The 1,122,072-nt window shown below is 46.7% G+C and overlaps 1 protein-coding gene, 2 long non-coding RNA genes and 2 pseudogenes across 6 annotated transcripts; 3 read left to right on the forward strand and 2 right to left on the reverse strand.

The window, feature by feature from the left end:
• Positions 1–290,338: 290,338 nt before the first annotated feature.
• Positions 290,339–290,457, reverse strand: LOC134967253 (5S ribosomal RNA; annotated as a pseudogene).
• Positions 290,458–302,101: 11,644 nt separating this feature from the next.
• LOC134967254 (5S ribosomal RNA) lies at positions 302,102–302,220 on the forward strand (annotated as a pseudogene).
• A 114,109-nt stretch (positions 302,221–416,329) lies between these two features.
• DVL1 (dishevelled segment polarity protein 1) lies at positions 416,330–949,744 on the forward strand. 4 transcript variants are annotated; one of them, XM_063943028.1, is made up of 16 exons: positions 416,330–416,744; positions 625,877–625,946; positions 631,945–632,066; positions 650,296–650,408; positions 817,873–818,005; positions 823,406–823,499; positions 824,244–824,313; positions 840,323–840,462; positions 851,688–851,764; positions 854,212–854,279; positions 865,639–865,788; positions 905,222–905,353; positions 916,515–916,682; positions 919,365–919,571; positions 920,154–920,201; positions 947,525–947,574. In XM_063943028.1, exons 1-15 carry the CDS (start codon positions 416,575–416,577, stop codon positions 920,162–920,164), a joined length of 1,725 nt encoding a protein of 574 aa, XP_063799098.1. In that variant the 5' UTR covers positions 416,330–416,574; the 3' UTR covers positions 920,165–920,201; positions 947,525–947,574. The 4 variants fall into 4 exon arrangements, with proteins under 4 accessions (XP_063799098.1, XP_063799095.1, XP_063799097.1 ...); XM_063943025.1 differs by lacking the exon at positions 920,154–920,201 and having other exon boundaries at positions 416,331–416,744; positions 947,525–949,744; XM_063943026.1 differs by lacking the exon at positions 920,154–920,201 and having other exon boundaries at positions 416,332–416,744; positions 865,639–865,716; positions 947,525–949,744.
• A 44,137-nt stretch (positions 949,745–993,881) lies between these two features.
• On the reverse strand, positions 993,882–994,545 carry LOC134965424 (uncharacterized). The gene is made up of 4 exons (XR_010188353.1): positions 994,523–994,545; positions 994,377–994,440; positions 994,187–994,303; positions 993,882–993,960 (listed from the first exon to the last, which is right to left on the reverse strand). It is a non-coding gene; the product is annotated as an uncharacterized LOC134965424 (long non-coding RNA).
• An 8,519-nt stretch (positions 994,546–1,003,064) lies between these two features.
• Positions 1,003,065–1,003,726, forward strand: LOC134965425 (uncharacterized). The gene is made up of 4 exons (XR_010188354.1): positions 1,003,065–1,003,087; positions 1,003,170–1,003,233; positions 1,003,307–1,003,423; positions 1,003,648–1,003,726. It is a non-coding gene; the product is annotated as an uncharacterized LOC134965425 (long non-coding RNA).
• Positions 1,003,727–1,122,072: the final 118,346 nt, after the last annotated feature.

Below are 1,122,072 nucleotides of genomic sequence, written 5' to 3' on the forward strand. Positions count from 1 at the left end.
CGACCCAGAAGACTGGGGCCTAAGCCTGAAATATAGCTTACAGCTCTCCTTGAAACAAAAGAACTGCGAGCGATCTCCAGAAAAACGATCCGGGAGATTTACTTTCGGCTCCTTAACCCCTGAACTTGCCGCTGCTGCTGCGGGAGCTCCGCTAGCGGCCTGCGGGGTGTTCATTTTAATGGACATCTCATTAAATTGTCGAGTCAGGACCTGCACCTGATCGACCACCTGTTGCAAAGTATTTTGAGGGGTATGCTCCATATTCCCACAAAATTTCAACAGGAGTAGGGCTGCTGAATATGTTACGCACACCAGTGCTAACAGGAGTATACCGGTGTATGAACAGAGAGGGAAGCGAAGCAAACGAACTCACAGACAGTATAACATAACATACACAGGAGGTGATGGAATAACTAATAAACACAAAGTGAACGGAGAAGCCCAAAGGCTCAGGAATTGGGTGTCTCCCTAGTGTCAGGAATGCTCAGATGGAATAGAGCGGACAATGAAGCGAGGTGTAGTGATTTAACATGTGGAGCACCTGAAATGATGTTGCTAAGAGCAACAGAAAAAACCCCAAAGGGTTACCAACGGGTGTGGGAATAAACTCCTTGGTCAGAGATAGAAATATAGACACAAGGAGAGTATCCACAATCCTAACCCCACTTGCAGGGCACAGGTTCAGCTTACTGCCACTAAACTGACACCTGGACGCCCTGCACAGTGAGGGAGGATTAAGCAAGCAGGTCTGAGAGTACAGCCCGCAAACCTGCTGGGTTCACAGAATAGCAAAAGAACCCCAGCAGGTCAAACAACTGACTCCAGTCTTACTGCTAGGTCCGGATTGGCAGAATGAAGTACCGAATCCCAAGGCCTATTCGCAGTAAGCAACAAGTAAATACAAAGTCACACAGCACTAGCTAACTCTCTGGAACTGACTAACAAACAAAGATTCAGCAGCATTTGCCTAGCCTGAGAGGATGGTTTATATAGCAGGTGCTGTCCACGCCCCACTCAGACCTCACAGACTGTGAGCACAAAACCAGCGCCGGATTCCCTGCCGTGCACAGAGCCTGTAACCACTACACAGTAAAAACCCGGACCGGAGTATCAGCTGCGCTCAGGTTACTTCGCTAACACTTGCCTCCCGGTTGCCATGGCGACGTGGCAGCACAGAGCAGGAGATCCTAACAACCACGCACTGAAAGGGGTCAAATGTTTACACATGGGACCCCTTTACCCGACTGCCGAGACCCCCGGTGACTCCTGTCACAGAGGGTCCCTTCAGCCAATCATGGAGCGCCACGTTGTGGCACTCTCCTGATTGCCTGTGAGCTCCTGAGATGTCATTGTATCCAATGGTGGGAACTTTGCGGTCAGCGGTTGACCGCGAGTAACCTCACTGCTGACCGCAAAGTTCCCACCATTGGATACAATGTAGCGCCTATGCGCTACATTGTTTCTCTGCCGTGCGCAGCCTGACTGACAGCTCAGGAGCGCACAGGCAATCAGGAGAGTGCCACGACGTGGCGCTCCCTGATTGGCTGAAGGGACCCTCTGTGACAGGAGTCACAGGGGGGCTCGGCAGTCGGGGAAAGGGGTCCCATGTGTAAACATGGGACCCCTTTCAGTGCGTGGTTCGGGTTTTTCGGTTTGTTTTTTTGCCAAGTACGTGGATTACAAGCTCAGAAGAGGACCGATCTACACTGGATTTTGGTGAGTATAATTTTATTCACAGGTACCCCATGGATTCTACTTGGAGAAGTGGGCCGACCCTCGTGTGAACATAGGTAAGTATGTGTGAATGTAGGTGTGCATGTATGTAATAAAGTTTTACTTTCAAGGTGTGTGAGTTCTGTTTTTATTTGGGTATTTTTTTTGTAGTAGTACTACAGGTACCAGCGGGCCCGTTTCCCCCCTGCATGCTGGTACTTGTGGTTCTCCAAGTACCAGCTTGCGGGGGAGGCTTGCTGGGACTTGTAGTACTGCTACTAAAAACAATATTCTTTTTTTACACATGGCTATCAGCCCCCCATCCGCAGCCCTTGGATGGGGGGGACAGCCTCGGGCTTCACCCCTGGCCCTTGGGTGGCTGGAGGGGGGGGACCCCTTGATTTAAGGGGTCCCCACTCCTCCAGGGTACCCCGGCCAGGGGTGACTAGTTAGTGATTTAATGCCAGGGCCGCAGGGACCTATATAAAAGTGTCCCCCGGCTGTGGCATTATGTATCTGGCTAGTGGAGCCCGGTGCTGGTGTTAAAAATACGGGGGACCCCTATGCTTTTTGTCCCCCGTATTTTTGGCACCAGGACCAGGCGCAGAGCCCGGTGCTGGTTGTTCAAATATGGGGGAACCCCTGTCAATTTTCCCCCCATATTTTTGCAACCAGGACCGACTCAAAGAGCCCGAGGCTGGTTTGGCTTAGGAGGGGGGACCCCACGCAATTTTTTTTCCAAGTTTTTACAGTAAACAGATCCTTTCCCATAGATAACCATGCACAGATCTCACTGATCCGTGCATGATTATCCAAACTCGCCTGGAAAAAGCAGGTCTATTTTTTTGCTGCTTTTTTTAACGAATCGCAAAAAAATACACCCGCACTTGAGCACTCAGAGATTAACACCCAAATACGAATGAATAGTGAATTCCCGTGTTGTAGGAAATAACAGCAGCGTTTGACCGATGGTCTATTCATTCGTATTTCTGAACTTTGTCATTCAAACCATTACGAATAGTCCAAACACTGCCGAGATTTGTGCTTAGTGAATTCCCGTGTTGGGACTTAGAAAGAAAAACACAAATCGGACAAACTCGATTTTTTAGTAAATTTTGGCCTAGGTCTACTTGTTTAGAGCAATTTCTTTTAACTCGTTGGAGCCGTCCAAAGGGAATATTATCAAGCCAATTTTTGTGGTATTTGCTCTGTCTATCTATATACGAATTTGAATCAGTACTTTTTCTATAAGTTTTTGTTTCTAAATTTCCATTTTCTTTAAAAATACATAAATCTAGAAATGTAGGTACCAACCAGTCCTGCCTGAAAACAACAAACATATAAAATAAATGCAGAAAACTCTTCAGGAGCTTCCATAAGCGTGACCGGCTCCTCCGGGGCACATTTTCTAAACTGAGTCTTGTAGGAGGGGCATAGAGGGAGGATCCAGCACACACTATCAAATTCTTAAAGTGCCCATGGCTCCTAGGTGACCCATCTATACGTTATGGTACTAAATGAAACCCCAGTATCCTCTAGAACATAATGGCCCTCATTCCGAGTTGTTCGCTCGCTAGCTGCTTTTAGCAGCATTGCACACGCTAAGCCGCCGCCCACTGGGAGTGTATCTTAGCTTAGCAGAATTGCAAACGAAAGATTCGCAAAATTGCGAATAGAAATTTCTTAGCAGTTTCCGAGTAGCTCGACACTTACTCTGCCACTGCGATCAGTTCAGTCAGTTTCGTTCCTGGTTTGACGTCACAAACACACCCAGCGTTCGCCCAGGCACTCCCCCGTTTCTCCAGCCACTCCCGCGTTTTTTCCCAGAAACGGCAGCGTTTTTCACACACACCCATAAAACGGCCAGTTTCCGCCCAGAAACACCCACTTCCTGTCAATCACACTCCGATCACCAGAACGAAGAAAAATCCTCGTATTGCCGTGAGTAAAATACCTAACTTTTGAGTAAAATAACTAAGCGCATGCACTCTGCGAACATTGCGCATGCGTAGTAAGCGACTAATCGCAATATAGCGAAATTCGGCAACGAGCGAACAACTCGGAATGAGGGCCAATGTTTGGCCACCAAAAGGCCTGCTAATTGACACTTACTTGTACATAGCAAGTCTGGAGCTAGGACAATTACCATATGACTTGCTATGTACAAGTTGCTGAAGAACAATTGTCAAAGCCCTTTAGAATCAAAATAACTCATACTGTACTTTTCTCATAAGTGCCCTGTCCATGCAGTTCTATAACCGTGCCGTTCATAATTCTCCAACTATGCACACCGCAGCGATATAACATATTAAGACTAGGGATGTGCACTTGAAATTTTTCGGGTTTTGTGTTTTGGTTTTGGGTTCGGTTCCGCGGCCGTGTTTTGGGTTCGAACGCGTTTTGGCAAAACCTCACCAAATTTTTTTTGTTGGATTCGGGTGTGTTTTGGATTCGGGTGTTTTTTTCAAAAAACCCTAAAAAACAGCTTAAATCATAGAATTTGGGGGTCATTTTGATCCCAAAGTATTATTAACCTCAAAAACCATAATTTCCACTCATTTTCAGTCTATTCTGAACACCTCACACCTCACAATATTATTTTTAGTCCTAAAATTTGCACCGAGGTCGCTGGATGACTAAGCTAAGCGACCCAAGTGGCCGACACAAACACCTGGCCCATCTAGGAGTGGCACTGCAGTGTCACGCAGGATGGCCCTTCCAAAAAACACTCCCCAAACAGCACATGACGCAAAGAAAAAAAGAGGCGCAATGAGGTAGCTGTGTGACTAAGCTCAGCGACCCAAGTGGCCGACACAAACACCTGGCCCATCTAGGAGTGGCACTGCAGTGTCACGCAGGATGGCCCTTCCAAAAAACACTCCCCAAACAGCACATGATGCAAAGAAAAAAAGAGGCGCAATGAGGTAGCTGTGTGACTAAGCTCAACGACCCAAGTGGCCGACACAAACACCTGGCCCATCTAGGAGTGGCACTGCAGTGTCACGCAGGATGGCCCTTCCAAAAAACACCCCCCAAACAGCACATGACGCAAAGAAGAAAAAAAAGAGGCGCAATGAGGTAGCTGTGTGAGTAAGCTATGCGACCCTAGTGGCCGACACAAACACCTGGCCCATCTAGGAGTGGCACTGCAGTGTCACGCAGGCTGGCCCTTCAAAAAACTACTCCCCAAACAGCACATGACGCAAAGAAAAAAAGAGGCGCAATGAGGTAGCTGTGTGAGTAAGCTAAGCGACCCTAGTGGCCGACACAAACACCTGGCCCATCTAGGAGTGGCACTGCAGTGTCACGCAGGATGGCCCTTCAAAAAACACTCCCCAAACAGCACATGACGCAAAGAAGAAAAAAAAGAGGCGCAATGAGGTAGCTGTGTGAGTAAGCTAAGCGACCCTAGTGGCCGACACAAACACCTGGCCCATCTAGGAGTGGCACTGCAGTGTCACGCAGGCTGGCCCTTCAAAAAACTACTCCCCAAACAGCACATGACGCAAAGAAAAAAAGAGGCGCAATGAGGTAGCTGTGTGAGTAAGCTAAGCGACCCTAGTGGCCGACACAAACACCTGGCCCATCTAGGAGTGGCACTGCAGTGTCACGCAGGATGGCCCTTCAAAAAACACTCCCCAAACAGCACATGACGCAAAGAAGAAAAAAAAGAGGCGCAATGAGGTAGCTGTGTGAGTAAGCTAAGCGACCCTAGTGGCCGACACAAACACCTGGCCCATCTAGGAGTGGCACTGCAGTGTCACGCAGGATGGCCCTTCAAAAAAATACTCCCCAAACAGCACATGACGCAAAGAAAAATTAAAGAAAAAAGAGGTGCAAGATGGAATTGTCCTTGGGCCCTCCCACCCACCCTTATGTTGTATAAACAGGACATGCACACTTTAACCAACCCATCATTTCAGTGACAGGGTCTGCCACATGACTGTGACTGAAATGACGGGTTGGTTTGGACCCCCACCAAAAAAGAAGCAATTAATCTCTCCTTGCACAAACTGGCTCTACAGAGGCAAGATGTCCACCTCATCATCATCCTCCGATATATCACCGTGTACATCCCCCTCCTCACAGATTATCAATTCGTCCCCACTGGAATCCACCATCTCAGCTCCCTGTGTACTTTGTGGAGGCAATTGCTGCTGGTCAATGTCTCCACGGAGGAATTGATTATAATTCATTTTAATGAACATCATCTTCTCCACATTTTCTGGAAGTAACCTCGTACGCCGATTGCTGACAAGGTGAGCGGCGGCACTAAACACTCTTTCGGAGTACACACTTGTGGGAGGGCAACTTAGGTAGAATAAAGCCAGTTTGTGCAAGGGCCTCCAAATTGCCTCTTTTTCCTGCCAGTATAAGTACGGACTGTCTGACGTGCCTACTTGGATGCGGTCACTCATATAATCCTCCACCATTCTTTCAATGGGGAAAGAATCATATGCAGTGCCAGTAGACGACATGTCCGTAATCGTTGGCAGGTCCTTCAGTCCGGACCAGATGTCAGCATCAGCAGTCGCTCCAGACTGCCCTGCATCACCGCCAGCGGGTGGGCTCGGAATTCTGAGCCTTTTCCTCGCACCCCCAGTTGCGGGAGAATGTGAAGGAGAAGATGTTGACAGGTCGCGTTCCGCTTGACTTGACAATTTTCTCACCAGCAGGTCTTTGAACCCCAGCAGACTTGTGTCTGCCGGAAAGAGAGATCCAAGGTAGGTTTTAAATCTAGGATCGAGCACGGTGGCCAAAATGTAGTGCTCTGATTTCAACAGATTGACCACCCGTGAATCCTTGTTAAGCGAATTAAGGGCTCCATCCACAAGTCCCACATGCCTAGCGGAATCGCTCTGTCTTAGCTCCTCCTTCAATGTCTCCAGCTTCTTCTGCAAAAGCCTGATGAGGGGAATGACCTGACTCAGGCTGGCAGTGTCTGAACTGACTTCACATGTGGCAAGTACAAAGGGCAGCAGAACCTTGCACAACGTTGAAATCATTCTCCACTGCGCTTGAGACAGGTGCATTCCACCTCCTATATCGTGCTCAATTGTATAGGCTTGAATGGCCTTTTGCTGCTCCTCCAACCTCTGAAGCATATAGAGGGTTGAATTCCACCTCGTTACCACTTCTTGCTTCAGATGATGGCAGGGCAGGTTCAGGCATTTTTGGTGGTGCTCCAGTCTTCTGTACGTGGTGCCTGTACGCCGAAAGTGTCCCGCAATTCTTCTGGCCACCGACAGCATCTCTTGCACGCCCCTGTCGTTTTTTAAATAATTCTGCACCACCAAATTCAAGGTATGTGCAAAACATGGGACGTGCTGGAATTTGCCCAGATTTAATGCACACACAATATTGCTGGCGTTGTCCGATGCCACAAATCCACAGGAGAGTCCAATTGGGGTAAGCCATTCCGCGATGATCTTCCTCAGTTGCCGTAAGAGGTTTTCAGCTGTGTGCGTATTCTGGAAACCGGTGATACAAAGCGTAGCCTGCCTAGGAAAGAGTTGGCGTTTGCGAGATGCTGCTACTGGTGCCGCCGCTGCTGTTCTTGTGGCGGGAGTCCATACATCTACCCAGTGGGCTGTCACAGTCATATAGTCCTGACCCTGCCCTGCTCCACTTGTCCACATGTCCGTGGTTAAGTGGACATTGGGTACAGCTGCATTTTTTAGGACACTGGTGACTCTTTTTCTGAGGTCTGTGTACATTTTCGGTATCGCCTGCCTAGAGAAATGGAACCTAGATGGTATTTGGTACCGGGGACACAGTACCTCCAACAAGTCTCTAGTTGGCTCTGCAGTAATGATGGATACCGGAACCACGTTTCTCACCGCCCAGGATGCCAAGGCCTCAGTTATCCGCTTTGCAGCAGGATGACTGCTGTGATATTTCATCTTCCTCGCAAAGGACTGTTGGACAGTCAATTGCTTGGTGGAAGTAGTAAAAGTGGTCTTACGACTTCCCCTCTGGGATGACCATCGACTCCCAGCAGCAACAACAGCAGCGCCAGCAGCAGTAGGCGTTACACGCAAGGATGCATCGGAGGAATCCCAGGCAGGAGAGGACTCGTCAGAATTGCCAGTGACATGGCCTGCAGGACTATTGGCATTCCTGGGGAAGGAGGAAATTGACACTGAGGGAGTTGGTGGGGTGGTTTGCGTGAGCTTGGTTACAAGAGGAAGGGATTTACTGGTCAGTGGACTGCTTCCGCTGTCGCCCAAAGTTTTTGAACTTGTCACTGACTTATTATGAATGCGCTGCAGGTGACGTATAAGGGAGGATGTTCCGAGGTGGTTAACGTCCTTACCCCTACTTATTACAGCTTGACAAAGGCAACACACGGCTTGACAAATGTTGTCCGCATTTCTGTTGAAATACTTCCACACCGAAGAGCTGATTTTTTTGGTATTTTCACCAGGCATGTCAATGGCCATATTCCTCCCACGGACAACAGGTGTCTCCCCGGGTGCCTGACTTAAACAAACCACCTCACCATCAGAATCCTCCTTGTCAATTTCCTCCCCAGCGCCAGCAACACCCATATCCTCCTCATCCTGGTGTACTTCAACACTGACATCTTCAATCTGACTATCAGGAACTGGACTGCGGGTGCTCCTTCCAGCACTTGCAGGGGGCGTGCAAATGGTGGAAGGCGCATGCTCTTCACGTCCAGTGTTGGGAAGGTCAGGCATCGCAACCGACACAATTGGACTCTCCTTGTGGATTTGGGATTTCGAAGAACGCACAGTTCTTTGCTGTGCTTTTGCCAGCTTGAGTCTTTTCATTTTTCTAGCGAGAGGCTGAGTGCTTCCATCCTCATGTGAAGCTGAACCACTAGCCATGAACATAGGCCAGGGCCTCAGCCGTTCCTTGCCACTCCGTGTGGTAAATGGCATATTGGCAAGTTTACGCTTCTCCTCCGACAATTTTATTTTAGATTTTTGAGTCCTTTTTTTACTGATATTTGGTGTTTTGGATTTTACATGCTCTGTACTATGACATTGGGCATCGGCCTTGGCAGACGACGTTGATGGAATTTCATCGTCTCGGCCATGACTAGTGGCAGCAGCTTCAGCACGAGGTGGAAGTCGATCTTGATCTTTCCCTATTTTTGGAACCTCAACATTTTTGTTCTCCATATTTTAATAGGCACAACTAAAAGGCACCTCAGGTAAACAATGGAGATGGATGGATACTAGTATACTTATGGATGACGAGCGACTGCCGACACAGAGGTAGCTACAGCCGTGGACTACCGTACTGTGTCTGCTGCTAATATAGACTGGATGATAATGAGATAAAATTAAAATAAATATATATATATATCACACTAGTACTGCAGCCGGACAGGTATATATTATGTAATGACGGACCTGCTGGACACTGTCTGTCAGCACTGCAGACTACTAAAGTAAGCTACTAGTATCAAGAAGATAGAAAAAAAAAAAAAACACGGGTAGGTGGTATACAATTATGGATGGACGAGCGACTGCCGACACAGAGGTAGCTACAGCCGTGGACTACCGTACTGTGTCTGCTGCTAATATAGACTGGATGATAATGAGATAAAATTAAAATATATATATATATCACACTAGTACTGCAGCCGGACAGGTATATATTATGTAATGACGGACCTGCTGGACACTGTCTGTCAGCACTGCAGACTCCTAAAGTAAGCTACTAGTATCAAGAAGATAGAAAGAAAAAAAAAACCACGGGTAGGTGGTATACAATTATGGATGGACGAGCGACTGCCGACACAGAGGTAGCTACAGCCGTGGACTACCGTACTGTGTCTGCTGCTAATATAGACTGGATGATAATGAGATAAAATTAAAATATATATATATATCACACTAGTACTGCAGCCGGACAGGTATATATTATGTAATGACGGACCTGCTGGACACTGTCTGTCAGCACTGCAGACTCCTAAAGTAAGCTACTAGTATCAAGAAGATAGAAAAAAAAAACCACGGGTAGGTGGTATACAATTATGGATGGACGAGCGACTGCCGACACAGAGGTAGCTACAGCCGTGGACTACCGTACTGTGTCTGCTGCTAATATAGACTGGATGATAATGAGATAAAATTAAAATATATATATATCACACTAGTACTGCAGCCGGACAGGTATATATTATGTAATGACGGACCTGCTGGACACTGTCTGCAGAATGCGTTTATAAAAACACCACACGACGAGTGTTTAACTTTTTCAGGCAGACAATCACAATATACTGGTGGTCAGCAGACAATCACAATATACTGGTGGTCAGTGGTCACTGGTCAGTCACACTGGCAGTGGCACTCTGGCAGCAAAAGTGTGCACTGTACTTAAAATATGTACTCCTGCTATAACTGCTCCCCAGTCTCCCCCACAATTAAGCTGTGTGAGCAGTGAGCACTCAGCACAGTCAGATAATGATATACAGTATTACATATGATGCAGCACACTGGGCTGAGCACAGATATGGTATGTGACTGTGTCACACTGTGTATCGTTTTTTTTCAGGCAGAGAACGGATTAATTAAACTGGTGGTGGTCACTGGTCACTGGTCACACTATCAGCAAGTAGTACTCCGTCCTAAGCAGACAATCACAATATACTGGTGGTCAGTGTGGTCACTGGTCAGTCACACTGGCAGTGTGGCATTCTGGCAGCAAAAGTGTGCACTGTACTTAAAATATATTATTTATGTACTCCTGCTCTAACTGCTCCCCAGTCTCCCCCACAATTAAGCTGTGTGAGCAGTGAGCACTCAGCACAGTCATATATACAGTATTACATATGATGATGCAGCACACTGAGGCTGAGCACAGATATGGTATGTGACTGTGTCACACTGTGTATCGTTTTTTTTCAGGCAGAGAACGGATTAATTAAACTGGTGGTCAATGGTCACTGGTCACACTATCAGCAAGTAGTAGTACTCCAGTCCTAATATGCTCCCCAAAATTAGTAAATAGTGTCTCTAACTCTCTACTCTCTTCTCTATAAACGGAGAGGACGCCAGCCACGTCCTCTCCCTATCAATCTCAATGCACGTGTGAAAATGGCGGCAACGCGCAGCTCCTTATATAGAATCCGAGTCTCGCGATAGAATCCGAGCCTTGCGAGAATCCGACAGCGGGATGATGACGTTGGGGCGCGCTCGGGTTAACCGAGCAAGGCGGGAGGATCCGAGCCTGCTCGGCCCCGTGTAAAAAAAGCTGAAGTTCGGCGGGTTCGGATTCCGAGAAACCGAACCCGCTCATCACTAATTAAGACACATTATTAAGCATACATTTAGTCATGTACAGTGCATGGTGCCGAGAGCCAAGTGGTCCTTTTTAAAATGACACCTAGTGCCCATTTGTCCATTTAAAATGGCGCTGAGGGTTAACCCCTTCAGCGTCGCGGCTGCCATTATCCATGTGGCTGGGGGGATCTCCGGATACACTTAGCATAGTGTAATAAATAAACTGCAGCATACGTCAGATGTAAACAAGGCTGTTTGACAATTTGGAGACTGAAGGTAATGATAGAATCTGGGCTAAAGTGACAATCCCTCTGCTTCTACTATTTCTCTCTGTACTATGAAAGTAGTGAACAGGGCAATGAGAGCACAGGGGATAGTCAAGCTCAGAAAGGAAAAAGTACTGTAAGATTGGATCTGCTTTTGCAGTTATTCCAACTCCTGAAGCCCTTGGTGGTACTAACAAGTGCAGGGGAGACATAAAGTTAGAACTACATTGGGGGGTATCCAATTATCAGCGATAACACAATCCTAATCGCAGCTAATGATATCGCACCTATCTCCCGAAATATAGGGTTATCACAGCCTGCGCACTCCCATTTATCGCACCTATTCCAAATCGGTGATAATGGCAATCGCGCAATAATTCTAGCCGGCAAATGCATAGGAAAAACTAGGGAAATGTGCCTGTACCCAGGGCCGGATTTATAATGGGGCTGATGGAGCTGCAGCTCCAAGCCCAATATCAGAATAGGCCCACAGCTTCTGTACACTGCTGTGCTACTGTAGACTGGAATTTATTTTCCTTCTACAGCAGCTTGCCAGTGGCCGTGCAAACCCCGCCCCCAGCTGCAACTATAAGCCCCCCGCCCGCTAGTGGATCAAACGCTGCTGCCAGAATGGCAGTGCAGCGGAATGCCTTCCTTGTCCTCCCCAGCTCCCTGCGCCGCTTACGCACACTGAAGCGGCTCTTCCTCTGCAGTGTGTGCCGCCTGCCACCACCGCACCTGAAGCTGAACGGCACCGTCAGATCCTCCAGAGACTCCACAAGCAGGCAGCCTGGCAGTGGCAGCAGTAGGTGTCTAATCTTCATGACCTGCTGGCTACCACTGTGTATAGATATTACAGGTATGCAGCTGCAGGTCACTGGATCATTATAATTATAATCTATATAATATTTTTAAACTATACCTAATATATATATATATATATATATATATATAAATCTTTTGTGGAACATAGCAGTTCCCTCTATTGCAGAACATAGGCAGCACTCATCTACCCCTTTCACACCACACAAATAACCCGGTTTAGACCCGGTATATTGCCGGATCAACACAGGTCACTGTGCACTGTGAAAGGGGCCATGGGCGAATTCCATGGTCGCCTGACCCGTTGATTCAACCCGGTTTATAAGAAGGGTTATTCCCGGATAATTACCGGGTCAGGCGCAGGGTGAACAGGTTACCCGGGTCAATGCGACCCAGTACCCATTCACTGCATAGGGAGAGGCGGCGTGGAGATGATGTCATCTCGCAGCGCCGCCTCCGTCCCCGCTGCCAACTCCATCCCCGCCCCCAGATGGCAACCCGACCCAGCATGTTTCCGGGTCGGGATTGCGGTGTGTATGGTCCAATGACGAGTCCCACCCGGGAAGAGCCCGTTTCCAATTCCCGGGTGGGACCCGGCATTGCGATCTGAAAGCGGTTAGACTGGTTCAAGATAGAGTATTGTTCAATCAAAGCATTATGGGGTAGATGTATTATGCGGTGACACCGAAAAGGGTCACCATCCCGTCGCTGGAATCCTGACAGCCAGGATCCCGAACAAACAGCCACCAGGACGCAGGACATGTACGTTGCGGGGAACAGGTATTTACAGGTTTAGGCTTCAGGGTAGGGTTAGAGTTACGCTGCACTTGGGGGGGGGGGGGGGGGGCAGTTAGGTTTAGGCAGCCCCCAGGTAAAGTTAGAGTTAGGCTGCTGGGGTGTAGGGTTAGGTTTAGGCTGCAGGGAGGGGGAGTTAGGGATAGGCTGCTAGGGGGGTTAGGGTTAGGCTGCAGGAGGAGGAGAGTATGGTTTAGGCTGCAGGGAGGACAGGGTAGGGTTAGAGGGCCGGGGGGGGGGGGGGGGTAAGTATACTTAACTTCCCCTATCGGGATTAAGATATTCGGGATGTCGCGGTCGGTATTCTGACCGCTGGCATCCCGCCCGCTGGCAAATCAATACCAACCTGTTTCGAGGATCGCAGGACTTTTCATCAGATCATGCAATGTGGTGCAGTATGTGTGTATGTGTGTGTGTGTGTGTGTGTGTGTGTGTGTGTGTGTGTGTGTGTGTAGCGTTCCTCCGGTGACCGGAGACGAAACCTCTGGGTATGACACATAGTGCCAGAGATGTGCTACACACACACAGCCTCACCATTAAGATCTTATTATGTGTTTTTTATTATCTTATATGTGTGGGTATCTGTGTATTAGCAGCGTTGCTTGTGGATAAATCATATGTTTGTAAATGTATCTAACTGAGATCTCTGTCAGAGCCGTAACTAGGTGTGTGCCGATGGTGCCTTGCCCACAGCGCAAATGCACTGAGGGTGCACCATCGGGCACCACACCCGCACGGCCGCTAGCACCGGGTCCAAACTCTCTGCTGAAGGCGGCGCCACCTGTGTCCCACTGAAGGAGGCGCCGCCTGTGTCCCACCTAAGCCGCTCGCCCACATGTGTCCCGCTGAAGCCGCCGCCGCCCGGCCACCTGTGTCCCGCTGAAGCCGTCGCCCGCCTGTGTCTCACTGAAGCCGCCGCTGTCGCTGTAAGGTCCCGGCAGCGCTGCTGCTGAGGTGTGTGTCAGGCTGCTCTTCTCATTGGCCCAGCAGCAGCCCTGGCCTGAATGCCGGCTCGGCCCCCCTCCCCTGCAGTTCGGGAGAGACGTCACGTGATGACGTCAGACGTCTCTCCCACACTGCCCTGCGCCCTGCTGCCCCTACTGCTGCACAGCGAGGAGCTGCCGAGCTTGTGTGGTTGAGAAAGGAGAAGAGATCCAGAGCCTCTGGAAGAGCCTGTGCTGTTGACTGTGATGCTGTCTGCCGTAATATGTAAAAAGGGGGCGCTGTCTGCCATAATGTGTAAAAAGGGGAACGCTGTCTGCCGTAATGTGTAAAAAGGGGGACGCTGTCTGCTGTAATGTGTAAAAAGGGGCCGCTGTCTGCCTTAATGTGTAAAAACGGGACGCCGTCTGCCGTAATGTGTAAAAAGGGAGACGTCGTCTGCCGTAATGTGTAAAAAGGGGTCGCTGTCTGCCGTGATGTGTTAAAAAGGGGACACTGTCTTCCGTAATATGTAAAAAGGGGACGCTGTCTGCCGTAATGTGTAAAAAGGGGGACGCTGTCTGCCGTAATGTGTAAAAAAGGGGGACGCTGTTTGTCGTATTGTGTAAAAAAGGGGACTGGCTGCCGTAATATGTAAAAAGGGGACGCTGTCTGCCATAATGTGTAAAAAGGGGGACGCTGTTTGCCGTAATGTGTAAAAAGGGGGACGCTGTTTGCCGTAATGTGTAAAAAGGGGGACTGGCTGCCGTAATGTGTAAAAGGGGCTCTACCTGGTGTGTGCGGCGTAATTTAAATAATGGAGACTACTGTGCATCGTAGTATGAATTGGTATTATTTTGTGGCCACACCCCTTCCCTATGAAGCCACGCCGCAAAATTTTTGGCACTGCCCATATTTTACGTAACGGGGGGTCACCAAAGCCATTTCCTGCACACAGCGCTAAAATGCATAGTTACGGCACTGATCTCTGCATTTACTATTATATAGGATGTAAAGATTTTGGCTGGCCTATTAGACTGCTGGGGGAATTTGTTTTCTTGCCTACAGTAGGTTAATCCCTCCCTTTCACGCACCTGTGATGGGCTTTTACATTTATTTCAGCAACTACCATTTTTTGTATCTCTGTTCTGAGAAGCGTGGATGGGATTAGTAGTTGGAGGGTGTGCTGATCCTTGTAATGCCATATTGGAGGTTCTTGGAGGTCGTCACAGGTAGTTAATTATAGGAAAACTAGTAATTTTCTGTAGTGTTTGTTAAAGCAGTTTATAGATAAAAATTGTTGTATTTTATTAATAAACCATGTTTTGTGTTTTTTTTTCATTTCTTTTTTATTGATTCAAGGCAGGGGCGTCAGAACGTTTTTTGGTTGGTGGGGGGGGGCAAGATAAAATCTCAGTTGGCGCCCCTAGCTCCTGGCCACCTTAGACAGGTCTCTTGAACCTGTGTGGAACTCTATGGAACAGCTGGGAGTGGCCCCTTGTACACTTTACACCTGATAGAGCACCTTATACACATTATGCCAAGTAGAGCCCATTACACACATTATGCCAGGTAGAGCCCATTATACACATTACGCCTGGTAGAGCTGCTTGTACACATTATACCTAGTAGAGCCATTTGTACATATTACTCCTGGTAGAGCCCCTATACACATTACGCCTGGCAGAGACCATTATACACATTACGCCTGGTAGAGCCCATTACACATGTTACACATTACGCCTAGTAGAGCCCATTACACATTGCACCTGGTAGAGCCCCTATACACATTATGCCTGGTAGAGCCCATTACACATGTTACACATTACGCCTGGTAAAGCCCATTATACACATTACGCCTGGTAAAGCCCATAATACATGTTACACAATACGCCTGGTAGAGCCCATTACACATTACGCCTGGTAGAGCCCATTTCACATGTTACACATTACGCCTGGTAGAGCCCATTTCACATGTTACACATTACACCTGGTAGAGCCCATTACACATTACGCCTGGTAGAGCCCATTTCACATGTTACACATTACGCCTGGTAGAGCCCATTTCACATGTTACACATTACACCTGGTAGAGCCCATTACACATGTTACACACTACACGTTACACATTACGCCTGGTAGAGCCCATTACACATGTTACACAATATGCCTGGTAGAGCCCATTATACACATTACGCCTGGTAGAGCCCATAATATACATCTGCTAGATAGAGTGCCTCCAGCTCCTCATTGCACCTCTCCCTACTCTTTCCCCACAGCCAGCAGCTATGCTGCTGCTTACCTCTGCGGTCACGGGCAGCACGTCTTCGCAGAGCGCAGACACTGCAGGTTTATGAGGTGGGGGGAACGGAGCACACGGGAAAGCAAAGCCGGATTAAGGCCATGGGGGGCCCTGGGAACTTCAGACAGTAGGGCCCCTAATAAAGAGCAGGCAGATGAATTCTATCTATCTATCTATATATATATATATATATATCGGCAGCTGTAATACCGACACCGGAGACCCACCAGCTGCAATACCGATGCCAGAATCCCGAAGAGATCAGGATCCAGACGAAGATATCCCGACAGCCAAGGTTCCGAAGGTAAGTATGAACTGCCGGTTTAGGTTTAGTGTGCTGGAGCGGGTGTTAAGTTTAGGCACACTCCGGCGGGGAGGGGGGGGATTGGGTTTAGGCTGCGCAAAGGGGGGGTGGGGGGCGGAGGTTAGGGTTAGCCACCAGTAGGGAAGGTTAGGGTTAGGCTGTGAACATGGGTGGTTAGAGTACTCTGCGCACCCTTGTCTGCATTGCCATGATTGGGATGCCGGCGTCGGTATACTGACCGCCGGCTTTTCATACTGAACCTACATGATAGATAGATAGATAGATAGATAGATAGATAGATAGATAGATAGATATTTTTATATATATATATATATATATATATATATATGAAAAGAGTTTTTTAGGTCGGTGCGCTTAATCATACGTTCAAAATGTTACTGTAGAGCAATTGGTCGTCAGAAAGTTCTGCTATTTCTTAGGTTAGGTCAGTCGTAAACACTCCGTTAAAAGGACACCTCCCAAGCTTCTTTGGTGGCTGCACCGTTCTTCAAAAATGACTTGGGTATGTTCAGTCATGCAATTCTGTAAGGCAGGGGAAAAGAACAGGCACCATATGGTGTAGTATTTAGAAATAAATGGAGTGATATGTATATGAATATAATATAAGTACCGGATAGATTCTTGAGATTAGGCCTGTATATCAGATAATTCTTTGTGGCTGTTTCCCCACCAGATGAATTCTTGAGATTAAGCCTGTATATCTCAGATAATTCTTTGTGGCTGTTCCCCACCTAGGAAATAAAGATCATCGCCATATGGTGTAGTAACCTCAGGTATATCTTGGGGTGCCCCCCTTTCTATTTTAAGCGTACCAAATGGAAAATTCAATAAAGCATATAGGATATATATATATCCATATAGAACAAGTCGGTCCAGTGATGTGTGATAGCTGAATCAATCGTCTGCTACTGCCTTGTATATTACCAATAAAGTATTTAATCATTAAAAATAATAATACACAAATACAAAAAATAAAATAAATCATAAATCTTAGCTGATTGATATAGGCAGTAGACAGGTCAGTCTCAACGCGTTTCGCCTCCAGGGCTTCCTCAGGAGAATACATCTTATCAGAAAGTGCACATATTTATACTACTTTCAGTTTCATTTTCGACTGCACTTCCGGTTTGCGTCATTTCCGGAACCGGAAGTGCTTGGTCCGACTTATAAAAGTATGCAAAGCTTCATATATGTCATTTATTTGTTATCCTTATGTTTCATTGGTGGTACAGTGGAATAATCACGGGTGATCTCATGGCTGCAGAGCGCCACGGACACATAATACATGTGCTCCGTGAGCTCCGTGAAACCGGAAGTGTCGCGGCCGCGTCACTTCCGGTTTTGGACTGGAGAGCCCACATGCGTTCCAGCAGTAACATCCTGTTAGTGGTTAGCACAGTGGATGGCGGAAGTAACACCAGTGTAATAAAAGTCGTTTGGAAGCAGAATGGAAAGTCCATTTTCATCAATATTGCTCCGCAGCATACTTATACATGATAAATTACATAAAATACATAAATAGATAAATAAGAGATACAGAAGTGCTAGGTTAATATATATATATAGGAATACACCAAAAAATATATATAAAAAAATATAAATATATAAAAATATATGAAAATATATATAGGTAAAAAATCCATATACATATATAAACAATTAAACCATATAGAATTGCCAAGTATATTTCTTATGGGATGTAGAATAAAAACCGTGATTTGTCATGATAAAAAAGGGGTGAATAAATATATAAATGATTGATTAAATAGATAACTGATAACAGGGAAGATCAAGCACATTAATTTTGGGAAATACAAAGGGAGCTATTTCTCGGCGAGCTCATGGTCAAATATAGGAGGCTTCAGTGTGTCTCATAGGAAGGGGGCAATCTCGTAGCCTTCATTGTGGCCGCGAGGTTGGAGGGTATTTAAGGTAAAAATCCAATACATTTCCCTCTGGGATAGCTTTTTTAGGAGATCCCCTCCTCTAGGTCCTAGTGTGACATGTTCGATGGCTCTAAAAGTGAATGTATCCAGGCAGGAGTTGTGAGATTCAGTAAAATGTCTGGAGAGTGGATGACTTTCAATTTTGTTTTTGATATTACGTACATGTTCTTGGATTCGAAGTTTGAGAAGTCTTTTAGTCTTTCCCACATATTTACGATGGCATCCACACTCTATCACGTATATAACTGAAGACGTGTTGCAATTAACAAAGTCCTTCATATTAAATTCTTTAGTTTGGTCAGAATTAAAAAAGGATCGCCTATTCGGATGGACGAATTTGCACATAATGCAGTGTCCGCATTTATACATGCCCTTACATCTGGGAAGACTCGTAGTTGTGGTCCCCTTGCTTCTAATCATGCTTGGAGCCAGGATTTCCTTAAGATTCTGTGATTTTCTGAATAGGACTTGTGGGCGTTCAGGTAGGATTTCTCTCAGCACAGGATCCAATTTTAGAACATGCCAGTGTTTTGAAAAAGACTTTCTAATTCGGTTCTCTTCACAACTGTATTGTGTGATGAATGGTACTGCGTGGTTCCTGGTTGCTTCTTTCTTTTTTGGATGAATGAGGGTTTTTCTGTCCAGTGCTTCGCCCCGATCTATTGCCTCTTTAATAATCTTTTCCGGATAGCCCCTTTCTCTGAATCTATCTGCATAGATTAGGGATTGTTCTGTGAAAGTTTCGTTTGTCGTGCAGTTTCTTCGTAACCTATACATGGTTGAGAATGGAATGTTGTTTTTCCATTTAGTAGCATGACTGCTATTATAATGTAAATAGCTGTTAGTGTCGACAGTTTTTATAAAGTTCTTTGTTACTACTTGCTCTCCGTCTTGGCTTAGGATCAGGTCCAAAAATTCAATGTGGCTTTTGTTGGTTGTACTCGTAAATTTCAGGTTAAATTCATTAGTACCGATATATTCCATAAAACCTTTAAAACTCTCTAGATCGCCATCCCAGACCATGATAATGTCGTCTATGTACCTTTTGTAAAAACGTATATTCTTTTTGAATGTAGCATTGTTGTAAATGAACCTTTGTTCCCACATACCCATTAAAATATTGGCATAACTAGGGGCGAAAACTGTCCCCATCGCGGTGCCACAGACTTGTAAAAAGAATGTATCTTGAAATTTAAAATAATTGTGCGTCAAAATAAATTGGATAAGGGAACATATAAATTCGCAGTGATCCTGAGTGATCTTTGGATCGGTCTCCAATTTGTCTCGGCATGCTTCTGTTCCCTTATCATGGGTAATACTGGTATAAAGAGCTTGTACGTCGATAGTGGTCCATAGGTACGTATCTTTCCACTGGAAAGCTTCAAAGTGGTTTAGGACGCTGGTAGTGTCCTTCAGGTACGAAGGCAAATCCTGAACATGCGGTTTCAAAAAAATTTCCACGTACTCTGAGAGGTGTGACGTTAATGAGTCAATGCCGGCAATGATCGGTCTCCCTGGTGGACAGTCCAGTTGTTTATGTATTTTCGGCAGGTGATAAAAAATTGGAATAATGGGGTTGTGGTTCATGAGGTACTGGAATTCGTCTTTAGTAATTAGATGTTTACGTAATCCCTCGACGAGGATTAATCTCAGTTCCTCTATGAATCCTTCTGTAGGGTCTTTAAGTTGTTTCTTATATGATGCGGTATCATTGAGAAGTCTCTGTGCTTCCTTTAGGTAATCATCTTTGTCTTGTATGACCAGGCCTCCTCCTTTATCCGCCGGTCTGAGGATGATCTTATCTAAATCTTGTAGTTCTTTCATGGCATGTTTCTCTGAATTGCTGAGATTAAATTTCTTCACATGAGGAGTATCTCCTTCGATTAGATCCCTTTTGACCAGGTCATAGAAAGTATTAATATAGGATCCTTTGGATTCCAATGGATAAAACTTTGATGTAGGTTTTAATCCAGATTTTGATGTATTATAATTCGTCTGGATAGCTGTGTCTTGTCTGGCAAAATGTCGCTTAAGAGTGAGGTTGCGGACATATTTGTTTAGATCAATGAAAGTCTGAAATTTGTCTGGCTTTTTTGATGGTGCAAATGTTATACCCTTGCTGAGTAATGCAATCTGTGGCTGCGTTAAAACATGGGAGGATAGATTGAATATGCCTTTTTCTTTTGGGTTCATTATTTGTTGTATTTTTTTCTTGGATTTCCGTTTTCTTCCTCCTCGTTTTCCTCGTCTTGTAATCTTCGTTTTAAGGGTGAAGCGGTATGAATACTTTCCCTTATTCTTCCCTGTTGATCCTTGTCCCTGTACGGTCTCTGTTGTCTTCGCTCTAAAAAATGGTGGTTGTCCTCATTATTCATAGTGCTTGTAGAAGGCACTTCTAAGGGCAGGTAACGATTCTCTGTTCGCACGGTTTCTTGCTTGGATCTAAATCCGGGTTTATGATAGGAACCTGATCTGTTCCTGGGATTATTATCCCTAGACCAATCCCTGGAACGATGTGGAATTCTTCCCCTATTTTGTGGGGGGATTCTTGACCAATTTTTGACTTTGTTGTTTTCATAGTCCTTTTTATCTCTCATGAACTTATGTTCCTTATTTTTGATCACTTCTTCCTCTATTTTTTCCAATTTTTTGTTGAGGACCTTTTCATTAATAGTATACTCCTCACTGTCTTTAAATTTGCTTAAAATTGAGTCTTTATTCTTCAGAGTTTCTTCAATAGTAACCAGTTCTGAGCGTTTTTCTTTGACAATCAGTTTCATGAGGTTCAAGGAACACTCATGTATAATTTTATCCCATTCATTCATAAAATCCGCTCTATCTGTACCAAAAGTGGGGTTTTTATTTATTCTCAGGCCTCTCGGGACTCTGTCAACCTTGAGGTAGTGCTCCAGTCCCTTAATGTCCCACCATACCCTGATCTCCTTGACAAGGGTTTTCTCGATATCCCAAAACAGGGAGTCAATATTATCATTAGTAGGTATATTACTAGAGGTTTTTTTCTCATCAAAAACTCTTTGGCAGAGATCTGATCTTTTTTTGGTCAGGCCACATAAACGCAACATTTTTTACAAAATAATGTTAAATTGAAACAGTATTATGATATATACTTAAACACTTCAAAAATGAACAGAGACAGCAGCTCCAACCTGGAATACCAAGAAATGTGAAAAGAGTTTTTTAGGTCGGTGCGCTTAATCATACGTTCAAAATGTTACTGTAGAGCAATTGGTCGTCAGAAAGTTCTGCTATTTCTTAGGTTAGGTCAGTCGTAAACACTCCGTTAAAAGGACACCTCCCAAGCTTCTTTGGTGGCTGCACCGTTCTTCAAAAATGACTTGGGTATGTTCAGTCATGCAATTCTGTAAGGCAGGGGAAAAGAACAGGCACCATATGGTGTAGTATTTAGAAATAAATGGAGTGATATGTATATGAATATAATATAAGTACCGGATAGATTCTTGAGATTAGGCCTGTATATCAGATAATTCTTTGTGGCTGTTTCCCCACCAGATGAATTCTTGAGATTAAGCCTGTATATCTCAGATAATTCTTTGTGGCTGTTCCCCACCTAGGAAATAAAGATCATCGCCATATGGTGTAGTAACCTCAGGTATATCTTGGGGTGCCCCCCTTTCTATTTTAAGCGTACCAAATGGAAAATTCAATAAAGCATATAGGATATATATATATCCATATAGAACAAGTCGGTCCAGTGATGTGTGATAGCTGAATCAATCGTCTGCTACTGCCTTGTATATTACCAATAAAGTATTTAATCATTAAAAATAATAATACACAAATACAAAAAATAAAATAAATCATAAATCTTAGCTGATTGATATAGGCAGTAGACAGGTCAGTCTCAACGCGTTTCGCCTCCAGGGCTTCCTCAGGAGAATACATCTTATCAGAAAGTGCACATATTTATACTACTTTCAGTTTCATTTTCGACTGCACTTCCGGTTTGCGTCATTTCCGGAACCGGAAGTGCTTGGTCCGACTTATAAAAGTATGCAAAGCTTCATATATGTCATTTATTTGTTATCCTTATGTTTCATTGGTGGTACAGTGGAATAATCACGGGTGATCTCATGGCTGCAGAGCGCCACGGACACATAATACATGTGCTCCGTGAGCTCCGTGAAACCGGAAGTGTCGCGGCCGCGTCACTTCCGGTTTTGGACTGGAGAGCCCACATGCGTTCCAGCAGTAACATCCTGTTAGTGGTTGGCACAGTGGATGGCGGAAGTAACACCAGTGTAATAAAAGTCGTTTGGAAGCAGAATGGAAAGTCCATTTTCATCAATATTGCTCCGCAGCATACTTATACATGATAAATTACATAAAATACATAAATAGATAAATAAGAGATACAGAAGTGCTAGGTTAATATATATATATAGGAATACACCAAAAAATATATATAAAAAAATATAAATATATAAAAATATATGAAAATATATATAGGTAAAAAATCCATATACATATATAAACAATTAAACCATATAGAATTGCCAAGTATATTTCTTATGGGATGTAGAATAAAAACCGTGATTTGTCATGATAAAAAAGGGGTGAATAAATATATAAATGATTGATTAAATAGATAACTGATAACAGGGAAGATCAAGCACATTAATTTTGGGAAATACAAAGGGAGCTATTTCTCGGCGAGCTCATGGTCAAATATAGGAGGCTTCAGTGTGTCTCATAGGAAGGGGGCAATCTCGTAGCCTTCATTGTGGCCGCGAGGTTGGAGGGTATTTAAGGTAAAAATCCAATACATTTCCCTCTGGGATAGCTTTTTTAGGAGATCCCCTCCTCTAGGTCCTAGTGTGACATGTTCGATGGCTCTAAAAGTGAATGTATCCAGGCAGGAGTTGTGAGATTCAGTAAAATGTCTGGAGAGTGGATGACTTTCAATTTTGTTTTTGATATTACGTACATGTTCTTGGATTCGAAGTTTGAGAAGTCTTTTAGTCTTTCCCACATATTTACGATGGCATCCACACTCTATCACGTATATAACTGAAGACGTGTTGCAATTAACAAAGTCCTTCATATTAAATTCTTTAGTTTGGTCAGAATTAAAAAAGGATCGCCTATTCGGATGGACGAATTTGCACATAATGCAGTGTCCGCATTTATACATGCCCTTACATCTGGGAAGACTCGTAGTTGTGGTCCCCTTGCTTCTAATCATGCTTGGAGCCAGGATTTCCTTAAGATTCTGTGATTTTCTGAATAGGACTTGTGGGCGTTCAGGTAGGATTTCTCTCAGCACAGGATCCAATTTTAGAACATGCCAGTGTTTTGAAAAAGACTTTCTAATTCGGTTCTCTTCACAACTGTATTGTGTGATGAATGGTACTGCGTGGTTCCTGGTTGCTTCTTTCTTTTTTGGATGAATGAGGGTTTTTCTGTCCAGTGCTTCGCCCCGATCTATTGCCTCTTTAATAATCTTTTCCGGATAGCCCCTTTCTCTGAATCTATCTGCATAGATTAGGGATTGTTCTGTGAAAGTTTCGTTTGTCGTGCAGTTTCTTCGTAACCTATACATGGTTGAGAATGGAATGTTGTTTTTCCATTTAGTAGCATGACTGCTATTATAATGTAAATAGCTGTTAGTGTCGACAGTTTTTATAAAGTTCTTTGTTACTACTTGCTCTCCGTCTTGGCTTAGGATCAGGTCCAAAAATTCAATGTGGCTTTTGTTGGTTGTACTCGTAAATTTCAGGTTAAATTCATTAGTACCGATATATTCCATAAAACCTTTAAAACTCTCTAGATCGCCATCCCAGACCATGATAATGTCGTCTATGTACCTTTTGTAAAAACGTATATTCTTTTTGAATGTAGCATTGTTGTAAATGAACCTTTGTTCCCACATACCCATTAAAATATTGGCATAACTAGGGGCGAAAACTGTCCCCATCGCGGTGCCACAGACTTGTAAAAAGAATGTATCTTGAAATTTAAAATAATTGTGCGTCAAAATAAATTGGATAAGGGAACATATAAATTCGCAGTGATCCTGAGTGATCTTTGGATCGGTCTCCAATTTGTCTCGGCATGCTTCTGTTCCCTTATCATGGGTAATACTGGTATAAAGAGCTTGTACGTCGATAGTGGTCCATAGGTACGTATCTTTCCACTGGAAAGCTTCAAAGTGGTTTAGGACGCTGGTAGTGTCCTTCAGGTACGAAGGCAAATCCTGAACATGCGGTTTCAAAAAAATTTCCACGTACTCTGAGAGGTGTGACGTTAATGAGTCAATGCCGGCAATGATCGGTCTCCCTGGTGGACAGTCCAGTTGTTTATGTATTTTCGGCAGGTGATAAAAAATTGGAATAATGGGGTTGTGGTTCATGAGGTACTGGAATTCGTCTTTAGTAATTAGATGTTTACGTAATCCCTCGACGAGGATTAATCTCAGTTCCTCTATGAATCCTTCTGTAGGGTCTTTAAGTTGTTTCTTATATGATGCGGTATCATTGAGAAGTCTCTGTGCTTCCTTTAGGTAATCATCTTTGTCTTGTATGACCAGGCCTCCTCCTTTATCCGCCGGTCTGAGGATGATCTTATCTAAATCTTGTAGTTCTTTCATGGCATGTTTCTCTGAATTGCTGAGATTAAATTTCTTCACATGAGGAGTATCTCCTTCGATTAGATCCCTTTTGACCAGGTCATAGAAAGTATTAATATAGGATCCTTTGGATTCCAATGGATAAAACTTTGATGTAGGTTTTAATCCAGATTTTGATGTATTATAATTCGTCTGGATAGCTGTGTCTTGTCTGGCAAAATGTCGCTTAAGAGTGAGGTTGCGGACATATTTGTTTAGATCAATGAAAGTCTGAAATTTGTCTGGCTTTTTTGATGGTGCAAATGTTATACCCTTGCTGAGTAATGCAATCTGTGGCTGCGTTAAAACATGGGAGGATAGATTGAATATGCCTTTTTCTTTTGGGTTCATTATTTGTTGTATTTTTTTCTTGGATTTCCGTTTTCTTCCTCCTCGTTTTCCTCGTCTTGTAATCTTCGTTTTAAGGGTGAAGCGGTATGAATACTTTCCCTTATTCTTCCCTGTTGATCCTTGTCCCTGTACGGTCTCTGTTGTCTTCGCTCTAAAAAATGGTGGTTGTCCTCATTATTCATAGTGCTTGTAGAAGGCACTTCTAAGGGCAGGTAACGATTCTCTGTTCGCACGGTTTCTTGCTTGGATCTAAATCCGGGTTTATGATAGGAACCTGATCTGTTCCTGGGATTATTATCCCTAGACCAATCCCTGGAACGATGTGGAATTCTTCCCCTATTTTGTGGGGGGATTCTTGACCAATTTTTGACTTTGTTGTTTTCATAGTCCTTTTTATCTCTCATGAACTTATGTTCCTTATTTTTGATCACTTCTTCCTCTATTTTTTCCAATTTTTTGTTGAGGACCTTTTCATTAATAGTATACTCCTCACTGTCTTTAAATTTGCTTAAAATTGAGTCTTTATTCTTCAGAGTTTCTTCAATAGTAACCAGTTCTGAGCGTTTTTCTTTGACAATCAGTTTCATGAGGTTCAAGGAACACTCATGTATAATTTTATCCCATTCATTCATAAAATCCGCTCTATCTGTACCAAAAGTGGGGTTTTTATTTATTCTCAGGCCTCTCGGGACTCTGTCAACCTTGAGGTAGTGCTCCAGTCCCTTAATGTCCCACCATACCCTGATCTCCTTGACAAGGGTTTTCTCGATATCCCAAAACAGGGAGTCAATATTATCATTAGTAGGTATATTACTAGAGGTTTTTTTCTCATCAAAAACTCTTTGGCAGAGATCTGATCTTTTTTTGGTCAGGCCACATAAACGCAACATTTTTTACAAAATAATGTTAAATTGAAACAGTATTATGATATATACTTAAACACTTCAAAAATGAACAGAGACAGCAGCTCCAACCTGGAATACCAAGAAATGTGAAAAGAGTTTTTTAGGTCGGTGCGCTTAATCATACGTTCAAAATGTTACTGTAGAGCAATTGGTCGTCAGAAAGTTCTGCTATTTCTTAGGTTAGGTCAGTCGTAAACACTCCGTTAAAAGGACACCTCCCAAGCTTCTTTGGTGGCTGCACCGTTCTTCAAAAATGACTTGGGTATGTTCAGTCATGCAATTCTGTAAGGCAGGGGAAAAGAACAGGCGCCATATGGTGTAGTATTTAGAAATAAATGGAGTGATATGTATATGAATATAATATAAGTACCGGATAGATTCTTGAGATTAGGCCTGTATATCAGATAATTCTTTGTGGCTGTTTCCCCACCAGATGAATTCTTGAGATTAAGCCTGTATATCTCAGATAATTCTTTGTGGCTGTTCCCCACCTAGGAAATAAAGATCATCGCCATATGGTGTAGTAACCTCAGGTATATCTTGGGGTGCCCCCCTTTCTATTTTAAGCGTACCAAATGGAAAATTCAATAAAGCATATAGGATATATATATATCCATATAGAACAAGTCGGTCCAGTGATGTGTGATAGCTGAATCAATCGTCTGCTACTGCCATGTATATTACCAATAAAGTATTTAATCATTAAAAATAATAATACACAAATACAAAAAATAAAATAAATCATAAATCTTAGCTGATTGATATAGGCAGTAGACAGGTCAGTCTCAACGCGTTTCGCCTCCAGGGCTTCCTCAGGAGAATACATCTTATCAGAAAGTGCACATATTTATACTACTTTCAGTTTCATTTTCGACTGCACTTCCGGTTTGCGTCATTTCCGGAACCGGAAGTGCTTGGTCCGACTTATAAAAGTATGCAAAGCTTCATATATGTCATTTATTTGTTATCCTTATGTTTCATTGGTGGTACAGTGGAATAATCACGGGTGATCTCATGGCTGCAGAGCGCCACGGACACATAATACATGTGCTCCGTGAGCTCCGTGAAACCGGAAGTGTCGCGGCCGCGTCACTTCCGGTTTTGGACTGGAGAGCCCACATGCGTTCCAGCAGTAACATCCTGTGCGTCCCACATTGAATTTTTGGACCTGATCCTAAGCCAAGACGGAGAGCAAGTAGTAACAAAGAACTTTATAAAAACTGTCGACACTAACAGCTATTTACATTATAATAGCAGTCATGCTACTAAATGGAAAAACAACATTCCATTCTCAACCATGTATAGGTTACGAAGAAACTGCACGACAAACGAAACTTTCACAGAACAATCCCTAATCTATGCAGATAGATTCAGAGAAAGGGGCTATCCGGAAAAGATTATTAAAGAGGCAATAGATCGGGGCGAAGCACTGGACAGAAAAACCCTCATTCATCCAAAAAAGAAAGAAGCAACCAGGAACCACGCAGTACCATTCATCACACAATACAGTTGTGAAGAGAACCGAATTAGAAAGTCTTTTTCAAAACACTGGCATGTTCTAAAATTGGATCCTGTGCTGAGAGAAATCCTACCTGAACGCCCACAAGTCCTATTCAGAAAATCACAGAATCTTAAGGAAATCCTGGCTCCAAGCATGATTAGAAGCAAGGGGACCACAACTACGAGTCTTCCCAGATGTAAGGGCATGTATAAATGCGGACACTGCATTATGTGCAAATTCGTCCATCCGAATAGGCGATCCTTTTTTAATTCTGACCAAACTAAAGAATTTAATATGAAGGACTTTGTTAATTGCAACACGTCTTCAGTTATATACGTGATAGAGTGTGGATGCCATCGTAAATATGTGGGAAAGACTAAAAGACTTCTCAAACTTCGAATCCAAGAACATGTACGTAATATCAAAAACAAAATTGAAAGTCATCCACTCTCCAGACATTTTACTGAATCTCACAACTCCTGCCTGGATACATTCACTTTTAGAGCCATCGAACATGTCACACTAGGACCTAGAGGAGGGGATCTCCTAAAAAAGCTATCCCAGAGGGAAATGTATTGGATTTTTACCTTAAATACCCTCCAACCTCGCGGCCACAATGAAGGCTACGAGATTGCCCCCTTCCTATGAGACACACTGAAGCCTCCTATATTTGACCATGAGCTCGCCGAGAAATAGCTCCCTTTGTATTTCCCAAAATTAATGTGCTTGATCTTCCCTGTTATCAGTTATCTATTTAATCAATCATTTATATATTTATTCACCCCTTTTTTATCATGACAAATCACGGTTTTTATTCTACATCCCATAAGAAATATACTTGGCAATTCTATATGGTTTAATTGTTTATATATGTATATGGATTTTTTACCTATATATATTTTCATATATTTTTATATATTTATATTTTTTTATATATATTTTTTGGTGTATTCCTATATATATATATTAACCTAGCACTTCTGTATCTCTTATTTATCTATTTATGTATTTTATGTAATTTATCATGTATAAGTATGCTGCGGAGCAATATTGATGAAAATGGACTTTCCATTCTGCTTCCAAACGACTTTTATTACACTGGTGTTACTTCCGCCATCCACTGTGCCAACCACTAACAGGATGTTACTGCTGGAACGCATGTGGGCTCTCCAGTCCAAAACCGGAAGTGACGCGGCCGCGACACTTCCGGTTTCACGGAGCTCACGGAGCACATGTATTATGTGTCCGTGGCGCTCTGCAGCCATGAGATCACCCGTGATTATTCCACTGTACCACCAATGAAACATAAGGATAACAAATAAATGACATATATGAAGCTTTGCATACTTTTATAAGTCGGACCAAGCACTTCCGGTTCCGGAAATGACGCAAACCGGAAGTGCAGTCGAAAATGAAACTGAAAGTAGTATAAATATGTGCACTTTCTGATAAGATGTATTCTCCTGAGGAAGCCCTGGAGGCGAAACGCGTTGAGACTGACCTGTCTACTGCCTATATCAATCAGCTAAGATTTATGATTTATTTTATTTTTTGTATTTGTGTATTATTATTTTTAATGATTAAATACTTTATTGGTAATATACAAGGCAGTAGCAGACGATTGATTCAGCTATCACACATCACTGGACCGACTTGTTCTATATGGATATATATATATCCTATATGCTTTATTGAATTTTCCATTTGGTACGCTTAAAATAGAAAGGGGGGCACCCCAAGATATACCTGAGGTTACTACACCATATGGCGATGATCTTTATTTCCTAGGTGGGGAACAGCCACAAAGAATTATCTGAGATATACAGGCTTAATCTCAAGAATTCATCTGGTGGGGAAACAGCCACAAAGAATTATCTGATATACAGGCCTAATCTCAAGAATCTATCCGGTACTTATATTATATTCATATACATATCACTCCATTTATTTCTAAATACTACACCATATGGCGCCTGTTCTTTTCCCCTGCCTTACATATATATATATATATATATAGATATACACATAATGTACAGTATATATATATATATATATATATAAAAACAATACTGCCAGCCTTACTTTTTATTGCTCTCGGTCACACACCACTCAAATAACGCAGGACCCTGGCTCCGTGATCCACAAGCTGCCAGGGATCCCAGTCCTTCCCTGCAGCCTGCGCCCCCAGCAAATAGACGAGCGGCAGGATGCATGGTTCATACATTATTGGACAGTTGAGCCGTCGCTCAGCTGCCCGTCTGTGGCTTTGCTCTGATGCACCTACCTTGCCACCGCTGCAGTGGGGAGCGGGGACGGGACGTAGCGCCACACCGCAGATCGGCTCTGCGGGGAAGGCTGCTTCAGCTATGCCCGCCATGTAAAGTTATAGTAACACTTCTAATATAGCAGCGCGGGCAGCGCTGAAGCTGGACGCAGCGGCTGCACACTGGCGCGGGTGGATTGGCGCCTCTCTCATATTTTGGGGGGAGCGAGCTGCCCCCTTGCCCCCCCATTCCGACGCCCCTGATTCAAGGGTCAGTAATATAGCAGGTGGTTTATACTTCATATAAGCAAAGAGGGGGCAGTGGTGCAAGTAGGAAAAATGTCTTACAGGTACTGTGTGCGCGCGGCGAAGGCGAGCGCCAAAAAACGGGTGTGGCCAAATGCCATATGGGGCGTGGCCAATGGAAATGTGGGCGTGATACACATATGGGGGAGGGGCATATACACATATGACCCCCACAGTGCCAGATACATGTTGCCCCACAGTGCCAGATACACGTTGCCCCACAGTGCCAGATACACGTTGCCCCACAGTGCCAGATACACGAATGCCCCACAGTGCCAGATACACGAATGCCCCACAGTGCCAGATATACATTGCCCCCCACAGTGCCAGATATACATTGCCCACAACAGTGCCAGATATACATTGCCCACAACAGTGCCAGATATACATTGCCCACAACAGTGCCAGATATACATTGCCCCCCACAGTGCCAGGTATACATTGCCCCCCACAGTGCCTGGTATACATTGCCCCCCACAGTGCCAGATATACATTGCCCGCCACAGTGCCAGATATACATTGCCCCCCACAGTGCCAGGTATACATTGCCCCCCACAGTGCCAGATATACATTGCCCCCTACAGTGCCAGATATACATTGCCCCCCACAGTGCCAGGTATACATTGCCCCCTACAGTGCCAGGTATACATTGCCCCCCACAGTGCCAGGTATACATTGCCCCCCACAGTGCCAGGTATACATTGCCCCCCACAGTGCCAGGTATACATTGCCCCCCCCCCAGTGCCAGGTATTCGTGAAGCAGCAGCAGAATCTTTCCCCCCCTCCCCCCTTCCCTTCCCCTGCTCACCGCTGCTGCTGACTTGTGTGAGGGGAGGAGAGCGCAGCCTGCGCCTCTCCTTCCCCTCAGTCTCCGGCGGGTGAGTTCAATATCCAGCGCCGATCCGTGAGCCAATCAAAGCTCCGCGAGCTCTGATTGGCTCACGGGCGGCGCTGATTTGAACGAAGACACTGAGGGGCAGGAGAGGCGCAGGCTGCGCTCTCCTCCCCTCACATCAGCGGTAGCAAGCGGCGGCCCGTCGGTGTGGGTACGGCGTACCCACGGCGAAATTCTTAAGGGTACGCCGTACCCACTCGTACCCGCATACTTGCACCGCTGGGGGAGGGAGACTGTTTTGGTTGAAAGTTGGTGGTTAGCTATGTCCTACATGGTGCTAGCCACACCCCATGACAGACCACACCCCCACAGCACAGGTCACATTGCCATATCACCCCCCGCCATGCTGCTCACACCCCCTGCGGCGCCACACAATAGGCCCTTGAGAAATTTCAGCTCCAGGCCCACGAGGCCCTTAATCTGGCACTGCCTGTACCCCCAAAAATGCAAAACTAATATTGGAAAATATTATAGAAGTCTATTAGTGGCCATAATATAACTAATTGGTGTCATTAAATCGGGTCAAATGGCTGTTATATGCATTTTTTTTTTAAATGCTGAAAAAACATAGAAAGCTATTTTTTTCCTGCAAAAGAAGTGCTGTCATTAAATTTGGACTACATACAAATTGGTATAAGCATATATTTGGGTAATTTCTCCAGCAGGGTCCACACGTTATCCACAGGATAACATTGGGATATGATGAAGTGACAGCGGATTTGCACCAATCGGTCAAAGCTTTCCAGCCTCACAGCATCCAACCGGCCCATCCATATATCCCCGCCTCCTGGCTCCAGCAAATCAGTTTTTTGTTTGGTGCCGTAGGAGCTGGACCATGGTCAGAGGGCTGCTGGTTTTTAGCAGCCCTAAGCTTTCTTATTTTATTTTTATAGTCTTACTGTTTTTCTGAGCGTCTTATACGTACCTTAGAAAGAGTCGCACCAACAACTCTCCGCCGGGTCATGACAATGCTTACCCACTAGTACAGTACTGTTTCGGTGGGCATCTGTGTCGGATATACTAGCAGGTCCTGTAAACGTTACCAGGCTGTTGCCGGAGCACGGGCAGATGGTAAGTCATTGGTTCTGCTTAGAAGGTGAATACAGACACAGCCGCACTGTTTTGGGAGGAGACTACCAAACAGTCGCTGACGCGGCTGCCACCTCGGGTGCACCAGCGCTAGGCCTTAGGAATCATAGGCTCCAGGAGTAGTATGAGGCTGTGATCCCTAGGGTTGATGTCAGCAGTGGAGAGTCAGATGCTCTCCTGGTCACCCCTCCCCTCGGTTCATGACCAGTTTCCTCCGAGTCTCTCGCCATGAACTGTTTTCCGTTTCTGTCTCAGACGGTGTACACGAAGGGGACTCAGTCGCAGTATAGGCGGCTGTGTGACTTGTGCGTCTGTGTTCACTGAGCAACTGTGTTCACTATAGGTTCATGGAGCGGCAGTATACACTAGTAGAGTCTGGATCCACTCAGCGTTCGCTAACGTTTTGATCGGTCCTGGAAGCGAGGTGAGTTTCCCTGTATTCCACTCTATTGAGTACGGGTAATACAGCACCAAGTCTCTATCTACCTTTTTTAGTATGAATAGTTAGATAAGTGCCTATTGCATATGAGTCTGTATACATTTACTTTTGTTTCTTTTCGCAATGCGTCTGAATATGGTAGATCTGTTTAAACATGATTCAGTAATGGGGGGGCGTGGCTTGGATCGGCATGGAGTAGCTGCTTGCAGTGTCAGCTCTCTACAACCATCCTGTATTTCTATCCTTTTACCCTAACCTGTGGCTCCTGGGACCTGTCCGTTGGTGGCTGAGTGTGAGCTGCCCTTGCTGTTGCCGACACTGACCCTGCACGGCGTGGTGCTGCGGCTGTAGCCTCTCCAGTGTGCCGCCCCGGCTCCCTGCTGCTCGACCCGCCACTGCTACTGCTTCCGAGACGGTGCGCGGCAGCGCTTGTGAGGCTGGCAGTGGACTGATCCTCCGGCTCGAAGACGCGCTCGTTGGGGCCCTGACTTGCGGGCGGAGTGGCGGCGGTACCTGTCCCTGGGCTGCCTGAGGTACAACAGGTGGCTGAGCGCGGCCGGGAAAAAGCCCGCAAAACTGCCATCTTCTTCCCTCTGCTCCTGCTGCCCTGCCCCTCTCCCCCCCCCCCCCCCCCCCCCCGTGGTGCTGTGCAGCGGGACGGGCTGCGGCTGAAGCGGCGTCTCTCTCTCCCTCCTGGGCTTAATGGTTGTATGAAGGGAGATGCTGTGATTACAATCTCCCCCACTCCACAGTGATATTTACATGCCTGGCAGGCAATTTTAACACTGCTACACCTGCACTCATAACTCTAAGTCTGTGGCCCTCATTCCGAGTTGTTCGCTCGCAAGGCGATTTTAGCAGAGTTACACACGCTAAGCCGCCGCCTACTGGGAGTGAATCTTAGCTTCTTAAAATTGCGAACGATGTATTCGCAATATTGCGATTACAAACTACTTAGCAGTTTCAGAGTAGCTTCAGACTTACTCGGCATCTGCGATCAGTTCACTGCTTGTCGTTCCTGGTTTGACGTCATAAACACACCCAGCGTTCGCCCAGACACTCCTCCGTTTCTCCAGCCACACCCATTTCCTGTCAATCACACTACGATCGCCGGAGCGAAGAAAAAGCCGTGAGTAAAAAAACTATCTTCATAGCAAAATTACTTGGCGCAGTCGCAGTGCGAACATTGCGCATGCGTACTAAGCAGAAAAACGCTGCGATGCGAAGAAAATTACCGAGCGAACGACTCGGAATGAGGGCCTGTGTCCCATATCTCTGGCTTGCACTCCATTAACTGCAGTGTGATTTACAGTGAGCATACGGGACTGCTCTGTTATTTTATTGTTTATCCTGTTTGGCCCAATCCGAACTGTTCTGGCCCCTGTGCTGACCCTATATTATTGGGGACTTTTTTGCTGTAACAAACTTGGGGTTTGACTCCGTGTCTAGTGCTGCAATGGTGAAAGGGGGTCAAAGTGCGGCGAACGCTGCTGCGAAATTGGAGAAATTTGCCAGGTCGCAGCAGGCATCTCATTCGACACAACAGGGAGATACTAATCCATCCTCGCCTGCGGCTGAGGTCGATGCCTCTGACCCCGCTGAACAGGCGCATTCAACCCAGCAAATACTACAGGCAATTTCTGCATCCGAACAGAGGGTCACTGATAGGATTGGACAAGTGCAGGTGGATGTTTCTTTACTCAGACAAGATCTACAGAAAATCCGGGAGAGAGTGGGGGAAACCGAGCACCGGATATCAGCTTTGGAGGATACTGCTGCACCCCTACAGATGAAGGTGGATGATCTATCTACCCAGATGGTTTCTATGCAAGCCAAAATGTCGGATATAGAGGGGAGATTGCGGCGCAACAACGTTCGGTTTGTTGGACTCCCTGAGAGAGCAGAGGGCACTGCCCCGGAGGCATTTCTTGAAGATTGGCTTGTTAAACTGTTTGGTAAGGAAGCATTTACCTCTCAATTAGCGGTGGAGCGAGAGCATAGACTTCCGCCTAGACCGCCACCATTGGAGGCCCCGGCTAGGACTTTTATTGCACGCCTCCTACATTTTAAAGACCGTGATGCCATACTTCGTCTGGCCCGGACGCAGGGCCCTATCCAATTTGATGGACATAATATATCCGTTTTCCCTCATTTTGCCCTGGAGGTGCAAAAGAGTCGGTCACAGTTTCTGCAAGTCAAGCGTCAACTATGGAACAGTAATATACAGTATTCTATGCTGTTTCCAGCCAGGTTGCAGGTGGTGTTTCATAACACTACTCATTTTTTTCCCTCTCCTCGAGATGCTAGTGACTGGCTGGAGCGGCAGCCACGTCCTCCTCATTGATATGATATTGTACAGCTACAGCTGCTGGTTTATTTCTTTTTTTTCCCTCTTTCTGTCATATAAGCCTGATGTAAAGTATATTTCTGTTATTTAGATAATACTGTGGATATATATGCAACAATCTCATACGGCAATGCTTGGCAGCCTACTGCTATGTTTGTTTCAGTATTGAAGTTCGTCACCTGATATGTTTACTCAGGGTTAGGGTACTATTTCTCTTTGCATCTTGTGGAGAGTCCTTGCTGAAGACAGTGTAGGGGCTTTTACTTGGTTTTTGGTTAAGGCCCCTATCCCTTAGTTTAGTTAGTTTGGTGGGAGTTATGGGATCCAGGTATACCTTAAGTTCGCTAGGTCATACAGGGTGGGTGTGTGTGTGTGTGTGTGTGTGGGGGGGGGGGGGGGGGTTAGTTTGTTTTTTTTCTAAGCCATCATCTCTTGTTTATGTGCGTGTTCTGTTATGTGCAATTACTACTGACTGATATCCCTTTACTGCTTATTTATTGTTTGCTCAGCCTCGCTATACTAGACTGTCATATTTTGATGTCTGTCTCTATGTTCTATCCTTCCTGTTACCCTTTTTTCTTCTTATTTCTATGCCTGTAACTCCTGAGGGACTCCATCTGCTCAGTTGGAATGTCAGGGGATTGAACGAAAAGATTTAAAGATCGCTAGTCCTGACTCAGGTTAAAAAATACCGGGCAGATATAATTTGCCTTTCGGAAACACATTTGTTTGGTAGTAGGGTGTTGCCACTCAAGAAGCCCTGGGTTAGTCATATGTACCATTCCACTTTCTCCAGTAATGCTAGCGGTGTCTCCGTGCTGGTCAGGAAATCTATACAATTTCATCTAGATGCTTGTGAAACTGATCAATATGGAAGATACGTCTTTCTGCGCGCCCATATTAATCGTAAATTGTTTAATGTATTGGCTGTTTACGTTCCCCCGCCATATAATAATGAGGTTCTTCGTTGCGCTGCCCGATTTCTCGCTCAGTCCCCCGCTACCCCTATAATATGTTTGGGAGATTTTAACAATGTTATGGATCATACCCTAGACCAGGGATGGAGAACCTTCGGTCCTCCAGCTGTTGTTGAACTACACATACCAGCATGCCTTCCTACAGTTTTGCTATTTGGCCATGCTAAAACTGTTGCAAGGCATGCTGGGATGTGTAGTTCAACAGCAGCTGGAGGGCCGAAGGTTCCCCATCCCTGCCCTAGACAGATGGATGGAATCAGTTGTCTCTACTCCCCCTTCGATGTCCTCTACTCCGTTTGCACGGTTGGTGGGAAAGCTGGGGCTGCTGGATATTTGGAGAAGTCGTAATCCAGCGGCTAGTCAGTTCTCCTGTCACTTCGCTACCTATCATACTCTTTCTCGTATAGATTTGATTTTGATTTCTCCCGATTTATTCCCTGATGTACTAGCGGTGGATTATCTTCCTAGAGGTATATCGGACCACTTTCCTGTATCCTTTACGGTTAATGTTGGTTGGGAGCGGGGTGCAAAAATGTGGAAACTTAATCCCTTTTGGCTAACTTTATTAGAGGAGGGCGTGGATCTGATTGCTGCCTGGGAAGGGTTCCAGGTAGACAACTTGCCGTATGCTGATTCGTCAATTAAGCATGATGCTTTCAAGGCGTTTATGCGAGGCTCCTTTATAAAACGAATCTCTGAGGTTAAATTATTTAGTAAGAAAGAGGAGGTGCGGTTGGAGGACTCGTGTCAGCGGTTGGAGTCCCGCTATGTTGCTACACGTTTACGGTTTGATGAAATGTTATGGCGGGACGCGCAGGCGGAGTGGTCCGATTGCTTATTTGAGAAATCCAGGCGTAGACTCCTTTTTGCCGGACATGAACGATATTTTCAGGCCGAGGTAAATGGCAGTCATTTGGCTTTTCTCTCTAGGTCTGAGATTACGTGTAATGTAATTCAGTGTGTGAAGGATTCTGATAATCGATTATGTTATTCTGGCTCATAGGTGACAGAGACTTTTCGTAGTTATTATTCTTCATTATATGTCTCTCGAGCCACTTACTCCGGTGATCAATTAAGGGAATATTTGGCTCAGTTGGATTTGCCCTGTCTGTCCTGGGAGGACTCCGAGGCCTTGGATGCACCGTTTACGTTGGAGGAGGTGGAGGCTGCGGTTCTGCCTCTTCCGGCGTTTAAGGCTCCTGGTTGTGACGGATATCCTGGAGAGGTCTATAAAAAATATAGTACATTTTTCTCCCCCTATCTTTTACAATTGTTTGACTGATTGTTTGAGGGTGGGACTCTCCCACGCTCTATGGCTGAGGCCAACATAATTGTTTTGTTAAAACCGGGAGAAAGACCCCCAACTACCCGAGTCTTACCGTCCCATTTCCCTCCTAAACACTGATGTCAAGATTTTGGCGAAGATCTTGGCAACTAGATTAAATTTGGTTATCACAACAATAATTCACCCAGACCAAACAGGGTTTATGTCAGGCAAGTCCACAGCCCAAAATTTGCTTAGACTGTTTTGTCACCTGCAGAGGTGTGATTTGGTGGAGTCGGATGCGGTGGTGGTGTCTCTTGACGCGGCCAAAGCATTCGATTCAGTGGAGTGGCTGTATCTGTGGAAGGTGCTTGAGAAATTTGCTTTTGGCCCTAGTTTTATTCGGTTTCTCAAGTTGTTGTATTCCCTGCCCGTGGCTCGTATGACAGCCAATGGTTTCACGTCTGAGATCTTTGCATTGGAGAGGGGCACTCGGCAGGGATGCCCCTTATTCCCTGCGCTGTTTGCAATAGCGGTGGAGCCGTTGGCTGGCCTGCTCCGCACTAATAATAGGATTAAGGGTGTTAAGGTTGGGGGTCACATAGATGTAGTGGCCCTATATGCAGATGACATGCTCCTTTTCCTACAGGACTCCGAGGACTCCTTTCAGGCTGTGTTGCAGGTGGTAGGGAATTTTGGAGTTTTTTCTGGTTTGTTAATCAATTGGAACAAGTCGAACATTTTTCCCATTTCTGGTCTCCTCCCTGAAGATACACAGAGGGTGCACCCCTTACGGTGGACATTGAAGTTTAGGTATTTAGGTATCTGGATTACACCCACGGCACAAAGTTATGTGAATCAAAACATTGACCCCATTTTGGCAACGTTTAAAGAAAGGGCCCATAGCTGGAAAAAATTACCACTGTCTGTTTTGGGTCGGGTTAACCTATTTAAAATGGTCATGCAGCCGAAGTTCCTATATGTCCTACACAATTCTCCAGTATATCTCCCGAAAAAGATTTTTACTGTTATTGAGGGCGTTTTATCTTCATTTATATGGTGTGACAAGCCAGCGCGAGTCTCTATTAGGACGCTCTGTAGGTCGCAACTCTCAGGAGGTGTGAGTCTTCCTAATCTAAGACTGTACTATGCAGCGGCACAATTGTCTCAGTTACGTGATTGGACTGGGGAATCTCTGGACCCGACTCTGTGGGGTTTTCTGGCTGAGCGGATGGAGTGTTCTCCTGTTTTCTCCCTTTCTCTTCTTCAGTTTCTCCTTTCTGGTCATCCGACTTATGGTTTACCTCCTATGTCGCGTCAGGCATTACTAATTTGGCGCTATATAACCACACTTTATATGAGTGGTCAGGGCAGGATGCCTGTACTCCGTTATGGTTTAATGATACATGCTCTGAGTTATATAAGTTATCTTTAGACAATGGGGGTCATTCCGAGTTGTTCGCTCGTTATTTTTTTCCACTACGGAGCGATTAGTCGCAAACTGCGCATGCGCATTGTACGCAGCTCGCCTGCGCCAAGTAAATTAGCACAAAAGTTTGGTATTTTACTCACCGCGTAATGAAGTTTTTTAATCGCTCTGCTGATCGTAGTGTGATTGACAGGAAGTGGGTGTTTCTGGGCGGAAACTGGCCGTTTTATGGGAGTGTGCGGAAAAACGCAGGCGTGCTAGTTGAAGACGCAGGAGTGTCTGCAGAAACGGGGGAGTGGCTGGGCGAACGCTGGGTGTGTTTGTGACGTCAAACCAGGAACGAAAAGGACTGAGCTCGTCGCACTGGCAGAGTAAGTTTGGAGCTACTCAGAAACTGCGGGGTAATCGTTACGAGAAAATTAGCGAACCCTTCGTTAGCAAATCTGCTATGCTAAGATACACATATATATTGGTAGATGCTCAATTAGCTTAGTAATATCATTCAGGTGCTCGAAAGGGAGGGGTATTTCTGAGCAAGAAAAAAAGGCATTTGGTTTCCCCCAGCACCCTGAATGATAACCGTAACCAGATATAAATCCCACATAATAATAGAATTCAGAGATCTTCGTTACACATATTTGCGCAAATGTGTGGTTAAGCCCCAAAGCCGCATCAAGGCGTCTCTGTATATTTGGGGTCCCTAGCGCTATATCTAGGTGCAGGGTGTGGCACCCCAAAACATCAGCATAAGCCAGAAAGCCCAGCGTAGCATACCAGTGAAAAAACTATAGTGTTAATAAATTAATATTTAGGAAGCCGAAGCTATAGAGAGGGTGATACAAACATGAAATGTAATTAAAATAGAGAAATAGTGTTAAAAAATTAATAAGTGAAAAGTGTTAATAGAATGTAAAGGTATGCCACACTAAAGCCATCCAGCTCAGCCAGTCCAGAGGCACCACACCTCACACCTCAATTACCCCATTCTGAGTCTAATATTAACCAGCAAGGAGCCACATGATAATGGCTCCTTACTACAATATGTCTAAGCTAAGAGCTACCTACCTTGGAGCAACCCCATAATGCTCCATGTGGCATGTCAGGGCCTGCACCTCCTCCTAATGCAGGAACCTCTCTGCCTCTCATTATTATTACGGTTCTCATTCAGGGTACTGGGGGAAATCAAACGCCTTTTTTTCATGCTAAGATACACTCCCAGTAGGCGTAGGCTTAGCGTGTGCAATGCTGCTAAAAGCAGCTAACGAGCGAACAACTCGGAATCACCCCCAATATATGGATTACTAAGGGTGTAATATCTCTGCATCAGCTGTACCATGACGATGAGCTCAAGTCTTTCCAACAACTGAAAATTTTTATTTAATTTACCTAACACTGCTCTATTTCGGTATTTTCAGCTTCGCCACGCTGTGCAGGCACAATTTCCTCATGGCCCACCTGCAATCTTAGACTCGCCAGTTAAAGTGTTGCTCACCTCTCTTAATCAAAGGGGAAAAATATCTATCCTGTGCGCTGCTCTGAATGATAAATTTAGTCCTGATCATTTGAATAGTCTTCGTATAAAGTGGGAGGCTGATTTGGGACCTTTGTCTCATGAACAGTGGCTTCAAATTTTAGGTTCCCTTAAATATACTACGCCCTGTATAAGATAGACAAGTTTTTTTTTTATGTTTTACACAGAGTATATCGCACTCCTGTTACTATGCATAAGGCTGGTCTTAGGGATAACTCTTGCTGCCCCAGATGCCAGGCTGCTGATGCCGGATTCTGCCACCTACTATGGGCAGTGGCGCACCCAGGGGGGGGTTCTGAGCACCCAGAAACCCCCCTCCACCAAAAAAATAGCGTCCTCTGCAGCCTACTGTCTTCCTGGTGGCACTTGTAAGTGCTTAATAAAAGTTTATTTTAATTATAGTACATATATATCCATGTGCATACATATATACACACACGTATATACATACATATAAACACACACACACACATAAGATATATATACATGCATGTATACGTGTACTGTATGTATATATATATATATATGTATGCATGTTTAATATGCTATGTGCATATGTATATGTGTATATGTAGGTGTATATATATATATATATGTGTGTGTGTATATACGGTATATATATGTGTGTAGATATATATATATATATATATATACACAGACACACTAGTTAGTTTTCGGACCCAGCATATACTGGGTCACCTCAGTCCCCACCCCTGTGCTTGGCTCCACCCAGTTCTGGAACCCCCCCATGCAAATCCTGCTTTTGCCACTGATGGGTATGTCCGGTGATTTCTCTTTTTTGGAGCAAGGTGTGGCATGATATAGCTATGACTGCTCCGTCCCTCCCTGCTTTGAACCCTAGTATATGTGTGCTCGGATTGGATCTTGAGGAAACCCATTCTGTTCAGTTGTACAAATATGTTCTATGCCTCACTACGCTAGCAAAAGTTATCATTGCAAGGGTTTGGTTCTCGTCTGATATCCCTAGGGTGGAACAATGGAGGGCTTCAGTGAACGATGTGGTTAGGCATGAGAGACATATGTATAAAGTACGAGGTTCCACCTCTCGATTTACGGAGAAGTGGGATCGATGGTGTAGCTCACGGCTGAGCGGACCTATATTCAGTACTTAAATACTTTTTTTAAGTATATTCATTATTTACCCTAGACCTGTATGGATAATGACACATGCACACACAAATTGCTTTGTACTTAATTTGTTTGTTTATTGATGGTATCTGTTACAGTTAGTATTACTGTTTGTTTTTGTTTTATGTAATGTTTATTTTGTTTGAAGCAAAACCAATAAAAAAAATTACTTGATTTAAAAAAAAAACATGCTTCAGTAATATGTACTCCTGCATACTTGAAATGTAGTTGTAGTTGATTATGTGCTCATATTGCTTATTATACTAATGTATTACATGTGACTGACTGCTAGTGTGATTGCTGACTGTACTAGGGCCCTCATTCTGAGTTGTTCGCTCTGTAATTTTATTCGCAGCGCAGCGATTTTCCGCTAATTGCGCATGCGCAATGTTCGCACTGCGACTGCGCCAAGTAAATTTGCTAAGAAGTTTGGTATTTTACTCACGGCATTCCGAGGTTTTTTTCTTCGTTCTGGTGATCGTAGTGTGATTGACAGGTAGTGGGTGTTTCTGGGCGGAAACTGGCCGTTTTATGGGAGTGTGTGAAAAAACACTACAGTTTCTGGGAAAAACGCGGGAGTCGCTGGAGAAACGGAGGAGTGTCTGGGCGAACGCTGGGTGTGTTTGTGACGTCAAACCAGGAACGACAAGCACTGAACTGATCGCACTGGAAGAGTAAGTCTCAAGCTAATATTCACTCCCAGTAGGTTGCGGCTTAGCGTGTGCAATGCTGCTAAAAGCAGCTTGCGAGCGAACAACTCGGAATGAGGGCCTATATTCTGTCAGTTTTGTTCTATTCCGATCCTCAATGCTGGTGCATGGGTAGGGTCATATTGTAGGTCACTTTAAAAAGCTTAAAGTGATTACAGTCACAAATTGTGTAGTACACTGTGGAAGTGTTGATTATTTATCATGTCTAAGAGCGGCAAAGGTGAGGAAGATACACTCACAGCAACACCAACACTTATATCATGTTTGTCTTGCAAAGCTGTGTTATCCTCAGGATCTGGTTCAGGATGGTTTGTGTGCAAATTGTTTTCTCTTACGTCCTAGAGGATGCTGGGGACTCCGTAAGGACCATGGGATATAGACGGGCTCCGCAGGAGACATGGGCACTCTAAAGACTTTAGAATGGGTGTGCACTGGCTCCTCCCTCTATGCCCCTCCTCCAGACCTCAGTTAGGTCCTGTGCCCAGTGGAGACTGGGTGCACTGCAGGGGAGCTCTCCTGAGTTTCTCTGAAAAAGACTTTGTTAGGTTTATTATTTTCAGGGAGCACTGCTGGCAACAGGCTCCCTGCATCGTGGGACTGAGGGGAGAGAAGCAGACCTACTTAAATGATAGGCTCTGCTTCTTAGGCTACTGGACACCATTAGCTCCAGAGGGTCGTAACGCAGGTCTCACCCTCGCCATTCGTCCCGGAGCCGCGCCGCCGTCCTCCTCACAGAGCCGGAAGATAGAAGCCGGGTGAGTATTAAGAAGACAGAAGACTTCAAAGGCGGCAGAAGACTTCAGATCTTCACTGAGGTAACGCGCAGCGGTAACACTGCGTGCCATTGCTCCCACACATACACACACAGCGGGCACTGTAAGGGTGCAGGGCGCAGAGGGGGGGCGCCCTGGGCAGCAATATTAACCTCAAGGGACACTGGCATATAGATTAGATACTGCGGAGGTGGTATATTAAAAAAACCCTGCCAGTATAAATAATTTGAGCGGGACCGAAGCCCGCCGCTGAGGGGGCGGAGCTTGATCCTCCAACACTAACCAGCGCCATTTTCTCCACAGCACACTGCAGAGAAGCTGGCTCCCCGGACTCACCCCTGCTGAATACGGTTACAGAGGGCAAAAAAGAGGGGGGGGGGCACATTTAATTGGCGCAGTGAGTGTAATTATATATATTTATATAAAAGCGCTGTACTAACTGGGATTTTATTCCAGTGTCCGGTGGCGCTGGGTGTGTGCTGGCATACTCTCTCTCTGTCTCTCCAAAGGGCCTTACTGGGGGACTGTCTCCATATAGATATATCCCTGAGTGTGTGAGGGTGTCGGTACGTGTGTGTCGACATGTCTGAAGTGGAAGGCTCATCTAAGGAGGAGGTGGAGCAGATGATTGTGGTGTCTCCGTCGGCAACGCCGACACCTGATTGGTTGGATACGTGGAATGTTTTAAATGCAAATGTGTCTTTATTACATAAGAGATTGGACAAAGCAGAGTCCAGGGATAAAACAGGGAGTCAATCCATGGCTTTGGCTGTATCACAGGGCCCTTCAGGGTCTCAGAAAAGTCCCCTGTCCCAAGTAGCGGACACTGATACCGACACGGATTCTGACTCCAGTGTCGACTACGATGATGCGAGGTTACACCCAAGGGTGGCCAAAAGTATTCATTATATGATTATTGCAATAAAAGATGTTTTGCATATCACAGATGACCCCTCTGTCCCTGACACGAGGGTATGCATGTTTAAGGTAAAGAAACCTGAGGTAACCTTTCCCCCATCTCATGAGCTGAATGAGTTATTTGAAAAAGCTTGGGAAACTCCAGACAAGAAACTGCAGATTCCCAAGAGAATTCTTATGACGTATCCTTTCCCTGCACAGGACAGGTTACGGTGGGAATCCTCGCCCACGGTGGACAAAGCTTTAACGCGCTTGTCCAAAAAGGTGGCGCTACCGTCTCCAGACACGGCGGCCCTCAAGGATCCTGCTGATCGCAGACAGGAGACTACCTTAAAATCAATTTATACACATACGGGTGCCTTGCTCAGGCCGGCAATAGCGTCGGCTTGGGTTTGTAGCGCTGTAGCAGCTTGGGCAGATACCTTGCCAGCTGACATTGATACCCTAGATAGGGATACCATTTTATTGACCTTAGGTCACATTAAAGACGCAGTCTTATATATGAGAGACGCTCAGAGAGACGTTGGGTTGCTAGGTTCGAGAGCCAACGCCATGGCGATTTCTGCTAGGCGAGCCCTGTGGACCCGCCAATGGACGGGTGATGCTGACTCAATGAGGCATATGGAAGTTTTGCCTTACAAGGGTGAGGTTTTATTTGGGGAAGGTCTCGCGGACCTGGTTTCCACAGCTACCGCGGGTAAATCTACTTTTTTACCTTATGTTCCCCCCCAGCAAAAGAAAACACCAAGTCTGGAAGAGGTCAGGGCTCTTCCTTCCTCGCCAGAGGTAAGGGTAGAGGGAAAAGAATGCCTGCTATGGCTAGTTCCCAGGAGCAGAAGTACTCCCCGGCTTCTACTAAATCAACCGCATGACGCTGGGACTCCGTTGAGGGAGTCCGCGCCGGTGGGGGCCAGTCTTCGACTCTTCAGCCACGTCTGGGTTGAGTCAGACGTGGATCCTTGGGCAATGGAAATTGTATCCCAAGGCTACAAGCTGGAATTCGAAGACGTGCCTCCTCGCCGGTTTTTCAAATCGTCTTTACCAGCTTCTTCCCCAGAAAGGGAGATAGTTTTAGCTGCAATTCAAAAACTGTGTCAACAACAAGTGCTTGTCGAGGTTCCCCTAGTTCAACAGGGGAAGGGGTACTATTCAACCCTATTTGTGGTCCCGAAACCGGATGGCTCGGTCAGACCCATTCTAAATTTAAAATCCCTAAACCTGTACTTTAAAAAGTTCAAATTCAAGATGGAATTGCTCCGGGGGGCAGTGATCTCCAGCCTGGAAGGGGGGGATTTTATGGAGTCACTAGACATAAAGGATGCATACCTTCATGTCCCCATATATCACCCTCATCAGGCGTACCTGAGATTCGCTGTACAGGACTGTCATTACCAGTTTCAGACGTTGCCGTTTGGGCTTTCCACGGCCCCGAGGATTTTTACCAAAGTAATGGCGGAAATGATGGTGCTCCTGCACAGACAGGGAATCACAATTATCCCGTACTTGGACGATCTCCTGATAAAAGCGAGATCGAGAGATCAATTGCAGTAAAGCGTGTCGCTCTCCCTGAGAGTGCTGCAGCAGCATGGCTGTATTCTAAATCTACCAAAGTCACAGTTGATTCCAACGACTCGGCTATCTTTCTTAGGCATGATTCTGGACACGGAACTAAAGAGGGTTTTTCTCCCGATGGAAAAACCCAGGAACTCCAGAATATGGTCAGAGACCTGTTAAAACCGAAAAGAGTGTCAGTCCATCAATGCACTCGAGTACTGGGAAAAATGGTGGCGACCTACAAGGCCATCCCCTTCGGCAGGTTCCATGCGAGGACGTTTTAGTGGGACCTTCTGGACAAGTGGTCGGGGTCCCATCTACAAATACATCGGAAAATAAGCCTGTCTCCCAGGGCCAGGGTGTCTCTCCTGTGGTGGCTGCACACTTCTCGAGGGTCACAGGTTCGGCATTCAAGACTGGGTTCTGGTGACCACGGACGCGAGCCTTCGAGGATGGGGAGCAGTCACACAAGGAAGAAATTTTCAGGGACTATGGTCAAGCCAGGAATTGAGGGCCATATACAACGGCCTACGACAAGCGGAGAATATTCTTCACGACCTACCAGTTCTGATTCAATCAGACAACGTCACAGCTGTGGCTCATGTAAACCGCCAAGGCGGGACAAGGAGCAGAGTGGCAATGGCGGAAGCCACCAGGATTCTTAGCTGGGCGGAAAATCACGTAAGCGCTCTGTCAGCGGTCTTCATTCCGGGAGTGGACAACTGGGAAGCAGACTTCCTCAGCAGGCACGATCTCCATCCAGGAGAGTGGGGACTTCATCAGGAAGTTTTTGCAGAGATAACAAGTCAGTGGGGACTTCCACAAATAGACATGATGGCGTCACGCCTCAACAAGAAGCTTCGGAGGTATTGTTCCAGGTCAAGGGACCCTCAGGCAGTAGCGGTGGACGCCCTGGTGACACCATGGGTGTTTCAGTTGGTCTATGTGTTCCCTTCTCTTCCGCTTATCTCAAAAATACTGAGAATTATAAGACGAAAAAGAGTGCAGACAATACTCATTGTTCCAGATTGGCCTCGAAGGGCCTGGTATTCAGATCTTCAGGAAATGCTCACAAAAGATCCATGGCCTCTTTCTCTCAGGGAAGACCTGTTGCAGCAGGGCCCTGCGTGTTCCAAGACTTACCGTGGTTACATTTGACGGCATGGCGGTTGAACACCAAATCCTAGCGGGGAAGGGTATTCCGGAGGAAGTCATCCCTACTCTGATTAAGGCTAGGAAGGAGGTGACAGCGAAACATTATCACCGCATCTGGAGGAAGTATGTATCTTGGTGTGAAGCCAAGAATGCTCCTACTGAGGATTTCCGTCTGTGCCGTTTTCTCCACTTTCTACAGACAGGAGTGGATATGGGCCATAAGTTAGGCTCCATTAAGGTACAGATTTCGGCCCTATCAATTTTCTTTCAGAAGGAATTGGCTTCTCTCCCAGAAGTCCAGACTTTTGTAAAGGAAGTGCTGCATATCCAGCCTCCTTTTGTGCCCACAGTGGCACCATGGGACCTTAACGTGGTGTTACAGTTCCTAAAATCTCACTGGTTTGAGCCTCTTCAAACAGTTGAATTAAAATTTCTCACTTGGAAGGTGGTCATGTTGTTGGCCTTGGCTTCTGCAAGGCGGGTGTCCGAATTGGCGGCTTTGTCTCACAAGAGCCCCTATCTAATTTTCCATGTGGATAGAGCAGGATTGAGGACTCGTCCTCAATTTTTGGCAAAGGTGGTTTCATCTTTTCATATGAACCAACCTATTGTGGTGCCTGTGGCTACGGGTGACTTGGAGGATTCCAAGTCCCTTGATGTAGTCAGGGCCTTAAAAATGTATGTAGCCAGGATGGCTCGGGTTAGGAAAACAGAGGCACTGTTTGTCCTGTATGCAGCCAACAAGGTTGGCGCTCCTGCTTCTAAGCAGACTATTGCTCGCTGGATCTGTAATACGATTCAGCAGGCTCATTCTACGGCTGGATTGCCGTTACCAAATTTGGTAAAGGCCCATTCCACTAGGAAGGTGGGCTCTTCTTGGGTGGCTGCCCGAGGCGTCTCGGCATTGCAGCTTTGCCGAGCGGCGACTTGGTCGGGGTCAAATACTTTTGCTAAATTCTACAAGTTTGATACCTTGGCTGAGGAGGACCTCAGGTTTGCTCAATCGGTGCTGCAGAGTCATCCGCACTCTCCCGCCCGGTCTGGAGCTTTGGTATAATCCCCATGGTCCTTACGGAGTCCCCAGCATCCTCTAGGATGTAAGAGAAAATAATATTTTAAACCTACCGGTAAATCTTTTTCTCCTAGTCCGTAGAGGATGCTGGGCATCCGTCCCAGTGCGAACTAAGTTCTGCAAGACTTGTATATAGTTATTGCTTACATAAGCTTACATAACTGTATTGCTTACAGTTTTGTTCAGTCTCGGGCTGATGCTGGTTTGTTTCATACTGTTAACTGGTTCGTATGTTCCAAGTTGTACGGTGTGGATGATGTGGGCTGGTATGTATCTTGCCCTTGGATTAACAAAAATCCTTTCCTCATACTGTCCGTCTCCTCTGGGCACAGTTCTCTATCTGAGGTCTGGAGGAGGGGCATAGAGGGAGGAGCCAGTGCACACCCATTTTAAAGTCTTTAGAGTGCCCATGTCTCTTGCGGAGCCCGTCTATACCCCATGGACCTTACGGAGTCCCCAGCATCCTCTACGGACTAGGAGAAAAAGATTTACCGGTAGGTTTAAAATCTTATTTTAGCTTTCACCAGGGGTTCTTGAAAAATACAAGGCAGATTCAGGTGCAGGTTGATCAACCTTGGGCTATAGAATTATGGAGAAGGGCCGCGCTAATGAATCAATGAATATAACCTAGAAATTGCCGGTAGTTCTAATTAAAACAGATTAATTTCCACTAAAATAAGGTAACTGACACTAGACAGAAATCCTAATAGAATATTGGATACATGGAGACAAGTAGCAATTGTAGTTACTAGTGTAACAAAATATGTTGCAGTTCAGATTCACTATAAAACTTTGTATCACCCCTGTTTGGTAGTTGTCATGCTCAGAATAGTTGTATGAGGTTGAGGTACATATAGGTCACTGTTAATGGGAATAAAGCTTTTCCAGATAAAAATTAAATTAAAATTGATGCACATGTAATTCAAGTAAAAATTTGTCCCGTTGCAGAGCCTGCTTACGCACTCTAACCCCTTTTGTCCGGGATCCGTTTGCAGTATGAGGAGATGATTAACCCGAGCGTCCTCGGGTTTTAAATGGTGTGTGCGACTAGCACTTCAGCAGCTGGCTCCGTGATGATCGAACGGTCAGGGACTACCCAGGCATGAGTTTCTCCCTGTTACTTATCTACCAACGAGGTTTACAGGCTGCTGCTAACGGGCATTGTCTCCAGTGACGGCGGTTTATTCAGCTATACCGCTCTGCCGCTCTGACTCCAGCCGCACTAGCTGTTCACAACACGGCTGTTCACAAAATGGCAATCTAATTAATAATATTTAATTACTGATTATATTATCTTTATACGATTTTATTATCAATCCACAGTGTACACACGCTAAAAATGGTTCTTTGTATTGTGTTTTGAAGGTTTACAACCTTTGGCTATGTTTGCACGGAGTTTATCCAGTATAGCTGAAAGGATCATTCCTCCAACTCCTGTACCGGGGATAGGTTACACGAGTAACCCTTACATGCAGCTTCCCACCTGTGGTGTATCACTTACAGCAGCTGCCTTTCAAAAGGAACAGGTTGATAAGCCGGTGGTAAATCTTCATCCTCACAGGCTACACATGGTTCAGATGAGGATTCATCAGAGGAAGAAAGCTCAATTAATTCTACTTCGGCATACGAAGAAGAGGAGGAAGGTCTCAGCTCAGTGGATATAGCTGAGTTAATTAAAGCAATGAAAGCCATTCTATCCTTAGAGGATTCAGCGGAGCCTGTGTTAAAAACCAAGGCATCTGTGTTCAAAAATCCCAAAACAGTTAAGACTGAGTTTCCAGGGTCAGATCAGATGACGGAAATCATGGAAGAGGCTTGGGCTACGCCTAATAAGAAGTTTAGAATTCCTAAGAAATGGAATTTCAGTTATCCTCTTCCAGCTGGGGATTGTTTAAAAAGGGAGGTGGCTCCTAAAGTAGATACGCATGTGATTCGATTAGTGCGAAAATCTACATTACTTTGCCTTCAACATCATTAAATGATGTCACAGATAGGAGAGTGGATGGTTTTCTAAAAAAACATTTTTTCCCTGTCTTCGGCAGTCATAAGGCCAGCCATGGCTTCAGCTTGGATGGCAAAGGCAGTGGCTGCCTGGGCTGATGCATTGGAGGGGGATTTTTCAATAGCATCTAGAGAGCAAAAATCCAACATAGCACATACAAAACAGGCTGCAATGTTCTTGGAAGAAGCAGCATTGGATATGGGTACTACTGCCTCCAGGGCATCAGCTTCAACAATAGCTGCTTGTAGAGCAGTTTGGCTACGTACATGGAAAGCTGATTCAGAATCTATGAAGGTTTTGGAATCTTTGCCCTTTTCTGGAGATATTATTTTTGGTAAAGAATTGACAAATATTTTGGAGTCAGAAGCAGACTCCAAGAAGGTAACATTTTCTTCCACATACAATTTCAAACCTAAAGTTTCAGATTTTCGGCCCTTTGGGTCTCAAGGAAAAGCTAAAGGTAAAAGTGATAGCAGGCAGTCCCAATACAACAAGTCTGGTAAGACTAAAAGGCATTGGGCTACCAGAGGACCAGTTGGTAAAACAGATAAGCCATCAGCCTGATGGTGTGGGCCTCCACCTGGGGGATCCCAGTGTGGGGGGGCAGACTTCTTCAATTTGCACAGATTTGGCAACAGTCTACAACAGATGCCTGGGTGCAGGAAGCAGTATCTCTAGGTTATGAGTTTGCCTTCAAGAAGCACCCTCCTCGAAGGTTTTTTTGTACCAGCCCATCTCGGGTAGAGATGAAAGCCAGGGCTTTGCAAGAAGCAGTTCAGAAATTGCTTCAGTCAGGAGTAGTCATTCCAATTCCTCATGCACAACAAGGACAGGGGTTTTACTCCAACCTGTTTATAGTACAGAAGCCAAATGGGTCATTTCGTCCCATTCTCAATCTCAAAGTGCTGAACAAATACATTTGGGTACCTCGGTTTCACATGGAGACTTTACGTTCCATCATTTTGGCCATGGAGCCAGGGGATTATATGGTATCCCATCAGTGCTATCTCAGGTTTGCTATCCTCCAACAGCATTTTCAGTTCCAGGCCCTACCTTTTGGGGTAGCGATAGCGCCCAGAGTATTTACCAAGATTATGGTGGTAATGGCAGCTTATCTCCGCCAGCAGGGGATAAGAATTTTTCCATAAATCGACGATCTTTTAATCCGGGCACAGTTGCAGGAATTGCTTCTATGTCATCTGCAACAGACAATAACGTGTCTGCAGAAGCACGGGTGGCTCATAAATTGGGCAAAATTGTCTCTGGTTCCGTCACAGCAGATAACTCACTTGGGGGCTGTACTGGATTCAAGTATTCAGAGAGTAATGTTACCTCTGAACAAGATATCCATGGTTCAGTCAAGGATTCAGGACTTGCTACACAGTCAAAAAGTATCCATGCATGCAGCAATGCATGTGATGAGTTTGATGGTGTCAACATTCGACATGGTGGAGTATGCACAATTCCACTCGAAGCCTCTTCAGCGTCTGATTCTTGCCAAATGGAATGGGTCGCATCAGATGATAAATCACGGACTATGGTTCTTACGATAGAAGTAAGAAGGTCATTAGCCTGGTGGCTACAGACATCCCATCTGGACAAGGGGAGACCCTCCTGGATATCAGATTGGGAAATTCTGACAACAGATGCCAGTCTCCAGGGCTGGGGAGCAGTGTCAGGAAGGTTGTGTTTCCAGGGGCAATGGACCAAGGAAGAAGGCTGCCTGCCAATAAATATATTGGAACTTCGGGCCATATACATGGCACTGGTTCAGGCAAAGGGCATTCTTTGGGGAAAACCAGCCCAGATCCGCTCGGACAATGCGACGGCAGTAGCATACCTCAACCATCAGGGAGGTACTCGCAGCCGAAAAGCAATGAAGGAGGTAAGTCACATACTAAAGTGGGCAGAACTTCATCATCCAGCCTTGTCCGCAGTGTTCATTCTGGGAGTCCTAAACTGGGAAGCGGACTTTCTCAGTTGACACGCCATTCAGGCAAGTGAATGGGCTCTACACACAGAGGTCTTCCAGACTCTAGTATACAAGTGGGGGTTGCCAGACGTAGATCTCATGGCGTCCCGTCTGAACAACAAAGTTCTCGCATACGGGTGGTCAAGAACAAAGGATCCCAGAGCGATCTTTGTGGATGCCCTATCAGTGAGATGGGACTTTTAACTGTCTCATGAGTTTCCTCCAATCACCCTATTACTAGAGATGAGCGGGTTCGGTTTCTCTGAATCCGAACCCGCCAGAACTTCATGTTTTTTTTCACGGGTCCGAGCGACTCGGATCTTCCCGCCTTGCTCGGTTAACCCGAGCGCGCCCGAACGTCATCATGACGCTGTCGGATTCTCGCGAGGCTCGGATTCTATCGCGAGACTCGGATTCTATATAAGGAGCCGCGCGTCGCCGCCATTTTCACACGTGCATTGAGATTGATAGGGAGAGGACGTGGCTGGCGTCCTCTCCGTTTAGAATAGATTAGAGAGACACTTGATTTACTAATTTTGGGGAGCATTAGGAGTACTCAGTACAGTGCAGAGTTTTGCTGATAGTGACCAGTGACCACCAGTTTTATTTATAATCCGTTCTCTGCCTGAAAAAAGCGATACACAGCACACAGTGACTCAGTCACATACCATATCTGTGTGCACTGCTCAGGCTCAGGCCAGTGTGCTGCATCATCTATTATCTATATATAATATTATATATATCTGTCTGACTGCTCAGCTCACACAGCTTATAATTGTGGGGGAGACTGGGGAGCACTACTGCAGTGCCAGTTATAGGTTATAGCAGGAGCCAGGAGTACATAATATATTATATAGTGAGTGACCACCAGACACACAGTGCAGTTTATTTAATATATCCGTTCTCTGCCTGAAAAAAGCGATACACACAGTGACTCAGTCAGTCACATACCATATCTGTGTGCACTGCTCAGGCTCAGGCCAGTGTGCTGCATCATCTATATATTATATATCTGTCTGACTGCTCAGCTCACACAGCTTATAATTGTGGGGGAGACTGGGGAGCACTACTGCAGTGCCAGTTATAGGTTATAGCAGGAGCCAGGAGTACATAATATTATATTAAAATTAAACAGTGCACACTTTTGCTGCAGGAGTGCCACTGCCAGTGTGACTAGTGACCAGTGACCTGACCACCAGCATATATAATATTAGTAGTATACTATCTCTTTATCAACCAGTCTATATATTAGCAGCAGACACAGTACAGTGCGGTAGTTCACGGCTGTGGCTACCTCTGTGTCGGCACTCGGCAGCCCGTCCATAATTGTATATACCACCTAACCGTGTTTTTTTTTTCTTTCTTTATACATACATACTAGTTACGAGTATACTATCTCTTTATCAACCAGTCTATATTAGCAGCAGACACAGTACAGTGCGGTAGTTCACGGCTGTGGCTACCTCTGTGTCGGCACTCGGCAGCCCGTCCATAATTGTATATACCACCTAACCGTGGTTTTTTTTTCTTTCTTTATACATACATACTAGTTACGAGTATACTATCTCTTTATCAACCAGTCTATATATTAGCAGCAGACACAGTACAGTGCGGTAGTTCACGGCTGTGGCTACCTCTGTGTCGGCACTCGGCAGCCCGTCCATAATTGTATATACCACCTAACCGTGTTTTTTTTTTCTTTCTTTATACATACATACTAGTTACGAGTATACTATCTCTTTATCAACCAGTCTATATTAGCAGCAGACACAGTACAGTGCGGTAGTTCACGGCTGTGGCTACCTCTGTGTCGGCACTCGGCAGCCCGTCCATAATTGTATATACCACCTAACCGTGGTTTTTTTTTCTTTCTTTATACATACATACTAGTTACGAGTATACTATCTCTTTATCAACCAGTCTATATATTAGCAGCAGACACAGTACAGTGCGGTAGTTCACGGCTGTGGCTACCTCTGTGTCGGCACTCGGCAGCCCGTCCATAATTGTATATACCACCTAACCGTGGTTTTTTTTTTCTTTCTTTATACATACATACTAGTTACGAGTATACTATCTCTTTATCAACCAGTCTATATATTAGCAGCAGACACAGTACAGTGCGGTAGTTCACGGCTGTGGCTACCTCTGTGTCGGCACTCGGCAGCCCGTCCATAATTGTATATACCACCTAACCGTGGTTTTTTTTCTTTCTTTATACATACATACTAGTTACGAGTATACTATCTCTTTATCAACCAGTCTATATATTAGCAGCAGACACAGTACAGTGCGGTAGTTCACGGCTGTGGCTACCTCTGTGTCGGCACTCGGCAGCCCGTCCATAATTGTATATACCACCTAACCGTGGTTTTTTTTTCTTTCTTTATACATACATACTAGTTACGAGTATACTATCTCTTTATCAACCAGTCTATATATTAGCAGCAGACACAGTACAGTGCGGTAGTTCACGGCTGTGGCTACCTCTGTGTCGGCACTCGGCAGCCCGTCCATAATTGTATATACCACCTAACCGTGGTTTTTTTTTCTTTCTTTATACATACATACTAGTTACGAGTATACTATCTCTTTATCAACCAGTCTATATATTAGCAGCAGACACAGTACAGTGCGGTAGTTCACGGCTGTGGCTACCTCTGTGTCGGCACTCGGCAGCCCGTCCATAATTGTATATACCACCTAACCGTGGTTTTTTTTTCTTTCTTTATACATACATACTAGTTACGAGTATACTATCTCTTTATCAACCAGTCTATATATTAGCAGCAGACACAGTACAGTGCGGTAGTTCACGGCTGTGGCTACCTCTGTGTCGGCACTCGGCAGCCCGTCCATAATTGTATACTAGTATCCAATCCATCCATCTCCATTGTTTACCTGAGGTGCCTTTTAGTTGTGCCTATTAAAATATGGAGAACAAAAATGTTGAGGTTCCAAAATTAGGGAAAGATCAAGATCCACTTCCACCTCGTGCTGAAGCTGCTGCCACTAGTCATGGCCGAGACGATGAAATGCCAGCAACGTCGTCTGCCAAGGCCGATGCCCAATGTCATAGTACAGAGCATGTCAAATCCAAAACACCAAATATCAGTAAAAAGCCTCTTTTTTTCTTTGCGTCATGTGCTGTTTGGGGAGGGTTTTTTGGAAGGGACATCCTGCGTGACACTGCAGTGCCACTCCTAGATGGGCCCGGTGTTTGTGTCGGCCACTAGGGTCGCTTATCTTACTCACACAGCGACCTCGGTGCAAATTTTAGGACTAAAAATAATATTGTGAGGTGTGAGGTATTCAGAATAGACTGAAAATGAGTGTAAATTATGGTTTTTGAGGTTAATAATACTTTGGGATCAAAATGACCCCCAAATTCTATGATTTAAGCTGTTTTTTAGTGTTTTTTGAAAAAAACACCTGAATCCAAAACACACCCGAATCCGACAAAAAAAATTTGGTGAGGTTTTGCCAAAACGCGTTCGAACCCAAAACACGGCCGCGGAACCGAACCCAAAACCAAAACACAAAACCCGAAAAATTTCAGGCGCTCATCTCTACCTATTACCCAAGGCGGTGAGAAATATAAAGCAAGGTAAAGGTGCCGTGATACTAATAGCTCCGGCTTGACCCAGAAGGCATTGGTACACAGATCTGCAGAGAATGTCGATGGATGCTCCACTTCTGCTCCCTCAACGTCCAGATCTTCTGATGCAGGGTCCATGTTATCACAGACATCTGGATCGACTGTCTTTGATGGCGTGGCTCTTGAAACCTCTATCCTGAAGTCAAGAGGATTCTCACAACAGGTAATTCAAACTATGCTCAGAGCAAGGAAACCTTCCTCAGCTCGCATTTATCACCAAATATGGCAAACCTATATTCATTGGTGCAGTGAACAGAAAATGGACCCTAAGTCTTTCAGAGTTTCCAGGGTCTTAGCATTCCTCCAGGCAGTAATGGATAAAGGTTTGAAGGTGGCTTCCTTGAGAATATAAGTGTCAGCATTGACTGTATGGTTCAAAAAGAAAATTGCCAACTTACAGGATATGCATACTTTTTTCCAGGGAATGCTGCGCATTCAACCTCCTTTTGTTCCTCCTACAGTGCCTTGGGACTTAAGTCTAGTCCTCAAAGCCCTTCAAGTTGCCCCATTTGATCCACTTAATAAAGTGGATCTTAAATAGTTGATAGCTAAAGTTTTCTTTCTACTGGCTATGGCGTCAGCTAGATGAGTATCACATTTAGGGGTATTATCATGTCGTTCTCCATTTCTAACTTTTTTATCCAGATAAAGCAGTTCTCAGAACTAGATCTGGGTATCTTCCGAAGGTGTTGTCTAAATTCCACCTTAATGAAGAAATTGTAGTCCCGGCTTTCCAGGTACCAGGCCTTTCTGCGGGAGATGCATCGCTGGACGTGGTCCATGCATTAAGGATCTACATGGATCGTATCAGTGCCATCAGAAAGACAGATTCTCTTTTCATTCTCTACGGATTTCACAAGAGAGGATGGCCTGCTGATAAGCAGACACTGGCAAGATGGCTTCAGATGATGATTTCAGAAGCATATTCTCAAGCTGATCTCCCTGCTCCGGCTAATGTCTCTGCTCACTCTACTCGTAAGGTAGGTCCATCATGGGCTGCACAACGTGGTGCTTCAGCAGAACAGATATGTAAGGCAGCCACATGGTCTTCCATTAACACATTCATTAGACATTATGCCATGGATACCTTTGCCTCTCATGACACTGAATTCGGGCAAATGATTCTCCTGTCTAATCAGGTGCTTCCCCACTACTAAATTGCTTTGGGAAATCCCATTGTTATCCTGTGGATAACCTGTGGACCCTGTCGGAGAAATATACGTTATGGTAAGAACTTACCGTTAATAACGGTATTTCTCCTAAGTGCACAGGATCCACAGGGATCCCACCCTGACGCACCTGATTTGACTTTTACTCACTAACCTCTTTCTTTATGTACGGAGGGGTGTGCATGTGTGTTCTTATCACCTGATTAGGGCTATCTATGATGCTCCTGCCTTGAGCTTTGGAATACAACTGATTTGCCTGAGCCAGGAGGCGGGTACATATGGTCGGGACTGTTGCATGGAGGCCGGAAAGCTTTGACCGATTGGTGCAAATCCGCTGTCGCTTCATCATAGCCAATTGTTATCCTGTGCATCCTGTGGACTTAGGAGAAATACTGTTATCAACGGTAAGTTCTTACCATAACATATATTTTAGGGGACTTCAAAAAATAGTGGAAACGGACCGATTACTCCCACCTGCAAGTCTAAAAACATAAAAACACTTGTCCCACTCATAAAGCACCCCAAAATACCTGTCCCATACCTTGTACCCCAATTTTCATCACTTTGCATTTTTTTTACCCCAAAAATGACATGTCAATATTGGTTAATTATAAATAATTCAAAAGTTTTAAGTGCCTAATTAGTCATTCAAGGGGGTGTCTCAGGGGTTCAAAAACAAATCCTGACATTTTTAGCTTAAAATTTTGCATTGCTTATCACCAGCTCAGAGATTGGAAAGAGAAAACCACGATAAACCCTATGGAGGCTTATTGCCGATAACTTATCGCTGCTAATAGAATACCAACTTAACGCACTGCAATATCGTGGCTAATTGGATATTTATCTCTAGACTTAGACAAACATGGCATACTGTTGAATCAAGAAAATAAACTGCTTACTCACACTGGCCCTTGGAACTCCTCTTCTGGGGCCAGGAAGGCTTGGCATGCCTACAAAACGCCCCCCAGTTTTGTAGAATGGTCCCCTGGCTGCCCCCCAAATGCTGCAACATGTCAATCATGCTGAGGTTATGAGGGGGGATGAGTGTGATCATGCAGGACTCGTTGTGCACCTCAGAGGTGTACATAATCCATCAGGTTTTTGTACATCTCTGAACAAGGTTGCACAATATTAAATTATAGTTATCATACTATTATATCTGTGGCATAGTCACAATGTAAGATGCTAGTAACAGTGCATAATCATATGATCAGAGCATAATGGATACCATCCAAAGATGGAAACAAGTTGTACCATCTGGTATACAGTGACTAAAACTGTGGTAGCATGTTTCAGCCAAATTAATAGTCATAAGTAAGAGAGACTGCAATGGTTGGAGCTTCCAATAGACTAGTGTTAGTGCACAGAGGAGACAGATGTATGAGGAGTCAGTTTTACTGGCTCTAGATGAAAAATATAGAACTTCCAATATGACTCATCCAATGAATTTGGAAGATGACTCGCTACTTCACAAGTCTAGAACTTTATTCCCAAGCTCTAACTGGCACACAATGAGACACTTATAGCCAAATATTATTTGCAGGACTGATGACCCCAAGGCTGAGGAAAATTCAAGACATTAGAATAATTCATAGTCAATGAAAAGTTAATTCCAATAATGACAGACATAATGTATAATTCTATTAGAAAATGAAGTAAAAGCGGTCGATTTACTAAGCCTTTGACGAAGATAAAGTGGACGGAGATAAAGTACTGTACCAGCCAGTCAGATCCTCACTGCCATGTTACAAGCTGTGTTTGAAAAATGACTGTTAGGAAATGGCTGGCTGGACTTTATCTCTGTCCACTTTATCTCTGTCCAAAGCTTGGTAAGTAGACCCCAAAGTTCCATAATAATTTATAATGATTTGGTCCATCTCCTCGTCATGTTGCACGGAGGTGGTGCCAATTTTTCCACAGGTCACTATGGTTCATCTAACAACGCCAGGGAAAAACCAGAGCAAGAGCTTCCTACTGTTGGGAAGCAGAAGGACTAATCTGAAGCCTCATTCACATATATTACCGCTTATGATTGCTCTTTCTGCTTACACCCTCTTTCATATTACAGTGATGAAGTTTAATGTTTGGCCACTTACTGTAGGCGGCCAAAAACTCTTTCACAATTTTGATGGTCTGGTGCCCAACATATTTTATTGCCTTGCACCACCACCATGGTACAATACCTATGTCCATGTAGAGAAGTGCCCTGTGGGCACATCTGTGGTGTTGTCCCTAGCTGGGGACAGCGCTGGGGCAGCTTGTCTGTCCCCCGCGCTGGGTGCGTGGCGGCGGGTGTCTGGTGCAGGGATTACCCTTTTCCCTGCACCGGACCAGAGGCATTCGAATGTTGGCGCCCTCCGGGAGCCAATCGCGGCTCCCGGAGCGGCAGCCAATCGGAGAGGGACGCGGCGAGCCAATCGGCGCTCGCCGCGTCATAGGCCCGTTCCCGGTGTCTGACGTCAGACGCCGGGCGGGAGCCGAAGGGACGGAGCGCGCGGAAGAGCGCGAAGAAGAGGAGAGACGCCACGCGGAGGAGCCAGAAGAGGTCATCGCGGTCGGAGTTCGGGTGGCCACGGAAGAGGCCTGAAGACGTCCGGCGGCAGGAAGATGTCCAGCGGCGGCTGGACGCGGTGAGGCGACGGCGGCGCCGCTGGCCAGGACGGGCCAGCGGCCGAAGATTGAAGGAGAGCGCGAGGGTCAGGTAGGCCCTTTTCAGGTGCCCCTGTACCCGCTCCTCCCTAGACCACTGGGTGTTTGGGCAATAGGCCCGTGGGCACAGTCAGGCCCTCCCGGCCTGTGGGCATGTAGTCGGGCCCTCCCGGCCCGTGGGCATTTAGTCGGGCCTCCTGGCCCGTGGGGCATGTAGTCGGGCCCTCCAGGCCCGTGGCCAAGATAGGCAGGCACTAGGCCTGGGGGCACAGGTTGGGCACTAGGCCCATAAGGATAGCCGGGCCACCGGCCTGTGGGCAGTTAGGCGGGCGTTAGGCCCGAGGGGCACATCAGGCAATAGGCCTGTGGGGCATTAGAGGGCATTAGGCCCTAGGGTATTCTGGCCAGCTAGGGATATCTGAAGGTGACGCTGGGCGCTAGGTCCAGGTCACCCAACGGGTGACAAGTTAGGCGGGCACTAGGCCCGTGGGTGAGGTCAGGCCTCCGGCCTGTGTGTAGTCAGGGGGGGCGCTAGGCCCAGGGGGTAAGTGCCCCCGAGGTGAATAAAGGTGGCACTGGGCACTAGGCCCAGGCCACCCTGAGGTGTTAGGTAGGCAGGCCCGCTCGGCCTGAGCCCCTAAGGAGAGAGTACGGTAGGTGGGTGAGCTGTGCGGCCCCCACTACTGGGTGTTCTGAGTCGGGTAACTAAAGGGACCGTACCGTCGCTTGCATTGTGTATCGTGATGTATGTTACCGTGCGGGGCAATGTGTGAGCTCGTTAAGTGTGTTTAGTTTTGTTGCACCACACCCACAGAGCTAGTTCGAGGGCTCTGCCGTTGTAGTTAGTATAGGGTGTGACACTAGGTTAGAGTTAGGCCCTGCACGGCTGTTTGCTTGTTTGTTTACCTCCTTACAGGGACCTGTAAGAGAAGAAGACGTTCGCAGTGCGAAACTGACGGTGAGTAACATCTGTGTGCGTTTGTCCCTTGTCTGTCCCCGAGCGCCGGAATCGGGATTGCTCACGGACGTGAAAATCCTTTTCATCACACTACGTGCGAGAGCGCGAGTGTGTGAAATCTGGGTGACTGAGGCTTTGTGCCGGTGATGACCGTTCACCCAACCGGTGAAGGTCGCGGTCACCCCTGGGGTATCCCCTGTTCCAGTGGAAGAAGGGTCGATACCCCCTTTAAGGTAAATTATTCTCTCCTCAGCTTGGTCGTCGGTCAGCTCCGAGAGGGAATCGCCGTGTCCGGATCCGACTGAAGATTTCCAGGTCCGTTGGAGGTTCCGGTACCTGAAGGTGAGAGAGAGCGGCGCCTGGTGAGTACAGAGTCTACACCTGCATGGCAGCAGGCACCACCACACAGCAGCCGCACCTCTCACATCCACACAAGGGGATGGTAAAAGGGGCATTTTAAGAGAGGAATGGGCCCGTGTGCAGTCTCCTTGTGTTCCTCCCTTCTTGTCACTGCAACAGTTTCCCCACTGGGCATGCACAGGTCTCCGAAAACATGGTGTCTACACTATGATCCTGTGATTTCTCTACTGCACATCTGCAAACCTTCTGGAAAATAGTGCCTGCGCTATGTGATGCCAGAAGGATAAGTGTACTGTAATTTAAAGGTGCAGGGGCCCATGAGCATCACACAACTATGGATAAAGAGATAAATATCTGGGAAAAGAATAGAGAAATGGAAAAATAGGAGAAGAGTGATTGGAAGTGAATGTGAGTAAGAGGAGGAGAGCCAGCAGAACTCTCAGAAAACATGGATTGGCCCTCTGCCATGACAGAACAGGAGCTGAACCAGTCAGGGTAGGTGTCAGATTTGTTGTAAATATGTGTGTACAGCCCTTAGAAAGTAGGACAGTTTCTGTATACACCAGCGAATGCTTTACAACTACAATCGGGTTTGGGTCAATGAGCAGGGTGTGCCCCACTGACTGAGGGACTCTAATTAACAGACAGCTGTACATTGTTTCTGATTCACTGCTGGCTGTGAATTAAAGGCAGCTCACCCTCTGCCTCTCCCTGTCACCCACTGCAGTGTGGCATATTGTGAATTTGAGTTGGGGTGGAAGAGAGGGGCCCAAATTATATTTTTGCTCCTGGGCACACCACTCACAAGTTCCACCACTGTAGGGACAAATGTAACATTCTTATTATCACTCGTTACAAATGTAAAATGGTGTTCCAACCAATCAGCTCCTGTCATGTGTTTGTAAAATGACAGGAGCTAATTGGCTGGAGCACCATTTAACATTCATAACCGGTGATAACAAGAATAACACTTGTTGTTAAATCTGCCCCATAGTGTGTTCTTAGGTGGCTGGACTGTAATGGAATACAAAGCACCTCATATACAGTATGTATACGCAATAATACACAATAATTATTTAGTTTAAAGAATGTTGCCATTATTCTATGTGCAATGCTAATAATATACCAATGACCTGCTATATGTACTGTGGTCAGTAACTGAAACAGTACTAACGCCATAGTGATGTGCTGCCTGTTCCTTGGCTTTCTGCAGAGAAGCAGCAGGTTGGGTTGGGAAGTGGTGCAATCACCTGCAGTGACCAGGGCATGTGGTTATTCCATGAGCTGTGGCTTTCTCCCCACAAAATCCCAATCATTACTGCAATAAAGTGGGCTTGTTAGTCATCCATAAGCCCAGTGTGAACAGAATCCTCACTGAAATGAGAATATTACACATTGCCTGTGATGTGGGCTGACAGGCATGTCGTGACCTGGGCATCTCAACAGTGAATCACTTCAACCTTCTCACCCGCATAATTCTTACATTAAAATGATGTACTGTACAGGGGAAAAGAGAATTGCCTAAAGGGGCTATCAAGCCTCTCTTTTCTCAGTGTGTTGCTTGGACTCTGGTTTGGAGGATACCTGAATGCGTCCCAAAAGTCTACATGTCATTAGACTTACCATACTATCCTGGGGCGTTTCAGCAGATGAGAGGGCCCGTGTGAAGACTCCGGGTGAGCCCCCTCGTCTCCACAGCGCAGTAAAGTTCAGCATTGTGCCTGAGTCTACTCCACATGTTCCAGAAACTAATTTCAGTACTGCGCATGCGCTGCGGCCATTTTTACAGCAGCTGCAGCACCTGATCCGGGATTCTGGGAAAGGTAAGTATTAAAACATGGGTGCGGTATGGGCCTTCCCTGGACCCAGGGACCCGTGTGCACTATACACATTGTACCCATTATAGAAACGCCAGAGATACTATCCCTTGAAACCATGACATTCATGAATTACACATGTTCTCTAGCTGCTGAAAACTGGGCATGAAAGGCCCACCGGGTGGATGCTGCTGTAGGAGCCCATGCTTCAGGGTGTGGCCACACTCCACTGCGGCATGGCCAGCCACCACAGAGGTGTGGCTAATCATTACAGAGTACATGTTATATGCCCCTTGGTAAATATGTATAATAAACCATATTATTGTGAAGTATAATGTAACATAAGTATAATGCATATTTGAAGTGCACTAGGATAGAGTCTGGAACCTGATCCCTAAAGGAGGAGGAGGGCCCACAGGCAGTGGGACCTACCTGTTGTTTCCCCTGTTCCCCTGTGGGCCAGTCCAACCCTGACACAGGGTGAAATGCAGACTTGTAGTCAGCCAGCCACAGAACATGTATTATACATGAGTCGAGTGTCTCAGTTTAAAGGCATAGTATGGTAAGCCTTCATTTCATTTTATACCCCTGGTATTGCAGTTAGCAATGAGGTAGATGGAGCTACTGTATGTTGGTGAGAGCTCCTAAATGAAAGGCTGTGGTGCTTGCAATGGAAAGGTTCCAAGACCCCAGAAAATTGTGTTTGCCCGAATAGCACCATCAGGGCCGGTTCGAATGCCCTCGGCGCCCCGGGCAGGAATGGGGGCGTGGCTTACTACAGGGGGCGTGGTCAGTCACGCCCCCTGTACAGCAGAAGCGCCGCCTAAATGCTGAGCGGTGCGCGATGACGTCATCGCGCACCGCACAGCAAAAGGTCCTCTCCGCAAAGGGAAACTAGACGCGTAGTGTCTAGTTCCCTTCGCGGAGAGGACCTTTGCTGTGCGGTGCGTGATGACGTCATCGCGCACCGCTCAGTAATGGTCCTCTTTGCGAAGGGAAACTAGACGCTACGCGTCTAGTTCCCTTCACGGGACCAGAGCCGCAGGAGCCGGGGGGACACAGCGGGCAGCGGAGGGCACAGCAGTGGCGGATCTTGCCATGGTGCGGTGCCCTCCGGATGGCGCCAGCGCCCTCCGGAAGGCGGCGCCCCGGGCAAAAGTACTGCTTGCCCGTGGCAAGATCCGCTACTGAGCACCATGTGAACATTAATCATAGCTACAGTAGTATTTATTTCCGAAGGAGTTTGGTGGGTAGTGGGTAGTGTGTTGCATTGTTTTGCCCTTGCTGGTAATATTTGCTGTTACAAAACTTGCTGCTACTTCTCATTTTCACATAATACAATCATTACTTATCCCCAGGAACAGGTCAGACGACAGGTGGGGGACAAAGAGTACAGCCTTCCCGGCAGTGCCAGATTAAGGTCCACATGGGCCTGGAGCTGAAATTTACAAAGGGCCTAATTGTGTGCCGCCACATGGGGTGCGGCTAGTGATGTAGGGGGCATGATCAGTGGGGTGGGGGTGAGTCACCTTATTTGCCATCTCCACTTCACTTATATCAACAATGTAATGTGAAAGTTAACAAACAAAAGGAAATCCCCTGTAAATAGCAGTGCCGCTTATACACATAATGATGCCCACGGTAGCAATACCCCTTATACACATAATGCCCACGGTGGCAGTGCCCCTTATACACATAATAATTCCCCATGGTAGCAGTGCCTCTTATACACATAATAAATTTCTGCGGTAGCAGTGCCACTTACATACATAATAACGTCCACAGTATCAGTGCCGCTTATACCCATAATAATGCCAGCAGTATCAGTGCCGCTTATACACATAAGAATGGTCACGTTATCAGTGCCTCTTATATACATAACAATGCCCGCTGTAGCAGTGACGCTTATACCCATAATAAATGCCCATGGTAGCAGTGCTGCTTATTCCACATATAACTGATGCCCCGTTCCGACCCACTTTAACCCCTAAAAAAAAAAAAAAGGTCATAAGAATACCTAGGGGTATATGCAATTGAGGTTGAATTCCGGCTGGAATTCGACCGTTTTTGGATTCGACACAATTCGACAGGCGGAACCCTCCCGCCGGGACCCGAATTTGACATATTCAATAAATAACAAATTCGACAGTCCCGCTGTCGAAAAACGGACCAATTGACGAATAGTGGGCGGCCTGGATTCGAGTTCATGGACGGCACAAAAGTGTTCAATGAATCCTGAAAAAAAATGCGTGGGGTCCCTCCTTTTAAGCATAACCAGCCTCGGGCTCTTTGAGCCGGTCCTGGTTGTAAAAATACGGGGGGGGGGATGACAGGGGTTCCCCCGTATTTTAAAAACCAGCACCGGGCTCCCCCATATTTTAACAAATAGCACCGGGCCAAAAATACGGGGAACAAAAGACGTAGAGGTCTCCCGTATTTTTAACACCAGCAACGGGCTCCACTAGCCAGAGAGATAATGCCACAGCCGGGGGACACTTTTATATTGGTCCCTGCGGCCGTGGCATTAAATCCGCAACTAGTCACCCCTGGCCAGGGTACCTGGAGGAGTGGGGACCCCTTAAATCAAGGGGTCCCCCCCTCCAGCCACCCAAGGGCCAGGGGTGAAGCCCGAGGCTGTCCCCCCCATCCAAGGGCGGCGGATGGGGGGCTGATAGCCTTTTGTGTAAAAAAAAAAGAATATTGTTTTTTGTAGCAGAACAACAAGTCCCAGCAAGCCTCCCCTGCAAGCTGGTACTTGGAGAACCATAAGTACCAGCATGCGGGGGGGGGGGGGACGGGCCCGCTGGTACCTGTAGTTCTACTACAAAAAATACCCAAATAAAAACAATACACACACCGTGATAGTATAACTTTATTACATACATGCACACCTACATACACACATACTTACCTATGTTGACACGAAGAGTCGGTCCCCTTCTCCACATAGAATCCACGTAGATCGTGTAGATCGGTCCTCTTCTGTTTGTAATACACGTACTTGGCAAAATAAAAAAATGGAAAACACGATCCACGCACTGAAAGGGGTCCCATGTTTACACATGGAACCCCTTCCCCGACTGGCGGGGCCCCCCGTGACTGCTGTCAAAGAGGGTCCTTTCAGCCAATCAGGGAGCGTCACGTCATGGCACTCTCCTGATTGGCTGTGCGCGTCTGAGCTGTCAGTCAGGCGGCGCACTCGAGATACAATGTAGCGCATAGTCGCTCCATTATTAGAGATGTGCACCGGAAATTTTTCGGGTTTTGTGCTTTGGTTTTGGATTCGGTTCCGCGGCCGTGTTTTGGATTCGGACGCGTTTTGGCAAAACCTCCCTTAACATTTTTTGTCGGATTCGGGTGTGTTTTGGATTCGGGTGTTTTTTTTTCAAAAACCCCTCAAAAACAGCTTAAATCATAGAATTTGGGGGTCATTTTGATCCTATATTATTATTAACCTCAATAACCACAATTTCCACTCATTTCCAGTCTATTCTGAACACCTCACACTACTATTTTTAGTCCTAAAATTTGCACCGAGGTCGCTGGATGACTAAGCAAAGCGACCCAAGAGGGCGGCACAAACACCTGGCCCATCTAGGAGTGGCACTGCAGTGTCAGACAGGATGGCACTTAAAAAAATTGGCCCCAAACAGCACATGATGCAAAGAAAAGAGAGAAAAAGAGGTGCACTGTGGTCGCTGGACGGCTAAGCTAAGCGACACAAACACCTCAATATCCCAGGAATTATTTGTTCTAATCAATGGTATTATTGGTCCAAATCACTAGAAGAAAATGACAAAATTACTGGAATTATTTGTTCTAATCAATGGTATTATTGGTCCAAATCACTGGAAGAAAATGACAAAATCACTGGAATTATTAATTCTAATCAATGGTATTATTGGTCCAAATCACTGGAAGAAAATGACAAAATCACTGGAATTATTCAAACTAATCAATGGTATTATTGGTCCAAATCACTGGAAGAAAATGATAAAATCACTGGAATTATTCGTTCTAATCAATGGTATTATTGGTCCAAATCACTGGAAGAAAATGACAAAATCACTGGAATTATTCAAACTAATCAATGGTATTATTGGTCCAAATCACTTGAAGAAAATGACAAAATCACTGGAATTATTTGTTGTAATCAATGGTATTATTGGTCCAAATCACTGGAAGAAAATGTCAAAATCACTGGAATTATTCGTTCTAATCAATGGTATTATTGGTCCAAATCACTGGAAAAAAATGACAAAATCACTGGAATTATTCATTCTAATCAATGGTATTATTAGTCCAAATCACTGGAAGAAAATGACAAAATCACTGGAATTATTCGTAAACATTTGTAGAAAGTCGCTGCTTTCTGATTACAGAAATGCTCAGATATTCCTGCGAATCCACAATCCCTTCCCAAAGGAAAAAGAAATTGAGAAACTGTTGTTTGAGAACATTTGTTCTCTTTCCCTTACAAAGGAACAAACCACTTTCCAAGAAGACTGAAGTTTTTGGGATTATAGAGACATAATGTTTTTGAATATAAATCCTAAAGCAGGTGGTGTATTAGAGTAAAAGAGTGCAAGAGACCAGCCATGCAGTTTCTGAAATATTATGACAATGTTACTGTATTTAATAAGCACTCATTCCTAACTCTGCTAAGTACTGTTTGGTATACTGTATCTGGCTTCCATGAGGTAGTTGTCCATTATTTCAGCTTCCATTGACCTTTTTGAAAGCGGTAGAAGTTATCGATTCTTTTTTTTTTTTTTTTTTCCCTATTTTTAATTTTCTCCTGCATAGCCCAGTAAAATGTTGCAATGTTAAGTATTGACTTGTGCCTTCTGGGGGTCCACTTCTTCACCAAACCCAGCCAAATCTCATTCTAACCCTCTGTTCCATGTTCTCTATGTACCCCATCTGTGTCACCCATGTCTGTCTACCCCTCCCCTTTATATTGTAAGCTCTCACGAGCAGAGCCCTCTTCCCTCATGTGCTTATCCTTTGTCTTACTTTAATAATCTTCAGCTGTACCACATCCAGCAGTCTTCTGCCACCTGATACTTATTCCAGTGTCATCTGCTGATGTAACTATGTGTATTTACCCTGTACTTATCCTATACTGTCATCAACTGTAAGTTGCTGTTTTCCTGTTTGATTATTTATGTACTCTGTAATTGGGCGCTGCAGAACCCTTGTGGCACCATATAAATAAAGAATAATAATAATAATATAGGGTGTATAATCCCCAGGTGTATCTCACACATCACACAGTACAGTATATAGGGTGTATAATCCCCAGGTGTATCTCACACATCACTCAGTACAGATTACTGTATGTATAATCACCAGGTGTATAACACACGTCGCACAGTACAGTATACATACTGGTGACAACAATGCAGCAGATATTGAGCACTGATCAGGATACTAGAAGTGACACAGAGCTGCAAGATACAGCAATGGCCTAATGTACTGTACTATATATGTATACTGCTGGTCACCAAAATGCTGCACTGTCCTACTATATACTGCTCACAATAATGCAGCACAGATATGGAATGGATACTTGCAGTGACACAGAGCTGCAAGATACTACAGCAATGGCCTAATGTACTGTACAACTATATACTGTTGGTCACCAAAATGCTGCACTGTAATACTATATATACTGCTCACAAAAATGCAGCACAGATATGGAATGGATACTTGCAGTGACACAAAGCTGCAAGATACTACAGCAATGGCCTAATGTACTGTACAACTATATACTGTTGGTCACCAAAATGCTGCACTGTAATACTATATATACTGCTCACAAAAATGCAAAACAGATATGGAATGGATACTTGCAGTGACACTGAGCTGCAAGATACTACAGCAATGGCCTACTGTACACAACTATATACTGTTGGTCACCAAAATGCAGCACACTGAGCACAGATATTTGCAGCACACTGAGCACAGATATGGAGCTTTTCAGGCAGAGAACGAAGATATTTTCAGCACACTGAGCACAGATATTTGCAGCACACTGAGCACAGATATTTGCCGCACACTGAGCACAGATTACGGAGCTTTTCAGGGAGAGAACGTAGCCACGTCCTCTCCGTTCAATCTCCCATGCACTAGTGAAAATGGCGGCGACGCGCGGCTCTTTATATAGAATACGAATCTCGCGAGAATCCGACAGCGGGATGATGACGTTCGGGTGCGTTCGGGTTAACCGAGCAAGGCGGGAAGATCCGAGGCTGCTTCGGAACCATGTAAAATAGGTGAAGTTCGGGGGGATTGGGATCTCGACGAACCGAGCCCACTCATCTCTAATATATATATATATATATATATATATATATACATATATATAATAGATAGATAGATAGATAGATAGATAGATAGATAGATAGATAGATAGATAGATAGATAGATAGATAGATAGATAGATAGTACTGATGTGCACCGGACATTTTTCGGGTTTTGTGTTTTGGTTATGGATTCGGTTCCGCGGCCGTGTTTTGGATTCGGACGCGTTTTGGCAAAACCTCCCTGAAAAATTTTTGTCGGATTCGGGTGTCTTTTGGATTCGGGTGTTTTTTTACAAAAAACCCTCAAAAACAGCTTAAATCATAGAATTTGGGGGTCATTTTGATCCCATAGTATTATTAACCTCAATAACCATAATTTACACTCATTTTCAGTCTATTCTGAACACCTCACACCTCACAATATTATTTTTAGTCCTAAAATTTGCACCGAGGTCGCTGGATGACTAAGCTAAGCGACCCAAGTGGCCGACACAAACACCTGGCCCATCTAGGAGTGGCACTGCAGTGTCAGGCAGGATGGCACTTCAAAAAAATAGTCCCCAAACAGCACATGATGCAAAGAAAAAAAGAGGTGCACCAAGGTCGCTGGATGGCTAAACTAAGCGACACAAGTGGCCGACACAAACACAGCCCTGAGATGAGGAGCAGCACTGGCAGCCAGCCACACGAGGATCGGAGGTTCAGGTTAGTCAGTGCTGTGCTGCAGATAAACAAAAGGGGGTAGGGGGAGAAACTGTCCTATTAGTGTGTGCTGTGGGGAGGGGGGTCCTATTAGTGTGTGTTGGGGGGAGGGGAGTCCTATTAGTGTGTGCTGGGGGGAGGGCGTCCTATTAGTGTGTGCTGGGGGGAGGGGGTCCTATTAGTGTGTGCTGGGGGGAGGGGGTCCTATTAGTGTGTGTTGGGGAGGGGGGTCCTATTAGTGTGTGCTGGGGGGAGGGGGTCCTATTAGTGTGTGCTGGGGGGAGGGGTGTCCTATTAATATGTGCTGGGGGAAGGGGTGTCCTATTAATATGTGCTGGGGGGATGGGTGTCCTATTAATATGTGCTAGGGGGGAGAGGTGTCCTATTAATATGTGCTGGGGGGAGGGGTGTCCTATTAATATGTGCTGAGGGAGACGAATGTCCTATTAGTGTGTGCAGGTGAGGGGGTTCAAATTTTTGTGTGAGGGGAGGAGTATGCCGGGTAGCAGCGATGTAGTGTGTGGGGTGCAGGGTAGCAGTGGTAGTGTCGTGTGTGCGGGGTGGGGGATGCAGGGTAGCGGCAATGTAGTGTGTGAGGTGTAGGGTAGCAGTGGTAGTGTCGTGTGTGCAGGGTGGGGGATGCAGGGTAGCGGCGATGTAGTGTGTGGGGTGCAGGGTAGCAGTGGTAGTGTTGTGTGTGGGGGTGGGGTATGCAGGGTAGCGGTGATGTAGTGTGTGGGGTGCAGGGTAGCAGTGGTAGTGTCGTGTGTGCGGGGTGGGGGATTCAGGGTAGCGGTGATGTAGTGTGTGGGGTGCAGGGTAGCAGTGGTAGTGTCGTGTGTGCGGGGTGGGGGATGCAGGGTAGCGGTGATGTAGTGTGTGGGGTGTAGGGTAGCAGTGGTAGTGTCGTGTGTGCGGGGTGGGGGATGCAGGGTAGCGGTGATGTAGTGTGTGGGGTGCAGGGTAGCAGTGGTAGTGTCGTATGTGCGGGGTGGGGGATGCAGGGTAGCGGTGATGTAGAGTGTGGGGTGCAGGGTAGCAGTGGTAGTATCGCGTGTGCGGGGTGGGGAATGCAGGGTAATGGCGATGTAGTGTGTGAGGTGTAGGGTAGCAGTGGTAGTGTCGTGTGTGCAGGGTGGGGGATGCAGGGTAGCGGTGATGTAGAGTGTGGGGTGCAGGGTAGCAGTGGTAGTGTCATATGTGCGGGGTGGGGAATGCAGGGTAGCGGCGATGTAGTGTGTGAGGTGTAGGGTAGCAGTGGTAGTGTCGTGTGTGCGGGGTGGGGAATGCAGGGTAATGGCGATGTAGAGTGTGGGGTGCAGGGTAGCCGTGGTAGTATCGCGTGTGCGGGGTGGGGAATGCAGGGTAATGGCGATGTAGTGTGTGAGGTGTAGGGTAGCAGTGGTAGTGTCGTGTGTGCAGGGTGGGGGATGCAGGGTAGCGGTGATGTAGAGTGTGGGGTGCAGGGTAGCAGTGGTAGTGTCGTGTGTGCAGGGTGGGGGATGCAGGGTAGCGGCGATGTAGTGTGTGAGGTGCAGGGTAGCAGTGGCAGTGTCGTGTGTGCAGGGTGGGGGATGCAGGGTAGCGGCGATGTAGTGTGTGGGGTGCAGGGTAGCAGTGGTAGTGTTGTGTGTGCGGGGTGGGTGATGCAGGGTAGCGGTGATGCAGTGTGTGGGGTGCAGGGTAGCAGTGGTAGTGTCGTGTGTGCGGGGTGGGGGATGCAGGGTAGCGGTGATGTAGTGTGTGGGGTGCAGGGTAGCAGTGGTAGTGTCGTGTGTGCGGGGTGGGGGATGCAGGGTAGCTGTGATGTAGTGTGTGGGGTGTAGGGTAGCAGTGGTAGTGTCGTGTGTGCGGGGTGGGGGATGCAGGGTAGCGGTGATGTAGTGTGTGGGGTGCAGGGTAGCAGTGGTAGTGTCGTATGTGCGGGGTGGGGGATGCAGGGTAGCGGTGATGTAGAGTATGGGGTGCAGGGTAGCAGTGGTAGTATCGCGTGTGCGGGGTGGGGAATGCAGGGTAATGGCGATGTAGTGTGTGGGGAGTGTAGTTCAGGGTAGAAGCTGCAGTGTAGTATACGTGGAAGAGGGGCAGGGGTAGTATGTATCTGTCCTGTGCAAAAGAAAAGGTAATACCTCCCTGCGCTGGAAAATGTCACTGCTGCAAATAAGTATATGCTCCGGAGTTATCGACCGGAAAGGAGAACAGACATGTGATATACAAATTATATACAAAAATGCGCTATGACACTGGGTACAATAAAAGTAATTTCAAATGAAAATTCGAAAGTCCTCACAGTTTTTGTCAAATACTTCAAGGAGTTTTCTCCAGTCCAAAGGTACATAAAACGGGGAAAGAAAATGGAAAAAGAAAATTTCCAATGTGTAGTAGTTCTTTAAAACATATTGGGAGTTATACTACGGGAATGTAGGATGTAAATTTTCCCCTCCTCCGTGTCTGTATGGAATATTCTGGGGCCACCCGGAAAGTGTATCGGTCAAAGTTGAAACAAATGCTCACTTCTTGCTTACTTCGACAAATGTGTGTAGACTCCTATAAAGGTATCTTTTAAGGCTTCTAGGGATCTTGCTTCGCTCTTAGTAGAATCCTTGATATCTGTGATTGCTCTCCAGAACATGTAGAAAGAATTACACAAAAGAACAAATCCAATGTGTAGTATTTCTTAGACACCCGTTGTCATGGGTATGGTAAATGAGGGAAGGAAATAAAAACAAAAACCCTTATTGCTTAGTGTTTTTATACCATGTAGAGGGACCACCTAAACATAAAGTGATATATAGGGTGAATGCCAGATGCTCACTCTTAGGCTTACATCTAGGTAGATGAATGGACACACATAAAGGTATCTTTTTAACTTGAAATAGTAGTTGTTCAAAATATCACGCTTACACGTGTTCTTACTTGAAGAATGCGAGGTATATTCCCGTAGCGGGTTCTTTCAAAATCCTATCTGTAGTCAAATTCCACCCATAGACGTGCTCATATCAAATGAGTTTTATTCCATAAAATAAATAAAATAATTTACATTAAAAAATGTGAGAGCCTGGGTCGCCCTGCCTCGTCAGCTGTGATAGTCCCAAAAGAGGGCAAAGAACATATGAAGAAAGTCCAAATGATCTTACCCGAAATTGTTGGGAAATGCCAAAGGGCAAGGGTCACCAAGTTCTTAACAAACAAGCATGCCACCAACGCGTTTCGACTACTTTAGTCTTCCTCAGGGTGATAGTATGGGTGAGGATCCCAGAGCAATCTATTTATGCTCTGGGAGATCCCGCCCCTTTGGATGGATTCATAGATAAAATACAGATATACAATATAATAGAATCACGGGAAAGGTCCATATGTATAACCGTAATCTAACAATATTCAAAAAGATATAGCGTTTATAGAATTAACAAGTATAATATGGTTGGATTAATTAAACATCCAGAGGAAAACGGGTTGTCATGACAACCTGTATGAACAGCCAATGGTATTGTTTCCTGTCTCCATTTTAAAGCTAAGATTGAGCTGGCGTGGAACGCATGATGCGGGGCAACGTGGTGTAAACAGGAAGTTCGCGTGACGTATTTCCTTCCCCATGCGTTCCACGGGTATGCGATACCGGAAATATGCGTTCCACCTTTACAGAATTGTGGATGCGCACCATAAAAGATTTTATCTTTCCATTTATCGATAATTAATAGGATAACAGCCGCACCAAAAGTGATAACAAGTGGACTAAAATGACCTTGATCTTAAAGGTTATATAAAACCAAAACGGTAGTGATGTACAGCAAAAGAAATAATTGAATACACAAATCTAAGTTCTTCGTCCTAAGGGATTGGTGGAAGATGGCGTAGATAACTTAGATTAATACGCCTTGTCTGTGATAGTATATATTTCAATCTTGTAGCTTCATTTATAAATGTTAATACCGATTTAGTTTCCATGGCAACCTTTTAGGGATAGCCACTAGGATTTATTTTCTGGGTCCAGGATATTTACTAGGTAATAATACCCCCTTCTATAATGGTATACAACAATCTCTATATTCAGAGGAGGATGTACGTTATATTCCGAAGTTTATGGGGATATACTAAACACAGGGTGGTGGTTGGTACTATATTACCCATTAGTGTTTAGATGGTGGTGTAGTACCCTCAGATATGTGCTGGTAATAGAGACATCAAAAATAAAATAAAAATAAAATGTAAAGAAGTGTACATTCAGTAAACGATACAATATATATATGACACAACAGGCCATGAATAGTTGTGTCCAGACATACATCTATATTACGGATAAGTGGATCATTGGTGATTTAGACATCCTGCCAAACGAAAGATTTTATCTGTTTTTTATGTTGGCCTATTGCCAAAACACCCCTATAGGAACCATTTCAGTTAAAATTCTAAGTTTAGGCCTGTAGGGGACAGAGTTTGCATATCATATATATATATTTCATTTCTGTTTTAGCCAGTAGTGTGTTAGTGTCTTTTCTTCTCCAGTTTCCTTCTACTTTCTTGATCCCTATGACGAATGTGATTGAATCTAATGAACACTGATGTTCTTCCCTGAAATGGTTGGATAAATTGTGTTTGTCCAGTCCTTTTTTAATGTTCCGTGTGTGTTCACCCCATCTCTCACGGAGCTTTCGTTAAGTACGACCAACATATTGCAAGTTGCAACTACACTGGAAAAAATAAATACAATTGTTGCTATTGCAGGTTATGAATTCGTTGATCTGGTATTTCTTGCCTGTTCTTGTGGCTATGAATTCGTTCACTTTTCTGGGGGTGGTTGTGTGAGATTTGCACATAATGCAATCTCTGCATTTATGGAAACCTGTGGTTTTTATACGTCCTGTCTTCTTCTCCGGAATGGCGCTTTTGACTAGACGAGATTTTAAATTGTTTGCCTTTTTGTATACGAACTGTGGTCTGTCTGGGATGATTTCTTTTAAGAGGGGGTCACATTTCAAAATGTGCCAATGTTTTTTGACAGCCTTTTCTATTTCCCGATGTTGTGTGTTATATTGAGTGATGAAAGGTAATTTCTTCATTTGAGTGATGGGTTTTTCCTTATATTTGAGTAGAGTACTTCTCTCTGTGTTTCTTATTTTCATCACAGTATGTTCTATTTCCTCTTTGTCATAACCCTTTTCTACAAATCTGGTCGTCATTTCTGATGCTTCTGATGTGAGGACTTTCGAATTTTCATTTGAAATTACTTTTATTGTACCCAGTGTCATAGCGCATTTTTGTATATAATTTGTATATCACATGTATCTGTCCTGTGTCTGGACGTCCCTTGAAGATCTCTCTGTGACACTGGAGGAGAAAAAGAGAACCGGAGGAGATGCAACGTTGCGGAATGTGAGTAATTACAGACTAATTAAGCTAATTGGAAAATCCCAATTGCTTAATTAGTCATTAGGGGGGTGCCACAGCAGTATAGAGCAATTCTGACCAATCTTCCTAAAGATATGGATTTTAGGAAAATCTGGTCGTGATCTGGGGCTGGGAGGAAAAAATTAAAAATACCCACACCCAATGGAATAGCAAAAATTTGTGTGTACATAGGGGGGCGGGGGAGGAGCCATGGCTCCACGCTACACCTCTGTAACTACCTGCAGTTGTTCATTGCTTTGTCCCACTATACGATGCATGATATACCATTTTGATCCACTTTAGAATGTATATTGTACAATATATCTCTTAGTGAGTACCAAGCTAAGATTGTCTTCTACAAGTAGTCCTTATCATTGCCTCACTGAGGCCATGCAAGGATAGATATTCCTCTATGATTAGAGAATTTAATGCATGGTATGCTACCGCTAAGGCAGCTAGAACAGCTTCTCTCCATCCTGGATTTTCTGGCTGCCAAATATGAAGTAGGTCTAGACTCTGCCACCATCTGCTTTTATAGTGCAACTCTTGCCTTGTTTTCACCAAAGATAACTGAAGACATGTTTTTCCTGGGAAGCATTCGATATCCGGCTGTTGGGATCCCGATGTTCAGCACCGGCGTCGGGATCCCAACAACAATTGTCCCTCTTGGAGTGTCCACAACACCCCTGGAGGGAGAATAAATAGCGTGGTGCGCGTATCGCGCCACCGTGTCCGCAGCGTGGCGAGCGCAGTGAGCCCACAAGGGGCTCTTTTGCACTCGCCCTACTGCCGGAATTCCGGCGGTTGGGATCCTGGCACCGGTATGCTGGGCGCCAGGATCCCGACTGCTGGGAAATAGTAGTTTTTCCTACCCAGTGCTATTTATCCACAGTATTGTAGTACTTGGAATATAGAGCCTATTCTAACCTTGGACATAAGTTCAGAGTGTCCTTTTATTAAGGAAATTCATATTATTACTAGCTTAAACTTTAGTTGTCACAGGTGCTGAACTAACCTTAAGTTATATTACTGATTTAAAACACTCTCCTTTGAAAATTGTATAGATTAGTGTGAGACTGGACAAATCCAAGTATTTGGTTGCTCAGCTCAATTCATACAATACTTGAAACTTACTGCTCCGCTAACATGTGAATCTTCGCAGTTATTTCTTACTTGCCATAAACCGCTTTGGCTTGCCAAACCCTCTATAATTAGAGAATGAATAATTACAGCTATGAGAAGCCATGGCATTCACCATTCCCAAATTAAGGGACACTTCTTCTGGGATGCTGACACCTCTAGTGCAGCAACAAAAGGTGTGTTCCTACTTTCCATAATGCATGCCACTCATTGGTTCGCTGAGTAAATGTTTGCCAAGCATTATTGGAGACCTACCGGTCTTCCAAGCAACCAGCAGGTATGTGGTAGTCTACCCACCAGCTGTTGCTAGGTAGCAAGCCTCCTGAAGAAAAAACAGTAGTTTGACCTATCTATGTCCTGCAAACTTTCTTTGTTCAAGGGAATAGGATTGCCACCTAGCAACAGCACCCACCCTACCCACCCATTACCTTGCTAGGTCTGTTGGTTGCTCTCTCCAGAGTTGCTTCTTCCTGGGTGTTCCAGGGGAGCATGAGATGCCACAGGCGTTAAAAGCTACAGACATAAAATCATTGTCTCTGTCTTACCATTTCCTTGTCCAATCTATGATCAAGTCAACATCTGTTCTTTCTGTTTAATATCAATTGGGCCCATAGCTATGCCTAGTCTGTGGATGTTATTTTTTATCATAACTTCCTTACATTAATCCAAACTATGTTTTTGTTACCAGTTCAGTAAACATTTTAACGTGGAAAGATTCATGTCAGTGTCTTTCCTTGCATTTGAAGTGATGTACAATCCATCATTATCCAAGTCTTGATTTGGGATTGCCATCAGTAGGCCTTCAATAAAATCTACCTGAGGGCGGTTCCAAGTGGTCACATGACCTTTTGCTCAGAAAGCAGATGCTTTGTAGGATCAAGCAAAGTGATTTTTTTTTAGTTTTCACTTTACCTTGTTCCAACGATAATCGGGAGGCTTGCGCACCCACACACCAGCTGTTTCTAGGTGGCAATCCTATTCCCTAGAACAAAGAAAGTTTGCAGGTCATAGATTCCTGCAAACTACTGTATGGCCAGCATAAGGCTCATATATTGCACATAAATATGGCTTTGGTACTAGCCAGTTCCTGCTGAGCCATTTACCTCACCGCATGTCCCTTCATTAGTGGGTACCTGGCCTATTAAGCATCTGTTTGTTTACCCTACGGTACATTAACTACCACAGCCACAGCCATTCTCTAAGCATTTATGCCATAAGATTGACGGTGGTAAATGTTTTCAGTTGTGAAATTACTGAAGCAAGTCCTATGAGACAGTTCCCCCTTGTGGCTACATTTGGTATATTTCTATTACACAAAGTCTAGTGTAGGTATAGACTCATTGATAGCACAACTGCATTTTCTGTGGTGAAAGGTGATTGAATTACATGTGACCACAAAACTGAAAGTAGCTGACCACAGATAGCTTCTCTTGTCGGCTGTGCATGTGAGTCAGAGGGATTTATTATAAGATGGGATTTAGTGCTCTGTAGCTAATCACTTATTAAAGTGAAACCATGGCTTTATGAACCAACCGGCATGATTTCTTTGTCTCAAGAGATGTACACTTGTGGTCTATCAGCATTACTGCTTTACTACTTAAAGGATACGTGCTAATTTGTGGACTGACTTTTAAGTAGAGCCAAAGCAGAGTAACAATACCTTTGTGGCCTCCAGAATATAAAATTTTTAAGGGCTGTAATATATATAGAGAGTGAAAATAAATGCCTGTGCACAATGATTTGATATGGCAAGCAGGTCTGCCAAATTTCCGGAGGATCGCTGCAGCGTGCACACTCCGGGATCCCAGTGAGGTGCTAACAGCATCTCTGGGCTGCAATCAACTCTGCCTGATTGACAAGCAGAGCGGTTGCAGGGTGAGAGGGGGCATGCCAACAGCATTAGAACACCGTTTGCGGGGCACAGTCCGGACAACGCAGTCGTGCCTGGTCCATTGTGGGGGCAGGCCGCGGTGGCTGCGTGATGTCACACACAGCTGCTTTGACCCGGGACACAGCGGGTAGCCTCCTGCCAGCATGCAGGAGTTGCAAAGGCAGGGAGCTACTCGCCGGGTGCAAAAGCATTTCTGCCGTGCGATGCTTTTGCACCCTTGCAGGCAGTAGCGGATCTTGCCACGGGCAAGCAGTACTTTTGCCCGGGGCGCCGGCGCCATCCGGAGGGCGCCGCGCCAGGGCAAGATCTGCTGCTGCTGTGCCCCCCGCTGCCCGTTGCCCCCCGCTGCTGCTGGCCGCTGTGAAGGGAAACTAGAGTTTCCCTTCGTGGAGAGGTCCTTTGCTGTGCGGTGCGCGATGACGTCATCGCGCACCGCACATTAAAGGACCTCTCCACGAAGGGCTTCGCAGCGGCCAGCAGCAGCGGGGGGCACATTTCAGAGCGCTACAATAGTCTGTACAGGGGGCGTAAATGACCACGCCCCCTGTTCGAAGCCACGCCCACCATTGCCGCCCGGGGCATGCAAAGCCCCAGAACCGGCCCTGCTTGCAGGAAGGGGGCAAAGCGAGCAATGCGGGGCGATTTAGCACATCGGCGATCAGATCTGAATTACCCCCTATGGTTTGTCAAAGTCAAAAATATTACATAGAGAGACCATATAAACTGCACACATATAAGTCGCTATACTTGCAAATATGCGCAGCGAGCACAGCAATATATGGAAACACACGCATTTGCTCGGACATGGCACAGAGATGGATTCGGCACTTGTTTCATACAGTACATGGTTATAATAATGAACAGCACCAGACACCAAGGAGATTTAGAATTGGCTAATGAATTAATGTCATGGATGTGTATCATTCGAACCGAACCAGATAAACACATCATGTTTGGTATTGAAGCAAGCAGAATCAGGTGTGGGTTAGTTTGAGGCCTGTTGTGTTGTTGTGGGACATTGCAGCGGATAGATATGATTATATGTATAAAAGCTAAGATCATATTGTTAGAACAATATGATGCTCAAGACAACCTTTTACTAAGTTTTCAGGGCTGAACCTGATTAGCATATACAAAGAGAATGGTGACTCAGTACAAAGGAGAAAGAAAGACCCCTCCCCCAGGTACTGGTCAAACAGGAAGGTAGTGGTCAGGTGTGGCCTCAGAGAACAGATGTAATGTAGCTACACTCACAGACACACACACAGCTACCTGGCACCAAGCAGCATGGCGGCTGAATCCCCAGGACATCTTCCAAACTAAAGGCTAAGTATTGAACCTCACATGGCTAGATAAGGAAACAGATAGATTGCTTTCTGGTTTAAATAGGATATTGTAACTTGGTTGTGTGATTGTTGGGTGTTTGTGGATACTCTGTGAAGTCCGTGATGAATTGGAACAGTATACAATCTGTAGCATAATATTTGTGGTATTTGTTTGCCAATGGAGATTTAAAATAGATTGTGCTGGTTAGTTATAATATATATCCTGTTAATCATAAATACCACCATGCAGTTACGTTTGTGTTAATTACATTGTGATCTGGTCTTGTGATGAATATGCTCTGGTTATTGAGATACTGAAGTTGTTTGGGATGTGAAATTATGAGATGGTTCTAGGAAGTTGGATTACATTGTGAAAGGTGTTTTAGATGGTTTGGAATTGTAAAATCAGAACATATGCATTGTTTTGAGGCTTGGACATTTTGGAAGAAAATGGAGTCTTGTGTTTTCTGCTATGTGATTGTGGTTTAGTATAGAGTGCCATGTGTTTGGACCTGCACATCTAAAATGGCTGCTGCTGGATGTCTTCCCCTCCCCCTTTCAGCCATGTGGTGTGGTCTTTGGAATCAAGTGGAGGTTTCTCAAAATGGAGTCTAGCTTCCATCCCATGCTGTATTCAGCATTGACTAACTGCGCAGCGATTGTCTCTCACATGTGTAGTTTTATCTGCAACCATGTTGTCTCTTATTTAATGTTATCATGAGCCATTTCTCTCTATCTCTCTCTTCTTCTCTTCCCCTTCCATTTTCCCATAAATAGTAATTGTATTGTATTGTATTTCTTGTGTAGTTATCTGGTTAGGTAGTCTCTGTTATATTGTAGTGTATCATTTGTACTGTTATCCCCTTTTACAAGTATATTAGATATAATACAGTTAATAGGCTTTGGAACCTAAACCAGTATCTGTGTATTTTCTATAGTGTTAAGTGTTCACTTGAGCGTCGGTGACGCTCAAGCAGCTTTGTAGTTAGTCAGGTTACACAAGGTTGCATTTACACCCTGTACTCACATTAAGGTATTCAGTGTATTTCATTGGTATAAGGTTTTAACATAAAGGTATAGCGTTGTGAGCGTCTGCGCCGCTGGTGACCTCCTCGTGGTCTCGAGCGTATGCTACGCCATAGCGAATCATTCCCCTAGACATAGCCAATAACGTGTCCTGTGATCACTGGGCCGTGAGCGAACGTGACGCTTGAGCGTCTCGCCTACGGCTGAGCGATCGCTACGCCAATAGCGTACCATTACGGTACTTCTTGAGCAAACAGCGTACAGTGTTCTTAGCTTCATAAAGGGTTGTTTATACGACAAGGAATTTAGCATTGTCAATTGCGGGCTCGTCCTATACTTCTCATATCTGCACTAGGTAGATCAGCAGACATTATCCCTCCAGCAAAGGGTGGGAGGTTGTCTCACAGTGCTGACGGGATAAGCGTCTGCTTCGCTTAGATAAAGAGTGCTGAAGGAACCCGGTAACCGGAGGTAAGAACAGTACGCTATTGTCTTTGAAAATCTGGTTTTTATTTCAATTTGGTGCCAACTACACACTCAGGCCTAGAATAACTTTAGGAGTTTTGAATGATGACTTTCTTTGTGACAAGAGGCCGCATGGTCTGTCCACCATTTTGTGTGACCCTCATGGAGGTGGAAGGGGGAGGAGCAGCGGCCATTTTGGGAAGGTCAAAAAAAAAATTTTTTCTGAGCGGCTGGTTTTCAGTTGACTCAGGAAACAATCAGCCATCCACTGTCAAAAAGAAATCATCATTTAATGAGGTTTTTTTTTTTATGCATTTATTTAATCTATATCATAGTCAATCATAAGTAATAGTGATTGGTACTTATATGTAATTTCATATGCGTGTGCTTACATCAATGTATGTTATTAGATTAAATTTAGAATTGCATTTTCATCTGTGTAAGTTTCACATCTCACATTCCTGTTTGCCAATTTTATAGTTGATAGAAAGTGCTAAAAAGAGATTTGCTGTTATTTCATAGTAGAGGTGATAGTTAAAGTATAGAACAAACACACGGTTTGTCTGAGATACAAGGCAGTCAGTGTGGATTGCGGTAGATGATCAGGGATCACCTACATTGATAAATAAATATATTGTGTTACGGTGGATCCTTTGCATTGCGTACACGTGTCGCTAACAAAGACTAGCGTACGCAATCCAAAAGGCAGACGCACGCAGCGTTCATTACGCAACGTAGCGTCCGGTTACGCCCACGTAGCTCAAGTTGTGATAAAGTGAAGTAACGCAAAGGCGATAAGTAACGCACAGCGGTAGATAACGCGAAGCGGTAAATAACGCAAATCTATTTTTAGAAAATCTGAAATTTAGTTTAACAGATCCTGCTCCTAATTGGTAACACTGTTGGGCTAAAGACAAATTTCTGCGCAGAAATAGATATAGAAACAAAAGTGTACATGTGTTGAGTGAGTGTGTTTTGTATACAAAAGTTTATATAACTTTAAGGTGGAACCAAAAGGAAAGCCGGGTACTCGTCAAGGGACATACGTGTAAGTGACATATACGGTGGCCAGGGAGGCATCCCTGGTTAAATAATATTTGAGCATTAGAGTATAGCGGACCATAAGGTAACAAGACCAGGAGGTCATAAGGTAACAAGACCAGGAGGTCATAAGGTAACAAGACCAGGAGGTCATAAGGTAACAAGACCAGGAGGTCGTAAGGTAAAAGGTCCGCTATAAAAGTCCAGTGGCACAACGCCTGGGGTGTTGGTGCAGAACCCATATAGGCCATACAAGCTCTGGCTGAAGGAATCGCAGCCGGAAACATAGATTCCATTGATCTTTCAGTACATGACAAGTAGTGCTCGTATACTGAACGATTGGACCGCACGTTATTGTGTGCAGTAGTTAGTAATCTGACCTAATACCATTAGAGTAAAGTGGTCACAAACGCTATCTGTACATTCTGACGTGATTTGTGTAATTTTTTATTTTTGGAAGGGAAGTTCGCTGGTCACTCAGGAACTATCTAACAACCCCAACTTTACTGGAAAGAGTAAGTGTCCTGCGGGTAACCCTCATATGTTCCAGTAAACTAAAGGTTCACAGGGGCCCTAGGTTGGGTCCAGCAGCTCTGGCTACAGTGATTGCAGCACAGGCCAACGTGGGCGAGAAGTAAGTGGGGTACTTGATAAACCACCACCGCCGGCCTGCCCAAGGACATCTTGGTTTGTTTGTAAGGGTTCGCTGAAAGCCTTGATATTCAAGGAGGAATAGGCAACGCCTGCAGATTATGGGGGCCATTTGTTCAGGTAGGGGGCGATCAACCTCGGTTCGGGTTGATTCAGAGAACCGATCCATCGGGTCGGCACGATATGTGATGTGTAAGAAATATGGAAATCACGCTGAAGTTTTATGTGATGAATGGGAGAGAATGACTGTACAAGACAGGGACAAATTCCCAAGAATAGGTAGCTTCAGTCCAGTAGTGTTACAAAATTTAAGGAGGAGGATAAGTCTCATTGAACCAACGAAGAGACAAAATAAACATTATGAATATTTACAGTTATGGCAACAGGAAAGTGAATTACAAAAAGAGTCTATTGACTTTTCTGACTCTTATCTTGAGAGGAGAGATATGGCAGCAGGAGAGGAGTTGATTGCGGAGAGAAAAGCACAAAGGTGGAACAATAAAAACGCTCTTAGCAACTGTAATATAGATTATAAGAATAAGTGTAATAAATGTAACAATGATTATTGTAATACTGTTGAATGTACAACTATTAACCTGTGCAAGCTGCACCCCATGTCAAACCTCCCTCAGGAATACAAACAAGAAAGTGAGCCCAGAACGATGTCGGCGCCTCTTCCAGAAGCCATCCTACAAGACATCCAGGTGGACACGACCAAATTGGTAAAGGCAATAATCAAACCCCCTAACGGAGGGTCAGGTGAGGTCGTGTCCACAGGTACGTACAATGTTTTATATCACGCACAAACAAATGTACCCCATATTATAAGACCAAAACAAGGTGATGTGATTGAGTTTAGTCCTGTCAGGGTGATCACAGTCCCCAATGGGAAGACTGATGATCAGGGAACCATTCCCGTCAAGGACAGTGCAATGCGCCATCCCTGGTCCCGGACAGAATTGAGATCAATCATGTCTGATTACCCAGATCCTAGGAAAGATCTAACTGTATGATCAAAGATTCACAGAAGGTATATCAACTCCCTAGACAACGACATAATCATGGTATCCAAGGAATCAGGTAGGTACAGGGAAAGCGGTTGATGATGATGAACATCCGAGCGTTTGAGGAGGCATCAAATCAACCAAAACCCCAGGCCATTGGCACATGGAGGAACTTAAGGATTTGTGATCTGTGCAAAAGAGAAGGGCATTATGCCAGTAACTGCAACAGCCCACATAAAATCAGACCCCCTAGACATGAAAATGAGCAAAAGTTATGACACACCAAATTACAAGCAGGGATCATATAGGAAGAATTTTGGGCCACACCCATAATATATAGTTAGGAAAGGTGATTATTAGGAATGGAGGCAAGCCTGAAGTAACGGTTAATGAAGTGGGAGGTCATTCACTAAAGACACAGGAATGACCAGGTGAAAAGTTGTAAATGTATTTGTGAAAAATGTTTTTCTCTCCCTCTCTCTATCCCCATCTCTGACGATTATTGGTAAGAATTCAAACATTGCATATTCGCTTGGTCCTTGCAGAAGTCTACCAAACCCCAGCATGACCTATCCACCACAATGTATTCTGGCCAGATACAGACAGTGGAATAATGCAAGTGCTGGTGGGGAGGGACTGCTCAAGGAAACCATTAGACACGTAGATACGACAGCCAAATAGTCTGACAATGTTTTCTTAATGTTGACAATGTTTAAAAATGCTTTGTTTCTCTTCTCTTATTGATGGTTATTGTCGAGTTATGTAATGTATATATGCACATGAATTGTTCTCTATCTCTTTTGTTTTTATTTTCTCTCTCTTCTCACTCATGTTTCCATGATTTAAAGATGGTATGTCACCCCTAAGTGTTAACCAATGGTAATGCCAGATTTTGCTCCACACAGAAAGATCGCTAGTTAGGAAGAAAGATTACATCACCAGAAGGTTCATTCGGAAGACTGAAGAGACAGCACCTTTTGAGAGGACAGCAGAACAAAAAGAACAACAAAACGAGAGAACTTATTATCGTAACGAGTTCTCTCCCCCTCAAACTGATTTTCTTATACCCCCTTTACAAATTTCTTCTTTTCTCCTCCTGTAAGATGGACTTGCCCCAAGAGACTGTGATATGGATTTTTCCCGTTAACCATGATGTTGACCAGAGCAGTCTGTTTCGGTGAGAGTACCAGTGAGGTCGAGAAAGGATCCAGAAAGGTCCTGATGACTGAGACGGAGGTGTAAATTTCCAATAGCAACCCAATCACCAAGCAAAGGCGAGTACCGGGCACGATCTAACAACCATGTTATTTGTAAACAACTGTGATGGATTGTTAGCTGAAGAAAATTGTATCTGTAGGCTCTGTGATAATCTGGTTGAAGATGGATGCATAAAGAAATGCCAATCTAGTTTTAATATCCATATAGACCGGCATCCATTGAGTGACTATCACTCCTTAGTGGGTAACGTGTTAAACCAAACAGATTGTTGGGTATGCTCTCAAGTACCTCAGGGTCATAGTAAATCAGGGCTAGTACCATTTCCTTTAACGGTAGGGGAGGTACTTGAGCTAAAGGGTGGGAGACCGGTGGACCGGAGGTTTAACATCTCCAGCCCTCCTAGTTTGAAGCTCCACCAATACCATGTGGATAGGTCCCTCTTATGTTTTAACATCTCCAATCCCAGAAAACCGGGAAATTGGGAAGTGTCATGGAGCAACCTTACCATGACCTTTTCACACAGAGCAGATAGAATGCCTACAGATACAGAGCTCGTACGCCACATAGCCAGTAGAGGAAAATCTTTCCGGTATCGATATACCTTAGGAAATAGGATTACTAGAGTTGGAGAGGTATCACCAGGATACTGTGCACATATCGTACAAACTGATACGTGTATTAAGCAGATGGAAGAATTAGGGTCAGGAGATTTCACCTGGAAGGTTTGTAACATGGTCATGTCCTTCTCCGTCCCTTATGTTCTCCCCGATGACGCATATTTCATATGCGGGAGAAAGGCGTATGAGCGGCTTGCCCCAAACCCTGAAGGATTGTGTTGTATTGGAAAAGTACTACCTGAGGTAATGAGTCTAAGGAGTGAGGAAACCGTAATTAACCTGGATTTGATTTATGACCCAATGATAGAAACCAGAATGTGATGAAAATGCGATTATACGGTCCGTTTCTTTCACCTGTTTTTCTGCTTTTCTCCCAGATACAAAGACCCCCTTGGACGAGGAAGCTGACGAGACGAGATGTATACAGACAACAGACAAGCACCAAAGAAGAAGATTTGACAACTTTAAATATGGACACTTGATGAACTTTGCCATGGATCCCCAGTTTCCCTAGTATCTTTAAACTCACGCTAGCCCAACATTTTTGTAAATCTGATGGCTCAGACAAAGCTATTTGCTCATGCCTAAGGAGCAATACAGCGCAAAGAAGACGACTCTCAACAGATACCGAACACAACCTCAACGACAGATGTACATTTCCCTGACATAGAATATCATTGCATTCTCCATAAGTGTTCTTTATCTTCATCTCTACAACCCTCAGGTAATAACACACATAGTCGACAGGGAATACAGGCACAGATATCAGCAACCACATACCTCCCCCATTCATGTATCATCAACTAAAATGTGCTCCCCCATTTTGTTACAACCACAGCCGAAATGAGCTCGGTAAAGTTTGACAGCCCATCCACAGACCCTTAGTACGGGATAAGAAGGAATTCAAATGTATACTTCGCAATACCTCGAAGCTTGATGTACAACACGTACGGCACGATGATACATGACCCCCCAAACATGGATTCATACACACATGCTTCTGCTTTCTCACTAGGTCATACCCTCTTCACACCTTCTCCTCTCTCCTCCCTTACCCAACCATGGAAATGTATTAACCCCTGACATATATTTTTCTCTTTTTGAAATGTTTTAGGAAGTGGCAGTTATTGGTGACTGCCAAAGGGTGGACTGTCAAAGTCAAAAATATTACATAGAGAGACCATATAAACTGCACACATATAAGTCGCTATACTTGCAAATATGCGCAGCGAGCACAGCAATATATGGAAACACACGCATTTGCTCGGACATGGCACAGAGATGGATTCGGCACTTGTTTCATACAGTACATGGTTATAATAATGAACAGCACCAGACACCAAGGAGATTTAGAATTGGCTAATGAATTAATGTCATGGATGTGTATCATTCGAACCGAACCAGATAAACACATCATGTTTGGTATTGAAGCAAGCAGAATCAGGTGTGGGTTAGTTTGAGGCCTGTTGTGTTGTTGTGGGACATTGCAGCGGATAGATATGATTATATGTATAAAAGCTAAGATCATATTGTTAGAACAATATGATGCTCAAGACAACCTTTTACTAAGTTTTCAGGGCTGAACCTGATTAGCATATACAAAGAGAATGGTGACTCAGTACAAAGGAGAAAGAAAGACCCCTCCCCCAGGTACTGGTCAAACAGGAAGGTAGTGGTCAGGTGTGGCCTCAGAGAACAGATGTAATGTAGCTACACTCACAGACACACACACAGCTACCTGGCACCAAGCAGCATGGCGGCTGAATCCCCAGGACATCTTCCAAACTAAAGGCTAAGTATTGAACCTCACATGGCTAGATAAGGAAACAGATAGATTGCTTTCTGGTTTAAATAGGATATTGTAACTTGGTTGTGTGATTGTTGGGTGTTTGTGGATACTCTGTGAAGTCCGTGATGAATTGGAACAGTATACAATCTGTAGCATAATATTTGTGGTATTTGTTTGCCAATGGAGATTTAAAATAGATTGTGCTGGTTAGTTATAATATATATCCTGTTAATCATAAATACCACCATGCAGTTACGTTTGTGTTAATTACATTGTGATCTGGTCTTGTGATGAATATGCTCTGGTTATTGAGATACTGAAGTTGTTTGGGATGTGAAATTATGAGATGGTTCTAGGAAGTTGGATTACATTGTGAAAGGTGTTTTAGATGGTTTGGAATTGTAAAATCAGAACATATGCATTGTTTTGAGGCTTGGACATTTTGGAAGAAAATGGAGTCTTGTGTTTTCTGCTATGTGATTGTGGTTTAGTATAGAGTGCCATGTGTTTGGACCTGCAAATCTAAAATGGCTGCTGCTGGATGTCTTCCCCTCCCCCTTTCAGCCATGTGGTGTGGTCTTTGGAATCAAGTGGAGGTTTCTCAAAATGGAGTCTAGCTTCCATCCCATGCTGTATTCAGCATTGACTAACTGCGCAGCGATTGTCTCTCACATGTGTAGTTTTATCTGCAACCATGTTGTCTCTTATTTAATGTTATCATGAGCCATTTCTCTCTATCTCTCTCTTCTTCTCTTCCCCTTCCATTTTCCCATAAATAGTAATTGTATTGTATTGTATTTCTTGTGTAGTTATCTGGTTAGGTAGTCTCTGTTATATTGTAGTGTATCATTTGTACTGTTATCCCCTTTTACAAGTATATTAGATATAATACAGTTAATAGGCTTTGGAACCTAAACCAGTATCTGTGTATTTTCTATAGTGTTAAGTGTTCACTTGAGCGTCGGTGACGCTCAAGCAGCTTTGTAGTTAGTCAGGTTACACAAGGTTGCATTTACACCCTGTACTCACATTAAGGTATTCAGTGTATTTCATTGGTATAAGGTTTTAACATAAAGGTATAGCGTTGTGAGCGTCTGCGCCGCTGGTGACCTCCTCGTGGTCTCGAGCGTATGCTACGCCATAGCGAATCATTCCCCTAGACATAGCCAATAACGTGTCCTGTGATCACTGGGCCGTGAGCGAACGTGACGCTTGAGCGTCTCGCCTACGGCTGAGCGATCGCTACGCCAATAGCGTACCATTACGGTACTTCTTGAGCAAACAGCGTACAGTGTTCTTAGCTTCATAAAGGGTTGTTTATACGACAAGGAATTTAGCATTGTCAGGTTCTTATGTCTGATCAAAATGATCCGTTTTGTAACTATCAGTCTGCCTATAGTTTACCTTTGTTAGATACAGCCTCCAGAAAAGGGTATCTAACATCACCTGCAGACATAGGCGTGCGCAGGGGGGTTGCCTGGTGCGCACAGGCACTCCCTAATGTCCGGCAACCCGATCTCACATGCCTGATGCAGCGATCGCTGAGCAGGCTGATTAATGTCCCCTCTGCGTTGCACCCTGTCAGGACTGCATTACTGAACGGATGCCTGCGTTAATCAAGGGTGCCACTGCCACCGGCTTTCAAACTCCGGCTCCACCTCAATGTACAAAAACAGCGTGATGTGATGTGATGACATCATGCTGCTCGCACGCCCACCCGTCACACGCCCACCTCTCTCCTTCTATTCTATGCCAACGCCAGCCACTGATGAGGAGCAGCATGCAGCCAGCGTTCCTCTTAGTGTCAGAGAGACTGCGGTGCGTGTGGTGGTGCCTGCTGCCGTACAGGTGTAGTTTTGGTACTCACCAGGCGCCGCTCTCTCTCACCCGCAAGGTACCAGAACCTTCAACGGACCTGAAGAATCTTTCGCCGGACCCGAACACGATGACCTAGGAGGAAGGAGATTGCTGAGTCTCGTCCCCCTAACCGTGGACCGAAACGCCCTCCGGAGCCAAGGAAAATAGTGCTTTCGGGCTAGGTGAGGGTCATCCCAGGCGTCCGCCTCAGAGCCCGAATTTCACCTATTGGCACTCTCGCACCAGGTGAAAGTTCTACCTTGCACCGGTGTGCAAGGCCCACCGTTCGCCCTGAAGGAAGGGAGACAGATAGGGACACACAGAAGGAACACACAGACCGATGTTACTCACCGTCCTACGTCTTGTACTCCGATCTTCTCCACTTACAGGTCCCTGTAAGGAGGCAAAGAGAGAAACAGCCGTGCAGGGCCTAACTCTAATCTAGTGTGCGTCCGCTACACTAACTGCATAACAAAGCCCTCAAACTGGCTCAAGTGTAAGTGGTGCAACACAAACTATGCACAAACTCTATAACAACATTTTGCCCTGCACGGTAACACACATCGGAGTACAACATAAAACGGTGTTGTCCCTTTAAATCCCTACCGCTGGAAAGGGGGTGGGCGCCACACAGCCTGCCCACCTCCTGTGTGCTTCCTTCTTATAGGCTCAGGTCAAACGGACCAGTCTACCTACCACCTCAGCGTGGCCTGGGCCTAGTGCCACCTTTATTCACCCTGGAGCAATTATTCACTGGGCCTGAGGCCCGACTATACCCACGGGCCTAATGCCCGCCTAACTCGTCCCTCGTGGTGTGACCTGGGCCTGGTGCCCAGGGTCACCTTATACTCCTTAACTTGCCAAAATACTCTGGGGCCTAATGCCCTCTAATGTCTCGCAGGCCTATTGCCTGATGTACCCCCGGGCCTAGTGCCCGCCTACTGTGCTGGGAGAGGGTGGCTTGGAGCCCAACGCCCGAACCCCCTATTTGATGTGGTCGGGTCTGGGTGCTTGGGCCACGGGCCGGGGGGAACCCCGACTGCGCGTGGCCTTGGACCCAGAGAGCCCGACTCACTTGTGCCCACGGGCCGGGAGGGCCCGACTGTATGCCCACAGGCCGGAAGGGCCTGACTTTGTCCACGGGCCTAATGCCCGAACACCTGGTGGTCTAGGGAGGATGCGGCCTATAGGAGGGTGGTGCAGGCCCAAGGCCGCTTACCAGGATCGTTGGGAGAGGCTACAGAGGGGAGCTTCGTCAGCTCTTTTGCTTCCCTCTCTCTGCAGCACTCTCCGCCGATACTCTGCTGGGCCGCCGGCTCCGTCCCGTCTTCTTTCTTCTTCCTCCGTCCCGTGGCTGGTCTTCTACGCCGCCGCTTCTTCTGCCGCCGCTTCTTCTGCCGCCGCTGTTCTTCACTAGGCGTCTTCTGGAGCTCTTCTCTGCTCCGGCTCTGGCGCGCAACTAACTCCCGCCGCCGCCCAACGCCTGATATAAGCCGCTGGGAGGAGGCGGAGCCATGACGCGGCGGACTTCTATTGGTCCGCCGCGATGAGCAATGATTGGCCCGCCGCGGCGGCTCCTCATTGGGCGCCAAGCCGCGAGCAGCGATTGGCTCGCGTCCGGCGCCCATTTCAAATCCGGAGCCGCTGATTGGAGGAACTTGGATCCTCTCGGATCCTCATTCCTCCATACCCCGGCCCGATCGCCGCGCCGCCGCCCGCCTCACATTTCCCCCCCGTTTGTCCTTTGTAGTCCCGACAAAGGAAGACTGAGACCAGATATAATCCGGGTCGGCATACAGAGGACCAGGCACCCCGCGGTTGGAACGCTGCGATCGCCGAGGCAAAGGAGACACCACCGGCCTGGGGGCCCCAGCATCCAGGAGCCTATTGTCGTGAGACGGAACCACTGGGATCCACCAATCTTCGTCCAGGCCAGCCACCCTGGGCGAAGATGTCAACACGGTGTCGTCTCCAGGCGATGGAGCCGTATTCAGACCGGGGGCCCCTTCATCCTCCACGTCTTCTGGGAACCAACAAGGACGCAGCATATCCCGATGAAGGGTTCTCAACCGACCAGACCCATCTGTTGCTTCCACCTGGTAAACCGGACCCTCCTCGGTGAGGCGCCTTCGGACAATATAAGGCCGCACCTCCCACTTCTCCGCTAGTTTACCGCCCGGCCGCGTCATGCGGACCAACACCCGCTGTCCCACGTCAAAAGGCTCTGCTCCTCGAGTTCTATGGGAGACATGAGTGTGGTCGGCTATCCTCTTCCGAGTTACTTCGTGAGCCACTTTTAACCGCTGCTGATGTTCCGTGACCCAGTCTGCTGGCAACGATCCCCCTTCCTCCCGAAGCTCGGCCAAGTGCAAGTCCTGCGCTTCTCGCCCTGGACGGCCAAACATCAAAAAGAAGGGGGAGTACCCAGTGGTGCTATGAACCCGGTTGTTATAAGCCCACACCAGTTCGGCCACATGCTCGGGCCACCTCCGTCTCTTGGTGTCCTCCAGGATCCGCAGCATCTGGAGCAAAGTCCGATTGAAACGTTCGCAGGCGCCATTTCCCTGAGGATGATACGGAGTAGTACGGGACTTCTGCATCCCATAAAGTCGACAAAGCTGTTCCATCAGCCTCCCCTGGAAACAAGCCCCTTGGTCTGAATGAATCCTCTCGGGGCACCCAAACTGCCGGACAAAATGCTCGACAATGGCTTTGGTAGCGGACTCCGCCGTCTGATCTCTGGTGGGGACCACGACCGCGAACTTGGTGAAGTGATCAGTCATGACCAGGGCATATTGATGGCCACTAACAGACTCCCCAATCAGAACGTAATCGATCATCAACAACTCCAGGGGACGACTCGTCTGAACGGTATGTACCGGCGCATGCTGTTCGTTCGGTTTGACCACCCCGCATCTCCGACATTCCCTGCACACTTTCTCCACCAATGTCCATAACTGAGGGGCAAAAAACTGGCGCTGCATCCACTGAAAGGTCTTGGCTGCCCCCAAATGAGCTCCGCCATCGTGCGCTTCCGTCACCAGAGCCTGGAGGGCTGCTTCCGGCACCACAATCTGTTCCACCATCCTGAGTTCCTGGTGGAGGTACACCTGTCGACGCAGTGTTCCGCCGCGGACGAGTAATCGGTCCCAACTCCGCAGGACCTTTCGGCAGTAGGGGTTCAGCCGACTCCTCTCCCACTGGCTAGGCCAATGTTCCTTCTGTTTCCATCGCCGAACGGCGCTCAGTCCCGGGTCACTCTGTTGTAATGAAGCCCACTCCTGTTCAGTGCTCCGGAGTAGAGCAGCGCATTCAAACACTTGTGACCCTTCCAGGGTAACTGGGCAATTAATCCTGGTCAAGTCCGGGACCTCAGTGTCCTCGTCCTCGAGGTACCTCGAGGTCGGGGGCAGGGGCATAGGGTGTCGCGACAGCGCATCCACGTTCCCATTACTCTTCCCCGGCCGGTAGTGTATTTTATAGCTGAATTTTGCCAACCGGGCTACCCAACGCTGCTCCAGGGCGCCCAGTTTTGCAGTTTCCAGATAGGCCAGGGGATTGTTATCCGTGTATATTTCCACATGGGTAGCGGTCAGGTACTCGGCGAACTTCTCAGTCACGGCCCAGACTACAGCCAACAGTTCCAACTTAAAGGAACTGTAGTTGTCCGGGTTCCGCTCAGTTTCCCTCAAACTTCGACTACCATAGGCGATCACTAGTTCTCGGCCATCTTGTACTTGGGAGAGAACTGCTCCCAATCCCTGTAGGCTGCCATCAGTGTAGAGCAGAAATGGTTTCTCAAAGTCAGCATATCCCAGAACCGGAGCCTCTGTGAGCATTTCCTTCAGTCGCCGAAATGCCTTCTCCTGTGCCTCACCCCATGCCACTACCTGCGATTTTTTTGTAGTGGGCACCCCTCGAAGCAGGGCATGCAATGGTTCCGCGATTTTCGCAAAGTCCTTGATAAACCGCCGATAGTATCCAACCAACCCCAGAAATGCGCGTAGTTCAGTGGTAGCGGTGGGCGTCTCCCAGTCCTGGACTGCCGAAATCTTGCCAGGCGTCGGGCAGACTCCTTCTCTGGACACCACATGCCCCAGGTATTCCAAGCTCGATTTTAGAAGATGACACTTGCGGGGCTTGAGCTTGAGTCCATACTTCTCCAGGCGCTGCAACACCACATCCAGGCGCGTCAAATGTTCCTCTAGAGTGGGGGCAAACACTATGATATCGTCCAGGTATATCAGCAGAGCTTCGAAATTCAAGTCTCCCAAACATCTCTCCATCATCCGTTGGAATGTAGCCGGGGCATTGGTGAGCCCAAAAGGCATGCGCAGGAACTCAAACAATCCCATAGGAGTTGTGAAGGCGGTTTTCTCTTGATCCGGTGGGTTAACCGCCACTTGCCAGTACCCACTGGCCAAGTCCAGTGTGGAGAAATACCGAGCATTTCCCAGGGCCTACAAAGACTCCTCTATTCTAGGCAACGGGTAAGCATCTCTCACGGTACTGCTATTTAACCGCCGATAATCCACGCAGAATCGAATGGAACCATCCTTCTTCCGCACCAACACGATGGGCGCAGCCCATGGACTTTTGCTCTCGCGAATGACCTGGTTATCCAACATCTGCCGCAACATCTTCTTGACCTCCTGGTAGAGTTTAGGTGGGATGGGACGGTATCTCTCACGGATTGGAGGGCTCTCTCCAGTACGTATCTCATGTTTTAAATCTTCTGTATATCCGAAATCCTCTTCATGCCGGGAGAACGCCCTCCGTCGCTCCCACAGCATATGCTCCAACTTCTGTACCATACTGGGGCTACATTCGTCCAGACAGACGTCCATCTGTTCCCTGATAACCCGGCCGCACCAATCCGTACTGGGTTCCTCCTCCTTATCCAGGCTCACCGCCATGGACCATGATCCTTGTTCGTCCGCATGCAGCGAGACCTGTCGCCCCCCTGAAACTCCGTCCCGAGCGACAGCCGTTACGTTGGCAATAGTTGCTCCCGCCGGAATTTTTCTGGTCTCGTCCAGAAGATTACACAGCCGAACCAACACCTTGCCGCCCCTTACTACCGCCAGGGTTCGGGCCAGGATGATTCCCAAGTCCATTCCGAGGTACCCATTGGGTTCCACCATCACTTCTAACCCCTCCAGGCGTTGGTGAGTCCACACCTCGAGGGGAAGGACTATCTCCTGGCGGGGAGGTAACTCTATCTGTTGCCGATGACCGGGCCGAATTGCTCCCAGGGATTCTTGCCGATGCCCAGCTTCACATATTCTCCCCACCTGCTGAAATGCTTGTTGCACCGGCCGTTGAACACCCATTTCCTTCCAGTACTGCGGACCCCTTTCCTGGAACAAAAGCTGATTGAGATCTTGGAGGACGTTCATGCCCACAATCACGGGCCCGTGACTCAAACCCAAGCTTCCCATGACCAGTATTCCTTTCTTCCCCAACGCCTGTCCACAGATCGAGATCTCCATCCACACCACTCCGACAACCAGAATAGGAAGGTTGTTGGCAGCCGTAAGGGTAACCCAGCTTTCTCTGACGTCCTAGTGGATGCTGGGAACTCCGTAAGGACCATGGGGAATAGCGGCTCCGCAGGAGACTGGGCACAAAAAGAAAGCTTTAGGACTACCTGGTGTGCACTGGCTCCTCCCCCTATGACCCTCCTCCAAGCCTCAGTTAGATTTTTGTGCCTGACAGAGCAGGGTGCAATCTAGGGGGCTCTCCTGAGCTTCTTAGATAAAAGTTAGTTTTAGGTTTTTTATTTTCAGTGAGACCTGCTGGCAACAGGCTCACTGCATCGAGGGACTAAGGGGAGAAGAAGCGAACCTGCCTGCTTGCAGCCAGCTTGGGCTTCTTAGGCTACTGGACACCATTAGCTCCAGAGGGATCGAACACAGGCCCAGCCTCGGAGTCCGGTCCCAGAGCCGCGCCGCCGGCCCCCTTACAGAGCCAGAAGCAAGAAGAGGTCCGGAAAATCGGCGGCAGAAGACATCAGTCTTCATCAAGGTAGCGCACAGCACTGCAGCTGTGCGCCATTGCTCCTCATGCACACCTCACACTGCGGTCACTGATGGGTGCAGGGCGCTGGGGGGGGGGCCCTGAGCAGCAATATTAACACCTTGGCTGGCAAAAATACATCACATATAACCCCCAGGGCTATATGGATGTACATTAACCCCTGCCAGAATCCATAAAAATGCGGGAGAAAAGTCCGCGAAAAAGGGGCGGAGCTATCTCCTTCAGCACACTGGCGCCATTTTTCCCTCACAGCTCCGTTGGAGGGAAGCTCCCTGGCTCTCCCCTGCAGTTAATACACTACAGAAAGGGTTAAAAAGAGAGGGGGGGCACAATTTAGGCGCAGTATACAATATATATGCAGCTATAAGGGAAAACACTTTTTTATAGGTGCTATCCCTGTGATATATAGCGCCCTGGTGTGTGCTGGCATACTCTCCCTCTGTCTCCCCAAAGGGCTTTGTGGGGTCCTGTCCTCTATCAGAGCATTCCCTGTGTGTGTGCTGTGTGTCGGTACGGCTGTGTCGACAGGTATGTGGAGGATAATGAGGTAGAGGCGGAGCGAATGCCTGTAAATATGTTGTCACCCCCTGCGGGGTCGACACCGGTGTGGTTGAACTTATGGAAGGATTACGTGAAAGTGTCAACTCCTTACATAAAAGGTCGACGACACGGAACAGCCGGCTACTCAGCTTGTGCCTGTTCCAGCGTCTCAAATGTCATGGGGGGCTCTAAAATCGCCCGCTACCTCAGATAACAGACACAGATGTCGACACGGATAGTCGGATACTGACTCCAGTGTCGACATCGATGAGACTGGTGTACCCTCCAAATAGGTCCACCCGTTACAGGATTGAGGCAATGAAAAATGTATTACACATTTATGATTATACCCCAGGTACCACATAAAAGGGTATTGTGTTTGGTGAGAGAAAACTATTAGTAGTTTTTCCTGCATCTGAGAAATTAAATGAGGTGTGTGAGGAAGAGTGGTCTTCCCCCGGTAAGAAAATGATAATTTCTACAACGGTTATTGGCAGCGTACCCTTTCCCGCCAGAGGATAGGTCACGCGGGGAAACACCCCATAGGGTAGATACAGCGCTTACACGCTTATCAGAAAAGGTGGCACTACCGTCTCCGGATACGGCCGCCCTGAAGGAACCTGCTGATAGAAAGCAGGAGGTTACCCTATAAGATATAGTCACACACTAGGGCATTATATTGCGACCAGCCGTTGCTTCGGCATGGATGTGCAGTGCTCCCGCTGCGTGGTCAGATTCCCTGTCGGAAAATAACTATGGATAGGGACAATATTTTGCTGAAAATAGAGCATATAAAAGACGTGGTCTTATACATGCGTGATGCACAGAGGGATATTTGCCGGCTGGCATCAAAAATAAGCGCTAGGTCCATTGCCGCCAGACGGGGGTTATGGACTTGGCAATGGTCAGGCGATGCCGACTCGAATCGGCAAATGGAAGTTGCCCTATAAGGGGGTAAAACTGTTTGGGGATGGTTTTTCAGACCTCCTTTCCACAGATACTGCTGGGAAATCGATTTTTTTGCCACAGGCTACCCCACAACAAAAGAAAGCACCGTATCATCAAGTACAGTCCTTTCGGCCCCAGAAAAGCAAGAGGGCTAGAGGGTCATCCTTTCTGCCGAGAGGCAAAGGTAGAGGAAAAAGCTGCAACACACAGCTAGTTCCCAAGAGCAAAAGTCCTCCCTGCGTCCGGTAGGTCCACAGCATGGTGCTGGGGCTGCTCAGGCGGACCCGGGTACGGTGGGGGCCCGTCTCAGGAATTTCAGCACACAGTGGGCTCTCTCACATGGATCCCTGGGTCCTTCAAGTAGTATCTCAGGGGTACAGGCTGGAGTTCGAGACGTTCTTCCCCCCGCCGTTTCCTAAAATCTGCCTTACCGGCACCTCCCTCTGCCAGGGAGACGGTGTTGGTGGATATTCAACACTATAATCACAACAAGTGATTGTCAAGGTGCCCCTCCTTCAGCAAGGAAGGGGTTACTATTCCACAGTGGTTGTGGTACCGAAACGGTTCGGTGAGACCCATCTTGAAATTAAAATGCTTGAACTTTTATATCAGAAGATTCCAGTTCAAGATGGAATCGCTCAGGGCGGTTATTACGAGCCTGGACGAGGGGGATTACAGGGTCTCCCTGGACATCAAGGATGCGTACCTGCATGTCCCCATTTACCCCCCTCACCAGGAGTACCTCAGATATGTGGTACAGGACTGTCACTATCAGTTCCAGACGCGGCCGTGGGAGTTGTCCATGGCACCGAAGGTCTTTACCTAGGTAATGGCCGAAGTGATGATACTCCTTCGCAAGAAGGAAGTTTTTATTATCCCGTACTTGGACGATCTCCTGATAAAGGCGAGGTCCAAAGAACAGTTGGTAGTGGGGGTAGCACTCTATCGGGAAGTGCTACAACAGCACGACTGGATTCTCAATATTCCAAAGTCACAGCTGGTCCCGACGACACGTCTTCTGTTCCTGGGAATGTTTCTGAACGCAGACCAGAAAAGAGTGTTTCTTCCAGTGGAAAAAGCCGAGGAGTTGTCATCTCTAGTCAGAGACATCCTAAAACCAGGACAGGTGTCGGTACATCAATGCACATGAGTCCTGGGAAAAATGGTAGCTTCGTACGAAGCATAATTCCATTCGGAAGACTCCACGCAAGGACGTTCCAGTGGGACCTGTGGGACTAATGGTCCGGGTCCCATCTACAGATACAACAGCGGATAACCCTGTCGGCAAGAAACAGGGTGTCGCTGCTGTGGTGGCTGCAGAGGGCTCATCTACTAGAGGGCTGCAGATTCGGAATACAGGACTGGGTCCTGGTGACCACGGATGCCAGCCTTCGGGGCTGGGGTGCAGTCACACAGGGAAGAAATTTCCAAGGAGATTTCGCTTCACATAAATATTCTGCAGCTAAGGGCCATTTACAATGCCCTAAGCCAAGCAAGGCCCCTGCTTCAGAACCAGCCGGTACTGATCCAATCAGACGACATCACGGCGGTCGCCCATGTACACAGACAGGGCGGCACAAGAAGCAGGATGGCGATGGCAGAAGCCACAAGGATTCTCCGATGGGCGACCTACACCCAGGAGAATGGGGACTTCATCCAGAAGTTTTCCAAATGCGGGTAAACCGTTGGGAATGACCACGGGTGGACATGATGGCGTCCCGCCTCAACAAGAAGTTGAAAAGATATTGCGCCAGGTCAAGGGACCCTCAGGCGATCGCTGGGGACGCTCTAGTGACACCGTGGGTGTACCAGTCGGTTTATGTGTCTCCTCCTCTACCTCTCATACCCAAGGTACTGAGAATAATAAGAAAGCGAGGAGTGAAAACCATACTCGGGGTTCCGGATTGGCCATGAAGAGCTTGGTACCCGGAACTTCAAGAGACGCTGGCAGAGGACCCTTGTCCTCTGCCGCTCAGACAAGACCTGCGGCAGCAGGGACCCTGTCTGTTCCAAGACTTACCGCGGCTGCGTTTGACGGCATGGCGGTAGAACACCGGATCCTAAAGGAAAAGGGTATTCCGAAGGAAGTCATCCCTACCCTGATCATAGCCAGGAAGGATGTCACCGCAAAACATTATCGCCGCGTTTGGCGAAAATTTGTTGCTTGGTGGGAGGCCATGAAGGCCCCGACGGAGGAATTTCAACTATGTCGATTCCTGCACTTCCTGCAAGCAGGGGTGACGTTTGGGCCTCAAATTGGGGTCCATCAAGGTCCAGATTTCGGCTCTGTCGATTTTCTTCCAGAAAGAACTGGCTCCACTGCCTGAAGTTCAGACTTTGGTTAAAGGAGTACTACATATTCAGCCTCCTTTTGTGCCTCCTGTGGCACTTTTTTGGATCTCAACGTGGTGTTGGATTTCCTAAAGTCGCATTGGTTGAGCCACTTAAAACCATGGAGCTAAAGTATCTGTTGGCCTTGGCCTTGGCCAGGCGTGTGTCAGAATTGGCGGCTTTGTCATGTAAAAGCCCTTATCTGATTTTCTATATGGATAGGGCAGAGTTGAGGACTCGTCCTCAGTTTCTCCCGAAGGTGGTCTCAGGTTTTCACTTGAACCAACCTATTGTGGTGCCTGCGGCTACTAGGGACTTGGAGGATTCCAAGTTGCTGGACGTAGTCAGGGCCCTGAAAATTTTATTTTTCCAGGACGGCTGGAGTCAGGAAAACTGACTCGCTGTTTATCCTGATGGCACCCAACAAGCTGGTTGCTCCTGCTTCTAAGCAGTCTATTGCGCGCTGGATTTGTAGCACTATTCAGCTGACGCATTCTGCGGTAGGATTACAGCAGCCTAAACCAATAAAAGCCCATTCCACAAGGACGGTGGGCTCATCTTGGGCGGCTGCCCGAGGGGTCTCGGCTTTACAACTTTGCCGAGCAGCTACTTGGTCAGGGGCAAACACGTTTGCAAAATTCTATGAATTTGATACCCTGGCTGAGGAGGACCTGGAGTTCTCTCATTCGGTGCTGCAGAGTCATCCGCACTCTCCCGCCCGTTTGGGAGCTTTGGTATAATCCCCATGGTCCTTACGGAGTTCCCAGCATCCACTAGGACGTCAGAGAAAATAAGAATTTACTTACCGATAATTCTATTTCTCGTAGTCCGTAGTGGATGCTGGGCGCCCATCCCAAGTGCGAATTGTCTGCAATACTTGTACATAGTTATTGTTAACTAATCGGGTTCTTGTTGTGAGCCATCTATTCAGAGGCTCCTCTGTTATCATGCTGTTAACTGGGTTTCATATCACAAGTTGTACGGTGTGATTGGTGTGGCTGGTATGAGTCTTACCCGGGATTCAAAATCCTTCCTTATTGTGTACGCTCGTCCGGGCACAGTATCCTAACTGAGGCTTGGAGGAGGGTCATAGGGGGAGGAGCCAGTGCACACCAGCTAGTCCTAAAGCTTTTACTTTGTGCCCAGTCTCCTGCGGAGCCGCTATTCCCCATGGTCCTTACGGAGTTCCCAGCATCCACTACGGACTACGAGAAATAGAATTATCGGTAAGTAAATTCTTATTTTCCAACACGGAATCCTTCAAATGAGAATAATGTTCCAGGAAACAAGCCTCAGACATGGTGGTGACCTGCGAGCCAGTATCCAACAGGCATTGCTGCTCCTTTCCCCCGAGACACCCAACCACAACGGGACACTCACCCACTATATCGGCAGAATCCACTATAGTGGTTCCTCCTCTGCCCATCCCCCCCGCGGGTTGTCCCGCTACCGCGAGGGACTCTAGTTTAACGAAGGGTCTTGCCTAGGCTCACTACATTCCCGGGCAATGTGTCCAAATCTATTGCAGCGGTAGCAACGGGGACCCCTACCTTCCCTGGGACGAGCGCCCCCTACATTGGCCCGTGATTCCCTGGGCAGCCGGTGCGGCGCCCGATCTTCGGACCCACCCGGACCTCTCTGCCTATGAACCTCGTCTCGCAACTGGGAGATCTCTGCTTTCATTTCCAGAGTGACTTTGGCGAATGCCGCCTTAAGGTCTTGGACACAGGCTTCCATGGGGCTGGGTTCTCGGCTGGCCACAGCAGACACCGGTGCCAACCATTGTGGGGCCATGGCGTATGGTCCGAAATTGGCATTTCGATCCCTAGCGACCGCCTCCACTTGGACCTGACGGAAGGTCATGTTCTTATCGTTGGCAATCTTATCCAACAGAATCTGTCGGATGGGGATACTCCGTAGGCCCAGCGCAAACTGGTCCCTCAGCATCATGCTGGGGTTAACCAGGGACCCCTGACCTTCTGGGTCACGCCGCGTGAATTCGCGCAGCATGTCCTGCAGTGCATTGGCAAATTGGGGTATGGACTCGTCCTCTCTCTGGAATCGGTTGAACAATTGCTGACGCAAGGTTCCAGCAGAAGCAGTGTTGCCATAGGCACCCTCGAGGATAGTGAGTACCTCTTCCAACGTCTTCCGATCCTCTTCTGGAACAAGGATCACCGACCGCCAGGCCTCCCCATCCAGCGTATTCGAGGCCAAATGCAACTGAATTTCAGAGGGCACCCCATACAGCTGGAAGATTCCATCCAGTCTCTTCTTCCAGTCTGCCAATGGCATATTCTGCCCATCATACCGAGGGGTATGTGTCAAGGCCGGCCCAAAATTGAATTTCCTCTCCATTCCCGGAGGAGCGTCATTCTCCGCGTTCGACATCCTGCCGACTACGCCAAATGTCAGAGAGACTGCGGTGCGTGTGGTGGTGCCTGCTGCCGTACAGGTGTAGTTTTGGTACTCACCAGGCGCCACTCTCTCTCACCCGCAAGGTACCAGAACCTTCAACGGACCTGAAGAATCTTTCGCCGGACCCGGACACGATGACCTAGGAGGAAGGAGATTGCTGAGTCTCGTCCCCCTAACCGTGGACCGAAACGCCCTCCGGAGCCAAGGAAAATAGTGCTTTCGGGCTAGGTGAGGGTCATCCCAGGCGTCCGCCTCAGAGCCCGAATTTCACCTATTGGCACTCTCGCACCAGGTGAAAGTTCTACCTTGCACCGGCGTGCAAGCCCCACTGTTCGCCCTGAAGGAAGGGAGACAGATAGGGACACACAGAAGGAACACACAGACCGATGCTACTCACCGTCCTACGTCTTGTACTCCGATCTTCTCCACTTACAGGTCCCTGTAAGGAGGCAAAGAGAGAAACAGCCGTGCAGGGCCTAACTCTAATCTAGTGTGTGTCCGCTACACTAACTGCATAACAAAGCCCTCAAACTGGCTCAAGTGTAAGTGGTGCAACACAAACTATGCACAAACTCTATAACAACATTTTGCCCTGCACGGTAACACACATCGGAGTACAACATAAAACGGTGTTGTCCCTTTAAATCCCTACCGCTGGAAAGGGGGTGGGCGCCACACAGCCTGCCCACCTCCTGTGTGCTTCCTTCTTATAGGCTCAGGTCAAACGGACCAGTCTACCTACCACCTCAGCGTGGCCTGGGCCTAGTGCCACCTTTATTCACCCTGGAGCAATTATTCACTGGGCCTAACGCCCCCTATTTGCGCACGGACCTGAGGCCCGACTATACCCACGGGCCTAATGCCCGCCTAACTCGTCCCTCGTGGGGTGACCTGGGCCTGGTGCCCAGGGTCACCTTATACTCCTTAACTTGCCAAAATACTCTGGGGCCTAATGCCCTCTTATGTCTCGCAGGCCTATTGCCTGATGTACCCCCGGGCCTAGTGCCCGCCTACTGTGCTGGGAGAGGGTGGCTTGGAGCCCAACGCCCGAACCCCCTATTTGATGTGGTCGGGTCTGGGTGCTTGGGCCACGGGCCAGGGGGAACCCCGACTGCGCGTGGCCTTGGACCCAGAGAGCCCGACTCACTTGTGCCCACGGGCCGGGAGGGCCCGACTGTATGCCCACAGGCCGGAAGGGCCTGACTTTGCCCACGGGCCTAATGCCCGAACACCTGGTGGTCTAGGGAGGATGCGGCCTATAGGAGGGTGGTGCAGGCCCAAGGCCGCTTACCAGGATCGTTGGGAGAGGCTACAGAGGGGAGCTTCGTCAGCTCTTTTGCTTCCCTCTCTCTGCAGCACTCTCCGCCGATACTCTGCTGGGCCGCCGGCTCCGTCCCGTCTTCTTTCTTCTTCCTCCGTCCCGTGGCTGGTCTTCTACGCCGCCGCTTCTTCTGCCGCCGCTGTTCTTCACTAGGCGTCTTCTGGAGCTCTTCTCTGCTCCGGCGCGCAACTAACTCCCGCCGCCGCCCAGCGCCTGATATAAGCCGCTGGGAGGAGGCGGAGCCATGACGCGGCGGACTTCTATTGGTCCGCCGCGACGAGTAACGATTGGCCCGCCGCGGCGGCTCCTCATTGGGCGCCAAACCGCGAGCAGCGATTGGCTCGCGTCCGGCGCCCATTTCAAATCCGGAGCCGCTGAATGGAGGAACTTGGATCCTCTCGGATCCTCGTTCCTCCATACCCCGGCCCGATCGCCGCGCCGCCGCCCACCTCAAATTTCCCCCCCGTTTGTCCTTTGTAGTCCCGACAAAGGAAGACTGAGACCAGATATAATCCGGGTCGGCATACAGAGGACCAGGCACCCCGCGGTTGGAATGCTGCGATCGCCGAGGCAAAGGAGACACCACCGGCCTGGGGGCCCCAGCATCCAGGAGCCTATTGTCGTGAGACGGAACCACCGGGATCCACCAATCTTCGTCCAGGCCAGCCACCCTGGGCGAAGATGTCAACACGGTGTCGTCTCCAGGCGATGGAGCCGTATTCAGACCGGGGGCCCCTTCATCCTCCACGTCTTCTGGGAACCAACAAGGACGCAGCATATCCCGATGAAGGGTTCTCAACCGACCAGACCCATCTGTTGCTTCCACCTGGTAAACCGGACCCTCCTCGGTGAGGCGCCTTCGGACAATATAAGGCCGCACCTCCCACTTCTCCGCTAGATTACCGCCCGGCCGCGTCATGCGGACCAACACCCGCTGTCCCACGTCAAAAGGCTCTGCTCCTCGAGTTCTATGGGAGACATGAGTGTGGTCGGCTATCCTCTTCCGAGTTACTTCGTGAGCCACTTTTAACCGCTGCTGATGTTCCGCGACCCAGTCTGCTGGCAACGATCCCCCTTCCTCCCGAAGCTCGGCCAAGTGCAAGTCCTGCGCTTCTCGCCCTGGACGGCCAAACATCAAAAAGAAGGGGGAGTACCCAGTGGTGCTGTGAACCCGGTTGTTATAGGCCCACACCAGTTCGGCCACATGCTCGGGCCACCTCCGTCTCTTGGTGTCCTCCAGGATCCGCAGCATCTGGAGCAAAGTCCGATTGAAACGTTCGCAGGCGCCATTTCCCTGAGGATGATACGGAGTAGTACGGGACTTCTGCATCCCATAAAGTCAACAAAGCTGTTCCATCAGCCTCCCCTGGAAACAAGCCCCTTGGTCTGAATGAATCCTCTCGGGGCACCCAAACTGCCGGACAAAATGCTCGACAATGGCTTTGGTAGCGGACTCCGCCGTCTGATCTCTGGTGGGGACCACGACCGTGAACTTGGTGAAGTGATCAGTCATGACCAGGGCATATTGATGGCCACTAACAGACTCCCCAATCAGAACGTAATCGATCATCAACAACTCCAGGGGATGACTCGTCTGAACGGTATGTACCGGCGCATGCTGTTCGTTCGGTTTGACCACCCCGCATCTCCGACATTCCCTGCACACTTTCTCCACCAATGTCCATAACTGAGGGGCAAAAAACTGGCGCTGCATCCACTGAAAGGTCTTGGCTGCCCCCAAATGAGCTCCGCCATCGTGCGCTTCCGTCACCAGAGCCTGGAGGGCTGCTTCCGGCACCACAATCTGTTCCACCATCCTGAGTTCCTGGTGGAGGTACACCTGTCGACGCAGTGTTCCGCCGCGGACGAGTAATCGGTCCCAACTCCGCAGGACCTTTCGGCAGTAGGGGTTCAGCCGACTCCTCTCCCACTGGCTAGGCCAATGTTCCTTCTGTTTCCATCGCCGAACGACGCTCAGTCCCGGGTCACTCTGTTGTAATGAAGCCCACTCCTGTTCAGTGCTCCGGAGTAGAGCAGCGCATTCAAACACTTGTGACCCTTCCAGGGTAACTGGGCATTTAATCCTGGTCAAGTCCGGGACCTCAGTGTCCTCGTCCTCGAGGTACCTCGAGGTCGGGGGCAGGGGCATAGGGTGTCGCGACAGCGCATCCACGTTCCCGTTACTCTTCCCCGGCCGGTAGTGTATTTTATAGCTGAATTTTGCCAACCAGGCTACCCAACGCTGCTCCAGGGCGCCCAGTTTTGCAGTTTCCAGATAGGCCAGGGGATTGTTATCCGTGTATATTTCCACATGGGTAGCGGTCAGGTACTCGGCGAACTTCTCAGTCACGGCCCAGACTACAGCCAACAGTTCCAACTTAAAGGAACTGTAGTTGTCCGGTTTCCCTCAAACTTCGACTACCATAGGCGATCACTCGTTCTCGGCCATCTTGTACTTGGGAGAGAACTGCTCCCAATCCCTGTAGGCTGCCATCAGTGTAGAGCAGAAATGGTTTCTCAAAGTCAGCATATCCCAGAACCGGAGCCTCTGTGAGCATTTCCTTCAGTCGCCGAAATGCCTTCTCCTGTGCCTCACCCCAGGCCACTACCTGCGATTTTTTTGTAGTGGGCACCCCTCGAAGCAGGGCATGCAATGGTTCTGCGATTTTCGCAAAGTCCTTGATAAATTGCCGATAGTATCCAACCAACCCCAGAAATGCGCGTAGTTCAGTGGTAGTGGTGGGCGTCTCCCAGTCCTGGACTGCCGAAATCTTGCCAGGCGTCGGGCAGACTCCTTCTCTGGACACCACATGCCCCAGGTATTCCAAGCTCGATTTTAGAAGATGACACTTGCGGGGCTTGAGCTTGAGTCCATACTTCTCCAGGGGCTGCAACACCACATCCAGGCGCGTCAAATGTTCCTCTAGAGTGGGGGCAAACACTATGATATCGTCCAGGTATATCAGCAGAGCTTCGAAATTCAAGTCTCCCAAACATCTCTCCATCATCCGTTGGAATGTAGCCGGGGCATTGGTGAGCCCAAAAGGCATGCGCAGGAACTCAAACAATCCCATAGGAGTTGTGAAGGCGGTTTTCTCTTGATCCGGTGGGTTAACCGCCACTTGCCAGTACCCACTGGCCAAGTCCAGTGTGGAGAAATACCGAGCATTTCCCAGGGCCGCCAAAGACTCCTCTATTCTAGGCAACGGGTAAGCATCTCTCACGGTACTGCTATTTAACACCCAACGCCCGAACCCCCTATTTGATGTGGTCGGGTCTGGGTGCTTGGGCCACGGGCCGGGGGGAACCCCGCCTGCGCGTGGCCTTGGACTCAGAGAGCCCGACTCACTTGTGCCCACGGGCCGGGAGGGCCCGACTGTATGCCCACAGGCTGGAAGGGCCTGACTTTGCCCACGGGCCTAATGCCCGAACACCTGGTGGTCTAGGGAGGATGCGGCCTATAGGAGGGTGGTGCAGGTGTAAGGATGTGCCCTGTGGGCACATCTGTGTTGTCCCTAGTTGGGGACAGCGCTGGGGCAGCTTGTCTGTCCCCAGCGCTGGGTGCGTGGCGGCGGCGGGTGTCCGGTGCAGGGATTACCCTTTTCCCTGCACCGGACCCCAGGCTGGAGGGTTTGAATGTTGGCGCCCTCCGGGAGCCAATCGCGGCTCCCGGAGCGGCAGCCAATAGGAGAGAGACGCGGCGAGCCAATCGGCGCTCGCCGCGTCATAGGCCCCGCCCCCGGCGTCTGACGTCAGACGCCGGGCGGGAGCCAGAGCGGAGGACGACGGCGCTGAGGAGCGGGAAGAGGAGAAGACGTCGCGGGCGGGAGCCGAAGAGGACAGCGCGCGCGCAGAAGAGCGCGAAGAAGGAAGGGGAGCCGGACAGGAAACAAGGACTGCGTGGAGGAAGACGACGACGGCCGCAGGGAGAGGAGCTCCGGTGGCCGCTGAAGAGGCCTGAAGACTCCAGCCCTGGGAAAGAAGATGTCCAGCGGCGGCTGGACGCGGCGATGCGACGGCGGCGCCGCTGGCCAGGACGGGCCAGCGGCCGAAGAGGGCACCGGAGGCCCCCGGGTTAGGTAAGGCCTCAGTGAGGCATCCTTCCCCCCTCCCCTTTTCCTCCCTAGACCACCAGGGACGGGCATTAGGCCCGAGGGGCACGTTCAGGCACTAGGCCTGTGGGGACATTAGAGGGCGCTAGGCCCTAGTGGATTTGTGGCCAAATTAGGGATATGAAAGGTGACCCTGGGCACAAGGCCCAGGTCACCCAACGGGCGGCAAGTTAGGCGGGCGCTAGGCCCGTGGGCAAAGTCAGGCCTCCGGCCTGTGGGCAGTTAGGGGGCGCTAGGCCCAGCGAAGCAGCGTTTCCCTGAGGTGAGTAAAGGTGGTACTGGGCGCTAGGCTCAGGCCACCCTGAGAGTACGGTAGGTGGGTGAGCTGTGCGGTCCCCACTACTGGGTGTTCTGGGTCGGGTAGATAAAGGGACAGCACCGTTTTATGTTGTAACTCCGATAGTGTGTTATATGTTGTTACCGTGCAGGGCAAAGTGTATGTGTTGTGTAAGTTGTGCATAGTTGTGTTGCACCACACCCACAGAGCTAGTTTGAGGGCTCCGCTGTTGTAGATAGTATAGGGTGTGACACTAGGTCAGAGTTAGGCCCTGCACGGCTGTTTCTCTTTGCCTCCTTACAGGGACCTGTAAGTGGAGAAGATCGGAGTGCAAGACTCGTGACGGTGAGTAGCATCCGTGTACGTCTGTCCCTTGTTTGTCCCCGAGCGCCGGAGTTAGGATTGCTCACGGACGTGAGAATCCCTTTCATCACACTACGTGCGAAAGCGCGAGTGTGTGAAAGCTGGGTAGCTGAGGCTTTGTGCCGGTGATGACCATTCACCCAGCCGGTGAAGGTCGCAGCCACCCCTGGGGTATCCCCTGTTCCACCGGAAGAAGGGTCGATACCCCTTTGATGTAAACCCTTCTCTCCTCAGCTAGGTCGTCGGTCAGCTCCGAGAGGGAATCGCCGTGTCCGGATCCGAGTGAAGATTTCCAGGTCCGTTGAGGGTTCCGGTACCTGAAGGTGAGAGCGAGCGGCGCCTGGTGAGTACCGAGTCTACACCTGCACGGCAGCAGGCACCACCACACGCACGGCAGCCGCACCTCTCACACAGGCCCAAGGCCGCTTACCAGGATCGTTGGGAGAGGCTACAGAGGGGAGCTTCGTCAGCTCTTTTGCTTCCCTCTCTCTGCAGCACTCTCCGCCGATACTCTGCTGGGCCGCCGGCTCCGTCCCGTCTTCTTTCTTCTTCCTCCGTCCCGTGGCTGGTCTTCTACGCCGCCACTTCTTCTGCCGCCGCTTCTTCTGCCGCCGCTGTTCTTCACTAGGCGTCTTCTGGAGCTCTTCTCTGTTCCGGCTCCGGCGCGCAACTAACTCCCGCCGCCCAGCGCCTGATATAAGCCGCTGGGAGGAGGCGGAGCCATGACGCGGCGGACTTCTATTGGTCCGCCGCGACGAGCAACGATTGGCCCGCCGCGGCGGCTCCTCATTGGGCGCCAAGCCGCGAGCAGCGATTGGCTCACGTACGGCGCCCATTTCAAATCCGGAGCCGCTGATTGGAGGAACTTGGATCCTCTCGGATCCTCGTTCCTCCATACCCCGGCCCGATCGCCGCGCCGCCGCCCGACTCACATTAGGAAGACATATTCAATACTGGCAGGCGGTCGGCAGCAGCTTTGACACGTAACGCGTTTTTCCAGCAGCAGCAGTAACTAGTCTGCGACTGTCAGTGTCAGTGAGTGACTGCAGCTTGGTGCACACCACAACATTTGACAATGCATCTGCATTATTAGGATTGGTACAAGGGTGGATATTTTATATTGCGTTGACCGTCAATAGAGGGTGCAAGACACGCCCAAAAGGCGGTGCTAGGCACACCCCTCCAAGAGAGCACCCCCTAATAAAATGTGCTGCGCACGCCTATGCCGGCAGACTGAAGAGTAAAGCTAATGCCACCCTCTGCATACACCTCCCTGTATTCTACTATTCCATACACCATGTGAGACGATGCATCTAACCATTCACCAGAGCCCCAGTGGTTACTCGTGCAGCCTCATTTTCTAGTGGTCCGTGGTTCATATCACAGCCCTGCCTAATACATGGTGCTGTGTGATGCTCTGGTGGTTGGTGTGAGCAGGAAGACCAATCAGAAGGTGCAGTCATAGAGATCATTATTGTTATTAGTTATCCTGCTAAACCCCTCCCATCCTCAACCATTATAAAATAGCAAATTTAAAATGTTTTCTGACTCCGCCAGGGCACTGGGACTGGATGGAAATATAGCTCTACTGTTAGAAATTCCTGTCTAATATGAATGTCAGACTACTGTAGCTCACCCGTTGTGATTGTGTTTATTTAAACCTCTTTTGAACTTTGCACTTTCTTGTTGCAGCTCTGATTTATGGCAACATTTTGATTTTCTATCATCTGCTCATGCATAGAAAGTACCATGTGCAGGGATGACATCAGGGGTGTACCGGGGGTAGTCTATTAATGTACAGAAGGCCTGGGATCACAGAGGAGCCTGTAAGTGTCGAGATGATCCTGTCTGCAAACTGCTACCTATTCCCAGGCAGATTGGTGCAGGCCTGGGACCCACAGTGACCACAGGTTACTGCTGCAGAATGGGATGTAGATGGAGGCACAGGAGTTGCATGCCCCAGACCCTCTCTCTTATTGGGCATTAGAGGTAAGGATAGTTATCGATGGCTGAGATCCTATAGTTCTCCACCATCGATTGCACATAGCCTAGCCCTGCCCCACCACTCATTGACCCACTGCCCGTGAGTAATAGAACAGAGATGTATGATAGGCCCAGATGCATCATCGCTTGGAAAGTGATAAAATGGAGAGTGAAAAATTACCATCCAATCAGCTCCTGTCATTTTTCAAACACAGCCTGTGACATGGCAGTTAGGAGCTGATTGGCTGGCATGTTTTCTTTCTCCATTTTATCACTCTCCAAGCGGTGATGCATCTAGCCCTATGATACTATTGAACAGAGGTGTATGATACCATTGATGGTTCTCCTGTCAATGGTTATTTACTATGGAGGTTAACCACCAATGGTACCATCAATGGTGTCCATCGATGATTAACCCACTGCCATCTCTAGGCAGAGGTTTCAGCTTGGAGACCTCGATCTCGGCTGACTGTTGGCTCATCCTATGCCCCAACTATCCCCCTCTTTTATTCACCTCCTTCCTCTGCTTCCATTGTAGCTGCCTGCTGTGCAGGGCCGGATTAAGGGCCACATAGGACTGGGGCTGAGAATGATCAAGGTCCTATAGTGAGAGGAGCTGTGACCAATGCTGTGTGGGTGTAGAGTTCTATGGGTGCGTGTACAGCTTCCATACTATCAGCCCCAATGTCTCCCTAAATATGTAAGAGTAGGAACAATTGCACCATTTTATGAGTAAAATAGAAACACATTTGTTATACATATGATTAATGGCCATCTGTGTGGGTAGCTGGGCTGCTGGTCAGATCATGCTGCCATGGTTGAGCGCCGGAAATTTTTCGGGTTTTGTGTTTTGGTTTTGGGTTCGGTTCCGCGGCCGTGTTTTGGGTTCGACCGCGTTTTGGCAAAACCTCACCGAATTTTTTTTGTCGGATTCGGGTGTGTTTTGGATTCGGGTGTTTTTTTCCAAAAAACCTAAAAAAAACAGCTTAAATCATAGAATTTGGCGGTCATTTTGATCCCAAAGTATTATTAACCTCAAAAACCATAATTTCCACTCATTTTCAGTCTATTCTGAATACCTCACACCTCACAATATTATTTTTAGTCCTAAAATTTGCACCGAGGTCGCTGTGTGAGTAAGATAAGCGACCCTAGTGGCCGACACAAACACCGGGCCCATCTAGGAGTGGCACTGCAGTGTCACGCAGGATGGCCCTTCCAAAAAACCCTCCCCAAACAGCACATGACGCAAAGAAAAAAAGAGGCGCAATGAGGTAGCTGTGTGAGTAAGATTAGCGACCCTAGTGGCCGACACAAACACCGGGCCCATCTAGGAGTGGCACTGCAGTGTCACGCAGGATGTCCCTTCCAAAAAACCCTCCCCAAACAGCACATGACGCAAAGAAAAAAAGAGGCGCAATGAGGTAGCTGTGTGAGTAAGATAAGCGACCCTAGGGGCCGACACAAACACCGGGCCCATCTAGGAGTGTCACTGCAGTGTCACGCAGGATGTCCCTTCCAAAAAACCCTCCCCAAACAGCACATGACGCAAAGAAAAAAAGAGGCGCAATGAGGTAGCTGTGTGAGTAAGATAAGCGACCCTAGTGGCCGACACAAACACCGGGCCCATCTAGGAGTGGCACTGCAGTGTCACGCAGGATGTCCCTTCCAAAAAACCCTCCCCAAACAGCACATGACGCAAAGAAAAAGAAAAGAAAAAAGAGGTGCAAGATGGAATTGTCCTTGGGCCCTCCCACCCACCCTTATGTTGTATAAACAGGACATGCACACTTTAACCAACCCATCATTTCAGTGACAGGGTCTGCCACACGACTGTGACTGATATGACGGGTTGGTTTGGACCCCCACCAAAAAAGAAGCAATTAATCTCTCCTTGCACAAACTGGCTCTACAGAGGCAAGATGTCCACCTCATCATCATCCTCCGATATATCACCGTGTACATCCCCCTCCTCACAGATTATCAATTCGTCCCCACTGGAATCCACCATCTCAGCTCCCTGTGTACTTTGTGGAGGCAATTGCTGCTGGTCAATGTCTCCACGGAGGAATTGATTATAATTCATTTTAATGAACATCATCTTCTCCACATTTTCTGGATGTAACCTCGTACGCCGATTGCTGACAAGGTGAGCGGCGGCACTAAACACTCTTTCGGAGTACACACTTGTGGGAGGGCAACTTAGGTAGAATAAAGCCAGTTTGTGCAAGGGCCTCCAAATTGCCTCTTTTTCCTGCCAGTATAAGTACGGACTGTGTGACGTGCCTACTTGGATGCGGTCACTCATATAATCCTCCACCATTCTTTCAATGGGGAGAGAATCATATGCAGTGACAGTAGACGACATGTCCGTAATCGTTGTCAGGTCCTTCAGTCCGGACCAGATGTCAGCATCAGCAGTCGCTCCAGACTGCCCTGCATCACCGCCAGCGGGTGGGCTCGGAATTCTGAGCCTTTTCCTCGCACCCCCAGTTGCGGGAGAATGTGAAGGAGGAGATGTTGTTGACAGGTCGCGTTCCGCTTGACTTGACAATTTACTCACCAGCAGGTGTTTGAACCCCAGCAGACTTGTGTCTGCCGGAAAGAGAGATCCAAGGTAGGCTTTAAATCTAGGATCGAGCACGGTGGCCAAAATGTAGTGCTCTGATTTCAACAGATTGACCACCCGTGAATCCTTGCTAAGCGAATTAAGGGCTCCATCCACAAGTCCCACATGCCTAGCGGAATCGCTCCGTGTTAGCTCCTCCTTCAATGTCTCCAGCTTCTTCTGCAAAAGCCTGATGAGGGGAATGACCTGACTCAGGCTGGCAGTGTCTGAACTGACTTCACGTGTGGCAAGTTCAAAGGGCATCAGAACCTTGCACAACGTTGAAATCATTCTCCACTGCGCTTGAGACAGGTGCATCCCACCTCCTATATCGTGCTCAATTGTATAGGCTTGAATGGCCTTTTGCTGCTCCTCCAACCTCTGAAGCATATACAGGGTTGAATTCCACCTCGTTACCACTTCTTGCTTCAGATGATGGCAGGGCAGGTTCAGTAGTTTTTGGTGGTGCTCCAGTTTTCTGTACGTGGTGCCTGTACGCCGAAAGTGTCCCGCAATTCTTCTGGCCACCGACAGCATCTCTTGCACGCCCCTGTCGTTTTTTAAAAAATTCTGCACCACCAAATTCAAGGTATGTGCAAAACATGGGACGTGCTGGAATTGGCCCAGATTTAATGCACACACAATATTGCTGGCGTTGTCCGATGCCACAAATCCACAGGAGAGTCCAATTGGGGTAAGCCATTCCGCGATGATCTTCCTCAGTTGCCGTAAGAGGTTTTCAGCTGTGTGCGTATTCTGGAAACCGGTGATACAAAGCGTAGCCTGCCTAGGAAAGAGTTGGCGTTTGCGAGATGCTGCTACTGGTGCCGCCGCTGCTGTTCTTGCGGCGGGAGTCCATACATCTACCCAGTGGGCTGTCACAGTCATATAGTCCTGACCCTGCCCTGCTCCACTTGTCCACATGTCCGTGGTTAAGTGGACATTGGGTACAGCTGCATTTTTTAGGACACTGGTGACTCTTTTTCTGAGGTCTGTGTACATTTTCGGTATCGCCTGCCTAGAGAAATGGAACCTAGATGGTATTTGGTACCGGGGACACAGTACCTCCAACAAGTCTCTAGTTGGCTCTGCAGTAATGATGGATACCGGAACCACGTTTCTCACCACCCAGGATGTCAAGGCCTCAGTTATCCGCTTTGCAGTAGGATGACTGCTGTGATATTTCATCTTCCTCGCAAAGGACTGTTGGACAGTCAATTGCTTGGTGGAAGTAGTAAAAGTGGTCTTACGACTTCCCCTCTGGGATGACCATCGACTCCCAGCAGCAACAACAGCAGCGCCAGCAGCAGTAGGCGTTACACGCAAGGATGCATCGGAGGAATCCCAGGCAGGAGAGGACTCGTCAGAATTGCCAGTGACATGGCCTGCAGGACTATTGGCATTCCTGGGGAAGGAGGAAATTGACACTGAGGGAGTTGGTGGGGTGGTTTGCGTGAGCTTGGTTACAAGAGGAAGGGATTTACTGGTCAGTGGACTGCTTCCGCTGTCGGCCCAAGTTTTTGAACTTGTCACTGACTTATTATGAATGCGCTGCAGGTGACGTATAAGGGAGGATGTTCCGAGGTGGTTAACGTCCTTACCCCTACTTATTACAGCTTGACAAAGGGAACACACGGCTTGACACCTGTTGTCCGCATTTCTGGTGAAATACTTCCACACCGAAGAGCTGATTTTTTTGGTATTTTCACCAGGCATGTCAACGGCCATATTCCTACCACGGACAACAGGTGTCTCCCCGGGTGCCTGACTTAAACAAACCACCTCACCATCAGAATCCTCCTGGTCAATTTCCTCCCCAGCGCCAGCAACACCAATATCCTCCTCATCCTGGTGTACTTCAACACTGACATCTTCAATCTGACTATCAGGAACTGGACTGCGGGTGCTCCTTCCATCACTTGCAGGGGGCGTGCAAATGGTGGAAGGCGCATGCTCTTCACGTCCAGTGTTGGGAAGGTCAGGCATCGCAACCGACACAATTGGAGTCGGACTCTCCTTGTGGATTTGGGATTTCGAAGAACGCACAGTTCTTTGCGGTGCTACTGCTTTTGCCAGCTTTAGTCTTTTCATTTTTCTAGCGAGAGGCTGAGTGCTTCCATCCTCATGTGAAGCTGAACCACTAGCCATGAACATAGGCCAGGGCCTCAGCCGTTCCTTGCCACTCCGTGTGGTAAATGGCATATTGGCAAGTTTACGCTTCTCCTCCGACAATTTTATTTTAGGTTTTGGAGTCCTTTTTTTACTGATATTTGGTGTTTTGGATTTGACATGCTCTGTACTATGACATTGGGCATCGGCCTTGGCAGACGACGTTGCTGGCATTTCATCGTCTCGGCCATGACTAGTGGCAGCAGCTTCAGCACGAGGTGGAAGTGGATCTTGATCTTTCCCTAATTTTGGAACCTCAACATTTTTGTTCTCCATATTTTAATAGGCGCAACTAAAAGGCACCTCAGGTAAACAATGGAGATGGATGGATTGGATACTAGTATACAATTATGGACGGGCTGCCGAGTGCCGACACAGAGGTAGCCACAGCCGTGAACTACCGCACTGTACTGTGTCTGCTGCTAATATATAGACTGGTTGATAAAGAGATAGTATACTCGTAACTAGTATGTATGTATAAAGAAAGAAAAAAAAACCACGGTTAGGTGGTATATACAATTATGGACGGGCTGCCGAGTGCCGACACAGAGGTAGCCACAGCCGTGAACTACCGCACTGTACTGTGTCTGCTGCTAATATAGACTGGTTGATAAAGAGATAGTATACTCGTAACTAGTATGTATGTATAAAGAAAGAAAAAAAAACCACGGTTAGGTGGTATATACAATTATGGACGGGCTGCCGAGTGCCGACACAGAGGTAGCCACAGCCGTGAACTACCGCACTGTACTGTGTCTGCTGCTAATATATAGACTGGTTGATAAAGAGATAGTATACTCGTAACTAGTATGTATGTATAAAGAAAGAAAAAAAAACCACGGTTAGGTGGTATATACAATTATGGACGGGCTGCCGAGTGCCGACACAGAGGTAGCCACAGCCGTGAACTACCGCACTGTACTGTGTCTGCTGCTAATATATAGACTGGTTGATAAAGAGATAGTATACTCGTAACTAGTATGTATGTATAAAGAAAGAAAAAAAAACCACGGTTAGGTGGTATATACAATTATGGACGGGCTGCCGAGTGCCGACACAGAGGTAGCCACAGCCGTGAACTACCGCACTGTACTGTGTCTGCTGCTAATATATAGACTGGTTGATAAAGAGATAGTATACTCGTAACTAGTATGTATGTATAAAGAAAGAAAAAAAAACCACGGTTAGGTGGTATATACAATTATGGACGGGCTGCCGAGTGCCGACACAGAGGTAGCCACAGCCGTGAACTACCGCACTGTACTGTGTCTGCTGCTAATATAGACTGGTTGATAAAGAGATAGTATACTCGTAACTAGTATGTATGTATAAAGAAAGAAAAAAAAACCACGGTTAGGTGGTATATACAATTATGGACGGGCTGCCGAGTGCCGACACAGAGGTAGCCACAGCCGTGAACTACCGCACTGTACTGTGTCTGCTGCTAATATAGACTGGTTGATAAAGAGATAGTATACTCGTAACTAGTATGACTATAAAGAAAGAAAAAAAAACCACGGTTAGGTGGTATATACAATTATGGATGGGCTGCCGAGTGCCGACACAGAGGTAGCCACAGCCGTGAACTACCGCACTGTACTGTGTCTGCTGCTAATATATAGACTGGTTGATAAAGAGATAGTATACTCGTAACTAGTATGTATGTATAAAGAAAGAAAAAAAAACCACGGTTAGGTGGTATATACAATTATGGACGGGCTGCCGAGTGCCGACACAGAGGTAGCCACAGCCGTGAACTACCGCACTGTACTGTGTCTGCTGCTAATATATAGACTGGTTGATAAAGAGATAGTATACTCGTAACTAGTATGTATGTATAAAGAAAGAAAAAAAAAACACGGTTAGGTGGTATATACAATTATGGACGGGCTGCCGAGTGCCGACACAGAGGTAGCCACAGCCGTGAACTACCGCACTGTACTGTGTCTGCTGCTAATATATAGACTGGTTGATAAAGAGATAGTATACTCGTAACTAGTATGTATGTATAAAGAAAGAAAAAAAAACCACGGTTAGGTGGTATATACAATTATGGACGGGCTGCCGAGTGCCGACACAGAGGTAGCCACAGCCGTGAACTACCGCACTGTACTGTGTCTGCTGCTAATATATAGACTGGTTGATAAAGAGATAGTATACTCGTAACTAGTATGTATGTATAAAGAAAGAAAAAAAAACCACGGTTAGGTGGTATATACAATTATGGACGGGCTGCCGAGTGCCGACACAGAGGTAGCCACAGCCGTGAACTACCGCACTGTACTGTGTCTGCTGCTAATATAGACTGGTTGATAAAGAGATAGTATACTCGTAACTAGTATGTATGTATAAAGAAAGAAAAAAAAACCACGGTTAGGTGGTATATACAATTATGGACGGGCTGCCGAGTGCCGACACAGAGGTAGCCACAGCCGTGAACTACCGCACTGTACTGTGTCTGCTGCTAATATAGACTGGTTGATAAAGAGATAGTATACTCGTAACTAGTATGACTATAAAGAAAGAAAAAAAAACCACGGTTAGGTGGTATATACAATTATGGATGGGCTGCCGAGTGCCGACACAGAGGTAGCCACAGCCGTGAACTACCGCACTGTACTGTGTCTGCTGCTAATATATAGACTGGTTGATAAAGAGATAGTATACTCGTAACTAGTATGTATGTATAAAGAAAGAAAAAAAAACCACGGTTAGGTGGTATATACAATTATGGACGGGCTGCCGAGTGCCGACACAGAGGTAGCCACAGCCGTGAACTACCGCACTGTACTGTGTCTGCTGCTAATATATAGACTGGTTGATAAAGAGATAGTATACTCGTAACTAGTATGTATGTATAAAGAAAGAAAAAAAAACCACGGTTAGGTGGTATATACAATTATGGACGGGCTGCCGAGTGCCGACACAGAGGTAGCCACAGCCGTGAACTACCGCACTGTACTGTGTCTGCTGCTAATATATAGACTGGTTGATAAAGAGATAGTATACTCGTAACTAGTATGTATGTATAAAGAAAGAAAAAAAAAACACGGTTAGGTGGTATATACAATTATGGACGGGCTGCCGAGTGCCGACACAGAGGTAGCCACAGCCGTGAACTACCGCACTGTACTGTGTCTGCTGCTAATATAGACTGGTTGATAAAGAGATAGTATACTCGTAACTAGTATGTATGTATAAAGAAAGAAAAAAAAAACCACGGTTAGGTGGTATATACAATTATGGACGGGCTGCCGAGTGCCGACACAGAGGTAGCCACAGCCGTGAACTACCGCACTGTACTGTGTCTGCTGCTAATATAGACTGGTTGATAAAGAGATAGTATACTCGTAACTAGTATGACTATAAAGAAAGAAAAAAAAACCACGGTTAGGTGGTATATACAATTATGGACGGGCTGCCGAGTGCCGACACAGAGGTAGCCACAGCCGTGAACTACCGCACTGTACTGTGTCTGCTGCTAATATAGACTGGTTGATAAAGAGATAGTATACTACTAATATTATATATACTGGTGGTCAAGTCACTGGTCACTAGTCACACTGGCAGTGGCACTCCTGCAGCAAAAGTGTGCACTGTTTAATTTTAATATAATGTTATGTACTCCTGGCTCCTGCTATAACCTATAACTGGCACTGCAGTGCTCCCCAGTCTCCCCCACAATTATAAGCTGTGTGAGCTGAGCACAGTCAGATATATATATACATTGATGCAGCACACTGGGCTGAGCAGTGCACACAGATATGGTATGTGACTGAGTCACTGTGTGTATCGTTTTTTTCAGGCAGAGAACGGATATATTAAATAAAACAAACAACTACACTGTCTGGTGGTCACTGTGGTCGTCAGTCACTAAACTCTGCACTCTCTTCTACAGTATCACAGCCTCAGGTCAATCTCTCTCTCTCTCTCTCAACCCTAATCTAAATGGAGAGGACGCCAGCCACGTCCTCTCCCTATCAATCTCAATGCACGTGTGAAAATGGCGGCGACGCGCGGCTCCTTATATAGAATCCGAGTCTCGCGAGAATCCGACAGCGTCATGATGACGTTCGGGCGCGCTCGGGTTAACCGAGCAAGGCGGGAGGATCCGAGTCTGCTCGGACCCGTGAAAAAAACATGAAGTTCGTGCGGGTTCGGATTCAGAGAAACCGAACCCGCTCATCTCTAGGTGATAGGCCTATTTTTATATGGAGGCCTGGAGCTGTAGTCCTATAAGCCCATTGTTTTTCTGGCCCTGCTGCTGTGCACTATTACTTGTACATAGTTGATACTAGGAAATAGCCTAAAAAGGTCTGAGATTTTATAACAGGTGTGGCATCCTCCGCAGCGGCACAGTCATTGCATGCTAGCTAATTGTTCTGCAAGTGGAATGACCAGCACAGGCATAGGCGGATCCAGGAGGGGGGGGGGGGTGCACTCGGGCCCGTGCGCCCCCTGTCGTTTCTGACTTCTTCTTTTTTTCAAAAGGAGAACAGCAGCAGCACTACTGCTATTTCCGTCAGTCAGATTTGATAAAAGAGCCGGCAGGCACTAGGACCCGCCGCGGCTCTAACAGCAAGTCCGTTTGGTAACCAATGGGGATGCTGGAGCTGCACCGCAACCTACCTCCCCCACTGCCAGCTGGCCAGAGTCCAGCCCAGGTGCAGGGTTCAAATGCATTGAGTAAAACTGTTACTTATGTACTAACAGTGGTGCAGATGTATAAACCTGGAGAAGGCATAAGGAAGTGAAAAACCAGTGATATGTGCAAGGTGATAAAGGCACAAGGCAAACAGCTCCAATATGTACATTAACAGTTGTGTTTATTTTGTACTGCTGCCTTTATCACCTTGCGCATATCAGTATTTTTTCACTTCCTTATGCCTTCTCCAGGTTAATAAATCTACACCACTGTTTTTTTACTTATTTACACGTAATTGTTATGTTTACTCACCAGACAACTGAGGGAATTTTGGATCCTCACTTTGTGGACTGGCCAAAAGGGCCGACACTGCGGAGATGCGCCGTTGGGGTAGTGATGCTGGTGCTGGAGCTTCAGCCTCAAGGCGGCGTCTCTTGGGTGGCCTCGTAGCCACAGTAACCGAGCCCTGTGATGGGCGCCTTAGTGGAGGGGGATTTGCCGAAGAAGAACCTATGTGATAAGATAATCATTAACATTTTGTGTTGCTATGTGTTTGCAGAATATGTGTTTACAGATAAATCTTACCGGCATTGCCACCATCTGCATCTCTTGGCAGTGTTGGATGTGGCCTGGCTGTGCTGCTTCTCTTTCGTACTGTAGAAATATGAAGAATGTCCTTATGAACATACCAGTGCCGTAACTAGGCATTTTAGCGCTGTGTGCAAGAAACGACATTGGCGCGCCCCCCCCCCCATGCAAGATAGGGGCAGTGCGCGCCGTAGACGTGCAAAAAATATATAGGGGCGTGGCTTCATGCCGAAGGGGCGTGGCCACAAAATAATAGCAATTCATACTACGGTGCACAGTAGTCTCCATTATTCAAATTACGCTGCACAGTAGCGCCACTACACCAGGTAGAGCCCCTTTTATACATTACAGCAGACAGCGTCCCCCTTTTTACACATTACAGCAGACAGTCCCCCTTTTTACACATTGCGGCAGCCAGGACCCCTTTTTACACATTGCGGCAGCCAGGCCCCCTTTTTACACATTGCGGCAGCCAGGCCCCCTTTTTACACATTGCGGCAGCCAGTCCCCCTTTTTACACATTGCAGCAGCCAGGCCCCCTTATTACACATTGCGGCAGCCAGTCCCCCTTTTTACACATTGCGGCAGCCAGTCCCCCTTTTTACACATTGCGGCAGCCAGTCCCCCTTTTTGCACATTGCAGCAGCTAGGCCCCCTTTGCGGCAGCCAGTCCCCCTTTTTACACATTGCGGAAGCCAGGCCCCCTTTTTACACATTGCGGCAGCCAGGACCCCTTTTTACACATTATGGCAGACGGTGTCCCCCAGAGAGAGAGAGAGAGAGAAAGAGAGAGAGAGAGAGGGATATACTTACCTTCTCCCCGCTGACAGGCTCCTCGTGCTGGCATCTCCCTCTGTGCAGTGTGCAGGCATCGGACAAGGAGGAGGAGGGCGGGGGACTGGAGCCGCAGCAGCGCTATGTCATTGGTAGTAAGCGCCGCTGCAGCATCCCCCTCTCCTTCCGTATTGGTTGCCTGGCACTGCTGTGGATGCTGGGATGGAGGAACCGCATCCCAGCATCCACAGCAGCGCCGGGCAGCCTATACGGAAGGAGAGGGGGATGCTGCAGCGGCGCTTACTACCAATAAAATAGCGCTGCTGCGGCTCCAGTCCCCCTCCCTCCTCCTCCTTCTCAGCTGCCTCCGGCGCTTCTCTCTCCTCCAGCGTGGCTGCGGCGCACGGCGCGGACTTCAGAGGCGGCATGTAATGAGTCAATTTGACTCATTACATGCCGCTGGCCGTGCGCCCTCAGGGCAACTGCGCTGTGTGCCAAGCCCACTTGGCACACACGTAGTTACGGCCCTGGAACATACTATTTTGTTGATATGTTTATGCAAATTCCTTATTGTGATGTAAACATACGTGGTACCTGATGAGAAGTAAACTAAACGATGCTTATGCTTTTCTGTCTGACTTCATTGGGCGTGTATACTTTAAATTAGAAAAAAATTCGCAAAATAATCCATACACAATGACGCATAATGCAAACAATTATACTACTTAAAACCAAAATGTCGTAGCTTGACACAACCACAATATTGCACGCTAAGGTCCCAATTTTTGATGCTAAGAATAAAACACTGGCCCTCATTCCGAGTTGTTCGCTCGGTAAAAATCTTCGCATCGCAGCGATTTTCCGCTTAATGCGCATGCGCAATGTCCGCACTGCGACTGCGCCAAGTAAATTTGCTATGTAGTTAGGATTTTTACTCACGGCTTTTTCATCGTTCTGGCGATCGTAATGTGATTGACAGGAAATGGGTGTTACTGGGCGGAAACAGGCCGTTTTATGGGCGTGTGGGGAAAAACGCTACCGTTTCCGGAAAAAACGCAGGAGTGGCCGGAGAAACGGGGGAGTGTCTGGGCGAACGCTGGGTGTGTTTGTGACGTCAAACCAGGAACGACAAGCACTGAACTGATCGCAGATGCCGAGTAAGTCTGGAGCTACTCAGAAACTGCTACGAGGTGTGTAATCGCAATATTGCGAATACATCGTTCGCAATTTTAAGATGCTAAGATTCACTCCCAGTAGGCGGCGGCTTAGCATGAGCAAATCTGCTAAAATCCGCTTGCGAGCGAACAACTCAGAATGAGGGCCCCTAGCCACAAATATCTGCTAAAACTTGGAAACATCACAACCAAATATGCATGAAAAAACACATCAAGCACACAAAGGACAACCCAGAACAACACACAATAAACATAAATGCTATGAAATGTATAAAAAAAAAACCTTTGAAAAAAACATATTCATCACAATTCTTTAAAATACACCTACAAACATTTACTTTTGACATAAAACACCAGAAAAAGGCCAAGGCAACCAGAAAAAAAAACTATACAAAGGATAAAAATATACATAATTGAGAATAACACTACATCACCAACACATTAGAAGAATGAACAAACTGACAACCACAATTAGCTAGAAGACATTTCAGACAACTAAGGACAAAGCACAGATGTTTAAATAAAAAAAGTAAAAAAAAATAACTCACCATCCTGCCTTGGCCGATCCGAATCCTGGACATGAGTGGCACCAACCACTTCTGGCGGAATGAGTGCACGCACAGGCTCCTCCCAATCACGGTAAGATGCACGGAAGGGGTGTCCACCCCCGGTTTGGCGGGCTGATTTAGCCTCCTTGGCCATCTTCGCCTTGACACGGCGCTTTGGGTCGTAGAAACGCTTACGACACGTGTCCTCGGTTTGCCTCACCACACCCTCACTATTAACAGCCGCAACGACCTTCCCCCACAGAACACTCTTCCTGCGTAACGACACCTTTGCAGCATCATGGCCAAACAACTGCCGATGATGCCTCATCAGCTCCCGCACCAAAGCCATATTTTCAGCGTAGCTGAATTTTACATTGCGGCCAGTGTTTGTAGTGGTACGTGGCTGCTGAGCCACAACACCATCACTATCACTGGAGCCCGCAGCAACAACCTCCCCCTCCTCCTCACTAACCTCCTCCACCTCACTAACCTCCTCCACCTCACTCACCTCCTCCACCTCACTCACCTCCTCCCTCTCACTCACCTCCTCCACCACACTCACCTCTGACTGGGGCATAATCAGGACAAACAACAAATAACACTGAGAAAAAAAAAACAGTAAACACACTCCTCCACTACCACTACACACCACACACCAAACACACACACACTCACTCACTCACAAACAATGACAATAGACGTGAAATAAAAAACAATGACAAAAAACTAGACAGACTTTTTAATAACTACACAACAAGTATGACAAGACTACTTACACACACAGTACAGCACTCAACAATCACAAAGTACCTCCTCAAAACCGCCAAAAACTCCAAACAACTCACCAACTCCTAACACACCTTCCTCTCACCTCTCCACTAGCTAAACCCACGAGGTTCAGACGGTTTGGGGCGTTTTTATTGTAATATGCACAGACACTCCTCCATCACGAATCAAACCAATCAAGGAAGAGTGACAAAAACGAAACTTAGGAAAAACATGCGTCCGTGAACGTACAAACACTGCCGTAACCAAAATGTGATGCAGTCATAAAAAAACCTCATAACACGGCCGCAAAACCACTAAATTGGCCGCATTCTACCTTACAAAACCACGAATGACATCAACATCGGAAAACACGAAAAATACACATGCGACAGCTTAGTAAATGAGGCGTCAAATTTTCAAAAAGTTGCAAATACACACATTCAATGTCATTCGTGATGAATCTCCCTCCAAATCGGTACTAATACGAATTTTAGTAAATATACCTCACATGTTCGATTTTGACTGCAATTTCCCTTGAACTCCCCCAGAGCCCAGATAGCACAGATTGTACAGATTTTGACTATCTGTGCTTGAGATTTTGTCTATGTACGATTTTGACTGAGTGCCAATTTTGACTATACTTTGTACTAGATAGTACACTAGATAGTCAAGATTTACTTGCCTGCACAGTCTATCTAGCCTTACGATACCGACCCCACGGGAGCGCACATCGGGATCGAATCTGTATCGCAAGCTGCCGAACACCTTGAGATATGCACTAACTTTTCATAAGATTTTGACTATATAGTCAAAATCTCACAGATTTATCTTACAGTACTATGTTTTAATACGCTGCTTTTTTGTTTCCTTCTCCAAAGTTGTTGTGACAATTTAGATAAATATACTAGTCTTGGTTGAGCTTGGGGGGAGACCGCGGTTGGTTGGTTGGTTGGTTGGTTGGTTGGTTGGTTGGTTTGCTTGTTTGTTTGTTTGTTTGTTTGTTTGTCTGCTTGTTTTTTACTATTTGTACAGAGTTTCTGTACACACCAGTGGATGCCTTAGATCTACGAACAGTCCAGTTACTTAACTAGTGAAGTGTTTTCACTGACGATAAAGCAGGTACAGCCAAACACACTGTTATACTGACTGGTAGATGGAATGGAGCTTGAGCAGAGCAGGGTGTCATACAGCTCACCATCCAGTGAGTATATGTGGGTACCGGAGCAGGATGCTGGAACAGCAGTTATATTAGCAGTCAATCGCAGGTCTCATTGGAGCTAAGAGGATGACCACTGTCTCCCACTGTGGCAACTCACACAGTCTCAAGATGGTTCTGCATATGGTCAGTAGTAGCCTTAGATGCCATCTTGGTATAGGGAAGCTACCCTGAATAAGGAGCGGTAACATGTTGTCTGCACAATAGCGCACTCCACTTTCAACACCACCCCTCACTATAAGCTTCTCCATTTTACACAAACATTCAAATAAAGTGTTCTTATAGTGACTAGAAAAGGAAATAGGTCAATGGATTTTTATACGTTTAAACCTATCAAGTTACTTTGATCCATTCTCCTTGATAGACACATCAGCAAGCGTTCACTCACTGACATCATGGACAACTACAATAATCTCTTGACTCACAAACTCAGGACTGCTGTCATGCTCACAATTCTATATGTCTTCCTCACTTGTGGCCTTTAAATTTTACAAAGTACCTTTGTCCATCTTGGACTGCAACTCGCACCAATCTCACATCAATCTTGAGGTACCACAATGCAGTATTTGCAAACTCCTCATTATATAACAGATGAACTTCCATGCTGGTAGTCTCTGATTCGGATGTATCTCCAGCTACTGGCATGTCCAGTGACACATATTTGCTCTTCATGTCAAAGTCCAGCACTTCTGTCACTTTACTTCCTCTTTAACTTTCGGTGCATTAGGTGGGGTGTAACATTTCCCAGCAAGATTTAAACTCCTACAATGTTATCCCAATCCTACTTCTGCCACTAGTTACCTGCTATTGTGTGTGTTTTTTTTCTCTCTTCATTGCTCGCTTCCACCCCACCATGTGTTTTTCCTGTAATGTTTACCTCCACTGATAGCACACCTTGCCATTGTGCCCTACATGCAGGGTACATCATACTACTACATAAGCATCAGTCTTCACATATATGAACTTGGCCCTTTTATGGCTCACCTCCCACAGTGTAACCTTCAAAGTGCGCCCAACATGGCTGCCCCATATGGTACACTTGTGGATGGGATAAAATACATAGGCCTGATGGTTTTGATGGAACCCTACTCTGAACTGTAGGACTCTGAAATCACCCCCATTTTGTGTCATCTCTTCTAGGGGTGGACTATTCCACCCTGGGTAATCCTACGCTGAGCGCCCAAGATGGCTGCCGCACCTGGTACCTTGTGAGGGTGGAATACACAACCCTTGGAAGTTATTACCCAAAATGCCTACACCAATCCTGTATTATGCTTTCTGTGTGCTTAAGGTTTTCTTTTATGTCTGTGTTGCTTGTCTATTGTTGTATTACTCAAATCCTCTGTATCATGTGCATTGTTTTTGATATCTGTAAAGCGCCTTGAGTCCTGTTGGAGAAAGAGCGCTATATAAATAAAATTATTATTATTAAAAAATTATTAAATAAAATTATTATAATTATTATAAATTATTATTACAATTTAATTTAAAAAAAAATACTGCATGCAAGTTGCCGTTTCATGTAGCTGGAGTTACCAATTTGCATAGTGACGACGGTTTAGTGCAGCTAGTATTATTTTTCCACCTGGCTCACAGAAGGTTAAATACAACATCCCTTGACTTGTCAGGTTTTCATGTACCGTAATTGGATTCCACAATCTGTAGCCTTTACTTTCATGATAATAGCCTAGCACAATGCACTTTATTGAGTTTGAATCCAGTTTGCATCTTCTCTCTTTTGGTATATGCAGGGCCGGCGCCACCACTAGGCAGCTTTAGGCAGCTGCCTATGGGCGCCGGCCACTGGAGGGCGGCCCTGCACACTTCCGATGAACGCTTCCTTTATTATGCCCTTAGCTGTGTGCTCCTTCCATTCCCTGAGACGAGGAGCAAGGATGCTGCAGCCGCCCATCACTTCCCATCAGCTGGCACTAACAGTGTGAGGGCGGATTGTTCTAAGCTGGCCTGCTGCAGAATCTCCCCTCTCTGCGCTACCGTTGTCTTCTCCAACTGCTCTCCTCCCACTGGCCCGCGCTGCCCTTTGCTCCCTGTAGTTTTCTCCTCCCCCCTCGCTGTAATGAACTCACTTGTTCCGCATCCTCACTGCCGCCCCGCACCACAACAGCACAATCTCTCTCACCCTCTCTCACTCATCCCGCATATTACACCCCCTGGCCCACCGATGTATCACCCAACAGCTGACCAAAGTTTTCTTCTTCTTTTTTTTTTTTTTTGCACAAGAGTCCGGAGCTAAGCCTCAAGCAGTGACTCACTGCATGGCTGCAGCAGGCCAGCAGCTGCCTCCGTTACGTACATGCAGAGAGGCTGCATATAGGAGGAGCAGCTCCTCTCCGGCTGGTCGCTTCTCGAGTGGTGGGACTTCAGAGCTTGACTTGGTGAGGACATGGTAGCGCCGGCGCTTCCTTGTGTCTTCACTCCACACAATGACTCCCATGCAGCAGCGAACGCTGAGGGAAGTAAAGTGTCTGTAACTGTATGCTGTGGGCGGGCAGGGCGGATGGGCTCCGGTTGGGTATATAAAGGTATCGGTTATGCTCTTTGACCAGCATGAGTGCAGGGGGCGGAGCGGGGTCAGGCATTATAGAGACTGTTCTGTCTGTCTATGGAGGGAGAGGGGGGGTGCTCTGTCTGTCTATGGAGGGAGAGGGGGTTGCTGTATGTCTATGGAGGGAGGGGGGTTGCTGTATGTCTATGGAGGGAGAGGGGGTTGCTGTCTGTATGGAGGGGGGGTGCTCTGTCTGTCTATGGAGGGAGAGGGGGTTGCTGTCTATGGAGGGGGGGGTGCTCTGTCTGTCTATGGAGGGAGGGGGGGTTGCTGTCTGTCTATGGAGGGAGGGGGGTTGCTGTCTGTCTATGGAGGGAGAGGGGGTTGCTGTCTGTCTCTGGAGGGAGGGGGGGTTGCTGTATGTCTATGGAAGGAGAGGGGGTTGCTGTATGTCTATGGAGGGAGAGGGGGTTGCTGTCTGTCTATGGAGGGAGAGGGGGTTGCTGTCTGTCTGGAGGGGGGGTGCTCTGTCTGTCTATGGAGGGAGAGGGGGTTGCTGTCTGTCTATGGAGGGAGGGGGGGGTGCTCTGTCTGTCTATGGAGGGAGAGGGGGTTGCTGTCTGTCTATGGAGGGAGGGGGGTGCTCTGTCTGTCTATGGAGGGAGAGGGGGGTGCTGTCTGTCTATGGAGGGAGGAGGGGTGCTCTGTCTGTCTATGGAGGGAGAGGGGTTTTTGTATGTCTATGGAGGGAGGGGGGTTGCTGTCTGTCTATGGAGGGAGGGGGGGTGCTCTGTCTGTCTATGGAGGGAGAGGGGGTTGCTGTCTGTCTATGGAGAGAGAGGGGGGTGCTGTATGTCTATGGAGGGAGAGGGGGGTGCTGTATGTCTATGGAGGGAGAGGGGGGTGCTGTATGTCTATGGAGGGAGAGGGGGTGCTGTATGTCTATGGAGGGAGAGGGGGGTGCTGTATGTCTATGGAGGGAGAGGGGGGTGCTGTCTGTCTATGGAGGGAGGGGGGGTTGCTGTCTGTCTATGGAGGGAAGGGGGGTGCTATGTCTGTCTATGGATGGAGAGGGGGTTGCTGTATGTCTATGGAGGGAGGGGGGGTTGCTGTCTGTCTATGGAGGGAGGGGGGGTGCTCTGTCTGTCTATGGAGGGAGAGGGGGTTGCTGTCTGTCTATGGAGGGAGACAGAGGGTGTTGCTGTATGTCTACGGAGGGAGGGGGGGTGCTCTGTCTGTCTATGGAGGGAGAGGGGGTTGCTGTATGTCTATGGAGGGACGGGGAGTTGCTGTCTGTCTATGGAGGGAGGGGGGGTGCTCTGTCTGTCTATGGAGGGAGAGGGGGTTGCTGTCTGTCTATTGAGGGAGACAGAGGGGGTTGCTGTATGTCTATGGAGGGAGAGGGGGTTGCTGTCTGTCTATGGAGGGAGAGGGGGTTGCTGTCTGTCTATGGAGGGAGACAGAGGGGGTTGCTGTATGTCTATGGAGGGAGGGGGGGTTGCTGTCTGTCTATGGAGGGAGAGGGGGTTGCTGTATGTCTATGGAGGGAGAGGGGGGTGCTATCTGTCTATGGAGGGAGAGGGGGTTGCTGTCTGTCTATGGAGGGAGAGGGGGTTGCTGTATGTCTATGGAGGGAGAGGGGGGTGCTGTATGTCTATGGAGGGAGAGGGGGTTGCTGTCTGTCTATGGAGGGAGGGGGGGTTGCTGTCTGTCTATGGAGGGAGAGGGGGTTGCTGTATGTCTATGGAGGGAGGGGGGGTGCTGTCTGTCTATGGAGGGAGAGGGGGTGCTGTCTGTCTATGGAGGGAGAGGGGGTTGCTGTATGTCTATGGAGGGAGAGGGGGTGCTGTCTGTCTATGGAGGGAGAGGGGGTTGCTGTCTGTCTATGGAGGGAGAGGGGGGTGCTGTCTGTCTATGGAGGAAGAGGGGGTTGCTGTCTGTCTATGGAGGGAGACAGAGGGGGTTGCTGTATGTCTATGGAGGGAGAGGGGGGTGCTGTCTGTCTATGGAGGGAGAGGGGGTTGCTGTATGTCTTTGGAGGGAGAGGGGGGTGCTGTATGTCTATGGAGGGAGAGGGGGGTGCTGTCTGTCTATGGAGGGAGAGGGGGTTGCTGTCTATGGAGGGGGGGGTGCTCTGTCTGTCTATGGAGGGAGGGGGGGTTGCTGTCTGTCTATGGAGGGAGGGGGGTTGCTGTCTGTCTATGGAGGGAGAGGGGGTTGCTGTCTGTCTATGGAGGGAGGGGGGGTTGCTGTATGTCTATGGAAGGAGAGGGGGTTGCTGTATGTCTATGGAGGGAGAGGGGGTTGCTGTCTGTCTATGGAGGGAGAGGGGGTTGCTGTCTGTCTGGAGGGGGGGTGCGCTGTCTGTCTATGGAGGGAGAGGGGGTTGCTGTCTGTCTATGGAGGGAGGGGGGGGTGCTCTGTCTGTCTATGGAGGGAGAGGGGGTTGCTGTCTGTCTATGGAGGGAGGGGGGTGCTCTGTCTGTCTATGGAGGGAGAGGGGGGTGCTGTCTGTCTATGGAGGGAGGAGGGGTGCTCTGTCTGTCTATGGAGGGAGAGGGGTTTTTGTATGTCTATGGAGGGAGGGGGGTTGCTGTCTGTCTATGGAGGGAGGGGGGGTGCTCTGTCTGTCTATGGAGGGAGAGGGGGTTGCTGTCTGTCTATGGAGAGAGAGGGGGGTGCTGTATGTCTATGGAGGGAGAGGGGGGTGCTGTATGTCTATGGAGGGAGAGGGGGGTGCTGTATGTCTATGGAGGGAGAGGGGGTGCTGTATGTCTATGGAGGGAGAGGGGGGTGCTGTATGTCTATGGAGGGAGAGGGGGGTGCTGTCTGTCTATGGAGGGAGGGGGGGTTGCTGTCTGTCTATGGAGGGAAGGGGGGTGCTATGTCTGTCTATGGATGGAGAGGGGGTTGCTGTATGTCTATGGAGGGAGGGGGGGTTGCTGTCTGTCTATGGAGGGAGGGGGGGTGCTCTGTCTGTCTATGGAGGGAGAGGGGGTTGCTGTCTGTCTATGGAGGGAGACAGAGGGTGTTGCTGTATGTCTACGGAGGGAGGGGGGGGGGGTGCTCTGTCTGTCTATGGAGGGAGAGGGGGTTGCTGTATGTCTATGGAGGGACGGGGAGTTGCTGTCTGTCTATGGAGGGAGGGGGGGGTGCTCTGTCTGTCTATGGAGGGAGAGGGGGTTGCTGTCTGTCTATTGAGGGAGACAGAGGGGGTTGCTGTATGTCTATGGAGGGAGAGGGGGTTGCTGTCTGTCTATGGAGGGAGAGGGGGTTGCTGTCTGTCTATGGAGGGAGACAGAGGGGGTTGCTGTATGTCTATGGAGGGAGAGGGGGTTGCTGTCTGTCTATGGAGGGAGAGGGGGTTGCTGTATGTCTATGGAGGGAGAGGGGGGTGCTATCTGTCTATGGAGGGAGAGGGGGTTGCTGTCTGTCTATGGAGGGAGAGGGGGTTGCTGTATGTCTATGGAGGGAGAGGGGGGTGCTGTATGTCTATGGAGGGAGAGGGGGTTGCTGTCTGTCTATGGAGGGAGGGGGGGTTGCTGTCTGTCTATGGAGGGAGAGGGGGTTGCTGTATGTCTATGGAGGGAGGGGGGGTGCTGTCTGTCTATGGAGGGAGAGGGGGTGCTGTCTGTCTATGGAGGGAGAGGGGGTTGCTGTATGTCTATGGAGGGAGAGGGGGTGCTGTCTGTCTATGGAGGGAGAGGGGGTTGCTGTCTGTCTATGGAGGGAGAGGGGGGTGCTGTCTGTCTATGGAGGAAGAGGGGGTTGCTGTCTGTCTATGGAGGGAGACAGAGGGGGTTGCTGTATGTCTATGGAGGGAGAGGGGGGTGCTGTCTGTCTATGGAGGGAGAGGGGGTTGCTGTATGTCTTTGGAGGGAGAGGGGGGTGCTGTATGTCTATGGAGGGAGAGGGGGGTGCTGTCTGTCTATGGAGGGAGAGGGGGTTGCTGTCTGTCTATGGAGGGAGAGGGGGTTGCTGTCTGTCTATGGAGGGAGAGGGGGTTGCTGTCTGTCTATGGAGGGAGAGGGGGTTGCTGTATGTCTATGTAGGGAGACAGAGGGGGTTGCTGTATGTCTATGGAGGGAGAGGGGGGTGCTGTCTGTCTATGGAGGGAGAGGGGTTTGCTGTCTGTCTATGGAGGGAGAGGGGGTTGCTGTCTGTCTATGGAGGGAGAGGGGGTTGCTGTATGTCTATGTAGGGAGACAGAGGGGGTTGCTGTATGTCTATGGAGGGAGAGGGGGGTGCTGTATGTCTATGGAGGGAGAGGGGGGTGCTGTCTGTCTATGGAGTGAGAGGGGGTTGCTGTCTGTCTATGGAGGGAGAGGGGGTTGCTGTCTGTCTATGGAGGGAGAGGGGGTTGCTGTATGTCTTTGGAGGGAGACAGAGGGGGTTGCTGTCTGTCTATGGAGGGGAGAGGGGGGTGCTGTATGTCTATGGAGGGAGACAGAGGGGGTTGCTGTATGTCTATGGAGGGAGAGGGGGGTGCTGTCTGTCTATGGAGGGAGAGGGGGTTGCTGTCTGTCTATGGAGGGAGAGGGGGTGCTGTCTGTCTGTGGAGGGAATATATATATATATATATATATATATATATGTGTGTGTGTGTGTGTGTGGCTTGCACACACACGGAAACCCCACCTCCCAAATCCTGCCTTTGCCCCTGAGCACAGACAGAGAGGAATGTGCAGGCTCTCTCTGTCCTGTGCATGTGTCACCATCACTGCCTGTCTTTGCTGACAGCAAAGAAAAAGACAGGCTGTATTAAATGTTTTTTTCTGTTACCAACTACATTTCAATATTAGGCTCTGGGTGGGGTGGTAATGTGGTTTCACATCAATGTTATTAGTGGGGTCTCCCACAACTTGGTTGTCTTGGACCCCTACAAGCCTTAATCTAACACTGGCTGGGAGAGAAGTAGAATAATCTCCGACTCGCGCAGCTGTGTCTATAAACCCGCAGTGCTGCTTGTTCTCCCCTTCTGGCGGGACCAGTGATTGGTAGATGACCGTGTGCTACTGGCACTGTGGATGAGACATTATGACATCTCATCCCGCAAGAAGGCGACAATGAGTGGGACTCGGGAGACTGGAATCGGATTCTGAATCTGCCTGACCGAGCTGGGACCCGCAAGTCAGCACTGAGGTCATTGAGGGTGAGAAATTCATTAAATATATTTTATAGTGTGGGGGTGAGACTATTTTACCCAGTGATGTTGACCAAGGGTCAGGAGGATGTGAAAGTGTAAAAAGACAAAATATGTCAGGATATGTGTGGACTGTACAGAGAGGAGGAATTGAAGGTCAAGTGGCTGGGAGCGGAACTTATGAGAAGCTACCTCTATACTTTCACCTGACGGGCTGGGAAGAGGCGGGGGGGGGGGGGTAGCTGCCGTAGTTTTGCCTAGGGTGCCGAAAAACCTTGCACCGGCCATGGGTATATGGACATGAACAGTGACGTGCGGTGAGGTTATGGCTGGGGAGAAACACATGGGGATGGGTCTGAATGTTGGGAGCCTGTCTCCCTCCCACTGTAACTCTCCCCTCACTACACTAAGCTACAGTCCATTGAGTCTCCTACATGCATCCCTGTGTCTTCTCTTGCTGTTGCTGACTGAGCTCCGACTACAGTGCACTTCCTGGTCACATGGCACATCCAAGTGTTCATCAGTGCACAAGGCATACCCCACACTCAGAGGCATGCCTCTATTAGTTCCTTTTCTGTGCAGCTTACTGTCCATGGTTTGGCCCTGCCCTCAGCTCTGCAAAGCAATGTCTGACTGTAGAACCGAGGCAGAGCTGTTGATGCATCATCTCTCGTCTCACTGCAGCATTAGGGATCTCCACAAAGCTGGTGAGTGTTAACTATAATAAGGATTACAATAAACAAAGAAGATGTTTATGTTATAAATATCTTCTTTGTATTATTCGAATTGTTTTTATTAGTGCTGGGCAACGATTAAAATTTTTAATCGCAATTAATCGCAGGATTTCATGCGATTAATAGCGATTAATCGTATTGTTAGCCGACTAAAGTCAATAATGAATTCAAAAGTGGTGTATTGCGTACTTTTAGTACTTCTATATGAACAACAGTGCAATAACATTAAACAACACTGCAAAAACATTTGGTTTGCAGTTTTCCCTTAACACAGTAGCATTTAAAAAACGTTACAAATTAAAATTAAAAATGAAATATGTTTTCTGAGAATCTAAATCTGTTTTCTTTCCCAGATTTTTGTTCCCACCAGATTGGACAGATATATTTTAGGTGTGTAACCTATTTACTCCTCTGCACCAAGCCAGTTGCTAAGACACACAAGGTTATTTACATTTTCAGATGATAACTCTCTTCTTCTGTACAATATGACCAGCAAGAGAAAACAACCTTTCACAGGGTACTGATGTTGCAGGTGTGGCCAAGTACTTCTGTGCAATGGAGGCCAGCCTGCTGTGTGAGCCTGCATGTTTGGACCACCACTCTAATGGACAGGACTCTGTACTGATGGTGGGCTCCGCTCTGAATCGATGCACACTGTTCTCAACTAAATCTTCCTCCTGTTCAGAATCAGACTCTGATGAAGCAGCCAATAAGGCTAACTTTTTATTTGGTGGCTCTGATGTTGTTGCTTCCACAGGGTTCTCTGCAACAAACCTCTGTTCCTTTAGTAAGTTGGTGACTAAGGCCCACACCTCACCCCTCTCAGCTCTGGGTATACACTTGAGGTCCTTGAATCTAGGGTCCAATGCGGTAGCAATCTTCAGATATGCAATGTTGGCATTTTCTTTGCGTGTCTCCAGGTCTGTTCTGAATGTAGACTTAAATTTGACCACGTAGGCAGGGTCAGCTGTCACGATCCGGGTATCTGGACGCCATTACCTGCCGTTTAGGTGTCTTCTGAGACTGGCCCAGCGTTCCAAGTCCGGATCTCATCTGTGTCAACACTCTGCACATCCCTCCTGTTATTCTGAGACACTACCACAGCGGCGCCATGTTTGAATCCAACATGGCGTCTCCCGTCCTCCGCGGCCTCCGCCGTCATTACTGTGTTATTGTTGCAGGTTCTCAGAATCGTGTATCATGCCTGCCGCGGCCTCTGCTGCCCTCCAAGTGTCTCAGCATATAACTGTCATCTGGCGTCTCCTGTCCTCCGCGGCCGGCGCCGCCATTATCATTATGTTTGCACATTTCATTTCAAACCAGTTTTCCCTCCAGGTTCCAGCATGGGTGCAGCCATGTTGGATTTGATCACATGCTCCAATTCCTCCAATCCACCGTCTCTGGAATCTGTATAATTGCCCAGCCAATGCCTGCATAGCAGCAGCTATAAGTATCCTGTGTCTGGGCCAGATAGATGTCAGTGCTTTGAATGTCATACCTTGTTCCAGTCTCTCTCTCCTGTGGCTTGTTTCTCCAGGTTCCAGTTCCTGTCTCCAGCATCCACAAAGAGACCCGCACCTGCTTTCCATCCTGCAGGTGCAGCCTGACTCTACAGCCTTCCGTGGCTGTCCAGTTTCCAGCTATCTACTATCTGCTTCCAAGCAGCCAGCTTTCAACTGATTCCAGCTTCTACCAAACACCGGTGCTGATCCAGCGGATCCTATCTTACCAGCAGTATCCACTACCACCGGTAATCATCTATCAGCTATTCTGTTTCTACGCTTACTAGCATCTCACATCATTCACTCTGTGTTCATCACCTGGCTGGTTCCATCCAGCATCCATTCCGTGACTTTAGTACCTGGCTGATTCCATTCAGCATCCACCCTGTGTTTCATCACCTGGCTGATTCCACTCAGCATCCACTCCGTGTCTTACCACCTGGCTGGTTCCATCCAGCTGATACAGCAGCATACTCAAGTTACAGATTCACCTGCTACAACCACTGGCATTTTCCTCGGCTATTTCTACTACTACAACCAGGCCTGGTAAGGTGATTCCATCAAAGGACTTTTACATCTGTTCTAAACCTACCAGTGCTCTGAGAAACCTTCTATGGTTATGTGTTCCAGGAACTGTGTTATTTGCCACTGTCTTTGCTAAACCTTGAATACTGCTTGTTATCACACGGAGTCTGTTAATAAACTTTTATTTTGAATTTTAAACTGGTTGTCATGGTCACACCTTCGGGTAATCATTCTGCACTTACATGTCCAGGGGTCTGATTAAACCTCCCAGGTTTAATTTCATCTCAGCCCCTACAACTGAGGCTTCCTCCCGTCAGCCTAAACCCTCAGTTGTGACAGTAAGCACTGACCATATGAATCCAGCCGGAGACCAGGATCAAGCGGCTAGACCTATGCAAGAACTGGCAGCCAGACTCGAACATCAGGAGGCTGGATGGGATTCAGACGACCCTCCGTGGACCTATCACGTCTGATGCGTCCACCACAGTGACTCCAGCTGTAACCCCACCCACCTTACCCATTTCCATTCCACGTCTTCATCTTCCAACGCCAGCAAAATTTGACGGATCTCCAAGGTTCTGCAGGGGATTTCTCAACCAATGCGGAATCCATTTTGAGCTTCAACCTGGCAACTTCCCCAGTGACCGTACCAAAGTTGCTTATATTATTTCTCTCCTCAGTGGCTCAGCCCTTGATTGGGCATCACCATTATGGGAGAAGTCTGATCCCCTGCTGTCCTCCTATACTGACTTTGTAGCATCATTCAGGCGCATCTTCGACGAGCCAGGCCGGGTATCCTCTGCTTCATCTGAGATTCTCCGTCTACGCCAGGGAACACGTACTGTGGGACAGTATCTTATACAGTTCAAAATCCTGGCATCTGAACTGGCCTGGAACGACGAGGCCCTGTATGCTGCATTCTGGCATGGCTTGTCAGAACGCATTAAAGATGAGTTAGCTACCAGAGACTTGCCTTCTAAGTTGGATGAGCTAATTTCACTATGCACGAAGGTTGATCTGCGGTTCAGAGAGAGAGCAACCGAGCGAGGAAGATCATCCGTTCCTAAATCTTCTGCTCCTCCTCCTCGTCAACCATCTCCATCCAAGGATGAGCCTATGCAAATTGGTCGTTCCCGTCTATCTCCCGCTGAGCGCCGAAGACGCCTCTCCGAGTCTCTATGTCTCTACTGTGCAGCTCCGTCGCACACTATCAACGCCTGTCCCAAATGTTCGGGAAACTCCAGATCCTAGCTCGCCAAGGAGAGGGCCGGCTAGGAGTAATGATCTCCTCTCCATCTCCTCATGATTGTAACCTCCCAGTGTCGCTCCAAATTGCTCAACGTTACAGGAACGTCATTGCCCTCCTTGATTCCAGAGCAGCTGGGAACTTCATAACCGAAGCTTATGTTAAACGGTGGTCCCTACCCACCGAGAGACTGTCCTCGTCCATCTCTTTGACTGCCGTGGATGGCAGCAAGATTTTTGACGCAGTCATTTCCTTAAGGACTCTTCCAGTTCGTCTGAGAGTGGGAGTTCTTCATTCTGAGTATATTTCTTTTCTAGTGATTCCAAGAGCCACACATCCAGTGGTTTTACGCCTTCCATGGCTCCGTCTCCACAACCCATTGATTGACTGGACGACTACGCAAATACTGGCATGGGGTCCCTCCTGTGCTGAGACTTGTTTAGCCAAAGTTCTTCCTGTTTGTTCTTCCTTCCCCAGGTCATCTGATGTTCCACCTCCTCCATATCAAGACTTCACGGACGTGTTCAGTAATGCCTCTGCTGATATCCTTCCTCCTCATAGAGAATGGGACTGCCCAATCGACCTCATTCCAGGGAAGGTTCCACCGCGAGGCCGAACTTATCCGTTGTCTCTGCCTGAGACACACTCCATGGAAGAGTACATCAAAGAGAACCTGGCGAAGGGTTTCATCTGACCATCTTCTTCTCCAGCCGGCGCAGGCTTCTTCTTCGTTAAGAAGAAAGATGGTGGTCTGTGTCCGTGCATCGACAACAGAGGTCTGAACGACATTACCGTTAAGAACCGATACCCTTTACCCCTGATTACAGAACTCTTCGATAGAGTTAGTGGTGCAACCATTTTCACAAAGCTGGACTTGAGGGGTGCCTACAATCTCATCCGAATCCGTGAGGGTGACGAGTGGAAGACCGCCTTTAACACCCGTGACGGACATTATGAGTACCTCATCATGCCCTTCGGATTGAGCAACGCTCCAGCAGTCTTCCAGCACTTCGTGAATGAGATCTTCAGGGACATCTTATACCGCCATGTCGTGGTTTATCTAGATGACATCCTCATCTTTGCTAATAATCTAGAAGATCATCGTTTCTGGGTAAAGGAGGTTCTTTCCCGTCTCCGTGTCAATCACCTCTATTGTAAATTGGAGAAGTGTGTGTTTGAAGTTAAAACCATTCCGTTTCTAGGTTACATTGTGTCCGGTTCCGGACTAGAGATGGATCCTGAGAAACTCCAAGCAATCCAGAATTGGCCTATACCCTTAACCCTCAAAGGGGTCCAGAGGTTCTTAGGGTTCGCCAATTATTATAGAAAGTTTATACGAGACTTTTCCACCATTGTGGCGCCTATCACTGCATTAACCAAGAAAGGTGCTAATCCGTCCAAGTGGTCCGAAGAAGCTACGCAGGCCTTTCACCTTCTGAAGCAACGGTTCATCTCTGCACCAGTTCTGAAACAGCCCGACACCGACTCTCCTTTTATCTTAGAGGTAGATGACTCCTCCATTGGAGTAGGAGCGGTGTTATCCCAGAGGGCCAAAGATGGACATCTACATCCTTGCAGTTTCTTCTCCCGGAAGTTCTCCCCAGCTGAGCGCAACTATGCCATTGGCGATCAGGAGTTGCTAGCCATCAAGCTCGCTCTGGAGGAGTGGAGATACCTGTTGGAGGGAGCTTCTCATTCAATCACCATACTTACCGACCACAAAAATCTTTTATATCTCAAAGGCGCACAATGTCTGAACCCTCGTCAGGCCAGATGGGCACTTTTCTTCTCTAGGTTTGACTTTAAACTCCAGTTCTGTCCGGGTTCTCAGAATCGTAAGGCCGATGCCCTTTCCCGCTCATGGGAGCAAGAAAATGAGTCTGAGTCTGCAGACAAGCATCCTATTACTAATCCGTTGGCATTCTCCACGGTAGGGATGGACTCTACGCCCCCACCAGGGAAAAGTTTTGTTAAGCCAGTTCTAAGGAAGAAGCTCATGCATTAGGCCCATGCTTCCCGTTTTGCTGGACATACAGGCATTCAGAAAACCCTTGAATTTATTTCTAGATCCTACTGGTGGCCAACTCTGAAGAAGGACGTTATGGAATTTATTGCCTCCTGCCCAAAGTGTGCCCAACACAAAGTCTCCCGCCAGTCGCCTGCGGGGCAACTGGTTCCATTATCTGTTCCCCGTCGACCATGGACCCATTTGTCGATGGACTTTGTTACTGATCTACCTATCTGCAACAAGTTTAATACCATCTGGGTGGTAGTTGACCGGTTCACCAAGATGGCACATTTCATCCCTCTCACCGGTCTTCCGTCAGCTTCCAAGTTGGCTCAAGTGTTTATACAAGAGATCTTCCGTCTTCACGGTCTTCCTGAAGAGATCATCTCGGATCGTGGAGTACAATTTGTAGCCAAATTTTGGCGAAGTTTGTGTCAAGCCCTCCAAGTCAAGTTAAAGTTATCAACAGCTTACCATCCTCAGACCAATGGTCAAACCGAGAGGGTGAATCAGGACTTGGAGGCCTTCCTCCGTATATATGTGTCTTCCTCTCAAGATGACTGGGTTCAACTCCTTCCTTGGGCCGAGTTCAGCCACAACAATCAATACCATTCCTCATCTTCTTCGACACCATTCTTCATTAATTATGGATTCCACCCTAAAGTCCCAGAATTTCAACCGCTTCCCGCAACTTCTGTTCCAGCAGTGGATGTCACCTTGCGTCAGTTTTCAAATAACTGGAAGAACGTCCACGCAGCCCTGCTTAAAGCCTCATCCAGGTATAAGAAGTTTGCCGATAGGAAGCGTTGAGCGGTTCCTGCTCTCAAGGTGGGTGATCGTGTGTGGTTGTCCACGAAGAATTTGAGGTTGAGAGTTCCCAGTATGAAATTTGCACCTCGCTACATCGGTCCCTTCAAGATTGAACAAGTCATCAATCCTGTTGCCTACAGATTACAGTTACCACCCTTCTTGAAAATACCCAGGACATTTCATGTTTCCTTGTTGAAACCGCTGATCCTGAATCGGTTTCATTCCGCACTTCCTCCAGCTCCCAAAGTTCAGACTCAACGGGGAGTCGAGTACGAGGTGGCCAAGATTTTGGATTCACGTTTCCGTTATGGTCAGTTACAGTATCTCATTGACTGGAAGGGCTATGGTCCTGAAGAACGCTCTTGGACCAATGCCTCAGACGTCCATGCTCCTGCCTTGGTCCGAAATTTCCACTCAAAGTTTCCTTTAAAGCCTAAGAAGTGTCCTGGGGCCACTCCTAAAGGGGGGGTGCTGTCACGATCCGGGTATCTGGACGTCATTACCTGCCATTTAGGTGTCTTCTGAGACTGGCCCAGCGTTCCAAGTCCGGATCTCATCTGTGTCAACACTCTGCACATCCCTCCTGTCATTCTGAGACACTACCACAGCGGCGCCATGTTTGAATCCAACATGGCGTCTCCCGTCCTCCGCGGCCTCCGCCGCCGTTACTGTGTTATTGTTGCAGGTTCTCAGAATCGTGTATCATGCCTGCCGCGGCCTCTGCTGCCCTCCAAGTGTCTCAGTATATAACTGTCATCTGGCGTCTCCTGTCCTCCGCGGCCGGCGCCGCCATTATCATTATGTTTGCACATTTCATTTCAAACCAGTTTTCCCTCCAGGTTCCAGCATGGGCGCAGCCATGTTGGATTTGATCACATGCTCCAATTCCTCCAATCCACCGTCTCTGGAATCTGCATAATTGCCCAGCCAATGCCTGCATAGCAGCAGGTATAAGTATCCTGTGTCTGGGCCAGATAGATGTCAGTGCTTTGAATGTCATACCTTGTTCCAGTCTCTCTCTCCTGTGGCTTGTTTCTCCAGGTTCCAGTTCCTGTCTCCAGCATCCACAAAGAGACCCGCACCTGCTTTCCATCCTGCAGGTGCAGCCTGACTCTACAGCCTTCTGTGGCTGTTCAGTTTCCAGCTATCTACTATCTGCTTCCAAGCAGCCAGCTTTTAACTGATTCCAGCTTCTACCAAACACCGGTGCTGATCCAGCGGATCCTATCTTACCAGCAGTATCCACTACCACCGGTAATCATCTATCAGCTATTCTGTTTCTACGCTCACTAGCATCTCACATCATTCACTCTGTGTTCATCACCTGGCTGGTTCCATCCAGCATCCATTCCGTGACTTTAGTACCTGGCTGATTCCATTCAGCATCCACCCTGTGTTTCATCACCTGGCTGATTCCACTCAGCATCCACTCCGTGTCTTACCACCTGGCTGGTTCCATCCAGCTGATACAGCAGCATACTCAAGTTACAGATTCACCTGCTACAACTACTGGCATGTTCCTCGGCTATTTCTACTACTACAACCAGGCCTGGTAAGGTGATTCCATCAAAGGACTTTTACATCTGTTCTAAACCTACCAGTGCTCTGAGAAACCTTCTATGGTTATGTGTTCCAGGAACTGTGTTATTTGCCACTGTCTTTGCTAAACCTTGAATACTGCTTGTTATCACACGGAGTCTGTTAATAAACTTTTATTTTGAATTTTAAACTGGTTGTCATGGTCACACCTTCGGGTAATCATTCTGCACTTACATGTCCAGGGGTCTGATTAAACCTCCCAGGTTTAATTTCATCTCAGCCCCTACAACTGAGGCTTCCTCCCGTCAGCCTAAACCCTCAGTTGTGACATCATCATCTGAACTCTCCATGACCCGAGAGAGATGGCAAAAAGCAGGCAGAACCACAGAGCATGAAACATACTTTTCTCCTCCCAGAAGTTCAGTCACATACCTGCAACAGCAAAAAAAAATCAAACCCATTTCTTTGGGTACGGGAGAATGCTGGTGGTCAGAAGACCGACAGCGGCATCCTGGAATCCAGATACCCAAAAGTCCCCTAACCCTCCCTGCTCCCTACTAACCCTAACCCTCTCTGCTTCCTACCCACCACCAGTAAGTGCCTAAACCTACCTAACTACATCCCATTCATGTTAGTGGAAAAATGAAATATATGAAGTATGTAAAATATACCTGCAGAGCTCCAGTAGTGTTTCCAACCTCTGCAATTTGTCCATTTCAGCTGTAGTTGGCATGGCAATCTTGGTGTTGTGTGTGGTGAGGACATCCCTCAGTGGCTGTTCATTTCTACAGACACTTTTTATCATGTCCAGAGTCGAATTCCATCTGGTTGGAATATCTTGTATAAGCGACTCCTTATTTTGTCTATGTTGAACTTGTTGTTTTTGTAATTCTGCAGCACTTGCTGGACTGTGTTTAAAGTGGCCTACAACTTTTCTGCATTTGGCCAGGAAATTGTCAAACGCACTGTTCTGCAGAGATACTGTGACAGAACGCTGGAGACTGTGCGCAGTGCAGGGGACATGTTCAAAAGGCAGGTGTCTTGCAGCAGCAATCATATTTCTTGCACTGTCTGTGCTAAGTGTGCTGACTTTATCTGAAATGTTCCACTCCTGTGCAACATGAATAAAATGTTCAGCGCACGTTTCAGCAAAATGTCTCTCTTCTGTTTTCATTACAGTTAGTGATGAGCGGGTTCGGTTCCTCGGAATCCGAACCCCCCCGAACTTCAGCCTTTTTACACGGATCCGAGGCAGACTCGGATCTTCCCGCCTTGCTCGGCTAACCCGAGCGCGCCCGAACGTCATCATCCCGCTGTCGGATTCTCGCGAGACTCGGATTCTATATAAGGAGCCGCGCGTCGCCGCCATTTTCACACGTGCATTGAGATTCATAGGGAGAGGACGTGGCTGGCGTCCTCTCCATTTAGATTAGAAGAGAGAGAGTGAGAGTGAGACACTTGATTTACTGGAGCTTAGGAGTACTCAGAGAGTGCAGAGTTTACTAGTGACTGAACAGTGACCACCAGTGCAGTTTTATTATATTATTATTTAATATAATCCGTTCTCTGCCTGAAAAAAAACGATACACAGTGACACAGTAACAGTATACCATATCTGTGCTCAGCCTCAGTGTGCTGCATCATCTATGTATATCTGACTGTGCTGAGTGCTCAATGCTCACACAGCTTAATTGTGGGGGAGACTGGGGAGCAGTAGCAGGAGTACATATTATTTAACAGTGCACACTTTTGCTGCCAGAGTGCCACTGCCAGTGTGACTGACCAGTGACCACTGTCTGACCACCAGTATATTGTGATTGTCTGCCTGAAAAAGTTAAACACTCGTCGTGTGGTGTTTTTATTCTATAAACGCATTCTGCTGACAGTGTCCAGCAGGTCCGTCATTAATTATATAATATATACCTGTCCGGCTGCAGTAGTGATATATATATATATTTTTTGTATCATTATCATCCAGTCTATATTAGCAGCAGACGCAGTACGGTAGTCCACGGCTGTAGCTACCTCTGTGTCGGCAGTCGCTCGTCCATCCATAATTGTATACCACCTACCTGTGGTGTTTTTTTTTTTCTATCTTCTTGATACTAGTAGCTTACTTTAGGAGTCTGCAGTGCTGACAGTGTCCAGCAGGTCCGTCATTATAATATATACCTGTCCGGCTGCAGTAGTGATATATATATATTTTTTATATCATTATCATCCAGTCTATATTAGCAGCAGACGCAGTACGGTAGTCCACGGCTGTAGCTACCTCTGTGGCGGCAGTCGCTCGTCCATCCATAAGTATACTAGTATCCATCCATCTCCATTGTTTACCTGAGGTGCCTTTTAGTTGTGCCTATTAAAATATGGAGAACAAAAATGTTGAGGTTCCAAAAATAGGGAAAGATCAAGATCGACTTCCACCTCGTGCTGAAGCTGCTGCCACTAGTCATGGCCGAGACGATGAAATGCCAGCAACGTCGTCTGCCAAGGCCGATGCCCAATGTCATAGTACAGAGCATGTAAAATCCAAAACACCAAATATCAGTAAAAAAAGGACTCAAAAATCTTAAATAAACTTGCCAATATGCCATTTACCACACGGAGTGGCAAGGAACGGCTGAGGCCCTGGCCTATGTTCATGGCTAGTGGTTCAGCTTCACATGAGGATGGAAGCACTCAGCCTCTCGCTAGAAAAATGAAAAGACTCAAGCTGGCAAAAGCACAGCAAAGAACTGTGCGTTCTTCGAAATCACAAATCCACAAGGAGAGTCCAATTGTGTCGTTTGCGATGCCTGACCTTCCCAACACTGGACGTGAAGAGCATGCGCCTTCCACCATTTGCACGCCCCCTGCAAGTGCTGGAAGGAGCACCCGCAGTCCAGTTCCTGATAGTCAGATTGAAGATGTCAGTGTTGAAGTACACCAGGATGAGGAGGATATGGGTGTTGCTGGCGCTGGGGAGGAAATTGACCAGGAGGATTCTGATGGTGAGGTGGTTTGTTTAAGTCAGGCACCCGGGGAGACACCTGTTGTCCGTGGGAGGAATAGGGCCATTGACATGCCTGGTGAAAATACCCAAAAAATCAGCTCTTCGGTGTGGAAGTATTTCAACAGAAATGCGGACAACATTTGTCAAGCCGTGTGTTGCCTTTGTCAAGCTGTAATAAGTAGGGGTAAGGACGTTAACCACCTCGGAACATCCTCCCTTATACGTCACCTGCAGCGCATTCATCATAAGTCAGTGACAAGTTAAAAAACTTTGGGCGAAAGCGGAAGCAGTCCACTGACCAGTAAATCCCTTCCTCTTGTAACCAAGCTCACGCAAACCACCCCACCAACTCCCTCAGTGTCAATTTCCTCCTTCCCCAGGAATGCCAATAGTCCTGCAGGCCATGTCACTGGCAATTCTGACGAGTCCTCTCCTGCCTGGGATTCCTCCGATGCATCCTTGCGTGTAACGCCTACTGCTGCTGGCGCTGCTGTTGTTGCTGCTGGGAGTCGATGGTCATCCCAGAGGGGAAGTCGTACTCGTAAGACCACTTTTACTACTTCCACCAAGCAATTGACTGTCCAACAGTCCTTTGCGAGGAAGATGAAATATCACAGCAGTCATCCTGCTGCAAAGCGGATAACTGAGGCCTTGGCATCCTGGGCGGTGAGAAACATGGTTCCGGTATCCATCATTACTGCAGAGGCAACTAGAGACTTGTTGGAGGTACTGTGTCCCCGGTACCAAATACCATCTAGGTTCCATTTCTCTAGGCAGGCGATACCGAAAATGTACACAGACCTCAGAAAAAGACTCACCAGTGTCCTAAAAAATGCAGTTGTACCCAATGTCCACTTAACCACGGACATGTGGACAAGTGGAGCAGGGCAGGCTCAGGACTATATGACTGTGACAGCCCACTGGGTAGATGTATGGACTGCCGCCGCAAGAACAGCAGCGGCGGCACCAGTAGCAGCATCTCGCAAACGCCAACTCTTTCCTAGGCAGGCTACGCTTTGTATCACCGCTTTCCAGAATACGCACACAGCTAAAAACCTCTTACGGCAACTGAGGAAGATCATCGCAGAATGGCTTACCCCAATTGGACTCTCCTGTGGATTTGTGGCATCGGACAACGCCAGCAATATTGTGTGTGCATTAAATATGGGCAAATTCCAGCACGTCCCATGTTTTGCACATACCTTGAATTTGGTGGTGCAGAATTATTTAAAAAACGAGAGGGGCGTGCAAGAGATGCTGTCGGTGGCCAGAAGAATTGCGGGACACTTTCGGCGTACAGGCACCACGTACAGAAGACTGGAGCACCACCAAAAACGCCTGAACCTGCCCTGCCATCATCTGAAGCAAGAAGTGGTAACGAGGTGGAATTCAACCCTCTATATGCTTCAGAGGTTGGAGGAGCAGCAAAAGGCCATTCAAGTCTATACAACTGAGCACGATATAGGAGGTGGAATGCACCTGTCTCAAGCGCAGTGGAGAATGATTTCAACGTTGTGCAAGGTTCTGCAACCTTTTGAACTTGCCACACGTGAAGTCAGTTCAGACACTGCCAGCCTGAGTCAGGTCATTCCCCTCATCAGGCTTTTGCAGAAGAAGCTGGAGACATTGAAGGAGGAGCTAACACAGAGCGATTCCGCTAGGCATGTGGGACTTGTGGATGGAGCCCTTAATTCGCTTAACAAGGATTCACGGGTGGTCAATCTGTTGAAATCAGAGCACTACATTTTGGCCACCGTGCTCGATCCTAGATTTAAAACCTACCTTGGATCTCTCTTTCCGGCAGACACAAGTCTGCTGGGGTTCAAAGAACTGCTGGTGACAAAATTGTCAAGTCAAGCGGAACGCGACCTGTCAACATCTCCTCCTTCACATTCTCCCGCAACTGGGGGTGCGAGGAAAAGGCTCAGAATTCCGAGCCCACCCGCTGGCGGTGATGCAGGGCAGTCTGGAGCGACTGCTGATGCTGACATCTGGTCCGGACTGAAGGACCTGACAACGATTACGGACATGTCGTCTACTGTCACTGCATATGATTCTCTCCCCATTGAAAGAATGGTGGAGGATTATATGAGTGACCGCATCCAAGTAGGCACGTCAGACAGTCCGTACTTATACTGGCAGGAAAAAGAGGCAATTTGGAGGTCCTTGCACAAACTGGCTTTATTCTACCTAAGTTGCCCTCCCACAAGTGTGTACTCCGAAAGAGTGTTTAGTGCCGCCGCTCACCTTGTCAGCAATCGGCGTACGAGGTTACATCCAGAAAATGTGGAGAAGATGATGTTCATTAAAATGAATTATAATCAATTCCTCCGTGGAGACATTGACCAGCAGCAATTGCCTCCACAAAGTACACAGGGAGCTGAGATGGTGGATTCCAGTGGGGACGAATTGATAATCTGTGAGGAGGGGGATGTACACGGTGATATATCGGAGGATGATGATGAGGTGGACATCTTGCCTCTGTAGAGCCAGTTTGTGCAAGGAGAGATTAATTGCTTCTTTTTTGGTGGGGGTCCAAACCAACCCGTCATTTCAGTCACAGTCGTGTGGCAGAACCCTGTCACTGAAATGATGGGTTGGTTAAAGTGTGCATGTCCTGTTTATACAACATAAGGGTGGGTGGGAGGGCCCAAGGACAATTCCATCTTGCACCTCTTTTTTCTTTCATTTTTCTTTGCGTCATGTGCTGTTTGGGGGGTGTTTTTTGGAAGGGCCATCCTGCGTGACACTGCAGTGCCACTCCTAGATGGGCCAGGTGTTTGTGTCGGCCACTAGGGTCGCTTAGCTTACTCACACAGCTACCTCATTGCGCCTCTTTTTTTCTTTGCGTCATGTGCTGTTTGGGGGGTGTTTTTTGGAAGGGCCATCCTGCGTGACACTGCAGTGCCACTCCTAGATGGGCCAGGTGTTTGTGTCGGCCACTAGGGTCGCTTATCTTAGTCACACAGCTACCTCATTGCGCCTATTTTTTTTCTTCTTTGCGTAATGTGCTGCTGTTTGGGGAGTGTTTTTTGGAAGGGTCATCCTGCGTGACACTGCAGTGCCACTCCTAGATGGGCCAGGTGTTTGTGTCGGCCACTAGGGTCGCTTAGCTTACTCACACAGCTACCTCATTGCGCCTCTTTTTTTCTTTGCGTCATGTGCTGTTTGGGGAGTGTTTTTTGGAAGGGCCATCCTGCGTGACACTGCAGTGCCACTCCTAGATGGGCCAGGTGTTTGTGTCGGCCACTAGGGTCGCTTAGCTTACTCACACAGCTACCTCATTGCGCCTCTTTTTTTCTTTGCGTCATGTGCTGTTTGGGGAGTGTTTTTTGGAAGGGCCATCCTGCGTGACACTGCAGTGCCACTCCTAGATGGGCCAGGTGTTTGTGTCGGCCACTAGGGTCGCTTAGCTTACTCACACAGCTACCTCATTGCGCCTCTTTTTTTCTTTGCGTCATGTGCTGTTTGGGGAGTGTTTTTTTGGAAGGGCCATCCTGCGTGACACTGCAGTGACACTCCTAGATGGGCCAGGTGTTTGTGTCGGCCACTTGGGTCGCTTAGCTTAGCCATCCAGCGACCTCGGTGCAAATTTTAGGACTAAAAATAATATTGTGAGGTGTGAGGTGTTCAGAATAGACTGAAAATGAGTGGAAATTATGGTTATTGAGGTTAATAATACTATGGGATCAAAATGACCCCCAAATTCTATGATTTAAGCTGTTTTTTAGGGTTTTTTGAAAAAAACACCCGAATCCAAAACACACCCGAATCCGACAAAAAAAATTCGGTGAGGTTTTGCCAAAACGCGTTCGAACCCAAAACACGGCCGCGGAACCGAACACAAAACCAAAACACAAAACCCGAAAAATTTCCGGTGCTCATCACTAATTACAGTCAGAGCATGTGAATGTAGCTCCCAGTGTTCATCAATATAATGCACTGTAACTCCGAGGTAATTATGGTTACCCAGCGATGTCCAGTAATCTCCAGTGAGAGCAACATGTGGTGCACATTGTAACGCCATCGCTTTTGTAGTACTCTCATTTTCATACAAGTCATGTATTCTTCTTGTGATGGTGCGTCTTGAGGGAGGCTCATACGTGCTGTCATTCGTTGCGATCCTAAGAACGTTCCTCAGACCGACATCTTCGACAATACTAATTGGCCTGCAGTTTGTAGCTATCCACTTCGCTATGTTATTTGTTAGCTTTTCTTGCTTTTGTTTATCTATACTTCTCCCATACGCTGTATCCAATGTAGTCTGCCGAAGCTTCCCTCCACTGTATGTTTGAGTGGGTGAGTTGCTGGCATCAACGGTGTGTATTGCATTTAAGTGATACTTCAGACTCGAAGTACTCCGGTGATAAGAAAATTCAGCTTTGCAGTGTTTACAAATAACTTTGGTTTTATCAACTGTGCCATCTGGTAGAGATTTAAAATGAAAATGTCCATGTAAGATTTTGGTTCCTTTCTCCATTTTCTGTGAAAACATTTTTAAATAAATAAAATAAAATTTATAGCAGATTAGGCACCCCAGCAATAAAAGGGAGTATAATAGCTCAGCAGGGAGACCTTAATGAACGAAGGAGGCCCAAACTTCCAATCCCATCCACTAACTCTCCTGTTAATATAAGCAATATCAGCCCCAATGTACATAAACCCGTCACATCCAGTCCCACAGCGGCGTTGATAGAACCAGTGAATAGCCACCGGTGAGAAGTGCTTCCTGCACTGTCTCTGATACTTGCGCGCCGGCCAGCGCGCACGCTGCAGGACCATTCTGATCCAGTCCCACAGCGGCGCCCGCCGGAGAAGAGAAGGGCTGCCCTGCGCGCTGCATCCCACGCGACCGAGGTTTCTCCTCAGCCACGCGTAACTAAGTTACCCAGTTCAGGCCAGCGCGCGCTACGGGATCCCACTCACCCAGTCCTACCGCGGCGCAGCTCCCGCTTGTGTTCTAACTTAGAACACAAGCGGGAGCTGCGCCGCGGTGGGACTGGGTGAGTGGGATCCTGTAGCGCGCGCTGGCCGGAGCTGGGTAACTTAGTTAGAACTTCTAAGTTAATCGCTACCTATCTAACTAAAAACTAAATGCTAAAGAGCAGCTATAAGGGAATCCTATGCCTTTGCTAGGGCCCTGTATAAAAACCAGTACTCAGAGATATTGTGAAGATGTCTCAGTCTCAAAAGGTTAGGGCGGCTGGCGGCTTCCTCTTCTCCGGCGGCATCCAGTGGCTTCCTCTTCTCCATCCAGCGGCTTCTCCATCAAGGGGGTCAGATGAATTACTGCTTCCGGTGGCTTCTTCCGCTACTGCTTCCGGCGCAGCAGCGTTAACGGCGTTAACAATATTATCGCCGTTATTGCCTTATGGCGTTAACGCGTTAATAACACGTTATCTTGCCCAGCACTAGTTTTTATATAAAATCTCTTTAGTCTGACAGGGAGTATGACATGAGAGGCTCTGCCTCCACTACCTACTCTGACTGCACGTCCCTGAGACATAAGCAGTACTTCCGGATTCAGTATGATATACCGGCAGCCGGGATGCCGGCCATCAGTATACCGACAGCGGCATCCCAGCCATCAGTATGCCAGCAGCAGGGTGATTGCTAGAGAGCCCCTTACGGGCTTGCTGCGCTCACCTATGGAGGGTGAATAGCCTGTGTCTCTGGTATTCCAGTGTCGGCGTGTAGCAAGGGCCAGTGTACTCATGCGGTCACTGGCCCTGCTACTAGCAATCACGTACCTTCTCTCCTGGGAAGGCCCGGCGCCCCCCCATGGGGCCGGAGGTGGCGCTGGCTTCGGGCAGCACTGGGGACCGGGCCTGGTCCAGTCTTCCCCTGCCCGGCCGGTTGCAGAGTTCGGCAGCGGGCATGGGGGCGGCGGTGAATCTCCACCGCCGCTCCATGCGGGTGATGGCGGCGGGCCTGCATCCTCCGGGACTCAGGCCCCGCCAATCACAGCGCAGCTTTTTGAATTTGGCACCAGCCGTGAGCCAATCACGGCTCGCGAGCTGGCAGCCAATCAGGAGTGGCGGCGGCAAGCCAATCCCGGCTCGCCGCGTCATAGCCCCGCCCCCTGGCACTGGCTTGTATTAGCCAGTGCCGGGCGCGAGGGCTCAGTTCGGCGGCGGAGAAGGAGCAGAGAAGAGCTCCTGAAGATTGAAGAAGGAAGACGGCGCCGGAAGTCCCGGAGGGCGGCGGTAGTTGCAAAAGAGCTGAGACACGCCGCCGCCCGCCGGGTGAAGTACAAAGAGCCGACGCCTGTCGGTGAAGACGACGGAAGCCCTGGGACAGTGGTGTGCAACGCAAAAGAGCTTGCACTGGCCACTGCTGCCCAGGCGAAGACTCCAGGAAGCCCGAAGGTGGTGGGAGCTATTCCGCCTCCGGCGAAGACAATGCGGTGGGCGTGGCCGGACCAGGCTTGGTCCAGCCGCAGCCCTTAGGACGGGTAAGTCCAGGTGGTGCCCCCCCTCTCCCTAGACCACCAGGGATTCGGGCACTAGGCCCGTGGGCAAAACAGGCACAGGCCTGAGGCACCATAGGCGGGCACTAGGCCCGTGGGCAAAACAGGTACAGGCCTGAGGCACCATAGGCGGGCACTAGGCCCATAGGCAAAACAGGCACAGGCCTGAAGCACCATAGGTGGGCACTAGGCCCGTGGGCAAACCAGGCACAGGCATGAGGCACATTAGGCAGGCACTAGACCCGGGGGAAGGCAAGTGGGCATTAGGCCCGATAGTCTCACACCTAGGTGGGCGTTAGGCCATCAGGAACAGGGTTAGGTAGGTGGGCAGCAGCCCAATGCAAGTCCCCCAGATAGGCAGCAATAGGCAAGGGCATCCAGGGCAAGGAAGCCCAAAGCTATTGTGGGGATGGTAAGTCGGCGCTAGGCCGTGGTATCTCTTGATTCGGCGCTAGGCCGCAGGTTGCGTAAGTCGGCGCTACGTCACAGGTGTGGTAAGTCGGCGCTAGGCCGCAGGTTGCGTAAGTCGGCGCTACGTCGCAGGTGTGGTAAGTCGGCACTAATCCGCAGGTTGCGTAATTTGGCGCTAGGCCACGGGTCGCATAAGTTGGCGCTACGTTGCATGTGTGATGAGGTCTCAGTTTTCCCCACAGCCAGGCCCCCATGAAAGGTAGGCTGTCGGAAGTACGTGTTGGTGAGTACCACAAGGTCGAAACAGTATTACGGTATCGTGTGATAACCTCTGTATAAGTGTCTCTCCATCATAAAGCGTAAACAGCACCACGTCCCGTTGGCTGTGTTGTGTGTTCTCTTACAGGAGCAAAGAAGAAGGGCCAGTCGTCTGGCAGGAATCCGAGGATACAGCTGGTGAGCGGAATTGTGTTTTGTGTGTTGTCTGTGGTGTATGTTGCCCCTTCCCCTACCTCCCCTTTGGGCGTTTTCGTTCAGGGTCGCGCCCACTACGGAGCACCCAGTCAGAGGCCGCAAGTGTCAATGATGACCATTCACTGAATCCAGTGTAGGTCACCCCTAGGTCACCCCTGCGTAGTGTGTCCCCCATTCTTTTCAGGTCGCCCCAGGAAGTTCTCCGTGTGTGGACGTGTGCCAGTATCATCAGAGTTGTCTCGACGGACTGAAGGTGGAGGACAGGAGCCGAGAGGTACGTAGGCCTGGTAAGTGAGCGCGGCGTATCCTTTCTGCAGGGCCCACCCCCGTGCCTCTTACAGGCGCTTCACCGCTTTTGTGGGATTCCGGCGTCTGTATTGTGATCGCTGGTATCGGGACTGGTGGTATGCTAACTGCTTCCCATACTTATAAATGTTTTCACATGTTTCATACTTGGTATTCTCTTTAACCAGGCTTCAATAGGCATTAATGTCTTTTAGGACAACTGTTGGAGAATGTATTTTTTTATAGGTAAACTGCTGTGGACTCGGCTTCCACCCAAAACTTTTCCTCTAGGCCTGCATCCTTCATCACACATTTTGATTTCTCCTCTAGTGTATGGTTTGCTCATTCACTAGCTCCGTTTTGCTCAGGAGTATAGGCAATGGTCAATTGATGCTCGTCTATTCCATATTTTCTCAAAAATTGTTCCACCTCTCGGCTGAGATGTTCTCCACCATTATCAGTTCTCAGAGCTTTCAATCTGCGGCTTGTTTGGTTTTCTACAAGTCTGTGCAATATTGTACAACTAAAATGCTAATGCGGCACTAGGTGTCTATAAGAAAAAGATGCCTTCTGCCTGCAATCCAAGTGCTGCGTCCTAAGACACAGGATCAGATATAGGGCCTAATTCAGACCTGATCGCTGGGCTGCAAATTTGCAGAGATCTGCGATCAGATAGTCGCCGCCCAGGGAGAGTGAAAACCTGCCCCATGTAAGTGTGCAAATGCATGTGTACGCCGTGCGAAAATTCTGCAGACATCGGACAGCTGCAAATCCGTTCGCACCTCACTCACCATCGAATGATTTTTCCAGTCTATGCGTAGCCCAAGACTTACTCCTACAGTGCAATACAAACAAGCTGATCGGGGCCAAAGCTGAAGTCACACACCTTCCCAGAGGGTGTAGTACGGCTGACCGGCGGTCAGGAGACTGCCAGTCAGCTTACCGACGCTGGGATCCCGGCAGCATAACGACGCTGGGATCCCGGCGGGGAGGGGCGAGTGCAGCAAGCCCCTTGCGTGCTCGCTGCACTCGCCACGCTGCGGGCTCAGTGGCGACCTGCGGACGCCACGGGTTCTATTCTTACTCTATGGGTGTCGTGGATACCCACGAGTGGAAATAGTCCCTGTTGGTCGGCATGCCGACCATCGGGATAGTGAGTGGTCGGGATGGTGGAGGAGGTCATGTGACTGTCGGTCTCCCGACCGCCGGTCACATGAATACCACCCTTCCCAGAAAATGCTTGGGAACGCCTGCGTTTTTCCTGACACTCCATGAAAATGGGCAGTTACCACCCAGAAACGTCCTCTTTCTGTCAATCACCTTGCGAATGCCTAGCGATCGAAATGTTTGCACCATCCTGTTGCTGTTTGGCGACGCACCTGTGCATTGCGGTGCATACGCATGCACAGTCATTAGATAATCAGCCGCTGTGCGAATTCGCACAACAGCGATCAGGTCTGAATCGTGCCCATAGGCTGCATTTCTCTTTGTCACTTCTGATTTCTCTTTTATAAGTACACATCTGTCAATCTCATAAGTCATCTATAGACTTTACCAGCGCCGTAACTACCTGTGTGCCAGGTGGCACACAGCGCAGTTGCCCTCAGTACGCACGGCCAGCGGCTTGTAATGAGTCAAAATGCGGAAGGAGAGGGAGCTGCTGCAACGGCGCCTCCACCAATTACATAGCACTGCTGCGGCTCCAGTCCCCCTCCCTCCTCCTTCTCCGCTGCCCGGGACTGGTTCTGCCTGCACGAGGAGCCTGACTGCCAGCGGGGAGAGATGGTAAGTATCTCTCTCTTTCTCTCTCTCTCTCTTCTGTCTGCCACAATGTGTAAAAAGGGGGACGCTGTCTGCCGTAATGTGTAATAAGGGGACGCTGTCTGCCGTAATGTGTAATAAGGGGGACGCTGTCTGCCTTAATGTGTAATAAGGGGACGCTGTCTGCGTAATGTGTAAAAAGGGGGATGCTGTCTGCCGTAATGTATAAAATGGGAGATGCTGTCTGCCGTAATGTGTAATAAGGGGGACGCTGTCTGCCGTAATGTGTAATAAGGGGACGCTGTCTGCCGTAATGTGTAATAATGGGCACACTGTCTGCTGTAATGTGTAAAAAGGGGGACTGTCTGCCGTAATGTGTAAAAAGGGGGACGCTGTCTGCCGTAATGTGTAAAAAGGGGGACGCTGTCTGTCGTAATGTGTAAAAAGGGGACGTTGTCTGCCGTAATGTGTAAAAAGGGGACGCTGGCTGCCGTAATGTGTAAAAAGGGGATGCTGGCTGCCGTAATGTGTAAAAAGGGGACGCTGGCTGCCGTAATGTGTAAAAAGGGGACGCTGGCTGCCGTAATGTGTAAAAAGGGGCTCTACCTGGTGTAGTGGCGCTACTGTGCAGCGTAATTTGAATAATGGAGACTACTGTGCACCGTAGTATGAATTGGTATTATTTTGTGACCACGCCCCTTCCCCATGAAGCCACGCCCCTGTATATTTTTCATGCGCCTACGGCACGTACTGCCCCTGTCTTGCATAGGGGGTGGGGGCGTACCAATGCCGTTTCTTGCACACAGCGCTCAAATGCCTAGTTACGGCACTGGACTTTACTTCCACTTGTCCACAGACAGCTGAGTGGACTATCTCAAGGAGTGCTGTAGCTCTGCTTGTAGACTTTGGAAATGGTTGAATACTTTGTTTCCCAAATTATGCAGCTTTCTGTGTTAGTTTCTGACATTCCTGTGACCATTCGTTCTGTAGCTTTGGAACATTGTCATATCCAAGGTGACAAGAAGTTTGGTAACTGCTCTTATCCAATTAGTAATGTCATCCAGGTGCATGAAAGGGAGGGGTTATTCTGAAGAAGAAACACTGGTATCCCCCAGCACACTGGATGACATCAGCAAGCAGGATTTGATAACATGGTGGTAGAAATTTCAGAGATCTCAGGGTGGCCAATCCTGGGCCATTTTTTTCAATCCTGGGTATCGGGATTGAAAAATGCTCAATCCCGGGATTCCCGGGATACCCAGGATTGGCTTTCTTACTGTGTGTCCGCACGCCTCGCCTCTCCCCACCTGCCCCCAGACATACTGTAAATCAACTTACCAAACTGCTGGGGCGGGTGGGAGGGAAACTTCATCCAGATGCTAAGGGCAGCGGCCACTGTGTTGTCTGCAAGGGGAGCCAGAAGGAGGCGGTGGGTGACGGCCGCCATACCATCAGTCTCAGCGGTGGGTAACGGGCTAGTGACTGCTCAGCGTGACCTCAGAGTCAGAGGTCATGCTGCGCAGGGGGAGCCGGGAGAAGGGAGCCGGGCAGCGTTGAGCATCCTGCGGCATTAAAGGGCCATATGAGCCCTCAATCCCTGGGATTGGAGCTTCCAATCCCAGGACTGAATCCCGGCCTATTTTTGGCCTAAATCCCCGGATTTTGCCGATCCAGATCCCGGGATTGGCCACCCTGATCTCAGTTGCATACATTTGCAAAGGTATGAGAAGCCTCCAGGCCAGCTACAAGGCGTACCTAACGGCGGTCATTCCGAGTTGATCGCTAGCTGCCGTTGTTCGCAGCGCAGCGATCAGGCTAAAAATCTGCATTTCTGCACATGCGTATGCACCGCAATGCGCAGGCGCGTCGTACGGGTACAATGAGCATTGTGGGTTTGCACAGAGTCCAACGAACATTCCTGTCACACGGCCGAACGCAGGAAGATTGACATGAAGTTGGCGTTTCTGGGTGGCAACTGACCGTTTTCAGGGAGCGTTTGGCAAAATGCAGGTGTGGCTGAAAAAACGCAGGCGTGGCTGGGCGTCAAAAGCCGTCCCTCCGTTGTTAGAATCAACGCACACGAAGAGTAACTACAGGGCTGGTCTTGTTTTGCACAAAAAGATTTTGCAGGCGCTCTGCTGCACAAGCGTTCGCACTTCTGCAAAGCTAAAATACACTCCCCAGTGGGCGGCGACAATGCGTTTGCATGGCTGCTAAAAACTGCTAGCGAGCGATCAACTCTGAATGACCCTTAACATTGGTCTCCATTAGATGCTCTTTGCTTCCTCTCTGTGCTGGAGGTATACGGAGAGGGCTACGCCTTGTCCTCCAGCGTGCAGCCACTCAGCCTGGTAGCCCGGGACAATTGCTGCCGTATCTCCCCGCTGCTCTGTAGTGCTGGGGTGTCAGGAGGGCGTTCAACCCTCCCTCATGGGACTTGGTCCTGGCTACAGCGGCACCCTATACACTGTTGCAGTGTTGGACCACAGCTTGTGATGTTGGTCGCAGTGTTGGGATCGCAGCTACATGCAGGAGACATCTCACCTATTGAGTCTTCTCTTGCACGCCCATCCTAGAAATTGGAAGGAGTTCCAATGCTGCTTGCAAGCAGCATTGTATTTCTGTCCATCTCTGAATCAGGCTCTATGTGAAAACATATTTTGATACCACAATTATGCGTGTTTGTTTTATCATTCTTGTAAACCAAAAAGACAGTATAATGGGGGTAATTCCAAGATGATCGCAGCAGGAATTCTGTTAGCAACTGGGCAAAACCATGTGCACTGCAGGGGGGACAGATATAACATGTGCAGAGAGAGTTAGATTTGGGTGTGGTGTGTTCAATCTGCAATCTAATTTGCAGTGTAAAAATAAATCAGCCAGTATTTACCCTGCACAGAAACAAAATAACCCACCCAAATCTAACTCTCTCTGCAAATATTATATCTGCCCCCCCTGCAGTGCACATGGTTTTGCCCAACTGCTAAAAAAATTTCCTGCTGCGATCAACTTGGAATTACCCCCAATGTTTCCCACGTGTTAGAATATTTTTTATTTTTACTTTTTAGGATTTTTATTGGGAAACTAGTTACCAACCCGTCAAAATGACGGAACAACATATCAGTAATGTCAGCACTGGCGACTGTGCGCGCCAAAATGGAGCGCACAAAACGCTTGAATTCCGCCCATAGATGCGAGGAGCAGCATTATCCTTTTATTACATAGGATTACAGTAGGATCAAACATTATACACGATGGTACAAGTCCATTGTTCTAGTCCAACAATAATAAACTGTGCAATGTACAATTGTACCATCTGTATAACTGGGGATGATAACAGAACCTGTATCAACATGTGAAAATATATGAAATTAAAGGATGTAGACGTGTTGTGCTATGAGTTCATTGCTCCAGGCTTTGCTCTTTCTTTATAAACTCCAACTACTAGAGGCCTAAGTCACAATTGTACGTAGTGTCGCTTTAGTACGCAGTGGAGCAATTATTTTTCCACTGCGCATACCTCTATGTCGCACTGAGCATGTACCGCTATGGTCTTGCAATGGCAGTCGCAGAGAGGGTATATTCACAAAGTGATTGACAATAAGGGATCATTTGTAGGAGATAACGGGGGTGTGATGACACAATTCTGGGGCATGTTGCACCTTGCGACTGCGATCGTATATGCAGTTACAATGTGCCTGGCGTATTACTTCCTGCGGCCATACTGCATGACCATAGGACTACTCAGAATTTTGATCATTGGCGGTTCTGCATCTTTATACACAGCTGCTGCATCCCCTCTCTGGGCTACTCCTGGAGAGAAGAAATGAGGGGGTCATTCCGAGCTGATCGCACAGTAGCAGTTTTTTGCAGCCGTGCGATCAGATAGTCGCCGCCTATGGGGGAGTGTATTTTAGCATAGCAAGTGTGCAATCACTTGTGCAGGGGAGCTGTGCAAAAAGTTTTGTGCAGTTTCCGAGTAGCTCTGAACTTACTCAGCCGCTGCGATCACTTCAGCCTGTCAGGTCCCGGAATTGACGTCAGACACCCGCCCTGCAAACGCCTCGACACGCCTGCATTTTCCCACGGCACACCCAGAAAACGGTCAGTTGCCACCCTGAAACGCCTTCTTGCTGTCAATCACCTTATGATCGCCGCTGCGATCGCTGTCTTCGTAAGGTCCCACGCTGCCTGGCATTTCCTGTCGCACCGCTGCGAAAAAATGCAGCGTGCAATCAGGTTGGAATGACCCGCTGAGTACGTATTATTGTATGCTTTTATTTTGTAAGTGTATGGGAATTATATCTGTGAACGAAGGAAAAAGAAATGTTGAAACTCAGCGCCAAGAAGTAATGTACTTCTTTATTGTTATTTATCACTGTCAGCGGAATTTATCAAAGTTCATTTTATGGTCAGACCTCTGAAAATGCCATTTTATGAAAACTCAGATTTCTGCTTTCAGTTCCACCAATTTTGGGGGGGGAAATACAAATCATTTCAAAAATTAAAAATTATGTTAAAATATTTATTCATTAACAAAAACTGAACACATTCTAAAGCTTTTTCACCTAATGGCCCTCATTCCGAGTTGTTCGCTCGCTAGCCGCTTTTCGCAGCAGTGCACACGCTAAGCCGCCGCCCTCTGGGAGTGGATCTTAGCTTAGCAGAATTGCGAACGAAGTATTCGCAATATTGCGAAAAGATTTTTCTGTGCAGTTTCTGAGTAGCTCGAGACTTACTCTTCCAGTGCGATCAGTTCAGTGCTTGTCGTTCCTGGTTTGACGTCACAAACACACCCAGCGTTCGCCCAGACACTCCCCTGTTTCTTCAGCCACTCCCGCGTTTTTCCCAGAAACGGCAGCGTTTTTTCACACACTCCCATAAAACGGCCAGTTTCCGCCCAGAAACACCCACTTCCTGTCAATCACACTCCGATCACCAGAACGAAGAAAAAACCTCGTAATGCCGTGACTTGGCGCAGTCGCAGTGCGTACATTGCGCATGCGCAATTAGCGGAAAATCACTGCGATGCAAAGAAAATTACCGAGCGAACAACTCGGAATGAGGGCCAACAATACATTAGTTCCTGCACTGCTCAAATTGGACCTTTCATTTTTTTTGTTCTGTATGGCTGTGGATATAAAAAATTTTTTAAAGTGACCAATTACTTTAATCAGTTGAAACCGAGCACTCACTGGGGCTATTTATCATTATTTGCCTCATTAGTACAATATTACCTTTTTCGCTATAATCACAAGTACAAGTATAATCACTCCATGACAAAATATTTATTCAAATAAAATAGCCTTTTTTTGATCAAGCAGAATATTCCTGACGCTTGTTAAAGTAAAAGTGTGTTAGCATGGTTAGAGATATTGGGGGGTCATTCCGAGTTGTTCGCTCGTTGCCGATTTTCGCTATACTGCGATTAGTCGCTTACTGCGCATGCGCAAGGTACGCAGAGCGCATGCGCTTAGTTATTTTACTAAAAACTTAGCAGTTTTGCTGTGGCTTCTGCGGCACTTTTCAGTCGCACTGGTGTTTGGTAAATGATTGACAGGAAAGGGGCGTTTCTGGGTGGTAACTCAGTGTTTTCCCGGCGTTGGCTAAAAAACGCAGGCGTGTCAGGGAAAAACGCGGGAGTGTCTGCAGAAACGGGGGAGTGGCTGGCCGAACGCAGGGCGTGTTTGTGATGTCAAACCAGGAACGAAACGGGCTGAGCTGATCGCAGTGTAGGAGTAAGTCTCGAGCTACTCAGAAACTGCTAAGAATTTTCTATTCGCAATTCTGCTAATCTTTCGTTCGCAATTTTGCTATGCTAAGATACACTCCCAGAGGGCGGTGGCCTAGCGTGTGCAATGCTGCTAAAATCAGCTAGCGAGCGAACAACTCGGAATGACCACCCTTGAAAACTTCAAGCAACTACCATATTAGGAAAAGCGCTCATATAAGTAACAATGTTGACGTCTGAATATTTGTGACCCAGAGGGAAAAAAAAAAAAAAGTATGAATAATATGGTGACATTAAACAGCCTCAGACCTCATATGATGATAAATGTGGAAGAGTAATTCCATTTCTAAACAGTCAATGTATAGTCATTTTTGAATCCGGTAAATATTAAGCACAAATAGTTACCAATGTACAAGTCCAGATATATTGTAATGATTATTATTTTGTAATACCAACAATTACAGCAAAACGGCTTTTGATTTAACAGCTCATAGATAGATAGATAGATAGATAGATAGGTAGATAGATAGATAGATAGATAGATAGATAGATAGATAGATAGATAGATAGATAGATAGATAGATAGATAGATAGATACTTAGAGGAAAGAAACACAGCGGCACTCGGAGAACTTGAATCAGGTCACGGATGTATTAAACAAATATAACTGACGACAGCAAAGTTTCGGGGCCATACCGCCCCTTTGTCAAGGTGAACTGCCGCTAGTTCTGCCTCTGACACTGCACCCCTTTCTCAGCATCAGCACCCATCACCCATAGCAGTCCTCATTTTGGTGCTCCTACCCCCTATATTTTAAATATAAACAGTGTGCATATTCGGCACGCAGCCCAAAACATAGATAGATAGATAGATAGATAGATAGATAGATAGATAGATAGATAGATAGATAGATAGATAGATAGATAGATAGATAGATAGATAGATAGATAGATAGATAGATAGATACTTAGAGGAAAGAAACACAGCGGCACTCGGAGAACTTGAATCAGGTCACGGATGTATTAAACAAATATAACTGACGACAGCAAAGTTTCGGGGCCATACCGCCCCTTTGTCAAGGTGAACTGCCGCTAGTTCTGCCTCTGACACTGCACCCCTTTCTCAGCATCAGCACCCATCACCCATAGCAGTCCTCATTTTGGTGCTCCTACCCCCTATATTTTAAATATAAACAGTGTGCATATTCGGCACGCAGCCCAAAACAAGGCGTGTTCTTGCTGAGAAGGGGCATGGCCACACAATAGTACCCTCAATCCAAATTACGCCACACAGTAATGCCCTACATAATACCACACAGTAATGCCCCTTACACATGACACACATTATTAATGTCCTTATAAACATAATGCACCTTACAAATTATGCCAACCTTTATTAATGCCCTTATACACATAATGTCCCTTACACATGCTAAACATTATTAATGCAATTATACACATAATGACACACATAATGCCCCTTACACATGTCACACATTATGAATGCCCTTATACACATAATGAAACACATAATGCCCCTTACACATATGTTGAACACTATTGCACAACCAACCCACCCGCACACAGCACTCACACGGCTGCTAACACTGTGACCTCTATCTCTGCTTGGATACAGATATGTCCTCATACATCTTGCCTCAATACGCCATGCAGCAGGAGATGCCTGGCATTAGTCATCTGGTAGCTCTGCTAACGTTGGGCTCCTTTTCTTGCGGTAAATGCGTGTTATTTGCATTGCTATGTGACTAGTAAGCATAAGCATATTCTGCTGACTACAATGATATCCAGCATGCCTATATTCTGTGTGTGACTGTGGCTGTATCTGCATACGAAAATGCTACGTCACAGTGTATTACTGGAAATCACTGTAACATAGCATTTTGTATGCAGATACAGCCACAGTCACACACAGAATATAAGCATGCTGCATATCATTTTAATCAGCAGAAGCTCCTTGTGCCCCTAGGCATTCCAAATGAGACACAAATGGATAATGATGGTGGTGCTAGGTTCAGTTACAAATACAAGAACACTCACTTTAAAAAAAAAACACATTATATACTGTAGAACCAGCACTCACGTTTAGCAGTTTTATTGCAATGCAGAATCACATATAGTCCATAGAAAGATCAGTGGCTGGAGCCCACCCAATATATAAATATAATAAATGTCAGTCATTTATTTGCAAAATAACTCTGTGACAGTCATCATCCACCACTGTCCTCTGTAAACCATACAGTAGAAGCTAACCATTACAGATAATTGCAGTATTATAGGAATATTATTTATATAGCTCAGGCTCCCTGAACCAAACTACAAAATATACAATATTGCTTGTTAAGCTCCATATGGAACAAGAGCAAATATAGGTGAACCTGAAATAAAGAGACGTGTATGGAAGATGTCATCCTTAATCTGATCTAATAACAACTCCACTACTGTCTCATTTCTGTGCATATGGAACAGTACATCCAGAGACAGCCAGCAATGCTCACTGTATCAGTGCATATAAATGATTCAAATGCTCTGCACAACCCACTTATTATCCAGGGAAATATTTCATCTGGACAAGACAGCATAGTACTGTAAACAGAGGAACCTATTCACCAACACGCTCCTCCTTTTATTTTAATGTATCTTCTTGTCAGCTTAGAGGTAAAATGGTGACTCTCTACACAAAATGGCATTTCTCCAGCGAAATAGCTTCTAGTATTGACTGATATATGATGAGTAGAACAGCGTGTCATCATCATGCTATTCCCAGTCAGCATAACTGATTGTATTACTGCAAACAATGAAATATTTCTGTCTTATTCTTAGGCTCAGTGTATTCAGCTGATCCTTCTGCAAACAGGCTCCTCCTGTTGATTCTAGGTGCCAATTAATGCATCAAAGTCTCAGGGCACAGCGGGGGGCAGTACAATAGGATGGGAAGGGTGGAGAGATGCGCTCTTGTGATCTTGCCAATTCTCTCACATCCTCAGCTTAAACATTCTCTCTAGCTAGAAACCGATCCATTGAAGTGGTATCCACAGTGACAGTGTCACCTGCATATTGTTCATGCAGCACAAGGATGTGCCAGGTTGCTGCATCTGAAGTTCCCTATCCTCGAATCGCTGTGTTCTGCGCTATCCTTGTGTGAAAGAGCCTGCGGGTGAAGGCTTCCAAAGTTTATTTTTTCACATAATAATTCATCCCCTCAGACATGACAGGAAAACACTCATATTGTGATTAGGGACTGTACAATATGTCAGGAGTCAATTTTATGCAAAGCTGCTTTAAAATTAAAGATCAACCAAACCTAAAAAACTAGTTGATGTAATGTGAAATGGATTCTGCATCTATCACTCACACTTACATCGTCATCGTTTATTTGTAAGGCTCCATAAAACTCTGCAACATTGGACAATCAGAAACAAATGATCAATAATAGAACAGAAGAGTACAGAAGAGGTCAATGAAGGGGAAGTTTACAGTCTAGATATACAGTAGAGAACAATGAGGAAACAGTAGGGGCTATTGGGAGTAGGAATAAGACTGGGACAGGTAGAACAAGCAGAGGTTGAAGTATCAGGAGAAGGTAGGTGCAGAGGTGGATTTTGAGATACAGTAGCTTTGCAATCTGGTCAGGTAGGGAGTTATATAAATAGCAAGAAGCATCACAGGAGAAGTTTTAGGGGCTGAAGTGAGAGGTTGTTAGCAGAGAAGAGTAGATATGTAGGATAGAGACAAACAGGGCTGTATTAAGAGCCACATGGGCCTGGGGCTATAAATGTTCAAGTGCCTATACTAACAAGGGGAGGAGCTGTGACCAATGCTGTATGGGAGTGGCCAAATTCACATGGGTGTGTACACCCCCTGCACTACCAGCCCCAATGACTCTCTAGTGTAAATACAAAAAATATAAAAATGTAATAATTTTGTGAGAAAACTAGAAATACAATTTTAATACTTATGGTGGGCCTATTATTATGTGGAGGCCTGGAACTCCATCGGCCCCATTATTAATCTGGCCCTGGAGACAAATTGCAGACAGACAGAGTGAGCGTATCTCCTAAGGATGTCTGAGATTTATGTTGGGTAGGAGTTTAAGGAACTTAAGGTCAAAGATATGAAGAGAATAAATAAAGTAGTGGGACATATATACGCTCTACCTCTAGAGCGCTGTATATAATATGTATATTTAAGAATTGTTTCAATACATATATGTAGCAATGTTCAACAGTGGGGCTCTTTGAAAATGTTGCAGTCAAAAATCTGGTGTCCTGGGGAACATTCAAAGAAATACTCAGAGAACTCTGGGGAGAGTGGATAAAGTGCAGAGAGATAAAGTACCAACCAACCAGCTCCCACCCCTGGTGGTGGTGGGAGCAGGGTTAATGTGTAAAAATGTAAAATAATTTTATCCTTTACAGGCAGGGGCGTAACTAGAGAGGAGGAGGCCGGTGTGAAGGCTCTGTCTGGGTCTCCTTCTCTGTAGCCGGCAGCGCTCTAGCTCTGGGCACTAGTCTTCCTAGGGCAGGGCCGTAACTAGGGGGGGGGGCTAAGGGGGCATGCGCCCCAGGTGCAGGATTTGAGGGGGCGCCAAGGAGTTACAAAGGAGCAGGGGTTTTTTGTTTAATTTTTTTACTGGCAGTGCTGTGTTGCTCCAGTGAGACAGCAGACAGCTCCCAGGGCAATGTATCTGACTCACTTGTCTGCCCGCAGCTGGCACTGACGCTGTGCGGGTGAGCTCCAGTACTTGAGATCTCTCCCATGTTGGCTACTGTCTTAAACTCTCTTCTTTGCCATGCAATGCAGCGACTAGCATGCGGTGCACCATACAAGATACTATAGAAGCAGTATCATGTTTTGCAGTATATAGGGGCATGTAGTGCACCAATGTGGTATAGCATATAAGGGGATGTAGTGTAGTGATGTAGTGTAGCATATAGGGTATGTAGTGGAGTGCATAGGGGCATGTAAGTGTAGTGATGTAGTTCAGCGTGTAGGGGATGTAGTATAGTGATATAGTGCAGTGGATAGGGGAGTAGCGCAGTGATTAAGTGTTATGATATAGTGCAATGTATGGGGACACACAGAGGAGCATGTAGTTGAACACGCTGGCGGGGCATGTGACACATAGGGCATTTGAGGCACATAGGGGATTATTGTCCAGTAGTATCCCCTTTTTTCAAAATGTTTGATAATCTGATTATTTTAGTCTGATAGGTTTTTTATTGTGTGTGTTGGTGGGTGGGGGGGGTAGGGGGGCTCCAAATTACTGCCTTGCCCCGGGTGACGAAAATCCTTGTTTCGGCCCTGCCTAGGGGACCCTAGGGCTGTCCCAGAGTCTACAGTGCATGTGCAGATCTCCGGGAAAATGGCTTGGTGGCCATTTTCCCAGTGTTTTTCCTACTGTACATGCGCAAAATACCCAGTGATTTCTGCAGCAGCGCTCCTGCGCCGCGGGACTGAGGGGGTATTAAAAATAGTGGGTGCATGGTGTGCGGTGTGTGCCCCCCTGGACCCCAGGGGCCCCCATGCATCCCACACTATGCTATTTTGTCTTTACTACAATTAATGCAGTTTTCATTGCGTTTTAGACGCTGGCTGGTGCAGTATGTACAGGGGTCCTCTATCACATGTACAATTTATTAATGTGGTATAAAGGGGCCAGCCCTTGCCCTGTAGTGTTAATGTTGTGGACAGACTTTCTCCACGCTAATGGTTTGCAAAGCCTCTGTGGTGGCTGGTCACCACCCGTAAGCATGTGCCTATACCACTGCACACCCTTGCTGGTTTCTTCATGCCCAGTCCAGCATTCTAGTGCTGGTGATTAACCCTCTTTCCTACACTTACATTCCTTCCCTTGACCATTCCGCTTCTGAAGGCTGAAGGATGTGCTAGTAAAAAAAAAGCATAAAATGGATAAAGGGATGTGCATTTTTTATGTGTTACAAGGCTCTTTTTATATGTGTTACAGTATGTCTTTTTTATGTGTTACAGTATCTCTTTTTTTTATGTGTTACAAGGCTCATTTCTGCTCACACCACATAGAGGTGCTGAAATAACTAATTTTGGCTATTAATGTCAATTTAATGTATAAACATCATAAATTTGTTTATTTTTATTGTGTTTGTGTTTTGTATTATTCCAACATATTGTTTGTTATATACCCAAGTAGCATTCTTGAAAAATGGAAAATAGAAGATTAATGAAATAAGAAAGAGGTGATAGGAGCAGATTGGTTGAATGATTGGATGCAGTAAAAGAGAACTTTGCCAAATATGGAGATGGTAAAGGGACAGATGTATAAAGGGAGGGGCCTGGACTGCACACCATATTACTAAAGATATTGGCCCTCATTCCGAGTTGATCGCTCGCTGCCGTTTTTCGCAGCGCAGCGATCAAGTGAAAAAGCGGCAATTCTGCGCTTGTGCATGGTACGCAGCGCGCATGCGCTAAGTACTTTCACACAAAACTTTGTAGTTTTACCCAAGCTCGAGTGTTCGTAGTATGATTAACAGGAAGTGGGTGTTTTGGGGCGTTTTCAGGGAGTGTGCTAAAAAACGCAGGCGTGTCAGGCAAAAACGCAGGAATGGCTGGAGAAATGGGGGAGTGGCTGGCCGAACGCAGTGCGTGTTTGTGACGTTAAACCAGGAACTAAACAGTCTGCAGTGATCGCAATCTAGGAGTAGGTCTGGAGCTACTCAGAAACGGCTAGAGATGAGCGGGTTCGGTTTCTCTGAATCCGAACCCGCACGAACTTCATGTTTTTTTTCACGGGTCCGAGCGACTCGGATCTTCCCGCCTTGCTCGGTTAACCCGAGCGCGCCCGAACGTCATCATGACGCTGTCGGATTCTCGCGAGGCTCGGATTCTATCGCGAGACTCGGATTCTATATAAGGAGCCGCGCGTCGCCGCCATTTTCACACGTGCATTGAGATTGATAGGGAGAGGACGTGGCTGGCGTCCTCTCCGTTTAGAATTAGAATAGATTAGAGAGACACTTGATTTACTAATTTTGGGGAGCATTAGGAGTACTCAGTAGTGTACAGTGCAGAGTTTTGCTGATAGTGACCAGTGACCACCACTTTTATTTATAATCCGTTCTCTGCCTGAAAAAAGCGATACACAGCACACAGTGACTCAGTCACATACCATATCTGTGTGCACTGCTCAGGCTCAGGCCAGTGTGCTGCATCATCTATTATCTATATATAATATTATATATATCTGTCTGACTGCTCAGCTCACACAGCTTATAATTGTGGGGGAGACTGGGGAGCACTACTGCAGTGCCAGTTATAGGTTATAGCAGGAGCCAGGAGTACATAATATATTATATAGTGAGTGACCACCAGACACACAGTGCAGTTTATTTAATATATCCGTTCTCTGCCTGAAAAAAGCGATACACACAGTGACTCAGTCAGTCACATACCATATCTGTGTGCACTGCTCAGGCTCAGGCCAGTGTGCTGCATCATCTATATATATTATATATCTGTCTGACTGCTCAGCTCACACAGCTTATAATTGTGGGGGAGACTGGGGAGCACTACTGCAGTGCCAGTTATAGGTTATAGCAGGAGCCAGGAGTACATAATATTATATTAAAATTAAACAGTGCACACTTTTGCTGCAGGAGTGCCACTGCCAGTGTGACTAGTGACCAGTGACCTGACCACCAGTATATAATATTAGTAGTATACTATCTCTTTATCAACCAGTCTATATATTAGCAGCAGACACAGTACAGTGCGGTAGTTCACGGCTGTGGCTACCTCTGTGTCGGCACTCGGCAGCCCGTCCATAATTGTATATACCACCTAACCGTGGTTTTTTTTTCTTTCTTTATACATACATACTAGTTACGAGTATACTATCTCTTTATCAACCAGTCTATATATTAGCAGCAGACACAGTACAGTGCGGTAGTTCACGGCTGTGGCTACCTCTGTGTCGGCACTCGGCAGCCCGTCCATAATTGTATATACCACCTAACCGTGGTTTTTTTTTCTTTCTTTATACATACAAACTAGTTACGAGTATACTATCTCTTTATCAACCAGTCTATATATTAGCAGCAGACACAGTACAGTGCGGTAGTTCACGGCTGTGGCTACCTCTGTGTCGGCACTCGGCAGCCCGTCCATAATTGTATATACCACCTAACCGTGGTTTTTTTTTCTTTCTTTATACATACATACTAGTTACGAGTATACTATCTCTTTATCAACCAGTCTATATATTAGCAGCAGACACAGTACAGTGCGGTAGTTCACGGCTGTGGCTACCTCTGTGTCGGCACTCGGCAGCCCGTCCATAATTGTATATACCACCTAACCGTGGTTTTTTTTTCTTTCTTTATACATACATACTAGTTACGAGTATACTATCTCTTTATCAACCAGTCTATATATTAGCAGCAGACACAGTACAGTGCGGTAGTTCACGGCTGTGGCTACCTCTGTGTCGGCACTCGGCAGCCCGTCCATAATTGTATATACCACCTAACCGTGGTTTTTTTTTCTTTCTTTATACATACATACTAGTTACGAGTATACTATCTCTTTATCAACCAGTCTATATTAGCAGCAGACACAGTACAGTGCGGTAGTTCACGGCTGTGGCTACCTCTGTGTCGGCACTCGGCAGCCCGTCCATAATTGTATATACCACCTAACCGTGGTTTTTTTTTTCTTTCTTTATACATACATACTAGTTACGAGTATACTATCTCTTTATCAACCAGTCTATATATTAGCAGCAGACACAGTACAGTGCGGTAGTTCACGGCTGTGGCTACCTCTGTGTCGGCACTCGGCAGCCCGTCCATAATTGTATATACCACCTAACCGTGGTTTTTTTTTCTTTCTTTATACATACATACTAGTTACGAGTATACTATCTCTTTATCAACCAGTCTATATTAGCAGCAGACACAGTACAGTGCGGTAGTTCACGGCTGTGGCTACCTCTGTGTCGGCACTCGGCAGCCCGTCCATAATTGTATATACCACCTAACCGTGGTTTTTTTTTCTTTCTTTATACATACATACTAGTTACGAGTATACTATCTCTTTATCAACCAGTCTATATATTAGCAGCAGACACAGTACAGTGCGGTAGTTCACGGCTGTGGCTACCTCTGTGTCGGCACTCGGCAGCCCGTCCATAATTGTATATACCACCTAACCGTGGTTTTTTTTTCTTTCTTTATACATACATACTAGTTACGAGTATACTATCTCTTTATCAACCAGTCTATATATTAGCAGCAGACACAGTACAGTGCGGTAGTTCACGGCTGTGGCTACCTCTGTGTCGGCACTCGGCAGCCCGTCCATAATTGTATATACCACCTAACCGTGGTTTTTTTTTCTTTCTTTATACATACATACTAGTTACGAGTATACTATCTCTTTATCAACCAGTCTATATATTAGCAGCAGACACAGTACAGTGCGGTAGTTCACGGCTGTGGCTACCTCTGTGTCGGCACTCGGCAGCCCGTCCATAATTGTATATACCACCTAACCGTGGTTTTTTTTTCTTTCTTTATACATACATACTAGTTACGAGTATACTATCTCTTTATCAACCAGTCTATATATTAGCAGCAGACACAGTACAGTGCGGTAGTTCACGGCTGTGGCTACCTCTGTGTCGGCACTCGGCAGCCCGTCCATAATTGTATATACCACCTAACCGTGGTTTTTTTTTCTTTCTTTATACATACATACTAGTTACGAGTATACTATCTCTTTATCAACCAGTCTATATTAGCAGCAGACACAGTACAGTGCGGTAGTTCACGGCTGTGGCTACCTCTGTGTCGGCACTCGGCAGCCCGTCCATAATTGTATATACCACCTAACCGTGGTTTTTTTTTCTTTCTTTATACATACATACTAGTTACGAGTATACTATCTCTTTATCAACCAGTCTATATATTAGCAGCAGACACAGTACAGTGCGGTAGTTCACGGCTGTGGCTACCTCTGTGTCGGCACTCGGCAGCCCGTCCATAATTGTATATACCACCTAACCGTGGTTTTTTTTTCTTTCTTTATACATACATACTAGTTACGAGTATACTATCTCTTTATCAACCAGTCTATATTAGCAGCAGACACAGTACAGTGCGGTAGTTCACGGCTGTGGCTACCTCTGTGTCGGCACTCGGCAGCCCGTCCATAATTGTATACTAGTATCCAATCCATCCATCTCCATTGTTTACCTGAGGTGCCTTTTAGTTGTGCCTATTAAAATATGGAGAACAAAAATGTTGAGGTTCCAAAATTAGGGAAAGATCAAGATCCACTTCCACCTCGTGCTGAAGCTGCTGCCACTAGTCATGGCCGAGACGATGAAATGCCAGCAACGTCGTCTGCCAAGGCCGATGCCCAATGGCATAGTACAGAGCATGTCAAAACCAAAACACCAAATATCAGTAAAAAAAGGACTCCAAAACCTAAAATAAAATTGTCGGAGGAGAAGCGTAAACTTGCCAATATGCCATTTACCACACGGAGTGGCAAGGAACGGCTGAGGCCCTGGCCTATGTTCATGGCTAGTGGTTCAGCTTCACATGAGGATGGAAGCACTCAGCCTCTCGCTAGAAAACTGAAAAGACTCAAGCTGGCAAAAGCACCGCAAAGAACTGTGCGTTCTTTGAAATCCCAAATCCACAAGGAGAGTCCAATTGTGTCGGTTGCGATGCCTGACCTTCCCAACACTGGACGTGAAGAGCATGCGCCTTCCACCATTTGCACGCCCCCTGCAAGTGCTGGAAGGAGCACCCGCAGTCCAGTTCCTGATAGTCAGATTGAAGATGTCAGTGTTGAAGTACACCAGGATGAGGAGGATATGGGTGTTGCTGGCGCTGGGGAGGAAATTGACCAGGAGGATTCTGATGGTGAGGTGGTTTGATTAAGTCAGGCACCCGGGGAGACACCTGTTGTCCGTGGGAGGAATATGGCCGTTGACATGCCAGGTGAAAATACCAAAAAAATCAGCTCTTCGGTGTGGAGGTATTTCACCAGAAATGCGGACAACAGGTGTCAAGCCGTGTGTTCCCTTTGTCAAGCTGTAATAAGTAGGGGTAAGGACGTTAACCACCTCGGAACATCCTCCCTTATACGTCACCTGCAGCGCATTCATAATAAGTCAGTGACAAGTTCAAAAACTTTGGGTGACAGCGGAAGCAGTCCACTGACCAGTAAATCCCTTCCTCTTGTAACCAAGCTCACGCAAACCACCCCACCAACTCCCTCAGTGTCAATTTCCTCCTTCCCCAGGAATGCCAATAGTCCTGCAGGCCATGTCACTGGCAATTCTGACGAGTCCTCTCCTGCCTGGGATTCCTCCGATGCATCCTTGCGTGTAACGCCTACTGCTGCTGGCGCTGCTGTTGTTGCCGCTGGGAGTCGATGGTCATCCCAGAGGGGAAGTCGTAAGCCCACTTGTACTACTTCCAGTAAGCAATTGACTGTTCAACAGTCCTTTGCGAGGAAGATGAAATATCACAGCAGTCATCCTACTGCAAAGCGGATAACTAAGGCCTTGGCATTTTGGGTGGTGAGAAACGTGGTTCCGGTATCCATCATTACTGCAGAGCCAACTAGAGACTTGTTGGAGGTACTGTGTCCCCGGTACCAAATACCATCTAGGTTCCATTTCTCTAGGCAGGCGATACCGAAAATGTACACAGACCTCAGAAAAAGAGTCACCAGTGTCCTAAAAAATGCAGCTGTACCCAATATCCACTTAACCACGGACATGTGGACAAGTGGAGCAGGGCAGGGTCAGGACTATATGACTGTGACAGCCCACTGGGTAGATGTATGGACTCCCGCCGCAAGAACAGCAGCGGCGGCACCAGTAGCAGCATCTCGCAAACGCCAACTCTTTCCTAGGCAGGCTACGCTTTGTATCACCGCTTTCCAGAATACGCACACAGCTGAAAACCTCTTACGGCAACTGAGGAAGATCATCGCGGAATGGCTTACCCCAATTGGACTCTCCTGTGGATTTGTGGCATCGGACAACGCCAGCAATATTGTGTGTGCATTAAATCTGGGCCAATTCCAGCACGTCCCATGTTTTGCACATACCTTGAATTTGGTGGTGCAGAATTTTTTAAAAAACGACAGGGGCGTGCAAGAGATGCTGTCGGTGGCCAGAAGAATTGCGGGACACTTTCGGCGTACAGGCACCACGTACAGAAAACTGGAGCACCACCAAAAACTACTGAACCTGCCCTGCCATCATCTGAAGCAAGAAGTGGTAACGAGGTGGAATTCAACCCTCTATATGCTTCAGAGGTTGGAGGAGCAGCAAAAGGCCATTCAAGCCTATACAATTGAGCACGATATATTAGGTGGAATGCACCTGTCTCAAGTGCAGTGGAGAATGATTTCAACGTTGTGCAAGGTTCTGATGCCCTTTGAACTTGCCACACGTGAAGTCAGTTCAGACACTGCCAGCCTGAGTCAGGTCATTCCCCTCATCAGGCTTTTGCAGAAGAAGCTGGAGGCATTGAAGAAGGAGCTAAAAGGGAGCGATTCCGCTAGGCATGTGGGACTTGTGGATGCAGCCCTTAATTCGCTTAACAAGGATTCACGGGTGGTCAATCTGTTGAAATCAGAGCACTACATTTTGGCCACCGTGCTCGATCCTAGATTTAAAGCCTACCTTGGATCTCTCTTTCCGGCAGACACAGGTCTGCTGGGGTTGAAAGACCTGCTGGTGACAAAATTGTCAAGTCAAGCGGAACGCGACCTGTCAACATCTCCTCCTTCACATTCTCCCGCAACTGGGGGTGCGAGGAAAAGGCTCAGAATTCCGAGCCCACCCGCTGGCGGTGATGCAGGGCAGTCTGGAGCGACTGCTGATGCTGACATCTGGTCCGGACTGAAGGACCTGACAACGATTACGGACATGTCGTCTACTGTCACTGCATATGATTCTCTCAACATTGATAGAATGGTGGAGGATTATATGAGTGACCGCATCCAAGTAGGCACGTCACACAGTCCGTACTTATACTGGCAGGAAAAAGAGGCAATTTGGAGGCCCTTGCACAAACTGGCTTTATTCTACCTAAGTTGCCCTCCCACAAGTGTGTACTCCGAAAGAGTGTTTAGTGCCGCCGCTCACCTTGTCAGCAATCGGCGTACGAGGTTACATCCAGAAAATGTGGAGAAGATGATGTTCATTAAAATGAATTATAATCAATTCCTCCGCGGAGACATTGACCAGCAGCAATTGCCTCCACAAAGTACACAGGGAGCTGAGATGGTGGATTCCAGTGGGGACGAATTGATAATCTGTGAGGAGGGGGATGTACACGGTGATATATCGGAGGGTGAAGATGAGGTGGACATCTTGCCTCTGTAGAGCCAGTTTGTGCAAGGAGAGATTAATTGCTTCTTTTTTGGGGGGGGTCCAAACCAACCCGTCATATCAGTCACAGTCGTGTGGCAGACCCTGTCACTGAAATGATGGGTTGGTTAAAGTGTGCATGTCCTGTTTTGTTTATACAACATAAGGGTGGGTGGGAGGGCCCAAGGACAATTCCATCTTGCACCTCTTTTTTCTTTTCTTTTTCTTTGCATCATGTGCTGATTGGGGAGGGTTTTTTGGAAGGGACATCCTGCGTGACACTGCAGTGCCACTCCTAGATGGGCCCGGTGTTTGTGTCGGCCACTAGGGTCGCTAATCTTACTCACACAGTCAGCTACCTCATTGCGCCTCTTTTTTTCTTTGCGTCATGTGCTGTTTGGGGAGGGTTTTTTGGAAGGGACATCCTGCGTGACACTGCAGTGCCACTCCTAGATGGGCCCGGTGTTTGTGTCGGCCACTAGGGTCGCTAATCTTACTCACACAGCTACCTCATTGCGCCTCTTTTTTTCTTTGCGTCATGTGCTGTTTGGGGAGGGTTTTTTGGAAGGGACATCCTGCGTGACACTGCAGTGCCACTCCTAGATGGGCCCGGTGTTTGTGTCGGCCACTAGGGTCGCTAATCTTACTCACACAGCTACCTCATTGCGCCTCTTTTTTTCTTTGCGTCATGTGCTGTTTGGGGAGGGTTTTTTGGAAGGGCCATCCTGCGTGACACTGCAGTGCCACTCCTAGATGGGCCCGGTGTTTGTGTCGGCCACTAGGGTCGCTAATCTTACTCACACAGCTACCTCATTGCGCCTCTTTTTTTCTTTGCGTCATGTGCTGTTTGGGGAGGGTTTTTTGGAAGGGCCATCCTGCGTGACACTGCAGTGCCACTCCTAGATGGGCCCGGTGTTTGTGTCGGCCACTAGGGTCGCTAATCTTACTCACACAGCTACCTCATTGCGCCTCTTTTTTTCTTTGCGTCATGTGCTGTTTGGGGAGGGTTTTTTGGAAGGGACATCCTGCGTGACACTGCAGTGCCACTCCTAGATGGGCCCGGTGTTTGTGTCGGCCACTAGGGTCGCTTATCTTACTCACACAGCGACCTCGGTGCAAATTTTAGGACTAAAAATAATATTGTGAGGTGTGAGGTATTCAGAATAGACTGAAAATGAGTGTAAATTATGGTTTTTGAGGTTAATAATACTTTGGGATCAAAATGACCCCCAAATTCTATGATTTAAGCTGTTTTTTAGTGTTTTTTGAAAAAAACACCCGAATCCAAAACACACCCGAATCCGACAAAAAAAATTCGGTGAGGTTTTGCCAAAACGCGTTCGAACCCAAAACACGGCCGCGGAACCGAACCCAAAACCAAAACACAAAACCCGAAAAATTTCAGGCGCTCATCTCTAGAAACGGCATGACATTTTTCCTGAGCAGTTCTGCTAATCTTTCGTTCGCACTTCTGCTATGCTAAGATACACTCCCAGAGGGTGGCGGCTTAGCGTGTGCACTGCTGCTTAAAGCAGCTAGCGAGCGATCAACTCGGAATGAGGGCCATTAAGAGGTATTATCTTGCTGAGGCTTCTAATACTATGCTAGAGGAAGAGAGATGCAGATGCACACTCCTAGCACTAAGAACACTGATAGTAAGAATCATTTAAATAAACCTTCACAATTAACATGGCCAGGGCACTTAAAACGGGGGGGGGGGGGATATTAGATTGTGCATACCCAGTGCTTAAAGTAGTCACAGAGAGGCGGTGGAACTCACCCCCCCCCCCCCCCGGCGCCCATGCAATGAAGGTTTTGCGCGCACTCCCAAAAAACAGCGTGGTCTCAAAAAGAAAGGGAGTAGTAGTACCCATAATACACGTAATGCCCACAGTAGTAGCACCCCATAATACACAATGTCTACAGCAGTAGCACCCCTTATACAATGCCCACAGTAGCAGTGCTCCTTATGCAATGTCCACTGTACTGGTAGTGCCCACAGTGGTAGTGCCGCTTATATAGAGCCCATAGTAGTGGTGCTCCTTATGCAATGCCACCAGTAGTAGTGCCCCTTATGTCCCCAGGAGTGATGCCCCTTATGAAGTGCCCCCTTTACAATGTCCTCATTAGTATTGCCCCCATTGGTAATGCCCTTAATGGTAATGCCCCGTGTAGTATTGCCCCCAGTAGTAATGTTGCCTGTAGTAATGCCCCCAGTCATTTAGCCCCCTGTAGTTTAGCCCCAGTAGTTATGCCCCCAGTGGTAATGTCCCTGCAGTTATGACCCCAGTAGTTTACCCCCTCTTTAGTTTGGCCTCCCAGTTGTAATGCTCCCAGTAGTTTAGCCCCTGTAGTTTAGCCCCATGTAGTTTGCCCCCAAGTAGTAATGCCCCTAGTAGTTTAGCCTACAGTAGTAATGCCCCCTGTAGTTTAGCCTCCCTGTAGTAATGCCCCCAGTAGTTTAGCCCCTGTAGTTATGCCCCCCGTAGTTTTCCCCTAAGTAGTAATGCCCCCAGTAGTAATGCCCCTGTAGTTATGCCCCCAGTAGTAATGCCCCAGTAGTAATGCCCCCAATAGTAATGCACCCCTGTAGTTATGCCCCCAGTAGTAATGCCCATGTAATTATGCCCCCAGTAGTAATGTGCCCCTGTAGTTTGCCCCCTTGTAGTTAGCCCCCAGTAGTTAGTCCCATAGTAGTTAGCCCCCAATAGTTTTACCCCTTGTAGTTTTCCCCCTTGTAGTTAGCCCCCAGTAGATTGCCGCCTTGTAGTTAGCCCCAGTAGTTAGCCCCCTTGTAGTTTGCCCCCTTGTAGCTAGCCCCCAGTAGCTTGCCCCCAGTAGTTTGCCCCCTTATAGTTAGCCCCCCAGTAGCTTGCCCCATGTAGTTTTCTCCCTTCTAGTTTGCCCCCAATTGTTTGCCCCCTTGTAGCGTGCCCCCTTGTAGCTTTCCCCCTTGTAGCTTTCCCCCTTGAAGCTTGCTCCTAGTAGCTTGCCCCCTTGTAGCTTGCCCCCAGTAGAAGTGCCGCTAATACACACACATACAATAAAAAAACAAAAAAAAAACCCACCATACTCACCAAGCCCCGCTCCCGCGTCCGACCGCTGTGGTCCTTCCGGCGTCCACTCCTGTTCCCAGGATGCATTGCACCGCCTCCTCTATATCCCGCCTCCAGGCACTGGTGTCAGCGTCCGGGGTCTTACCGGCACGCCGGGGCCGCGAGGTCTGCTGTGCGGGCGGCTTGTGGGTAGCAGCGGAGGAGGGCTTTGCGGTGGGTAGGCGGCTGTGAGGGGTCCGCTCGTGGTGGCGGGATTCCGCTGCAGCGGATCTCACTCAGGGCGATTGCTAGGAGACCAAGGACAGGGGAGTGTCTGGCTGCCAGCAGAAAGGTCTGCCTTACAGTGAGCCGCCATGTTGGAGACCAATTGTAAAGCAATGGTGCAGGCTTCCTGTATATCCAGCCAATCCAGGGAGATCTCTCCTTTTAAAGGGGGCTGGTTTATGACAGGGGCACCAGTGCTTCAAGTTACAACCCAGTTTTAGGTGCTATAGCTCTGTGCTCCCAGGATTCTTGCCGTCTCCTGGTTACTCCCTGGCTCTGCTTTGCCGTCATTTAGTTGCTGCCGCAGCCCTGCCGTTTCTAACCTACTGCCGCCTGTGAAAGCGCTCCTGGGAACCCCGACCCAGTAAGGGCCTCTGGACACAGACGGTTCCTGTGCCTTTCAGCCTCGTCTCTCAAGCCACAGTTCACAAGGCGTGCCTTTCAGCCTTGTCTCTCAAGCCACAGTTCACAAGGTCGTACCTTTCAGCCTCGTCTCTCAAGCCACAGTTCACAAAGCCGTGCCTTTCAGCCTCGTCACTCAAGCCACAGTTCACAAGTCCGCAGTTCAGCCTTGTCATACAAACCACAGACCACAAATCCACAGTTCATCCTCATCATTCAAGCCACCAACTACTAGTCCGCAGATCTTGTCTTCAGTTTTGTTCAGCTATGAATACCTGCCTTCTAGCCCTGCCTACGTTCTCCATTTGCTCGTGTCCCATGAGAAGGAACTATATCCAGTCCTCTCGTCTTCTTTATCTGCAGACAATTACTTCCTTGGGCAAATCTCAGTTGCCGGATCCTCAAACCCAGCCAAGCGTGACGGTAAGCACTGGCCTAATGGATCCGACGGGTGATCAGGCCTCAGGAGGTGATTCCACAGCGAATATTTGGTCACGCTTGAATAAGCATTTGCCATCACCCAGTGAGTTCGATGGGAATCCAAAACAATGCCGCGGGTTTCTTAACCAGTGCGAAATTCAGTTCGAGCTACAGTCCGCCAACTTCCCATCAGCACGAACCAAGATAGCCTACATAATTTCTCTGCTTTCTGGGCAAGCGTTGGAATGGGCTTCACCATTGTGGGAGAGAACGGATCCCATCCTCTCAAACTATTGGGAGTTCGTGGCCACCTTTTGAAAAATCTTCGACGAGCCGGGCAGGACCTCTGCCGCTTAGTTGGAGATCCTGCGCCTGTGTCAGGGCACGCGTACGGCCAGTCAGTACGTAATCCAGTTCCGTACCCTCTCCTCAGAACTGAACTGGAATGAAGAAGCTCTCATTGCAGCTTTCTGGAACGGTAAGATCAAAGATGACCTAGCAACTCAGGACGTACCAGAAAAGTTGGATAAGCTAATTTCCTTGTGTAATAAATTAGACCTGAGGTACAGAGAATACTGTCTGGAGAGATTGCGGTCAGATCGTCCCAAGCCTCGAGTCATCCGGCTGCCAAGACCGCCATCCCCAACTACCAAAGAACCCATGCAGATCAATCGTTCCAGTCTCTCCAACGAAGAACGCCAGAGACGGCGACAAGGGAACTTATGCATGTATTGCGGTGCATCCGATCATTTTGTTAAATCCTGCAGTCAACGTCCGGGAAACGCCCGCTCCTAGCTTGTGCCGGAGAGGTTAAATTAGGAGAATCCCCAGAATTACTTGCCAAGAAAAAGTCTGTTTTGTTAACTCACCTGGAGCTCCCTTCTTCCTTCCTTCTCATCCCTGCACTACTCGATTCCGGAGCCGCCAAAAGCTTTATTACCTCAGCTCTGGTTAAATGATCTGGAATACAAACGGTCCGTTTGGATCATACTGTTTCTATTACTGCGATGGATGGAAGTCATATTCCTGAGGGGATTATATCCTTTCGTACTATTCCTCTCAAGATGAAGGTCGGAGTTCTTCATTCGGAAAACATCTCTTTCCTTGTAATTCCTAAAGCCTCTCACGAACTGATCCTAGGATTCCCATGGTTGATTAGACACAATCCTCACTTAGATTGGCAAACCATGGATGTGTTCTCTTGGGGGAAAAGCTGCTTCCAGAATTGTTTGCTCACAGTGAGATCCCTCTGTTCTTCCAGTCCCTCCAGCCTTCCTGTGGAATACCAAGCATTCCAAGATGTCTTCAGTAAACACGGGGCAGACACCTTACCTCCGCATCGAACTTGGGACTGTCCCATTGATCTGGTACCAGGCAAAACTCCCCCCCAGGGTCGAACTTACCCTCTCTCACTCCCTGAGACACAGGCAATGTCAGAGTATATCCGGGAGAATTTGGATAAAGGTTTCATCCGGTCCTCCACCTCGCCGGCCGGGGCAGGGATTTTTTTTTATCAAGGAGAAGGACGGGGGTCTGCGGCCTTGCATTGACTATAGAGGTCTCAACGAGATAACAATTAAGAACAGATATCCGTTGCCTCTGATTCCAGAACTATTCGACCGAGTTAAAGGGGCTACTGTATTCTCCAAATTGGACTTACGTGGGGCCTACAATCTAATACGTATTCGCCTGGGAGACGAATGGAAGACAGAGTTTAATACCCGCGATGGGCTTTACGAATACCTGGTAATGCCCTTCGGCCTCTGTAATGCCCCAGCTGTCTTTCAGGAATTCGTCAACTACATTTTCAGAGACCTCCTCTATGACTGCTTGGTGGTATATTTGGATGACATTCTCATCTTTTCTAGGGATCTGAAGACCCATCGAGAACAAGTTAAAGAGGTTCTAACCCATTTAAGAAGGAATCAGTTATTCTGCAAATTAGAGAAGTGTACCTTCGAAGTATCCACGATTCCATTCCTCGGTTACATCCTCTCGGGACAGAAGTTACAGATGGATCCCGCTAAAGTCCAGGCGATCCAAGATTGGTCACTTCCTGCTACCCTTAAGGGGGTTCAACGTTTTCTGGGATTCGCCAATTTCTACCGGAGATTCGTTAAGAATTACTCATCCGTCATAGCTCCCATTACCGCATTAACTAGAAAAGGAGCAGATCCTGCCAAGTGGTCTCCAGAGGCTTTAGAAGCCTGTTCATCTTTAAAGAAAGCCTTCATAACCGCCCCTGTCCTTCGACAACCCGATCTCAGTCGTCCATTCCTGGTTGAGGTTGATGCCTCCACTGTAGGAGTGGGAGCAGTTTTGTCCCAGCTCTTCGAGGACAAGAAAGTCCATCCCTGTGCGTTCTTTTCGCAAAGATTCTCTCCCGCTGAACAAAATGACGCTATTGGAGAACAAGAATTGCTGGCAATTAAGTTAGCCTTCGAGGAGTGGAGGTATCTGTTGGAGGGAGCTCAGCATCCAATCTCAGTAACCACGGATCACAAGAATCTACTATATTTACAATCAGCTCGATGTCTGAACCCATGCCAAGCAAGATGGGCTCTCTTCTTTACCCGTTTCAAGTTTAAACTCAGTTACCGACCAGGTTCTCTCAATAGAAAAGCAGACGCACTATCTCGTTCCCTAAGTTCTGAAGAACCCCCTGATCATTCAAAGGAACAGTTTATCTTGGAATCCACCTCTTTCTCAGCAACTCGGACGTCTCTGCTTCCTCCGCCCGGAAGAATATTCGTCGCTCCGAATATTTGCAAAAGACTTCTTACATGGGCTCACTCCTCCTTTATGGGACATGCAGGTGGTCATAAAACGTTCAAGTTCATTCAGCGTTCCTACTGGTGGCCTCATCTCAGGACTGATGTTCAAGAATTAGTAGCTGCTTGTCCGAAGTGTGCCAACATAATAGTTCCTAAAGGTCCTCCATCCGGTTTACTTCACCCATTACCTGTGCCGCAAAGACCATGGACGCATATCTCTATGGATTTTATTATCGATTTACCTGTTTCTGGCGGACGAAATACCGTGTGGGTTATAGTTGACCGGTTCTCTAAGATGACACACTTTGTTCCTTTGTCTGGTCTCCCATCAGCGTCCCAGTTGGCAAAGTTGTTTATAGCAGAGATCTTCCGACTTCATGGTCTACCACAGGACATTGTATCTGAAAGGGGTCCTCAGTTTGTGGCCAAGTTTTGGACGTCCCTATGTTCTGCCCTTGGTGTGAAGCTGAACTTCTCCTCAGGATATCATCCCCAAACAGATGGCCAAACAGAGAGAGTGAACCAGGACTTGGAGACTTTCCTACGTTTATTTATGACTTCTTCTCAGGACGACTGGCTGGACTATCTCCCATTTGCTGAATTTGCCCATAACAATCTCTACCATTCTGCTACAAAATCTTCTCCATTCTACATAAACTATGGTTATCAGCCAAGAGTTCCTGACTTTCAACTTCTACCTACGCTTGAGGTTCCTGCTGCGGAATTAGCACTTCGACAATTCACCAAAACTTGGAAACAAGTTCACGAGGCTTTGCTTAAAACATCCAAGAGGTATAAGACTATAGTATACTATATACTCGAGTATAAGTCGACCCGAATATAAGCCGAGGCACCTAATTTTACCACAAAAAACTGGGAAAACGTATTGACTCGAGTATAAGCCTAGGGTGGGAAATGCTGGGTTTAAAGCTTGTTGCTAGGGCCGTGCTCCCAGTGCCAGATATTCCCCACAGTGCCAGGTACACACATGCCCCCAGTGCCAGGTACACATATACCCCCCAGTGCCAATATGCTCCCCCAGTGCCACATATGCCCCCCCAGTGCCACATATGCCCCACCCCCAAGTGCCAAATATGCTCCCCCAGTGCCAGGTACAACTTCCCCTCCCCGCTCCCCCGTTGTTTTGTGAAGGAGGGACACGGAGTGCATAGCGCGCGCCTCTCCTGTGTCCCTCCTGCGTCTCCAGCGGCAGCGGCGCGTCTGTTAAATGAAGTGCCGGTTCGTGAGCCAATCAGAGCTCACGAACGGGTACTTCATTTAATAGACCCGCCGCTGCCACCGGAGACGCAGTAGGGACACAGGAGAGGAGCGCGCTGTGCCCTCCATGTCCCTCCTTCCCAGGCAGCAGAGATCAGTGGCGGAGCATCACTCGAGTATAAGCCGAGGGGGGGCTTTTTCAGCACAAAAAAATGTTTATACTCGAGTATATACGGTATGCAGATTTGAAGCGAAAAGCTGTACCAAACCTTAAAGTGGGAGATCGAGTTTGGGTTTCCACACATAACCTGAGGCTAAGGGTACCTACTAAGAAGTTTGCTCCCAGGTTTATTGGGCCATATCCAATCGAGAAAGTATTAAATCCAGTGGCTTATAAGGTGAAGTTACCCCCGCATCTGAGAATCCCTAATGCGTTTCACATTTCTCTTTTAAAACCGTTGGTGCTTAATCGATTCAGAGCTGCACTGCCTAAGACTCCCAAGATCCAGTCGGCGCAAGGAGACGAATTTGAGATTCATAAGATCCTCGACTCCCACAGACGGTATGGCTGCCTCCAATACCTTATTGATTGGAAGGGATATGGACCCGAGGAGAGGTCTTGGGTGGGAGCAGAAGATGTCCATGCTCCAAGACTACTTCGGGCTTTTCATACCAAGTTTCCAGCCAAACCATACAGGTGTCCGGAGTCCACCCTCAAAGGGAGGGGTACTGTCAGCGTCCGGGGTCTTACCGGCACACCGGGGCCGCGAGGTCTGCTGTGCGGGCGGCTTGTGGGCAGCGGCGGAGGAGGGCTGCTGCGGCGGGTCCGCTTGCGGCGGGTAGGCGGCGGTGGGGGGTCCGTTCGCGGCGGCGGGATGCCGCTGCAGCGGATCTCACTCAGGGCGGTTGCTAGGAGACCAAGGACAGGGGAGTGTTTGGCTGCAAGCAGAAAGGTCTGCCTTACAGGGAGCCGCCATGTTGGATACCAATTGTAAAGCAATGGTGCAGGTTTCCTGTGTATCCAGCCAATCCAGGAAGATCTCTCCTTTTAAAAGGGGGCTGGTTTATGACAGGGGCACCAGTGCTTCAAGTTACAACCCAGTTTTAGGTGCTATAGCTCTGTGCTCCCAGGATTCTTGCCGTGTCCTGTTTACTCCCTGGCTCTGCTTTGCCGTCATTTAGTTGCTGCCGCAGCCCTGCCGTTTCTAACCTACTGCCGCCTGTGAAAGCGCTCCTGGGAACCCCGACCCAGTAAGGGTCTCTGGACACAACGGTCCCCGTGCCTTTCAGCCTTGTCTCTCAAGCCACAGTTCACAAGGCCGTGCCTTTCAGCCTCGTCTCTCAAGCCACAGTTCACAAGGCCGTACCTTTCAGCCTCGTCTCTCAAGCCACAGTTCACAAAGCCATGCCTTTCAGCCTCGTCACTCAAGCCACAGTTCACAAGTCCGCAGTTCAGCCTTGTCATACAAACCACAGACCACAAATCCACAGTTCATCCTCGTCATTCAAGCCACCACCTCCTAGTCCGCAGATCCTTGTCTTCAGTTTTGTTCAGCTACGAATACCTGCCTTCTAGTTCTGTCTACGTTCTCCATTTGTCTCGTGTCCCATGAGAAGGAACTATATCAAGCCCCCTCATCTTCTTCATCTGCAGACAATTACTTCCTTGGGCAAATCTCAGTTGCCGGATCCTTAAACCCAGCCAAGCGTGACAACTGGAGCTCAGTTTGTAAGTTGGTGCCTGCAGTGCAGACAGCTAACAGGGAGGGCTGCACTAGGCAGCCCTGAAAAGAGCTTTTAGGAGGAAAGAAGACTTCAAGGGCCCCCCAGCGGCGCTGTATACTCCTGTGCCCTGGTTGCCGGGTAGTTACAGCAGAGGCGTACGGTCCCTTCAGGCACACATACCGCCGCTGCTCTCCTGGATCGCGTGGCCGCATCATCGGGAGGAGGTAAGAGGGTCCCCCAGACAGGACATGCCAAAATCGCAATCCGGCGCGGTCTATGGAGACGGACCGCGCTGCTGGCGTGGACACTGTGACCGTGCAGGGACCTCACTATATCCACCAGGGCAAGGGGCACAGGTCGGATTTACTAAAAATCCATTTAGTATAGCACTGACGTGCGGTGAGGTCACTGGTTGGGGAGGCACTGGCAGCTAACAAACCCTCCACCCCCCCCCCCCCCCCCCCCCCGAAAAAAAAAAAAGTGTGGTCCCCCAACACATCAGTAAAACCAGCACTAGGCAGAACCAGCCAGGGGGAGTAATGCCATAGCAGGGGAGACACTCAGTGTGGTGTCCCCCTGCCATAACATTGATCTGCCCCCCCCAGCCAGTCAGCCCAGGGTTGGAATTCCTCGGAAAGTGGGAACCCCAAAAAATAAAAATGGGGTCCCCACTCCCGAGCAATAACCAGCACTGGGCTGATAGCCCAGTGCTATGCCCCGCACCCCTGGTGGCGGTGGGTGCGGGGTTCATTGTGTGTTAATATTGTTCTTTACAGGTGGCCTACAGGTCCCAGCAAGCCTGCCCCAGCATGCTGGCACTTGGAGAACCACAAGTGCCAGCATGCCCGGACATAAAGGGCCTGCTGGCACCTGTAGTCCACCTGCAAATAATAGTAATATTGTTCTTTACAGGTAGCCTACAGGTCCCAGCAAGCCTGCCCCAGCATGCTGGCACTTGGAGAACCACAAGTGCCAGCATGCCCGGACATAAAGGGCCCGCTGGCACCTGTAGTCCACCTGTAAAGAAAATATTAAAATAAAACACCACACAAAAATAAGCTTTATTAAACTGGGTCTTCACCTGGGGGCGGCGGCCTTTAAGCTCTTTTGCGTGGCCGCCGCCTTCCCAGGGCTTCCGGCGTATTCACCTGGGGGGCGCCACCCCCCCCCCCAGGGCTTCCAGCGTCTTCACCTGATGGGCGGCGGCTGCTAAGCTCTTTTGCATAGCCGCCGCCCAGCCAGGACTTCCGGCGTCTTCTTTCTTCAGGAGCTCTTCACTGCTCCTCCTCCGCCGTCGGACTGGCTCTCCTCCGCCTCGCACTGACTTATATAAGTCAGCCGGAGGGGACGGGGCAATGACGCGGCGAGCCGTGATTGGCTCGCGGCGGCCATCTTGAATTTCAAAAATGACGCTGAGGCGCCATTTTTGAAACTGGAACCGCTCCGCTGCCAAACTCTGCAGATAAAGGTACATTTCCGCCGCCGCACCGCCGCCGCAACCCGCCACCCGCACCGCCGCCGCCCGCACCACCGCCGCATCCCGCACCACCTCTAATGGTGCCGCTTTCCCATATATTTTCAATGGGCTTTTACAGCCCATGGCTAGTCCCCGCCCGTGCCCGCCCCCCGCTCCCCATACTTTCCCCAGTGACAACGGGAGGCACCACGATCGGTGCCTCCCAAACACATACAGAGGGGAGTAATGTAAAGAATAATATTAAGAAGATACATATGACACAGAATATGTGTCATATGCATCTTCTTTGTATTAACTTAATCATTAATGACAGGGGAGGCACTGCCTCCCCTGCCTCCCCTGACTGCACGTCCCTGGGGTGGTGACCAGCCACCACAGAGGCTTTGCAAACCATTAGCGTGGAGAAAGTCTGTCCACAACATTAACACTACAGGGCAAGGGCTGGCCCCTTTATACCACATTAATAAATTGTACATGTGATAGAGGACCCCTGTACATACTGCACCAGCCAGCGTCTAAAACGCAATGAAAACTGCATTAATTGTAGTAAAGACAAAATAGCATAGTGTGGGATGCATGGGGGCCCCTGGGGTCCAGGGGGGCACACACCGCACACCATGCACCCACTATTTTTAATACCCCCTCAGTCCTGCGGCGCAGGAGCGCTGCTGCAGAAATCACTGGGTATTTTGCGCATGTACAGTAGGAAAAACACTGGGAAAATGGCCACCAAGCCATTTTCCCGGAGATCTGCACATGCACTGTAGACTCTGGGACAGCCCTAGGGTCCCCTAGGCAGGGCCGAAACAAGGATTTTCGTCACCCGGGGCAAGGCAGTAATTTGGAGCCCCCCTACCCCCCCCCCCCCACCCACCAACACACACACAAAAAAACCTATCAGACTAAAATAATCAGATTATCAAACATTTTGAAAAAAGGGGATACTACTGGACAATAATCCCCTATGTGCCTCAAATGCCCTATGTGTCACATGCCCCGCCAGCGTGTTCAACTACATGCTCCTCTGTGTGTCCCCATACATTGCACTATATCATAACACTTAATCACTGCGCTACTCCCCTATCCACTGCACTATATCACTATACTACATCCCCTACACGCTGAACTACATCACTACACTTACATGCCCCTATGCACTCCACTACATACCCTATATGCTACACTACATCACTACACTACATCCCCTTATATGCTATACCACATTGGTGCACTACATGCCCCTATATACTGCAAAACATGATACTGCTTCTATAGTATCTTGTATGGTGCACCGCATGCTAGTCGCTGCATTGCATGGCAAAGAAGAGAGTTTAAGACAGTAGCCAACATGGGAGAGATCTCAGGTACTGGAGCTCACCCGCACAGCGTCAGTGCCAGCTGCGGGCAGACAAGTGAGTCAGATACATTGCCCTGGGAGCTGTCTGCTGTCTCACTGGAGCAACACAGCACTGCCAGTAAAAAAATTAAACAAAAAACCCCTGCTCCTTTGTAACTCCTTGGCGCCCCCTCAAATCCTGCACCTGGGGCGCATGCCCCCTTAGCCCCCCCCCCCCCCCCCCTAGTTACGGCCCTGCCCTAGGAAGACTAGTGCCCAGAGCTACAGCGCTGCCGGCTACAGAGAAGGAGACCCAGACAGAGCCTTCACACCGGCCTCCTCCTCTCTAGTTACGCCCCTGCCTGTAAAGGATAAAATTATTTTACATTTTTACACATTAACCCTGCTCCCACCACCACCAGGGGTGGGAGCTGGTTGGTTGGTACTTTATCTCTCTGCACTTTATCCACTCTCCCCAGAGTTCTCTGAGTATTTCTTTGAATGTTCCCCAGGACACCAGATTTTTGACTGCAACATTTTCAAAGAGCCCCACTGTTGAACATTAAGTATAATTACTTATTAAGTATTAATTACTAAGTATAGGCCCCGCAGTACCCGGTGGTGATGTCCAGCAGAGGGGATAAGCCTCTGACCTGTAGCCCCTCCCTCAGCCCCAGGCGCCATTTACTGCAAATGTTCCCGCTCTGGAGCTGCATCTCTCTCTCTGCCTCACTCCCTGTCAGCGTTTGGGCACCATTACATAGAGCATTCTGGGACTGCTGGACACTGTCTCCTTTGTGAAGCCGCCTGCCTCGTCAGCGCTGTGCTTTTACAGGACACTTTAATAGTCTACATGTCGTTTAGACAGTGTTAGTTAAGAAAAAGTGCATATCTACAGGGATATTTAGTACAAGTACGCTGTGATCAGTGGCAAACGCAGGATTTGCATGGGGGGGTTTCCAGAACTGGGCGGAGCCAATCACGGGGGTGGGGACTGAGGTGACCCAGTATATGCTGGGTCCGTAAAACCAGTGTGTCTGTGTGTGTGTGTGTGTGTGTGTGTGTGTGTGTGTGTGTGTATATATATATATATATATATGTATCTACACATATATATATATATATATATCTACACACACATATATATATATATATATATATACATACACACACACATACATATACACGGGTGGTCTTCAGTATGCCGGTGGTCGGGCTCCCGGCGACCAGCATACCGGCGCCGGGAGCCTGACCGCCGGCATACCGACACTTATTCTACCTCGTGGGGGTCCACGACCCCCCTGGAGGGAGAATAGAATAGTGTGGCGCGCGTAGCGTTGCGAGCGCAGCAAGCCCGCAAGGGGCTCATTTGCGCTCGCCACACTGTTGGTAAGCCGGCGGCCGGCCTCCCGGCGCCGGTATGCTGGTCGCCGGGAGGCCGGCCGCCGGGAGATCGTAGTGAACCCATATACACATATACATAGCATATTAAACATGCATACATATATATATATATATATATATATACACACACATACAGTACACATATATATATACACATGTATATATATATATCGTGTGTGTGTGTGTGTGTGTGTGTGTGTGTGTGTGTGTGTGTGTTTGTATGTATGTATACATGTGTATATATGTAGGCACATGGATATAAATGTACTATAATTAAATTAAAGTAATCTTTTATTGCACTTGCAAGTGCCACCAGGAAGACAGCAGGCTGCAGAGGACGCTAGACAGTCATTAATAATACTCATGCAGCTTAAAAAAAAAAAAAATATATATATTTTTTTATTTAGTGGAGGGGGGTTTCTGGGTACTCGGAAACCCCCCCTGGGTGCGCCACTGGTGATATACATCCAGTATTTACTGTGCATTGTTATAGCTGTATACATACTTAGCTTTACTTAGTATTGCTAGTCCAGTGCAGTTTTATTGTTGTTTGTAATAATTTCTGCATTGTACATGTGACTGTGTGTTCCAATAGCTGCTATGTGGTTCCTATTCCGAGTATCTCACACATATTGCTATTAGAGATGAGCGGGTTCGGTTCTCCGAGAACTGAACCCCCCCGAACTCCACGTGGTTTACACGGGTCCGAGGCAGCCTCGGTTCTTCCCGCCTTACTCGGAAAACCCGAACGAGGCAAAACGTCATCAACCCGCTGTCGGATTCTCGCGAGATTCGGATTCCATATAAAGAGCCGCACGTTGCCGCCATTTTCACTCGTGCATTGTAGAGAGAGCGGAGAGGACGTGGCTACGTTCTCTCAGTGGAAAGCTCAATATCAGCTCAATATCTGTGCTCAGTATCAGTGCTGCATTGTGGTGACCAGTATACTACAGTACAATAGTCCATTGCTGCATCTTGCTGCTCCGTGTCAGTTCTAGTATTCTCATCAGTGCTCAATATCAGTGCTCAGTATCAGTTCTGCATTGTGGTGACCAGTATATAATACTACAGTACAATAGTCCATTGCTGCATCTTTCTTCTCCGTGTCAGTTCTAGTATCCTCATCAGTGCTCAATGGCCCTCATTCCGAGTTGTTCGCTCGCTAGCTGCTTTTAGCAGCATTGCACATGCTAGGCCGCCGCCCTCTGGGAGTGTATCTTAGCTTAGCAGAATAGCGAACGAAAGATTAGCAGAATTGCTACTAAATAATTCTTTGCCGTTTCTGAGTAGCTCCAGACCTACTCACAGATTGCGATCAGCTCAGTCCGTTCAGTTCCTGGTTTGACGTCACAAACACGCCCTGCGTTCGGCCAGCCACTCCCCCGTTTCTCCGGACACTCCCGCGCTTTTTCCTGACACGTCTACGTTTTTTAGCACACTCCTGGAAAACGCTCAGTTACCACCCAGAAACACCCCTTTCCTGTCAATCATTCACCGATCAGCAGTGCGACTGAAAAGCGCCGCAGGATCCACAGCAAAACTGCTAAGTTTTTAGTTAAATATCTAAGCGCATGCGCCCTGCGTGCCTTGCACATGCGCAATTTGCAACAAATCGCAGCATAGCGAAAATTGGCAACGAGCAAACTCGGAATGACCCCCCATATCAGTGCTTATTGTCTTGTGCTGCATTGTGTGGTGCTCAGTATACTACAGTACATTACTAATAGTCCAGTGTCTTGTGCTGCATCTTGCTGCTGTAGGGTGCTGTCGTAGTAGTGTCCTGTCACTGTGCAAAGGTCATCATCATTCCAGTCACAGTGGTATCTGGGGGTGACAATTCCAGAGGGCTTTTGTGCTGCTCACTAATACTAGTACAGTGTCTTGTGCTGCTCAGTGTCAGTTCTCCGTAGTGTCATCAGTGCTCAGTATAATCAGTGCTCAATATAATCAGTGCTCAGTATAATCAATCAGTGCTCAGTATAATCAGTGCTCAGTATAATCAATCAGTGCTCAGTAAAATCAGTGCTCAGTATAATCAGTGCTCAGTGTAATCAGTGCTCAGTATAATCAGTGCTCAGTGTAATCAGTGCTCAGTATAATCAGTGCTCAGTGTAATCAGTGCTCAGTGTAATCAGTGCTCAGTGTAATCAGTGCTCAGTTTAATCAGTGCTCAGTGTAATCAGTGCGCTGTTAGACGTGCACCCGTTATCCGCCATTAGTGCAGTGGGATTTAGACAATTGATGAAGTTATTGTGTCCCCGGTATCAAATCCCATCTAGATTCCACTTCACTAGGCAGGTGATAGCGAGATTTTGCCAATTAATTCCAGTGATTTGGACATAGCATTACAGTGATTTTACCAATTAATATCAGTGATTTATAATTATTAATTACAGTGATCTTGCCAAATAATTCCAGTGATTTGGACGTAGCATTACAGTGATTTTACCAATTAAGATCAGTGATTCATAATTATTACAGTGATCTTGCCAAATAAGGTGCTGTTTGGGGCCTAGTTTTTGAAAAGTGCCATCCTGTGTGACACTGCCGTATGAGTCCAGGGGTACTGCTGTATTAGTCCTGGGGTATTGCCGTATAAGTCCACCAATTGCAGATTTTTTTTAAAGTGACTGGAGCGTGCTGAAGATGCTGTCAGTGGACCGAACAATTGCGGCCAACTCTTGACATTCAGCCACTGCGTGAGACTACTGGATGGGCCAGGTGGTTGTGTCGCTTAGCTTAGGCCTAAAGCTACCTCGGTGCTCTTTTTTTCATCTTTGCATCATGTGCTGTTAGGGGCCTCTTTTTTATATCTGCCCTCCTGTCTGACACTGCAGTGCCACTCCTAGATGGGCCAGGTGTTTGTGCTGACCACTTGGGTCACTTAGCTTAGTCATCCAGTTACCTTTAGGACTAAAAATAATATTGTGAGGTGTTCAGAATAGACTGGAAATGAGTGGAAATTATGGTTATTGAGGTTAATAATACTATAGGATCAAAATTACCCCCAAATTCTATGATTTAAGCTGTTTTTGAGGGTTTTTTGGAGAAAAAAAAACCCAAAACCAAAACGCACCCGAATCCGACAAAAATTCCAAAGGGAGGTTTTGCCAAAACGCGTCCGAATCCAAAATACGACCGCGGAACCGGATCCAAAACACAAAACCCGAAAAATGCCCGCTGCACATCTCTAATTGCTATCCCTATATTCTGTACCCTAAGGGGGGCTAAGTGTGTCAGGGTCCTATATATATATACATATATATATATATATATATATATATATATATATATATTGTTTAACAGGATGTACTACCTTGGTATTTTTCGCTGTGTATTTCAGTCACCATTTACCACTTAAATCCCCTGTTTGTGCTCTGCTTTTGCAGTCACACTCAACAGGGTTTTTCTGTCAGATACTGTGTTTGGCTATATTGTACTGTTACAGGCTAAGGCTACGTTCCTACATAATGTCTGCTACACGGGGCGGGAGATCCGTGGCTGATCCTGCGTCATGCAGTGCTGACGCCGCGGATGCACCTGAGGAAAATATTCCAGCTGAGGGTCCAGGTACCGGGGGTTCAGTACCCCTCAGTCAGCCTGCTGCACCTGTGGCACACCAAGAGCCACCTTGGGCTGCTTTTTCTAAATCTGCTGACTACGCTAGTAATGAGACTTAGGCCCCCTGTGGGACCTCCTATGTCATTGCAGTCACATATCGTCCCTACAGTTAATCCGCCATGGGCAGATACTCTGTCGACTCAGTTACAGCAATTAAATCAGTCTTTGGTTAAACAAGAACCTCCTAGGACCAAAGGGTCACCTAAGCAGGCCATTACTTCCTCACAATCCACGCATGTTACAGATACTTCATCTGATGAAGATGGCGTATACACTGATCCCTCAGACACTGATGCAGATACTTATGATGGGGAATATATCTCACAGGTGGATGTTCCTGACCTCTTGGAGGCTATCAAAATGATTCTTCAGATTGATCATGAATCTGAACCTCCAGATACATCTAAGAAAACCGATAAGTTCAAACATCAGAAGGTCACTAAATTAGTTTTGCCCCATTCTGACCATTTAGTTGACATACGTCAAGACTCCTGGGAGTATCCAGGAAGGGAATTCTACCTGTCTAAGAAGATGCTAGCTCGTTATCCCCTCGCTGTGGAGTTAAGTAAAAATTGGGAAACACCGCCGTCGGTGGACTCACATGTCGCGCGTCTGCTGGTGTCCTCTACTCTGCCTGTCACTACCGTCACTTCTCTGAAGGAACCGACGGATAAGCGTGTGGAGGGTTGCTTGAAGTCTATTTACACCCTTGCAGGTGCTGTGCATATACCCACTATAGTGGCTTCTTGGGCTGCGCAGGTTATTGAAGCCTGGGTTCAAGAAGTTGAAGCGGAGCTACCTTCTAATTTTTCTGATAATGCCAGTGTCTTTCATATATTATCACAGCCTCTCATTATATTCAGGAGGCAGCCTCTGATGCCGGTGTCCTGGCGGCCAAAGCATCTACTACGTCCATTTTGGCTTGCCGGATTCTGAGGTTGCGGTCCTGGTCTGTGGATCTGAACTCTAAAAAAGAATTTGGAGGTTATCCATTTTAAGGGAGACATCCTGTTTGGGGAAGATCTGAACAAGATTGTTGCTGACTTAGCATCTGCTAAAACTGCATGTCTGCCGAGTACTAATCCTTTGGTTCAGATGGTTAAAAGTACCACCTTTCGTTCATTTCGACCTCCAAGTAAAGCAAAGGGTCAGGCGTACCCGAAACAGGCTCGCACTTCCAAAACCTCTAAGCCCAAACCTAAACGTTCCTGGGCTGCCCATCAGCCTGCTTCCAAACCAGACAAGCCTGCTGCATGACGGGGCGGGCCTCCCTCTAGGGGATCCCAAGGTGGGAGGCCAACTTCTACGGATTGCCCGGGCATGGTTACATACCACTTTAGATTGGGTAACGGAAGTCATCACGCACGGATATGCCATCTCTTTCAAGAAGCGTCCCCCTCGCCAGTTTTGCTCGACAAATATCCCTTCAGATCAGGTAAAAGCAAAAACTCTCCATTTGGTGGTACAATCCCTCCTGGACACAGGAGTGGTAGTGCCAGTAGTGCCTCTGGCTCAGAGAGGCAGGGGGTACTATTCAACGCTGTTCCTAGTTCCGAAACCGAATGGTTCCTCCCGGCCCATTCTCAACCTCAAGTCTCTGAACAAGTTTGTGAAGGTTTCCAAGTTCCGTATGGAAACTCTTCACTCTATTGTTCTGGCCTTGGAGCCCATGGACTATATGGTATCCCTGGACATACAGGGTGCTTACTTACATATACCTATTGCCATATCGCATCAGCAATACCTGCAGTTTGCTATTGGCAACCTACATGATCAATTCCAGGCCTTGCCTTTTGGACTGACCACGGCTCCGCGAATCTTCACTAAGGTCATGGCGGTTATGACGGCTCTGCTCCGCCCTCAGGGTATCAGGATTTTGCTGTATCTGGATGACTTGTTGAACCTGGGGAACTCCCCAGAGGTTCTCCTCTGTCATCTGGAACTGACGGTCCAATTCCTGCAAGCCCACGGGTGGTTCATCAACTGGAAGAAATCCTCCCTGGTCCCTGCTCAGAGCATGGTGCACCTGGGGGCATTGTTTGACATGCACAACCAACGGTTGTTCTTGTCCCAAGAGAAGGTCCTGAAGCTTCAGGACAGGATTAGATGCTTCCTTTCTCGTCCGCGAGTGTCGATACACTAGGCCTCATGGTGTCAGCTTTAGACATGGTAGAGTATGCTCAATTTCACTCTCGCCCTCTGCAGAAGCTAATCCTTGCCAAGTGGGACAGCCTGCCTCACCGGATCAGGTCTCACATGATTTCCTTAACTCCGGAAGTTCGTCTGTCACTGAGCTGGTGGCTACAGGACCAACAATTGAGCAGGGGTCGCCCCTTCTGGATCTCCAACTGGGTCCTCCTAACGACGGATGCCAGTCTGCAGGTTTGGTGTGCGGTGTTGGAGCAACACACTCTTCAGGGTCGGTGGACCAGGGAGGAATCTCTTCTCCCGATAAATATTCTGGAATTGGGGGCAGTGTTCAATGCTTTGAAACTGGCCCTGCCTCTGGTACAAAACAGGCCTGTTTAAGTACAGTCGGACGACGCCACCACAGTGGCATACATAAATCATCAAGGCGGCACTCTGAACTTTCGGCTGCCATATGTGTTCCCTCCAGTGTCACTCCTGCCCAGGGTAATAAGGAAGTTCAAGCAAGAAGGAGGAATCCTACTTCTAATCGCTCCAGCGTGGCCCAGATGGCAATGGTTCTCAGACCTACAGGGTCTCTTGATAGAGCGTCCTCTTCTACTTCCTCAACGCCCATACCTCCTCGTTCAGGGCCCCTGTGTCTACAGGATTTGGCCTGACTGGCTTTCACGGCGTGGCTCTTGAAGCTTCAATTCTGAGGGCCAAATGTTTTTCTGAGGCGGTCATTCAAACGATGTTGAAATCCCGTAAACCGGCTTCGGCTCGGATTTATTATAGGGTCTGAAATTCTTACTTCACCTGGTGTGCCGCTAAGAATTTTGATGCATACAAGTTCAGTACTGCCAAATTTCTGGCGTTTCTGCAACAGGGCCTGGACTCAGGCCTTCATCTGGCCTCCCTCAAGGTTCATGTTTCAGCCTTGTCAGTGTGGTTTTGGAGAAATATTGCGACTCTACCTGACGTTCATACCTTCACTCAGGGTGTTTTACGGATTCAACCTCCCTATGTTCCTCCTGCGGCTCTTTGGGATTTGTCGGTTGTTCTGGATGCCCTACAAGAGTTTCCGTTTGAACCTCTTGAGTCTGTGGACCTTAAATGGCTTACGCTTAAGGTCTTATTTTGCTGGCTATTGCCTCTGCTGGACGGGTTTCAGACCTGTAGGTCTCCCTTCATGATTATTCACCGTGACCGTGCGGTTCTTAGAACTCGCCCTGGTTATCTACCTAAGGTGGTGTCATCTTTCCACCTTAACCAAGAGATTGTGGTCCGGCCTTTATCTCTCCTGATTTGTCCTCCAAAAAACGGTCTTTGGATGTGGCACGGGCTCTCCGTATCTATGTGAAGAGAACCGCCTCCCTTAGGAGATCTGATTTTCTCTTTGTCCTTTTTGGTTTTCACAAACGTGGCTGGCCTGCTAATAAGCAGACCTTGGCCAGATAGATTAGAATGGTGATTGCACAAGCTTATGAACAGGCTGGACTTCCAGCTCCTGCTACTATCAAGGCCCATTCTACTCGGTCTGTTGGACCTTCTTGGGCGGCCCGCCGTGGCGCGTCCCTCGAACAATTGTGCAAGGCAGCTACTTGGTCCTCAGTGAACACGTTCATTAGGTTATATGCCTTTGATACTTCCGCCTCCCAGGATGCTTCCTTTGGATGCCGGGTTCTTGTGCCTGCTACAGTGCGTCCCCTCCCATGAGGAACTACTTTAGGACATCCCCGATGTTATTCCCTGTGGAATACCTGTGTACCCCGCTGCAGAAAAGGAGATTTGTGGTAAGAACTTACCTTTGTTAAATCTCTTTCTGCGAGGTACACTGGATTCCATAGGGCTCCCACCCTGACACACTTAGTTTCTTTGGGTTTGTATGGCATTAGCCGCTGGTATATTCTCCTGTCGTGAGAATGTGGTTCGCTGTGTCTACTAACTGTTATCGTCTCTTTTACCTGCTACTGCATTGGACTGGTTAACAAAACTGAGCTCCAGTGCCTGGAGGCGGGGATATAGAGGAGGCAGTGCAAGACATCCTAGTAACAGTCAAAGCTTTAGCCTGTTGGTGCCTCAGATCAAGATCCAACTCTACACCCTGATGTTATTCCCTGTGGAATCCAGTGTGCCTCACAGAAAGAGATTTAACAAAGGTAAGTTCTTACCATAAATCTCCTTATTTCAACACAGGTGATTGCAATAATAAATTAAGGGGAAGTCCAGGTAGAGAGCATTTTATCCCTCCTGAAATGGGTCATGTTGGGAGGTATGGATTGTGTATATTAAATTTAAACCAATGGTGTATATTAGTTTTAAACTAATAGTTTTATAATGCATGGATGCTGCTTATAGCTCCACGTAATTGACAGACAAATATTTTATAAAGATTTGTTGTGATCAGAGGCGTCGGAATGGTGGGGAAGGAGTCAGCTCGCTCGCCCCAAACATAAGAGAGGCACTGATAGTACTGGTACAGAAGAGCGGCTAGCTGAAGTACCGCTGCCACACTCAGTCAGGGCATGCCGACCATACCATGGACCCACAGGAGCACTGCGTCCTTTGCTATACTGTCACAGTATAGCAGAAGATGCAGTGTTCCCGTGGGTGCACGGTATGGTCAGCATGCCCTGACTGAGTGTGGTAGCGGCGCCTCTCATGTTTGGGCAGTGTGAGCTGCATGTGTGACTGTCGTCAGTGCAGGTATGCGGCCGGTGCTCCACCTGTACCCGGTCACATTACACTGCATCAATCCCCCCCCCCCCCCCCTCGTGCCAGAGATCTGAGCTACCCGACTCCTCAAGTGGCCCCAGCACCCTCTCTCCTTCAGCCGCACGGCTCCGCGCTCCGTCAGGGGTGAAGCAGAGGTCGGCCTTTGCATCTCATAACCGGGCACATGCTCCAGGACAGCCTTCGTCCACTCCATCATCGCTAGTTACCTCCAGCCAAGCAGCTGCGGCCTGTACCTCTGCGGTCCTCCCTCGCTGACACCCCAAGCTTGGCTAGACATGGAGCTAGACATGGAGCGGTGAGTGACCTCCTGCCCCTCCACCCCTCTGTGTGTGGCCCCCTGCACCATGCCTTATTTGTGTGTGTGCCACTCTCTACCCCCCTCAACCTGGTGTGTGGCACCCTGTGTGTGTGACACCTTGTGCCCTCCTGCCCCGCACCCCCCTGTGTGTGTGTCACTGTACCCCCTGCCTTATGTATGTATGTCATCCTCTACCCCCACTCACCATGGTGTGTGGCCCCGTGTGTGTGTGACCCCTTGTACCCTACTGCCCCCCTGTGCGTAGCCCTCTGTACCCTCCACCTTGTGTATGTGGCACCCTCTAACCCCCTCATCCTCGTGTCTGGCCACCCTTTGCCCCCATACCCGTGTGTATGACATTTTGCGCCCCCGGTGTGTGGTGCACTTTGCGTCCCCTGCTTCTTTGTTTGTGATACCCTAGGCCCCCATCCCTCCTATGTGTGGCACCCAGTGATTTTTCCAATTTACTATTTTTTGTTTCTTTTTTATTGGCTCTGGTGTATAATTAATATAATTTTAATTATCATTATTTAATATATTTTTATCCATTCTTTTTGTGCTCTCTCTCCTTGATTTTATTTATTTTTTCTGTTGTTGGGGTTGGCTATCCCTTGTTAAAATTGGGTTGTAGTACCCTGTTTATTATGTGTAAAAGGCCATTAATAATGTGTGGCATATGTGTAAGGGCCATTACTGTGTGGCAATATGTGTATAAGGGCATTACTAATGTGTTGCAATATGTCTATAAGGACATTACTTATGTGTGGTATTATGTGTATAAGGTGCACTACTGTGTTATGTAACATGTAGAAAGGGCACTACTGTGTGGTGTAATGTGAATATGGAGTAATATGGTGTGGTATGATGTGAATAAGAGGCACTACTGTGAGGAGTAACGTGCATATTGTAAAGGGGTACTTCTATGTGACATAACCTGAACACGGCACACTATCGTGTGATATAATGTAAATAAGGTATCACTACTGTGTGACATAATTTAAATTGGGGGTACTATTGTGTACCCACGCCCCTTCCCAGCAAGAACATTCCTCTTTTCAGGGTGCTCGCTGAAGGCACACGCTATTCCTATTTAAAATATATGGGGTGGGGGCACCAATGCTCTTACTGGCACAGGACACCAAAGTGAAGATTGCTATGGGTGAGGGGAGATGGTGCTGAGAAATCGGTGCAGGGTAAGAGGTGGAACTAATGACTGTACTTGGGGGCACCTGCCAAAATCTTGCCTAGGGCATCAAATTGGTTAGGGATGGCTCTGCTCCCCCCGCCCATCGACTGACTGAGACACATGGACCATGTATTTGATCTTCCGCCAGGAAGGAGGCAGCGGAGCTGTGCTGCTGACCGAGGGAAGCATGTCCTGCTACTCGGACTGGCTGTATGGAGGGGTGGACCCCATGACAGCAATGGGGGAACAGAATGCACGTCCTTCTTGCCCGCAGGGGAGCGGATCAGTGAGAGCCTGGTCCTGCTGCTCGTGTCGCTGCTTGAGATCACGCTTTTTCTGCGGAGGAATGCCAGGGGAAGCTAGGGGATAGGGACCTGCTAGCAGATGCTGCACGTTCCTACAGCCTGGGCAAGAACCTGCTACTGGTGGCGTTTGGAGCAGTGGTTAGCTTTAAATTTGCCACCAAAACTGTCATATACCTGCTGAACCCCTGTCATCCAGTCACCTAATAATACAGTAATGATACACACATATGATTAGCATGTCACTCAATGTCACAGTGTGCTGGGAAGCTAGGGGCGCCAAACTGAATTTATATCTCCCCCCCCCAACCTAAAAATGTTCTGACGCCCCTGGTAGTGATGTCAATGTGCTCCGGTCAGGGGGGTCCCTGACGGGGGGGCAGGGTACAGTATGCCCTAAGCCCCCCTTTTAATCTGGCTATGCAAGGCCCTGCTCAGAAGGTGAGGAGGCTATGATATCTAACAAGATCAGTGAGGCCAGAGTGGGTAATGGGAAATAGTTCAGTCTGCAGGGCCATAACTAGGTGTGTGCGGAGGGGGCACCGCACATAGCGCTGCAGGGTAGGGAGCGCTGTTGTTGGCACTTGTCAATTATCTGTTTTAAATACTCTCTCTTGCAGCTTCCCCCCTTTTTGAAGACCAGCATCTCCTGACCGCTGCTGTCTACTACCCTGACCCCTTCTGTCTCTAATACCTATACAATATTCATGAACTCAACTTGAAATTTCTTTGTTATTCAGTCACACTGTCCTTTATAACATTTCAAGATGCTGACATACCTGGGAATCAAACCCATTGCCTGTGGCATTGCAGTAAGACAATCTATTCATTGAGCTATCTGCCCTTGCATAGAAAGGTAGATAATTCTAAGCTATAGAATTCTAACTATTTGAAGCTCACCTTGTACTTTGTGAAAAAATGATCAGCACTGCAGCTAAGCAGATCTATGTAGTGTGTGGCTGCACGGATGTGTGGCTGCACACTACATAAATATGCAGGATCAAATAGCTTAATGAGTAGCATGTTTGATTAAAATTCAACAGGTTATAAGTTTGAATCCTGGGTATGACAATGGCCCTCATTCCGAGTTGTTCGCTCGCTAGCCGCTTTTCGCAGCAGTGCACACGCTAAGCCGCCGCCCTCTGGGAGTGGATCTTAGCTTAGCAGAATTGCGAATGAAGTATTAGCAATATTGCGAAAAGATTTTTCTTTGCAGTTTCTGAGTAGCTCGAGACTTACTCTTCCAGTGCGATCAGTTCAGTGCTTGTCATTCCTGGTTTGACGTCACAAACACACCCAGCGTTCGCCCAGACACTCCCCCGTTTCTCCAGCCACTCCCGCGTTTTTCCCAGAAACGGCAGCGTTTTTTCACACACTCCCATAAAACGGCCAGTTTCCGCCCAGAAACACCCGCTTCCTGTCAATCACACTATGATCAGCAGAACGAAGAAAAAACCTCGTAATGCCGTGAGTAAAATACCAAACTTCTTAGCAAATTTACTTGGCGCAGCCGCAGTGCGAACATTGCACATGCGCAATTAGCGGAAAATCGCACCGATGCGAAGGAAAAGAACGAGCGAACAACTCGGAATGAGGGCCAATATTTTATATATAGTTGGGACGCAGAAAAGATGGAACTTAAGCTATGCACCGTGTAGAGCAGAGGAACAGGTGTAAAATATGATGATGATAAAAATTAGGACATTTATGGAGAAATGATGGAAATGGATGGATGCTCCTGATATGTGGTCAAGAATTGGGAGGGCAATTTTATTTGTATGTAAATTGTAATTAAGAAATACATAAAACCCAATAACAGTTATATCATATACAGGTGAAAAACCTCTTTTTAAGTATATCTGCTGCTACAGAATCAAGAATATTGTCATAAGCTAGGTACACACTATTCGATGTGTACCCAGCCTGAAAGCAAAGGGACCCGGCAGGGAGTGCATACACATTTGCAGACACGGGTAACGAAGGCAGGGGCCATGCTGCATCCGGCAGCATGGCCCTCGCTAACGAATTCCCCATCAACCCTGCATATAGGGCCAATGGAGGATGACGCTGACAACCCATATCACTAGAGATATAGTGGGTACACACTAGATGATGTGTCCAATATGTCGGTCTGATCCGCTGGACCGGACGCCATATCATCTAATGTGGACCCAACTTTACTCCAAACTTGCTGTTACCCACTCTCCTACTCCTTTACAACAATGGGGGTCATTCCGAGTTGATCGCTCGCTAGCAGTTTTAAGCAGCCCTGCAAACGCTATGCAACCTCCCACTGGGAGTGTATTTTAGCTTAGCAGAAGTGTGAACGAAAGGTTCACAGAGCGGCTACAAAATAGTTTTGTGCAGTTTCAGAGTAGCTTCAGACCTACTCAGCGCTTGCGATCACTTCAGACCATTCAGTTCCGGATTTGACGTCACAAACACGCCCTGCGTTCACCCAGCCACGCCTGCGTTTTTCCTGGCACGCTTGCGTTTTTTCGAACACTCCCTGAAAACTGTCAGTTGACACCCAGAAACGCCCACTTCATGTCAATCACTCTGCGGCCAACAGTGCGACTGAAATGCTTCGCTAGACCTTGTGTGAAACTACATCGGCCGTTGTGAAAGTACGTCGCGCGTGCGCATTGCGCCGCATACGCATGCGCAGAAATGCTGGATTTTTGTCTGATCGCTACGCTGCAAACATTTTCAGCTAGCGATCAACTCAGAATGACCCCCAATGTTATAATGAATTGAACAGAAAATATCAAAAGAGGATCCAGTAACATTTTGTAGCTGTTTACAAAGAAACAATATCGACCAAAAAATTAAAAGTTAAATACAAACAAAAATATTATTCTAATTCTGTGACGCTCACACCCAGAGAGGACACACAAAAAAATGAAATTGCAGGTGAAATATAAGTCATATAAAATGTTATCCAACATGTATACTCTTCTGTGCTGGGCAAATAATGCAAAGGAAACTTAGATGGTTGCAGTCTCTTTAAATGGCAACTCTTTGGAATTGAGTTCAAGGCTTTCCTTGAAGCTGTAAAATGCCCAGACCAATTGTATTATTTATTTAGTGCTATCATCCAATAGGCTCAGGAGCATTGGGCTGTATCTCCAGAAGAGGAAGCCATTATGAGTGGTTTGAATAATATATATTTGGCTCACGAGATGCCTCATTTAGTCTTACAAGCCTTCCAGGCAATTGCTTGACATTATGATATCTGTGCTGTTAATGCAATAACAGGCAAACCTACAGCACGGGGTCCCCTGGTCACAATGTCACCAGTCCCAGCCTGTACTCCACGAGGATGTGTGCCCCTTCTCAAGGGAAAAACAGCCATGTGTTGAAAGCACCAATACCATTTCTGGTGAGTGATGGGGGAACAAATTCTTAAATGTCCCAAATCAGTATTTTTCAGTGGTACTACTAGTCTTAGCAAATCAAGGCACACAAAAACTGCTTAGGTATGTAGGTGCTCATAGAACTACAAGTGCCTGGCTACCCATGGCTGAAAAAGCATGCTGGAGCTTGAAGTAAACATCCAGGACCTGCTAGGATATGTAGTGCCACGGAAACATATTGTAGAAGAAAACAATAAACGTTATGGCAAAATATTTGATCTAAACACTTCCCAAACCCCTCTATAACCAATTTTCTGCCTATACTTACACGCCTGCAGAGAAACTGAGCAACAGCACTTGAGTGATAAACACAATTTGAATCCTGCATCCATGAAAAGGTAGAACCTACAAAGGAGTTCCTGGGATTTTAATCTCTGGTACTGTAATGTAAACCCACAATAAACCATGCAGAGTCAGACTGGCCCACAGGGGCACAGGGGAAATACCTGCCTAAGGGCCACACCCCATCATCTAATGTCAAGTTCCAGACTGTTATTATTAGAGGGTTACAGATGTGTCCCGCTACAGCTTTGCTGTGCATAGCAGCGTTCTGTAGCGGAACTGCAATGTGTATGCATCCCACCATGCCACGTGCATACATATAGACCGCCATGCTATTCTAATGTATGCATAGCGGCAGTGTGCTCCATCGCAGCCACAAACTAAAGGCCACATCTGTAGTCAGGGCAGCCATCAGGGGGGGACTGTGGGGACTAGTGTCTCGGGCCCTTACAGAAAAGGGGGCCCACTCCTTGCTCCTACTGCCAATACCTATAGAGCTGCACCAGCCTGTGAATCAGCAGGAGGCTGATGCACAGGGAGGACTTCTTAAAACAATCTTTATCAGATCTCTGTAAACCGTTCCTGTAGGTCCGCAACACTCCACCTATATGTAACGTCACAATGTATGACATCACATAGGGGTGGAGCAGTGCGGCAGAATCTTATTTTTGGAAGGGGGGGCCCTATCTATTTTGTCAGTCCCAGGGCCCACAGCTTCTGATGGCAGCCCTGTCTGTAGTTACCAGATAGAGCAGGAACATGGATAACATGTGTGCTTGGATTGTTTCTAGAGAATCTACTCTAATGGGCCCTACGCACTGGCCGATACAAGTGAAAGATATGAACGATCTCGTTCATTAATGAATGAGATACCGTTCATACCTTTCAGTGTGTAGGCACCAGCGATGAACAATGCGCGGCCCCGCGCTCGTTCAATGTTGGTGCCGGCTCGTTTAAACATGCAAGCCAATATGGACAATCTCATCCATATTAGCATGCATTGCTATGGAGCCGGGTGACGGGGGGAGTGAAGAAACCTCACTCCCCCTGTCAGCACGCCAGGTCGGCCGTATCGGCCATCGGGCACCTCGCCCGGCAATCGTGAATTGTGTAGGGCCCATACAATTAACACAAAATTATATTACCCTTTTTCTTGTGTTTACAGCAAGATTTGCCTTCCTGCCAATCAAAAGCTGTTGGGTTAACAGATCCAACGTTTTCTTGTGTAAAAATTAGAGATGTGCACCGGAAGTTTTTCGGGTTTTGTGTTTTGGTTTTGGGTTCGGTTCCGTGGCCGTGTTTTGGGTTCGAACGCGTTTTGGCAAAACCTCACCGAATTTTTTTTGTCGGATTCGGGTGTGTTTTGGATTCGGGTGTTTTTTTCAAAAAACCCTAAAAAACAGCTTAAATCATAAAATTTGGGGGTCATTTTGATCCCAAAGTATTATTAACCTCAATAACCATAATTTCCACTCATTTTCAGTCTATTCTGAACACCTCACACCTCACAATATTATTTTTAGTCCTAAAATTTGCACCGAGGTCGCTGGATGACTAAGCTCAGCGACCCAAGTGGCCGACACAAACACCTGGCCCATCTAGGAGTGGCACTGCAGTGTCACGCAGGATGGCCCTTCCAAAAAACACTCCCCAAACAGCACATGACGCAAAGAAAAAAAGAGGCGCAATGAGGTAGCTGTGTGAGTAAGCTAAGCGACCCAAGTGGCCGACACAAACACCTGGCCCATCTAGGAGTGGCACTGCAGTGTCAGGCCGGATGGCCCTTCCAAAAAATACTCCCCAAACAGCACATGATGCAAAGAAGAAAAAAAAGAGGCGCAATGAGGTAGCTGTGTGACTAAGATAAGCGACCCTAGTGGCCGACACAAACACCTGGCCCATCTAGGAGTGGCACTGCAGTGTCACGCAGGATGGCCCTTCCAAAAAACACTCCCCAAACAGCACATGACGTAAAGAAAAATGAAAGAAAAAAGAGGTGCAAGATGGAATTGTCCTTGGGCCCTCCCACCCACCCTTATGTTGTATAAACAGGACATGCACACTTTAACCAACCCATCATTTCAGTGACAGGGTCTTCCACACGACTGTGACTGAAATGACGGGTTGGTTTGGACCCCCACCAAAAAAGAAGCAATTAATCTCTCCTTGCACAAACTGGCTCTACAGAGGCAAGATGTCCACCTCATCATCATCCTCCGATTCATCACCGTGTACATCCCCCTCCTCACAGATTATCAATTCGTCCCCACTGGAATCCACCATCACAGCTCCCTGTGTACTTTGTGGAGGCAATTGCTGCTGGTGAATGTCTCCATGGAGGAATTGATTATAATTCATTTTAATGAACATCATCTTCTCCACATTTTCTGGAAGTAACCTCGTACGCCGATTGCTGACAAGGTGAGCGGCGGCACTAAACACTCTTTCGGAGTACACACTTGTGGGAGGGCAACTTATGTAGAATAAAGCCAGTTTGTGCAGGGCCGGTGCTAGAGTGTTTGGCGCCCTCCTGCAAATAATAAATTTGCGCCCTCCCATCCATAAAAAAGGGATAGCGCGCACTGCAAAAAGGGGTGTGCTCACAAAAGGAAGGGCGTGACCACAATGGTACCCACAATTCAAATTACGCAACACAGTATTACAATCTTATGCACATTAACCCAAATGTAGTGTCCCTGATTCATATTATGCCACATAATAGTGCCCCTTATTCACATTTAAAATCAATGACAGGGCCAGTTCTAGATCTCGAAGAGCTCAGGGCAATAGTTTCCTCTGGCCATGCTCAGAACAGGGACAGTGCGCGCCGAAGGCGCGTGCCAAAAATATAGGGCCACAGAATAGTACCAGTTCACATAACCCCACACAGTAGTGTCCGTTAGTCACATTACACCACACAGCAGTGTCCGTTAGTCACATTATCCTGTACAGTAGTGTCCGTCATTCACACTACACCGCACAGCAGTGTCCGTTAGTCACATTACACCGCACAGCAGTGTCCGTTAGTCACATTACACCGCACAGCAGTGTCCGTTAGTCACATTACACCGCACAGTAGTACCCTTATACACCTTACGCCATACAGGAGAGCCGCTATTACACGTTACGCCAGAGTAGAGCCCATTATACACATTATGCCAGGTACAGCCCATTATACACATTATGAAGGTCATTGAGACCCCGCTGCAATAGCGGCCCTCACCGCAGTTTGCCAGTGGCAGCAAACTGCATGCGCAGTGGGATGAGGCCACACACATTGCGGTCGCTTCCCCAATGGATGCAACCACAATGTGATTGATAGGCGACAGCGTAGCGGAGTTAAGGTGTTGCGGGGGTGACGCCGGTAAAAAAGGGGGCAGGCCAGGACGTCACACACAGCCACTCCCATAAAAAATGGCTGCTGACCAAGCTGCACTGCCAGGGGTCAACCTTAGATCAGATGTGTCCTCAATCAAATTGCGGATGCATCGGGAGGCGGCGCCACACATGCTGGGCGGCCTTGCCTTGTGCTGGGCGGCCCTCAGCATGTGCAGAGATGAATGCAGATCTGGCTGCATATACACCATCTGCGTTCATCTCTGAATGACCCCCTATGTCAGGTACAGCCGTCATTCCCACCACAATGCGGCCCAAGTACCTGCAGGAGGTCCCGGCTCAGGCGCTGCTCCTTCTCTCCCTTCTCCGCCTCCGGTTTCTTGCAGGCTCCGTTACTTCAGCGGCTGTAGGATGTCAGAAGTGATGACGAGGGGGGAGCGGGTACTAATTACCTGGGACTTATGGAGTGGCCCAGCATGGATCCTGGTCTGCTGCACTCCCACCACCATCCCTCTTTACTGGGCAGCAGCATAAGGCTTTCATCCTGGGAGCACAGCATATGCTGCTAATGCTGAGCCTCTGCCTGTTCCTGTATAGGTGGGGAGGGGGGCGGAGGGTGATCACACTGATAATGTTCCTACACTGAATTCACCCTGCCTGAGGGGCTGGCCGGGGGCTCCGGGATCATCAGGCGCCATTAAGATTTAAAAAAAAAAAAAAAGTTTTCCATGAGGGGGCGTGACCACGCCTCCCGCGATTAGGCCACGCCCCCAATACAGTTTGGGACGGCGGCGGGCGGCAGCGGAGCTGTGTGAGGGGTGAGTCTGCACAGTGCCACTGCCTGCAGTCTCACTGGGGAGGAGGAGGGGAGAGAGCCGCGCTACCCGCTGCCAGCGCTGCTACCTGTCATCCACACTGACAGGCGCAGCAGCAGGGTAGCAGAGCAGGGAGAGCGCCTCTTCACCTCAGCGCCTCCCTGCATTGCATACCCTTGCTGAGCGGGTAGCGCCGGCTCTGAGTTTGTGCAAGGGCCTCCAAATTGCCTCTTTTTCCTGCCAGTATACGTACGGACTGTCTGACGTGCCTACTTGGATGCGGTCACTCATATAATCCTCCACCATTCTTTCAATGGTGAGAGAATCATATGCAGTGACAGTAGACGACATGTCCGTAATCGTTGGCAGGTCCTTCAGTCCGGACCAGATGTCAGCATCAGCAATCGCTCCAGACTGCCCTGCATCACCGCCAGCGGGTGGGCTCGGAATTCTGAGCCTTTTCCTCGCACCCCCAGTTGCGGGAGAATGTGAAGGAGGAGATGTTGACAGTTTTCTCACCAGCAGTTCTTTGAACCCCTGCAGACTTGTGTTTGCCGGAAAGAGAGATACAACGTAGGTTTTAAATTTAGGATCGAGCACGGTGGCCAAAATGTAGTGCTCTGATTTCAACAGATTGACCACCCGTGAATCCTTGTTAAGCGAATTAAGGGCTCCATCCACAAGTCCCACATGCCTAGCGGAATCGCTCAGTGTTAGCTCCTCCTTCAATGTCTCCAGCTTCTTCTGCAAAAGCCTGATGAGGGGAATGACCTGACTCAGGCTGGCAGTGTCTGAACTGACTTCACGTGTGGCAAGTTCAAAAGGTTGCAGAACCTTGCACAACGTTGAAATCATTCTCCACTGCGCTTGAGACAGGTGCATTCCACCTCCTATATCGTGGTCAGTTGTATAGGCTTGAATGGCCTTTTGCTGCTCCTCCAACCTCTGAAGCATATAGAGGGTTAAATTCCACCTCGTTACCACTTCTTGCTTCAGATGATGGCAGGGCAGGTTCAGGCGTTTTTGGTGTTGCTCCAGTCTTCTGTACGTGGTGCCTGTACACCGAAAGTGTCCCGCAATTCTTCTGGCCACCGACAGCATCTCTTGCATGCCCCTGTCGTTTTTTAAATAATTCTGCACCACCAAATTCAAGGTATGTGCAAAACATGGGACGTGCTGGAATTTGCCCAGATTTAATGCACACACAATATTGCTGGCGTTGTCCGATGCCACAAATCCACAGGAGAGTCCAATTGGGGTAAGCCATTCTGCGATGATCTTCCTCAGTTGCCGTAAGAGGTTTTCAGCTGTGTGCGTATTCTGGAAAGCGGTGATACAAAGCGTAGCCTGCCTAGGAAAGAGTTGGCGTTTGCGAGATGCTGCTACTGGTGCCGCCGCTGCTGTTCTTGCGGCGGGAGTCAATACATCTACCCAGTGGGCTGTCACAGTCATATAGTCCTGAGTCTGCCCTGCTCCACTTGTCCACATGTCCGTGGTTAAGTGGACATTGGGTACAACTGCATTTTTTAGGACACTGGTGAGTCTTTTTCTGAGGTCTGTGTACATTTTCGGTATCGCCTGCCTAGAGAAATGGAACCTAGATGGTATTTGGTACCGGGGACACAGTACCTCAAACAAGTCTATAGTTGGCTCTGCAGTAATGATGGATACCGGAACCACGTTTCTCACCGCCCAGGATGCCAAGGCCTCAGTTATCCGCTTTGCAGCAGGATGACTGCTGTGATATTTCATCTTCCTCGCAAAGGACTGTTGGACAGTCAATTGCTTGGTGGAAGTAGTAAAAGTGGTCTTACGACTTCCCCTCTGGGATGACCATCGACTCCCAGCAGCAACAACAGCAGCGCCAGCAGCAGTAGGCGTTACACTCAAGGATGCATCGGAGGAATCCCAGGCAGGAGAGGACTCGTCAGAATTGCCAGTGACATGGCCTGCAGGACTATTGGCATTCCTGGGGAAGGAGGAAATTGACACTGAGGGAGTTGGTGGGGTGGTTTGCGTGAGCTTGGTTACAAGAGGAAGGGATTTACTGGTCAGTGGACTGCTTCCGCTGTCGCCCAAAGTTTTTGAACTTGTCACTGACTTATGATGAATGCGCTGCAGGTGACGTATAAGGGAGGATGTTCTGAGGTGGTTAACGTCCTTACCCCTACTTATTACAGCTTGACAAAGGCAACACACGGCTTGACACCTGTTGTCCGCATTTCTGTTGAAATACTTCCACACCGAAGAGCTGATTTTTTTGGTATTTTCACCAGGCATGTCAATGGCCATATTCCTCCCACGGACAACAGGTGTCTCCCCGGGTGCCTGACTTAAACAAACCACCTCACCATCAGAATCCTCCTTGTCAATTTCCTCCCCAGCGCCAGCAACACCCATATCCTCCTCATCCTGGTGTACTTCAACACTGACATCTTCAATCTGACTATCAGGAACTGGACTGCGGGTGCTCCTTCCAGCACTTGCAGGGGGCGTGCAAATGGTGGAAGGCGCATGCTCTTCACGTCCAGTGTTGGGAAGGTCAGGCATCGCAACCGACACAATTGGACTCTCCTTGTGGATTTGTGATTTCGAAGAACGCACAGTTCTTTGCTGTGCTTTTGCCAGCTTAAGTCTTTTCATTTTTCTAGCGAGAGGCTGAGTGCTTCCATCCTCATGTGAAGCTGAACCACTAGCCATGAACATAGGCCAGGGCCTCAGCCGTTCCTTGCCACTCCGTGTGGTAAATGGCATATTGGCAAGTTTACACTTCTCCTCCGACGATTTTATTTTAGATTTTTGAGTCCTTTTTTTACTGATATTTTGTGTTTTGGATTTTACATGCTCTGTACTATGACATTGGGCATCGGCCTTGGCAGACGACGTTGATGGAATTTCATCGTCTCGGCCATGACTAGTGGCAGCAGCTTCAGCACGAGGTGGAAGTGGATCTTGATCTTTCCCTATTTTTGGAACCTCAACATTTTTGTTCTCCATATTTTAATAGGCACAACTAAAAGGCACCTCAGGTAAACAATGGAGATGGATGGATACTAGTATACTTATGGATGACGAGTGACTGACGACACAGAGGTAGCTACAGCCGTGGACTACCGTACTGCGTCTGCTAGTATAGAGATGATAATGATATAAAAAATATATATATATCACTACTGCAGGTATATATAATATAATGACGGACCTGCTGGACACTGTCAGCAGACTCCTAAACTACTAGTATGAAGAAGATAGAAAAAAAAAACCCACCACAGGTAGGTATACAATTATGGACGAGCACTGACGACACAGAGGTAGCTACAGCCGTGGACTACCGTTCTGCGTCTGCTAGTATAGAGATGATAATGATATAAAAAATATATATATATCACTACTGCAGGTATATATAATATAATGACGGACCTGCTGGACACTGTCAGCAGACTCCTAAACTACTAGTATGAAGAAGATAGAAAAAAAAAACCCACCACAGGTAGGTATACAATTATGGACGAGCACTGACGACACAGAGGTAGCTACAGTCGTGGACTACCGTACTGCGTCTGCTAGTATAGAGATGATAATGATATAAAAAATATATATATATCACTACTGCAGGTATATATAATATAATGACCGACCTGCTGGACACTGTCAGCAGACTCCTAAACTACTAGTATGAAGAAGATAGAAAAAAAAACCCCACCACAGGTAGGTATACAATTATGGACGAGCACTGACGACACAGAGGTAGCTACAGCCGTGGACTACCGTACTGCGTCTGCTAGTATAGAGATGATAATGATATAAAAAAAATATATATATCACTACTGCAGGTATATATAATATAATGACGGACCTGCTGGACACTGTCAGCAGACTCCTAAACTACTAGTATGAAGAAGATAGAAAAAAAAAACCCCACCACAGGTAGGTATACAATTATGGACGAGCACTGACGACACAGAGGTAGCTACAGCCGTGGACTACCGTACTGCGTCTGCTAGTATAGAGATGATAATGATATAAAAAATATATATATATCACTACTGCAGGTATATATAATATAATGACGGACCTGCTGGACACTGTCAGCAGACTCCTAAACTACTAGTATGAAGAAGATAGAAAAAAAAACCCACCACAGGTAGGTATACAATTATGGACGAGCACTGACGACACAGAGGTAGCTACAGCCGTGATCTACCGTACTGCGTCTGCTAGTATAGAGATGATAATGATATAAAAAATATATATATATCACTACTGCAGGTATATATAATATAATGACGGACCTGCTGGACACTGTCAGCAGACTCCTAAACTACTAGTATGAAGAAGATAGAAAAAAAAACCCCACCACAGGTAGGTATACAATTATGGGCGAGCACTGACGACACAGAGGTAGCTACAGCCGTGGACTACCGTACTGCGTCTGCTAGTATAGAGATGATAATGATATAAAAAATATATATATATCACTACTGCAGGTATATATAATATAATGATGGACCTGCTGGGCACTGTCAGCAGACTCCTAAACTACTAGTATGAAGAAGATAGAAAAAAAAAACCACCACAGGTAGGTATACAATTATGGACGAGCACTGACGACACAGAGGTAGCTACAGCCGTGGACTACCATACTGCGTCTGCTAGTACAGAGATGATAATGATATAAAAAATATATATATATCACTACTGCAGGTATATATAATATAATGACGGACCTGCTGGACACTGTCAGCAGACTCCTAAACTACTAGTATGAAGAAGATAGAAAAAAAAAACCACCACAGGTAGGTATACAATTATGGACGAGCACTGATGACACAGAGGTAGCTACAGCCGTGGACTACCGTACTGCGTCTGCTAGTATAGAGATGATAATGATATAAAAAATATATATATATCACTACTGCAGGTATATATAATATAATGACGGACCTGCTGGACACTGTCAGCAGACTCCTAAACTACTAGTATGAAGAAGATAGAAAAAAAAAACCACCACAGGTAGGTATACAATTATGGACGAGCACTGACGACACAGAGGTAGCCACAGCCGTGGACTACCGTACTGCGTCTGCTAATATAGAGATGATAAAGATGATAGAGATGAACAAAAAAAATATAACACTACTGCAGGTAAATATTTATATAATATAATGAATGACGGACCTGCTGGACACTGTCAGCAGAATGCGTTTATAGAATAAATAAAAAAAACACCACAGGAGTGTTTAACTTTTTCAGGCAGACAATATCCTGGTGGTCACTGGTCACTGGTCAGTCACACTGGCAGCAAAAGTGTGCACTGTACTCCTGCTATAACTGCACCCCAGTCTCCCCCACAATTCAGCTGTGTGAGCAGTGAGCACTCAGCACAGTCAGATATACATAGATGATATTATCATGCAGCACACTGAGGCTGAGCACAGATATGGTATGTGACTGTGTATCGTTTTTTTTTCAGGCAGAGAACGGATTATATTAAATAATAAATAAAACTGGTGGTGGTCACTAGTAACTATCAGCAAAACTCTGCACTCTGAGTTCTCCTAATGCTCCCCAAAATTACTAAGTTAGTAGTAAATCAACTCAAGTGTCTCTATCTATTCTAACGGAGAGGACGCCAGCCATGTCCTCTCCCTATCAATCTCAATGCACGTGTGAAAATGGCGGCGACGCGCGGCTCCTTATATAGAATCCGAGTCTCGCGAGAATCCGACAGCGGGATGATGACGTTCGGGCGCGCTCGGGTTAACCGAGCAAGGCGGGAAGATCCGAGTCTGCCTCGGACCCGTGTAAAAAGGCTGAAGTTCGGGGGGGTTCGGATTCCGAGGAACCGAACTTGCTCATCTCTAGTAAAAATAATATTTATAATATAGCATATTGCAAACTAAGGATGCAGTTGTATAAAAATAATAGAAAAGTAACCAACACTTAAGTGGGAACAACCTCTTTTTATTCATTTTTAAACAATGGCACTAGTGTGGTATATAGGTACAGAATATCCTCCACACTCACTTAAAAAGAGCAATTGCTGGGGTGACAATCCTGGAATAAGTGAGTCCACTATAGCCAAACAAGTCAGGAGCACTCACCAGTCTTCAATTTCCTTCACTTTTATTTAGAGCAGCATTTCAGTGCAAAGTAAAGCAGCAGCAACGTTTCGGTCCTCACCAGGACCTTTGTCAAGCTAACTATGCAATGGACAAAACAGACATATATACCCCATAATCCCCCACACCAAACCAGTTAAACAATTAATCACCTTAACCCTTAATAAAACCAAGTGCTCACCAAGCATATATAAAAACAATCTGGTCATCAGTACACACTAACCAGATTACACCAGTATCCACAGTATGTGCTACACATTGTATAAATAAATAATCAAATGACCGAAGAGGCTGTAATACACCGGGTCCCAGTGGACGCGTGCCCCCCCCCCCCCTTCCCTCAGAACCACACATCCGGTAACCCGCCTACGTCACCGGAAGTATGCGGTTTCAAGGAGAAACACACCCCCGGGTTGGATTTGTTCAGCACAGTACACTGTCAGGACCTCAGAGAGGTCACATGATCGCAGCCGCAGCAAGTAAGGAACATCCTGCACCCGTAGTGCGTTCCAACTGCCTGCAGCTTGTGTTCAAGAACAGGGATATAATGTGTGATCAGGTTAGGTGGTTAGGAACCAGGGCATATCATATACACAGACATTAATGGGAACCAGACTAATTCACAAATAACCATAATTAGAACATCCACAAAAGCTTTAAAATAGCAATTAATATGAGGAGACAGATCTATAGTACCCAAGAAAAAAATCAAAAAGAAAAAAAAGAAGAAAATATAAAAATAAAAAAAAACAACAGCCATACCCATACAATGTATGTGACATTGATAGAAGTTGGAAGACATCTCATCAAATCATGCGTTTGCTAATCTCTTTATGGATGATTTTGAAACCACAAATATATTCCCGCGGTTTGGTGGTAGTATCGGTCTGTTTCGTTGGTTTATAGACTATATATTTCTGATCTGGCTAGGTTTAGAGACAGCATTGCTTAATATGGTGGATATACTGAATAACCTTGATTCACCTATAAGATTCACTTTGAATTATGATCAGCATTCTATCAATTTTTTGGATATGACCGTTTTTGCCTCTGAACATGGATATGGCTACAGACTCTTTAGGAAGGAGACAGATCGTAATACCCTTCTATCATTTGATAACCATCATCCCAAATTTTTTAAAAAGAGCTTACCGATTTCCCAATTTTTACGAGTGTTTCGCAATAACTCTGATGAGGAAATGGCATTGACACAAATTGAGGACATGAAAGACAAATTTCTTAGTAGAGGATATGATAAAAGCACTATTGACTCTTGCTTGTATAGAGCAAAAAATATATTCCTGTGTTGCAACAAGAGAAAAAATAGAATGAATGATAATTAGTTCGTGATAAGCACTACCTTCAACACGGCAGGGCCATTTGTAAGAAGAGTGGTTAATAAATTCTGGCCTGTTGTGAGGAGCGAACCAGTCTTTAAAAAGAAGTTACCTAATAAGCCTCTTATCAGCTTTAAACGTGGTAAAAATCTGAAGGACATACTAATGCAGCCCAATAGATCGCTGACGAGTGGGCCAAATACCTGGTTAAGAATGGGAAAACTGGGCTGTTGTAGATGCCCTAATTGCACCACATGTCGGAGCATGTCGATAGGTACATTTTTCCATCACCCACGTACGTGCAAGAAGATTCCGATACGACACCGAGTGGGATGTATATCTGACTTTGTACCTGCCCGTGTTCAATGGTGTATGTTGGCAAGACCATTCGACCATTTAGGGAAAGGATGGCGAACTATCGGACCTCGTTTAGGCAAGCCCTGACATAGTGTGGCTCGGATAAACCTGTAGCTCGACACTTTGTGGAGGCCAAACACTCTATATCGGCTCTAAAAAGTATGATCATTGACAGAATTGAAGTACCACGAAGAGGAGGTGACCGTGGGGAAATGCTAATAAAATGTGAAGCAGCATGGATTTACAGACTGGACACTATTTAGCCACGTGGCTTAAATGATTCCATACAATATAGTATATTTTTGGAATAGTTTGCTACTTTGATTTGAAGAGATGTCTTCCAGCTTCTATCAATGTCACATACCTTGTATGGGTATGGCTGTTTTTGTTTTGTTTGTTTTTTTGAAAAATATTTTCTTTTCTTTTTTCTTTTTTCTTGGGTACTATAGATCTGTATCCTCCTATTGATTGCTATTTTAAAGCTTTTGTGAATTAGTCTGGTTCCCATTAATGTCTGTGTATATGATATGTCCTGGTTCCTAACCACCTAACCTGATCACACATTATATCCCTGTTCTTGAACACAAGCTGCAGGCAGTTGGAACGCACTACGGTGCAGGATGTTCCTTACTTGCTGCGGCTGCCATCACGTGACCTCTCTGAGGTCCTGACTGTGTACTGTGCTGAACAAAACCAACCCGGGGGTGTGTTTCTCCTTGAGACCGCATACTTCCGGTGACATAGGCGGGTTACCGGATGTGTGGCTCTAGGGGGTGCACGCGTTCACTGGGACCCGGTGTATTACAGCCACCCTGGCATATCTATAATGGGTGCAGTGTGTGCGCCCCTCCTCTCCCGAGTTCTGTAGCCGGCAGCCGCAGCAGCACTGTTAGTGCTCTGTCTGGGCACTAGAGACTCTGGCACAGTGACAGATTCTACAGCGCATGCGCAGGTCTCCGAAAAAATGGCCACCACATCATTTTTCGGAGACCTGCGCATGCACTGTAGACTCTGGCACTCTGCCAGAGTCTCTAGCACTCAGATAGAGCGCTAAGCGCCGCTGCCGGCCACAGGACGGGAGAGGTGGGGGCCCACACCCGGAGACAGCACATGGGTCCCCTCCTCTCTAGATACGCCCCTGTATACATATATATATGTTACAGAATCCTGATAGCGGAATCCCAACAGATCCCGGTTGTAAGTACTGGAGATAGGGTTAGGCACTAAGGGGAGGGTTAGGGGGAGTGTTAGAGTTTGCACTAAAGGGAGGGTTAGAGTTAGGCTGTGGGGGCGGCTAGGGTTAGGCTGCAGGAGGGGATGGTTAGTGTTAGGCTGCGGGAGGGCACCTAGTTAGGCTGCCTAATGCACCTGGATCTGGGGGGCATCACTGAGTCTGCGTATCACAAAATTAAGGATGTCCCTGTACTTGATGCAGGTGGTGGCTGTGGAACTTGTATGATGCAATCTTTACACTTGCACTTGAAGGTATGGCAAGTGGCTATTGGTGGTGGTGTTGGAAGTGGGGGAGGGGCAGTAGGCTGAAGATTTGCCTAAGGTGCCAAGAAACCTTGCACCCACACTGTGGGAGGAGTGGGTTAGGTTCAGTGGTTTGACCACCAGGATGCTGTTGTCGGCATCCTGACCGTCAGAATAGTGACTGCCAGGATTTCATCCCCAACCCTTACATTATACTGCAGTCCCATGACAATAGTGTATTCACCACAGTGCCTAATCTGGTATATTATACTGTATGACATATCAGTATTTATTGATTTATTTATTACCAGTTATTTATATAGAGCACACATATTCCGCAATGATTTTACAGAGAATATTTGGCCATTCACATCAGTCCCTGCCCCAGTGAAGCTTACAATCTATGGCCCTCATTCCTAGTTGATTGCTCGCTAGCTGCTTTTAGCAGCAGTGCAAACGCTAGGCCGCCGCCCTCTGGGAGTGTATCTTAGCTTAGCAGAAGTGCGATCGAAAGGTTAGCAGTTCTACAACTTAAAAATTTAATGCAGTTTCAGAGTGGCTCAAGACTTACTCCTAGCTTGCGATGCCTGCAGTCTGTTTAGTTCCTGATTTGACGTCATAAACACGCCCTGCGTTCGGCCAGCCACTCCCCCGTTTCTCCAGCCACTCCTGCGTTTTTACCTGGCACATCTGCGTTTTTTAGCACACTCCCTGAAAACGCTGAGTTGCCGCCCAGAAACACCCACTTCCTGTCAATCAAACAACGAACACTCGAGCGACTGAAAAGCGTTGCTCGAGCTTGGGTAAAACTACAAAGTTTTGTGTGAAAGTACTTAGCGCATGCGCGCTGCGTACCATGCGCATGCGCATAAATGCCGTTTGTTCACCTGATCGCTGTGCTGCGAAAATCGGCAGCGGGCGATCAACTCTGAATGAGGGCCTATATTCCCTATCACATGTACACACAGACACATTGATGCTAGAGTTAATTTTTTTGTTGGGAGTCAATTAACCTACCTGTATATTTTTTGGGGATTGTGGGAAGATGTCAGGACCATGCATTGCAGTATGCATGCTGTCTGCAGGCTCTGTCCTATCTAATAATTGGCCTTGCCTCTGGGGTGGTTGGTTGTACCCTATGAGGATGGGTGTAACTATAGTGAGTGCAAGGGATGCCATTGCTATGGGTGCCCAGACACTAAGGGTGGCCTGGACCCCGATATAAAGTTGCATACCAATTTCCCAGATTTGCCTGCCAAGCAATTGGATCTGATTACCATTGCCCAGCCTGAATTGTGTGACATTGCATTGTGTAGTGGGTGTTATAATGGTAAGGGAGAACTATAACGTGGCATAATTTGAACTAGAAGCCACTGTAATGTGTCATAATCTGATCATGGGCCCTCATTCCGAGTTGTTCGCTCGCTAGCTGCTTTTAGCAGCATTGCAAACGCTAAGCCGCCGCCCTCTGGGAGTGTATCTTAGTTTAGCAGAATAGCGAACGAAAGATTAGCAGAACTGCTACTAAATAATTCCTTGCAGTTTCTGAGTAGCTCCAGACCTACTCCTAGATTGCGATCAGTTCGGTCCGTTTAGTTCCTGGTTTGACGTCACAAACACGCCCTGCGTTTGGCCACCCACTCCCCCGTTTCTCCAGCCACTCCTGCGTTTTTACCTGGCACGCCTGCGTTTTTTAGCACACTCCCTGAAAACGCAGAGTTACCACCCAGAAACACCCACTTCCTGTCAATCACACTACGATCACTCGAGCGTTGAAAAAACGTCGCTCGAGCTTGTGTAAATCTCCAAAGATTTGTGTTAAATAACTAAGTGCATGCGCGCTGCGTACCATGCGCATGCGCATTTTCCACCTAATTGCTGCGTTGCGAAAAACGGCAACGAGCGAATAACTCGGAATGACCACCATAATCTGATCTGCTTATTGTAATGTGGAGGACACTATAAAGTTACATAATAAGAACTCAGGCACTGTAATGTGCCACAATATGAAATGGAAAGCACTGTAATGTGTCAACTCATAATATGAACTTGGGCACTGTAACGTGGCATAATTTGAAGTGGAGGACACTCTAATGTGGCACAGCATGAACAGGGTGCACCGTAATGTGACATAATATGAACTGGGGACATAGGCGGATCCAGGGGGGGGGCAATCGGGCCCGTGCCCCCCCTGTCATTTCTGACTTCTTCTTTTTTTCAAAAGGAGAACAGCAGCAGCTACTGCTATTTCTCTGACGTCCTAGTGGATGCTGGGTACTCCGTAAGGACCATGGGGAATAGACGGGCTCCGCAGGAGACTGGGCACTCTTTAAAGAAAGATTAGGTACTACATCTGGTGTGCACTGGCTCCTCCCTCTATGCCCCTCCTCCAGACCTCAGTTAGAATCTGTGCCCGCCCTGAGCTGGATGCACTTAGTGGGCTCTCCTGAGTTCACTATAAAGAAAGTATTTGTTAGGTTTTTTATTTTCAGTGAGATCTGCTGGCAACAGACTCACTGCTACGAGGGACTTAGGGGAGAGAAGCAAACCTACCTGCTTGCAGCTAGCTTGTGCTTCTAAGGCTACTGGACACCATTAGCTCCAGAGGGGTCGAACACAGGGCCCGACCTCGATCGTCCGTTCCCGGAGCCGCGCCGCCGTCCCCCTTGCAGAGCCAGAAGACGGAAGATTCCGGGAGAAAATCGGCGGCTGAAGACTCCGGTCTTCAATAAGGTAGCGCACAGCACTGCAGCTGTGCGCCATTGCTCCCACAGCACACCACACGCTCCGGTCACTGGTGGGTGCAGGGCGCTGGGGGGGGCGCCCTGGGCTGCAATTTGTATACCTTTTGGCACAAGAAGCACATAATACAGTGTATAACACTGTATATGTGCAAAAACCCCGCCATTAACATTATAAAAAGCGGGAGAAGCCCGCCGCTGAAGGGGCGGGGCTATCTTCCTCAGCACAGCCAGCGCCATTTTCTCTTCACAGCTCAGCTGGAAGGACGCTCCCCAGGCTCTCCCCTGCAGTATACACTACAGAAAGGGTAAAAAAGAGAGGGGGGGCACATAAATTTAGGCGCAAATTGTGATATAAGCAGCTATAGGGGGAAAATTCACTTTGTGTATAGTGTATATCCCTCTGTTATATAGCGCTCTGGTGTGTGCTGGCATACTCTCTCTCTGTCTCCCCAAAGGACTTTGTGGGGTCCTGTCCTCAGTCAGAGCATTCCCTGTGTGTGTGTGTGCGGTGTGTCGGTACGGCTGTGTCGACATGTTTAATGAGGACGCTTACGTGGAGGCGGAGCAGGAGCCGATAAGTGTGATGTCGCCCCCTGCGGGGCCGACACCTGAGTGGATGGATATGTGGAAGGTATTAACCGACAGTGTCAACTCCTTGCATAAAAGGTTCGATGACGCAGCTTTGGGACAGCCGGCATCTCAGCCCGCGCCTGCCCAGGCGTCTCAGAGGCCATCAGGGGCTCAAAAACGCCCGCTACCTCAGATGGCAGACACAGATGTCGACACGGAGTCTGACTCCAGTGTCGACGAGGATGAGACAAATGTACAATCCACAAGGGCCATCCGATGTATGATTACGGCAATGAAAAATGTGTTGCACATTTCTGACATTAACCCGGTTACCACAAAAAAGGGTATTATGTTTGGGGAGAAAAAGCAGCCTGTGACTTTTCCCCTGTCTGATGAGTTAAATGAATTGTGTGAAGAAGCGTGGTGTTCCCCAGATAAGAAACTAGTGATTTCTAAGCGGTTATTAATGGCGTACCCTTTCCCGCCAACGGATAGGTTACGCTGGGAGACATCCCCTAGGGTGGACAAGGCGCTCACACGCTTATCAAAAAAGGTGGCACTGCCGTCTCAGGATACGGCTGCCTTAAAGGAGCCTGCAGATAGAAAGCAGGAGGCTATCCTGAAGTCTGTGTATACACACTCAGGTACTATACTGAGACCTGCTATTGCTTCAGCATGGATGTGTAGTGCTGCAGCAGCGTGGTCTGATTCCCTGTCAGATAACATTGATTCCCTTGACAGAGATACTATTTTGCTAACTATAGAGCATATTAAAGACGTAGTCTTATATATGAGAGATGCACAGAGGGACATTTGCCGGCTGGCATCTAGAATTAATGCAATGTCCATTTCTGCCAGGAGAGTATTATGGACTCGGCAGTGGACAGGTGATGCTGATTCTAAAAGGCACATGGAAGTTTTGCCTTATAAGGGTGAGGAATTGTTTGGGGACGGTCTCTCGGACCTCGTGTCCACAGCAACAGCTGGGAAGTCGACTTTTTTACCTCAGGTCCCCTCACAGCCTAAGAAAGCACCGTATTATCAAGTACAGTCCTTTCGGCCTCAGAAAGGCAAGCGGGTCAGAGGCGCATCCTTTCTGCCCAGAGGCAGGGGTAGAGGGAAAAAGCTGCACCAGACAGCCAGTTCCCAGGAACAAATATCCTCCCCTGCTTCCACTAAGTCCACCGCATGACGCTGGGGCTCCACAGGTGGAGCCAGGTGCGGTGGGGGCTCGTCTCCGGAACTTCAGCGACCAGTGGGTTCGCTCACAGGTGGATCTCTGGGCTCTACAGGTATCTCAGGGATACAAGCTGGAGTTCGAGACGTCTCCCCCTCGCCGTTACCTTAAATCAGCCTTGCCTGCTACTCCCACGGAAAGGGAGGTGGTACTGGCGGCAATTCACAAGCTGTACCTCCAGCAGGTGATAATCAAAGTTCCTCTCCTTCAACAGGGACGAGGTTACTATTCCACAATGTTTGTGATACCGAAACCAGACGGTTCGGTGAGACCCATTCTAAAATTGAAATCCTTGAACACTTATATAATGAAGTTCAAGTTCAAAATAGAATCGCTCATGGCGGTTATTGCAAGCCTGGAAGAGGGGGATATTATGGTGTCACTGGACATCATGGATGCTTACCTACATGTCCCCATTTACCCACCTCACCAGGAGTACCTCAGGGTTGTGGTACAGAACTGCCATTACCAATTCCAGACGTTGCCGTTTGGTCTGTCCACGGCACCGAGGGTGTGTTCCAATGTAATGGCCAAAATGATGAAACTCCTTCGAAAGAAGGGAGTTATAATTATCCCGTACTTGGACGATCTCCTTATAAAGGCGAGGTCCAAGGAGCAGTCGTTGATCGGAGTAGCACTATCTCAGGAAGTGCTACAACAGCACGGCTGGATTCTGAATATCCCAAAGTCGCAGCGGGTTCCTACGACGCGTCTGCTGATATTGGGCATGTTTCTGGACACAGAACAGAAGAAGGTGTTTCTCCCGGAGGAGAAGGCCAAGGAGTTGTCATCTCTGGTCAGAGACCTCCTGAAACCAAAACAGGTGTCGGTGCATCATTGCACGCGAGTCCTGGAAAAGATGGTAGCTTCTTACGAAGCAATTCCCTTCGGCAGGTTCCATGCAAGGAATTTTCAGTGGGACCTGTTAGACAAGTGAGGATCGCATCTTCAGATGCATCGGCTGATCACCCTGTCCCCGAGGGCCAGGGTGTCTCTGCTGTGGTGGCTGCAGAGTGCTCATCTTCTCGAGGGCCGCAGATTCGGCATTCAGGACTGGGTCCTGGTGACCACGGATGCAAGCCTCCGAGGTTGGGGAGCAGTCACTCAGGGAAGAAACTTCCAAGGACAATGGTCGAGTCAGGAGACTTCCCTACACATAAATATTCTGGACCTAAGGGCCATTTACAATGCCCTAAGTCAAGCAGAACCCCTGCTTCAAAACCAGCCGGTGCTGATTCAGTCAGACAACATCACGGCTGTCGCCCATGTAAACCGACAAGGCGGCACAAGAAGCAGGATGGCGTTGGCAGTTGCCACAAGGATTCTCCGATGGGCGGAGTATCACGTGCTAACACTGTCAACAGTGTTCATTCCGGGTGTGGAAAACTAGGAAGCAGACTTCCTCAGCAGGCACGACCTCCACCCGGGAGAGTGGGGACTTCATCCAGAAGTCTTCACGCAGATTGTGAACCGTTGGGAACGGCCACAGGTGGACATGATGGCGTCTCGCCTCAACAAAAAGCTAAAAAATTATTGCGCCAGGTCAAGAGACCCTCAAGCGATAGCTGTGGACGCACTAGTGACACCGTGGGTGTACCAGTCGGTTTATGTGTTCCCTCCTCTTCCTCTCATACCCAAGGTACTGAGGATAGTAAGTAAGAGAGGAGTAAGAACTATACTCGTAGTTCCGGATTGGCCAAGAAGAACTTGGTACCCAGAACTACAAGAAATGATCTCGGAGGACCCATGGCCTCTGTCTCTCAGACAGGACCTGCTACTGCTACTGCTACCGTGGAGTTGAAGTATCTCACGTGGAAAGTGGTCATGTTTTTGGCCTTGGCTTCGGCTAGGCGTGTGTCAGAATTGGCGGCTTTGTCATGTAAAAGCCCTTATCTGATCTTCCATATGGACAGGGCAGAATTGAGGATTCGTCCCCAATTTCTCCCTCAGGTGGTATCAGCGTTTCATTTGAACCAACCTATTGTGGTGCCTGCGGCTACTCGGGACTTGGAGGATTCCAAATTGCTGGACGTAGTCGGGGCCCTGTAAATCTATGTTTCCAGGACGGCTAGAGTCAGAAATACTGACTCGCTATTTATCCTGCATGCACCCAACAAGTTGGGTGCTCCTGCTTCTAAGCAGACTATTGCTCGCTGGATCTGTAGCACGATTCAACTTGCACATTCTGCGGCTGGACTGCCGCAACCTAAATCAGTAAAAGCCCATTCCACGAGGAAGGGGGCTCTTCTTGGGCGGCTGCCCAAGGGATCTCGGCTTTACAACTTTGCCGGGCTGCTACCTGGTCGGGGTCAAACACGTTTGCAAAATTCTACAAGTTTGATACCCTGGCTGAGGAGGACCTTGAGTTTGCTCATTCGGTGCTGCAGAGTCATCCGCACTCTCCCACCCGTTTGGGAGCTTTGGTATAATCCCCATGGTCCTTACGGAGTACCCAGCATCCACTAGGACGTCAGAGAAAATAAGAATTTACTCACCGGTAATTCTATTTCTCGTAGTCCGTAGTGGATGCTGGGAGCCCGTCCCAAGTGCGGACTTCTGCAATACTTGTATATAGTTATTGCTTAACTATAGGGTTATTGTTCTGAGCCATCTGTTGAATGAGGCTCAGCTATTGTTCATACTGTTAACTGGGTATAGTTATCACAAGTTGTACGGTGTGATTGGTGTGGCTGGTATGAGTCTTACCCTGGATTCCAAATCCTTTCCTAGTAATGTCAGCTCTTCCGGGCACAGTTTCCCTAACTGAGGTCTGGAGGAGGGGCATAGAGGGAGGAGCCAGTGCACACCAGATGTAGTACCTTATCTTTCTTTAAAGAGTGCCCAGTCTCCTGCGGAGCCCGTCTATTCCCCATGGTCCTTACGGACTACGAGAAATAGAATTACCGGTGAGTAAATTCTTATTTTCTAACAAGTCCATGTGGTAACCAATGGGGATGCTGGAGCAAACCTACCTCCCCCACTGCCAGCCGGCCAGAGTCCAGCCCAGGCGCGGGGTTCAAATGCCAGCATCGAGTAAGACTGTTACTTATGACGGCGCAGAAGGCTTCATTAGCCCTCACTGCACCACACAGGGGCCCTCATTCCGATTTGATCGCTCGCTAGCTGCTTTTAGCAGCAGTGCAAACGCTAAGCCACCACCCTCTGGGAGTGTATCTTAGCTTAGCAGAAGTGCGATCGAAAGATTAGCAGAATTGCTCGAAAATCTTTTCCTGCAGTTTCTGAGTAGCTCCAGACCTACTCCTAGATTGCGATCACTGCAGACTGTTTAGTTCCTGGTTTGACGTCACAAACACACCCTGCGTTCGGCCAGCCACTCCCCCTTTCTCCAGCCTCTCCTGCATTTTGGCCTGACGCGCCTGCGTTTTTTTAGCACACTCCCGGAAAACGGTCAGTTTTTGCCCAGAAACACCCACTTCCTGTCAATCACTCACCGATCAGCAGAACGACTGAAAAGCGTCGCTCGGCCCTGTGTAAAATTGCATAGTATTGTGTGAAATTACTTCGCGCGTGCGCCCTGCGGCCCATACACATGCGCAGATCAGCCGATTTTTAGCCTGACCGCTATGCTGCGAAAAAAGGCAGCGAGCGATCAACTCGGAATGAGGGCCAATAATCCCAGCACTTCCTCCTCCACTTCCTTTACCACCATGCTAGGTGAAATCAAACTCAGCCTCAGCTTTGAGAAGGCGGCCCGTGTGATTGTGACAGGGCTGTCCTGCAGAAGTCTTATGCTGCTTGTTGGAGATCCAGCTGGCTGCTTCTGCTAATCAAAAATGGGCAGTTCGTGTCCTGCAGTCTGAGTCTCAGTGCAGTGCCCAAAACAAGGTATGCTGCACCTGCCACCACCAACTAAAAACTATAATAATTATATTGTGCTGGGGTGCCTTCCTGGCTCCCATAACTAATGGAACAGGTGACCAACATTTCAAGGCCCAATCAGCCTTTTCATCAGGGTGAAACCTTGGCAATAAACCAGGATGCGCTCCTACAGCCAATCATTACCTGATGGTGTATTCTGTGAGGCCACACCCCCTGTGATACCACACCCCTTATCTGGGAGCACGCGTGCCTTAGGTGCATGTAAATATAACTATTACCGTTCCCCTATCATGGTGCCCCCCCTTTCATTTTCTTCTGAATCCGCCCATGACTGGGGACATTGAATGTCATAATGTGAATTGAAGGTACTGTGTGGCATAATGTGTACTGGCAGCCCTAGAAACTGACAAAATATGAACTAGCACACTATGAAGGTTCATAAAATAAACTAGGGCACTGCTATGGGGATTAAGATTAACTAAGGCATTACTATGGCTCAGAAAATAAACTAGGGCACTATTATGGGGCATGAAATTAATAACTGCTGCAGAGAGGTGTCTCTCAAGACTCATTGGGACAGGGACCCCTTCAATATGTTGCTCATAAAGTTCTGGTTATGCCCCTGCCTATAAGCATGTGCCTCTACCACTGGTTTTACCTGGTGAGACCTTAATGCCAGGGCCGTAACTAGCAGTGTGCCAGGGGTACACCCGCCTGGCCATGCAGCCGCCGCACTGTGGGGTCTGTCCGGCCAACTGTCCGCCATGTATCATCACCGCTCAGCTGCATTGCCCAGCTACCTTCTTCTCACATAGGTAGCCAGGCAGCACTGCAGCTTGTCTGCCCCGCCTCCCGCTCCCCCTCTTCCCCCCGTGTTCCGGGAGAGATGGCATCTCTCCCAGCCAACCTACAGTGCCCTGTGCTGCGAAAAGCCGCAGCATTAGGACAGAAAGGACAAACGTACTGTCAGCTGGTGGTAGCTGCTGCCCCGGTGCCAAACCTAAGTATAACACTCTCGCCCCCCCCCCCTTCCTTACTGCCGTAATGTGTAAAAAGGGGACTGCCTGCCGTAATGTGTAAAAAGGGGAATGCTTGATGTAATGTGTAAAAAGGAGACTCTGCCTGGTGTAATGTGTAAAAAGAGGACTCTGTCTGCAGTCAGAGGCGGGCTGGCCCAGGGGGAAGGGTGCCATGTGCCCCCCGGGCCATGCTACTGCCAAGCAGCAGACTGAGCAGAACAGCAGCGTGGCGGTGAGCAGCACTTGGGGGGGGGGCAGTTTGGGGATATGTGTATCTTACACTGGGGGCATATCTGGCACTGGGGGCATAGCCAGATTAAGGGAGGGATGCAGGGCATACTGTACACCGGGCCCTCCTTTGTCAGGGGCCCCCTGGCCAAAGCACACTGATATCATTAGCTTTCCCTCTTAATGTGAGAGCCAGAATGAGAGCAAGACAGTATGCAGTGCAGGTAGAGACACAGGAATATCATGTTTCATGAGCTACCGACAGAGCTTTCTGACCAGAGAGATAGGAGGGTGGAGAGAGCTGTAAGTAACACAGGGATCCCGGCTTCTCCTCGTCACTACCTGGTGGTCTTGAGTCCTGCGTAAACTTTTATGCAACTAAACCATTTGAGTCTAGAGATAGAGATACACACAGAGTCCTCCTGAGTCCTGTCCCAGTGTGTAAGTAGTACAGAGGCTGCTGCTATTATTGCATGTGACGAGAAAAATTATTTAATTTTTCTATGTGTATTTTAAGGTTGTTTAAGTTGTCTTTGTTCCACTACAAGAAAATTTTATAAAATAGTTGTCTTTCAATTAGGTGGAGCTATAAACAGTACCCAGGCATTAAACTATTAGTTTAAAACTAATATACACATTGGTTTAAATTTGATATATACAATCTATACCATGACCCATTCCCGGAGGGACTAAATGCTTTCTACCTGGGCTTCCCTCTTAATTTATGATTGCAAACACCTGTGTTGAAATACCTTTCTTAGCAATTAAATAGTTCAACACAGGTGACATCAATCATATATTAAGAGGAAAGTCCAGGTAGAGAGCATTTTGCCCCTCCTGAAATGGGTCATGTTGGAATGTATGCACACTCTAATATACATCCCCCACCTTCCACCGGGGCCCCCCTGTTTTAAGTGCCCCCCAAGGCTTAATCCGGCCCTGACTGGGGGACATGTGTTTCTGGCACTGGGGGGACATGTATCTGGCACTGAGGGCATATCTGGCACTGGGAGGACATGTGTTTCTGGCACTGGGGGCATATCTGGCACTGGGGGGATGTGTATCTGGCACTTGAGGTATATCTGGCACTGGGGAGACATGTAGCTGGCAGTGGGGGCATATCTGGCACTGGGGAGACATGTAGCTGACAGTGGGGGCATATTTGGCACTTGGGGCATGTCTTGCACTGGAGGGACATGTGTATCTGGCACTGGGGGGGCGTGTATCTGGAAGTGGGGACATATTTGGCACTGGGGGCATATCTGGCACTGGGGAGATGTGTAGCTTGCAGTGGGGGCATATTTGGCACTGGGGGCATATCTGGCACTGGGGGGACATGTGTATCTGGCACTGGGGGCATATCTGGCACTGGGGGGACATGTGCATCTGGCACTGGGGGTATATCTGGCACTGGGGAGACGTGTAGCTGGCACTGGGGGCATATATGGCACTGGGGAGACATGTAGCTGACAGTGAGGGCATATTTGGCACTGGGGGCATATCTGGCACTGGAAGGACATGTGTATCTGGCACTGGGGGAACATGTATCTGAAAGTGGGGGCATATTTGGCACTGGGGGCATATCTGGCACTGGGGAGACATGTAGCTAGCAGTGGGGGCATATTTGGCACTGGGGGCATATTTGGCACTGGGGGCATATTTGGCACTGGGGGCATATCTGGCACTGGGGGCATATCTGGCATGGGGGGGACATGTGTATTTTACACTGGGGGCATATCTGGCACTGGGGAGATGTGTATCTGGCAGTGGGGGCATATCTAACACTGGGGAGATGTGTATCTGGCAGTGTGGGTATATCGGGCACTATGGGGACATATATGTATCTGGCAGTGTGGGGGCATATATGTATCTGGCACTGTGGAGGAATATATGTATCTGGCACTATGGAGGAATATATGTATCTGGCACTGTGGGGACGTATATGTATCTGGCACTGTGGGGGCATATATGTATTTGGCACTATGGAGGCACCCATTTTTTGGTGTTTTTCTATGTATGTGACACTGTACAGGGGTTTTATTTGTATGTGGCACTGTACAACATGACTAAAAATGTGGTTATGACACAGGGTCAAGGTAAAAGGAGACTATGCCTGCCATAATATGTAAAAAGGGGACTCTGCCTGCCGTAATGTGTAAAAGGGGGTTCTGCCTGGTGTAATGTGTAAAAAGGGGGCTCTGCCTGGTGTAATGTGTAAAAGGGGGCTCTGCCTGGTGTAATGTGCATAAGGAGCTCTACCTGGTGTAATGTTTATAAGTGGCACTGCTGTGGGGAGTAATTTTAATAATGTAGACTACTGTGCGATGTAATATGAATTGGTATTATTTTGTGACCATTCCCCTTCCCCATCAAACCACACCCCTATATTTTTTGCATGTGCCTTCGGCGCGCACTGTCCAGATTTTAAATATGAGTGGAGGCACCAATTCTCTTTCTGTTATAGATCAGCATAATGTACACGGCTCTGCTTAATGCCCCCGATGAGAGTATACTGAAATTGGTTATAACATATTTTTATATTTGATTGAATCCTAATAGCACGTGAAGAAACAAAGAATATGGTAAAAAAAGGGGGTGTGGCCTGGCTTCCATACTGAGAGGACGTGCTCTGTGGCAGCTCCTGAGGGCACAGTATATCAACAACCTCTGCACTTGGTTACCCCCTCCCCGGGAGCCTTGGAGTGCCTCCAGCAACACATCTTGCCCTGCTGCAACTGCTGAGGGGGTGCCGCAGAATCGGGGAGCGCTTTTCAGCCCTCCCGCGGATTGCGGCCTACCCCTCGGCAAGAAGCCGGGGCCTAGAGTTGGGATCGTGGCCGGGCGCTGGATCCGGAGCTGGGCTGCGCTGCCGACCCTGTGGTGCCTTCGGTGTCCCCGGTGAGCGCCCTGCAGGCGGCTGGGCGGCTTCTCCGGCCTCCCGTCTACTGAGAATAGACCCCGGCGCACGGGACACGGGGGAGAGGATGCGACCCGCCGGGACGGAGGTTCGAGCAGCGGCCATCTTGCCTTCGGCTGAGGGGACCGCGGGACGCCGGGACGCAGACTGGGTGAGCTCCTGCCTTCCCTCCGATCACTAGCCCCTGCGCTGACACCCCGGCTGGGCTCCGGTGCCGCTCGCAGCGGCGTCCCTGGGCTCCCGCGACCACTCCGGCCGATCTTCATTTGCCCCCGGGTGCCTGACTCGGACACCCCCTGGGTGGGGGTGATCTGCCACAGCCTCCATTACCCGCTGTCAGACGCGCGGGGGACCGTTCTCCTTGAGGCTCCATGACCACATAGGCCGGAGAGCTTACCTCAGAGGCACCAGACAGTGGTCCCGCTCCCTTCCCGACCTCCCCTGGGCGCGGTTGCTTAAGATTACATCCCTGCCATTGCTGAGATACCGTGGAGCGCGGGGGCAGACATCTAACCCTGTTGCACTGCCGCTGGTCGCTGGCTGGTCCGTGGCCGGGCTGGTGTGCTCTCCCCCACCGCCTGGCTCTCAAGGGGGGCTTATCTGGAGGATACCTGTTCTGCATGACATCACAGAATCACACCGCATCTGATTACTACTTAACTTGTCCTCCTCGGTGTGAGGAACACATGATGCCTATTTTATGCTAAATCATTCTGCGGCCAGATGGTGCTAAGGGGCTCATCTTGATACAACTTATAGGGTCTAAGGGAGACGGCGACACCCTATTATACACCTGTGCCACCTATACTGCTGAGCCGATAATTACAGCTACTCCCCATCTACCTCACTCATTCCACTATGTCACAGAGGAACCGCAAAACCCCTGCTCTAGCTAAGCCCAGTATCCTCCGGGCGTGGGAAAAGGCAGGCGTTACTCCTCGCAACTCCCCCACTGTAGACCCCATGTCGGATACTGATGATGCTCCTTCGCCGAAGACAGGCCTCACGACCCAAGATGTAATAGCCATCATCACTAAGACCATTCAGATGGAAATGAGGTCGGTCCTAGCTGAATTCAGGACTGAACTCGCTGATATTGGCACCCGCACAGACTCCCTGGAACGCAAAGTGGATGAAGTCTGCCAATACCAGGTAGTAGTCGAACAGGAGCTATCGGAGATTCGCGCAGAGATGGCCCAACAGGAAGACCACTTAGAAGATATGGTATTTTTTATGGAAGATTGTTAGTGAAGGTCACTAGTGGACCTACCACTAAAAGAGGCTTAGTGTGTGGCGCACTCTTTTGAAATGATTACTTTAGATTAAAATATTTCAAACTTTTATTTCCATATTTAAAAATTAGCATCTCGAACAGGCATTCTATCCTATCTGATGGTCTGAAAATTGCAAAAAGAAGTTTTTTTATTTTATTTTATTTTATATATATATATATATATATATATATATATATATAGAATATTACAATAATGCCAATAATCAATAGATTCCTTGTTTAGGCAAAAAAGGGGAAGAAAGATGTGATTAAATAAGCATTGTGAAATATTAATAAAATTAATCAGTGCTAATTTAGCTGCTGATAAGCTCTCTTGAGAGGCTGTGTCATAGAAGTGATATCATACATTAAATAGCACGTCCTTCAAGGGAGGGATGTATATCACTATTCACATAGCCCGTACTAATTTCCCAGAGAAATGCTACTTGTATACATACCAAGGAATGAGAAAGAAAAACAGGTCCAAGTAACAATAGGAGGAACACTGTGAATTACATAAAGGTTTTGTAACATATATGCACTTTTTACATCAGTCTACTGTTCAAGACTGCAGTAACAGTGTTAATGTAATTTGATACAGTTTTACGTCCACGATTTTGCAACAGTGTATAGTTAATAAAGCTTGTACTGGAGATCAGATAATAAATACACTGTCTCAAGTATACTTCTCAGGAGAAAAAATCAGAAAGGACTTATTACTGAACAGTCAAGATTAGTCTGATACCAATCATTTCTTAACATAAGTGAAATATAAAACATTCATATTATATCCTGTTCTAATGGTTAGTTATTAATCCTTTTTCTTCAGAGAAAAGAAAAAAGGGGGGGGGGAAAGGGGGAAAAGTTACTTGCACCATAGTTTAAACTCATATGAGTGCTATGAACAATTTCTCCTTGGTATAAGAAATTTAAACAAGGTTATAATGCAAAAAGATCTTTCTCTGGGTTAAAATTAAGGCTAATTGTCGGCACATGGATTAATTAGTTCCTATTCTGAATGGTGATATAATTCGTGTTGTCTAGGCATTATCAATTGTAGGTGCTGGACTCATAAAAATATATCCGCTAGACACACTATAATCCGTTGTCATTAATATTTCCAGATAAGTCTGTAAACATTCATTTTGGATAAATACATTTATATCATTCCATTACCAAGGTACAGACACCAAAGATGAAGAAAGAGTCCCAGGTGTAGGGAAACAGATTCCCTTTCTGCTTTTGTCCCAGTCTCAGTGAGAAAATGGGCGCCGGGTCGGGTGATTGCGTGTCCGTGTCCTGCTGTTCAATGAATACTGCAGGAACCGGACGTCATTTTCTCACTGAGACTGCTAAGTGGAGAGACCTCAATTGTAGTGGCACTAGAATATTGATGACCTCACCTCTTGGTGAACGTGGCACGGGTGCTCACCACATACCGGGCGAACGCTGATCAGGTACTCAGGGCTGCCCTCTCATCCACTGCATGGTATCTTGGGCCCCCCTGCAATGCTCCTAGGTAACAGGGGAGGGGGATACTAAGCGTGGACAGTAGAAGCAGCCCGCACTGCTCTTTCCTTTCAGCCCCAGGTGGACGGCTCTTCCCTGCTCTCATTGTTCCCATTCACTGCCCAATAGGGCACATGGGACAAAAGCAGAAAGGGAATCTGTTTCCCTACACCTGGGACTCTTTCTTCATCTTTGGTGTCTGTACCTTGGTAATGGAATGATATAAATGTATTTATCCAAAATGAATGTTTACAGACTTATCTGGAAATATTAATGACAACGGATTATAGTGTGTCTAGCGGATATATTTTTATGAGTCCAGCACCTACAATTGATAATGCCTAGACAACACGAATTATATCACCATTCAGAATAGGAACTAATTAATCCATGTGCCGACAATTAGCCTTAATTTTAACCCAGAGAAAGATCTTTTTGCATTATAACCTTGTTTAAATTTCTTATACCAAGGTAGAAATTGTTCATAGCACTCATATGAGTTTAAACTATGGTGCAAGTAACTTTTCCCCTTTTTTCCCCCCCTTTTTTCTTTTCTCTGAAGAAAAAGGATTAATAACTAACCATTAGAACAGGATATAATATGAATGTTTTATATTTCACTTATGTTAAGAAATTATTGGTATCAGACTAATCTTGACTGTTCAGTAATAAGTCCTTTCTGATTTTTTCTCCTGAGAAGTATACTTGAGACAGTGTATTTATTATCTGATCTCCAGTACAAGCTTTATTAACTATACACTGTTGCAAAATCGTGGACGTAAAACTGTATCAAATTACATTAACACTGTTACTGCAGTCTTGAACAGTAGACTGATGTAAAAAGTGCATATATGTTACAAAACCTTTATGTAATTCACAGTGTTCCTCCTATTGTTACTTGGACCTGTTTTTCTTTCTCATTCCTTGGTATGTATACAAGTAGCATTTCTCTGGGAAATTAGTACGGGCTATGTGAATAGTGATATACATCCCTCCCTTGAAGGACGTGCTATTTAATGTATGATATCACTTTTATGACACAGCCTCTCAAGAGAGCTTATCAGCAGCTAAATTAGCACTGATTAATTTTATTAATATTTCACAATGCTTATTTAATCACATCTTTCTTCCCCTTTTTTGCCTAAACAAGGAATCTATTGATTATTGGCATTATTGTAATATTCTCTATATATATATATAAAATAAAATAAAATAAAAAAACTTCTTTTTGCAATTTTCAGGCCATCAGATAGGATAGAATGCCTGTTCGAGATGCTAATTTTGAAATATGGAAATAAAAGTTTGAAATATTTTAATATAAAGTAATCATTTCAAAAGAGTGCGCCACACACTAAGCCTCTTTTAGTGGTAGGTCCACTAGTGACCTTCACTAACAATCTCCCATAAAAAATACCATTATTCAGCTTAGTGGCGCACCTCCAACCCTTATTGACCCTCACAAGGACCTTTTAGTGGCCCTTATTTCAATTTTTCTCTAAATGGTTGGTTTCTATTGACACCTCCTAATTCTTTAAATTACCAGTGCAGTGTCCTTTGGACCCAATGTCCCCTCTTTAGAACACTTAGAAGATATGGACAACCGGAATCTCCGGAATAACATCCGAATCCGTAATGTACCGGAGAGCGGCTCCACAGAGGGCCTCCCCAGTTTCCTAGAAGGCTTGTTGCTGACTATGATTCCTGAAGTTTCTAAAGATTTCCTTCTTCTTGACAGAGCACATAGAGCACTGCGCCCACGCCCTCCACCCACCCAGCCCCCACGGGATGTCATCCTACGATTCCATTATTATAAAACCAAAGAGAAATTTATGATGGCAGCCCGGGAACATCAATCAGTTATCTACTCCGGAGCCCAACTGCAAATCTTTCAAGACTTAGCCCCCTCCACACTTCGAAAATGCAGAGACCTTACCGCCATTACTAAAGTCCTTCGAGACAACTCCATCAAATACAAGTGGGGCTTCCCGTTCCAGCTTCATGTTTCAAAGGATGGCACTCACCACTCGATCAAAACGCCCGCCCAAGGCTACAACCTCCTCAGGTCTCTTGGCATCTTTGAGTCCCTTCCTGATGAGATCCGGAATCATCTCACTATCGCCTCTCCCAAAAGGCCCGTGGCGCCTACTCCCGAATGGTCTACTAAATGAGAGGTTGAAAGGCCCTCTTCAGATCAGCTGCTAGAGTGGTCCTTGCGGAATGGCTCTACCCTTTTCATGTTATCCTTATAGTACATTGTTTTACATATCTAACTCTTTTGGTCTGGTGGACTGTGTGTTATCCTGGAACCCTGCATGGTGCCCCCCTGTGATCCCACCTCTGGGATGGCTGCATGCTCTGAGGTGGACCGGCTAATGGGCCGCTCCGCACCAGGGAACGACATAGTCTTCTGCTAACGATGTCAGATCCAAATGTTAGATTCTCTACATACTACCACTGGTTCCTATAGTCTACAATATATACCCGCTTACTTTTGCCTTCCCTATAGAGGAGTTAGCTAATTTTGCATGTTCTATTATTGTGTTTATTGTACCATAATAGTTTCTCCCTCTCCCTAATACATTGTTTTACATTTGTGACATTGGTGACTTGACGGTCTTTTTGTTGATTGGACCTCCTGCGCATCAGTCCTTGGTGGTCCCTCTTCTTTGTGTTGGTCTCGTGCCTTGAATTGGTAAGGCTAATCTGCCGCTCAATCCTGGGGGACTACCTTGGCCTATAATTTAGACGTGACTGTTTTGGTTACTATCGTTTCTGCCAATTACCACTGATTCACCTAGACATTGTTATGAAACCAATTGATATTCTTTAAGATGCCTTGGCTATGCTCACATTCTGATGTACTGTTCTTATTAACGTGGATGTTGTCTACAGTGCCTTCTCTAGTTTTTCTGCTTCTCTTTACTCCTTGACCTGATCCTCCCATACCCCTTACCCTGGCTCGCAGAATGTATATTCCCCCCTTTCTATCAGTATGTTTCTCTTTTTCCTTGTTATCTGCTATTATTGGCGCTACCCCCCACACCGAAGGGGCTGCCCACCTGGCATCCGCCCCTTCATTCCTAGACCCAACCCGTTCTTAGGAAAGGGTCTATCCCTTAAGTTCGTACCTACGACCCCCTCCACCTGTTTCCTCTGTCTTCTTCTTCCCTCTTTTCTGTCCCCTGGTCGGCCACGTCAAGGGTTAATCTATTTACTGAGCTATACTGTTTTTCATCCTCCATGACTCTAAAAGTGTTGTCTATTAACGTCAATGGCCTCAATTCCCCAACCAAGCGCTCCATGGCATTTCATTTTTTTGCTCGACAAAAAGCGGATATCATATTCCTGCAGGAGACTCACTTTAAGGCCCCACACCCTTCTTTAAGCTCCAAACACTATCCTCAAGCATTTTATTCCTCAATGTCAGCTAAGCGCAGAGGCACTGCCATCTTGATCCATCGCGACCTTCCCCTGGTCGTTCAAGACACGGTTCTCGATGACCACGGCAGATTTGTGATTCTCTCCGGCTCTCTTAATAAAACCCCCATCACCTTGGCGTCGGTTTACGCCCCGAACATGCAGCAGGGTTCCTTCTTGAAGACGTTTTCTGACCACCTTTCTAAATTTTCGAATCCCTGGGTTATAGTGGCCGGTGATTGCAATGCTACATTAGACCCCCATGTTGACAGATCCCGTCCATGCGTAGGGCCCTCTCCTCATACAAAACTATCTAAACTCCTTCAGACATGCATCACAGCTCACAATTTATATGATAGCTGGAGAACACTCTACCCGTCAGCTAAAGGCTACACACACTACTCTCCACAACACGATATATATACCCGTATTGACTACATTTTTGTAGATAGGGACTCCACTCAAACCCTCCTGGGTGCCCAAATAGTCCCGACCACCTGGTCTGACCACTATGCGATATTACTTGAATTCACTACTCCTCATAAACCCTCGACTTCTCGCAAGTGGCGTCTTAATGAATCCCTGCTCTTGAAATCTTCTAACGTGTCCCAAATTGAGACCGCGATTCAGCACTATCTTGTTGATAACATCTCCCCCGACATCTCACCGGCAATTCTATAGGAAGCACATAAGGTAACACTGCAAGGTCTCCTCATTAGCCTCACGTCTATCCAGAGAAAGCTTGAGTCTAAGCGGATCGCGGACTTAGAGACAGACCTGGCTTCATTGACTCTTTGCCATCAGCGCTCCCCCAAACGCAAACTATACCTAAAGATACTTGCCTTGAAAGGGCAATTGTCCCAAATCCTCACTAAGAAAACGATCAGATCACTCTTGTGGATCCGACAGAAATTTTACGAAAAATCGAATAAGGCAGATACCTTGTTAGCCCGCCGATTGCGTGAGAAACGCACGCTTAGTCGGATACTGGCTTTGAGATGCCCTGATGGATCCACAACATGTGACCCTAAACTGATGGCTGCCCATTTCCAAGACTATTATACTTCGCTCTATAACCTTCCCTCTGAGGTCTCTACCGCCCCACCCCATGTTACAGCTATTCAACAGTATCTTTCCTCTTGCCATTTACCGATACTCTCAGCAGCAGATCTTAAGACACTCAATGCTCCTATCACACACGAGGAGATCCTTACTACAATTAAGCAACTTCGTCGCTCTTCCGCCCCGGGTCCGGATGGGTACACTGCCATTTATGTTAAGAAATTCTCCCAAGCACTCCTCCCTATGTTGCATTCACTCTTCAATTCATTGATGGAAGGGAGTTCCCTCGATGCAGCCACCACCAGAGCCAATATTATAGTTATTGCCAAACCTGATCGTGATCCAATGGAAATGAAAAACTATAGGCCCATTTCATTGTTAAACACAGATCTAAAGCTCTTCGCCAAAATCCTTGCAAACCGGCTCGCCCCCTACCTCCCCGCGTTAATACATCCGGACCAAGTGGGTTTCATCCCCAACCGTCAAGCAGCAGACAACACACGGCGCCTTATTGATCTCATACACCTTTCCCATCGGGACTCACTTCCGACTTTGGTGGTGGCTCTCGATGCGGAAAAGGCCTTTGATAGAGTAGCCTGGCCCTTTATACAGCAAACCCTCCAGGCAATAGGAATACATGGTCCATTTTATAATGCCATAATCTATCTCTATTGTAACCCTTCAGCGTCTATCCTGGTTAATGGTTTATCCTCCCCTCCACTACCTATTAGAAATGGCACCCGGCAGGGATGTCCACTTTCCCCCCTACTTTTTGCTCTAGTAATGGAACCGCTAGCTGCGAAAATCCGGTTGAATTCCAACATTTCAGGTCTCATGGTAGGTAATAATGAATATAAAATTGCACTATACGCAGATGATGTCATTTTGACCCTGGCCGACCCACACACCTCCTTAAAACATCTTTTTGAGGAGATTCAAACATATAGCTCCCTCTCGAACTATAAACTTAATGCCGACAAAACAGAGGTTCAGGATCTACATATTGCCCCACGTGATCTTAGCCTTTTACGCTCCTCTCATTCTTTTAAATGGCAAAGTACTAAACTCAAATATCTAGGTATTTACCTAACCAAATCCTATTCATCGTTATACTCTGCCAACTTCCCACATTTAATATCTTCAATGAAATCTGATCTTATCGCATGGAATAAACTGTTCATTTCTTGGTTTGGCCGCATTGCGGCAGTCAAGATGAACCTATTGCCGCGTTTATTATACCTATGGCAAACCCTGCCTATTCACATCTCCATTAAGATATTGAAGAATCTTCAGCGAGATATATCTAACTTCATCTGGGCTGGGAAAAAAACGAGAGTCAAAATGCGGCTGCTCCAACAGCACCGTTCAGAGGGCGGCCTTGGTGTACCAGACCTTCTTCGCTACTATCGTGCCACGCATTTGGCCTCTTGTGTTCTTTGGCACTCACCCCCGGCACAGAGAACGTGGACTTATCTGGAGGCGCATTCTCTTCATATGTTCTCACCCTCAACACTGCTATGGTGCCCACCCCGATCCCGACCGAACTCTACTCTTCTCTTGCCGACAGCGCGCTTCTCTCTGTCGATATGGGATTTTTGTACTTGCTTCTATCAACTCCGTTCTCACAACCCTTACTTAACTCCTCTATGGAACAACACCCAATTCCCTCCAGGTAATAATCACTCTGCGTTTCACCATTGGACTGCGCACAACATTCTCTTTCTACAGGACATCGCCCCTCTCTCCTCATTTCCATCTTTTGCGGATTTACAATCCCGCTTTTCGCTCCCCCATTCAATTTTCTATAAATTTTTGCAAATCAGACATTTCTATGGAACCCTCACTAAACCCACCCATCCTATTATAGCCACCCCTCTGGAGATATGGTGTCGCGGTTCTCACTCGACGAAGGGACTGCTCTCTCGCATTTACCGAGTGTTATTGTCACACAATGTCCCCCCTAAGGAGAGTCACGAATTGGCCTGGGAGAAAGAGGTGGGAGAGACTTTAACTGTTGAGGATTGGGAGGATATTAGACAAGAAATTACCAAAAGCTCTATCTCTGTCCGAATTGCTGAAAATTCATATAAACTGTACTACCGCTGGTACCTACAGAGCCGGCCTTAGCTATAGGCAGGCTAGGCATTTGCCTAGGACATCCAAGCATGTCTAGGGGCATCCAAGCATGTCCCTGCAGCATCTCATGCTGAGAGGGACAGTCCGCAAACTAACTGTTACTTTCCAAATGTATTCAATCAGTACTTGTATACACTGCTGTTTACATTTGTCAAAAGAAAATGCACACTGTGCCTTAAACTTCCTCTGACATGCTTGAATGCCCCTGACTTGTGAGACCTCAGACAGACAGCAGAAGCCCAGTAACTGCAATTCCTGGACCTGTGACATTTTTACTGACTATGTAAGGTTATTACTGGATGGCTTCTTATGATACCACATGTGTATTTTGGAAGACTGCTTCACAGAAACCTGACATCACCTATACTGCTTGTGCACATGCGGGAGGGGGACCCTGCCATCCTGTGTGTGTCCCTTATCCCTGTGCAAACCCCAGGTGTCTGCAGGGACATAACATGGGCAGTGTTCTCCCCACACTTTATTTCCTAGTCAGTCCATACCGTAAAATTCCCCTGCCATCTAGCACTGTAACGTGGTCAGTAAGTTGCGTTGTGCTATTTCTATATGAAACATCAGTGCAGCGTGACTTTCGGGCACATCAGACTGGAGGGCAGAGCATATCACTCCCACAGTATAAAGTAAAGGGCATGCAGTAACAGACACCAGCAAACACACTGAATAGTGAAGAGAACAGACAGTTTCTACATGTTTGATACTGATCTTTTTGTATAACCAGCAAGTGTGGCAGTATCTGTGGCAGTATATGTGTATTACGGGCATTACTAATGTGGGGCATATGTGTAAGGTGCATTACTGTGTGGCATTATGTGTATTATGGGCATTACTAATGTGGGGCATATGTGTAAGGTTCCTTTACTGTGTGGAATTATATGTATTATGGTCATTACTGTGTGGCATTGTGTAGAGCTGAACTGGCCCACAGGGTAACCCCCCGGTGTGCCCCACTACCTGAGCGTTGCAGGTACAGATGCAGAACTAGCGGCGGAGCTAGGGGGCACCAGACAAAATTTTGCCTAGGGCATCAAATTGGCTAGGGCCGGCTCTGGGTACCTAGTTCCTACTAGACTACAAACTATCTATCCCACATGCTCAGATGAATGCTGGAGATTATGCGGATGCCGCGGGACCCTGCTGCATGTTTGGTGGTCTTGTCCATCGATCCGACAATATTGGAGACTAATTCATAAATTGGTTTTAGAGGTTACGCTTGTAACCGTCCCTGACTCGCCCCTTTATTCGCTACTTACCCGTCCCATTCCTGACACTTCACGCCACCAACGCGCCTTAATTAAACACATCTTGAATACGGCTAAATGTCAAATAGCGTCTAATTGGAAATCCACGACCCCCCCCCCCCCACTTTGACCGCTACTATTAATGCAATCTGGTTTACATATAAGCTAGAGCGAATTACTGCTGCACTCCGAGACTCCTCGATGTCCTTTATTAAAACATGGACACCTTGGACCCTACACTTTAATGCTGAACCGCCATTGACAACTATTTAGTTATGTAACTATTTAATACTCAATTATTTAATCTATATTATACTCATGCCATAGTCTACTTCTATACATGGCTCTGACGGACCGACCTCTCTCACTCCCTTTTCCCTGTTCTCTATAATCCTCTCCCTCCCTTGCTCTCTCTCCTTTACCCTATATCCTTCTCCACTTTATCCTTTGTTTCACTTTCTTCCCTCTTTTACTGTAATTGATATTTGTAACAGTTTATATAGCTTGTCTGTGTGGAGGCTTGTTTGATACCTCCCAATTGATCCACCTGTTAAACGCCCCCCTCCATACTGTACCATCCCATTACTTTCATATATGCCTTTTTACTGTTTGCAATTATCTACTTACTTGTTTATATGCTTATATAATCAATAAAACGTTTTCTCAAAAAAAAAAAAGAATATGGTAAAAAAAAAAAAAAAGATCTAAAATGCTTTAAAAAAATTCATAATTTAAAGGCAAATTTATCTGGAGGAAATTTTTAAACTTAAATCTTTCCCTACTTTCCAGTAAGCTAGGAACAATTGGAAACTATGTGATCTACTAAAGGAAATTCCTTCAATACTTCTCCAAGTGCATTTTAAATTAAGCTAGTTGGCAGATACAAACCTTTGACATTTTTGGCAACGTGTTATATATATATATATATATATATATATATATATATATATAAATATAAAGCACATAACACTGAATACAATGAAGTGCCTTCTACTTACATAACACAGAACCGTTGTTGTGGGTGTTAGAATTTCCTAGTTCTATTGCCATGTATGTGTCAGTGCTTGTCTGGTAGTGTTAGAAGTAGAACCACATGTATAAGGATCAGTGTGCTGCAGGCTCCATTAGAACAGCACTGCAGTTACCTTTCACAGCCAGAATCCAGGCCTCTGTGACCTTCAGACTGTTCATGGCAGGAATGTTATCTCCCAACCATCATCTACTTCCTTCCTCTCACACAGGTCATTTGCTTTCTTGTCATTTTCTGGCTGCGGTAATGCATGTAAGGGCATTTCTTACTATGCCACCTGCCTTTTCAGTGTAAAAAGAATGTAGTAATTGCTCTCCCCTTTCTGGATGGCTATGTGTTGATCCATAGAGACTGATGCAGCTGTTGCGTGATTTTACTATGTGCATGCTCTGTGAATTTACACATATGCACCTTTGCAAGCTTGCACAGTAACTGCCACTTACACCCACGTGCACCTGGGGAGGCAGGCTGAGGGAGGGGAGAAACGTTATAATGTAGGGCATACAGTAAAGGGGTGTTTAGGTATACGCATGTACGCGTTAGGTGACGTATATTCTGCACCTGATATACAGCATGTGCTTATACACTGATAATCAGGGCCGGATTAACAATGGGGCGGATGGAGCAGCAGCTCCAGGCCCCTTACTGAAAATAGGCCCACAGGATCCCTGCAGTGCAGTCAGCCAGTGTTGACAGGAGAAAAATACTTTTCTCCTGTCATCACTCATCAAGAGCAAATGCCTCCCTCCCAGCCAAAAACTCCTCCTATCGCCTCCGGACCGCCCGCAGCCATGCACACTGGTCCCCCCTTCCCTGGGGCTCAGATACCTTGATGTGATAAGCACCGCCCAGACGGCGATAATCCCCGTCCCCTGGACTGCCTGCCGTTGTGCTTTCTCAAACTGCCTGAAGCTCCGCCCCCATGCTGTCTATAGCTCTGTTCCCGGCTGCTCCACTCCTTCCACACTGAGGCTGGAGCCACCCCTTCCTTTCCCCAGGAAGCCCGAAGCCCGGCCCATATATCTGATTACCTCCGCCCCCTGTAAGTTAGCAGTGTGTCTCCTCTTCATCTGAAGCCCTGCTCATTCATCTGCTGTCAGTCCTGGTCCTCTCCTTCTCCATTGCTGCCAAACAGTGGTGTGAACTTTGTGGAGTGTTTTACAGCTGCTGTGGCTCTACAGAGAGAGGTACCTAGTGGCAATATCTAATAGTGGATACTATTGAGGCACAGTTAGAGGCAGAGGTGTAACAAGGGCAGGGGGAGCAGCCTGCGTGCCCTGGGCCCGTGGCACACCCAGCAGAGGGATGGTGGCGCCGCCGGCAAGAGCAGTGTACATCCAGGAGAGTGTGATTCTGCAGGGTGTTTGTTTACATAATGCACTTCGTAGTCCACGTCCCATTGCTCACGACCATCCAGGGTTGCCTGTGGGATATGGGTAGATGCCACTGGACCAGTGGGAGTAGGGACTTCCATAAGGAGGCGGCATGTAGCTCGCTCCTGGCCAATAGAAGCCAGGTGGGGCAGAATTCATGTAGCCAAACTTCGGAGGCAGCATATTTGGTGGGTGGGAAGACGCCAACGAAGCTGCAAACTAGTGTCTGCATAGCCGAAGTGGGCTGGTGCCAGAGCGGGGATGGATGGGTAGTGGCGTGACATGCGCCAAACTTGCAGAGTACGGTGGTGTGGGAAGGTAGCAGAGTACGGTGGTGTGGGAAGGTAGCGCAATACGGTGGTGTGGGAAGGTAGCGCAGTACGGTGGTGTGGGAAGGTAGCGCAGTAATGTGTGGGAAGGTAGCGCAGTACGGTGGTGTGGGAAAGTAGCACAGTAATGTGGTGTGGGAAGTAGCGTAGTAATGTGGTGTGGAAAAGTAGCACAGTACGGTGGTGTGGGAAAGTAGCATGATAATGCAGTGTGGGAAGGTAGCGAAGTACGGTGGTGTGGGAAAGTAGCGTAGTAATGCGGTGTGGGAAAGTAGTGCAGTACGGTGGTGTGGGAAGGTAGCGTAGTAATGTGGTGTGGGAAGGTAGCGCAATACGGTGGTGTGGGAAGGTAGAGCAGTAATGTGTGGGAAGGTAGCGCAGTAATGTGGTGTGGGAAGGTAGCATAGTAATGTGTTGTGGGAAGGTAGCGTAGTAATGTGGTATATGAAGGTAGCGCAGTATGGTGGTGTGGGAAAGTAGCACAGTACGGTGGTGTTGGAAAGTAGAATAGTACGGTGGTGTGGGAAGGTAACGTAGTAATGTGGTGTGGGAAGGTAGTGCATTACGGTGGTGTAGGAAGGTAGTGCAGTACAGAGGTGTGGGAAGGTAGCTCAATACGGTGGTGTGGGAAGGTAGTGCAATACGGTGGTGTGGGAAGGTTGTCCAGTATGGTGGTGTGGGAAGATAGCGCAGTACGGTGGTGTGGGAAGGTAGCGCAGCACGGTGGTGTGAGAAGGTAGCGCAGTACGGTGGTGTGGGAAGGGGGTGGTATTCATGTGACCGACGGTCGGGAGACCGACGGTCACATGACCTCCTGCAGCTTCCCGACACCCACTATCCCGATGGTCGGCATGCCGACCAACAGGGACTATTTCCACTCGTGGGTGTCCACGACACCCATAGAGTGGGAATAGAACCCGTGGCGACCGTAGGTCGCCACCGAGCCCGCAGCGTGGCGAGCGCAGCGTGGCGAGCGTAGCGAGCCCGCAAGGGGCTTGCTGCACTCGCCTCTCCCCGCCGGGATCCCGGCGTCAGTATGCTGCCGGGATCCCGGCGTCGGTAAGCTGACCGGCGGTCAGGAGACCGCCGGTCAGCCATACTACACCCGTGGGAAGGTATGTACGGTGGTGCGGGAAGGTAGTGTAGTAATGTGATGTGTGAAGGTAACGTAGTAATGTGGTGTGGAAAGGTAGTGCATTACGGTTGTGTAGGAAGGTAGCGCAATACGGTGGTGTGGGAAGGTAGCGCAGTACGGTGGTGTGGGAAGGTAGCGCAGTAATGTGTGGGAAGGTAGCGCAGTATGGTGGTGTGGGAAAGTAGCACAGTAATGTGGTGTGGGAAGTAGCGTAGTAATGTGGTGTGGAAAAGTAGCACAGCACGGTGGTGTGGGAAAGTAGCATAATAATGCAGTATGGGAAGGTAGCGCAGTACGGTGGTGTGGGAAAGTAGCGTAGTAATGCGGTGTGGTAAAGTAGTGCAGTACGGTGGTGTAGGAAGGTAGCGTAGTAATGTGGTGTGGGAAGGTAGCGCAATACGGTGGTGTGGAAAGGTAGAGCAGTAATGTGTGGGAAAGTAGCGCAGTAATGTGGTGTGGGAAGGTAGCATAGTAATGTGTTGTGGGAAGGTAGCGTAGTAATGTGGTATATGAAGGTAGCGCAGTATGGTGGTGTGGGAAAGTAGAGCAGTACGGTGGAGTGGGAAAGTAGAATAGTACGGTGGTGTGGGAAGGTAACGTAGTAATGTGGTGTGGGAAGGTAGTGCATTACGGTGGTGTAGGAAGGTAGTGCAGTACAGAGGTGTGGGAAGGTAGCTCAATACGATGGTGTGGGAAGGTAGCGCAATACGGTGGTGTGGGAAGGTTGTCCAGTACGGTGGTGTGGGAAGGTAGCGCAGTACGGTGGTGTGGGAAGGTAGCGCAGTACGGTGGTGTGGGAAGGTAGCGCAGTACGGTGGTGTGGGAAGGTATGTACGGTGGTGCGGGAAGGTAGTGTAGTAATGTGATGTGTGAAGGTAACGTAGTAATGTGGTGTGGGAAGGTAGTGCATTACAGTGGTGTAGGAAGGTAGTGCAGCACAGTGGTGTGAGAAGGTTGCGCAGTACGGAGGTGTGGGAAGGTATGTACGGTGGTGTGGGAAGGTAGTGTAGTAATGTGATGTGCGAAGGTAGCGTAGTAATGTAATGTGGGAAGGTAGTGTAGTAATGTGGTGTGGGAAGGTAGCACAATATGGTGGTGTGAGATGGTAGCGCAGTACTGTAGTGTGGGGAGGTAGTGCAGTAATGTGATGTGGGAAGGTAGTGCAATACGTTGGTGTGGGAAGGTAGTGCAGTACGGTGGTGTAGGAAAGGTAGTGCAGTAATGTGGTGTGGGAAGGTAGCGCAATACGGTGGTGTGGGAAGGTAGTGCAGTATTGTGTGGAAAAGTTGCGCAATATAGTGGTGTGGGAAGGTAGCACAGTATGGTGGTGTGGGAAGGTAGCGCAGTACAGTGGTGTGGGAAGGTAGCGCAGTACGGTGGTGTGGGAAGGTAGCGCAGTAATGTGTGGGAAGGTAGCGCAGTTTTGTGGTGTGTGAAAGTAGTGCAGTACGGTGGTGTGGGAAGGTAGCGCAGTAATGTGATGTGGGAAGTAGCGCAGTAATGTGGTGTGGGAAGGTAGCGTAGTAATGTGGTGTGGGAATGTAGCGTAGTATGGTGGTGTGGGAAATTAGCGTAGTAATGTGGTGTGGGAAGGTAACGTAGTAATGTGGTGTGGGAAGGTAGTGTAGTAATGTGGTGTGGGAAAGTAGTGCAGTAATGTGTGTGAAGGTAGCGCAGTACGGTGGTGTGGGAAAGTAGCGCAGTATGGTGGTGTGGGAAGGTAGCGCAGTAATGTGGTGTGGGGGGGATGCAGTCAAGATCCCGCCGGACGAGATCCCGGCGGTCGTAACACCGACACCTGGATCCCTACCGGCACAATCCCAACATATTCTCCCTCTGTGGGTGAGCGCAGCGTGGCAAGAGCAGCATGCCCACAAGGGGCTGCGTTGCGCTCGACCCCTGTCAGGATTCTGCCGGTTGGGATCCCGGTATCGGAATTACGACCGCCGGGATCTCGTCCGGCGGGATCTTGTACTGATCCCGGTGTGGGAAGGTAGCGTAGTAATGTGGTGTGGGAAGGTAGCGCAGTAGGGTGGTGTGGGAAAGTAGTGCAGTACGTTGGTGTGGGAAGGTAGCGTAGTAATGTGGTGTGGGAAGGTAGCGCAGTACGGTGGTGTGGGAAAGTAGTGCAGTACGTTGGTGTGGGAAGGTAGCGTAGTAATGTGGTGTGGGAAGGTAGCATAATAATGTGTTGTAGGAATGTAGCGTAGTAATGTGGTGTGGGAAGGTAGCGTAGTAATGTGGTGTGGGAAGGTAGCGTAGTAATGTGGTGTGGGAAGGTAATGTAGTAATGTGGTGTGGGAAGGTAGCGCAGTATGGTGGTGTGGGAAGGTAGCACAGTATGGTGGTGTGGGAAGGTAGCGCAGTATAGCGGTGTGGGAAGGTAGCGCAGTATGGTGGTGTGGGAAGGTAGCGCAGTATGGTGGTGTGGGAAGGTAGCGCAGTATAGTGGTGTGGGAAGGTAGCGCAGTATGGTGGTGTGGGAAGGTAGCGCAGTATGGTGGTGTGGGAAGGTAGCACAGTATGGTAGTGTGGGAAGGTAGTAATGTGGTGTGGGAAGGTAGGTGTAGTGTGGGAATGTAGTCCTAAGATGTAGTGCAGTGAAATAGTGTGGAGATGCAGTGTGGGAAGGTAGCATAGTGATATACTGCAGGGATGTAGTGTGAATAAGTATCAAAGTGATATAGTGTGGGTATGTAGTGTGGGGAAGTAGCACAGTTTAGTGATGTAGTGTGGGAGGTAGTGCAGTGAATGGTATGTCACCACACCACCCTACCCACTAGGGAGAACTTCTCTATGGCACTGATAACACTACCTGCGACGACACATAATAGGCACTTACTAAATCTCAGCTCCAGGCCCATATGGACCTTAATCTTGCACTGATGATAATGATGACATTTTGTGCATATGTTACTAATGCAGAGGTATATCAAGATGTGTGCAGCTATATATCATACTTGTCGACATTCTGGTTGCCCCCTCCAGGAGGAATCAGCCAGGTCAGCATAGCGGGAGGCGTGGTGGGGGAAATGGCGCGTAATGGGGGGGGGGGGGTGACTGCATGACCACGCCCCTGCCAAGATTACTGACATTGTGAGGTAGGGGGCCAAAATGACGCAATTCAGCATGAATCACATTTTCGGACCCCCGAACCTCCAACTTTGAACAGCGGAGTTGCTGACAGGTGCAGTGGGGAATGGGATGGCAGATTGGAGACTTGCCCACTCTGCCAGGCAGGTCGGGGCACAACCTGATTTTCGGGAGCCACCGGCCATTCTTGAAGAGTAGGGATACATAGGGTGAGAAAAACACTATTTTTCTGTGCTGTTTTTTTTTTGTTTTTTTTTGCTACCAACTCTGCATCAGTCCCACAGTCTTCCGTGTAACCATTGTTCTTTGATATTAATAAAGTACCAACTAATGAGGGTCCCATGAGAGCTTATGAAAATACCCTCTGGTAATTGAGATGCATTTTTTCATTCTACTGTAGTAAGAATGCTGCTGACATCACATATCAGACTCATTCAATTGTCATTTACTATGCACATTTACTAGCACTATACATATGACTGCATGCTTTACATTACACTGAAACACGGCACGCCCACAGAAGTAGAACAGATAGTGCTGGAGAAATACGCTACTGCAACATAGCAGAATCCCATGTAGAAAAGCCAATGGGTAAGGTAACACGTGGAAAGATGGTTTCTAGTATCGCATCCTTTTGTGTGTATTTTATATGAGGGGATCAGTATGAATGACCAATGGACGGGATGCCGGTGGTCAGCATACGACACTGGTATCCCATCCATCATAATCCCGACAGCCCCCCAGTAAGCCTCCTAACCCTTTCCCTTTCCTAACCCTCCCTGGTGGTGCTTAACCCTAACCCTCCCTGGTGGTGCTTAACCCTAACCCTCCCTGGTGGTGCATAACCCTAATCCTCCCTTCCACGCTGCCTAAACCTAACCCTCCCCGCTTGATGCTTAAACCTAACCTCCCCTTCTATGTGTCTAACCCTCCCTCTTCAGCCCCTAACCTTAACCTTCCCTGCACTTCCCCCTAACCCTAACTCCCCTTCTTCTGCCTAAACCTAAGCTCCCCCCTTCCCGCGGCAGGACGCCAGCGCGTCCCGCTGTCAAGACGTTTGGGATGCCGGCTGTCAGTATTGAGACACCGGCATCCCACTCGGCATCGGTATGTAGGTGGCGGGATAGCTTCCTTCTTCGGGATCTTCGGGTTCCCGATACATTGGTAAGCTAACTGCTTCCCTATATGAGGTATAAACACATGTAAGGACGTAATTCAAACTCCCATGGAAATGTTCCCTTTAACAATTGCAACAATCATAAATGGAATTTGTCACATACTTTTTGAATGATCACTTATGCTTATTATTATTATTATTAACAGTGTTTTATTATTATTATTATTATTATTATTATTATTAACAGCCGCTTATTATTATTATTATTATTATTATTATTATTAACAGCCGCTTATTATTATTATTATTATTATTATTATTAACAGCAAATTCCATTGCGCTTTACAATTGTTTAAGCACATCACTCTGTAATATAAGGGTTCAAACAGCAGTTAACAGTATTTAATGTTAATGTATGAAAAAATGTTCATGTCCCTTAAGTTTTACAAAGATTAATTACCCATAATTACTTAATACATTGTGAACACGACCATCCTGGCTTAAAGTTGCACTAACACCTAGGTCCTAAAGTATCTCCTCCTACTAGTCAGAGCTTTGTGGTTGCTGCGTATTGTAAACCAACTGTAAATGGCAATAGAGGGGCAAGGCAATTACATTAATGTGACCACACCCCCTTTCAAAACAAATTAAAACAAATAATATGCTTGGCATAGGGGCATCTTCAAAGGGGGGCAGCTCCTGGAGCACACCTTTATTGTTATTTTTTTATTTTTTTATTAACAGTTTCTCATATAGTGCAACATATTGCATTGTGCTTTATAACTGGAACAACAGTGATAACACAAAACTGGGTAATAACAGACAGACATAGAGGTAGGAAGGTCCTGCTCGAAAACTTACATTCTATAGGGAAATAGGCATTGATACACAAGAATAGGTGCTACCTATTGCATTATGGTCCAGCCAGTTTGCAGCGTTTCTTGGTGGGCTGTATGATATAGTCAGTGTCACACAACAATGTTGACCAGAGGTCAGGAAGATGTCAAATTGAAGAAAAATAGAAATACTGTATGTTATGATGTGTGGATTGTACAGAGGGGATGAAATTAGATATGAATATTTATGAATGTTATATTAGTGGTTATGGAATTTGATAAGCTTGTCTGAATAGATGAGTTTTCAGGGAACGCTTGAAGGTTTGGAGACTAGAGGAGAGTCTTATTGTGTGTAGGACATTCCATAGAGTAGGTGCAGCCCTAAGGAAGTCCTGCAATCGTGAATGGGAGTGAGTAAGGCATGTGAATGAGAGACGCAAATCTTGTGCAGACTTGAGCTGGGAACAGTTGAACGGTCGAGTGGGGATATATTTTGAGATAAGTGAAGAGATGCACATTGGTGTAGTTTGGTTAGTGGCCTTAAATGTAAGTAAAAAGGAGCTTTATGGTAAGAACTTACCCTTGTTAAATCTCTTTCGCGAGGTACACTGGATTCCACAGGGAATAACATCAGGGTGTAGAGTAGGATCTTGATCCAAGGCACCAACAGGCTAAAAGCTTTGACTGTTCCCAGGATGCATAGCACCGCCTCCTCTATATCCCCGCCTCCAGGTGCTGGAGCTCAGTTTTGTTAACCAGTCCAATGCAGTAGCAGGTAAAAGAGACGACAACAGTTAGCAGCCACAGACATCACATTCTCATGACAGGAGAAGGTATCAGCGGCTAATGCCATACCAACCCAAACAAGCTAAGTGCGTCAGGGTGGGCGCCCTGTGGAATCCAGTGTACCTCACAGAAAGAGATTTAACAAGGGTAAGTTCTTACCATAAATCTCCTTTTCTGAAGCGGGTACACTGGTATTCCACAGGGAATAACATCGGGGATGTCCTAAAGTAGTTCCTCATGGGAGGGGACGCACTGTACCAGGCACAAGAACCCGGCATCCAAAGGAAGCATCCTGGGAGGCGGAAGTATCGAAGGCATAGAACCTTATGAACGTGTTCACTGAGGACCACGTAGCCGCCTTGCACAATTGCTGAAGTGTCGCAGCACGGCGGGCCGCCCAAGAAGGTCCAACAGACCGAGTAGAATGGGCTATGATGGTAGCAGGAGCTGGAAGACCAGCCTGTAAATAAGCTTGTGCAATCACCATTCTAATCCATCTGGCCAAGGTCTGCTTATTTGCAGGCCAGCCACGTTTGTGAAAACCAAAAAGTACAAAGAGAGAATCAGACTTCCTAATGGGTTGGCGTGGCTTGGCTAGCAGGGAAGGTGGCTGTGTTTTACCACAGCTCCCTCAGTGAACAACAACCAAAGCCTTTTTACTCCCTTTACCCAATCCCCATATAGCCAGGAGGCAACTCAGCTGCACCCCTTACCTCACCACTACAACTTGGGGAGACCCGCGGAGTCGGGGAGCGCTTTTCAGCGCTTCTGCGGACTGCGGCCTTCTCCCCGGACGGAAGCCGGGGCCTGGAGTTGGAGAGGAGCCCGGATCGCTCCATCCGGAGGTGGACCTCCGCTACGTGAAGGCGCCTGGCGGTTCCTGCTACCCTACCCGGACCCACCGAGCCTAGGTTGGAAAGTGGAGGGCTGGTCCCGCATCCCGGGGTGAGTTCGCTCCACGCACGGAGCTCGAGTTGAGACTGCTAGGCCGGTCCTCGGCGGCCGCGGCTCCCGTGAACCCGCTGCTACGCGCTCGCAGCCCAGCACTGTACGTCCCGCTGCTCGGACCGCCCGACGGTCTCGCTGGCGGCTAGCCACACCCGTGCTCCCCTTCGCCCTGCAGGCGCTGGGGCTCCCCTCGGACACACCATCCCGGGAGGCCTCTCTCTGCTACTTGAGGCAGCTGCCCCAATAGGATTAATACCACTTCTATAGTGGTCTATTCCCTCTACCCCAGTGCCCACTCACACCCTATCAGTACAGGGGTATTACCTGGATCATAGGAGTTAGGTTTGCGGAGCCGGGGGGGGCCTTAAAACCCCCCTGCAGGTTGCGGCCTAGCTCCACTCCAAAAGCCGGGGACTCAATTATTCACTACGCCTGACAGGCTCTGAGACAGGCTCTTTCATAGACCCTGAGCCATTACTCACACAGAAAACTCCCCCTGGTGGCTACCTTGGGATAATTCACCAAAGAAGTGCATTTATTTTAAACCCACCCAAGGGAAACCATCTGCATGTCTCTCTACAACTTCGAGTAAATGGCGCTACCAGACATGCGCCACACCTGGTTGTCGTTGCTACTGATACCGTAATGCACTGCTGATGCCAACCCACAGGGAGCTGCTCCGCTGAAGGCATTCTTATGCGAGCTATGTAAATAAATCCAACCTCGTTGATTTGAATTCAGGGAATTTACACCCCCCGCCGCTGATTGAGTGATGACCAGGAACAAAAGACCTTCTAAAAAGACCGACACATCAACTCCACGAGGAAACATGTCACAATCGGCCATGAGATCCTTTCTACAACCCACCCCACCCGCCCTGGCTGACAGCCCTCCTGTTGCGGACTCCCCCGCACCCCCACAGATCCCTCACTCATCTCCTCCAGGTGCGGAAGCATCACGCACTTGCTCCCCAGGAAGTAGGGACCTACAAGATATCTTAGCCTATATGAAAAACCTACCCACTAAGCAAGATCTGCAAGATACAGTTAGACGTGAGCTGGCAGCCGTGAGACAAGATATCTCCCACATTTCCGACCGGGTGACGAGCCTAGAGGACCACCAGGATTCCTCCGACACATTTCTAAAGTCGTTGACAACCATCATCGATGCTCAGTCCTCGGAGATCCGCTCACTCCAAACACGACTAACAGATTTGGACAACAGAGGGAGGAGAAACAATATCCGTGTGCGGGGCTTGCCGGAAGATGTCCCTCAGACGGGTCTGATCGACGCCCTCACGAAAATTTTTAACGAGATCTTGGGCAACGACTCCAACGATATCATTACTTTCGATAGGGCCCACAGAGCTCTGAAACCAAGGGGTCTCTCTGCGGATAGACCACGTGACGTAATCTGCAGATTGCATTATTTCTCTCAAAAGGATGATATCATGCGCAAAGTCCGTCAACTCGATGGAGTTGATTTCAACGGTTCACCGATCCAGATATATCAAGATCTATCCTGGCACACACTCCAACAGCGGAAGGCCCTCAAGCCCCTAACGGATGAACTCCGTAAATGCCAATTGAAATATCGATGGGGCTTTCCCTTTAATCTCCAAGTCTCCTTGTCGGGGAGAACCCACACCCTCAACTCATTCTCGGACTTCCCGGAATTCTGTACTGCACTGGGCATTCCGAAACCTGATTTGCGTGACTGGGACTTTCACACTCCTGAGCTACCATCTTTCCAACCCCTGCGTACCGGAGCACCCTGGAAAGAGGTGCGGAAAGCTGGGAGAAGAAGCTCCAACGGACCCCCCCCAGACAGGGACTCACGTGTTACTTGATAGAAAGGTTGCGGTGGGACACAGTTTCCTGGATCACAACGTGATACCGCTTCTCATCATTGATGGACTCTCATCCGATATCTCGCTGTCGATGGGGCTACGCCCCCTCCCCCCATTAAGTCACGAGTCGTTGATTGCAAATTCCTGTTCCCTGACTATGGGATTCCTTGCAGCCAATCACCCGATGTCCTTTACACGTTAACGATGTTTACAATTTACAGTTTAAAGTTTACAAATAGCTAACACTATGCATGTTTATTGATTCTTGCTCTACTTTTGCTTATTGCCAAGTTGCCCTCGGCGGAGGCTCCCTTATCCGCCCCACACCCGCCCCTGGCTGTATTGCCTCTTGGGTTCCCAATCCTTAGTTGGATCGGTAACCTCAATGCGGGTTTTTTGAATGTTATTGTTGTTTTTTCTCCATGCTCTGTCCCTTTCTCACTCTCCCCTACTCCCCCCTCTCTCCTTTCATTGACCATTCTGGGCCCACGACCTTCCACCGCGATCTATGTCCCCCATGGCATCCCCTGGTAGAGTTAAAGTAACATCGATCAATGCGAAAGGCCTTAACGTGCCGGAGAAAAGAGCATCCCTGTTGCGGTCCCTTTGGGCTGACAGAGTGGATGTTGCGCTAGTCCAGGAGTCACATTTTAAAATTTCCGCCAAGAACCCCCCCTTGACTAACTACCGCTGTCCTCAGGCCTTTTATAACAACAACCCAGACGCCAAGTCCAAGGGGGTGGCGATAATTTTCTCTAGGACTCTCCAACTGTCTGACATATCAGTCCACAAACCGATCCCGGGTCGACTCTTGATAGTCAGCTGTAAAATATGTATGTGTCCATACACATTTGTTGTACTTTATGCCCCGAATAAGGACCAGATCCCATTTCTCCGCTCCGCCCTTACCCTAGTGGAACCACTACTGTCAGGGGTTGTGGTCCTAGGGGGAGACCTGAACTGGATAATGGATCCATCACTGGACTCCTCTTCCGGCTCTCCCCGGACATCCCAGCATCAATACCGACAGGTTAGGCGACTATTCCATGACCTTCAGCTGGCGGATTCCTGGAGAGTTCTCCATCCCTCTGATCGAGACTACTCCTTTTATTCGACCCCACACAATGCTTACTCTCGTCTCGATTATTTATTTCTGAGTCATAGACATCTCCCTTTACTAATAGATTCCTCCATAGGCTCGATAACCTGGTCTGACCACGCCCCAGTACATATGACCCTCTCAACCCCCCAGGCAGCCTTGGGCCAATGGACTTGGCGCCTCAATGAGTCACTACTACAAGACCAATATTGTAAGGGCGAATAGAAAAAGCCCTGACGGAATTTTTCTCCTTTAACGATACTGATGACGTCTCCAAGGTTACTTTGTGGGAAGCACATAAATGTACCATACGGGGTAAACTTATACAGCTGGGGACATTTATGAAGAAACAGAGGTCAGCACTAATCACTAAACTACTAGAAAGACTTCACCATCTCGAGTCCTCACACAAAACGTCCCTCTCTGAGACTGACTACCTAGAACTACTTGATGCCCGTGCCCAACTGAAAAAACCCTCACTGATAGTATTCAGCTCTCTGTCCGCAAATGCAACTCCAAATACTACCAATGGGGCAACAAACCCGGTCGCCTCCTTGCCCAAGCTCTCAGAGCTCAACGCTCATCTCTGTACATTAACAACATAAAAGATACCGGAGATGCCCTCCGATTCAAAACCCCTGAAATTGCTGCGTGCTTTAAACAATATTATTCCCTTCTATATAACCTAGAGAACCGAGCCGATGACACAGCCACTCCATATAACTTCCTACAGGCGAAAGCATATTTAGAAAAGGTGTCCTATCCTGTCCTATCACCTACAGACAGGGAGGCACTGGAACAACCCTTTACCCGGCTAGAGCTGGAAGACGCCCTGGCCCCGACACCCTCTGGTAAGAGCCCGGGGCCGGACGGCTTCACGCTTGCATATTATAAACAATTCAAAGACCTTCTCTCCCCCTATCTTCTCCAGGCCTTTAACTCCATCTCCGCAGATACCCATTTTTCACGCCAATCCCTGGAGGCCCACATCTCTGTCTTACCCAAGCCCGGCAAGGACCCCTCGGTGTGCTCCAGCTATAGGCCCATATCTCTTCTAAATGTCGATGTTAAGCTGTTTGCAAAATTAATGGCAAATAGATTAAATGCTTTCCTGCCTTCCCTAATCCACAACGACCAGGTGGGCTTTGTCCCGAACCGCGAGGCCAAAGACAATACCACCAAGGTTCTGAGCCTAATCCATATAGCATCCCAGGGGGGTTCCCCTACCGTGTTATTATCTACCGACGCCGAGAAGGCTTTCGATAGAGTCAGTTGGGGTTTTATGAGGTCGGTGTTGGGGCACATCGGACTGGGTCCCCTAGCGCTTGGCAGAATTATGGGACTCTACAGATCACCCACAGCCCGAGTCCGAGTCAACGGATCCTTATCCGACCCCTTTTGCATAAGTAATGGGACACGTCAGGGTTGCCCACTATCCCCCTTACTTTTTGTCCTCTGTATCGAAGCCTTCGCGAGAGCTATTAGGGCCAATGACTGCATCACTGGCCTGAGGGTTGGAGATTCAGATCACAAACTCTCCCTGTTTGCTGATGACCTATTGGCCACAATAACACATCCGATCTCCTCCCTTCCTCACTTCATGCAAGAGCTGTCCCATTTTGGACTACTCTCCAACTTTAAGATTAACATGTCCAAATCCTGCGCCCTGAACATATCCACACCCCCCGACACAGTGGCTAAACTTAAGCGATCCTTCCCCTTCACTTGGAACACCTCTCACCTATCCTATCTGGGAATACAGCTGCCGAGTGATTTGACCTGTTTGTTCAACTTGAACTTTGCACCCCTTCTCCGAACACTCAAAGCTGATTATAGCAGATGGTATCTTAAACCACTCTCATGGCTGGGGAAGGTAAACGTCGTGAAAATGAATACTCTCCCTAAGCTACTCTACAAATTACAAGCCCTCCCCATACGGATCCCAGACTCCTGGTTCAAGTCCATACAACTCTTGATACAACAATTTATATGGTCTCGGAGACGACCCAGAATTAGTCGATCCACTATGATTCGTTCCACCCGAAGTGGTGGTTTCCAATTACCAGATATCAGAGGCTATTATTGGGCAATATTGCTAAATAGGGTTCTGGATTGGACGAGGAGTCGTGATACCAAACAGTGGGTGGCTCTAGAAGGGCTCTATATGCAGCAATTCCCAGAGATCTTCCCTTGGCTCCCCTCCTTGCCCAGGCCTCCACCCTCCCACCCAACTATCAACGCAACCCTCTCTTTCTGGAAAAAAGCTCGCAGTTGGCCCTCCCTTTCTTCCGCTTTTGGCCCGTTGACCTCTTTTCTAGCCAACCCCGACTTCTTACCCGGCTTAACGCCCTCCCACTTTAGCGACTGGGCCCTTGCGGGTCTCTTTAGGGTAGGTCAGTTGGCGACTCCCTCAGGAGTTAAGCAGTTTTCAGAGGTACGATCAAAATGGGACATCCCACAACATGACTTCTGGAAATATCTACAGCTTAGACATTTTTTGCACTCCAAGCATAGATATCTCCGGGCTTCAAGGGAACTAACACAGTTTGAGAGGTTGTGTGTATCCAAGTGTTCCCCCCAGCATACTGTCTCTACACTCTACAAACTGTTACAAAGCACTGATGCTCAAACACCTACATCCTTCCAAGTGGCCTGGGAGAGGGACCTGGGGATTCCATTAACAGACAGGGACTGGCGGATGATATTCCTCAAATCCCATAAAAGTTCAGTGTGCATACAAGTTAGGGAAACCCAATACAAACTACTAATGAGATGGTACAGACACCCCTCTCTCCTCCACTTCATGTATCCTGGAGTGACGGACAGATGCTGGAGATGCCTTAGCGCCACCGGCTCCCTAATGCACATTTGGTGGAGCTGCCCTCTACTCCGCCCTTTCTGGGCTGATGTCATTTCCATTTCTCAAGATATACTTCATGCCTCTGTCCCTACTGACCCGGCCTTCTGGTTGCTTTCCCACTCCTCTCTCTCGCTGGCCCAGCATAGAATATTATTGCTCCGCCACCTATCTAACGCAGCACGGGCAGTTATCCCCACTCTCTGGAGGTCCCCAACCCCGCCTACAAGAAAACTATGGTTCACTAGAATTAACTACTACATGAACATGGAGAACATTCTCCTGGTCTCCAGAGACAAACTCTCAGAGTTCATGACCACGTGGCTGCCATGGGCAGAATACACATCCTCCAAAGACTACAAAGATTACATTTATGCAACCAAGTAACTTAGCATCCCAATTGATCGATTACAGAGGCGGCATTATATATATATCTCTTAGTTTACAGACCCCCCCCCCCCAGTACTGGTCACTCTTTGTTCTTTCCCTCTCCTTTTCTTTACTTCATTTCTCACTCTCCCTATAACTATCCTACTATGTTCACTCAGATACCACGATTGTATTCATTACATAGATAGAAAGCATGTGGATACCGTATTGATGCTATAGGATGATATACCAATGCCTTTACCTATACTGTCCCCCAGAGTCTGGGGTAACACACTACTCTGCTACCATAGGCTAAAGTGTACTTAATCCTAATTTTACACATTGTCGCTTTTGTATCTGAATGTGATGTAATCTTTATATTTTTCTGAATAAAAACAGATTATACAAAAAAAGACTTCCTAATGGAGGCTTTTCTCTTCACATAGATACGGAGAGCCCGTACCACATCCAAAGACCGCTCTTTGGAGGACAAATCAGGAGAGATAAGGGCCAGAACCGCAATCTCTTGTTTAAGGTGGAAAGAAGACACCACCTTAGGTAGATAACCAGGGAGAGTTCTAAGAACTGCCCGGTCACAGTGAAAAATCAGAAAGGGAGACCTACAGGATAAGGCACCCAAGTCTGAACCCATCTAGCAGAGGCAATAGCCAGTAAAAACAAGACCTTAAGCGTAAGCCATTTGAGGTCCACAGACTCAAGAGGTTCAAACGGAGACTCTTGTAGGGCATGCAGAACAACCGACAAATCCCAAGGAGCCACAGGAGGAACATATGGAGGTTGAATTCGAAGAACACCCTGAGTGAATGTGTGAACATCAGGAAGAGTCGCAATTTTTCTCTGAAACCAAACCGACAAGGCAGAAATATGAACCTTGAGGGAGGCTAGACGAAGGCCTAAGTCCAGGCCCTGTTGCAGAAAAGCTAAAAGATTGGCAGTACTGAACTTGAAAGCATCACAATTCTTTGCGGCACACCAGGTGAAGTAAGAATTCCAGACCCTATGATAAATCCGGGCAGAAGCCGGCTTACGGGCCTTCAACATAGTTTGAATGACCGCCTCAGAAAAACCTTTGGCTCTCAGAACTGAAGCTTCAAGAGCCACGTCGTCAAAGCTAGCCGGGCCAAATCCTCGTAGACACAGGGGCCCTGAACAAGGAGGTCTGGTCGTTGCGGAAGCAAAAGAGGACGCTCTAACGAGAGACCCTGTAGGTCTGAGAACCAATGCCGTCTGGGCCATGCTGGAGCGATCAGAAGTAGGATTCCTCCTTCTTGCTTGAACTTCCATATTACCCTGAGCAGGAGTGACACTGGAGAGAACACGTACGGCAGCCGAAAGTTCCATGGAATTGCCAGGTCCACCGACCCTGAAGAGAGTGTTGCTCCAACACTGCTCCCCAACCCCTCAGACTGGCATCCGTAGTCAGAAGGACCCAGTTGGAGATCCAGAAGGGACGGCCCCTGCTCAACTGCTGGTCCTGTAGCCACCACGTTAGTGACAGACGGACCTCCGGAGACAATGATATCATGTGAGACCTGATCCGGTGAGGCAGGCCATCCCACTTGGCCAGAATCAGTTTCTGGAGAGGGCGGGAATGAAAATGAGCGTACGCTACCATGTCGAAAGCCGACACCATGAGGCCTAGTACTTGCATTGCAGAGTGTATCGACACACGCGGGCGAGACAGGAAGCATCTTATTCTATCCTGAAGGTTCACGACCTTCTCCTGGAACAAGAACAACCGCTGATTGTGAGTGTCCAAGAGTGACCCCAGGTGCACCATGCTCTGAGCAGGCACCAGGGATGATTTCTTCCAGTTGATGAGCCACCCGTGGACTTGCAGAAACTGGACCATCAGATCCAAATGACAGAGGAGAACTTCTGGTGAATTGGCCAGGGTCAGCAAGTCGTCCAGATAAGCAGGATCCTGATACCCCGACGGCGGAGTAGAACCGTCATCACCGCCATGACTTTGGTGAAGAATCGCAGAGCTATTGTCAGTCCAAAAGGCAAGGCCCAGAATTGATAATGTAGGTTGCCAATTGTAAACCGCAGGTACTGATGGTGTGACATGGCAATAGGAATATGTAGGTAAGCATCCTGTATGTCCAGGGATACCATATAGTCACCGGGTTCCAAAGCCAGAACAATAGAGCGAAGAGTATCCATATGGAACTTGGATACTCGCACAAATTTGTTCAAAGACTTGAGGTTGAGAATGGGCCGTGAGGACTCATTCAATTTCAGGACTAGGAACAGCGTTGAATAGTACCCCGAGCCTCTCTGAGTCAGAGGCAGCGGCACTACTACTCCTGTGTCCAGGAGGGATCGTACCACCACCTGTAGAGCGTTTGCTTTCACTGGATCCAAAGGGAAGTTTGTTGAGCAAAACTGACGAGGGGGACGATTCTGGAAGGAGATGGCGTATCCGTGAGTGATGACTTCCCGTACCCAGGCGTCCGAAGTGGTCTGTAACCATGCCTGAGCAAACCCTAGAAGTCGGCCTCCCACCCTGGGATCCCCCAGAGGGAGGCCCGCTCCGTCATGCAGCAGGCTTGTCAGATTGGTAGCAGGCTGATGGGCGGTCCAGGCCCTTTTAGGCTTGGGCTTACTGGACTTGGAAGTGCGTGACTATTTTTGGGTACACCTGACCCTTTGCTTTACCTGGAGGTCAAAAGGAACGAAAGGAAGTACACTTAGCATTTCGGAGCTGAAGGAGCAGTACTAGGCAGACATGCAGTCTTAGCAGAGGCAAGATCAGCAACAAGTTTTTTGAGGTCTTCCCCAAAGAATATTCCCCTTAAAAGGGAGAACCTCCAGAGTTTTCTTAGAGTCCAGATCCACAGACCAGGAACATAGCCACAGGATCCGGCGAGCCAGTATGGACGTAGTAGTCGCTTTGGCCACCAGAACACCAGCATCAGAAGCCGCCTCCTGAATGTATTGAGAAGCCGTAACAATATACGATAGACATTGTTTAGCATTATCAGGAAAGTTAGACAGCAGTTCCGCTTCCACCTCCTGAACCCAAGCTGTGATGGCTTTAGCAGCCCAAGAGGCTGCAATAGTAGGTCTATGCACAGCTCCAGTGAGAGTATAAATAGACTTCAAGCAACCCTCCACACGCTTATCTGTCGGTTCTTTCAGAGAAGTGACGGTAGTGATCAGGGACGTGCGGTGAGCTATATAGCTCAGTAGGCACTGGCTAGCACCAGAGCCAGATTTAAACACAATATATCAGCCAAAACGTACATCTGGGCATTATACACAGGTGTAGCAGTATAAACTTCTGGAAATTTGGTGAGTTTTGATCTGAGAAGTGCAGAAAAGGTCAGAGTGCCTCACCTGCCATAGACTTTTTACTCCAGAGTTTTAGCTATAAAAATGATTAGAATAATGCAAAGAAGATATTTCAAACATATTCTTTGTATTTTTCATATACTTTATACAATCAAAACATTAGTATGACGGGAAAGTCTCTGCCTACCCTGCCTCACCCCACCGTACGTCACTGGCAGTGATAGGCAGAGCAGAAGAAACCACCAGCTGTGCGACTTGTGAGTCTACTGGAGGCGGTGTTTCCCAATTTTTTCTTAGCTCTGCAGCAAGAGGATAGCGAGCTAGCATCTACTTATGAGGTGTCAACTTTTTCCCAGGATACTCCCAGAATTCCTGACGTATGTCAACCAAATGGTCAGAATGAGGCAAAACAAGTTTAGCGACCTTCTGACGTTTGAACCTATCAGGTTTCTTAGAGGCCTCTTGATGTTCTGTGTCATCATCGATTTGGAGAATCAGCCTGATAGCCTCCAAGAGATCAGGAACATCTACCTGTGAAACAGATTCCCCATCAGAAGCATCTGCATCAGTGTCTGAGGGGTCAGTATACACACCCTCTTCATCAGAAGAGGTATCCGGAACATGAGTGGATTGCGAGGAATTAAGGGTCCGCTTAGAGGGCCCCTTGGCCTTAGGCGGGTGAGGGCCAGGTATCTGCTTAGCCATTGTCTGATGGAATTGCTGTAACTGAGTGGACAGAGTATCTGCCCATGACGGATTAACTGCAGGGACAAATTGTGGCTGTAAAGGCACCGGTGCTCCCATAGGGGGCGTGAATCTAGTCACAAGCATATTCAGCAATGCATAGAAAGTAGCCCAAGGTGGGTCTGAATGTGCCCCCATTGCTACAACCTGACTGGGAGGCAGTGGCGTAAGTTTGTCCCAGTTGCCCAGAGCCAAGATAAATGCTGGTGCCCCCCTCCCGCCCCAGAAGTATAATAAATATATATATATATATATGTAAAAAATAGAAGTAATCAGCGCCTAATAATGCCTAGAAAATGACGGTGGGGACATAGAATGATATTTAGTCAAAAAAATGGGACAAGCACTTATCTCAGATAGGAATCTTCGGTCCTCAGACCAATATTTTATCACAGTAATATGCAAAAGAGAAAAAGAAACAACCAATAGTGTGTACCATTTAAACCTATATGTACTTATAGCATTTTTCTACTTAGTGAGTGTTAATTGGAAATGCTCCCAGGATATCACACGCCACAATAGCGTAGTAGAAAGATAATTTTTCACATTTAATTAAGTACATAAAATATATCAACGGTTTAAAACGAGCAGGTATCGCACGTATAAGAAACAAATGATAAAGAAGCTTATCTGTCCATAAAAATAGGGTCCAGGATATCTCCCTTCACATTTACTTTAGTACATAAATTAAACCACAGTTTAAAACGAGCAGGTGTCACACGTACAAGAAACAATAGATATAAAAGCTTATCTGTCCATCAAAAGAGGGTCCAGGGTAACTTCCGACGCGTTTCGTCCCCATGCAAAGGACTTCATCAAGGGCATAATGTCCCAGAGGCATTTAGATGTATTTATATCTCTGGCACTTAAGATGGTGGAGACATGTGGAACAAACAACATGACCTCACTTCCTGTCATCAGCTGACAGGAAGTGATTAGGAATATGGAACAACATGACCTCACTTCCTGTCATCAGCTGACAGGAAGTGATTAGGAATATGGAACAAACCACATGACCTCACTTCCTGTCATCAGCTGACAGGTAGTGATTAGCAATGTGGAACAACATGACCTCACTTCCTGTCATCAGCTGACAGGAAGTGATTAGCAATGTGGAGCAAACAACATGACCTCACTTCCTGTCACCAGCTGATAGGAAGTGATTAGCAATGTGGAACAAACAACATGACCTCACTTCCTGTCATCAGCTGACAGGAAGTGATTAGCAATACATACAAAAACTCTTTAATTGTACTGGAGAGAAGAGAAAGATAGAGAACAGGGGGGTTATAGCTTAATTGCAAAATGTCAATCTAATGTTAAAAACTAGAGCAACTTTCTTAAAACGCATTTGTGATATGTAATTGACGTCACTTCCGGCCCCGGAAGCGGCGAATGTGTTAAAACCAATATAAGTGCAACAATGGAGTAACATATAAGTATATGGCTACCAGTGTCTTAACATATAAACAGGCTTTAGCTAAAAGGAAGTCAGCCAGGGATCACATTTCAGAGCGCTCCTGTGCGCTATACACTGCTGACCCGCACACCGTGCTTCCTGTCAGCTCAATGGAACGCACTTCCTGTAGGTCGTGGAACGCGGAAGTGGGGCCGTGGAGCGCAAGAGGACTTCCGGTCACGAAGAGTTAGTCGTTGTTGTGGACTCGGGATGTGTAGCAAATTAATTAAATATTATTTTGTATGCAAAGTTCATCTGTTAGGATGTCAGAAAAGTACTGGTCCAATCTTAAATAAGATTCATTGATATTATAAATCCTTTGGTGGTCCATTAATTGAGGTAGTCCTGTATAAGTGATATATAAGCAGCTGAAGTGATGATTCCAATTGATTCTGTGATCTGTGTTAATATGGAAATCTCAATGAGTATTATTTTATACATATGTGACAATCATAAAAAAGGTAAAATATATAAGAAATATATATGAATATATAGGAATATATAAAGTGACTGTGTGAGTAAAATGACATTAGTGCAAAAAGTAAAATATAAGTAAAAAAGGATAAATAAAATGCATGTAGACGGCCATTCTAATTCATAAAAGTTTTGTAGGAAATTCATAAGAAAGGTGCAATCTCAAAAGATTCATTAAAGCCCAAGGGGGAGAGGGTACCCAACTAAAAAATCCAAAACATCTCTTTTAGAAAGTTTCTTAAGGATGTCTCCTCCCCTCTCTCCTAGTTTTACTAACTCTATAGCTTTAAATGAAAAATCGTCCAGGTTGCAGTTATGGCTATCAATGAAGTGTCTATATACGGCATGTGTGGTAATTTAATTTTTGATGTTTCGCACATGCTCCTGGATGCGCAATTTGAGGGTCCTTTTGGTCTTCCCCACATATTTCATCCTACATGTGCATTCCAGTATATATATGACCATATTTGAGTTGCAGTTTCTAAAGTCTTTTATCTTATGTTCTTTAGAATAGTCGTGGTTATCAAATAGTTTCCTTTTTGCATGTACGAACTTGCAGATATTACATCCACCACATTTATAGCATCCTTGACACTTAATTGTGTTTGTGGGTTTAGTTTTTTCTCTGAATAGGCTGGGTGCTAAACTATCCTTCAGACTTTTTGTCTTCCTATATACGATCGTTGGTTGGGGTGGAAGAAGATCCTTGAGTATGGGATCCATTAAAAGAATATTCCAGTTTCTCTTTAATGAATTTCTAATAATGTCCTCCTGACAACTGAAGGTGGTGACAAAAGGAACAAATGTATTTCCTGGATTGTGTTTCTTTGTATCATCTACTTCTTTGTCTTTTTCCCACACGTCCACTTTGGCGATGGCATCACTAATAGTCTTATCCGGGTAATTCCTTTCCCTGAATCTCTCGGCATATCTTAGTATTTGCTGGTCTCCATCTTCTTTCATACTGCAATTCCTTTTGATCCTTGAGAATTGTGAAAAAGGTATATTGTTTTTCCAATGCTTGGCATGGCAACTGTTAAAGTGCAAGTAACTATTAGTGTCTACTGTCTTGATATAATTTGAGGTAGTTATATTGTTTCCTTCTCCTCTCAACACCAAGTCGAGATATTCCATCTTCTCACGGTCAATCTTGTACGTAAATTTGAAATTAAAACTGTTGTTTGAAATCAATTTCAAAAACTCCACAAAAGATGCTTCGTCACCTTCCCAAATTATTATGATGTCGTCTATATATCTCTTGTACAACTTCAGGTTTTTCCAGAATGGATTGTTGACATAAATACAATCCTCTTCCCAACTACTCATCAGCAAGTTTGCGAAACTTGGGGCGAATATCGTCCCCATAGCAGTCCCGCATATTTGTAAGAAAAAAGACTCTAAAAATTTAAAATAGTTGTGACTTAAAATAAATCTTATAAAATCACAGATTCCATTTTTATGTAAAACCGACATCTCATTATCTCTATCTAGAAATTTCCGACAAGCTTCAATGCCTTTATCATGTTCAATGCAGGTGTATAGGCTTTGGACGTCGATTGTCACCCATAAGTAAGTGTCCTTCCATTCAATCTGTGTCAAAAGTGCTAAGATACTGCTTGTGTCCATTAGGTATGAGAGTATGTTTCTCACGTACTTGCTCCAAAAAATGTGGATGTACTCAGACAAGTTGGATGTTAGCGACCCAATCCCTGCTATAATGGGTCGTCCTGGAGGTTTTGTTAAGGACTTGTGTATCTTAGGCAAAAAGTAAACACAGGGATAGTTGGAGTAGACACCATCAGGAATTGGAATTCGTCTTTACTTAGTACCTTATTGTGAAGATAATGTAGTAATAAAGTCCTTAGTTCATCAATGAATGGATTCATGGGGTCCTTTGTAGGAGGTGTCATCACTCAGGAGTCTATGGGCTTCTTCTTCATACGCTTCTCGATCCAAAATCACAACTCCTCCTCCCTTATCAGCTTGTTTGAATACTATGGGGTATATGCAATTCTGGCCAAATTGCGTCTTTTTTTCGACTGTTTGAGGATTCGACTGTACTCGACAGCCGAAACCCTCCACCCGGGACCATGAATTCGACATATTCAATACAAAACACATTCGACACTCCCCTTGTCGAATAACGGACCAATCGTCGAGTAGTGGGCGTCCTGGATTCGACTTCCCGCCGTTTGGAGCCCTTTATAGGGCTTGTTTGCTGCGTGCTCAGCAGCCATTTTGTGAACCTGCAGAGTGGAGTGGAGGTGCTGCAGAGCTAGCAAATTGGTTGTTTGCTGTGGTATCTTTGGACACCCAGCAGGCTTTAATCCAGGACGGACAGGAGGATACCTGTTACCCCGGAGGAGAGTCGTTTTTGGAGCGATTTCTACATTTGTAGGTAAGTACCACATGTGGTCTGATGTTGCATGTATGTGTTTGTGTAGTGGGGGGTTGCCATGAGGTGTACATGTGGCGTTGCTTTGGGGTGTTTGGGGTATGTATATGTGTGCAGGTATGTGTATATAGCTCCTGCGTGTATTGCTGCATGTTTTTGGGGGAGTTTTGTGTTTGGGGGTAGTTTTTCACGTTTTTTTTCCATAAAATGTTTTTTGGGTCATGCTTTTGCATTGGTGTACCTCCAGCATGTGCAGGCATGCTTTTTGGCTTGTTTGGGGTGATTTTAGACCGTGTCGGTATCCACCATGTGGTCGACTGGTGATGTCGTTTGTTTCCAAAACATGTTTTTTTGCTCCTATTTTAGCACTGGTGCATCCCTGCACATGCTGGAGGTACTTTTTGGCTTGTTTGGGGTGATTTACATCGTGTTTGTATCTGCCAGGTGGTCGACATGTGATGTCGTTTGTTTCCAAAACATGATTTTTTTGCTCCTATTTTAGCACTGGTTTACCTCCAGCATGTGCAGGGATGCTTTTTGGCTTGTTTGGGGTGATTTTAGACCGTGTCGGTATCCACCATGTGGTCGGCAGGTGATGTCGTTTGTTTCCAAAACATGTTTTTTTGCTCCTATTTTAGCACTGGTGCATCCCTGCACATGCTGGAGGTAATTTTTGGCTTGTTTGGGCTGACTTTGACTGTGTCTGTATCTGCCATGTGGCCGACATGTGGTGTAGATTGTTTCCAAAACATGTTTTTTGCTCCTACTTTAGCACTGGTTGACCTCCAACATGTGCAGGGATGCTTTTTGGCTTGTTTGGGGTGATTTTAGACCGTGTCGGTATCCACCATGTGGTCGACAGGTGATGTCGTTTGTTTCCAAAACGTGTTGTTGTTTTTTTGCTCCTATTTTAGCACTGGTGCATCCCTGCACATGCTGGAGATACTTTTTGGCTTGTTTGGGGTGATTTTCATCATGTTTGTATCTGCCATGTGGTCGACATGTGATGTTGTTTGTTTCCAAAACATGTTTTTTGCTCCTATTTTAGCACTGGTTTACCTCCAGCATGTGCAGGGATGCTTTTTGGCTTGTTTGGGGTGATTTTAGAGCGTGTCGGTATCCACCATGTGGTCGACAGGTGATGTTGTTTGTTTCCAAAACATGTTTTTTTGCTCCTATTTTAGCACTGGTGCATCCCTGCACATGCTGGAGGTAATTTTTGGCTTGTTTGGGCTGACTTTGACTGTGTCTGTATCTGCCATGTGGCCGACATGTGGTGTAGATTGTTTCCAAAACATGTTTTTTGCTCCTACTTTAGCACTGGTTGACCTCCAACATGTGCAGGGATGCTTTTTGGCTTGTTTGGGGTGATTTTAGACCGTGTCGGTATCCACCATGTGGTCGGCAGGTGATGTCGTTTGTTTCCAAAACATGTTTTTTTGCTCCTATTTTAGCACTGGTGCATCCCTGCACATGCTGGAGGTAATTTTTGGCTTGTTTGGGCTGACTTTGACTGTGTCTGTATCTGCCATGTGGCCGACATGTGGTGTAGATTGTTTCCAAAACATGTTTTTTGCTCCTACTTTAGCACTGGTTGACCTCCAACATGTGCAGGGATGCTTTTTGGCTTGTTTGGGGTGATTTTAGACCGTGTCGGTATCCACCATGTGGTCGACAGGTGATGTCGTTTGTTTCCAAAACATGTTTTTTTGCTCCTATTTTAGCACTGGTGCATCCCTGCACATGCTGGAGGTAATTTTTGGCTTGTTTGGGCTGACTTTGACTGTGTCTGTATCTGCCATGTGGCCGACATGTGGTGTAGATTGTTTCCAAAACATGTTTTTTGCTCCTACTTTAGCACTGGTTGACCTCCAACATGTGCAGGGATGCTTTTTGGCTTGTTTGGGGTGATTTTAGACCGTGTCGGTATCCACCATGTGGTCGGCAGGTGATGTCGTTTGTTTCCAAAACATGTTTTTTTGCTCCTATTTTAGCACTGGTGCATCCCTGCACATGCTGGAGGTAATTTTTGGCTTGTTTGGGCTGACTTTGACTGTGTCTGTATCTGCCATGTGGCCGACATGTGGTGTAGATTGTTTCCAAAACATGTTTTTTGCTCCTACTTTAGCACTGGTTGACCTCCAACATGTGCAGGGATGCTTTTTGGCTTGTTTGGGGTGATTTTAGACCGTGTCGGTATCCACCATGTGGTCGACAGGTGATGTCGTTTGTTTCCAAAACGTGTTTTTTTTTTTGCTCCTATTTTAGCACTGGTGCATCCCTGCACATGCTGGAGATACTTTTTGGCTTGTTTGGGGTGATTTTCATCATGTTTGTATCTGCCATGTGGTCGACATGTGATGTTGTTTGTTTCCAAAACATGTTTTTTGCTCCTATTTTAGCACTGGTTTACCTCCAGCATGTGCAGGGATGCTTTTTGGCTTGTTTGGGGTGATTTTAGAGCGTGTCGGTATCCACCATGTGGTCGACAGGTGATGTTGTTTGTTTCCAAAACATGTTTTTTTGCTCCTATTTTAGCACTGGTGCATCCCTGCACATGCTGGAGGTCATTTTTGGCTTGTTTGGGCTGACTTTGACTGTGTCGGTATCTGCCATGTGGCCGACATGTGGTGTAGATTGTTTCCAAAACATGTTATTTGCTACTACTTTAGCACTGGTTGACCTCCAGCATGTGCAGGGATGCTTTTTGGCTTGTTTGGGGTGATTTTAGAGTGTGTCGGTATATGCCATGTGGCCGACATGTGTCGTTGTTTGTTCCCAAAACATGTTTTTTTGCTCCTGTTTTAGCACTGGTGCATCCCTGCACATGCTGGAGGTACTTTTTGGCTCGTTTGGGCTGACATTCACCGTGTCGGTATCTGCCATGTGGCCGACGTGCTGTTGTTTGTTTCCAAAACATGTTTTTTTGCTCCTTTTTTAACACTGGTTGACCTCCAGCATATGCAGGGATGCTTCTACGGGGGTTTTGGCTTGTTTGGCTGAGGTTTTTTTCAATTTTTAAATTTTTTGTTGTTGTGTTTGGTCCTGCTTGAGCACTGGGGTCCCTGCAGCATGACGTGTGGTTGCATGTAATTATGTAATGTGTGTTAAATTTGTAAAAATATATTTTTTTCTTTTTACAACAGAGATGTCCAGGGACAAGCGGCCCCGATCCCCCCCTTCCCCCCACCCCTCAGAAGAATTTTCCATGCACAGCAATGAGGAGTGGGAGCCGACCCAGGAGGAGGATACGACCGAATAGGCATCCAGTGACCAGCCGCGGTGTCAAGGGACCAAAGACAGAAGCAAAAGAAAAAGAAAAGGCCTAGAAAGGTAAATACTGACAACACCTGCAGACACAATAGCATCCAACTTGACACACCCTAGTTTGCGCACTGCCATGCACACCTACAGGTATCTTTGCGCACTGCCAGGGATACTGACACACTCACAGATCCATACCGATCTTATTAAATGCATGTTGTTGTTTTTTATCCCTAAAGGCAAGAAGCCAGCCAGAGGATCAGTCGGAGGAGGAAGCCTCTGGTGAAGACGCAGGACAGAAGAAGCCGCGTGGACCCAGATACACTGAGGCGGAAAACTGTGCCCTAGTGGATGGCGTCGACAGGTCCTACGACGTTCTGTATGGACCAAGGGCACAGACCACAGCAGCTAAGACCAAGCGAAACATCTGGGATGCCATCGCGAGACAAGTCACTGCAGTATCTGGAAACCGCCAGAGCACCAGAAACTGCATGAAGCGGTACAGTGATTGCCGCAGACAGACCAAGAAGAAGATGGGGATTCAGCGCCGACATGAGACAGCTACGGGAGGTGGTACGGCTCTCAATCTGAAGTGGCTACCCTGGGAGGAAGTTATTAAAAGGCACATGAACCCTGTCATGGTCCAAGGAGTTCGCGGAGGTGTGGAGTCTAGCCGTCCTGCTGGCTTTCCCGAGGAGGTAGAACCACCCAGAAGACGGAAGACGGCGGGAGACAAGCAGTCCAAAAGGAGGCCTGATGGTAAGAATGCATTCAGATGAGCTGCACTAATCTTTTTTTTAATTTTTTTTATTTGCTAATGTGTTTGTTCTTTTTCCCCAGACACGCCTGCCCAGAGGACATCACCTGCGCGCAGGACATCGCCAGCGCGCGGACCATCACCTGCGCAGCAAGCATCAGCAGCGCGCAGATCATCACCTGCGCGCCACACATCGTCAGCACGCAGGAAGTCACCTGCGCCCCAGACATCGTCAGCGCGCAGACCATCACCTGCGCGCCAGACATCAACGCGCAGAACGTCACCTCCGCGTCAGACACCGTCGGCGACCACACCACCAGCTGGGCGCCAAACTACATCTCCTGCGCGCAGGCCATCACCAGCTCGTCATCTCTCCAGGAGCTCTGGGTTTGTGACCGAAGAGCCTCAACAAGACACTACCCTTGTGGACCCATCACCCGAACTGTTTGAGTCAACAGGGTTAACGGACGACACTTTTCTTGGGTTTGAAGACAGCCGTGCAGACGTATCCAGCCATACCCTTGAAAAGTATCCAGAATTGAGGACAAGTGAAGCTCCTGGAGCAGCGGCACCACCGGATGGAGAAGGTTTTTATTTATTTTTTGTGGGGGGGGGGGGGGTTGCCATTTTTGTATAGTTTATTAACTTTATTTTTTTTTCTTTTGCAAACAGAGGTGCCACGGACCAGCAGCGGACTTGCGTCGGGGATTGGTTCCTTCTTCAGGCCGGATCTCCTACAGGATTCTTCGGACGACGAGGTGGAAGTGCAGCATCCTGCTGTTTCTACATCCCTGTGTGAGTAATTATCAAATTGTGAGCCTTCAAACAAATGTGTGAATGTGTATACTAATTTCTAAATTTCTTTTCAGCTGCACAAATGCAATTGGTGGCAGACGTACAGTAAAGGCAGGATCCCTCAAATGTTCAGAGGGTACACACCCTGGCAGCAGAGATGACTGCCCGCCAGGATACCTACACGAATGTTGTTGAAACCAGACTGGACGCCATTGAGAAGATAATGGGGAAGATGGCAAACGAACTGGTTGAAATGCAAAAGGCTCAAGCCGACAGCACGGCAGAAACGCAAAAGACCAGATGAGAAGATCACAGGGAGACTATGGACATCCTTCACGTTCTGGCCACATCCATCAACCGGCTGGTGGAGAACACATCATGCCTGGCACACAGCGTTGACAACATGTCGGAGAGCCAACGACTTTCGGCATCGAGCAACCAGATCATCACAACCACACTGCAGATGATGTACGATAAGCTCCCAGAGCCAGCTCATCAACACGCTGGTGAACCACCACATCCGCCATCACAAGCCACACGGACGCCTCCTTCCCTTCTTCCACCACCATCCTGGTATGGACGGTCACAGCTGTACCAAGGATATACAGGGATGTACCCCACCCACCAGATGCCTCCACCACCAATACCGGCCGCATCATCTACACCCGCACAGCCACCGAGGCCAAGTCAACGCACTCCACAGCCGCCCAGGGCATCGACGCCCCATCAGGAGGAAGAAGAGGATCCGGACGGACAACCACCATAAGCCCGGTCTTATTGTTTTATTATTTACTCTTATGTTTCATGTTTCCCTTTCTCCCCCTCCCATTAGTTTTTTTTTTTTTCTTAATAATGTTTTATGTTTGTGTTGGGCTCCCCCACTCTCGACTGGATACTACCAAGGCGCTTTATGTCTAGGCATACATGCGCGGGCATGTATGCGGGCGCGTGTGGTAACTGATGAAAGCTCCTTGTGGCTACGTGTATGATGGGCCAAAGAGCTATTCTGATACCACTTTTTTTTTTTAAAACAAACTCCTTTTTGTATTGGTGTAAAATAGGCTTTCACTGTTGTGTGAATTTACTATTCACTAGTGTTTATTTTTGGCTTCTTCATAGGATTGGGTGGAAAATTGAAGTGGACGGCGTAGTTCGTGTTGTGCGTACCAAGGTGAGTAAAGCTATGCTTCAATGTATATATTCAAAACACTTTGGACCGCCTGCCCTTGGGGAACAACACAGTCCAGCAATGGGTCATGCTGGGCTGGGTGGTTCCACAAATGTTCTTGGGAAAGGAATGAACATGACATCATTAGTGTCTTTACTTAATATGGATTTTTTTTCACAGATATCTACACAAGAAAAGAATGTAAAGAAGAACAAACACTACTTTTTTTCTTTTATTACATTTTATTTTTTATTCCAAAATTAAATACAATTATATTTCTTCAATAAATTTTTAAAATGAGAAGGTTTGTGTGTTTTTCTTTAAATTATTAGTAAATAAAGGCCCTCATTCCGAGTTGATCGGACGCAAGGCGAATTTAGCAGAGTTACACATGCTAAGCCTACGCCTACTGGGAGTGTATCTTAGCTTCTTAAAATTGCGACCGATGTATTCGCAATATTGCGATTACAAACTACTTAGCAGTTTCTGAGTAACTTCAACCTTACTCTGCCTGTGCGATCAGTTCAGTGCTTGTCGTTCCTGGTTTGACGTCACAAACACACCCAGCGTTCGCTCAGACACTCCCCCGTTTCTCCAGCCACTCCTGCGTTTTTTCCGGAAACGGTAGCGTTTTCAACCACACGCCCATAAAACGCCGTGTTTCCGCCCAGTAACACCCATTTCCTGTCAATCACATTACGATCGCCGGAGCGATGAAAAAGCCGTGAGTAAAAATACTATCTTCATTGTTAAATTACTTGGCGCAGTCGCAGTGCGAATATTGCGCATGCGTACTAAGCGGATTTTCATTGCGATGCGATGAAAAATACCGACCGATCAACTCGGAATGAGGGCCAAAATGTAATATATGAGATGCAGAGGTATTGTGTTAGGTCGCCCATGGTACAGCAGGGGAACTGTCGTGTCCCTTTTCATCCTGGATGATTCAAGCAAATCGGGAAGGATACTCCGCAAGTCCTGTGGAAGAGAATAGTATGAGGTTCCAGATATTGGTAATAGTGTCACCCTTCTAGGAAAAGACAAGGGCCCTCATTCCGAGTTGTTCGCTCGCAAGCTGCTTTTAGCAGCTTTGCACACGCTAAGCCGCCGCCTACTGGGAGTGAATCTTAGCTTCTCAAAATTGCGAACGAAAGATTCGCAATATTGCGAAAAGACTTCTCTGTGCAGTTTCTGAGTAGCTCGAGACTTACTCTGCCAGTGCGATCAGTTCAGTGCTTGTCGTTCCTGGTTTGACGTCACAAACACACCCAGCGTTCGCCCAGACACTCCTCCGTTTCTCCAGCCACTCCCGCGTTTTTCCCAGAAACGGTAGCGTTTTTTCAAACACTCCCATAAAACGGCCAGTTTCCGCCCAGAAACACCCACTTCCTGTCAATCACATTACGATCACCAGAACGAAGAAAAAACCTCGTAATGCGGTGAGTAAAATACCAAACTTCATAGCAAATTTACTTGGCGCAGTCGCACTGCGGACATTGCGCATGCGCATTAGCGACTAATCGCTCCGTTGCGAAAAAAAATAACGAGCGATCAACTCGGAATGACCACCAAGGTACAAGCAACACTTTGACACAAGCAGGTTACAGCGGCCTTTGTCCCAAATGCAACCCTCCGCCACTTGAGAAACTATACATCCAAGCATGCCCTGACACCGCGCATTGGTGTTTCAGGGCATGATTGGATGTGCAGTTTTGCAAATGCAGGAGGGATGCACCTTAGACATGCGGGGTGACTTGGACAAGAGGGAGTTTTGGGCAATACATCTCACCTGAGTGGGGTTGTCTGATACATGGCGGGGGTACAGGTCCACATCACAAGTTGGTCGCCCATGGTACAGCAGGGGAACTGTCGTGTCTCTTCACATCCACGCAACTTGGGAAGGATACTCCGCAAGACCTGTGGAAGAGAATAATATGAGGTTCCAGCTATTGGTAATAGTGTCACCCTGGTATGGAAAAGACGAGGTACAAGCAACACTTTGACACAAGCAGGTTACAGCGGCCTTTGTCCCAAATGCAACCCTCCGCCACTTGAGAAACTACACATCCAAGCATGCCCTAACACAGCGTAAGCATTGGTGTTTCAGGGCATGATTGGATGTGCAGTTTTACAAATGCCGGAGGAATGCACCTTAGACATGCCGGGGTGACTTGGACAAGAGAGAGTTTTGGGCAATACATCTCACCTGAGGGGGGTTGTCTGCTACATGGCGGAGGTTCAGGTCCACATCACAAGTAGGTTGCCCATGGTAGAGTGGGATAAACGGGTCCAATATTTGCGGCAACCCAACAACAGGAAAAAACAGGGGGTAACAGGTCGTCAACAGGACGAAACTTGGAAAACAGGCCTGGGAAGGTGCGTCAACAGGACGTAAAACTCTGAAATACATAAATAAACATTTTTTTTAGAATATTACAATCTCAGTTTACACGATAATACAAATGTTATAAGTATACTCAAAGGCAGTGGAAAAAAAGCTTTGGATCAATGTCCGTCGGGAATCATCTCCTTCGTCCATACCCACCGGTAGAGCAGAAGAACGGTTCCCGCGTCGGAAAGCACTGCGACGAAGAGTCACCGGCAAACGGTTTGCGACACATATGTTGTGTAAAATACAACATGCATTTACCATGCCGCAAACCTTCGCCGGTGAGTAAAAAAAAGAGCACCACCGGAAGTGTCTGAACATCTAAACCGGCTTTTAAGTACACCGAAGGCACGCTCAGTTACTCCCCTCGATGCTTTGTGTGTCTCTTGGTAACGTTTTTCTGCTCTACCAACAGGATTAGACAATGGGGTCAAGAGCCACGATTTGTTGGGATAACACGCATCGCCTATGGAAATGAAAAAAATGGTGGGTAATATAAAAAATAAAAATAAAAAATAAAATAAAATAAAAACAATTAAAATAAATACCTAACAGCCAGCCACACGGCATGTTTCCTGTTTCGAAATTCTCAAACAGCGATGACTGGCTTAGGATGAAGGAGTCGTGAGACGATCCAGGAAATCCCACAAAAATATTCAAAAATTTCATGTTGACATCACAGACCGCCTGTATATTCATGGAATGGAAATGTTTTTGGTTCCGAAAACATTCTTCCGAATTCCGTGGCAGTCTGATCTGCACATGGGTACAGTCAATCGCGCCCAGAACATTGGGAAAATTGTGTTTGGTGAAAAAGCCTAATTTGATCTCACGACATCCGCTGTCCGTATCTGGAAATGTGATGAACTGGATCGTCAATTTGCGGAAAGCCCTAATGACCTGGGTTATACAGCGCGACAGTGTCGACTGTGAAAAACCGCATGTTTGAGACAAAGTAGGCTGTAATGTGCCTGACGCCAAAAAATGTAACGTAGCCAGCAGTTTCTGGAAACCGCTGACTGCGCGATTGGTCTGTGCCCGAGGTTCCAGGTCGGCCTCCAACAGAGCGTACAGCGAATATATGTTGCGAGTCGATAAGCGATAATTTTGAATCACCTCGAACTCGCTGAGATCCTCCAGTTCACGCCTAGTGCGATACTGGCGTGGACGTGGAAAAGAAACACGCAATACTGACTCACCCAATGCAGATATTTGCTGACTTTGATCCTGATGTTCACCAGGCCTTTCTTCCTCCATGCTTGCAGCCAGCATGAACATCACAATCTGGTCAGAAAAAGGCTCCATTATTGTAGTCAGTACAAAAATAGGATATAAATGTGTTAAAACGCAGGGATTGTCCTAAAAAAACGATTCCACAAGAGAGCTCACTGTAATGGCTCCTTCTCCCTGAAGTCTCAAACCCGGGGAGTGAGGATAGAGGAGGGGCTTTGCAGAAGTGTATCCTGGTTAAAACTGTGGAATCATGTGTACATTTTCCTCAGCAGAATGAAGAAAAAAATATTATTTTTAAAAATCAATTAAATAATACTTGTGAGTTGAAAAAAGACAAACCAAGTAGATAATCCCTTCAAATATAAATAGATATGCTATTAGCAATCCAAAAAGCAAAAAAAAAAATGTTACATTTTTTTTATTAGATCCCGCCAGCAAAGTGAGGCGGAATGAAATTTACGAAATTGCTGTCGAAAAGCACTGTTGTCGAATCGACATTTTTCAATTGATATACTTTTGTCGAAAAGCCATATTTTGACCATTGCAGACATGTCGAATTTTGAAAATGTCGATTTGCAAAAAGTCGAATCTGAAACGGCAGGTATTTTGATGAAAAGTACTGTATTGCATTGTCAAATCCAATTCGACATGTTTTTTTTGTCGAAAATGCCCCGTTTTTCGACTTTTGCGGCAATTCGACCGCAATTGCATATACCCATATATCAACATTCTGAAAACATACAATCGGAGGATAGATCAAAGGCGATAACAAAAATAAAAAATATAAGTATACGTCACTTATATGGTATGGAGTCCTTCTCAAAATTGCCACTCTTTTGATCATCTCACAAATTCCAGATATTAAACATGTAAAAAAGAGAAAATACACAAACATAGGTGGTATTGCTTAATGCAAATGTTTTAAACAGCCCGTGAATGTCCAGAAAGAGAAGCTATAAAGTGCCGGACCAATTTTGATAGAAGATGAGGATAGTATCTCGCCACCACTTCACTATATTTGTGGACGTACCGAAACTCACATAAAAATTGGCAGGAACAGGTGTGTAAAGGTATCTTTAACACTATATCCCACGTGATATAAAGCAGAAAGCAGACTGCTGCGGATAGCGTACCCCACTCACTTGTATAGGGGGGTTAGTCCCACGTATCAAGGTATCTTTAAACCAGGATGAGAAATGATGTGAAAAATAATTCAACAGGTTTATTCATAAAAAGTCCATAAAATGACAATCTGATGCTTTTCTATGACACTTCCACTCTCCAGTTTGTACATTAACATGCAGGTCAGATGAAATAGACAAAAACTGATGCAATCTGGTTTTACACCAGTACTGTCATGCGGGGCACACTTCTAAAGTGGTATCCCATGAAAAGAACAGAATGTCAAAAAAAAAGAATTTACTTACCGATAATTCTATTTCTCGTAGTCCGTAGTGGATGCTGGGGACTCCGTCAGGACCATGGGGGAATAGCGGGCTCCGCAGGAGACAGGGCACATCTAAAAAGCTTTTTAGGTCACATGGTGTGTACTGGCTCCTCCCCCCATGACCCTCCTCCAAGCCTCAGTTAGGTACTGTGCCCGGACGAGCGTACACAATAAGGAAGGATCTTGAATCCCGGGTAAGACTCATACCAGCCACACCAATCACACCGTACAACTTGTGATCTGAACCCAGTTAACAGTATGATAACAAAACGAAGTAGCCTCCGAAAAGATGGCTCACAACAATAGTAATAACCCGATTTTTGTAACAATAACTATGTACAAGCATTGCAGACAATCCGCACTTGGGATGGGCGCCCAGCATCCACTACGGACTACGAGAAATAGAATTATCGGTAAGTAAATTCTTATTTTCTCTAACGTCCTAGTGGATGCTGGGGACTCCGTCAGGACCATGGGGATTATACCAAAGCTCCCAAACGGGCGGGAGAGTGCGGATGACTCTGCAGCACCGAATGAGAGAACTCCAGGTCCTCCTTAGCCAGAGTATCAAAATTTGTAAAATTTTACAAACGTGTTCTCCCCTGACTACGTAGCTGCTCGGCAAAGTTGTAATGCCGAGACTCCTCGGGCAGCCGCCCAGGATGAGCCCACCTTCCTTGTGGAATGGGCATCTACATATTTCGTCTGTGGCAGGCCTGCCACAGAATGTGCAAGCTGAATTGTACTACAAATCCAGCGTGCAATAGACTGCTTAGAAGCATGAGCACCCAGCTTGTTGGGTGTATACAGTATAAACAGCAAGTCAGACTTTCTGACTCCAGCCGTCCTAACTATATATATATATATATATTTTTTAGGGCCCTGACCACGTCTAGTAACTTGGAGTCCTCCAAGTCCCTAGTAGCCGCAGGCACCACAAGAGGTTGTTTCAGGTGAAAACGCTGACACCCCTTTATGAAGAAACTGGAGACGAGTCCCAGTTCTGTCCTGTTCAAATGGAAAATTTTAATATGGGCTTTTGTAAGACAAAGCCGCCCATTCTGACAATCGCCTGGCCGAGGCCAGGGCTAACAACATGGTCACTTCCCATGTGAGATATTTGTCAACAGCATGGTCACTTTCCATGTGAGATATTTCAAATCCACAGATTTGAGCGGTTCAAACCAATATGATTTTAAGAAATCCCAACACTATGTTGAGATCTCACGGTGACCCTAGGGGCACAAAAAAGCTGTATATGCAATACATCCTTTACAATCTGGACTTCAGGAACTGAAGTCAATTCTTTCTGGAAGAAAATCTACAGGGCCGAAATTTAAATGTTAATGAACCCCAATTTGAGGTCCAAAACACTCCTGTTTTCAGGAAGTGTAGAAATCGACCTAGTTGAATTTCCGTCGTGGAGCCTTCCTGGCCTCACCCACGCAACATATTTTCACCACATGTGGTGATGACGTTGTGCGGTCACCTCCTTCCTGGCTTTGACCAAGGTAGGTATGACCTCTTATGGAATGCCTTTTCCCCTCAGGATCCGGCATTCAACCGCCATGCCGTCAAACGCAGCCGCGGTAAGTCTTGGAATAGACATGGTACTTGCTGAATCAAGTCCCTTCTTAGCTCCCCAGGCCCTTAGTCCTCTGTGAGCATTTCTTGAAGTTCCGGGTACCAAGTCCCTCTTGGCCAATCCGGAGCCACTAGTATAGTTCATACTCCTCTATGTCTTATAATTCTCAATACCCTGGTTATGAGAAACAGAGGAGGGAACACATACACAGACTGGTACACCCACGGTGTTACCAGAACATCCACAGCTATCGCCTGAAGGTCTCATGACCTGGCAGAATACCTGTCCCGTTTTTTGTTCGGGCGGGACGCCATCATGTCCACCTTTGGTCTTTGCCAACGGTCCACAATCATGTTGAAAAACTTCCCTATGAAGTTTCCACTCTCCCGGGTGGAGGTCATGCCTGCTGAGGAAGTCTGCTTCCCAGTCGTCCACTCCCGGAAAGAACACTGCTGACAGTGCTATCACATGATTTTCCGCCTAGCGAAAAATCCTTGCAGTTTTCACTGCCCTCCTGCTTCTTGTGCCGCCCTTCTGTTTACGTGGGCGACTGCCGTGATGTTATCCCACTGGATCAATACCGGCTGACCTTGAAGCAGAGGTCTAGCTAAGTTTAGAGCATTATAAATTTGCTCTAAGCTTATTTATGCGGAGAGAATTCTCCAGACTTAATCACACTTCCCTGGAAATTTTTTCCCTGTGTGACTGTTCCCCAGCCTCTCAGGCTGGCCTCCGTGGTCACCGGCATCCAATCCTGAATGCCGAATCTGCGGCCCTCTAGAAGATGAGCACTCTGTAATCACCACAGGAGAGACACCCTTTTCCTTGGATATAGGGTTATCCGCTGATGCATCTGAGGATGCGATCCGGACCATTTGTCCAGCAGATCCCACTGAAGAGTTCTTGCGGGAAATCTGCCGAATGGAATTGCTTCGTAATAAGCCACCATTTTTACCAGGACTCTTGTGCAATGATGCACTGACACTTTTCCTGGTTTTAGGAGGATCCCGATTAGCTCGGATAACTCCCTGGTTTTCTCCACTGGGAGAAACACGTTTTTCTGGACTGTGTCCAGAATCTTCCCTAGGAACAGTAGACGTGTCGTCGGAAAAAGCTGCGATTTTGGAATATTTAGAATCCACTCGTGCTGTCGTAGAACTACTTAAGATAGTGCTACTCCGACCTCCAACTGTTCTCTGGACCTTGCCCTTATCAGGAAAGCGTCCATGTTTCTTTTAAGAAAAATCCTCATTCCGGCCATTACCTTGGTAAAGACCCGGGGCGCCGTGGACAATCCAAACGGCAGCGTCTGAACTGATAGTGACAGTTCTGTACCAGGAACCTGAAGTACCCTTGGTGAGAAGGGCAAATTTGGACCTGTAGGTAAACGTCCCTGATATCCAGTGACATCATATCGTCCCCTTCTTCCTGGTTCGCTATCACTGCTCCGAGTGACTCCATCTTGATTTGAACGCTTGTATGTAAGTGTTCAAATATTTCAGATCTCACCGAGCCGGTTGGCTTCAGTACCACAATATAGTGTGGAATACTACCCCCTTCCTTGTTGTAAAAAGGGTACTTTGATTATCACCTGCTGGGAATACAGCCTGTGAATTGTGTGAGGGGGAGACGTCTCGAATTTCCAATGTACACCTGGGATATTACATGTAGGATCCCGGAGTTCCCTTGCGAGTGTTGCTGAAACTCTTGAGATGACCCCCTACCGCACCTGAGTCCGCTTGTACGGCCCCAGCGTTATGCTGCGGACTTGGCAGAAGCCGTGAGGAGCTTCTGTTCCTGGGAATGAGCTGCTTGCTGCAGTCTTCTTCCCTTTCCTCTCCCCCTGGGCAGATATGACTGGCCTTCGCCCGCCTGCCCGTATGGGGACGAAAGGACTGAGACTGAAAAGACTGTGTCCTTTTCTGCCAATATGTGACTCGGGGTAACAAAAGGTGGATTTTTCAGCTGTTGCCATGGCCACCAGGTCCAATGGACCGCCCCTTTATACGGCAATACTTCCATATGCCGTCTGGAATCTGCCTCACCTGACCACTGTCGTGTCTTCGTCTGGCAGATATGTACATCACATTTACTCTTGATGCCAGAATGCAAATATGCCTCTGCGCATCACACATATATAGAAATGCATCCTTAAAATGCTCTATAGACAATAAAATCCTGTCCCTGTCAAGGGTATCAAAATTTTCAGTCAGGAAATCCGACCAAGCCCCCTCAGCGCTGCACATCCAGGCTGAGGCGATTGCTGGTCGTAGTATAACACCAGTATGTGTGTATATACTGTTATGATATTTTCCAGCTTCCTATCAGCTGGCTCCTTGAGGGCGGCCGTATCTGGAAACGGTAACGCCATGTTTTTTTATAAGCGTGTGAGCGCCTTGTCCACCCTAAGGTGTGTTTTCCAACTCGCCCTTACTACTGGCGGGAAAAAGGGTATACCGCCCATAACTTTCTGTCGGAGGAACCCCACGTATCATCACACACTTCATTTAATTTATCTGATTCAGGCAAAACTACAAGTAGTTTATTCCCACCCTACAAAATACCCTTATTTGTGGTACTTGTGGTATCAGAAATACGTAACACCTCCTTCATTGCCCTTAACATGTAACTTGTGGCCCTAAAGGAAAAATACGTTTGTTTCTTCACCGTCGACACTGGGGTCAGTGTCCGTGTCAGTGTCTGTCGACCGACTGAGGTAAATGGGCGTTTTTACAAGCCCCTGACGGTGTCTGAGACGCCTGGACCGATACTAATTTGTCCGCCGGCTGTCTCATGTCGTCAACCGGCTTGCAGCGTGTTGACATTATCACGTAATTCCATAAGTAAGCCATCCATTCTGGTGTCGACTCCCTAGAGAGTGACATCACCATTACAGGCAATTTTCTCCGTCTCCTCACCAACATTTTCCTCATACATGTCGACACACACGTACCGACCTACAGCACACACATACAGGGAATGCTCTGATAGAGGACAGGACCCACTAGCCCTTTGGGGAGACAGAGGGAGAGTTTGCCAGCACACACCAAAAGCGCCATAATGTATATAACAACCCTAGAAGGTGTTGTTTCTATATATGGGCTCTTAATATATAATTATATCGCCAATTTATGCCCCCCTTCTCTTTAACCCTGTTTCTGTAGTGCAGGGGAGAGTGGGAGCCTTCCTCACCAGCGGAGCTGGTCAGGAAAATGGCGCTGAGTGCTGAGGAGAATAAGCTCCGCCCCTTTCACGGCGGGCTTTTCTCCCGGTTATTAGGAAAACTGGCCTGGGTTAAATACATACATATAGCCTTAATGGCTATATGTGATGTATTTATTTGCCAAATAGGTATTTATATTGCTGCCCAGGGCGCCCCCAGCAGCGCCCTGCACCCTCCGTGACCGTGTCAGTGAGCCGTGTAGCAACAATGGCGCACAGCTGCAGTGCTGTGTGCTACCTCTCTGAAGACTGTGAAGTCTTCTGCCGCCTGTTTCCGGACCTCCGTTCCGCCGTCTTTCTTCAGCGTCTGTAAGGGGGGTCGGCGGCGCGGCTCCGGGACGAACCCCAGGCTGACCTGTGTTCCGACTCCCTCTGGAGCTCAGTGTCCAGTAGCCTAAAACTTCAATCCTCCTGCACGCAGGTGAGTTGCAAGTCTCTCCCCTAAGTCCCTCGTTGCAGTGATCCTGTCGCCAGCAGGAATCACTGATTAGAAACCTAAAAAAAAAAACTTTACTAAACAGCTCCTTAAGAGAGCCATCCAGTTTGCACCCTTCTCGGACGGGCACAAAAACCTAACTGAGGCTTGGAGGAGGGTCATGGGGGGAGGAGCCAGTACACACCATGTGACCTAAAAAGCTTTTTAGATGTGCCCTGTCTCCTGCGGAGCCCGCTATTCCCCCATGGTCCTGACGGAGTCCCCAGCATCCACTAGGACGTTAGAGAAATGAAAGTCAAAAACTCGCTGCCTGGTATCACTAACGGCGTTTCGACCAACTTGGGTCTTTTTCAAGGTGTGGGTCCGGGCAGTGAGGATACAGATATTAATAATACTATACAGGAAATGGTGTTACACTGAAGCATGATGGGTAACGATTTTCAAAAAACTTACAAAATAGAAACAAAAACACTTGGTGCATTCTTACACCAGTGAAATTCCGCTTCCTTAATGTATGTCAAACTCATATCCAGACATGCAAGGTACCCTTTTAATTATCCAGCTGACAGCAGTCCGAATGACGAACGCCATACGTTTCATCATGCGTTCCACCTAAACGGAAGTGGAACGCCGTGCGTCCACGTTGTGTTCCACCTAAACGGAAGTGGAACGCCGTGCGTTCCACGTTGCGTTCCATTTACCGGAAGTTGATTTACGGCACTTCCTTATGCCTGTTTATGATCCACAATCCTCCTAAAACTTTTTTCAGTGATCAAAACTTAAACTCACCACAGTCTATTCTTTGTTAGTTGTTTATATATATATGTGAATCGCTTTTTGAACTTCATATACAAAGTATGGTATTCTCAAGATAGCTTGCGTTCCACATAACCGGAAGTAGAAAATATAGTGTTCTATAGGATATTCCACTATCCCAGAAGTATCCTCCCGGTGCTTGATTTATATTTTATCAACTCAATATTACCAGAAGTGCAAAAGGAGGAATCAATATTGTTCGTACCATCTTATTTTAAAGTTCATCTACAAATGGAGAAATTCAATAATTAGTACAATACCTAAAATACAATTCCTCCCGCATACATGGTTATATAATTTAAAATACCACCATATATTTATGATGGATAAGAAAATTTTAAAATTAAAAAAAATGTGAAAATTAAATTAATTTAGCTTGTCTTGATATTATCCAGAATGTTAAGGTATGTGCAGAATTATATGCATCAAAGAAAAACTGAGATGGCCTTGCTTAAATGAACCACTTAAGTTTAAAATCGGAATTCAGACCCAGAGGAATGAGGGTATTTAATTTGAATATACAATGCATCTCTGCCTTGGCCAAATTACCTTCTATATCTCTATCTCTCCAGTTAGACCTTACTTGCTGAATTCCCAAAAAAATAACTATTTTTGACGTGGAGCATTTATGTATCTTTAGAAAATGTTCTGATAATGTGTGTGTTGTCACGCCCTTTTTGATATTACGTAAGTGCTCTGCTATACGAGTTTTCAGAGCTCTGCCTGTACGTCCTACATACAGTAGACCACATCCACATTTGATCAGATAAACAACATTAGTTGTATGGCACGTTAATGAAATCTGATTTCATAATGAGTATCATTTACTGTGAATGAAATTATTTTTTATGTTTCCGATGGTATGGTTCTGCAAGGTATACATGTTCCGCACCTGTGAAAACCTTTAGTGCGTATAGGATTGAAAGAGTCAAACGGTATTGCACTTTTAACTAGATGATTTTTTAGATTGTTGCTTTTTCTGTAAATAAACCTTGGTTTATCGGGGATTATCTCCTTAAAAATCGGATCTCTTAGCAGGAGATGCCAGTGATTTTTGATAATATGTTCTTGTTTCTTATAATCAGCCCTAAAACCTGATATAAAGGCCCATTCAGTGTTACTATTGGATATTTCCGATTTGTTTCTAGTTTTTTGTAATAGTTTCTTTCGTTCTATCTTGGCTACTTCTTCTTCAGCTTTTTCGACGGTTTCTTTTTTATATCCCTTGGAAATAAATTTTCTTTTCATCACATCTTTTTATTCTTCATAATTTTGATGTTCACTGCAGTTTCTTTTGAGCCTTAAAAACTGCCCTTTGGGGATTCCCCTTAGCCAATGTGGATGATGTTGGCTAGAAAAGGGAATTAGACTATTGCAATCAGTGGGTTTGGTATAACCTTTAGTATGAATATTGTTATCCTTGATGTAAATTGTAAGATCTAAAAAATTCATCTGTTCTTGACTTATAGTGAAGTTGAGTTTAATATTTAACTCATTAGAGTTCAAGTTGGTACAGAATGTATCTAAATCTTGACGATCTCCTTTCCATATAAAAATTATATCATCGATGTATCGATGCCATGTCACCAAGTTCACGCCGGCTTGCATGTTGTTCCAAACTGCATCTTCCTCCCACCAGGACATGAAGAGGTTTGCATAGCTCGGCACGAACTTGGTGCCCATGACTGTACCAACTTTCTGGAGAAAATAATCCCCGTTAAAGAAAAAATAATTATTCTCCAAAATAAATTGGATGCTGTCCAAAATGAATTCTATCTTATCTGAAATCATGTCCGATCTCTCTAAATGCCACCTTACAGCCTTCAAACCATCTTGGTGGCTAATGATTGTATAGAGTGAGGTAACATCAGCCGTTGCCATAAAGGAACTGCTTTCCCATCTTATCTCTTCCAACCTCTGGATGGTGTCGGTGGTATCTTTTAGATGGGATTTTCCTTTTATTACAAATGGTTGAAGATGATAATCAATCATTTCTGAAAGGTTGGTAGTCAGACTTCCCGGACCTGAAATTATGAGACGTCCAGGAGGTTTTTCAGGGTCCTTGTGAATTTTCGGAAGGGTGTAAATAGTTGGAGTTTTGGGATGTTCAATATTTAAAAAATTGTACTCCTTCTTAGTTAAAATACCTTTCTCAAAATACTTAGTGATAAGTTTAGAATAATTACTTTTAATTCTTATGGATGGATCAGATTTAAGCTTTTGATAAGTACCATTGGTATTCAACTGTGTTGTTATTTCCTTGATATAGTCTTCCTTATCTTGTATCGTGATTCCCCCACCCTTATCACAGGGTTTACTTATGATATTAGTATCATCTTTCAAGGATTTGATGGCTGACCTCTCTTTCCTGGTTATTTACTGAGAATGACTGTATTGCTTATCCTTGGTAGATTTCATCTTATGCACATCTTCTAGGACTGATTTGGTGAAGCTTTCAACCATACAGCCTCTGACATGAGATGGAAAAAAAAGTGGATTTTTTCCTAAAAGGAGTTGTTTCTTCTACCTCCTCTAAATTTACACAGTTGAATACCAATGGTACTTATCAAAAGCTTAAATCTGATCCATCCATAAGAATTAAAAGTAATTATTCTAAACTTATCACTAAGTATTTTGAGTAAGGTATTTTAACTAAGAAGGAGTACAATTTTTTAAATATTGAACATCCCAAAACTCCAACTATTTACACCCTTCCAAAAATTCACAAGGACCCTGAAAAACCTCCTGGACGTCCCATAATTTCAGGTCCAGGAAGTCTGACTACCAACCTTTCAGAAATGATTGATTATCATCTACAACCATTTGTAATAAAAGGAAAATCCCATCTAAAAGATACCACCGACACCATCCAGAGGTTGGAAGAGATAAGATGGGAAAGCAGTTCCTTTATGGCAACGGCTGATGTTACCTCACTCTATACAATCATTAGCCACCAAGATGGTTTGAAGGCTGTAAGGTGGCATTTAGAGAGATCGGACATGATTTCAGATAAGATAGAATTCATTTTGGACAGCATCCAATTTATTTTGGAGAATAATTATTTTTTTTTTAACGGGGATTATTTTCTCCAGAAAGTTGGTACAGCCATGGGCACCTAGTTCGCGCCGAGCTATGCAAACCTCTTCATGTCCTGGTGGGAGGAAGATGCCGTTTGGAACAACATGCAAGCCGGCGCGAACTTAGTGACATGGCATTGATACATTGATGATATAATTTTTATATGGAAAGGAGATCGTCAAGATTTAGATACATTCTGTACCAACTTGAACTCTAATGAGTTAAATATTAAACTCAACTTCACTATAAGTCAAGAACAGATGAATTTTTTAGATCTTACAATTTACATCAAGGATAACAATATTCATACTAAAGGTTATACCAAACCCACTGATTGCAATAGTCTAATTCCCTTTTCTAACCAACATCATCCGCATTGGGTAAGGGGAATCCCCAAAGGGCAGTTTTTAAGGCTCAAAAGAAACTGCAGTGAACATCAAAATTATGAAGAACAAAAAGATGTGATGAAAAGAAAATGTATTTCCAAGGGATATAAAAAAGAAAACGTCGAAAAAGCTGAAGAAGAAGTAGCCAAGATAGAACGAAAGAAACTATTACAAAAAACTAGAAACAAATCGGAAATATCCAATAGTAACACTGAATGGGCCTTTATATCAGGTTTTGGGGCTGATTATAAGAAACAAGAACGTATTATCAAAAATCACTGGCATCTCCTGCTAAGAGATCCGATTTTGAAGGAGATAATCCCCGATAAACCAAGGTTTATTTACAGAAAAAGCAACAATCTAAAAAATAATTTCGTTAAAAGTGCAATACCGTTTGACTCTTTCAATCCTATACGCACTAAAGGTTTTCACAGGTGCGGAACATGTATACCTTGCAGAACCATACCATCAGAAACATCAAAAATCATTTCATTCACAGTAAATGATACTCATTATGAAATCAGAGATTTCATAACGTGCCATACAACTAATGTTGTTTATCTGATCAAATGTGAATGTGGTCTACTGTATGTAGGACGTACAGGCAGAGCTCTGAAAACTCATATAGCAGAGCACTTACGTAATATCAAAAAAGGCGTGACAACGCACACATTATCAGAACATTTTCTAAAGATACATAAATGCTCCACGTCAAAAATAGTTATTTTTGGGGGAATTCAGCAAGTAAGGTCTAACTGGAGAGATAGAGATATAGAAGGTAATTTGGCCAAGGCAGAGATGCATTGGATATTCAAATTAAATACCCTCATTCCTCTGGATCTGAATTCCGATTTTGAACTTAAGTGGTTCATTTAAGCAAGGCCATCTCAGTTTTTCTTTGATGCATATAATTCTGCACATACCTTAACATTCTGGGTAATATCAAGACAAGCTAAATTAATTTAATTTTCAAATTTTTTTAATTTTTACATTTTCTTATCCATCATAAATATATGGTGGTATTTTAAATTATATGTATGCGGGAGGAATTGTATTTTAGGTATTGTACTAATTATCGAATTTCTCCATTTGTAGATGAACTTTAAAATAAGATGGTACGAACAATATTGATTCCTCCTTTTGCACTTCTGGTAATATTGAGTTGATAAAATATAAATCAAGCACTGGGAGGATACTTCCGGGATAGTGGAATATCCTATAGAACACTATATTTTCTACTGCCGGTTATGTGGAACGCAAGCTATCTTGAGAATACCATACTTTGTATATGAAGTTCAAAAAGCGATTCACATATATATATAAACAACTAACAAAGAATAGACTGTGGTGAGTTTAAGTTTTGATCAGTGAAAAGACTTTTAGGAGGATTGTGGATCATAAACAGGCATAAGGAAGTGCCGTAAATCAACTTCCGGTAAATGGAACGCAACGTGGAACGCACGGCGTTCCACTTCCGTTTAGGTGGAACGCATGATGAAACGCATGGCGTTCGTCATTCGGACTGCTGTCAGCTGGATAATTAAAAGGGTACCTTGCATGTCTGGATATGAGTTTGACATACATTAAGGAAGCGGAATTTCACTGGTATAAGAATGCACCAAGTGTTTTTGTTTCTATTTTGTACGTTTTTTTGAAAATTGTTACCCATCATGCTTCAGTGTAACACCATTTCCTGTATAGTATTATAAATATCTGTATCCTCACTGCCCGGACTCACACCTTGAAAAAGACCCAAGTTGGTCGAAACGCCGTTGGTGCTACCAGGCAGTGAGTTTTTTACTTTCATTTTTGACATTCTGTTCTTTTCATGGAATACCACTTTAGAAGTGTGCCCCGCATGACAGTACTGGTGTAAAACCGGATTGCATCAGTTTTTGTCTATTTCATCTGACCTGCATGTTAATGTACAAACTGGAGAGTGGAAGTGTCATAGAAAAGCATCAGATTGTCATTTTATGGACTTTTTATGAATAAACCTGTTGAATAATTTTTTACATCATATCTGATCCTGGTTTAAAGATACCTTGATACGTGGGACTAACCCCCCTATACAAGTGAGTGGGGTACGCTATCCGCAACAGTCTCCTTTCTGCTTTATATCACGTGGGATATAGTGTTAAAGATACCTTTACACACCTGTTCCTGCCAATTTTTATGTGTTCGGTACGTCCACAAATATAGTGAAGTGGTGGCGAGATACTATCCTCATCTTCTATCAAAATTGGTCCGGCACTTTATAGCTTCTCTTTCTGGACATTCACGGGCTGTTTAAAACATTTGCATTAAGCAATACCACCTATGTTTGTGTATTTTCTCTTTTTTACATGTTTAATATCTGGAATTTGTGAGACGATCAAAAGAGTGGCAATTTTGAGAAGGACTCCATACCATATAAGTGACGTATACTTATATTTTTTATTCTTGTTATCGCCTTTGATCTATCCTCCGATTGTATGTTTTCATGATATTGTTTTGATCTGTTATTTGGGCGGATTTGTTGAAGATTTAGATTGGGCTGACAACTTTTGCGCCAGAATTTACACTACTGTTTTTTCTTCTATATCAACATTCTGTTGGAGATTTTTAAGGGCTTCCTTTTCAGCATTTTTTAGATTGGCTTTTCCAGTATGGTTCAACTCATGGTCGCAAAGGTCTTTTTTTACGAGGTCATAAACCACATTAATGTGGTTGCCTTTTGACTCTAATGGATAATAGCTGGATTTCTTCTTTAGGCCAGATTTTGGTGGTAGATCTTGGTGAACTTCAATCGTCTTTTCTTTCTTATTTAAGTGTCTCTTTAGCGTCAAGGATCTTATGAATTTATTTAAGTCGATGAATAGCTCAAACCTATTCGTGTTGTTAGAAGGGGCAAATTTGAAACCTTTTCTAAGTAGTGATGCCTCCGCCGCCGTCAGCTGATGCTTTGATAAATTGAATATTCTGGATTGAGTGAGTTCTAATTGTTCAGGAATTGTTTTTTGGAGATTGCTCCTCCCGCTGCCTCGAGTGCCTCTTCGTCTGGGTGGCTTCTTTTTTGAGGTGAAGTCTGTTTGAATCTCTCCCTGAAGAAGGATGTTCTCTGGGATTTTGCTGTCTCGATCACTAGGTCCGGCGATAAAAAATAGGAGTCGCTATTCGAATCTGCTCTTTGTAGAGCGGAAAACCTGTTTCTTGTTAAGAGCCTGTTTATTGGAGATGGATTATAAATGTCTCTTTGTGGTCTCACGTATGTAAACTTTTCTTTATGTTGACGTGGTGTTGGAATCCATCTTTTCTGTTCCCCATATCTAGTGTGTTTCACTACTGGTCTAACGTTGTTTCTACTCCAATTTAGATTATATAGGAAGACAAAAAGTCTGAAGGATATTTTAGCACCCAGCCTATTCAGACAAAAAACTAAACCCACAAACACAATTAAGTGTCACGGATGCTATAAATGTGGTGGATGTAATATCTGCAAGTTCGTACATGCAAAAAGGAAACTATTTGATAACCACGACCATTCTAAAGAATATAAGATAAAAGACTTTATAAACTGCAACTCAAATATGGTCATATATATACTGGAATGCACATGTAGGATGAAATATGTGGGGAAGACCAAAAGGACCCTCAAATTGCGCATCCAGGAGCATGTGCGAAACATTAAAAATAAAATTACCACACATGCCATATATAGACACTTCATTGAAAGCCATAACTGCAACCTGGACGATTTTTCATTTAAAGCTATAGAGTTAGTAAAACTAGGAGAGAGGGGAGGAGACATCCTTAAGAAACTTTCTAAAAGAGATGTTTTGGATTTTTGAGTTGGGTACCCTCTCCCCCTTGGGCTTTAATGAATCTTTTGAGATTGCACCTTTCTTATGAATTTCCTACAAAACTTTTATGAATTAGAATGGCCGTCTACATGCATTTTATTTATCCTTTTTTACTTATATTTTACTTTTTGCACTAATGTCACTTTACTCACACAGTCACTTTATATATTCCTATATATTCCTATATATTTCTTATATATTTTACCTTTTTTATGATTGTCACATATGTATAAAATAATACTCATTGAGATTTCCATATTAGCACAGATCACAGAATCAATTGGAATCATCACTTCAGCTGCTTATATATCACTTATACAGGACTACCTCAATTAATGGACCACCAAAGGATTTATAATATCAATGAATCTTATTTAAGATTGGACCAGTACTTTTCTGACATCCTAACAGATGAACTTTGCATACAAAATAATATTTAATTAATTTGCTACACATCCCGAGTCCACAACAACGACTAACTCTTCGTGACCGGAAGTCCTCTTGCGCTCCACGGCCCCACTTCCGCGTTCCATGACCTACAGGAAGTGCGTTCCATTGAGCTGACAGGAAGCACGGTGTGCGGGTCAGCAGTGTATAGCGCACAGGAACGCTTGGAAATGTGATCCCTGGCTGACTTCCTTTTAGCTAAAGCCTGTTTATATGTTAAGACACTAGTAGCCATATACTTATATGTTACTCCATTGTTGCACTTATATTGGTTTTAACACATTCGCCGCTTCCGGAGCCGGAAGTGACATCAATTACATATCACAAATGCGTTTTAAGAAAGTTGCTCTAGTTTTTAACATTAGATTGACATTTTGCAATTAAGCTATAACCCCCCTGTTCTCTATCTTTCTCTTCTCTCCATTACAAATTAAAGAGTTTTTGTATGTATTGCTAATCACTTCCTGTCAGCTGATGACAGGAAGTGAGGTCATTTTATTTGTTCCACATTGCTAATCACTTCCTGTCAGCTGATGACAGGAAGTGAGGTCATGTTGTTTGCTCCACATTGCTAATCACTTCCTGTCAGCTGATGACAGGAAGTGAGGTCATGTTGTTCCACATTGCTAATCACTTCCTGTCAGCTGATGACAGAAAGTGAGGTCATGGTGTTTGTTCCGTATTCCTAATCACTTCCTGTCAGCTGATGACAGGAAGTGAGGTCATGTTGTTTGTTCCACATGTCTCCACCATCTTAAGTGCCAGAGGTATAAATACATCTAAATGCCTCTGGGACATTATCCCCTTGATGAAGTCCTTTGCATTGGGACGAAACGCGTCGGGAGTTACCCTGGACCCTCTTTTGATGGACAGATAAGCTTTTATATCTATTGTTTCTTGTACGTGTGATACCTGCTCGTTTTAAACCGTGGTTTAATTTATGTACTAAAGTAAATGTGAAGGGAGATATCCTGAACCCTATTTTTATGGACAGATAAGCTTCTATATCATTTGTTTCTTGTACGTGCGATACCTGCTCATTTTAAACCGTGGATATATTTTATGTACTTTTTTTTTTTTAATTCAACAATTTTTATTAGATTTTTTATAGAAAAACAAGAACAGGGAAGACCTTCATGATATAGACAAACCAAAAAACGGAGAAAAACCGGTATAGTTACAGTGTTTCAACATAAGGTATTTTTAAGTCACATCAGTGAAATCAACAAATACATACATAGTCGGTAGCTGTAAGCTTGGGTAAGAGGCAAAAGATGGACAATCTTAATCTACATGAGGTCTAGAAAATGATGAAGACAGTACCGGTGTGCGTCTCAACATAAGAAATCATCATATACCTAAGGCCAAGCACCCAGTTCTACCTGAGGATTTACAGAACATCAATATACCCGAGAGGTCAGTAAAGAAGACAGACAGGAGGAGGGGGGGGGGGGGGAGGGGGAACAAATGGGGAAGACAATACAAGTATAATCAGCTCATGAATGAGTGGCGTCCAAAGACATCTTAAGTAAGACTAGTGAAAAGGCATTTCAGGCATGTTTAGCCACTCTAACCAAAGAGAAGGTTCAGTACCTATATGGCATCAGACTGAACATACAGCGTGGGGTATTAAAATTAATATATTTACATTTCTAGGAAAAGAACAGGAGATCTCAAAGGAACAGTATATGGGCCTAAGTTGTCAAGAGGCTCTATCGATTTGTCTATATAGGTACCACGTTGTGGTCTCAAAAAGTTTATAGATGAACGTTTGAATATCCGGGTCTAGAGTATCAATATACCTTTCCCACTTCCTGGCAAACCGCCTGACCCCTAATTCAATATCAGGAAGAGTAGCACGCCTCTCAAAATAAATAATCCGGAGGGTCATGTGTTTCACAGCCATCAAAGAAGGGGCAGACGGTTTGATCCAATTGTTAAGAATTTGTTTCTTGGCTATTGTTAGGATAACAGAGAGTACCGGAACAATGTCCCTATCTTCAGGCCCAAGAGACCACTCCCTAAAATCAAGTAACAAACACGCCTTCGGGCGTTTTATTAACCGTAAGTTAAATACTGTGTTGAGATAAGCAACCACCTTTTACCAAAACGTAGATATTTTTCGGCAAGACCACATATTGTGGTACAAGGTGGCACTCTGCACAGTACATTTGATGCAGCAGCCAGTGTCGTCTGGGACCATGTGTACCCTCTGATTAGGTGCTATATATGCCCTTTGGAGCGTCTTCAAGTGTACCTCTTGCAAAGAGGCAGAGTGTAAGAACCTAAAAGTGGGTAAAATGTTATCTAGCAATTCAGCGCTCGATCCCATATTGGGGATATCTCTGGACCACGAGGACAACGCAGGGTCCCAGAGCCGGTCCCTATATGAGACCCTAAAGGTGTTTCTGAAGTAGCTGAGATGGTAAGGACAATCTTTAGTGAGCACCATTAAGGTGCGCAGCGGGTCTGTGGTAGCCTCAGAAATCATAGGATGAGACTGGGATTGAGCAAAATGTCTAGCCTGCAGGTACATAAAAAATTCTCGGTGGGAAATACCAAATTTTGTCTGGATATCAGAGAAAGAAAGCACTACGTTGCCTCCTGGGTCGTATATGTCTCTAATAGCTGCGATCCCCTTTTCTCTCCAGCTCAAAAAATGTGTGTTATCAAGGCCAGGAAGGAAACATGGGTTACCCCAAAACGTAGTGTGAAGAGAGGTGTCAGGTTTTCTCTGTGCTTTGGTGTGTGGCCTGCCATGCTCGATATGTATGCCAAAATAAAATATTATGTTTTATCCCAGATGGGAGACGGGAGTTTGGGGTGTGTAAGAGTGCAGCAGGGGATAAAGGATGGAATATGGCCAGTTCAAGTGTCAGGTTCGTAAATACTGATCTGCCCCAAAGCCAGTCTGTGATATACCTGTACATTGCTGCTCTGCTAAATAGGACAGGATCCGGGATTCCCATACCTCCCTCTTCACGTAATAGCTGTAATCTAGCGTAGGGGACCCTTGGTCATTTTCCGGCCCATAGAAATCTAGTGAAACATTGTTTAAGGAAAAGGACATCTTTCTCAACGAGGGCAATAGGGAGCATAAGCAGAAAATAAGCAATCTTGGGAAAGATCACAGATTTAATAACTTCTGCGCGACCCATAAGAGATAGGGGCAGAGACGCCCAATCAGTAAGTATTTTAGACACTTTGGACAAAATAGGCCCAAAATTAATCGCATATAGATCCGGGAGGGAAGTAGGGATCTGAACTCCTAAATATTTAAGACTATCTCGGGTCACTGGAAATCGGGACAGGACCGGGTGTAATGGAAAGAGGGAAGAGTCTCCTGAAAGGAGAAGAAGCTCGGATTTAGATATATTAATCTTGTATCCCGCAAAGGAACCAAATTGTTCAATCAGGGAGACAATCGCAGGGATGGACGTATCCGGGTGAGAAATAAATAGAAGCATGTCGTCGGCATACAGTGATAATTTTACCGTGGTGTCCATGATTTTTATGCCTGTAAAGTCGGAAGAATTTCTCAGGGAAACAGCTAAGGGTTCTAAAGCTAAGGCAAACAATAAAGGTGACAAGGGGCAGCCCTGTCGTGTGCCACTCTGGATAAGGAAAGGGGAAGAGAGAATATTATTCCCTAAAACTTGAGTGGAGGGAGATTCATAAAGCCGGAAAATAAGAGAGACAAAGTCTTCAGGTGCACCAAAGCGATGGAGCGTTTCATACAAATGGTCCCAAGTGACCAGGTCGAACGCCTTTTCGGCATCAATGGATAATAGTACATTAGTGTCAGTGGGCTTGGAGAGCTGGAAGGCCTGCATAACATATTATATTGGGTGGGTTTTTTTGAGATCTGCACTGGACCAGATTGTACATTACTTGATAGGAAAATATATAATACCAATGAAAATTCTAATTGCAATTTAGACCAACATAGAGCTGCCAATTTCGCCTCAAAAGGCTTTTGGGGCAGAACAAAGGTTGGTGGTGCTCCCGGACATTTTTTGCAGAAAGAGCTATTAAGGGTGGTTTTGCAAAGAAGCAAAAGAAAGGGCTGTTTGATATGTCTCTCTGGGGCACACTTTATTAAATTGATTTAATGACGAGGTTATGAAACGATGGAATGTATATGAAATATTAAAACGTAACTTTTATTTTATTCTACAGACGAAAAAGTTTAATTAATTATATGAGAAAAACATTGCTGTGTAAAACAGCGAAGTAGGTTAAAACAAGTATTAAATAGCATATATAGAAGATGATATAGTAATAATATGTCACTCGCCTATTGAAAGTAGGTGACAGAAAATTTGTCTGCACACCCTCTGGATTCTAAGCGAGTATTATTGTTGTTAGACATATGTCCACTGCGAAAATGAAAATTCTTGTTATCTCTATGAATTTATGATTGAAAATACACATGTATATTTCATATAAGAGATACAAGAAAAACAAACCGGCTTTTTTATTACCGGACTCCTTTAAGAATGGTCAACTGTACTGCGTATTCTGCAATGTTAGCTGGCAAGTGAGTTCTGCTGGTCAATGAAAGGTATATACCTTAATGGGACTACAGTACCCAGTATTCCCAGAGGGTCACCCTTTCTGGTACTGACCGGGCCCAGTGCTGCTTGGCTTCCAAGATCAGACGAGATCGGGCAGATCCAGCATGGTATGACTGTAGAAGATATGGTAGATACCTCTCAGCATGGAGAATGGATGATATTTAAAGCAAAATGCGATTCCGTGAAAAAATGTTGAATTGACAATCGCCAATTAACAATGGCCAATTAATGGCCCTAAGGGAAAACTCCCGTGGTTCTCAAGGAAAAACCAAGATGTGGAGAGATTGTTCACTGATGAAATCCTCCACGTTGCAATTATAATAGAGAACACATGCAGGAATCACCTCAAACAAATTAAGTGAGGCAATTGGAACACTGGTATGACAAAAGTTAATTGATTTGATGGAATTCTAATAAACAATCATGCGAAATACCATAAGCTGAATCTTGTATCAGGATTGACATGAATTGTTGTGTGGAGCTGTCTAGGCAGCACCCTGTTTCATTGTAACAAGATGTAGTTATGTTTAAATAGTTTCCACAGAATTGCTAAATATGAAATGGATATTGCTTTGTGTAACTATGTAACAACACCCTTAAGATACACTGCTAGGGCTGCGAAGGCAGCTGACTGTTCATTCATAAAAACATTTCGACATAAGATGTAGCAAAAAGGTGTCTGGGCAGCACTGTGTCTAAATGAAGACAAATACTATTGTTTTAAACACACCACATAAGTTGCAAAAAGCAGCTGTCTTCTAACACTGCAAGATGCGAATAATTGTCACGGTAACACAATGCCGACAGATGTGTTTGTTTTTAAATAGACCACATAGGCTGCAAAAAGCAGCTGACTTCTATCAAATGATGTCACAATAATTTGTCACAATAACGGATTGCTAAGGAAACTGCAGAAATGCTGGCTCTAGTCTCAACATAAAATCTTTTGAGAACTTCAGATTTAGAACCAGCAAAAAACAATGTGAAAACAGCTGATTACAAATAAATTGCTTTAAGTAACCAATTATTTTTAACAGTAATTTGTCACAATAACCGATTGCTGAGAAAACTGCAGAGATGCTGACTCTAGTCTCAACATAAAAATTTTTGAGAAATTCAGATTTGAAACCAGCAAAAAACAATGTGAGAACAGCTGATGTTCTATTTACAAATAAATTGCATAAAGTATCCAATTATTTTAACAGAATAATCACAGTTATAATCACAGTTAGTGAGGACAGAGTATTTGTAAATAGGCACTATTCTAATAAATAAATGAGTGAAAGCTCTCCTGCCAACGGAGTGCCTGAGTTCAAGAGTAATTGCCTGGCTAAATTAGAGGAATTTAATGATCAGAGTAATATTAATAAATTGTTAAGATAATTAAACACTTAATTATAGCACCAATAGGATGATGGCTAACAATACGAATCCCTGTTTTAAATAAGTGCCATGTGCCTGTGCACCGTTTACAAAGTTTAGATATTCGCACTCAGTGACACTTATAAAGGATGGTTACCATGCGAAGGGTAAATAACCTGTATGGGTGTGAATTAGTCAGGGAAACATCAGGCAATTTAGTATTACTGGCTAAATATTGCCAGGGAGACAATCCGTGCTTTGTGCACAGGGTGGGGGCAGCTTTTTCCCTTGAGAGTGCGCTGGGCACACAGGGAGAGAGCTGACCTGGAGAGCTTTAAGTCCGCTGCATAGAGCGGTGTTATACTTGCGGCATACGCTGGAAGGAGTCCGCCCGTCGGAGCCCCGTTGCCGAGGTCCCGGAAGTCGGGTGCCGGACCGGAAGTGAAGCGCGTTTCGCTGGGAGGAGCTTGTTCACTGGATCGTCTGATCTGTGAGCCCTCCGTGTGAGTCTCTTAACGGACACTGCAACCAATTTCCTTACTCATAAACTTGATTGACTTGTTAGTGAACCTATGGATAGCCAGAATCCGAGCCACTGTTGTGGTGGCATGTTGGATTTCTAATTATTAAAGGTGCAGAGACATTGGGACTATTGAATGTAATTAGACTCAATTGCAAGGCTGGTGTGAGTTATCTTAAGCCTTAGCAATGAAATGGTTAAGTTAAGTAAGTGACCAATAAGAGAGAATGTAAGAGGAATGCTGTTACAATTATACTATGTTATAATAAAACAATATAGGTGTAAAGCTTATTTAATATGAGAATGCTTATGTGGAGCTTCCCTGTGAGGTATGGGTGATAATAATAGGGGATACATGATGCCTGATCATGATGGTAATTAGTGATGAATAATTAAAAAGATGTAAAAAATGAGAAACATTTTGAATAAAGAAATATAAAAATAAAACAGTGTAAAAAGATACATATATAAAAATATGAAAGATGAAAAAATTGTTATTATGAACGGTGTAAGAAAAAAGTAAATAAATAAATAAAAATTTTAATAAAAAAATTAATTAATAATAATAATAAAATAATAATAAATGAATGCAAATTGAATAAGAAAAATGTGAAAAATATGAAAATTGTGAGGGTTATAAAGTATTAATTGTGAATGGGTAGCTGAGGGAAGGAAAGAGGGCGAGATTGTTACTGAGCATTATTGGTGTGTGATGATGGGGATAGTGTTGGATTGATAGAAAAGAAAAAAAAACAAAAAACTTGTTATGTTTGAAGATGTGAAGATGGTGCTGTTGTGTGATGGAGAGAAGAGAGTGAATGAAATGCGGGGGGGGAGGGGGAAAGGGGGGGAGGGGAAGGGGGGAAGGAGGTGCGAGTGTGGGGGGGGGCGCAGGGGGGCAGGGTGGACAGTTTATGTAGCGTGTGGAAAGGTTGTGGATTAGAGATGGAAAAAGGTGGTGGGGGGCGACGGGGCAAGGGGGGAGGGGGAAGGAGAAAGGGAGGGGAAGAGAGGAAAGTGTGTGTGTGTGGGGGGGGAGGGGGAGGGGTTTGTTTAATAAATGGGGGAGAAGGAAAGAAGATGAAAGGTGTTGACTGAAAAATAAGAATGTGATTAGATGTTGGGTTGGTGCAAGGTGAGTGGAACCAATGTGAGTGAATGAAGGGTTAAAAAGTGTGGAATGGAGAGGAAAAGAAAACAGAGTGTGGGGTGATGGCTGAAAATTGATGTGATGTATGTTGGTGGGAATAATGTGTTGGGTGAAAAATTGGAGGTGATGTGTTATTTTACACTGGGCCGTGAATTGAAGTATTTGATAAAGGAAGTGAGGGGAAAGAGGGGGTGAGTGATGAAAACAGGATAGCAGAAAGAAATTGGGAAAACGAAGAAGCTGGATTGACAATTAATTGCAAGAATTGTTACTCAAGAAAAACACTATAGTTGATAATGTTCGTTAAGGCCATTGGGAGCTACTGTTCCGAGTTTAAATGTCCATTCGCTTTCCTTCTTTAGCAGGGTTTTAGTTATGTTGCCACCTCTAATGCCTAATTTGATTTGTTGTAGACCAAATATTTTAAGGTCCTTGGGTGAGCCTGCATGGTGTTGAAGGAAGTGTTTGGCCACTGTGGTCAGCTGTTTAAATTTTTGTGAGTCTGTTTTGGCATTTCTCACTGATCCAATGTGCTCAAGAGCCCTTTGCTTCAGCATGCGGGTAGTCATACCCACATATTTTTTGTCACAAGGACAAGTGAGACAATAGACCACATTGGAGCTTTTACAGTTGAAATAATTTGTGATTTTTATTCTGTTGTTGAATTTATCGATTATGTCTGGACTTCTGGAAATGTGAGAGCAAACTTTGCATTCTCCACAGGGATAGGTCCCCGTGATGGAGAGATTTCTTGTCGGTTGTGATGTATAGTGACTTTGAACTAGCTGATCTGACAAATTGGGCGAGCGTTTCCAGCTCATATCAACGGTGTTATTTAGTCTTGTTGCTAGGTCGCTATCAGAAAGTAGTACTGGCCAATGTCTTTGGATGATTCCTTTGATGTCTTTCCATTCTTCACAAAATGTGCCTACAAATCTAAGAACATTGTCCTCTTTAGGGGAAGGCTTCTGATGGAATACCAGGGACTCTCTCAGAATTTCTTGAAGGGATTTTTTAGATCTTTTGATGAGTCTTGAGCTGTATCCTCGTTCTTTGAGTCTGTTGGTGAGGTCTTTACATTTCTCCTGGTAAACCTCCTTACTCGAGCAATTTCTTTTGAGTCGGAGAAATTCCCCTCTGGGAATGTTTTGAACGGTGGGTGGAAAATGGGAACTTTGTTGATGTAAAAGGGAATTGGTGGCTGTCTTCTTTCTGTAGAGTTCTGTGGCAAGTATGTTGTTTCTTCCCTTGTAGATTCCCGATCTCGTCTGATCTTAGAAGCCAAGCAGCACTGGGCCCGGTCAGTACCATAAAGGGTGACCCTCTGGGAATACTGGGTACTGTAGTCCCATTAAGGTATATACCTTTCATTGACCAGCAGAACTCACTTGCCAGCTAACATTGCAGAATACGCAGTACAGTTGACCATTCTAAAAGGAGTCCGGTAATAAAAAAAGCCGGTTTGTTTTTCTTGTATCTCTTATATGAAATATACATGTGTATTTTCAATCATAAATTCATAGAGATAACAAGAATTTTCATTTTCGCAGTGGACATATGTCTAACAATAATACTCGCTTAGAATCCAGAGGGTGTGCAGACAAATTTTCTGTCACCTACTTTCAATAGGCGAGTGACATATTATTACTATATCGTCTTCTATATATGCTATTTAATACTTGTTTTAACCTACTTCGCTGTTTTACACAGCAATGTTTTTCTCATATAATTAATTAAACTTTTTCGTCTGTAGAATAAAATAAAAGTTACGTTTTAATATTTCATATACATTCCATCGTTTCATAACCTCGTCATTAAATCAATTTAATAAAGTGTGCCCCAGAGAGACATATCAAACAGCCCTTTCTTTTGCTTCTTTGCAAAACCACCCTTAATAGCTCTTTCTGCAAAAAATGTCCGGGAGCACCACCAACCTTTGTTCTGCCCCAAAAGCCTTTTGAGGCGAAATTGGCAGCTCTATGTTGGTCTAAATTGCAATTAGAATTTTCATTGGTATTATATATTTTCCTATCAAGTAATGTACAATCTGGTCCAGTGCAGATCTAAAAAAAAACCACCCAATATAGTCTGTGTCACTGAGGTCTTTCTCAGTTAATGGAATCTAGCACGGAAAGATTGTCTTTTTCACATATTCTGAAACCCTTTCGTGTGCAGTCAATTTTGGACAACTAACCAACCGGTTATAAAGACATTTAATTCAAACATACCTTGGATAACTAGCCAGCAATTTCTATAGAGATACTTTACTAATCAAAATAAACTCCTTGTCTAAAACAGTATTAGTCTGCTTTTTCATTATGAGCTTTAGCCTCAAGAACGAACTCAACACAAAACGCAGGACTGAAGACTTGGACAGTATCTTCCCTACAGAGGTGACCCCCAATGACTCAGAACGAACCTGGGAGGAGGATCTCATCAAGCTAAAATATACGTTACAGAGACAAACCAGAACCAATTGGGACTTAACGAGTCTAGAGAACTACTGCAAACAGAAAATCACACCATGAGGTCTAAGACCTAAACTATTTCCATCCTTTGAATTGCATACAGAAACTCTCAGGCAAGAATGGGAGAACAGCTTACTCAAGTGCTCACAGGAACTAATGCAGATACTTATTAAACACAATAATCTGGTTTTGGAAGGTTGCACTAGAGAAATTGAAAAGACTAGTAAGGCATTGGAAAAGTGGGAACAAGACATCAATTTCCAAACTTCTTTTGAAAAGTTGAAAAAAGAATTGGACATATATGAGAATACCATCATTGAACGGAAGAGGAATAAATTCTCCAGGGACAAAAGAGACTTCAACACAGGGAGGATATTCAAGTGGACAAGACCCGTTAGGCGTGATAATCCTTCGAATTACCAAGGGACCCGCTCTTCCTCAGAAGTTGAATTATCCAGCTCAGAGGATCTAGAAGAACCCAACATAGATCGGAGGAATCACTCATCGGCAAGAATTCCACATACTGCATCAGCTCATTTTTTAGATCAAACTGGCCGGTCTCGGGGCCGTTTGAAACAAGGAAAAGAAAAACCAGAAGAAGCAAGAAGAAGAGGAAGAGGAAGATGGGGCTCCCCCTCTCCAAACAGATACCCCGTACGGAGGAATCGGAAGCAATATTGAAATCTGATCGTCTCCAAATAATAAACCTCTCAACTCACACCCTTTCTAACACACATAAAGAAGTCTTGGAAAAAGGACTCACATTTTCTCCAACCAAGAAATTTGATAGGTTTCAATGGCAGACAGACCTCAATCTCTTTGGTCGGAAACTGTTACTCACAAAATTCTATGCCAACCAAGAACATCACAAAGAGAATGAAATCATCCCCTCCACACCGACTATTGAATCGCCTGAGGAATTGGAAGCCCTAAACAACTTGGAAGAACTCCTTGATTCAGCAACGACAAAGAGCTCTTATACTCAACGACAGATCTGTAGAAAAAAATCAACGTTTTTTCCTAATGACACCACCTGCCCAGAAGTAAGAACCTTTATTAATTTGGTAGCTAAAGATATAGACCAACTGTATATAAAGAAAAGGAGGTTCAGAACAACAGGAAATCTGTCCCCTCAAGCCAGACATGCCCTTAAAGAAATAAAATCTTGGCAAGATATAATAATCAAACAGTCTGATAAAGGGGGAAATGTGGTCCTATGGCCGAAAGATCTGTATGAAAAAGAGGCTAAAAGACAGCTTAATGATATCAACTGCTACAGTAAGAGTCTGTTTGATCCAACGCAAAATCTAACGGTGCAATATATGAGGATCATAGAGGAAGCCAGGCACCAGGGTACAATAACGCAAGCAGAATATGATTTTCTTAAAATTCAAAATCCCAGAGTACCAACTTTCTACTTGCTACCCAAGATACACAAAAATCTACTAAAACCACCAGGACGCCCCATTGTCTCGGGGAATGGAGGACTATTGGAGAAGGCCTGCACATTTTTAGAGATCCATCTGAAAGAACTTGTAATTAATTTACCCTCTTACACCCGAGACACTACAGACATACTAAGAAAAATTGAGAACATACCCTTGGAAGATACACATCTCCTGGTAAGCCTTGATGTTGAAGCTCTTTACACAAGCATCGACCATGACCTTGGTATAAAAGCAGTCAGATACTTCTTACAGATCAAAGGAATGGATGACTTCCATGAATTCCTCTTAACTCTTCTAGATTTTGCTCTACGTAAAAATAATTTTACGTTTAACAATCTCTTTTACACCCAGGAAAGAGGTACAGCTATGGGGGCGGCCTGTGCCCCCACTTATGCTAACCTCTTCCTGGGTTGGTGGGAGCAGGAAGTCATCTTTCATGAAGACCAATATCATTTTACTCAGCACATCGTCCTATGGACTCGATATATTGACGATATTCTCATGATTTGGGAGGGGTCACAAGAAGAACTGTCTCAATTTCTAATTTTTCTGAATAATAACACCCTCAACCTTAGATTCACATACGAACAAAGCAAGGAAAGCATTTCCTTCCTGGATCTTAGAATCTACAAGGGAAGAAACAACATACTTGCCACAGAACTCTACAGAAAGAAGACAGCCACCAATTCCCTTTTACATCAACAAAGTTCCCATTTTCCACCCACCATTCAAAACATTCCCAGAGGGGAATTTCTCCGACTCAAAAGAAATTGCTCGAGTAAGGAGGTTTACCAGGAGAAATGTAAAGACCTCACCAACAGACTCAAAGAACGAGGATACAGCTCAAGACTCAACAAAAGATCTAAAAAATCCCTTCAAGAAATTCCGAGAGAGTCCCTGGTATTCCATCAGAAGCCTTCCCCTAAAGAGGACAATGTTCTTAGATTTGTAGGCACATTTTGTGAAGAATGGAAAGACATCAAAGGAATCATCCAAAGACATTGGCCAGTACTACTTTCTGATAGCGACCTAGCAACAAGACTAAATAACACCGTTGATATGAGCTGGAAACGCTCGCCCAATTTGTAGGATCAGATAGTTCAAAGTCACTATACATCACAACCGACAAGAAATCCCTCCATCACGGGGACCTATCCCTGTGGAGAATGCAAAGTTTGCTCTCACATTTCCAGAAGTCCAGACATAATCGATAAATTCAACAACAGAATACAAATCACAAATTATTTCAACTGTAAAAGCACCAATGTGGTCTATTGTCTCACTTGTCCTTGTGACAAAAAATATGTGGGTATGACTACCCGCATGCTGAAGCAAAGGGCTCTTGAGCACATTGGATCAGTGAGAAATGCCAAAACAGACTCACAAAAATTTAAACAGCTGACCACAGTGGCCAAACACTTCCTTCAACACCATGCAGGCTCACCCAAGGACCTTAAAATATTTGGTCTACAACAAATCAAATTAGGCATTAGAGGTGGCAACATAACTAAAACCCTGCTAAAGAAGGAAAGCGAATGGACATTTAAACTCGGAACAGTAGCTCCCAATGGCCTTAACGAACATATTAACTATAGTGTTTTTCTTGAGTAACAATTCTTGCAATTAATTGTCAATCCAGCTTCTTCGTTTTCCCAATTTCTTTCTGCTATCCTGTTTTCATCACTCACCCCCTCTTTCCCCTCACTTCCTTTATCAAATACTTCAATTCACGGCCCAGTGTAAAATAACACATCACCTCCAATTTTTCACCCAACACATTATTCCCACCAACATACATCACATCAATTTTCAGCCATCACCCCACACTCTGTTTTCTTTTCCTCTCCATTCCACACTTTTTAACCCTTCATTCACTCACATTGGTTCCACTCACCTTGCACCAACCCAACATCTAATCACATTCTTATTTTTCAGTCAACACCTTTCATCTTCTTTCCTTCTCCCCCATTTATTAAACAAACCCCTCCCCCCTCCCCCCCCCCCACACACACACTTTCCTCTCTTCCCCTCCCTTTCTCCTTCCCCCTCCCCCCTTGCCCCGTCGCCCCCCACCACCTTTTTCCATCTCTAATCCACAACCTTTCCACACGCTACATAAACTGTCCACCCTGCCCCCCCTGCGCCCCCCCCACACTCGCGCCTCCTTCCCCCCTTCCCCTCCCACCCCCCCTTTCCCCTCCCCCCCGCATTTCATTCACTCTCTTCTCTCCATCACACAACAGCACCATCTTCACATCTTCAAACATAAGTTGTTTTTTTTTCTTTTCTATCAATCCAACACTATCCCCATCATCACACACCAATAATGCTCAGTAACAATCTCGCCCTCTTTCCTTCCCTCAGCTACCCATTCACAATTATTACTTTATAACCCTCACAATTTTCATATTTTTCACATTTTTCTTATTCAATTTGCATTCATTTATTATTATTTTATTATTATTATTAATTAATTTTTTTTATTTTTTTTTATTTTTTTATTAAAATTTTTTTTTTTTTTTTTACTTTTTTCTTACACCGTTCATAATAACAATTTTTTCATCTTTCATATTTTTATATATATATCTTTTTACACTGTTTTATTTTTATATTTCTTTATTCAAAATGTTTCTCATTTTTTACATCTTTTTAATTATTCATCACTAATTACCATCATGATCAGGCATCATGTATCCCCTATTATTATCACCCATACCTCACAGGGAAGCTCCACATAAGCATTCTCATATTAAATAAGCTTTACACCTATATTGTTTTATTATAACATAGTATAATTGTAACAGCATTCCTCTTACTTTCTCTCATTTCCCTTCTCTTATTGGTCACTTACTTAACTTAACCATTTTATTGCTAAGGCTTAAGATAACTCACACCAGCCTTGCAATTGAGTATAATTACATTCAATAGTCCCAATGTCTCTGCACCTTTAATAATTAGAAATCCAACATGCCACCACAACAGTGGCTCGGATTCTGGCTATCCATAGGTTCACCAACAAGTCAATCAAGTTTATGAGTAAGGAGATTGGTTGCAGTGTCCGTTAAGAGACACACACGGAGGGCTCACAGATCAGACGATCCAGTGAACAAGCTCCTCCCAGCGAAACGCGCGTCACTTCCGGTCCGGCACCCGACTTCCGGGACCTCGGCAACGGGGCTCCGACGGGCGGACTCCTTCCAGCGTATGCCGCAAGTATAACACCGCTCTATGCAGCGGACTTAAAGCTCTCCAGGTCAGCTCTCTCCCTGTGTGCCCAGCGCACTCTCAAGGGAAAAAGCTGCCCCCACCCTGTGCACAAAGCACGGATTGTCTCCCTGGCAATATTTAGCCAGTAATACTAAATTGCCTGATGTTTCCCTGACTAATTCACACCCATACAGGTTATTTACCCTTCGCATGGTAACCATCCTTTATAAGTGTCACTGAGTGCGAATATCTAAACTTTGTAAACGGTGCACAGGCACATGGCACTTATTTAAAACAGGGATTCGTATTGTTAGCCATCATCCTATTGGTGCTATAATTAAGTGTAAATTATCTTAACAATTTATTAATATTACTCTGATCATTAAATTCCTCTAATTTAGCCAGGCAATTACTCTTGAACTCAGGCACTCCGTTGGCAGGAGAGCTTTCACTCATTTATTTATTAGAATAGTGCCTATTTACAAATACTCTGTCCTCACTAACTGTGATTATAACTGTGATTATTCTGTTAAAATAATTGGATACTTTATGCAATTTATTTGTAAATAGAACATCAGCTGTTCTCACATTGTTTTTTGCTGGTTTCAAATCTGAATTTCTCAAAAATTTTTATGTTGAGACTAGAGTCAGCATCTCTGCAGTTTTCTCAGCAATCGGTTATTGTGACAAATTACTGTTAAAAATAATTGGTTACTTAAAGCAATTTATTTGTAATCAGCTGTTTTCACATTGTTTTTTGCTGGTTCTAAATCTGAAGTTCTCAAAAGATTTTATGTTGAGACTAGAGCCAGCATTTCTGCAGTTTCCTTAGCAATCCGTTATTGTGACAAATTATTGTGACATCATTTGATAGAAGTCAGCTGCTTTTTGCAGCCTATGTGGTCTATTTAAAAACAAACACATCTGTCGGCATTGTGTTACCGTGACAATTATTCGCATCTTGCAGTGTTAGAAGGCAGCTGCTTTGTGCAACTTATGTGGTGTGTTTAAAACAATAGTATTTGTCTTCATTTAGACACAGTGCTGCCCAGACACCTTTTTGCTACATCTTATGTCGAAATGTTTTTATGAATGAACAGTCAGCTGCCTTCGCAGCCCTAGCAGTGTATCTTAAGGGTGTTGTTACATAGTTACACAAAGCAATATCCATTTCATATTTAGCAATTCTGTGGAAACTATTTAAACATAACTACATCTTGTTACAATGAAACAGGGTGCTGCCTAGACAGCTCCACACAACAATTCATGTCAATCCTGATACAAGATTCAGCTTATGGTATTTCGCATGATTGTTTATTAGAATTCCATCAAATCAATTAACTTTTGTCATACCAGTGTTCCAATTGCCTCACTTAATTTGTTTGAGGTGATTCCTGCATGTGTTCTCTATTATAATTGCAACGTGGAGGATTTCATCAGTGAACAATCTCTCCACATCTTGGTTTTTCCTTGAGAACCACGGGAGTTTTCCCTTAGGGCCATTAATTGGCCATTGTTAATTGGCGATTGTCAATTCAACATTTTTTCACGGAATCGCATTTTGCTTTAAATATCATCCATTCTCCATGCTGAGAGGTATCTACCATATCTTCTACAGTCATACCATGCTGGATCTGCCCGATCTCGTCTGATCTTGGAAGCCAAGCAGCACTGGGCCCGGTCAGTACCAGAAAGGGTGACCCTCTGGGAATACTGGGTACTGTAGTCCCATTAAGGTATATACCTTTCATTGACCAGCAGAACTCACTTGCCAGCTAACATTGCAGAATACGCAGTACAGTTGACCATTCTAAAAGGAGTCCGGTAATAAAAAAGCCGGTTTGTTTTTCTTGTATCTCTTATATGAAATATACATGTGTATTTTCAATCATAAATTCATAGAGATAACAAGAATTTTCATTTTCGCAGTGGACATATGTCTAACAATAATACTCGCTTAGAATCCAGAGGGTGTGCAGACAAATTTTCTGTCACCTACTTTCAATAGGCGAGTGACATATTATTACTATATCGTCTTCTATATATGCTATTTAATACTTGTTTTAACCTACTTCGCTGTTTTACACAGCAATGTTTTTCTCATATAATTAATTAAACTTTTTCGTCTGTAGAATAAAATAAAAGTTACGTTTTAATATTTCATATACATTCCATCGTTTCATAACCTCGTCATTAAATCAATTTAATAAAGTGTGCCCCAGAGAGACATATCAAACAGCCCTTTCTTTTGCTTCTTTGCAAAACCACCCTTAATAGGCCTGCATAACAGTCAAGACCTTTCGGATATTGCTCACTGATTGCCGACCCCAGATAAATCCAGTCTGGTCAATATGCACTATATCAGGGACTATGAACTTGAGTCTATTAGAGAGGATTTTAGTGAATAATTTATAATCCGTGTTTAAAAGGGAGATCAGACGATAAGAACTGGGAGACTCAGGATCCCTGCCAGGCTTCGGTATAACCTTTATGACGGCTGAATTAAAATATTGGGGCAAGGAAGCACCATGCATAAAATAACTAAATAAGACAGAGAGAGGTTCGCTCAGTCTATTTGATAGAATTTTATAGTAGTCATTGGCGAAACCGTCAGGGCCCGGAGTCCTCCCAGTCTTCAGCCCAGCTATTGCTAGAGAAACTTCTTCAGTGGTGATAGGTGCAAGAAGAGAGGTACAGTGCGACTCTGACATTTGAGGCAGATCAGTAGAAGACCAAAAGCTAGACTTGTGTGTCTGGTTAATAGGAGGACGTGAATACAGTGTGTTATAAAAAGACTGTAGCACCTCAGCAATCTCGGCCGAGGTCCGCACTCTGTCCCCACCTTGGGTGATCAGAGAGTGAATGACCACTTTAGGGTGCCTGCCTTTTAACAAACGTGATAACAGTTTGCCAGACTTGTTGCCATATCTGTAAATGCTACAGTCCCTTGAAAATGAATATTTCGCTTCCATTTGAGAAAGGAGGGTATCAAACAGTGTTTTTTGTGTAAGGTATCGTTCTCTAGTAGAAGGGGAGGGGGAGGATTTAAATTCCTGGAAAGAGTGAGTAAGGGCCGCCTGGGTTTCCAAGTATTGTGAATTTAGATCTAAATCCCTTTTTTTGCTATAGGAAATAATGTGTCCTCGTATAACTGATTTTGATGCCTGCCAGAAAAGAGCAGGATCATCGCTCAGAGTTTCTCCATTGTGCGTATGATAATCCAGCCACGCTGCATCTAATGAGGAGCGGAATTTCAGAGAGCCACTTAAATGAGAAGGGAAGTGCCAGGAGCGAAAAGGGGATTTTTCTGAGAGGAGCATCAATTTCATCCAGCATAAAGCATGGTCTGAAATACAGATATCCTCGATTTTAGAGTCAGCCACTTTTGAGAAAAGGGAGTCAGATAACAGCAGATAATCAATCCTCGAACGTGTGGTGCGCAGCTGAGAGACATGTAAATTCCCTTTCTAATGGGTAGCATGCGCGCCACATATCTACTAAGGACAACTGCGAGCAGATATAGGGGATACCAATACGTGGTAACGAGGGGGAAACGCGAGGGGGAGGGGATTTATCCATGGTTGAAGAAGAATATAGATTAAAATCTCCGCCCAGGATTATGGGAATTTCAGAGTAACTTAGTAGTTTAGTGACCATGTTGGTGTAAAATTGCTTAGAGTACTGATTGGGAGCATAGATATTACAGAGTAGGAACCTGGATGTATACAATGTGACCTCTGCCAGTACATACCGACCCTGAGTGTCATCTAAAATCGCTTGGACAGAGATAGGGACCATGTGTCTTGCTAATATAGTCACTCCCCTAGCCTTAGAAGAGAAGGAGGAAGAGGCTACCACAGACCAACCCATAGTGTTCAGTTTCACCACCTCATTTGGCATAAGGTGAGATTCCTGAATGAAAACAACATCCATCCCCACCTTCCGAAGATAGAGTAAAATCTTCCTGCGTTTAGCTGGGGAGTTGATCCCTCCCACATTCAACGTGCCGACCCTTAGACTAGCCATGGATCAAATGAACTGGGAGAACCTGAAAACCTGCACAGTAACCATAATATCTACAGTCGCCGAGAAACGAATACCAATCATACCAAGGTGGACACATGAGGAGAAGAAGGGGAGGGGGAGAAGAAAAGAAGGACAAAAACCAAGAAAACACATAAAATATAACATTAACATTGTGAAAGAAAGTCCTGCTAAGGACAATCATAACTTCAGAAAACGAGAACAACCGGTTCGAGCAAGCACAGAGGCCGTCTTAGACCGCCACTGAGCCAGCCAGAATTTGATAACCTGAGGAAAAAGTGAGGGGAGGGGCGCCCTTACCCACCCTCGGCAACATAATATATGAAAATATACATAAGAAAAATAACCAGAAAATATCAGAGCACACAGAGCTTGTTACAGACAAAGAAAAGTGCAGCCTGTCACATAGGTAGAAGGGGGAAATATCTCCGCTAAGCATATATAAGCATTCTAGAAAGATTGCACATCCAGGAAAAAACAACAGATGCATAAGAAAAATCTAGAACATAAAACAAAGCAAAATGGTTCGGCCCGTTGTATAGGACCAAAGGCTCTTATGGGGGGGAAAAACACCCGCAGTGGCTTCTACAGCAATAATTAATTTGAATTAGATTGGCGGACATAGCCGGAAACAGAAAAGTCCCGGAGCAATACTCAGCCATCTCGCTCCAGGGTGTCGTCCACCTGAGAGGAGTCGTCATCTGCCTGGGAGGCCTCGGAGACATAAGCTTCTGCATCTGCATGATTTGTAAAGTCTCGAAAAGAATTTCCATCAAACAGACGTAGTCTTGCGGGGAAGAGCAGAGCGAATTTTTTATTCGCCTTTACCAAACGGGAGCAAAGGGGGGTAAATTCTCGACGTGCCTGGGAAACCTTCGCGGAGTAGTCCTGGAAAATGGCCAAACGAGCTCCCTCCCATTGTAAATTCCTATGCTTCCTGGATGCCGACCATATTGCCTCCTTATGGAGAAAGTTCAGACATTTAAATATGACCACACGTGGTCTGCTATTAGGTGCAGAACGTGGGGGAACCAGTCTGTGGGCTCTCTCAATAACTAAGCCAGTGCATTCATCCTGGGTATGCAGTAAATCAAGTAGGGACGTTTGCAAAAACAGAGTCAAATCAGGACCTTTCAATGATTCAGGGAGCCCCAGCACCCGAAGATTCGATCTCCTCGATCTATTTTCAAGATCGTCAACCTTGTTCAGCAGTTGAAAGTGAGATTTCTGGAGCTCATCATATCTGTGTTTAAGATCCCCAACATCCTGAAAAGTCTCCCCCAGCCTTTGTTCGTTTGTAAGAACAGTCTTAGATAGCTGCTTAATTTGGGATTTTAGATCTTTTACTGCTTGCTGCATTTTAGCAGCATGTGCATCCATGATAGGCTCCATGGCATCCCTAACAGCTCTTACTACATCAGCATAAGTCACTGGAGAGGCAGGGGTACAGTCAGGCTCACCTGAGAGAGAAGTGTGTTTTGCAGGAGCCTGTTTGATGCTGCCAGCAGCCTGCAGGCTCGTTTGTGAGTTAGGTGCGGCGGCCATCTTGGATTCTCCCGGCCGTTTTTCAGACCTCGATCTCTGGACTTTAGGGGGCATAGGGGAGGACAGAAATCTTCCCATCCAGCTCTCTACACCTTCCCACTGATAGTGTGCAGCAGGCGCGGAGAAAAGCCGCGGACGGGAGGCGCTGTGTGCTCCGGTTGCCGAGGGTGCAGGAGAGCTGCAGCAATCAGCTTCTCCTCACATGGGCGCCGGAACCGGAAGTCAATATTTTATGTACTTAAATGTGAAAAATGATCTTTCTACTACGCTATTGTGGAGTTAATTGGATATCCTGGGAGCATTTCCAATTAACACTCACTAAGTAGAAAAATGCTATAAGTACATATAGGTTTAAACGGTATACACTATTGGTTGTTTCTTTATCTCTTTTGCATATTACTGTGATGATATTGGTCTGAGGACCGAAGATTCCTATCTGAGATAAGTGCTTGTCCCATTTTTTTTACTAAATATCATTCTATGTCCCCACCGTCATTTTCTAGGCATTATTAGGCGCTGATTACTTCCATTTTTTACACATTCTAATCGCCATAATTTGTTATCAGCTGCCACCCACGTTTGTGAGGAATGCATGTGAAAATATTAGGTAATTCCTTATCAGTATTTACCTTCCAAATGCCTCCTGAAACTGTCCCAGCGTTCCAAACCTGGATTCCATCTGCACTGTCTGCATGCAGCACGCTGCATCTCATTGTCTCAAATCTCTTCACTGTGATTCTGGCAGCTTCATGGTTAAAACTCACATACAAGTTACAAACAGTCTTTCCCTCCAAGTTCAAACATGGGCGCAGCCATGTTTGTTTTCATCACATGTTACTTTTCAGCCTATCAGTTACACTCTGGTTTCTACCTAATTATCCAGCAGCTGCACTCTAGACTCTGCTTAATCAGCCAGCCAATCCCTGTTTCCCAGCTGGTATAAATATCCTGTTCCTGGGCTGGAAAGTTGTCAGTGCTTTAATTGTCATCCTAGTGATAGCAGTCTCTCCTGATTATGGTGATCGCCGTCTGCAAGCTCCACTAGAGACTGGCACCAATTCCTATCCTCATGGTGCAGCCTGACTCTGCAGTGTCTCATCATTGCACCCTGTGACTGGCAGTTACCCGACACCGGCTTCCAGCTTCCAGCGGTGCTCTGCCCTGCCATTAACCATCGGTGTTCCGACATCGATCCCAAGTAACCATCGGTGTTCCGCCATCGATCTCCAGTCACCATCGGTGTTCCGACATCGATCCCAAGTAACCATCGGTGTTCCGCCATCGATCTCCAGTCACCATCGGTGTTCCGCCATCGATCTCCAGTCACCATCGGTGTTCCATCATCAATCCCAAGTCACCATCGGTGTTCCGTCATCGATCTCAAGCATCTCCTGTATATGCTCTCAAGCATCACCCGTATATTCCTCGCACTCAAGCTACATTAGTGCGTTCCTGCACTATCAACTCAGCTCTACCATTGGACCAGTCTCATCTGGCACAACCCGGCAGTTCAGTCATCAGCTTCTGTTTCCCATCAGCTAACCAGTGCATCGGTGTTGGTAAGGACATATCATCTCCAAGTCCTTCAAGACTGTGCTTAATTATACCACACCTAGAGACTGCCTATATGCACTCCTGGGAACTGTGACTTATACGCTGTTCTTATTATTGCTAACTGCCGACATATGCTTGTAAGCTGAGTTTCAATAAAACCTTTGAACCTTCCTTTGTTGTCGTGGTCACGCCTTCGGGCATCTGTGGTAAAGGTTCCCTGCATGTCTAAGAACCCTGTACTGCCTCCCAGGTTCACATATACCTCAGCCCCAACAATTGAGGCTTCCCCTGGTCAGCACCAGCCCTCCGTTGTGACATATATATATATATATATATATATATATATATATTATAAGAGAGAGATGGATAAGTACATATAAACACACACAGTAACACGCAGCCTGTGCCTCAAACACACACACAGTGACACCATCCTTGTGCCCCAACCAAACCCACACACAGCACCACCCAGCTTATGCCTTACACCCAACAACACCCAGCCTGTGCCACATACACACAGTAACACCCAGCCTGTACCTTGGATTCTGGGTGTCTGTGATGGACGCTGACCGTGAGCAAGGTCTAAGGAGGGACAGGCGGCAGCAGAACACACGGAGGAGACTTAGGACCCAGAAGCCACCCTTGGAGACCCCCATCCTCCTGCACAGCAGCGGCCACTGGCCAGGACCAGGAGACTGCAGTATTTGCCGGGGGAGGGGGCGGAGTTACACAGAAGAGTGAGATAGTCTATACTGCTCAGGTATGCAGGCAGTTCTATCCCTCCATGTCTGCAGCTGCTTGCCGGGACTCCAGTCCCCCACTGATGGTGATGGTATCCCTGAGGAGTGGTGCCCCCTTCAGGCCTGGAGCCCGGTGGCAGCTGACTCCATTGCCTCCCAGAGTTCTGCCTCTGCTGGGAGGTAAAGAGCCCCCAGCACTTGAGCCCTTAGCTGCAATGTTATCCTCTAAGAGGTCCATGACGTCACCACCGCGACTGGCGGGATCAGCCACGGAACAGTTGCCCCTTGTAGCCAACATGACAAGAAGGCTAATCCAAGGGCAACGCAGTACAATAAACGCAGAAAATGTACCCAAACAAGAACCCCCTGTACAGTGTAATGAACAAACAGAGGATTCAAGTGGTAAATGGTGACTGAAAAGCACAGGGAAAAATACTATACAAGTATATCCTGTGAAACACACCTATATTAATGTAACCCTATTCAAGTTGTTACTGTTGGTTATGATATTATGTAAACTGCTTCAATAAATAAGTGCCTCCACCCAAGCTCTGGTTTAGTTTAGGCTTGCTTGGGAAAGCCTGTGAATACTATCTATTGGTACTCCTTTCTCAGATTGCAATAAAACTCATACCTTCACCGATGGTTATTCTTTTGTTGTTTCAGATCCTCCCGTGACACAGTCAACTGTAGTCCCGTCCACTGGTATCGTATCGGTAAGTATTACTACATGTATTGCTTTTAAATACCACTCAACCAATTTGTTTCTTTCTTGTTTTGTTTTACTTATCCCTCAGTAAATATTTTAAAGCAGGTATTATCCACACACTTATTACTGTAATTCTTAATAGTTACTATATAATACAACGACTATATGCATGCATTACAAAAAAAATCATAAACCGGTTGTGAAAACAAAGTTGATGCATCAAATAATACTAGCAACCTAGGTGCTCCCCCTACCGTAGTGTCATTCTGGTAATCCCTTAAAATTTTCCTCAATACTGGTCGACCTGAGTACTTTGTTGGTGCACAGTTGCAGTCCCAAGGGTGCAGTTCATGTATACTGATTACCTCGAGAATGTATCTATCTTGAGGTGTTGATGCTTATCTACCTTTATGATGGGATCTACACCGTGTTCAGGGCTGACATCATAATACTAGGCATGTCACTCACTTTGCTATAGGAGGGGATGAAATCGGCAGATCCTCCCCCAACTCCTCCTGCTGGGCGGCAATGGTTGTGCTGCTCCTATCACTACGGGGACGGATCAAACCTGAGAGTGCCTCCCCGCCTTTTTCGGCCCGCCTACCTCCTCTCTATTCAGACGGTACGGCGTACTGCGATGCCGATCTCCCTCCTATTTGATGCGGATATCCAGAATCCAGTCAGTCAGCTGTCGGTAAGGCTGCTCTCCGTTCTCACCTCGGCAGCGAGCCGAGACTCAGTCCGTCCGGGTACTGTTAAGTAGCTCCCCGTTATCCTCCTCTCATAGCGCTCCGGGGCTCCCGTCACCTTCACTCCTCTGCTGCGTCATCACAGCCATTTTTTCTCCCCCCGGTCAACTGTCCCTCTCCTCGCCCGCACGCTCCAGCTCCTCAGTCGCGAGGGACAGTCTCTAGAAACTTCTCTCCAACTGTCCCCACGTGCAATATCCCTGCAAACTGTGGGTTGATATCATGCACATGCATACATATATATAATGCATTTATCGTTACAGCTACATAGTATCACAGCAATTTACAATAACTATTACAATAATATACCCCCATTGTCTGTATTTGGTAATGGGCTACATTTTCCCCCTGGTGAGTACACATAGATCCTAGTGAACCTCACCATCTATAGGAATTTGACCTGACGAATACCCAAAATAGGGCCATGACATTACCATATTGGGATGCACAATAAGAGGAATTTCTGTGGGAATCCCTAGCTGCTCATAGGTGAGTATCCTTGGGGGTTCCCTGACCCTCTGTGGCCTAGGAGACATCATTGGTGTTTCTGCCAAATATCCCTCAGGATCATCCCTGGAAACAGTCTCTTTCCTCACTCCCCAATCACCTTCAGTCCCCCCACCATTATCACTCTCCTCATCCTCATATCCACACCGGTGGGATGAGCTAACGGTTTCGGGTTCCAACTGGTTACGATCAGGTTCTTCCCTACTATAGTCAATATCTCGATAATAATATCCAGGGGTATATTCATCGGAATTACTCTCATTCTCCTCTCTTGTGATCATCTTATTCTCTAGACTAATATCAGATGCCAGAATATCCATGTCATTAGAACTGCCAATCTCCTCCCATTCTCCAACTGCCAATCTCCTCTCCCTATCCTGGGCAATAGGGAGCAGATGCTGTCTATGGTAAGTTACCATAGGCCCCTGTCCGTCAGCTGCCATCAGTTGGTAAACCGGGATGTCCGACAACTGCTTCATTACTATATAAGGGGTGGATCTCCATCTATTCCGCAATTTCTGCTTTCTTGGCCATCCTAGAGCTCGGATTAGGACTCTGTCCCCAGGCACCAATCGATGTTCCTTGACATGTCTATCAAATTGATTCTTGTTTTTTTTTCCCCATTTTACATGCAGTCTCTGCGGCCATTTGATACGCTTCTTGAAGCTGCCGGCGCACCTGCTTAACATAATCACTGTGGGACGAGTGAGTAGCTGTGTTGATTCGGGTTCCTAAGCAAACATCTATCGGCAATCTAGCCTCCCTGCCAAACATGAGGAAGTAAGGAGTATACCCTGTGGCTTCATTCCTAGTGCAGTTATATGCATGCACTAACGGGGCCACATATTGGCGCCATTTATATTTCCGATGTGAGTCCAATGTCCCTAACATGTTTAATAAGGTTCGATTGAACCTTTCGGGCTGAGGGTCTCCTTGAGGGTGGTACGGGGTAGTGCGAGATTTCTGGATCCCACCGCTCTGACACAGTTCTTGAATCAATCGACTTTCGAATTCCCTGCCTTGATCTGAATGAATCCTAGATGGTAAACCGTAATGCACGAAAAAAAATTCCCACAGCGTCCTAGCTACAGTTAATGCCGTTTGGTTAACAGTTACATATGCCTGCGCATACCTACTAAAATGGTCAGTTACTATGAGTATATGGCAGTCTGGTTTTCCGGGACCATCAAGTGTAAAGAAATCAACACATATTAAATCCATGGGTCCTGAACTAGTTATATTGATCATTGGAGCAGCAGGAGCAGGCAGTGTTTTCCTGAGAATGCAATTTCCACAGGTACGACAGAAGTGGTCTATGTCTTGATTCATGTAAACCCAGAAAAACCTATCCGATACTAGACCTTGGGTCTTTTCATATCCCAGGTGTCCATGCTGGTTATGTAAGGATGCCAACACCAATTGTTTATATTTTTTAGGCAGTATGATCTGCATTTTGATATTTCCATCCAATTTACTAACTTGTCTGTATAACACTCCCTTCTTCACAATCAACCTCTTTATTTGTCGTAATAACGCTTTGGCCTTGGGGGACAACTGTGAACGGTAGATGCGTAAGTTAGGATCTTCCAGTTGCCGAATAAGGGAAAATATATCCGGGTCACTTCTTTGATCTTTAGCCAGCTGTTCAGTTGTTACCATCCCCAATCCTTCCATTTCAATTCGGCCTATCCAGCAATAGGATGGGGGTATAGCTAACTCTGAAGCTCCAGTAGTGATGATTGCAGCCATATCACTATATCTATCTAGGCTGATATGCTGACACAAGCCTTTCACCGCTGCCGCCGGCACTTCAACCCACTCTTCTATGGAGTCCTGTGCTTCTTCATGTGGCATTTGAGATAAGGCATCAGCATCCTGATTATTTACCCCAGGGCGGTACTTTATGGTAAATTCATAATTGGTTAATGCGGCCAGCCACCTGTGGCCAGTAGCATCCAATTTGGCCGAGGACTGTACATAAGTTAAGGGATTGTTATCCGTTTGTACCAGAAACTGAGCACCATAAAGATAATCATGAAATTTCTCGCTGACTGCCCATTTCAGTGCCAGGAACTCCAACCTATGAACCGGATAGTTTAGTTCACTAATGGATAGCCCTCTGCTGACATAGGCAATAGGCCTCAATTGTTGTTCCTGCCTTTGATATAAGACTCCTCCAAGACCTTCGAAAGAAGCGTCTATATGCACCTCATAAGGCAAATCCGGCCGAGCATAGGCCAACACAGGAGACTGGGTTAGACGTTCCTTCAAGTTGGTGAATGCTTCTTCACACTGAATGGTCCACCTATTCCCAAACGACTCCCTGGGTTTGTAGTAGACATGTGCTCCTTCTCGCAGGTTATATAGATTTGGGGTAACAGGCGGATATCCTCTGGTTAGATCGGTTAAGGGCTTAGCCACCTTGGAGTAGTGAGGTACAAATTTCCTGTAATACCCGCAGAATCCTAAAAAAATATCTTAATTCTTTTAGGTTGTCCGGTCTGGGCCAGTTCTTTACTGTGGCCACTTTATCTGGATCTGTAGATATCCCTTGTCGACTTACAATATGTCCAGGTATTTGACAGACGATCCACACAATTTGCACTTTTCTATGGACAGCTTTAGCCCTCTAGCCTGTAGTCGATCCAGCACTTTGAGTAATCTTTCATTGTGTTCCTCCAAATCTTTGCCAAATACAATAATGTCGTCCAGGTACACCAATACCTCACGGTAACACATGTCACCGACAGTTTGTTCCATAGTTCTCTGGAACGTAGCTGGGGCGCCTTTTATTCCTTGAGGCATCTTCAAGAACTCGAAGAATCCTATGGGACAAATGAAAGCTGTTTTGGCCCTATCACCTTCACTCATCGGTATCTGATAATATCCACACTGTAAATCAAGAACAGAGAACCACTTACTCCCATGGAGGCAATCCAATGCTTCGTCCACCTTTGGCACCGTGTATTGATCCGGCACAGTCCGACTATTCAGAGTGCGATAATCTATACATAGACAAATTTCTCCACTCTTCTTTCTAGCAACCACAATAGGTGAGGCATACTGGCTCTCTGAATCAGCTATGACGTTGTTTTCTAGCAAATCACGAAGATGCGCCCGCACATCCTCGAAATCAGCGGGGGCCAATCTTCGCGAACTTTCCCTAAACGGTGTATTATCAGTCAATTTAATGTGGTGTTCCACCCCAGAGGCCGTCCCTAAGTCCCAGTCACTTTTGGAAAACACCCCCTCTCTTAGAAGTAACTGCTCCATTAATATTTGTTTATTGTCATTATCGATGTCGCTTCCCTTGAAACAAGAAGAGATGTTCCCAATGGTGGATATTTGGGTGATCCCCTGAGGGAAGTCAGCAACTGCTATGTTAGAACGGCTTTCTATTCGGTGACACCGTGTTCTATCCGGATCTATAGCATTAGTGGAATCTACATGGTTCCCTCGTTCTTGTTTCTCACACCACTTTCCGAGATTTCTGAACATGTGGGTGTTGGTTCCCACAATAGCTGACAGTTGACCATTATCCCCTGGTGAGTCAGGGCATACCAAGGCGACCAGCAATACAGACTCAATTGGGATAATGAGTCCCGGTTCTAACGTGATATGTGTTACTATATAGCCCATGTAGGGATATTTCTGCTGCTTAGGCCCCAGACCGTGAGCCCACGAAAGGGTTGGATAGGTACATCCGACAAATTCGCCCGATACCAAGAGTCAAATACGATTGACACCTGAGATCCACTATCCATCAGCACCATACAATCACGGCCATTTATCAGTGCTTTTACCAGTGGTGCCTGCCCCATTAGCTGATCAGGGATGGTATCTGACCATTGGGCACTCCCCATTGCATGCACATGTATTATTGGGGAGCCTGTGAGGGGTTCACAGTACTCCCATTGGAGTTTTCCATATGGTCATGTCGTGCCTGACCAAAGGTCTGGGATCTTCCTCTCCTATCAATGGCCGTCACTGGACATTCAAATGATCGGTGTCCGGGCTGTCCACAGCTATAACATATTATTTGACCTCGACTGCCACTTCCACGACTCCTTCCTGTACCCGACTCTGAGGGCCAGGAGGGCCTAGAGGTAGATTGGCTCTGAAGAGCGATCAATTGATCTATTTTTTTTATTTTGTTCCTCTAACAATTTGAACAATCTGTCATCTATAACTGTAGGTGTCGGAGTAGGTATTATAGCTTTAATCCGCTTAATAGTTTTCTCTCTGGTCTCTATCTGCACCTCCTCTAGCGTAACTTCTTTCACTAATTCGGTCAACAAAGGGGGGGGGGCAGACGTACGGGGTACACCTAAGCCGTTGTGCCACTGGATTGTTGGTCAAAGCTCCTTTCAGTACTTGTTTAATTCGGCTCTCATCTACTGTATCCTTAGCAATACCTCCTTTTTCAACAATTTTGTATATCAACCTATCAACTCTGTAAATGTACTGCGTCAGTGTCTCCCCAGGCTCCTGATAGGTTCGATGTAGTCTGGCTAACAAATCGCCTACATCTTCCAGGGTACCGTAGGAGAAATCTAAGGCTTCAATGTAGTCTTGAAGGGTAGCCGTCGATTTACTGCATCGAGTGGCCTGGATCACCCCCATAGCAGGTCCCCAAAGACTTTCTACTATACGCTGCTTCTTGATGTGTTCCGGGCATTGCCACTCTTCCGAGTGTTGAACAGCCACTTCTCGCCAGGTATCATAGGTTTCTTCTCCAGCTGGAACCGGTGCAATCCCTGAAAAAATCCTTAATCTGCGATATCCACCCTCATAGTTCCATCTCTCTAGTTGGCTGACCATCTTATCTACCAGCGTTTCAACCCCGGTTCCAATGGATTCCGCTGTACTTTCAATGGGTGCCTTAGTGGCTATAGTCGGGTGGGAGCACTCCCTCGTGGCTGAAGCTCCATTACCCCTATCTTCCTCAGAAGTGGCTTCTTCTTCCATACTAACCGGCCATACCAAATGAATCTTGCCCCCAGGGACACCCTCCACCACCAACATACTAGGTATTAAGGTTGGATCTAAAGGTAGTATATTGCTCATCAACGGCGAAAAAAGAGTCTCCAGTCTGCCCTTTCCACCGATCTGCTATACATGGATGGCTGATGCCATATAAGTTTCCTACAGCCCGAACGGCTGTTTCATCACTGATCATAGATAGTTTTCCCACTAACCCAAAACTACATAATGGTTCTACCTCCTTCTCCCGACACCACCTATAAATATCAACACTGGTCACCACTTCCATAGCTTTTCCTTTATTGGGGTAAGTACCTGTTTTATCCTTGGTATTTATGATCTCAGCAGTGTCTCCATTAATGTAACCCTATTAAAGTTGTTACTGTTGGTTATGATATTATATAAACTGCTTCAATAAATAAGTGCCTCCACCCAAGCTCTGGTTTAGTTTAGGCTTGCTTGGGAAAGCCTGTGAATACTATCTATTGGTACCCCTTTCTCAGATTACAATAAAACTCATACCTTCACCGATGGTTATTCTTTTGTTGTTTCAGATCCTCCCGTGACACAGTCAACTGTAGTCCCGTCCACTGGTATCGTATCGGTAAGTATTACTACATGTATTGCTTTTAAATACCACTCAACCAATTTGTTTCTTTCTTGTTTTGTTTTACTTATCCCTCAGTAAATATTTTAAAGCAGGTATTATCCACACACTTATTTACTGTAATTCTTAATAGTTACTATATAATACAACGACTATATGCATGCATTACAAAAAAATCATAAACCGGTTGTGAAAACAAAGTTGATGCATCAAATAATACTAGCAACCTAGGTGCTCCCCCTACTGTAGTGTCATTCTGGTAGTCCCTTAAACTTATCCTCAATACTGGTCGACCTGAGTACTTTGTTGGTGCACAGTTGGGGCCCAAATGTAATATTTTCCAGTAACAGAGCGTGAACAGGATCACGATCAATATCTCATCTAGATCACGTTCTCAGTAGTAGTCCAAATAAACCACAGTTGGAATCACCAGTATACAATGTGGATTATCTCAAAACAGTATATGCCATCAATCTGTAATGTACGGGAGACAACGCATCGGGTGTACCTCGACCTGTCTCATCCTTTGTCCCGCAATCTCTCTCCCTTGACGATGGGGTGGTGATAGGGGGTAGCCAGCCCAGTAATACTATATTTCGTCCTTATACTATATGACTACTAGTGAGATACACTGAAGCAATAGTAGTATCTGGGCTCCAGAGAATGATGATACTAACTGTCCGGATCAAGTCACTACTACTGTCTCTCCTCACCTGGATATACTGCTGTTTATCCTTTAAACACCACTGTCCGCCTTGCTTGTACGGATGTGTAGGTTCTGTCAATAAGGTATATGCAGTGGGAAGATGACTTATGCTGACAATCCTGAGTCAACGCACAATAATGTTCAGTTTTTATTGCTGACTGGTGCATTATACTAACTGACGGTGCTACATGCAATCCAACAGTCTCTGAGTGCAGTATATACTGAGATCCACTATGCAGTTCCAAGGGTGCAGTTCATGTATACTGATTACCTCGAGAATGTATCTATCTTGAGGTGTTGATGCTTATCTACCTTTATGATGGGATCTACACCGTGTTCAGGGCTGACATAATAATACTAGGCATGTCACTCACTTTGCTATAGGAGGGGATGAAATCGGCAGATCCTCCCCCAACTCCTCCTGCTGGTCGGCAATGGTTGTGCTGCTCCTATCACTACGGGGACGGATCAAACCTGAGAGTGCCTCCCCGCCTTTTTCGGCCGCCTACCTCCTCTCTATTCAGACGGTGCGGCGTACTGCAATGCCGATCTCCCTCCTATTTGATGCGGATATCCAGAATCCAGTCAGGCAGCTGTCGGTAAGGCTGCTCTCCATTCTCACCTCGGCAGCGAGCCGAGACTCAGTCCGTCCGGGTACTGTTAAGTAGCTCCCCGTTATCCTCCTCTCATAGCGCTCCGGGGCTCCCGTCGCCTTCACTCCTCAGCTGCGTCATCACAGCCGTTTTTTCTCCCCCCGGTCAACTGTCCCTCTCCTCGCCCGCACGCTCCAGCTCCTCAGTCGCAAGGGACAGTCTCTAGAAACTTCTCTCCAACTGTCCCCACGTGCAATATCCCTGCAAACTGTAGGTTGATATCATACACATGCATACATATATATAATGCATTTATCGTTACAGCTATATAGTATCACAGCAATTTACAATAACTATTACAATAATATACCCCCATTGTCTGTATTTGGTAATGGGCTACATTAACCAAAAGCCCTGACGCACTGAGCCCCCCTCAGGGTAGAGAATATAGGGTTACAACTTATGAGATAGATACACGGAGTAGATATCACACAGCAGCTATATGCACGCACACAGTCACATAATCAATGCAGAAGTTATGACAAGCAATAATACTGCACTGGACTAGCAATACCAAGTAATACTGAGTAAAGCTATATACAGTATGTGAACGTGTATAGAGTTGGTACAATAGGGTGCGCTTAAAAGGTGAATCCCTTTGATGTGGAAATAATAAAAGTAATACTTCCCTTAATACTTCATATATGCAAAAGGTCCGTTAGATAAGTTCCATATGCAAGGAAACAGATAAAAAAGCATATAGTGTAGTATATTTATATAGGGAAGATTTAATACAATGGTCATTCAAATAAAACAAATACACATAAAACCTGAAAGTCCTTCTTCTTAAAATAATATTCACCCAAATGGAGGGTGATATGGGTGGAGGATTACCAGAAAAGAGTGTATAGTGGGCGTTTCAGATGTAACCTTAGGGTAACTGGCTCCGGAACCTGGTTCCCTCGTCCACGTCACAATCGTCTGGTCAGCCTTTCCCCTGTCCGCAGTTCAACAAGTGCTCCACTCTCCTGCTGCTACGCGTTTCGGGATTGACCCTTCATCAGGCAGTGAGAGTGGAGTGTAAAAGAATCCTATTTATACCTTCAGTACCATTCATTTCCGGGTCAGGGGTCACGCCTGAACCCAGATGGAAAATGCATACTAATTTCCAATTTTTGCATGCGCAGATTTGGCGTTTTTTTACCTGATCGTAGCGCTGCGAAAATCGGCAGCAAGCGATAAACTCGGAATGACCCCCTTTATGCATACGCTGCTACAATGTTTCAAAGTACAGGGAGGAGGAGCACACACTACATACAGCACAGTACAGGGAGGGAGCACACACAAGTAGTGAAACACAGACACAGGGGACCAGCGCAGAAGAATCTGCCCTAGTGGCCAATCTGTCCCTGATTACATACATAGCCACCATATTACATACATAGCCACCACATTATTACATGAATAGCACCACATTATACAAATAGCACTACATTACACGTACAGCACCACATTACACGTATAGCACCGCATTACATGTATAGCACTAACATGAATAGCACAACATTACAGGTATAGCACCGCACTACACGTATAGCACCGCATTATATGACTAGCACCACATTACATACATAGCCACCGCATTACATACGTAACCACAGCATTACATACGTAGGCACCGCATAAATAGGCCCATCATCATGTACAGACATTGGGCAGCTATAGGGCTGAAGGACGTTGCATTAGAGATTGTCCCAGGGCTGTCTGTGAGTGCTGCCTGGTCAGCTGGCATCCTGAGAACAAAGTACATCCTGCTCCTGTCCAGTCCCCAAACCATACACTGTTACCGGGGACACCCTAACCCTTACACTAACATGATAATGCAAACAATGTAATTAAAAATAACCTCTCTGCCAGGTCTCCTTCAGTGCTCAGTTGCCGCTCTGGCCAGTCCAGTGAGAGCAGGAGCTGGGGTGGCAGCGGGTGGCAGCGGGTGTAGTGAACCCAGCTCCGACCATCGCTGTGCTGCTGCTCCAGGACCAGGCTCATTGAAGAGACCTTTGGCCGGGACCAGGGAGAGGATGCTGCTGGGCTGGTTAACTTTCTCAAGGTCCCCCATTGGTAGAACAGCATCACCACTTTTCATGGCTAGCGGCACCTGGAAGTGCCCGCTAGCCTAACCTCCAGATTGCTTCCAGTACTTGTGGTTTATTGGAATGCAGTGTGAGCCAGCCCAGCCTGAGTGTGAATTGGCCTGGCTGAGGGGGATATGGGACCAGCCCATTTAAATCTGTCATGGTTTCCTGGTGGGCCAATCCGCCCCTGGTAGCTGCACTCCCTGCACCTATGGTAGCTACACCCTTGTATATAACACATGTAACTGTGACAGGTAAGGTGGCCCCTCTCAGCTGTAGGTCCCAAACAGTGGCGTAACTAGAAATTTTTCTCCCCCAAGCCAAAAAATTATCTGGTGCCCCCCCCCCCCCATAATTGGCACTAGTAAAGCGATGAATCTGCGTGCGCCTAAGGCACGCGCTGCAAAAAGGGGCATGGCCTCGCAGAAATGGGCATGGCTTTGCATAAAGGGGCGTGGTTTTGCAGGAAAAGACTACCTTATACCCCAGTTTTGCAACCTGCACGCCCAGACATTGGCCACCACAGGAAAAAAAATAATAATCCTGATTCATGCCCCTTACATTATTTGTAATTTTTCCTCCGTATAGTAATGCCCAGTATACATTATGCCACATACTGCAATGGCCCTTAGACATTATGTCACACACAATAATGCCCATGACACAATAAGCCACACACCATAATGCCCCCGACACATTACGCCACACACCGTAATGCCTGTGACACATTATGACAGGCATCGCAATGCCCGTTATTCATTATGCTACACACTGCAATGCCCCTGATACATTATAGCACATACAATGCCTGTGACACATTATGACACACACCGCAATGTCCGTGATACATTATGCCACACACTGCAATGTCTATATAATAAAGTAATGTCATGTATGTGTATTATTTGAATGAAACAAGATAGACCGGTCATGGTTACTATTGAAGCAACCAGACTGATGTGTAGATTCATTTGATGCTTGTTGTGAAGTTGTGGGACATTGCAGCGGATAATTATGATTAAATGTATAAAAGCTAAAATCACTCTTATTAGGACAGTGGACAGGAAACTCAGGCCAGCCCTTTGGATGTCTTCAAGGCTGAACCTGATTAGCATATACAAAGTGATATAGATAAGTGAATACACAAAATGGAAGCTGGATGTCAGTTTGTCTATTGCTTAAAAGAAACTGTTGCTTTAAATGAGATTCTTATATGTTTGCAGAAACTTTGATTTTAGTAGCAATTAAGGAAGTTAGTCTAGCTTTACAGTATTTCATAGACTGTGGTTAGCTAGTATCCTATAGAAAAGGGAAGTCGAAAGTATGTTGAAGGTAAAAGTATATTTTTAATGTAACAGTCATAATCACAAGATGCTGAGCTAATTAATTGGAAATCCCCCATAAGGGGAGTTTATAAATTATAATATATTCTGATATTTGAAATGTAATTGGTCTATGTATATGATTGGCTTGTTAATTTGATTAGATCATGTAATGCTATGATGAAAGTATATAAGATGAAATCAACGTGTCAATGGGCAGTTCATGATATTCTTTTATCGTGAGCCCTGTGAACTTCACAATGCAATAAATCTACCAAAAAGACTTCATTGTTCTTCAATTATTTTACATGACCATATCATTTTGGAGGTCCCACCGAGATCAACCCAACATTGACACACGAAGAAGGAAGGTGGGCTGGAGCCGGGACACCTGAATCAACAGTGGCCACAGGTAAGAGCTGTTATCTTACTTCTGCTCCATGTGTCCCTGCCTCGGTCTGCTGACTTTGTGTGTTATTGTTGGCTTGTAACTCCTTGAAGTCTTTTTGGAGATTGTGAGTATGGAACCAAATTGATTTTAACTGCATTTTATTACCAGATGCAGTGATTAGTATAGAGTGTTAAGATTGTAATTTCTGTCATTATCATATTTAATGATTTTATGGGATCTTTTGCCTGCCATATCTTGCTAAATTAAGCGTGAAATCTGTGAGTGATTATGAGTGTGATTGGCCGAGGCTTTACGCCGGCAGATTCTGGACAGGGCCCAGGTAGGAGAGAGGCTCCGGTTAAACTCTCCTATGCTGGATAGTATCAGGGATACTCACCCACTGTGAAAAGCACCTTGTACACTATAAGGCCAAGCTTAGCAGAGTGTGGAACACGTGTGCCTGTTCAGAGCCGTGGCACCTGACGAGGTGGTGAGGTTTCCTAAGTGGAGTAATATCTCTCTAAACAAGGGGAGCGTCCCTGTTTACCATTGTATTGGACATTGAGGCTGGACTGTAAAATAAAGATTAGCCATTACAATGGGTCAAGAGATGTCCACACCGAAGGGCTCTTCTATGTTAGAGATCCCGCACGGCAGTCCAGCGAGTGTGATGTATCAGAGACAAGGGAGTGTGGCTGTGAAATTTCTCAGGAGATGGCATGCAGAATACCTTGATAGATCATTCATAGGAACCTTTAGCATAGACAAGTGGATAGAATTAAGTAAATTAAGGGAAAAAGGCTGAAGAATGGAAGGTATATACATTATGGCTAGAAACATCTCGTTATATTCCCCCTTCTGCCTATTTAGCACAGATATCATTGTTTAGAGAGAAATGAAGACAATAAATGTGTTCCACTTAAAAAGGGAAAGGAAAAAAAAAAAAGGGTGCAAATTATGCCAACATACACCCAGATAACATGACTGCAACTGGAATTACATGAAGTAAGGTAGCACAGCAACAAACACTTTTACGTGCTCCACTAAGAGTAGTAACTACTGATGAGGGCAAGTTATGGTCAATCCATGTGCCCTGGACCCTAGAAAAATTTAACCATTATAGGAGAAAGCCAAAGTAAGTTAATCAAGCTAGTACGGCTGTATAAGACACATTCATTTACACATAGTAATATGGTACAATTGTTTACTGGTTTATTAACAACTGAAGAATTAAAGGCACTCACTAAAGAAGAAGGGTGAGAAAACATCCATTTCAAACACACAGGATACAAATAGAGTAAGAAAAGATGTTTCTCAGAGACCTACAGAGAAAACATACCAGAGATTATTGGGTAAGGTTCAAACCAGAAGTACAAAATTATGGACAAATAAAAGAGATATTTGATCACAAGAAACCTTTTACAATGTTGACCATTGCTTTTGTTGAGGGTCTTAGATCGCATATCAAAAATTGGTTGACCATTAATGATCTACTGTGGCGCACACAAGTCCCAGAGGATTTGACAACCTTAGCAGTACACCATGAAGATAACTTGGTGTTCAACAAAGTTAGAAACAAGTTAAAGTTGCTGAAGTCACTGGTAATATGGCTGGGTGGGCAACAGAAAGGTACCACCCCTAGACATAGACCGTTTCAGCGTGAAACAGGCAGGTGTCCAGTCTGATCAACTGGATACTTGCGCTGTCGAGCTGAAATTGTTTGTTAATTCTGTAGAAACCAACTGCAGATAATACGTTGTTAATTTGACCTGCAGACCGTGCTGGGCAGGACAGTTCCAGAGAAGAATAAAATATATTAGTTTTTAATTAAGGCATATAATGTAATTTCACCTCATATTGTATAGCAAACCATGCTAACAGAAATCCCTGCAAAGCAAAATAATAATAATAGCAGCTCTACTAACTTGTCAGAAAACTCGGCATGACACTGTGGCACGCTTACCAGAATGGGAACTGGTCCTCATTATTTCTACCACCATTACCCTGGTCAAATGTAATATTTTGAAGTCTGCTACTTTACAAATGGTTAATGAAACTGATGGGTTTCAGAGAGAGGAATGGGGGGAGGAAAGTGTAACCCCTCGTGCTTGCTTAACATACCCTGACTAAGCTGATAATAACTGCCAAGGTAGCAGCACGAAAATAAATTGTAATAAAAATGTTTACATGTTTACTAAAGATATATGTATACTAAATGAACAAACATTAATCAAAATGCAAAAAGCTTGTTATTTACAGGAAAGGACTAAAGAGGGAAAATGCAATGAAGGCTTGTGGCACAGCTCTGAAGGTAAAACTGTTGCCCCAAAATCACTCTTGCCAGCATTGGCACAGATGTCCCATGGACTGACCCATGCAGGTAAGATGGCCATAATTAGTCTGATTCAGACTTACTGGGATGCACCTTGTTTTGCATCAGTTGCAACCAAATACTGTGCTTCTTGCATCATCTTGCAGAGGAATGCTGGAAGAACAGTTAAGACTATACCTTCACATCTTCCTTAGACAACTGGTCCTTTCCAAGTTATACAAATTGATGTCATTCAGCTTCCAAAGGTTAGGATGTTTTAGCATATATTGGTTTGTGTAGACAGGTTCAGTGGCTAGGTAGAGCATCAAGTCCAGCACAGAAATTGGTACAGGAATTTATAGGTATACCATATGTGATATGGTATAGCATATGTGATATCATCTAACCAAGGCATACATTTTATGGGACTAGTGTTTTTTTACATGTGTGATGTGCCAACCAGCAGCAAAATTGAACATTGCAACGGGACTATTAAAAATAAGCTGGCCAAAATATGTAAAGAAACCAGCTTGCAGTGGCCAGAAACTTTGCCATTAGTGTTGCACTCGATCAGAACAACACCAAGGGGGGAGTTGAACATTTCTCCGTATGAAATACTGTTTGGAAAATTGCCCAATGTTGCTATTGCACCCGCATATGAACTCAGTAAAACAAATGATTTAACTGTGAACTATCTTATTTCATTAAGCAACCAGCTAAAGAAGATCCAAGCTACTGTGACCAGCACACAACCAATCCATGTGGAAGGTGCTTGTCATAATCTACATCCTGGTGATGAGGTGATGGTCAGAAATTTCCTGAGATCGGGCTCGCTGACAGACCGGTGGGAAGGACCTTACCAAGTCTTGTTGACAACCCCAACTGCTGTTAAGATAAAGGAGAAGACTTCGTTGATCCACTCCACCCACTGCAGAAAAGTCACGCCTCCTGAGACAGCACATGTGGAAGATATTCTCCAAGACTCCTTTGCACTTCACCAGTAAAACCAGCAAGTGAGTGGTTCGGGCATAATAATCCCTTGAGCCACTTGCTAACGCAGTATCTCTGTGGAGGGTACATAACTCCTAGAAGAGTACTGTGAAGATCAAAGGACAACAAAGACAATGCTAAACAGGATGATGCTGATAGGCCAAAGGCCAGACCGTGGACTATGGGGGTGCATTCTCTCATGGGCATGTCTGATTACAATCATACTCATTGTGCTTGAGTGTTGTATATACATTCCAGGGTCTGTTAACAATGTGACCAGTCAAACAGGTAATGTAACATCTTACAATGAAGCGTTATTCAAGACACGTGTGTGTAGGGCCTTACAAAAGAATAATTATGGAGGAGAATTTACAGGTAATTCCATGATAGCAATGCACAGTAAAATTGCAAAGGCTCTCAACACAAGCAAATGTTGAATTTGTACCCACCTACCCATCAGTGTAGATGCAGGTATACCCCTCCTGGCTCATTACATAAGCACAGCTGACATGATAGACAGAGATTGGTCCTGCCATAAGCGAAAGAATGGTAGTCGCAGTTGTGCCAATAAGACACATAAAGTACAGAATATAGTAGACTTCCCATATTTGGATATCTTAGACGCAGGCTTGCTGTATGCGCCCGCTCTGCAGGTATCTGCAGCCAAAGGGAAACCTGAATTCTGCTTAAGTGTTAATGAAAAGTCCCACCCATATGTGTACAAGGAAAAAATATTACAGGTAAAAAGCCCAAACCTAGGGTACACTAACTATACTGGAGCCACATTTGTAGTAAAGATGTCCGGTAGATGCTCCCTCAAGAATCTCAAAACCTGTTGGCATTCCATAGATGCAAATGGGGCATTAACACCTAACGATACTTTATACCAACTACAGAAAAAGGTGTACACTTGATAACAGCACATGTGGAAATGCCAATGGTAATAACACAGGGTACTTTATGATATACATAAGGCTCATTTATACCAAAACTTTTGGGATGCCTCTGCCTAAGGGTATGTATTGGGTTTGTGGAAAATGGGCAAACTCATGGATTCCCTTAGGTGCTAAAGGACAATGTGTACTCTCCTCAGTATTCCTATAGAGCATGACTTGGTGCCAAGTGACCTGACATATTTAAGACATCTCAGTAAAAGAGAAGTGAAAAAAGGATATGTATCTTTCAAATTTTCTGATGCTGAACGTACGGCTGGAACTTTGTTTCCTCTGTCCACTATCTATTTGGTGGAAAAAGTTGTGTCCCAAACCTTAACGGTACTAGATCAGATGGTAGGGGAATTGGTAGTTTCAATCAATCAGACAGTGGAAGAGCTGGCTCAAGTAAGAAAAGTGGCTTTACAAAATAGGAGCAAGGTGGGAGAGTTGCAAGAGGAAATGAGAAGGTTAGGTGCTAGTGAAGGTTGGGATCCACTTGGATGGCTAGGAGGAAGTATTGCAAAGCTTTTTTCTGGAGTATTGCAGTGCATTGTGTTTGCTGCACTGATTGTAGGAATCATATATCTTACCATCAAGTGTGAACCAGTAGTCTGTGTACAATGTGGTAAAGGATTTAAAAGGTTGAAAGTGCACCATGAAATGACCATTGTGGTGGTAGATGATGAGGTTCCACTAGAACAGGTGACTCAGGGAACAAGTCAGGGGCAGCAGGAAAGACCGGTGGTATATGCTGACATGAGCAAATCTTATGAAAGTTTACAACTCCAGGAAGCTGAGCCCATATACCAGGCTTTAGAGGAGGATCAGGCAGGTAGGGAAAGTACACAGCTTGTTAATTTTACTTATGAACTGGATAACAGGGTAGAAATTAATCAGGATGAGTATGTTAGACATGAAATACAAGCGAGTTTCACCTAACTGTGTCAACACCCTCTTAGCCAACACCAGAAGGTTCCTATAAAAAGAACAGGGATTCCCGTCCGGTGCGGTAAGCATTGGCGCCAGGCCCATCCCCGTGAACCTACCTTTTTCCTATGTTGTGCGTCTACCTAACCCTCATTAGAAATTGTGAAATTGAACCTTCTGATTTGTGTATTAGAGTGCCAAGTATATTGGCAGAGAGAGGAATGATATAGATAAGTGAATACACAAAATGGAAGCTGGATGTCAGTTTGTCTATTGCTTAAAAGAAACTGTTGCTTTAAATGAGATTCTTATATGTTTGCAGAAACTTTGATTTTAGTAGCAATTAAGGAAGTTAGTCTAGCTTTACAGTATTTCATAGACTGTGGTTAGCTAGTATCCTATAGAAAAGGGAAGTCGAAAGTATGTTGAAGGTAAAAGTATATTTTTAATGTAACAGTCATAATCACAAGATGATGAGCTAATTAATTGGAAATCCCCCATAAGGGGAGTTTATAAATTATAATATATTCTGATATTTGAAATGTAATTGGTCTATGTATATGATTGGCTTGTTAATTTGATTAGATCATGTAATGCTATGATGAAAGTATATAAGATGAAATCAACGTGTCAATGGGCAGTTCATGATATTCTTTTATCGTGAACCCTGTGAACTTCACAATGCAATAAATCTACCAAAAAGACTTCATTGTTCTTCAATTATTTTACATGACCATATCACAAAGGAACTGGTGAGTCATCGTGAATCCCTCCCCCAGAAACTAGATAACACATTGGTCACACAGGAGCTTAGTTGCTTTTTTGGTCTCTGAGGATGATGGACTTGCTGCCAGTTCAGTTCCTGTATTTATTTACAGAGAGAGAGAGAGACATAAGATGCATTGGAGGGAATGGTAATTGTATCGCTGGCCTGTAACTGAAACTGTATGTAACTGTATGTATTAACTGCTTACTGTGTGAGTGTAACCATGTAACTATAGGTATACTGTACTTTGTGATATACATTGAATCCATATCCTTTTAATAACAAATATATACATCAATGAGCTTTGGAACTCAGATAATGTGTGGGTGTATTGTTTTCTCTTATGGGATGCAGTGTTTTGCTATGTATAGCGCACATTCATGGGATATGGTAATAAGAGGTGCAGGCGTTTACAATATATATTAGAGCGGGCATTTAAAATATTTGTGAGAAAGCAATTTGGCATTCACAGATGGGGGCTGGTCCGCGATATCACGTTCTTAATGATGCACTGTACATTATAAACGCGACGCTGTGGTCGATCAGCTTGTGATGGACGCATCCTAAAGCTGAGAAAATCATATCCGTGTATATTTTTGTGTTATTAGTAAGACGCTGATATGAAATTCAAGGGACAATGCGTTTCTCATAATATTTAAGATGCTAAAATGTATTTTTATTGTTGCAAAACAAGGTTCAAATAAGTCATATTGTGTTTGATTCAGATTGGATTGCTTATCTGTTAAGTAGGGTTAAAAGTACATTTAAAAAGTTGCTGCATAGCCTTGATATAGTTTTTTTTAAAACTCAGGCCTAGAATGACTTCTGGTGCTTGTATGGTGTGTGATTTCTTTGGGACAAAGGAAGCCGCATGGTCTGTCCTCCATTTTGGACTAGCCGCATGGCCTGTCTACCATTTTGTGTAACCCTCATGGATGTGGAAGGGGGAGGAGCAGCGGCCATTTTGGGAAGGTCATTTTCTAAATGGCTGATTTTCACTGCTCAGAATAATCAGCTTTCCTTGGTCACATCAAACACCATTTATGAGTTACCAATGCATTTATTTAACCCATGCCATAGTCAATTACAAATAGTTTCAGCTGGGCCTAGTGAGAGTTAATAGATGAATACTTGATGTAAGAATATAAACAAAGTTTTTTTTCTGTTTCCTCCAGGATTTAGTTAAATCTGCTTGCTAGTTTAGGATAGCCATTGAAATGTTAATTAACCTGTCCCACTACCCTCTTGAACAGGCATATGAACCTCTGTTGATATGCAAATTAAAGACTTTGAAGGAAATGCATTCATTCAGTAGGTGTGTACTGTGTGGGGGTTCTATGAGAATCAAGTGGTATGTATGTATGTATGTATATATATATATATATATATATATATATAATATTATAATTATGTGTGTGTTTATATCAGTGTATGTTCTGCAGGATAGCTATCCAATCTGAATCATATCATTTAAATTATTGATTATTGCTAGAGTCATTATAGATCTGTGTGAAACCGGATACATTTGTTGATATATAGTTAAAACTAAAATAAATGTTTAAGGAAGTAAGTGTAAAGCACAAACGCAGTCTGGCCTGGTTGTAAAGGTTTATACAGAAAGAAACTGTGGCCCTCATTCCGAGTTGTTCGCTCTGTAAAAATCTTCGCATCGCAGCGATTTTCCGCTTAATGCGCATGCGCAATGTCCGCACTGCGACTGCGCCAAGTAAATTTGCTATGCAGTTAGGAATTTTACTCACGGCTTTTTCATCGTTCTGGCGATCGTAATGTGATTGACAGGAAATGGGTGTTACTGGGCGGAAACAGGCCGTTTTATGGGCGTGTGGGAAAAAACGCTACCGTTTCCGGAAAAAATGCAGGAGTGGCTGGAGAAACGGGGGAGTGTCTGGGCGAACGCTGGGTGTGTTTGTGACGTCAAACCAGGAACGACAAGCACTGAAATGATCGCAGATGCCGAGTAAGGTTGAAGTTACTCAGAAACTGCTACGAGGTGTGTAATCGCAATATTGCGATTACTTCGTTCGCAATTTTAAGATGCTAAGATTCACTCCCAGTAGGCGGCGGCTTAGCGTAAGCAACATTGCTAAAATCGCCTTGCGAGCGAACAACTCGGAATGACCTCCCGTGTGTTGTGTTAAGTGAGAGATTATAGTTAATATTGCTCACATTTATAGAAGTTGTGGGATTTGTTTAATTGCGGACGTACGGTTTACACGTGTCTCGGACAAAGTACAGGACTGCGCACGCAGCGTAACAGACACGCACGGTCGCGTGTTTACGCAAAGTGCATAAGAGTACGGGCGCTAAGTACAAATTACACAATAGTATCGTTTAGTTAAAAGGTGGGACAGTAGCCACACTACAATAGCACAAAACTGCCTGGTTTCTAAAGCAGATTAGTATAAAACTTTTTGTTTAAACTGTATTACCTCTGGGGGTAAAGCTGCTTATCTGAATGAATCAAAATTTTCTGTACAGAAAAGACAAAGTGTACTCGAGCGAACGTAGGAGTGAGTGGAACTGAACCCCGGAAGTCGGGTCCCGTGGTACGCCAAGTAAGCGGAGGCTTGGTGGCGTGAAGTGGCTGGTTCACGTTAATATAGATTGAAATACGCAAATTGTGAGGAGATTTGCAGAGGAGCGTAATAGGGAATTGTGTATTGTGTAGTATTGAAGTAAAAGGGGTTTTTGTTACGCTCTGGCTGAGGTTTCGCAGCTTGTGATTCGATTCCAGTGGTCGTACGGCAGATAAGTAACAAGTACCTATATGCTGTGCGATTGGACCGCGCGTTTGTGGGTGCGATATATATAGTGCAACTGGATACCCCTTTACGAGCTTTTGCGTAAAATTGCGGTATCATTAGCGCTGTATAGAGCATACGCAAGTGTGATTTGTGTATAGGTGTATAGGGAGTTTTCGCTGGTCTCTCTCAGGAAATTCTCCATCGGCAGATATTCACTGGAATAGGTAAGTCACTCCTAAACACTTTCAGTGAATAGAAACCAGTTAGGGCCTCACTGGGTACGCGGTGGTCACTATTGGAGTGAGTCGTGGTACTCAGTGGAGAAGGAGCGAGTGAAAGCGTTAAGTGTCTTTCACGTCTATCTACGGTGTGCATTGGGGATTGCGTTTATTGGAAAAAAGTCCGCGATGGGATCCAATTGCACAAGCAGTGGACGTTTAGAAACTAGGGTTCAGGTTGAGGTGCCGCGGCCCAGGGGGTCAGTGAGGTTTATTATGTGTGAAAAATATGCGTCACACACGGAGGCTTTTTGCAATGAATGGGTATGTATGACTGACAAAGATAGGGTACCATTCCCTAAAGTGGGCAGCTTTGAACCAGAGGTGTTGCAGAACTTAAGGATAAGAATATGTCTGATAAAATCCCGAAAATAAAGGGTCAGTCATACAAATTGTTTAAACCTGTGACAGCAAGAGGGGTTGATGAGTTTGATCCTAAGGTATTGCAGGTGGTATGTCTAACCAAAGTCATATAAGACAAGAATGGAAATATAAGAACTGTTTGAACTTGTAGCAACAATAAACAAGTAGAGAGAAAAAAAGAGAATGCAAGTACACCGCCTTATGTAGATGTGGAAGCAGTTACGGCCAGCATACAAACTATAGAAAATAATAAAAATATGAAAAATATGACTGTAACCTATATATGTACTAATAAATGTTGAAGTTTTATTTAGGAGGAGAAGGTGACCTGATTGTTTTCAGCCATTTCTCATGCACCCAGAGGAGTATCCAACCGGTAAAAGAAGAGCAGTAGCCTGTGGGGAAGTGGCTGAGACCAGTGGAACAGGTAAGTATGGTATCATTTGTGTACATATATAGTAAAACCCAAAAATAAAACAAAAAAAATCAAGAAAGTAACGTCAGAAATGGAGAAACAAAAACCTGTCTGCACATTAGTATTTGCCAGTAGGAAAGCGGACAGAGACAAGGTAACCCTTGGGTATTTCTTTCAGTTACCATATAAGAAGTATTCATTCCTAGTAATGCCCCTAGTAAAGATGAGCTCGGAAATGTTTGTTGGACCATGTACAGACCCTTAATACGGGATGAGAAGGATTGAATGAAATACTTTGCATGACCTAGAAGCTTGTTAAACTTTTTTTTTTTTTTGTCTCTTGCAGAAATAGAAAACTCTCCATCTGGATAAGATCACTGGTAAACACTAATTCGGCAAATGGGAGGTGGCTGTCTCTGTTCAAATGGACGGGCTCAATAAGGCATTGAGTGTCAGGGTGCAGACTTCTTTGCAAAATTGGAAAGGGGTCACAGTAGCTAATCTTAGATAGTGTGCTATTGAACATCACAAGAATAATGTTAGGCACAGAGAACAGGTGGAGAGGTTGAGGACGGTAAGTATACTGGCACATACAGGAAAGACCCATCAGTCCAAACCCCAGATCCCTAATGGTCAATAATATGTTACACTTGTAGGAAGGAAGGGCATTTTGCCAGAGATTGTAGGAGTAGTAGGACACATAGTCAATATAGATCCCCTAGACAGAAAACACAAGCCACATTATTAAACACATAGACGGGACCAAGGGACATATAGTAAGGAATCATAAGCCATATAGAAAACACAGATTCGGCTAATGGGAAGAAAAAAATAAATGCAACATTACCCTTTGACAAAACTTGAAGACTAATGTCGCATTCTACTGTTCTAGATGCATGTCTATCTGCAGCTCTCCTGCACCCTCGGTAACCGGAGCACACAGCGCCTCCCGTTCGCGGCTTTTCTCCGCACCTGGTGCACACTACGTGTGGGAAAGTGCTGGGGACTGGATGGAAAGGTTTCTGTCCTCCCCCATGCCCCCTAAAGCCCAGAGATCGAGGTCTGAAAAACGGCGGGGGGAATCCAAGATGGCCGCCGCACCTAGCTCACAAACGAGTCTGCAGGCTGCTGGTAGCATTAAACAGGCTTCTGCAAAACACATTTCTCCCTCAGGTGAGCCTGACTGTTCCCCTGCCTCTCCAGTGACTTATGCTGGTGTAGTGAGAGCTGTTAGGGATGCCATGGAGCCTATCATGGATGCACATGCTGCTAAAATGCAGCAGGCAGTAAAAGACCTAAAATCCCAAATCAAACAGTTATCTAAGACTGTTCTTACAAATGAACAAAGGCTGGGGGAGACTTTTCAGGATGTTGGGGATCTTAAGCACAGATATGATGAGCTCCAGAAATCTCACTTCCAGCTGCTGAACAAGGTTGACGATCTTGAAAATAGATCGAGGAGATCGAGTCACTGATAGGTCCTGATTTGACTCTTTTTACAAACGCCCCTCCTTGATTTGTTGCATATCCAAGATGAATGCACTGGCTTAGTTATCGAGAGAGCCCACAGACTGGGTCCCCCACGTTCTTCACCTAATAGCAGACCACGTGTGGTTATATTTAAATGTCTGAACTTTCTCCATAAGGAGGCAATATGGACGGCATCCAGGAGGCATAGGAATTTACAATGGGAGGGAGCTCGTTTGGCCATTTTCCAGGACTACTCCGCGGAGGTATCCCGGGCACGTCGGGAATTTACCCCCCTTTGCTCCCGTTTGGTAAAGGCGAATAAAAAATTTGCTCTGCTCTTCCCTGCAAGACTACGCCTGTTTGATGGAAATTCTTTCCGGGACTTTACAAATCTTGCAGATGCAGAGGCTTATGTTTCTGAGGCATCCAAGGCAGATGACGACTCCTCTCAGGCGGATGACACCCTGGATCGAGATGGCTGAGTATTGCTCCTGGACTTGTCTGTTTCCGGTTATGTCTGCCAATTTAATTATTGCTGTAGAATCTGCTGCAGGTGTTTTTTCCCCCAAAAGAGACTTTGGTCTTATACAGCGGGCTGAACCTTTTTGCCTTTTTTTTCTGTTTTAGATTTTTCTTATTCATCTGTTGTCTTTTTGTGGCTTTGTAATCTTTCTAGAATGGTTATATATGCTTAGCGGAGATATCTCCCCCTACTTCTTATGTGACAGGCTGCGTTTTTCTTTTTCTGTAACATGCTCTGTGTGCTCTGATATTTTCTTGTTCTTTTTCCTATGTATATTTTCATATATTATGTTGCCGAGGGTGTGTAAGGGCGCCCCCTCCCTCATTTTTTCCTCACGTTTTCATAATTCTGGCTGGCTCATTGGCGGTCTATGACGGCCTCTGTGCTTGCTTGAACCAGTTGTTCTCGTTTTCTGAAGTTATGATTGTCCTTAGCAGGACTTTCTTTCACAATGTTAATGTTATATTTTGTGTGTTTTCTATGTTTCTGTCCCTCTTTTTTTTCTCCCCCTCCCCTTCTCCTCCTAATGTGTCCACCCCGGTATGATTTGTATCTGTTTTTCAGCGGCTGTAGATATCATGATTACTGCGCAGGTTTTCAGGTTTTCCCAGTTCATTTGATGCATGGCTAGTTTGAGTGTCGGCACGTGGAATGTGGGAGCGATCAACTCCCCAGCTAAACGCAGAAAGATTTTGCTCTATCTTCGGAAGGTGGGGATGGATGTTGTTTTCATTCAGGAATCTCACCTTATGCCAAATGAGGTGGTAAAACTGAACACTATGGGTTGGTCTGTGGTAGCCTCTTCCTCCTTCTCTTCTAAGGCTAGGGGAGTGATTATTTTAGCACGGCACACAGTCCCTATCTCTGTCCATGCGATTTTAGATGACACTCAGATGTCACATTGTATGCATCCAGGTTCCTACTTTGTAATATCTATGCTCCCAATCAGTACTCTAAGCAATTTTATACGAACATGGTCACTAAGCTACTAAGCTACTCTGAAATTCCTATAATCTTGGGTGGAGATTTTAATTATATTCTTCTCCAACCTTGGATAAATCCCCCCCCCTCGCGCTCCCCCATCGTTACCACGTATTGGTATCCCCTATATTTGCTCGCAGTTGTCCTTCGTGGATGTGTGGCGCGCATGCTACCCATTAGAAAGGGAATTTACATGCCTCTCAGCTGCGCACCACACGTTCTCGAGGATTGATTATCTGCTGTTATCTGACTCCTTTTTCTCAAAAGTGGCTGACTCTAAAATTGAGGATATCTGTATTTCGGACCATGCTTTATGCTGGATGAAATTGATGCTCCTTTCAGAAAAATCCCCTTTTCGCTCCTGGCACTTCCCCTCTCAATTAAGTGGCTCTCTGAAATTCCGCTCCTCATTAGATGCAGCGTGGCTGGATTATCATACGCACAATGGAGAAACCCTGAGCGATGATCCTGCTCTTTTCTGGCAGGCGTCAAAATCAGTTATTCGGGGGCACATTATGTCCTACAGTAAAAAAAGGGATTTAGATTTAAACTCACAATATTTGGAAGCCCAGGCGGCTCTTACTCACTCTTTTCAGGAATTTAAATCCTCCCCCTCCCCTTCTACTAGGGAACGGTACCTTACACAAAAAACACCGTTTGATACCCTCCTTTCTCAAATGGAAGCTAAATATTCATTTTCAAGAGACTGTGGCATTTACAGATATGGCAATAAGTCTGGCAAACTGTTATCCCGTTTGTTAAAAGGCAGACACCCTAAAGTGGTCATTCACTCTCTGCTCACCCAAGGTGGGCATAGAGTACGGACCTCGGCCGAGATTGCTGAGGTGCTACAGTCTTTTTTTACCACTCTTTATGCACGTCCTGTTATTAACCAGACCCACAAGTCTAGCTTTTGGTCTTCTACTGATCTGCCTCAAATGTCAGAGTCGCACTGTACCTCTCTTCTTGCACCTATCACCACTGAGGAAGTTTCTTTAGCAATAGCTGGACTGAAGACTGGGAAGACTCCGGGCCCTGACGGTTTTGCCAATGACTACTATAAAATTCTATCTACTAGACTGTGCGAACCTCTTTCTGTCTTATTTAATTATTTTATGCAGGGTGCTTCCTTGTCCCAATATTTTAATTCCGCGGTCATAAAGGTTATCCCGAAGCCTGGCCGGGATCCTGAGTCTCCCAGTTCTTATCGTCCGATCTCCCTTCTAAACACGGATTATAAATTGTTCACTAAAATCCTCTCGAATAGACTCAAATTCATAGTCCCTGATATAGTTCATACAGACCAGACTGGATTTGTCTGGGGTCGGCAATCAGTGAGCAATATCCGAAAGGTTTTGACTGTTATGCAGGCCTTTCAGCTTTCCAAACCCACTGACACTAATGTATTATTGTCACTTGATGCCGAAAAGGCGTTCGACCTGGTCACCTGGGACCATCTGTATGAAACGCTTCACCGCTTTGGTGCACCTGAGGACTTTGTCTCTCTTATTTCTCGATTATATGAATCTCCCTCCACTCAAGTTTTGGGGAATGGTATCCTCTCATCCCCTTTTCTTATCCAGAGTGGCACACGTCAGGGCTGCCCCTTGTCACCTTTATTATTTGCCTTAGCTTTAGAACCCCTAGCTGTTTCCCTGAGAAATTCTCCCAGATTTACAGGCATAAAAATAATCGACACCATGGTAAAATTATCACTGTATGCTGACGACATGCTTCTATTTATTTCTCAGCCTGATACGTCCATCCCTGCGATTGTCTCCCTGATTGAACAATTTGGTTCCTTTGCGGGATACAAAATTAATATATCTAAATCCAAGCTTCTCCTCCTTTCAGGAGACTCTTACCTCTTTCCATTACACCCGGTCCTGTCCCGATTCCCAGTGGCTCGAGATAGTCTTAGATATTTAGGAGTTCAGATCCCTACTTCCCTCCCAGATCTATATGCGGTTAATTTTGGTCCTATTTTGTCCAAGGTGTCTAAAATCCTTACAGACTGGGCGTCTCTGCCCTTGTCTCTTATGGGTCGCGCAGTAGTTATTAAATCTGTTGTTTTTCCCAAGATTGCTTATTTTCTTCTTATGCTCCCTATTGCCCTTTTTGAGAAAGATGTCCTTTTTCTTAAACAGTGTTTCACTAGATTTCTATGGGCAGGTAAACGACCAAGAGTCCCCTACGCTAGGTTACAGCTATTACGTGAAGAGGGAGGTATGGGAATCCCGGATCCTGTTCTATTTAGTAGAGCAGCGATGTACCGCTATATCACAGACTGGCTTTGGGGCAGATCAGTATTTACAAACTTGCCACTTGAACTGGCCGTATTCCATCCTTTCTCCCCTGCTGCACTCTTACACACCCCAAACTCCCGTCTCCCATCTGAGATAAAGCATAATATTCTATTTTGGCATACATATCGAGCATGGCAGGCCACTCACACTAAAGCCCAGAGAAAACCTGACACCTCTCTTCACACTACGTTTTGGGGTAACCCATGTTTCCTTCCTGGCCTTGATAACGCACATTTCTCTGACGTCCTAGTGGATGCTGGGAACTCCGTAAGGACCATGGGGAATAGCAGCTCCGCAGGAGACTGGGCACAACTAAAAGAAAGCTTTTAGACTACCTGGTGTGCACTGGCACCTCCCACCATGACCCTCCTCCAAGCCTCAGTTAGATTTCTGTGCCCGGCCGAGCTGGATGCACACTAGGGGCTCTCCTGAGCTCCAAGAAAGAAAGATTATTTTAGGTTTTTTATTTTACAGTGAGACCTGCTGGCAACAGGCTCACTGCATCGAGGGACTAAGGGGAGAAGAAGCGAACCTACCTGCTTGCAGCTAGCTTGGGCTTCTTAGGCTACTGGACACCATTAGCTCCAGAGGGATCAACCGCATGGAACTGGCCTTGGTGTTCGTTCCCGGAGCCGCGCCGCCGTCCCCCTTACAGAGCCAGAAGCAAGAAGAGGTCCGGAAAATCGGCGGCAGAAGACATCAGTCTTCACCAAGGTAGCGCACAGCACTGCAGCTGTGTGCCATTGCTCCTCATACACACTTCACACTCCGGTCACTGAGGGTGCAGGGCGCTGGGGGGGGGGGCACCCTGAGCAGCAATAAAAACACCTTGGCTGGCAAATATATCACAATATATAGCCCCAGAGGCTATATATGTGATAAATACCCCTGCCAGAATCCATAAAAAAGCGGGAGAAAAGTCAGCAAAAAAGGGGCGGAGCTATCTCCCTCAGCACACTGGCGCCATTTTCTCTTCACAGTGCAGCTGGAAGACAGCTCCCCAGGCTCTCCCCTGTAGTTTGCAGGCTCAAAGGGTTAAAAAGAGAGGGGGGGCACTAAATTTAGGCGCAATATTGTATATACAAGCAGCTATTGGGAAAAATTCACTCAATATAGTGTTGATCCCTAAATTATATAGCGCTCTGGTGTGTGCTGGCATACTCTCTCTCTGTCTCCCCAAAGGGCTTTGTGGGGTCCTGTCCTCAGTCAGAGCATTCCCTGTGTGTGTCGGTACGGCTGTGTCGACACGTTTGATGAGGAGGCTTATGTGGTGGCAGAGCAGATGCCGATAAATGTGATGTCGCCCCCTGTGGGGCCGACACCAGAGTGGATGGATAGGTGGAAGGTATAAACCGACAGTGTCAACTCCTTACATAAAAGGCTGGATGACGTAACAGCTGTGGGACAGCCGGCTTCTCAGCCGCGCCTGCCCAGGCATCTCAAAGGCCATCAGGGGCTCAAAAACGCCCGCTCCCTCAGATGGCAGACACAGATGTCGACACAGAGTCTGACTCCAGTGTCGACGAGGTTGAGACATATACACAATCCACTAGGAACATCCGTTACATGATCCCGGCAATAAAAAATGTGTTACACATTTCTGACATTAACCCAAGTACCACTAAAAAAGGGTTTTATGTGTGGGGAGAAAAAGCAGGCAGTGTTTTGTTCCCCCATCAAATGAGTGAATGAAGTGTGAAAAAGCGTGGGTTTCCCCGATAAGAAACTGGTAATTTCTAAAAAGTTACTGATGGCGTACCCTTTCCCGCCAGAGGATAAGTTACGCTGGGAGATATCCCCTAGGGTGTATAAGGCGCTCACACGTTTGTCAAAAAAGGTGGCACTGCCATCTTAGGATACGGCCACTTTGTAGGTACCTGCTGATAAAAAGCAGGAGGCTATCCTGAAGTCTGTATTTACACACTCAGGTACTAGACTGAGACCTGCAGATAGTGCTGCTGCAGCGTGGTCTGTGACCCTGTCAAACAGGGATACTATTTTGCGAACATAAGAGCATATTAAAGACGTTGTCTTATATATGGGGTTGCACAGAGGGATATTTTGCCGGCTGGCATCCAGAATTAATGCAATGTCCATTCTGTCAGGAGGGTATTAGAGACCCGACACTGGACAGGTGATGCTGACTTTAATAGGCACATAGAGCCTTATAAGGGTGAGGAATTGTGTGGGGATGGTCTCTGGGACCTCGTATCCACAGCAACAGCTGGGAAGAAAAATTTTTACCTCAGGTTTCCTCACAGCCTAAGAAAGCACTGTATTATCAGGTACAGTCCTTTCGGCTTCAGAAAAGCAAGCGGGTCAAAGGCGCTTCCTTTCTGCACAGAGACGAGGGAAGAGGGAAAAAGCTGCACCAGTCAGCCAGTTCCCAGAATCAAAATTCTTCCCCCGCTTCCTCTGAGTCCACCGCATGACGCTGGGGCTCCACAGGCGTAGCCAGTTACGGTGGGTGGCCGCTTCAAAAAATTTCAGCGATCAGTGGGCTCGCTCACAGGTGGATCCCTGGATCCTTCAAGTAGTATCTCAGGGGTACAAGCTGGAATTCGAGGCGTCTCCCCCCCGCCGTTTCCTCAAATCTGCCTTGCCGACAACTCCCTCAGGCAGGGAGGCTGTGCTAGAGGCAATTCACAAGCTGTATTCCCAGCAGGTGATAGTCAAGGTGCCCCTACTTCAACAAGGACGGGGTTACTATTCCACACTGTTTGTGGTACCGAAACCGGACGGTTCGGTGAGACCCATGTTAAATTTGAAATCCTTGAACACATACATAAAAAAATTCAAGTTCAAGATGGAATCGCTCAGGGCGGTTATTGCAAGCCTGGAGGAGGGGGATTACATGGTATCCCTGGACATCAAGGATGCTAACCTACATGTCCCCATTTACCATCCTCACCAGGAGTACCTCAGATTTGTGGTACAGGATTGCCATTACCAATTCCAAACATTGCCGTTTGGACTGTCCACGGCACCGAGGGTCTTTACCAAGGTAATGGCAGAAATGATGATACTCCTTCGAAAAAAGGGAGTTTTAATAATCCCGTACTTGGACGATCTCCTTATAAAGGCGAGGTCCAAGGAGCAGTTGTTGGTCGGAGTAGCACTATCTCGGGAAGTGCTACAACAGCACCGATGGATTCTAAACATTCCAAAGTTCCTACCACACGCCTACTGTTCCTGGGGATGGTTCTGGACACAGAACAGAAAAAAGTATTTCTCCCGCAGGAGAAAGCCAAGGAGCTGTCATCTCTAGTCAGAGACCTCCTGAAACCAAAACAGGTATCGGTGCATCACTGCACACGAGTCCTGGGAAAAATGATAGCTTCTTACGAAGCAGAATTCCATTCGGCAGGTTCCATGCAAGAACCTTTCAGTGGGACCTCTTGGACAAGTGGTCGGGATCGCATCTTCAGATGCATCGGCTGATAACCCTGTCTCCAAGGACCAGGGTATCTCTACTGTGGTGGCTGCAGAGTGCTCATCTTCAAGTGGGCCGCAGATTCGGCATACAGGACTGGGTCCTGGTAACCACGGATGCCAGCCTTCGAGGCTGGGGGGCAGTCACACAGGGAAGAAATTTCCAAGGACTTTGGTCAAGTCAGGAGTCGTCCCTACACATAAATATTCTGGAACTGAGGGCCATTTACAATGCCCTAAGTCTGGCAAGGCCTCTGCTTCAAAACCAGCCGGTACTGATCCAATCAGACAACATCACGGCAGTCGCCCATGTAAACCGACAGGGCGGCACAAGAAGCAGGATGGCGAGGGCAGAAGCCACAAGGATTCTCCGATGGGCGGAAAATCACGTCTTAGCACTGTCAGCAGTGTTCATTCCGGGAGTGGTCAACTGGGAAGCAGACTTCCTCAGCAGACACGACCTACACCCGGGAGAGTGGGGACTTCATCCAGAAGTCTTCCAACTGTTGGTAAACTGTTGGGAAAGGCCACAGGTGGACATGATGGCGTCCCGCCTAAACATAAAACTAGATATTGCGCCAGGTCAAGGGACCCTCAGGCGATAGCGGTGGACGCTCTAGTGACACCGTGGGTGTACCAGTCGGTTTATGTATTCCCTCCTCTGCCTCTCATACCAAAGGTACTGAGAATAATAAGAAGACGAGGAGTAAGAACGATACTCGTGGTTCCGGATGGGCCAAGAAGAGCTTGGTACCCAGAACTTCAAGAAATGATATCAGAGGACCCATGGCCTCTACCGCTCAGACAGGATCTGCTACAGCAGGGGCCCTGTCTGTTCCAAGACTTACCGCGGCTGCGTTTGACGGCATGGCGGTTGAATTCCGGATCCTAAAGGAAAAGGGCATTCCGGAGGAAGTCATTCCTACGCTGATAAAAGCCAGGAAAGAAGTAACCGCAAACCATTATCACCGTATTTGGCGAAAATATGTTGCGTGGTGTGAGGCCAGGAAGGCCCCAACAGAGGAATTTCAGCTGGGTCGTTTTCTGCACTTCCTACAGCCAGGAGTGACTATGGGCCTAAACTTGGGTTCCATTAAGGTCCAGATTTCGGCTCTGTTGATTTTCTTCCAGAAAGAACTGGCTTCACTGCCTGGAGTTCAGACATTTGTAAAGGGAGTGCTACATATTCAGCCCCCTTTTGTGCCTACTGTGGCACCTTGGGATCTCAACGTGGTGTTGAGTTTCCTAAAATCACATTGGTTTAAGCCACTTAAAACTGTGGATTTGAAATATCTCACGTGGAAAGTGGTCATGTTATTGGCCTTGGCTTCGGCCAGGCATGTGTCAGAATTGGCGGCTTTGTCATGTAAAAGCCCTTATCTGATTTTCCATATGGATAGGGCAGAATTGAGGACTTGTCCCCAGTTTCTCCCTAAGGTGGTATCAGTTTTTCACTTGAACCAACCTATTGTAGTGCCTGCGGCTACTAGGGACTTGGAAGATTCCAAGTTACTGGACGTAGTCAGGGCCTTAAAAATTTATATTTCCAGGATGGCTGGAGTCAGGAAAATTGACTCGCTTTTTATCCTGTAGGCACCCAACAAAATAGGTGCTCCTGCTTCTAAGCAGACTATTGCTCGCTGAATTTGTAGCACAATTCGGCTGGAGCATTCTGCAACTGGATTGCCGCATCCTAAATCAGTAAAAGCCCATTCCACGAGGAAAGTGGGCTCATCTTGGGCGGCTGCCCGAGGTGTCTCGGCTTTACAACTTTGCCGAGCTGCAACTTGGTCAGGGGCAAACACGTTTGCAAAATTCTACAAATTTGATACGCTGGCTGAGGAGGACCTGGAGTTCTCTCATTCGGTGCTGCAGAGTCATCCGCACTCTCCCGCCCGTTTGGGAGCTTTGGTATAATCCCCATGGTCCTTACGGAGTTCCCTGCATCCACTAGGACGTCAGAGAAAATAAGATTTTACTCACCGGTAAATCTATTTCTCGTAGTCCGTAGTGGATGCTGGGCGCCCATCCCAAGTGCGGATTGTCTGCAATACTTCTATGTAGTTATTGCCTAATTAAGGGTTATTGTTGAGCAATCTGTTGAGAGGCTCAGTTATATTTCATACTGTTAACTGGGTATAGTATCACAAGTTATACGGTGTGATTGGTGTGGCTGGTATGAGTCTTACCCGGGATTCAAAATCCTCCCTTATTGTATCAGCTCTTCCGGGCACAGTATCCTAACTGAGGCTTGGAGGAGAGTCATGGTGGGAGGAGCCAGTGCACACCAGGTAGTGTAATAGCTTTCTTTTAGTTGTGCCCAGTCTCCTGCGGAGCCGCTATTCCCCATGGTCCTTACGGAGTTCCCAGCATCCACTACGGACTACGAGAAATAGATTTACCGGTGAGTAAAATCTTATTTTTTTGAGTTGGAGAGAAAAGGGGATCGCAGCTATTAGAGACATATACGACCCAGGAGGCAACGCAGTGCTTTCTTTCTCTGATATCCAGATAAAATTTGGTATTTCCCACCGGGAATTTTTTATGTACCTGCAGGCTAGACACTTTGCTCAATCCCAGTCTCACCCAATGATTTCTGAGGCTACCACAGACCCGCTGCGCACCTTAATGGTGCTTACTAAAGATTGTCCTTACCATCTTAGTTACTTCAGAAACACCTTTAGGGTCTCATATAGAGACCGGCTCTGGGATTCCGCGTTGTCTTCATGGGCCAGAGATATCCCCAATATGGGATCGTGCGCTGAATTGTTAGATAACATTTTACCTACTTTCAGGTTCTTATACTCTGCCTCTTTGCAAGAGGTTCACTTGAAGACGCTCCAAAGGGCATATATAGCGCCTAATCAGAGGGCACACATGGTCTCACCTTGTACCACAATATGTGGTCTTGCCGGAAAATATCTAAGTTTTGGTACAAGGTGGTCGCTTATCTCAACACAGTATTTAACTTACGGTTAATAAAACGCCCGAGGGCTTGTTTGCTACTTGATTTTAGGGAGTGGTCTCTTGGGCCTGAACATAGAGACATTGTTCCGGTACTCTCTGTTATCCTGACAATTGCCAAGAAACAAATTCTTAATAATTGGATCAAACCGTCTACCCCTTCTTTGATGGCTGTGAAACACATGACCCTCCGGATTATTTATTTTGAGAGGCGTGCTACTCTTCCTGATATTGAATTGGGGGTCAGGCGGTTTGCCAAGAAGTGGGAGAGGTATATTGATACTCTAGACCCGGATGTACAGTCGTTCATCTATAAACTTTTTGAGACCACAACGTGGTATCTATATAAACAAATCGATAGGGCCTCTTGACAACCTAGGCCCATGTACTGTTCCTTTGGGAGCCCCTGCTGTTTTCTTAGGAAATGCAATTATATTAATTTTAATACCCCCATGCTGTATGTTTAGTCTGATGCCATATGGGTACTGAACCTTCTCTTTGGTTAGAATGGCTAACCATGCCTGAATTACTTCTTTAATATTTTTACTTAGGACTTCTTTGGCCGCTACTCATTCATGATATGATTATACTTGTATTGTCTTCCCCATTTGTTTCTCCCCCCCCCCCCCCCCCTCCTGTCTGTCTTCTTTACTGACCTCTCGGGTATACTGATGTCCTGTAAATCCTCAGGTAGAATTGTATGCTTAGCCTTAGGTATATGGTGATTTCTTATGCTAAGACGCACGTCGGTAATGTTTTCATCATTTCCTAGACCTCATGTAGGTTAAGATTGTTTATCCTTTACCTCTTACTCAAGCCTACAAGTACCGACTATGTATCTGTGGTTTCACTGATGTGGCTTAAAAGCACCTTACGATGGATTATTGTAACTATACCGGTTTCTCTCCGGTTTTTGGTATGTCTGTATCATGAAGGTCTTCCCTGTTCTTGTATTTCTATAAAAAATCTAATAAAAATTGTTGAATTAAAAAAAAGATGCATGTCCATCACAGGTAGAGGAAATTATCTCATAGATACCAGGTTCCCTATGAATTTAGGATGGACAGGACACTGGATTGATGGCTGGGATAGTCCCAATAGCGATACGATAAACACAGAATTTTTTTTAAGGGGAGTAGACCAAGTAGAGAATCACTTCCCCGTAGTGCCCAATCCAGTTGTCAAATTTTTATAAAATCTTCCCCACCTCTACAAACTCATCTGTCACCAACCTCTATTCTGTTTCTCTACAGTTTTCCTCTTCATCTTTTGCGTTCACACAGGGTGGTACAATACATGGACCCAAGTACAGTTCAAACTCCACATGCCTAGGTCCTTCATAGTTCTGCCCGAACCCAGTATATCTCAACAGCACGATGACACCAGTATTACTGCAGTGTGCCTTGTCATGCACAAAGGGTGGAGAATGGGAATACTGGTGAAGGGAAATTTTGTATAGACACTGATATGTCTGTTGGTGAATGGCAAACCTGACATTTTCTTTTTCATTTTCTTCTTCCTTCTCTCCTCTAGAGATGTTTCTTTTTTCTTTTCTTTTTTAGTTATGCTCATGGTACTCTACATTGCAAACACACGATAGAAAATGAAAATGAAAAAAAATTGTGTTCCCTGCAGGAAGAGGCAGTCTGGAGGACAAAGGGGTATGGCCAGGAGTCCTCAGGACTGTGGGCAGGTGGACACGGTAAGTCAGTAGCCCCCAGAGCATACCTTCCAAGTCTAGCTGAGGTGGCACACGGTCTGACTCATCTAGGAAAAGAGGGTTGGTGCAGGCTGATGAGAGTCTACTGGTGTGCGCCAGGATTCTATTCTCATGCAGGTAAGAGAGCAATGACCTGTCTTACTTGCTTGAGGAAGAATATTGGTAAAGCAATACCAACAGAAGCATCCCATATCCCTCCTGCAGATGGATTTTTTCAGGAAATACAAATCGACTTCGTACAGTTAACACCCTTTAGGAATTATTGTTATGTATTGGTGTGCACTGATGTTTTCTCAAACTGGGTAGAGGCATTTCCTGTCGCCACGGATGCTGCTGTGTTTACCACAAAGAAAAATTGCACAGAAATCTGTGTGTAGATAATGGTACCCCTAGAAGTAGGAGCAAAGCTTGAAATTGTACTATTGTGATCATAGATACTGCCACTAGTATTATGTAGCTTCGGAACCACTCCCAGATCTTCCCTCAACGAATCACCCTCTTCGAAATTTGTTTTTGTTCTGGTATTTGTGTTTTTTTTTGTGTTGTTTTTGGAAGACAACCTCATGTCATGATTGATCCGCACAATGATCAGAAATACACCAATGAGGTGACAGTACAGTACCTTGTTCAGATGAGTCAGCATTTGAGAACTTGACAAAGAACTTGAAACTGTTGATTGCTGGTATGCCAAATGCTAATTATCTTGATTGTGAACCAAGAGACTGTGTGATTGTTCTTACGCTCAGGTTGCCTAATAGACAGGTGGGAAGGACCATACCAAGATTTGTTGACAGCACTAAAGGTCGCCGAAAGAGAGACTTGGGTCCACTCGTCCCACTGCAAGAAGGTCGCTGACCCGGAGAGAACTCGTGATAAAGTAGTTTATTGCTCACATTCATCGAGTTTGTGTGTTCGAAGTGAACTGTGTGTTCCAAGTGAACTGTGTGTTCAAAGAGCAAGGTGGAGAGCAAAGTGAACTGTGTGTTCCAAGTGAACTGTGTGTTCAAAGAGCAAGGCAAAGAGATCGCAAAAGTATCACCAGAGACTCTGTTCCGTGAAGACTGAGAGGCGGCACTGTTGAACACTACCTGAGCGTACTAAAGGATTGCAGAAAGACCAGTCATTGTAATTGATTTGTTATGAACAAGAGTTGTTTTGTTCTATTTCTCTTTTCTCTCTTTCCCGCTGACATTTTCTTTCAGGATATTCTATTTTTGCGAGATGTTTTTTTTTATGAGGAGTCGAGTGTGAGACTGGAACTGGTTCTGGAGGAAGGAGTGATTTCCTTATAGGATCCCAGGATTAGCCGATCAGTTTGTTAAAGTCAGAGAAAAATCAAAGTTCTAGTAGTTATGGAGTTCAGAGGTAATCAGGAACAATCAGACAATGGCTATTCACACATTGCAGATAAAGAGCTCATTAATATATGTGGAAGAAAGGTTTATGAGTGGCTCTCCCCGAACTCCGAAGGTTTATGTTATTTAGGAAGGACACTACTTATAACCCTTATTCAATGATTAAACTGACCTAGCATACGTTCCAGAAATGGAAACACAGAAAATGATAGGAATATATAGATCATGAAAATTTTATATGTCACTGTCACGATTTGTTTGTGTCTTCTTCATCTACCCAGCAGAACCTCAATTGAATCCAAACATCAGTGTACAAAGACGTACGTACATGTATGTGTGAAATGTTCGTTGCAAATCAGACATTATAGGCCAAAACACTGTCCCAGCATACTCTATAGGTTGAATGTTGTCCCACACCCAACCAGTGGTCCCGTGACCGCCGAGTGCATATAGAGGATGTCTCGTCCTCCTCCCTGTCTTCCCCAAATATAGTCAAGTGTCTGATTTGTGAAATGCATACATACTTGTGTCTAGGTCACCGATTATGGTATGAAATATTTTTTTCTTATGTTAATAATTGATGGCAGTTATTGTTTACTGCCAAAGGGTGGACTGTTGAAGTAAAAAAAAATATTACATAAAGCGAACATACAAACTACACACATTATGAGTCGCTATACTTGCAAATATGCGCAGCGAGCACAGCAATATATGGTAACACACGCATTTACACGGACATGCCACAGAGATGGATTCAACACTTATTTCATACAGTACATAACTATAATAATATCAAGCGCCAGACATCATGATGATTTTAAATTATATATAATGAAGTAATGTCATGTATGTGTATTATTTGAACGAAACAAGATAGACCGGTCATGTTTACTATTGAAGCAACCAGATTGATGTGTAGATTCATTTGATGCTTGTTGTGAAGTTGTGGGACATTGCAGCGGATAATTATGATTAAATGTATAAAAGCTAAAATCACTCTTATTAGGACAGTGGACAGGAAACTTAGGCCAGCCCTTTAGATGTCTTCAAGGCTGAACCTGATTAGCATATACAAAGGAACTGGTGACTCATCGTGAATCCCTCCCCCAGAAACTAGATAACACATTGATCACACAGGAGCTTAGTTGCTTTTTGGTCTCAGAGGATGATGGACTTGCTGCCAGTTCAGTTCCTGGATTTATTTACAGAGAGAGAGAGACATAAGATGCATTGGAGGGAATGGTAATTGTATCGCTGGCCTGTAACTGAAACTGTATGTAACTGTATGTATAAACTGCTTACTGTGTGAGTGTAACCATCTAACTATAGGTATACTGTACTTTGTAATATATATTGAATCCATATCCTTTTAATAACAAATATATACATCATTGAGCTTTGGAACTCAGATAATGTGTGGGTGTATTGTTTTATGGGATGCAGTGTTTTGCTATGTATAGCGCACATTCATGGGATATGGTAATAAGAGGTGCAGGCATTTACAATATATATTTGAGCGGGCATTTTTAATATTTGTGAGAAAGCAATTTGGCATTCACAACCCTGTATATAACACATGTAACTGTGACAGGGAAGGTGGCCCCTCTCAGCTCTGGGCCCCATAGCAGCTGCACTCCCTGCACCTATGGTAGCTACGCCCTTGGCGAGCCCACATGGGGCTCTGTTGCACTCATATCCCCACCGGCAATCTGGCGGCCAGGATCATGGCATTAGGATGCTGACCGCTGGGATCCCAACCGCCTGTTACACGATCCCAATGCATGATAGAGCATATGGTACTTGCCTATTCTCCCGCAATGTCTTGGAGACTCCAGGATAGCAGGCACCAAGGTGTAGGCATATCTTCAGTAACAAAACACAAACACATAAGGATTGAGTGAAAAAAATATTCAATTTAATATACTGGCAATCTTTAGCCTATTAAAACCAACATACATAGCTCATAAATAAAATGATTAAAATGGGTATCAACTTTAAATTGCCTCTAATAAGCAGTCCGTTCTCTTTTCTAAGAATTTTTTATCTGCATATCCAGTTCATTAAATAGGAACGGACTGCTTATTAGAGGCAATTTAAAGTTGATACCCATTTTAATCATTTTATTTATGAGCTATGTATGTTGGTTTTAATAGGCTAAAGATTGCCAGTATATTAAATTGAATATTTTTTTCACTCAATCCTTATGTGTTAGTAAGTTAATTAGCGCTGCTACTGTTTGTTTGTGTTTTGTTATAATTTGGGTGTGACTATCCCATTATAATTAGCAGCAGCATTAGAGGTGCAGCAACCTTCAGCGCCCGATCCATTACCTTTTGGTATACAATTCTTTGCATATCTTCAGTAACGCCTCAGTTCCACACGCTGATGCCCACTTCCCGTGTGAAGTGACCAGTCCAGGCGAGCTGATGACGCTATTCCTGCTGAATCCCATCATCATGGTCCCTTCCCCCGCTTTACAATGATGTAATCGTGGCTTTATATACTGTGCCTTGATGATGTGATTCTGCTGTCATGCCCCTGCACTGCCCACATGGCTGCGCCATACCCCTCCCAACTGGCAGCCAAGAACTTGGTAAGTGTGTGATATCTGGGCCCTGTAGCTCACCAGCAAAAATGTATCTATTTTTTAACCATTTCATCACCCCCACATCCACTGCATACAATGGGGTCTATGTACTAAGCCTTGGAGAGAGATAAAGTACCAGCCAATCAGCTCCTGTAATTTTTCAAACCCAGCCTGTAATATGACAGTTAGCAGCTGAGTGGCTGGTACTTATCTCCATCCACTTTATCTCTCTCCTAGGCTTAGTAAATAGACTCCAGTATTTGTGACGAGCCCCAGTGCTTTGGCCTACCAAACACCCACCACCACCACCACCACCAATTTTGCAACTAAACACTGTAAAGCAGGCTTTTTCAACCAGTGTGCCGTGGCACACTAGTGTGCCGCGACCAGTTGCAAGGTGTGCCGCGGAGTCAGAGCAGCTTCCTGTACCTTCAGGGTGAACTGTTGGCCCGGGCTCTTCTTAGAGGATCAGTCGTGCACCGATCGAGACCTATGCCTTGAAAACGGTGTGATATCATAGGTCACAGCCACCGCTTCTCACCACCCAGCCAGCCCACCCGCCTGCATACACATCTTCCACTTCCCGCCTGCATCCACAGCTTTCCTTGCCCACCCACATCCACACCTGCCCGACCGCCCACTGCTCAGTATTCGCAGCACTCCACTATGAACAACCCCCGCCACTGAGGGACACGGAGGAGGACAGCTCATAATACAATTTGTTATGTTATTTCTCCTGTGGGGAACAATAGGATTTCAATAGGATTTATGTGGGGAGAATAAGAATTTATGGGGAGAACAATGTGAATAATTCATGTGGGGAGCAATAGGATTTTATGTGGGGAGAAATGTGATTTATTTATGTGTGGAGCAATATGATTTATGTAGGGAGCAATGTGATTGTTTTTTCTGTATAGGCCAATGTATGTGTGGATTTATTTTTTTTACTGTGAGGGCCAATGTGTGTGTTTTGTTTTTTTCTGTGGGGAACTGATGGTGTACCTTGGCAATTTTAAAATATTGTTCGGTGTGCCGCGAGTAAAAAAAGGTTGAAAATCATTGTTGTAAAGCATGAGAGGACATGGGCTGTTATCCGATGTCTCCACTGTACAGCTGGCCACACGCAGGCCCACCCCGCCTCTGGAGCTGCAGCCCAGGATTAGTCATCAATTTGACCTCACACATGGATGGCCAAACCTGACATGAACGATGTCGCTCATTTTATCGCCAAGTGTGTATGGGCCTTAAGTGTATCTACTGTATAAAAGCGAAAATCTGTCCTTCTGTCTTTGTATACAAATCCACAGTTTACAAGCGACAATCGTGAAATTTTACATACCAGCGTATTAAAACACGGCGGAGGCAACTAAAACAATTAGAAATCCCTAGCACCCCTAGGGGGGCAGACAGCAGCACAGAGTATATCAGGAGACAGCATAACTCCAAAATTGCTGGAGCAATGTACTCAAAACTTGGTACACATGTGCCTTACCATCTGGGAACAAACACTGTGGGAGGAAGACACCCCTAGGGGTGAGGCAGCAGCACTGAGTATTTCAGCAGACAGCATAACTCTGGAATGACTGCAGGAATTTACAACAAACTTGGTACACATATGACTTTCACTGTGGAAACAAACACTGTGGGGGTCAGACACTTCTAGCACCCCTAGAGGTGGGACAGCAGCACAGAGTATGTCAGCAGACAGCATAACTGTGGAAGGCCTGGAGCAATTTACACCAAACTTGGTACAGAACTGATTTACAATCTGCAAACAAACTATGTGGGGGTTAGACACCCCTAGGGGTGGGACAGCAGCACAGAGTATGTAAGGAGGCAGCATAACTCCCGAATGCCTGGTCAATTTACAACAAACTTGGTTATTATATGACTTGCAAGCTGGGAACAAACACTGTGGGGGTAAGACACCCCTAGCACCCCTAGGGGTGAGGCAGCAGCACAGAGTTTTCCAGCAGTCAGCATAACTCTGGAATGCCTGGAGCAATTTACACCAGACTTGCTACACATATGACTTACACTCTGGAAACAAACACTGTGGGGGTAACACACCACTAGCACCCCTAGGGGTGGGCTAGCAGCACACACTATATCAGGACATGCATGATATATCAGTGATGACAGGGCTGCATGTGACAGGGCCACTGACATGATGTGAGGAGGGGAATGGAGGCAGCGGAAAGCCACAGACTGAGAGTTGTATAGTGGGAAGAGCAGGGTCCCTTGGGGGACCAAAAAGGGGTGTGGCCACTACACAGAGTGCATCAGGGAAGCAAGATATGCCTATATACTAGATCTCCAATCAACGTAAATTAACAAACTATCATTCTAATTTACCATCCTCATCCTGTACCAAAGCACGGGTATTCAGCTATCTACAATGTTATTTATACTGTGTGTTTAATATTTACATTTATTTTTGTAAACAGACATTCTTACAATCTGGGGCAACGCCGGGTACTCCAGCTAGTACAGGTTGAGTATCCCATATCCAAATATTCCGAAATACGGACTTTTTTGAGTGAGAGTGAGATAGTGAAATCTTTGTTTTCTGTGGCTCAATGTACTCAAACTTTGTTTAATACACAAAGTTATTAAAAATATTGTATTAAATGACCTTAAGGATGTGTGCATAAGGTGTATATGAAACATAAATGAATTGTGTGAATGTACACACACTTTGTTTAATGCACAAAGTTATTAAAAATATTGGCTAAAATTACCTTCAGGCTGTGTGTATAAGGTGTATATGAAACATAAATGCATTCTGTAGTTAGACTTGGGTCCCATCGCCATGATATCTCATTATGGTATGCAATTATTCCAAAATACGGAGAAATCCGATATCCAAAATACCTCTGGTCCCAAGTGTTTTGGATAAGGGATACTCAACCTGTATATACTAAATCATCTGTCACAGTAGCAATATTCTGAGCATATTGGAAGTCTCGCAACAGAACATTTATAGATGGAGTTTAAGATCATACATGTTAACATTCAACAATATGCTATGTCGGCATGCCCTCTTATGGAGTCTATGTAAGTCATTAGCAAAACCAAATGCTCCGTCTACATATAGGGGGTCATTCCGAGTTGATCGCTCGCTACTAGTTTTTAGCAGTCGTGCAAATGCATTGTCGCCGCCCACCAGGGAGTGTATTTTTGCTTTTCAGAAGTGCGAACGCCTGTGCAGCAGAGCGCCTGCAAAAACATTTTGTGCAAAACAAGACAAGCCCTGGACTTACTCTTTGTGTGCGTTGACTCTAACGTTGGAGGGTTGGCTTTTGACATCACACAACCGCCCAGCGTTCACCCATCCATGCCTGCGCTTTCCCTGGCACGCCTGCGTTTTTCCAAACACTCCCAGAAAACGGTCAGTTGACTACCAGAAACTCCCCCTTCCTGTCAATCTTCCTGCATTGTGCCGTGCGACTGAAAGCTTCGCTAGAACCTGTGCAAAAGCACAAAGGACTTTGTACCCGTAAGCCGCGCGGGCGCATTGCGGTGCATACGCTTGCACAGAAATGCAGATTTTTTGCCTGATCGCTGCGCTGCGAACAACGACAGCTAGCGATCAACTCAGAATGACCCCCATAGTACAGTGCAGGCACAAGGTCGTCATGCAATAAGTGATATGCCGGCCAGACTCTTATACCTAAGTTTCCTTTTGAGGCTTGATCCAAATAATGTATCACTAACAATGACATTACTATGAAGTGAAAGAGAGATGATTAGGATGGTCACCTGTAACACACATGCAATGTTTCTGTGACATGGAAAAACAATGGAAGAAATCCACAATGACCACATGTAGATCAGGATCCAACTCCATTTTATTATTATGTGTTAAAGGTGACAGTGACAGAATAAGTAACAATTAGATTTAGAACTCTTTGTTGGAATGCACAACAGAAGGAAACCTTGAAATAGGCTGGCATTGTCTCAGCATCACACAGTCTTATATAACCAGCAATAACAAATAAACAGGTGAATTGCGGGAACAGCTAAGCAAGCTGGCGCTGTCTTTATATATTGCAGTCTCATATAACCAGCCATGATGATTAAGCAGGTGAATTGCGGGAACAGGTAAGCAAACTGGCGTCTTTATATAACACAGTCTCGTATAACCAGCAATGACTATTATGCAGGTAAATTGCAGGAACAGGTAAGCAATCTGGCGTCTTTATATAACACAGTCTCATATAACCAGCAATGACTATTATGCAGGTAAATTGCAGGAACAGGTAAGCAAGCTGGCATCTTTATATAACACAGTCTCGTATAACCAGCGATGATAATTAAGCAAGTAAATTGCGGGAACAGGTAAGCAAGCTGGCGTCTTTATATAACACAGTCTCGTATAACCAGCAATGATAATTAAGCAGGTAAATTGCGGGAAGCTGGCGTTGTCTCTATAATAACGCAGTATTCTATAACCAGCAGTAACAATAGGCAGGTGAGTTGCTGGAACAGGTAAGCAAGCTTGCGTTGTCTTTAAATAGCACAGTTATTTTAGCTTGGACAGGCACTGTTGGGCGGAGCTTGCATAACACAGTCAATAATAACCCGCCTTTGTAATAGCAATAAGCACACAGGTATAATGACTTTAACATCAACAAAAGCACTAGGTCCAACTTCAATGTGCTGCATTAACACATTTCACACTTATACCACTTTCATACCAAAAACTGCGGGACTTACCCGGGAATACGGTCCCGGGATCATGCAGGGACATTCCCGGGTTAGGCGCCTTTCATACCGCAGTCAGCAGCCCAGCATATTGCCGGGTTGCTGACGTCAGCGGTGACGCGGCGGAGGTGGTGCTAGAGTTCACATGATCTCCAAGCGCCGCCCGTACATACAGAGTGAACGGGAGCTGGGTCGCATCGACCCCGCTCCCGTTCACACCGCACAGTGAGCCGGGTTGAACGTGGGTTGAAATACCCGGTCACTGGACCCGGTATTTCAACCCCGGCACCCTTTCATATACCGCACATGAACACGGGTTATGCGCATTCATGTGCCAAAAACCCGTGTTAAGAGGTGCTGGTGTGAAAGGGGTATTAAAGACACTACCACACCAGTAACTGTCAGCTCTATATTCCTAGTATAATAGCATTGACACTTCATTGATTCCGTTTACAGCACCACATTAAGCATTGAACTCAGCACATCTATCATATACAATTAATAATTAGGGATGTGCACTGGGCATTTTTCGGGTTTTGTGTTTTGGTTTTGGATTCGGTTCCGCGGTCGTGTTTTGGATTCGGACGCGTTTTGGCAAAACCTCCCTTAAGAATTTTTGTCGGATTCAGGTGTGTTTTGGATTTGGGTGGGGTTTTTTTCCAAAAAACCCTCAAAAACAGCTTAAATCATAGAATTTGGGGGTAATTTTGATCCTTGCGCTTAACCCGAAATAGGAAAGAATCAAGAGACTGAGTAGTGCAAAAGAAAAGGATTTATTTTTTAATATATTGAAAAAACATTACTGGCATTTGCCTAGATAATTGGGGAAACTATACCAAATATCTATATCCTCCGTATGTCTCCAAGGGAGGAGCTACTCTAGAAAGAATTTCTTTGGTGTATTGAATAAAGGGTCGCCTAATACTGGTACACTAAGTGGACAACACAAAGACTTACACGACATATAACATATAATGTGCAGAATGAAGCGCTGGATGTGTCTTACTCTCTCTGCAGTAGTGTATTAAACAGTCTTTATATATTCCAATGGCAGGGGTTAAATGATGAACAGTCTTTATATATCCCAATGAAAGGGCTTAGTCCGTGTGTGCACTGATCCAAAAGATTTGAAATTGTCCGTTAATGCATAGTGTACAATCAATGAAGATCCTCAACAGCAAGGTTAAATGAATGGACAAGACCCGCGGGTGCAATCCCCATGCGTTTTGAGTCTTGACCATTCCGTATGGAGTGAGGCAGGGGTCAGGTTCTTACCTCCTCCGAAGCAGGTCCCGATGGTGCAAGCCTTTTAGGCGGAGATGGAGATGTCTGCCGGCAGACTTCCTCACAGCACGCTGCAGACGTCTAGTGTTGCTGTCAACTTGTGTTATATGTTCTATGTTGTGTGTATGTTTTATGTATGTATTATATATTTATTTATTTATTCAATTATCCTCACATTAGTATATACATCATACAGGGAATGTGAACTATAGGACACAGAATTACCATTCCTAATTAGGCAGGGAGCAGTGTATTTGTGAAGAAACACCTGAGCTAAGATCGGTTTTGACAGTTGGAACGCAAAAATCCGGAAGTATCTGACAGATGGAATGCATGAACACCTTATAACGGAGAGAGGAGAGGAGGCCAGGACATCTGACATCCTGACGAAGCCTTTCAGGCGAAACGCGTCGATAACCGATTGACTGGATTCCCTGACAGCAACACTAGACGTCTGCAGCGTGCCTTGAGCAAGTCTGCCGGCAGACATCTCCATCTCCGCCTAAAAGGCTTGCACCATCGGAGGCCTTCCGGGACACTCGGGACCTGCTTCGGAGGAGGTAAGAACCTGACCCCTGCCTGCCGCAGGCTTTATTTATACAAGTCTTCCAAAAGCAATACAATGGATACTGTAATCCCTTTGTCCATTGGACACTGGGATGCACCTTTACCATACAGGAGAGGTTATAGGTTGATTTTAAAAGGTAGGCGATGTCTTTTTGTTTGTCGGTTCATATGCATTACCCAGATCTCTGATAAATTTCTGACATCTAGCTAAATCCTTCCAAGGGTCGGGGAATTCTGAAATGATTGATCGCAGCTCATCTCTGGGCCACGGGCAATACATTGCATTATTCCTGGTGAGGACTACTCCCTGACTATCGGTTCCCCCATTGGGAGTTACTGTTCCCAAGACAGGGTGTAATTCTACCATTCCGTTCCTGATTTGTTTACTGTGAGGTGTTGTTGTCTCTGTGCAATGAGCTGTCTCACACTTACCGGTAGCTGTGACCTCACCAGTTCTTTCATTGGGGAATATTGTTACTGCACTACCTGGTTGGACAGACCCCACCTGATTGTCCTGCAAAGTGATTGCTTGGAGGAGAGCTGCGATTTGGCTGGATCCTTCATCTTCCTGTGACCTATAACCTGGAAAAGACTTCAAAACAGGATACATCTTGCAAAAATTAGGGTTAATACATTGTTTTTGCATACTACTATCGTTTACGGATATATCATTGACTGTAGCCATCTCTTCCCCTTTGACCTGTGTCGACACTGGTGTGTTTGTGTTCTCATTCCCGCTAGGTTTTGAACCTGCTTTGCGAATTTGTTCTCTTTGCATATCCCCCTCCTGTTGCCATAATTTTAAACAATCATTATGTCTAATCCTTTGTTTTCTGGATTTTTGAAGACATATTTTACTGCTTACATTCTGCAGTACCTCTGGTTCAAAGCTGCCCACCTTAGGGAATGGTTCCCTATCTTTGTCAGTCACACATTCCCATTCAGACAAAAAGTCTTCAATACTTTTTCCTTTAAACTCCGCTGACCCCATGTGCTCTACAACCTGAACCCTGGTTAGACGTCCCTTACTTGAGCAACTGGCTCCCATAATTGTGGACCTTTTCCCACAAACACCAAAATACTCAATATAAGGTAACGGTGAAAGTTCTACGAGCGCTCTTCACCCGCTCACCGCCCACATTGGCCAGTACTACCATACACTGTCGATAGCGAAGGCAATGTACCCAACTTAGGGCCCTATGTGACCTATATTTACTGGAAGTTTTTAGGAATAACTTACCCTTTCCAGTAAAGTATCGGCCGTTGGAGATTTTCCTGAGAGAGACCAGCGAAACTCCCTTTGCACTTTATTATACACAAATCACGCTTGCGTATGTTCTATACAGCGCTGATGATACCGCGATTTTACGCAAAAGCTCGTAAAAAGGATATCACGTTGCACTATATATCGCACCCACAAACGCGCGGTCCAATCGCACAGCGTATAGGTACTTGTTACTTATCTGCCGTACGACCACTGGAATCGATTTTCACGCTGCGAAACCTCAGCCGGAGCGTATAAAAAAAAACTATATGGGTCACAACACTTCACAATTCCCTACCACGCTCCTGTGTAAGTCTCCTCACGACTTACGTATTAAACCTTGTATTAACGTGAGTCAGCCGCCTCACGCCACCAAGACTCCACTCACTTGATGTACCACACACCGAGATTCCAAATTGCGCGGTTCAAATTTCCACTCGCTCCTGCGTTCGCTCACTCAATTACACTTTGGTTTTTCTGTATAGAAAATTAACATTCATTCAGACAAGCAGCTTTACTCCCAGAGGCAATACAGTAAATAAGGGTTTTATACTAAACTTTGGAAGCTGGGCAATCTTGTGTTATTGTAGCGTGGCTACTGTCTCACCTTTAAACTAAACGAACTTTTGTGTAATTTGTACTTAGCGACCGTATTCTTACGCAATTTGCGTAAACACGCGACCGTGCTTACGCCGCGTGTGCAGTTCCGTACCTTGTCCGAGACACGTGTAAAAAACCGTACGTCCGCAATAGCACAAATCACACAATTTCTATAAATGTGAGCAATATTAACTATAATTGCTCACTTAACACGCCACACAGTTTCTTATCTGTATAAACCTTTATAACTAGGCCAGACTGCGTTTGTGTTGTACACTTACTTCCTTTGTTTATATTACGAATCTAGTAATCTGAATGTTATGGCAACAATGTGGGAGAGTATGCACAGAGTATGGGTGTACGCTTTTGTTGTGTACGCATTTGGCGCCAAAAATAAATTCACAGATTTTAAATAGCTTTTTTCCTGCTTACCTTACGAGTTCTTACCAGCATCCCTACAAACCATACAGAGCAGACACCATCTAAACAGCAATTAAGTAGGGTTTTCAGTGTATCCACCAACCAAGAAAAGGATACGTAGGATACCTTCTGTCCACCCTTATGCTGATAGATTATGTCTGCTTGTGACCTGTTAAGCAGTAAAAATGTGGAAAATCGGACGATGCCCCCAGTTGATAATGTTGATTATCTTTACAGGAATGAAAGCTATACCTTAAACACACCTTAAATACACTTTAAACCTTTAGCCGCTGTGGCCGCTATACTTAATTCACACCGCACCTTTTACGCTATTAGCGTAAAAGGGTTCCGTAGTGTACGGACTTTGCGTACACACGCCACGCTGACGGTACAAAGTACTCGCAGCGCATACACACCCAGAGATACACTTTAAACCTTCTACAGCAATGCTATGCAATAATAGTAATAATACACTTTAAACCTTAGCAGGGCAATGAGCACACGACACCAATTGTGAGTTTACCGCTGGGTTCCGACACCACAGTTGATTATTTCTGAAAGGGGGTTTACAATACAAATTATACACTACAATACAAGACAATATATATAACAGAATAATGGCTACAGTCAATGTACATACGTGAGAATATTTGCGTGCGCTTCCTGGTCCAGTCCTCCGTAATCAAATAGATAACGTTGTGAGTCTTGTGGCTGACCGGCCTGCAGCAGGCTTTATTTATACAAGTCTTCCAAAAGCAATACAATGGATACTGTAATCCCTTTGTCCATTGGACACAGGGATGCACCTTTACCGTACAGGAGAGGTCATAGGTTGATTTGAAAAGGTAGGCGATGTCTTTCTCAACTGCTCTTGTGGGTGGTCTCCTCTGGATTCCCGCCGCATACATAATATACAGTAAATACAGTTTATATCTATATTCTGCTTCTGCAGATAACTATCCGCAGGAACATGCGATCTTCCGCAGACCAACACCGGAATGTTTCCCTTAAAATACCCTACAGCTGGATACCAAATACCACCTTATAACCTTAGTCTGTCCCCTCTTATCCTGTAAAGGTGAATCCCTTTGTTCTGCAACCATTTAAACAGCTATAACTTTCTGATGTGGTGCGAGGAGACTATGTGTACATTGTGCACTATTTGGATTAAATATGTAATGTGTTTTGATAGCTCTCCATGCATTCACAAACTCTACTGTAAATACCCATACCACGCGCAGGACCGCGGGAGCGACCATACGCAAATTGCGAGTATGTGCACGCACGACAGAACAAGCACATGCGCAGTGGGCATGTGTGTGCAGTTTATACGTGCTGTGTGTTCTGCAATATTTTTCGACTTTGACACCACCATCACAGGTCTCTGTGTACTCTCTGGAGGCAATGGCTGGTAAATGTCTCCACGGAGGAATTGATTATAATTCATTTTGATGAACATCATCTTCTCCACATTTTCTGGAAGTAACCTCCTACGCCGATCGCTGACAAGGTTACCGGCTGCACTAAACACTCTTTCGGAGTACACACTAGAGGGGAGGCAACTTAGGTAAAATAAAGCCAGTTTGTGCAAGGGCCTCCAAATTGCCTCTTTTTCCTGCCAGTATACGTACGGACTGTCTGACATGCCTACAGTGATGTTGTCACTCATATAATCCTCCACCATTCTTTCAATGGTGACAGAATCATATGCAGTGACAATAGACGACATATCAGTAATCGTTGGCAGGTCCTTCAGTCCGGACCAGATATCGGCTATCGCTCCTGACTGCCCTGCATCACCACCAGCGGGTGGTTTTGGAAATGTTATCCTTTTTCAGGCAGCTCCAGTGGTGGTAGAAAATGAAGGAGGAGCTGTTGGCGGGTCACATTCCGCTTGACTTGACAATTGTCTCACCAGCAGGTCTTTGAACATCTGCAGACTTGTGTCTGCCGGAAAGAGAGATACAACGTAGGCTTTAAACCTAGGATCGAGCACGGTGGCCAAAATGTAGTGCTCTTATTTCAACAGATTGACCACCCTTGAATCCTGGTTAAGCGAATGAAGGGCTCCATCCACAAGTCCCCCATGCCTAACGGAATCGCTCCGTTTTAGCTCCTCCTTCAATCTCTCCTGCTGCTTCTGCAAAAGCCTGATGAGGGGAACGACCTGACTCAGGCTGGCAGTGTCTGAACTGACTTCACGTGTGGCAAGTTCAAAGGGTTGCAGAACCTTGCACAACGTTGAAATCATTCTCCACTGCGCTTGAGTCAGGTGCATTCCCCCTCCTTTGCCTATATCGTAGGCAGATGTATAGGCTTGAATGGCCTTTTGCTGCTCCTTCATCCTCTGAAGCATATAGAGGGTTGAATTCCACCCCGTGACCACCTCTTGCTTCAGCTGATGGCAGGGCATGTTCAGGAGTGTTTGCTGGTGCTCCAGTCTTCGGCACGCGGTGGCTGAATGCCGAAAGTGGCCCGCAATTCTTCGGGCCACCGACAGCATCTCTTGCACGCCCCTGTCGTTTTTTTAAAAATTCTGCACCACCAAATTCATTGTATGTGCAAACCATGGGACGTGCTGGAATTTTCCCACATGTAATGCACGCACAATATTGGTGGCGTTGTCCGATGTCACAAATCCCCAGGAGAGTCCAATTGGGGTAAGCCATTCTGCGATGATGTTCCTCAGTTTCCGTAAGAGGTTGTCAGCTGTGTGCCTCTTACGGAAAGCGGTGATACAAAGCGTAGCCTGCTTAGGAACGAGTTGGCGTTTTCGAGATGCTGCTACTGGTGCCGACGCTGCTGTTGTTGCTGCGGGAGGCAATACATCTACCCAGTGGGCTGTCACAGTCATATAGTCCTTAATCTGCCCTACTCCACTTGTCCACATGTCCGTGGTTAAGTGGACATTGGGTACAACTGCATTTTTTAGGACACTGGTGACTCTTTTTCTGACGACTGTGTACATTCTCAGTATCGCATGCCTAGAGAAGTGGAACCTAGATGGTATTTGGTACCGGGGACACACTACCTCAAGCAATTCTCTAAGTCCCTGTGAACTAACGGCGGATACCGGACGCACGTCTAACACCAACATAGTTGTCAAGGCCTGATGTAATCCGCTTTGCAACAGGATGACTGCTGTGATATTTCATCTTCCTCGCAAAGGACTGTTGGACAGTCAATTGCTTACTGGAAGTAGTACAAGTGGTCTTCCGACTTCCCCTCTGGGATGACGATCGACTCCCAGCAGCAACAACAGCAGTGTCAGCAGCAGTAGGCGTTACACTCAAGGATCCATCGGAGGAATCCCAGTTAGGAGAGGACTCGTCAGACTTGCCAGTGACATGGCCTGCAGGACTATTGGCGTTCCTGTCTAAGGAGGAAATTGACATTGAGGGAGTTGGTGGTGTGGTTTGCAGGAGCTTGGGTACAAGAGGAAGAAGGGATTTAGTTGTCAGTGGACTGCTTATGCTGTCACCCAAAGTTTTTGAACTTGTCAATGACTTCTGATGAATGCGCTCCAGGTGACGTATAAGGGAGGATGTTCCTAGGTGGTTAACGTCCTTACCCCTACTTATTACAGCTTGACAAAGGCAACACACGGCTTGACACCAGTTGTCCGCATTTCTGTTGAAATAATTCCACACCGAAGAGGTGATTTTTTTTTTTTGTATTTTGACCAGGCATGTCAATGGCCTTATTCATCCCACGGACAACAGGTGTCTCCCCGGGTGCCTGACTTAAACAAACCACCTCTCCATCAGAATCCTCCTTGTCAATTTCCTCCTCAGCGCCAGCAACACCCATATCCTCATCCTGGTGTACTTCAACAGTGACATCTTCAATTTGAATATCAGAAACTGGACTGTGGGTGCTCCTTCCAGCACTTGCAGGGGGCGTGCAAATGGTGGAAGGAGCCACCTCTTCCCGTCCAGTGTTGGGAAGGTCAGGCATCGCACCCGACACAATTGGACTCTCCTTGGGGATTTGTGATTTAGAAGAACACACAGTTCTTTGCTGTGCTTTTGCAGCTTAACTCTTTTCATTTTTCTAGCGGGAGGATGAGTGCTTCCATCCTCATGTGAAGCTGAACCACTAGCCATGAACATAGGCCAGAGCCTCAGACGTTCCTTGCCACTCCGTGTCATAAATGGCATATTGGCAAGTTTACGCTTCTCCTCAGACGCTTTTAATTTAGATTTTTGGGTCATTTTACTGAACTTTTGTTTTTTGGATTTTACATGCTCTCTACTATGACATTGGGCATCGGCCTTGGCATACGACGTTGATGGCATTTCATCATCTCTGCCATGATTAGTGGCAGCAGCTTCAGCACGAGGTGGAAGTAAATCTTGATCTTTCCCTATTTTACCCTCCACATTTTTGCTCTCCATTTTTTAATGTGTGGAATTATATGCCAGTAATATATCTGGAATTAGACGGCAGTAATGTCTGGAATTAGATACCACTAGATAGATACCAGATACCACTGTGACTGGAATGATGATGACCTATGCACAGTGACACTACCACAGCACCGTACAGCAGCAAGATGCAGCACAAGACACTGGACTTTTAGTCACCACAGTGCAGCACTGATACTGAGCACAGATATTGAGCACTGATGAGGATACTAGAACTGACACTGGGTAGCGAGAACAGCACTGGACTACTGTACTGTACTACTATATACTGGTCACCACAATTCAGCAATGATAATAATGCGCACAGATATTGAGCACTGTTCAGGATACTAGAACTGACACAGCAGCAAAATACAGCAATGGACTACTGTACTGTACTACTATATACTGGTCACCACAATGCAGCAATGATAATAATGAGCACAGATATTGAGCACTGTTCAGGATACTAGAACTGAAACGGAGCAGCAAAATACAGCAATGGACTACTGTACTGTACTACTATATACTGGTCACCACAATGCAGCAATGATAATAATGAGCACAGATATTGAGCACTGTTCAGGATACTAGAACTGACACAGAGCAGCAAAATACAGCAATGGACTACTGTACTGTACTACTATATACTGGTCACCACAATGCAGCAATGATAATAATGAGCACAGATATTGAGCACTGTTCAGGATACTAGAACTGACACGGAGCAGCAAAATACAGCAATGGACTACTGTACTGTACTACTATATACTGGTCACCATAATGCAGCACTGATACTGAGCACAGATATTGAGCACTGTTCAGGATACTAGAACTGACACTGGGCAGCGAGAACAGCAATGGGCAATTGTACTGTAGTATACTGGTCACCACAATGCAGCACTGATACTGAGCACAGATATTGAGCTGATATTTAGCTGATATTGGGCTATTCAGGCAGAGAACGTAGCCACGTCCTCTCTGCTCAATCTACAATGCACGAATGAAAATGGCGGCGACGCGCGGCTCTTTATATGGAATCCGAATCTCGCGAGAATCCGACAACGAGATGACGTTTTCCCCCGTTTGGGTTTTGCGTGTAAGGCGGGAAGAACTGAGGCTGCCTCGGACCCATGTAAACCACGTGAAGTTCTGGGGGGTTCGGATCTCGACGAACCGAACCCGCTCATCTCTATTAATAATGCATTGGTCCCTGGGGCCAGGGATCTATAACTAATTTCCTCTTTCTTTCTCCCTAAAAGGGGATTGACCCAGTGCAGCTTTTCCCAAATTAAAATGCTGATGGGGCTACGGAATTGAGGGACCCCTGCCCCTATAGCAACTATATGGGGCACTGTGGTTAGGGGAGCCTACCCCCTGATAACACATATAAATATTCCCCGATTGCAGAGTGGTGCAGTGGAAGGGGTTAATTAGGGGCACAGAGGGGTTAAGGGGAACCTACCCCCTAGAATAATTCCGATGGGGCACAAATACCCAAGGGGAGCCTACCCCTTGTATTAATGAGTGGGGCACCAAGGAGTGAGAGGAGACTAACCCCTTTTACCATGTGCTGCCAAAATTGCAGAGCATCGGCAGCGGAAGGGGCAAAAAGGTGAAGCAGGGCAATATGTTAGTGAGGGGTGCCTACCCCCTTTATCTACTATTTTCCCCAAAGCAGAGTTTATGCAGCGGAAGGGGTTTAGGGCAGAGTCTGGCAGCGGAAGGGTTAACGAGGGCTCTCACAACTAGCTGCGGCACTTCTGCCACCTACAACCAGCTCTGATCACCCACTCCTCGTCTTCAGTGCCCTGGTGCAGCAGTCGGGCTCCTTGACACTCCCTCCATTCAGTCACCGTCCGGTGTCTTTACTCCTTGCCACAGGCTCTGGTCACAGTTGTCCTCCTCTCAGCACCGTCCACCCGTTGCCGATCCGCGCTGTCTTTCTCACTGTCAGCCAGTGGTCCTCACCGAGGTCTTCTTCCCGGGGTTGTTGCTCCTGGGAGTGAGGGTGTCTTCCACGATGCCTGCGCTCTTCTGATCTCTGCCGGGTCCCGAGTCTTCTTTAAGCAGCAGCCTGGGGAGTCCTCCGGAGGGCCGATTCTCCACCCGCTCCTCTTCAGTCTGGATCCGCGCCGGACTTCTTCAGCCGTCCCTGCGATCCGCTCTAGACTGGCAGGCAGGGGCATAGATGGCTCCATTTCCTCAGGGGTCTGCACTGTCTTCTTTTCTGTAGACCAGACTTCCCAGGCTTCTCTGGCCACGATCCACCCGGCGCTGGCTGAACACTCCGATCTCCTGGCCTTCCCGGTGCAGCTCCTCACTCCTGGACGCTCTGGCCTCTACATGGCTGTGCTACTCCGGTATGTTTTTCCCATACTCCGGGGCTCCTTCTCCCACGCTGGGGACCTCCTTTTAAGGGTCTCCCTCTCTCTGGACCTCCCCTGCCCTCGGTCCTCACTGGTCCCTTAGCCCCAGCAACAGACCGCCCCAGGTGCCTTCTGCCCTGCAACCTGGGTGCCCAATCAACAGGGGACAAACTTCCTGGGCTTGGCTGTTGCTGGCCAGGGGGGGAAACATCTCTACTTTAGTGGCGCCAAACTACCCATCAGAAGCTTATAGGGTCAGCAAAAGTTCAACTAAGCAGTCTGTTATGGGCTTTGTAGTTCCTCTGTATAATCAGAGGCTAATTAAACTAAAATGAGCCCCTGTGAATTTACAAAAGTGTAAGGGGTCAATGTACACCCAGGGGGACCCTTGTATATGTGTATATTTAAAAAAAAAATGTATATGCATATGTGGTGGTATTACAAAAGTAATTAGAAGCCTTACTGTGTTGCATCATTTGTAAGGGGCATTATTGTGTGTGGGGCATAAAATGGTGTCCGGGTCATAACTGTGTGGCATAACGCATAATGGGCATTACAGTGTGTAGCATATTGCATTATGGGCTTTTACGGTGTGTGGCATAACGTGTAATAGGCATTATGGTGTGTGGCATAATAGGCATTACAGTGTGTGGCATAATGTGTAATGGGCATTATGGTGTGTTGCATAATGTGTAATGGGTATTAGTCACTGCCGTGGCCGCCCGTTCATTCCCACTGCCACATCCCGCCGAGCACCCACCAGCAAAAACATAAATTGGCACCTATGTCCGGAAGCACATACACAGTCACCTGCTCACCCCCCCTTCCCTCCACCGGCAGCACATACAGTCACCCGCAGCCCAGGAATGGTCTCAGAAGTGAAATAGATAACACCCACACATATATTATACACCCCCGTCCACACCCCAGAGCGACATCCCCCCCCTCCCCCCAAAAAACTGGTAGGGCTTGCAGTTAGCAAGTTACTAGAAATTTACTGTTTGCATCCACACCATTATAACAGTGCTGCTGTTTTTACCTTATCTGCTGCTCTCACCTCTCCTGACTCCCGTCAACACACACAGACACAGCCTGACAGCTGCACAGCCCTTCTCTCTGCACGGCCGCACATTGCACTTTCTTCCAGCTTCTCTGCACATCCAACCGCTCATGGTCGTGGTCGGTTAGGATGTTACATTATATGATGTCTGCGACCCCCAGAGCACTGAGTCCAGGTTACGGGGGAGGAGCGCCGCGCTGATGATGATCAGTGCTCTGCACGTCGGCTCCTCTAACAGGAATGACCCGGCAGGCTGTCAGCGCAGCACAGAGATTATGTTACACTCTGAAAGGACACCCTGTACTCTTGACTTTTGGGGTTTTATATAGACACCATTACCCAGATACTGGAAACAACCTGGGTGAGACCTCCTCAATTCTTCATAAATGAACCACTTCTGCACTAGCCGGCCCAGTGATGCTGAAAGGGTTAACAGCCTTTTTCCTCACTCACCTGGTGACGTCAGCAGGACTGGTGAGCAGGCAGGCAGCAGGACCAAGGGAAGCTGGGCCGCATACTCCAGAAGTGGGAAGGCTGATTGAGCGCTGATTGGCCGCCGGGGAGCGGGGAAAAAAGAGAGAAAGGGTTCGCGCTCAGTGAGGGGCGTGAGGACTGCGGAGAAGAGGTGCGCGGTGTAGAGCTAAGCCACCACGGAGGTCCCCACTGAGGAGAGCCGCGCCGGGTGTCCCGACTTGCCGAGTAAGGAGTGCTGAGGGGACTGGACAGGAAGCGGTGGCAGCGGAGAAGCCTTTTGGCACCACGATGGGAGCCGGAGTGAAGAATCCGGGAGCAGGGATCAGAGTCATCTAGGAGCCACTGAGGAGAGACTTTGCCACCGATCGTCGATGTTGACGGGAGGAGCTACCGGGGACACAGCTGAGCGTCACCCCTGCCAGACAGAGACCGGAGATCCGCGGTTGTGCAGAGGTATAGGGGAAAGGAGCCAGTGAACTGCACGCCTGTAAGTCAGCCAACTTGATTAATAGGAAAAAAAACCTACCAGTGTCACCAGTGCAGCCGGTAAGGCGATTTCACCTACACTATACCACCACCGCATCTAGAGGTAGATGGCGGGAGTAAGCATCAGACACAGGGTCCGTTCAACCCTTGCTTCCTTGCCTGTCAGACCCAGCCCCATTAGATCTAGTCAGTAGAGAGACTTTTCAGTCCGGTTATTACCCACAGCCTGTATGATAACAAGGGACACAAAGGCACTCCCAGAGCTTAATAAGAGTTAAAGAGAGACATTGTGAACAGTCTATCACCGGCCCGTAGCGTTGCCTCACCGCCATTAAATACTGAGGACCCTGTCAGAGTTCTGACCAGTGAGAATAGCCCAGTGCTTGTACACTTTCAAAGAGAGTGGTGCATCACGCGGCACTGTCCCTATCTTATCAAGGGAGAAAATTCTGATTCATGCTACAGAACAACTTGCTGACCCCATTAATAGACCTACTCAGTGGTTCTCAAACTCGGCTCTCAGGACCCCACACGGTTCACGTTTTCCATGTCACCCGGCAGCTGCACTGTGTATCACCAACTGTCACATTTTAAAAAAATCTACAGGTGACCTGCAAAACATGATCTGTGTGGGGACCTAAGGACCGAGTTTGAGAACCTGTGAACCAACTTATATGCCAGTTTATGTATGCTATGCTATTACATATTGATTGGACTAAGCACTGGTAGGAATCTGCATTGCCAGCGTTGCTTCAATTCCCTGTTCTGCATAAGACTATTTCCCTCTTGCATCTTAATTGAGCTTTTCTGCCTGCTTGCTGACGACCTTCTGTTACACATACCTGCAATATATATGCCCCTTATAGACTGTACTAAGGGGGTCATTCAGACCCGATCGCACGCTAGCTTTTTTTGCAGCGGTGCGATTGGGTCTGAACTGCGCATGCGTATGCTCCGCAATGTGCAGGCACGTTGGGTGATGGGGATCGCTGGACAGCGACGGATTTAATGAAGAAAGCGATCACACCGGCGATTGCAAGAAGATTGACAGTAACAGGCCGTTTGTGGGTGTCAACTGACCGTTTCTAGGAAATGTCCGGAAAAACGCAGGCGCGCCCAGCCGTTTGGAGGGAGGATTCATGACGTCAGCTCCTGGCCGGATCATCGCAGCGACTGAGTGAATTCTGAGCTGTGCAGAGACTGCACAACTTTTGTTTGTGCAGCTCCCTGCTCAAGTGTTCGCACCCCTGCACATCAACTACCCCCTCCCCCTGTAGGCGGCAACTACCTGATCGCAGCACTGCAAAAAAAGCCTGCATGCGATCAGGTCTGAATCAGCACCTATATTAAGAGTATGCATGCTGTTTTTCACCTTCAGCGGATCTGCTTGCTTTGAATTGTATATACTGCCTGTTATTCAGCATTCACTGAACTGTGCTAAATTTTGCTACTCCGCACTACGGAACTGTAATATTTATTATTTTGCTATTGACTGTGAGTTTTCCCACTTACCTGTTACCTTTAAGACTGTGGATTATAAAGGGTTCCCTTAAATTGACTTCTTCGCTACTTAGGGTACCTACGAACTGAGGCCCTCATTCCGAGTTGTTCGCTCGCAAGGCGATTTTAGCAGAGTTACACACGCTAAGCCGCCGCCTACTGGGAGTGAATCTTAGCTTCTTAAAATTGCGAACGATGTATTCGCAATATTGCGATTACAAACTACTTAGCAGTTTCTGAGTAGCTTCAACCTTACTCGGCATCTGCGATCAGTTCAGTGCTTGTCGTTCCTGGTTTGACGTCACAAACACACCCAGCGTTCGCCCAGACACTCCTCCGTTTCTCCAGCCACTCCCGCGTTTTTTCCGGAAACGGTAGCGTTTTTATCCACACGCCCATAAAACGCCGTGTTTCCGCCCAGTAACACCCATTTCCTGTCAATCACACTACGATCGCCGGAGCGAAGAAAAAGCCGTGAGTAAAAATACTATCTTCATAGCAAAATTACTTGGCGCAGTCGCAGTGCGAACATTGCGCATGCGTACTAAGCAGAAAAACGCTGCGATGCGAAGAAAAATACCGAGCGAACGACTCGGAATGAGGGCCTGAGTACAGGCTTTAAGTTAGACACAGATTAAAGTGATAGCTGAGGTTATACCACCACCTTGTGGAAGCATTAGGAAATTGCCAGTGATTATTAGTATGAACTTTCATCAACATTTATATTACTTCTGTATTTTATGGTTGCAAATCTACTGCTTATTTGTGTTGTTCTCCTTATTGTGAAGTGCCTTTGCCTTTAACCATTTAATTATACAGCGATGACCAGTTTTGTTCCCGAATAATAAATCATATGTCACCGTCCTAACGTGTGGTGGCTATTGTATTGGGTCCTCTGGGGTTGGGGTTCCTCGTCCATCTGCCTAGGGTTTCTAACAGTGAGATTCGGTTCAAGAAGTGATCCCGGGTGAAAAATCCAGGTACGTCTGCCGACATCTAAACCTGCAACCACATTCCCAAAGTACTTACCTGTTACAACGAGACAGCTGCGGATTCTGACTACAGTCATCACTATGCTCTTACGTAAATGCCCTCCGTGGCAGTGGGTGCCTATCCGACACTGTATGGATTGGTACAATGAAGGAGCCAGGTGCCCCCTTCAGGGCTGGGGTCTGGTGGCAACTGACTCCATTGCCTCCGGGACTTCTGGCCCCTGCCTCTATGCTGCATAGGTAAAACTATTTATCTCCAAGCTACAATAACACCCCCCAACAAAAACAACAAATTATTTCCTCCTCATTGTACAAATATACCATCCCCATAGATAACATTCAAACATTTTCACACCTCCATTGGCACTTATCTGTCCAGAGAAGGATCAGTATGGTCCCTGTGGAGCTCTAGACAGAGTGTCCTGCATCAGGGCTCTGTGACAAAAGGAATACAAGGGCAGATGTATTAACCTGGAGAAGGCATAAGGAAGTGATAAACCAGTTAAAAGTGCAAGGTGATAAATGTTTTGTTCATATGTTTGTAAATCCAGTCATCAGGACACAGAGACACGTGAGTTCACTGCTGTGCTGTCTTTATTTCATCACCAACTCCAGGCACACTGCACACTGGACCACCCACTTCCCAGCATCCTCCTGGTCCCAGGGACCACCACTGAAGATTCAGGCTTACACATATTAGTAAGGGAGTGTCTACAAATATTAAGCATTCTAATACACTAACATAACATCCTCTTTTCTTTAAAGATAAGCCCTGTACGCTTCAATGCAACAATTAACAACGTCATATTAAGAATATTCATCTAACACGTTTCAATGAGTCTCTCAGGTCTGTGTATTTCCCAAAAGGGGTCTTTCATACACAGTCTGTGTTTCATCGACCATGTTGGACCTTTCTAGAATCATGGTTTGTTCACCATTATCAGGATCATCATACATGTCAGATGAAGGGTATTCTTCAGTCATGTTGTCTTCATTATGGTTAAGTTGAGATCTTAAATCCACCCGATTTCTTCTTACTTCCGTTCCACGCTCTGTACGTATAGTATAAGACCTTGGTGCTACTTGTACTTGCACAATACCTTTCTGCACCCAAATACCTTTCTCGTGATCTCTGAGACGGACTTGGTCACCCGATTTTAGATCAGATAAGCTTTTTGCTCGCCTGTCTTGGAACAGTTTCTGTTTGGCCTGTTGACGTTCCTTACTCAGTCTGACCAACGCTGAGTTATGTGTATTAAGCAGTTCATCATGTATCGGGAGATTTGCTCTAATCCTCCTTCCCATCAGCATTTGTGCAGGAGAAAGTCCATTCTGTAAAGGTGTACTGCGGTAGATTAAAAGACTTTTGTAGAAATCTTTTTTACCTTCTTGAGCTTTTTTCATGAGACTCTTTACAGTTTTTACTGAACTTTCCACCAACCCATTTGAGCGTGGATAGTGGGGACTTGATGTAGTATGGACAAATTCCCACTCATCAGCAAATTGTCTAAATTCAGCACTGGAAAACTGAGGATCATTGTCAGTGAACACTTCCATAGCAACACCATGCCTTGCAAAGATTGACTTCATGCAATTGATTACGGCTTTACTAGTAGTTGTATGTAGTGTCTTCACCTCAGGGTAGTTAGAGTAATAATCAATCACGACAATGTACGTTTTCCCATTACAATCAAACAAATCGGTGCCAACTTTCTGGTACGGTCTCTCTGGCACTGCGTGAGGACTCAGTGGCTCGACTTGTTGTTTTGGTCTATACGTAAGACATAATTCACATGTAGCTGTAGTCTGTGCTATGTCTTGATTCATTCTTGGCCAATACATAACTTCACGCGCTCTCCGCTTACATTTTTCTTCTCCTAAGTGGCCTTCATGTATCTTGCACAGCATAGTTTTTCTTAGTCGTGCAGGTATGACAAACCTATTGCCTTTGTAAATAATACCATCGACAACTGTAAGGTCACTGCGGTACATCCAATAATCATGGATAGACAGCGGGCACGCATGTTTTTCTGCTGGCCAACCTTTCAGAATGATATCTTTCAACACTTTCATTGTGTCATCTGTCTCAGTTTCTTTCCTAATCTGTTCTTGTCTTGCAAGAGACACTGGTAGAGAAGCTACGATTAAATTAACATAGGCTTCTATCTCTTCATCCATCAGACTTTTGGAACCTTCACTTTTGTCCACAGCACGAGAAAGTGTATCAGCAATGTACATGTATTTGCCGGGACAGTACAGCAAGTGTACATCATATTTCTGTAGTCTGATAAAATTCTCATGGGACAGTCATGTAATGATTTAGTCATGATAGCTACCAATGGCTTGTGGTCAGTTTCCACTGTAAATGTTTGACCATACACAAACTGATGAAATCGCTCACATGCATATGTGATCGCTAGAAGTTCTTTTTCTATCTGAGCATACCTTGTTTCAGCACTTGTCAGTGCACTTGATGCATAGATTACTGGTTGCCATGTATCCTCATGTTCTTGTAACAGCACTGAGCCTAGGTCAAATTGCGAAGCATCTGCTGAAATTCTTATTCTTTTCGCAGGATCAAAGAATTTTAGCACTGGTTGCTCTGTAATGATCTGTTTCAAGTTTTGCCAACTTTCTTCTTGTTCATGTGACCACATCCACTCGTTATCTTTGTCCAACAACCATCTAAGAGAGGCTGTTCATTCAGAGAGTTGAGAAATAAACTTTCCTAAGTAAGTAATCATTCCTAGGAATCTTCTGATGTCGTCTTTGTTGATAGGACGTTCCATGTTCACTATGGCTGATATTTTCCTTGGGTCTGGTTTTACACCTTGATCCGAGACCACGTCGCCCATAAAGGTAAGTGTATTCATGCCAAATTCACATTTGTCCTTGTTTAGCTTTAGATTCACTTTCTTGACAAGTTCCATTACTTGTCTCAATGTAGAATCATGTTCTTCCTTTGTAGATCCCCAGACAATAATGTCATCCATCATTGTTTCAACACCTGGAATATGTTCAAAAATCATGTGTAGACTTCCGGGGACAGGGCCAGCTAGCATGGCCGCTTTTTAATGTGGCTCCTCCAAGCTCTATGTGGAATCCCTCACAATCCTTCCCTTCTGCGGGACCCACTGAAGGGAAACTTGCACCCTCTTGCAGCTGAGCTTTCCCTGACCAGAGGGATACCACTATTGTGCGGGAGACCTGTGTATTACTCCGGAGTAAAGCCATCGGATCTGATGGCCGGCATGGCCCCCAGTGTGCTAATGGCGCGAAATGGCCTCCACCTGTAATCCCCGCTGTAACCTGTGGACACTAACCGCGGCCTGCCGCTACTAATATATAGGTACCCGACCCCTGACTCCGTACCTGACCTGGTCTCTGTGCTGCCGCGGGGAACCCTCTTCAGAGCGGGACGCGTGGAGACACGGGCGCACATCCGCTCTTGTCTGTGTCCCCTGTCACGTGCTGCCGAGGCTGGGAGCGCACTGTCCTCGGCATCCAGCTGACCACCGCTCACCGCTCTCGCACCTGTCTACAAGCGGCAACGGGGCACTGTTGCCGCTCTCAGTGACGTGCCTGGAACCTGCATCCCTCGGCACTTGTGAGACGGGAGACTCGGCGCGGAGGACCCGTGAGGAGAGCGGCGCCTCTACGCTGGTGTCCGAATCTATTCTGGTGTGGTCTGGAGTCCTGCTGCTGCACGACCGCTAGCTGCGCTCCTTCTGCCGCGGTGAACCTGCTCCTGCCGGGATTGCACATTTGGCTGACCGTGCGGGGTCCCTGGAACCGTCTCCATCCTGTGGCTTCTACAACCTCCTTGGCGGCACTGACGAGGCTCCTGCTTGCCTGCACGGGATGGCGTGCTCCTTCTCCCCCAGGTACTAACATTGTGTGTCTACCCCCCTCCCTTTCTTTCACCTTTACTAACAGACCCTGGTCTCTTCTTTCCCTTCGACTTTGTTCCGTTCCCCCCTATTGTGTTTTCCAACTCCCCAGCACCATCCTTCCTAGCCCACTCCATCTTCCCCTCTGCTTTGATTTACACTCTTCCCCTGCTCATGCCCACACCCATACTTTCCTGGCACTGGGGAATAATTGTGCTCTCACCTACGATTACTACCCGGACGGGTGAGGTTGCAGTTCTACATCTAGCTGCAAGACCTCTTCCTGAACAGTTGTTGTGATTGCAGGGGACTGCTAGGTGGCTGCCATTGGGAAGAGTATAAACTGTCTTTAACCGGACCTTGCTTATTTATCCAATCCCCCCGGCACTTCCCCAAGGCGAAGAGGTCATTTGCCTTTATTGAGGTGACTTTTTGTATTTATTTACCCTGGATTTCTACTGGACTCTCTTTACTCGCATACTCTGATCTCTGTCATAACCATTATTATTTTTCGACTACCAGTTCCACTCATTTCTTATTCAAGAGTCCAGAGATTTTACTATATAAAGCTACAGTGCCACCTTGTGGTTGGATAGTATAATTTTTCTTATTGTTATATTGCAGCCTTATCTTACTTTGACATACCTATTTCTTTTACTCTTAATTGTGTGGGGTTCTGGAATTAGGGGTATATGACCTAACTGCAACCGCTCTTTAGGTTTCAAGATTTGGATTTCAGTTATTACTCAGATTATTATACCATTGTCCTTGTACGCAATCTGTGGCATTATGCTTCGGGTAATTCTCATTCTAGTATTTACTGTTTGACCTCTAGGATGTAAATTTGTTGACTCCCTGGAAAGCGGCCTCTTTTCTATTTGTTATATCACTCCCGGGTTGGAACTACCTCACCCCTTGATACTCTGACACTTGGATTATTTACCTTCTGGCCTGGTGTATGGACAAGTTTCTTAACATGTCACTGTCCTCACTCCCACCCAGAACCACTCGTACTCTGGTTAACCCCAAAAAAACACCAGTGAAGCCTGGCCCCTCCCCACCTTCACCACAAGGTGGTTCCTCCCCCGTACATTCCACTGGGGTGAGGGGGAGACCTCCTACACCGTCTCCAGACGTGGCATCGGCGTTACTCGATGTATTGATGCCGAAAATTGAGGAGAAAAATTTGAATTACTCATGCCTAGGATAGAAGAGAAACTTTAGAGTTTCCTCCCCAAATTTGAGGTTAAATTTGACCAGCTCATGCCCAATATTGACAAACGGTTAGACAAATTACAAACATCTCTAGATTCAGCCTTGACTTCATTGTCTGATCACTCTAATAGGCTGGGTACACTGGAACAATGGGTTAGTGATGTTGAAGACGACTTACATGCCATACAGTCGTCCAACACATCCACTATGGCCTCCTATCAAGCGCTTGGCGACAAAGTAGACGACTTAGAAAATTGTCACAGGCGGAATAATCTTCGCTTTGTAGGTATCCCTGAACAAGTTAGGGGGTCGGCCCTGATAGATTTTCTTAGTATACAACTGGTCGAGGCGCTCAACCTCCATAGTGACATAGACGTTCCACGTATTGAGCGAGCTCATAGGTTAGGCCCGGAACGTGAGGGTCCTGATAGGAGACCCCGCCCAGTGATTGCTAAATTCCTGGACTACCGCGACAAGGAGAAAATCTTGGCTGCTTTTAAACGGAACCGTGACTTGGTCATTGAGGATCATCCTATTCTCATTTTCCAGGACTTCTCCGTCGCGGTGGCCCAGAAACGCAAAGAGTTCTCCCCGCTCTGTAAATTCCTGGTTGATCATAACAAGCGCTTTGCATTGTTGTACCCGGCTAAATTAAAAGTCACCGAAAATGGGCAGACATTTATTTTTGATAATCCGACTGAGGCCCGGGCTCACTTACAGCCGACTCGTCAGTCTGGGGACTCCCCTACCCGGTCACATTAATGAGCCTTTACGGCTTTCTTGGAAAATGAGATTGTATGCTCTCCTGTATTTGTGTTAACTAATACACTTGGTTATATCATTTGTATGTTATTTTAGCAACTGTTATGATGTTCATTTTCTATGTTTGGTTATGCTTATGTTTATGCTTGCTACCCTACCCCCTGAAATGAACTTCAGGGGCTGGCGCCTTGTTTGTTTGGAAGGGAAAAAATTTGAAAATTTTCTTTTGAAGCTGACTATTTCATGGTTATGCCCATTGTATGCGGTCTTACTTTATGTATTGGGCCCGGATCCATGCCTATTATGCACCCTTGGGGTTCGCCCTGCTTGCTGGGACAGGGGTGACCCCGCGCTTGTTAGATATACCCACGTTTGTACGCATCCACTGACTGGTATAGGATGACAACTTATTGTCCTGGACCACGTGGCTCTCTCCAACAACTGCCCTGTTCCATTACGATCACCTCATGGAATGTGGGGGGTCTTAACACCCCAATAAAACGCAAAAAAGTGATCTCCGCCCTTATAAAACTCAAGCCTGATATTGTTTATATTCAGGAGACACATTGGAAGAGGGGGGAAGATTCCACACTACGTGATGGGTGGGTGGGTGACTGTTTCTCTGCGCCATACCGCACCAAATCACGTGGAGTAGCGATCATTTTTGCCCGACACCTTCCCTACACTATTTTGCACACGGACCTAGACCTGGAGGGCCGTTATATTCTTATGGACGTTCAAATAATTGACGCTAAGTTCACTCTGCTCAATCTGTATGCTCCCAATACTGAACTACCGGCTTTTTACCAACGTATTTCGCAACTTCTTCATAGTAGAAGCAATCACGAACTCATTATAGGCGGTGATTTCAATACAATCTCGGACCCTTCGGTTGATAAATGCCCGACTCCGATTAACCCGAATGGCCCCCCATTGGGGTCAGATTTCTCGATTACTAGCAGATCATTCCTTGGTTGATCCATGGAGGTTGTTTAATCCCACTGACAGGTGTTACTCGTTTCACTCGGCGGTCCATGGGTCCTTCTCCCGCATAGATTATATACTGCTGTCTATGCCTCTGCTCTCGCACACTACGGATGCCCGGGTGGGGGACATTGCTGTTTCTGACCACGCGCCGGTGTCAGTTACACTTAGCGCTCGCTCCATGGGCTCACGCCCTCTCTTCTGGCGATTCCCCTCATACCTTTATCACTCGGAACAGTTCAAACGGTTTCTCAAATTGAAATGGGCGGAGTTTTCGGACGATAATCTGGAACACTGGGACAACCCTGTCTTGTTTTGGGAAACGTCCAAAGCGGTGATGCGGGGGCACATTATGACATATGTAGCGAACAGAAATCGGGTAAACAAGGCGCAGCATGATGACCTGTTACACACGATGCAGTCACAATTAGCAGAATATATCACAAATCCTAACTCCCTCACACACAACGCCTATATTGACTCTCGTCGCCTGTATGACAGTTTTTTAGTGGCACAAGCTCAGCAGAAACTTGACTACACTACACAAAAATATTTTCGCTGGGGAAACAAAACGGGGACTTTGCTAGCAAACATGACCAAAAGCTTTAAGCGACGTGGCCACATTTCTATGATACGTGACAATCGCACTGATGTCTTACACACTCAAAATGCGGACATTATGCGGACTATTTTCGTCAGCTTTACACACCGACCCCACACGACCCGGCTTTGTCGGCCAAACTGCTAGACGAGGCAAATCTCCCTTGTATAACACCCCTACAGCGGGAAGATTTAGAGAGGGCGATCACAGAGGAGGAGATTGCTAAGGCCATCTCCTCTATGCACCTAAACAAGGCGCCAGGACCGGATGGTTATTCTGTTGAATATTATAAACTCTTGCATCACGATGCAATCCCGGCATTACATGCCTTATACAGACATATTCAATTAGAGTCTCCTTTATACCCCACTTTCAACCAGGCTTTTATAACCCTTATACCAAAACCTAATAAAGATCCTTCCCTGCCATCCTCTTACCGACCCATCACACTTTTGAACGTTGACTTCAAAATTTTGTCCAAGATAATGGCGGACAGACTCCAGTCCTTTTTAGCATCTATGCTCACGGACCATCAACTGGGTTTCACCAAGGGCAGACATTCGGTGAAGGGGATTCGCACCGCCATAGGTGCGGTTGTGACGGTGAGCCTCCAGAATGACACTCCGAATATGCTTCTGAGCCTAGATGCGACTTAAGCATTTGATATGGTCTCTTGGCCCTATCTCTACGACATATTAGAAAGAAGGGGCTTTGGACGGACATTCCAATCCTTAATAAAAAATTTCTATACCCAACCGTACACTTCATTATTAATTAATGGGACTAAGGGGGACAACATTGAGCTCACCAGGGGGACGAGGCAGGGTTGCCCACTTTCGCCTTTGCTTTTCAACTTAGCGTTGGATCCCATGTTGTGGGTACTCCAGAGTTCATCCCAATTCAGGGGCATCAACATTGGTGTGGCAGAGGTAAAGATATCGGCATTTGCTGACGACGTCCTCTTATTTTTGTCAGAACCAAGGAGGGCCCTGGGACCGCTGATGGAACGTATCAGAGAATTTGGGCAGGTGTCGGGTTCGAAGCCAATTTTGAAAAGTCCACGGCCCTGTATTTAAAGCCGGGCTATGCGCGCCCGGCTTGGTTTCGGGAGACCCCAGTTAGTTGGGCAACTAAAGCAATTACTTTTGGCTGACCCAGCTGGGTGACTGCAGTGACCTGGAGACTCAGTGGGGGGGTTACTTTAACGACAATGCAGGGTCTGCCCCGGGTACGATAGTTTGGGATTCATTTAAGGCGTTTTTGAGAGGTTCATATATTGGACGCATAGCGGCTCATAAAATGTCCTCAAGGGAGAGAGAACAGGCCCTTGAAAGCGACGCCAGGGAACTGGAGTCCCAATATTTGTTCGATGGTGCCCCCGCGACAAAGGCACGCTGGCTAGTGGCTCAGTCGGCTTGGTTGGCCCACCTATCTGATAAAAACTCTCGATCCCTCCTTTTTAAGGCTACTAATATTTATATGCAGGCTGATAGGACAGGGGGCCTCCTGGCCGTCTGATACATTATGATCGTCCTGGGACTACGATCACCCAAATGTCCGATGGGGATGGCTCCTTTGTTGACACCACGCCGGACATTGCGCAGTTATTCCGATCTTATTACTCTGAGGTTTATAGCTCACAATTGACATGCTCTACTCTAGATCTCTCATATTACCTGGGGGTATTCCGCTGCCCGCACTCTCCTCTGAGGCCTGTGAGCTGCTGGAGGCGCCTTTGACGCTCGGGGAGGTGACTGCGGCCATTGGTATGTCCCCTAATGGCAAGGCTCCGGGGTGTGACGGAATTCCCTCCGAGGTATACAAAAATCATATCGACTTTTTTGGGCCCAGGCTCCATGCCCTATACTTAGATATATTTGCCAATAACGAACTTCCCCCCTCTATGTCAGAGGCAGTTATAATAGTGATTCCAAAGCCCGGTAAGGACCCTGGGTCTCCAGACTCCTATAGGCCGATATCCCTGATTCCCATCGATGCTAAGGTCCTGGCAAAGATATTGGCAGTACGGCTTAACACAGTGATCGCCTCCCTCATTCACCCAGACCAGACTGGCTTCATGCCAGGGAAGTCCACGTCTATTAACCTACGTAGACTATATACCATTTTACAACTCCCACATGACTCCCCTTCTGACTCGGCTGTGGTCTCGTTAGACGCGGCCAAGGCCTTTGACAGCATTGAATGGGCTTATTTATGGGAGGTGATGGCTTGTATGGGCTTTGGACCCAACTTTATCAGATGGACTAAATTACTGTATCAACATCCGAGTGCCAGGATCTTGGTGAACGGCTATGTATCCCCCTCTTTTCAACTGTCCCGTGGTAGTAGGCAGGGCTGCCCCCTATCCCCCACACTGTTTGCCTTAGCCATCGAGCCACTGGCCTGTTTGATAAGATCGCACCCAGATATTGTGGGAATCTGTACGGGTTCACGTGAGGATAGAATAGCTCTCTACGCCCGATGATATGTTGTTGTTTTTGCAGGATTACACCAAGTCAATGCCCATTCTGCTACGTGTGATTGAGAGCTTTGGTGATCATTCGGGTTTTAGGATTAACTGGTCTAAATCATACATTATGCCAGTCATAGGCCCCCCTCCTACTGTTCCCAAAATCCCCCTGCCATTATGTTGGACGATACAATTTAAATACCTCTGAATCAAAATAACTAACGACCCTTCTGATTTTGTCCCTCTGAACCTGGACCCGACCATGCAGTGGGTCATGGGCAAATCCAAAACTTGGTGTAAGCTTCCACTGACGGTGTCTGGCAGAGTTAACCTCATTAAAATGATTATACTGCCAAAACTTTTATACATTATTCTCCAGTCCCCGGTATATATTTATCCAATATTCTTTAGGAAATTAAATAGCGTTTTATCCTCACTGATAAGGGCTAACAAACGACCTAGGATACAGCTAAATACCCTTACCAGGCAGCGCTTTGACGGTGGCTTGGCTCTGCCTAATTTTCAGATATTTTACTACGCTGCTCAGCTGACTCATATTAGTGTGTGGGCGCAGGATTCTGGGGCTGATTCTTTACATTGTGAGTTTATTCGCTGTTACTTTCCTCACCTCTCTCCTGTGCAGGTGCTGCTGAGTGGGAGCATAGCTCGGTTTCTTCCCCCTATTATTTTCCAGGCCTTAAAGATATGGCGGGCCCTGAGAGACCTCTTGAGGTACGACGGCCTGGACCCAGATACCCCCCTTTGGTACTCTGACTGGCTCCCTGAATTACATGCGCTTGAGGGGCGGGAGGTATGGGCCCCTAGATCGGTGGTTTCTATTTCTCAACTCTACCTAGATAATGTACTCAAATCCTTTCAACAACTGAGAGATGAGTTTGACTTACCCAATTCCTACTTTTTCAGATACCTCCAGCTTCGTCATGCCCTCCAGTCCCAGTTTGCTGAGTCCCCCCACGAATCCTCCCATTTCCCATCAAGACCTTTGTGGCTACTTTGGGTCGAGCTAAGATGGTCTCCCTTGCGTATGGATATCTTCTTACCAAGCTCCATGCGGACCCTCTGACACGTCTCCGTGGAAAGTGGGAGGAGGATATGGGTCTAATAACTGAGGAGGACTGGGCCCTTGCTCTGGAATACCCTGCCAAAGTTACCAAATCTCTCAGATATCAGCAAATTCAATTCTTCATTTTACACAGAACATATATGACTCCAGCTAGGCTGGCTACTTTTGGGACGGGCGGATCTGGCCTCTGTCCTAAGTGCGGGGGGGAGGTGGGAACATTTTGGCATCTAGTGTGGGATTGCCCAAGGTTAAGGGTGTTCTGGTCGGGGGTCGGGTCAATTCTGGAGAGTACGGGAGTGACTGGCGGACTGCTTACCCCACAATTCTGTATTCTGGGGATGGGATGCTCTACTTCTCTGTCTGTTTCGATGGGTCTTTATGCTCGCAGTGTATGTGCCTTGGCTAAGGTTTGCATTGCGAGGCTATGGATGGCCCCTAGAGGCCCTCTGGTTTCTGCGCTCAAGACCTTAGTTAATGATACAATAATTAAGGAAAGATATATATATATATATATGAAACAAAACGCATCAGCCAAATTTGAAAGGGTCTGGTCTCCATGGCTAGACTCCCCCCATTCTCACCTGGTCCCTCAACTTTAGTGGGCACTGAAGTGCTAACTTATCAAAAATTTAATGTTTAATGATGTATATTTGAGACGCTTGGCGGTTGAGCCCTGCGTGTTCGCCTACTTATATGCACAACTAATGTGGTCCTGAATCAGATGATTCCTTCTCACTTTGCTTCTGTTTTTTGTTTTTCTTATTGGTTAGTTTAAGGGTGAAAATATAAAAGTTAATGGAGATTTATATATTTGGTTACGGATCTTGCAGACCCAAATGGTCTGAATAATAGAAAATCTTTGTATATTCCCTCATAGATATGACCTGTTATTCCACTGCTGTAAACTTCTCTCAAAAATTAGGTTCTGATTCGAGTTAATTGATTTATTTTGTGTGATATGACGATGATCTGCAATGTCTGTACCTTATTCTCCAGATTACTGAATAAAAATTACTTTATTAAAAAAAAAAAAAGCAATTACTTATCTAGGGGTACAGATCCCAAAAAATTTGAACAACTTGTACAGTCTCAGGGCGGGATGTATTAACATACATCGCCGCCCCTCGCCGGTTACCGCAGCGATGTTGATCGCATATGTACTAACATATGCGATCAACATCGCGATGCGGTGACGGAGCCCCCCCGCGATACCTGTTAGGTGGTCTGCGGGGGGTCTCCGTCACCTCCCCGGGGTCCCCACACTGGCTAGATGCCGGGAAGCAGCAGCAGGCTGCCCCCGGCACCTCCTCCTCCCCCCTGCAGCCGGAAGGACGTCCGGCTGCGTTGCTAGGGGGAGGAGGACACTACCTTCCGGGTCCAGGGCAGCCTGGAGGAAGGTAAGCCAGGGGGAAGGGGGGTCGGCGTCTGCGGCGGGGGTCGACGGTGTCGGCGGGTTGCGGCGGTCGGCGAAAAGAAGCCCATAGGCTTCTATAGGGTTTCGCCATCCAGAGATGGCGAAACCCTGGACGCCGAAAACGCTGCGGTAGGGTCTTAGTAAATATGAAAATGCGGTAAAACCCCCGTTTTCGGGGGTTTTACCGCATTTTTCCTTTAGTACATCCCGCCCTCAATCTGAAACAAATTGTGCGCAGTATGAGGGAGGATACAGAACATTAGAGACATCTTAAAATTTCGTATCTGGGCAGAGTGAACTTGGTAAAAATGATTTTATTTCCTAGACATTTATACCCACTACAATCCCTTCCTATTTTACTGTCTAGGAGTACTATGACAGAAATTAATAAAATAATGCGCACTTTCATTTGGAACGGTAAACGAGCACGTATTAGTTTGGTGAAACTGCAGCAGCGTAGACACAATGGAGGTGTAAATCTCCCCAATGTATTGGAATATTATTATTATTTTATTTATTAACAGTTTCTTATATAGCGCAGCAAATTCCGTTGCGCTTTACAATTTGAAATAACAATAACAAACTGGGTGATAACAGTCATAGAGGTAGGAAGGCCCTGCTCGTAAGCTTACAATCTATAGGGAAATAGGCATATGTACACAAGGAAAGGTGCTATCTATTGCATAGAATGAGAAGACATGTGAGGATATGTGTGGACTGTAAAGAGTGGATGTAATTTGATAGGAAGGTTTATGAAAGTTATGTGGGCGGTTCAGGAATTTGATACGCTTGCCTAAAGAGGTGAGTTTTGAGGGAACGCTTGAAGGTTTGGAGACTAGAGGAGAGTCTTATTGTGCGTGGTAGGGCATTCCACAGGGTGGGTGCAGCCCGATGAAAGTCCTGCAGTCGTGAGTGGGAGCGAGTAATGAGTGTGGATGAGAGACGCAGATCTTGTGAAGAGCGAAGAGGTCGGGTTGGGAGATATTTTGTGATAAGCGAAGTGATGTACGTTGGTGTAGTTTGGTTAATGGCCTTGTGTGTGAGTAAAAGTATTTTATATTGAATGCGGTAGAGTACAGGTAACCAATGGAGGGACTGACAGAGTGGATCTGCAGACGATGAACGTCTAGCGAGGAAGATAAGCCTCGCCGCTGCATTCAGAATGGATTGTAGTGGTGAGAGTCTTGTTTTGGGAAGACCAGTTAGGAGACTATTGCAATAATCAATGCGGGAGATAATGAGAGCGTGGATTAGAGTTTTAGCAGTGTCTTGTGTAAGGTATGGTCGTATTTTGGATATGTTTTTTAGATGCATGTAACATGATCTTGAGACAGATTGAATGTGGGGAACAAAGGACAGATCAGAGTCAAGGATGACACCTAGGCAGCGAGCTTGTGGGGTAGGGTAGATAGTCGAGTTTTCAACAGTGATAGAGATATCAGGTTGGTACCTACTATTGGCTGGTGGAAATATAATTAACTCTGTCTTTGAAATATTAAGTTTGAGGTGGCGAGATGTCATCCAGGATGAGATGGCAGAAAGGCATTCAGTGACACGGTCCAGTACAGATAGGGACAAGTCAGGGGAGGATAGGTAGATTTGAGTATCATCTGCGTACAGATGATACTGAAAACCAAAAGAGCTGATTAGTTTACCAAGAGATGAGGTATAGATAGAGAAAAGCAGAGGACCCAAGACTGAGCCTTGCGGTACTCCAACTGAAAGAGGTAGCGAAGAGGAGGTAGATTCAGAGAAGCGAACACTGAAGGAGCGATTAGATAGGTACGATAGGAACCAAGAAAGGGCTGTGTCTTTAAGACCTAGGGATTGTAGTGTCTGTATGAGAAGAGAGTGGTCTACAGTGTCAAATGCAGCAGATAGATCTAGAAGAATAAGTAGAGAGTAGTGGCCTTTAGACTTCGTAGTGACCAAATCATTAACCACTTTAGTCAGTGCCGTCTCTGTGGAATGTTGGGAACGGAAGCCTGACTGAAGTGGGTCCAACAAAGTGTATGAGTTAAGAAAGTGTGTGAGTCGAGTGTAGGCAAGTCTCTCAAGTAGCTTAGAGAGACAAGGGAGCTGAGAGATAGGGCGGTAGTTTGAGAGAGCATTAGGGTCAGAATTTTGTTTTTTTAAAATGGGAGTAATCACTGCATGCTTAAAAAGTGAAGGAAAAATACCAGTAGAGAGAGAGAGATTACAGATGTTAGTTAAGGTTGGGATGAGCACCAGAGACAGAGCTTTACTTATTTGTGAGGGTAAAGGATCAAGAGGAGAGGTAGTAGAGAAGCAGGATGAGAAGAGTGATGATACTTCATCTTCATTTGTGGGATCAAATGAAGAAAGAGTGCCAGAGGGTTCAGGTACAGAACGGAGCAGGTCACTGGCTGCCGAAGAGCATACCATTTCATCTCGGATCTTATCAATCTTCTCCTTGAAGTAGGAAGCAAGATCCTGTGCCTTGATAGTGGCTGGTGGGGTAGGTGCGGGAGGATTCAGAAGTGATTTAAATGTATTAAAGAGTCGTTTGGGGTTAGAGGCTTGAGCAGAGATAAGAGTTTGGAAATATGTTTGTTTGGCATTGTCCAGGGCATTTTTATAAGAATGGTAGACTGTCTTATATGTGAGGAAGTCACTTGAAATACGAGATTTACGCCACTGACGTTCAAGTTTTCGTGTGAGTTTTTGTAGTTGTCTTGTTGATTTGGAGTGCCATGGTTGACATCTAGGCCTACGTGGAGTGTGATGGGTAGCTGGAGCCACTTCATCAAGGGCTAGTTCTAGAGTCTTATTAAGGTGTGATACAGCCATCTCAGGAGAGGTGAATGCAGAAATAGGTGAAAGCAGTTGTTGGAGTGAAGTGGAAAGTTCTTGAAGATTAATGGTGTTAATATTTCTGCGAGTTTGAGGAAGATTGGAGAACTTCCGCAACACAGGGTTTGAATTAACAGAGGAAAGCATGCAGGTGATAAGGTTGTGATCTGATAGGGGGAAAGGAGTGTTAGTGAGTTCAGAGATGGAGCATAGTTTGGTGAATACTAGATCAAGGCAGTGGCCCGCCTGATGAGTAGAGGAGTCAGTCCATTGGGAGAGGCCAAGAGAGGAGGTTAGAGAGAGTAGTTTGGAGGCATGCGCAGCAGATTTTGGACAATCAATAGCAATATTGAAATCACCCATGATAATGGTGGAGATGTCAGAGGATAGAAAGTGAGGGAGCCAGGCAGAAAAATCTTCCAAAAATTGTTTTGGATGCCCAGGTGGGCGGTAGATAGCTGCAACACGCAGAGAGAAAGGAGAGTAAACCCTAATGGAATGTACTTCAAATGATGTAAATGTGAGTGATGGAACCTGTGGTAGAACAGTATATGCAAAAGATTGGGAAAGTAAAAGTCCAACTCCTCCTCCTTTATGGTTATCGGATCTGGAGGTGTGTGTAAAGTGGAGACCACCATGTGCCAGTGCTGCAGGGGAGGCTGTGTCAGATTGTGTGAGCCAGGTTTCTGTTATAGCCAGCAGATTGATGTTGTTAGATATGAAGAGGTCATGGATAGATGTTAATTTGTTACAAACAGAGCGTGCATTCCATAAGGCACATTTTAGTGATCTGGAGGGTGATGGAAGACATGTGATGTTTATGAGGTTAGCTGTATTTCTATGTTGCTGTGAATCAGGTGAATGTGAGTGATGCAAGTGGCTGGGTCCTGGATTTGGTGAAATGTCACCAGCTATCAGAAGCAGAAGAGAGAGATAAATGTGGGTGTCAGAGGTTTGTGAAAGTTTTTTATGGTGAGAGGTTGTAGATGTTATTGTCAATGAGTATAGGGAAGTAAAAAGCTCATGAGTGCTAATAAGAGGGGAGTGTAGAATTGAGGGGGCAACATGTACAGAGGGCTGAGTTGCTGGGAGACTGAATGATGCAATGGCCTTTATGAATACTCCATGAAGAGCAATGCAGAAAATCAATTTGTGGAACATAGTTAGTTTGAGATGAAGCCAGTGTTTTTTAGGCTGAGAGTGTAAGGTTTTACCTGTTCAAGTTAAAAGTTCAGGTGCCTATTTACTGGTGTTGTTCTGCTGTATGTTAACTGTGCATTATAGAGCAAAGTGACAAACAGGTATGTACAATCGCATGTAAATCACAAAGTATATAGTTGTATACCAAATTGGTTGCATTTTGTTCTTAGGGGTCATGAGGATTTTAGTTGGTAAAATATTTACATACGCTGAAATACACAGATGATTGGGAATGAAAGGAAGGGACATATAGTTATGCCTCCCACTTACGTTATTTGAGAGATTGGCTACATGGTGGAAATTTGTACTCCAATACGGCCCTGGAGACTGCTTTCTTGAATGGTGGTAGTCTTATCTCTTTTCTGCATCTACATGAAGGAGAGATACCCACTCCGGTTCGCGCAAACCCACTGCTAATGTCTACTCGGAGAGTTTGGCATACCTTACGGCGCAAATGCTCCTTAAACCCACATGTGTTCCTTTTCCTTCCCCTAGTCCGCAACCCCGGTTTCCAGGACGGAAACGCAAGCCATCCTTTCACTCTCTGGGAAAGGCGCGGCATTACGTCCATACGTCATATTACACATAGTGAGTTGCGAAAACCGCTTATGTTTGCACAGGCGGTGACACTTTCCAATATTGAATAGGTTTCCCTTAGCGTACTTACAAGCTCAACATTATGTGGCTGTTACTTCTAGGCTGCTCTCCCCGCAGGACTATGACAATCCATTAGATAAATTATTATTAGATGGGAACCCCTCTTCCAAGGCAATCTCTATTCATTATTCATTCTTGCACACGCCTCTACAATATGATAACATGACAACGGGACTGGCACAGTGGAGAGACTATTTCCCGTCTTTTACTATGACAAAATTGTTGAGGTCCTTTGAGCTATCCATTAAATTAATACCTGCTGCGTCCTATGTCGAACTCTTCTTGAATGTCTGGCATAGAACGTACTTGTCGCCACACCGTAGACACCTAATGGCACTGTTAGAAGACTCTTCATGCCCTAGATGTAGTACACAACGGGCTGAACTGTTTCACTGCCTGTGGGGATGCCCCATAATCCGGAGATTCTAGGTCCAGATATGGAGATACACTACCCAACACTTAGTTAACTACTTACCGCTTACCCCTGAATGGGCAATATTTGGTATTATACCGGAGGGTTTTAGGATGGCACAGGGTGTTAAAAAATTGTTGATGATAATTTCCGCAGCAGCTAAAAAATGTATCTTACAGATGTGGTTACAGCCCTCGGCCCCGTCAATATCCCTTTTCTCAGGGAAGATCTTTCATATTTTCAGAATGGAGTGGCTGGAAGCCTCTTTACAAAAGGAACAGTTTACCATGACATTTTTTGAGACATGGGAAAGTTATATAGAAACCCTATCTCGCCCATTAAAGGAACAGGTGTGGAGATGTTTTCACAACACTTTATGGTACAAAACTAGAGTTCATGGACAGGACCCCCCAATTTCATTTGGGACTGATTAGTTTTTGTTTCACCAAACCCATTTGGGGGGGGGTCATACTACTTTACACTGAGAGAGAATGGATGCGGATGTTGGTGTGGGCATGGATCTGGGCTCATGCAATCTATCTTCATTACCTGAGGGAATCTTTTCTGTGACTTTTATATATATTGGTTCCTATATTGATTCACACTATTGCCTTATCTTCGTTGTCTGATGAACGGCTATTTCTGCTATACCTTCAACTGATTGTATACTTTGATGTACTTTATTGTGAGATTCTTTTTATTATGCTTCAACTGAAATAACAAAATTATTTTGAAAAAAAAAATCATGTGTATCTTTTTGTGATATACTTCAGGAGCAGACAATATTCCATATGGTAGTCGAAGAAATCTGTATCGACCTTCTGGTGTATTAAATGTACAAAGCTTTGAGCTGGCCTCATCTAGCTTCATTTGCCAGAATCCTGAAGATGCGTCCAATTTACTGAACCATTTTGCTCCCGCAAATTGCGACATGATTTCATCTCAGGTTGGTAGTTTGAAATGTTCTCGTTTAATAGCTTTGTTTAAATCTCTGGGGTCTAGATATATTGAGTTGTCCATTTTTATTTTCAACAATTACTAAGGAGCTTACCCATTCAGTAGGCTCATCAACTTTCTGTATCACACCCAAGGCTTCCATGCAATTTAACTCTTGTTTCAGTTTTTCTCTCAGCGCAAATGGCACTTTTCTACAGGGGTGTATCACTGAAGAAACTTGCGTGTCTATATTTATTTTATGCTCTCCAGGCAAACAACCTATACCTTCAAACAAGTCTCTGTATTCTGTAAACATCGATTTGCAGTCATCTTCTACTTGTGATGTCACCATGAAAACTTTCTTTAGCAAGCTTAGTTTCTCACAGGAACTTAATCCTAGAATTGGTTGCACATTTTTATCCACAATTAGTAGAGATGTTTTAAACTGTTGTCCCTTATATTTCAGTGTCACTAAGCATGTACCTTTCACAGGAATTTCCTCCCCAGTGTACCCTGTAACTTTCACTTTGGCTGGATGAATTTTAGGTTTTACTCTAAAAGTCTTATAGTCTTGAAACTATATTAAATTCACCTGCGCGCCAGTATCAAACTTAAAGGGAATTACAATCTTGTTCACAGTTAAAGGGACAATCCATTCTTTTTTATCTGCACTGCAAAGTTCAATGCAATCCACAAAGAATTCCTCTGTTTAACAGCATGCACATTGGTTTTTTCACTTTTCATTTTACAGCATTTGGCAAAGTAATTAAGTCTACCACTTTTCATGCAGGTTTTACCATAAGCAGGGCACATTTTAGGATTGTGAGCATTTCCACATCTACTACACATTTCCTTATTAGACTGTGGCTTAGACTGCTTCATTCTTGAGAATTGAGGTTTGCTTGGCTCTGTTTTCTGCACTACATGGACAGCAGCATCAATTCCTTGTGTAACCTTTTGGCCTGAAATCTAGTTATTTCTGCAGATCTACACATAGTCACTGCCTTGTCTAGTGTTAGATCTTGCTCTCTCAACAGTCTCTCTCTGAGTCCATTATCAGGTATTCCACAGAGAATACGATCTCTAATCAGTGAATCCTTTAAATCACCAAACTCACAGGTTTTACAGAGTAATTGCAGCTCTGTAACATACTGATCAAATCCATCTACAGACTTCTGATCACATGTGAAAAACTTATATCTTTCATGTCACATTTTTCCTTGGCACAAAGTAATCTTCAAACTTTTGCATTATGCAACTTCTGCCCCTCAGCAAACTGAACACTATTATAAATGTCCAGCACATCCTCTCCTATCACATGGAGGAAAATGGATGCCTTAGTTTTGTCAGCCTCTGTATCAGCTCCACATGCAGCAAGATATATATTAAACCTTTGCTTAAATCTTTTCGAAGTTTTCAGACAAGTTACCAGACATCAGCATGCCGGTTGGAGGAGCTAGTTTATCCATGTTTATCCACTGTTTGAATAGAGTAGCACACGGCAGGCTTTGCAGACACTGAGTATCACAGCCTTACAGACTTCTGCAAGATTCTTTCACACTCTGAGAGCACTAGCAGTCCAAGTTAAACTTCTTCTGAGACCATGTTTTGTTCATATGTTTGTAAATCCAGTCATCAGGACACAGAGACATGTGAGTTCACTGCTGTGCTGTCTTTATTCCATCACCAACTCCAGGCACACTGCACACTGGACCACCCCCTTCCCAGCACCCCCCTGGTCCCAGGGACCATCACTGAAGATTCTGGCTTACACACATTAGTTAGGGAGTGTCTACAAATATTAAGCATTCTAATACACTAACATCACAATAAATGCAACAGCCAATCAGCTCCAATATGCAAATTGACAGTTACGAGCTGACTGGCTGATGTGTTTATCACCTTGAGATTATCACTGCGTTATCACTTCCTTATGTCTCCTCCAGGTTAATACATCTGCCCCACAGAGACAAGATACAGGAGAGGAAGGGGCACGGAATCGGGTGTGAGGGGGCATAGTCAAAGGCAGGTATAAGAGGGAGTAACTGAATAGACAAACATGGTGGAGGAGAGTAGGGGGCGGGGACACAGGGTGACAGGATGGGGTCTCAAGAAGTAGAGTACTTTAACATCTGCAGCTCAGGCGCTGGCGGCTGGTTCTTCAAGGTAGGAACCGGCTGTCAGTAATTAATCAGCTCACCCGTGCTGTCCCTGTGCTCTGAAACAGTCAGAACATACTGGCAAGCTCAGTATACCCCCCTCCCCCCACCACCCAATCACAGTTCACTATGTCCCTCACAGAAAGGGATGTGGCAAAAAAGCAGTGGGGCCTACTGGGGAATTACCAGGCTCCCCAGCCCACCAATCCAAACCCTGGGGGAAGCTTGTAGAATCCGTCAGGAGGCGAATATTTACACAAGACTCCTCCTGCGGCATTAGCATGTTATTGCACAGCCGCTACATACAAAGACGCATCCATCTCTGAATCAGCACTTAGGGGCAGATATATTAAGCCTGAAGAAGTGATAAAGCAGTGATAAGTGGAAGGTGATAACGCACCAGACAATCATTACGGGTTTGTAAAAAGACAGGAGCTGAATGGCCGCTGCGTTATAACCTTCCACTTATCACTGCTTTATCACTTCTCGAGGCTTAATACATGTGCTCCACAGGGAGAGATGTACTAAGCAGTGAAAAGGGTGGAGAAGTGAGCAAGTAGAGAAGTTGCCCATGGCAAACAATCAGCTGTTCTGTATAATTTTTTAGTATGCAGATTCTAAATGTTACTTCAATGCTGATTGGTTGCCATGGGCAACTTCTCCACTGGCTTACTTCTCTACTATTTTCACTGTTTAATACATGTCCCCCACAGTTACTTACTTTTTGTGCTTTGGTTCAAACAGTGCTGGAGTCAGACAGGTGACAGATTCCGTATCAAATGGATAATACGCAATCCTGGAACATTTTACCACTAATAAAACTTTAGTGAAAGGAACATTAGAGACAAATGGGGGTTATTCAGGTTTGTTAGAAACCACACTAATGCATACCTCCCAACTTGCAAGTGTAATGCATACACTAATGCATACCTCCCAACTTGCAAGTGCTTTATCTGACCTGGTCGCACAGGATGCGACGGCAGGATCTCCCACCCCCAGCAACTGCAGAGGCAATAGCAGCCGCTGGTAAGTGTAAATCATCGCCGCCCCCCCCCCCCCCACAGATCCCCCCTGTGTACCTGGCAGCTGCCCGGGCTCTAAAAACTAAAGTTGCGATGGTCGCGATGTTACCGATGGTCACGATGTGGTCTAATAAGTGAAGGGAGGGGGCATGACTATGCAGTAATGCTGCGATGGCGAGCTGTACCCCCATTTCCCGTCACTATGAGGGCATGGCCAGCGCTCTGTGAGCTGCTGTCGATGCCCCCAGTCCCTCTTGTCTTGTATTCACCGCTGCTCTGGGAGTGACAGGAGCCTCCCAACTGCCCCTGCCCACTGCTGGCAGTTAGGAGGCTCAGTGGGACAGTTAAAAAAAAAACGGGACAGCGGGACAGTTAAAAAAAAAAAACAGGACTGTCCCGCAGAAATCTGGACGGTTGGGAGGTATGCTAATGGACAATACCATGTTGTACTGCAGGTGGGGCAGATGTAACAAGTACAGAGAAATTTAGATTTGGGTGGCTGGCTGCTTTATTTTTACACTGCAGTTTAGATACGAGTTCGAACCCCCCCCCCCCCCCAATCTCTCTGTACATGTTACATCTGCCCCACCTGCAGTGCAGCATGGTTTTGCCCATCAGTGTGCTTTATTGGTTTGCTAACAAACCTGAATAAGGCCCAATGTTGCTAATTCCCAAAGCAGGCTAATTAAAGGTATTGGTTTCTTCTAAATTCAAAAGAAAATGCCCAGTAAAAATGGACTAACATTTAATATTGAACAGACTATGTTTCTATGTTCCAGACTTTTCTCCTGTGGATAATATATATATGCTTATTTTCATCCATTGCCATAACCTTTCTATTCCTAGCACTCTGCAGGTGCTACATTCTCTTTGCTCCTCTCTGACAGATAGAAAGGGCTGTGCCGCAGCCCTGCTGTTACAATACACACTGTATGCTCAGCAGGAGGTGCCAGACTCCTGCCTGGCGATTACATAGGCAGGAGATCAACACGTTTGAAAATAAGGCACATCAGAGACATTAAAAGAATTATGTCAAAAGAACTCTGGGCCTTTGTAGAAGCAGAACTGGTGCAGCTATAAGTCAGGTTGTTGTTATTGCTTCTGTTACATTGACACTCACCAAATGTTCATAATCTCCCATTAACCCCTGTCTGGCTATAATGGCATTGCATAGCCAACTTCACATAAACTGAAATCCTGTGTAATGTCCAGGTTTGCGTTATGGTAGAACACAATCAGATAAGAAGCTTAAGAACAATTTATTTCCTAGGAACACAAAAAGGGGACAATTGAGGCTCACTCTGGCCAGGCTTGGTGTGACAATACATTTTCTCTAACGTCCTAGTGGATGCTGGGGACTCCGTAAGGACCATGGGGAATAGACGGGCTCCGCAGGAGACAGGGCACTTTAAGAAAGAATTTGGATACTGGTGTGCTCTGGCTCCTCCCTCTATGTCCCTCCTCCAGACCTCAGTTTGAATCTGTGCCCGGACGAGCTGGGTGCTACTTAGTGAGCTCTCCTAAGCTTGCTATAAGAAAGTATTTTGTTAGGTTTTTTATTTTCAGAGAGATCTGCTGGCAACAGACTCTCTGCTACGTGGGACTGAGTGGAGAGAAGCAGCCCTACTCACTGAAGATAGGTCCTGCTTCTTAGGCTACTGGACACCATTAGCTCCAGAGGGATCGTACACAGGATCGCACCCTTGGTCGTCCGATCCCGGAGCCGCGCCGCCGTCCCCCTCGCAGAGCCAGAAGACAGAAGCCGGCAGACAGAAACAAGAAGACTTCAAAATCGGCGGTAGAAGACTCCAGTCTTCATATGAGGTAGTGCACAGCACTGCAGCTGTGCGCCATTGCTCCCACACTAAACCCACATACTCCGGTCACTGTAGGGTGCAGGGCGCAGGGGGGGGGGGGGGCGCCCTGGGCAGCAATTAGAGACCTCTTTGGCAAAAGTTTGCATAATATACAGTTGGGCACTGTATATATGTATGAGCCCCCGCCAAAATTGTACATGAAAGCGGGATAGAAGCCCGCCATCAAGGGGGCGGGGCTTCTTCCTCAGCACTTACCAGCGCCATGTTTTTTCTCCACAGCACCGCTGAGAGGAAGCTCCCCAGTCTCTCCCCTGCAGTTACACGGTAGAAGAGGTTAAAAAGAGAGGGCGGGCACATAATTAGGCGCAAAAATCAATATAAACAGCAGCTACTGGGTTAACATTAAGTTACTGTGTTATTCCTGGGTTAATAGCGCTGGGGTGTGTGCTGGCATACTCTCTCTCTGTCTCTCCAAAGGGCCTTATGGGGGAATTGCCTTCAGATGAGCATTCCCTGAGTGTGTGGTGTGTCGGTACGTGTGTTTCGACATGTCTGAGGTAAAAGGCTCCCCTAAGGAGGAGATGGAGCAAATATGTGTGTGAGAGGGTGTCTCCGTCGACAACGCCGACACCTGTTTGGATATGTGTAATTAAGTGCTAAGGTGCATTTATTGCACAAAAGATTAGAGAACAGACAGGAAATCTACCCATGTCTGTCCCTATGTCGCAGAGACCTTTAGAGTCTCTCAATGCTCACTATCCAAAATAATAGACACTGATATCGACACGGAGTTTGACTCCAGTGTCGACTACGATAATGCAAAGTTACAGCCAAAATGGCAGAAAAGTATTCAATAAATGATTATTGTAATAAAAGATGATTTGCATATCACTGATGACTCATCCGTCCCTGACACAAGGGTACACATGTTTAAGGGGAAGAAAGCTGAGGTAAATTTCCCTCCTCTCATGAAGAAAAAGAGCGGGAATCTCCAGACAAGAGACTGCAGTTTCCCACAAAGAATTCTCAGGCAGTATCCTTTCCCCACTAGGGCCAGGATATGATGGGAATCTTCCCCTAGGGTGTCACGTTTGCCCAAAAGGTAGCCCTGACGTAACAGCTATTCTCAGGGATCCTGCAGATAGCATGCACATTCTGGTACACTACTCAGACCGGCGATTGTGTCGGCATGGGTTTATAGCGCTGTGGCAGCGTGGACAGGTACCTTATCAGCAGTGATTAAGACCCTAGTATGTATATAGATATATATATATATATGTGTATATATAGAGATATATATATATTAAAGATGCTGTCTTAAGAGATATGTATATATATAAAACAAGCCCAAAGAGACATGAGTATACTGGGTCCTAGAGTCAAAGCTATGTCGATTTCTGCTTGACGTGTCCTGTAGAATATGCAATGGACAGATGATGCCGATTTAAGAGGCATATGGAAGGCTGAGGATTGTGTGGAGAAGGGTTCTCGGACCTGGTCTCCACAGCTAGAGCTGGTAATTCTGATATTTTGCCTTATATTCCTGCACAGCCTAGGAAAGCACGACATTATCAAATGCAGCCTTTCGAATAAAGAAACAAGAAAGTCCGAGGTGCGTCCTTTCTAGCCAGAGGTGGGGGCAGAGGAAAGAAGCTGCACAACACAGCTAGTTCCCAGGAACAGAAGTCCTCCCCGGCCTCTACAAAAATCCACCGCATGTCGCTGGGGCTCCACAGGCGGAGCTAGGCCCGGTGGGGGCACGCCTTCGTAAGTTCAGCCACAAGTGGGTTCACTCCCTGTTAGATCCCTGGGCAATAGATATTGTGTCTCAGGGATACAAGCTGGACTTTGAGAAGATGCCCTCTCACCGACGGCCCTGCCGGCTTCCTCCCACGAGAGGGAAACAGTGTTAACTGCAATTCACAATTGTATCTTCAACAGGTGGTGGTCAAGGTTCCCCTCCTTCAACAAGGAGGGGGTTATTATTCGACCATGTTGTAGTCCCAAAACCAGACGGTTCGGTCAGACCCATATTGAATTTAAAATCCCTGAACATATACCTGAAAAGGTTCAAGTTCAAGATGGAATCGCTAAGAGCGGTCATTGCAAGCCTGAAAGGGGGAGATTTTATGGTGACTCGGGACATAAAGGATGCATACCTTCATGTCCCCATTTATCCACCTCATCAGGCGTACCTCAGAATTGAGGTACGGGATTGTCATTACCAATTTCAGACGTTGCCGTTTGGTCTCTCCACGGCCTTGAGAATATTCACCAAGGTAATGGCGGAAATGATGGTGCTCCTGCGGAAGCAAGGTGTCACTATTATCACGTACTTGGATGATCTCCTAATAAAAGCGAGATCAAGAGAGCAGTTGCTGAACAGCGTATCACTTTCTCTGGAAGTGTAACGGCAACACGGCTGGATTCTATATATTCCAAAGTCGCAGCTGGTTCCTACAGCTCATCTGCCTCTCCTAGGCATGATCCTAGACACAGACCAGAAAAGGGTTTATCTCCCGATAGAGAGAGCTCAGAAGCTCGTGACGCTGGTCCGGAATCTATTAAAACCAAAACAGGTGTCAGTGCATCACTGCACTCGAGTCCTGGGAAGGAGGGTGGCATCATACGAGGCCATTCCCTTCGGCAGGTTCCATGCGAGGACCTTCCAATGGGACTTACTGGACAAGTGGTCCGGATCACATCTTCAGATTATCACCCTATCCCCCAGGGCCAGGGTGTCTCTCCTGTGGTAGCTGCAGAGTGCTCACCTTCTCGAAGGTCGCAGATTCGGCATTCAGGACTGGGTCCTGGTGACCACGGATGCAAGCCTCTGAGGGTGGGGGGCAGTCACACAGGGAAGAAATTTCCAAGGGCTGTGGTCAAGGCAGGAGACTTGCCTTCACATCAATATCCTGGAACTAAGGGCCATATACAACGCCCTAGGTCAAGCGGAGACCCTGCTTTGCGACCAACCGGTTCTGATTAAGTCAGACAATATCACCGCAGTTGCTCATGTAAACCGCAAGGTGGCACAAGGAGCAGGGTGGCGATAGTAGAAGCCACCAGAATTCTTCGCTGGGCGGAGAATCACGTAAGCGCACTGTCAGCAGTGTTCATTCCGGGAGTGGACAACTGGGAAGCAGACTTCCTCAGCAGGCACGACCTCCACCCGGGAGAGTGGGGACTTTATCAAGAAGTCTTCATGCAGATTGCAAGTCGGTGGGAACTGCCACAGGTGGACATGATGGCATCCCGCCTCAACAAAAAGCTGCAGAAATATTGCGCCAGGTCAAGAGACCCTCAGGCGATAGCTGTGGACGCACTGGTGACACCGTGGGTGTTCCCGTCGGTCTATGTATTTCCTCCTCTTCCTCTCATACCCAAGGTGCTGAGAATCATAAGGAAAAGAGGAGTGAGAACAATACTCATTGTTCCGGATTGGCCAAGAAGGACTTGGTATCCAGATCTTCAAGAAATGCTCACAGAGGACCCGTGGCCTCTGCCTCTAAGACAGGACTTGTGCAACAGGGGCCCTGTCTGTTCCTAGACTTACCACAGCTGCGTTTGACGGCACGGCGGTTGAACGCCGGATCCTAGCAGAAAAAGGCATTCCGGATGAGGTCATTCCTACGCTGATAGAGGCTAGGAAGGATGTGACGGCTCAACATTATCAGCGTATATGGCGAAAATATGTTGCTTGGTGTGAGGCCAGGAATGCCCCTACGGAGGAATTCCAGCTGGGCCGTTTCCTTCACTTCCTACAGTCGGGAGTGACTTTGGGCCTGAAATTGGGTTCCATTAAGGTCCAGATTTCGGTCCTACCCATTTTCTTTCAAAAAGAACTGGCTTCTCTTCCTGAAGTTCAGACGTTGTAAAGGGAGTGCTGCATATTCAGCCCCCTTTTGTGCCTCCAGTGGCACCTTGGGATCTTAACGTGGTGTTGAGTTTCCTGAAGTCACACTGGTTTGAGCCACTCAAAACCGTGGAGTTAAAATTTCTCACGTGGAAGGTGGTCATGCTATTTGCCTTGGCTTCAGCTAGGCGTGTGTCAGAATTAGCGGCTTTGTCACATAAAAGCCCCTTTCTGGTTTTCCATATGGACAGGGCAGAATTGCGGACCCGTCTACAATTTCTGCCAAAAGTGGTGTCATCTTTTCATATGAACCAACCTATTGTGGTGCCTGTGGCTACTCGTGACTTGGAGGATTCCGAGTTGCTGGATGTGGTCAGGGCTTTGAAGGTTTATGTAGCCAGAACGGCTAGAGTCAGGAAAACTGAGTCGCTGTTTATCCTGTATGCATCCAACAAGCTGGGTGCTCCTGCTTCAAAGCAAACTATTGCTCGCTGGATCTGTAACACGATTCAGCAGGCTCATTCTGCGGCTGGTTTGCCGCTTCCAAAATCAGTAAAAGCCCACTCCACAAGGAAGGTGGGCTCTTCTTGGGCGGCTGCCCGAGGGGTCTCGGCATTACAGCTTTGCCGAGCAGCTACTTGGTCAGGTTCAAACACACTTGCAAAGTTTTACAAGTTTGATACCCTGGCTGAGGAGGACCTTGTGTTTGCTCATTCGGTGCTGCAGAGTCATCCGCACTCTCCCGCCCGTTTGGGAGCTTTGGTATAATCCCCATGGTCCTTACGGAGTCCCCAGCATCCACTAGGATGTTAGAGAAAATAAGATTTTACTTACCGGTAAATCTATTTCTCGTAGTCCGTAGTGGATGCTGGGCGCCCGTCCCAAGTGCGGACTTCTTCTGCAATACTTGTATATAGTTATTGCTTATATAAGGGTTATGTTGTGGTTGCATCAGGGTTGATCTGATGCTCCGTTGTTGTTCATACTGTTAACTGGGTAAGTTTATCACAAGTTATACGGTGTGATTGGTGTGACTGGTATGAGTCTTGCCCTGGATTCCAAAATCCTTTCCTTGTACTGTCAGCTCTTCCGGACACAGTTTCTCTAACTGAGGTCTGGAGTAGGGACATAGAGGGAGGAGCCAGAGCACACCAGAATCTTTATTCTTTCTTAAAGTGCCCTGTCTCCTGCGGAGCCCGTCTATTCCCCATGGTCCTTACGGAGTCCCCAGCATCCACTACGGACTACGAGAAATTGATTTACCGGTAAGTAAAATCTTATTGTTTCTTTTTTTGCCCAAAGCAAAGCAATGCACATACTGAGATCAGACTGAGCAGCTATGATAAGTCCACTAATTTTCTCCTGCACATTCGGTGATACAATTCATTCTACAGACGTACAGTCATACTTGCCTAGTCTCCCGGAATGGCCGGGAAGGCTCCCAAAAATCGGAGGGCGTGACGGCACTCTGGGAGATTGGACAAGTCTCCCGACCGAGCGTCATCCCCTAGCAACTTGCTCCACACAGCTATCAAAGGTGGGCGGCACGGCGTTCTTTATCTCTCTCACGTTATCTATTTCCGAGCTTTGATAAATCTCCGACTTGGATTTGGATTCAACACTTCTCAGGACTCAGGGGACCCAAGGGGCAGTACTCTCAGTTCCTCCTAAATGACACACCTCCGTTAGTACCTGGCCTAAGTAGCATTACATAATTGATGATGCGATAAAGGCTATCAGCACACAATAGCTTGCACCATTACATTTCAACTATTTCATTCAAACCTGTTTTTAGACCACTGGGAGATGTGGTGCCCTAATTTGATATGCCCACACCTGCAGCATGCACTGTTGCAGGCCATGCACTCAGTGGCGTAAGTTCGTCACAGTCGCCCGGAGGCAAGATAAATATTGCTGCCCCCCTATTTTTGTTTACTCCCTGTCATGGAAAGCAAACTTCCAATGTGGTTAGGTATTTAAATGTTCTTCTTTATTAAAGGTCATTTAAACATTAGTAATTGTCCTTTAAAACATGCATCACACACATACCTGTATAATGGGAAAGAAAAATGGAGGATTCCAATAACAAAGAACCGAATGTGCAGATCTCAGCATAGAGCATCCCATTTGGCCCACTCCAACCCTATCTAGCCACCAGTTGTTATTAAAGCCCTGGCTCTCTTCTTTCTCTAGACTATCGCTCTAGGCAAACTCATAGTCTACTTACCTTTCATCTACGTAACATACCTCTCTTCTTCTTCTTCTTAACCCATGTGTCCAGCTGCTCACCTGTATGACCTAATGACACCTTAAAATGGGCACTAACTGTGTGGAGTTTGTATATTCTCCCCGTGCTTGCGTGGGTTTCCTTCGGGTGCTTTGGTTTCCTCCCACAATCCAAAAATATGCTGGTAGGTTAATTGGCTACCTACAAAAAAATGAACCCTAGGATGAATGTGTGTACATGTGATAGGGACTATAGGGGGTCATTCCGAGTTGCTACGATCCTGAACTCAGACATACGGGGGGACGTCCAGCACAGGGCTAGTCCGCCCCGCATGTCAGTGCCGCCTCCACTTCCCCCACCCCGCAGAAGGGCAAAGGAATCGCACAGCGGCGATGCTTTTGCACTTCAAGAGTAGCTCCCGGCCAGCGCAGTTTTACCGTGCTGGCCGGGAGCTGCTCTTCGCTCCCGGCCCGCAGTGGCTGCGTGTGACATCACGCAGATGCTTCGGGCCACTCCCCACACGGTCCAGCCACGCCTGCGTTGGCCGGACTGCGCCCACGAAACGGCAGCCAAATGCCGCCGTTTCGCCCCCTCAATCAGGCAGAGGTGATCGTAGTGTAGCAATGGGTGGCCATGCGCCGGCACACTGCGGCGCCGGCGCATGCACAGATCTGACCTGATCGCTACGCTGCGAAAAACTGCAGCGTGTGATCGGGTCAGAATGACCCCCATAGATTGTAAGCTCTACTGGGGCAGGGACTGATGTGAATTGCCAAATAATCGCCATAAAGCGCTGCGGAAAATGTGTGCACTATATAAATAACTGGTAATAATAATAATCAGTGACTTCGCCATGAGCTGCTCTCCGCACATCCAATCCTTCTCTTAGTATTCTCACATCCTTCTTAGCACTACAGGCAATATACATATCTTCCTTAAGGTAGGGACACCCTATACAATTATCTGGCAGATAATCTGCCAGATATAGCTGGTTGGAATGAAAATTTGGTAATGGATGAGAGGAAATGACAATCGACAAAATGGACAAAAACTGTGGTCATCCAAGTTGGTTAAATTTGTGTTTAACTAATTTGTATGAACAATAGGTTTTCTTCATTTTCCAGTGTTTAGGAGCAAATGGTCGATTGTCATTTGTTCTCATCTATTACCAACTTTTCATTTCAACCAGCTAGATCTGCCAGATTATCTGACAGATAATTGTATAGTGTGTACCTAGCTTTACTCAGGAAGTCACCAAAACAATGGTCCACAACGTCATACAACTCTCGCCTCGATAACTGTAAGCTTCGCCTCATTGGTCTTCTCTCCACCTGCCTGGGTATGATACAGAAGATCAGAGCCAGCCCTAGGCATAGGCAGACTAGGCAATTGCCAAGGGCATTTAATATGCTTAGGGGCACCAGCAGCTTCTGCTGATTAAAATGACATGCGGCATGCCTATATTCTGTGGAAATCGCTGTAATGTAGCATTTTGTATGCAGATACAGCCGCAGTCGCGCACAGAATATAGGCATGCTGCATATCATTTTAATCAGCAAAAGCTGCTTGTGCATCCTAGCCACATAGTAATGCAAATAATATGCATTTTCATAAACAAAAGGTGCCCCAACGTTAGCAGAGCTGCCAGCTGACTCATGCCAGGCATGTCCTGCAGAACTAGCGGTGGTGCTAGGGGGCACCAGCCAAAATCTTGCCTAGGGCATCATATTGGTTAGGGCCAGCTCTGCAGAAGATAGACATTATAAAAGTCAACAGGGTCAAAAGGTCGACATAAAGGGGGGAATTAAAATGTTTGAAAAGTCAGTTGGGAGTCTGTTTTTTCCTATCTAATAGACAGGAAAAAACAGACACCCAACCGACTTTTCAAACATTTGAATTCCCCCCAAAAAGTCTTTTTTGTTATTTTGTGTTTTTAAACATGTTTTACCCAACTTTGGGGGTCATTCTGACCTGATCGCTCGCTGCCGTTCATCGCAGCGATCAGGTCAGAAGTGTGCATGCGCCGGCGCTACAGTGCGCAGGCACATGTCTGACAGCCGCCGGCTGTCGTTGCCTAGCGATCCCCTCGGCCTGACTGACAGGCAGAGGCGGTCGCTGGGCGGGAGGGGGCGGCGTTTGGCCGGCGTTTTTTTGGGTGCGGTCCGGCCAACGCAGGCGTGGCCGGACCGAGCGGCGGGCGGGCTGCAGGTGGCTGCGTGACGTCACACCCAAGCAGCGACGAGTAGCTCCCGGCCATCGCGCAAAAGCTGCGCTGGCCGGGAGCTACTCCTGAAGTGCAAAAGCATCGCCGCTGTGTGCTTTTGCATCTCTGCAGGGGGGGTAAAGGGGGGGCGTGCATGACATGCGGGGCGGACTAGCCCTGTGCTGGGCGTCACCCCGCATGTCAGTATGCCTGATCAGGTCTGAATTAGGCCCGTTGTGAAATATGTCCACTCCAAGGCTCACTTGCCGTGATTATGGCTCGGTAAATCGCTCCGTTCCTCTTCACTCGCTATAAGGTTACTAAAGGTAACAGTTTGTGACATGGATAGTAAATGCAGCAAAAGTTGTAAAAACATATAAGAAATGGTTAATAATAATCATTGTAATAGTAATAATAGTAATAATAATAATAATAATAATAATAAAAACAGGAAAAAACCCTAAAAGCATGTGTCGACCATATGTATGTCAAACTTTTTCATGGCAACCTTTCAACCCTGTCTTACAGAAACTCTAATGGGCCCTACAGACTCGACGATGTGCCGCCGAGCTGCCCGACCGCCGATACGGCAGACGGGTGACCCGGCGGCGGGGGGGCAGTGACGGGGGGAGTGAAGTTTCTTCACTCCCCCCCCGTCACCCGGCTCCGTAGACGTGCAGGCAAATATGGACGATCTCGTCCATATTGGCCTGCATGCACAGTCGACGGGGCACCAGCAATGAACGAGTGCGGGGCCGCGCACCGTTCATCGCTGGTGCCTCCACACTGACAGATATGAACGTTATCTCGTTCATTATTGAACGAGATCGTTCATATCTTGCAGTGTAATCGCCCAGTGTGTAGGGCGCATTAGTTTCTAAGGGGTCCTCAAGTCTGATTTGATCTGGCAAACATCAATATTGTTCATATCAACAGTGAGTTCTGTTGTAGAATCTGTTTATGGTAAATTCAGTTCCGGTATTTTATGTTGCATTATTATGACATTAATATAATCATTTCCCAACTTTTATTATCATCACATTATGCAGCATCTGAAGTATATGCTTCTCTTTTTAAAAATAAAAAAGTGACATCCCTTTATGACAAATGTGTCTAGTGTAATTGTGTCACACATAAATAGAGGATAATATACATGACTCCTCGTATAAAAGGCTCAGGGACACATTAACAATGGAGGAGATGGAGCTACAGCCCCAGGCCTCCACATAAAAATAGGTCCCTCACCATGACAGCATGATGCTGCCCAGCCACCATCTAGCCACTTGACCCTGTCGACCTTTTGATTGTCGACCCTATGGTGCCAACCTATTGATAGTCGACTTCGTAACTGTCTATCAACCACCTGCCTCTCCCCCTTTCAGTCGGTGCAAACACTGTGGTCAGATTAACCTTCCTCTCCAGCTGCCCCTCTTTTTCTGTACCTCTTCACACGTCTCTTTATTGGACCTCCCTTTCCTCCGTAATTCAAATAAAGCTGCTCACCTTCACCTACAAAGCGCTCTTCAATGCTTCGTCACTTTGCATCTTAGACTATTTCATGATATATACATCTGTTATACCACTCTGCTCTGGCATCCAGGGCTGTGCCGACGCACACGCTGGGTATGCAGCCACCTGCCCTGCCTGAACACAGAGTCCTCCTTGATAAGCTCCTAGCTGTGCTTTCTCCCAGCTCCCAGCACTCCCGTGATGACAGGGATCAGGGGGGAGAGGGAGACAGTCAGTGCAGCATCTGGTGACAAGGGGGAGTTGGAGTTGCCCTAGGACAGAGGTGGGAACTTGGAAGGTATGTACCTCTACATGGCTGCCAGCCCCCCCCCCCCCCCACCCCCCTTCACTGTACAATGTGTGTGCGTGTGTCGGTGTGCCCATATAGAATATCTGTGATAGTGTGCTTCTGGTCCCTGTGTGTGTCAGTGTGCCCTTGGGACCTGTGCAATCTGTGTGTCAGTGTTCCCCTATAAAATCTATTTATGTGTGCACTAGCGGATTCAGGTATAAGGGAGGGCCCGTTGGCTCAATGCACCCCTGTTGTTTCTGGCATTTATTTATTTTTATTTAAACAGCAGCAGTGAAGGAGGTAGCGGTACGCTGTAGCCGGCCACAAGTAGGAGTAGGCGGTCCATGGCAGGAGTATAGGAGGGGGCTCCTCCCTTCCTCTCTGATACTACTTGACAGGCCTTCGACGCGGGGCCGGCCCGAAGGACGTTCATGTGCAGCGACTGGACAAAGTTGACTCCACCTATGCCTTGACCATGGGACTAGCCTTCCACTGTGTCCAGAAGCAGGCTCAGGGAAACAAATGGCTCACTTACTGTAGGTCAGAGAAGGTCTCTCCCCCCCCCCCCCCTCTTCTGTCTCCCCCCCCCCATCTGTCTCTCTCCTTTATCCCTCTCTCTTTTTCTCCCTCTCTACCCCCTCTCCCCCCCTCTCTGTCTCCACTTTCTCTCTACCCGCCCCTCTCTCTCTCCTCTTTCTCTCTCTCTCCTTCTCCCTCTCTCTCTCTCTCTCTCTCTCTCCTTTCAGCTCTCATTTTAAAGGCCCTTGTTTTTTTTATGCCTGTCTCCCCCACTAATACATTCCCTTCATGTCCCAGTGAGCCCATTCAACCCAATTTACCCCCTTTACTCCCTTGTGAAGAGACCTCAGATACCATCTCTCTGTCATCCTTTGCCTCTCCCTGTCACCAACTCGCCGTCACCTTCTTCCTCTCCCTTTCACCCACTCGCTGTCACCCTCTGTCTCTCCATTACCCTTGCCCTATTACCCACTTCTCCCTGTCACCCACTGCTTCTTCGTCACCCCGTTTGCCACCCTCTCTCTCTCCCAGTCACCCAGTGCCTACTACAAAAATTGTGTGTAAGAGATGCTGTTAAAAAAATTATAATTCTTCTTCTTTACTCAAATTTTAACAAGTTGAATTTGTTGCCCTCTCACCTCACATCCTGTGAGGTCATGCACCTTGTAGTGAGACCAAGCCCATTGTCTGGGAGAGTGCGCGCCTTCGGCGCACACAAATAGTATAAAACAGTATAGAATTTGCAGCATTTTATGTAGAAAATACAAACAATTTGAATACTTTTGATTTATGATCGACGGCGTGGCTAGATGGTGACTGGTCAGCATCATGCTGTCATGGTGATGGGCCTATTTTTATGTGGAGGCCTGGGGCTGTAACTCCATCTCCTCCATTGTTAATGTGGCCCTGAGCCTTTTATACGAGGAGTCATGTATATTATCCTCTATTTATGTGTGACACAATTACACTAGACACATTTGTCATAAAGGGATGTCACTTTTTTATTTTTAAAAATAGAAGCATATACTTCAGATGCTGCATAATGTGATGATAATAAAGGTTGGGAAATGATTATATTAATGTCATAATAATGCAACATAAAATACCAGAACTGAACTTACCATAAACAGATTATACAACAGAACTCACTGTGTTGATATGAACAATATTGATTTTTGCCAGATCAAATCAGACTTGAGGACCCCTTCTATAAGACAAGATCACTGAGTGCCAGTTCCGATCAGTAGAATGGACATCTCTCTGTCCGCTATCACTGAGACTTATAATGTTCTGAGGATACAGCAGAGTCAGTGAGATTAAAGAAGTAAATATTAAAACAAAGGAGTCAATGGAATGAGTCATAAAATGATTCATTTCTACAATGTAGTGTAACTCCCCAATGACAAGCGTTCCAGGCGTGTATCTAGAGAGCTGGCCAATGTCACTGTAATGTCTGAATCATTTGGCATTAGATCCCTGGTTGATTAACTGGAAGTGATTGATTATTGTGTTGCATTCTGTGTAATTTGCAGCATGACATACTTTCAATTATTGATTCTATTGTCTACTATAGAGGCAGAGATTCAGACTGTCCGTAGCTCTGCATATAGTTATTTCTAGGCAGTTACACAGGAATCGAACCATATAAATGATATATTGCTTTACATTAATTTTAAATAATATAAATTTTCCATGAATTATTGTTTTTTTTTTTCATTTACTTTTATTAAAAATGATAACACTAACATAATCTGTACAGAAAATGTACATGTTCTGTTGGGCGGTACTTTTTTTTAAAATGATTTATTATGGAAAATAACACCAAATGCAATCAGCAGTACAGTTGTAAACACATCATACAAAGTAATATCAGCAATAGTGTGACATGGTGAAAACCATAAAATGCAATCAAAATGGAAATAAAGGTGTCACATGAACAATAATCCAAACAGATTGTCATATAATTTTCTTTTTGGGCAACAAAATTTATGGGGATCAGTATGTGATCCCGGCGACCGGGATCCTGGCGGTCATTATACCGATGTCAGGATCACTGTCATTAGAATGCCGGCAGGGGAGGTGAGCGCAACAAAGCCCCATGCGGGCTCGGTGGAGAGCTGCGCACACCACAGGTTCTATTTTCCCTCTATGGGTGTCGTGGACACCGACAGAGGGGGAATCACATACTATTATTATTATTATTCTTTATTTATATGGCGCCACAAGGGTTCCGCAGCGCCCAATTACAGAGTACATAAATAAATAATCAAGCAGGAAAACAGCAACTAACAGTTGACGACAATATAGGACAAGTACAGGGTAAATAAACATAGCTACATCAGCAGATGACACTGGAATAGGTATCAGGTGGCAGAAGACTGCTGGATTTGGTGCAGCTGAAGATTATTAAAGTAAGAAAAGGGTAAGCACATGAGGGAAGAGGGCCCTGCTCGTGAGAGCTTACATTCTAAAGGGGAGGGGTAGACAGACAGGGGTGAGACAGATGGGGTACATAGAGAGCGTGGAACAGAGGTTTAGGATGAGATTTGGCTGGGTTTGTGAAGAAGTGGGTCTTGAGAGCCCGTTTGAAGTTTTGTAGAGAGGTGGAGAGTCTGAGGGGGAGAGGTAGGGAATTCCAGAGAAGTGGTGCAGCACGTGAAAAATCTTGGAGGTAGGAGTGAGAGGAAGTAATCCGTAGGCAGGAGAGTCGGCGTGCATTAGCAGAGCGAAGAGGACGTGTGGGAGTGTAAAGGGAGATAAGGTCAGAGATGTAGATGGGAGAGGAGTGGATGAGGGCTTTGTAAGCAAGTGTGAGAAGCTTGAAATGGATTCTGAAAGGGAAGGGGAGCCAATGAAGGTCTAGTAAGAGAGGAGAGGTGGACGTAGTGCGTTTGGTGAGGAAAATGAGCCGGGCAGTAGCATTGAGGATAGTTTGGAGTGGAGAGAGGTATTTGTCAGGAATGCCAGTCAGGAGGAGATTACAGTAGTCCAGTCTGGAGATGACCAGTGAGTGGATAAGAGTCTTAGTAGCATCCTGGGTCAGAAAGGGTCTGATCCTGGAAATATTTTTTTTTAATGAAAACGGCAGGTTTGTGAGAGGTGCTGAATGTGTGGTTTGAAGGAGAGGGAGGAGTCAAGGATTACTCCAAGACAGCGCACTTGGGGGCTAAAGGAGATAGTAGTGCCATCAATAGATAATGAGATTGTAGGAGGTGAGGTTATGCGGGAGGGAGGGAAGATGATCAGCTCGGTCTTAGACATGTTAAGTTTAAGAAAGCGCTGGGACATCCAGGAAGAGGTAGCAGAGAGACAGTTGGAGATACGAGTGAGGAGAGCAGGGGAGAGGTCTGGAGAGGAAAGATAGATTTGAGTGTCATCAGCATAGAGATGATATTGAAAACCAAAAGAACTAATGAGCTTACCTAGTGAGGACGTATAGAGAGAGAAGAGAAGAGGACCAAGGACAGAACCTTGGGGTACACCTACAGCTAGTGAAAGTGAGGGGGAGGTGGAGTCATGAGAGGAGACAGAGAATGAACGGTAGGAAAGGTAGGAAGACAGCCAAGAGAGGGCAGTGTCACGCAGACCAATGGAGTGAAGGATTTGCAGTAGGAGAGGATGGTCCACAGTGTCAGAAGCAGCAGAGAGATCAAGTAGAATAAGTAGAGAGTAGTGTCCCTTAGATTTAGCAACATGGAGGTCATTGCATACTTTTGTAAGGGCAGTTTCAGTGGAGTGGAGAGGACGGAAGCAAGACTGGAATGGGTCAAGCAGTGAGTGTGAGGAAAGAAAGGAAGTAAGGCGGTTGTAGACAATACGCTTAAGGAGTTTGGAGGCAAAAGGGAGGAGAGAGATGGGTCGGTAGTTGGAGAGAGTGTTTGCATCAAGGGTAGGAATTTTAAGAATAGGAGAGATGAGTGCATGCTTGAAGGCAGAGGGGACAGTGCCTGATGAGAGGGAGAGATTGAGAAGGTGGGAAAGATGGGAACAAGCAGAAGGAGAGAGGTAGCGGAGGAGGCGGGAGGGGATAGGGTCAAGTGGGGAGGTGGTGAGGGGACAGGAACCTACCCCACCAATATTCCAGGAGAGGTATAGTGCCCGTGGTGGGATCCCGGCGGTGATATTGTGACAGCCGGGATCCCGTCCATCGGTATGCTAACCGCATTTATGCAATTAACAGATGTAAAATGGATATGGGGAAAAATTGTGATGAGAACGGTAATAAACATGCATTTACGGAAAGGGGAAAGGAAAGTAGAAAAAGGGGGAGGTGGGAGAGGGGGGTGTGAGAGCCAATCGGTGTGTGTCAGAACATCATCATAAAATGAGGATGTCAGTAGTGGGAAGCTATATAGTTGACAAAGGGGGTAAGGCCTCGTAGTAGTTGGTCCAAGGTAACCAGATGCGTATGAATTGAAGCAGCATGTTGGGTGGTACTTTTTATTTATTTACTATTATTAATAACTATAGCATTAACATATTCTGCAATGTTGTACTATTATACCTGCCTCCTCTGCCAAAACATACGGGAGATATATATATATATATATATATATATATATGTAAGCACACACACATATGAACAGGATAGATGCTACTCTATGCATTCTTCCAGGGGTGTATCTACCTATTGGCCAGGATGGCACTCGCCAGGGGCACCAGCCGAGGAGGGGCGCCATCCAGCTGTGCCACCGGCTGCCGTTAGGTAGATTTACTTTTAGAGACAGCAGCTATCCCCTTACCCCGATGTAGTTCCTCAATTGCAGGGATGACCAGTAAAGATTACAGCTGCAGCAGTGTCAGCCATGGTAACTGGCACCGGGCTCCGGCCAGAGCCAGATTAAGGTCCTCATGGGTCTTAGAATGATCTTGATATATATCTGTGGACTACACAAAAAATGGCGCCGGTAGATGCAGACTTCGTGTCTGTGCACTTGTGCCGTGTGTGATATATGTTCTGTATTTTATACTTGTTTACAATTGGACATTTTTGATGTTTATATTACCCCTTTCACATCGCACAAATAATAAGATTTTACTTACCGATAAATCTATTTCTCGGAGTCCGTAGTGGATGCTGGGGTTCCTGAAAGGACCATGGGGAATAGCGGCTCCGCAGGAGACAGGGCACAAAAAGTAAAGCTTTTCAGATCAGGTGGTGTGCACTGGCTCCTCCCCCTATGACCCTCCTCCAGACTCCAGTTAGGTACTGTGCCCGGACGAGCGTACACAATAAGGGAGGATTTTGAATCCCGGGTAAGACTCATACCAGCCACACCAATCACACCGTACAACTTGTGATCTAAACCCAGTTAACAGTATGATAACAGCGGAGCCTCTGAAAGATGGCTTCCTTCAACAATAACCCGAATTAGTTAACAATAACTATGTACAATTTATGCAGATAATCCGCACTTGGGATGGGCGCCCAGCATCCACTACGGACTCCGAGAAATAGATTTATCGGTAAGTAAAATCTTATTTTCTCTATCGTCCTAGTGGATGCTGGGGTTCCTGAAAGGACCATGGGGATTATACCAAAGCTCCCAAACGGGCGGGAGAGTGCGGATGACTCTGCAGCACCGAATGAGAGAACTCCAGGTCCTCCTTAGCCAGAGTATCAAATTTGTAAAATTTTACAAACGTGTTCTCCCCTGACCACGTAGCTGCTCGGCAAAGTTGTAATGCCGAGACCCCTCGGGCAGCCGCCCAAGATGAGCCCACCTTCCTTGTGGAGTGGGCCTTTACAGATTTAGGCTGTGGCAGGCCTGCCACAGAATGTGCAAGTTGGATTGTGCTACAGATCCAACGAGCAATCGTCTGCTTAGACGCAGGAGCACCCATCTTGTTGGGTGCATACAATATAAACAACGAGTCAGATTTTCTGACTCCAGCTGTCCTTGCAATATATATTTTTAATGCTCTGACAACGTCCAGTAACTTGGAGTCCTCCAAGTCACTTGTAGCCGCAGGCACTACAATAGGCTGGTTCAGATGAAATGCTGACACCACCTTAGGGAGAAAATGCGGACGAGTCCGCAGTTCTGCCCTGTCCGAATGGAAAATTAGATATGGGCTTTTGTAAGATAAAGCTGCCAATTCTGATACTCTCCTGGCAGAAGCCAGGGCTAGAAGCATGGTCACTTTCCATGTGAGATATTTCAAATCCACCTTATTTAGTGGTTCAAACCAATGAGATTTTAGAAAGTCCAAAACCACATTGAGATCCCACGGTGCCACTGGAGGCACCACAGGAGGCTGTATATGCAGCACTCCCTTAACAAAGGTCTGGACTTCAGGGACTGAAGCCAATTCTTTTTGAAAGAAAATCGACAGGGACGAAATTTGAACCTTAATAGATCCCAATTTGAGACCCATAGACAATCCTGATTGCAGGAAATGTAGGAATCGACCCAGTTGAAATTCCTCCGTCGGAGCACTCCGATCTTCGCACCACGCAACATATTTTCGCCAAATTCGGTGATAATGTTGCACGGTTACTTCCTTCCTTGCTTTAATCAAAGTAGGAATGACTTCTTCCGGCATGCCTTTTTCCTTTAGGATCCGGCGTTCAACCGCCATGCCGTCAAACGCAGCCGCGGTAAGTCTTGAAACAGACAGGGACCCTGCTGAAGCAAGTCCCTCCTTAGAGGTAGAGGCCACGGATCTTCCGTGATCATCTCTTGAAATTCCGGGTACCAAGTCCTTCTTGGCCAATCCGGAACCACTAGTATCGTTCTTACGCCTCTTTGCCGTATAATTCTCAATACTTTTGGTATGAGAGGCAGAGGAGGAAACACATACACCGACTGGTACACCCAAGGCGTTACCAGCGCGTCCACAGCTATTGCCTGCGGATCTCTTGACCTGGCGCAATACCTGTCCAGTTTTTTGTTGAGGCGAGACGCCATCATGTCCACCATTGGTCTTTCCCAACGGGTTACCAGCATGTGGAAGACTTCTGGATGAAGTCCCCACTCTCCCGGGTGAAGATCGTGTCTGCTGAGGAAGTCTGCTTCCCAGTTGTCCACTCCCGGGATGAACACTGCTGACAGTGCTATCACATGATTCTCTGCCCAGCGAAGAATCCTTGCAGCTTCTGCCATTGCACTCCTGCTTCTTGTGCCGCCCTGTCTGTTCACATGGGCGACTGCCGTGATGTTGTCCGACTGGATCAATACCGGTTTTCCCTGAAGCAGAGGTTCTGCCTGGCTTAGAGCATTGTATATTGCTCTTAGTTCCAGAATGTTTATGTGAAGAGACGTTTCCAGGCTCGTCCATACTCCCTGGAAGTTTCTTCCTTGTGTGACTGCTCCCCAGCCTCTCAGGCTGGCGTCCGTGGTCACCAGGATCCAATCCTGTATGCCGAATCTGCGGCCCTCCAATAGATGAGGACTCTGCAACCACCACAGAAGAGACACCCTTGTCCTTGGAGACAGGGTTATCCGTAGGTGCATCTGAAGATGCGACCCTGACCATTTGTCCAACAGATCCCTTTGGAAAATTCTTGCGTGGAATCTGCCGAATGGAATTGCTTCGTAAGAAGCCACCATTTTTCCCAGGACTCTTGTGCATTGATGTACAGACACCTTTCCTGGTTTTAGGAGGTTCCTGACAAGGTCGGATAACTCCTTGGCTTTTTCCTCCGGGAGAAAAACCTTTTTCTGAACCGTGTCCAGAATCATCCCTAGGAACAGCAGACGAGTTGTCGGCATTAACTGGGATTTTGGAATATTCAGAATCCACCCGTGCTGTTTTAGCACTTCTTGAGACAGTGCTAATCCCATCTCTAGCTGTTCTCTGGACCTCGCCCTTATTAGGAGATCGTCCAAGTATGGGATAATTAATATGCCTTTTCTTCGAAGAAGAATCATCATCTCGGCCATTACCTTTGTAAAGATCCGAGGTGCCGTGGACAATCCGAACGGCAGCGTCTGAAACTGATAGTGACAGTTTTGTACAACGAACCTGAGGTACCCCTGGTGTGAGGGGTAAATTGGAACGTGGAGATACGCATCCTTGATGTCCAAGGATACCATAAAGTCCCCCTCTTCCAGGTTCGCTATCACTGCTCTGAGTGACTCCATCTTGAACTTGAACTTCTTTATGTACAGGTTCAAGGACTTCAGATTTAGAATAGGCCTTACCGAGCCATCCGGCTTCGGTACCACAAAAAGAGTGGAATAATACCCCTTCCCTTGTTGTAGAAGAGGTACCTTGACTATCACCTGCTGAGAGTACAGCTTGTGAATGGCTTCCAAAACCGTCTCCCTTTCGGAGGGGGACGTTGGTAAAGCAGACTTCAGGAAACGGCGAGGTGGATCTGTCTCTAATTCCAACCTGTACCCTTGAGATATTATCTGCAGGATCCAGGGATCTACCTGCGAGTGAGCCCACTGCGCGCTGTAATTTTTGAGACGACCGCCCACCGTCCCCGAGTCCGCTTGAGAAGCCCCAGCGTCATGCTGAGGCTTTTGTAGAAGCCGGGGAGGGCTTCTGTTCCTGGGAAGGAGCTGCGTGTTGCTGTCTCTTCCCTCGACCTCTGCCTCGTGGCAGATATGAATAGCCCTTTGCTCTCTTATTTTTAAAGGAACGAAAGGGCTGCGGTTGAAAAGTCGGTGCCTTTTTCTGTTGGGGAGTGACTTGAGGTAGAAAGGTGGATTTCCCGGCTGTAGCCGTGGCCACCAAATCTGATAGACCGACTCCAAATAACTCCTCCCCTTTATACGGCAAAACTTCCATATGCCGTTTTGAATCCGCATCGCCTGTCCACTGTCGCGTCCATAAAGCTCTTCTGGCCGAAATGGACATAGCACTTACCCGTGATGCCAGTGTGCAGATATCCCTCTGTGCATCACGCATATAAAGAAATGCATCCTTTATTTGTTCTAACGACAGTAAAATATTGTCCCTGTCCAGGGTATCAATATTTTCAATCAGGGACTCTGACCAAACTACCCCAGCACTGCCCATCCAGGCAGTCGCTACAGCTGGTCGTAGTATAACACCTGCATGTGTGTATATACTTTTTTGGATATTTTCCATCCTCCTATCTGATGGATCTTTAAGTGCGGCCGTCTCAGGAGAGGGTAACGCCACTTGTTTAGATAAGCGTGTTAGCGCCTTGTCCACCCTAGGAGGTGTTTCCCAGCGCTCCCTAACCTCTGGCGGGAAAGGGTATAATGCCAATAATTTCTTTGAAATTATCAGCTTTTTATCAGGGGCAACCCACGCTTCATTACACACGTCATTTAATTCTTCTGATTCAGGAAAAACTATAGGTAGTTTTTTCACACCCCACATAATACCCTGTTTAGTGGTACCTGTAGTATCAGCTAAATGTAACGCCTCCTTCATTGCCAAAATCATATAACGTGTGGCCCTACTGGAAAATACGGTTGAATCGTCACCGTCACCACTGGAGTCAGTGCCTGCGTCTGGGTCTGTGTCGACCGACTGAGGCAAAGGGCGTTTCACAGCCCCTGACGGTGTTTGAGTCGCCTGGACAGGCACTAATTGATTGTCCGGCCGCCTCATGTCGTCAAACGACTGCTTTAGCGTGTTGACACTATCCCGTAGTTCCATAAATAAAGGCATCCATTCTGGTGTCGACTCCCTAGGGGGTGACATCCTCATATTTGGCAATTGCTCCGCCTCCACACCAATATCGTCCTCATACATGTCGACACACACGTACCGACACACAGCAGACACACAGGGAATGCTCCTAACGAAGACAGGACCCACTAGCCCTTTGGGGAGACAGAGGGAGAGTTTGCCAGCACACACCAAAAGCGCTATATATATATCAGGGATAGCCTTATAATAAGTGCTCCCTTATAGCTGCTTTGTTATATCAAAATATCGCCATAAATTTGCCCCCCCCTCTCTGTTTTACCCTGTTTCTGTAGTGCAGTGCAGGGGAGAGACTTGGGAGCCGTCCTGACCAGCGGAGCTGTGAGAGGAAATGGCGCCGTGTGCTGAGGAGATAGGCCCCGCCCCTTTTCTGGCGGGCTCGTCTCCCGCTATTTAGAAAAATCAGGCAGGGGTTAAATATCTCCATATAGCCTCTAGGGGCTATATGTGAGGTATTTTTAGCCTTTATAGGTATTCATTTGCCTCCCAGGGCGCCCCCCTCCCAGCGCCCTGCACCCTCAGTGACTGCCGTGTGAAGTGTGCTGAGAGGAAAATGGCGCACAGCTGCAGTGCTGTGCGCTACCTTTAGAAGACTGCAGGAGTCTTCAGCCGCCGATTCTGGACCTCTTCTGACTTCAGCATCTGCAAGGGGGCCGGCGGCGCGGCTCCGGTGACCATCCAGGCTGTACCTGTGATCGTCCCTCTGGAGCTTGATGTCCAGTAGCCAAGAAGCCAATCCATCCTGCACGCAGGTGAGTTGACTCCTTCTCCCCTCAGTCCCTCGCTGCAGTGATCCTGTTGCCAGCAGGAATCACTGTAAAATAAAAAACCTAGCTAAACTTTTTCTAAGCAGCTCTTTAGGAGAGCCACCTAGATTGCACCCTTCTCGGCCGGGCACAAAAATCTAACTGGAGTCTGGAGGAGGGTCATAGGGGGAGGAGCCAGTGCACACCACCTGATCTGAAAAAGCTTTACTTTTTGTGCCCTGTCTCCTGCGGAGCCGCTATTCCCCATGGTCCTTTCAGGAACCCCAGCATCCACTAGGACGATAGAGAAAACTTGGTATCGACCCGTTATATTGCGGGTCGATGCGAGTCAGTGTGCGGTGTGAAAGCGCCATGTCCAGATTCTCGGGTCGCCTGACCCGGTAATTCAACCCGGGAATAAAGCGGTGTTATTCCCGGGTTGAATAACGGGTCAATTGCAGCGTAAACGGATTCCCGGGTCGAGGCAAGCCGGTACCCGTTTACTAGATAGGGAGAGGCAGCGCGGAGATGAGCTCATCTCCCAACGCCGCCTCCGCCCTCGCTGCCGGCTCCGCCCCCTGCCGCTATGGAAGCCAGCACATAGTCTCCAATGCCGGATCCCACCCGGGAAGGACACGTTTCCATTTCCCGGGTGGGATCCGGCACTGGAGATGTAAAAGAGGTATATGTGTTTTTAAAAACGAGTATATATGCTGTTTTAATATGTGTAAAGGAAGTTCACAATGCGGTAACTGAGGACATTCATATTAGCATACAGTGGAGGTGGTATTTGCCTCTAGTATAAATATGTGCTTGCTAGTGATGAGGCCACACCCCCTGATGAAGTCTATTATGAAGCGCGTTGGGCGTGGCTTATGGAAGGCGAATGTGATGATGTCCAGCTGTTTGTCCTGACACCGGGAAAAAGAAATCTGAACCAGCTGTGTTTGTTACACGCAGTGCGGTACCCGTGGATGCACGCTATCTGGAAGCGGCTAAACAAAGGAGACCAAGCCGGTGACTAGAAACTAAGATGTATGTGAGCTGCTATTTGTATTAAATTCTGTATACTTTTTACTCACACCTGTGCCCACCATTCTTATATATATATATATATATATATATATATACCAGTATATTTTTGGATTGTGGGAGGTAACCAAAGTACCTGGAGGAAACCCACACAAGTACATGGAGCATATACAAACTCCACACTGCTAGGCTACAATTCCCATGATGGGAATTGAACCCATGACCTCAGTGCTGTGAGGCAGTTATGCTAACCATTACACCATCCGGCCAGAGACTAGCGTGGCTCCATCTGTACACAAGAAAGTGATGAACATACAAAAAAGGCATATTTTTAGTCAGATGTATCTGAAGGTGGGTTTAGCACCAAAATACTTACAGCAGGTCACTCTGATGATGCCATTAAAATAAGGACATTGTCTAAAATCAGGTATAGAACTGTGTGCTCCAGAGACAGAATGTTCGGGTGCTGGGCGCCGGGAGCCCGAGCGCCGGCATACCGTACGACACCGGTGTGTACATATGTATGTATGTATGTATGTATATGCACAGTATACACACACATACCCTCCAACATGACCCGCCCCACTAGGTACAAAATACTCTGTTCCTGGACTTCCCTCTTAATTTATGATTTCCATCACCTGTGCTGAACTAGCTAAATGATAAGAAAGCTGTTTCTTCACAGGTGATGGCAATAATAAATTAAGAGGGAAGTCCAGAAACAGAGCATTTTGTACCTAGTGGGGCGGGTCATGTTGGAGGGTATGCACACATATACAGTGTGTATATATATATATATATATATATATATATAGCCATATATTTGAGTCAGTGTCAAGGTTAGACTTATACTCCTAGCAGTATGGCAGCCAGGCTGACAGCCAGCACGTCTCCTTACCTCATGAGGCTTGGTGACTTTTCCAGCCTTCACGGAGCAGTCTGTTCAGCTGCTGCTACACTGTGCTCAGTCACTGCTGCTGCTGCCGCTGCTTCCTTCAGAGTGTGCGCGGTGGTGACAATGTCACATGTGCTGACATCACTGAGAATGCGGCGCAGTGAGGCCAGAGCTAGTAAAGCTGCCTCCTATTGCACCGCCATAAGATCACAGTTTATGCAGCTAGTGCCGCGCGAGGAGGTGAAGGGGGGGGGGGTCGCGGCCGAGGGTGTGTGGCTTCGGACACCCTTTGGATGGCTGCTGTAGCAGGAAAACATCTTTTCCTGTCTACAGCAGCAGCGCTGCAGATGCTTTGGGCCTATTTTGATGGGGGGCCTGGAGCTGCAGCTCCATCCGCCCCATTGTTAATCCGGCCCTGGGTCCGGCACCGCACTACACTACAATCAAGAAACTCTACATAATCAACACCTCCCAGTGCCCTTGCTGCAGTGAGCTCCAGGCAGCAAGGGCTGACGTAGTTTATGTACAGTTTTTTGACTGCAGTTCCATGCCGGACCCTGGCGCAAATAACAGAGGCTGCCGCTGCTGCATGCTGTGATCATTACTGGGCATCCCTGCTGGTGAGGAACTACATGGGGGCGGGGGGTAGCTGCTGCCTCTAAAATTGAAAACAATATGGGGGCATGTGTGTGTCTGGCACTGTGGCGGCATATGTGTATCTGGCACTGTGGGGGCAGTATGTGTATCTAGCACTGTGGGGGCAGTATGTATATCTGGCCCTATACTGGGGACATTATGTGTATCTGGCACTATACTGGGGACATTATGTGCATCTGGCACTATATTGGAGAGATTATGTGCATTTGGCACTAAACTGGGGACATTATGTGCATCTGGCACTAAACTGGGAACATTATGTGCATCTGGCACTATACTGGAACGTAATGTGCGTCTGACACTATACTGGGGACATTATGTGCGTCTGGCACTACACTGGAATGTTCTGTGTGTCTGACACTATACTGGGGACATTATGTGTAAGAAGCACTACTGTGGGCATGGTGTGTAAGGCTGCTAATTGTGTGTGTGCGTGTGTAGGGAGGGTGTGATTATATATTTAAAGTTTGATATCATAATATAAAATTGTGAGGCCACGCCCACTTTCCCAGGAGAGCGCGCACCTTCCCATATATATATATGGGCACTACTGTGTGGCATAATGTGTATAAGGGGTACTACTGTGTGTAGCATAACACGAATAACGGACATTACTGTGCTGTGTAATGTAAGGAACACTACTGTGTTGTAATTTGGTGTAATTTGAATTGGGGTACTATGAGTGACCACACCCCTTTTTTGGCACACGTGCCTTCCCTATTTCAAATATGGGAGGGGGGGCGCCAGTCCTTTACTTTGCCATTGGCGCTTGGACCCCTAGATACACCCCTGCATTCTTCTACAGTATAATATGCATCAGGTCCTTTAAAAGAAAGAAAATCAGAAAAGAAAACCAGTTTAATACAAATGCAACAAGAAAAGTAAAAGAGATGACTACAGGAAATATGAAACAACTACTGTATTTATTTTGGACAGAGTATATCAGCACTCCTAAAAAAAAGCCGTGGTGTTTTGTATTCCTCCTGTGTGCCGCCAGAGGGCGCTGCAGGGAGCAGAATGCCCTATCCGCAGCCATTACATAGTGCATTGCTAGATCAGGATTCTGCATCTCCCTTCCTGTTTTCAGAGAAACCCTGGAACAGTGCATTGTGACAGCCTAGTACTGAGTGACTGTCAGGGGAAAATACAGACTTTGCTTCCATATTTCGACATGATCTGGGAAGCATTCTGCGCCTGAGCCTGCATCATCTTCCACAGAAAGGAGCCTTGTACAATTGGGGGGGTGTACCCCCCTCTGACATTTTTTTGCTCATGGCTGAGACTAAAATCATCTACCATATAGATGAAGAAGAGACCCCATATCTGGTGAAACTGCCTGTGTCTCCTGAAAAAGTCACCCTAGCAGATTTTAAAAATGTCCTCAGCAACAGACCTGTCAACAATTACAAATTCTTCTTCAAATCTATGGACCAGGATTTTGGGTAAGAGTGAGATCTTCACCTTTCCAGCTGACAGCAGGCACGAGTACATGTGTGTGTGTGTGTGTGTGTGTGTGTGTGTGTGTGTGTGTGTGTGTGTGTGTGTGTACAGGGCATGCTGCAAGCTGAGACATTTACACTGCTGTCACTAGATGTCTTCTTTAATGTATACTCATATTTGTGCACCTGTCATGTTGCTACTGAAATGTCTGTTATAATCATCATGTAATATAAATGTAACTATGTTACTGTGCATATTTGGCGCATGTGCAAAATCACCATGGGCTCGATTCAATTAGCAGCGAAAGGGGCGAGTTGCCATAGGAATGGCGAGGAAACGCCAGCAACGGTAACTCATATCGCAGCCCATTCTCTCCCCAGAGTCGCAAATTTTTGTACGAAACAAAAATCAGTGAGTCCATAGCTACCGTAAGTGCGGCATATAGTCACTCGCGTGGACTTGCGGGGTGAGTCTAATTGAATCAGCTCCTAAATAAAAAATAAATATATATATATATATGTATATGTGTGTGTGTGTGTGTGTGTGTTTATAATATATATATATGTGTGTGTGTATATATATATATATATATATATAAAAAAATAAAACATATTTCTGTGTTTGTATTTTACATATAGTAAGGGTGCCGGGTACTGTATGTAGAATATCTCTATTTCCAGGATTTCCAGAATGCAATGCCAGATGATTCACAGTAATACACTGGGGATGGGGTGCTTTAAATCCTTGCAATGTCACTGCTTCAAAGGGATTGTTTTTACTGCCATTTTCTATAAAGGATGATTATTAAATGGGAGTGGGGAATAGACTTCTGAGGAGAAAGCAGCATTTAATAAATGCCAGCTTTCATATCCTGTCAGGAGTAAGTAGACACATGGTAAATTGTGCATGGAAATGTGGATTTAGTGCTGGGGGAGAGCTGGCACATGAGGAGGGTGGAACACCTGAAGTTTCCCACCTCTAGCCTCCCTGGCTCCCCAGCTTGTGTCTCCCCCTCCTGCAGGTACTTGGCTGGTCAGGTCTTCGTATCATTTCATTGGTCTTGTTACCAGAAATGCAGATGACTCCTATTCCTGGACATTAACCCTTATGGTTATCGCTGTTCGCTCCCAGTCACTGATAACATGACCTGTGTGTCTGCATTGCCTCCCTGGGAGCTCAGCGCGTCTCTGCTTTATTAGTACAGTAATGTCAGGCGTGTCTAGTGATGGCTCCTCCATGGTGCCTTTTACTACTATACACACACTGTGGTCGTCCTGGGCACTCCGTGGCTCGGCATCCTGGCACTGCCCGGTGTGCTGTGGGCTGCAGGGCAATGTAATCTCCCGGATCATCACGCTGGCTGCACAGGAGGCCCCACAATAAACATGGAGGGAGGGCATGTCTTCCCTGACACAGGCGAGGTGCAGCAGGGAGAGTCCTGACACAGCCGAGGCGGATGGCAGGTCTATAGGCTTTCTATACTGTGTGCACCGCCTCTCCGGCACCTGTACAATGCTCTGTAGACATGGGCTAGTGTGACAGACCTGCAGGCAGAGAGGGAGGCCAGGGACATGTAGACACACAGCCGGCATGTGACTGATAGCTGCTGCTGGCTGTGTTCTGTAGGGACAGCTGAGAGGATTGCTAAGACCCTGATATACACCAGAAGTGTACACATGGCGATATTTATGATTTATGAAAGAAACATTTTATGTGTGTGTATGCTGTATATGGATAGATGGGCATCAACTACTGTGGAGCTATAAACCCCAGCATGCTGGAACTTGTAGTTAGACAACTAGATTGCCTCAGGCATGATAGAGACACTTTATGCCTCTCACTACATCTCTATGTGACTTCTCATACAGTTGTCGACCGATTCAGTGTATATTTATAAAACTAGGTTATCGGGTAGTTTACAAATTGATTGCCCATGAAACCTTGATTATAATGTTATAAGTGCCATTTTGAAAAAAACCATGCCATGTTTCTCTACAGTAAATATGTACTGTACATGGGTCTCTCGTATGGACATTAATGAAAGATGACTTATGTGTATATAATTACAGGTGTAACTTACACCTGTACATGCTGTGTGTCATATACATTATAAAGTGATGTAATCTCATGAATGATTTTCATAAACATAATACTTGGGGGAATTTAGTCGTGGGGTTTTTTTTTGCGCCCCTTTCACTCCAGATGTCCCATCTAAAGTGACGGGGCGATATTTAGTTGGTTGTTCCAGCAGGCACAAGTAGCGGCACCCATTAGTCATCGCACATTTTGCACCCAAATGCATCAGGTTTAGACAGCTGACAAGAGTAACTGGGCACCCATTAGTCATTGCACATTTCACACTCCAATGCACCAGGTTTAGACACGTAAAGTGAATAAACCTGTCTAAAGTACTGGAAGCGCCGCGTTTGGGTGTCCAAAAGTCCAGGTTTTCGAAGATTTCTGCTTGCCACCTTCGTAAGGCTCTCGCGTCCATTTGAATAGCCCCCACCAGCCATCCATTACTTTCTGTAAATGGATGGACACTTTTTATTTCATCCTAAGTAGTATTCACCTTGATAATTCTTTTATGTTTATCTTAAATATTGGCCAATTTTAGACTCTACATCTCTTCATTTATAATCTGGAAGCAATTTTCTGTTTTTTCTTTACTTTGTATGCAATAGAATGTGTTGTAAGTGTTTAAAATATATAATAGTATTATGTCCTTTTTCAGGCAGTAATTACTGTCTTGTGTCTATAAGGTGGTGTTTTTCAACTCCTGTTCTCAGTTATCCCTAAAGGCCCGTTTTCACGGGCCGATGTGGGAGAGATGTGTGCTGAGCGAACCGCTCAGCACACATCTCTACCGCCGCTCAGCACAGCGCGATGTGTGCTGAGCGTGCGGGGGGAGACGGGGGGGGGGGGGGGGCGGTCATTTCACCCAGCGGGTGAAATGAGCGACCTGCTAGATTGGTCTGCATGGCAGGTCAACTCGGGGCTGTCCGGGAGTTTACCGTGCCGGTCAAAACCGGAGCATGTGAAATAGCCCATACACTGTGAGATATTTCACATTGTATGGCCACACAATATCTGAGTTCCTACCCCAGGGAAGAAACATTTCCCCATTCCTCACTTTGTAGCCACTACAGTATGTGATTATTGGCCCGATCCACCGATAATATGCGTATCGGGCCGATAATTGTATTAGTACTGTATGCCCAGCTTGATCTCCCCAGTATCACAGATGAAATAATTAACTCCACCTGTGGATCTTTTAAAATGTCAGCCAGTAATAAATACACCTGTGCACCAACTAGGTCGAGATCTGTAAAACAGTCCCTGGGGACTTGATGTTTGAAACCACTACTATGCACTAGGAACTGATAATTGAAATGCTGTTTGTATGGTATTCTCCCCAGATAGCGAGTAAAGCCACTACTTAAAATTTATATATCAAAGGCTGCATATTACAGAGATTAGAGGAAGGGTGAGTACAAAGTACATGTGTCTGCCAGGGAGGCAGCGGTGGTCTTAGCCAAGGGGCAGAGTGCCGACTGCCTTCCAGGCCATTGCAATTTTACAGCCCTAGGGCCGTCAGTCAACTGCAGCTGCATGCTGCATCAAATGCCTGTTTCCGGGAGACAAGCAGAAGTGGGGAGCCAGCTGCTACAATTTAGTCAGAGCGGCTGGAAAGTGTCTTTCATCTGTCTCCCAGCTGCCTGTCCTCCGGTTTCCATCGCCAGTGCCACCAGGCGGGTGAGGGGAATCCCACTGCGGGGTCGGCACCGATGACATCACTCCACTGCCCATTTCTTGCTCTTTTCAGTCGGCATGTGTGCGCGGTATCTGCACACAGTGCTGGACTCTTACGGACTTCTGCGGCACACAGCAACAAAGGTAAGCAGCATAGCTGCTTTGGGGGGAGGGGAAAAGGATTGAGGTGGGGGGCTGTACTGTGGCTTAATATGTATTAGGGGCTCTACCATGGCATAATGTGTATAAGTGGCTCTACCATGGCATAAAGTTTGAAAGGAGCTTTACCTGGCATAATGTGTATAAGCGGCTCTACTGTGATGTAATGTGTATAAGGGGCTCTGCCATGGCATATTGTGTATAAGGGGCTCTGCCATGGTATAATGTATATAAGGGGCTCTACTGTGATGTAATGTGTATAAGGGGCTCTAATGTGGCCTAACATGTATAAGCAGCTCTACTGTGGCGTAACGTGTAAAATGGGCTCTACCATGGCATAATCTGTATAAAGGGCTCTACTGTGGCGTGGGGCTCTACTGCAGCGTAACATGTATAAGCGTCTCTACTGTGGTGTAATTTGTATAAGGGACTCTACCATGTCGTAATGTGTATAAGGGGCTTTTCTGTGGCATAACGTGTATAAGGAGCTCTACTATGTAGCTTAACATGTATAAGCAGCTCTGCTGTGGTGTAAAGTGTATAAGGGGCTCTACTGTTTGATGTAACATGTACAAGGGGCACTACTGTGCAGTGTTATGTAAAAAAACGGACACTACTGTGCAAAGTCATGTGAATAACGAACCCTCCTGTGCAGTGTAGTGTGAAAATCGGACAGTACTGTGCGGTGTAATGTGAATTGGTAGTACTCTGTGGCCACGCCCCTTCCCCATGAAGCCACATACCTATATTTTTTATATGCGTCTTTGTCGTGCATTGTCCCTATTTGGAGTATGGGGGGGGGGGGGGGGCACCAATTCTCTTTCTGGCACAGGGCACCAAGATATCTAGTTATGGTTCTGAACCAATAATATTGTTATCCGATTGTCTTCAGTGTCCTAGATAAACCACTCCTGCTAGATTTTTGTTACACTAATTTTTCCAAATACTGTTTACTGTTAGAAAAGCTGAAGCCACATGCTTGTGTTTGCCCCCAGGCTGAAAGTTGCCAGCCAGCAGGGAGGTATAACCATGCCCGAAAGTAGTGTGACTACACCCCTTTCGATGTAGTGTTGGCTGTTTAAAGAGCAGTAGCCATAGGCGTGCGCAGCTAATTATATTAGGGGGTGCACCGCCGGAGGGGTGTGTCTAGCACTGCCTTTTGGGCATGTCTAGCACTATTTTACATTCTCTCAGTAAAATCAGTATGGTCAGCCAGGATAGGGATGGCAGATAGAGTGGTGCACATTACTCCAAACAGTATGAGCCGAAATTCACATTACCCCACACAGTATGACCCGAAATTCACAGTACCCCACATTACCCCACACAGTATGACCCGAAATTCACATTATGCAACACAGTATGAGCCAAAATTCACATTACACCATGAGACAAAAGTCACATTACACCACACAGTATGAGCCGAAAGTCACATTACACCACACAGTATGAGCCGAAAGTCACATTACACCACACAGTATGAGCCGAAAGTTATATTACACCACACAGTATGAACCGAAAGTCACATTACACCACACAGTATGAACCGAAAGTCACATTACACCACACAGTATGAACCGAAAGTCACATTACACCACACAGTATGAGCCGAAAGTCACATTACACCACACAGTATGAGCCGAAAGTCATATTACACCACACAGTATGAACCGAAAGTCACATTACACCACACAGTATGAACCGAAAGTCACATTACACCACACAGTATGAGCCGAAAGTCACATTACACCACACAGTATGAACCGAAAGTCACATTACACCACACAGTATGAACCGAAAGTCACATTACACCACACAGTATGAGCCGAAAGTCACATTACACCACACAGTATGAACCGAAAGTCACATTACACCACACAGTATGAGCCAAAATTTACATTACGCCACATGGTATGAGCGAAAGTTGACATTACGCCACACAGTATGAGCAACATTTATATATATTATGAAGAGAGAGAGGCATGGAGAGGGGGGGACACAGGGGGAGAGCAGCGCCGGAGGAGATGGTGGGGGCACATGGGGAGAGCAGCGCCGGAGGAGAAGGGAGAGCCGCAGGCACAGGATGAGAGCAGCGCCGGAGGAGATGGGGGAGACCCGGGAGCGCAGCGCTACAGCAGCTGGCAGCGTAGCCGGAGGATGTCACAGCCGCCGCTCACAGCAGCGTCCACCCGGCTCCAGCAAGCGGGACCTCGCTTGCTGGAGCCGGGTGGATGCTGCAGTGAGCGGCGGCTAGGGAAGCCAATCCCGGGCCATTTTTTCAATCCCGGTTATCGGGATTGAAAAATGGGCAATCCCGGGATTCCCGGGATAGGCTTTTACCTAGGTGGCCGCCCCCTCGCCCCACCCCGCCCCGCCCGCCCCGCACATATAACTCACCATATACCGGGGGTGGGCGGGAGGGGAACATCTTGTGAACGCTGCTGGCGGCACCCACCAGCAGCTAACAGCGCAGCGTGACCTCTCACGCTGCGCTGGGGACCTGGAAACAGGAAGCCGGGCAGCATTTGAGCATCCTGTGGACGCTCAACGCTGATCCCTCAATCCCCGGGATTGGAGCTTCCAACCCCGGGATTGAATCCCGGCCATTTTTAGGCCTAATTCCCGGGATCCCGCCGATCTTGATCCCGGGATTGGCCACCATAGCGGCGGCTGTGACATCCTCCGTCTACACTGCCTGCTGCTCTAGCGCTGCGCTCCCAGCTCTCCCCCCCCCCCCCCCCCCCCCCGTCTCCTCCTCGTCTCCGGTGCGCCTCTGCCCGCATCTCAGCTCCTGCATCTCAATTCAACTTTTTTTAAGGTCGAATTGAGATTGCTTTGAATAGCCCAGGTCGGATCCGTTCCAACAAATGAATGTCGGAATGGATCCGACTTCATTTGAATATACCCCTTAACCTGCAACTGTGTGGAATTAAATATCTTTTAAAAACATATTCTACACTTATTTAAATTAGAGGGAAAAAAACAAAATTTCTGGCATTTAATTTTTTTTAAAAAACATTTAATGGTTTAGGCAGTTAAGATGAAATGTTCTTTTAATGAGACTGAGGGAGGTAATGAGGGGGTTAATGAATATAATTTTAATTATATGGGGTTAATTAATAATGGGAATGAGGGAGTTAATTATTATAGAAGAGTTAATTATAGTTCATAAGGTTGTTATGATTATGCTGGAAACGTTACTGATAATTTAAGAGGGGTTAACTAATGACATTGGGGGTAATTCTGAGGATGCTGGGGACTCCGTAAGGACCATGGGGTATAGACGGGCTCCGCAGGAGACATGGGCACTATAAAGAACTTTTAGTATGGGTGTGCACTGGCTCCTCCCTCTATGCCTCTCCTCCAGACCTCAGTTAGATTTTGTGCCCAGAGGAGATAGGGTGCATTACAGAAGAGCTCTCCAGAGTTTCTCTGAAAAAGAATTTTGTTAGGTTTTTTATTTTCAGGGAGCACTGCTGGCAACAGGCTCCCTGCATCGTGGGACTGAGGAGAGAGAAGCAGACCTACTTAAATGATAGGCTCTGCTTCTTAGGCTACTGGACACCATTAGCTCCAGAGGGAGTCGGAACGCAGGTCTCACCCCGCCGTTCGTCCCAGAGCCGCGCCGCCGTCCTCCTCCTCGCAGAGCCAGAAGATAGAAGCCGGGTGAGTATAAGAAGAAAAGAAGACTTCAAGGCGGCAGAAGACTTCAGATCTTCACTGAGGTAAGAGCCATTGCTCCCACACGCTACACACACAGAACAGGCACTGATGGGTGCAGGGCGCAGGGGGGGGCGCCCTGGGCAGCAATAAACCTCTGGACTGGCATATAAGGGCACATTAGGCTGCAGGGCAGTAAATGCAGAGATCCCCCGCCATTTTTTGAATATTGAAGCGGGACCGAAACCCGCTGCTGGAGGGGGCGGAGCTTGATCCCTCATCACTAACAGCGCCATTTTCTCCACAGAAGCTGCAGAGAAGCTTGCTCCCCGGACTCTCCCCTGCTGAACTCGGTGACAGAGGGCTGAAAAGAGGGCAGGGGGGGGCATTTTTTAGGCGCAGTGAGTGTATACACATTGATATATATATATATATATATATATATATATATAAAAAGCGCTATCTGAGTTTGTTCCAGTGTCAGTTGGCGCTGGGTATGTGCTGGCATACTCTCTCTCTGTCTCTCCAAAGGGCCTTGTTGGGGAATTGTCCCCTTATAGATATATCCCTGTGTGTGTGTGGGGGTGTCGGTGCGTGCGTGTCGGCATGTCTGAAGCGGAAGGCTCGTCCAAGGAGGAGGTGGAGCAGATGAGTGGTGTGTCTCCGTCGGCAACGCCGACTCATGATTGGATGGACATGTGGCATATGTTAAATGCAAGTGTGGCCTCATTACATAAGAGACTGGACAAAGCAGAGTCCAGGGAAAAAGCAGGGAGTCAATCCACGGATTGGACTGGGTCACAGGGCCCTTCTGGGTCTCAAAAACGTCCCCTATCCCAAATAGTAGACACTGATACCGATACGGATTCTGATTCCAGTGTCGACTACGATGATGCAAAATTGCACCCAAGGGTGGCAAAAAGTAGTCAGTGTATGATTATTGCAATAAAAGAGGTTTTGCATATCACAGATGACCCCTCTGTCCCTGACACGAGGGTGCGCATGTATAAGGAAAAGAAACCTGAGGTAACCTTTCCCCCATCTCATGAGCTTAACGAGTGATTTGAAAAAGCTTGGGAAACTCCAGATAAAAAACTACAGATTCCCAAAAGGGTTCTTATGGCGTATCCTTTCCCTGCACAGGACAGGGTACGTTGGGAATCCTCTCCCAGGGTGGACAAGGCTTTAACACGCCTGTCCCAGAAGGTGGCGCTACCGTCTCCGGACACGGCAGCCCTCTTGGATCCTGCTGATCGCAGACAGGAGACTACTTTAAAGTCTATCTATGCGCATACAGGTGCTTTGCTCAGACCGGCAATAGCATCGGCATGGGTATGTAGCGCAGTTGCAGAATGGACAGATACCTTGTCAGCTGACCTTGATACCCTAGACAGGGATACCATTTTATTAACCTTAGCCCACATTAAAGACGCAGTCTTATATATGAGGGACGCTCAAAGAGACGTTGGGCTGCTGGGTTCCAGAGCCAATGCCATGTCTATTTCTGCGAGACGAGCTCTATGGACCCGCCAATGGATGGGTGATGCAGACTCGAAGAAGCATATGGAGCTTTTACCTTACAAGGGTGAAGTGTTGTTTGGGGAGGGGCTCACGGACCTGGTTGCCACAGCTACCGCGGGTAAATCTACCTTTTTACCTTTTGTTCCCCAACAGCAAAAGAAAACTCCACAGTATCAGATGCAGTCCTTTCGGTCGCATAAGTCCAGAAGAGGTCGGGGATCCTCCTTCCTTGCCAGAGGTAAGGGTAGAGGAAAGAGAACACCTGCTTCGGCTAGTTTCCAGGAGCAGAAGTCCTTTCCGGCTTCTACAAAATCCACCGCATGACGCTGGGGCTCCCCTAATGGAGTCCGCACCAGTGGTGGCACACCTTCAACTTTTCAGCCAGATTTGGATTCTTTCAGACGTGGATCCTTGGGCGATGGAAATTGTTTCCCAAGGCTACAAGCTGGAATTCGAAGAGGTGCCCCCTCGACGATTTTTCAAGTCGGCCTTGCCAGCTTCACCCCCGGAGAGGGAAGTGGTGTTAGCTGCAATTCAAAAGCTGTGTCAACAGCAAGTGGTGGTCAAGGTTCCCCTGGTCCAACAGGGAAAAGGGTATTATTCAACCCTGTTTGTGGTCCCGAAGCCGGATGGTTCGGTCAGACCCATTTTAAATCTAAAATCCCTAAACCTGTACTTGAAAAAGTTCAAATTCAAAATGGAATCGCTCCGAGCTGTAATATCCAGCCTGGAAGGGGGGGGGGGATTTGATGTTGTCACTAGACATAAAGGATGCATACCTTCATGTCCCCCATTTACCCCCCTCATCAGGAGTACCTGAGATTCGCTGTACAGGACTGTCATTACCAGTTTCGGACGTTGCCATTTGGGCTTTCCACGGCCCCGAGGATTTTCACCAAGGTATTGGCGGAGATGATGGTGCTCCTGCGCAAGCAGGGAGTCACAATTATCCCATACTTGGACGATCTCCTGATAAAGGCGAGATCGAGAGACCAATTGCTGAAGAGCGTGTCGCTCTCCCTAAAAGTGCTGCAACAGCACGGTTGGATTCTCAATCTGCCAAAGTCACAATTGGTTCCAACGACTCGGCTATCATTCCTAGGCATGATTCTGGACACGGAACGAAAGAGGGTTTTTCTCCCAGTGGAAAAAGCCCAGGATCTCCAGAACATGGTCAGAGACCTGGTAAAACCAAAAAGAGTGTCTGTTCATCAATGCACTCGAGTTCTGGGAAAAATGTTGGCAGCCTACGAGGCCATCCCCTTCGGCAGGTTTCATGCGAGGACTTTTCAGTGGGACCTTCTGGATAAGTGGTCCGGATCCCATCTACATATACATCAGAAAATAGCCCTGTCCCCCAGGGCCAGGGTGTCTCTCCTGTGGTGGCTGCAGAGTGCTCACCTTCTAGAGGGTCGCAGGTTCGGCATTCAAGACTGGGTTCTGGTGACCACGGATGCGAGCCTCCGAGGATGGGGGAGCAGTCACACAAGGAAGAAATTTTCAGGGACTATGGTCAAGCCAGGAGGCTTGTCTACACATCAACGTACTGGAATTGAGGGCCATATACAATGGCCTACGACAAGCGGAGAATCTTTTTCGCGACCTACCGGTTCTGATTCAATCAGACGTCACAGCCGTGGCTCATGTAAACCGCCAAGGCGGGACAAGGAGCAGAGTGGCGATGGCGGAAGCCACCAGGATTCCTCACTGGGCGGAAAATCACGTAAGCGCTCTGTCAGCTGTCTTCATTCCGGGAGTGGACAACTGGGAAGCAGACTTCCTCAGCAGACACGATCTCCATCCAGGAGAGTGGGTACTTCATTAAGAAGTTGTTGCAGAGATAACAAGTCTTTGGGGAATTCCTCAAATAGACATGATGGCGTCACGCCTCAACAAGAGGTATTGTGCCAGGTCACGGGACCCTCAGGCAGTAGCAGTAGACGCCCTAGTGACACCATGGGTGTTTCAGTCAGTCTATGTATTTCCTCCTCTTCCTCTCATCTCAAAAATATTGAGAATCATAAGACAAAGAAGAGTGCAGACAATACTCATTGTTCCAAATTGGCCTCGAAGGGCCTGGTACTCAGATCTTCAGGAAATGCTCACAGAAGATCCGTGGCCTCTTCCTCTCAGGGAGGACCTGTTACAGCAGGGGCCATGTGTGTTCCAAGACTTACCGCGGTTACTTTTGACGGCATGGCGGTTGAACACCGAATCCTAGCTGGGAAAGGTATTCCGGAGGAAGTCATCCCTACTCTGATAAATGCTAGGAAGGAGGTGACGGCAAAGCATTATCACCGTATATGGAGGAAGTATGTATCTTGGTGTGAAGCCAAGAATGCTCCTACGGAAGATTTCCATCTGGGCCGGTTTCTCCACTTTCTACAGACAGGAGTGGATATGGGCCTAAAGTTAGGCTCCATTAAGGTGCAGATTTCGGCCCTATCTATATTCTTTCAGAGGGAATTGGCTTCTCTCCCAGAAGTCCAGACGTTTGTGAAGGGAGTGCTGCACATTCAGCCCCCCTTTGTGCCCCCAGTGGCACCATGGGACCTTAACGTGGTGTTAAGTTTCCTGAAATCTCACTGGTTTGAACCTCTTCAAACAGTTGAGCTAAAATTTCTCACGTGGAAGGTGGTCATGTTATTGGCCTTGGCATCTGCAAGGCGGGTGTCCGAATTGGCGGCCTTGTCCCACAAGAGCCCATATTTGATTTTCCATGTGGATAGAGTGGAGTTGAGGACGCGTCCTCAATTTTTGCCTAAGGTGGTTTCTTCATTCATATGAACCAACCTATTGTGGTGCCTGTGGCTACGGGGGACTGGGAGGACTCCAAGTCCCTGGATGTAGTCAGGGCCTTAAAGATTTATGTAGCCAGGACGACTAGGGTTAGGAAAACAGAGGCTCTGTTTGTCCTGTATGCAGCCAACAAGGTTGGCGCTCCTGCGTCTAAGCAGACGATTGCTCGCTGGATCTGTAACACGATTCAGCAGGCTCATTCTACGGCTGGATTGCCGTTACCAAATTCAGTAAAGGCCCATTCCACTAGGAAGGTGGGCTCTTCTTGGGCGGCTGCCCGAGGCGTCTCGGCTTTACAGCTTTGCCGAGCAGCTACTTTGCAAAATTCTACAAGTTTGATACCCTGGCTGATGAGGACCTTGCGTTTGCTCAGTCGGTGCTGCAGAGTCATCCGCACTCTCCCGCCCGGTTAGGAGCTTTGGTATAAACCCCATGGTCCTTACAGAGTCCCCAGCATCCTCTAGGACGTAAGAGAAAATAAGATTTTAAACCTACCGGTAAATCTTTTTCTCCTAGTCCGTAGAGGATGCTGGGCGCCCGTCCCAGTGCGGACTACATCTGCAAGACTTGTATATAGTTGTTGCTTTCATAAGGGTTATGTTACAGTTAGGATCGGTCTGTGACTGATACTGTTTTTTGTTCATACTGTTAACTGGTTACGTATATTCCAGGTTATATGGTATGATTGGTGTGGGCTGGTATGAATCTTGCCCTTAGATTAACAAAATCCTTTCCTCATATTGTCCATCTCCTCTGGGCACAGTTCTCTAACTGAGGTCTGGAGGAGGGGCATAGAGGGAGGAAAAAGTGCACACCCATACTAAAATTTCTTTATAGTGCCCATGTCTCCTGCGGAGGCCGTCTATACCCCATGGTCCTTAGGAAGTCTCCAGGCATCCTCTACGGACTAGGAGAAAAAGATTTACCGGTAGGTTTAAAATCTTATTTTTGTTAGCAGTTGGGCAAAACCATGGCCCTCATTCCGAGTTGTTCGCTCGTTCTTTTTCATCGCATCGCAGTGAAAATCCGCTTAGTACGCATGCGCAAAGTTCGCACTGCGACTGCGCCAAGTAACTTTACTATGAAGAAAGTATTTTTACTCACGGCTTTTTCATCACTCCGGCGATCGTAATGTGATTGACAGGAAATGGGTGTTACTGGGCGGAAACACGGCGTTTTAGGGGCGTGTGACTGAAAACGCTACCGTTTCCGGGAAAAACGCAGGAGTGGCCGGAGAAACGGTGGGAGTGCCTGGGCGAACGCTGGGTGTGTTTGTGACGTCAACCAGGAACGACAAGCACTGATCTGATCGCACAGGCAGAGTAAGTCTGAAGCTACTCTAAAACTGCTACGAGGTTTGTGTTCGCAAAATTGCGAATACATCGGTCGCACTTTTAAGAAGCTAAGATACACTCCCAGTAGGCGTAGGCTTAGCGTGTGTAACTCTGCTACATTCGCCTTGCGAGCGATCAACTCGGAATGAGGGCCCATGTGCACTGCAGGGGACGCAGATATAACATTTGCAGAGAGAGTTAGACTTGGGTGGGTTATTTTGTTTCTGTGCAGGGTAAATACTGCCTGCTTTATTTTTACACTGCAATTTAGATTGCAGATTGAACACACCACACCCAATTCTAACTCTCTCTGCACATGTTATATCTGCCACACCTGCAGTGCACATTGGCCCTCATTCCGAGTTGTTCGCTCGCAAGCTGCTTTTAGCAGCTTTGCACACGCTAAGCCGCCGCCTACTGGGAGTGAATCTTAGCTTATCAAAATTGCGAACGAAAGATTAGCAGAATTGCGAATAGACACTTCTTAGCAGTTTCTGAGTAGCTCCACACTTACTCGGCAACTGCGATCAGTTCAGTCAGTTTCGTTCCTGGTTTGATGTCACAAACACACCCAGCGTTCGCCCAGACACTCCTCCGTTTCTCCAGCCACTCCCACGTTTTTCCCAGAAACGGCAGCGTTTTTTCACACACACCCATAAAACGGCCAGTTTCCGCCCAGAAACACCCACTTCCTGTCAATCACATTATGATCACCAGAACGAAGAAAAAACCTCGTAATGCCGTGAGTAAAAAACCTAACTGCATAGCAAATTTACTTGGCGCAGTCGCACTGCGGACATTGCGCATGCGCATTAGCGACTAATCGCTCCGTTGCGAAAAAAAAATAACGAGCGAACAACTCGGAATGACCCCCATTGGCCCTCATTTCGAGTTGTTCGCTCGCTAGCAGATTTTAGCAGCATTGCACACGCTAGGCCGCGGCCCTCTGGGAGTGTATCTTAGCTTAGCAGAATAGCGAACGAAAGATTAGCAGAATTGCGAATAGAAAATTCTTAGCAGTTTCTGAGTAGCTCGAGACTTACTCCTACACTGCGATCAGCTCAGCCCGTTTCGTTCCTGGTTTGACGTCACAAACACGCCCTGCGTTCGTCCAGCCACTCCCCCGTTGCTCCAGACACTCCCGCGTTTTATCCTGGCACGCCTGCGTTTTTCCGCACAGTCCCAGAAAACGGTCAGTTTCCGCCCAGAAACACCCACTTTCTGTCAATCACACTCCGATCACTTCGACGATGAAAATTCTTAGTTCGGACGTGAGTAAATCTACTAAGTTTTGTGCTAAAATATTTAGCGCATGCGCACTGCGTACCATGCGCATGCGCATTTCTCTATCGTCCTAGTGGATGCTGGGGTTCCTGAAAGGACCATGGGGAATAGCGGCTCCGCAGGAGACAGGGCACAAAAGTAAAGCTTTCCGATCAGGTGGTGTGCACTGGCTCCTCCCCCTATGACCCTCCTCCAAGCCAGTTAGATTTTTGTGCCCGGCCGAGAAGGGTGCAATCTAGGTGGCTCTCCTAAAGAGCTGCTTAGAAAAGTTTAGCTTAGGTTTTTTATTTTACAGTGAGTCCTGCTGGCAACAGGATCACTGCAACGAGGGACTTAGGGGAGAAGAAGTGAACTCACCTGCGTGCAGGATGGATTGGCTTCTTGGCTACTGGACATCAGCTCCAGAGGGACGATCACAGGTACAGCCTGGATGGTTACCGGAGCCTTGCCGCCGGCCCCCTTGCAGATGCTGAAGTAAGAAGAGGTCCAGAATCGGCGGCAGAAGACTCCTCAGTCTTCTAAAGGTAGCGCACAGCACTGCAGCTGTGCGCCATTTTCCTCTCAGCACACTTCACACGGCAGTCACTGAGGGTGCAGGGCGCTGGGAGGGGGGCGCCCTGGGAGGCAAATGAATACCTATTTTGGCTAAAAATACCTCACATATAGCCTCCGGAGGCTATATGGAGATATTTAACCCCTGCCAGAATCCGTTAAGAGCGGGAGACGAGGCCGCCGAAAAAGGGGCGGGGCCTATCTCCTCAGCACACAGCGCCATTTTCCCTCACAGAAAGGCTGGAGGGAAGGCTCCCAGGCTCTCCCCTGCACTGCACTACAGAAACAGGGTTAAAACAGAGAGGGGGGGCACTAATTTGGCGTTAGAAATATATAAAAAAGATGCTATAAGGGAAAACACTTATATAAGGTTGTCCCTATATAATTATAGCGTTTTTGGTGTGCTGGTAAACTCTCCCTCTGTCTCTCCAAAGGGCTAGTGGGTCCTGTCCTCTATCAGAGCATTCCCTGTGTGTGTGCTGTGTGTCGGTACGTGTGTGTCGACATGTATGAGGACGATGTTGGTGAGGAGGCGGAGCAATTGCCTGTAATGGTGATGTCACTCTCTAGGGAGTCGACACCGGAATGGATGGCTTATTTAGGGAATTACGTGATAATGTCAACACGCTGCAAGGTCGGTTGACGACATGAGACGGCCGACAAACAATTAGTACCGGTCCAGACGTCTCAAAAACACCGTCAGGGGTTTTAAAACGCCCGTTTACTTTAGTCGGTCGACACAGACACAGACAGGGACACTGAATCCAGTGTCGACGGTGAATAAACAAACGTATTCCTTATTAGGGCCACACGTTAAAGGCAATGAAGGAGGTGTTACATATTTCTGATACTACAAGTACCACAAAAGAGGGTATTATGTGGGATGTGAAAAAACTACCATAGTTTTTCCTGAATCAGATAAATTAAATAAAGTGTGTGATGATGCGTGGGTTCCCCCCGATAGAAAATTATGGGCGGTATACCCTTTCCCGCCAGAAGTTAGGGCGCGTTGGGAAACACCCCTTAGGGTGGATAAGGCGCTCACACGCTTATCAAAACAAGTGGCGGTACCGTCTATAGATAGGGCCGTCCTCAAGGACCAGCTGACAGGAGGCTGGAAAATATCATAAAAAGTATATACACACATACTGGTGTTATACTGCGACCAGCGATCGCCTCAGCCTGGATGTGCAGAGCTGGGGTGGCTTGGTCGGATTCCCTGACTAAAAATATTGATACCCTTGACAGGGACAGTATTTTATTGACTACAGAGCATTTAAAGGATGCATTTCTATATATGCGAGATGCACAGAGGGATATTGGCACTCTGGCATCAAGAGTAAATGCGATGTCCATATCTGCCAGAAGATGTTATGGACACGACAGTGGTCAGGTGATGCAGATTCCAAACGGCACAAAGGTGTATTGCCGTATAAAGGAAGAGGAGTTATTTGGGGTCGGTCCATCGGACCTGGTGGCCACGGCAACTGCTGGAAAATCCGCCGTTTTTACCCTAAGTCACATCTCTGCAGAAAAAGACACCGTCTTTTCAGCCTCAGTCCTTTCGTCCCTATAAGATCATATCTGCCCAGGGATAGAGGAAAGGGAAGAAGACTGCAGCAGGCAGCCCATTCCCAGGAACAGAAGCGTTCCACCGCTTCTGACAAGTTCTCAGCATGGCGCTGAGACCGTACAGGACCCCTGGATCCTACAAGTAGTATCCCAGGGGTACAGATTGGAATGTCGAGACGTTTCCCCTTCGCAGGCTCCTGAAGTCTGCTTTACCAAGGTCTCCCTCCGACAAGGAGGCAGTATGGGAAAAAATTCACAAGCTGTATTCCCAGCAGGTGATAATTAAATTACCCCTCCTACTACAAGAAAAGGGGTATTATTCCACACTATATTGTGGTACTGAAGCCAGAAGGCTAGGTGAGACTTATTCTAAAAAATTTTTTGAACACTTACAAAGGTTCAAATCAAGATGGAGTCACTCAGAGCAGTGATAACGAACCAGGAAGAAGGGGACTATATAGTGTCCCGGGACATCAGGGATGCTTACCTCTATGTCCCAAATTTGCCCTTCTCACTAAGGGTACCTCAGGTTCGTGGTGCAGAACTGTCACTATCAGTTTCAGACGCTGCCGTTTGGATTGTCCACGGCACCCCGGGTCTTTACCAAGGTAATGGCCGAAATGATGATTCTTCTTCGAAGAAAAGGCGTCTTAATTATCCCTTACTTGGACGATCTCCTGATAAGGGCTTAGTCCAGGGAACAGTTGGAGGTCGGAGTAGCACTATCTCGGATACTGCTACAACAGCACGGGTGGATTCTAAATATTCCAAAATCGCAGCTGATCCCGACGACACGTCTGCTGTGCCTAGGGATGATTCTGGACACAGTCCAGAAAAAGGTGTTTCTCCAGGAAGAGAAAGCCAGGGAGTTATCCGAGCTAGTCAGGAACCTCCTAAAAACAGTGCATCATTGCACAAGGGTCCTGGTAAAAATGGTGGCTTCCTACGAAGCAATTCCATTCGGCAGATTTCACGCAAGAACTTTTCAGTGGGATCTGCTGGACAAATGGTCCGGATCGCATCTTCAGATGCATCAGCGGATAACCCTATATCCAAGGACAAGGGTGTCTCTCCTGTGGTGGTTATAGAGTGCTCATCTTCTAGAGGGCCGCAGATTCGGCATTCAGGATTGGATGTTGGTGACCACGGAGCCCAGCCCGAGAGGCTGGGGAGCAGTCACACAAGGAAAAAATTTCCAGGGAGTGTGATCAAGTCTGGAGACTTTTCTCCACATAAATATACTGGAGCTAAGGGTAAATTTATAATGCTCTAAGCTTAGCAAGACCTCTGCTTCAAGGTCAGCCGGTATTGATCCAGTGGGAAAAACATCACGGCAGTCGCCCACGTAAACAGACAGGGCGACACAAGAAGCAGGAGGGCAATGGCAAAAACTGCAAGGACTTTTCGCTGGGCGGAAAATCATGTGATAGCACTGTCAGCAGTGTTTCATCCCGGGAATGGAAACTGGGAAGCAGACTTCCTCAGCAGGCACGACCTCCACCCGGGAGAGTGGAAACTTCATCGGGAAGTTTTTTCCACATGATTGTAAACCGTTGGGAAATACCAAAGGTGGACATGATGGCGTCCCGTCTGAACAAAAAAAAAAAAAAAAAAACGGGACAGGTATTGCGCCAGGTCAAGAGACCCTCAGGCAATAGCTGTGGACGTTCTGGTAACACCGTGGGTGTACCAGTCGGTGTATGTGTTCCCTCCTCTGCTTCTCATACCTAAGGTGCTGAGAATTATAAGACGTAGAGGAGTAAGAACTATACTCATGGCTCCGGATTGGCCAAGAAGGACTTGGTACCCGGAACTTCAAGAGATGCTTACAGAGGTCTTATGGCCTCTGCCGCTAAGAAGGGACTTGCTTCAGCAAGTACCATGTCTGTTCCAAGACTTACCGCAGCTGCGTTTGTCGGCATGGCGGTGGAAAGCCGGATCCTAAGGGAAAAAGGCATTCCGGAAGAGGTCATTCCTACCCTGGTCAAAGCCAGAAAGGAGGTGACCGCACAACATTATCACCACATGTGGCGAAAATATGTTGCGTGGTGTGAGGCCAGGAAGGCCCCACAAAGAAATTTCAACTCGGTCGTTTCCTGCATTTCCTGCAAACAGGAGTGTCTATGGGCCTCAAATTGGGGTCCATTAAGGTTCAAATTTCGGCCCTGTCGATTTTCTTCCAGAAAGAATTGGCTTCAGTTCCTGAAGTCCAGAAGTTTGTCAAGGGAGTATTGCATATACAACCCCCTTTTGTGCCTCCAGTGGCACTGTGGGATCTCAACGTAGTTCTGGGATTCCTCAAATCACATTGGTTTAAAACCAGTCAAATCTGTGGATTTGAAGCATCTCACATGAAAAGTGACCATGCTCTTGGCCCTGGCCTGGACCAGGCGAGTGTCAAATTGGTGGTTTTTTCTCAAAAAAGCCCATATCTGTTTGTCCATTCGGACAGGGCAGAGCTGCGGACTCGTCCCCAGTTCTCTCCCTAAGGTGGTGTCAGTGTTTCACCTGAACCAGCTTATTGTGGTGCCTTGCACCTACTAGGGACTTGGAGGACTCCAAGTTGCTAGATGTTGTCAGGGCCCTGAAAATATGTTCCAGGACGGCTGGAGTCAGGAAAACTGACTTGCTGTTATCCTGTATGCACCCAACAAACTGGGTGCTCTTGCTTCTAAGCAGACTATTGCTAGTTGGATGTGTAATACAATTCAGCTTGCACATTCTGTGGCAGGCCTGCCACAGCCAAAATATGTAAATGCCCATTCCACAAGGAAGGTGGGCTCATCTTGGGCGGCTGCCCGAGGGGTCTCGGCTTTACAACTTTGCCGAGCAGCTACTTGGTCAGGGGCAAACACGTTTGCTAAATTCTACAAATTTGATACCCTGGCTAAGGAGGACCTGGAGTTCTCTCATTCGGTGCTGCAGAGTCATCCGCACTCTCCCGCCCGTTTGGGAGCTTTGGTATAATCCCCATGGTCCTTTCAGGAACCCCAGCATCCACTAGGACGATAGAGAAAATAAGAATTTACTTACCGATAATTCTATTTCTCGGAGTCCGTAGTGGATGCTGGGCGCCCATCCCAAGTGCGGATTATCTGCAATAATTGTACATAGTTATTGTTAACTAATTCGGGTTATTGTTTAGGATGCCATCTTTCAGAGGATCCTCTGTTATCATACTGTTAACTGGGTTTGATCACAAGTTGTACGGTGTGATTGGTGTGGCTGGTATGAGTCTTACCCGGGATTCAAAATTCCTCCCTTATTGTGTACGCTCGTCCGGGCACAGTACCTAACTGGCTTGGAGGAGGGTCATAGGGGGAGGAGCCAGTGCACACCACCTGATCGGAAAGCTTTACTTTTGTGCCCTGTCTCCTGCGGAGCCGCTATTCCCCATGGTCCTTTCAGGAACCCCAGCATCCACTACGGACTCCGAGAAATAGAATTATCGGTAAGTAAATTCTTATTTTTTGCCTTAATCACTCCGTTGCGAAAATCGGCAACGAACGAACATCTCGGAATGACCTCCATGGTTTTGCCCAACTGCTAACAAAATTCCTGCTGCGCTCAACTCAGAATTACCCCCCATTGTGTGTTGGTTCACAAAAATGTACTCTATATTGTAGGGCAATGTACTCTATATTGTAGGGCAATCACTAGGATACACTTGTACATACATCCCTAGAATGCTATCTGTATTGTATGGTAGTTACTAGGATGCTTTCTCTATTGTATATGGGTCAGTAGGATGCTCTAAGTATTGCAGACATTGCTGCCGCCTTGTTTATCTACATACATGATCGCAGCTAAAGGCAGATACATGCCTTACAAATGGTCATGCACGTCTGCATTTTTGCAGCCCCTTTGTTAACTCCCCCAAGCTGTCCCTTCTGTCAATCACTCTGCGTATAACATGTCAGTGCGAGCACGATCACAAAGGTATCTTGGCACGTGCGCAATGCGATCACAACACATGCGCAGTCTGCTGATAACCGCTTCATTGCAAAAACATCGGCATTGAATACACACATAAATTAGGCCCACAGTCACCAGGATGCTCTCTTGTATATTGGTCACTAGAATGTTCTGTATATTTTATACCAGTCATCAAGGTGCTCTCTGTATTGTGTGGTAGTATCTAGGATGCTCTCTGTATAGTTCAATAAGATGCTTCCTCCTGTTCCTCCCCCTCACTTCCCCACTGCTGGACAGGTAAATCATGTTAAATACCAGTGGCATATTAGTGTCACTGCGAGATGCAGTCATACTAAACAAAATAAGCTACCGGCAGATAGAATAGATGTTAAATAGAACCCTTGGACATGGCATTTCCACTTTTGGGAGATATGAAATACAAGAGCTTCGTGCATCAGTGATGTCACAAACACCTAGGAAATGGAGAAGATGGTGGTGCTTTCCTATGAACGGCCTAATTCAGAGCTGATCGTAGAACATCTATGATAACAATCTCTGACATGCGAGGGGCCGCCCAGCACAGGGCTAGTCCGTCCCGCATGCCAAGCCCTACCCTTCCCCCGCAGAGGTGTGAAAGCATCGCACAGCGGCGATGCTTTCACACCTGGCGAGTAGCTTCCTGCCTACGCAGCCTAGCTTTGGAGGCAGGCGACTACCTGCCATGTTTTGGGTCACAGCGGCTGCGTGTGACGTCATGCAGCCGCCTCGGCCCGCCCTAGCAACGGTCTGGACACACCTGCGTTGTCCGGAGCACACACCCCCAACGCCGCCCGAACGTCACCAAAAGCCCACTCCTGCCCAGCGACCTACTCTGTCTGTCAGTCAGGCAGAGGTGATTGCACCAGTGAGATGTGTGCGCACACGCAGTGCGGGCGCTACGCGTGCGCACAACACATAGGGCTTCAGGCTGCGATCGTTGCCATTGCAGCAACCAGGTCTGAAATAGGCACGAATTTTGGTTAAGCCCTCAAAATAATTGCCTTAACTGCATGTAGGACATTGGTAAACTTTTAAAATGTGTAAGAATAAAATATACCTTCTCTACTCAATATAAAAAATGAAATAACTAGTTTATTATTTTTTTAGTTTGTTATAAAGTGTATTTTTCTGCAAGAAAACATGCAGAATAAAATAAGACTTTTCCTAGTCTTGGGGAATATGTCAAGGAAATTACCCAACTGCGCCTGCATGCATATAAAATAAATAAATGGGTGATTTGAATAAAGGGGAAATCACAGTACTGTATTGGTAAAATTAATTTGACATTTATTCTTGTGAAAAAAGAAAAATATATATATAAATTGAAACGAAGGAAGATGCAAAAACAAAAAACACCTTTTATTACAGGTAAAATATATGTCAGAATGATAACAGGTCAGAAAAAATCTTCCTGCACCTGTACAATGTTGGGAAAAAAAAAAAAAAAAAAAACTTTGGAAAAAACGTAGTAAAAAGATTTGAAAAATATATATAGTAAAGTTCCAAATGTCTGGTGTGAAATAGAGTGTGGCGTCCCACCTCTTTTCCACCTTGTTGTGACTGGTTATGTGGTATACTACAGATAAGGTAGATTATCCGGAAAACAAGGGAATGTTCAATTTCCAAGTATAGCCCAGTGGTAATAATAATTGTGAATCCCAGTGGAGGCAAGGTCTTAATTTATAACTGCTGTGATGCTGCGGGGTACCCCAACGTCGGTATAAGTGGGATATGGTATTCAGGGATAAAGGTATAAAGAAACCCCGGACTCCCCGCTAGTTCTCCCCGTTATAGTCAGCCGGAGGCGCCTGCACTCACAGGTGTCTGCCGACCGCTATTGACGGGGGGACGCGGTCATGCCACTGGGGGGAAGGTAACACTGACTTCGGGACCCACAAGGGGACTGTCCGTCGTGAACCTTCCCTCCTGCGGGGTCAGATACCTTTTTCTCCTGCGCTTGATCCCGTTCTGTTCTTTCTTCCTCCGGTCTGTTCTCTCGGTGTTCTGCTTGTAGGTCTGTTCCCTCTCAGCCGCGCGGCTTCGTTCTATCTTCACGGGATCACTGATCTGTGCGGTTATGTTCCGTCCGGATATTCTTCTCGGTCTTGTAGCTTTTTGCAGGAGAATAGTCTATTAATAGGGTGATGATGTGATGATATCCTATTAATAGACTAATCACCCTATTAATAGACTATTCTCCTGCAAAAAGCTACAAGACCGAGAAGAATATCCGGACGGAACATAACCGCACAGATCAGTGATCCCGTGAAGATAGAACGAAGCCGCGCGGCTGAGAGGGAACAGACCTACAAGCAGAACACCGAGAGAACAGACCGGAGGAAGAAAGAACAGAACGGGATCAAGCGCAGGAGAAAAAGGTATCTGACCCCGCAGGAGGGAAGGTTCACGACGGACAGTCCCCTTGTGGGTCCCGAAGTCAGTGTTACCTTCCCCCCAGTGGCATGACCGCGTCCCCCCGTCAATAGCGGTCGGCAGACACCTGTGAGTGCAGGCGCCTCCGGCTGACTATAACGGGGAGAACTAGCGGGGAGTCCGGGGTTTCTTTATACCTTTATCCCTGAATACCTTATCCCACTTATACCGACGTTGGGGTACCCCGCAGCATCACAGCAGTTATAAATTAAGACCTTGCCTCCACTGGGATTCACAATTATTATTACCACTGGGCTATACTTGGAAATTGAACATTCCCTTGTTTTCCGGATAATCTACCTTATCTGTAGTATACCACATAACCAGTCACAACAAGGTGGAAAAGAGGTGGGACGCCACACTCTATTTCACACCAGACATTTGGAACTTTACTATATATATTTTTCAAATCTTTTTACTACGTTTTTTCCAAAGTTTTTTTTTTTTTGTTTTTTTTCCCAACATTGTACAGGTGCAGGAAGATTTTTTCTGACCTGTTATCATTCTGACATATATTTTACCTGTAATAAAAGGTGTTTTTTGTTTTTGCATCTTCCTTCGTTTCAATTTATATATATATTTTTCTTTTTTCACAAGAATAAATGTCAAATTAATTTTACCAATACAGTACTGTGATTTCCCCTTTATTCAAATCACCCATTTATTTATTTTATATGCATGCAGGCGCAGTTGGGTAATTTCCTTGACATATGCTAATCCTTGGAGGCATTTGGGTTTAGCCTCTCACTCGTACTGCTGCCACCCCCGTACTACCCATATAAGTGGAGCGTTGATCACATTTGCGAGAAACTAGTCTTGGGGAAGGCTGTAAGACATGGGTCTTCATCCTGTGGCCCTCCAGCTGCTGTGAAACTACACATCCCAGCATGCCCTGCCACAGTTTTGCTATTAAGGTATGCTAAAACTGAGGCAGGGCATGCTGGGATGTGTAGTTCCACAGCAGCTGGAGGGTCGCAGGTTGAAGACCCATGTTGTAAGAGAACCACATCGTTCCATGTGATTCCATTTTCATGAATCCTGATAATTGTTATCATTACTACAGTGCCTGTAGCTTGTGATCAGCAGTCACATAATTCTACTCTACTAAGGTTATTAAACTGACATTTAAAGCAAGCCAATAAGATTCATATAAAGCAGATTAGCTTATTGACATCTTTCTATATTTATTTAGGTGTTCTTGCACCAATACACCCACAAATAAAATAGTTCCCGATGTATCTAGTCCACAACCGATAATGGATATACTAATGTTTTACTTCCTAGACTCATCAATTACTAATTTATCAATCTGCTGCTGACAAGGGCGCAGTCGTGGCTATAAAAGGTCATTTGAAAAAATTAATTTGGTAGTAATTTCCTTTCAGCCTGAATGGATCTCTGGGGAAGCAGGAATAAGTATTATTTCCAGCTGTCAGCAGCACTTTATTCCTGCATAATGGTAGGAGAATCATGTGGGTTAGAGGACTGTAAAGTCACAGTGGAGAGGCTGAAAGTGCAGCCTATACATTAAGTGGGAACCAGTGACATCAAGGAGGCATGTAGCACAAAGGGCATCATGTCCCAGTGATGTCACCAGTTCCTGATGAATTGATAGGTCGCATTCTCTTGATTAATGATTAAGTCCAGTAATGGCAGCCTCCACTTTGTGAAGGTGATTGGTATGTTATATTCCAGCTCTTACTAAATAACCGCATTGCACAGATATTTTCTCCTAATGGGCCCAGTACTATGCACTACAAAAAAGTGCAGTCTGTTTACACAGCCAAATAACAGGTTACTTACTCCTTGCTTCTGTCCCAATTTCAGAAGCACAGTACTGATTTGAGGGCTGTGTTCTAGAATCCCATCCACAAACATGTGTGTTCCGCTGTGGGAAAATTGGGATTTACCTCCCGTTCACCGGTGCCCTGCCTATCATGTAATGATTATAGAAGCAGTGTTCTCCTATTAAAATGAGCACAAACTGTGTAATATATTGATCTATTGCATACCTCCCAACTGTACCGATTTTGCGGGACAGTCCCGGTTGTTTGGGTCTATCCCGCTGTCCTTCCCACGGGCCGCAGTGTCCGGTGGTGGGGGGAGGGCAGTTGGGAGGCTCCCTAGCACTCGCTGCTCTGCTCAGTTCAGAGCAGAGCAGCGGTGAATAGATGCTGTGCACTATTCCAGTGAGGCAGAGGGACTGGGGGCATGGCCCGTGATAGCATCATACACATGAGGCCACGCCCCCTTTTAATTGACCACCCCCCTTTTGACGCCACATCGCTCCTTGAGACTTCACAAAGTTGGGAGGTATGCTATTGAGAAGCCAGCAATCATACTTAACAGCTTGACCTATGCAGTTTGATAAATTGCATGCAGTTGGTAAGGAAAATAAGGAGCAATTTATTTATTTAACATTTATTTATGTAATGATTTAGGACCCTATTGAGGTTGGATTGTAGAGTCTGCTAATAAGCGAAATCTGCAACTCTTTCTATCGCATGCTGGGGGCCACCCAGCGCAGGGCAAGGCCACCCAGCATGCTGGCCGCCCCGCCCAAAGGCTGCGACTGCAAATTAGTTGTGGTCGCAGCAACTGTGGACGACCTTGCAGGCCCACCGCCGGCATCTTTTCCTTTGGAGTGTCTGCGTGGGATGTCACACAGCCGCCCCGAAAAACAGCACCGCTCCACCCACTTTTGTAGCCTCCCGCCCCTGCAACGCCGCGTTGCCACCCCGTGAAAGCCTCTGCCTATCAATCAGGCAGAGGGGTTCTCAGCCAATGCGATCCAATCGCATTAGCCGGACACACATACGCAGGACGGGACCTGCGTGTGTGCATTGGCGCCTACTCTAGCAAATTGCGGTTCAATGCAATCTGAATCAGGCCCCTAGTGTGGTGCCCTGTAAATATCAAATACTATATATCCTGATGAAAGTCTTAGACATTAAGTGCTTGGTTCAGAGATGCACTCAAGTTTGTCTGTGTACGTATCTTGCGATTTTTAGCAAATGCACATGCACTGGAGCCTGCACACGCAACTGAGAGCAATTACCGGGTATTCAGAATCATATACATTTCATCCGCAGTGTGATGATGATGAGGATGACAACGACGGCGGCTACCCTTAGAAGTGGATGGCTGGGAGCGCTGTGGTCACACAGGCCCTCATTCCGAGTTGATCGCTAGCTGCTTTCATTCGCAGCGCGGCGATTAGTTAAAAAAGCGGCACTTCTGCGCATGCGTATGGTGCGCACTGCACACGCGCGTCGTACTTTCACACAAAACTATGCAGTTTCACACAAGGTCTAGCGTCGCTTTTCAAACGCACTGCTGATCGGTGAGTGATTGACAGGAAGTGGGTGTTTCTGGGCGGAAACTGAACGTTTTCGGGGAGTGTGTGTAAAAACGCAGGCGTGCCCGATAAAAACACAGGAGTGGCTGGGGAAACAGGGGAGTGGCTGGCCGAACGCAGGGCGTGATTGTGACGTCAAAACAGGAACTGAACAGTCTGAAGTCATCGCTAGCTAGGAGTACGTTTCGAGCTGCTCAGAAACTGCACAATCTTTTTTTGTAGCAGCGCTGCAATCCTTTCGTTCACACTTCTGCTAAGCTAAGATACACTCCCAGAGGGTGGCGGCTTAACGTTTGAACTGCTGCTAAAAACAGCTAGCGAGCAAAAAACTCGGAATGAGGGCCATAGATAGGGCCATCTGTGAACACTAGCTTTAATGGCAAATTCAATTATGCGTGATGTGCGACACTAAAAGTTTCCACTCTGGGAGAAGCCCAGAGAGGAGACACAGGTGGGCAATGATGTGGTTGGGGCTGGACTAGTCACTTCATCAAACCATGCCCCCTCGTGGTAAAATGCATTTGCTTAGGGAGGAACTAAATTGAAAATTGAATTGAATTCCTTTCTTAGAATTGTGTCACTAGACCCCACCTTCTCCCCACGGTACCACGGACTCACAGCATTTATCTTCTATTCTGCCCATTTCACTAGGAAGTGGGCAGAATGCAGGAGGGGTAACCACCCTTTCCAGGGTGCAGGGGACTAACAAAAAATTTGGGAGTCTGGAGAGTAGGCAAGAATGGTGCACAGCCCTATGGCGTGAATGATAAAAGGAGCAATGTTGCTGTGGCATTGTGCCGCTCTTATGGGAGTTCCCACGTCGTTCCGATGGCACATCGCACATAATTGAATTGGCCCTTGAGGATAAATGTGAAAACTGTTCATGTTGTAATCAAAGAATATAATATACCAGTACCATTAATTGCATGAGAGATGAAAAATTCAATCTTCTCTTGTGGAACGGGATCAGTATGATTTACCTACAATCAAAATCCCGACAGTCAAAATACCAACTACAATTGACCAATGGTCAAAATACAGACAAGGTCAAAATACCGACATGGTCAAAATACCGTCATTTAAAATGTCGGCAGGTCAAAAAGTCGATTGGTTTAAAAAAAATAGTTGTGTTTGTCAACATAGGTCGACATGGATACCATATAATTGTACCGCGTCCCTTCGCATGGCTCGCTGCGCTTGCCATGCTGCGCTCGGCACACTATTATATTCCACGTCCACTGGGATGGTAACGTATGAACAAGTTGGTTTCAATGACAAAATCATGAAAAACTCATGCCGATTTCTCATACGTCCTAGAGGATGCTCGGAATGCTTCAAGAACCATGGGGTATAGACGGGATCTGCAGGAGACATGGGCACTTAAAGGGGTGTGAACTGGCTCCTCCCTCTATGCCCCTCCTCCAGTTAGATTCTATGCCCAGTAAGACTGGATGCACACTGAGGAGCTCTCCAGAGTTTCTCAGAAAAAAGACTTTGTTAGGTTTATTATTTTCAGGGAGACCTGCTGGCAACAGGCTCCCTGCATCGTGGGACTGAGGGGAGAGAAGCAGACCTACTTCTGCGAGTTCAAAGGCTCTGCTTCTTAGGCTACTGGACACCATTAGCTCCAGAGGGTCCGATCACTTGGTACGCCTAGCTGCTCGTTCCCGGAGCCGCGCCGTCACCCCCCTTGCAGAGCCAGAAGAAAGAAGCCGGGTGAGTAAAAGAAGATCTGAAGACTTCAGTGACGGCCGCGCTGCACGCCATGCTCCCACATACAGAACGGCACTGCAGGGTTCAGGGCGCAGGGAGGGCGCCCTGGGCAGTATAACTCCTCAAATAGCGACTGGCAAAAGTATAAAAAGTGCCTGGGCACTAATTACAGACCCCCCCCTCAGTATAAAAATATAAAAATAAGCGGGACTGAAGCGCGCCATTAAGGGGGCATGGCTTAGCCCTCACAGCTCTATCCAGCGCCATTTTCTTCTCACAGAGATGCTGAGATGCTGGTCCTTCCAAAACACTACTGTATAGTTCAGAGTGAAAAACGAGGGGGGGCACAGTCGTTTGGTGCAATATTAGTTAAAGATAAAAGCACTGTATCATGAGCGTGGTGTAAATGAGCTAGTAAACTCCTTATGTGGTTCCATGACAGAATGTACTGGGGTCTATCCCTTATAGCCAGTGTCATGTCGGTGGGTGTTTGGTACACAGGTGTTGGCATATCTGAGGCTGAGGGCTCTGCCACAAAGGGAATGACTATGTTGGCGCTGTCGACACCTAATAGTGCTTGGTACATGTAAATCAATGTCAACATGTCAGTGGATATATATTTTTACCGAGAAAAAACTATATAGGAGACACAGACGGGGAGGGGGGGGGGGGGATGATATCTGACTGGGTGGATATTGACATGATAACTTGACTTCAAAAAGTGCTATACCTATATGTATATGTATGTATAGTAAGGTTACATTGGTCTGTGACACGATCACAGACGTGGTAATATTTATGGAGGGAGTCATATTCATAGAATAGATTTCTTTCAGAACCCTAGGGATCGCAAAAATTTTATTTTGCCCAGTTACTACTCCCTGAGATCGACTCGAATAATGTTTCTTATGTCGACCATAATGTTTCCTGATCAGATCCACAAAATCGGCATTCAGTACCTGTTCATATACATTGGCCTGCTGTTCCTGACAGAAGGATATATGTATACGTATTAGATATGTATATATATGTATATAAGTTTGTATAGGTGCAGTTGAAGTATATTTATGTATGTATATATATATATATATATATATATATATATATATATATATATATAAATATTCATAATGAATGCTGAGGTAAAGTTATTCCTTCTCATGGATAGAAGGAAGTGAGAGTCACCCCTGTTCTGCACGGGGCTCTGTCACAAAGGATCGTATGCAGGAAGATATGTGATGCTCTAATTATGTGTCCGCATGTACGTTGATTATACTAGCATTACATGCGCATGGGGGAGTAGTTGTATGCAGGGTACTCTTGAAGTTGAGTCATGTCTATATCATTGCAGCATACTGCCGTGCGACTAAAAGGGATGTAGGACTCTTGGGTTCGCGGGCCACTTCCATGGCGGTCTCGACTGGGAAGAAGTTGTGGATTCACCAATGGAATGCTGAGGCTGACTCCGAGAAGTACTGGAGTATCTTCCCTATGAAGGTGAAACCTGGTTTGGGGTATGGCTTTGTTAAGTTGATCTCGGCAGATATCACTGTTAAGTCTACCTTCTTGAGCTATGTTCCCTCACAACGGTTGGTGACGCATTTTTGTAGGATGCATTCATTTTGACCGGATGTATACGGTTTTTCCCCTTCTTTGCAGATAGAGGAAAGTGTAAAGGTAAGAGGTCAGCAGCCTTTTCCATTTGCAGAAACAGAAATCATCTTCTGTTTCTACCACATCCACCGCATGTAGCTGGGTCTATCTTGCGGGAGCCCACACCGGTGGGACCACGTCTAATACTCTTCAGTCAGTCCTGGAATGGGGGGACATACTGGAGTTTCCAGACGATTCCCCTCACTGATTTTCAAATAGATCTTACCGATTCTCCTCTGGACAGGGAGGTAGTATGCGACGCCATACTAGAGTTGGGTCAGGATCAGGACATTGTCCTGCTGTCCAGTCACAAAAAAAAAAAGCTATTATTCAAGCTTTTTCGTGCTTCTGAGCCTGGAACTACAAGATGGAATCTCTCAGGGCAGGGATCTCCAATCTGTAAAAGGTGAAAGAGGGTCTAAGTATGGTTTCTTCCGCATTAGGCTTACCTGAGTTTGCTATTCAGGATTGTCATTGACAATTCACTGGAGTGATGGCAGTATGGTGGTTTTCCTTCAATAGTAAAAGCCATTATTATTCTGTACTGGGACGCTCTCTTGTCTATGGCGAGGTCAAGAAACAAGTGGTGCAAATCGTTGTTTCTCTCTGACAGTTCTTCAACACAGTGGTTGGCTCCTGAACTTGCCAGAATCAATGTTGATCCCATCGACGCGGATGTCGGAGTTGGGAATAAGGTTAGATACAGAACTGTTGAGAGTTTGTTTTTTCCAGTGGAAACAGAGCTGAAGAAACAGTCGGATCAGATTTGCAACAGTGTAAATCCATCAATACGTTCCATTGATGAAGAAGATGGTTGCGGCCTACGAGGCCATTTGGTGAGCAGGTTAAATGCCAGAGTGGTTTTAGTGGGACCAGTTGGACATGTGGTCCGGGTCTCACCTGCACATGCACCGGAAAATAATCCTATTTTCCAGGACCAGAATATCTCTCCTGTGGTGGCTACACAGTTCTCACCTCCTAGTGGGACGAAGGTTTGGGATCCAGGATTGGATCCTGGTGTCCATGGATACAAGTCTCCGAGGCTGGGGAGCAGTTTTTCAAGGGGAAGAATTTCCAGGGAAAAAGGTCAAGCCAGGAAGCTTGTCTGCACATAAACATTCTGGAATTAAGGGCCATTTACAACGGCCTTCGGCAAGCGGCACATCTTCTTCGCGGTCTGCCCTTCTTGATTCAGTCAGACAACATAACAGCAGTGGCGTACATAAACCGTCAGGGCGGAACAAAGAGCAGAGCGACCATGGCGGAGGCCACAAAAGTTCTTCGCTGGGCGGAAACTCATGCAGGCGCTCTGTCAGCAGTCTTCATTCCAGGAGTGGACAACTGGGAAGTAGACTTCCTCAGCATACACGATCTCCATCCAGGAGAGTGGGGTCTTCATCAAGAGGTCTTTGCAGAAGAGACAAGTCATTGGGGAATTCCTCAAATAGACATGATGGCGTCTCGCATCAACAAGAAACTTCCGAGATATTGTTCCAGGTCGAGGGACCCTCAAGCGATAGCGGTGGACGCCTTAGTGACACCGTGGGTGTTTCCGTTGGTCTATGTGTTCCCTCCACTTCCACTCATTCCAAAGGTGATAAAGATTATAAGAAGAACAACGGTTCAGGCGATACTCATTGTTCCAGACTGGCCAAGGAGTGCCTGGTATCCAGATCTTCAGGAGTTGCTCATAGAAGATGCCTGGCCTCGTCCTCTACGAGAGGACCTGTTCCAGCAAAGATCGTGTGTGTATCAAGACTTACCGCGGTTGCGTTTGATGGCATGGCGGTTGAACGCCAAATCCTAGCCCGAAAGGGTATTCCCAGTGAAGTCATTCCCACACTACTTCAGGCTAGAAAAGAAGTAACGGCGAAGCATTACCACCGTATTTGGAGGAAATATGTGTCTTGGTGTGAATCCAAGAAGGCTCCTACGGTAGAATTTCAACTGGGGCGTTTGCTCAATTTTTTGCAAGCAGGTGTGGATGCGGGCCTAAAGTTGGGCTCAATTAAAGTACAAATTTTGGCCTTATCAATTTTCTTTTAGAAAGAATTGGCCTCCCTTCCGGACGTTCAGACCTTCGTGAAAGGCATACTACCCATCCAACCTCCCTTTGTGCCCCCAGTGGCACCATGGGATCTTAATGTGGTGTTGCAGTTCCTGCAATCTCATTGGTTTGAACCTTTGCGTAAGGTTGAGTTAAAATTCCTACCTTGGAAAGTAGTCATGTTGTTGGCCTTGGCATCTGCAAGGCGGGTGTTTGAATTGGCGGTTTTGTCTCACAAAAGCCCCTATTTAATCTTCCATGCTGAGAGAGCAGAGTTGAGAACTCGTCAACAATTTCTGCCAAAAGTGGTTTCATCATTTCACGTGAACCAGCCTATTGTGGTACCAGTGGCTAATGACGGCTTGGCTGAATCAAAGTCTCTCGATGTGGTCAGAGCTTTGAAAATCTATGTCGCCAGAACGGCTCAAATTAGGAAAACAGAGGCGCTGTTTGTCCTGTGAGCTCCCAACAAGATTGGGGCTCCTGCTTTCAAGCAGACTATTGCGCGCTGGATCTGTAATACGATTCAGCAGGCTCATTCGGCAGCGGGATTGCCGTTAGCGAATTCGGTGAAGGCCCATTCTACCAGAAAGGTGGGCTCATCCTGGGCGGCTGCATTACAGCTTTGCCGAGCTGCTATTTGCGCAGTTTTACAATTTTCATACCCTGGCTGAGGAGGACCTCTTGTTTGGTCAGTCGGTGCTGCAGTGTCATCCGCACTCTCCCGCCCGTTCTAGAGCTTTGGTATAAACCCCATGGTTCTTGAAGCATCCCCAGCATCCTCTAGGACGTATGAGAAAATAGGATTTTCTCTTACGTCCTAGAGGATGCTGGGGACTCCGTAAGGACCATGGGGTATAGACGGGCTCCGCAGGAGATAGGGCACCTAAAAGAACTTTGACTATGGGTGTGCACTGGCTCCTCCCTCTATGCCCCTCCTCCAGACCTCAGTTAGATTCTGTGCCCAGAGGAGAAAGGGTACAAAGCAGTGAGCTCTCAAGAGTTTGCTGATTTAAAGAATTTTGTTAGGTTTTTTATTTTCAGGGAGTCCTGTTGGCAACAGGCTCCCTGCATCGTGGAACTGAGGAGAGAGAAGCAGAGCTGGCTTGTAAGGTTGGGCACTGCTTCTAGGCTACTGGACACCATTAGCTCCAGAGGGAGTCGGAACACAGGTCTCACCTGGGATTCGTCCCGGAGCCGCGCCGCCGTCCTCCTCACAGATGCCGAAGATAGAAGCCAGGTGAGTATTGAGAAAAGACTTCAGGCGGCAGAAGACATCAGATCTTCATGAGGTAAGCGCGCAGCGGTAAGCTGCGCGGCATTGCTCCCAGTCACACACACACAAGAGGCACTGTAGGGTGCAGGGCGCAGGGGGGGGCGCCCTGGTCAGCAATAAACTTCAATTTGGGCATAAATATGTTGGATTAGGCTGTGGGACAGTAAATCCACGGACCCCCGCCATTTTCTTACAATATCATGAGGGGACCGAAGCCCGCCGTCGGGTGGGCGGGGCTTGATTCTCGGCACTAACCAGCGCCATTTTCTCCACAGAGGCTGCATGAGAAAACGCTGGCTCCCTGTTCTCTCCCCTGCTGAGCTTCACAGGCTGGAAAAAAGAGGAGGGTGGCACATTGGCGACGCAGTGAGTGGAGATTAACATTATAAATATATAAAAGCGCTATCTGGTCATATATTCCAGTGTTTGGGCGCTGGGCGTGTGCTGGCATTCTCTCTCTCTGTCTCCCCTAAGGGCCTGGTTGGGGTTTTGTCCCCTTATAGGTAACCCCCTGTGTGTGTGAGGTGGCGGTAAGTGTGTGTCGACATGTCTGAAGCGGAAGGCTTCTCCAAGGAGGAGGTGGAGCAAATGAGTGGTGTGTCCCCGTCGCTGGTGCCGACTCAGGATTGGATGAGCATGTGGCATAGGTTAAATGCAAGTGTGACATCTTTACATGAAATGCTTGATTAGGCTGAATTAAGGGGAACATCAGGGGGTCAATCCTCGGATTGGACCGATTCACAGGGCCCGTCGGGGTCTCAAAAACGTCCCTTAACACAAGACACTACTACCGACACGGACTCTGATTCCAGTGTCGACTATGACGAAGTAAAATTGCACCCTAGGGTGACTAAAACCATTCAGTGTATGATTGTGGCTATTAGGGATGTCTTGCATATTGAGGATGAACCCTCGGTCCCCGACACAAGGGTACACATGTTTAAGGAAAAGAAACAGATTATTAATTTTCCCACATCTCATGAATTAAATGAATTCTTTATAAAAGCTTGGGAGACTCCGGAGAAGAGGCCGCAGATCCCCAAAAGAATTTATATGGCATACCCCTTCCCTAAACAGGACAGGGAGATTTGGGAATCACCTCCCACTGTGGACAAGGCCCTGACGCGCTTGTCCAAGAAGGTGGCGCTACCGTCTCCAGACACAGCTGCCCTTAAGGACCCTGCAGATCGCAGGCAAGAAACTACCTTAAAGTGTATTTATTCTCATACGGGTGCTGTACTATGACCGACGATTGCGTCGGCATGGGTGTGTAGCGCAGTTGCAGCTTGGGCAGATGAGCTGACAGATAATTTTGAAAATATGGATAAGGATACTATATTCTTAACGCTAGCCCATATAAAAGACGCAGTCTTATTTATGAGGGATGCTCAAAGAGACATTGGATTGCTGGCTTCTAGGGCCAATGCCATGTCACTCTCAGCGAGACGAACCTTATGGACTCGCCAATGGACGGGTGATGCGGATTCCAAAAAGCATATGGAAGTACTACCCTATAAGGGTGATGTATTGTTTGGGGATGGGCTGACGGACCTGGTTTCCACAGCTACAGCAGGTAAATCAAATTTTTTACCATATATTCCCCAACAGCAAAAGAAAATGCCACCCTATCAGATGCAGTCCTTTCGGTCGCACAAGTCCAGAAGAGGTCGGGGATCCTCCTTCCTTGCCAGAGGTAAGGGCAGAGGCAAAAGAGCCAAAATAGCACCTGCTTTGGCAGGCGCCCAGGAACAAAAGTCCTCCCCGGCTACTCCAAAACCCACAGCATGACGTCGGGACTCCCCTGAGGGAGTCCGCACCGGTGGGCGCACGTCTTCGACTTTTCAGCCAGGTCTGGGTCAGCTCAGACCTGAATCCCTGGGTGTTAGAAATAGTTTCCCAGGGTTACAAACTGGAATTCGAAGAGGTGCCCTCGCGCCGATTTTTCAAGTCGGCCCTACCAGTTTCCACGTCGGAACGGGATGTAGTGTTAGCTGCAATTCAAACGCTGTGTATACAGCAAGTGATAATCAGGGTTCCCATGAACCAGAAGGGAAGAGGTTACTACTCAACCCTCTTTGTGGTCCCGAAACCGGACGGTTCGGTCAGACCTATCTTGAATCTGAAATCCCTAAACCTGTACATAAAAAGATTCAAATTCAAAATGGAATCGCTCAGAGCGATAATTGCCAATATGGAGGAGGGGGAGTTTATGGTGTGTCTCTGGACATAAAGGATGCGTACCTTCATGTCCCCATATATCCTCCCCATCAAGAATTCCTGAGATTCGCTGTACAGGATTGTCATTACCAATTTCAGACGTTGCCGTTTGGACTTCCACGGCCCCGAGTATTTTCACCAAGATAATGGCGGAAATGATGGTGGTCCTGCGCAAGCATGGAGTCACAATTATCCCATACTTGGACGATCTCCTGATAAAAGCGAGATCAAGGGAGAAATTGCTGAGCAGTGTGGCGCTCTCTCTGAGAGTGTTCCAGCAACACGGTTGGATTCTAAATCTACCGAAGTCACAGTTGATTCCGACAACTCGACTACCGTTCCTAGGTATGATACTGGATACGGAACAAATGAAGGTCTTCCTTTCAATGGAGAAAGCCCAGGACATCCAGAATATGGTCAGAGACCTGCTGAAACCGAAAAGGGTGTCTGTTTACCAGTGTACTCGAGTTCTGGGAAAGATGGTGGCGGCCTACGAGGCCATTCCATTCGGAAGGTTCCATGTAAGGACTTTTCAATGGGACCTTCTGGACAAGTGGTCCGGGTCCCATCTACACTTACATCGAAAAATTACTCTGTCCCCGGGGGCCAGGGTGTCTCTCCTGTGGTGGTTGCAAAGTGCTCACCTACTGGAGGGTCGCAGATTCGGAATTCAGGATTGGATCCTGGTTACCACGGACGCGAGCCTCCGAGGATGGGGAGCCGTCACACAAGGAAGAAATTTTCAGGGACTTTGGTCAGACCAGGAGTCATGTCTACACATCAATGTGTTGGAACTCAGGGCCATATACAACGGCCTTCGACAAGCGGAGAGTCTTCTTCGAAACCTACCGGTTCTGATTCAGCCAGACAATGTCACAGCAGTGGCTCATGTGAACCGCCAAGGCGGGACAAGAAGCAGTGTCGCGATGGCGGAAGCCACCAGGATTCTTCGCTGGGCGGAAAATCACGTGAGCGCTCTGTCGGCTGTCTTCATTCCGGGAGTGGACAACTGGGAAGCAGACTTCCTCAGCAGACACGATCTCCATCCAGGAGAGTGGGGACTTCATCAAGAAGTCTTTGCAGACATAATACGTCTTTGGGGAACTCCTCAGATAGACATGATGGCGTCACGCCCCAACAAAAAACTTCGGAGGTATTGTGCAAGGTCTCGGGACCCTCAGGCAGTAGCAGTAGACGCTCTGATAACACCGTGGATGTTCAAATTGGTCTACGTGTTTCCTCCTCTTCCTCTCATCATAAAAGTGTCGAGGATCATAAGACGAAGAAGAGTACAGACGATACTCGTTGTCCCAGACTGGCCTCGAAGGGCCTGGTACTCAGATCTACAAGAGATGCTCACAGGAGATCCCTGGCCTCTTCCGCTGAGGGAAGACCTGTTGCAACAGGGGCCCTGTGTATTTGAAGACTTACCGCGGTTACGTTTGACAGCATGGCGGTTGAACGCCGAATCCTAGCAAAAAAGGGGATTCCGGAAGAGGTCATCCCTACTTTAATAAAGGCTAGGAAGGAGGTGACGGTTAAGCATTGTCACCGTATCTGGCGAAAGTATGTGTCTTGGTGTGAGACCAAGAATGCACCTACGGAAGATTTTCATCTGGGTCGTTTTCTCCACTTCCTACAAACAGGAGTGGATAGGGGCCTGAAATTAGGCTCTGTTAAGGTTCAGATTTCGGCCCTCTCAATTTTCTTTCAGAAGGAATTGGCTTCTCTTCCAGAAGTCCAGACGTTTGTAAAGGGAGTGCTGCACATCCAGCCCCCTTTTGTGCCTCCAGTGGCACCATGGGACCTCAACGTGGTGTTGCAGTTCCTAAAATCACACTGGTTTGAACCGCTTAACAAGGTCGAGTTGAAATTTCTTACTTGGAAGGTGGTCATGTTGTTGGCCTTGGCATCGGCAAGGCGAGTATCAGAATTGGCGGCTTTGTCACACAAAAGCCCCTACTTGATTTTTCATGTGGATCGAGCTGAATTGAGGACACGTCCGCAATTTTTGCCTAAGGGGGTTTCTTCATTCCATGTGAATCAACCTATTGTGGTGCCTGTGGCTACAAGTGACCTGGAGGATTCCAGATCCCTGGACGTAGTCAGGGCCTTAAAGATTTATGTAGCCAGGACGGCTAGAATTAGGAAAACAGAGGCCCTGTTTGTCCTGTATGCGGCCAATAAGATTGGCGCACCTGGTTCGAAGCAGACTATTGCTCGCTGGATCTGTAATACGATTCAGCAGGCTCACTCTACGGCTGGATTGCCGGTACCAAATTCGGTTAAGGCCCATTCCACTAGGAAGGTGGGCTCTTCTTGGACGGCTGCCCGAGGCGTCTCGGCATTGCAACTTTGCCGAGCGGCGACTTGGTCGGGGTCAAACACTTTTGCTAAATTCTACAAGTTTGATACCCTGGCTGATGAGGACCTAGCGTTTGCTCAGTCGGTGCTGCAGAGTCATACGCACTCTCCCGCCCGATTGGATGCTTTGGTATAAACCCCATGGTCCTTACGGAGTCCCCAGCATCCTCTAGGACAGGGATGGGGAACCTTCGGTCCTCCAACTGTTGTTGAACTACACATACCAGCATGCCTTGCTACAGTTTTGCTATTTGGCCATGCTAAAACTGTTGCAAGGCATGCTGGGATGTGTAGTTCAACAGCAGCTGGAGGGCCGAAGGTTCCCCATCCCTGCACTAGGACGTAAGAGAAAATAAGATTTTAAACCTACCGGTAAATCTATTTCTCCTAGTCCGTAGAGGATGCTGGGCGCCCGTCCCAGTGCAGAAACTCTGCAAGACTTGTATATAGTTGTTGATTACATAAGGGTTATGTTACAGTTGGAATCGGTCTTGGAACGTTGCTGTTTTTTGTTCATACGGTTAACTGGTTATGTATGATCCAGGTTACATGGTATGATTGGTGTGGGCTGGTATGAATCTTGCCCTTGGATTTCCAAATCCTGCCTTGTAGTGTCCATCTCCTCTGGGCACAGTTCTCTAACTGAGGTCTGGAGGAGGGGCATAGAGGGAGGAGCCAGTGCACACCCATAGTCAAAGTTCTTTTAGGTGCCCTATCTCCTGCGGAGCCCATCTATACCCCATGGTCCTTACGGAGTCCCCAGCATCCTCTACGGACTAGGAGAAATAGATTTACCGGTAGTTTAAAATCTTATTTTAATACCTACCGGTAAATCCTTTTCTCTTAGTCCGTAGAGGATGCTGGGCGCCCGTCCCAGTGCGTACTGTATCTGCAGTCATTGGGTATGTTACACACATGGTATGTTGTGTTTAAGTCAGCCTGTGGCTGATGATATTCAGGCCATAACATGCGTTATGCTGTTACTGGTTGTGTTTACACACATAGGTTGTGTTACGGTTTATGTCAGCGTATTGCTGCATATTCTTCATGCCGTCGGCTGGTGTTCTGTTGAATGCCACGTTCTGCGGCATACTGGAGGTGTGCGCTGGAGAAATGCTCACCGTGATTTAACAATAAAAATCCTTTTCCTCGAAATGTCCGTCTCCCTGGGCACAGTTCCTATAACTGGAGTCTGGAGGAGGGGCATAGAGGGAGGAGCCAGTTCACACCCCTTTTAAAGTCTTAAAGTGCCCATGTCTCCTGCGGATCCCGTCTATACCCCATGGTCCTCTACGGACTAAGAGAAAAGGATTTACCGGTAGGTATTAAAATCCTATTTTTTTTCACCTGTCGACATTTTAAATGGCGGTATCTTGACCGTGTCGACATTTTAAATGTCAGTGTTTTGACCATGCCGGTATTTTGACTATCGGTCAATGGTTGTCGGTATTTTGACTGTCGGGATTCTGATTGTAGGTAAATTGACTGCATCCCTGTGGGACTACAGGTTTGTTGATATATGTGCCTGTCCCATGTGTGTTTGTGTACAACATCAAATCACAATTTAAATTACCGGTAAGTTTATTATGTGTTTATATAAAATAAAATGTTAATATTTTATGTAGGCCTACATATAGTATTTTCCATTACGAAAGACTCTTTCAGGAAACTATAACAAATGTTTGAATTTGTCTTTCAAATGTAATATTTTTGGAATTTTTTTTTTATTTAGAATGGTTTGTCTGTGAATTATACCCCCCCTGTTATAGGCAACTAGGTCAGTGGTTCCAAAACTTTATTGGACCGCGGCTCCCTAGAGTATCAGAAGATTTTCACAGCAACCCTAGGCCAAAAATGTCATATTGAGAAATTCAGCAAAAATGTTTACATTTGAGCTTACCTGTCATCCGAAGCTTCACTTCTATGGTCGTGGTCAGGGTTTTGCTTGTGTCTGACTATCACTCTGACCATAAATATTTAGATGTTGTCCTTGACCACCAACCCATGCCACTCAACTGGTGCTGAAAGTGCCGTGCCGCACCCTGAGGTGCCATAGCATCCAGTTTGGGAACCACTAACTTCAATATATATATGGGTTGGGGCCGTGTTACCGGTGGCCGGGATCCCGACAGTCAGCATCCCGACGCCGGGATCCCGGCCGAAGAATGTCGGTGGTGGGGTCGAGCGCAGTATTCTCACTCTATAGGTGTTGAGTGGGAATAGTCCCTGCTAGTCAGCATGCCGACTGTCGGGATTTTCAGGGTGCAGGATGTAGTGGTCGGTGTATATGTGTATATATATATATATATATATATATATATATATATATATATATATAAAACGAATTATTTGTTTATTTATTTTGCACAAGAATATCCAGGGCATGAGTTCTTTAACAGGAAATATTTTGACAGACTTTGGCAGCCCAATGCTGAGGGGTATAAATATATATAGTGGTAGATTTACTAAAGTGTCTAAAAATGAAATGTGGTGGTGTTGCCCATAGCAACCAATAATATGCTGTCTATATTATTCTACAATGTAGGCATTTTGAGAAACGTCTGTAAATTTACCCCATGGAATCTGGTTTCATGTGCAGTCCCATGCAGTTGAGAAAGGGAGAGCACATTCCGATAAAGGAATATTCAGTTGCACCCAGGGTGGAGAACTGCCACACCCATTGGCAGTACAGTTTGCTGGAGGGGTCTGAAAGGAAAACACTGATAAATCAAGTGCTGTTAAAACTTAGGCTATAAAGTTGTAATAATGAAATAATGGTCATGTATACTGTAGCTGGGAAAATATGAATCCGTGTCCCATTGATAGAATACATCGTGAACAACGCCTACCATCACTGTAGGCATTGGCACAGTTGGGAAAGTAATCCACTGGTTTGGGGTGACTTTCAGAATGAGGACCTTCAGATTGGTAATTTGAAGCCTAGAGAATTGGTCCATATGAATATATTAAAATGTAACCCAGTCTAGGATTGGTAGCCAGGGAATCGGGATCAGTGTCGCAAGATGCTTGGGGAGGAACTGAATTGAGAATTGAATTCCCTTCTTAAGGGGGGTACTCACGGAGCGATATTCTAAGCAATCTGACTAGATTGCTTAGAATATCAGCATGATCGCTCCGTGTGTAGCCCCCTCAGCGATAGCGATGCGCGGCTCCGCACATCGCTATCGCTGCTGCTAGATTGGCCAATCTAGCGGGTCGCTCACTTCACCCGCTGGGTGAAGTGAGCGGCCCCCCGTCTCTCCCGCACGCTCAGCACAGATCGCGCTGTGCTGAGTGGCGGGAGAGATGTGTACTGAGTGGTTCGCTCAGCACACATCTCTTCCTGCATCGGCCCGTCTATATGGGCCTTTAGAGTCTTGAACACAGACAAGCTCAATCAGATTATGGAATTGCCATGTCTCAGGAGCAGAACAACATCAAAATAAGCACTGATCCACTGCAACACCCATCTTTAAATAGCCATTGATGTAGAGTGACCATTTTATCCCATTTACCTGAGACGCTCATTGATTACACAGGTTCTGTGGCTGATTAAAACCAGCTGAAATGTAGGCTTGAAGTCAGCCAGCCACAGAACCTGTGTAATCCATGAGCGTCCCAGGTAAAAGGGATAATATGGTCACCCTAATTGATGGGGTCAGTTAGGTGTATTATTAATAATGTCATAATTCTGAACTTGGTTCGGTGAATCCCAGTGCATGTGACATAAAGATAACAATCACAGACTACATACAGAAGCTCATTTATACTTTTCAAACAAGTAAACCAGCAGCCATCTTGGATGTGGCATCCTCTGTAATAGTAAGGTTGTACAGTCTTCCTATACCAGTTATATTTCTCTGCCCGATCAATATTATTGGCACTAAATTCCATTTTCACAGATTTTACCAGTAAAATGCCAAGCCAAGAGTCATTTCTAGGTATTTTACTATAATCTAAATGCTCAAATGTGTCACTTTACCTCCAGCCCAGCCTGAAACCATCTCTATTGTTCTAATAAAAAATAAACAATTCTAAAGCACTATTGCTGTGGTTTGTCTATAAGTGAGTTCATCCACTTATCTTCTTCCTCTGTGGAAGATAGAGGCTAATGAGTGTCATCTGATTTATGAACTGACAAGAGGACCATGATAAGACATCAACATTATTTGTTCTTGGACAAAACTGTCTCCCAGCAACAGCTGATGGATTATGGGATAAAGGAGGGGGGGCTGTGGATATATATGTGTGTATATATTGTATACCTGAAGGTTAGGCTCCTTCATGCTGGCATTGGCACCCCTCCCATTCACCCTCAGGTGTTTTAATTAGCAGAGGTTCTACATTTCAGACACACATTGATAAGGGCTCTATTTGAAGGTTAGACCTAGATAAAATAAGAATTTACTTACCGATAATTCTATTTCTCGGAGTCCGTAGTGGATGCTGGGGTTCCTGAAAGGACCATGGGGAATAGCGGCTCCGCAGGAGACAGGGCACAAAAAGTAAAGCTTTAGGATCAGGTGGTGTGCACTGGCTCCTCCCCCTATGACCCTCCTCCAAGCCTTAGTTAGGATACTGTGCCCGGACGAGCGTACACAATAAGGAAGGATTTTGAATCCCGGGTAAGACTCATACCAGCCACACCAATCACACTGTACAACCTGTGATCTGAACCCAGTTAACAGTATGATAACAGCGGAGCCTCTGAAAAGATGGCTCACAACAATAATAACCCGATTTTTGTAACTATGTACAAGTATTGCAGATAATCCGCACTTGGGATGGGCGCCCAGCATCCACTACGGACTCCGAGAAATAGAATTATCGGTAAGTAAATTCTTATTTTCTCTATCGTCCTAGTGGATGCTGGGGTTCCTGAAAGGACCATGGGGATTATACCAAAGCTCCCAAACGGGCGGGAGAGTGCGGATGACTCTGCAGCACCGAATGAGAGAACTCCAGGTCCTCCTTAGCCAGGGTATCAAATTTGTAGAATTTAGCAAACGTGTTTGCCCCTGACCAAGTAGCTGCTCGGCAAAGTTGTAAAGCCGAGACCCCTCGGGCAGCCGCCCAAGATGAGCCCACCTTCCTTGTGGAATGGGCATTTACAGATTTTGGCTGTGGCAGGCCTGCCACAGAATGTGCAAGCTGAATTGTACTACAAATCCAACGAGCAATAGTCTGCTTAGAAGCAGGAGCACCCAGCTTTTTGGGTGCCTACAATATAAACAGCAAGTCAGACTTTCTGACTCCAGCCGTCCTGGAATTATATATATATATATATTTTCAGGGCCCTGACAACGTCTAGCAACTTGGAGTCCTCCAAGTCCCTAGTAGCCGCAGGCACCACAATAGGTTGTTTCAGGTGAAACGCTGACACCACCTTAGGAAGAAACTGGGGACGAGTCCGCAGTTCTGCCCTGTCCGAATGGAAAATCAAATATGGGCTTTTGTAAGACAAAACCGCCAATTTTGACAATCGCCTGGCCGAGGCCAGGGCCAACAGCATGGTCACTTTCCATGTGAGATATTTCAAATCCACAGATTTGAGTGGTTCAAACCAATATGATTTGAGGAATCCCAACACTACGTTGAGATCCCACGGTGCCACTGGAGGCACACAAGGGCTGTATATGCAATACTCCCTTGACAAACGTCTGGACTTCAGGAACTGAAGCCAATTCTTTCTGGAAGAAAATCTATAGGGCCGAAACTTGAACCTTAATGGACCCCAATTTGAGGCTCATAGACACTCCTGTTGGCAGGAAGTGCAGAAATCGACCTAGTTGAAATTTTTTCGTGGGGCCCTCCTGGCCTCACCCACGCAACATATTTTTACCACATGTGGTGATAACGTTGTGCGGTCACCTCCTTCCTGGCTTTGACCAGGGTAGGTATGACCTCTTCCGGAATGCCTTTTCCCTTAGGATCCGGCGTTCAAACCGCCATGCCGTCAAACGCAGTCGCGGTAAGTCTTGGAACAGACAAGGTCCCTGCTGGAGCAGGTCCTTTCTTAAAGGCCGATGCCACGGTTCCTCTTGGAACAGACATGGTACTTGCTGAAAGCAAATCCCTTCTTAGCTCCCGAGGCCATTAGTCCTCTGTGAGCATCTCTTGAAGTTCCGGTTACCAAGTCCCTCTTGGCCAATCCGGAGCCACGAGTATAGTTCTTACTCCTCTATGTCTTATAATTCTCAATACCTTGGTTATGAGAAGCAGAGAAGGGAACACATACACCGACTGTTACACCCACGGTGTTACCAGGACGTCCACAGCTATCGCTTGAAGGTCTCGTGACCTGGCGCAATACCTGTCCCATTTTTTTGTTCGGGCGGGACGCCATCATGTCCACCTTTGGTCTTTCCCAACGGTTCACAATCATGCGGAAAACTTCCCGATGAAGTTCCCACTCTCCCGGGTGGAGGTCGTGCCTGCTGAGGAAGTCTGCTTCCCAGTCGTCCACTCCCGGAATGAACACTGCTGACAGTGCTATCACATGATTTTCCGCCTAGCGAAAAATCCTTGCAGTTTTGTCACTGCCCTCCTGCTTCTTGTGCCGCCCTTTCTGTTTACGTGGGCGACTGCCGTGATGTTATCCCACTGGATCAATACCGGCTGACCTTGAAGCAGAGGTCTTGCTAAGCTTAGAGCATTATAAATTTGTTCTTAGCTCCAGTATATTTATGTGGAGAGAATTCTCCAGACTTGATCACACTCCTTGTGTGACTGCTCCCCAGCCTCTCAGGCTGGCCTCCGTGGTCACGAGCATCCAATCCTGAATGCCGAATCTGCGGCCCTCTAGAAGATGAGCACTCTGTAATCACCACAGGAGAGACACCCTTGTCCTTGGATATAGGGTTATCCGCTGATGCATCTGAAGATGCGATCCGGACCATTTGTCCAGCAGATCCCACTGAAGAGTTCTTGCGTGAAATCTGCCGAATGGAAGCGCTTCGTAATAAGCCACCATTTTTACCAGGACTCTTGTGCAATGATGCACTGACACTTTTCCTGGTTTTAGGAGGATCCCGATTAGCTCGGATAACTCCCTGGCTTTCTCCTCTGGGAGAAACACCTTTTCCTGGACTGTGTCCAGAATCATCCCTAGGACCAGCAGACGTGTCGTCGGAACAACTGCGGTTTTGGAATATTTAGAATCCACCCGTGCTGTCGTAGAACTACTTGAGATAGTGCTACTCCGACCTCCAACTGTTCTCTGGACCTTGTTCTTATCAGGAGGTCGTCCATTTTCTTTGAAGACGAATCCTCCTTTCGGTCATTACCTTGGTAAGGACCCGGGGTGCCTTGGACAATCCAACGGCATCGTCTTGAAACTGATAGTGACAGTTCTGTACCACGAACCTGAGGTACCCTTGGTGAGAAAAGGCAAATTTTGGGACATGGAGGTAAGCATCCCTGATGTCCCGGGACACCATATAGTCCCCTTGTTCTTTGCTATCACTGCTCTGAGTGACTCCATCTGGATTTGAACCCTTGTAAGTGTTCAATTTTTTCAGATTTAGAATAGGTCTCACCTAGCCTTCAGTACCACCATATAGTGTGGAGTAATACCCCTTTCCTTGTTGTCGGAGGGGTAAATTTATTATCACCTGCTGGGAATACAGCTTGTGAATTGTTTTCAATACTGCCTCCCTGTCGGAGGGAGACATTGGTACAGCAGACTACAGGAACCTGCGAGGGGGGAAACCTCTCGACATTCCAATCTGTACCCCTTGGATACTACTTGTAGGATCCAGGGGTCCTGTACGGTCCCAGCGTCATGCTGAGAACTTGGTAGAAGCGGTGGAGGGCTTCTGTTCCTGGGAATGGGCTGCCTGCTGCAGTCTTCTTCCCTTTCCTCTATCCCTGGGCAGATATGACTCTTATAGGGACGAAAGGACTGAGGCTGAAAAGACGGTGTCTTTTTCTGCAGAGATGTGACTTAGGGTAAAAAACTGTGGATTTTCCAGCAGTTGCCCTGGCCACCAGGTCCCATGGACCGACCCCAAATAACTCCTCCCCTTTATACGGCAATACATCTTTGTGCCGTTTGGAATCTGCATCACCTGACCACTGTCGTGTCCATAAACATCTTCTTGCAGATATGGACATCGCATTTACTCTTGATGCCAGAGTGCAAATATCCCTCTGCGCATCTCGCATATATAGAAATGCATCCTTTAAATGCTCTATAGTCAATAAAATACTGTCCCTGTCAAAGGTATCAATATTTTTGTCAGGGAATCCGACCAAGCCACCTCAGCTCTGCACATCCAGGCTGAGGCGATCGCTGGTCGCAGTATAACACCAGCATGTGTGTGTATACTTTTTAGGATATTTTTCAGCCTCCTATCAGCTGGCTCCTTAAGTACGGCCCTATCCGTAGATGGTACCGCCACTTGTTCTGATAAGCGTGTGAGCGCCTTATCCACCCTGAGGGGTGTTTCCCACCGCGCCTTAACTTCTGGCGGGAAAGGGTATACCGCCAATAATTTTCTATCGGGGGAAACCCACGCATCATCACACACTTCATTTAATTTATCTGATTCAGGAAAAACTACAGGTAGTTTTTTCACCTCACACATAATACCCTTTTTTGTGGTACTTGGAGTATCAGAAATATGTAACACCTCCTTCATTGCCCTTAACGTGTGGCCCTAAAAGAAAATACGTTTGTTTCTTCACCGTCGACACTGAAATCAGTGTCCGTGTCTGGGTCTGTGTCGACCGACTGAGGTAAATGGGCATTTTACAGCCCCTGACGGTGTTTGAGACGCCTGGACAGATACTAATTTGTTCGCCGGCCCTCTCATGTCGTCAACCGGCTTGCAGCGTGTTGACATTGTCACGTAATTTCCATAAATAAGCCATCCATTCCGGTGTCGACTCCCTAGAGAGTGACATCACCATTACAGGCAATTTGCTCCGCCTCCTCACCAACATCGTCCTCATACATGTCGACACACACGTACCGACATATAGCACACACACACAGGGAATGCTCTGATAGAGGACAGGACCCCACTAGCCCCTTGGGGAGACAGAGGGAGAGTTTGTCAGCACACACCAAAGCGCTATATTTTACAGGGATAGCCTTATAATAAGTGCTCCCTTATAGCTGCTTTTATAAAATCACAATTTCGCCAAATTTTGCCCCCCTCTCTTGATTTAACCCTGTTTCTGTAGTGCAGTGCAGGGGAGAGCCTGGGAGCCTTCCTGACCAGCGGAACTGTGTGAGGAAATGGCGCTGTGTGCTGAGGAGATAGGCCCTGCCCCCTTTTCGGCGGGCTCGTCTCCCGCTTAAAAATGGATTCTGGCAGGGGTTAAATATCTCCATATAGCCCCGGAGGCTATATGTGAGGTATTTTTTGCCAAAAAAAGGATTTTCATTGCTGCCCAGGGCGCCCCCCCCCCCAGCGCCCTGCACCCTCAGTGACTGCCGTGTGAAGTGTGCTGAGAGCAATGGCGCACAGCTGCAGTGCTGTGCGCTACCTTAAGAAGACTGAGGAGTCTTCTGCCGCCGATTCTGGACCTTCTTCTCTTTTCAGCATCTGCAAGGGGGCCGGCGGCGAGGCTCCGGTGACCATCCAGGCTGTACCTGTGATCGTCCCTCTGGAGCTAATGTCCAGTAGCCAAAGAAGCCAATCCATCCTGCACGCAGGTGAGTTCACTTCTTCTCCCCTAAGTCCCTCGATGCAGTGATCCTGTTGCCAGCAGGACTCACTGTAAAATAAAAAACCTAAGCTAAACTTTTCTAAGCAGCTCTTTAGGAGAGCCACCTAGATTGCACCCTTCTCGGCCGGGCACAAAAACCTAACTGAGGCTTGGAGGAGGGTCATAGGGGGAGGAGCCAGTGCACACCACCTGATCCTAAAGCTTTACTTTTTGTGCCCTGTCTCCTGCGGAGCCGCTATTCCCCATGGTCCTTTCAGGAACCCCAGCATCCACTAGGACGATAGAGAAATGTATATAATGTGATAGTATTAGAGATGTTAGGGACTCATGTGAAATGAAGTCACATGGTCGCGGTGCATGGGAGCACATATTTGCACAACTGTGCTAAGAACTTCACTCATACTCCATGTTAATTGTGAGGGTTTATGTAAATTATTTATACTATCAGTGTTCTAGTAGTGTGCATCAGCTTTTCTCTTCCTCCAGCATATGATTATGGGATAAGCCTACAGAACAGTTGCTAATGGTTGCTGGGGCATGTTTATATCTGCAACAGTTGAACTTTGCAGAAAAATTTCCTACTGATTTAAAATTAGTAGCAGATACATACTGTAGCGATTTTAGAGATTAGCTATCTTGCATTATAAACCGCAAGGATCTGATGCAGATGTGAGTTACACCATACTTGCCTACCTGACCCTCTCCATGAGGGAGAAAATGCTCTGTTCCTGGACTTTCCTGGTAATGTATGATTGCCATCACCTGCGGTGAGCTAGATAATTGATAAGAAAGGTGTTTCACCACAGGTGATGGCAATCATACATGACCAGGAAAGTCCAGGAACAGAGCATTTCCTCCCTCATGGAGAGAGTCAGGTAGGCAAGTATGAGTTACACACATTTGTCATACTTGCCTACCTGACCCTCTCCATGAGGGAGAAAATGCTCTGTTCCTGGACTTTCCTGGTCTTTCCTGGTAATGTATTATTGCCATCACCTGTGGTGAAACACCTTTCTTATCAATTAACTAGCTCATCAAGGGTGATGGCAATCATACATTACCAAGAAGGTCCAGGAACAGAGCATTTTCTCCCTCATGGAGAGGGTCAGGTAGGCAAGTATGACGTTTGTGAACATATATTCTGTAAACGCGCACTGCACAAGTTCCAAACACGAGAGCACGCTAATGCATTATGCAGTGTCTTATGCAGTTTGGATGCAGTGATGTAAGAGAAGGACCTGTGGAGAAGAGGCAATGTATGTGCTTCAGCACTTTTGTGGTATAGACTGCAGTGAAGACATTTTGTTTGCTGGATATATGTGCGACTTTGGGATGTAGTTATGTAACCGGCGGTCGGGAGTATATTCGGCGGCCAGTCACTATACCGACGCAGGGATCCCGACCAATTAGCAGCCCAATAGTCAGCATGCCGACTGACAGGGACTATTTCCACGACACCCATAGAGTGGAAATAGAGCCACTGAGCCCGATGTGTAGTAAGCCCGCAAGGGGCTTCGTTGCGCTCATGCCCCCCACGGCAATCTAGACCTCGGGATCCCGGCGTCAGTATGGTGACTGGCGGGATCCCAAACGCCGGTCACATGAACCGAACCTGCGACTTTATGAATAAGCTAAGAATCAGAGACAACCATTAGACATAAATATGCACACTTAGAAAACAGATTTGCAAAATAATTGTCTTGCAATAATGATGCTCAGTAAAGTGCCATACCTTTAGTCATACTCACCTCCTTTTTCTGTCCCCTCCGGTGGAGATGCAAGTGGCCAACATGGGGTAGGCGGGTTGAATCGCACAATTCTGAACCCACTCTGCACGGTACATTGCAATGAATCGCGCCCCCTTGTCACAAACATTTCAGTAGGACGTGGATAGAATATGCAGAGCCGGCCCTAAGCAATATGATGCCCTAGGCAAGATTTTGGCTGGTGCCCCCTAGCACCACCGCTGGTTCTGCCTCTGACCTTGCACCTCTTTCCCAGCACCATCACCCCTCACCCATAGCAGTCCTTATTTTGCTGTTTGTACCCCCTATATTTTAAATAGGAACAGTTTGCACATTTGGCGCACAGCCCAAAAAGGGGTGTGTTTTTGCTGGCAAGGGGCACGGCCACACAATAGTAACCCCAATTCCAATTACGCCACACAGTACTGCAACTTTATTTACTTTTGATCATGCGATAGTGTCCATAATTTATATTACATCCCATAGTAGTATCACTTTACCTTATAAACGTTACTCCTCACAGTAGAGCCCCTTATTCACATTACATCACACTGAATTGCTCCTTATTTACATGACACAGTAGTGCCTTTTCTATATGCAACGCCACATAGTAGCGCACTTTATACACATAATGCCACACATTAGTAATGCATTTATACACCTAATTCCACACAGTAATGCCCCTTACACATATGACACACATTATTAATGTCCTTATAAACATAATGCGCCTTACACATTATGACAACCTTTATTAATGCCCTTTACACACAATGTCCCTTACACATATGCCGCACATTATTAATGCCCTTATACACATAATGACACACATAGTGCACCCTACACATTTGCTGCACATTATTAGTGCCCCTATACACATAATGACACACATACAGTAGTACCGTTACACATTTGCTGCACATTATTAGTGCCCTTATACACATAATGACACACATACAGTAGTACTCTTTTACACATATGCCGCACATTAGTAATGCCCTTATACACATAATGACATGCATAGTGCCCCTTACACATATTCCGAACACTACTGCACAACCAAACAACCCACTCACATGCACACAGCACTCACACTGCCACTAACACTGTGACCTCTGCCTCTGCTTGGATACAGATGTGTCCTCATAAATCTTGCCTCAATGTTAACGTCTGGCACCTTTTTTTAATCAAAATGCATCTTATTTGCATTGCTATGTGGCTAGGATGCACAAGTAGCTTCTACTGATTAAAATGATATGCAGCATACCTATATTATGTGTGCGATTGTGGCTGTATCTGCATATGAAATGCCACACACAGAATATAGGCATGCCGCATATCATTTTAATCAGCAGAAGCTGCTGATGCCCCTAGGCATATCAAATGCCCTAGGCAATTGCCTAGTTTGCCTATACCTATGGCCGGCTCTGAGAATATGGGAGGATTACCTGCTCTCCTTAGAGTCTCAGGGACTCCCTAAAATTTGTGAGTATCCAGGATATTCCAGTAGACTTTAATGCAGGGTGCACAGTACATATTTACATGGTGCTCTTTCTGACATGGTTTTAAAGTTGTATATACAATATTGTTAAAATGCAAATTAAGACACTTAAAGCTAAACCAAACTAAGCAGTATCAGCACTCAAACCCATCATAGATCAATTACAATTCAATAGAAAACTAAAGTACTGTGCAAAACATGAAGGCAGGTGTGGAAAAAAGAAACGTTAATAGTTTTTCTCTAACGTCCTAGTGGATGCTGGGGACTCCGTCAGGACCATGGGGATTAGCGGCTCCGCAGGAGACAGGGCACAAAAATAAAGCTTTAGGATCAGATGGTGTGCACTGGCTCCTCCCCCTATGACCCTCCTCCAAGCCTCAGTTAGGTTTTTGTGCCCGTCCGAGCAGGGTGCAATCTAGGTGGCTCTCCTAAAGAGCTGCTTAGAAAAAGTTTTTAGGTTTTTTATTTTCAGTGAGTCCTGCTGGCAACAGGCTCACTGCATCGAGGGACTTAGGGGAGAGAAGTCAACTCACCTGCGTGCAGGATGGATTGGCTTCTTAGGCTACTGGACACCATTAGCTCCAGAGGGATCGAACACAGGCCCAGCCATGGAGTCCGGTCCCGGAGCCGCGCCGCCGACCCCCCTTGCAGATGCCGAAGATGGAAGAGGTCCAGAAGCAGGCGGCAGAAGACTTTTCAGTCTTCCTGAGGTAGCGCACAGCACTGCAGCTGTGCGCCATTGTTGTCAGCACACTTAACACAGCGGTCACGGAGGGTGCAGGGCGCTGGGGGGGCGCCCTGGGCAGCAATGTATAATACCTTTTTATGGCTAAAAAATACATCACATATAGCCCTTGAGGCTATATGGATGTATTTAACCCCTGCCAGATCTCACAAACTCCGGAGAAGAGCCCGCCGAAATAGGGGGCGGGGCTTATTCTCCTCAGCACACAGCGCCATTTTCCTGCTCAGCTCCGCTGTGAGGAAGGCTCCCAGGACTCTCCCCTGCACTGCACTACAGAAACAGGGTAAAACAGAGAGGGGGGGCATTTTTTTTTGGCGATATTACTATATTTAAGCTGCTATAAGGATACAACACTTATATAGGGTTGTTCCCATATATATTATAGCGCTTGGGTGTGTGCTGGCAAACTCTCCCTCTGTCTCCCCAAAGGGCTAGTGGGGTCCTGTCTTCAATAGAGCATTCCCTGTGTGTCTGCTGTGTGTCGGTACGTGTGTGTCGACATGTATGAGGACGATGTTGGTGTGGAGGCAGAGCAATTGCCGGTAATGGTGATGTCACCCCCCAGGGAGTCGACACCGGAATGGATGGCTTTGTTTATGGAATTACGTGATAATGTCAGCACATTACAAAAATCAGTTGACGACATGAGACGGCCGGCAAACCAGTTAGTACCTGCCCAGGCGTCTCAGACACCGTCAGGGGCTGTAAAACGCCTTTTACCTCAGTCGGTCGACACAGACCCAGACACGGACACTGAATCTAGTGTCGACGGTGAAGAAACAAACGTATTTTCCAGTAGGGCCACACGTTATATGATCACGGCAATGAAGGAGGCTTTGCATATCTCTGATACTACAAGTACCACAAAAAGGGGTATTATGTGGGGGGTGAAAAAACTACCTGTAGTTTTTCCTGAATCAGAGGAATTGAATGATGTATGTGATGAAGCGTGGGTTAACCCAGATAGAAAAGTGCTAATTTCAAAAAAGTTATTGGCATTATACCCTTTCCCGCCAGAGGTTAGGGCGCGCTGGGAAACACCCCCTAAGGTGGATAAGGCGCTCACACGCTTATCAAAACAAGTGGCGTTACCGTCTCCTGATACGGCCGCCCTCAAGGATCCAGCTGATAGGAGGCTGGAAACTACCCTAAAAAGTATATACACACATACTGGTGTTATACTGCGACCAGCCATCGCCTCAGCCTGGATGTGCAGTGCTGGGGTGGTCTGGTCGGATTCCCTGACTGAAAATATTGATACCCTGGATAGGGACAGTATTTTACAGACTTTAGAGCAATTAAAGGATGCTTTTCTTTATATGCGAGATGCTCAGAGGGATATTTGCACTCTGGCATCGAGAGTAAGTGCGATGTCCATATCTGCCAGAAGAAGTTTATGGACACGACAGTGGTCAGGTGATGCGGATTCCAAACGGCATATGGAAGTATTGCCGTATAAAGGGGAGGAATTATTTGGCGTCGGTCTATCGGATTTGGTGGCCACGGCAACTGCCGGGAAATCCACCTTTTTACCTCAGACCCCCTCCCAACAGAAAAAGACACCGTCTTTTCAGCCGCAGTCCTTTCGGTCCTATAAGAAGCGGGCAAAAGGACAGTCATATCTGCCCCGAGGCAGAGGAAAGGGTAAGAGAGGGCAGCAAGCAGCTCCTTCCCAGGAACAGAAGCCCTCCGCGTGTTCTGCAAAGCCCTCAGCATGACGCTGGGGCTTTACAAGCGGACTCAGGAACGGTGGGGGGTCGACTCAAGAATTTCAGCGCGCAGTGGGCTTGCTCACAGGTGGTCCCCTGGATCCTGCAGGTAGTATCTCAGGGTTACAGGTTGGAATTCGAGAAGTTTCCCCCTCGCCGGTTCCTAAAGTCTGCTTTGCCAACGTCTCCCTCAGACAGGGCGACGGTATTGGAAGCCATTCACAAGCTGTTTTCTCAGCAGGTGATAGTCAAGGTACCCCTCCTACAACAGGAAAAGGGGTATTACTCCACGCTATTTGTGGTACCGAAGCCGGACGGCTCGGTAAGACCTATTCTAAATCTGAAATCTTTGAACCTGTACATACAAAAATTCAAGTTCAAGATGGAATCACTCAGAGCAGTGATAGCGAATCTGGAAGAAGGGGACTTTATGGTGTCCCTGGACATAAAAGATGCTTACCTGCATGTCCCAATTTGCCCTTCACATCAAGGGTACCTCAGGTTCGTGGTGCAAAACTGTCATTATCAGTTTCAGACGCTGCCGTTTGGATTGTCCTCGGGTCTTTACCAAGGTAATGGCCGAAATGATGATTCTTCTGCGAAGAAGAGGCGTATTAATTATCCCTTACTTGGACGATCTCCTGATAAGGGCAAGGTCCAGAGAACAGCTGGAGGACGGAGTAGCACTAACCCAAGTAGTTCTGCAACAACACGGGTGGATTCTGAATTTTCCAAAATCTCAGTTGACCCCGACAACACGTCTGCTGTTCCTGGGAATGATTCTGGACACGGTTCAGAAAAAGGTGTTTCTTCCGGAGGAGAAAGCCAAGGAGTTATCCGAACTTGTCAGGAACCTCCTAAAACCAGGAAAAGTGTCTGTGCATCAATGCACAAGAGTCCTGGGAAAGATGGTGGCTTCTTACGAAGCAATCCCATTCGGCAGATTCCACGCACGAACTTTTCAGTGGGATCTGCTGGACAAATGGTCCGGATCGCATCTGCAGATGCATCAGCGGATAACCTTATCGCCACGGACAAGGGTGTCTCTTCTGTGGTGGTTGCAGAGTGCTCATCTGTTAGAAGGCCGCAGATTCGGCATACAGGACTGGGTCCTGGTGACCACGGATGCCAGTCTGAGAGGCTGGGGAGCGGTCACACAGGGAAGAAACTTCCAGGGAGTATGGTCAAGCCTGGAGATGTCTCTTCACATAAATATACTGGAGCTAAGAGCGATTTACAATGCTCTAAGCCTGGCAAAACCCCTGCTTCAGGGTCAGCCGGTGTTGATCCAGTCGGACAACATCACGGCAGTCGCCCACGTAAACAGACAGGGCGGCACAAGAAGCAGGAGAGCAATGGCAGAAGCTGCAAGGATTCTTCGCTGGGCGGAAGATCATGTGATAGCACTGTCAGCAGTGTTCATTCCGGGAGTGGACAACTGGGAAGCAGACTTCCTCAGCAGACACGATCTACACCCGGGAGAGTGGGGACTTCATCCAGAAGTCTTCCACATGATTGTGAACCGTTGGGAAAAACCAAAGGTGGATATGATGGCGTCTCGCCTCAACAAAAAACTGGACAGGTATTGCGCCAGGTCAAGAGACCCTCAGGCAATAGCTGTGGACGCTCTGGTAACACCGTGGGTGTTCCAGTCAGTGTATGTGTTTCCTCCTCTGCCTCTCATACCCAAAGTACTGAGAATTATACGGCAAAGGGGAGTAAGAACGATACTCGTGGCTCCGGATTGGCCAAGAAGAACTTGGTACCCGGAACTTCAGGAGATGCTCACGGAAAATCCGTGGCCTCTACCTCTAAGACGGGACCTGATTCAGCAGGGACCGTGTCTATTCCAAGACTTACCGCGGCTGCGTTTGACGGCGTGGCGGTTGAACGCCGAATTCTAAGGGAAAAAGGCATTCCAGAAGAGGTCATTCCTACACTGGTTAAAGCCAGGAAGGAGGTGACTGCACAACATTATCACCGCATTTGGAGAAAATATGTTGCGTGGTGTGAGGCCAGGAAGGCCCCCACGGAGGAATTTCAATTGGGTCGATTCCTACATTTCCTGCAAACAGGATTGTCTATGGGCCTCAAGTTGGGGTCCATTAAGGTTCAAATTTCGGCCCTGTCGATTTTCTTCCAGAAAAATTGGCTTCAGTTCCTGAAGTCCTGACTTTTGTAAAAGGAGTACTACATATACAGCCCCCGGTTGTACCCCCAGTGGCTCCGTGGGACCTTAATGTAGTTTTGGATTTCTCAAATCCCATTGGTTTGAGCCACTCAAATCGGCGGATTTGAAATACCTTACATGGAAAGTAACCATGCTACTGGCCCTGGCTTCAGCCAGGAGAGTGTCAGAATTGGCGGCTTTATCGTATAAAAGCCCATATCTGATTTTCCATTCGGACAGGGCAGAACTGCGGACGCGTCCTCATTTTCTGCCTAAGGTGGTGTCAGCGTTTCACCTGAACCAGCCTATTGTGGTGCCTGCGGCTACTAGCGATTTGGAGGATTCCAAGTTGCTGGACGTTGTCAGGGCATTGAAAATATATATTTCAAGGACGGCTGGAGTCAGAAAATCTGACTCGCTGTTTATACTGTATGCACCCAACAAGCTGGGTGCTCCTGCTTCTAAGCAGACGATTGCTCGTTGGATTTGTAGCACAATTCAACTTGCACATTCTGTGGCAGGCCTGCCACAGCCTAAATCTGTCAAGGCCCATTCCACAAGGAAGGTGGGCTCATCCTGGGCGGCTGCCCGAGGGGTCTCGGCATTACAACTCTGCCGAGCAGCTACGTGGTCGGGGGAGAACACGTTTGTAAAATTCTACAAATTTGATACCCTGGCTAAAGAGGACCTGGACTTCTCTCATTCGGTGCTGCAGAGTCATCCGCACTCTCCCGCCCGTTTGGGAGCTTTGGTATAATCCCCATGGTCCTGACGGAGTCCCCAGCATCCACTAGGACGTTAGAGAAAATAAGATTTTACTTACCGATAAATCTATTTCTCGTAGTCCGTAGTGGATGCTGGGCGCCCATCCCAAGTGCGGATTGTCTGCAATACTTGTACATTGTTATTGTTACAAAAAAATCGGGTTGTTCTTGTTGTGAGCCGTCTGTTCAGAGGCTCCTACGTTGTCATACTGTTAACTGGGTTCAGATCACAAGTTGTACGGTGTGATTGGTGTGGCTGGTATGAGTCTTACCCGGGATTCAAAATCCTTCCTTATTGTGTACGCTCGTCCGGGCACAGTATCCTAACTGAGGCTTGGAGGAGGGTCATAGGGGGAGGAGCCAGTGCACACCATCTGATCCTAAAGCTTTATTTTTGTGCCCTGTCTCCTGCGGAGCCGCTAATCCCCATGGTCCTGACGGAGTCCCCAGCATCCACTACGGACTACGAGAAATAGATTTATCGGTAAGTAAAATCTTATTATTTTTATCGATTAACAAAATGCAGTGAATGAACAGAAGAGAAATCTAAATCAAATCACACTTTGCCTTCAAAACAGCATCAGTTCTTCTAAGTACACTTGCACACAGTTTTTGAAGGAACTTGGCAGTGAGGTTGTTCCCGGTGTAACAGGGGCTATTCTCACTTGTGGGTGTCCACGATACCCAAATAGTGACAATAGTACCTGTGGCGAGTGCAGCGAGCCATCAAGCCTGCAGCATGGCAAGCGCAGCAAACCCACAAGGGGACTCTTATCTCTTGCCCCACTGTCGGCATTCTGGCGGGGGAAATGCCGCTGGCGGGGATCATGACAGCTGGCATCCCACCTTCCGGTAAATAGTATGTAACCCGTTCCAAACATCATGAAGAACTAACTACAGATCTACTGTAGATGTAGGCGTGCTCTTTACACTGAAGATAGTTCTTAATGATATTGGCTGTATGTTTTGGGTTATTGTCCTTCTGCAGAATCATTTTGGAGCCAATCAGATAACTCCCTGATGGTATTGCATGATGGATAAGTACATGCCTGTATTTCTCAGCACTGAGGACACCATTAATCCTGACCAAATCCCCAACTTCATTTGTTAAAATACAACCTCTAACTTGAAAGGAACTTCCACTATGCTTCACTGTTGCCTGCAGACACTATTGTACCGCTCTCCAGCCCTTCGACGAACAAACTGTCTTCTGTTACAGTCAGATAGATGAAATTTGACTCATCAGTCCAGAGCAACTGCTGCCATTTTTCTGCACCTCAATTCCTGTTTTATTGTGCATAGTTGAGTCGCTTGGCCTTGTTTACCTGTCAGAGATATGGCTTTTTGGCCGCAATTCTTCCATGTAGATCACTTCTGACGAGACTTCTCCGAACAGTAGATGGGTGTACCAGGGGCACACTGGTTTCTGCCAATTCTGAGCTGATGGCACTGCTGGACATGATGGGAAGTAAGCATGTGATGTGCCTTTCATCTGATGCACTAAGTTTCCTTGGCCGACCACTGCATCTACGGTCCTCAACATTGCCTCTTTCTTTGTGATTCAATGCTGAGAAATTCAGGCAGGTAGTTATCAATCATGCTATACCATCAGGGAGGCATATGATTTGCTTCAAATTTATTCTGCAGCAGGACAACGACCCCAAACATATAGCCAGTGTCATTAAGAACTATCTTCAGTGTAAAGAAGAACAAGGAATCCTGGAAGTGATGATATGGCCCCCACAGAGCCCTGATCTCAACATCATCGAGTCCTTCAGGGACTACATGAAGAGACAGAAGGCTTTGAGCATGCCTACATCCGCAGAAAATCTGTGGTTAGTTCTCCAAGATGTTTGCAACAACCTCCCTGCCAAGTTCCTTCAGAAACTGTGTGCAAGTGTTCCTAGAAGAATTAATGCTGTTTTGAAGGCAAAGTGGGATTTGATTTATATATTAAAATATTGCGTTGATTAAGATTTATCATCAGTTCATTCACTTTGCATTTTGTTAATTGCTAAAAATAAGCTATTAATATGTCTATTTTTAAAAACATCTTATTTTGCAGCATTTTTTCCACACCTGCCTAAAACATTTGCACAGTACTGTATAATAATAATAATAATAATAATAATATGTTTTGCTGCCAAACACTTCTCAGACACCTTAATAATGGAAGATTGTACCTATGGGGAGAATTCAATTATCCACTGTATTTTTTTCCGTAGAAAAAAGGACTTTTTCACAGGTTTTTGCCTGATGTTTTTTTTGGTCAGTTCAATTAATGCCGTTTTATTCTGTGGAAAAATGTACCTGTTTTTGTGCAAAAACACACAGGTTCCACTATCCACGTGTTTTCACAATCATGGCTACGAAAAACTTCTCTTATTGGGGATTTTGTGAGTGTCATCACTGTATTGGCAATCACAAGCAGTTCACTATTGCCAGCGACTGTCGTCATCATCATGTTTTTTAACCTCCCTTTGATCTCCAAATAATACAACCTTCACAGTCATATACTGTATGTGTTTATATCCCGATATGCATGTGTTTGCAATTGAGCAAAGGACATGCCCTTACATACTCTGCCTACAATAGAAAGTCCCTTCCCTCCTCTGTCCCGCCTCTCCAGGTGCAGGCAGGCCTAAGCGCCAGAATCACACAATTCTGTGTAGGCACATAAGTGTGCACTGGTTTTCTTGGGGTGTGAAGTGTGGTTCTTGCTCAGTTTACATTAGACAAATTGCTTCGACTTTAATATGTGTACAGATATATGTAAGCTAAATAAAAAGCAGTAATAAACCACATTGCATCTGATATACATTGCTATAACTATGAGGCCATACATGCCAGTGTGGCAGTGTAATATAATGTCTCTTCCATTGCAACCTTTCCCATGATCAACACTCAGTGGGGAACAGCTGTAGTCGTTGGAGAGTGAGTGAGCTCTTATTCATGTGATATTTCGGCACATTCATTTTTTGGGCTCACTCTGAAATCCATTGGCAGTAATCTATAAATAACTACAGGAAAATAAATGTTATTAAATCCACAACAATTTAGGGGATAGCAGAGATTTAGGAATCATTAACTTTATACACCATATAATTGTATCTGCGTAATACACACCTGCTACTAGTGTCGTTTACCTCTTCCACTCCCTGTACTGAATGAGCTCCTTCCCATCCCTCTGTTTTCATAGGACATAGATCCTAGCTGGCATAAATATATACCTCGCCTCATCCTGTAAAATCTACTGTTTGCATTCTTAAAGAAAAAATTTCTAATTTTATAATAGTTTGTAAATTAATAGTTCCCAATCTTTATAAAGGTCTGATGAAGCTTATCTGAGAAGAATGTAATCAGTAAAGTGTGTATGTGAGTGGGCTTGGAATATAGCATGCTTCATGCAGCAGTGCCAAGTTGCTCTATTTCTTAATAGGGATGGCCATCGACCATCGATGATTTAAAATCATCAATGGTCCTTGACCAACGTTGAATATTTTTACCATCGATGGGGAGAACCATATGGTTTCCCGCCAACGATGGTAGAGAGCTAGCAACATATTTTTTTCTTCACCCATGAAGCCACGCTCCGAACACTGATTGGCCCGCAGCTTATTCAACATTAATGCAGGGGTGACCATCGATGGGTAAAACCATTTATGGTTCCCTTACAGATGGTTTAACACCATCAAGGTTATCAATCAACCATTCATGGTGACCATCGATGGATAACCCACGATGACCATCAATATTTCTTAAACGTGTGTGTTTTAGACAGTGCTATTAGTTCTCCCCCTCTAGTTACCGCCCTATCACATCTCCTGTGCTGCCAAGCTCTGTGGGCAGGTAGTGCACAACCACTTTATGTCATTCTTCTCCACCTAGGGCTTGGTATGTTTGGTCAACATTTATTATGTAGACTTGCATTAGGTTAACATGAGAATGTTGACATGCAGCATGTCAGTGACCAGTTCGACATTCATCATGTTAACCTGGATGACATGTCAACATGATATAATGTTAACATCGCGTCCAGGGTGGTTCAGCGGTCACTTGCCTGGTCCCGACGGCTGCACCGGGTCCAGCATTTTCCGGGTCCCGCTGTGATGTGATTAGCAGTTGCGGCGGAGACCTGTGCCGAAAGGGGTTCCCTAATCCCTACCACTAACAGATCTCCTAGTGCCAAACCCTAATCTTCCCTCTGCAGCTTAACCCTAAAGCTGGGTACACAGTGAAGCAACGGGCATTTGTACCGACATCGGAACAAATGTCCATCAGCGGGGATTACCAATACACACTGGCACATTGTTAATGAAGAATGGAACGACCATGTTCTATACTACATTATCATTAACAAGGACGCTAGCGATTGACGCTAGGTGTGATGTGCAGCACATCAAACCTAGCATCCGTCACCAGCGACCACGGGAGCGCACAATCCTGGGTGCACACTGAGTGATGTAAGTGATATTTCGTTCCAAAACAGCATTTTGGAATAACATCCAGTGTGTACCGAGCTTAACACTCATGGTTGTGCCTAACGCTAACCGTCAGCATTCTGAGAATGAATGACGACATAGACCCTGTCGACCATGTGATCATATCCCCTCCACCCATTCCCTCCTAAAATAACTGTCATGGCCACAGGTGATGCTGCCATGATCAGTCCCTGTTTCCTACCTGCTTGGCCACTTGTGAGGGTCCTGCGTGCTCTGGCAGTAGTGACAGTGATTGGGGCTGGGTCCTCTGTGTGCGATGCTCCTGCCAGCCCGGCAGCATGGATGACGCCATCTTACTTAGTGTCAACTGACCAGTCTCTGACCAATTCCATGCAGCCTAAGTGTCAGCTGACACTTCCAACCAATCCTGTGTCACCAAGGGATGAAAAGCTTTCTGCTCCCTAGTGTTCAGGCTGCCAGTGCCATAAATCACACAGCTCTGTGTGTGAACTTTGAAGCTGCGCTCCTCCGGGTATTCTGCTACTGCACAGAACCTGCATTCTCTGAGCTTCTCCATTTGCTACCTGCATTACCATCTGCATTTCCAAGGGATCATCCAGTGTCATCATTCCGGATCCAGCCCAGTTAGCACTCCAGTGTCATCATTCCGGAGTCAGTCACCATCGGTTCGAGTCCGATAATACAGATACCATCAGTTACAGATACCATCAGTTCCAGTGCGATAATACAGATACCATCAGTTACAGATACCATTGGTTCAAGTCCGATAATACAGATACCATCGGTTCCAGTCCGATAAAACATATACCATCGGTTCCAATCCGATATTACAGGTATCATCGGTTCCTGTCCAATACTACAGTTACCTGCATTCCCAGTCTTTAGTGCTAGCCCAAGTGACCCAGTCAGGGGGCCTCGGCTGGCCTGTCGGGAGCAGTGAAACCCATATCCCCTTGCAGGGTTCTCTGGAGAAAACCACCAGTGGGGTAAGACTCCACGGCTCTGCACTGGGTTTTGTCAACTACCCAGTCACTGCATTTTCCTGCATCCTCTGAACATTAAGGGGGTGATTCAGATCTGATCGTTGCTGTGCGTATTCACACAGCGGGCGATCAGCAATAGACTGCGTATGCACCATAATGCGCACGCGCATCGGCAAACAGGCATCGCCGGACAGCGACAGGCTGGTGTGAAAATTTCAATTGCACAGCCATCTGCATGCTGATTGACAGGAAGAGGCCGTTTGTGGGTGGTAACTGACCGTTTTCCGGGAGTGTCAGGGAAAACGCAGGTGTTCCCAAGCATTTTCAGGGACGGTATGTGATGCCATCTCCAGACCCGATCAGCCGATTCTGATCGCACTGCAGGAGTAAGTCCTGGGCTGTGCACAGACTGCACACAGTGGAAAAACCATTCGATGGTGAGTGAGGTTCGAATTGATGTGCAGCTGTCCGCTGACTTGCATACACATGTGATCGTACACATGCACTGCAAATATACACTCCCCTTGGGCGGCGACTATCTGAACACAGCACAACAATTTTAGCAGCCCAGCGATCAGGTGTGAATCACCCCCTAAGTCCTTCCACCTCTGTGAGAAGTTACTACATAAAACCTCAGAGTTTTCAGCACAACACCACTCTGACAATACAGATACTGTATCATCGGACACTGGTCTGGAGACGTCCATACACCAAATCCAGACAATAACTTTCAGTCTCTACTCAACTCACCAAGGTGACTCTATATGGACATATCCAAAGGCTGCTTCTCCTCAAGCTCAACTCTACCACTGATCGTCCTGCCTCCACTCTTTTGGGCTATGGTGATTAAGCTCTCTCCTGAAGATGAACCTCACCTGAAGTACGGCTACAGAGATAGTGGTTTTACCTCTATGGTGTGTGAATAAAGACAAGTTCCTGCCAGGATAAGCTGCATAGTATTAGCGAGTAAGGTTATGTCAAAATATATTATAGAGATAATAATAAAGAGATAGCAGTGCACAGACAAGACAAAGCCCCCCTGGTTTCTGGTTGCACCCCTCCATCACTATAGTCGCTGTGAAATTTCCAATCTGACCTTTGTAGGCCTTCATTGGTTAAGGGAGATGTCTACCCACCTCAAGAGCTTTCCGGGGGGAAAAAACTAACCTGGGGTTTATTAACTAAGCGTCGGCATACCTCCCAACTGTCCTGAATTTGGCGGGACAGTTCAATTTTTCTGGGACTGTCACACAGTCTTTTTTTAGGATATAGATAACATAACGGGCCGGATGTAGTCCGAGTTGGGCGGAGGTGCGGGTTCATGGCCGAATCGGATGTTTTATTAAAGCGGCAATCATGTACAAGTCAAAACCATGCCTTACATGATTGCCGCTTTAAACAAAAACATCATTACATTCAGCCCAACTTGTTATACACAAACCTTCACAGTTCCTATTCTACAGTGGAAGTAATATTTTTCTGCAGAGTATGTTTACCCCCGTGCCCTGAATAAATGTACGTCATCCAACTCTTCGCTGTCCTTGAGCGTGCGTGAAATGTTTAATTTTTTCATATTCATATAAGCCTATTTCTGCTTTGAGCAAATGAATGAACTACGTGATCTGACCTGCCACCAGGGTCACTGTGGGTAAATGGAAGGAAAGAATAAAATACTTCAAATGAAAGCTTCAGAAGAAACACATTAAAAATCCTTGGAGGAGAGAAGCCGGCACTTTGGCATTGTGGCCTCACATTTAACAAAAGTATATAAATCTCATTGCTACAGAGAGTTCTTTCCCTTTTGTGGAAATCACAACTATATTTTCTTATAAACTAAAAATATTAAAAAAATTAGGAATTTGCAGCATTAAGGGAGAGCCCAATAGCTAGGTGTGTATGTTTGGGAGAATGTAAGATCCGCTCCACTCCTCTAAACAGAGGTAATCAAGTCCATTTTGCTGCCACTGTGAGTTGTAAGTGGAATACAGAATCCCCTTGGGCGTAACAATGTGAAAAAGAAATGAAATCTTAGGCAGGTTGGGTAAGTTATGTCGACAGTTATAATTTCAACATTCATTATGTTGACGTGAAAGTATCGACATGGTCATAATGCCAGTGTTGACCATGTTGACAATTATCATGTAGACAGTGATGAAATGTCGGTATGTTAGGATGTTGACATACTCTCAACACCCGACGGCCTTACCCTAACCACCCCCCACAACTTAAGCCTAACCCTCCTGCTTACTGCCTAACCCTAATGTCAACATTCTGACAACATCGATGTTTGACCTGTTGATATTTTGATAATGTCGAAACACTGCCTGCCAACAACGTTGACATCATAACTGTTGGCATTGTGGTGTTGACATTATGAATGTTGACATTGTCATTGTTGACCTTTTAACTAAATTCCATCTTAGGCGCAGGTTGGCTAGAGGAATCTATATTGAATACCAATGTTTCTAACATGTCTCTCTATGTTCAGTAGTGGGAAAGAAAGAGTGAGTGGCCCGACGAAGATGTATATCTTCCAAAATATTTATTTATTCCAAAATGGAGGCAATATTATGATCAGGTAATATCTCATAGGCTTGTTGCAGGGCCGGTTCTAGACCTTGTGGTGCCCAGGGCGAATGTTTCACCCCCCACACACACGGTAAAATTGAGTTGGTGCACACCGAAGGTGCGCGGTCAAAAATAGGCGTGGCTTCTTCATAGGGAAGGGGCATGGCCACAGTTATCCCCCTGTACTTGTGCCCCCCTGTAGCTTTGCCCCCAGTAGTTGTGCCCCCAGTAGCTGTGCCCCCAGTAGCTATTCCCCCTGTAGCAGTGCCCCCTATAGTAGTGTCCCCAGTATGTGCCCCCTGTAGTTGTACCCCTTGTAGCAGTGTCCCCTGTAGTAGTGTCCCCAGTTAATTTGCCCCCAGTAGCTGTTCCCCCGTAGCAGTGCCCTATGTAGTAGTGCCCCCAGTATGTGCCCCCTGTAGTTGTGCCCCCTGCAGTAGCGTCGCTTGCAAACAAGAAAAACAAACAAAAAAAATACCAGCCCCGCTCCTGCTTCCGGACTGCTGCTGCTGCTGTCTCTGGCCGCTGCCGGCTACGCAGGAGACGTCTCTTCTAGAGATCGGATGGAAATTCAATGCTGCTTGAATGCGGCGTTGATCTTCCTTCTATCTCTGAGTCAGGCCCCTAATCTTACGTGGGTATATCATGTAGTTTGCCTTTTGTAAAATGGAGCTATAGATGAACGAACATATGCCAACACGTGGTTTAGCTTACTTATCCTGTTGCTTACACCAAATCCAGGTAGCCATTTTGGGGTCTGAGCCTGTAGTTGTACAGCCTCAATTTACTAGGAACTTAAAGACTTCCCAGCATTTATGGGCAGATTAAATTAGGCATGTCCCGTAGGGAAGATATTATACTAATAATAATAATAATATTTATATAGCGCTCTTTCTCCAACAGGACTTAAGGCGCTTCATAGACATACTAAAACACCTCATACAGGTGCATGCAAAATGAAGCATTGTAATGTAGGGGCTCATTTATCAACAAGTGATAAAACTCATTATTGTGAATGATAAAACTCATTGCATATGATAATGGTACTCCAACCAATCAGCTCTTAACTGTAATTTTTTAAACACATGCTAGTTAGGAGCTGTTTGGTTGGAGCACTATTTATTAGAGATGAGCGCCGGAAATTTTTCGGGTTTTCTGTTTTGGTTTTGGGTTCGGTTCCGCGGCCGTGTTTTGGGTTCGACCGCGTTTTGGCAAAACCTCACCGAATTTTTTTTGTCGGATTCGTGTGTTTTGGATTCGGGTGTTTTTTTCAAAAAACACTAAAAAACAGCGTAAATCATAGAATTTGGGGGTCATTTTGATCCCAAAGTATTATTAACCTCAAAAACCATAATTTACACTCATTTTCAGTCTATTCTGAATACCTCACACCTCACAATATTATTTTTAGTCCTAAAATTTGCACCTAGGTCGCTGGATGACTAAGCTAAGCGACCCTAGTGGCCGACACAAACACCGGCCCATCTAGGAGTGTCACTGCAGTGTCACGCAGGATGTCCCTTCCAAAAAACCCTCCCCAAACAGCACATGACGCAAAGAAAAAAAGAGGCGCAATGAGGTAGCTGTGTGAGTAAGATAAGCGACCCTAGTGGCCGACACAAACACCGGGCCCATCTAGGAGTGTCACTGCAGTGTCACGCAGGATGTCCCTTCCAAAAAACCCTCCCCAAACAGCACATGACGCAAAGAAAAAAAGAGGCGCAATGAGGTAGCTGTGTGAGTAAGATAAGCGACCCTAGTGGCCGACACAAACACCGGGCCCATCTAGGAGTGTCACTGCAGTGTCACACAGGATGTCCCTTCCAAAAAACCCTTCCCAAACAGCACATGACGCAAAGAAAAAAAGAGGCGCAATGAGGTAGCTGTGTGAGTAAGATAAGCGACCCTAGTGGCCGACACAAACACCGGGCCCATCTAGGAGTGTCACTGCAGTGTCACGCAGGATGTCCCTTCCAAAAAACCCTCCCCAAACAGCACATGACGCAAAGAAAAAAAGAGGCGCAATGAGGTAGCTGTGTGAGTAAGATAAGCAACCCTAGTGGCCGACACAAACACCGGGCCCATCTAGGAGTGTCACTGCAGTGTCACGCAGGATGTCCCTTCCAAAAAACCCTCCCCAAACAGCACATGACGCAAAGAAAAAAAGAGGCGCAATGAGGTAGCTGTGTGAGTAAGATAAGCGACCCTAGTGGCCGACACAAACACCGGGCCCATCTAGGAGTGTCACTGCAGTGTCACGCAAGATGTCCCTTCCAAAAAACCCTCCACAAACAGCACATGACGCAAAGAAAAAAAGAGGCGCAATGAGGTAGCTGTGTGAGTAAGATAAGCGACCCTAGTGGCCGACACAAACACCGGGCCTATCTAGGAGTGTCACTGCAGTGTCACGCAGGATGTCCCTTCCAAAAAACCCTCCCCAAACAGCACATGACGCAAAGAAAAAAAGAGGCGCAATGAGGTAGCTGTGTGAGTAAGATAAGCGACCCTAGTGGCCGACACAAACACCGGGCCCATCTAGGAGTGTCACTGCAGTGTCACGCAGGATGTCCCTTCCAAAAAACCCTCCCCAAACAGCACATGACGCAAAGAAAAAAAGAGGCGCAATGAGGTAGCTGTGTGAGTAAGATAAGCGACCCTAGTGGCCGACACAAACACCGGGCCCATCTAGGAGTGGCACTGCAGTGTCACGCAGGATGTCCCTTCCAAAAAACCCTCCCCAAACAGCACATGACGCAAAGAAAAAAAGAGGCGCAATGAGGTAGCTGTGTGAGTAAGATAAGCGACCCTAGTGGCCGACACAAACACCGGGCCCATCTAGGAGTGGCACTGCAGTGTCACGCAGGATGTCCCTTCCAAAAAACCCTCCCCAAACAGCACATGACGCAAAGAAAAATTAAAGAAAAAAGAGGTGCAAGATGGAATTGTCCTTGGGCCCTCCCACCCACCCTTATGTTGTATAAACAGGACATGCACACTTTAACCAACCCATCATTTCAGTGACAGGGTCTGCCACACGACTGTGACTGAAATGACGGGTTGGTTTGGACCCCCACCAAAAAAGAAGCAATTAATCTCTCCTTGCACAAACTGGCTCTACAGAGGCAAGATGTCCACCTCATCATCATCCTCCGATATATCACCGTGTACATCCCCCTCCTCACAGATTATCAATTCGTCCCCACTGGAATCCACCATCTCAGCTCCCTGTGTACTTTGTGGAGGCAATTGCTGCTGGTCAATGTCTCCACGGAGGAATTGATTATAATTCATTTTAATGAGCATCATCTTCTCCACATTTTCTGGATGTAACCTCGTACGCCGATTGCTGACAAGGTGAGCGGCGGCACTAAACACTCTTTCGGAGTACACACTTGTGGGAGGGCAACTTAGGTAGAATAAAGCCAGTTTGTGCAAGGGCCTCCAAATTGCCTCTTTTTCCTGCCAGTATAAGTACGGACTGTGTGACGTGCCTACTTGGATGCGGTCACTCATATAATCCTCCACCATTCTTTCAATGGTGAGAGAATCATATGCAGTGACAGTAGACGACATGTCCGTAATCGTTGTCAGGTCCTTCAGTCCGGACCAGATGTCAGCATCAGCAGTCGCTCCAGACTGCCCTGCATCACCGCCAGCGGGTGGGCTCGGAATTCTGAGCCTTTTCCTCGCACCCCCAGTTGCGGGAGAATGTGAAGGAGGAGATGTTGACAGGTCGCGTTCCGCTTGACTTGACAATTTTCTCACCAGCAGGTCTTTCAACCCCAGCAGACTTGTGTCTGCCGGAAAGAGAGATCCAAGGTAGGCTTTAAATCTAGGATCGAGCACGGTGGCCAAAATGTAGTGCTCTGATTTCAACAGATTGACCACCCGTGAATCCTTGTTAAGCGAATTAAGGGCTCCATCCACAAGTCCCACATGCCTAGCGGAATCGCTCCGTGTTAGCTCCTCCTTCAATGTCTCCAGCTTCTTCTGCAAAAGCCTGATGAGGGGAATGACCTGACTCAGGCTGGCAGTGTCTGAACTGACTTCACGTGTGGCAAGTTCAAAGGGCATCAGAACCTTGCACAACGTTGAAATCATTCTCCACTGCGCTTGAGACAGGTGCATTCCACCTCCTATATCGTGCTCAATTGTATAGGCTTGAATGGCCTTTTGCTGCTCCTCCAACCTCTGAAGCATATAGAGGGTTGAATTCCACCTCGTTACCACTTCTTGCTTCAGATGATGGCAGGGCAGGTTCAGTAGTTTTTGGTGGTGCTCCAGTCTTCTGTACGTGGTGCCTGTACGCCGAAAGTGTCCCGCAATTCTTCTGGCCACCGACAGCATCTCTTGCACGCCCCTGTCGTTTTTTAAAAAATTCTGCACCACCAAATTCAAGGTATGTGCAAAACATGGGACGTGCTGGAATTTGCCCATATTTAATGCGCACACAATATTGCTGGCGTTGTCCGATGCCACAAATCCACAGGAGAGTCCAATTGGGGTAAGCCATTCCGCGATGATCTTCCTCAGTTGCCGTAAGAGGTTTTCAGCTGTGTGCGTATTCTGGAAAGCGGTGATACAAAGCGTAGCCTGCCTAGGAAAGAGTTGGCGTTTGCGAGATGCTGCTATTGGTGCCGCCGCTGCTGTTCTTGCGGCGGGAGTCCATACATCTACCCAGTGGGCTGTCACAGTCATATAGTCCTGACCCTGCCCTGCTCCACTTGTCCACATGTCCGTGGTTAAGTGGACATTGGGTACAGCTGCATTTTTTAGGACACTGGTGAGTCTTTTTCTGAGGTCTGTGTACATTTTCGGTATCGCCTGCCTAGAGAAGTGGAACCTAGATGGTATTTGGTAACGGGGGCATACTACCTCAAGAAATTGTGTAGTTCCCTGTGAACTAACGGCGGATACCGGACGCACGTCTAACACCAACATAGTTGTCAAGGCCTCAGTTATCCGCTTTGCAGCAGGATGACTGCTGTGATATTTCATCTTCCTCGCAAAGGACTGTTGGACAGTCAATTGCTTACTGGAAGTAGTACAAGTGGTCTTCCGACTTCCCCTCTGGGATGACCATCGACTCCCAGCAGCAACAACAGCAGCGCCAGCAGCAGTAGGCGTTACACGCAAGGATGCATCGGAGGAATCCCAGGCAGGAGAGGAATCGTCAGAATTGCCAGTGACATGGCCTGCAGGACTATTGGCATTCCTGGGGAAGGAGGAAATTGACACTGAGGGAGTTGGTGGGGTGGTTTGCGTGAGCTTGGTTACAAGAGGAAGGGATTTACTGGTCAGTGGACTGCTTCCGCTGTCACCCAAAGTTTTTGAACTTGTCACTGACTTATTATGAATGCGCTGCAGGTGACGTATAAGGGAGGATGTTCCGAGGTGGTTAACGTCCTTACCCCTACTTATTACAGCTTGACAAAGGCAACACACGGCTTGACACCTGTTGTCCGCTTTTCTGTTGAAATACCTCCACACTGAAGAGCTGATTTTTTTGGTATTTTCACCAGGCATGTCAACGGCCATATTTCTCCCACGGACAACAGGTGTCTCCCCGGGTGCCTGACTTAAACAAACCACCTCACCATCAGAATCCTCCTGGTCAATTTCCTCCCCAGCGCCAGCAACACCCATATCCTCCTCATCCTGGTGTACTTCAACACTGACATCTTCAATCTGACTATCAGGAACTGGACTGCGGGTGCTCCTTCCAGCACTTGCAGGGGGCGTGCAAATGGTGGAAGGCGCATGCTCTTCACGTCCAGTGTTGGGAAGGTCAGGCATCGCAACCGACACAATTGGACTCTCCTTGTGGATTTGGGATTTCGAAGAACGCACAGTTCTTTGCGGTGCTTTTGCCAGCTTGAGTCTTTTCAGTTTTCTAGCGAGAGGCTGAGTGCTTCCATCCTCATGTGAAGCTGAACCACTAGCCATGAACATAGGCCAGGGCCTCAGCCGTTCCTTGCCACTCCGTGTGGTAAATGGCATATTGGCAAGTTTACGCTTCTCCTCCGACAATTTTATTTTAGGTTTTGGAGTCCTTTTTTTACTGATATTTGGTGTTTTGGATTTTACATGCTCTGTACTATGACATTGGGCATCGGCCTTGGCAGACGACGTTGCTGGCATTTCATCGTCTCGGCCATGACTAGTGGCAGCAGCTTCAGCACGAGGTGGAAGTGGATCTTGATCTTTCCCTAATTTTGGAACCTCAACATTTTTGTTCTCCATATTTTAATAGGCACAACTAAAAGGCACCTCAGGTAAACAATGGAGATGGATGGATACTAGTATACTTATGGATGGACTGCCGAGTGCCGACACAGAGGTAGCTACAGCCGTGGACTACCGTACTGTGTCTGCTGCTAATATAGACTGGATGATAATGAGATGAAATCAATATATATATATGTATGTATATATAATATCACTAGTACTGCAGCCGGACAGGTAGATAATATATTTATTAGGTAATGATGACTGATGACGGACCTGCTGGACACTGTCAGCTCAGCAGCACCGCAGACTGCTACAGTAAGCTACTATACTATAGTAGTATGTACAAAGAAGAAAGAAAAAAAAAACCACGGGTAGGTGGTATACAATTATGGATGGACTGCTGAGTGCCGACACAGAGGTAGCTACAGCCGTGGACTAACGTACTGTGTCTGCTGCTAATATAGACTGGATGATTGATAATGAGATGAAATCAATATATATATGTATGTATATATAATATCACTAGTACTGCAGCCGGACAGGTAGATAATATATTTATTAGGTAATGATGACTGATGACGGACCTGCTGGACACTGTCAGCTCAGCAGCACCGCAGACTGCTACAGTAAGCTACTATACTCTATAGTAGTATGTACAAAGAAGAAAGAAAAAAAAAAACCACGGGTAGGTGGTATACAATTATGGATGGACTGCCGAGTGCCGACACAGAGGTAGCTACAGCCGTGGACTAACGTACTGTGTCTGCTGCTAATATAGACTGGATGATTGATAATGAGATGAAATCAATATATATATGTATGTATATATAATATCACTAGTACTGCAGCCGGACAGGTAGATAATATATTTATTAGGTAATGATGACTGATGACGGACCTGCTGGACACTGTCAGCTCAGCAGCACCGCAGACTGCTACAGTAAGCTACTATACTCTATAGTAGTATGTACAAAGAAGAAAGAAAAAAAAAAACCACGGGTAGGTGGTATACAATTATGGATGGACTGCCGAGTGCCGACACAGAGGTAGCTACAGCCGTGGACTAACGTACTGTGTCTGCTGCTAATATAGACTGGATGATTGATAATGAGATGAAATCAATATATATATATGTATGTATATATAATATCACTAGTACTGCAGCCGGACAGGTAGATAATATATTTATTAGGTAATGATGACTGATGACGGACCTGCTGGACACTGTCAGCTCAGCAGCACCGCAGACTGCTACAGTAAGCTACTATACTATAGTAGTATGTACAAAGAAGAAAGAAAAAAAAAAACCACGGGTAGGTGGTATACAATTATGGATGGACTGCCGAGTGCCGACACAGAGGTAGCTACAGCCGTGGACTAACGTACTGTGTCTGCTGCTAATATAGACTGGATGATTGATAATGAGATGAAATCAATATATATATGTATGTATATATAATATCACTAGTACTGCAGCCGGACAGGTAGATAATATATTTATTAGGTAATGATGACTGATGACGGACCTGCTGGACACTGTCAGCTCAGCAGCACCGCAGACTGCTACAGTAAGCTACTATACTCTATAGTAGTATGTACAAAGAAGAAAGAAAAAAAAAAACCACGGGTAGGTGGTATACAATTATGGATGGACTGCCGAGTGCCGACACAGAGGTAGCTACAGCCGTGGACTAACGTACTGTGTCTGCTGCTAATATAGACTGGATGATTGATAATGAGATGAAATCAATATATATATGTATGTATATATAATATCACTAGTACTGCAGCCGGACAGGTAGATAATATATTTATTAGGTAATGATGACTGATGACGGACCTGCTGGACACTGTCAGCTCAGCAGCACCGCAGACTGCTACAGTAAGCTACTATACTCTATAGTAGTATGTACAAAGAAGAAAGAAAAAAAAAAAACACGGGTAGGTGGTATACAATTATGGATGGACTGCCGAGTGCCGACACAGAGGTAGCTACAGCCGTGGACTAACGTACTGTGTCTGCTGCTAATATAGACTGGATGATTGATAATGAGATGAAATCAATATATATATGTATGTATATATAATATCACTAGTACTGCAGCCGGACAGGTAGATAATATATTTATTAGGTAATGATGACTGATGACGGACCTGCTGGACACTGTCAGCTCAGCAGCACCGCAGACTGCTACAGTAAGCTACTATACTCTATAGTAGTATGTACAAAGAAGAAAGAAAAAAAAAAAACCACGGGTAGGTGGTATACAATTATGGATGGACTGCCGAGTGCCGACACAGAGGTAGCTACAGCCGTGGACTAACGTACTGTGTCTGCTGCTAATATAGAGTCTAGACTGGATGATAAATTATTGATAATGAGATGAAATCAATATAATATCACTAGTACTGCAGCCGGACAGGTACTATATATATTTATTATGTAATGACTGATGACGGACCTGCTGGACACTGTCAGGTCAGCACAGCACCGCAGACTGCTACAGTAAGCTACTATAGTAGTATGTATAAAGAAGAATGAAAAAAAAAAAAACCACGGGTAGGTGGTATACAATATTATATATATATATATATATTATATACAATTATATATATATATATATATATATATATATATATATATATATTAAACTGGTGGTGATTGATTATTAAACTGGTGGTCACTTCAGGTCACGTTGCAACTTGCAACTAGTACTCCGAGGCCTAAGCAGACAATCACAAAATATATTATTATACTGGTGGTCAGTGTGGTCACAACAATGGCAGTGTGGCACTGACTCTGGCAGCAAAAGTGTGCACTGTACGTTATATGTACTCCTGAGTCCTGCTCTCAGACTCTAACTGCTCCCCACTGTCAGTGTCTCCCCCACAAGTCAGATAATACACTTACAGTCACACTATCTAATCTATAAATATCACTTCAGCAAGTAGTAAGTATAGTAGTATACAGTATAGTAGTACTCCTCCTAATAATGCTCCCCAAAATACTGTGTCTCTCTCTTCTCTAAACGGAGAGGACGCCAGCCACGTCCTCTCCATATGACTCTCAATGCACGTGTGAAAATGGCGGCGACGCGCGGCTCCTTATATAGAATCCGAGTCTCGCGATAGAATCCGAGCCTCGCGAGAATCCGACAGCGTGATGATGACGTTCGGGCGCGCTCGGGTTAGCCGAGCAAGGCGGGAAGATCCAAGCCTGCTCGGCCCGTGTAAAAAACCTGAAGTTCGGGCGGGTTCGGATTCAGAGGAACCGAACCCGCTCATCTCTACTATTTATCATACACAACAAGTTTTATTAATCATAACAAGTTTTATTACTTGTTGATAAATGAGCCCTGTAATATCTGGGAATACACACACCCTCATATCACTCCTATGGGACCTCGCACATAATTGAATTCGTCCCTTATATATACGAAAAACTAGACAAATGATCGACCGAACGCATCATGGCCCTCATTCCGAGTTGATCGCTTGCTAGCTGCTTTTAGCAGCAGTGCACATGCTAATCCGCCGCCCTCTGGGAGTCTATCTTAGCATAGCAGAAGTGCGAACGAAAGGTTAGCAGAACTGCACTGAAAAATTTTCATGCCGTTTCTGAGTAGCTGCAGACCTACACCTACCTTGCGATCATTTCAGTCTGTTTAGTTCCTGCTTTGACGTCGCAAACACGCCCTGCGTTCGGCCAGCCACTCCCCCGTTTCCCCAGGTACGCCTGCGTTTTTACCTGACAAGCCTGCGTTTTTTAGCACACTCCCGGAAAACGCTCAGTTACCACCCAGAAACGCCCCATTCCTGTCAATCACTCAACGATCTGCAGAGCGACTGAAAAGCATTGCTCGACCTTGTGTAAAACTGCATAGTTTTGTGTGAAAGTACTTTGCGCGTGCGTACTGTGGCCCTGCTACAGCAGGACATGCTGGGATGTGTAGTTCAACAACAGCTGGAGTGCCAAAGGTTTCCCATCACTAGGGGTTAAAGTGAGCCAGAATTGGGGGGGGGGGGGGGGGAGTCAGTTCCATTTGGAGACGGCTCACCTAACCTGATGTGTGCCCGGCACCGCAGGGAGATCCCGGGGTGCCCCCTGAGATTGTGTTAGCACCGGGTACCCGGCTTTGTCTCCACAGCGGCAGACGGCAGTGTGCAGCGCGCTATGGGAGAGACATCTCTCCCATAGTTCTGAGGAGCGGGCGCCAGACGGAGGGCAGCGGTCTAGAAGCAGGAGCTTGGTAAGTATTGTTTTTTTTTTTTGTGTGTGTGTGTATGTAAGCGGCTTATACAGGGGGCATTACCAGAGGGGTCTAAACTACAGGGCGGCTAAACTACAGAGGGGCTAAACTACAGGGGGGCTAAACTACTGGGGGCATATCTACAGGGGGCATAACTACAGGGGGGCATAACTACTGGCGGCATAACTACTGGCGGCATAACTACAGGGGGGCATAATTACAGGGGGAGGCTAAACTACTGGGAGCATAACTACAGGGACTAAACTACTGGGGGCATTACCACTGAGGGCTAAACTATTGGAGGGCTAATCTACGGGGGGCATAACTACAGGGGCTATAACTACAGGGGCTAAACTACTGGGGGCATTACCACTGGGGGACATTACCACTGGGATGCTATAACTACAGGGGGCTATAACTACTGGGGGCTAAACTACTGGGGGCTAAACTACAGGGGGCATTACCACTGGGCGCATAACTACAGGGGGCTAAACGACTGGGTGCATTTCCACAGCCAGCACTACTACAAGGGCATTACAACTGGGGGCAATACTACACAGGGGCATTATCACTAAGGGCATTACTACTGGGGGCACTACTAATGAGGCCATTGTATAGGGGGCACTTCATAAGGGGCATCACTCCTGGGGACATAAGGGGCACTACTACTGTGGGCATTGTATAAGGGGCGCTACTGCAGCGGTCATTATGTGTATTAGGGGTGCTACTATGTCTGTCTGTTTTTACCCAGTTTTGTTCTATTACTGTTGTTCTAATTGTAAAGCGCAACGGAATATGCTGCACTATATAAGAAACTGTAAATAAATAAATAAATAAATAATACTACTGTGGGCTTTGTGTATAAGGGACACTAATGTGTGTCATGACTATGTGGTGTAATGTGAATAAGATTGTGCTACTGTGCGGCACAATTTCTCTTACGTCCTAGAGGATTCTGGGGACTCCGTAAGTACCATGGGGTATAGACGGGCTCCGCAGGAGACATAGGCACTCTAAGACTTTAGATGGGTGTGAACTGGCTCCTCCCTCTATGCCCCTCCTCCAGACCCCAGTTAGATCCTGTGCCCAGAGGAGACTGGATGCACTACAGGGGAGCTCTACTGAGTTTCTCTGAAAAGACTTTTGTTAGGTTTTTTATTTTCAGGGAGCACTGCTGGCAACAGTCTCCCTGCTTCGTGGGACTGAGGGGAGAGAAGCAGACCCACTTTCCTGGACTGATGGGCTCTGCTTCTTAGGCTACTGGACACCATTAGTTCCAGAGGGTCGGAACACAGGTGTCGTCCTTGCTGTTCTTCCCAGAGCCGTGCCGCCGTCCTCCTCACAGAGCCGGAAGATTGAAGCCGGGTAAGTATAGGAAGCAAGAAGACTTCAAAGGCGGCAGAAGACTTCAGATCTTCATGAGGTACCGCGCAGCGCGCCATTGCTCCCACAACACACACAGGTACAGCAAGAGTGCAGGGCGCAGGGGGGGTAGTGTATACAAAATCCGCTGCCAGTATAATAAAAATAGCGGGACCGAAGCCCGCCGTCGAGGGGGCGGAGCTTGATCTTCCAGCACTAACTAGCGCCATTTTCTCCACAGCATGCTGCAGAGAAGCTGCTCCCGGACTCTCCCCAGCTTAACAAGTAACAGGGGGCAAAAACGAGGGGGGGCACATTTATTTGGTGCTAATTCTATATATAAAGCGCTGTACAGGCTGGGACTTTGTTTCAGTATCTAGTGGCGCTGGGTGTGTGCTGGCATACTCGCTCTCTGTCTCTCCAAAGGGCCTTATTGTGGGTCTGTCCCCATATTCATATATCCCAGTACGTGTGTGTCGACATGTCTGAAGTGGAAGGCTCGTCTAGGGAGGAAGCAGAGCAGATGGTGGTGGTGTCTCCGTCGGCACAGCCGACACCTGATTGGTTGGACATGTGAAATGTTTTAAATGTTAATGTGGCTTTAACACATAAGAGATTGGACAAAGCAGAGTCCAAGGACAAAGCAGGGAGTCAATACCGACATGGATTCCGACTCCAGTGTCGACTATGATGATGCAAGGTTGCACCCAAGAGTGGCCAAGAGTATTCAATATATGATTATTGCAATAAAAGATGTTTTGCATATCACAGAGGACCCTTCTGTCCCTGACACGAGGGTATGCATGTTTAAGGAAAATAAACCTGAGGTAACGTTTCCCCCATCTCATGAGCTGAACGCTTTATTTGAAAAGGCTTGGGAAACTCCAGACAAGAGACTGCAGGTTCCCAAGAGAATTATTATGGCGTATCCTTTCCCCTAAAAGGACAGGGTACAGTGGGAATCCTCGCCCACGGTGGACAAGGCCTTGACGCGCTTGTCCAAAAAGGTAGCATTACCATCCCCGGACACGGCGGCCCTAAAGGATCCTGCGGATCGCAGGCAGGAAACTACTTTAAAATCAATTTATGCGACTACGGGAGCCCTGCTTAGACCTGCAGTAGCGTCGGTATGGGTGGGTAGCGCAATTGCAGCTTGGGCAGATAACTTGTCATCTGACATTGACACCCTAGATAAAGATAGTATTTTGTTGACCTTAAGGCACATCAAGGACGCAGCGTTATATATGAGAGAGGCTGCGAGAGATTTGGGCTTTTGGGTTCAAGAGCCAATGCCATGGCAGTTTCTGCTAGAAGGTCCCTGTGGACCCGTCAATGGACAGGTGATGCTGATTCAAAGAGACATATGGAGGCTTTGCCTTACAAAGGTGAAGTTTTATTTGGGGAGGGCCTCGCGGACCTGGTTTCCACAGCTACCGCAGGTAAGTCTTCTTTTTTGCCTTACGTTCCCCCACAGCAGAAGAAAACACCTCAATACCAGATGCAGTCTTTTCGGTCTCATAAGTTCAGAAAGTGGCGTGGCTCTTCCTTCCTCGCCAGAGGTAGAGGTAGAGGGAAAAGAACAAATGTGTAGATACAGTAAGAGAATGATCTCAAACTATATAACCTGGCGCTGTATATATAATAGTATTCACGAAAAAATTGTTGTGAGCTATGGAGCCGCTGAGCAGAAACAGTTGGTTAGACTGAAATTTATTATGGTGCAAAACAGAAAAAAGGAGAATGCTCTGTGCTCCAGAAATCAATTCATTAATTAATTAGTTTAATTAGGTGCAGTCTAGCAGGGAGAATAATTGACTCAATGCAACTCACTTTAAAATGAATATCTATCAAAATAATATATGAAAACGACACACAGCTTAAAGAAGCGATTGATACATATGAAGCAAGTTAAAAGAAACAAAAGTTGCAACTTCTTACATGCACAATAGAGAATAGTAATTACTGTCTCAGGAATGTGCTGGTTGAGACAGCATAAATTGTACTAGGTTAAATTTTGGACAAAAGCTCTCTCTAAAATCAATAATAAAGGATTAAAACACTGGCGTCCCAGTGTAACGTTAAATAATAAAGCTCCACATTGATTGTGAAATTAATTAAGGCATACAAGCTGTAATAGTTACCACCGTGCTGGTTCCTGAATATTACTACAGGGTCCTGTGTGCAAATGCACTTGGTAAATAAAGATGACGTGTTTTTTTCAAATCGGCCTTGCCAGCTTCTCCCCCAGAGAGGGAAATAGTTTCAGCTGCCATACAAAAGCTGTGTCAACAGCAAGTGATTATCAGGGTTCCCCTAGTGCAACAGGGGAAAGGGTTTTATTCAACCCTATTGGTGGTCCCGAAGCCGGATGGCTCAGTCAGACCAATTCTGAATCTAAAATCCCTGAACCTATATTTGAAGAAGTTCAAATTCAAGATGGAATCTCTCCGGGCAGTGATCTCCAGCCTGGAAGAGGGGGATTTTATGGTGTCACTAGACATAAAGGATGCATACCTTCATGTCCCCATAAATCCTCCTCATCAGGCGTACCTGAGATTCGCTGTACAGGATTGTCATTACCAGTTTCAGACGTTGCCGTTTGGGCCCCGAGAATTTTCACCAAGGTAATGGCGGAAATGATGGTGCTCCTGCGCAAGCAGGGGGTCACAATTATCCCATACTTGGACGATCTCCTGGTAAAGGCAAGATCAAGAGATCAGTTACAAAAAAGCGTGTCTCTCTCCCTGAGAGTACTACAACAACACGGCTGGATTCTAAATCTACCAAAGTCGCAGTTGGTTCCGACAACTCGGCTGTCATTTTTGGGCATGATTCTGGACACGAAAAAAAAGAAGGTTTTTCTCCCAATGGAAAAAGCCCAGGAACTCCAGAACATGGTCAAGGACCTGCTGAAACCAAAAAGAGTGTCAGTTCTTCAATGCACTCGAGTATTGGGAAAGATGGTGGCGGCCTACTGTATTCTGTTTGGCAGGTTCCATGCGATAACTTTTCAGTGGGACCTTCTGGACAAGTGGTCAGGGTCCCATCTACAGATGCATCGGAGGATAAGCCTGTCCCCCAGGGCCAGGGTCTCTCTACTGTTGTGGCTCCAGAGTGCTCACCTTCTAGAGGGTCGCAGGTTCGGCATTCAAGATTGGGTTCTTGTGACCATGGACGCGAGCCTCCGAGGATGGGGAGCAGTCACACAAGGAAAATATGTTCAGGGAATATGGTCAAGCCAGGAGGCTTGTCTACACATCAATGTGCTGGAATTAAGGGCCATATACAACGGCCTGCAACAGGCGGAGAATCTTCTTCGCAACCTACCCGTTCTGATCCAGTCAGACAACGTCACAGCCGTGGCGCATGTACACCGCCAGGGTGGGACAAGGAGCAGAGCAGCAATGGCAGAAGCCACCAGGATTCTTCGCTGGGCGGAAAATCATGTAAGCGCTCTGTCAGCGGTCTTTATTCCGGGAGTAGACAACTGGGAGGCAGACTTCCTCAGCAGGCACGATCTCCATCCAGGAGAGTGGGGACTTCATCAAGAAGTCTTTGCAGAGGTAACAAGTCGTTGGGGATTTCCTCAAATAGACATGATGGTGTCACGCCTCAACAGAAATCTTTGGACGTATTGTTCCAGGTCGAGGGACCCTCAGGCAGTGGCGGTGGACGCCCTGGTGACACCGTGGGTGTTTCAGTCGGTCTATGTGTTCCCTCCGCTTCCACTTATCTCAAAAATATTGAGAATAATAAGACGAACAAGAGTGCAGACAATACTCATTGTCCCAGATTGGCCTCGAAGGGCCTGGTATTCAGATCTTCATGAAATGATCACAGAAGATCCGTGGCCTCTTCCTCCCAGGGAGGACTTGTGTCATGACTAAGGTTTTGTGAACCCGGTGCTAGCGAAGTTTGCGCGGGCGACTGGAGGACTACACGAATACCACCACTGACCTGGTTTGGAAGTGTTGTGGTCTCGGGGTCTCTTCCGGTGACTGGGAAGAGGAACCGCGGCAGAGATGGCCGAATCCAGGTTCTCCTCATGCAGGATGAGGTCGGCAGACAGGAAGCACGTGTGGGCGCTGAAGGTCTCCTGAAAGACAGAACTGGAAAGGCGCTGATGAATCAGTGAAGAATAACAGATACAACTGTGCTAAAGGGCACGGGGTGCTTGGGGACACTGAGATGCTTGGAGACACTGAGGTGCTTGGAGACACTGAGGTGCTTGGAGACACTGAGGTACTTGGAGACACTGAGGTACTTGGAGACACTGAGGTGCGTAGAGGCATTGAGGTGCGTAGAGGCACTGAGGTGCGTAGAGGCACTGAGGTGCGTAGAGGCACTGAGGTGCGTAGAGACACTGGGGTGCGTAGAGACACTGAGGTGCGTAGAGGCACTGAGGTGCGTGGAGGCACTGAGGTGATTGGAGGCACTGAGGTGCGTAGAGACACTGAGGTGCGTGGAGACACTGGGGTGCGTAGAGACACTGGGGTGCTGAGGCACGGAGGTGCTGGAAGCACGGAGATGCTGAGGCACGGAGGTGCTGGAAGCACGGAGATGCTGAGGCACGGAGGTGCTGAGGCACGGAGGCACGGAGGTGCTGGAAGCACGGAGGTACTGAGGCACGGAGGTGCTGAAAGCACGGAGGTGCTGAGGCATGGAGGTGCAGAGGCACGGAGGTGCTGGAAGCACGGAGGTACTGATGCACGGAGGTGCTGGAAGCACGGAGGTGCTGAGGCACGGAGGTGCAGAGGCACGGAGGTACTGAGGCACGGAGGCATGGAGGTGCTGGAAGCACGGAGGTGCTGAGGCACGGAGGTGCAGAGGCACGGAGGCACGGAGGTGCTGGAAGCACGGAGGTACTGAGGCACGGAGGTGCTGGAAGCACGGAGGTACTGAGGCACGGAGGTGCTAAAAGCACGGAGATACTGAGGCACGGAGGTGCTGAAGGCACGGAGGTGCTGAAGGCACGGAGGTGCTGAAAGCACAGAGGTGCTGAGGCACGGAGGTGCAGAGGCATGGAGGCACGGATGTGCTGGAAGCACGGAGGTGCTGGAAGCACGGAGGTGCTGAGGCACGGAGGTGCTGAAAGCACGGAGATGCTGAGGCACGGAGGTACTGAGGCACGGAGGTGCTGGAAGCACAGAGGTACTGAGGTACTGGGATACGAGAGCTCTGGAGATCACAACCTTAGGGAGCTCAGCTAGAATGCTCACACATAGCTGTGTGTGACACAAGGAACTGGCCCCGTTTCTAACTCAGCCTCCTGATTTATACTTCCTGGTCCTTGGTGATTGGTGAGCAGGATTAGGTGATGCAGAGAGTCTCATGCTGGCAGAGGATTGAACAACTCTGGGTCAGGTGAACAGTCACTGTCATGTGACTACTCTAGCCAAGGCTGTGATGTAGAATGAGGCCTAGCAGGCCGAGAGAACACTGAAGCCTGGACTTCTGCAAAACACAGGATGCTGGCTTTTAGACCTAAAGTTCAGATTACTGAATTCAGCCTCACACAGGAGATCACCACAGTTGGAGCTAATTAACTATTACCTCTCAGGCAGAGAACTCAGGAAAACTCAGTGCTGACAAGCTGTTTAACTCCGTGAGTGAAAAGACACAGGATCCAGGACAGATGGCAGGGGTAAGTCACCAAATATAAAACCTACAGTCAGGATTGTGACAGTATCCCCCTCTTCAAGGGTGGACTCCGGACACCCATCTTGAATCTTAGAGGAACTTGAGAAATTCATACAGAAGAATTTAGGACCTTCGTTGATGCAGATTCCAAAGGTTTAGGACTAAATTCTTTAACTACAGCGTTACTAAAAGTCTGTAAGTCATGGAACACAGGATCATTACTCTCAAAGAGCATGTTGGCCCACTCCAAAGCTCTTCCTTTGAATGCCAGGAACAGATATCGAGTAATGTTGGAAGGAGTTACTGCACCTGAAGGATCAGACTCCATCCGAGAGAGAAATTGTTCAACCAGAGCGGCATATTGCAATAAATCTCCATCAAAGTAAATAGGTGGAAAACCATCAGACGAAAGCTTAGAGGATGAAACTGAAGAAAGCTTTGGCTGGACGAGTAGGACTGGATTGGATCCGAGGATACTTGAATTGGCTGGAGCCAAAGGAGACTGACCAGGCTGGTCCTGGAGTATTGCTGGACCGTCTGGAACCGGGACGGACTGACCAGGCGGAGCCTGGAGTATTGCTGGACCGGCTGGAACCGTGACGGACTGACCAGGCAGGGCCTGGAGTATTGCTGGACCGGCTGGAACCGGGACGGACTGACCAGGCAGGGCCTGGAATATTGCTGGACCGGCTGGAACCGGGACGGACTGACCAGGCAGGGCCTGGAGTATTGCTGGACCGGCTGGAACCGGGACGGACTGACCAGGCAGGGCCTGGAGTATTGCTGGACCGGCTGGAACCGGGACGGACTGACCAGGCTGGACCTGGAGTATGGCTGGACCGGCTGGAACCGGGATGGACTGAGCCCTTTCTTCACGGGGCTGAACTAAGGCAGGAGCCCCCTCTTCACGGGGCTGGGCTGAGGCAAGAGCCCCCAGTTCACGGGGCTGGGCTGAGGTAAGAGCCCCCTCTTCACGGGGCTGGGCAGCACTCTGTAGAATCTCTGGCTGGGCAGCACTCTGTAGAATCTCTGGCTGGGCAGCACTCTGTAGAATCTTTGGCTGGGCAGCACTCTGTAGAATCTCTGGCTGGGCAGCACTCTGTAGAATCTCTGGCTGGGCAGCACTCTGTAGACTCTCTGGCTGGGCAGCACTCTGAAGACTCTCTTGGGCTGGACGCTCTGAACCCCTCACTGGGGCTGAACGCTCTGAAGACGCCCCTCCTGGGGCTGGACACTCTGAAGACGCCCCTCCTGGGGCTGTGGACACGGACTCCTCTGTGACTGTAAATGGCTTGAACATTCTTCTCTGGACACCCAACTTGGGATAAGGTCTTTTAACCACCGGACCCCAGTCATAAATTTGAGTCTCTCTCAGAAGAGTAGCCTTCTTGATACCCCCGTCAGCAGCAGAAGGATCGGATACTGTGGATGACTTGTAGACATGAGCACTATGATACTGAGATTTGTCACTATTACCTGGCTTGCGAAGAATGCAGTCTTTAACAAAATGACCAGAATTTCCACAGTAAAGACAGAGATGTAGCTCCTTACGCCGCTGACGTTCAGCTTCAGAGAGCTTGGGCCGTGGATAGCTCTGATGAAAAACTTTCCCTTGCGCAGAGGAAGAGACTCTATTAACTGGATGGGACAAAACAGGATCAACAACGTTGGTAGTATTCCTGAGGAGATCAGGCATCACAGAGAGAATACTAGGCAAAAGTTCTTGTAACTGTAGTAACATCTGGTAGAAAATCTGCAGTTGGTCAGGAGTCTTAGAGCAGAAGGTCAGAGAATCTCTGGAGAAAGAATTCCGCTGCAGACACTGTGCCAGTCGACTCCAGACCTTCCAAGCGTCCTGCAATATTGCTTAGGAGGTCCTGCGTCAGACAAACACTTTCGGCCGGGTCCATGTGGCCAGTTCCTACTGTCATGACTAAGGTTTTGTGAACCCGGTGCTAGCGAAGTCTGCGCGGGTGACTGGAGGACTACACGAATACCACCACTGACCTGGTTTGGAAGTGTTGTGGACTCGGGGTCTCTTCCGGTGACTGGGAAGAGGAACCGCGGCAGAGATGGCCGAATCCAGGTTCTACTCATGCAGGATGAGGTCGGCAGACAGGAAGCACGTGTGGGCGCTGAAGGTCTCCTGAAAGACAGAACTGGAAAGGCGCTGATGAATCAGTGAAGAATAACAGATACAACTGTGCTAAAGGGCACGGGGTGCTTGGGGACACTGAGATGCTTGGAGACACTGAGGTGCTTGGAGACACTGAGGTGCTTGGAGACACTGAGGTGCTTGGAGACACTGAGGTGCTTGGAGACACTGAGGTGCTTGGAGACACTGAGGTACTTGGAGACACTGAGGTACTTGGAGACACTGAGGTACTTGGAGACACTGAGGTGCGTAGAGGCATTGAGGTGCGTAGAGGCACTGAGGTGCGTAGAGGCACTGAGGTGCGTAGAGGCACTGAGGTGCGTAGAGACACTGGGGTGCGTAGAGACACTGAGGTGCGTAGAGGCACTGAGGTGCGTGGAGGCACTGAGGTGATTGGAGGCACTGAGGTGCGTAGAGACACTGGGGTGCGTGGAGACACTGGGGTGCGTAGAGACACTGGGGTGCTGAGGCACGGAGGTGCTGGAAGCACGGAGATGCTGAGGCACGGAGGTGCTGGAAGCACGGAGATGCTGAGGCACGGAGGTGCTGAGGCACGGAGGCACGGAGGTGCTGGAAGCACGGAGGTACTGAGGCACGGAGGTGCTGAAAGCACGGAGGTGCTGAGGCATGGAGGTGCAGAGGCACGGAGGTGCTGGAAGCACGGAGGTACTGAGGCACGGAGGTGCTGGAAGCACGGAGGTGCTGAGGCACGAAGGTGCAGAGGCACGGAGGTGCTGAGGCACGGAGGCATGGAGGTGCTGGAAGCACGGAGGTGCTGAGGCACGGAGGTGCAGAGGCACGGAGGTGCTGGAAGCACGGAGGTACTGAGGCACGGAGGTGCTGGAAGCACGGAGGTACTGAGGCACGGAGGTGCTAAAAGCACGGAGATACTGAGGCACGGAGGTGCTGAAGGCACGGAGGTGCTGAAGGCACGGAGGTGCTGAAAGCACAGAGGTGCTGAGGCACGGAGGTGCAGAGGCATGGAGGCACGGAGGTGCTGGAAGCACGGAGGTACGGAGGCACGGAGGTGCTGGAAGCACGGAGGTGCTGAGGCACGGAGGTGCTGAAAGCACGGAGATGCTGAGGCACGGAGGTACTGAGGCACGGAGGTGCTGGAAGCACGGAGGTACTGAGGTACTGGGATACGAGAGCTCTGGAGATCACAACCTTAGGGAGCTCAGCTAGAATGCTCACACATAGCTGTGTGTGACACAAGGAACTGGCCCCGTTTCTAACTCAGCCTCCTGATTTATACTTCCTGGTCCTTGGTGATTGGTGAGCAGGATTAGGTGATGCAGAGAGTCTCATGCTGGCAGAGGATTGAACAACTCTGGGTCAGGTGAACAGTCACTGTCATGTGACTACTCTAGCCAAGGCTGTGATGTAGAATGAGGCCTAGCAGGCCGAGAGAACACTGAAGCCTGGACTTCTGCAAAACACAGGATGCTGGCTTTTAGACCTAAAGTTCAGATTACTGAATTCAGCCTCACACAGGAGATCACCACAGTTGGAGCTAATTAACTATTACCTCTCAGGCAGAGAACTCAGGAAAACTCAGTGCTGACAAGCTGTTTAACTCCGTGAGTGAAAAGACACAGGATCCAGGACAGATGGCAGGGGTAAGTCACCAAATATAAAACCTACAGTCAGGATTGTGACAGTATCCCCCTCTTCAAGGGTGGACTCCGGACACCCATCTTGAATCTTAGAGGAACTTGAGAAATTCATACAGAAGAATTTAGGACCTTCGTTGATGCAGATTCCAAAGGTTTAGGACTAAATTCTTTAACTACAGCGTTACTAAAAGTCTGTAAGTCATGGAACACAGGATCATTACTCTCAAAGAGCATGTTGGCCCACTCCAAAGCTCTTCCTTTGAATGCCAGGAACAGATATCGAGTAATGTTGGAAGGAGTTACTGCACCTGAAGGATCAGACTCCATCCGAGAGAGAAATTGTTCAACCAGAGCGGCATATTGCAATAAATCTCCATCAAAGTAAATAGGTGGAAAACCATCAGACGAAAGCTTAGAGGATGAAACTGAAGAAAGCTTTGGCTGGACGAGTAGGACTGGATTGGATCCGAGGATACTTGAATTGGCTGGAGCCAAAGGAGACTGACCAGGCTGGTCCTGGAGTATTGCTGGACCATCTGGAACCGGGACGGACTGACCAGGCGGAGCCTGGAGTATTGCTGGACCGGCTGGAACCGTGACGGACTGACCAGGCAGGGCCTGGAGTATTGCTGGACCGGCTGGAACCGGGACGGACTGACCAGGCAGGGCCTGGAATATTGCTGGACCGGCTGGAACCGGGACGGACTGACCAGGCAGGGCCTGGAGTATTGCTGGACCGGCTGGAACCGGGACGGACTGACCAGGCAGGGCCTGGAGTATTGCTGGACCGGCTGGAACCGGGACGGACTGACCAGGCTGGACCTGGAGTATGGCTGGACCGGCTGGAACCGGGATGGACTGAGCCCTTTCTTCACGGGGCTGAACTAAGGCAGGAGCCCCCTCTTCACGGGGCTGGGCTGAGGCAAGAGCCCCCACTTCACGGGGCTGGGCTGAGGCAAGAGCCCCCTCTTCACGGGGCTGGGCAGCACTCTGTAGAATCTCTGGCTGGGCAGCACTCTGTAGAATCTCTGGCTGGGCAGCACTCTGTAGAATCTTTGGCTGGGCAGCACTCTGTAGAATCTCTGGCTGGGCAGCACTCTGTAGAATCTCTGGCTGGGCAGCACTCTGTAGACTCTCTGGCTGGGCAGCACTCTGAAGACTCTCTTGGGCTGGACGCTCTGAACCCCTCACTGGGGCTGAACGCTCTGAAGACGCCCCTCCTGGGGCTGGACGCTCTGAAGACGCCCCTCCTGGGGCTGGACGCTCTGAAGACGCCCCTCCTGGGGCTGGACACTCTGAAGACGCCCCTCCTGGGGCTGTGGACACGGACTCCTCTGTGACTGTAAATGGCTTGAACATTCTTCTCTGGACACCCAACTTGGGATAAGGTCTTTTAACCACCGGACCCCAGTCATAAATTTGAGTCTCTCTCAGAAGAGTAGCCTTCTTGATACCCCGTCAGCAGCAGAAGGATCGGATACTGTGGATGACTTGTAGACATGAGCACTATGATACTGAGATTTGTCACTATTACCTGGCTTGCGAAGAATGCAGTCTTTAACAAAATGACCAGAATTTCCACAGTAAAGACAGAGATGTAGCTCCTTACGCCGCTGACGTTCAGCTTCAGAGAGCTTGGGCCGTGGATAGCTCTGATGAAAAACTTTCCCTTGCGCAGAGGAAGAGACTCTATTAACTGGATGGGACAAAACAGGATCAACAACGTTGGTAGTATTCCTGAGGAGATCAGGCATCACAGAGAGAATACTAGGCAAAAGTTCTTGTAACTGTAGTAACATCTGGTAGAAAATCTGCAGTTGGTCAGGAGTCTTAGAGCAGAAGGTCAGAGAATCTCTGGAGAAAGAATTCCGCTGCAGACACTGTGCCAGTCGACTCCAGACCTTCCAAGCGTCCTGCAATATTGCTTAGGAGGTCCTGCGTCAGACAAACACTTTCGGCCGGGTCCATGTGGCCAGTTCCTACTGTCATGACTAAGGTTTTGTGAACCCGGTGCTAGCGAAGTCTGCGCGGGCGACTGGAGGACTACACGAATACCACCACTGACCTGGTTTGGAAGTGTTGTGGACTCGGGGTCTCTTCCGGTGACTGGGAAGAGGAACCGCGGCAGAGATGGCCGAATCCAGGTTCTCCTCATGCAGGATGAGGTCGGCAGACAGGAAGCACGTGTGGGCGCTGAAGGTCTCCTGAAAGACAGAAAAGGAAAGGCGCTGATGAATCAGTGAAGAATAACCGATACAACTGTGCTAAAGGGCACGGGGTGCTTGGGGACACTGAGATGCTTGGAGACACTGAGGTGCTTGGAGACACTGAGGTGCTTGGAGACACTGAGGTACTTGGAGACACTGAGGTACTTGGAGACACTGAGGTACTTGGAGACACTGAGGTGCGTAGAGGCACTGAGGTGCGTAGAGGCACTGAGGTGCGTAGAGGCACTGAGGTGCGTAGAGACACTGAGGTGCGTAGAGACACTGGGGTGCGTAGAGACACTGAGGTGCGTAGAGGCACTGAGGTGCGTGGAGGCACTGAGGTGATTGGAGGCACTGAGGTGAGACACTGAGGTGCGTGGAGACACTGGGGTGCGTAGAGACACTGGGGTGCGTAGAGACACTGGGGTGCTGAGGCACGGAGGTGCTGGAAGCACGGAGATGCTGAGGCACGGAGGTGCTGGAAGCACGGAGATGCTGAGGCACGGAGGTGCTGGAAGCACGGAGGTACTGAGGCACGGAGGTGCAGAGGCACGGAGGTGCGGAGGTGCTGGAAGCACGGAGGTACTGAGGCACGGAGGTGCTGGAAACACGAAGGTGCTGAGGCACGGAGGTGCAGAGGCACGGAGGTGCAGAGGCACGGAGGCACGGAGGTGCTGGAAGCACGGAGGTACTGAGGCACGGAGGTGCTGGAAGCACGGAGGTGCTGAGGCACGGAGGTGCAGAGGCACGGAGGCACGGAGGTGCTGGAAGCATGGAGGTACTGAGGCACGGAGGTGCTGGAAGCACGGAGGTACTGAGGCACGGAGGTACTGAAAGCACGGAGATACTGAGGCACGGAGGTGCTGAGGCACGGAGGTGCAGAGGCACGGAGGCACGGAGGTGCTGGAAGCACGGAGGTACTGAGGCACGGAGGTGCTGGAAGCACGGAGGTGCTGAGGCACGGAGGTGCTGAAAGCACGGAGATGCTGAAAGCACGGAGATGCTGAGGCACGGAGGTGCTGAGGCACGGAGGTACTGAGGCACTGAGGTACTGAGGCACGGAGGTGCTGGAAGCACGGAGGTACTGAGGTACTGGGATACGGGAGCTCTGGAGATCACAACCTTAGGGAGCTCAGCTAGAATGCTCACACATAGCTGTGTGTGACACAAGGAACTGGCCCCGTTTCTAACTCAGCCTCCTGATTTATACTTCCTGGTCCTTGGTGATTGGTGAGCAGGATTAGGTGATGCAGAGAGTCTCAGGCTGGCAGAGGATTGAACAACTCTGGGTCAGGTGAACAGTCACTGTCATGTGACTACTCTAGCCAAGGCTGTGATGTAGAATGAGGCCTAGCAGGCCGAGAGAACACTGAAGCCTGGACTTCTGCAAAACACAGGATGCTGGCTTTTAGACCTAAAGTTCAGATTACTGAATTCAGCCTCACACAGGAGATCACCACAGGTGGAGCTAATTAACTATTACCTCTCAGGCAGAGAACTCAGGAAAACTCAGTGCTGACAAGCTGTTTAACTCCGTGAGTGAAAAGACACAGGATCCAGGACAGATGGCAGGGGTAAGTCCCCAAATATAAAACCTACAGTCAGGATTGTGACAACTTGTTGCAACAGGGGCCCTGTGTGTTCCAAGACTTACCGCGGTTACGTTTGACGACATGGCGGTTGAACACCAAATCCTAGCTAGGAAAGGTATTCCGGGGGAAGTTATCCCTACTCTAATCAAAGCTAGGAAGGAGGTAACGGCGAAACACTATCACCGTATCTGGAGGAAATATGTATCTTGGTGTGAAGCCAAGAATGCTCCTACGGAAGATTTTCAGCTGGGTCGTTTTCTCCATTTTCGACAGACAGGAGTGGATATGGGCCTAAAGTTAGGCTCCATTAAGGTGCAGATTTCGGCTTCATCTATTTTCTTTCAGAAGGATTTGGCTTCTCTCCCAGAAGTCCAGACTTTTGTAAAGGGAGTCCTGCACATCCAACCGCCTTTCCAGTGGCACCGTGGGACCTTAACATGGTGTTACAGTTCCTTAAATCACACTGGTTTGTACCTCTTCAAACAGTTGAATTAAAATTTCTCACTTGGAAAGTGGTCATGTTGTTGGCCTTGGCATCTGCGAGGCGGGTGTCCGAATTGGCGGCTTTGTCTCACAAAAGCCCCTATCTGATTTTCAATGTGGATCTAGCAAAGTTGAGGACTCGTCCTCAATTTCTGCCTAAAGTGGTTTCGTCGTTTCATATGAACCAACCTATTGTGGTGCCTGTGGCTACGGGTGACGTGGAGGATTCCAAGTCACTTCATGTAGTCAGGGCCTTAAAAATTTATGTAGCCAGGACGGCTCGGGTTAGGAAAACAGAGGCTCTGTTTGTCCTGTATGCAGCCAACAAGGTTGGCGCTCCTGCTTCTAAGCAGACTATTGCTCGCTGGATCTGTAACACGATTCAGCAGGCTCATTTTACGGCTGGATTGCCTTTACCAAATTCGGTAAAGGCCCATTCCACTAGGAAGGTGAGCTCTTCTTGGGCAGCTGCCCGGGGGGTCTCGGCATTACAGCTTTGCCGAGCAGCTACTTGGTCGGGTTCAAACACTTTTGCAAAATTCTACAAGTTTGATACCCTGGCTGTTGAGGACCTCATGTTTGCTCAATCGGTGCTGCAGAGTCATCCGCACTCCCGCCCGGTCTGGAGCTTTGGTATAAACCCCATGGTCCTTACGGAGTACCCAGCATTCTCTAGAGAGAAAAGAGAAAATAAGATTTTAAACCTACCGGTAAATCTTTTTCTCCTAGTCCGTAGAGGATGCTGGGCGCCCGTCCCAGTGCGGACACATTCTGCAAGGCTTGTATATAGTTGTTGCTTACATAAGGGTTATGTTACAGCTGAGATCAGTCTCTGGCTGATGCTGTTTTGTTCGTACTGTTACAGGTTGAGTATCCCATATCAAAATATTCCGAAATACGGAATATTCCGAAATACGGACTTTTTTGAGTGAGAGTGAGATAGTGAAACCTTTGTTTTTTGATGGCTCAATGTACACAAATTTTGTTTAATACACAAAGTTATTAAAAATATTGTATTAAATTACCTTAGACTGTGTGTATAAGGTGTATATGAAACATAAATGAATTGTGTGAATGTATACGCACTTTGTTTAATGCACAAAGTTATAAAAAATATTGTCTAAAATAACCTTCAGGCTGTGTATATAAGGTGTATACAGTATGTAACATAAATGCATTCTGTGCTTATATTTAGGTCCCATCACCATGATATCTCATTATGGTATGCAATTATTCCAATATACGGAAAAATCCGATATCCAAAATAACTCTGGTCCCAAGCATTTTGGATAAGGGATACTCAACCTGTAACTGGTTTAGTATATACCAGGTTGTATGGTGTGGGCTGGTGTGTATCTTGCCCTTAGAGTAACAAAAATCCTTTCCTCGTACTGTCCGTCTCCTCTGGGCACAGTTCTATAACTGAGGTTTGGAGGAGGGGCATAGAGGGAGGAGCCAGTTCACACCCATCTAAAGTCTTAGAGTGCCCATGTCTCCTGCGGAGCCCGTCTATACCCCATGGTCCTTACGGAGTCCCCAGCATCCTCTACGGACTAGGAGAAAAAGATTTACCGGTAGGTTTAAAATCTTATTTTTAATTGGGGATACAATTGTGTGACCACGCCCCTTTCTTTTTGAGACCACGCCCCTTTATCACATGGGCGCCTGGGAGGAATTCCACCACCTCTGTAGGACCACTTTAAGCACTGCCCATCACTGATCTAGGGCATTAGTATGGGTCATAGAATTAACACCTGCTGTGGAGAGGTGTCTCTCTCTAGAAGCATTGGGAAAGGGGCCCCATCATAATGTTGCTATGGGGTCCACAAAGTTCTGCCTATACCCCTGCCCCTTATGTCCACTGCCAGTACCCCAGCAACACCCAGACACGCACACTCCTCCCCCTGCATTCACTTACAACTTCCCAGCAGCACTAAGATACCCAACTCACCTCGTATTCACTGCAAACAACATCCCAGTGGCACCCAGACACACACATCCCCCCCTTTCTACATTCATCCCCAATACTCTAGCAGCACCAAGACACACACACTTCCCCACTTAACTACCAACACCGGGCCTAGCACACAAATACTACCTGTTGCTGATCAGGGTCTTCCCCTCTTGCTATTCGCTGTTCCCTCAGCAACAGCAGAGGCAGCAGGTCCTGCGAGTGTGAGGGGGAAGAGACAACAAAGGAGGGGCCTTGCACTCCAGCCTCTGCCCCTTTTATGTACATAGGTGCTGTTTCCTTGCTGGAGATCCATCCCTAGGCTGGGACGACCATACCTCCCAACTTTCGAAAAGGGGGCGTGACCTTGCCCGTGATGGGTGTGGCCTCGCCCGAGTGGGCGTGACCTCGACAAACGGGGCATTTTCCTGCTTTTTGGGGGCGTGCCCAGCGCTCCCCGAGCAGCTGGGCAGCCCCCGCTCCCCTCATAGCACTGAATGCATGCAGTGCTTGTGCGCACAGCATGTTTTCAGTGATCACCGGCTGCTGAGAGCAGAGCAGTGGGTGATCAAAGGCACTCCCAACTGCCCCCGCCCACGGGACACTGCTGCCCGCGGATGGGACAGCGGGACAGGGTTCGAATAGCGGGACTGTCCCGCTGAAAGCGGGACAGTTGGGAGGTATGGACGACACTCTGGGGTAGGTGCCCTGTGAGAGGGAAGACCACTGTACATGTTCCCTGTGCTCCCTGCTTATTTCTACTCAGGGGCTCATAAAGCAGAATCTGGAGCAATGGAGGAGGTAATGATGCCTCCTATATTGCTGGTGCCCATAGGTGACCGCCTTCCATTGTCTCCTGTATTTAAGCCCCTGAGTTCTGAAGTCTTTAAGATAAGAACCTAAGAAAATCTAGTTCACCTGATGCTGCTTTACATCATTTATTTCCTTTCAGCTTATTCTGCATAATGTAACGTCAATAAAATTGCAGAGAAATATTTAAAACAATACGGCATCTCCTGTCATAAACTGTATTATTCCCACAGAACCTGATACTCCTCCGAGAAGTCAGCTTACAAATCTCTGCACTGTGAGAGAAATGGTAATTTGCCATATTTACATAATACGGCCGATCTGTGCTGCGTGGAAATAATAGTACAACACATGCACAGCTAATCCCCTGAACAGTTGGCAGAGTCTTCTGGAGCTTGAAAATGGAATTTTTTTGCTTCTTTAATGCATGAATTTATGTAATTTTTTGGAAGAAATTGCCTGTTGCTGGACATTAAAAAAAAGCATATAAATCATTGCATTATTTTTGGTGTTATGGTATTTGAGCCCCAGAAATTATTAAATATTGATTCTGATTAGATGTTTGGAAATCCAAATGTAACTATACGATGATTTAGTGAATGTAGTCTGTTTGATTGATTTTCAACCACCCACTGTCCTTCTGCTATTACGTTGCTTGGTTGTCTGCTGCTTCCTCTTTATTATATTTCACTGCTCCAGTTTAGCAGGAGTCTCGCAAACCCACTGTTGAGAACTGGAACTGGGCGATCAGATACAGTCATGTCTAACACATGTAAACTGCTATGTTCCTCACATACTAGATGTGGATATTAGATATACGTCCATCATATATCTCATATCCACATATACTACCATGTTCACCACATACACCATAATTTGTCATGTCTACCACATACATAATACTCTGTTGTTTTTCCAACATCCACCATACACTCTAATCAGGGCCCTAACTAGGTGTGTGCGGAGTGTGCTTCGCACATAGCGCTGCAGGGTAGGGGGCGCTGTTAGCAGCACTTGTCAATTATGAATGATTTAATTACTTTCACTTGCAGCTTACTCCTTTTTGAAGCCCAGCATCTCCTGACCGCCCTTGTCTCCTAACTCCACCCCTTTTTATTGCAAATAGCTATACAGCAATCATGGACTTGACTTTATGTGGGATATTCAATTGTTTGAAAGGTCAGTTGGGTTTCTGTTTTTTCCTATCTAATAGACAGGAGAAAAAAAGACACCCAACCGACATTTCAAACATTTGAATTCCTCCCTATAACTCTTTGGGGCAGATGTATTAACCTGGAGAAGACATAAGGAAGTGATAAATAGAACAAAATCACTGAACTCAGAGAAGTGCAATTAAAAAAATATATAAATATCAAATTGTGTTGTCTGTGAATCTATGAATGAAATAGACTCGGTGACGCTCAATAATATAAAAATGAGTTTATATACAGTATGAATAGATAGATTCACAAACAACAATATCACACATATAAAATAGTAAACAAACTTTAAGTACATTAGTATCTTATATAGGCAACTGCTATTGGGCCATCACATCCACCATACTCTCTCATGTCCATCACATCCACCATGTCCATCACATCCACCGTACTCTGTAATGTCCATCACATCCACCATACTCTGTCATGTCCATCACATCCACCATACTCTCTCATGTCCATCACATCCACCATACTCTCTCATGTCATCACATCCACCATACTCTGTCGTCATGTTCATCACATCCACCATACTGTCATGTCCATCACATCTACCATACTCTCTCATTTCCATCACATCCACTATACTCTGCCATGTCCATCACATACACCATGCTCTATTATGTCCATCACATCCACCATACTCTGTGATGTCCATCACATCCACCATACTCTGTCATGTCCATCACATATACCATACTCTGTCATGTATATCACATCCACCATACACATCCGCCATACTCTGTCATGTCCATCACATCCACCATACTCTGTCATGTCCATCACATCCACCATACTCTGTCATGTCTATCACATCCACCATACTCTGTCATGTCCATCACATCTACCATACTCGCTCATGTCCCTATACCATACATTCTCATGTCCATCACATACACCAAGAATTTATATTTCTGCAGCAGGGTACCTTGGGTGTAGAGTGGATCTTGATCCAGAGAGGCACCAACAGGCTAAAGCTTTAGGCTGTCCCAGGATGCATTGTGGGGCCTCCTGTATAACCCCGCCTCCAGGCACTGTGAGCTCAGTTTTGAGTTGGTGCCTGTAGAAGCAGTCACTAACAGGGGGGCTGTACCGGGCAGCCTTGAAAAAGCTTTTCCTGACAGAAAATTTCTTCAAAACTGGACTGTCAGCGCTGTATGTCATGGTGACACTTCAGCACTGCAGCTCCATCACCTCCCAAGCGGCGTCGCATACTCCCGCGGCCTGTTCCCGGGTGCTTGCGGCGGATACGCTCCGGCTCTAGGCACACGATCGCAGACGCTCTCCTGGTTCACGTGGCTGCTACGGGGAGGAGGTAAGAGGGTCCCCCAGACGGCACCCGCCACTAAATCGGGTTCCTGTCGCAGTCTAGGGAGACGGACTGCGATGCTGTCGTGGACACTGTAACCGAGCAGGGACCCCACTATATCCACCAGGGCATAGTAGTACAGGTCGGATATACTAATATCCATTTTAATAAGACTCCATAGTACCATGTGGTGAAGTCCAGCATAGGGGAACCGGCGCTTGACCTGTAGCCTCTCCCCCGGCCCAGGGCACCATCTACTGCTGGTGTTCCCACCCTAGAGCTGCCTCACACTCTCCCTCACTCCCTGACTGAGATGCTGGGTGCCATTTTCTAAAATAGATGCGACTGGTCTCCGGGACTGCAGGGCATGGTCTCTTTTGTAGCCCGCCTATACATCAGTGCCGTGGTTTTAGAAGCACTTAAGTATTCTACATGTCGATATTAAGACAGCGTTAGTTAAGAACAAGTGTACCTGTGCCAGAATATATTGTACGAGTATTCTGATATATACTTCCGGTCTCAGACCATGCATTGTTACATATATACATATACTAGTCCAGTGCAGTTTTATTGTCTCACTAAAATAATTATCAGCATTGCCACTGTGACTGTGTGTGCCTGTATCTGCTGTGTGGATTTAACTTTCAGTGTATCCCAGCTATATCTATCACTGTATTCTGTACCCTAAGGGACTACGTGCGTCAGGGTCCATATATAGTGCTTCACAGTATTTACTGATTAAAATCTACTCTACTGCTCTACTGTGTACTCAGTCACCTAATGCCGGATTTGTTCGCTGGTGTTGTGTACTGCGGGCTAAGTCGCATAATACCGGACTTATTCGCTGGTGTTTGTGTACTGTGTATGCAGTCGTATACTAGGTATTGTACTCTGTCTGGCTGTATCGTACTAATACGCTCTGTGGTTGCATTCACTATTAATGTCTTACACAAAGGGCTGGAAATCCGAGGATGCTCCTGCATCCTGCAGCGCATGCGCCAAGGATTTGCCTGAGGGGGAAGTTTTGTATCACGGTCTGTGTACTATGTGCCGTACATCTCCCAGTCAGTCCGCAGCTCCTGTAACCAATCAGGAGCCACCTTGGGCGGCGTTCTCAGCTATGCTCAATACGCTTGTGACACGCCTTACGCCACCAATGGGACCTCCTGTGCAATTACAGCCACATATTGTCCCTATGGTAGATCCGCCTTGGGCGGATAATTTGTCTACCTAGTTGGAGCAATGCAGTCACTCCTTGGTTAGACATAAAACTGCCCCAAGTCACTCTCGCATCACGGGGGTCATCTAAGCGGGGCTACTTCCCCCTCACAATAAACTAATCTGTTCTGATGAGGATGGGGAGTATACTGTCCCATCAGACACTGACACAGCTGCTTCTGACGAGGAATCCACTACTCAGGTTGATGTCCCTAACTTAGTGGTTGCTATTAAGCAGTTCTTACAAATCACTGATGACGAGGAATCCACTATGGTGTCTAAGAAACCTGATAGGTTTGAACATCAGAAGGTAACTAAAACGTTATTACTTCTGACCATCTAGTGGACATACGACAAGTACCCTGGTCTTTTCCAGGAATGAAATTCTCTCTGTCTAAAAGGATGGTAGCTCGCTATCCTATCCCTACAGAGTCGTGTAAAAAGAGGAAAATTCACCACCGGTGGAGTCCCATGTCACCCGTCTAATGGTGTCGTCTACTCTGCCTGTCACCACTGTCACCTCACTGAAGGAACCGACAGAGAAGCGTGTGGAAGGATGCCTGAAGTATATTTGCTCCTTACAGGTGCTGTTACAAAGACCCACTATAGCAGCCTCTTGGGCTGCAAAAAGGAATTGAAGCATGGGTTCAGGTATTAGAGGAAGAGATGCCTCAGAATATATCTGACACTGCCAGATAGTACCTGTCTCACATGACCACCGCCGCCTATTACATTCAGTAGGCGTCCTCTGAGGCAGGTGTGTTGGCGGCCAGGGCATCGACTACGTCCATCCCGGCTTGCCGTATTCTGTGGTTGAGGTCATAGAAGGTGGACCTGAACTACAAAAAGACCTTGGAGGTACTCCCTTTTAAGGGAGACATCCTGTTTGGGGAAGATCTCAATAAAATTGTTGCTGACTTAGCGGCTGCTGAGACTGCCTCTCTCCCTAACACTACTCCTTCTGCACAGAAGGCAAAAGGTATCACTTTTCGCTCCTTTCGGCATGAAGGGAAAGCAAAAGGTCAGGCATACCTGAGACAATCTCATGCTTCCAAAACCACAAAGCCCAAGGCTAAACAATCCTGGACATCCCGTCAGCCTGCTTCTAAACACGACAAGCCTGCTGCATGACGGGGTGGGCCTCCCCCTGGGGGACTCCAGGGTGGGAGGCCGACTTCTGCGATTCACCCAGGTCTGATTAAAGACCACTTCAGACGCATGGGTGCGAGAAGTTGTCTCTCACGGGTACGCAGTCTCTTTCAAGAGACGTCCCCCTTGCCAGTTCTGCACAACGGTCATCCCTTCAGATCCGTTGAAGGCACAAGCTCTACATCTGGTTGTGCATTCCCTCCTGGATACAGGAATGGTGGTACCGGTACCTCTATCCCAGAGAGGCAGAGAATACTACTCAACCCTGTTTCTAGTACTAAAATCCAATGGGTCTTTCCGGCCTATTCTCAACCTCAAATCAATGAACAAGTTTGTGAGAGTATCCAAGTTCCATATGGAAACACTGCGCTCAATTGTACTGGCCATGGAACCCGGAGATTATATGGTATCCCTGGATATACAAGATGCTTACCTGCATATACCTATTGCCATATCGCATCAGCAATACCTGTGGATTGCTATTGGCAACCTTCACTATTATTTTCAGGCTCTGCCGTTTGGAATGGCCACGGCCCCTCGGATCTTCACCAAGGTTATGGCCGTGATGACGGTTCATCTCTGTCACCAAAGGGAGTAAGGATCCTGCCGTATCTGGACGACTTGCTGATCCTGGCAAACTCCCACAATGTCCTCCTCAGTCATCTGCAACTTCCTACAAGGCCACAGTTGGCTCATCAACTGGAAGAAGTCCTCGCTGGTGCCTGCTCGGAGCATGGTGCACCTGGGGGCACTGCTGGACACACACAGTCAATGGCTGTTTATGTCTCCAGAGAAGGTCCTGAAACTTCAGGACAGGATAAGATACTTCCTCTCTCGCCCAAGAGTATCGATGCACTCGGCAATGCAAGTAATAGGCCTGATGGTGTCAGGTTTCGACATGGTAGAGTACGCTCAATTTAATTCCCACCCTCTGCAGAGGTTAATCCTTTCCAAGTGGGACAGCCTACCTCATTGGATCAGGTCTCACATGATCTACTTGACTCAGAGGTTTGTATATCGCTGACCTGGTGGCTACAGGACCAGCAGTTCAACAGGGGCCGCCCCAACTGGGTCTTACCGACTACGGATGCCAGTCTGAGTGGCTGCGGTATTGGAGCAACACTCTTTCCAGGGTCGGTGGACCAGGAGGAATCACTCCTCCCGATAAACATTCTGGAATTGTGGGCAGTGTTCAATGCTTTGTCTCTCGCCTTGCCTCTGTTAAAGAACAGGCCTGTTCAAGTACGGTCAGACAACGCCATCATGGTGGCATACATAAACCATCAAGGAGGTACTCAAAGATGCATGGCAATGATGGAAGTGTCAAAAATCCTTCATTGGGTGGAACGCTATCTGCCAGTAATATCGGCAGTGTTCATTCCGGCAGTTCTCAACTGAGAAGTGGATTTCCTCAGTCGTCAGGACGTGCATGCCGGAGAGTGGAGTCTTCATCAGGAGGTCTTTCAACTCCTAGTGGACAAATGGAGCCTACCAGATGTAGACCTGATGGCGTCTCGACACAATCACAAAATTCCGATCTTCGGATCAAGAACCAGGGATCCTCAAGCAGCGTTCGTGGATGCACTGGCAATTCCATGGAACTTTCGGCTGCCCTATGTGTTCCCCCCAGTGTCACTCCTGCCCAGGGTGCTACGGAAGTTCAAACAAGAAGGAGGAATAGTACTTCTAGTCGCTCCAGCGTGGCCCAGACGACATTGGTTCTCAGACCTGCAGGGTCTATCGATAGAGCGTCCTCTTCTACTTCCTCAACGCCCAGACCTCCTCATTCAGGGCCCTTGTGTCTACCCGGACCTGGCCAGACTGGCTTTGACGGCGTGGCTCTTGAAGCATCACTCCTGAGGGCCAAAGGATTCTCCGAGGCGGTTATCCAAACTATGCTAAAGGCCCGAAAACCGGCATTTGCACGGTTATATAACAGGGTCTGGAATTCTTATTTCACCTGGTGTTATGCTGAGAATTACGATGCATACAAATTCGGAACTTCTAGACTTCTGTCTTTTCTGCAACAAGGCCTAGACTTCGTCTTTCGTCTGGCCTCCCTCAAGTTTCATATATCTGCCTTGTCAGTGTGGTTTCAGAGACAAAATTGTGTCTATTACTGACGTTCATACTTTCACTCAGGGTGTTTTATGGATTCAGCCTCCCTATGTCCCTCCTGTGTTTCCATGGGATCTGTCTGTTTTCCTGAATGCCCTGCAAGAGTCTCCATTTGAACCTCTTGAGTCAGTGGACTTTAAATGGCTCACGGTCAAGGTCCTGTTCCTACTGGCTATTGCCTCTGCTAGGAGAGTGTCAGACCTAGGCGCTCTGTCCTGTGGTCCACCCTTCCTGATAATTCACCGTGACCCTGCAGTTCTTAGAACTCGCCCTGGTTATTTACCTAAGGTGGTATCATCTTTTCACCTAAACCAAGAGATTGTGGTTCCGACCTTCATCTCTCCTGGTTGTCCTCCAAAGAACGGTCTTTGGATGTGATACAGGCTCGCCGTATATACGTGGAGAGGACTGCCTCAGATTCCCTTTTTGTACGGTTTGGTTTTCACAAACGTGGCTGGCCTGCGAATAAGCAATCCCTGGCCAGATGGATTAGAATGGTGAATGCACAAGCTTTAGCATAGGCTGGAATCCCAGTTCCTGCTGCTATTATTGGCCATTCTACTCGGTCTGTTGGACCTTCTCGAGCGGCCCGCCATGGCGCGTCCGTTGAACTATTGTGCAAGGCGGCTACGTGGTCCTCAGGAACACTTTCATTAGGTTCTATGCCTTTGATACTTCCACCTTCCAGGATGCTTCCTTTGGACGCCAGGTTCTCATACCCGCTAAGGCGTGTCCCCATCCCTTGAGGAATTGCTTGAGGACATCACCCTATGTTTCTTTGTGGAAACCAATGTACCCTGTTGCAGAAAAGGAGATTTATGGTAGACTTACCATTGTTAAATCTCTGCGAAGTACACTGGGTTCCACAGGGTGCCCACCCTGATGCACCTAGCTTCTATGGGTATGTTTGGCATTAGCCGCTGGTCCCTTCTCCTGTCGTGAGAATGTGGTTCTATGTGACTAACATCTGCCTTCTCTTTTGCCTGCTACTGCATTGGACTGGTTAACAAAACTGAGCTCACAGTGCCTGGAGGCGGGGTTATAGAGGAGGCCCCACAATGCATCCTGGGACAGCCTAAAGCTTTAGCTTGTTGGTGCCTCTCTGGATGAAGATCCAATCTACACCTGGTGTTTCCCTGTGGAACCCAATGTACTTCGCAAAAAGAGATTTAACAATGGTAAGTCTACCATAAATCTCCTTTTTCACGATAAACCTTCCTCTGTCCAACTAGCAAACTGTGGATGTGTAAGTGCAGGAGCCCGCAGGTGTGGTGACTGCAATTACATGATGCTCTGGCCTAGAGACGCAAGTTGTTGTCTCTGAACTGATTTGGTAAAGCATGCACGCACTACCTGCAGCAGGCTGTGAGCACCAGGACTGTGTGGGACTACTCCTGATATGGGAAATGGGGTTTACTGCAAAAATAAACATATTGCTTGGAATTCTTCTACAATATCCCTGTTCACCCATTTTTTCTCAATAACACGCTCACATACTAGCTCAACATACTGTACATGCAAAATAATTACAAATTGGAAACCATTATATGAGATTATTTTTTACATACTGGTCGGTCTCACACTTGAATGATAATACTGTGACATGATTATGCCAGTCATCATGCGTATATAACTATATATACAGCCTTTACTTTACCCTTGCGTGAATATCTAATGTGCTACAGATGCAATGGAGAACAGGGAATTTATCTTTTTTGTTTTTAGTTTTTTGGATAGTAATTATTTTACGCTCGCATACAAGTGGCTAGTAATTATTTTATGTACACATACAAGCAGCTATTAATTATATTATGTACACATACAAGTGGCTAGTACTTATATAACTTTACCATACTATAATGTATTTTCTTTGAGATTGTGAAATGAGTGGCATCCCAACGTGTTGCATTTTGCTTAATTTTTACTTCATCTGGGCTTATTTTTTTCAGAGAGGGTGAGTACACTAGCACTCTATGTACCTACCTGTACATGTGCACATTGGTGACAGAACTCACAGCACCTTGGCTATGACATTAGTATTTCCACGCCCCCCTTCATCCTGTTGGTCAGCGCCAGCAGTTATTTTGCACATAACTAAGAGAGCCGTTCATATAAAGGGGATGTAGTCACCATCCCGACAGTCGGGATCCCCGCCACGCAGCAGACTCGGTGGCTTGCTGTGCTCGCCACAGGTTCTATTCCCACTCTATGGGTGTTGTGGACACCCACGAGTGAGACTAGACCCTGCGGGTAGGCATTCTGACCGCTGGCATTTTCAGCGCATGGGATTCCAGCGTCAGCATGGTGACCGCATCCCGTGGCGAGTGAAGCGAGCCACTGAGCCCGTAGCACGGCGAGCCCGCAAGGGGCTTTGTCAAGCTCGCCCCCTGCCAGCATTTTGGCGGCCGGGATACTGGCGTCGGTATGCTGATTGCCGGGATCCCGGACGCCAGTCACGCAAACCTAACCCATTCTAGCTAGATAACTGCTTACAGTGAGGCTTCCCTTCTCAGATGAAATAAACGCTTCTCATGAATACAGTATGTATACAGTCTGACTCATTTGCATGGCATTAGGTGACCATGACTCTGTGACACATCCACCGCGATGACTTCAGGATGACATTGACAACCACTGCTTTTACTGCAATACCGTTTATTCTGCTTTTAACCTTGCACGTTTCCCCTGATTCCAGGCTAACAAGCTTGTATTAGCACACTGTCATTTATGGGAGCACCAAGGGGATGAGCAATACATATAATAAGCTAGGGCAATGTTGTGTCAGCAAGGCAAACATGAAGAATGAGTCACCATGATTAGCATATATATATAATGTTTCATTTCCATTACAATAACGGGAGCATATGCCATTCCAAGGGGGCTGGTCAACTGAAGTGCAAATTAATATTTCCTTAATCACAAGGGGGAAAAAAGTATAATAAATAAATAAATTAACCATTATAATATCTACTTTACTTGGACTCACATCATTTGTCACATTGTCCATATGCATTTGTTTGAAGATGTAAGTAAGAATAGTTTACATTTACATTAAAATGCAGCATCCCTCTTGTGTGTGGCATTGTATAGCAGCCACTGGCATTCTCCTGGTTTTGTCCCATTGACAGGAAGACGAAAGCTGGGCTGGAATTACAGGCAACATGTTAAAGGAAGCAAGAGTCTGCAGAGATGATTAGTTAGCAGATTAAGTCTGCTGTGTAGTGCGAAGGTGCACCACTTACCATGTACAATGCGTCCATCTACTGAGGCGCAAAGTCCTACAGTTCCACTATAATGGTGCTGCCAGAGCATTCTGTGCTTAGCGGGTGCCGCACAGCATTCTTCTCCTTGCAAAGGACTTTTTATACCAGTAAATGTGAGTCATCATATACTGTATACGAAGGTTTCCAAAATTCGTACTTCAGGCACCCTAACAGTACAGATTTTAAGGATATACATACTTACACACAAGTGACTTCATTGGTACCTCAGTGGTTTTGAGTATACCATCTGTGCACAAGCATGGATATCCTGAAAACTTGGAGTGTTTGAGTGCCTTGAGGACCAAGTTTGGTAAATCTGGATATATACCATAATGTCTAAAAAAAATATAATAAAAATGTGACACAAGCAATATACGCAGACATTATGTCCTCTCCCTTTCGTTATTAACGTAAGACATATTAGCTCCAAGCAAGGATAGAGCAAGACCTTCCTTAGTCGTTGCTTCTTACCTCACAATATGGAGGTATTGTAGAGACAGCATCTTCTTCCTCTTAGACTGGAACTTGGCTGATAGTAATAAAGCCAACAGATACCTGGTGAATATTTGTCAGTCCGAAATTTCCCAGTAACTACTAAACGGATCACATATCACACTGCATCTGCAACCCAGAGAGATGCATGCGATAACTGGGCAAGCACCTGCCAGGCCTACCTGCTAATTGGCCAGCCTCTAGGCTCAGGTGCACTGTGATTGGTCCATTCACTTGCCAGTAACTGCAGTACAAAATCTTTCCACTGTAACGTACCATATGCCATCTAGTGGAGTGTAAACGGGGTAGGACAATTACAGTCTCCACACTCAAGATAGCATATGGTACAATATGGTGAAAATATTTTGCAGTTACAGGGAAATTTTAGATTGACGGAATAATTATTATTACATTTTATTTGTAAGTTGCCACAAGTGGTCCGCAGCGCCGTACATTCGGCAACAATAGCACTGTACAGGGTATACAGAACATTACATTACAGTAACCAAAACATAAACAGAGCACAAGTAACAATTAGCACCACAATTTTCAGTGCACAATACAGCTGGGAAACAAGGTAAGCGAGGGAGTGGAACCTGTCTCCAATAGCAAAGGTATGACTAGCAGGAGCAGAGCCGCTGGAAGAGACAAATGGCTATGAACAAGAGTTATTCCGGGGCTAAATGGCCACTGAGTAGGTGAAGGCTGTCAATTGAAGTACTAGAGAAGAGGGTTGTGAGAACAGGAGGTAGGAGAATCCTGCTCCTAGAAGCTTACAACCTAGGGAAAAGGGGAGACAAACATGACATGAAGCATGAGCATGTGGATAAGATTTGAGGGCAGGAAGTAGGCGAGGTAGAGATGGCCTAGGTAGGAGGGTGGGGTGAGTGGCATGGGAGACAAGGTTATGTGGTGGAAGAGTATGCTTTGATGATGCAAGTTTGAAGCTATTCAAGGCGGGGGGAGCCTGAGAAAGCTCATTCCACTGAAGGGTGACCACACGGGCCAAATCCTGGATTCAAGCTTGAGATGCCGTAACCAGGCGGCAGTCATTGGCCGTTTGGACAGGCCGGAAAGGGAGTATGTATGGAGATGAGGTTGGAGATGTAAGGAGCAGTGGAGTTAGAGAGGGCTTTGAATGTTAGGGTGAGAACTTTGAAGAGGATTCTGTAGGGGAATGGGAGCCAGTGCAGATTGTGGTATGACGGATGTGGAACAGCAGGAAAGGAAGATAAGTATAGCTGCAGCGTTGAGAACAGATTGGAGGAGAGCTAGATGGAAACTTTGGGAGTCCAGGGAGGAGAATGTTGCAGTAGTCGAGCCAAAAAATGATTAGTGACCAGTTTGGTAGCATTCTGGGAGAGGAACGACCTGATGTGAGCGATGCTGCATAGCTAAAACCGACATGATTGAGCCAGAGATTGAATGTGGGGGTCGAAAGAGAGGGGAGATTCAAGAGTGACACCAAAGCAGCAGAGTTGGGGAACAGGAGAGATGATGGTGTTGTAAATAGTGATAGAGAGATTGGTGGGGAAGGAAGTAAAGACTCTGTTAGTGGTGAAAATAATGAGTTTGGTTTTGTCCATGTTGAGTTCTAGAGACATCCAGGAGGAAAGATAATGTCCCACTGCTAAATGCTTATTTTGTGAGGAGGTAGTCTGTGACCGATTAAAAAAGTTAAAGATTAATAAATCACCTGGTCCCGAAGGAATTCACCTGAGGGTTCTTATGGAGCTGCACGCTGAACTAGCAAGACCTCTATTTTTGATCTTCATGGATTCGGTTAAATCAGGTATGGTTCCCAAGGACTGGCGTATAGCGCAGGTAGTGCCGATATTTAAAAAGGGGAGCAAAGCTGAACCAGGTAATTATAGACCAGTTAGTCTTATATCTATAGTGGGGAAAGTATTGGAAGGTATTCTAAGGGACAGTATTCAAAAGTTCCTTGAAGCAAATAAGGTCATTAAAAGGAACCAACATGGATTTATGAAGGACAGATCATGTCAGACCAACTTACTTGGCTTTTATGAAACAGTAAGTGCGAACCTGGATCAGGATAAGGAGGTGGATATAATCTTTTTAGACTTTGCCAAAGCTTTCGACACTGTACCACACATGCGTCTTATCTATAAGCTACAAGAAATAGGGCTAGGGAGCACAATATGCACTTGGGTCAGTAATTGGTTAGATAATAGGGAGCAGCGCGTTGTGGTCAATGGATCATTTTCAAATTGGACTAAAGTACTAAGTGGTGTGCCACAAGGGTCTGTACTTGGGCCACTTTTGTTCAACATTTTCATCAACGACCTAACAGGGCTAGAGAGCATGGTGTCAATTTTCGCAGACGATACCAAATTGTGTAAGGTTATAAATACGGAGGGGGATGCTGAGTCTCTTCAGAACGACTTAACTAAACTGGAAGCATGGGCAGCAAAATGGAGAATGAGATTCAAAACAGACAAGTGTAAGGTAATGCACTGTGGGGGCAAGACCAAAAATTACACCTACATACTAAATGGGGTAATATTAGGGGATTCTTTACTGGAAAAAGACTTAGGGGTTCACACAGATAACAAATTAAGCAGCGGTACCCAAAGTAGGAGTGCAGCAAAGAAGGCTAATAAGATATTAGCATGCATAAAATGGGGAATTGATGCAAGGGACAAGAGTATTATACTCCCATTATATAAATCACTAGTGAGGCCACAACTTGAATACTGTCTTCAATTTTGGGCACCATATTACAAAAAGGATATCCTGGAGCTAGAAAAGGTTCAGAGGCGGGCGACCAAACTAATATAGGGCATGGAGACGCTGGAATACGAGGAAAGGCTTGCAAGGATAGGCATGTTTACATTGGAAAAGAGGAGACTAAGAGGGGACATGATCAACATCTACAAATATATAAGGGGTCAATACACAGAGCTTGGGAGGGACCTGTGTTCTATAAGATCAGCACAGAGAACACGTGGTCACTCGCTTAGGTTAGAGGAGAGTAGTTTCCGCACATTGAGGCGAAAAGGTTTTTTCACAGTAAGGACAATACGTGTTTGGAATTCCCTGCCTGAGAGAGTAGTAATGGCGGACTCAGTCAACACCTTTAAGAATGGGTTAGATAAATTCCTATTGGATAAAGATATTCAGGGTTATGGTGCGTAGGGACGCATTATAGTTAATTTAACTAGTCCTAAAATTAAAATAACTAGTCCTATAATAAGACCGCATAGGAGACCACAAATAGGTTAAACTCGATGGACAATTGTCTTTTTTCAACTTTAGTTACTATGTTACTATGTTATGAGATGGTGGAGAGGCAGTAATAAAACAGCTCGCACCTGGGCTAGATTTCCTATAGGGAATGTTCTGCAAATAAAAAAAGTTGCATAGATATTGCTGAACTCATGCCACTAGATGTTTCAACACAAACGACAGGTAGAAATGAGTGGGATTCTGGTGTCTATGCAGCATTACTAAACTGCTATGTTTTTGTGGCGGGTTTGCTGCACCAATCAGAAACCGACAGGGTTGACCAGGTGTTCAGTTAGAAGCTCAAAATGACCTTTAGCAAATATAGTGGTTTCCACTATGGATCCCATCACTTTCTAAACCCCTGCAAACCAAGCTTTAGTAATCCAATAAGCAACTGTTGCTACCATGGTGTTTATTATATCTTCTGAAGATGCCGTAGCATGAAGAATAATTGTGCCAGCTGGGAGGCTTAAACTGGGAAAGACAGTGATGCGAGAAGCAGCGGAATGTAGTTATGTGACCAGCGGTCTCCCTCCACCTACATCCCGCCCCCTTAGAATCCCGACAGTCGGCATGCCGACTAGCTGGAACTATTTCCACTCATGGGTGTCCACAACACCTATAGAGTGGGAATAGAACCTGTGGCCAGAGCACCCGCATCCCCCGTTCCCCTCCTGCCGGCCATCTCGATGCCGGGATCCCGGCGTTGGTATCGTGACCGGTGGTTTCCTGACCGCCGGTCGCGCATACCCGACCCGAAGCAGCACCCTGCTGGACATTTGAGGGTGAGTACTGAGGGTGACAATGGGTGTGTATCTAGAATTCTGTGCTATTGTGAGTGTGCGTAAGGGGAAGGCGCTGGTATTCCAGTGGCGGCATTTCACCGCCTTTTGGGATCCCGGCATCGGCATTGTGACCGCCGGGATTCCGACAGACGGTCTTGTGATTGCCTCCCCAGCAACAAATGTCCTTTCTTTTTGCTTGAGCATTTCTTAACTTTGTATGGGTAATGAACCTACTGATAAGAGATCCCATAGGTGTGGTTGTTATGCTGACAGGCCAGCGATTATGTATAGTGGGCCAGATGTATGAAAGTGCGCTGTGGTTTCCGCTGACCACAGCGCACCTTAAGTCTGCATTTTGTTCTTCTCCCTAATGTATGAACGGCGTGTTAACGCCGTGTGTATTGTCCGGCGCGCGCCCCCGCCGCTTACCGCTTCCCCGCAGTGGTGCCTGTCAAACGTTGGGCAGAGGCAATGTATCATTCCTCTGCTGTGACTTTTCGACTCTTAAGTCCGCCGGGCCGGAACAGCTCTCCCAGGCAGGCGATGTCTTCAACATGTGCACTGGCTTAGTTTTCGTTTTGTTTTGAATAAACCTTATTGAACGTGGACATTCTTCTGCTGGTCCACACAGCTCTACTGCGCATGCGCCGGGGGCCTCCGGCGGTGCACACAGGAAGCAGGGGAGAAGGGTTCATTCGCACACTTTGCGGCGCCGAGCCGATGTGGCAGGTGCGCTATCGCGGGTCAGGTAGGATAACGCCCTCCCACATCGGCGGGGGCCTCAATAATACATTGTGGTGGTGGCTGCGGGCGTATCACCACGATAATGTGGTGATACGCCCCTGGACACATAACGTCCGTTAGGACGTTTTGTCATACATCACCCCCAGTATTTCCAGAGCTGCTCGCAGTTAAGGAACAAAGTAAAAATGAATTTGTCATGTACGTATGGTATATACACTATCTGGCTATATAATAATGCAGTATTAGTATGCTAACTAACAATACGTACACGTGGATTCCTGGCAGTGTAAGAGTGGCTTGCTGCATGCCAGAAGCAGCTTTCAGCCCGGCAGGCTGTACTTCAGTCCAGCTCCTATTACCATCATATGAGACTTTAATTACATCTTTTACAATGATAACCAGCAGCTTCATAAGTCAAGGAGATGTATCCAAATAGCCGAGTTTGCTGTTTCCTAAGTTTAAAGACATGTAATAATTCAAATGTCTCTGGCTGCACACACTGTAACAATATTGGCTATATTCTTTGTAAGTTACACTATTTATAAACTGTACGTTATGATATTTATAGACGTGCGCATACTGTACTCATTTTTATCTTCTTATTTCTGTTCAGCTTTTCATCAAGGATACATGGACTCCTGTCGTTTGATTAACAAATAAAGGGCCTAATTCAGACCTGATCGTAGCTGCAAATTTGTTAGCAGTTTGGGTGTGGTGTGCTCAATCTGCAATCTAATTTGCAGTGTAAAAATAAAGCAGCCAGTATTTACGCTGCACAGAAATAAAATAACCCACCCAAATCTAACTCTCTCTGCACATGTTAAATCTGCCTCCCCTGCAGTGCACATGGTTTTGCCCAATTGCTAACTAAATTCCTGCTGCTATCAACTTGGAATTACCCCCTCTGTTAGCAGTTGGGCAAAACCATGTGCACTGCAGGGTAGGCAGATTTAACATGTGCAGAGAGAGAGTTTGATTTGGGTGTGTTCAATCTGCAATCTAAATTGCAGTATAAAAATAAAGCAGCCAGTATTTACCCTGCACAGAAACAAAATAACCCACCCAAATCTAACTCACTCTGCAAATGTTATATCTGCCCCCCCCCCCTGCAGTGCACATGGTTTTGCCCAACTGCTAACAAAATTCCTGCTGCGATCAACTCAGAATCACCCCCCATGTGCATTGCAGGGGGGCGCAGATATAACGTGCAGAGAGAGTTAGATTTGGGTGGGGTGTGTTCAATCTGAAATCTAAATTGCAGTGTAAAAATAAAGCAGCCAGTATTAACCCTGCACAGAAACAATATAACCCGACCAAATCTAACTCTCTCTGCAAATGTTATATCTGCCTCCTCTGCAGTGCACATGGTTTTGCCCATCTGCTAACATATTTGCTGCTACGATCAGGTCTGAATTAGGCCCGATGTTGGAGTAGAAACTTCAGTCTGTTCCACAATGTAGAAATAAGGAACAACCTATATTACTGATTATTTCCCAACTGTCCCGATTGATGCTGTATAGTCCCAAAAAGGTTGGAACTTAGTGGGAAGTGGGTATAATTAAATTACAGTAGGATGTTATGGGACCCACATACCTCCCAACTGTCCCGATTTTGACGGGACTGTCCGTGCATTTGCACAGCATCTATTCTTCGGTAGAGAGGGACAAGGAGCAGAGTGCTCATGACACTTCCAGCGAGGCCTTTGCCACACCTGCGAGGCCACGACCTCTAATTTCGGGCACGCCCCTATGTCCCTCCTCCCAACTTTAGAAAGTTGGGAGGTATGGACGCAGTCCACGTGGCTAAGATGGCAGCCATGGCACTGAGGGGGTTAATCCCTTGTACTGCTGAGCCATCTTCATATGAACAATTGGCACAAGGCGCAATATAATGTATATATAATCATGTTTGGTCAAGTGTGCGCCGCAATGCCAAACTGAATTTGCTGCTGTGACACTAGGTGTGTTAACCCCTGGTGTGCTGTGTGTGGGAAATGTAAATGTATTAACCAGGTGGCAAGGCACATCACTTAATCCTAGGTCGCAGTGTAAGACTATCCTCTTCATGGCGCTGGGACAAGGCATAGGCAGGTTCTGATGTGTATTTAAAAGGTGAAGACATTTTTCTTCATATTGTGTGCTTTAAAATATAAAGGACTGTGTTAGCAAAGCTCAGCAGATTGCAGATGAAAATATATTTTAATATGTTATGTTTAATGCACTGTGTGCCCAAGTAGTAGAATTGCATGCTTAAATGGACTGTGCACTTTTAATATTTATTTAGTATTTTATTTTATAAGGAATTGACAGTTTTGGTAATGACCTTGTGTTGTGACATACAGTAGTAGGTGGATATGGTAATGACCTTGTGTTGTGACATACTGTAGGAAGTGGATATGGTGATGATCTTGTGTTGTGACATACTGTAGTAGGTGGATATGGTAAGGACCTTGTGTTGTGACATACTGTAGGAAGTGGATATGGTAATGATCTTGTGTTGTGACATACAGTAGAAATGGATACGGTAATGACCTTGTGTTCTGACATACTGTAGGAAGTGGATATGGTGATGATCTTGTGTTGTGACATACTGTAGTAAGTGGATATGGTAATGACCTTGTGTTGTGACATACTGTAGAAGCGGATATGGTAATGACCTTGTGTTCTGACATACTGTAGTAGGAAGTGGATATGGTAATGACTTTGTGTTCTGACATACTGTAGTAGGAAGTGGATATGGTAATGACCTTGTGTTCTGACATACTGTAGGAAGTGGATATGGTAATGACCTTGTGTTGTGACATACTGTAGGAAGTGGATTGGTAATGACCTTGTGTTGTGACATACTGTAGGAAGTGGATATGGTAATGACCTTGTGTTGTGATGTACTGTAGAAAGTGGATATGGTAATGATCTTGTGTTGTGACATACTGTAGGAAGTGGATATGGTTTACTTTTAAATGACCAAACCTTTGTTTATAGCCAGTGCACTCCAGTAGGTATTCTTGTATTATGGAGTGGAGTTGTTATAGAAAGAGACAGTTTTCTGCTAAATCAGATTGTGTCCAAGTCAGAATGGTTTGGTTTGGGTCACAGATGCATGAAAGGAGGAATGCAAGTGACCACTTCCTGTGACTGACAGTGCAACCCAGTAATGTGATGCAACAATATATCTCATTGCCGTCTACACTACACAATACAATATATTGTTACATGCTACATGTTTCCAAATTATTAAGTTCAATTTCTCTGACGTCCTAAGTGGATGCTGGGACTCCGTAAGGACCATGGGGAATAGCGGCTCCGCAGGAGACTGGGCACAACTAAAGAAAGCTTTAGGACTACCTGGTGTGCACTGGCTCCTCCCTCTATGACCCTCTTCCAGACCTCAGTTAGAATCTTGTGCCCGGCTGAGCTGGATGCACACTAGGGGCTCTCCTGAGCTCCTAGAAAAAGAAAGTATATTTTAGGTTTTTTATTTTCAGTGAGATCTGCTGGCAACAGACTCACTGCTACGAGGGACTAAGGGGAGAAGAAGCGAACCTTCCTGCTTGCAGCTAGTTTGGGCTTCTTAGGCTACTGGACACCATTAGCTCCAGAGGGATCGAACACAGGGCCCGACCTCGATCGTCCGGTCCCGGAGCCGCGCCGCCGCCCCCCTTACAGAGCCAGAAGCAAGAAGACGGTCCTGGAAATCGGCGGCAGAAGACTTCGGTCTTCACCAAGGTAGCGCACAGCACTGCAGCTGTGCGCCATTGCTCCTCATGCACACCTCACACTTCGGTCACTGATGGGTGCAGGGCGCTGGGGGGGGCGCCCTGAGCAGCAATATAAAACACCTTGGCTGGCAAATCTACACAATATATAGTCATATAGGCTATATATGTGTAAAGATCCATAAAAAAGCGGGAGAAGTCCGCCGAAAAAGGGGCGGGGCTATCTCCCTCAGCACACTGGCGCCATTTTTTCTTCACAGTGCAGCTGGAAGACAGCTCCCCAGGCTCTCCCCTGTAGTTTTCAGGCTCAAAGGGTTAAAAAGAGAGGGGGGGGCACTAAATTTAGGCGCAATATTGTGTATACAAGCAGCTATTGGGAAAAATCACTCAGTTATAGTGTTAATCCCTGCATTATATAGTGCTCTGGTGTGTGCTGGCATACTCTCTCTCTGTCTCCCCAAAGGACTTTGTGGGGTCCTGTCCTCAGTCAGAGCATTCCCTGTGTGTGTGCGGTGTGTCGGTACGGCTGTGTCGACATGTTTGAGGAGGAAGGTTATGTGGAGGCGGAGCAGATGCCGATAAATGTGATGTCGCCCCCTGTGGGGCCGACACCAGAGTGGATGGATAAGTGGAAGGTATTAACCGACAGTGTCAACTCCTTATGTAAAAGGCTGGATGACGTAACAGCTATGGGACAGCCGGCTTCTCAGCCCGCGCCTGCCCAGGCGTCTCAAAGGCCATCAGGGGCTCAAAAACGCCCGCTACCTCAGATGGCAGATACAGATGTCGACACGGAGTCTGACTCCAGTGTCGACGAGGTTGAGACATATACACAATCCACTAGGAACATCCGTTGCATGATCTCGGAAATGAAAAATGTGTTACACATTTCTGACATTAACCCAAGTACCACAAAAAAGGGGTTTTATGTTTGGGGAGAAAAAGCAGCCAGTGTTTTGTTCCCCCATCAGATGAGTGAATGAAGCGTGGGTTCCCCCGATAAGAAACTGGTAATTTCTAAAAAGTTACTGATGGCGTACCCTTTCCCGCCAGAGGATAGGTCACGTTGGGAGATATCCCCTAGGGTGGATAAGGCGCTCACACGTTTGTCAAAAAAAAGGTGGCACTGCCGTCTTAGGATACGGCCACTTTGAAGGAGCCTGCTGATAAAAAGCAGGAGGCTATCCTGAAGTCTGTATATACACACTCAGGTACTATACTGAGACCTGCAATTGCCTCAGCATGGATAGTGCTGCTGCAGCGTGGTCTGATACCCTGTCAGATAATATTGATACCCTAGACAGGGATACTATTTTGCTAACCATAGAGCATATTAAAGACGTCGTCTTATATATGAGGGATGCACAGAGGGATATTTGCCGGCTGGCATCCAAAATTAATGCAATGTCCATTCTGCCAGGAGGGTATTAGGGATCCGGCAGTGGACAGGTGATGCTGACTTTAAAAGGCACATGGAGATTCTGCCTTATAAGGGTGAGGAATTGTTTGGGGATGGTCTCTGGGACCTCGTATCCACAGCAACAGCTGGGAAGAAATTTTTTTACCTCAGGTTTCCTCACAGCCTAAGAAAGCACCGTATTATCAGGTACAGTCCTTTCGGCTTCAGAAAAGCGAGCGGGTCAAAGGCGCTTCCTTTCTGCACAGAGACAAGGGAAGAGGGAAAAAGCTGCACCAGACAGCCAGTTCCCAGGATCAAAAATCTCCCCCGCTTCATCTGAGTCCAGCGCATGACGCGGGGGCTCCACAGGTGGAGCCAGGTGCGGTGGGGGCGCGTCTCGGGAACTTCAGTGGCCAGTGGGCTCGCTCACAGGTGGATCCCTGGGTTCTGCAAGTAGTATCACAGGGATACAAGCTGGAGTTCGAGGCGACTCCCCCTCGCCGTTACCTCAAATCAGCCTTGCCTGCTGCCCTCGGAGAAAGGGGAGGTAGTACTGGCGGCAATTCACAAGCTGTACTTCCAGCAGGTGATAATCAAGGTACCCCTCCTTCAACAAGGCCGGGGTTACTATTCCACAATGTTTGTGGTACCGAAACCAGACGGTTCGGTGAGACCCATTCTAAAATTGAAATCTTTGAACACTTATATACGAAGGTTCAAGTTCAAAATGGAATCGCTCAGGGCGGTTATTGCAAGCCTGGACGAAGGGGATTACATGGTATCACTGGACATCAAGGATGCTTACCTGCATGTCCCCATTTACCCTCCTCACCAGGAGTACCTCAAAATTGTGGTACAGGACTGTCATTACCAATTCCAGATGTTGCCGTTGGTCTGTCCCCGGCACCTAGGGTATTTACCAAGGTAATGGCCGAAATGATGATACTCCTTCGAAAAAAGGGAGTTATAATTATCCCGTACTTGGACGATCTCCTTATAAAGGCGAGGTCCAGGGAGCAGTTGTTGGTCGGAGTAGCACTATCTCGGGAAGTGCTACAACAGCACGGCTGGATTCTGAATATTCCAAAGTCGCAGCTGGTTCCTACGACGCGTCTACTGTTCCTGGGTATGGTTCTGGACACAGAATAGAAAAAAGTGTTTCTCCCGGAGGAGAAGGCCCAGGAGTTGTCATCTCTAGTCAGATACCTCCTAAAACAAATACAGGTGTCGGTGCATCAATGCACGCGAGTCCTGGGAAAGATGGTAGCTTCTTACGAAGAAATTCCATTCGGCAGGTTCCATGCAAGGATCTTCCAGTGGGATCTGTTGGACAAGTGGTCCGGGTCGCATCTTCAGATGCATCGGCTGATAACCCTGTCTCCAAGGGCCAGGGTGTCGCTGTTGTCGTGGCTGCAGAGTGCTCATCTTCTAGAGGGCCACATATTCGGCACACAGGACTGGGTCCTGGTGACCACGGATGCCAGCCTTCGAGGCTGGGGGGCAGTCACACAGGGAAGAAACTTCCAAGGACTATGGTCGAGTCAGGAGACTTCCCTACACATAAATATTCTGGAACTAAGGGCCATTTACAATGCCCTAAGTCAGGCTAGACCCCTGCTTCAACACCAGCCGGTGCTGATCCAGTCAGACAACATCACGGCGGTCGCCCATGTAAACCAACAGGGCGGCACAAGAAGCAGGATGGCGATGGCAGAAGCCACAAGGATTTTCTGATGGGCGGAAAATCATGTGTTAGCACTGTCAGCAGTGTTCATTCCCGGAGTGGACAACTGGGAAGCAGACTTTCTCAGCAGGCACGACCTCCACCCGGGAGAGTGGGGACTTCATCCAGAAGTCTTCCAAATGATTGTACACCATTGGGAAAGGCCACAGGTGGACATGTCGGCGTCCCGCCTCAACAAAAAGCTAAAAATATATTGCGCCAGGTCAAGGGACCCTCAGGCGATAGCTGTGGACGCTCTGGTAACACAGTGGGTGTACCAGTCGGTGTATGTGTTCCCTCCTCTGCCTCTCATACCCAAGGTACTGAGAATAATAAGAAGGAGAGGAGTACGAACTATACTCGTGGTTCCGGATTGGCCAAGAAGAGCTTGGTACCCAGAACTTCAAGAAATGATCTCAGAGGACCCATGGCCTCTGCTGCTCAGACAGGACTTGCTGCAACAGGGGCCCTGTCTGTTCCAAGACTTACCGCGGCTGCGTTTGACGGCATGGCGGTTGAACTCCGGATCCTAAAGGAAAAAGGCATTCCGGAGGAAGTCATTCCTACGCTGATTAAGGCTAGGAAAGATGTGATCGCAAATCATTATCACCGCATATGGCGAAAATATGTTGCTTGGTGTGAGGCCAGGAAGGCCCCAACGGAGGAATTTCAACTGGGTCGATTTTTGTACTTCCTACAGTCAGGAGTGACTATGGGCCTAAAATTGGGTTCCATTAAGGTCCAGATTTCGGCTCTGTACATTTTCTTACAAAAAAGAACTGGCTTCACTGCCTGAAGTTCAGACTTTTGTTAAGGGAGTGCTGCATATTCAGCCCCCGTTTGTGCCTCCAGTGGCACCGTGGGATCTCAACGTGGTGTTGGATTTCCTGAAGTCGCATTGGGTTGAGCCACTTAAATCCGTGGAGCTAAAATACCTCACGTGGAAAGTGGTCATGCTGTTGGCCTTGGCGTCGGCCAGGCGTGTATCAGAATTGGCGGCTTTGTCATGCAAAAGCCCTTATCTGATTTTTGTATATGGATAGGGCGGAATTGAGGACTCGTTCCCAATTCCTTCCTAAGGTGGTATCAGCTTTTCATGTGAACCAACCTATTGTGGTGCCTGCGGCTACTTGGGACTTGGAGGACTCCAAGTTACTGGACGTAGTCAGGGCCCTGAAAATATATGTTTCCAGGACGGCTGGAGTCAGGAAAACTGACTCGCTATAAATCCTGTATGCACCCAACAAGCTGGGTGCTCCTGCTTCTAAGCAGACTATTGCTCGCTGGATCTGTAGCACGATTCAACTTGCACATTCTGCGGCTGGACTGCCGCACCCTAAATCTGTAAAAGCTCACTCCACGAGGAAAGTGGGCTCTTCTTGGGCGGCTGCCCGAGGGGTCTCGGCTTTACAACTTTGCCGAGCTGTTACTTGGTCGGGTTCAAACACTTTTGCAAGAGTCTACAAGTTTGATACCCTGGCTGAGGAGGACCTAGAGTTTGCTCATTCGGTGCTGCAGAGTCATCCGCACTCTCCCGCCCGTTTGGGAGCTTTGGTATAATCCCCATGGTCCTTACGGAGTCCCAGCATCCACTTAGGACGTCAGAGAAAATAAGATTTTACTCACCGGTAAATCTATTTCTCGTAGTCCGTAGTGGATGCTTGGCGCCCATCCCAAGTGCGGATTGTCTGCAATACTTGTATATAGTTATTGTTTAACTAAAGGGTTATTGTTGAGCCATCTGTTGAGAGGCTCAGTTATATTTCATACTGTTAACTGGGTATAGTATCACGAGTTATACGGTGTGATTGGTGTGGCTGGTATGAGTCTTACCTGGGATTCAAAATCCTTCCTTATTGTGTCAGCTCTTCCGGGCACAGTATCCTAACTGAGGTCTGGAGGAGGGTCATAGAGGGAGGAGCCAGTGCACACCAGGTAGTCCTAAAGCTTTCTTTAGTTGTGCCCAGTCTCCTGCGGAGCCGCTATTACCCATGGTCCTTACGGAGTCCCAGCATCCACTACGGACTACGAGAAATAGATTTACCGGTGAGTAAAATCTTATTATTCATTTATTATTTTTTTCACTGCGGACTTCAAATGCGGGACTACTGCGAATGCGTACAGTAGTTTACACCTTTTGATTTTTTTTAAATAAATGTTAATATAATGTTTTATTAATAAAATGTGTTGAAATAGTATTGTTAACAAAGTAGAAAAAATACTAATTTTAAAGTGAACAGTTAACAGTGACCTTCTGACTGCGACCCTGAAAGGTGTACTGCAACCAGTGAGATTTTTCAGCAGGAACCAGCAGGAACTCAGGGCCTAATTCAGGCTTGATTGCTAGGGTGCGTTTTTTGCATCCCTGCGATCAGGTAGTCGCCGCCTACATGGGGAGGAGGTAGTCTCTGTGCAGGGGTGTGATCGCCTGTGCAGAGAGCTGCACAAACAAAAGTTTGTGCAGTCTCTGCTCAGCTCAGGACTTAAGGGCCCCATATACTATAACGACATGTCTGAGGCTGAAGTCGGAGGCGATTTCCCTTGAACTGCCCGGCAGCTTCCTGGGCGGCAGGACCGCATACGATATAGCGTGTGCGGTACTTTTGCATACAATGTATCGTATGTGATCCCAGCCATGCCTGCGGGGCGGACATGATCGTTAGTGCAGCACATTCAATCTAGGGGATCCGATCCGATGCTCACGAGAACGCACATCGGATCGGAAACACCTCCAAAATGCCCGATTTCACCCAATAAATCGGTCCAAATGCCCGAAATCGGATGAAATCTGGCATTATCGTTCTAGTGTATAGGGCCCTTTACTCTTCCACTGCGATGATCCGGCCCGGAGTTGACGTCAGGAATCCTCCCTTCTAATGCCTGGACACGCCTGCGTTTTCACGGACACTCCCTGGAAATGATCAGTTGACTCCCACAAACAGCCTCCTCCGGTCAATCTTCTTGCGATCGCCGGTGCGATCGCTTTCGTCGTCCATCCCGTTGCAGTCCGGTGCTCCCTGTCGCTGGCGGGGCCTCGCACCTGCGCATTGCGGCGCTGGCGCAAGCGCAGTTCAGACCCGATCTGGTCTGAATAACCCCCTCAGTTCCTGAACCTCTCATTAAATATGACATGAGTTCCTGCATCAATCTAATCTATCTATCTATCTATCTATCTATCTATCTATCTATCTATCTATCTATCTATCTATTGATCTCTATCTATCTATAACTTTTCTGATAGCTCCACATGTGACATCACTGAAACGTTATCCTCATTATACTGACCACAAAATAGCTGCTTCCACTTTGCTTCGGTGAAGGGTGCACACACAATTTCTGAAAGACTGTAATAATGTTGATATTGAAAGATATACACAATGGAGCTGAAGTATAAGTATAGAAAGTGCAGGTGTGGGTTTCACGCTGTACCGTTCCATCAACAAGTCCTGCATCTGTCAAAGCCAAGCGCGGTGCTCATTCGTTCGTGAATAGGTTTGGCTTCTTTGCATGCCAGGTAATGCCAAGTTAAAAAAGGTTGTATGGGTGGTGAATCATTTAACAGCTATGTTTTATTAGCTATCAGAATCATAAAACTGTAGACTAAAGCTTGTGTGTGTGTTACTTTGTTGGCTTTAACTGTCTGAATTCTATATAAACATTTTCTATAAAAGGGAAATGCACTTTTAAACAGACCTAAAATTATATATAAAAAAAAAGACTGTAATAGCCCAAGAGTTGTCGGAGTAGTTGTGATTAATCCATGAGCTTTAAAGCGGCAATTAGTTTAAAGGCAAAATAAGGTTGGTTTTGCCTTTAAACTAACTGCCACTTTAAATCTAATGACTATCTTGCAGCAATCAATGCGACTCCTGCAAATCACGGGATATTACATATGTCCTTAAAGATGGGTACAAGATAATTGATGCCAATACAATAAAAGCTCTGTTCCGACTGCACCCGTACACACTGAGCAATTTCCTGCTCAGTGTTTACTTTCTTTTGATCTCTTCAACGGGATTGGGAGATTGGGAACGAGGATATGCATGCTGTTTATCAACTATCGCGCCTGCATACACGCTATCTCATTATTGGTCCAATCAGGCAATGGATTTTTGACCCAATAATTGGATAGTGTGTACCTATCTTAAGACTTTTAAACAATACTATAATTTAATAACATTGAATGTTTGCTTTTAATGCATACTTGCCTACCCTCCCTGAATGGCCGGGAGGCTCACGAAAATTGAGTGGCGCTCCCAGCTCCCCGGAAAGGTAGGCAAGTGTCCTGCATGCGCCGCCAGCTCCCACAAACCCCCTTGGCCGCCCACAATGGAGCACCAGTGGGCAGTCTTAGGGGGACCCGCTGACACAATTCGCGCTGAATCGCGCCATCATAGCTCCGCCCCCGCTCTACAACGCCTGTTTCCTCGGCACTAGATAGTGGGGGGTGTAGCACAACGACGTGTTTCATGCCGTCACACCCCAGACACGCCCCCTCACTACCAGACACGCCCCCCTGTTCGCCGACCAGGCGCAATATCGGCAAGTATGTGTTAATGTCTTAACTATACAAGTCAAATGGCTTATTATAATGGTATATAGACCATTTTCCAAGCATTTATGATTAGTTTTTCCATGCCTGTATTAAAAATAAAAATATATATATATTTAAAAAGATTTCAACAGAAAAGTAAATTCAGAAATAGATTTATAGGTACAGTTTTCCAATAGGAACATATGTTAAGTAGTTTATTTACTATTTATACTAATACTGTTTCTGCTGCGGGGTACACTGGGCTCCACAGGGAATGACATTGGGGTGTAGAGTAGGATCTTGATCCGAGGCACCAACAAACGAAAAGCTTTGACCTTCTTCCCAGAATGCATAGCGCCGCCTCCTCTATAACCCCGCCTCCGTGCACAGGAGCTCAGTTTTGTAGTTGGTGCCATGCAGTGCAGGCATACAACAGGTGGGCTGCTCCAGCAGCCCTGAAAAGAGCTTTTAAAAGTGAAAAATGAAGAGTGTTAGATGTCAGTCAGACATCTCCTGCTGCAGCTCCATCACCTCCCCCAGCGGCGCTGTACACTCCCGCGCCCTGGTTGCCGGGTACCTACAGCTGAAGCTCCGGTTCCTCTTCATCAGTCACACACACCACCGCTGCCCTCCTGGATCGCGTGGCCGCACACAGGGAGGAGATAAGAGGGTCCCCCAGGTGGGACCCGCGGGAAATCGCGATCCGGCGCGGCTGGTGGGAGGCGGGCCTTGCGCGCTGGCGTGAGCACTGTGGCAGTACAGGGACCCCACTAGACCACCAAGGCAAGGTCACAGGTTGGTTTTATTAAAAACCATTTATTATACAGCCCACAGTACCCGGTGGTCAAGTCCAGCAGGGTGATAAGGCTTTGACCTGTAGCCCCTCCCCCAGCCCCAGGGCGCCATTTAGAGTAAATGTTCCCGCCCTGGAGCTGCATATCTCTCTCTCCCTCACTCCCTGTCAGCGTTTGGACGCCATTAGGACAAGCTGAGCTGATCCTGAGACTGTTTGGGCAAATCCTCCTCTGTAAAGCCACCTGCATGTCAGCGCTGTGCATTTTACAGGACACTTCAGTATTCTACATGTCTGTTGACAGCGTTAGTTAAGAAAGAGTGCATTTAGTCAGGGTTATATAGTACAAGTACCCTGTGATATACTGTATAGCCATACTTGGTATTACTCTGTATTGTTAGTCTAGTGCAGTTTTATTGCATGTCATCATTTCTGCACTGTTTGTGACTTTGTGTGTGTGCATATAGCTGTTGTGTGACCTCCATTTTGTGTATCTCACTCAGATTGCTATCCCTATATTCTATACGTGCGTCAGGGTTATTTTCTAAAATAGGTGGTTCACAAGATATACTTATTGTGTATTTTTCTCTGTGAATTTTAGTCACCATATACCTCTACAATTCTCTGTTTGTGCACATACACTGCACAGGGGGTTCTTGTCAGTTATTGTGCTGCTGTTATTGCACTGGGTTGCCTCGCATTGAGCTTTTTGAGCTTTCAGATATGTCAGCTACAAGGGGCGATGGAGCTGGGGCTGATCCCACATTGTGTGGTGGTTACGCTGCAGACACATTTGAGGAGAATATAGCAGTTGAGGGTTCTGGTTCTAGGGGTTCCTTCCCCCCCAGTGGGACCATAGCAACGGGGTTTCAAAATGACCCGCCTTGGGCTACTCCACGTTATTGAGTATGCTAGTAACTAAACTTGCACCCCCTATGGGACCTCCTGTGCCGGTACAACCGCTTATGGTCCCTGCGGTTAATCCGCCATGGGCAGATCAACTGTCCTCTCAGTTACAGCAATTGAACCAATCTCTGACTAAACAGAAATCTAGCCCGTGCCCGCCTAAGACCAAGGGGTCCTCTAAGCGGGCTATTGCTTCATCACAATCCACCAACGTCCTAGACACCTCGTCTGATGAGGATGGCGTATATACTGACCCCACAGATTCTGATCCTGATGCTTCTGATGGAGAATCCGTTTCACAGGTGGATGTTCCTGACTTCTTGGAGGTTAATTCTTCAAATTACTGATGACCCAGAGCCGGATGCTGCCCCTAAGAAACCGGACAGGTTTAAACGTCAGAAAGTCGTTAAACAAGTTTTACCTCATTCTGAGCATTTAGTTGACATACGTCGGGTATGCTGGGAAAATCCAGGTAAGAAATTCACGCCTCACAGGAATATGCTGGCTCGCTATCCCCTCGCGGCGGAGCTAAGGAAAAATTGGGAGACACCCCGGCCAGTGGATTCGCAGGTGGTGCGGCTGGTGGTATCCTCTGCTCTGCCTGTAACTACCATCACATCTCTGAAAGAACCGATGGATAAGCATGTGGAGGGTTGTTTAAAGGCGATTTACACTCTAACTGGTGCTATGCATCGGCCCACCATTGCAGCGACTTGGGCTGCAGAGGCTATTGAAGTGTGGGCTCAGGAGTTGGAAACTGAGATGTCGTCCAACGCTTCTGATCATGCTAGACAATGTCTATCGTATATTGTCACAGCCTCTCATTACGTTAAGGATGCAGCTTCTGATGCTTGTATTCTGGCGGCCAAGGCTTTTACTACGTCCATACTGGCTCGCTGGATTCTCTGGCTGCAGTCCTGGTCCGTGGATCTGGACTCTAAGAAAACCCTGGAGGTGCTCCCTTTTAAGGGAGACATTCTTTTCGAAAAAAGACCTCAACAAGATAGTGGCTGACTTAGCTTCTGCTAAAACAGCATGTCTGCCTAGTACTGTTCCTTCAGTACCGAAGGCTAAGAGTACTTCCTTTCGCTCCTATCATCCTTCAGGGAAAGCAAAGGGTTAGGCATACCCGAAACAGGCTCGCACTTCCAAGCCTACTAAGCCCAAACCCAAATGGGCCTGGGCTGCCCGTCAGCCCGTTTCCAAGACTGACAAGCCTGCCGCATGATGGGGTGGGCCTCCCTCTGGGGGATCCCAGGGTGGGGGGCCGACTTCTAGGGTATACCCAGGAATGGATGAAGACCATTTCCGATGCCTGGGTATGGGAAGTCGTCACTCGAGGTTACACCATATCCTTCAAAAATCGTTCCCCTCATCGATTTTGCCTGACAGACGTCCCTTTGGATCAGGTGAAGGTAAAAACTCTTCAGTCGGTGGTACAGTCCCTGGTAGTACAAGTGCATCTGGCTCAGAGAGGCAAGGGGTACTATTTATTGTTGTTCCTAGTCCTGAAACCGAATGGGTCCTCCCGGCTCAACCTCAAGTCCTTGAACAAATTTGTGAGGGTCTCCAAGTGTCGTATGGAAACTCTGCGCTCTATTGTTCTGGCCTTGGAACCTGGGGATTATATGGTCTCCCTGGACATACAGGATGCTTACCTGCTTATTCCTATTGCAATGTCGCATCAGCAATACCTGAGGTTTGCGGTTGGCAACCTCCATTACCAGTTTCGGGCATTACCTTTTGGTTTGAACACGGCTCCGCGAGTCTTCACCAAGGTCATGGCGGTGATGACGGCTGTACTCCGCCGTCAAGGGGTCAGGATCCTACCATACCTGGACGATTTGTTGATCCTTGCAAATTTCCCATCCTACACCATATGGATCTGACTATCCAGTTTCTGCAAGTCCACGGGTGGCTCATCGACTGGAAGAATCTTCCCTGGTCCCTGCTCAGAGCATGGTGCACCTGGGGGCATTGTTGGACACTCCCAACCAGCAGTTGTTCTTGTCTCAGGAGAAAGTCCTGAAGCTTCAGGACAGGATTCGATGCTTCCTATCTTTGTCGCAAGTGTAGATATATTTGGCGATGCAAGTGCTAGGTCTCATGGTTTCGGCTTTCGACATGGTGGAGTACGCTCAATTCCATTCCCGCCCTCTACAGAAGTTGATTCTGGCCAAGTGGGACGGCCTGCCTCATCGGATCAGGTCTCAAATGATCTCCTTGTCTCCGGAGGTCTGTCTGTCACTGAGCTGGTGGCTTCAGGACCAATGATTGAGCAGGGGTTGTCCCTTCTGGATCTCCAACTGGGTTCTTCTGACCACGGATGCCAGACTGAGAGGTTGGGGCTCGGTGTTGGAGCAACACTCACTTCAGGGTCGGTGGACCAAGGAGGAATCTCTCCTCCCGATAAACATTCTGGAGCTGCGGGCAGTGTTCAACTCATTGAACTTGGCCCAGCATTTAATACAACACAGACCTGTTCAAGTACAGTCAGACAACGCCACCACAGTGACGTACATAAATCATCAAGGCGGCACTCGAAGCCGCATGGAAATGAGGGAAGTATCACGGATCCTTCAGTGGGCGGAACGCCATCTGCATGCCATATCAGCAGTATTCATTCCGGGGGTCCTAAACTGGGAAGCAGACTTCCTCAGTCCTCAGGACGCACATGCCGGAGCCTCCATCCAGAAGTGTTTCAACTCCTCGTGGACAGGTGGGGCCTTCCAGATGTGGACCTGATGGCGTCTCGACACAATCACAAGGTTCCGGTCTTCGGAGCGAGGACAAGGGATCCTCAAGCAGCATTCGTGGATGCACTGGCAATTCCATGGAACTTTCAGCTGCCATATGTGTTCCCTCCGGTGTCACTACTGCCCAGAGTAATAAGTAAGTTCAAGCAAGAAGGGGGAATCCTAATTCTGATCGCTCCCACGTGGCCCAGATGGCTTTGGTTCTCAGACCTTCAGGGTCTCTTGATAGAGGGTCCCCTTCTACTTCCACAGCACCCAGATCTCCTCGTTAAGGGCCCTTGTGTATATCAGTATTTAGCCTGGTTGGCTTTGACGGCGTGGCTCTTGTAGCTTCCGTCTTGAGGGTCAAAGGATTTTTTGAGGCGGTCATTCAAACCATGTTGAAGGCCCGTAAGCCGGCTTCTGCCCGGATTTACCATAGGGTCTGGAATGCTTACTTTACTTGGTGCCCATCCAACAATCATGACGTTTACAAGTTTAGTACGGCCAAACTTTCCTACAACAGGGCCTGGTCTTGGGCCTTCGTTTGGCCTCCATAAAGGTTCATATTTCTGCCTTGTCGGTTGGGTTTCAGAGAATAATTGCGACCTTTCCTGATGTGCATACGTTCACTCAGGGTGTGTTGCGGATTCAACCTCCTTATCTCCCGCCTGTGGCTCCTTGGGACTTGTCAGTGGTTCTTGAGGCATTGCAAGGGTCTCCGTTTGAGCCTCTTGAATCTGCAGACCTTAAGTGGCTTTCTCTTAAGCTAGTGTTTCTGCTGGCTATTGCCTCTGCTAGACGGATGTCGGATTTGGGTGCCTTGTCTTGTAGGTCACCACATCTGATTTTTCACCGTGATCGGGTGGTTATTAGAACACGTCCCGCGTATTTACCTAAGGTGGTGTCTTCTTTCCACCTTAATCAGGAGATTGTGGTTCCGACCTTTGCCTCTCCTGAATTGTCTTCCAAAGACCGGTCTTTGGATGTGGTACGGGCTCTCCGTATCTATGTGAAGAGGACTGCTTCCCTTCGGAAGTTAGATTCTCTCTTTGTACTGTTTGGTTTTCACAAACATGGCTGGCCTGCTCACAAGCAGACCCTGGCCAGATGGATTAGAATGGTGATTGCACATGCTTATGTACATGCTGGCCTTCCAGCTCCTGCTACCATTAAGGCCCATTCTACTCGGTCAGTTGGACCTTCTTGGGCGGCCCGCCGTGGTGTGACCCTTGAACAATTGTGCAAGGCGGCTACGTGGTCCCCAGTGAACATGTTTATAAGGTTCTATGCCTTCGATACTTTCGCCTCCCAGGATGCCTCTTTTGGACGCCAGATTCTTGTGCCCGCTACAGTGCGTCCCCTCCCATAAGGAACTGCTTTAGGACATCCCCAATGTCATTCCCTGTGGAGCCCAGTGTACCCCGCAGAAGAAAACGAGATTTATGGTAAGAACTTACAATTGTTAAATCTCTTTCTGCGAGGTACACTGGATTCCGCAGGGCGCCCACCCTGACGCACTTAGCTTCTTTGAGTTGGTATGGCATTAGCCGCTGACACTTTCTCCTGTCGTGAGAATGTGGTGTATGTGGCTACTAACGGTTGTCGTCTCTTTTTCCTGCTACTGCATGGGACTGGTTAACAAAAACTGAGCTTCTGTGCACGGAGGCAGGGTTATAGAGGAGGCGGCGCTGTGCATTTTGGGAAGAAGGTCAAAGCTTTGAGCCTGTTGGTGCCTCGGATCAAGATCCTACTCTACACCCCAATGTCATTCCCTGTGGAGACAGTGTACCTCGCAGTAAGAGATTTAACAACGGTAAGTTCTTACCATAAATCTCGTTATTGTATTCTATGAGTCATACTGTACATAGGGCCTGTCACCCAGCCTGCTTAAGAGAAAAGGCTTCAATGGTAAGTGACCAAAAATCCTATTTCTCTAACGTCCTAGTGGATGCTGGGACTCCGTCAGGACCATGGGGAATAGCGGGCTCCGCAGGAGACAGGGCACATCTAAATAAAGCTTTTAGGATCACATGGTGCGTACTGGCTCCTCCCCCTATGACCCTCCTCCAAGCCTCAGTTAGGTTTTTGTGCCCGTCCGAGAAGGGTGCAATCTAGGTGGCTCTCCTAAAGAGCTGCTTAGAAAAAGTTTTTTTAGGTTTAAATCTCAGTGAATCCTGCTGGCAACAGGATCACTGCATCGAGGGACTTAGGGGAGAGATTTCCAACTCACCTGCGTGCAGGATGGATTGGAGTCTTAGGCTACTGGACACTTAGCTCCAGAGGGAGTCGGAACACAGGTCCTCCTGGGGTTCGTCCCGGAGCCGCGCCGCCGATCCCCCTTACAGACGCTGAAGACGGAGGTCCGGAAAGCAGGCGGCAGAAGACTCCTCAGTCTTCATGAAGGTAGCGCACAGCACTGCAGCTGTGCGCCATTGTTGCTACACGTCTCACTGATTCAGTCACGGAGGGTGCAGGGCGCTGCTGGGGGCGCCCTGGGCAGCAATATTAAATACCTTTAGTGGCAAAATAAATACATCACATATAGCCATTAAGGCTATATGTATGTATTTAACCCAGGCCAGTTTTCTTAAAACCCGGGAGAAAAGCCCGCCGAAAAAGGGGCGGAGCTTATTCTCCTCAGCACTCAGCGCCATTTTCCTGCTCAGCTCCGCTGGTGAGGAAGGCTCCCAGGACTCTCCCCTGCACTGCACTACAGAAACAGGGTAACAAAGAGAAGGGGGGCATAATTTGGCGATATTGATATATTAAAAGCGCTTATATCAAAAACAACACCTTCTAGGGTTGTTTATATACATTTATAGCGCTTTTGGTGTGTGCTGGCAAACTCTCCCTCTGTCTCCCCAAAGGGCTAAGAGGGTCCTGTCTTCGATTAGAGCATTCCCTGTGTGGCTGCTGTGTGTCGGTACGTGTGTGTCGACATGTATGAGGACGATGTTGGTGTGGAGGCAGAGCAATTGCCGGTAATGGTGATGTCACCCCCTAGGGAGTCGACACCGGAATGGATGGCTTTAGTTATGGAATTACGTGATAATGTTAGCACATTACAAAAGTCAGTTGACGAAATGAGACGGCCGGAAAACCAGTTAGTACCGGCTCAGGCGTCTCAGACACCGTCAGGGGCTGTAAAACGTCCCTTACCTCAGTCAGTCGACACGGGTACCGACACAGATGAATCTAGTGTCGACGGTGAAGAAACAAACGTATTTTCCAATAGGGCCACACGTTATATGATCACGGCAATGAAGGAGGCTTTGCAGATCTCTGATACTGCTGGTACCTCAAAAAGGGGTATTATGTGGGGGGTGAAAAAACTACCTGTAGCTTTTCCAGAATCAGAGGAATTGAATGACGTGTGTGACGAAGCGTGGGTTAACCCAGATAGAAAACTGCTAATTTCCAAGAAGTTATTGGCATTATACCCTTTCCCACCAGAGGTTAGGGCGCGCTGGGAAACACCCCCTAGGGTGGATAAGGCGCTCACACGTTTATCAAAGCAAGTGGCGTTGCCGTCTCCTGATACGGCCGCCCTCAAGGATCCAGCAGATAGGAGGCTGGAAACTACACTGAAGAGTATATACACACATACTGGTGTTATACTGCGACCGGCAGTAGCCTCAGCCTGGATGTGCAGTGCTGGGGTAGTGTGGTTGGATTCTCTGACTGAAAATATTGATACCCTGGATAGGGACAGTATTTTATTGACTCTAGAGCAATTAAAGGATGCTTTTCTTTATATGCAAGATGCTCAGAGGGATATTTGTACTCTAGCATCAAGAGTAAGCGCGATGTCCATATCTGCCAGAAGAAGTTTATGGACGCGACAGTGGTCAGGTGATGCGGATTCCAAAAGGCATATGGAAGTATTGCCATATAAAGGAGAGGAATTATTTGGGGTCGGTCTTTCGGACCTGGTGGCCACGGCAACTGCCGGCAAATCCACTTTTTTACCTCAGACCCCCTCCCAACAGAAAAAGACACCGTCTTTTCAGCCGCAGTCCTTTCGCTCCTATAAAAACAAGCGACCAAAAGGACAGTCTTATCTGCCGCGAGGCAGAGGAAAGGGTAAGAGAGGGCAGCAAGCAGCCCCTGCCCAGGACCAGAAGCCCGCCCCGGGTTCTACAAAGCCATCAGCATGACGCTGGGGCTTTACAAGCGGACTCAGGAGCGGTGGGGGGTCGACTCAAGATTTTCAGCAATCAGTGGGCTCGCTCACAAGTGGACCCGTGGATCCTGCAGATAATATCTCAGGGTTACATGTTGGAGTTCGAAAGGTCTCCCCCTCGCCGGTTCCTAAAGTCTGCTTTACCAACGTCTCCCTCAGAAAGGACGTCGGTTTTGGAAGCCATTCACAAGCTGTATTCTCAGCAGGTGATAGTCAAGGTACCCCTCCTACAACAGGGAAAGGGGTATTATTCCACACTATTTGTGGTACCGAAGCCGGACGGTTCGGTAAGACCTATTCTAAACCTGAAATCCTTGAACCTGTACATACAGAAATTCAAGTTCAAGATGGAGTCACTCAGAGCAGTGATAGCGAATCTGGAAGAAGGGGACTTCATGGTGTCCCTGGACATAAAGGATGCTTATCTGCATGTCCCAATTTACCCCTCACACCAAGGGTATCTCAGGTTCGTGATACAAGACTGTCATTATCAGTTTCAAACGCTGCCGTTTGGTTTGTCCACGGCCCCTCGGGTCTTTACCAAGGTAATGACCGAAATGATGGTTCTTCTACGAAGAAAAGGCGTATTAATTATCCCTTACTTGGACGATCTCCTGATAAGGGCAAAGTCCAGAGAACAGCTGGAAGTCGGTGTAGCACTAACCCAGGTAGTGCTTCAGCAACACGGGTGGATTCTGAATCTTCCAAAATCTCAATTGACCCCGACAACTCGTCTGCTGTTCCTGGGAATGATTCTGGACACGGTTCAGAAAAAGGTGTTTCTCCCGGAGGAGAAAGCAAGGGAGTTATCCGAACTTGTCAGGAACCTCCTAAAACCAGGAACTGTGTCAGTACATCAATGCACAAGAGTCCTGGGAAAGATGGTGGCTTCTTACGAAGCGATTCCATTCGGCAGATTCCATGCACGGACATTTCAGTGGGATCTGCTGGACAAATGGTCCGGATCGCATCTGCACATGCATCAGCGGATAACACTGTCACCAAGAACAAGGTTGTCTCTCCTGTGGTGGTTGCAGAGTGCCCATCTGTTAGAGGGCCGCAGATTCGGCATACAGGACTGGGTCCTGGTGACTACGGATGCCAGCCTACGAGGCTGGGGAGCAGTCACACAGGGAAGAAACTTCCAGGGCGTGTGGTCAAACCTGGAGACGTCCCTTCACATAAATATACTGGAGCTAAGAGCGATCTACAATGCTCTAAGCCTGGCAAAATCGCTGCTTCAGGGTCAGCCGGTGTTGATCCAGTCGGACAACATCACGGCAGTCGCCCACGTAAACCGACAAGGCGGCACGAGAAGCAGAAGAGCAATGACAGAAGCTGCAAGGATTCTGCGCTGGGCGGAGAATCATGTCATAGCACTGTCAGCAGTGTTCATCCCGGGAGTGGACAACTGGGAAGCAGACTTCCTCAGCAGACACGACCTTCACCCGGGAGAGTGGGGACTTCATCCAGAAGTCTTCCACATGATTGTGAACCGTTGGGAAAGACCAAAGGTGGACATGATGGCGTCTCGCCTCAACAAAAAATTGGACAGATATTGCGCCAGGTCAAGAGACCCTCAGGCAATAGCTGTGGACGCTCTGGTAACACCGTGGGTGTACCAGTCAGTGTATGTGTTCCCTCCTCTGCCTCTCATACCAAAGGTACTGAGAATTATACGGAAAAGAGGAGTAAGAACAATACTGGTGGCTCCGGACTGGCCAAGAAGAACTTGGTATCCGGAACTTCAAGAGATGCTCACGGAGGATCCATGGCCTCTACCTCTAAGAAGGGATCTGCTTCAGCAGGGACCTTGTATGTTCCAAGACTTACCGCGTCTGCGTTTGACGGCATGGCGGTTGAACGCCGGATTCTAAAAGAAAAGGGCATTCCAGAGGAAGTTATTCCTACCTTGATTAAGGCTAGAAAGGAAGTGACTGTACAACATTATCACCGCATTTGGCGAAAATATGTTGCGTGGTGTGAGGCCAAGAAGGCTCCAACGGAAGAATTTCAATTGGGTCGATTCTTACATTTCCTGCAAGCAGGATTGTCTATGGGCCTAAAATTGGGGTCCATTAAAGTTCAAATTTCGGCCTTATCAATCTTCTTCCAGAAGGAATTGGCATCAGTGCCTGAAGTACAAACTTTTGTCAAAGGTGTACTACATATACAACCCCCAATAGTGCCTCCAGTGGCACCGTGGGATTTGAACGTAGTTTTGAATTTTCTCAAATCTCATTGGTTTGAGCCTCTAAAATCGGTAGATTTAAAATACCTTACATGGAAGGTAACCATGCTATTGGCCCTGGCTTCAGCCAGGAGAGTTTCAGAGTTGGCGGCTTTATCATACAAAAGCCCATATCTGATTTTCCATTCGGACAGGGCAGAACTGCGGACACGTCCTCATTTTCTCCCTAAGGTGGTTTCGGCTTTTCACTTGAACCAGCCTATTGTGGTGCCTGCGGCTACTAGCGACTTGGAGGACTCCAAGTTACTGGACGTTGTCAGAGCATTAAAAATATATTTTTCAAGGACAGCTGGAGTCAGAAAATCTGACTCGTTGTTTATATTGTATGCACCCAACAAGATGGGTGCTCCTGCGTCTAAACAGACGATTGCACGTTGGATCTGTAGCACAATCCAACTTGCACATTCTGTGGCAGGCCTGCCACAGCCTAAATCTGTAAAGGCCCACTCCACAAGGAAAGTGGGCTCATCTTGGGCGGCTGCCCGAGGGGTCTCGGCATTACAACTTTGCCGAGCAGCTACGTGGTCAGGGGAGAACACGTTTGTAAAATTTTACAAATTTGATACTCTGGCTAAGGAGGACCTGGAGTTCTCTCATTCGGTGCTGCAGAGTCATCCGCACTCTCCCGCCCGTTTGGGAGCTTTGGTATAATCCCCATGGTCCTGACGGAGTCCCAGCATCCACTAGGACGTTAGAGAAAATAAGAATTTACTTACCGATAATTCTATTTCTCATAGTCCGTAGTGGATGCTGGGCGCCCATCCCAAGTGCGGATTGTCTGCAATACTTGTACATAGTTATTGTTACAAAGATCGGGTTATTACTATTGTTGTGAGCCATCTTTTCAGAGGCTACTTCGTTTTTTGTTATCATACTGTTAACTGGGTTCAGATCACAAGTTGTACGGTGTGATTGGTGTGGCTGGTATGAGTCTTACCCGGGATTCAAGATCCTTCCTTATTGTGTACGCTCGTCCGGGCACAGTACCTAACTGAGGCTTGGAGGAGGGTCATAGGGGGAGGAGCCAGTACGCACCATGTGATCCTAAAAGCTTTATTTAGATGTGCCCTGTCTCCTGCGGAGCCCGCTATTCCCCATGGTCCTGACGGAGTCCCAGCATCCACTACGGACTATGAGAAATAGAATTATCGGTAAGTAAATTCTTATTTTTATTGATGTACGTTAAAATAAGATATCATCCATTCTATTGGCCAGTTCATAATAGCACATAGCAACATGTTAGAAGTACTGTACAAGTGTTCAAAATGTAACAGCCAATGGGGGTAATTCAGAGTTGATCGCAGCAGCAAATTTGTTAGCAGTTGGGCAAAACCATAGGGGTCATTCCGAGTTGATCGCTAGCTGAAAATGTTCGCTGCGCTGCGATTGTGGCGCAGTGCGCACGCGCAACATACTTTCACAACGGCGATGTATTTTTACACAAGGTCTAGCGAAGCTTTTCAGTCGCACTGCTGGCTGCAGAGTGATTGAAATGAAGTCGGCGTTTCTGAGTGTGAACTGACCGTTTTCAGGGAGTGTTCGGAAAAACGCAGGCGTGCCAGGAAAAACGCAGGCATGGCTGGGCGAACGCAGGGCGTGTTCGTGACGACAAAACAGAAACTGAATGTTCTGAAGTGATCGCAAGCGCTGAGTAGGTCTGGTGCTACTCTGAAACTGCACAATCTTTTTTTGTAGCCGCTCTGTGATCCTTTCGTTCGCACTTCTGCCAAGCTAAAATACTCTCCCAGAGGGCGGCGGCATAGCGTTTGCACGGCTGCTAAAAACTGCTAGCGAGCGATCAACTCGGAATGACCCCCTGTGAGCACTGCAGGTGTGGCAGATATAACATGTGCAGAGAGAGTTAGATTTGGGTGGGTTATATTGTTTCTGTACAGTGTAAATACTGGCTGCTTTATTTTTTCACTGCAATTTAGATTTCAGTTTCGACACACCCCACCCAAATCTAACTCTCTCTGCAAATGTTGTATCTGCCCCCCTGCAGTGTACATGGGCCCTCATTCCGAGTCGTTCGCTCGGTATATTTCATCGCATCGCAGTAAAATTCCGCTTAGTACGCATGCGCAATATTCGCACTGCGACTGCGCCAAGTAATTTAACAATGAAGATAGTATTTTTACTCACGGCTTTTTCTTCGCTCCGGCGATCGTAATGTGATTGACAGGAAATGGGTGTTACTGGGCGGAAACACGGCGTTTCAGGGGCGTGTGGCTGAAAACGCTACCGTTTCCGGGAAAAACGCAGGAGTGGCCGGAGAAACGGTGGGAGTGCCTGGGCGAACGCTGGGTGTGTTTGTGACGTCAACCAGGAACGACAAGCACTGAAATGATCGCACAGGCAGAGTAAGTCTGGAGCTACTCTGAAACTGCTAAGTAGTTAGTAATCGCATTATTGCGAATACATCGGTCGCAATTTTAAGAAGCTAAGATTCACTCCCAGTAGGCGGCGGCTTAGCGTGTGTAACTCTGCTAAAATCGCCTTGCGAGCGATCAACTCGGAATGAGGGCCATGGTTTTGCCCATCTGCTAACAAATTTGATGCTAGGATCAGGTCTGAATTACCCCCAATGTTTCAGTGGTTACAACAATCTGGTACACAGTATAGCAAGTGCAGCAGTAACATCAATCCTCAGGACACAATGGGGGTCATTCCGACCCAATCGCTCGCTGCAGCGATCGGGTCGGTACTGCGCATTGCTGGGCGGGAGGGGGCTGGACGACGGCATTAAGCCGCCGTTTAGGAGGTGTGGCCGGACCGTTGGGGGGGGCGTGCCGCGGTGGCTGCGTTACGTCTCACGCAGTTGCTGCGGCCAGCGACAGTGGCAAACAACTGCTGGGAGTTATTACTGAAATACAAAAGCAACGCCGCTGTACGGTGCTTTTGTATTTGTGCGGGGGGGGCAGCACTGACACGCGGGGCGGACTAGCCCTGTGCTGGGTGTTCCCCGCATGTCAGGGAAGATGATCGTAGCTGTGCTACATTTAGCACAGCTACGATCAACTCGGAATGACCCCCAATAAGTGCCTGTACAACACACGGAGTGAGTTATTTGCAAAGTATATAGCATGTATTAACAGATATTAAAATGGATTTTAACATACATCAATAAAAGGTATATTTTACCATTGTTAATTAAATTTCTGTTACGTCCTAGGGGATGCTGGGGTCCACATTAGTACCATCAGGTATAGATGGGTCCACCAGGAGCCATTGGCACTTTAAGAGTTTGAGAGTGTGGGCTGGCTCCTCCCTCTATGCCCCTCCTACCAGACTCAGTTTAGAAAATGTGCCCGGAGGAGCCGGTCACAGCTAGGGGAGCTCTACAGAGCGTCTTTAGAAAAAGTATTTTTAGAGTTTATTATTTTACAGGGAGGCTGCTGGCAACAGCCTCCCTGCTTCGTGGGACTAAGGGGGGAAGTAGTGTCCGCCCTGTGGGCTCTGAGCCACTATCTCCGCTGACAGGACACTGAGCTCCTGAGGGGATCGATCGTTCTCCGCCACAGGGGATTGCTCACCCCAGCAGCATGCCACCACCCCCTTACAGAGCCAGAAGATTGGTGGCGAGTGAGTCACCGATCCCTCCTAGCAAGCGGGGGGCCGGTGTGAAGATGGCGGCAACAGGGTATGGAGCGCAGTACTAACTGCGCTCTGGGGCTCAGCGGTACATTGTGCGGCGCTTTGAGGGGCGCCCTGAGCGCATACACCCTACACTGACCTTCCAGCCTGTCAGGGTCCCTGGATCACTGCCAGCATAATTCCTCAGGCCAGTATAATCTTCTGAAGAGCAAGAAGACAGCGCCATTTTGGGGGCGGAGCTTCTCAGAGCGGACCCAGCAGCGTTCAGCGCCATTTCCCTGCCTGCACAACGCTGTCAGTGAAGAGCAAGTCCCTCCAGAACAACTCCAGCTATCTCTCACGGTACCAGGGGGAGGCTGTATACAGGCTGTGTAATCTATTAAGGTGCACAGTCAGCGCTGGTTGGGGGTCTCCCTTTACCTAAAAAGCGCTGTGTGTGGGTTGGCTCCAATATCTGTGTATCTCTAGCCATTCTTGGGGGAGAAACTCTGTCTGCCCTCCCCTGTGAGTGTGTGGGGAGTGTCTGTGGTCTCCATTAAACTATGTCCAGGGACTCTGTGTCATATGCTGCAGAGGATATGTCCTCTCAGGATGATCCCATTCCATGTAATCAGGATTGCACTGTTTTAGCGCAGATACCTGCAAGGGAGCCTGAGTGGTTATCCTCTATCAAATCTATGATTTCTCAGATTTCTACTAGGGTTGCACAGAATGAGTCTGCAACTCAGGTTTTACAGAGCTCTATGGCAGTCTGGCCCAGTTCTGTTACCTCAGGGCCCCCCGCTGTATATTCCCAAAAACGTGCTCTTGCACAGATTATGCAAGATGACACGGATACCGATTCTGACACTGAGGACAGTGATGGGGATGTGTTGAGGGGGACAGCATCTCTTGCAAAAGGGGTACAGCTGATGATAGAGGCTGTTAGAGATGTGTTGAATATTGCTGATACAACACCTGAACAGGTTGAGGAGGCTTACTTCACTGAAAATAAGAAAGCCTCGCTAACCTTCCCTGCGTCAAAAGAATTAAATTTTTTTTTTTTAAAAAGCTTGAAAACCCTGAGAAAAAATTCCAGATCCCTAAAAGGGTCCAGGTGGCGTTTCCTTTCCCTGTAGAGGATAGGAAAAAATGTGAAAACCCGCTCATTGTTGACGCGTCTGTATCCAGTCTCTCAAAAAAGGTGGTTTTACCTGTTCCAGGATCCACCGCCTTGAAAGAGCCGGCTGATCGTAAAATTGATAATACACTCAAATCCATGTACACGCTTCAGGGACTATACTATGTCCCACTATTGCGAGTGCTTGGTTCCCAAAGCTATAGTAAAGTGGTCAGGCACGTTACTTGAAGATTTGGATACTATGGAGAAATCTGATGTTGAATTGTTTTTGTGTAACATTCAAGATTCGGCAGGATTTCTGGTATAATCCATCAAAGACCTGGGTTCCATGGCTGCAGGAATTTCTTCCATGTCTGTCTCAGCTCGTCGAGGACTGTGGCTGTGACAGTGGTCTGCCGACTCGGAATCCAGGAGAAGTGTGGAGACCCTACCCTACACAGGTCAGGCTCTCTTTGGGTAAGCGTTAGATGCATGGATCTCCACGGCTACAGCGGGTAAGTCACATTTTCTTCCCTCAGCTGCACCTGCTACGAAGAATCCCTTTTCTTCAACTACATCACAGCCCTTTCGGGCTGCCGAGCCACGAAAGGCCAGACCGTCCAACACCTTCTTTAGGGGAGGTCGGCCTAAATCCAAGAACCCTGTTGCTGTGGGTTCCCAGGAACAGAAACCTGCTTCAGGTACGCCGAAGTCCTCCGCATGACGGTGGACTGAATGCCCCGGTGGTGGGGCCGGTGGGAGCGAGACTCAGGCATTTCTGTCACGTCTGGGTGTCGTTCGGTCTGGATCCCTGGGTGCAAGATATCGTGTCCCAGGGGTACAGGTTGGAATATCAAGATCTCCCTCCTCACCGATTCTTCAAATCAGGCTTGCCAGCTTTGCTGGCAGACACGGCTGTCCTGCAGGCAGCCGACCAGAAGTTGATGGAGGCACAGGTTATTGTACCAGTCCCTCCTCATATGCAAAACAAAGGTTACTATTCAAACCTTTTCGTGGTACCGAAACCGGATGGTTTGGTCAGGCCCATTCTGAATCTAAAATCACTAAATCCCTTTCTGAAGGAGTTCAAGTTCAAAATGGAGTCGCCAAGGGCGGTGATATCAGGTCTGGAAGAGGGGGAATTCCTGGTATCCCTGGATATCAAGGATGCGTACCTCCACATTTCTGATTTGTCCGCTGCATCAGGCTTATCTCCGATTCGCACTGTTGGACTGTCACTATCAGTTCCAGGCTCTGCCATTTGGCCTCTCCACAGCACCGAGGGTATTCACCAAGGTGATGGTGGAAATGATGGTTCTCTTCCGCAGACAGGGGGTGAACATAATTCCATATCTGGACGATCTGCTGATAAAGGCATCGTCCAAGGAGAAGCTGTTACAGTCCATCCTTCTCACGACCCACCTGCTCAGGGAACACGGTTGGATCCTGAATCTTCCAAAATTAAATTTGGAACCAACCAGGAGGTTGTCCTTTCTGGGAATGATCCTCAACACAGAAGTGCAGAGGGTGTTTCTTCCAGAGGAAAAAGCGTTGGTGATACAGACAGTGGTCCAGGATGTCCTGAAGCAAGCCCAGGTGTCGGTTCATCAGTGCATTCGCCTTCTGGGAAAGATGGTGGCCTCTTACGAGGCTCTGCAGTATGGGAGGTTTCATACTAGGTCCTTCCAACTGGATTTCCTGGACAAGTGGTCAGGATCCCATCTACATATAAACCAGAGGATACGTCTGTCACCAAAGGCCAGGATTTCACTCTTGTGGTTGCAACTACCTCACCTTCTGGAGGGCCGCAGGTTCGGGATTCAGGACTGGACCCTTCTAACCACGGATGCAAGTCTCCAGGGCTGGGGCGCAGTTACTCAAGGGGAGACCTTCCAAGTAAGGTGGTCAAGTCTGGAAGCCAGCCTGCCGATAAACTTTGTAGAACTAAGAGCCATCTACAACGGTCTTCTCCAAGCGGCCCATCTTCTGAGAAATCGGGCCATTCAAGTGCAGTCGGACAATGTAACGACAGTGGCTTACATCAACCGACAGGGCGGAACGAAGAGCAGAGCTGCAATGTCAGAGGTAACAAGAATCATCCTCTGGGCAGAAAAACACGCGTTGGCGCTGTCAGCAATCTTCATTCCGGGAGTAGACAACTGGGAAGCGGACTTCCTCAGCAGAAACGATCTCCATCCAGGAGAGTGGTGACTCCATCCGGAGGTGACAAATCTTTGGGGTATACCTCAAATAGACATGATGGCCTCTCATCTCAACAAGAAGCTTCATTGGTATTGTTCCAGGTCGAGGGACCCGCAAGCCGTGGTGGTGGACGCCCTAGTGACTCCGTGGGTGTTCCAGTCGGTGTACGTGTTTCCGCCACTTCCACTCATTCCAAGAGTGCTAAAGCTCATAAGAAGAACAAGGGTTCATGTGATTCTCATTTCTCCAGACTGGCCAAGAAGGTCTTGGTACGCGGATCTTCTGGATCTACTGCTAGAAGAGCTGAGGCCTCTTCCTCTTCGGGAGGACCTGCTACAGCAGGGGCCGTTCGCCTATCAAGAATTACCATTGCTGCGTTTGACGGCATGGAGGTTGAACGCCAGATACTAGCTCGGAAGGGCATTCCGAACAAGGTTATTCCTACCCTGATACAGGCTAGGAAAGGAGTAACGTCTAAACATTACCATCGTATTTGGAAAAAATATGTATCTTGGTGTGAGTCCAAAAAGTTTCCTACGGTGGAGTTTAAACTTGGACGTTTTCTCCTCTTCCTGCAAGCAGGTGTGGATATGGGCCTGAGGTTGGGATCCATAAAGGTCCAAATTTCGGCCCTATCCATTTTCTTCCAGAAACAGTTGGCTGCCCTCCCTGAGGTTCAGACTTTTTTGAAGGGAGTTCTGCACATCCAACCTCCCTTTGTACCGCCTATGGTGCCCTGGGATCTTAACGTGGTTTTGCAGTTCTTCCAGTCAGACTGGTTTGAGGTCAAGTTTCTCATGTGGAAGGCTGTCCTTTGTTGGCCTTAGCTTTTGCTAGACGTGTGTCAGAGTTTGGGGCTTTGTCCTGTAAGAGCCCCTACTTGATCTTCCATGAAGATAGAGCTGAACTCCAGACACGTCAGCAGTTCCTTCCAAAGGTTGTGTCGGCATTTCATATCAACCAACCTATTGTGGTGCCAGTTGCAACTGACTCCTCAATTTCATCAAAGTCCTTAGATATTGTGAGGGCTCTAAAAATCTATGTGAGGAGGACTGCTCGTCACAGAAAATCAGATGTTTGTCCTGTATGATGATAATGCTGATTATCTTTACAGGAATAAAAGCTATACCTTATACACACTTAGAATACACTTTACCATGGAGCCGCTGTGGCCGCTAAACCTAGTACACACGCTACGTACTTTATACACTGTTTGCGTACGGAGTCCCGTATCACTGTACGGACTTAGAGTACAAACGCCGCGCTGGGGGTACAAAGTAGACACAGCGCGCACACACCCAGAGATACACTTTAAACCTTCACAGTAATGCAATGTGATGCTATTACACTTTAAACCTTAGCAGGGCAATGAGCACACAACACCAATTGTGATTTTACCACTGGGTTCCGACACCACAGTGGATTATTTCTTAAAGGGGGTTTACAATACAAATTATACACTACAATACAAGACAATATATAACAGAATAATGGCTACAGGTCAATGTACATACGTGAGTATATTCGCGTGCGCTTCCCGGTCCGGTCCTCCGTCATCAAATAGATATGGGTATCCTATCAGCTCTGTGCGAAAAGGCCATTGTCTGGTTATTCCACGTCACTTCCCAATTTCCCGGTTTTCGGTAATTGGAAATATTGAAACATAATATTGATCTGGGGTGGGCAATTATTTCAGCTGAGGGGCCACTTGACATTTCCTGTCAGTATCCGAGGGCCACACACAAAATAGCAGCTCCCCCCACTTGCCAAAAATATAGGGACGTGGCTTCATGTGGAAGGAGTGTGGACAAAAAATAATACAGATTCGTATTAGGCTGCACAATAGTCTCCATTATTCAAATTGCGCCACTTACACACATTACAGCAGGTAGAGCCCCCTTTTACACAGTACGGAAGGTAGAGCCCCCTTTTACACATTACAGCAGGTAGAGCTCCCTTTTACACAGTACGGCAGGTAGAGCCCCCTTTTACACATTACAGCAGGTAGAGCCCCCTTTTACACATTACAGCAGGTAGAGCTCCATTTTACACAGTACGGAAGGTAGAGCCCCCTTTTACACAGTACGGAAGGTAGAGCCCCCTTTTACACATTAACATTTTATTTAGGATAATTATTGCGCAGCAAGCAAATTATCCAGTGTCTTATGGCCCCTGCGGAAAGGTGTGACACAGTGATAGGACACGGGGAGTGTGACACAGTGACAGAACACGAGGGGTCACAGATAAGAGCCGGCACACACAGTCCAGTCTCCGGGGGCAGCCAGCATCTTCGGGGAAGCTGGACATGCCCCCGGAGCGAAAGATAAAATACCCGCCAGGCCCCACACCCTTTTAAATTAGGCCACACACCCTTTTTGGGCACCAAACGGCTTGAGCGGGGGGGGGTGTAATAGTACAGAGTGCGCTCTGGGTGTCACCACACCCGGTGACGCCTCTGGGCGACACGGTGACAGAAGAACACGGTGGGGTTGACAGTGACAGAACACCATGGGGGTGACACGGTGACAGAACACGGGGGGGGTGTGACACAGTGACAGAACATCGGGGGGTGACACAGTGACAGAACATTGGGGGGTGACACAGTGACAGAACACGGTGGGGGTGACACGGTGACAGCACACGGGGGGTGACAGTGACAGAACACGGGGGGTGTGACACAGTGACAGAACACGGGGGGTGACAGTGACAGAACACCATGGGGGTGACACAGTGACAGAACACGGGGGGTGTGACACAGTGACAGAAGATGGGGGGGGTGACACAGTGACAGAACACGGTGGGGGTGACAGTGACAGAACACGGGGGGTGTGACAGTGACAGAACACGGGGGGGTGATGCAGTGACAGAACACGGGGGGGGGGTGATGCAGTGACAGAACACGGGGGGGTGACAGTGACAAAACACGGGGGGTGTGACACAGTGACAGAACACGGTGGGGGTGACACAATGACAGCACACGGGGGGGGAGACAGTGACAGAACACGGGGGGTGACAGTGACAGAACACGGTGGGGGTGACACGGTGACAGCGACAGAACACGGGGGTGTGACACAGTGACAGAACACGGTGGGGGTGACACGGTGACAGCACATGGGGGGGTGACAGTGACAGAACACGGGGGGTGTGACACAGTGACAGAACACGGGGGGGTGACACAGTGACAGAACACAGTGGGGGTGACACGGTGACAGCACATGGGGGGTGTGACACGGTGACAGAACACGGGGGGTGACAGTGACAGAACACCATGGGGGTGACACGGTGAGGGTTTGGTACAGCGAGAGCTAAAGATCTCTCCCCCCAACCTAAAAACAGTCTGACGCCACTGTCCGCACACACAAATACACACACACACTCTCACATATATATACACACACACACTTTCTCTCACTCACTTTTCCCATTAACTTACTGATCTGGCTGGCAGTGGCAGGAAGGATGGATCTGCAGCAGTCTGGCTCTTGTCCCGTGTAGCTCCACCCCCTGAGGTCCCGTGTAACCCCGCCCCGTCATCGGCACGTAGCCCCGCCCCCCAACGGCACAGCCGTTGTCACTGGGGAGTCTGGAGGCGGGAGGAGGAGGCTGCTACAACGCAGCAGCAGGGGAGAGAGGCGCCGCTGGCAGCTTGGAGGTACTGCAGTGCAGAGCAATGACAAGCAGCTCAGCTGGTCGGGCCGCTTGTCATTGCTTGCTGGTGGGAGGCAGTGTGCCGGGCAGGATCGGTTTGCGGGCCGCATCCGGCCCGCGGGACGTATTTTGCCCACCCCTAGTCTACATGATACTGGTGGAGCTTCAAACTAGGGGGCCTAGAAATATTGAATTTCTTGTCCACCGGTCTCCCACCCCGTAATTCGAGTACCTCATCTATTGCTAAAGGGTACGGTACTAATCCTGACTTGCTCTGACCTTGAGGTACTTGTGAGCACACCCAGTATTCTGTCTGGTTTACGACCTTATCCACTAGTGAGTGGTAATCACTCAATGGATGACGGTCCATGTTGATATTAAGGCTGGACTGATATTTCTGGATGCACCCATCCTCGACTATGTTCTCACAATTCCTACAAATGCAATTTTCCTCAGCCAATAACCCTTCACAGTGCCTCCGAGCTCCCTGACTACCAGATCGCTTTCTGATACTCACCTTTGCTCGAGTGATGTGTTGCTATTGAGATTCTACAAATCCATCCTCGCCATCAGAACCCATTCCAGATCCTTTTCTCGACCTCTCTGGGACCCTCACCGAAACAGACTGTCCTGGTCAACAACAGGATTAACAGGAAAACCCGGAACGCAGTCTCTTGGGGGTAAGTCCATCTTGTTAAGGGAAGAGAAGGGAAACAAGAAGGGGGAGAAAGAGAAGGAGGGTAGTGGGGGATGGAGAAAATAAAAAACTGGTGTGACAACCGCCTCTGGTCTTGTTGTTCTCCGCGCTCAGGTGCCGTCTCAACAGTACTGCCTCTCAACCTTCCCGGAACAGGCACTCCAGTGATACGATGTTCTCTACATTCTGCTCTTTGTCACGGGTTCTCTCTGGGTCAGCGACCTTCTTACAGTGGGACGAGTGGACCCAAGTCTCTCTTTCGGCAACCTTTAATGCTGTCGTGCTGGTTAGCAAGACTTGGTACGGTCCTTCCCACCTGTCAATGAGGCAACCTGAGCGTAGAAAATTTTGAATCATTACATAATCCCCAGATTCAATGTCATGACAATTATTGTTCGGTAGGTCAGGAATCACCAGCTTTAGATTTCTATTTTGATTCCTCAGCTGCTGGCTCATCCTAACCAAATATTTCACAGTTACTTCGTTATTGCATTTCAAATCATCCTGGGGGTCTATCATTACATGAGGTTGTCGGCCAAAAAGAATCTCAAAGGGTGATAGGTTAAGGGGGGACCTGGGAGTGGTTCTGATGCTGTACAATACTTGTGGCAAAGCTTCTGGCCACAACAATCCAGTCTCAGCCATCACTTTGCTCAGCTTGTTCTTAATAGTGCTGTTCATTCTCTCCACCTTCGCACTCGCCTGTGGTCGGTACGGAGTATGCAGCTTGCTATTAATTCCCATCAGTTTGCACATTACATGAAAGACTTCACCTGTAAAATGGGTACCCCTATAGCTTTCAATTATTCTAGGGATACCATATCTACACACAAATTCCTGCACAATTTTCTTTGCATTAACGTAGCAGTATTTGTGGGCAGCAGGGAACGCTTCTACCCAATTGGAAAATACATCAATGCAGACTAACACATATTTTAAATTCCTACAGGGTGGTAACTGTATAAAATCTATTTGTATTACCTGAAAAGGGCCGTCTGTCGGAGGGATATGGGATGGTTCTGTTGGTATTGACTTTCCAATATTCTTCCTCAAGCAAGTAAGACATGTCATTGCTCTCTTACCCGCATGAGAAGAGAATCCTGGCGCACACTAGTAGGCTCTCACCAGCTTACACATACCCTCTTTACCCAGATGAGTCAGACCGTGTGCCGCCTCAGCTAAGCTTGGAAGATATGCTCTGGGGGCCACTGGCTTACCGTGTCCACCTGTCCAGAGTCCTGAGGACTCCTGGTCATACCCCTTTGACCTCCAGACCGCCTTTTCCTGGAGAGAACACAAATTTTGCATTTCAATTAATTTTTGTGTGTTGATTGTGTTGAATGTCATCAGTGATGTGATGTTTGTTTGTATGGGGGTGCTGGCTGCTGATTTAGCAGCTTCGTCTGCCCGGCTGTTACCAAGTGAGATTGGGTCTTGGTTGTAAGTGTGTGCTTTGCACTTGATAACAGCCACTCTGTCTGGTTCTTGTATCGCTGTGAGAAGCCTTTTTATGTGGGATGCATGCGCTACAGGTGTGCCAGCTGCCGTCATGAAATTTCTGAGACACCATAGGGCCCCGAAATCATGCACTACTCCAAAGGCATACCTAGAATCTGTGTATATATTGGCTGACTTACCCTTGGCCAATTCACACGCTCTGGTTAGGGCGACCAGCTCAGCAACTTGTGCTGAGTGCGGTGGGCCCAGGGGTTCAGCTTCTATGATACCTCTGTCATCTACGACTGCGTATCCAGTACACAAGTCTCCCGAGTCCGTCTGTCTGTGGCAACTACCGTCAGTGTAAAAGGTAAAGTCTACGCCTTCCAGGGGGTTGTCACTGATGTCAGGTCTCGCAGTGAAAGTCTGATTCAGGTATTCCATACAATCATGCGTATCAGTATCTGTACTAAATCCTCCTTCACCATCATTCTCATCCTCCACCCTTTGTGCCTGTCCATGCACATTTGGCAGATAAGTTGCAGGATTTAGTGCGCTGCATCTCTTTATGGTGATGTTTACAGGGGCCATTAGTGCTAATTCCCACTTTGTAAACCGTGCCGATGAGACATGTCTGGTTTGGGCAGAGTTCAGTAAGGCTGATACTGCATGAGGTGTATGGATGGTCAGGTTGTGTCCTAACACTACGTCTTCGCTTTTACTTACTAGCAAAGCTATCGCTGCAACACTTCGCAAGCATGTGGGGAGAGACCGCGCTACGGTGTCCAACTGTGCACTGTAGTAAGCTACCGGCCTGCTGGCATCACCATGTCTCTGGGTTAAAACTCCTGCTGCGCACCCTGCACTTTCTGTACCGTATAATTCAAAAGGCTTCCCATAATCTGGCATACCTAATACAGGTGCCTGTGATAGGCACTGTTTGAGTCTCTCAAAGGCCAATTCGGACTCATCTGTGTGCGAGATCCGATCTGGTTTGTTCGAGGAGACCATTTCTTGCAAATGTAAAGCCAGTATGGAGAATCCTGGGATCCAGTTTCGGCAGTACCCACACATTCCAAGGAAAGTGCGGCTCTGTTGCTGGGTTTGTGGCAGGGTCATGTCGCGAATCGCCTGTATTCTATCAGCGGTGAGATGTCTAAGTCCTTAAGTCAAGCAATGTCCCAAATATTTTACCCTGGTCTGGCACAGCTGCAACTTATCCTTTGAAACCTTGTGTCCCGTATTAGAAAGGTGAAACAGAAGCTGTTTCGTGTCTTTCAAGGACGATTCGAGTGAATCAGAACACAGCAATAAGTCATCGACATACTGTATTAATACTGACCCGCTCTCAGGTTGAAAGGATTGTAAACAGTCATACAAAGCCTGGGAGAAAATACTTGGGCTGTCAATGAAACCTTGGAGGAGACGAGTCCAGGTGTACTGTACTCCCCTGTATGTAAATGCAAAGTGGTATTGGCTGTCAGGGTGCAGAGGGACAGAAAAGAAGGCAGAACAGAGGTCAATGACAGTGAAAAATTTTGCAGTAGGGGGAATTTGCATGAGGATGACAGCTGGATTGGGCACTACGGGAAATTGGCTCTCAACTATCTTGTTTATCCCCCTTAGATCCTGCACTAGCCTGTAACCCCTCCCCCCACTCTTTTTCACAGGGAAGATGGGACTGTTGGCAGTGCTGGACGTCCTGACTAGTATGCCCTGTTGTAGCAATCGCTCTATGACGGGGTACACTCCTAATTCTACCTCTGGCTTCAGAGGATACTGAGGGATTTTTGGAGCTATCCTACCGTCTTTTACTTGCACTACTACCGGAGCTACATTCGCTATCAATCCAGTGTCTTGTCCTTCTTTGGTCCAAAGGGAACCCGGTATTTGTGAGATCATTTCCTCTACCTTTGATGGACATTTGTCTATAACAGCAGAATGCGACATTAGCCTTTGAGGGGTGTCTAATATATCTTGCACTTCCTGAACGTGATTCTCAGGTATATCCAAGAAGACACCCTCAGGAGTACAGTATATGACACACCACATTTTACACAATAAATCTCTTCCAAGCAGGTTAGTCGGAGCCGCTGCAGCCAGCAAAAAGGAATGCTTGGTTTGCAAGGGCCCTATCGTAATCTCTGTAAGTCTACTCAAAGGGTAGTGTTGCACTATTCCTGTTACTCCCATTGCCGAAATTGTTTTACCCGTGGTTTTCATACCTACAGTTGAATTTAACACTGACCTGGCCGCCCCTGTGTCTACAAGAAAAGGTAATGGTACACCAGCTACATCAACCGTGACCTCGGGTTCACTACCAAGGCTAGCAATCAACTTCACTGGCTGCAGACTACAGGTGTGGCCCAACCCCTATTGTGTGGCGAGACCCTCCCGCAGCGCGTTGGCAGCTACGATATGTGGGGGAGGTAGCTGAGAATTTCCGGAGGTCTGCCCATCTCTCCTTGGGGGGTACCTCCTTGTTTCCCCTGCATGTGGTTCGTAACTTCTCCTATGTGGTCCCTGATCCCAATTATGTGAGTAGTAGTGTGGTTCATATTCTCTGTCTAGGGTTCTATCTTGGTTATGCGCTCTACTACTCCTACAGTCTTTGGCAAAATGCCCTTCCTTCCTACAAATGTAGCATGTTCTAGGTCTGTCCCAAACAACATGGGTCCGTGTTTTTGGCTGATGGGGTTTTGCCGTAAGGGCCTGTATACTTACCGTCATCAGTTTTTCCCCCTGTGACTCCCTGTGTTTAATGATGTTCCTATCATGCTCGACAGCGGACTCTCTCAATGCAGCCACTGAGATACCTCTCCAGTTTGGTAGAGAGGTCTGTACCCTTGTTCTGAGTGCCTCCTTCAACCCGTCCATTAATACTGAAACAGCTACCTCCCTATGGTGTGCATTGTCTCTAATGTCCTCGATCCCAGTGTATCTAGTCATTTCCTGCAGTGCTCGATGGAAATATTCGGATGCCGTTTCACCTTCCTTTTGTCTTATGGAAAAGATTTTATTCCATTTGACAACAGTAGGGAAATATATTCCTAATTGCAGATTGATTTGTCTTACCTTCTCCTGAGTGTACTCATCAGTGATAGGTACTTCTTCGTCTAAATTGCAATCAGTTATGAACTTCGCGGGGTCAATATTGGAGGGTAAACATATCCGTAGCACTGTTCGCCAATCTTTGTTTGTGGGTTCGGTGGCGTTACCTAACTCTTTAATGAACCTCTGGCATGCGACTAGATCCTTTCTGGGATCTGGAAATTCTGACATAATTTACCTCAATTCTGTCCGGGACCAGGGACAATGCATGGCAATGTTCCTGATGGTAGTGACTCCATGAGCGTCAGTCTTCCCATTGGGGACTGCAATCACCCTGACAGGATTTAATTAAATTACATCCTTCTGGTTTGATTCTACAATGTGGGGTGCTATGGTTTCTGCAAAATGTACGGTACCGTACTTACCTGTGGACACGACCTCACTTATCCCTCCGCTAGGGGGCCTGACTACTGCTCTTGTTGGTTGGGCCGTGCCCACCTGAGTGTCTTGTATGGTGGCTGCTAGAGAGAGTGCCGATATCGTGCTGGGCTCATCTTCTTGTTCGCAATCCTGGGGAAAATTGAAAACAGGGTACGACTGGCAAGGGTTAGGGTTAGTACATTTTGCAATTACACTCTTATTCTGTACCAATGTATCATTGCCTGTAGCCATTTTCTCCCCAACAATATATGGTGGTGGTGCCGTCGCCATTGTTTTCCCGCTAGGTTTGGAACCTGCTGCGCGAGCTAATTCCTTTTGCATATCCCCCTCCTGTTGCCATAAATTTAAACAGTCTGTATGTTTAATCCTTTGTTTCTTGGATTTTATCAGACATATCCTTAACCTTAAGTTCTGTAATACCTCTGGTTCAAAGCTGCCCACTCTAGGGAATGGTACCCTATCATTGTTGGTCATACATATCCACTCATTGCATAAACCTTCTGTGTGTGAACCATATTTTTCACACATGATAAACCTTGCTGAGCCTTTTGGCCACAATTCTGCCTGAACCCTGTCTAAACGTCTCTTACTTGAGCAACTGGCTCCCATATTTGTGGGTCTCTTCTAATACCTTTTAAAAAATTCCCACAAACACCAAGATACTCAATATAAGTAGACGGTGGAAGTATATGTGAGCGCCTTCCACTCGCTCGCGCCCACGCTGGCCAGTACTACCATGCACTGTTGATAGCGAAGGCAATGTACCCAACTTAGGGCTCCTATCAGACCTTACAACACCGTAATTTCTTTCGGTGGAAGTTCTGTTTGGAATATTTTCCTGAGAGAGGCAGTGAAAATTTCCTTTTCGGTATCTTTCAACTGGAATTGTTTGTAGGGTGAAAAACAGAGAAATTAGATAACTATCCTTCACCCTTTCCAGTGAAGCCCACCAGGGAGATTTCCCGAAGTTATCAACGAAAAACCCCTTTGTCTATACAATCACGTCTGCGTGTGCTCTTCCACAGCAAATGTGACACAATAATATCACGTTGCGCTATGCAGAACAAACGGACATGTGATGCAATAGCACAGCCTATAGATACTAGTTATCTATATGCCCTACGATTGTTGTAGACCATCTAGTAGACCACCTAGTAGACCACCTAGAGTTGTATAGGATACCACTCAGTCCACCAAGACCACCTAGTCCACTTTTTTTTAATAACGCAGGGTTGCGAACCCTACGCCACCGGGTCTCTACTAACCCAGTGTGTACACCTAGACCACCTAGCAGTCCACCTAGTCCACCTAGTTCTTGGGTTCAGTATCCACTCACTCCTGCACTCGCTCACTCAGATACACTTTATTTTTCTGTACAGAAAATTATCATTCAGACAAGCAGCTTTACTCCCAGAGGCAATACAGTAAATAAGGGTTTTATACTTATATTTGGAAGCTGGGCAATCTTGTGTTATTGTAGCGTGGCTACTATCCCACCTTTAAACTATACGAACTATCGTGTGGTTTTATTATGCGCACACAACGCTACGCAAGCTTGCGTAATTACGCAACCATGCGTACCTTTATGCCACGTGTGCGGCCTTGCGCTACGTGCACGTTTTGTGTACGCTGTCCTCACGTTCTGTACCACGTGTACCAATGTGCGGACGCAATAAAACAACTCACACAATTTCTATAAATGTAAGCAATATTAACTATAATCGCTCACTTAACACGCCACACAGTTTCTTTTCTGTATAAACCTTTATAACTAGGCCAGACTGTGTTTGTGTTTTACACTTACTTCCTTAATATTTATATTATGAATCTAGTAATCTGAGTGTTATGGCAACAATGTGGGAGAGTATGCACAGAGTATGGGTGTACGCTTTTGTTGTGTACGCATTTGGCGCCAAAAATAAATTCACAGATTTTAAATAGCTTTTGTTTTCTGCTTACCTTACGAGTTCTTACCAGCATCCCTACACACCATACAGAGAAGACACCATCTAATCAGCAATTAAGTAGGGTTTTCAGTGTATCCACCGACCAAGAAAAGGATACGTAGGATCCCTGTCCACCCTTATGCTGATAGATTATGTCTGCTTGTGACCTGTTAAGCAGTAAAAATGTGGAAAATCGGACGATGCCCCCAATTGATAATGCTGATTATCTTTACAGGAATAAAAGCTATACCTTATACACACTTAGAATACACTTTACCATGGAGCCGCTGCGGCCGCTAAACCTAGTACACACGCTACGTACTTTATACACTGTTTGCGTACGGAGTCCCGTATCACTGTACGGACTTAGAGTACAAACGCCGCGCTGGGGGTACAAAGTACACACAGCGCGCACACACCCAGAGATACACTTTAAACCTTCACAATAATGCAATGTGATGCTATTACACTTTAAACCTTAGCAGGGCAATGAGCACACGACACCAATTGTGATTTTACCGCTGGGTTACGACACCACAGTGGATTATTTCTGAAAGGGGGTTTACAATACAAATTATACACTACAATACAAGACAATATATAACAGAATAATGGCTACAGGTCAATGTACATACGTGAGTATATTCGCGTGCGCTTCCTGGTCCGGTCCTCCGTCATCAAATAGATAACGTTGTGAGTCTTGTGTTTGGCCGGGCTGCAGCAGGCTTTATTTATACAATTCTTCCAAAAGCAATACAATGGATACTGTAATCCCTTTGTCCATTGGACACAGGAATGCACTTTTACAGTACAGGAGAGGTCATAGGTTGATTTGAAAAGGTAGGCGATATCTTTCTCAACTGCTCTTGTGGGTGGTCTCTGGATTCCCGCCGCATACATAATACAGGTATACAGTAAATACAGTTTATATCTATATTCTGCTTCTGCACATAACATGCGATCTTCCGCAGACCAACACCGGAATGTTACCCTTAAAATACTCTACAGCTGGATACCAAATACCACCTTATAACCTTAGTCTGTCCCCTCTTATCCTGTAGAGGTGAATCCCTTTGTTCTGCAACCATTTAAACAGCTATAACTTTCTGATGTGGTGCAAGGAGACTATGTGTACATTGTGCACTATTTGGATTAAATATGTAATGTGTTTTGATGGCCCTCCATGCGTACACAAACTCTGCCGTAAATACCCATACCACGCGCCGATGCGCAGGACCGCGGGAGCGACCATACGCAAATTGCAGATATGTGCACGCACAGCAGAACAAGTACACGCGCGGAGGCCATCTGTGTGTTGTTTGTACGTGATGTGTGTACTGCAATATTTTTCGACTTTGACAATGATCCCAAGAGGGTATGTTAACTTTTGATCAGGGTCATTTGTGTAGTTTCTGTTGTCATTATGATTTAAACAGAGTAAACACAGTTGTTTGACAATAAATGGCTTCACCCAACCACTAACCATGAGTGAAAGAAAAGTTTGTGAGTTATCATTCATATTCTCTGACAAATGGCCAGAAAATCACAAATTCTGCTAGGGTATGTAAACTTATGAGCACAACGGGACCTGGATCCAACCACATATTGAGTTTTGGAGGATAAAGACCACCTGTGACGTGCTGTTATACTTCTACTTTCTGGTACACTCATTACCTATAAAATTGGTTTATGGTCCGGCATTGTAACAGCAATATTGCACTATTAGAGGCGCATTTTTTGCTTATGTTTAGAACTCCTGTGCTGTGAGCTGACTCTACCACACTCTGAGCTTTGGATGATTTAAGCCTCACCGTGACGCGTCGTCTTCTTGGAAGTTTTCCGACTCCCCAGGCTGTGAGCAATAGAAGACAACAGTTTTTTGATGTGCATGCTAAAATTTCCTCATCTGGTACGCTCAATACCTATATGAGTGTTGTCGTGACAGAAATCAAAATCTGAAATTACTGCACCATCAGGCGCCTGTTCTTCATTTTCCTTTTATATATATATATATATATATATACTGGCCAGTTTAAATGACCTCCTTTTTAGTGGTAAGTCTGGTGGTTTACTAGCTGGTAGCTTTGATACAAATAATGGTCTTATGAAGTATCAATGGGAAGTAGTTGTGTGACCAGCAGTCAGGAGACCATTAGTCACAATACCAACTTCAGGATTCCGCCCCCTAACAATCCCGATAGTTGGCATGCCCGCTAACAGAGACTTTTCCCACTCGTGGGTGTCCACGACACCCATAGAGGAGGAATAGAACCTGTGGCAAGCGTAGCTCACACTCCCTGCCCCCCCTCCCCATCGGACATCTCGAAACCGGGATCTCGGCGTCAGTATGAGGATCGTCGTTCTCCTGGCCGCCGGTCACACATACCCAACTCATATATATTGTCTCTGAGCTTGAGACTTTCTAGTATAACAAGAATATATGTTATTATATTGTTACAATATTCTCATACAAAGAAATGACACTTGCTTGGCTATATTACTGTAACAGTTTCTATGGCAACAGTGTAGTTTATAAAAACCTAAAGCAATACAATGTTTTGCTGAATGCTCCCAGCATCAACAGTCATATCTGAAACATTAGAAATCCTTCAATAAGGATGCCTTTATACTTTCTTGGGTTACATACATTTCTTCAAGTTGGCGGAGCATCCAACTTAGAGACAGTCCCTATGAGCGAGTATCCCGCCCCCCCTTAGCCCTTGATAGATCCTGCCACTTTAACAGTCCCCACCCCCATTAGAGCTGCTTTCATAAATTCCCCGGTCTGGTCTTCCATCCCAATTCATCCCATCCCCTGGTACTAGATTAGCTGGAACTATTACTAGCAACGCTGTGTGTGACAGGAACCCTAATAAAGCATATTGTAAGTCAATGTGAAGGCTCCTCGGAGGTCCTGCCCCCCAGAACGAGCAGCTGCACCTGTGAGAACACTGATAAGCGTCAGTGCTGCAGGTGCTGAGAGCAGGAAGCCGATGGCTTTTGCTAGGCATTGAGCGTGACCTCTGTGGCACCTGCCATTGGTTTTCCTTTAAACATCTCCCATGCTAGAGAGTATACTTACTAGCACTCACTTGACTGTGCTCCTCCATAAAATAAAAATGCAGATGAATGTGATAGTTAGCTACAAGCCTGAGCTAGAACATAGCTATAAAGAAGATCAATAAATAAAACCTAACCCTGAATAGCTTGGCAGCATAAGGTGGTATTTCCATGACATGTCCGGAGTGACTATTCCCTGCCAGCATGCTACGCTCTTATGCCACAGGAATGTACAGATAAGACTCATAAAGTAAACGTTTGTCAGGGCACAGTTCCTTCAAATGCTCAGATTGTTTTTGGCTGATAACTCATAAACGTAATCCAAGGGAAGTTTCAGGTATCACAGGCTGCAGAGCATTTCCATATTTTAAAGGTCTTCCCGAGAGATAAAAGAAAATGACACTTGGTAGGAGCTGGATGTGGGGCAATTTAATAATTTATTTAGATTATATTTTCTGAGCAAATTCCACCCACATTCTGTTTACGCCTACAGTGTATTTACCTGTATTGCTGTCATTGAGGAGTAGATTTCCTGAAACTTCTAAAAGGAAAAGTGCAGGTGTTGCCCTTATCAACCAGTCAGGTTCTAGCTATCATTTTCTAGAAGAGTGGTGGGCATCAGTTGTCCCCGAGTTTACATTTGTGGCTCCCAGCTGTTTTCTGCTTTATCAGATTTGTTTGTTGTAGCTTGTATCCCTTGTTTAATATCACAGCTGCTATATCTCAAATAGACATCTGTTTCATTGATTATATGTATTTTGAGTGAGTCTAAGCGTAATGTGCAGCCCTTCTGGTGGTTAGAGTAGCCAGTATTCAGTCAGTGATGTGTATCAGGTTACCTATCACTACTCTATAATATTCTCTAGATTAACGATAGCTAGATGTAAATTGGTTGCTGCACTTTTTATAGGTTTTGGTAACTCTAAGGGGCCCTACACATTAGACGATGCGCCGCCGAGGTGCCCGACGGCCGAAACGTTCATATCTTTCAGAAAATCGGCATGTGTGTAGGGCCTATAACCCTTCGTGTTCAGTTAGTACTCAGAACATGAATACAGTATGTTGGTAGATTAATAATACAGTAAGACATCTATAAGCTACCTGTCCCCTGATAGAGTCCATTCCATAAGTCACAAGGGGCCTGATTCAGGTGCATACAATTGATTGCACAGAGGTCTTGTGGAAATATGCTAATGACCTAGATGCCTCTAATACAGAGAGACGCCCACTGCCAGCTTCTCATATCCGCCGCTTACTTACCAAAGCGCAAATATCGGGCACACATTGGTCGCACCATCGAACCTCAGAGCCGCCATATGCTGTCTCAGACTGAGTGTCTCACCTGGGCCTCTCCAGCTGAGTACAAATTCACAATGAATGACACGCCTGCATTTTCCTAGCCATCACCTGGGACCTCCCCAAACACTGATTACTTGTCACTCACTGCTAATAAACACTTTGTGCGTACACTGTCACTAATCCATCGCTATTTGTGCACATTATGGCTTTGGCGCATGTGTAGTAGCAAAACATTTCTTTACTGCATATGCAATTGCCAGGCCCAAGGTTTCGCAGAAGCCCTGTGCATTATGTTTATGCACAGATGACAATTACGATAATTGCTACATTTTGAGTGAAAACCATTGCATACAAACACATCTTGGCCGGGAAGCATAACTCACAAGGCTACTATGGAACCTTGTGGACAATTGATTCGCCCTTACTTTAAGGCATTGTTTTCTTGTTTCTCTTACGTCCTAGAGGATGCTGGGGACTCCAAAAGGACCATGGGGTATAGACGGGATCCGCAGGAGACATGGGCACACTATAAGACTTTTACTGGGTGTGAACTGGCTCCTCCCTCTATGCCCCTCCTCCAGACCTCAGATTCTGTGCCCAGGAGAGACACACTAGGGGAGCTCTACTGAGTTTCTCTGGAAAGACTTTATGTTAGGCTTTTTTATTTTCAGGGAGACCTGCTGGCTACAGGCTCCCTGCTTCGTGGGACTGAGGGGAGAGAAGTCAGACCTACTTCTTCTGAGTTAAGGGCCCTGCTTCTTAGGCTACTGGACACCATTAGCTCCAGAGGGTTCGATCACTTGGTGCGCCTAGCTGCTTGTTCCCGGAGCCGCGCCGTCAACCCCCTCACAGAAGCCAGAAGAAAGAAGCCGGGTGAGTATTAGAAGAACAGAAGACTTCAGTGACGGCAGAAGACTTCAGTAACGGAGGTACAGCGCAGCGGTCGCGCTGCGTTCCATCCTCCCACACACACACCAACGGCACTCACAGGGTGCAGGGCGCTGGGGGGAGTGCCGTGGGCAGCAGGTTACTGGAGCCTTTTTTTCACTGGCAAAAACGCATATTAGGGGTGCCTGGGCACTATTTATGAAACCCCCGCCAGTATAATAATTTAAATTTGAGCGGGACTACAGCACGCCGGGAGGGGGCGTGGCTTAGCCGCACAGCTTACCAGCGCCATTTTCTCTTTTCACAGTGCATGCAGAGACGCTGGCCTGGACCTCCACTCTCCTTACAAGTACAGGGAGCAAAACGGGGGGGGGGGGGGGGGGGGGGGCACAGGCAATTGGTGCTATATATAAACAGCGCAGACATCATATATTATTTTTTAGCAGTATATGGGCGCTGGGGTGTGAGATGGTATACTCCCTCTGTGTTCTCTCTACAGGCTTCCCTGTGGGTCTGTCCCCTTTGGCCAGTGTGTGTGTGTCGGTACTGTGTGTCGACATGTCTGAGGCTGAGTGCTCCTCCCAGGAGGAAGTTACTGGGGGCGCAGAGAAGGATTTGGGAGTGACTCTGTCGGCACAGCCGACTGCTGATTGGGTGAATATGTTGAGTACATTGAATGAAAATGTGGCGTTATTGTCTAAGAGGCTGGATAAATCTGATTCTCAGACACAAACGTGGAGAAAATCCATGGAGGACGCCTTGTCTCACTCAGGGTCACGGAAACGTTCCTTTACCCAGATGGCAGATACAGATACCGACACGGACTCTGATTCCAGTGTCGACTTTAGTGAGGCCAGTTTACATCCAAAATTGGTAAAGAGTATTCAGTACATGATTGTGGCTATTAAAGATGTTTTACATATTTCTGAGGAACCTCCTGTTACAGATACAAGGGTTTGTTTATTTAAAGGGAAAAAACCTGAGGTGAAGTTTCCCCCCTCTCATGAACTGAACGCTCTTTGTGAAAAGGCTTGGGAGTCGCCTGACAAAAGATGTCAGATTCCCAAGAGAATTTTTATGGCATATCCTTTCCCCTCTGACGACAGGGAGAAGTGGGAGTCGTCTCCCAATGTGGACAAGGGTCTGTCCCGACTGTCCAAAAAAGTGGCGCTTCCATCTCCTGACACGGCTGCCCTCAAGGATCCTGCGGATCGCAAGCAAGAAACGACATTAAAGGCCATTTATGTCACTACGGGTGCACTCCTCAGACCTGCCGTGGCGTCGGCGTGGGTGAGTAGTGCTATTGCTAAGTGGGCTGATAATTTGGCATCTGACATGGATACCCTTGATAAGGATAACATTCTTTTGACTCTTGGTTATATCAGGGACGCTGTAGCTTACCTAAAGGATGCGGCGAGGGATATTGGCCTCTTGGGATCAAGGGCCAATGCCATGGCGGTCTCGGCCAGGAGGGCGCTGTGGATTCATCAATGGAATGCTGATGCCGACTCCAAGAAAGCTATGGAAGCTCTCCCTTTTAAAGGTAGTGTCTTGTTTGGTGACGGCCTTGCTGACCTGGTGTCTACCGCTACTGCGGGTAAGTCATCTTTTCTTCCTTATGTTCCCGCACAACAGAAAAAGGCGCCCCATTATCAGATGCAGTCCTTTCGGCCTAATGGATACAAAAAAGGAAGGGGCTTGTCCTTCCTCGCTTCAAAAGGTAGAGGAAAGGGAAAAAGGTCGCCTACTGTGTCTGATGCCCAGGACCAAAAGTCCTCCCCTGCCTCTGCCAAGTCCACCGCATGACGCTGGGGCTCCCCTATGGGAGTCCATGCCGGTGGGGGCCCCGTCTACGAATCTTCAGTCATGTCTGGTTTCAATCGGGCCTAGATCATTGGGTCTTAGACATAGTGTCCCAGGGGTACAAACTGGAGTTTCAGGAGATGCCCCCCTGCCGATTTTTCAAATCAGGCTTGCCAGTTTCTATTCCAGAAAGGGAAGTAGTAAATGCTGCGATACAAAAGCTGTGTCAACATAGGGTCATTGTCCCGGTTCCCCCGTCCCAACGGGAGGAAGGGATCTATTCGAGTCTCTTTGTTGTGCCAAAGCCAGACGGCTCGGTCAGACCGATCCTGAACCTAAAATCCCTCAATCCGTACTTGAAAACTTTCAAGTTCAAGATGGAATCTCTTCGAGCTGTGATCTCCAGCCTAGAAGGGGGGGATTTTATGGCGTCAGTCGACATAAAAGATGCCTACTTACACGTCCCGATATATCCTCCCCATCAGGCCTTCCTGAGATTTGTGGTGCAGGATTGTCATTACCAATTTCAGACGTTGCCGTTTGGGCTTTCCACGGCCCCGAGGGTATTCACCAAAGTGATGGCGGAAATGATGGTACTCCTACGCAAGCAGGGTGTCACAATTATCCCGTACTTGGACGATCTCCTGATAAATGCGAGATCAAAAGAACAGTTGCTAAGAAATGTGGAACTCTCCCTGACGGTTCTGCAACATCATGGTTGGATTCTAAATTTGCCAAAGTCTCAGTTGATCCCGACAACTCGGCTGCCCTTCTTGGGCATGATCCTAGACACGGAACTACAGAGAGTGTTTCTTCCGGCGGAAAAAGCTCTGGAAATCCAGACCATGGTCAAGGAGATTCTGAAACCGGCAAGAGTGTCGGTTCATCAATGCACTCGAGTGCTAGGGAAAGATGGTTGCGGCTTACGAAGCCATTCCGTTTGGCAGATTTCATGCCCGGGTGTTTCAGTGGTACCTGCTGAACAAATGGTCCAGATCTCACCTGCACATGCACCGGAAAATAAGTCTATCTTCCAGGACCATAATTTCTCTCCTGTGGTGGCTGCAAAGCTCTCACCTTCTAGAGGGACACAGGAATCCAGGATTGGGTCCTGCTGACCACAGATGCAAGTCTCCGAGGCTGGGGTGCAGTTACACAAGGAAGAAGTTTCCAGGGAAAATGGTCAAGCCAGGAATCTGGTCTCCACATAAATGTTCTGGAGTTAAGAGCCATTAACAACGGCCTTCTGCAAGCGAAAAACCTTCTTCAAGGTCTACCTGTCCTGATTCAGTCGGACAACATAACAGCAGTGGCGTACGTAAACCGCCAGGGCGGAACAAGGAGCAGAGCGGCAATGGCGGAGGCCACAAGAGTTCTCCGCTGGGCGGAACAGCACGTGAGCGCTCTGTCAGCAGTCTTCCTTCCGGGCATGGACAACTGGGAAGCAGACTTCCTCAGCAGACACGATCTCCATCCAGGAGAGTGGGCCCTTCATCAAGAGGTATTTGCAGAAGTGACAAGGCGTTGGGGAATTCCTCAAATAGACATGACGGCGTCTCACATCAACAAGAAACTTCTGAGGTATTGTTCCAGGTCAAGGGACCCCCTAGCCAGTGCAGTGGACGCCCTAGTAACTCCGTGGGTGTTTCAGTCGGTGTATGTGTTCCCTCCACTTCCTCTCATTTCAAGAGTGTTGAGGATCATAAGACGAACAAGGGTTCCGGCAGTACTCGTCGTTCCAGATTGGCCACGGAGGGCCTGGTATCCAGATCTTCAGGAATTGCTCATAGAAGATCCTTGGCCGCTTCCTCTCAAAGAGGACCTGTTACTGCAGGGGCCATGCGTATTTCCGGACTTACCGCAGCTGCGTTTGACGGTGTGGAGGTTGAACGCCAAATCCTAGCTCGTAAAGGTATTCCCGGGGAAGTCATCCCCACTCTCCTTAAGGCTAGAAAGGAGGTCACGGCGAAGCATTATCACCGTATTTGGAGAAAATATGTGTCGTGGTGTGAAGCCAAAACAGCTCCTGCGGAGGAGTTTTACTTGGGTCGTTTCCTCCATTTTTTGCAGGCAGGAGTGGATGCAGGCCTGAAATTGGGTTCCATCAAAGTGCAGATTTCGGCTTTATCTATTTTCTTTCTAAAAGAATTGTCCGCCCTTCCTGAAGTTCAGACTTTCGTGAAGGGAGTGCTGCATATCCATGCTCCCTTTGTGGCACCGTGGGAGCTTGAAGTGGTGTTACAATTTCTTATGTCTCACTGGTTTGAACCTTTGCGAAAGGTTGAGTTAAAGTTTCTCACTTGGAAAGTGGTCATGCTTTTGGCCTTGGTGTCCGCCAGACAAGTGTCAGAATTGACGGTTTTGTCTCACAAGAGCCCATATTTGATTTTCCATGTGGATAGAGCGGAATTGAGGACTCGTCAACAATTTCTGCCGAAGGTGGTTTCTTCGTTTCACATAAATCAACCTATTGTGGTGCCTGTGGCTACGGATGCTGTGGCAGTGCCAAAATCTCTTGATGTCGTAAGAGCTTTAAAAATTTATGTCGCCAGAACGGCTCTTGTTAGGAAAACAGAGGCTCTGTTTGTCCTGTATGCTTCCAACAAGATTGGAAATCCTTCTTCCAAGCAGACTATTGCGTGCTGGATTTGTAATACGATTCAGCACGCTCAGTCTACGGCTGGGTTGCCGTTGCCGAAGTCAGTAAAGGCCCATTCTACCAGGAAGGTGGGCTCATCTTGGGCGGCTGCCTGAGGGGTCTCGGCGCTTCAGCTGTGCCGAGCAGCTACGTGGTCGGGTTCAAACACTTTTGCTAAATTCTACAAGTTTGATACCCTGGCTGATGAGGACCTCAGGTTTGCTCTATTGGTGCTGCAGAGTCGTCCGCACTCTCCCGCCCGGTCTGGAGCTTTGGTATAGACCCCATGGTCCTTTTGGAGTCCCCAGCATCCTCTACGGACTAGGAGAAAAGAATTTACCGGTAGGTATTAAAATCCTATTTTTTGCTTATTTATTTATGTACTCTGTTAGGCGCGGCGGAACCTTTGTGGCGCCTTATGAATAAACGATAACAATAATAATAGTATTTGAAGGACATTTATAAAAAAGTTCTATAGGTTACTAAAGGTAATACAATTGCAGTCAGTCTTCATTCCCAGAACTCTTCGCTCAACTGCATTAATAAAAACAACTACTGCAATATTAGGCTGTCCTGGCGAAATCATTACTTTTGTGTTTTAGATCTGATAGATGTAATAAGTGTGCACAACCATCCAAGGTATCTGTCTCTGAAATGTTGTAATTTTTTTGTCAATAGGCTACAGTTCAATTGCTTATGCCATCAACTTATGGGGTGTTAGTGATCGAGTCTCAGTTTGTTTCATATGGGTAGATTACAATCCGTATAGAAAGATACAGGGACTGATCTGCAGAATGAAAACAGGGGAACCACATACAGTATGTTCCATAATCATGCATATAGGGAAACCTTAACTGATGTGGAAATCTCCCGAAAACTTACTGTAAATCAATGCTGATACATCTAGTCCTAAACAAGAAATAAAGTACAGTTTTCCCCCAGCATACCAACAGGTATCAGCAAATAAGACTTGAACACTATATGATAATAGAAAATTCAGAGATCTTAGTTGCATATATTTGCAAAGATATGGTTAAGCCACCAGGCCTCGGCAAGGCTTCTCTGATACTGGTGGTCTGTAACACTACATGATAATATAACCCATTCTGGGTCATAACATTGCTTGTTGTTGTGCTACATGATAATAGCACATACAAAATATATCTAAATTAAAAGCCAACTCACCTGGAGTCACCCCTAGATCCTCCAAATGGCACTACAAAAACCAGCATGCCCTCCAAATAATGGTCCGGGTTCAGTATGATTTCCCAATGGACAGGATGCCGGAGGTCAAAATACCAAAAGCAACATTTCGTCCATCAGAATCCCGACAGCCCCCCAGTAAGCCCCCTAACCTTCACCTGTTCCCTATATTAACCCTCCCCAGTGGTGCCTAACCCTAACCCTCCCCGCTTGGTCCCTACCCCTCCCTTTCCAGCTGCCTACACCTAACCTTCCCCGCTTGGTGCCTTACCCTAACCTCCCCTGCTAAGTGCCTAACCCTCCCTCCCTGGTACCTAACCCTAATCTTCCCATCCCTGAACCTTAACCCCCCCCTCTAATGGCTAAACGTAACACAACACACACACCCGCGGCGAGACGTGAGTGTGTCCTGCTGAAAGAAGGATCGGGATTCCGGGCGCCGGTATTTAGACGCTGGGATTCTGAGTCCTGTCGGGCTTTAGACGCCATTGTTTCTGCGTCAGACAGGATTCCGTCGTCAGTATTTCGAGTGCCGGGATCCCGTCCATCGGGAAGCTGACTGTTTCCCGATGGTTCCGTTCAATGACTCTCAGAACAGCAATATAAATGACACCAATTTAGTAATACTTCTCAGTTGCATGACAGGGAGGGGTTATTCTAAACAACAAAAAGAACAAAGTTTTCCCCCTAAAAGTTTTTTCTAGCCCTAAATAGCAAAGATTATGTTGTCCATAGCAACCAATAAGATTTTGCCATTTTCTAGGACAGTTTACTAATAGAAAGCAAATGTCTGATTGGTTGCTTTCAGTGTTTTTAGAAATGTCATCCATTCTGTCATGTGGGCTGTAACCATTGCTAGCCTTTCCCTAGATCTGTAGCATTTGCCCTGCTTTAGTACCGTCTAGAAAAGTTGGGTAACTCAGGTGCCAGTGTCATCTCTAATGCTGTAGTTCTCAGCTCTTTTAATATTACAGAATGATTAAGGTATGATATCCTCTACTGATTGACACCAGGGCCGCAACTGGGGGTGTGCAAGCAATGCCCTATAGCTCCTGCATCTGACTATCATGGAATGGCTTCCTGCAGCTAGTATTGCTTCTGCAGTGTACAGCCGTCTAGAGCGTCCTATGGACACTATGGGCAGTGCTGGTGGACCATCATCGTGACATTGGGCCTAATTCAGAGTTGATCGCAGCAGCAAATTTGTTAGCAGTTGGGCAAAACCATGTGCACTGCAGGGGGGGGGGGGGGGGCAGATATAACATGTGCAGAGAGAGTTAGATTTGGGTGGGGTGTGTTCAAACTGAAATCTAAATTGCAGTGTAAAAATAACGCAGCCAATATTTACCCTGCACAGAAACAAAATAACCCACCCAAATCTAAAGGTGCATACACACGGAGAGATTTTGGCTATGAGAGATTTTGACTAACTTTTCCCTTGAACTGGCAGTAGGAGATTTTGACTAACTTTACCAGAGATTTTGTCTAACTATGCAAGAGATTTTGGCTATGGGAGATTTTGACTATCTCATTTAAATAAGGGGATGAGTGTCATATATAGGACGATTTTACAGGGTGGCTGGTATTTAAATAGCTGAAAGTTAAAAAAAAATTTTGCGTGGGGTCCCCCCTCCTATGTAAAACCAGCCTCGGGCTCTTTGAGCCAGTCCTGGTTGTTAAAATACAGAGGAAAAAATGAGTAGGGTTCCCCCATATTTAGACAACCAGCACCGGGCTCTGCGTCCGGTCCTGGTTTAAAAAATACGGGGGACAAAAGACATAGGGGTCCCCCCGTATTTTCCAAACCAGCACCGGGCTCCACTAGCCAGGGAGATAATGCCACAGCCGGGGGACACGTTTATATTGGTCCCTGCGGCCGTGCCATTACCCCCCCAACTAGTCACCCCTGGCCGGGGTACACTGGAGGAGTGAGGACCCCTTAAATCAAGGAGTCCCCCCCCTCCAGCCACCCAAGGGCCAGGGGTGAAGCCCGAGGCTGTCCCCCCCATCCGTGGCCCGGTGGATGGGAGGCTGATAGCCTTTCAATAGTAATATTGTTCTTTACAGGAGGCCTACAGGTCCCAGCAAGCCTGCCCCAGCATGTTGGCACTTGGAGAACCACAAGTGCCAGCATGCCCGGACATAAAGGGCCCGCTGGCACCTGTAGTCCACCTGTAAAGAAAATATAAAAAAAAAAACACAACACATTCTTTTAAAAATCCTTTATTAAACTGGGTCTTCACCTGGGGGCGGCAGCCTTTAAGCTCTTTTGCATGGCCGCCGCCTTCCCAGGGCTTCCGGCGTCTTCACCTGGGGGGGCGCCACCTCCCCAGGGCTTCTGTGGTCTTGCTCCGGCATCTTCACCTGGTGGGCGGCGGCTGCTAAGCTCTTTTGCATAGCCGCCGCCCATCCAGGACTTCCACGGCGTCTTCAGGAGCTCTTCTCCGCTCCTCCTCCGCCGTCGGACTGACAGCCGCTGCCTCGCGCTGACTTATATAAGTCAGCGGGAGGGGGCGGGGCGATGACGCGGCGAGCCGTGATTGGCTCGCGGCGGCCATCTTGAATTTCAAAAATGACGCTGAGGCGCCATTTTTGAAACTGGTACCGCTCCGCTGCCAAACTCTGCAATAGAAAGGTAAATTTCCCCCGCCCGCACCGCTGCCGCAATCCGCCGCCGCCCGCACCGCCCACACAGCAACCCGCCGCCGCAACCCGCCGTCGCCCACACCGCCACCGCAACCCGCCGCCGCCCGCACCGCCGCCACAACCCGCCGCCGCCCGCACCACCGCCGCCTGCACATCGCTATCGCTGGGCAAAATCGCTGGCCTCTTAAAGTGTTAGCGATTTTGCCTAACTTTTGCAGCGACATAGTCAAAATTGACTTGCCTGCACTGACTATTTTTCCCAGCGATAGCGACCTAGCGGGGACGCGCATCGCTATCGCTGGCTGTGTACACACGGAGCGATCTGCACTAACTTTCTGAGCGATTTTGACTATATAGTCAAAATCGCTCAGTTATATCGCTCCGTGTGTATGCACCTTAACTCTCTCTGCAAATGTTATATCTGCCCCCCCTGCAGTGCACATGGTTTTGCCCAGCTGCTAGCAAATTTGCTGCTGCGATCAACTTTACATTACCCCCATTATGCGCTCAGGGGAAGAATCATTCAAAGGTAAATTTCATAATATGTATCATATCAATAAAAAAATAATATTTATATGTCAGCAACCATGATACATTTACAGTTCATATGGACAATAAAATACTGCTTCACCCATGCTGACATTCTTTTAAAAGTGGCTTAAACCATAAAATGTCTTTCATCACTCGTCCTGCAGAATGATAACTCACCTGGGCGATGTGTAAAGTAAAACATTTGCATTATGTGTCACACAGATGATGAGCAATGCTTATCTAGGCAGAGAGTTATACCTTCCTTACAGCAATTTATGTCTTTTCACTTGGCTTCCGAGGAAGCTGATTTCAGATAGCAAACTGTATTATGACAAATAATAATAATAATAATAATAATAATAATAATAATAGTAATAATAATAATAATAATAATAATAATAATAATAATAAATTATTGGTTCCCTTTTTTCTTTTGTACATGGACAAAGATCACACTTGCACATGTGGCCCCCACTACATACATATATATATATATATATACACACACACACACACGCGCGCACACACACACACTATGTAGACAAAAGTGATTGGACACTGATAGCAAATAGATCAACAAGATTTTATTGACAAAACAGAATTTGACATAATATTTCCGGTGCTTGAAAGGGAGGGGTGATTCTAAGCAAGAAACAGAATGGGGATTAACCCCTTGTGTCCCCCAGCATGCCAAACTATATTGGCAACATGACTTGAAAAGCTATATATAATAGAAATCCAGAGGTCTTAGTTACATATATTTGTAAATATATGGCAAGTCGCCAGGCCCCGACAAGGCTTCTCTGATGCTGGTGGTCCCTAATACTGTATCTATAGTGTATCCGGAAAGTATTCACAGCGCTTCACTTTTGCCACATTTTGTTATGTTACAGCCTTATACCAATATGGAATAAATTCATTTTTCCCTCAAAATTCTACACACAATACCCCATAATGACAATGTGAAAAAAAGTTTTTAGATTTTGGCAAATTTATTCAAAATAAAAAAATAAGAAATCACATGTACATAAGTATTCACAGCCTTTGCTCAATACTTTGTTGATGCACCTTTGGCAGCAATTACAGCCTCAAGTCTTTTTGAATATGATGCCACAAGTTTGGAACACCTATCTTTGGGCAGTTTCGCCTATTCCTCTTTTCAGCACCTCTCAAGCTCCATCAGGTCGGAAGCGTCGGTGCACAGCCATTTTCAGATCTCTTCAGAGATGTTCAATCGGATTCAAGTCTGGGCTGTGGCTGGGCCACTCAAGGACATTCACAGAGTTGTTCTGAAGCCACTCCTTTGATATCTTGCCTGTGTGCTTAGGGTCGTTGTCCTGCTGAAAGATGAACCATCACCCCAGTTTGAGGTCAAGAATGCTCTGGAGCAGGTTTTCATCCAGGATGTCTCTGTACATTGCTACGTTCATCTTTCCCTCTATCCTTACTAGACTCCCAGTTCCTGCCGCTGAAAAACATCCCCACAGCATGTTGCTGCCACCACCATGCTTCACTGTAGGGATGGTATTGGCCTTATGATGAGCGGTGCCTGGTTTCCTCCAAACATGACGCCTGGCATTCTCGCTAAAGAGTTCAATCTTTGTATCATCAGACCAGAGAATTTTGTTTCTCATGAACTGAGAGTCCTTCAGGTGCATTTTGGCAAACTCCAGGCGGGCTGCCATGTGCTTTTTACTAAGGAGTGGCTTCCGTCTGGCCACTCTACGATACAGGCCTGATTAGTGGATTGCTGCAGAGATGGTTCTCCTTCTGGAAGGTTCTCCTCTCTTCACAGAAGAATGCTGTAACTCTGACAGAGTGACCATCGGGTTCTTGGTCACCTCCCTGACTAGGGCTCTTCTCCCCCAGATCGCTCCGTTTAGACAGCCGGCCAACTCTAGAAAGAGTCCTGGTGGTTCCGAACTTCTTCCATTTACGGATGATGGAGGCCACTGTGCTCATTGGGACCTTCAAAGCAGCAGATTATTTTTCTGTACCCTTCCCCAGATTTGTGCCTTGAGACAATCCTGTCTCAGAGGTCTACAGACAATTCCTTTGACTTCAGGCTTGGTTTGTGCTCAGTCATGCACTGTCAAGTGTGGGACCTTATATAGACAGGTGTGTGCCTTTCCAAATCATGTCCAATCAACTGAATTTACCACAGGTGGACTCCAATTAAGCTGTAGGAACATCTCAAGGATGATCAGTGGAAACAGGATGCACCTGAGCTCAATTTTAAGCTTCATGGCAAAGGAATACTTATGTACATGTGATTTCTTAGTTTTTTATTTTTAATAAATTTGCAACAATCTCAAAAAAACTTTTTTAACGTTGTCCTTATGGGGTATTGTGTGCAGAATTTTGAGGAAAAAAATGAATTTATTCCATTTTGGAATAAGGCTGTAACATAACAAAATGTGGAAAAAGTGAAGCGCTGTGAATACTTTCCGGATGCACTGTAAGTCTGGGGCGCAAAACCCCACAAGCTGGCATAGGCCAACCACCCCAGGGCAGCACACATGTGATAGGTTAAAGTGTTAGTATGTATTAATAAAAGGAAAGCAAAATCTATATACAAAAAGTGATATACTAGTGATGGTGTAATAAAAAGGGGATGCAGTCAATTTACCTGCAATCAAAATCCCGACGGTCAAAATACCGACAGTGGGCCTAATTCAGATCTGATCGGTGCTGTGCGTTTTCACACAGCAGCCGATCAGGTCTGAACTGCGCATGCGCCGGTGCCGCAGTGCGCTTGCACATGCCAGACTGCTGATGGCCGTCTCATTCTGCGATCGCCTCTGCTTGATTGACAGGCAGAGGCGGTTGCTGGGCAGGCTGGCGGCATTTGTCGCCGTTTAGGGGCGCGGTCCGGGCAACGCAGGCGTGCCCTGACCATTAGGTCATCACACGCAGCTGCTGCGACCCTCACAGCGACGAGTAGCTCCCTGCCATCGCGCAGGAGCTGCGCTGGCAGGGAGCTACTCCTAAACGACAAAAGCATCGCTGCTGTACAATGCTTTTGTACTTGTGCAGAGAGGTCGGGCCTAACATTCGGGGCAGACTACCCTGTGCTGGGCGTCCCCCCACATGTCTGTGTGACTGATCGTAGATTTGCTAAATTTAGCACATCTACAATCAGGTCTGAAGGTGATCTGGGGATATCAGGTCTGAAGGGGATATCAGGTCTGATTAGGCCCATTGTCAAAATACAGACATTTAAAATGTCGACAGGTCAGAAAATCGACATGAGTTTTTCGTGATTTTTTCATTGAAACCGACTTGTTCATACTTTGCCATCCCAGTGGACATGGAGGGGGAATATAATAGTGTGTCGAGCGCAGCGAGGCACCATGCGCGAGCTGTGCGAGGGGACGCTGCACACCTATACGGTGTCCATGTTGACCTATGTCAACATACACACCCAAAAAAATGTAAAAACCTGTGTCGACTTTTTGACTTGATGACATTTTAATGTCGGTATTTTGACCATGTCAACATTTTAAATGTCGGTATTTTGACCATGTCGGTATTTTCACCTTGTCTGTATTTTGACCATCAGGATTTTGATTGTAGATAAATCATATTGATCCTATAAAAAGATCTAGATTTTGATTGTAGATAAATCATATTGATCCTATAAAAAGATCTAAAGGATTAATAAAAGTGTTAAAGGGGGTGCTAAATAAATATTATACTGTGCTACCCCACAGCAGCCCGGCCACTTCAATCCAGGGGGAACCACACCTCAACACTAATAATAATAATAACAACAGCCATTCCGGGTCATATCATATCATGCCACATGATAGTGACACTTAACAAATATATCCAAATTGAGAGCTAACTCACCTGGAGCCACCCCTAGAATCTCCATATGGCACTGTAAGAACCACAAGTACCAGCATGCGGGAGAAAAACGGGCCCGCTGGTACCTGTAGTTCTACTGGAAAAAAATACCCAAATAAAATCAGGACACGCACACCGTGAGAGTAAAAGTTTATTTCACACATGTTGACACACACATACTTACCTATGTTCACACGCCGATCTCTGTCCACTTGTCCAAGTAGAATCCACGTGTACCTGTGAATAAAATTATACTCACCTCAATCCAGTGTCCAGATTATAATCCACGTACTTGGCAAAAAAAAAAAAACCGAACACCCGGACCAGGTGGACTGAAAGGGGTCCCATGTTTACATATGGGACCCCTTTCCCCGAATGCAGAGACCCCCCCGTGACTGCTGTCACAGAAAGGTCTCTTCAGCCAATCAGCGAGCGCAACGTCCTGGCACTCTGCTGATTGGCTATGCGCGTCTGAGCTGTCAGACAGCGCATCGCAAAGCCTCTCCATTATATTCAATGGTGGGAACTTTGCGTCTGCGGTGACGTCACCCGCGGTCAGCGGCTGACCGCGGGTAACCCCACCGCTGACCGCAAAGTTCCCACCATTGAAACTAATGGAGGGAGCTGTGCGATGCGCTGTCTGACAGCAGACGCGTATACAGCCAATCAGGAGAGTGCCACGAAGTAGCGCTTCCTGATTGGCTTAAGAGACCTTTCTGTGACAGCAGTCACGGGGGGGTCTCTGCATTCGGGGAAAGGGGTCCCATGTGTAAACATGGGACCCCTTTCAGTCCGCCTGGTTCGGGTGTTCGTTTTTTTTTTTTGCCAAGTAATTGGATTATAATCTGGACACTGGATTGAGGTGAGTATAATTTTATTCACAGGTACACGTGGATTCTACTTGGACAAGTGGACAGAGGTCGGCGTGTGAACATAGGTAAGTATGTGTGTGTCAACATGTGTGAAATAAACTTTTACTCTCACGGTGTGCGTGTCCTGTTTTTATTTGGGTATTTTTTTTCCAGTAGAACTACAGGTACCAGCGGGCCCGTTTTTCTCCCGCATGCTGGTACTTGTGGTTCTCCAAGTACCAGCTTGCGGGGGAGGCTTGCTGGGACTTGTAGTACTACTGGAAAAAACAATATTCTTTCAATTTTCTCAAGGCTATCAGCCCCCCATCCGCAGCTTGGATGGGGGGGGACAGCCTCGGGCTTCACCCCTGGCCCTTGGGTGGCTGGGGGGACGGGGACTCCTTGATTGAAGGGGTCCCCACTCCCCCAGGGTACCCCGGCCAGGGGTGACTAGTTGGATATTTAATGCCACGGCCGCAGGGCGCTGTATAAAAGTGACCCCCGGCTGTGGCATTATCTGTCCAGCTAGTGGAGCCCGATGCTGGTGTTAAAAATACGGGGGACCCCTACTCTTTTTGTCCCCCGTATTTTTTGCACCAGCACCAGGCGCAGAGCCCGGTGCTGGTTTTAAAAATACGGGGGATCCCCTGTCAGTTTTCCCCCCGGATTTTTAGAACCAGGACCGGCTCGAAGAGGCTGGTTATGCTTTTTTTTCTGATTTTTACCATTCCATTTAAAAAAATAATAATAATAATTATAATATTTTTTAAAATATATAAATAATACTTGTGCCTCCAAAATAGACAAATCAAGTACCTAATCCCTTCTAATATAAATAGATATGCTATTACCAAAAAAAAAAATACAAAAAAACCCATGTTTTAAATTTTTTTTATTAGATTCCGCCACCAAAGTGTGGCAGATTGAAAATTACGAATTTACTGTCTAAAAGCACTGTTGTCGAATTTCCAAACTTCAATTGAATATACTTTTGGCGAATTGCCACATTTGTACCATTGCAGAAATGTCGAATTTGACAAATGTCGAATTTCAAAAAGTCGAATTTGGAAAGTCCGTTTTTTTGACGGAAAGTACTGAATTGCATTGTCGAATTTTTTTTTTTTTTTGGCGAAAATGTCCCGTTTTTCGGCATTTTCGGGAATTCGACCGCAATTGCATATACCCCTATGATTGTTATGTGAAAGTTGGCCACGTTGACATTCAGCCCATTGACACTAATGAAATGCTGACATCGTCAAAATAGCAGCAATGTACTTTTAAAGTAACCCTAACCTCTAAGCTTAATGCTAATGTCAAGATGTTGCCCATGTCGTCATTTTCCAGGTGTTAACCAGAGCTGGCCCTAACCAATATGATGCCCTAGGCAAGATTTTAAATGGTGCCCCCTTGTACAGACGCTAGTTCCACCTCTGACCCATCACCCCTCACCCATAGCAGTCCTCATTTTTGTGGTCCTACCACCTATATTTTAAATAGGAACAATGCACACATTCGGTGCACAGCCCAAAAAGGGGTGTGTTCTTTTGGGATGGGGCATGGCCATACAAAAGTACCCCCAATACAAATTACGCCACACAGTAATGGAACTTTATTCACATTATATCATGCGATAGTGTCCCTAATTCACGTTACATCACACAGTGGTACCACTTTACCTTATATACTGTACGTAATTCCTCACAGTAGTGCCCCTTATTCACATTATATATAATATATATATATATATATACACCATATTGCTCTTTATTCACATTAGACCACACAGTAGTGCCCTTTCTATACGTTACGCCACACAGTAGAGCACCTTATACACAATGCCACACATTAGTAATGCATTTATACACATAATACCACACAGTAATGCCACTTACACACATGACACACATTATTAATGTCCTTATAAACATAATGCGCCTTACATATTATGCAAACCTTTATTAATACCCTTATACACATAATGTCCCAAACAAATGTGCTGCACATTATTAATGCATTTATACACATGACACACTTATTGCCCCTTACACATATATCGAACACTATTGCACAACTAAGCCACCAGCACACAGCACTCACATGTCCGCTAACACTGTGACCTCTGCCTCTGCTTGGCTACAGATGTGTCCTCATAAATCTTGCCTCAATACGCCATGCAGCAGGAGATGCCTTGCGTGAGTCAGCAGGCAGCTCTGCTAACGTTGGGTGCTTTTTTTTATGAAAATGCATCTTATTTGCATTATTGTGTGGCTAGGATGCACAAGCAGCTTCTGCTGATTAAAACGATATGCAGCATGCCTATATTCTGTGTGCGACTGTGGCTGATTTCCAGGAACACACTGTAACGTAGCATTTCGTATGCAGATACAGCTGCAGTCACACACAGAATATAGGCATGCTGCATATCATTTTAATCAGCAGAAGCTGCTTGTGCCCCTAGGCATGTTAAATGCCCTAAGCATTTACCTAGATTGCCTTTGCCTAGGGCCGGCTATGGTGTCAACATTAATAATGTTGACATGTTAACCATGTTAACATCATAAATGTTGACATTTTGGTGTCAATAAAATGAATGTCAACATTGTCCACATTGACGAGTTGACTGCATACCGCTGGGAAGAAAGCGCCTGATCTCAGGCAGTGTGGAGCAGGTTAAATACAGGAATGTCACCTGACTAAAGAACAGACTGTCTCTAGGTGAACTTTCTTTTTCAATCTACCTTGAGATAACGTTTGTTAATATTAAACCCAGCATGTTTCTGTAGGTTTGTGTTTTCATTTGTAACAGTCAGGAATCTTACTTCTAATTATCAATATGTAAAAAGTTACTGATGTTGCTTACATGTTTTTATAAAATGTATGTTTGAACAAAGGCCCTCATTCCGAGTTGTTCGCTCGCTGGCTGCTTTTAGCAGCATTGCACACGCTAGGCCGCCGCCCTCTGGGAGTGTATCTTAGCTTAGCAGAATAGCGAACGAAAGATTAGCAGAACTGCTACTAAATATTTTCAAGCAGTTTCTGAGTAGCTCCAGACCTACTTCTAGATTGCGATCAGCTCAGTCCGTTTAGTTCCTGGTTTAACGTCAAAAACACGCCCTGCATTCGGCCAGCCACTCCCCCGTTTCTCCAGACACTCTCGCGTTTTTCCCTGACACGCCTGCGTTTTTTTAGCACACTCCCGGAAAACGCTGAGTTACCACCCAGAAACGCCCCTTTCCTGTCAATCATTCACCGATCAGCAGTGCGATTGAAAAGCGCAGCACAAACACCAGCAAAACTGCTAAGTTTTTAGTTAAATAACTAAGCGCATGCGCCCTGCGCACCATGCGCATGCACATTTAGCAACAAATCGCAGCATAGCGAAAATCGGCAACGAGCGAACAACTCGGAATGACCACCAATGGGCCTAATTCTGAGTTGATCGCAGCAGCAAATTTGTTAGCAGTTGGGCAAAACCATGTGCACTGCAGGGGGGACAGATATAACATGTGCAGAGAGAGTTAGATTTGGGTGGGGTGTATTCAAACTGAAATCTAAATTGCAGTGTAAAAATAAAGCAGCCATTATTTACCCTGCACAGAAACAAAATAACCCACCCAAATCTAGCTCTCTCTGCAAATGTTATATCTGCCCCCCCCCCCCCCCTGCAGTGCACATGGTTTTGCCCAACTGCTAACAAACTTGCTGCTGCGATCAACTCAGAATTACCCCCAATAAGTGTGCATAAATAATAGCACAATTACACAAACTTAGCAGCCCTCAATGTCACATGAATAAGATTTTTCTCTACTAGTCAGCCCATTTTTTTAAAGCAGCAATCATTTACAAGGCAAAACCAACCTGGTTTTGCTTTGTAAATGGGTTGCTGCTTTACAAAAAATACGCAGTCTTGCACAAAAGTCCTAAACCTCTGGAACTCGGGAGGCTATGACATTTAGATGCAAGTCTTAGTACATAGATGGTCATTCCGAGTTGTTCGCTGTGCAGCGATAAGGCAAAAAAACTGCACTTCTGCGCATGCGTATGCTGCGCAATGCGCACACGCGGCGTATTATTACAACCAACGATGTAGTTTTACACAGGGTCTAGCGATGCTTTTCAGTCGCACAGGCAGCCGCAGAGTGATTGGCAGGAAGAGGGCGTTTCTGGGTGTCAACTGACCGTTTTCAGGGAGTGTTCGGAAAAATGCAGGCGTGCCAGGAAAAATGCAGGCGTGGCTGGGCGAACGCAGGGCGTGTTTCTCACTTCAAATCAGGAACTGAATGGTCTAAAGCAGGGCTGGCCAAACCGGTCCTCGAAATCTACCAACAGTTCATGTTTTCTAGGCCTCCTGGAGATCTGTAGAATTGTCAGTTAGGAATGAATGCAGCACATCTTAATTAGTAACTAATGACTACACCTGTGCACCAGCTAGGTGGTCTGGAAAATGTGAACTGTTGGTAGATCTCGAGGACCGGTTTGGCCAGCCCTGGTCTAAAGTGATTGCGCTGAGTAGGTTTGAAGCTGCTCTAAAACGGCACAAAAATATTTTGTAGCCGGTCTGCGATCCCTTCGTTCGCACTTCTGCTAAGCTAAAATACACTCCCAGTGGGCGGCGGCATAGCGTTTGTACGGCTTCTAAAAACTGCTAGCGAGCGAACAACTTAGAATGACCACCATAGACCACTAAAAGTGGTAATGTCTTCAAGAGAAAACGCGTCAAGAGAACTTGCAGATGGGCCCATAGGCCATTACCACCAATGGACCACTGGTATTAACAACAGAAAGAGGAGACCAGCAAGCTGTATTTCCTGAATTTACCAGTTGAAAGTGATAGGGTGGGCGGATGAAGCTCAGTGGGAAACGACTGTCACGTTTTTTACCTACATGCTGTCATTTTATGGAATGTTGTCAGTGTAATATTTTGTGTAATTCATATCAAGGAGAATATTTCTGTTTCTACAAAAAATTTATTTATGTCATGTACACTTCCAATTTTCTAGCAAACTAATAGAGTTTAAATACAGAAATGATACCTCAGTGTGAGGATTATTTAATATGCCTGTGGTCGTGCGTAATGTACTGTATGCTTTAAAACTACAATTTGGTAATATATAATTGCAATTATATTTGTAAGTGTTTATCTCTTACAATTTATGATATGCTTGCCTGCAGAGTCCATTGGATTAATAGACGTGACCCAGCTAATGCACCCAATATGTCACTCCAGTATTTACATACACAAAGCATGATCATGAATAGTTTACATTAAGTGTCTCAGGGGCCACATTTGGCCATCAGAAGAGTCACATGCAACACAGATTAACTGAATCATTTCCAGTCTGCAGACATTTTACTAGTCCTATGTAATAGAGGGGTTCACTACGGGTGGCCGGCGGTCGGGCTCCCGGCGACCAGCATCCCGGCGCCGGGAGCCCGACCGCCGGCTTACCGACAGCTTGGCGAGCGCAAATGAGCCCCTTGCGGGCTCGCTGCGCTCGCCACGCTACGGGCACGGTGGCGCGCTACGCGCGCCACACTATTTTATTCTCCCTCTATGGGGGTCGTGGACCCCCACGAGGGAAAATAATTGTCGGTATGCCGGCTGTCGGGCTCCCGGCGCCGGTATACTGAGCGCCGGGAGCCCGACCGCCGGCAAACAGAAGACCACCCGTAATAGAGCTATGCAGTCTGACAGTGTATGTAACAGGTTACTCCATGATTGGATGTTTTCTGAACAATTTAACCAGCCAACTATTGTGTTAGGAACACTTCATAATGTGACTCAGTACTCCCACACAAAGATAGGTGACACATTTATGGGACCAGCGGTCACTTGTTGATCAACATGAAATTGCTTGTTAGTGATAATATTACTGAGAATTGCTGGTTTTATCAGTGTCCTTGCCTTAGTAACAGGGTGTAATTAAGGGTTCCAGCCACGCCGTTAAATAATCCAGTTATATTGACAGATCCCCCCCCCCCTGCTACCACCACCACCACAATGTTTATGTTTATATTCAGTAACCTGTAGTTTTCAGTCTCCCATTTAGCAATCTGATTGCAGCAATCACACAACCTCAAAGATGAGCTGGGAGCACGAGACTGTCATGCAATACAAAGAGCATCCCAGTGAACACCATACAATACAGAGAGTATCCTAACGTCCACCAAACTATAAAAAGAGATTTCAGTAACCACAATTCAGCAGAGAACTCCTAATTATGCCATACAGTACAAAGAGCATTGTAATGATAGCTATACGCTACATATAGCACCCTAATGACTGTCATACAGTATAGAGAGTATCTAGTGACCACAAGACAGTACAGAGAGCATCTTAGTGGCTGCCACACAGTACGGAGAGTATTCAGTGACTACCATACAGTCCATAGAACATCCCAGTGCCTGTCATAATACAAAGCTTTTGTGACTGCCAATATCATCCCCACAAGATTAACTAAAACAACATTAACTCTTTCAGCATCATAACAACCAATTTCAATTTTATTAACCACCACATAATCAATTAATTATATTCATGTTCATCAAACCCCTAGGGGGAGATCTATCACTAGTGGTACTAAGGGTGTGTGGAAATACTCTTCTTAGGATGTACGACCACTGGGGGGTCTATTGGTGGGAAGTTATTTTATTATGGGGGTCTATGGACACGGGGGGATGGGGAGGTGCAAAACACCCTCTAGATATATATATTTTTTAAATCAAATATTTTAAAACAAAAAATACTTTTAAAACTTTGGGGGTAATTCAGACCTCATCGCTAGGCTGCGTTTTCTCACAGCCTGCGATCAGGTCCGAACTACGCATGCGTGTGCACCGCAATGCGCAGTCTCATTGGACGACTGCACCGGGCATCGGTGCATAGCGATGGGATGGTGCGAAAAAAAGCGATCGCACGGGCAATCGCAATGAGATTGACAGGTAGAGGGCGTTTCTGGGTGGCAACTGACCGTTTTCAGGGAGTGTCTGGAAAAACGCCGGCGTCTCCATGCGTTTTCAGGGACGGTGTCTGACGTCAAATCCGGTCCTGGAGAGCAGCTGAGTAAGTACTGGGCTGCGCAGAGACTACACAAAATTAGTTTGTGTAGCTCTGCTACACATGCGTTCACACACTTGCACAGCTCAAATACCCTCCCCCTGTAGATGGCGACTATCTGATCGCAGGACAGCAAAAATCGCTGCCCAGCGATCAGGTCTGAATTAGGCCCTTTATTAAGTAATAAAAAAAAAGATTCTCAGCAGTTTTGTGGGGGTAAAAATCATCAGTTAAGTGGTTACGCCAGTGGTTCCCAAACTTTTTGGAATCACGACGCCCTAGAGCATCAGAATTTTTTTCACGGCACCTCCAGGACAAAAGCTTGTTATTGAGACATTTAGAGAGAAATATTAAATAAAGTAAATTGTGTTTATGTGTCATCCATAAGTTAAATTGTGTGGTGAGGGACAAGATTTGCTCCTGTTTGTCCACATATTTTATGATTAGCAGCCACCAGCACTGGTTTTGCCTGTTACACTGACCATAAATAATTTTAATTGGTCCTGAACCACTAATCCAAGGCACCCCTACAAGTGTCCCGAGGCGCCCCAGGGTGCCTAGTAGTCACACAGTTTGGGAACCACTGGGTTAAGCACATAAAGTGGAATCTTTATGTTTCTAGAACTTATGCTTACAACTTTTGTCTTTCCAAATATATTTTTATATTTTTCTGAGAGAGTATATGTTATACTTTTTGGCATTATGGTGGCAGTGTGGTTAGCATTGTTGTCAGACATCAGTGGGGTGTCTGGTTCGATTTCCACCAGGGACAAATCCACATGGATTTTGTATGTTCTCCCTGTGTTTGTGTGGGTTTGCTTAGGGTAGTCTTGTTTCCTCCCACAAATTCCAGAAACATACTGTTAGGTGAAATGGCTTATTAGAAAAAATAGACCCAAGTGTGTGTTGTGTCGGGTAACTGTGTTATGGAATTTAAACTGTAAGCTCAAGTAGAGGCAGTGACTTATGTGAATGATTACTTAGAATAGCAATTGAACACTCCCAAGATGGCTGCCTCACCCTCTGCAAATATGTCAAGTTCTTTGAGCCCTATTGGGACAAAAGTGTTATATAAATAATAATAATAATAATAATTATTATTATTATTATTATTATGCATCTATTGTCTCAAAGTTACCTAAAACAATGTATTAATGATCAGTAATCTACAGTGGTGCTTAAAAGTTTGTGAACCCTTCAGAATTTCCTGTATTTTTATTCTATTTTTTATTGAGGAAAATGATCCAATATCACATATCTGTGAGTGCCAAAAGTATGTGAACCTTTGCTTTCAGTATCTGGTATGACCCCTTGTGCAGCAATAACTGCATGTAAATGTTTCCAGTAATTGTTGATTAGTCCTGAACATCAGCTTGGAGGAATTTTACCCCATTCCTCCATACAAAACAACTTCAGCTCTGTTATGTTGGTGTGTTTCCTCCCATGAACTGCTCGCTTTAAGTCCTTCGACAACATTTCGATTGGATTAAGGTCTGGACTTTGACTTGGCCATTCCCAAACATTAAATGTATTCTTCTTTAAGCATTCTTTGGTCGAATGACTTGTGTGCTTTGGTTCGTTGTCTTGCTGCATGATCTGCGTTCTCTCGAGATACAGCTCATGGGCAGAAGTTCTGACATTTTCCTTTCGAATATTCTGGTATAATTCAGATTTCATTGTCCCATCAATGATGGCAAGTCATCTTGGGACAGATGCAGCAAAACAGGCCTAAACCATGATACCACCACCACCACCACTGTGTTTCACAGATGAAATTAGGTTTTTATGCTGGAATGCAGTTTTCTCCTTTCTCCAAACATAACCCTTATCATTTAATCCAAAAATCTCTATTATGGACTCATCTGTCCACAAAACATTGTTCCCATAGCCTTCTGGCTTGTCCAGGTGATCTTTAGCAACTGCAGATGGGCAGCAATGTTCTTTTTGGAGAGCAGCGGCTTTCTCCTTGCAATACTGCCATACACAACATTGTTGTTCAGTGTCCTCCTGATGTTGGACTCAAACATTAACATTGGTTAATGTGAGAAAGGCCTTCAGTTGCGTAGAGGTTACTTTGGGTTTCTTTGTGACCATGCTCTTGGTGTGATCTTTGTTGGTCGGCTACTCCTGGGAGGGTAATTTTGGTCTGGAATTTCCTTCATTTGTACACAACCTGTCTGACTGTTGATTGGGGAGTCCAGACTCTTTAGAGATGTTTTTGTAACCTTTTCCAGCCTCATGAGCATCAACAACTCTTCTGAGGTCCACAGAAATCTCCTTTGTTCATGGCATGATACACTTTCACAAACGTGTTGTGAACATCAGACTTTGATAGATACTTGTTCTTTTAAAAAGACAGGTTGTCCACTCACACCAGATTGTCATCTTATAGATTGAAAATACCTGACTTACACCTTCAAAATATCTGCTAAGCCTTACGGTTCACATACTTTTGCCACTGACAGATATGTGATATTGGTTCATTTTCCTCAATACAAAAAATGAGCATGTCTAATTTAATTATTTGATTTGGTTCCCATTATCTACTTTAAGGATGTGTGGAAATCTGTGGTAGTTTATGCCAAATTTCTGCAGAAATATAGAAAATTCTGAAGGGTTCACAAACTTTCTATCACCACTGGATGACACTAACATGCTCTATAATTAAGTTCCTTCTTTAAGTGGCTGATTGACAGGCAGAGGCATTCGGGAGGGATCGGGAAGGGGGTGGGTGCAGCCGGCATTGCCAGAAATGTGGGCATGTCCATACTGAATGAGGGCCTTAATCAATCAACAAGGCAGCTCACAGTCATCGTAATTAATTCTAATATATAAATGTGCAGAATGACAAAATGTATAGAAGAAAACAAGGAAAAATACCCTTTTTCGAGGGGTACCCACAAATATTAAGGATCCCCCAGATGTACCATGGAGGGATCTCAGCAAATTCCTTCAATATCTGCAGCAGCCCCTCCCATTTCTGATCGCAAAGCAGCCCCCTTAGATGTCCATAGGGGCTACTATGCAGTTAGATTGACCAAGTTTCATCTGAAGATGGTGTTAGCCTATGGTTACTGTAACATGTGCAGAAAGCCCACAGACGCCGAGCAAAGGATCAGTCTTAAGGTGCATACACACGGTGAGATTCGGGCTAAGCCTGATTCTCACCATGCGACAGGGGCTAGGGCGTCATCGCAAGCGCATAATGACTGTGCTTGCGATACTGACTATGTGCGATTTTGGCTAAGTGTCAATTTTGACTATCTCTTCTATAGAGATAGTAAAACTTGACTTGCCTGCACAGCCTATCTAGGCTTGCGATGCCAACCGCGCATCGGCATCGAATCGGGATCGCAAGGTGACTTTCACCTTGCGATCTACACTAACTCTTCTTACGATTATGACTATATAGTCAAAAACGTAAGAAAATATCTCCCTGTGTGTACACACCGTTAGTGTAAGCTATCATACTGCTTCCAGCTCTTCGCAGTGACAGGATTTTTTCCGGATAAAGTAAAATGGTCATTTCCTATTAAATATACATTTTCACAATGGCATTAAATCAAAGATATTTATCCCACATGCATAAATAATGCGTATTGTGATAAATCCGCCTCTTAGAAACGATATGTTTCCCTTTCACAGTGATGGGTGGTTGAGGAAACTTTGTTATTTTCTTTCATGTGTACTAGTATACTGTAGTTCCATGTAATTAAAGCCAGCATATTCTGTGGAGAAATGTGTTCATTACTTACACAACGTACCTGACTGTATTTGTGTGGCTGATAACCTCTGGACTTGTGTAAACTGCAGAAATAGTGTGGATTGCGGAAACAATGAGTCATTCATTGAAGAATGGAGGAGCTTTCCGTGCTTGTATTCTAAACAGTCCTCAAATTATGGAGATTAGAGGAGATCAGAAATAAAGCAATGTAATTGCTTAATTGTAAACTACTCAATTCTTCTATAAGTCACTGGGCTAAATACATAAAACTTCCACAAGGCAATGCTACTAAGATGCTTTCTCTATGTCGCGGGTGCACTTCAGCACAAACATAGTGTTGCTGGGATAGCACAACAAAGCTGGTAAACTATTCTTTAGGAGCTTTAAAGGAGGTTTCCATCTACAGATGGCGTTTGCTAATGTTTTGGCATGCTGTTTTTACAAAATGTAAGTTGCAGCACCTTTTTTTTCCAGACAAATCACTAGAAAAACAAATATGTCTTCCTGGAGGTAGAAATACATTAATACCCCTTTCACATCGCAAAAATAACCCGGTATATTGCCGAGTTTGAGCCGTGTCAACCCGGTTTGAGGTGCAGTGTGAAAGCGCCATTATGAATTTACCGTGTCAAACAACCCGGTATTTCAACCCGTGTAAAAAGAAGGATCCTACACGGTTCAGAAACGGTTCATTTGGCAGTGTGAAGCCTCAGACCCGCTATATTCAACCCGGTAATCTTAAAAAGGAGATGATAGTACCGCTTTCACATCGCTAACCCGGTAAAGAACCGGCTTTTGAACACGCTTCCGACCCGGGTCTGAACACGCAATAGCCCTTTCACATCGCAGTTTGGAGCCGTGTTATTACCGGGTTATTCCCGGGTTGGTGCCTTTCACACTGAACCCGGTTCACCCTTTGAAAACATGTGTGATGTCATTATAAATGGACTTTTCTGTCTCCTATTGATGAGGTTTGAAAGGTATTACAAGGAGGGGCTGGGGAGTGCTCAGTAGTGCAGCAATCATGGCCGACACAGCACATGTCTCTATAGACTTTGTGATAGTCTCAGCTGTACTGCTCTTGGATTCAGCCTATGTTATGTTTTTGTATGTGATTGCATCCTTAACAGTCCCTGTCATTTGGTGGGTGATTTCCGACTCCCCTCTTATCCGTAACAGCTCCCTAACCTCATCCTCACTCCAGTTTGCCATATTCTCCAAGCACTGTAGCAATGCAGCACTGTGAATGTAGTATGAATAAAAACACACTGTTTAAAGCGTGCTGCCTGTTTATTTCCGGGTTCAGACAGGTGACATCATGCAGGGAGACAACCTATCATCTCCTTTTTAAGATTACCGGGTTGAATATAGCGGGTCTGAGGCTTCACACTGCCAAATGAACCGTTTCTGAACCGTGTAGGATCCTTCTTTTTACACGGGTTGAAATACCGGGTTGTTTGACACGGTAAATTCATAATGGCGCTTTCACACTGCACCTCAAACCGGGTTGACACGGCTCAAACTCGGCAATATACCGGGTTATTTTTGCGATGTGAAAGGGGTATAGGTTGTCTCCCTGCATGATGTCACCTGTCTGAACCCGGAAATAAACAGGCAGCACGCTTTAAACAGTGTGTTTTTATTCATACTACATTCACAGTGCTGCATTGCTACAGTGCTTGGAGAATATGGCAAACTGGAGTGAGGATGAGGTTAGGGAGCTGTTACGGATAAGACGGGAGTCGGAAATCACCCACCAAATGACAGGGACTGTTAAGGATGCAATCACATACAAAAACATAACATAGGCTGAATCCAAGAGCAGTACAGCTGAGACTATCACAAAGTCTATAGAGACATGTGCTGTGTCGGCCATGATTGCTGCACTACTGAGCACTCCCCAGCCCCTCCTTGTAATACCTTTCAAACCTCATCAATAGGAGACAGAAAAGTCCATTTATAATGACATCACAAATGTTTTCAAAGGGTGAACCGGGTTCAGTGTGAAAGGCACCAACCCGGGAATAACCCGGTAATAACACGGCTCCAAACTGCGATGTGAAAGGGGTATAGCGTGTTCAGACCCGGGTCGGAAGCGTGTTCAAAAGCCGGTTCTTTACCGGGTTAGCGATGTGAAAGCGGTATAAGAAACAACACAGTAGGAAGACAGAAAGAAAAACTAATGTACAGCATAGCAAAAGTTGTAGGACAGTATTAACAAACCAAGTGTAAAATCAGGAGGATATGTATTCCTAGTTTCATGACATCCTACAGTATCTCTCAATCCTCCTCCTACTCTGCTAATGTTGCTCATCGTGCTGATAAATCACTCAGAAGAAGGTGCTGTATATTTGAAAGGTAGCCATATGCCATTTACATAACCTTTTACAGAAGTAGTTCTGTCAGTTACTAACACTTTGAAGTAATGATAGTCATAGTTTACACTGAATACTTAGAAGTGCAATTAATGTTGATTTAGGGGATTAGCTGTAGCTTGATGCTTACTACCATAACTACATTTATTACTGCTTGAGTTTTTGTTACAAAACAAGTTTACTACACCCAAGTCAATGACCCCAATTTATAAACCTGTCTCTCTGGAGGTCATAACAAAGAATAGGAGACTATAGAACAGCAGATCCTCCAACATGACGCCTTCTACCAAGTACGAAATGCCCTGCTCCTTGACTTCCAACTCAATTTACAATTCCAGTCACCTGTGTTGAACTAGTTAAATAATTAGAAGGGTGTTTCAACACAGACTGCAATAATAAATGAGGTTGGAAGTCCAGGAGCATTATGTACCTGGTGGATGAAGTCAAGTTGGATGATCTGTGGGGGGCACAAGTCAGGGTCAAAGGGGAGGAGACTGGAATAGTTGGGTTCATATGCTGGGGTAAAAGGAGAAGAGGCTGCAGACCAGTGTGGACAATAGGATGCAGTAAAGAAGCGGAAACTAGGATAGTCAGTGACATAAGTCAAGGTAGAGGAGACTGTAGAATAGTTGGAGATGTAAGTACAGGTAAAGGAGAGGAGGCTGCAGACCAGTGTGGAACATAAAATGGAGTAAAGAAGAGGAAACTGTAGGATAGTCGGTGACATAGGTCAGGGTAGAACAGACTGTAGAATAGTTGGGGATGTAAGTGCAGGTAAAGGAGAGGAGGCTGCAGAACAGTGTGGAACATAAGATGCAGTAAAGAAAAGGAAACTCTAGGATAATCGGTGACATAGGTCAGGGTAGAGGAGACTGTAGAATAGTTGGGGATGTAAGTGCGGGTAAAGGAGAGGAGGCTGCAGACCAGTGTGGAACATAAGATGCAGTAAAGAAGCGGAAACTGTAGGATAGTCGGTGACATAGGTCAGGGTAGAGGAGACTGTAGAATAGTTGGGGATGTAAGTACAGGTAAAGGAGAGGAGGCTGCAGAACAGTGTGGAACATAAGATGCCGTAAAGAAGAGGAAACTGTAGGATAGTCCGTGATATAGGTCAGGGTAGAGAAGACTGTAGAATAGTTGAGGATTTAAGTACAGGTAAAAGAGAGGAGGCTGCAGACCAGTGTGGAACATAAGATGCAGTAAAGAAGCGGAAACTGTAGGATAATCGGTGACACAGGTCACGGTAGAGGAGAATGTAGAATAGTTGGGGATGTAAGTGCGGGTAAAGGAGAGGAGGCTGCAGAACAGTGTGGAACATAAGATGGAGTAAAGAAGAGGAAACTGTAGGATAGTCGGTGACATAGGTCAGGGTAGAACAGACTGTAGAATAGTTGGGGATGTAAGTGCAGGTAAAGGAGAGGAGGCTGCAGAACAGTGTGGAACATAAGATGCAGTAAAGAAAAGGAAACTCTAGGATAATCGGTGACATAGGTCAGGGTAGAGGAGACTGTAGAATAGTTGGGGATGTAAGTGCGGGTAAAGGAGAGGAGGCTGCAGACCAGTGTGGAACATAAAATGGAGTAAAGAAGAGGAAACTGTAGGATAGTCGGTGACATAGGTCAGGGTAGAACAGACTGTAGAATAGTTGGGGATGTAAGTGCAGGTAAAGGAGAGGAGGCTGCAGAACAGTGTGGAACATAAAATGCAGTAAAGAAGAGGAAACTGTAGGATAGTCGGTGACATAGGTCAGGGTAGAACAGACTGTAGAATAGTTGGGGATGTAAGTGCAGGTAAAGGAGAGGAGGCTGCAGAACAGTGTGGAACATAAGATGCAGTAAAGAAAAGGAAACTCTAGGATAATCGGTGACATAGGTCAGGGTAGAGGAGACTGTAGAATAGTTGGGGATGTAAGTGCGGGTAAAGGAGAGGAGGCTGCAGACCAGTGTGGAACATAAGATGCAGTAAAGAAGCGGAAACTGTAGGATAGTCGGTGACATAGGTCAGGGTAGAGGAGACTGTAGAATAGTTGGGGATGTAAGTACAGGTAAAGGAGAGGAGGCTGCAGAACAGTGTGGAACATAAGATGCCGTAAAGAAGAGGGAACTGTAGGATAGTCCGTGATATAGGTCAGGGTAGAGGAGACTGTAGAATAGTTGAGGATTTAAGTACAGGTAAAAGAGAGGAGGCTGCAGACCAGTGTGGAACATAAGATGCAGTAAAGAAGCGGAAACTGTAGGATAATCGGTGACACAGGTCACGGTAGAGGAGAATGTAGAATAGTTGGGGATGTAAGTGCGGGTAAAGGAGAGGAGGCTGCAGAACAGTGTGGAACATAAGATGCAGTAAAGAAGAGGAAACTGTAGAATAGTCGGTGACATAGATCACCTGCCATAGACTTTTTACTCCAGAGTTTTGGCTATAAAAATTATTAGAATAATGCAAAGAAGATATTTCAAACATATTCTTTGTATTTTTCATAGACTTTATACAGTCAAAACTCTGGCACAAACGTTAGTATGACAGGAAAGGCTCTGCCTCACCTGCCTCACCCCACCGCACATCACTGGTCAGGGTAGAGGAGACTGTAGAATAGTTGGGGATGTAAGTACAGGTAAAGGAGAGGAGGCTGCAGACCAGTGTGCAACGTAAGATGCAGTAAAGAAGAGGAAACTGTAGGATAATCGGTGACATAGGTCAGGGTAGAGGAGACTGTAGAATAGTTGGGGATGTAAGTACAGGTAAAGGAGAGGAGACTGTAGAATAGTCAGGTAATACTATTTAGCAGTGACGTGCGGTGAGGTGAGGTGGAGACTTTCCTGTCATACTAACGTATATACCAAAGTTTTGGCTATATAATGTATATGAAAAATACAAAGAATACTGTATATTAGAAATATCTTCTTTCTCTAACGTCCTAGAGGATGCTGGGGACTCCGTAAGGACCATGGGAAGAGACGGGCTCCGCAGGAGACATGGGCACTTTAAGAAAGATTTTAGTTCCTGGTGTGCACTGGCTCCTCCCTCTCTGCCCCTCCTCCAGACCTCAGTTTGATTCTGTGCCCAGAGGAGCTGGGTGCTTTTCAGTGAGCTCTCCTGAGTTTGCTGATAGAAAGTTTTTTTGTTAGGTTTTTTATTTTCAGGGAGCTCTGCTGGCATCGTGGGACTGAGGGGAGAGAAGCAGCCCTACTCTCTGAAGCTAGGTCCTGCTTCTTAGGCTACTGGACACCATTAGCTCCAGAGGGATCGGTCCGCAGGCTCTCACCCTCGCCGTCCGTCCCAGAGCCGCGCCGCCGTCCCCCTCGCAGAGCCGGATGACTGAAGCCGGGTGAGTATGAGAAGCAAGAAGACTTCACAGGCGGCAGAAGACTTTGTGATCTTCACTGGAGGTAACGCACAGCACTGCAGCTGTGCGCCATTGCTCCACACACCTACACATACTCCGGTCACTGTTAGGGTGCAGGGCGCAGGGGGGGGGGGGCCTGGGCAGCATTTGGGACCTCATTCTGGCAAATGAACACATATATACAGCTGGGCACTGTATATATGTAGGAGCCCCCGCCAAATAAATAAAATTTAAGCGGGACAGAAGCCCGCCGCCGAGGGGGCGGGGCTTCTCCCTCAGCACTCACCAGCGCCATTTTTTTTCTCCACAGCACACTGAGAGGAAGCTCCCCAGGCTCTCCCCTGCTGATACACGGTAGAAGAGGGTTGAAAAGAGAGGGGGGGCACATAATTAGGCGCAAAAAAAGTATATAAACAGCAGCTACTGGGTTAACATTAAGTTACTGTGTTATTCCTGGGTTATATAGCGCTGGGGTGTGTGCTGGCATACTCTCTCTCTGTCTCTCCAAAGGGCCTCGTGGGGGAACTGTCTTCAGAAAGGACATTCCCTGTGCGTGTGGTGTGTCGGTACGCTTGTGTCGACATGTCTGATGTGGAAGGCTATGTGGGAGAGGAGCGGGAGCAAATGAATGTGGTGTCTCCGCCGACGGCGCCGACACCTGATTGGATGGATATGTGGAAGGTTTTAAATGATAATGTAAATTCCTTGCATAAAAGATTAGACAAGGCTGATGCATTGGGACAGGCAGGGTCTCAACCCTTGCCTGATCCGATGTCGCAGGGACCGTCGGGGTCTCATAAGCGCCCACTATCCCAAATTGTTGACACAGATACCGACATGGATTCTGACTCCAGTGTCGATTACGATGATGCAAAGTTACAGCCAAAGTTGGCTAAATCACTCCGATATATGATTATAGCAATTAAGGAAGTTTTGCACATCACAGAGGAAACCCCTGTCCCTGACACAAGGGTTTATATGTATAAGGGAAAGAAACCTGAGGTAACTTTTCCCCCCTCACACGAACTGAATGAGTTATGTGAAAAAGCTTGGGAATCTCCAGATAAAAAACTGCAGATTTCCAAACGGATTCTTATGGCGTATCCTTTCCCGCCAACGGACAGGTTACGATGGGAATCCTCCCCTAGGGTGGACAAAGCTTTTACACGCTTATCCAAAAAGGTAGCCCTGCCGTCCCAGGATACGGCTACCCTCAAGGATGCTGCTGATTGCAAACAGGATGGTACCCTGAAGTCCATTTATACACATTCAGGTACCTTGCTCAGACCGGCAATCGCGTTGGCCTGGGTGTGTAGTGCAGTAGCGGCATGGACTGATACCTTATCAGAGGAGTTTGATACCCTAGATAGGGATACTGTTTTATTGACCCTGGGGCATATTAAAGACACTGTCCTTTATGTGAGAGATGCTCAAAGAGACATTAGTCTGCTGGGTTCTAGAATAAACGCTATGTCGATTTCTGCCAGAAGGGTCCTGTGGACTCGGCAATGGACAGGTGATGCCGACTCTAAACGACATATGGAGGTTTTACCTTACAGGGGTGAGGAATTGTTCGGTGAAGGTCTCTCGGACCTGGTCTCCACAGCTACGGCTGGAAAGTCAAATTTTTTGCCTTATGTTCCCTCACAGCCTAAGAGAGCACCGCATTATCAAATGCAGTCCTTTCGTTCACAAAGAAACAAGAAAGTCCGAGGTGCGTCCTTTCTTGCCAGAGGGAGGGGCAGAGGAAAGTAGCTGCACAATACAGCTAGTTCCCAAGAACAGAAGTCCTCCCCGGCCTCTGCAAAATCCACCGCATGACGCTGGGGCTCCACTGGCGAAGTCGGGGCCAGTGGGGGCGCGTCTTCGGAATTTCAGTCACATGTGGGTTCACTCCCAGGTGGATCCCTGGGCAATAGAAATTGTGTCTCAGGGTTACAAGCTGGAATTCGAAGAGGTGCCTCCTCGCCGGTTTTTCAAATCGGCCCTACCGTCTTCCCCCCTAGAGAGGGAGATAGTGTTAAATGCAATACAAAAATTGTATCTTCAGCAGGTGGTGGTCGAGGTTCCCCTCCTTCAACAGGGAAGGGGTTATTATTCGACTATGTTTGTGGTTCCGAAACCGGACGGTTCGGTCAGACCCATATTGAATTTAAAATCTCTGAACCTATACTTGAAGAGGTTCAAGTTCAAGATGGAATCGCTAAGAGCGGTTATCGCCAGCCTGGAAGGGGGGGATTTTATGGTGTCACTGGACATAAAGGATGCGTACCTTTATGTCCCCATTTATCCACCTCATCAGGCGTACCTAAGATTTGCGGTACAGGACTGTCATTACCAATTTCAGACGTTGCCGTTTGGTCTCTCAACGGCTCCGAGGATTTTCACCAAGGTAATGGCGGAAATGATGGTGCTCCTGCGCAAGCAGGGTGTCACAATTATCCCGTACTTGGACGATCTCATAAAGGCGAGATCAAGAGAGCAGTTGCTGAACAGCGTATCTCTTTCACTGAAAGTGTTACAACACGGCTGGATTCTCAATATCCCAAAGTCGCAGTTGGTTCCTACGACTCGTCTGCCTTTCTTGGGCATGATTCTGGACACGACCCAGAAAAGGGTTTTTCTTCCGATAGAAAAAGCCCAGGAACTTATGACTCTGGTCAGGAACCTTTTGAATCAAGACAGGTGTCCGTGCATCATTGCACTCGAGTCCTGGGAAAGATGGTGGCCTCATACGAGGCCATTCCCTTTGGCAGGTTCCATGCGAGGACTTTCCAATGGGATCTGTTGGACAAGTGGTCCGGATCACATCTACAGATGCATCGGTTGATCACCCTGTCCCCCAGGGCCAGTGTGTCGCTCCAGTGGTGGCTGCAGAGTGCTCACCTTCTCGAGGGCCGCAGATTCGGCATTCAGGATTGGATCCTGGTGACCACGGACGCAAGCCTCCGAGGTTGGGAAACAGTCACACAGGGAAGATATTTCCAGAGTCTTTGGTCAAGTCAAGAGACTTGTCTGCACATCAACATCCTGGAACTAAGGGCCATATACAACGCCCTACGTCAAGCGGAGGCCTTACTTCGCGACCAACCAGTTCTGATCAAGTCAGACAACATCACCGCAGTGGCTCATGTAAACCGCCAAGGCGGCACAAGGAGCAGAGCGGCAATGGCGGAAGCTACCAGGATTCTTCGCTGGGCGGAGAATCATGTAAGCGCACTGTCAGCAGTGTTCATTCCGGGAGTGGACAACTGGGAAGCAGACTTCCTCAGCAGACACGACCTACACCCGGGAGAGTGGGGACTTCATCCAGAAGTCTTCGCACAGATTGTGAGTCGGTGAGAACTGCCACAGATAGACATGATGGCGTCCCGCCTCAACAAAAAGCTACAGAGGTATTGCGCCAGGTCCAGAGACCCTCAGGCAGTAGCGGTAGACGCCCTCGTGACACCGTGGGTGTTCCGGTCTGTCTATGTATTTCCTCCTCTCCCTCTCATACCCAAGGTGTTGAGAATAGTAAGAAGAAAAGGAGTGAGAACAATCCTCGTTGTTCCAGATTGGCCACGACGGACCTGGTATCCAGATCTGCAGGAAATGCTCACGGAAGATCCGTGGCCTCTTCCTCTAAGGCAGGACCTGTTGCAACAGGGACCCTGTCTGTTCCAAGACTTACCGCGGCTGCGTTTGACGGCATGGCGGTTGAACGCCGGATCCTAGCGGAAAAAGGTATTCCGGTTGAGGTTATCCCTACGCTGATAAAGGCTAGGAAGGAAGTAACAGCAAAACATTATCACAGTATATGGCGAAGATATGTTTCTTGGTGTGAGGCCAGGGATGCTCCTACGGAAGAATTCCATCTGGGCCGTTTCCTTCACTTCCTACAAACTGGAGTGGATTTGGGCCTTAAATTAGGCTCCATTAAGGTCCAGATTTCGGCCCTATCCATTTTCTTTCAAAAAGAATTGGCTTCTCTCCCAAAAGTTCAGACTTGTGTTAAGGGAGTACTGCATATTCAGCCTCCGTTTGTGCCTCCGGTGGCGCCTTGGGACCTTAATGTGGTCTTTGACTTCCTAAAGTCACACTGGTTTGAACCACTGAAAACGGTGGAGTTGAAATATCTCACTTGGAAGGTGGTCATGTTATTAGCCCTAGCTTCGGCTAGGCGAGTGTCGGAATTAGCGGCTTTATCACATAAAAGCCCCTATCTGGTTTTCCATATGGATAGAGCGGAATTGCGGACACGTCCTCAGTTCCTGCCAAAAGTGGTTTCATCCTTTAATATGAACCAACCTATTGTGGTGCCTGTGGCTACACGGGACTTAGAGGATTCCGAGTCCCTTGATGTGGTCAGGGCTTTGAAGATTTATGTAGCCAGGACGGCTAGAGTCCGAAAAACGGAAGCACTGTTTGTTCTGTATGCAGCCAACAAGCTTGGCGGCCCTGCTTCAAAGCAGACTCTGGCTCGCTGGATCTGTAACACGATTCAGCAAGCGCATTCTACGGATGGTTTGCCGTTACCAAAATCGGTCAAGGCCCATTCCACTAGGAAAGTGGGCTCTTCTTGGGCGGCTGCCCGAGGGGTCTCGGCACTACAGCTGTGTCGAGCTGCTACTTGGTCGGGTACAAACACCTTTGCAAAATTCTATAAGTTTGATACCCTGGCTGAGGAGGACCTCATGTTTGCTCAATCGGTGCTGCAGAGTCATCCGCACTCTCCCGCCCGTTTGGGAGCTTTGGTATAATCCCCATGGTCCTTACGGAGTCCCTAGCATCCTCTAGGACGTTAGAGAAAATAAGATTTTACTTACCGGTAAATCTATTTCTCGTAGTCCGTAGAGGATGCTGGGCGCCCGTCCCAAGTGCGGACTTCTTCTGCAATACTTGTATATAGTTATTGCTTCAATAAGGGTTACGTTATTGTTGCATCGGGCGTGAACTGATGCTATGTTATTGTCATACTGTTTACTGGATTGTTATCACAAGTTATACGATGTGATTGGTGTGGCTGGTATGAATCTTGCCCTTGGATTAACAAAAATCCTTTCCTCGTACTGTCCATCTCCTCTGGGCACAGTTCTCTAACTGAGGTCTGGAGGAGGGGCAGAGAGGGAGGAGCCAGTGCACACCAGGAACTAAATTCTTTCTTAAAGTGCCCATGTCTCCTGCGGAGCCCGTCTCTCCCCATGGTCCTTACGGAGTCCCCAGCATCCTCTACGGACTACGAGAAATAGATTTACCGGTAAGTAAAATCTTATTTTTTTTATAGTCAGAACTCTGGAGTAAAAAGTCTAGAACTGATGAGGCAGTGCCTCCCCTGCCTACTTTTCTGCACTTCTCTGTTCAAAACTCACCAAATTTCCAGCAGGTTATCCTGCTGCACTTGTGTATAATGCCCACATAAACCCTTTAGCTTATTTATCGTGTGTAAATCTGGCTCTGGTACTAACCAGTGCCTCCTGAGCCACTTGCCTCACCACAGGTCCCTGCTATTTATATATAAAAGCCTATTACTGTAGTACATGCATTTGCACTTTTCTGCTGCCGTCACAACTTTAAATCATTAATGTGTATATGCCCTCCTGCAATTTAGACTAACTCAGTAATTTTACTGTATCTTTCTGCCTTTCTTGCTTGTTCACGAAGGTAATTTTATTTAGTTGTTTATTTTTGCTGCCTTTGGATGTGACATACTGTAGATCAACTCTACTCTGTAGAACATACCAGAATTGTGACATATATAAAAGTAAACATGTAACTCTACTCTGTAGAACATACCCAACAGTAAACATGTCTGACTAAAGGTTTTCCTTGAATATTGCAAAGATAGATCTGTACAAATAGAAAGATGTTATGTACAAATGATAGGTATCCGGTTTGATGGCCGACAGTAACCATGTTGACTTTCATAATGTGAACATCCTCACATCATCATCCTCAGAATGTTGACAAAATCTATTCACAGTGTCAACATCTTAAATGTCACCATGTGAAATGCTGACATCCACAGAATGCTGACAGGGTTACACTGAGGGGAAGTTAAGGTTAGGCTGTAGGGGTTGGGGGTGTTAGGGTTAGGCACTAGGAGGAGGGGTAGGGATTAGGAGGATTATTCTCACCAGAGCACAGCTGAGTCACCAGTTTACACCGGTACTGCGCTCACATGGACGCCGGGATCCGGAAGAAAATGCTGGAAATACGTCTAACGCCGGCACCATATAAGTGACCACTGGGCCACCAGGGACGTTAGTTTGGCATTCTATCGTGTTGACATGTCACCCTTGTAGACATGATGAATGGTCACTGTCAACGTTTCATCCTTGTGGACATCCTCATGATGACCTTATGCATGTCGACATGATAACTGTCAACCTAAAATACCACACCCCAAATTAATAGCCTTTAGTTTTGCAAGGTGAAAACCAGTGATCACATATACCAGTAATGGATGTGAGTGCAAAATCTATATCAGACACCAATAAAAATAAGATTTTAAACCTACCGGTAAATCTTTTTCTCCTAGTCCGTAGAGGATGCTGGGGACTCCGTAAGGACCATGGGGTATAGACGGCTCCGCAGGAGACATGGGCACTTTAAGACTTTAGAATGGGTGTGCACTGGCTCCTCCCTCTATGCCCCTCCTCCAGACCTCAGAAAGGATTGTGCCCAGAGGAGACTGACAGTACGAGGAAAGGATTTTTGTTAATCTAAGGGCGAGATACATACCAGCCCACACCATACACACCGTACAACATGGTATATACTAAACCAGTTAACAGCATGAACAACAGCATCAGCCCGAGACTGATCTCAACCGTAACATAACCCTTATGTAAGCAACAACTATATACAAGCCTTGCAGAAATTTTCCGCACTGGGACGGGCGCCCAGCATCCTCTACGGACTAGGAGAAAAAGATTTACCGGTAGGTTTAAAATCTTATTTTCTCTTACGTTCTAGAGGATGCTGGGGACTCCGTAAGGACCATGGGGATTATACCAAAGCTCCAGACCGGGCGGGAGAGTGCGGATGACTCTGCAGCACCGATTGAGCAAACATGAGGTCCTCATCAGCCAGGGTATCAAACTTGTAGAATCTTGCAAAAGTGTTTGAACCTGACCAAGTAGCAGCTCGGCAAAGCTGTAATGCCAAGACGCCTCGGGCAGCCGCCCAAGAAGAGCCCACCTTCCTAGTGGAATTGGCCTTTACCGAATTTTGGAACCGGCAATCCAGCCGTAGAATGAGCCTGCGGAATTGTGTTACAGATCCAGCGAGCAATAGTCTGTTTAGACGCAGGAGCGCCAACCTTGTTGGCTGCATACAGGACAAACAGTGCTTCTGATTTCCTAACCCTAGCCGTTCTGGCGATATAAATCTTTAAGGCCCTGACTACATCGAGGGACTTGGAATCCTCCAAGGCACCCGTAGCCACAGGCACCACAATAGGTTGGTTCATATGAAATGACTAAACCACCTTAGGCAGAAAATGTGGACGAGTCCTCAACTCTGCTCTATCCGCATGGATAATCAGATAGGGGCTCTTGTAAGACAAAGCCGCCAATTCGGACACCTACCTTGCAGATGCCAAGGCCAAAACCATGACCACTTTCCAAGTGAGTAACTTCAATTCAACTGTTTGAAGAGGTTCAAATCAGTGTGATTTAAGGAACTGTAACACCATGTTAAGGTCCCACGGTGCCACTGGAGGCACAAAAGGAGGTTGGATGAGCCACACTCCCTTTACAAAAGTCTGGACTTCTGGGAGAGAAGCCAATTCCTTCTGAAAGAATATAGATAAACCCGAAATCTGCACCTTAATGGAGCCTAACTACAGGCCATATCCACACCTAACTGCAGAAAATGGAGAAAACTACCCAGTTGAGAATCATCCTTAGGGCATTCTTGGCTTCACACCAAGACACATATTTTCTCCCGATACAGTGATAGTGTTTCGCCGTTACCTCCTTCCTAGCTGTAATAAGAGTAGGGACGACTTCATCCGGAATACCTTTCCTAGCTAGGATTTGGTGTTCAACCGCCATGCCGTCAAACGTAACCGCGGTAAGTGTTGGAACACACAGGGCCCCTGTAGTAACAGGTCCTTCCTGAGAGGAAGAGGCCACGGATCTTCTGTGATCATTTCCTGAAGATCTGAAATCCAGGCCCTTCGAGGCCAATCTGGAACAATGAGTATTGTCTGCACTCTTGTTCGTCTTATGATTCTCAATATCCTTGAGATGCGAGGAAGTGGAGGGAACACAGAGACTGACTGAAACACCCACAGTGTCACCAGGGCGTCCACTGCCACTGCCTGAGGGTCCCTTGACCTGGAACAATACGTCCGAAGCTTTCTGTTGAGGCGTGACGCCATCATGTCTATTTGAGGAAGTCCCCAACGACTTGTCACCTCTGCAAAGACTTCTTGATGAAGTCCCCACTCTCCTGGATGGAGATCGTGTCTGCTGAGGAAGTCTGCTTCCCAGTTGTCTACTCCCGGAATGAAGACCACTGACAGAGCGCTTACATGATTTTCCGCCCAGCGAAGAATCCTGGTGGCATCTGCCATTGCTGCTCTGTTTCTTGTCCCGCCCTGGCGGTGTACATGCGCCCCGGCTGTGACGTTGTCTGACTGTAACAGAACAGGTAGGTTGCGAAGAAGATTCTCCGCCTGTCGGAGGCCGTTGTATATGGCCCTTAATTCCAGCATATTGATGTGTAGACCAGCCTCCTGGCTTGACCATTTTCCCTGAAAATTGTTTCCCCTTTGTGACTGCTCCCCATCCTCGGAGGCTCGCGTCCCTGGTCACAAGAACCCAATCTTGAATGCCGAACCTGCGACCCTCTAGAAGGGGAGTACTCTGGAGCCACCACAGGAGAGAGAGAGAGACCCTGGCCCTGGGGGACAGGATATCTTCCGATGTATCTGCAGATGGGACCCTGACCACTTGTCCAGAAGGTCCCACTGAAAAGTCCATGCATGGAACCTGCTGAATGGAATGGACTCGTAGGCCGCCACCATTTTTCCCAATACTCGAGTGTATCGATGAACTGACACTCTTTTTGGCTTTAACAGGTCTTTGATCATGTTCTGGAGTTCCTGGGCTTTCTCTACCGGGAAAAAAAACCCTTTGTTTTCCCGTTTCCAGAATCATGCCCAAAAAAGACAGCCGAGTTGTCGGAACCAACTACTACTTAGGTAGATTTAGAATCCAGGTGTGCTGTTGTAGTACTCTCAGGGAGAGAGACACGGTTTTTAATAAATGTTCCCTTGAACTCGCATTTATCAGGAGATCGTCCAAGTATGTGATACTTGTGACCCCTTGCTTGCGCAGGAGCACCATCATTTCCGCCATTACCTTGGTGAAAATTCTCGGAGCCGTGGAAAGCCCAAACGGCAACGTCTGAAACTGGTAATGACAATCCTGTATAGTGAATCTTAGGTACGCCCGATGAGGAGGATATATGAGGACATGAAGGTATGCATCCTTTATGTCTAGTGACACCATAAAATCACCCCCCCCCCCCCCCTTTCCAGGCTGGATATCCTTGCCTTGAGAGATTCCATCTTGAATTTTGAACCTCTTTAAATATAGGTTTAGGGATTTTAGATTCAGAATTGGTTTGACCGAGCCATCCGGCTTTGGGACCACAAACAGGGTTGAATAAAACCCTTTTCCCTGTTGAACTAGGGGAACCATGATAATCACTTGCTGTTGACACAGCTTTAGTATGGCAGCCAAAACTATTTTCCTCTCCAGGTAAGTAGCTGGCAAGGCCGATTTGAAAATCGGTGTGGAAGCACCTCTTTGATGAATTTGGTGGAGGCCGGGGAGGACATTTTTCTGTGAACTAGCCGTAGCCGGTGTTCTATTCCCTCTACCTCTACCTCTGGCGAGGAAAGAAAGCCACGCCCCTTTCTGAACTTACGCGACCGAAAGGACTGCATCTGTTATTAGGGTGTTTCCTTTTGCTGTGGGGGAACGTAATGCAAAAAAGACGACTTACCCGCGGTAGCTGTGAAAACCAGGTCCGCGAGGCTCTCCCCAAATAAAACTTCACCCTTGCAAGGTAAAGCCTCCATATGACTCTTTGAGCCAGCATCACCTGTCCATTGACGGGTCCGCAGGGACCTACTAGCAGAACCTGCCATGGCATTAGCTCTTGAACCCAAAAGCCCAATATCTCTCGCAGCCTCTCTCATATATAGTGCTGCGTCCTTGATGTGACCTAAGGTCAACACCATACTATCTTTATCTAGGGTGTCAATGTCATAAGACAAGTTATCAGCCCAAGCTGTAATTGCGCTACCTACCCAAGCCGACGCTACTGCAGGTCTAAATAGGGCTCCCGTAGTTGCATAAATTGATTTTAAGGTAGATTCCTGCCTACGATCCGCAGGATCCTATAGGGCCACCGTATCAGGGGACGGTAATGCTACCTTTTTGGACCAGCGCGTTAAGGCCTTGTCCAGTGTGGGCGAGGATTCCCACCGTAACCTGTCCTTTGAGGGGAAAGGATACGCCATAATAATTCCCTTGGGAACCTGCAGTCTAATGTCAGGAGTCTCCCAAGCTTTTTTTTTTTTTTTTAAATAAAACGGTCAGCTCATGAGTTAGGTTACTTTTCTTAAACATGCAGACCCTCGTGTCAGGGACAGAGGAATCCTCTGTGATATGCAAAACATCTTTTATTGCAATATTCATATATTGAATACTTTCGCAACTCATGGGTGCAACCTTGCATCATCCTGGTCGATACTGGAGTCGGAATCCGTGTCGGTATCAGTGTCTGCTAACTGGGTAAAGGGACGTTTATGGGACCCTGAAGGGTCCTGGAACACAGTAAAAGCCATGGGTTAATTCCCTGCTTGTCTTTGGACTCTGCTTTGTCCAATCTGTAATAAAGCCACATTAGCATTCAAAACATTCCACATGTCCACCCAATCAGGTTTCGGCTGTGCCGACGGAGACACCACCACCATCTGCTCTGCATCCTCCCTAGACGAGCCTTCCGCTTCAGACATGTCGACACACACGTACTGACACCCCCACACACACTGGGATAAATAAATATGGGGACTGACCCACAATAAGGCCCTTTGGTGAGACAGAGAGAGAGTATGCCAGCACACACCCAGCGCCACAATATATTGAAACCAAGGTCCCAGCCTAAATAGCGCTCAAATAAATGTGCCCCCTCGTTTTTGCCCCCTGTTATTGTTCAGCAAGAGAGAGTCCGGGAGCACTTCTCTGCAGTATGCTGTGGAGAAAATGGCGCTGGTTAGTGCTTGAGGATCAAGCCCCGCCCCCTCGACGGCGGGCTTCGGTCCCGTTCAATTTCTTTATACTGGCGGGGATTTTATACTATACTGCCTCCGCAGTATCTGAGACCTGTGCCAGTGCTGTTTTTGAGGTAATAATTGCTGCCCAGGGCGCCCCCCCTGCGCCCTGCACCCGTACAGTGCCTTCTGTGTGTGTGTGTGTGTGTGTGTGTGTGTGTGTGTGTGTGTGTTGGGAGCAATGGCGCGCAGCGTTACCGCCGCGCGTGTACCTCATTGAAGATCTGAAGTCTTCTGCCGCCTTTGAAGTCTTCTTTCTTCTCATACTCACCCGGCTTCTATCTTCCGGCTCTGTGAGGAGGACAGCGGCGCGGCTCCGGGACGAACGGCGAGGATGAGACCTGCGTTCCGACCCTCTGGAGCTAATGGTATCCAGTAGCCTAAGAAGCAGAGACTATCATTTAAGTAGGTCTGCTTCTCTCCCCTCAGTCCCACGATGCAGGGAGCCTGTTGCCAGCAGTGCTCCCTGAAAATAATAAACCTAACAAAAGTCTTTTCAGAGAAACTCAGTAGAGCTCCCCTGCAGTGCATCCAGTCTCCACTGGGTACAGGAGCTAACTGAGGTCTGGAGGAGGGGCATAGAGGGAGGAGCCAGTGCACACCCATTCTAAAGTCTTAAAGTGCCCATGTCTCCTGCGGAGCCGTCTAAACCCCATGGTCCTTACGGAGTCCCCAGCATCCTCTAGGACCTAAGAGAAATGAGTACTGTACATCTTAGATAACAATATGGTTCTTATAGCACATCCTCCTTGTTGTGCTCATAGAAACGTTTACAAGACTACTTTCTCCCCCATGTGACTGCTGTTGTAACCTAGGCAACGCTACAGAGCAGACAGCACATCCTACATGTTGCACTGACAGAAATATCTGTGGCACCATCTGCTCCCTCAGGTTACCTCTGCTACTAAGATTATGCACAGTTTATGCTATGTTGATATCATACTTACCTGGGACTAAAAGGACACAGACTAGAATTGTGTTACACTCATACTTGCCTACCTGACCCTCTCCATGAGGGAGAAAATGCTCTGTTCCTGGACTTTCCTGGTAATGTATGATTGCCATCACCTGTGGTGAAACACCTTTCTTATCAATTAACTAGCTCACAACAGGTGATGGCAATCATACATTACCAGGAAAGTCCAGGAACAGAGCATTTCCTCCCTCATGGAGAGGGTAAGGTAGGCAAGTATGGTTACACTTACCATGAACCTCGTCTTGCCCATTTTACTAAAAATTGAGCAGGATGCAGAAGAGTGACTCACTCTTCTGGGAGTCCATGGGTGCTCCCCGAAATTCAGAAATCTCCCACATGAACTGCGACATTAGGCAAGTATGTATTAGACCTTATCAGGCAGGACAGAGATAATGGTCATCAATGACAGACAGTATCATTATATGTGGCCACACCCTATTGCAAATACAGAGGTCATTTCTGCGCAGCATGCAGATAGAGGAGGTGTGCCTATAGCAGCTTTGGGGCATGGCTGCGCCTCCTTTGAGGCCTGGAAACCAAGACAAGCCTGGGATCTGGGTTAATTGTACCCACACTCCTCCTACCTCTGGGCATCTCTGTTATTTACCTTCATTTAAACCCTACTAGTCCCAGGGCTAATGCAGGATATATAAAAAGCAGATTCCAAATGTTTGATTTCAAAATAAAGCAGATAAAAAAGGAAATGCAATATAAAGTAAGCTGTACATTAAATGCCCCACATCAACAATAGCTCACTTTAGCTAAATCTGTTTTGACCATCTCACCAAATGAATATAATTCCTTTTACATTAATACAACTCTACAAAATGAGTACTAAGCACTATTAATATCCAATTAAATAAAATTACAGTCACATCACTCTCAGCAGCTAAGGAATTTATTTTCCACCATTTTTAAATCACAGAAAGACTGGAGCCAAAATATAAGTAAGAACCATCACACAGAGCTAAAACAATAGTAAGAATAATTATGTCCATTGTGTTTATACCAAAGTTCATTAAAATGTATGCATATGCCCACAAAAAAATTAGTATTAGAGTGTAGTGTTTTTTTGTATTTTTTTAAATACTGCAGTCACTGACTGGGAGGTCCCTAGAAGCTGTGTCCTCCTTCTAAATTACAGAACTGTTTTGATTAAAGTGAGAGGGATTACATAGAAACATAGAGTTTCTCTGACGTCCTAGTGGATGCTGGGACTCCGTAAGGACCATGGGGAATAGCGGCTCCGCAGGAGACAGGGCACAAGAATAAAAGCTTTAGGATCAGGTGGTGTGCACTGGCTCCTCCCCCTATGACCCTCCTCCAAGCCTCAGTTAGATTTTTGTGCCCGAACGAGAAGGGTGCAGGCTAGGTGGCTCTCCTGAGCTGCTTAGAATAAAAGTTTATTTTAGGTTTTTTATTTTCAGTGAGTCCTGCTGGCAACAGGCTCACTGCATCGTGGGACTAAGGGGAGAAGAAGCGAACTCACCTGCGTGCAGAGTGGATTGGGCTTCTTAGGCTACTGGACATTAGCTCCAGAGGGACGATCACAGGTTCAGCCTGGATGGGTCCCGGAGCCGCCCCCTTACAGAGCCAGAAGAGCGAAGAGGTCCGGTGAAATCGGCGGCAGAAGACGGTCCTGTCTTCAACTAAGGTAGCGCACAGCACCGCAGCTGTGTGCCATTGCTCTCAGCACACTTCACACTCCGGTCACTGAGGGTGCAGGGCGCTGGGGGGGAGCGCCCTGAGACGCAATATAACAGATATACCTTAGGTTGGCAAAAAGAAATACATCACATAGAGCTCCTGGGCTATATGGATGTATTTAACCCCTGCCATTTTTCCAGAAAAGAGCGGGAGATAAGGACGTCGTGAAGGGGCGGAGCCTATCTCCTCAGCACACAAGCGCCATTTTCCCTCACAGCTTCGCTGGAAGGACGGCTCCCTGACTCTCCCCTGCAGACCTGCTACAGAATCAGGGTAAAAAAGAGAAGGGGGGGCACTATTGGCAGCTAATAATAAAAACAGCAGCTATAAAAGGGAGTAACACTTATATAAGGTTATCCCTGTATATATATATAGCGCTTGGTGTGTGCTGGCAAACTCTCCCTCTGTCTCTCCAAAGGGCTGGTGGGGTCCTGTCCTCTATCAGAGCATTCCCGGTGTGTGTGCTGTGTGTCGGTACGTGTGTGTCGACATGTATGAGGAGGAAAATGATGTGGAGGCGGAGCAATTGCCTGGGTTAGTGATGTCACCCCCTAGGGAGTCGACACCTGACTGGATGATCGTATTTAAAGAATTACGTGACAATGTCAGCACTTTGCAAAAACTGTTGACGACATGAGACAGCCGGCAAATCAATTAGTGCCTGTCCAGGCGTCTCAGACACCGTCAGGGGCCCTAAAACGCCCGTTACCTCAGTGGGTCGACACAGACCCAGACACAGATACTGAGTCTAGTGTCGACGGTGAGGAGACAAACGTAATGTCCAGTAGGGCCACACGTTACATGATCACGGCAATGAAGGAGGCATTGAACATTTCTGACACTACAAGTACCACAAAGAAGGGTATTATGTGGGGTGTGAAAAAACTACCAATAGTTTTTCCTGAGTCAGATGAATTAAATGAGGTGTGTGATAAAGCGTGGGTTTCCCCCGACAAAAAACTGCTAATTTCTAATAAATTTATTGGCACTATACCCTTTCCCGCCAGAGGTTAGGGCGCGTTGGGAAACACCCCCTAGGGTAGATAAAGCGCTCACACGTTTATCTAAACAAGTAGCGTTACCGTCTCCTGATACGGCCACCCTCAAAGAACCAGCTTATAGAAGGCTGGAAAATATCCTAAAAAGTATATACACACATACTGGTGTTATACTGCGACCAGCTTTCGCTTCAGCCTGGATGTGCAGTGCTGGAGTCGCGTGGTCGGATTCCCTGACTGAAAATATTGATACCCTGGACAGGGACAATATATTGTTAACTATAGAGCATTTGAAGGATGCATTACTATATATGCGTGATGCACAGAGGGATATTTGCACCCTGGCATCAAGAGTAAGTGCTATGTCCATTTCTGCCAGAAGAGCATTATGGACGCGACAGTGGTCAGGGGATGCGGATTCCAAACGACATATGGAAGTATTGCCGTATAAAGGGGAGGAGTTATTTGGGGCTGGTCTATCGGACCTGGTGGCCACGGCAACGGCTGGAAAGTCCACCTTTTTACCCCAGGTCACCTCACATCAGCAGAAAAAGACACCGTCTTTTCAAACTCAGTCCTTTCGTTCCCATAAGTACAAGCGAGCAAAAGGCCACTCATTTCTGCCCCGGGGCAGAGGAAGAGGAAAAAGACTGCACCATGCAGCCGCTTCCCAGGAGCAGAAGCCCTCCCCTGCTTCTGCCAAGTCTTCAGCATGACGCTGGGGCTTTACAAGCAGACTCAGAGACGGTGGGGGCCCGTCTCAAGAATTTCAACGCGCAGTGGGCTCACTCGCAAGTGGACCCCTGGATTCTACAGGTAGTATCGCAGGGGTACAAACTGGAATTCGAGGCGTTTCCCCCTCGCCGGTTCCTGAAGTCTGCTCTACCAAAGTCTCCCTCCGACAGGGAGGCAGTTTTGGAAGCCATTCACAAGCTGTATTCCCAGCAGGTGATAATCAAGGTACCCCTCCTACAACAAGGAAAGGGGTATTATTCCACGCTGTTTGTGGTACCGAAGCCGGACGGCTCGGTGAGACCAATTTTAAATCTGAAATCCTTGAACACTTACATAAAAAGGTTCAAATTCAAGATGGAGTCACTCAGAGCAGTGATAGCGAACCTGGAAGAAGGGGACTATATGGTGTCTCTGGACATCAAAGATGCTTATCTCCACGTCCCAATCTACCCTTCTCACCAAGGGTACCTCAGGTTTGTAGTACAAAACTGTCATTATCAGTTTCAGACACTGCCGTTTGGGTTGTCCACGGCACCTCGGGTCTTTACCAAGGTAATGGCCGAAATGATGATTCTTCTTCGAAGAAAAGGCATCTTAATTATCCCTTACTTGGACGATCTCCTGATAAGGGCAAGGTCCAGGGAACAGTTAGAAGTCAGAGTAGCACTATCTCAGGTAGTGTTACGTCAGCACGGGTGGATCCTAAATATTCCAAAATCGCAGCTGATTCCAACGACACGTCTACTGTTCCTAGGAATGATTCTGGACACAGTCCAGAAGAAGGTGTTTCTCCCGGAGGAGAAGGCCAGGGAGTTATCCGAGCTAGTCAGGAACCTCCTAAAACCAGGCCAGGTGTCAGTGCATCAGTGCACGAGGGTCCTGGGAAAAATGGTGGCTTCTTACGAAGCGATTCCATTCGGAAGATTCCATGCAAGAACGTTTCAGTGGGATCTACTGGACAAATGGTCCGGATCGCATCTTCAGATGCATCAGCGGATAACCCTGTCGCCAAGGACAAGGGTGTCTCTTCTGTGGTGGCTGCAGAGTGCTCATCTACTAGAGGGCCGCAGATTTGGCATTCAGGATTGGATCCTGGTGACCACGGATGCCAGCCTGAGAGGCTGGGGAGCAGTCACACAGGGAAGAAATTTCCAGGGCTTGTGGTCAAGCATGGAAACATCTCTTCATATAAACATTCTGGAACTAAGGGCCATTTACAATGCCCTAAGTCAAGCGAAACCCCTGCTTCAGGGTCAGGCGGTATTGATCCAATCGGACAACATCACGTCAGTCGCCCACGTAAACAGACAGGGCGGCACGAGAAGCAGGAGGGCAATGGCAGAAGCTGCAAGGATTCTTCGCTGGGCGAAAAATCATGTGATAGCACTGTCAGCAGTGTTCATGATGGCGTCCCGTCTAAACAAGAAACTTGACAGGTATTGCGCCAGGTCAAGGGACCCTCAGGCAATAGCGGTGGACGCTCTGGTAACACCGTGGGTGTACCAGTCAGTGTATGTGTTCCCTCCTCTGCCTCTCATACCAAAAGTACTGAGAATCATAAGAAGGAGAGAAGTAAGAACTATACTCGTGGTTCCGGATTGGCCAAGAAGGACTTGGTACCCGGAACTTCAAGAGATGCTCACGGAAGACACGTGGCCTCTACCTCTAAGAAAGGACCTGCTCCAGCAGGGGCCTTGTCTGTTCCAAGACTTACCGCGGCTGCGTTTGACGGCATGGCGGTTGAACGCCGGATCCTGAAGGAAAAAGGCATTCCAGATGAAGTCATCCCTACCCTGATCAAAGCCAGGAAGGATGTAACCGCAAAACATTATCACCGCATTTGGCGAAAATATGTTGCGTGGTGTGAGGCCAAGAAGGCCCCTACAGAGGAATTTCAACTGGGTCGTTTCCTCCATTTCCTGCAAACAGGACTGTCTATGGGCCTAAAATTAGGGTCCATTAAGGTTCAAATTTCGGCCCTGTCGATTTTCTTCCAGAAAGAACTGGCTTCCGTGCCTGAAGTTCAGACATTTGTAAAAGGGTACTGCATATACAGCCTCCTTTTGTGCCTCCAGTGGCACCTTGGGATCTCAATGTTGTTTTGAGTTTCCTAACGTCACATTGGTTTGAACCACTCACCACTGTGGACTTAAAATATCTCACATGGAAGGTGTCGATGCTGTTAGCCCTGGCTTCAGCCAGGCGTGTGTCAGAATTGGCGGCTTTATCATATAAAAGCCCTTACTTAATTTTTCATTCTGACAGGGCAGAATTGAGGACTCGTCCTCAATTTCTCCCTAAGGTGGTTTCTGCATTTCACATGAACCAACCTATTGTGGTACCTGCGGCTACTAGGGACTTGGAGGACTCCAAGTTGCTTGACGTTGTCAGGGCCCTGAAAATATATGTTTCCAGGACGGCTGGAGTCAGAAAATCTGTTTATCCTGTATGCACTCAACAAGCTGGGTGCTCCTGCTTCTAAGCAGACGATTGCTCGTTGGATTTGTAGTACAATTCAGCTTGCACATTCTGTGGCAGGCCTGCCACAGCCAAAATCTGTAAAAGCCCATTCCACAAGGAAAGTGGGCTCATCTTGGGCGGCTGCCCGAGGGGTCTCGGCTTTACAACTTTGCCGAGCAGCTACTTGGTCAGGGGCAAACACGTTTGCTAAATTCTACAAATTTGATACCCTGGCTGAGGAGGACCTGGAGTTCTCTCATTCGGTGCTGCAGAGTCATCCGCACTCTCCCGCCCGTTTGGGAGCTTTGGTATAATCCCCATGGTCCTTACGGAGTCCCAGCATCCACTAGGACGTCAGAGAAAATAAGATTTTACTCACCGATAAATCTATTTCTCGTAGTCCGTAGTGGATGCTGGGCGCCCATCCCAAGTGCGGATTGTCTGCAATACTTGTATATAGTTATTGTTACAAAAATTCGGGTTATTATTGTTGTGAGCCATCTTTTCAGAGGCTCTTTTCGTTTATCATACTGTTAACTGGGTTCAGATCACGAGTTGTACGGTGTGATTGGTGTGGCTGGTATGAGTCTTACCCGGGATTCAATATCCTTCCTTATTATGTACGCTCGTCCGGGCACAGTATCCTAACTGAGGCTTGGAGGAGGGTCATAGGGGGAGGAGCCAGTGCACACCACCTGATCCTAAAGCTTTTATTCTTGTGCCCTGTCTCCTGCGGAGCCGCTATTCCCCATGGTCCTTACGGAGTCCCAGCATCCACTACGGACTACGAGAAATAGATTTATCGGTGAGTAAAATCTTATTTTTGACATCAGATAAGAACCACTTAGCCCAGTGGTTTCCAAACTTTTTTGAATCACGGCGCCCTAGATTATCAGATTTTTTTTCACGGCACCCTTAGGCCAAAAATTTCTTATTGAGAAATTTAGAAAGAAATATTGCATTAAGTAGATCGCGTTTATATGTCATCCTTAGGGTCAGTTGTGTGGTTAGGGACAAGATTTGCTTCTGTTTGGCCACATATTTTATGACTGGCAGCCACCAGCACTGGTTTTGCCTATTATATTGACCATGAATAATTTGAATTGGTCCTGGACCACCAACCTTGGGCACCCCTGCAAGTGTCCCGAAGCACCCCAGGGAGCCACGGCACACAGTTTGGGAACCTCTGACTTAGCCCATCTAGTCTGTCCCTGTAAACAAAAACAAAAAGAATGCACCCATGTGCAAATAGGCTGCTAATTAAGTATAGGTGGAAGTGAGTGTCACCCACACTCAAGACAGAAACATTTGACGTGAGATACCACCACACAGAAAAAGCGCACAGATATAGGGATACTTAATGCATGGACGATTAGCCCCTTTACACAGTTCCTTCTTGGTGCTTTGTTCCTAATTTGCATTCCTCATTACCTCAACAAAATAAGGATAGGCAATAGTGTAATACTGACACAATGATTCAATCAATATTCATAAATTGATGACTCGTACTGGAACTCTCGGTCTGCCAGTCCGGCAGACAATAGGGCCCAATGGGAACAACCGCAACAGAAATCTGAGCACCAGAAATTCTTAGCAGTAATGCTAACCATTACACCATCCGTACTGCCAAAAAATGGATTTTGGTGAACTGTTAGCACTATCAGCTTGGAAAAGATATCATTGCAAGTAAGCACTGGGAGAAAGGGGTGGTATTCAGTATGCCGGCTGTTGGGATCCCGGCGGTCAGTATACCAGCGATGGAATCCCGACACCCGGCATACCGACAACTATTCTCCCTCTTGGGGGTCCACGGCCCCCCTGGAGGGAGAATAAACAGCGTTGCACTTGTAGCGCGCCACCGTGCCCGCAGCGTAGTGAGCTCGCAAGGGGCTCATTTGCACTCACCCAGCTGTCGGTATGCTGGCGGTCGGGATCCCGGCGCCGGTATACCATACTACACCCGTGAGAAAGCTTAAAGACATTTTTTAACAACAAAAAAAAAAGTGTGCTAATTTAATAAGGGGTGAGGGGGATTACTCCCCAGAGGTGTATATAAGGGAGGAAATAGCCCCTTAAAAGTTTTGTAAAAGTTTTTACTCTATAATTTTTGCAAATGTTTACATCAGCTAAACAAGTAGGTAACACGTTAAGTCCTGCTGAATGTAGAATTCTGCTTCCTTTATTCTGGAGACAACTACTCCAGTAAAGAGAGAAGAGCCAGGGAGTTGAGGCACTCTGGCTATGCCTGACCTGACTTGGCTAGGCTGTACTCTTACTTGACATTCCCCACACACTACTTTGTAATACACTTTATTGTTCCCCTAATCCCTTAACAGGCCTTTTTATGTTTAGTGGATTCTGCCCATTGATTTTTAAAGTGTAGGCGTTGAGTGAGCAGCTGCTTGACCACTTTACTTTATCTAAATAAGACAGGATTTGTCCCCTCCATTCCTTCCAGTGTTTGTACAGATAGTCTAAAACCTTGTGCAAAGTTGGAAGACAAAGAAGAGAGTGTTGTCTAACAGAATGGTTGCATCCATAGCTCCTTCCTTAGTTTTATACATTTGTAACCTTTGACCTAGGTAAAGTAGATTAGACGTATAAGCAGGTAATTTCCATGGGGTCTTTTCATACTTATATACCATCTCTAGTCTAGTGTAATAAGATGAGCTTGGGTCATTAGTCCTCGTTCTGGCTGCAACTTACTCCATCATTGCCATTTCCGAGTGATTTGTGCATGCGCACTGGAGGTGTCCCTGGGAACAGTGCCGTTTCTTGCGGCGGGCGAGCCGTGCAACTGCACGGGGCGCCCGCCGCGGCACTTCTTGAGCACTTTGAATCCCCCCTCCCTCTCCTCCCAAGTGCCCAGCTCGGGGGGCGGGGTTTTGCGGAATGACGCGTTTGCATCGCAACGTCACGACGCAATCGCGTCATTCCGTGAAACCACGCCCCCCCGAGTTGGGCACCCAGGAGGAGGGAGAAGGGGGAGCCAAGCCGGCCGGCGCTGCGCAGACGAGGGAGAGGCGGCTGAAGAGCGGGAAGAACCGCTTCAAATGTAAGTCAGCCCCTCTCCCTCTCTCTCCCTCCCTTCCCCCCCCCCACCACCTACCGTACGGTGTAAAATGGGGACACCTGTCTGCCGGAATGTGTAAAATGGGGACACTTGCCTGCCGTAATATGTAAAATGGGGACTCTTGCCTGCCGGAATGTGTAAAATGGGGACGCAGTCTGCCGGAATGTGTAAAATGGGGACTCTTGCCTGCCTTAATGTGTAAAATGGGGACACTTGCCTGCCGTAATGTGTAAAATGGGGACACTTGCCTGCCGGAATGTGTAAAATGGGGGCACGTGCCTGCCGCAATGTGTAAAATGGGGACACTTGCCTGTCGTACTGTGTAAAATGGGGGCACGTGCCTGCCGCAATGTGTAAAATGGGGACACTTGCCTGTTGTACTGTGTAAAATGGGGGCACGTGCCTGCCGCAATGTGTAAAATGGGGACACTTTCCTGCCGCAATGTGTAAAATGGGGGCATGTGCCTGCCGCAATGTGTAAAATGGGGACACTTGCCTACCGTGCTGTGTAAAATGGGGACACTTGCCTGCCGTGCTGTGTAAAATGGGGTCGCGTGCCTGCTGTAATGTGTAAAATGAGGACTTTTTTTTTTATCCTGAGGTGGCCGTGATGATGAGATCAGATGAGACCACGCCCATCTTAACAAAGCCACGCCCATTTTAACGAGACCACCCCTTCCTTGCCGGGAGCACACGCGCATGCTTTTCCTCTTTATATCTATGGGGGGTGGGGGGGCACATTTTTTATTATGTGAATGGGGGGGGGGGGCGCGCATTTTTAAATCTCGCACTGGGAGCCAAATTGGCTAGAAATGGCCCTGATTGTTCTCTAGATAAACCTGATCTCCTCATGCCTTTATAGCAGTCTGTAATGTAATAAATGCAATTTATTCTTATTTAACTTTTCCTATACTTACGGAAATATTTTTATCTTACTATTTCAAATTACCCTGAAATGTCTCTCACTCTTCCTCTATCCATAGGATAAGGCTCAAGCTCTTTCATTGGCCCTCAGAAGTACAGTATCTGGCCTCTCAATGGTGGTCATTCTGAGTTGTTCGCTCATTGACGTTTTTCGCAACGCAGCGATTAGGTGGAAAATGCGCATGCGCATGGTACGCAGCGCGCATGCGCTAAGCACTTTCACACAAAACTTTGTAGATTTACACAAGCTCGAGCGACGTTTTTTCAACGCTCGAGTGATCGGAGTGTGATTGACAGGAAGTGGGTGTTTCTGGGCGGCAACTCAGCGTTTTCAGGGAGTGTGCTAAAAACGCAGGCGTGCCAGATAAAAACGCAGGAGTGGCTGGAGAAACGGGGGAGTGGCTGGCCGAACGCAGGGCGTGTTTGTGATGTCAAACCAGGAACTAAACGGACTGAGGTGATCGCAAACTAGGAGTAGGTCTGGAGCTACTCAGAAACTGCAAGAAAATATTTAGTAGCAATTCTGCTGATCTTTCGTTCGCACTTCTGCTAAGCTAAGATACACTCCCAGAGAGCGGCGGCCTAGCGTGTGCAATGCTGCTAAAAGCAGCTAGCGAGCGAACAATTTGGAATGAGGGCCAATGTTTGATAGCATTCACTCTATGTTACCAAGAGGGAGATCTATCAAATTTGGGAGAGAAAGATAAAGTACCAACCAATCATCTTTTAACTGTAGTGTCTAGCGCTTTGCAGTTTTTATAGCTATGTATAGCGAGCTGTGTTTTATTATAACTTTGATCATGTACATTATGCATGCCGCGTGCACAAGAGCCTTTGCGCACCTGGAGTTAAGGTGCATTAGCACACATCTGAAGTGAGCAAACCAAAACAGCACATTATGTTTCATTATTGGAATCATGTTCGTAAATCAGGCCCTGATTAGTTCTCCAAAATGCAGGAGCAAAATGTTTACAAGCCTTATTTTATGATTTTTTTTAAATAATTTTGGGACATATTTATCAGTATTGTTTTACTAAAATAATGTGAAAACAGGTGTAATTTGAAATGCGATCAGGTCAGATTTATTATTGTGAAATTGTAATACTACTGGAGGGAACCTCACTAAACTAACGCCATCTTCAGATGGCCAAGGCTTCTCTCCGTTCAGCAGATGGGATCTGTGTGCAGAGAGGGAGATCGTTCCCCCATTCTCCTGCTCTGCTGAGAACTGATGTCACTGACAGTGAGTGAGCTGAGTGGGCTGAACTGCAATCCGTCCAGCAGCTAACCCATCCCTTACCCAACAGATTGGGACATCTGGCTATGCAGAAAGATAAATGTTTGTAATAGAAAAATAAAAAATAGCTTGCCTGCATACAGGAATTGGTGATCGGTGGGCTGGTTCTGTAACCCGATAAGCTTATCTTTGTGGTCAGTTGAGGAGTTGAGGTGCTGGCTGGGAGCAGCTCAGTTGACCAAACAACTCGGTGCACCAGGTTACAGATGGTGCTCAGTGATCCCTGAGTGAATGTAAGCTATTTATTATTTATTTTCTATGGCAGACATTTATTTTCTTTCTCCATGCAGCCAGTGTCCTATCCGACACAGGCTGCATGATGTCTCCACACACTGCACTTTACGACTGGGCATGTGCAGAGTGTGCCTCTGCAAGTGAAGGCTTTCACTTTCTCGAAAGCCTGATGCGGACACATTGCCAGGACAGAGCTTTCTTGCAAACCTGGCATCCGAATATTGATCAGTTGTGCTAAATTTAAACATATTGCATTACGAATCTATGCAACATATTCGGGGAGCAACCACATTTTAAATGCAAATTTTGCTAACTGAAACTTTTTTCCCTTCGGCATACATTGATCATGTTGCTGCAGAGTCTGCCAGAACATATTTTATTATGATAAGCCACGAATCCTGTTTGCCGCAACATTTCCCCCAAAGACAGAATAGTTTTGTTTAGTGGTGCAGGTCTCTGGAAGTTGTCTTGGAACCCAGTTGTTATGAATGCTAGGGAAAGCTCGCCATTCCGTCCTGTCCTGTAACTTCGGAAATAATGTTCCATACACCATAAGTGTTCCTGGATGGCATATTGTGGCATACCGGCTGTTACTCAATGTCTGCTGTAAGACATACGATACATAAAATACACATACAAGTTTCAGTATCCTTTTTTTAAGCACCCTGTAGGTTCCTCATTTAATTCTGGAGACCAAAGGCAAAGGCTTTCCTATTGGCTAGGTTTGCTAAGTGATTGTAAAGGGGATCAGTATGATTTGCCGATGGACGGGATGCCAGCGGTAATTATACCGACATTGACATCCCGTTCATCAAAATCCTGGCAGCCCCCCATTAAGCCCCCTAACCCTCACCTTTTCCCTACCATAACCCTCCCTTGTGGGTGCCTAACTCTAACCCTCCCGGGTGGTGCCTAATCCTAACCCTCCCCGCTTGGTGCCTAACACTAATCCTCCATTCCCCGCTGCCTAAACCGAACCCTCCCCGCTTGGTGCCTAACCCTAATCCTCCATTCCCTGCTGCCTATACCTAACCCTCCCCGCTTGGTGCCTAACCCTAATCCTCCATTCCCCGCTGCCTAAACCTAACCCTCCCCGCTTGGTGCCTAACCCTAATCCTCCATTCCCCGCTGCCTAAACCGAACCCTCCCCACTTGGTGCCTAACCCTAATCCTCCATTCCCCGCTGCCTAAACCTAACCCTCCCCGCTTGGTGCCTAACCCTAATCCTCCATTCCCCGCTGCCTAAACCGAACCCTCCCCGCTTGGTGCCTAACCCTAATCCTCCATTCCCCGCTGCCTAAACCGAACCCTCCCCGCTTGGTGCCTAACCCTTCCCTCCCCTTCTATGTGCCTAACCCTAACCCCCCGTTTCCGGTGCCTAACCCTAACCTTTCCTGTGATGCAGCCTAAACCTAACCCCCCTTCTGCAGCCTAAGCCTAACATTTCCCCCCCCCCCCCCGCGGCAGGAAGGCAGTGCGTCCCGCTCTTAGGACGATCGGGGTGCCAGCTGTCTGTATTTTGACGCCGGCATCCCGTTTGGTGTCAGTATAGTGACGCCGGATTTTTGTCCTCCATCGGGATCCCGACTTCGGTATATTGACCGCCGGGATGCCGTTCGTCGGGAAACTAACTGCTTCCCTTGTAGAGAATTTTCTGACTACAGTATCATTATAGTGACGTCATATCTACTCAAAATATATTCATTAATCAAAGCCACATTAAACAAGTAATTATAGACTGTCTATCCTTGTACTGTTGTCAATGACTTGTCAACATATTATAGTGATGACAGCTGTCTTGTTGAGTCAATTGACAGGGATTACAGAAGGAGAGGATACTTGGCTATGAAAAGACAATATATTTCTGGAGGTTATATAGGAGTGAGAGTCAAATAGCTGTTGAGATGACAAAACATTCAGGCACTAATTCTTGTGTTACATCAATCTTTCAGGGTGGTCAAAGAAGAGATTTCAGATGACAACGCAAAGCTCCCGTGTTTTAATGGAAGAGTGGTGTCCTGGGTGAGTGTACTGATAAAGGAGGGATGGGATATTACCATACTCTGTGAGTCAGAGTCTATGTCACATATAGGAATTAACCACAAACTGCATCACCCTTGTATTTTTGATGACATTAAACTTTGAAGATATAAAGGTGTACGATAAACCATATAAAGCATTTGACAGAAGAAATGCAGCATCCTATTGGAGAGAGAGTGCTACATAAATAAAATTATTATTATTATTATTATTATTATTATTTTAATTTGAAATAATAATAAGAAAATGATGATGATCATCATCATCATCATCATTAATAATAATAATAATAATAATATCTTAACATTGCATTTTGTGAATTTTTGTTTTATGGAAAAAGTAAATTAAAAGTTCCAACAACTTTGTTGTTCATTTTCATATTACATGATATTCCGTGTTATCAGACAGAAGAGGAAAGTGGTGACATATATTAGGTTCATTGTAAAGCATTTTGGCTATAATACGTTCTGCTATATGTGTTTGCAATCCTCCAGGTAACACTGGAATATTTTCTTTTCTTTATCCCATTCTGTGAAGTGTAACCGTGTACCCCTCCTCAAAACAACAATGTTGTACGCACCATGGTTCAGTATGGGCTTAACAACAGTACTTTAATATGAAAGTGACTTAAAGGAACTACCGTATTAACCTGAACCTGTGGCAGGGCAAATGTAATAAAATAGATCTTTGAGCTGCACCTGTGGAACAATTAAAGAAAAAAATAATGATTAAACCAAGGGCCGGTGCTAGGGTGTTCGGCGCCCTCCTGCAAACTATAAAATTGCGCCCTCTGTCCCTTAACTCATAAAGGGTCAGCGTCACAAAAGAGGGGTGTGGTCTCACATTGAAGGGGTGTGGACACACAATAGCACCTCACAATAGTACCTCCAATTAAAATTACGCCCCACTGTAGCACAATCTTTTTCACATTACACTTCCCGTAGTCCCCATGATTCATATTACACAACATAGTAGTGTCCCTTATACTTATGTCCAGCATTGCCTGGTTTTTTTAAATTTATTTTAAGCTATTATCCCCAGCACTGCCAGAGGCTATTTTATCCTTTTCTCTTTTTCCTCCTCTCTCTCTCTGTACCCCCTTTCCCCATCTATTTTCCATCCCCTTGTTCCTCTTCTTACTCCCACTACATTGGGCATTATAGGGAGAGTGAGGGAATGGACGCTGACAGGGAGTTACAGGGAGGGTAAGGGCAGGGACACTGACAGGGAGTTAGAGGGAAGGAGAGGGCAGGGACACTGACAGGGAGTTAGAGGGAAGGAGAGGGCAGGGGCACTGAAAGGGAGTTACAGGGAGGGTGATGGCAGGGGCACTATTCCTTTGATGCAGAGCAGCCCACAGGGGAGACGGAGCTCGAGACTCAGAGAGGACTCGGAGCTGTGCTAGTGTGCAGGGACAAACGCAGGATTTTCTTGGGGCGGCAGGGGGGGGGGGTTCCATATGAGTGCGTGTATTTTTATATAAGTAGCTAGGTCCAGCATTCAGTGGATCTCTCCACATACACTCGCTGGGTGCCCTCCGCAGATACCAGCAAGGACTCTGGGACATGTAGCAGCAAATGGAAATGGTGGCACTCCGGTCTATTACAAACCAACTCGTAACACAATGGTGCAACACAATCAACATTTCGCTCTTGAGTGCACTTTTTTATGTTCTGTTACTCTTGAAAAAAAAAGCGCATTAAAGAGCTGAAACATTGATTTAACACACCATTGTGTTCCGAGTTGGTTTGTAATAGGACAGAGCGCCACCGTTTTTTTTTTTGCTATTTACATACACACACACATACAGCATAAACACCATGTACACCGACCCACCCCCATTCTACACTGTGTATACCCACCTTATCCCTCCCCCCTATTGTACACTAAATGTTAATGGTGGTTTCTTACTTACTCCCTGTTGTTGTGACAATAAACACATGCTGCAATGAATGCCCCCTTTCTTCCTTGTAGCCTGTGCAGGCTCCACGGCAAATTGTCTAACCATAAGACAGGAACAAGTGCGGAGCTCAGTGCCTCAGTAATCACTTAGCTGTGCTGTTGTGATGAGCATGAAGATGGTCTACGGCTCTGCGCAGCGGGACAGAGAACTGATTGCCAGTGGTGGTGGTGAGCTGCCCCTCCCCTCACTCGTGGCCGGACCCCACTCCCAAACTCACGATTGGATCCCCCTTCCCCACTCACGGGTGCCCTCTTCCCGCTCACTCACCTTATGCTAAATCCAGCCCTGGCTGCCACGCATGTGCGGCAGCTCTGATGACTGCATGGGTTGCGCACGGCAAGTTCAGAGACTGCTGAAAACATTGTGGTCTGACTCAGGGGGGGTTTCTAGGTATTTAGAACCCCCCCCCCCTTCCCCCCTTGCGTGCGGTGGTCCTCCTGGGCGTGCGTGCGGGAGGCGCATGTTATATTTCTGCGGCACATCTCTTCATGTTGCCGGCTGCCGCTGCTGCCTGTGATAAGTGTTACAGGCGCTGGCAGCAGCCGGCAGCAACAGGCACGACAGTGCGGCTCCATCTATAAGGCGGCAGAGAGGGGGTGCCACTCTTCATGCTGTCGGCGCCGCTGCTGCCTGTCAGAGTGACAGGCGCTGGCAGCCGGCAGCAACCGTGCACAAGGTAGCAGAGCAGGAAGAGCGCCTCTCCGACCCGGCGCCTCCCGGCATTGCAGACCTTGCTGAACGGGTAGCGCCGGGCCTGATTAAACCAAAATGTAGGCCTAGCAAGAACTGTAGAACAAATATTTCTGGGCACTAGGTTGGTGATGCTCACTAATATTTAGTAAAGTATAACTGAAGATTCTGGTTGCAGAGAGGGGAATAAGACAAAAAAAACTCTTGTTTGGGGCACTCTTAAGCTTATCACAAATATTTCCCTATATAAAAGGAACACCTCAATAGATATGTCTAAAATTAGTATTAAATATACGTTAGTTGAAATTACACTGTACAAATAAATATTTCCAGTTATATTATGGCTTGGCGAAAATATAAGAATCCCTTATGCACAAATTATCAAGGTAGGTACAAATTTATAGGCTCATTTATAAATGGGCCTAATTCAGACCTGATCGTAGCAGTGCATAATCTTGCACGGCTACGATCAGCCACCCTGACATGCATGTCTGGCCCTCTACTCCGCCGCACAGATACAAAAGAATCGCACGGAAGCAATGCTTTTGTACCTGAAGAGTAGCTCCCCACCAGCGCAGCTCCTGCACACTGGCAGGGAGCTACTCATCTCTCTCCAGGTCGCAGTGGCTGCGTGTGACGTCACGTAGCCCCCCCCCCCCAGCACTGTCCGGACACGCCTGCGTTACCCGGACCACGCCCCCAAAACGACAGCCCAACGCCCCCCTCCCGCCCAGTGAACGCCTCTGCCTGTTAATCAGTGGGCAGAGATGCCTGTCGCATCTCTGGCATGCACCGGCGCGCTGCGGTGCCGGAGCATGCGCAGTTCAGACCTGATCGCCCGCTGTGCAAAACCACAGCAGCAATCAGGTCTGAATTAGCCCCAATGGCCCTCATTCCGAGTTGATCGCTCGCTGACGTTTTTCGCAGCGTATCGATCAGGCTAAAAATCGTCTGTTCTGCGCATGTTTATGGTACGCAGCGCGCACGCGCGAAGTACTTTTACACAAAACTATGCAGTTTTACACAAGCTCGAGCGACGCTTTTCAGTCGCTCGAGTGTTCGTAGTGTGATTGACAGGAAGTGGGTGTTTCTGGGCGGCAACTCAGCGTTTTCAGGGAGTGTGCTGAAAAATGCAGACGTGCCTGATAAAAACGCAGGAGTGGCTGGGGAAACGGGGGAGTGGCTGGCCGAACGCAGGGCGTGTTTGTGACGTCAAACCAGGAACTAAACATTCTGCAGTCATCGCAAGGTCGGAGTAAGTATCGAGCCACTCTGAAACTGCTTGAAATTTTTTAGTAGCAGTTCTGCTAACCTTTCGGTCGCACTTCTGCTAAGCTAAGATACACTCCCAGAGGGTGGCGGCTTAGCGTTTGCACTGTTGCTAAAAGCAGCTAGCGAGTGATCAACTCGGAATGAGGGCCAATGAGTGATAAATTTCACTGTGAGTGATAAATTGCACCAGCCAATCAGCTCCTAACTGCCATGTTACAGGCCCTGTTTGAAAAATGTCAGTTAGCAGCTGGTTGGCTGATGCAATTTATCACTTACAGTGAAATTTATCACTCATTGATAAATGAGCCTCTTACTCTCTCAAGGGATGTATAGGTAACCCAGAGTTCTTTTATAGGTCAGAGTCACTATGGGGTATATTCAGTTGAAGTTGAAAGCTGCCATCTGTCGAAAAGACGTCAGTTTTCGACTTTTTTAGGTCGGAAGGGGTTCCGACCTATTCAATCTAACCCCAAATTATTCGACAAGTCGAGGAATTTGACTTGTCGAAAAGCATGTGGATCGGCGGAATAGCTGGCGATCCACGTGCTTCCTTTTCGACCATCTCAAATCGACTTTAAAAAAAGTCGAAGTGAGATGAAGGAGCAGAGACGGGGAGAGCCGCGGGCAGCCAGATGGGGAGAGCAGCGCCGGAGGATGTCACAGACCTCGCTTGCTGGAGCCGGGTGGATGCTGCCGTGAACGAAGGCTGTGATGCAGGGACGGGAAGAGGAGGGACGGGGAGAGGCAGAAAGACGGGGGGGGGGGGGGAGACGGTGGAGAGCCTTGGGCAGACGGAGGAGAGCAGCGCTACAGCAGCGGCCATATAGTAGCGCTGCTCTGCCCGCGGCTCTCCCCCGTCTAAGCTCCCGCATCTCAATTCAACTTTTTTTCAAGTCGAATTGAGAATGCATTGAATAGCCCAGGTCGGATCCATTCCGACAAATGAATGTCGGAATGGATCCGACTTCAATTGAATATACCCATATATGACAAATAGGTTAGTATGATGACACTGATAAAAATTTTGGAGCCTAATTGGTTATAACGGGGTCTAAATAAATATTATATTAGACAGTGTGGGGTCTTCTTCAGGTGCACGTTAATGACATCTGTTGATGGTACTGTAAGTCATAAGGTCTTGAATATTCTGAGACTGTGGGAGTGATTTAGAAGTGACCGCTATTTGGAGTGAGGCTAAAATATGCTAATGCAACAGGAGGCACCTGAAGACAGATCAAATCACCATCGCAACCATCGGTCGCAGCATCGGCCATATCAGTAAGGCAACTCAGAATAGCCGTCACAGCACTGTTGCAGAGGCCAGTAAATCTGTGTGGGAAGACACAGACCCTGACCTCGCCACTGCCAGAAAATGGGCCACCTACCTGTCTCCAAATGGCTGCAGCTTCACTGCTGACACTGCGTAATCATCGGGAAACTGTAACGATATCAAAACTGCTTCCATCTCTGAATCAGTCCTAGTGAGACCATTTTCATTTTTTAGAGCACAGGGTATGACCAGCTTGTGCCATCTTTTACACTTCCATGGTACTGCTTGGCTATTATTGCTATCTGTCTTTTCTGTAAAGTGAGAGTAAGGTTGTGTGTTAACAAATGGTATTAACGTGCATGTTTTGTTGAATAAGAGAGGAGTATGGGAAGACACTGTACCATAGCTCTATTGACACAGGAGCATCACAGTACCCAGGGGGTTGAAGTACCGGCAGTCAGACCGTGTTAGAAGAGGGTTGAGCAGGAATATTGCAGTACAGACATCACCATATCACAGTATTCTATTCGGACCAGTATGATATACAGATATGGGTTTGATCTTCATTCATTTTAACGATTTCAAATAGCTGAAAATTTACCTGATTCGATGATTGGTTTTCAAGGCTAAACCACACATTTACTAATATAACAAAATGAATATTAAAAATCATCAGTAAATGTGTGTTTTACCCCTGAAAACCCAACTTTGATTGAACTCGATTTTCATCAGTTTGAAATCGATAAAAATTCATCTGAACTGTTTTGTTTTTTATTTTTCCACAGTTGGTTTTAGCAGAAAGCTCACATTCAGATGGTGGATCTCAGAGCACAGAAAGCCGAACAGAACTTCCTCCTCCAATTGAGAGAACAGGCGGTATTGGAGATTCACGCCCACCATCTTTTCAGTAAGAAATGTCCTATGCTGCAGTCTTTTTCTTAAATGTAATCTACAGTATGTGTACACATAAAATTCTGGGTACATTTTATTCAATAAAAAACAAATTCCCCACCACACTATAATGGGCCAGTAAAAGAGACATACATCCTGACATACATTTGGGCGCTGCGGATCTCTTGTGGCGCCATATAAATAAAGGATAATAATCCTACATGTTAATAGTAAGGCAGAGATCTCATTTACATACATTTGCAGACATATGGCAAGTTTCCACCCACTGCAAGGTGTCTCAGCTCTGGTGGTTCTACACTACATGGTAATAGCACCACTTTGGGTCATATATTTATGTCTTTCTAAAGTGAGAGCCAACTCACCAAAAGGCACCCCAAGTTTCTCCAATATAGCACTACAAGGATCAGCATATCCTCCAATGACAGATCCCATCCATGCCTCTCAGATCAGTGATACACAGAATGGCAGTAGCTTGAATCAGTTTATAGGCACGTAACAGGTGCACATGAGGAAAAAATCTAGGGGGTCATTCCGAGTTGTTCGCTCACAAGCTGCTTTTAGCAGATTTACTCACACTAAGCCGCCGCCTACTGGGAGTGAATCTTAGCACCTTAAAATTGCGAACGACGTATTCGCAATATTGCGATTACACCTCTCTTAGCAGTTTCTGAGTAGCTCCAGACTTACTCGGCATCTGCGATCAGTTCAGTGCATGTCGTTCCTGGTTTGACGTCACAAACACACCCAGCGTTCGCCCAGACACTCCCCCGTTTCTCCAGCCACTCCCGCGTTTTTCCCAGAAACGGTAGCGTTTTTCCGCACACACCCATAAAACGGCCAGTTTCCGCCCAGTAACACCCACTTCCTGTCAATCACACTACGATCACCAGAACGATGAAAAAGCCGTGAGTAAAATTCCTAACTGCATAGCAAATTTACTTGGCGCAGTCGCACTGCGGACATTGCGCATGCGCACTAAGCGGAAAATCGCTGCGATGCGAAAAAAAATACAGAGCGAACAACTCGGAATGACCACCCTAATTCCTTCAGAAAACTGGATAGGATAGCAAAATAGATTTACTTCTACATAATAACACAAATGAGACTTTGTCCAAATGGATGTTTTTTTAATGTATATATTTTGATGGTATTTTTTTAAGATGTATCATATGGGAATTCAATGTCGATTCAAAACGCTACTTCACCCAATAATGACACAAAGTAGGAAGCAATATAGGGCCTGATTCAGATCTGATCGCTGCTGTGCGTTTTCACAATTATTATTATTATTAACAGTTTCTTATATAGCGCAGCATATTCTGTTGCGCTTTACAATTAGAACAACAGTAATAGAACAAAACTGGGTAAAAACAGACAGACAGAGGTAGGAAGGCCCTGCTCACAAGCTTACAATCTACAATGCGCAACAGGCATCGCCAAACAGCAACAAGCTGGTGCGAAAATTTCAGTCACACAGCCATTCGCAAGCTGGTTGACATGAAGAGGGCGTTTGTGGGTGGTAACTGACCGTTTTCTGGGAGTGTCAGGGAAAACGCAGGTGTTCCCAAGCATTTTCAGGGCCGGTCTGTGACATCAGCTCCAGCCCCGATCAGCCTGTTCTTTTCACACTGTAGGAGTAAGTCCTGGGCTGCGCACACACTGCACACAGTGGAAAAATCATTCGATGGTGAGTGAGGAGCGAATGGATGTGCAGCTGACTGTTGACTGAGGATCATTGTTCGCACGGCGTACACATACGATTGCATACTTTGCAGATGGGGGAGTGTAAACTCCTTTGCGATTCCTGTCTGCCCCATAGTGCTGCTGGTTTCATACTGTATTGCCATCAAATAACACATGCAGGAAAATGTCTTGCCCGGCGGTATCTGCGAGAGTCACATGGTACAGAAGTGCGCCTCCTCTGGCTTCCTGTTACCCACCTCCACTGCACTACAAAACTAAACATAGCAAATCCTACCTATACCAGCCATTACAAGATGAAACAAAGGATAAGTGCTGCTGCCATATCGTTTCAATACACCCATATGGCGAAGGAAGCTCGTGCCAACATGCTTGTCAATTTTGAGAAAATAATGTTTTCTTTTACGTCCTAGGGGATACTGGGAATCCATTTAGTACCATGGGGTATAGACGGGTCCACTAGGAACCTTGGGCACTTTAAGAATTTTAAAGTGTGCGCTGGCTCCTCCCTCTATGCCCCTCTCACCAGACTCCGTTTAGAAAATGTGCCCGGCGGAGCCGGTCACGTCTCTGGAAGCTCCTGAAGAGTTTTCTGCATTTATTTAATATATTTGTTATTTTCAGGCAGGACTGGATGGCACCAGCCTACCTGCTTCGTGGGACTTAGGGGGGAGAACGGCCCAACCTCTTAAAGGGTTAGTGGTCCCGTTCTCCGCTGACAGGACACTAGCTCCTGAGGGAACTATTCGCAAGCCCCACCGCGGCAAGCGTACATTCCCGCAGCATGCTGCCACCCCTAACAGAGCCAGAAAAAAGAAGAGTGGTGAGTTCTAAGCCAGCGTCCCGGTTAGCGGGCCGCCGGCCATTATAGCGGCATGAGGGTACAGAGATGCACGGCTTCTACATGGGGCGGCTGGGTCTCCAGACTCAGTACACAGTGCAGACGCACAGCTTCTGAGGGGTCGAACTGAGTCTCAGTACACTATGGGTCTAATTCAGAGTTGATCGCAGCAGCAAATTTGTTAGCAGTTGGGCAAAGCCATGTGCACCGCGGGGGGGGCAGATATAACATGTTCAGTGAGCGTTATATTTGGGTGGGGTGTGTTCAAACTGAAATCTAAATTGCATTGTAAAATTAAAGCAGCCAGTATTTACCCTGCACAGAAACAAAATAACTCTCCCAAATCTAAGTCTCTCTGCAAATGTTATACTGTATCTGCCACACCTGCAGTGCACATGGGGGGTAATTCAGACCTGATCGTAGCAGCAAATTTGTTAGCAGTTAGGCAAAACTATGTGCACTGCAGGTGTGGCAGATGTAACATGTGCAGAGAGAGTTAGATTTGGGTGGGTTATATTGTTTCTGTGTACGGTAAATACTGGCTGCTTTATTTTTACACTGCAATTCAGATTTCAATTTTGACCACACCCCACCCAAATCTAACTCTCTCTGCACATGTTATATCTGCCACACCTGCAGTGCACATAGGGGGTCATTCCGACCCGATCGCTCGCTGCAGTTTATCGCAGGGCAGCAATCGGGTCGGAACTACACCGGCGCAGCAGTGCGCCGGCACATGCCAGCCGTCGTTGCCTAGCGATCGCCTTTGAGGCAGAGGCGGTCGCTGGGTGGGAGGGGGCGCGGTCCGGCCAACACAGGCATGGCCGGACCGTTGGGGGGGCGGGCAGCAGGGGCTGCGTGACGTCACACACAGCCGCTGCGACCCGGGGCAGCGAAGAGAATCTCCCGGCCAGCCGCAGGAGCTGCGCTGGCCGGGAGTAACTCCTGAGATGCAAAAGCCTTGCCGCTGTGTGATGCTTTTGCATTTCTGTGGGGGGGTACCGACACTGACATGCGGGACAGACTAGCCCTGTGCTGGGCGTCCCCCCGCATGTCTGAGTGCCTGATCGTAGCTGTGCTAAATTTAGCACAGCTACGATCAACTCGGAATGACCCCCATGGTTTTGCCCAACTGCTAACAAATTTGCTGCTACGATCAGGTCTGAATTACCCCCATGGTTTAGCACAACTGCTAACAAATTTGCTGCTGCGATCAACTCTGAATTACCCCTTACATGTGTACACAGTACCCAGACTGGCATTACAGACTTAAAAAGGGGCTGACTCCATTTTATGCACAAAATTACCTCAGCCAGTATAAATAAAGATCGGGAAGACCGCGCGCCATTGAAGGGGCGGGGCTTCACTATGAGCAGATCCAGCAGCTCACAGGCGCCATTTTCCCTCTGCAGCTGACACAGACGCTGACTGACAGGTACGCGCAACTCCTCTGGAGAGACTCCAGATGACCTCAGTGGTACCAGGGGGTCATAGCGAGGGGGGGGGGCAGTTATTAGTGTACTAAGCCCCTAATCTAGGTACTTAGTCTGCGACCCAGCTAAGCTTGGCATTAGCGGTAAGGGCGCCGTGTGTTGGCTTCATACTTTCTCTGTGTCTTCCTGGAAGGGCTCTTTGTGGGTTAACTGTGCAGTTTAACCATTTCCTGTGTGTGTGTGTGTGTGTGTGTGTGTGTGTGTGTGTGTGTGTGTGTGTGTGTGTGTGTGTGTGTGTGCTGTCACTGTTACAGTGTGTCAGGCAAAGAGTGTGTTTCATGCAAGGCACACTGTTCCTCTTCCCCAGGGGGTTCACTAGTGTGTACTCAATGTAGTGTCCCTTCCCAAACTAGTGGGGCAGAGTCAGCATGGTTGGACTCCGTTAGAGGAATGATTTCCAATATTTGTACCAAATTGTCCCGCAATAAGAGACGCAATACTTAAGACAATCTATGACTGAGTTTATGAAAAGAGTCTCAGTACCCAAACCAGCGTCCCCTGCCGTTTGTCCGCAAAAACATCCTTTGGCCCATATCCTGCAGTCTGACTCTGATGATGAGGGGTCAGACATGGAGGAGGGGGAGGTGGACTCAGAGGTGGGGGAGGGTATAGAGGCTCTCATAGAGGCTATCAGAGAAGTTCTGCATTTCCCTGATAAGGTGGCAGAGGAGAGTGAGGAATCTTATCTTAATATAAAAATTAAATCCTCAGCCACTTTTCCAGTATCAAAGGAACTAAATACCCTGTTCGAAGAACCGTGGGTTAATCCTGATAGGAAATTTCAAATCCCTAAAACGTTGCTATCATCTTTTCCTTTTCCTCCTGAGGATAGGAAAAAATGGGAAATTCCACCGATAGTGGATGCATCAGTATCCAGGCTGTCATGAATAATTTGTATTGCCTGTTCTGGGTGCAGCCTCCCTGAAAGTTGCGGCTGATTGTACAATTGAGACCACATTCAAATCCTTGTATACAGCTGCTGGGGTGGCCCAGAGACCCACTATAGCATGTGGATGGATTACAAGAGCCATTGCCAAATTGTCGGGGAACCTAATTGAGGGGTTAGATACCTTACCTCAAGGGTAGATTACTTTACTTCTGCAACATATACAGGACTCTGCAAACTTTATGGTGGAAGCCATAAAAGAAATAGGTTTGTTTAATGCATGCACCACTGCTGTGGCAGTGTCAGCATGCAGGGGCTTATGGCTACGCCAATGAACTGCTGATGCGGACTCCAGGAAAGGAGTGGAGCGCCTACCCTTATTTGGAGATGAACTAGACAAATGGATCGCCAAAGCTACTGCGGGTCAGTCCACATATCTTCCTTCTGCAGCTCAACCAGCTAGGAATGCTTACTCAGGTCCCAATTTATAGTCCTTTTGGACGGCCAAGTTTAGGGGTAAACCTAGAGGTTCTTCTACAGCCACCAGAGGCACTAGAGGTAAACCACGCAAACCAGCAACTGCCGGTTCACAGGAACAGGGCTCAAGCTCTGCTTCCTCAAAACCTTCAGCATGACGGTTGACCGCGATGCCTGGAGAACTGGCAGGTGGGAGCCCGGCTAAAATTCTTCAGTCACATCTGGACAAGTTCGTGCCAGGATCCCTGGATCATAGATCTTATTTCCCGGGGCTACTGACTGGAGTTCCAGGAGCTCCCACCTTGCAGATTCTTCAAATCAGGCTTGCCAGTTTCACAAGAGGCAAGTATAACTTTACAGGACGCCATTCAAAAACTGGTACAGACTCAGGTCATTGTTCAAGTTCCACCTCACCTGCAAAACAAGTGGTACTATTCCAACTTGTTTGTAGTACCGGACGGTTCGGTAAGACCGATTCTGAACCTCAAGTCGTTGAACCCGTACTTATGAGTGTTCAAATTCAAGTCTGGAGGAAGGGGAATTTCTAGTGTCTCTGGATATCAAGGATGTGTACCTTCACATTCCGATCTGGCCGCCTCATCAGGCTTATCTACGGTTTGCACTACAGGACTGTCACTACCAGTTCCAGGCCATGCCATTTGGTCTCAAAGTAATGGCAGAGATGATGTTTCTACTCCGCAAACACGGAGTGATCATAATTCCGTACCTCGACAATCTTCTGATAAAGGCACCGTCCAGGGAGCGTTTATTGGACATTATAGGCCTTTCAACCAGACTTCTCTTGCATCACTGGTGGATTCTGAACCTACCAAAATCTCACCTTGAACCGACACAGAGGCTTCCTTTCCTGGGAATGATACTGGACATAGAGTCTCAGAGAGTGTTCCTTCCCTTGGAAAAGGCTATGGTGATCCAGTCGATGGTTCAGGCTGTCCTAAAGCCAATCCGGATCTCGGTGCATCTGTGCATTCGCCTTCTGGGGAAAATGGTGGCCTCTTATGAGGCGCTTCAGTACTAAAGGTTTCATGCAAGGCCCTTCCAACTAGATCTATTGGACAAATGGTCTGGATCACATTTTCACATGCACCAGAGGATCCGTCTGTCTCCAAGAGCCAGGATCTCCCTTCTGTAGTGGCTACAGACTTCTCACCTCGTAAAGGGTCGGAGGTTCGGGATTCAGAATTGGATTTTGCTAACCACAGATGCAAGCCTCAGAGGTTGGGGAGCAGTCACCCAGGGGGTGCAGTTTCAAGAAAGATGGTCAAGACAGGAAGTTCTCCTTCCAATAAATATCCTGGAACTCAGGGCTATCTACAACGCCCTTCTGCAGGCCCCATCTCTACTTCAGAATCAGGCCATTCAAGTCCAGTCGGACAATGTACATAAACCGACAGGGCGGAACGAAATGCAGAGCCGCAATGTCAGAGGTGTCAAGAATTCTCCTCTGGTTGGAAAAACACGCCGTGGCATTGTCTGCGGTCTTCATTCCGGGAGTAGACAACTGGGAAGCAGACTTCCACAGCAGACACGACCTGCACCCGGGGGAGTGGGGCCTTCACCCGGAGGTGTTCCGGTGGTTGACACGTCAGTGTGGATTTCCACAGATCGACATGATGGCCTCTCGACTCAACAAGAAGCTCAAGCGGTATTGTACCAGGTCGAGGGACCTACAAGCAGTGGCGGTAGACGCTCTGACAACTCCGAGGGTCTACCAGCTGGTATACGTGTTTCCTCCACTTCCTGTGGTCCCAAGAATTCTAAGAAGAATAAAAAGGGAAAAGGTTCAGGCAATCCTCATTGCTCCGGACTGGCCACGAATGGCCTGTCATGCGTATCTTCTCGAGATGCTGCTCGAAGATCTGTGGCCTCTACCTCTTCACGAGGATCTCCTGCAACAGGGCCCATTCGTCTATCAAGACTTACCGCGGCTACGTTTAATGGCAGGGCAGTTGAATGGCTGATTCTAGCCAGGAGAGGGATTCCTGACAAGGTCAGCCTGACTATGATCCAAGCCAGAAAGGGGTAACGTCTTAATGTTACCACCGTATTTGGAGGAAATACGTCTCTTGGTGTGAGAGCAGACAATATTCTGCGGTGGAGTTTCATCTGGGATGTTTCCTGCTTTTTCTGCAGTCAGGTGTGGATGTGGGCCTACGTCTAGGCTCCATAACAGTCCAGATTTCGCCCTTGTCTATTTTCTTACAGAAACAATTGGCTTCTCTCCCTGAATTCCAGACGTTCTTGAAAGGTGTTCTGCACATCCAACCTCCCTTTGTGCCTCCCACGGCACCTTGGGATCTCAATTTGGTGCTGCAGTTCCTCCAATCGGACTGGTTTGAACCATTACAGGAGGTTGAAGTAAAGTACCTTACGTGGAAGACCGTCACACTGTTGGCCTTGGCTTCAGCAAGACGTGTGTCGGAGCTAGGGGTGTTGTCTCACAAGAGCCCCTACTTCTTAATTTTCCATGAGGACAGAGCTAAACTTAGAACTATATATAGTTACACGTGGAAACCCCCACCAGAGTAAATCCTGCGTTTGCGCCTGAAATGGTACAAATATCAGATGGCGCAGGATCTAGCACATTTGATAATACATCTTGCCGGTGTTTGGGAACACTTTTCTATATACTTTTTTTTATATAGTTTTTTTGGTCCTGACTTACACTACCGACTGTACTCAGAATGCTTGTAACCTGCCTTATAAAAGCACTTGTACACGTAGCCTACGCGTGGATGCAGCTTGCATTCATTACACACACATGAAAGCAGCCATCTTGTTTATGAGACTTTGACTAAGAATTAGTGACGTTACTGAAGCCCAGTATCGGTTCAGCCTACAGAATTGCTACTTAGACTGTGTACAGGCAGTGTGTGCACGTTGGGTTGTTTAATCCATCTCTCTGTTCCATTGTTAGACAGGTGGTTGTCTGTGGAGAGACATAGGGGGTAATTCAGACTGGATCGCTGCAGCGGTGGCAATCGCAATCTGAATTACTGTGTGGAGTGCACCCACGCAGCGGGCGCAATGCGCGTACGCACCCTGGGAGCCCAGTGAGATACTATCAGCATCTCACTGGCTGCGATCGCCTCTGCCTGATTGACAGCAGAGGCGGGGCGGGAGGAGGTGTGCCAACGGCATTAGAACGCTGTTGGCACGGCGCGCGGTCCGGACAACAGAGGCGTGTCCGGACCCTTGGGACGCGGCCAGTAGCTCCCTGCCAGCGCGCAGGAGCTGCACTGGCAGGGAGCTACTCGTCAGGTATAAAAGCATCGCCGCGAACTAGCCCTGTGCTGAGCGTCCCCCCCGCATGTCAGAGTAAATGATCGTAGATGTGCTAAATTTAGCACATCTACGATCAACTCTAAATTACCCCCATAGATTTAGTGCACTTGGGAGGTTTACTCAAGCAGAGGACAGAGCAGGAATGGGGTATGTTTTCCAGTTCTGTCACTCATCTGCTTCTGTAAAGCGCCCTTGTGTACTGAATCTATGGCCCTCATTCCGAGTTGTTCGCTCGGTAAAAATCTTCGCATCGCAGCGATTTTCCGCTTAATGCGCATGCGCAATGTTCGCACTGCGACTGCGCCAAGTAAATTTGCTATGCAGTTAGGAATTTTACTCACGGCTTTTTCATCGTTCTGGCGATCGTAATGTGATTGACAGGAAATGGGTGTTACTGGGCGGAAACAGGCCGTTTTATGGGCGTGTGGGAAAAAACGCTACCGTTTCCGGAAAAAACGCAGGAGTGGCCGGAGAAACGGAGGAGTGTCTGGGCGAACGCTGGGTGTGTTTGTGACGTCAAACCAGGAACGACAAGCACTGAACTGATCGCAGATGCCGAGTAAGTCTGGAGCTACTCAGAAACTGCTACGGGGTGTGTAATCGCAATATTGCGAATACATCGTTCGCAATTTTAAGATGCTAAGATTCACTCCCAGTAGGCGGCGGCTTAGCATGAGCAAATCTGCTAAAATCCGCTTGCGAGCGAACAACTCGGAATGACCTCCTATGTCTATTCATATAGAGCAGTGATCTCTATATGAGTATGTGTCTCACCCAATTCACATGTCGTAAAATGGAACAGATAGAAGCGAGTTATAAAAATGCACATATGCATCTTTATAATATATACAATCAACTTGACATACACTATGCTGTATATATAGCTTAGAATATTCTTGCACTTGTAGTATGGCTGCTGATACCACTAGGTTGCGCTGTTGTAGGTGAAATCATTTGGAATGCTGTCATTATAGCCACAAGTAAAGTTCATTGCCGAATAAACGTATTAAATAATTATAGGTCATATGCTTAGTTTATTACTTGATTTTACCAACTACTTGTTTATTCCTCTATTAACAGTTGAGGAGCGAGTGTTTGATAATAGACATAAGTACGTGAGAAATAACTGTTACTTGCAGAAGGCATATTTACTTATTATTGCATAGGTAACACTATCTCTAAATACATGACTCACAACTTACTAGAGTCAGCTGCAATGTGCAAAAACACATAATAAAATACAGGCTAGATATGAATATGGGGCATATTTATTACTGAGTCTAGACACAATAATTATCATTTCTTATCGCCACTATTTGCGGCAGTAAGACATGAAGAGTTGCCACAACGTAATAAAATACACACACAGGGATAGGGGCTCCAAAAAGGTAGCCTGCCGTGTTTAGCAGTTAGCAATGCGTGACTGCCATTGCCAGGGATGGCTCCCAGTATTTTCCCACCTATTAAGCCTGCTGCTGCAATTCTGATTTAATATATAGTATCTATAAGTCTAGGGGCCTAATTCAGATCTGATCGCAGCAGCAAATTTGTTAGTTAATGGGCAAAATCATGAGGGTAATTCAGACCTGATTGCTGCTGTGCGTTTTCACACAGCGGGCTATCAGGTCCAAACTGCGCATACGTATGCACCACAATGCGCAGGCGCGTCGCACAGGTACAAAGCGGATCGCCGCTGAGCGATGGGTTTGTGCGATGGATTCGTTTGCACGGGCGATCGCAAGGAGATTGACAGGAAGAAGGCGTTTGTGGGTGTCAACTGACCGTTTTCAGGGAGTGTCTGGAAAACTGCAGGCGTGTTCATGCGTTTGCAGGGAGGGTTCCTGGCGTCAATTCCGGTCCCGGACAGACTGATGTGATCGCAGCGGCTGAGTAAGTCCTGGGCTCCGCAGAGACTGCACAAAATCTGTTTGTACAGCTCTGCTACACATGTGTTTGCACACTTGCACAGCTAAAATACACTCCCCCTGTAGGCGGCAACTATCTGATCGCAGCAGTGCAAAAATCGCTTGCCAGCGATCAGGTCTGAGTTAGGCACCTTGGGGGTAATTCCAAGTTGATCGCAGCAGGATTCTTTTTAGCAGTTTGGCAAAACCATGTGCACTGCAGGGGAGGCAGATATAACGTGCAGAGAGATTTCGATTCGGGTGGGGTGTGTTCAAACTGAAATCTAAATTGCAGTGTAAAAATAAAGCAGCCAGTATTTACCCTGCACAGAAACAAAATAACCCACCCAAATCTAACTCTCTCTGCACATGTTATATCTGCCCCACCTGTAGTGCACATGGGGCCTAATTCAGACCTGATCGTAGATGTGCTAAATTTAGCACATCTACGATCAGTCGCACAGACATGCAGGGGAACGGCCAGCACAGGTCCGCCCCGCATGTCAAGCTCGAATCCCCCCCGCACAAGTACAAAAGCATCGCACAGGGGCGATGCTTTTGTACTTTAGGAGTAGCTCCGCTGGCAGGAGCTACTCGTCGCTGTGAGGATTGCAGCGGCTGCATGTGAGGTCCGGGCACGCCTGCATTGGGCACCCCCTAAACGGCGGGCAAACACTGCCGGCCCGCCCAGCGACCGCCACTGCCTGTCAATCAGGCAGAGGCGATCGCAGGGCTGAGATAGTCTTCGGCTGTCTGGCATGCGCCAGCGCACTGCGGTGCCGGCGCATGCGCAGTTCAGACCTGATCAGCTGCTGTGCGAAAACGCACAGCAGCGATCAGGTCTGAATTAGGCCCATGGTTTTGCCCATTAGCTAACAAATTAGCTAACAAATTTGTTAGCAGTTGGGCAAAACCATGGGGGTCATTCCGAGTTGTTCGCTCGTTGCCGATTTTTGCTATACTGCGATTAGTCGCTTACTGCGCATGCGCAAGGTTCGCAGAGCGCATGCGCTTAGTTATTTTACACAAAAGTTAGGTATTTTACTCACAGCATAACGAAGCTTTTTCACCGCTGTGCTGATCGTAGTGGTGTGATTGACAGGAAGTGGGTGTTTCTGGGCGGAAACTGGCCGTTTTATGGGAGTGTGCGGGAAAACGCAGGTGTTCGAGTTGCAAAACGCAGGAGTGGCTGGAGAAACGGGGGAGTGGTTGGGCAAACGCTGGGTGTGTTTGTGACGTCAAACCAGGAACGAAAAGGACTGAGCTGGTCGCAATGGCTGAGCTGGTCTGGAGCTACTCAGAAACTGCTAAGAAATTTCTATTCGCAATTCTGATAATCTTTCGTTCGCAATTCTGCTATGCTAAGATACACTCCCAGAGGGAGGTGGCTTAGCGTGTGCAATGCTGCTAAAAGCAGCTAGCGAGCGAACAACTCGGAATCACCCCCCATGGCCCTCATTCCGAGTTGTTCGCTCGCTAGCTACTTTTAGCAGAAATGCAAACACAAAGCCGCCGCCCTCTGGGAGTGTATCTTAGCATAGCAGAATTGCTAACGAAAGATTAGCAATTGCTAACGAAAGATTAGCAATTCTGCTAATGTTAGCAGAATTGCTAACGAAAGCAATTTCCTTGCAGTTTCTGAGTAGCTCCAGACCTACTCTGCGTCCGACCAACCACTCCTCCGTTTCTCCAGCCACTCCTGCGTTTTTACCTGGCACGCCTGCGGTTTTTAGCACACTCCCTGAAAATGGCCAGTTTCCGCCCAGAAACACCCACTTCCTGTCAATCAGCAGAGCGATTGAAAAGCTTTGTTCGCCTGTGAGTAAAATAGCATAGTTTTGTGTAAATTTGCTTAGCGCGTGTGCCCTGCTGTGCATACGCATGCGCAGAACTGCCGGATTTTAGCCTATTAGCAATTCTGCTAAAATTGGCAGCGAGCGAACAACTCGGAATGAAGGCCCATGTGCAGTGCAGGGGAGGGGGGGGGGGGCAGATATAACATGTGCAGAGAGAGTTAGATTTGGGTGGGATGTGTTCAAACTGAAATCTACATTGCAGTGTAGAAATAAAGCAGCCAGTATTTACCCTGCACAGAAACAATATAACCCACCCGGCGGCCTAGCGTGTGCAATGCTGCTAAAAGCAGCTAGCGAGCGATCAACTCGGAATGACCACCATGGTTTTACCCAACTGCTAACAAATTTGAAAAAAGATTTGTCTAGGCGCTGACTTAATTTAGGGGGAATTTCCCAAATAAAATAACCCACTTCTATCTGGGTGTACTGCAGCTTCAAAGAAAAAAGAGATCACTGATTCTCCCAAAAAAGTACCACCAAACAAAAGTAATTGAAGCGCTGTACAGCCAGAATTCAGATTTTATAAATTTAATACAGGTTGAGTATCCCTTATCCAAAATGCTTGGGACCAGAGGTATTTTGGATATCGGATTTTTCCGTATTTTGGAATAATTGCATACCATAATGAGATATCATGGCGATGGGACCTAAATCTAAGCACAGAATGCATTTATGTTTCATATACACCTTATACACACAGCCTGAAGGTAATTTTAGCCAATATTTTTTATAACTTTGTGCATTAAACAAAGTGTGTCTACATTCACACAATTAATTTATGTTTCATATACACCTTATACACACACAGCCTAAAGGTCATTTAATACAATATTTTTAATAACTTTGTGTATTAAACAAAGGTTGTGTACATTGAGCTATCAAAAAACAAAGGTTTCACTATTTCACTCTTACTCAAAAAAGTCCGTATTTCGGAATATTCCGTATTTCGGAATATTTGGATATGGGATACTCAACCTGTATCACAATATAGACAAAACACATAAACATACAACACTAAACACATGGCCGGTGTATAAAATATACTTAAAATGACAATTACTTCAGAGATTAATTGGTCCTAAACAACCTAGCCATTGGAAATACATCATATAACCCTCTCCATTCTCTATAAAGCACCGGAATGATCAGTCTTCGTTTGTTAATTGATCCGTGCACAATAGCAATTATTTAATCACAGCTTTTTAATAAAATTAAATATATCTTGCTGGTCATCCGTTATTTAGACCCACAGTCCAGATCATGCAAAAAGTTAGTGCAAATTCATGTCAGACTCTGTCCACAGTTGTTAGTTGAATATTGCATGCATAAATATATAATAGCCTTTAATAAAGCCCAAAGCAAAATTGCAATAGATTAATAGATGGGTGAAAAACCATCCGAAGCAGAGTATAAAGTCACAGCTGATGCGTTTCCAAATTAGTGCATTTTAGATCACTTTAACTTGTTAGTAGATAGCAAGCACTCACAGCTTAATGCATACCCCGTCAGCATGGGTTAATAGAAGGACACTGGAATCTTGGTTGGCTTACTGTGCAATGATCACACCCAGTAGCTGCAAACTATACTGGGAAAAGATTCCCCCTCAAGCGGCAGAAAGTGCTGTATACCGCCGTAGCTTGTCCGGGGTCCCGCCGCACCAAGTCCGTTTGATTGATGTCCCACCAATGGTCAAAAAGGTCACAGCCGTGCATAAAGAGCAACCTCAACGCGTTTCTCCGCCTCTATACTCGGCGGCTTCCTCAGGAGTAATGATACTCGTGTTCTCATCCATTCATTTAAATAGTGGGTAACTCCTCCATTTCCGGGTACTCTGACATTGCGCATGCGCTTTCTATGCGCTCCACTTGTGTGTCACCGCTCATCAGGTTCCACATACCACTGATTAACACATGCGCACTATGTGCGCGACATCTGTCACATCACTAATTGATGTATGCGTGGTTCGTACGGAACGTATATCATCCATAACCAAACTCAATTTTAATATATGTATCATCATATTAATGCCAATTGTATTTCCAATGGTAATTATTTACATTCGTGTTGACACATAATCTGCAGACTTCTCTAATCATTTAAACATTCCTATTATGTATACAAATTACCCTGAATCATAACGGTAATTTCTCCACGCTTTATCGATACTATTAAGATATGGTGACCTATTTCTAGATCTACCTAAAACCATACACTAATAAATTGACATAAAAAAGCTACTACCTGCATGTCAGAAGGGAGATTCACCTCCCTACCGACACACCGCAGTATTATAACCTATAGGGAATTCCCCCTAATTTAGCACATGATGTCAATGACCCAAATAATTAATACATAACTTAATCGATTAGTGATCCCTATCTTTCCTATAAATTAATATCTAACATCTAGACCCCCAGGTATGATCTCAACAATGATCTCAGGGTGGAGAAATGACCGTTATGATTCAGGGTAATTTGTATACATAATAGGAATGTTTAAATGATTAGAGAAGTCTGCAGATTATGTGTCAACACGAATGTAAATAATTACCATTGGAAATACAATTGGCATTAATATGATGATACATATATTAAAATTGAGTTTGGTTATGGATGATATACGTTGCGTACGAACCACGCATACACCAATTAGTGATGTGACAAATGTCGCGCACATAGTGCGCATGTGTTAATCAGTGGTATGTGGAACCTGATGAGCGGTGACACGCAAGTGGAGCGCATAGAAAGCGCATGCGCAATGTCAGAGTGCCCGTAAATGGAGGAGTTACCCACTATTTAAATGAATGGATGAGAACACAAGTATCATTACTCCTGAGGAAGCCGCAGAGTATAGAGGCGGAGAAACGCGCTGAGGTTGCTCTTTATGCACGGCTGTGACCTTTTTGACCATTGGTGGGACATCAATCGAACGGACTTGGTGCGGCGGGACCCCGGATAAGCTACGGCGGTATACAGCACTTTCTGCCGCTTGAGGGGGAATCTTTTCCCAGTATAGTTTGCAGCTACTGGGTGTGATCATTGCACAGTAAGCCAACTAAGATTCCAGTGTCCTTCTATTAACCCATGCTGACGGGGTATGCATTAAGCTGTGAGTGCTTGCTATCTACTAACAAGTTAAAGTGATCTAAAATGCACTAATTTGGAAACGCATCAGCTGTGACTTTATACTCTGCTTCGGATGGTTTTTCACCCATCTATTAATCTATTGCAATTTTGCTTTGGGCTTTATTAAAGGCTATTATATATTTATGCATGCATTATTCAACTAACAACTGTGGACAGAGTCTGACATGAATTTGCACTAACTTTTTGCATGATCTGGACGAATAACGGATGACCAGCAAGATATATTTAATTTTATTAAAAAGCTGTGATTAAATACTTGCTATTGTGCACGGATCAATTAACAAACGAAGACTGATCATTCCGGTGTTTTATAGAGAATGGAGAGGGTTATATGATGTATTTCCAATGGCTAGGTTGTTTAGGACCAATCAATCTCTGAAGTAATTGTCATTTTAAGTATATTTTATACACCGGCAGTGTGTTTAGTGTTGTATGTTTATGTGTTTTGTCTATATTGTGATATTAAATTTATAAAATCTGAATTCTGGCTGTACAGCGCTTCAATTACTTTTGTTTGGTGCTAACAAATTTGCTGCTGCGATCAACTCGGAATTGTTTCCAAACTTTTTTAAATCACGGCACCCTAGAATATCAGAATTTTTTTCACGGCACCCCTAGGCCAAAAATTTCTTATTGAGAAATTTAGAAAGAAATATTACATTAAGTAGATCGCGTTTATATGTCATCCTAAGGGTGCATACACACGGTGAGATTCGGACTTATCCGATTCTCACCGTGCGACAGGGGGCCGGGTCGGCACTTAGCCAGTATCGCAAGCACATAATAACTGTGCTTGCGATGCTGGCTATGTGCGATTTCAATCCTGACTATCTCTTCTATAGAGATAGTCAGGATTGACTTGCCTGCACAGCCTATTTTTTCTTCCGATGCCGACCGCGCGGGGCCGCGCATCGGCATCGAATCGGGATCGCAAGGTGACTGTCACCTTGCGATCTGCACTATATTTTCTTCCGATTCTGACTATATAGTCAGAATCGGAAGAAAATATCTTACCGTGTGTACACACCTTTAGGGTCAGTTGTGTGGTGAGGAGCAAGATTTGCTTCTGTTTGGCCACATATTTTATGACTGGCAGCCACCAGCACTGGTTTTGCCTATTATATTGACCATGAATAATTTGAATTGGTCCTGGACCACCAACCTTGGGCACCCCTGCAAGTGTCCCGAAGCACCCCAGGGAGCCACGGCACACAGTTTGGGAACCTCTGCCTTAGATCAAAACATTTAAGCTTGCAACCCAATGTCGAGGGCCCTCATGTTTGCAAGGTCTAACATCTATGCTACAAACAACACTAAAATTTAATTAAACTCAAAAGCACTCGTCTCTCAAATATGGAAGCTAACATGTAACAAAGAGCTGGTTTATACACAGTCAAATAGCTGTAAATACTTTAGGCTGAATGGGCAGTACAGTAGCTAAGACAGCATTAGACAGTACTTCTAAATATAACAGTAAAGAAATAAACTTGCGCTCTATTTATCCATGTCACAAGCAGTACTTAGTCGCAGGAGTTGCTGCAGAGTTGGTTCCGGCAGATTGCTCACTGGTACGGATGCACCACTTTGCCGCCAGTGCATTCTGAAACTACCCACAAACTAGATGCCATGACACCTGTATGCCATTCTGGGTCTGTCACCTTGCCTGATAATACCTGCCTTCAGCCTGTGTAATAAAACTCGTCCTGCACTGCAGTGCTTTCAAGCGCTACATGTTGTATCTGGCTGTTACAGGCCCAATGATTCTTCTTTGACCACATCCCTGTCTTATGCTCTGCAGTGTATTGCCGCATATAAACCAGACCCTCTATTTGCCCATTGACTACGTTTACTGCATTTCCCTAGCCTTCCATTGCCCTGGTGTTTCCAATACTGTGCACCAAACTCTGGCCCCACCCATGCCTCCTGAATTCTCCTTGTCTGCTGTTCTGCTCTGGCACCATCGGTTAATATATAATGACCTTTGGCTTTCCTGACCAGCTCCTCCCTGTTTCTTCCATCATACTGGTATTCAGCAATCGGAATTCCAATCATTACACATCAGGTTCTGACACCTGGACCTTGTGACAATCCCATACTCTCTAGGGCAGACATCTCCAACTGTTGTGAAACTAGATATCCCAGCATGCCTTACCACAGTTTTAGCATTCCTTAATAGCAAAACTGTGGCAGGGCATGCTGCGATTTGTAGTGTCACAACAGCTGGAGAGACACAGATTGGCCAGGCCTGCTTTAGGGTACCACCTGCATGGCAATATAAATGGCCTATATGGATACAGATTTAAAAAATAAATAAAGCAAAAAACTTTTTTGTGCTTCTCCTGACTATTGTAAATCTGTGTGAAGTATTTATATTTTACTCGTTAGGGATTATGCTTTCAGGGAATAGCAGAGTTTATCTTTAGGGATCTACACTTAAGACTCTAAAGTGAGTTTGATCAGAAAAAGGGGATTGGGATCCAACAAGGGACTGCGCTTGTAAAGAGGAATAGTTGGCACATGTGTGTATATGATGTGGAAACTGAGACTGAAATATTCTTCAGTATACTGTGTACTGCTGTTTATAGTGAATATATGACTTTTCCATTTATTACAGTCCAAACGCTGGCAGCAGTCGGGATGGACTAGATAATGAGACAGGAACAGACTCTGTCGTTAGCCACAGGAGAGAACGTCACAGACGGAAGAACAGAGAGACCCATGATGACGGTATAGTGACCTGCCATCTTGTCTCAGATTTTACGCCATTGTGTGTCAAGTGTGTACTGGTCAGTGTAGTCCTACTTGACTGACAGAGGTATCTATTAAGTCCTGACACAAGCCTTGCCTGGATCACATAAATAATTGTCATTGATTTTTTTAACAATATATGCCTGCCTCAGTTTTATTTCTGTGACTGAATAATGTGCCTGCATTACAGATGCACAGAAAGATCGCAAATATGGTGACAACAAAGCCTGTTTCAGTGGATGCTTTATACCACCATCTGCAAACAACTACTCATCTTGTAATGTCTGTTTTCTTCTGTACGTACTGTATATGTGTAGAAACTATTATGACTGAAATATAAAAATACAGTGACAGTAGTTTGTTGTGTAGATTGTTCTTTGTGATTTATAGGTGAATAATTGTTCACTGGCAACTGCTGGTCAGTTATAAGATTGAGAACAGTTGCTCATTATACAGATGCTTGAAATAGTATTATATTTTTCTCTATCGTCCTAAGTGGATGCTGGGGTTCCTGAAAGGACCATGGGGAATAGCGGCTCCGCAGGAGACAGGGCACAAAAAAGTAAAGCTTTTACCAGATCAGGTGGTGTGCACTGGCTCCTCCCCCTATGACCCTCCTCCAGACTCCAGTTAGATTTTTGTGCCCGGCCGAGAAGGGTGCAATCTAGGTGGCTCTCCTAAAGAGCTGCTTAGAGAAAGTTTAGCTAGGTTTTTTATGTTACAGTGATTCCTGCTGGCAACAGGATCACTGCAGCGAGGGACTGAGGGGAGAAGGAGTCAACTCACCTGCGTGCAGGATGGATTGGCTTCTTGGCTACTGGACATCAAGCTCCAGAGGGACGATCACAGGTACAGCCTGGATGGTCACCGGAGCCGCGCCGCCGGCCCCCTTGCAGATGCTGAAGACAGAAGAGGTCCAGAATCGGCGGCTGAAGACTCCTGCAGTCTTCTAAAGGTAGCGCACAGCACTGCAGCTGTGCGCCATTTTCCTCTCAGCACACTTCACACGGCAGTCACTGAGGGTGCAGAGCGCTGGGGGGGGCGCTCTGAGAGGCAAATAAAAACCTTATTAGAGGCAAAAAATACCTCACATATAGCCCACAGAGGCTATATGGAGATATTTAACCCCTGCCTAACTTCAAAAATAGCGGGAGACGAGCCCGCCGAAAAAGGGGCGGGGCCTATCTCCTCAGCACACAGCGCCATTTTCTCTCACAGAAAAGCTGGAGAGAAGGCTCCCAGGCTCTCCCCTGCACTGCACTACAGAAACAGGGTTAAAACAGAGAGGGGGGGCACTGATTTTGGCGATATTGTATATATATAAAAGATGCTATAAGGGAGAAACACTTATATAAGGTTGTCCCTATATAATTATAGCGTTTTTGGTGTGTGCTGGCAGACTCTCCCTCTGTCTCCCCAAAGGGCTAGTGGGTCCTGTCCTCTGTCAGAGCATTCCCGGTGTGTGTGCTGTGTCGGTACGTGTGTGTCGACATGTATGAGGACGATGTTGGTGAGGAGGCGGAGAAATTGCCTGTAATGGTGATGTCACTCTCTAGGGAGTCGACACCGGAATGGATGGCTTATTTAGAGAATTACGTGAGAATGTCAACACGCTGCAAGGTCGGTTGACGACATGAGACGGCCGACAATCTATTAGGACCGGTCCAGGCGTCTCAGAAACACCGTCAGGGGTTTTAAAAACGCCCATTTACCTCAGTCGGTCGACACAGACACAGACACGGACACTGAATACAGTGTCGACGGTGAATAAACAAACGTATTTCTCATTAGGGCCACACGTTAAGGGCAATGAAGGAGGTGTTACGTGTTTCTGATACTACAAGTACCACAAGAAAGGGTATTATGTGGGAGTGAAAAAACTACCTGTAGTTTTTCCTGAATCAGATAAAATAAAATGAAGTGTGTGATGATGCGTAGGGTTACCCCGATAGCAAATATTGGCGTTATACCCTTTCCCGCCAGAAATTAGGGTACGTTGGGAAACACCCCTTAGGGTGATAAGGCGCTCACACGCTTATCAAGTGGCGTTACCGTCTCCAGATACGGCCGCCCTCAAGGAGCCAGCTGATAGGAAGCTGGAAAAATATCCTAAAAAGTATATACACACATACGGTGGTTATACTGCGACCAGCGATCGCCATCAGCCTGGAGATGCAGTGCTGGGTTGGCTTGGTCGGATTCCCTGACTGAAAATATTTTATTCATGTAGAGCATTTAATAGGATGCATTCTATATATATGTATGTGAGATGCACAGAGGGATATTTGCTCTCTGGCATCAAGATAAGTGCGTTGTCCATATCTCCCAGAAGATGTCAGGGACACGACAGTGGTCAGGTGATACAGATCCCATACGGCAGATGGAAGTATTGCTGTATAAAGGGAAGGAGTTATTTGGGGGTCGGTCCATCGGACCTGGGGACCACAGCAACAGCTGGGAAATCCAACCTTTTTTACCCCAAGTTACATCTCAGCTAAAAAAGACACCGTCTTTTCAGCCTCAATCTTTCCTTTCCCATGAGGGCATGCAGGCAAAAGGCCAGTCATATCTGCCCAGACATAGAGGTAAGGGAAGTAGACTGCAGCAGGCAGCCCTTTCCCAGGAAAAGAAGCCCTCCACCGCGTCTGCCAAGTCCTCAGCATGACGCTGGGGCCGTGCAAGCGGACTCAAGGTGGGGGGGTAGTCTCAAGAGTCTCAGGGCGCAGTGGGATCACTCGCAAGTTGACCCCTAGATCGTACGAGTATTATCCCAGGGGTAAAGATTGGAGAGTCGAGACATCTTCTCCTCGCAGGTTCCTGAAGTCTGCTTTACCAACGGCTCCCTCCGACAGGGAGGCAGCATTGGAAACAATTCACAAGCTGTATATCCAGCAGGTGATAATCAAAGTACCCCTCCTACGACAAGGAAAAGGGTATTATTTTTCCACACTATATTGTGGTACTGAAGCCAGACGGCTTGGTGACACATAGTCTAAATCTAAAATGTTTTGAACACTTACATAAAAGGTTCAAATCGAGATAAAGTCACTCAGAGCAGTGATAGCGAACCGGAAAAAAGGGGACTATATGGTGTCCCTGGACATCAAGGATTACCTCCATGTCCAAATTTTGTCCTTCTCATCAAGGGTACCTCTGGTTCGTGGTACAGAACTGTCAATATCAGTTTCAGACGATGCCGTTTGAATTATCCACGGCACCCCGGGCCTTTTTACCAAGGTAATGGCCGAAAAGATGTTTCTTCAAAGAAAAAAGGCATCTAAATTATCCCTTACTTGCACGACCTAAAAAGGGCAAGTTCCAGAGAACAGTTGGAGGTCGGAAGAGCACTATCTAAAGTAGTTCTTCGACGGCACGACTGGATTCTAAATATTCCAAGAATCGCAGCTGTTTTCCGACGATACGTCTGCTGTTCCTAGGGATGATTCTGGACACGGTTCAGAAAAAGGTTTTTCTTCCCGAGGAAAAAGCCAAGGAGTTATCCGACCTGTCAGGAACCTCCTAAAACCAGGAAAGGTGTCTGTACATCAATGCACAAGAGTCCTGGGAAAAATGGTGGCTTTTTACGAAGCAATTCCATTCGGCAGATTCCATGCAAGAATTTTCCAAAGGGATCTGTTGGACAAATGGTCAGGGTCGCATCCTCAGATGCACCTGCGAATAACCCTGTCGCCAAGGACAAGGGTATATCTTCTGTGGTGGTTGCAAAAGGCTCATCTATTGGAGGGCCGCAGATTCGGCATACAGGATTTGATCCTGGTGACCACGGACGCCAGCCTGAGAGGTTGGGGAGCAGTCACACAAGGAAGAAACTTCCAGGGGGTATGGACGAACCTGGAAAAGTCTCTTCACATAAACATTCTGGTACTAAGAGCAATCTAAAATGCTCTAAGCCAGGCGGAACCACTCCTGCAAGGAAAACCGGTGTTGATTCAGTCGGACAACATCACGGCGGTCGCCCATGTAAACAGACAGGGCGGCACAAGAAGCAGGAGTGCAATGGCAGAAGCTGCCAAGATTCTTCGCTGGGCGGAGAATCACGTAATAGCACTGTCAGCAGTGTTCTTCCCGGGCGTGGACAACTGGGAAGCAGACTTCCTCAGCAGACACGATATTCACCCGGGAGAGGGGGGTCTTCATCCAGAAGTCTTCCACATGCTAATAAACTGTTGGGAAAGACCAATGGTAGACATGATGGCGTCTCGCCTCAACAAGAAACTGGACAAGTATTGCGCCAGGTCAAGAGATCCACAGGCAATAGCTGTGGACGCACTGGTAACACCTTGGGTGTACAAATCAGTATATGTGTTTCCTCCTCTGCCTCTCATACCAACGGTATTGAAGATTATACGGTGAAGAGGAGTAAGAACAATACTAGTGGCTCCGGATTGGCCAAGAAGGACTTGGTACCCGGAACTTCAAGAGTTGGTCACGGACGACCCGTGCCCTCTACTTCTGAGAAGGGACCTGCTACAACAGGGTCCCTGTCTCTTTCAAGACTTACCGCGGCTGCGTTTGACGGCATGGCGGTTGAACGCCAGATCCTAAAAGGGAAAGGCATTCCAGAAGAAGTCATTCCTACCTTGATTAAGGCAAGGAAGGAAGTCACCGCGAAACATTATCACCGCATTTGGCGAAAATATGTCGCGTGGTGCGAGGATCGGAGTGTTCCGACGGAGGAATTTCAACTGGGTCGTTTCCTACATTTCCTACAATCAGGATTGTCTATGGGTCTCAAATTGAGATCTATTAAGGTTCAAATTTCGGCCCTGTCAATATTCTTCCAAAAAGAATTGGCCTCAGTTCCTGAGGTACAGACTTTTGTTAAAGGAGTACTGCATATACAGCCTCCTGTGGTGCCTCCGGTGGCACCGTGGGATCTAAATGTAGTTTTAGATTTCCTCAAATCCCATTGGTTTGAACCATTGAATAAGGTGGATTTTAAATATCTCACATGGAAAGTGACTATGTTACTGGCCCTGGCTTCCGCCAGGAAAGTATCTGAATTGGCGGCTTTATCTTATAAAAGCCCTTATCTAATCTTCCATTCGGATAGGGCAGAACTGAGGACTCGTCCGCATTTTCTCCCTAAGGTGGTATCAGCGTTTCACCTGAACCAACCTATTGTGGTGCCTGCGGCCACTGGCGACTTGGAGGACTCCAAGTTGTTGGACGTTGTCAGAGCCTTAAAAATATACATTTCAAGGACGGCTGAAGTCAGAAAATCTGACTCGCTGTTGATACTATATGCACCCAACAAGTTGGGTGCCCCTGCTTCTAAGCAGACGATTGCTCGTTGGATTTGTAACACAATTCAACTTGCTCATTCTGTGGCAGGCCTGCCACAGCCTAAATCTGTTAAGGCCCATTCCACAAGGAAGGTGGGCTCATCTTGGGCGGCTGCCCGAGGGGTCTCGGCATTACAATTCTGCCGAGCAGCTACGTGGTCGGGGGAAAACACGTTTGTAAAATTCTACAAATTTGATACCCTGGCAAAAGAGGACTTGGAATTCTCTCATTCGGTGCTGCAGAGTCATCCGCACTCTCCCGCCCGTTTGGGAGCTTTGGTATAATCCCCATGGTCCTTTCAGGAACCCCAGCATCCACTTAGGACGATAGAGAAAATAAGAATTTACTTACCGATAATTCTATTTCTCGGAGTCCGTAGTGGATGCTGGGCGCCCATCCCAAGTGCGGATTATCTGCAATACTGTACATAGTTATTGTTAACAAATTCGGGTTATATTGTTAAGGAGCCATCTTTAAGAGGCTCTTTCTGTTATCATACTGTTAACTGGGTTTAGATCACAAGTTGTACGGTGTGATTGGTGTGGCTGGTATGAGTCTTACCCGGGATTCAAATTGCCTCCCTTATTGTGTACGCTCGTCCGGGCACAGTACCTAACTGGAGTCTGGAGGAGGGTCATAGGGGGAGGAGCCAGTGCACACCACCTGATCTGGTAAAAGCTTTACTTTTTTGTGCCCTGTCTCCTGCGGAGCCGCTATTCCCCATGGTCCTTTCAGGAACCCCAGCATCCACTACGGACTCCGAGAAATAGAATTATCGGTAAGTAAATTCTTATTATATTTGTCTCTTCACAGTGTTCTTCCGTGCGGCCTTTTTTTATTATTGTGCCCCATCCTGACAACCGGCTTCCCCTACCTATCACTATTACTCAACCTGACCTAACTAATACCCTTTCACATCGCACAAATAACCCGGTAGAAACACGGCATATTGCCAGGTCGACACGGGTCAGTGTGCGATGTGAAAGGGCCATGTCCGAATTGCCGGGTCGCCTGAGTGTGAATGGGTTGCAGGGTCAATGCGACCCGGTACCCATTCACATTATAGGGAGAGGCGGTGCGGAGATGAGCTCATCTCCCAGCGCCGCCTCCACCCCTGCTGCCGTCTCCTCCCCCCAGCGCTATGTCAACCGACCCGGCAAAGTACCGGGTCGGGAAGCCAGCAAGCAGCCTCCAATGCCGGATCCCATCCGGGAAGGACCCGTTTTCAATTCCCGGGTGGGATCCGGCATTGGATATGTGAAAGCGGTTTTAGGAGCCTATTCAGTAAGGTTTGCAAATTCTGCTTTTTGACTCACATGCCAGGGGCCGTCTATAGCATGGCAAGGCCGCCCAGCATGTTGTCCACTGCTCACCCACTGCGGTCACGCTGAAATTGCGGTGCGATCGCAGAAATTATGGAAGCTTCCTGCATCCTTTGATCGGAGTGGCTGCATGTCACGTCACGCAGCCGCCCCGATAACGCCGCCAACATGCCCCCAATTCACGCCGACATGCCCCCCTTTCCCTGCTGCCGTCCCGCAACACACTGTCTCTGCCTTGGAATTGGAGCATTGCCACCCCGCGAACGCCTCTGCCTTATTGTTCGTAATTACTGCAGGTCCTCCGTAGTAAATGCGGGCGCATGCACAGGACGGGCCCTGCACATGCGCCCGCTGGGAGATCGCAAAAATTCAGGTTGAATTGCGATTTACGATCCAACCTGAATTTGCCCCTTAATCCACAACAGCAAAATCCTAAACCTTACAGCCACCATAAGCAAAATGGCTGTGAGCCAACAGGAATGGATAGTGCAAAGTATGGCATGAATCCTCTGAGAACAGCTGGCTTATCAGTAGTCTGGGTAACAATTATCTTGCAATTAATTTTTGGGGTTCTTTATTTTCCACTAATGACATACAATATTCATTTTATCTATCATATTTATTAAATATTTGCCAGTTGTGAAACTTAATTTATGTATTAGGAATAACTCATATCACAGTACATACAGTATATACATCATTTACATACATACAGTACATCCGCTTTGATTCACTTTGCCCTTAAACTGGGTATAGAGTTAGACTGAGCGATATGTCCTCTTATCCGGCAGATCAGACCAACATAATGCTCAACTTGTAGCATATCGTGCAATATGTATGCCCGATATGTGGGTGCCCGTGGTTGCTAGTGACATCGTCAGGTTGATGGGCTGCACATCAACCTGACAATATCGCTAGTGACACCAAGTATGCTAATGAAGATGGAACAGTGATCATTCTGGCCTTCATTAACATCGCTCACTGTGTACCCAGGATCCGATATGTCAGCCCATCGGGCCGACATATTAGCTGGGTACACATTGCTCCAGTGTGTACCCAGCGTAAGTGTGCAACAGTTATTTTGAGTGTGAGATATTTTTGAACTCTACTCCTCTTTTTCCTTATAAATCACCACTACCCAATTAGCATAATTAAGGGATTCCCACGTCTGAGTCCCCTCAGTTCCTGAGACACTCAACCCTGCGTCTGCTGTAGCACTTGATTATCCTAGACTAGAATACTTGGGTGGAGATGGATCAAATCTAAGAGAGAGCTACTGTAAGATGAAGTTACACTAAAAAGGTCTACATTCAAAAGGTCAACAGTCTAAAGGTCGACAGGGTCAAAAGGTCGACAGAGTCAAAAGGTCAACACATTTTTTTTAGGGTCTTTAAATTTTTGCAACTTTTGCTGCATTTACTATTCATGTCACAAACTATTACCTTTAGTAACCTTGTGGCAAGCGAAGCGTGGCGAGCGAAGCGTGCCCGCGAGGGAATGCATTTCAAAAAAATAAGATAAAAAAATGTTTAAAAACACAAAATAACACCCACATTTTTTTTGTGTTGACCTTTTGACCCTGTCGGCCTTCTGACTGTCGGCCTTTTGACTGTCAACCTTTGACCCTATCGACAGTTTCACTGTCGACCTTTTAACATTGGTGACCTTTTATTTTCGACCTAATAACAATGGTCAACACAAGTTTTGTTTTTTGTTTTTCCATTTTTTGGGTCAGATTTTGTATTTATGGTAATATGTAACCACTGTCATTAGAAACGTATACTCTCACGGGCTTGCTTTGCTCGCCATGCCTCAGACAAGGTTACTATTCCCAATTATAGGGCCTAATTCAGACCTGATCGCAGCAGCAAATTTGTTAGCTGATGGGCAAAAACATGTGCACTGCGGGGGGGGGGGGGGGGGCAGAGAGAGTTAGATTTAGATGGGTTAGATGGGGTGTGTTCAAACCAAAATCTGAATAGCATATCTCTCCCCCCGCTCAGCACAGCGCGATGTGTGCTGAGCATGCGGGGGAAGATGGGGGGGCCGCTCATTTCACCTAGTGACCTGCTAGATTTAGCCTGCATGTGGGTGTACACACGGAGAGATCACTGCTTAAAATCTAAGCAATCTAGTCATATTGCTTAGATTTTAAGCAGCGATCGCTCCGTGAGTACCCCCCTTAATTCTCTCTGCACATGTTATATCTGCCCCCACCTGCAGTGCACATGGTTTTGTCCATTAGCTAACAAATTTGCTGCTGTGATCAGGGGGGTCATTCCAAATTGTTCGCTCGCAAGCTGCTTTTAGCAGCTTTGCACACGCTAAACCGCCGCCTACTGGGAGTGAATCTTAGCTTATCAAAATTGCGAACGAAAGATTAGCAGAATTGCGAATAGACACTACTTAGCAGTTTCTGAGTAGCTCCAGACTTACTCGGCGTCTGCGATCAGTTCAGTCAGTTTCGTTCCTGGTTTGACGTCACAAACACACCCAGCGTTCGCCCAGACACTCCTCCGTTTCTCCAGCCACTCCCGCGTTTTTCCCAGAAACTGTAGCGTTTTTTCACACACACCCATAAAACGGCCTGTTTCCGCCCAGAAACACCCACTTCCTGTCAATCACATTACGATCACCAGAACTAAGAAAAAACCTTGTAATGCCGTGAGTAAAATACCTAACTGCATAGCAAATTTACTTGGCGCAGTCGCACTGCGGACATTGCGCATGCGCATTAGCTACTAATCGCTCCGTTGCGAGAAAAAAATAACGAGCGAACAACTCGGAATGACCCCCCAGATCTGAATTAGGTCCATAGTCCACATGGCTAGTAAATCAAGCAAATGTTGGGAAAGCATGAAAAAAAAATGCGTTGCACATTGTCATGTTAACCTTTAGTGCCTGTTGACCTTAAGCAAAGTCGACCATTTGCACCTGTCAAACTTTTGTATCTGTCGACCTAAGGCATGTCGCCATATGGTGTCGACCTATTGACTGTCTACATCAGGGGTGGCCAACCAGTCAGAGACAAAGAGACAAAAAACCTTGTTAAATACGTCAAAGAGTCGACATTGCGCCGAAGGTGCGCATGCAGAAATGGGATGTGGCCTTGTGCCTGCTAGACCATGCCCCGGTATAAAATACATTGAAACAGCCAGTGCCAACATAAAACACATTGAAAAAGCTACTTTCGCATAAAATAATTGAAAAAGCCAGATTCACATAATACACTTCAGCTCCCCCATGTGTCACTCCAGCCAATGCCCTCCTGTGTCAATCTTGCTAGCACCCTCCTGTGTCACTCCAGCCAGCTCTCCCATGTGTCATTCCAGCCAATGCCCTCCTGTGTCACTCCTGCCAGCTCCCCATGAGTCACTCCTGCCAGCACCCTCCTGTGTCTCTCCAGCCAGCTCTCCCATGTGTCACTACTGCCAGCACCCTCCTGTGTCACTCCAGCCAGCTCTCCCATGTGTCACTACTGCCAGCACCCTCCTGTGTCTCACCAGCCAGCTCTCCCATGAGTCACTCCTGCCAGCACCCTCCTGTGTCTCTCCAGCCAGCTCTCCCATGTGTAACTACTGCCAGCACCCTCCTGTGTCACTCCAGCCAGCTCTCCCATGTGTCACTACTGCCAGCACCCTCCTGTGTCACTCCAGCCAGCTCTCCCATGTGTCACTACTGCCAGCACCCTTCTGTGTCTCTCCAGCCAGCTCTCCCATGTGGTCACTCCTGCCAACACCCTCCTGTGTCTCTCCAGCCAGCTCTCCCATGTGTAACTACTGCCAGCACCCTCCTGTGTCACTCCAGCCAGCTCTCCCATGTGTCACTACTGCCAGGACCCTTCTGTGTCTCTCCAGCCAGCTCTCCCATGAGTCACTCCTGCCAGCACCCTCCTGTGTCTCTCCAGCCAGCTCTCCCATGTGTAACTACTGCCAGCACCCTCCTGTGTCTCTCCAGCCAGCTCTCCCATGTGTCACTACTGCCAGGACCCTCCTGTGTCTCTCCAGCCAGCTCTCCTATGTGTAACTACTGCCAGCACCCTCCTGTGTCTCTCCAGCCAGCTCTCCCATGTGTCACTACTGCCAGGACCCTCCTGTGTCACTCCAGCCAGCTCTCCCATGTGTCACTCGTGCCAGGACCCTCCTGTGTCACTCCAGCCAGCTCTCCCATGTGTCACTACTGCCAGCACCCTCCTGTGTCACCCCAGCCAGCTCTCCCATGTGTCACTACTGCCAGGACCTTCCTGTGTCACTCCAGCCTGCTCTCCCATGTGTCACTACTGCCAGCACCCTCCTGTGTCTCTCCAGCCAGCTCTCCCATGTGTAACTACTGCCAGGACCTTCCTGTGTCACTCCAGCCAGCTCTCCCATGTGTCACTCCTGCCAGCACCCTCCTGTGTCTCTCCAGCCAGCTTTCCCATGAGTCACTCCTGCCAGCACCCTCCTGTGTCTCTCCAGCCAGCTCTCCCATGTGTAACTACTGCAAGGACCCTCCTGTGTCACTCCAGCCAGCTCTCCCATGTGTCACTACTGCCAGCACCCTCCTGTGTCTCACCAGCCAGCTCTCCCATGAGTCACTCCTGCCAGCACCCTCCTGTGTCTCTCCAGCCAGCTCTCCCATGTGTAACTACTGCCAGCACCCTCCTGTGTCACTCCAGCCAGCTCTCCCATGTGTCACTACTGCCAGCACCCTCCTGTGTCACTCCAGCCAGCTCTCCCATGTGTCACTACTGCCAGCACCCTTCTGTGTCTCTCCAGCCAGCTCTCCCATGTGTCACTCCTTCCAACACCCTCCTGTGTCTCTCCAGCCAGCTCTCCCATGTGTAACTACTGCCAGCACCCTCCTGTGTCACTCCAGCCAGCTCTCCATGTGTCACTACTGCCAGGACCCTTCTGTGTCTCTCCAGCCAGCTCTCCCATGAGTCACTCCTGCCAGCACCCTCCTGTGTCTCTCCAGCCAGCTCTCCCATGTGTCACTCCTGCCAGCACCCTCCTGTGTCTCTCCAGCCAGCTCTCCCATGTGTCACTACTGCCAGGACCCTCCTGTGTCTCTCCAGCCAGCTCTCCTATGTGTAACTACTGCCAGCACCCTCCTGTGTCTCTCCAGCCAGCTCTCCCATGTGTCACTACTGCCAGGACCCTCCTGTGTCACTCCAGCCAGCTCTCCCATGTGTCACTACTGCCAGCACCCTCCTGTGTCACCCCAGCCAGCTCTCCCATGTGTCACTACTGCCAGGACCTTCCTGTGTCACTCCAGCCTGCTCTCCCATGTGTCACTACTGCCAGCACCCTCCTGTGTCTCTTCAGCCAGCTCTCCCATGTGTCACTACTGCCAGGACCTTCCTGTGTCTCTCCAGCCAGCTATCCCATGTGTAACTACTGCAAGGACCCTCCTGTGTCACTCCAGCCAGCTCTCCCATGTGTCACTACTGCCAGCACCCTCCTGTGTCTCACCAGCCAGCTCTCCCATGAGTCACTCCTGCCAGCACCCTCCTGTGTCTCTCCAGCCAGCTCTCCCATGTGTAACTACTGCCAGCACCCTCCTGTGTCTCTCCAGCCAGCTCTCCCATGTGTCACTACTGCCAGGACCCTCCTGTGTCACTCCAGCCAGCTCTCCCATGTGTCACTACTGCCAGCACCCTCCTGTGTCACTCCAGCCAGCTCTCCCATGAGTCACTCCTGCCAGCACCCTCCTGTGTCACTCCAGCCAGCTCTCCCATGTGTCACTACTGCCAGCACCCTCCTGTGTCACTCCAGCCAGCTCTCCCATGTGTCACTACTGCCAGCACCCTTCTGTGTCTCTCCAGCCAGCTCTCCCATGTGTCACTACTGCCAACACCCTCCTGTGTCTCTCCAGCCAGCTCTCCCATGTGTAACTACTGCCAGCTCTCCCATGTGTCACTACTGCCAGGACCCTCCTGTGTCTCTCCAGCCAGCTCTCCCATGTGTCACTACTGCCAGGACCCTTCTGTGTCTCTCCAGCCAGCTCTCCCATGAGTCACTCCTGCCAGCACCCTCCTGTGTCTCTCCAGCCTGCTCTCCCATGTGTAACTACTGCCAGCACCCTCCTGTGTCTCTCCAGCCAGCTCTCCCATGTGTCACTACTGCCAGGACCCTCCTGTGTCTCTCCAGCCAGCTCTCCTATGTGTAACTACTGCCAGCACCCTCCTGTGTCTCTCCAGCCAGCTCTCCCATGTGTCACTACTGCCAGGACCCTCCTGTGTCACTCCAGCCAGCTCTCCCATGTGTCACTCCTGCCAGGACCCTCCTGTGTCACTCCAGCCAGCTCTCCCATGTGTCACTACTGCCAGCACCCTCCTGTGTCACCCCAGCCAGCTCTCCCATGTGTCACTACTGCCAGGACCTTCCTGTGTCACTCCAGCCTGCTCTCCCATGTGTCACTACTGCCAGCACCCTCCTGTGTCTCTCCAGCCAGCTCTCCCATGTGTCACTACTGCCAGGACCTTCCTGTGTCTCTCCAGCCAGCTCTCCCATGTGTCACTCCTGCCAGCACCCTCCTGTGTCACTCCAGCCAGCTCTCCCATGTGTAACTACTGCCAGGACCTTCCTGTGTCACTCCAGCCAGCTCTCCCATGTGTCACTCCTGCCAGCACCCTCCTGTGTCTCTCCAGCCAGCTTTCCCATGAGTCACTCCTGCCAGCACCCTCCTGTGTCTCTCCAGCCAGCTCTCCCATGTGTAACTACTGCAAGGACCCTCCTGTGTCACTCCAGTCAGCTCTCCCATGTGTCACTACTGCCAGGACCCTCCTATGTCACTCCAGCCAGCTCTCCCATGTGTCACTACTGCCAGGACCCTTCTGTGTCACTCCAGCCAGCTCCCCATGTGTCACTCCTGCCAGGACCTTCCTGTGTCACTCCAGCCAGCACTCCCATGTGTCACTCCTACTACGACCCTCCTATGTCACACCATCCAGCTCCCCATAAGTCACTCCTGTTGTGTTCACATGATTTAAAGTGCCGGGAGCCACATCTGAATAAAGAAGGAGCCGAATGCGGCTCAAGAGCCACTGGTTGGCCACCGCTGGTCTACAAAGACACTAGGGCCCTCATTCCGAGTTGTTCGCTCGCTAGCTGCTTTTAGCAGCATTGCACACGCTAGGCCGCCGCCCTCTGGGAGTGTATCTTAGCTTAGCAAAATAGCGAACTAAATAATTTGCTGCAGTTTCTGAGTAGCTCCAGACCTACTCCTAGACTGCGATCACCTCAGTCCGTTTAGTTCCTGGTTTGACGTCACAAACACGCCCTGCGTTCGGCCAGCCACGCCCCCGTTTCTCCAGCCACTCTTGCGTTTTTACCTGGCACACCTGCGTTTTTTAGCACACGCCTTGAAAACGGCCAGTTTCCACCCAGAAACATCCACTTCCTGTCAATCACACTACGATCACTCGAGCGATGAAAAAACGTTGCTCGACCTTGTGTAAATCTACAAAGTTTTGTGTGAAAGTACTTGGCGCATGTGTGCTGCGTACCATGCGCATGCGCATTTTTGCAGTTTTTTTACTTAATCGCTGCACTGCGAAAATCGGCAGCGAGCGAACAACTCGGAATGACCACCTAGATCTACCATCCGAATCCCACAACCAATCAGCTATACTTACAAATTTGTACTCAGCAATGGATTCATGAAAAGTTCTCAAGGGTTTAAGGTACAGTTCTTTCAAATGATGGAAGTATTTGGTTTATGCACCTAACCTGTTACATTTATCAGCTTTACTAAACAGATCTGCATTTCTAATATGATAGAGATGTAACCTGAACTTGTCTGGTGCCCATCGCTGACACATAGACCCCAGTTTGATATAGACTACATGCTGGTCTTTGGAGGTTTAGCAGGACCTGTCTTTACCACTGAGACCTCTGAGAACGGATGTTTTGTACACAGCATGTCAGGACTGGTTGTGTGTTGCCTGCAGGCATATGCTATGCCTCTGTCAGGGGAATGCGGTGCTGGGAGTGGACTGCAGGCTGTGTATGTGGGTCACGGGTGACTATATATCTGCACAGATATGCTTCGCAGTCACCCATGTCTTCCGCACTGCTATAACATTAATTTCTGTTTTACCGTCACTCAGGTTCCCTAAGTACAGAATGCAACTGAACTGCTAGTATAATGTTAATGTGACCATACAGATGCATACCACACTATACAGACAGCACATGTATGTTATTACATACAGAACGTCTGCCTCACTATCTTTTCCACCCTTTGGTGACAGCAGACTTAGGAGTCTATTCATGAAGCAGTGAAAAGAGTGTAGAAAATGACCTGTGGAGTGGTAAGCAATCAGCTTTGAAGGAAGCCTTTATCAAGTACATTCTATAAAATGTAAGGGAGATGCCGATTGGTTGCCATGGGCAACTTCTCCACTGGTCTGTTTCTCTACTTTTTTTTACTGCTCATGAATAGACCCCATAATTAGAATGTGCTATTAGAGGAGATTGTGATTGGGCTACTAATGTCATGTCTACTATTTGTTCAGGTTTGGTGCCATCTTCCACATATCCAGGGACATTTTCTGTCATGTGCAAAGTGTACATAGGGGAGGCATGTTACTAGTTTTAAGATGACAGTCATCATTGACACATTGCAGCAATAATTCTACAATAGGCCATGAAGTACATGCCAAATTAATTTAGGATTTTTTGAAATGCCTAATTCATTTTAGAAATATAGGAGCAGATTTATCAAAGCTCAAAGTGAGATAAAGTATCAACCAATTAGCTCCTAAGTGGTCTATTCATGAAGCAGTGAAAAGTGTGGAGAAGTGTGGAGAAGTGAGCCAGTGGAGAGGATGCATACTATAAATTGTAGCTGATTGGTTGCCATGGGCAATTTCTCCACTGGCTCACTTCTTCACTGCTTCATCAATAGACCCCTAAGTGCCATGTTACAGGATGTGTTTGAAAAAAACAATCACAGTTAGTAGCTGTCCAAGGGTTGGAATTAATGGAGTCTGAGATCACCGGACGTGCAGGGTGCTGTCCAATCTCAGACATTTTTTAAAGGGGCAATCGCTTACAAGGCATTGTTTTTCCCGTAAAAGTGTTTGCACCTTTAAAAAAAACGGCATTCCACATCTCCAGTGATTTTGGACTCCATTACTTCCCGCTGCAAGCTTTAATAAATCTGCCCCATAGAATCTAAAACTGAAGAAATTTGAACTCTAGTTTCTCTTACGTCCTAGAGGATGCTGGGGTCCATATAGATTTTGAATTTGTCCAAATCTTTGTTCCCCAGAGCTGATAGCACTACAAATATTAAGTCTCTACTGTAAAAATAGAATTTTGGTTACCTACCGGTAAATCCTTTTCTCGTAGTCTGTAGAGCAGGGCTGGCCAAACCGGTCCTCGAGATCTACCGACAGTGCATGTTTTCCAGGCCTCCTGGAGATCTGTAGAATTGTCAGTTAGGAATGAATGCAGCACATCTTAATTCGTAATGACTACACCTGTGCACCAGCTAGGTAGTCTGGAAAATGTGAACTGTTGGTAGATCTCGAGGACCGGTTTGGCCAGCCCTGTTGTAGAGGATGCTGGGGTCCACATTAGTACCATGGGTTATAGATGGGTCCACCAGGAGCCATTGGCACTTTAAGAATTTGAGAGTGTGGGCTGGCTGCTCCCTCTATGCCCCTCCTACCAGACTCAGTTTAGAAAATGTGCCCGGAGGAGCTGGTCACAGCTAGGGGAGCTCTATAGAGCTTCTTTAGTAAAGTTTTTTTTTTAGAGGTTATTATTTTACAGGGAGTCTGCTGGCAATTCATCCCTGCTTCGTGGGACTAAGGGAAGGAGTAGTGTCAGCCCTACGGGGTCTGAGCCACTATCTCTGCTGACAGGACTCTGAGCTCCTGAGGGGATAGATCATTCCCAGCCATTTGGGATCGCTCACCCCAGCAGCATGCCGCCACCCCCTTACAGAGCTGAAGATCAGTGGCGAGTGAGTCACCGACCCCCCCCTAACAAGCGGGGGGCCGGTGTGAAGATGGCGGCAACAGGGTAGGGTAGGAGCGCAGTACTAACTGCGCTCCGGAGGCTCAGCGGTACTTAGTGCGGCGCTGAGAGGGGCGCCCTGAGCCAGCGCCTGAACCCTGCACTGGGCAGCACGCCTGTCGGGGTCCGTGGATCTCAGCCAGCATTTTACCTCTAACCAGTATAATCCTTTGCGTTTCAGCGCCATTTTCCTGCCGGCACAGCGCTGTCCAAGAAGAGCAAGTCCCTCCACAGCAACTCTAGCTGTCTCTCACGGTACCAGGGGGTTGTAGAAGGAGGGGGAGGCTGCATTAAGACTGTGCAACCTATTAAGGTGCACAGTCAGCGCTAGTAGGGGTCTCCCTTTACATTAAAAGCACTGTGTGTGGGTTGGCTCCAATCTCTGTGTCTCTCTTGCCATTCTTGGGGGTGAAATCCTGTCTGTCCTCCCCTGTGTGTGTGTGGAGTGTCTGTGGTCTCCATTAAGCAATGTCCAGGGACTCTGTGTCATATGCTACGGAGGATATGTCCTCTCAGGATGATCCCATTCCATGTAATCAGGATTGCACTGGTTTAGCACAGATACCAGCAAGGGAATCTGAGTGATTATCCTCTATCAAATCTATGATTTCTCAGATTACAAATAGGGTTGCACAAAATGAATCTGCAACTCAGGCTTTACAGAACTCTATGGCAGTCTGGCCCAGTTCTGGTACCTCAGGGCTCCCCGCTGTATATTCACATAAACGTGCTCTTGCGCAGATCATGCAGGATAATATGGATACCGATTCTGACACTGCAGATGGTGACGGGGATGTGTTGCGGGGGACAGCATCTCTTGCTAAAGGGGTGCAGTTGATGATAGAGGCTATTAGAGATGTGTTGAATATTGCTCATACAACACCTGAGCAGGTTGAGGAGGCTTACTTCACTGAAAATAAGAAAGCCTCGCTAACCTTCCCTGCGTCAAAGGAATTAAATGCTATTTTTGAAAGGCTTGGGAAAACCCGGATAAAAAATTCCAGATACCTAAAAGGGTTCTGGTGGCATCTCCTTTCCCGGTAGAGGATAGGAAAAAATGGGAAAACCCACCTATTGTTGACGCATCAGTATCCAGTCTCTCAAAAAAGGTGGTTTTACCGGTTCCAGGATCTACTGCCTTGAAAGAGCCGGCCGATCGTAAAATTGATAATACGCTCAAATCCATGTACACGGCTTCTGGGGCAATACTACGTCTCACTATTGCCAGTTCTTGTATTGCCAAAGCTATAGTAAAGTGGTCAGGCACGTTACTTGAAGACTTGGATACTATGGAGAAATGTGATGTTGAATTGTTTTTACGTAACATTCAGGATTCGGCAGGATTTCTTGTAGAATCCATGAAAGACCTGGGTTCCATGGCTGCGGGAATTTCTTCCATGTCTATATCAGCTCGTCGAGGACTGTGGTTGCGCCAGTGGTCTGCCGAAGCGGAATCCAGGAGAAGTGTGGAGACCCTACCCTACACAGGTCAGGCTCTCTTTGAGGAAGCGTTAGATGCGTGGATCTCCATGACTACGGCTGGAAAGTCACCTTTTCTTCCCTCAGCTACACCTGCTCCGAAGAAACCCTTTTCTCTGACGTCCTAAGTGGATGCTGGGACTCCGTAAGGACCATGGGGGATAGCGGCTCCGCAGGAGACTGGGCACAACCAAAGAAAGCTTTAGGACTACCTGGTGTGCACTGGCTCCTCCCACCATGACCCTCCTCCAGACCTCAGTTAGAATCTTGTGCCCGGCTGAGCTGGATGCACACTAGGGGCTCTCCTGAGCTCCTTGAAAGAAAGTATATTTAGGTTTTTTATTTTACAGTGAGATCTGCTGGCAACAGACTCACTGCAGCGAGGGACTAAGGGGAGAAGAAGCGAGCCTACCTAACAGGTGGTAGTTTGGGCTTCTTAGGCTACTGGACACCATTAGCTCCAGAGGGATCGACCGCAGGACCCGACCTTGGTGTTCGTTCCCGGAGCCGCGCCGCCGGCCCCCTTACAGAGCCAGAAGCAAGAAGTGTTCCGGAAAATCGGCGGCAGAAGACTTCTGTCTTCAACAAGGTAGCGCACAGCACTGCAGCTGTGCGCCATTGCTCCTCATGCACACCTCACACTCCGGTCACTGATGGGTGCAGGGCGCTGGGGGGGGGGGGGGGGGGGGGGCGCCCTGAGGGCAATATAAGACACCTTGGCTGGCAAATCATCACAATATATAGTCCCAGGGCTATATATGTGATAAATTACCCCTGCCAGAATCCATAAAAAAGCGGGAGAAAAGTCAGCCGAAAAAGGGGCGGGGCTATCTCCCTCAGCACACTGGCGCCATTTTTTCTTCACAGTGCAGCTGGAAGACAGCTCCCCAAGCTCTCCCCTGTAGTTTTCAGGCTCAAAGGGTTAAAAAGAGAGGGGGGGCACTAAATTTAGGCGCAATATATGTATACAAGCAGCTATTGGGGGAAAAATCACTCAGTTATAGTGTTAATCCCTGCATTATATAGCGCTCTGGTGTGTGCTGGCATACTCTCTCTCTGTCTCCCCAAAGAACTTTGTGAGGTCCTGTCCTCAGTCAGAGCATTCCCTGTGTGTGTGCGGTGTGTCGGTACGGCTGTGTCGACATGTTGGATGAGGAAGGTTACGTGGAGGCGGAGCAGAGGCCGATAAATGGGATGTCGCCCCCTGTGGGGCCGACACCAGAGTGGATGGATAGGTGGAAGGTATTAACCGACAATGTCAACTCCTTACATAAAAGGCTGGATGACGTAACAGCTGTGGGACAGCCGGCTTCTCAGCCCGCGCCTGCCCAGGCGTCTCAAAGGCCATCAGGGGCTCAAAAAAAAACGCCCGTTACCTCAGATGGCAGACACAGATGTCGACACGGAGTCTGACTCCAGTGTCGACGAGGTTGAGATATATACACAATCCACTAGGAACATCCGTTACATGATCTCGGCAATTAAAAATGTGTTACACATTTCTGACATGAACCCAAGTACCACATAAAAGGGGTTTTATTTTTGGGGAGAAAAAGCAGCCAGTGTTTTGTTCCCCCATCAGATGAATAAATGTAGTGTGTAAAGAAGCGTGGGTTCCCCCGATAAGAAACTGGTAATTTCTAAAAAGTTACTGATGGCGTACCCTTTCCCGCCAGAGGATAGGTCACTTTGGGAGATATCCCCTAGGGTGGATAAGGCGCTCACACGTTTGTCAAAAAAGGTGGCACTGCCGTCTTAGGATACGGCCACCTTGAAGGAGCCTGCTGATAAAAAGCAGGAGACTATCCTGAAGTCTGTATATACACACTCAGGTTCTATACTGAGACCTGCAATTGCCTCAGCATAAATAGTGCTGCTGCAGCGTGGTCTGATACCCTGTCAGATAATATTAATACCCTAGACAGGGATAATATTTTGCTAACATAGAGCATATTAAAGACGTTGTCTTATATATGAAGGATGCACAGAGGGATATTTGCCGGCTGGCATCCAGAATTAATGCAATGTCCATTCTGCCAGGAGGGTATTAGAAACCCGGCAGTGGACAGGTGATGCTGCCTTTAAAAGGCACAAAGAGATTCTGCCTTATAAGGGTGAGGAATTGTTTGGGGATGGTCTCTGGGACCTCGTATCCACAGCAACAGCTGGGAAGAAAAAAATTTACCTCAGGTTTCCTCACAGCCTAAGAAAGCACCGTATTTTCAGGTACAGTCCTTTCGGCTTCAGAAAAGCAAGCGGGTCAAAGGCGCTTCCTTTCTGCACAGAGGCAAGGGAAGAAGGAAAAGCTGCACCAGACAGCCAGTTCCCAGGATCAAAAATTTTCCCCCGCTTCCTCTGAGTCCACCGCATGACGCTGGGGCTCCACAGGTGAAGACAGGTGCGGTGGGGGCGCGTCTCGGGAACTTCAGGGACCAGTGGGCTTGCCCACAGGTGGATCCCTAGGTTCTGCAAGTAGTATCACAGGGATACAGGCTGGAGTTCGAGGCGACTCCCCCTCGCCGTTACCTCACATCAGCCTTGCCTGCTGCCCTCGGAGAAAGGTAGTACTGGCGGCAATTCAAAAGCTGTACTTCCAGCAGGTGAAATCAAGGTACCCCTCCTTCAACAAGGCCGGGGTTACTATTCCAAAATGTTGCGGTACCGAAACCAGACGGTTCGGTGAGACCCATTCTAAAATTGAAATCTTTGAACACTTATATACGAAGGTTCAAGTTCAAAATGGAATCGCTCAGGGCGATTATTGCAAGCCTGGAGAATTTCATGGTATCACTGGACATCAAGGATGCTTACCTGCATGTCCCTATTTACCCTCTTCACCAGGAGTACCTCAAAATTGTGGTACAGGATTGTCATTACCAATTCCAGACGTTGCCGTTGGTCTGTCCTCGGCACCGAGGTATTTACCAAGGTAATGGCCGAAATAATTATCCCGTACTTGGACGATCTCCTTATAAAGGCGAGGTCCAGGGAGCAGTTGTTCGTCGGAGTAGCACTATCTCGGGAAGTGCTACAACAGCACGGCTGGTTTTTGAATATTCCAAAGTCGCAGCTGGTTCCTACGACGCGTCTACTGTTCCTGGGTATGGTTCTGGACACAGAACAGGATAAAAAGGGTTTCTCCCGGAGGAGAAGTCCAAGGAGTTGTCGTCTCTAGACAGAGACCTCCTAATACAAATACAGGTGTCGGTGCATCAATGCACGCGAGCCCTGGGAAAGATGGTAGCTTCTTACAAGAAATTCCATTCGCCAGGTCCCATGCAAGGATCTTCCAGTGGGATCTGTGGGACAAGTGGTCCGGGTCGCATCTTCAGATGCATCGGCGGATAACCCTGTCTCCAAGGGCCAGGGTGTCGCTGTTGTGGTGGCTGCAGAGTGCTCATCTTCTAGGGGGCCGCAGATTCGGCATACAGGACTGGGTCCTGGTGACCACGGATGCCAGCCTTCGAGGCTGGGGGGCAGTCACACAGGTAAGAAACTTCCAAGGCTATAGAAAAGTCAGGAGACTTCCCTACACATAAATATTCTGGAACTAAGGGCCATTTACAATGCCCTAAGTCAGGCTAGTCCCTGCTTCAACACCGGCCGGTGCTGATCCAGTCAGACAACATCACAGCGGTCGCTCATGTAAACCGACAGGGCGGCACAAGAAGCAGGATGGCGATGGCAGAAGCCACAAGGATTCTCCGATGGGCGGAAAATCATGTGTTAGCACTGTCAGCAGTGTTCATTCCCGGAGTGGACAACTGAGAAGCAGACTTTCTCAGAAGACACGACCTCCACCCGGGAGAGTGGAGACTTCATCCAGAAGTCTTCCAAGTGATTGTACACCGTTGGGAAAGGCCACAGGTGGTCATAATGGCGTCCCGCCTCAACAAACAGCTACAAAGATATTGCGCCAGGTCAAGGGACCCTCAGGCGATAGCTGTGGACGCTCTGGTGACACCGTGGGTGTACCAGTCGGTGTATGTGTTCCCTTCTCTGCCTCTCTTACCCAGGGTAATGAGAATAATAAGAAGGAGAGGAGTAAGAACTGTACTCATTGTTCCGGGTTGGCCAAGAAGAGCTTGGTACCCAGAACTCCAAGAAATGATCTCAGAGGACCCATGGCCTCTGCCGCTCAGACAGGACCTGCTGCAGCAGGGGGCCTGTCTGTTCCAAGACGTACCGCGGCTGCGTTTGACGGCCTGGCGGTTGAACGCCGGATCCTGAAGGAAAAGGGCATTCCGGAGGAAGTTATCCCTACGCTATTTAAAGCTAGGTCGGAAGTGAACGCAAACCATTATCACCGCATATGGCGGAAATATGTTGCGTGCTGTGAGGCCAGGAAGGCCCCAAAGGAGAAATATCAGCTAGGTCGATTTCTGCACTTCCTACAGTCAGAGGTGACTATGGGCCTAAAATTGGGTTCCATTAAGGTCCAGATTTCGGCTCTATCGATTTTCTTTCAAAATAGAACTGGCTTCACTGCCTGAAGTTCAGACTTTTGTTAAGGGAGTGCTGCATAGTCAGCCCCCGTTTGTGCCTCAAGTGGCACCGTGGGATCTCAGCGTGGTGTTGGATTTCCTGAAGTCGCATTGAGTTGAGCCACTTAAATCCGTGGAGCTACAATACCTCACGTGGAAAGTGGTCATGCTGTGGGCCTTGGCGTCGGCCAGGCGTGTATCAGAATTGGCGGCTTTGTCATACAAAAGCCCTTATCTGTATTTTATATGGATAAGGCGGAATTGAGGACTCGTTCCCAATTCCTTCCTAAGGTGGTATCAGTTTTTCATGTGAACCAACCTATTGTGGTGCCTGCGGCTACTTGGGACTTGGAGGATTCCAAGTTACTGGACGTAGTCAGGGCCCTGAAAAGTATATGTTTCCAGGACGGCTGGAGTCAGGAAAACTGACTCGCTATTTATCCTGTATGCACCCAACAAGCTGGGTGCTCCTGCTTCTAAGCAGACTATTGCTCGCTGGATCTGTAGCACGATTCAACTTGCACATGCTGCGGCTGGACTGCCGCACCCTAAATCTGTAAAAGCCCATTCCACGAGGAAAGTGGGCTCTTCTTGGGCGGCTACCTGAGGGGTCTCGGCTTTACAACTTTGCCGAGCTGTTACTTGGTCGGGTTCAAACATTTTTGCAAGAGTCTACAAGTTTGATACCCTGGCTGAGGAGGACCTAGAGTTTGCTCATTCGGTTCTGCAGAGTCATCCGCACTCTCCCGCCCATTTGGGAGCTTTGGTATAATCCCCATGGTCCTTACGGAGTCCCAGCATCCCCTTAGGATGTCAGAGAAAATAAGATTTTACTCACCGGTAAATCTATTTCTCGTAGTCCGTAGTGGATGCTGGGCGCCCATCCCAAGTGCGGATTGTCTGCAATACTTGTTTATAGTTATTGCTTAACTAAAGGGTTATTGTTGAGCCATCTGTTGAGAGGCTCAGTTCTATTTCATACTGTTAACTGGGTATAGTATCACGAGTTATACAGTGTGATTGGTGTGGCTGGTATGAGTCTTACCCGGGATTCAAAATCCTTCCTTATTGTGTCAGCTCTTCCGGGCACAGTATCCTAACTGAGGTCTGGAGGAGGGTCATGGTGGGAGGAGCCAGTGCACACCAGGTAGTCCTAAAGCTTTCTTTGGTTGTGCCCAGTCTCCTGCGGAGCCGCTATCCCCCATGGTCCTTACGGAGTCCCAGCATCCACTACGGACTACGAGAAATAGATTTACCGGTGAGTAAAATCTTATTTTCTTCAGCTACATCACAGCCCTTTCGGTCTATCAAGCCCAGAAAGGCCAAGCCGTCCAACACCTTTTTTCGTGGAGGTCAGCCTAAGTCCAAGAAACCTGCGGCTGCAGGTTCCCAGGAACAGAAGCCTGCTTCAGGTATTATTATTATTATTATCCTTTATTTATATGGCGCCACAAGGGTTCCGCAGCGCCCAATTACAGAATACATAAACAAATAATCAAACAGGAAAACAGCAACTTACAGTTGATGACAGTATAGGACAAGTACAGGGTAAATGAACATAGTTACATCAGCAGATGACACTGGAATAAGTATCAGGTGGCAGAAGACTGCTGGATTTGGTGCAGTTGGAAGATTATTAAAGTAAGAAAGGATAAGCACATGAGGGAAGAGGGCCCTGCTTGTGAGAGCTTACATTCTAAAGGGGAGGGGTAGACAGACAGGGGTGACACAAATGGGGTACACAGAGAGCGTAGAACAGAGGGTTAGGATGAGATTTGGCTGGGTTTGGTGAAGAAGTGGGTCTTGAGAGCCCGTTTGAAGTTTTGTAGAGAGGTTGAGAGTCTGAGGGGGAGAGGTAGGGAATTCTAGAGAAGTGGTGCAGCACGTGAAAAATCTTGGCGGTAGGAGTGGGAGGAAGTAATCCGTAGGCAGGAGAGTCGGCGTGTATTAGCAGAGCGAAGAGGACGGGTGGGAGTGTAAAGGGAGATAAGGTCAGAGATGTAGATGGGAGAGGAGTGGGTGAGGGCTTTGTAAGCGAGTGTGAGAAGCTTGAAATGAATTCTGAAAGGGAAGGGGAGCCAGAGAAGGTCTAGTAAGAGAGGAGAGGTGGACGTAGTGCGTTTGGTGAGGAAGATGAGCCGGGCAGCAGCATTGAGGATAGATTGGAGTGGAGAGAGGTATTTGTCAGGAATGCCAGTCAGGAGGAGATTACAGTAGTCCAGTCTGGAGATGACCAATGAGTGGATAAGAGTCTTAGTAGCATCCTGGGTCAGAAAGGGTGTGATCCTGGAAATATTTTTTAGATGAAAACGCCAGGTGCTGAATGTGTGGTTTGAAGGAGAGGGAGGAGTCAAGGATTACTCCAAGACAGCGCACTTGGGGACTAGAGGAGATAGTAGTGCCATCAATAGATAATGAGATTGTAGGAGGTGAGGTTATGCTGGAGGGAGGGAAGATGATCAGCTCGGTCTTAGACATGTTAAGTTTAAGAAAGCGCTGGGACATCCAGGAAGAGGTAGCAGAGAGACAGTTGGAGATACGAGTGAGGAGAACAGGGGAGAGGTCTGTAGAGGAAAGATAGATTTGGGTGTCATCAGCATAGAGATGATATTGGAAACCAAAAGAACTAATGAGCTTACCTAGTGAGGACGTATAGAGAAAGAAGAGAAGAGGACCAAGGACAGAACCTTGGGGTACCCCTACAGTTAGTGGAAGTGAGGGGGAGGTGGGGTCATGAGAGGAGACAGAGAATGAACGGTCGGAAAGGTAGGAGGACAGCCAAGAGAGGGCAGTGTCACGCAGACCAATGGAGTGACGGATTTGCAGTAGGAGAGGATGGTCCACAGTGTCAAAAGCAGCAGAGAGATCAAGTAGAATAAGCAGAGAGTAGTGTCCCTTAGATTTAGCAGCATGGAGGTCATTGCATACTTTTGTAAGGGCAGTTTCAGTGGAGTGGAGAGGACGGAAGCCAGACTGGAATGGGTCAAGCAGTGAGTATGAGGAAAGAAGGGAAGTAAGGCGGTTGTAGACAATACGCTCAAGGAGTTTGGAGGCAAAAGGGAGGAGAGAGATGGGTCGGTAGTTGGAGAGAGTGTTTGGATCAAGGGTAGGTTTTTAAGAATAGGAGAGATGAGTGCATGCTTGAAGGCAGAGGGGACAGTGCCTGATGAGAGGGAGAGATTGAGAAGGTGGGAAAGATGGGAACAAGCAGAAGGAGAGAGGTAGCGGAGGAGGTGGGAGGGGATAGGGTTAAGTGGGGAGGTGGTGAGGGGACAGGAACGAATGAGGGCCATGACTTCCTCTCCAGATGCATGGGAGAAAGATGTCAGAGTAGGTGCGAAGGATGGGGATGGTTGTTAAGGGATGGGAGAAGGCTGGTTACTGATGGACTGGTGTGATGTGATGTCCTGACGTATGGAGTCAGTTTTGGATGTGAAGTAAGTGGCAAAGTCAAGAGCAGAGAGTGAGGAAGGTAGACGAGGTGGAGGTGGGCAGAGGAGTGAGTTGAGAGTGGCAAAGAGGCGCCGTGGGTTTGAAGACTGGGAGGAGATGAGGTTCTTGAAGTATGACTGTTTAGCAAGAGAAAGGGCAGCACTGAAGGATGAGAGCATAAGTTTGAAATGGAGGAAGTCTGCCTTAGAGCGTGATTTCCTCCAGTGTCGCTCAGCAGTACGTGAGCATTTTTGCAGATATCTGGTGCATTTGGTATGCCAGGGTTGTGGTGTTAATTTGCGAGGGTGAATAGTGGTTGCTGGAGCAACAGAGTCAAGAGCAGAAGTAAGGGATGCATTGTATGTGGAAGTGGCTTGTTCAGGGCACGAGATAGAGAGAATAGGAGAGAGAAGTGAGTCAAACAGGGAGGAAAGGAATGTGGTGTCAATAGCTTCAATGTTACGCTTAGTGATGGTAGCCTTAGGAGGTAGAGATGGGGAAGTCGATAGAGATAGGTTAAAGGAGAGCAGGTGGTGGTCAGAGAGGGGAAATGGGGAGTTGGAAAAATCAGAAATATCACAGCGGTGAGTGAAGACCAGATCCAGTGAGCTTCCATTCACATGGGAGGGTGAGGAGGTCCACTGGGAGAGACCAAGTGAAGAGGTGAGGTTAAGGAGTTTAGAGGCAGGGGATTGTGTGGGGATGTCAATAGGGATGTTGAAATCGCCTAGGATAATGGAGGTACACCAAAGTCCTCCACATGACGGTGGACTGCACTCCCCGGAGGTGGGGCCGGTGGGAGCGAGACTCAGGCATTTCAGTCACGTCTGGGTGTCATCCGGCCTGGACCCCTGGGTGCAAGATATTGTGTCTCAGCGGTACAAGCTGGAATTTCAAATTCTCCCTCCTCACCAATTTTTCAGATCAGGCTTGCCAGCTCTGCTGGCGGACAGGACTCTCGTCCAAGAAGCCGTCCAGTAGTTGGTGGAGACACAGGTCATTTTGCCAGTACCACCTCATATGCAAAACAAAGGTTACTATTCAAACCTTTTCATGGTACCGAAACCGGATGGTTCGGTCAGGCCCATTCTGAACTTAAAATCACTAAACCCCTTTCTGAGGGAGTTCAAGTTCAAAATGGAGTCTCTAAGAGCAGTGATATCAGGTCTGGAGGAGGGGGAATTCCTGGTATCCGTGGATATCAAGGATGCGTACCTCCACATTCCGATTTGGCTGCTGCATCAGGCTTATCTTTGATTCGCTCTGTTGGACTGTCATTTTCAGTTCCAGGCCCTGCCATTCGGCCTCTCCACAGCACCGAGGGTATTCACCAAGGTGATGGCAGAAATGATGATTCTGCTCCGCAGACAGCGGGTGAACATAATTCCATATCTGGACGATAAAACCAATCGTCCAAGGAGAAGCTGTTAAGGTCCATAGCTCTCACGACCCAGCTTCTCAGGTAACATGGTTGGATCCTGAATCTTCCAAAATCACATTTGGAACCAACCAGGAGATTGTCCTTTCTGGGAATGATCCTCGACACGGAAGTGAAGAGGGTGTTTCTTCTAGAGAAAAAAGCGTTGGTGATACAAACAATGGTCTGGGATGTCCTGAAGCCAGCCCGGGTGTCAGTTCATCAGTGCATTCGCCTTCTGGGAAAAATGGTGGCCTCTTACGAGGTCCTGCAGTACGGTAGTCCGTAGAGGATGCTGGGCGCCCGCCCAGCGCTTCATTTTCCTGCTATCGTTATTTGGTTCAGTACAACTTCGTTTAAGTTGAGTACTGCATTGTTACTTGGTAAGTAATGTTTCAGCGGTTGCTGAGTTTTCAAGCTAGGTTAGCTTGATGTGCCTTGTATGTGAGAGCTGGTATGAATCTCGCCACTATCTGTGTTAAATCCTTCTTTCGAAGATGTCCGTCTCCTCGGGCACAGTTTCTAGACTGAGTCTGGTAGGAGGGGCATAGAGGGAGGAGCCAACCCACACTCTCAAACTCTTAAAGTGCCAATGGCTCCTGGTAGACCCGTCTATAACCCATGGTACTAATGTGGACCCCAGCATCCTCTACGGACTACGAGAAAAGGATTTACCGGTAGGTAACCAAAATTCAATTTTTACAGTAGAGACTTAATATTTGTAGTGCTATCAGCTCTGGGGAACAAAGATTTGGACAAATTCAAAATCTGCTGAAATTTTTTGGCTTTATCAGAATTCCAAATAAAATCCTTAAATCCATGCATCCCTAATAAGATTACCTGATCAGTAAGTGATTTAAAAAATGTTTTACGTATTATTGTTCTTTCAATTATGTATATGAGCTTTCTAGTTTTCTAAAATTATACATAGCCCACTAATTATTAGGATATCTCAAAGAGTTATCAAGTTTCATTAGAAATGTTGGGATTTTAATATGAAGCCTGTATTATAATAGTTTGGAAACATGATCACAATGCTGTTTACAAGAATGATGACTCGCTCAACCCTCTATTTCCATTAGTTAGCAATGTTCTGCCTCTGGCAACACAGACATGATTTAAAATGTACTTGTTTTTTTAAAACAAACTTTTGCATAATCGTTAAATAGAAAAAGATTTATATATTGTTCAAATTCCTGCAGCTGTCATTATACATCTGTATTTCAAAGCAACATTTCTGACAGTCTCTGCTTTCACAACGTCATTACTCAATATGGTTCAGGCACTCAACCAGGGAGGATTCACATTGATTCCAAGCTGGCAGATTTTTGGCAAAGGACAAACAGAAAAGGAAAAATAAATATTACACTGAAAGGGCATGTCATTATTGTTCGGAATCGCCTGTTGTTTAGTTTACAAGATCTAATTGACGTTAAGTAGGAGGTTGGCATCCAAGCTTCCTTTTTCTCAGGATAGGACACTGAGCTGTAGAGGATCAGTTTAACATACAACACAACACATTAATATTTTTCATGGTGCTGAACTTGAGTGAATTCCTCAATGCCAGACATGGTATTTTTGACATATATGCCACTTTATTGTCAATATAATTATTGTAAACAAATTAATAATTTTGATGCACCGTCACTGTAGTTAATAACGGCATCACACTCCTATGTACTCCATTACTTAGTGCTGCCTAGTGCTGTAATATAGAAGGGTTTCACCTGCAGCATTAATACATCAGGGGCGGATCTAGAACAAAATGACAGGGAGTGCACCATGACAGTGGAAGCTTGGCGCGTGCGCTCCAGGAAAAATGTGAGGCAGTGGGTGACAGGGAGAGATAGTGGAAGACAGAGAGGCAGGGGGTGTCAGGGACCGGTAGAGTGTGACAGGAGTAAGTGACAGAGAGAGGCAGTGGGTGATGCCAGGGAGAGGCAGAGGATGACAGGGAATAGGTGACGGTGGAGAGGCAGTAAGTGACAGGCAGAGGGTGATGGGGAGATAGTGACGCTGGGGAGAGGCAGAGGGTGAGGCAGTGGGTGGCAGGAAAGATAGTGGGAGACAGAGAAGCAGTGGGTGACATGAAGAGGCAGTGGATGATGCCAGGGAGACAGGGAGAATGTGATGGGAGAGGCAGTGGGTGACAGGGAGAGGTTGACCCAGAGAGGCAGTGGATGATGCCAGGGAGAGGCAGGGGGTGATGCCAGGGAGAAGGTGATTGGAGAGGCAATGGGTGACAGGGAGAGGTTGACGGGAAGTGGCAGGAGGTGATGCCAGGAAGAGGGTGATGGGAAAAGGCTGTGGGTGATGGCAGGGAGAGGAAGGGAGTGATAGGGAGAAGTAGTGGACCTAATGTACTTTCTCCACTGGAAATGGACAATATGGTCACAAAATGGATTATCAGAATATGTATTATTTTTCACTAATGTTGTAACAATCTGGCATTGATATCAATAAAGGTAGATTTGCAATGTCTGGCACTCTTGGGTACAGATAACAATATCGGCAGATATATATATGGGGGAATGGCTGTATGATGTTAATCACATGAAACTGATTTTTGTTTTGAGAATTGGCAGCTTTGATTAAAAAAAAGTTTACTATCCCTTTACTTAAGAATAGTAAGAATGTTCTACTTTACTCATGGCATGCTGCTGTAATGAGATATTGCTTCTACTCCATCTATACCTAAAAGCATCTGTTCAGTGCACATGACCACCAGATGGACCATCACTTGTATTCCTGGGTTTCTCCATCCAAAGCTATTCCCACTTGGTGTCATGTTCCTGCTTTGCTGATGCCCTTGGGAAAGACTGCCTTCTGCTCCTCTTTGTATAAAGCAAGGGAAACCTCATACCCTATTCCCAAAACAATTTATCAGACTGAAATATACTGTACTGTATGCAGACATTATGACAATTTAAAAAGATGCAACTTTTTAAAAAAAAACCCTGCTAAATGGCAGAGTGAGGTTATATCTAATATTAATTACAGGTGAAACTCAGAAAAGTAGAATATCGTGCAAAAGTTCATTTATTTCAGTAATTCAACTTAAAAGGTGAAACTAAGATATTACATAGACTCCTTACATTCAAAGTGAGATATTTCAAGCCATTTTTTGTTATAATTTTGTTGATTGTGGCTTACAGCTTAGGAAAACCCCAAATTCAAAATCTCAGAAAATTAGAATATTACATAAAATCAATAAAAAAGGATTTTAAATACAGAAATGTTGGCTCTCTGAAAAGTCTAATCATGCATATGTACTCAGTACTTGGTTTGGGCCCCTTTTGCATGAATTACTGCCTCAATGCGGCGTGGCATGGATTCTGTCAGCCTGTGGCACTGCTGAGGTGTTATGGAAGACCAGGATGCTTCAATAGCGGCCTTCAGCTCTTCAGCATTGTTCTGTCTCATGTCTCTCATCTTTCTCTTGGCAATGCCCCATAGATTCTCTATGGGGTTCAGGTCGGGCGAGTGTGGGGGAGCTTCACAAGGAGTGGACTGAGGCTGGAGTTAGTGCATCAAGAGCCACCACACACAGACGGATCCTGGACATGGGCTTCAAAGGTCGTATTCCTCTTGTCAAGACGCTCCAGAACAACTAACAACGTCAGAAGCGTCTTACCTGGGCTAAAGAAAAAAAACTGGTCTGTTGCTCAGTGGTCCAAAGTCCTCTTTTCTTATGAGAGCAAATTTTGCATCTCATTTGGAAACCAAGGTCCCAGAGACTGGAGGAAGAATGGAGAGGTACACAATCCAAGATGCTTGAAGTCCAGTGTGAAGTTTCCACAGTCTGTGTTGATTTGGGGAGCCATGTCATCTGCTGGTGTTGGTCCACTGTGCTTTATTAAGTCCAGAGTCAACGCAGCCGTTTACCAGGACATTTTAGAGCACTTCATGTTTCCTTCAGCAGACAAGCTTTATGGCGATGCTGACTTCATTTTCCAGCAGGACTTGGCACCAGCCCACACTGCCAAAAGTACCAAAACTTGGTTCAGTGACCGTGGGATTACTGTGCTGGATTGGCTAGCAAACTCACCTGACCTAAACCCCATAGAGAATCTATGGGTCATTGCTAAGAGAGACATGAGAGCGAACAATGCAGAAGAGCTGAAGGCCGCTATTGAAGCATTCTGGTCTTCCATAACACCTCAGCAGTGCCACAGGCTGATAGAATCCATGCTACGCCACATTGAGGCAGTAATTCATGCAAGAGGGGCCCACACCAAGTACTGAGTACATATGCATTACTATACTTTTCAGAGCGCCGACATTTCTGTATTTAAAACCCTTTTTCTCTAACGTCCTAGTGGATGCTGGGGACTCCGTAAGGACCATGGGGAATAGACGGGCTCCACAGGAGACAGGGCACTTTAAGAAAGAATTAGGACTACTGGTGTGCACTGGCTCCTCCCTCTATGCCCCTCCTCCAGACCTCAGTTAGAATCTGTGCCCGGCCGAGCTGGGTGCACTTTAGTGAGCTCTCCTGAGCTTGCTAATAAGAAAGTATTTTGTTAGGATTTTTTATTTTCAGAGAGATCTGCTGGCAACAGGCTCTCTGCTACGTGGGACTGAGGGGAGAGAAGCAGACCTACTAACTGCGGATAGGTCATGCTTCTTAGGCTACTGGACACCATTAGCTCCAGAGGGATCGAACACAGGAACTTGGTGGTCCGATCCCGGAGCCGCGCCGCCGTCCCACTCGCGGAGCCAGAAGCTAGAAGCCGGCGTGTGAAGCAAGAAGACGTCAAAAGCGGCGGCAGAAGACTCCAGTCTTCATATGAGGTAGCGCACAGCACTGCAGCTGTGCGCCATTGCTCCCACATCAAACCCACACACTCCGGTCACTGTAGGGTGCAGGGCGCAGGGGGGGGCGCCCTGGGCAGCAATTAAGTACCTCTTGGCATAAAAGGGCATATATACAGTTGGGCACTGTATATATGCATGAGCCCCCGCCATTATTTTACACAAAATCGCAGGACAGAAGCCCGCCGCTGAGGGGGCGGGGCTTCTTCCTCAGCACTCACCAGCGCCATTTTCTCTCCACAGCTCTGCTGAGAGGAAGCTCCCCAGGCTCTCCCTGCAGATTCACGGTAGAAAGAGGGTAAAAAGAGAGGGGGGGGCACATAAATTTAGCGCAAAATCAGTATATACAGCAGCTACTGGGTAAACACTAAGTTACTGTGTAATTCCTGGGTCATATAGTGCTGGGGTGTGTGCTGGCATGCTGTCTCTCCAAAAGGCCTTGTGGGGGTTCTGTCCTCAAATAGAGCATCCCCTGTGTGTGCGGTGTGTCGGTACGCTTGTGTCGACATGTTTGACGAGGAAGGCTGTGTGGAAGCAGAGCAGGTGCAGATGAATGTGGTGTCTCCGCCGACGGCGCCGACACCTGATTGGATGGATATGTGGAAGGTGTTAAATGATAATGTAAACTCCTTGCATAAAAGGTTGGATAAAGCTGATGCCTTGGGACAGTCAGGGTCCCAACCCATGCCTGATCCTACAGCGCAGAGGCCGTCAGGGTCTCAGAAGCGCCCACTATCCCAAATTGTTGACACGGATATCGACACGGATTCTGACTCCAGTGTCGATGGCGATGATGCAAAGTTGCAGCCTAAAATGGCTAAAGCCATCCGGTACATGATTATAGCAATGAAGGATGTATTGCACATCTCAGAGGAAAACCCTGTCCCTGACAAGAGGGTTTATATGTTTGGGGAGAAAAGGCAAGAAGTGACTTTTCCCCCTTCACATGAGTTAAATGAGTTATGTGAAAAAGCTTGGGATTCTCCTGATAGGAAAATGCAGATTTCCAAACGGTTACTTATGGCGTATCCTTTCCCGCCAACGGACAGGTTACGCTGGGAATCCTCCCCTAGGGTAGACAAAGCTTTGACACGCTTATCTAAGAAGGTAGCCCTGCCGTCACAGGATACGGCCACCCTAAAAGATCCTGCGGATAGAAAGCAGGAAGGTATCCTGAAGTCCGTTTATACACATTCAGGTACGCTACTAAGGCCGGCAATTGCGTCGGCCTGGATGTGTAGTGCTGTAGCAGCATGGACAGATACTCTGTCTGAGGAGCTTGATACCTTGGACAAGGATACTATATTGCTGACCCTGGGGCATATAAAAGATGCTGTCCTATATGTGAGGGATGCCCAGAGAGACATTTGCCTACTGGGCTCTAGAATAAATGCAATGTCAATTTCTGCCAGAAGGGTCCTGTGGACTCGGCAATGGACAGGTGATGCCGACTCAAAAAAGCACATGGAGGTTTTACCTTATAAGGGTGAGGAATTGTTTGGGGACGGTCTCTCGGACCTAGTTTCCACAGCTACGGCTGGGAAGTCAAATTTTTTGCCATATATTCCCTCACAACCTAAGAAAGCACCGTATTACCAAATGCAGTCCTTTCGATCACAAAGAGGCAAGAAAGTCAGGTGCGTCCTTTCTTGCCAGAGGCAGGGGTAGAGGAAAGAAGCTGCACAATACAGCTAGTTCCCAGGAACAGAAGTCCTCCCAGGCTTCCACTAAATCCACCGCATGACGCTGGGGCTCCACAGGTGGAGCCAGGAGCGGTGGGGGCGCGTCTCCAAAATTTCAGCCACCAGTGGGTTCGCTCACAGGTGGATCCCTGGGCTATACAGATTGTGTCTCAGGGATACAAGCTGGAATTCAAAGTGATGCCCCCTCACCGTTACCTCAAATCGGCCCTGCCAGCTTCCCCCATAGAAAGGGTAAGAAAGTAGTGTTAGCGGCAATTCACAAATGATATCTCCAGCAGATGGTGGTAAAGGTTCCCCTCCCTCAACAGGGAAGGGGTTACTATTCCACAATGTTTGTGGTTCCGAAAACGGACGGTTCGGTCAGACCCATATTGAATTTAAAATCCCTGAACATTTACCTGAAAAGGTTCAAAGTTCAAGATGGAATCGCTCAGGGCGGTCATTGCAAGCCTGGAAGAGGGGGATTTTATGGTGTCTCTGGACATAAAGGATGCTTCCCTGCATGTCCCCATTTATCCACCTCATCAGGAGTACCTCAGATTTGTGGTACAGGACTGTCATTACCAATTCCAGACGTTGCCGTTTGGTCTGTCCACGGCACCGAGAATATTTACCAAGGTAATGGCAGAAATGATGGTGCTTCTGCGAAAGCAAGGAGTTACAATTATCCCATACTTGGACGATCTCCTCATAAAGGCGAGGTCCAGAGAGCAGTTGCTGATCAGCGTAGCACACTCTCGGGAGGTGTTACAACAGCACGGCTGGATTCTGAATATCCCAAAGTCGCAGCTGATTCATACGTCTGCCCTTCCTTGGCATGATTCTGGACACAGACCAGAAGAAGGTGTTTCTCCCGGAGGAGAAGGCCCAGGAGCTCGTGACTCTGGTCAGAGACCTCTTAAAACCAAAACAGGTGTCGGTGCATCGATGCACGCGAGTCCTGGGAAAGATGGTGGCATCATACGAAGCCATTCCCTTCGGCAGGTTCCATGCGAGGACCTTTCAGTGGGATCTGTTGGACAAGTGGTCCGGATCGCATTTTCAGATGCATCGGCTGATCACCCTATCCCCCGGGCCAGGGTGTCTCCTCTGTGGTGGCTGCAGAGTGCTCACCTTCTCGAGGGTCGCAGGTTCGGCATACAGGACTGGGTCCTGGTGACCACGGATGCAAGCCTCCGAGGGTGGGGGGCAGTCACTAAGGGAAGAAACTTCCAGGGGCTGTGGTCAAGTCAGGAGACTTGTCTGCACATCAATATCCTGGAACTAAGGGCCATATACAACGCCCTGAGTCAAGCGGAGCCTCTGCTTCGCAACCAACCGGTGCTGATTCAGTCAGACAACATCACCGCGGTGGCTCATGAAAACCGCCAGGGCGGCACAAGAAGCAGGGTGGCAATGGCAGAAGCCACCAGAATTCTTTGCTGGGCGGAGAATCACGTGCAAGCACTGTCAGCAGTGTTCATTCCGGGAGTGGACAACTGGGAAGCAGACTTCCTCAGCAGGCACGACCTCCACCCGGGAGAGTGGGGACTTCATCAAGAAATCTTCACACAGATTACAAATCGATGGGAACTGCCACAGGTGGACATGATGGCATCCCGCCTCAACAAAAAGCTACAAAGGTATTGCGCCAGGTCAAGAGACCCTCAGGCGATAGCTGTGGACGCACTAGTGACACCGTGGGTGTTCCAGTCTGTTTATGTGTTTCCTCCTCTTCCTCTCATACACAAGGTGCTGAGAATCGTAAGAAAAAGAGGAGTGAGAACAATACTCATTGTTCCGGATTGGCCAAGAAGGGCTTGGGATCCGGAACTGCTAGAAATGCTCACAGAGGACCCATGGCCTCTGCCTCTCAGACAGGATCTGTTGCAACAGGGGCCCTGTCTGTTCCAAGACTTACCGCGGCTGCGTTTGACGGCATGGCGGTTGAACGCCGGATCCTAGCGGAGAAAGGCATTCCGGATGAGGTTATTCCTACGCTGATAAAGGCTAGGAAGGACGTGACAGCAAAACATTATCACCGTATATGGCGAAAATATGTTGCTTGGTGTGAGGCCAGGAAGGCCCCTACAGAGGAATTCCAACTGGGCCGTTTCCTTCACTTCCTACAGGCGGGAGTGACTATGGGCTTAAAATTAGGGTCCATTAAGGTCCAGATTTCGGCCCTATCCATTTTCTTTCAAAAGGAACTGGCTTCTCTTCCTGAAGTTCAGACGTTTGTAAAGGGAGTGCTGCATATTCAGCCCCCTTTTGTGCCACCAGTGGCACCTTGGGATCTTAACGTGGTGTTGAGTTTCCTGAAATCTCACTGGTTTCAGCCACTTAAGACTGTGGAGTTAAAATATCTCACGTGGAAAGTGGTCATGCTATTGGCCTTAGCTTCAGCTAGGCGTGTGTCTGAATTGGCGGCTTTGTCATGTAAAAGCCCCTATCTGGTTTTCCATATGGACAGGGCAGAATTGAGGCATACCTCCCAACTGTCCCGATTTTCGCGGGACAGTCCCGTTTTTTGGGGACTGTCCCGCTGTCCCACCCGCGGGCCGCAGTGTCCCGCGGTGGGGGGGCAGTTGGGAGGCTCTGTCTCTCGCTGCCCTGCTTAGCAGAGCAGCGGTGAATAGACGCTGTGCGCATGTGCACAGCGTCTATTCATTGGAGACAGAGGGAGACGGGGCATGCCAGCAGCTCACAGAGCGCTGGGCATGCCCCTTCAGTGACGAAAACGGGGGCGTGGCTTGCGATCGCGGGTCCTCCCGCGAAGCCACGCCCCCTTTTTGTAGGCCACGCCCCCTTTTTGGGAGCGCGCGCGACTTCGCCGCGCGGGTGTCCCTCTTTTAAGAAGGCAAAAGTTGTGAGGTATGATTGAGGACTCGTCCGCAATTTCTGCTGAAGGTAGTGTCATCCTTTCATTTGAACCAACCTATTGTGGTGCCTGCGGCTACTCGTGACTTGGAGGATTCCAAGTTACTAGATGTAGTCAGGGCTTTGAAGATTTATGTAGCCAGAACGGCTGGAGTCAGGAAAACTGACTCGCTGTTTATCCTGTATGCATCCAACAAGCTGGGTGCTCCTGCTTCAAAGCAAACTATTGCTCGCTGGATCTGTAACACGATTCAGCAGGCTCATTCTGCGGCCGGATTGCCGCATCCAAAATCAGTAAAAGCCCATTCCACAAAGAAGGTGGGCTCTTCTTGGGCGGCTGCCCGAGGGGTCTCGGCATTACAGCTTTGCCGAGCAGCTACTTGGTCGGGTTCAAACTAGAGATGAGCGCCTGAAATTTTTCGGGTTTTGTGTTTTGGTTTTGGGTTCGGTTCCGCGGCCGTGTTTTGGGTTCGAACGCGTTTTGGCAAAACCTCACCGAATTTTTTTTGTCGGATTCGGGTGTGTTTTGGATTCGGGTGTTTTTTTCAAAAAACACTAAAAAACAGCTTAAATCATAGAATTTGGGGGTCATTTTGATCCCAAAGTATTATTAACCTCAAAAACCATAATTTACACTCATTTTCAGTCTATTCTGAATACCTCACACCTCACAATATTATTTTTAGTCCTAAAATTTGCACCGAGGTCGCTGTGTGAGTAAGATAAGCGACCCTAGTGGCCGACACAAACACCGGGCCCATCTAGGAGTGGCACTGCAGTGTCACGCAGGATGTCCCTTCCAAAAAACCCTCCCCAAACAGCACATGACGCAAAGAAAAAAAGAGGCGCAATGAGGTAGCTGTGTGAGTAAGATTAGCGACCCTAGTGGCCGACACAAACACCGGGCCCATCTAGGAGTGGCACTGCAGTGTCACGCAGGATGGCCCTTCCAAAAAACCCTCCCCAAACAGCACATGACGCAAAGAAAAAAAGAGGCGCAATGAGGTAGCTGTGTGAGTAAGATTAGCGACCCTAGTGGCCGACACAAACACCGGGCCCATCTAGGAGTGGCACTGCAGTGTCACGCAGGATGTCCCTTCCAAAAAACCCTCCCCAAACAGCACATGACGCAAAGAAAAAAAGAGGCGCAATGAGGTAGCTGACTGTGTGAGTAAGATTAGCGACCCTAGTGGCCGACACAAACACCGGGCCCATCTAGGAGTGGCACTGCAGTGTCACGCAGGATGTCCCTTCCAAAAAACCCTCCCCAATCAGCACATGATGCAAAGAAAAAGAAAAGAAAAAAGAGGTGCAAGATGGAATTGTCCTTGGGCCCTCCCACCCACCCTTATGTTGTATAAACAAAACAGGACATGCACACTTTAACCAACCCATCATTTCAGTGACAGGGTCTGCCACACGACTGTGACTGATATGACGGGTTGGTTTGGACCCCCCCCCCAAAAAAGAAGCAATTAATCTCTCCTTGCACAAACTGGCTCTACAGAGGCAAGATGTCCACCTCATCTTCACCCTCCGATATATCACCGTGTACATCCCCCTCCTCACAGATTATCAATTCGTCCCCACTGGAATCCACCATCTCAGCTCCCTGTGTACTTTGTGGAGGCAATTGCTGCTGGTCAATGTCTCCGCGGAGGAATTGATTATAATTCATTTTAATGAACATCATCTTCTCCACATTTTCTGGATGTAACCTCGTACGCCGATTGCTGACAAGGTGAGCGGCGGCACTAAACACTCTTTCGGAGTACACACTTGTGGGAGGGCAACTTAGGTAGAATAAAGCCAGTTTGTGCAAGGGCCTCCAAATTGCCTCTTTTTCCTGCCAGTATAAGTACGGACTGTGTGACGTGCCTACTTGGATGCGGTCACTCATATAATCCTCCACCATTCTATCAATGTTGAGAGAATCATATGCAGTGACAGTAGACGACATGTCCGTAATCGTTGTCAGGTCCTTCAGTCCGGACCAGATGTCAGCATCAGCAGTCGCTCCAGACTGCCCTGCATCACCGCCAGCGGGTGGGCTCGGAATTCTGAGCCTTTTCCTCGCACCCCCAGTTGCGGGAGAATGTGAAGGAGGAGATGTTGACAGGTCGCGTTCCGCTTGACTTGACAATTTTGTCACCAGCAGGTCTTTCAACGCCAGCAGACTTGTGTCTGCCGGAAAGAGAGATCCAAGGTAGGCTTTAAATCTAGGATCTAGCACGGTGGCCAAAATGTAGTGCTCTGATTTCAACAGATTGACCACCCGTGAATCCTTGTTAAGCGAATTAAGGGCTGCATCCACAAGTCCCACATGCCTAGCGGAATCGCTCCCTTTTAGCTCCTTCTTCAATGCCTCCAGCTTCTTCTGCAAAAGCCTGATGAGGGGAATGACCTGACTCAGGCTGGCAGTGTCTGAACTGACTTCACGTGTGGCAAGTTCAAAGGGCATCAGAACCTTGCACAACGTTGAAATCATTCTCCACTGCACTTGAGACAGGTGCATTCCACCTCCTATATCGTGCTCAATTGTATAGGCTTGAATGGCCTTTTGCTGCTCCTCCAACCTCTGAAGCATATAGAGGGTTGAATTCCACCTCGTTACCACTTCTTGCTTCAGATGATGGCAGGGCAGGTTCAGTAGTTTTTGGTGGTGCTCCAGTCTTCTGTACGTGGTGCCTGTACGCCGAAAGTGTCCCGCAATTCTTCTGGCCACCGACAGCATCTCTTGCACGCCCCTGTCGTTTTTTAAAAAATTCTGCACCACCAAATTCAAGGTATGTGCAAAACATGGGACGTGCTGGAATTTGCCCATATTTAATGCACACACAATATTGCTGGCGTTGTCCGATGCCACAAATCCACAGGAGAGTCCAATTGGGGTAAGCCATTCCGCGATGATCTTCCTCAGTTGCCGTAAGAGGTTTTCAGCTGTGTGCGTATTCTGGAAAGCGGTGATACAAAGCGTAGCCTGCCTAGGAAAGAGTTGGCGTTTGCGAGATGCTGCTACTGGTGCCGCCGCTGCTGTTCTTGCGGCGGGAGTCCATACATCTACCCAGTGGGCTGTCACAGTCATATAGTCCTGACCCTGCCCTGCTCCACTTGTCCACATGTCCGTGGTTAAGTGGACATTGGGTACAACTGCATTTTTTAGGACACTGGTGAGTCTTTTTCTGACGTCCGTGTACATTCTCAGTATCGCCTGCCTAGAGAAGTGGAACCTAGATGGTATTTGGTAACGGGGGCACACTGCCTCAATAAATTGTCTAGTTCCCTGTGAACTAACGGCGGATACCGGACGCACGTCTAACACCAACATAGTTGTCAAGGCCTCAGTTATCCGCTTTGCAGTAGGATGACTGCTGTGATATTTCATCTTCCTCGCAAAGGACTGTTGAACAGTCAATTGCTTACTGGAAGTAGTACAAGTGGGCTTACGACTTCCCCTCTGGGATGACCATCGACTCCCAGCGGCAACAACAGCAGCGCCAGCAGCAGTAGGCGTTACACGCAAGGATGCATCGGAGGAATCCCAGGCAGGAGAGGACTCGTCAGAATTGCCAGTGACATGGCCTGCAGGACTATTGGCATTCCTGGGGAAGGAGGAAATTGACACTGAGGGAGTTGGTGGGGTGGTTTGCGTGAGCTTGGTTACAAGAGGAAGGGATTTACTGGTCAGTGGACTGCTTCCGCTGTCACCCAAAGTTTTTGAACTTGTCACTGACTTATTATGAATGCGCTGCAGGTGACGTATAAGGGAGGATGTTCCGAGGTGGTTAACGTCCTTACCCCTACTTATTACAGCTTGACAAAGGGAACACACGGCTTGACACCTGTTGTCCGCATTTCTGGTGAAATACCTCCACACCGAAGAGCTGATTTTTTTGGTATTTTCACCTGGCATGTCAACGGCCATATTCCTCCCACGGACAACAGGTGTCTCCCCGGGTGCCTGACTTAAACAAACCACCTCACCATCAGAATCCTCCTGGTCAATTTCCTCCCCAGCGCCAGCAACACCCATATCCTCCTCATCCTGGTGTACTTCAACACTGACATCTTCAATCTGACTATCAGGAACTGGACTGCGGGTGCTCCTTCCAGCACTTGCAGGGGGCGTGCAAATGGTGGAAGGCGCATGCTCTTCACGTCCAGTGTTGGGAAGGTCAGGCATCGCAACCGACACAATTGGACTCTCCTTGTGGATTTGGGATTTCGAAGAATGCACAGTTCTTTGCTGTGCTGCTTTTGCCAGCTTGAGTCTTTTCATTTTTCTAGCGAGAGGCTGAGTGCTTCCATCCTCATGTGAAGCTGAACCACTAGCCATGAACATAGGCCAGGGCCTCAGCCGTTCCTTGCCACTCCGTGTGGTAAATGGCATATTGGCAAGTTTACGCTTCTCCTCCGACAATTTTATTTTAGGTTTTGGAGTCCTTTTTTTTCTGATATTTGGTGTTTTGGATTTGACATGCTCTGTACTATGACATTGGGCATCGGCCTTGGCAGACGACGTTGCTGGCATTTCATCGTCTCGGCCATGACTAGTGGCAGCAGCTTCAGCACGAGGTGGAAGTGGATCTTGATCTTTCCCTAATTTTGGAACCTCAACATTTTTGTTCTCCATATTTTAATAGGCACAACTAAAAGGCACCTCAGGTAAACAATGGAGATGGATACTAGTATACAATTATGGACTGCCTGCCGACTGCAGACACAGAGGTAGCCACAGCCGTGAACTACCGTACTGTACTGTGTCTGCAGCTAATATAGACTGGTTGATAAAGAGAAGATGTCTATGTAACTATGTATGTATAAAGAAGACTGAAAAAAATCCACAGTTAGGTGGTATACAATTATGGACGGACTGCCTGCCGAGTGCAGACACAGAGGTAGCCACAGCCGTGAACTACCGTACTGTACTGTGTCTGCAGCTAATATAGACTGGTTGATAAAGAGAAGATGTCTATGTAACTATGTATGTATAAAGAAGACTGAAAAAAATCCACGGTTAGGTGGTATACAATTATGGACGGACTGCCTGCCGAGTGCAGACACAGAGGTAGCCACAGCCGTGAACTACCGTACTGTACTGTGTCTGCAGCTAATATAGACTGGTTGATAAAGAGAAGATGTCTATGTAACTATGTATGTATAAAGAAGAATGAAAAAAAACCACGGTTAGGTGGTATACAATTATGGACGGACTGCCTGCCGAGTGCAGACACAGAGGTAGCCACAGCCGTGAACTACCGTACTGTACTGTGTCTGCAGCTAATATAGACTGGTTGATAAAGAGAAGATGTCTATGTAACTATGTATGTATAAAGAAGAATGAAAAATAACCACGGTTAGGTGGTATACAATTATGGACGGACTGCCTGCCGAGTGCAGACACAGAGGTAGCCACAGCCGTGAACTACCGTACTGTACTGTGTCTGCAGCTAATATAGACTGGTTGATAAAGAGAAGATGTCTATGTAACTATGTATGTATAAAGAAGAATGAAAAAAATCCACGGTTAGGTGGTATTACAATTATGGACGGACTGCCTGCCGAGTGCAGAGACACAGAGGTAGCCACAGCCGTGAACTACCGTACTGTGTCTGCTGCGACTGGATGATAAATGATATAAAAAATATATATATATCACTACTGCAGCCGGACAGGTATATATTATATATTATATAATGACGGACCTGCTGGACACTGTCTGTCAGCAGAATGAGTTTTATTTTTATAGAATAAAAAAAAAAAAAACACACAAGTGAAGTCACACGACGAGTGTTTAACTTTTTCAGGCAATCACAATATAAGTATACTACTAACTATACTGGTGGTCAGTGTGGTCAGGTCACTGGTCAGTCACACTGGCAGTGGCACTCCTGCAGCAAAAGTGTGCACTGTTTAATTTTAATATAATATGTACTCCTGGCTCCTGCTATAACCTATAACTGGCACTGCAGTAGTGCTCCCCAGTCTCCCCCACAATTATAAGCTGTGTGAGCTGAGCAGTCAGACAGATATATAATATATATAGATGATGCAGCACACTGGCCTGAGCCTGAGCAGTGCACACAGATATGGTATGTGACTGACTGAGTCACTGTGTGTATCGCTTTTTTCAGGCAGAGAACGGATATATTAAATAAACTGCACTGTGTGTCTGGTGGTCACTCACTATATAATATATTATGTACTCCTGGCTCCTGCTATAACCTATAACTGGCACTGCAGTAGTGCTCCCCAGTCTCCCCCACAATTATAAGCTGTGTGAGCTGAGCAGTCAGACAGATATATATAATATTATATATAGATAATAGATGATGCAGCACACTGGCCTGAGCCTGAGCAGTGCACACAGATATGGTATGTGACTGACTGAGTCACTGTGTGCTGTGTATCGCTTTTTTCAGGCAGAGAACGGATTATAAAGTAAACTGCACTGTCCTCACTAGTAAACTCTCTCCACTCAGTCTCTACACTTCTACAGTAACAGTACTCCTCCTAGTCAGCTCCAGTAAATCTCTCTCAGTCTCTTATAATCTAAATGGAGAGGACGCTAGCCACGTCCTCTCCCTATCAATCTCAATGCACGTGTGAAAATGGCGGCGAAGCGCGGCTCCTTATATAGAATCCGAGTCTCGCGATAGAATCCGAGCCTCGCGAGAATCCGACAGCGTCATGATGACGTTCGGGCGCGCTCGGGTTAACCGAGCAAGGCGGGAAGATCCGAGTCGCTCGGACCCGTGAAAAAAAACATGAAGTTCTGGCGGGTTCGGATTCAGAGAAACCGAACCCGCTCATCTCTAGTTCAAACACCTTTGCAAAGTTCTACAAGTTTGATACCCTGGCTGAGGAGGACCTTGAGTTTGCTCATTCGGTGCTGCAGAGTCATCCGCACTCTCCCGCCCGTTTGGGTGCTTTGGTATAATCCCCATGGTCCTTACGGAGTCCCCAGCATCCACTAGGACGTTAGAAAAAATAAGATTTTACTTACCGGTAAATCTATTTCTCGTAGTCCGTAGTGGATGCTGGGCGCCCGTCCCAAGTGCGGACTTCTTCTGCAATACTTGTATATAGTTATTGCTTAAATAAGGGTTATGTTATGGTTGCATCAGGTTTGTCTGATGCTCTGTTGTTGTTCATACTGTTAACTGGGTAAGTTTATCACGAGTTATACGGTGTGATTGGTGTGGCTGGTATGAGTCTTACCGTGGATTCCAAAATCCTTTCCTTGTACTGTCAGCTCTTCCGGGCACAGTTTCCTTAACTGAGGTCTGGAGGAGGGGCATAGAGGGAGGAGCCAGTGCACACCAGTAGTCCTAATTCTTTCTTAAAGTGCCCTGTCTCCTGCGGAGCCCGTCTATTCCCCATGGTCCTTACGGAGTCCCCAGCATCCACTACGGACTACGAGAAATAGATTTACCGGTAAGTAAAATCTTATTTTTTATTGATTTTATGTAATATTCTAATTTTTCTGAGATTTTGGATTTGGGGTTTTCCTAAACTGTAGGACACAATCATCATTTATAACAAAGGCTTGAAATATCTCACTTTGCATGTAATGAGTCTGTATAATATATTAGTTTCACCTTTTAAGTTGAATTACTGAAATAAATGAACTTTTGCATGATATTCTAATTTTCTGAGTTTCACCTGTATATGTACAAGGAAACACAAGCAGATATGTAACAGAATAACAGATTTTCTAAAAACATATTCTACTTATATAAAGTTATAATGCACCACATATATTGAATGCAAACTGGCAACTAAATTGTCTACGTCTTTAAATTTGAAGCAGCCTTATACCTAACCCCCTTCTTGCTAGCTAAACTAGGAAAAAGACCAGGGGGGTCATTCCGAGTTGTTCGCTCGTTGCTGACCTTCGCAACGGAGCGATTAAGGCAAAAATGTGCATGGTACGCAGTGCGCATGCACTAAGTATTTTAGCACAAAACTTGGTAGATTTACTCACGTCCGAACGAAGAATTGTCATCGTTGAAGTGATCGGAGTGTGATTGACAGGAAGTGGGTGTTTCTGGGCGGAAACTGACCGTTTTCTGGGAGTGTGCGGAAAACCGCAGGCGTGCCAGGATAAAACACGGGAGTGTCTGGAGAAACTGGGGAGTGGCTGACCGAACGCTGGGCATGTTTGTGACGTCAAACCAGGAACGAAACGGGCTGAGCTGATCGCACTGTAGGAGTAAGTCTCGAGCTACTCAGAAACTGCTAAGAATTTTCCATTCGCAATTCTGCTAATCTTTCGTTCGCAATTCTGCTAAGCTAAGATACACTCCCAGAGGGCGGCGGCCTAGTGTGTGCAATGCTGCCAAAATCTGCTAGCGAACGAACAACTCGAAATCACCCCCCATATTGGAAATAAAGGAAATCCTATCACCAGGACTCCCAACATTAAAAAAGCAAAATTAGGGCACAAATAAGCCTCTTCAACAATCTGCCGAAATAATGCACAGAATTGTCCAGGCCATTCTCAGGTAGAGCAAATCCACACCCATTTGAATGAAAGGCCGTGCCTCTTTTTTGGTCTGCGACTGTTGGGTGGTGTGTACAGTGTAATCACCCTCGCTGAAGTACCTTGCACTAGCCTCCGGCCTGTTAATCCTCACAAATGTCCAAAGAGTACACTCCTTTATCACTTGTCCCTATTAAAGTTTCTGGGAGGAGGCATCATCTCATTATCTGTCAACTGTCTTGTAATAGATGCTTTCTGTTCTATGTCATACAATGTTCTGTACTGTAATTTTCCTGTTAGCATATGAGCTGCCAGGGCCACACAGGGAAATTCCCTACATTATTATTTATTATTATTATTATTATTATTATTATTATTATGATTATGTATTAATAGTTTCTTATATAGTGCAGCAAATTCCATTGCGCTTTACAATTGGAAACAACAGTGATAAAACAAAACTGGCTTATAACAGACAGTCATAGAGGTAGGAAGACCCTGTTTGCAAGTTTACAATCTATACTGTAATAAGCATTGATACACAAGGATAGGTGTTATCTATTGAAAAATGGTCCACCAGATTGAAAAAGTTCTTGGTGGGCTGTATGATATGCTCACACAGCAATGTTGACCAGGGGTGACGAGGATGTGTAAGTGAAGAGAGGGAACATATGTGAGGAAGGATATGTGTGGACTAATTGGATAGGAAAGTTTGTGAAGGTTATGTGGCCGGTTGTGGAATTTGATAGGCTTGTCTAAATAGATGAGTTTTCAGGGAACACTTGAAGGTTTGGAGACTAGAGGAGACTCTTAGTGTGCATGGGACGGCATTCCACAGAGTGGGTGCATCCTGAAGAAAGTCCTGCAGTCGTGAATGGGAGTGAACAATGAGTGTGGATAAAAGATGTACTGTAGATCTTGTGCAGAGCGGAGAGGTCGGGTAGGGAGATAATTTGAGATAAGTGAAGAGATGTATGTTGGTGTAGTTTGGTTAATGGTTTTGTGTGTGAGTAAAATCAGGCCCGGCGCTACCCGCTCAGGAAGGTCTGCAATGCCGGGAGGCACCGGGTCGGAGAGGCGCTCTCCCTGCTCTGCTACCTTGTGCACGGTTGCTGCCGGCTGCCAGCGCCTGTCACTCTGACAGGCAACAGCGGCGCCAAGAGCATGAAGAGCGGCTCCCCCTCTCTGCCGCCTTACGGACGGAACCGCACTGTCGTGCCTGTTGCTGCCGGCTGCTGCCAGCGCCTGTAACACTCATCACAGGCAGCAGTGGCACTGGAAACATGAAGAGATGTGCCGCAGAAATATAACATGCGCCTCCCACCCGCACGCCCAGGAGGACCACCGCATGCAAGGGGGATGGGAGGTGTTCTAGATACCCATAAACCCCCCCTGAGTTAGACCACAATGTTTTCAGCTGTCTCTGCACTTGCCATGCGCAACCCATGCAGTCATCAGAGCTGCCGCACATGCGTGGCAGCCAGGGTTGGATTTAGCATCAGGTGAGTAGGGGGAAGAGGGCCACGAGTGAGGGGAGGGGCAGCTCACCACCACCACTGGCAATCAGTTCTCTGTCCCGCTGCGCAGAGCCGTAGACCGTCTTCATGCTCATCACAACAGCACAGCTAAGTGATTACTGAGGCACTGAGCTCCGCACTTGTTCCTGTCTTATGGACAGACAATTTGCCGTGGAGCCTGCACAGGCTACAAGGAAGAAAGGGGGCATTCATTGCAGCATGTGTTTATTGTCACAACAACAGGGAGTAAGTAAGAAACCACCAATAACATTTAGCGTACAAAAGGGGGGAGGGATAAGGTGGGTATACATAGTGTAGAATGGGGGTGGGTTGGTGTACATGGGGGTAAATTTACTAAGATGGGAGTTCTATTTAAGATGGGATGTTGCCCATAGCAACCAATCAGATTCTACTTCCCATTTATCTAGCACCTTGTAGAAGATAATACATGGAATCTGATTGGTTGCTATGGGGAACATCCCATCTTAAATAGAACTCCCATCTTAGTAAATTTACCCCATGGTGTTTATGCAGTATGTGTGTGTGTATGTAACTATTACAAACCAACTCGGAACACAATGGTGTGTTAAATCAATGTTTCAACTCTTTAATGCGCTTTTTTCCCCCAAGAGTAACAGAACATTAAAAAGTGCACTAAAGAGCGGAAACGTTGATTGTGTTGCACCATTGTGTTACGAGTTCATTTGTTATAGACCAGAGTGCTACCATTTCCATTGGCTGCTACGTGTCCCAGAGTCCTTGCTGGTATCTGCGGAGCGCACCCAGTGTATGTGGAGAGATCACTGAGTGCTGGACCTAGCTACTTACACAGAAATACACACACTCATACGGAACCCCCATCCCCCCCCACAAGAAAATCCTGCGTTTGTCCCTGCACACTAGCACAGCTTTGAGTCCTCTCTGAGTCCCGAGCTCCACCTCCCCTGTGGGCTGCTCTGCATCAAAGGAATAGTGCCTCTGCCATAACCCTCCCTGTAATTCCCTGTCAGTGCCCCTGCCCTCACTCTCCTTGTAACTCCCCGTCGGTAACCCTGCCCTCACCCTCCCTGTCAGTGTCCCTGCCCTCACACTCCCTGTAACTCCCTGTCAGTGTCCCTGCCCTCACACTCCCTGTAACTCCCCGTCATCGTCCCTGCCCTCACCCTCCCTGTAACTCCCTGTCAGTGTCCCTGCCCTCACCCTCCCTGTAACTCCCCGTCAGTGTCCCTGCCCTCACCCTTCCTGTAACTCCCTGTCAGTGTCCTTGTCCTCACACTCCCTGTAACTCCCCGTCATCATCCCTGCCCTCACCCTCTCTGTAACTTTCCATCATCGTCCCTGCCCTCACCCTCCCTGTAACTCCCTGTCAGTGTCCCTGCCCTCACCCTCCCTGTAACTCCCCGTCAGTGTCCCTGCCCTCACCCTCCCTGTAACTCCCTGTCAGTGTCCTTGTCCTCACACTCCCTGTAACTCCCCGTCATCATCCCTGCCCTCACCCTCCCTGTAACTCCCCGTCATCGTCCCTACCCTCACCCTCCCTGTAACTCCCTGTCAGTGCCCCTGCCCTCACTCTCCCTCTAACTCCCTGACAGTGCCACTGCCCTCCTCTAACTCCCTGTAAGCATCCCTGCCCTCACCCTCCCTGTAACTCCCTGTCAGCGTCCCTGCCCTCACCCTCGCTGTAACTCCCTATCATCGTCCCTACCCTCATCCTCCCTGTAACTCCTAGCCAGCGTCCCTACCCTCACCCTCCCTGTAACTCCCTGTCAGTGTCCCTACCCTCACCCTCCCTGTAACTCCCCGCCATTGTCCCTGCCCTCACCCTCCCTGTAACTCCCCCTCAGCATCCCTGCCCTCACCCTCCTTGTAAATCCCCATCATTGTCCCTGCCCTCACCCTCCCTTAAACTCTGTCAGTGCCCCTGCCCTCACTCTCCCTGTAACTCCCCATCATTATCCCTGCCCTCACACTACCTGTAACTCCCCCTCAACGTCCCTGCCCTCACCCTCCCTGTAACTCCCTGTCAGTGCCCCTGCCCTCACTCTCCCTCTAACTCCCTGTCAGTGCCACTGCCCTCCTCTAACTCCCCGTCATCGTCTCTGCCCTCACCCACCCTGCAACTCCAAGTCAGTGCCCCTTCCCTCACCATCCCTCTAACTCCCTGTCAGCGTCCATGCCCTCACTCTCCCTATAACTCCCAAAGTAGTGGGAGTAAGAAGAAGAGGAACAAGGGGATGGAAAATAGATGGGGAAAGGGGGTACAGAGAGGGAGGAGGAAAAAGAGAAAAGGATAAAATAGCCTCTGGCAGTGCTGGGGATAATAGCTTAAAAAAAAAACCCCCAGGCAATGCTGGACATAAGTATAAGGGACACTACTATGTTGTGTAATATGAATCATGGGGACTACGTGAAGTGTAATGTGTGATAAGATTGTGCTACAGTGGGGCGTAATTTGAATTGGAGGTACTATTGTGAGGTGCTATTGTGTGTCCACACCCCTTCCATGTGAGAGCACACCCCTCTTTTGTGACGCACGCTGACCCTTTATGAGTTATGGGAGGGAGGGAGCAATTTTATAGTTTGCAGGAGGGCGCCGAACACCCTAGCACCGGCCCTGAGTAAAAGTATTGTATATCGAATACGAATTGTATGTAGAATACAGGTAACCAATGAAGAGAGTGACAGAGCAATCAGCATAGGAAGATTAACCTCACAGCTGCATTCAGAATGGATTGTAGTGGTGAGAGTCTCTTAAAACCAGTAAGAAGACTATTGCAATAATCAATGCAGGAGATAATGAGCACATGGATTAGACTTTTGCGGTGTCTTGTGCAAGATATGGTCATATTTTCGTTATGTTTTTTTAGATGCATGGAACATGAATTTGAGACACATTGAATATGAGGAACAAAGGATAGTTCAGAGTCAAGGATGGCACCTAGGTATTTTGTGTGGTCGCTGAAGCTCGCTGCTTAGCGACCTGGACGCCGCTGCGGCTCTTTCCTGCCTATATTCTGTCCGTCTCCTAGTAACTAGGATGCTGGCTGCTATATGCAGTAACACAACTGTTTGGAATGCCTTGTTGCCGGACTCTAGCCTGATCACTCCTGTGATTGGTCTCTCTCCCTTTTATTAGGGATCCTGGTCAGTTACGCCCTGCTGGTGATATTCCCTATCTCCTGCACCTAGCAGACTCACCACACGGTTGCTGTACCCTGTACAGTTCCCAGCTTGCTTGTCTGTTCCTGTGTCCTGGTACCCTGACATTGTGTTCCTGCATCCTTGTATCCTGTCCCAGTCCTCAGTGTGCTGTCCCTACCAGTCCTGCACCTGTGCCCTGTTGGATTCTGCCCTGTACCTGCTATACAGTGTCCATTCGTGGTCCGTGTCCTTGTCTTACTGTGGGCCTCCAATTACTCTTATGTCTGGTCCTGATCCATGTCCAGGCTCCTGTCAAGCCTCTGTGAATATATCCTGCCAGTTCTGGTTCTGTGTACATTCAGCCTGTGTGTCCGTGGTTACCAACACCAAAATATATTTACTCAAGCTGTGCCTGTAGTCACAAGTCTGCAGCATTGTCTGTACACCTGAACCTGTATGCAAGTTACAGCTTTGCCACTGTGTGTTATTACAGACTGCGGTCTACTCACACAGTTAATCCAGCAATTCTCTCTTATTAATCCAGCAAGTCTCTCTGCTAAGAGGTTCATGCTGTCAGCACTCTGCTTTCAATCCCAGTACATACTCAGCGTCTGATTGTTTCCCAGCAGTTAACCATCGCCTGGCTGTACTTACCAAACAAACACTTTCTTACTGCAGTTATCATTGTTCTGTAACCAGTGTATATCCAGTACTGCAGTCTTCAGTCACCATATCTTGTCAAGCCTGTCTGCAATTACCATTCCTGTATCCAGTTTGCCTACAATTAACTCGTGCCTTGCCAGCTGCTGCACTCCAGGTTTATTACATTGTGGTCTCCAGTCTATTGTTTGAGCCCCTACTGCTAGAGGTTTAAGTCCAGGTGGCATCTCAAGTACCGGTGAGCGCATACAGCTTTATGGGAACAGGAGCGGCTGTTATTGGCAGAAGACCCTCTCACCAGCCCTAGGAGTCTCACACACATAGGAGTTCCCTAATGCTATGCAGCAATCTTGTGGGGTAGGATTGATTGTTGAGTTCTCAACAGTGACAGAGATAACAGGTTGATAACCACAACTGGTCGGTAGAAATATAATCAATTCTATTTTGGAAATATTAAGTTTGAGGAGATGAGATGACATCCAGGATGAAATGGCAGAAAGGCATTCAGTGACTCGGACCAATACAGATGGTTACAAATCAGGGAAGGCTAGGTACATTTGAGTATCATCCACGTACAGATGATACTGAAATCCAAAAGAGCTGATTAGTTTGCAAAGAGGTGAGGTATAGATTGAGAAAGGCAGAGGGACTATGACTGAGCTTTGCGGTACTCCAACTGATAGAGGTAGGTGGATTCAGAGAATTGGACACTGAAAGAGCGATTAGATAGGTAGGATGAGAACCAAGAAAGGGCTGTGTCCTAAAGACCTAGGGATTGTAGTGTGTGTATGAGAAGAGATTGTTCAACTGTGTCAAAAGCAGCAGAGAGATCTAGAATAATAAGAAGTGAGTAATGGCCTTTAGACTTCACAGTGACCAGATCATTCACTACTTTAGTCAGTGCTGTCTCTGTGGATTGTTGGGGATGAAAGCCTGACTGAAGTAGGTCCAATAAATTGTGTGAGTTAAGAAAGCCTGACTGGGAGCGACACATTGAATGTCACCACCCCAGTAAGGCTGCCTATGTAATTTTTGGGCTATTAAAATAAGGGTGTTATCCAATTAGCTGCAGAATTTTACCGCGTTTAATTACCTCCCCGGGGCTATCCACTAGCCCCGATGCCAGCATTTACTGGGGATTTTGTTTTGCCTGCCTCAGGTAGGCGAAACCATATCTCTGATATACTTGCATATTTTATCTGACCGCAGCAGTGAAAAACATAGGTCTGTGACTTTTTGCGGATACTATGTGTCTTTGGCCAAAAATGGAAATTTTTTGTGCAGAACAATGGGGGTTAATTGTATAGCCCGGGAAAAAATAGCCACAAAAAAAGAATTGCAAACTCCCCCCATTTTTCACACCCATGGTATTTTTGGGACTAATTAGCTACCCCCCCTAAATGTTAAAAAAAAAATCTGCCTATGAACTGGTTGTGTGCAAGTGTGTCAGGATCTCAGATGTAAACCTATAATTGTTATTCCACTACCTTATGTACAGTTGTACAAGTGTTTCCCAAACGTCTTAGATTGTAAACTCGGCCATCTTTACATTTTGTTTTGTGTCTTTGTGTGCAGTTTGTGTCATGAACCCCTCATACAGCACTGCGTAATGTGTGATCTGTCTATAAATATGACATAATAGTGATAATAAACATGGCACATATGCATCTTGAGATGTTTCAGAATCAGCTTATGGTCGTGAATTAATTATTTTAGACTGCAGCATCACCTAAATTCTATATGGGCTGATTAAGGGGCATGGATGACAATATATAATGGCCAAAATTTTCAACAACAAAAAAACAACCAAAAACCCCCAGCAATCTGTATTTGTCACATTCTCTATTGGTTTCAGCCTCTGGCAGTGTAATGGACTTATGGTAAATGAAGACTCATAAATAATATGTTTAAGAATTGTGTTTTTCAAGCAGTGCACATAGCATTCCCTGCATGGTGGATGCTGCAAGATGCCTTTTATCATAGAAATCATTGATTAGCTAAGAAGCCATCTCCAGTGAGTATGGGCTCATTCACTATAGACATCAATCATGTCTAAAGGCTCCCATACATCAGCAATCGATTGGAGCAATTTGTAGACTATTGGGCAAATATATATGCAGTGTTTTGGCAGGGCCGAAACTAGGATTTTTGGCACCCGGGGCAAAGTAGTCATTTGACCCCCCCCAAAAAAAAAAAATTTTTATTTTTTTTTTACAATAAATAAAAAAAAAATACATTTTAAAATAAATAAATAAATGAATAAAAATATTATATATATATATATATATATATGTATACATATATCTCTTTCAGAACTTTTTTACCTGAAAAATTGCCTTTTCTAACATAAATTTCATATCCAGGAAAAAGTGTCCCCATTTTACACAGTACGACAGGCAAGTGTCCCCATTTTACACATTGCGTCAGACAGGTGTCCCCATTTTACACATTGCGGCAGGAAAAAGTGTCCCCATTTTACACATTGCGGCAGACAGGTGACCACATTTTACACATTGCGGCAGACAGGTGTCCCCATTTTACACATTGCGGCAGGAAAAAGTGTCCCCATTTTACACATTGCGGCAGGCACGTGTCCCCATTTTACACAGTACGCTGGCAAGTGTCCCCATTTTACACATTGCGGCAGGCACGTGTCCCCATTTTACACAGTACGCTGGCAAGTGTCCCCATTTTACACATTGCGGCAGACACGTGTCCCCATTTTACACAGTACGACAGGCAAGTGTCCCCATTTTACACATTGCGGCAGACAGGTGACCCCATTTTACACAGTACGCTGGCAAGTGTCCCCATTTTACACATTGCGGCAGACACGTGTCCCCATTTTACACAGTACGACAGGCAAGTGTCCCCATTTTACACATTGCGGCAGACAGGTGACCCCATTTTCCACATTGCGGCAGACAGGTGTCCCCATTTTACACATTGCGGCAGACACGTGTCCCCATTTTACACATTGCGGCAGACAGGTGACCCCATTTTACACAGTACGCTGGCAAGTGTCCCCATTTTACACAGTACGACAGGCAAGTGTCCCCATTTTACACATTGCGGCAGACAGGTGACCCCATTTTACACATTGCGGCAGACAGGTGTCCCCATTTTACACATTGCGGCAGGCACGTGTCCCCATTTTACACAGTACGACAGGCAAGTGTCCCCATTTTACACATTGCGGCAGACAGGTGACCCCATTTTACACAGTACGCTGGCAAGTGTCCCCATTTTACACATTGCGGCAGACACGTGTCCCCATTTTACACAGTACGACAGGCAAGTGTCCCCATTTTACACATTGCGGCAGACAGGTGACACCATTTTACACAGTACGCTGGCAAGTGTCCCCATTTTACACATTGCGGCAGACACGTGTCCCCATTTTACACAGTACGCTGGCAAGTGTCCCCATTTTACACATTGCGGCAGACACGTGTCCCCATTTTACACAGTACGACAGGCAAGTGTCCCCATTTTACACATTGCGGCAGACACGTGTCCCCATTTTACACAGTACGACAGGCAAGTGTCCCCATTTTACACATTGCGGCAGACAGGTGTCCCCATTTTACACATTGCGGCAGACACGTGTCCCCATTTTACACAGTACGACAGGCACGTGCCCCCATTTTACACAGTACAACAGGCAAGTGTCCCCATTTTACACATTGCGGCAGGCACGTGTCCCCATTTTACACAGTACGCTGGCAAGTGTCCCCATTTTACACATTGCGGCAGACACGTGTCCCCATTTTACACAGTACGACAGGCAAGTGTCCCCATTTTACACATTGCGGCAGACAGGTGACCCCATTTTATACATTGCGGCAGACAGGTGTCCCCATTTTACACATTGCGGCAGGAAAAAGTGTCCCCATTTTACACATTGCGGCAGGCACGTGTCCCCATTTTACACAGTACGACAGGCAAGTGTCCCCATTTTACACATTGTGGCAGGAAAAAGTGTCCCCATTTTACACATTGCGGCAGGAAAAAGTGTCCCCATTTTACACATTGCGGCAGGAAAAAGTGTCCCCATTTTACACATTGCTGCAGACAGGTCCCCATTTTACACATTCCGGCAGGTGGTGGGGAGAGGGAGGGAGGGAGAGAGAGAGGGAGGGAGAGGGGCTGACTTACATTTGAAGCGGTTCTCGCCGCTCTTCAGCCGCCTCTCCCTCCTCGTCTGCGCGGCTCCCCCTTCTCCGTCCTCCCGAGTGCCCAGCTCGGGGGGCGGGGTTTCGTGGAATGACGCGTTTGCGTCGTGACGTCACGACGCAATCGCGTCATTCCGCGAAACCCCGCCCCCCCCAGCTGGGCACTCGGGAGGACGGAGAAGGGGGTTGCAATTCTCAAAGTACAAAGGCGCATAGGGAGAGGGTGTTAGGGGGTCTCGGCGCCCCCTCCAATCCGGCGCCCAGGTCGCCTGCCCCCCTAGCCCCCCCCTAGTTTCGGCCCTGGTTTTGGGTTCACAGGTCATGGATTCAGACCAAAAAGTGATTGGGATTGTTAAATCAGGTTGTCCCAGGGACGTGCGGTGAGCTAAAAAGCTAAGGAGGCACTAGTTAGCACCAGAGCCAGATTTACACATAAAATATGAGCCAAAGGGTGCATCTGGGCATTATACACAGGTGCAGAATTATAAACTCCTGGAAATTTACTCCAGAGTTTTGGCTATAAAAATGATTAGAATAATGCAAAGAAGATATTTCAAACATAGTCTTTGTATTTTTCATATACTTTATACAGTCAAAACTCTGGTACAAACGTAAGTATGACAGGAAAGGCTCTACCTCACCTGCCTCACCCCACCGCACGTCACTGGGTTGTCCAACATGTTGGATTTCACAGATCAATTGGGGCAGAAGATTGCTAGTGTCTTTAGAATGTAAGCTTTCACGAGCATGGCCCTCTTCCCTCGTGCTTCTATGTCTCTTTTACTTAACCTTTCTTCTTTTCAATATCTCCATTGACGGCACCAAATCCCTCGGTTTTCTGCAGCCCTGATGCTGACGCAGCTATGTTTATATATTCTGTACTTGTCCTATATTGTACTGAATTGTAAGTCATTGGGGTATAAGCAATTCACGGCGAATCGCGGCAATTTTTCGCCGTTTTTTAATTCGACTAAATTCGCCAGGTGAATTCCGGAAGGTGGCTTCCGGAATTCACCATATTCAATGAAAAACGGATTCGCCAGAGTCGCGGGCGAAAATCGGCCGATTTGGCGGATTTTGCCGCGATTTTAAAAAACTGTAAAAAACGGGAAAAACCCGGAAAAAAAAATGGCGTGGGGTCCCCCCTCCAAAGCATAACCAGCCTCGGGCTCATCGAGCTGGTCCTGGTTCTAAAAATCCGGGGAAAAATTGGCCAGGGATCCCCCGTATTTTTAAAACCAGCACCGGGCTCTGCGCCTGGTGCTGGTGCCAAAAATACGGGGGACAAAAAGAGTAGGGGTCCCCCGTATTTTTAACACCAGCATCGGGCTCCACTAGCTGGACAGATAATGCCACAGCCGGGGGTCACTTTTATGCCGTGCCCTGCGGCCGTGGCATTAAATATCCAACTAGTCACCCCTGGCCGGGGTACCCTGGGGGAGTGGGGACCCCTTCAATCAAGGGGTCCCCCCCCCCAGCCACCCAAGGGCCAGGGGTGAAGCCCGAGGCTGTCCCCCCCCATCCAATGGGCTGCGGATGGGGGGGCTGATAGCCTTTTGTGATAATTAAAAGATATTGTTTTTTCCAGTAGTACTACAAGTCCCAGCAAGCCTCCCCGCAAGCTGGTACTTGGAGAACCACAAGTACCAGCATGCGGGAGAAAAACGGGCCCGCTGGTACCTGTAGTACTACTGGGAAAAAAATACCCCAAAAAAAACAGGACACACACACCGTGACAGTAAAACTTTATTACACACTACCGACACACACATACTTACCTATGTTGACACGCCGACTGCCACGGTCTCCGACGATCCGAGGGTACCTGTGAAAAAATGATACTCACCTTCCAGCGTCCAGAGATAAATCCACGTCCAGAGAGATAAATCCACGTACTTGTAAAAAAAAAGAAAACGCAAATACCCGCTCCATACCGGACTAGAAAGGGGTCCAATGCTTTCACATCAGACCCCTTTCTCCCGAATGCCGGGACATCACGTGACTCCTGTCACTGAAGTCCCTTCAGCCAATCAGGAAGCGCTACTTCCGTGGCGCTCACCTGATTGGCTGTGCGCTGTCTGTACTGTGACAGCACATCGCAAAGCCGCTCCATTACTTTCAATGGTGGGAACTTTGCGGGTAGCGGTGGGGTCACCCGCCGGTCAGCCGCTGACCGGCGGGTGACCTTACCGCTAGCCGCTAAGTTCCCACCATTGAAAGTAATGGAGCGGCTTTGCGATGTGCTGTCACAGTACAGACAGCGCACAGCCAATCAGGTGAGCGCAACGAAGTTGCGCTTCCTGATTGGCTTAGAGACCTTTCTGTGACAGCTGTCACTGACAGGTCTCATTCGTGGAAAGGTGTCCCATGTGTCAGCATGGGACCCCTTTCAGTCCGGCATGGAGCGGGTGTTCGGTTTGTTTTTTTGCCAAGTACGTGGATTTATCTCTGGACCATGGCTGAGGTGAGTATATTGATCTTTTCTTTTCAGGTATCCGTGGATTCTACATGGAGAAGAGGACCGATGTCGGCGTGTGAACATAGGTAAGTATGTGTGTGTCGACGTATGAAATAAAGTTTTACTGTCGACGGTGTGTGTGTCCTGTTTTTATTTGGGTATTTTTTTCCCAGTAGTACTACAGGTACCAGCGGGCCCGTTTTTCTCCCGCATGCTGGTACTTGTGGTTCTCCAAGTACCAGCTTGCGGGGGAGGCTTGCTGGGACTTGTAGTACTACTGGAAAAAACAATATCTTTTTATTATCACAAAAGGCTATCAGCCCCCCCATCCGCAGCCCATTGGATGGGGGGGACAGCCTCGGGCTTCACCCCTGGCCCTTGGGTGGCTGGGGGGGGGACCCCTTGATTGAAGGGGTCCCCACTTTCCCAGGGTACCCCGGCCAGGGGTGACTAGTTGGATATTTAATGCGACGGCCGCAGGGCATGGCATAAAAGTGACCCCCGGCTGTGGCATTATCTGTCCAGCTAGTGGAGCCCGATGCTGGTGTTAAAAATACGGGGGACCCCTACTCTTTTTGTCCCCCGTATTTTTGGCACCAGCACCAGGCGCAGAGCCCGGTGCTGGTTTTAAAAATACGGGGGATCCCCTGTCAATTTTTTCCCCGCATTTTTAGAACCAGGACCAGCTCGAAGAGCCCGAGGCTGGTTATGCTTTGGAGGGGGGACCCCACGCCATTTTTTTTTATGATTTCACCGTTCCAGCATTAAAAAAAAAAAAAAATAATAATAATATTTTAAAAAATATATAAATAATATTTGTGCCTCCAAAAAAAAAAAAAAAAGTACCTAATCCCTTCTAATATAAATAGATCTGCTATTCCCCAAAAAAAAACCACAAAAAAAAACATGTTTAAAATTTTTTTATTTGTTTTCACCCTCCAAAGTGTGGCGGATTGAAAATGACGAATTTGCTGTCTAAAAGCACTGCTGTCGAATTTCCAAACTTGAATTGAATATGCTTTGGTCGAATTGCAGCACTTGTATCATTGCAGAAAAGTCGAATTTGCAAAAATTCGAATTTCAAAAAGTCGAATTTTGAAAGTCCGTTTTTTGGTCGGAAAGCACTGAATTGCATAGGCGATTTTTTTTTTTTGGTCGAAAATGACCCGAAATTCGACAATTTCGGGAATTCGACCGCAATTGCATATACCCCATTGTCTTCTTGATTTGCTATTTGTTTATGTACTCTGTAATTGGGCGCTACGGATCCCATGTGGCGCCATATAAATAATAATAATAATAATACAGGTTGAGTATCCCTTTTCCAAAATGCTTGGGACCAGAAGTATTTTGGATATCAGATTTTTCCGTATTTTGGAATAATTGCACACCATAATGAGATATCATGGCGTTGGGACCCAAATCTAAGCACAGAATGCATTTATGTTTCATATACACCTTATACACACAGCCTAAAGGTAATTTTAGCTAATATTTTTACTAACTTTGGGGGTGATTCCGAGTTGTTCGCTCGCTAGCTGCTTTTAGCAGCATTGCACACGCTAAGCCGCCGCCTACTGGGAGTGTATCTTAGCATAGCAGATTTGCTAACGAAAGCTTCGCTAATTTTCTCGTAACGATTACCCCGCAGTTTCTGAGTAGCTCCAGACTTACTCAGCCATTGCGACCAGCTCAGTCCTTTTCGTTCCTGGTTTGACGCCACAAACACACCCAGCGTTTGCCCAGTCACTCCCCCGTTTCTTTAGCCACTCCTGCGTTTTGCAACTCGAACGCCTGCGTTTTTCCGCACACTCCCATAAAACGGGCAGTTTCCGCCCAGAAACACCCTCTTCCTGTCAATCACACTACGATCAGCACAGCGTTGAAAAAGCTTTGTTATGCCGTGAGTAAAATACCTAACTTTTGTGTAAAATAACTAAGCGCATGCGCTCTGCGAACCTTGCGCATGCGCAGTAAGTGACTAATCACAGTATAGCGAAAATCGGCAACGAGCCTTATACACCTTATACACCTTATACACACAGCCTGAAGGTCATTTAATACAATATGTTTAATAACTTTGTGTATTAAACAAAGTTTGTGTACATTGAGTCGTCAGAAAACAAAGGTTTCACTATCTCACTCTCACTCAAAAACTTCTGTATTTCGGAATATTTGGATATGGGATACTCACAGGGGCGTAGCCAGAACTTTGTGGGCCCCATAGCAACATTTTGAAGGGGATCCTGTCCCAATGCTTCTAGAAAGACACCTCTTCACAGCAGTTGTTAATTGTATGCCCCCGTAATAGATCCCGAGTTAATTTTTTTAACCATAGTACTGCCTAGTTTGCATTATGCCACATTGTAGAGCTACCAGTACAAATTATGCAAAACAGTACCCCAAATTCACATTATGACACAGTGTTCCCAGTTCATATTATGCCACATTATTGTCCCCAGTTCATATTATGCCACACTATAGTGCCTCCACTTTATCTTGTGCCAAATTACAGTGCCCCAGTTCATATCATGCAACATTATAATGTCCTCCAGTTCATGTTATACCAAATTACAATGAGCAAGTGCAGGGGCATAACTAGATATATTATAGGCCCCAAGGCACAAGATTGTAAGGGCCCCTATGTATCTACAAATGTGGGAAAATATATATAACACATGTACCTGTGACAGGTAAGCTGGGCCCCTCTCAGCTCTGGGCCCCATAGCAGCTGCACTCCCTGCACCTATGGTAGCTACGCCCTTGGATACTAAACCTGTACAAATCAGCAGATTTGTAGACCATTTTTAGTAAACTGATGAGCCTTTCAAAATTGTAAGATCTGCATTTGCTGAAAATGATCTGCATATATCTGTAATGTATGGCCGCAGATTGGTGCATTAGGGAATTTTTTAATCTGAGGGAAAAAAAAGATAAAAAAATATATTATTTTGTTTTGGGGGGGGGGGGGATTGCTGATGTATGGGAGGCTTTAGAAAACAGCAAGAGAGATTGAGATCCATTGGTCTCTTTGCCTTGACACCTACTGTATACTATCATGATTAGTAGTGATGACTGATATGTGCAGCTTGGATGTTACAGAGAGCAGAGTGGGGGCGTGGCCTAGCAGGCAAACAGGGAAGACGTGCCCCTGAGAGGGGCCCTGGGCCAGTGTTTTATTTAAAGCCCTCATTTGATATTATTGAACCCACATTCAGGTCCCTCCACACCATGTCTATTGTACACATCCTCCCTGGACCCAGTGTGCACGGTCTCGGAGTCGGGGGGGGGCACACTCTACAAAAGCCAGAAGCTAAATCTCTGCAGGAGCCCGGACTTCGCTACCTCCCCTCCTGTTTACTGCGCTGTGATTTCCTATGGGCTGCCCTGCATCTATCTGTCTCCTGGGACCCACGACCTCTCTGTACCTGCAGGGAAGGGGGGGGGGGGGGGGGGGGGGTTGCTGCCTAATACAGCACATAGTGGTTCCAGCGGGCGCAGGGCACTGTGCCTCCAGGACTGGCCAGGTACCATTGCTGCTTCCTCGGGTGTGTCAGCCATAAAGCTCTAAATCAGCTCCCCGCACTGCTGCAGCCAGTCTCAGAGGGCTGCTGTGTAGTGGGCCTGTGTGTTAGTGCTATCCACCTGCTATCATAAAGTGGGGGAACAGAGCCCTGTTTCTATACTTGTCACAGGACTGCCTCTCGTTAGAAAGACCTTTACAAGGAGTGCAGCAGCTGCTCTCTGCTATTTCATGTGCTCTCTATGTGTGCTGGAATCTAATCCCTGTGAGTAGCTCCGGCCTCCATTGGAAGATCTGTTCTGGGCCAGCGTCAGCCAGAGATCTAAGGACTGTCCATACTACCAGAGCCGGCCCTAGGCATAGGCAAACTAGGCAAATGCCTAGGGCATTTGGTATGCTTAGGGGCACCAGCAGCTTCTGCTGATTAAAATGATATGTGGCATGCCTATATTGTGTGTGTGACTGCCGCTGTATCTGCATACGAAATGCAATATTGCAGTGTATTCCTGGAAATCACTGTAATGTAGCATTTCGTATGCAGATACAGCCGCAGTCGCACACAGTATATAGGCATACTGAATATCATTTTAATCAGCAGAAGCTGCTTGTGCATCCTAGCCTCATAGTAATGCAAATAAGATGCATTTTCATAAACAAAAGGCGCCCAATGTTAGCAGAGCTGCCAGCTGACTCGTGCCAGGCATGTCCTGCAGAACTAGCGGTGGTGCTAGGGGGCACCAGCCAAAATCTTGCCTAGGGCATCATATTGGTTAGGGCCGGCTCTGCATACTACCTCCCTCACTTGGATCACCACTGTCCCCTGCGGGTAGCCACGCACCGTCAGCACTCTACACGTCCTGGCTTGGACAGTTTGTGGAACAATGTGACTGGAGCTCTGCCTTAACTATGGGCTAGTTCCAACTCCATAAGCTCCGAGTGTATCCTGCTTAAAAGAAGTTACCCCCCCCCCCCCCTATTTTATTTTATCTTTATTGTATTCCTCCCCGCACACTGGGTCTCATTTCTAGTATACACAATCCTCATTGTTTTGGTCTCCGTGGACTCCTCTTATACTTTAAAGCAAACCTGGTTCCCGTCTTATACGGTCTACCTTCTACAGCTGTCTTCATTCCCATCCACCGCTATCCATCATCCCTGGTTCCATCTTCACCATGCCTAAAAACAAAAAGTCTGGCCCTCAAGGCCTTGTCTCCTACTTTAAAGCAAACCAGGCCTCGGACCCGCAAAGACCACCTTCTACGCCTTCTTTAGGTGGTACTTCTGAGGTGGACTCTGATATGGAAGACTTGACAGCTCCCTCTACCAAGGCTGACATTGCTGCTATTCTCGTGGAGATGAAGGGATTCTGCCAGGCCATTCATGACGAGGTGCACAAAGCTATCTCTGGTTTGCCATCTCAGAGGTATCCGATGTTACAGAGAGCAAAATTGTGTCAGCATAATTATGTTGCAGTAACCTCTAAGTCACATGTATAGCGGCTGTCTGTGTGCACAGTATAGGCAGCATGATACAAAGATCAGTGGAAATCTGTGCCATGGTAACCATTGTGTGCACTGAACATCTGACAGCCTGATACAGTCAGTATGAATATCAATGTAATCCCATTTTCCAAATTAGTCAGAAAATGTATTATTTATCTTGCAGACTATTTGAGACTCTCTTAAATTCTCTGCTCTATGCTCAACATATTAGTGCATACATACATACATACATACATACATACATACATACCTCTCAACTGTCCAGATTTTCGAGGGACAGTCTGTTTTTTGGGCACTGTTCCGCATACGCAGAACATCTAATCACCGGAGACAGAGGGACTGGGGGCATGCCAGCAGCTGACAGAGTGCTGGGCATGCCCCTACATTAGCAGACGCAGGAGGCGTGGTTTGCATTTGTGTCATTACAGTGAAGCCATGCCTCCTTTCTACTACAACACACCCCTTTATGGGGAACGCGCGGCTTAGTTGCACGGGAGTCCCGAATCCCATAACATAAAAGTTGGGAGGTATGTATATAGTATATATTCATATATATGTGGGGGGGTGTACTGTACATCATACTTGCAGACTTTTGGGTCTGCAGCAGTGCAGGGGGACGTAGTGTCATCATAGTGCTGCACCCGCCAGAGTAATGCTCTGAATTGCGTCTTCAAATCCCCGCCACTTCCATGTCACTAGATAAATGGGTGGGATCCAGAAGGGTTGCATACTCTCCTGGTAGTTAGGGAATCTGCCATATACTGGGGTGTGGTATGGCTGACCGCTGGTCAGCATACCGACGCCAGGATCCCGGCGGGGAGGGGCGAATGCAGCAAGCTCGCCACGCGGACACCCACGAGTGGAAATAGTCCCTGTTGGTCGGCATGTCAACCGTCGGGATAGTGAGGGGGCGGGATATTGGTGGAGGTCTTAATACCACCAATATACTGGAGTCTCCCGGACATTCCAGGAGGTAGGTAAGTATCTCATTAGTGAATATAATCAATAAATGTACAGTATTTCTATTGTCAGTGAGCCTGCATCATTTATTAATGGCCATCTTTAGTTGTCTGTTTTAAAGAATGATAAGCGCTGAACTGATTTTGAACACAGAAAACAACATGTAAATACAGGTTTTTAGTATTATTGATTTATGTGCAGAGTTAAGCTTCAGCATTGAGCAATAAACTATTTTAAATGTACCCTGGTCAAATGACATTGTGTGAGGTATCTGTTACACTTCAGCACGATTCATCACAGTGTCTAGAAGGAAGGATCCATCTTGTCGACTAGGACAGGATGCAGTGATATTATCTCACTTGAGAGAGCATTACTCATTTCATGTATGTACACCTTTGAGTGCTAATGTAAATATATTTCGTAATCCATCATGCACGGAAAAGGAAGAATCCAATTCCTTCCTGTATTTTTCATTTCCTTTAAGAGTTGGCTATATTTAATTTTCCTGTTGCTTGAACAATTAATATGTTTCTGAGAGAATACTTACTATTAAACAGTGAACTCCTATAAGGTTAAAGTGCACCTGTCACCTTTACTCAGTGGTGGCATCCATATTGCGGGTAGTTGCAGGGCTAGATGAAATGATTCATACCCTCCAACATGACCCGCCCCACTAGGTACAAAATGCTCTGTTTCTGGACTTTCCTCTTAATTTATGATTGCCATCACCTGTGAAGAAACAGCTTTCTTATCATGTAACTAGTTCAGCACAGGTGATGGAAATCATAAATTAAGAGGGAAGTCCAGAAACAGAGCATTTTGTACCTAGTGGGGCGGGTCATGTTGGAGGGTGTGATGATTGTCTTTCTAACATTCTGCCACAAAATGCCTCATTGAGCCCTGGACACTTTTTCTTTTCTTACCAGACTTAGTTGGTCATTCAGAGTTGATTGCTTGTTAGCAGTTTTTAGCAGCCGTGCAAACGCTATGCCGCCTCCCACTGGGAGTGTATTTTAGCTTAGCAGAAGTGCGAACGAAAGGATCGCAGAGTGGCTACAAAGTTTTTTTGTGCAGTTTCAGAGTAGCTCAAAACCTACTCAGTGCTTGTGATGACTTCAGACTATTCAGTTCCTGTTTTGACGTCACAAACACGCCCTGCGTTCGCCCAGCCATGCCTGCTTTTGCCTGGCATGCCTGCGTTTTTACGAACACTCCCTGAAAGCGGTCAGTTGCCACCCAGAAACGCCCACTTCATGTCAATCACTCTGCGGTCAGCAGTGCGACTGAAAAGCTTAGCTTGACCCTGTGTGAAACTACATCGGCCGTTGTAATAGTACATCGCGCGTGCGCATTGCGCCGCATGCGCAGAAGTGCAGTTTTTTTGCCTCATCGCTGCACAGCGAACAAATGCTGCTAGCGATCAACTTGGAATGACCCCCCTAGACCATCCTGCAAATCTGGTGCAGCTCACTCCCCAGCACCTGGCAGTAGCCCCCCTCTCCTCCATACCACCCTCCCCCTCCCACCTTCTTTCACCTGCCCTGACTCCTGAGTACCTACTTGAAATGGTTGAAGTTTGTATAAAACAGGGTGGTCTTTCATCTAGAAGTGGTCAATTCTGCCCAGATCTGGGATCATAACATATTTTTTATCCCAATTTTCTACAGAAAAAGGGAGTCAAATTATTTTTTGGAACATTAACCACCATAGTCCTGGGCTTTGTACAGGCAATGTGTGATGTAATGCATTTTTGTATTTGTGCCTACTGCTTCGGATTACACAGCAGATTCAGAGTTGCATACTGCAGTGAGCTCTTTAGCATCTCTTGTGTAGTCACATCGAACTTGCACCTGGCCCTGCCAGAGCATAGACATTTCTATAATGGGTGCAAGGTGTGCAGTGACGCATATAATATGCCTACCCCTCCAGAGTCCCCAGGTGGTGGTCTTGCATTGCGGACACAGATCACTTGGCCGACGCAGCCATTCCGAGTAATTTTCGCACTGGAAATGTACCTGGGAACAAGGTGATGGCTTTATGTTCCCGGAAACCTGCGCATGCGCAGTAGGCAGTAGTCTACTCGCTGCCAGAGAGGAGGCGGCCCGCAACAGAGGCTGCACATGGACTCTCTCTTAAAATGCCCCTGTGTCAGAGTATGTCTTTCAATGTAAGCTATTAAGCGTCTGAGCCTACATCACATCCATAACACATCCATCAGATTCTGCATCTGAATTGCTACAGTGACTCTGCGTACACACCATGGGACGCATGTGCTGAGCGATTTTTTTGGTGGTGTAGACACATGCGCAGTTGAAAAACATGAACATTTGCACAAATATCATCATTGTGTGTGACTCAAAATCAGGCCTTTCATGTTAATTACTTGTACCATGATGCACAATTTCCAGTTACATTTAGGTGGATTTTTTTCATGTCTGTTTCCATAAAAACCCTGGGACTCTTTATAGAGTCAGGCACAATACTTACCGACTGACACAGTGTGCTAGAGGCCAGCATTCACTTACCAGGTCCGCTTCAGGTGGGTGGCCATCAGCACTTTCTGCAGTGAGATCTCCTGCCCAGCTGTTCCCTCTTCTTCCCATGGCTGCAGTGGTTCAGCTCCCAGCAATTGACAGATGGCTGCTTCTCCCATAGAGATGTGCACCTGCTCTTTTCAATTTAAAGGGTAATATGCGCCAAACATAACGTCACGTTTGGCGCAAACTGTGACTCTACCTCCCTATATAAGTGGGTCTCTGAGCAGTTCTAGATTATAGGCCATAATACCTAACTCCGGAGTTACATCCTGTGCAGATTCTATTGTGCCCTGTTCCCAGTTACTGCCATCCCTATGTATTGTTCCTGATTGCTGCTACTCCTGTACCTTTTCCCAAGTTCTGACATCTCTGTGTCCTATTCCCAGTTCCTGCAACCCTTGTGTTTTGTTCAAGGGTGCCGACAGCTGTGTCTGGCCCTTGGGAATGGGAGGGGGCGTGGCCAACAGGGTGAGGTGGCAAGTCCCACTCCTTTCAAAAGAAGAAAAAATTCTTATGTGCGGCCGCGAAATGTCTGTGTTCGCCGGCAAGGGGGTGCGCCTATGTTATATTTGGTGGGTTGGAGGGGGCATGTGTGACTGCCTTCCCACTGCACATAGGAGAGAGGCTGCTGAAGCAGGTAACTTTAAAAGTGGGCAGGATCCGGAAATATGGGAGAACTCTGAAATTCGGGACATTTTGGGAGAATAGGAAAATATGCTGAGACATACTTATATACATTCTCCTACCTCTTCAATTAAATCAAATGTTTTGTCCCTTTAAGTACTTTCCAGACCTGGCTTCTCTTTACATGTACTTCTTTGAGCCCATAAAATACAGGGGTCTATGAATATTGTTTTATGATGTACTAGCTGGAGTACCCGGCGTTGCCCGGGATTCTAAAGCTGAGTACACACTGGCAGATATATCAGCAGTTCAATCGATCTGCAGATATATCTGCAGATGGTGGTTGTTCATACACAGTCACACAGAAAGATGCACCAATATATCTTAAAGATATATCTGCTGTTAAATCTATCTGCAGCTATAGATGCAGATGGGGATTGTTTATACACACTGAAAGATGCTCTAATATATCTGCAGATATATTGGTCATCTACTGTGTTGCATAGCAGATGCAATATATCTGTGAAAGACGTCTTTTGGTGCCCATACACTTGTGAGATTATCGGTACTATCCTTGGATTTCGACCACATCTGTGAGAGAAATCGAAGGATTGTATGCACATTTAAGGTACCTTTCGACGCGATGCGTGGGCACGCCGGGCGAATGTCGCGTCTCAAGATATTATGTGCTGCACACAATATTTCTTGCATCGCAGTGCAATCGCATGTGGTTTTAAACCCACATGAGATATATCGCACTGCGATGGCCACCCGCCAGGAGCGGCCAGAGGCCGCTCCCACTAGGCGGTGACGTGCCCATCACGTGATTACCATGCGATCTATCTATCGCATGATCGCATGGTAACCACTTTGGCAGTTCAGGTGCGATTTGATCGCACCTGAACTGCCGGTGCGATGCCTCGCGGGGCATCGCACAAGTGTATGGCCAGCATTTCACAGACATATTGCTTGTACACACCTGCAGATCAGCAAAAGATATATTGGACAGCCAACTGATTGGCCAATATATCTGCCAGTGTGTGCCCAGCATAAGAATGTCTGTTTACAAAAATAAATGTAAATATTAGATTTAAAAAAAAAACATTGTAGATAGCTGAATACCCGTGCTTTGCTAAGGGATGAGGATGGTAAATTAGAATGATAGTTGTCCGTTAATTTACGTAGGTTGGAGATCTAGTATACTGTATAGGCATATCTTGCTTCCCTGACACTTTTTGTGTAGTGGCCGGACCCCTTTTTGGTCCCCCAAGGGACCCTGCTCTTCCCACTATACAACTCTCAGTCTGTGGCTTCCTGCTGCCTCCATTCCCCTCCTTACATCATGTCAGTGCCCCTGTGAAATTATCGATTTTTTTCACAGTTTCTTATATAGCACAGCACATTATGTATCTCCTGATATACTCTGTGCTGCTGGGGTACCGTGCTACTTCCACTATATAACTCTCAGTGTGTGGGTTTGTGCTACCTGCATTCCCCTCCTGACATCATGTCACTGGCTCTGTCACATGCAGCCCTGTCATCACTGACATATCATGCATGTCCTGATATAGTCTGTGCTGCTGGCCCACCACTAGGGGTGCTAGTGGTGTGTTACCCCCACAGTCTTTGTTCCCAGAGTGTAAGTCATATGTGTACCAAGTTTGGTGTAAATTGCTCTAGGTATTCCAGAGTTATGCGGTCTGCTGAAAAACTCTGTGCTGCTGTCCCACCCCTAGGGGTGCTAGTGGTGTGTTACCCCCACAGTGTTTGTTCCCAGAGTGTAAGTCATTTGTGTAGCACGTTTGGTGTAAATTGCTCCCGGCATTCCAGAGTTATGCTGTCTGCTGAAAAACTCTGTGCTGCTGGCCCACCCCTAGGGGTGCTAGGGGTGTCTTACCCCCACAGTCTTTGTTCCCAGATTGCCAGTCATATGTGTACCAAGTTTGTTGTTAATTGGTCCAGGCATTCGGGAGTTATGCTTTGTCCTGAAATACTCTGTGCTGCTGTCCCACTGCAAGGGGTGCTAGGGGTGTCTTACCTCCACAGAGTTTGTTCCACGATTGTAAGTCAGATGTGTACCAAGTTTGGTGTAATTTGCTCCAGCCCTTCCACAGTTATGCTGTCTGATGACATACTCTGTGCTGCTGTGCCACCCCTAGGGGTGCTAGGGGTGTCTCACCCCCACAGTGTTTGTTCCCAAGGTGTAAGTCATATGCGTACCAAGCTTGTTGTAAATTGCTGGAGGCATTCCAGAGTTATGCTGTCTGCTGAAATACTCAGTGCTGCTGCCTCACCCCTAGGGGTGCTTGGGGCGTCTTCCCCCCCACAGTGTTTGTTACCAGGTTGTAAGGCATATGTGTACCAATGATTGAGTACATTGCTCCAACAATTCCGGAGTTATGCTGTCTCCTGATATACTCTGTGCTGCTGTCACCCCCCTAGGGGTTTCTAATTTATTTTAGTTGCCTCCGTTGTGTTTTAATACACTTGTATGTCAAATTTCACTATTTTCGCTTGTAAACTGTAGATTTGTATAGAAAGACAGAAGGACACATTTTCACTCCCCCACCAACGCCACTAATGTTGATGGCGACAAAATCTTAAAATGTTTTTTTTTTTTTTTTTACCTTAACCATAGTTAGTGAACCTACAGCATTTCCATAAAGTTTATTTGAGGCCCTGAACCACCCAATTGACTCGCCTTGTTTGTATCTGTATATAGTAAGTTTGGAGGTCTTTTACGTGTTCTGCCAGTAAAGGCACAAGAAATCTTTAGCAAACATAGGTAACAACTTGATGGACCTTTGTCTGTGGTAATCCTTACTATGTCGTAAGGGTCAAGGTGTAATGCGGAAATACATACCTCCCAACATGACCCTCTCCAGGAGGGACAGAATGCTCTGCTCCTGGACTTCCCTCTTAAGTTATGATTGCCGGCACCTGTGTTGAAACACCTTTCTTATCCATTAACCCGTTCAACACAGGTGCCAGCAATCGTACATTAAGAGGGAAGTCCAGGAGCAGAGCATTGTGTCCCTCCTGGAGAGGGTCATGTTGGGAGGTATGGAAATATTAATTTGTCTCAGAAAGCTTTGATGAGCCTAATGGTGACTCTGAACTTAGTGCACCACTAAATTGCTAGCAAACAGGTGTGTGTTCCTAGTAAAGTCCAATAAAAAAGTAAATAGATGTTCAATAACTTTATTTGGTAACAAAGCTGGTATTTTATTAATGCTTATTACTAATCCCATATTTCTATCACTGCAGTTTATTAAAATAAAATAAATTAAAAAAGATTTCAGATAGACTTTCAGCTGCACTTGATATCGCCCTACTGAGCAATGTTATGACTGCAGACAGAGACTAAATCATACTTGCCTACCTGACCCTCTCCATGAGGGAGAAAATGCTCTGTTCCTGGTAATGTATGATTGCCATCACCTGTGGTGAAACACTTTTCTTATCAATTAACTAGCTCACCACAGGTGATGGCAATCATGCATTAGTCCAGGAACAGAGCATTTTCTCCCTCATGGAGAGGGTCAGGTAGGTAAGCATGGACTAAATTCGCCCAGGCTAATAATGAATGCTGGTCCTGTCCACGATTTGTCTGGCTCTGTTGAAACTGGGCAACAAGTGCACTTTAACATTACTTTGAGCCCGGACGGTATATTAGGCTTCTTCCTTCAGTTGCAACTTTTTACCGGACACTTACTTACTACCAGGGGCGGATTGGGAACAAAAAGTGGCCCTGGAAAAATTTGTACTAGTGGCCCCACATGTGCAGCACCAGAATTGTAAGGTCTAGCCATGGGCCATGGCAGCAGCATCTCCCCCCCCCCCCCCCCCCCCAAGACTTTCCAGATAGTGGGCATGTCCAGCATCAAGGGGAAGTTAAAAAGAAATAAAATTACATATTATGAGCACATTATATGACACACCTTCAGAATTTAGGAAACTATATCATTCTTTAGAAAGATATATTTTCTTGCTTATTACACCAACCGCGTATCCCAATCACTATTCACTCAATCTTATATGTCAGCCAAGCAGGCAGACAGAGCAAACACTAGATCATCTGCAATCACAGGCTAAGTGGCAAAGTCATTTTCATATAAGCAAATTATTTGGCATCTTATTCATTATGTCTATAAATAGGACCACATGTCCTCAAACAAAACAGGCCCCGTCGGTGCGTCGGCCCACCGGGGATCTTCCCTGTGAGCCCTATGGCCAATCCGCCTCTGCTTACTACTACCGGGCATACTAATATTGGGCCAGTATTCAGCTTTCTGGAACAAGGACTAAGGTCATACTTGCCTACCTGACCCTCTCCATGAGGGAGAAAATATTCTGTTCCTGGACTTTCCTGGTAATGTATGATTGCCATCACCTGTGGTGAAACACCTTTATTATCAATTAACTAGCTCACCACAGGTGATGGCAATCATACATTACCAGGAAAGTCCAGGAACAGAGCATTTTCTCCCTCATGGAGAGGGTCAGGTAGGCAAGTATGACTAAGGTTGACATGGAAGTGTTCGACACAAAAATATTTTTCAGTATTTTGGGTATCATTTTCTATGTTTTATCATATGTGACCACAATTAGTGCAAACATATACCATTGCGGGCACGCTTCAGGCAAAGTTACTATTCACAATTGTAGTCCATGTGGTTGGTAACTCAAGCATAAGTTTAAAAATATCTGAACCCAAAAAAAAACGTGCATCGACCATATGTATGTTGACTGTTGTCATGTCGCTCTTTTGAACCTGTTGACTTTTTGTATCTGTTGACCTTAAGCACTGTCTACCTTTTACCTGTCGAACTTTTGACCCTGTCGACTTAATGCATGTTGACCATATTGTGTCGACCTATTGTCTGTCTATGTAGACACTGTCTGTTTACCATTCTACTGGATGCCTCTACAGCTAGGTATAATTTTTACTTCCTTTTGATTCCTGATTAAAGATGATTACCTTTCCTAGGTTAATACACTTCAAGTTTCCCTCATCACATTCCTGTAACCCTACCTTCCCACATAATAGTATCACGCCGTGCACCTATAGACATAACCCAACCCCCCCCTCCCCCCCCCCCCCGCTACCACCACCATCAAAGCAATTTGAGCTCTTGAAGTACATTTCCAACAAGTGTGATGGTCATTATTCATTTGTTGTTTCAGTAGAGATAAGAGGAGAAATATTCCAGCATCACCACAATCTCCTGCTTGGGGGATAGCAGTCACTAATGTCCTTGCTGTGGATCATAGTGGGTCATTCCGACCCGATCGCTCGCTGCAGTTTGTCGCAGCGCAGTGATTGGGTCGGAAGTGCGCCGGCGCCGCAGTGCGCCGGCGCATGGCAGCTTTCGTTACCTAGCGATCGCCTCTGAGACAGAGGCGGTCGCTAGGTGGGAGGGGGCTGAATGGCAGCGTTTAGGGGGAGCAGTCCGGCCAAAGCAGGCGTGGCCGGACCGTTGGGGGGGCAGGGAGTTACTCCTCAAATACAAAGGCATCGCTGCTACTCGATGCTTTTGTATTTGTGCGGGGGGGCCGACACTGTGTTGGGCGTCCCCCCGCATGTCTGAGTTTACGATCGTAGCTGTGCTAAATTTAGCACAGCTACGATCAACTCGGAATGACCCCCAAAGTACACTAATAAAGCTATATATATGAGAATGCATTGGTGACCAGCTTAGAGAGCCACGCCGGGGTCCCGGTAATACATGTGGGGGAGGCATGACCTAGAAAGGGGGCATGCTTGTTTACACCCCCTAAAAATGATAAATTGTAAAAATAGGATTTTAATTACCAACCGGTAAATCCTTTTCTCGTAGTCCATAGGGTGTGAGCTACTTTCGGAAAATAAAACCTCTGAAAGAGCTACCCCCTTCCCCCAATGCGTGCATTCCTGTGAACGCGAGTGTGGCCTCACAAAAGTAGGTGTGGCCTCACAACTACAAGTAATGCCCCCCACGTAGTGCCAGATACACAAATAATGCCCCTCAGCAGTGCCAGATACACAAATAATGCCCCTCAGCAGTGCCAGATACACAAATAATGCCCGTCGGCAGTGCCAGATACACAAATAATGCCCCTCAGCGGTGCCAGATACACAAATAATGCCCCCCAGCAGTGCCAGATACACAAATAATGCCCCCCAGCAGTGCCAGATACAATGCCCCCGCAGTGCCAGATACAATGCCCCCCGCACAGTGCTCACTGCTGTTGGCTTCTTCTAGCGCCGCAGCTGCTGCTCCTCCTGTATGAGGGACAGAAGGGGAGGAGAGCGCAGTGCGTGCCTCTCCTGTCTGTGACGCCCGGAGAGTGGCTCCGGTGAGGGTGACAGTCTCTGGCGGCGGCATTAGAAATATGGCGCCGGTAAGTGAGCCAATGAAAGCTCACAGTCCGGCAGCCAATCAGGTGCCGCGGCTGCCGGTCTGCGAGCTCTGATTGGTTGATGGCCTGCACCATATTAAAAATGAAGGGAGGAGGAGTGCCAGTGATTGCCCAAGCCCATGCGCTCTGCGAGCTACTGAAAATACTACGGCGAGCTACCGGTTGGCAATCACTGTCCTAGAGGATACTGGGGTCCATTTAGTACCATGGGGATGTACCAAAGCTCCCAAACCGGGTCGGAGAGTGCTGAGGTTCCTGCAGAACTAATTGACCAGACTGAAGGTCCTCAAAGGCCAAAGTATTGAACTTGTAGAACTTAGCAAACATGTTCGAACCTGACCAAGTAGCTGCTCGGCAGAGCTGTAAAGCCGAGACACCCCGGGCAGCCGCCCAGGAAGAACCCACCGACCTAGTAGAGTGGGCTTGTACCCAATTTGGACATGGCAAACCTGCCATGGAATAAGCATGCTGGATAGTAAGTCTGATCCAGAGTGCAGTTGTCTGCTTTGAAGCAGGACACACAATTTTATTGGGATCATAAAGAACAAACAGCGAGTCTGGTTTTCTGTGCGAGCTGTTCTTTTCACATACACATTCAAAGCCCTCACAACATCCAAAGACTTTGAAGTAGCAGAAGTGTCGGTGACAACCAGAACCACAATAGGTTGGTTGATGTGAATGAAACGCAGACACCACTTTATGAAGAAATTGCTGACGAGTTCTGAGTTCAGCTCTGTCCTCATGGAAAATTAAATAGGGACTTTTTATGAGACAAAGCCCCCAACTCTGACACACGTCTTGCTGAAGCCAAGGCCAACAGTGTGATGGTCTTCCACGTAAGATATTTAACATCCACCTCCTGTAACGGTTCAAACCAGTCCGATTGGAGGAACTGCAGCACCAGGTTGAGATCCAAAGGTGCCGTAGGAGGCACAAAGGGAGGTTGGATGTGCAGAACACCTTTTGAAAATGGACAAGGCCGAAATCTGGACTTTTAAGGAGTCCAGACGCAGGCCCACATCCACACTTGCCTGTACAAAAAGCAGGAAACGTCCCAGATGAAATTCCACCGCAGAATAATTTCTGCTCTCACACCAAGAGAAATACTGTATTTCTTCTAAATACAATGTTAATGCTTAGACGTTACCCCCTTCCTAGCTTGGAACATAGACGGGATAACCTTGTTAGGGATCCCTCTCCTGGCTAGAATCAGCCGTTCAACTTCCATGCCATCAAACGTAGCCGCGGTGAGTCCTGATAGACGAACGGGCCCTGTTGCAGAAGATCCTCGTGAAGAGATAGAGGCCACGGATTTTCCAAGAGCATCTCCAGAAAGTCCAGTACCAGACCCTTCGTGGCCAGTCTGGAGCAATGAGTATTGCTTGAACCTTTTCCCTTTTTATTCTCTTTAGAATTCTTGGGATCAGAGGAAGTGGAGGAAACACGTACACCATCTGATAGACCCATGAAGTCGTCAGGGTGTCTATTGCCACCGCCTGTGGGTCTCTCGACCTGGAACAATACCGCCTGAGCTTCTTGTTGAGACGAAAGGCCATCATGTCAATCTGTGGATATCCCCATCAACTTGTCAAGCACTTGAACACTTCAGGGTGATGGCCCCACTCCCCCGGGTGCAGGTCGTGTCTGCTGAGGAAGTTTGCCACAGCGTTTCTCTCAGCCCAAAGGAGAAAACTTGACACCTCTGACATTGCTGCCCTGCTTTTCGTACTGCCCTGTCGGTTTATGTACGTTACTGCTGTCACATTGTCCGGCTGGACCTGAATTGCCCGAAGATGTGAGGACTGCAAATTCCAGAATGTTGGTTGGAAAGATGACTTCCTAATTTGACCATCTTCCCTGAAACTGCACCCCCTGAGTGACTGCTCCCCAACCTCTGAGGCTTGCGTCTGTGGTTAAAAGAATCCAGTTCTGAATTCCGAACCTCCATCCTGCGATGAGGTTAGAAGACTGTATCCACCACAGAAGGGAGATCCTGGCCTTTGGCGACAGACGGATCCTCTGGTGCATGTGAAGATGCGATCCTGACCATTTGTCCAACAGATCGAGCTGGAAGGGTCTTGCGGTCTTGCGTGAAACCCCCCGTATTGAAGTGCCTCGTAAGAGGCCACCATTTTCCCCAGAAGGCGAATGCACAGATGCACCGACACCCGGATTGGTTTCAGGACATCCATAATGCCTTTTCCAATGGAAGGAACACCTTTTGTGACTCCATGTCCAGTATCATTCCCAGAACGGGAGCCTCCGTGTTGGCTCTAGGTGAGATTTTGGAAAGTTCAGAATCTACCCGTGATCCTGGAGGAGCCTGGTTGAGAGACCAATGCTGTCCAGCATCCTCTCCCTGGATGGCGCTTTTATCTGGAGATCGTCCAGGTACGGAGTTATGTTCACTCCCTGTTTGTGGAGCAGAAACATCATCTCTGCCATCACCGTGGTGAACACCCTCGGTGCCGTGGAGAGACCAAATGGCAGGGCCTGGAACAGGTAGTGAAAGTCCTGCATTGCCAGATCGGAATATGAAGGTACGCATCCTTGATATCCAGAGACACTAGGAATTCCGCCTCCTCCAGACCTGAGATCACCGCTCTCAGAGACTCCATATTGAATTTGAACACTCGTAAGTATGGGTTCAAAGACTTGAGGTTCAGAATTGGTCTTACCGAACCGTCTGGCTTCGGTACTACGAACAAGTTGGAATAGTACCCTTGTTTAGTAGATGAGGTGGAACTGGAACAATGACCCGAGTCTGTACCAGTTTTTGGATGGCATTCTGTAAAGTTATACTTGCGTTGTGAAACTGGCAAGCCTGATTTGAAGAATCTGTGACGTGGGAGCTCTTGGAACTCCAGTCTGTAGCCCTGGGAAATAAGATCTATAACCCAGGGATCCTGGCACGAATTTGACCAGATCTGACTGAAGAATTGTAGTCGGGCTCCCACCTGACAGCCTTCCAGGCATTACGGTCCACCGTCATGCTGAAGTCTTTGAGGAAGCAGTTTAGTGATCTCCAACCCGTAGCTCGCGAGCTACCGGTAGCTCCCCGTAGTATTTTTTGTAGCTCACAGAGCGCACGGGCTTGGGCAGTCACCGACACTCCTCCTCCCTTCACTTTTTATATGGTGCCAGCCGTCATCCAATCAGAGCTCATGGACCGGCAGTGGCGGTACCTGATTGGCTGCCGGACCGCGAGTTTTGATAGGCTCATTTACCAGCACCATATTTTAAATTCCCGCCGGAGACCATCACCCTCACCGCAGCCGCTCTCTGGACTTCATAGGAGAGGCGCGCGCTGCGCTCTCTTCCCCTTCCGTCCCTCATACAGGAGGAGCAGCACCGGCGGTAGTAGAAGAAGCCAGCAAGGGTTAGCACTGTGTGAGGCACTGTATCAGACACTGCGGGTGGGGGGGACATTTTATCTGGCGCTGTGGGGGGCATTTTAAATGGCACTGCGGGGGTAATTGTATCTGGCACTGGTGGGGCATTGTATCTGGCACTGCTGGGGGGCATTATTTGTGTATCTGGCACTGCTGGGAGGCATTATTTGAATATCTGGCACTGCTGAGGGGAATTATTTGTGTATCTGGCACTGCTGATGGGCATTATTTGTGTATCTGGCACTACGTGGGGGGCATTACTTGTAGTTATGAGGCCACACCCACTTTCACAGGAACACACGCGCATTGGGGGGGGGGGGGTAGCTCCTGCAGAGATTTTATTTTCCGAAAGTAGCTCACACCCCAATTAAGGTTGGAGACCACTGGTCTAGTTCATCTCCAAACAAGGCCTCTTCTGTGAATGGTAGGCCTTCCACGCCTTTCCTGGACTCTGCGTCAGCAGTACACTAGCGTAGCCAAAAGCCCCTGCGTGCCGACACTGCCATAGCGGTGGTACATGCGTTAAGCACACCTATTTCCTTTATGGCTTCCACCATAAAGTTCTGTATATGCTGCAGGAGTAAGACAACATCCCTACTAGATGATGAATCTAACCCCTCAATTAGGTTACCTGACCATTTTGCAATGGCTATAGTGATCCACGCACATGCAATAGTGGGTCTTTGGGCCACCCCAGCAGCTGTGTACAATGATTTGAGTGTAGTCTCAATTTTACGATCAGCCGTGTCTTTTAGGGAGGCTGCACCAGGAACAGGCAATACAATTTTACGTGACAGCCTAGAGACTGATGCGTCCACTATCGGTGGATTTTCCCATTTTTTCCTATCCTCCAGAGGAAAAGGAAAAGATGAGAGCAACCTTTTAGGAATCTGAAACTTCTTATCAGGATTAACCCATGGTTCTTCAAACAGGGTATTCAATTCCTTTGACACAGGAAAAGTAACTGAGGACTTCTTCTTTATATTAAAATAAGATTCCTCACTCTCCTCTGACACCGTATCAGGAATATGCAGAACATCTCTGATATCCTCTATAAGAGCCTCTATTCCCTGTGACAGAGCCACATCTCTCCCCTCCAAGTCTACCTCACCCTCCTCCAAGTCTGACCCATCAGCGTCAGATTGCAGGATATGGGCCAGAGATCGCTTTTGCGGACAAATGGGAGTGGACTGAAACGCTGTTTTGTAGACTGAGTCTCTGTTCATAAACTCATCCATTTTGTTTTAAGTATTGCGTCTCTTTCTCATTGCGGGACAAATTTGTAGAAAGAGTGGAAATCATTCATTTGAGAGAATTAACCCACTCCGGTTCAGCCCCGCTAGCTTGTGAACCCTGAGTACCCAGTAATGAGCCCCCTTGTGAAGAGGAACACTCCGCTGTACAAGAAACACACTCTTTGCCTGACATAATGTAAATGTGACAGCACGCACACACACACACACACACACACACACACACGAAAAGGTTAAGCACAATTAACCCACAAAGAGCCCTTCAGGGAGACACAGAGTTGTTTGGAGCCAGCCCCCACCGCGCCCTTATCGCTAATGCCAAGCTTAGCCGGGTCACAGACTAAGTACCCTGATAGTGGACTTAGTACACTAATAGTCGCTCTCCCCCTGCTATCACCCCCTAGTACCGCTGAGGTAATCTGGAGTCACACCAGAGGATCTGCTTGTCCCTGTCCTGTCAGCGTCTGTGTCCACTGCAGATGGAAAATGGCGCTGGTGAGCTGCTGGATCCTCTCATAATGAAGCCCCGGCCCTTGAATGGCGCGCGGTCTTCCCGCTTTTTTTATACTGGCTGAAGAATCTGGTGCTTAAAATAAAGAGAAACCGTTTTAAGGCTGTGTTGCCAGTCTGGTTACTGTGTACAGTGTACTGAGATGCAGTTGTGTACTGTGTCTGAAGATGCATTCCACCCCGTTTAGAAGCCGTGCGTCTCCGTACCCTCATGCCGCCATAATGGGCGGTGCCCCGCTATCCGGGACGCCGGCTCAGTACTCACCACTCTTCATTCTTCTGGCTAGGGGTGGTGGCGTGCTGCAGGAATGTACGCTCGCCGTGGTGGGGCTTGCGAATAGTTCCCTCAGGAGCTCAGTGTCCTGTCAGCGGAGAAACGGGACCATTAACTGTCCAGGAAGTTGGGCCATTCTCCCCCCTAAAGGTGCATACACACAGAGAGATTTTGACTATGAGAGATTTTGACTGAGAGATTTCCCTTGAACTGGCAGTAGGAGATTTTGACTAACTTTACCAGAGATTTTGTCTAACTATGCAAGAGATTTTGGCTATGGGAGATTTTGGCTATCTCATTTAAATAAGGGGATGAGTGGGGGAGTGTCATATATAGGACGATTTTACAGGGTGGCTGGTATTTAAATAGCTAAAAGTTTTTTTTAAAAATTGCGTGGGGTCCCCCCTCCTATGTATAACCAGCCTCGGGCTCTTTGAGCCGGTCCTGGTTGTTAAAATACAGAGGAAAAAATGAGTAGGGTTCCCCCCATATTTAGACAACCAGCACCGGGCTCTGCGTCCGGTCCTGGTTTAAAAAATACGGGGGACAAAAGACATAGGGGTCCCCCGTATTTTTAAAACCAGCACCGGGCTCCACTAGCCAGAGAGATAATGCCACAGCCGGGGGACACTTTTATATTGGTCCCTGCGGCTGTGCCATTACCCCCCCCAACTAGTCACCCCTGGCCGGGGTACACTGGAGGAGTGAGGACCCTTTAAATCAAGGGGTCCCCCCCTTCAGCCACCCAAGGGCCAGGGGTGAAGCCCGAGGCTGTCCCCCCATCCGTGGGCGGTGGATGGGAGGCTGATAGCCTTTCAAAATGACATAAAAAGAATATTGTCTTTTGCTGTGGAACTACAAGTCCCAGCATGCTGGAGAACCACAAGTACCAGCATGCGGGGAAATAACGGGCTCGCTGGTACCTGTAGTTCCACAACAAAAGAAATACCCAAATAAAAACACAACTCACACACCGTGAAAGTAAAACTTTATTTAAACACACTTACACACTCACACATACTTACCTACATCCCACGCCGCCAATCACGTCCCCTTGTCCAGTAGAATCCAATAGGGGTACCTGTAAAAAAAAAAAGCATCCTCTTTTTACACATTACGGCAGACAGCGTCCCCATTTTACACATTACGGCAAACAGCGCCCCCTTTTTAAACATTACGGCAGACAGCGCTCCCCCATTTTACACATTACGGCAGCCAGCGTCCCTTTTTAAACACTACGGCATCCAGCGTCCCCCTTTTTACACATTACGCCAGACAGCGTCCCCTTTTTACACATTACTGCAGCCAGCGCACCCCATTTTACACATTACGGCAGACAGCACTTCATACCCCCCCCCCCCCCCATTTTGAACAACAGCTCTGCACAGCAGCACATGATTTCTAAATATCCCCCCCACTATGTACTATGTGCACTGCTGGCAGTTGGAGCACGGGCTGAGAGCAGGTTGAGGAGAGGAGGGCTGGGGATGGGAAGGGTGCATATTTTGCCATCCCTGGTAGCCCCCCTGACAGTATGTGCGCCGTGGCCCCCCCTGACCTGAGACACTATGTGCGCCGCCAGCCGCTGCCCCCCACTGACCTGACCGTATGTCCGCCGCTGACCCCCCTGACCTGACATTATGTCCGCCGCTGCTCCCCCCCGTGACCTGACATTATGTGCGCCGCTGCCCCCCCTCTGACCTGAGACACTTTGTGTGCCGCCAGCCGCTGCCCCCCCCCCGCCCCGTGACCTGACAGTATGTCCGCCGCTGCCCCCCCCCTGACCTGACAGTATGTCCGCCGCTGGCCGCTCCCTCCCCTCCTGACCTGACATAACAGAGGCCCGCTCACAGCGGCATCTCCCCCTCTCCCCCACCAGCTGAGAAGAGCACCGTTCATACTCACTTTTTTTCCGAGTCCTGGAGTTGCTGAATGGCGCTGTGCTGCAGGATCTTCAACCTCCGCGCACTGACTGAGGTAAAACGGGAGGCGGGGAGTGGCTAGAAGGAAACAGATCGCTATCGCTGGGAAAAATCGCTTGTGCACACAAAATATGAGCGATTTTAACTAACTTTTACAGCGACATAGTCTAAATTGACTTGCCTGCACTGACTATTTTTCCCAGCGATAGCGACCTGGCGGGGACGCGCATCGCTATAGCTGCCTGTCTACACACGGAACGATATGCACTTACTTTCTGAGCGATTTTGACTATATAGTCAAAATCGCTCAGCTATATCGCTCCGTGTGCATGGACCTTAAGTGCCACGAAGCAGGTAGGCTGGTGCCAACCAGCCCTGCCTGAAAACAACAAACAGAGAAAATAAATGCAGAAAACTCTTCAGGAGCTTCCTTCAGCGTGACCGGCTCCTCCGGGCATATTTTCTAAACTGGATCTGGTGGGAGGGGCATAGAGGGAGGAGCCAGCCCACACTATCAAATTCTTAAAGAGCCCATTGCTCCTAGTGGACCCGTCTATACCCCATGGTACTAATTGAATCCCCAGTATCTTCTAGGACATAAAAAAAAAGTAAATGCCGCTCCACAGGGCACGCCATCTAATCCAGGGGAAGAGGGGCGCGAGGGAGGGCACCCGCTTCCTACCATGCGCGTAGGAAGCGGGCCCCACTTCTCAGCTGGCGCCATCTTAACAGTGATATTGTGGGGGTGGTTTGCGTGGTATTTGCCCCCCTTCTCTGCACCACTAGTGACCAGAAGACATCTGCATCCTGAAAGGTGCAGGGAACTAAGAAATTGGCACGCCTCTACCCCTATGACCCGGCATCCTAATCTGCAGCCTTTTTAGCCTAATGGTTGATCAGGCACTGGTGATAGCCGCTCAGTGGATAAATATGAAAACTATAAAACAGAAGGACCGAAGAGTTGTTGGCAGATCCTATTGAAATACCAGTGTCATAAGACTGTGTTCTTCACCATGTGGTGTATGTACTTGGTTACATAACAATAGTACATACATTTTCAAGTATGGCATGGAAACATTCTCATATATATTTGTTTGTGACTAGTACTAGTGCGGGTTACATCATCCTCAATTTTTGTAAATTATAATCACTATTATTGGTGAACTTCATTCTACAAATTACTTTGAGACCCCAGAGCGCCGATGATTGGACACATTACTTATTTTGGTCTTCTCAGTATTTAAGGTTTAGTGGCCTTTGCATGCCCACTGCTGGGAAGCACATGTCTAAGCAAACAGAGGTGAGAAAGGTCAAGGTTTAACACTGAAATACTCAGTGGTTGCAGAAAGCCTCATTGAGCCTAACAGTGCCTATGAACTCAGCACATCATTAACTCGTTAGCAAAACAAGTGTGTTTTCCTACTTTAGTCTGAGGTGTTTCCAGAAGATGAAAAGCCAAACCACATTCCTTGTTAATTGGACCTTATCTGGTGTCTCCATAGGGGTAAAGAATGAAGTTTAGGAGCAATGGAGGAGAACATTGGTTCCAGCTGTTCCTATGCACTGAATGCAATTAGCACAGCTGCTCTGTGTACAAGTTCACTGACTTTCTTTATCTACTCAACTGACATGTGAACAGCTAGGTGCATGGGGGGGCGGACGACTGTCCAGATAAACTTGCCCAAGAAGTATCCATTTAATGACAGCAGCGCCTTAAGAAGTCATAACATCTTTTGACCGAGCTTTGTCTAAGGCCAAGTTGTTATCTGACCAAAAGGCCTTTTCTCCTTGCACTTGTAGGACCTCGTTAATCTCAGCTAATGTGCTTCACTTGCAATCTACAATAATGCTTTTAGGCATTAATGCACCTCTGTCTGTCGACGACTGATCCATGAGGTGCTTTTATTATCTGCCTATTCACATAAAAACAGGGCAGTGCAAATAAACCACTAATTTATACCATTGTGCATCTTCATGTATAGCAGCACTATGTCCTGATTACAACGTGTTAAGGAGAAAAACAGCTCTGACATTCTGAACAATGGACATATAAAATCAGACCCTTTTAAAGGTTAATTAGCCGTGGAGGCCTATAAAGAGATTTTACAAGCAGTTTTAACTAGACAGTATCCCGTTTCAGTAATAATTATGACACTCAACAATGAATGACCAATTCAGTCTCAATATATTAACTACATGATTTAATTCACATTCTAGATGGAAGCGCACCGTCTGTGGGGTGTGTGGTACAATGGACCTAATTCAGAACTGATCGTAACACTGCAGGTGGGTAGATATAACATGTGCAGAGAGAATTAGATTTGGATGGGTTATATTGTTTCTGTGCAGAGTAAATATTGGCTGCTTTAGTTTTACACTGCAATTTAGATTTCAGTTTGAACACACCCCACCCACATCTAACGCTCTCTGCACGTTACATCTGCCCCCCCCCCCCACCTGTACTGCACATGGTTTTGTCCATCTGCTAACAAAGTTGCTGCTGCGATCAAGTCTGAATTAGGTCCAAAGTGTCGCCATTCATAATGTTGATATGTCAGATGTCGACATTGCCAGAATGTCCACACTGTGAATGTCGACAGTTGACATTTTCAGCTCTAACTGCAGCCTATCTCTTACCACAGCCTAACCCTACCATTCCCACAGCCTAACCCTAACATTACCACAGACTAACCCTAACATTCCCACAGCCTAACCCTACCATTCCCACAGCCTAACCCTAACATTACCACAACCTTACCCTACCATTCCCACAGCCTAACCCTAACATTACCACAGCCTAACCCTAACATTACCACAGCCTAACTCTAACATTACCACAGCCTAACCCTAACACTATAATGGACTGTCGACATTCTGCATGTTGAAATTCACAATATCGACATTATGGGGGTAATTCCAAGTTGATCGCAGCAGGAATTCTGTTAGCAATTGGGCAAAACCATGTGCACTGCAGGGGAGGCAGATATAACATGTGCAGAGAGAGTTAGATTTGGGTGGGGTGTGTTCAATCTGCAATCTAATTTGCAGTGTAAAAATAAAGCAGCCAGTATTTACCCTGCACAGAAATAAAATAACCCACCCAAATCTAACTCTCTCTGCAAATGTTATATCTGCCCCCCCCCCCCCCTGAAGTGCACTTGGTTTTGCCCAACTGCTAAAAAATTTCTTGCTGCGATCAACTTGGAATTACCCCCTATGTCCATTTGAATGTAAATATTTTGCCCATGACAACATTCTGAATGTGGACATTTAGTCCTTGTGGACATTCTGTTGCTGATATTCTATCATATTCTGATTATTCATGTAACTAATGCAGGGCATACACTGTTCAATTATCAGCCTGATCCACTAATAATTAGCTGATCAGACCGATACCTGAATATTGCTGTGACCGAGCAGTAATCATCGATCTGTCGGACATGCAAAATTGTCTAGCATGCCAAAAAGATCCAATAAATGGTGCTCTGATTCCATTATCTGACATGCTGCCCATCTGAAAGTGTCCGCTGTCGTTGCCTTAATCTGACAGTGTATGTCAAAAATATTGGACATTGTCAGCGTGTCAGATAGTTGGTCTGTTGGTCGGACAGATATTTTCATCTGAAGGTGTATGCCCAGCATTACTTGTATGTATGTGAGGGATTTGTAAAGAGGTAATAGCAGGATCATCACAAATGGTGATTGTTTTACCCAGGGTCGGACTAAGGCTGATGAGGACCCAGGGGCAATGAGATTGTGGGGGCCCCCACTAGTTAGAGTGATGGAGATTCCTGAGCACCCCATCCCCCCCTCCTGTGACAGAGACACACACACACATACCCTCTCAGCGTCTTACCTCGACACTGCAGCATGTGCAGGGACAGCGCACTGCAACTGCAACAGACGTGGCTGGGTCAGTGTCTTGCGGGATTTACATATCTATCCAGCGAATCCAGTGTCAGACTGGGTCATGAAGGGCCCACCGGGAATACAGTGGTAGGGGCCCATGCATACTTGCCTACTTTTTGGCAGCTCTCTCCGGGAGAGAGCTGCCAGGACGGCTCAATGGAGGGGCTGGGCAGGAAAATGACGAGAGGAGTGGGCGGGGAGGAGGCGGAATGGGGCGGGGTGGAGGAGGGACAGAGGCGGAACGAGGGCGGGGTTACACCATTGAGCCATGCCCCCGCTCGGTAATGCCGCTATAACCGGCATTTTATAGCAGGGGGCGTGACTATGATGACGCGATTCAACAAGAATCGCGTCATCTACTGTCCGGACCGCCCACTTTACTCTCAAAGTGGGCGGCCGGGCAGGGGGTAAGTTAAAAACCGGGAGACTTGTCTGCTCTTCCGTGGGGCTGGGAGGGTCACCCGATTTTCGGGAGCCTCCCGGCCATTCCGGGAGAGTAGGCAAGTATGGGCCCATGTTTAAGAGTGTGGTCATTCTCCAGAGGGTGTGTGTCCAGCCTCCACAGAGGCTTGGCTAACCATTAGAGAGTGCATGGTCTGGGCCCCTTGATAAATATATACAGTAAATAATGCCAGTGCATGCATGATAATGTACCAGATTAATATCAGCAATGCACTGTAGAAAATACAACATAGTCCTGGGCAGTATAAGGTAACACATGTAATGTATAATTCAAGTGCACAGTCTGGAACCTTGACCCCTAGAGGGGAAGGTGTGTGTGTGTGTGTGTGTGTGTGTGTGTGGGGGGGGGCATGGAGGGGGGCCCACCGGTGGTTTCCCTTGTACCCCAGTGGGCCAGTCCAACACTGAGCGAGACTGCTTCTAGTTGGAGTAGCTACTCTGCGGTCGCTGTTAGAACAGATAACTGCTGGAAGGGAATACTACGCTTCACACATCAGTGTGTGGGGGCCCCTAACGTGTGCAGGCCCCGGGACCACCACCCCTGTCGCCCCTGCCTTAAAACGGCCTGCCTGGTTTTACCTTCACTATCAATAGCATATAATTTGTGACATGACAATAGCAATGTATTCAGATTGCAAACTACAAAGACGCTTATAAGACAGTCACTGATTATTGAAAATAATCTATTTTTACAGCATTATATTATTTAATTCTGAATTATCCAGTACAGGGTTATTAATTTATGAGCAGCAGGGGAATAGAGGAAGGCACAGGGTCTCCTGCCACAGGCAGACTGGAGGATTCAGCATCTAGATCGCTATCAGTGACCTGACTACTTACATTTTTGACCCCTGTTGATATCTTAGATCACCCATTTAAATGTATCTAAGACCAGAACATGCATTTTAAGAAAGATTGAGTGCCTGAATGAATGATTGTAGATAGCCGCAGCTCAATAAAAAGTTTGACCTTTGTAAAAAAAACAAAAAAAAAGTTAAACTATATGTAATATTTTTTTTACAGTTTTTCTAAAATTTACTGAATCCAGGCAAACGAAACGCAAGAAGAATTGTAGGACCAGACATGACAAATGTGAAGACTTTGCTAAGCTAATGGGGGGATGTAGTTATGTGACCGGCGGTCAGGAGACCAGCATCCCCCCCCTTACAATCCCGACAGTCGGCATGCGACCAACAGGGACTATTCCCAATCGTTGGTGTCCACGACACCCATAGAGCGGGAATACAACCCGCGGCGACTGCAGGTCGCCACCGAGCCCGTCGCAAGGGGCTTACTACGCTCCCCCGCCGGCATTTTGCAGCCGGGATCCCGTCAGTATATCGATACACATGCCTAATGGGGACACTTTCCCTTTGACATCACACTTGGACAAACCTGTTGGCTTTCTATCTTCATAACAGAGTATTTAAAAAAGAAGGGGCTTGCGTTTTGTGGGGTGGGGTGGACTGAGGTTCGAAAGCAATGACATGGGTCCAGCTGTGAGCTGTGTATGTTGACATTATAAGCGTCTTAAAATAAAAAAAGGACAGTTTTCCTCTAATGCAGCTTTCAGATATGTGACCGGGAATTTGGCGAGTCTGGCAAGCTGGCAAATTCCCGGGGTTTAGCTCCATGACCCTGGTCGCGGACTTCACACATGCAGAAATCCAGGGTTGATGCGCGTTCATGTGCAAAAACCCAGGATTTAGCAGCATGTGTGAAAGGGGTATAAGTCAGGGGTTCTCAACTCCAACCTTCAAGTTTTCCCAGAAGATCATGTTTTGAGGCTTTCTATCCGTGGAAGCAGGTGGAATCATTACTGATGCAAAAAAAAAGGGTATACCCAAAAAATATTCGGGCGCTATGAGATGAGGTGCCCTGCTAAGCAGCAGCCAATTTGTAGAGGGAAGTCACTCCTAATATAGCAGCAACACAACAAAGAGAAAAAGGAGAGGCTGCGCTCCAAGAGGAAAGAACAATTAATTACACTAATGTGTCAATTTTTAAAAAAAGAATAAACTATTTATTAAGAGCAGTATCTTGTGCAATAATTATTATACCACATGAATTCATGTAATTTTGAAAAGGAATGGTTTACCCGATATAATGGGTCAGGACATATAATCTATATAAGGGCACTATTTGGAACGGACTCTTTTGCATTGCAATACGCTATATGTCCTGACCCATTATATCGGGTAAACCATTCCTTTTCAAAATTACATGAATTTGTGTGGTATAATAATTATTGCACAAGATACTGCTCTTAATAAATTGTTTATTCTTTTTTAAAAATTGACACATTAGTGTAATTAATTGTTCTTTCCTCTTGGAGCGGAATCATTACTGACCCAGCAATATATATTATCTTACCTGTGCATGATTAAAGAAAACCACAAAACATGACCTTTGGATTTTACCTTTTATCTAATAATAATAGGAAGTCTGTTTCTTTTCTGCACAGATATCTTGTACACACATATTTGCAGAACTGGACCCATTCTCAACATAGCCCTTTAATGAATCTGCTGAAGGTAGTGCAGTTTAAAGGCAGCGTTATCAGCAACTAATGTATTTGAAGGTGAGGGAGTAAGCAAGTACTACAGAGGAAAGATAAAACCTTAAAGCAATGTCAGAGAACAGCCATGCCAATCAGCTTGTGTGATATCTACATGCAGTGAAAAGTAATCTCTCAACTTGTAAGGAAGTGTTAAGCCAATAGTAAATCTCTAGAGGGTCCCTGGAACCATTCTGAGATATCCCTAATGCTATCCCAAATCCTGGACTTTTAGTGCAGTGTAATATTAGTCAAGAGAACATCATTGCTTCATTTGCAAGCACCGTATTAACTCTTTCAGTTCTACTGGATTAGTTCTAAACTGCACAAGAATGGATCTTAGAGCACTAAGCAAACACAGTAGTCACATATCTTATGTCATACTATTTTCACTACATGTATTGTATTGTATTATTGTGGAGGAAAATCATTATATAGCACCACCAGAAGCAAGTAACCAATACAAATGCACAGAACACAGAGAAAACACCACTAAAGGGGCTCTGCCACCTCACATGACTGTACCTTATTAGTATGTATATAACCACCTGTAGTTTACATTGGCATGTGGTCAAAATGTTGACATTCAGAATGTGAACGTAATGTCAGAATGTCAACATTGACGTAATGTCAACCTTATGAATGGTTTCAGGCACTATGTGGACAGCTCTTGTTAGTGTTAAGGTTAGACTGCGGTCAGGAAATGGTTTGGCTGCATTTAGGGTTAGGATGCAATTAGGGTTAGGGCTTAAATTAATGGAAAACGCTATGTCAGCTATAAACATTCACAATGTCAACTTTTCGTGTGAATGTCGACATTTTGTACCACAGCCTTTTCATTACATAAATTATTTTCATCGTTTAATTCTGTGCTTTTCTAACTTGTATTTCTATCATCTGCTAGACCAGTTTGCTGTGTATCGGATGCAGCTGTATCAAAAGTGCAACTGATTTTATAACAACATGACTGGAAAACAAAGAAGGGAACCTGAAGGATATAATCATATATTTAGTAAAAGTTGCATTAGGGTACAATAAATTACAGTAAAGACACTTTAAATAGTGAAATTGAAAATTCACAATTGTAGTCACAGCAGCAGGGAGAAAATATATGTTTACTGACAAAGTGGAGAATGTTAATAGCAGTCAATTATGATTATGACATTTTCTGTCAAGCAAGACGTATTTTTCCCTCAGCATTGAAAACATAAAGCACGTACATAAATGTAGACTAGTTGGCCCTTTATGTTCCTTTCTGCCTCCAAATTTGTTATTATTTTGTTCCATAAGTAACAGTAAAATCATACCTTCCAACTTCTGCCATCCGTGGAGATAGACACTTGCGCCACAGACACGCTTCCAAACTTAGGGGGCATGTCCTCGCGACATGTGCCGCAATCGCAGGTCACTCCCCAGTTTTTATCATTGTGGGGGCATGCCAGACCCTCCAACATGACCCGCTCCACTAGGTACAAAATGCTCTGTTCCTGGACTTCCCTCTTAATTTATGATTTCCATCACCTGTGTTGAACTAGTTAAATGATAGGAAAGCTGTTTCTTCACAGGTGATTGCAATAATAAATTAAGAGGGAAGTCCAGAAACAGAGCATTTTGTACCTAGTGGGGCGGATCATGTTGGAGGGTACGGCATGCTTAGTGCTCTGTGAACTGCTGAACATGCCCTAAGTTCCTATCTAACGTGAATAGACGCTGCATGCTAAGCAGAGCAGCGAGTGACAGGGGGGTCTCCCAACTGCCTCCCTCAATGCGGTACTGTCCATATTCTTCTACCGCTCAGGATGCCGATGTCGGTATACTGACAATCGGCATCCCGTGCGGCGGTAACTCATACTGAACCCCTACAAGATACTGTACAGCTATTTATTTGAAATCTCTAGATACATATTAAACAATTATCTGTCCAATCTGGCTGGTTGGAATGAAAATCTGGTAATGTATGGGAGTAAGTGACAATTGGTAGTTTGCTCCTAAACACTGGAAAATGAACAAAACTGGTCGTTCAGAAAAATTGGTTAAATTAAACGGATTTTACCAATTTGTCTGAACAACTGTTTTTGTCCAGTTTTTGGGAGCAAATGGTCGATTGTCATTTACTTTCATACATTACCAGATTTTTATTCCAACCAGCCAGATTGGACACATAATTGTATAGTGTGTACATACAAAAGTCTTTGTCCAAGGAAAACAATTGTTAACAAACTACAAAATGTAGTGAAATAATGAAAATATTAATTCATAATAATGTTTCACATGATATTGTAACTAAACATTATCAAAATTATTTCTAATTTTATAGTATAACAAATTTCAGATTAAATATGGTGTTCATCAAAGAGTCCTCCTATGGCACGTATCATAGGCACGTATCACTGGTTCACATAATTTGGACTTTCGAGACACCAACTTTTCTAAATTTTGTAAGTTATGCCTTTCCAGGCCTCGTTCAGACATTCCCATAACTTTTTAGTATTTGTTGGAGCCCTTACACAAACTTTTCTGTCTATCCATCACAGAGTTTCTCACTGGGATTGTGATCAGGTGACTGAGGAGGCCATGTCATAATTTGTAGAACTTTCTGCTTTTTTTTACTTTTCATATAATTGATACACACTTTAGGTGTGTATTTAGAGTTGATCTCTTGTAGCATGATGAACCCCTTCCCAATATTAAAAGTTCCCCCTTGGTACAGTGTGATGTACTATAATACTGTGGTATCGTTTCTTATCCATAGTTGAAGTTATTTGAGCTAAATCTCCTACCTTTCCTCCACCAAAACCACTCCAAATCACGACATGACCAGCACCATGTTTAACTGTATGACTTATACAACACGTTCTCTGACCATTCTTCGAAAATACTGACGTCTTCTGGTTCTGAAAAGTAACAATTTGGGCTTGTCAGTCCAAAATACTTTTCTCTGACGTCCTAGTGGATGCTGGGACTCCGTAAGGACCATGGGGAATAGCGGCTCCGCAGGAGACAGGGCACAAGAATAAAAGCTTTAGGATCAGGTGGTGTGCACTGGCTCCTCCCCCTATGACCCTCCTCCAAGCCTCAGTTAGATTTTTGTGCCCGAACGAGAAGGGTGCAGGCTAGGTGGCTCTCCTGAGCTGCTTAGAATAAAAGTATATTTTAGGTTTTTTATTTTCAGTGAGTCCTGCTGGCAACAGGCTCACTGCATCGTGGGACTAAGGGGAGAAGAAATGGACTCACCTGCGTGCAGAGTGGATCGGGTTTCTTAGGCTACTGGACATTAGCTCCAGAGGGACGATCACAGGTTCAGCCTGGATGGGTCCCGGAGCCGCGCCGCCGGCCCCCTTACAGAGCCAGAAGAGCGAAGAGGTCCGGTGAAATCGGCGGCAGAAGACGATCCTGTCTTCAGACTAAGGTAGCGCACAGCACCGCAGCTGTGCGCCATTGCTCTCAGCACACTTCACACTCCGGTCACTGAGGGTGCAGGGCGCTGGGGGGGAGCGCCCTGAGACGCAATATAACATGATATACCTTAGATTGGCTAAAGAATACATCACATATAGCTCTGGGGCTATATGGATGTATTTTAACCCCTGCCATTTTTTACAGAAAAAGCGGGAGATAAGGACGTCGTGAAGGGGCGGAGCCTATCTCCTCAGCACACAAGCGCCATTTTCCCTCACAGCTCCGCTGGAAGGACGGCTCCCTGACTCTCCCCTGCAGACTTGCTACTGAATCAGGGTAAAAAAGAGAAGGGGGGGCACTATTGGCAGCTAAAAACTATATAAACAGCAGCTATAAGGGAATAACACTTATATAAGGTTATCCCTGTATATATATATATATAGCGCTTGGTGTGTGCTGGCAGACTCTCCCTCTGTCTCTCCAAAGGGCTTGTGGGGTCCTGTCCTCTATCAGAGCATTCCCGGTGTGTGTGCTGTGTGTCGGTACGTGTGTGTCGACATGTATGAGGAGGAAAATGATGTGGAGGCGGAGCAATTGCCTGGGTTAGTGATGTCACCCCCTAGGGAGTCGACACCTGACTGGATGATCGTATTTAAAGAATTAAGTGATAATGTCAGCACTTTGCAAAGAACGGTTGATGACATGAGACAGCCGGCAAATCAATTAGTGCCTGTCCAGGCGTCTCAGACACCGTCAGGGGCCCTAAAACGCCCGTTACCTCAGTGGGTCGACACAGATCCAGACACAGATACTGAGTCTAGTGTCGACGGTGAGGAGACAAACGTAATGTCCAGTAGGGCCACACGTTACATGATCACAGCAATGAAGGAAGCATTGAACATTTCTGACACTACAAGTACCACAAAGAAGGGTATTATGTGGGGTGTGAAAAAACTACCAATAGTTTTCCCTGAGTCAGATGAGTTAAATGAGGTGTGTGATAAAGCGTGGGTTTCCCCCGACAAAAAACTGCTAATTTCTAAAAAATTATTGGCACTATATCCTTTCCCGTTAGAGGTTAGGACACGTTGGGAAACACCCCCTAGGGTAGATAAGGCGCTCACACGTTTATCTAAACAAGTAGCGTTACCGTCTCCTGATACGGCCACCCTCAAAGAACCAGCAGATAGAAGGCTGGAAAATATTCTTAAAAGTATATACACACATACTGGTGTTATACTGCGACCAGCAATCGCTTCAGCCTGGATGTGCAGTGCTGGCGTCGCGTGGTCGGATTCCCTGACTGAAAATATTGATACCCTGGATAGGGACAATATACTGTTAACTATAGAGCATTTCAAGGATGCATTACTATATATGCGTGATGCACAGAGGGATATTTGCACCCTGGCATCAAGAGTAAGTGCTATGTCCATTTCTGCCAGAAGAGCGTTATGGACGCGACAGTGGTCAGGCGATGCGGATTCCAAACGACATATGGAAGTATTGCCGTATAAAGGGGAGGAGTTATTTGGGGCTGGTCTATCGGACCTGGTGGCCACGGCAACGGCTGGAAAATCCACCTTTTTACCCCAGGTCACTTCACATCAGCAGAAAAAGACACCGTCTTTTCAAACTCAGTCCTTTCGTTCCCATAAGTACAAGCGAGCTAAAGGCCATTCCTTCCTGCCCCGGGGCAGAGGAAGGGGAAAAAGACTGCACCATGCAGCCGCTTCCCAGGAGCAGAAGCCCTCCCCTGCTTCTGCCAAGTCTTCAGCATGACGCTGGGGCTTTACAAGCAGACTCAGACATGGTGGGGGCCCGTCTCAAGAATTTCAACGCGCAGTGGGCTCACTCGCAAGTGGACCCCTGGATTCTACAGGTGGTATCGCAGGGGTACAAACTGGAATTCGAGGCGTTTCCCCCTCGCCGGTTCCTGAAGTCTGCTCTACCAAAGTCTCCCTCCGACAGGGAGGCAGTTTTGGAAGCCATTCACAAGCTGTATTCCCAGCAGGTGATAATCAAGGTACCCCTCCTACAACAGGGAAAGGGGTATTATTCCACGCTGTTTGTGGTACCGAAGCCGGACGGCTCGGTGAGACCAATTTTAAATCTAAAATCCCTGAACACTTACATAAAGAGGTTCAAATTCAAGATGGAATCACTCAGAGCGGTGATAGCAAACCTGGAAGAAGGGGACTATATGGTGTCTCTGGACATCAAGGATGCTTATCTCCACGTCCCAATCTACCCGTCTCACCAAGGGTACCTCAGGTTTGTAGTACAAAACTGTCATTATCAGTTTCAGACGCTGCCGTTTGGGTTGTCCACGGCACCTCGGGTCTTTACCAAGGTAATGGCCGAAATGATGATTCTTCTTCGAAGAAAAGGCATCTTAATTATCCCTTACTTGGACGATCTCCTGATAAGGGCAAGGTCCAGGGAACAGTTAGAAGTCGGAGTAGCACTATCTCAGGTAGTGTTACGTCAGCACGGGTGGATCCTAAATATTCCAAAATCGCAGCTGATTCCAACGACACGTCTACTGTTCCTAGGAATGATTCTGGACACAGTCCAGAAAAAGGTGTTTCTCCCGGAGGAGAAGGCCAGGGAGTTATCCGAGCTAGTCAGGAACCTCCTAAAACCAGGCCAGGTGTCAGTGCATCAGTGCACGAGGGTCCTGGGAAAAATGGTGGCTTCTTACGAAGCGATTCCATTCGGAAGATTCCATGCAAGAACGTTTTCAGTGGGATCTACTGGACAAATGGTCCGGATCGCATCTTCAGATGCATCAGCGGATAACCCTGTCGACAAGGACAAGGGTGTCTCTTCTGTGGTGGCTGCAGAGTGCTCATCTACTAGAGGGCCGCAGATTTGGCATTCAGGATTGGGTCCTGGTGACCACGGACGCCAGCCTGAGAGGCTGGGGGGCAGTCACACAGGGAAAAAATTTCCAGGGCTTGTGGTCAAGCATGGAAACATCTCTTCATATAAACATTCTGGAACTAAGGGCCATTTACAATGCCCTAAGTCAAGCGAAACCCCTGCTTCAGGGTCAGGCGGTATTGATCCATTCGGACGACATCACGTCAGTCGCCCACGTAAACAGACAGGGCGGCACGAGAAGCAGGAGGGCGATGGCAGAAGCTGCAAGGATTCTTCGCTGGGCGGAAAATCATGTGATAGCTCTGTCAGCAGTGTTCATTCCGGGAGTGGACAACTGGGAAGCAGACTTCCTCAGCAGACACGACCTTCACCCGGGAGAGTGGGGACTTCACCCAGAAGTCTTCCACCTGATTGTAAACCGTTGGGAAAAACCAAAGGTGGACATGATGGCGTCACGTCTAAACAAAAAACTAGACAGATATTGCGCCAGGTCAAGGGACCCTCAGGCAATAGCGGTGGACGCTCTGGTGACACCGTGGGTGTACCAGTCAGTGTATGTGTTCCCTCCTCTGCCTCTCATACCAAAAGTACTGAGAATCATAAGAAGGAGAGGAGTAAGAACGATACTCGTGGTTCCGGATTGGCCAAGAAGGACTTGGTACCCGTAACTTCAAGAGATGCTCACGGAAGACCCGTGGCCTCTACCTCTAAGAAAGGACCTGCTCCAACAGGGGCCTTGTCTGTTCCAAGACTTACCGCGGCTGCGTTTGACGGCATGGCGGTTGAACGCCGGATCCTGAAGGAAAAAGGCATTCCAGATGAAGTCATCCCTACCCTGGTCAAAGCCAGGAAGGATGTAACCGCAAAACATTATCACCGCATTTGGCGAAAATATGTTGCGTGGTGTGAGGCCAAGAAGGCCCCTACAGAGGAATTTCAACTGGGTCGTTTCCTCCATTTCCTGCAAACAGGACTGTCTATGGGCCTAAAATTAGGGTCCATTAAGGTTCAAATTTCGGCCCTGTCGATTTTCTTCCAGAAAGAACTGGCTTCAGTACCTGAAGTTCAGACATTTGTAAAAGGGGTACTGCATATACAACCTCCTTTTGTGCCTCCAGTGGCACCTTGGGATCTCAATGTTGTTTTGAGGTTCCTTAAGTCACATTGGTTTGAACCACTCACCACTGTGGACTTAAAATATCTCACATGGAAGGTGACGATGCTGTTAGCCCTGGCTTCAGCCAGGCGTGTGTCAGAATTGGCGGCTTTATCATATAAAAGCCCTTACTTAATTTTTCATTCTGACAGGGCAGAATTGAGGACTCGTCCTCAATTTCTCCCTAAGGTGGTTTCTGCCTTTCACATGAACCAACCTATTGTGGTGCCTGCGGCTACTAGGGACTTGGAGGACTCCAAGTTACTTGACGTTGTCAGGGCCCTGAAAATATATGTTTCCAGGACGGCGGGAGTCAGAAAGTCTGACTCGCTGTTTATCCTGTATGCACCCAACAAGCTGGGTGCTCCTGCTTCTAAGCAGACTATTGCTCGTTGGATTTGTAGTACAATTCAACTTGCACATTCTGTGGCAGGCCTGCCACAGCCAAAATCTGTGAAAGCCCATTCCGCAAGGAAAGTGGGCTCATCTTGGGCGGCTGCCCGAGGGGTCTCGGCTTTACAACTTTGCCGAGCAGCTACTTGGTCAGGGGCAAACACGTTTGCTAAATTCTACAAATTTGATACCCTGGCTGAGGAGGACCTGGAGTTCTCTCATTCGGTGCTGCAGAGTCATCCGCACTCTCCCGCCCGTTTGGGAGCTTTGGTATAATCCCCATGGTCCTTACGGAGTCCCAGCATCCACTAGGACGTCAGAGAAAATAAGATTTTACTTACCGATAAATCTATTTCTCGTAGTCCGTAGTGGATGCTGGGCGCCCATCCCAAGTGCGGATTGTCTGCAATACTTGTACATAGTTATTGTTAACTAAATCGGGTTATTGTTGTTGTGAGCCATCTTTTCTGAGGCTCCTTCGTTGTTATCATACTGTTAACTGGGTTCAGATCACAAGTTGTACGGTGTGATTGGTGTGGCTGGTATGAGTCTTACCCGGGATTCAATATCCTTCCTTATTATGTACGCTCGTCCGGGCACAGTATCCTAACTGAGGCTTGGAGGAGGGTCATAGGGGGAGGAGCCAGTGCACACCACCTGATCCTAAAGCTTTTATTCTTGTGCCCTGTCTCCTGCGGAGCCGCTATTCCCCATGGTCCTTACGGAGTCCCAGCATCCACTACGGACTACGAGAAATAGATTTATCGGTAAGTAAAATCTTATTTTTTTACACTGACCCAGTGTTCAATACCGGTGGTCTTTGGCCCATCAAAGGCATTTTACTTTATTTACAGACCTCAACAATTGGTTTTCTGGAAGCTATGCGACCATGTAGACCTACATTATGTACATGTCTCTTAACTGTATCAACGGGATGCGGTTAAATTGTTGGCAGTCAAGGTACAGACGCCGGAATCCCGACTTCTGACAATACTGACAGCCGAAATCCCGGCTCTCAGAGGCTGTTCCCACTCGTGGGTGTCCACAACACCCATAGTGTGGGAATAGACCCTGTGGTAAGCGCAAGAACCCGGCACCCTGACCGTTGGTAAATCATACTGAACCCGTATCAACTGATACTGAAGTTTGTCGCATCGGCTGATCATGTATTTAGGAAGGATAAAATAGGAAGAATAGGAGGAGGGGTAGCAATGTATGTGAAAAAAAGCATAAATGCTACTTTAATACAAAATATTGAAGACAAAACTGAGGCCCTTTGGGTCACCATAGAAACCGGGGAGACGGACATTATTCGCATTGGGGTGATCTATAGACCACCAGGCCAGGGGCAGGATTTGGACAGGAACCTATTGTTGGACATCACCAAAATGGCTTTAAATGGAGAAGTCATAATCATGGGAGACTTTAATTTACCTGATGTAAATTGGGAGGAGTCTTTTGCAAGTTCAGCTACAAGTGGCAAATTTATACATTCCTTACATGGAGCATCTCTCAAGCAATTGGTGACTGAGCCCACTCGCAAAGATTCAATATTAGATTTAATTCTTACAAATGGTGATAGGATATCCGACATATATGTGGGTGAGCACCTGGGATCCAGTGATCATCAAGCGGTATGGTTTAGTATAAAGACAGGATCCAACTCCTGTCACACAAAAACAAAGGTGTTGGATTTTAGAAATGCTGACTGCAAAAATGGGGAGATGTTTAAGTGATTCATTGGTGGACGGGAGGAACTTGGAAAGAGTGCAGGAGAGGTGGGAAAAACTGAAAAGTACAATACTAACGGCAACAGACCTTTGTATCAAAAGGGTTAGGAAAAGAACCAGGAAGAGGAAGCCAGTGTGGTTCACAAAAGAAGTACCAACTAGTGTGAAAGTAAAAAAGATGGCTTTTAGGAAATACAAACAGACTAAAAATAATAACAACAAAGAGGTGTATCTTGACAGACGGAAGGATGCTGAGAAAGTGATGAGACGTGCAAAGGCAGAAGCTGATGAGAAAATGGCCCAGTCAGTAGATAAAGGGGGCAAAACTTTTTTTAAGTATATAAGTGAAAGGAGAAAGTCAAATGGAGGAATAATAAGACTTAAGACAGAGAGTGAGCATTTGGTGGAGGGAGACAAGGCAATAGCAGATCACCTAAATAATTATTTTTGCTCAGTATTTACTACAGAAGAAGGGATGGGGCCACAGTTAAGTTGCAAGGACATTCATAAAAATAAGGCAGATGAAAGTACATTTACAGAGGAGAAGGTCCTAACAGAACTTTCAAAACTAAAAGTGGATAAATCAATGGGACCAGATGGGATACAACCAAGTATACTCAAATAGCTAAAAGATGTGCTGGTTACAACTTTAGCAGAATTATTTAACCAGTCACTAAATACAGGTGCTATTCCAGAGGACTGGAAAAGAGCAAATGTAGTTCCACTGCACAAAATTGGAAGCAAGGAAGAAACAAGTAACTACAGACCAGTAAGCCTTACATGAGTAGTACGGAATGTAATGGAAAAACTATTAAAAGAAAGAGTTGTGGAATATCTTAAATCAAACTACTTACAGGATCCAAAACAGCATGGATTTACTGGTGGGAGATCATGCCAAACAAATCTTATTTTTTGACTCTGTGATGAAAATAGTAGATCAAGGGGGAGCTGTAGATGTAGCATATCTAGACTTTAGTAAGGCATTTGACATTGTCCCACATCGCAGACTGCTAAATAAACTTGAAAGCGTGGGGGTGAATTATAAAACAGTTAAATGGATAAGAACCTGGTTGCAGGATAGGAAACAGACAGTTGTAGTTAATCGTGTGGAATCTATGGAGGGAAATGTTACCAGTGGAGTACCCCAGGTATCTGTACTTGGTCCAGTTCTCTTTAATATCTTTGTTGGTGACATTGCAAATGGTATTGAATGGAAAGCATACCTTTTTGCAGATGATACAAAGATATGCAACAGGGTAGACACACCGGGAGGGGTAAAACAAATGATTGATGACCTAGATAGACTTGAGAAATGGTCAAGAACGTGACAACTACAGTTTAATGCTAAAAAATGCAAAATCATGCACTTGGGTCTCAAAAATCCAAAGGCTAAATATAGTATCAAGGGTACTATAATGGAAACTACTGAGGAGGAAAGGGATTTAGGAGTCACTATTTCAAGTGACTTGAAGGCAGGAAAGCAATGCAACAAAGCAATGAGAAAGGCAAGTCAGATGCTTGGTTGCATAGTTAGAGGAATCAGTAGCAGGAAAAAAAGAAGTGATAATGCCGCTGTATAGGTCATTGGTACGGCCCCATCTGGAATACTGTGTCCAGTCCTGGAGACCATATCTCTAGAGATGAGCGGGTTCGGTTTCTTTGAATCCGAACCCGCACGAACTTCACTTTTTTTTTCACGGGTCCGAGCGACTCGGATCTTCCCGCCTTGCTCGGTTAACCCGAGCGCGCCCGAACGTCATCATGACGCTGTCGGATTCTCGCGAGACTCGGATTCTATATAAGGAGCCGCGCGTCGCCGCCATTTTCACACGTGCATTGAGATTGATAGGGAGAGGACGTGGCTGGCGTCCTCTCCATTTAGATTAGATTTAGAAGAGAGAGAGAGAGAGAGATTGCTGTGATACTGTAGATTAGAAGAGAGTGCAGAGTGCAGACAGAGTTTAGTGACTGACGACCACAGTGACCAGTGACCACCAGAGACAGTGCAGTTGTTTGTTTTATTTAATATATCCGTTCTCTGCCTGAAAAAAACGATACACAGTCACACAGTGACTCAGTCTGTGTGCACTGCTCAGCCCAGTGTGCTGCACATCAATGTATTGTATATAAAGCTTATAATTGTGGGGGAGACTGGGGAGCACTGCAGGTTGTTATAGCAGGAGCCAGGAGTACATGATAAATAATATTATATTAAAATTAAACAGTGCACACTTTTGCTGCAGGAGTGCCACTGCCAGTGTGACTAGTGGTGACCAGTGCCTGACCACCAGTATATTAGTAGTATTGTATACTATCTCTTTATCAACCAGTCTATATTAGCAGCAGACACAGTACAGTGCGGTAGTTCACGGCTGTGGCTACCTCTGTGTCGGCACTCGGCAGGCAGTCCGTCCATCCATAATTGTATTATATACCACCTAACCGTGGTTTTTTTTTTCTTTCTTTATACCGTCGTCATAGTCATACTAGTTGTTACGAGTATACTACTATCTCTTTATCAACCAGTGTACAGTGCGGTAGTTCACGGCTGTGGCTACCTCTGTGTCGGAACTCGGCAGGCAGTCCGTCCATCCATAATTGTATTATAATATATACCACCTAACCGTGGTTTTTTTTTCGTTCTTTATACCGTCGTCATACTAGTTGTTACGAGTATACTACTATCTCTTTATCAACCAGTGTACAGTGCGGTAGTTCACGGCTGTGGCTACCTCTGTGTCGGAACTCGGCAGGCAGTCCGTCCATCCATAATTGTATTATAATATATACCACCTAACCGTGGTTTTTTTTTCGTTCTTTATACCGTCGTCATACTAGTTGTTACGAGTATACTACTATCTCTTTATCAACCAGTGTACAGTGCGGTAGTTCACGGCTGTGGCTACCTCTGTGTCGGCACTCGGCAGGCAGTCCGTCCAACCATAATTGTATTATATACCACCTAACCGTGGTTTTTTTTTCATTCTTTATACCGTCGTCATACTAGTTGTTACGAGTATACTACTATCTCTTTATCAACCAGTGTACAGTGCGGTAGTTCACGGCTGTGGCTACCTCTGTGTCGGCACTCGGCAGGCAGTCCGTCCAACCATAATTGTATTATATACCACCTAACCGTGGTTTTTTTTTCATTCTTTATACCGTCGTCATACTAGTTGTTACGAGTATACTACTATCTCTTTATCAACCAGTGTACAGTGCGGTAGTTCACGGCTGTGGCTACCTCTGTGTCGGCACTCGGCAGCCCGTCCATAATTGTATATACCAGTGACCTAACCGTGGTTTTTTTTTCTTTCTTTATACATACATACTAGTTACGAGTATACTATCTCTTTATCAACCAGTCTATATATTAGCAGCAGACACAGTACAGTGCGGTAGTTCACGGCTGTGGCTACCTCTGTGTCGGCACTCCGCAGCCCGTCCATAATTGTATATACCAGTGACCTAACCGTGGTTTTTTTTTCTTTCTTTATACATACATACTAGTTACGAGTATACTATCTCTTTATCAACCAGTCTATATATTAGCAGCAGACACAGTACAGTGCGGTAGTTCACGGCTGTGGCTACCTCTGTGTCGGCACTCGGCAGCCCGTCCATAATTGTATATACCAGTGACCTAACCGTGTTTTTTTTTTCTTTCTTTATACATACATACTAGTTACGAGTATACTATCTCTTTATCAACCAGTCTATATATTAGCAGCAGACACAGTACAGTGCGGTAGTTCACGGCTGTGGCTACCTCTGTGTCGGCACTCGGCAGCCCGTCCATAATTGTATACTAGTATCCAATCCATCCATCTGCATTGTTTACCTGAGGTGCCTTTTAGTTGTGCCTATTAAAATATGGAGAACAAAAATGTTGAGGTTCCAAAATTAGGGAAAGATCAAGATCCACTTCCACCTCGTGCTGAAGCTGCTGCCACTAGTCATGGCCGAGACGATGAAATGCCAGCAACGTCGTCTGCCAAGGCCGATGCCCAATGGCATAGTACAGAGCATGTCAAAACCAAAACACCAAATATCAGTAAAAAAAGGACTCCAAAACCTAAAATAAAATTGTCGGAGGAGAAGCGTAAACTTGCCAATATGCCATTTACCACACGGAGTGGCAAGGAACGGCTGAGGCCCTGGCCTATGTTCATGGCTAGTGGTTCAGCTTCACATGAGGATGGAAGCACTCAGCCTCTCGCTAGAAAAATGAAAAGACTCAAGCTGGCAAAAGCACCGCAAAGAACTGTGCGTTCTTTGAAATCCCAAATCCACAAGGAGAGTCCAATTGTGTCGGTTGCGATGCCTGACCTTCCCAACACTGGACGTGAAGAGCATGCGCCTTCCACCATTTGCACGCCCCCTGCAAGTGCTGGAAGGAGCACCCGCAGTCCAGTTCCTGATAGTCAGATTGAAGATGTCAGTGTTGAAGTACACCAGGATGAGGAGGATATGGGTGTTGCTGGCGCTGGGGAGGAAATTGACCAGGAGGATTCTGATGGTGAGGTGGTTTGTTTAAGTCAGGCACCCGGGGAGACACCTGTTGTCCGTGGGAGGAATATGGCCGTTGACATGCCAGGTGAAAATACCAAAAAAATCAGCTCTTCGGTGTGGAGGTATTTCACCAGAAATGCGGACAACAGGTGTCAAGCCGTGTGTTCCCTTTGTCAAGCTGTAATAAGTAGGGGTAAGGACGTTAACCACCTCGGAACATCCTCCCTTATACGTCACCTGCAGCGCATTCATAATAAGTCAGTGACAAGTTCAAAAACTTTGGGTGACAGCGGAAGCAGTCCACTGACCAGTAAATCCCTTCCTCTTGTAACCAAGCTCACGCAAACCACCCCACCAACTCCCTCAGTGTCAATTTCCTCCTTCCCCAGGAATGCCAATAGTCCTGCAGGCCATGTCACTGGCAAGTCTGACGAGTCCTCTCCTGCCTGGGATTCCTCCGATGCATCCTTGCGTGTAACGCCTACTGCTGCTGGCGCTGCTGTTGTTGCCGCTGGGAGTCGATGGTCATCCCAGAGGGGAAGTCGTAAGCCCACTTGTACTACTTCCAGTAAGCAATTGACTGTTCAACAGTCCTTTGCGAGGAAGATGAAATATCACAGCAGTCATCCTACTGCAAAGCGGATAACTGAGTCCTTGACAACTATGTTGGTGTTAGACGTGCGTCCGGTATCCGCCGTTAGTTCACAGGGAACTAGACAATTTATTGAGGCAGTGTGCCCCCGTTACCAAATACCATCTAGGTTCCACTTCTCTAGGCAGGCGATACCGAGAATGTACACGGACGTCAGAAAAAGACTCACCAGTCTCCTAAAAAATGCAGTTGTACCCAATGTCCACTTAACCACGGACATGTGGACAAGTGGAGCAGGGCAGGGTCAGGACTATATGACTGTGACAGCCCACTGGGTAGATGTATGGACTCCCGCCGCAAGAACAGCAGCGGCGGCACCAGTAGCAGCATCTCGCAAACGCCAACTCTTTCCTAGGCAGGCTACGCTTTGTATCACCGCTTTCCAGAATACGCACACAGCTGAAAACCTCTTACGGCAACTGAGGAAGATCATCGCGGAATGGCTTACCCCAATTGGACTCTCCTGTGGATTTGTGGCATCGGACAACGCCAGCAATATTGTGTGTGCATTAAATATGGGCAAATTCCAGCACGTCCCATGTTTTGCACATACCTTGAATTTGGTGGTGCAGAATTTTTTTAAAAACGACAGGGGCGTGCAAGAGATGCTGTCGGTGGCCAGAAAAATTGCGGGACACTTTCGGCGTACAGGCACCACGTACAGAAGACTGGAGCACCACCAAAAACTACTGAACCTGCCCTGCCATCATCTGAAGCAAGAAGTGGTAACGAGGTGGAATTCAACCCTCTATATGCTTCAGAGGTTGGAGGAGCAGCAAAAGGCCATTCAAGCCTATACAATTGAGCACGATATAGGAGATGGAATGCACCTGTCTCAAGTGCAGTGGAGAATGATTTCAACGTTGTGCAAGGTTCTGATGCCCTTTGAACTTGCCACACGTGAAGTCAGTTCAGACACTGCCAGCCTGAGTCAGGTCATTCCCCTCATCAGGCTTTTGCAGAAGAAGCTGGAGGCATTGAAGAAGGAGCTAAAAGGGAGCGATTCCGCTAGGCATGTGGGACTTGTGGATGCAGCCCTTAATTCGCTTAACAAGGATTCACGGGTGGTCAATCTGTTGAAATCAGAGCACTACATTTTGGCCACCGTGCTCGATCCTAGATTTAAAGCCTACCTTGGATCTCTCTTTCCGGCAGACACAGGTCTGCTGGGGTTGAAAGACCTGCTGGTGACAAAATTGTCAAGTCAAGCGGAACGCGACCTGTCAACATCTCCTCCTTCACATTCTCCCGCAACTGGGGGTGCGAGGAAAAGGCTCAGAATTCCGAGCCCACCCGCTGGCGGTGATGCAGGGCAGTCTGGAGCGACTGCTGATGCTGACATCTGGTCCGGACTGAAGGACCTGACAACGATTACGGACATGTCGTCTACTGTCACTGCATATGATTCTCTCAACATTGATAGAATGGTGGAGGATTATATGAGTGACCGCATCCAAGTAGGCACGTCACACAGTCCGTACTTATACTGGCAGGAAAAAGAGGCAATTTGGAGGCCCTTGCATAAACTGGCTTTATTCTACCTAAGTTGCCCTCCCACAAGTGTGTACTCCGAAAGAGTGTTTAGTGCCGCCGCTCACCTTGTCAGCAATCGGCGTACGAGGTTACATCCAGAAAATGTGGAGAAGATGATGTTCATTAAAATGAATGATAATCAATTCCTCCGCGGAGACATTGACCAGCAGCAATTGCCTCCACAAAGTACACAGGGAGCTGAGATGGTGGATTCCAGTGGGGACGAATTGATAATCTGTGAGGAGGGGGATGTACACGGTGATATATCGGAGGGTGAAGATGAGGTGGACATCTTGCCTCTGTAGAGCCAGTTTGTGCAAGGAGAGATTAATTGCTTCTTTTTTGGGGGGGGTCCAAACCAACCCGTCATATCAGTCACAGATATGATGGGTTGGTTAAAGTGTGCATGTCCTGTTTTGTTTATACAACATAAGGGTGGGTGGGAGGGCCCAAGGATAATTCCATCTTGCACCTCTTTTTTCTTTTCTTTTTCTTTGCATCATGTGCTGATTGGGGAGGGTTTTTTGGAAGGGACATCCTGCGTGACACTGCAGTGCCACTCCTAAATGGGCCCGGTGTTTGTGTCGGCCACTAGGGTCGCTAATCTTACTCACACAGTCAGCTACCTCATTGCGCCTCTTTTTTTCTTTGCGTCATGTGCTGTTTGGGGAGGGTTTTTTGGAAGGGACATCCTGCGTGACACTGCAGTGCCACTCCTAGATGGGCCCGGTGTTTGTGTCGGCCACTAGGGTCGCTAATCTTACTCACACAGCTACCTCATTGCGCCTCTTTTTTTCTTTGCGTCATGTGCTGTTTGGGGAGGGTTTTTTGGAAGGGACATCCTGCGTGACACTGCAGTGCCACTCCTAGATGGGCCCGGTGTTTGTGTCGGCCACTAGGGTCGCTAATCTTACTCACACAGTCAGCTACCTCATTGCGCCTCTTTTTTTCTTTGCGTCATGTGCTGTTTGGGGAGGGTTTTTTGGAAGGGCCATCCTGCGTGACACTGCAGTGCCACTCCTAGATGGGCCCGGTGTTTGTGTCGGCCACTAGGGTCGCTAATCTTACTCACACAGTCAGCTACCTCATTGCGCCTCTTTTTTTCTTTGCGTCATGTGCTGTTTGGGGAGGGTTTTTTGGAAGGGCCATCCTGCGTGACACTGCAGTGCCACTCCTAGATGGGCCCGGTGTTTGTGTCGGCCACTAGGGTCGCTAATCTTACTCACACAGCTACCTCATTGCGCCTCTTTTTTTCTTTGCGTCATGTGCTGTTTGGGGAGGGTTTTTTGGAAGGGACATCCTGCGTGACACTGCAGTGCCACTCCTAGATGGGCCCGGTGTTTGTGTCGGCCACTAGGGTCGCTTATCTTACTCACACAGCGACCTCGGTGCAAATTTTAGGACTAAAAATAATATTGTGAGGTGTGAGGTATTCAGAATAGACTGAAAATGAGTGTAAATTATGGTTTTTGAGGTTAATAATACTTTGGGATCAAAATGACCCCCAAATTCTATGATTTAAGCTGTTTTTTAGTGTTTTTGGAAAAAAAACACCCGAATCCAAAACACACCCGAATCCGACAAAAATAATTCGGTGAGGTTTTGCCAAAACGCGTTCGAACCCAAAACACGGCCGCGGAACCGAACCCAAAACCAAAACACAAAACCCGAAAAATTTCAGGCGCTCATCTCTACATATCTCCAGAAGGATATAAATACATTAGAGAGTGTACAAAGAAGGGCAACTAAAATGGTGCATGGCCTACATCACAAAACTTACCCGGAAAGGCTAAAAGACCTTAACATGTATAGTTTGGATGAGAGAAGGGAAAGGGGGGACATGATAGAAACTTTCAAATATATCAAGGGTCTTAACAAAGTTCAGGAGGGAAACATTCTTCAAAGGAAGAGGAGTATTAGAACTCGAGGACATACACTGAGACTTGAGGGGGGGAGGTTCAGGGGAAATTTAAGGAAAAATTACTTCACAGAAAGGGTGGTGTATAAGTGGAATAGTCTCCCATCAGAGGTGGTAGAGGCTAAGACTGTAGAGCAATTTAAACATGCTTAGGATAGGTATATGAATATCCTTTAAAGAATTAAGGTTCAAAAAGGGTTGAGATTACCTAAAGGATAAAAAAAAAGGGGCAGACTAGATGGGCCAAGTGGTTCTTATCTGCCGTCAAATTCTATGTTTCTATCATATGTGCTGCACATATGATCAGCCGATACCGGTCCCCAGCAATTGTGGAGGTACGATAGATTGTACACCATATAATCTATTGTATGGCCAGCGGCTGGCAGGGGGGATCGTTAGTACGACTCACATCTAATGTGAGTTGTACCGATATATTGCCAGCATTAGGCTTACCATACTATCCCTTTAAACCGGGACACTCATGAATTACACAGGTTCTGTGGCTGGCTGACTTCAAGCCTACATTTCAGCTGGGCCTAATTCAGACCTGATCGCTGTTGTGCAAAAACGAACAGTGGCCGATTATTGAACGACTGGTGGTGAGTATGTTGCGAACGGATTTGCATCTGACTGGCTGCCTTGCACAGGGCAGTATTTCACTCTGTCTGGGCGGCAATGATCCGATCACAAACGTCTGCAAATTCGCAGAGGTGCAGTCAGCTCTAAATTAGGCCCTTGGTTTTAATAAGCCACAGAACCCTCCCCTTTAGAGTGTAAGCTCTCACGAGCAGGGACCTCTTCCCCTCATGTGCTTTTCCTTCTCTTACTTAAACCATCTTCTACTCCGTACTCCCTTTGATGGCACCAAATCCCTTGGTTTCCTGCAACCATATACTTATTTCAGTGTCGTCTGCTGATGCAGATATGCGAATATACCCTGTCCTTGTTTTATATCTTCTTGAACTGTAAAGGGGGGTACACATGGAGAGATCCGTTCTTAAGGCCAGTACTGACGGGGGAGATGTGTGCTGAGCGATCGTAACACAGACCGCTCAGCACACATCTCTCCCCCCGCTCAGCACAGCGCGAGGGGGGACGACGACGGGTGGACGCTCACTTCACACTTCAGAAGTGAGCAACCCGCTAGATTGAGCCTCCAAGCAGGCTCAATCTAGCACCGGCGATAGCGGGGCTGCGCATTGCTATCGCTGGGGGGCATACACACGGCAGATCCATGCTTAAAATCTAAGCAATCTAGTCAGATTGCTTAGATTTTAAGCATGGATCTCTCTTGTGTATGCCCCCCAGCGATAGCGATGCGTGGCCCTGTGCGTCACTATCACTGGTGCTAGATTGGCCTGCATGCAGGCACAATCTAGCACATCGCTCATTTCACCCGCTGGGTGAATGAGCGACTCCCCTCGCTGAACACACATTGCGCTGTGCTGAGCTGGGGAAGAGATGTGTGCTGAGCGGTCTGTGACAGATCGCTCAGCACACATCTCTCCTAATGGGTACTGGCCTTTATTCACATTTTTCTTGTGATGCTTATTTGTTTATGTACTCTGTAACTGGCCGCTGCGGATCCCTTGCAGCACCACATAAATAAAGGATGATAATAATAAAAAGTCTATGCAGAGTAGGCCACCTTTCTGGATCCCAATTCATTTACCTCTGAAGTAGACAGAGAGTCAATTAGGTGATAAGACCTGTTTAAATTGTGATACAACTCTTGGGAATTGCAGTAAGATTTTCCATTGAGCATAGATATATGTTGTATGTACAGTAAAAGTATATGAGCTCCAGTTAAAGCAGGCAAGAAACTCTTCTTAGCACGCTGTATATTTATCCCTTCTTCAGTCTGTTTTAGGTAAACTGACCTTAATTACTCAAGGTTTTGCTGTCAGATTTAACACAGATAAAATGTCACAATTAAGAAGCCTTCTCACCTGTGAACAAACAATTCATATTTCCTTCCACCTGTTCATTTTGTTTGGTTAACCTGGGTGATTTACATTGACTTATGTTGACATAAGAAAATACACAAGTTTTAGCAGCTGAGATCTATTACTAATGCCATAATATCTTACTGCAGGTAAATGTACTAATACAAATCATATACAAATCCTGTATAAAATCTGAGGTTTATTAACAGTGACTCTATCAGCTGTAGGAATAATACTACAAACAGCCTGCTATTTTCTGCTTAGAACCAATATTCCTTCTAATTCCACTAACTCCACTTGTCATATTTTAAGGAGCATCTAAGCTGTGCTTGTCTATTCCACGCTAGAGTACATACCGTACCCTTTGGGGATCCGGGAAATAAAGGTGACAGATACATATATTAAAAGAAAATACTGACTACAAAACCTGGCTATCACAAATGGTCACTTTTATTGTAATCATACTACACAACTTTAGGTTTTGATCCTATTAGTTGTGAGTTGCCATTGCACGAGGGGTGCAAGACGCTTCTGTCTCTCTTTTTCTCATTCCACTTCTCTCTCCATGACCTCCCTCTCTCTCCTGCTCTTTCTTGCTCCTCTCTTTCTCTCTCTCTCCTGCTCCCATAAGGATCATTGTAATGACAATGGTGAGGGAAGGGGGCTTTCAAGATTTCTCTTACGTCCTAGAGGATACTGGGGATCCATTTAGTACCATGGGGGTATAGACGGGTCCACTAGGAGCCATGGGCACTTTAAGAATTTGATAGTGTGGGCTGGCTCCCCCCTCTATGCCCCTCCTACCAGACTCAGTTTATAAAATGTGCCCAGAGGAGCCGGTCACGCTTATGGAATCTCCTGAAGAGTTTTCTGTATTTATTTTTCTGTTTGTTATTTTCAGGCAGGACTGGATGGCACTAGCCTGCCTGCTTCGTGGGACTTAGGAAGGGGGGAATGGCCCAACCTCTTGAAGGGTTAATGGTTCCATTCCCCGCTGACAGGGCATTCGCATTGAATACCCTGTTTGAAGAACTGTGAGTTAATCCTGATAAGAAATTTCAAGTCCCTAAGAGGTTACTCTCATCCTTTCCTTTTCCTCCAGAAAGTCCAACGATAGTGGATGCATCATTGTCCAGGTTGTCATGAAAAAATTGTATTACCTTTCCCTGGTCAGCCTCCCTGAAAGACACAGCTGATCGTAAAATTGAGACTACACTCAAGTCCTTGTACACGGCTGCTGGGGTGGCCCAGAGGGGTGTGGTTCATCAAATCGACAGTGTCTAGGTCGACAATGTTTAGGTCGACCACTATAGGTCGACAGTCACTAGGTCGACATGGATGGAAGGTCGACAGGGTTTCTAGGTCGACATGTGCTAGGTCGACAGGTCTAAAGGTCGACATGAGGATTTTTTTATTTTATTTGTGTCGTTTTCTTCGTAGAGTGACCGGGATCCCAAATTAGTGCACCGCTTCGCTCGCCATGCTTCGGGCATGGTGCCTTCGCTCCGCTACCGCTTCGCTCGGCACACTTTACCGTTCCAATCGTAGTCCACGTGGATCGTTAAGTATGAAAAAAATAAAAAAAAATAAAAATGTGAAAAACTCATGTCGACCTTTAGACCTGTCGACCTGGCACATGTCGACCTAGAAACCCTGTCGACCTTCCATCCATGTCGACCTAGTGACTGTCGACCTATAGTGGTCGACCTAAACATTGTCGACCTAGACACTGTCGATCTTCAGACCGGATCCCGGCCCAGAGGCCCACTATAGCATGTGCGTGGATTACTAAAGGCATTGCTAAATGGTCAGGTAACCTAATTGAGTGGTTGGATTCCTTATCTAGGGGAGAGATTGTTTTACTCCTGCAGCATATACAGGACTCTGTGAACTTTATGGTTGAAGCCATAAAAGAAGTAGGTTTGCTTAATGCATGTACCTGTGGCAGTGTCAGCACACAGGGGCTTATGGTTACGCCAGTGGACTGCGGACGCGGACTCCAGGAAAGGCGTGGAAGGCCTACCCTTCACAGGAGAGGCCTTATTTGGAGACGAACTAGACAAATAGATCTCCAAAGCTATTCCGGGTAAGTCCACATATCTTCCTTCTACAGCTCCCCCAACGAGGAAGACCTACTCAGAACCCACTCTTTAGTCCTTTCGGACGGCCAAGTTTAAGGGCAAAGTCAGAGGATCTTCTACAGGCAACAGAGGCGCTAGCGGTAAACCACGCAAACCAGCAACTGCTGGTTCTCAGGAACAGAGCTCTAGCTCTGCTTCCTCAAAGCCTTCAGCATGATGGTGGACCGTGATGCCTGGAAGACCAGCAGGTGGGAACCCGACTAAAAAATTTCAGCCACATCTGGACAACATCATGCCAGGATCCTTGGGTCATAGATCTAATTTCCCAGGGCTACAGACTGGAGTTTCAGGAGCTCACACCTCACAGATTCTTCAAATCAGGCTTACCAATTTCACAAGAGGCAAGTATAACCTTACAGGATGCCATTCAAAAACTGGTACAGACTCAGGTCATTGTTCCAGTTCCACCTCATCTCCAAAACAAGTGATATTATTCCAACTTGTTTGTGGTACTGAAACCGGACGGTTCGGTAAGGCCGATTTTGAACCTCAAGTCATTGAACCCGTACTTACGAGTGTTCAAATTCAAGATGGAGTATCTGAGAGTGGTGATCTCACGTCCGGAGGAGGGGGAATTCTTAGTGTCTCTGGATATCAAGGATGCGTACCTTCACATTCCGATCTGGCCGCCTCACCAGGCTTATCTATGATTTGCACTGCAGGACTGTCACTACCAGTTCCAGGCCCTGCCTTTTGGTCTCTCCACGGCACCGAGGGTGTTCACCAAGGTGATGGCAGAGATGATGTTTCTCCTTCGCAAGCAGGGAGTGGACATAATTCCGTACCTGGACGATCTTCTGATAAAGGCTCCGTCCAGGGAGAGGTTGTTGAATAGCATTGGCCTCACAACAAAACTACTCCTGGATCACGGGTGGATTCTAAATCTTCCGAAATCTCACTTAAAGCCAACTCGGAGGCTCCCATTTCTGGGAATGATACTGGACACACAATCGCAGAAATTTTTTATTTAATTGGAAAAGGCATTGGTAATCCAGTCGATGGTTCGGGATGTCCTGAAGCCAACCCGGATATCGGTGCATATATGCATTCGCCTTCTGGGGAAAGTGGTGGCCTCTTACGAGGCTCTTCAGTACGGAAGGTTACATGCAAGACCCTTCCAGCTCGACCTGTTGGACAAAAGGTCCGGATCACATCTTCACATGCACCAGAAGATCCGTTTGTCGCCAAAGGCCAGAATCTCCCTTCTGTGGTGGCTACAGACTTCTCACCTAATCGAGGGCCGACGGTTCGGGATTCAAAATTGGATTCTGCTAACCACGGACGCAAGCCTCAGAGGTTGTGGAGCAGACAACCAGGGGCTGCAGTTTCCGGAAAGATGGTCAAGTCAGGAAGTCATCCTTCCAATCAACATTCTGGAACTCAGGGCTATATACAATGCCCTTCTGCAGGCCTCATATCTTCTTCAAGATCGGGCTATTCAGGTCCGGTCGGACAATGTGACGGCAGTGACGTACATAAACCCACAGGGCGGAACGAAAAGCAGAGCAGCATTGTCAGAGGTGTCAAGAATTCTCCTCTGGGTAGAAAAACACGCTGCTGTGGCGTTGTTGGCGGTCTTCATTCCGGGAGTAGAAAACTGGGAAGCAGACTTCCTCAGCAGACACGACCTGCACCCGTTGGAGTGGGGCCTTCACCCAGAGGTGTTCAGGTGCTTGACATGTCGATAGGGATGTCCACAAATCGACATGATGGCCTCTCGTCTCAACAAGAAGCTCAAGCGGTATTGTTCCAGGACAAGAGACCCACCAGCAGTGGCAGTGGACGCTCTGACGACTCCATGGGTCTATCAGATGGTGTACGTGTTTCCTCCACTTCCTCTGATCGCAAGAATTCTGAAAAGAATAAAAAGGGAAAAGGTTCAAGCAATACTCATTGCTCCGGACTGGCCAAAAAGGGCCTGGTTCGCGGACCTTCTGGAGATGCTCCTCGAAGATCCGTGGCCTCTACCTCTTTGCGAGGATCTTCTGCAATACAGCCCGTTTGTCTATCAAGACTTACCATGGCTACGTTTGACGGCATGGAAGTTGAACGGCTGATTCTAGCCAGGAGAGGTTTTTCTGACAAGGTCATCCCAACTATGATCCAAGCCAGGAAGGGGGTAACGTCTAAACATTACCACCGTATTTGGAAGAAATACATCTCTTGGTGTGAGAGCAGAAAATATTCTGCAGTGGAATTTCATCTGGGATGTTTCCTGCTTTTTCTGCAGTTGGCCGTGGATGTGGGCCTACGTTTTGGGTTCCATAAAAGTCCAGATTTCGGCCTTGTCGAATTCTCTTTCAGAAACAATTGGCTTCACTTCCTGAGGTCCAGACATTCTTGAAAGGTGTTCTGCACATCCAACCTCCCTTTGTGCCTCCCACAGCACCTAGGGATCTCAATTTGGTCCTTCAATCGGACTGGTTTAAACCGTTACAGGAGGTAGATGTAAAATATCTTACGTGGAAGACCGTTACACCGTTGACCTTGGCTTCAGCAAGATGTGTGTCGGAACTGGGGGCGTTGTCTTACAAGAGCCCCTAATAATTTTCCATGAGGATAGAGCTGAACTCAGAACTATTCAGCAATTTCTTCCTAAGGTGGTGTCTGCGTTTCACATGAACCAACCTATTGTGGTTCCGGTTGTTACTGTCACCTCTGTTACTTCAAAGTCTTTGGCTGTTGTGAGGGCTTTGAAGGTGTATGTGAAGAGAACAGCTCATCACAGGAAATCGGACTCGCTGTTTGTTCTCTATGATCACAATAAGTTTGGATTTCCTGCTTCAAAGCAGTCAATTGCGCGCTGGATCAGACTCACTATCCAGCATGCTTATTCCATGGCAGGATTGCCAGTTCCGAAATCTGTACAGGCCCACTCGACTAGGTCGGTGGGTTCTTCTTGGGCGGCTGCCCGCGGTGTCTCGGCCTTACAGCTCTGTCGAGCAGCTACTTGGTCAGGTTCGAACACGTATGCAAAGTTCTACAAGTTCGATGCTTTGGCCTCTTAGGAACTTCAGTTTGGTCAATTAGTTCTGCAGGAACCTCAGCACTCTCCCACTCGGTTTGGGAGCTTTGGTACTGCCCCATGGTACTAAATGGATCACCAGTATCCTCTAGGACATAAGAGAAAATAGGATTTTAATTACCTACCGGTAAATCCTTTTCTCGTAGTCCGTAGAGGATACTGGACGCCTGCCCGGTGCTTCGTTCTTCCTGCACTGTTACTTGGTTAAGTATTGTTGTTTGGTTCAGATGTTGCTGTTCCTGTTTCAAGTTAGGTTAGCTTAGCTTTCCGCTTGATTGTGTGTGCTGGTTCGTAATCTCACCACTATCCTTTTATATCCTTCTCTCAAAGTATGTCCGTCTCCTCGGGCACAGTTTCCTAGACTGAGTCTGGTAGGAGGGGCATAAAGGGAGGAGCCAGCCCACACTATCAAATTCTTAAAGTGCCCATGGCTCCTAGTGGACCCGTCTATACCCCATGGTACTAAATGGAACCCCAGTATCCTCTACGGACTACGAGAAAAGGATTTACCGTAATTAAAATCCTATTTTTTCACCACTGGGTGGTACAAAGGGACCCTTACAAAGTTTTGCCTTGGAGCCTACAATATATCTAGTTATGCCCTCGGACCTGCTCATTGTAATGTGGCATAAAATGAACTGGGGGGCATTATAATATTCATATTGTAATATAAACTGGGGCACTGTAATGTGGAAACATACTAATTGGGGACACTGTGTGTCATAATGTGAATTGGGGGTACTGGACCTGGTTCAGAGATGGACGCAGATCTCTGCATACACAGCCTGCTCTGCGTCCATCTCCTCACATGCTGGGGGCCGCTCAGCACAGGGCAAGGCTGGCCAGCATGTGTGATGGTCTGCCTTCCGATGCGTCCACAAGTGGATTGTGGACGCATCAAACTAAGGTTGATCCCTGGCAGTTCGTGGTCCGCCGCCTTTGTTTTTATCGGAGCAGCTGCGTGTGACATCACGCGGCAGCCCCAAAAATGGTCACGGCATGTTCCCGTTTGCCCCCCCCCCCCCCTCCCCAACACCGCATCGCCGCCCCAGAAATGCCCGCTGCTGTCAATCACACTGCATCCACATCCTTCCTGGATGCGACAACAATGTGTAAGCTCGCGCATGCGCACTGCAGTCAGCGTGCATGCGCAGACCACCTGAATGCAGCTGCTGCGTACAGATGTGTGGCTGCGTTCGAGTCCTAATGACCCCCTCTGTGCCCTAAAATGTGACATAATGTGAACCGAGGCACTACTTCCGTTCATAAAATAAACTAGGGCACTACTATGGTTCAGAAAAGTAACTAGAGCACTATTATGGGGCATAAAATTATCAACTGCTACTCAGCGGTGTCTCTAGAAGCATTAAGGCGGAGCCCCTTCAAATTGCTGCTATGGGGCCCACAAAGTGAGACGCCTTCTGTTAGCATTAGCGAGAATCCAAGTGCTGCGTCTGAGAACGCAGCCACGGATCATCAGATCATCATCATGACCTGGTTACAGGCACCGGCGTACATGGGCAACACGACCATGTAATGAAGAACAGTGCCAGGTGTCGCCCCCACTCTGCTCCCCAAATGCCGCAGCATGTCACTCATGCTGCGGCTGACAGGGGGCTGCGAGCGACATCACAAGTTCCGTTCTGCACATGTAAACTGTCAGGTTTGCGTAGAAATATGAATCAGGCCCTTTATACATAACTGACTTATGCAGCTCCTGAAGGGCATGATGTTTCCTGCAATGCAGTATTACAAGATGTGTTTTCATGTTTTGTGTTCTTATCTTTTATCTCTGGCAGCAGTTTATTTCTTGCCATAGGGTACACAATACATGCTTTCATAATATTAAATAAAATACATTAAAAATAAATAAAAATATATATATATTTTGAATTTGAAGATTTAAGTACATCTTCAGCCCATCTTTGCTTGCGGGGACAGACTATATTATTCTGTATCATGTAACACTCATGAACATTGGTCATTCAGTCATACACTTCAGCCACTGTGTAAATTATGGAGCCCACGGCCACTATAATTTATAGTTATCTTTTGGCATCTTAAGGATTCACCCTTGAAATATGTAGCAAATAATGGGTTAATTACTCTTCTCTGAGCCCAGTGACTATTCCTCAACAAAGCAATGAAGCAACATGACAGGAGATGTCTCATTACTGCTGGGAGGGTAGCCCCAGGCAGCACAGACCAAACCTCAGATGTTTAACCACTTATGAGCTGGAAGCATGTTTACCAACTCCTGTAATCAGAAACAAAAATCCAGAAACATATTGAGTGCATCAGAGTGCAAGTGCATAGACGTTCATACACACGCCGAGTTATTTACTACAAAGCCCCGTAGGAGCCAATCGGATTTCTGCTTTTATTGTCAAACGAAACTTAACACTTATTAGTTGTTATTGGTCAGTGAACATTTGTATTTTAGTTGTAAATAACTAATCCCCAAGTAACTTCTTTAACCTCTTACAATCCATCTACTGCTGGGATTGCCAATTCATTCTTTTCATTGCTAATACTTTTATGGTAATTATGCAGGTTATGTGGCTGATTTGGGTTTGTCTGTATCTCAACTGTGTTTAATAAGACACACACAGGCAGAGGCGTATCTGTAACGGGTGCAAGGTGTGCGGTCCGCACCCTGCACCAGTGGCAAACGCAGGATTTAGCGAGGGGAGTTTCCGTGGGTGGGTGGGTAGGTAGGTGGGTGTGTATGTATATGTGCAGGTATGTGTAATAAATATATATATATATATATATATATATATAGATAGATAGATATATACACACACACACACATACATACATACATACATACATACATACATACATACATATGTATGTACGGAGGCAGGACGGCACTCATTGAGACTGGTAAACCATAGAAAATCAGCACAGGGCGCTGAAGCTGTTTGTCAACGTTTCAGAGTTAGACTCTTTTTAAAGGAGTCTAACTCTGAAACTTTGACATACAGCTACAGCGTCCTGTGCTGATTTTCTATGGTTTACCAGTCTCTATGAGTGCCGTCCTGCTTCCATACCTTTATCTGATTCTGACAGGCTCCGGAGCATGTTGTGCGGTACTAGTAAGGAGTGCCATTCATCATTTGCAGATATATATATTTCTCTGACGTCCTAGTGGATGCTGGGGACTCCGTAAGGACCATGGGGAATAGCGGGCTCCGCAGGAGACTGGGCACTCTAAAGAAAGATTTTGTACTATCTGGTGTGCACTGGCTCCTCCCTCTATGCCCCTCCTCCAGACCTCAGTTAGAATCTGTGCCCGGACAGAGCTGGGTGCTTTTAGTGAGCTCTCCTGAGCTTGCTAATAAGAAAGTATTTTAGTTAGGTTTTTTATTTTCAGAGAGCTTCTGCTGGCAACAGACTCTCTCCTACGAGGGACTGAGGGGAGAGAAGCAAACCTACTAACTGCGGCTAGGTTGCGCTTCTTAGGCTACTGGACACCATTAGCTCCAGAGGGATCGAATACAGGACCTGACCTTGTCGTCCGTTCCCGGAGCCGCGCGCCGTCCCCCTCGCAGAGCCAGAAGACAGAAGCCGGCAGAAGCGGAGAAGACATCGAAATCGGCGGCAGAAGACTCCTGTCTTCACATGAGGTAGCGCACAGCACTGCAGCCGTGCGCCATTGCGCCCACACTAACCCACACTCTCCGGTCACTGTAGGGTGCAGGGCGCAGGGGGGGGCGCCCTGGGCAGCAATTGTTACCTCCTGGCGAATGCTGCATATAGACAGTGGCACACTGTTATATGTATGAGCCCCCGCCATCTATTTTACAAGAAATCGCGGGACAGAAGCCCGCCGCTGAGGGGTCGGGGCCTTCTTCCTCAGCACTCACCAGCGCCATTTTCCTTCCACAGCTCCGCTGAGAGGAAGCTCCCCAGGCTCTCCCCTGCAGAATCACGGTAGAAGGGTAAAAAAGAGAGGGGGGGGCACATAAATTTAGGCGCATAAATCATAATACAGCAGCTACTGGGTAAACACTAAGTTACTGTGTAATCCCTGGGTTATATAGCGCTGGGGTGTGTGCTGGCAAACTCTCTCTCTGTCTCTCCAAAAGGCCTTGTGGGGGTCCTGTCCTCATTTAGAGCTTCCCCTGGGTGTGGGGTGTGTCGGTACACGTGTGTTGACATGTTTGACGAAGGCAGAGCAAGTGCAGTTGAATGACGTGTCGCCGCCGACGGTGCCGACACCTGATTGGAACCTGAAACTCCTTACATAAGAGGTTGGATAAAGCGGATACTTCGGGCCAGTCAGGGTCTCAACCCATGCCTGATCCTACAGCGCAGAGGCCCTCAGGGTCTCAAAAGCGCCCACTATCCAAAATGGTTGACACAGATGTCGACGACGATGATGCAAAATTGCAACCAAAAATGACAAAAGCTATACGTTACATGATTATAGCGATGAAGGATATTTTACACATATCAGAGGTAAACCCTGTCCCTGACAAGAGGGTTTATATGTATGGGGAGAAAAAGCAAGAGGTGACTTTTCCCCCTTCGCATGAGTTAAATGAGTTATGTGAAAGTGCGTGGGATTCCCCAGATAAGAAAGTCCTGATTTCCAAAAGGTTACTTATGGCATACCCTTTCCCGCCAGAGGACAGGGTGCGCTGGGAATCCTCCCCTAGGGTAGATAAAGCTCTGACACGCTTATCTAAGAAGGTGGCCCTGCCGTCGCAGGATACAGCCACCCTAAAGGATCCTGCAGATAGAAAGCAGGAAAGTATCCTGAAATCTGTCTATACACATTCAGGGACTCTACTGAGGCCGGCAATTGCGTCGGCGTGGATGTGTAGTGCTGTAGCAGCATGGACAGATAATCTGTCTGAGGAAATGGATACCTTAGACAGGGATACCGTTATGCTGACCCTGGGGCATATAAAAGACACTGTCCTATATATGAGGGATGCCCAGAGGGACATTTGCCTACTGGGCTCTAGAATTAATGCAATGTCAATTTCTGCCAGGAGGGTCCTGTGGACTCGGCAGTGGACAGGTGATGCCGACTCCAAAAAACACATGGAGGTGTTACCTTACAAGGGTGAGGAATTGTTTGGGGACGGTCTCTCGGACCTGGTTTCCACAGCTACTGCTGGGAAGTCAAACTTTTTGCCATATATTCCCTCACAACCGAAGAAAGCACCGTATTACCAAATGCAGTCCTTTCGCGCACAAAGAAGCAAGAAGGTCAGAGGTGCTTCCTTTCTTGCTAGAGGCAGGGGCAGAGGAAAAAAGCTGCACCTTACAGCTAGTTCCCAGGAACAGAAGTCCTCCCCGGCTTCCACTAAATCCACCGCATGACGCTGGGGCTCCACGGGTGGAGCCAGGAGCGGTGGGGGCGCGTCTCCGACATTTCAGCCACCAGTGGGTTCGCTCACAGGTGGATCCCTGGGCTATACAGATTGTGTCTCAGGGATACAAGCTGGAATTCGAAGTGATGCCCCCTCAACATTACCTAAAATCGGCCTTGCCAGCTTCCCCCATAGAAAGGGAAGTAGTGGTAGCGGCAATTCACAAGCTATTTCTCCAGCAGGTGGTGGTAAAGGTTCCCCTTCCTCAACAGGGGAAGGGATACTATTCCACAATGTTTGTGGTACCGAAACCGGACGGTTCGGTCAGACCTATATTAAATTTGAAGTCCCTGAACATTTATCTGAAAAGATTCAAGTTCAAAATGGAATCGCTCAGAGCGGTCATTGCAAGCCTGGAAGAGGGGGATTTTATGGTGTCTCTGGACATCAAGGATGCTTACTTGCATGTCCCCATTTATCCGCCTCATCAGGAGTACCTCAGATTTGTGGTACAGGATTGTCATTACCAATTCCAGACGTTGCCGTTTGGGCTCTCCACGGCATCGAGAATATTTACCAAGGTAATGGCAGAAATGATGGTGATCCTGAGAAAGCAAGGAGTCACAGTTATCCCATACTTGGACGATCTCCTCATAAAGGCGAGGTCGAGGGAGCAGTTGCAGATCAGCGTAGCGCACTCACAGGAAGTGTTGCAACAGCATGGCTGGATTCTGAATATCCCAAAGTCGCAGCTGATTCCTACGACGCGTCTGCCCATTCTGGGCATGATTCTGGACACAGACCAGAAGATGGTGTTTCTCCCGACGGAGAAGGCTCAAGAGCTTGTGACTCTAGTCAGAGACCTCTTAAAACCGAAACAGGTGACGGTGCATCACTGCACGCGAGTCCTGGGAAAGATGGTGGCTTCGTATGAAGCCATTCCCTTCGGCAGGTTCCATGCGAGGATCTTTCAATGGGATCTGTTGGACAAATGGTCCGGATCGCATCTTCAGATGCATCGGCTGATCACCCTGTCCCCCAGGGCCAGGGTGTCTCTTCTGTGGTGGCTACAGAGTGCTCACCTTCTCGAGGGCCGCAGATTCGGCATACAGGACTGGGTCCTGGTGACCACGGATGCGAGCCTCCGAGGGTGGGGGGCAGTCACTCAGGGAAGAAACTTCCAAGGGCTGTGGTCAAGTCAGGAAACTTGTCTGCACATAAATATCCTGGAACTATGGGCCATATTCAACGCCCTGAGTCAAGCGGAGCCCCTGCTTCGCAACCAACCGGTGCTGATTCAGTCAGACAACATCACCGCGGTGGCTCATGTAAACCGCCAGGGCGGCACAAGAAGCAGAGTCGCGATGGCGGAGGCCACCAGGATTCTTCGATGAGCGGAGAATCACGTACAAGCACTGTCAGCAGTGTTCATCCCGGGGGTGGACAACTGGGAAGCAGACTTCCTCAGCAGGCACGACCTTCACCCGGGAGAGTGGGGACTTCATCACGAAGTCTTCATTCAGATTACAAATCAATGGGAACTGCCACAGGTAAACATGATGGCGTCCCGTCTCAACAAAAAGCTGCAACGGTATTGCGCCAGGTCAAGAGACCCTCAGGCTATAGCTGTGGACGTCCTGGTAACACCGTGGGTGTTCCAGTCGGTCTATGTGTTCCCTCCTCTTCCTCTCATACCCAAGGTATTGAGAATCGTAAGAAGAAGAGGAGTGAGAACAATACTCATTGTTCCGGATTGGCCAAGAAGACCTTGGTACCCGGAATTGCAAGAAATGCTCACAGAGGACCCATGGCCTCTGCCTCTCAGACATGACCTGTTGCAACAGGGGCCCTGCCTGTTCCAAGACTTACCGCGGCTGCGTTTGACGGCATGGCGGTTGAACGCCGGATCCTAGCGGAAAAAGGCATTCCGGAGGAAGTTATTCCTACGCTGATAAAGGCTAGGAAGGACGTGACAGCAAAGCATTATCACCGCATATGGCGAAAATATGTTGCTTGGTGTGAGGCCAGGAAGGCCCCTATAGAGGATTGCACTTCCTACAGTCTGGAGTCACTATGGGCTTGAAGTTGGGATCCATAAAGGTCCAGATTTCGGCCCTATCCATTTTCTTTCAAAAGGAACTGGCGTCTCTTCCTGAAGTTCAGACGTTTGTTAAGGGAGTGCTGCATATTCAGCCCCCTTTTGTGCCACCAATGGCACCTTGGGATCTCAACGTGGTGTTGGGTTTCCTAAAATCCCACTGGTTTGAACCACTTAAGACCGTGGAGCTAAAGTATCTCACGTGGAAGGTGGTCATGCTATTGGCCTTAGCTTCGGCTAGGCGTGTGTCAGAATTGGCGGCTTTGTCATGTAAAAGCCCTTATCTGGTTTTTCATATGGACAGGGCAGAATTGCGGACTCGTCCCCAATTTCTGCCAAAGGTGGTGTCATCTTTTCATTTGAACCAACCTATTGTAGTGCCTGCGGCTACTCGTGACTTGGAGGATTCCAGGTTACTAGATGTAGTCAGGGCTTGGAAAATTTATGTAGCCCGAACGGCTGGAGTCAGGAAAACTGACTCGCTGTTTATCCTATATGCCCCCAACAAGTTGGGTGCTCCTGCTTCAAAGCAAACCGTTGCCCGCTGGATCTGTAACACGATTCAGCAGGCTCATTCTGCGGCTGGATTGCCACATCCAAAATCAGTGAAAGCCCATTCCACAAGGAAGGTGGGCTCTTCTTGGGCGGCTGCCCGAGGGGTCTCGGCATTACAGTTTTGCCGAGCTGCTACTTGGTCGGGTTCAAACACATTTGCAAAATTCTACAAGTTTGATACCCTGGCTGAGGAGGACCTTGAGTTTGCCCATTCAGTGCTTCAGAGTCATCCGCACTCTCCCGCCCGTTTGGGAGCTTTGGTATAATCCCCATGGTCCTTACGGAGTCCCCAGCATCCACTAGGACGTCAGAGAAAATAAGATTTTACTTACCGGTAAATCTATTTCTCGTAGTCCGTAGTGGATGCTGGGCGCCCGTCCCAAGTGCGGACTTTCTGCAATACGTATACATAGTTATTGCTTAATAATGGGTTATGTTATGTTGGCATCCATTGTTGATGCCCTGTTGTTGTTCATACTGTTGACTGGATAAGTGTATCACAAGTTATACGGTGTGATTGGTGTGGCTGGTATGAGTCTTACCCGAGATTCCAAAATCCTTTCCTTATAATGTCTGCTCTTCCGGGCACAGTTTCCTTAACTGAGGTCTGGAGGAGGGGCATAGAGGGAGGAGCCAGTGCACACCAGATAGTACTAAATCTTTCTTTAGAGTGCCCAGTCTCCTGCGGAGCCCGCTATTCCCCTTGGTCCTTACGGAGTCCCCAGCATCCACTACGGACTACGAGAAATAGATTTACCGGTAAGTAAAATCTTATTTTATATATATTTATTTATTTTATTTATTAACAGTTTCTTATATAGCGCAGCATATTCCGTTGCGCTTTACAATTAGAACAACAGTAATAGAACAAAACTGGGCAAAAACAGACAGACATAGAGGTAGGAAGGCCCTGCTCGCAAGCTTACAATCTATAGTATGTATATGTATATATATATATATATATATATATATATATATTTGTGTGGTTGTCTGGCACTCTGGATGATAAAAAGCAAAGATGCCAGGGTGCCCTCCTGAAATTAATATAACCGGTAATCCTCCTTGGGTCCTGTGATAGGACCTCTATTGAAGAAAAATAGGCGGCACTCCAGGGACTTAAATAAAGTCAAACTGTATAAAAAAAAAAAAAAAAAATGTAATGGCGCAAAAAACAACGTTTCAAGGCTCAACAGCCTTTCCATCAGGTTATGCATTATAGGTGAGGTGAAAAAAAACAGAGGTATTTTGTTTATTGTTTTTGACCTCACCTATAATGCATAACCAGATGAAAAGGCCATAGAGCCTTGAAACGTTGTTTTTTGCGCCATTACATTTTTATTTTTAATACAGTTTGACTTTATTTAAGTCCCTGGAGTGCCGCCTATTTTTCTACAATAGAGGTCCTACCACAGGACCCAAGGAGGATTACCAGTTTTATATATATATATATATATATATATATATATCACACATTTATATATATATATATTCACAAACTCACACATGTAAACACACATACATACACTCACACATGTAAACCCACATACATACATACATACATACTGTACATACACAAGCACACACACAAGCCCACATACATACATACATACATACATACATACATACATACATACACTTAAACAATTATTTAAAACTTACATACAGAGGGGCGGCAGCAGCAGCGTGAGGACAGAGGGAGCTGCTGTGGCTGAGCATGTGCAGCCAGCAGCTCCCCCGGCACCCGGGACATTCTCTAAGCAGCAGCTCTCTGCTCTTGCTACAGCTCCGTCCGCGGTTGCGGCTTTTGCTTTTAGTGAGATGGAGACAGCTGTGTGTCCATCTCAAAACATTTTTGGGGTCATCAGGGGGGGTTTCCAGGTACTCGGAAACCCCCCCTGCGTGCGCCACTGTGCACCCATCTTCTTCAATACTTACTTCACCGGAGTCCAACGTCGGCAGCAGTAGCTCAGCAAAAGCCGCCACACCATTTTTCTGGTGTTTTGCACATGCGTTGTAGGGAAAATGCTGGGAGGCCTGTACATATGCATTAGATTCTAGAGTCTATTAGTATCAATGCTCAGTGCCGCCGGCAAGAGAGGAGGGGGCCTTGGGTGGAGGCTGCACATGGGCCCCTTGATCTCTTAAAACGCCCCTGCACAAGGGGTCATATGTATCAAAGCTTGGAGAAAGATAAAGTGGAGAGAGATAAAGTACCAGCCAATCAGCTCCTAACTGTTATTTTGAAACAGCATGAAAACTGACAGAGCTGATGCTGGTACTTTATCTCTCTCCACTTTATTTCTCTACAAGCTTGATACATATACCCCATTGACACCTGTTCAGCCACTTAGACAATTTTGTCCATTCTCTAAACTGTACTAGTAGAATGATTGTTAGCTGGTGTATAACTGACAGGTGCACATCATGTTTTCTGGCATTAGCTCTCTCTGGAAGATTCTGGGACATCCAGGTGGATGGTTCAGGGGGCATTCTCAGCTCACGTTTGTATCATGTCACAATTGTGCAGCTGAGGTAAAGGCCACAGTCATGCAATTAAATGTGAATCATGTCACCAAGCACCTGGACCACCCACTTCACAGGGGAAGGGGGGCACAATCTGGAGGTTGATCTCCTATCCCATAATCTGGCCTCCCTGAAATTTGTTAGTCTCCTGGATATTCTACATGAGTAGACGAGCATGCAGTGATCCTACACAAACTATTTCAGTTTTTCTCCACCTACTTGATGGGCAAATTCAGTGGCCGCTCCTCTCACCTTCCACACATTGCTGCTGTCTGAGAGTTTTTACAGGGCAGGCTGACCTAGTAGAAGCAACCCATTCTGCTGCTACAGTAGTTCTTCCTTTGCTTTGTTTGCTGTGCGCTACCTACCATTAGGAGAACCCAGGCGGTCAGCATTTTGTTACCAGTGCAGGACGGGATATACTCAGGATCCCAGCGGTCAGAATACCACCAGAATGCTGATCCCGTACCCAACCCATGCAGGACACCCTCACTATGCATTCCCACCGTTCCCTGTTCACTTGTTTTGTTATGTTCTGCGTCTTTACTAATTATGAGTATTTCCTGACTCTTCAGTCAACATAATTCCACATAAAATATATATTGTGTCATACACTATGCCCATTTCCTTCATATTATTACATTACAACCTGTTGCTAAGCACCCAGAAGACATTGCTTACATTACAGTGTTGTGGTGTTCTGGTCAGTCACAGGCAATGCAGTTAGCCGATCTAACCCTTTTATAACCTCTGCTGCAACAAAAGCATGTGGATGTATACCTCTCGCTTTCTGTACATGCTGCATATTTTAACCATAGTTGCATACCCTCCTGCATTCTGCAGAAGCATACTTGCCTACCTGACCCTCTCCATGAGGGAGAAAATGCTCTGTTCCTGGACTCTCCTGGCAATGTATGATTGCCATCACCTGTAGTGAGCTAGTTAATTGATAAGAAAGGTGTTTCACCACAGGTGATGGCAATTATACATTACCAGGAAAGTCCAGGAACAGAGCATTTTCTCCCTTATGGAGAGGGTCAGGTAGGCAAGTATGTAGAAGACTCCCTGAAATAGCAGCAATCTCCCTGACTCCCTGAATAGTCCAGTAATCTCCCTGATTACACCTTATCCCTATTATACACTGTTAAATTCAAGAGAACTCAGAGATCTATACATTCAAATGGGCTCATCAGTGCCATTTCCCTGCATTGGTTACACACATGTGTGGTTTCCAGTTGCCCAGAAACCCCCCTCCTCTTGACAAGTGACAATAACTATGGAATATAATATGATTACTAGAGCTGCTGCACATCATGCAGTATAAGGGACGTAGCTGCTGCACATGCCCAGTGGTAGAAGCTTTTTCTACCAAGTTTGTTGTGTGTGTTGATCTACGTTCTCAATCAGTGCACTGGACTAAAGAGTACCTACCAGGAAGAAGAGACAGGAGCCTTACCATGAGGTGGGAGAATGTGTGCTTAGCAAGTGCAGTACTGGTTCTATTCTGTCTGTATATTATTTATTATAGTATGTTTAACCTTTTCCTGACCACTTATTTATGTTATTTAAATGTTTGAAGCAGCCTATACTATAGACCATCTATAGTGTTAATTATTAATACTGTACTCCATACAGTATTTAGTGTCTAAAGACCAATATTTACATTAATGTCCAGAGTCATTACTAGGTTCTTCTTCTGCTCCCTCAGACTCCTGCACTTGCTCCAATGTTCTGCAAAGTGGAAGATTGTGGATTGCCTTTGGAAACTCCCCTCTAGAACTCCTGCGTTTGCCATTGGGTTATAAGGCACAATGATCCCTACGGCTACATGCATTTTTAAATAAGGTTTCTTGTGGCCGCTTACAGTATATTGAACCCCTTGTAAACCACAATACCCGAACAAATCCTGAAAAATGTCAGTGTCTTTTCTTTAACGAGTAGATCTTACTAACTTTGGGGCTCAAGTACATTTGGACCTTTAGATGTGTGCTGAGCGATCTATCACAGACCGCTCAGCACACATCTCTCCCTGCTCAGCACTCATTGCGATGTGTGCTGAGCGAGGGGAGGGGGACGGGGAGACGCTCACTTCACACAGTGCTGAAGTGAGCGACCTGGTAGATTGATCCTGCATGCACAAACGAGCCCCATGCTTAACTTCTAAGCAGTCTAGTTAGATTGCTTAGATTTTAAGCACGATCTCTCCATATGTACCCTCCTTACACATCAGCCTGATAGGTGTTACCTTCACAATCTCCCTGAAATGCTTTTTCAAAAGTAGGTAAGTATGATTTTAACTTGAAATAAATCCTTGTTAAAGTTACAGTATATACTCGAGTATAAGCCGAGTTTTTCAGCACATTTTTTGTGCTGAAAAGGCCCCCCCTCGGCTTATACTCGAGTGATGCTCCGGAGCAGAGCGCAGGGAGCAGCCATGAGGGAAGGAGGAGGAGGGAGGGAGACACGGGAGCCGCAGCAGCGCACTGTAATTGGCGCATCAGCCAGTGACGCTGCTGCAGCCATCCCTCTCCCTGCTCGCTGAAGCGCCGCCCGCCTCCTCAGCCGCTGCAGACTTTCCCTTATGTCCCAAGGCCAGCCACCGCTGCCCGCACCGCCTGCTGCTGCCCGCACTCCGCTGCCCCGTCATTCATTTCCGCACAGCCGGATCATGGTGAGCAGAGACAGGCTGCGGGGGGGGGGGGGGGGGGCTGGGCATATCTGGCACTATGAGGGCATATCTGGCACTGTGGGGGAATGTCTGGCACTGTGGGGGCATATCTGGCACTGTGGGGGCATATCTGGCACTGTGAGGGCATATCTGGCACTGTGGGGGCATATGTAGCACTGTGGGGGAATATCTGGCAGTATGAGGGCATATCTGGCACTGTGGGGGCATATCTAGCACTATGAGGGCATATCTGGCACTGTGGGGGCATATGTAGCACTGTGGGGGCATATCTGGCACCGTGGGGGAATATGTGTATCTGGCAATGTGGGGGCATACTGGCACTATGAGGGAAAATATCTGGCACCATGGGGGCATATCTGGCACCGTGGGGGAATATCTGGCACTGTGGGGGCATATCTGGCAGTATGAGGGCTGTGTACGGCTAGAGCTGCATTTCCCACCCTGGGCTTATACTCGAATCAATAAGTTTTCCCAGTTTTTTGGGGTGAAATTAGGTGCCTCGGCTTATATTCGGGTCGACTTATACTCTAGTATATACGGTATATAAAAACGTATCCCATTGGTTCTCTCAATTGTAGGTTCCTAGATGCCTATAGTAAAAAGTGAAATGTGTTAACAGTTACGCAGCAAAACCATATATTTGTAGTACGACTATGCTGTGCTATGCAAGATAAAGCCACTCTATTTTTAGCATCTGAGAAATCAAAGCTAATGATCTTATTTTATTAAGTAGCATGCACTATACTACAAGTATCACCAGGGCAGGCAACAGAAATTCTAGGGCCCGGTATGCTCATATCTCTGGAGGCCCCCAACTTGACCCTGCCACCCTCAACCCCCACATCCCTCCCTTGTGTGTACCTATACATATACCAGTATATATATATATATATATATATATATATATACACACTCACACACATTCTCATATATATATAGCAATTGAAGTATTCATCAGTCTTGTACAGCATATAAGAAGTTAAGTCTGTTTATTGAACCGACATGTTTCAGGGATGTACCCTGAAGACGGGGTACATCCCTGAAACATGTCGGTTCAATAAACAGACTTAACTTCTTATATGCTGTACAAGACTGATGAGTGCCGCCGTACTTCCATTGCTATGTTGTGTCCTCGAGGGCACCGCAGCCATTTATTCATTGGATTCAAGGAGTGCCGGGCTATTACAAGGTGTGTGTGTGTGTGTGTGTGTGTGTGTGTGTGTGTGTGTGTGTGTGTGTGTGTTTATATATATAATTACACAGTTTGCTGATGAGTCATTACAGATGTGGTCTTAGTAAATTGATATAAAGCTGTTAAAAAAAACCTACAGTTAATATTTTATTTTGTTAATGGGTGCCCCTCCTAGCGGGGTGTATTACAGATGTATGTTGGGGAAGTTATAGTTAATTAATAATCTCCCTCACAGAGGGAAGTTAGGATTACATAATGGCCCCCTCACAGCGGAGAGATGGTTCAGACTGGGGTAGTTCAAATTCAAAATGGAGTCTCTGAGAGCTGTCATCTCAGGTCTGACGGAGGGGGAGTTCCTGGTGTATCAAGGATGCGTACCTCCACATTCCCATCTGGTCTCCGCATCAGGCATATCTCCGGTTTGCACTGTTGGACGATCACTATCAATTTCAGGCACTACCGTTTAGTCTTTCCACAGCACCAAGGTGATGGCGGAGATGATGGTTCTCCTGCGCAAGCAAGGGGTGAACATAATTCCGTATCTGGACGATCTCCTGATCAAGGCGTCGTCCAGGGAGAAATTGTTGCGATCCATTGCTCTCACAACACATCTGCTCAAGGAGCACAGTTGGATGCTGAACCTTCCGAAGTCTCATCTGGAGCCGACAAGGAGGCTGTCTTTCCTGGGAATGATCCTAAACACGGAAGTGCAGAGGGTGTTTCTGCCGGTGGAGCAAGCACTGGTGATTCAATCAATGGTCCGGGATGTCTTAAAGTCTACCCGGGTCTCGGTTCATCAGTGCATCCGCCTTCTGGGGAAGATGGTTGCCTCCTACGAGGCTCTACAATACGGGAGGTTTCATGCTTGATCCTTTCAGTTGGATCTCTTGGACCAGTGGTCGGGATCTCACCTACACATGCACCAGAGTATCCGTCTGTCTCCGAAAGCCAGGATTTCGCTCCTCTGGTGGATACAATTGCCTCGCCTTCTGGAAGGCCGAAGGTTCGGAGTTCAGGACTGGATCCTTCTAACCACAGATGCAAGTCTAAGAGGTTGGGGAGCAGTCGCTCAGGGGGAAACCTTCCAAGGACGGTGGTCGGATCAAGAATCCCTTCTCCCGATAAACATTCTGGAGCTAAGAGCCGTGTACAACGGCCTTTTACAAGCAGCACACCTTCTACAGGATCAGGCTGTTCAGGTGCAGTCGGACAACGTGACCACAGTGGCCTACATAAACCGACAAGGCGGAACGAAGAGCAGGGCTGCCATGTCAGAGGTGTCAAAAATCCTCCTCTGGGCAGAAAGGCACGCGGTGGTGATGTCAGCAATCTTCATTCCGGGTGTAGACAACTGGGAAGCAGACTTCCTCAGCAGACACGATCTCCATCCAGGAGAGTGGGGCCTCCATCCGGAGGTGTTCGAGTAGGTAACCAGTTGGTGTGGTGTTCCTCACATAGACATGATGGCCTCCCGTCTCAACAAGAAGCTGAGAAGATACTGTTCCAGGTCGAGAGACCCTCAGGCAGTGGCAGTGAACGCACTGGTAACACCATGGGTGTTCACGTCAGTGTATGTGTTCCCTCCACTTTCTCTGATACCAAAAGTTCTTCAACTGGTAAGAAGAACAAAGGTTCTGGCAATCCTCATTGCTCCGGACTGGCCAAGGAGGGCTTGGTACGTGGATCTACTGGATCTTCTGCTGGAAGATCCAAGGCCGTTACCTCTTCTGGGAGGATCTGCTACTGCAGGGGCCGTTCGCTTATCAAGACTTACCACGGCTATGTTTGACAGCATGGCGGTTGAACGCCAGATCTTAGCTCGGAAGGGTATCCCGAGTGAGGTCATTCCTACCCTGATACAGGCTAGGAAGGGGGTAAAGTCTAAACATTACCATCGCATTTGGAAAAAATATGTTTCTTGGTGTGAGTCCAAGAAGTTTCCTGCGGTGGAATTTCAACTTGGACGTTTTCTCCTTTTCCTGCAAGCAGGGGTGGATATGGGACTGAGATTGGGCTCCATCAAGGTCCAGATCTCTGCTTTGTCCATCTTCTTCCAAAAACAATTGGCTGTCCTCCCTGAGGTTCAGACCTTTTTGAAAGGGGTTCTGCACATCCAGCCTCCCTTTGGGGTACCAACGGCACCCTGGGATCTTGATGTGGTGTTGCAGTTCCTGCAATCTGCTTGGTTTGAGCCTCTACAGGAAGCTGATCTCAAGTTTATCACGTGGAAGGCGGTCACCTTGTTGGCCTTGGCTTCTGCACGACTCGTGTCGGAATTGGGGCCTTTATCTTGTAAAAGCCCCTATCTGAACTTCCATGAAGACAGGGCGGAATTCGGGACTCGGCCACAGTTCCTGCCTAAGGTTGTATTGGCTTTCCATATCAACCAACCTATTGTGGTGCCAGTGGCTACTGACTCCTCAATTGCTTTAAAGGCCTTGGATGGAGTGAGGACTTTGAAGATTTATGTGAAGAGGACGGCTCGTCATAGGAAAAGTTACTCTCTGTTTGTCCTCTATGATCCCAAGAAAATTGGGTGTCCTGCTTCTAAGCAGTCGATTTCACGCTGGATCAGGTTCACTATCCAGCATGCTTATTCCACGGCAGGATTGGCGTGTCCGAAATCTGTAAAGGCCCACTCTACTCGTAAAGTGGGCTCTTCCTGGGCGGCTGCCCGGGGTGTCTCGGCTGTACAACTCTGCCGAGCAGCTACTTGGTCTGGGTCGAACACGTTTGCCTAGTTTTACAAGTTCGATACTTTGGCCTCTGATGACCTAAAGTTTGGTCAAGCAGTGTTGCAGGAGCCTCCGCGCTCTCCCTCCCATACTGGGAGCTTTGGTACATCCCCATGGTACTAATATGGACCCCAGCATCCTCTAGGACGTAAGAGAAAATAGGATTTTGGTTACCTACCGGTAAATCATTTTCTCGTAGTCCATAGAGGATGCTGGGCGCCCGCCCAGCACTGCGTTTTCCTGCATTGGTTTTATAGTTCAGTACTGCCTGGTTCCTAGGTAAGTTCTGCATTATTTACTGTTTCAGCTGTTGCTGAGTTGTTCCGGCATGTTAGCCGGTTTGCCTGTTGTGTGAGCAGGTATGAATCTCGCCACTATCTGTGTATGTCGTCTCCTTGGGCACAGTTTCTAGACTGAGTCTGGTAGGAGGGGCATAGAGGGAGGAGCCAGCCCACACTATTAAACTCTTAAAGTGCCAATGGCTCCTGGTGGACCCGTCTATACCCCATGGTACTAATATGGACCCCAGCATCCTGTACGGACTACGAGAAAAGGATTTACCGGTAGGTAACCAAAATCCTATTTTAAGTACCGGATCCTTCTTAATACCGCTGGTGATCTCCGCTGTCCGTGCAGCGTGGAACTGGTGACGCTGACTAGTTCCATCTACAGCTCTGGGAAAGAGGCTGCCGTGGCTGTGACGACGGGGGTGGAGACGGACCATCCTCCCCTGTCAGGTACTGTGAAACCTAGTTACAGACACCCCTGGGAAGTGGCTCCGTGTTGAGTGGCAGGAGCTGGCGGAGTCTATAGAGCACAGATCAGGTGACGGGGTAACCAGGCTTGATATATTTATTTCTTTTTAGCCTATTTTTGCCGTGCTGGACTGGCTGCCAGCGTGGTCAGTTTATTACACTGCGGTTTTGTGCATGCCCCCCAGAACCTCGGGCCATCCTTAACTTCGGGGCCCGGGGCGGGAGTACCCTTTGTATCCCCCTGTCGCCAGGCCTGAGTATAACCAGCTAAATCCTACTACATACGACACACCTAATTCACCTCCATCATATATGGGATAATGATCTCCCCACTGTGTATTATATGGATATTAGATGTCACAAACAAGGTCTGTGACTAGATGAAAGCACAAATCTGGACTCTGAGTGCTTTGAAACAGAACACAGAAATCTAAGAGCTTGGCATTTTTGGATATATAGATTTTTTTTTTATTACAAGTGCTCCTACAACTCCTAGTGTTCCTGCAAAACCCAATGGCGCACGCAGGGGGTGTTTCCAAGTACCTGGAAACCCCCCTGAGCCGAACATTTAATTTTAGAGACGGGGACAGCTTTGTCACCGTCTCAATAAAAGCCGCGATCGCGGAGCTGCAGTATCAGAGATCTCCGTAGCTCTCTGCAAAGAGAAAGTCTGTGGGGAGCTGCTGGCTGCGCATACTCCACCACAGCAGCTCCCTCCATCCTCATAGTGCCGCCCGCCTGCTCTCTAAGTCCCTGCCTGGTATGTACTGTATAAATATGTAAGGTTGAAGTTTGTATGTGAATGTGTATGTATGTATATATTATGTATGTATGTATGTATGTTTGTGTGCGTGATTATGTATGTGTTTTCTTGTGAGTGGGTGTGTGTATGTATGAAGGTGTGTGTGCTGTGTGTAAAAAACAAAACAAAAAGGAAAACAAATACATATATATGTGTGTATATATATATATATGTGTGTGTGTGTGTGTGTGTGTGTGTGTGTGTGTGTGTGTGTGTGTGTGTGTGTGTGTGTGTATATATATATATATATACACACATACATATAATACATACATGCATGTGTCCTGCACCGCCACATAAACAATTAAAATGCTGGGAGCCCTCAATGTTTCAATGCCGTTTATTAAAGTGGCATTGATTAAATTGCCACCTTAATAAACAGCATTGAAACGTCGATATGATAGCTGGAGCCGCAGTGAGAATTCTTTCTCTGGGGTGACGCACCATTTCTATATATTATATACACACACACACACACACACAGGGAACCCCCCCCCCCCCCCCCCCCCCCGAGTAAATCCTGCGTTTGCCCCTGAAACCGCAACTGGAAAGTGCAAAATGCATCCCGTAGTAACAAGGGCCAAAATGCAGTAGCCTAAGGGATGTGGCCAGCAGTGAGATTTCAGTGATGTTGCCGATAGATTTATTGAAACATTTATTATTAAAAGTCAAAACCAGTGTTTTTGTCTTAAAACAAATTGTCGCTTTTAATCTAGCCATTAGATTGCAAAATGGATGGTGTAATTGTTAGCCATATTTTCTGAGGTCATGAGTTCAATTCCCACCATGATTCTGTGTGGAGTTTGTATATTCTTCCCACGCTTGCATGGGTTTCCTCCCACAATCTGAATATATACTGGCTCCTGACAAAAAATTAACCCTAGTGTGTGCACATAGATGTGTTTAGGGCAGACTAGATGGTCCAAGGAGTTCCTACCTGACGTCAAATTCTTTGTTTCTGTGTCACAGACTACATGCTGTGACAGCTTATTTAAGTCATTTATTTAAGTCTTTACCACAAAATCTAGTTTTGCACTTCGGCCCCTGATGCATCTTTTCTATCGCTGCAAAATCCTTCATTTTAGCCTTCAGTTGTTCTATGATAGCACCTCTCAGCCCAGGTGTAAAGTCACAACAGTAGGCACGTGATAACACAAAGCCGCATTTGCACCTTGTTACAGTAGTAAATGCTCCTTAATAGCTGTGTTTCTTTCAAACAAAACAAATATACTGCTGCTTAAAGCTAAATTTCATCTGTTAGTAAATAATAAAAAAGACTAATGAATGGGAGAGTAACAAACTGAATTTCATGATTAATGAGCCCCAAGACAGCTTCATTTCTCGTGTTTGAGGACAGATGGAATGAAATGAACATGATGCCACAGGCAACACGGATATATTCATTTTCTGCGTTTTATATGTGCTGCTTGTGTTGTTCTTTCGCTTGTGAATGACAAATGCTGCACCAATTGCTGTTAGATGCCTAGCTGAGGAATGGGTTCTGGAAAAGCGGAGTGGGCATCTTACTGGCTTCTATAATGGCATTTGTGTTACAGACCATTTATTGTATTTATTTTCACAATCAGTTATAATGTTGTTGTTGTTGTTGTTATTAATTATTATTATTATTATATTACAAGAAGCAGTAAGGCTATTATGAATTGCCCAGAGATGTCACTAACCTCAGCTTCTGCTAATACTTCTAATTGTGTTTTCCCTTTACCATTCTGCGGAATGGCCATTTCATACTGCACTCGGAATTCACAGAGAGATAGAGAATACCTGGCAAATCATTCTGCTTTGTGGTGGTTTATGGATAAATACTGTTTGTGCACAATTTTACAGCCACGTGGATCCAGAGGCAGCAACTCCCCCGAACAGCTCAGGAATTTCGCTCACCTCTGCTAGCCAGTCCCTCAATGATGTATTTTGAACGCTAACTGCACTGCGTCTTTGTACCTAGCGGCAGTGTGAAAATCTGCAAAAGCTGCAGCAGGTGTTTTTAGTTATAAGTATCCCACTGCCGACTTCTGTGATCCGCTGCTGCATCCGGGAGCTATGGGACATCTGAGTAAAGGTGCATACACACGGTGAGATTTGGACTATGCCCGATTCTCACTATACGATAGGGACTAGCTCTGTATCGCAAGCATATAATGAGTGTGCTTGCGATACTGACTATGGCCCTCATTCCGAGTTGTTCGCTCGGTAATTTTCTTCGCATCGCAGCGATTTTCCGTTAATTGCGCATGCGCAATGTTCGCACTGCGACTGCGCCAAGTAAATTTGCTATGAAGATTGGTATTTTACTCACGGCATTACAAGGTTTTTTCTTTGTTCTGGAGATCAGAGTGTGATTGACAGGAAGTTGGTGTTTCTGGGCGTAAACTGGCCGTTTTATGGGAGTGTGTGAAAAAACGCTACCGTTTCTGGGAAAAACCCGGGAGTGGCTGGAGAAACGGAGGAGTGTCTGGGTGAACGCTGGGTGTGTTTGTGACGTCAAACCAGGAACGACAAGCACTGAACTGATCGCACTGGAAGAGTAAGTCTCGAGCTACTCAGAAACTGCACAGAGAAGTCTTTTCGCAATATTGCGAATCTTTCGTTCGCAATTTTGATAAGCTAAGATTCACTCCCAGTAGACGGCGGCTTAGCGTGTGCAATGCTGCTAAAAGCAGCTTGCGAGCGAACAACTCGGAATGAGGGCCTATGTGCGATTTTGGCTAAGTGTCAATTTTGACTATCTTTTCTACGAAATTGACTTGCCTGCACAGGCTATCTAGGCTTGCGATGCTGACCGCGCGGGACCGCACATCGGCATCGCATCGGTATCGCAAAGTGACTTTCACCTTGCAATTTGCACTAACTTTTCTTACGATTTTGACTATATAGTTCTAAAAGCCAGCAGCATGTCAATCACACTGCAGTGTTTGGAGAGCTGCGAGCGAGATCGCAGCCCCAGATCTGCACATAAGCAGTGTGGCTTCTGCGCAGCTCTAAAAACATCGGAGATATGCGTAAACATCAGGTTTCGTACATCTCTGAATTAGGCCCTCTGAGCGGTCATATATAAATTGTGTCTCACTGAAACCTCTGTTCAGTAGAAAAGACCTAGAGGCATCTTTCTTAATTAGTCACATTTGGGTGGAGGATACGTGTGGGCTTATAACACGCTTGTTAGTATCTAATGCTTTGTCAGTGGGGACCACAAGTCATGTTATAGAAGCATCAAAGAGAATGGTAAATCACTTTCGTTGCATGAGAAGCCAGCTTCTGCCAATGAGAAGACAATCAGAGGGCTTCTCTCTGTCCCACATACAGACCTTAAGGTAGCCACCTCTGAAGTGGTCATTTATCATTCTCGGAAACCCAGCGCCTGAGGCATCATCTAGAAGCAGCTCCCTGAGACATTAGCATACCTGCCTCTTACTGGCTGCTAGGAAGAGGGACCTCCCTATGTCAGAGCTGTAGGGGAGCAGGGACTGGAGGTGGGAGCAGATTGAAGTGTATTTGCAGGTAGCACTGGTTGGGGGCACTGGAATTGTTTTCACAGTGATCATACATTTACTCTGAGCTGTGTTAAACCAAACCATGTAAGTAATGGAGTCTTATTTTTGAAATGTGTGATTCTGACATAAAGTAACCAGGGTTAGCAGCTCTTTTAGTTCACAGGCGTTTGTGGGCAGGATGCTCATTCTCTTTATAACATATTTATCTATACCTATATTTATCTATATCAATATCTATTTACCTAAATTACATATTATGTTTGTTATTCTATAGCACTGGATAGTGATGTTGACACTTAGCAGTAACAGAGTTGTGTTGCAGTATAAATATTGTTCATTTGAATGCTCCTTTAGCAATGTTATGATTGGCCAATCTGACTGTGTACAATGCTCTAAGAGCATTCAGCCTAAAACAATGGAGTACAAATTTAACCCGCTGTATTCAGCTGCCAACCTTGGTGGCTGAAGATAACATGTATAGAATTGGTTGGTTTTAAAGATAACAATGCTATTACTAAAATCTATTCAGTCTTACAGAAACGTGATAGTGTAACATAAATGAACTCCCTGATCCCCAAAACTGCAGTCAGTGGACTCTGTGTCATTCTGCATTATATAATCTCATTTACATGCAAAACAATAATACTTTTGCTGTTCCTTTAACAGAAAATAAGATCTACAAATGATGGGCAGTGCTCAAAACGATAGTGTTTTATTAGCAGATCATTCAATTTTATGTAATAACATGGTACAGATAGCACTTACGTTCTGTAGTGTAATTAACAGCAATCAGACATTAGTGTTGTTCGTTCTAATGCAGTGTATAGTAATGAAAGCTAATATTTGATTGATAGCTGTGGCTAATACCACAATGTGCTACTCACACTACAGTAATAAATACATTGGGGTCAGTTGTAGGTGTTCATATGTACAGTGTCAGGTTATATTCTGCAGACAGACCTTCCTACGCCAACAAATATGTTGTGTTATTTATTATTTACATAACATTCAGTATTCACTTATTCTCTATATTACTATAAACAAATATAAGAATAATCACTTTTCATAAACACGAATTAAAGGATGACTAATAAAAAAAATCAGCTATTCCCAATGATAGGCGCTTTCTCGTTGGGAAATTACTACAAACCAGGCTGCATTTGGGACAGAAACGTGCAGGTATTATTTCAGCATTTGATGGCACATGAATGGTTTCTGTGGGTTGTATCTGTGTTTGTATGTACAGCCAGCCCTAAAGGTGGCCATCCACTACTCAGACTTCTCTGGACTGCAGATCACATCAGATTTCTCTTGAACTCAATCGGATCGTAAAGAGGATCCTAGGACCTCACCAGGTTGCGGAATCCTCAATGCTGAGTTGGAAATACGGTGTCACCGGTAGGCATGAGTTGTTTGCCTAGTCATCTGTCTCACTTCGCAAAGAGACCAGAATAACACCGGGTCCTCTGTTCGGGGATTTCGGAATCCCAATTAAGGAACGGACACTCACCTCAGTAGCCGCTTGGTGATCTTAATACCCATTTTAATTCATTGTATCAGCATTGTTGTGCATTTTTTATTTTCATTTATATGTCATTAAATATTTTGGTACCTTTCCATTTTCAGTCCATTCATCTCCATGTGTTCCAACCGATTTAGATTGCTCGGTTTAATCTATATCTAAACTGTTGATTGTAGCGCTGCTATTTTGTTTGTTTTATGTTGTTTCAATCGGATCGTACCCTAGCTTTAATTTTCACTACTTTCGCTTCAGATATATCTGATGCAATCTCTCATGTGCCGGCAAATCGCATCAGATATATCTAATGCACACATGCTACATGTGATTGATCTGATGCGATATTTAAATATAGTAGGCTTGGCTACCAGGGGGGTATATAACAATAACCATTGGTGGGCAGTGTGATTATACAGTAAACATTGGTGGGCAGTTTGATTATACACTGTAAACAATAACCATTGGTGGGCCGTGTGCCATTCACATACCAAATATCTAAGGAATCTGGTCCAACTTGTCTATGCTGCAGTCTGATGCTGCCATCTGATGCTGCTGCCGAGTCCTCGTGGTGGGTGGGAGTGGCCAGGGAGATGCCAGTCAAATGACGCTTCAGATGAATCTGATTAGATACATCTTAAGTAAAAAAACACTCCGATGTGCACCTGATTTCTTCAGATTCAGATAAATAGTTGGGGCAGCCACAAAGATCTGTAGTTCAGACATATCTGACACGGGACTGCGCATCGGGTCGGAAGAGCCATCCGATGTGACATTTTTCTTCGGATTTTTTGGTCAAATGCATCGAAATCTGAAGAAAAGTGCCAAAATTGGACTAGTGGATGGGGGCCTTTATACTCATCAACGCATCATCAATGCTTGTATATCTGAGTAGTGTACTAGGACTTTTTACACAATTGTCATTGTAATTCCTCTTTCACCATCATTACAGATCATCAGACCTCTGATGGGAAGAAACCTGCTGGAAATGGAACATGCTTAGCATATAATCTATGTGATGTCCTACGTGCGCCTATAATTGTCCCTGGTGCCTAGTACTTAGCACGCCTCTGTATCATCATAACTCATATATAATTATCTGGATTTATACGCATCTGCCTAAGGGGCTGTCATGGTTACCTCTTCATTCCTGGAATGTTTTGGGAGGAACCCTCCACAGCGCCAACGACCCCACTTTTCCTTTCAGTCGCCAGTCCAAGGCAGGAGATCTACTCAAAGGGGGCATTTTTGTCTGCCATGGTCTCTGGAACCCGTTCGTTGTCACCCAGAAGCTCAACCACGTGTGTGTCACTGTAGGTATCCCCTGGACCCTTGGCACTTGTGTAGTAAGGAGCCTCTATTGTCACTATCTACGTCAAATCTTTCTGTGGATAGAAAATAATAGTGCAGCACTTTTAAAACACAATTGTTCACATAGAATTTCTTTACATTTGTCACGTAATGTCCTAATGACAGTTTGCTGCTCTTCTTGGAGTTGTCCATATGAGTAATGCCGGTTCTCTAGGCAATATAATGGTTAAAAAATGTATGCAAAATTCTGCACTTCTTTTCAAAATATGTGACCCGATATATCTGAGATAAGAATCCTTACACCTGTAGTGAAAGTGATCTCCCTGTGGACGTCACATGATGACCTCTGTAGGTCTGTGTTCATAGATTCCTGAGCACATATTAACGTATCTATCAGTTACTATACTACTGTATATAACTGGAAATAATGGTCCTTATTCAGAGTTGCTAGCAAACCAAAAAAGTTAGGAATTGGGCAAAACCTTGTTGTACTGTAGGTGGAGCAGATGTAACATGTGCAGAAAGAGTTAGATTTAGGTGTGGTGTGTTCAAACTGAAATCTAAATTGCAGTATAAAAATAAAGCAGCCAGTATTTACCATGCACAGAAACATTATAACTCACCCTAATCTAACTCTCTCTGCACATGTTACATCTGCCCCACCTGCAGTGCAACAAGGTTTTGCCCAATTGCGAACTTTTTTGGTTCGCTAACAAACCTGAATAACCCCCTAATGTGATTATAACTTTATCATGATATTGGAGGGGAGGTCCAACTAGCAAGTACAGTGGGTTTGATGACATATTGATTCGAGGTATTGGCTGACCAAGAAAATATCTGGCAACATCAGACACCTATAAATTGAAAGCCACATTACCATTTAAAGAAAATATGTTAGTGACGTAACACCCCCAAGATGAAGCCCCAGTGACTCCTCCATTCCTCTTACATTTCCCATAGAAAACTGGGGGGGGGGGGGGGGGGTGTATGAGCCGGAGGACCTATTACAAACCTCTTGGTTCTCCTACTTACTTCAACTTCTGCTACCATTTAAAAGTGGTGATCTATGTTGATTTGCCAATTCTGTATTGCAAGATCAAGCTTGGGGGATGAGCGCATTAGAGGAAATGTTTACATAGGTTGTAGTGCAACTTTAATGCAGAGCTTCAGCCATAAATGTAACCATAATCCCATCCTCCCCAAATAGCAGACTCCCTTGTTAGTGGAATGTCCTGGGCAGGAGAATGAAGGGTTACCAACTTGCCATGGGCATGTATTACAAAACGGCCAGGATGCCAGGCGAGGATTGGATGAGATGGTGTTGTTACTGGCTAAACTTATCTGCGGCTCTTTCCTTTACTGTTCCCCTTCACCGAGTCTATTTGACATTTCTTTGTTGAAGACTTAAATTATGTCGCAGCAAAAGGTGATCAGCAAAGAACAATTGGTGTTCTCAGATTTCACCAAAACCTGTCAAATATACCAGGTAGCAATTTTAATAAATAAACAAAGAGAGAGAGAGATTTTTCCCCATGAGTCTGGTTAGTCTGCAGTTATTAAGGATGAATGTTTTTTAAAAGGAAAAAAAATGTAAAGAGTAAATGAAAAATGAATTCGCTACTTGACATTACTATATATCAGAGGGTTACATACTATTTACCGGCGGGCGGGATGCCGGCTGTCAAGATCCCAACGGCGGTATCCTGCCCGCCAGAATGCTGGCAGCGGGGCGAGCGCTAAGAGTCCCCTTGCGGGCTTGCTGCGCTCACCATGCTGCGGGTTCGGTGGCTCGCTGCGCTCACCACAGGTTCTATTATGACTCTATGGGTGTCGAGTAGGAATAGCCCCCGTGCTCCAGGATTCCAGCTGTCAGCATTGTTGGCGTTGGTATCCTGACCGCCGGGATCCCGACAGCCGACAAAATGATTGCATCCCGTATCAGATTATCTGTATTACCGAAATGAATAATATACGTTAGGTAACTGAGATGTAAATATTTCCATCATGCCCTGTTTCATCTCTTTTCCATCTCTGCAGTAGGTTAGGTGGGAGCACCTAGCTAATCACACAGAAAGCCATTGACAAGCCTGCAGATATACTCTGTGCGTGATTGGGGGTAGTGACGGATGTGTCACAGCTGCTCAAATGACTGTATTAAGAGTTCTGATCTGCGTTAGATGCAGTAGGATACATCACGCACCCTTCTCTGTTAGGAAAGTAAAGTACTTCTATTTCAGCTGTGAAACATAGTGGGACAAATAAAAATGGGGTGCAAGTGGGATTATTTATCACACACATATAGGGGAAGGACCTAAATGTAAAAGCAAGAACAATGGTGATGTTTTAAGGGGCTGTTTCTAGGTACTGGGTCAGAAAGTGCAGAAATATTTTTGGAAAATGTTTAAAGAATTATATGTATTTATACTCCATTGCATAAATTAAATTTGGGGGGGGGGGGAATCTAAAACATTAGGGTATGGGTTGTTGGGCCGACACAACTTAGGTTGACAGTCATTAGGTCGACCACTATAGGTCGACATGCATTAGGTTGACAGGGTCACTAGGCAGGGCCGTCTTAACAGCAGTGTAGGCCCCTGGGCACAGCAGTGCACTAGGGCCCCTACCCATCCTCCAGCGGTAGGGGTGGGGGGTGCTATCAGTGGCAGGTTTGATGTCCTGCTGGAGTTAGGGGGTGTTCTATCTTCCGCTCAGCATGTAGGACCTGGAGCAGTAATTTCAGCTAATTACTCCTTTACTGCACTGTAGAAGGGGGCATTGGGCTGAATGAAGGGGCCCCAGTACATGACTTCCAGGGTGGTGTGGGGTGTTTAACAAGTAGGGGAGGGGTTGATAGTGGAGTGGGCTTAATATTATTCATTTCTCTGACGTCCTAGTGGATGCTGGGAACTCCGTAAGGACCATGGGGAATAGCGGGCTCCGAAGGAGGCTGGGCACTCTAGAAAGATCTTAGACTACCTGGTGTGCACTGGCTCCTCCCACTATGACCCTCCTCCAAGCCTCAGTTAGATTTCGTACCCGGCCGAGGTTGGATGCACACTAGGGGCTCTCCTGAGCTCTTAGAAAGTTATAGTCTTAGAATTTGTTATTTTCAGTGAGACCTGCTGGCAACAGGCTCACTGCAGCGAGGGACTAAGGGGAGAAGAAGCGAACTCGCCTGCTTGCAGCCGGATTGGGCTTCTTAGGCTACTGGACACCATTAGCTCCAGAGGGATCGACCGCAGGCCCAGCCTTGATGTTCGGTCCCGGAGCCGCGCCGCCGTCCCCCTTACAGAGCCAGAAGCAAGAAGATGGTCCGGAAAATCGGCGGCATGAAGACATCCTGTCTTCACCAAGGTAGCGCACAGCACTGCAGCTGTGCGCCATTGCTCCTCATACACACTTCACACTCCGGTCACTGAGGGTGCAGGGCGCTGGGGGGGGGCGCCCTGAGGCAGCAATAAAAACACCTTGGCTGGCTAAAATACCTCAATATATAGCCCCTGGGGCTATATATGAGGTAAATACCCCTGCCAGAATCCCATAAAAAGCGGGAGAATACGCCGCGAAAAAGGGGCGGAGCCTATCTCCTCAGCACACTGGCGCCATTTTTCCCTCACAGCTCGGCTGGAAGGAAGCTCCCTGGCTCTTCCCTGCAATTCTACAGTACAGTAAGAGGGAAAAGAGAGGGGGGGGGGCATTAAAATTGGCACTGTATACAGTATATTATATTGAAAAGCAGCTATTAGGGACATAACTCAGTTAGTCCCTGTATATATATAGCGCTCTGGTGTGTGCTGGCATACTCTTACTCTGTCCCCCCAAAGGGCTTTTGTGGGTCCTGTCCTCTGTTGGAGCATTCCCTGTGTGTGTGGAGTGTGTCGGTACGGCTGTGTCGACATGTTTGAGGAGGATAATGATGTGGAGGGGGAGCAGATGCCTTTAGCAGGGATGTCACCCCCTGGGGGTCAGACACCTGAGTGGATGGTATTATGGCAGGAAATGAGTGCACGTATAGACTCCTTACATAAAAAATTTGACGACATGCCGACTGTGGGACAGCCGAGTCTTCAGCTCGTGCCTGTCCAGGTGTCTCAAAAGTCATCAGGGGCTCTGAAACGCCCGCTATCTCAGGTGGCACAAGTAGATGTCGACACGGATACTGACACCAGTGTCGACGACGATGAGTCAAATTTAATGCCCGTTAAGGCCATTCACTGCATGATTGAGGCAATGAAAGAGGTGTTAAATATTTCTGATTTACATCCAGGTACCACAAAAAAGGGTATTATGTTTGGGGAGAAAAAACTACCTGTAGTTTTTCCCCCGTCAGATGAATTAAATGAAGTGTGTGAAGAAGCGTGGGCTTCCCCTGATAAGAAATTGGTAATTCCTAAGAAGCTACTAATGGCGTTCCCTTTCCGGCCAGAGGATAGGTTACGTTGGGAAACACCACCGAAGGTGGATAAAGCGCTCACACGTTTGTCTAAAAAGGTGGCACTACCGTCCCAGGATACGGCCGCCCTTAAGGAACCTGTTGATAGAAAGCAGGAGGCGATCCTGAAGTCTGTATATACACACTCAGGCATTATACTCAGACCAGCTATTGCGTCAGCATGGATGTGCAGTGCTGCCGCTGCGTGGTCAGATAAACTGTCAGAAGATATTGACACGTTAGACAGAGACACGATCCTGCTAACAATTGACCATATCAAAGACTCAGTCTTATACATGAGAGATGCACAGAGGGAAATCTGCCGGCTGGCATCTAAAGTAAGTGCATTATCCATCTCTGCTAGGAGATGCTTATGGACTCGCCAGTGGACTGGAGATGCAGATTCCAAAAGGCACATGGAAGTTTTGCCTTATAAGGGGGAGGAATTATTTGGGGATGGTCTCTCCGACCTAGTTTCCACAGCAACGTCTGGGAAGTCAGCATTTTTACCCCATGTCCCCTCACAGCCTAAGAAGGCGCCATTTTATCAGGTTCAGTCCTTTCAGTCCCAGAAAAATAAGCGGGGAAAAGGAGGGTCTTTTCTGTCAAGAGGCAGAGGCAGAGGAAAAAGGCTGCAGCAAACAGCAGGTTCCCAGGAACAAAAGTCCTCCCCCGCTTCCTCTTCCAAGTCCGCCGCATGACGGTGGGGCTTCACAGGCGGAGCCAGGTACGGTGGGGGCCCGCCTCAGGAATTTCAGCGATCAGTGGGCTCGCTCACAGGTGGATCCCTGGATCCTTCAAATAGTATCTCAGGGATACAGGCTGGAATTCGAGGCGACTCCACCCCGCCGTTTCCTAAAATCCGCCTTGCCGATTGCTCCCTCAGACAGGGAGGCGGTGCTAGCAGCGATTCACAAGCTGTATTCCCAGCAGGTGATAATCAAGGTACCCCTACTTCAACAAGGCCGGGGTTACTATTCCACACTATTTGTGGTGCCGAAACCGGACGGTTCGGTGAGACCCATTTTAAATTTGAAATCCTTGAACACATACATAAAAAAATTCAAGTTCAAGATGGAATCGCTCAGGGCGGTTATTGCAAGCCTGGACGAGGGGGATTACATGGTATCCCTGGACATCAAGGATGCTTACCTGCATGTCCCCATTTACAATTCTCACCAGGAGTACCTCAGATTTGTGGTACAGGATTGCCATTATCAATTCCAGACGCTGCCGTTTGGACTCTCCACGGCACCGAGGGTATTTACCAAGGTTATGGCGGAAATGATGATACTCCTTCGAAAAAAGGGAGTTTTAATTATCCCATACTTGGACGATCTCCTAATAAAGGCACGATCCAAGGAACAGTTGTTAGTGGGAGTAGCACTATCTCAGGAAGTGCTGAGCCAGCACGGTTGGATTCTGAATATCCCAAAGTCACAGCTGGTCCCCACGACACGTCTAATGTTCCTGGGAATGATTCTGGACACGGCCCAGAAAAAAGTGTTTCTGCCGGAGGAGAAAGCCAGGGAGTTGTCTTCTCTAGTCAGAGACCTCCTAAAACCAAAACAGGTATCGGTGCATCACTGCACGCGGGTCCTGGGAAAGATGGTAGCTTCTTACGAAGCAATTCCATTCGGCAGGTTCCATGCAATAATTTTTCAGTGGGACCTGTTGGACAAGTGGTCCGGATCGCATCTTCAGATGCATCGTTTAATAACCCTGTCTCCACGAACCAGGGTGTCTCTTCTGTGGTGGCTGCATAGTGCTCATCTTCTGGAGGGCCGCAGATTCGGCATACAGGACTGGGTCCTGGTGACCACGGATGCCAGCCTACGAGGCTGGGGGGCAGTCACAAAGGGAAGAAATTTCCAAGGACTATGGTCAAGTCAGGAGACTGCCCTTCACATAAATATTCTGGAACTAAGGGCCATTTACAATGCCCTAAGTCAAGCAAAATCCCTGCTCCTACACCAGCCGGTGCTGATCCAGTCAGACAACATCACGGCAGTCGCCCATGTGAATCGACAGGGCGGCACAAGAAGCAGGACGGCGATGGCAGAAGCCACAAAAATTCTCCGATGGGCGGAGAATCATGTACTAGCACTGTCAGCAGTGTTCATCCCGGGAGTGGACAACTGGGAAGCAGACTTTCTCAGCAGGCACGACCTCCACCCGGGAGAGTGGGGACTTCATCCAGAAGTCTTCCAAATGATTGTAAATCAATGGGGTCGTCCACAGGTGGACATGATGGCGTCCCGCCTAAACAAAAAACTAGAGAAGTATTGCGCCAGGTCAAGAGACCCTCAGGCGATAGCTGTGGACGCTCTAGTGACACCGTGGGTGTACCGGTCAGTTTATGTGTTCCCTCCTCTACCTCTCATACCAAAGGTATTGAGAATAATAAGAAAGCGAGGAGTAAGCACAATTCTCGTGGTTCCGGATTGGCCGAGAAGAGCGTGGTACCCGGAACTTCAAGAGATGATCTCAGAGGACCCGTGGTCTCTGCCGCTCAGACAAGACCTGCTGCAGCAGGGCCCCTGTCTGTTCCAAGACTTACCGCGGCTGCGTTTGACGGCATGGCGGTTGAACGCCGGATCCTGAAGGAAAAGGGCATTCCGGAGGAAGTCATTCCTACGCTTATTAAAGCCAGGAAAGATGTTACGGCAAAGCATTATCACCGCATATGGCGGAAATATGTTGCATGGTGCGAGGCCAAAAAGGCCCCAACAGAGGAATTTCAACTAGGTCGATTTCTGCATTTCCTGCAAGCAGGAGTGAATATGGGCCTAAAACTGGGCTCCATTAAGGTACAGATCTCGGCTCTGTCAATTTTCTTTCAAAAAGAACTAGCTTCAGTACCTGAAGTTCAGACATTTGTGAAAGGAGTGCTGCATATTCAGCCCCCATTTGTGCCTCCTGTGGCACCTTGGGATCTCAACGTGATGTTGAGTTTCTTAAAATCACATTGGTTTGAGCCACTAAAAAACGTGGATCTGAAATATCTCACGTGGAAAGTGGTCATGTTATTGGCCTTGGCTTCAGCCAGGCGAGTGTCAGAGTTGGCGGCTTTATCATGTAAAAGCCCTTATCTGATTTTCCATATGGATAGGGCAGAATTGAGGACTCGTCCCCAGTTTCTCCCTAAGGTGGTGTCAGCGTTTCACCTGAACCAGCCTATTGTGGTGCCTGCGGCTACTAAGGATTTGGAGGACTCCAAGTTACTAGACGTTGTCAGGGCCCTGAAAATATATGTTTCCAGGATGGCTGGAGTCAGAAAATCTGACTCGCTGTTTATCCTGTATGCACCCAACAAGCTGGGTGCTCCTGCTTCTAAGCAGACTATTGCTCGTTGGATTTGTAGTACAATTCAGCTTGCACATACTGTGGCAGGCCTGCCACAGCCAAAATCTGTCAATGCCCATTCCACAAGGAAGGTGGGCTCATCTTGGGCGGCTGCCCGAGGGGTCTCGGCTTTACAACTTTGCCGAGCTGCTACTTGGTCAGGGGCAAACACCTTTGCAAAATTCTATAAATTTGATACCCTGGCTGAGGAGGACCTGGAGTTCTCTCATTCGGTGCTGCAGAGTCATCCGCACTCTCCCGCCCGTTTGGGAGCTTTGGTATAATCCCCATGGTCCTTACGGAGTTCCCAGCATCCACTAGGACGTCAGAGAAAATAAGAATTTACTCACCGGTAATTCTATTTCTCGTAGTCCGTAGTGGATGCTGGGCGCCCATCCCAAGTGCGGTTTATCTGCAATACATGTACATAGTTATTGTTAACTAAATCGGGTTATTGTTGAGCCATCTGTTGAGAGGCTCTATTGTTTCATACTGTTAACTGTGTTTCATATCACGAGTTGTACGGTGTGATTGGTGTGGCTGGTATGAGTCTTACCCGGGATTCAAAATCCTTCCTTATTGTGTACGCTCGTCCGGGCACAGTACCTAACTGAGGCTTGGAGGAGGGTCATAGTGGGAGGAGCCAGTGCACACCAGGTAGTCTAAGATCTTTCTAGAGTGCCCAGCCTCCTTCGGAGCCCGCTATTCCCCATGGTCCTTACGGAGTTCCCAGCATCCACTACGGACTACGAGAAATAGAATTACCGGTGAGTAAATTCTTATTTTTCTGGTGAGAGGGCAGCCTGCTTGACTGCAGATATCTCAAGTTCCTGAAAAAAGATTTCTTAGCTTTGAATGGGCTAAAAAATTAGAGAGTGTCATCTTTCAGGAAGTACTGGGGACTTAGAGATCAGAGTTCAGGAGCCAGAGCAATCCACCAACGAATATGTAAAACTGCATATTAGGCGTGCAGAGCTGGAGCAGGGACCAGCTGCTTGAAGGCTGATATCTCTGGTTCTGGGCATAGTAGAGGCAAGCTGCCAGTGTCCACCAAAAGTGGAGAGTCACAGCTTTTGAAGTATACCCTTAGAAAACCTCTAAGTCAGACATAGCCCGAGAGATCTGGCTGGGAAGAGCAACTAACAGGCTTGGATGGGGACCACTGCTTTGAAGTTGGATATCTCCGGTTCCCTAGGGCCGATTTTCAAAAATCTGGTACCCAAGGAAAGAGGGGACCCTCAGCTATCAGCCTCGGGCCCTTATACTCCTGGGGCCCTTGGCAAGAGCCCATTGAGCCCATACGTATAGACGGCCCTGTCACAAGGTCGACATGGTCATTAGGTCGTCATGTACTAGGTCGACAGGTCAAAAGGTCGTATCCCAAACGACTGTATCCTAAACATTAAGCCATGTTCATTTATATGTCTGTATATTTTACCTTTATGGTTCACATTTGAAAATGTGTTTGAGGTCTATTGTTAAATAACAGATCTAAAGCCATTTGTTCTGTGCAAAGATGAGCAACTGTGAACCATCCTCTTATGTTTTGTATGACTGGATACTGTATGTATCATGGGAAATGTAGGTCAGGAAAAGCAGGTGAAGCTAAAGGGCCCCATACACTACAGCGATATGTCTGAGGCTGAAGTCGGAGGCGATTTCCCTTGAACTCTACCGGGAGCGGTTCCATACGTATCCATACGATTTGGTACATTTTGCATGCGATATATCGTATGCGATCCCAGCCATGCGTGCGGGAACCGACATATCACGAGTGCAGCACTAACGATCTAGGGGAGCCGATCCGACCATCACAGGTATGCACATCGGATTGGATACACAACCAAAATGCCCGATTTCACCTGATATATCAGTCCGATGCCCAAAATTCGATGAAATCTGGCATTATCGTTCTAGTGTATGGGGCCCTTAAGAGAGCCCTACCCCTACCATTACTAGCACTAGGCCACATTTATTTGAAGTAATTTATTTATACGCTAGTCACCATTTTAGCAGAAATGTTTGCCAATATAACATCCCAAATGAAACATCAGAACAATTTAGGCTATGCACAATCCTTTGTGTCTATTTCCTCTTCGTGGAAAGCACCCGAATGTGGCAACAAGTGAGGGCGGAAACGTCCGTCTGCCCTTACAGCATGTATTTGTTTTCTCCAATCTCAGTTTGTTGTAAGTTATTTTGTTTTAGTTAGCTGCTCTGGACCCTCGCGGCCTCATGTTTTGCTCGCCACGCTTCTCGTGGAAGGGAAACTAGACGCTACCATGTAGAATCACTTCACACTGCATGCAATCTTTGTAATCCGTGCCTATTTTGGATGTTGTACGGTCTCTAAGTCAAGACTGTTGTCAATTATGTAATTGTTCCTAATTAACAACAAAAAAATAGCATTTGTTCCAGCATTTTATAGCTGTATTTGTTCTGCTTATTTTGTGACAGTTGTGTACAGTGCTTTTTATCTGATGGTACTCATTGGTATATGGTACTGCCACCTTTCTTTCGTAGTATCATTTTTCATTCTTATTTTGGAAATAGAAAGAAGTCAGTAAAATGTTGTAAATGATTAAACTGTGCATACTTAGCCAGAGGAAAGCTACTATAAATCTTTTATCAACTTGTAACTTTACGTGAGTTCTTTCTGATTATCAGTCATAGGCCTATCTATATTGGATGCAAGGCGTGCTGTGCAAACAGGCCCTCAGGACCAGTTGAGACCACACTGCACACCCTTTCCCCCATATTTAATTACCTCTCTGGAGTCCCAGGTCAGCACTGCCGCAGCAGCACAAATCACTGAGCAAATGGTATGGTGGCCATTTTCCTGGTGATTTGCACATGTGCAGTAGGAAATCACTGTAAACATGGTGGCCACCATGATCACGGAGACCTGTACATACGCAGTAAACACTGGCATCATGTCAGAGTCTAGCGCACCACACAAAGTCTACACACGGGCCCCTTCCTTTCTTAAACTGCTCCTGGTGCCTTTTTTCATTAAAAAAACAGAACAAAAGTAATTGGTTCTGTAGATTCTCTCAGCCTCATTGTACAGTACATATAATATGTGCTATAAAATTGAGCTGCCTGCATGGACGACAGCGAGGGTCGTTAATGACCCGTGGGGCCATGTATCATTGGTCGGCGGCGGCATACCTACTTGCCGAGAAAATGAGCAAGGTCGCTCAAGAAGGGTGAAAATGAGCGACGTCGCTCATGTTCTCGGCAAGTGTGTATGCACCTTAAAAGGGCATACACACGGTGCGATGTGTGCTTACGATTTTGACTGGGCTCCGGGGAGTTCAAGGGATATCACAAAGTCAAAATCGCACATTGGTGGTCATTCCAAGTTGATCGCTCGTTAATTTTTTTTCGCAACGGAGCCATTAGTCGCTAATGCGCATGCGCAATGTCCGCAGTGCGACTGCACCAAGTAAATTTGCTATTAAGTTAGGTATTTTACTCACGGAATTACAAGGTTTTTTCTTCGTTCTGGTGATCGTAGTGTGATTGACAGGAAGTGGGTGTTTCTGGGCGGAAACTGCCCGTTTTATGGGTGTGTGCGAAAAAACGCTGCCGTTTCTGGGAAAAACGCGGGAGTGTCTGAAGAAACGGGGGAGTGTCTGGGCGAACGCTGGGTGTGTTTGTGACGTCAAACCAGGAACGAAACTGACTGAACTGATCGCAGTGGCAGTCTCGAGCTACTCAGAAACTGCTAAGAAGTGTCTATTCGCAAATCTGCTAATCTTTCGTTCGCAAATCTACTATGCTAAGATTCACTCCCAGTAGGCGGCGGCTTAGCTTGTGCAAAGCTGCTAAAAGCAGCTTGCGAGCGAACAACTCGGAATGAGGGCCATAGTCAACATCTCACCGTGTGTATGCACCTTTAGTATTATTCCTTTATGTATATAAGCAGGGCTTGCTTTGCATAGCCAAGCCTGTCAACAGATCTCTATCATTGGACATCACAGTTTGTTTACTGTGATAACTGTTATAGATTCTTCAGCAATGCCTCAGGATGACATCATTTAAAATGCTTTTTTCCCCATGAAAATAACTTATATTGTTTTTGTGTGTGTATCAAAGTTTGATTCAGATCTAATATTGGGCGATATTCAATTATTTTAACCCTCTTCCACACCCGTTATGTTTCTGCTGATAAGTGGTATAATCATTTCTCTAACGTCCTAAGTGGATGCTGGGGACTCCGTAAGGACCATGGGGAATAGCGGCTCCGCAGGAGACTGGGCACATCTAAAGAAAGCTTTAGGACTATCTGGTGTGCACTGGCTCCTCCCCCCATGACCCTCCTCCAAGCCTCAGTTAGATCTCTGTGCCCGAACGAGAAGGGTGCACACTAGGGGCTCTCCTGAGCTTCTTAGTGAAAGTTTTAGATTAGGTTTTTTATTTTCAGTGAGACCTGCTGGCAACAGGCTCACTGCATCGAGGGACTAAGGGGAGAAGAAGCGAACTCACCTGCGTGCAGAGTGGATTGGGCTTCTTAGGCTACTGGACATTAGCTCCAGAGGGACGATCACAGGCCCAGCTTGGATGGGTCCCAGAGCCGCGCTGCCGGCCCCCTTACAGAGCCAGAAGGCAGAAGAGGTCCGGAAAATCGGCGGCAGAAGACGTCCTGTCTTCAACAAGGTAGCGCACAGCACTGCAGCTGTGCGCCATTGCTCTCAGCACACTTCACACTTCGGTCACTGAGGGTGCAGGGCGCTGGGGGGGGCGCCCTGAGACGCAAAAAAAACACCTTGGATGGCAAAAAAATGCATCACATATAGCTCCTGGGCTATATGGATGCATTTAACCCCTGCCAGAATCCATAAAAAAGCAGGAGAAAAGTCTGCGAAAAAGGGGCGGAGCCTATCTCCTCAGCACACTGGCGCCATTTTCCCTCACAGCTCCGTTGGAGGGAAGCTCCCTGTCTCTCCCCTGCAGTCACTACACTACAGAAAGGGTTAAAAAAAGAGAGGGGGGCACTAATTAGGCGCAGTATTAACTATACAGCAGCTATAAGGGGAAAAACACTTATATAAGGTTATCCCTGTATATATATAGCGCTCTGGTGTGTGCTGGCAAACTCTCCCTCTGTCTCCCCAAAGGGCTAGTGGGGTCCTGTCCTCTGTCAGAGCATTCCCTGTGTGTGTGCTGTATGTCGGTACTTTTGTGTCGACATGTATGAGGAGAAAAATGATGTGGAGACGGAGCAGATTGCCTGTAATAGTGATGTCACCCCCTAGGGGGTCGACACCTGAGTGGATGAACTGTTGGAAGGAATTCCGTGACAGTGTCAGCTCTGTATAAAAGACAGTGGTTGACATGAGACAGCCGGCTACTCAGCTTGTGCCTGTCCAGACGTCTCATAGGCCGTCAGGGGCTCTAAAGCGCCCGTTACCTCAGATGGCAGATATAGACGCCGACACGGATACTGACTCCAGTGTCGACGGTGAAGAGACGAATGTGACTTCCAGTAGGGCCACACGTTACATGATTGAGGCAATGAAAAATGTTTTACACATTTCTGATAATACGAGTACCACCAAAAAAGGGGTATTATGTTCGGTGAGGAAAAACTACCTGTAGTTTTCCTGAATCTGAGAAATTAAATGAGGTGTGTGATGATGCGTGGGTTTCCCCCGATAACAACGGATAATTTCTAAAATGTTATTGGCATTATATCCTTTCCCGCCAGAGGTTAGGGTGCGTTGGGAAACACCCCCTAGGGGGGATAAAGCGCTCACACGCTTGTAAGGGCTCTACCTTCGCCTGAGATGGCCGCCCTTAAGGATCCTGCTGATAGAAAGCAGGAGGGTATCCTAAAAGGTATTTACACACATACTGGTGTTATACTGCGACCAGCAATCGCCTCAGCCTGGATGTGCAGTGCTGGGTTGGCGTGGTCGGATTCCCTGACTGAAAATATTGATACCCTAGATAGGGACAGTATATTTTTGCCTATAGAGCATTTAAAAGATGCATTTTTATATATGCGTGATGCACAGCGGAATATTTGCCGACTGGCATCAAGTCTAAGCGCGTTGTCCATTTCTACCAGTAGAGGGTTATGGACACGTCAGTGGTCAGGTGATGCGTATTCCAAACGGCATTTGGAAGTATTGCTTTATTAAGGGAGGAGTTATTTGGGGTCGGTCTTTCAGACCTGGTGGCCACGGCAACAGCTGGGAATTCCACGTTTGTACCCCAGGTCGCCTCTCAACATGAGAAGACGCCGTATTATCAGGCGCAGTCTTTTCGTGGACAAGCGGGCAAAAGGTTCCTCATTTCTGCCCCGTGACAGAGGGAGAGGAAAAAGGCTGCAGAAATCAGCCAGTTCCCAGGAACAGAAACCCTCTCCCGCCTCTGCCAAGCCCTCAGTATACGCTGGGGCTTTACAAGCAGAATCAGGCACGGTGGGGGGCCCGTCTCAATGAATTTCAGCGCGCAGTGGGCTCACTCGCAAGTAGACCCCTGGATCCTTCAGGTGATATCTCAGGGGTACAAATTAGAATTCGAGACGTCTCCCCCTCGCCGTTTCCTAAAGTCGGCTTTACCGATGTCTCCTTCTGACAGGGAGACAGTTTTGGAAGCCATTCACAAGCTGTATTCCCAGCAGGTGATAATCAAGATACCCCTCCTGCAACAGGGAACGGGGTATTATTCCACACTGTTGTGGTACTGAAGCCGGACGGCTCGGTGAGACCGATTCTAAATCTAAAATCTTTGAACACTTACGTACAGAGGTTCAAATTCAAGATTGAGTCACTCAGAGCAGTGATTGCGAACCTGGAAGAAGGGGACTACATGATGTCTCGGGACATCAAGGATGCTTACCTTCATGTCAAAATTTACCCTTCTCACCAAGGGTACCTCAGGTTTATGGTACAGAACTGTCACTATCAGTTCAGACGCTGCCGTATGGATGGTACACGGCACCCCGGGTCTTTACCAAGGTAATGGCCGAAATGATGATATTCCTTCGAAAGAAGTGAATTTTAGTTATCCCTTCCTTGGACAATTCCCTGATAAGGGTAAGATCCAGGGAACAGTTGGAGGTCGGTGTAGCACTATCTCAGGTAGTGTTGCGGCAGCACGATTGGATTCTCAATATTCCAAAATCGCACCTGGTTCCGACGACGTGTCTTCTGTTCCTAGGGATGATCCTGGACACAGTCCAGAAAAAGGTGTTTCTCCCGGAGGAGAAAGCCAGGGAGTTATCCGAGCTAGTCAGGAACCTCCTAAAACCGAGCCAAGTCTCAGTGCATCAATGCACAAGGGTTCTGGGTAAAATGGTGGCTTCCTACGAAGCAATCCCATTCGGCAGATTCCACGCAAGAACTTTCCAGTGGGACCTGCGGGACAAATGGTCCGGATCGCATCTTCAGATGCATCAGCGGATAACCCTGTCACCAAGGACAAGGGTGTCCCTCCTGTGGTGGTTGCAGAGTGCTCATCTTCTAGAGGGCCGCAGATTAGGCATTCAGGACTGGGTCCTGGTGACCACTGATGCCAGCCTGCGAGGCTGGGGAGCAGTCACACAGGGAAGGAATATCCAGGGCTTATGGTCAAGCCTGGAGACATCACTTCACATAAATATCCTGAAGCTAAGGGACATTTACAATGCTCTAAGCTTAGCAAGACCTCTGCTTCAAGGTCAGCCGGTGTTGATCCAGTCGGACAACATCACGGCAGTCACCCACGTAAACAGACAGGGTGGCACAAGAAGCAGGAGGGCAATGGCAGAAGCTGCAAGGATTCTTCGCTGGGCGGAAAATCATGTGATAGCACTGTCAGCAGTATTCATTCCAGGAGTGGACAACTGGGAAGCAGACTTCCTCAGCACGACCTCCACCCGGGAGAGTGGGGACTTCACCCAGAAGTCTTCCACATGATTAAAAACTCGACAGGTATTGCGCCAGGTCCAGGGACCCTCTGGCAATAAGCTGTAGACGCTCTGGTAACACCGTGGGTATACCAGTCAGGGTATGTGTTCCCTCCTCTGCCTCTCATACCCAAGGTACTGAGATTGATTAGATGGAGAGGAGTAAGCACTATATTCGTGGTTCCGGATTGGCCAAGAAGGACTTGGTAACCGGAACTTCAAGAGATGCTCACGGAGGATCCGTGGCCTCTACCTCTAAGAAGGGACCTGCTCCAGCAAGGACCCTGTCTGTTCCAAGACTTACCGCGGCTGCGTTTGACGGCATGGCGGTTGAACGCCGGATCCTGAAGGAAAAAAGGCATTCCGGATGAAGTCATCCCTATCCTGATCAAAGCCAGGAAGGATGTAACCGCAAAAACATTATCACCGCAATTGGCGAAAATATGTTGCGTGGTGCGAGGCCAGTAAGGCCCGACGGAGGAAATTCAACTGGGTCGATTCCTACATTTCCTGCAAACAGGAGTGTCTATGGGCCTGAAATTGGGGTCCATTAAGGTTCAAATTTCGGCCCTGTCAATTTTCTTCCAAAAAGAACTAGCTTCAGTCCCTGAAGTTCAGAAGTTTGTAAAAGGGGTACTGCATATACAGCCTCCTTTTGTGCCTCCAGTGGCACTTTGGGATCTCAATGTAGTTTTGGGTTCCAAAAGTCACATTGGTTTGAACCACTTAAATCTGTGGAGTTAAAATATCTCACATGGAAAGTGGTCATGCTGTTGGCCCTGGCCTGGGCCAGGCGCGTGTCAGAATTGGCGGCTTTATCCTGAAAAAGCCCTTATCTGATTTTCCATTCGGACAGGGCGGAATTGGCTACTAGGGACTTGGAGGCCTCCAAGTTGCTAGACGTTGTCAGTGCCCTGAAAATATATGTTTCCAGGACGGCTGGAGTCAGGAAATCTGACTCGCTGTTTATCCTGTGTGCACCCAACAAGCTGGGTGCTCCTGCTTCTAAGCAGACTATTGCTCGTTGGATTTGTAGTACAATTCAGCTTGCACATTCTGTGGCAGGCCTGCCACAGCCAAAAATCTGTAAATGCCCACTCCACAAGGAAGGTGGGCTCATCTTGGGCGGCTGCCCGAGGGGTCTCGGCTTTACAACTTTGCCGAGCAGCTACTTGGTCAGGAGCAAATACGTTTGTAAAATTCTACAAAATTGATATCCTGGCTGAGGAGGACCTGGAGTTCTCTCATTTGGTGCTGCAGAGTCATCCGCACTCTCCCGCCCGTTTGGGAGCTTTGGTATAATCCCCATGGTCCTTACGGAGTCCCCAGCATCCACTTAGGACGTTAGAGAAAATAAGAATTTACTTACCGATAATTCCATTTCTCATAGTCCGTAGTGCAGGGGTGTCAAAGACAAGGCCCGCGGGCCAAATCCGGCCCGCCAGACCTCGTCTGATGGCCCGCGGTGCCGCCGCCATGAAACCCCCTTCTCCTGAGTGCCCAGCTCGGGGGGGGCGGGGTTTCGCGGAATGACGCGATTGCGTCGTGACGTCACGGCGCAAACGCGTCATTCAACGAAACCCCGTCGGAGGAGGGAGAAGGGAGCCGCGCAGACGAGGAGGGAGAGGCGGCTGAAGAGCGGCGAGAACCGCTTCAAATGTAAGTCAGCCCCTCTCCCTTCCTCTCTTTCTCTCTCTCTCCCTCCTTCCACCACCTGCCGCAATGTGTAAAATGGGGACCTGTACCTGCCGCTATGTGTAAAATGGGGACCTGTGCCTGCCACAATGTGTAAAATGGGGACCTGTGCCTGCCACAATGTGTAAAATGGGGACCTGTACCTGCCGCTATGTGTAAAATGGGGACCTGTGCCTGCCACAATGTGTAAAATGGGGACCTGTGCACTATAAAAGGGGGCACATGGCTGGGCACTATAAAAGGGGGCACATGGCTGGGCACTTTAAAAGGGGGCAGATGGCTGGGCACATATAAGGCAGGTGGAGCGGTAAATTTTGGATAGACCTACAGATACAACCGGCCCTTTGATGGGGACCAAACTGCTGATGCGGCCCCCGATGAATTTGAGTTTGACACCCCTGCCGTAGTGGATGCTGGGCGCCCATCCCAAGTGCGGATTGTTTGCAATACTTGTACATAGTTATTGTTACAAAAATCGGGTTATTATTGTTGTGAGCCATCTTTCAGAGGCTCCTCTGTTATCATGCTGTTAACTGGGTTCAGATCACAGGTTATACGGTGTGATTGGTGTGGCTGGTATGAGTCTTACCCGGGATTCAAAATCCTTCCTTATTGTGTACGCTCGTCCGGGCACAGTATCCTAACTGAGGCTTGGAGGAGGGTCATGGGGGGAGGAGCCAGTGCACACCAGATAGTCCTAAAGCTTTCTTTAGATGTGCCCAGTCTCCTGCGGAGCCGCTATTCCCCATGGTCCTTACGGAGTCCCCAGCATCCACTACGGACTATGAGAAATAGAATTATCGGTAAGTAAATTCTTATTTTCAGACCGCTACCCATGGGGTAGCGAGGGCGACCAACCCTTTACGGAGCTAAACCTGATTACTGTGGTCGCGATGTACTGTACGTGATAACGGGGATCACTTTAGAAAGGAGATTGGGCGTGAGATATCATTTGAATACCGCCCTCTGTTTTAAAGAGACTCAGAAAATTAATTTTAAAAAAAAAGGCAGTTAACCATTTCAGTGCCACACAGCTGCAAAACATGGCTGTAGCACACCATTAAAATTAGTTTTCCCCTTCCAATCAGTGCTTGTATCTTATAAAACATGTATCTCATATATGTGGTTACCAGGAAGCTCCTGTCTCCTCATAGAGGAACTGTCGCCCTCTAGCTGTGAGTAGGTGGTGTGCAGTTGCGACTCCAGGCTATTAGCATAGCAGAGTACCAGTCTGACATATAGCCAACCCCCCCGCCCACCATCCCCCACCCCACCCCGCCTCAACTCTCAGCTTTAGGTTCCTTCTGCAGGAATCCCTCATCTTCTGCTCTCTGAGTGACAGATGATAACACACAGCACTGTATGAAAACCATAGTATATGTGTACAGAGGAACATTTTAGACAAAAAGAAAAGGTTAAAATAACCAAATTCCAGTTTAAATAACTATGCTCACTCAGTAGAATATTATGGGGTATATGCAATTGCCGGCGAATCGCGGCAATTTTTCGCCCGTTTTTTAATTCGACACAATTCGACCGTCGAATTCCAGCAAGTGGGTGCCGAAATTCAACATATTCAATAAAAAACGGATTCGACAGTCCCGCTGTCGAAAAATGGCCGATTTGACGGATTTTGATCCGATTTTTTTAAAACGGGAAAAACGGTAAAAAACCCGGAAAAAAATTGCGTGGGGTCCCCCCTCCAAAGCATAACCAGCCTCGTGCTCTTCGAGCCGGTCCTGGTTCTAAAAATCCGGGGGGGAAATGACAGGGGATCCCCCGTATTTTTAAAACCAGCACCGGGCTCTGCGCCTGGTGCTGGTGCAAAAAATACGGGGGACAAAAAGAGTAGGGGTCCCCCGTATTTTTTACACAAGCATCGGGCTCCACTAGCTGGACAGATAATGCCACAGCCGGGGGTCACTTTTATACAGCGCCCTGCGGCCGTGGCATTAAATATCCAACTAGTCACCGCTGGCCGGGGTACCCTGGGGGAGTGGGGACCCCTTCAATCAAGGGGTCCCCCCCCCAGCCACCCAAGGGCCAGGGGTGAAGCCCGAGGCTGTCCCCCCCCCCCCCCCATCCAAGGGCTGCGGATGGGGGGCTGAAAGCCTTTGGGAAAAATGAAAGAATATTGTTTTTTCCAGTAGTACTACAAGTCCCAGCAAGCCTCCCCCGCAAGCTGGTACTTGGAGAACCACAAGTACTAGCATGCGGGAGAAAAACGGGCCCGCTGGTACCTGTAGTTCTACTGGAAAAAAAATACCCAAATAAAAACAGGAGACACACACCGTGAAAGTAAAACTTTATTTCACACCTGCCGACACACACATACTTACCTATGTTGACCCGCTGACTGCCACGCCCCCCTCGTCACTGAAGAATCCGGGGTACCTGTGAATAAAATTATACTCACCTGATCCAGTGTCCAGATTATAATCCACGTACTTGGCAAAAAAAAAAAAGGACACCCGGACCAGCGGACTGAAAGGGGTCCCATGTTTACACATGGGACCCCTTTCCCCGAATACAGAGACCCCCCCCGTGACTCCTGTCACAGAAAGGTCTCTTCAGCCAATCAGCGAGCGCAACGTCCTGGCACTCTGCTGATTGGCTATGCGCGTATGAGCTGTCAGGCAGCGCATCACAAAGCCTCTCCATTATATTCAATGGTGGGAACTTTGCGGTCAGCGGTGAGGTCAACTGCGGTCAGCGGCTGACCGCGGGTAACCCCACCGCTGACCGCAAAGTTCCCACCATTGAAACTAATGGAGGGAGCTGTGCGATGCGCTGTCTGCCAGGAGACGCGCATACAGCCAATCAGGAGAGTGGCACGAAGTGGCGCTTCCTGATTGGCTGAAGAGACCTTTCTGTGACAGCAGTCACGGGGGGGTCTCTGCATTCGGGGAAAGGGGTCCCATGTGTAATGGGACCCCTTTCAGTCCGCCTGGTCCGGGTGTTCGTTTTGTTTTTTTTTGCCAAGTACGTGGATTATAATAAAAGACCACAGGACACTGGATCAGGTGAGTATAATTTTATTCACAGGTACACCGTGGATTCTACTTGGACAAGTGGACAGAGGTCGGCGTGTGAACATAGGTAAGTATGTGTGTGTCGACATGTGTGAAATAAAGTTTTACTCTCACGGTGTGCGTGTCCTGTTTTCTCTAACGTCCTAGTGGATGCTGGGGACTCCGTAAGGACCATGGGGAATAGACGGGCTCCGCAGGAGACAGGGCACTCTAAGAAAGAATTAGGACTACTGGTGTGCACTGGCTCCTACCTCTATGTCCCTCCTCCAGACCTCAGTTAGAATCTGTGCCCGGTCAGAGCTGGGTGCACTTTAGTGAGCTCTCCTGAGCTTGCTAATAAGAAAGTATTTTATTAGGATTTTTTATTTTCAGAGAGATCTGCTGGCAACAGACTCTCTGCTACGTGGGACTGAGGGGAGAGAAGCAAACCTACTAGCTGCGGATAGGTTGCGCTTCTTAGGCTACTGGACACCATTAGCTCCAGAGGGATCGAACACAGGAACTAAACCTTGGTCGTCCGTTCCCGGAGCCGCGCCGCCGTCCCCCTCGCAGAGCCAGAAGACAGAAGCCGGCGAGTGAAGCAAGAAGACATCAAAATCGGCGGCAGAAGACTCCTGTCTTCATATGAGGTAGCGCACAGCACTGCAGCTGTGCGCCATTGCTCCCACACTAACCCACACACTCCGGTCACTGTAGGGTGCAGGGCGAAGAGGGGGGGGGGGGGGGGGCCCTGGGCAGCAATTGAGTACCTCCTGGCAAAATAGAGCATATATACAGCTGGGCACTGTATATATGCATGAGCCCCCGCCATTATTTTACACAAAATCGCGGGACAGAAGCCCGCCGCTGAGGGGGCGGGGCTTCTTCCTCAGCACTCACCAGCGCCATTTTCTCTCCATAGCTCCGCTGAGAGGAAGCTCCCCAGGGCTCTCCCCTGCAGAAGCACGATAGAAGAGGGTGAAAAGAGAGGGGGGGCACATAGGGTCATATAGCGCTGGGGTGTGTGCTGGCATACTCTCTCTCTGGGGGAAATTTACTAAGCTCCCGATTTTGACCGAGATGCCGTTTTTTCATCAAAGTGTCATCTCGGTAATTTACTAAACACTAATCACGGCAGAGATGAGGGCATTCGTAATTTTTTGCAAGTCCAAGTAAAAAATTACGAATGAATACACCATCGGTCAAAACGCGGCTGTTTAAGTATGAATCTCGGTCATTTACTAAGAAGTGCAAAGCAAAAAAAAAACAAACACTGCCGTGAAAAATTACAACTCGTAAAAAAGTGCTAAAAAAAAACAGACCTTATTTTTTTTCCCGTGATTAGATAGGCATGCACGGATCCATGAGATCCGTGCATGTATATCAGTGGGAAGGGGTGGGAAAGTGCTTATTTTGTCAAAAAAAATTGCGTGGGGTCCCCCCTCCTAAGCATAACCAGCCTCGGGCTCTTTGAGCCGATCCTGGTTGCTAAAATATGGGGGGAAAAATGACAGGGGTTCCCCCATATTTAAGCAACCAGCATCGGGCTCTGCGCCTGGTCCTGGTCCCAAAAATACGGGGGACAAAAAGAGTAGGGGTCCCCCGTATTTTTAAAACCAGCACCGGGCTCCACTAGCTGGACAGATAATGCCACAGCCGGGGGTCACTTTTATATAGTGCCCTGCGGCCGTGGCATAAAAAATCCAACTAGTCACTCCTGGCCGGGGTACCCTGGGGGAGTGGGGACCCCTTCAATCAAGGGGTCCCCCCCCCAGCCACCCAAGGGCCAGGGGTGAAGCCCGAGGCTGACCCCCCCCATCCAATGGGCTGCGGATGGGGGGGCTGATAGCCTTTGTTGTAAAAGAAAAGATATTGTTTTTAGTAGCAGTACTACAAGTCCCAGCAAGCCTCCCCCGCATGCTGGTACTTGGAGAACCACAAGTACCAGCATGCGGCGGAAAAACTGGCCCGCTGGTACCTGTAGTACTACTACTAAAAAAATACCCAAAAAAAGACAAGACACACACACCGTGAAAGTATAATTTTATTACATACATACACACATACATACATACTTACCTTAAGTTCCCACGCAGGTCGGTCCTCTTCTCCAGTAGAATCCAAGGGGTACCTGTTGAAGAAATTATACTCACGAGATCCAGGGGTCCAGGCTCCTCGGGAAATCCAGGGGTAATCCACGTACTTGAAAAAAATAACAAAACGGTGTCCCGACCACGAACTGAAAGGGGACCCATGTTTGCACATGGGTCACCTTTCCACGAATGCCAGAAACCCACTCTGACTTCTGTCTAAGTGGGTTTCTTCAGCCAATCAGGGAGCGCCACGTTGTAGCACTCTCCTGATCAGCTGTGTGCTCCTGTCCTCACTGACAGGCAGCACACGGCAGTGTTACAATGTAGCGCCTATGCGCTACATTGTAACCAATGCTGGGAACTTTCTGCCCTGCGGTTGACCTAAAGTGACGTCACCGCTGAGCAAGAAAGTTCCCAGCATTGGTTACAATGGAGCGCATAGGCGCTACATTGTAACACTGCCGTGTGCTGCCTGTCAGTTAGGACAGGAGCACACAGCCGATCAGGAGAGTGCTACAACGTGGCACTCCCTGATTGGCTGAAGAAACCCACTTAGACATCAGTCAGAGTGGGTTTCTGGCAGTCAGGAAAAGGGGATCCATGTGCAAACATGGGTCCCCTTTTAGTGCGTGGCTCGAGTGTCCGTTTTGTTATTTTTTTCAAGTACGTGGATTACACCTGGATTCCCCGAGGACCCTGGACCCCTGGATCTCGTGAGTATAATTTCTTCAACAGGTACCCCTTGGATTCTACTGGAGAAGAGGACCGACCTGCGTGGGAACATAAGGTAAGTATGTATGTATGTGTGTATGTATGTAATAAAATTATACTTTCACGGTGTGTGTGTCTTGTCTTTTTTTGGGTATTTTTTTAGTAGTAGTACTACAGGTACCAGCGGGCCAGTTTTTCCGCCGCATGCTGGTACTTGTGGTTCTCCAAGTACCAGCATGCGGGGGAGGCTTGCTGGGACTTGTAGTACTGCTACTAAAAACAATATCTTTTCTTTTACAACAAAGGCTATCAGCCCCCCCATCCGCAGCCCATTGGATGGGGGGGGACAGCCTCGGGCTTCACCCCTGGCCCTTGGGTGGCTGGGGGGGGGACCCCTTGATTGAAGGGGTCCCCACTCCCCCAGGGTACCCCGGCCAGGAGTGACTAGTTGGATTTTTGATGCCACGGCCGCAGGGCACTATATAAAAGTGACCCCCGGCTGTGGCATTATCTGTCCAGCTAGTGGAGCCCGGTGCTGGTTTTAAAAATACGGGGGACCCCTACTCTTTTTGTCCCCCGTATTTTTGGAACCAGGACCAGGCGCAGAGCCCGATGCTGGTTGCTTAAATATGGGGGAACCCCTGTCAATTTTTTTCCCATATTTCGGCAACCAGGATCGGCTCAAAGAGCCCGAGGCTGGTTATGCTTAGGAGGGGGGACCCCACGCAATTTTTTTTTAAAATTTTACAGTGTTTAATTAAAAAAAAAAAAAAAATAGAACCCCAGCACGGATCACACAGATCCGGCCGAGATTAATTGTAAAAAAGTCGGCAGTGTTTTGCTAATCACTGCCGTAAAAAACACAAAAAAAACACGAATGACATCGACATCGGAAGAAAAGAAAAACCCGAATACGACAGCTTAGTAAATCCATCGTAACAAATTCAAAAAGTTGCAGTTTTACACTTTCGATGTCATTCGTGATTGAACTTTGACCTGAAACGGGAAAATACGAATCTTAGTAAATTTACCCCTCTGTCTTTCCAAAGGGCCTTGTGGGGGAACTGTCTTCAAATAGAGCATCCCCTGTGTGTGTGGTGTGTCGGTACGTGTGTGTCGACATGTCTGAGGTAAAAGGCTCCCCTAAGGAGGAGATAGAGCAAATATGTGTGTGAGGGTGTCTCCGTCGACAACGCCGACACCTGTTGGATATGTGTAATTAAGTGCTGAGGTGAATTTATTGCACAAAAGATTAGAGAACAGATAGGAAATCTACCCATGTCTGTCCCTCTGTCGCAGAGACCTTCAGTGTCTCTCAATGCTCACTATCCAAAATAATAAACACTGATGTCGACACGGAGATTGACTCCAGTGTCGACTACGATAATGCAAAGTTACAGCCAAAATGGCAGAAAAGTATTCAATATATGATTATTGTAATAAAAGATGGTTTGCATATCACTGATGACTCATCTGTCCCTGACACAAGGGTACACATGTTTAAGGGGAAGAAAGCTGAGGTAAATTTCCCTCCTCTCATGAGGAAAAAAAGCGGGAATCTCCAGACAAGAGACTGCAGTTTCCCACAAAGAATTCTCAGGCAGTATCCTTTTCCCACTAGGGCCAGGATACGATGGGAATCTTCCCCTAGGGTGTCACGTTTGCCCAAAAGGTAACCTGTCGTAACAGCTATTCTCAGGGATCCTGCAGATAGCGTGCACATTCTGGTACACTACTCAGACCGGCGATTGTGTCGGCATGGGTTTATAGCGCTGGGGCAGAGTGGACAGGTACCTTATCAGGAAGAGATTGAGACCCTAGTATGTAGATATATATAGATATATGTATATATAGATATATATATATATATATATATATATATTAAAGATGCTGTCTTAAGGGATTTATATATATGACATGAGTATACTGGGTCCTAGAGACAAAGCTATGTCGATTTCTGCTTGGACAGATGATGCCGACTTAAGAGGCATATGGAAGGCTGAGGATTATGTGGAGAAGGGTTCTCGGACCTGGTCTCCACAGCTATAGCTGGTAATTCTGTTGTTTTGCCTTATATTCCTGCACAGCCTAGGAAAGCGTGACATTATCAAATGCAGCCTTTAGAACAAAGAAACAAGAAAGTCCGAGGTGCGTCCTTTCTTGCCAGAGGCGGGGGCAGAGGAAAGAAGCTGCACAACACAGCTAGGTCCCAGGAACAGAAGTCCTCCCCGGCCTCTACAAAAATCCACCGCATGTCGCTGGGGCTCCACAGGCGGAGCTAGGCCCGGTGGGGGCACGCCTGCGTAAGTTCAGCCACAAGTGGGTTCACTCCCTGTTAGGTCCCTGGGCAATAGATATTGTGTCTCAGGGATGCAAGCTGGACTTTGAGAAGATGCCCCCTCACCGACGGCCCTGCCGGCTTCCCCCCACGAGAGGGAAACAGTGTTAACTGCAATTCACAAATTGTATCTTCAGCAGGTGATGGTCAAGGTTCCCCTCCTTCAACAGGGAAAGGGTTATTATTCGACCATGTTTGTAGTACCGAAACCGGACGGTTCGGTCTGACCCATATTGAATTTAAAATTCCTGAACATATACCTGAAAAGGTTCAAGTTCAAGATGGAATCGCTCAGAGCAGTCATCGCAAGCCTGGAAGGGGGGGATTATATGGTGTCTCGGGACATAAAGGATGCATACCTTCACGTCCCCATTTATCCACCTCATCAGGCGTACCTCAGATTTGTGGTACAGGATTGTCATTACCCATTCCAGACGTTGCCGTTTGGTCTGTCCACGGCACCGAGAATATTTACCAAGGTAATGGCAGAAATGATGATGCTTCTGCGAAAGCAAGGAGTTACAATTAGCTGTAGCGGCGGTGGAAGGTGAAAATACTGTGGCGCGGCCCTGCGGGTTCTGCCAGCGGTCCTGCGCCCACAGTGAATATGCACTATGTGTCAAGCACCGCTGGCACACACCTAGTTACAGCCTTGATGGTTAGCATTATTGCCTCACAACACTGAGGTCATGGGTTCAATTCCCAACATGGCCCTAACTGTGTGGAGTTCTCCTCATGCTTGCATGGGTTTCTGACGGGTATTCCGGTTTCCTCCCACAAGTGCTGTGGAATATGTGTGTGCTAAATAAATAACTGGTAATAAATAGAAAATAAATAAACTATGTGCCAAAAATATAGTATTATATGGCATACGTTAGGTAGTATGTAGGATTACAACGCCAAGATGACGCCCCTCCTTATTGCCGCCGCTGTCAATCACACCAGTCGCATCCTTCCTGATTGTGGCCGCAATGTGTAAGGAAGATGCACTTCGGGGGGTTTCTCCCTGAAACGTCAAAGTAAAACAGCAATTTGTTTTCACAAATCCTGCAGTGCCATGTCTGTACTGTGCAATTTTACAGTTTACTCTTGCATTATATATATATATATATATATATATCTATATATATCTATATATATGTATATATATATATATATATATATATATATATATATATATATAAAGACAGCAGCAAGCGTGGCACTCCAGGTGTCTAACACAACACACCCTTAGGCAGGCATAATGTAGAACAACGTTTCAATGCCTGCAATAAACCGCAATAAAAGAGAGACACTCTTTTCACTGATGGAATTATTAAGAAATTGTCTATGTATAACATTTTTGAAAGATCTTATGTAAATGATTTTTTATGAATATTTTGTTATTAAATATTTTATTCTAATTGGCCTTGGGCCATTTGTTTGGGTGACTTTCTGGTGAGGGGTTATCCATTTTAGGAACCCAGAAAATCCTGCACAGTATAAGGTATACCCATTGGGAAGGACTTCCGTCAAATCTATACAATCAATACAGCGCACTCAGGAATTGTGTTTTCTGATAGATAGATAGATAGATATATATATATATATATATATATATACATATATAATATTTGTATGCTCCTCATAGTGTTCCATCCCCGCATCTGTAAGTTAATTACCGACCCCCCCCCTCCTCCTCCTCCATATGTACTGTATTGTGTATTGTATTGTATTGTATTGTATTGTATTGTGCCCCAGTGCCTGTATTTTCCCTATTATACTGCTTACAAGTGCACTGCAAACCATCTAGCAGATTGTAAGATCTGTACTGTCTGTGGTCCCGCAGAAACCCTATAGGTTACTTACCTAAAACCTGTTTCCTTTTATTCCCTGGGCATTGGCAGGATACCTCTTGCAGGTAGTAGCAGCACTACAGTAACGCTGCGGGTGCAGACATGTAGTCAGGTGCTGCTTGCTGCTGGAAAGCCAGGATTCACGGGTTTGGAGGGGGTGCATAAAGGCTATATGGAGTGCATCCTCCTCCTATGTGCCTTCACATGACTTGATGTTAGCACGGAGGAAGCGCTGAGGCACTATGTGGTACAGACCCTCAGCAGCAGCCACAGATGAATTTAGTGGCGCCCTCCCGAGGCCGGTGCCCCTAGGCAGCTGACTGAAACTGCCTAATGGTAGAGCCGGCCCTGCCTTATTGATGTACTATATGTACTATACGGGATAACTACAGTAGTGTTACATGTGGCATGAATGAGGTAACTTGTGGGATAAATACAGTGTTATGTGGCATGGATGATGTACTATGTATTATAGGTATCGTGTTATGTAGCATGAATGAGGTAATAAGTGGGATTAGCGCAGTGATATGTTGCATGGATGAAATACTATGTCGGATAGGTAGGGAGTTATGTAGCATGAATGAGGTAATGTGTTGGATTAATACAGTGTTATGTGGCATGGACTATGTCGGATAGGTAGGGAGCTATGTAGCATGAATGAGGTAATGTGTTGGATTAATACAGTGTTATGTGGCATGGATGATATACTATGTCGGATAGGTAGGGAGTTATGTAGCATGAATGAGGTAATATGTGGGATTACCACAGTGTTATGTGGCATGGATGAGGTGTGGCCTCATTTAAATGGGCATGGCCTCGTCTGAAAAGACTACCTCACAATCCAGGTTTTGACCCTGCTCCAACAGATCACGACCACCACAGGAAAAAAAAAAATTCTACCATATTAAGCCCCACACAGTAATTCCCCCTGCACCATATTATGCCACACACCGCAATGCTATTGATACATTAAATCCCCACACTACGGCAGGCAAAAGTCCCCATTTCACACATTACGGCAGGTGTCCCCATTTTACACATTCAGAGAGAGAGAGAGAGAATACTTACAGAGGCGATTACCGCTCTTCGGCCCGCATCACCAGTCGCTCCTCGCGCCGGCCTTTCCCTCTTCCTAACTTGGATCCCCCTCTGTACTCTGCTCGGTGGGGGGGGGGGGGGGGGGGGCGAGTTTCATGGAGTGACGGGGTTGTGTTGTGACGTAACGATGCAACCGCGTCATTCCGTGAAACTCCTCCCCCCGAGCGGGTTACTCGGAGAGAAATAGGAGGGGGAAGCAGGGAGTCACAGTTAGTGCCGCGGCAGGCGCCCAGTGCGGTTGCACTGCTCGCCTGCCCCAAGAAACGGCCCTGTGTATGGAATAGGTAGGGAGTTGTGTATAATAAATTAAGACTATATGGGATAATTAGGGTATTACTGTATGTTGCATGATTGATGTACTATCATACCCTCCAACATTTTACACATAAAAATCGGTACAAATGAGAAAAGGGGGCGTGGCCATGGGTAAAATTTACTATACTTTCAATGGAAGTTTGGAGAGCCAAAAATTGGTACATACCATAAAAAAAAGGTACTGTACCTATTAAACAGGTACAGTTGGAGGGTATGTACTATAAGGGATACTATTGTGTTACGTAGTGTGACTTAGATGCTATGTGGGATTAGTAGTTTGTCAGTGGTTCCCTAACACAGTCCTCACTGCACCCCAACAGTCCGAGTTTTTTAAGGATGTCCCTGCTTCTGCACAGATGGTATATTCAAAATGACTGAAGTACTGATTAAGTCCCCTGTGCCTAAGTATGGATATCCTTAAACCCTGGACCAATAGTGTGCCTTGATGACTGCGTTTGGGAACCAATGGACCATGTACTATTTAATGTGGCTGCTTTGGCATGAGCGGCAAGGTTACATGAATTAGGGTTTATATGGTATTGGCAGGATGTTAAATGATTTTATTTTACAGGCACTATGAATCTTTATTTGCAGCCAGTGTCGAAAGGTATTAACATTTATTTCTGTAGGGCCAGCATACTCTGTAGCGATATGTATGGCACTGCAGTAACACTGACAAGAATACTGAGAATAGGTTCCATGGAACACTTTGTAAATATATTGGTCAAATAAAATGACCATAGTAAAAGCCTGACCTGTACTTGTTTTCCCTAAGCTGCCTGCTCTCTGCACTGTGGTTCAGTATCTATAACTAGCGCACAGTGCCACCATCACAGCACAGACTAGAGGCTAGAGAATGACGTAAGGTGTTCAGTTACGTGTAGCAGATGAGGGAGGTGTGCTGCTGTGAGTAATGTTTCTTCATCTTCATCAGTCAGGACACCTCACATCAAACGGTCTGGAACTGACAGCGCCTATTACTTGATTAAAGGCACAAACTATTCTCAGCTTTGTTGTTTGTCTGTGTCAGTATCATTCATTTTTCATTCTGATTAAAGGAAACTGTAGTCAGTTAGATGGTAATATTTCTTCTTCTATTACCTATATCTCCATGTCACTAGTATTTATTCTGCTTCATGTACTCTGCTCTGCACTGCGTTGTCTCTTGTATGTAACAAACTTTCCTCTTTGATCAGAAAATCTTCCTCTTATGTGCGGATGATAGATGTCCGCGGAGATTCACTTCATCATATCCTTTGTCTTCCTTTTCCAGTCCCAAGAATCAATGGGCACCCCAAGGTGGAGCGAATGCGGGATCCTGGAGGGTATGACAGCACGTCCACCGTGATGAGTAGTGAGCTGGAGTCTAGCAGTTTTGTGGACTCTGATGAGGATAACACTAGCAGGTATGTACAATAAGGACTCATTTTGAGCTAGTTAGGACCCCAAGTCAGTGTGTCATTTTTTTTATTTTTTTTGTGGTACTCTCAATATCATTGTGTTATTGTTGTAGGGCTTTCAGTGTCAATGTGTCATTGTTATGGGACCCCATTGTCAGTGTGTCACTGCTGTGGGGCCCTCTTTGTCAATGTGACATTGCTGTGGGACCACATTGCCAGTGTGTAATTGTTGTGGGACCTCCTTTGGCAGTGTGTCATTGTTGTGTGGCTCCCTTTTGTCGGTGTGTCATTGGTGTGGGACCCCCTTTTGTAAGTGTGTCATTGCTGTGGGACCCCCTTTTGTCAGGGTGTCATTGCTGTGGGACCCCCTTTTGTCAGGGTGTCCTTGCTGCAGGAACCCCATTGTCAGTTTGTCATTGTTGTGGGACCCTCATTGTCAGTGTGTCATTATTGTGGGGCCCCATTGTCAGTGTGTCATTGTTCTGGAACCCCATTGTCAGTGTGTCATTGTTGTGGGGCTCCCTTTTGTCAGTATGTCATTGTTGTGGAACCCTATTGTCAGTGTGTCATTATTGTGGGTCCCCATCATCAGTGTGTCATTGTCGTGGGACCACCTTTGTCAGTTTGTCATTTCTTTGGGGGTCCCTTTTGTCAGTGTGCCTCCTATGCAAGAGAGAAGAATGCAAACATATGTTATAAAATATTAAAAATAGTTTTAATTTGCAGTATAAAACTGACCATATCATAGATGCACCCAGCACACACATACAGGCTGCATAGGCAAATAGCGTACCCCTGCCCATGTCTTCCAAGCCAGCCCAATCAAACCATTGTTTTTTATTCCTCTGTATACTTGGCAGTTTAATAAGAGTTGCTACCATTGCCACACACAAAAAACTGTGTACACTAAGACCACTGACAATCAGAATTTATAATTAGGATAAACTCTGTAATTTAACATGGAGTAAAACTGAGGTTCTTGTCATAGTTTTTGGCCAGAAAATATGGGCCCACCTACCACGGTCATGTGATCGCATCAAGTGTGTTTTTAACATTCCTAAGGTTTAAGTCCAGAGTACGGGACCCCCTGGGCCAGCACAACCCAACTGCCCCAAGGCATCACACTAGTGAGAAGTAGCAGTTTAAGTGTTAAATTATGATAAATAAAACATTTTGCAAGCAAAGATGAGGGATAAATGTATTGCCATAAAACATCCCATGGAGGCACATTGTGCCGGGCTTCAACGGTACAACACGCTTTATTGATGCAGCACTATTAAGTGCCTTTCTTTCAGCAGGATCTAGGTCATTTTCAAGGCAAAAAAACTATGTCTGCTGGTAGTGTAAAGATAACTGTCATCCTGAGTGCATATTAATTACCATAGGAATTTCATGGGTACAGTACCGGGATATGCAGGTCTGAAGATGAAAGAAATCTACAGACACGTCTTCCCAGCAATGCTCTGTGTTAGCATTTGGAGAAGATTTTCACTATCCCAATGAATAAAACACGTTAGTCGGGTATTTAATTTAATCATAGCACACTAACTTTATTTACATAGAATTGAGATGTATTTATTTGCAAGTAGCTATGGTTGGAATCACGTTATTTTATACACAGCCAATGGCCCTCATTCCGAGTTGTTCGCTCGCTAGCTGCTTTTAGCAGCATTGCACACGCTAAGCCGCTGCTAGGGAGGCCAATCCCGGGCCGTTTTTTCAATCCCGGGATTCGGGATTGAAAAACGGTCAATTCCGGGATTGCAGTAGGGACCAGTGAAAAATGTAGGGAGCAGCGCTGGAGGGAGGGTGTAAGTAGCGGTGCGGGAGGTAGGGTGGGGGAAGGCATAGGCGTGCGCAGACACTGACAGGCGGGTGCCGCTCCGGACTCCCCCCCCCCTCCCTCCCCTCCCCCCCCCTCCACGGCATTATAGTGTTTTCTCACCTCCCCTGTCCTGGATATAGACTGCTCACCTGGGCGGCCCTGGTAAGCAGTCTATGTCCAGGACAGGTGAGGTGAGAGAACACTATAATGCCGTGCCGTGGAGGGGGGGGGGGGGGGGGGAGTCCGGAGCGGCACCCGCCTGTCAGTGTCTGTGCACACCTATGGGGGTAGGTAGCGGTGCGGGAGGGTGGGTGTAGGTAGTGGTGCGGGAGGGAGGGTGTAGGTAGTGGCGCGGGAGGGTTGGTAGCGGTGCGGGATTCAAATCCCGGCATTTTTGGGCCCAAATCCCGGGATCCCGCCGATCCCGATCCCGGGATTGGCCTCCCTAGCCGCCGCCCTCTGGGAGTGTATCTTAGCATAGCAGAATTGCGAACGAAAGATTCGCAAAATTGCGAATAGAAATTTCTTAGCAGCTCGACACTTAATCTGCCACTGCGATCAGTTCAGTCAGTTTCGTTCCTGGTTTGACGTCACAAACACACCCATCGTTCGCCCAGGCACTCCCCCGTTTCTCCAGCCACTCCCGCGTTTTTCCCAGAAACGGCAGCGTTTTTTCACACACACACCCATAAAACGGCCAGTTTCCGCCCAGAAACACCCACTTCCTGTCAATCACACTCAGATCACCAGAACGAAGAAAAATCCTCGTAATGCCGTGAGTAAAATACCTAACTTTTGAGTAAAATAACTAAGCGCATGCGCTCTGCGAACATTGCGCATGAGCAGTAAGCGACTAATCGCAATATAGCGAAATTCGGCAACGAGCGAACAACTCGGAATGAGGGCCAATGTCTGTAATGCACTGATGGCATATTTGTCAGTATACAGTATGTTTCCCGTTAAAGGTACTGGCAGTGGCGTAACTCGAAATTTTTCTCCCCCAAGCCAAAAAATTCTTCTGCGCCCCCCCCCCCCCCCCCCCCCCCCCCATAATTGCCACTGGTAAAGGGACAAACATGCGCGCGCCGCAACAAAAGGGGTGTGGCTTCGTTGAAATGGGTGTGGCTTCGCAATGCAGGAAAAGACTACCTTATACCCCAGTTTTGCAACCTTCACGCCCAGACGTTAGCCACCACAGGAAAGAAAAATAATCCTGATTCATGCCCCTTACATTATTTGTCATTTTTCCTCCTTATAGTAATGCCCAGTATACATTATGCCACATACTGCAATGGTCCTTAGACATTATGCTACACACAATAATGCACATGACACAATATGCACACACCGTAATGCCCCCGACACATTATGCCACACAACGTAATGCCTGTGACACATTATGACAGGAATCGCAATGCCCGTTATACATTATGCTACACACTGCAATGCCCCTGATACATTATAGCACATACAATGTCTGTGACACATTATGACACACACCGCAATGACCCTGAGACATTATACAACATACCACAATGCCCGTGATATAGTATACAACACACCGTAATGCCTGACACATTATGACACACACCGCAATGTCCGTAATACATTATGCCACACACTGCATTGACCCTGAGACATTATACCACATATCACAATGCCCGTGATATAGTATACCATACACCGTAATGCCTGTGACACATACCGCAATGCCCGTTATACCCTATGCCACACACCGCAATGCCCGTTATACATTATGCCACACTGCAATGCCCCTGAGACATTATACCACATATCACAATGCCCGTGATATAGTATACCATACACCGTAATGCCTGTGACACATACCGCAATGCCCGTTATACCCTATGCCACACACCGCAATGCCGTCATACATTATGCCACACTGCAATGACCCTGAGACATTATACCACATATCACAATGCCCGTGATATAGTATACCATACACCGTAATGCCTGTGACACATACCGCAATGCCCGTTATACCCTATGCCACACACCGCAATGCCCGTTATACATTATGCAACACTGCAATGCCCCTGAGACATTATACCACATACCACAATGCCCGTGATATAGTATGCCACACACTGTAATGCCTGTGACACATTATGACACACACCGCAATGTCCGATATACATTATGCCACACACCGTAATGCCCATTACACATTAAGTCCTACAGTAAGGCTTTTAATTACTTTTAAATTACCTGTTCGTTGCCAGGGGTTTCATGCTCTTGGTTCCATGCACGGTGCCAGGGGTTTTCATGCTCAGGGTGTCATGCTCGTTGCCAGGGGTTTCATGCACTGGGTGTCATGCTCGTTGCCAGGGGTTTCATGCACTGGGTGTCATGCTCGTTGCTAGGGGGTAGTGCTTGTTGCTAGGGCTGTGCTCCCAGTGCCACATATGTCCCAGTGCCAGATATTCCCCCACAGTGCCAGGTACTCACATGCCCCCAGTGCCAAATATAGCCCCCCTTCCCATGTTCCAGGTACACATATACCCCCCCAGTGCCATATATGCACCCTCAGTGCCACATATGCCCCCCGAAGTGCTCTCCCTCCCCCTGTGCCGAAGATGCCCCTCCCCAGTGCCAGTTAAATCCCCCCCCCCCTCCCCGCGCTCCCCCGCTGTTTTGTGATGGAGGGACAGGGAGGGCACAGCACGCGCCTCTCCTGGGTCCCTCCTGGGTCCCTCCTGGGTCTCCGGCGGGTCTGTTAAAGGAAGTACCGGTTCGTGAGCCAATCAGAGCTCACGAACGGCACTTCATTTATTAGACCCGCCGGAGACCCAGGAGGGACACAGGAGAGACACGCGCTATGCCCTCCATGTCCCTCCATCACAGCAGCGGAGGGAAGGAGGGAGAGGAGACCGCAGATTGACATGCGGACACTCGTCCGCATGTCAATCTGTGCTAAATCAGTGGCGGCGCCCCCGCAGCCCTGCGCTCCCAAGCCACCGCGAGTGCTGCGGGGGCAGTAGTTACGCCACTGGGTACTGGGAACTGTGAGCCTCTGCCACTAGTGCCAGTAAGCTGCTATTTGTCAGCATTTAGGACCTTATTCAGAGATGGAAGCAGATCATCTCCTAACATGCTGGGGGCCTCCCAGCACAGGGCAAGGCCACTCAGCATGTGTGTTGATGTGTGTGATGAATTGCGGACGCATAAAACTAAGGTTGACCCCCGGCAGCGCTGCCAGGCTTTCGTCTGGCTTTTTTTTTTTATCAGATCGGCTGCATATGACATCACGCAGATTGCCCCCCCTCTAATGCCACGCAGCCGCAATGTGTAAGGGTGTGCACTGCGGCCAGTGCGCATGTGCATAGACCAGATGGAAGTCCCCTTAGTATACATTTCTAACATGAAATATTTAAATCATGTTGCTGACGAGGTCATTTCCTGTTTAGGGGGTACCACGTTTTTTTTCTCTCCACAAAGATCTTTAATTTTCTGTGTTCCTATGTGGTGCTAGTAATCATGAATCAGTCTATAGTTGGTATAATATGATAACAGGTGTATTTAGTGATGTAATCTAATAGTCTTCCTTTATTATGCAGGTTAAGTAGCTCCACAGAACAGAGCACATCATCGCGCCTTATCCGCAAGCACAAACGGAGGCGACGGAAGCAGAAAATGCGACAAATCGATAGAGTAAGTTCAAGTTCTTGTTAACAAACTAGATCAGTGATTCATTAGTCTTGTCATAAGGTGGGTCAGTTAGACCAAGGTTTGACGCACAGAGTCACTTCCCAGCTACATGTGGGTGGCCCACTTAGATAGATACAGTTGTTTGATGCTTGAACCAAATGACTTTTTGGGCCTGTTAGTGGTAGCTGGATATACTGGCATGCCGACCGGATCATTTTCAGACATCTCAGTGGTTTTGAGGCCACATACATGATGACTATATTGGACAAGTTTTTACTTAGCACCAGCAATATTGGTGGCAGACAAACTGTAACTAGCATTATATGGCCTAAAAGTAAGCCTCTGGGATGTTACAGGCTCCTACAGTACATACAGTACCTCCCATTATCCCAATTTAGGCTGGACAGTACTGACTTTAGGGAATTTTCCCCAGACAGCCAGAACTTTCGCAGCTGTGAGTGCAACAGAACAGATATGTGTTCAGGAGTGTGGAAGAGCGGCAGCATAATTCTTTAACAGCACTAGACATGCCCGTGGGGCACATGGCTGCCTCACAATGTAACATGACAGCACCCCCTTCTGGACACACGCACTCCGCCTTTTTGGTTAGTGCGCCGATTTGCATGGTTAGAATGTTGGGAGTCTGCTTTCTTATGAATATGAATTCAACTAAACAAATAGCTGCTGCCGTTGTGTTATACAACATGTTCACTGTAATCCAATTCAGACCTGTTTCCTCTCTCACAGTCTTCGTCCTTCAGCAGCATCACTGATTCTACAATGTCTCTGAATATCATCACAGTCACACTTAATATGGGTAAGTAGCCTCACTGTCGCCTGGCCACTCTGCTACTTGCAGGCAAGGCCATCCGCTGTTACTCAGGCAGACAACATAAATGCCAGATGTGCCTTCATGGTGGTGTTGTCTCCTGCAGTGTGTAATATCTCTTTTTGTTTTTGTTCATCACATTTTTGGGTGTAGAATGGTAATGAGTATTCTTACGGACATGTATGCATTATTCTGCAGACATACTCTAATACCGTACAGTGTTTCTCAACCTCGGTCCTCAAGGCACACTAACAGTCCAGATTTTAGTGATATTCATGCTTGATCATAGATTCTAAATTTAAATTACTGAAGTACTAATGAAGTCACCTATGCTCAAGTACGGCTATCCTTAAAACCAGGGGTTAAAGTGAGGGGGAACGGGGTGGAACTGAGTTCCACCACCTGTAATGGCAGGTGGAGCTAGTTCCACCTCCTCCATGGCCCTGCACAGTAACTCCGACAGAACAGCCTGCCCTACCACCCTTGTCAATAGATGATGCGGGTGGCACTAGTGTCCCTAACGAGCTGCAGCTACCTCCCCCTTCCTCAGGTCCTGGCAGCTCCATTGTCCTCTGCCTGTAGCCCGCCTCTCCTAGTACTCACACATGCTGTGTCTGTCGGAGGGCGTTCGTCCCCTCCTCGGGTCCCAGTGGCTTCCTTTTCTTGCACGGCATATTTGATGTCATGCCATCACCGCCACTGAAGTGAAGAAGAGCCACAAAGAGGAGCAGGCTCTGTGCATGCTGAAGACAAGGTGAAATGAGGCTGGAGGGACACAGAGAGGTATGGAATCTGCTGGAGGGACACAGGGCATGGAGCTGCTGGAGGGACACGGTCAGTGAGCTGCTGGAGTGACTAGAGGCAGGGATGTGTGTAAGTGGCACTGCTGTGGGCATTATTTGTAGAAGGGGCACTACTACTGTGGACATTATGTGTATAAGTGGCACTACTGTGGGCACTATGTGTAAGGGGCACTACTATTGTGGGCATTATGTGTAAGGAGCACAACTATTGTGGGCATTGGATATAAGGGGCACTACTTACACTGAATGATGTAATGTGAATAAGGGGCACTACTGTGTGTCGTAACGTGAATAAGGGGCACTACTATGTTGTGTAATATGAATCAGGGGGACTAAATGCGGTGTAATGTGAATAAAATTGTTCTACTGAGTGACATCATTTGAATTGGGGGTACTATTATGTGACTACACCCTTCCTTGTAAGACCACACCCTTTGTTTTGCAGCCAGCAGGGTGAGGAAAACCCTAGCCCTGAATTCGCCCAAAGGGGAGAGGTTCCACCACCTCTCCAGGACCACTTTAAGCCCTGCTTAAAACCTTTACTGTTAGTGTGCCTTGAGGGCTGTGGTTGGGAACCTCTGCTCTATTAGAACATATTTCATTGGAATTAAAGCCTACACTTGAGAATTATAAATCATGCCTGGAGAGTCTAAAAGACGCTCTGGGAGGTACTGCAGCAGTGTTACCAGCTGCAGGGTGATGTTACGGACATAATGCTATCCAGATGCAGGGCCAAGGGCAGCAACGGTTCCACTCCCAGCACTCTTGGCTACTACATTACTTGCGCACCCCTAGTACGCAAGTATGGGCGTAGCAGAGCCATACACACTTTAGTTGCATCTCCACTCTTGACTGAAGGGGCGTAACTGGGCTGTAATGGATCATTCTCACGTAAATACTGTAGAGTGCAGTGAATGTGTGTTTATGGAATTGGGGCTATGCTGATTTGGCCATATGTGTACATACACATGTTTTGAGACGTGTCTTTTGCACCAAGAATAGGGCAGAGAATGTACAAACTAATGATGAAGATGATTGACACATAAAGGGAATTTACTAAGCTCCCGATTTCTTTCGATTTTGGATTTTCATACGAAAATGCAACTCGGTAATTTACTAAACAGCAATCAAGGCAGAGTTCAAACAATTTGCATTGAGATACACAGCCGTCCACACAAATACGAATCAAAAGACCATCGGGGAAACACGGTTGGTTTTTCACATACACCTCATAGAACAAAGGAATTTACTAAAGATTTATATTCTCAATCACTGTCAACAATAGCCAAAAGGATGGAATTTGTACACAAATAGAACTTTCAAATAGACCTGCTACTGGCTGGCGTGTTTGGAGAATCATGCATGGATCAGTAAGATCCATGCATGCCTCTCTGTGTAAAAGTGTAACAAAGAGTTTAAAAAAAAAAAAAGACGAGTGTGGTGTCCCCTCCTGAATAAAACCAGCACGGGCTCTTTGTTAAAATATTGGGGGAAAATTGCGTAGGCGTTCCTAGTATTTAGAAAACCAGCACCGTGCTCTTGGACCAGTCCTGGTTCCAAAAATATGGTGGGGAAAAGGACATGGGGTCCCCTGTATTTTTTAAACCAACACCGGGCTCCGCTAGTCAAGGAGATAATACCACATCCAGGGGACACATTTATATAGGTCCCTGCAGCCATAGCATTAAATCCTCAACTAGTCACCCCTGGCCAGAGTTCCCTGGGGGAGTGGGGACCCCCCAATAAAGGGGTATCCCACTCCAGGCACCCAAGGGCCAAGGATGAAGCTTGGGGCTGTCCCCACCATCCGTGGGCTGTGGATGGCAGGCTGACAGCCATGAAGTGTAAAAAATAGAACTAAATATTATCTTGTGCGGTGGAACTACAAGTCCCAGCAAGCCTCCCCCGCATGCTGGCACTTGGAGAACCACAAGTACCACCATGCGGGGCATTAAAGGGCCCGCTGGTACCTGTAGTTCCACAACAAAATACATATTCCAACAAAGACATTACACAGACACCATGAAAGTAAAACTTTAAAACACACTTACACACTCGCATATACTTACCTACTGTCCCACAGTGTCCCTTGTCAAGTAGAATCCATAGGGTACCTGTAAAACACTCCCCTATTTCCAGTGTAGATCAGTCATCTTCTTCAGTCAATGTAGGCATCCACGGGGTTTAAAAATAGAATAACGCATCAACCCGGACCAGCGGATGTAAGGGGATCCATGTGTGCACATGGATCCCCTTTTCTCTCGTGATGGGTCCCCTCATGACTTCTGTCACTTGGAGACCCGCCAACCAATCAGGGAGTGCCACGTCATAGTGCTATCCTGATTGACTGTGTACTCCCGGCCTACCAATCAAGCAGATCCCATAGGCTATAATGGGGGGGGGGAACCTCATTTTAGACTATGGTGGGAACCTGCGGTCTACCGCAGACCACAAGATTAATTGAGGTCACCCACAAGAGTGGCCTCAATTAACCTTTATGTCTGCGGTAGACCACAGGTCCCACTATAGACTACAATGGGGATTTTTCACCCCCATTATAGCCTATGGGCTCCACTTGACTGGCAGGCCGGGAGCGCACAGTCAATCAGGAGAGCCCCGCATGCAGGAACTTGTGGTTCTCCAAGTGCCAGCATGCGAGGGAGGCTTGCTGAGACTTGTAGTTCCACAGCCAAAGACAATATTCAATTCTATTTCTCTGCCGTCCTAAGTGGATGCTGGGGACTCCGTCAGGACCATGGGGTTTAGCGGCTCCGCAGGAGACAGGGCACAATAATAAAAGCTTTAGGATCAGGTGGTGTGCACTGGCTCCTCCCCCTATGACCCTCCTCCAAGCCTCAGTTAGATCTTTGTGCCCGGCCGAGAAGGGTGCAATCTAGGTGGCTCTCCCGAGCTGCTTAGAATAAAAGTTTAAGTTAGGTTTTTTATTTTCAGTGAGTCCTGCTGGCAACAGGCTCACTGCTACGAGGGACTTAGGGGAGAGAAGTAAACTCACCTGCGTGCAGGATGGATTTGCTTCTTAGGCTACTGGACACCATTAGCTCCAGAGGGAGTCGGAACACAGGTCTCACCCTGGGGTTCGTCCCGGAGCCGTGCCGCCGACCCCCCTTGCAGATGCCGAAGTTGAAGAGGTCCAGAGGTCCGGAAACAGGCGGCAGAAGACTTTCAGTCTTCATAATGTAGCGCACAGCACTGCAGCTGTGCGCCATTGTTGTCAGCACACTTCATACCAGCGGTCACTGAGGGTGCAGGGCGCTGGGGGGGGCGCCCTGGGCAGCAATGTATTATACCTTTTTTATGGCTAAAATACATCACATATAGCCCTTGAGGCTATATGGATGTATTTAACCCCTGCCAGATCTCACAAACTCCGGGAGAAGAGCCCGCCGTTTTAGGGGGCGGGGCCTATTCTCCTCAGCACACGGCGCCATTTTCCTGCTCAGCTCTGCTGTGAGGAAGGCTCCCAGGCTCTCCCCTGCACTGCACTACAGAAACAGGGTTAAAACAGAGAGGGGGGGCACTTATTTGGCGATATGATTACATATGTGAAAATGCTATAAGGGAAAACACTTGTATAAGGGGTTGTCCCTGTATAATTATAGCGTTTTTGGTGTGTGCTGGCAAACTCTCCCTCTGTCTCCCCAAAGGGCTAGTGGGGTCCTGTCCTCTATCAGAGCATTCCCTGTGTGTGTGCTGTGTGTCGGTACGTGTGTGTCGACATGTAGGAGGACGATGTTGGTGAGGAGGCGGAGCAAATTGCCTGTATTGGTGATGTCACTCTCTAGGGAGTCGACACCGGAATGGATGGCTTATTTAGGAATTACGTGATAATGTCAACACGATGCAAGGTCGGTTGACGACATGAGACGGCCGGCAAACAAATTAGTACCTGTCCAGGCGTCTCAGACACCGTCAGAGGCTTGTAAAAACGCCCTTTTACCTCAGTTGGTCGACACGGACACTGACTTCAGTGTCGACGGTGAAGAAACAAACGTATTTTCCTTTAGGGCCACACGTTACATGCTAAGGGCAATGAAGGAGGTGTTACATATTTCTGATACTACAAGTACCACAAATAAGGGTATTATGTAGGGTGGGAATAATCTACTTGTAGTTTTTCCTGAATCAGATAAATTAAAGTGTGTGATGATACGTGGGTTTCCTCCGATAGAAAATTATTGGAGGTATACCTTTTCCCGCCAGAAGTGAGGGCGAGTTGGGAAACACACCTTAGGGTGGATAAGGCGCTCACACGCTTATAAAAACAAGTGGCGTTACCGTCTCCAGATACGGCCGCCCTCAAAGAGCCAGCTGATAGGAAGCTGAAAAATATCCTAAAAAGTATATACACACATACTGTTGTTATACTACGACCAGCAATCGCCTCAGCCTGGATGTGCAGCGCTGGGGTGGCTTGGTCGGATTTCCTGACTGAAAATATTGATACCCTTGACAGGAACAATATTTTATTGACTATAGAGCATTTTAAGGATGCATTTCTATATATGCGAGATGCGCAGAGGGATATTTGCATTCTGGCATCAAGAGTAGATGTGATGTCCATATCTGCCAGACGATGTTTATAGACACGACAGTGGTCAGGTGATGCAGATTCCAGACGGCACATGGAAGTATTGCCGTATAAAGGGGCGGTCCATCGGACCTGGTGGCCATGGCAACAGCTGGAAAATCCACTTTTGTTACCCCAAGTCACATCTCAGCAGAAAAGGACACAGTCTTTTCAGTCTCAGTCCTTTCGTACCCATAAAGGCAGGCGGGCAAAAGGCCAGTCATATCTGCCCAGGGTTAGAGGAAAGGGAAGAAGACTGCAGCAGGCAGCCCATTCCCAGGAACAGAAGTCCTCCACAGCTTCTGCCAAGTCCGCAGCATGACGCTGGGGCCATACAAGCGGACTCAGGTGCGGTGGGGGGTCATCTCAAGAGTTTCAGCACGCAGTGGGCTCACTCGCAAGTGGACTCCTGGATCCTACATGTAGAATCCCAGGTGTACATTGGAAATTCGAGACGTCTTCCCCTCACAAGTTCCTGAAGTCTGTTTTACCAACGTCTCCCTCCGACAGGGAGGCAGTATTGGAAAAAAATTCACAGGCTGTATTCCCAGCAGGTGATAATCAAAGTACCCCTCCTACAACAAGGGAAGGGGTATTATTCCACACTATATTGTGGTACTGAAGCCAAACGGCTCGGTGAGATCTAAAAGATTTGAACAATTACATACAAGGGTTCAAATCAAGATGGAGTCACTCAGAGCAGTGATAGCGAACCAGGACGATATGGTGTCACTGGATATCAGGGACGCTTACCTACATGTCCAAATTTTGCCCTTCTCACCAAGGGTATCTCAGGTTCGTGGTACAGAACTGTCACTATCAGTTCAGACGCTGCCGTTTGGATTGCCCACGGCACCCCGGGTCTTTACCATGGTAATGGCCGAAATGATGATTCTTCCTAAAAGAAATATGGACGCTTTCCTGATAAGGGCAAGGTCCAGAGAACAGTTGGCGGTCGGAGTAGCACTATCTCAAGTAGTTCTACGACAGCACGAGTGGATTCTAAATATTCCAAAATCGCAGTTTTTTCCGACGACACGTCTAATGTTCCTAGGAATGATTCTGGACACAGTCCAGAAAAGGATGTTTTCTCCCGGAGAAGAAGACCAGGGAGTTATCCGAGCTAGTCAGGAACCTCCTAAAACCAGGAAAAGTATCAGTGCATCATTGCACAAGGGTCCTGTGAAAAATGGTGGTTTCTTACAAAGCGATCCCATTCGGTAGATTTCACGCAAGAACCTTTCAGTGGAATCTGCTGGGAAAATGGTCCGGATCGCATCTTCAGATGCATCAGCGGACAACCCTGTCTCCAAGGACAAGGGTGTTTTCTTCTGCGGTGGCTGCAGAGTGCTCATCTATGAAAGGGCCGCAGATTCGACATTCAGGACTGGGTCCTGGTGACCACGGATGCCAGCCTGAGTGGCTGGGGAGCAGTCACACAAGGAAAAAATTTCCAGGGAGTGTGATCAAGTCTGGAGACTTCTCTCCACATAAATATACTGGAGCTAAGGGCAATTTACAAGGCTCTAAGCTTAGCAAGACCTCTGCTTCAAGGTCAGCCGGTATTGATCCAGTGGGACAACATCACGGCAGTCGCCCACGTAAACAGACAGGGCGGCACATGAAGCAGGAGGGAAATGGCAGAAACTGCAAGGATTCTTCGCTGGGCGAAAAATCATGTGATAACACTCTCAGCAGTGTTAATTCCGGGAGTGGAAAACTGGGAAGCAAACTTCCTCAGCAGGCATAACCTCCACCCGGGAGAGTGGGGACTTCAGCGGGAAGTCTTCCACATGATTGTAAACCGTTGGGAAAAACCAAAGGTGGACATGATGGCGTCCCGCCTGAACAAAAAACTAGACAAATATTGCGCCAGGTCAAGGGACCCTCAGGCAATAGCGGTGGACGCTCTGGTAACACTGTGGGTGTACCAGTCAGGGTATGTGTTCCCTCCTATGCATCTCATACCAAAAGTACTGAGAATCATAAAAAGGAGATGAGTAAGAACGATACTCGTGGTTCCGGATGGGTCAAGAAGGACTTGGTACCCGGAACTTCAAGAGATGCTCACGGAAGAACCGTGGCCTCTACCTTTAAGAAAGGACCTGCTCCAGCAGGGGCCTTGTCTGTTCCAAGACTTACCGCGGCTGCGTTTGACGGCATGGCAGTTGAATGCCGGATCCTGAAAGGGCATTCCAGATGAAGTCATCCCTACCCTGGTCGAAGCCAGGAAGGATGTAACCGCAAAACATTTTCACCGCATTTGGCGAAAATATGTTGCGTGGTGTGAGGCCAAGAAGGTCCCTACAGAGGAATTCAAACTGGGTCGTTTCCTACATTTCCTGAAAACAGGACTGTCTATGGGCCTAAAATTAGGGTCCATTAAGGTTCAAAATTCGACCCTGTCAAATTTCTTCCAGAAAGAACTGGCTTCAGTGCCTGAAGTTCAGACGTTTGTAAAAGGGGTACTGCATATACAGCCTCCTTTTGTGCCCCCAGTGGCACCTTGGGATCTCAATGTTGTTTTGAGTTTCCTAAAGTCACATTGGTGATCCACTCACCACTGTGGAATTAAAATATTTCACATGGAAGGTGAAGATTCTATTAGCCCTGGCTTCAGCCAGGCGTGTGTCAGAATGGGCGGCTTTATCATATAAAAGCCCTTACTTAATTTTTCATTCTGACAGGGCAGAATTGAGGACTCGTCCTCAATTTCTCCTTAAGGTGTTTTCTGTTTTTCACATGAACCAACCTATTGTGGTACCTGCGGCTACTAGGGACTTGAGGACTCCAAGTTACTTGACGTTGTCAGGGCCCTGAAAATATATGTTTCCAGGACGACTGGAGTCAGAAAATCTGACTCGCTGTTTAGCCTGTATGCACCCAACAAGATGGGTGTTCCTGCTTCTAAGCAGACGATTGCTCGCTGGATTTGTGGTACAATTCAGCTTGCACATTCTGTGGCAGGCTTGCCACAGCCAAAATCAGTAAAAGCCCATTCCACAAGGAAGTGGGCTCATCTTGGGCGGCTGCCCGAGGGGTCTCGGCTTTACAACTTTGCCGAGCTGCTACTTGGTCAGGGGCACACCCTGACTGAGGAGGACCTGGAGTTCTCTCATTCGGTGCTGCAGAGTCATCCGCACTCTCCCGCCCGTTTGGGAGCTTTGGTATAATCCCCATGGTCCTGACGGAGTCCCCAGCATCCACTTTGGACGTCCGAGAAAATAAGAATTTACTTACCGATAATTCTATTTCTCGTAGTCCGTAGTGGATGCTGGGCGCCCATCCCAAGTGCGGATTGTCTGCAATACTTGTACATAGTTATTGTTACAAAAATCGGGTTATTCTTGTTGTGAGCCATCTTTTCAGAGGCTCCTTCGTTGTTATCATACTGTTAACTGGGTTCAGATCACAGGTTGTACGGTGTGATTGGTGTGGCTGGTATGAGTCTTACCCGGGATTCAATATCCTTCCTTATTATGCACGCTCGTCCGGGCACAGTATCCTAACTGAGGCTTGGAGGAGGGTCATAGGGGGAGGAGCCAGTGCACACCACCTGATCCTAAAGCTTTTATTATTGTGCCCTGTCTCCTGCGGAGCCGCTAAACCCCATGGTCCTGACGGAGTCCCCAGCATCCACTACGGACTACGAGAAATAGAATTATCGGTAAGTAAATTCTTATTTTTTTACACTTTATGGCTATCAGCCTGCCATCCACAGTCTACGGATGGTGGGGACAGCCCCGGGTTCATCCTTGGCCCTCGGGTGCCTGGAGGTGAAGGACCCCTTTATTGGGGGGTTCCCACTTCCCCAAGACCCCGGTGCTGGTTTTTAAAATCCTGGGAACTCCTATGCTAATTTTCCCAGGTATTTTTACAACCAGGACCAGCCAAAAGAGCTCGGGGCTGGTTATATTCAGGAGGGGGGACCCCACGCAATTTTTGTTTTTATTTGTAACTAGTTTAATACTGTACACAATGAAGCCCTGCACGGATCTCATTGATTCATTTTATCATGTCCAGCAGTGCTTTACTAAACTCTCCCGTAAAACACTGCCCGACAATACGAATTTCTCTAACGTCCTAAGTGGATGCTGGGGACTCCGTAAGGACCATGGGGAATAGCGGCTCCGCAGGAGACTGGGCACAAAAGTAAAGCTTTAGAACTACCTGGTGTGCACTGGCTCCTCCCCCTATGACCCTCCTCCAAGCCTCAGTTAGATTTTTGTGCCCGAACGAGAAGGGTGCACACTAGGTGGCTCTCCTGAGCTGCTTAGTGAAAAGTTTAGTTTTAGGTTTTTTATGTTCAGTGAGACCTGCTGGCAACAGGCTCACTGCATCGAGGGACTAAGGGGAGAAGAAGCGAACTCACCTGCGTGCAGAGTGGATTGGGCTTCTTAGGCTACTGGACATTAGCTCCAGAGGGACCGATTACAGGCCCAGCCATGGATAGGTCCCATAGCCGCGCCTCCGGCCCCCCTTACAGAGCCAGAAGACAGAAGAGGTCCGGAAAATCGGCGGCAGAAGACGTCCTGTCTTCAACAAGGTAGCGCACAGCACTGCAGCTGTGCGCCATTGCTCTCAGCACACTTCACACTCCGGTCACTGAGGGTGCAGGGCGCTGGGGGGGGGCGCCCTGAGACGCAATTAAAAACACCTTGGATGGCAAAAAATGCATCACATATAGCTCCTGGGCTATATGGATGAATTTAACCCCTGCCAAAATACACAGAAAAACGGGAGATAAGGCCGCCGAGAAGGGGGCGGAGCCTATCTCCTCAGCACACTGGCGCCATTTTCCCTCACAGCTCCGTTGGAGGGAAGCTCCCTGGCTCTCCCCTGCAGTCACTACACTACAGAAAGGGTTAAAAAAGAGAGGGGGACACTAATTAGGCGCAGTATAAACAATACAGCAGCTATAAAGGGAAAAACACTTATATAAGGTTATCCCTGTATATATATAGCGCTCTGGTGTGTGCTGGCAAACTCTCCCTCTGTCTCCCCAAAGGGCTAGTGGGGTCCTGTCCTCTATCAGAGCATTCCCTGTGTGTGTGCTGTGTGTCGGTACGTTGGTGTCGACATGTATGAGGAGAAAAATGATGTGGAGACGGAGCAGATTGCCTGTAATAGTGATGTCACCCCCTAGGGGGTCGACACCTGAGTGGATGAACTGTTGGAAGGAATTACGTGACAGTGTCAGCTCTGTATAAAAGACAGTGGTTGACATGAGACAGCCGGCTACTCAGCTTGTGCCTGTCCAGACGTCTCATAGGCCGTCAGGGGCTCTAAAGCGCCCGTTACCTCAGATGGCAGATATAGACGCCGACACGGATACTGACTCCAGTGTCGACGGTGAAGAGACAAATGTGACTTCCAGTAGGGCCACACGTTACATGATTGAGGCAATGAAAAATGTTTTACACATTTCTGATAATACGAGTACCACCAATAAGGGGTATTATGTTCGGTGAGGAAAAACTACCTGTAGTTTTCCTGAATCTGAGAAATTAAATGAGGTGTGTGATGATGCGTGGGTTTCCCCCGATAACAACTGATAATTTCTAAAATGTTATTGGCATTATATCCTTTCCCGCCAGAGGTTAGGGTGCGTTGGGAAACACCCCCTAGGGTGGATAAAGCGCTCACACGCTTGTAAGAACAAGGGCTGTACCCTCTCCTGAGATGGCCGCCCTTAAGGATCCTGCTGATAGAAAGCAGGAGGGTATCCTAAAATGTATTTACACACATACTGGTGTTATACTGCGATTAGCAATCGCCTCAGCCTGGATGTGCAGTGCTGGGTTGGCGTGGTCGGATTCCCTGACTGAAAATATTGATACCCTAGATAGGGACGGTATATTATTGCCTATAGAGCATTTAAAAGATGCATTTCTATATATGCGTGATGCACAGCGGAATATTTGCCGACTGGCATCAAGTCTAAGTGCGTTGTCCATTTCTGCCAGTAGAGGGTTATGGACACGACAGTGGTCAGGTGATGCGGATTCCAAACGGCATTTGGAAGTATTGCCTTATTAAGGGGAGGAGTTATTTGGGGTCGGTCTTTCAGACCTGGTGGCCACGGCAACAGCTGGGAAATCCACGTTTGTACCCCAGGTCGCCTCTCAACATAAGAAGACGCCGTATTATCAGGCGCAGTCTTTTCGTGGGCAAGCGGGCAAAAGGTTCCTCATTTCTGCCCCGTGACAGAGGGAGAGGAAAAAGGCTGCAGAAATCAGCCAGTTCCCAGGAACAGAAGCCCTCTCCCGCCTCTGCCAAGCCCTCAGTATGACGCTGGGGCTTTACAAGCAGAATCAGGCACGGTGGGGGCCCGTTTCAATGAATTTCAGCGCGCAGTGGGCTCACTCGCAAGTAGACCCCTGGTTCCTTCAGGTGATATCTCAGGGGTACAAATTGGAATTCGAGACGTCTCCCCCTCGCCGTTTCCTAAAGTCGGCTTTACCGATGTCTCCTTCTGACAGGGAGGCAGTTTTGGAAGCCATTCACAAGCTGTATTCCCAGCAGGTGATAATCAAGGTACCCCTCCTGCAACAGGGAACGGGGTATTATTCCACACTGTTGTGGTACCGAAGCCGGACGGCTCGGTGAGACCGATTATAAATCTAAAATCTTGAACACTTACATACGGAGGTTCAAATTCAAGATTGAGTCACTCAGAGCAGTGATTGCGAACCTGGAAGAAGGGACTACATGATGTCTCGGGACATCATGGATGCTTACCTTCATGTCCCAATTACCCTTCTCACCAAGGGTACCTCAGGTTTATGGTACAGAACTGTCACTATCAGTTTCAGACGCTGCCGTATGGATGGTCCACGGCACCCTGGGTCTTTACCAAGGTAATGGCCGAAATGATGATACTCCTTCGAAGGAAGGGAATTTTAGTTATCCCTTACTTGGACGATTCCCTGATAAGGGTAAGATCCAGGGAACAGTTGGAGGTCGGTGTAGCACTATCTCAGGTAGTGTTGCGGCAGCACGATTGGATTCTCAATATTCCAAAATCGCAGCTGATTCCGACGACTCGTCTTCTGTTCCTAGGGATGATCCTGGACACAGTCCAGAAAAAGGTGTTTCTCCCGGAGGAGAAAGTCAGGGAGTTATCCGAGCTAATCGGGAACCTCCTATAACCGAGCCAAGTCTCAGTACATCAATGAAATGGTTCTGGGAAAAATGGTGGCTTCCTACGAAGCAATCCCATTCGGCAGATTCCACGCAAGAACTTTCCAGTGGGACCTGCTGGACAAATGGTCCGGGTCGCATCTTCAGATGCATCAGCGGATAACCCTGTCACCAAGCACAAGGGTGTCTCTCCTGTGGTGGTTGCAGAGTGCTCATCTTCTAGAAGGCCGCACATTCAGGACTGGGTCCTGGTGACCACGGATGCCAGCCTGCGAGGCTGGGGAGCAGTCACACAGGGAAGGAATTTCCAGAGCTTATGGTCAAGCCTGGAGACATCACTTCACATAAATATCCTGAAGCTAAGGGCCATTTACAATGCTCTAAGCTCAGCAAGACCTCTGCTTCAAGGTCACCCGGAGTTGATCCATTCGGACAACATCACGGCAGTCACCCACGTAAACAGACAGGGTGACTCAAGAAGCAGGAGGGCAATGGCAGAAGCTGCAAGGATTCTTCGCTGGGCGGAAAATCATGTGATAGCACTGTCAGCAGTATTCATTCCGGGGGTGGACAACTGGGAAGCAGACTTCCTCAGCAGACACGACCTCCACCCGGGAGAGTGGGGACTTCACCCAGAAGTCTTCCACATGTTTATAAAACTCGACAAGTATTGCGCCAGGTCAAGGGACCCTCAGGCAATAGCTGTAGACGCTCTGGTAACACAGTGGGTGTACCAGTCAGTGTATGTGTTCCCTCCTCTGCCTCTCATACCCAAGGTACTGAGAATTATAAGATGGAGAGGAGTAAGCACTATATTCGTGGCTCCGGATTGGCCAAGAAGGACTTGGTAACCGGAACTTCAAGAGATGCTCACGGAGGATCCGTGGCCTCTACCTCTAAGAAGGGACCTGCTCCAGCAAGGACCCTGTCTGTTCCAAGACTTACCGCGGCTGCGTTTGACGGCAGGGCGGTTGAACGCCGGATCCTGAAGGAGAAAGGCATTCCGGATGAAGTCATTCCTATCCTGATCAAAGCCAGGAAAGATATAACCGCAAAACATTATCACCGCATTTGGCGAAAGTATGTTGCGTGGTGCGAGGCCAGTAAGGCCCCGACGGAGGAATTTTCAACTAGGTCGATTCCTACATTTCCTGCAAACAGGAGTGTCTATGGGCCTGAAATGGGGGTCCATTAAGGTTCAAATTTCGGCCCTGTCAATTTTCTTCCAAAAAGAACTAGCTTCAGTCCCTGAAGTTCAGACGTTTGTGAAAGGGGTACTGTATATACAGCCTCTTTTTGTGCCTCCAGTGGCACCTTGGGATCTAAATGTAGTTTTTGGGTTCCAAAAGTCACATTGGTTTGAACCACTTAAATATGTGGAGTTAAAATATCTCACATGGAAAGTGGTCATGCTGTTGGCCCTGGCCTGGGCCAGTTGCGTGTCAGAATTGGCGGCTTTATCCTGTAAAAGCCCTCATCTGATTTTCCATTCGGACAGGGCGGAATTGAGGACTTGTCCTCAGTTTCTCCCTAAGGTGGTTTTCAGCGTTTCACCTGAATCAACCTATTGTGGTGCCTGCGGCTACTAGGGACTTGGAGGACTCCAAGTTGCTAGACGTTGTCAGAGCCCTGGAAATATAGGTTTCCAGGACGGCTGGAGTCAGAAAATCTGACTCGTTGTTTATTCTGTATGCACCCAACAAGCTGGGTGCTCCTGCTTCTAAGCAGACTATTGCTCGTTGGATTTGTAGTACAATTCAGCTTGCACATTCTGTGGCAGGCCTGCCACAGCCAAAATCTGTAAAAGCCCATTCCACAAGGAAGGTGGGCTCATCTTGGGCGGCTGCCCGAGGGGTCTCGGCTTTACAACTTTGCCGAGCAGCTACTTGGTCAGGAGCAAATACGTTTGTAAAATTCTACAAATTTGATACCCTGGCTGAGGAGGACCTGGAGTTCTCTCATTTGGTGCTGCAGAGTCATCCGCACTCTCCCGCCCGTTTGGGAGCTTTGGTATAATCCCCATGGTCCTTACGGAGTCCCCAGCATCCACTTAGGACGTTAGAGAAAATAAGAATTTACTTACCGATAATTCTATTTCTCGTAGTCCGTAGTGGATGCTGGGCGCCCATCCCAAGTGCGGATTGTCTGCAATACTGGTACATAGTTATTGTTACCAAAAAAATCGGGTTATTGCTGTAGTGAGCCATCTTTTCTAGAGGCTCCTCTGTTATCATGCTGTTAACTGGGTTTAGATCACAAGTTATATGGTGTGATTGGTGTGGCTGGTATGAGTCTTACCCGGGATTCAAAATCCTTCCTTATTGTGTACGCTCGTCCGGGCACAGTATCCTAACTGAGGCTTGGAGGAGGGTCATAGGGGGAGGAGCCAGTGCACACCAGGTAGTTCTAAAGCTTTACTTTTGTGCCCAGTCTCCTGCGGAGCCGCTATTCCCCATGGTCCTTACGGAGTCCCCAGCATCCACTACGGACTACGAGAAATAGAATTATCGGTAAGTAAAATCTTATTTACATCAACATCGGTTAACTCAAATTGAAAAAACACGGTAGTTTAGTAAATTAATGTGTGTTCTTTTTTTCTTTTCAAAAAGTTGCAATCTCAAACAGCTGAAATCATCTCAAACACAATTGTTAGTAAGTTTACGACAGGTGGTCCGCTCACAAAGATGTGTACAACATAGGAGTGAGTACCCATAGGCCCTCATTCCGAGTTGTTCGCTCGCAAGGCGATTTTAGCAGTATTGCACACGCTAAGCCGCCGCCTACTGGGAGTGAATCTTAGCTTCTTAAAATTGCGAACGATGTATTCGCAATATTGCGATTACACACCTCGTAGCAGTTTCAGAGTAGCTTCAGACTTACTCGGCATCTGCGATCAGTTCAGTGCTTGTCGTTCCTGGTTTGACGTCACAAACACACCCAGCGTTCGCCCAGACACTCCTCCGTTCCTCCGGCCACTCCTGCGTTTTTTCCGGAAACGGTAGCGTTTTTTCCCACACGCCCATAAAACGGCCTGTTTCCGCCCAGTAACACCCATTTCCTGTCAATCAGACTACGATCGCCGGAGCGAAGAAAAAGCCGTGAGTAAAAATCCTATCTTCATAGCAAATTTACTTGGCGCAGTCGCAGTGCGGACATTGCGCATGCGCACTAAGCGGAAAATCGCTGCGATGCGATGAAATTTACCGAGCGAACAACTCGGAATGAGGGCCATAGTTAGCTCTGTGCATTCAGTGTAGGAGCAGTTGGACTTACTTGCATTCATTTTTGCATCGATTTCATAGCCACAGACTTGGATTCTATTTATAGATCTGGTGCACATTAGTTTGCCATTTGCTTTCTGTTTTTGTATATTATTAAATGACATATATTCAGGGGTGTTGCTGGAAGTGACTGCACTTAGCTGGAGCTATATTAAAATGCATGTGTCTTTATTCCCTACCAGAGAAGTACAACTTTCTGGGCATCAGTATTGTGGGACAGAGCAATGACCGTGGGGACGGGGGAATATACATTGGATCTATTATGAAAGGTGGAGCTGTGGCAGCAGATGGGCGAATCGAACCTGGAGACATGCTGTTACAGGTATGATACTATATTCTGTTACTACTACTACCAATTACTCCTAGTAATATGTAACCAGCTAGCTCCAGCGGTGATTTACTTTATAAATATCAGGTAGCTGTGTCTTCTGTATGCTCTTTCCTATTGGAATCTACGATCATTCTTATCTGTACACTTCGGCTTATCCCGACATTGAAGATCCTGACATCAGAGGGGGTAAGTATTTTTAACCCCCACGCTAACACTTTGGGTGTGGCGGCTAGGGCTAACTCTTGGGGGGTGGTGGCTAGAACTTAACCCCCAGTGCCTAACCCTAAACCTCCCAGTGCCTAACCCTAAAACCAAAAGCCATCCCCCCTCCAGGCCCTATTCCTAAAAATTACCCTGATACTTATCTTCGGGATGTTGGCTGTCGGTCTTCCGGCGCCAGTGTCCCGAGGGGTGTCGGTATTCTGGCATCGGTCCTCTGACCGCCGGCATCCCATCTGTACGCATCCCGTACATCCAAAGTAGAGGTGTAAAATGGCACAGGTGAATGGCTCTTTGGAGCTGAATTGGATGCATGGATCTCCAAAGCTACTGCTCGGAAATCCACGTTTCTCCCTTCTGGGAGTCCACCCGCTAGGCGTACCTACCCGGGACTGTCTGTTCAGTCCTTTCTGTCCTCCAGATTTCGTTCTAGGGCCCGGGGTGCCTCCAATGCAGCTAGAGGCTCCAGAGGTAAGCCTAAGAAATCAGCCTTTGCTGGCTCTCAGGAACAGAGCACCAGTTCAGCTTCCACAAAGACTTCGGCATGACGGTGCCCACCCATCCCGAGGGGATCTCGTGGTGGGAACTCCGTTAAGTCACCACAGCCACATCTGGGACGGTTCCTGCCAAGATGCCTGGGTAAGGGACCTTATCTCTCAGGGTTACAAGCTGGAGTTCGACGGTGCTCCTCTCCAACGATTTTTCAAGTGCTACAGCAAGGACAAGGTTACTACTCCAGTCTGTTCGTATGCCAAAACCAGACTGGTCTGTGAGACCCATTTTGAATCTGAAGTCCTTGAATCCTTACCTGAAGGTTTTCAAATTCAAGATGGAATCTTTGAGAGCAGTGATTACGGGCCTGGAACAACAGGAATTCCTTGTGTCCCTGGATATCAAGGACGCCTACCTACATATCCCAATTTGGCCTCCTCATCAGGCCTATCTGCGGTTCGCCCTACTGAAGATCGCTACCAGTTTCAGGCGTCGCCCTTCGGCCTATCTACAGCTCCGAGGGTGTTCACGAAGGTGGTGGCGGAAGTGATGTTCTAGCTCAGAGTCCAGGGGGTCAACATTGTCCCTTACCTGGACGATCTCCTGATAAAAGCAAGTTCCGGGGAGCTCCTACTGCTCCATATAGATCGCACTATCCAACTTCTGTCTCACCACGGGTGGATCCTTAATCTATGGAAGTCTCAACTGGAACCGTCTCAAAGGCTCCTGTTTCTGGGTATGATACTGGATACTGTAGCTCAGGGAGTGTTCCTCCCAGAGGACAAGGTGAGAACACTTCAAGAGATGGTTCGCATGGTTCTCCGACCTGCTCGAGTTTCCATTCATCTTTGCATAAAATTGTTGGGAAAAATGGTAGCCTCATACGAGGCGATACAGTTCGGAAGGTTCCATGCAAGACCCTTCCAATTGGACATCCTGAACAAGTGGTCCGGTTCACATCTTCAGATGCACCAGATGATTCAGCTGTCACCCCAGGCCAGGATTTCACTCCTGTGGTGGTTACAGTCTTCCAACCTGCTGGAAGGTCGACATTTCGGGATTCAGGATTGGATCCTCCTCACGACGGATGCGAGCATGAGAGGATGGGGAGCTGTCACCCAGGGCCGCAGTTCCAGGGCAGGTGGTCTGCCCAAGAGGCCCTACTTCCGATCAACAGTCTAGAACTTCGGGCTATCTACAATGCTCTGATTCAGGCTTCCCCTCTACTCAGGGATAAGGTGATCTAGGTTCAGTCGGACAACGCCATGGCAGTGGCATACATCAATCGACAGGGAGGGACAAAAAGCAGGGCCTTCATGCGAGAAGTGTCAAAAATACTTCTCTAGGCAGAAAGAAATGCAAGAGCGCTGTCCGCAATTTTCATTCCAGGAGTGGACAACTGGGAAGTGGACTTCCTGAGTCGCCACGACCTCCACTCGGGGGAGTGGGGATTACATCCTCAGGTGTTTCAACAGATTGTCGACATGATGACGTCTCACCTCAACAAGAAACTTCGCTGTTATTTCTCGCGAACCAGAGACCCTCAGGCGAGTGCAGTGGATGCGCTGACGTCACCTTGGCCTTACCGGCTGGTCTACCTATTCCCTCTGATTTCCGTTGATCCTAAGGATGCTTCAGCGGATCAGATAACACAGAGTACAAGCAATCCTGATTGCGCCGGATTGGCCCCGAAGGGCGTGGTACGCAGCTCTTCTGGACATGTCCATAGAAGACCCTTGGCCTTTGCCACTAAGATAGGAATTTCTTCAGCAAGGGCCGTTTGTCTACCCGGACTTACGGCGGCTTCGTTTGACGGCATGGAAGTTGAGCGGAACATCCTAGCTCACAAAGGGCTTTCCAAAAAAGTCATTGCCACTATGGTGCAAGCCAGAAAAACCTGTGACGTCAAAACACTATCATCATATCTGGAGGAGATATGTCTCTTGGTGCGAGGAACGCACATATCCGGCTGCAGAGTTTCACTTGGGACATTTCCTCCGTTTCCTGCAGGCTGGTGTGGATAAGGGCTTAGGTCTGGGTTCCGTTAAGGTCCAGATTTCAGCTCTCTCAATTTTCTTTCAGAAGAAATTGGATGTGTTGCCAGAAGTTCGGACCTTCTTACAAGGGGTACTCCACATACAACCTCCCTTTGTGCCGCCTACGGCACCCTGGGCTTAGGATGTAGTGTTGAAATTTCTACAGTCCTGGTTTGAGCCTCTGATGACGGTAAAAGACAAGTACCTCACATGGAAGACAGTGATGGTATTGGCCCTGGCTTCTGCTAGACGCATCTCAGAATTGGGGGCCTTATCGTGTAAAAGTCACTACTTGGTCTTTTATGAGGACAGAGCGGAGCTCCGGACTAGACAGCAGTTCCCACTGAAGGTTGTCTCCGCATTCCACCTGAATCAACCTATTGTGGTTCCGTCCTGTTCTGACGCTTCGGCTGCTCTGGAGTCTTTGGATGTTGTGCGTGCTTTGAAGATCTATGTCAGGCGCACTGCTTGGGTCAGGAAGACGGATTCCTTATTCGTGCTTTATGATGCGCAGAAAAAGGGTTGTCCTGCTTCAAAGTAGACCATTGCTCGCTGGATTAGGCTTACTATCCAACAGGCCTATGTGTCGGCAGCCTAACCTGTTCCTCAGTCTATGAAGGCCCACTCTACAAGGTCAGTGGGCTCTTCCTGGGCGGCTGCCCGCAGAGTCTCGGCCTTGCAACTATGCCGAGCGGCTACCTGGTCGTGAAATTCTACAAATTTGATACCCTGGCCAAAGAGGATACCCAGTTTGGGCAGGCGGTGCTGCAGCAGTCTCCGCATGTTCCCGCCCGTTCCCATCGTACTAATCTGTCCCCAATATCCCTTATGGATGATAGAGAAAATAGGATTTTAAATACCTACCGGTAAATCCTTTTCTCGTAGTCTTTAAGGGATATTGGGCGCCCGCCTCTGTGCGGTGACTTTCTGCAAGTTCTCTGTTATGTGTTACCTGTTCAGCTGTTGCTGTTTTCTGTTGCCAGCTGTTGCGGGCCGGTTATGTTCTGGTGTGCTGGTGTGTAAATCTCACCACACTTCTTGCTGTTATGTTCCTTCTCTCAAGTATGTCCTTTCTCCTTCAGGCACTGTTTTACTTATAACTGCCTGTGGGAGGGGGCATAGAGGGGAGGAACCAGCACACCCAGTTGAAGAAATTTAAAGTGCACCGGCTCCTTTGAACCCGTATATACCCCACTAATCTGTCCCCAATATCCCTTATGGTCTACGAGAAAAGGATTTACCGGTAGGTATTTAAAATCCTATTTTTTCCCATAAGTAAAATTAAGTGATCTACAGTATATGACATTTTATTTGTGCAAGACATGCTAAAATGCAGTGATTATGCACATGTATTCACAAATACCTGACTTTGTGAATATATAGAGGACGATTCAATTGTTTTAACAGCAGAAATATAATTAATGGGTGCCGACGGAGCAATTCTAGGTGCCCATTAATTATCACACTTGTCACGCCAAATTAGACTATGTCTAGCCGCATATAGCTGCTAAACTTATCTAAAATCCTGGTAAGGGCACCCAAACAGCACATTTCTGCTCGTCACCACAGTAGGCAATTAAATTGTTCTGTTGGGCACTCACTAGTGGTAGCCGCCGGGGGAAACAATTGAATCGCCCCCATAGAATCTTACTCTTTATACATAGCCCTAAAAAATAGGATTTTGGTTACCTACCAGTAAATCCTTTTCTCGTAGTCCGTAGAGGATGCTGGGCGCCCACCCAGCGCTTCGTTTTCCTGCTATCGTTATTTGGTTCAGAACAACTTTGTTTTAGTTGAGTACTGCATTGTTACTTGGTAAGTAATGTTTCAGCGGTTGCTGCGTTTCAAGCTAGTATGTGTGAGCTGGTGTGAATCTCGCCACTATCTGTGTAAAATCCTTCTCTCAAAGATGTCCGTCTCCTCTGTCACAGTTTCTAGACCGAGTCTGGTAGGAGGGGCATAGAGGGAGGAGCCAGCCCACACTCAAACTATTAAAGTGCCAATGGCTCCTGGAGGACCCGTCTATACCCCATGGTACTAATGTGGACCCCAGCATCCTCTATGGACTACAAGAAAAGAATTTACTGGTAGGTAACCAAAATCCTATTTCTCTTACGTCCTAGAGGATGCTGGGGTCCAAATTAGTACCATGGAGTTGTACCAAAGCTCCCAGAATGGGATGGAGAGCGCGGAGGCCCCTGCAGAACTGATTGACCAAACTTCAGGTCCTCAGCGGCCAAAGTATCAAACTTGTAGAACTTTGCAAACGTTTTTCGACCCAGACCAAGTAGCCGCTCGGCAAAGCTGTAAAGCCAACATACCCCGGTCAGCCGCCCAGGAAGAGCCCACCTTACGAGTAGAGTGGGCCTTAACAGACGTAGGACACAGCAATCCTGCCGTAGAATACACATGCTGGATAGTGAACCTGATCCAGCGAGAGATCGTCTGCTTAGAAGCAGGACACCCAAGTTTCTTGGGATCATACAGGACAAACAGAGAATCTGTTTTTCTGTGACGATCAGTCCTCTTCACATAGATTTTCAGAGCCATTACAACATCCAAGGACTTTGATGAAATTGAGTAGTCAGTAGCAACTGGCACCACAATAGGTTGGTTGATATGAAATGCCGACGCAACCTTCGGAAGAAACTGCTGACGTGTACGAAGCTCAGCCCTGTCTTCATGGAAGATCAAGTACGGGTTTCTACAGGCCAAGGCCCAAACTCCGACACACATCTAGCAGAAGCTAAGGCCAACAAAGTGACAGCCTTCCACGTGAAAAACTTGACCTCAACCTCCTGTAGAGGCTCAAATCAGTCCGACTGGAGGAACTGCAACACCACGTTAAGTTCCCAGGGCGCCGTAGGCAGCACATAGGGAGGCTGGATGTGCAGAACTCCCTTCAAAGAAGTCTGAACCTCAGGGAGGGCAGCCAAATGTTTCTGGAAGAAAATGAGTAGGGCTGAAATTTGGACCTTTACGGATCCCAACCTCAGGCCCATATCCACACCTGCTTGCAGGAAGAGGAGAAAACGTCCCAGTTGAAACTCCACCATAAAAAACTTCTTGGACTCACACCAAGATACATATTTTTTCCAAATACGATGGTAATGTTTAGACATAACTCCTTTCCTAGCCTGTATCAGGGTAGGAATAACCTTGTTCGGAATGCCCATCCGAGCTAGTATCAGGCGTTCAACCTCCATGCCTTTAAACGCAGCCACAGTAAGTCTTGATAGGCGAGCGGCTCCTGCTGCAGTAGGTCCTCTTGAAGAGGAAGAGGCCTCGGCTCTTCTAGCAGTAGATCCATAAGATTTGCGTACCAAGACCTTCTTGGCCAGTCTGGAGCAATGAGGATCGCATGAACCCTTGTTCTCCTAATGAGCTTTAGCACTCTTGGAATGAGTGGAAGTGGAGGAAACACGTACATCGACTGGAACACCCACGGAGTCACTAAGGCGTCCACCATGGCTTGCGGGTCCCTCGACCTGGAACAATATCGCCAAAGCTTCTTGTTGAGACAAGAGGCCATCATGTCGATTTGAAATACACCCCAAAGATCAGTTACCTCCTTGAACACCTCCGGATGGAGTCCCCACTCTCCTGGATGGAGATCGTTTCTGCTGAGGAAGTCCGCTTACCAGTTGTCTACTCCCGGAATGAAGATTGCTGACAGTGCCAACGCATGTTTTTCTGCCCAGAGGATGATTCTTGTTACCTCTGACATTGCAGCTCTGCTCTTCGTTCCACCCTGTCGATTGATGTAAGCCACTGTCGTTACATTGTCCGACTGCACTTGAATGGCCTGATTTCTCAGAATATGGGCCGCTTGGAGAAAACCGTTGTAGATGGCTCTTGGTTCTAGAATGTTTATCGGCAGGCTGGCTTCTAGACTTGACCACCTTCCTTGGAAGGTCTCCCCTTGTCCAGGAGATCCAATTGGAAAGACCGAGCATGAAACCTCCCATACTGTAGAGCCTCGTAGGAGGCCACCATCTTTCCCAGAAGGTGAATACACTGATGAACCGACACCCGGGCTGGCTTCAGGACATCCCGGACCATTGTTTGTATCACCAACGCTTCCTCTGGAAGAAACACCCTTTGCACTTGCGTGTCGAGGATTATTCCCAGAAAGGACAACCTCCTGGTTGGCTCCGAATTTGATTTTGGAAACTTCAAGATCCAACCGTGTTCTTTGAGCAGGTGGGTCATGAGAAGGATGGACTGTAATAGCTTCTCCTTGGACGGTGCCTTTATCAGCAGATTGTCCAGATATGGAATTATGTTCACCCCCTGTCTGCGGAGGAGAACCATCATTTCCGCCATCACCTTGGTGAAAACCTTCGGTGCTGTGGAGAGGCCAAATGGCAGAGCCTGGAACTGATCGTGACAGTCCAACAGTGCGAATCGGAGAGAAGCCTGATGCAGCGGGCAAATCGGAATGTGGAGGTATGCATCCTTGATATCCAGGGATACCAGGAATTCCCCCTCTTCCAGACTTGATATCACCGCCTTTAGACTCCATTTTGAACTTGAACTCCTTCAGAAAGGGATTTAGCGATTTTAGGTTCAGAATGGGCCTGACCGAACCATCCGGTTTCAGTACCACGAAAAGGTTTGAATAGTAACCTTTGTTTTGCAGATGAGGAGGGACCGGTACAATAACCTGTGCCTCCACCAAATTCTGGATGGCTGCCTGCAGGACAGCCCTGTCTGCCAGCAAAGCTGGCAAGCCTGATTTGAAGAACCGGTGAGGAGAGAGATCTTGAAATTCCAGCCGATACCCCTGGGACACAATATCTTGTACCCAGGGATCCAGGCCGGACGACCCCCAGACATGACTGAAATGTCTGAGTCTCGCTCCCACCGGCCCTACCTCCAGGCCGCTCAGTCCACCGTCATGCTGAGGACTTTGGCGTACCTGAAGCAGGCTTCTGTTCCTGGGAACCCGCAGCAGCAGGTTTCTTGGATTGTGGTCGACCTCCTCTAAAGAAGGTGTTAGACGATTTGGCCATTCTTGTTGTAGCAACCCGAAAGGACTGTGAAAAGGGTTTCTTCGTAGCAGGTGCAGCTGAGGGAAGAAAAGGTGACTTACCCGCTGTAGCCGTGGAGATCAACGCATCTAATGCTTCCCCAAAGAGAGCCTGACTTGTGTAGGGTAGGGTCTCCACACCTCTCCTGGATTCCACGTCGGCAGGCGACTGGCGCAGCCAAAGTCCCCTACGAGTTGAGACAGACATGGAAGAAATTCCTGCAGGCATGGAACCCAGGTCTTTGATGGATTCTACGAGAAATCCTGCCGAATCCTGAATGTTATGCAAAAACAATTCAGCATCAGATTTATCCATAGTATCCATATCTTCAAGTAACGTACCTGACCACTTTACTATAGCTTTGGCAATCCAAGCACTGGCAATAGTGGTACGTAATATAGCCCCTGAAGCCGTGTACATGGATTTGAGTGTATTATCAATTTTACGATCAGTCGACTCTTTCAAGGCGGTGGATCCTGGAACAGGTAAAACCACCTTTTTTGAGAGTCTGGATACAGAAGCGTCAACAATAGGCGGGTTTTCCCATTTTTTTCTATCCTCCACAGGGAAAGGAAACGCCACCAGGATCCTTTTAGGGATCTGGAATTTTTTCTCAGGGTTTTCCCAAAAATAGCATTTCATTCTTTTGACACAGGGAAGGTTAGCGAGGCTTTCTTATTTTCAATAAAGTAAGCCTCCTCAACCTGTACAGGTGTTGTATCAGTAATATTCAACACATCCCTCATGGTCCCTGGACATAGCTTAATGGAGACCACAGACACTCCACACACACACAGGGGAGGGCAGACAGAGTTTCACCGCCAAGAATGGCAAGAGAGACACAGAGATTGGATCCAATCCACACACAGCGCTTTTTAGGTAAAGGGAGACCCCAACCAGCGCTAACTGTGCACCTTTAATAGGTTACACAGCCTGTATACAGCCTCCCCCCTTCCCCCCTTCTACAAACCCCTGGTACCGTGAGAGATAGCTGGAGTTGTTCTGGAGGGACTTGCACTTCACTGACAGCTTTGTGCAGGCAGGAAAATGGCGCTGAACGCTGCTGGGTCCGCTCTGAGGAGAAGCTCCGCCCCCAAAATGGTGCTGTCTTCCCGCTCTTCATAGGTTTATACTGGCCTGAGGAATTATGCTGCCTGAGATCCCGGGACCGACAGGCTGTGTTACCAGTGTAGGGTGCAGGCGCTGGCTCAGGGCGCCCCTCACAGCGCCGCACTATGTACCACTGAGCCCCCGGAGCGCAGTTAGTACTGCGCTCCATACCCTTTTGCTGCCATCTTCACACCGGCCCCCCGCTTGCTAGGGGGGACGGTGACTCACTCTCCACCAATCTTCTGTCTCTGTAAGGGGGGTGGCGGCATGCGGCTGGGGTGAGCGATCCCCTGTGGCGGGGAACGATCGATCCCCTCAGGAGCTCAGCGTCCTGTCAGCGGAGATAGTGGCTCAGACCCCGCAGGGCGGACACTACTCCCCCCCCTTAGTCCCACGAAGCAGGGAGGCTGTTGCCAGCAGGGGTGGTATTTATGTGACCGGCAGTCGGGAGACCGACAGTCACATGACCTCCTCCAGTATCCCGACCCCTCACTATCCCGATGGTCGGCATGCCGACCAACAGGGACTATTTCCACTCGTGGGTGTCCACGACACCCATAGAGTGGGAATAAAACCAGTGGCGACCGTAGGTCGCCACCGAGCCCGCAGCGCGACGAGCGCAGCGAGCCCGCAAGGGGCTTGCTGCACTCGCCCCTCCCCGCTGGGATCCCGACGTCGGTATGCTGCCGGGATCCCGGTGTCGGTAAGCTGACCGGCGGTCAGCCATACTACACCCGCCAGCAGCCTCCCTGTAAAATAATAAACTCTAAAATAAACTTTTACTAAAGAAGCTCTGTAGAGCTCCCCTAGCTGTGACCGACTCCTCCGGGCACATTTTCTAAACTGAGTCTGGTATGAGGGGCATAGAGGGAGGAGCCAGCCCACACTCTCAAACTCTTAAAGTGCCAATGGCTCCTGGTGGACCCATCTATACCCCATGGTACTAATCTGGACCCCAGCATTCTCTAGGATGTAAGAGAAAGTATTTGAAATAACAAGACCTCCTCTGCTGAATGTCCCTGCTCTGTGAGATCTGAAGCAACACAGTTACAATTTAGGAGAACAATAATGGACTACTCTGATATGCACTGAACTGATCACAGCTAACGTGCGGTCTATTGCTATGAGATGCAGCAGGCCTGCGCTGTATGCACCATGTTACTAATTAAATATGCCTTATGGCATTATTCCACACTGAAAGACAAAAGCATAGAAGCGCTATTGAAGCAACAATCCAGATGTGGACTGGTTATCACAAAAGCCTCAGGAGTCATTTACAACATTACTTGTGTTTCTTTGAGTTTGCAGTGATCCCACAGGGGATCCGTTAATGCCATCACAGGCTCGTGTCAGCTGCCTTTGATAATACTAAGCCTGATATATACTGGGAATTGTTTCCACTTTTTAACATCCTCATTTAAATTAAAAATAAAGAACGAAAGTGTTCATTGCATTTTAATATTCTTTGGAAAAGTGCCAAACATGACAAATAATGGATTTGCTGGGTGTATCAAGTACTCAGATTTCAAGGTTATTGAAGAATCAGTCTCAGAATACATGTAGCTTTATATATTGCACATATTTTCTATATACAGCATATCAGTATACGTGTAAACATACAGTATATAGCAATTTCTATTATACAGAGAATTAGATTTTAACTTTCCTATCCCTGTAGAGGGAACATACGGGACCCGCTTGGCCGGGAGGGTTTTTTTGTGTGCACACGGATCCTGTTTTGCGCAATCCCACAGAACAGGGGGGGAAATCCGGGTTGATCGCAGCAGCAAATTTGTTAGCAGTGGGGCAAAACCATGTGCACTGCAGGTGGGGCAGACATAACATGTGCAGAGAGAGTTAGATTTGGGTGTGGTGTGTTCAAACTGAAATCTAAATTGCAGTGTAAAAATAAAGCAGCCAGTATTTACCCTGCACAGAAACAAAATAACCCACCCAAATCTAACTCTCTCTGCACATGTTATATCTGCCCCTCCCCCTGCAGTGCGCATGGTTTTGCCCAACTGCTAACAAATTTGCTTCTGCGATCAACTCTGAATTACCCCTAGGATCCGGCCAGTGACACACAGGATTTCACTGAAACTGTGTGAACACATACATTGAAATCCCACCGTACTGTCATCCGGCCCGACCGCACATGTGTGGGCGCCTTCATAGGCACCCGTGTGCAGTCTCCTTGCGGCCAAGCGGGTCCACTGTGGGGAAATGTTCTATATAAAATGAATCTTATGCTGAGAAAGTCAGATTCTACTATTTGTTCTTGATATGAAATTCAGAAATATATATTAAAAAAAAAAACATTTTGCAGGTGAATGACGTGAACTTTGAGAATATGAGCAACGATGATGCAGTCAGAGTCTTGAGGGAAATTGTTTCCAAACCCGGGTGAGTATGCAGTAAAGCAATACAGTATGGTAAAATAGGGTACATAATACATTGAAAAGAATGTTTTTGTTTTTTCCCCTGATGCCCCATATACTGCAGTATTTAGGTCGGATTCTGTCCCCTGGGATCCCACCATTAGCTGAAGCTGGAGCATGATGTTTATGAGACGATAGCGGCTATAGTTTCCAGAGCTAATGCACTTTATCGTTTTACTCTGGTTCATCTGACCAGGATGGTTTGAAGGAGTTATTTTAGATGCTGCAGGTCCTGTCTTACCAGCCTTATTCACTTTCTCAGCCTGGTCATGGCTTATTAAATCAGCATTGGATGGATGATGCCCTCCTGGATGCTTGAACATTATTTGCAGTGCTTGGCTCCTGGCATCAGATATTGGTAGAGGAACCTCAATCTAACTGCTACATGATCATTGATGAAGAAAAAAAAAATCACGTAAAACCCCCAGTTTTTTGCAGCTGAAAAAATGTTGTCGCTAATTAGATATCCCTATTGGTCTATAATGAGATATCTTCTTTTTCTCCTTCACTCATGTCCCTCATTGGTTTAGTTATTACCACAATGATGTAATTTTTTCTGACTGAATCAGTACTTCATATTAAAGTAGTAGATGAATGACTATGGGGGGAATTCAGTTAGCTCTGGGAAATTACCGCGGGCTATTTGATCCTCTGGGGGCTAGCCCCGAAGTGCACACTTATCTGGGACTTTTTTTTTTGAGACCTCATAAAAAATTTTGGCCCCATTAATTAGCTAGTTTTCGCGTAGTTATCACGGATTCTATGAGGGGAATTCAATTGTCGGCTGGAAATTAAAAACCCATGGCGCACGGTTTTTCTGGCAGCGGCAAGGTTTTGCTATTCAATTAGAGGACAGAAAATGTGACGCGGTCCACATCTTTTTACATGCACCTGTAGAGCAAGTCTAATTTTTCCTATAGTAATTAATTTTAGGTAAATCACTGGGACTTGCCCTGGCCACCCCGGCAGCACCCCCCCTTGAGGACTAATTAAGCAATTGGAAGTTTCCAATTAGCTTAGTCAGTAATTACTCACCTTCCAAAGTGGTGTCTTCTGCATCCAAAGCCGGGAGCCGGGTCTTCTGCAGCAGCGGTGAGTGTGTGAAGAGAATGTATGTAAATGTGTATGAGTGCGTGGGGGTGTATGTGAGTGACCCCCCCCCCCCCCCCAGTGTAAAGATGGGATGGGGACCGTGGAGAAAGCTGGAGACCACCGGACATATGAGTATCTTTTTTTTCTCTATAATCGCGGCGTGGAGTATTCAGCTCTAAATACCCTGGTACCAATTTTTTTTTTATTGGATACTGTGGGAATCAGGAATGCTCATATCCGCGGTAATCCAAAATTGGGCGCAAGGTACGCAAGGTTTTTTACCAGTTGAATTCTCCCCAATGTGCTAACACTCGAAAACAGATGATGTAAAGGGCGCAAAAAACGGGCTGTAATTGAATCACCCGAGGCAAAGTGTGAAAAAGCTAGAAGCTACCTTAACGTTTTTCACCTTTGTTAAATTATTGGGGCTAATTGAATTCCCCCATATAATTATTCTTAAAAAAACACAGCAAAAAGTTTGTTTTTGTTTTTTTAATACTGCTGTATATACAGATGTGTCCTTATACACCTAGCTGTGCTAGTAAGCTGGGCAGAGAGATGTAGCATCAGCGGAGATTCAGACTCCGTCGCACACAGATACACATGTGAAATATAAAATTAATTGGTGCAGTCTTGTGAAGCAGATTTGTGACATCACATTGTGACTAAGACGCACATTTGAGCGAAAATGACGCACGGCGCAAGCCCAGTTACACGACACCTGGCCTGCTGAGAATGATGTTTGGCGTGACTGTAGCAGTAGTGTATGAGGACACATCTTTATTTGTTTCTTCAAATATACTTTTAGTTAAAAAAAAAATAAAAGTAGAAAAATAACTAGTTTACATAGCGCATTATTTTGTCGAGTATGGGTCATTAGGTCGACCACTATTGGTTGACATGGTCACTAGGTCGACATGGTCATTAGTTCGACATGTACTAGGTCGACATGGAAAAGAATCGACATGAGTTTTTTTACTTTTTTGGGTGTCGTTTTCTTCCTAAAGTGACGGTGAACCCCAATTAGTGCACCGTGTCCCCTCGCTTCGCTCGCCATGCTTTGGCCAACGTTCCTATTCCCAATTGTAGTCCACGTGCTTCGTAAAGTATGAAAAAGTTCAAAAATTTAGAAAAACTCATGTCGACCTAATGACCATGTCGACCTAATACATGTCGACCAATAGTGGTCGACCTAATGACTGTCAACCTAAGTCTTGTCGCCCTAACGACCGTATCCCTTTTCTGTCAGCCCATGTAATAGAAATGATTGAGTCAGTTATATTCATCTATCAGATAACTATTTTTATGTTTGGTTTGCAGACCAATAAGCCTGACTGTCGCAAAATGCTGGGACCCTACGCCAAGGAGTTACTTCACCATCCCACGGGGTAAGTGACATGGCAGGACCACCACACTGATGTGGAGGGTGTTATCTAAAATAATAGAATGTGTTTTCTCAAAGAAATCAGCTGGTCTGGTGTTTGGGCCATTATTTTTTTATCTTTTTGTGCTAAAGAATCTGTCAAAAGGACGATAATCTATTCAGATGTGTTTGTGTAACGGTAATAAAGCATTTTATGATGAAATATTAGAAATTGTACAGACGTGTTCATGTCCCATGTAAAAGTCTATTCTTTCATTTATAGTAGTATCTTGTTTATTTCAGATAAAACTGTATGTTTTATTGATTGTATTGTACTAGTTTGCCACAAGATTTAGGTTTCTGACTGTGATATCTATTCTAAATAATAATTTATCGCACATTTTGTCATTTTGGAGTACACAAAAATAAATATTCACTGACTTCTGCCACACGTACAGCTGTGTCCTCACACATCTTGTCTCAGTATGCAACGTAGTGGTAGATGCCTGGTGTGAGTGAGCTGACAGGTCCCGTGCCACTAACGTCAGGCGTCTTTTTTGTGTGTGTGCCAAAAATGCATCTTATTCTCATCTATGTGAATAAGACGCACAAGCAGACACTGCTGATTAAAATGAAATATGGCATGCCTATATTCTGTGTGCATCTGCGGCTGTATATGCATACAAATTGCATTCCTATGCAGAAAAACCCGTGGTCGCACACAGAATATAGACATGCCGCATATCATTTCAATAAACAAAAGCTGCTTGTGCATCATATTCACATAATTTTGTGAATAAGATGCATTTTACTGGAAAAAGCTGCACGAAAAGACGTTTGACGCAACCAAGTCACGGCACAGCATGGCGTTACTAGAAGGGCTGTGTAATGTGCAGGGAGGCTAGATGTAAGTGGACACATCTGTATTGCATACAGCACCAGTTGTTTCTAGCTGCACAGACTGTGAACAATGCAGAGATGAAGGCAGGTTGGACATAACCAGAGGTGGATTGAATACACAACCTACAGTGAGCACCCAGTTCCCCAGTCTGTGCACTGGAAGGCTTCACATTGGTAGTCCTTTCTCTTGCTAATGGTACATCAGACTCTCAGTCCCATGGGAATGTTTTATCTCCCTGGGACTGCCAGTCCTGGCTGCCAATAGCAGAAAGTGCTTTCAATGGGAACTTCTATTACACCAGTGTTACCTGGCTTCTAGGGGCAGCAGCTAATACTATCTCTAGAAGTCTTTTTTTTTAAACGTTTTTAGACCATTTGCGTATGTGCAGGGGGATGTAATGCCGCCCGAGTCTGGCGGCCGTATGGGATGCCGGACGAACTCGGACGTTTTTTTAAAGGGATAGTCACTTACAAGGCATGTTTTTGCCTTGTGATTGCCCCTTTAAAACAAACTTCCGAGTTCGGCTGGCATCATGCACGGCCTCCGGATTCGGGCGGCATTACATCCCACTGCACATCCTGCCGATGAAGTCTGAATCCATTCCATCCTTTGGCAACACCAAGATAAGCTGCAGCCCAGGCAGCCTTCCTGACTGAAGAAGGTAGTAGCCGCAGCTGGACATATCACTTGCATTGCGTGTGCTGAACTAAATATCGGATATTCGGCCATGCGCTGAGTTGTACGCATCTACAGATGGATCCTCGCTCATCTAGGCTTCTCAGCTGTGCCTAGGTGCACCAAGGCTTATTAGCATAAGCCTTTCATCTATTGTTCTCAGCTGCAATACAATACAGAGAGAACAATACAGCAGGGAATTTAGGGGGTTATTCCGAGTTGATCACTTGCTGCCAATTTTTGCAGCGCAGCGATCAGGTAAAAAAATGGCAAAACTGCGCATGCGTATGCACCGCAATGCACAGGCACGTCGTACGGGTACAAAGCGGTTCGTTGCTGAGCGATGGATTTAACGAAGATTCCATTTGCACAGCCGATCGCAAGGAGATTGACAGGAAGAGGGCGTTTATGGGTGTCAACTGACCGTTTTCTGGGAGTGTTTGGAAAAACGCAGGCGTGTCCGGGCGTTTGCAGGGCGGGTGTCTGACATCAATTCCAGACACGAACAGGCTGAAGTGATCGCAAGGGCTGAGTAAGTCTAGAGGTACTGCTTTTGTGAAACTGCACAAAATGTTTTTGCAGAGCTTGGCTGCAAAGGCGTTCGCACACTTGTGAAGCGAAAATACACTCCCCCGTGGGCGGCGACAATGCGTTTGCACGGCTGCTAAAAGCAGCTAGCGAGTGATTAACTCGGAATGAGGGCCAGAGTCATTACAGCAGGGGATTAAGTCCGACTGCCCTGGCTCAGTTAATCCTATGAAAGGGATAGATGTGGTGGGCTCCATGTATGTGACCGCACTACCACTATCCATACGCTTGCTTTCATAGCCATAATGATTATTAGACATAGGGGGTAATTCCAAGTTGATCGCAGCAGGAAATTTTTTAGCAGTTGGGCAAAACCATGTGCACTGCAGGGGGGGCAGATATAACATGTGCAGAGAGAGATAGATTTTGGTGTGGTGAGTTAAATCTGCAATCTAAATTGCAGTGTAAAAATAAAGCAGCCAGTATTTACCCCGCACAGAAACAAAATAACCCAGCCAAATCTAACTCTCTCTGCAAATGTTATATCTGCCCCCCTGCAGTGCACATGGTTTTGCCCAACTGCTAAAAAATATCCTGCTGCGATCAACTTGGAATTAGCCCCATACTGTACCAGCCATATCTGCCTGAAACAGGCGTAATTCCAGGCATACACAAGTCGGCACAGCTGCAGCTCCATAGACACGCTCTCTATATAATTTACCACAAGTGGAGATATAACTATTGCCTATGACTTAGCATCACCTGTAGTTTTGTACTCCGCAGCACTTACACATAGAAGATGTGCCCAGGTAGTAACTTCAGCTCTGCATCAGTATCACTGTGGTGTCTGGATTGTAGAGGTTTTAATCAGAAGACAGTTCATATGAGACATTGCTGTTCCTGCTATTAGGGAATGAGGGGAACATTTACTAAGAATCATGTATGACTTGTAAACCAAATCGCTGGACATCTCTGACAGGTTAGAAGGTCAATATCACAATTTTATTAAAGGGCGTTTTTGACTGTCATCTTTTGTTCCAATGGTGAAACTCATCGGATCTGCCATGTGCAATTTCATTAGCATTGCCCCACTTAAAACAGACACCACTGTCAAATAGAAGTGTGAATCCGCTGTCAATCCGCAGATTGAAAGCACTGCACAGATGTGCAGACTTTTGTGAATTACACTGTAAGGAAAGTTAACTTTTAGAAATAAATTTGCATAGGGTCCCCCATTTTTACACTGCAGCTAGTGGCTTTATCACCATAGTTGGCAGGTACACTTTATGGGGTCCCCCTGCCATCATGAAACACCCCCAAACTGGTCAGCCCAGGTGTGGAATTCCTTGGGAAGTGGGGACCTTATCTCCCGGGAAAACCCCCAGGTCTTGGCTGAATTCCCGGTGCTGTGTCCCACATCCCTGGTGGCTTGTGGATGTGGGGTTTATGGTGTAAAAAATAGTCTAATATTATTCATCACAGTAGACCTACAGGTCCCAGCAAGCCTGCCCCCGACATGCAGGCACTTGGAGAACAACAACAAGTGCCAGTGTGCACTGACATTAAGTGCCTGCTGACATCTGTAGTCCCACTTGAAAGAAAATAAAAATGTCAGCACACCCAGCATTTGTTTTAACCCTTTATTAAAAATAAAAAAGATTCATTTCATACTTACCTGCTCTTTGGCTATGCTCGGTCCCATTGTTCATGTAGTAGTCCAGCGGCTTGGTAAAGCAAAAGAACGCAGATACCCGTGCCATAATGGACATGCTGTACAGCATGGACAGTGAGATCCACAATGACCGTTCCTACGTGGACACTGCTCTACACAATGGTGAGTTGGATGCTCTCACTCAATCAGTAGAATGTCTCTATGGCAGCATCCACTGATTGGCTGCAGCCTTTCTTTACAGTATAATACACAAAAGCCTGCACAGATCTTAGAGATCTGTGTAGTACTTCAATCAAATCTGCCGCTCACAGGAAGGTCTTTTTCATTCTTCTGTTCTGATGCAATTTGTCCAGTTTTTGCCCAGTTTTGATCTATTTTACAAACATGATTTTTAGTAAATCTGGGATGTCTATTTGTGTCTATGTAAAGCAGGGCTGGCCAAACCGGTCCTCAAGATCTACCCAGAGGTGTAGCTAGGTGCCATGGTGCCTGGAGCTAGGGTATGTTTCGACACCCCATCTCCTGTACTGAATTGGGGGCATGTTAAATTTAAAAAGAAAAATATTGAAAAATCCTAAATTGGTGACAGGGCTGGTTCTAGACCTTGTGGAGCTCAGGGCGAAAGTTTCCTTTGGGCGCCCCCCATGTTTACAACAGGGACAGTGCGCACCGAGTGTGCACCCCCTCTGCTTTTCCTCCTGCTCTGCGGCTGCCTGTACAGCAGCTCGCAGTATAGCGGACACAAGGTGGGGGTGGGCAGGTAGCGACGCGCCCTCTAACTTTTCCAGCGTCCGGAGCCACCCTCGCTACACCCCTGGATCTACCAACAGTTCATGTTTTCCAGGCCTCCTGGAGATCTGTAGAATTGTCGGTTAGGAATGAATGCAGCACATCTTAATTAGTAATGACTACACCTGTGCACCAGCTAGGTGGTCTGGAAAATGTGAATTGTTGGTAGATCTCGAGGACTTGTTTGGTCAGCCCTGATGTAAAGGCTATGATGTTTGCTCCAATAGTGTTTTGTGGACTATTGGCATGTTAAGTTGTGTTTGACATGCGATTTTCTGTGATTTTGACTTTAGTAAATCTCTGATTTATTGAAGGGCATTCACAGAAAACCATCAAATTGACAAAAATCTATTTTTAGTAAATGTACCCTTTAGTCCTCAGTCTTGGCTCATAGGGCATGCTGGAGCTTGGAGCTATATAATACCTGCAGGTCCAAGGGGGAAATGTACAAGAGTGTAAAGGGGGGTACTCACGGGAGAGATGTGTGCTGAGCGATCTTAACACAGACCGCTCAGCACACATCTCTCACCCCGCTCAGCACAGCGCGATGTGCTGAGCGAGGGGGAAAGCCGACGGGGGGGCCGTTCACTTCACACAACGGTGAAGTGAGCGACCCGCTAGATTGAGCCTGCATGCAGCTCAATCTAGCATCGGCGATAGCGATGCGCGGGGCCGCGCATCGCTATCGCTGGAGGGCATACACACGGCAGATCCGTGCTTAATATATAAGCAATCTAGCAAGATTGCTTAGATTTTAAGCACGGATCTCTCCGTGTGTACCCCCCTTAAGAATCAGAAAGTGAGAGATTTTGGGAAAGTTCTTTTCTCTGACGTCCTAGTGGATGCTGGGAACTCCGTAAGGACCATGGGGAATAGCGGCTCCGCAGGAGACTGGGCACAAAAGTAAAAGCTTTAGGACTACCTGGTGTGCACTGGCTCCTCCCCCTATGACCCTCCTCCAAGCCTGTTAGATTTTTGTGCCCGGCCGAGAAGGGTGCACACTAGGGGCTCTCCTGAGCTTCTTAGTGAAAAGTTTAGTTTTAGGTTTTTTATTTTCAGTGAGACCTGCTGGCAACAGGCTCACTGCATCGAGGGACTAAGGGGAGAAGAAGCGAACTCACCTGCGTGCAGAGTGGATTGGGCTTCTTAGGCTACTGGACACCATTAGCTCCAGAGGGACCGAACACAGGCCCAGCCTCGGAGCTCGGTCCCGGAGCCGCGCCGCCGGCCCCCTTACAGAGCCAGAAGCAAGAAAAGGTCCGGAAAAATCGGCGGCAGAAGACATCAGTCTTCAACAAGGTAGCGCACAGCACTGCAGCTGTGCGCCATTGGTACTCAGGCACACTTCACACTCCGGTCACTGAGGGTGCAGGGCGCTAAGGGGGGGCGCCCTGAGCAGCAATGTAAAACACCTTGGCTGGCATAAATACACCACATATAACCCCCAGGGCTATATGGGTGTATTTTAACCCCTGCCAGAATTACCACAAAAGCGGGAGAAAAGGCCGCCGAGAAGGGGGCGGAGCCTATCTCCTCAGCACACGGGCGCCATTTTCCATCTCAGCTCCGCTGGAAGGACGTCTCCCTGACTCTCCCCTGCAGTCCTGCACTACAGAAAAGGGTAAAAAAGAGAGGGGGGGCACTAATTTGGCACAGTTTTATATTAACAGCAGCTATAAAGGAAAAGCACACTCGATAGTGGTATTCCTGTATATATATAGCGCTCTGGTGTGTGCTGGCATACTCTCCCTCTGTCTCCCCAAAGGGCTAGTGGGGTCCTGTCCTCTATCAGAGCATTCCCTGTGTGTGTGCGGTGTGTCGGTACGATTGTGTCGACATGTTTGAGGAGGAAAATGAGATGGAAGCGGAGCAATTGCCTATTATACAGTTGTCACCCCCTAGGGAGTCGACACCTGAGTGGATGAGCTTGTGGAAGGAACTGCGTGACAGTGTCAGCTCCTTACGACAGACAGTTGACGACATGAGACAGCCGGCTAATCAGCTTGTGCCTGTCCAGGGGTCTCAAACGCCATCAGGGGCTTTAAAACGCCCGTTACCTCAAATGGCAGACACAGACACGGATCCTGACTCCAGTGTCGATGATGAGGAGACAAACGTGACTTCCACTAGGGCCACACGTTACATGATTGAAGCAATGAAAAATGTATTGCATATATCTGATAATACAAGTACCACTAAGAAGGGTATTATGTTTGGTGAGAAAAAACTGCCTGTAGTTTTTCCTGTATCCGAGGAATTAAATGAAGTGTGTGATGAGGCGTGGGTTTCCCCCGATAAAAAACTGATAATTCCTAAAAGGTTATTGGCATCGTACCCTTTCCCGCCAGAGGATAGGGCACGTTGGGAAACACCCCCAAGGGTGGATAAAGCGCTCACACGCTTGTCTAAACAGGTAGCACTACCCTCTCCTGATACGGCCGCCCTAAAGGAACCTGCCGATAGAAAGCTGGAGAATATCCTAAAATGTATATACTCTCACACGGGTGTTATACTGCGACCAGCAATAGCCTCAGCCTGGATGTGCAGTGCGGGCCTGGCGTGGTCGGATTCCCTGACTGAAAATATTGATACCCTTGATAGGGACAGTATATTATTGACTATAGAGCATTTGAAGGATGCATTTCTATATATGCGTGATGCACAGAGGGATATTTGCCGACTGGCATCAAGAGTTAGCGCGCTGTCCATTTCTGCAAGAAGAGGTTTATGGACGCGGCAGTGGTCAGGTGATGCGGATTCTAAAAGGCACATGGAAGTATTGCCTTATAAGGGGGAGGAGTTATTTGGGGTAGGTCTATCAGACCTGGTAGCCACGGCAACTGCTGGAAAATCCACATTTTTACCCCAGGTAGCTTCTCAACCTAAGAAGACGCCATACTATCAGGCGCAGTCCTTTCGGCCCCATAAGGGCAAGCGGGCAAAAGGCGCCTCATTTCTGCCCCGTGGCAGAGGGAGAGGAAAAAGGCTGCAACAAACAGCCAGTTCCCAGGAACAAAAGCCCTCTCCCGCCTCCGCAAAGTCCTCAGCATGACGCTGGGGCTTTACAAGCGGACTCAGGCACGGTGGGGGCCCGTCTCAAGAAGTTCAGTGCGCAGTGGGCCCACTCGCAAGTGGACCCCTGGATCCTTCAGGTGGTATCTCAGGGGTACAAATTGGAATTCGAGACGTCTCCCCCTCGCCGTTTTCTAAAGTCTGCTTTACCGACGTCTCCCTCAGACAGGGAGGCAGTATTGGAAGCCATTCACAAGCTGTATTCCCAGCAGGTGATAATCAAGGTACCCCTCCTACAACAGGGAAAGGGGTACTATTCCACACTATTTGTGGTACCGAAGCCGGACGGCTCGGTGAGACCAATTTTAAACCTGAAATCCTTGAACACTTACATACAAAGGTTCAAATTCAAGATGGAGTCACTCAGAGCAGTGATTGCAAACCTGGAAGAAGGGGACTATATGGTGTCTCTGGACATCAAAGATGCTTACCTACACGTCCCAATTTACCCTTCTCACCAAGGGTACCTCAGGTTTGTGGTACAGAACTGTCACTATCAGTTTCAGACGCTGCCGTTTGGATTGTCCACGGAACCCCGGGTCTTTACCAAGGTAATGGCCGAAATGATGATACTCCTTCGAAGGAAGGGAGTTTTAGTTATCCCTTACTTGGACGATCTCCTGATAAGGGCAAGATCCAGGGAACAGTTGGAAGTCGGGGTAGCACTATCTCAGATAGTGCTGCGCCAGCACGGTTGGATTCTCAATATTCCAAAATCGCAGCTGATCCCGACAACACGACTTCTATTCCTAGGGATGATCCTGGACACAGTCCAGAAAAAGGTGTTTCTCCCGGAGGAGAAAGCCAGGGAGTTATCCGAACTAGTCAGAAAGCTCCTAAAACCAGGCCAAGTCTCAGTGCATCAATGCACAAGGGTTCTGGGAAAAATGGTGGCTTCTTACGAAGCAATCCCATTCGGCAGATTCCACGCAAGAACCTTCCAGTGGGATCTGCTAGACAAATGGTCCGGGTCGCATCTTCAGATGCATCAGCGGATAATCTTGTCTCCAAGGACAAGAGTGTCTCTCCTGTGGTGGTTGCAGAGTGCTCATCTTCTAGAGGGCCGCAGATTCGGCATTCAGGACTGGGTCCTGGTGACCACGGATGCCAGCCTGAGAGGCTGGGGAGCAGTCACACAGGGAAGAAATTTCCAGGGCTTGTGGTCAAGCCTGGAGACATCACTTCACATAAATATCCTGGAGCTAAGAGCCATCTACAATGCTCTGAGCCTAGCAAGACCTCTGCTTCAAGGTCAGCCGGTGCTGATCCAGTCGGACAACATCACGGCAGTCGCCCACGTAAACAGACAGGGCGGCACAAGAAGCAGGAGGGCAATGACAGAAGTTGCAAGGATTCTTCGCTGGGAAGAAAATCATGTGATAGCACTGTCAGCAGTGTTCATTCCGGGAGTGGACAACTGGGAAGCAGACTTCCTCAGCAGACACGACCTCCACCCGGGGGAGTGGGGACTTCACCCAGAAGTCTTCCACATGATTGTGAACCGTTGGGAAAAACCAAAGGTGGACATGAGGGCGTCCCGCCTCAACAAAAAACTAGACAGGTATTGCGCCAGGTCGAGGGACCCTCAGGCAATAGCTGTGGACGCTCTGGTAACACCATGGGTGTACCAGTCAGTGTATGTGTTCCCTCCTCTGCCTCTCATACCCAAGGTACTGAGGATCATAAGAAGGAGAGGAGTAAGGACTATACTCGTGGCTCCGGATTGGCCAAGAAGGACTTGGTACCCGGAACTTCAAGAGATGCTCACAGAGGACCCGTGGCCTCTACCTCTAAGAAAGGACCTGCTCCAGCAGGGACCCTGTCTGTTCCAAGACTTACCGCGGCTGCGTTTGACGGCATGGCGGTTGAACGCCGGATCCTGAAGGAAAAAGGCATTCCGGATGAAGTCATCCCTACCCTGATCAAAGCCAGGAAGGATGTAACCGTACAACATTATCACCGTATTTGGTGTAAATATGTTGCGTGGTGCGAGGCCAGGAAGGCCCCTACAGAGGAATTTCAACTGGGTCGTTTCCTGCATTTCCTGCAAACAGGACTGTCTATGGGCCTAAAATTAGGGTCCATTAAGGTTCAAATTTCGGCCCTGTCGATTTTCTTCCAAAAAGAACTGGCTTCAGTTCCTGAAGTACAGACGTTTGTCAAGGGGGTACTGCATATACAACCTCCTTTTGTGCCTCCAGTGGCACCTTGGGATCTCAATGTAGTTTTGGGATTCCTAAAATCACATTGGTTTGAACCACTTTCCACTGTGGACTTAAAATATCTCACATGGAAGGTGGTAATGCTGTTAGCCCTGGCTTCAGCCAGGCGTGTCTCAGAATTGGCGGCTTTATCCTATAAAAGCCCTTACCTAATTTTTCATACGGACAGGGCAGAATTGAGGACTCGTCCTCAATTTCTCCCTAAGGTGGTTTCAGCATTTCACTTGAACCAGCCTATTGTGGTGCCTGCGGCTACTAGGGACTTGGAGGACTCCAAGTTGCTGGACGTAGTCAGGGCCCTGAAAATATATGTTTCCAGGACGGCTGGAGTCAGAAAATCTGACTCGCTGTTTATCCTGTATGCACCCAACAAGCTGGGTGCTCCTGCTTCTAAGCAGACTATTGCTCGTTGGATTTGTAGTACAATTCAGCTTGCACATTCTGTGGCAGGCCTGCCACAGCCAAAATCTGTAAAAGCCCATTCCACAAGGAAAGTGGGCTCATCTTGGGCGGCTGCCCGAGGGGTCTCGGCTTTACAACTTTGCCGAGCAGCTACTTGGTCAGGGGCAAACACGTTTGCTAAATTCTACAAATTTGATACCCTGGCTGAGGAGGACCTGGAGTTCTCTCATTCGGTGCTGCAGAGTCATCCGCACTCTCCCGCCCGTTTGGGAGCTTTGGTATAATCCCCATGGTCCTTACGGAGTTCCCAGCATCCACTAGGACGTCAGAGAAAATAAGAATTTACTTACCGATAATTCTATTTCTTGTAGTCCGTAGTGGATGCTGGGCGCCCATCCCAAGTGCGGATTGTCTGCAATACTTGTACATAGTTATTGTTACAAAAATCGGGTTATTATTGTTGTGAGCCATCTTTTCAGAGGCTCCTCTGTTATCATGCTGTTAACTGGGTTCAGATCACAGGTTGTACGGTGTGATTGGTGTGGCTGGTATGAGTCTTACCCGGGATTCAATATCCTTCCTTATTGTGTATGCTCGTCCGGGCACAGTATCCTAACTGAGGCTTGGAGGAGGGTCATAGGGGGAGGAGCCAGTGCACACCAGGTAGTCCTAAAGCTTTTACTTTTGTGCCCAGTCTCCTGCGGAGCCGCTATTCCCCATGGTCCTTACGGAGTTCCCAGCATCCACTACGGACTACGAGAAATAGAATTATCGGTAAGTAAATTCTTATTTTTTTTTAAAGTGGCAATCATTTACATGGCAAAAACAGGTCTTGCACTGTAAATGATTGCCACATTAAAAAAAAAAAAACAGAACTTTCCCAAAATCTCTCAATTTCTGATTCTCATACCCTAGTACATTTCCCCCAGATATTAAAATCAATTTGTTTATCTGACTATTCCTGTGTTTCAGGGGAGAAAAATGCAGTGGACAATAGATGGAAATAGCTTCATAGAAATACAAATCTCATTATTACTTCCTAGCATGAAAAAATGAAATGTGTAAAGTATTGCTGACATCTCAGTAACTTTGTCTTCTCTTTCCCTTTATGTCCTGGCTGTAGCGGAACCTGTGAGACCGATAGACCCGGCTGCCTGGATCTCTCATACCTCAGCCCTGACGGGAACATACCCCCGTTACGGTATGAGCCCCTCCATGAGTATCATCACATGCACCAGCTCCTCATTAACAAGTTCTATACTCGAGTCGGAAAGTAAGTCACACTGCAGCCCCCGCACTGTGTGCAGGACTGGTCCTGCCCAGGGGCAGCAGTGTAACCCAAACCCCTGCCAAATAGGCGAGCAGAGGACATGCTTTGTGCTCTCCCTTTTGCTTGCTGCTTCCAAGTACATCTAATCACCTAACAGATAACACTGATGAAGTAGATTAGATACTAACACAATGGTTTTTGGACAGAGGTAATCAACCAGTTTCCCTACAGCTGTGGTGGGACTACAAGTCAAACCTTGGCCACCCAGTCTGGGATTTATAGTTGAGTTATAGACTGCGTAAGGCCTGCTTTACTAATACACATGGCCCAGTTCACATCCACTTGTTTGAATGCTTCATTGAATGTCAATTGCTCCCTTGCTCAGTTTTTCCAGTGACTGTTGTGGTTGGGTGGATGTGATACTGAATGTGTTCTTTCTGGAGGCCAGAGTGTAAATCAGGCTCTATCTCTTACAGCGACTTGCTGTTCAGTATCTTCTTCTGCTGGTGACAAAGCCCTTCTCCCAACATTTATACTGTATCCACTGTCCTGTGGTGGATGCAGGCTGTAGCTAGCCAAATAGTGGATGCATCTTGTAGTGTTGCCATCTTCTTTTCTCTTTCCTAATAACGAAATGCCTACAAATGCTTGCTTTACTACATATATCTGTATTTAAAATGAACATAATAATTATAGAAAAGTATTAATAATATAGGTTTACTTTGAATGTGTGCATGCAAATTATGGAAATGTGTCAGTCTGTAATGTCATTTATATTTAATATTTCACTTTTTTCCCAATAATTTGACTACTTTTTTGCACCATTCTGTTGAAACCAATCATGTATATTCTATTTTACTGACAGCAAGCAATATGACCATGCAAATGAACCAATATTTACATGCCGTCTAACAATTCACCAGAAAGCAGGGATGTTGCTTTGGTTTTTCTTATCTCCCTTTCTATCATACTTTACTACAGGACAGTGGGCCTGATTCAGCCCAGAGAGCAGTGGGGATTCGGTAGCAAATTGACTGATATATATATCTTTTCTCTGACGTCCTAGTGGATGCTGGGAACTCCGTAAGGACCATGGGGAATAGACGGGCTCCGCAGGAGACTGGGCACTCTAAGAAAGAATTACTACTGGTGTGTAATTACTACTGGTGTGCACTGGCTCCTCCCTCTATGCCCCTCCTCCAGACCTCAGTTAGAATCTGTGCCCGGCTCGAGCTGGTTGCACACTGAGCTTCTAGAAAAGAAAGTATTTATTAGGTTTTTTATTTTCAGTGAGATGTGCTGGCAACAGACTCACTGCTACGAGGGACTTAGGGGAGAGAAGCGAACCTACCTGCTTGCAGCTAGCTTGGGCTTCTAGGCTACTGGACACCATTAGCTCCAGAGGGATCGAACACAGGCCCAGCCTCGGTCGTCCGGTCCCGGAGCCGCGCCGCCATCCCCCTTGCAGAGCCAGAAGCAAGAAGAACGTCCTGGAAATCGGCGGCTGAAGACTCCGGTCTTCATTAAGGTAGCGCACAGCACTGCAGCTGTGCGCCATTGCTCCCTATGCACACCACATACTCCGGTCACTGATGGGTGCAGGGCGCTGGGGGGGGGGGCGCCCTGGGCTGCAATTAGAGTACCTTACATTGGCAAACAGCACATAATATAGTCTAATAAACTATATATGTGCAAAAATCCCCTGCCATAATATTAATATAAGAGCGGGAGAAGCCCGCCGAAAAAGGGGCGGGGCTATCTCCCTCAGCACACTGGCGCCATTTCCTCTTCACAGCTCCGCTGGAAGACAGCTCCCCAGGCTCTCCCCTGCAGTTTCCAGGCTCAAAGGGTAAAAAAGAGAGGGGGGGCACTAAATTTAGGCGCAAAACTGTATTGTATAGCTGCTATAGAAAAAATCACTTTCTGTAATAGTGTAAATCCCTGTTTATATAGCGCTGCGGTGTGTGCTGGCATACTCTCTCTCTGTCTCCCCAAAGGACTTTGTGGGGTCCTGTCCTCAGTCAGAGCATTCCCTGTGTGTGTGCGGTGTGTTGGTACGGCTGTGTCGACATGTTTGATGAGGAGGCTTATGTGGAGGTGGAGCAGGTGCCGATAAATGTGATGTCACCCCCTGCGGGGTCGACACCAGAGTGGATGGATATGTGGAAGGTTTTACACGACAGTGTCAACTCCTTACATAAAAGGTTCGATGACATAACAGCTGTGGGACAGCCGGCTTCTCAGCCAGTGCCTGCCCAGGCGTCTCAAAGGCCATCAGGGGCTCAAAAACGCCCGCTACCTCAGATGGCAGACACAGATGTCGACACGGAGTCTGACTCCAGTGTCGACAAGGACGAGACTAATGTACATTCCACTAGGGCCATCCGTTGCATGATTACGGCAATGAAAAATGTGTTGCACATTTCTGACATTAACCCAAGTACCACTTAAAAGGGTATTATGTTTGGGGAGAAAAAGCAACCAGTGGTTTTTTCCCCCATCAGATGAGTTGAATGAAGTGTGTGAAGAAGCGTGGGCTTCCCCTGATAAGAAACTAGTGATTTCTAAAAAGTTACTGATGGCGTACCCTTTCCCGCCAGAGGACAGGTTACGTTGGGAGACATCCCCGATGGTGGATAAAGCGCTCACACGCTTGTCAAAAAAGGTGGCACTGCCGTCTCAGGATACGGCCGCCTTAAAGGAGCCTGCGGATAGAAAGCAGGAGGCTATCCTGAAGTCTGTATATACACACTCAGGTACTATACTGAGACCTGCTATTGCTTCAGCATGGATGTACAGTGCTGCAGCAGCGTGGTCTGATTCCCTGTCTGATAACATTGATTCCCTTGACAGGGACACTATATTGCTAACCATAGAGCATATTAAAGACGTAGTCTTATATATGAGAGATGCACAGAGGGATATTTGCCGGCTGGCATCTAGAATTAATGCAATGTCCATTTCTGCCAGGAGAGTATTATGGACTCGGCAGTGGACAGGTGATGCGGATTCTAAAAGGCACATGGAGGTTTTGCCTTACAAGGGTGAGGAATTGTTTGGGGATGGTCTCTCGGACCTCGTTTCCACAGCAACAGCTGGGAAGTCGACATTTTTACCTCAGGTTCCCTCACAGCCTAAGAAAGCACCGTATTATCAGGTACAGTCCTTTCGGCCCCAGAAAGGCAAGCGGGTTAAAGGCGCGTCCTTTCTGCCCAGAGGCAGGGGTAGAGGGAAAAAGCTGCACCATACAGCCAGTTCCCAAGAACAAAAATCCTCCCCTGCTTCCACTAAATCCACCGCATGACGCTGGGGCTCCACTGGTGGAGCCAGGTGCGGTGGGGGCCCGTCTCCGGAACTTCAGCGACCGGTGGGTTCGCTCACAGGTGGATCCCTGGGTTCTACAAGTGGTATCTCAGGGATACAAGCTGGAATTCGAGACGTCTCCCCCTCGCCGTTACCTCAAATCAGCCTTGCCAGCTACTCCCCAGGACAGGGAGGTAGTGCTGGCGGCAATTCACAAGCTGTACCTCCAGCAGGTGATAAATAAAAGGATGCTTTCCTACATGTCCCCATTTACCCACCTCATCAGGTGTACCTCCGTTTTGTGGTACAGGACTGCCATTACTAATGGCCGAAATGATGATACTCCTTCGAATGAAGGGTGTTATAATTATCCCGTACTTGGACGATCTCCTTATAAAGGCGAGGTCCAGGGAGCAGTTGTTGGTCGGAGTAGCACTATCTCAGGAAGTGCTACAACAGCACGGCTGGATTCTGAATATTCCAAAGTCGCAGCTGGTTCCTACGACGCGTCTGCTGTTCCTGGGTATGATTCTGGACACAGAACAGAAGAAGGTGTTTCTCCCGGAGGAGAAGGCCAAGGAGTTGTCATCTCTGGTCAGAGACCTCCTGAAACCAAAACAGGTGTCGGTGCATCACTGCACGCGTGTCCTGGGAAAGATGGTAGCTTCTTACGAGGCAATTCCATTCGGCAGGTTCCATGCAAGGATCTTTCAGTGGGATCTGTTAGACAAGTTGTCCGGATCGCATCTTCAGATGCATCGGCTGATCACCCTGTCCCCGAGGGCCAGGGTGTCTCTGCTGTGGTGGCTGCAGAGTGCTCATCTTCTCGAGGGCCGCAGATTCGGCATACAGGACTGGGTCCTGGTGACCACGGATGCAAGCCTCCGAGGTTGGGGGGCAGTCACTCAGGGAAGAAACTTCCAAGGACAGTGGTCGAGTCAGGAGGCTTCCCTACACATAAATATTCTGGAACTAAGGGCCATTTACAATGCCCTAAGTCAGGCAAAACCCCTGCTTCAAAACCAGCCGGTGCTGATTCAGTCAGACAACATCACGGCGGTCGCCCATGTAAACCGACAGGGCGGCACAAGAAGCAGGATGGCGATGGCAGAAGCCACAAGGATTCTCCGATGGGCGGAAAATCACGTGATAGCACTGTCAGCAGTGTTCATTCCGGGAGTGGACAACTGGGAAGCAGACTTCCTCAGCAGGCACGACCTCCACCCGGGAGAGTGGGGACTTCATCCAGAAGTCTTCCAGCTGATTGTAAATCGTTGGGAAAGGCCACAGGTGGACATGATGGCGTCCCGCCTCAACAAAAATCTAAAAAGATATTGCGCCAGGTCAAGGGACCCTCAGGCGATAGCTGTGGACGCTCTAGTGACACCGTGGGTGTACCAGTCGGTTTATGTGTTCCCTCCTCTTCCTCTCATACCAAAGGTGATGAGGATAATAAGAAAGAGAGGAGTAAGAACTATACTCATCGTTCCGGATTGGCCAAGAAGGTCTTGGTACCCGGAACTACAAGAAATGATCTCAGAGGACCCTTGGCCTCTGCCTCTCAGACAGGACCTGCTACAGCAGGGGCCCTGTCTGTTCCAAGACTTACCGCGGCTGCGTTTGACGACATGGCGGTTGAACGCCGGATCTTGATGGAAAAGGGCATTCCGGTTGAAGTCATTCCTACGCTGATAAAAGCTAGGAAGGATGTGACAGCAAAACATTATCACCGCATATGGCGAAAATATGTTGCTTGGTGTGAGGCTATGAAGGCCCCCACAGAAGAATTTCAGCTGGGTCGATTTCTGCACTTCCTATAGTCAGGAGTGACTATGGGCCTAAAATTGGGATCCATTAAAGTCCAGATTTCGGCCCTGTCTATTTTCTTTCAAAAAGAACTGGCTTCACTGCCTGAAGTTCAGACGTTTGTTAAGGGAGTGCTGCACATTCAGCCCCCTTTTGTGCCCCCAGTGGCACCTTGGGATCTCAACGTTGTGTTGGATTTCCTAAAATCACATTGGTTTGAGCCACTTCAGATCGTGGAATTAAAATATCTCACGTGGAAAGTGGTCATGCTTTTGGCCTTGGCTTCGGCTAGGCGGGTGTCAGAATTGGCGGCTTTGTCCTGTAAAAGCCCCTATCTGATCTTCCATATGGACAGAGCAGAATTGAGGACTCGTCCCCAATTTCTCCCTAAGGTGGTATCAGCGTTTCATTTGAACCAACCTATTGTGGTGCCTGCGGCTACTCGGGACTTGGAGGCTTCCAAGTTGCTAGACGTAGTCCGGGCCCTGAAAATCTATGTTTCCAGGACGGCTAGAGTCAGAAAGACTGACTCGCTGTTTATCCTGCATGCACCCAACAAGCTGGGTGCTCCTGCTTCTAAGCAGACTATTGCTCGCTGGATCTGCTCCACAATTCACCTTGCACATTCTGAGGCTGGACTGCCGCATCCTAAATCAGTAAAAGCCCATTCCACGAGGAAGGTGGGCTCTTCTTGGGCGGCTGCCCGAGGGGTCTCGGCTTTACAACTTTGCCGAGCTGCTACCTGGTCGGGATCAAACACGTTTGCAAAATTCTACAAGTTTGATACCCTGGCTGAGGAGGACCTTGAGTTTGCTCATTCGGTGCTGCAGAGTCATCCGCACTCTCCCGCCCGTTTGGGAGCTTTGGTATAATCCCCATGGTCCTTACGGAGTTCCCAGCATCCACTAGGACGTCAGAGAAAATAAGAATTTACTCACCAGTAATTCTATTTCTCTATCGTCCTAGTGGATGCTGGGGTTCCTGAAAGGACCATGGGGAATAGCGGCTCCGCAGGAGACAGGGCACAAAAAGTAAAGCTTTCCGATCAGGTGGTGTGCACTGGCTCCTCCCCCTATGACCCTCCTCCAAGCCTCAGTTAGATTTTTGTGCCCGGCCGAGAAGGGTGCAATCTAGGTGGCTCTCCTAAAGAGCTGCTTAGAGAAAGTTTAGCTTAGGTTTTTTATTTTACAGTGAGTCCTGCTGGCAACAGGATCACTGCAACGAGGGACTTAGGGGAGAAGAAGTGAACTCACCTGCGTGCAGGATGGATTGGCTTCTTGGCTACTGGACATCAGCTCCAGAGGGACGATCACAGGTACAGCCTGGATGGTCACCGGAGCCTCGCCGCCGGCCCCCTTGCAGATGCTGAAACATGAAGAGGTCCAGAATCGGCGGCAGAAGACTCCTCAGTCTTCTAAAGGTAGCGCACAGCACTGCAGCTGTGCGCCATTTTCCTCTCAGCACACTTCACACGGCAGTCACTGAGGGTGCAGGGCGCTGGGAGGGGAGCGCCCTGGGAGGCAAATGAAAACCTATTTGGCTAAAAAATACCTCACATATAGCCTCCGGGGGCTATATGGAGATATTTAACCCCTGCCAGAATACACTAAAGAGCGGGAGACGAGCCCAACGGAAAAGGGGCGGGGCCTATCTCCTCAGCACACAGCGCCATTTTCCTTACACAGCTCCGCTGGTCAGGACGGCTCCCAGGTCTCTCCCCTGCACTGCACTGCACTACAGAAACAGGGTAAAACAAGAGAGGGGGGGCAAAATAGTGGCAAAAATTATATTATAAAAGCAGCTATACAGGGAGCACTTATTATAAGGCTATCCCTGTCATATATAGTGCTTTTGGTGTGTGCTGGCAAACTCTCCCTCTGTCTCCCCAAAGGGCTAGTGGGGTCCTGTCTTCGTTAAGAGCATTCCCTGTGTGTCTGCTGTGTGTCGGTACGTGTGTGTCGACATGTATGAGGACGATATTGGTGTGGAGGCGGAGCAATTGCCAAATATGGGGATGTCACCTCCTAGGGGGTCGACACCAGAATGGATGCCTTTATTTATGGAATTACGGGATAGTGTCAACACGCTAAAGCAGTCGTTTGACGACATGAGACGGCCGGACAATCAGTTAGTGCCTGTCCAGGCGCCTCAAACACCGTCAGGGGCTGTAAAACGCCCTTTGCCTCAGTCGGTCGACACAGACCCAGACACAGGCACTGATTCCAGTGGCGACGGTGACGAATCAACCGTATTTTCCAGTAGGGCCACACGTTATATGATTTTGGCAATGAAGGAGGCGTTACATTTAGCTGATACTACAGGTACCACTAAACAGGGTATTATGTGGGGTGTGAAAAAACTACCTATAGTTTTTCCTGAATCAGAAGAACTAAATGATGTATGTGATGAAGCGTGGGTTGCCCCCGATAAAAAGATGCTAATTTCAAAGAAGTTATTAGCTTTATACCCTTTCCCGTCAGAGGTTAGGGCGCGCTGGGAAACACCTCCTAGGGTGGACAAGGCGCTCACACGCTTATCTAAACAAGTGGCGTTACCCTCTCCTGAGACGGCCGCACTTAAAGATCCAGCAGATAGGAGGATGGAAAATATCCAAAAAAGTATATACACACATACAGGTGTTATACTACGACCAGCTATAGCGACAGCCTGGATGTGCAGTGCTGGAGTAGCTTGGTCAGAGTCCCTGATTGAAAATATTGATACCCTGGATAGGGACAATGTTTTACTGTCTTTAGAGCAAATAAAGGATGCATTTCTTTATATGCGTGATGCACAGAGGGATATCTGCACACTGGCATCACGGGTAAGTGCTATGTCCATTTCGGCCAGAAGAAGTTTATGGACGCGACAGTGGTCAGGCGATGCGGACTCAAAACGGCATATGGAAGTTTTGCCGTATAAAGGGGAGGAGTTATTTGGAGTCGGTCTATCAGATTTGGTGGCCACGGCTACAGCCGGGAAATCCACCTTTTTACCTCAAGCTACTCCCCAACAGAAAAAGACACCGACTTTTCAACCGCAGCCCTTTCGTTCCTTTAAAAACAAGAGAGCAAAGGGATATTCATATCTGCCAAGAGGCAGAGGAAGGGGGAAGAGACACCAACAGGCAGCTCCTTCCCAGGAACAGAAGCCCTCCCCCGCTTCTACAAAAGCCTCAGCATGACGCTGGGGCTTCTCAAGCGGACTCGTGGGCGGTCGTCTCAAGAATTTCAGCGCGCAGTGGGCTCACTCGCAGGTAGATCCCTGGATCCTGCAGATAATATCTCAGGGGTACAGGTTGGAACTAGAGACAGATCCGCCTCGCCGTTTCCTGAAGTCTGCTTTACCAACGTCCCCCTCCGAAAGGGAGACGGTTTTGGAAGCCATTCACAAGCTGTACTCTCAGCAGGTGATAGTCAAGGTACCTCTTCTACAACAGGGAAAGGGGTATTATTCCACTCTATTTGTGGTACCGAAGCCGGACGGCTCGGTAAGACCTATTCTAAATCTGAAGTCCTTGAACCTGTACATAAAGAAGTTCAAGTTCAAAATGGAGTCACTCAGAGCAGTGATAGCGAACCTGGAAGAAGGGGACTTTATGGTGTCCTTGGACATCAAGGATGCGTACCTCCACGTTCCAATTTACCCCTCACACCAGGGGTACCTCAGGTTCGTTGTACAAAACTGTCACTATCAGTTTCAGACGCTGCCGTTCGGATTGTCCACGGCACCTCGGGTCTTTACAAAGGTAATGGCCGAGATGATGATTCTTCTTCGAAGAAAAGGCGTATTAATTATCCCATACTTGGACGATCTCCTAATAAGGGCAAGGTCCAGAGAACAGCTAGAGAGGGGATTAGCACTGTCTCAAGAAGTGCTAAAACAGCACGGCTGGATTCTGAATATTCCAAAATCCCAGTTAATGCCGACAACTCGTCTGCTGTTCCTAGGGATGATTCTGGACACGGTTCAGAAAAAGGTTTTTCTCCCGGAGGAAAAAGCCAAGGAGTTATCCGAGCTTGTCAGGAACCTCCTAAAACCAGGAAAGGTGTCTGTACATCAATGCACAAGAGTCCTGGGAAAAATGGTGGCTTCTTACGAAGCAATTCCATTCGGCAGATTCCATGCACGAATTTTCCAGAGGGATCTGTTGGACAAATGGTCAGGGTCGCATCTTCAGATGCACCAGCGGATAACCCTGTCTCCAAGGACAAGGGTATCTCTTCTGTGGTGGTTGCAGAGTGCTCATCTATTGGAGGGCCGCAGATTCGGCATACAGGATTGGATCCTGGTGACCACGGACGCCAGCCTGAGAGGCTGGGGAGCAGTCACACAAGGAAGAAACTTCCAGGGAGTGTGGACGAGCCTGGAAACGTCTCTTCACATAAACATTCTGGAACTAAGAGCAATCTACAATGCTCTAAGCCAGGCAGAACCTCTGCTTCAAGGAAAACCGGTGTTGATCCAGTCGGACAACATCACGGCAGTCGCCCATGTAAACAGACAGGGCGGCACAAGAAGCAGGAGTGCAATGGCAGAAGCTGCAAGGATTCTTTGCTGGGCAGAGAATCATGTGATAGCACTGTCAGCAGTGTTCATCCCGGGAGTGGACAACTGGGAAGCAGACTTCCTCAGCAGACACGACCTTCACCCGGGAGAGTGGGGACTTCATCCGGAAGTCTTCCACATGCTGGTAACCCGTTGGGAAAGACCAATGGTGGACATGATGGCGTCTCGCCTCAACAAAAAACTGGACAGGTATTGCGCCAGGTCAAGAGATCCGCAGGCAATAGCTGTGGACGCGCTGGTAACGCCTTGGGTGTACCAGTCGGTGTATGTGTTTCCTCCTCTGCCTCTCATACCAAAAGTATTGAGAATTATACGGCAAAGAGGCGTAAGAACGATACTAGTGGTTCCGGATTGGCCAAGAAGGACTTGGTACCCGGAACTTCAAGAGATGATCACGGAAGATCCGTGGCCTCTACCTCTAAGGAGGGACTTGCTTCAGCAGGGTCCCTGTCTGTTTCAAGACTTACCGCGGCTGCGTTTGACGGCATGGCGGTTGAACGCCGGATCCTAAAGGAAAAAGGCATGCCGGAAGAAGTCATTCCTACTTTGATTAAAGCAAGGAAGGAAGTAACCGTGCAACACTATCACCGCATTTGGCGAAGATATGTTGCGTGGTGCGAGGATCGGAGTGCTCCAACGGAGGAATTTCAACTGGGTCGATTCCTACATTTCCTGCAATCAGGATTGTCTATGGGTCTCAAATTGGGATCTATTAAGGTTCAAATTTCGGCCCTGTCGATTTTCTTTCAAAAAGAATTGGCTTCAGTTCCTGAAGTCCAGACTTTTGTTAAGGGAGTGCTCCATATACAGCCTCCTGTGGTGCCTCCAGTGGCACCGTGGGATCTCAATGTGGTTTTGGAATTTCTAAAATCTCATTGGTTTGAACCACTAAAAAAGGTGGATTTAAAATATCTCACATGGAAAGTGACCATGTTACTAGCCCTGGCTTCGGCCAGGAGAGTGTCAGAACTGGCAGCTTTATCTTACAAAAGCCCATATCTGATTTTCCATTCGGACAGGGCAGAACTGCGGACTCGTCCGCATTTTCTCCCTAAGGTGGTGTCAGCATTTCATCTGAACCAGCCTATTGTAGTGCCTGCGGCTACAAGTGACTTGGAGGACTCCAAGTTACTGGACGTTGTCAGAGCATTAAAAATATATATTGCAAGGACAGCTGGAGTCAGAAAATCTGACTCGTTGTTTATATTGTATGCACCCAACAAGATGGGTGCTCCTGCGTCTAAGCAGACGATTGCTCGTTGGATCTGTAGCACAATCCAACTTGCACATTCTGTGGCAGGCCTGCCACAGCCTAAATCTGTAAAGGCCCACTCCACAAGGAAGGTGGGCTCATCTTGGGCGGCTGCCCGAGGGGTCTCGGCATTACAACTTTGCCGAGCAGCTACGTGGTCAGGGGAGAACACGTTTGTAAAATTTTACAAATTTGATACTCTGGCTAAGGAGGACCTGGAGTTCTCTCATTCGGTGCTGCAGAGTCATCCGCACTCTCCCGCCCGTTTGGGAGCTTTGGTATAATCCCCATGGTCCTTTCAGGAACCCCAGCATCCACTAGGACGATAGAGAAAATAAGAATTTACTTACCGATAATTCTATTTCTCGGAGTCCGTAGTGGATGCTGGGCGCCCATCCCAAGTGCGGATTATCTGCAATAATTGTACATAGTTATTGTTAACTAATTCGGGTTATTGTTTAGGAAGCCATCTTTCAGAGGCTCCTCTGTTATCATACTGTTAACTGGTTTTGATCACAAGTTGTACGGTGTGATTGGTGTGGCTGGTATGAGTCTTACCCGGGATTCAAAATTCCTCCCTTATTGTGTACGCTCGTCCGGGCACAGTACCTAACTGAGGCTTGGAGGAGGGTCATAGGGGGAGGAGCCAGTGCACACCACCTGATCGGAAAGCTTTACTTTTTGTGCCCTGTCTCCTGCGGAGCCGCTATTCCCCATGGTCCTTTCAGGAACCCCAGCATCCACTACGGACTCCGAGAAATAGAATTATCGGTAAGTAAATTCTTATTTTCTCGTAGTCCATAGTGGATGCTGGGCGCCCGTCCCAAGTGCGGATTGTCTGCAATACTTGTATATAGTTATTGCTTAACTAAAGGGTTATTGTTATGAGCCATCTGTTCAGTGAGGCTCAGTTGTTATTCATACTGTTAACTGGGTATAGTTATCACGAGTTGTACGGTGTGATTGGTGTGGCTGGTATGAGTCTTACCCGGGATGCCAAATCCTTTCCTTGTAGTGTCAGCTCTTCCGGGCACAGTTTCCCTAACTGAGGTCTGGAGGAGGGGCATAGAGGGAGGAGCCAGTGCACACCAGTAGTCCTAATTCTTTCTTAGAGTGCCCAGTCTCCTGCGGAGCCCGTCTATTCCCCATGGTCCTTACGGAGTTCCCAGCATCCACTACGGACTACGAGAAATAGAATTACCGGTGAGTAAATTCTAATTTTTTTTTACAGAGCGTGCGCCAGAGCCGCGGTGTGCATGTGCTGCAATGGTGTTGTGGCTCCGGTCACAATGCCCTGTTAGCTGCAGCCTGATTGAGAGTCACTGAAAACATAGACATTTAGTGGGTGGGCTGAGGCACGTGGCTGCAGCTCCACTGGCCTCCGCAGCTTAGATGTGCCGGACACATGGAACAACCTTAGTTCTGCTGGCCCATCTGATGTTCCCGATGTTGATCCGATGCTTCATCTTCGGATGCAGGCAGCAGATCTGAAAGGCTGGCAGTGGGTGTCTTTTTACAGAAGATGCCACCTGCAGCATTTACATATGCTCTCAGGTCCGCTGCTAACAAAGAAGCAGAGCACTGAACTGGACTGCATCCACCTCTGAATCAGGACCACTGACCACTCTTCATTTACAACTGCTGTGCAGTGCTGAGTGCCCAGTTCTAGCTATTACTATTTCTGCAGCAGGGTACACTGGTATTCCACAGGGAATAACATCGGGGTGTAGAGTTGGATCTTGATCTGAGGCACCAACAGGCTAAAAGCTTTGACTGTTCCCAGGATGCATTGCACCGCCTCCTCTATAGCCCCGCCTCCAGGCACTGTAGCTCAGTTTGTAAGTTGGTGCCTGCAGTGCAGGCAGCTAACAGGGGGGGATGCACTCGGCAGCCCTGAAAAGAGATTTTTTTAGAAGACTTCAAGGGCTGCAGCACTTTTTATGTCTTTATGACATGCTGTGCTGCGGTTCCATCACCTCCCTCTGCGGCGCTGTATACTCCCGTGGCCTGGTTCCCGGGTACTTACAGCGGAGGCGCTCCGGTCATCAGGCACACATCACCGCTGCTGCTCTCCTGGATCACGTGGCCGCACTTCAGGGAGGAGGTAAGAGGGTCCCCCAGCTGGGACCCACCGGTAATCGCGATCCATCCGCGTTCCCAGGAGATGGACCGCGGCGCTGGCGTGGACACTGCGACACACAGGGACCCCACTATCTATGTGGAGAGGACTTCCTCTATCAAGAGGTCAGATTCCCTTTTTGTACTTTTTGGTTTTCACAAACGTGGCTGGCCTGCGAATAAGCAAACCTTAGCCAGAGGGATTAGAATGGTGACTGCACAAACTTGTGCATGCTGGGCTCCCAGCTCCTGCTGCTATCAAGGCCCATTCTACTCGGTCTGTTGGACCTTTTTGGGCGGCCCGCCGTGGTGTGTCCACAGAACAGTTGTGCAAGGCGGCTACGTGGTCCTCAGTGAACACGTTCATCAGGTTCTATGCCTTTGATACTTTCACCTCCCAGGATGCTTCCTTTGGACGCTGGGTTCTTGTGCCCGCTACAGTGCGTCCCCTCCCATGAGGAACTTTTTTTTTTTTTTTTTAAATAGTCACTTTTTATTCAAGAAGTATTAAATATACAGATATCGCATAGTACACGTGAGGGCAAATGTAACATACATGTGCATTACATCATTATGAAACATGGACACAGGAAAACAAATATGCACCATATTCACAGTTGCTCACGAAATAAAGCTAATACATACAGTATGAGGAAGTAGCAAACTATGTAAACAGTATATCAGGCAGCATAGTAAAAATTTTTATTTTCTACCCATGTAGATTACATTTGCAAAATAACAATTAGGCTTAATCAAAGCCCGATATAAAACCAAAAGAACAACAAAACACAAGCAAAAAAAATATTAATTAAGAACAAGTAGGGAATAGAATAGAGAACGTGAAGTGAAGTAGCAGTGTATGTAAATAACACATCATCACGGCAACACCCAGGGCACATATCGTCACTGGAACTTAATACCCCCTAAAGCGTAATGGCAGGAGAGGAGTATGCAGATTTAATCCAAGGGGACCATATTTTCTCGTATTTAGAAATCGCATTGTTTTTCATATATATGTAACAGTCTTTGGAAAGAGTATCATTCACCCTCGCCTTAAAAGCAGATAGCGAAGGACGGTGAGAAGCCATCACAATCTCCCAATTCACACCTTAGCTAGGGCGCAGACATTGTGAGCATAGAGGTCCTCCCATTTGGAACAAGAGTCACGGCCCCCCATTCCCAGTATACAAAATATTGGGGTAAGCAGGCTTCTAGATATCCCCGTCTGTTCCAGAATCGTCCCGATCCCAGACCAAAATGCCTGTATGGATGGACAGTCCCACACAAGATGCCAAAAGGAACCCCCATCGGCCCCGCATTTAGGGCAAAAATCCAAGTTACCAGCCCCAAACCTGGCCAGCCTGGCCGGTGTCAAATAAATTCTATGTAATATAAATAACTGTATCTGTTGACACCGAAGGGACTTAGTGACCATGCACGGATACTCCAGGGCGAGCTCCCAGTCATCTTCATCTGTGGGGCCTACATCACCCTCCCATCGCTCACGGAGAAATGTAGTAAGAAGGTAAGAGTAGGTGAAATAAATCACATTGACTCGGCACAGTGTACTTAAAAAGGTCTTAATGGAAAATGGGAGGAGTACTGGGGGTAATTCCTTGAACTGAGACTGTAGGGCATGTCGAAGTTGTAGGAATCTATCAAAGTACGAATTAGGCAAATCAAACTCATCCTTCAATTGCTGGAATTATTTTAAGATGCCATCACTATACAATTGGGATATTGAAACTATTGAATGAGAAGCCCAAACCTCCCTTCCCTCAAGAGTTTTCAATTCAGGGAGCCAAGTAGAGTACCAGAGGGGAGTATCCGGATCCAGGCCATCAAATTTGAGTAGAACCCTTAGGGCGAGCCAAATTTTCATAGCCTGAAAAACAATAGGAGGAGAGAACCGAGAAACATTCCCGCTCAGCAGGAGAAAGGCCTGGATAGTAGCACTGGAGAAACACCCATTGTAGAGAGCCAACATCCCCACCCTATATCCAAGTACTAAGATGCGACAACTGAGCAGCGTAATAATACAAAGTAGGCAAAGCCAATCCACCATCGGCTTTTTGTCTGGTGAGGGTATTCAACTGTATTCTAGGTCTTGTTGGCCAAAATTAAGGACGATAATATACTTTCTCTAACGTCCTAGTGGATGCTGGGGACTCCGTCAGGACCATGGGGAATAGCGGGCTCCGCAGGAGACAGGGCACATCTAAAAAAGCTTTTAGGTCACATGGTGTGTACTGGCTCCTCCCCCTATGACCCTCCTCCAAGCCTCAGTTAGGTTTTTGTGCCCGTCCGAGAAGGGTGCAATCTAGGTGGCTCTCTTAAAGAGCTGTTTAGAAAAGTTTTTTTTTAGGTTTCATTCAGTGATTCCTGCTGGCAACAGGATCACTGCAACGAGGGACTTAGGGGAGAGATCTCCAACTCACCTGCGTGCAGGATGGATTGGGATCTTAGGCTACTGGACACTGAGCTCCAGAGGGAGTCGGAACACAGGTCAGCCTGGGGTTCGTCCCGGAGCCGCGCCGCCGATCCCCCTTACAGACGCTGAAGAAGACGGCAGAACGGAGGTCCGGAAACAGGCGGCAGAAGACTTCACAGTCTTCATGAAGGTAGCGCACAGCACTGCAGCTGTGCGCCATTGTTGTCACACGGCTCACTGACCTAGTCACGGAGGGTGCAGGGCGCTGCTGGGGGCGCCCTGGGCAGCAATATAAGTACCTTATTGGCAAAATAAATACATCACATATAGCCATTAAGGCTATATGTATGTATTTTAACCCAGGCCAGTTCTTAAAAACCGGGAGAAAAAACCCGCCGAAAAGGGGGCGGAGCTTATTCTCCTCAGCACACAGCGCCATTTTCCCTCACAGAAAGGCTGAGGGGAAGGCTCCCATGCTCTCCCCTGCACTGCACTACAGAAACAGGGTTAAAACAGAGAGGGGGGGGCACTGATTTGGCGATATAAATATATATTAAATGCTATAAGGGAGGAACACTTTTATAAAGGTTGTCCCTGTATAATTATAGCATTTTGGTGTGTGCTGGCAAACTCTCCCTCTGTCTCCCCAAAGGGCTAGTGGGTCCTGTCCTCTATCAGAGCATTCCCTGTGTGGGTGCTGTATGTCGGTACGTGTGTGTCGACATGTATGAGGAAAATGTTGGTGAGGAGGCGGAGCAAATTGCCTGTAATGGTGATGTCACTCTCTAGGGAGTCGACACCGGAATGGATGGCTTACTTGTGGAAGTACGTGATCATGTCAACACGCTGCGAGCCGGTTGACGACATGAGACGACCGGCAAACAAATTAGTACCTGTCCAGGCGTCTCAGACACAGTCAGGGGCTTGTAAAAACGCCCATTTACCTCACGGACACTGACTCCAGTGTCGACGGTGAAGAAACAAACGTATTTTCCTTTAGGGCCACACGTTACATGTGAAGGGCATGAAGGAGGTGTTACATATTTCTGATACTACAAGTACCACAAATAAGGGTATTTTGTAGGGTGTGAATAAACTACTTGTAGTTTTGCCTGAATCAGATAAATTAAATGAAGTGTGTGATGATACGTGGGTTTCCTCCGATAGAAAGTTATGGGCGGTATACCCTTTCCCGCCAGAAGTAAGGGCGAGTTGGGAAACACACCTTAGGGTGGATAAGGCGCTCACACGCTTATAAAACAAGTGGCGTTACCGTCTCCAGATACGGCCGCCCTCAAAGAGCCAGCTGATAGGAAGCTGAAAAATAGCCTAAGAAGTATATACACACATACTGGTGTTATACTACGACCAGCAATCGCCTCAGACTGGATGGGCAGCGCTGAGGGGGCTTGGTCGGATTTCCTGACTGAAAATTTTGATACCCTTGACAGGGACAAGATTTTATTGTCTATAGAGCATTTTAAGGATGCATTTCTATATATGCGTGATGCGCAGAGGGATATTTGCATTCTGGCATCAAGAGTAAATGTGATGTCCATATCTGCCAGACGAAGACACGACAGTGGTCAGGTGAGGCAGATTCCAGACGGCACATGGAAGTATTGCCGTATAAAGGGGCGGTCCATCGGACCTGGTGGCCATGGCAACAGCTGAAAAATCCACCTTTTGTTCCCCGAGTCACATCTCAGCAGAAAAGGACACAGTCTTTTCAGTCTCAGTCCTTTCGTCCCCATACGGGCAGGCGGGCAAAGGCCAGTCATATCTGCCCAGGGGTAGAGGAACGGGAAGAAGACTGCAGCAAGCAGCCCATTCCCAGGAACAGAAGCCCTTCACAGCTTCTGCCAAGTCCGCAGCATGACGCTGGGGCAGTACAAGCGGACTCAGGTGCGGTAGGGGGTCATCTCAAGAGTTTCAGCACGCAGTGGGCTCACTCGCAAGGGGACTCCTGGATCCTACATGTAGTATCCCAGGTGTACATTGAAAATTCGAGACGTCTCCTCCTCACAAGTTCCGGAAGTCTGTTTTACCAACGTCTACCTCCGACAGGGAGGCAGTATTGGAAACAATTCACAGGCTGTATTCCCAGCAGGTGATAATCAAAGTACCCATCCTACAACAAGGGAGGGGGTATTATTCCACACTATATTGTGGTACTGAAGCCAAACGGCTCGGTGAGATCTGAAATATTTGAACACTTACATACAAGCGTTCAAATCAAGATGGAGTCACTCAGAGCAGTGATAGCGAACCAGGAAGAAGGGGACGAGATGGTGTCACTGGATATCAGGGACATTTACCTACATGTCCAAATTTGCCCTTCTCACCAAGGGTACTTCAGGTTCGTGGTACAGAACTGTCACTATCAGTTCAGACGCTGCCGTTTGGATTGTCCACGGCGCCCCGGGTCTTTACCAAGGTAATGGCCGAAATGATGATTCGTCTTAAAAGAAACTTGGACGCTTTCCTGATAAGGGCAAGGTCCAGAGAACAGTTGGAGGTCGGAGTAGCACTATCTTTAATAGTTCTACGACAGCACGAGTGGATTCTAAATATTCCAAAATCGTAGCTTTTCCGAGGACACGTCTACTGTTCCTAGGGATGATTCTGGACACAGTCCAGAAAAAGGTGTTTCTCCCAGAGGAGAAAGCCAGGGAGTTATCCGAGCTAATCGGGATCCTCCTAAAACCAGGAAAAGTGTCAGTGCATCATTGCACAAGAGTCCTGGTAAAAATGGTGGCTTATTACGAAGCAATTCCATTCGGCAGATTTCACGCAAGAACTCTTCAGTGGGATCTGCTGGACAAATGGTCCGGATCGCATCTTCAGATGCATCAGCGGATAACCCTATATCCAAGGACAAGGGTGTCTCTCCTGTGGTGATTACAGAGTGCTCATCTTCTAGAGGGCCACAGATTCAGCATTCAGGAGTGGATGCTGGTGACCACGGAGGCCAGCCTGAGAGGCTGGGGAGCAGTCACACAGGGAAATAATTTCCAGGAAAGTGTGATCAAGTCTGGAGAATTCTCTCCACATAGATGGAGCTAAGAGCAAAATTATAAGGCTCTAAACTTAGCAAGACCTCTGCTTCAAGGTCAGCCGGTATTGATCCAGTGGGATAACATCACGGCAGTCGCCCACGTAAACAGAAAGGGCGACACAAGAAGCTGGAGGGCAGTGAAAAAACTGCAAGGATTTTTCGCTAGGCGGAAAATCATGTGATAGCACTGTCAGCAGTGTTCTCTCCGGGAGTGGACGACTGGGAAGCAGACTTCCTCAGCAGGCATGACCTCCACCTGGGAGAGTGGGAACTTCATAGGGAAGTTTTTCCGCATGATTGTGAGCCATTGGCAAAGACCAAAGGTGGAAATGATGGCGTCCCGCCCGAACAAAAAACGGGACAGGTATTGCGCCAGGTCATGAGACCTTCAGGCGATAGCTGTGGATGTCCTAGTAACACCGTGGGTGTAACAGTCGGTGTATGTGTTCCCTCCTCTGCTTCTCATAACCAAGGTATTGAGAATTATAAGACATAGAGGAGTATGAACTATACTCGTGACTCCGGATTGGCCAAGAGGGACTTGGTACCCGGAACTTCAAGAGATGCTCACAGAGGACTAAGGGCCTGGGGAGCTAAGAAGGGACTTGCTTCAGCAGGTACCATGTCTATTCCAAGACTTACCGCGGCTGCGTTTGACGGCATGGCGGTTGAATGCCGGATCCTGAAGGAAAAAGGCATTCCATAAGAGGTCATACCTACCCTGGTCAAAGCCAGGAAGGAGGTGACCGCACAACGTCATCACCACATGTGGTGAAAATATGTTGCGTGGGTGAGGCCAGGAAGGCCCCACGAAGAAAATTCAACTAGGTCGAATTCTACACTTCCTGAAAACAGGAGTGTTTTGAGCCTAAAATTGGGGTTCTTCAAGGTTTTAAGTTTCGGCCCTGTAGAATTTCTTCCGAAAAGAATTGACTTCAGTTCCTGAAGTCCAGATTGTCAAGGGAGTATTGCATATACACCCCTTTTTGTGCCTCTAGTGGCACCGTGGGATCTCAACATAGTGTTGGGATTCCTTAAAATCATATTGGTTTGAACCGCTCAAATCTGTGGATTTAAAATATATCACATGGAAAGTGAACATGCTGTTGACCAATATCTCACATGGACAGTGACCATGCTGTTGGTCCTGGCCTCGGCCAGGCGATTGTCAGAATGGGCGGCTTTGTCTTACAAAAGCCCATATTTAAATTTCCATTCGGACAGGGCAGAACTGGGACTCGTCTCCAGTTTTCTTCCTAAGGGGGTGTCAGGTTTTTCACCTGAAACAACCTATTATGGTGCCTGCGGCTTCTAGGGACTTGGAGGACTCCAGGTTAATAGACGTTGTCAGGACCCTAAAAATATATATATATATATATATATATAGTTTAGGACGGCTGGAGTCAGAAAGTCTGACTTGCTGTTTATATTGTATGCACCCAACAAGATGGGTGCTCCTGCGTCTAAACAGACGATTGCACGTTGGATCTGGAGCACAATCCAACTTGCACATTCTGTGGCAGGCGTGCCACAGCCTAAATCTGTAAAGGCCCACTCCACTAGGAAAGTGGGCGCATCTTGGGCGGCTGCCCGAGGGGTCTCGGCATTACAACTTTGCCGAGCAGCTACGTGGTCAGGGGAGAACACGTTTGTAAAATTTTACAAATTTGATACTCTGGCTAAGGAGGACCTGGAGTTCTCTCATTCGGTGCTGCAGAGTCATCCGCACTCTCCCGCCCGTTTGGGAGCTTTGGTATAATCCCCATGGTCCTGACGGAGTCCCCAGCATCCACTAGGACGTTAGAGAAAATAAGAATTTACTTACCGATAATTCTATTTCTCGTAGTCCGTAGTGGATGCTGGGCGCCCATCCCAAGTGCGGATTGTCTGCAATGCTTGTACATAGTTATTGTTACAAAAATCGGGTTATTCTTGTTGTGAGCCATCTTTTCAGAGGCTACTTCGTTTTGTTATCATACTGTTAACTGGGTTCAGATCACAAGTGGTACGGTGTGATTGGTGTGGCTGGTATGAGTCGTACCCGGGATTCAAGATCCTTCCTTATTGTGTACGCTCGTCCGGGCACAGTACCTAACTGAGGCTTGGAGGAGGGTCATAGGGGGAGGAGCCAGTACACACCATGTGACCTAAAAGCTTTTTTAGATGTGCCCTGTCTCCTGCGGAGCCCGCTATTCCCCATGGTCCTGACGGAGTCCCCAGCATCCACTACGGACTACGAGAAATAGAATTATCGGTAAGTAAATTCTTATTACCGTATATACTCGAGTATAAGCCGACTTTTTCAGCACTTTTTTTGTGCTGAAAAAGCCCCCTCGGCTTATACTCGAGTCGGTGCAGGGAAGGAGTGGGGACACGGAGGGCAGTCAGTGCAGTGTGAAGGAGGGACACGGAGGGCACAGCGCGCGCCTCTCCTGTGTCCCTCCTGCGGGTCTATTAAAGGAAGTACCCGTTCGTGAGCTCTGATTGGCTCACGAACCGGCACTTCATTTAACAGACCCGCCGCCGGAGACGCAGGAGGGACACAGGAGAGGCGCGCGCTGGGGGGGGCGCATATCTGGCACTATGTGGGGGCATATCTGGCACTATGTGGGGGCATATCTGGCACTGTGTGGGGGCATATCTGGCACTGTGTGGGGGCATATCTGGCACTGTGTGGGGGCATATCTGGCACTGTGTGGGGGCACATCTGGCACTATGAGGGGGCATATCTGGCACTATGAGGAGGCATATCTGGCACTATGTGGGGGCATATCTGGCACTATGTGGGGGCATATCTGGCACTATGAGGAGGCATATCTGGCACTATGTGGGGGCATATCTGGCACTATGAGGGGGCATATCTGGCACTATGTGGGGGCATATCTGGCACTATGAGGGCTGTGTACGGCTAGAGCTGCATTTCCCACCCTAGGCTTATACTCGAGTCAATAAGTTTTCCCAGGTTTTTGTGGTAAAATTAGGGGCCTCGGCTTATACTCGGGTCGACTTATACTCGAGTATATACGGTATTTAGTTTCCTAAAAAACGCCGGGAAAATATATACTGGAGATTGCAAGATAATATACATTTTAGGCAACACTATCATTTTAATGAGGCTAACCCTGCCACTCACTGTCAATGGGAGTTTACACCAAGTTTTCTATTTACGTGTAATCTGTTGCATGAGCGGGTCAAGGTTCAGAGGTATAAAGTCAGAAGGGTTATTTGTAACTTGGATACCAAGGTATTTAAATTGTTCTGTCCAGCATAGCAGCAGATACATTTTTGTAACGGGGAGGGGAGCCAATGACAGGCATAATTAAATGATTTGGACCAGTTTATACGGAGACCAGAAAAGCTGCCAAAGTCCTCAATGACCTGTAATAGAATAGGCATAGATGCGACATAGTCATGCAGGAACAACAGCAGGTCATCTGCATAAAGGGCAATTTTGTCTATTCGGGGGCCTGTAGCAATTCCTACAATGTCCGGGTGTGACCTAATCAAACAAGCCAAAGGCTCGATGGCTATGGCAAATAACGTGGGGGAGAGGGGGCATCCCTGTCTGGTGCCCCGGGACAAAGTGAAAGGAGGAATTATATCCGTTTACTGAGATCCTGGTACTTGGAGTTTGATAAAGCAGTCTGGTCCATTGAATATAGTTAGGGCCGAAGCCCATATGTTCCATGACTCCCTACAGGTAAGACCACTCAACACTGTCAAATGCCTTGGCCGCGTCCAAGGAGACCACGACCGAGTCTGAAGGGAAATCATGTGGAGCTTGCAGAATAGTATACAGTCTGCGCAAGTTAATAGAGGTGGACATTTCAGCCATAAAGCCGGATTGATCCTGATGGATTATGGAAGTGATAACCGTGTTAAGCCGAATCGCCAAGATTTTTGCCAGGATCTTAGCATCGGTGGGAATGTGAGAGATCGGCCAATAAGACTCCAAAAGTCTGGGGTCCTTGCCGGGCTTTGGCAGCACAATAATAATAGCCTCAGACATTGAGGGAGCGAACTGATTACTAGCAAATACTGTATATCCAGAAACATATTGTGCAACTTGGGGCCAAAAAAAATCAATATGTTTGTACAATTCAGTGGGAATGCCATCACAACCCGAGGACTTGCCATTGGGAGACAAACCTACAGCCACAGTCACCTCATCCAAAGTTATAGGCGCATCTAGAAAGTCACAAGCCTCAGTAAAAATCCAGGTCCTCCGCTGACCATGCCAGCCGAGACCCATACACATCCCTATAATAGGAGAGAAACAACTGCGCAATGTCTAGGGTGGTGTCAACAATGGTGCCACCAGGACCAGACACCCGTGCAACGGTAGTGCCAGGTCTGTCGTAGTGAACTAAGTGGGCCAGCAAGCTGCCCGGTCTGTCTGCTTGCATATACATATTAGTGGCTCGAAAACAAATGAGAACGTGCATTTTTATCTGAGAGGTGGGTTAGCCAAGCTGCCTGAGCTGTCAACCGGAGTGTTTTAAGCGCGGGGGTGCCCTCTGCCAAGTGACGGATCTCTAGATCCCTAAAATCAGTATAAAGGGCCTTCTCCTTCTCCCTGCAGGACAGTTTGTGGGCAGCAATCCTACCAATCAACGTGCCATGTAAAAAAGCCTTAAATGAATCCCAGACGCTGGGGTTGAGCCTACATTATCTGTGAAATAACCCTCCCAGTGAGTTGTCGGGTCTGAACAGTCACCCATCTGGAGCAGCCAAGATGGGTGTAATTTCCAATAGGACTGTCCCCTCTGGCACTCCACATCAAGGGACATCATTAAAGGTGAATGATCAGATATACCCCGAGCCTCATAATGAACATCAGAAATTTTAGGCAGAAGTACAGGCGAAACCAAGACCATCGAGAACATTATTGAAGTCCCCTAAACAGATAACAGGGATGTGAGGGGAAGAGGCAAAGAGGCAATGAACGAGGCGGCCTTTTGCAAAACATCATAGGAGAACGGAGGAGGAACATAGACTGACAAAAGAAAAAAGGGCTGGAAACTCAATTTACATTCCGCGATCAACTCAGATTGCACCATTTTTTTTAATCATAACCGACACCCCTCGAGAAAAGGAGGAGTGTGAGGAATGATAGGCCCAACCCACCCAAGGTCTGCGGTGCAACAGCAGTCTATTTCCCTCTAAGTTGGTCTCAGTGAAACAAACAATGTCCGGGTCATATTGCTTAATCATTTTAAGGACAAGGGATCGCTTTATTTTATTGTTAATACCCCGGACATTCCATGCCAAAATTTTTAGGGCAGGCATTGCACCCATGGATATGAGAATGTATGATAGAGTGACCTGGGCGCCCCCTTTCAGTGGCTGGGTGCAGAAGTAATTACTGATGATTCACTTTTTTAACCCGTATAATCAGTAAATATCTCAAAATGAATGTCATCCAATTATATAAAAAAATGACAATAAATTTAATACAATGAGATAAAACAAACATGCATAAAATATTTCTAAGGACAAATGTCCCAAACTCAGAATGAAATCGTACCCATAGGGTAGCAAAGGAGCCGCAGGTGGTATATACGGCAGGGTGGTCCAGACTTCACCCTGCTCTGGCTCCTAAGCTTACCAGTGGAAGTCTATCCGCAAACGTCCTGGATCCGGAAGTGTGGATGTCCAATAGCCAAACGTGTAGATGTCCAATAGCCAACGCGTTTCGAGGTGTATAACCTCTTCCTCAGGGCTTGATGCTGGGGACTCCGTCAGGACCATGGGGAATAGCGGCTCCGCAGGAGACAGGGCACAAAAATAAAGCTTTAGGATTAGGTGGTGTGTACTGGCTCCTCCCCCTATGACCCTCCTCCAAGCCTCAGTTAGGTTTTTGTGCCCGTCCGAGCAGGGTGCAATCTAGGTGGCTCTCTTAAAGAGCTGCTTAGAAAAAGTTTTTTAGGTTTTTTATTTTCAGTGAGTCCTGCTGGCAACAGGCTCACTGCATCGAGGGACTTAGGGGAGAGAATTTCAACTCACCTGCGTGCAGGATGGATTGGATTCTTAGGCTACTGGACACCATTAGCTCCAGAGGGAGTCGGAACACAGGTCTCACCCTGGGGTTCGTCCCGGAGCCGCGCCGCCGACCCCCCTTACAGATGCTGAAGATTGAAGGTCCGGAAACAGGCGGCAGAAGGCTCTTCAGTCTTCATGAAGGTAGCGCACAGCACTGCAGCTGTGCGCCATTGTTGTCACACACTTCACACCAAGCGGTCACGGAGGGTGCAGGGCGCTGCTGGGGGCGCCCTGGGCAGCAATATTTTAATACCTTAAGGCAAAAGAATACATCACATATAGCCATTAAGGCTATATGTATGTATTTAACCCATGCCAGTTATCTAAATCTACGGGAGGAAAGCCCGCCGAAATAAGGGGCGGGGCTTATTCTCCTCAGCACACAGCGCCATTTTCCTGCTCAGCTCCGCTGTGAGGAAGGCTCCCAGGACTCTCCCCTGCACTGCACTACAGAAACAGGGTAAAACAGAGAGGGGGGGCATTTTTTGGCGATATATTGGATATATTTAAGCTGCTATAAGGAACAACACTTATATAAGGTTGTTCCCATATATATTATAGCGCTTGGGTGTGTGCTGGCAAACTCTCCCTCTGTCTCCCCAAAGGGCTAGTGGGGTCCTGTCTTCGATAAGAGCATTCCCTGTGTGTCTGCTGTGTGTCGGTACGTGTGTGTCGACATGTATGAGGACGATGTTGGCGTGGAGGCAGAGCAATTGCCGATAATGGTGATGTCACCCCCCAGGGAGTCGACACCGGAATGGATGGCTTTGTTTATGGAATTACGTGATAATGTCAGCACATTACAGAAATCAGTTGACGACATGAGACGGCCGGCAAACCAGTTAGTACCTGCCCAGGCGTCTCAGACACCGTCAGGGGCTGTAAAGCGCCCTTTACCTCAGTCGGTCGACACAGACCCAGACACAGACACTGAATCTAGTGTCGACGGTGATGAAACAAACGTATTTTCAAGTAGGGCCACACGTTATATGATCACGGCAATGAAGGAGGCTTTGCATATCTCTGATGCTGCAAGTACCACAAAAAGGGGTATTATGTGGGGGGTGAAAAAACTACCTGTAGTTTTTCCTGAATCAGAGGAATTAAATGATGTATGTGATGAAGCGTGGTTTAACCCAGATAGAAAAATGCTAATTTCAAAAAAGTTATTAGCATTATACCCTTTCCCGCCAGAGGTTAGGGCGCGCTGGGAAACACCCCCTAGGGTGGATAAGGCGCTCACACGCTTATCAAAACAAGTGGCGTTACCGTCTCCTGATACGGCCGCCCTCAAGGATCCAGCAGATAGGAGACTGGAAACTACCCTAAAAAGTATATACACACATACTGGTGTTAAACTGCGACCGGCCATCGCCTCAGCCTGGATGTGCAGTGCTGGGGTCGTCTGGTTGGATTCCCTGACTGAAAATATTGATACCCTGGATAGGGACAGTATTTTATTGACTATAGAGAAATTAAAGGATGCTTTCCTTTATATGCGAGATGCGCAGAGAGATATTTGCACTCTGGCATCGAGAGTAAATGCGATGTCCATATCTGCCAGAAGGAGTTTATGGACGCGACAGTGGTCAGGTGATGCGGATTCCAAACGACATATGGAAGTATTGGCGTATAAAGGGGAGGAATTATTTGGCGTCGGTCTATCGGATCTGGTGGCCACGGCAACTGCCGGAAAATCCACCTTTTTACCTCAGACCCCCTCCCAACAGAAAAAGACACCGTCTTTTCAGCCGCAGTCCTTTCGGTCCTATAAGAACAAGCGGACAAAAGGACAGTCATATCTGCCTCGGGGCAGAGGAAGGGGTAAGAGAGGGCAGCAAGCAGCCCCTGCCCAGGAACAGAAGCCCTCCCAGGGTTCTGCAAAGCCCTCAGCATGACGCTGGGGCCTTACAAGCGGACTCAGGAACGGTGGGGGGTCGACTCAAGAATTTCAGCGCACAGTGGGCTTGCTCACAGGTGGACCCCTGGATTCTGCAGGTAGTATCTCAGGGTTACAGGTTGGAATTCGAGAAGTCTCCCCCTCGCCGGTTCCTAAAGTCTGCTTTGCCAACGTCTCCCTCAGACAGGGCGACGGTATTGGAAGCCATTCACAAGCTGTTTGCTCAGCAGGTGATAGTCAAGGTACCCCTCCTACAACAGGGAAAGGGGTATTACTCCACGCTATTTGTGGTACCGAAGCCGGACGGCTCGGTAAGACCTATTCTAAATCTGAAATCTTTGAACCTGTACATACAAAAATTCAAGTTCAAGATGGAGTCACTCAGAGCAGTGATAGCGAATCTGGAAGAAGGGGACTTTATGGTGTCCCTGGACATAAAGGATGCTTACCTGCATGTCCCAATTTGCCCTTCACATCAAGGGTACCTCAGGTTCGTGGTGCAAAACGGTCATTATCAGTTTCAGACGCTGCCGTTTGGATTGTCCACGGCACCTTGGGTCTTTACCAAGGTAATGGCCGAAATGATGATTCTTCTGCGAAGAAGAGGCGTATTAATTATCCCTTACTTGGACGATCTCCTGATAAGGGCAAGGTCCAGAGAACAGCTGGAGGACGGAGTAGCACTAACCCAAGTAGTGCTGCAACAACACGGGTGGATTCTGAATTTTCCAAAATCTCAGTTGACCCCGACAACACGTCTGCTGTTCCTGGGAATGATTCTGGACACGGTTCAGAAAAAGGTGTTTCTTCCGGAGGAGAAAGCCAGGGAGTTATCCGAACTTGTCTGGAACCTCCTAAAACCAGGGACAGTGTCTGTGCATCAATGCACAAGAGTCCTGGGAAAGATGGTGGCTTCTTACGAAGCGATTCCATTCGGCAGATTCCACGCACAAACTTTTCAGTGGGATCTGCTGGACAAATGGTCCGGATCGCATCTGCAGATGCATCAGCGGATAACCTTATCGCCACGGACAAGGGTGTCTCTTCTGTGGTGGTTGCAGAGTGCTCATCTGTTAGAGGGCCGCAGATTCGGCATACAGGACTGGGTCCTGGTGACCACGGATGCCAGTCTGAGAGGCTGGGGAGCGGTCACACAAGGAAGAAACTTCCAGGGAGAATGGTCAAGCCTGGAGATGTCTCTTCACATAAATATACTGGAGCTAAGAGCGATTTACAATGCTCTAAGTCTGGCAAAACCCCTGCTTCAGGGTCAGCCGGTGTTGATCCAGTCGGACAACATCACGGCAGTCGCCCACGTAAACAGACAGGGCGGCACAAGAAGCAGGACAGCAATGGCAGAAGCTGCAAGGATTCTTCGCTGGGCGGAAGATCATGTGATAGCACTGTCAGCAGTATTCATTCCGGGAGTGGACAACTGGGAAGCAGACTTCCTCAGCAGACACGATCTACACCCGGGAGAGTGGGGACTTCATCCAGAAGTCTTCCACATGATTGTGAACCGTTGGGAAAAACCAATGGTGGATATGATGGCGTCCCGCCTCAACAGTTCCTGAAGTCCAGACTTTTGTAAAAGGAGTACTACATATACAGCCCCCGGTTGTGCCCCCAGTGGCACCGTGGGATCTTAATGTAGTCTTGGATTTTCTCAAATCCCATTGGTTTGAGCCGCTCAAATCGGTGGAGCTGAAGTATCTCACATGGAAAGTAACCATGCTACTGGCCCTGGCTTCAGCCAGGAGAGTATCAGAATTGGCGGCTTTATCATATAAGAGCCCATATCTGATTTTCCATACGGACAGGGCAGAACTGCGGACGCGTCCTCATTTTCTGCCTAAGGTGGTGTCAACGTTTCACCTGAACCAGCCTATTGTGGTGCCTGCGGCTACTAACGAGTTGGAGGATTCCAAGTTGTTGGACGTGGTCCGGGCATTGAAAATATATATTCAAGAACGGCGGGAGTCAGAAAGTCTGACTCACTGCTTATATTGTATGCACCCAACAAGATGGGTGCTCCTGCTTCTAAGCAGACGATTGCTCGTTGGATTTGTAGCACAATTCAACTTGCACATTCTGTGGCAGGCTTGCCACAACCTAAATCTGTCAAGGCCCATTCCACAAGGAAAGTGGGCTCATCCTGGGCGGCTGCCCGGGGAGTCTCGGCATTACAACTCTGCCGAGCTGCTACTTGGTCAGGGGCAAACACGTTTGCAAAATTCTACAAATTTGATACCCTGGCTGAGGAGGACCTTGAGTTCTCTCATTCGGTGCTGCAGAGTCATCCGCACTCTCCCGCCCGTTTGGGAGCTTTGGTATAATCCCCATGGTCCTGACGGAGTCCCCAGCATCCACTTAGGACGTTAGAGAAAATAAGAATTTACTTACCGATAATTCTATTTCTCGTAGTCCGTAGTGGATGCTGGGCGCCCATCCCAAGTGCGGATTGTCTGCAATACTTGTACATAGTTATTGTTACAAAAAAAATCGGGTTGTTATTTGTTGTGAGCCGTCTGTTCAGAGGCTCCTATCGTTTGTCATACTGTTAACTGGGTTCAGATCACAAGTTATACGGTGTGATTGGTGTGGCTGGTATGAGTCTTACCCGGGGTTCAATATCCTTCCTTATTGTGTACGCTCGTCCGGGCACAGTATCCTAACTGAGGCTTGGAGTAGGGTCATAGGGGGAGGAGCCAGTACACACCACCTAATCCTAAAGCTTTATTTTTGTGCCCTATCTCCTGCGGAGCCGCTATTCCCCATGGTCCTGACGGAGTCCCCAGCATCCACTACGGACTACGAGAAATAGAATTATCGGTAAGTAAATTCTTATTTTTTTTATATAATTGGATGACATTCATTTTGAGATATTTACTGATTATACGGGTTAAAAAAGTGAATCATCAGTAATTACTTCTGCACCCAGCCACTGAAAGGGGGTGCCCAGGTCACGCTATCATACATTCTCATATCTGTTTCATTTGGGGGTAAGGGAAACCCCTCAGTGTGTCCAAGGCAGCACCAACAAACTTTCAGCGCCCAACGAGTTACTCCAAATTCCATATTTGCATAGATTGCACCCATGGAGTTAACTGGGTCTCAGCATATAAATACCATGCAAAAAACCTCCCCAAACTGTGGCATACTCATATCCTTAACAAAACCTCAATCCCTTAAGATCGAAATTCCTAAGAGGAGCCTATACGTAACTTACGGTCTAAAGTCCCAATAGAAACCTATGCGTAAATAACGCTATACAACAAAGCCCAGAACCACCAAAACAAGAGGGGGCTCCCAGGACATATACTTGCATATCTTAGGCACAGAAGTTCAAAAAAAGTAACGCTGGATGTCAGTCCGGAGCCAGCTGACGGGCATCCGGAGCATATCTGTCCAGCCAGGCCGCCACCTCTCTCGGTGAATTGAAGAATTTGGTCTCCCCATCCGCCACAACACGAAGCCTGGACGGGAACAGCATAGAGAAGGAGAGATTCAGGTCCCGAAGACGACGCTTGATAGGCAGGAATTGGGCCCGGTCTTTTTGGACATCTGCAGCGAAGTCCGGAAATGCTGACACCCTGACACCATTCCGGAGTAGGATGCCCTTCGTGCGACCCAAACGAAGGACAGAGTCACGGTCTTTATAATGCAAGAATTTGGCAATAAAAGTTCGTGGAGTGGCACCGGGAGGTAACGGCCTAAAAGGTATCCTGGGAGCGCGTTCCTCCGCAAACTGGGAGGTAAAGGAGTCTACTCCGTACAGCTCCTTGAGCCATGATTCCAGAAAGTCCTCAGGATGTGACCCTTTCTCTCTCTCAGGCAGGCCAACAAACATCACAGTATTTCTACGGAGGCGTCCCTCCATGTTCAGGAGCTTAGTTTGCAGCGATGAAACCTGCGGGACACCGTAGAAACGGATTGCTTCAGGGGGCCACAAAGATCCTCCAGATTGGAGACCCGCGTATCGGTCTCACCCACTCTCTCACGGTTACGCTGGACTTCCTGACGCAATAATGAAAGATCGCACTGCACTCTCTCCATCTTGTCGGATAAGCGTTGTTCACTAGCTGCTAGAGCCTCCAGAACCTGTTGAATGGAGGGAGCAGAAGGTGGCGCAGCAGTGCTCGAGTTGGCCCCGGCCGGGGTATCAGGTCGAGTAGAGGGGGATGATTTAAGAGATGACTACGCCGGCTGGCTGGTGGACTGGCGGGCATACTTCTACAATTTAGATGCAGCCACGCGCTGGCTGTCCTTTACCATGGTATCCAAGGGTGAACCAACAATCAGGCAATATCACAGGCACAGATAGGCTCAGGTGGCCCGCAAGTCCCGAATATTCAGTGTCAAAAAAGGCAGTAGTAATCTGAATATGCAGTATCAATGAAGCATAAAGGTCCCAAACATTCAGTGATAAAAAAGGTAGGAAGGACCCAAGAATATGTAATCAATAAAGGCAGACTATTAACAGGAGAGCAGAGCAATGTGCCCAGGGTCATCTCATCCAGCCACACAGCCACCTCAGGATTACAGTGCTTTGTAATGCAGATCTGAGGGAGCTGCTTCCAAGATGGCCGCCGGGCCCACAGCTTCCCCCCTCCTCATACAGGAAAGCAGAGCCCGAGCTCTGGGAATCAGGAGTGGCCAGGTAGAGACTCCCAGGGGTTGCAGGGGGATGCTCCACACCCCAGGCACACCACAGCACCGAACTCCACCGCGGATTCACGACCGCGGGTGCCAGGGTCCGCGCGGCAGAGCACAGCAAATCGAGGCCAGGGGATGCAGTGGCGGCCTAGGCCTCAACTCCGGGTGGCAGCCGGCGCGGTCAGGAAGCAAGCAGAGGAGAGCACAGGAGACACCCACCGCTGCCCAGGGGAGACAGGAGACAGATGCAGCCTAATTGTAGCTCCGGAAGGGGCTCAGGAGGATCAATTGCCCGGGGAGCTCCGGTGCCTTGCTTCCTATCCGCTTGCCACCGTGGCCACGTCCCCCATGAGGAACTGTTTTAGGACATCCCCGATTGTTATTCCCTGTGGAATACCAGTGAACCCTGCTGCAGAAAAGGAGATTTATGGTAGACTTACCATTGTTAAATCTCTTTCTGCGAGGTACACTGGATTCCACAGGGCGCCCACCCTGACGCACTTAGCTTCTTTTGGGTTTGTATAGCATTAGCCACTGGTCCCTTCTCCTGTCGTGAGAATGTGGTTCTATGTGACTAACATCTACCGACTCTAATACTTGCTACTGCATTGGACTGGTTAACGAAACTGAGCTCCTGTGCCTGGAGGCAGGTCTACAGAGGAGGCAGTGCAATGCATCCTGGGAACAGTCAAAGCTTTTAGCCTGTTGGTGCCTCGGATCAAGATCCAACTCTACACCCTGATATTATTCCCTGTGGAATCCAGTGTACCTCGCAGAAAGAGATTTAACAATGGTAAGTCTACCATAAATCTCTTTATACTTATAGATTTGTCTACAGATTCCCCTTGCTCCCCTGCCTCATATAAATCAATATAGTGTGATACTATAATAGCACACAGTAATCTATGGTATGCTGGAATACAATATGTTAACTTAGTAGAACATGCAACCCAGAAACTCTATCAAAGATTGCTAGTATAATGGCCAGGAGCAGTCGCCTTTATAAGTGAGGCATGGCTACTGTCAAATACATGCATTAAATAGACCTAACGTTAATACCCCTTTTCCACTTGCTAGCACGGGTCGCAGCCAGGAGCCTGACACAGCTGCCACCCGTGCTAGAGCCAGGGGTGTAGCGAGGGGGGCTCCAGTGGAGCACAAGCTCCGGGCGCCGGAAAGTTAGAGGGCGCGCCGTCTGCCCCACCCTTCCTCCACCTGCTATACTGCGGGCCGATACAGACAGCCGCAGAGCAGCAGGAGGAGGAGAATCAGAGGGGCGCACACTGACTCAGAGACTAGGTAGGGAACAGGGCAGGCCAGAGGCCACAGCAGAAAACACTGACAGCACATACCGGAGATTTGCTGCCCTCTTTATATGTCTCACTGTCTGCTTGTAGCTGTGCAGCAGGGTTACTTCTGTCCTGTTACACCACTCTCTGCCCCTGCTGCTGCAGCACCTCTTTCTGCCCTGGCTATTGCAGCACCTCTCTCTGCCCCAGCTGCTGCTACTGCTGCAGCAGCACCTCTCTCTGCATTAGAAGCTGCAGAGTAACATGTATAAGCGGCTCTACTGTGGCATAACATGTATATTCAGCTCTACTGTGATGTAACATGTATAAACATCTCTAAAGTGTTATGTAATGTGTATGAGGTCTACTGTGTGGTGTAAAGTCTATAAGGGGTACTACTGTGTGGTGTAATGTGAATCTCGGACAATACTGTGCGGTGTAATCTGAATTGGTGGTATTCTGTGGCCACGCTCCTTCCCCATGAAGCCACACGCCTATATTTTTGTTGCGCGCCTAAGGTGTGCACTGTCCCTATTTTAAACATGGGGGGTGCCCAAAGGAAACTTTCACATTGAGAGCTACAAGATCTAGAACCAGCCCTGTCACCAATTTAGGAATATTGAATATTTATTATTTTTTAATGTAACATGCACCCAATTCAGTACAGGAGAGGGGGTGCCGAAACATACCCTTGCTCCGGGCACCATGGCACCTAGCTACACCTCTGGCTAGAGCCCCCTTCTACACTGAGCTCACCAACCCGGCATATTGCCGGGTTGATGACGCTGCTGCTGACGCGGCAGGGGCGGCGCTGGGAGATCACATGATCTCCCAGCGCTGCCCTTCCATACACTGTGAACAGGAGCCGTGTCGCATCGACGCGGCTTCCGTTTACACTACACAGCTTACCGGGTTGAACACGTGTTCAACCCGCAAGCTACCCAGGTAGGATTCCCGGATCACTTGATCCGGGAATTTGCAGGCGGGGCGTTTCCGCTAGAAAAAAACACGGGTAAATGCGCGCCCCCGTGTTTTTAGAGATAGTGGAAAAGGGGTATAAGTGAAGGTCAACCTTAATCAAAGATGCATGCTTAATTTGTCTCTCTTATTTATGAGTGACCACATAAATGAACTCTAGATGAAATAAACATTCCTAGAAAATACTAATTTTAATAGAAATCTCAGCTACAAAGCCTAAACCGGAAGTGAGCGGGCTGATTGTGTTTTCATGTCAGGTTATAATTTGCACGGGGAGAAAACTTTTAGTTTATTCAGGGACACATATCTTTCTTTATTGTCTAAAATAATTGATTTGTATACTCTTTTGTGATGAGCCTGTAGTGGGAGTCAGATAACAAATTCCCGTGGTTTATCATTTCACCTGACCAGGACAAGACTCCTCTGTCCATTGTATAGGGGCTGGTGTCATGGTTTTGAAGTCAGCAACGGAGGTGACGCTGTGTTGTTTTTCTCATTAGTAGTGGAATGTCTGCGAATGTGATCTCTTCTGTTATGTTCAGTGATTTTATTAACCTGCATTTTACTGATAAATGGTTCTGTTTGTCGTTCTGGTCACTGCACAGGTTACTGACCTGCAGCCTGGTTTCCTCTGTGTCATGATAGCTGTGATGGGGGTAGGAAACATTACAGGACATTTAAAAAACGGTAGCACAAAAAACAGATAAAGTGGACATTTAAAAAAAAATTATTATAGATAGATAGATAGATAGATAGATAGATAGATAGATATCGTATCGATAATTAGCGGCACTCCACGGACTGGATAAAGTTAAAATAGCATTCTTTATTGGCCCAACGGCATTTTGGGGTCTAGCGCCATCGTCGGGGACAAGCGTTTCACTCCCTGACAACGGGGCTAGACACTGAAACGCCGTTGGACCAATAAAGAATGCTATTTTAACTTTATCCAGTCTGTGGAGTGCCGCTGATTATCGATACTATTTTAAGGCCAAATCACTGACCTACGGAGGGCACCACAGCAAGCAACTCTTGTGCCCATAAGGGAGTGCCGGGCTACAGTTCTGCATATATATATATATATATATATATATTTATACACAGGTTGAGTATCCCATATCTAAATATTCCGAAATACGGAATATTCCGAAATACGGACTTTTTTGAGTGAGAGTGAGATAGTGAAACCTTTGTTTTCTGATGGCTCAATGTACACAAACTTTGTTTAATACACAAAGTTATTAAAAATGTTGTATTATATGACCTTCAGGCTCACCAAGGTACCCCACCTTCTTGCAGGTCCTACACTATCACAAAGTCTCAAAAATTAAAACCTGGCAACTGTATCACACATAATATAACTGCACACATGCCCACTAGGTTTAATGTGTATCTGCCATACATCTTATGGCTTTTAAAGGTACACTAGTCACCTGACTCTGGCTGATAAATTGCTAAGGAGCAGCTGACACAGGTTTAGAACAAATGAGATTACACAAGGGTGCATGAAAAGGCCTGTGACCACGGTTAATAAGAGTTAACCAAAGATTAACCCAGTGGTTCCCAAACTGTGTGCCTAGGCACCCTGGGGTGCCTCAGGACACTTGCAGGGGTGCCTTGGATTGGTGGTCCAGGACAAATTTAAATTATTTATGATCAGTGTAATAGGCAAAACCAGTGCTGGTGGCTGCCAATCAGACAATATGTGGACAAACAGAAGCAAATCCTGTCCCACACCACACAATTGAACCTAAGGATGACATATAAACACAATTTACTTCATTTAATATTTTTTCTAAATCTCTCAATAAAAAAGTTTTGGCATAGAGGAGCCGTGAAAACAATTGTGATACTCTAGAGCGCCGTGATTGAAAAAAGTTTGGGAACCACTGGATTAACCCCACAATATACAAACAAATATAGAAAACCACAGCACTCCTCACCCCAGAAGCAGGGTGCAATGTCTGCACTCACTATTCATAGGGTGGGGTGCATGCAGCCCATGGCCACCAACCCAAATATATACAAACAGAAAGTTCAGCACTAACCATAGCAAGCTCACTTATCCTCACAACATCAATAAATAAATGATGCGTGTTTAGTTAGTGAATTGGCCAATGCACGGAAGCCTGCAAACCGCTCGCCAAGGTACCCCACCTTCTTGCAGGTCCTACACTATCACAAAGTCTCAAAAATTAAAACCTGGCAACTGTATCACACATAATATAACTGCACACATGCCCACTAGGTTTAATGTGTATCTGCCATACATCTTATGGCTTTTAAAGGTACACTATATAATATATACATGTGATGCATTCAATATCCTGACACTCAGCATACTGGCGCCGGAATAACGTCAACTATTCTCCCTCTTGTGGTGTCCACGACGCCCCATGAGGAAGAATAAATAGTGTGGCGCGCGTATCGCACCACCATGCACACATCGTGGTGAGCGCAGTGAGCCCGCAAGAGGCTCTTTTGCACTCGGCCCGCTGCCGGCATTCCGGCGGTCGGGATCCCGGCGCCGGTTTGCTGGGCGCCGGAATCCTGACAGCCGGGATATCGATACCAACCTGATATATATATATATATATACACACGCACAATAAAAATCCAGTGTGTTCTAGTCAATAGATATTTTCTGATTGTGAATTACCCAATTCAGAATTCTCATTCAGAGGCCTTCTCAAGCTCTTTGACCTTTTTCGGTCTCCCCAAATTGGGGCCTGCAAAAATACCCTCTCACCGAGAAATGGACCACCCAACAACAATTGAGGCGGTTTTAATCGTCAATTTTCCCCTAAGAGGGCACCAAATTTCTTTACCTTTTTGGCTATTTATTTGATCTCAGCTATAGTTCATTGAAAATTTTATTAGATGGAACATTTTACATTCAATTCTATATCTACTTATATGAAATGTAATTTTCAATTTGGGCAGTTCTAGTTTATATGTACTGTATATTTACTAAGGGGGTAATTCAGATCTGATCGCTGGCCTGCGTTTTTTGCTGTCCTGCGATCAGATAGTCGCCGCCTACAGTGGGATTGTATTTTTCACCATGCAAGTGTGCAATGCTATGTGTACGCTGAGCTGCTAAAATTCTGCGTGTGGCAGCTGTTGTTTATCGTTGCTATGATAATCAACAGACGCAAACAGCTTAAGACAATGTGAATTTTGCGGTCTGCGGCTAACCACGTGGTTAATTGGGGTCTTTCTTGTGGGTGACACCAATTAACTTTGCGGTTAGCCGCAGACCGCAAAGTTCCCATTATAGGCTATAATGGAGCTGCGCGAAGCTCCATTCTAGCCGGTGCGCTCCACCTGATTGACAGGCCAGGAGCACACAGCCAATCAGGAGAGCGCTATGACGTAGCACTCCCTGATTGGCTGCTGGGATCTCTAGTGACAGCAGTCACGGGGGTCCCGGCATTTGGGGAAAGGGGTTCTATGTGTAAACATGGAACCCCTTTAGTTCGTTGGTTCGGGCTTTCGGTTTATTTTATTTTTTTAACCCTCTGGATTACTTCAGGAACGAAGAGGACCGATCATCAATGGACAATAGGGTAGTATTTTGGGTTTTATTTCCACAGGTACCCCTATTGGATTCTACTGGACAAGCGGACGTGATTGGCCGGCGTGGGATGTAGGTAAGTATGTATGAGTGTGTTAGTGTGCATGTATGTCTATTAAAGTTTACTGTCACGGTGTGTGTGTATTTGTTTTTATTTGGGTATTTCTTTTGTCGTAGAACTACAGGTACCAGCGGGCCCGTTATTTCCCTGCATGCTGGTACTTGTGGTTCTCCAAGTATCAGCAAGCGGGGGAGGCTTGCTGGGACTTGTAGTTCCACAACAAAGGACAATAAAAAAAAATTACACTTTGAAAGGCTATCAGCCCCCCATCCACTGCCCAGGGATGGGGGGGACAGCCTCGGGCTTCAACCCTGGCCCTTGCGTGCTTAGGGTGGTGACCCCTTGATTTAAGGGGTCCCCTTTCTCCCAGGGAACCCCGGCCAGGGGTGATTAGTTGGGAACGGGGGGGTAAAGCCACGGCCGCAGGGACAAGTATAAAAGTGTCCCCCGGCTGTGGCATTATCTCTCTGGCTAGTGGAGCCCTGTGCTCTACATCTTTTGTCCCCCGTATTTTTGGAACCAGGACTGGACAAAGAGCCCGGTGCTGGTTGTCTAAATACGGGGGAGCCCTATGCATTTTTACCCCTTTATTTTAACAACCAGGACCAGCTCAAAGAGCCTGAGGCTGGTTATGCTTAGGAGGGGGGACCCTACGCAATTTTTTGGGGGGATTTTTAACTACTTCTATACTGTACACAATGAAACCCTGCATGGATCACACTGATCCGGCCGGTCTTCATTGTGTTAAGTCCGGCAGTGTTTTACTGTTCTCTCCCGTAAAATACTGCCGGCAATTCGAATTACTTCAACATCGGTGTACTCGAATTTGCAAAACATGGTAGTTTAGTAAATTATCGTGTTTTGTTTCAAAAGTTGCATTCGTACACTGTCGATGTCAGCCGAGATTGATCTCGGCGAAATCGGCAAAAATACGAATCTTAGTAAATAAGGTGGTCTTTCCGAGTTGTTCGCTCTTTGCCGTTTTTTCGCAACGGAGCAATTAGGTGGAAAATGCGCATGGTACGCAGCGCGCATGCGTTCACTAATTTAACACAAAACTTTGGAGAATTGCACAAGCTCGAGCGACGTTTTTTCATCGCTCGAGTTATCGTAGTGTTATTGACAGGAAGTGGGTGTTTCTGGGCGGAAACTGGCCGTTTTCAGGGAGTGTGCTAAAAAACGCAGGCGTGCCAGGGAAAAACGCAGGAGTGGCTGGAGAAACGGGGGAGTGGCTGGCCGAACGCAGGGCGTGTTTGTGACGTCAAAGCAGGAACTAAACAGACCGGGGTGATCGCAATCTAGGAGTAGGTCTGGAGCTACTCAGAAACTGCAAGAAATTATTTAGTAGCAGTTCTGCTAATCTTTCGTTCGCAATTCTGCTAAGCTAAGATACACTCCCAGAGGGCAGCGGCCTAGCGTGTGCAATGCTGCTAAAAGCAGCTAGCGAGCGAACAACTCGGAATGACCACCCATACCCCTAAGGGAGGAGCTTTTATCTTGCCCCATTATACTTATAAAGATAACACTTGCCACTGTAACCATTACAGCAAAGTATATAGCACAAACAGCTCGTCATTTAGTACTCAAATAGAAAATACTGTACAGAGACGCTAAGCACAGTGATTTGGCATCCAGGAATTTAGGGAGGAGCTTTTTTCTCTCCCCATTATACTTAGAAAGATAACACTTGCCGCTCTACGTTACAAGCTGTTCATGCTATTTAGTACTCAAATACAAAATACTGTACAGAGACGGTAAGCACAGTGATTTGGCATCCAGGAAGTTAGGGAGGAGCTTTTATCTCTCCCCATTATACTTAATACTATGGGATTTGGACGCTCACATATCCCTAACATCAATAGACCAGTAGTTCTTACGCTGTAGTTCAGTATTGTATTTTAATGGAGCCCACACACATACGCATTGGTGATTTTAAAAAGCGACATCTGGTGGATGATCGCAGGTATTACACTCAAAGGTAACGCCAAACGGTCTGTGCGCCTCTCTACGACTAGGCGTGCCTCCTTGCGCCCAGGGAAGCTGCGGATGCCCGATCGCAACTAACGCCTCAGCCAGCCAAGATAACGGAGGCTCCATCTGTATGTGTTCCAGAGTATCTGTCACATGATGCCCAACACACACAGTGGTGGAAGACATCATACGTCCTAGTGTTCCACCATTCCTGATTTTGATCGAGTATGATTCTACTAAATGACTTTACTTCTAAAAAGTTACCAAACAAAATTGCATGTATAGTATTCTTGTAAATGTATGTAGTCACTTGTATTTTGTGGTTATTGGTCATTTACATTTATTTTTAAAAATATTGTTCCACTTTCATTAATTACAGCTACTCCAATGTTCTAGAACTGACTTTTATCTCTGTCTTATTCCAGAACTGGAAGAGTCTCCTCTGTCTGTGAAGAGTGATATGGCCACTATCGTAAAAGTCATGCAGCTGCCAGATTCTGGCTTGGAAATTCGAGACCGCATGTGGTTAAAAATTACAATATCCAATGCCGTCATTGGTAAGACTTCCATCACGCCACAATACTATTACCAGTTACTATTGCTTGCTGTATTGATTTGCCTATCAGTAATGCTGTTTTCTGAAATTTGATTTAATTTCCCATATGCACCAAGCTCTGGAAAGCAAAACTTTCCAGAGCTTGGACCAGGTAGGCAACGCCTAATAGATGTGACACCCTCGTTTTTCCGTCAATGCAGGGCAGGGAAGAGGCCAGGAATATCCATCAGGGCAGTGGCAAACACAGGATTTTTAAAGAGGGGTCTCCATATGCTTAATGAAGTCACCCCTCTGTCTGTATTCTGCCCCAATCACTGTCACTGTGGCATCCCCGTGTTCTGTCCCAGTCACTCTGTCACCCCCCCTATGGGTTTTTTGTCCCAGTCACTCTGTCACCCGCCCCCTCTGCGTTCTGTCCCAGTCACTATCAACCCCCCCCCCCCGTTCTCTATCACCCTCATACCCCCTTCCATGTTCTATGCCAGTCATTGTGTCCCTCTTCCCCTCTCTCTCCCTTGGTTTTATCCCAATCACTGCGAGCCCTCCCATAGATTCCCTGCAGTCTGTTAAATGCAGCCAGCAGCTGCTCCTGTTCCTGTGGTGCTGTTAAAGTCTATTACAGCTGGTCTCCGGGTACTGGTGCCTCACTCCTTCCCCTCCATGCCACTCGGGTCAGCCTCAGATACTATGCGGCAGCAATGCCCGACAAACAGCTTCATGACCCTCCCCTGTGACACTGTTGACTTCTGGTCCTCCCGCTCTGCCCAGTGGCAGCCTGTTGGACTCGGAGCTCCTGTGAGAGCTCCAATGGATCTTCGTCTCACTGAGAATAAACAATGGTAAACTGCGGCGATAGATCGGCAGACAGGAGGGTTTTCTGGATACTCAGAAAACCCCTCTGCGTGCGCCACTGCAGGGGAAGGAGATTTCATGGCCTATAGATACCAGCTGCGGCTGCCGGCTTGTACGACCCCATGGGTCCCGCAACTGGCCGATGGTGTCTGAGATGATCTGATACTGCATCCTAGGATGCAGCTCAGTAATGCATACGTGAGGCATGACGCCCCCTCAGCATTACCATATTAGGGCTATCGCTGCTGCTTCTATGTAAGCAGTGGCGATTTAACTCCAACCACATCTGAATGAGGGCAAATGTGCACACAAAAGTAAAGTACAACATCACAGGACAGAAACAATATACATAATAAAAACTATACATACATGACAGTCAATAACTACACATATATGCGCATACAGTCACTAGCCAGAAAACCAGCACTGGCGTACCTGTTCTCCAGGTTATTGGCGCAGGAGACTGATTGCAGAAAGTGGACTAAAGGTGAAGGCCGTGATGGAGTAGATAAGGAAAGGATGCTGACACAAGGAGGGGAGAGGGAATACAATTTGCAGTGGATGACAGTCAGACTAATCAGATACATTGTATTGCTGATAGCTTGGTGTGCTTCACTTCAAATTTTACACCTAAATGTTTGTAAATGGTCCCTGGTGTGGTATTCATCACTGTCATATTGGATTCACAGGGCCGATCTGATAAGGGTTAAGCTAGAAGGTATTTGTACATACCTTACTGGTGATCCTTTTAAACTGCTGTCACTATGGTCAGGGGTTAAATGAGTGTGACCAGTAGTAATTAAACTCAAGCTCCGGAAAAATAGGGGTAACATGAGAGAGGCTGAAGGTTGACGTGTATCCGTTACATGCTGAGATCATGTTTCACTTAGGTACATTGAGTTAGACAGCTGTACATGTGTGATTATTTGTCGCTGCGTGAGGTCTTTTGTATGACTGAATTGTAAAGACAGGATCCTATTCTCGCACATCACACTGCTACACAAGACCCCTTTCAAGTGCTGCTTTGTACTGAACCCATTATATTGTCTTTATTCCATAGATTATTGTTCTCCACATAGAACATCACTGCTGAGTAGGTTGTTAGTGATTTATCTATTTATTGCTAGTAATTAACATCTGCTATTTGAGTAGTACTCATACTTGTTTCAAAAATGGCTACTTTATTAAGTTACTACATTTTTTACCTGTCACTCACATACTCTAGCTACAGCATTCCGCAAAGAGAGAACGAGGAGTTAGATAATCTAGTAGATAAGTTAATAATGTCTCCTGCACTGTAGGCGAAGATAAATGTAAAGGCAATGTAATATGGTGAGTGAGGAACAGGTCAAATTTACTTGTATTCGTTTGCAAAAAGCTTAATGAATATTCAAGTTAATAAATAAATTGAAAAAAAAAATCTAATGATTAAAGACAAAATATGTAATTACCACAGGAAATTCATAGGCAGGGCTATAATTACGGGTCTTGGTGCCCCTGGCAAAGTGAAGGTCTTGACCTGAGTTGGTAGAGAGGGGGGCATAACCTGAAGTGGAATCAATAAAGAGGGGGCATTACCTTGCTGAGTCATTCAGCTTCAAGCAACATGGAGACAGTGCCGCTCCAAGCAGTCCTATGCACAGTATTGCTCTGGAGGGAGATGTTATCTTCTAAAATTCTAGTCACATTCTTTCATGACCTGGTATTTGCCCTCATTCCGAGTTGTTCGCTCGCTAGCTGCTTTTAGCAGCATTGCACACGCTAGGCCGCCGCCCTCTGGGAGTGTATCTTAGCTTAGCAGAATAGCGAACGAAAGATTAGCAGAACTGCTACTAAATAATTCTTAGCAGTTTCTGAGTAGCTCCAGACCTACTCCTAGATTGCAATCAGCTCAGTCCGTTCCGTTCCTGGTTTGACGTCACAAACACGCCCTGCGTTCAGCCAGCCACTCCCCCGTTTCTCCAGACACTCCCGCGTTTTTCCCTGACACGCCTGCGTTTTTTAGCACACTCCTGGAAAACGCTCAGTTACCACCCAGAAACGCCCCTTTCCTGTCAATCACTCACTGACCAGCAGTGCGACTGAAAAGCGCAGCAGAATCCACAGCAAAACTGCTAAGTTTTTAGTTAAATAACTAAGCGCATGCGCAATTTGCAACAAATAGCAGCATAGCGAAAAACGTCAACGAGCGAACAACTCGGAATGACCCCCATTGTCTCTTACACCTAAGAAAACCAATGATATTATGCTATTTTATACTCCCCTGAATGATGTTCTGCAGGGTTTAGTCAGACTGATATATTTCTCTATACTGACAACACTAGTGCAAAAAGGTCAATAAGGAAGCTCACCCCCTCTCTGGTGACAGGGTGCAGCTCCTGATGTCCACTGTCCAGCAGTGATAAGGTCCTAGATGGCAAGCTACAGACTCCTTATTTCGGAATCTTCAGGGCCGATGTCTCTTCCATCATCAATGACAGAGCCCGACACCCTGTGATGTGCTGTCTGAGTACAGTCACCAGACCTGCCCACTAAGATACAGAGGCTGCAGCCTGGCGTTAGACATGGGAAGCTCAGTTCCCTCTCGTTGGTTGTCAAGAATCCAGACACCACTGAACAGAACAAATCGAGCTCAATGTTGAATGATCGGTAAATTGCAACATGTTAGAAATCCCAGACTTTGCAATTCCGGTTATGTTTGAGTCAGAATTTGCAAATCATGTATCATCGCCAAAACGCACAATCGGGCGACAAATTGTTGACGTATGCACTCTTTAGTCAGTGATTTGAAACAATGACTGCAGTGATCCATTGGCAGCAGTGTGTCCTTTCACTATTTCCATAGCTTCTACTATTCGCCAAATTCCATGACAATATGGACATAGAGCCTAATGGGCCCTACACACTGGCCGACATGACTGCACGATATGAACGATCTTGTTCATTAATGAACGAGATAACGTTCATATCGTGCAGTGTGGAGGCTCCAGCGATGAACGATGTGTGGCCCCGCGCTCGTTCATCGCTGGTCCCCCGTCGGATGTACATGCAGGCCAATATGGACGATCTCGTCCAAATTTGCCTGCACTTCAATGCAGCCGGGTGATGGGGAAAGTGAAGAAACTTCACTCCCCCTGTCACTGCCCCCCCCCCCCCCCCCTCACCGCCGGGTCGGCCGTATCCGCCATCGGACAGCTCGGCGGTGGATCGACCAATGTGTAGGGCCTATAACACAGGTACAATATGTAGGCATTGGCATTCAGGTGAATTGCTCTATTGTGGGCAGGCTTTCATTCATTGCATAGAAAGCAACAAAAATATAGGTGTTTAATGAAATTATCACATATCTCAATACTGGGGTTACTATAATGGAAATTAGGCAATTTAACAGCCATAAATAACTCTCCATGATAATGCGTACAACAGTAAAGGTGAGTCCGTTACCAAACAAGGTAAAAATAGTTTGATTACTTATTCTGATTTTGAGGTATTACAGTACCTGAAAATTCAGTTTTCTATGACAGTTTGTAAATACAAGCTCATTTTTAAAATAAGATGCTCCTAACATTTTTTTTCCAGGCTGTAATTTGAGGTAACAGAATCATCATATTTTGGGTAATGGAATCACATTACAGATGTGTCCTCCTATAACTAACCTCAACTAGCATGTTGACACATTCCAAATTATGTAATTTTGTCCTTAAATATTTTGTAAAACATCCTATACAATAAAAGGCTAACGCTGCTCCTCACCTCTATGGGGGGGTTTCATATGTTTTGTGTGCCGTTGACCACTAGATAGTGCCTGACGGAGCAATTCAAGTGTTGCTCCATTCAGGCCTGCAGAGCTGCCAGTGATGACATTACTATTATGTTGTTTTGTCATTTTGTTGGGCTGGTAACGAGTAGTAATATAACTAATAGTAGTTGCATTAGTACAGGGGTGGGGAACGTCTGACCCGCAGCCGTATATGGCCCGCACAGCCTCTTCACCCGGCCCGTGGCTCACCTAACCCAGGAGGGAGATGTCGGGCGCCCGGCTCCTTCCATTCAGCAGCAGTCCTGCTTCCGGCTCAGGCAGTGTGTGGATGTGCGCTATGGGAGAGACATCATGACGTCTCTCCCATAGTTCCAAGGAGCGGGTGGCCAGACGAAGGGCAGCGCGATCCGGAAGCAGTACCGGGGCTGATGAGTATTGTGGGGTTGTGTGTGTGTGTGTGTGTGTGTGTGAGCGGCACTACCAGGGGGCACATCTACTGGAGGCATATCTACAGGTGGCATACCTACTGGGGACACATCTACTGGGCGCATAACTGCAGAGGGCACATCTACAGGTGGCACAACTACAGAGGGCATATCTACTGGGGGCATAACTACTGACTGGGGCCATAACTACTGATTGTCGGCATATGTATTGGGGCATAAGTACTGGGGTCATACCTACTAAGGGCAGGTTAATTTTTACGTTGTTAATTTTTGTATGGCCCCCAAAGGATTTTATAAATATCCAAATGGCCCTTGGTAGAAAAAAGGTTCCCCACCCCTGCATTAGTAGGTAGCAAACATTGTAATCAGTGCACTTTACTATGCTTGTTACCCACTTGGTGATTTTGTTACAATAGCATAATGATTCCGTTACTTGTCATACTTTCACCAAATTTATGTAGATGTATCGCCAGGATGTCCCCGTCTTGCAAAAAAATAGTGAAATAGTGAAATCCTAGGGGCATATGTAATAGGGTCCGAGTTTGCCAGAAGTGCGGGATGCCGGTCAATCTCTGATGTTTTTTTAAAGCGGCAATCATTTACAAGTCAAAACCACCGCACCCCCAGCAAACTTGGACCCTATTACATATGCCCCCTATAGTCAATTCTGGAAGCTGCATTTATCAATTTTGTGTACACAGACAAAGGGGTAAATTTACTAAAGCTTCTAAAACAGAGAATTGGTGGTGTTGCCAATAGCAACCAATCGGATGCTGTCTATAATTTACTAAAAGGCAATGTAGAAATAATAGACAGCATCTAATTGGTTGTTATGGGCAACACAACCAATTCTCTGTTTTAGAAGCTATGGTAAATTTACCTCTAAGTAACATGTCTTTGAAAGCTGATTTATCAAGGATAACTTCCACAAGATAGCACTTTAGCTATTTTGATTTTTTTTATATGGGGCTTTTTGTGGGCTGTTGGGTAATGATGATTTGTCCATAATAGTGGTGGCAGTTAATGATGATTTGTTCATAATAGTGGTGGCAGTTGTATGAGTAATAGAGTTTATTGTAAAAAGATGATTCAGTTACCCTATTGCTCTCAGTGGGCAAAAGATAACTTTATAAAACCCATATTATGAAAAATGTGTTGTCCATTTCTGATTTTCAAAGGCATTCTCTTACATGGTGTTTTAAAAATCAAAGTAAAAATGTTTTCAGCATAATATTTTTTTCTTACGTTCTAGGGGATACTGGGAATCCATTTAGTACCATGGGGTATAGATGGTTCCACTTGGAGCATGTGCTGGCTCCTCCCTCTATGCCCCTCCTACCAGACACCGTTTAGAAAGTGTGCCTGATGGAGCCGGTCACATCTCTGGAAGCTCCTGGAGAGTTTTCTGCATTTATTTAAAAAGTTTGTTATTTTCAGGCAGGACTGGATGGCACCAGCCTGCCTGCTTCATGGGACTTAGGGGGGGAAAGGGGATGGGCCAACCCCACTAAGGGTTAATGGTCCCGTTTCCCGCTGACAGGACGCTAGATCCTGAGGGAACTATTCGCAAGCCCCACCACGGCGAGCGTACATTCCCGCAGCATGCCTCCACCCCTAACAGAGCCAGAAGAAAGAAGAGTGGTGAGTACTAAGATTCTGCAAACTTTATGGTGGAAGCCATTAAGGAGATAGGTTTGCTTAATGCACGCACCACAGCTATGGCAGTGTCGGCACTCAGGGGAATATGGCTATGTCAGTGGACTGTTGCCGCGGACTTCAAAAAAGGTGTGGAAGGCCTGCCTTTCACAGGTGAGGCCTTATTTGGCGACAAACTCGACAAGTGGATTTCATGAGCTACTGCAGGTGAATCCACATATCTACCTTCTGCAGCTCCGCCAGCTAGAATGGCCTACTGAGGACCCAATTTACACTCCTTTCGGACTGCAAAGTTTTGTGGCAAGACCAGAGGTTCTTCTACCGCAGCCAGGGGTGCTAGAGGTAAACCACGCAAATCAGTGGCTGCTGGTTCACAGGAACAGAGTGTCGGATAAAATTCTTCAGCCACACCTGAGCAAGATCTTGGGCTACAGACTGGTGTTCCAGGATCTCCCACTCACAGATTCTTCAAATCAGGCTTAACAGTTTCACAAGAGGCAAGAATAACCTTACAAGACGCCATTCAAAAACTGTCACAGACTTAGGTCATTATTCCAGTTCCACTTCATCTACAAAACAAGGGTTACTATTCCAGCTTGTTTGTAGTACCGAAACCGGACCGTTCGGTAAGACCGATTCTGAACCTCAAGTCATTGAACTCATACATAAGAGTATTCAAGTTCAAAATGGAGTCTCTGAGAGCGGTGATCTCAGGTCTGGAAGAGGGGGAATTCCTAGTGTCTTTGGATATCAAGGATGCGTTCCTTCACATCCTGATCTGGCTGCCTCATCAGGCTTATCTACGGTTTGCACTGCAGGACTATCACTACCAGTTCCAGGCCCTGCTATTTGGTCTCTCCACGGCACCGAGGGTGTTCACCAAAGTGATTGCAGAGATGATGATGCTATGCCGCAAACGAGGAGTGAACGTAATTCCTTACCTGCACGATCTTCTGATTAAAAGCTGTGTCCAGGGAGCAATTGTTGGAGAACATTGGTCTCACAAGCAGATTACTCCTGGATCATGGGTGGTTTCTGACCTACCAAAATCTCACCTAGAACCAATGCAAAAGCTTAATTTCCTGGGAGTCTCAGAGAGTGTTCCTTCCGTTGGAAAAGGCTATGGTAATCCAGTCGATGGTTCGTGCTGTCTTGAAGCCGATCCGAATCTCAGTACATCTGTGCATCCGCCTTCTGGGGAAAATGGTGGCCTCTTACGAACCAATTCAGTACGGAAGGTTTCTTGTGAGGACCTTCCAGCTGTATCTGTTGGACAAATGGCCGGGATCACATCAGAGGATTCGTCTGTCGCCAAAAGCCAGGATCTCCCTCCTGTGGTGGCTACAAACTTCTCACATAGTGGAGGGTCGAAGGTTCGGGATTCAGAATTGGATTCTTCTGACCAGACGCAAGCCTCTGAGGTTGGGGTGCAGTCACCCAGGGGGTGCAGTTTCAAGGAAGATGGTCAAGTCAGGAAATCATTCTTCAAATAAACATCCTGGAACTCAGGGCTATCTTCAACGCCCTTCTGCAGGCCTCATCTCTTCTTCAGAATCAGGCCATTCAAGTTCAGTCGGACAATGTGACAGCGGTGACTTCCATAAACTGACAGGGCGGAACAAAAATCAAAGCCGCAATGTCAGAGGTGTAAAGAATTCTCAGCTGGGCGGAAAAACATGCTGTGGCGTTGTCGGCGATCTTCATTCCAGGAGTAGACAACTAGGAAGCAGATTTCCTCAGCAGAAACGACCTGTACCCGGGGGAATGGGACCTCCACCCGGAGGTGTTCCAGTGGCTGATGCGTCAGTGGGGTTATCCACAAATCGACATGATTTATTATTTATTTATTTATTAACAGTTTCTTGTATAGCGCAGCATATTCCGTTGCGCTTTACAATTAGAACAACAGTAATAGAACAAAACTGGGTCAAAAACAGACAGACATAGAGGTAGGAAGGCCCTGCTCGCAAGCTTACGATCTATAGGGAAATAGGCATAGATACACAAGGATAGATGCTACCTATTGCATAATGGTCCACCAGATTGCTAGGTTCTTAATGGGTTGTATGATGATACCCCACAAAGTTGGCCAAGTGTCAGGAGGGTGTGAGACTAAAGAAAGACAAGATATGTGATGTTATGAATACTCTACAGAGGATGTAATTAGATAGGGAAGCACTGAAGGTTATGTGGGTGGGTCTGGATCTTGATAGGCTTGTCTGAAGAGGTGAGTTTTCAGGGAACATTTAAAGGTTTGGAGACTAGAGGCGAGTCTTACTGTGCGTGGGAGGGCATTCCACAGAGTGGGTGAAGCCCGGATAAACTCCTGTAATTTTGAGTGTGAACAAGTAATGCGTGTGGATGAGAGACGTAGATCTTGTGCAGAGCGGAGAGGTCGGGTAGGGAGATATTTTGAGATGAGTGAAGAGATGTATGTTGGTGCAGTTTGGTTAATAGCCTTGTATGTGAGTAAAAGTATTTTATATTTAATACGGTAGAATACCGGTGACCAATGGAGGGACTGACAGAGCGGATCTGCAGACGATGAACGTCTGGCAAGGAAGATTAGCCTCGCAGCTGATGGCCTCTTGACTCAACAAGAAGCTCAAGCGGTATTGTTCCAGGTCGAGGGACCCCCAAGCTGTAGCTGTCATTGCTCTGGCAACTCCGTGGGTCTACCGGCTGGTGTACTTGTTTCCTTCCATTCCTCTGATCCCAAGAATTCTCAAAAGAATAAAAAGGGAAAGAGTTCAAGCAATTCTCATTGGTCCGGACTGGCCGCGATGGGCCTGGTATGCGGATCTTCTCGAGATGCTAAACGAAGATCCGTGGCCTCTTTTGCAACAGGGCCCATTCGTTTATCAAGACTTACCATGGCTACGTTTGACGGCACGGAAGTTGAACGGCTGATTCTAGCCAGGAGAGGGATTCCTGACAAGGTCATCCCGACTTTGATCTAAGCCAGGAAGGGGGTAACGTCAAAACATTACCATCATATCTGGAAGAAATATGTCTCTTGGTGTGAGAGCAGAAAATATTCTACGGTGGAACTGCATCTGGGACGTTTCCCGCTTTTTCTGCAGTCGGGAGTTGATGTGGGCCTACGCCTAGGCTCCATAAAAGTTCAGATTTTGGCCTTGCCTATTTTCTTTCAGAAGCAATTGGCTTCTCTCCCTGAGGTCCAGACGTTCTTGAAGGGTGTTCTTCATATACAACCTCCCTTTGTGCCTCCCACGGCACCTTGGGATCTCAATTTGGTTCTGCAATTCCTCCAATCAGACTGGTTTAAACCGTTACAGGAGGTAGATGTAATGTAAAATATCTTAAATGGTAGACCGTCACACTGTTGGCCTTGGCTTCAGCAACACGTGTCTCGGAGCTAGGGGCATTGTCTCATAAGAGCCTCTACTTGATTTTCCATGAGGACAGAGCTGAACTCAGGACTAGTCAGCAATTTCTTCCTAAGGTGGTGTCGGCGTTTCATATCAACCATCCAATTGTGGTTCCGGTTGTTACTGACACCTCTGACACTTCAGAGTCTTTGGATGTTGTAAGGGCTTTGAAGGTATATCTTAAGCGAACTGCTCATCACAGGAAATCGGACTCGCTGTTTTTTCTTTAGGATGCTAATAAAATTGGGTGTCCTGCTTCAAAGCAGTCAATTGCACGCTGGATCAGGCTCACTATCCAGCATGCTTATTCCACGGCAGGGTTGCCGATTCCGAAATCTGTACAGGCTCACTCTACTAAGTCGGTGGGTTCCTCTTGGGGTGTCTCTGCATTACTGCCAAGCAGCTACTTGGTCAGGTTCGAACACGTTTGCCAAGTTTTACAAGTTCGATACCTTGGCCTCTGAGGACCTTCAGTTTGGTCAATCTGTTCTGCAGGAACCTCAGCACTCTCCCACCCGGTTTGGGAACTTTGGTACTTTCCCATGGTACTAAATGGATTCCCAGTATCCCCTAGGACGTAAGAGAAAATAGGATTTTAATTACCTACCGGTAAATCCTTTTCTCGTAGTCCGTAGGGGATACTGGGCGCCCGCCCGCTGCTTCGTTCTTCCTGCACGGTTACTTGTTTAAGTACTGTTGTTTAGTTCAGCTGTTGCCGGTTGTGCTGGTTTCGAAATATCACCACTTTCCTTCTCTATTTCTTTCTCTCAAAGTATGTCCGTCTCCTCGGGCACAGTTTCCTAGACTAAGTCTGGTAGGAAGGGCATAGAGGGAGGAACCAGCACACGTTATAAAACTTCTATAGTGCCCATGGCTCCAAGTGGACCCATCTATACCCCATGGTACTAAATGGATTCCCAGTATCCCCTACGGACTGCGAGAAAAGGATTCACCGGTAGGTAATTAAAATCCTCTTTATTTAGACGTGTGGTTTTACATTGCTTTACCCATAATCCTTTGTTGTGGCCTCTCACTGTGCTCTGGTTGTCCTTGTAGGGGCTGACGTCGTGGACTGGTTGTACACACACGTGGAAGGCTTCAAAGAGCGCCGGGAGGCCAGAAAATACGCAAGCAGCATGTTAAAGCATGGCTACCTCAGACACACCGTAAACAAAATCACCTTCTCAGAGCAGTGCTACTATGTTTTCGGAGACCTGTGTGGTAGTGAGTACCAAATACACTGCCGTCAATGTGCGCTTTCATAACACTAAGCTGTCTGTGACTGAAGGGATGCAAGAGTGCTCTTACACAGTAATAGTTATGGTGGCATGTCTCCTGTTGGCCACCATGTATTCTGCCTATTGTTACTTGTACCTGTATTTACAGTAGTAATTAGAGTGGTGTGAGGCACAATGGCAAGATGGCTGAAAATGTAAGTTTTGTGATTGTACCACTGTATTATGCTAGGTTACTGAAGAACTAAACTAAACAAAAACTAGATAGCAGCATTTAAGCAGTTTTTCTTTAATATATGATTAATCTGTCATAAACAACAGCTGCAGTATTTTAATCAGTAAATGTAGCAGAGCTTCCCGTGCATTTTTTTTCTACAATTCCTAGCTTCAAGCAGTGGGAAAGTAGTTTAGGATTTCCATCTTCATATGTCTTTCTATTTGTCCATTTCCCCTATCTTCTCATACTGTCCATTGTTGTCCATTTCCCCTATCATCTCACACTGTTCATTGTTGCCCATTTCCCCATTCATTTTACATTGTTCATTGTTAGCAAAAGATTATTGCTAATGATGATAAATGTGAAAATACTATGGGCACTAGAGATAGAGACGAAACACCAATCAAGCAGGATTGTGAAGTTGGAGACAAGTTTGGGTGTAATCGAAGACAGTAGAAATGTCCAGCTTAAACTATATATATATATATATATAGAGAGAGATAGATAGATAGATAGATAGATAGATAGATAGATAGATAGATAGATAGATAGATAGATAAGATTATTAATATCAGTGGTCGCATCAACGCATGTACAGGTGTCTATGACTCATCCTTCCCCATTTATAAACCTTTCCCTAATCACTCTCATGCTTCTCTAAACATATGAGCCTGATCATTATTTTGCAGGAGAGAAATGCTAGACCATGGCTCCTCAACCTGCGGCCCTCCAGCTTCTCTGGAACTACACATACCAGCATGCCCTGCCTCAGATTTAGCATGCCTTAATAGCAAAACTGCGGCAGGGCATGCTGGGATGTGTGGTTCCACAGCAGCTGGAGGCCGCAGGTTGAGGACCCATGCGCTAGACGATAGAAGGAGAAAGCCAATAGTGTTGTTGACCAAGACAAAAACAAAACAAAAACAGAGGCCAGCACAGCAGTGTTGGTTCTCTGGTCTGAAAATAATAAAGTTGTATTCAAAACCGGAAATAAAACTAGCTGCATAGTGAAGCGGCTGAAGTGTCCATTCCTCTTAACATTTTAGTAGAGTATGGCAAAATATTATATTACGCCATTATAATTACCACATGCAGCCACTGTCACTGATGACGCAACTCCAATAATTACCCTATGCTCCATCACCCACCACACTGGGATAATTAACAGTCACCATATGTAGCCTTCTCATATTACACTGCGATATAATTAACCCATTCTGCTGCCATCGTTTACATGTATTCATCTAGTTTATGACCTAAACTACTATTTGAACCTTTATATATAGTACATATAGCGCAATAATAATTTACATAGAATGCTTGTGAAATATACATTTGACATTTATGAAGGAGTTGGAGTCAGACAGTAATAAGATAGAGGAGACGAAGGTTTAGGGCATAGCTGTTACCAGCCAGAGATGCTATACTTTTATTATGAACAGTTTTTGTATATAGTGTTTTTGTTAGAGGTATGGACCCCTTCAATAAGACTGAAGTTTTATAGACTACTGTTAACCCCACATCCCAGACCCGATACATATATATTATTAAGTAATAATATTAACATGAGATCTGAAGCTGGTGCCCCATTCTGGACCATTGCTATGCTTGTAAACCTAAAAGATGTATTTTGATTAACCATGAGATCCCCAGGCATAAAAGACTCATACTTTTACACCATGAGACCCACCGAGTTGATGTCCCTATCTTCAGTGTGTGCAACATCCTGAGGCCTCTCTGTTGCTCAGTGAGAGAACTTCGCCATTGTATACAACCAAGTAATTAATTCTTATTCATATTATACTGAATGAGTGCCCATTTTTGTAACAGTTATATATAAATCCAAAAATATGATCTAGTCATAGCAAGCAGTAAAATAATTTTAGGCAAATACATGATTTATAAATCATAATAGTCACATTCCAAATTTCAATTATGAGAACACCAGAATTATAGAAGACAGCATCTCGTCTGGTCTGGCATTTTGCCTCCTTGATATTCACATCCTTCCTTTACATCCCACATATTCAAAATCATCCATGGTATATTAGCTCACAAAGCATCATACAGTAAATTAGTTTGGAGTCTCATTGGACAACATTCTTTTGGTTATTTGTATTTATAATGGTGTTACAATTGTCACTGCACCCACGAAACGGGTTTGTCTCTCAATGCACGTATTCGCTCCGGTTTATTAAAGTCTCTAACTTGAGGTGCACACATCAATTACACATTATTGATGAGAACGCTGCCTATCTATTCACTAAAAAATAATGACATCACTGAGCCTGAAAGTGTCCCATGATGTCACTGGTAAACAGGGAATTGATTGGCTGCCTTCCTTCCAATTACATGTGGCACAGCTACTGTGTGCAACAAATGCATTTAAATGATAATGGTAAGATTATTTACACCAGAATAAATAATTGATAGTCATTTGTATTTGCTTATCAGATGTGGCAGCACTGAATATTAACGATGGGTCCAGTGGTACATCTGATCAGGACACACTGGCTCCTCTCCCTCATACAGCCGCTCCCTGGCCACTAGGCCAGGGGTACCCCTACCAGTATCCTCTAGTGCCACCTTGCTTCCCCTCAACCTACCAAGAACCAGGATTCAGCTATGGCAGTGGCAGTGCAGGAAGCCAGCATAGTGAAGGTAAGTCCCGGATGCCTCTACAGTGCCCCTTTCCTTTCTGTGCTTCATGCTTTTTGGTGTCCTGCATGCATGCCTTTTCCATTTCACAAACATACATCATCTAAGCCTTTCTCAGCATAATCCACGTTGTGACCTGTACTTCGCTTGACCAAACCATTCACTTTCATCATAAGTCATGGTATGCCTACAGCTCAGTGCTGCCCTCTGTAGTTATATTTAGTTAAAACCATATATGGACCGCAGAGCACGGGCCTCGTATGAGGCTTTCAAAACTGGTCATGTGGATGTTCTTTGGATGAACATGAAGACAACAGATGGCTAAAAACTCTAATTCTAGATTGTAAGAAGCTTCCACTTTCTCCTGTTGTTCGGTCAGTGTTACATACAATATGATAGCTATAGGTTTGCATGCCTAAGGCAGTGGAGGTGTAAGGTATATGTGGGATAAGTAAGGAGAGAGTTGTGCAGGTGTGTGTTATACAGTTCAGTAAGAGTGCTAATAATAATAACCTGTTCCTTTATCCCCTGCTGTATCCTTTGCTACTAGTAACTGTGTTATTCCCTTGTTTTGTGCTGAGCAAGCATTAGACTGAAGGATGCATGGAAGGAATGGAGGAGTCTAGGTCATCGGTAAGCTTAAATCTCTGGCCCCAGCACCAGAGTCCAAGCATGTCCTTGTAGCCCTTCCTCTACCCACCTAGACTGTCCCCTTTCTCCAGCATCGCAGGTGTCATCCTTACCCGGGTGACAGCCAGGAGTAAGAATACATGTGAGCTTCAGTCATTCTTAGGCGCTGTTTCTAATTCATTCTAAATGCACAAATAAAATATACCATAGTCATTATAGGGCCATGGGTTATACATTCTAGGGTTGCATTATATCCCTTTAATCCAGGAGTCCTATGAATTACACATATTCTATGGCTGGCTAAATTCAAGCCTGTATTTCACCTGGTTTTTATCAGACACAGATCCTGTATAAACCGTAGGTGTCCCCGATTAAAGGGATATTATGGCAAACCTAGTTATGACTATTAAATTGGTATAAAAACGTTCCTGAAAATGTATTTCACAAGCATTGATTTACTCACCATATTCTATTAAAACATACACCTTCTTACGGCCTATATATTGCTTTATAAATTGGCTTTTGTTATGCATTCCATTATTGTAGGAATCTGATTAAAAAAGAAAGCAATACATATCAGAAGGGTGATAATATATAGGATATAGTATAAACTAGAAACATGGACACTTCTAAAGACAATTTAGAGGAAGTTTCCATTCTTGCACTTTGATAGAATATTCCTGTATGTACTGGGAGGTTATCCTGTGATTATATTTTATATCATCATATATTATCGTTCTGGTGTAACTTGGGAAAAATCATCAGCTTGCAATAGACTAATCAGCACTCATATTTGAGTTCAGAAAATGTACCTATAGCACATTTCTTTTTGTGCAAGTGCGCCTGTTTAATTTGAGAGGAGATTGTAGTCATGACATTGGCACACCAATCAATAAACCTGATTTTAGCAGGACAGTTTGAATTTGGGGGCTCTGTCTCACTGCCACGATTGGCACTGCATTGTCCTGATCTAAACAGCAGTGAGGCATGTAAAGTTCATGGCTCCTCTGTGCCCCCAGAGATGTGGCCACTCCTCCTCCATCACATAGCCATGCTCCCTGCTCTGCACTTACCATGTAGGCATGTGTGCTGTGGCAAAAAAAATGCACATAATATGCTTAAATATGTGCTTTCCCTTTATAGATCGCACCTGGGCATTCTACTAAAATCTTAGGTGAGACCTGTTTTTTGCTACTCTGGAGAACATAAAATTAGAATTCCTGACAAAAGTCATTCCAATCCCCCCACCACACACACCAACCAACTAGGGAAGCGCCTGCTAAATTCTTTCTCTTTACACCTAAAGTTTCAAATAAGTAAGTATCATGGACCTCAAAATGAAATGTATTTTCTCTAACGTCCTAGTGGACGCTGGGGACTCCGTAAGGACCATGGGGAATAGACGGGCTCCGCAGGAGACATGGGCACTTTAAGAAAGAATTTAGATTCTGGTGTGCTCTGGCTCCTCCCTCTATGTCCCTCCTCCAGACCTCAGTTTGAATCTGTGCCCGGACGAGCTGGGTGCTGTTTAGTGAGCTCTCCTGAGCTTGCTATAAGAAAGTATTTTGTTAGGTTTTTTTATTTTCAGGGAGCTCTGCTGGCAACAGACTCCCTGCATCGTGGGACTGAGGGGAGAGAAGCAGCCCTACTCTCTGCAGATAGGTCCTGCTTCTTAGGCTACTGGACACCATTAGCTCCAGAGGGATCGTACACAGGATCTCACCCTTTGTCGTCCGATCCCGGAGCCGCGCCGCCGTCCCCCTCGCAGAGCCGGAAGACAGAAGCCGGGTGAAAGAAGCAAGAAGACTTCGAAATCGGCGGCAGAAGACTCCAGTCTTCACTGAGGTAGCGCACAGCACTGCAGCTGTGCGCCATTGCTCCCACACTACATCCACATACTCCGGTCACTGTAAGGGTGCAGGGCGCATGGGGGGGGCGCCCTGGGCAGCAATTAGAGACCTCTTTGGCAAAAGTTTGCATATATACAGTTGGGCACTGTATATATGTATGAGCCCCCGCCAAAAATTGTACATGAAAGCGGGACAGAAGCCCGCCGTCGAGGGGGCGGGGCTTCTTCCTCAGCACTCACCAGCGCCATGTTTTTTCTCCACAGCTCCGCTGAGAGGAAGCTCCCCAGCCTCCCCCCTGCAGATACACGGTAGAAGAGGGTAAAAAGAGAGGGGGGGTACATAATCAATATAAACAGCAGCTACTGGGTTAACATTAAGTTACTGTGTTATTCCTGGGTTAATAGCGCTGGGGTGTGTGCTGGCATACTCTCTCTCTCTGTCTCTCCAAAGGGCCTTATGGGGGAATTGTCTTCAGATGAGCATTCCCTGAGTGTGTGGTGTGTCGGTACGTGTGTGTCGACATGTCTGAGGTAAAAGACTCCCCGAAGGAGGAGATGGAGCAAATATGTGTGTGAGAGGGTGTCTCCGTCGACAACGCCGACACCTGTTTGGATATGTGTAATTAAGTGCTAAGGTGAATTTATTGCACAAAAGATTAGAGAACCGACAGGGAATCTACCCATGTCTGTCCCTATGTCGCAGAGACCTTCAGAGTCTCTCAATGATCGCTATCCAAAATAATAGACACTGATATCGACACGGAGTCTGACTCCAGTGTCGACTACGATAATGCAAAGTTACAGCCAAAATGGCAGAAAAGTATTCAATATATGATTATTGTAATGAAAGATGATTTGCATATCACTGATGACTCATCTGTCCCTGACACAAGGGTACACATGTTTAAGGGGGAGAAAGCTGAGGTAAATTTCCCTCCTCTCATGATGAAAAAGAGCGGGAATCTCCAGACAAGAGACTGCAGTTTCCCACAAAGAATTCTCAGGGAGTATCCTTTCCCCACTAGGGCCAGGATACGATGGGAATCTTCCCCTAGGGTGTCACGTTTGCCCAAAAGGTAGCCCTGACGTAACAGCTATTCTCAGGGATCCTGCAGATAGCGTGCACATTCTGGTACACTACTCAGACCGGCGATTGTGTCGGCATGGGTTTATAGCGCTGTGGCAGCGTGGACAGGTACCTTATCTTCAGAGATTGAGACCCTAGTATGTATATATATATATATATATAGAGAGATATATTAAAGATGCTGTCTTAAGAGATATATATATATATATACAAAACATGCCCAAAGAGACATGAGTCTACTGGGTCCTAGAGTCAAAGCTATATCGATTTCTGCTTGACGTGTCCTGTAGAATATGCAAGGGACAGATGATGCCGACTTAAGAGGCATATGGAAGGCTGAGGATTGTGTGGAGAAGGGTTCTCGGACCTGGTCTCCACAGCTATAGCTGGTAATTCTGATATTTTGCCTTATATTCCTGCACAGCCTAGGAAAGCACGACATTATCAAATGCAGCCTTTCGAACAAAGAAACAAGAAAGTCCGAGGTGCGTCCTTTCTTGCCAGAGGCGGGGACAGAGAAAAGAAGCTGCACAACACAGCTAGTTCCCAGGAACAGAAGTCCTCCCCGGCCTCTACAAAATCCACCGCATGTCGCTGGGGCTCCACAGGCAGAGCTAGGCCCGGTGGGGGCACGCCTTCGTAAGTTCAGCCACAAGTGGGTTCACTCCCTGTTAGATCCCTGGGCAATAGATATTGTGTCTCAGGGATACAAGCTGGACTTTGAGGAGATGCCCCCTCAGCGACGGCCCTGCCGGCTTCCCCCCACGAGAGGGAAACAGTGTTAACTGCAATTCACAAATTGTATCTTCAACAGGTGGTGGTCAAGGTTCCCCTCCTTCAACAAGGAGGGGGTTATTATTCGACCATGTTGTAGTCCCGAAACCAGACGGTTCGGTCAGACCCATATTGAATTTGAAATCCCTGAACATATACCTGAAAAGGTTCAAGTTCAAGATGGAATCGCTAAGAGCGGTCATTGCAAGCCTGAAAGGGGGAGATTTTATGGTGACTCTTGACATAAAGGATGCATACCTTCATGTCCCCATTTATCCACCTCATCAGGCGTACCTCAGAATTGTGGTACGGGATTGTCATTACCAATTTCAGAAGTTGCCGTTTGGTCTCTCCACGGCCCCGAGAATATTCACCAAGGTAATGGCGGAAATGATGGTGCTCCTGCGGAAGCAAGGTGTCACTATTATCATGTACTTGGACGATCTCCTCATAAAAGCGAGATCAAGAGAGCAGTTGCTGAACAGCGTATCACTTTCTCTGGAAGTGTAACGGCAACACGGCTGGATTCTATATATTCCAAAGTCGCAGTTGGTTCCTACAGCTCATCTGCCTCTCCTAGGCATGATCCTAGACACAGACTAGAAAAGGGTTTATCTCCCGATAGAGAGAGCTCAGGAGCTCGTGACACTGGTCAGGAATCTATTAAACCCAAAACAGGTGTCAGTGCATCACTGCACTCGAGTCCTGGGAAGGACATCATACGAGGCCATTCCCTTCGGCAGGTTCTATGCGAGGACCTTCCAATGGGACTTACTGGACAAGTGGTCCGGATCACATCTTCAGATGCATCGGTTAATCACCCTATCCCCCAGTGCCATGGTGTCTCTCTTGTGGTGGCGGCAGAGTGCTCACCTTCTCGAAGGTCGCAGATTCGGCATTCAGGACTGGGTCCTGGTGACCACGGATGCAAGCCTCCGAGGGTGGGGGGCAGTCACACAGGGGAAAAATTTTCAAGGGCTGTGGTCAAGTCAGGAGACTTGCCTTCACTTCAACATCCTGGAACTAAGGGCCATATACAACGCCCGACGTCAAGCGGAGTCCCTGCTTCGCGACCAACCGGTTCTGATTCAGTCAGACAACATCACCGCAGTGGCTGATGTAAACCGCCAAGGCGGCACAAGGAGCAGGGTGGCGATGGTAGAAGCCACCAGAATTCTTCGCTGGGCGGAGAATCACGTAAGCACACTGTCAGCAGTGTTCATTCCGGGAGTGGACAACTGGGAAGCAGACTTCCTCAGCAGGCACGACCTCCACCCGGGAGAGTGGGGACTTCATCAAGAAGTCATCACGCAGATTGCAAGTCGGTGGGAACTGCCACAGGTGGACATGATGGCATCCCGCCTCAACAAAAAGCTGCAGAGATATTGCGCCAGGTCAAGAGACCCTCAGGCGATAGCTGTGGACACACTGGTGACACCGTGGGTGTTCCGGTCGGTCTATGTATTTCCTCCTCTTCCTCTCATACCCAAGGTGCTGAGAATCATAAGGAAAAGAGGAGTGAGAACAATACTTATTGTTCCGGATTGGCCAAGAAGGACTTGGTATCCAGATCTGCAAGAAATGCTCACAGAGGACCCGTGGCCTCTGCCTCTAGGACAGGACTTGTGCAACAGGGGCCCTGTCTGTTCCAAGACTTACCGCGGCTGCGTTTGACGGCATGGCGGTTGAACGCCGGATCCGAGCAGAAAAAGGCATTCCGGATGAGGTCATTCCTACGCTGATAGAGGCTAGGAAGGATGTGACGGCTCAACATTATCACCGTATATGGCGAAAATATGTGGCTTGGTGAGAGGCCAGTAATGCCCCTACGGAGGAATTCCAGCTGGGCCTTTTCCTTCACTTCCTACAGTCGGGAGTGACTTTGGGCCTTAAATTGGGTTCCATTAAGGTTCAGATTTCGGCCTTATCCATTTTCTTTCAAAAAGAACTGGCTTCTCTGTCTGAAGTTCAGACGTTTGTAAAGGGAGTGCTGCATATTCAGCCCCCTTTTGTGCCTCCAGTGGCACCTTGGGATCTTAACGTGGTGTTGAGTTTCCTGAAATCACACTGGTTTGAACCACTCAAAACGGTGGAAGTATAATATCTCACGTGGAAGGTGGTCATGCTATTAGCCTTGGCTTCGGCTAGGCGTGTGTCAGAATTGTCGGCTTTGTCACATAAAAGCCCTTATCTGGTTTTCCATGCGGATAGAGCAGAATTGCGGACCCGCCCACAATTTCTGCCGAAAGTGGTTTTATCCTTTCATATAAACCAACCTATTGTGGTGCCTGTGGCTACTACTGACTTGGAGGATTCCGAGTCACTGGATGTAGTCGGGGCTTTGAAGGTTTATGTAGCCAGAACGGCTAAGGTCAGGAAAACAGAATCTTTGTTTATCCTGTCTGCTTCCAACAAGCTTGGGGCGCCTGCTTCAAAGCAAACTATTGCTCGCTGGATCTGTAACACGATTCAGCAGGCTCATTCTGCGGCTGGGTTGCCGCTGCCTAAATCAGTTAAGGCCCATTCCACAAGGAAGGTGGGCTCTTCTTGGGCGGCTGCCCGAGGGGTCTCGGCATTACAGCTTTGCCGAGCGGCTACTTGGTCAGGTTCAAACACCTTTGCAAAGTTCTACAAGTTTGATACCCTGGCTGAGGAGGACCTTGTGTTTGCTCATTCGGTGCTGCAGAGTCATCCGCACTCACCCGCCCGTTTGGGAGCTTTGGTATAATCCCCATGGTCCTTACGGAGTCCCCAGCATCCACTAGGATGTTAGAGAAAATAAGATTTTACTTACCGGTAAATCTATTTCTCGTAGTCCGTAGTGGATGCTGGGCGCCCGTCCCAAGTGCGGACTTCTTCTGCAATGCTTGTATATAGTTATTGATTAAATAAGGGTTATGTTATAGTTGCATCAGAGTTTATCTGATGCTCTGTGATTGTTCATACTGTTAACTGGGTAAAGTTATCACAAGTTATACGGTGTGATTGGTGTGGCTGGTATGAGTCTTACCCTGGATTCCCAAAATCCTTTCCTTGTACTGTCAGCTCTTCCGGGCACAGTTTCTCTAACTGAGGTCTGGAGGAGGGACATAGAGGGAGGAGCCAGAGCACACCAGAATCTTTATTCTTTCTTAAAGTGCCCATGTCTCCTGCGGAGCCCGTCTATTCCCCATGGTCCTTACGGAGTCCCCAGCATCCACTACGGACTACGAGAAATAGATTTACCGGTAAGTAAAATCTTATTTTTTCACTTGTGTACACAACGCAAAGAACAGAAGTGCACCTAATCTGTATTCAGTCATTAATGCCCTGATCAGCCTAGCGCCTCCCATCCCCACAGGGACTGCCATTTTACAATGCTTAAATGGCATATTTGTGCAAAATGACTTGCGCTACAGGAGAACAGGGCTCTTCTGGTCTTTCCAAGTAACAGCACCTGAAGCAATGCTATGCTTTGCATTGGTTGTTCCTGCAGCAACACTAATATTGAGGTTTCTCAAATGTCCACAGCACCCACAGAGCTTGCTCCTATGTGGAGGTATGCTACTAATCATGGGGATGGTGCATTTGTGTAACCTCTCCTACTAAGATGAAATAAATATATATATATAAATATATATATATATATATATATATCTTGTAAACCATGCCACCAGTCAGATAAAATGAGAATATAGTAGAACATGAAAAATTTACACCCCCAGTTGGAAGCAAAGCAAAAAAAAAAAAAAAGTAAGGCACCTGGACAAACCATGTTGCTCTGCGGGTGGGGCAGATGTAACGTGTGCAGTTAGAGTAATATTTAGGATTTTCTTGTCCAAACGCAGATCTAAAATTGCAGTATGAATGTGAATTTGTGGGCTACATACAAACACAGGCAGCATTGACCCTGCATGCAAAATAACTGTATTTGCATCCTTTGCATTGCATCATGGTTTGTCCAGGGGCAACTGTACTCTGGTCCTAATTCAAGGTTGATTGCAAAAGCAAAATCTTCCTCTAATGGGCAGATCCATTTGCACCGCAGGAGGTGGGCGGATATAGTTAGAGGGTTAGATTTGGGTGTGTTATATTGTTTCTGTGCAGGGTAAATACTGGCTGCTTTATTTTTACACTGCAATTTAGATTTCAGTGTGAACACATCCCACCCAAATCTAACGCTGCACATGTTATATCTGCCCCCCCTGCACTGCACATGGTTTTGCCCAATAGAGGAAGATTTTGCTATTGCAGTCAACCTTGAATTAGGCACTGTATTTCTTGCTTTGCTCCCAACCAGGAATCAGCCCCACAATTTTGAATTTGTTTGTCCACCTAGTGCTGATAATTCCGGCAACACTAGGGGGTAGATTTACTCTACGTCAGGTTTTCACTGATGATTTGCGGCTTTGACTGATGGATTTCAAACAGCAATACTAACCAATGTTAAACAAGCCTGATGTTTGAAAATTTAACATTTTGTAATGCGGATCATACATTTACAGACAGATTACTTGTTCTGCCAAACCGATCTGCTGATCGGCGATCTGTTAGTGAATCGGCAAAAAAAAGCATGTTAAAAATCTATGCCTTGCCAATCCCAATCAATTTTTGGTTGGATTTGACCAATTGAGGATTTCCAACATGTTGGATTTCCCCAGTCCTCCGACTCAGGCACTGGCAAAATGGGGAATTGGCATGATAACTACCTGATGCATTTAGCCTGCCTGTAGGTGATCTTCCAGGAAGAATTTGAAAAGTGAGTGGATTTTATCAGGAACAGCCAATCACATACATTTCCCACTAAACTCACACAACTCAGCAGTCTCAGCTAGCACACAGGCTAGCACACAGGCTAGCACACAGGCCAGTTTTGCAAGATTGAAAAACACAACACCCAAAACCTCTCTCAAATGCACCAGTTATGATGTAGTCCAGGCCAGTCCTGCGGCAGATGCATGTTTGTGCATGACCAGCTTCATGTCAGCTTTGTGTGTGTTCTCCGCACGTATCCCCTCCTGTCCTGCAAGCCAACATGATGTGTGTCTGATACAGGTACTGTACATAGCTTTTCAGTCCTGCCAATGGGGTTTATATCATTATCTGGTTCAGTATCATAACAGCAATGCTTTACACATTTTTATTCTGCAGGTCATAATAGTAAAAACCCAGGGGCGTAGCCAGAACTTTGTGGGTCCCATAGCATGGCCGAAACTAGGATTTTCATCACCCAGGGCAAGGCAATAGTTTGCGCCCCCCCAAAAAAAAAAAAAAAAACAAAACAAAAACAAAAGAATAACAAACTCTGTCAGACTAAAATATCAGATTACCAGGAAATTTGAAAAAAGGGGATACTATTGGACAATATTCCCCTATGTGCCTCAAATGCCCTACAGTATGCGTCACATGCCCTGCCAGCGTGTTCAACTACATGCTCCACTGTGTGTCCCCATACATTGCACTATGGCCCTCATTCCGAGTTGTTCGCTCGTTGCCGAGTTTCGCTATATTGCGATTAGTCGCTTACTGCGCATGCGCAATGTTCGCAGAGTGCATGCGCTTAGTTATTTCTCTGTCCTCCATCTGGGGGACGCTGCGCCGTTACTTGTGGGTTAGAGGTGTGTGGTAGTGGAGTTTGGCACAGAACTATCAAAAGCTGACTCCTCCCCCCTCTAACCCCTCCCATCTCCTTCCTGCTCAGCCATATTCAGTTTTAGTTTTGTGCCTGTGGAGTACAGACACAGTTTTTATTTCTCTTTAGGTTTTTATTTCTTTTAACAAGTACCTAGTCCCTGTTTACAGGTGACAGGTATAACAGTGGAGGGGGTTAGTATCCCACTCCAGACTGCTGTATGGAGGCCACTATACCTTGGTCACTGGGGCCTTCAGGGAAGAAACGGCAGAATCAGGTACTGGACAGCCACAATCTGTCACTGACAGTATTGGGCTGTCCCTACTTCCTATTTCCTAGGGGTTTTACCATTTTTATGTGCAGCACGCACTCGCACCCGCCCCCCCCCCCCCCCCCCCTCCCGGAGCGCGCGACCATCCATTGACAGCCGGACAGACTATAGGTGGCTGAACTGAGATGGATTGTGGTGGGGGCGGACTGTGTTTAGGTCCGGGAGGGTGTTATACACTCCCTGGGACCGTTACTGTGCTACCGTGACAACCGCTCTGTGTAGCGGCGTACGGGAGCCGAACTTCCGGTTTCGCCGGAGAGGGGAGAAGTTACGTCAGGCGGGCAGGGCCGTCTTCCCGCCCAGCTCTGCCCGCGCGCGCGCTGCTGTTCACGGCGCCATCTTCTCTGCCTGCAGACGGGGGGACGCTGTACTACGGACACTTACACAAAAACCGCAAGTATATGAGGGGGGGGATCACACAGACTTGGGGGGACAAGACATAGTACATCAGGGTACAGGATGACCAGTAAGCCAGAGAAACCTGCAAAGGGAAAAACAACCTCAGTGGTTTATTTTTCATGTTCACAATGTGGCACAAAGCTGGCTAAGGGGAGTGCTGACGCAGGGACCCTCTGTACATCATGCTCTGGTGCACCAGCGGCAGATCAGCAGGGCAGCTCCACAGATCAGTCGATGCCCCCTTGGGTCAAGGCCATGGTGGATGCAATTTCAGATTTGCGTCAGTCAAGGTCGGAAGCAGCTTTGGCCCAGACTCAGGTGGAACCGCTTTGGGCCCAGAATATGGGAAAGTGTCTCACTGATTTGACTCAGTCTGTAAATAAATTTGTAAATTCTGCCAGTAGTTCGGCGGCTTCTAAGCGAACGCAGCCGTTGCCCGCTATTACGTTTCCGGGAGAGGAGTTGGATACTCTGACATCTCCATTGGAGGAAGGGGAGGTAGATCCTGAATGGGACGAAAATTCGGCTTGGGAAGATGAGGAATTATCTACTAGTTCAGGTGTTAGGTTACTAATCGAAGCCATTCGTCAGACCCTTAATATTCAGGATGAGGCAGTAGCCGAGACTTCTTCCCCTTTCTTCAAACGACAGAAGAGACAGGTTACTGCCTTCCCTTCTTACTCGCACTTTGCGGATATTTTAAAAGAACCCTGGCTAAAACCGGATTCTCGTTTCCAGGCTCCTAAAAAGTTAAAATTTTTATATCCTTTTACGGAGGAAGATACAAAATTTTGGGAGACTGCCCCAAAGGTAGACGCTCCTATTTCGCATTTAGCAAAAGCTACGGTTATTCCGTCAGTACAGTCTGTGACTTTAAAAGACTCTACCGATAGGAAGATAGAAGCATTACTAAAATCTATGTTTTCCTTATCAGGTGTCTCTCTCCGTCCAGTTCTGGCGAGTGCCTGGGTGCTTAAAGCCGTAGATGAGTGGCTTGCACAGGTTGTATCTGGGATGCAGTCGGACGATCCGTCGGAGGCCATTCAATTGGCAGAACAGATTTCAGAGGCTCTTACTTACGTGGGTGAGGCCTTATTGGATTCGGTGGCGCTACAGTCCCGTGTTTCTGCCTTAACAGTATCCGCAAGACGGTCTCTTTGGCTTAGGGTTTGGAATGCTGATTCGGACTCAAAGCAGACCTTGACGGCAGTTCCTTTTGAAGGCGAGTTTCTCTTTGGATCAGAGTTAAAGAAGATTATTTCAGATACTACGGGAGGAAAGAGCCCTTTCCTTCCGTCTGCTCCTAACAAACCAAAACCTACAAGATTTCAGTCCTTTCGTACGCAGGGCAGAGGTAACTTCCAGTCCTTTCGCCCCTTCTCCAGATTTCCACGGAGGGGATCATTCAGAGGTAGAGGAGCTCAGGCTACTCGCAGACCGGCCAGTAAGCCTGCCGACAAGCCTGAGGCATGACGCTACGGGCCCTCTGGAGGGATCAATACAGGTTGGGGCTCGTTTACTTCAGTTCAGGGAAGTGTGGCTCCTATCGAAACCAGATCGGTGGGTAATGGGGGTCATTTCCAGAGGATATATGTTGAACTTCGAAGAGACAGTCCCAACCCGACTATTCGTCACACCTCTCCCAGACGACCCCTCCAGACGTCAAGCTCTCCTTCAGGCAACAGCAACCTTATTACAAAATGGAGTAATCCTTCCGGTCCCAGCTCCTCAAAGAGGTCGGGGCTTTTACTCGGGTCTTTTTCTCGTGGACAAGCCGGACGGTTCGTTTCGACCCATTCTAAATCTAAAAGCTCTCAATCCGTACCTCTCATCCCAAAAATTCAGGATGGAATCCATTCGCTCCATTATCGCAGCCATGGAGCCAGGGGAATATTTGGCTTCAATAGACATAAAGGACGCATACCTACATGTTCCAATTTGGATAGGACATCAATCTCTTCTGAGATTTGCAGTAGGTCCGTGGCATTTTCAGTTTCGGGCCCTTCCCTTTGGTCTCTCTACGGCTCCCAGGGTTTTTACAAAGGTCCTGGGTCATGTCGTCGCAGTTCTCCGTTGCCAAGGGGTCAACATCACCCCATACTTGGACGACCTGTTGATCAAGGCCCCGTCACCAGAGATTCTCAATCAGAACCTGCGTCTAACGACAGAGACCCTACAGTCGTTCGGGTGGATAATCAATTTTCCAAAGTCGTCTTTACTCCCGTCACAGAAAATGGTTTTTCTGGGTCTTCTATTCGACACCAACAGCCAGAGGGTGTTTCTTCCTACAGACAAGATTCAGGACTTACAAGCCAGAATCAGAACCCTGTTAAAATTGCCGGCAGTGTCAGTCCTCAGATGCATGCAGGTACTGGGCAAGATGGTGTCCTCATTCGAGGCAGTTCCATACGCCAGATTTCATGCCCGACCTCTTCAAGCTCAGATTCTCCACTGTTGGACTCGGACGGATTCACGTCTCGAACTGCAGTTGATACGCTTGTCGGTAAGGACTCGTCAGTCGCTCCACTGGTGGCTTCACAGTCGCAATTTGAGGAAGGGTGCGCCGTTCACAGTCTGGTCTTGGATGATGGTAACCACGAACGCAAGCCTCAGCGGTTGGGGAGCAGTGTTCCAGACTCATCATTTACAGGGGCGCTGGAGCACTCAAGAGTCAAAACTACAGATCAACATTCTGGAATTGAGGGCGATCCGGTATGCACTCATTCGGATTCAGACCATGGTGCAGTTCGGGTGCAATCCGACAATGCCACGGCAGTGGCTTACATCAACAAACAGGGAGGAACTCGCAGCTGGTCCGCAATGAGAGAGGTTGCTCAGATTCTCACGTGGGCGGAGCGTTGGATTCCCGTGCTTTCAGCAATTCACATTCCGGGAGTCGAGAACTGGGAGGCAGATTTTTTGAGTCGTCACACGATTCATCCGGGAAAATGGGAACTTCACCAGGAAGTGTTTCTTTCTCTAGTGGATCGCTGGGGAATGCCAGACATAGACCTGATGGCGTCACGCCTCAACAAAAAACTTCCTCTTTACGGATCAAGAACTCAGGATCCTCAAGCATTTCTGATCGATGCACTAACAGCTCCGTGGCAATTTCAGCTGGGTTACGTGTTCCCGCCAATTCCATTGCTTCCACGTCTACTCCAACGCATTCGGCGAGAAGGCCTTGCAGTAATTCTGGTGGCTCCAGATTGGCCGCGCCGACAGTGGTACACTCTTCTAAGCAGCATGGTCGTCGGAGATCCTTTTCCGCCTCCCTCTGTGACCAGATCTTCTTCTTCAAGGACCTTGTCGCCACCCAGATTTAAATCGGCTGGCTTTGACGGCTTGGTTCTTGAATCCAACATTTTGAAAGCAAAGGGTCTTTCTCGTGCGGTTGTTCAGACGATGATTCGGGCTAGAAAACCGGTGACTTCTGGCATTTACCATAGAGTATGGCGTATTTACATTGCTTGGTGCGAAAAAAGGGACTTGACTCCGCATTTGTTTAGGCTTCCTCGCCTGCTCTCCTTTCTCCAGGAGGGTCTTGACAAGGGTTTGAGACTTTCTTCCCTGAAGGGTCAGGTTTCGGCCTTGTCGGTTCTTTTTCAAAAGAAATTAGCAATCATCCCAGAGGTTCAAACATTCCTGCAGGGAGTACTTCGAATTCAACCACCTTTTGTTCCTCCGATTCCTCCCTGGGATTTAAACTTGGTACTTACGGCCCTTCAAAATTCTCCATTTGAACCTTTAGAATCTGTGGAACTACGTTATCTAACACAAAAAGTTGTTTTTCTTTTGGCTATTGCCTCAGCTAGACGAGTGTCTGAGTTGGCGGCTCTTTCTTGCAGACCGCCCTTGTTAGTGTTTCATGAAAATCGGGTGGTTCTGCGGACAAAGCCTTCATTTCTTCCAAAGGTTGTTTCAGCATTCCATTTAAATCAGGACATTGTTCTTCCAGCTTTTAATCCGTCATCTTCTCAGGGGGAAAATTCCCATTTGGCCCTCTTGGATGTTGTTCGGGCCTTACGTATTTATTTGTCTCGCACGGAGTCTTTCCGTCGCACGGATTCCTTGTTGGTATTGATTGATGCTCCCAAACGAGGTTGGCCTGCCTCTAAGAACACTGTGGCCCGTTGGGTAACTTCGGCCATCAGACAGGCTTACGTATCCTCAAACGTTTCGGTTCCTGACTCAATTAGGGCTCATTTGACTAGAGCAGTTGGAGCGTCTTGGGCTGTTCGCGGTGGTGCATCTGTTGAGCAACTATGCAGGGCGACGACCTGGTCGTCAGTCCATACGTTCACAAAGTTTTACCGGTTTCATACTTTTGGTTTGGAGACTGCCTCTGTTGGGCGTCGTATTTTACAGACGGCTATGCCGTCAACGTCTCCCTCCTCTCATTAGCTTGCTTTGGGAAGTCCCACAAGTAACGTCGCAGCGTCCCCCAGATGGAGGACAGAGAAATTGGGATTTTTGTTTACTTACCGTAAAATCTCTTTCTCTGAGTCCATCTGGGGGACGCTGCGATCCCTCCCATAGTTTGTCTGGTTTAATTGGTTAATTTTTTTATTCTGGTCTATCTCCTTTGGCTTGGCTAAACGTTAACTGAATATGGCTGAGCAGGAAGGAGATGGGAGGGGTTAGAGGGGGGAGGAGTCAGCTTTTGATAGTTCTGTGCCAAACTCCACTACCACACACCTCTAACCCACAAGTAACGTCGCAGCGTCCCCCAGATGGACTCAGAGAAAGAGATTTTACGGTAAGTAAACAAAAATCCCAATTTTACTCAAAAGTTAGGTATTTTACTCAAGGCATAACGAGCAATTTTCATCCTTCTGGTGATCGGAGTGTGATTGACAGGAAGTGGGTGTTTCTGGGCGGAAACTGGCCGTTTCTATTCGCAATTATGCAAATTATGCAAATCTTTCGTTCGCAATTCTGCTAAGCTAAGATTCACTCCCAGTAGGCGGCGGCTTAGCGTGTGCAAAGCTGCTAAAAGCAGCTAGCGAGCGAACAACTCGGAATGAGGGCCTATATCATAACACTTCGTCACTGCACTACATTCCCCTATCCACTGCACTACATCACTATACTACATCCCCTACATGCTGAACTACATCACTACACTACATGCCCCTATGCACTGCACGTCATACCCTATATGCTACACTACATCACTACGCTACATCCCCTTATATGCTACACCACATCAGTATACTACATGCCCCTATATACTGCAATACATTACTACACTACATACCCTATATGGTACACTACATCACTACATCCCTACATCCCCCTATAAGCTACACCAAATTCCTCCATCTGGGAGGCAAAGCGGAGCTTGATACTGCTAACTGAGAGCACAGTGCGATTCTATAGCTTGCACAGTGCACCGCACGCTAGTCGCAGCACTGCATGGCAAAGGAGAGTTTAATACACTAGCCGGCATAGGAGAGATCCCAGGTACTGGAGCTCACCCGCACAGCATTGGAGCCAGCTGTGGGCAGACAGGTGGGTCAGAGACAATGCCACGGGTGCTGTCTGCTGCCTCACTGCCGGGAAAAAAAACACACCCTGTTCCTATGTAACTCCTTGGCGCCCCCTCAAATCCTGCACCCGGGGCGCATGCCCTTAGCCCCCCCAGTTATGGCCCTGCCCATAGCAACATTTTGAAGGGGCTCCTGTCCCAATGCATCTAGAGAGACACCTCTCCACAGCAGTTGTTAATTGTATGCCCCCGTAATAGATCCCTAGTTAATTTTTTGAACTATAGTAGTGCCTAGATTGCATTATGCCACATTGTAGAGCTATCAGTACAAATTATGCAAAACAGTACCCCAAATTTACATTATGACAGTGTTCCCAGTTCATATTATGCCACATTATTGTCCCCAGTTCATATTATGCCACATTATTGTCCCCAGTTCATATTGTGCCACACTATACTGCCTCCACTTTATCTTATGCCAAATTACAGTGCCCCAGTTCATATCATGCAACATTATAATGTCCTCGAGTTCATGTTATACCAAATTACAAAGAGCGAGTGCAGGGGCATAACTAGATATATTATAGGCCCCAAGGCAAAAGATTGTAAGGGCCTTTATGTATCTACAAATGTGGGAAAATCTATATAACACATGTACCTGTGACAGGGAAGGTGGGCCCCTCTCAGCTCCGGGCCCCATAGCAGCTGCACTACCTGCACTTATGGTAGCTACGCCCTTGTTAAAAACATACCTTATTTATAGAAGGTGCTAAAATTGCTATCAATCTTTTCGTAGACAAGAGAGGGGAAGCGGTCACCATACCACTAATCGGGATCCCGGACGTCACAATGCCGACAATGGAATCACGACTAATGGGAAAAATACTGATGCCGGAATCCTGGCGCCAGAAGCTTTCCTCCCTCTATGGGTGTCCACAACACCCATAGAGGGAGAAAAAATCCTGTGGCGAACGCAGCGAGCCACCGTGCCTGAAGCGTGATGAGCGCAGCGAGCCCGCAAGGGGCTTGCTAGCGCTTGCCCTGCTGCCGGCATACTGGTGGCTGGGATCCCGCTCTCGGTATATTGACGGCCGGGATCCCGGATGCCGGTTTTAGGTACTGATCCCCAAGAGAGTACCAGTTTGATTTAAGTGCAATCACATTTTTATTATTACGTTATTTTGCGGACCCAAATCTGAAAGCAAGTAGCATAAGTCACCTGTTACTATTTAGCGAGTACTACATAAAATATCTTTTTTCTTTAACTGTGAACCTTTGCAATTAGATTTAATAGCAGAACTAGCTTTAAATCCTGTCTGACATTGGCTTGTGCCATGCCCAAATAACTGCTATATTCTGGCAGTATAAAACCAAGTAAAATCCATGAAAATCAGTAACAACCATAGAGTTTTCAATGACGATGAGGTAGAAAGCCTTGATGAGTGGCATCTGGCAGCCATGCCACCATTTGGTCAGTCATAGGATAAATACCTAACCTACAGTACTGTATGTCGTCACACAGTACTTCTCTGGCAGTGAATGTCATTCATTTGTAACCTAATGGCTAGCTTGTAATAAAGGGATTGAGGTATCAAGCCCTGAAAAGAGTGGAGAAGTGGACTAGTGGAGATGTTGCCCATAGTAACCAATCAGTTTAGAGGAAGCGTTTATCAAGTACTTTCTATAAAATGATAGGTAGATGTGGATTGGTTGCTATGGTAAATTTATCCATTGGTCCTTCCCCACACTTTTCTCTTCTTGCTACAGCAACCCAAATTTTTCTCTATGTGAACCTACTGCTGGTGGATGTGGTCGTGCTCATAGTTTTTGGCAATGGCTACAGCTGAGATGCATAGCCAGATGGAAAATCTACTAATCCCAAGGGAATAGCTCATAGGGTTAATGGACTGTGCTGATGTGATCATATAGATCAAGGTTCCCAGAACTTGCTTCTCTAGGCAACATCTGAATTTACAGTGGAATTAAAGTGATCAAATAAGATTTTGTTAATGACATTTGTAACATCTCCATTCTGAGTATCATCTCCATCCTTTCTGCAGATTAAATATTACATTCCTATAAATCAGGGGTGGGCATTTATTTCAGATGGGGGGCCGCTTAACACTTTCAGTGAATATTCGAGGGCCACACACAAAATATTTTGTATATACTATACCTATCACAAAAATGCTGTAAGATGCGCAGGTGCGTCGGTCCGCAGGGATGGTGCGAACAAAGCGATCGCACATGCGATCGCAAGGTGTTTGACAGGAAGAGGCCGTTTTTTTGGGTGGCAACTAACCGTTTTAGAGGAGTGTCCGGAACAACGCAGGAGGGACCAGGCATTTGGAGGGAGGGTTTCTGACGTCCGCTCCGGCCCCGCACATCGGGGGTAATTCCAAGTTCCGCAGCAGGAAATTTTTTAGCAGTTGGGCAAAACCATGTGCACTGCAGGGGAGGCAGATATAACATGTGCAGAGAGAGTTAGATTTGGGTGTGGTGTGTTCAATCTGCAATCTAAATTGCAGTGTAAAAATAAAGCAGCCAGTATTTACCCTGCACAGAAACAAAATAACCCATCCAAATCTAACTCTTTCTGCACATGTTATATCTGCCTCCCTGCAGTGCACATGGTTTTGCCCAACTTCTAAAAAATGTCCTGCTGCGATCAACTTGGAATTACCCCCATCGCACCGATCATCTCCCCTAAACCCATATAGCAGTCTCTACCCCCCTTCCACCCCCCTCCCCTGAACCCATATAGCAGTCACTATCCCCCCTCCCCTGAACCTATATAGCAGTCTCTACCCCTCCCCCCCCCCTCCTCTTTTTTTTTTTTAACAATGGCAGATCCGCTGCCCAGATGATCCGCTGCCTGCTGCCAGATCCACTGCCAAGATGATCCGCTGCATAGAACCGCTGCTGCTGCCCTCTGTACATATGCACATTACTGCCGTGGCTCCGTCCCCGTGCCGCCCAGCGCCTGACATCACAGAGGAAATCCCGGTCAGCAGACCCAGTGACGTGACCGGGTCTTTCCTCAGCGGCGCCGCGTCTCAGAGCTCTGTAGTGCAATGACAAGCGGCTCAGCCAGTCGGGCCACTTGTCATTGCACACTGGTGGGGGACAGCGGGCTAGGCAGGAACGGATGTTGCCCACGCCTACTATAAATCAAATAGTGAAGCTACATAGGTGCAGTCAAAAAGCTTCAATACGAAATGAAGAGAATAATGGTGTTATGTTAATTTTTTTTTATTGGCAAAAGGTTTTGATTGTTTAATTTTTTGTTTGTTTTTGCATAAATTGTTCCCAAAAAGAACTCTGACATAGAGTAGGAATTTCCTGTGTAATATTTCTTCTGGCTTTATTATATTCAGTCACTGCCTTAACTTTGGGAATGAATAATAGATATATTTGACACAAATGGGGTGGATTTAATGTACACGAGGGCAAAGGTTAGTCTTAGTATTGTACTTATACAATACTTCAGTAAATTTGAAATGATGAGTGGGAACATAAGCGCCAGAGATGCCATAGGCAGAGGAGCAATGGGAGGAACTTTCTCCAGACTCTTGCTGAAGCAGGTCAACCATCAGGAAATCATTTGATCAATACAGTACAGTAGTATGCTTCTGACGCCAAAGCAGAAAGTGGTTTAAGGGATTTAGAATTCTCAAGAAAGTAAAATATATTCCTTAGGTAAAATGCATACATTGAATGGTGCAATTAGGATTCCAAGCTTATCAATGAGAGTGCAATCAATAAAGTGTATGACTACTCTAGAGTACAGTTGTTAAAAAGTGATAATTACTGTAACAAAATGAAATTAGGCCAGGTGTTTTGCTGCAGAAACAAGAGACAGGAGCTCTCCCCCTTAATATGGGCTCTTTGTTGGGAGGAAGTAAAGCTTGTTGAACCCAGGAGCCAAATGAATACGGTGTAGCTGATGCTACTGTATTCTTCTCTACGTCACATTTCCTGAGAAGGAGATACAGCTTCTGAAGTATTTGTACTGTAGGTGATCAAATCACAACTGAGATCCATAGATGCCAACTCTCAAGTTCGTTTGTTACGAGAGAAATTGTCAGAAGGCAGCAATAAAAGCCTGTTTCTTACAAGTTATTTGTGAAACTAGGCTCAGGAATTGTTTTGCATCCAAATGGTTATGGAGTCTCATCAGAAATACAAGAGGCTGGCAGATGTAGAGGGAACCTGGCCATATTCGTCACAGACCTTATACAGGATACAGGCAGAGGCGTTGGGTATGCATGACCGATGGTCAGGAGCCCTCCACTCACCATACCGACGACGGGATCCCAGCGGCGGTGTGCTGGCGGGGAGAGCGCAACAAGCCCCTTGTTGGCTAGTCCCTGCTATTTGGCATGCTGACTGCCGGGATTGTAAGTGGTCGGGATGTAGGGGTAGGTATTCTCCTGACCGCTGGTCACATAACTACATCCCCAGGTACAGACCTGATTGCTGATTATATTTTCAATAATTTTGACTCTGTATTCTCTTATCCACTAATCCTTATTGCTCTCAATATTCAGATTAATGTCAGTGGGCCTGATTTAGAGAAGGACAGTGATACCCCCGTGCTGCGAATGTGTACACAATGGTTGTGTCCCCAAATATGCAAATATCACACCTGCCAAGATATGTATTAAGATCCCATCTGACGGCTTCCAAAATCCAAACAATTGCATACTAAGAGCAGTCAATTACTGGAGTTTTTAATAACCCTATGATCACTCAGAATAGCTTCTGAAATTGAGATGCCGCAGACATTGTGTCTGCATATGGGATTCCAATTGCAGTCTGTGACACGCCCTAGGAATGGTCACGGTACACCTGCATTTGGGCCACCCCTAACATTTCCTCTCACAAATGACTGTCAATCGCACTGCGGTCAAATCTTTGATGCAACCGCCGATGGTAATGTAACTTGATGCATACGCAGATCACTGATAATCGGTCATCTGTGACATGTCATGTCTACTGACTGCTATTAATTTTAGCTTGCAGCCATTTATTAACGTTGAGATACTGTCTTATACCGCTATACATATCAGCTGCCAGACCTCACAATGCAGATAACGTGAAAGCGGCTCCACATTACAAGGGAGATATTAGGATCTGTTTTAGAAAAACTTTTGACACAGTGTGAGTACTTTGAGCTCCTTAGCAGTGCCATCTGGCAGATTATTCGCAGCTGCAGACAAACACTATTCTGCCCTCCGTGCTCGCTGCTCACGTTCACTTTAGAAGGTACTGGCGTACCAACTGCAATGCGCGACCACGCAGTAATGACGCACGCCAGTTTAGGCATAGCCCTTTTAATTTCATTCAAGTCTTTACAGTAAAAATGAGAACTTCACTACTATTGTTATTGTTCTTCAGAATATTACTTTAAACGTCACTCAGATGTCTGCATACAAAATCCAGTTTCAATTCCATTCTAATGATGTTTGGTCACTACCTTGCCTGGGCAAAGCTGGGTACTGCAGCTTTACTTTACTAAATATATTAGTTTCTCTGACGTCCTAGTGGATGCTGGGAACTCCGTAAGGACCATGGGGAATAGACGGGCTCCGCAGGAGACTGGGCACTCTAAAAGAAAGATTAGGAACTATCTGGTGTGCACTGGCTCCTCCCTCTATGCCCCTCCTCCAGACCTCAGTTAGAATCTGTGCCCGGCCAGAGCTGGGTGCTCCTAGTGGGCTCTCCTGAGCTTGCTAGAAAGAAAGTATTTGTTAGGTTTTTTATTTTCAGTGAGATCTGCTGGCAACAGACTCACTGCTACGTGGGAATGAGGGAAGAGAAGCAAACCTACCTGCTTGCAGCTAGCTTGTGCTTCTTAGGCTACTGGACACCATTAGCTCCAGAGGGTTCGAACACAGGGCCTGACCTCGATCGTCCGTTCCCGGAGCCGCGCCGCCGTCCCCCTTGCAGAGCCAGAAGACAGAAGAGAAGCGATGAAATCGGCAGCAGAAGACTCCTGTCTTCATTAAGGTAGCGCACAGCAGCGCAGCTGTGCGCCATTGCTCCCACAGCACACCACACACTCCGGTCACTGTAGGGTGCAGGGCGCTGGGGGGGGCGCCCTAAGCAGCAATAAAAATACCTTTGGCATAAAAATACACATAATACAGTCTGTGACTGTATATGTGTAAAACCCCCGCCATTTTTAGTCAGAAACAGGACAGAAGCCCGCCGCTGAGGGGGCGGGGCCTTCTTCCTCAGCACACCAGCGCCATTTTCTCTTCACAGCTCCGCTGGAAGGAAGCTCCCCAGGCTCTCCCCTGCAGTATTCTGGTACACAAAGGGTGAAAAGAGAGGGGGGGGCACATAAATTTAGGCGCAAAATTTGTATATAATGCAGCTACTGGGTAAACACTGAGTTGTAGTGTAATCCCTGGGTTATATAGCGCTGGGGTGTGTGCTGGCATACTCTGTCTCTCAAAAGGGCCTTGTGGGGGAACTGTCCTCAAATAGAGCATCCCCTGTGTGTGTGGTGTGTCGGTACGCGTGTGTCGACATGTCTGAGGTAAAAGGCTCCTCTAAGGAGGTGATAGAGCGGATATGTGTGTGAGAGGGTGTCTCCGTCGACAACGCCGACACCTGTTTGGATATGTGTAAGTGCTAAGGTGAATTTATTGCACAAAAGGTTAGGGAACAGACAGGAAATCTACCCATGTCTGTCCCTATGTCACAGAGACTTTCAGAGTCTCTCAATGCTCACTATCCAAAATAACAAACACTGGTATCGACATGGAGTTTAACTCCACTGTCGACTACGATAATGCAAAGTTACAGCCAAGATGGCTAGAAGGTATTCAATATATGATTATTGAAATAATAGATGATTTGCATATCACTGATGACTCATCTGTCCCTGACACGAGAGTACACATGTTTAAGGGGAAGAATGCTGAGGTAAATTTCCCTCCTCTCATGAGGAAAAAGAGCGTGAATCTCCAGACAAGAGACGCAGCTTCCCACAAGAGAATTCTCAGGCTGTATCCTTTCCCCACTAGGGCCAGGATATGTTGAGAATCTTCCCCTGGGGTGTCCTGTTTGCACAGACGGTAGCACTTGCTATTCTCAGGGATCCTGCAGATAGCGTGCACATTCTAGTATACTACCCAGACCGGCGATTGTGTCGGCATGGGTTTATAGCGCTGTGGCAGCGTGGACAGGTACCTTATCAGCAGAGATGAGACCCTAGTATGCAATATAAATATATTAAAGATGCTGTCTTAAGTGATAGATATATAGTTATAAAACATGACCAAAGAGACATGAGTATACTGGGTCCTAGAGTCAAAGCTATGTCGATCTCTGCTTGACGTGTCCTGTAGAATATGCATTGGACAGATGATGCCGACTTAAGAGGCATATGGAAGGCTGAGGATTGTGTCGAAAAGGGTTCTCGGGCCTGGTCTCCACAGCTATAGCTGGTAATTCTGCTAGTTTGCCTTATATTCCTGCACAGCCTAAGAAAGCACAACATTATTAAATGCAGCCTTTCGAATAAAGAAACAAGAAAGTCTGAGGTGCGTCCTTTCTTGTCAGAGCCGGGCAGCTAGTTCCCAGGAACAGAAGTCCTCCCCGGCCCCTACAAAAATCCACCAATGTCGCTGGGGCTCCACAGGCGGAGCTAGGCCCGGTGGGGACACGCTTTCGTAAGTTCAGCCACAAGTGGGTTCACTCCCTGTTCGATCCCTGGGCAATAGATATTGTGTCTCAGGGATACAAGCTGGACTGTGAGAAGATGCCCCCTCACCGACGGCCCTGCGGGCTTCCCCCTAAGAGAGGGAGCCAGTGTTAACTGCAATTCACAAATTGTATCTTTAACAGGTGGTGGTCAAGGGTCCCCTCCTTCAACAAGATGGTGTTATTATTCGACCATGTTGTAATCCCGAAACCAGACGGTTCGGTCAGACCCATATTGAATTAAAAATCCCTGAACATATACCTGAGAAGGTTCAAGTTCAAGAAGGAATCGCTAAGAGCGGTCAGTGCAAGCCTAAAAAGGGGGAGACTTTATTGCGGTACGGGATTGTCATTACCAATTTCAGATGTTGCCGTTTGGTCTCTCCACGGCCCCGAGAATATTCACCATGGTAATGGCGGATATGATTGTGCTCCTGCGAAAGCAAGGTGTCACTATTATCACGTACTTGGACGATCTCCTCATAAAAGCGAGATCAAGAGAGCAGTTGCTGAACAGCGTATCTTTTTCTCTGGAAGTGTAACGGCAACACGGCTGGATTCTATATATTCCAAAGTCGCAGTTGGTTCCTACAGCTCATCTGCCTCTCCTAGGCATGATCCTAGACACAGACCAGAAAAGGGTTTATCTCCCGATAGAGAGAGCTTAGGAGCTCATGACACTAGTCAGGAATCTATTAAAACCAAAACAGGTGTCAGTGCATCACTGCACTCGAGTCCTGGGAAGGATGGGGGCATCATACGAGGCCATCCCCCTAGGCAGGTTCCATGCGAGGACCTTCCAATAGGACTTACTGGACAAGTGGTCCGGATCACCTCTTCAGATGCATCGGTTAATCACCCTATCCCCCAGGGCCAGGGTGTCTCTCCTGTGGTGGCTGCAGAGTGCTCACCTTCTCGAGGGCCGCAGATTCGGCATTCAGGACTGGATCCTGGTGACCACGGATGCAAGCCTCCGAGGGTGGGGGGCAGTTACACAGGGAAGAAATTTCCAAGGTCTGTGGTCAAGTCAACAGACTTGCCTTCACATCAATATCCTGGAACTAAGGGCCGTATACAACGCCCTAAGTCAAGCGGAGATCCTGCTTCGCGACCAACCGGTTCTGATCCAGTCAGACCGCAGGGGTTCATGTAAACCGCCAAGGCGGCACAAGGAGCAGGGTGGCGAGGGTAGAAGCCACCAGAATTCTTCGCTGGGCGGAGAATCAAGTAAGCGCACTGTCAGCAGTGTTCATTCCGGGAGTGGACATCTGGGAAGCAGACTTCCTCAGCAGGCACGACCTCCACCCGGGAAAGTGGGGACTTCATCAGGAAGTCTTCACGCAGTTTGCAAATTGATGGGAACTGCCTCAGGTGGACTAGATGGCGTCCCACCTCAATAAAAAGCTAAAAAAGGTTTTACGCCGGGTCAAGGGACCCTCAGGTGATAGCTGTGGTCGCACTAGTAACACAGTGGGTGTTCCAATCGGTCTATGTATTCCCTCCTCTTCCTCTCATACCCAAGGGCTGAGAATTGTAATAAAAGGAGGAGTGAGAACAATATTCTTTGCTCCAAATTGGCCAAGAAGGACTCGGTACCTGGAGCTGCAAGATATGCTCTCAGAGGACCCATGGCTTCTGCCTCTCAGACAGGACATGTTGCAACAGGGGCCCTGTCTGTTCCAAGACTTACTGCGGCTGCATTTGACGGCATGGCGGTTGAACGCCGGATCCTAGCGGAAAAGGGCATTCCGGAGGCAGTTATTCCTACGCTGATAAAGGCTAGGAAAGACGTGACAGCAAGACTTTTTCACTGTATATGGCGAAAATAGGTTGCTTGGTGTGAGACCGGGAAGGCCCTACAGAGGAATTCTAGCGGGGTCGATTCCTGCACTTCCTACAGTCAGGAGTGACTATGGGCCTAAAATTAGGATTCATAAAGGTCAAGATTTCGGCCCTATACAGTTTCTCTCAAAAAGAACTGGCTTCACTGCCTGAAGTTCAGACGTTGTTCCGGGGGTGCTGCATATTCAGACTCCTTTTGTGCCACCGGTGGCACCTTGGGATCTTAACGTTGTGTTAGATTTCCTGAAATCCCACTGGTTTGAGCCACTTAAGACCGTGGAGCTAAAGTATCTCACGTGGAAAGTGGTCATGCTATTGGCCTTAGCTTCGGCTAGGCGTGTGTCAGAATTGGCGGTTTTGTCATGTAAAAACCCTTATCTGATCTTCCATATGGACAGGGCAGAATTGAGGACTCGTCCCCAATTTCTTCCTAGGGTGGTATCATCGTTTCATTTGAACCAGCCTATTGTGGTGCCTGCGGCTACTAGGGACTTGGAGGATTCCAAGTTGCTGGACGTAGTCCGGGCTTTGAAAATGTATGTTTCCAGAACGGCGGGAGTCAGAAAGTCTGACTCGCTGTTTATTCTGTATGCAGCCAACAAGGTTGGCGCTCCTGCTTCGAAGCAGACTATTGTTCGCTGGATCTATAGCACGATTCAGCTGGTTCACTCTGCGGCTGGATTGCCGCATCAAAAATCGGTGAAAGCCCATTCCACAAGGAAGGTGGGCTCTTCTTGGGCGGCTGCCCGAGGGGTCTCGGCTTTACAGCTTTGCCGAGCTGCTACTTGGTCGGGGTCAAACACGTTTGCTAAGTTCTACAAGTTTGATACCCTGGCTGAGGAGGACCTTGAGTTTGCTCATGTGGTGCTGCAGAGTCATCCGCACTCTCCCGCCCGTTTGGGAGCTTTGGTATAATCCCCATGGTCCTTACGGAGTTCCCAGCATCCACTAGGACGTCAGAGAAAATAAGAATTTACTCACCGGTAATTCTATTTCTCGTAGTCCGTAGTGGATGCTGGGCGCCCGTCCCAAGTGCGGACTCTCTGCAATACATGTATATAGTTATTGCTTAACTAAAGGGTTATTGTTATGAGCCATCCGTTGAATGAGGCTCAGTTATTGTTCATACTGTTAACTGGGTATGGTTATCACAAGTTGTACAGTGTGATTGGTGTGGCTGGTATGAGTCTTACCCTGGATTCCAAATCCTTTCCTAGTAATGTCAGCTCTTCCGGGCACAGTTTCCCTAACTGAGGTCTGGAGGAGGGGCATAGAGGGAGGAGCCAGTGCACACCAGATAGTACCTAATCTTTCTTTTAGAGTGCCCAGTCTCCTGCGGAGCCCGTCTGTTCCCCATGGTCCTTACGGAGTTCCCAGCATCCACTACGGACTACGAGAAATAGAATTACCGGTGAGTAAATTCTTATTTTATATGTGCAGCTGCCCTATAGCGGCTGCACCGCATGTAGTTCTGACACTGCATCCAAGGCACAACAAGCGCAGCAACAACAAGAACACTCTGTCCAAGGGGTGACAATGGCTAAAATGCACAGATAAAAGCTACAATGAAAATACATATTACTAAATTGTAGTAATTGTAGAGTAGCTACTAGATAAGATTGAAGTAATCTGACAATGGAAACCCTTAGAAATGCTAGGGACTAGGAACGTTATTTGTTTTCCATCACTTAATACATAATAGGGCGGAATCCCCAAAAAAAGTGTGCAAAAAAAAAATGTGGGTTTTTTTCCACACTTTTTTTGATGTTTCATCAGTGTTTTTTTACAGGCTATCTAATTAGGATCGCCCGTAAAAAAACAGCTTTCCTCCCGAAAACACACAGGTTGAAACAAAATCCCAGATAAGCCATACAGTACCTCGCGCCGGTTTATCGGGGCTAATTATATAGCTTATTGGATACCGGCCAGTGTATTTAGGTGTAAAATTGTCACTGAACAACATCCAAGCGGTAATTGTGTTGTATCTGTCTGGTGCAAGTTAGATGACAGCAAGTGGTTGTAATGGGTTAGTGCATGTGTAAATGCACACTTCTGTATTAAGGTTATCCGGATAGTGGCTTTTTACGTGTGCTTAGCCCTGAGAACCACTAATCTGTAAAAATACCAATATTTTCTTGCAGAAACTAGCTGTACGTAGAAATAACACACCACTTTAATATTCTAAAAGGATATTCTAACTGAAGTATTTTACCTGTATTGCAACAGGCAGCAAAAGCAGTGGCTCCAGTCGCAGCAAACGAGAGGGGAAGAGATCATCCGGCCGAGAGAAAGACCGTAAGTCCACTGGCAGTGGCAGCGGTTCTGACCGTGCCGGCAGCAGTGGAGGAAGAAAGAGTGAAAGACCACTGAGTCAACACAGTCATCACAGCCATAGCTCAGTGCCACGTAGTGAGCGCAGCCACCACCAATCTCATGCACCTCCGGGGCTACCCCCACTGTATAGCCTGCCAAAGATTGGGAATAAGATGTATGGCACCAGTGGCCCACCAGGGGGACCCCCTGTCCGTGAGCTTGGAAATTTCCCCCCTGAACTGACCGGGAGTCGGCAGTCCTTCCAGAAGGCCATGGGAAACCCCTGTGAATTTTTTGTGGACATTATGTGACAGCCAACGTGCCTTCTGGGTCTGCCAGTAGAAACACTAAGGAACTATAGAAAAGTTATATCACAGATAGAATTACCACTGCCGTATCCAGCTGCCAAGCCATAGGGCATAAACTAACCTAATATAAGGTCATTGCACAATATTCTAACCTTTGGACAATTTGAAAAAATGGTTTAGATTTATAATGGCACAAACACATTAATGCCATCCTGAGTGATCGTGAAGACTGTAGTGGTTCCTTTCTCTGTGCTGCATTTGCCAGGAGGCTTCAGAATGGACCAATAAAAGAAGCGTCTGGGGTCCATCCAGTTTTTCATTCATAATTATTAATGTAGTTCTATTTTGAAGACAAACCACTCTGGCCCAAATGTAATAGGCTCCGATTTGCTGATCCCACCCAAATCCAGGTGATATAGTGGCTATATTTAAAGTGGATTTTTTTTTTAGGAGCTTAGTCTACACCTTGTAAGTGAATATGATCACCTGCCGTATCACACTATGGGGTTAATTCAGACACGATCGCTGCAGAGCAGCGATCGCAGTCTGAATTCCTTTGTGGAGTGTGCATGCGCACCCCGGGAGCCCAGGGAGATTGTAAGAGCATCTCTGGGGTGCGATCGCCTCAGGGTGGGAGGGGGCGTGCCAATGGCATTAGAACGTTGTTGGTGGGGCGCGGTCCGGACAACGCAGGCGTGCCCAGACCGTGACGGCTGCATGACATCACACATAGCCGCTGCGACCCGGGACGTGGCAGGTAGCTCCCTGCCAGAGCGCAGGAGGTGTGCAGGCAGGGAGCTATTCACCGGGTGCAAAAGCATCGCCGCCGCGCAATGCTTTTGTACCCTTACGGGGGATGGGCAGAGCCAGACATGCGGGTCGGACTAGCCCTGTGCTGGGCATCCCCCCTGCAAATCTGAGTAACTGATCATAGATCTGCTAAATTTAGCACATCTGTGATCAGAGCTGAATCACCCCCTATAGCTGCAAAGGTCCGTTAAACTGTTATTTTAATCTATTGTTAGTTTTAAGGCAATAGCAACCTCATTTTGCCTTAAGCTAAGTGCCATTAGCAGCTACATCGCCGTAATCACGCCAGAACCAGCATATCGGAGCCTATTACATTTGTGCATCTCCATCTGGGAATTGCAACTCTCTGCAACGCCTTTATGTATCTGTCTAAGTATTATCAAGGAAGGATAAGTACAGTGATCTAACAGGTTACCCAAGAAAACATGAATGTAATGATAACCGTTCTCTCACATGTGACCATCCACACTCCCAGAGTGATGAGATAAGCACTTACAGTTTAGTCCATAGCTCCTCTCCTTCCGCTACCAGACCTGGCGCATTCTCCACTCTGTGACAACTTCCTACTAACTCTGCAAACTACTACGAATGTACAGAAGATCTGTGTATAGATAACAATTTCTAATTTAATGTTTTGTTTTTTTAATATGTATATGTATAAATATATGTAAATCTGTGTAAATAATAGTTACAGAGCAGAGTTAATTAAGTTTTTTCCCCCTCATAACCCCCCCCCCTCCTCCTTCCCCCCCAGGATGGGCTAGATTGGGCACCCCAGTTATTTCTGAACATCACCTTCAATGACTCTCAGCTAGCCCTGAGCATCATGGAAGATATAGTCAAGTAACAACTGGCGACTAGATGGTTGCCGGCTCTGGCAGTGTCCTTTCCAGCAGCTTACATTGAACCCTGTGAGGGCATAGGCAAGTGTACAAGCAAAACATTTTAATTTATTGTGTAAAAGTAAATAACAATGGACTTTTAAATTGTAAAACAAAATACATTTTTAATCATTCATTTTCTTTTTGATGTCTTTTTTTATAACCTGCATGTGTTGCTGTTGCTGTCTGTGAGGAAATGCGCACTACACGCTGAACCACACTGAGAAAAAGCAGCTGCAATAAAAATCAAACATGAAAACTATACAGATTTTTGTAATGAGGTAAACTGATGTAGACACAAATATTGGTAGGAAATGCAATCAATGCGCACTGTGGTGCATGTACTAATGCACGGGGTATGCTGCAAAATCATAGGGGGTGTCCTCCCCCTTCTATGGAATGCAACAAGAAATGGGTGATCCTGCGCTCAGCACGTTTTATCAAGCGTTCAGACCTGTGCAACCACCATGTGTTGTGTGACGTAATGAACATATGGTATTTGCAATGAATATCTTAATGTCCGCAGTGATGTTAATGGTGCCAAATAACTTTTACTTCTCAAATGTTCATAATTGTCAATACCTTTACATACATGGGTGAAATTATATACATAGTAAAGGGTGCACAGTCCAACAGTCACACATAGACACAAATATGTTGTTGGACTTGTCCAGTTTTCTGAGACACATTTACTATGTCACTCCACGTCCTTCACATATTATCCAGCAAAATCTAAAATTGTGGTAAAGGTATGTGATGCCTATCTCCTGGTTCCCGGGCTTTTACTTAAAAAAGAAGCATCTCCCACAGGCATCAATGGCCATCCACTACTTAGGTGGAGGGAGATACTGTATATGAAACCTTTGAGTGATAGTTGCCCATAGTCATAGTAACCAATCAGCCGTTTTCATCTTACAGACTGTGCTAGACACGTTTTTCTGACTGTATAAATGGTGTAACATTACATCTACTTGGTAAGTTTCTGGTTCCAACCTCTAGGTGGGAACAGTGGAGGACATGAAGCGGCTTAAGTGGACAGTGCGGTGGCATGATCACATCTTCGTGGCCCCACCTCCCCGCTATACAATTCCAAGACTACCGGCATTGTAAAGCGGGGGGTCGTGGCTATGATGCTGAAATTCAGTGTGAATCGTGTCATTGGTCACCTGGACCGCCTACTTATGCAGTGAGCAGATTCTGGGAGAGTTGAGTACTCTTCTGGGGCAGCTGGAAGTGCCACCCAAGATATGGGAGCTTCCCGGCCATTTCGATTGAGTAAGGAAGTATGTATTAAATAGGAACGTAATAGCTTTGATGGCTTGTTTCTCAGAGGTGTAACCCCACCTAGAGGAGTGGGTGTGAAATGTGACAGTGTAGTGTAACATCAATTCTGCCAGAGGTGGGGTAGCAGCTTATTCCTATTAATACTGTAAATATGAGGTTATAAAAGACTAAAGGGCTGATACGAAGGGAGACGCAAGCCAGTTTGCATATTGTGCCTTGCATGAAAGTGATCAGCACATGTCCATGCAGACTAATGTGATTATGGCATTCACAGCTCCTGCACCTCAAGACGAGGAGGGGAAGGGGGGGGGGGGGAATTAAGGGACGAGTAAGGGCATGTTTGTGTTATTGTAAACACATGCAGATCAGCCCACACATACCTCTGAGAAAGCAGCATCATTTACACCATACTTGCCTACCCACCTGGAATGGCCAGGAAGCTCCCAAACATTTGGTGGCCCTCCCGACCCCCCGAACTGGTGGACAAGTCTCCCTCATTCCCTGCCGGCACCACCGCACACCATCTTGGCCACCCAAAGCAGAGAACAAGTTGCCGGCCCGAGGGGATCCGATGGCGCGTTTTGCGCTGAATTGCATCATCGTAGCTCCGCCTCCTGCTATACAGTGCCTATTTTCTCTGCACTGTATAGCGGGGGTGGAGCCATGATGATGCAGTTTTGATTCCACGCCCCTGAACTTCCCACCATGCCTCCTGGCAATGCCCGTGCAGCCTATCTTGCCGCTGGCCACGCCCACATGCGCCTACAATGCTGCCTCCTCCCGGAAAAGAGAGCTGCAAAGTAGGCAAATATGATTTACAGGTGCTATGAGCCAGATGCAAAACACACTCATGATGGCTAACAGGTTCACTCGCGTATCGATTGTGACTGGTTTATAGCAACTGCTTCATTGACCCTGGTAGGGTTGTCTTTATTGTTGAGGCATATGTTATGCAGTTGTGTGTTTAGCGAGTTTTTTGTCTGTGCACGAGTTGGAGATTTGTTTCTACTGTATTAATTAGGTTTTTTTTGAAGCCTAATAGTGAATGCGTATTTCACAAGCACAGTAAATAATTAAAAACATGGGCATAAGTCATACTTGCCTACTTTGGAAAAGCATTTCAGAGAGATTGTGAAAGCAACACCTACTGTATGTGTGCGGCACTCTAGAGGACATGGGCACCGAAGCAGCAGGACAGTTCCACATATACTACAGTATAAGGTTGAATAAGTTACACAGTGGGTGTATGGTGTAAATGTGATACCAAGTATTTACTGTAAATTCTGCAAATTGTGTGTAGTTGTCAAAATAAAACAAAAGCTTCCATTGTGACAGACAGTGCTTTCACAGAAGGCCAATTAGTCTGAGTATTGGGCCCCATACACTACAACGATTTTGCATGATTTCTTTCTATTTCGACCTTTCGGGCCCATATATCTAATGAAAAGTGTCAAATAGTATGTGTTTTACATCCAATCCAGTCCGATGCGTGGTCCCGTGAGCATCGGATCGGAGCCCCTAGGTCGTTGGTGCTGCACTAATGATATATTGGAATCGGATGGAAAAAGTGTGTTTTTTGTGCATGGGATACATCACAGGGAAGCAATGTATCACAGGGAAGTTTGATGGGCATTCTCAGGACACTCCCAGCCCCCCTAGCCCTCTAATTCAGTCCATCAGATATATAAATGGTACAATTGTATGCAATTTGATCTATCACATGCGATTTATCTTATGCAAAAATAGCACAAAAGTACCAAATCGTATGGAATCACTCCCGGGAAGGTCCCGGGGGAGTTCAAGGGAAATTGCATCCGACTTCAGCCTCAGACATATCGTTGTAGTGTGTGGGGCCCTTTCCACCTGGTTAATGCAAGTCGTCACACCCCCATGCAATGCAGTAAATACTCCCTGTAATGAAGCACGTACACACTGTAATGCAACAAACATGCCGAGGGCCGTTGAGAGCTGAACAAGCCCAGGAAAGGGGGGGGGGGGGGGAATTACAAATCTGGGAGTCATGTCCACAATCCCCTGACATTATATATATATTTCTCTAACGTCCTAGTGGATGCTGGGAACTCCGAAAGGACCATGGGGAATAGCGGCTCCGCAGGAGACTGGGCACAACTAAAAGAAAGCTTTTAGACTACCTGGTGTGCACTGGCTCCTCCCACTATGACCCTCCTCTAAGCCTCAGTTAGATTTTTGTGCCCGGCCGAGCTGGATGCACACTAGGGGCTCTCCTGAGCTCCTAGAAAGAAAGTATATTTTAGGTTTTTATTTTACAGTGAGACCTGCTGGCAACAGGCTCACTGCAACGAGGGACTAAGGGGAGAAGAAGCGAACCTACCTGCTTGCAGCTAGCTTGGGCTTCTTAGGCTACTGGACACCATTAGCTCCAGAGGGATCGACCGCATGGAACTGGCCTTGGTGTTCGTTCCCGGAGCCGCGCCGCCGTCCCCCTTACAGAGCCAGAAGCAAGAAGAAGTCCGGAAAATCGGCGGCATGAAGACTTCTGTCTTCACCAAGGTAGCGCACAGCACTGCAGCTGTGCGCCATTGCTCCTCATACACACTTCACACTCCGGTCACTGAGGGTGCAGGGCGCTGGGGGGGGGCGCCCTGAGCAGCAATAAAAACACCTTGGCTGGCAAAACAATCACAATATATAGCCCCAGAGGCTATATATGTGATAATTACCCCTGCCAGAATCCTTTAAAAAGCGGGAGAAAAGTCTGCGAAAAAGGGGCGGAGCTATCTCCCTCAGCACACTGGCGCCATTTTTCCCTCACAGCTCCGCTGGAAGGAAGCTCCCTGGCTCTCCCCTGCAGTCTACACTACAGAAAGGGTTAAAAAGAGAGGGGGGGCACTAAATTTAGGCGCAGTAAATATTATAGCAGCTATAGGGGACATAATTCAGTTAGTCCCTGCATTATATAGCGCTCTGGTGTGTGCTGGCATACTCTCTCTCTGTCTCCCCAAAGGGCTTCTGTGGGGTCCTGTCCTCTGTTAGAGCATTCCCGGTGTGTGTGCGGTGTGTCGGTACGGCTGTGTCGACATGTTTGATGAGGAAAATTATGTGGAGGCGGAGCAGATGCCTATAGAAGTGATGTCACCCCCTGCGGTGCAGACACCTGAGTGGATGGTTTTATGGAAGGAATTACGTGCAAGTGTCGACTCCTTACACAAAAAATTTGACGACATGCCAAATGCGGGACAGCCGGCTTCTCAGCTCGTGCCTGCCCAGGTGTCTCAAAGGCCATCAGGAGCTCTAAAACGCCCGCTACCTCAGATGGCAGACGCAGATGTCGACACGGATACTGATACCAGTGTCGACGACGATGAGTCTAATCTAATGTCCACTAGGGCCATTCGTTGCATGATTGAGGCAATGAAAGAGGTGTTACACATTTCGGATATAAACCCAGGTACCACTAAAAAGGGTATTATGTTTGGGGAGAAAAAACTACCCGTAGTTTTTCCCCCATCTGAAGAATTAAATGAAGTGTGTGAAGAAGCGTGGGCTTTCCCCGATAAAAGATTGGTAATCTCTAAAAAGTTACTAATGGCGTTCCCTTTCCCGCCAGAGGATAGGGCACGTTGGGAAACACCTCATAGGGTGGATAAAGCGCTCACACGTTTGTTTAGAAAGGTGGCACTTCCGTCTCCGGATACGGCCGCCCTGAAGGAGCCTGCGGATAGAAAGCAGGAGGCGATCCTGAAGTCTGTATATACACACTCAGGCATTATACTTAGACCAGCTATTGCGTCAGCATGGATGTGCAGTGCTGCCGCTGCATGGTCAGATTCCCTGTCAGAAAATATTGACACCCTAGACAGGGACACTATTCTGCTAACCATAGAGCATATAAAAGACTCAGTCTTATACATGAGAGATGCACAGAGGGAGATCTGCCGGCTGGCATCTAAAATAAGTGCATTGTCCATTTCTGCTAGGAGAGGCTTATGGACTCGGCAGTGGACAGGGGATGCAGATTCCAAAAGGCATATGGAAGTTTTGCCTTATAAGGGTGAGGAGTTATTCGGGGATGGTCTCTCGGACCTAGTTTCCAGAGCAACAGCTGGGAAGTCAGCATTTTTACCCCATGTTCCCTCACAGCCTAAGAAAGCGCCGTTTTATCAGGTACAGTCCTTTCGGACCCAGAAAAACAGGCGAGGAAAAGGCGGGTCTTTTCTGTCCAGAGGCAGAGGTAGGGGAAAAAGGCTGCAACAAACAGCAGGTTCCCAGGAGCAAAAGTCCTCCCCCGCTTCTTCCAAGTCCGCCACATGACGGTGGGGCTCCACAGGCGGAGCCAGGTACGGTGGGGGGCCGCCTCAAAAATTTCAGCGATCAGTGGGCTCGCTCACAGGTGGATCCCTGGATCTTTCAAGTAGTATCTCAGGGGTACAAGCTGGAATTCGAGGCGTCTCCCCCCCGCCGTTTCCTCAAATCTGCCTTGCAAACAACTCCCTCGGGCAGGGAGGCTGTGCTAGAGGCAATTCACAAGCTGTATTCCCAGCAGGTGATAGTCAAGGTGCCCCTACTTCAACAAGGACGGGGTTACTTTTCCACACTGTTTGTGGTACCGAAACCGTACGGTTCGGTGAGACCCATTTTAAATTTGAAATCCTTGAACACATACATAAAAAAATTCAAGTTCAAGATGGAATCGCTCAGGGTGGTTATTGCAAGCCTGGACGAGGGGGATTACATGGTATCCCTGGACATCAAGGATGCTTACCTGCATGTCCCCATTTATCATCCTCACCAGGAGTACCTCAGATTTGCGGTACAGAATTGCCATTATCAATTCCAGACGCTGCCGTTTGGACTGTCCACGGCACCGAGGGTGTTTACCAAGGTAATGGCGGAAATGATGATACTCCTTCGAAAAAAGGGAGTTTTAATTATCCCGTACTTGGACGATCTCCTAATAAAGGCGAGATCCAGGGAGCAGTTGTTGGTAGGAGTAGCACTATCTCAGGAGGTGCTACACCAGCACGGTTGGATTCTGAATATTCCAAAGTCACAGCTGGTTCCGACGACACGTCTACTGTTCCTGGGAATGATTCTGGACACAGTCCAGAAAAAAAGTGTTTCTCCCGGAGGAGAAAGCCAAGGAGCTGTCATCTCTAGTCAGAGACCTCCTGAAACCAAAACAGGTGTCGGTGCATCACTGCACGCGAGTCCTGGGAAAGATGGTGGCTTCTTACGAAGCAATTCCTTTCGGCAGGTTCCATACCAGAATCTTTCAGTGGGACCTGTTGGACCAATGGTCCGGATCGCATCTTCAGATGCATCGGCTAATAACCCTGTCTCCACCAGGGTGTCTCTGCTGTGGTGGCTGCAGAGTGCTCATCTTCTAGAGGGCCGCAGATTCGGCATACAGGACTGGGTCCTGGTGACCACGGATGCCAGCCTTCGAGGCTGGGGGGCAGTCACACAGGGAAGAAACTTCCAAGGACTATGGTCGAGTCAGGAGACTTCCCTACACATAAATATTCTAGAACTAAGGGCCATTTACAATGCCCTAAGTCAGGCAAAACCCCTGCTTCTACACCAGCCGGTACTGATCCAGTCAGACAACATCACGGCGGTCGCCCATGTAAACCGACAGGGCGGCACAAGAAGCAGGACGGCAATGGCAGAAGCCACAAGGATTCTCCGATGGGCGGAAAATCACGTACTAGCACTGTCAGCAGTGTTCATTCCGGGAGTGGACAACTGGGAAGCAGACTTCCTCAGCAGGCACGACCTCCACCCGGGAGAGTGGGGACTTCATCCAGAAGTCTTCACACTTATTGTAAATCGTTGGGAACGGCCACAGGTGGACATGATGGCGTCCCGCCTAAACAAAAAACTAGAGAGATATTGCGCCAGGTCAAGGGACCCTCAGGCGATAGCGGTGGACGCTCTAGTGACACCGTGGGTGTACCAGTCAGTTTATGTGTTCCCTCCTCTGCCTCTCATACCAAAGGTACTGAGAATAATAAGAAAACGAGGAGTAAGGACAATACTCGTGGTTCCGGATTGGCAAAGAAGAGCGTGGTACCCGGAACTTCAAGAGATGATCTCAGAGGACCCATGGCCTCTGCCGCTCAGACAGGACCTGCTGCAGCAGGGGCCCTGTCTGTTCCAAGACTTACCGCGGCTGCGTTTGACGGCATGGCGGTTAAACGCCGGATCCTAAAGGAAAAGGGCATTCCGGAGGATGTCATTCCTACGCTGATTAAAGCCAGGAAAGATGTAACTGTAAAACATTATAATAAACATTATTATCATTATGTAACTGTAAAACATTTCCGCATATGGCGGAAATATGTTGCTTGGTGTGAGGCCAGAAAGGCCCCAACAGAGGAATTTCAGCTGGGTCGATTTCTGCACTTCCTACAGGCAGGAGTGACTATGGGCCTAAAATATCGGCTCTGTCGATTTTCTTCCAAAAAGAACTAGCTTCACTACCTGAAGTTCAGACATTTGTAAAAGGAGTGCTGCATATTCAGCCCCCTTTTGTGCCTCCAGTGGCACCTTGGGATCTCAACGTGGTGTTGAGGTTCCTAAAATCACATTGGTTTGAGCCACTAAAGACCGTGGATCTAAAATATCTCACGTGGAAAGTGGTCATGTTATTGGCCTTGGCTTCGGCCAGGCGTGTATCAGAATTGGCGGCTTTGTCATTTAAAAGCCCTTATCTGATTTTCCATATGGATAGGGCAGAATTGAGGACTCGTCCCCAGTTTCTCCCTAAGGTGGTATCTGCTTTTCACTTGAACCAACCTATTGTAGTGCCTGCGGCTACTAGCGACTTGGAGGATTCCAAGTTACTGGACGTAGTCAGGGCCTTGAAAATTTATGTTTCCAGGACGGCTGGAGTCAGGAAAACTGACTCGCTATTTATCCTGTATGCACCCAACAAACTGGGTGCTCCTGCTTCTAAGCAGACTATTGCTCGCTGGATTTGTAGCACAATTCAGCTGGCGCATTCTGCGGCTGGACTGCCGCATCCTAAATCAGTTAAAGCCCATTCTACAAGGAAGGTGGGCTCATCTTGGGCGGCTGCCCGAGGGGTCTCGGCTTTACAACTTTGCCGAGCTGCTACTTGGTCAGGGGCAAACACGTTTGCTAAATTCTACAAATTTGATGCCCTGGCTGAGGAGGACCTTGAATTCTCTCATTCGGTGCTGCAGAGTCATCCGCACTCTCCTGCCCGTTTGGGAGCTTTGGTATAATCCCCATGGTCCTTTCGGAGTTCCCAGCATCCACTAGGACGTTAGAGAAAATAAGATTTTACTCACCGGTAAATCTATTTCTCGTAGTCCGTAGTGGATGCTGGGCGCCCATCCCAAGTGCGGATTGTCTGCAATACTTGTACATAGTTATTGTTAACTAAAGGGTTATTGTTATGAGCCATCTGTTGAGAGACTCAGTTATGTTTCATACTGTTAACTGGATATGGTATCACGAGTTATACGGTGTGATTGGTGTGGCTGGTATGAGTCTTACCCGGGATTCAAAATCCTTCCTTATTGTGTCAGCTCTTCCGGGCACAGTATCCTAACTGAGGCTTGGAGGAGGGTCATAGTGGGAGGAGCCAGTGCACACCAGGTAGTCTAAAAGCTTTCTTTTAGTTGTGCCCAGTCTCCTGCGGAGCCGCTATTCCCCATGGTCCTTTCGGAGTTCCCAGCATCCACTACGGACTACGAGAAATAGATTTACCGGTGAGTAAAATCTTATTTTATATATATATATATATATATATAAACAACTCACTATGCGCTACAAAGGGGAACAAATGTCCCTCTCATCGTCGCTAATGTTCCCTTCATCTGCTGGCCCGGGCTCCTTCAACAAGCCCAGTTAATCTCTACACTACACCCCCACCCCTATAGGAGCCCCTGCACATTTCATGTTATGAAACACACATCTCCTGTAAATAAACACTTTCTTTGGCACAAATCACCTGTAATTCATCACACCGCTACTCTTGTAGCCAACTGTGTTTGGAGAGTGGTAGCCATTTTCTTGTAGTTTAAGTCCTCTGTACGCTTCTCCCTAGTGGGTGGGAAGCGATGATGTAATCACGGTTATTTGTACACCCAGCCTAGCCTCAGGGAGATTTCTAGGTTCTTCAGGGAGTCAGGGTAATAACCACTATTCAAGGTGTCTCCCTGACATTCAGGAGGGGTTGCAAGTATGAAAGTATGGTGTAAGTACAATATATGTGAAGTATGATGGTGTAAACTTGGCGCATATACTGTACGACTTCACACATTGACAGAAATGCACGGTGGTTACTTTGCATAAATTATACCCATTTCAAATAGACTTTGCATCAGCCCCAAGGTATCTTATATCTATGCTATCACTACTTCCCAAAGAATTGATAGGCTACATTATCATGAATACAATCAGAATATATAAAAGAGTGCGCTATCAACGGCAGCCCGTATAGGGAAGGTCAATTCCCTGGATAATTGGACAAATGAAAAAACTAAATATACTGGCGCCGGCTGTAGGTCAAATAACAATAGACATTTGTACCAATAAAAATATAAACATTTATTCAAACAGTCTTAATAGATTCTAATCATTAAAAAGTGATAGCAATTGCTCAAAGTGTTGGGTATAAAAATAATTGATAAAAGATACACAAGGTACCACTGGTTATTCCCTTTATAAATGCAGTGTCCACAACTTCTGGCTAGGACTCTATTCCACTTTTGCTCACAAGTTCAATTGATGAAAGAAATTGTTACCAGACTTGCTTCCGGAAAAAGTCCCCCTAGGTATCTCTTACATGAAGATCCAATTAGGCAAGCAGGGATATATCCGGGTCTGTAGATAACTTGTGCTGGAATTTTATCCGGTGGATGCAAAAGAGTCCATACCGTCAGAGATGTTGGTAGGGGAAATAAGCACCTTGTGGTCCTCGGAAATAAAGTTCAACGCGTTTCGCTGGTCTAGTGGCTGTCAGCTTCCTCAGGAGCATAAAACCAGTGTCTTACTAATACCATTTATATACCCTTACAATCAAGGGGCAACAAGAAACATCTGTTTGTCTCCATTCTGATAGATTAAATAATATTTCACAAAACTTAATTCAAATCACAGCAGAAAGCAATCATTAATGTTCCCAGATCAACCTTTGTTTTTATTTGCAAAACGAAGCTTGGAAATGGTACAAAACACTAAAAATATTTACTACAACTAATGTCACATGATCGACTCCGATCACATGGTCATTTTCGGCCAATAGACGCTATTTACCAGGCATTCATATGTTCCCGCCCGTGGTCACGTGACCGCATCCGATCACGTGATCCCAGGAACGGACCGAATCTCTTCCGTGCGGTCCACAGATATGGAAGTGACGGTCGCTGAGTGGAGCGCAGCGTAGATGATCCGGAAGTGAGCGCTGCGTTCCATTCTCAGTGGAGCCCAGCGCTATCGTTTAGTGGGTATATTTTCTTCAAGGGATATATTGAATATGCACAGAAAAGAGAGAAATTGGATATAAGATAGAGACTATTCAGCCTTCAGATAAAAAACATAATAGTAGTGATCATAAGCACAGTAATTTCAAATGACATACCGTTAGTACAACTCGCATAAGGTAAAGTTTCCCCACAATAAAATAGGTGCAATACAATTAGAGACATCAATCCTTACTTGCCTACCTGACCCTCTCCATGAGGGAGAAAATGCTCTGCTCCTGGACTTTTCTGGTAATGTATGATTGCCATCACCAGTGGTGAAACACCTTTCTTATCAATTAACTAGCTCACCACAGGTGATGGCAATCATACTTTACCAGGAAAGTCCAGGAGCAGAGCATTTCTCTGACGTCCTAGTGGATGCTGGGACTCCGTAAGGACCATGGGGGATATAGCGGCTCCGCAGGAGACAGGGCACAAAATAAAAGCTTAAGGATCAGGTGGTGTGCACTGGCTCCTCCCCCTATGACCCTCCTCCAAGCCTCAGTTAGATTTTTGTGCCCGGCCGAGAAGGGTGCAATCTAGGTGGCTCTCCTGAGCTGCTTAGAATAAAAGTTTAGTTAGGTTTTTTTATTTTCAGTGAGTCCTGCTGGCAACAGGCTCACTGCATCGTGGGACTAAGGGGAGAAGAAACGGACTCACCTGAGTGCAGAGTGGATCGGGTTTCTTAGGCTACTGGACACTAGCTCCAGAGGGACGATCACAGGTTCAGCCTGGATGGGTCACCGGAGCCGCGCCGCCGTCCCCCTTACAGAGCCAGAAGAGACGAAGAGGTCCGGTGAAATCGGCGGCAGAAGACATCCTGTCTTCAGACTAAGGTAGCGCACAGCACCGCAGCTGTGCGCCATTGCTCTCAGCACACTTCACACTCCGGTCACTGAGGGTGCAGGGCGCTGGGGGGGGAGCGCCCTGAGACGCAATATAACAGAATACCTTAGGTGGCAAAACAGAATACATCACATATAGCTCCTGGGCTATATGGATGTATTTTAATCCCCTGCCATTTTACACAAAAAAGCGGGAGATAAGGACGTCGTGAAGGGGCGGAGCCTATCTCCTCAGCACACAAGCGCCATTTTCCCTCACAGCTCCGCTGGAAGGACGGCTCCCTGACTCTCCCCTGCAGTCCTGCTTCAGAATCAGGGTAAAAAAGAGAAGGGGGGGCATTGTTGGCAGCAAATAACAATAATTAACAGCAGCTATAAGGGAATAACACTTATATAAGGTTATCCCTGTATATATATATATATAGCGCTGGGTGTGTGCTGGCAGACTCTCCCTCTGTCTCTCCAAAGGGCTAAGTGGGGTCCTGTCCTCTATCAGAGCATTCCCGGTGTGTGTGTGCTGTGTGTCGGTACGCGTGTGTCGACATGTATGAGGAGGAAAATTATGTGGAGGCGGAGCAGTTGCCTGCGTTGGTGATGTCACCCCCTAGGGAGTCGACACCTGACTGGATGATTGTATTTAAACAATTAAGTGATAATGTCAGCAATTTGCAAAAAACTGTTGACGACATGAGACAGCCGGCAAATCAGTTAGTGCCTGTCCAGGCGTCTCAGACACCGTCAGGGGCGCTAAAACGCCCGTTACCTCAGTGGGTCGACACAGACCCTGACACAGATACTGAGTCTAGTGTCGACAGTGACGAGACAAACGTAATGTCCAGTAGGGCCACACGTTACATGATCACGGCAATGAAAGAGGCATTGAACCTTTCTGACACTACAAGTACCACAAAGAAGGGTATTATGTGGGGTGAGAAAAAACTACCAATATTTTTTCCTGAGTCAGAGGAAATAAATGAGGTGTGTGAAAAAGCGTGGGTTTCTCCCGATAAAAAACAGCTAATTTCTAAAAAATTATTAGCATTATATCCTTTCCCGCCAGAGGTTAGGGCGCGTTGGGAAACACCCCCTAGGGTAGATAAGGCGCTCACACGTTTATCTAAACAAGTAGCGTTACCGTCTCCTGATACGGCTACCCTCAAAGAACCAGCTGATAGAAGGCTGGAAAATATCCTAAAAAGTATATACACACATACTGGTGTTATACTGCGACCAGCAATCGCCTCAGCCTGGATGTGCAGTGCTGGAGTCGCATGGTCGGATTCCCTGACTGAGAATATTGATACCCTGGATAGGGACAATATTTTGTTAACTATAGAACATTTAAAGGATGCATTATTATATATGCGTGATGCACAGAGGGATATTTGCACCCTGGCATCAAGAGTAAGTGCTATGTCCATCTCTGCCAGAAGAGCGTTGTGGACGCGACAGTGGTCAGGGGATGCGGATTCCAAACGGCACATGGAAGTATTGCCGTATAAAGGGGAGGAGTTATTTGGGGCTGGTCTATCGGACCTGGTGGCCACGGCAACGGCTGGAAAATCCACCTTTTTACCCCAGGTCACTCCACATCAGCAGAAAAAGACACCGTCTTTTCAATCTCAGTCCTTTCGTTCCCATAAGTACAAGCGAGCAAAAGGCCACTCCTTTCTGCCCCGGGGCAGAGGAAGAGGAAAAAGACTGCACCATGCAGCCGCTTCCCAAGAGCAGAAGCCCTCCCCTGCTTCTGCCAAGTCTTCAGCATGACGCTGGGGCTTTACAAGCAGACTCAGATATGGTGGGGGCCCGTCTCAAAAATTTCAACGCGCAGTGGGCTCACTCGCAAGTGGATCCCTGGATTCTACAGGTAGTATCGCAGGGGTACAAACTGGAATTCGAGGCGTTTCCCCCTCATCGTTTCCTGAAGTCTGCTTTACCAAAGTCTCCCTCCGACAGGGAGGCAGTTCTAGAAGCCATTCACAAGCTGTATTCCCAGCAGGTGATAATCAAGGTACCCCTCCTGCAACAAGGAAAGGGGTATTATTCCACGCTGTTTGTGGTACCGAAGCCGGACGGCTCGGTGAGACCAATTTTAAATCTGAAATCCTTGAACACTTACATAAAAAGGTTCAAATTCAAGATGGAGTCACTCAGAGCAGTGATAGCGAACCTGGAAGAAGGGGACTATATGGTGTCTCTGGACATCAAAGATGCTTATCTCCACGTCCCGATATACCCTTCTCACCAAGGGTACCTCAGGTTTGTAGTACAAAACTGTCATTATCAGTTTCAGACGCTGCCGTTTGGATTGTCCACGGCACCTCGGGTCTTTACCAAGGTAATGGCCGAAATGATGATTCTTCTACGAAGAAAAGGCATTTCAATTATCCCTTACTTGGACGATCTCCTGATAAGGGCAAGATCCAGGGAACAGTTAGAAGTCGGAGTAGCACTATCTCAGGTAGTGTTACGTCAGCACGGGTGGATTCTAAATATTCCAAAATCGCAGCTGATTCCAACGACACGTCTACTGTTCCTAGGAATGATTCTGGACACAGTCCAGAAGAAGGTGTTTCTCCCGGAGGAGAAGGCCAGGGAGTTATCCGAGCTAGTCAGGAACCTCCTAAAACCAGGACAGGTCTCAGTGCATCAGTGCACGAGGGTCCTGGGGAAAATGGTGGCTTCTTACGAAGCGATTCCATTCGGAAGATTCCATGCAAGAACATTTCAGTGGGATCTACTGGACAAATGGTCCGGATCGCATCTGCAGATGCATCAGCGGATAACCCTGTCGCCAAGGACAAGGGTGTCTCTCCTGTGGTGGCTGCAGAGTGCTCATCTACTAGAGGGCCGCAGATTTGGCATTCAGGATTGGATCCTGGTAACCACGGATGCCAGCCTGAGAGGCTGGGGAGCAGTCACACAGGGAAGGAATTTCCAGGGCCTGTGGTCAAGCTTGGAAACGTCTCTTCATATAAACATTCTGGAACTAAGGGCCATTTACAATGCCCTAAGTCAAGCAAAACCTCTGCTTCAGGGTCAGGCGGTGTTGATCCAATCGGACAACATCACGTCAGTCGCCCACGTAAACAGACAGGGCGGCACGAGAAGCAGGAGGGCAATGGCAGAAGCTGCAAGGATTCTTCGCTGGGCGGAAAATCATGTGATAGCACTGTCAGCAGTATTCATTCCGGGAGTGGACAACTGGGAAGCAGACTTCCTCAGCAGACACGACCTTCACCCGGGAGAGTGGGGACTTCACCCAGAAGTCTTCCACCTGATTGTAAACCGTTGGGAAAAACCAAAGGTGGACATGATGGCGTCACGTCTAAACAAAAAACTGGACAGATATTGCGCCAGGTCAAGGGACCCTCAGGCAATAGCAGTGGACGCTCTGGTAACGCCGTGGGTGTACCAGTCAGTGTATGTGTTCCCTCCTCTGCCTCTCATACCAAAAGTACTGAGAATCATAAGAAGGAGAGGAGTAAGAACTATACTCGTGGTTCCGGATTGGCCAAGACGGACTTGGTACCCGGAACTTCAAGAGATGCTCACGGACGAACCGTGGCCTCTACCTCTAAGAAAGGACCTGCTACTGCAGGGGCCTTGTCTGTTCCAAGACTTACCGCGGCTGCGTTTGACGGCATGGCGGTTGAACGCCGGATCCTGAGGGAAAAAGGCATTCCAGAAGAAGTCATCCCTACTCTGGTCAAAGCCAGGAAGGACGTAACCGCAAAACATTATCACCGCATTTGGCGTAAATATGTTGCGTGGTGTGAGGCCAAGAAGGCCCCTACAGAGGAATTTCAACTGGGTCGTTTCCTTCATTTCCTGCAAACAGGACTGTCTATGGGCCTAAAATTAGGGTCCATTAAGGTTCAAATTTCGGCCCTGTCGATTTTCTTCCAGAAAGAACTGGCTTCAGTACCTGAAGTTCAGACATTTGTAAAAGGGGTGCTGCACATACAGCCTCCTTTTGTGCCTCCAGTGGCACCTTGGGATCTCAATGTGGTGTTGAGTTTTCTAAAGTCACATTGGTTTGAACCACTTTCCACTGTGGACTTAAAATATCTCACATGGAAGGTGTCGATGCTGTTAGCCTTGGCTTCAGCCAGGCGTGTGTCAGAATTGGCGGCTTTATCATATAAAAGCCCTTACTTGATATTTCATTCTGACGGGGCGGAATTGAGGACTCGTCCTCAATTTCTACCTAAGGTGGTTTCTGCATTTCACATGAACCAACCTATTGTGGTACCTGCGGCTACCAGGGACTTAGAGGACTCTAAGTTGCTTGACGTTGTCAGGGCCTTGAAAATATATGTTTCCAGGACGGCTGGAGTCAGAAAATCTGACTCGCTGTTTATCCTGTATGCACCCAACAAGCTGGGTGCTCCTGCTTCTAAGCAGACGATTGCTCGTTGGATTTGTAGTACAATTCAGCTTGCACATTCTGTGGCAGGATTGCCACAGCCAAAATCAGTAAAAGCCCATTCCACAAGGAAGGTGGGCTCATCTTGGGCGGCTGCCCGAGGGGTCTCGGCTTTACAACTTTGCCGAGCAGCTACTTGGTCAGGGGCAAACACGTTTGCTAAATTCTACAAATTTGATACCCTGGCTGAGGAGGACCTGGAGTTCTCTCATTCGGTGCTGCAGAGTCATCCGCACTCTCCCGCCCGTTTGGGAGCTTTGGTATAATCCCCATGGTCCTTACGGAGTCCCAGCATCCACTAGGACGTCAGAGAAAATAAGATTTTACTTACCGATAAATCTATTTCTCGTAGTCCGTAGTGGATGCTGGGCGCCCATCCCTAGTGCGGATTGTCTGCAATACTTGTATATAGTTATTGTTACAAAAATTCGGGTTATTATTGTTGTGAGCCATCTTTTCAGAGGCTCCTTTGCGTTTATCATACTGTTAACTGGGTTCAGATCACAAGTTGTACGGTGTGATTGGTGTGGCTGGTATGAGTCTTACCCGGGATTCAATATCCTTCCTTATTATGTACGCTCGTCCGGGCACAGTATCCTAACTGAGGCTTGGAGGAGGGTCATAGGGGGAGGAGCCAGTGCACACCACCTGATCCTTAAGCTTTTATTTTGTGCCCTGTCTCCTGCGGAGCCGCTATATCCCCCATGGTCCTTACGGAGTCCCAGCATCCACTACGGACTACGAGAAATAGATTTATCGGTAAGTAAAATCTTATTTTTCTCCCTCATGGAGAGGGGCAGGTAGGCAAGTATGCATCAATCTAATACACAATATCTTACAATATAACAAGTTTAAATAATCCACTAATTAGTAGTAATCAATCTATCCCATAATTATCATATTCATAAGTAAGTTTCCATAGATATTTATTATTTAATAATCCACTGTATTTGATCTTATATTACTAACAATTATTATAGATCCGTTATCACTCCATAGGTATGTATGTAACATCATATCGATGAATTGCATTTCTAATCAAAAAAAAAAGGGGGTGGGGGGGGAAAGAATCTGGATGCTCAGTTTTTCCTTTATATTTTATCATCATATATCCCAGAACCTTCGGGGAGAGAAATTAGTCTTTGGTATGATGCAATATAACAAAATATATTAGGCAGAAAGAGAGACAGGAAGATATCAGGGATTATGGGGAAGGGACACACCAAATTAGTGGAGTATGTATGTGAATAGTCTCTATCTTATATCCAATTTCTCTCTTTTCTGTGCATATTAAATATATCCCTTTAAGAGAATATACCCACTAAACGATAGCGCTGGGCTCCACTGAGAATGGAACGCAGCGCTTACTTCCGGATCATCTACGCTGCGCTCCACTCAGCGGCCATCACTTCCGTATCTGTGGACCGCACGGAAGAGATTCGGTCCGTCCCTGGGATCACGTGATCGGATGCGGTCACGTGACCACGGGCGGGAACATATGAATGGAAGGAATGGGTCAGCGCACTCTAAGGGTGTGGATGTTGAGGAGGTGGGGGGGGAGATAGAAATGAGGGGGGGGGGGGGATTGACCTTGTTCTTGTATGAGGGTAACCAATGATATTTATGTTCCCTGTAAGTGCAATGATAACCCGTGAGACAGGATGGATTGTGTATATTTATTGATTGTATGTTACGTATAAGTGAACGTCCCTCTTCAGGTATGTCCTGCAGACTACCCTTTCTGAGTGTACCCTCCTAAATGGTACACCTGTGCTTGGGCCCTTACAGTCAATGTGTCCAAAATGCCACTATCAGGTGTGTCTTGCAGACCACCCTTTTATATGTATACCCTCCTGATGGTATACCCTACTCAGAAGGACCCCAGCTGGGGTTAATGTCGGGTGTACCTTATTACAGGTCACCTTTACCATAGGTGTGGTTGGCCTATGTGCTTCTGGTTAATTTTCTGTTTGTGTATTCTTGTGAGTGTGACAGTTTGCGGCGTCCCGCCTGTCAGACTCTATCTGGTGTCCTCGGCTGGTGCCTCCGTGGGTCCTTTCTGTAGCTCCGGTCCCCGTCTCTGTCACAGGCGCCGTTGTATTTCTCCTGCTTATCAGTGGATGACGCCCTCTTTTGCAATTGCAAAAGAGGGCGTCATCCACTGACAACCAATTACGTATCTAGCACCATCTTAAAAGCTACCCAGACTATCAGGAATGTAATCCTAGAAAAAGCCACGTATGCTGAAACGCGTTGAAGACCTGATACATACGCAGACTTTCACCTCCTAATTGTACCACAGATCCCCTTCTCCGGCCGGAGAGGGAGAACACACGGCTTCGGACTTACACTGCCCGCTCACGTGACCTTGCACGTGACGCCGGCACCAGGAAGTAGTAGACGAGACCCCGCAAGCAGGAGAAAGACAACGGCGCCTGTGACAGAGACGGGGACCGGAGCTACAGAAAGGACCCACGGAGGCAACGTAGGAAGCGGGACGGGACTGCAGACACCGGCTGCAGGCGCGCCAGCTTTGCCCCCGCCGGTGAGACCTTACAGCCCCACACCCGCAACCTCCAGCCGAGGACACCAGATAGAGTCTGACAGGCGGGACGCCACAAACTGTCACACTCACAAGAATACACAAACAGAAAATTAACCAGAAGCACATAGGCCAACCACACCTATGGTAAAGGTGACCCGTAATAAGGTACACCCGACATTAACCCCAGCTGGGGTCCTTCTGAGTAGGGTATACATATAAAGGGTGGTCTGCAAGACACACCTGATAGTGGCATTTTGGACACATTGACTGTAAGGGCCCAAGCACAGGTGTACCATTTAGGAGGGTACACTCAGAAAGGGTAGTCTGCAGGACATACCTGAAGAGGGACGTTCACTTATACGTAACATACAATCAATAAATATACACAATCCATCCTGTCTCACGGGTTATCATTGCACTTACAGGGAACATAAATATAATTGGTTATCCTCATACAAGAACAAGGTCAATTCCCCCCCCCCCCCTCATTTCTATCCCCCCCCCCCCCCCCTCCTCAACATCCACACCCTTAGAGTGCGCTGACCCATTCCTTCCAATTATCTGCAACAGGAGGTAGGACACCTCCAGGTCTAGCAGCACTCATCCTAACCTTCCCCCAGTGAGCGCTATCTCTCCCCATTCCAAGGGAACATATGAATGCCTGGTAAATAGCATCTATTGGCCGATAATGACCATGTGATCGGAGTCGATCATGTGACATTAGTTGTAGTAAATTTTTTTAGTGTTTTGTACCATTTCCAAGCTTCGTTTTTGCAAATAAATACAAAGGTTGATCTGGGAACATTAATGATTGCTTTCTGCTGTGATTTGAATTAAGTTTTGTGAAATATTATTTAATCTATCAGAATGGAGACAACAGATGTTTCTTGTTGCCCCTTGATTGTAAGGGTATATAAAGGGTATCAGTAAGACACTGGTTTTATGCTCCTGAGGAAGCTGACAGCCACTAGACCAGCAAAACGCATTGAGCTTTATTTCCAAGGACCACAAGGTGCTTATTTCCCCTACCAACATCTCAGACGGTATGGACTCTTTTGCATTCACCGGATAAAATTCCAGCACAAGTTATCTACAGACCCGGATATATCCCTGCTTGCCTAATTGGATCTTCATATAAGAGATATCTAGGGGGACTTTTTCCGGAAGCAAGTCTGGTAACAATTTCTTTCATCAATTGAACTTGTGAGCAAAAGTGGAATAGAGTCCTAGCCAGAAGTTGTGGACACTGCATTTATAAAGGGAAGAACCAGTGGTACCTTGTGTATCTTTTATCAGTTATTTTTATACCCAACACTTTGAGCAATTGCTATCACTTTTTAATGATTAGAATTTATTAAGACTGTTTGAATAAATGTTTATATTTTTATTGGTACAAATGTCTATTGTTATTTGACCTACAGCCGGCGCCAGTATATTTAGTTTCTCTGACGTCCTAGTGGATGCTGGGAACTCCGTAAGGACCATGGGGAATAGCGGCTCCGCAGGAGACTGGGCACAAAAAGAAAGCTTTAGGACTACCTGGTGTGCACTGGCTCCTCCCCCTATGACCCTCTTCCAAGCCTCAGTTAGATTTTTGTGCCCGACCGAGCAGGGTGCAATCTAGGGGGCTCTCCTGAGCTTCTTAGATAAAAGTTAGTTTTAGGTTTTTTATTTTCAGTGAGACCTGCTGGCAACAGGCTCACTGCATCGAGGGACTAAGGGGAGAAGAAGCGAACCTGCCTGCTTGCAGCCAGCTTGGGCTTCTTAGGCTACTGGACACCATTAGCTCCAGAGGGATCGAACACAGGCCCAGCCTCGGAGTCCGGTCCCAGAGCCGCGCCGCCGGCCCCCTTACAGAGCCAGAAGCAAGAAGAGGTCCGGAAAATCGGCGGCAGAAGACATCAGTCTTCATCAAGGTAGCGCACAGCACTGCAGCTGTGCGCCATTGCTCCTCATGCACACCTCACACTGCGGTCACTGATGGGTGCAGGGCGCTGGGGGGGGGGGGGGCGCCCTGAGCAGCAATATTAACACCTTGGCTGGCAAAAATACATCACATATAACCCCCAGGGCTATATGGATGTACATTAACCCCTGCCAGAATCCATAAAAATGCGGGAGAAAAGTCAGCGAAAAAGGGGCGGAGCTATCTCCTCAGCACACTGGCGCCATTTTTCCCTCACAGCTCCGTTGGAGGGAAGCTCCCTGGCTCTCCCCTGCAGTTAATACACTACAGAAAGGGTTAAAAAGAGAGGGAGGGCACAATTTAGGCGCAGTATACATATATATATGCAGCTATAAGGGAAAACACTTTTTATAGGTGCTATCCCTGTGATATATAGCGCCCTGGTGTGTGCTGGCATACTCTCCCTCTGTCTCCCCAAAGGGCTTTGTGGGGTCCTGTCCTCTATCAGAGCATTCCCTGTGTGTGTGTGCTGTGTGTCGGTACGGCTGTGTCGACAGGTATGTGGAGGATAATGAGGTGGAGGCGGAGCGAATGCCTGTAAATATGTTGTCACCCCCTGCGGGGTCGACACCGGTGTGGTTGAACTTATGGAAAGATTACGTGAAAGTGTCAACTCCTTACATAAAAGGTCGACGACACAGAACAGCCGGCTACTCAGCTTGTGCCTGTTCCAGCGTCTCAAATGTCATGGGGGGCTCTAAAATCGCCCGCTACCTCAGATAACAGACACAGATGTCGACACGGATACTGACTCCAGTGTCGATGAGACTGGTGTACCCTCCAAATAGGTCCACCCGTTACAGGATTGAGGCAATGAAAAATTTATTACACATTTATGATTATACCCCAGGTACCACATAAAAGGGTATTGTGTTTGGTGAGAGAAAACTATTAGTAGTTTTTTCTGCATCTGAGAAATTAAATGAGGTGTGTGAGGAAGAGTGGTCTTCCCCCGGTAAGAAATTGATAATTTCTAAAACGGTTATTGGCAGCGTACCCTTTCCCGCCAGAGGATAGGTCACGCGGGGAAATACCCCATAGGGTAGATACAGCGCTTACACGCTTATCAGAAAAGGTGGCACTACCGTCTCCGGATACGGCCGCCCTGAAGGGACCTGCTGATAGAAAGCAGGAGGTTACCCTATAAGATATAGTCACACACTAGGGCATTATATTGCGACCAGCCGTTGCTTCGGCATGGATGTGCAGTGCTCCCGCTGCGTGGTCAGATTCCTGTCGGAAAATAACTATGGATAGGGACAATATTTTGCTGAAAATAGAGCATATAAAAGACGTGGTCTTATACATACTTGATGCACAGAGGGATATTTGCCGGCTGGCATCAAAAATAAGCGCTAGGTCCATTGCCGCCAGACGGGGGTTATGGACTTGGCAATGGTCAGGCGATGCCGACTCGAATCGGCACATGGAAGTTGCCCTATAAGGGGGTAAAACTGTTTGGGGATGGTTTTTCAGACCTCGTTTCCACAGCTACTGTTGGGAAATCGATTTTTTTGCCACAGGCTACCCCACAACAAAAGAAAGCACCGTATCATCAAGTACAGTCCTTTCGGCCCCAGAAAAGCAAGAGGGCTAGAGGCTCATCCTTTCTGCCGAGAGGCAAAGGTAGAGGGAAAAGCTGCAACACACAGCTAGTTCCCAAGAGCAGAAATCCTCCCTGCGTACGGTAGGTCCACAGCATGGTGCGGGGGCTGCTCAGGCGGACCCGGGTACGGTGGGGGCCCGTCTCAGAAATTTCAGCGGACAGTGGGCTCTCTCACATGGATCCCTGGGTCCTTCAAGCAGTATCTCAGGGGTACAGGCTGGAGTTCAAGACGTTCTTCCCCCCGCCGTTTCCTAAAATCTGCCTTATCGGCACCTCCCTCTGCCAGGGAGACGGTGTTGGTGGATATTCAACACTATAATCACAACAAGTGATTGTCAAGGTGCCCCTCCTTCAGCAAGGAAGGGGTTACTATTCCACAGTGGTTGTGGTACTGAAACGTTTCGGTGAGACCCATCTTGAAATTAAAATACTTGAACTTTTATATCAGAAGATTCAAGTTCAAGATGGAATCGCTCAGGGCGGATATTACGAGCCTGGACGAGGGGGATTACAGGGTCTCCCTGGACATCAAGGATGCGTACCTGCATGTCCCCATTTACCCTCCTCACCAGGAGTACCTCAGATATGTGGTACAGGACTGTCACTATCAGTTCCAGACGCGGCCGGTGGAGTTGTCCACGGCACCGAAGGTCTTTACCTAGGTAATGGCAGAAGTGATGATACTCCTTCGCAAGAAGGAAGTTTTTATTATCCCGTACTTGGACGATCTCCTGATAAAGGCGAGGTCCAAAGAACAGTTGGTAGTGGGGGTAGCACTCTCTCGGGAAGGGCTACAACAGCACGACTGGATTCTCAATATTCCAAAGTCACAGCTGGTCCCGACGACACGTCTTCTGTTCCTGGAAATGTTTCTGAACACAGACCAGAAAAGAGTGTTTCTTCCAGTGGAAAAAGCCGAGGAGTTGTCATCTCTAGTCAGAGACATCCTATAACCAGGACAGGTGTCGGTACATCAATGCACACGAGTCCTGGGAAAAATGGTAGCTTCGTACGAAGCATAATTCCATTCGGAAGACTCCACGCAAGGACGTTCCAGTGGGACCTGTGGGACTAATGGTCCGGGTCCCATCTACAGATATAACAGCGGATAACCCTGTCAGCAAGAAACAGGGTGTCGCTGCTGTGGTGGCTGCAGAGGGCTCATCTACTAGAGGGCCGCAGACTCGGAATACAGGACTGGGTCCTGGTGACCACGGATGCCAGCCTTCGGGGCTGGGGTGCAGTCACACAGGGAAGAAATTTCCAAGGAGATTTCGCTTCACATAAATATTCTGCAGCGAAGGGCCATTTACAATGCCCTAAGCCAAGCAAGGCCCCTGCTTCAGAACCAGCCGGTACTGATTCAATCAGACGACATCACGGCGGTCGCCCATGTAAACAGACAGGGCGGCACAAGAAGCAGGATGGCGATGGCAGAAGCCACAAGGATTCTCCGATGGGCGACCTACACCCAGGAGAATGGGGACTTCATTCAGAAGTTTTCCAAATGCGGGTAAACCGTTGGGAATGACCACGGGTGGACATGATGGCGTCCCGCCTCAACAAGAAGTTGAAAAGATATTGCGCCAGGTCAAGGGACCCTCAGGCGATCGCTGGGGACGCTCTAGTGACACCATGGGTGTACCAGTCGGTTTATGTGTCTCCTCCTCTACCTCTCATACCCAAGGTACTGAGAATAATAAGAAGGCGAGGAGTGAAAACCATACTCGGGGTTCCGGATTGGCCAAGAAGAGCTTGGTACCCGGAACTTCAAGAGATGCTGGCAGAGGACCCTTGGCCTCTGCCGCTTAGACAAGACCTGCTGCAGCAGGGACCCTGTCTGTTCCAAGACTTACCGCGGCTGCGTTTGACGGCATGGCGGTAGAACACCGGATCCTAAAGGAAAAGGGTATTCCGAAGGAAGTCATCCCTACCCTGATCATAGCCAGGAAGGATGTCACCGCAAGACATTATCGCCGCGTTTGGCGAAAATTTATTGCTTGGTGGGAGGCCATGAAGGCCCCGACGGAGGAATTTCAACTATGTCGATTCCTGCACTTCCTACAAGCAGGGGTGACGTTTGGGCCTCAAATTGGGGTCCATCAAGGTCCAGATTTCGGCTCTGTCGATTTTCTTCCAGAAAGAACTGGCTTCACTGCCTGAAGTTCAGACTTTGGTTAAAGGAGTACTACATATTCAGCCTCCTTTTGTGCCTCCTGTGGCACTTTTTGGATCTCAACGTGGTGTTGGATTTCCTAAAGTCGCATTGGTTGAGCCACTTAAAACCATGGAGCTAAAGTATCTCGCGTGGAAAGTGGTCATGCTGTTGGCCTTGGCCAGGCGTGTGTCAGAATTGGCGGCTTTGTCATGTAAAAGCCTTATCTGATTTTCTATATGGATAGGGCAGAGTTGAGGACTCGTCCTCAGTTTCTCCCAAAGGTAGTCTCAGGTTTTCACTTGAACCAACCTATTGTGGTGCCTGCGGCTACTAGGGACTTGGAGGATTCCAAGTTGCTGGACGTAGTCAGGGCCCTGAAAGTTTTATTTTTCCAGGACGGCTGGAGTCAGGAAAACTGACTCGCTGTTTATCCTGATGGCACCCAACAAGCTGGGTGCTCCTGCTTCTAAGCAGTCTATTGCGCGCTGGATTTGTAGCACTATTCAGCTGGCGCATTCTGCGGTAGGATGACCGCAGCCTAAATCAATAAAAGCCCATTCCACAAGGAAGGTGGGCTCATCTTGGGCGGCTGCCCGAGGGGTCTCGGCTTTACAACTTTGCCGAGCAGCTACTTGGTCAGGGGCAAACACGTTTGCAAAATTCTATGAATTTGATACCCTGGCTGAGGAGGACCTGGAGTTCTCTCATTCGGTGCTGCAGAGTCATCCGCACTCTCCCGCCCGTTTGGGAGCTTTGGTATAATCCCCATGGTCCTTACGGAGTTCCCAGCATCCACTAGGACGTCAGAGAAAATAAGAATTTACTTACCGATAATTCTATTTCTCGTAGTCCGTAGTGGATGCTGGGCGCCCATCCCAAGTGCGGATTGTCTGCAATACTTGTACATAGTTATTGTTAACTAATCGGGTTCTTGTTGTGAGCCATCTATTCAGAGGCTCCTCTGTTATCATGCTGTTAACTGGGTTTCATATCACAAGTTGTACGGTGTGATTGGTGTGGCTGGTATGAGTCTTACCCGGGATTCAAAGTCCTTCCTTATTGTGTACGCTCGTCCGGGCACAGTATCCTAACTGAGGCTTGGAAGAGGGTCATAGGGGGAGGAGCCAGTGCACACCAGGTAGTCCTAAAGCTTTCTTTTTGTGCCCAGTCTCCTGCGGAGCCGCTATTCCCCATGGTCCTTACGGAGTTCCCAGCATCCACTACGGACTACGAGAAATAGAATTATCGGTAAGTAAATTCTTATTTTTTACATTATCATGAATGCTTGTTGTTCAGTCCAGAAAATGGTTGCTTCCTTTTGGTGCAGGTAGCAGGTTCCAAGTGACTGCCTAATTCCCAACATTAGGGAGGTTGGAATTGGGGTGGGGGATGTGACTGTTGCAAGCTGGGGAAGTTACCTGGTCTTAGAAGGTGGGGCTATATATGCATTTTTTTTACCAGAGCCTTCAGCAGAGAAGACCTCCCACACCCCTGCAAATCAGGACTGTACAGACAGTTGGGTGGTGTGTGAAGCAGACTTTGTGTTGTGTATTTTAACAGAACCTCTTGCATGGGGATGTAGTTATGTGACCGGCAGTCAGGAGACTTCCATTCACAATACCTCCACCTGCATCCTGAACCCTGAAAATCCAGACAGTCGGCATGCCGACTAAAAGGGACTATTCCCACTCGTGGGTGTCCACGACACCCATAGAGTGGGAATAGAACCTGTGGTGAGTGCAGTGTAAACTTTTTGTGGTGTCTACCTTTTCCATGTTCACCTATTCACCCTGTTGACATTTTCACCCAGTCGACCTAGTGCATATTGGGTGGACCTATTGTCTCTCATCCTATTTCTGGTCAACCCAATGGTCCACACCCATAACTGGTTAGGTTAGGGGAAAACTAATTACCCCGGCCCCTGTCGGCATTCTAAATTGTCGGGATACCGGCATCCCTGACCGCCAGTAATTCATACAACACCCGTTGTCTACAAATCCTGAAATTGAGAGCGGCTTCTCAGCCACTGATTAATAAGTGCAATACTTTCATTATCAATGCATGGCCTTGTCCCAGACGATACATTGCTCCAAACATGTGATATTAGTGTATTAGAATGCTTAATATTTGTAGACACTCCCTTACTAATCTGTGTAAGCCTGAATATTCAGTGATGGTCCCTGGGACCAGGGGATGCTGGGAAGTGGGTGGTCCAGTGTGCAGTGTGCCTGGAGTTGGTGATGGAATAAACAGCACAGCAGTGAACTCACATGTCTCTGTATCCTTATGACTGGATTTACAAACATATGAACAAAACATGGTGTCAGAAGAAGTTTAACTTGGACTGCTAGTGCTCTCAGAGTGTGAAAGAATCCTGCAGCATTCTGTCAGGCTGTGACACTCAGTGTCTGCAAAGCCTGCCGTGTGCTCCTCTCTTCAAACAGTGAGTAACCATGGATAAACTGGCTCCTCCAACCGGCATGCTGATGTCTGGTAACTTTTCTGAAAACTGGAAAAGATTTAAGCAAAGGTTTAATATATATCTTGCTGCATGTGGAGCTGATACAGAGGCTGACAAAACGAAGGCATCCATTTTCCTCCATGTGATAGGAGAGGATGTGCTGGACATTTATAATAGTTTTCAGTTTGCTGAGGGGCAGAATATGGTGCTATCTTCTGTTATGCAAAACTTTGAAGATTACTTTGTGCCAAGGAAAAATGTGACATATGAAAGATATAAGTTTTTCACATGTGATCAGAAGTCTGTAGATGGATTTGATCAGTATGTGACAGAGCTGCAATCACTCAGTAAAACCTGTGAGTTTGGTGATTTAAAGGATTCACTGATTAGAGATCGTATTGTCTGTGGAATACCTGATAATGGACTCAGAGAGAGACTGCTGAGAGAGCAAGACCTAACACTAGAAAAGGCAGTGACTATGTGCAGATCTGCATAAATAACTAGATTTCAAGCCAAAAAGTTACACAAGGAAGTTGATACTGCTGTCCATGTAGTGCAGAAAACAGAGCCAAGCAAACCTCAATTCTCAAGAATGAAGCAGTCTAAGCCACAGTCTAATAAGGAAATGTGTAGTAGATGTGGAAATGCTCACAATCCTAAAATGTGCCCTGCTTATAGTAAAACCTGCATGAAATGTGGTAGACTTAATCACTTTGCCAAATGCTGTAAAATGAAAAGGGAAACAATCAATGTGCATGCTGTTAAACAGAGGAATTCTTTGTGGATTGCATTGAACTTTGCAGTGCAGATAAGAAAGAATGGATTGTCCCTTTAACTGTGAACAAGATTGTCATTCCCTTTAAGCTTGATACTGGCGCGCAGGTGAATTTAATATCGTTTCAAGACTATAAGACTTTTAGAGTAAAACCTAAAATTCATCCAGCCAAAGTGAAAGTTACAGGGTACACTGGGAGGAAATTCCTGTGAAAGGTACATGCTTAGTGACACTGAAATATAAGGGACAACAGTTTAAAACATCTCTACTGATTGAGGATAAAAATGTGCAACCGATTCTAGGATTAAGTTCCTGTGAGAAACTAAGCTTGCTAAAGAAAGTTTTTATGGTGACATCACAAGTAGAAGATGACTGCAAATCGATGTTTACAGAATGCAGAGACTTGTTTGAAGGTCTAGGCTGTTTGCCTGGAGAGCATAAAATAAATATAGACACGCAAGTTTCTTCAGTGATACACCCCTGTAGAAAAGTGCCGTTTGCGCTGAGAGAAAAACTGAAACAAGAGTTAAATCGCATGGAAGCCTTGGGTGTGATACAGAAAGTTGATGAGCCTAGTGAATGGGTAAGCTCCTTAGTTATTGTTGAAAATAAAAATGGACAACTCAGAATATGTCTAGACCCCAGAGATTTAAACAAAGCTATTAAACGAGAACATTTCAAACTGCCAACCAGAGATGAAATCATGTCACAATTTGCGGGAGCAAAATGGTTCAGTAAATTGGACGCATCTTCAGGATTCTGGCAAATGAAGCTAGATGAGGCCAGCTCAAAGCTTTGTACATTTAATACACCAGAAGGTCGATACAGATTTCTTCGACTACCATATGGAATATTGTCTGCTCCAGAAGTATATCACAAAAAGATACACATGATTTTTGAACATATTCCAGGTGTTGAAACAATGATGGATGACATTATTGTCTGGGGATCTACAAAGGAAGAACATGATTCTAGATTGAGACAAGTAATGGAACTTGTCAAGAAAGTGAATCTAAAGCTAAACAAGGACAAATGTGAATTTGGCGTGAATACTCTTACCTTTATGGGCGACGTGGTCTCGGATCAAGGTGTAAAACCAGACCCAAGGAAAATATCAGCCATAGTGAACATGGAACGTCCTAACTACAAAGACGACGTCAGAAGATTCCTAGGAATAATTACTTACTTAGGAAAGTTTATTTCTCAACTCTCTGAACGAACAGCCTCTCTTAGATGGTTGTTGGACAAAGATAACAAGTGGATGTGGTCACATGAACAAGAAGAAAGTTGGCAAAACTTGAAACAGATCATTACAGAGCAACCAGTGCTAAAATTCTTTGATCCTGCAAAAAGAATAAGAATTTCAGCAGATGCTTCGCAATTTGGCCTAGGCTCAGTGCTGTTACAAGAACATGAGGATACATGGCAACCAGTAATCTATGCATCAAGAGCACTGACAAGTGCTGAAACAAGGTATGCTCAGATAGAAAAAGAACTTCTAGCGATCACATATGCATGTGAGCGATTTCATCAGTTTGTGTATGGTCAAACATTTACAGTGGAAACTGACCACAAGCCATTGGTAGCTATCGTGACTAAATCATTACATGACTGTCCCATGAGAATTCAACGAATGCTTATCAGACTACAGAAATATTATGTACACTTGCTGTACTGTCCCGGCAAATACATGTACATTGCTGATACACTTTCTCGTGCTGTGGACAAAAGTGAAGGTTCCAAAAGTCTGATGGATGAAGAGATAGATGCCTATGTTAATTTGATCGTAGCTTCTCTACCAGTGTCTCTTGCAAGACAAGAACAGATTAGGAAAGAAACTGAGACAGATGACACAATGAAAGTGTTGAAAGATATCATTCTGAAAGGTTGGCCAGCAGAAAAACATGCGAGCCCGCTGTCTATCCATGATTATTGGATGTACCGCAGTGACCTTACAGTTGTCGATGGTATTATTTACAAAGGCAATAGGTTTGTCATACCTGCACGACTGAGAAAAACTATGCTGTGCAAGATACATGAAGGCCACTTAGGAGAAGAAAAATGTAAGCGGAGAATAAACTCGTCGAGCCACTGAGTCCTCACGCAGTGCCAGAGAGAACGTACCAGAAAGTTGGCGCAGATTTGTTTGATTGTAATGGGAAAACATACATTGTCGTGACTGATTGTTACTCTAACTACCCTGAGGTGAAGACACTACATACAACTACTAGTATAGCCATAATCAATTGCATGAAGTCAATCTTTGCAAGGCATGGTGTTCCTATGGAAGTGTTCACCGACAATGGTCCTCAGTTTTCCAGTGCTGAATTTAGACAATTTGCTGTTGAGTGGGAATTTGTCCATACTTCATCAAGTCCCCACTATCCACGCTCAAATGGGTTGGTGGAAAGTTCAGTAAAAACTGTAAAGAGTCTCATGAAAAAAGCTCAAGAAGGTAAAGAAGATTTCTACAAAAGTCTTTTAAATTACCGCAGTACACCTTTACGGAATGGACTTTCTCCTGCACAAATGCTGATGGGAAGGAGGATTAGAGCAAATCTCCCGATACATGATGAACTGCTTAATACACATAACTCAGCGTTGGTCAGACTGAGTAAGGAATGTCAACAGGCGAAACAGAAACTGTTCCATGACAGACGAACAAAAAGCTTATCTGATCTAAAATCGGGTGACCAAGTCCGTTTCAGAGATCACGAGAAAGGTATTTGGGTGCAGAAAGGTATTGTGCAAGCACAAGTAGCACCAAGATCTTATACCAGGGACGTGCAGTCAGGGGAGGCAGGGGAGGCAGTGCCTCCCCTGTCATTAATGATTAAAATAATGCAAAGACGATATTTATGACACATATTCTGTGTCATAAGTATCTGCGTTAGGCTGTGTATTATTTTAATCATTTTACGCTGTAAAAAACTGTTTTAAATGTGTTTTGGAGGCACCATTCTTGGTGCCTCCCGCCGTCAGTGAGAAAGGTACAAAAGCGGGGGGCGGGGCCAAGCATTGGGCAGTGAAAGCCCATTGAAAAAAGACACATAAGCGGCACCTACTAGCAGTGCCGCTTAGACAGGGGCGTGCTTTCAGCTCATATGATAGCACGCCCCTGTCACTGAAGAAGATAGGATTGGGCAGTGGGAGGGCCGACCCTATCTTTAACCCTGGACCTAGTATGAGGCTGAGTGAGGTGCAGGAACCACATTTAGGAAGGTGACGCACCGCTGCACGACATACCCTGGCGCAGTGTCTACTGGTGTCCCCACTGCTAGCACGACCACCATACACAATCCCCTGTGTTCCCCCCCTCCCCATGTGTCCGCACTCTCTCCCCCCCGTGTCCCCCCGTAGACGGTGCACACAGACGGTTTTTTTTCAGAGACGGAGACAAGGTTGTCTCCGTCTCTGTACCAGCTGCGCACCCTCACCCCATTGCTGCTGCCCGGCGGTTCAGCTGTTAGCGCTTCCGTGACAGGTTGCCGTCATATCCACACCACCTAACGCGGAGCGCAGGCAGCTGAAGCGCCAGTGGCCGGGCAGCACACCGCGAGCACTCGATGACAGCCCTGCAGTGAGGAGGAGGAGGTTCTGCGCCGCCAAGCCCTGCCAGCAGTCACGGAGGAAATCCTGACCTGCAACAGCCACCTGCATGTGAAGTATGGGGGAAGGAGGGGGGGGGGGGGGGGGGCTGTGTGTTTTTATAACGTGTGTGTGTGTGTATATGCCCTGTTGATGTTTTTTCAAGCATGCTGCGTGTGTGCATGCTACATGTATGTGTGCTTCTGTGCATGTAGGCTGTGTGTTTGGTATGCTGTGTGTATGTACTGTATTTATGCTGTGTGCCACACATACTCTCTCTGACTTGACTTACTATATATATATATATATATATATATATATATATATTTTATTTTTATTTTATTTTTGTATGTGTATATATAGAGTATATAGTACAAGAAAAAGGCCAGGACACCAATAATATAGGAAAACTTGCCATGGTGCCCTCCCAGGAAACAGATGCCCATATTATACAGGTTGCAAATGGCGGCACTCAATGGTCTATATTAGTAAAGAATTACACAACTCACAAGAATTCTTGATAAAGGTGGAAACACCGAAAATTTGAGCTAAGAAGGACTTGGGGTCACGTGATTCTTTGCTAATATAGACCACTGAGTGTTGCCATTTGCATCTGATATATAAATATGTATATATACTGCAGATAAGATAGATATTTATATTTTGCCCCTGTGCCTGGCAGAGTGAGAAACCCTGTCTGTGAGGTGAGGGGGTGGCAGGACATGTCTGCAGCCACAGTGACCCATGTTGAGTCTGCCCGGCTGACAGGGGACCTTCAGGGGACGAATTTAAGGGTCAGGCCGCCCCTAGGCACAATATTATTGCAAACCCCCCCCCACCTCACACACACACACACCTATTTTAACGTATTAATTATTGGATTATTAGTCATAACATGCAGGCCACACTGACACTTTGCTGCTGTAAATTAATGTCCCCCTGAGGCTGTGAGCGGTGCTCTCTCCTCCTCTGCAGGCGCTCTGCTGTTAATGCCCCCCCCCCCCCCCCCCCCCCCCCCCCCCCCGAGGCTGAGGCTGTGAGCTGTGCTGTAGGCACGGGGTGGGCGCTCGCTGCTCTCTCCTCCTCTCCTCTGATGTCATTGTCAATTATATTTGCCACAGTGGCGAATTGACAGCAGAGAAGGAGAGAGTGGCAAGCGCCTTCGCCACCGCCGCCACTGCGGCTCACAGCCTCAGGGGGACATTAACAGCAGAGGAGGAGAGAGCATAGCAGCGAGCGCCGCTCACAGCCAGGCGGATTATCACTAATGTATCAGGTAACCAGGGCTGCTGTGTTCCTAACCAGGGCTGCACTGCCAGGAGCAGCCAGTGGCCAGTCGGACATCAGCTAGACTAATGGTGGCTGGGGGGTGGAGGAATTAGCATGCTGCCCCCAGCAGGTGCCTAGTGGAAAATCAGGCTCTGGGGACCCTTATGAGGCAGATACAGACAGCTGCTGCTGGGTCTGCCTAGTGGGATGAGAAGGCCTCTATGGAAGGAGGATTACTGCAGCAATGGACAGGCACAGAGCTGTGAAAACAGTGGGGAGTAGGCGGGGAGGGATCTGAAAAGATCCCTCACCTGCACAAGCTGTCGCATCAGTGACGACGGCAGTGGCTTGGGGGTGTTAGCGGGCAATAGCACAGGGGTGGCAGCGGGCATCAGCACGGCAGCGGTATGGGTCATCGGCGGGACTCTGCAAACACAGTGCCTCACTAGCTACTGACTTCACCGCACGCCACTGTCTTATACTATACGTACAGAGCGTGGAACGGAAGTAAGAAGAAATCGGGTGGATTTAAGATCTCAACCTAACCATAATGAAGACAACATGACTGAAGAATACCCTTCATCTGACATGTATGATGATCCTGATAATGGTGAATCAACCACGATTCTAGAAAGGTCCAACATGGTCGATGAAACACAGACTGTGTATGAAAGGCCCAAAAGGAAAATACGCAGACCTGAGAGACTCATTGAAACGTGTTAGATGATGTTCTTAATATGACGTTGTTAATTGTTGCATTGAAGCGTATAGGGCTTATCTTTAAAGAAAAGAGGATGTGATGTTATTGTATTAGAATGCTTATTATTTGTAGACACTCCCTTACTAATCTGTGTAAGCCTGAATCTTCAGTGATGGTCGCTAGGACCAGAGGGATGCTGGGAAGTGGATGGTCCAGTGTGCAGTGTGTCTGGAGTTGGTGATGGAATAACCAGCACAGCAGTGAACTCACATGTCTCTGTGTCCTTATGACTGGATTTACAAACATATGAACAAAACAAAACATTCTGACTTTCAACCATAGCAAACCCAAATGACAGATTTCTCTAGCCATTCAATTCAAAATCATATGCTGGATAGGAATTTAAATGTTAGCATTCATCTAAAGTCACACTAAGAACACTTCATTCAGCATAATGATAATACATAGACAATACTATTGCAGTGTCTTTCTCTGTTTGTTCCTTAGCACAATAGGTGGCAACACACAGGGCCAATCTGCCCCTCCAGCAACATGATAACCTCTTAATTATGCCATGCATATAGGTAAGCAAATTATCTGAGATCCAGCCTTTCAACGCTTGGCTAAGGTGCTGGTAGCGGCAGATTTAGGGGTGAGGGCACCTCTAGGTACAACAGTAATTTCCGCCTGCCTAATTTTATATTTACTGATTGGTAATTAACCCTCATTCGATGACAGACAATTTTGTAGAATAATAAAAAAAATGCCACTATGACATTTTTTTATATTTAGTTATGTATACATATTTACTAAGTAGGATAGCTTACAGGGACAGTATGTGCATGTCCTACCCGTTTACACTCCAATCAGCATTGCATATGGTACTGTACAGTGGAAATATTTTGCAGTTACTGGTACTTTTGGAGCTGACAATACCAACACAAGAATCCAAGTGCCGCCCCCAAACAAGTGCTGCCCCACGTGTCTTGTCTGCCTAATGAGAAATTCGCCACTGGGTGCTAGATCAGTTTTGGCATTACTGGAGCAATTGGAAAATGATGATACCCACATGCAGGCTGAAAGCGGGTCACCTTCCAACCACATTTTCCACTATGCCCGATAATGACCCTGTGTATCATAATCAGTCATCTCTTGTTTTGGTGAAACATGCACCAAGATTTTGAACCTGTTATCAGCCGCTTCATTGAGTAAGTTGTGGCCTGCTTTAGTCAGAATAAAGAACTAGTTGTAGTATAAATCAATATAAAATGGCCATAGGATGAATTGCATGTTTTGCCTTTGTTCCAAAGTCTGTTTTCGAGTGAATGTGAACGGATATTTAATGGAGACTAAGGGATTAATTCAAGGTTGATTGCAAAACAACGTTTCTCATACGTCCTAGAGGATGCTGGGGTCACTTCAAGAACCATGGGGAATAGACGGGATCCGCAGGAGACATGGGCACTTTAAGTCTTTCAAAGGGTGTGACCTGCTATGCCCCTCCTCCAGACTCCAGTTTAGAATCTGTGCCCAGTGAGACTGGATGCACTCTGAGGAGCTCTACTGAGTTTCTCTGAAAAAGACTTATGTTAGGTTTTTTATTTTCAGGGAGAACTGCTGGCAACAGTCTCCCTGCTTCGTGGGACTTAGGGGAGAGAAGTTAGACCTTCTTCTAGTGAGTTTAAAGGCTCTGCTTCTTGGCTACAGGTCACCATTAGCTCCTGAGGATCTGATTGCTAGGTACGCCTAGATGCTCGTTCCCAGAGCCGGCCGTCACCCCCCTTGCAGAGCCAGAAGTCAGAAGACAGGTGGGTAGAAGAAGCAAAGAAGACTTCAGTGATGGCTTCTGAGGTACCGCACAGCGATCGCACGCTTCGCGCCATGCTCCCAGACACAGTGGCACTGCAGGGCGCGGGTGGGTGGGGGGGGGGGTTCGGGGTGCCCTGGGCAGCATATAAATCCTCATTCTGACACTGGCATGAGAGGACATTTTTCCTAACCCCCGCCAGTATAAATATTTGTGCAAAATTGCGGGAAAAAAGCGCACCATTATGGGGCGGAGCTTCTTCCTCACAGCTCACACACTGCTGACAACTGCAGGGTGCAGGCCGCAGGGGGGGCGCCCTGGTCAGCATAAAACTTGGTTTATGGCAAAAGGCACATTGTCCTATCCCCGCCAGTATAATTAACTATTTAGTTAAGAGCGAGTGAAGCGCGCTAGCACGGGGGCGGGGATTCTTCCTCACTAAGCCAGCACACTAATCAGCGCCATTTTCTCCTCACAAGAGAAACGCTGGTCCTCCCTTCACTACTGACATGTATCAGGGTGCAAAAACAGGGGGGGGGGGAGGTATATGGTGCTTGTATTATAATAATAAAAGCGCTGCAGGTCTGTTTTTCATTGATATGTTTCACAGATTGTGTGTGCTTGGCGCTGGGGTGTGAGCTGTTTTTTTTCTCTCTGTGTCCATCTGACAGAGGTCTGTTCCCTATAAGTCCCAGTGTGTCTGTGAGTGTGTGTGGTACACGTGTGTGACATGTTTGAGGCAGGGAGTTCCCTGGAGGAAGCCATTGTAGGGACACAGAGTTGTAAGGTTGTGGCGATACCGACACACCAAGAGCTTGCATGTGTTAGGGTCTCCTGCCCTGTGCTGCCACGTCGTCATGGCAACCGGGAGACAAGTGCTAGCGGAGTAACCTGAGCGCAGCTGATACTCCGGTTCGGGTCTTTTGCTGTGCAGTGGTTACAGGCTCTGTGCACGGCAGGGGATCCGGTGCTGGTTTTTGTGCTCACAGTCTGTGAGGTCTGAGTGGGGCGTGGACAGCACCTGCTTTATAAGGCCTCTTCTCAGGTTAAGCAGATGCTGCTGAATCTTTGTTGGTTAGTCAGTTCCTGAAAGTTAGCCAGTACTGTGTAGCTTTGTATTTGTTGTTGCTTACTGCAAATAGGCCTGGGGATTTGGTACTACACTCTGCCAATCCAGACCTAGCAGTAAGACTGGAGTCAGTCGTTTAGCTTGCTGGGGTTCTTTTACTACTCTGTGAACTTAGCAAGTTTGCGGCTGTATTCTAAGACTTGCCTGCCTAAATCCTGTCTCACTGTGCAAGGTGTCAGGTGTCAGTTTAGTGGCAGTAAGCTGAACCTGTGCACTGCAAGTGAGGATTAGGATTGTGGAGACTCTCCTTGTGTCTATCATTCCATCTCTGACCAAGGAGTTTACTGCCACACCCGTTGGTAACCCCTTAGGGTTTTGCTGTTGCCCTTAGCAACAGCATTTCGGCTTCTCTACGTATTAAAACACAACATCTTGCTTTTCCCATCTGAGCATTACTAATACTAGGGAGACACACAGTTTCTTAGCCTCTGGGCTTCTCTGTTCACTTTGTGTTATTTTGTTACCCTATCACCTTCTGTGTACGTAATGTCATATTCCCCAGTCTGTCTGTGAGTTCATTTGTTTTGCATACCTATCCGTTCAGACACCAGTACATTCCTGCAGGCACTGGTGTGCATAACAGTTCAAACACCAGTACATTCCTGCAGGCACTGGTGTGCATAACATATTCAGCAGCCTAATACTCCTGTTGAAATTTTGTGGGAATATGGAGCATACCCCTCAAAATACGTTGCAACAGGTGGTCGATCAGGTGCAGGTCCTGACTCGACAATTTAATGATTTGTCCATTAAAATGCACACCTCCCAGGCCGTTGGCGGAGCTCCCGCAGCAGCAGCACCTTCAGGGGTTAAGGAGCCGAAAGTAAATCTCCCGGATCGTTTTTCTGGAGATCGCTCGCAGTTCTTTTGTTTCAAGGAGAGCTGCAAGCTATACTTCCGGCTTAGGCCTCAGTCTTCTGGGTCGGAGATTCAGCGGGTGGGCATAGTGATTTCCTTGCTACAAGGAGACCCACAGGTCTGGGCATATGGGTTGCAGCCTGACTGTCCGTCGCTTAAAAGTGTTGATGCTTTTTTTACGGCACTGGGCATGTTGTATGATGACCCTGACAAGACGGCCTCAGCCGAGGCTCAGATTTCGATCCTTAAGCAAGAGCGAAGGCCAGTTGAGGTTTACTGTACGGAGTTTCGGAGGTTGGCCCATGATACCCAGTGGAATGACCCAGCCCTGAGACACCAGTACCGAAGAGGTCTTTCTAACCAGATAAAAGACCAACTGGTACAATATCCCTTGCCTGATAGCTTGGATCAGCTCATGCAGTTATCCATCCGGGTGGATAGACGGCTGAGAGAGCGTAGGCTTGAAAGGGAGACTGAGGTTTCCTTCTTTCCCAAGGGAACCTCAGACTCTGAGGAATTTTCCGAGGAGCCTATGCAGATTGGGGCTACCCGCCTCTCCTCGCGTGAGAAGACGCAGAGGAGACAGCAGGGGTTGTGTTTGTACTGTGGGAATAAAGGTCATGTGGTAGTATCATGCCCAGAAAAGCCGGAAAACTTCAGGGCCTGAGGGTGATGGGAAATATCCTGTCAGGCCAGAAGTCAGAATTTCCCAAGAAGACTTTTATCATTCCGGTGACCTTGAAGATCCTCGGTCAAACTGTCAAGACTGAGGCCTTTGTGGACAGTGGGGCCGACGGGGTTTTTATGGACCGCCAATTCGCCCTGAAACACTCTGTTCCCTTAGTACCCTTGGCATCGGAAATTGAGATTTGTGGGTTAAACGGGGAACCATTATCCCAAGGTAAAATTACCTCTTGCACTAGCCAGATTTCTTTGTTTATTGGAGCCACACACTCTGAAAAATTGTCCTTTTATGTGACTGTCTGTACTTTTGCCCCATTGGTGTTGGGGTTACCCTGGTTAAGGGACCACAATCCTCAATTTGACTGGGTCTCTGGGGAGATTCTTAGTTGGGGTACTGATTGTTTCAGGAGTTGCTTGAGCCTTCCAGTCAGGCTCTCGCAGCTAAGTTTGCCAGGATTGCCAGGGTGTTATGCAGATTTTGCGGACGTGTTCTCCAAAAAAGTTGCAGAGGTACTACCTCCCCATCGTCCCTATGACTGTGCCATTGATTTGTTGCCAAATGCTAAGCTTCCCAAGAGCAGGTTGTACTCCCTGTCACGTCCTGAGACTCAGGCTATGGCAGAGTACATTCAGGAGAACTTGGCTAAGGGATTTATCAGACCTTCACAGTCTCCAGTTGGGTCGGGGTTCTTCTTCGTGGGTAAAAAGGACGGTTCGTTGCGACCCTGCATCGACTTCAGGGAATTGAACCGTATCACGATTAAAAACTCATACCCACTGCCTCTCATTTCGGTCTTGTTTGACCAGCTTCGTACTGCCACCATTTTTTCTAAGATTGACCTACGCGGTGCGTACAATCTAATCCGAATAAGAGAGGGGGATGAATGGAAGACTGCCTTTAATACCCACTCAGGGCATTATGAATATTTGGTGATGCCTTTTGGGCTCTGTAATGCCCCGGCAGTCTTCCAGGATTTCATGAATGATGTGCTCAGGGAATATTTGGATAGATTCTTAGTTGTATACTTAGATGACATCCTAATCTTCTCCCATTCCCTGGAGGAACATCGGAAGCATGTACGCTTAGTCCTCCAGAAACTCAGAGACCACCGGCTTGGGGCGAAGCTGGAGAAGTGCGAATTTGAAGTTCAGCAAATCGCATTTCTAGGATATATTATCTCCCCAGAAGGTTTCCAAATGGAGGGTTCCAAGGTACAGGCAGTCCTGGATTGGGTGCAGCCCACTAGTTTGAAGGCGCTTCAGCGTTTCCTGGGCTTTGCAAATTTTTATAGACGATTTATCGCTGGATTTTCGTCTATAGTGGCGCCCTTGGTGGCACTCACTAAGAAAGGGGCGGATGTTGCTCACTGGTCTTGTGAGGCTAAAGCGGCTTTTGCCCGTCTCAAAAGGGCATTTATATCGGCCAAGGTGCTGCGACACCCAGATCCAGAGCGTCCTTTTGTGGTGGAGGTGGATGCCTCTGAGATGGGTATTGGGGCAGTGCTTTCTCAGATGGGAGTGTCTGATAATCGCCTTCATCCCTGTGCTTACTTTTCCCGTAAATTTTCGTCTGCCGAGATGAATTATGACGTGGGTAACCGGGAATTGTTGGCTATTAAGGATGCACTCGAGGAGTGGAGACACTGGCTCGAGGGGGCTAAGTTTGTGGTCTCAATTCTCAGCGACCATAAGAATCTGGCATATTTAGAGTCAGCGAAGTGTCTCAATGCCAGGCAGGCACGATGGGCTTTGTTTTTTGCTCGCTTTAATTTTTTGATAACATATCGCCCTGGGTCAAAAAACATCAAGGCTGATGCGCTCTCGCGGAGTTTTGCTCCAATCCAGGAGACCACAGAGGAGCCGTTGCCCATTGTGTCCCCATCATGTATTAAAGTGGGCATTACCCAGGACCTCTTATCATTAGTCCTTAGAGCACAGGAGCAGGCTCCTCCAGACCTTCCGGTAGGTCTTTTGTTTGTGCCTCCTAGGTTAAGACAGCGAGTGTTCCTGGAATTCCATGCCAAGAAGTCGGCAGGTCACCCGGGTATTGCCAGAACTCGGGAGTTGCTATCTAGGGCGGTGTGGTGGCCCTCGGTGGCTAAGGATGTGGATCAGTGGGTTCGGGCATGTGACATCTGTGCCCGAAATAAGACTCCTAGAGGGGTTCCTGTTGGCCCATTACATCCACTCTCTATCCCATCTAAGCCATGGACCCACATTTCAATGGATTTTGTGGTGGACTTGCCCAAATCCTCGGGGATGACAGCCATCTGGGTTGTCGTTGACAGGTTTTCGAAGATGGCGCACTTCGTTCCACTGGTTGGGCTGCCATCGGCCAGACGCCTGTCTGAATTATTTATGCTGCATGTTGTGCGTCTCCACGGGTTGCCACTTGATGTGGTCTCTGACCGCGGATCCCAGTTTGTGGCCAAATTCTGGAGGGCATTTTGTTCCGATCTCCAGATTTCTGTCAGCTTGTCGTCAGGCTACCATCCGCAGTCTAATGGGCAGACTGAAAGGGTGAACCAGTCCTTGGAGCAGTTCCTCAGGTGTTATGTCTCCAAGTGTCAGACTGACTGGGTTGCTCATCTGTCCATGGCGGAGTTTGCCTATAACAATGCGGCTCACTCTGCTACAGGGATCTCTCCCTTCCTTTGTGTGTATGGGCATCATCCTAAGGCCAATTCTTTTGACCCCCTGGACTCCACGCCTGGTGGTTCCTCTGTGGTTTCGGTCCTTAGAGGTATTTGGCGGAAAGTGAAGAAAGCCCTTGTGTCTGTGTCATTAGTGACCAAAAGGGTTTTTGATAAGCGGAAAAGACCCTGCAGCCTCAAATTAGGAGACTTCGTCTGGTTGTCTACCAAGAATTTGAAGTTGAGACAGCCATCTCATAAGTTAGGCCCCCGGTTCATCGGCCCTTATAAGATCACCAGGGTTATCAATCCGGTGGCATTTCAGTTAGATCTGCCCCGTTCTTTGGGTATCAATAAAACATTTCATTGTTCCCTTTTAAAACGGGCGATTAGTAATCCTTCTTCCAGTGGAAGACCTTCCCCTCTTCTGATACGTGGCCAGAGGGAGTTTGTTGTTGAAAGGATTCTTGACTCCAAGATGGTTCGGGGTCGGCTGTCATTTTTGGTGCACTGGAAGGGGTATGGCCCGGAGGAGCGGTCGTGGGTGCGCAGTTGTGATCTTCATGCCCCCAGACTGATACGCTCTTTCTTCTCGCAGTTCCCCGATAAACCCGGTGGTAGGGGTTCTTTGACCCCTCGTCAGAGGGGGGGTACTGTTAGGGTCTCCTGCCCTGTGCTGCCACGTCGTCATGGCAACAGGGAGACAAGTGCTAGCGGAGTAACCTGAGCGCAGCTGATACTCCGGTTCGGGTCTTTTGCTGTGCAGTGGTTACAGTCTCTGTGCACGGCAGGGGATCCGGTGCTGGTTTTTGTGCTCACAGTCTGTGAGGTCTGAGTGGGGCGTGGACAGCACCTGCTTTATAAGGCCTCTTCTCAGGTTAAGCAGATGCTGCTGAATCTTTGTTGGTTAGTCAGTTCCTGAAAGTTAGCCAGTACTGTGTAGCTTTGTATTTGTTGTTGCTTACTGCAAATAGGCCTGGGGATTTGGTACTACACTCTGCCAATCCAGACCTAGCAGTAAGACTGGAGTCAGTCGTTTAGCTTGCTGGGGTTCTTTTACTACTCTGTGAACTTAGCAAGTTTGCGGCTGTATTCTAAGACTTGCCTGCCTAAATCCTGTCTCACTGTGCAAGGTGTCAGGTGTCAGTTTAGTGGCAGTAAGCTGAACCTGTGCACTGCAAGTGAGGATTAGGATTGTGGAGACTCTCCTTGTGTCTATCATTCCATCTCTGACCAAGGAGTTTACTGCCACACCCGTTGGTAACCCTTTAGGGTTTTGCTGTTGCCCTTAGCAACAGCATTTCGGGTTCTCTACGTATTAAAACACAACATCTTGCTTTTCCCATCTGAGCATTACTAATACTAGGGAGACACCCAGTTTCTTAGCCTCTGGGCTTCTCTGTTCACTTTGTGTTATTTTGTTACCCTATCACCTTCTGTGTACGTAATGTCATATTCCCCAGTCTGTCTGTGAGTTCATTTGTTTTGCATACCTATCCGTTCAGACACCAGTACATTCCTGCAGGCACTGGTGTGCATAACAGTTCAAACACCAGTACATTCCTGCAGGCACTGGTGTGCATAACAATTCAAACACCAGTACATTCCTGCAGGCACTGGTGTGCATAACAGCATGGGTGAAAGAAATACGTGGTAGTATGCATTATATCAATAGGAGATTAGATAATGCTGTATCTAATACTGCATGCTGGATATGTGGAATGCTGTTCTTCCATCTGCAGGTGACCCTCCCTGGGTCACATAAAGTCCATTTACAAATGTTATGACTTGGCAAAATAATAAAACGGAAACCCGACCACGCACTGAAAGGGGTCCCATGTTTACACATGGGACCCCTTTCCCCGACTGCCAGGACCCCCCCCCCTGACTCCTGTCAAAGAGGGTCCCTTCAGCCAATCAGGGAGCGCCACCTCGTGGCACTCTCCTGATTGGCTGTGTGCTCCTGTAGTGTCTGTGAGGCAGCACACGGCACAGATACAATGTAGCGCCTATGCGATCCATTGTAGCCAATGGTGGGAACTTTGCGGTCAGCGGTTGACCGAAAGTAACCTCACCGCTGACCGCAGTCCTGGCAGTCGGGGAAAGGGGTCCCATGTGTAAACATGGGACCCCTTTCAGTGCGTGGTCGGGTTTCCGTTTTATTATTTTGCCAAGTGCGTGGATAATACAAAGGTCTGATTCTACACTGGATTATGTGAGTATAATTTTTTTCACAGGTACCCCAAGGATTCTACATGGAGAAGAGGACCGAGCCTCGTGGGAACATAGGTAAGTATGTATGTATGGAGGTGTGCATGTATGTAATAAACTTATACTTTCACGGTGTGTGTGTCCTGTTTTTTTGGGGGTATTTTTTTAGTAGTAGTACTACAGGTACCAGCGGGCCCGGTTTTCCACCGCATGCTGGTACTTGTGGTTCTCCAAGTACCAGCTTGCGGGGGAGGCTTGCTGGGACTTGTAGTACTGCTACTAAAAACAATATTCACATTTTTACAAAAGGCTATCAGCCCCCCATCCGCCGCCTTTGGATGGGGGGGACAGCCTCGTGCTTCACCCCTGGCCCTTGGGTGGCTGGAGGGGGGGACCCCTTGATTTAAGGGGTTCCCACTCCTCCAGGGTACCCCGGCCAGGGGTGACTAGTTGGGTATGTAATGCCAGGGCCGCAGGGACCAGTATAAAAGTGTCCCCCGGCTGTGGCATTGTGTACCTGGCTACTGGAGCCCGGTGCTGGTTTCAAAAATACGGGGGACCCTTACGCTTTTTGACCCCCGTATTTTTGGAACCAGGACCAGGCGCAGAGCCCGGTGCTGGTTGATTAAATATGGGGGAACCCCTGTCATTTTTCCCCCCATATTTTTTCAACCAGGACCGGCTCAAAGAGCCCGAGGCTGGTTGTGCTTAGGAGGGGGGACCCCACACAATTTTTTTCAGATTTTTAAAGACTTTAATCAACTTTTTAAGGTACACAATGAAGCCCTGCACGGATCTCACAGATCCGGCCGGGATTCCTAGTGTTTTGTCAGGCAGTGTTTCACTCATTACTCCCGTAAAACACTGCCTGATATTACGAATCACATCGACATCGGAAAAAACGATTGTGCAAAACTCGGCAGCTTAGTGAATGATCGTATCAGGATTCAAAAAGTTGCAGTACAATGCACCCGACACCATTCGAGTTCAAACACCCTTCAAAACGGCCAAAACACAAATCTTTATAAATATACCCCCTAGTCTGTAAAGATACTCCCTGTCGAGCTCGCACCTTGCAGCCAATAAGATTCAGTTTTGAGAACCGAGTAAAACCGAGTAAAACCGAATCCGCTCATCACTATGCAAAAAGTGAGGGGATATCTAGATTCCACCTTACAAACGTGTTGGCTGTGTACTCTTTTAGTTGCATTTTATTGACACAATTTTATACTTTGAACTGTGTATACGTTATTAAAATAACTTTTTACTAATTGGCCTGTTGGCCTCTTGTTTGGGTGACTATTTGGTGAGGGGTGTCTGTTACAGGTCCCCAGATTTAAATACCCTCCAGTCTACATTCCGACGAAAATAACGCTGGAAGAACTGTGTAATTACATTCCACTTTAGCTCACTTGGGAATTTGTGTTTTTTTATATATATATATATATATATAATTATTTATTTATTATTATTATTATTTTTTTGCTGCACGAGTATTATTAATGGCTGTCTAGCATCCTCTGCAGCCTGCTGTCTTCCTGGTGGCACTTGTAAGTGCTTAATAAAAGTTGACTTTATTTTAATTATAGTACATATATATCCATGTGCATACATGTATACACATGTATATACATACATATAAACACACATACACATATGATATATACATGTGTATATATAGTCTTGGAAGGTCCTGCACTCTCATCAAAAGTAATAACGACGGCGGGTGCTCCTAATGACCTGAGAGGCCACCAATATACCACAACAACCACCTAGGTGGAAGGTGCACTCACGCCCAGAAATTAGTCTCTGAAGTCACTTGTAAATTCAGTATATTTTTTATTCGGGTTCACTGTTGATGCCGTATTTCATCGACGTTTCGGTCCTTATGTGGACCTTTATCAAGATTGGCACTTAAATCACCTATACAATCAGAAACAGTTACAATTAATATGTATAAGAACCCAGATTTACTCAACACCAACACCACCAGTGCCTCCCAGGCCCTGAAGACTGTCACAAAAACCAGAAAACGTATTAAAAAGCTGTTTTTTTATATATGTAAAAAAGATACTTGGAAGTAATCCACGTGTGATGAAAGAGACACCTCCACCGTTAGGACTATCTGTTTAGATAGGCAAGTGATTACCTGGACGACATGCCAGATCACTCAGATGCGTGGAATGGCCTTTAGAGTTGGCAACATGCCTGATCACATAATGAAGTTAAAAGGCTATAACGTAGGAAGGTTGCAAGGCGTAGTCACCTATTAGATAAATAACAGAGTAACTACACCATAAGAAAATACACTAACAACGTCATTTAGGAAAAGATCATACCTAGTTACATGTAGAAATAGCTCATGGCAGCTTGTGGGCTCTGTGCATATGTAAGACACTCAGTCTATAAGGAGGCACAACAGGGAAAAAATAATCACCAACCGTAATCATGTGTCAGAAGGGAGCTGCAGGAGAACCATACTCACTGCTCAAGTGTCCAGAGCCAAATGGAAGCTGCATAAAGTTCAGCCTCAGCTGAGCACTATTTAAGGATCAACCACAGGAAGTGCCAATTAGGAAGATTAAGTCTCTCATTAACTTATCACCTCTCAGATAACTCACTCAGACCAACTGGGTAAAACGTTACAGGGTTCACAGGACATGCGGTGGCTATCGCTAACGCACGGCTACTTAAATGAGTGGATTTTAACGATTTAGAAGGGCAACTGCCGGAGACGCGTCTTTTGCGTTCCACCGACCGGAACTCCATGCGTTCCACTCCGCGGAAGTGGCGCTGGCCGGAAGTCTCTGCGTTCCACTCGCGGAGAGAACCGTAATGAGGCTTATCCACTGGCTAATGTTTAAAGGAGGTGTACAACCTAGAGGGGGGCGTTCACAGAAAATGAACACTCCCCCGGGTGGAATCTTCAATGTACAGGTCCACTCATAGCTTACAGGGACTCGGAGGTATACCGAAGGTCACCTCACGTATAATCCTGGATAAACCTATGTGTAGCCTGTCAGTCACCACAGAAAAAGAGTGCAAATGTAAATAATAATCCATAATGTGAAATGTCAAAAATGTCAAAAAAGACAGATAGGAGGGCACCAAATCAAAAGACCACAACTCACCCTATGCATACAAACTAACGTATATCTGATCAACAAAGGCATATGGAATACTGATAGGAGTATAATATCTTTATAGTAATACATTGGTATAATGTAGTAAAAGATTTTAAATAATAAAAGGGAATAATGGGTGGTGTGGTCATTGAAATTGGTGAGCCCTCGTGACTAGTATAGGACCTGGGAAGGCTCCGGGAATCAACAGAAAAATATATATAAAAAAAAAACATAAGCAAGGACGTGTAAATAACTGTCCTTACTTTCTTAATCTCTATACATAAAAAGAACATACATAAATGAAAAAAATAGAACATAGAACATATAAAACACAAATCAAGACCCAGCCTGTATATGCTGATTGCATCACAGTGCCCTATGTCCCTGAAACGTACAAGGTGTGTTCCAAGATATCCAATCAACGATGGCAAAATGAAATTCTAAAGAAAGATATTAAGGGGGTTGGCCTCATTGAGGCCCCTTGGTGACACTGTATTGAGTTTGTGTATCCAAAAGCTTTCCTTCTGTTTAAGTAACAAGGTGCGATCGCCTCCACTAACAGGTGGCGGCACCCAGTCAATCAGCTGACACTTCAGGGCAGATACTTGATGTCTAACTGACAAAAAGTGCCGTGCTACCGGTTTGTCAGAAAAGCCCACATTGAGGGCAGTGTGTATGGATGACCGATGGTTTGCCATCCTGTCGCGAAAGGGACGCGCAGTTAATCCGACATAACATAACCCACATGGGCACTTTAGAAGGTAGACGACATGATCCAGTCGACAGTGGAGATGATATCTGATGAAGATTTTTTTCCCTGTGTGTGGGTGATACAAAAAAGGACCAGTGATCATAGATCTGCACGTTGTGCACCCCCCGCAAGAAAAATTGCCAGGTTTGGCTTGCATAAGCTGGATTTGAGATGTGTTCTGTTCAGGGAAAATCGTGGGTCTCATTAGTAATTGCTTTAGGTTGGCCCCTCGTTTGTATGCAACCATAGGAGCAGGTGTTTTAAGAAAAGGCAAACTATTGTCGGTGGCTATTATTGGCCAATGTTTCCGTAGGGCCTTTCTGGTTGCACTTGTGGAACCATCATACTGAGTGGAACAAATCATCCGATTATTACGAATGGGGTTTTTAACCTGTTGTCCATGAAAAATGCTGTTTGCTTTAGTAAGACAGCGAGTAAGTACACTACTGGTGTACCCTCGCTCCAGAAAGCGAGAAGTGATCTCGTTACATTGTTGATCTTTGAGTGCTGCGTTGGAATTGATCCTCATGGCTCTGAGGTACTGGGATATGGGCAATCCTTCCTTGAGGGCTGGGGGGTGGTGGCTGCTTGCATGCAAGGTCAGATTGCGATCCGTGGGTTTACGGTACAACGAGGTGTCCAGTCGGTCACCATTTCTGGTGATACTGACATCCAGGAAAGTAATGTTGGTAGCCGATACTGTGTATGTGAACTTGATAGGATTATCCAAAGCATTCAATTGGTTCACCATGTCAAGAAACTCAGACTCGGTACCCTCCCACAGCAAGAAGACGTGATCAATGTACCGTTTAAAGAAGGCAATCTTATGCCCATACCTAGGTAACAGGTACGTATGTTCATAGTGCGCCATGAACAGATTAGCGTAGGCGGGGGCCAAATTGGACCCCATCGCGGTTCCGGCGATTTGAAGAAAATAATCATTTTTATACATAAAGTGGTTGCACGTAAGAGCCAATGAGGTCAGTTCCAACACAAACTCAGTAGGGTAATCTTTGCAGGGACTGTTGGAAAGAAATTGACGAATAACATCCAAACCTAAGTGGTGTGGTATGACGGTATAAAGAGACCCCACATCCATAGTAGCCAGAAGAGTGCCTTCACTAAGACGGGTAAATGTCCGTAGGTGTGTGAGGAAATCCCCAGTGTCCTTTAAATAGCTATCAGTTTTTAATACCAAAGGCTGTAGGATACTGTCAATAAAGACAGCAATTGGCTGTAACAGAGAGCCTTCCGCGGCAATAATGGGTCTGCCGGGAGGGTGAACTAATGTCTTATGAATTTTGGGCAGAGTGTATAGGATAGGACACCTGGGTGAATTGATGGTCAAATATTTTAATGTGTCTTCACTTATGTAGCCCTGCTCAAAACCTAACTTCAGAAATTGATCGATTTTAGATTTAATTTTAGGAACCGGATTGGTGGTTAATTTCTGATAGGTCATGTCATCTGCTAATTGTCGGTTGATCTCCATGTCATAGTCTGTCCAATCTTGGACGACTATTGCTCCTCCCTTATCCGCCGGGCGGATGACTATATGGGGAGAATCCTTTAAAGTTTTTAATGCTTTCCTCTCGGCTATGGACAGGTTATCAAACATCCTTTTGGGAGGTGAGCTCTCGGAGTCTCTTTGGACTAACCGTAAATAGGTTTTGATGCTGGGATTAGAGGATGGAGGATCGAATGTCGATTTGGGTCTAAATTGAGGTATCTCTTTATTAGTGGATTTGTTAGCAAAGAACTCCCGCAGACGGAGGGAGCGGCCAAATTTATACTGATCTATAGTTTGTTGGAATGAATTAATTCTACATGTGGGGACGAAAGATAAACCTCGGGCAAGAAGTTTAGTTTCCGCTGGACTCAGTTCTACGCTAGATAGATTAAAGACATTGTCACCTACTGTCTCCTCCTCCCTCTTCTTTTGGTACCCCCCTCTCCTCGGGTGCGGTCTGTGCCGCTTCTGAGAACCCTGGAACGGGTAGAGGAGGCCTCTCCTCCTCGATCTAAAAAACGAGTGGAGTCGTAGTTCCCTTCGTAGTAATCGGTGTCTGAGGTAGAGGCGGAGGAAACAAATTCATGGGCAAACGGTTGGGCCCTTCGCCTAGTGTATTGTCTATTCTGACGTTCACTAGTATTGTTTCCAAGTAACCAGCGGTATACTGTATGCGTTTGGTAGTCGTTAGTTACAGTGGACAATTTTTTTCGTTTAAAAGAAATTAGATCACGTTTATAAGTGTCCACCTGTGTCTGTAAACGTTCGATCCAATTTTGGGTTTTGTCATTCCTACGTTATAGCCTTTTAACTTCATTATGTGATCAGGCATGTTGCCAACTCTAAAGGCCATTCCACGCATCTGAGTGATCTGGCATGTCGTCCAGGTAATCACTTGCCTATCTAAACAGATAGTCCTAACGGTGGAGGTGTCTCTTTCATCACACGTGGATTACTTCCAAGTATCTTTTTTACATATATAAAAAAACAGCTTTTTAATACGTTTTCTGGTTTTTGTGACAGTCTTCAGGGCCTGGGAGGCACTGGTGGTGTTGGTGTTGAGTAAATCTGGGTTCTTATACATATTAATTGTAACTGTTTCTGATTGTATAGGTGATTTAAGTGCCAATCTTGATAAAGGTCCACATAAGGACCGAAACGTCGATGAAATACGGCATCAGCAGTGAACCCGAATAAAAAATATACTGAATTTACAAGTGACTTCAGAGACTAATTTCTGGGCGTGAGTGCACCTTCCACCTAGGTGGTTGTTGTGGTATATTGGTGGCCTCTCAGGTCATTAGGAGCACCCGCCGTCGTTATTACTTTTGATGAGAGTGCAGGACCTTCCAAGACTACATTTGTTCGAACTACTATACGCAGTTCCTACTTCCTGACACCCATCCAACATACCGGATTGGACTTCCTCACCGATCACCACCTTTATTTCCGGGAACCTTACATGTTTTGTTTGTCATGTTTAGTATGTTATTAATCTAATTGCTATACCTGTTTGAGTTTTCCAGTCTAAAGAGTGTTATGACTCAGAGCGGGGTATATTTGTTGGACGATGGCCTACTGGCCAAAGCTGAAACTGGTATAGTTTCATTTACGGATGAAGACACTGAAAAATTACTATTCGATAAATTAGAGTTTGAGGCCTTACCAGCCGAAACCCCTGTGGATTTGTTTTACAAAGTGCTTAAACACAGACAAAAAGAGGTTGATTTGACTTTACATGGTCAATTTTTGTCGGAATACCTCAGGAGAAAACAAATCCCCCGGGGTTTCCGTATCTCTAACGTTCCTACATTGGGTAGAAACAACCTTGTCTTCTGCAGCCGGTGGTGTGGAGTACTGAACAAATGTTCGCTTGACCTCATGACCCTGGTAGTGGAGGAAGTTGGCATTGAGTTAAAGAAATTATCTACTGAAGTGGATATTACCATCAAATCTCACACCACCTTGCTGCAGAATGACAAAACCCAAAATTGGATCGAACGTTTACAGACACAGGTGGACACTTATAAACGTGATCTAATTTCTTTTAAACGAAAAAAATTGTCCACTGTAACTAACGACTACCAAACGCATACAGTATACCGCTGGTTACTTGGAAACAATACTAGTGAACGTCAGAATAGACAATACACTAGGCGAAGGGCCCAACCGTTTGCCCATGAATTTGTTTCCTCCGCCTCTACCTCAGACACCGATTACTACGAAGGGAACTACGACTCCACTCGTTTTTTAGATCGAGGAGGAGAGGCCTCCTCTACCCGTTCCAGGGTTCTCAGAAGCGGCACAGACCGCACCCGAGGAGAGGGGGGTACCAAAAGAAGAGGGAGGAGGAGACAGTAGGTGACAATGTCTTTAATCTATCTAGCGTAGAACTGAGTCCAGCGGAAACTAAACTTCTTGCCCGAGGTTTATCTTTCGTCCCCACATGTAGAATTAATTCATTCCAACAAACTATAGATCAGTATAAATTTGGCCGCTCCCTCCGTCTGCGGGAGTTCTTTGCTAACAAATCCACTAATAAAGAGATACCTCAATTTAGACCCAAATCGACATTCGATCCTCCATCCTCTAATCCCAGCATCAAAACCTATTTACGGTTAGTCCAAAGAGACTCCGAGAGCTCACCTCCCAAAAGGATGTTTGATAACCTGTCCATAGCCGAGAGGAAAGCATTAAAAACTTTAAAGGATACTCCCCATATAGTCATCCGCCCGGCGGATAAGGGAGGAGCAATAGTCGTCCAAGATTGGACAGACTATGACATGGAGATCAACCGACAATTAGCAGATGACATGACCTATCAGAAATTAACCACCAATCCGGTTCCTAAAATTAAATCTAAAATCGATCAATTTCTGAAGTTAGGTTTTGAGCAGGGCTACATAAGTGAAGACACATTAAAATATTTGACCATCAATTCACCCAGGTGTCCTATCCTATACACTCTGCCCAAAATTCATAAGACATTAGTTCACCCTCCCGGCAGACCCATTATTGCCGCGGAAGGCTCTCTGTTACAGCCAATTGCTGTCTTTATTGACAGTATCCTACAGCCTTTGGAATTAAAAACTGATAGCTATTTAAAGGACACTGGGGATTTCCTCACACACCTACGGACATTTACCCGTCTTAGTGAAGGCACTCTTCTGGCTACTATGGATGTGGGGTCTCTTTATACCGTCATACCACACCACTTAGGTTTGGATGTTATTCGTCAATTTCTTTCCAACAGTCCCTGCAAAGATTACCCTACTGAGTTTGTGTTGGAACTGACCTCATTGGTTCTTACGTGCAACCACTTTATGTATAAAAATGATTATTTTCTTCAAATCGCCGGAACCGCGATGGGGTCCAATTTGGCCCCCGCCTACGCTAATCTGTTCATGGCGCACTATGAACATACGTACCTGTTACCTAGGTATGGGCATAAGATTGCCTTCTTTAAACGGTACATTGATGACGTCTTCTTGCTGTGGGAGGGTACCGAGTCTGAGTTTCTTGACATGGTGAACCAATTGAATGCTTTGGATAATCCTATCAAGTTCACATACACAGTATCGGCTACCAACATTACTTTCCTGGATGTCAGTATCACCAGAAATGGTGACCGACTGGACACCTCGTTGTACCGTAAACCCACGGATCGCAATCTGACCTTGCATGCAAGCAGCCACCACCCCCCAGCCCTCAAGGAAGGATTGCCCATATCCCAGTACCTCAGAGCCATGAGGATCAATTCCAACGCAGCACTCAAAGATCAACAATGTAACGAGATCACTTCTCGCTTTCTGGAGCGAGGGTACACCAGTAGTGTACTTACTCGCTGTCTTACTAAAGCAAACAGCATTTTTCATGGACAACAGGTTAAAAACCCCATTCGTAATAATCGGATGATTTGTTCCACTCAGTATGATGGTTCCACAAGTGCAACCAGAAAGGCCCTACGGAAACATTGGCCAATAATAGCCACCGACAATAGTTTGCCTTTTCTTAAAACACCTGCTCCTATGGTTGCATACAAACGAGGGGCCAACCTAAAGCAATTACTAATGAGACCCACGATTTTCCCTGAACAGAACACATCTCAAATCCAGCTTATGCAAGCCAAACCTGGCAGTTTTTCTTGCGGGGGGTGCACAACGTGCAGATCTATGATCACTGGTCCTTTTTTGTATCACCCACACACAGGGAAAAAAATCTTCATCAGATATCATCTCCACTGTCGACTGGATCATGTCGTCTACCTTCTAAAGTGCCCATGTGGGTTATGTTATGTCGGATTAACTGCGCGTCCCTTTCGCGACAGGATGGCAAACCATCGGTCATCCATACACACTGCCCTCAATGTGGGCTTTTCTGACAAACCGGTAGCACGGCACTTTTTGTCAGTTAGACATCAAGTATCTGCCCTGAAGTGTCAGCTGATTGACTGGGTGCCGCCACCTGTTAGTGGAGGCGATCGCACCTTGTTACTTAAACAGAAGGAAAGCTTTTGGATACACAAACTCAATACAGTGTCACCAAGGGGCCTCAATGAGGCCAACCCCCTTAATATCTTTCTTTAGAATTTCATTTTGCCATCGTTGATTGGATATCTTGGAACACACCTTGTACGTTTCAGGGACATAGGGCACTGTGATGCAATCAGCATATACAGGCTGGGTCTTGATTTGTGTTTTATATGTTCTATGTTCTATTTTTTTCATTTATGTATGTTCTTTTTATGTATAGAGATTAAGAAAGTAAGGACAGTTATTTACACGTCCTTGCTTATGTTTTTTTTATATATATTTTTCTGTTGATTCCCGGAGCCTTCCCAGGTCCTATACTAGTCACGAGGGCTCACCAATTTCAATGACCACACCACCCATTATTCCCTTTTATTATTTAAAATCTTTTACTACATTATACCAATGTATTACTATAAAGATATTATACCCCTATCAGTATTCCATATGCCTTTGTTGATCAGATATACGTTAGTTTGTATGCATAGGGTGAGTTGTGGTCTTTTGATTTGGTGCCCTCCTATCTGTCTTTTTTGACATTTTTGACATTTCACATTATGGATTATTATTTACATTTGCACTCTTTTTCTGTGGTGACTGACAGGCTACACATAGGTTTATCCAGGATTATACGTGAGGTGACCTTCGGTATACCTCCGAGTCCCTGTAAGCTATGAGTGGACCTGTACATTGAAGATTCCACCCGGGGGAGTGTTCATTTTCTGTGAACGCCCCCCTCTAGGTTGTACACCTCCTTTAAACATTAGCCAGTGGATAAGCCTCATTACGGTTCTCTCCACGAGTGGAACGCAGAGACTTCCGGCCAGCGCCACTTCCGCGGAGTGGAACGCATGGAGTTCCGGTCGGTGGAACGCAAAAGACGCGTCTCCGGCAGTTGCCCTTCTAAATCGTTAAAATCCACTCATTTAAGTAGCCGTGCGTTAGCGATAGCCACCGCATGTCCTGTGAACCCTGTAACGTTTTACCCAGTTGGTCTGAGTGAGTTATCTGAGAGGTGATAAGTTAATGAGAGACTTAATCTTCCTAATTGGCACTTCCTGTGGTTGATCCTTAAATAGTGCTCAGCTGAGGCTGAACTTTATGCAGCTTCCATTTGGCTCTGGACACTTGAGCAGTGAGTATGGTTCTCCTGCAGCTCCCTTCTGACACATGATTACGGTTGGTGATTATTTTTTCCCTGTTGTGCCTCCTTATAGACTGAGTGTCTTACATATGCACAGAGCCCACAAGCTGCCATGAGCTATTTCTACATGTAACTAGGTATGATCTTTTCCTAAATGACGTTGTTAGTGTATTTTCTTATGGTGTAGTTACTCTGTTATTTATCTAATAGGTGACTACGCCTTGCAACCTTCCTACGTTATAGCCTTTTAACTTCATTATGTGATCAGGCATGTTGCCAACTCTAAAGGCCATTCCACGCATCTGAGTGATCTGGCATGTCGTCCAGGTAATCACTTGCCTATCTAAACAGATAGTCCTAACGGTGGAGGTGTCTCTCATCACACGTGGATTACTTCCAAGTATCTTTTTTACATATATAAAAAAACAGCTTTTTAATACGTTTTCTGGTTTTTGTGACAGTCTTCAGGGCCTGGGAGGCACTGGTGGTGTTGGTGTTGAGTAAATCTGGGTTCTTATACATATTAATTGTAACTGTTTCTGATTGTATAGGTGATTTAAGTGCCAATCTTGATAAAGGTCCACATAAGGACCGAAACGTCGATGAAATACGGCATCAACAGTGAACCCGAATAAAAAATATACTGAATTTACAAGTGACTTCAGAGACTAATTTCTGGGCGTGAGTGCACCTTCCACCTAGGTGGTTGTTGTGGCATGTGTATATATATATATATATATATATTTATTTATATGTGTGTATATATACGGTATATATATATATATATATATATATGTGTGTGTATATACGGTATATATATATATATATATATATATATAGATCAGTAAAATAATCAGGTGCGCTCAGTCAGAATGAAACAGTCTTAAGCCTATGTAGCTTAAAATCACTTCTCTAGTCAAAAGAGAGTGAAATGCACCAGTGTCCTTTTTTCAATAGAACCGCAGCTCCCCCGCCGTCATAAATAACCCGGAATTCCACGGGAAGGCAGAGATCTAAAAAGAAAGACAGGGGGGGCGCTCCATAGTGCAGAATCAATTTTTAATTCTAAAAGCACACTCGCACTGCAGTTTAAAACACAGCGATATATGCCCGTACCAGAACAAACTCCGCTGTGGGCTTAATACCACATGATATATAACACAAATGCCCCCGGCAATTTCTCCAAACCTCCGGCAGATCTCCTGAGACAGGACCTCAGCCCCGTGCCGCTGGACCGCTGGATACAGCCGCCGCACGTCGGGACACCGTCACCCGTCGATAACCACCGAGGCAGGAGGGGGCACGACCACACACGTCAGCAAGCCACGCCCCTACGCGTTTCGTCACAGACTTCGTCAGAGGGCTGGCTTGCTGAACGTCAGACATTACCTTTTAAAACAGTTCTCACCAATCAGCTACTTCCAATAATTAAAATACACACAGTGCACACACCATAGACCGTCCATGTCTGGAAACAAGTGTCTTTCATTAAGTTAAATTATACAATTAACTGGCTAGTTGTTTAAACAAATATTTTTAATATACTGCAGTTAAATCGAGTGAGACCCAGATTAAAGAAGTGCTATCCTTCATATTGCAGTTTAGTCAATCCTTTAAGGATAAACATTAATTTAATTATATGAGCGGTACTTGTGAATAATAAGATGATTAATCAGCAATTAAGACTGACATTCGCCAGTCTAGTGTGGGAGCACTTTACAAGAAATTTCACAAAAACAAAATAAACCACTTCTATTACAATGTTTCATTTGGTCCTAAACATATTAAGATGAGATATTTAACAGCGTTAAATCAACACTTTATATAACCCTTATTTACTTTATAAAGGGCCACAAGTGTAAGAGATGTAAAGAGCAGCAGGTATAAGGGACATATTAAATGGCATTTCTATACATAGTAACTTCCTATAAAGGATTACACACGAGTACCACGCTGAACACTCTGCTCAGCTAGTATTCATAAGTTAATATTTAATTAAGATTAACTGATCACAATATTTTCTAAATTGTTATAAAAGTTACCAAAGTCAGAAGCGGTATTGGTATAGGGAACCACTCAGACTACAGGGTTCATCACCAATAAACTCATATTCACCGTTCCTCAATAAATGGCGTCAGTTCATAATTTTCATTTAACCCCTTTGGTATCAAAGTACTTAGTGTTATTATCCAAAAGGTTTCCCTTTTAATCAGTTTCTTGTCACGACTACCTCCTCTTTGGTCTTGCATCACTTGTTCAATTCCCTTAAATTTCAATCCCTTTGGGTCACTATTGTGATGTTTGTGGAAATGTCTCGGCACACTATGGTTCATTACCCCATTTTTAATATTCCGCAAATGCTCGAGGACCCTAATCTTTAAAGATCTTTTAGTTTTCCCTATATATTTAAGCCCACATGGGCACATAAGCATGTAGATAATATAGCATGAATTACAATTAATAAAGGAGTTAATCAGGTGTTGTTCATTTGATATATTACCTTCAAAGTATTTTGCACCTTTTAATCCCTGTGGGCATATTTTACATGATCCGCATGGATAAAACCCTTTTATATTGCCAAGTGTTATCTTATTACTTGGTATGCGATCATCTGATACCTTTTGTAGACAGCTCTTTGAAATCATGCTTTTTATTGTCTTAGCTCTCCTATAGACAATGGTGGGCTTAGTGGGAAGATTTTTACCTAATATCGGATCCATTTGTAATATATGCCAATTTTTCCGTAAGATCTTCTCTACTGTCTTATTCGCATCATTAAATTGCGTACTAAAGGGGCATAGTAGTTTTGAATCGTCCTCCCCCCATTTATTTTTTTCCTTATATTGAAGCAATTCTTCCCTCTCCTTACTTCTGGCTGTGCATTTTGCTCTTTCTACTAAGCTGGTGGGATAACCCCTGTCACGGAATCTATTAGTGTAAATGGTTGACTGTTCTTCATATTTTTCTATTCTAGAGCAGTTCCTTCTCAATCGTGTAAATTGTGAAAGAGGTATATTTTCTTTCCATCTGCCCAGGTGACAGCTATCAAACTGCAAATAGCTATTGCTGTCAACCTTTTTAAAGTGTGTGGATGTTTCCACTACTCCAGTATAAACTGATTGTGTTGAATCAAGTACCAAGTCAAGGAATTCTATTCGCTCCCCACCTATAGTATGTGTGAATTTGAGATTAAATTCATTTATGTTGATTTTACTCATAAAATTTTCAAATTCAACTTCATTACTATCCCAAATAATTAGGATATCATCAATATATCTCTTAAAAATAACAAGATGTTCTTTCATATCTCCAATCAATATTTCACTTTCCCACTGACCCATATAAAGGTTAGCTAGACTTGGGGCACAAATACTGCCCATCGCAGTCCCGCACAGCTGTATAAACCACTCATCTAAGAAGGTAAAGTAATTATGTTTCAACACAAATTCCAAACACTTACACAGAAAATTAATCATATGTTCAGTCATTTCGGGATCATTGATCAAGGTTTGTCTTACAGCTTCTACTCCCTTTTTATGGGGGATAGCTGTATACAGAGATTGTACATCAATTGTGCACCACAAGAACTTTTTTTGCCACCCTATACCTCTGACTAGTTGCAAAACTTGAGTAGAGTCCTGAACATAAGATTCTAGTTTTACCACATATTTTTTCAGAAATATTTCTATATATTCAGAGAGTCTAGACGTCAGTGAACCAATTCCACTAATGATGGGGCGACCTGGGGGATGGGACAGATTTTTATGAATCTTAGGAATATGGTAAAAGGTTGCCACTCTTGGATTCTTATTAAGCAGATAATTATATTCCTCTAAATTAATACTGCCATTCTTTAGACCTTCAGTCAGCAATACTTCAAGTTCTTCTAGGAACACATTTGTAGGATCTTTTTCAAGTTTAGAATAGGAGACTTTATCTAGTAAAAGATTATAGGCCTCTTTTTCGTAGTACTCTCTATCCATAACCACTACCCCCCCCCCCCCCCTTTGTCAGCATTTTTAATGATTAAATTTTTATTATCAGCCAGTCCTTTCAAAGCTTCAAATTCCTTTTTTGTTAGGTTTTTATTTTTCAGAGAGGAAGGGATTTTGTCTATATCATTCTTCACTATTTTAGAGAATAATTCTATATAAGGACCCTTTGATTCAACAGGGTAATACGTAGATTTTGATTTTAAACCAGACAATGAGCCTGTGCTCAAATTCTTATTTTCCCAGTTTCTAATAGGTGCATCTGATTTTCTCAGAAAGTGGCGTTTTAACGTCAAATTTCTCATGTAAAGGTCTAAATCTATATACAAATTAAATTTATTCGGACCACAAGAGGGGGCATAATTCAGACCTTTTTTCAAAACTACCTTCTCAACAGGTGTCAGGGCAGTGCTTGAGATGTTAAAAATACCCTCATCCATTTTTTTAGCTACAGGTTTCTCACCTTTGCCTCTCTTCTTGGTAGCTCTTCTACCTCTTTTTCTGCCCATCTTCTTTTCACTCCTCCTGGGGAACCTGGCAGCTCCTTTAATATCTGGTGTCCCAACCTGTCTTTCCATTGGTTTCCTTGTTCTAAAAAAACCTCTCTATCATTAGTTCCATATGAATTAAGTCTCTCAAACCTATTCCTATGTACAAAACCTCTTGGTCTCTCAATGGCAGCATATTTACCAGTACGTTTGGGGTATTCCCATTGGTTCCCATAGTTTGAATTTTTCCGTTCCCGCCACTGTCTATCCCTCTCTCTACCCTCCCATTGCTGGGGGCGACTATTTTGCCAGCGTCTAGGTTGTTCCCTTCTGGAATCATATCTAGCCCTTTGGAAATATTGTTCTCTTTGTATAACATTAACTTTTTTATTCCTATTTATACTTCTTTCCTGATGCCATGTTCGTACCTGATTTTTAAGGTAATCTCCCTTATCCCTCTGAAATTTTTTTACTTTTGTATCCATTACCTTCTCTTCAATATTTTTGACTTTAGTGTCTATGATTTTTTTATTTTTAATAAATACCTCTGTGTCCCTTATACCCTGCAATTTAACATCCAGCTGTTCTAAATCTTTATCTACCTCTTTTAGAATTTTTTTCTTTTCAAAGACTAATAACCTCATTAGCTCCATTGAGCATTCATCTAAAATCCTGAACCATTCTTTCAAAAATTGGGGATTTTCTTGACCCATAGTGGGATTTTTTGTTAATCTTAGACCCCTCGGTATTCTCCCATGTTTAATATAATTCTCAAGGCCCATCACATCCCACCACGTTTTTGTCTCTTTAATGAGTAGTTTCTCTAATGTGTAATACACCTCATCATTCTCAACACACGTCTCAGTCGGGATTTGACTTGATTCTTTTACAGAATCCTCAAAAATTCTTGCACATTCCTGTGTGCGTTTAGATCTATACTCAGAACTTCTGAACATTGTTATTACAAACAAGTTTTTTGATAGCACACAATTAAAACAAATGTAAAAAATACACAAAAAATGAAATAAAATAAATGCAGCTTCCTACAGCAATCAGCCAGAAAGACTTCTCCAGATGGTAAATGCTTTTGACAAGTAGCTACAACACCTGTGCTGCAACCTGATTAATTTGGAATTCAGTTGGTACATACATAGATCAGTAAAATAATCAGGTGCGCTCAGTCAGAATGAAACAGTCTTAAGCCTATGTAGCTTAAAATCACTTCTCTAGTCAAAAGAGAGTGAAATGCACCAGTGTCCTTTTTTCAATAGAACCGCAGCTCCCCCGCCGTCATAAATAACCCGGAATTCCACGGGAAGGCAGATATCTAAAAAGAAAGACAGGGGGGGCGCTCCATAGTGCAGAATCAATTTTTAATTATAAAAGCACACTCGCACTGCAGTTTAAAACACAGCGATATATGCCCGTACCAGAACAAACTCCGCTGTGGGCTTAATACCACATGATATATAACACAAATGCCCCCGGCAATTTCTCCAAACCTCCGGCAGATCTCCTGAGACAGGACCTCAGCCCCGTGCCGCTGGACCGCTGGATACAGCCGCCGCACGTCGGGACACCGTCACCCGTCGATAACCACCGAGGCAGGAGGGGGCACGACCACACACGTCAGCAAGCCACGCCCCTACGCGTTTCGTCACAGACTTCGTCAGAGGGCTGGCTTGCTGAACGTCAGACATTACCTTTTAAAACAGTTCTCACCAATCAGCTACTTCCAATAATTAAAATACACACAGTGCACACACCATAGACCGTCCATGTCTGGAAACAAGTGTCTTTCATTAAGTTAAATTATACAATTAACTGGCTAGTTGTTTAAACAAATATTTTTAATATACTGCAGTTAAATCGAGTGAGACCCAGATTAAAGAAGTGCTATCCTTCATATTGCAGTTTAGTCAATCCTTTAAGGATAAACATTAATTTAATTATATGAGCGGTACTTGTGAATAATAAGATGATTAATCAGCAATTAAGACTGACATTCGCCAGTCTAGTGTGGGAGCACTTTACAAGAAATTTCACAAAAACAAAATAAACCACTTCTATTACAATGTTTCATTTGGTCCTAAACATATTAAGATGAGATATTTAACAGCGTTAAATCAACACTTTATATAACCCTTATTTACTTTATAAAGGGCCACAAGTGTAAGAGATGTAAAGAGCAGCAGGTATAAGGGACATATTAAATGGCATTTCTATACATAGTAACTTCCTATAAAGGATTACACACGAGTACCACGCTGAACACTCTGCTCAGCTAGTATTCATAAGTTAATATTTAATTAAGATTAACTGATCACAATATTTTCTAAATTGTTATAAAAGTTACCAAAGTCAGAAGCGGTATTGGTATAGGGAACCACTCAGACTACAGGGTTCATCACCAATAAACTCATATTCACCGTTCCTCAATAAATGGCGTCAGTTCATAATTTTCATTTAACCCCTTTGGTATCAAAGTACTTAGTGTTATTATCCAAAAGGTTTCCCTTTTAATCAGTTTCTTGTCACGACTACCTCCTCTTTGGTCTTGCATCACTTGTTCAATTCCCTTAAATTTCAATCCCTTTGGGTCACTATTGTGATGTTTGTGGAAATGTCTCGGCACACTATGGTTCATTACCCCATTTTTAATATTCCGCAAATGCTCGAGGACCCTAATCTTTAAAGATCTTTTAGTTTTCCCTATATATTTAAGCCCACATGGGCACATAAGCATGTAGATAATATAGCATGAATTACAATTAATAAAGGAGTTAATCAGGTGTTGTTCATTTGATATATTACCTTCAAAGTATTTTGCACCTTTTAATCCCTGTGGGCATATTTTACATGATCCGCATGGATAAAACCCTTTTATATTGCCAAGTGTTATCTTATTACTTGGTATGCGATCATCTGATACCTTTTGTAGACAGCTCTTTGAAATCATGCTTTTTATTGTCTTAGCTCTCCTATAGACAATGGTGGGCTTAGTGGGAAGATTTTTACCTAATATCGGATCCATTTGTAATATATGCCAATTTTTCCGTAAGATCTTCTTATATAAAGTGTTGATTTAACGCTGTTAAATATCTCATCTTAATATGTTTAGGACCAAATGAAACAATGTAATAGAAGTGGTTTATTTTGTTTTTGTGAAATTTCTTGTAAAGTGCTCCCACACTAGACTGGCGAATGTCAGTCTTAATTGCTGATTAATCATCTTATTATTCACAAGTACCGCTCATATAATTAAATTAATGTTTATCCTTAAAGGATTGACTAAACTGCAATATGAAGGATAGCACTTCTTTAATCTGGGTCTCACTCGATTTAACTGCAGTATATTAAAAATATTTGTTTAAACAACTAGCCAGTTAATTGTATAATTTAACTTAATGAAAGACACTTGTTTCCAGACATGGACGGTCTATGGTGTGTGCACTGTGTGTATTTTAATTATTGGAAGTAGCTGATTGGTGAGAACTGTTTTAAAAGGTAATGTCTGACGTTCAGCAAGCCAGCCCTCTGACGAAGTCTGTGACGAAACGCGTAGGGGCGTGGCTTGCTGACGTGTGTGGTCGTGCCCCCTCCTGCCTCGGTGGTTATCGACGGGTGACGGTGTCCCGACGTGCGGCGGCTGTATCCAGCGGTCCAGCGGCACGGGGCTGAGGTCCTGTCTCAGGAGATCTGCCGGAGGTTTGGAGAAATTGCCGGGGGCATTTGTGTTATATATCATGTGGTATTAAGCCCACAGCGGAGTTTGTTCTGGTACGGGCATATATCGCTGTGTTTTAAACTGCAGTGCGAGTGTGCTTTTATAATTAAAAATTGATTCTGCACTATGGAGCGCCCCCCCTGTCTTTCTTTTTAGATATCTGCCTTCCCGTGGAATTCCGGGTTATTTATGACGGCGGGGGAGCTGCGGTTCTATTGAAAAAAGGACACTGGTGCATTTCACTCTCTTTTGACTAGAGAAGTAATTTTAAGCTACATAGGCTTAAGACTGTTTCATTCTGACTGAGCGCACCTGATTATTTTACTGATCTATGTATGTACCAACTGAATTCCAAATTAATCAGGTTGCAGCACAGGTGTTGTAGCTACTTGTCAAAAGCATTTACCATCTGGAGAAGTCTTTCTGGCTGATTGCTGTAGGAAGCTGCATTTATTTTATTTCATTTTTTGTGTATTTTTTACATTTGTTTTAATTGTGTGCTATCAAAAAACTTGTTTGTAATAACAATGTTCAGAAGTTCTGAGTATAGATCTAAACGCACACAGGAATGTGCAAGAATTTTTGAGGATTCTGTAAAAGAATCAAGTCAAATCCCGACTGAGACGTGTGTTGAGAATGATGAGGTGTATTACACATTAGAGAAACTACTCATTAAAGAGACAAAAACGTGGTGGGATGTGATGGGCCTTGAGAATTATATTAAACATGGGAGAATACCGAGGGGTCTAAGATTAACAAAAAATCCCACTATGGGTCAAGAAAATCCCCAATTTTTGAAAGAATGGTTCAGGATTTTAGATGAATGCTCAATGGAGCTAATGAGGTTATTAGTCTTTGAAAAGAAAAAAATTCTAAAAGAGGTAGATAAAGATTTAGAACAGCTGGATGTTAAATTGCAGGGTATAAGGGACACAGAGGTATTTATTAAAAATAAAAAAAATCATAGACACTAAAGTCAAAAATATTGAAGAGAAGGTAATGGATACAAAAGTAAAAAAATTTCAGAGGGATAAGGAAGATTACCTTAAAAATCAGGTACGAACATGGCATCAGGAAAGAAGTATAAATAGGAATAAAAAAGTTAATGTTATACAAAGAGAACAATATTTCCAAAGGGCTAGATATGATTCCAGAAGGGAACAACCTAGACGCTGGCAAAATAGTCGCCCCCAGCAATGGGAGGGTAGAGAGAGGGATAGACAGTGGCGGGAACGGAAAAATTCAAACTATGGGAACCAATGGGAATACCCCAAACGTACTGGTAAATATGCTGCCATTGAGAGACCAAGAGGTTTTGTACATAGGAATAGGTTTGAGAGACTTAATTCATATGGAACTAATGATAGAGAGGTTTTTTTAGAACAAGGAAACCAATGGAAAGACAGGTTGGGACACCAGATATTAAAGGAGCTGCCAGGTTCCCCAGGAGGAGTGAAAAGAAGATGGGCAGAAAAAGAGGTAGAAGAGCTACCAAGAAGAGAGGCAAAGGTGAGAAACCTGTAGCTGAAAAAATGGATGAGGGTATTTTTAACATCTCAAGCACTGCCCTGACACCTGTTGAGAAGGTAGTTTTGAAAAAAGGTCTGAATTATGCCCCCTCTTGTGGTCCGAATAAATTTAATTTGTATATAGATTTAGACCTTTACATGAGAAATTTGACGTTAAAACGCCACTTTCTGAGAAAATCAGATGCACCTATTAGAAACTGGGAAAATAAGAATTTGAGCACAGGCTCATTGTCTGGTTTAAAATCAAAATCTACGTATTACCCTGTTGAATCAAAGGGTCCTTATATAGAATTATTCTCTAAAATAGTGAAGAATGATATAGACAAAATCCCTTCCTCTCTGAAAAATAAAAACCTAACAAAAAAGGAATTTGAAGCTTTGAAAGGACTGGCTGATAATAAAAATTTAATCATTAAAAATGCTGACAAAGGGGGGGGGGGGGTAGTGGTTATGGATAGAGAGTACTACGAAAAAGAGGCCTATAATCTTTTACTAGATAAAGTCTCCTATTCTAAACTTGAAAAAGATCCTACAAATGTGTTCCTAGAAGAACTTGAAGTATTGCTGACTGAAGGTCTAAAGAATGGCAGTATTAATTTAGAGGAATATAATTATCTGCTTAATAAGAATCCAAGAGTGGCAACCTTTTACCATATTCCTAAGATTCATAAAAATCTGTCCCATCCCCCAGGTCGCCCCATCATTAGTGGAATTGGTTCACTGACGTCTAGACTCTCTGAATATATAGAAATATTTCTGAAAAAATATGTGGTAAAACTAGAATCTTATGTTCAGGACTCTACTCAAGTTTTGCAACTAGTCAGAGGTATAGAGTGGCAAAAAAAGTTCTTGTGGTGCACAATTGATGTACAATCTCTGTATACAGCTATCCCCCATAAAAAGGGAGTAGAAGCTGTAAGACAAACCTTGATCAATGATCCCGAAATGACTGAACATATGATTAATTTTCTGTGTAAGTGTTTGGAATTTGTGTTGAAACATAATTACTTTACCTTCTTAGATGAGTGGTTTATACAGCTGTGCGGGACTGCGATGGGCAGTATTTGTGCCCCAAGTCTAGCTAACCTTTATATGGGTCAGTGGGAAAGTGAAATATTGATTGGAGATATGAAAGAACATCTTGTTATTTTTAAGAGATATATTGATGATATCCTAATTATTTGGGATAGTAATGAAGTTGAATTTGAAAATTTTATGAGTAAAATCAACATAAATGAATTTAATCTCAAATTCACACATACTATAGGTGGGGAGCGAATAGAATTCCTTGACTTGGTACTTGATTCAACACAATCAGTTTATACTGGAGTAGTGGAAACATCCACACACTTTAAAAAGGTTGACAGCAATAGCTATTTGCAGTTTGATAGCTGTCACCTGGGCAGATGGAAAGAAAATATACCTCTTTCACAATTTACACGATTGAGAAGGAACTGCTCTAGAATAGAAAAATATGAAGAACAGTCAACCATTTACACTAATAGATTCCGTGACAGGGGTTATCCCACCAGCTTAGTAGAAAGAGCAAAATGCACAGCCAGAAGTAAGGAGAGGGAAGAATTGCTTCAATATAAGGAAAAAAATAAATGGGGGGAGGACGATTCAAAACTACTATGCCCCTTTAGTACGCAATTTAATGATGCGAATAAGACAGTAGAGAAGATCTTACGGAAAAATTGGCATATATTACAAATGGATCCGATATTAGGTAAAAATCTTCCCACTAAGCCCACCATTGTCTATAGGAGAGCTAAGACAATAAAAAGCATGATTTCAAAGAGCTGTCTACAAAAGGTATCAGATGATCGCATACCAAGTAATAAGATAACACTTGGCAATATAAAAGGGTTTTATCCATGCGGATCATGTAAAATATGCCCACAGGGATTAAAAGGTGCAAAATACTTTGAAGGTAATATATCAAATGAACAACACCTGATTAACTCCTTTATTAATTGTAATTCATGCTATATTATCTACATGCTTATGTGCCCATGTGGGCTTAAATATATAGGGAAAACTAAAAGATCTTTAAAGATTAGGGTCCTCGAGCATTTGCGGAATATTAAAAATGGGGTAATGAACCATAGTGTGCCGAGACATTTCCACAAACATCACAATAGTGACCCAAAGGGATTGAAATTTAAGGGAATTGAACAAGTGATGCAAGACCAAAGAGGAGGTAGTCGTGACAAGAAACTGATTAAAAGGGAAACCTTTTGGATAATAACACTAAGTACTTTGATACCAAAGGGGTTAAATGAAAATTATGAACTGACGCCATTTATTGAGGAACGGTGAATATGAGTTTATTGGTGATGAACCCTGTAGTCTGAGTGGTTCCCTATACCAATACCGCTTCTGACTTTGGTAACTTTTATAACAATTTAGAAAATATTGTGATCAGTTAATCTTAATTAAATATTAACTTATGAATACTAGCTGAGCAGAGTGTTCAGCGTGGTACTCGTGTGTAATCCTTTATAGGAAGTTACTATGTATAGAAATGCCATTTAATATGTCCCTTATACCTGCTGCTCTTTACATCTCTTACACTTGTGGCCCTTTATAAAGTAAATAAGGGTTATATAAAGTGTTGATTTAACGCTGTTAAATATCTCATCTTAATATGTTTAGGACCAAATGAAACATTGTAATAGAAGTGGTTTATTTTGTTTTTGTGAAATTTCTTGTAAAGTGCTCCCACACTAGACTGGCGAATGTCAGTCTTAATTGCTGATTAATCATCTTATTATTCACAAGTACCGCTCATATAATTAAATTAATGTTTATCCTTAAAGGATTGACTAAACTGCAATATGAAGGATAGCACTTCTTTAATCTGGGTCTCACTCGATTTAACTGCAGTATATTAAAAATATTTGTTTAAACAACTAGCCAGTTAATTGTATAATTTAACTTAATGAAAGACACTTGTTTCCAGACATGGACGGTCTATGGTGTGTGCACTGTGTGTATTTTAATTATTGGAAGTAGCTGATTGGTGAGAACTGTTTTAAAAGGTAATGTCTGACGTTCAGCAAGCCAGCCCTCTGACGAAGTCTGTGACGAAACGCGTAGGGGCGTGGCTTGCTGACGTGTGTGGTCGTGCCCCCTCCTGCCTCGGTGGTTATCGACGGGTGACGGTGTCCCGACGTGCGGCGGCTGTATCCAGCGGTCCAGCGGCACGGGGCTGAGGTCCTGTCTCAGGAGATCTGCCGGAGGTTTGGAGAAATTGCCGGGGGCATTTGTGTTATATATCATGTGGTATTAAGCCCACAGCGGAGTTTGTTCTGGTACGGGCATATATCGCTGTGTTTTAAACTGCAGTGCGAGTGTGCTTTTATAATTAAAAATTGATTCTGCACTATGGAGCGCCCCCCCTGTCTTTCTTTTTAGATATATATATATATATACATATATACATACATACATGCATACATACACAGACACACTAGTTTTACGGACCCAGCATATACTGGGTCACCTCAGTCCCCACCCCCGTGATTGGCTCCACCCAGTTCTGGAACACCCCCCCCCCTCCCCCATGCAAATCCTGCGTTTGCCACTGAAAAGGTGTTTGTGTTTTGTATGGGATCGTTAACATGAAGCATTCACAGCCCTATCATACGTGAGTGGTATGCAAGGTCGACCACACTTAGGTCGACAGCGTCTAGGTCAACCACTATTGGTTGACAGGGATTCTAGGTCGACAGGATCTCTACTATTGGTCGACAGTAACTAGGTTGACATGGTCTAGGTCGACAGGTCAAAAGGTCGACATGAGGTGTTTTTTTTTAAATGTGGGTGTCATTTTCACTGTACAGTGAACGGGAACCCCAATTAGTGCACCGTGTCCCCTGGCACTACGGCAGACAGCGTCCCCTTTTTACACATTACGTCAGACAGCGTCCCATTTTTACACATTACGTCAGACAGCGTCCCATTTTTGTCACGCATTACGGCAGACAGTGTCCCCTTTTTATCACATATTACGGCAGACAGCGCCCCCTTTTTACACATTACGACAGACAGTGTCCCCTTTTTATCACACATTATAGCAGACAGCGTCCCCCTTTTTACACATTACGGCAGACAGCATCCCCTTTTTACACATTACGGCAGACAGCGTCCCTTTTTTATCACACATTACGTCAGACAGCGTCCCCTTTTACACATTACGTCAGACAGCGTCCCCTTTTTACACATTACGGCAGACGGGGGGGTCATTCCGAGTTGTTCGCTCGCTAGCAGTTTTTAGCAGCCGTGCAAATGCATTGCCGCCGCCCACTGGGGAGTGTATTTTAGCTTTGCAGAAGTGAACACTTGTGCAGCAGAGCGCCTGTGAAATCTTTTTGTGCAAAACAAGACCAGCCCTGTAGTTACTCTTCGTGTGCGTTGATTCTAACGACGGTGGGACGGCTTTTGACGTCACACACACACACCCAACGTTCGCCCAGCCACGCCTGCGTTTTCCCCGACATGCCTGCGTTTTTCTAGGCACTCCCTAAAAACAGTCGGTTGACACCCAGAAACGCCCACATGTCAATCTTCTTGCGTTGTGCCGTGCGACTGAAAGCTTCGCTATAACCTGTGCAAAACCACAAAGGACTTTGTACCCGTACTTCGCACATGCGCATTGCGGTGCATATGCATGCGCAGATTAGCCATTTTCTTCACTGATCGTTTCGCTGCAAGCAACGGCAGCTAGCGATCAACTCGGAATGACCCCCAGTGTCGCCTCTTTACACATTACGGCAAACAGTGTCCCCTTTTTATCACACATTACGGAAGACAGTGTCCCCTTTTTATACATTACGGCAGACAGCGTCCCCTTTTTACACATTATGGCAGACAGCGTCCCCCTTTTTACACATTACGGCAGACAGCGTCCCATTTTTATCACATATTACGGCAGACAGCATCCCCTTTTACACATTAAGGCAGACAGCGCCCTCCCTTTTACACATTACGGCAGACAGCGTCCCCTTTTTACACATTACGGCAGACAGATAGACAGACAGAAAACACAGACAATACTTACTCTCTCCCTGCTGGCAGTCAGGCTCCTCTGTGCAGGCAGATGATGATCCGGGTATTCACAGTGGCGGTGGGCAGCCTATGTGGAAGGAGAAGGTCAGCTGCAGCGGTGCCTCCGCCAATTACAAAGTGATGCTGCGGCTCCAGTCCCCCTCCCTCCTCCTCCTTCTCCCCGTGGCTGTATCCCTCCGCTCTCCTCGATGGCCCGAAGCGGCAGGGGGGATGTAATGAGTCAGTTTGACTCATTACATGCCGCTCGCTTTGGGCCCCTTCACAGTGGTGTGTCCCAGTGCAAGGCACCGCTTGCACTGGTGGTAGTTCCACCACTGGGTCACATGGTTCTTATAGAAGGGTAATAGGGATCAATGATCCCAACTTCTATGCATACTACAGATGTGCAACTGAACTCGGCCCAGTGTCAGATTGGGATATGAAGGACCAATGAAAAAGTGTTCTATTGCAGAAGACATATTTACAATTAGTTTAGAATTATGTTTGTAACATAAAGAGATAATATTTTCAAAGGATTATGCCCTCTTTTATCAAGCAACCTGCAGTGTAGTGCTATTCTCCTTTTTCATTCGTAGTGGTATATTTATTTTATGCTCATCTATTTAACCCTTGATCGGTCACACTGCCTTCGTGCTGATCCTGAACTTCTTTTTCCTCGTGGCTGCAGTACTCCAGTTTCACCACCAGATGGTAGTAGTTGGTCTAATGTTGCCAAATGGCCACAACGTCTGAATTTTGACAGATCTACAGTGAGGTGACAAGAAAAAATTCCTACGTACAGTAGTGTTAGCCATTTGGCAACAATATCGATAAAGGTAGATGAACTCACACCACGCGAGCGATAACGCTGCTGTCTACATTCCAACAGCGCTGACCGATCTAGTTTAGCTCTGGAGTCCTCACTTACTGCGCATACGCCGTCCACGGCAAATTCCGGCACATGCTTCACAGGACGTTGCTAAGGAGACTCGGGAGCTGCGGGGCAGTCTGGGAGCATAGCCGTAAGCTTAAGGACCGTGGCCCAGATTTACCAAGCCTTGGAGAGTTATAAATTGCACGGTGATAAAGCACCAACCAACCAGCTCCTAACTGTCATGTTACAGGCTGTGTTTGAAAAATGACAGTTAGGAGATGATTGGCTGTTACTTTAGCACTTTCAAGGCACCCCTAGGCCAAAAGTTTCTTATTGATAAATTTAGAAAGAAATATGAAATTAAGTAAACTGTGTTTTGTATGGTTTAATTGTGTGGTGAGGAGCAAGATTTGCTTTTGTTTGTCCACATATTTTATGATTGGCAGCCACCAGCACTGGTTTTGCCTATTACATTGACCATAAATAATTTGAACTGGTCATAGACCACCAATCCAAGGCACCCCTGCAAGTGTCCCGAGGCACCTCAGGGAGCCACGGCACACAGTTTGAGAACCACTGATGTATGCTGTATGTATAGTATTATTTAAAACACTACAAACAACAGGATTATCATGGTGCAGATTATATTGTAATGTTTTAAAGTGTACATCCACTGGAAGCAGCCATTTTGTTGCTCAGGCCTCAGTGATAACACTAGTTTGTAATGAATGCTTATAGATTAATTCTGATGAAAACTAAGGACCTGGTTCAGAGATGAGGAATGGGGAGGTATGCAACGAAATTTGTGGCTGTGCAAGGTCCGTTCTGCGTATGCGCAGAATGAGCCTTGCGCATACTTGCCTACTCTCCCGGAATGGCCGGGAGGCTCCCGAAAATCGGGTGACCCTCCCGGCCCCCCGGAAGAGCAGGCAGGTCTCCCGATTTCAGGGGTCCTCTCTGCCCGGCCGCCCACTTTGCGAGTGAAGTGGGCGGTCCGGGCAGGAGATGACGCGATTCTTGTTGAATCGCGTCATCATAGCCACGCCCCCTGCTGTATAATGCCGGTAATAGCGGCATTACATAGCGGGGGGCGTGGCTAACATGACACGATTCCACAGCCACGCCCCCGCCACGCCCCATCTCGCCTCTGGCCCGCCCCCCTCTGGACGTAACCTCACTGCCCGCCCCCCTGCTGAGCCGACCTGGCTGCTCTCTCCCGGAGAGAGCAGCCTAGAAGACGGCAAGTATGGCCTTGCGTTATCGCCCATAGTTCCCCTCTTCTGCCTGAAACAGTCAGTGGCATTGAGGGGGTGGGGAGGGTGCAGAGGGAGGCCTGCATTCCTACAAACAGGGCTGATGGAGACTTTCTGGCCTTTTTACGTAAGCTGAGGCTTACTCAGCTGGCCGTCTGCAAGGAACATTGTTGGTCGTGATAGTGGATCCCAACTTGTGACGTTGGTGTGGGATCGCTCATGGAGGAGTCTCACCTACTGAGACATCTGCATGCCCCTCCTAGAGTTCAGATGGAAATTCAATGCTGCTTCCATGCGGCATTAAATTTCATCCAGCTCTTAATCAGGCCCTGAGAACAAAATGTCTGCCTCCAATGCCTGGGAACAAGATGTATTCCTTACCAATGTAGCTGCTGGAAAGGATATTACAGATCTTGGACAGACAGATCATTCACATAAGAAAAGTTGTATTTCAAATGAAATAACTATCTGAAACATACTGTATGGAATAGTCACAAATACAAATGGAACGTTCTGTATAATATTTCAAAGGTGTTTGTTTCACATAGATATGCAAATGTTTCACTCCCGCAGCAGCTAACCTTGTATTGTTTTGTTTCCATGCAGTATTCCAGACTTTTATACAGTCCCATCTATTCTGGATTTTAGATTCTTATTTCACATTAAAGGGCCACTAAGTCTAAATTTCCCCAGTGTCTGGTGCTGAGGAGCATTTTGATGCCTTAAAGATGAGAGATAATAACAATACCTCTATCTACATCCCGCCCCCTCACTATCCCTATGGTCGCCATGCCGACCAACAGGGACTATTCCCACTTGTGGGTTCCAAGACCCTGTGGCGCACCAAGCCTGCAACTTGGCTATGTTGCACTCGCCCCCCCCGCCGGCATTCTGCGGCTGAGATCCTAGTGCCGGGATGCTAACTGCCGGGATCCCAGCTGCCGGTAACGCATTCCACACCCAATGAAACTTTGTAAGGACAATAAGTGGAGGTGTTTGCCATTGCAATAAGTCAGAACCTAACCATTATTTGTCTAGAACAGTATGCTGATGATAGGTAAAATCTTATTGGTTGCCTTAAGCAACACTTCCACCTGTCTTCTTTAGAAGGTGGGATTAATCTCCCTCTAACGTCGTGCTCAGTGAATAGATTGGATTAGTACCATGTATTGTAAGGTTGTTCCAGTTTGGCTGGAAGCCACCATCTGTATTGTGTCTTGCCAGCTATGCACGCACAGAGGGTGGTGTGAATAGGAAAAGAAAGTTTCCCACATAGGGTGGGATGTACTACGCATCACATCCGCGATGCGATACATCCCACCAATTATCAGGTACATACCAACATTAATTACGCTGATATGCACCTAGAAATGCGATGAGTATCACATAGGACAGATCTCCCGTTAAGAGCTGTCATTTGCGATCACAGGACTTTCGGGTTTAGGACCCGGGCGTCCTTCTGCACATGCGCCAAATTTCACAGGTGTAGTGGGGGGTGCTGTGAGATATCCGATTGGCTTCTATTGGGTAACCCACAGGGTTCAAGCTCAGAATGGCACCGCAGATGGCTGCCTCAAAGCTATGCAGCTCAGCCAAAATACCTGTTTCCCCTTGATTTCCCCTGCCCTAGTCTACCCCACTGGTGACCAAATACAGCAGGGAAGCCCTCCTAAGTTGGAGCACTCCCGCTGTGCTTTCCCCACGTTTGGAAACGTAGGCAGGTAGATCAGTGACCCTTGCTGCCCTGTGTGGCAGGGATGCATACGTCGTGGGCGCGGGCCCGGACGCGACTGGCGGGTGGATCGGCGGCCCCAGAAAGAGAATGACGGAGGACCTCATGTCGGCCCTAGTAGAAGGACCTGGGCTCAGAGGAGAGGCTGCGCGCAGGTGCCCTAGTGATGTGGCTGCGGCAAGGGCACCGGTCTGCACTTCCCACGATCCTGCTCTCGATCGTGCGCTCACTGGCAAACAAGTTCGACGAACTGTTCCTCCTTCTGCGCAGTGCAGGGTCAGGCATTACAGGGTCGTCCATCCTCTGCTTTACGGAGACATGGCCGGACAACCCGATGTCTCTGCCGGGCTTCGGTCTCTTCAGGGCCGATCGCTCCAAGGTTCTCTCAGGAAAAACGAAGGGTGGTGGCATCTGCTTCTACATCAATGACAGATGGTGCACCAATGTCACGATCCTAGGCAAATCATGTTCCCCCCACATCTGCGCGAACAAAGCCCTGCACCACCTGGCCGTATGCATATCTGACATAAAACAAAAACACCCAGACTCTTATAGTGCTGGGTGACTTCAACAGAACTAACCTGAGCAAGAAGCTACCTAAGTACAAACAACAAGTCACGTGTCCCACTAGGGAAGGGCGCACCCTTGACCACTGCTTCACTACCCTCAAGTCTACCTTCCGGTCTATCCCGCGCACTGCACTCGACCTATCTGACCACTGCCTCGTCCACCTACTCCCTACCTATACACAGAAGCTGAGAGCGGTTAAGCCTATCGTCAAGAATGTTAAGAAATGGACCAACGAGGCTGAGATGAATCTCCAGGCCTGCTTCGACTGCACGGAATGGGGGGCCTTTGAAGCCTCGGCAACTGACCTGAACAACCTGACAGACACTGTCACATCTTACATCAGCTAATGTGAGGACGTGTGTACCTACCAAGACTTACCGCATTTACAACAACAACAAGCCCTGGTTCAGCGCCCAGCGGTGACAAAGCACTATACAACCGAACTAGGAACTCTCTGACTAAAGAAATCAGGCTAGCAAAAAAGTGGTTCTCGGACAAGCTGACAAATGATCTCTCCACCAATGACCCCGTATCTGTATGGAGGGAATGCAATCCATAACAAACTACAAGAAAACATTGAAGTCCACCACCATGCACCAAGACCTAGCAGACGAGCTGAACCACCCTTTTATTGCAGGTTCGCAAAAGAAGTCCCCTGCGACCCAAACAATCACCTCTACGATGCTCCGAACTCCGATGGCCAACTCCAGGCACTGCAAGTTGCCCAAGAAGAGGTGGAGGCACTGTTCAAAAGGGCCAAACCCAGGAAAGCTCTGGATCCTGACGGAGTGTCACCATCTGCCCTGAGAGCATGTGCGGGTCAGCCCGCCCCCATATTCACCAAGATCTTCAACAAATCGCTGAAGCTACAGAAAGTCTCTCCCTGCCATAAAAAGGTCCACTATCATCCCAGTCCCCAAGAAACCCTCTATCATGAACCTGAACAACTACAGGCCGATAGCACTGACGTCTGTGATCATGAACACTTTTGAGCATCTGGTTTTGAATCACCTGAAAACTGTGACTGGCCCCCAACTGGACCCCCCACAGTTCGTCTATCGATCGAATCAGTGTGTCGAGGATGCAGTCAACCTGCACCTGCACTACATTCTACAGCACCTAGACATTCCCGGTACCTACGTGAGGGTCCTGTTTGTTGATTTCAGCTCGCCCTTCAATACAATCGTCCCCAGCATCGTCCACCCCAAATTACTTCACCTAGGTGTCACAGACGCTACCTGTTCCTGGATAGTAGACTTCCTGACAGATAGGACACAGGTTGTGAAAGCAGGGGAATTCACCTCTAAAGCGTGGTCCATTAGTACAAAGGCCCCTCAGGGCTGTGTCCTCTCACCCCTGCTCTTCTCCCTGTACACAAATGACTGCACCTCAGAGGCGTAATCAGTAAAGAACATCAAATTCGCCGATGACACTACAGTCATTGGCCTCATGAAGGACGGGGACAAATCGGCTTATAGACGGGAAGTAGACCGGTTGGCCCAATGGTGCAGCCACAACAACCTTGAGCTCAACCCCCTCAAAACTGTTGAGATGATAGTGGACTTCAGGAAGAAGTCAGGTATTGTACCTCCGCTAACGATTGCTGACAGTGTGGTATCGCTAGTGGACTCCTTCAAGTTCCTAGGGACCACAATCTCCCTGGACCTTAAATGGGGGTCCAACGCTGACGCCACTGTCGGGAAAGCACAGCAGAGGTTGTTCTTCCTCAGGCAACTAAGGAAGTTCAACATCCCACAGAAGCTTCTGCTCCTCTACTACTCCGCGATTGTGGAGTCGGTACTTTGCTCCTTGATACTGGTATGGTATGGCTCCGCCAGTGCGAGGGACAGATGCAGGCTCCAAAATGTGGTCAGAACCACAGAGAAGATCATTGGGGCCGGCCTTCCCTCAGTCCAGGACCTGTACCAGTCCAGAGCTAAAAAGCGGGCAACGAAGATAGTAAAGGACCAGCTACACCCCAGCCACAGCATGTTTAACTTGCTTCCTTCAGGCAGGCGTTACAGGGCCGCCCCCGCCGGGTCCACTAGAAGCCTCAAAAGTTTATTTCCCCAAGCGGTTCGCTCACTGAACTACTGAACATTGACTGACTAGACGTACATGTAACTTGTGTCCCTACGGTATACCTATCTGTATGACTTTACTTGCCCCCGCCCGCTTATCTGTTACCTACTTGGCTGTTGTATAGCAAATCGACGACAAATTCCTAATATATGCAAGTATACCTGGTGTTAGGGTCTCCTGCTCTGTGCTGCCACGTCGTCATGGCAACCGGGAGACAAGTGCTAGCGGAGTAACCTGAGCGTAGCTGATACTCCGGTTCGGGTCTTTTGCTGTGCAGTGGTTACAGGCTCTGTGCACGGCAGGGGATCCGGTGCTGGTTTTTGTGCTCACAGTCTGTGAGGTCTGAGTGGGGCGTGGACAGCACCTGCTATATAAACCCTCTTCTCAGGTTAGGCAGATGCTGCTGAATCTTTGTTGGTTAGTCAGTTCCTGAAAGCTAGCTAGTACTGTGTAAACTTTGTATTTGTTTGTTGCTTACTGCAAATAGGCCTTGGGATTTGGTATTACACTCTGCCAATCCAGACCTAGCAGTAAGACTGGAGTCAGTCGTTTAACCTGCTGGGGTTCTTTTGCTACTCTGTGAACCTAGCAAGTTTGCGGCTGTATTCTCAGACTTGCCTGCCAAAATCCTTTCTCACTGTGCAAGGTGTTCAGGTGTCAGTTTAGTGGCAGTAAGGTGAACCAGTGCACTGCAAGTGAGGACTAGGATTGTGGAGACTCTCCTTGTGTCTATTATTCCATCTCTGACCAAGGAGTTTACTGCCACACCCGTTGGTAACCCTTTAGGGTTTTGCTGTTGCCCTTAGCAACAGCATTTCGGGTTCTCTACGTATTAAATCACTACATCTTGCTTCTTTCTATCTGAGCATTCCTAATACTAGGGAGACACCCAGTTTCTTAGCCTTTGGGCTTCTCTGTTCACTTTGTGTTTATTTTGTTACCCTATCACCTTCTGTGTATGTAATGTCATATTCCCCAGTCTGTCTGTGAGTTCATTTGTTTTGCATCCCTCACCGTTCAGACACCAGTACATTCCTGCTGGCACTGGTGTGCATAACACCTGGCCAATAAAGCTAATTCTGATTCTGGAACATGGTACATATGGGGAATGCTTCCAAAACTCAGAGAGTGGGATTTTCTGAGTTTTGCCCACATTTCTGCCTTAGTACATCCTGTCCATAGTCTTATTGTAATTGTCATTAGCTATAATAATTTTTACACAATCCTTTATATACATTTGTGAATGTTATTAGTAATTTTTCTTAATGAAGTGTGGTTTAGTGGTTCTTTGAAACATAGAACATATAAAGTAGCAGGTTAAAATGTTTGCATAGTCTGTATACAGTGGAGGCAGCCATTTTATGGCTCATTGATGTCACAGCCTCCTACAGACATAATTAACTACATCCTCGTATGTACTAGTTCAGCCCAATAAATGACTTTCTTCTCTGTGTGTTGGCGATGGTTACACTACAGCAAGACTTGTGCAAAATATTTTTTATTTATCAAAATAAGAAACCCGCATTCCAAGTGTTGTCCAAAATGCACTAAGGGCCTAATTCAGCATGGATCGCTATTATGAGAAATCGCAAACTGAGTGATTATTGAATGACTGCGCATTGGACACGCGTGAGGGGCAATGGCAACAGAAATTGCTTACTGATCAGAAAAAACGCAGGCATGCCCAGGCGTTTTTGGGGAGGGTCGCTGACGTCAGCGCAGACCACTTCCAGGCTGTCTCAGGCCCAGATTACTGGCAGCCTCAGACCTACTTACATTTGCTCAGATGGCAACAGATCTTTGATGTTCCAGAAATTGTGTATGCATCTGCGAATGGCTAGCGATCTGCAATGCATTCGCAAATGTGCAGGGCGCGTTTTTTCTTTCTGTCGGGGCAGCGCCTTTCTACTCGCAGACAACTGCAATTTCTCAGATCAGCTATCCACGCTGAATTAGGCCCTAAAATGGAAGAGAACTCCATCATCAGCAGGTGCCTCTACCACAAACATGGCCAGATTGTACGTTTCTCTGTGGTGTAGATATTTCACAATAGCTATGCGTCTGCAAGAAGAGACAGCAGTATTAATACTATGGATAGGACCGTTCCATGCCAGCACATTTTAGCACTGCAATGGTCAATGTGCAACTGCTGATATTTAATTGTAATTTAAAAAACTGGAAAGAAAACATGAACTTTATATGTATTGTTTGTCTCATTTGTTATCTATGTTGCCATAAACTGCTGCCTACAAAAGTGAAAGTAGAACAAAAGGCAAAAGCATTCTCAAAGATGTATAACATTCTTAAAGGTGAACATTTTTTCTGCAGTATGGGAGCGTGAGTGGGAGGACCAGTGAGAAGTGGCTCCACTTCCGCCCGGGTATGGTATAGCGGTTCGAATCTATTTTTCCCGACAAAGATTAGTCCGACAGTGATTGTCAGACAATGTAGTTTTACCGTCAAACTATGGTTCGACATTAATCATACCTCGACATAGATAACTTAGACAATGAAAGTAAACAGACCTCTTGAAGATCGACAGCGTGTATGCAGACATTAAAAAAGCCCGACAATTATCAATTATACCCCTTTTCCACTAGCTGTTTTTACCCGTGTTTTTGCACGGGGGCGTGCATCGACACGGATTTTTAGTAGGTGGAAACGGGTCAACACGGGTTGAGTGACCCGGGAATCCAACCCGGCTATTTACCTGGGTAGAACACGGTAATGACACGGATAGCGGTGCAGTGGAAACGGTCATTACACGTGTTTTCAGACCCGAGTAACGCTCTGAGACGCTGATTGGTGCTTCTGGGGCACTGGAAGATGATGTCATCCCTGGGAGACACGCTGGGCACATGCAGGCACCGCAGCAGCAAACAACACTACGCTGGGCACATGCAGGCATTGAGGCAGCAAACAAAACACTCTGAAGTCGCGCTGGGTACATACAGATATTTTTATTGCAGCAGCTTCCAAACAAACAGACAATATACAGCAGCAGAAGCTCCAGCACAGCAACATGGCTAGCCATACCTGGTCAGACACAGAGATCAAAGAGCTGCTTAATATTCGGGGAGAGGAAGAAATAAGAAGGCAGGTGACTGGAACAGTTAAGGATGCTATCGTCTACAAGAACATATCCCTTATGCTGGCAGAAAGGGGCATCCAAAAAAACCAGCAACAAGTCGTTAACAAATTGAAGGCACTACGTAGACAATTCACCAAAGTACACGACCATAACCGCAAGAAAAGTGGTGCTGGGCGTATGGAATGGCCATATTATGACCTATGCTATAGTGTCTTCGGCAAAACTGCGATAACAAATCCCATAGCGCTATCGTCATCCAGCTCTGCCAGTCGCCAGATGTCAGTCGACGAGGACTGTGACGAAACACAGCACAGCCTTCCCAGCTCACAATGCAGCCCATCATCCCCGCTGCTTATATCGGACAGCAGTTTCGAAGACTCGACCATCAATGATGATTCCATCAGTGCCACTATTGAGGACGTACCACAGTCTCAGGCTGAATCAAAATATAATTCATTATAAATAGGCGATGTTACCATATTGAACAGTATACTGGATATATATAGTAAGGAATAGATATGAAATAAGTTTGAATGTATGAGGTAATGTGTAGCTGATTTAAGAAATTAGGTTTGTGTATGTGTTTATATAGATATACTGTATATTTGTGTTTTACTGCAAGATGGTAAAACAGTGTAGGGAACAGGTTTATTCTGCTCTAGCCATAAATAAGGCTAGAGAGGTCACAGTATAATAAAGAATGCATTTACAATCAAATGGACACTGGAATCCACAGGTGTACATTTAGATCAGAATCAAGATTTCAATACCTCTAGTAATTATAAAACTGGTTTGTCTATTGTCCAGTAAAGGTTAAAGCTAGGGAGCATAAATTAACTACTATGAAAAGAGATCACATCCATTGATAAAACATGGTGTAACCCACCCCAGGAAAACTTGTCAATACAACAGAACTTTGGATGAAAAGACATTCCAGATTTTACAATACTATACTTGCTTAAGGCAATGTGGACACCACACTTTTATGACACCATGCCTTCGTGAACAGGACACGACAGCCCAGTTCAATGTTTGTTTTATTACACCTTGGAATCTGACAAACCTATAATTACCTATTCCATTGGAAACTATGAGAATATGATAGTTTGAATTGGTAAAATATGGGATAAAAGGACCAGACTTGTAGTTAGGAGTGGGGAGGAAGGAGAAGGAGAGAAGGAAGGAAGTCAGTCAGGAGGAGAAGTCATGGAGAACATGCAGAAGGAATGATTCTTGGGATGGCAATCTTTAACTTGCAAGTATACATTTTATGTTAGCAATTGAAACTGTTTGTGAAACTTATGTCATGTTGTTTTATGTTATGTAACGAAGGAAGCATAGCATAGCTTAATATAATAATTAGTATATATATCACTACTGTGTATATCTTATTCTGTACGATTTGATCTGCCTGTAAATAAAGAATCATATAAAAAGAGCGGTAATATTCAAGCTTGAACTCTCTTTAAGGAATCTTAACTTCATAATTTCATAAGTCATATATATATATATATATATATATAAGGACTGCATATATTTATCAGCCAATTAATTTGTAAGCCTGACATAATATATTTGCAGATATATATGATAACGCATATTAATTTAAATATATCCATATATTAATAACCATATATGTTATATTAAATATTAATATTCATAAATATGATTCCATAAATCAATATTGGCGACCACGAATTGGACTTGTTATTACTGAATCTGATTATCTGATTTATAATATTTATGAGGAGTAGCAAATGCTATAAGCTGGCTACCAAATCTGCAGAATCACGGTGGGGATGTATCTATGAACATTTATTACCATTGTGTAATGTCAATTTTGTATTCTGTATAACCTAGGATAAATGTGTTAGTGCAATATACGTTATTTTTTTTTTTTAAATTGTTTATTTTAATTTTTAGGTTATGAATATCACCACAGCTCCCCACCACACGTGGGGTGAGCTGTTGTCATGTAACAAATACAACCAAAAACAGAGATATAACCTTAGAACAAAGATCATGCGGTTCCCAGCTTGCGACAGGAAAGAAAGGAGGTAAATAAGAAGAATAAGATAACATATGAGTCATTAATCATACATTTGTTAAAACGAGAAACAGTTATGGATTATACCTCTGGGTGAGAAAAAAGAAAAAAGAGACCCTACTGTCGGATGGGAACCGGAGATTACGCACTTAACTATGGCATGAGAAAGACGAAGTCTAAGGAGAGAAAGAGAGAGCATGAAGAGAGAGAAGAGGGAACGGGACAAGACGGGATGGGAATAGGATAGGGGGGGGGGGAAGACCCAGGTTTGGGGGCGCCGCTAGTGCGCCTCCTCAATCCGCTGACCTCGTATAGGGCGTTAGTATAAAAAGGGAAAGTGCTACCTGAGGGACACGAAGAGGTCACATTTAAGGGCAAGCTTGTAACTACTCGTCAGGATAGGAGATCACCGAACTCAGAGCAGGAGAGCCATCGAGCTCCCGGGGGATCGTAATCCACTTGCGGGAGCCTGTGAGTCGAACCATAGTTCCCAACTCAGGAGAAACTGGAAAGATCTATTATGGAGGTATGCAGTAATTTTTTCCATGCTTGCGAGATACCATACTTTGTTGATGACCTGTTTAATAGGGGGGGGGCTCCCTCTGTTTCCATTGAAGGGCAATTGAGCATCTAGCTGCGTTTAGGATCTGTGTCAGTAGTTTACCGGAGTTTGGGGGTGCGTTAGTAATGGGGAGGCCTAGCAGGAAGGACCAAGGGGCTTTTTGTACTTGAGTCTGGAGTACTGCACTCAACAGGTGTGCGACTGCATCCCAGAATATTGTGATTTTAGGGCACGTCCACCAAATATGGAGGAAAGAGCCATGTTCCCCGCATTCTCTCCAGCACATGGGTGATGAGGATGGAAACATTTTGTGGAGTCTTGAGGGGACAAGATACCACCTGTATAAGATTTTATATGCGTTTTCCTTTACCAGGGTTGAGATAGAGGACTTCGCGACCGCAGCGAAGATGTGCGACCAATCATAGTCATCAGGCACCGGTCCTAGATCCCGTTCCCACTGGAGTACGAAGGCCGGGGTCGTCTTCTGATCCCGAGTCTGGAGAAGGGAATACAGCAGAGAGATGATTCCTCGCTCGAGTGGTTTGTGATAACAGTAGGACTCCAGCGTGGTGAGAGGTTGGAACGGGGACGAGTTTGATAAAGAAGTGACAAAATGTCTCAGCTGGAAATAGGTGAAAGGGTTCGCCTCCGGGAAGTCAAATTTCGTCATGATGTCCGATAGAGGAGCGCACGTTCCATCGGAGAGCATGTCCAGAGCAAAGCGGATGTTCCGTTCCACCCATGGACCCGAGCGGGACAGTGACTGACCCGGTGCGAAAGAAGGGTTGTCCCATAAGGGGGTAAGCGCCGAGGGAGATGACAGTAAGTGAAAGCGACGCGTGCAATAGTCCCAGATCTGACAGGTGAAATCTAGCACCGGGTGCAATTGTAGGTGGGGAGATCTAGTTCTAAGAGGGGATAGGAGTAGGGATGACAAAGATGGGATGTGGCTAAGTGCCGTCTCCAGCTGAAGCCAGCGTAAAGTCTGTGTAGGGGCGAACCAGGTTACCGCCTGGCTAAGATGGGAGGCCAAATAATATAGACGGATGTCTGGGAAACCTCTACCTCCTTCCTGCACTGGTTTGCGCAGAGTTGAGAAGCCTATTCTAGGCACCTTGTTTCTCCACACAAATCGGAGCAACCATGAGTGGACTTGTGCTAAAACAGATTCCGGAACCTTCACTGGTAGTGTCTGAAACAAATAAAGTAAGCGGGGGACAATGTTCATTTTCAGAGCTACAATGCGACCCAGCCAGGAGATAATTAGTGATTGCCATTTATGGAGGTCGGCTTTAAGGTTTTTGAGCAGTGGCGAAAAGTTTTCCTTATATAAGTCTCCGTAGCAGCGTGTAATAAAGATCCCCAGATAACGAATTTTAGAAGCGCACCAGGTGAATTTAAAGTTGCTTTGCATGTGGGATAATCGGGGAGGGGGGATGTGGAAGGGGAGAGCCTCCGTTTTGGACCAGTTAACTTTGTACCCCGAGACTTGGCCATATTCAAGGAGGAGGTCAAAAAGGTTCGGCAAAGAAGTGTGTGGTGAGGAAAGCGATAGGAGGACATCGTCTGCAAACAGAGAGATTTTGTAAGTAGAACCCCCCACCCTCAGCCCCCCGATGTCGGGCGAGGCTCGAATGCGGGCTGCTAGTGGCTCTATAACTAAGGCAAAGATCAGAGGCGAGAGTGGGCAGCCCTGTCTGGTGCCGTTGGAGATAACTAGAGGGTCCGACTGCACTCCATTCACAGATACTCTGGCGGAAGGGCTCGAGTACAAGGCCTGGATTCCTGTGAGAAATTCCCCATGAAAGCCGAAATGGGCCAGAGTTTCGAATAGAAAGGGCCAACCTATCCTGTCAAACGCCTTCTCTGCGTCCAGAGAAAGCAAAAGAGCAGGAGTGTGCGTAAGGTTGATGTAGTGAGCAAGACTAACAACACGTCTTGTGTTGTCTCGGGCTTGGCGGCCGGGGATAAATCCCACCTGATCATTATGGACAAGGTGTGGTAATACACTCAATATACGTTATTTTAACTAACATAGGCCCTCATTCCGAGTTGATCGGTCGCAAGGCGAATTTAGCAGAGTTACACACGCTAAGCCGCCGCCTACTGGGAGTGAATCTTAGCTTCTTAAAATTGCGACCGATGTATGCGCAATATTGCGATTACTAACTACTTAGCAGTTTCAGAGTAGCTCCAGACTTACTCTGCCTGTGCGATCATTTCAGTGCTTGTCGTTCCTGGTTGACGTCACAAACACACCCAGCGTTCGCCCAGGCACTCCCACCGTTTCCCCGGCCACTCCTGCGTTTTTCCCGGAAACGGTAGCGTTTTCAGCCACACGCCCCTGAAACGCCGTGTTTCCGCCCAGTAACACCCATTTCCTGTCAATCACATTACGATCGCCGGAGCGAAGAAAAAGCCGTGAGTAAAAATACTTTCTTCATAGTAAAGTTACTTGGCGCAGTCGCAGTGCGAACATTGCGCATGCGTACTAAGCGGATTTTCATTGCGATGCGATGAAAAATACCGAGCGAACAACTCGGAATGAGGGCCATAATATCTATTAGGAAGCAGCACCAATGGCTGTAAGCCTGCTGGCAAAGTACAAGATCACAGTGGAATAGGTTACAAATGAGAATAAATAATTTAAAGGCCTAGAATAGAAAATGTGCACAGTGGAAATGAGTATTTCCAAATAAATGAATATATGTACCAGGTATTAGAGTTTAACCTTAAGACACCGGTCAATCTTAAGGAGAGGATACCTTCAGTACTAAAAACAAAGAATATATAAATTTAGCATCGCAATGTTAAATATGCAAAAAGTTGCAGCAGCATTAGGAAAAATGCGCAGAACTGCGGCTTTAGAAGCCAAACAGAAATGTAAAGAAGAATCAGGTTCACGTCTTCGTAAGGAGGCGTGCCTGACCATTAATGCAAAAATGCATTCATTATTTAAGTCCCTTAAACAGGAAAATAAACAGAAAAAGATTAAGTCAAAAGCAAAAAGTCTGGCAGTTTGTAATCAAATTGTCAAGATCTCTCATGAAGAGATAACATCCAGCAAGCAAGCTGAGGTTATGGAAACACCTAACAGAAATAGTGTAGTATGTGAGACACTGTCTACAGGATTCAGAAATGACTTAATCAGTCAAGATCCTAAAATGAATAAAAGTTACATGTTGCAGGACTGCATCAATGTGCAGCGCATGGAGTCTGTTATGGTCACACAGACCACAAGCAGAACAGCCTCTGTGGTAAATGAAGAAAGTAGCAATGTGCCGGATGTGTCTATCATCAGACAGCACATTAATGTAAAGGAGGTAGCAGCAATAGGAGATGTCCCCTATACTGTTTCTACTAAAGGGGAAGATTATTGTAACTCAGATTATGAGTATTCTGCTGAATACACTCTCAGAGTTCCCAATGTAAATGAAGAATTTGTTATGCCCTTAGGCAAAGGTGAATTGTCAGCAGATTTAAACACTGATAGCTGCAGTACAGTGCACACAGGGGTGGAGAAGTTCCCCATAGTGAAAACTCCCATGGCAACCAGAGTTGCAAACCTTGAAATGTATTCACCTGGAAACATGTTTAAAGGGAAAATCCATGAAATTAATTCAGGAATGCATGTTTACAAACAAAGTTCCCAAACTTATGTAACCCCCACCGAGCACTCAGAGACTTCTAGTGATGGTGCAAATGTTTGCATGCTCTCAGATAGACCACATGCAGAGTGTCATTCTGCAAACCACACACCAATTAACAATGACACAAAGTATCACCAGGATGAGAATCTTTTTATGCCCTGGTACCATAACCATTTTATCACAGGTGTGGAAAGACAGAAAGCCCTGGGACCTGCAATACATATTTGGCAAAGTCTAACAAGTTTCTCTCCCCACAAAAGTAGGTTTTTTCAGAAGCTCCAAGATTCTTCCAGACTAAGGAGCCATGCCAAGCAGCAAACGCTATGGTTGAAGACAGTCTGGGCCCAGGCTGCGTCACAAGGGAGTATGGTCACAAGTGAATACGGTAGTATCATTCCTTTACTTGTTAGATCCAATGTAGCCATTGTTTGCTTTGATGTTCAAACAGCCACAGTTTCCAAATTAAACCTGCATCATATCTGCAGCGACAATTGTGCTGTCATTGACACACAATGTGACAGGAAAGATTGACACAGGCCAGAAACAATTGTTTGTTTGTTATTCAATCTTTAAAGACACATTTGTAAATTCTGTACCTGATAACATGCAGCAGGTAGGACAGAATGCATAGCAAGCTATGTTAAATCACTCTATAAATATCTGTGATATTCATTGTATGTCTTTTTGTTTGATTCATAGTAATCCTGGCAACCTGTATACAGAATGGTGCAAGACTCCAAAAAGACTCCAATTTACAAGGGAAAAGGTCTTCATTAACCCTTTCATCGCTGCTATCCAGCAAAATCTACATAGCATCCCTAAAGACTGATATATGGACAAATCCTCAAGGAGTTTTCCAGTTTCACAAGAAAGGGGAAGGTTTTTCATTAACCCTTTCATCACAAGTAATCATTACTTGTCTTTCAAACTACATGTACACTCCCACAACAGTGTACAGCACATCTCATCACTGTGATTATACAGAACTGTCTCATCCCTTCATATACCTTAATCAAATATATGTAAACATTTGTCTGATATATATATATATTTATTTTATATCATTGTATTATATACCTTGTAAATATTTTATGTTTTTTTTTTATATTACACAGTAGATACTACCTATGCTTCCTTCGTAAAAGCTTCAAAAGTAATTAAATATCTAATACAGGATGGTATCCCGCGTTTTAACAAATTGGGCCGAGATTATTAAGTGGGATGAATAATTCTCTTAATAAAGACTGTAACAAGTCAAAGAGAATTATTTGTAGCATAACAGGGTCACTGTATATGCACAAGGCTGCATATAAAATGATACTGGATGGAATTAGATATATTTAAAGCCATTCCTAAATGATATTTAATATCTGTTTGAAGCAAAATTATATTCATTTATTGTATTGATAGGATGTTACTATATACACATCAAAAGCATTTTAAATAATTATTAGTCAAAATATAGGTAGGATAGAAAACGCCTTTATATGGGTTAAACTGGTATAAGTTTATTTAAGATTGAGATGTATAAATAGGTACAAGGTAGAATAAGGAGACTTAAGACTGCATGGTAATTTATTCAGTGAGGAAATACAGAACAGAGTAGGTGTACTACTCACAGCCATTTGTGGTACTATTGCCCGAAGACAATTAAGACCTACTATTAACAAGCAAGGAAAGAAAGAAAGAAAGAAAGAAAGAAAGAAAGAAAGAAAGAAAGAAAGAAAGAAAGAAAGAGAAAAAAAAAAGACTGTTTCATATATGCCTGTTCTATTCAAAATCACAACCTGTTTGTGCAAAAGCAATATGGACACTTGTCACAACTGTGGCATTGGAAAAACATTTAAAGGACGCACAAGGCTAAAGACCATTACTGAGGGTCGTCACAAGTACTGAATGTTCAAGACACAGCACTCGACGTACACAGCCCTCTGCCTCAAACAGCGAAATGGCAAGCAAAGGAGCAGCTGCTATGAAGAATTCTACTTCAACTGCCTCCATAATGCAAACGCAAGGCGTCTCCAATTGCAAGCAAACCACGCAGATGACAGTCTTATCCCAGTAAATTGCTACAGACAAGAACAGCAAAAATGTCCAAACGTACTGATCCAGATACAGAAAAAAGGTCTACAATTGGGCTATGGTATTCCAAATGTCTGTAGAAATTAGTTTTCCTCATGAATACTGAATAAAAACCTCAGTCTTGTCTGCTTTAGTTAAAAAGTAAAATAAGGTTAGGTAAGCTAAAAGTTTTTAGAGATTTTTAAAATCACAATGGTTATTATTATTACACTTATGGTTTATATTATGGTTACAACAAAAGTTATGTTTTGAAGAAATATTTTGAAATGTATTTGGAAGCAATTACGCTAGTTTAATGTGTGGCCAATCAAAAGAATTTCTCATGGCCACAAGGGGGCGACTGTTGCCATATGGGTAATTGTCTGCACTTAGTATAATATTAGGCCAATAGATGTTGTCTGAATCAAAATATAATTCATTATAAATAGGCGATGTTACCATATTGAACAGTATACTGGATATATATAGTAAGGAATAGATATGAAATAAGTTTGAATGTATGAGGTAATGTGTAGCTGATTTAAGAAATTAGGTTTGTGTATGTGTTTATATAGATATACTGTATATTTGTGTTTTACTGCAAGATGGTAAAACAGTGTAGGGAACAGGTTTATTCTGCTCTAGCCATAAATAAGGCTAGAGAGGTCACAGTATAATAAAGAATGCATTTACAATCAAATGGACACTGGAATCCACAGGTGTACATTTAGATCAGAATCAAGATTTCAATACCTCTAGTAATTATAAAACTGGTTTGTCTATTGTCCAGTAAAGGTTAAAGCTAGGGAGCATAAATTAACTACTATGAAAAGAGATCACATCCATTGATAAAACATGGTGTAACCCACCCCAGGAAAACTTGTCAATACAACAGAACTTTGGATGAAAAGACATTCCAGATTTTACAATACTATACTTGCTTAAGGCAGTGTGGACACCACACTTTTATGACACCATGCCTTCGTGAACAGGACACGACAGCCCAGTTCAATGTTTGTTTTATTACACCTTGGAATCTGACAAACCTATAATTACCTATTCCATTGGAAACTATGAGAATATGATAGTTTGAATTGGTAAAATATGGGATAAAAGGACCAGACTTGTAGTTAGGAGTGGGGAGGAAGGAGAAGGAGAGAAGGAAGGAAGTCAGTCAGGAGGAGAAGTCATGGAGAACATGCAGAAGGAATGATTCTTGGGATGGCAATCTTTAACTTGCAAGTATACATTTTATGTTAGCAATTGAAACTGTTTGTGAAACTTATGTCATGTTGTTTTATGTTATGTAACGAAGGAAGCATAGCATAGCTTAATATAATAATTAGTATATATATCACTACTGTGTATATCTTATTCTGTACGATTTGATCTGCCTGTAAATAAAGAATCATATAAAAAGAGCGGTAATATTCAAGCTTGAACTCTCTTTAAGGAATCTTAACTTCATAATTTCATAAGTCATATATATATATATATATAAGGACTGCATATATTTATCAGCCAATTAATTTGTAAGCCTGACATAATATATTTGCAGATATATATGATAACGCATATTAATTTAAATATATCCATATATTAATAACCATATATGTTATATTAAATATTAATATTCATAAATATGATTCCATAAATCAATATTGGAGGAAGGAGAAGGAGAGAAGGAAGGAAGTCAGTCAGGAGGAGAAGTCATGGAGAACATGCAGAAGGAATGATTCTTGGGATGGCAATCTTTAACTTGCAAGTATACATTTTATGTTAGCAATTGAAACTGTTTGTGAAATTTATGTCATGTTGTTTTATGTTATGTAACGAAGGAAGCATAGCATAGCTTAATATAATAATTAGTATATATATCACTACTGTGTATATCTTATTCTGTACGATTTGATCTGCCTGTAAATAAAGAATCATATAAAAAGAGCGGTAATATTCAAGCTTGAACTCTCTTTAAGGAATCTTAACTTCATAATTTCATAAGTCATATATATATATATATAAGGACTGCATATATTTTTTCTCAGCCAATTAATTTGTAAGCCTGACATAATATATTTGCAGATATATATGATAACGCATATTAATTTAAATATATCCATATATTAATAACCATATATGTTATATTAAATATTAATATTCATAAATATGATTCCATAAATCAATATTGGCGACCACGAATTGGACTTGTTATTACTGAATCTGATTATCTGATTTATAATATTTATGAGGAGTAGCAAATGCTATAAGCTGGCTACCAAATCTGCAGAATCACGGTGGGGATGTATCTAGGAAAATTTATTACCATTGTGTAATGTCAATTTTGTATTCTGTATAACCTAGGATAAATGTGTTAGTGCAATATACGTTATTTTAACTAACATAATATCTATTAGGAAGCAGCACCAATGGCTGTAAGCCTGCTGGCAAAGTACAAGATCACAGTGGAATAGGTTACAAATGAGAATAAAGAATTTAAAGGCCTAGAATAGAAAATGTGCACAGTGGAAATGAGTATTTCCAAATAAATGTATAAATGTACCAGGTATTAGAGTTTAACCTTAAGACACCGGTCAATCTTAAGGAGAGGATACCTTCAGTACTAAAAACAAAGAATATAAAAATTTAGCATTGTAAATGATTGCAATGTTAAAAATGCAAAAGTTTTCTGTAGCATTAAGAAAAATGCGCAGAACTGCTGCTTTAGAAGCCAAACAGAAATGTAAAGAAGAATCAGGTTCACGTCTTCGTAAGGCGTGCCTGACCATTAATGCAAAAATGCATTCATTATTTAAGTCCCTTAAACAGAAAAATAAACAGAAAAAGTTTGGGGAAGAAGGAGGAGAAGGAAGGAAGTCAGTCAGGAGGAGAAGAAGTCATGGAGAAGATGCAGGAGCAAAGGATCGGTAACTTGCAAGTATAAATATGATAGTAATTGAAACTGTTTGTGAAACTTATGTCATGTTGTTTTATGTTATAGAAGAAGGAAGCATTAGATAAATAATTAGTATATATATCACTACTGTGTATATCTTATTCTGTATGATTTGATTTGCCTGTAAATAAATAATCATATAAAAAGAGCGGTAATATTCAAGCTTGAACTCTCTTTAAGGAATCTTAACTTCATAATTTCATAAGTCATATATATATATATATATATATATATATATATATATAAAAGGACTGCATATATTTATCAGCCAAATTTGTAAGCCTGATATAATATATTTGCAGATATATATGATAACGCATATTAATTTAAATATATCCATATATTAATAACCATATATGTTATATTAAATATTAATATTCATAAATAGGATTCCATAAATCAATAATGGTAATGTTGCAGAGTATAGCTAGTGTGCAGGTGGGAGAAGGCCACAAACACGTATATGCTACCACTGCTATTTTTATATTGTTGCTTACATTCTGTTTCATCTCCTTCACAGTCTACAACGTTCCACAGCGGAAAAAGAAACTGAACAAAACAGAACAAACGGTCAGAGCAATGACGTCCATTATCGTGGATCACTTGCGTGAGGCAGATAGTGAGCTCAATGCCCAGGAAGATGCACGGCTTGAGAGATTCCTTGCGTCAGAAAAAGAAATGCATCAAACTTTTATGAGTCAGTTAATGACCATGCATGATAGGCAGATGACATTTTTTGAACGCACGTTTGCACGTACCATAGGGAATACCACACAAACACAACAGCAAGACACAGCCTACCCACAGCACCCATATGGTCCATACAACTATGAGCCTCCCTCAAATCCCCCAACACAAATCCCGCAATCCTCAGAATATCGGGTATATAGACAACTGCCTTAGAGCAGCGGGTTATAAAACAATGTTTGTGTTTTAAGGTTCTGTTTGCACTGTATCCTCAACCCTAATACCTACAAATGCAAACATTATTTTGATTTTACAGAGTGCCCTGTTGGCACTTTAAACTTTTATATTGTTACCTCAGAAAATGGGCAGTGGGATCCAGATATTGGGGCTACCTTTTTATATTGTTACCTCAGAAAATGTGCGGCAGTGCGATCCAAATATTGGGGGTAACCCGATACCTGCCAAACCAAACATTAGGGTTTTTTTTTTACAGAGTGCCCTGTTTGCACTTTACTCTTTTACCTCAGGGCAGGTATCTTCACTATGTGGCCCTCTAGCTGTTGTGGAAACACATAGCAACACATGCTGGTACATGTTGTTCCACAACAGCTGGAGGGACACATGTTGAAGACCCCTTGCGTTATGTGGAATTTTACAGTGACATGTTTGCACTTAAATATTTTATATTGTTACCTCAGAAAATGTGCGGCAGTGTGATCCAAATATTGGGGGTAACCCGATACCTGCCAAACCAAACATTAGGGTTTTTTTTTTTTTACAGAGTGCCCTGTTTGCACTTTACTCTTTTACCTCAGGGCAGGTGTCTTCACCATGTGGCCCTCTAGCTGTTGTGGAAACACATAGCAACACATGCTGGTACATGTTGTTCCACAACAGCTGGAGGGACACATGTTGAAGACCCCTTGCGTTATGTGGAATTTTACAGTGACATGTTTGCACTTAAATATTTTATATTGTTACCTCAGAAAATGTGTGCCTACTGTTTAAAAGGAAAAATATAATAACAACTTTTGAACCAAATTTTTATAACTGAAAAACGAAATAAACAAAAATTGTTTGCACACAAAAACTTGTCTGTCTTCTCTACTGCAACATTGTTTGAAGATTAGCTGCAATGGTGGCCCTTATGCACTCGCTGGCAGCGTCATGCCCCCCCACCAAGCCTGGTGCATCATGTACAGCGACCCCCGCCCCATGATCATGTATATTCCACTCGGGGAGAAAGTTTTCCTTTTGAATCTCACATATGTTATGGAGAATGCAGCAGGCCGCTACTATATCTGGCATTATTTTCAAGTCCACATCATTCCTCTTCATGAGGCAGCGCCAGCGTCCTTTTAAACGCCCAAACGCATTCTCCACTGCCATACGGGCCGAACTTAGGGTATGGGTATAGGATGTCTGTTCGGGGGATAAGTTAACATGCTGGGTGTAGCCCTTCATTAGCCAGCGCTGTAATGGGTATGCTGCATCACCAATGAGATGGACCGGGATGTCCACACCATGTACGATCACCGATTTCTGTTAATAAAACATTAATATTATTACAGGGGTAAAACTTGACTATTGGTTTATGGGCGAACATTAGTTTAAGTAGTAAATAATCTTACCTCTCGAGGGAAAAGCCATCCACCAAGCTTGTCCTCAGCAATACTGTAAAGATCGGAGTTGGCGAGAACCCTTGCATCATGTGACCGTCCGGGCCACCCTATGAAGACATCTGTGAAACTAAAAATAAAGGTTTATGCATTATCATAAAACAGGCCAAGCCTATTTCAAACACATTAGTGAAACAGTGCTTACCAGTATTTGTGGTCTACTACAGCTTGCAGAACAATGGAATGCCAACCCTTACGATTGTAATAGTCTGCTGGGTTGTCACGGGGGGCGATGATGGGGATGTGGGTCCCATCTATGGCACCAGCACACTGTGGGTAGCCACGCTTCTTAAACCCTTTTATAGTCTCATCTAGCCGCTGTCCTTGTGGCAAGGAAATAAAGCGATGGTACATGGTATCCAGCAATGCCCGCGTGACCTGGTATACAATCTTGCAGACCGTGCCAATCCCTACTCCAAATAAACTGGAAACTGTGCGATACTCTCCAGGGGTAGCATACCACCAGAGAGCAATCGCTAATCTCCTGGCTGGCTCAATGGGCTTACAGAACCTGGTGGTCTGCATGGTTATTGCGGGGGACAGTAGTTCCAAAACATACTCGAATGTAGCGCGAGACATCCTGAAGTTTGCCATCCACTGCTCCTCCTGATATGCTAGAATAGTCTGCATGAATGCTTTCCCATGTCTGCGATCTTTCATCCACATTCTTCGGCTTGGTGTACAGTTCATTGTTATGAGAGAAATAACAACAGTGGATGATATACGCGCTCTCCTCCTTTTCAAATATTTGCGTCGATAGGTAGCCCTCTCTGCAAAGAATTGAGCTCTCCTTCTCCAGCTCTGCAGTAGGTAGCACAAGGTGAAAAGCTGCATCAAGCTGTCTGTAGCAGAAAGCAGCAGTAAACTGCAAACAGTCTGCAACTCCATGCTAGACACAGCTACTGCACTGGTGTCCATTGCTGCAATGCTGTGAGCAGGCCCCACCCCTCCGTTTTGGTCCTTTTGATTACATCATCTTGATGAGACAGTAAAAAGTCCATTTGTAATGACAGCAATAGGCTTTTACAGAGCTTACCCGGGTTAGGTGGAAACAGATCAGACACGGGAATAACCCGTGTCGAAGTGTAGTGGAAATGGGGGAGCCGACACGGGTTGTAGCCGTGTTAAACATCCCGGATCGGACACGGTACGTAGGTGGAAAAGGGGTATTAGATACATATTACACAGACACTGTTGAAGACCGACAAAGCATATATAGACATTTTAAAGTCCGACAGGACATAAGTCAGATAAGCTCAAGACCGACAAACAAAAGACCGACAAAACATATGTAGACATTTTAAAGTCCGACAGCACATAAGTCAGATAAGCTCAAGACCGACAAACAAAAGACCGACAAAACATATATAGACATTTAAAAATCAGATAGGCCACATGTCAGATAAGCACAAGACCGACACACATAAGACCGACACACATTCATTATCAAAAATAATATTACAAATAACAGACAGTTCTTAGACAGGTATTTTTACTCCGAAACAGGCCCTTATCATCTGTCCTGAGACTTGTAGTTCTCCTAACCACCCCTGTACACTCAGTCACGGCGTCGCCACCATACCTGGACGCAAAGCTCTCAATAGCTATTGCGGGTGGAAGGGACTCATAGCGTCTCGTCTTGGACGGCCCCCCGTCGCCAGCAATAGCTACTGAGGGATGTGTGTGTGTGGGTGGGGTGGGGGGGGTTTGGCCTTGCACTCATGACTTTGGCCTGTATGGTTTGGGCTTGGTAGCTGTAAGGCTGACAGGTGTGGCTGGGACCTGTAGTTCCACGGATGAGGGTAGCACCGGGGGTAACGCTGTTAGTGTAGGCGCGTCTGAGGTTAGACGGCATGGTGCCGTTGCTGGGGTGACGATGGAGGCGTCCAGGACAAGGCGCCCAGACATCGCGGGGGGACGGACGGAATATGGGTGACTGTGGGGATGGGGTGCTTTGCGGGGAAGGGTGGGGGTGTGGGGGGTTTGGCCTTGCACTCATGACTTTGGCCTGTATGGTTTGGGCTTGGTAGCTGTAAAGCTGACGTGTGGCTGGGACCTGTAGTTCCACGGATGAGGGTAGCGCCGTGGGCTGTTGGGGTGACAACCGTCCACCCACCTACCTTATTTGGAGCTGAGGGTACAGGTGTGTACGCGGCGACATGTATGTAGGAGGGTAGTCTTGGGGAAATGAAAGTCTCAGAAGTCTATGATATCGATATATTGGCCACTGTCCTAATAATCTGTCGGTCTTTTGCGTGCCGGTATTATTTTATTCTTTTATATGTATGTATTGTCTAGGTATATGATGTCGGTCTTTTATGTGTCGGTATTATTGCTGTCTGTTTTATGATTTGTCGATCATTTGCCTGTCTATGCATACACTGTTGGTCTTTTACTTGTCGATATTATCGAGGTCTGTTTGATTAATTGTCGGTCTTTTTTACTGTCTATGTATGCACTGTCGGGTTTTTGTCATGTCGGTCAAATGCACGTCTGACTTGTGTTTTGTCGGTCTTTTGTGTGTCTGCATATATACTGTCGGTCTGTTGTGTTTCGGTATAAATCTTGTCTGATGAAGGACTTGTCGGTCTGTTGTATTGTCGATTTATGCGATGTCGGTTTAGGGGTGGTCGATGTGACTGTTGTCTGACTTATGAACCGTCGGTCTTTGTTCTGTCGGACTGTTGGTCTTGTCGGGTTTTCCTTTGTCTTTATTTTAACTTTGTCTGACTTTTAACTGTCGGTCTCTCACTACTGTCTAACTAGTGTCTTTCTGTCTTCTGTTGTCGGTCTTTTCGCTGTCTGTATTCTTCATGTCGGCGAGTCAGCCGGAACCCCTTCCGCCCCAGGTGCTAACCCAGAGCTATCCTTTAAATATACTGTAATTAAGATGTGATAATCTCACTATATAGCAGCTTGGGGGTGTGGCCTAACGGCAATGTGTGGCATATGGAGGTGGTATACGATGTCAATGGGGGCGTGTCCAAGTCCAGAAAGGACACAAAATGTAAAAATAGCAGAAGAAATATAAATAATATAAAATGTTATCTGTGCTGGACAAAATAAAGCAAAGGTCATTTGGATGGTTGCAGTCTCTTTAAAAAGCAATTATTTAGAATTGTTTAATTGTCACAATTATTTAATGCTAACATCCTGGAGGCTTGGGAGCAGTGGGGTGTACCTGCAGAAGAGGAAGCCATTATGAGTGGTTTGAAAAATCACATGATTGTCTCACATCCACTCACGAGACGCCTCCTTTAGCCTGACAATCCTCCCAGGCAATTACTCTATATAACAGGAAAACCCACAGCGCAGGGTACCCTGGTCATAATGTTGCACTGTCCCAGCCTACCCTCCATGAGGATGTGTTCCTCTTCCATAGGAAAAGACAGCTCTGTATCAAAAGCACTAACATCATTTCTGGTGGGTGTTGGGGGTAACAAATTATTAAATGTCTGCAGGGCCGGATTAAGGGCCACGTGGGCCTGGGGCTAAAATATTCAAGGGTCTATACTGACAAGGGGAGGGGCTGTGATCAGTGCTCTGTGGGTGTGGCTAGAGCTATGTGGGCGTGTATCTACACTATTAGCCTCCCCGTCCATGTATCTCTAAATACACAAAAAATTACATAATATTATGGGAAAACCAAACATACAAATGTAATACTTATGATTAATGGCCCATAGTCATGCTGCTACGACGATTACTTTATGTAGAGACCTGGAGCAGCCTGCACCTCCATCCGCCCCATTGTTACTCTGCTTGTGAATGTCAGAATTCTGTGTTTTTCAGTGAACCAGTAGTCTTAGCAAGCATTCTGGAGCTTGTAGAAAACGTCCAGGACCTGCTAGGTCCTGTAGTGCCACAGAAATAGATGTTATGGTAAGAACTTCCCGTTGATAACGTGATTTCTCTTATGTCCACAGGTATCCACAGGATAACATTGGGATATGCCGGAGCGACAGCGGAAATGGCACCAAACAGTCACAAGCTTTCTGGCCTCCCAGGATGCATCGGGGCTTCTCCATATAATCCCGCTCACTGACTCAGTCAAATCAGTTCTTTCCACAGCAATTTAGGCAGGAGCATCAGGTAGAAACCTATTCAGGCGATAAGAACACACATGCACAGCACACCCTTCCATGCAAGAGGGAAGAGGTTTAGTGATTGTAAAGATCCTCAAATCAGGTGCGTCAGGGTGGGACCCCTGTGGATACCTGTGGATATAAGAGAAATCACGTTATCAACGGTAAGTTCTTACCATAACGTCTATTTCTCTGGCTGGGTCCACAGGTTATCCACAGGATAACATTGGGATTCCCAAAGCCAGTTTTAGTGGTGGGGACGCTCCTGATTAGACAGGAGAACCTTTCGCCCGAATTCAGCGTCATGAGACCATGTGGCTGCCTTACAAATCTGTTCTGCTGTAGCACCATGTTGTGCTGCCCATGAAGGACCTACCTTACGTGTAGAGTGAGCAGAGATTAGCCGGAGTAGGGAGATCAGCACGAGAATAAGCTTCTGAAATTACCATTCGGAGCCATCTTGCCAGCGTCTGTTTACTAGCAGGCCATCATCTTCTATGAAATCCATAGAGGATGAAGAGAGAATCTGTTTTTCTGGTGGCACTAGTACGATCTACGTAGATTCTTAACGCCCGGACCACGTCCAGCGACGCTTCTCCTGCAGAAAGTCCCGATACCTGAAAAGCTGGGACTACAATCTCCTCGTTAAGGTGAAACTTTGAAACCACCTTCGGAAGATAACCAGATCTAGTTCTGAGAACTGCCTTATCTGGAAAAAATATTAGAAAAGGAGACTTACACGACAGTGCTCCTAAATCTGACACTCTTCTAGCTGACACCATTGCCAGTAGAAAGAGCACTTTAGCCGTCAACCATTTAAGATCTGCTCTCTTAAGTGGTTCAAACGGAGGTCCCTGAAGGATTTTAAGAACTAGATTCAAATCCCAGGGAGCTGCAGGAAGAACAAGCGGAGGTTGAATGTGTAAAACTCCCTGAAAGAAAGTACGCACATCCTGTAAGTCAGCAATCTTTCTCTGAAACCATACAGTTAATGCTGATACTTGAACTCTCAAGGAAGCTACTTTCAACCCCTTATCCAATCCTGCTTGAAGGAAATCCAAAATCCTGGATACTTTAAAAGATCTTGGATTCAAACTTTTTCACTACACCAATGATTATAGACTTGCCATATTCGATGATAAATACGAGCTGAAGAAGGCTTTCTTGCTCTAAGCATAGTTTGAATTACTTGTTTTGAAAATCCTCTAGCTTCTAGGATAGAGGTCTCAACAGCCACGCCGTCAAAGACAGACGATCCAGAAAGCTGTGATAACAAGGACCCTGCATTAGTAGATCTGGACGTTGAGGGAGCAGTATTGGAGCTTCCACAGACATCCTTAGTAGATCTGTGTACCAATGCCTTCTGGGCCAAGCTGGAGCTATTAGAATTATGTCTCCCTTTGCTTGCTTTATTTTTCTTACTACCCTGGGTAACAGGGAGATTGGGGGAAACAGATATGCCAGAAGAAACTTCCAATTCACTGACAGTGCGTCTACAAGGATCGCTACAGGATCCTTTGTTCTTGATCCGTATAATGGAACTTTGTTGTTCATTCGAGATGCCATGAGATCTCTCTCTGGCAGACCCCATCTGTTTACTATGGTCTGAAACATTTCTGGATGTACTGCCCATTCGGATTCCTGAATGGTGTGTCGACTGAGAAAAACTGCTTCCCAGTTCAGTACTCCTGGAACAAACACTGCTGACAATGCTGGAAGATGGAGCTCTGCCCACCTTTGTAAGTGAGTTACTTCCTCCACCAGTCTTTTGCTGTGAGTTCCTCCCTGATGATTGAGGTACGCTACTGCTGTTGCTTTGTCTGAGCAGATTTGGACTGGACTTCCTTGCAAACTGTCTTTTGCCTGAAGTACAGTCATATATATATATGGCCCTTATTTCCAACAGATTTATTGGCATTTTCCCTGGAACCAAAGGATTTCAAGCACTGCTCCCCAGCCTGAAGACTGGCATCTGTTGTCAGGACATGCCATTCCTTTACCCAAAAGGGTCTCCCCTTGTTTAACTGGTTCGTCTGTAGCCACCAAGCAAGAGACCTTTTTAAGTTTACCAGAAGATTTATCATCTGTGTTTTTTTATTTTTTTATTATTGTCTGATAATTTCCGTTCCATTTGGTCAGAATAAGGTGATGTAGAGGCCTAAAGTGGAATTGTGCATATTCCACCATGTCGAAGGTTGACACCATCAGACCCAACAGTCGCATTGCTTCATGGACTGACATTGTCTGACTGTGCAACGACTCCTGAGACATTACCTGCACCTTGGATATTTTTTTATCTGGTAAGAAAATTCTCTGTAGACCTGAGTCCAATATGGCTCCCAAATGAACCATCCGTTGTGACGGATTCAAAGACGACCTTTTCCAGTTTATGAGCCACCCGTGTCTTTGTAGACAAACTATTGTCTGTTGAAGATGGCTCAAAAGTAATTCCTGCGATTGTGCTAGGATTAAAAGGTCGTCGATGTATGGAAATATTCTTATACCCTGCTTGCGGAGATAAGCTGCCATAACCACCATAATTTTGGTAAACACCCTGGGTGCTGTTGCTTGCCCGAATGGCAAAGCTTGGAACTGAAAATGTTGCTGGAGGATAGCAAACCTGAGGTAACATTGATGCGACCGTGCTATGGGCACATGTAGGTAAGAATCCTGTATATTTAGAGATACCATGTAATCTCCCGGTTCCATGGCCAAAACTATGGAGCGTAACGTCTCCATGTGGAACCCAGGAACCCAAATGTATTTGTTTAACATTCTGAGATGAGGATTGGTCGGAATGACCCATTTGGTTTCTGAATCAATAAAAGATTGGAGTAAAAACCCTGTCCCCGTTGTGTCGGGGTACTGGGACAATTACACCAGACTGAAGCAATTTCTGGTCTGCTTCTTGCAAGGCCCTGGCTTTCGATTCTATTCAAGACAGGCTGGTGCAAAAAAACTTCTGAGGAGGCTGCCTCCTGAAGGGGAAACCATAACCGAGAGATACCACCTTCTGCACCCAAGCATCTGTCGTCGACTGCTGCCATATGTGTGCAAATTGAAGGCGTTGGCCCCCAACCCAGGAATCCTCCAGGCAGAGGCCCGTACCCTCAGACTGATGGCTTCTGTTCTGGCTTGGAAGCTGGCCTTCTACTAGCCCATTGCTTCCTACCCCTGGCTAATTTATTGAACTGGGGTCGTTTAGACTCCTCTTTCGCTTTTGCTTTGCCTTGCCATCGAAATGGCCGAAATTTTGCACCCTAGTCTTAGGGTTATAACTAGCCGGAAATCTGACTTTTTTGGATTCAGCTTCCGGTTCTAGAATATGTCAATTGTTTTCCAAACAAAATATCACCAGTGAAAGGCAACGCTTCAAAAGCTTTCTTGGATTCTGCATCCGCTTTCCAAGTGCGTAGCCAAACTGCTCTACGAGTGGCTACTGTCAAGGCTGATGCTTTAGAAGCAATCGTACCCATATCAATTGCTGCTTCTTCAAAAATTGCGCAGCTTGTCTTATACGGCCTAGATAAGACTCCTGCTCCCTGGTAGGAGGGGAGAGGCCATTCTCTAGTTCCTCCCCCATTCTACCATTGCCCTTGCCATCCAGGCTAAAGCCATAGTATGCCTTGTCACTGCCCCTGAGAGAGAAAATATATATATATATATATATATATATATATATTTTTTTTTTTTAAAGAAACTATCTACTCTTCTATCTGTGACATCATTTAGTGAAGTAGACGGCAATGGTAAAATAGATTTACGCACAAGTCGAACAACATGTGCATCTACTCTAGGAGGAACTTCTCTTTTTGAACAGTCCGCAGCTGGAAAGGGATAGTAAGAATCCCTAAAACAGTTAACAAAGCTGCTCCAGGCCAGGCTTGAATTCACAACTTTTAGCATTGCTCAACAGACACGGGGGGTAATTCTGAGTTGATCGCAGCAACAAGTTTGTTAGCAATTGGGCAAAACCATGTGCACTGCGGGAGGGGAGGGCAGATATAACATTTGCAGAGAGAGTTAGATTTGGGTGGGTTATTTTGTTTCTGTGCAGGGTATCCGTGGTCGAGACGCACATGCGACACGCACATTCGGTGCAGGTAAGCCGTGGTCGAGACGCACATGCGACACGCTCGCTCACAACTTAACGCGTGGTGTCGAGCACGCTATAGGCGGCCGACTACCGTAATGCTACGCTACTAGCGTAGCGTACGCTCGTGACCACGAGGAGAACACGAGCGGCGCAGACGCTCACGGGATGACACTCAGTAAACCTTGTATGCAACACAGTGAAAGATTGAGTTTGTACTGTAAACCTTGGTTTTGTAATGTGAGCACAATGCAATGCTAATTAACCTCTATTGTATGAAAGCCTCTTGAGCGATTGAGTCACTCTGAATACTCTCAGCAATGTAATAAACACACAATACCTTGCTAAGGTTCCAACACCTTTACTAACAATATCTAGCTATGTAAAAAAGAAATAAACAGTTAACAGTTCATACACTACAGGCTAACATCAATATCTAAGCAGAATAACTACACATAAATATACAATATCGTCACAATCTTATACAATAACAGAGAGAGAGAATATGGCAAATACAAACAGAGATTTAGAATGGTTACAGAGAATAACTTACACACACTGGGGAATGATCGCTGCGCAGCTCTGGTACCAGCTCCGAGTTAGTCAAGATGAAAACCGTTTGTGGAGAGAAGACTGAGCTGGCCAGGCTGGCTGTCCTTATATACACTGCGTACAGTATACTTCAAAGGGACCTACAATCTCATTGTTCATTGGACACAGGAATGTCTCCTCGCATCATAACAAAAGGTCATAGGTTAGTTTGAACAGGTGGGCTGTGACTATATCAAACTGCTCAGGTGGGAGGGAATCTGAGAATTCCCGCCGCATGGATAATGAACCGCAAATATAGTAAATGTCCAGAAACTACTAATAGACATAACTATACGCAGGAGCGATTAATCTTTACCTAACCAGCAACGGATTGTTTCTAATAAAATGTTCTTTAGTTAGGTACCAAACACCACTGCTCAAATCCTGTCTGACCCTTCATATCATGCAAAGAGGAATTTCTCTGTCCAGCGACCAGTTACATTAAACAAACTTACAGTCATTATTAAGGGGAACATTATCTATAAAACATACTATTTGGTTTCATTATTTAACGTTTGAGTCGCCCGCTAGACGCACACAAACTCTACCGTAAATGCACATACCACGCGCTCGAGCGCATGGCCGAGGAGGCGCCATCACGCAGCTGCGAGTATCCGCACGCACGGGAGAGAATGTGCACGTGCAGCGGCCAAGCGCATGAGGTGAATATATGGCAACGTGTAGCATGATATTTTTCCGACTTTGACAGTCCACCCTTTGGCAGTCATCAATAACTGCCACTTCCTAAAACAGTTCAAAAAAGAAAAATATATGTCATAATGTAAATACCATTTTATGATTGGGTAAAGGGAAGAGAGGAGCAGGTGGGAAAAAGGTATGACCTAGTGAGATAGTAGATGCATGTGTGTATGAATCCATGTTTGAGGGGTCATGTATCATCGTGCCGTACGTGTTTTAGATCAAGCTTCGAGGTATTGCGAAGTATACATTTGAATTCCTTCTTATCCCGTATTACGGGTCTGTGGATGGGCTGTCAAACTTTACCGAGCTCTTTTCGGCTTTTGGTTGCAACAAATGGGGGAGCACATTTAGTTGATGATACATGAATGGGGGGATATGTGAGTGCTGATATCTGTATCTATATTCCCTATCGACTATGTGTGTCATTACCTGAAGGTTGTAGAGGTGAAGATAAGAAGCAATTATTATAAATGCAGTCGTAAACTATGTGAGTTTAATATGCATTCGCCGATTGAGGTCTTGTCTGATGTCTTGTCTTGATGTACATGTTGTCTGATGTCTCTCGGTGCTTTTGCTATAAATAACGAGCAAAAGTTGTTCCATTGTATATAAAGTTACAGTCTCTAAAGTGTTGGGCTATCGTAAAAGTTAAAGTCACTAGGGAAATTTGGGGGCTTGTAGCATAGTTCATCAATGGTCTGTATAAAAGAGGTTGTCAAATTTTTCTTCCAAGCGGATGTCTTTGTACCTTGGAGGAAAACAAAGGAGAAACGGGTGAAAGAAATGGACCGTGGAATCACATTTTCATCACAACATTGTCTCTATCGTTGGGTCATAAATCAAATTAGTTGTTGTTAGTACAGTGTCCTCGCTCCTCAGACTCATCACCCTGGTATTACTTTTACGCTTCGCTAAAACCCGAACACATCTAAATATCAGGCCAACCAATATGACGACTCCTAGAATACACAAAAGAAATTTCCCTACATCCATAATAATACCTTGGGCCCATTCTCCTAAGCCCGAGAACCAATTTCGTGGGTTCAACCATGACACCCAACTGGTCAGCTCATTACCCACAGCAGCGAGTGTGAGATTGTGTTTCCTTCGGAACTCCCACTTTAATTGTAAAATGTCATCCATCTTTTGGTCTATGACCTCGGCTGGGTCCTCCGTGCTGTTTGTAATGTGCGTGCAGCACTTTATTCCATATTGAGTTGCTAGGGTAACACAATACCCGCCTGTCACAGCTGTGAGGTCATTGAGAATCATCCTATGCTGAACCAGTTCTGTTTTGTAGGCTTGTAACTCTTTCCCAGTGTACCTGAATGTGTCGTCATACATTTCGGTGATATTGTCTAATAAATTTGCAAGCGCAGATATATATTTATAATTTATCACTCCTCTGGCGGTACGAGTGATATCTAACGCGAGTAGGAATTGAATCCCGGTGGATTCATGGATCAGATCAGAGGCTGAATGCTCTGTCCTCTCTATCAGGTGCCTTTTTTAACGACGTGCTCGTAATGAGTGTGAGTATAAGGAGCTTGGGCACTGCGGTGAATATCTTTCATTTTGTTATGGGTTACAGGCATTACTTCAGGCAGTACTTTTCCAATATAGCACAATCCCTCTGAGTTTGGGGCAAGCCACTTATACGCCTTCCTCCCGCATATGAAATATGCATCATCGGGGAGAACATATGGGACGGAGTATGACATTATCATGTTACAAATTTTCCATGTGAAATCTCCTAACCCTAATTCTCCCATCTGTTTAGTACACGTATCAGGTTGTACGACATGTGCACAGTATCCTGGTGATACTTCTCCAACTCGCATGGTCCTACTTCCTAGAGTGTACCTATACCGGAAATATTTTCCATGGTCGGCTATCTGGCGTATAAGTTCTGTGTCTATGGGCATTCTGTCGGGTCTGTATGAAAAGGTCATGGTTTGATTACTCCATGACACTTCCCAATTTCCCGGCTTTCGGGGATTGGAAATGTTAAAGCACACTAAAGACCTAACCACATGATATTGGTGGAGCTTCAAACTAGGAGGACTAGAGATATTAAACCTCTTGTCCACCAGCCTCCCACCACTTAGCTCAAGTACCTCTCCTACAGTTAAAGGGAATGGTACTAGTCCTGATTTGCTATGACCTTGAGGTACTTGAGAGCATACCCAACAGTCTGTCTGATTTAACACTTTACCCACTAAGGAGTGATAGTCACTCAATGGATGCCGGTCCATGTGGACATTAAAACTGGACTGACATTTCTTGATGCACCCATCCCCAACTATATTGTCACAATGCCTACAGATGCAGTTCTCTTCAGCTAACAATCCTTCACAATTCCTTCTATTGTCAATGCTACCAGATCGTTTTCTGATACTCGCCTTTACTCGGAGATTACGTTGCTCTTGGAAATTTACGCCTGCATCCTGGTCATCAGAACCCATTCCCGATCCTTTCTCGACCTCCATGGTACTCTCACCGAAACAGACTGCTCTGGTCAACATCATGGTCAACAGGAAAATCCGGATCACAGTCTCTTGGGGCAAGTCCATCTTAGAGGAGTAAAAGGAGAAAAATAAGAAGGGGGAAAGGAAATAGGAGGGAGGTGGGAACTGGAGAAAATAACAAATGGGAAAAAGAAATCTGGCTCGACAAGTTTCCGGTCTTATTATTCTCAGCGCTCAGGTGTCGTCTCAATCCTCCCTGAACAGACACTCTAGTGATACAACCTCTACCGTCTGTTCTTTATCACGGGACCTCTCTGGGTCAGAGACCTTTTTACAATGAGACGAATGGACCCAAGTCTCTCTCTCGGCAACCTTCAATGCTGTTGTGCTGGTCAATAAGACTTGATATGGTCCTTCCCATCTGTCAATAAGGCAACCTGAGCGTAGAAAATTCCGTATCATTACATAATCCCCAGGTTCAATGTCATGACAATTACAGTCTGGCAGATCAGGAATCACCAACTTTAGATTATCATTCTGATTCCTCAATTGCTTTCTCATCTTAACCAAGTACTTTACGGTTACTTCATTGTTACATTTCAAATCATCCTGGGGGTTAATCATAACATGGGGTTGTCGACCAAACAGAATTTCAAAAGGAGACAGATTAAGAGGGGACCTGGGAGTGGTTCTGATGCTGTATAATACGATTGGCAAAGCTTCAGGCCATAACAGTCCTGTTTCAGTCATTACCTTGCTCAATTTATTTTTAATAGTGCTGTTTACTCTTTCCACCTTCGCACTCGCCTGGGGGCGGTACGGAGTGTGCAGCTTACTATTAATTCCCATCAACTTACACATTGTTTGAAAGACTTCACCTGAAAAATGGGTACCCCTATCACTTTCAATGATTCTAGGGATACCATACCTACACACAAATTCCTGCACAATTTTCTTTGCAGTAAATACAGCGGTATTTGTGGCCGTGGGAAATGCTTCAACCCAATTTGAGTGAGAACACATCAATACAGACCAATACATATTTTAAATTTCTACAAGGTGGCAATTGTATGAAATCAATTTGTATTACCTGAAAAGGGCCATCTGTCGGAGGGATATGGGATGGCTGTCGGTATTGCCTTTCCGATATTCTTCCTCAAGCAGGTGAGACATGTCATCGCTCTTTTACCCGCATGGGAAGAAAATCCTGGGGCGCACCAATAAGCTCTTACCAACTTACACATTCCTTCTTTGCCTAGATAAGTCAGCCCATGTGCCGCTTCCGCTAGACTTGGAAGGTATGCTCTGGGTGCCACCGGCTTACCCTGTCCATCTGTCCAGAGTCCTGAGGACTCCTGGCCATATCCTTTTGACCTCCAAACTGCCTTTTCCTGTGGGGAACACAAATTTTGCATTTCACACAATTTCTGTGTGTTTACAGTATTAAATACCATCAATTGTGTACTGTCTGTTTGTATGGGGTTACCGGCTGCTGATTTAGCAGCTTCGTCTGCTCGGCTGTTACCAAGTGATACCGGGTCTTGGCTATATGTGTGAGCTTTACACTTGATAACAGCCACTCTGTCGGGTTCCTGTATCGCTGTTAGAAGTCTTTTGATGTGGGCTGCATGCGCTACGGGTGTGCCAGCTGCCGTCATTAAATTTCTGAGGCGCCATAGGGCCCCGAAATCATGGACTACTCCGAAGGCGTACCTAGAATCTGTGTAAATATTGGCTGATTTGCCCTTAGCCAATTCACATGCTCTGGTTAGGGCAACCAGTTCAGCAACTTGTGCTGAGTGTGGTGGGCCTAGCGGTTCCGCTTCTATGGTACCTTGGTCATCTACGACTGCGTATCCAGTACACAAGTGTCCCGAGTCCGTCTGTCTGTGACAACTACCGTCAGTGTAGAAAGTAAAATCTACATCTTTCAGTGGGTTGTCACTGATGTCAGGCCTTGCCGTGAAATTTTGGGTCAAATATTCCATACAATCATGCGTGTCATCCCCTGTATTAAATCCTCCTTCACCATCACTCTCATCCTCCACCCTTTGTGCCTGTCCAGGCACACCTGGGAGATTTGTTGCAGGATTTAATGCGCTGCATCTCCTTATGGTGATGTTTACGGGGGCCATCAATGCCAATTCCCATCTTGTAAACCGCGCTGATGAGACGTGTCTGGTTTGGGCCAAATTCAGTAAGGCTGACACTGCATGTGGTGTATGAATTGTGAGGTTGTGCCCTAGCACTACATCTTCGCTTTTTGTGACTAGCAATGCTATTGCTGCAACGCTTCGCAAGCATGTGGGGAGGGATCGCGCTACCGTATCTAGCTGAGCGCTATAGTAGGCTACCGGCCTGCTGGCATCACCATGCTTCTGGGTTAAGACACCTGCTGCGCACCCAGCACTCTCTGTTCCGTACAGCTCAAAGGGTTTCCCATAGTCAGGCATACCTAATGCCGGTGCCTGCGTTAGGCACTGTTTAAGTCTCTCAAATGCCATCTCGGATTCGTCTGTGTGCGAAATCCGATCAGGTTTGTTTGAGGAGACCATCTCCTGCAAAGGTAGGGCTAGTATGGAAAAACCTGGGATCCAGTTACGGCAATACCCACACATTCCTAAAAATGTTCTTATCTGTTGCTGGGTTTGTGGCAGGGTCATGTCACGAATTGCTTGAATTCTATCAGCGGTAAGGTGTCTCAGTCCTTGTGTTAGACAGTGTCTCAAATACTTCACACGGGTTTGGCATAATTGTAACTTGTCCTTGGAAACCTTGTGTCCTGTGTCTGAAAGATGAAACAGGAGTTGTTTCGTATCTCTCAGGGACGCTTCCAGTGAATCTGAACACAGCAGTAAATCATCCACATACTGTATCAATATTGATCCACTCTCTGGTTGGAAAGACTGTAAACAATCATGCAGGGCCTGTGAGAAAATACTTGGACTGTCTATGAAACCTTGTGGTAATCGAGTCCAAGTGTATTGAACTCCTCTGTATGTGAATGCGAATAAGTATTGACTGTCAGGGTGCAGAGGTACCGAGAAGAAAGCGGAGCAGAGGTCAATCACAGTGAAAAATTTGGCAGTGGGAGGGATTTGCATAAGGATGACAGCTGGATTTGGCACTACGGGGAATTGACTCTCAACTATTTTGTTGATCCCTCTTAGATCCTGCACTAATCTGTAACCCCTCCCCCCACTCTTTTTATCAGGGAAGATGGGACTATTGGCAGTGCTGGACGTTCTTACCAGAATGCCCTGTTGTAGCAAGCGCTCTATTACAGGGTAAACTCCTAACTCCACCTCTGGCTTCAGAGGGTATTGTGGGATTTTTGGAGCTATCCTACCATCTTTTACTTGCACAACTACTGGGGCTACGTTTGCCATCAATCCAGTGTCTTGTCCATCCTTGGTCCAAAGTGATTCCGGTATCTGGGAAATCATTTCCTCTACCTTGGACGGACACCTATTTACAACAACAGTGTGTGACATTAATCTTGTTGGGGAGTCTAGCATATCCTGCGCTTCCTGAGCGTGGTTTTCGGGTATGTCCAAGAACACACCTTCAGGAGTACAGTATATGACGCATCCCATTTTGCACAGTAAATCTCTCCCTAGGAGATTAGTCGGAGCCGATGCAGCCAGCAGAAAAGAATGCTTGGTATGCAAAGGCCCTATCGTAATCTCTGCAGGTTTGTTTAAAGGGTAGTGCTGTACTACTCCTGTTACTCCCATGGCTGGAATTGTTTTACCAGTGGTTCTCATGCCCACAATCGAATTTATCACTGACTTGGCCGCCCCCGTATCTACAAGGAAATTTAGAGATTTACCAGCTACATCAATTGTGACCTCGGGTTCACTTCCAAGGCTCGCAATTAATTTCACTGGCTGCAGATTACAGGTGTGCCCCCCCCCCTATGGTGCGTGGTGACCTCCCTGCATTGCGCTGGCAGCTAGTACCTGTGAAGGGGGTGTAAATGGGAACTATCAGTGACTTGCCAGTCTCTTTTTGGGGGATACCTTTTTGTTTCCCCTGCGTGTGGCTCATAACTCCGTCTCTGCGGTCCTTGATCCCAATTTCGTGTATCATGTCGTTGTCTAGGGGGTTGATATGATCTTTGTGCATTTTTCGATCTACAGTCTCGTGCAAAATGTCCCTCTTTATGACAGTAATAACAAGTTACCACATTTGACTTACCCACAGGGGTCGGAGATTTATACAGAGGTGGCCTTGTGGTCAGGGCCTGTATACTTACGGCCATTAACTTATCACTTTGTGACTCCCTGTGTCTGGTGATATTCCGATCATGATCAATAGCGGCCTCTCTCAAAGTAGCCACCGACAGACCTCGCCAACATGGTTGGGTGGTCTGTACCCTCGTCCTCAATACTTCCTTTAAACCATCCAATAACACAGATACTGCTACTTCTCTATGATTCACATTTGTCTTAATGTCTTCTATGCCTGTATACTTAGCCATATCCTGTAGTGCCCGATGAAAATAATCAGCAGCTGTTTCTCCCTCTTTTTGTTTGATGGAGAAAATTTTGTTCCATTTGACAACAGCTGGAAAATACTCTTTTAACTGTAAATGTATTCTCTTTACATTATCTTGGTTGTACACGTCCGTAAGGGGTACCTCTTCATCTAATTTACAGTCAGCTATAAATCTCGCTGAGTCGACATTGGAGGGTAAACATGCCCTCAGCAATATCTGCCAGTCTTTGTTATTGGGCTCCACAGTATTTCCTAGCTCTCTAATGTATTCCTGGCTTGCAACTAGATCTTTCCTAGGATCAGGGAATTCAGACACCATTGATCTTAATTCCATTCGGGAAAAAGGGCAGTGCATGGCGATGTGTCTGACAGGAGTGAGTCCTGAAGTGTCAGTTTTCCCATTTGGCACTGCAATTACCCTAACGGGATTAAGTTCAATAACATCGTTCTGAGTAGATTCTACAACATGTGGTGAAATGGTTTCAGCATAGTGTATGGTGCCATACTTAACAGTTGATACGACCTCACCTGTCCCTCCACTAGGGGCCTTTGATACTGCTCTTACTGGTTGGGACGTGCCCACTGTTGTTTCTGCTATGGTGGCTGCTAGAGAGAGTGCCGATATTGTTGTTGGCTCATCCTCTTGGTCACACTCCTGGGGAAAGTTTAAAACAGGGTACAGCTTGCACGGGTTAATATTAGCATCAACAATCTTGGTTACATTATTCTTAACATTTATACAGTTACTAAGTGCATGTTTATCATTCACCAGTGTGCCATTCTCTGTAACCACCTTCTCTCCCGTTATGTATGGTGGTGGTGGCGCGGTGGCTATCAGTTTTCTGATAGGGTTAGATCCAGCCGCTTGAGCCAATCCTCTTTGTATTTCACCTTCCTGTTGCCATAACTGTAAATAATCATAATGTTTGATCCGTCTCTTTGCAGATTTAATGAGACATATCCTTCTCCTTAGATTTTGTAACACCTCGGGACTAAAACTGCCTACCCGTGGGAACTTCTCCCCATCATGCACAGTCATTCTTTCCCATTCATCGCACAAAACCTCTGTGTGTGAACCGTATTTCTCACACATTACATACCTTGCCGACCCGATTGGTCGGTTTACTAAGTCAACCCGAACCGAGGTTGATCGCCCCCTACCTGAACAACTGGCCCCCATCTTTGCAGATGTTGCTTTCACTACCTCTGACCTTCAAATCAGGGTCTTCAGCGAACCCTTACAAAAACCAAGATGTCCGGGGTAGGCCGGCGGCGGAAGTTTACCGAGTACCTCCACTCACTCGCCCACGTCGACCAATACGCCCACACACTGCCCTAGCGCTGGCGTACTCGACCTAGGGCCCCTGCGACCTGAACCTCTATTTACTGGAACATGTGGGTGTGATCCGAAGAGCACTTAACCCTTCCCAGTAACTATTGGTTGTTAGAGAATTCCCGAGTGACCAGCGAACCTCCCTTAAAATAAAAAAAATTACACAAATCACGTTAGAATGTACAAATAGCGTTTATGACCCCTCTAGCGTACGCAAATGGTACTGGGTCAAGTTACTAACTAATGCACACAATTACGTGCGGTACAATCGTTCTGCACATAAGCAACTAATCTTATGTGCGGAGCGACCAGTGGAATCGAAAATTGTGGCTGCGAATTCCTTCAGCCAGAGCTTAATGGCCTATATGGGTACCGCACCAACCCTTCCTGGTGTTGTGCTTCTTTACTCTTTATCTATAGCGGACTTCTTAGTCTGCTGTACCTAGACCTCCTGGTCTGTCTGGACCTCCTGGTCTGTGCTACAGTAGACCTCCTGGTCTGCTATACTCTAATGCTCTTTTTTTAAATGTTTAACAAGGGATGCCTCCCAAGCCACCGTGCCGTCACTTACACGTATGTACCTCACGAGAACTCGATGATTTCCTGTGGTTCAACCCCAAAAATTAGAAACTTATATATATGTATACACACTCTTTCACCTCATATACTCTTTACTTTCGTTTCTGCGCAGAAATTCCTTTCATTCAGTATCGCAGGCTAATCCAGAGGAGTTGCAACTAGAGAAGGATCTATTAGCTTAAAATTTTGGACACTGAGATTGATTTGCGCTATTATCGCGTTGCCTCCTTATCGCCTAACTAAAACAATACTATTGTGTTATTTGTATTATGTGGGCGTACCCAGACGCTCCGTTGCGTAATATACGCTCCGTGCGTCGGCCCTTGCGTCGCGTACGCTAGTCCCGCCCTTTGTTAGAGACACATGTACGCAAGCCAGGTATATCCACAGAAATACAATTAACACGTTTATAGCAATGTAGATGATCTTTAACTGTAATCATCTACTGAACACCACACCGAACTTCCTTGTATCTTAGGCAAACCGTGCGCGTGTTTTACAAATTATTCCTTAACGTATTAATATTACTTTTAACTACCAATAGCAACAAATCTTTCTCAGCACGTTATCAATTGTGAAATGGCAAACAGGAAAGTGAGGTGTGAAAATACACAAATGAAAAGAAATACAGGTGTGTGCGTGCGTGCGTGTGTGCGAACGCAAAACAGAAATAAACAGTTTTAAAAGACAATAGCGTACTGTTCTTACCTTCCGGTTCCGGATTCCACCAACACTCCTACAACGTAGCGAAACAGACGCTTATCTAGCCAGCACTACTGTATCCCGATACGAAGGGATACTGCCTTCCCGCCCTTGCTGACAGATAAAGTCTGTGTTCGCTGGTGCGGATATGTGGAGGACGGACGAGCCGCCAATTGATAAAGCTAACTATTTATCTTATTACATTCACTATAAAATGGGTAAGAGACTCAGTACGCAATTGGCGTATGGGGTACCGTAAGGGTACGCACTTAGCGTAGCAGACGCTTAGCCGTGGTCGAGATGCACATGCGACACGCTCGCTCACAACTTAACGCGTAGTGTCGAGCACGCTATAGGCGGCCGACTACCGTAATGCTACGCTACTAGCGTAGCGTACGCTCGTGACCACGGGGAGAACACGAGCGGCGCAGACGCTCACGGGATGACACTCAGTAAACCTTGTATGCAACACAGTGAAAGATTGAGTTTGTACTGTAAACCTTGGTTTTGTAATGTGAGCACAATGCAATGCTAATTAACCTCTATTGTATGAAAGCCTCTTGAGCGATTGAGACACTCTGAATACTCTCAGCAATGTAATAAACACACAATACCTTGCTAAGGTTCCAACACCTTTACTAACAATATCTAGCTATGTAAAAAAGAATTAAACAGTTAACAGTTCATACACTACAGGCTAACATCAATATCTAAGCAGAATAACTACACATAAATATACAATATCGTCACAATCTTATACAATAACAGAGAGAGAGAATATGGCAAATACAAACAGAGATTTAGAATGGTTACAGAGAATAACTTACACACACTGGGGAATGATCGCTGCGCAGCTCTGGTACCAGCTCCGAGTTAGTCAAGATGAAAACCGTTTGTGGAGAGAAGACTGAGCTGGCCAGGCTGGCTGTCCTTATATACACTGCGTACAGTATACTTCAAAGGGACCTACAATCTCATTGTTCATTGGACACAGGAATGTCTCCTCGCATCATAACAAAAGGTCATAGGTTAGTTTGAACAGGTGGGCTGTGACTATATCAAACTGCTCAGGTGGGAGGGAATCTGAGAATTCCCGCCGCATGGATAATGAACCGCAAATATAGTAAATGTCCAGAAACTACTAATAGACATAACTATACGCAGGAGCGATTAATCTTTACCTAACCAGCACCGGATTGTTTCTAATAAAATGTTCTTTAGTTAGGTACCAAACACCACTGCTCAAACCCTGTCTGACCCTTCATATCATGCAAAGAGGAATTTCTCTGTCCAGCGACCAGTTACATTAAACAAACTTACAGTCTTTATTAAGGGGAACATTATCTATAAAACATACGATTTGGTTTCATTATTTAACGTTTGAGTCGCCCACTAGACGCACACAAACTCTACCGTAAATGCACATACCACGCGCTCGAGCGCATGGCCGAGGAGGCGCCATCACGCAGCTGCGAGTATCCGCACGCACGGGAGAGAATGTGCACGTGCAGCGGGCAAGCGCATGAGGTGAATATATGGCAACGTGTAGCATGATATTTTTCCGACTTTGACAGGTAAATACTGGCTGCTTTATTTTTACACTGCAATTTAGATTTCAGTTTGAACACACCCCACCCAAATCTAACTCTCTCTGCACATGTTATATCTGCCCCTCCTGCAGTGCACATGGTTTTGCCCAACTGCTAACAAAATTGCTGCTGCGATCAACTCAGAATTAGGCCCCCTGTCTTATAAGTACCACTCACTGCCATTGCATCACTGGAGCACTGTTTAAATACAGGTGCCTTAGATTTTGACTCTGTTTTGGCTGATTCTTCCAGAGATAGAATAACCTTCATGCATCAATAAGGTCAGCTATATCTGATCATCATATGGGGTATTTGAATTCATCTTGTGTAGTCTGTAACATGGATGTATCTACCCTGGTTTTAATAGCCTGGCTATTTGTAAAAGCTGCTGAAACCATAAGGAGGGAGCTGCATGTATGGGTTAATAGTGTAACCTATTCCCGGGGGTGGAACTGCAGGTGCTAATCTGCCAGCAATTGCAGATAAGGTCTGTGCGACCACACCCCTCTTGCAGGGCGTTGCCCCTCATAAGTAAGGTACTGGGCTATTCCATGCAAAATCACTATACCAGATAAGCATGTTAAGGGTGTAGGGCCTGATAAAGTATCCTCGTCACTTTTGCCGCTCACAGACAAGGTAAATAATAAATTTTTACAAATACTACACTCTTTTGTGACTGAAAATCACTTATATAGATATAGAAGTGATATCAATCTGACCACAATCCGTGTACCTGATTTGAGGTTCAGAAACAATACTGACAGACATATAAAAGTCAGCCATCACACTAGCAGTTAGTCACATGTTAAATAGCAGACATTGGTGGTCATTCCGAGTTGTTCGCTCGTTGCCGTTTTTCGCAACGCAGCGATTAGTAGGAAAATGCGCATGCGAATGGTACGCAGCGCGCATGCGCTAAGTAATTTAACACAAAACTGTAGATTTACACAAGCTTGAGCAATGTTTTTTCTTCGATCGAGTGATCGTAGTGTGATTGACCAGAAGTGGGTGTTTCTGGGCGGAAACTGGCTGTTTTCAGGGAGTGTGCTAAAAAACGCAGGCGTGCCAGGTAAAAACGCAGGAGTGGCTGGAGAAACAGGGGGAGTGGCTGGCCGAATGCAGGGCGTGTTTGTGACGTCAAACCAGGAACTAAACGGACTGAGGTGATCGCAATCTGGGAGTAGGTCTGGAGCTACTCAGAAACTGCAAGGAATTATTTTGTAGCAATTCTGCTAATCTTTCGTTCGCTATTCTGCTAAGATAAAATACACTCCCAGAGGGCGGCGGCCTAGCGTGTGCAATGCTGCTAAAAGCAGCTAGCGAGCGAACAACTCGGAATGACCACCATTGTCATATGAGAATATAATCAATCACAAACATTACTTTACAAGTAAGTAGGAGTACAATTACTGTATTTGTGTTTTTATAACAGCTCTTATAACAAGTATTTCAGACATTAGTATGCAGAAAACAACAGTACTGTACAGGCCTCATATGTAATGTGTACCAAAATTAACAATTCATACTAACAAGTAGAAAGAATTTTAGTACTGTATAAATCTTTCTCAGTAGAGTGGGATACAGGGAGACTCACCACACTTCCATGATCGCTCAATACGCTCGAAAGACGCTAAGTGGATTCAGACGCTACTATTGTACTCTGCTGCTCTGATAACTGATGAGAGACACAGACGCTCACTAACGGACACAGACGCTCAGTGAACGATAAGAGTATGCAGACGCTATGGTCTGCGACTCGGTCTAGGCGGCAACTCTAGTGTACACAACCGCAGCGTCTAAGCTGCGACCGAGTACCCTCGTGGTAGCGTCTGAGACGGAAGTGAGGTCATTAGTTCATGGACGGGAGACGTGCGGAAACTGGTCATGAACTTGGGGAAGGGGCGATCAGGAGAGCATCTAACTCCCCCTGTTGACCTAAACTCTAAGGATCGCGGCCTCAACCTAGTCCTGGCGCCTATGATCCCTAAAGCATAGCGCTGTTGCACTTAAGAGTGGCGGCGCATCAACCACTGTTTGTAGTCTCCTCCAATACAGTGAAGCTGTATCTGGAACCCCCTAGTAAGAGGAAACCGATGACTTACCTCCCCATGCTCCGGCCACAGCCTGGTAACGTCTGCTGGACCTTCTAGAATCATCTGACACAGACGCCCGCCGAGACAGCACTGTACCGCGAAGGTAAGCGTTGTTGCGACCTGGTGGAGAGTTGTTGGAGCGACTCTTTCTAGCATGCGTTTAAGACGCTGATAAGAAAAGTCACTCAAAAAAAACATAGTAAGACTATAAAAATAAAATAATAAAAGCTTCAGGCTGCTATTAACTGCAGCCCTGTGACCAAGGTCCGGCTCCTGCCGCACCAAACAAAAAACTGATTTGACTGAGTCAGTGGGCGGGATTATATGGAGAAGCCCCGATGCATCCTGGGAGGCCAGAAAGCTCATGACTGTTTGGTGCCATTTCCGCTGTCGCTCCGGCATATCCCAATGTTATCCTGTGGATAACCTGTGGACCCAGCCAGGGAAAAATACATTGCTAAATTTGTTTTAAAACTATGACAAAATATTACATACTTTCAAACCATCATTAACAAATTAACTGTACTTAGCCAACAATTACATACAGTACATGCAGAGTATCCGATTGGCAGCACTTTAGTGATAACCACAAGGTAAATGGTTGTTTAATTCCTACATCCAGGAGAAAGTGGAACTCCTCAGGGCGTTCCTTAGGGAAGACATTTAATCTCTGGCACTGGCCACATTCATCCGTACAATCTGGCCACATTGATCTGGCAATCTCTGGCACTGGCCACATTCATCCATACACTAAATTATTCAGGGTCGGACTGGCCCACAGGTGTACAGGAGAAATCCATGATGTGCCCCACTGCCTGGGGGCCGCACCCCATCCCGTACCTCCCAACATTTTGATGTCTACATTTGGGACCCTGCACATGCCAGAGTGGGCATGGCGTTATGACACACCCTGTTTTCATCACTCAGGGTGCGTGCCCAGCACTCACAGAGATGCTGTGCTACCCCCAGGCTCTCCCCAGCCTGCACTCGCCCTATGAGCAAATGCTGTACGCTGAGAAGTCTCCCAAGGAACATTTCCACACCATGGGACACTGCAGACCACTGAAAGCAGGACAGATTATGTGCCAGACGGTGTACTCCAATGATTCCTTGTTTCTCTATTAGAGGGTTAGTAACCTAGTAGAGCAGGAACATGGATTATCATGTGGCATTGGGTTGTTTCTGTAGAAACTACACAAAGATTTGCCCTGCTTCCAATCAAAACCATGTATGGTGACAGATCTAATGTTTACTTGTGTCAAAATGACATTTACAATATAGCATATTGCAAACTAAGAATGTAGTTGTAAAAAAAACCAAAAAGTAACCAACACTTAAATCATGCCAGGGGTAATGACTGTTTTTTATTACAATGGCATGTATCTGGTCTTTACTAATGCAGTTCTCCATGAGTTTTAGACACTAGCGGGGTGTACGAGCCTACGAGGATCCTCTATCACTTGTACAATGTAATAATGTGGTATATACAGTGTAGGCAGAATAACCATCATGTGTTTTATTATTATACATATGATACATTATGCTGCATTCCCAGGACAATGGTGTATTCACCACAAAGCATAAACTGGTATTAACTATTAGTACTGTTACTATATATATATAATTATAAAGTGGCCCAGACCATGCACTGTAGTATCCATGCTGTCTGCAGGCTGTGTCCTGTCTAATGGTTGCCAAGCCCCTCTGGTGGCTAACTGAGTGGCGTCAGAAGGGTGGTGCGGCCCGCACCCAGGTGTCACCCTCGGAAGGGTTGACACCAAAGTGCCGGCTCTTCTGCAGTGACAGGAGCCGAGTGCTGCAGTGTGATAATCTACTGCAGCACTCACCTCCTGTCACAGATAAGGAGCCGGCACTGCACACTGCCCAGTCTCCGAGGGCAGCCAGCATCTCTGGGGAAGCTGGACACGCCCCCAGAGTGAAGAAGAGGAGATCCGTGAAGCCATGCCCCTTTAAATTAGGCCATGCCCCCTTTTCGCAGCTCTGGCGGGGTGAGTGGGGGGTGTAGTAATGCAGAGTGCGCACTGAGGCTCTCTGGGCTGACCACACCCCTTAGCATGTGTTTTTACCACTACATTCTCCCCGGTGGTCCCTTCATGCCCCAGTCCTGCAATGAGTACCAGCACTCTTGGCAGCCACCGAACGGTAGTGTTAGTCCTGTCTATGTAGCATTAAAAAATCAAGAGTACCAACATTATTATTACTGTTATTATAATACATATTTTAAAAGAGAACACCACATGTATCACTGCCCAGCCTACAACTATCCTGTGTGGGACTCAAAGCCTGCAGTATAAAATGGCTAAATCAATTTATAAATGACAAAAGGTAGAGGAGGGTTCATCTACACCAGGGGTGGGGAACCTCAGGCCAGAGGGCCGTATAAGGCCCGCAGAGCCGCTTGATCTGGCCCAGCCAGGCTCACCTAGCCGGGCGCCCGCTGAGATTTTGTTACTAGTGGGCGCCTGGTTTCTTACCCTCAGTAGCAGCCGGAGGCAGGAACTCACTCCTGAGCTCCGGCTTCCGGCTCTGGCAGTGTGCGTGTGCTGCTGTGCGGTGTTATGGGAGAGATGTCATGACTTCTCTCCCATAGTTGTGAGGAGCGATCGGCCAGGCGGAGGGCAACGGTCCAGGAGCGGGGCTGGTGAGTATTGTGTTTTTTTTTCTTTTAATTTGTGTGTGTAAGCGTTGCTATTAGTGGGCATAGCTAATGGAGCATAACAACTGACTGGTGGCATACTTAGGGGGGCATACTTAGGGGGGCATAACAGCTGACTGGGGGCATAACTACTGACTGGGGGCATATCTACTGGGGCATAACTACTGGGGGCAGGCTCATTTTTAAGTTGATAATTTTTGTATGGCCCCCGAAGGATTTTATAAATATCCAAATGGCCCTTGGTAGAAAAAAGGTTCCCCACCCCTGATCTAAACAAATGCAGACAGAAAATCTGTCTCTGAATGTATCTGCCACACGGTAATTCTAATGCTCAACCTTCACTCACAAAATAGCAAAGTACTAAGGATGGGAGGCAGGGGCTTTTTAAGAGAGGAGGACCATGTGCAGCCTTCTGCATCGTGCCCCCTCCTCTCTGACCGATGCACAGGTTTTAATACTTACCTCTCTGGAGTCCCCCGGCGGTGCCATCCTTCTCCGCAACGGCAATAGAGTCTGAGCACAGACTCTATTGCGCATGCGCAAACCTGTGGGAACATGGCGCGGCGGGCATTTCCCCAAAGATTTTCCTAATGCGCATGCGCAAAACTCCGGAAAAATGGCCGCCGTGCCATCTTTCCGGAGTTTTCAGCAGGCGCAATAGAGTTTGTTCCCCCTAGTGTTCAGACTCCAGAGGTGGATTGGCCCACCACGACACCATGATAGATTCCGATTGGCCGGTCCCATATCCCCCTCAGCCAGGCCGATTCACACTCAGGTTGGGCTGGCTCACACTGCTTCCAGAACTTGCGGTTAATTGGAACGCAATCCAAAAGTTAGGCTAGAAAGGACTTCCCGGTGCCGTTAGCCGTGAAAAGTTGTGAAGCTGTTCTACCAACAGGGGACCTGGAGAAAGTTAACCAGCCCAGCAGCATCCTTGCCCTGGCCCCGGCCAAAGGTCTCGTCAACGAGCCCAGGCCGAGAGCAGCAGCATAGCGATGGTCAGAGCTGGGTTCACTATACCGGCCGCCACCTTAGCTCCCGCACTCTCACTGAACTGGGCAGAGCGGTGACTGAGCACTGAAGGGGCCCCGGCAGAGAGGTTATTTTTAATTACATTATTTGCATTATCATGTTGGTGTAAGGGTTAGGGCATCCCCGGTCACAGTGTATAGTTTGGGAACTGGACAGGAACAGGCAGTGTCGGACTGGGGTATGAAGGGCCCACCGGGGGAATGCCGTGATAGGGGCCCATACTAAGGGGTGTGGCCAATCTACAAAGGGGGTGTGGCCAGCCGCCACAGAGGCTTGAAATTCACAATAGTCTTGAGCAGTGTAAAGCAACATATCTACCATGTATAATACAAGTGCACAGTCTGGAACCTGATCTCTAGAGGAAGGAGTGGGCCCTCAGGCAGTGGGGCCCACCAATGGTTTCCCCTGTACCCCTGTGGCCCAGTCTGACCCTGGGAACAGGATGTACCTTGTTCTCAGGATGCCAGCTGAGCAGGCAGCACTCACAGCCAGCCCCTTGGACAATCTCTTATGCAAAGTCCTTCTGCCCTATAGTTGCCCAATGTCTGTCCACGATGATGAGCCTATTTATGTAATGCAGTGGCTACGTATGTAGGGGGTCATTCAGAGTTGATCGCTCGCTGCCGTTTTTCGCAGCGCAGCGATCAGTTTAAAAATGGCAAATCTGCGCATGCGTATGCACTGCAATGCGCACGCGCGACATACGGTCACATCGAGCATCGGGTTTTTGCACAGGTTCTAGCGACGCTTTTAGTCGCACTGGCGGTCGCAAGAAGATTGACAGAAAGTGGGAGTTTCTGGGTGTCAACTGACCATTTTCTGGGAGTGTTTGGAAAAACGCAGGCGTGGCCGGGCGTTTGCTGGGCGGGTATCTGACGTCATTACCGTGTCACTCGTCGCAGCAATCATCGCGCAGGATAAGTAACTACAGGGCTGGTCTTGTTTTGCACAAAATGTGTTTGCAGGCGCACTGCTGCACAGGCGTTCACACTCCTGCAAAGCAAAAATACACTCCCCTGTGGGCGGCGACTATGCGTTTGCACGGCTGCTAAAAACTGCTAGCGAGCAAACAACTCTCTAAGGCCATGGCAAAAAGGAGGGGCGAAAGTGGGCAACCCTGCCTGGTACCCCTCAGTATGGGGAAGCCATCTGAAAGCAAGCCATTGCATATTATTTGAGAAGACAGGGCAGTATACAACGTATGGAGGAATGAGATGAATTGCATGGGGAATCCAAAGCATTTCAAGGAATCATATAAGTGGTCCCAGTAAACCATGTCAAATACTTTCTCAGCACCCAAAAAAAGTATGGTCCTTGGCGTGTTTGACATGGTACACCAGGAGTCTTCTACCACTGCAAGGACCCTACGTATGGTTACAACTGGGTTCCTACCCATGGTGAAACCCATCTGATCCCGGTGTATCACTGTGGGTAAAATCAGTTTCAAACGGTCAGCTAAAATTTTTGTCAAGAGTTTATAATCTAAATTAAGAAGGGAAATAGTAAAGTAGGATTGAAATATGTTGGCATCTTTCCGGAGAAAAGTATGATATTAAAGACCTTTGTAAGTATCCGTGAAATTTTCGTGGAGAGTAGCTTATAATAGACGTAAAACCATCCGGGTCGGGAGCCTTGCCCGCTTTGAGGCCTGAGATTGCTCTCGTGACTTCATGCTCTGTTATGGGGGCAGTTAAAGAGTTACTGTGGTCAGCAGATATCTGTGGGATGGGAAGACCAGTCCAAAAGGCCAAGGTATTGCATAAGGGTGAAGGGAGGGGGGGAGGAATATAATGCTGTACAGTAGGTAGTAAGTATAGATGCAATTTGTGCATTAGAGGTGGACAGAGAGCCATCAGACTTCTTTAATGGATGAATGGTGGCCGGGGGACGTTGGCCTATCAATAAATTAGTTAATAATTTACTAGATTTGTTCCCAAACCTATGAAAGCGAAATTCCCTGTGAAATGTATAGGATGCCTCCATTTTGGAAAAAAACCCATCAAATAAAGTCTTAGCTTTGCTGTAAGATTGTTTATTAGTACGAGTAGGGGCTGCCTTATAGAGATGAAAATCATCTGTTAACTTACTCTGGGCCTGTATATATTCTTGAAGAAATTTCTTCTTAAAGGAGGCAATGAGCGATTTAATATGGTCTTGAATAGTGGCTTTGGAGGATTGCCAATAGAGCAATGGGTCATCTGTACAAAAAAAAAAGTATTATGTTGGTGAAAATCCTCCCAAGCAGTATTGATAAATTGTTTAAGTGTTGGGGAACTGGCTAAAGTAGAGGGGCAACGTCAAGATATTACTTTTTTCTCGCGCTATACATAATTCCAGTCAGACCACAGCGTGGTCCGAAAGGGAGATTGGTTCAATTTCAACTTTGGGTATATAGGGCAAAAGGGAGTGCAAAGCTAAAATATAGTCAATACGAGACATAGTGCCTCGTGCCGCCGAGAGACAAGTGACTCTCTATCAATTGGGTGTAACACCCTCCAAATATCCAAGAGGTGTAATTGCTTTGCCAATGCTGAGACTCCAAATTTGGGAGGTTTTCCACCTCGTTCCCTAGGAATTTGTTTATCAAGTTGAGCTGAGGAGATGAGATTAAAATCTCTACACATGATTATCGGCAAAAGAGTGTGAGGAGTCAGCGGAGTCAGTAAAGATTGATATGAATATTGGGTGCATAAACATTACAGTATACAAATTGGTGTTTCTCAAGCAAAACATGACAAAGAACATATCGGCCATTGGGGTCAACAGTAATATTCTGTATAACAATAGGTAAGTGTTGCCGTGCCAAAATGATTACCCCACAAGCTTTCGATGAGAAGGACGCCGAAGCCAGAACATTCCACAGCAGCATATTGAGTTTCTGAACCTTGGCAGGAATTAAATGAGGATCCTGTAGGAAATTCAGGTCTCTATGCAATTTGGAAAGATACAAAAGAATTTTCATGCGTTTTCGAGGGGAATTTATCCCACCCACATTCCAGCTACCAATCTTAATCAATGACATCTATGATAAGTAACAGTAGACATAGCATACATATCCATCTTACCCAATCCATTATCAGTAAGGTCACAGTAGTAGTACTCCCGGTTGTCAGAATGTATACCTATCAGGAGGGGAGGGGAGGTCACACAAGGGAGAAAAGGGGGACACACACACAGAAAAATACAAAGAGTAACATGAAAATGAAAGAAAAGAGATAGAAAAATGAGCAACGAGCTCTCATATCTATTGGATACCGACTTCTCTGGATCAATAGATAAACGTAGGTATCAAAACAGAACATGTAAAGCCCCTAGGCAACCGCCTGTGAAAGGTACGGCTACAAACTCGGCAAATATCCAGTGCACATCCCAGAGATGGGTGGGAAGGTTCCTGATTACAAAGGCCATGGCTGATGAAGAACAGTATATGCAGTCGATTAATGGAGAAGCCACATAGGAAAGTGACCATAATACTAGTCAACGAGGAAATAGTAAAGCAGTGGCGTGGGAGTTCCAAAATAAACAATCAGAGCACAATTTAGATACGATGAGTGCAAACAAACAGGATATATAAATCACTCGAAGGGGGATTCATCAGCTGTTACCTCACGTAAAAAGGCCTCAGCATCCTGAGCAGATGTAAAATCCTTAAAGAAACCACCACGAAAAAGGCGTAAATGAGCAGGATACAGAAGGGCAAACTTTTGATTAGACCAGGTGTGGGCAATTTTTTCAGCTGATGGGCCACTTGACACTTTCCTGTCAGTATTCGAGGGCCGCACACAAAATAGCAGCACCCCCTTCCCATGCGCCAAAAATATAGGGACGTGGCTTCATGTGGAATAACCTGAAAGCTGGGATTTAAATAAAATAAGATTTTACTCACTGGTAAATCTATTTCTCGTAGTCCGTAGTGGATGCTGGGAACTCCGTAAGGACCATGGGGAATAGCGGCTCCGCAGGAGACTGGGCATAACTAAAGAAAGCTTTAGGACTACCTGGTGTGCACTGGCTCCTCCCTCTATGACCCTCCTCCAGACCTCAGTTAGGATACTGTGCCCGGAAGAGCTGACACAATAATGAAGGATTTTGAATCCCGGGTAAGACTCATACCAGCCACACCAATCACACCGTATAACTCGTGATACTATACCCAGTTAACAGTATGAAATATAACTGAGCCTCTCAACGGATGGCTCAACAATAACCCTTTAGTTAACAATAACTATATACAAGTATTGCAGACAATCCGCACTTGGGATGGGCGCCCAGCATCCACTACGGACTACGAGAAATAGATTTACCGGTGAGTAAAATCTTATTTTCTCTGACGTCCTAGTGGATGCTGGGAACTCCGTAAGGACCATGGGGATTATACCAAAGCTCCCAAACGGGCAGGAGAGTGCGGATGACTCTGCAGCACCGAATGAGCAAACTCAAGGTCCTCCTCAGCCAGGGTATCAAACTTGTAGACTTTTGCAAAAATGTTTGAACCCGACCAAGTAACAGCTCAGGAAAGTTGTAAAGCCGAGACCCCTCGGGCAGCCGCCCAAGAAGAGCCCACTTTCCTTGTGGAATGGGCTTTTACAGATTTAGGGTGCGGCAGTCCAGCCGCAGAATGTGCAAGTTGAATCGTGCTACAGATCCAGCGAGCAATAGTCTGCTTAGAAGCAGGAGCACCCAGCTTGTTGGGTGCATACAGGATAAATAGCGAGTCAGTTTTCCTGACTCCAGCCGTCCTGGAAACATATATTTTCAGGGCCCTGACTACGTCCAGTAACTTGGAGTCCTCCAAGTCCCACGTAGCCGCAGGCACCACAATAGGTTGGTTCACATGAAAAGCTGATACCACCTTAGGAAGGAATTGGGAACGAGTCCTCAATTCCGCCCTATCCATATGAAAATCAGATAAGGGCTTTTGCATGACAAAACCGCCAATTCTGATACACGCCTGGCCGACGCCAAGGCCAACCGCATGACCACTTTCCACGTGAGGTATTTTAGCTCTACGGATTTAAGTGGCTCAACCCAATGCGACTTCAGGAAATCCAACACCACGTTGAGATCCCACGGTGCCACTAGAGGCACACACGGGGGCTGAATATGCAGCACTCCCTTAACAAAAGTCTGAACTTCGGGGCAGTGAAGCCAGTTCTTTTTGGAAGAAAATGTACAGAGCCGAAATCTGGACCTTAACGTAACCCAATTTTAGGCCCGTAGTCACTCCTGACTGTAGGAAGTGCAGAAATCGACTCAGTTGAAATTCCTCCGTTGGGGCCTTCCTGGCCTCACACCAAGCAACATATTTTTGCCATATGCGGTGATAATATTTGCGATCACATCTTTCCTAGCCTTAATCAGCGTAGGAATGACTTCCTCCGGAATGCCTTTTTCCTTTAGGATCCGGTGTTCAACCGCCATGCCGTCAAACACAGCCGTGGTAAGTCTTGGAACAGGCAGGGCCCCTGCTGCAGCAGGTCATGTCTGAGCGACAGAGGCCATGGGTCCTCTGAGATCATTTCTAGAAGTTCTGGGTACCAAGCTCCTCTTGGCCAATCCGGAACCACGAGTATAGTTCTTACTCCTCTCCTTCTTAGTATTCTCAATACCTTGGGTATGAGAGGCAAAGGAAGGAACCCATACACCGACTGGTACACCCACGGTGTTACCAGAGCGTCCACAGCTATCGCCTGAGGGTCCCTTGACCTGGCGCAATATCTTTTTAGCTTTTTGTTGAGGCGGGACGCCATCATGTCCACCTGTGGCCTTTCCCAATGGTGTACAATAATTTTGAAGACTTCTGGATGAAGTCCCCACTCTCCCGGGTGGAGGTCGTGCCTGCTGAGAAAGTCTGCTTCCCAGTTGTCCGCTCCGGGAATGAACACTGCTGACAGTGCTAACACATGATTTTCCGCCCATCGGAAAATCCTTGTGGCTTCTGCCATCACCATCCTGCTTCTTGTGCCGCCCTGCTGGTTTACATGGGCGACCGCCGTGATGTTGACTGACTGGATCAGCACCGGCTGGTGTTGAAGCAGGGGCCCTGCCTGACTTAGGGCATTGTGAATGGCCCTTAGTCCCAGAATATTTATGTGTAGGGAAGTCTCCTGACTTGACCATAATCCTTGGAAGTTTCTTCCCTGTGTGACTGCCCCCCAGCCTCGAAGGCTGGCATCTGTGGTCACCAGGACCCAGTCCTGTATGCCGAATCTGCGGCCCCCTAGAAGATGAGCACTCTGCAGCCACCACAACAGCGACACCCTGGCCCTTGGAGACAGGGTTATCAGCCGATGCATCTGAAGATGCGACCCGGACCACTTGTCCAACAGATCCCACTGGAAGATCCTTGCATGGAACCTACCGAATGGAATTTCTTCGTAAGAAGCTACCATCTTTCCCAGGACTCGCGTGCATTGATGCACCGACACCTGTATTTGTATTAGGAGGTCTCTGACTAGAGATGACAACTCCTTGACCTTCTCCTCCGGGAGAAACCCTTTTTCCTGTTCTGTGTCCAGAACCATACTCAGGAACAGTAGACGCTTCGTAGGAACCAGCTGCGACTTTGGACTATTCAGAATCCAGCCGTGCTGTTGTAGCACTTCCCGAGATAGGGCTACTCCGACGAACAACTGTTCCCTGGACCTCGCCTTTATAAGGAGATCGTCCAAGTACGGGATAATTATAACTCCCTTTTTTCGAAGGAGTATCATCATTTCGGCCATTACCTTGGTAAATACCCTCGGTGCCGGGGACAGACCAACGGCAACGTCTGGAATTGGTAATGACAGTCCTGTACCACAATTTTGAGGTACTCCTGGTGAGGAGGGTAAATGGGGACATGCAGGTAAGCATCCTTGATGTCCAGTGATACCATGTAATCCCCTTCGTCCAGGCTTGCAATAACCGCCCTGAGCGATTCCATTTTGAACTTGAACCTTCTATAAGTGTTCAAAGATTTCAATTTTAGAATGGGTCTCACCGAACCGTCTGGTTTCGGTACCACAAACATTGTGGAATAGTAACCCCGTCCTTGTTGAAGGAGGGGTACCTTGATTATCACCTGCTGGAAGTACAGCTTGTGAATTGCCGCCAGTACTACCTCTCCTCGAGGGCAGCAGGCAAGGCTGATTTGAGGTAACGGCGAGGGGGAGTCGCCTCGAACTCCAGCTTGTATCCCTGTGGTACTATTTGCAGAACCCAGGGATCCACCTGTGAGCGAGCCCACTGGTCGCTGAAGTTCCCGAGACGCGCCCCCACCGCACCTGGCTCCACCTGTGGAGCCCCAGCGTCATGCAGCGGACTCAGAGGAAGCGGGGGAAGATTTTTGATCCTGGGAATTGGCTGTCTGGTGCAGCTTTTTCCCTCTTCCCTTGTCTCTGTGCAGAAAGGAAGCGCCTTTGACCCGCTTGCTTTTCTGAAGCCGAAAGGACTGTACCTTATAATACGGTGCTTTCTTTATAAGGCAGAATCTTCATGTGCCTTCTAAAGTCAGCATCGCCTGTCCACTGCCGGGTCCCTAATACCCTCCTGGCAGAATGGACATTGCATTAATTCTGGATGCCAGCCGGAAAATATCCCTCTGTGCATCCCTCATATATAAGACGACGTCTTTAATATGCTCTATGGTTAGCAAATAGTATCCCTGTCCTGACAGGGTAATAGACCACGCAGCAGCAGCACTAACCATGCTGAAGGCAATTGCAGGTCTCAGTATAGTACCTGAGTGTGTATATACAGACTTCAGGATAGCCTCCTGCTTTTTATCAGCAGGCTCCTTTAAAGTGGCCGTATCCTAAGACGGCAGTGCCACCTTTTTGACAAACGTGTGAGCGCCTTATCCACCCTAGGGGATATCTCCCAACGTGACCTATCCTCTGGCGGGAAAGGGTACGCCATCAGTAACTTTTTAGAAATTACCAGTTTCTTATCGGGGGAACCCACGCTTCTTCACACACTTCATTCACTCATCTGATGGGGGAACAAAACACTGTCTGCTTTTTCTCCCCAAACATAAAACCCCTTTTTTGTGGTACCTGGGTTAATGTCAGAAATGTATAACACATTTTTCATTGCCGAGATCATGCAACGGATGTTCCTAGTGGATTGTGTATATGTCTCAACCTTGTCGACACTGGAGTCAGACTCTGTGTTGACATCTGTGTCTGCCATCTGAGGTAGCGGGCGTTTTTGAGCCCCTGATGGCCTTTGAGACGCCTGGGCAGGCGCGGGCTGAGAAGCCGGCTGTCCCACAGCGGTTACGTCATTCAGCCTTTTATGTAAGGAGTTGACACTGTCGGTTAATACCTTCCACCTATCCATCCACTCTGGTGTCAGCCCCACAGGGTGCGACATCACATTTATCGGCATCTGCTCCGCCTCCACATAAGCCTCATCAACCATGTCGACACAGCCGTACCGACACACCGCACACACACAGGGAATGCTTTGACTGAGGACAGGACCCCACAAAGTCCTTTGGGGAGACAGAGAGAGAGTATGCCAGCACACACCAGAGCGCTATATAATGCAGGGATTCACACTACCCACAGTGATTTTTCCCTTATAGCTGCTATAATACACATATTTGCGCCTAAATTTAGTGCCCCCCCTCTCTTTTTAACCCTTTGAGCCTGAAAACTACAGGGGAGAGCCTGGGGAGCTGTCTTCCAGCTGCACTGTGAAGAGAAAATGGCGCCAGTGTGCTGAGGGAGATAGCCCCGCCCCTTTTTCGGCAGACTTTCTCCCGCTTTTTTATGGATCCTGGCAGGGGTATTTTACACATATATAGCCTCTAGGACTATATATTGTGTTATTTTGCCAGACAAGGTGTTAATATTGCTGCTCAGGGCGCCCCCCCCCCCAGCGCCCTGCACCCATCAGTGACCGGAGTGTGAGGTGTGCATGAGGAGCAATGGCGCACAGCTGCAGTGCTGAGCGCTACCTTGTTGAAGACCGAAGTCTTCTGCCGCCGATTTTCAGGACCATCTTCATGCTTCTAGCTCTGTAAGGGGGACGGCGGCGCGGCTCCGAGACCGAACGATCGAGGTCGGGTCCTGTGTTCGATCCCTCTGGAGCTAATGGTGTCCAGTAGCCTAAGAAGCCCAAACTAGCTCCAATCAGGTAGGTTCGCTTCTTCTCCCCTTAGTCCCTCGTAGCAGTGAGTCTGTTGCCAGCAGATCTCACTGAAAATAAAAAACCTAAAATATACTTTCTTTTTCTAGGAGCTCAGGAGAGCCCCTAGTGTGCATCCAGCTCAGCCGGGCACACGATTCTAACTGAGGTCTGGAGGAGGGTCATAGAGGGAGCAGCCAGTGCACACCAGGTAGTCCTAAAGCTTTCTTTAGTTGTGCCCAGTCTCCTGCGGAGCCGCTATTCCCCATGGTCCTTACGGAGTTCCCAGCATCCACTAGGACGTCAGAGAAATATACTTAACAAATCATTGAAACCTGACAGTCTTACTCACCTTCTTGCAGGGGATCTGGCATTTCACTTACCTTAAACCTGGGATTTATTAAGTTTAACTCACTTACTCCTTGAAGACTGAAAGGTATACTCACCTTCTGACTCCAAGGAGTAAATGAGTTAAACCATTTAAACTCCAGCCTTCAGAAACGTGAAGCTAGCAGGACTCTCGCCGGAAGGTGAGTATACCTGTCATACTTCAAATAATTGGTGAGTTCAGCCATCTAAATCTCAGCATTCAGGTGAGTGAATCTACCTGAACTCCCACCAGAAGGTGAATATGCCAGTCGACCTCTAAGGAATAGGCGAGTTAAACCTTTTAAACCCCAGCCTTCAGGTTACTGAAGCTACCAGGACCAACTCCAGAAGGTCAGTATGCCAGTCTGTCTTCAAACAATAGGCAAGTTCAGCTTTCTAAATCTCAGCATTTAGGTGAGTGAATATACCTGGAATTCCGCTGGATGGGGAATATGCCGGTCACACGTCAAGGAGTAGGTGAGTTTAACCTTTTTAACCCCAGCCCTCAAGAATGTGAAGCTACCAGGAACCCCATTGGAAGGGGAGTATACCTGTTGGACATCAAATAATAGGTGAGTTCAGCCTTCTAAATCTCAACATTCAGGTAAGTGAATCTACCTGGCCCCCACCAGAAGGTGAGTATCCTGGTTGGGCTCCAAGGAATAGGTGAGTTAAACCTTTTAAACTCCAGCCTTCAGGTGAGTGAAGCTACCAAGACCCCGACTGGAAGCTGAATATGCCTGTCCGGCTCCAAGCAGTAGGTGAGTTAAACCTTTTAAACCCCAGCCTTCAGGTGACTGGAAGGTACTAGGACCCCGACTGGAAGCTTAATATGCTGGTCCGGCTCCAAGGAGTAGGTGAGTTAAACCTTTTAAACCCCAGCCTTCAAGAACGTGAAGCTTCCAGGACCCACTGTCGGAAAGTGAGTATACCTATCGGACTTCAAGGAGTAGGTGAGTTAAACCTTTTAAATCCTAGCCTTCAGGAGACTGAAGCTACCAAGACCCCGCTGGAAGATGATTATGCCATTCGGTTTCCAAGGAGTAGGTGAGTTAGACCTTTTAAGCCCCAGCCTTCAGGTGAGTGACGCTACCTGTACATAAGGTAGGTGCTTATGCCTGTCGGACATGAAGGAGTAGGAGTTAGGCGTAGGAGTTAAACCTTCTAAATCCCAGCTTTCATGTAAGTGAAGTTGCCAGAACTGCTGCCGGAAGGTGAGAATGGCTGTCGGGCTCCTAGTATTAGGTGGGTAAATCCATTTAAATCCCAGCCTTCAGGTTACTAAAGCTACCAAGGACTCCGCTGGAAGGTGAGCATGTCTGAGGACTCCAAGGAGTAGGCGAGTTAAACCCTTTAAATCACTGTTTTTTGTAAATGTAGTTGCCAGGACTCCTGCCAAAAGTTGAGTATGGTTGTTAGGTGATTAAAACTGTTGAGAGCCCAGAGTTCAGGTAAGTGAAGCTACCAAGGACCCCTGCCGTAAAATGAGTATGCTCGTCGAACTTCAAGGAGTAGGTGAGTTTAACCTTTAAAGCCCCAGTCTTAGGTGTGGGAAGCTACCAGGACTCCCGCCAAAAGTGAATATGGTTGTTGGGCAACAAGGATTAGGTGAGTAAAAGTGTTGGGATCCATGATTCAGGTGAGTGAAGCTACCAGGACCACCGCCTGAAGTGAATATGCTTGTCGGACTTCAAGGAGTAGGTAAAGTAAACCTTTTAAATCACATCCTGTAGGTAAATTAAGTTGCCAGGACCACCACTGGAAAGAGAGTATGGCTGTTGGGCACCAAAGGCTAGTTAAGTAAAACTGTTTGGATACCAGAATTTAGGGAAATGAAGCTAGCAATGACTCCCGCCAGGATGTTAACTTGCCTGCCTGACTTCAAGGAATAGGTGAGTTCAAGCATTTAAATTTCAGCCTTTAGGTGAGTGAAGCTACCAGGACCCCCGCCGGTAAGTAGGTTTGCCTGTCAGACTTCAATGAGTAAGTACCTTTAATTCCATTTGAAAGGAGCAGTAGGATCACCAGGCAGCGCTCTATAAACCGATGAATCCTCTGGAAGGTTTTGCAAGACTATTAAGCCCCCTTTGTCAGCCGTACGGATGGTTAATTGAGGATTATTCATCAAAGATTTACGGGCCACTCTCTCAGGGGGGCTCAAGATGGGTTGAATTAAAGGGGGCGGAGTTGCAGTTTTTATTCACCGAGATTATGAGACAACTAGAGTATTCATGTGTTTATAGAGCGCTGCCTGGTGATCCTACCGCTCCTTTCAAAATTCACGGAATGAAAGGAACTTTTGACAGTTACTCTGGACTGAAAAATGATCAGCTTTGATCTGTCTGAAGCACTTCTTTGTGAATTCCCTTTGGTGATGTTAATTTACACGTTGCCAAAGGTGCATAATAGAATTACCCCTCCCCCCGGGTCATCCGATTATTGCAGCCAGAGTTTCCCTGATGCAACCAGCCTGTTTTTCTGGATTCAGTGTTCCAGGCCATTATACAGGCTCAAAAAATTTTTTTTGTTGGACACAACGATGTTCATTAACAAATTGAATATGTAGCATAATGTCAGTAAAAATGCCTGGTTTATCTGTGTGGATGTTTCCAGCCTCTACACTGTGATTCCACATAATAAGGGTATCCTGACTTCCTGTTCTAGCTGCTGTATGTGAGGCAGCTGAGAGAGTGAGCTCTGCTGCAATCTGCAGGCATCTTACCTCTTACAAGGCTATTTAACCTCCAAATCAGCTCTCCTGTCTCCCCCAGTGTTCCTTAAACTTTGTCCGCTGTAGGAACAAGTTTTTGCTGCCACAGATGCCTCTGGAAAGCAGAAGGAACAGCACAGGGTGGAATCCAAGATGACTCTGGATGCTGATCAGTGGGACCTCCTGCCTGTAGGCTCACCCACAGACTTGCAATGGGTCTCTTCCCCAGTACCCTCACCAGACCACAGCAGCAGGGAATCAGCCTCTGAAGCCCCAGATCGTGGGGATAAGGTTCTTTCTCCCCCTGATGCTCCTGTGACATACTGTATAATGATATGGTGAATGCTATCAGAGCTGCCATAGGTCCTTTACTGAAAGCACAAACAGAAGACATCAACAGGCAGCTCTCTCAACTCACTCAGTGAGTTCTAGACTCAGAGCATAAACTGGTAGAGACATTTGCTGATGTGGCTGCTATGAAAACTACTGCTGCACGTCACACTAAGGGGGTCATTCCGAGTTGATTGCACATAGCAACTTTTTGCTGCTCGTGCGATCAACTAGATGCCACCTATGGTGGATTGTATTTTAGCATAGCAGGGCTGCGATCGCTTGTGCAGCCCTGCTATGCTAAAAAAACTTTTGTGCAGAACAAGACCAGCCCTGCAGTTACTTACCCTGTGCGATGGATCCAGTGATGAAGGTCCCGGAATTTGTCAGACAATTGCCCTACAAACGCCTGGACACGCCTGCGTTCGGATCTCCACACCCAGAAAACGGTGAGTATCCGCCCCAGAACGCCTCCCCGCTGTCAATCTTCTTGCAATCGCGATCACTTTCTTCTGGTCATTGCGGGCGCCATGCATGCGCAGTTCCAACCCGTTCGCACCGCAGCGATGAACCACTGCGTGCGAAGAGGTTGGAATGACCCCCTAAATCTATTTACCACATACAAACAAGATTGATGACCTTGAAAATAGATCCATGCAAAACAATCAGAATCACTTAAAGGGCAGGAACTTTATGATTTCATCCGCACTACCTTACCTACACTATTGAATGTCCAGGACTCCTGTACGGATCACATAGTTGAACGTGCACATAGGATAGGCCCTGCTCGCACCCAAGATGGAGACAGACCATGTGCAGTTATCTTTAGAGCGCTAAATTATCTACATAAAGAAGCGTTATGGTTGGCGTCTTGCAAACAGAGGAATATCTCCTGGCAGGGTTGCAAAGTACCCATATTTCAAGATTACTCGGCTGAGTTGTCTAAGGCACGCAAAGCCTTCTCCCCGATATGCTCCAAACTGGTACAGTCTAAACTAGGGGTGGGCAAAATACGGCCCGCAAACCGATCCTTCCCAGAAAGCTGCCTCCCACCTGCGTGCAATGACAAGCGGCCTGACCGGATGAGCTGCTTGTCATTGCTCTGCAGTACCTCCAAGCTGCGGGCGCCACTGAGGTTGTGGCCTCGTGGTCACATCACCTGACTCGTCACGTCAACCGATCAGCTTTACTACAGCAGGTGGGCGGTGCTGGGGGTGGGCCCAGGCCAGGCCAGACAGAGTATGGATGCGGGCGGCATGTAGCAAGCAGGAAGCAGCAGGAAGTTTGAATACACAGCGGCAGCGCTTGAATCTGGAACCTAAGGTAGACCTTTTATAATTTTTTATGAAATTGGATAAAGACATCCATTTTCAAATGCACCCTAGCTATAGCAATGTCTGTTAATCCTCTTCTGGACTTAACATACTGCAGCAAGATTCCTGGTAATCTTGTCAAGGGGGGAAGTTGGTAATTTGGTCCAGGGGGTGGTACAGTGGGAATCTGGTAATTGTGTCCAGGTTATCTGGGTCCAGCTTCTCCTCCAGATCACCATTAGCAGCAGCCAAATCTGTCAGATGGCCCTCCAACAACACTTCCTTCCCCTGCCTTTATCTCAGCATGTCCCACAGTGGTAAGTGAGCACACTATTATAAAGTGCCGTCCCCCTTTCCCCTAGGGCCATGAGACACTGGATAATTTGCTTGCTGCGCAATGATTATCCCAAATAAAATGTTAAAGTGTGAAAGGGGACTCTACCTGCCGTAATGTGTAATAGGAGGCTCTACCTTCCATACTGTGTAAAAGAGAGCTCTACCTGCCGTAATGTGTAAAAGGCGACTCTACCTGCCGTAATGTGTAAAAGGGGTCTCTACCTGGCATAATGTGTGACAGGGGCTCTACCTGACATAATATGTGTAAAAGGGGCTGTACCTGGTGTAATGTGTGTAAAAGGGTCTGTACCTGGTATAATGTGTGTAAGTGGCACCACTATTTGGCATTATTTTGCAGTCTAATATGAATCTGTATTATTTTTTGGCCACGCACCTGAATGCTGAGATTTACAAGGCTAAAAGCACCTATTTTAAAGTCCAACAGGTATAATCACCTTACGGCAGGGTCTTTAGCAGCTGTAATAACCTGAAAGCTGGGATTTAAATAAATATACTTAACAAATCATTGAAACCCGACAGTCTTACTCACCTTCTTGCAGGGGATCTGGCATTTCACTTACTTTAAAGCTGGGATTTATTACGTTTAACTCACTTACTCCTTGAAGTCCGAAAGGTATACTCACCTTCTGATGGGGGTTCTGGTAGCTTCATTTTCCTGAAGGCAGTGGTTTAAAAGGCTCAGGTTTAAAATGTTTAACTCACCTATTCCTTGGAATCTGACCAGCATACTCACCTCCAACAGGAGTTCAGGTAGATTCACTCACCTAAATGCTGAGATTTATAAGGCTGAATTCACTTATTATTTAAAGTCCAACAGGTATACTCACCTTACAGTGGGGTCCTTGACAGCTGTTATAACTTGAAAGCTGGGATTTAAATGAATATACTTAACAAATCATTGAAATCCGACATTCATACTCACCTTCTTGCAGGGGATATGGCATTTCACTTAACTTAAAGCTGGGATTTAGTAGGCTTAACTCACTTACTCCTTGAAGTCCGAAACTTGGTATACTCACCTTCTGGAGGGGGTCCGGGCAGCTACATGTTCCTGAAGGCTGGGGTTTAACAAGTTTAACTAACCTATTACTTGGAGCCCTACCAGTATACTCATTTTCAGGCAGGGGTTCAGGTAGATTCACTCAACTGAATGCTAAGAATTAGAAGTCTGAACTCACCTATTATTTGAAGTCCAACAGGTACATTAACCTTCCCGGCGGGGTACTTGGCAGCTTTAATTACCTAAAGACTGGGATATAACCAAATGTACTCATTTAATCATTGAAAGCCTAAAGTCATACTTGCCTTCTTGCGGGGTACCTGGTATTTCACTTACCTGAAAGTTGGGATTTATTAGGTTTAACTCACCTACTCCATGAACTTCGAAAAATGCATACTTATCTTACGGTGTTGGACCTGGTAGCTTCACGTTCCTGAAGGCAGGGGTTTAAAAGGTTTAACTCACCTACTCCTTGAAGTCCTACCGGCATACTCACCTTTGGGTGGTCGTCCAGGTAGATGCACTCACCCAAATGCTGAGATATAGAAGGCTGAACTCACCTATTATATGAAGTCCGACAGTCATACTCACCTTCTTGTTGGGTTTCTGGTATTTCACTTACCTGTAAGTTGGGATTTAGTAGGTTTAACTCACCTACTTTTTGAAGTCCAAAAAATGCATACTCACCTTAAGGCGGGGGTCCTGGTAGCTCCATGTTCCTAAAGGCAGGAATTTAAAAGATTTAACTGACCTACTCCTTGAAGTCCGACTTACCTTCCGGCGGGGGGTCCAGGATGATTCATTCACCTGAATGCTGAGATTTAGAAGGCTGAACTCACCTATTATTTGAAGTCCAACAGGCATACTCACTTTCCAATGGGGTCCTTGGCATCTTTAATAAACTGAAGGCTGGGATATAAAGAAATGTACTCAATTAATCATTGAAAGCCGACAATCATACTCACCTTCTTTGGGGCAGGATCTAGCATTTCACTTACCTGAAAGCTGGTATTTATCCTACTCCTTGAAGTCCTACCGGCATACTCACCTTTGGACAGGAGCCCAGGTAGATGCAATCACCTGAATACTGAGATGCAGAAGGCTGAACCTACCTATTATTTGAAGCCTGACAGGTATACTCACCTTCCGATGGGGTGCTTGGCAGCTTTAATAACCTGAAGGCTGTGATTTAAAGAAATTTACTCACAAAATCATTGAAAACCAACAGTCAAACTCACCTTCTTGCAGGGTTCTAGCATTTCACTTACCTGAAAGCTGGTATTTAGTAGGTTTAACTCTCCTACTACTGGAAGTCTTTCTGGCCTACTCAACTTCAGGTGGGTGTGCAGGTAGATGCACTCACCTGAATGCTGAGATTTAGATGGCTGAACTCACCTATTATGTGAAGTCTTACAGGTATACTCACCTTCTGATGGGGGTCATGGTAGTTTCACCTTCCGGAAGGCTGGAGTTTGAATAGTTTAACTCATCTACTCCTTGGAGTCCGACTGGTATACTCGCCTTTAGGCAAGGGGCCAGGTAGATTCATTCACCTAAATGCTGAGATTTAGAGGGCTGAACTCACCTATTATTTGAAGTCCAACAGGCATACTCACAGTCCAGCGGGGTCCTTGGCAGCTTTAATAAACTGAAGGCTGGAATTTTTCAGAAATGTACTCATTTAATTCTTGAAAGCCGACAGTTATACTTACCTTCTTGCAGGTGTTCTAGCATTTCACTTACCTGAAAGCAGGGATTTATTAGGTTTAAATCACTCCTTGGAGTCCGATCGGCATACTCACCTTCTGGCGTGGGTCCGGGTAGATTCACTCACCTGAATGCTGAGATTTAGAAGGCTGAACTCACCTATTATTTGAAGTCCAACAGGTGTACTCACCTTACGGTGGGGTCCTTGGCAGCTTTATTAACCTGAGGAATGGGATTTAAAGACATTCACTCAATTATTAATGGAATGCCTTCTTGTGGGGGTTCTGCCATTTCACTTACCTGTAAGTTGGGATTTAGTAAGTTTAACTCACCTAGTCTTTGAAGTCCAAAATATGCATACTCACCTTAAGGCGGGGGTCTTGGGAGCTCCATGTTCCTGAAGGCAGGGGTTTAAAAGGTTTAACTCACCTACTCCTTGGAGTCCGACCGACATACTCACCTTCCGGAGGGGATGTTGATAGCTTTAGTCACTTGAAGACTGGGGTTTACGGGTTAAAAAGGTTTAACTTACCTACTCCTTGGGGTCTGACCGGCATACTTACCTTCTGGCAGGGGCCAGGTAGATTTACTCACATGAATGTGTGATACCCGGGCAAATAAAGGACAATGTTATTGGGTGAGTAGATGATCTTTTACCTGGTGATTATGTCCGCTTTACACTATCTGTGTACCGGGATACCAACTTAAGATGGAAGTTCGTTCACGATACTTCGGAGAGGTAAGGTATATACGTCTGCACAAGCGGGTTGTTCAGGGAGCAGTCAACTCAACTTCGGTTTATTAAAGGCAGTAGGAAAATCAAACAACTTGAACAATAGTACTACGTTACAGTAAATCATCAAGTACAGATAATAAACAGTTGGTCTTCACACCGTAGATTATGCCAACACTGTCATAGACTGTTTAATTATTCAGGTGTTGCATATCCCATCACCGTCCTTCTCAGCAGTTATACATGTTTACCTGAATTGGTTATATTGACTTATTATACTATTCAAACCTTAACTCAAATATTCAAGCTGTTACCATCAAAATATGCATGCATAAGAAAAACAGTTTGTTACCAGTTACAATTATCTGATTACCCTTACTGAGTATCCCATGTATTCAGAAGTATTAGTACAACTTATGTTCTTCCGCCTGTGCACAGGTCTGTAGCCCCCTTTAGAATGTGTCCACAAGTGGATATATATGCATATATATATTTAGTCTTTCTTAGACATGTCCCTGTAGTGTAAATAAAGGCCTGTCCTCTCTGTGGCCACACTGAGGGAAAACTGATCCACTGCCTTTCCCATTCACTCTGTGTAGTTCTGTTCAGGCCTCCTTTGCACTGTAACCTGGCTGTCACAGTTCATCTGACGTACAATGTCACTGGTCTGTAAGGCCCGGCAGATAAGCATCGGTGGCACTAGCACTGTGTGTGCTGTCCTTTCTAGTAAGACTTAGGGCATTTAATGTAAGAGGATGCAGTTTGTGCTATTGCTGGCAACAAGTTATGCTGTGCCACAGACAAAAGTGTTCTATACTCCTAGCGTAGTGCCAGCTGCAATGTTTGTAGACAGTGTGTGAGCAGGGACCCTGTTTACTTGTACAGAATCCTCCCTGAGGATGGAGTTACCTCTCAGTGCTGTCTCTGGCTGCTGTATTCACAGCACTGTCTCTGCATGGATAGGGCATTCTCTGTAGCTGCTACTTCCTCTGTTCTTATATGGGCAGTGAGCTGTTACTGATGAAACCTCACTGATCTCACTCCCTCTCTCCTCCAGAGGAGTCCCTTGCTGTTGCTGCTGGGACTTGCACAATGATACTAGGGCTGACAGGATACTCTGGAACTGACACACAGGAACTCAGCCTCTGCAACTCACTGCCATTCTCACTCAGGATCCCACTGCTTGGTCTGCTGTCCTCTCTTCTGTCCCAGCTTACAGCACTCCTCAGTCCTCACACCAATCTCTCCATCACTCCACCCTTCCTCTGGGTTCTCTCTAGGGATTGGCCAATCAGATGAGAGGTGTGGGCAGTGTCCTCCATCACACCATCCACTGTTGCTAGGCTCCAAGAAAAAGGGGGGAAAGGGTAAAGCTGCAGGTTATGTCTGTTTATATGGCAGCCCAGAGTATACAGCTGTCCTTTTTGGCAAAAAGTCTGGGCTACACAGGTTCTCATAGGGTCCTACATGGAGCACCTGGTACAATAAGGCAATTTACATGTCAGTTGAAGGGAGCATGAGTCCTATAAGTTCTGTGGGATACCACACTCAACCCCGCTTGAATGATGCGTGTCCTCACGCATTTGTCTCTCCACATAGTCATAAAGTCAATTTTTTTCACAACATTGACAATTTACTGACATGAAATACATTAGGTTGCAGGTACTGAAACAATTATGTTTTAAACCTCAATGCATTTAGTAACTTAAGAGCAAACAAGTTTGAAAATCACATTAGTATAATCAATACAGATCAGACATGAGAAGGGTCTATAACTAATGGGCAAGAACCCCTGTGCGCCTCTTCCCTGGCTTTCTCGATGCCTGCTGCAACAGTGAGATAAATTCTTCACCACTTATTGAGGTGTACTCATAGTCAGGACGATGCAACGCTGGAAAGAGCCATTTCACGGCCTCTTTAGCTTCCCCCTGGGTTTTTGCAGGATGGTGAGGTTTAGGGATGAGCATAACTGAATCTGATGCATTGGGTTTAGAGGATTCTAAGTCTTCCTCTGTGGCCTTGTGGGTCACTACTTCTGCTTCCCGGTCCTGATCAGTAGCGTTTGAATGAGCTGGATTGAGGTAGGCCATATTGGAATTGGTGTCTTCCATCATCGTAGGTCCACACTGAAACGACCGAACAGTTTCTTGCAGGTTCTGTTGCGTATATCCACTTGGTTTCACAAGGTTAGCTGTTCTTCCCAATAATGCACTCTGCGATTCGGCATTAGGATCCTGTTGACTGCATACAGATGGCCTCTGGTTTATACTTTCTGTCACGTTTTCTGTGGAATACATTCCATCTTCATGGCATCGGTAGTGACGTGGATGACCTCCACGGTGTGGATGGCACCAATAAGGCCTGCGATCTGCTGCATACCTGCTGCCCTTTACTGGAGCACCACCTGGACCCGTGACGTTGATTGCCCGTAGACCTTTCTCTCCTCTGATTATGTCAAATTCCACCATCTCTCCCTCTCCCAGGCTGCGATAGTATTTTCTGGGGTTGTTCCTCTGTATGGCCGTATAATGAATGAATGTATCTTGCTTGGTGTCATCACGATTGATGAATCCATACCCACGTCGCACATGAAACCAGATGACCTTTCCTGAAATTTTCCTTGTGTGGACAGGAGTGTCGGTATTTAATATGTCGGTTAACTCATCTGCATTTATATGGTATTGCCTGCCATAGTGTGGCCATCCTTCTTCAGAGGTTGGTTTTAACCTTATTGTGTCCCCCGAGGCTCGGTCTCCGTCCTCGGGGCATTGGAGTTTAAATGTTCGATCTGGTCGCAGTTCCTCTCAATATGCCCTATTGCCTGGCATTGATGACAAACGGGACGACCCTGGCTGTCGAACTGGTCTGAAGGCCGCCGCCCGTACTCTCGAGGTGGTTCCCAGCGTCTTCTGGCCGACCTCTGTCGCTCGAACCTCCATCTAGGTTCTCCAGAATTGGGTGTCGGTGGTCTCGCTAGGAGTCGCATTTCTCTCTGGATCTCTGCCATCCCTACCGTTAACTCTTCCATCTGCTTGCGTAGGGTTTGTATCTGATCTCCTGAGGGGTGCTGACTACTCTGCACCACTGGATCTCTGACTCGTTTTGGTCTTTCGGGACTGGAAGCAGTAGCTCCCATCAGCTCTGAGGATTCTCTGAAGTCCACCAGTTCTGGGTACTCTTCTTCTCTTCCTGATTGGTTGCCAGTTATTGTGATGGCGGCTTCCTTGAAGTCTAGGAAGGTTTTCCCCGGCATTTGCATTTTGAGTAGTCGTAGTTGGGTTTTGACACTCTCCCTTGAGGCTCCTTCAATAAACTGAATCGTTAGCGCTTCGGCTGCATTTCTGACTTCATCTTTGTCAACTGCTTGGATCGCTCTTAGTGTTTCTTGTAAACTCAGGGCGTAGTCTCGGAGGGTCTCGCCCGGTTGCTGTTTGCGCGCATACAGCTTCATTTTTAACTCGGGGAGGGTTTTTGTCTCAAAAGTAGTGGACAATCTCTTTAAGATCTGGTCTACCTCTTTCTTGTTTTCAGTGGGCCAGGATATGACTTCTCTTAGAGCTGACCCTGTGAGTTGACCTACCAGAATCTCGACTTTCTGCTGTTCGTTCAAGGTATACAACCGGAACATAGATTTGAGTTTATTTTTGAATTCTGTAAATGTGGTACACTGTGGCTTGTTGGCATCTCCGCTATAGGTTGGAAGCCACGGCGCCCCAAAGTAGTAGGGTAAGGTTATTGGAGCATTCGGTGTCGTTGCCGGGGTTGCCTGTTGTTCTTGTTCCTGGTTCTGTACTACCGGTGGTGCTCCTCCTCCTGCAGCCTGTTGTTGTTCCATCTTTCAATTAGTGAGGTTTCTCCTGATTGCACTCGGATCCTGTTCGTTGACGCCAAATGTGATACCCGGGCAAATAAAGGACAATGTTATTGGGTGAGTAGATGATCTTTTACCTGGTGATTATGTCCGCTTTACACTATCTGTGTACCGGGATACCAACTTAAGATGGAAGTTCGTTCACGATACTTCGGAGAGGTAAGGGATATACGTCTGCACAAGCGGGTTGTTCAGGGAGCAGTCAACTCAACTTCGGTTTATTAAAGGCAGTAGGAAAATCAAACAACTTGAACAATAGTACTACGTTACAGTAAATCATCAAGTACAGATAATAAACAGTTGGTCTTCACACCGTAGATTATGCCAACACTGTCATAGACTGTTTAATTATTCAGGTGTTGCATATCCCATCACCGTCCTTCTCAGCAGTTATACATGTTTACCTGAATTGGTTATATTGACTTATTATACTATTCAAACCTTAACTCAAATATTCAAGCTGTTACCATCAAAATATGCATGCATAAGAAAAACAGTTTGTTACCAGTTACAATTATCTGATTACCCTTACTGAGTATCCCATGTATTCAGAAGTATTAGTACAACTTATGTTCTTCCGCCTGTGCACAGGTCTGTAGCCCCCTTTAGAATGTGTCCACAAGTGGATATATATGCATATATATATTTAGTCTTTCTTAGACATGTCCCTGTAGTGTAAATAAAGGCCTGTCCTCTCTGTGGCCACACTGAGGGAAAACTGATCCACTGCCTTTCCCATTCACTCTGTGTAGTTCTGTTCAGGCCTCCTTTGCACTGTAACCTGGCTGTCACAGTTCATCTGACGTACAATGTCACTGGTCTGTAAGGCCCGGCAGATAAGCATCGGTGGCACTAGCACTGTGTGTGCTGTCCTTTCTAGTAAGACTTAGGGCATTTAATGTAAGAGGATGCAGTTTGTGCTATTGCTGGCAACAAGTTATGCTGTGCCACAGACAAAAGTGTTCTATACTCCTAGCGTAGTGCCAGCTGCAATGTTTGTAGACAGTGTGTGAGCAGGGACCCTGTTTACTTGTACAGAATCCTCCCTGAGGATGGAGTTACCTCTCAGTGCTGTCTCTGGCTGCTGTATTCACAGCACTGTCTCTGCATGGATAGGGCATTCTCTGTAGCTGCTACTTCCTCTGTTCTTATATGGGCAGTGAGCTGTTACTGATGAAACCTCACTGATCTCACTCCCTCTCTCCTCCAGAGGAGTCCCTTGCTGTTGCTGCTGGGACTTGCACAATGATACTAGGGCTGACAGGATACTCTGGAACTGACACACAGGAACTCAGCCTCTGCAACTCACTGCCATTCTCACTCAGGATCCCACTGCTTGGTCTGCTGTCCTCTCTTCTGTCCCAGCTTACAGCACTCCTCAGTCCTCACACCAATCTCTCCATCACTCCACCCTTCCTCTGGGTTCTCTCTAGGGATTGGCCAATCAGATGAGAGGTGTGGGCAGTGTCCTCCATCACACCATCCACTGTTGCTAGGCTCCAAGAAAAAGGGGGGAAAGGGTAAAGCTGCAGGTTATGTCTGTTTATATGGCAGCCCAGAGTATACAGCTGTCCTTTTTGGCAAAAAGTCTGGGCTACACAGGTTCTCATAGGGTCCTACATGGAGCACCTGGTACAATAAGGCAATTTACATGTCAGTTGAAGGGAGCATGAGTCCTATAAGTTCTGTGGGATACCACAAATGCTGAGATTTAGATGGCTGAACTCATCTATTATTTGAAGTCTGACAGGTATGCGCACCTTCTGACGGGGGTCCAGGTAGCTTCACGTTCCTGAAGGCTGGAGTTTAAATGGTTTAACTCATCTACTTCTTGGAGTCCAATTTCTTGGGATTGAAACAAATTTACTCACCAAATCAGTGAACACCAACAGTCAAAGTCACCTTCTTGCTGGATTCTGGCATTTCACTTACCTGAACGCTGGTATATAGTAGGTTTTACGCTCCTACTCCTTGAAGTCCTACCGACATACTCACATTTGGGTTGTTGTCCAGGTAGATGCACTCACCCGAATGCTGAGATATAGATGGCTGAACTCACCTATTATTTGACGTCCAACAGGTAAACTCACCTTCCAATGGGAGACCTGGTAGTCACATTCCTGAAGGCTGGGGTTTAAACGGTTTAACTCACCTACTCCTTAGAGTCCGACGGGCATACTCACCTTTAGGCAGGGGTCCAGGTAAATTCAATCTCCTAAATGCTGAGATTTAGAAGGCTGGATTCACCTATAATTAGAATTCCGACAGGCATACTCGCCCTCCGGTGGGTTCCTTGGCAGCTTTAATAACCTGAAAGCTGGGATTCAAACAAATTTACTCACCAATCATTGAACACCAACAGTCAAACTCAACTTCTTGCAGGTTTCTGGCATTTCACTTACCTGAAAGCTGATATTTAGTAGGTTTAACTCTCCAACTACTTGAAGTACTACTGGCATACTCACCTTTGGGTGGTCGTCCAGGTCGATGCACTCACCCGAATGCTGAGATATAGATGGCTGAACTCACCTATTCTTTGAAATCCGACAGGCATACTCACCTTCCGGTGGGGTCCTTGGTAGCTTAATAACCTGAAAGCTGGGAATTAATCAAATTTACTCAACAATTTATTGAACGCTGACAGTCATACTCGCCTTCTTGTGGGGTTTCTGGTATTTCACTTACCTGTAAGTTGGGATTTAGTAGGTTTAACTCACCTACACTTTAAAGTCTGACAGGTATACTCACCTTCCGACGGGGTTCCTGGTAGCTTCACATTCTTAAAGGCATGGGTTTAAAAGGTTAAACTCACCTACTCCTTGGAGTGCGACTGGCATACTCACCTTCCAGCGGAATTCCAGATAGATTTACTCACCTAAATCCTGAGATTTAAAAAGCTGAACTATCCTATTATTTGAAGAAAGACTGGCATACACACCTTCTGGAGGGGGTCCCGGTAGCTTCAGTAACCTGAAGGTTCAGGTTTAAAATGTTTAACTCGCCTATTCCTTGGAGTCTGACCGGCATATTCACCTCCAACGGGAGTTCAGGTATATTCACTCACCTAAATGCTGAGATTTAGAAGGCTGAACTCAATTACTATTTGAAGTCCGACAGGTATATTAACCTTCCGGCGGCGTCTTTGGCAGCTTTAATAACCTGAGGGCTGGGATTTAAAGAAATGTGCTCAATTAATCATTAAAAGTCGACACAGTCATACTCACTTTCTTGCGGGGGTTCTGGCATTTCACCTACCTGTAAGGTTGGATTTAGTAGGTTTAACTAACCTACTCCTTGAAGTCCTACCGCCATACTCACCTTCTGGCGGGTGTCCTGGTAGCTTCAGTCACCTGAAGGCTGGGGTTTAAAAGGTTTAACTCACCTATTCCTTGGAGTCTGACTGGCATACTCTCCTTCCGGCAGGAGTCTAGGTAGAGTAACTCACCTAAATGCTGAGATTTAGTAGGCTAAACTCGCCTGTTATGTGAATTCCAATATGTATACTCACCTTCCGACGGGGTTCCTGGTAGCTTCACATTCCTGAAGGCTGGCATTTAAAAGGTTTAACTCACCTACTCCTTGGAGTCCGACCGACATACTCACCTTCCGGCGGGGGTGTTGATACCTTCAGTCACTTGAAGGCAGGGGTTTAGGGGTTAAAAATGTTAACTCGCCTGCTCCTTGGAGTCCGACTGGCATACTTCCAGTGGGGGTCCAGGTAGATTCATTCACCTGAATGCTGAGATATAGAAGGCTGAGCTCACATATTATTTGAAGTCCAACAGGTATACTCACCTTTCGACGAGGTCCTTGGCATCTTTAATAACCTGATAGCCGGGTTTTAAACAAATGTATTCACCAAATCATTGAACACTGACCATTAAACTTATCTTCTTGCAGGTTTCTGGCATCTCACTTACCTTAAAGCTGGTATTTAGTAGGTTTAACTCTCCTACTCCTTGAAGTCCTACCGGCATACTCACCTTTGGGTAGGCGTCCAAGTAGATGCACTCACCTGAATGCTGAGATAACGATGGCTGAACTCACCTATTATTTGAAGTCCGACAGGTATACTCACCTTCCGACGGGGGACCTGGTAGCTTCACGTTCCTGAAGGCTCGGGTTTAAATGGTTTAACTCACCTACTCCTTGGAGTCCAACCGGCATACTCACCTTTAGGCAGGGGTCCAGGTAGATTCACTCAGCTGAATTAATATATTATTTGGAGTCCGACAGGTATACTCACCTTCCAACAGGGGTCCTTGGCAACTTTAATAACCTGCAGACAAATAGTGGCAGTTGCTCTATCATTCCTGGAGATAATTATATATCAGGTGCTAGAAAGGGGAAGGGGTCACAGACAAACAGAGGGGGGATGGTGCTTTTTTCCCCCTCTGGTATCCCCCCAGCACACTAAAAAATTACCTGTAACCATACCTGAACCTATCTGGCAATAGAATTTCAGAGAATTGGTCACGTGCGTTTGCAAAGGCATGTTTAGCTGCTGAGCTGCGCCAAGGCTTCTCCGATATCAGCAGTCCTAACACTACTGTCGAAGTCAAAAATATTACATAGAAAGAACATACAGACTCCACACATAGAAGTCGCTATACTTGCAAATACGCGCAGCGAGCACAGCAATATATGGTAACACACGCATTTACACGGACATGCCACAGAGATGGATTCGACACTTATTTCATACAGTACATAATTATAATAATATCAAGTGCCAGACATCATAATGATTTAAAATTATATAATGGAGTAATGTCATGTATGTGTATTATTGGAACGAAGCAAGATACACCTGTCATATTTGGTATTAAAACAAGCAGATTAATGTGTAGATTCATTTGATACTTGTTATTAAGTTATAGGACATTGCAACAAATAGTTATGATTAAATGTATGAAAGCTAAAGTCATTTTTATTAGGGCAATAGACATTTACAGAAACAGGTGGTGGACAGGAAACTCATGCCAGCCCCTTTTGATGTCTTCAAGGCTGAACCTGTTTAGCATATGAACAGACCAGTGACTCATCATGAATGAGAAAGTTCCCTCCCTCAAACTAGATAACACATTACAGAGACACAAAGGAGGGAGTTGCTGTTTTGTCCCAGACGATGATGGAGGTTGTCACGATCCAGGTAATTCCTTATCAGTATTTACCTTCCAAATGCCTCCTGAGACTGTCCCAGCGTTCCAAGCCTGGATTCCATCTGCACTGTCTGTGTGCAGCACGCTGCATCTCTGTCTCTAATCTCTTTACTGTGATTCTGGCAGCTTCATGGTTAAAACTCACATGGAAGTTACAAACAGTCTTTCCCTCCAAGTTCAAACATGGGCGCAGCCATGTTTGTTTTAATCACATGATACCTTTCAGCCTATCAGCTGCACTCTGCTCTCAGCCTGATTACCCAGCAGCTGCACTCTGGTCTCTGGTTAATCAGCCAGCCAATCCCTGTTTCCCAGCTGGTATAAATATCTTGTTCCTGGGGTGAAAAGATGTCAGTGCTTCAATTGTCTTCAGTGATCCCAGTGTGCAGTCCTCCCATGGACTTTCTCTGCAGTACAGCCTGACTCTGCAGTGTCTCATCATTGCATCCTGTGACTGGCAGTTACCGACACCAGCTTTCAGCAGTGCTCTGCCCTGCCAGTAACCATCGGTGTTCCACCATCGATCTCCAGTGACCATCGGTGTTCCGCCATCGATCCCAAGTCACCACCGGTGTTCCGCCATCGATCCCCAGTAACCATCGGTGTTCTGCCATCGATCCCCAGTAACCATCGGTGTTCCGCCATCGATCCCAAGTCTCCATCGGTGTTCCGTCATAGATCCCAAGTCACCATCGGTGTTCCGCCATCGATCCCAAGTCACCATCGGTGTTCCGTCATCGATCCCAAGTATTTATCTGAACTGTGATTCCTGTTACCTGTACCAAGTCATCAGTATTCCTCTGAACTGTGTTTAATAAACCTTTGAACTTTCCTTCGTTGTCTTGGTCACGCCTTCGGGCATTTGTTCTAAAGGTTCCCTGCATGTCTAAGAACCCTGTACTGTCTCCCAGGTACACATATACCCAGTGGCGGATTTAGGGGGGGGGGGGCACCAAGGCACGTGCCCCCCCTGTCATTTTTAGTGCAGACTGACATGCGGACGAGCGTCCGCATGTCAATCTGCGGTCTCGTTTCGTCCCCTGCTGTTAGGAGGGACACGGAGGGCACAGTGCGCGCCTCTCCTGTGTCCCTCCTGGGTCTCCGGCGGCCGCGGGTCTCATAAAGGAAGTGCCGTTCGTGAGCACTTCCTTTATTACAGTGACCCGCGGCCGCCGGAGACACAGGAGGGACACAGGGAGGCGTGCACTGTGCCCTCCGTGTCCCTCCTAACAGCAGGGGAGCGGGGGGAGCAGCGGCGGCGGCGGAGGAAGGGGGGGGGGGGACGGGGGACGCACGCACTGGGGGGGAATATCTGGCACTGGGGGCATATTTGGCAGGGAGGGGGGGGGAGAATATCTGGCACTGGGGACATATATGGCACTGGGGGGAATATCTGGCACTGGGGGCATATCTGGCACTGGGGGGGTATCTGGCACTGGGGGCATATGTGGCACTGGGGGGGGGGATATCTGGCACTGGGGGGAATATCTGGCACTGGGGGGATATCTGGCACTGGGGCATTGTCTGGCACTGGGGGCATATGTGGCACTGGGGGGGGGAATATCTGGCACTGGGGCATATGTGGCACTGGGGGCATATATAGCACTGGGGGGGGGCGATATCTGGCACTGGGGGCATATGTGGCACTGTCGGGGAATATCTGGCACTGGGGGTATATGTGTACCTGGCACATGGGGGGGGGCTATATTTGGCACTGGGGGCATGTGAGTACCTGGCACCGTGGGGGAATATCTGGCACTGGGGACATATGTGGCACTGGGAGCACAGCCCTAGCAACAAGGACTACCTCCTAGCAACGAGCATGACACCCAGTGCATGAAACCCCTGGCAACGAGCATGACACCCAGTGCATGAAACCCCTGGCAACGAGCATGACACCCAGTGCATGAAACCCCTGGCAACGAGCATGACACCCTGAGCATGAAAACCCCTGGCAACGAGCATGACACCCTGAGCATGAAAACCCCTGGCAACGAGCATGACACCCTGAGCATGAAAACCCCTGGCACCGTGCATGGAACCAAGAGCATGAAACCCCTGGCAACGAGCATGACACCCAGTGCATGAAACCCCTGACAACGAGCAGGTATTTGAAAAGTAATTAGAAGCCTTACTGTAGGACTTAATGTGTAATGGGCATTACGGTGTGTGGCATAATGTATCACGGACATTGCGGTGTGTGTCATAATGTGTCACAGGCATTACGGTGTATGGTATACTATATCGCTGGCATTGTGATATGTGGTATAATGTCTCAGGGTCATTGCAGTGTGTGGCATAATGTATCACGGACATTGCGGTGTGTGTCATAATGTGTCAGGCATTACGGTGTGTGGTATACTATATCACGGGCATTGTGGTATGTGGTATGTCTCAGGGTCATTGCAGTGTGGCATAATATATAACGGGCATTGCGGTGTGTGGCATAGGGTATAACGGGCATTGCAGTATGTGTCACAGGCATTACGGTGTATGGTATACTATATCACGGGCATTGTGGTATAATGTCTCAAGGTCATTGCAGTGTGTGGCATAATGTGTCACAGGCATTGTATGTGCTATAATGTATCGGGCATTGCAGTGTGTGGTATAATGTATCACGGACATTGCAGTGTGTGTCATACTGTGTCACAGACATTGTATGTGCTATAATGTATCAGGGGCATTGCAGTGTGTAGCATAATGTATAACGGGCATTGCGATTCCTGTCATAATGTGTCACAGGCATTACGGTGTGTGGCATAATGTGTCGGGGGCATTACAGTGTGTGCATATTGTGTCATGTGCATTATTGTGTGTGGAATAATGTCTAAGGGCCATTGCAGTATGTGGAATAATGTATACTGGGCATTACTATAAGGAGGAAAAATGACAAATAATGTAAGGGGCATGAATCAGGATTATTTTTCTTTCCTGTGGTGGCCAACGTCTGGGCGTGCAGGTTGCAAAACTGGGGTATAAGGTAGTCTTTTCCTGCAATACCACGCCCATTCAAACGAAGCCACGCCCATTCCAACGAAGCCACGTCCCTTATGGTGCCCCCCCCTGTCATTTTTTTCTGGATCCGCCCCTGCATATACCTCAGCCCCTACAACTGAGGCTTCCCCCTGGTCAGCACCAGCCCTCAGTTGCGACAGTAAGCACTGACCACAATGGATCCGGCTGGAGACCAGGTCCAAGCGATCAGGCCGATGCAAGAACTTGCAGCCTGCCTTGAACGTCAGGAGACTGCACAGGGCCATGTGATTCGCTGTCTCCAGGACCTCTCCTCTCGGCTGGATGGAATACAAGTAACCCTCCGTGGTTCAGGGGCGTCCAGTGTGCCGACTGCAGTACCTTTGGTGGTATCCCCACCCACCATTCCCGTTTCTGCTCCTTGTCTCCATTTACCGACACCTGCCAAGTTTGATGGTTCCCCAAAAGCCTGTCGGGGTTTCCTAAATCAGTGTGAGATATATTTTGAGTTACAGCCTGGCAGTTTCCCAACTGACCGCACCAAGGTTGCTTACATCATCTCCCTCCTCAATGGCTCCGCCCTCGATTGGGTATCACCTCTATGGGAGAAGTCTGATGCCCTGCTCTCTTCACATGCAGACTTCGTGGCAACCTTCAGGTGCATCTTTGATGAACCAGGTCGTGTGACCTCAGCCTCCTCTGATATCCTCCGGCTACGTCAGGGGACACAAACAAACAGTCGGTAAATATCTGGTACAGTACCAGATCCTAGCGTCCAAACTTTCCTGGAATGATGATGCTCTTTACTCAGCCCAAGAAGGGGCATCTGTTTCTACAACCCCAGGAGGGGTATCCAATGTTCAAGCTCTAGTAGGGGCATATGAGTCTTCTCAAAAAGGAGTTTCTGATCTGTCAACCCCAGGAGGGGTGCTGGAGAAAACAACCCTGAGAGAGGTGTCTGATTCGTCAACCCCAGGAGGGGTCACCAAAGTTTCAGCCCCAAGGGAAGTATCCAGAGCCAAGTTCCCAGATGGAAATTTTTGTGCTACAGATGCAGTTATGAACTCCAGTTTGCCGTCTTCAGAGAGCACCACCCTGTTGGCATCCAGCATGGACCATGTCCAGGATGGTCTAACTGAACACTCGGATACAACTCATTCCGGTTCTAACCGGATTCTGACTCCTTCAGTTCCAGCCGATTCCGATATCTCTGGACCCAATCCGGTTCCATCCGTAGGTCCAAAGACTCCTTCAGTTCCAGCTGATTCAAGCTTTTCCGGACCCAATCCGGTCCCATCCGTCTGTCCGGATCAGCCTCCTTCGGTTCCAGCCGACTCCAGTACCTTCGGATCTAATCCTGCCCTATCCGTCGGTCTAAAGACTCCGCCGGTCTCAGCCGGTTCAAGTTTGTCTGGACTCAATCTGGTCTCATCCATAAGTGCGTTACAGTCTCATCTGGTTCCAGCCAGTTCAAGTTCATCAGGATTCAATCTAGATTCTTCCGTTTGTTCAGGTAAAGAATTTATAAGAAGTGTCCTGGGGCCACTCCTAAAGGAGGGGGTGCTGTCACGATCCAGGTAATTCCTTATCAGTATTTACCTTCCAAATGCCTCCTGAGACTGTCCCAGCGTTCCAAGCCTGGATTCCAACTGCACTGTCTGTGTGCAGCACGCTGCATCTCTGTCTCTAATCTCTTTACTGTGATTCTGGCAGCTTCATGGTTAAAACTCACATGGAAGTTACAAACAGTCTTTCCCTCCAAGTTCAAACATGGGCGCAGCCATGTTTGTTTTAATCACATGATACCTTTCAGCCTATCAGCTGCACTCTGCTCTCAGCCTGATTACCCAGCAGCTGCACTCTGGTCTCTGGTTAATCAGCCAGCCAATCCCTGTTTCCCAGCTGGTATAAATATCTTGTTCCTGGGGTGAAAAGATGTCAGTGCTTCAATTGTCTTCAGTGATCCCAGTGTGCAGTCCTCCCATGGACTTTCTCTGCAGTGCAGCCTGTCTCTGCAGTGTCTCATCATTGCATCCTGTGACCGGCAGTTACCGACACCAGATTTCAGCAGTGCTCTGCCCTGCCAGTAACCATCGGTGTTCCACCATCGATCTCCAGTGACCATCGGTGTTCCGCCATCGATCCCAAGTCACCATCGGTGTTCCGCCATCGATCCCCAGTAACCATCGGTGTTCCGCCATCGATCCCCAGTAACCATCGGTGTTCCGCCATCGATCCCAAGTCTCCATCGGTGTTCCGCCATCGATCCCAAGTCTCCATCGGTGTTCCGTCATAGATCCCAAGTCACCATCGGTGTTCCGCCATCGATCCCAAGTCACCATCGGTGTTCCGTCATCGATGCCAAGTATTTATCTGAACTGTGATTCCTGTTACCTGTACCAAGTCATCAGTATTCCTCTGAACTGTGCTTAATAAACCTTTGAACTTTCCTTCGTTGTCTTGGTCACGCCTTCGGGCATTTGTTCTAAAGGTTCCCTGCATGTCTAAGAACCCTGTACTGTCTCCCAGGTACACATATACCTCAGCCCCTACAACTGAGGCTTCCCCCTGGTCAGCACCAGCCCTCAGTTGTGACAGAGGTACTTCTAGACCAGTTCCTGTATTTATTTTCTGAGAGAGAGAGATATATTAAGAGGAAGATGCATTGAGGGACTGGTATGGCATGCTGGCCTGTAACTGTAACTGTATGTATTAACTGCTTACTGTATGAATTGTAATCATGTAACTATATGTATACTGTACATTGTGATATATTGAATACATATCCTTTTAATAACAAATATATACATCAATGAGCTTTGGAACTCAGATAATGTGTGGGTGTATTGTTTTCTCTTATGGGATGCAGTGTTTTGCGATGTATAGCGCACATTCATGGCACATGGTAATAAGATGTGCAGGCGTTTACAAAATATATTAGAGCGGGCATTTTAAATATTTGTAAGGAAACAATTTGGTATGTACAGATGGGTGCTCGTCCGGGATATCATGGTCTTAATGATGCACTGTACATTACAAACGCGTCTGTGATCGACCGGCTCCGATGGACGCATCGCGACGCTGATGAATAACATCCACGTGTATTGTTGTGTTACCAGTAAGCCAATGATATGAAAATTCAAGGGACAATGCGTTTCTCATAATATTTAAAATGCTAAAATGTATTTTTATTGTTGCAAAACAAAGTTCAAATAAGTCATATTGTGTTTTATTCAGATTGGATTGTTTATCTGTTAAGTAGATTTAAAAGTACATTTAAAAGTTGCTGCATAGCCTTGATATAGTTTTTTTTTTTTTAAACTCAGGCCTAAAATAACTTCTGGTGCTTGTATAATATGTGATTTCTTTGTGACAAAGGAAGCCGCATGGTCTATCCTCCATTTTGGACTAACCACATGGCCTGTCCACCATCTTGTGTAAACCTTATGGATGTGGAAGGGAAAGGAGCAGTGGCCATTTTAGGAAGGTCGTTTTCTAAATAGCTGCTTTTCAGTCTGCTCAGAACAATCAGTTTCCTTTGTCACATCAAGCACCATTTATGAGTTACTAATGCATTTATTTAACCCATGCCATAGTCCAGGGCTGGCCAAACCAGTCCTCGAGATCTACCAACAGTTCACATTTTCCAGGCAACCTAGCTGGTGCACAGGTGTAGTCGTTACTAATTAAGATTTGTTGCATTCATTCCTGACAGTTCTAGAGATCTCCAGGAGGCCTGGAAAACATGAACTGTTGGTAGATCTCGAGGACCGGTTTGGCCAGCTCTGCCATAGTCAATTACAAATAGTTTCAATTGGGCCTAGTGAGAGTAAATGGTGAGATAAGTTTTTTTTTCTTTCCTTCTTGTCTGTGCGTAATTACTTTACATCAAGTGGGGGGTTGCACACAGATAGAAAAAGGAAAGAAAGAGTTTTTGTTTTTTTCTTTTTTTCTTCCAAGACTTGTAGAATCTGCTTACTAAGGAGGATAGCCATTGAAATGCAAATTAACCTGTGTAACTGTTTTTTTTTTAGCAGTGAAAAGCACATAGCTTTGATATACAAATAAGAGGTAAGGTGTCACATAGAAGGCCAGTGAATGATACATATATATATATAATATTATTATAATTATGTGTATATTTATATCAGTGTATGTTCTACAAGATAGCTATCCAATCTGAATCATATCATTTAAATTATAGATTATTGCAGTCATTATAGATCTGTGTGAAATCGGATACATTTGTTGCTATATAGGTAAATTTGAAATAACAGTATTTAAGGAAGGAAGTGTAAAGACACAAATGCAGTTCTGGCCTGGTTGTTAAGGTTTATACAGAAAAAAAACTAGGTGTTGTGTTAAGTGAACGATTATAGTTAGTATTGCTCACATTTATAGAGTTGTGTGATTTGTTTTATTGCGTACGCACATTGGTACACGTGGTACGGAACGTGAGGACAGCGTACAAAAACGTGCACGTGGCGCAAGGCCGCACGTGTGGCATAGGGGTATGCACAGTTGCGTAATTACGCTAGCTTGCGTAGGGTTGTGTGCGCATAATAAAACCACACAATAGTTGTTCAATTAAGGTGGGATAGTAGACATTTGATACAATAGCACATAACAATCTGATTTCAAAAGCAGGTTACTCTAAATTTAGTTTAAAAACTGTATTGCCTCTGGGGGTAAAGCTGCCAATCAGAACGAGTGAAAATTTTCTGTACAGAAAAAAAAAAGTATATCTGAGTGAGTGAAAGTGGAGTGAGTGGATTTGAACCCCGGAAATCGGGTCCCGTGGTACACCAAGTAAGTGGAGGCTTGGTGGCGTGAGGTGGCTGATTCACGTTAATATAGGTTGAAATACGCAAATTGTGAGGAGATTTGCAGAGGAGCATAATTGGGAATTGTGCATTGTGTAGTATTGAAGTAAAAAGGTTTTTTGTTACGCTCCGGCTGAGGGTCGCAGTTTGTACATCGACCCGTGGTCGTACGGCAGATAGGTAACAAGTACCTATACGCTGTGCGATTGGACCACGCGTTTGTGGGTGCGATATATAGTGCAACTTGATACCCCTTTACGAGCTTTTGCGTAAAATCGCGGTATCATTAGCGCTGTGTACAGCATACGCAAGCTTGATTTGTGTATAAAAAGTGAATAGGGAGTTTTCGCTGGTCTCTCTCAGGAAAATCTACAGCGGTGGATATTTGCTGGAAAAGGTAAGTCACTCCTAACACTTCCAGTAAATAGAAATCAATAGGGCCTCACTGGATACGTGGTGTTCACGATTTGGAGTGAGTTGTGATACTCAGCGGAGGAGCGAGTGAAAGCGCTAGGTGTCTTTCACCATCTATTTGCGGTGTGCATTGGGGATTGCGTTTACTGGCAAAAAGTCAGCGAGGGGATCCAATTGCACAAGCAGTGGGCATTTGGTAGCTAGGGTTCAGGCTGAAGAAGTGGGACCGAGAAGGTCAGAATTGCGGCCGAGAGGGTCAGCAAGGTTTATTATGTGTGAAAAATATGGTTCACACACGGAGGCTTTTTGCAATGAATGGTTACGTATGACTGATAACGATAGGGTATCATTCCCTAGGGTGGGCAGCTTTGAACCAGAGGTACTGCAGAATGTAGGTATTAAAATATGTCCGATAAAATCCAGAAAACAAAGGGTCAGACATACAAATTGTTTAAACCTGTGGCAGCAAGAGGGGTTGGTGAGTTTGATCCTAAGGTATTGCAGGTGGTATGTCTAACCAAAGTCATATAAGACAAGAATGGAAATACAAGAACTGTTTGAACTTGTAGCAACAATAAACAAGTAGGAAGAAGAAAAAAGAGAATGCAAGTACACCGCCATATGTAGATGTGGAAGCAGTTACGGCCAGCATACAAACTATAGAAAATAATAAAAATATGAAAAATATTACTGTAACCTATATTTGTACTAATGATTGTTGAAGTTTTATTTAGGAGGAGAAGGTGATCTGATTGTTTTCAGCCATTTCTCATGCACTCAGAGGAGTATCCAACTGGTAAAAGAAGAGCAGTAGCCTGCGGGGGAAGTGGCTGAGACCAGTGGAACTGGTAAGTATGGTATCATTCGTGTACATATATAGTAAAACCCAAAAAATAAAACAAAAAAATCAAGAAAGTAACGTCAGAAATGGAGAAAAACCTGTATTAGTATTTGCCAGTAGGAAAGTGGACAGAGACAGGGTAACCCCCGGGTATTTCTTTCAGTTGCCATATAAGAAGTATTCATTCCTAGTAATGCCCCTAGTCAAGATGAGCTCGGAAATGTTTGTTGGACCATGTACAGACCCTTAATACGGGATCAGAAGGATTGAATGAATACTTCGCATGACCTAGAAGCTTGTTAAACTTTTTTTTTTTTGTCTTTTGCAGTAATAGAAAACTCTCCAACACTAATTCGGCAAATGGGAGGTGACTGTCTCTGTGCTAATGGACGGGCTCAATAAGGCATTGAGGGCAGACTTCTTTGCAAGATTGGAAAGGGGTCACAGTAGCTAATCTTAGAAAGTGTGCTATTGAACATCACAAGAATAGTGCTAGGCGCAGAGAACAACAGGTGGAGAGGATGAGGACGGTAAGTATACTGGCACATACAGGAAAGACCCATCAGTCCAAACCCCAGATCCCTAATGGTCAATAATATGTTATAGGAAGGAAGGGCATTTTGCCAGAGATTGTAGGAGTAGTAGGACACATAGTCAATATAGACCCCCTAGACAGAAAACACAAGCCACATTATTAAACACATAGAAGGGACAAAGGGACATATGGTAAGGAATCACAAGCCATATAGAAAACACAGATTCGGTTAGTGGGAAGAACGGAATAAATGCAACTTTACCCTTTTGACAATACTTGCTGGGGTTAAGATGAGGCTAAACTTTTGCTTCTTTCTCTAGCAGAAATGGCCCCTGATTAACTTAACAGGAGTTTTGTTAGAGATGGTACACACATAGTGTGGTCCCGCCCAGGAAGCACAAAGTATGTTGGATACCCACGAAGACTAATGTTGCATTTCATGGTTCTAGATTCATGTCCATCACAGGTAGAGGAAATTATCTCACAGATACCGGGTTCCCTATGAACTTAGGATGGACAGGACACTGGATTGATGGCTGGGATAGTCCCAATAGCGATACGACAAACACAGAATTTTGTTTAAGGGGAGTAGACCAAGTAGAGAACCACTTCTCCGTAGTGCCCAATCCAGTTGTCAAATTTTTATAAAATCTTCTCCACCTCTACAAACTCATCTGTCACCAACCTCTATTCTGTTTCTCTACAGTTTCCTCTTCATCTTTTGCGTTCACACAGGGTGGTACAATACATGGACCCAAGTACAGTTCAAACTTCACATGCCTAGGTCCGTCAGAGTTCTGCCCGAACCCAGTATATCTTAACAGCACGATAACACCAATATTACTGCAGTGTGCCTTGTCATGCACAAAGGGTGGAGGAAGGATGAGAATACTGGTGAAGGGAAATTTTGTATAGACACTGATATGCCTGTTGGTGAATGGCAAACCTGACATTTTCTTTTTAATTTTCTTCTTCTTTCTCTCCTCTAGAGATGTTTCTTTTTTCTTTTCTTTTTTTGAGTTATGCTCATGATACACTACATTGCAAACACACAACAGTTAAATTAAGATACAAATTTGTGTTCCCTACAGGAAAATGAGGTCTGGAAGTCGAAGAGGTATTGTTAGGAGTCCCCAGGACTCTGGAGAGGTGGAAACAGTAAGCCAGTGGCCCCCAGAGCATATCTCCGGCGGCATATGGTCTGACTCACCTAGGGTAAGGAAGGTATGTGCAAGCCGGTAAGAGCCTACTGGAGTGCACCAGGGTTTTCTTCTCATGCAGGTGAGAAAGCAATGACCTGTCTTACTTGCTTGAGGTAGAATATTGGTAAGGCAATATCAACAGAGCCATCCCATATCCCTCCTGCAGATGGATCTTTTCAGGAAATACAAATCGACTTCGTACAGTTAACACCCTTTAGGAATTATTGTTATGTATTGGTGTGCACTGATGGTTTCTCAAACTGGGTAGAGGCATTTCCTGCCGCCACGGATGCTGCTGTGTTTACCGCAAAGAAAAAAATTGCACAGAAATTTGTGTGTAGATAATGGTACCCCTAGAAGTAGGAGCAAAGCTTGAAATTGTACTATTGTGATCATAGATACTGCCACTAGTATTATGTAGCATCAGAACCACTCCCAGATCTTCACTTAACGAATCACGTTATCAGGCCAAAATCTCCAGGGTATGTAAACTTTTGATCAGGGTCATTTGGGTAGTTTCTGTTGTCATTATGATTTAAAAAGAGTAAACACAGTTGTTTGACGATAAATGCCTTCACCCAACCACTAACCATTAGTGAAAGAAGAGTTTGTGAATTATCATTCATATTCTCTGACAAATGGCCAGAAAACCACAAATTCTGCTAGGGTATGTAAACTTATGAGCACAATTGTATATTCTATGTACAGACATGTGTAACTTGTTTGGGCCATATAAATAATGATAATAAATAAAACCCAACACCTTGAACACCTTGCTTAGAGATGGTTCTTGGACGTCCAGCCCTGTCACTGAGAAGGAAGAACCTTCCGAAACACAGCAAAGATTAGCCTTTAGATGCAGATATGTGGTGTGACTTCCATAGATTACTGCATGTGCGGAGATGTTACATTACATAATGCAGCTCTCAAAACTGGGTTGTGGATTTGGTCCACATGCTGTGCACAGGAAAAACTATTTTCTACTATTTTCAAGTTCTATTTTTAACAAGTATGTTTGTAGTGCATTATATTACGCAGTGGTTCACAGCATTTTTTCACAGCGCAGAAAAGAAGTTTGCCCATACTTGGATTTACCCATATTGTACAGCTGTGTGGCAGTATTAATGCCATAAATGTATACAAAACAGAAATACTTTATCTACGCTAACAATAATATACCTCAAATCTGTGTGTATGTAGCAAATAAAAGCAAGGGCATTTTGTCAAATTTTGATCAATACATTTAAGCTTGCAGCCCATCATCAAGGGACCCTAATTCTCTGCAAGACCCTTCACTAGCATATTTGCCCAGCAAACCATTACATTTTAGTTAAGCGTACTCTCCTCCCAGATACAGAGGGATACACCTACACGGGCTGGCTTGTGAAGCTGCTATGATAGCACTAGGCAAAATTTTAGAACAAAAGTTTCTTATTGAGAGTTTCAGCAAAATGATTAAATAGAGTAAACCGCGCTTACCTGTCAGCCATAGGTCCAGTTGCTGGCGGTGGGCTGGGTTTCATTTCTTATTGTCCATATACACTGCTCAAAAAAATAAAGGGAACACTAAAATAACACATCCTAGATCTAAATGAATGAAATATTCTTATTAAATACTTTGTTCTTTACATAGTTGAATGTGCTGGCAACAAAATCACACATAAATTATCAATGGAAATCACATTTATTAACCCATGGAGGTCTGGATTTGGAGTCACCCTCAAAATTAAAGTGGAAAAACACACTACAGGCTTATCCAACTTTGATGTATTGTCCTTAAAACAAGTCAAAATGAGGCTCAGTAGTGTGTGTGGCCTCCACGTGCCTGTATGACCTCGCTACAACGCCTGGGCATGCTCCTGATGAGGTGGCGGATGGTCTCCTGAGGGATCTACTCCTAGACCTGGACTAAAGCATCCGCCAACTCCTGGACAGTCTGTGGTGCAACGTGGCGTTGGTGGATGGAGCGAGACATGATGTCCCAGATGTGCTCAATTGGATTCAGGTCTGGGGTACGGGCGGGCCAGTCCATAGCATCAATGCCTTTGTCTTGCAGGAACTGCTGACACACTCCAGCCACATGAGGTCTAGCATTATCTTGCATTAGGAGGAACCCAGGGCCAACCACACCAGCATATGGTCTCACAAGGGGTCTGAGGAACTCATCTCGGTACCTAATGGCAGTCAGGCTACCTCTGGCGAGCACATGGAGGGCTGTGCGGCACCCCAAAGAAATGCCACCCCACACCATTACTGACCCACTGCCAAACCGGTCATGCTGGAGGATGTTGCAGGCAGCAGAACATTCTCCTTGGCGTCTCCAGACTTTGTCACGTCTGTCACATGTGCTCAGTGAGAACCTGCTTTCATCTGTGAAGAGCACAGGGCGCCAGTGGCGAATTTGCCAATCTTGGTGTTCTCTGGCAAATGCCAAACATCCTGCACGGTGTTGGGCTGTAAGCACAACCCCCACCTGTGGACGTCGGGCCCTCATACCACCCTCATGGAGTCTGTTTCTGATCGTTTGAGTAGACACATGCACATTTGTGGCTTGCTGGAGGTCATTTTGCAGGGCTCTGGCAGTGCTCCTCCTATTCCTCCTTGCACAAAGGCGGAGGTAGCGGTCCTGCTGCTGGGTTGTTGCCCTCCTACGGCCTCCTCCACGTCTCCTGATGTACTGGCCTGTCTCCTGGTTGCGCCTCCATGCTCTGGACACTACGCTGACAGACACAGCAAACCTTCTTGCCACAGCTCGCATTGATGTGCCATCCTGGATGAGCTGCACTACCTGAGCCACTTGTGTGGGTTGTAGGGAGGTCATACAGGCACGTGGAGGCCACACACACTACTGAGCCTCATTTTGACTTGTTTTAAGGACATTACATCAAAGTTGGATCAGCCTGAAGTGTGTTTTTCCACTTTAATTTTGAGGGTGACTCCAAATCCAGACCTCCATGGGTTAATAAATTTGATTTCCATTGATAATTTTTGTGTGATTTTGTTGTCAGCACATTCAACTATGTAAAGAACAAAGTATTTAATAAGAATATTTCATTCATTCAGATCTAGGATGTGTTATTTTAGTGTTCCCTTTATTTTTTTGAGCAGTGTATATTATGACTGGCATCCTCCAGCAGTTTTGCCTATTACATTGACCTAAATCATTTGATTTGGTATTGGACCACCAACTCATGGCACCTAGGGGGAGATGTAAAGAGTGGTGGGAAGTACCAAGGCCAAAATTTATTAAGCCTTAAAAAGTGAGAAAGTGGAGACAGATAAGAGTAATCAAGCACCAACCAACCAGCTCCTAACTGTAATTTTTCAAACACAGCTGATTGGCTGCTGCGTTGTCCCTCTTTATCAGTCTTACCTTATCACTTTTTAAGGCTTAATACTGTAGATCTGGGCACAAATGTACTATTACCAACACTATGTCACACTTGCAATCAACTTTGGCATGAATTAAATCAGATAACGTAGAGAAAATTAACTTTTCTCTATGGTATCCACAAACACCTAATGATTGCAACGGAAAATCATTCAAAAGTTATTTAAAATGAAAAGTGCACTTTTGTGGCTTATCGTTTTCTCACATGTTGGCAGGGATTACCCGCCAGGTATGTGTGCTGAGCTGGGTCGGCTGCTGGGGTTCATGTTGCACATGGGAGATCTCATGATGTTTGCGAGATCTTACTCAGTGGAGCTGGCCAGGAGGTAAGACACAACACATTAACGCTAGGCCAGTGGTTCCCAAACTGGGTGCCATGGCTCCCTGGGGTGCCTCGGGACACTTGCAGTGGTGCCTTGGATTGGTGGTCCAGGACCAATTCAAATTATTTATGGTCAATATAAAATAGGCAAAACTAGTGCTAGTAGCTGTCAGTCATAAAATATGGCGACAAACAGAAGCAAATCTTGTCCCTCACCACACAATTGAGCCTAAGGATGACATATAAACACAATCTACTTAATGTAATATTTCTTTCTAAATTTCTCAATAAGAAATTTTTGGCCTAGGGGTGCCGTGAAAAAAATTCTGATACTCTAGGGCGCCATGATTCAAAAAAGTTTGGAAACCACTGCGCTAGGCTCATGTGATACAGCTGTAGCAGGGATCGCCGGGAGGGAGTTAAAATATCTCGGCAGAGTGGGGTATGGTATAGCTCATCAGCCGGTGAGTGTACAGTATGGAGGATACAGTATAAAGTGTTTGGAGCAGGTATCTCCTAGAGCTAACAGGTACACAGCCATGTACCACTGTGGTGCTCTTACACAGTGACTTGATGGCACTGTGCATGTGTATTTACTTAGGACCTGTTTCAGCTTCAGTTGCAGTTTTGCCAATTTCACAAAACTGCAACTGCTATCACCCACATGCTGGGGGCCACCTGGGGCAAGGCCGCCCAGAATGCTAATGGTCGCCAGCAATGCGATCACAATTCAATTGTGATCGCATTGCTGAATAATGGAAGCCCCCTTGGCTGCGAAGGCATTCGGATGGCCGCCATTTTCCTTGTCGCATCAGCCACGTGTGACATCACACGGCTACCCCAAAAAAAGGACCGGACGCTGCCCTGTTTTTGCCATAACGCCCCCACAACGCAGCATCAGAGCCGCCGACCGGACCACGAACACCTCTTCTTGTCAATCTGGTAGAGGCGTTCACGTCTATGCTATGCAAATGCATTTCCCATATAGGGCCCTGCGCACAGAGAGGAAAATCTGCAGTATGCGATCGCATCCATAATGAATAAGGCCCTTAGGCCGTGGCCAGCTTGGTTAAGGGAATTAAGCCTCCCTGGAGGAGCAATATGGGGTCTACGCAGTAGTGCTCTCCACCTTCAATAGTGGAGACATTTGTTTACAAACTACACAAGGTGAGACGGAATACACTTACAAGGAGTAATATTTACTATCTTTTTCTTTCTTATTGTCTTGATCTCACCCTGATGTACAGGTTATACCAGAGGAGAAAAGGCTTAGCTTATAAAAAAATGTAAATATGCTTAGACTATGGTCTTAATTCATGGTTGTACGCAATAGGCAATTATCATGCAACAAAGCAAATATCGACTGCACAGGAGCCATGATCGCAATGTGCTGCTGTAATCCCGCTCACAATTTTTGTGAAATGTTAATTGGGTGTTTATGGGGAGTGGTTGGGGAAAAGCAGGCGTATCATGGAGGTTTTCAGGGCATCTATCTGCCATCAGTTGTCAGCTTGTACGTGCAAAAACATGGCGTCTGAGTTGATACTGCTGTGTCCAGTCTGCATAGATCCTGCAGATCTTCCAAAACACTTATATAGCAATCCTCACTTTCTTCAACTAGTGTACGTATATATATATATATATATATATATATATATATACACACACACACACACACACACACACACGTCTACATGTATGGTGTGTGCCAATCCATTGATTAAACATGCTGCCCATTGAGACAGTCGATCTTCTATATGTCTTACATGTCTATCGTCCCATCTGTCGATCATATACTTGTCATATTTCTGTCGATCTTTATACTGTCAATGTTGTTAAGGTCTATCTTCTATATGTTGGACTTGTTGTGGACCTATTCCTTTATCAACTTTTTCATGTGTCTGTCAACCTTTTAACTTGTCGGTCTTTTGTTTGTCGATCCATTTTTCATGTTCTGCAGATCTAGTGTCCATGTGTCGACCTAGGGGTAAATTTACTAAGATGGGAGTTCTATTTAAGATGGGATGTTGCTAATAGCAACGAATCAGATTCTACTTCTCATTTATCTAGCACCTTCTAGAAGATAATACCTGGAATCTGATTGGTTGCTATGGGCAACATCCCATCTTAAATAGAACTCCCATTTTAGTAAATTTACCCCCTAGTGTCCTCGTTGATCTTCCTGTTGTCAACCTTGTGTATCTGTTGAACTATGAGTTGTCGATATATGTATAATCGATATATTGAAGGTCAGTCCGTCATCCGGATACCGTTGCTAAGGGGACGAGCTATCATATCCCACATTGCAAATGCGTACAGAATATGATCATATTGCACAAATTTGTAAACGTGAAAATTGTTATCAGGGGAAGATGGAGGATAACACTCTGAAACAATCTGTGGTTACTTGTTAGGGTCTCCTGCCCTGTGCTGCCACGTCGTCATGGCAACCGGGAGACAAGTGCTAGCGGAGTGACCTGAGCGCAGCTGATACTCCGGTTCGGGTCTTTTGCTGTGCAGTGGTTATAGGCTCTGTGCATGGCAGGGGATCCGGTGCTGGTCTTTGTGCTCACAGTCTGTGAGGTCTGAGTGGGGCGTGGACAGCACCTGCTTTATAAGGCCTCTTCTCAGGGTAAGCAGATGCTGCTGAATCTTTGTTGGTTAGTCAGTTTCTGAAAGTTAGCCAGTACTGTGTAGCTTTGTATTTGTTTGTTGCTTACTGCAAATAGGCCTGGGGATTTGGTATTACACTCTGCCAATCCAGACCTAGCAGTAAGACTGGAGTCAGTCGTTTAGCTTGCTGGGGTTCTGTTACTACTCTGTGAACTTAGCAAGTTTGCGGCTGTATTCTAAGACTTGCCTGTCTAATCCTGTCTCACTTTGCTAGGTGTCAGGGGTCAGTTTAGTGGCAGTAAGCTGAACCTGTGCACTGCAAGTGAGAATTAGGATTGTGGAGACTCTCCTTGTGTCTATCATTCCATCTCTGACCAAGGAGTTTACTGCCACACCCGTTGGTAACCCTTTAGGGTTTTGCTGTTGCCCTTAGCAACAGCATTTCGGGTTCTCTACGTATTAAAACACAACATCTTGCTTTTCTCATCTGAGCAGTTCTAATACAAGGGAGATACCCAGTTCCTTAGCCTCTGGGCTTCTCTGTTCACTTTGTGTGTATTTTGTTACCCTATCACCTTCTGTGTACGTTATGTCATATTCCCCAGTCTGTCTGTAAGTCCATTTGTTTTGCATAACAGTTCAAACACCAGTACATTCCTGCAGGCACTGGAGTGCATAACAGTCCTGACACCAGTACTTTCCTGCAGGCACTGGTGTGCATAACATTACTACAGGCTTCACTTTCAGAGCTTGGTAAATCCTACGGGGGCTATTTTGCAGTCAGAAATGGAAGGTCTGTCCTTTTTAAACCTAAGGATGTTTAACTTATTAAAGACCAAAATATCATAATTTAGATTTTCAAAATATTTATTAATAAAGTTACTGAAACATTCTAAACATGAATATGCCAATAGTTTTACAAATCAGGCCCCAGTTACAAAATGATCACGTGTCATATGTATAGGACATTGGGCCTAATTTAAGGTTGATTGCAAAACAATATTTTCCTCTAATGGGCAAAACCATGTGCACTGCAGGGTGGGCAGATATAACATGTGCAGAGAGTGAGTTAGATTTGGGTGGGTTACTTTGTTTCTGTGCAGGGTAAATACTGGCTGCTTTATTTTTACACTGCAATTTAGATTTCAATTTGATCACACCCCACCCAAATCTAACTCTCTCTGCACATGTTACATCTGCCCCACCTACAGTGCACATGGTTTTGCCCATTAGAGGAAAATGTTGTTTTGCAATGAACCTTGAATTAGGCCCATTGTGACTATACGTATACATATGAGATGTAATTATGTGACCGGCGGTCACAATACAGACTTCTACATCCCACCCCTTCAAAATCCCGACAGGCGGCATGCCGACTAACAGGGACTATTCCCACTCGTGTGTGTCCACGACACCTATAGAGTGGGAACAGAACCTGTGGCGAGCGCACAGAGCCCGCAAGGAGCTTCGTTGCACTGCCCCCCCCCCACCCCTCACCTCACCCTACCCTTTGTAAGTAAGCACAAGTGATTGCATATGTGCCCTTTCTTTTCGGACCACGTGCAGTATCAATTACTGTATTTTATGGTAAATAAAGGACATAGGTGGGACTAGGCTTCATTCCCATATACCTGATATGGCAAGAATATTGTAACAACTAGAAAGACAGGTGGCATAGTGTTTAGCATAGCACTAAGGCAGGGGTGGGGAACCTCCGGCCCGCAGGCCATATAAGGCCCGCGAAGCCATTTGCTCTGGCCCACCCGCTTCTCCCAGTGAGACACGCCGCCGCTCAGTCCGGCGGCAGCGTGTCTCAGCTGTCAGTGTCAGGACAGGGAGGAGAGCGCGGCGGCGACGTGTAGAACTTGAAACCAGCCGCCGGTTCGTGAGCCAATCAGAGCTCGCGGACCGGCAGCCAATCAGTAGCCGCGGCTGCTGGTCCACGAGCTCTGATTGGCTCTCGAACCGGCGGCTGGTTTAAAGTCCTACACGCCGCCGCCCAACATAGCAGCGCTCTCCTCCGTGTCCCGCCGAAAGGAGCAGTAAGTAGCACGGAAGGGGGGGGGGCACTGTGGGGGCATCTGTATACCTGGCACTGTGGAGGGCATCTGTATACCTGGCACTGTGGGAGGCATCTGTATACCTGGCACTGTGGGAGGCATCTGTATACCTGGCACTGTTGGGGGCATCTGTATACCTGGCACTGTTGGGGGCATCTGTATACCTGGCACTGTGGGGGCATCTGTATACCTGGCACTGTGGGGGCATCTGTATACCTGGCACTGTGAGGGGCATTTGTACACCTGGCACTGTGAGGGGCATTTGTACACCTGGCACTGTGGGGACATTTGTATACCTGGCACTGTGAGGGGCATTTGTATACCTGGCACTGTGAGGGGCAATTGTGGATCTGGCACTGCACTATTGGGGGCATATGTGTATCACATCCCATTTTAACTGGCCACACCCATTTTTTTGGGCACGCGCGCCTCCGGCGCGCACACACAGTACCTCTATGGGGCAGACCTGCTGGGGGGCAGGGTAATTTTTAAGTTGAGAATTTTTGTATGGCCCCCGAAGGATTTTATAAATATCCAAATGGCCCTCGGTAGAAAAAAGGTTCCCCACCCCTGCACTAAGGGCTTGTGTTTAATACCAACCAAGGTCCTATACGTGCAGAGTTTGTATGTTCACCCCACTTCTGTGTGTATTTCCTCCTATAATCCAAAAAAAAACATACTGGTAGGTTAACTGGATTAAAAAAAAAAAAAAATAACCTAATGATTGTGTACATGTTTTATGGGATATAGATTGTAAACTCTACTAGGACAGGGACTGATGTGAATTCTCATCCTTTATTTTCTATATGGCACCACAAGGGGGCAGCAGTGCCTTACACAGAGCCTGATCCTTACTTGTATGTAAAGCAAAAAAGCAATTGGGCTAAACCATGTTGCACTGCAGGTGGAGCAGATGTAAAATGCAGAGAAAGTTAGATTTGGGTGCTGTGTGGTCAAACTGAAATCTAAATTGCAGTGTAAAAATAAAATCTAGTATTTGTGGGCTACATGCAAAAGCAGCCAGTATTTTCACTGCACAGAAAAAAATAAATAACCTACCCAAATCTCAATCTCTCTGCACACGTTACATCTGCCCCACCTGCAGTACAACATGGTTTTGCCCAGTTGGTTGCTTTTTGCTTTACTTACAAATATGAATCAAGCCCATAGTACATACTGACAATGTGCTAAAAAGTTTAAGTTATTGGGTGGTATGAATGCTGTGTTACAAAGTCCATAATCCGTAAAATTAGAACATAGTTTTATCTTAAATAAAGATACAATATAAATATAAATCATACTTTCACAGGAATGTATTAAGCCTAGGGTGCACTACACATTAGAGTAATACAACAGCCAATCAGGACATATTGGGTTCTACAGAAATCACCCTGAAAAAATAAGAATTTACTCACCGGTAATTCTATTTCTCGTAGTCCGTAGTGGATGCTGGGGACTCCGTAAAGACCATGGGGAATAGACGGGCTCCGCAGGAGACTGGGCACTCTAAAAGAAAGATTAGGTACTATCTGGTGTGCACTGGCTCCTCCCTCTATGCCCCTCCTCCAGACCTCAGTTAGGGAAACTGTGCCCGAAAGAGCTGACACTACAAGGAAAGGATTTGGAATCCAGGGTAAGACTCATACCAGCCACACCAATCACACCGTATAACTTGTGATAACCATACCCAGTTAACAGTATGAACAAAAACTGAGCCTCAATCAACGGATGGCTCATAACAATAACCCTTTAGTAAGCAATAACTATATACACGTATTGCAGAAGAAGTCCGCACTTGGGACGGGCGCCCAGCATCCACTACGGTCTACGAGAAATAGAATTACCGGTGAGTAAATTCTTATTTTCTCTGACGTCCTAGTGGATGCTGGGGACTCTGTAAGGACCATGGGGATTATACCAAAGCTCCCAAACGGGCGGGAGAGTGTGGACGACTCTGCAGCACCGAATGAGCAAACTCAAGGTCCTCCTCAGCCAGGGTATCAAACTTGTAGAACTTAGCAAATGTGTTTGAACCCGCCCAAGTAGCAGCTCGGCAAAGCTGTAAAGCCGAGACCCCTCGGGCAGCCGCCCAAGAAGAGCCCACCTTCCTTGTGGAATGGGCTTTCACTGATTTTGGATGCGACAATCCAGCCGCAGAGTGAGCCAGCTGAATCGTGCTACAGATCCAGCGAGCAATAGTCTGCTTCGAAGCAGGAGCGCCAACCTTGTTGGCTGCATACAGAATAAACAGCGAGTCAGACTTTCGGACTCCCGCCGTTCTGGAAACATAAATTTTCAAAGCCCGGACTACGTCCAGCAACTTGGAATCCTCTAAGTCCCTAGTAGCCGCAGGCACCACAATAGGTTGGTTCAAATGAAACGATGATACCACCTTAGGGAGAAATTGGGTACTAGTCCTCAATTCTGCCCTGTCCATATGGAAAATCAGATAGGGGCTTTTACATGACAAAGCCGCCAATTCTGACACACGCTTAGCCGAAGCTAAGGCCAATAGCATGACCACTTTCCACGTGAGATATTTTAGCTCCACGGTCTTAAGTGGCTCAAACCAGTGGGATTTCAGGAAATCCAACACAACGTTAAGATCCCAAGGTGCCACTGGTGGCACAAAAGGAGGCTGAATATGCAGCACTCCCTTTACAAACGTCTGAACCTCAGGCAGTGAAGCCAGTTCTTTTTGAAAGAAAATGGATAGGGCCGAGATCTGAACCTTTATGGACCCTAATTTGAGGCCCATAGTCACACCTGACTGTAGGAAATGCAGAAAACGACCCAACTGGAAGTCCTCTGTAGGGGCCTTCCTGGCCTCACACCAAGCAACATATTTCCGCCCTATGCGGTGATAATGCTTTGCTGTCACATCCTTCCTAGCTCTTATCAGCGTAGGAATTACTTCATCCGGTATACCCTTTTCCGCTAGGATCCGGCGTTCAACCGCCATGCCGTCAAACGCAGCCGCGGTAAGTATTGGAACAGACAGGGCCCCTGCTGCAACAGGTCCTGTCTGAGAGGCAGAGGCCATGGGACCTCTGTGACCATCTCTTGAAGTTCTGGGTACCAAGTTCTTCTTGGCCAATCCGGAACAATGAGTATTGTTCTCACTCCTCTTTTTCTTACTATTCTCAGTACCTTGTGTATGAGAGGAAGAGGAGGAAACACATACCGACTGGAACACCCACGGAGTTACCAGTGCGTCCACAGCTATCGCCTGAGGGTCCCTTGACCTGGCGCAATATTTTTTTAGCTTTCTGTTTAGGCGGGACGCCATCATGTCCACCTGTGGCCGTTCCCACCGATTTGCAATCTGCTCGAAGACTTCTTGATGAAGTCCCCACTCTCCCGGGTGGAGGTCGTGCCTGCTGAGGAAGTCTGCTTCCCAGTTGTCCACTCCCGGAATGAACACTGCTGACAGTGCTTGTACGTGATTCTCCGCCCAACGAAGAATCCTTGTGGCTTCCGCCATCACCACCCTGCTTCTTGTGCCGCCCTGTCGGTTTACATGGGCGACTGCCGTGATGTTGTTTGACTGAATCAGCACTGGTTGGTCTCGAAGCAGGGGCTCCGCTTGACTCAGGGCATTGTATATGGCCCTTAATTCCAGTATGTTTATGTAGTGTTCACTCTAGGCTGTTTTAGCAGGGCGCCGCGCCCTGCCCGTTTTTTAACAGGCAAAACCCGCCCTGCCCCTTTTGCAGCGCCCTGCTAGAACAGCCGCCCGCTCCCTGCCCTCCCGGCGTGTATAGATGCCGTGCGCATGCGCGCGGCATCCATTCACGCATTGGGAGAGGGCTGGGGGAAGCCCAGCACCGACGGAGGTGCTGGGCACGCCCCCAACAGTGACGTCGCCGGCCACAGACGCTCTCTATAGTAGCGTCTGTGGGCCGCACCGCCCCCTAAAATGACGGAGGCGTGGCCACGCCCCCTAATTTGCGTGGCCGCGCCCCCATTTTGGACGCGCGCGCACACATGTGCCCCCGGAGTCCGGCACCCTGCCCCTTTTCACTCCTAGAGTGAACACTATTTATGTGCAGACGAGTCTCCTGACTTGACCACAGCCCCTGGAAGTTTCTTCCCTGAGTGACTGCCCCCCATCCGCGGAGGCTTGCATCCGTGGTCACCAGGACCCAGTCCTGTATGCCGAACCTGCGGCCCTCGAGAAGATGAGCACTCTGCAGCCACCACAGAAGAGACACCCTGGCCCTCGGGGACAGGACGATCAGCCGATGCATCTGAAGATGCGATCCGGACCACTTGTCCAACAGATCCCACTGAAAGATCCTGGCATGGAACCTGCCGAAAGGAATGGCTTCGTATGACGCTACCATCTTTCCCAGGACTCGCGTGCAGTGATGCACAGACACCTGCTTTGATTTCAGGAGATCCCTGACCATGGTCACTAACTCCTGAGCCTTCTCCTCCGGGAGAAATACCTTCTTCTGTTCTGTGTCCAGAATCATGCCCAGGAAGGGCAGACGCGTCGTAGGAATCAGCTGCGACTTTGGAATATTCAGAATCCAGCCGTGCCGTAGCAACACTTCCCGAGAGTGCGCTACGCTGACCAACAACTGCTCTCTGGACCTCGCCTTTATGAGGAGATCGTCCAAGTACGGGATAACTAACTCCTTGCTTCCAGAGAAGTACCATCATCTCCGCCATTACCTTGGTAGTGACTCTCGGTGCCGTGGATAGACCAAACGGCAACGTCTGGAATTGGTAATGACAGTCCTGTACCACAAACCTGAGGTACTCCTGGTGAGGCGGATAAATGGGGACATGCAAGCACGCATCCTTGATGTCCAGAGATACCATAAAATCCCCCTCTTCCAGGCTGGCAATGACCGCTCTTAGCGATTCCATTTTGAACCTGAACTTTTTCATGTAAATGTTCAAGGATTTTAAATTTAGAATGGGTCTTACTGAACCGTCCGGTTTCGGTACCACAAACAGTGTGGAATAGTAACGCCTTCCCTGCTGAAGGGGGGGTACCATTATTATCACTTGCTGGAGGTACAGCTTGTGAATAGCCGTCAGGACTATCTCCCTCCCCGTGGGAGAAGCTGGCAAGGCGGATTTTAGGTAACGGTGAGGGGGCGTCACTTCGAATTCCAGCTTGTATCCCTGAGATACAATTTGTATAGCCCAAGGATCCACTTGTGAGCGAACCCACTGGTTGCAGAAATTTCGGAGACGCGCCCCCACCGCTCCTGGCTCCCCAGCGTCATGCGGTGGACTTAGTGGAAGCAGGGGAGGACTTTTGTTCCTGAGAACTGGCTGCATGGTGCAGCTTCTTTCCTCTACCCCTGCCTCTGGCAAGAAAGGATGCACCTCTGACTCTCTTGCTTTTTTGAGAACGAAAGGACTGCATTTGGTAATACGGTGCTTTCTTAGGCTGTGAGGAAACCTGTGGCAAGAAAGTCGACTTTCCAGCTGTCGCTGTGGATAAGAGGTCCGAGAGACCGTCCCCAAACAATTCCTCACCCTTATAAGGCAAAACCTCCATGTGTTTTTTAGAGTCGGCATCCCCTGTCCATTGCCGAGTTCATAAGACCCTCCTGGCAGAAATGGACATTGCATTTATTCGAGAGCCCAGCAGGCAAATGTCCCTCTGGGCATCCCGCATATATAAGACGACGTCTTTAATATGGCTAAGTGTTAGCAATACGGTATCCCTGTCCAGGGTATCCAACCCCTCTGACAGAGTATCTGTCCATGCTGCAACAGCACTGCACATCCAAGCTGAAGCAATAGCCGGTCTCAGTAGAGTACCAGAGTGTGTATACACAGACTTCAAGATACCTTCCTGCTTCCTATCCGCAGGTTCCTTTAGGGCGGCCGTATCCTGAGACGGCAGGGCCACTCTTTTAGATAAGCGCGTCAGGGCCTTGTCAACCCTAGGGGAGGATTCCCAGCGTAACCTATCCGTTGGCGGGAAAGGGTACGCCATTAGTATTCTCTTGGGAATCACCACTTTCTTATCAGGGGAAGACCACGCTTCTTCACATAACTCATTTAATTCATGTGACGGGGGAAAAGTCACTGGCTGCTTTTTCTCCCCAAACATATTTACCCTCTTGTCAGGGACAGGGTCAGCCTCTGAAATGTGTAATACATTTTTCATTGCAATAATCATGTATCGGATGGCCTTAGTCATTTTGGGCTGTAATCGTGCCTCATCCTCGTTGACGCTGGAGTCGGACTCCGTGTCGACATCTGTGTCAACCAACTGAGATAGTGGGCGTTTTTGAGACGCTGACTGCCTCTGAGGCGCCTGGGCAGGCCCGGGTTGAGAGCCCGGCTGTCCCCCGGCAGAAACATAATCAAATCTCTTATGTAATGAGTTTACATTGTCATTTAAGACCTTCCACATATCCATCCAATCAGGTGTCGGCACCGATGGGGGCGACACCACATTTATCTGCACTTGCTCCGCCTCCACGTAACCCTCCTCATCAAACATGTCGACACAGCCGTACCGACACACAGCACACACACAGGGAATGCTCTGACTGAGGACAGGACCCCACAAGGTCTATGGGGAGACAGAGAAAGAGTATGCCAGCACACACCACAGCGCTATATACACAGGGATACACACTACCAGAAGTGAATTTTTCCTGCTGCTGTATCAATACACCTTTTGCCTAAATTTATGTGCCCCCCCTCTCTTTTTACCCTCTTAGTGCCAGGAGACTGCAGGGGAGAGCCTGGGGAGCGTCCTTCCAGCGGAGCTGTGAAGAGAAATGGCGCTGGTGTGCTGAGGAAGAAGGCCCCGCCCCCTCAGCGGCGGGCTTCTGTCCCGCTGTTTCTGACTAAAAAATGGCAGGTGTTTTACACATATACAGTCACAGACTGTATTATGTGTCTTTTTTATGCCAAAGGTATTCTTATTGCTGCCCAGGGAGCCCCCCCCCCCAGCACCCTACAGTGACCGGAGTGTGTGGTGTGCAGTGGGAGCAATGGCGCACAGCTGCGGTGCTGTGCGCTACCTTAATGAAGACAGGAGTCTTCAGCCGCCGATTTCATCACCAACTTCTGATCTTCTGGCTCTGCGAGGGGGACGGCGGCGCGGCTCCGGGAACGGACGACCGAGGACCTTTGCCTGTGTTCGAACCCTCTGGAGCTAATGGTGTCCAGTAGCCTAAGAAGCGCAACCTAGCTGTGAACAGGTACGTTTGCTTCTCTCCCCTCGATCCCACGTAGCAGTGAGTCTGTTGCCAGCAGATCTCACTGAAAATAAAAAACCTAACATTACTTTCTTTACTAGCAGGCTCAGGAGAGCCCACTAGGTGCATCCAGCTCTGGCTGGGCACAGATTCTAACTGAGGTCTGGAGGAGGGGCATAGAGGGAGAGGCTGTGCACACCAGACAGTACCTAATCTTTCTTTTAGAGTGCCCAGTCTCCTGCGGAGCCCGTCTATTCCCCATGGTCCTTACGGAGTCCCCAGCATCCACTAGGACGTCAGAGAAAAAGGATGTAGCAGTGAATTTGCACTGTATTGCCCATGAACTGTGATGGAGAGGCAGTAACGAAGACTAAAATCTAGACCGGCAGATCTACAGGTCTCAAACGGTAATACAATACGTCAAAATTAAAATCTCCGCCCCCCCCCTCCCACCCGCTATCATGCCCACCAGCAGTATTCTAATGTTGCTGCGGACGGCGCAACAAGTTAATTTCAGCCGTAGCGAGATAAAATGCACATAAAGAGACCCATTTGGGCGCCCAAACAGGTCTTTCACGCTCGCGCAAATTACTTTAGTCGGGTTTAGGTGCTTTGCAGACCTAAACCCGAGTGTAATGGGCGCAATCAGTGCGATAAGATCATTGTGTATTCAGTGCCACCTGACTGGCTGTGAGCGGCTCGCAACCCATCAGATGCCGCTCTGTCCGGCACTCAATGCTCAACACTTTGGCCAGGGATGCTTTGTTAATCACTCTCCGCACATAACACCAGATAGAGCTAGAAATGCTTTTACAGTACACAAAGTACTGTCAAAGTCGAAAAATATCATGATGCAAATCCTTTTGTACTAACCCCAGGCACATGCCCGTTGCGCGTGCACTCGCTCTGCCGTGCGTGCGCATATCCGCACTTTGCGTAACGGAGCTTCCACGGCCATGCGCCTTGGCGCGTGGTGTGCGCATTTACGGTAGAGTTTGTGAGCGTGTAGCGTGCGACTCGATTGTAGCATATTTAACCTAAATAGTGCATTTTGTAGTTAATATTCCCTTAGACCATGTCAGCGAGTATGATTAGTTTAAACTGTTCCTGGACAGAGAGATTCCTCTTTGCATGATAGGAAGGGTCAGATAAAGGTTGAAAGGTGGTGTCTTGTATCCAGCTGTAAGGTATTTTAAGGATAACATTCCGGTGTTAGTTAGGAAAGGATCGCTCGCTCCTGCGTATAGTTATGTACAGAAGTAGATTATGAACATTAACTGTATTTGCTGTAAATTACACATGCGGCGGGAATCCCGAGGATACCTCCCACCAGAGCAGTTGGGGAAAGACACAGCCCACCTGTTCAAATCCACCTATGACCTTTCTTGTAATGTAGAGACACATCCCTGTGTCCAATAAACAATGAGATACAGGTACCATTGTATTGTAAATGTATGTTGTGTATATAAAGACCAC

Source organism: Pseudophryne corroboree, chromosome 10 (genome assembly GCF_028390025.1).
Source record: "Pseudophryne corroboree isolate aPseCor3 chromosome 10, aPseCor3.hap2, whole genome shotgun sequence".
NCBI lineage: Eukaryota > Metazoa > Chordata > Amphibia > Anura > Myobatrachidae > Pseudophryne > Pseudophryne corroboree.

Coding starts and splice junctions, on each gene's coding strand:
- DVL1 (XM_063943025.1), top strand. CDS start 416,575: ATGGCTGAGACTAAAATCATCTACCATATAGATGAAGAAGAGACCCCA. Junction 632,067..650,295: donor TCACGCCCACCATCTTTTCA/GTAAGAAATGTC, acceptor CATTTATTACAG/TCCAAACGCTGGCAGCAGTC. Junction 851,765..854,211: donor GAAATTGTTTCCAAACCCGG/GTGAGTATGCAG, acceptor TTTGGTTTGCAG/ACCAATAAGCCTGACTGTCG.